Raw genomic sequence first — 1126259 nt, 5'->3', positions numbered from 1 at the left:
CCCTGTGGCTTTGGGAGTGGTCTGTGCTACGTGGGTGGCACGGTGCCCACAGAGTGCCAGGCCCTGGTCCATCTCCCTTGGGCCCCACTGCTGGTTTCCACTGTGACTCCTGAGCCGCTCCCGCAGGGCCACCCCCACCATCTCCCCCCAGTCTCTCTCCAGGAAGCACAGACATCCCTGGTGGGCCCTCAACTAGCCATACAAAAGCTTTGGGGCCAAGACCCTTCTGGGAAAGGCCAGGCCTGGGCCTCCCAAGTCCTGCTCTGGGTCTGCTTAGAAACAGCAGGAGCTTGAACACTGTCCACACCTGAGTTTTCTGTGGCCAGAAGCCAGAACTCTAGTTGTTCCCAGGGCCCCACCCAGGTCTAATCCACCCCTGAAGGCAGTGAGATGCTTCCTGGTGCTTCTTGCATCTCAGGAATCCAGTCTGACCCCCTGGTCTGGTTTCTAGGAGCTCATGGACAGTGTTCAGCCCTGGAAGTGACTGGGGCAGAGGTGGACCCTCTGACCTTTCTGAAGGGCAGTACAGGACGAAGCAGGCTTCCCAGAGGCAGGGCCATGCCTGAGGAGCCTCTAGGCAAGAGGCCCTAGGAGGCCTAATCATGGCCCCGGGAACTCCTGGTATCCATGGAGGGGCCCTCTTTGGTCACTGCAGGTCCAGTGACACCCTGCTCCCAGACAGCCCCGGATGGGCATGACTCTTCCATGTGAGGTGCTTGCCCCCCAGGGACCTGGCTGCAGTCTTCCATTTCCAGAAGTGGCTTTCTAGTCCCCTGCTCATCTCTCACCCCTGGGCTCACCAGGGGGCCTCTAGGACCTCCAGGTTCCTGCCCCTTCCACCGGATGGGGACCCCACCTATGGGGACTCTGAAAGGTAGCCCCTCCTAAACCTTCAATATGCACACTGGACATCCTCCCTCCAGGGAGGCCCTGGAGCCCATTGGACAGGGCAGCAGGCCCTGCTGCTCGAGAGCTGGACCTCCCCGGCTGGTGCTGGTCCTCAGGTACTTGGCCCAGTCTGCCCCCTAGAGGGGTGCTCCTGCCTTTTGCTCTACAGCCTGGATGTCTGTGCAGGTAAAAGGGCCCACAGGAACCAGGGGCACAGGGGACTGGAGGCCACAACTCCGAGCAAGGTCAGCAGAGGGCCTTCCATTCTGCGGGGATGGTAGGTGGCTGCTGGGCTTTCCTGCAGCTGGTCAGGGGACCTCTGCCTGGCATGGCCCTGGTACTGGACAAGACATCTGTTCCTCTCAACTCTGCCCCTCTCCTGCCTGAAGCCCTGCCAGGTAGCCCAGGAAAGGGGCTCATTTCTTGCCAGCTGCCTGTGCTGGGAGATGAGCTGGGTTCAAAGGAGCCAGCTCAGCACTAAACTAAGAAAACGGTGAAGAAATCACGCACCACACGACATGAGTTTCTCCGATTGAAGGTGGGACTGCCCTGCGACCTTAAGGGTCAGTTTCCACGCTGGACAGCGCTGGGAAGAGAGCGTGAACTCAGAATCTCTTTATTTTTATAGTGGGGACACACAAAGGAGCTTTGATGGAATGTTCTTCACCAAATAAGGAAGGTGGAGTCTTGCTCGGTGATGTCTTGTGGTCAGCAGATTGGTTGCCATCATGGCAAGCCACACCCATCTCAGGTGCTGTGCGGGATCACAGGCGGAGTGAGAGGAAAGGCACACTTATGTGGCACAGCCCAATCAGCGAGCAATGCCAGACCTGTCCCCTCATATCACTCCAGTGCACATAACTCTCACACACAGCCCACAGATGGCTCGCGGCACATCCATCACAGTCACTCCTGGATAGCCCTCTGACTTGCTGCTCTCTGGGCCCTTGGCTGGGCCTCTGCTGGGCACCATGCAAGGTGGCTTGGGTGAGAGTACAGGGCTGGTTCTCCCCTGTGCCCTGGGAGCTCATGTCAGACCAGGAGAACAAGGGAACAAGGTTATAGATACCAGAGGGTTGGGAGACCAGGTATCCAAGATGGTGTCCCTGGCTGCAGAATCGTGGCACTTGGGCTTCTGCCTGGAGTCCCCTTAGGTATCCCAAGGGGATGGCAGCCCTTCTGCCCGCTCCTTATCCCAGAGGTGGAGAAAGGTCAGAAGCCCCAGCTCAGGCTGTTCCTTGGCCCCAAGGTTCTATTTCAGACGGGGGCAATGTCGGTGGCTGAGCCTCCACTCTGGGGCGGGGGGAAAGCAAGGCTGTGCTGGGCAGTGAGGACCAGGGTGGGGGCCCCAGGGACACATGTCCACCTAAGGACGAGAAGCCTACCTGGGCCAATGGGGTGAGGGCAGGGAGGGTGGGGAGCATGCAGTGTGGGGTGCCAAGCTGTTGGGTGTGGCCGTCCCTCTGGAGCCTGATTCTCAGAAGGTTGGGTCAGAGGTCTGGAAGGAAGGGTGCATCTCTAGGGACAGGACTTGGTGGCCCAGACCCTTCCCATGACTCTCAGTTACCTCTCAGGAATGGGACCCCCTGCCTTTGATGGCAGGTAGGCTAGAGGTCACAGGTCACAGGCCTGGGGGCCTCCCTCTGAGTCCAGAGTCCTTCAGGCCTTGGTTGGGTACTGGCCTCCCCCAGGGTCACTGCAGCCCCAAGTGCCTCTCCCGAGGAGCTCAGTGTGGGTCTGCCAGGACTGGAGAGGCTTGTGGCTCCCTGGTTTCTATTTACATCCCTGGGTCTCCCTCCTGTCCTGAGCCACCTCCTCCTGACCCTGCTGGGTCACCTGTTCCACAACACCTCCTCCTATGATGCTGAGTTTTCTAGATTCAGGCAACTTCGGCCGCTTCCTGCAGCCCCTGTCTCGGCCCACCTCTTCCGCACCTCCATAGGTCCCCTGACTTTGGCTTTCCCTCAAGAACCCGCTTTCCTAACTGTGAATTTCCTAATGTCGCCATCTTCTGCAATCTGGATAGGCCGAGAATTTCCCAAACTATCAAATTACTACAACATATTTCCACATACTTGTTGGCTTAGAACCACACACTCAGCTGGGTCCCGTGGTGCATGTCTGAGTAGCTATAATCCTGGCTACTTGGGAGGCTGAGGCAGGAGGATGGCATGTTCAAGGCCAGCCTGGCAACTTCATGAGACCCTGTCTCAAAATTTTAAAAAAAGGGAAAAAAAAATTAAAAAAAGGACTGGGGATGTGGCTCAGTGGTGGAGTGCTTGCCTCACATGTGTCAGGCCCTGCGTTCAATCCCAAGCACTGCAAACAAAGCAAAGCCCACACTTGTTGGCTTGAAACCACACATTCCAAAGGCCAGCAGTCGGAAATCAGAAGATCACTGAGTTGGAATCAAGGTGTTGGCAGAGCCTGGCTCTGGCTTCCCGGAGGCTCCATGGGTTGTGCCAGCCTCCTCCAGCCTCTGACCTTGTGCCCACGCCCCCCAACCTCTGCTCCCTCTTCACAGGGCGACTCCTCTGGGTCTCATCTCCCTCTGCCTGTCTCAGGAAGGACACTTGAGAGGACATTGAGGGTCCAGCTGGATAATCCAGGATAATCTGGATCTCAAATCCTCAATTTATTTAAAAGGCAGAAAGATAAGAGGGAAAGAAGGAAGGAAAGAGAGAAGGGAGAAAGGGGCCAGGCCCGTGGTAGTGTAGGACACTGTCTTCTAGCATTGAAATGTCAGTGAGCGTGAGAATCACTGTACACTCCACATGGCTCTACGGACCAGGAATGAGGACGCTGTCAAAACAGACCTCCACACCCTGCTGGGCTCACAGTCCACAGGGACCTTTGTAGACTTCAATGCGTGTTTAGAATAAGAAAGGCTGTGGCCCAGCCTATAATCCCAGAGATTTGGAGGCTGAGGCAGAAGGATCCCAAGTTCAAAGCCAGCCTCTGCAACTTAGGTGTCTCTAAATAAAGTACAAAAACGGTCTGGGGACGTGGGTCCGTGGTAAAGTGCCCATGGGTTCAATCCCTAGACCCCCCCCCCAAAAAAAAAAAGTGAATGACTGAATATGGGCAAAAGGTCCCAGAATGAATTTAGAAAAGGGCAGGGGTGCAGCTGAGTGGAGGAGCATGGGCTTAGCTTGTACAAGACCCTGGGTTCTATCCCAGCACCAAAAATAAACAATACATTCATTTTAGTAAAATAAACTTTTAAAAAAGTCTCATTTTCTGTCTAATCAATATGACATTATTAAGATATTCTACATTATTTTTACCTTGAATATTTGAAATGATGTGTTTATTTTACATAGGCAGTGCATCTGAATTTTCAGAAAGCATAATTTTCTTGTGGGGGACCGTGCTAGGGACCTAACCCAGGGCCTCCTGTATGCTAACCAAGCGCTCTACCACTGAGCCATATCCTGAGTCCTTTACACTTTGAGACATCTCTCTCTAAGGACCCAAGCTGGCCTCAAAAATGTGATCCTCCTGCCTCAGCCTCCCAAGTCACTGGTTTTCTAGTTTTTACATAATGCCCTTTTTCTGTTCCAGGATCTCATCCAGTATACTATATTAGATTTAGTCATTGTATTAGGCTAATTGTTTTACTGTTGTAGGGACAAATAAGACAAGACACTGAAGATAGCAAAAACCATTTTATTTGGCTGCAGCCAGGTTCAGAGGGCACAGCTTTTGCTGTAATCAATCAATCCCCTGAACCCCGAGTTCAGGGAGTTGCAGAGTTTTATACCCAGCATATAAGGGGAAGGGCTCAGAAATTCAGTCTGCAGAAGTTCACATTTTTTAAGCAGCTTTTTATTTCACTGTTTTGGGCAACAAAGACAACACCTGAGAAGTTGGGAGCTTCTTCTCCCCTTTCTTTCCTCCCCCTGCCAACTGTTACCATGGAGCCCAACTGTAACTTATCTTTTCTTTTAATATTTATTTTTTAGTTTTTGGTGGACACAACATCTTTATTTATTTTTTTTTAGAGAGAGAGAGAGAGAATTTCAACATTTATTTTTTAGTTTTCGGCAGACACAACATCTTTGTTGGTATGTGGTGCTGAGGATCGAACCCGGGCGGCACTCATGCCAGGCGAGCGTGCTACCGCTTGAGCCACATCCCCAGCCCATAACTTATCTTAAAAATGTAGACATCTCTGTGAAGTCCAGCTCAAGGCCAGAGGCCTTGTTTACACATTTCTACAAACTACTTCACTGTGAAAACTAGTAAGGGGGTGTCCAGCACCTGGAGTTCTGGTATCTTCCTGGCCAGTGGCCAAGTAAAACAGGGCAACGGGAAAACAGGAAGTTTATCTACATTGAACTCTTTGCAGAGAGTCTCTTGCTGACAGTCCTAAAATCAGCCATGGTGAAGATTTCTGGAGAGGCCCAGTTAAAATTTTCCTTTGGAGAAAGAGGGTGCCACCACATTACTACAATTAAATACCAGAGGGAGGTTACTTTATAAAGAAAACAAGTTTATTTTGACTCATGGTTCTGGAGGAACAAGGTTGAGGGGTTACATTTGGTGGTGGTCTTTCTGCCTGCAGAATCCCAAAATAGTGTGTCACATGGCAAGAGACAGGGAGCACTATCGGCTTGCCTCACATGCACAAGGCCCTGGGTTCGATCCCCAGCAACAAAAAATAAAATAAAATAAAAAATAAAAATAAAACCACTATTGGGGTGGCCAGCACCACCAGGGTAGGTTCCTGCTCAGGAGGTGTGAGCTGCCTGGGAAATAAAAAGTCTGAAATAATCAGAAATAAAGACAGAGTCAGAAATTAGATAGGAAAAGTGGAGCACCTGATGGGTCTTCCAGTCCCGACGGGAGCTGGAACTGAACAGCTGAAGACGGCCCGATTCTTTATTGAAGGAGAGTCCATCAAAGGCAGGGAGAAGGCTTCAGCGGGAAGAGTCTTGGTTTGCGCTTGCTCCTGGGTGCAGCAGGGGTCTTGCAGCAAACAGGTGGATTGGCATTTTGCCAAGCCACACCCATCTCTGAGAGGCTGGTGGCTCCAGCGGGGTCACCAATCTCTGGTGCTGTGCTGAACTTGTGGGGCTGGCCGGAAGCCGCGTGAACCAGGCGTTCTCAAACCAGCAGGGTCGCTGCAGCAGGCTTTCCTGCCTAGTGGTCCACATCGCTTTAGCTCCTGCACAGCTCGCAGATGGCCGCTGGCAGCCACCTGGATTCAATTAGGACAGCCACCCTGATGACCTCAAATCCTAATCACCGCCCAAGGCCCCCTCTAAATATCATAGTCAGATTAAGTTTCCACCTTCTGCTATCTCAGGATGGGGATTTGACTTCAGCTCATGAGCATCCGGGGGACATAAACCGCAGCAGTGCTCTGCCTCTTCAGGGTTCTGGGCTGTGAGGCTCCTCAGACTTTCTGGGTTTTGATCTTGACAATGTGAGATCTGTCTTGGTGGTGGAGTGTTTGTTCTCACAATTAGACTGGGGTTAGAGGCTTTAGGGAGGAAGGTCAGAAAAAACAAAAAGTAAATGGAGAAAAACTGAAGGCATTCCCTCTAAAATCTGGAACAAGACAGGGATGCCCTCTATCACCACTTCTATTCAATTTAGTTCTCGAAGTACTAGCCAGAGCAATTAGACAAAAGAAATTAAAGGCATAAAAATAGGAAAAGAAGAAATTAAATTATCACTATTTGAGAATGACATGATAATATACTTAACAGACCCAAAAGGGTCTACAAAGAAGCTGCTAGAGTTAATAAATGAATTCAGCAAAGTGGCAGGTTATAAAATCACCACACATAAATCAAAGGCATTCCTGTATATCAGCAACAAAACCTCTGAAATGGAAATAAGGAAAACCACTCCATTCACAATATCCTCAAAGAAAATAAGATACTTGGGAATCAACCTAACAAGAGGTGAAAGATTTATACAATGAAAACTACAGAACCCTAAAGAGAGAAATAGAAGAAGATCTCAGAAGATAGAAAAATGTACCCTGTTCATGGATAGGCAGAACTAACATCATCAAAATGGCGATATTACCAAAAATTCTCTACAGGTTTAATGCGATGCCAATCAAAATCCCAACGGCATTTCTTGTAGAAATAGATAAAGCAATCATGAAATTCATATGGAAAAATAAAAGACCCAGAATAGCAAAAGCAATTCTAAGCAGGAAGTGTGAATCTAGAGGTATAGCGATACCAGAGTTCAAACTGTACTACAAAGCAATAGTAACAACAACAGCTTGGTACTGGTACCAAAACAGGCAGGAGGACACAGAGACTAATCCACAAAGTTACAACTATCTTATATTTGATAAAGGGGCTAAAAGTATGCATTGGAGGAAGGATAGCATCTTCAACAAATGGTGCTGGGAAAACTGGAAATCCATATGCAACAAAATGAAACTGAATCCCTTTCTCTCGCCATGCACAAAAGTTAACTCAAAATGGATCAAGGAGCTTGATATCAAATCAGAGACACTGCGTCTGATAGAAGAAAAAGTTGGCTATGATCTACATATTGTGGGGTCGGGCTCCAAATTCCTTAATAGGATGCCCATAGCCCAAGAGTTAATAACAAGAATAAACAAATGGGACTTACTTAAACTAAAAAGTTTTTTCTCAGCAAGAGAAACAGTAAAAGAGGTAAATAGAGAGCCTACTTCCTGGGAACAAATTTTTACCCCTCACACCTCAGATAGAGCCCTAATATCTAGAACATACAAAGAACTCAAAAAATTAAACAATAAGAACAAATAACCCAATCAACAAATGGGCCAAGGACCTGAACAGACACTTCTCAGAGGAGGACATACAATCAATCAACATGTACATGAAACAATGCTCACCATCTCTAGCAGTCAGAGAAATGCAAATCAAAACCACCCTAAGATACCATCTCACTCCAGGAAGATTGGCAGCCATTAGGAAGTCAAACAACAATAAGTGCTGGCGAGGATGTGGGGAAAAGGGTACACTTGTACACTGCTGGTGGGACTGCAAATTGGTGAGGCCAATTTGGAAAGCAGTATGGAGATTCCTGGGAAAGCTGGGAATGGATCGACCATTTGACCCAGCTATCACCCTTCTCGGACTTTTCCCTGAGGACCTTAAAAGAGCGCAATATAGGGATACGGCCACATCAATGATTATAGCGGCACAATTCACAATAGCTAGACTGTGGAACCAACCTAGATGCCCTTCAATAGATGAATGGATAAAAATGTGGCATCTATACACAATGGAGTATTATGCAGCACTAAGAAATGACAAAATCATATAATTTGCAGGGAAATGGATGGCATTAGAGCAGATTATGCTAAGTGAAGTTAGCCAAGCCCCAAAAAACAAATGACAAATGTCTTCTTTGATATAAAGAGAGCAACTAAGAACAGAACAGGAAGGAAGAGCATGAGGAAAAGACTAACAGTAAACAAAGACGAATGTGGGGAGAGAAAGGGAGAGAGAAGGGAAAGCATATGGAAATGGTAGGAGACCTTCAATGATACACAAAATTATAAGAGGTTGTGAGGGGCAAGGGGGAGGGAAAAAAAAGGGGAGAGAATTGAACAACAGCAGAGGAGGTAGAGAGGGAAGATGGGAGAGGAGGGGAGGGGAGGGGGGAGAGTAGGGGATAGGAATGGTAGCAGAATACAACAGTCACAAATATACCATTACGTAAAAATGTGAGTGTGTAACAGATGTGATTCTGCAATCTGTATTTGGGGTAAAAATGGGAGTTCAAAACCCAATTGAGTCAAATGTATGAAAGATGATATATCATGAGCTCTGTAATGTTTTGAACAATCAATAAAAAAAAGTCATTTTTGCATCATATGGTATCAAGGGTAGTATCAATAAGGTGACCTCATGGTTAATGTTGAATTGGTCAAGGTCAAGGTTTTTGCCAGGTTTCTCTACGGGGAAGTTATGTTTTTCCCCTTCCTATACTGTGCTCTTCAGAAGGAACACAGCCCTCAGCTAAAGAGTGGGGTGGGGGGGTTTGCTTCACCACCTCAGGGGCACAGTATTACATAAATTATTTGGAATTCTTCTGCATGTGAGATTTGTCTCTCCTCCCTTATATACTTCCCATATCAGGGATTGGACCTAGGGGTGCTCTATACCACTGGTCTTCTAGTTTGAAACAGCTTCACTAAGGTGTCAAGGCTGGCCTCAAACTTGTGATCCTCCTGTCTCAGCCTCCTGAGTACCTGGACAGACACGTACGTACCACTGTGCCAGACTCAATCATTTATGTATTTATTTATTTATTTATTGTAGTGCTGGGGATTGAACTCTGGGCCTTATGCATGCAAGGCAAGCACTCTACCAACTGAGCTATATCCCCAACCCTCAATCATTTATTTATATCAATATTAACTCATGTCCTGCCCACTTCCCACGCAGGCGGTAGGGTCAGAGTTCCTCTGCATGGAGTGAACTGGCTGTGAAATAAAGCTAAGAAAGGAAGGTGGTGGAAATCCACACTACACAGAAAGGAACTTTGAACAGCGAGGGCCACCGGCTCTACCACCCTTTGGGGTCCAGCTTCCACAGTGGAGAGAGAGAAAGACCGAGTTCAGTTTATTTACACAAGGGAGTTTCAAAGGTGTTCTTCAGAGTGTTCTTCACCAATAAGGCAGGAGCTGGGCTGACCAAACCCAGAGGGTTACGTCCAATTCCAGAGCTAGGAGAGCTGTGTGATAGATAGAGACGTCACGCCTCGTGCAGTCTACCCTCGGGAATGCCGGGATTGTTCCCAAGGGGAGACCTAGGGCCCCCATAGCTCAGCACAGAGTAAAAGACCACTCAAGTAGCTTCATGGGGGGCGACCACGCGCATGATGTCTATTTATTCTATGGATCATAATCCAGTACAACCTCATTTCTCCTTTGTATTTTCTATTTATTTTGTTGCTCAAATTGTCCCAACTTTGGCCATTGGGAGCTCCTGAGTCCTTTTGGTATAGCCCTTTAAGTGTAGTTTTTGAGCAATTTGGGAAGATTAGATATAAATAAATGCCACCATGATGGGGTTTTAACTCAGTAGCAAAGCACTTGCCTAGCAGGCAAGAGGCCCTGGGTTCTCCCCCAGTATGGCAAAAAAAAAAAAAAAAAAAAAAAAAAAGCCACAAAACTACTACCAAATCCAGACAGTGAAACAGTGAGTATCTTCATCACCTCACAAAGATCTCCCAAGGATCTCCTCTTGCCCCTTCTATAATCCACCCCTCCTGCTCTCCTCCATGACTTTCCCACCCCAGGCAACTCTGGCCACAGACTAGTTCGCATCCCCTGTTCGGATGGTATCTGCAGTGAGGATTCTTCACTGTCCACCTCTTTCACTCAGCATAATTCTGTTTTTTTTTTTTTTAATTGCGGGGGGGTTCTAGGATTGAACCCAGGGGGACTCGACCACTGAGCCCCATCCCCAACCTATTTTGTGTTTTATTTAGTGACAGGGTCTCACCGAGTTCCTTAGTACCTTGCAGTTGCTAAGGCTGGCTTTGAACTTGCGATCCTCCTGCCTCAGCCTCCCTAGCTGCTGGGATTACAGGTGTGCGTGGCATGATTCTTGTGCATCTCATCCCTTCTGTAGGTCCTGGGTCCGATGAGGGCAGTGAGACACTCAGAGCCCCCCTGAAGTGTTGGGGAGGGGCAGATGGCAGAGTGAGCCCTGGGGAGTCGTGGAGTGGGCAGGAGCTGGCAGGACTCCTGGGGTCCCCATTGGCCACCATGGCCGGAACAGAAGGCAAGAAAGGAGCCAGGTGGGAAGGATGGCAGGTTGGTAGTTGTGGCAGCACTGAAGTGAGGGGTCCTGGGGGACAACCAGTCTATCCCAGAGGGAGTTGTAAATGCAGGCCTGGAGTTAGGATAAGGCTGAGCTGAGGACACAGGTTAGGTCCTTCAGAACAGAGATGGTGACAGAAACCAGGGGAGAGAGGTATGGCCAAGGATGTGAGCACTGACCTCCAAGGGGCTAGGACTAAACCCTGAAGAACTCAATTTTCTTGCAGAAGAGGAGAGGACAGAGGTGACTGGAAAGCATGTCCAGAGAGGCTAAAGGTAAACCAGTAGCGGTGGGGTCACAGAGATACAGAGGGGCTTGTGACTGTACTGCTGGCCCCCAGGAAGGTGGCCACCCAGGAAGGTGGTTACAGAAGTTCAGCCCAAAATGGGGCTCATGGGCTGGCAAGGTCTGGGTTCTGCCTACACAGAAGCTCCACTGTTTCCTGTGTGCAAGAACCTGTGGGCCTGGCTACCTGTTCCCAGGGATCCCTGCAGCAACAGAGAAGAACGCACCTGTCTTAGTCTGTTCCTGCTGCTATTAACAAAAATTCCACACACCAGGGGTGGTGGTGCATGCCAGGAATCCCAGCAACTCGGGAGGCTGAGACAGGAGGATTGTGAGTTCAAAGCCAGACTCAGCAACTTAGACCCTAAGAAACTACGTGAGCCTCGACTCTGCATAAAATGGAAAAAGGGCTGGAGCTGTGGCTCAGTGGTCAAGTGCCTCTGGGTTCATACCTGGTAAAAACAAAAGCCACAGACTGGGTTATTTAAAAATGATATGGATTCATTGCCCACACTTCTGGAAGCTGGAAAGTCAGGGTCAGTGTCTGGCCAGTTCCCCATGCTTGGCACTGTGCAGGTGTCCTCGCCATAATGGAATGGGTGGAAGGCAAAAAAGGTCTGACTAGTTCCCTGGAGCCCCTTCACGAGTACTAATTCCATTCATGAGAGGTGGTTTAATGACCTCCTCAAATGCTCACCTCTTAACACTGTCACACTGGGTATTAAGTTCCTGCTTATAGATTTTGGGGGAATAGTAGCAATAGTCAGCATTCTGCCCCTTCATCTGGCCTTCAGGGGAGGATGAGGGCGAGACTCGATCAGGAAGCAGTCAAGGAGGAGAAAAGCCAGGGAAGGAGCAGAGAGAAAGGGTGGGGTAGGAGCAGGGCTGGTGTAGAGGATTGGGTTGGGTGCAATCAGGGACAGGCTGGGGCTGAGAGATAGTTAGGGATGGGGCCTCAGGCCCAGACTGAACTCCCCTTTCCCTTATTTAGCCCGGAGATTCACTCAGACTTGAGTCTAGGTCTTCATCCTGCTCAGCTACAGCTTGTTCCTCTGCCCTGAGGCCCCGTGGGCATTAAGCAGATGGCCCAGTGCTGGAATGAATTGAGAGGCACCACAGGGACCAAGGGCAGTGAGGCAGAACCAGCACTGTACAGCAAGCCAAGAGCTGTCTTGGTCAAGAGGACAAAAAGAGAAGAAATTTGCCTTGGCAGATGAACTGGGCATTGGGTTTCCTTCCTAGATTTAGTAAAGGATAAAGCATCCTATCCTAGGGTGGAGCAGCTGCTGGGTGGGCAAAAAATAGGGGTGTCTCAAGCATCAGTCTCATATCAATCTCAACAGCCTCTCCCCATTCATTTTTCCCCCACTTAATTCAAACACATCTCAATGCAGGAGATATCTTTCATTATTCCTGCATTGCAAGTGGGAAAACTCAAATTGGAGAAGGCAAAGAGAGGTGATGGTTGATGGTTCTCCTGCTCCCCAGCAGTGCTGTGGCTGCAACAGGCTGTAAAACAGGTCACACCAACAAAGCCAGGTGGCTAGGGACACGGATCAGTGCCTCCAGCTAAGCCAAGCCAGTCAAGCTCCATTAGGTCCCTCTCAAAGTCTTGATCTCCCTAGGGGCTAAAGGAAATAGCTGGAACAAATCTCAAATGGGCGACATCCCTGAATCTGCCTGTTTCCCATTTTGTAAAAGGTGCTCTCGATTCTCCAGTGTTGCGGTTCCCAGAGACCAGTTGGCCCAGCACCTCGGACGCGGTGCCTACAACTCAGTGTCCATGGGAATACTGGGAGGATTCTTCGAGCTCTTCCAGGTCCCTGTCATGGCTCCAGTTCTTTCTGGGAAAGCAAAGCAGCCCCTGAGTCACCTGCTTCTCCTAAGCCACTGTCCTCGCCTTGGGCTCCCATCTCCACCCGCAAGCCCAGACTCCATGGGGGCCAGACATTGCGGCCTCAGGTCCCAAGGTAGAGGCAGTGGCAGAACCCTAGGCAGAGTGGGTGGAAGGCGGAGACGGAGCGGGGCGGAGCCCAGGCACGCCCCGCCCCTCCGGATCTCCGCCAGCCACGCCCCTCCGGGCCGCCAGGTGGGGCCTTCCCAGGGCTGCCCTCCGAGAAGCCTAGACGGTGGAGGCTCGGGCGCTCAGCCTGGGTGAGCGAGCCCGGCGGTGAGGCGCGGCCACCCAGACTCCTGCTCTGCCCCATCTGCCCGGGGGCCTCCGGGCCGGCCAGCCGGCGCTGCGCGTGGGCTGCCTGAGACACGTGGTTTCCTAGGCCCCGCTTTGGGTTTGGAAAAGTTTATGGTTTGGGTTACCGCAGAGGTGTACTCGGGAGGGCAGAAAGAGCTCGAATCGCCGCCACCTCGGGTCGGGCCCCCACCGCGGCCTTCACTGAAGCCGGGGCCCTTTCCTTGACGGTCGTCAGGATTCAATCTCTTTCGAATGGGTGCACACTGCAGAAGAGGCTAACCACGTATCGCAGGCTGGCACGCAGGTACGCGCCGATCACCGCCAACACCTGTTGCAGACGCACCCTCGGAAGCCAGAGGCCTTGAGTCGCTTCCAGACACCCCCGGGTGTACTTCTGCGGCTCTGGTTGGCACACACGGCTAATCCGAATAGGGCTGCCGGTCCCAGCTCGGCGTCACCATCACCCTAGGCAACCCGCCCGGCTTCCGGAACCCGGCCCTTTAAGGAGAGCCCGAGCCTGCGCGTCTTGGTTTCGCGCGCCCGCCCGTGGCTTCGGAGGAACGAACATGGCCCAGGCGGCGCGGGCGGCTGGGGCGGCTCGGGCGCTGTGGCCCGGTCGGTGCGCGTTGGCAGAGAGGCTGGGCGGCCGCCCCTGGCCACCATTCCTCGCGCAGAGCCGGGCGGGCTTCGCGGGGGCTGCTGGTGGCCCGGGGACCCCTGCCGCCGCCGCCCGCAAGGGGAGCCCGCGGCTACTGGGGGCGGCGGCGCTAGCCCTGGGGGGCGCCCTGGGGCTGTACCACACCGCACGGTGGCACCTGCGCGCCCAGGACCTCCGCGCCGAGCGCTCAGCCGCCCAGGTAAGGCCTGGCTGGGCTGTGGATGGAGATTCTGGGATCAGCGACGAAACTAGACTCCTGGGAACCAGTGGGGTCGGGAGTCGCCTCCTCCGCCTGCTTGTGACCTTGGGCTAGCGACTCGGCCTTAGGTGTCAACCGGCAGCCTCCTCATCTGTAAAATGGGGACGCGACTGCTGCTTACTAGCCCAGAACTGTGTGTATTTCTCATGAAATCGTTGTGTCTGAAGCAGCAGCACTTTCATGGAACTAGTGACCCTTTGACTCCAGGCCCTGAAATGAAGGTGTCCCTCCAGCCGGGTGGTGACTCAGCCACCCCTGAGAGCTTGTAGGCTGCACCACTACAGCCCCCTCCTCACTCGGATGCCCCTTTCCTGACCTGGGGTGGGGAGTGGATTAGGCGTGGCACCCTGCCCACCTGTGTCCAGTCCCGGGTTTCCCCTGGGAACCCAACCCTGAGGGAGGTGGTCCTGGCGGCCCTGGTCAGCCCTCCCCCTTGCAGAATTGAGATGGACCAACTGAATTGTGCTGGCCTGGGTACCAAATAGCTCTGTCCCCTCACCCAGAGGTCCCTGGGGTTGGTCCACTGCCGCTGGAGAGAGGCACAGCCTGGGACCGTCCTTTGGGACTGGAGGGAGACCGTCAGTGTCTGCACAGTGTTGGGCAGAGACACTGGAGGGTTCTTCTAAGCAGACCTTCCACAGGTGCTGGCCCTGCCCTGAGGCCTGCCAGCTGGCGGCCTACACCTGGGCCATCCGCCACGGCAGCCCCTTCCCTGCCTGCCACCCTGTTCTCCCCGTATTCTCAGGGTCAACTCAAAAGACTCCCTGGGAAAGGTGTCTGCCCAGGTGGGGCCTGGGCAGGGGTGCCAGGCCTCAGAAGCCCCTCCTCTGCTCCCCCTCAGCTCTCCTTGTCCAGCCGCCTGCAGCTGACCCTGTACCAGTACAAGACATGTCCCTTCTGCAGCAAAGTCCGTGCCTTCCTGGACTTCCATGCCCTGCCTTACGAGGTGGTGGAGGTGAACCCTGTGCGCCGGACTGAGATCAAATTCTCCTCATACAGGAAGGTGCCCATCTTGGTGGCCCAGGACGGAGACAGCTTGGTGAGCCTCAGGGACTCCCCACCCTGCTCTGTCTTGGGTTGACTCTGGCCCTGTGGTGCATGGCTGGGCCCAGACACAGGGGTCCCCGGCTCCTGCCCCCACCATTAGCCACACTTGGTTGCCCTGAGGCAGAAAGGGCCTGAGGGAAGGGAGGGCCAAGCTCAGGGGGCATTGGTTTTGGGGACCAGTCCTTGAGGGTGGATAAACAGGGTTCAGGTCCCACACAACCAGTTCACTCACAGCCCTGGTGTCTGTTTTTAGGAGCCAGTGGGTCCTACCAGTTCCAGCCAGAACCTTTGATCCAAACCTCCTCTTCTCTTTCAGCAACAACTGAACGATTCCTCTGTCATTATCAGTGCCCTCAAAACCTACTTGGTGTCTGGGTAAGGAGTCCCTGGGAAGCCCTGGTAGGCGGGGGTGGGTGCTGCTGAGATTTCCAGAATGGGCCAGTGTTGTCCTCCCCTGAGACCTCTGTCAGGGACTTGCTCCCGGTGTCTAACCCAAATCCTTTTTGCTTCATGAGGGTGAAGAGCCTTTATGGGTCAGTCCTGGCTCCAGCTGGGCTGGGTGAGGCTGGGTTGGTGGGCCAGGGGACAGGAGAAGGAAGGAGCTGGTGAGAATGTGGCTCTCTCTCACAGGCAGCCCCTGGAAGAGGTCATCACCTATTACCCACCCATGAAGTCTATGAATGACCAGGGCAAGGAGGTGACCGAGTTCTGCAACAAGTACTGGCTCATGCTGGATGAGAAGGAGGCCCAGCGCATGTATGGTGGCAAGGAGGCGAGGACGTGAGTGGGACCGGGGCCTCCTGGGGTAGTGGCGAGGACTGTGTGGGAGAGCGTGGGAGGCCACCACCCCGGGAGTGTGGGCAGGCTGTGGGGAGCCTTCCGCTCCTGCACTCCAGGCCCTGGCTCGGGAAGTCCACTTGCCCTGATGTCCTTCTTGGGCCTGCAGGGAGGAGATGAAGTGGCGGCAGTGGGCGGACGACTGGCTGGTGCACCTCATCTCGCCCAACGTGTACCGCACGCCTGCCGAGGCCCTGGCCTCCTTCGACTACATCGTCCGTGAGGGCAAGTTCGGGGCCCTGGAGGGCACCATGGCCAAATACGCGGGCGCAGCCGCCATGTACCTCATCAGCAAGCGCCTCAAGAGCAGGTGATGGCGTGTGCATGTGCCCTGAGGCATGACCCTCTGTGTGCTGGTCCCGTTAACCCCTGGGGAGGATGGCGGGAGATGGGGCCCAGAGGAGGCCAGGCAGGATGGAGCCCAGAGGAGGCAAGGCGTGACTGGGGCCACTGGAGGCAAGGCAGGACGGGTCCAGCACGCCTGATCCCCTTGGGGACTGAAGCCAGGGCTCTGCCTCATGCCTTCCTCCACTCCTATACTCGGGGTGAGTCACTGCCCCTTACCCCATCTGGGACATCTCTGCAGGTGCCTCCCGTCATGTGGGGGCCTCCCTGCTCACCCAGCCTTCCCACTCCCCAGAGGAGGCCCCGCTTCCACCTGGGCCAGGGAGCGTCCTCCTGATGGGACCCCCTGCTCCTGCCAGGCACCACCTCCGGGATGACGTGCGGGAGGACCTCTATGAGGCGGCGAACAAGTGGGTGGCAGCAGTCGGCGGAGACCGGCCCTTCATGGGGGGCCAGACGCCCAACCTCGCTGACCTGGTGGGTGTAGTGCTGGCGGGCAGTGCCCAGATGAGGCCTTGGGGTGGGGGACTGGAAGGAAAGCCCAGGCCATGGCTGTGACCACCCAGAGGCAGCTGTGTGCCCCCGCTCAGGGGCAGAGACCCAGCTCAGAGTGGCCTAAGGGAAAAGCCGACTACAAGGAACTGTCCTGTTCCCATAACTGACAAGTCCAGGGGAGGGGTGGGTTTTAGGCCTGGCTGGATCCAGGGGCCCAAGGGCAGCATCAGGGCCGAGACTGTCCCCGTCATCGTCTCACCCTGCCTTCCCTGGGGTTGGTCAGCCTTGGGTAGGTCTGGGTGGGACTCCAGGCTTCCACCCGGCAAAGTCTTACTGCCTGGCTTCAGTGGCAGCTCTGAAGCAGCCCTGCAAGGCTGGGCTGGCCCCGTGGTGGAGCGCGCCTGGCACGCAAGGCCCGGGGTCGAGCCCAGCCACCAAAACAAGGAAGAGCAAAGCAGGTCAACAGCCAGAGTGGCCTGGGTCTTAGAGTTGAGTCCTGGGATCTCCTCCCAAATCTCAGGCCCTGAGAGCCAGGAGGACATTTTCCCCAGGGAGACCGGAGGTGGACTCCTGCCTAGAAGGAGCAGGCAACAGCCATCCTGTGCATCTCATTCAAGCCCCATGCGCAAAGTTGACCCTTCAGTGGGTTACGAGGTCTGAGTGGGGATGTGACAGGCCCCGGGCACACAGCTGGCAGAGGAGCAGACAGGTCTGGGTGCTCCCTGGGGCCGCTGTGCCCATCTGGCCCGGCCTCAGGTCCGTTGTCCCCACCCCAGGCAGTGTACGGCGTGCTGCGGGTGATGGAGGGTCTGGAGGCCTTCGACGACCTGATGCGGCACACGCACATCCAGCCCTGGTACCTGCGGGTGGAGAAGGCCATTGCCGAGGCCCCCCCAGTGCACTGAGCGGCCCCGCCCGGCGGAGGGTAGCAGCAGAGGAGGCCAGCTGCTGGGAACCGGGGCCTGGCCAGGCCCTGCGAAGCTGTGTGTGCTGGGAGTGGCGGGGGTGTCTACCCGTGTCCGCCTCCCCAGCCTCGGACTCCTGAATGCCCGAAGGGCCTGGGTACTGGGCAGGGCCCGGGCTGGATCTCCCCATGACACCCGAGGGTCACAGGCTATGGAGAGCCCACCCCTCCTCCTCCCTCCTGCTCCCACCAGGCCCAGGTCCAGTCCTCCATCCTGGACCTCTTGCCCTCAGCCTTCTGGTGAGTTTCTTGGTGGCTGTCCTGGGGCCACACCCTGAGGGTGGGGTCAGCCTGGCTCCCACTGTGGATGCAGGCGGAGGCCAGTCAGAAGAGTCCCCTCCCCAGGCCCCAGGTTCCGCGGTTCCCAGGTGCTGCCTGGGACTGCTGGCACGTTTGCAATAAAAAAAAGTTTGCTGCTCCCCTGTTGTGTCCTGAGGTCCGTGTGGCCAGAGCGAGGGCCAGGCCACAGCAGTAACTGCCGTTGGTCTAGTGACTGCAGTCGGTGGGAGCCAGGTGGCTCACTGCCATGGAGTGACCCCAGCCTCCTTTCCTCATCTGTGAAATGGGTGCAGTAGCCCTGCTCACCAGAGAGTTGTGGGCGTTCAGTTGACAAGATATAGCGGGGCACACAGCAGGAGGCCAGCTCAGAGCAGGGTCCAGGTCCAGATGACCGGGTGGTTCAAACATGGTCCTCAGAGGCGCACTTTAGAGGTGACCTCTCTGGCTGTCAGCTGTAGGCTGGGGCGGGGTCTGTAGCCAGTGTCTTCCAGAGCAAGGGTGGGATTGTGGAGGGTCCCACCCTGAGCAGAGCACCCGGTGGGGTTCCTGCTCCCCAGGTGCCATTGAGAGGCGTGGCCTGTCAAGGGGGCCCCCAGAGGGCGGCCAGTGAGCTGAACTCTGGGCCCTCTGATGAGGGTGGACTGGGCAGCCCCCAGACCCTCTTGGGAAAGTCTTAAGATTTTACTTTATTAGTATTTTTAGAACAAAAATAGCATGTTCCTCATAATCACTGAAATCACAGGAGGTGGCGGGAGCCGCCCTGGAGCCTGGCCCTGTTTCCCCGGTGGGCTGCTGCGGGCATTCTGGGTCTACTTGTCAGCACGGGTCACTGTCTTGCCCTTCAGGGCCACCCAGTACTCCCTTTTGGGACACACCACAGGCCACTCGCCCTGCCCCTGCCCCTGCCCCCTCTGGGGCGTTGAGTGCCAGGCCCCCAGGCTGCGGGAGGAGGGAGAGGCGCCAGCCCAGAGCCAGGCCGGCCCGGCTACGCCTCCCTCTGCGTCCCCCCATCGTCCCCCACCTCTCACTTCCCTTCTCTTTAGACAGGCTATTTCTGCCCCTTTCAGATCCTGTCCAGGATTGTCCCCTGGTACATCTCTGGCACCAGGAGGCTGATTGGCCTCTGTCAGTCCCAAACTCTCCCAAAGGGGGCGTCTGGTGTGCCCCTCTTGTGATAAGCTGTCCACCTAGTGCCCACGACACCATGGGCACGGGAGTGTCCCTGCTGTGCGCCCTGCTCTCTCTTCTCTTCTCGGGCACACCAAGCCCTGGCTGCCAGACAGTGCCTCTGTCCGTCTACAAGACTTGGAAATTACATTTTCTCTCATCTTCCCGTTGCGTGGAAAGCAGCCTGGTTGGGTTAGTGGGGGGCCATGTGGGGGGGGCCATGCTGGGAGGCAGTGGCTCCTGGGGGCTTTTCTACCACCACCACCCCCTGCTCTGGGTGGGGAGGTGCTGGCATCTGTGGTATTCCAACTGTGCTAGTCAGATCCGATCCCTGGTTCCCTGTGACTGGCATTAGAGAATGGCTGGTCAGCCCATGGCCACCACAGGGCACCAATAGGGCCCAGCATCTTCCCGCAGTAACACCCGACACACACCAGAGGGGACCTTTTATAAATGCGGCTTGGGGGCTGGGGTTGTGGCTCAGTGGTAGAGTGCTTGCCTAGCATGCATGAGGCACTGGGTTCGATCCTCAGAACCACATAAATGTAAAATAAAGATATTGTGTCCACCTAAAACTAAGAAATAAAATAAATATTTTAAAAAAAATAAAAAAAAAATAAATGCGGCTTGGTAGTTTCCTTGGAGTTTTTCCTGTAGCCACCAGAGGGCGCTAGAGTCTGCAGCACCCTGCAGTAAACTGGACCCGGGCTGCCCCTGGTGGCCAATTCCGGGTCCACTCCCTGGGCAACCTTCATTGGTCAGGGACTCTATTTGCCCAGGCTCTGAAGATGAGCAAGTAGGAAAAAAACACATCTCCAAGATAAAAGTCCCCATGTCAGGAATTCTTACTCCATATTTTACATGCTCAGGTCACGTCTCTTGTCTTTTTGGGGGCGTACTGGGGATTGAACTCAGGCACTTGACCACTGAACCACATCCCCAGCCCTATTTTGTATTTTATTTGGAGGCAGGGTCTGAGTTGCTTAGCACTTCGCCATTGCTGAGGCTGGCTTTGAACTTGCCATCCTCCTGCCTCAGCCTCCCAGGCCGCTGGTATTACAGGCATGCGCCACTGCGTCTGGCACATGTCCTTTAGTGGCATAGGCCTGAGTTGGGACCCTGCCACTGCTAGCTGACTTTGGACAAGCCCCTTCCCTCCTGTGAAATGCATGAGTAAACCTCCTTGGTGTTGGTGAGGTCAGGGCTGGGGGGTGTTTGGAAGATGACATGTGAGGGCATTCAACAGCTGGTGGGTGCACTTCTGCCTCAGAAGAACGCATTTCCCACTGTATTTCTGGCTGGATTCCAGAGCTCAGGGTCAAGAGCAGCAGGAAGTGAGAACACAAGATCCCTTCTCCCTGGGAGCCAGGGAATCCCTGGGGACGAAAGCCCATGAGAATTCTGGTTTGCTTGTTTTCATTTGATTATGCAAATAATGTTTATTGTAAAGAAATAGAAATGGTTGATAAAAAGTTGATGCAAAATATTCACAGTCCATCTAGCCACTTTTGACATTTTGGGATATACAATTTTCTAGATTATTATTTTTTTTTTGTGGGGGGAAGGATACTGGGGGTTGAACTCAGGGGCACTCGACCACTGAGCCACATCCCTAGCCCTATTTTGTATTTTATTAGAGACAGGGTCTCACTGAGTTGCTTAGTGCCTCACTAAATTGCTGAGGCTGGCTTTGAACTCTTGATCCTCCTGCCTCTGCCTTCCGAGTCACTGGGATTACAGGTGTGCGCTACCGCGCCGGCTAGATTATTCTTTATGTAGCTCACATATCCTGCACACAAACACACATCTACTGTATATTAAGTATATACATGCAGTAGTCAATGAGGCCTATTTTGTGGCAACCCACTGTTTCAAATGCTTTCCAGGTGTTACTTCATTTAATCCTAAAAGATCCCTGAGATTGGGTCAAACATGCCCATTTTACATATAAGGAAACTGAGGCACCAGAGGATGAAGTCATTTGCTTTGTGTGGTACAGTTAATTAAGGGGCAGAGGTAGCAGGGAGACCCAGATCTGCTGGCATCAGTTTCTGTGATCTTTTTTTTCCTGGTTCTGGGGATGGAACCCAGGGTCTTGCTCACACTGGGCCTGCGCTGTCCCGCTGAGCCACACCTGGCCCTGTGCTGAAGTCTCTAGATTACAAACATATTCCAGGAGGTGGCTGTCCCCACCAATTCTAATGGCAGTACAGTTTTGCAGCTATTTCTTACTGCATTTAACCAGTCCAACAGGAAGGATGCTGATGGTGAGGTGTGTGAGGGGGACAGCGTGGCCCGAATACATCCACACCCTACTCCCTGCGTCATCCTTTCTGCAGGGAAGGGGCTTGTAATGTGACTAAAATGCCTTCAGAGATGGGGAGATTGTCCAGATGGGCCCTGAATATAATCACAAGTGTCCCCAGACAAGGGAGGGGTGGGGGGACTTGATGCAGAAGAGATGGGGTGGCAGAAGCACAGCAGCTGGAGGGGCAGGAACGGGTCAAAAGGAACACAGAAACCTCCAGAAGCAGGAAGGGGCAGGGAACTGGACCCCCACACCCAGCTCCAGAGCCTCCAGAAGAAACCCAGCCTGTGACCCTTGTGTTTCAGTCGGTGAAACTCACGTGACTTCACGGGCTTTTTCCAGAACTGTGAGAGACTGCACCTGTCCCTGGGTTTGTAGCAGCTGCCACCGTGAGACACTAACACAAATGCTATAAGCCAGGTGGAGTCAAGAGAATGGGCCAGCGGAGGATGAGGGTTAAGGCTGGGCCAGCTCCCTCTCCCCCTCGGCTGTTCAGAGATGATGGCCCCTCGGGGCCAAGGGCTGCCTGATGCGTGATAGCAAATGACCAAGGCACTCCCTCCTTGGCCTCTGCTCTCCTGGCCAGCCTATATCAAGAAGCCAAGAGCAGGAGGCGGTGGTTAACCTGGGGCCGTCGTCTCTGGCTCAGTTTACTCCTGCTCTACCTGCAGTGGCCCCCCACCTAGCCCTGGTGACCTCTCCAGCCACCAGCACCTGCCACTCTGGGCTAGTTGGTGCTTGGGGGCAGGGGCCAAGGTCCACTCTGGGCAGCTGGGCCCCAACCCCAGCTCCTCCTCTTCCCACCCTTCCCCTACATTCCAACCCGCTCAGACCAGTGAGGTCTGGATTGTGGGCAGCCAGCAGCCAGCCTCCCTGGAGAGCAGGGCTGGGGCCACACGCTGGTCTGAAGCTCAGCTTAACTTTGATCCTTCCTATGAAACTGGACAGCCCTCCCCCCTTAGAGCTGTAAGGAAGGTTCTGTGCCCATCTTGCTAATGAACAAACTGAGGTTTACCATGGAAAGCTAGCCTAGAGGCTCAGGGCACTGAGAACAGCAGAGAATGTGGCCCACAGAGACCCTCAGGCCCAGGAGGAGGGAGCAGCTAAGAGCCCAAGCGATGAAAGGGACAGGAGAGGCCAAATCCTAGGTAAGGTGGGTGTGAAGGCCTTGTGAAGGTGACAGGAGCTCAGACAGGACAAAGGGACAGAGGAAATGAGCTTGCCGCAGGGAGGCTGGCCCGAGCAGGCTACATGCATCAACCACCTGTAGTGTCCCCAGAGTTGGCCTCAGTGCTGAGGAGCCCTGGCCTCTAGCGCAGCGGGTTGAGGATGGATGAGTGGGGGCAGGTGGGAGGCTGGACAGCAGTTTGCCAAGACCCAAAAACTGGGGCATGATGAAGGCCTATCACCTTAGTATCAGGCACAGGAAGCCAATGTTGGCCGCTGCAGCCATGCCCTGGTGTCCTTGGCTCATGGACACACCCTTCCAGCCTCCCAGGCCAGTCTCTCCTCCATGGATCTGTGTCCTACATTCCCTCTTCTTGAAGGCCACTGATCACTGGATTTAGGGGCCCTCCTAATCCAGAATGAACTCACCCTAAACTGACTGTATCTGCAGTGATCCTGTTTCCAAGTAAGGCTATCTTCTGAGGTTCTGGGGGAGACACAAATTTTCGGGGGACACTATTCATCCATGCCCAGGACCAGTCCCTGAGCTGTGGCTCCCCTCCCCTAGCAGGCCTGCCTGGCCTCTGATGTCCAGGGCCATCAGGACGCTGTGGACAGTCACTTAATGAACGCCTCATGGAGCCTCGTGTGCGCCACCTGCTGAAGACAAGCACATTTCTGAGTAGCCCAAGAAGGCTTTGAGGGGCCTGAAACTTGAAGCACTTTGGAGTCCTTGTGTAAGGCCAGCCTCAGTAACTCAGACTATCACCAAATAAAATAAAAAGGGCCAGATGGAGTCAGTGACAGAGCACCCCGAGCACACACGAGGCTCGGGTTCAACCCGTTTTGCAGAAGGAAAGTGAACGCCAATTTGAGAAAGGCCATTTTCCCAGCACACCAGGGCCTTGGGGACCGCCCAGGCCGCCTCTGTGCAGGTAAGCCCACCTCTGGTCGGGGCGGGCAGATGCCGGAGACCCTGGAAGCCACAAAGGGTACTTTTATATACAGGTGAGAAGGGAGACACTTCTCCCCCGCGACCTCTCCCTCCAAGGCAGCCACCACCCTGGAGACGACCCAGGGGCGCTCAGGGCCTAGCACTCTAGCTCGGGGGTCTGGATTCTCGGTGCTGTAAGGTTCATCCTGTTGTCGCCCGTAGTTTCTGCAATTCATTCCCATGTACTGCCCAGTGGCGTCCCTCAATAGACGCAGACAGAGGTCTTGGGTCTCTCCTCCTGCTGCAGGGCGTTTGCGGCTCCCAGTTTCTGGCTGCTATGAATGAATCTGCTGTCAGCCAGACACAGGGTTTTGGGGAAAAGTGGGTACTACTTAGGGGAAAGCTGGGTCACAAGAAAAATGTCTGACTTTACTGGAAACAAAGTTCCCTCAAACGCTTCACACTTGACCTTGCCATCAGCGGAGGCTCTAGTTGCTGCAGATTCTCCATCAACTTGGGTGCTGCGGACTAACTAGTTATTCTACCTGCACAGACTGCTTCCCCCTTGGTTTTGCTGACTACGAATGGCACTAAGTCCCTTCCTGGCTCTTTGGCCAGTCACCTTCCTTTGTGAAGTGCCCATTTTTATCTGGGTCATATTTTCCAGTCCGAGTTACAGATGCTCAGTTGGATGAGAAACTGCAGGGTCTCTCCCAGCTGGTGGCTTGTCTCCTCATGGAGGGTTGAGTGACATGAACCAAGACTAGGTTGTACAAGGGTCCCTCCAGCGCAGCTTGGATTGCAGAGTGGAGGGAAGCCTGGGAGACAAGTTTAGGAACTTTGGCAAAGGCCCAGGTAAGAAATGACACTGCCTCTGACCATGAGCAGTGGTGGACACTGTGAGGTCAGACTCCAGATATATTTGAAGGTATCACTGACAGGATTTGCTGATTGATGGGACTGAAGTCACTGGAGGAAGGGAGTGTGCTTGCTGAGATGAAGACAGGCAGGTTTGGAAGAAGAGCTGGGAAGGAGCCTGCCCTGGACACGAGACGCTGGAGATGACAGTCAGCTGAGGCTGAGTTCACAGCTGGACGGGTGAACCTGGAGCTGGCTCATGTATAAAACGGGGATCACCTGAGCACAGCTACTGAAAGTCATCTCCAGCAAGATGAGTGACAGCGACCAGATGGGTAAGGAGAGGCCTGAGGCTGCTCGGCCCTCCAGGCCCTCCAGCAGCTGAAAGCTGGAAAGGGCCGAGCCACCCGGGAGGCTGGTGGTGTCTGGAGGCCACGCTTAGAGGATCATGCTGATCCAAGCAGGAGGGAGTGACACCATCCGAGATGACTAAGCAGGAGAGCACTGAGAAAGGAGCCCCAGAAGAGGTAACCGAGCACTGGTGCCTCCTCAGAACACCCCAAATCAAAATCCACATTAAAAGGGAGTGTTTCCATGGAGCCAAGAGGGGAAGCAGCCCGGGCCCTGGGTGGGAAATGAAAGGATTCAGTTTCTAACATGTGACCCTCCCTGTAGTGACAGGAACCAGACTGAGTTCTCAGAGGTCACTGGCTTGGATCAGCATGAAAGGTCGAGGGAGGCAAGGAAATCAAGAAAACCCTGGCTCTGTCAGCAGCTTTGAAACAACTTTATTAGAAGGCTGTTTTGAATGACAACTTCCAATTCTTTAATCTGCTTTTTGACAAATTCCAGTTATAACTATATATTTATATATGACAATTTTTGCATTGATCTTTGCATCCTATTTAAATTGTCCTCATCAGGCCATTCTGGGGAATGGAGGTGCCAGCTGACCAGCATTACCAAGCAAGGGCAGCTGCGGGCTGCGAGGGAGGGGCCCACTTCCGGGCTGGGGTGGGCAAATGGCCACCACGTCCTCCAGCCCTACCCCCTTGTCACAAGCTCACGATGAGCGGCATCTCACTACCCTGTCATTCAAAAAGGATGAAATAAAGAACTCCTCCCTGTCCAGGCAAGGTTGGGACTGTCACCCATCCATGGCCAGGATTTTTCCCCTTGCCCCTCTCCCTCCAGTCTCAGGCCTCCTGGGGACAAGCTGCCGACCCGCTAAGGGGTGCATTCTCCATAGTCGGGGCTTCTCCCCTCGACTTCCTGTCTCCAGTCCTGAGAGGAACTTCTTTGGACAGACCAGACAGGACGCTGGTGTGGGCCCAGGAAGGGTCACTCCCGAGGCCCTTCCCTCTCTCCCCCACCCCCACCAGGTGGAGATGGAAAGGTACAATCAACCAGGAACATAAATATGAATAAAAAATGAACTTGAAAATGATGAGCTATTAATTAAACAAATCTATAAAAATAGGACATAACTCTGTTCAAATAAATACAAAATAAATAGGCTCCAAGCAGTGTGCTATGTCGCATCAGTGGAATGTGAGCTGGTCCCACCTCACCCCCGCTGGGATGGACATGAATCCCTGGGGGGTCAGCAGACCTCGCGCAGTCCAGCCACCCACTCCCCATCTTCCTTGGGGAGCAAGGAACAGGGCACTGCAACCTGCCTCTCCAAGACCCTCCCCAGCAGCACAGGACCAGGGCCTTCAGCCCATCCCTCAGCAGGGAGGATACAGGGCAGAAACTCTGCTCTTGGCAATAAAACATGACCGGGCACTGCCCTTATGCCACAGAGTGGGGACGAGGAGTTCGGTTTTGGTGCCAGTCCTGACAGTCTGGGCCAGCTCAGAGCACAAGACCCAGGCACAGAAGCCAGGGGACTGCAGGTCCAGCACGAGCTCCCCAGTCACGCTGCAGACCAGGCAGCGCGTGCGCCCAGGCGCCCTCTGTGAGAGCTCAGAAACCCAAGCGGGAGCCCCCACCTTCCCGGGCCATGCCCTGTGCTGACACAGCAGGTCGGAAGTGGGTCTGAGAGGCAGGCAGTCACCTCTCATGGCTGGGAGTGGGCTGGTGGCCCTACTCCTACCACGGCGAATCAGGGGGAGGGACGCAAAACAGGCACAGGAACACTCAGTGGGCCAGCGGCAGGGCCGGGCTGTGGGGACAAGATGGAAGAGCAAAGCTATCCCCAAGCTCGCTATGCGGCAGGCGCTGCAGGAAACGTCCTGTGCCTGGTGGGCCCAGGTCCTGCTGACCCCTGGACCCTGAGGAAACCCAGGGACCCTCCCTGGAACGGTCACGAGGGTCTGCAGGTCAGCAGGACAAGCCGAGGCCTGCCAGTCTCCCCGCCCCTCCCTGCACGCTGCCAGGTTTCACAGCTTGGCTTAAGTCAGCTTAGTGTTGTCGGCACATTCACAGAATGAGATGCTGGACACCCTGGCTGCAGCCAGGGTCAGCGAGTCCACCTGCCCTCGGGTCACCGTGACTGCACCCCCAGAGTGATCTTAAGGTTCTCGTACACCACGTAGCTGATGCTCACGGCTGGAATCACCTTCATGAAGTTGGGGGCTAGTCCCCGATACAGCCCAAAGGCCCCTTCGGTCCTCAGGATCTGTCTGAAAAGGCTGCTCATGGTCACCTCGGGAGCGCCCTCGATGGAGGCTGCAGAGACAGGCCAACAGTCAGCTGTCTTCTGTTGGCCCTCCCAACCTGCCTGGGAGATGGGGACTGGTCTGGGACTGGGCTTACCTTGTGCCTGCATCCGAGTCCTGACCAGGGCCAGTGGGTAGCTGGCCAGCTGGCCACAGGTGCTGGATATGGTGCCGCAGGCCAGGAGCACGAACACACCGGGGTCTGCGCTGTTCACTGCGTAGCGCTGCAGCCAGGCATTCTTGAGCGTCTGTGGAGGGAGGAACGGGTTAAGCCCGGAGACAGCTGGCCTGGAGTCGACCGTGGGGCAGTCACTGGACCCACACCGAGATGTTCCTATCATGCAGGATCCACAAGGCTGTGTGGCCTGGGCCTAGCCAAGTTCCTGGCCAGCCTGACCCTTCTTTCACTATGGATTCTAGCTGGGACAAAGCAGGGATGAGGCAGAGGGAGACCCTTCCCCACATAGCCCCCGCTGCAGTGTCCTCAGCCTGTGAGCCACTGAGGCACAGCTGCTGGCAGGGTGACAGGAGTAAAGAGGTGAGACTGCTTCCTGTCCTAACCGCCCTGGGGTCCACCAGGGAGACAGCAGGGGAGGGCATGTCGGAGGCAGGGGTGGAACCTTTTGCCTGCTCCTGGGACAGGAGCCCTCTAGGGCCTCACCTCATAGACGGCTAGGTCGATGCCCGCATAGGGGATGATCCCCAGCATGTTGGGGACGTAGCCTTTGTAGAAGGCAGCCACCCCCTCTCTGGCCAGGATCCTCCTGGCGCAGTCCAGCATGCCCGAGTACTGGCCTGTCTTCCTCAGGGCCATCCGGGTCTTTAGAACCTGCAACAGGAGTGGTGGGGCATGAGCACGACCCTCCTGTCACCCCATCATGTGCACTATGACACGCCCCCGTCCAGGCGTCCTCTTACCTCCATAGGGTAGATGCTGCTCTGGGCAATGGCCCCGGCCAAGGAACCCGCCACAAGCCTCTCATGGATTCTTAGTGTTTCCTGGTCGCTACCAACAAGACGCTTGATCTAGAATAGGGAGAAAACAAACCAATGTACCCAGAGAGCACAGCTCCTGCTGCTCCCCCAGCCCTTCCGCACAGAGCTGTTCAGATGTGCCTGAGACTGGTGGCCCTGACCCATATTTTAAGCTGCTTAGAAATGGAAGAAACTGGCCCAAAGTGAACTGGCAGCAGAGCCAGGCCCAGATCTGCCACCCCTTGCTGTGCCCTGGTTACAATGACTGGCTCCAGATTCAGGGATCACAGACTAGGGAACCTAGTCCCTATGCAGATGCTCACCGACCGGGCCCTTACCTGCTCGTAAGCCATGAATTTGATGGCCGACTCAGGGGCAATTTTGAGGACATTGATGCCATTGCCCCGCCAGAGTGACTTGGCCCCTCCCTCTCGAATCATCTGCGTGAATCCACCCACGATGCACATGTTGTTGCTGCGGGAGGCGTGCACCTGAGGGGGACAAGTAATGAGTGGGACTGGGTGGAGCAGGGACTGCCTGTCTACCTGGGGGAGCCTCTTCCCTACTGGGAATCTGAAGAGCAGCTTAGTACCATGAGACTCAAGTGTGACTAATTCTGGTTTAGACTCAGCTAAAGTTTACACCCTCACAAGGACTATTTTTTCTTTTTGTGCAGTACTGACAATGGCACCAGAGCGGGGTGCGTGCCAGGCAAGAGCTCTACCACTGAGTCGTGGTCTGCCCACGAGGAATACTTTTTAAAAATTAAAAACAAACAACAAAACCCCATCGAGCTTTTGTTCACGGAAAATGTTCAAACATATATATCTCAAAGTAGAGAAAATTCCACGACGTGCCTCCATCTAGCACGCTCAGCTCACACTAGGCCCCTCTACTCCCCTCTCAGTGACACCAGGTCCTCTAATCCCCTCTCAGTCACACTGGACCCCTCTACTCCCCTCAGTCACAGGGGGCCCCTCTACTCTCCTTGCTCACCCCAGGGCTGGCTCCAGATTCAGGGATCATAGACTAGGTCCCTCCCACGCATCACGCCCTCTCACCCAAGGGCTGCTCTAATCTCTAGACATTCCTGGAAATTCTGTTAAACCTGTGAGGCAATTATTCAAGCCCTGTATTTTCACTGAGGTCCTGGGAGGTGAAGTGCACATCAAGGGCACAGGGCTGGGAGGGAGGGGGTTGGAATGTGAGCCCAGGGCTAGCACTTCTTTTCCTGGACCACTCCAGTCCCCAGAGTTCTGGAGGTCGAGGGAGATCTCAGCCGTAATGCTCACAAGGGGACCAGGGGGGCCAAGGGGCGGGGAGGGTGCCCTTTCTGAGAGGGCTCCAGGCATGAAAAGTGCCAGATGCAAGCCAGTGGACAGAGGGTGATCAGCTGCTATTCAGAGAGACATCAAAGTCCAGAGTGTCCCCATTTCACAATTCTTCCCTTGACATCAGTGAGCTTATCTCTGCCCTGTGGACGTGGAGCTGCACACCCAGCCAAGGTAAGGTGCTGCTTCCAACTGGCACCTGGGTCAGGTGAGGATTTGCTTGCTCCCCGCCCCCCCATGGATGAGCTGAAGGGAATCAGCTCCTGCCACACCAGGTGTCACTAGCCTCATTGGTCCCCTTAAGCTGCTGTAAGGTGATGCCTGGCTTAAGGGCCTGAGATAAAATTAGATCGGCTATACACAAAATGTCACCTAGGCCGGGATCTGCTGGGACTTAGTCTAAGAAGTAATTCCAATCTGACTTACTACAGAGCCACAGCAGGGATCCAGCCAGGGGAAGGAGAAACTAACCGACCCATAAACCCCAGGTGTGGGCCACTGTCCTGCTCACCTGCATGAGCACCTTCAGTCTGTCCAGCGGGGCCGTGCAGGTTCTGGAAACGGCCCCTGCCCCACCTCCTGCCACCAGGTGTCTCCACCACATCCCTGTCTGCCTCTCCTCCACAGTGAACTCGTCAGGTACCGTCAGATTCTCACCCACATCAAAGATCTGTGAGAAAGACCAGCAGAGTTCACCAGCTTGGCTCAAGACACAGCCATCGCCCACCATCCCGAGTGGCGATGGCGCAGGGAACGCGTGAACCATGAGAACGTGGCGAATCTGGGTAGGAGGCACACTGGGGCTCTTCCCTGTCACTCTGTGAACTTGGCAAAGGTCTCCGCTTGCCCATGGCTCCCAGGTAGACAACTGAGGCGAGCACAGCTGGACGGGACCAGTTACACAACCTTTGGACAGCACTTCTCACCCGCTAAAAGGGACTTCTGTGGGGATCCCAGGCTGACAGGGCTGAAAGATCACATCAGGGGTAAAAATCCTTCTGAACCCTGATGTGTAACTAGATCACACTGGCAGAACATTGTGTAAGGCCTCAGCAAACAGGCTGCGGACTGTACTCTGGGTAGCATTTGGGCTGGTTTGAGCCAGTCCTGCCCTGACCCAGGCTGCAGCCCGAGATAGGAGCCGCCTGCGCTGAAGCTGAACTCGGGAGCCGGACTCACTTTCATCCAGCAAGCCCTGGCCTGGCCCGTGGTCCAGGGTGCACAGGACCACACTCTAGGCAGGACTGGCTGGAGGGACAAAGCAAGTGGTAAGGGGTCTGGTCTTGGGCAGGGGGGTCAGCACAGATCCATATCTACTTGGGACCACACTGACAGGTACAGGGCCATGTGCCAGCTGCTGTGGGGACATGCTCATTTTGCTACAGAGAAGCCACACCAAAGAATAGGGAAGCAGGGTGCACGCAAGAGCGGTCTGTGTCCTCCACAGCGTCACCCCCCCACCCAGGATGATCACGTGGCTTTGGGAGAGGAAGGAGCATCAAGAAAGGAATGTCTGAAATGCACCTTGATGCCACAGGTGGCATTTGGGGACAGAGGGGAGTCCCAGCTAAGGTAACTGTACCTGGGGGACAACTGGGTTGTTTGGGTTGCTGGTGTGTGAGAAACCAGGAGGGGGCGGGTATGGCTGGCTCTACTGGGCTGACAGTGGAGGGGACAGTACCGCTGCTGCAGAGGGGGCATGGGGGAGCCCGCTCCAGCCCTGGGGACGAAAGACAGCTGGTGTTGGGCAGAGGACCTGTGGGGACAGCAGAGGAAGTCCCCTGGTGGGAGGGCCTCACCGTGGAGTGCTTCCAGTACAGGATGATCTCGGGAATGTTCTCCACGGGGTGCAGCAGGTGGTAGTCCCTCCACTCGTTCCAGTCGATGGTCATTGTGCCGTTCTTGTCCATGCTGCGAGACAGAAGCCACCCCTGTGTGATCACGCCCCATCTGCCAGCGCATATCCACCTCCAGGCACGCTGAGGCAGGAGCAGAGGGTTCCTCATGCCCTTGAGAAAGGGCTGAGGAGCTCCACAGCCCACCGTGCCTGGCCCACAGCACCCCGCACCCATCAGGCACGGAAGCTAAGGAAGGAGGCGGTCGTGGGGCAACATGGATACTTACTAGGTGACAGGGCCCCAGAAATGGCCCGTGCGTATTCTGACAGACAGACAAAGGAGGAAGCAGAGGAGAGAGGAGAAACACACATATAAGTGCTCTGAGCAGCCGTCAGTGCGGCAAGCACACACCCACAGCGCGACGGCCAGCACGACGCAGCACGAGTCCCCCAGCGACAGGCCCCAGGAGCATGAGGAAAGAGGGCTGCTCCTGTGGCCCAGCTTTCAGCCTCAGGAGTTGGGAAAGACAGCCAGGAGAAGCGAGGTCCCGGGCTACGTCCTGTGGCTTCCCAGAGCCTCTGCCCGCCAGGGAGCTCTTTCGGAGCAGCCTGAAGAGAAGTCTCCCCAGGTCAAGGCCACTCAAGCCCCATCTCCTCCAGCGCGGGGAGAGAACATGTTCAAGGGACGCCTTTCACAACTTGAAATTCCCCCCAACTAGTCTCTGCGCTTCATGGGTCACGATGAATGGGGGAAATTCCAGGTGATCGTGATTCTCAAAGGGGAGCTGCCTGGGCGGGCTACTCAGCCATCCTCTGCAACCGCGAGCCAAGCTCTCTGGACAGTGCACAGCCCCGCGGCTGCCTAAGCCAACCAGAGGCTGCCGGGCACTCACCTCTTGAGAATCTTTTCTGCCTGTTGCTCGGAGATCTTGACTCCCAGGTCCCTCAGGGACTGCATGATCTCCTGTGCATCGATTCGTCCTGTAACGACAAGGGCCATGGGCACAGGCTGGCCAGGTGGTGGGGTCAGGGCTGGCCAGCTGGGATTTGCAAGTCAAGCTCACCATCATTTTTTTTGTCCAAACTTTTGAACACCAGCCTCAGTTTCTTCTCATGGTCTTGAAGGTAATGGACGAACTCTTCAAAGTCCAGCTGCCCATCCAGGTCTTTGTCACCAGCTTGCACAATTTTCTAGAAGACAAAAGTAAGATTTTTTATTTTAGCTCATGCTCCAGCCTTTCCTTGGCTCATGGGGCCCTTCTCAGGAAGTGATTCCACTCATCTAAACCAGCGTCACCCAAGAGACCCAAGATGCCTTTGTCTACCCCCATAGCCACCACAGCAATTTCCTCCTACATCGGAGCCACCACTTAGATCCTAGGGGCTCATCTTGTTTGCCTGACGAGCAAAGAGCCCCCAGGAGGAATCCTTCAGATAGAGGCCAACAGGCCAGCCTGGGCTCTGTTCCTCCCAAGAATTCTTGAGACAAGCCTGTCACACAGCCTGGGTCAGCTGCTTGGCTCCCCTACAGCTTGGCCCCTAGTACCAGGTCTCAGCCCTGAGTTCCCTGCCAACAGGTGGCTGGCTCTGGAATCCAAATTCCCTCAGGAACTCTGAGGCTTTGCTCTTTTTACCTGCCCCTCCCTCTCCACCAGTGGCATTGGCCCAAGAACAATTTGGTGGCCAGGGTGAAGGTACAGAGCAATGCCCGCTCGGCAGAAACACTGCCAGGGACACTCTGGAGGTGGCAGAAGACACAGGAACCAAGCAAGGGTGACTATTCTTGGGCATGGGCTCTTGATGGCACTGCCAGTCCCTGGTTTCAGGGATATCAGATGATATAACCAACCCCCGCTCTCCTAACCAGGCGCTGAAAACCAGACTAGCTCTAATAATTGTTTACGGGCCTGGGAGGCCTTTAAGAGACCCTGTTCCTTGGCTGTGAGGTTCCAAGACTCCGCACCTGTCTCTGTGCTGGATGTTCAGCAACTGGAATTTCTCCACAAAAAAAGCAATCCTTTCCTGGAGCTTCCTGCTGCCACTAAATTGCTAAATGCCACTGAAGCCTCTCCAACAGCTCTCGGAGGCAGGGTCTATCATTCCCCCATGTTACAGAGCAGGAGTTCAGAGAGGCAAAGCATTTACTTGAAGTCACACAGCCAGGGACATGATGGGCAGATTCAAGCTGGGCCTGTTGGGCTTCTGAGCCACCTCCCTACAGGTTAATGTCAAGAAGGTGGAGGCAAACTTGAGTCACTCCAATTCAGCAACACCCAGAATGTAGAACTAATAATCTCCTGAGAACAGTTATGTCTCCCTGTGTCCCTGATTCTCCCAAGGAGAAATCCATTCATTCTACATAAATCAACACAGGTCTCAAGTCTTTTGAGTCTGCTGGGGTCTAGGAATCGGTGGACCACTGGTTAGCCTGTGCTCTCACAGAGTGCCATCATGGTCTCCCTCTCAGATGTCCTGAGCCCCTGATGGGTGTGAGGCCTGGGCACACACCCTGTGACCTGACGTGATCGCTAGAGCAGTGCATGCAGCACAGCTGGAAAGCAGGACAGCCGTAGGTGGGTACTTCCTCTGCCATCTGGGGTTACGTTCGCTCCTGCTGACTTTGGGCTCTCACACAAGAGTGACAGAAACTCTGCATGGGGCTCCAATTTCCAGCAGGAATGGGCCTATAGCCTACGTGCCATTTAAGGAGGAGCTGAACATTATGCACAGAACCTGGTCCCCAAGCTGCCTGCTACCAGAATGACCCATGCACTTCATTGGGCTGGGTGGCCTGGGATACAGACAACTCAAAACTATGCTCATTGTAGCCAATTTAAAAACATTCTCAAAGAGCTTGCTTCTGCCTCAAAACACTGGCCTACCTTGTCTCCTTCTTAGGACATGCACCTCCTCGTGCCACCAGAAGCACTGAGGGACAGCATGAGATCCGATAAAGCCCAGGAGGCAAGCGACCCCCTAGACCCTGTAGCTTAGACTCAGGCTCTCTCAGCTGCTGCCCTGCTCCTCCGGGACATCGGAGATTCTAGAAGGCACAAAAGCTCCCTCCCCACCCCTCTGTACCCAGGGCACAGTGCTGCCAGCTCCAGCCTCACAGGGGCACGGTCAGCTCTTCTCTGTGGCAAAGTCCCCAAGTTATGAGCCTCCAAAGAGAAGCCTCTAAGCCTCTCCCCTCACATCCTTCCTGGCCTCCACCCCCAGTCCAGAGAAGCAGCTGGCCAGCGCCAGCTTCTCCCTAGCTCTGTACCTCTCAGGAAGCTCCAGCTTAGCCAAAGGGACTCTCCCCCAAGATTCCCACAAGGGCCTCCCTAGAATTCCAGACTTCCTTGGAAGTCAAGAGAAAACCAGCCACTCCAGCCACAGCCACAAGACATCACACCTCCCACATTTCAGACATTCTTTCTGGAAGGCAGGGCAGGTGCAGTTCAGCCCACCAGCCCACTCTGGTGTCAAGGCCACTCTCCCATTCACTCAACAAAGGCCACCGCCACACAGACCTGCTTCCACTGGCGGTAGGTGGAGAACTCCTGAGAAGGAATAAAGACGCTGAGTTTGAAGATGGACTTCAGCTCAGCGGGAAGCCCCTTGGACTCAAAGTACTGGAACTCAGTCTGGGCCTCCCCGATGAGTGGCACATACAGGCACAGGCAAAGCATGCTGGCGGACGGTGCTCAGCTGCCCCTGGAGCAAGTGCTGGCAGCGTCCAGAATGGGGAATGCTGCATCCCGGGAAACTCACACACAAGATATGCCGGTGCTCGGCTGCCATTGGCTGCTCAAGCCCTGCCCTTTTACTTAATTGAAAAAAATCCACCCACTCCAAGTCTAGCCAGCAGCCAATGAACACAGGCCCGTGACAGTGGCATCAGGTTGCTTAAGCGCAGAGGAGCAAAGATCAGGACTGACGTCACTGTTTCCTGTATTAACTCCTGGAAAGGAGAGGACCCTCCCCAAACAAACCTTCACCCCTGGCTGCAAATCCTTCCTAAGAACAAATAGGCTACAGTCAAGTCTTCGCGCAAGGTCCCCAAATGCGTCACTCTATGCAACATGTCCCTTCCCCTAGTAAATCATTCCCATCAAAAATCAGTGCAGGTAGAGACAGAATCAATACCTGCAGGGGCCACTGTAGCTACAGGATAGGAGACTGACAGCCAGGTCCCCCGCCACACTGGACACAGACCCTCCTTGAGCCCGCTCATACCACAGGGCAGGGGTGGGGCTGCCTGACTGGCCAAGCCCTGGCCTTGGGTTCTGGCTGACTTCTGCTCAGAGGGCCACCGGCCCTACACAGCCCCCGGTACCCAGAGCCTGAACACTTTCCAGCCATCTGCAACATAAGCACTTAGGAACCAACCCGTGAGCCTACAGGCTTTTCCAGGGGTGCCAGGAGCACCAAGGAGCTGACATGATGGGACCAGGAAAGGAGAACACTGCAGAGTCAAGAGGTCCTGCTGAGTGACTTCCCAGGAATATCATATCCAAGGTACTACGGGACGCACAGTCTCCAATGCTCATGTCCACTCAGAACTCCAGCAAGCTTGGTATGGTGGTAGCTTTCAGGCCCAGAACTTTGCTATTCAATTTGCAGACCTTTTAAAACTCAGTTCCTCAGTGGTATGTCCATACTACAAGTGCTGGATCGCCAATGTGTGGTCACAGGGCATTTCCATTATCAAAGAAACTTACACCAGGCAACCCAGATTTAGAAAGCTTTCAGAAAGAGAAACATCTCAGGTCCTGGAAAGACCTGGTATAGAGAATGATCTCCCAGGCCAGCCTACCCTCTCCACTCTGTTCTCTCCCCGCAGATCCATGCTGCGGGGGAAGAGACCACGTCACCAGGATGAGAACGAGACTGGCCCCACCCTCGTTCCTTCTACAGTGTACCACTTCCTAATATAGACTGCATCTTCGCACGACAGGAATGGATAAAAATGGATAGCTATCATTTGAGGATCAGCAAAACTAAAAGGACTTCCCAACTCACTGCGAAACTTTGTTAAGAACCTGGAAGAAGGGCTGGGGACATGGCTCAGTGCAGAGCACCTGCCTAACATGTGGCAGGCCCTGGGTTCCAACTCCAGCACCACCAAAATCCAAACCAAAAGAACCTCTGGAGAGGATTCTGGAATAAGATGCTGATCTTCTGCAGAACCCTGTGAAGCAGAGTATAACAAAGAAAAGGACATCCTCCTAAGACAGGCCTGACGACTGGCCTATAAAAGCAGGCCACAGACTGCATCGGGACCAATCTGATTATCCAGACAGATTCCTGCACAACCTGCACTAACGCCATGACACTCAGGTGGCCCTTCAGCTGCTGAGGGCAGAATGTTCTGCTCTGGAGCTATTTGAACACACCTCTTATCTCTTCAGCTGGAGTCCTTGGAGGCAGAAGGCTACTGGTCTCTCCGCCGGCACTGCCTGTGCCTGGATCCCAGGAGGGGCTTCACTGGCGGCTCCTGAATGGAGGGAGCATGCTCTGAGGCCCCAGGAAACACACACAGAGCCACTCACCTCACAGACCTGTTTTTCTGGGCATCTGCAAATAGAGCTGTCAGGGCATTTTTTTCCAACTGAACAACACCAGGTATTATTTATTTCAAAGGAAGCTCACATTTATAAATAAATAAAATTGGATCTTAATATGCTAGTCTTCCTTTGTTAAATTATTTATGGTCACATCTGAGTGAAGATAAGTTACACAGACCTATTGAAGTATCTCATTTTAGTGAAGACTATGTATTCCAATATAAAAGAAAAATGACTAGGGCTGGGGTTGTGGCTCAGAGGTAGAGCACTCGCCTAACATGTGTGAGGTACCACATAAAAATAAAATAAAATAAAGGTATAAAAATAAATGTTAAAAAAAAAAGAAATTATTAGGGCTGGGAATATGGCGCAGTGGTAGAATGCTTGCCAAGCATGCACAAGGTACAGGGTGCTACCAAGAAAAAAAAAAAAAAGAAGAAAGAAAAGAAAATATTGACTCAATTGACTGAATAATTAAGTTAAACTAGATATATTTGTTTCCTAATAAAGTTTATTTTTCAAATAATTTTAGTAAGCAGAACTGTGCCATTGGGGTTTATGATGTACAAAATGAATCTGAGAAGAGATCTGGAAACTATACTAAATAAAAGAAGAGCCTGTGATTTATATTGTAAGGCAATTATTAAAGTAAATCAAATTAGAACAACTGTTTTCTAGAAAAGAAGGAAAGATGGTACCGTGGATACACCTGTAATCCCAGGGACTTGGGAGGCTCGGGCAGGAGAATCCCAAATTTGAAGCCAGCACACGCAACATGGTAAGACCCTGTCTCAATAAAAAGGCAGGCGGGAAGTGGAGGCTGGAGATGTAACTGAATGGTAAAGCACCCCCAGGGTTCAATCCTCAGTACCCCCCCCAAAAAAGAATCTCCATTATAACAAAGTTTGTTACTCTTCACAAACTTATAGTTTAACAGTTTCAGGGGACCAGGAAAAAGTTTCTAAAATGTTCTGCATGTACCCCTCAATATGTCATTTTACAAGGCTAACATCAATTCTATTCCAACAGGAGTTTTCATTTTGCTATGCTGGGCTTGCACCCAGGGCCTCAAGTATGTGAGGCAATGGCTCTACCCTGAGCCCTGCCCCCTATCCTGGCTTATTTACTTAAATTCCATCCTACTGAATTTCACAAGTAATTCAGAAATCCATCTGCACACATAAGCTGGGGATTCTTCCCAAATGAGCCAATGTCTAACTGCCCAGTGTCCAAGGCAATAGCTCTACCACCGGATTTGCAAACTGTGAAGCCCAGAGGGGTTCTGAGGCCATCCCCTTAGTCTCTGGGGTTGAGCAAACAGGCCTGGAAAGATGACCTGATTTGTTCAAGCCTGTTGGTGGCAGGGCTGAGGCTGGCAGACAGGGCCAGGCTCCTGTTACAACATCCACTTAAAAGCATCCAAAACCGATACTGCCAAAGAAGATTTCAGAGTTCAATTACCAGATACCGGGAGCTCAGGTAAGCAACACCTCATACTGGAAGGTGGCAGGTATATGGAAAAGGTAGAACCTGAGCAAGTCTAGCCTTAGCTAGAAACAAGGAGAAACATCTGTCTCAGCTCTGGATGCATGTGAGAGTAGTACAATGAGCAAACTGGACGCATGTGAGAGCAGTACAAATAAGCAGGAACAGCAGTCTGAGTCCCCTCCTTCCACTGCATCTGGCTCATGGCAGCTAAGAGCGCTGCACTGCAGATAATTCTTCTCTGCTCCCTTATTCTAATTTTGTGACCCAGATCTATTTGTTTCCTCCCATAAGATGTCCATTCTTATGCCTAGGATTTTGAGGCAATGACAGCAATGCTAGGTCCCTTAGAATTTGGTGGCACCTGAATTCATTTAATCTATAAAGGAGCAGTTCCTCTTATGAACATCATTTAACCTCGGATCTGTCAAGGCTACCTAACCAGCTTTCTTTGTCCTACCACTCAATTATGTGGAGACACACACACACACACACACACACACACACACACACACGAAAAACCCAAGCCGGTACTTCTTGTAAGAGAATACAATGAGTAAGAATAGGGCAGGCACAGGGGCTTTGGGAGTGTAGCACATTAGGTCAGAAAGAACCTGCCTTCTCCTCTGCAATGACTCAGACCAATCCAGAAATATTAGTATGTGAAGGAGCCTCACTAGCATCCCGTGGCTCGAGCCCCACCCACCTGCAGGGATCTTGAATCTCATTGGCTGCTACGGGGGCAGTGTCATTTGATGTTCAGGTTGCCATGACAGCCCAATATAGCTGGTTTCCAATGAAACTGCCTACACTTGGCAATTACACACAATGAACAAAATTCTCTGAGCTTCACAAGCAAGACAGCCCCTCAGGATTTGCAAGCTGGAATGCCATGCGGGCACCTCCCACTCCAGACTATAGCAGATTAACTGTAAGACAAGGATAATAGGGGAAACCAGAACGGTTCCTAAAATAAAAGCTGGTAGGAACCTGACTCACAAACAGAATTATTTACATGGGGGAAGTGAGAGCAAAACAAAGTAGTGCTACTGGACACTGAGGAGCCTGAGAACCAAACAGAACTTCTTTAAGGTTTCCGGAACATTCTGGGGGCCTCTTCCTGAGGAGCCCCCAGGGCCTGCCTGGGAAGGGGCCCAGCAGGTCACTTGGTGATCACGTCTTCTATGCACACGTTCTGCATAACTGTTCCTGCTATTCAATTTACCTGCTTTCAAAGATTCTACATTACCCAGATGTGTTTCTTCTCTTGCTTCAAACGAAACCAGCAGCTCCAGCTCCCTCTTGGGGATCCCCTGACACCCAGCCAATTTATGTCCCTTTTGGGGAACAGAGTCATAGAAGGTGTGGGTCCAGGAACTAGGCTGTTCAGCACATAAAGTCCTACCTGAGGCAACCCTTGCGGGAGAGCTGGCAAGGGGTGCCTGCAGGAGGCTGGGAATGCAGCCGTTTATTAAAGTCAAAAACCAGATGATTAATTGAAGTCAGCTGGTTAATCCAGACCATAAGCCAATCAGAGGCACAGATAAAAGTTCCTCATAAAGACGCCATTTCCAATGTTGTCTAGATTGAGTGAGAGGTAGCAAATGACACCTCATTAACACATGAAGCCTGCACATCTTGGGCATGACTGACTCTGGGAGACCCTTGACCACTGCAGAAATCCCACCTAGGTCTAGGGGTTCTCCTCATTGCCAGTGCACACACCACTGCAGGAGTCCCTCCCCAGAAAATAAATCAATAAAGCATCTATTTCTTGAATGTAGCAATTCAATTCAACAAATCTCTGGGCTATCTACAGTGCACCAAACACAATGTTAGAATCTCCTTCCCTTCTCCAATTGAGGAAGAAGAAAGATTAAAAATAACCAAAACTCAGGAGGTAAACAAGGTCACTCCAACCAAACACCAATCTCTACTCCAATCCTGGGAACTCAGTCTCATTAAGCACTGCTTTCTTAAGGAACAACAAGGAGTACAGGACAAAGTTCAAGACAGACTTGGGGTTCAATTCTCATTCCTTAATGGTTTAACCCTGGGTGAACTAGTTAACCTTCCCATGCCTCAGTGTCCTCATCTAGAAAATGGGAGTGCTATCATTCACTTGGCTTTTTGTGAGGACCTGGCACTCAGTGACCCTGGGTGTCTGATCATCCAGAAAGGGACACTAGGCTCTGCATCTCTTGACTCTAGACTCTCCTGGGACCCAACCTCCTCCCTTCACTCTTCCCCCTGAATCCAAAAGTAAAATGGGTCCCACCAAAGCAAGGAGAGTGTGACCTTCCAGATGCCTATGAGACTTGTCTCAGCTCTAGGCCACGGGTCACACTTTTAAGGTACACTCTCTGGCCCTTTTAACTTGTTTTCTTTGCCCTGTTCAGACAAGCAAGGGCAACACACTTCAATCTGTCCCTTACTTTCAAATGATTTTCTGAAGCCAAAGTGATGAACCCTAAAGTGAATCTGTTGAATCAACCTGCCCTCCCTCCACGCCATGCAGGTGGTCGTCAAGGGGCAGGAAAGTTTTTATAGGCAGAGAATTTGGACTGAGGGTGAGGGATTCTTAACTGCCTAATACATCTTTTTGACCCCCAATATCAAAATGACTTTTTAAAAAAAAGTTTTCTCTTCCCCCCGGCAAATTTTTTCCTCCAGTAAAATGATCCCAGACAAGCCCCTAAACTAAGAGGTCTTCTCCAGGGTGGGTTACCTTAGGAAACTGCTCTGCAGGTCCAACCACCAGCAAAATGGTGGGTCTCTTTTCGGTGGCCTCAGCCCTTCCATCTTGTTTCCCAAAAAAGCTTGACATCTGGTTGCCCGGAGCAGGAGCCTGGGTGCCTCTGACTTCATGATCCGTGCCCTCTCTGGAGTCCTGGCACCCAGCCCTAGGGAAAAAGCTAGACAGAAACTGCCACAGCATCTGCAGCATCCTGGCTTCCTCCAAACACCACTGATGGTGACTGTCCACTTGGAGGGATGTGACCACAATACCAAGGGTCTCTGGCTACACAGCTGCTTGGAGGCCTAGCCTGGGGAGTTCTCAGGCGGGAAGCTCTGCATGCAGGGGCTGTTTCCTGCTATTTCAAATTCACTAGCACTGCTGTCGTGCCTGGCCTGAGAAGTAGCTCACTCTAAAGGGAGCCTCCTAGGCTGCTGGCAATAAGGACAGCAGCTGGGCTTCTTCAATAAAACTCACTTCTACAGGTGGCCAGTGATCAAAGGTTTAGCTTTAAAAAAAAGGAGGGGGGTAAGGATAAAGCAATATCCAAACAGACCTCTCCTGGGGGCAAAAGCAACTTGGAGCTCGCAGTCATTCAGCCGCCGGCGCTCTCCCCCAGCCCCGGCCGCCCATCCAGTCTGCAACCTCACTGCAGCAGGGCCCGGCCAATCACCTCTGCCGACACTACCAAGTTCATTATCCCACCAGCACCAGCCCTCCAATCACAGGCGGCGGATTTCCTGCCTGCAGCCCGGCAAGTCCGCAGGGAGGTGCAGACGCAAGCTCCAGATGAGGTTCATCTTACAGAATCCACCGGAGCCGGCTCGGCCGCTGCGGTAACTTCCCAGTCTGCTGCCGCCGCACCGCAGGATGACGGTCACCAAGTTCAACGTGATCAGGAGTCCTTGGCAACACTTCCTAGGACAACCAGCAACACTCCAGTTCCACTCTCCAGTTTTCTCCAACCCATGCATGCCTCGATCTACACCATACCACGACTACTTCTCCCGTCAGCCTCTAGTTCACAGCGCAGAGGCAGGGACCCGGTCACAGATTAAATCTAAACACCAAAATGGGTAAATCATCACAAGTAAGGGAATTCATCTTTGGTCATTTCTTAGTTTACCAGTAGACAAATGAAGTGCATCTCTCGCAGAGGTGACCCTTTGATATGGGGTTCACAACCATTATTCTAAAGACAAGTGTGAAAAAAGTTCAGTAAACTATGTCGGGGACAGTCCAGGGGCACATCATCCTCCTGCTGCTGTGAGGGTGCCCCTGAGTACAAGCCTCTGAAGAGCAATGTAGTGCCAGCTGCCAACACTCCAAAAGCCTCAACTCTAGCAACCCCACTTGCAGGAATTTATCCTGTAGGGATATCTGGGAAATCATATAAATACAGTGAGGTTTTGTTTTTTTTTTTTAAAGTAACCTTGTTTATAATAGCACATATTTGAAAACAGCTTTTCTTTTGGTGGTATTGAGGATTGATTGGATCCAGGGGCGCTCTACCTCTGAGCCACATCCTCAGCCCTTTTTATTTTGAGACAGGTTCTTGCTAAGATGCCCAGACTGGCCTTGAACTTGCCATCATCCTCCTGCCTCAGCTGGGAATACAGGTGTACGCCACCACACCCAGCATAACTTGATTTTAAAAAGGGGAATGGTACATAAATCATGGTGCACCCATACAGAGAAGTGCTGCACAGCTGCTAAAAAGAGTACCACGATTCTTACAATATGGGCACCATTAAGGGATTCTATGAAAATAACAGATAGGGCTCCTCAATGCTTGCTTTGAAAATGCTGGTGTCTGTATCAGCTGCCTGTCAATAAACAGAACAAACTTAGATAGGAAGCAGTTTTGTATGCTGACGGAATGTGCAATCTTTGGATCCAAACATGATCATGACAGTGTGACCTCATTTAAATTACTCTAGCCCTCTGTGCCTAGCTACTCTTATTTATACACAAAATGGGGAGAGTGACAGAACAGTTTTGTTATTTCACAGAGCTGATTAAAGACTAGACTAGCTAATACACAAAGCTCTCAGAGTACACAGAACACTCAGTAACTCATAGTTAGTTTATTGCTGAAATGAAGGACACAGTGCTGCTTTGAGTTCTCACCCACAAACATTAAGAAAAATCCCTTCTTTAGTAGGTTAGTGGCTTTTAACTGAATGGACTTCTCCATAACACGAAACTGGCTTCCAGCCAGCAGGGAGTACTAGGAACATTCACCTTTGTGCCCATAACAAGAAGCCCAGACAAAACAAGAAACAATGTCTTCAGGCCACTGGACCACATGCAAGGAAGGACAGTGCTTCCTGAGAAATGCTCATGATAAGGCCAGCCCCAGCTTCCTGCCTGGAGTTTCCGGGCTACTGGGCAGACGGGAAGCCCAGGACAGTTAGAGTTCACGGGATAGGGAACTGAAGAGGACACAGCTGCACAGAGAGGGCTCTGGGGAGCAGCCCAGTGTTCTCCTGGGGTCACACTTGTATGAGGAAGCCGCCAATCAGATCACAGGGCTAAAGTCACTCCTGTTCCCACCAGCCAGACTAGAAAATCTCGCAATATAGGAAGGTGCAGGAAGGTCACTCACAGGATTCTGCTTCTGTAGTGGACACTCCTACACTACAAAACCAGCTGGACTACTCCTCCACGCTGGGACTGAGCCCCAGGGGCCTTACCACTCAGCCACATCCCCAGCCCATTTTACTTTTTATTTTGAGACAGAGTCTCGCTAACTTGCCCAGGCTGGCCTCCAACTTGAAATCCTCCCGCTTCAGCTTCCCAAGCCCCTATTCTTGTCCCACAAATCAAAACAAGCCCTGAAAGAGTCAAATTGTTTCCAAATAACTGCACCTGAATAAAGGTCAAGAACATTTAGAGGAATACAAAAATGTCCAGTACTTAACAAAGTAAAGTCCAGTAAAAAATGAATAGGAATGCAAAGAAGCAGGAAAGTGTGACCCTTAACAAGAGTAGAAATCAATCCACTGAAGCTGGCCCAGAAATGACAGGTATGGTAGGATTAGTGCAGACGTCACAGTTAATATAGTTGGGAGGAGGGCTGTAGCTCAGTGGCAGAGCACGGGTGAGGCACTCGGTTCAATCCTCAGCACCACTTAAAAATAAATACAACTAAAAGTCAATATAATTGTAATTCATTATGTTCAAGAAGCTAAAAAGAGGGCTCTGGTAATGTTTGTCTGACATATGTGAGGTCCTAGGTTTGATCCCAACACCTAGATAGATAGATAGATAGATAGATAGATAGATAGAAGCAGCAGCTAAAGAGAATTCTTCAAGTATGTCAAACAGGCTCCGTACTGAAGACTCTGGAGGAAAGCCACAGTGTCTGATGGTTTTAACAGTAATGAACTTGAGGACAGCAACAGAAACTTTCCAATGAAACAGAAAAAAAAAAAAAAAAAAAAAAAAAACATGTGGGGACAGCAAAGAGACTAACACACCTGGAACTGGAGTCCTGGGAGGAGGGACTGAGGAAATATTTTAAAAAGCCAACCCCCACCCCCAGCAAATTTACTGAAAACCACAAATACATGCTTGACAAACCACAACCACAACAAATATTAAAATAAACTAATCAGGAGCATTACAAGTAAATTTCTAAAAGCCAACAATAAAGAGGGAATCTTTAAAACAGCCAGAGCTGGGAAAAGATCCGTTATATACAGAGGAACAAAGCTAAGAAAACAGGGGCCTTCCTCAGACAGGCAGCCCAGAAGTCCACACTCTGAAGGCTTTTCACACATACAAAAACTGAAGGAGCCGGTCATGGTGGTACAAGCCTGTGATCCCTTTGGCTCGGGAGGTTGAGGCAGGAAGATCTTGAGTTCAAAGCCAGCCCCAGCAACAGCAAAGTACTAAGCAACTCAGTGAGACCCTGTCTCTAAATAAAATACAAAATAAGGCTGGGGATGTGGCTCAGTGGTCGAGTTCCTTGAGTTCAATTCCCAGTAGAGCAAACAAAACAACACAACAAATAGAACAAACCAAGGGGGAGGGGGGAGCAGGGGAAGAGCAGAAATGGTAACCATGTGGGTGAATAAAGAGGCCTTTAGATGTGTAGGAAACCACAGGACAAGTGGGGCGCAGAGGTGCACGCCTGTTACCCCAGCAACTCAGGAGCCTGGGGCAAGAAGATCAAAAGTTCAAGGCTGGGGATGGGGATATAGCTCAGTTAGAAGAGTGCTTACTTTGCATGAATGCTCAAGGCCCTGGGTTCAATCCTAGCACTACCAAAAAAAAGTTCAAGGCCAGCCTAGGCAACTTAGACACTCTATCTCAAAATTTTAAAAGGGGAACTTGGTAGCTCAGAAGTACAGCACTGCTTGTCTAGCACGCTCAAGGCCCTGGGTTCAGTCTCCATCACTGGTACGCGCACACACACGCACACCCACAACCACAGCAAAGGCTGAGGAGGGAAGGGCAAGTGTGGTCATCCCTCAGCATCCTGGGGAGGGTTCCTGGATGCCAATGTCCCCGGACACCCGAGTCTCATAACAGCAGGACATTTGCCACATCCTCTCATGTACTTTATTTATTTGGGCACTAGAGATTGAATCTAAGGGTGTTTTACCACTCACTGCACTACACCCTCAGTCCTTTTTTATTTTTAGAGACAAGATCTTACTATGTTGCCAAGGCTGGCCTCAAACTTGTGAGCTGGTCTCCTAAATCTCTGAGATTACAGGCGTGCAACACCATGTCCAGTCTCTGTATACCTTCAGCCAACTCTAGACTGCTTATGATGTCTAACAGAATATAAGTGTATTACACAGTTGTTACACTGTGTTGTCTACAAAATAAGGACATAGGAGAAACTCTGTACATGTACAGTACAGACACCCCCCCCCAAAATGTTTCCGATCCACAGTTGGTTGAATCCACGAATGCAGAACCCTTGGGTAGAGAGGGCTGGCAGTGCACCATTCAAGATGCTGAAACCATGTTCAGTGGTGTCACACCCACTGGGTAGGCTGTGGTAAACCAATGGTGTGTACTAAATCCCTAAAACAACCATCAGAGAGAGAGGCAGTGACAAAGCCAGCTAATAAGTCAACAGAAGAGATGAAGTGCATAAACAGTGCTCAGGTGACCAACAGACAGAGAAAGGAGAAAAGGAATGAAGACCAATGGACACACAGAAAATAGTGCGGAGACTGGTTCAAGGTATAGAGGATTTTATTGATTTACTTTGAGACAGGGGTCTCACTACATTGAACAGGCACGTCTCAGACTCCTGCCTCAGCCTCCAGAGTGCTGGACTACCCGCGTGCTCACCACACCCAGCCTGCAGTAAATTTTAACAGCCCTCAGTACCCCCTGTTAATAACTGGTAGAATAAGTGGATAGAAAACCAGTAGAGACACAGAAGTCTGGAATAACCTTAGCAACCAACTTGACCTGACAGCATTAATACAACAGCAGTTACACCTCTTCTCAAGTGCACTCTAAACATATTCTGGCCCATAAAACCAGTCTCAATAAATTTTGTTTCTGTTTATTTTATATTTTGTGTACTAGGGACTGAACCCAGGAGCTACATACTCAGCCCTTTTTATTTTGAGGCACGGTCTGGCCAAGTAGCTGAGACCAGTCTTGAACTTCTGCCTCAGGTTCCTGAGTGGTTGGGATTATAGGCGTTGAGTCTTAATAAATTTAAAAGAATTCAACTCCTACAAATTATGCTCTTGGACCACAGTGGAATTAAATTAGAAATCGGTGAGGGCTGGGGTTGTGGCTCAAGCGGTAGTGCGCTCGCCTGGCCTGCGCGCGGCCCGGGTTCGATCCTCAGCACCACATACAAACAAAGATGTTATGTCTGCCGAAATCTAAAAAAAGAAATAAAATATTAAAATTCTAAAAAAAAAAAAGCCTTTAAAAAAAATAAGTGACAGAATGACATCTGGAAAATACCTAAATATTTGGAAACTAAACACAATTCTAAATAACTCATATGTCAAAGAAGAAATCAAGAGAAATTAGGAAGTATTTTGAATGGTATGAAAGCACAACATACGGAAATTTGTCAAATGCAGCCAAAGAAGTCCTTATAAGGAAGAGCTACATTAGAAAAGAGAGAGATAGTGACCTCAGCTTCCACTTTTTTTTTTTTCCTTGCAGTGCTAGGAATGGAACCCGGGGCCTCTGCCACTGACCTACATCCCCAGCCCCCTCAGTTTCTACTCTAAGCCAGAAAAGAACAAATTAATCCCAAAGTAAACAGAAGAAAGAAAATACATGAGATAAGCGACAACACCATGCTTTATTTATCCTAAAATCTTCCTTGACCAGCAATAGATAGACAGTGATAAATGGAAATATGTTCAACTGCATATTTTGCCAATGTTTATGGTTAAGACACTTCAGCCAAGCCCAGTGACACAGGCCTATTCTCCTAGCTACCAGGGAGGCTGAGGCAGGAGGATGGCAAGTTTGAGGCCAGCCTGGGCAACTTACTGAGACTCTTTTTCAAAATGTAAAAGAGGGCTGGGGATATCTCAGTATAGAGTGCTCCTGGATCCCAGTACTGCAAAAACAAAACACGTTTTCTTGTGTTTTTTATTTCCCCAGGGGTTAATGTAGTATATTTCTTGCACCTAAACCAGCTGTATCTAGAAGATCAGTTTCTTTTGGTTGCATGCCAATTACTCTAATGGTACAACTCTAATTACACTTAGCTTCTTGGGAATGAGGGACCACCCACACCCAGGGGCAGAGCTGGCAAGTGGAACCATACCATGCCTGAACCTGGTTAAGCTGACGCTAATCACCTGCAGCAGTAATCCACTCCTCTAGGAGTCTAGAAAATACTTAATGGAGATGTGTTTCACAGGATTTATGATATTTTTCAGAAGAAAAAAGTTCTAATGGAATAGACCTGCTGTGAGAAGTAGTCAAATGGCTTTTTCCAAATCACCCAGAGCATCACACAGAAGGACAACTGCAGTCCGGAAATCCTCCCATGGGCAACTCCCACAGTAGCCTCCAAGCCTCACCACCTACACCTACTACCTATCTTAGAACTATTAACGTTCAGGTAAGATATTGCCTGAGTCTAAGGGAAGACTAATTTTTTTTTTTTTTTACCATATTGGGGATGGAACCCAGGGCCTCGCACATAATAGGCAAGAGCTCTATCACTGATCTACATCCCCAGACTCTTTAATTTTTAATTTTGAGCCAGGGTCTCACTTAGACCCAGGCTGGACTTTAACTTCTGATCCTCCTGCCTCAGCTTCTTGAGTGGCTGGTATTACAGGCCTGTGTCACCATGCCCATCTATGAACATTTTTAAATTGAAAAATGAAGCCAGATTTTACTTGACAGAAAGCCAGGCTGCTTTGGCTGATTTGATACTGAGGACTGGCTCTGCCAAAGAGGTCACAGGAAGGTCCCGTTCCATCATTTGAATGAGTCAAAGCTGCAGCTCTACGGTTTCAATCAAACCCCAAACTCAAACCAACAAACACAAATGTTTAAGGCACATGTACAAAATGTGTAAGGAGATAAACCGTTTTACAAAGTCTTTTAGAGTGGTACAGGAGACAAAAATATTTTTGAAGAATCTTTTATATATTGACATATAGTCATGATTTACTATTTCTGGGGCACAACTGTAGCAGGTGTGTTTTAGTCTCTGCTGAAATGAATCCACCAGTTAATGTAACCCACTGAGTTGCAAGTTTTCAAGTCTATGAATGTAATATTCAAATATGCTCTCAGGGCGGGGATTGTGGCTCAGTGGCAGAGCTGTCTCCCAGCTGCTTGTTCTTCATTGCTCCAGCACTGTAAGGTCAAGGACAGGAAAAGGGGGAACCCATCCAGCAGCTGCCCTGGGCAGATAGACAACATAGATGTTCAGGGTATGAGGGCAACAGGGAGAACTGTGTGTTAAGAATTACCCGTTTAGGGCTGGGGCTGGGGCTCAGTGACAGACTGCTTGCCTAGCACACGTGAGGCACCAGGTTCAATCCTCAGCACCATATAACAATAAATAAAGATATTAACAACAATAACAAAAAAACTCAAAATGACATGTTTAAACCAGGCCAGTGCTTCAAAAAAATTCAGAAAAGAAATTTTAACTATAGAACTACCTCCCTGATCCTATTTTTCCTTCTACAGGTTAGAGAGGAAGAGATTCCAACAAACAAAAGAATACACCCAAGATGTGAATAAAAACAGAAAAAAATGAACTGTCTCAGTGCATAGCTACGGGGCACCACAGGCACCTTGTCCTTCTAAGGTCCCCTACGATGCCCTTATAGGACTCCAACCTCTCTGGCCTGTGAAACATGAGGACTGAGCCGGACACACTTTGACAGTGTTCCAGCACCAGCATCCTGGACTCATCCTGTGGACTCAGCTCAAAGCCACAGGCTTCAGCCAGAGCAACAGCAGGGGTTCACATGGCTGTGGGGGCCACAGATCAATTAAGGGGGGCACAATAGCTGTCTTTGACAGTCAGGTGTGTCACATCTACATCTGAGGGTTTAGCAGTGGCTTCCTCTTGGTGATCTAGAGTACCCTCTGGTCTGGGTGCAGAGGGCCTGCCTTAATCCCAGGGACAAGAGAGGCAGAGGCAGGAGGATAAAAAGTCCCAGGCCCGCCTGGGCGACTCAGCAGAGACCCTGTCCCCAAAATGAAAAGGGCTGGGTTCCATCCCAGTACCAAAAAAATAAAAATAAAATAATAAAGTACCCTGTGGGGTGGGGATGTGGCTTAGCCGTAGAGCACTTGCCTGGAGCGCAGGAGGCCCGTTCCATCCCCAGCGGGCAAACAGCAAAACTGCCCTCTCCCAGATTATCTGCTTTACCCACCACTGGCATTTCAATGGCTTTGGGGTTTTCTCACACAGGTCTCATCAGGGGGGACATGGAGAAAGGCAAGGCCAGAGGCAATGGGAGGACATTAGTTGCCTGGTCCTTTTCCCATTGTCCCTGCAGAGCCCTGACTCATCCCCTGCTTCCTGGAAAACCAGCCAAGAATGTGAAGCTGGCAGGCAGCTCCTTCTGGTCTACCTTTGTTATTCATTTAAAGGAAAATGCATCTTTCTTTTAGATTTTTTTTTTTTTTTTTAGTGTGGTTGGACACAATACCTTTATTTTATTTATTTATTTTTATGTGGGGATGAGGATGAAACCCAGCATCCTGCACATGCCAGGTGAGCACTCTACCTCTGGGCCACAACCCCAGCCCCAAGGAAAATGCATCTTTTTAAAAATTTTTCTTAGTTGTAGATGGACACAATATCTTTAGTTTTATTTATTATTTATTTATTTATTTATTTATTTTAAAGAGAGAGTGAGAGAGGAGAGAGAGAGAGAGAGAGAATTTTTTTTAAATATTTATTTTTTAGTTCTTGGGGGACACAACATCTTTGTTGGTATGTGGTGCTGAGGATCGAACCCGGGCCGCACACATGCCAGGCGAGAAGCGCTACCGCTTGAGCCACTTCCCCAGCCCTTATTTATTTTTTTAATGTGGTGCTGAGGATCGAACCCAGGGCCTCACACATGTGAAGCAAGCGCGCTCTACCACTGAGCCACAACCCCAGCCCCAGGAAAATGCATTTTTATCATAACCTTTTTCAGGTTTTGTGCCAGATCTTTTATATCCCATATTTAGTAACAGGACCCCTGTCCTTGGAGTCATTGCTTCCTGAGCACCCTCAGGGGCCTTAATATGCTGAGCTGGATTTTGCATAGATATGTCTAGGTCATAAACTGAGAAGAGCACCTGTAGCTGTGGGAGGAGGAAGGCAGTGCAGCTCAGGACACTGGGCCGAGTCAGTCCTGGATTCTAGTTCTCTGTTGGCCTTAAACCAACCTAACCTCTGGGCCTCCCTCCCACTTCTGCAAAGAATGCTGGCTAGTGAGATAACATCCACTTGAGGCTCCCATTTTCCCAACTTCAAAGTCAACTCCATGTTTGAGGAAAGATCCTCCGTGGCTTAGTTGCTTACGCAGTAACAACAGGCTGTGAAGCCCTTCTCTGTTCCAGGAAAAGTGTGGACCAATGACATCCATGGGTAAACAGAGTGACTCTGCAACTTTAAGGTTTTCGAGTTTCTTTCCTGTTTTCATCTCCCCAACATCCAGGCTTCCCACAGCCCATGTCCTCCTCCAAACTGCTCCAGATTGCAGATGTGAGATGTGCCCTCCTGGGCACCTCATCCTGTGATCCTCACATCACTCGTGTGCCTAGACTCTGCCCTCCCTTGCCTTCCATTCTTCACTGGGAGCAGAAGGTAGGTGATTCTAACCAATTCTGGGCATCGTATTCTCAAAGAACCACAGGGGAGAAAAGTTACCTGGAAATGAACACCAATGTATCAGACACTGCACTGGCTCTTTTTTTTTTTTTTTTTTTGAGAGAATTTTTTTTTAAATATTTTTAGTTTTCGGTGGACACAACATCTTTATTTTATTTTTATGTGATGATAAGGATCGAACCCAGCACCCCGCGCATGCCAGGCAAGCGCGCTACTGCTTGAGCCACATCCCCAGCCCTCGCTCTTTATATTTTTATTTATTTAGCAGTTTTGAGGCTTGAACCCAAGAGTGCTCTACCACTAAGATACATCCCAGCCCTTTTTATTTTTTACTTTGAGACAGGGTCTCACTAAGTCTCCCAGTCTGGCCTTGAACTTGTGATCTTCCTACCTCAGTCCAGTTGCTGGGATTACAGGTGTGCACCACTGTGCCTGGCTTCTTTATACACTTTTATTTGATCCACATAAACACTTTATGAAGTAAGTATTCATACCATCATACCACCATAATGTTTCTAATAAGAAAAGAAAGACCTTGAGGGGGTGAGTCACAGCTAGGAAACAGTAGCCAAAGGAACATTTAAACCAAGATCACATACCATACAATCACCTATTTAAAGTGCACAACTCAGCTGGGCGTGGTGGTGCATGTCTATAATCTCAGTGACTTGAGAGGCTAAGGCAGGAGGATTGCAAATTTGAGGCCAGCCTCAGCAATTTAATGAGACTCTGCCTCAAAATAAAAATAAAAAGGGAGATATAACTTGGGGCTGGGGATGTGGCTCAAGCGGTAATGTGCTCGCCTGGCGTGCGCGGGGCGCTGGGTTCGATCCTCAGCACCATATAAAAAATAAAATAAAGATGTTGTGTCCACCAAAAAATGAAAAATAAATATTTTTTTAAAAGGGGGGGATATAACTCAGTGGAAAAGTACCCCTGGATACAATCCTCAATACCAAAAATAAAAAATAAAAATAAAAAAAGGACTAGGGGTATTGCTTGGTGATACCTAAGTATGTATTTTAGTCAGCTTTTTCGCTGTGACTAATAGATCAGACCAGAACAACTTTAAAGGAGGAAAAGTTTATTTGTGGGTTCAGTTTCAGAGGTCTTAGTCCGTAGAAGGCCGGCTCCATTCCTTGGGGCTTGAGGTGAGGCTGAACATCATGGCAGAGTGTGTGGCAAAGGGAAGCAGCTCACATGAGATAGGAAGCAAAGAGAAACTCCACTTGCCAAATACAAATATATACAATTATATTCCAGTCAAATCCTACCACTTCAGTTACCACTCAGTTAATCCCTATCCAGGGATTACTCCACCGATTGGGTTAAGACTCTCACAACCCAATCATTTCTCCTTTGAACCTTCTTACATTGTCTCACATGTGAGCTTTTGTGGGATACCTCACATCCAAACCGTAATACCCTAGGTTCAAGCCCCAGTGCTGAAAAAGATACAAATAAAGTATACAATTTAGTGGTTTTCAGTATCTTCACAGATATGTGCAACCATCACCATGGCAAACTTGGGAACATTATCATCACCTCAAAAATAATTCCCACAGTAAGCCAAGCACAGTGGCACACGCCTATAATCCCAGCAACTCAGGAGGCTGAGGTAGGAGGGGATCGCAAGTTCAAAGGCAGCCTCAGCAATTTAGAGGCCCTAAACAACTTAGCAAGACCTGGTCTCAAAAGTAAAAAATAAATAAAAAAGGGATGGGAGCTTTTCCTGCGTCCAAGAGTCAAACAGATCATTAGAAGATTAAAATTGTGGATAGCTGACATGATCTAATATAGTAATGTGTCCCACTGGTGACAGCTAAATAAAAATTAATAAATTTTTTAACCACAAAAAAAGGGGGGGGGCGCTGGGGATGTGGCTCAAGCGGTAGCGCGCTCGCCTGGCATGCGTGCGGCCCGGGTTCGATCCTCAGCACCACATACCAACAAAGATGTTGTGTCTGCCGAGAACTAAAAAATAAATAAATATTAAAAATTCTCTCTCTCTCTCTCCCTCTCTCTCTTAAAAAAAAGGGGGGGGAGGATGGAGATGTGGCATAGTGGTAAAGCACCCCTAGGTTCAATCCCTTGTACCAAAAAAAAAAAAAAAATGCCCCACAGCCCTTGCTTATCACCTTACTATCTCTCCATGTCCCTTTACAGCTGCCCCATTCTGGACTTTCACATGGATGGATCATAAAATTCAACCTCTTTTGTTGACTGGCTTCCTTTGCCCAGCCAAGTCCTCGCAAAGTGTGTACTACTAAATCCCAGGGTTCATTACCTCAGCCCAGGGAGCCACAAAAGGTATGGATAGGGTGTCCCGTCAAGTGTGCATGACGCCACCTGTTTTTACAGGGGATTATAGAAAAATGCAGGTTTTCAGATTCTTATAGACTCTTAGATCCCTCTTCCGTGTTGGCCCTAGCGGTACTCTCAGGACTCATGAGCAACAGACACAGTATTTCAGATAAAGAACCAACAGTGACTCTGGTAAGGCTGACCGTCCCTGAAGGATGACACAAGAGGGACGATTTCACTTGGGGTGGACGGCTGGATGGTGGGGAGGACTACAGGGACTAAATCAATCCCCAGCTTCTAATAAGAAATGGTTAAAAATAAAGTCTGTGCAGACACAGTGCCATGAGACTAGTGCTACATAAAAACTGCTTTGTTCGCTGACTCCATCCCACGTATTTAGATGGATCAGAAATGTATACCAGCAAAATATGCCTGCCTCATTCCCCTGTGATTTCTGTGAGACTTGACAATTAATGACTCTTAACATCAAAAGAATTTCTCTGGCTGAAGCTTCAGACTGAAAGGACTCTGGTATATTCTTACTATTACTTGGTTTTAGGGTCAAGGTACCTAACTCCATGTTTCCAAAATCATTTTTTTTTTCTCAGTGCTGGGGAGTGAGCCCAGGGGTGCCCTACCTCTCAGCTATATCCCCAGCCCTTTCTAATATATTTATTTAGGGACCAGGGACTGAACCCAGGGGTTCTTAACCTCTGAGCCACATCCCCAGCCCTTTTTTGAGACATGGCTTCACTAGGTTGCTGAGGCTGGTTTTGAACTCGCAATCCTCCTTCCTCAGCCTTCAGAGCCTCTGGGATTATAGGCCTGTGCCACTATGCCTGGCTCTAATTTTTATTTTGAGATACAGTCTCATTAAATTGCCAAGGCTGCCCTCATACCTGGGATCCTCCTGCCGCAACCTCCTAAGTAGCTGGAATTACAGGTGTGGGACACTATGCCTGATTTCATTTTAAAAATTATCTTCTAGTTGACTCTATAAATCATGACTTTGAGCCAGGAACCGATTTTGCAACAATATAACACAAACAACTTAACAAAGGAGCTCAATCCAATCTGCAAACTGCATTGTTCTCTTCTAATGGGCCATTACACTATTGGGAATGTTGCCTACCCTTTTCTATGAAAAAGGCTCTTTTCTTCTGTAGACCATCTTATCTGAGTCTGCCTATTTGGGGTAAATATCCTTACCACAAATGGCCAGACATGAAAAAGTTGGAGTTCAACAGTACTGTCTGATGAAGCAATACCAGGTGGCCATTAACGATCTTCCCTTCTATTATCTCAAGGCAGAGGGCTGCCTAGTGTGCACACTTCTGGGGTCAAGGAGAGAAACAAGGAAGAGTGGGTTATCATTCTGTGATAGGGGAAGCATTGGCATTCCTGAAACTTATACTTTGGAACAAAAGCTATGGTTCTAAATAGCTTTCTTAGGCTTAGGGTGAAGTGTTTAGGCAAAAAGAAACAACTGGTAGTTAAAAGAGAGAAGCTGCAATCAGAAGGTTCCATTGCCTTCTCTGGTCTAATTCCCTCCTGGCCAAATGATTTTTGAGGTTCTTTCACTATCTTTTTTGTTTTGTTTTGTGGCCCTGGTGATTGAACCCAGGGGCGCTCTACCACTGAGCTACATCCCCCACAGCCTTTTTTATTTTTATTTTGAGACAGGGTCAAAGATGCAGAAGCTGGCCTTGAATGTGTAATCCTCTTGCTTCAGCCTCCTGAGTCTCTGGGACTATAGGCATTTGACTGAGCCCAACATCATCATCTCTTTGAATGGCTGTTCTTTCCTTGTCAAATAGGGTAGAATCATTTTACTGCCTTTTACTGTGGGGCTTGGTCTAGATGGCGTGCATGCAAGTCTCTAGGTCAGCAACTCACCACAGCATTGTCTAGAATGTTCACCTATGTTAAACACCAGCCCCCTGTAGAGCCCCAAACCTCAGCTAGGGAGACAACTGTTTACATGTAACACTGCTTCCTTTCTTCCTCTAATTGGTTGAGTTCTAACCTATGTTTAAAATTTGTTTTAAGACAAAGATTTTGTTTGGTCACATGAAAATGCCCAAAATAGTCAATGCTATAATTAGCCCCAGCAGAGTCTCATTTCCAAAGTCACTACTGTTGTCGTCATCCTTTTTCTTTCTTTAATAAACCCTCCTCCCCCACTTTTTTTTTTGGTCCCAGGACAGGCTTCTTTCTTTTTTTTTTTTTTTTTTTTAAAGAATTTTTAATATTTATTTTTTTTAGTTCTCGGCGGACACAACATCTTTGTTGGTATGTGGTGCTGAGGATCGAACCCGGGCCGCACGCATGCCAGGCAAGCGCGCCACCGCTTGAGCCACATCTCCAGCCCCCAGGCTTCTTTCTTACATGCCCTTTACAAAGAAAATTTCCCTGGCTGGCTGCCATGAGAGTCTCCACCCCACTTCCATTTTAAGTCATTTTTCTCTGTCCCAGCCTCTTCTGCAACGAAGGCAGACCAAAAACTTGCTATTTGTTTTTAAAGAAAACTTGACCCCAGGCTGTTATAAGCTAGCAGGAGGCTTTGTGGAATCACATGGCCTGGGTTCATTCATCTATCACCCACTGATAAGCAGTCAGCTAGGACTCTTATACAAACCCTGTATCTCAGACTGGCCTCACTTGGGTCATAGGAAGCAGCTTCCAATGTGTAGTTTTTCCAACACCTGTCCCCATGGCAAAGACCCCTTTTTTGGGCTGGGGTTGTGGCTCAGTGGTAGAGCACTCGCCTAGTGAGAGGCCCTGGGTTCGATCCTCAGCACCACATAAAAATAAATAAATAAAATAAAGGTATTGTGCCCAACTACAACTAAAAAATAAATATTTTTTTAAAAAAGACTCCCCCCCCTTTTTTTTGGTTGTCAATGAATCTTTATTTTACTCATTTATATGTTGTGCTGAGAATCAAACCCAGTGCCTCACACATGCTAGGCAAACGTTCTACCACTGAGCTACCACCCCAGCCCAACAAAGGGCCTCCAGATTCTTTCACTCCTTCCAGTTGGGCAAAACTGTAGCAATGCCTTTTCTGTAGGCTGCTAATACTAATGACATTTTAACAGGAAGTGGCACAGGGGTACATGAGGCAGGGTGTCTTCCTGTTCCCCAGTTATTTACAAAAAGGCAGATATTTTTCCCTAATACACAAAAACATTTTCCATGGGACTACCTTGTGCTCCTTTACAGGTAATAAACTAATAAAATTCATCATTTCTAATCTCTTTCTTAAAGCTATATAACAATTTAGCTTATTTAAAAACCAAAAGAGGGGATGAGTTGTGGCTCAGTGGTAGAGTACTTGCACATGTGAGGCCGTGGGTTCGATCCTCAGCACCACATATAAATAAATAAATTAAGTAAAGGTATTGTGTCCAATACCAACTAAAAAACATTTTAAAAAAAGAATTGTAGAAATTGAATCCATACTTAACCTCTCAAAAGAATAAAAAAGGCATGGTGTCACTTCCTGTAATCCCAGCTACTGGGGTTAGTGAGGACTGAAGGATTCCAAGTTCACAGCCAGGCTCATCAATTTAGTAAGACTCTTGTCTCAAAATAAAAAATAAAAAGGCTGGGAATGTAGCTCAGTGGTACAGAATCCCTGGGTTCAATCTTCAACACCACAAAAGAATAAAAACAAGATAGAAGTAGTATTTCATAGCATGATCAAGGCCCTGGATTTCATCCCAGCACCAAATAAAGTTTTGTATCAGAGAACTTAGATCAAAGACTTAACTTAAGAGTCAAAGATTTTGGAATCAGGATGACCCAAAGGGCTAAGTTCCCTTTGATCAATCAAAAAGGTTTTCTTTTAGACTGGGAAGAATGATCACTTTTTCCTTATTTGCCCTTAGGCAAACTCACTTCCAAAGATATGCATCAGGATCAATATCAGATGTGCCATGAATTGCCAGAACATTGTGATTCCTGTTGAGCCACCAAGCTTGATATAAACACTGGATACCCTCCTGCAGCCAGATGTCCTCACTATGCCTGGCAGTATATGCCAAGTAAGTAGGTTCATAAGAGCAGAAAGGTTCACCTGGGCCCAGATCTCCTGGAACCTTCCCAGCTTGGCCACCCTAGTTTTTTCAGGTAATTTGCTCATTTGTTTTCTATGGGGAAATCTCCAGCCCGCAACACTATTTTGCATAAAACTGACTTAAAGGAGAAAAAATTTAAAACTTGTCTCTTCTGAGAACTGGAAAAATTTTTTTGTCTCTTGGACTTAACCCAGGGAATCTATGTTGCAGTGTTACCCTTGGTCTTCCTAGGTTGATCCTAAGTAAGTTAAATACCTTGGATGTTGATCCAAGATTATCTTGGACATGAGTTAAAAACATCTTATGTACAACCACCAGACCAACAAATTGGCTTAATTTACTGGCATTTTACCAGATTTTCTTCACACTTGACTGTAAGATTCTCTAACTGTTGTTTGTACAAATAGCTCAAACTAACTTTGAAATAGATTACTAGATAAAATACTCATCAGTCCTACACCAGGTAGTAAATCAGGCTAAGCCATAAAAACGGAAAAATTTGGGAAGGTTTGATACAAAGTCAAACCGAAAAACATACCATGAGACAGAAAAGAAGAAAAAGGTATTGCTCCAGGCTTTCTTATACAGAAAGGACAGCAAGCCCAGAGATTGGTCATTTCTCTGGCCCTGTCTACACGATCTCTGCCAGGGGCCCACTCCCTTCTCAGGTGAACCACATTTTCACTTTTAGCAAGCATTTGCCCCAGATTCTTTCATTCCACGCGCACTCCAACTCTGCAAGGCATCACGATCCACGTCCCCGGATAAGCAGTGGGGATGAGCTTCAACCACGAGACCTGTCAGTCTCACCACCCACATCCACACAGATCTGCCTGAAACCCCAGTTCCCATTTTTTCCAGACTCCCACATGCTTCTGAGAGGAACCAGATCAGGGCCCACGGTGGCATGGAAACAAGAGGGGAAAAGGCGAGAGGGGGTACAATGGATGGATGAACCCACTAAGCGGGGTGTCAAGCTAGGCCTTGAGATCATGAGGTGACAAAGGCACACTTTGGGGAACGCCCCTGACGGGAAGGGGCTTTTTTGCTTATCAGAAGGTCCGGAGGGTGCCCACGACAAGCCTTTCTGCCTAGCCCAAGCACGGGGCGTCCATCTGTCAGTCAGGGGGGACTACCTGCCCCACCAGGGGCCCTGCCCAGTTCAAAGGGACGACCGTCCACCCAGACCACTTCCCAGTCCCAAGGGCTGCCAGAGAAGCCTGACGTTCAGACGTGTCCCCAGCAGCCAGAACTGTCACCCGGACGTCCCGGGGGCTCTCTCCTCGCCCGCGCGGACGGCGCACCCTCCTTACCCGGAGTTCGCCTTCGGTGCGGTGTAGTCCCAGGCGCCGCAACCCCACCGCCAGGTCGTTGACACACAGGCCGCCGTCGCGGTTGACGTCGAGCGTCTGGAAGAGGCTCCACAGGCGCAGCCGGTGGTCCGGGCCCCCGCAGACGGCGCCGCCACACGGGTCGCCCACGGACGCCGGCGACGAAGCAGACGACGAGGCGGCGGCGGCGGCGTCCGGCGGCGGGGAGGCCACGCAGCGGCACAACACACTGCTCACCATCGGGCGCGAGGCAGGGGCGACGGGCGCCGGGCGGGGGCGGCGGGCCGACGGGGACTGCGCGGAAACACGCCGGGTTTTCTCCTACAGCGAGCGCGGGCTCAGAGAAGCCGGCAAGCTGGCGGGAGGGGCAGCTTCCGGGAGCCCCGCCCAACCGAGCGCCTCTTTGGTAGCCACGCCCCCAAGCGCACTACGGACCAGTCACAGGCCCGGACGGCAGCCCGGAGGATGTCTGAGAGGCGGAGCCTTCACTGAGGACTGCCCGGCTGAATGGAGAGGGCGGAGCCAACCCTCGCTCGGCCTGGGGCCGATTCAAACTGAGGAAGGCAGGTATTGGCTGAGACAGGCCTGAGAGAAAATCTCGCTGCGATAGGCAGAAGTCTTGTGATTGGCAGGCAGAAGGTCCCTTGTCCAATTTCCATTGAGAACCGCTGGTTAGACTGCGGAATTGTAAGGATGGGAGGAGTGGTCATGTACGGAGAGATCGTAGCCTGCGGAGGGGAATAGGATTTGTGTGACAGCAGTTGTGAACTGAAGTTACAAGCAGAGTTTTCGCTCTCGAGTGGAATTAAAAATTAATTGGCCAAGGTTCAAAGCCGAAAGCACTAGGTATCCTCTGGAGGATGATTTAGTAGTGATTTAAAACTCCGGAGGAAGTTTTAGTAGTATAATTCCCTAAAACACCAATAAAATAGCTGAATTTAACGGCGTAATCGTCTTGATACTAATAATTGAACGACAGAATGGTTTTCCAATGGAAGTGAATAAAAGCTAGGTGGGAGGAGTGCTCTGGACGATAGACACACCCTTAGACCAATGATTAAGCTATTTCCAGTAAATAGGCGTGCCCTTCAACTGAATGACAGACTTAAAGAACCTAAAGATGGACGCGATATTCGAGCCGCGACCAACCAGGAAGGCGGGTTCCCCTGGAGAAGTGCTGGGGGGCGGGAAGAAGGAAAGTGGGCGGATCTCCGCATGCCCCGGCGGAAGAGGCAGATTCAGGAAGCCATTACGCAGCTGGCTGGCAGCGGCCGGGCCGGTCGGTGCTGGGCCCTACGCATTTTGCGTAGCGAGGGGGGTTACCTAAGGCCTGGTGCTTGGCCTTGAGCAAGCCCGGCCTATCCCCTGAAGGGGGGGTGGGTAAGGGGCGAGGCTGAGGAAGAAGAGAAGGGAATTGGGGCACTAGAAGGTATTATAATTTCTTTAAAAAGAGGGAATAGGAGAAGCCATGGCTGTCCCAGCCAAGAAGAGAAAGATGAACTTCTCAGAGCGGGAGGTAGAAATCATCGTGGAGGAGCTGGAGCTGAAGAAGCACCTGCTGGTGAACCACTTCAACGCTGGGGTCCCCCTGGCCGCCAAGAGTGCGGCCTGGCATGGCATTCTGAGAAGGGTCAATGCCGTGGCCACCTGCCGCAGGGAGCTGCCCGAGGTCAAGAAGAAGTGGTCTGACCTCAAAACCGAGGTCCGTCGCAAGGTTGCCCAGGTCCGGGCCGCCGTGGAGGGTGGCGAGGCCCCAGGCCCCACTGAGGAAGATGGAGCTGGTGGGCCTGGGACAGGAGGTGGCGGTGCTGGCAGTGGCCCAGCTGTAGCTCCTGTACTGCTGACCCCCATGCAACAGCGCATCTGCAACCTGCTGGGTGAGGCCACCATCATCAGTCTGCCCAGTTCCACAGAGATCCACCCAGTGGCCCTTGGACCCGCGGCCACTGCAGCCGCAGCTACGGTCACCCTGACACAGAGTGAGTGACCTCCCCTGCCCAGTTCGTTTGTGCATAAATGGGAAGGGCCAGCAAACACTGGGGCAGCCTGGATAAGGTTGGCTGCCAAGGGTCAGAGGTTAGGTTGGGATGTTGGAAGAACATGAAACCTTCCAAGCACTTCCCAGACAGAAGCAATTCTGTTCTCTTTGGGACTGCCATAGGTAGCGTGCAGTTTGTCATTCTCACTAGTTGAATAGCTCTCAACTTTGTGTGTCCACCATTTGTGTCCATGACTTATCTCCACTTGCTGAACTGTGTGGTCTTTGAAGACAGTCCCACAGGACTTATCACAGGATCTGGCATATAGCAGGCAACCAGGATCTACTTGGGGAATAAACTACCCAAAGGATGTATCCATTCTGGACAGACATTCTATTTTCAGTGTGGTGAATGTTCCTGCTGCTAACCTACTAACTCATTCATTCATCAAACATTAGCATTCAATCTATGCTAGACCCTATGTTGGGCATCAGCATTACCACTTGAAATATAGGCCACTTATTTTCTAGTAGGGAAGGTAAGACCCATATATGAATAGCTTCACTAACAGGCAGGGAAACCCAAGGACTCACAAAAGGAAGATGGCTTTCTGGTGGGGTGGGAACACACTGTTGATGTTGGCAGTGAAGGATGGAGGAGTTTGACCTCACATGCATAGAGGCCCATACAGCCCACCTAGAATCCCTTCAAAAGTTCTCAGCAGAACTAACTTGAGTTGGATTTTGAAGTTCAGATAGGAGATTATGCCTGTGACTATGAACTCTGCTTCTTTGTGGGCTCTGACTTGTGGCAACCAGTGATTCTCAGTTGGCCTTGGTGGACTTGAGTGTATGTGTGGGTGCCATACCCCTGCAATGTCATATTCCCCAAGTACATATCAAGGTAGGAAAAGGAGAGCAAACACTGATCTAAATCAGATGCGGTTCTAGAACAGGAAATATGTTTAGGAATCCCATGGACCAAGGCAATTAAACAGACAGGGAAACATGTACTGGGCACTTCAGCTACTACTGTCCTGTTCCCCATTCCCATCTCCTTTTCTGCTTGAGCACAAAGAACTTGGAAGTCAAGAAAACATAAAAGGAGGTAGGACCAGTGCACCTGCAAGCAGCTGCATAGAAAGTGCCCTCAAGATACCTTCTGTATGCTGGCACGTCAGGGAGCATTGACTCTGCCGCCTAAGATGCCTTATTAGCTAGAAGCAGCCCAGGACCCTGGTTATGAGCATGTTGTACTCCGGTTTGGGGAGACTTGGGGTTTGCTTTCTGGCTCTGCTGAATGAGCTGGGTGATCTTAGGCAAATCATACCATGTTCAAGTCTTTTTGCTCATCTCTGAAAATGAAAGTGACAGTGTCTATATTAGCATTTAACAAGCGAAACAGTACAAAGTGCCTGGCACATAGTAAGTACTCTAAATTTTTTGCAACTATTATTATTGGTGTTTTCGCTTTTGCCAGATTTAGGGCTTCCCTTTGGCTACCAGTAGATTAAGATCCTGAACCTCTTAGATTCTGGATTAGATATGAATAACTCTAAAGCCAGGAGAGGCCTGAATTCCCTTTCATCTCCCTCCAGAGCAGGGCTTAATGGCCTCCTCCCCACCCTGTAGGGCCAGCTGCATTTCTTCCAGAAGGTGACCTCCTCTGCTTTGGCTCTTTCTTCCCTGCAGTCCCTACAGAGACCACCTATCACACGCTGGAGGAGGGAGTGGTGGAGTACTGCACGGCTGAGGCTCCCCCACCCCTGCCAGCTGAGGCCCCCATGGAGATGATGGCCCAGCACACGGACACGTCAGTCAAGCCGCAGGCCCTCAAGAGCCGCATCGCCCTCAACTCTGCCAAGCTGATCCAGGAGCAGCGGGTCACCAATCTGCACGTGAAGGAGATTGCTCAGCACCTGGAGCAGCAGAACGACCTGCTACAGATGATCCGCCGCTCCCAGGAGGTACAGGCCTGTGCCCAGGAGCGCCAGGCCCAGGCCATGGAGGGCACCCAGGCAGCCCTGAGTGTTCTCATCCAGGTCCTCCGGCCCATGATTAAAGATTTCCGCCGCTACTTACAGAGCAACACGCCCAACCCAACCCCCACTTCTGACCCTGGACAGGTGGCCCAGAATGGACAGCCAGACACCATCATTCAGTGAGGATCAGAGTTGAGCCAGCCTTCTGCCAGGATTGGATGAAACCTCTGGGGTCTTATAAGTGGCTTCTGTGATTGTCCTTGGGCATGTAACACGGACAGCTCCTTCTTTGATAGACATTTGAGGGTCCACTGTTTTGAGAAATGAAGGAGACGGGGAAGAGGAACTCGTCAGGCTCCTGGGACCCAAGCTCCCTTACTCCCACCACTGGAGCTGCCTCGCTCAGATCCAGAAGATTGGCTCGCTGGGGGTCACCTGTCCTGGTGATGGGATATGTGTTTTCATGAACCAGAGCTTGGGACACGACCCAGACTCAGTCTAGGGGAACTGTAAGGAAATGTCAGTTCTCTCAGTGGGGGCCGTAGCATAGCCATCTGGGGCTCTGTACCAAGCTGCCCCACGCAAGTGCCATACTTTTGAGTAGGATCCCTTCAGTGGTGCTGGCAGAAGGGCAATAACACCTTCCTCCCTTTGGGAGGCAGCTCCATTGAGCCTGAGGAGGAAACCCGGCCTCTTTCCCCTTCCCACTGGGCCTCAGTTCTCAGGGGACTCTCCTTACTGCTGTGCCCCATCCCCCATCCCACCCCAGACACAGAACCAGCCCTGGTAGTGCCCAGGGACACCTCTGCAGTGACCCAGTATGCAGCCAGCCTGGCTCAGGAATGCTGGATGTGGCCTGAGCTGGTTGGAAACACTCTGGTTTTTCAAGGCATCTCTGGGAAGCCCCTTGGTGGTTTGCCCTGAGAGCTTTTGACTCAGGTCAGCTTTGGGTGCTGTCAACTTTAGAGAAAGCAAGCTGGTGTGCTGTCTGGGCACCCCACTACCCACCACGGAGGATTTGGGCTGGTCACTGGCTTTTTCAAAAGCCGCCGCCTTGTCAGTTGTATGTATTCTGTATGCTGTACGCGATCCCTCCTGGGAAGAACTCCAAGAGGGCTGCCCTGGACCACACCCATCCTCCTTTCCTCTCTGAGGACCACATTTCAAAATTTAGTGCAGGAAAAACCACCCAGCTCAGAATCCCACCCTGGACTCTTCTCTTACCACGCTTAACACCAGTGCCTCCTCGTGTTCTTGCGAGACTCCCTCTGACTGCCGAGTGAGTCCGAAGCCTCAACTGACCTTGAATGTAAGAGGTGAGAGAGGTGAAGCCCATCTGACAGGTGGGACCCTTCGAATTTCTGGGCCCTGGAAGAGCAGCGCCTTGGAGGGCTGACAGAGGTGCTGTTCTTTTGGCTTTGCCAAACAAGACGTTTGTCAGGATCTTCCCAGATGGCAGCTGTCTGTTTCATTTTCAGACTCGCCATGGACTTCCCAGGCCCTCACATCTTCCCCTACCCTGCCCCTGTTTTCCAACTTTGCCATTTGCTGCTGGTGTCTGTCTGGGCCACATGTGACCAATGGTCACATCCCAAGGCTCCAGAGCTCAGCTAAACAAGTGGCCACACTGTCTTTCTAGGCATGTGTGTTTAGGATTGCTCACCCCCACTGTTGTGAGGCCTGAAGACAGCCTCGCTGTCACCTTCTCTGTGGAGGCCAGCTACAGGGAGGTGGGGCAGGTCAGCCCCAGGAGGTGACAGAAGGAAAGTTCTCCTCAGTGTGGCCAGAATGCCACAGGGACTTAGTAAGGATTGGTGACTTGGTTTGGTTTTTCTCTAGGGTTGGAAATCTGAGCCAGTATCACATCTGTTCCATTTGGGTATAAGGAGGAAGCCTGGAACACTTAAACTGACTTGCTCTTTCCAGGTCGTAATTTTAAATTAAAGAAATACCGCTTTTTTATACACATATCTCTGTGTCTTTATTGGCTCTATGTAGAAGAGAACAGGGCTGGCCATCTGTGGCCCACAGGCCAAATCATGCCTACCACCTATTTTCGGAAAAAAAAAATTTATTGGAACACAGGCACACCTATTCGTCTATAAATATGTGACTGTTTTGTGCTGTAATAGTAGAGTTGTAATAGCAGAGTTGGAATAGCAGAGCTGTAACAGAGACATCTGGCCCACAAAACCAGAAGTATTTATTACTCTGACTCTTTACAGAAAAAGTCTGCCTATTCCTGGGTTAGGGCAGTGTTTCAAACCTAGGGGGACAGGAAATAATCCCGGGTCTCACCTAGGATAGACTCTGGCTGCTGAGCTCTTGACACTACACAGTGCAAGCAGGTCGAGTGATTCTGAGGCTTCCGGAAAGCTGAGGATTGGAATGCAGATCCTGCCCCGGTGGGCGGGTTCTCAGGACTGGCTGCTGCCCAGGTGAGAAGCCCTGGGAAGCAGAAAGACTCATTTAAATAAGATCGACCTTATTTATTATTGATCATTCTGGAGTGATCTCAGCCTTGCTGGACATAGTTATTCTAACCAGTGTTTAGTAATAATAAAAACCAACAATGGCTGGACCTCTGCTTGTCCAGGCCTTAAAAGCATTATGTCGGGCTGGGGATGTGGCTCCAGCGGTAGCGCACTCGCCTAGTGTGCATGCGGCCCGGGTTCGATCCTCAGCACCACATACAAACGAAGATGTTGTGTCCGCCGAGAACTAAGAAAAAATAAATGTTAAAATTCTCTCTCTGTACCCCCCTCTCTCTTTAAAAAAAAAAAAAAAAAAAAAAAAAAGCATTATGTCATTGACTCCTTCCAGCAACTCCAGAAAGCAGCTAACTGTGAATATGGTCCTTAGTTTGCAGATGGAACACTAAGGATCAGAGAATCAAATGATGTGCCCAAAGCCACAGAACTATCTGGTTCCCTAGCATGGCCTATGCTCTTAGCTGCTGTTAACTTTTAACTACCCGGGCCTTGTTGCCAATGAGATTTGACTTCACCTGGAGATGATTTGAGCTTGACTTGGGAATTTCTGTCAAATGAGGCCCCTCTTGCTCAGCATAGCCTTTGGATTTACTCATATTTAAGGGGAAACAGAATGATTTAACAACATTGAACCCCATACCATGTTGGAGTTGGGAGGGAACTGTCACTTCGGACTGGGGTGATTTGGGCTGGGGTATAGCTCAGTAGTAGAGCGTTTGCCAACATGTGCGGGGCCCTAGGTTCCATCCCCAGCACCCCAAACAAAACAAAACCAAAGTGATTTATTGGGGTCCTATCTAAATCATGGAATTTTATGTGACAATCCTCTAAGCCACTAGAGTCTACTACTTCAAGCACTGAAATCTTTCACCTTTTTTTTTTAATAGTACTAGGGATCAAACCCAGGGAGCCCTACCAATGAGCTATATCCCCAGACCTCTTTATTTTTTATTTTGAGACAAGGTCTTTCCTAAGTTGCTGAGGCTGGCCTTGAACTTGCAATTTTCCTCCCTTACTTTCCTAGCACCATTAGGCTACACCTTTTTTTTTCCCCCTAGTACTGAGGATTGAACCCAGGGTTTGGTGCATGCTAGGCAAGCACTCTGCCACTAAGCTAAATCCCCAGCCCCACCTTTTACTTTTTATACCACTTTGACAGAAGCCTTTCAAAAAGGTTTGCTTTGTAAACTGCATTTTACCCAGCTGCACTTTCTCAAATAGGGTTGGCCCAACAAGTTCTAGTGCTATGTAGAAAGTACCTGAACTGACAGGTTTGGGCTTGAGATCCAGTCCCATCACTATTCACAGTGTTTCAAACCTTTGTGGGTCATAGTTTCCTTAATCCCAAAACCAGGGATGACAAACAGTATTTGACAGGGGTGTTCTCAGGATGAGCTAGGAATGATGATTCCAGTTTAGTGAGTGCTTACAATATAGACACTGTCCTAAGCATTGCATGTGTAAACTCCTTTCATGAGAGAATGTAATCATTTAGCATGTGGCTGGGACATAGCACATGCTCAATAAATACTGGTTGCTGACATCGTAGTTACAGTGTCTGATACTCCAAAGTGGTAACTATTGAGTCTTTTGATATCACAATGGGAGCTTTTGTGGTTTGAGCCAGATGGCAAAGATGTGATCCTGGCACTAGAGGTTGGCCAGAGCACAGGGAACAGAGAGTGGAGGGCTGGAGGCAGGTTGGTGGGGGCAGGGAGCCATGGCTAGTGCAGCGGGGAGAGGGGTTCCAGGAGGCTCTGGCTGCAGGTACCCTGAGAGAGGCAGGTGGCACAGCTGCCTAGGGCTGAGCTGAGCTGAGCTGGATTGCTGAGCCACCAATGTCCCAGCAGTGCATTAGGACAACAAGCCAAAATGAAAGTAAATCAAGCCAGTGATCACTTACTGTGATAGTAGAATCGAGAAGAGAAAATGCCAGCCCCGCCCCCCAATGTTCCAATTATAACTCATGGGGCCAGGGGAAGGTCAGATGTATTGCAGATGGGGAAGCCATCAACCCTCAGGAAGAAGGCTCTTAAGGCTTTATGGACTTGGAGGAGGGGGCGGGGTGTCAGGGGAGACAAGAGGGGTAAGAACCAGGAGTGGAAAAGCACTGAGAATAAAGCCTCAGATTCCCCCCAGCTCCTCACAGATAAAGTGTCTCCAGGATCCCCGACTCCTGCCAGGCATCTGAGGAAGGCTTCCTTTGAGGGTCCCCAATAAAGAGGCCTCTGGGTGGAAGCACCTGGGCTGGGACTGCAGGTAGGCACCCATCATGGCTGTCTGGGGGGCCCGACCCCTTGCTGCATCCCTGGCTGTACACCTAGTCTGGTGGGGAAGGAGGGAGCCTGCCAGATAAAGCCTTTGTAATTGTGGTCAACCTGAATGATCACTTGTGGGTTTTCATTTTATTCTAATTAGTTATATGTGACAGCAGAATGCATTTCATTTCGTTGTACACAAATGGAGCCCAACTTTTCATTTCTCTGATTGTACACAATGCAGAGTCGCACCATTTGTGCAATCATGCACGTACCTAGGGTAATGATGTCTGTCTCATTCCACCATCTTACCTGCCCCCATGTCCCCTCCCCCTCCTTATGGATCAGCATCCACTTATCAGAACACTCGGCCTTTGGTTTTTGAGGATTGGCTTGCTTCACTTAGCATGATGTTCTCCAGTTCCATCCACTTACCTGCAAATACCATAATTTTATTCTCCTTTAATGCTGAGAAATATTCCATTGTGTATATATACCACAGTTTCTTTATCCATTCATTTATTGAAGGGCATCAAGTTTGGTTCTACAGTTTAGCTATTGTGAATTAAGCTGCTATAAACACTGATGTGGCTGTGTCACTATAATATGCTGATTGTAAGTCCTTTGGGTATAGACAGGAGTGGGACATGTGTGGGTTTGTGGCCAGGAGCTGGTCTGTAATTTCAGCCTGTCCTTTACTGTGGCTGTGCCCTGGGGTGGGATTGTTTAATTCCCCGAGCCTCGGCCTCTGAAAATCTTTCTCTAGTAAGGCAGATGTGCGCATTAGCAAACTGATGTTCATAGATGGCTTCACACAGTGCCTGGCACACAGTAGGTGCTTGTTTAGGTTGTCTTTTTGTTGTTGTTGTTGTGGTTGTTGTTACAGGGTCTCATTAAATTGCCCAGCCCAGGCTGACTTTGAATTTGCAGTCCTCCTCCTCAGCCTCCTAAATGGCTAGGATTACAGAGTTGCTGGGGTTACAGGTATGTGCTACACTGCCTAGCTTCCGGTGGTCTTTCGCTTATAACAAACCACCCTGAAACTCAGGAGCTTATAACCATGATCATCTTTGCTCCTGATTTTGCAATTGGAGCAGGGTCCAGAGGAAACTGCTTGTCACTGTTTCTCAGTGTCATCTGAGGCAGCCCCACTGGGGTGAGGGGATCCAGCTCCAAGATGGTTCACACAAGTGTTTTGCCTGGAAATCTCCCTGAAAAGACTTCCTGATTCTTGGGAAAGTTCTAGACAATTGGTTGAGGGCCTCACAGTGTGGCCAGGAGTCGCCTCTGGGAGGAATAGGCAGATTCACACACCACTCTTTTCTTTTTTTTTTTTTTTTTTTTTAATATTTATTTTTTAGTTCTCGGCGGACACAACATCTTTGTTGGTATGTGGTGCTGAGGATCGAACCCGGGCCGCACGCATGCCAGGCGAGCGCGCTACCGCTTGAGCCACATCCCCAGCCCTCACACCACTCTTTTCTTTGGAGATGATAAAATAAACTTGGTATAGATGTTTGCAGAGGGGGAGGTGCGTCTTGAAATGACCATCCCGTGACAGAGGCCTGTTACTGAAAGTTTGTTCCTTGTCCCCAGTGCCAATCCAACTGAGGATACAGTTGTGAGAAAAAGGGAAAAGAAGTTTTATTGCTTTGCTAGCAAAGGAGTATCACAGAGGATTCCTGTCCCAGAGGCTATGATTCTCCCCATCAAGGGGAGCAGAATGGTTTTTTTGATCTTGTTATTGTTGTTGTTGTTGGTATCAGGGATTGATCCCAGGGTCACTTAACCACTGAGCCACATTCCCAACCCTTTTTTATATTTTATTTTGATACAGAGTCTCACTGAGTTGCTTAGGGCCTCGCTAAATTGCTGAGGCTGGCTGTGAACTCCGATCCTCCTGCCTCTGCCTCCCAAACCACTGGGATTACAGGCGTGTGCCACCAAGCTTGGAGAGCAGAGATAATCCAAAAGGAATCTTGTTTTCTGAGACTAGAGAGATAAGATCAGGGAGGAGAGATCAGGAAGTAGAGAAAAATTGTCTGTTTTAGAGCAGCAAGGACAACGTTACAGAAGGTGCTGGTTCTGTCACCCCAAGACTGTCACCTTCTCTGTCCCACCTCTTTCCCTAGCCAACTTCTGCATAGTCTTACTTCCATAGGGGGCCTTCCCAGTCCATCTGCAGCCCAGGCCGGCTCCTCCCGCCGCCAGCTCCCATGGCTTCCTACCTCTCCTCCTGCATTGCTCATTTTCTCATTTCCTTATCAGGAGCTCTTTGGCTCTAGGGACATTGTCCACCCTGCTGCGGCCCAGCTCTGGGAATGGCACCCTCAGCCCCAAGCTGGACACGTGGGTAACATCCTTGATCCCTCCCACAGCCTCACTTCTCACATCCAACAGTTGATAAGACCTCCGGACAGCCCTGTGCCAAGTTGCACCACTGTAATCCCAGACTTCGGAGGCTGAGGCAGGAGGATGGTGAGTTCAAGGCCAGCCTCCATAATTTAGTGAGGCCCTAAGCAACTTATTAAGACCCTGTCTAAAAACTAAAAAAGGGCTGGGGATATGGCTCGATGGTATAGCACTCATGGGTTCAATCCCCCATACCAACAGAAAGAAACAAAAAAGACCTGCCATCCCTCAACTCCCTGTTCTCCTTCCCCCCTCCAATCCCATGTTCTCTCTCACCCTCCTCAGCCACAAAAACCTCCTCACGTGTCCCCCTACTCCAGGCCTCTCAGGGAGGTTCTTCAGAAGCCAGTCTGACCAAGCCAGGGTGGAGGTGCAGACCTCTAGTTTCATGACTCAGGAGGCTGAGGTGGGGAGATTGAAAGATCGAGGCCAGCCTTGGCAATGCAGAGAGACCCGTCTCAATTGAAAAGGGGTGAAGAGAGCTGGGTGCAGCGGTGCACACCTATAACCCCAGCAGCTCCAGAGGCTGAGGCAGGAGGATGGCAAATTCAAAGCCAGCCTCAGCAAAAACAAGGCCCTGACCCAGTGAGCCCCTGTCTCTAAATAAAATACAAAATAGGGCTGGTTTAGGTACTGGGGTCTGAACCCAGGGGTGTTGAGCCACCTCCCCAACCCTTTTTATTTTTTATCTTGAGACAGGGTCTCACTAAGTTGCTGGGGATGTGGCTCAGTGATCGAGTCCCTGAGTTCAATCCCTGGTACAAAAAAAAAAAAAAGGTGGGGGGCATGTGAGGAGGGCTGGCGATGTAGCTCAGTGGCAGAGCACCCCCCAGTACCAAACTAAACCCAACCAAACCCCAACTACCAGCCTGCTCCCTGCTCCAGCCCTACAGGGACTCCAGCGCAGGGCCCTCAGTATTACCTCCAGCTTTCTGATCCGCCTCTGCCTCCCACCCCCTGCGCTGAGCTCCAGCCACACTGAAAGCTGGCTTCTTTCAAAGAGCCAGGCTCCCTCTCTAGCCTCTAAGGCTTTGCCCTTGGGGTTCCTGGCACTCACACACCTTCCTTCCTCTCTCCTCCCACCCTTGGCACCCCATTTGGCCCCCTCCTCCAGGGAGCTTTCTTGAGTCACACCCGTGTTTATCGCCCAGCACTCGCACCCACGCGCATGGATTGGATGTTTAATTGCAAGAGGGACTCCGGGCTGTGGCATGATGAACATTTGGGGTGACCCTTTGCTGTGGGGCTGTCCCAGAGGATGTTCGCCAGCATCCTTGGTATCTACCCCCTGGATGCCCATAGAACTCCCCACTCCAGTTGTGACAATCAGAAATGTGTCTGGTCCTTGCCAAATGGCCCCAAGTCACATCCTACCACTGTGGCTTCTGTCTTATTCTTAGTGACTGTTCAAGTGCATAGCACAGTTGATCTGAGCCCAGCCGGCATTCCTGTAAGATGGCCGGTGTTTCCTCCCACTTGAAAGATGAAGAGACTAAAGCCAGGCCTCACCCAGTGGCACATATTTGCTTTGTTTTGTTTTGGGGACTGGGGTTTGAACCCAGGGGCGCTGAGCCACCTCCCCCAACCCTTTTTATTTTTTATTTTGAGACAGGGTCTCTCTAAGTTGCTGAAGGTCTTGCTAAGTCACTGAGGCTGGCCTGGAACTTGCCGTCTTCCTGCCTCAGGCTCAGAAGTCCCTGGGATTACAGGTGTGTGCCACCACACCTGGCCTGATGGCACATATTCCTAAATGGCAGAGCTGGCAGCGAAACCTCCCTTGGTGAGTCAGCCTCTCACGGGAGCCAGAGCGTGAGTGTGAATCAGCCTTCCGGAGCTGCAACCTGGACCCTGGACCTGTGACAGGAGTGGCCCAGCCCCACCCAGGTGCCTCAGCGTGACCTTGAGCAGTTCCGCCTCCTGGAAGTTCCCGTCCTGAGCAGTCCCCAGGGCTGCGGAGGATGCCCTGAGATCCGTGGAGGAAGTAGGTGAGATTCCAGAGCCCTCCCTCACCAGGCTCAGGCCCAGGATGTGGAGAAGTGGAGCGAGCGCAGGAAGGAGCCTCTCTGGACAGCCCTCACAGAGCCCTTTCCAAGGACTCTGCTGGTCCCAGGTCCTCTTCTTATCTCCCTGCTCCTACAGCAACTCAGATAGCATGGCTTGGCTCAGAAAAGGAGACCCTGCCTGCCCCTAGGAGGCCCGTGGAGGACACTGAACCTCATTCCAGGCACCTCCAGGTCAGGGACGAGGCAGCCCTTTACAAACGAAGCTAGAATCCCAGGCTTTACTGTGAACTCTCCCAGTGTAAACATATTGACTACTAAGTATTTCTCCGCCTCCTGCAAACCCTCCCCAGCAGGATCCAACCCCAGGAAGTCCTTGTAAGTTCCACACTGAACCCCTTGGGGCCCACTTTGCAGTCCCCTCCGAGGGAGAGGAAGGCAGCTGAGGAGTTTGACCGTCTGGAGGCCAGGGTGCAGGCCCTTTTCCTGGAGCACCTCACTCTCCCCCTCCTTCAAGGGCGTGGCTGTCCTGGCCCTAGTGAGGACACCTCCTGACACCTTGAGGACCCAGGCTGGATCTGACTTTGCTCTTGGCTGAGTCATGTGATACACTTTGGCCATGATTCTCACATGCCACCCAACTGTGGGGAATTAAGTACTAAGGGGGTCTGTCTGCTCCTGGGGACCCCACTGAGGTTGAGGCCAACGCAGGTCTCCAATAGGGTCCTGTTAGGTAGGTGCTCAGGCCCAAAGGCTCCCCATCTTTTCTCACTGTTTTTGTCTTGTTTTGTTTGTGTCAGTGTTGGGGACTGAACCAGGGCTGCTCTACCACTGAGCTATATGCCAGCTCCTTTTTACTTTATTTATTTATTAGTACTGGGGATTGAACCTAGAGATGTTTCCCCACTGAACCACAACCCCAATCCTTTTCTTATTTATTTATCTTTTTTAGTTGTAGATGGACACATTACCTTTATTTTATTTATTATTCTTATGTGGTGCTAAGGATCAAACCCAGTGCCTCACACGTGCTAGGCAAGTGCTCTACTACTGAGCCACAACCCTAGCCCTCATATTTTTTATTTTTGAGGCAGGATCTCATGAAATTCTGAGGCTAGCCTCAAATTGGTGATCCTCCTGCCTCGGCCACAACTTCCCATACCCACTCCTTTCCGAGTTTCCTATGAAAGAAGAGCCAGGAACCCCCAATCTGCATTGCTCACTCTCAAGATGACCCACATTCTCCCTTGAAGGTGTATCTATCTACTGTATCTATTTTCCTAAATTAATAAAAAGTATGAAGGGCTGGGGAGGTAGCTCAGTGGTAGAGCACCCCTGAATTCAACTCTCAGCACTAAAACAAACAAAACAAAACAAACAAACAAAAAAACCACCCAGAAAAGATGGAGAGAACTTTTGGCCTTTCAGCGATGCTCAGTAGCCACGATTCCTCCTGGCTTTGGCTCTCTGGCTTTGTTCTGGGAAACACCGTTCCCCACTCTGTCTATGCAGGAGGACAGAGCTTAGCTGTGCTTCAGGGTGAGGATGTGACCTGGGGGTCCTCTGTAAGGGATAACAAGTCTGAACCAAGGGAAACCCAATAAGCCCTGCTTCACTTGCTTTCAGCTACTTGATTTTCCTCCCTTGGGTGCCAGGGATTGAACCCAGGGGTACCTAACCACTGAGCCACATCCCCAGCCCTTTTTATTTTTTATTTTGAGACAGGACCTCACTAAGTTGCTTAGAGCCTCACTAAGTTGCTGAGGCTGGCTTTGAACTCGACATCCTCCTGCCTCAGCCTCCCAAGCCACTAGGATTACAGGGGTACTTGCTCTTATCACTGATATTCAGTATATTCCTGTTAGCTTTGCTACCAGTAAGTAACACAGCTGATATGTGGTCACCATGGTAACAACTAAGTGGTTTTCAGGAAGTTGAAGGCCGCTTTTGTCTCTCTCAAACCAGCTGAAACTGAGTTAGGATTGAAGAAATAAAAAGCAGGTGGAAAGCAGATATAAAAGAAGGACAAGGAAACAAGATCTTAATTCGGAAGTTCCGCATTCTCTTCCAAGCCTGCCACTCCTGCCAGTCTCTTTCCCAGGCCTATTACTCCCAAGTTCCTGGGAAATCGGTAAGTCTACCTATGCAGATTAAGTAAAAGATATGACATTTTAACAAACCTATAATTTAGAGGACTTTCCAGTGCTATCCACCAATCAGACAACGAAAACCACGTGAGCTTAAGGATCCAGAAACTCATCAGACCACCAGAGACTCTTTTAAAAACTATTTTTTTGAGCTGGGGCTGGGGCTCAATGATAGAGCGCTTGCCTGGCACTTGTTAAGGCCCTGGGTTCAATGCTCAGCACCACATACAAATAAATAAATAAAAATAAAGGTATTGTGTCCGACTACAACTAAAATAAAAATAATTTAAAAAGAATTGTATCTTTCCTAGAGACCTTTTCATACCCCTCTTATGAAGTTTCCTTTAAAAGAAAATCCAGGAATCCCGAAACTGCATCTCTCACTCTCTAGAGGCCCACAGTCTCCCTTGAGTGTGCACCGACTTTCCGAAAATAGCCTCTTTGCCTTTGACTGGCAGGTGCTAAGCCAAGGGCCTACTCACTCATCTCAGCCCAGTCCTCCCTGGGAACTCCTCAGACCCTTCAGAGACCCTTGCTTTCCCCTAACAAAACCCCTGTCCTTTCACTTGGGCCTGCACAGGTGTCTGATGGGTGACCTGTGACCTCAGGGAACCAAAACTCGGTGCTCAAAAGGCTAACTCTGCCTTTCTGAGCACGAGGGCTCGACGTTTAACTAGGAGCACGCAGACCACCATTCGGTCATTTTCCTGCCTCCAATCGCCTTTCCCAAGCTGGGCACGGTGGCCGCCACGCCAGTGACCTCAGCTGCTTGGGAGGCTGAGACAGGAGGATCTCCTTTTGGAGACCAGTCTGGACAACATAGCAAGATCCGGATCAAAACAAAACAAAACAAAAAAGGGCTGGGGTGCAGCTTGGTGGTTAAGTGCCCCTGGGTTCAATCTCCAGTACAGCAAAAATAAAATAAAATAAGCAGATGTCCATTAGGCCTGTACGAGGCGACTTGTAGACCTGAGTTGCTGAATGGGTGAGGTCGCTCCCAGGGCTAACAGGTCTGTTTCTCACAGTTTCTGTTTTGCTTCGCTCCCCAAATAATAAAATCAGCCTTGCCTGGAGAGAATAAAGCAAGACATCAAAGAACACCCCGGCTGTCCTGATCTGAAACAGGAACATCTGGAACGCAGATGACCTGGGCACGACACCAAAACTGCGTTAAAGAGGAGCGGGTGGCGGGCGCCTGTAATCCTTGTGCCTCGGGAGGCTGAGGCAGGAGGATGGCAAGCTCGAGGCCTGTCTGGGCAATTTAAGGAGACCCTGTCTCAAAATAAAAAATAGAAAAAAAAAATTCAGAGCCAGAGACTGTTTCCAGCAGCCAAATGTTCTGGGCTTTTTCCACCCTAAGGGTTTGCGATTCAGATTCCAGGACAAAACCCTGCGGGAGTATGTGCCCAGCCCGGCTGTTTCGCAGGTGTAACTTGCGGCAGAATCCTCCTGCTCCCTCCTCAGGGATCAGGTTGCAGTTGGAAACTAGGTTGAAGTTTAACCAGGCTCCTTGCGCTTCTGATGAAATTCTGCGCACTTTGCTCCCCTCTCCTTCCGGTCTTCCCGACCAGAATAGGAACCACGTGATTCTGCCCATCTGGGCAATTTTTTTTGGGGGGACGGGTGGTCCTGGAGATTGTACCCACCATGTGTGCTTACTACCGAGCCACAACCCCAGCCCCCTTTTTTTCTTTCTTTCTTTTTTTTTTTTTTTTTTGAGACAGGGTCTCACAAAGTTGTTTAGGGCCTTGCTAAATTGCTGAGGCTGGCTTTGAACTTGCAATCCTCCTGCCTCAGCCTCCGGGGCTGCTGGGATTACAGGCGTGCACCATCACGCCTGGTTTTTGGTGTGCATTAAAATGACAAGAAAATTGTTTAAAAGGCGGATTCCTTGGCCCACACATGGAAGCAGGCATCATTGAACAGGTCTGGTTGGGCTCAGGTATCTGTCTTTTTTTAAAAATAATTTTATCAAAGTATAATTGACACATAATAAACCCCCCATATTTAACAATTTGATGAGGATGTATGTACAGCTGTGAAACTGACTCTGCCCTAATCTTGGACTGCCCGGGTGCCTGGCTGAATTTCAGCCCCACCCTAATCTTGTTTATCTTTGAGCACTGGATGCCCACAGACCAGAAGTTCCTGTAGGCTCTAAGGTAGCTGGCAGCCTGACCCCCAGCAACCTCTGTCTTCATTATAATCTCATCTGCATGCTAAGTGACAAACCTCCAAGACCCCTGACAATTGACCACTGCCATGGAGATGTTGGTAAAGAATTACGGGGCTGGGGATGTGGCTCAAGCGGTAGCGCGCTCGCCTGGCATGCGTGCGGCCCGGGTTCGATCCTCGCACCACATACCAACAAAGGTTCTAGGTCAGACCCTGTCCTCCCGTGCCACTTAAAAAATAAATATTAAAAAAAAATTCTCTCTCTCTCACTCTCTCTTTTAAAAAAAAAAGAATTATGAAAGGGTCAGGGGAGGTGGTGCACACCTCTAGTCCTGGTGATTCTGGAGGCTGAGGCTGAAGGATGGAAAGGTCAGGGCCAGCCAGCCTCAGCAATTTAGTTAGGCCCTGTCTCAAAGCAAAATTTATTAAAAAAAAAAAAAAAAAAAAAAAAAGGCTGCGGGTGTAGCTCAGTGGTAGAGCACTTACATAGCATTTGTGAGACCCTGGGTTTAATCCCCAGTATGAGGGGCTGGGGCAGCTACTAAAATGTTTGTACTAATTTACATCCTCTATCAGGAATGCTGTTTTAATTTGCAATTCCCAAACACTAATGGGAATCTTATTTTCCTTCTCCTTTCCTTGCCTCCCAGTATTGGGGATCGAACTCAGGGGCACTTTACCACTGAGCCACATTCTCAGCCTTTTTTTTTTTTTTTTCTTTCTTTCTTGAAACAGGGTCTCACTAAGTTGCCTAAGACCTTGCTCAATTACTGAGGCAGGCTTCAAGTTTGTAATCCTCCTGCCTCAGCCTCCCAAACTGCTGGGATCACAGGTGTGTGCCACCACCAGGCTTAGATTGTCTTCTTAACTGTTAGAATTCTTTTCACATCTGGACACAACTCCCCTGCAGATGCATGCAGAGAGCATGGTAAATGCTCTCTCCCAGATCTCTGCGTGTTGAATTTGAGGACTCTCTTCAGTGACCAATGTGCTCATTCCAACAGCCAAGAGAAGGGCTGGCCTACCAGACTGGCACAGATAAAATAGAGTACCCACTGGCATTATTGGTGAGAGGATGGGGGGGGGCGGGGAGGGGACTCTCCTCATGCCCTACAGAAAAAGAGGAAATGGGTACAAAATCCTAGGAGGAATCTGTGCTGGTAGTTCTTAAAAGAAAAAGGAAAAAAAAAAAACAAACCTACATGCAGGTTCCTGTGACTCAGCAAGTTCAGTTCTAGAAATTCTTTCTGAAAATAAATAAATAAGCAGGAGCAGTCAGGACCAGGCGGTGGTTCAGCGGAGAGCACTTCCCTGGCACGTGGGAGGATTGGGTTCCATCCCAACAAAAAAAGCAGTGTGCTCTCTGTTGGGGGGGGGGTGTCTTTGGTCCTGGGGCTGTCCCCAGGGGAGGGGGCTGCAGGCATACTTGACTGACTGTCCTTTGGATCTTGGAACCAGGCTCTGATGTGGCCCAGAGTCCTTTTGCTGTCCAGCATGGGTGGGAGGCCCCGCTGGACTGGAGGCCAGTGGGGGCTGGAATTCGACTGTCCCCAGCAGGGTGAGCACAGTGCAGGTCCCGCCTTCTGGCCAGGAGTTCAGGTCCGCTCTGAGTCCACCTGGCTGCGGGAGAGCGCTCAAGTACAGGCTTCAACCAGCCACCACCAGTACCCTCTGGGGACTGAGGCTGACACAGCCTCCTGGAAACTAGAAGGGACAGTCCTTTGCTCTCCACGCACCAGTGGTTCTCCTAGGACTCAGGGAGATGGGGCCTTGGCCAAGGCCTGGCCAGGCCTGCTGGGGCTGCGTGTGAGCAGGGAACTGGAGCCTGGAGACCTGAGTTCTAGGTCAGACCCTGTCCTCACGTGCCACCTTGCCCTTCCTGATCCCCTGTGTCCTCAACCAGGACGGTGCTAGAGATGATCAGAGTGACTTCTCTCTGCCCCCAGCAGGGACTAAAAGCCTGGTTGCTGGAACCAGTCAGATCTGAGTATCACTTCTGGCTCCAACCCTTTCTGCGACTTGGCATGGTAATTATCTATTTTTGTATGTGACGTTTCTATCGCTCCATTGGTCAGTTCTGCACATAAGAGCAACTATATTTACCAGCCCGTGGAGGATCCAGTGTACAATGAAGATGCCCATGTACTTGGGGATGGTGTCTTATTTTAATTGGTAGGGTTTTCCCCCTTATTTTCTTAGTGGCACAAAAATGTTGCATCCTAGTTGGGTGCAGTGGCACATACCTCAGCAACTGGGGAGGCTGAGGCAGGAGGATCACAAGTTGGAGGCCAGCCTGGGCAATTTATTTACTTTATTTATTTATTTTGATATTGGGGGTTGAACCGATGGGTATCTAACCACTGAGCCACATCCCCAGCCCTCTTTATTTTTAATTTTGAGACAGGTTTCCATAAATTGCTGAGGCTGGCTTTGATCTTGAGATACTCCTGCTTCAGCCTCCCAAGCTGCTGGGATTACAGGCATGGGCCACTGCACCTGGCAAGCCTCAGTGATTTAGAGAGACTCTGTCTCAAAATAATAAAAATAAAAAACAGTTGGGGATGTGGCTCAGGGGTAAAGGGCCCCTGGGTTCAATCCTCAGTGCAGAAGTGAAAAATATGTGTCCTTCACAAGAGGGGGTGTTAGATCTGATTCAATACTGTAATGTTCTTCCTGCCTTCATGGGCTGTGGGGTGAGTCTAGGGAGAGACCCAAGTGGGGCACAGAGCTGTGGCCTGGGCAGACAGCAGTCTCCCTCTGTGGGCACCTTCCCAGATGATCAGCAATTTCTAGGATCTAGAGCCACAGACGGGTGACCGGTCCTGCTCAACATGTCCTGCAGGTGGCGCTAGATAACCACAGTGAGGCGCAGTCTGGGCACAGCCCTTGAGAGCGCCAGGCTGGAGGGAGAGCAGGAGAGTGCCCCAGAGAGAGGCTGGGTACCCATCCATCTAGCCCAGGGGCTGCTCTGTGTGCAGAGAGAACCAGAAGTTGGGGTCCCCCTGACCTGGACCAGCTGTGATTCTGGGCCCCCGTCCACTTGGGGGCCTCGGTCTCCTGTCCAACCTGAGCCCTGGCACTAATGACTCAGAAGGCTGAAAGGCCTCCCCCATCTTGCCCGAGAGGCAGACAGGAGCCCTGTGACGGCCTTCTCCCTGTGTGACCTTGTCCCAACCCTGAGGTCACCACGTTTCTCTCACTCTATGGAAGGGGAAAGGGGGCCCAGGAGGATGAGGTGACCTTCCCTGTGCAGCTGCGACTTCCTAGAGCCAGGCGGGAAGGCAAAAGCGCCCTGCTCCCTCCACTGCGCCCGTGCGGAGGGAGCCCACGGGAGACAGCGCGGGAGGTGGTTCTCCCTGAAGAAAGGAACAGGAGAAGCTGCTGGGGCTGGGGCTCAGGGAAGAGCACTGGCCCGGCATGTGTGAGGCCCTGGGTTCGATCCTCAGCACCCCATAAAAATAAATCAACAAAATACAGGTATTAAAAAAAAAAGAAAGAAAGATGAGGGGCGACCAGATGTGTTTGACTTGTCTTCCTACTGGCACCATAGTAAGGAGTGGGTTTTTTTTTTTAAATTAATTTTATTTATTTTTGTTTTGTTTTTGCATTGCTGGGGATGAACCCAGGGATGCTCTACCACTGAGCTACAGTCCCAGCCCTTTTCATTTCTTATTTGGAGATTGCAGAGGCTGCCTTGAACTTGTGATCCTCCTGCCTCAGCCTCCAGAGTTGCTGGGATTATAGGTGTGTGCCACTGAGCCCTGTGAGATTTTTTTTTTTTTATATTTTTTTAGTTGTTGATAGACCTTTATTTTATTTATATGTGGTGCTGAGAATTGAACCCAGTGCCTCACACATGCCAGGCAAGTGCTCTACCGCTGAACCATAGCCCCAGTTCCGCCCTGTGAGATTTTTTTAAAAAGTGATTGATTTTTTAAGAAGAAGACACAAAGCACATACAATTTTTTTTTTTTAGAGAGAGAGAGAGAGAGAGAGAGAGAGAGAGAGAGAGAATTTTAATGTTTATTTTTTAGTTTTCGGTGGACACAACATCTTTGTTGGTATGTGGTGCTGAGGATCGAACCTGGGCCGCACACATGCCAGGCGAGCGCGCTACCGCTTGAGCCACATCCCCAGCCCCAAAGCACATACAATTTAAGAACAAAATGGAATTATCAAAATTTAAGACTTGGCTGCTGGAGGTGTGGCTCAGGGTTCCATTCTCAGCACTGCGAAAAGAAAAAAAAAATTCAAAGTCATTGTTAAGAAGATGAACAGGCGAGTCACAGACCAGCAGGATGATATTAGCAACACTCACCTCTGACAAAGGACTTTCTCCAGAATATATGACAATTTCTTCGATTCCGACAAGTGGCTCCATTCAAAAGTGGACAAAAGTGCCCTGCTCTCTGGCTGTCACGAGCTGGTCTTCCCTCCACCACACCCTTCCACCATGGGCTCCTGTCTCATCTCTGGCCCGGAGCAATAGAACCTGAAACTGGTGACTTGGTCTGAGAAAATGGTGTGCAGAATCCAGTCCTAGGAAAGCTGGGCTTTATAAGTTGTTGATATGGTCCTGACACATACCCAGACTCAGGGGCACAGTGGGTGGAAAAGCAGAGTGGAGGAGTTGGGTGTGGAGGCGTGCACCTGTGATCCCAGCCACTCGGGAGGCTGAGGCAGGAGGATCCCAAGTTCAAGGCTAGCTTCAGCAACTTAGCAAGATTGTATCTCAAAATAAAGCATAAAAAGGGCTGTAGGTGTAGGTCAATGGTAGAGCACCCCTGGGTCCAACCCCCAGTACAAAGAAGAAGAAGGAGAGGGAGGGAGAGGCAGAGGCAGGTGTGGCTTGGCAACACCTGTGAGCAGAGGCCTTTTCTGGATCACTAACCACAGGGCCATGCCCAGGGGAGGGGCGCTAAGCATGTGCGTCCATGCAGCATGGGGCTGCCGCATGCTTGCATCTTTTTTTTTTTTTTTTTTTTAAAGAGAGAGAGAGAGAGAGAGAGAGAGAGAGAGAGAGAGAGGGGGGGGGGAATTTTTTAATATTTATTTTTTAGTTTTCGGCGGATACAACATCTTTGTTTGTATGTGGTGCTGAGGATCGAACCCAGGCCGCGCGCGCATGCCAGGTGAGTGAGTGCGCTACCGATTGAGCCACATCCCCAGCCCACGTGCCTGCATCTTGAACAGTAACACTGCCCCTCTGGACACAGGGACACTGGTCTCCAATATCCTCCCTCCCGCCAGTGGTAGGAAAGTACTTGATGATGTCAAACTGATCTGGCCACCTGTGATGCGTGAGGCGAGATCAGGAGAATGTGGGAGCTCAGATACCAAATGAGAAGCGGATAAAATGGAATAAAAACAGCTGTGTGTCCTGTAGGTCTCAACTTCAATCAGGGGCAGCGACGGGGCCTTTCTGGTTTCTCTAAAGGAGCTCCTGTGCGAACACTATAGGGGAAATATCAAGAAATACAGAGATAGAGAACTTTTTTGGGGTCCTGGAGGTTAAACCCAGGGGTGTTTAACCACTGAGCCACATCCCCAGACATTTTTCATATTTTTTTTAGAGACAGGGTCTCGCTGAGTTGCTGAGGCTGGCCTTGAACTTGAGATCCTCCTGCCTGAGGCTCCCAAGTTGCTGGGACTACAGGCTCCTGCCACCATGCCTGGCAATATTTCATACACTCACATACACACACTTTTTTTTTTTTTTTTTTTGTATTTTATATCTTTGCCACCACGCCCAGCAAAGATATGTATTTTTTTAAAAAAACAAAACCCCAAAGCCCAGTCCTTGCCCACCTCATCTGTCTTCTCTCCAAACACATTCAAGAGCTGCGATTTCCTGTTCAGTTCCCTGCCTGGGATACTGGTTTTCTCTGTGCCGTTTTCCACTGACCTCGCTGAAGGGCGGCACCCAGACCTGAGTTCGGATTCGCAAAAGTCTGGGAACAGGCCTCTTCCTTGGCTGCTTTGTAAACATCTCCCCCTTTCCCACCCTCCACCCTTTCTAGGGAGGATTAACTTGTTCACCCACCACCATGTGTGGAAGTCTCTAGAAAATCCTGTGAGCGTTTATTGCAAATATTTTTTAAAAATAATTTCAGTTGCAGATGGACCCGAAACCTCTGTTTTACTTATTTATTTTTATGTGGTGCTAAGGACCGAACCCAGGGCCTCACCCATGCTAGGGGAGCGCTCTACCTGCTGAGCCACCACCCCAGCCCCTACTGCAAATATTTTGAGGACTCTCTGGAGGGTGCTGAGTGGACTTTGCTCCCATTTATTCATCTTCTCTCACTGAACGTGGCACCAATTAGAAGCTCGGTATGTACTGATTAAATCAGATTCTACTCTCTTTGAATAAAAGTGTTTTTATGCCTCTTCAGTAAAACAATATAAATAAAAAAATTTTAATTGAAAATGGGCAAAATATTGGAGGGCTTACTTCACAAAAGAAGATATTTGAAGAGCCAATGACCACATTAAAAAAAAAAGATGCTCAATGTCTTCAGCCATAAGGGAAGGACACCTTAAAACCACAAGGTGACTCGGATACTGGGCGCTAGGAGAGTTGAAATGAAAGACAATTCCAAGTGTTGATCGCTGCAGAGAAACAAATTTACCTAGTGCCAGTAGGAAAATAAAACAGAATAACTACTTTACAAAACAACTTTGCAGTTCTTATAATAGTAAACCTACACCAGGGCACCATGGCCCTTGTCTGTAATCCCAGCAACTGGGTAGGCTGAGGCAGAAGGATGGCAAGTTTGAGGCCAACCTCAGCAACTCAGTGAGGCCTTCAGCAATTCAGCAAGACCTTGCCTTAAAAAATACAACAGGGCTGGAGATGTAGCTCAGTGGCAGAGAGCCCCAGGTTCTATCTCCGGTACAAGAAGAAAAAAAAAAAAAAAGAGGAAATGTAAAGCTTAGCTGTCAGTAATATTTACACAAGAAAAGTCAAGAAAGGCAAATACTGCACGTTCTCATCCATTTTTAAATGGATGCTAAAAATGTTGATCTCATAGAAGAGGAGAATCAGGGTCAGCAGAGACCTGGGGGGAGGAAATAGAGAGGGGGGAGGGGAGGAAACAGGTCCGAGGCAGCTGTGGCAGGATCTCGCCCTTGAGTTCCCTAGCACTTTAACTAGTCAACAGATTGTGAGGTATTTCAGAATAACTCCAGGGCGGGAGCGGGGCTCTGGTAGAGTGCTTGCCTGGCACACGTCAGGCAACGGTCTGATTCTCAGCACTGGGTATAAATGAACAAACAAAATGAAGGTCCATCAACAACTTAAAAAAAAAAAAAAAACTAGAAAAAGAGCCTGAAGTTTCCCAAACCCTGATGTGGTCATTACACATTGATACACGCGCTGAACTATTGTACAACGCCCCACAAATATGTGTGAACATCTGTGCCAACTACAGAAATTTTTTTTTAATTTTAATATTTATTTTCTAGTTTTCGGCAGACACAACATCTTTATTTGTACGTGGTGCTGAGGATTGAACCCAGGCCACACGCATGCCAGGCGGATCGCGCTACCGCTTGAGCCACATCCCCAGCCCCAACTACAGAAATTTTTAAAAGGCAACTGGGTGAGTGGCTCATGCCTATAATCCCAGTGACTTAGTGGAAGTGGGTAGGAGCTGAGTCAGGAGGATCCCAACTTCAAGGCCAGCCTGGGAAGAAAAAGAAAATTTAAAATCAGAAATCATGATTCTAAATTTTCTTTTTCTTTCTTTTTGCAGTAGGGATTGAACCCAGGGCACTCTACCACTGAGCTGCATCCCCAGGTGCGATTGTTTCTTAATTTGAGACAGAGTCTTGCAAAGTCGTTGAGGGCCCTGATGAATTGCTGAGGCTGGCCTGAACTCGGAATCCTCCTGCCTCAGCCTCCCTACTTGCTGGGATTACAGGTGTGCGTCACCATGGCCAGTTTGCAGAATGTGTTTCAAAAATCCAGGTATAAAATACTTATGTACAGACGTGTACATGGGCTGGGGCTGGGGCTCAGCGGTAGAGCACTCACCTCGCACATGCAGGGCCCTGGGTTCGATCCTCAACACCACATAAAAATAAGTAAATAAAATAAAGATATTGTGTCCAACGACGAGGAATAAATGTTAAAAAAGAAGTGTACAGGGGGCCTGGGGCTGGGGCTCAGAGGTAGAGCAGCACCTAGCCCAGGTGAGGCCCTGGGTTCGATCCTCAGCAGCACATAAAGCAGAATAAAGACTTGTGTCCACCTACAACTAAAGGATAAATATTGAAAGAAGAAGACGTGAACAGGGCTGGGGAGCAGCTCCTGAGGCCTGGGACTTCCCAAACCAGAAGCGCACCCCCTATCTAGCCGGTGGGCGCCCTTAGTCCCAGTCGCCTGAGAAGCTGGGCCCGAGGAGGGTTCCAACTCAGGAGAAAGAGAGAAAGAAAACGAAGTATTCGAGTCCGAAGGAGCTAAGGATTTAACCCCAAGCCGCTCGCTTCCCTCCACGGAGGCTGGTGGAGGAGAGGACGCAGGAGGCTCTGAGGCGGGGAGGCCAGTCCTTGGTCCTCGACCCAGCAGGTCACAGGGGCGCGGCGGACAGGCCCAACAATGAGTGGGGAGGTGGGAGGTGGGGAGGTGGGGAGGTGGGGAGGTGGGGAGGTGGGAGGTGGGGAGGTGGGGAGGTGGGAGGTGGGGAGGTGGGGAGGTGGGGAGGTGGGGAGGTGGGAGGTGGGAGGTGGGGAGGTGGGGAGGTGGGGAGGTGGGGAGGTGGGGAGGTGGGAGGTGGGGAGGTGGGGAGGTGGGGAGGTGGGAGGTGGGGAGGTGGGGAGGTGGGGAGGTGGGAGGTGGGGAGGTGGGGAGGTGGGAGGTGGGGAGGTGGGGAGGTGGGAGGTGGGGAGGTGGGGAGGTGGGAGGTGGGAGGTGGGGAGGTGGGGAGGTGGGGAGGTGGGGAGGTGGGGAGGTGGGAGGTGGGAGGTGGGGAGGTGGGGAGGTGGGGAGGTGGGAGGTGGGGAGGTGGGGAGGTGGGGAGGTGGGAGGTGGGAAGGTGGCCGGGGGAACCCGAGATGCCCAAGCGCAGGGGACAGGCCGCCCGAGGTGCGGGGAGGGGCCGGTGCGGGCGGGGCGAGGGCGCGGCCGGAAACCGCGGCGCCGCCTCTGCTGCGCCCTGAGTCACCCGCCGCGCTGCGACAGCAGGGCGCATCTTTCTATAAGTGGTGCATCCCTGACAGCGTTTCCTCCAGGTGGCACGTGAGTGACGGTGACGTCGGAGACTCACCGGAGTGTGGCATTATTTTGATAAAATAAAAATTAAAGGGGAAAAAAAATGAGCTCCTCGGCAGAGCCCTGTGCGCCGAGCTCCCGGGAATCAAGCACCGTCCCCTCTCCATTCGGTCCCGTCAACCACTTGTTCAGTTTTTGATTTGAGGAAATGGACGCAGAGAGGTTAAGTAACTTCCTGCGTGCCGCCCAGCTGGTGAGTGACAGGTCAGGATCCCCTTGCGAGAGTGAAGGCTGCTTTGACTAGTTTGGAAGACCGCCATGCGCGCTCCCTCTGGTTGCCAGAAGCTGGGGCTTGCTCAAGGTCACGGAGCCATACTAGAGCCGAGTGGGTCCGCACGGGGGTCCTCATCGCTTTGCCCAGTGTCCTTCCCTGGGCCTGGACTCTCCTTTCTTTACGCGCATCCCTGCACTCACCCCGGGAGCTCGCTGCCATTCCTAAATGCAGATGGCACTCTCAGGGCCCAGGCAGAGCCCAGGGAACTGGGCGCTGGGGGGCAGGGCGGGTCCTCCCTCTGCGGCCCAGAGAAGGGAAGCAGCGAGGGCTCAGACCTGTCAAGGGCTGCTGCTGTACCTTCCTTGGTCAGTGGCCAGGCCCGGCTGGCCTCAGGGAGGGGGATCCCCTGCACAGTGGTGTGCTGGCGCCGGATGCTGGCCAAGGACGGAGGCCGTCTGGGGAAAAGGGTAAGGTTGGCCATTCTGTTAGAGCTGCCTCCTCTTTTGGTAAAGAACTGTGCCCACCACCGACACTGGAAAGAATGCTTGTCACCATTTAGTGGACACCCTCTCACCAGCCCAACCTGTGCAGTAGGGTCTATTCAGAAGCCCAGAGAGGTCAGGCCATGTACCTGCAGTCACACAGCCTGACTGTGGACAGCACCTCCCATGGTGTTCACAGGAGTCTGATCATAGGCATCAGATTGGGGCACCAGCCCCTTAAAGGGAAACCCACATCCTGTTTTTGGCTGTGCCTCAAAGATAAGAATTTGTGATAACGGGGAATCAGAGATGATTTATGCCTCCTCTTTCCTTCCTTTCTCCTGTGCCCCATCTCAGAGCCCTGGGCAGCCCCCAGCCTGCATGTGGCCATGAGACACACCCCATGTGGCATCTGTGGTGTTGCCCCCCTCGGGCCTTGGTGGCTTGCTTTCCTCTGCTGTTGGAAGGGAGGAAGAATGAAGCTTGCCTTAGAGCTCTTGGGGTGACCGATGGTGTCCCACGCCTGGCCGGCACCTGGTGGGAATCTGGAAGGAGGGCCTGGGAGTCTGGGGACACAGCTGTCACTCCAGTTCTGTCACTGACCAGCTGTGCAGCCTGAGCCGAGTCTCCACCCTCTCTGAGCCTCAGTTTCCTCATCTATGTGACGGGACGATGGCCCTGCCTCACCTCCATTTTCCTGAAGCAGGTCCAGCGCGAGGCTCATGTCACTGTGGCTCAGGGTCATCTTTAGTCCTCAGCTTCGACCCTCTTCTCCCATTGAAAAAGTCCTTTTGGAAAGCTTACACCAAGATGGCTGGTCCCGCAGGGGCTAGGAGTCCCCCAGGGGCCCCTCGGCCCTGGACTCCCACCCCTCCACCTGTCACAGGGAGGTTGCATCCCTTCCCGGGGTGTGGGGAGAAGGTGCAAGGAGGCCCGTGCATTGCCTGGGGAGTTTATCCAGGAGCAAAGCCCTCCCCAGGGCGAGCCCAGGGACCCAGCAAGGGCACCCGCCTCCGCAGGGTTTGGGGTGGAGAAAGTTGGCTCCTGTTCCATCGGCAGGTGTTTGTGGTCGCGGGTCTCCAGCAGCCTGGTGGCCCTGGCTCCTGGTGTTGTGACTTGGTGAGCCCCCTCCACATTCAGCAGACCTAGTCTGGGGGCCAGTGGTCAGCCGCTGGAGGCCGCCACTTCTGAGATTAGGTCATAGGAGAGGGCAGCTCCATCTGTGCTTTCTCTGGACTTCTCTGGTGGAGGCAGCTGTCACAGCCCTGGGACACGTGGATAGCAAGGAACAGAGGCCTGGAACAATCAGAGGAGGAACAGTCAGAGATTCCCACGGGAGGCCCGCGGCCCCAGCCCAGGGCCCAGATAAACCCAGACAAGGAATGTTTGTGATGATTAGCTGCTAAATTTGGGGGTTACTTGTTTTGTGTCAGTAAATAACTCATACAAGACTCACTGAAGACATTTTAGTATAGATGGGCCACGGAATGCCACACCAGCGTTAAAAACAAGGCAGTGGCTGGGTGCCGGAGCGCACACCTGTAATCTCCGGAGGCTGAGGCAGGAGGATCACAAGTTCAAAGCCAGCCTCAGCAACTTAGTGAGGCCCTACGCAAACTTAGTGAGAACCTGTCTCAAAAAATGAAAAGGGCTAGGGATGCAGCTCAGAGCTTAAGTGCTCTTGGGTTCAATCCTTGGTACCAAAGAACAAAAACAAAACAACCACAAACCAAGCAAGAAAGAAGGAAAAGAAAGGAAGTCTGGCGACCCAGGAAAGCCCAAGGTGAATTCCCGTTTGAGTCCCAGCGCAGCTGACGGTGTGAATGGCCATCCCAGGGGCTCCTGACCTAGGAGTAGCCATTCGAGTTGGAGTCTCAAGACAGGAAAAGGCCAGTGACCCAGCTCCAGCAGCCACCAGCCAGTGTGGGACCCACGGGGGTTCCTTACGCAAAACAAACAAGGACTTCTGAGCTCCCTGATTTGTTTAGAAGCCTGCGCTCCCCAGTGGGCCTCCAGGGGTCAGCTGCACTCCTGCCCCACTGGACCGCTCTGGGCTACACTAGAGGAAAAGGTGGGTGAGCCGAGTCAGGCAGGAGGGCCTTCTGGGAGCCGAATGCTCAGCCCGCAGCCGGGTCAGACTGGACACCGTGTTGACTCTCAGAAGCTGTCATGGTGGCCCGCGCTGCAGTCCCAGCTACACGGGAGGCTGCAGGGGGAAGATCACCAGAGCCCAGGAGTTTGAGGCCGACCTGGGTAGTGGAGAGATCCAGTCTCAGCAAAGCAAACCAGAACCAAAACTATAACGGAAAAAGTGACACTCAGAGCTCTGAGTTTTGGACTATGATCTACTTCGTGGAGACGGTGAGACATTTAAATGGGATAGTGTATGTGATGTGATTCATAGGAAACCCTCTAAAATGTGAGCTCCGTTTCCCAGATTCAATCCTCCACACTCAGCTCAGTGATCACATGTTCCGACAACTGTCGATCTCATATGCCAAAAGATCTTGCATTGTTTAACTTTATCTTTCTTATTTATTTTTGGAGGGACTGGAATCCAGGGTCTCATGCATGCTAGGCAAGTGCTCTGCCACCAAGCTACAGCCTCAGCCCTAGATCTTTTTCTTATTTAATATGTAAGTTTTAGCTGGGCTTGGTGGTGTACACAAAAGGAGGCTGAGGCAAAAGGATCGCAAGTTCAAAGCCAGCCTCAACAAAAGCAAGGCGCTAAGCAACTCAGTGAAACCCTGACTCTAAATAAAATGCAAAATAGGGCTGGGATGTGCTCAGTGGTCAAGTGCCCCTGGGTTCAATCCCTGATGCCCATAAAAATTATAAGGACTAGGTCAGTCACAGACAGGGAGAAAATCTTTAAAAAGGACACTACTTGACATAGTATTGATACAAAAGATGCAAATAACTCCTAACACTCAATAATAACAGAACCCAATAAAGAATGGGCAGTGGATTTGAACAGACGCTTCAAAGGAGAAGCTATAGGATTTGCACAGAAAGTGTCCATCATTGTTCATCAGAAAAGTACAAATGGAAGTCAAAATGAGGCATTCCACACGATCCCCGACAGGGTTCAGATCAAAAAGACAGACAATGCCAAGGGTCAGCAATGCCAAGTGTCGGCAAGGATGTGGCCCTGCACACCAGCCATTCTGCTCCTGGGTTTTCACCCAAGAGCTACAAAGCAGTGTTCACAGAAAGATGTGACCAAGAATATTCCTAGCAGCTTTCTTTATGTATTTGAGCACTGGGGATTGAACTCAGGGGGACTCTGCCACTGAGCCACATCCCAGCCCTGTTTTGTATTTGTTTAGCACCTCGCCTTTGCTGAGGCTGGCTTTGAACTCATGATCCTCCTGTCTGAGCCTCCCAAGCTGCGGGGATTGCAGGCCTGCGCCACTGCACCGGGTTGTGGCAGCTGTATTTATGGCAGACAAAACCTGGAAATGGCCCAGCCGTCCAGCAACAGGATGGGCGAGCAAACGTGTTCAGATAATGGAACAGGACCAGCAGAAACAGGGACGGATCACGGATACCGCAAGGAGGGTGGGCCTCGAGATGCGCACCAGGAGGAAGGAGAGAGCGCGTGCTGGTCAGTCCCTTTTCTATGAAATCTTTTTTTTTTAGAGAATTTTTAATATTTATTTTTAAGTTCTCGGCGGACACAACATCTTTGTTGGTATGTGGTGCTGAGGACCGAACCCGGGCCGCACGCATGCCAGGCGAGCGCGCTACCACTTGAGCCACATCCCCAGCCCTCTATGAAATCTTGACACAAGAAAAAAGCGAGGATTGCCTGGGAGATCAGGCCATCTTCCAAGTGGCAGCCATGTTCTGGTAGGGGTGGGTGTTTGCATTACATAGAAGTTGGCATTAGCTGATAGATAAATAAGTGTCCACTTAACACTGATGCATTTCTTTGTTTGTAAATTTTATATCAAAAGAAAAATAACTGTAAACAAACGTGGCCGGTTGAGGGGGAAGTGTAATGGCGATGCCCCTGAGCCCTGGGTATAACGGAGGAGGCCCTGGGCTTTGCGGGGGCTTCCCGGCGGCCCTGGGCGCCCCTCTGGCAGGCGGGCGAGCAAGAGGGGAGCACAGCAGTGGAGGACTCTCAGCTCTAAGCAATGCCGGGTCCCTGCTGCCGCCTTCCATCTCGCCAGAACTCGGTCCCCCTCCCCGTGACTCCTGCTCCCCATCCCAGGACCACCCACCCCTCAGGCCCAGGTGGACTCACTGCTTGTCCTCGGCCATTGCTGCTCTGAGAGGGCAGCCTTAGGAATCTTAGGGCAAGGCCCCCCTGCTGCCCCAGAGCAGAGGCCACTGGCCACCCAGAGGAAGGAAGTGCTGATGGAGCACATTCTAGAAGCCGTTGACTCTCCTCAGAGGGAGGCCCAGCCTGCCCGGTGCAGTCCGGAACACAGTCTTCTGACCCGGCGCCCCTCCTGCCTCCGGCTTCCCAAGGGCAGGACCCGTTGCTTGGGATGGGCCTGTGGTCCCAGAGGCCCAGGAACAATTGGCCAACTGCCCTGACATCCTGGCCTGCGAGCCGGCCGCACCAGATTCTCCAAGGCTGAGGCACGAAGGCCGCTGCTCCCTGTGGACCCACCAGGTGCTGTGTGCAGGGCTTGTCCCCAGACTGAGGCTGAGACTCAGAAGGCCTCACTCACCCTGAGGCCATACAGCTCCCAGGAGGAGGGGCTGAGGCAGGAGGATCACAAGTGTGAGGCCAGCCTCAGCAACTCACAGACACACTGCCTAAAAAATTATAAGGGTTGGCAATGGAGCCCTGTGAATGCCCCTGGGTTCAACACGCGCGCACACACACACACACACACACACACACACACACTCAGGCACAGGGGAACAGGGGGTGAGGGAAACAGGAAAAGGAGGGAAGGAGAGCAAGTGGGTCACAGCCTGAGGGCCTTGAATGAGGTGCCATTGGAGCACTTAGAAGGTGTGGCATTTTAAAACTGCGGTCCCTGAGTTCTCTTCTGAGAATTCAAGTTTTGAATTTTTAGTTCAACAATCTTAGAAAAATTACCAGCCTCCACACTGGACCAAGGGGAGGCCAGTATGCAGAGCCTGGGGCCTGCGTTTAGTGCCTCTGCTGTATCTGAGCCGAATCGAACTGTGTCGGGGTCCCCAGAGCCATGAGAAAGTACCCCCAAAGAGGGGAACTCTATTACTTATCTATTGTTGCCTCACATACCATGCCCCCAAATTTAGCAGCTTAAAACAACAAACATTTAAGTCCCAGTCGCTGTGGATCAGCAATCCAGGCGCAACCTGGGTGGGTCCTTTGGCTCAAGGTCTCGGAAACTCACAATCAACTTATGAGCAGGGGCTGGAGGCCCGTCTCCCGCTCAGTGGGGAAGATTGCTTCCAGGCTCGCCTGCTGGGTTGCTGGCCGAATTCTGGTCCTCAGCCCGGTGGACTGCAGGGTTTGGCTTCCTGATGGCTGGTGGCCGGGGCCTCTCTCCGTTTGTGCCACAAGGACACCTTGCAACACGGCAGGCAACTTCATCAGGGCCATAAGCAAGACAGCAAGAGGAAAGCCCAGAGTCCCTGTGTAATCTAACCTCAGAGGTGACGTCCCATCCCTTTTCTGGTCCTGGGAGTTGAACCCAGGGTGCTCTACTGCTGAGCTACATCTGCAGCCCTTTTTACTTTTAATTTCTATTTTGAGGCAGGGTCTCACTAAATTGCCCAGGCTGGCCTTGGACTTGCCATTCTCCCATCTCAGTTCCCCGAGACGCTGGGATTAAAGGTGTCTGCAACTGTTACTAGGTCACTTTTTTCTTTTTTTTTTTTCAAAAAAAAATTTTTTTTAGTTGTAGTTGGACACAACACCTTTATTTTATTTATTTTTATGTGTGCTGAGGATCGAACTCAGTGCCTCGCACTTGCTAGGCGAGCGCTCTACTGCCGAGCCACAACCCCAGCCCCTCGGCCCCTTTTTTCTTAATAAACTTTTTATTCTTTCTTTCAACTGTGGGCCAGGTGGCCAAGGACACGGCATTGGGTGGGACCACCAGCTTGACCCCAGCCTTTTCCCAGATTTCACTTGTTTTTACATGAAGGTCCCTTTTCTGTTCCAAGATCCAATTGCATGACCACCTGGTGTTGTCCCACCTCCTCGCAGTCCTCTAGTCCGTGACGATTTCTCGGTCTGCCCTGCGTCAAGGCTGAGTTTGGAGGGTTGCTGGTCAGGTACTGTGCAGAACGGCCTCCATCTGCGTTTGACTTTGGTTTTCTTGTGATTGATTTGGGCAAAGGATTTGGAGAAAGACGTGCCCGGAGGAGAGTGAAACACCTCCTTGTCACACTGTATCCATAGGCACACACTTCCCAGGACACAGTGCTTATGGCCATGGCCTTCCCCAGGGGATGAAGTTACTATTTTTCATTTTGTTTTCTTTCCTTCCTTTTTTTTTTGGGGGGGGGGGTTGAGAGGTACAGGGGATTGAACTCAGGGGCACTTGACCACTGAGCCACATCCCCAGCCCTATTTTTTATTTTATTTAGAGACAGGGCCTCATGGAGTTGCTTAGCGTCTTGCTTTTGCTGAGGCTGGATTTGAACTCAAGATCCTCCTGCCTCAGCCTCCCAAGCTTCTGGGATACTGTGCCCAGCTGTTTTCTTTTTAATTAATTTTTTTTTCTTGTGGTGCTGGGGACCCAGGCCAGGGACCCTCACATGCACTCTATTATTGAGCTATGTCCCCAACCTTCTTTTCCCCTTTTCTACCCACTTTGTAAGTGAGTCACCAAGTTAAGCCCTCACTCAACTGGTGGGGACTTAAAACTCCGCTTCTTGGGAAGAGTATCCTAAATTATTTGAGCAGTTTGCTTCTTTCTTCCCATTTATTCCTTCTCTCTTGTTGGCTGATGTTGGTGTGGACCGGCATGTGTCTGTTTGTGGAGCTCACCCCCAGCCCTGTGGAATGGGGCGTGACGAGGCTTGGCTAGGGGACACTAGTAAGCGCCACGTGGACAGAGTCTTGATGAGGCTTGCACTTGGAGGCTTGTCCTCCTGACACACTCACTCCTGGGATCGAGTCACCGTGTTGTAAGAAGCTCTGGTTGACAGTGGGTCCTGTGGGGACAGGCCTTGAAGGAGGAGAGGCATTCTCAAATTTCCAGCCCCAGACGAACACGACCATGCGAGTGACCCTTGTCCATGCCACTTGGAGTAAAAGAAATGGCCAGTTTTGGAGTTGGCTATTCAGCAGTTGATCACTGACACCCTTCTGTCCCTTCATGGTGGCACTGCCTGTCGTCCCAGAGGCACCGGAGGCTGGGACACGAGGATGGACATTTCAAGGCCAGCCTCAGCAACTTAGCAAGGCCCTCAGCTTAGCAAGAGCCTGTCTCAAAATAAAAAAAAATAAAAAGGGCTGGAGATATAGCTCAGTGGCAAAGCACCTGTGGGTTCAATCCCCAGCACCAGGAAAAAGAAAAAAGCAACATCGTCATAGTTCTGCAGTTTATTTTTCTCAGTACCTACAGATGTCACAAACACCCTGTGTCAGTTCATCCAGATGAGCTTGTCCTCTGAACTCCTACCCAGTCTTCCATGAGGTCAGTGAAGCAGGATCTGATGGACACCCAGTGGCTTTCAGGTCTTCTCGAGGATCTTCAGGGCTCCTGTGGATACCCCCCGGTGCAGGCATCACGGGCGGGCGGCTGACGCTGGCGTTTCTCTAAGATAAAGCCCCAGAAGCAGGTTGCTGGGTCCAGGCCATGAGCTTGGAGTTCTCACACCTATTGCCAAATCACCCTGCAAAATGGTGGGCGAGGGGGCCTGGCCGCCACCCCTGGTCCACGCCTGGTGTGGCCCACCTTGAAAAGTTAAATAGCGGTATTGGCCCGAGAGAAGGTGTGAGAAACGGGTACCGAGCCTGCACAGGCTGGGCCGGGTGAAGGCCAGGCTGGGGCAGATCTGGGGGCCGCAGGCACAGCCCCCCGCCCTGCGCCGGTTCCTTCCCCTTTGCCGGGCAGCTGTGCTCAGCACATCCTCCAAAGGCGCTGGCCCAGCAGACCTGCCTCCTGGACAGGCCCAAGTTCCTCCAGCCTTGACCCCGCTCACAGTGACCCTGTGCTCTGGTGGGCGCTGGCCCAGGCCTCGCCCCCTGCAGGGGGGAGCCCTCCACGTTCACCTGGAGGCAAACCTCTGATCCTCCGAGCCCTGCTCCTGCCCTTGAGACCATACCAACGCCTGGCGCTCCGTGAGCTCTTCCTTCGTAAATAGACAGTTATTTATTTATTTCCTTATTTACTCCTTCAGCCCATATTGACCATCCTAACTTCTTGGCCCCACAACCTGGCAGGAGAGGCAGGACCAATCTGGTAACTATACATGGGTGGATCTGTATGTCCTTCTGTACGTCGGGGCTGTGGCCTCCTAAATCCAGGACAAGTACACGGGAACCTGAGTTAGCTGGAGGGTGGGTGACCAGATGGCCACTGAGCTGGGAGCAGAGGACGGAGGGGTTACACAGCTGGAGGGCAGGGTGAGTGCATTCCTGGTAAGTGGAATGGATGGTACAAAGGCCCTGGGGCAGAGAGGCAGGGTGTGTTCATTGCGGGGACAGAGTGTGAAGGGGAAAGAGGTCTGAAAGGGGGCCTGAGAGGTCAGTAGGACAATGCCATGCAGGGCCTTGTGGGCCACAGTGGAGACAGTGACCTTTAACCAAGAGCACTAGGGAGCCATTGATGGATGCGAGATGGAATGAGAAGCATCATGGGACGTTCTTAACCCAGGACGCGGCACAGTGGATGTCACTGTTATTGTCATTACTGTCGTCTTCCCTTTCTAGGTGTCAGGTCAGAGAATTTCCACCGATCCCTAAAGGGTCCTGAGGAGACTGGGCCAGCTGTGTTCCTCGGCTGGGGAGGAGCCATAGGTGACCTCCACATTTCCAGGAAACAGAGTGCAAATCTGCACAAATCGGCAACTTGCACTCAAGGGTAGCCCAGAGAGGCAGTGCTGGACTCGACTCCAGGCCTCTCAGCCCTTCCTCGCTGCTCAGACCAAGCTCTCCTCAGCCTTCTGCCTGCCTGAAGCCCTCGCTGGAGCCCTCGGTGGTTGCCCCCTGCAGCATCCCAGCCCCTGCCGGGTAAGCTGTCTCTCTTCCTGCCATGAGTCCACACCGAAGCCAACAGCACTGTTCAGTGTTCCCAGAGGACACAAGGAAGCCTGTCACCCCGTGTCTGCTGGTTCCATTCCCTCCGCTGGGATACTGGCAGCAGAGGCACTGTGTTAATCAGCTATGAGTTACTATAGCAAAATACTTGAAGCAGCTAATTTGATAAAGAAAAAATATTAAAATGAGAAATTATACCCCATCTGGTTCAAATGTAGATATGTCAAGATCATCGTACTGTCATGGGTAACTAATTAAAACAAATTTTTAAAATGACATATAAAAAGGGCTGGGGATGTGGCTCAAGCGGTAGTGCGCTCGCCTGGCATGCGTGCGGCCCGGGTTCGATCCTCAGCACCACATACCAACAAAGATGTTGTGTCCGCCGAAAACTAAAAAATAAATATTAAAAAAAAATTCTCTCTCTCTCTCTCTCTCTCTCTCTCTCTCTCTCTTAAAAAAAAATGACATATAAAAAAAAGAAAAAAAATAGTTGGGTCATCTCTGGAGGTTCAAGTCCAAGATTGAGCCACCTCATTGGTTCGGGCCTCTGGCAAAGGTTCTGGAAGGCAGTGGCAGGAGGATGTGTCAGAGTGAGTGGTCACGTATCCCTCCAGGGAGCAGGTGAGTGCACTCCTGGTAGGACTCAGGTCCTACAATGCCTTCTGAGGGCATTTACCCAATGACCCAAAGATCTCTCACAAGACCCCACCTCCTGAAGTGTCCACCACTGCCCAGTAGCACCCCCCCAGGGACCAAGCCTTTAACACAGGGGTTTGGGGGACATTCAGCAGCCAAACTGCAGCATGCTCCAATCCCTCCCCAGTTGTTCCTGCAGCCCATGGTGGCACCAAGCCCTCCTGCACCAGTTTCCCATCACCATGGTAACAAGTGACCACAAGCTCCATAGCTTAAAATCACCCCAGGGTATTATCTTATAGTTTAGAAGCTAGAAGTCTGAAATGGGTCTTGCTGGGCTACAGTCTGTGCCGGCAGGGCTGCTTTCTTCTGGAGACGCTGGGGGAGAATCCTCTTCTTGCCTCTTCTGCATCCTAGAGTCTGCCCGCATTCCTTGGTTCATGGCCCCTACCTCTCTTTTTTTTTTTTTTTTTTGGTGCGGGGCATTGAATCCAGGGGTGCTTAACCATTGAGCCACATTCCCAGCCCTTTGTTAATATTTTATTTCTAGACAGGCTCTCACTGAGTTGCTTAAGGTCTCACTAAATTGCGGAGGCTCGGTTTGAACTTGCGATCCTCCTGCCTCAGCCTCCCGAGTTGCTAGGATTACAGGCGTGCGCCACTGCAACCAGCTCCTTCTTCTATTATCAAAGCCAACAACAGAGGGTTGAGTCCTCAGGCTGCCGTATCTCTGTTCCTTCTGTCTTCCCCTTTCACACTGAAAGATCTTCATGTTCACATTGGACATAGACCGATAATCCAGGATAATGTCACTATTTTGAGGCTGGCCGATGAGCAACCTGAATTCCATCTGCTAGCTTAATTCCCCTCTGCTATGGGCTATGGCTTGACATAATTCAAATGTCCCCCAACGGCCCATATGGAACGGTTGGTCTACAGGGTGGCACTAATGGGAGGCAGCAGAATCTTTGGGAAGTGGGACCTCATCGGAGGTCCTTTGGTCACTGGGGATGTACTATGGAAGGGGATTCTGGGACCCCACCATGGTTTGAATCTTTAATGTCCCCCGGGAAGCCCAGGAGTTAGGCAACACAGGAATGTTTAGAGATGAAATGATTAGATTATGAAAGCTGAAACCTCATCCCTGGATTAATCCATTGAATGGGATTAATGAATGGGCTACTGGTTGGCAACTGTGAGCAGGGGTGACGTGGCTAGAAGAAGTAAGCTGCCAGGACGCCCTTAGTTCCACCTGCCCGCTCCTCTCTTGCCGATTCCTGGGGAACTGAGCAGCTTTTCTCCACCACGCCCTTCTGCCATGATTCCCACCTCATCCTGGGCACAGAATAGCTGGGTGGCTGACCAGGGACTGAGCCTCTGAAACCATGAACCTAACCTCAACTGTCCCTCCTCTAAGTCATTCTTGCCAGGTATTTTCAGCAACAAAAAGCTGACTAACACAGACCCCGCCGGTCCTCTCCTCTCTCTGTTCTGGTTGGAAATATGATCATTTTTACTAGGTGTGGAGGGGTGCACACCCACAATCCCAGCCACCTGGGAGGCTGAGACAAGAGGATCACAAGTTCGAGGCCAGCCTGGGCAAACTAGTGTGAACTTTTTTCAAACTAAAGAATAAAAAGGGCTGGGGCTGGGGCTCAGTGACAGACTAAAATGCATTAAGCAACTCAGTGAGACCCTGTCTCTAAATAAAATGCAAAATAGGCCTGAGGATGTGGCTCAGTGGTCGAGTGCCCCTGAGTTCAATCCCTGGGTATAATCCCTAGTACTGAAGGGAAAAAAAAAAAGATGAGAGAGAGAGAATCATTTTCCTTCTCTGTGTGTTCCTACCATGATTTGCCTCCCTTGTGAGAACTGAACTGATGCAGACTCCAAGCCTTGAACTTCCAAAACTGTGAGCTAAATAAACCTTTCTTCTCTCTCCTTCTTCTTCTTCTTTTTTTTTTTTTTTTTTTTTTTTGCTTTGCAGAAGTGAGACTTGAACCCAGGGGTGCTTTCCCACTGAGCACCTTTTTTATTTTTTATTTTCAGACACAGTCTAAGTTGTTGAGTCTGGCCTCAAACTTGCAATCCTCATATATCAGCCTGAGTAGTAGCTGGGATTATGGGCCTGCACCACTGTGTCTGGTAAACCTTTTATCTTTATAAGCTAGTTGCTGTAGGTATTTCATTGCAGTAACACGAAGCTGACTGGTACATCATGGAACCTGATATATGCAGACAAGACCACAGGATTAGGAGGGGACCATCTTGGGGGGAGGCCATGATTCTTCAAAGCCTACCCGCTCCTTGTCCAGAGCTGGCCCTTCTTTCAGCATCCTTCTTAGACAGGTGCTTTCCAGAAGGCAACCAGGAGGAAGTGTGTCCTGTCCATGCTTCGGAAGAGGAAACAAAACACACCTTGTGGCGTGTTTGTGAGTTTATAAAGGAACTTCCACATCCTTGGGGGTTGGTCTTATTTGTTCTACTCCACATCTGAGAAAACCATGGCTAGGAAAATCAAGTGGCTGAGTTGGGGATACAGGATGAGGACTGGACATTGCTGGGCTTACCCCAAGGCCTGATGCCAGCTCCTCCCCTCTGTTCCCAGCCCTGCAATAGCCTCACCTCCCACAGCCCATCCTAACCCTTCCCAAGGCCACTCCAAGTGAGTCTTGTAGCTAATCCGCCCTTGTTTCTGGCTTCCTGCCAAAAGTCATGGGGTCACACTTGAAAGACTTCCTCAAACCCTGCAAATCATGGCTCTGGAGGTTTCTGTCTGAATTAGAAGCAGGAACTATTTCCTATGTGCTGCCAAAGGGGCTGTAATGAACGGGCTCAAGGTTCCAGGGGAGATATTTGTCAATGTGTTTCACAAGCCTTCAAAATATGCCTGCCGCTTACCATGGAGGCCACAGGAAGGAAATAGCCAAGTGTGCAGAAACGTGCAGACGAGACTGTGTAACTCAGCACAGCACAGTAGCACAGCCACCCAAGTGTCCATCAATAAGGCCCTGATTAAGTCAAATGATGCATCCAAAGTTGTAGTATTATGTAGTCATTAAAAATGATAATGTGGGCTGGGGATGTGGCTCAAGCGGTAGCGCGCTCGCCTGGCATGTGTGCGGCCCGGGTTCAATCCTCAGCACCACATACCAACAAAGATGTTGTGTCCACTAAAAAATAAAATATTAAAATTCTCTCTCTCTCTCTCTCTCTCTCTCTCTCTCTCTTAAAAAAAAATGATAATGTAGGGGCTGGGGTTGTAACTCAGAGGTAGAGCACCTGCCTAGCATGGGCGGGACCTGGGTTCGATCCTCAGCACCACATAAAAACAAAATAAAGGTTATTGTGTCCACATATTGCTAAAAAACGAGTATTAAAAAAATGATAATGTGGCCAGGTACGCTGGCACATGCTTGTAATCCTAAAGGCTCAGGAGACTGAGGCAGGAGGATCACAAGTTCAAAGCCAGCCTCAGCAATAGCAAGGTGCTAAGCAACTCAGTGAGACCCTGTCTCTAAATAAAAAGCAATATAGGGCTGGGGATGTGGCTCAGTGGTGGAGTGCCCCTGAGTTTAATCTCTGGTACAAAAAAAAAAAAAAGACAATGTATCTGGTTGTGGTGGTTCCCGCCTATAATCCCAGCTAATGCAGGAAGCTGAGCCAGGAGGAGAGAAAGTTCAAAGCCAGTCTGGGCAATTTAGCTAGACCCTATGGTTTTTTTGTTTTGTTTTGTTTTGTTTTGTTTTTTGAGAGAGAGAGAGAGAGAGAGAGAGAGAGAGAGAGAGAGAATTTTAATATTTATTTTTTAGTTCTCGGCAGACACAACATCTTTGTTGGTATGTGGTGCTGAGGATTGAACCCGGCCGCACGCATGCCAGGCGAGCGCGTTACTGCTTGAGCCACATCCCCAGCCCCTAGACCCTGTGTTTAAAAAAAAAAAAAAAAAAAAAGCTCATGTAGACTGTGGGTGCAGCTCATTGGTAGAGCACTTGTCTATCATATACAAAGCCCTGGGTTTGATCCTCAGCACCAAAACAAACATCAAACAAAAAAACCCTTTTATTAATTTACCAAGATAGACCTTAAATAAACACATGAAAAGATGCTCCCTATTCCATTAGTCATCATAGAAGTTAAAATAAAGCCACAATGAGAAACCACTGCATGCCTACTAGAATCGTTGAAAAAAAAATACCGACCATATCAAGTGTGGGCAAGGACATGGCCATTAGAGCTTTTGTATGCTGCTGGCAGGGAATGTAAAATGATAAAGCCACTTTAGAAAACAGTTGCGTGCAAACACTGAACATGTACTTCCTATGTTCTACTCTGCAATATTTACCCAAGAGAAATTACAATGTAGGTCCACACAGACACTTGTATGTAAATGTTTATAGCAGTTTTATGTGTAATAGCTCCAACCTGGAAGAACCCTGATGTCCACCAACAGGTGAGTGGGTGAACTGTGGTCCGTCCACACAATGGAATACAACTCAGTATCAGAAAGGGACAAACACCAACCAGTCGCTGTGATGATACACACCTGTAATCCCAGCTACTCAAGGAGGCAGAGGAAGGAGGATCCAAGCTGGAGGCCAGCCTCAGCAATTTAGCAAGTGTATAAAATAAAATTTAGCAAAACAAAACCCACAAAGGGCTGGGGACGTGCTCAGTGGTAGAACACCCTGGGATCAATCTCCAGTTCCACACACACAAAAAAAAGACCAACTGTCAATACATACAATAAGGAGCCAAATCTCAAAATATTATCCTAAGTGCAAGAAGTCATACAAAAATATATATGAATCCATTTATATAAAATTCTAGGCAATTCAAACTAATAACAAAAAAAAGAGGATCAAGGCTTGCTGTTGTGGGGACAGTGCAGGAGGGATTACCAAAGGGCACAAGGAGACTCTAGGGCTGATGGCTCTATTCTGTATCTTGCTTGTGGCCATGAGGTCAAGGTACATACATGTTGAACCTTACATCCATGTGCAGTTTATTCCATGCCAACTGTACTTCCAGAAAGTTATTTTCAGAAAAGATGCCCTATGGATACATTGCTAAATTAAAAAAAAAAAAAATCAAATCGGATTCCCACAGTATGTACAGTGTGATTTCCTTTCTGGAAAAAAGAAATTGTTTGTGCGTTTTCTAGGTGGTGGGATCAGAGGTGAAGTAGGTTTTTTTCTTTTTACGTTCCTGCATTTGCGTAATGCTTTTTTTAAAAAATTGCAGTCTGCATTGATATTTATAATAAATAAAGCAATTTCCATTTTGCAAGAGGAAAACAAAACAAGGGCTCTCAGCAGAGCCTAGCCTCTGCTGACCTCATAGAGGCTCCTCTCCAGCGGCCGCCTCCCTCCAGCCGGAGACGGGAGATGACACAGACGCAGGGCTTCCTGTGCAGGACCGCAGAGCTCTTCCCAGGAGCTGAGCGGCCCCCAGGGCAGTGACGGGAGCAGCCACGCAGATGCTTCCTGGAAGGCCCAGGGTCAGCTTCAGTTACATAGTAAATCACCCACTGGTGCCGCTGTGCTGGCCGTTGCAGGGCCACCGCGTTTCCTCTGCAGGGGCAGGGGCTGGCTTGGCCGGGAGCTGCACGCACAGTTCGGAAGAGAGTAGGGAGCCCACTCGCACTTAGCTTTAAGGGGTGTGGGATCTATTACATGGAGAAAGCTGTGACTGGTGAAAACTGAGGGCAGGTGGTCTAACCCAGCTCCCCAGGACCAAAACAGAGACCCGGAAAACCAGTGGGACCCTCTAGAATTGTTGGCGTCAAGGACCATCTATCTGCTTCATTCCCAGCTTCTCCAAGCGGGTAGCTACCCTGTGGAGCGCTGCTCACGTGCTGATAGGCTAGCTCTGACTCCAAATTCCCAGGGTAGAATCTGATTGGCTCATCTTGGGTCAGGTGGTACCCAGTCAGCCAATAGGGAGGGATCAAGCACACTAAGATGCCTTCTAAGGAGTTCTCAGAGAAGGGCCAGCTACTGGCTGCATGGCTCCCCAAAGACTCTCCAGCACCTCTGCAAACAGAAAATCTGATGGAGTGATACAGCCCCAGAGACATGGTGGCTCCTTATGTGGAGGTTGTTCTGAGGGGTCTGAGCATAGAAAGGCAGCCTGGTCCCAGCCCGCTTCCACGGAGTAGTTCCCCCACGGTGTTCTGTGCAGTTGCAAATCCTTGGCTAATGGTCTTGCTGGGAAACCTGTCCCAGGTCAGAAAAGCTCATCATCACGGCGATGGCAAAAAAGTCCTCTGAGGAATCTGAACTTGGTGGTGAGCGGTAGAAAGATGCGCATGAAGCAGGGAGCTGGGTTAGAAAAATATGAACAGAGCTGAAGTTGAGGGGCTTGTCATCACCATCACCAGAGCCACTGGCCCACAACTGGGACACTGACTGCTTTCAACATGCTAAGCAAGTCCCATGCAAAAGGACACTGGACAGGCAGCCCCTAGTACCTGCTGCAGGTGGAACCTGGGAGCCGGGCTAACCTCTGGCCCTTAATGCCGACTGATCCAGAACCTTCTACAGACAGGCAGCCATTCCAAGCACCTTCACATATCCACTTATATAACCCTCTTGACATCCATAGTATCAGGTAGTTACTATTATTCCCATTTTATAGATGAGAAATTAAGGTGCAAAGAGATCCAGTAACTTGTCCTAGTAACCTGCAGGATTCAAACCCAGGTAGCCTGGCTCCAGTGTCCTGCTTATATCCACTGGGCTGCACTATCCCCCAGGTACGTGTGTGACGAGATTCCAGGTGCTGGAATGCTGCCCAAGACATGGGTCCTACGGATGGACCTCACAGCCTGGGGGGTGTTTGGCAGAAATAGCCAGGACCCCCGTGGGGAGCTGTTATTGTTTTAAGTGCTGCAAGCTTGGTACTCTAAGAATGTTTAGAAAGGGACCATCCCTCCCTGGAGGGGTCAGGGAGGGCCCTGCAGAAATGACAGGGCACTAAGGTCTAAAGAATGCTAAGGAGGGACCAGGCAGTCTGGAGGTGCCCAGGTGAGAGGGCACAACACGCACAGTGCTCCTCAGGTTGGGTGAGTGCTCTGCCAAAGGTGACCTGAGCAGTGGTGACGGGGCATGATAAGGACTCTGCGCTGATCCCCAGGTAGCTGGCTGCTCTCTCTGTGACCCTGCTCCACCTCTCCAGCAGCAATCACAGTGGAATGTCTGCAGCCTTCTTCTGGGTGGCAGCAGGACAGATCTGTGGATGTGTCCGCGGAGACATTTGCCACCAAGTGTCCAGGAAGGATGTTAATCACTGCAGCGCCCTGTTTGCAAGAGTCATGATGATTCAGGGAAAAGGCCCCTGGCTGGCTCAGGAGGGAGTTCAGCCTGCCCAGCTGCTCCTGCCTGTGTGGAGATGCTAATCAGAGGCCCCTCAGGCCCTGGTGGTTCTTGAAGAGCCATTCTGGCTTCTTTCCAATGGCTCATTTGGGACATTCCTGGCTTCCCTAAATGAGCAAATGCCGGGGTTTTTGACAAGTGCTTCAAGAACAGTCGATTTGTAGCAGCAGCACCGTCACCCTTGGACTGGTCTCCCAGGTTGGCAGGACAGCACGACACGGCTCACTTCAACCTGCTGAGCAGAGATGGTGGCAAGTGTGGTAGTCAGGGGAGGGGAACTGGCCTCTTCTGTCCTCTGGGCAAAGCTGGCTTGGCCCTCCTAGAGGGAACCTTGAAACGTTCTTGCCCTTTGGTCCAGAGGTTCTACTGGGAAATTACCCACATCTTTGCACTGGCACCCAGGGGGCATGTACCAGGATGCCCATAGCAGTGTGGCTTGAAATAGTAAAAAATTGCCAACACCCCAAACATATCCTGATGGAACTGGCTGAATCCAGCATGGATCACCTCACCCTGGAGGGCTGTGCAGCCCTGAAGAGACTGTCCCCTCAAGGAGCAGCCTTTTGAGTCACTAGCAGGTAAACAGTGTGTATTGTGTTATCTCATTTTTGCTTTTAAAAAACTAACAAGTCAATTGCACTTCTATACAGTAAGGATGAACAATTTGAATTGGAAATTACAGGAAGAAATCCATTTACGTTAGCATCAAGAAGAACAAAAAAAATGCTTAGGAATTAACTTTACCACGTGGTAAAAGAAGACAGTGAAAACTATCCAACAGTGCTGAGTTTCCAGCTTAGGGGCAAGGTTTGGGGAAGGGGCACCGGGTCCAGCTCAAAGGTGGCAAGAAGCAGCCCCCAAAACAGCCTAAAAAGCAGGCCGAAGAGATGGATGAGGAAGAGAAGGTTTTCAAAGAGGGAAGAAGAAACCTGAGGAGCTAAAGGGGTCCCTGGGGAAGGGGCTCCTGGCTACAGATGAAATCAAGAAATCTGGCAAAGAGGAAGCTGTTCCTTGTTCCCGAGATGATGGTGACCATGGATTCCATTCCTATTTAAACATCAGGATCCCTTCTATCTCATCTTTTGCTATGTATCTATGGCTAGAATGGAGTGTTGTCTTGGAGTCTGTTGTAAATTTAAGAATAAACTTTTGTAAAACAAACAAACAAAAAACTAGTGCAGAAAGAAATAAAAGAAGACATAAATAAATGGAAACATATCCCATGTTCATGGACTGAAAGACTTAATATCGTGAAGGTGTCCATAACACCTGAGCATTCTGCAGCTCCAGTGCAATTCCCTTCAAAATCCCAATGACATTTTTTGCAGAAATAGAAAAATCCATCCTAAAACCCACATGGAATCTCAAGGGACCCCCAAATAGGGGTGGGGGGATCTTGAAAGAGAACAAAGCTGGATGACTCACATGTCCCAGTTACAAAACTTACTATAAAGCTACAGTAATCAAAACAGTGTGGTACTAGCCTAAAGACAGAGATGTAGGCCATTGGAATAGCATGGAGAAGCTACAAATAAACCATATATATATATATATATATATATATATATATATATATATATTCAAATGAGTTTTGACAACATTGTCAAGATCATTCATTGAGGAAAAGTCTTAATAATTGGTGCTGCAAAAGAATGAATTTGAATCCTTATCTAACACTATCTCCAAAAAATTAATTCAAAATGGATCAAAGATATCTATCTATCTATCTATATCTATCTATATCTATATCTATCTATCTATCTATCTATCTATATATATATATATCTCACCTCAATTTATAAAATAAAACATAGGGCAAAATCTTCATGACATTGGATTTGGCAATGGTTTCTTAGATATGACTCCAAAGCCATAAGTCACCAAAAAAAAAAAAAAAAAATAGACAAATTGGACTTCATGGAAATTGAAGCCTGTGAATGAAAACTGAATGAATGAAGGACTTGGCAGACCTTGGAAAGTGGGGTAGGAGACAGACTGGTTGAGGACAGGGAGGCTCCTGGGCCAGTTGGCAGCTTGTCATGTAAAGGCGGGGACAGTTCTCAGTGGCTGGGAACACGGCTGAAGAGGTGGGACTTTGCCCTGTCAGTGATAGACCTCAGCTGAAGACCTGCTGGACCCAGAATCCTGGTTTAAGAAGGTAAAGCTGGCCAGATTTGGTGGCACATGCCTGTAATCCCAACAACTCAGGAGGCTTAGAGTGAAGGATCCCAAGTTCAAGACCAGCCTAAGCAATTTAGCAATGCCCTGTCTAAAAATTAAAAAATAAAAAGGGCTTGGGATGTAGCTCAGTGGTAAGGCACCCCTGACTTCAATCCCCAACACTGGGGAAAAAAAGGCAGGAGCTGTGGCTCAACGGTAGAGCACTTGCTTAGCATGTGAAGCCCTGGATTCAATGCTCAGTAGCATTGACATGCAACCCAGCAACTCCACTTCTGGGTATATATCCAAAAGAATTAAAGTTGGATCTCAAAGAGGTATTTGTGTATTTAAGTTCATAGCAGCATTGTCCCCAGTAGCTACAATATGGAAGCAACCCAAGTGTCCATCAGTGGATGAATGGATAAGTACAACATGGTGTGTACAAACAATAGAAGATCGTCCAGCCTTAGAAAGGCAGAAAATTGCGACAGATGCTACATCTATGAAACTTGAAGACATGCTGGGTGCGGTGGTGCACGCTGGTAATCCTAGCAGCTCTGGAGCCTGAAACAGGAGGATGGCGCTCAGCAACAGCAAGGCGCTAAGCAACTCAGTGAGACCCTGTCTCTAAATAAAATACAAAATAAGGTTGGGGATGTGGTTGAGTGTCCCTGAGTTCAATCCCTGATAACAAGAAAAAAAGAAGAAGCCAATTTAAAAAAAGTCTGTATGACTCGACTTACTCAAGCTACTCACAACAGTCAGCGTCATGGAGACAGAAAGCAGAACGGTGTTGGCAGAGTAGGGAAGAGGACGAGGAGTTACTGTTTGGTTAGCATGAAGTTTTGCTTTTATAGAACAAAAAGAGTTCTAGATGACAACACTTGCACATGTGAATGTATTTAATACCACTGAACTCTATGCTTAGCATCTTTCTTTGGGGTAACTGGGGGGCGAATCCACGGCCCTGCATATGCTAGGCGAGTGCTCTACCACTGAGCTACACCCTCAGCTCCTGAACTGTGTACTTAAAAGGGCTAAGATATGAATCGTATGTTATTCATATTTTACAAGAGTGAAAAGTTTGGATGAAAAAATATTACTGCAAGCTTTCAAAAAACTTTCTCAAAGTGTCTACACTATACTGTTAACAGGGGTTGTCTGGGGGCGGTAGGACTGTATTCCAGGGGACAGGGGACTTTCATTTTTTTCCCCCTGATGCTGGGGATTGGACTCAGGGCCTCCAGCATGAGTTCTGTCACTGAGATACAGCCCCTGACTGACTTCCACTTTCAAACTTTCACTTTCTACAGCATAAAATTGTGCAATGCTTGAAGTTTATAATGACAGACCTGAGCTACTTTGGATGTGAGATCTTTTTTCTTTTTAACTTGCTTACTACTATAAATGTCCCTCTTAATATTGCTTTAGCTGCATCCCACAAGTTTTGGCACGTTGTGTTTTCAAGATATTTCCTGGTTTCCCTTGTGATTTCTTCTTGGATCCCTTGGTGGTTAAAGAGTGTGTTGCTTAATCTCATGTATGTATAGAATTTCCAGTTTCTCTTTTGCTATTGATTTCCAGTTTCATTCCACTGTGGAGTTTGCGCTTTTTTCAAATTAGAAAAGCAGTGATTTGAGGGCTGGGGTGAAGCTCAGTGGGCAGGCTTGCTTAACATGTGCAAGGTCATGGGGGGGGTAGAGGAAGAGAGAGGAAGAAGAGGGGGAGGAGTGGGTGTGGGAGAGGAGGGAAAGAAGAGGGAGGGGAAGAGAAGACTGTATCCAGAGCGCTGTGGAGATCAGGCTCAGGCCAGACGCAGTGGTACACATCTGTAACCCCAGCAGTTTCAGAGGCTGAGGCACAAAGATCTCTAGTTCAAAGCCAGTCTCAGCAGTTTAGCAAGGCCCTAAGCAACTTAGCAAGACCCTGTCTCAAAATAAAAAAAATAAAAAGGGGCTGGGGATGTGGCTCAGTGGTTTAGCACTCCTGGGTTCAATCCCTGGTACCAAAAATAAATAAATAAAAATAAAAACAAAGAAAGTGTTCAGGCTCAGGAGCCAAATTCTCTGGATTTGAAGTCACCTCCACCAGTTACCCGTGACACAGGACATGACTTTGCCTCTCTGTGTCTGAGTGAAAGGGAACCTGTGAAAGGGAACCCACTGTGAGGATATTTTGAAAGATATTTTTTGCATAAAATCCCGAGACCAATGCCGGCCTGCTGTGTTGACTGAGCATTCAATGAAGCCCTTGCTCTGTTGACAGTGGCCGGGAGGAAGAGGAGGGGACAGTGGCAACAGTACAGCCTTGGGATATTTCTGCTGAGCCAGGACAGTCGAGCTCCTTGCCCTCTGTAAAGGGCTGTGTGTGGTCTGCTCATTCATTCAACAGCCCTGTGCTGGCCCCTGTGAAGGGCAGGTGCTGGGCTGGGGTGGACCGCACCTGGCTGGGCTTTTGTTCCCTTATCTGTGAGGTGGGGACAGTGAGGCTGCTGTTACAGGAGATCTCGGGGACACAGCCCAGGGATGGCTCCAGGGCAGGCCCAGGCCTGGGAGCTATTGTACCTGTTTGGATGAAGAGAGCAGCCCCCACCCCGGCCCCGGCAGGACAGTCCACACCACTGCAGCCCGAGGTGTTGGCTTCCGGCCTCACTAGTGAGTCTGTGGCTCACCCTGCTCTCCTGGGCCCTCAGCAGTGCTGGCATGCACTGGGCACTCCATTTTGAGGTTAGTCCAGTAGCGCTGCTCTGACCACTTTACAAATCTTGTTCACTACTCACAAACACCCCACAAAATGGGTAACATGATGATTCACCTTTTTGGGGTTCTGGAAATGGATGAGTAAAGAGGTCAAGTAACTTGCTCAAGGTCCCACAGCCAGCAAGCAAGGCAACTGGCATTCTGGGCAATCGAGTCTGTCGAAGAAGGAAGGAAGTTTTTGGTCAGGCACAGGGTCTGGGGTCTCCAGGTCTGAGACACAGTCAGAGGGCAGCCCCTTTGCAAGCACCGATGCTTGCCCCTCGTCTGTGGTTCCACAGGGGGAGACTGAGGCCAGGAGGGTAGGAGGCCTGCAGGGTCAAATAGGAGTTGAAAACCCAGGCTCTGAGCTCCCAGCCCCACGACCAGCCCAGGAGCTATTGTAACTGTTTAGAGCAAGACGCCCACCCCAGCACCCCCATCAGGAGACGGGGCTGTGAGAGAACCTCAGCAGGTTAAGTTCCCTACTCGTGCTGGAAAGGGAGTCTGAGTAGCAGAGGCAGCCTCCAGAGCGGTGTGAGCTGTTCCTAGCCTACATTTGATGAGCACTTCTTATTGCCAGGAAATGCACGAAGCCCTTTATACACATTACATAAAGAACACATTTTAGGTCATATATTATATCAATGACTTCTGAGCCTCATCAGATCCTCAAAATAATTTCACGAGGCTAGTGTGGCCACTAAACCACTCTGCAGACATCAAGACAGGCTGAGAGGCTCTAAGCAACGGGTCCCAAGTCCCGGAGCTAACAGGTGGAGGAGGTTGGCACTCGCACTCTGGTGGATCCCCAGTCTCTGCTGACCCCTTCTCCTCTCTCCCTGACTGCTCCCACTGTCCCTCATGCTTCACCACGATTTGCCACCACCCATGTCTTTGACATTTAAAAACAATAGCCATCACTAGCTGTGACTGTGACTAAGAATTCAGCAAATAAGCAGAGCTCAGCAAAGACTAAAGGGCTCTGTGCATGCAGGTATCTGTGAGGACAGGGAGGTGGCCCGGGAACACCTCTTGGCAGGAAACACAGCCTTGATCTCTGGGTGAAAGGTGTTGGACACCTGCCAGGTTATGTAAGCGCTGTGCCCTGCGGGGCAGACTCCTGGCCTGCCGGGTGGGCCTGTAGGAGGGTCCAGAAGACCAAGTCCAGGCTTAGGGGTCTCCTTCCGGTGGCCTGGCAGTCAGGCTGCCCAGGAAAGGCCCCAGCCGGCCCCGCCCTCCATGCCTTTTGGGGCCGGCTGGGCCCAACAGACACTTCTCAGAAGCCGGCCCTTTGGGAAGCCCCTCCAGCCCTTGGGTGGCTTTGGTTTGACCCTGCACAGAAGGGACTCAGCGGGACTCCTAAGCAGCTCTGGGCCAGGCATTTTTCCCTCCTGACTTATGTAACTGTGCAAAGAAGGTGTCATTACCTCCATTTTACAGGTGAGGACACTGATGGTGAAAGAGGCTAATGACTTCCTGGAAGCAAGGGCCAAGGAATGTTAGGCCTAGGATCTGAACCCAGGTCACCTTTTAGGCAGAAGGCAGGCCTAGGGAAGCGAGTGTTCATGAACACAGCAGGTGGAGAAGGAAAGGCCAAGAGGTGAAATTCCTGAATCTTTTTAAATTAATTAATTATTTTTTAGATTCACATCTTCATACATGTATTTTGGAAATTCCTGAATCTTATGGGGAAGCCAGGGCCATGCGGGGAGCTGAGCTGAACCAACCCCATTGTTCTCTCCCTAAAACCTTCCATGGCTCCCCATTACCTTTAGGATACAATACAAGATCACTAATACCGCCTCTAAGGCCCTCTGGGGGTGTTGGGCCTGGCTTCTTTCCTTTCTAGCCTCACACACTCTGGGCTCCCACATTCTCTCCTGCTGGGGCCAGTCAGAGGGTCAGAGGGTCCTCTCTACCAACTCCTCTTCTCCCCTGGCTGACTTCTTCCCATCTGTCCTGCTTGGGCTCGCATGCAACCTCCTCATGAGTGTGTCCGCACCACCACACCAGGTCAGGCCCCTCTCATTCCCACTGTTCCCAGAACTGCTCCCTGCCCCACCCGCAACGAGGTGTGTTACAGCGGCCTTCACTTGGGCCACCTCAGCAGCCCCTCTCTGCAGCCCCAGTCCCACAGCAGATGGTGGGATCAACACCTGTGAATGAAAACTGAATGCACAAAGGACTTGGCAGACCTTGGAAAGTCGGGTAGGAGACAGACTGGTTGAGGACAGGGAGGCTCCTGGGCCGGTTGGCAGCTTGTCATGTAAAGGCGGGGACAGTTCTCAGTGGCTGGGAACACGGCTGAAGAAGTGGGACCTTGCCCTGTCAGTGGTAGAACTCAGCTGAAGACCTGCTGGAACCAGAATCCTGGTTTAAGAAGGTAAAGCTGGCGCGTGCCTGTAATCCCAGCAACTCAGGAGGCCGAGGCAGGAGGATCGCAAGTTGTGGGCCAGCCTCAGCCATTTAGGGAGGCCCTGTCTCAAAATCAGAAAAGCTGGGGATATAACTCATTAGCAAAGTGTCTGTGGGTTCAATCCCCAGTACCAAAAAAAAAAAGGTTCTGAGAGCCATTAGCCAAGTAGGTATGACAATTTCCTTGCCAGCGTACCCCATGTTGCTTAGAGGAAGGACTCTTGGAAATGGACTTGCCTTGGACATTCGCAGTGACATTGCATGTATGTTTGAGAAAGGTGACCCTGGGCTGGGGATGTGGCTCAAGCGGTAGCGCGCTCGCCTGGCATGCGTGCGGCCCGGGTTCGATCCTCAGCACCACATACCAACAAAGATGTTGTGTCCGCCGAAAACTAAGAAATAAATATTAAAAATTCTCTCTCTCTCTCTCTCCTCTCTCACTCTCTCTCTCTCTCTCTCTCTCTCTCTCTCTCTCTCTCTCAAAAAAAAAGAGAAAGGTGACCCTGCTCAAGGACCAGGGTGGATCCGGGTTTAGGGAGGATCCTACTGGATTAGGGCGGATCCAGGTTTAGGGTGTACCCTGCTGGTTTTAGGGAGTATCCCGCTCCTTGGGTTTAGGGTGGTTCCAGGTTTAACGTGTACCCTGCCGGGAATAGGGCGTATGCTGATTAGAGCCTGGTGGAAGCGTGGATTTTGCCCAGAACGTGAATTTCCCCAGAACGTGTTTGTAGAGGGCCGGTGTGAGTTCGGGAATAAAGAGTTGCTGTTTGAATCTACAAGGTGTGTGGTGGCTTGTGATTTTGTGCCCAGCCAGACTGCGCAAAAGGTAAACCTGGACTCTGAGTGGAAAGGGGAGATGAGTGGCATTGGGAAGGCTACCCATGGGTTTCTGGACATAATATAAATTGGCGAATATACAATCTCATGTTTTAGTCTGTGAATCAGGCCTGATTTTGCAGTGTCAGGCCTCAGCCTTCACACACTTATTCATCAGATCTAACAGCTGGGCGTGGTGGCACACACCTGTAATCCCAGTGACTCGGGAGGCTGAGGCAGGAGGATCGCAAGTTCCAAGTGAGTCTCAGCAACTTAGTGAGACCCTTAGCAACTTACACGAACTGGTCTCAAAATAATAAATAAATAAATGAAATGACTAGGGATGTGGTTCAGTGGATAAATGCCCCTGAGTTCTATCCCTGCGCGCGCGCGCGCGCGCACACACACACACACACACACACACACACACCACACACCACACACAGGCTTCTGTCCAACAATCCCAGGAGGCAAGGGATTGCTGCAGACACCAACGAACAGGTGAGGAAACTGAGGCTTACAGAGGTGGAGGGAGCTGGCCAAGTCACACAGGAATTCTCCAATCCCTGCTTTGGGTTGTAGCTCCATCAGAAGCGTAGACCCTCTATATCTGCCCTGTCCAATATATCCTGTCATCAGCCACGTGGAGCTATTTAAATTTTAAATTTGAATCCAATGAAATTGAAAACTCAGTTACTCTACTACCATATTTCAAGTGCTCAGGAGCCACATTTGGCTAGTGATTACCATATTGAACCATACAGATATGGAACATTTCAATCCTTGCAGAAAGTTCTATTGTATATGAGGGTCTAGACCATGGAAGTAGACAGGTCCTCAGAGACCATTTAATTCAATGCTCCTAATTAACCAATAGGGAAAAAGAGAGCAAAGACTGGTCGGAAGTCACATGGTGAATCAGGGAAAAATGTAGAAGTCAAAATCTGACCTCCTGACTCCCTATCCAGTACTTTCTCCATCGAAGTAGATCAACTCCTATCTCTTAACTGGGGCTTGGGAAGGCGCTTCTGTGAGGCAAACTGACTTGATATATAGTCTAAAGATAATTAAGTGGAAGCAACATTTTAACATATGTAAAGTTGGTAGCTGCAATATGTAATAAGCTACTACAAATAAATAACAAATCATTGCTACCCTAATTTAAAAACAAACAAAGGCTATGGATGATTTAAGAAGAATTCAAATAGCTAAAAGTAAAAAAAAAAAAAAAATTCTAGGGGCTGGGGTTGTGGCTCAGTGGTAGAGCACTCATCTGGTATGTGTGAGGCACTGGGTTCAATCCTCAACACCATATAAAAATAAATAAATAAAATAAAGGTATTAAAATGCTAATATAAGACATGAAGTACACAGGAAAGCTTTTACTTTGTTCAGAGGGTTAGTAAAAGTGGAGGAAGTGGAGGAATGGACACTTTCTTGTTTTGTTTTTGGAAATATAAATGTGTCCAACCTTTTTGAAAAGCAGGTTGGCAGTATCTCTCAAGGGTAAATATGCAAATACCCTCTGACTCAGTAATCCCTGGGCTGGAACCCAGGGCTGCCTGATTCCAGATCTCGTGCTGTGAACCATGACTGGTCTCTGTGAGTGATGGTCAGGCTGGGCTGAAAGGGCAGAGCTGGCTGGTCAACAGGGAGACTTGTGGACTTGGCTGTGGGAGGCTTAAGCAGGACAGATTGCTGGGGGTGAGTTCTTTGGAGCCTTTATCTTCTCGTGTGACTAGCTTGAAGGGTAGTGAGGAGTCCAACACAAATCAATATGCCCTCGGTCAGCTGCTTGGCTGGCTCTGCTGTCGTTCCCATTCTGCAAATGACTGGAGTCTGGTCACTGGTGAATCAGCACTGACTGCTCTTGGCCCGTGGGGCCGGGAAGGCGTCTTGGTGTGACCAGGCTGTATGAAGCAGGCTGTGCTGTGTGTCATGTGACTGAGAGCTCAAGCCAGCTGCGTAGCTGCCCTCAGGGTGATCTGGGCAAGTGACATTTCCCTCCCTACCTCAGTTTCCCCTTTCTCTGTTTCTTTTTTATTCTTTCTTTCCTTCCTGTCCCCTTTCCCCACTCCTGCCCTCCCTTCCCTGTCTTCCAATGAATGCCACCTGTGTACCAGGTATTGTCCTGAACCCTGGGAGGCAGAAAACAGGAGGCCAAACCCTCATTTTCTCTGTACATGAATGCAGGTAAAATGAACATGAAGTGGCGTTTGCCTGACGGGCAGGATGGGGTGGGAGTGCTTGACCCAGAGCCAGACATTTAGTAAGTGTTGCTGGGAGAAGGAGGGTGAGACTGGACCTTCAGGCAGCAGGGCTGCAGGGGCCTGAGGGAGGCAGGCAGGGAGGGGCTGCTCAGCTCCTTCCAGAGAGGCCAGAGGCCAGGTTAAGAATCTTGGGTTTTATCCAGAGAATGACAGAGAAGTGTGGAAGAGTTGTTGTTGATAATATGCTTATAATTACATATTGTTAAATTATAAAACGAATTCATCCTATTACCAATAATATTTTTAAAAATTACTTAATGATGTGCGTGTGGTGCTAAGAGGTCAAACCCAGGGTTTGCACACACAGGCAAGTGCTCTATCACCCCTAGGCCCTAAAGCCGGAATATTTGTTCAAACAAAGTAAACACTTTCTTCTAGACCTCAAGCCTCTGGTAATCACAGTTTTGGGTGCACCTTCAAAATTCTCTTCTTTCTTTTTTTTTTTTTTTTTAAACTGAGTATTGAACCTAGGGGCACTTTACCACTCTCTACATTTCTGGTCCTTTTTATTTACATATGTATTTATTTTTTAGTTGAAGATGGACACAATACCTTTATTTATTTATTTATTTTTATGTGGTGCTGAGGATCAAACCCAGGGCCTCGAAAGTGCTAGGCGAGTGCTCTACCGCTGAGCCACAACTCCAGCCCTTGATGTTTGTATTTATTTTACATTTTTGGTACCAGGGATTTAACTCAGTGCTTACCCACTGAGTCAGATCCCCAGTCCTTTTTTTGTTTTATTCAGAGACCAGGTCTTGCTAAGTTGCTGAAGCTGGCTTTGAACTTGTGACCCTTCTGCCTTTGCACCAAGTCTCTGTGACTAGAGGCATGTGCTATTGCAGTGGGCTCAAGAGTCTTTTTTTTTTTTAATTATAGTTTTTTAGTTATTGATAGACTTTTTTTTTTTTTTTAAATTTGTATGTGGTGTTGAGACTCAAACCCAGTGCCTCCCACATGCTTGGCAAGTACGCTACTGCTGAGCCACAGCCCCGGCCCCTCAAGATTCTTTTTTATGTATGGGTAAATATGGACATTTTTCTTCACAAAAATAAGCTTGGCCGTTAATTATGCTCTGTGACTCGCTCTATGCAGGAGGGTGGCCACCTCCCGCCTCAGCCCATACCTCTTCAGCCCCCTACTGACAGCTACACAGACTCCTCTTGATGACACTGCCTGTCACAGGACACTTTATGAGCGCTCTTGTGCACCAGGTGCTGTTCTGGTTGCCCAGGATGGAGCAGGGAACAAAGCAGTCCTTGCCCTCAAGACCTCCCTTTGCTACCACTAGACATTACGTGTTCCCAACAGTTTCCTAGAGTGTACAACGGCGCATGTATAGACATGTATCTTTGCATGCATGTGAAAGTATTACACTTGGGTAATTTATGTTAAAAGGAATTGTGCATATCAAAACTTTTAAAAATATATCTTTTTTTTTTCTTTTAACATCAAAATTGTTTTTGAGACAGGGTTTTATTGTGTTGCTTTGGCTGGCCTCAAATTCCTATCTCAAGAGATTATCCTGCCTCAGCCTCCCACATAGCTGGGACTACATATGTTGAATTTTTATTTTTACTTTTGCAGTGCTGGGGATGGAACCCAGGGACGTTTAACCATATGTAAATTAATACATATGTACATACATGCATCTACCATGTATACACATGTCCATCTAGGCACACATGCGTTCCTTTGGCCTCCAGTAAAAGAAGCATATATGACAGGCCTTGAACTGGACCAGGGGACTCCATGGCAAGGTGTCTGGCCTTGTGCCGCTCCTGTTGGAGTGGGAGAAAGAGCTAAGTGAATGGCCTCATAGGGTTTGTCCGGTGCCGAGTAAGGGTAAGGATTCTCTGAGGCACTCCCACTTTTCCCAGCTGTTCTGCAGGCTGTGGTCACAGTAAATTCCTTCCTTCCTCTTTTCTTTCCCACACCTAATCCAGTGCTTAAGTTCACTTACCTCTCAACTTCAAGAACACTGCGGCACCCGATCAAATTCAAAACTGGGGATAGTCAAGAGGCTCTAAGCCTTTGCTGCTCTAAGCCTTTGCTGGTTGCTGCTGTCTCAATCATGACTATCTTTTCTCCTGGCTCAGCACCTTCTCTCAGTGCTTCCTGTGAAATGTACCCCCTTTCTCTTTCCCTGCCATGGTCTGAGCCACCACTGTCTCTTTTTTTTTTTTTTTAATATTTATTTATTTTGTAGTTTTCGGTGGACACAACATCTTTGTTGGTATGTGGTGCTGAGGATCGAACCCGGGCCGCACGCATGCCAGGCGAGCGCGCTACCGCTTGAGCCACATCCCCAGCCCCCACCACTGTCTCTAGAAGGACTGTTTGAAACATCCTCCTCACCAGTCTGCTTGCTTCTGTGTCTGCCCCCTGGCAACCAAGGCATGTTCCACACAGCAGCTCAGCTAGAGGAACTTCTAACAGCATATTTTGGATTTTTTTTTTTTTTTTTTTGGACTGGGGATTGAACCCAGGGGCACTTAAGCACTGAGCCTTTTTTGTTGTTGTTTTGTTTTTGAGATAGTGTCTTGCTAAGTTGCTTAGGGCCTTGCTAAGTTGTTGAGGCTGGCTTTGAACTTGTGGTCCTCTTGCCTCAGCCTCCAGACCCACTGGGCTTATATGTTGGATCTTGCCACTTCCCTGCCAACATCTTCTGATGTGTTCCTTTGGACTTAAAATAAAATAAAATCTAAACTCCTCTTAGGCCCTCAAGGGCCCATGTGACCAGGGCCCTGCCTGCCTGCAACCCTCTCTGCCCCCTCTACTCACGCCATTTCTCACAGTCTCCTAAACACCCCAACTCATGCCTTTTCCCCCAGAGCTTTTTGTGTGTGGTGGCCCTTATTATTTACTGGGCTGAGAGGACACCTCCAGGAGGCCTTCCTTGAGCGTGCCTTCTGAATCAGGACCCCAGACCTAGGCATTCTTTCACATTTCCTGGACTTCCTTCTCCAGACAACTTGCCTCAGGTCTTGCTTGGTGTTGGGTGGCTTATGTGTCTGATCAGGACCTCAGGGAAGAAGGATAGGCCATACCTGGGAATTTGGGGGACTGAAGAATTGTGGGAGTGCTGGGCTGGAGCTCCCCACCGACCATGCTCAGATGCCCTTGTCCTTCCAGGACTGAGCCTTTTGTAGACACACCCTCAAGGTGTCCTTGCAACATTCTAGAAAGGTTGATATTTTTATTCACATTTTGCAAGTGAAAAAACCGTGGATCAGAAATGGAAGATTCCCTTCTATGCCTATAAAATCATACCCAAAGTTTGTGTAACATAAGTGGTCAATAGCATGCCAACTGGATTTCGAACTCAGTTCTGCTGGTTTCAGGACAAGTGATCTTAGCCATGTCATACTGAAATCCCTCCCCATTGGCAGCACCAGAGCCTCAGTGTTCCAAACTGAGCCTACACTGCCAATATACACCAGAGCCAGGATTCTAATTTGGGCTTGTTTCACCCGAAATTTAGCATCCTGTGTTGGTACCATGATCTCTGCTTTGCCCAGACACCATTGGGGAAATGAGGGAAGGGAAACTTCCTGGGTTCCCAGCCTTCAGGCTGCAGAGAGATAAATGGAGCTAAGCCTGGCAGCAAGGCCCACCCTACTTCCTGTCCGAGAGGACTGAGGCTGAGGTTATTCTCGGTCACAGCTGAGGAGTCACCCAGGCCTTGGGATATCCTTGACTGGCTCCCTCTGAAATTACCTCCTGGGTTCAGGTAGCCAGGCCCAAGCAGGATTAATGAGAACACACCCCCTGTGCTTGTGGACAGCACAGTGTAGCACTCAGCACTCAGGTCAAGGGATTTAAATCCTCTATGACTCTACTTCCCTGCCTGTAAAAAAGGATACAAAGAAGCATGGGGATCTACTATTATAATTTTTCTCCAATCTGGCTGTTATGTCTAAATTATGGGACCAATGAGAGAAGCATGGATGACCCACCAGTGTCACTGGGAAGCAGGAAGAAACCAGAGATGGGAGTCCTCATTCACACGTCTAGACATAACACATGCTCCAGTCCTGCCCAATCTGCCCATGTCTCAGAATCCTCCTCTCATTTCTCCATGCTGAAGTCCTGCAGCCAGCCCTTCTTGCTCTGATCACAACAGACCCCTCACCCACCTGTTTTCCATCTTCTCCCTTCCAATCACCTGAAGCCAGAGCAAGCTTCTTACCAGAAAAAGCAAGTCCTACAGGTCAAAACATGTTGGTGGTTTCCTTCTTACACTGGTCTACTAGACTGGCAGATCAGGCTGCTACAGGCCTTTTTTAGCCTCATCGCTTGCCCCTCAAATCACCACAATGCAGCCAAAGAGGTACTGGTAACTTCCTGTGAGCACCATGCAGTATGCCAGGCCTGTGGTGGATTTCTGCCTGCATCCTGTCCCACCCAATGCATGCATCCTGAGGATGGCTTCGGTTGCTTTCTGCAGGAACCCTTCTCTCTGAGTCTCCTTCCATCCCCGCATGCCAGGTGCCTCCTTTGAGATCTCCAGCTCCCTCTATGTCTCCTACTACAGTTCTTATTCACCACATTTGTTACTGCTTATATCCAGGTCCGCTTTTCCACAGGTCTTAAGCTTGGAGGGGTCAGTGAGGGCGAGACTACCAGGCTCCCCATTGGGTCCCTGCTCAGAGTAGTGCCCCTAAACATTTGGGAACTGGAAGAATGAGTTACAAAATACAGAGAGCCTTGGGAAACCGAAGTTCCTGAAGTTGCTCCATCCCCAGAACAGTTAATCTAGCCAGTGACACTATTTAAGAAACTATAGGACAACAAAAGACTTAGATAACATCAAGGAATGAGATAAGCTGGGTCACAAGGCTGCTTGATGAACTGCTTCAAGTCACCTTCACGGCAGGCGTAGCCTTTGCAGACACTTCGTAAGAAACCAGCTTCTAGGGCCACCTCTCTGCGTGTCAGTTTTCTGAGAAATGGGACTCGCTCTCCTCAGAGCCTACTTTAGTGCTCAATGAACTAAAATCTGGCAGGACCTTGGAAGGCCGTGCCATTCACAGTTTTCAGACTGTTTCTCCTCGTCATTGTTTCTTCTTTTCTTCTGCTCCCGCTCTCCTCTCTGCCCTGCTAGCCGCTGCTCCCCGCCCCGCGACCTCCCACTGCCTGGCCTGGGCCCCTCTGACGGCCCCTCCGCTCCGCCCTGCCCGAGGAGGCGGGCCCGGCAGCAAGGCGCACCAATAGGGGCGGCTCAGCCTCCAACGAGTCCCGCCCCACACCACCGTGCACCAATGGTGTTCCGCGCTCGCCCCGCCGGGCCGCCAATCGCGGGCGGGCTGGGCCGCCGACGCCCCGCCTGCCGCGCGCGGCGGCCACTCGGCGGGCGGCCGAGCAGGGCCTCGGTAGTCTCGGAGCGGCTCGGCGCGGCTGGGTGCAGCGTCGGGCTCAGGCGGCCTCGTCGGGGGCGCAGGCGACGGCACTGCTGCTCGCCAGGTGCCGAGCAGAGGCGGCGGGCGAGGCGAAACCACCGGCCGGGCCGGAGGGCGCCTCGGTTTCGCCGGGGCCCGCGGCGCGGGTCCCAGGACCTAGGAGGAGGCGGCGCCCCTGGCTGCCCGGTGCTTGCCCGGAGGAGGCCCGCGGGCGGACGTTCCCTACCGCAGCGTCCCCGCCCGCCTCCCGGAGAGGCCGCCAGAGTCCCGGCAGTGCTGTGGGTGCCCTCCGCCACCACCCCTGGCCTCACCTGCGCGGGCCGCCTGGCACCAGGTGCGGGGGCGTGTGCGCAGCGAGGGCACCTCCCCCGTCGCCAGCGGGGCGGGGGCGGGGCCGGGGCCGCCCGCCACCCCTAGTCTCACCGGCCCGCCCGGCCCGCGGCGTCAGCTCCCCGAGGCCCGCGGCTCGGGATGCTGCAGGTCCGCGCCGCCGCTCGCGCGCCGCCCGCCACACTAGCGCCTGCCTCCTGGGCCATGCCCTGCTGTTTACATGCTGGTGAAGCCCCCGGCCGCCCCGGGCCCCTCCGAAACCCGGTTGCCCGAGGGTGAAGCCGGCGCCCGCGAACTGGACTGGTACTCCGACCTGGGGCTCCGGACTCAGATCCTTGATCGCTCGGCCGCCTCCGCCACCATCTGGGCGGTATCCGGCTCTGGGGTTTTGGAGGAGGGGGTGTGTTGTAAGGAAAGGAATCCTGGGGATTTCTACCCCTTCCCTTTTATTTGGCCTTCGGGGCCTTAGACTCAGGGAACTCGCCCATGGCTTTCTTGATGAAGAAGAAGAAATTCAAATTCCAAACCACTTTCACCCTGGAGGAGCTGACGGCCGTCCCGTTCGTGAACGGAGTCCTCTTCTGCAAGGTCCGGCTGCTGGATGGCGGGGATTTTGTCAGCTTGTCGTCAAGGTAGGAGCTAGAGCGTTCGTGCCTGCAGGGGATGGGGGTGGTGCTGGCAGGGATCTAGTCATTTGGCAAGTGTGGAAGCCCCCCTGGGGCATTAGGTGTTTGGGGCAGGTTTGCACAAGGCAGAACCTGGCCTAAGTAAGTTGGTAGAGTGACAGTCACCAGTCTGCAGGTGACCAGCCAGATACCTGGGGTTCTGTTTTTTCAGGCCCTGCATGCAGCCCTGTAGGCCCATTCTGCAGACTTGCATATAGAGCCCAGTAGGATTTGGGCCTTGAAGGAGTGGGTAGGGAAGGGGTGTTCCAGGCTACCTTGCAGTCCAACTGGCTAGTGGGGCTGTTATATGATTTAGAGACCCAGCCAGCCACAGGTTCTCTGGCTTTCCACTGTGGCTGGGAAGGCCGGGTTGCAGGCACCCCCCAGTCTGGCTGGAGGGTGGTGGCTGGATTTTGGCCAGTCCAGCCTCCTCTGAGTGACTGTCCTCCTCTGGCTTGAGCTGGGCTACTTTGCATTGCAAAGGCTCTTGTCAGGAGGCTGCTGCCCAGTGTGAAAGAAGGGGCAAACCAAGAGAATGGTTTGATCCCCAGCCTGTCAGGTCTAGCTGCCCAGTTTATTGCTGAATGTCACGGAACTCCAGGATGTTACTTGCTGACTGGGACCACCTGGGGTCTCACAGTTCTGGCCTGTCCAGAGAGATCCTTAGAGTTCTAAAGATGGGGATTCGAATCCTGGCAGTTTCTGGGCTCCCTTTTCATCTAGGAAATTGGGCCTGATACAGGTCTCATCCAGAGTAGATAGAATGGGATGCAGGGCCTGGCCCATGGCCTGGGACACTTGCTCCCCCCACCCTGTCTGCCCTTTGCTCTTCAGGCCTTGTGGGCCTGTTAGCTGCAGCTGCCTCACTATTCAGAGATGGAGATGAGTGTTACAAATGGAGAAACTGAGGCCTAGAAGGAGGAAGTAAGTGGCTTTCCAGGGAACTTGCAGGAAGCAGTGTCAACTGTTTGGAGACCTGTTGGATGAATCTGGAGGTGGAGTGCTCTCCAAGTGGGAGGTGGGGAAGAAGAGGGGAGCTGCAGACCTAACCAGATTTTGGAATCTCTGGTCCACACAGAGTGGGATACCTCTTCTGTGCACTAGCTCCCTGTTCTGGGAGCTACTTATCTGAGGAATTTGAACAAGGGCTGTCCCTTGTGGTGGGGGTGGCAGCAATCCTTGGTTGCCTGGGAAGCCTGTGATCCTGCAGCCACCCCACACAGTGCCTCGTGGTTTCAGAGGGCTGTGCTCAGAGCTAGGGCCTGGAGTTGGCTACTTATTGGCTGGGTGACCTTGGGTGAGTTACCCAGCCTTTCAGATCACAAGAGCCAGCAATTGTTGCTGAGCTCCTTGTTTTGCTAGCACCTGTCAACACCTTGTCATGGAGCAGAGGTAGAGGCCAGGGCATAGGATTATCATTGGGCCCATAGGATTATCATCCCCATTTTACTGAGGAGAAAACTGAGGCACAGAGTGAATGATTTGCCTGAGTTAATAAAATGGAACGTAGATTCAAACTCAGGATTGCTTTTAACCATTACCCTGTTGTGCCCCAGAGCCTCAGTTTCCTTTTTTGTAAAATGGGTTATAAGGGGGATAGATTATGTATGTACTGTGTCTGGTCTGGAAGATTGATGCAGCAGAGGGGTACAGCAGCCCAGGTCTTAGGGGGACATCCCCATGGAATCAGCAGAGTGCCTACTGTGAGCCAGGATGGGGACAGTATCTTGAATCCCAGGGAGGAACTCATAATGAGTCCCAGCCTGAGGTCTTGCCTGGCCTCCCAGGCCCTGTAGCCAGTCTCACTCTACCCGTCAGCCTTTCCGTTGTGTGCTAAGCCTGCCTCCTCATCCAGGAAGTATGGAAAGTTCCAGGTCTTAGCCCACATGGTCTGGATTTCACCTCTATTTTCCCTTCTCTTCTGGCAAGAGGCCTCAGATTCCCTGAACCCAGCAGAGCCCAAACAGCTTTTCCCAGCTCTCATCCTGGATGAAATCTGAGTGGGGAGGAGCTGACATTGAGGCCCACAAGGTGCTGGGTTCCTGTTTGCTGCTGGGCAGGTGTGACTGGAGAGAGCAATGATATTGGAACCAGAACCCAGTTTAGAACCACTTTGGCTTTGGCTGAGCTTTTTCCCAAGAGATGGGGGCTTCTGGGTTCCTCCTCCTTCCACCCACACCCCATCCAACCTGGTCTCTAGCCCAGAAGCCCTGCCTCACAGGCCACTCCTCCAAACCACCAGGGCCCCATTGTTTACAAGTTGGGGTAAGAACTGGGGTGATTGGACCTGGTTAGATCCTGGGCCCAGATCCAGTAGTGCATTCCCCCCAACCCCAGGGACCTTTGAGATGGCTCAGAGCCAGTGTTGGCAGCATGGGCTCTGTCACAGTGAACTGCCTGAGGCCCCACCCTGCAGCACCCGCCCTCCTAGCCAGAGTGTTTCCCTCTGTGTTGGGTGCCATGGCAACAGCTGGGAACTCTGCGCTGCCTGACCCAATTTGAACAGGTAGAGCAGGTGGTACGCTGGGGCTGGGCCATTCCCCAGCCTTATCATTCCGACACCTCCTGTGAACAGTAATCCTCACAGCCACCACATTGGGAGCCCCGTGCAGTGTGCCAGGCCCTGTGCTGAGTATTTTGCAAGTGGTATCCCCATTAATCCTTTGCCATCTGGAGGGGCACTGAGATCAGATAGAAGTCACCAGGTGGGAAATGGCAGTTGGGGAAATTCTTTTATCATGGTTAAAGTCCTTCTGCCTGTGTGTATGCTGCATGTCAAGGAGCTCCTCAAACGCACAGTCAGTTGAATCCCCATAACTACCTTGTGAGCTGAGGGCACTGTCCTCACTATGGATGAGGGTGCCGGGGTCAAGGGAGTTGAAGGGACTAGGCCTCTGTCACTCAGCTAGAGACGAGCTGAGATAGGACTTGAATTTCAGCAGGTCTGGCTCCAAAACCCTGTCCTGCTATGGTGGCAGTGGGTGAGGAGCAGCTAGAGACCCATGTGACATTCAGACCTTTAAAGAAGGCTTTTTTTCAATAGATAAGGTGGTACAGGAAAGTCCAGATCTGGGTAGTGTAGAGGAACTGAACTAGATCAGGGGAGCACAAGATGAAGAGTTCTCAGGACCCTGAGGCAGGGGTGGGACTGGGGTCACTGGATTTGGGAGCAGGAAGAGGCTAGCACAGGGGCATAATGGGTTCCAGCCTGAACACCTCCCAGATGGAGGGATCCAAGTATGTCTGGGAGGCTTTTCTGGGGTGCAGCGAGTGGGGCCCCAGAGGGATGCAGAGGTCCCAGCCAAGTCTGAGTCAGAAAGTGGCCAACCTGTCCCGAGGTGGAAGAATCTCAAACATTCTGAGAGGGTTCTGCTCCCAGCTGGCATGGGTCCTTTAGCTTGCCCCACGCACATGGCTGGCAGTGCCAGAGGAAGGGAGTGCATTGTTTAGCCAGTGGGTGGGGAAACTGAGGCCTAGGGCAGAGCAGTGACTTGTCAGGGTCACTTCATAGGAAGAGCAAACGTGAGGAGACTGGCCTGGCCCTGACTTCTGTGCCCTGTGCCTCAGTACCCCTCAAAACACAAGCCCTGCCTGCCTATTGTGGGCATGGCTTTGTGCCCACTGGGATGGGAGGCCCTGGAGAAAGGCCTTGGACAGGTCAGCTCTGCAGACGGAGGTCCTGTGTTTAGGCCCAGCCCTGGGGAGGCCAGGCAGGCTTGGTCTTTCCTCACATGTGCCATACACTTGGCCAGAGCCCACTGGCCTTGCCCACTCTCCTTGAAAAAAGCTGCAGAATGCCACTTGAGGCTACCACTGTTCGAGCCTGCTCTTAGGGATATCTTGGTGTGGAGCTCTGGGAAGGCAGGATGGAGAAGGATTCTCAGATCTGTCCCGAGGGGCTGAGGGGAGCAGGGACAGAGCCCTGGGCTGTGGAGGCTCAGACTCTGGGAAGGGAGGAGGGGCCAGCAGACAGGTTCCATTCTACATTTTTTTAAAAAAAAGTTTTATAGTTGTAGATGGACAACATGCCTTTATTTTATTTATTTATTTTTTTATGTGGTGCTGAAGATCGAACCCAGTCTCACACATGCTAGGCAAGCACTGTGCCACTGAGCTACAGCCCTAGCTGTAGCTGATTCCACTTTTTAAAAAATATGTTATTTTTATTTATGTTTTTTAGGTGTAGATGAACACAATACCTTTATTTTTTAAGACCTTTATTTTATTTATTTATTTTTAATGTGGTGCTGAGGATCGAACCCAGTGTCTCACGTGTGCTAGGCAAGTGCTCTACCACTGAGCTACAGCTGCAGCCTCCATTCCACTTTGACCCAGTATTCACCATTGGTCCTGGGCTTCCAGAGATGAGCAGGACCAGACCGCCCTGTTCCTGTGAACTCCCAGTGGGTGGGGCCAGTGTGCCTGGCGGGCATCATGGGAACTCTGTAGCCTAACAGATGTGGGGAGTCTCCTCTTGGATCCCATTAGCCCCTGGCAGACCAGCTGGGGAGGCGTTTCTGTCCAGGCATCTGTCCACTTATTATCAGGTGTCGAGTGAGCGCCCATCCAGGTTGGCATGGTCCTGGCCCTCACATAGCTCACTGTCTCATGACAGGGTTCATCAGTGCCATAGGGAGGATTTCCTCAAGGAGGGAGTGCTGCATGGGAGCCCCCAAGGCTGCGTGGTGTGGCCTGGAAGAAGTGGGAAGACTGTGGACTGGAGGGCCCTGGCCCGAGGCACTGCCTCTTGAGAGGATCAGGCAGGGCACTTTCGTGGGTTGCGGTACGGGGAGGGAAGGAAAGGGATAGAGTAAGTGATGGAAAGGATCCAGGCTGCTGGCTTTGGGAGTCCTCTGAGGGGCAGGTGAGCAGTGTGGCCTGCTTTGCCCACTAGGATGGTAGCTCTTAGCTGCCAGGTGGAGATGATGGAAAGGGGCTTGGAGAGAGAGGTGGAATGCTGGTCCAGCCCTGGGCAGGGGTGGCAGGCAGAGTGGGGAGGGGGTTCTTCACCCTAGTGGCCCAGCACCATGCCTAGTGCGTGGAAGGTGCTAGAAGATGGACATTCAGAGTAAGCACAGGGGCACACGTAGCCGGGGTTCTGTGGAGCCATGCAGTGCTCCAGGAGTTGTTGATCACATAAAAATCCTGACTTTCAGTTTCTTTCAAGTTGGGAGATCTGACAGCAGTGCTGCCTGGCTGTTTGGCTTAAGGGAATTTGCAGCTGCCTCCTCACGTGGGCTCCTGCCCAGGGTTCCTCTGACCCCACCAGTACACCCTTGGGTTCCTGGTGTGATCTTCGTCCCTTGTTTTACCTGGACAAGCCTAGACCCTGGGGCCCCTGTGGAAGCCTTCTGTATGCAGGCATGGGGACAGAGAGGCCTATGGAGAGAAGTCCTTCAGGCGGGGAAGTGGTCAGGGCCAAGCTAGTAGGCCACAGAGGCCAGAAGGGTCAGCAAAGTCATGGCACCAGGTCAATTGCCAGCTCCCTTTAAGGTCACATCAGGCTGCTGGTAGCCAAGGTGAGACCTGAAGCTGCCCAGTCTCTGCCTGGCCTTAATGTCTGCTCCTTGGACCTGACTTTTGATGCCAGCTGGCCACATTGTTAGCAGGTGCCAGCCTGGCAGCAGCCCTGACCCAGGTCACCAGGCTCCGTGGAGCCAAAGCTGCTCTCTAAGTCCTGTTCCTTGCTTGAAGCTCCATTCTGGGAGATGCTCTGGCCTGGGGTTCTTAAGCAGCAACCATACTGCTTGCATGGGGGTGGCCGGAGGCCCGGAGTGACTTTGAGCCCTCTTAGTACCTGGGAGTCCTAACTTGCTTCCAAGGAGCCCTGCATATGGGTACTGGGATAGCTGCTGGCAAGTCTGTGTACAGACCTTAGGAGCCTGTGACTCTGGTGGAGTGGAGACCTGGCAGTAGTACTGTGGCGACAGTTTACATCTGTCCTCCTCTCACCATGCAGCCATGGGAAGGTTGGAGCGGGCCGCCAGATTTGCTTAGAAAAGACCTAGACAATTAGAACAAATAATTAATTAAAACGAAAAGACAAGACCTAGAGCTAGTGTGGGTGGGGAGGGGGTTGGCTGCTCATTATCCATCTCTCCTGGCAAGTGCTTGGGATTGGGGGGACACCAGACCTGTCCTCAGGCTCCAGAGGTAGGTTGCTGTTTGGTTGGCTGACGCTGCCCAGCCTGTTCCTGGCCCTGGTGACTTCGTAGGGTTAAGGTTGCAGACACCCAGGGCTGGGAAGAACTCTCCAATGTAGGCCCCAAACTGCCCACATCCCCCTCTGCCCAGCTGCTGACTGGCAGTGGACAGTCCTCATCCCCAGCCCAGCCAGCTTGGTTCAGTGGTTGGAGGAAGGAGCTCTGATAAGAGATTCTCTCTGCCTATTGGGTTTTTGTCTTGCCCTCCTCCCCCCTTGACCTGCCATTCACTGCCTGTGACCTTGGGCAAGGGACTTTAGATCCCAGCCTCCTCTGTGACCCTCTCTTGAAGCACAGAGTCTGCCTCGCAGAGTTCCGGGGAGGATGTGGTGAGATAACACCTGTCAGGCGTCCAGTTTGGCCACTGCCCATGGTGGACACAATGTATGCTAAGGTCTGCCCTCCTGTCTCTGGGCTGAGTCCCAGCTGTGCCAAATGATGTGCCCCACTTGCCTCTGGTAGCTGGTATTCTGCTGTGGGCCAGGATGATGGGGTGCTGCCAGGAAAGGGCACTTCCTGCTCAGGGCCAAATCTCTGCCCCCTGCAGGGGTGTGAGTAGGCAAGGAATGAGCCTGGTGTCTGAGCTCAGGCGAGGGGCTGCATGCTTTCTTGCCTGTTAGCTTGGATCTGCCCCATGTGCAGTGCCTCTGCACGGCATAGCTCAGGGACTGCTCTGGGAGGCAGGAGACAAGTGGTGGAGGGCCCTGGCTGTCAGCCTGCTGGTGGACAGGGGCAGAGGTGAGAGAGCCCCGGGCCTCCTCACCCCTTGCCCTTCTGGTTTCTCTGTCTTTGTCCTGCATCTGCCTTGTCCTCTGTTCTCCCTTCCCACTCCTGCCTAGCCCAAGAGCTTTCTCCTCTGGGAACCTTCCCTTGCCTTTTTGGCCTTGTCACCCCTGTAGGCCCTCATCTCAGGGCACTGGTCCTCATCCATGTATCTGGCTTCTTCCCCAGGCTGTGGGTCCTTCCTGGGCAGTAGTGGCCTTCCCTGCACCTCAGTTCTGGGGCCTGCTGCTGTGGGCTGGTGCTGCCCTGGGCTGGGACTGTTTTATTTTTTCCCCCTCGTTCTGGGGATTGAACATAGAGTCATGCTACCGAGGTACAACCCGGCCCTCTTTTTATTTATTTTTGAGACAGGGTCTCACTAAGTTGCCAAGGCTGTACTCAAACTTGTGATCCTTCTGCCTCAGCCTCCCAAGTTGCTGGAATTACAGGCATGAGTCACTGTACCCTGTACCACTGTGCCCTGCAGCCAGGCTGGGACTTTGCTCCCTTGGCTCTGAACCAGTGAGGGTGCTGGTATGGACTGTGTGGCAGCCACTGCCAGCCGCTGAGCCCAGCCCCTCCCCTAGCCTGTGCTGGAGGTATCAGTCTGTGTCAGGAGCAGCTTTCACCCACGCACCAGGCAGCTGGGTGCCACCATGGGCTCAGAGGCTGTGACTGTTAGGCAGCTGAGGGCCTTGCTGGTGGGAGGTGGGTGGACTGTCCTGCAGGGACAGTGATGTTCACAGCAGGCTGGGGATGGGGGAAGGGGCCTGGTGCCACAGTTGTACCTTGGCAATGCTGGGTCACTCTCAGACCACGGCCAGGGGCTTTGCCCTGAAGCCTCAGCTTCTTCCTCCACGTGGGGGTGCTCGCCTGGGGGCAGGAGGGGTCCCTGAGATCAGGGTGTTTGTGCTTAGCACATGGCCAGGCCTCTGTAAGGTAAAAACAGACCAAACCTGCTGAGAGGGGCTGCAGAGCCTGGGCTGGGGGTGCCCAGCTGGGTCCTCTCCACCTGCAAAGCACCCTTGCCTCTCACCACTTCCTCTCTGAGAACCAGACTCTCTGCAGACATGTGGGGGCAGCACACCTGTGGTTTGTGCTCTGCGTAGTCTCCCCCCTAGTTGCTCTGTGATCATTTCCTGGGCATCTTCTGTGGCTGGGTCCCTGGCTGGGCCCTGCAGTTGCAGCCCCCTCCAGGATCCCTTCTGTAGGGGAGGCACATGAATCTAGTTAGAGTTCCAGTGACAGTCCCAAGGAAAGATGTTGACCTGGGTCCAGGGGATGGGTGGGGTTAGAGGACAGCCCCAGATGAAGAGCCGGTGGCCTGGGAGTGGGCTTGGAATAGGCAAGGGCCTGGAGAGGGGTTCCATCTGAGGGGTGGGAGCTCGGAACAGGTGGAATCAGAGTAAAGTTTGTATTTTAGAACCACCAAGGACAGTATAAGGTGGCCTGCTGGGGCTGTAGGTTGCAGAAGGGCAGGTGAGTGTCAGCTGAGACGATCCCCACCCAGTCATCATGGAGTGACTGAAAGCAGAACTCAAGGCACCCTCTGCCACTACTGCCCCTGAGGACCCGCGCACAGACACTGTAGAACAAGAAGGCGGGGCGGGGCTGGGGCTGGGGCAGAGCGCGGGTGAAGTCCTGGGTGCGATCCTCAGCACCACATAAAGATAAATAAATAAAATAAAGATATTGTATGTATCTACAACTACAATAATAATAATAATAATAATAGTAATAATAATAATAAAAAGAAGGCTGAGACAGGTGGTGTGATGACATTTGTATAACGTCTGGAAGTGTCCAGTACAGGTTGGGTGAGGGTTACGTCTGGAAGGGGCTTCTGGGCCTACCCTATTCTGCTTCTGGAGGCTAGTTCCATGAATATGTACCCTGAGCTGCATTTTTCTGTGCCAGAAACAAGTCTCCAGATGCCCTGCACCTCTAGACAAAAATGAGGCACCTTTTTGGGCATCAGGAAGCCTGGAGGAGGTCCTCGGGATGTTGAGCAGGCCAGCCTGCACCGTCCTGACCCGTGAGCATCACTCTGCTTTATAAGACAGTACCTCGTCCTGCAGCTGCCGGCAGTCCTCTCTGGCTGGGAGTTTTTCTTCTGTCTCTTGCAAACCCCAGCAGGGCTTACGGGGCAGTTCTGAAGCTTGGTAGGCTCCTAAGGTTGCCAGGCTGCTGGGTCTCTCAGCCTTACTTTCCTCATCTGTGAAATGGATAGTAAGCTCCTCTGTGGTGCCTGGATGAAATGGGTGATGCCTGTTATGTGCCCATTATAGACCCTGTGTTTGATAAAGTCTGTGTTTGATAAAGGTTTGGTGGTGGTTGGTATCAATCCAGGGCAATGGACAGAGGGGGCCCCGGGCTGGGAGCAGAAAAGAAAGGCCTACGTTTCTCCTTTTCTCCTTGAGTTTCTCTTCTGTCTTCACGAGGTTCACCCATTCAAACAATTGTGATTAGAGCTGGGCCACTGCCTGGCCAAGATGCATGGTCCCTTTCTGGGGCCCATGCACAGAGGAGACCATTAGACACATCCATCTCAGAGACCTCTGAGCAGAACAGGGGAGGGGGACATCACCACTCTGCTTTGGGGTTGTCCTTTGATGTGCTCGCTCTGAGAGCCAGAGAAAGGTGGCATTGGACTGCAGCAGTTCCTAAGGGGGTTGAATTGGCTAAAGAGGGTCACATGTTATAGCTGGACCCAGATGTCCAGCATGGCTGCAGGCAAGCCTAAGACCTGGCCTATTCAAAGGAGTCCCCAGTGTCCAACTCGGTTTGTAGTAAGCGCTCTCTAAATGGATGTGGAGTGAATGACAGAGGCAGGGACTGGCCATTTTCAGAGAATCAAGTGTCCACGGAGAAGGTGGAAAATGGTGAGTAAGGCCCTTGTGGTCCTGCCTGACCCTGAGCCTTTTGTCCTGTGGCTAGAATCCCTGGGAGCTGCTAAGAAAGACTGGAAAAACAGGTCTGAGTTGGTGTCAGACTGTGAAGAAAAGCAGTCCCTAATTGTTTCATGGTCACCTGAGAAATCTCAGGAGCCACAGGAAGGTTGTGGATCAGTGGGAACACCTGGTGGCAGAACCAACGATGGAGATGATTCTTGACTGCAGAGAGGTGGGGAGAGCCCAGCTGGAAAGCTGCTGCCTGGGAGTGGCGCAGGAAGGTGTTGGGCAGCCCTGTGGAGCAACCTGGGGAGGCTCTTATGTGGCCAGCAGATATTCCTGGGTACCTACTGTGTGCAGGGAACTGGTGTTGGGACAGGGGAGGTAGTTGAACACAGCAGGGGCCCTGCCTCTGGGACCTTTGCTCTGGGGGACTGGCTCTGCTCTCACCATTTTCTGACTCAGGCCCAGAAGAGGAAGCTCACACATAGAGGGGGTGCCCTCAGAATGGGCCAGGTTGGAGGATGGGGTGCAGAGGACAGATGTACCCTCAGGACCCGAGTCCAGGCCTTCATGGAACCAGGCCCGGGAATGGGAATTCTCCCTTCTCTCTCCCCCTGTCTCCTCTGGTGAATCAAACACCACCCAAGGGTGAGTCAGCCAGGAGCGTCTGCATGTGCCTGGGCCACCTGCCCAGCCAGCTTGGTTGGAGGCCTGAGGAGACGACCAGATCACTGGTCCTGGGGCAGGGAAGGGGAACTGGCTCAGGGGCTCTGCGTGCTGCCTGGAGCTCCACATCCCTTTCTGTGGTTACTGCTGAAGGGCTAGGCCCTGCCCCAAAGGAGAAAAAGTTTATTTAGCACTCCTGTTTCAGAGGTTCCAGTTCATAGACAGCTGAATCCATTCTTTTGGGCCCAAGGTAAGGCAGAGCATCAAGGCAGAAGGGTTTGGCAGAGGAAAGCAACTAGGAACATGGCACCAGGAAGCAGAGTTTATATTTTGTCCTCACCAGGACAAAATATAAACACCAAAGGAATGCCCCTAGGGACCCACCTCCCCCAGCCCCAGCCTCCCTGCCTACAGTTACCATCCAGTCGAACTCTGTTGAACTCTATTGGGGATTAATGCATGGATTAGGTTCTGGCTCTCCTAACCCTATCTTTTCACCTCTAAATTTTCTTGCATTGTCCCACACATGAACTTTTGGGGCATACCTCACATCTAAACCATAACAGGTGCACACTCTGTGCTTGGTAACAACTCCACAAGAGAGGGACAGGGTGATGAAAGAGGCCCACAGAGGTCAAGTGTCCACTGGGTGGCAAAACCTGATCTTGGACCCCAGTGTCTCTGTCTTCCCATGCTTCTGTGGTGGGCCTGCTGAGCATCTGACAGGCTGAGGAAGGGCATTCGCCTACCAGGTTCAGCACTGTAGCTCTCTGTGCTACAGTCGAGGGTCCTGGAGGGGAGGTCGCTACCCAGACCAGTGTGATGGTTGTTGTGTCTTCACTTGAATTCCTGGGGTCTCTGGCCTCGTTCAGTCCTGGAGGTCCATGGGGGTCTAGGATCAGACAGATGGGTTCATATCACAGACCTTACATAGGTGACTTCACCACCTGTGACCTCAGATTTCTAGCCTGTGACATGGGAGCGATGGGCTGTGGATTTGGGGAGGTCAAGCATGGCACGCTCTTGGTTTAGTGCCTGACTTGTAGCAAGTACCCAGCAATGGGAAGCTGATCTTGGGCACTTTGCTAAACCAGCCTATGGGGAGCATTTCCTCCCATCTCCCTGCAACCTGGATTGACCTCACTTGTTCCCCAGCACCAGTGGGTCTTGCTGGGTTTGGTCCAGGTCATATCCCACCAACCCTGCATTCTGACCCAGTGAACATCTCTCACTCGGCATGAGCCTGTTTGCAGAGGCCAGTGTGACAGATAACTCATGCTGCTGTAAGACAGTTTCCTGAGAATGGCTCCATTCTCAGCAGATTTCTCAGGGATCCTGCAGCATGGGGACTGGGAGTGCAGACCACCTGTCACCTCAGTGTGATCTGTGGCAAGTGCCTGCACTCCCTGTTGATGTCCTCATCTGTGAAGTAGAAGCAGGAAGTCAATGCTTGAGAAGCACCCAGCACACAGGAAAATGCCCAGGAATCAGGAGCCAGGCTGGGCCACACTGGTGGTGGGGGTACCTTTGCTCAGGTCAAAGCCAGCTGTTTACTTTTTTTTTTTTTTTCTTTTTTCTGTGCTGAAGATTGAACCTAGGGCCTTGTGCTTGTCAGGCAGATGCTTTACCACTGAGCCACACCCCAACCTAGCATTTTACTTTGGGACCCTTCACTTGCTGTCCCTTGTGGGTTGCTCTTGAAAGAGGAGCAACCCCTGGCATCAGTTGAGAATCACATTCACAGATTAGAGCCTGGACAACAGCACTAGTCGGCCAGGTGTGGGGGCACACATCTGTAATCCCAAGTAACCTGGGAAGAGGATCACAAATTCGAGGCCAGCTTCAAAAATTTAGTGAGGTCTTAAGCAACTTAGCAAGATCCTGTCTCAAAATAAAAAATAAAAAGGGCTCTTGGGGCAGAAGACAGAGCATGGAGGCTGCTTGCCTGTGTCTGTAAAGCAGGGTTGCTGGCACCTGCCTGTGCTGGCTATTTGAAGACCATTCTCAAGGTTATTTGGCTGGAGAGCATCAGAATTCAAGCCCAGGTGGTCTGACTCCAGAATCCTTACTTTTAACCCTGTTCATCCTACCCCTGCAAGCCTGAGTGGCTGACCCATCTCTCACCCCTCGTCTGTCTTGGGGTTTGCAAAGCCTCAGTGTGCTGTCCATTCCGCTTGTTTGGTCACTTGCTGCTGCCAGCTTCCACTCCCTGCCCATCTGTCAATCCCTCAGCCATTGTTAAGGAGTGAAGAAGGCAGCGTGGGGCTCCAGAGGGCTCCTTTGAGCGCTCCAGCATCAGGCCCCAAGGGGTTTGGCTTCTAGGAACTTCTTACTGTCTCACTGCTGGAGGAGGGGCTGGCCGGGCCAGAACTTTTAACAAGCTGCTTCCCATGCACGTGGCCCTGAACTCCTGGCAAAGGCCAGAGCTGCTGGGCTGCCACGTTGGCTCTTCCGCCCCGCAGCCTCTGGACAGACGCCTTGGCTGGTCCTCCGGGTGGGCTCCTCCCCAGGCGGCTGCGCTCTTCTCCTTGGGGAAGCACTGGCACATGTTGTGGATTTAAATAGTTTACTTTTTGACTCTCGCTGCCCGGCCTGGGCTACTTTCCTCAGCCAGGACCTGGCTTGCGTCCGTCACTGCAGCCGCTTGCTCCTCCAGGAACTCGGCCAACTCCAGGATCTGCTTGCTGGGAGTAGGCAGGGCCCAGGATGGGTGGCTGCATGGCAGAGGAGGGACTCACACGATGGAGCTTGCTAGGTGACCCTTATTACCATTATTATTAATGGGACCAGCCTTCCTAGGGACCCAGGAGCACAGCTGGGACTGGGCAGTCCCTGGTGCTCTCACAGGTCTCATGCCTGCCAGGTCCCCCACCAGAATCACCTGAGGGCTTGTTTGAAGTGTCTTCCAAGGCCTATAGCAGCAATCCTCAACGGGGGTGATTTGGCAGTATCTGGAGACGTTCCTGGTCATACGTGGAGCTGTGCCACAGGCAGGTGCTACTAAACATCCCACAATGCACAGGGCAGCTCCTCAAAGAGGAGCTCTGTCCCAGAGTCTACCGTTGGGACCGGGCCTGCTGGGAGTCTTCATCTGTGAGAAGCTAGTGGATCTGTTCATGCTCCCTGAGTCTGAGTGGCCCACCCTGCTGGCCCCACTCCACTCTTGCTTGCGAGGTTGAGCACGTGCTCTTGCCAGGCAGGGCCCCATGCCAAGCATACTGGTGGTGAGAGTGCTGGGCTGACGGTGCTGCAGCTGGAGAGGTGAAGTGGTAGGCGGTGGTAGGGTGGTCCTCCACCATAGCTCCATCATGAGGGCTGGGCTCCCCACTAGTCCCTGGGGTTCCCTCTGCTGGGCTCTCTGCTCCTTCCGTGACCACCAGTCACCACTGCACTTAAGCTCTAAATCAAAGAAGAGGCCTCATGGGCCCATTGGTGCCTGGCAGTCTGTGCCCAGGAAGTAGCTCCTATGGCATTGACCCGCATGGTGGACACCCACCCAGGGCCAAGGCTCTGGAGTCTTGTTGTACTTACTGGTGCTGCAGCTGCTGAGGACGTGGCAGAGAGCTGACCTTGGCAAACCATGGAGCCTTAAATCCAAGGTGGCCCCTACTAGGAGACCCAAATTTCACCATTTGAGAAGCTGAGGCTGGTAACTCACTGCACTCTGACCTGCCTCCCCTCACAGCTTCTGAGACCTCTTCATAGAGCCTTTGGTTGCTGGGAGCCTGGGTCCTGCATCCCCCTCCTCCAGACATCCACTTAACTTTCCTGCTGTCGAGAGCAGTTGACTCGGGGAAATGGAAAGGAGGAGTCTGGGAGTCTTGAGGGTGGGCTGCTTTAGGCAGCATCCATCCCTGGTGTGTAACCTTGGACCTCCCCTCCCCTTTGGACCTCAGCCTTTTCATCAGAAAAATGGGAACAATAGTGGCACACCTTAACAGGACTGCAGGTATCCATTGGTCATGTGATAAATGAAGAAGGAGCTCAAGCACAGGATGCTTCAGTGTTGGTGGCTGAGGGGAGGCCGAGGGGAGCGTGCTCCGAGCAGGCCCTGCCCAGGGAGAGCACACAGCTCTGGCTCGACTCTCTCCTGGGCTCTGGGGAGAGAAGCAGTTGCAATAAAGACAGGAGATGTGGTCCCTATCTGCATGGGGCCCTGATGGTGGCCCACAACCCTCCCTGGTCTCCTGATACCCAGTGAGGAGGATGCTTTGAAGATGTGGCCACAAAGATACTGTTTTGGCAGAATTCTTTGTATCTTGGGCAAGCCTTGTAGAAAGGAGCCTGGACGTGACACCGTAGAGTCACCCAAGGGCCCCATGTAGTGCAGGGAGACCACCCTTCACAGACAACTCGAGGCTCACAGAGATGGGGCTTCCCTAGACCTTCCAGGCAGTCTGGTCCTGTTCTTGGCCTTCTCTCGGCTCTGCTGAGAGCTACCTCCTTCCTTCTGGATCTTTCCTGTCCTCTTCCTGCTAGCTGGAACATCTTTCTCCCAGATCTTCATCCAGCCCCCCTCAGACTTAAGGTCCCTTGACATCACTGCCACCGGAGCAGCCCCATTCCTGCTCTGCTGGTGTTCTCTGTCCTCTGTCAGAGACTGTAGCAGCTGCCTCCCCACTTGACCCGGGCTCTCCAGGAGGTGTGCCCACATCATGCCCTACTCCCTCAACGAGCGTCCACAGCAGGTTTCTATGGGTGCGTCACAGAGAGCCAGCCTAGCAGCTAGGTCCAGGTTCCAGGAGAGTGGGGAGGTTCTGAGGATATCCGCTGGTGGGGGGCTCCACTCTGTTTCAGGGCAGCTCAGAAATAGCTGGGTTCTGCCTCTGCCATGGTCACAGAGGCTGCGGCTGACGGAGGGCTCGCCCTGTCTCGCTGGGAGTTGCACGTCTAATTGTGTGTCTTATAGCTAAAAAAGAAACCAGTCTCTCTAATTACCTGTCCCCAGCTGTGGGAACTGGGAAGCACGCCCTAAACCCTGACTGGTGGGGCCAACTGGCAGTGCTTCCGCAGGGGGTGGCCCAGGACTCAGGCTGCTGGTACTTCACGCTTTGCTTATACCCTGCCTTCCTATCCTCATCCCATCGTCTCCTTTTTCAATTTAAATTCAATTAACTGGGCACAACTCTTGGGACCAAATGAAGGTGGCATCCCTGACCTGCACCACAGACCTGATGAGCTGCCACCTTCCTTCTGCCTTTGTCCCCTTACACCAGTGTCAATAAGCTACGTCTGGGGAGCCAGGAGTCCAGGGTTCTGGGCCTCCCTGGGCTGAAATGATCTCTTCCTCTGGGCTTTGGTTTTGTCATTTTATTTTACTCATTTATTTAGTACTAGGATTGAATCCAGGGCCTTGTGCAACCTGAGATTTTGTCATTTTAAAATTGCATTTCTGGCTGGACGTGTGGCACACACCTGTAATCCCAGCCACCCAGGAGGCTAAGGCAGGAGGATTGCAAATTCAAGGCCAACCTCAGCAATTTAGCAAGGCCTTAAGCAACTAGTGAGCTCACTGCACTTCCCCCCCCCCCCCCCCCCGTCACTGGGGACACATGTTGGGTGCCACTGTGCCTGGCCAACAGTGTTCCAGGCAGGCTGAGTCTATGCAGTGCCATGTGGACATCTCCAGTTTTCTCTGTGCACATGGACATTTGTACATGTCACTTAAAAAATGTGGGACGCTTCTGCATTTTGTTTGAACTGTGATGGCTGTCCTTCCCTGTTGGTGAGCAGACCGCCACCCTCCTCCCCCTTCTTTCTGGCACTTGCTCACTTGACCCCGTTGAGTGGTCAGTCCCCTGTTACACATTTGGCTTTTTCCTCAGATGTGAACGTGAACGTGAACCCTCCATCTGTGGCCACTCCTGCACAGGCGGTGCTCCCGGCTCCCAGTGCCTTCACACGGTCCCTTTGTAAGACTGGGATTGAGCCCCCCCTCGGAGCTCCTTTCCCACCCCTCTGTCCCTTGCTCCCTCTGTACCAGCCACTCAGGCCCCTCACGGCTCCACAGTGGCAGCAGGCATCCTGCCTGAGGGCCTTTGCACTCCTGTTCCTCAGCCAGGATTGCTTTCCCGGTCTCCTCACCTCTCACTGCAGCTCTGGGCTCCGCGGTGATGTTCCTGCTCAGACCTTCCCTGGCCACCTTCTCTCATGTCCCCCTTGCCTGGGCACTGCCCACTTCTGTTCCAAGTTCCCTTCCCCCACGGCACTTGCCACTCTTGGGCATGTGCCAGCGCGTGAAGGCAAGACTCTGCCTGCTGTTTACTACTCGTGTCTTAGGGTTTGGGTGCCTGGCATGCAGTGGGTGCTTCATAAAAGGTTCTGAGTGAATCAGGTCTCAGGCTTCCTCAGCCTGACCTGGCCAGCTCCCTCCCTCTGCAGGGACCCTGGGTCTGATGGGGAGCCTGTGCTGTCCTGGTGGCAGATGTGGCTTTAGGGCTGTGACCCAGGCCCTGGGCAAAGATGGGCTGGGGTCCAGATGGCTCTGTTGCCCACAGCTCTGGGATTTGGGGTGGGCTGCGGAGCATGGGCGCCTCCCTTTCCTCATGTGAAACTTGGGCCAGGAAGAGTCACCTGTCGTTGAAGTGGGGGGGGCACAGTAGGCCTCCAGGAAGGGGCCGCCCCTGTGGCATTTATCTTACCTTGCTGTGACCCCGGGGTGGGCCAGGGTGAGGCTGTTCCCGTGGGAGTGGTGGCATCTAATAGGCCATTGTTTAGAGTCCTGCGGGAACAGGACAGAGGCCCCACACTAATCCTGTGGCCCTACCCAGGCTCACCTTCCTGCAGAGGAGGGGACACGCCTGTCACCTGAGCCAGGAAGGTCTCCCTGTGGCTTTCCCAGGCCTGACCTGGCAGGGCTGACAGGAACCACACATGGGCCTGGGGCCTCCTGACCGGGCGTTCCCCTGGCAGTGGACAGAGTTCCCAGCACTACCTCACCTCCCCTGGCTGTTTGAACAGCCTCCAGCACTGCCCGCCGGGTGGGTGAGGCCTGAGGTCTGCCTGAGCTGGCCACGCCCGCCTCCCTCTCTTCAGGCTTGAGCTCAGCCTCTTCAGCTCTGTTCTGTCTTTGCTCCTCTGCCTCCTTTCTGTGTCTGCTCTCAGCCTCAGCCTAAGCCATAGTCCATGGGGCAAGTAGTCACTTCCAATGAGATCCAGCATCCTCACTGTGACCCTGGAGGTCCAGTAGGACCTCACCCCATTCTCCCTTACCCGTCTCCCTGCTGGCCTCTCTCCAGCTACCTGCTCCTGTGCTCGTTTCTACCTCAGGGCCTTTGTACTTGCTGTTCACACTCACACCCTCCCTCACTGTGAGCCTTGCTCCAACATCACTGCCATAAAGGCCATCACCAGCCACCCACCTGAAGTAGCAGCCACTGCCTTGAACTTCTGCCCAGCACCCACCTTCTCTGTACTGTCCTCCCTGTTTCTACCTGACCCACCATATATATTTTTAGGGGTAGGGGAACAGTTCTATTGAGACAGTCCACACACCATACAATTCACCCATTTAAAGCGCATAACCCAGTGGGGGTTTTTGATTTTGTTTCGGGTGCTGGGGTGAACCTGGGGCCTCAGGCATGCCATTCCCAGCCTGCAGTCCAGTGGTGTTTTTGTTTTTGTTTTTTTGGCACTAGGGATTGAGCCCAGGGGTGCTTAACCACTGAGCCACATCCCCAGCCCTTTTTATTTTTTATTTAGGGCCTCACTAAATTGCTGAGGCTTGTGATCCTCTTGCCTCAGCCTCCTGAGTCTCTGGATTACAGGTATGCTATGTGTTTTGTTTTGTTTTTTTATGCTGCTGGGGCCTGAACCCAGGGCCTTGTGCATGCAAGGCAAGCACTCTACCAACTGAGCTGAATCCCCAGCCTTTCAGTGGTTTTTAACATTCAGAGGATATGCCGTCATCACTATGTCATTCACAGAACCTTTTCGTCACTCCGTCAAGAAACCCTATGTCCGTTAACTGCCACTCATCTCCCCAACTCTCCCAGCCCTGGCAACCCCCAGTTTCCTTTCTGCCATGGATTTACCCTCTAGGCATCTCACAGAAATGAGACCTTGTGCTGTTGCCCTGTGTCTGCTCCAGCCATTCACTGTTGACGTTTCCAAGGGTAACAGCGGTGTAGCATGTGACGTGCTTCATTTCTCTTTATTGCCCACTAATATTCCATCATGTGACTGGACCACGAGTTATTTATCCGTTCGCCCACTGATGGCCATCTGGATTGCTTTCCCTTTTTGGCTGCTGTGGCCACTTATGTGCAAGTCTTTGTGGACATGGGTTTCATTTCTGTTGCTGTGTACCTAGGAGTGGAATTGTTGGATCATTTGGTGACTCTGTGTTCAACCTTTTGAGGAATTATGAGCCAGTTTCCAGATGGACATGGCTGGGTGTCTCAGGGACATAGCAGGGTACTGTTGGCCCCATGAGCCTGTGGGGCCTGCCCACCTGGCTCTCCTGGGCTCTGGGCCTATGAGCCAAGTCCTGGTTCTAGCCCTGCCCCTCTGCCTGTCAGTCTCGGGGCTGTGATCTTGGGTGGGGGCCTTAGTGCCCTCAGAGCAAGCTCGGGGCTCAGAGGATGCCTCTCTGCCAGCTGACTCTCCACCCTGAGGCCCCATCAGGTGGCTAACCTGAGCTCCTCGGGTCACCCAGGGTGCAGAGAGGTCACTTCCTCAGCTGTCTGCTTGGCCATCCGGTTAGGTGGGATGAGCTGAGATATGGTCTCTCACCCCGCCCCCACCCTTCCGCAGCCACCCTTTCCTGAGCACAGGTTCTGCCAGGTGGATGGGATGAGGCCAGGCAGGCTCACTGGCTCCTGCTGCCCCCACATCAGCTGGCCCAGCTCGGCTCAGTGGCTCCCATCCCTCTGATTCCCCAGTAAAGGGTGCTGGGTCTGCCTGTGTGGCTGTGCTCCTGGGCCTAGGAGGGACTCGGGGGATGGCCAAACCCCAGTCAGTTCCGGGAAGCCCGGGGCCTAGAGCTGGGTGGCTTGTGTTCCGTTCTGCTCTGCTCTTGCTGGCGCTGGGCCTCTGAAGGGAGTCACAGCTCTAGGTCACCTGGGTCCTGGAATCGGCTGATAGTGGTCAGGAGAGTTGGGCACGATCACCTGTCTGCACTCCAGGCAGGCACAGTGACCGTGGCCTTTTTGTTTTGCAGTTGTGGATGAGCAGCCTGCCTCTGTTTTATTTTGATGTGACGTTAATGCTCGAACCCAGGGACTCACCTGTGCTAGGTAGGAGCTCTGCCACTCAGCTGAGCCCCCGCCCGCGGCCACGGCTTCTCAGTTTTCTGGACAGTGCCAGGCACGCCACATGAGCAGCGGCCCACAGGGGTAGCCGTTGGATGTTGCTGCTGCTGTTACCAGTGGTGAAGAGGGGCTGGAGTCTGGCAGGACCAGGCTGAGGGCCAGTTCACCTGGGGTGTTCCCCTGGCGGAAGCCTGGAAGTCTGATGTGGGCCACGGGAAGTGGCCAGCAGGAGCCTGGCAATTCTTGTGAAAATACCGTGACTTGTGATACGAAGTGGGAAGTGAGGGTTCTCTCCCTCCGCTGGTACAGGCCCCCTAGTGTGGACCCTGCCCAGCTGTCTCACACTCACTGTCTGGCCTGGTCTGCAGGGAGGAGGTACAGGAGAACTGCGTGCGCTGGCGGAAGAGGTTCACCTTCGTGTGTAAGATGAGCGCCAACCCAGCCACGGGCCTGCTGGACCCTTGCGTGTTCCGTGTGTCTGTGCGCAAGGTGAGGCTGGGCTCCGGGGCCCTGGGCCTGGGAACCCAGGGCCGCGGGTGGGGGTGACTTCCCTGGTGGCTTTAGGCCCCTCCCTGACACCCCCTCATGGGGAAAATGTGGGACCTGCCTTGCCCTCTTCCTCCCTGGCACACAAATTTGGGGGGGATCTGGGGAGACCTGTGAGGTGCCTAGAGTTCTGTTCACCCTGTTGCTTGTGTCTCCCTCCCTGTGTAGGAGCTGAAAGGTGGGAAGGCTTATTCTAAGGTAAGAGGAACTGTGTGAAGGGTGGTGGGATGGGCTGGGGTAGCACTGGATGGGCCTACGAGAAATTTCCAGAAGGATTTCTAGCCCTCTCTCTGCTCCAAACAGGAGACACTCAGCCCTACATGAAATGGAGTGGTTTTTTTTTTTTTTTTTTTTTTGTGGGGAGGGTACTGGGGATTAAACCTAGGGGTGCAAACAACTTGCAGGTTCATAGAATGATCCCTCTCCTCTTTCCTTCTCCACCTCACCACTGGGGGTGGTTAGGATCTTTCTGACCTTTTTCTTTTCTGTTTTTGTGGTGCTGGGGGTGGAACCTGGGGCCTCATGCTTGCTAAGCAAGTGCTTTCTACCACGGACCTATACTCTCAGACCTTTTAAGGAAAAACATGAAAGAAGTATTTTACATATTGAATAAGTAAAAACACACATTTTATTTAGAGAACTATAAAATGAGTGTCTCTACATGTATTCATGTGCCTGAAAGCAATATGACTTTATAAATACACGAACCCTATAGCTTGGGGTTTTTACTTGCAGTGCATCCTGGGCATCTTTTCTTGTCATCGCAGATTTCTGTGCTTTCTAGTGGCAGCAGCTCCCTTTGCAGGGCTGGCCACAGCTGACTGAGCCAGGCTCAGTCCTGGCATCTGTGTTGTTTTGGGCTCTGACAGACGGTGCACAGCTCAGCCCTGCGTAGTGAAGGCCTTTCTGCTGGGAAAGTGGGAGAAGACGGCTGGCTCTGAATAAGCCTGCTCTGCCCTCAGCCCTTTCTGTGGGAACTTCCTGCCCACCCTCCCCTGGTGGGGAGCTCTCAGCTTACCCTCTGTGGCTCTTAGGTGGCCAGCCCAGCAGCAGCAGCCTGGGCTCTGTCATCAGGCAGGAGGGGACGCACCTTTGCCTCGCCTCTCCCCCTGCATGAAGCCTGTGGAAGCTGAGCCACCCGGTTCTCCACCCGCAGAGCTCCAAACCCTGTGGGCTGCCCTGGCACAGAGGACAGGGTGGCTGGAATCAGCTGTGGAAGGAGCTGTTAGAGTGGACATTTCTCCCCTACCGATTTATTTGGGTGAGGACAGCTACCCACCTAGGAAAGAAGCCACCAGCAAACAACCAGGAACATATTGAGGGGTGCTGATGGGATCCCAGCTCGGCAGAAACTGCCCCTCCTTTTGCAGTAAGGTGTCCCCACCACTCAGTAGTGCACCAGTCACTGGGGACGACACAGAGCCTAGAGCAGTGTTGCTGATCAGGCATAGCTCCTGTACTGTCCCTGCCAGTCAAGCCATGTGTCCCTGATGAAGTCACTTTTGTCCCTGAATTTAGTCTCTTTATCTTTAAAATGGGGGTCCCTCTGTGAGCCAGTGGGAGAGCTGGCTCCAGTGACCTGATTCTGGAGCCTGTGCCTCCAGACACTGCAGTAGACACTTTTATGTAGCTGGTATCCAGTAAATGTCCCCAATAGGCTAGGTTGTCCCTGATGTCCCCAAGCCCTGCACCCTGCACTTCAGCCTCAGTTTCCCCCACAGTCACCAGATGAGGCTTGTGTCTAGCTCACAGCCTCCTGAGCTTCCGGGTTTCCTTCACTCCCTTCCCATCCCTGCTCCTCACTTCCACTCGGCGTTGAGCAGCCCCCGTCTGACCCTGGACTCTGCCCACCAGCCCCACTTCCCTGGGGATCCTGCCCACTCCACAGAGGGTCCCTTCCTCTGTTCCCAGGCCCCCTCGTGGGGTGCCCCTTCACCCCCCTGCCGAGTTCCCACGGGCCTCCCCTCCTCCCGCTCCCGCTCTCCTGGCAGCTCTCGACAGCACAGCCTTGTTTCTCAGGGAACAATGTGTCTGTGTCACAGACAACAATGTCCTTTCATCTCAGGCGTGCTGGCCTCAGTGCACACTGGGACGCGCACAAAGGGTGCTTTGTGCCACTCAGGGATGTGAGCTCCTGGCTTTGCCACGTCGGTGCTGCCGACCCAGGGTCCAGTGCCTGGGTGCCAGTTATGCAACAGTTTCTGAGGGCCATGGGGTGGTCCCGGGACTGTGCCTGCCCTCCCCTCCCCTTCTCCACCTCTGCAAGTTAACCCTTGCGGAGGTCTGCTGCCTGTGCCCACACGCTGCAGCCTCCCACACGCTTCTCTTCTCCTCGCAGCTGGGCTTCGCCGACCTGAACCTAGCTGAGTTTGCAGGCTCAGGCTCCACAGTGCGCTGCTGCCTGCTGGAGGGATACGACACCAAGAACACCCGCCAGGACAACTCCATCCTCAAGGTACCAGGGACCCTGCTGCCTCTCGCATCCCTCCCAGGATGGACCTGACTCCCAGCAGAATCCTCCAGAGGGTTATTAAAATACAGGTTCTTGGGGCTGGGTGCAGCTCAGTTGCCTGGTTCCTGCCTGGCATGCATGAGGCCCTGGGCTTAACCCCTAGCCCAGGGATGGGGGCATCATGTGGGCCCTGGGATCAGGACCTCAGCTTTGCCATCTGTGGTGGGTGGATGGACCCAGCAGCCTGAGGGTTTGGCAAGCATGTTCACCAAGTCAGCCTTGTGCTGAGTGCTTGCCGCCTCCTACCTCACGACCAGACGGTAGCTGGTTGAAGCCCCAGGTGTGTGCAGGAGGAGGGGAGTTGAAATATAAGTTCCATCATTTGCCCCCTCACAGGAGATCTGGTACTTGACCCCCAAAACATTGCCTGAGGTCTGAGGGGGGCTTGGTGGGAGAGCATTTGCCTAGCCTGCGAAAACATGAGGCACTAGTTTCCATCAGCAAAACACACACACACTAACACCCCAATTTGCCCTGCCTGACTGAGGCAGCCTGGCTCCTGTTGGAGTGGGGGGGTAGAATCCGTGTCCTGATCCATGTGCACCGGGGAAGCCTGCTCCGACTGCTGGCCGTGTACAGGTCTCCAGTGGCCAGGACAGCTCCCACCCTTTGGGCAGCTGCCTCTTTGGCCTCTTGGGAAGAGAGATGTCTGGATGGCCACTACCAGCACACCTCTTCCTCCCTCTCCACACCTTTCTACCTGGTTGAGAAGACGGGCTCATCCTAACCCCACCCAAAGAGCTGACCCAGGAGGAGCCAGCTGCGCCCTGTGCACAACTGGGCATGAGATGGTGGCAGGGGTTCCAGAGGTACCGGGAGAAGTCCAGGCTGGCTGTACTGGGGCCAGGCCTTTCAACCTCCCCAGTAGTAAGCCTGTGCACCCTCAGCCAGAACAGGTCAAGGGAGCCTGGGGTCAAGTGGCCTGGGATTCAAGGACATCGCCCCGACATCCCATCTGCAAGGTCTTAGGCAGTCACTTCCCCCAGTCTTTTTTTTTTTTTTTTTAAAAACTCAGGGCTTTCGCCTGCTTTATAGGCCACTATGGTGACTGAGTGAACAACCCATAAAAACACTAAGCCCAAGCCAGGTGTGCTGGTATATGCCTGTCATCCCCGTGATGTGGAGGTTGAGACAGGATCACAAGTTCAATGCCAGCCCCAGCAACTTAGTGAGACCCTGTCTCAAGATAAGAATTGAAAAGGCCATTGCCTGTCTTTGCCCAAGTGGATATTCAGTTCTTAACTGGCTTCATGCTTTACATTCATTGGACTGTCCCAGCTGCCGCCTGCCTGGTGGACCCTGTGAGCATCCCCCAGACCCATGAGGGGCTCTGTGAGACCTCTTCCCACTCCTGTCGTGGTGGGCTCTCCCTCACACAGCTGGGCACTGCAGATGGGTGTGAATGTGGCCCAGCCCTGGAGGAGCTCCGTGTCTGGTCATAATTTAATTTTCATTTTTATTGATGCATTATGGTGTAGTCAGTGGAGGGATTTGTTGTGACACAGTAGTCCGTGTACACAATAGCTAGTCATAATTTAAGATAAGAGGAGCCAACTTACACACTCCCTGCAGTGCCCAGCCGAGCGGACCCATCTCGCGGCATCTCCCCACCCGCCAGGCAGGCCTCAGGATCCACTGCAGCCTCCACGCAGGAAACGGGTGCTCAGTGTGAGCAGGTGCTTTGCCATAGCCCCAGCCGTGCAGGAGGAGCAGGAGGCTGCTGGGCAGCACGGCTGACCCCTCCCCTCTTCCCATAGGTCACCATTGGTATGTTCCTGCTCTCTGGAGACCCCTGCTTCAAGACGTGAGTGCTGGCCTGGCTGTAGGAGGGGTGGGAGCTCAGGGGATGAGGGGATGGGGACTCTTCCCTCCTCCAGGCCCTGAGGCTCCTGTCTCCATCTAATCCTGAGAGGGGGCACCCTGGTCATACCTCTCTGTCCTTCCAAGGCCACCCTCCACTGCCAAGTCCATCTCCATCCCGGGCCAGGACTCCTCCCTGCAGCTGACGTGTAAAGGTGGCGGGACCAGCAGCGGTGGCGGCAGCAGCACCAACTCCCTGACAGGGTCCCGGCCCTCCAAGGCCCGACCCACCATCCTGGGTTCAGGTACCGTTTCCCCACCTCCCACCCCTCCCCTACCCAGGACCTGCTTTTACCTCAGCAGCGCCCTGGGGGAGACGGTGCTGGAAAAGGTTGTGGTGGACGGTGTGTGTCTGCCCTGCTTCCACAGACGGTCTAAGCACCTACTGCGCTGGCCACAGTGCTGGGGCCTGCACCACTAGAGGGTGCAGTGTCCCTGCCCTCGTGGCCCTCCAGTCTCAGAGGGAAAATGGGCATTAACCAAACTATAATAAATCCCAGGCATGTCCACCTGCAGATGTGCTGAACGGGGGGACAAGCCCAGCAGGTGGGATCTGAGTGCCCAGCGAAGGCCTCCTTGAGGAGGTGGCATCTGCACTGTGACCTTGGGTGTGGGACACGGTTTGCCAGGCAGATGAATGTGCTCTTGCCCTCCCCCTTGCCAGGTGAACTTGACTAACCATCACACGTCTTCAGGACCAGTGTCCTCTAAAAAATTGGATTGCTAAAAAAAATAAATAAATAACATAAGTTTGAGGCCAACCTCAGCTACTAAGTGAGACCCTGTCTCAAAATTTAAAAATGAAAAAAAAAAAAGACTTAGTGACTTAGTTATTGTAATTCATTTTAATGTTTGTGAGTGTCATCCATGTTGCTATGTATTTATCTATAATGTGGTATGTGTATATGAAAGTTTGCATTTCCTAAATAAAGAAATAAAAAGTGGGATTGCTAATAGTCACTACATTCCCACAAGAGTAGTTAGAGAGGAGGTAGGCCTCAGGTAGCTCAGCAGATGCTTCTTGGGTGGTTCTGCCCCCAGAGCCTAAACGCGTGAGGGACCCCTCTGACCTCAAGGGCCCTGTTTTCTTACCATTGCAGCAAGAGAGGCCCAGAGCAGAGCTGGGTTCTTGCCTGCCGTGGCCTGGAGGTTGCATCAGGAAGAGCTGCGGGCACCACGCTCTCTCCAGCACCGGGCAGGGGGTTCCCAGAGGAGACAGCTGCCTGGGATCCTGACCACCCCAACACAGATGTCCTGGTGCAGGGTGGGAGAGGCACCTCTCCTGGGCTGGGTGGACTTTGAGTCCCCACTTGTCCCTGCAGCTGGTCCCCTATGGAATGCAGAGAACCTATTGAGATTTAAAGAGACACCTGGCTTTAGGGGGCACATTGACAGGCTTAGAGTCCAGCCCATGGCCTGGGGGTGCTTGTTTCTGGAGCAGGGAGTGGGTGAGTCCTGTGTGTTGGCAGGGAGGCTGGTGGGCAGCACTCAAAGCCCAGCAGAAGCCCCTTCCCCGTGTCTCTGCTGGGGAGTGCGTTCTGAAGTGCACTGGGATAGAGACACTGAGCTGTCCTTTGGGGCCTGGCCTGCTCCCCTGCCCCTGCCCACCCTGCTCTCCTTCACCTGACTAGGTCTCCTCCCATACCGCAGCCTCAAGGCCTTTGTCTGTGTCTCCTCTCTGTCTCCTCCCTGATGCCCTGTCTGGCTGCCTCCTTGCGTGTGTGATCCAGAGGTCTTGGCATTTAGGCCATCTTCCCAGGGAAGCTTTCCCCTTCCAGCCTCAGCCTGGCCAGGGCCCGCTCCAGATCACTCACTGCAGATAGGAGTGATTGCGGCTCAGTTTTTGCTTTTTTTTTTTTTTTTTTTTTTTGTGGTGCCGGCGATTGAACCCAGGGCCTTGTGCATGCAAGGCAAGCCCTCTACCAACTGAGCTGTATCTCCAGCCCCTGTGGCTCAATTTTTGTTCGGCAGCCTTCCTCCTTGCTGTCCAGTACTAGGAGGTCCCCAAAAGCTGTCTGTGGAATGAAGGGACCTGGGTTCAGATGGTGACTGTAGGTTGTTGCCACTCCTACTAGATCTTAGTTTCTCGGTCTGTAATGTGGAGATAGGGCGCCCCTGTGGAAGGCTGAGTGTGTGGATGATGAGGGGGGCACCTCTGGGTAACCCTGCTTTCCTTCCAGGGCTCCCAGAGGAGCCAGACCAGAACCTATCCAGCCCCGAGGAAGTGTTCCACTCCGGCCATTCCCGTAACTCCAGCTATGCCAGCCAGCAGTCCAAGATCTCTGGTGAGTGGTGGCCTGGCCCCGCTCCCATGTCTTCCCACATCCCCAGATTCCTCCTAATGACCCTCTCCATGGCTGTCCTCCTACCTCCCAGGCTATAGCACGGAGCACTCCTGCTCCTCCAGCCTCTCGGACTTGACCCACCGCCGAAACACATCTACCAGCAGTAGTGCCTCTGGGGGCCTCAGCATAGCTGTGGAGGGCGCTGAGGGTGGTGAGCGGGAGCACCGGCCACCTGAGAAGCCACCGAGGCCTCCCAGGCCCCTGCATCTGTCAGACCGCTCATTTCGGTGAGTCCCACTGCTCAGTGCTCCTGGAAGGACAGACCCCTCCCAGTGCCCCCCTCCAGCTCTTACTTCTTCACCTGTTACACAGGACCATCAGGGTCCCCACTTCAGAGGGTTGGGTGGTGACAGTCAACTGCTGATGGTTATAAGGGACATAGCCCCAGGCCTGCAAGCCGCATGTGTGTAGTTAATGTTGTTTATGATTCTATGACTTGGTCAGGAGCATGGTCAGTGGGCCAGGAGACTCTGTGCTCCCGAGTTGAGCCTTAGATCTTCCAAATACACGTTCTGAGGCCTGGAGTAGGCCAATGTCCTCTTTGTCAAAGCAGCCTTAGGTTGGTGTGAGGGTTAAATGAAATGCAACATGGAATGCAGCTGGAACATTCCAAGTGTCTTGTTGCCGCTCTGACTGATGTGTCTCTGTCCATCCCCCACCCAGGCGGAAGAAGGACTCAGTGGAAAGCCACCCGACGTGGGTGGACGATACACGGATTGACGCAGACGCCATCGTGGAGAAGATCATGCAGAGCCAAGACTTCACGGATGGCAGCAACACTGAGGGTGAGCTTGCCCACATGAGTGAGCTGGGGTGATGGCGCCTGCTCTGGGAGTGTCCCCACCCCTACTCAACCTCCATCCTCCTTGTCCCCACAGACAGCAACCTCCGGCTGTTCGTGAGCCGTGATGGCTCCACCACTCTGAGTGGCATCCAACTGGCCAACAGGTAGGGACAAAGGGACACGGGAAGGGTTGCCCAGCGGCTATGGGTCAAGGTGGTGAGAGCAGTCTGCAGCCCCCTGACCTGGTTTTAAATGCCACCTTGTCACCACAGTGTGACCCTGGGCCAGTCATATTCCTGAGCCTGTTTGCCCATCTACCAGATGATGTAGACAGACTCTCACTTCTGGTGGAACCCTGAAGGACACTCTCCCGATGGGGGCCACTGAGAAAGGGTCTAGCACAGGGCTTAGCACACAGCAGAGGCTTAATGCATGTTTATTTTGGACCCTACTTTTCTTCCCCTTCCTGCTAGATCTGGGAACCCATAAAATAATGTTGGCGATGACTCTTTATAACATTGATGACTCTTTTTTAACATTTTTTAAAGTTATTGATAGACCTTTATTTATTTATTTATTTATTTTTATGCAAAGCTAAGGATCGAACCCAGTGTGTCACACATGCTAGACAAGTGCTCTACCACTGAGCCACAACCCCATCCCCAATGACTCTTTAAAGCACCAGCTACATATCAGGCACTTAGCCAGGTGCCAGGGATACAGCCATGAGCAGCAGTGACATTGAGAGGAGGGGGGGGGGGTCAGACTTGTGCAGTAACCCTTCAGTGGTGGGGTGCTCCTCAAGGCTTCGGCTCAGAGCATGTGCCTGGCTTACACCTGCTCACCACGCTTCCTGCATGTAGGGTTGTGCTGAAAATTTTTCTGTGTTCAGTGGAAGAGTGCCCAGTTAATATCTGGGTCCAGAGCAGAAGAGACTTAACTAGACAGCCCAGGGCCCAGAACCTGCCATGTTGTGCTGCTCTGCTGACCCCTGCTGGCTTAAGCTTGGAATTACAGTCACCATCTCCCAACAGTCCTCTTGAGTTGCCCTGGGTGGAGTGGGCAAGAAAACTGGGGGCTTCCTTGGAAGTTTGTAAGCACCCCTCCGTAGCCCTCTCTGAAATTGAGGAAGTGTGTCTGGGGGGAGATTATGGCAGGTGGCATGCTGTGTCCCAAGCGTCCATGACTTACTTCACTGGTGGTTCTGGCCATAGTAGGGAGAAAAGCTGGCCAGGCTCCCTCCATGGCCTTCTAGGCAAACCTCACGAACCTCTGAGCCTTGTTTCATCATCTTTCAAATAAGCCAGGGTGACTATGAGGATGGGGGCAGCACACTGGGAGCACGAGTGACTGGTGCCCTGGAGAGTCTTGTGCCAGCTGTCTGGCCCCTGCAGACTCTGATACTTAGCATCTCTGTCACCCTGTGCAAGTGACCACATTTCTGAGCTTCAATTTCAGCCCCTCTATAGCTCAGGACTGCCTGCTTCTGAAGCAGCCCCAGGACCTGGCCCAGGAAAGTGCTTATAACTGCAGCATCAAGGGGACATGCCGATCTCTGTTCCCTGCAGGGTCTCCTCTGGGGTCTTTGAGCCAGTGGTGATTGAAAGCCATTGAGGAGCAGGTGAGCCGGCTGGAGAATGGCCCTGCCATCTCGGTTATCCAGACCCACAGCATTCCACGAGGAACCTTTCCCTTCGGATCCGTGCCGCATCTCCTCTGTGCCTCATCCATGTACTCTAGCCCACACCTGCCTCCAAGCATAATTCCATTGTCCTCCCATCCACGCGGGGAGCCTCCTAGCCTATGAAGGCCTGGGCACCACTGTGAATATTCTCTGAACCACTAGAGGGCAGGACAGGCGGGCCCATGCTGCAGAGGAAGACAGAGATGGCCAAGACTGTTCCTGCAGAGACTGACCTGGCCCCCAGCCAAGGATGCGCAGCAGCTTCTCAACATATGGAACTGCTGTGGCCAAGGGGCTTCACCCCCTGTGACTCACATCAGCTTCAGCCAGGCCCCAACAAGGCCTTGCTCCATTGCCTCCATGTCCTCAGGGGACCAGACCACCCCCAGAATCCTGCCACCTGTGACCCGCTGCTTAGTACTTCAGCTGTCCCTTCCCTGTGTCCTGGGGGAACCGCTGGCGGCCTCTTCCTGGGAGCTAAGACCTCAGACCCCACCCGCATTCCAGATGAGAACTTGCCCTCCCCAGTGATGTTCTGCTGCCCTGGCAGCCTGCACTTTGCACATGCTCGTCCCCAGCACGGTCCCATCAGGCCACTCTTCCCCTTCCCCGTGCCACCTTCCCGAGGACTCCTGGGTGCTGCTGCTGTGCAGCCAGAGGCCCGGGGTCAAGCAGCCCGGCTGGAACGGGGCTCTGCCTCTGCTCTCTCTAGCCCAGCTCAGGCCTAAGACCTGTGCGGAGAAAGGCCTGAGCTTATGGTACCCTCTGCCCAGGGCTGGATCCTGAGCAGCTGGCTTTCCTGCGGGAAGGACTGGGGCCCAGCAGGGCTGGGCAAGCACAGTCCCCAGCTCTGCGCTCAGGTCAGCTGGCCTAGGCTGTGGCCCTGCTGGAGAGGTGAATGGGCTCTGGCTGGAGCTGGCTCCCTGCCAGACAGGTCCCCACCCTCCTCTGTAAGCACCCCCACCTCCAGGTTCAGAAGAGGTCGGGTCCCTCAGGGGCCTGCTTTCCCAGTGGGGAGCAGACTGGCCCTGCCCCCGCCTTGCCCTTGCCCAAGCCCCTGCTCTCAGCACTTTTGCCTGTGGTCCTTGTACTGGCTTGAAGGAGGGCTCTGGCCGCCTGCCAGGCCCTGGACAGACTTCCCTGCCCCCGAGTCTCTCTTATTTTGTATAAACCCAGCGGGCTGGTGTTTAGTTAGCCCTATAGGTTTTTTGTTTTTTTTTTTTTTTCTTCTTCCCTTCCTTTTTCTTTTTTTTCCTCTTTATTTTAGTTCTCAGTTCGATGTTTCCTCCTCCTCCAGTGAGGGGAGGTGCCTCTGTTCTCTGCCCCCACCTGCTGGCTGGGTCCCAGCAGGACTGTGGAACCAGGTGGGACCAAAGCCAGGGCTCTGGTTCTCTCTGGGTAGGGTGTAGGTGTCCTCCCCAGGTGGGAGGGTTCCTCACCCAGTCCCCAGCTGGCAAAAGTTGGGGTTGGGAACTCCCTGGCATTGGGACCAGAGCATTTCTGGGGTTTTTGTTGTCATTGTCTCAATCACCTAATAACTCTTTAGAAAGTGAATGTCAGAAGGTGCCTGCCAGGGTGACAGCATGGGCTCTGGCTGGAGAAGGCTCTGGTCAGCTTGGAGAGTCTTTTCTACCTGGCAGAGACCTGGCACTTTAAAAGGAAGCTGGCTGCACTGTCTCAGATGAGGTGACCCCTACAAGATGGGGAAGCCTGTGACCTCACCCAGCCCAAGGAAGTGCAGTCAGGGTCTTATTGGGGTCTGATTCAAGGTTCTGGGGCTCTCGGCACAAAGCAGCTTTGATGCTGTAGGGGAAGACTCCCCCAAACCAGGCGCTCCAGCCCCACATAAGCTAAGGTTTGAGCTGGATGGTCCCCTCAAAAGAAGACAGCCTGCCACCTCCTCCCAGGCCAGCCCCGGGTCAGGGTAACAGGTCTGAGAATTTAACCCTAACCAAATGAAGGCTGGCTAGAGCCAGAGGCCTGGAGCTCTGGCCTCCCCACGAGAGAGCCATTGCTTCAGCCCTCAGGTTCCTTCAAGCTCAGTGAATTCCACCAGGCACCTTCAGTGCCTGCACTTCAAATTCTATATATACAGAGAGAATATATTAGAGATATTTTTGGAAAGGAATTGGTCTGTGCAATGCCAGTCTGGAATCTTCTTGAAAGACAGTTTAACGTTTTTACCAGGAGATTTAAAGAAAATAAAGGTCTACAATATTTTTAAGGTTTTTTATTTTCTAGTCACCCCACAAATGATCTGCCAGGATGGAGAATGTCCCTGTCTTCCTGTCTCTAGGGAGGAGATGGAGGAGGGCACCATGGGTTGGTTTTTTTGTTTGTTTGTTTCTTGTTTTTAATCCTCCTTTCTAACAGAATGTTGCCACCACTGCTCTCCATCCTGTGGGCTGTTTGTATCTCTATCCCAGCTTCTGTCATAGAAAATAACATTGTAAGGGGAACTCAGCCTAGTGTCAGTGTCTTGGTTTGGGGGGTGGGGATTAAATATTGCATTTTTTGTTTATTTTGCTGTTTTGTTTTTTACCTTGCTATTTGCCATTTTGACTTTGGGGTCAAAGACAACATCAGAAGGAAGCTGGGTGTGTTAAGGTGACAGTCCATGGGTGGGGAAGGCCTAGATGACCAGGTTCTCCAAGACCTGACTGTAATCACAGTTGTCACTTCCTTATTACTACAGATTCCTGGGGAGGAAGCAGGCCCAGGGGGGGCAGTTGCCATGCTCACACCTAGTGAAAGCTCTGACATCTGAGCCAGTGGGTTCTGACCAGGCTCTGCAGGTCAGGTGGCCTCAAAGGAGTCTGCCTGAGGGCAAATAATTACCCGGTTCCTCAGTTGCAAATGCAGATAAATGAAAATGTGAGTGTACAATCCAAGCCACAGGAGGTGGCCATCTCTTCCCAGCCTTTCTAAAGCCCCTGAAAGGCCTTGTCTCCAGGCCCCTCACCCTGTTCCTGGGTCCCCAAGCCACAGAGGAGCCCAGTGGGTTAGCAAACTCTGGGAAAGGGTGAAGTCACCCCATGCCTTCAATGAGCTTAGAGGTGGCAGGAAGCCTAGAGGTTTGGGCCAGGCCAAAGGAAGGCAGCTACTAACTGTCCCAAAACATCATTATCTCCACTCCTCAGGGCTGACCCCAATCATGGCCCCTTTAAGCCCCAGAGGGCGATTATCAGTTCCTTCCCCTATGCAACCCTTGGGAGAGGGAAGTTGTCTCAGGGGCCCCTAAAGACAGTGACAGACCTAAAGAACCCAAGAAGACATTCTGTCCCCAGAGAGTGAGCTATGCCAGATTCCCACCTCATCTATCGCCCAAGCTCCTAGTAGAGACAGCAGAAGCTGAATGAGTCACATCTCCCACTCTGTGCCAAGCCCCATTCTGGGTGCTGGGGATACAGTCATGACCATAGACCCTACCTTCAGTGAGTTCACAGGTAAGCAGGCCCAGGCCATGGAGCAAATCAGCTAATTCAAATACAGCAGTGTGACAGAAACACATGTGGGGGCACAGGGGAGCCCTTATCTCCAGCTAGAAAAAGCAGCTTCCTGTGGACAGTGTGGCATCTGGTGAGACCTGATGGGTGAGAAGCAGCCACCTCAGGCACTGAAAGCATCAAAGATGATCTGGCCCAATCTCCCCTTGTTCTCAGAGGAAAGCACCTCCAAGACAGGATAGACCTGCCCACAGGGACTGTCAGAAACCTGTGACACCCTGGGCCGTAGGTGCAGTTGATGAAAGGAGGAGTCACCTGGATGGCCAGGAAAGCCAGGCCATAGTGGGTTGGGTGTCCCCCTCTGCAACTGAAATCGAAATCTCAGACCAAGGCAAGAGGATTGCTAGTTTGAGGTCAGCATTGGCAATTCAGTGGGACCCTCTCTCTAGAAATAAAAAGCGCTGGGGATGTAGCTCAGTGGGAGAACGACCCTAAATTCAGTTCCCACACCGAAAAAAAAAAAAAACGAAACAAAAAAGTCCTCCTCAGTGAACACGCTTTGCACTCCTTCCCTAAGCAGACAAATTAGGGCCTGGGAACCAGGGAGTGGGGTCCCAGGTTCCAACGTCGGATTCATCACCCGCTGCGATTATTATCTTTGGAAGACGGGACTTCACACCCGAAACCCCTTCTAGCTCTGGCTTTGGGCCTATGGGATGTTTAGAGATGGACTTTTTGGAGGAGCGGGTCTGAGAGGAGTGTGGCCACCAACGCAGTCGGAGTTCCCGGCTCGGTTCCACTCCCTAGGGAGATTCGGGAAGCAACCCGCGTTACAATCCTCTTGAACAACTACATTTCCCGACATGCAAAGGGCGGGGGCGGCCTCCGGTCGCGGGTGATATGGGCCTGGGCGTGCTATGGACTACGACTCCCAGCGTGCTCCGTGGCCCAGGGCCGGAAGGTCCCGGATCCGGAATTGAATGTGGTTCACTGCTCAAGTGGCGGAGCTGGAGGGAAATGGTGAGGCTGAGGCCGGGTGCCTGTGGGGTCGGAGGCGTCTGGGGGTGGGACTGGGGGGTGCTCGGGAGCGGAGGCTTGGGCACTCGGAGCCGGATTGCTCTCTCCTGGCCCGTGTACGGGTGAAAATGCTGAAGCCCTGCGGGAGCGCCTGGAGATGATGCAGAATCCGCCACTCTGTACAGCTGTTGAGTGAATGAGAAGTTTAGAGCGTAAATTGGCCGCGATGCCTCTTCCAGTAATGCACCTAAATGGATAGTCGCTTCGTCTTCTGAGCCCTCCCTTTTCTCCAGGCCACAGGGACAGACCAGGTGGTGGGACTCGGTCTTGTTGCTGTTAGCCTGATCATCTTCACCTACTATACCGCCTGGGTGATCCTCTTGGTATGTCTGCCTCCTCCGCCCTCGGCTCACCTTCCCCCATCCCTGGATCTTGAAGTCGACCCCTTACACCATGTGAGCAGCTGCTACGTGCCAGGCACTATGCGGGCTGCTTTACTTGCCTTATGTCATGAAGTCTCCAGAAAGCACTAAGAAGGTGCTAGTGGGGTCTGCATTTTGTAGATGATGAAGCTGAGGCCCAGAGAGAAAGGTCTGGCCCAAGTTTGCCTGGCTACACTTGGAAGGTTGCACAACATTGGGAAGCCCTGATGCGGGTTTGCTTTGCTTTTGAGGGGGGTTCTGCACTTCCTTTAGCCGGCTGGCTCCTGAGTATATTGAGAAACCATGGGTTTTATGAGGACTTTAGGGGGGTTTTGTTTTGTTTTCATATGGTATAAAATCTGCTTAATAAGTGCAGTGTGTTTGGAAGACAAACTCATAACTTGATATCCTGTAGAGAAAAAATATTAGTAAAAAACGACCTGGGAACCCAGACTGGGAATTTCTGGTGAGGCCCGTAGCTAGACTCTCTTAGGGCAGGTCCTTTGTCTTCTGTTCACTGCTGGCTCCCCAGCACTAACCTAGCACAGGCACTGAGCAAGTGCTCAGCAAACAACTTTTAGATGATCAGAGGAAGCAAATGGCAACACCCAAAATGCTATCATCTTAAAGAAAAGCAAATGCTGTCCCAGTGCTCTGAATGGAGTCAGTCCTTTGGAGGAGATGGGATGTTTGGGCTTGGGGGCTGGGCAGGGTGAGCAGTGCTCATCAGAGCTCTGCCCCTCATGCCAGCCATTCATCGACAATGAGCATGTCATCCACAAGTTCTTCCTCCCTCGAGCGTATGCTGTTGCCATCCCCCTGGCCGCGGGTCTCTTGCTGCTCCTGTTTGTGGGTAAGTCATCAGCCCCAATCCTGGGGAGGATGTCGCCCTTTGCCACCACCCTCTCCTACCCTTGGCATGCTTTCACACTTTGGCTATTATTATTGTACATCTTCTTGAGGCTTCTGGACCCCTACTTTCCCTGAGGTTTCTAGGCCACAAGTCAGTAACTTCTCTGGTCTTCCCAATACCTCAGGCTTGTCTCCCTTTTCCTCTCCCCTCCGCCATCATCACTTGGCTCACACCTCAGTCACTTCCCACCCTCCTGTTGCCCTGGATCATAGATCCTGCATCTCTTTACCTCTCATGGCTTCCTTGGGAAAGGAACTGTGTCTTCAGCACCAGCACAGGCTGTGACACTGAGTTGGTGCTTTAGTGTCAATCAACAGATGACTGGACAATGGGATTAATGAGCCGGTGGGTGGTGGGCAGGTAGTAGGAGGGCAGGGGCATGAATAGGGGAATAACACATGGACCTCGTTGGCCATGGAATCTAAAGCACTAAATGGAGCTAGCATCTTGCCTGTGGCGGGCACTCACCATAACTGTTGAATGGATGAGTGGATTTGTAGTTTGATGAACGGGAAGGAACATAAGCAGCTGGCTTGGGGGTGGTTGGGCAGGGAGATGACTCTCCATGTGGTCATTTCACCCTGCCCTGGCCTCCCAGCACCACCAGCATGGTATCAGCTGGTCTCTCTGGTCCGTACATTCCAGGATTATTCATCACCTATATTATGCTGAAGAACCAGAGGGTGACCAAGAAGGCTCAGTGAAGGCCTAACAGAGAGGAGGCTGCCGGCATCTTCTCTCCGTCCATCCCCTCCAGAGCAGGGACCAAGGGTCAGAGCCTGTAGGACAGTCCAGGCAAGGCAGCCCCTCCAGCCTGGCTGCCATGCAGCCCTCTTAGGGATGGAGCTGCTCAGGCAGACCAAGCCTCTCCTGCTCACTCTTCCAGAAGCCAGGAGGAGGGAGAAAGACCTGGAAGCCTCCCTTTCATTCCCTTCCGTCTCAGGGCCTGCCCGCCTCACTCTCAGACTGTCCCTTTTCCCTCTGGGTTCCACCTCCTTGCTCAGTTTCCCTCCAGTGACATACTGATGACGTGGGACTTAGCAGGGTGTGAGGAAGCACATGGCCTCTCCCTGTGTCCCCTGAGCATTGCTGCTCCCCAAAGGCAGCTTCTGAGTCGGACACAGCCCAGACCCCACAAGGACATCTGGACCTGGAAAGCCCTGAGGAAAGCCTGAAGACCCCAGGGCACTGGGACACATTAAGGCAGCCACCCCAGGCCCCCAGGCCATGTTTACCTAGGACGAGCAGGCTCCTGGCCCAGAGTGGCCTGTTTGGGAGAACTCAACAATAAATGTTGATGGTATGTTTGTCTCTCTGTCTTCCTTGAACAGGGGAGCGGGGATGGAGGGGCTTGGAGCTGGTCCTACATTGGTCTCTAATCAGGAGACCTGGGTTTGTGCTGTGCCTGCTCTGCACTGTCCTTGTGCTGATTATGGGCTAAAGCAGGAACTGGGACATATGTAGTTCTGACTGCTAGAGTTCACAGCTGGGAAGTAGGCAAAGGCATGCCCCTCTAATACTTTAATTTAATATGGTCTAATATTTTAGGACCCTTGGGTCACTCCCCTAAGTGCCCCAGTCTGTGGTCCATCTCCTGCGTCCAATAGCCCAAGTCAGTGTGGCTGTGGCAGGCTGCTTTCACTGGGTGTTCTGTTGAATGAGATGGCAGAGGAGACAGCCTGGCCATCTGTCCCACCAGCCCCTCTGAGCCTCAGCTCTCCCCGATGCACTTAGGGAAAACCTCCATCCCTCAAACCTTGGGTGCTCACTTGTCGAAGAGAAAAGGGGACCAGCTGCAGACACAATGGCCCATCCTCAGCTGCTCCACCCTCTCTATCCTCCAGGCCAGGCAGAGCTGCCCGCTGGGCTTTGGATCCTGTCTCTAGTAGAGGTGTCCTGTCGTTGATGGTCCCCTCTCTTCTGGGAACTGTGTAAGCAGCTCCTCCCAGTATGTCCTGCCATGCTCCAGGCTCCCGCTTACAGGACCCTCCATCAACCCAATGATTCCCTTCAGGTCCCCCCCACACCTCATGCTGTACTGAGTTTCTCCCCATCACTCCAGGAAGACTGTACCCACCAAAGCTATCAGTGATGTCTGCTCTTTAAATTCAAAGGACACTTCTGCTCCCATTAAGCTTGTGACATCTTTCAGTCTGTGACGACTGTTCTGCTTGATATGTCTCTGGCCCTCATACTCCTCTATTCTGCCATGAGATGCTGGGCTCTTCAGGGTCGGGTTGCAGGCCTTCTCTCCCCATACCCTCCCTGGGTGACATCACCTTTCTTCTTGTCACCTTGCAGACTCTCAGTGCCCCTCCCCACACTCTTGAGCATATCACCTTATTTCTTTCATCGCCCTTCACACTGAGATTGCCTGGTTCGCTTATTGGCTTATTACATTGCCCCCTAGAGTGGACGTGCCACCCATGCAGGAACCATGCAGGCCTCATTTCCCAGTCAGTGCTCAGCAGAAGCTTGTGCTTGATGAGTATACATTGGACCCGTGTGAGTAGGGGGTGCCTTCGGCCTGGCTCTCCTTTCAGCCTCGATGCATTAGTCCCTAGCTGTCTGCTGGAGGTTGTGTTGGGACCCCAGATTCATCTATCATGAGCTGAATTCTCACTTCCCCCAAATCTGGCTTCCTTCAAGTCCTGTCCCTCTCATGACTGATTTTCTATGTCCCCAACCCTGGCTTTCCTTCCCAACTCCGCGCATCCACATAACCCCAGCCTCTGCCAGTTTTCCTTCCCCTAATCTCACCCCAGCCAGCCATATTTCTGGTGCCAAGATACCATCCTCTGCCAAAACCAGGGAAGGCTTCCTCACTGCCCTCTCCTGCATTCCAATGTGATTGTGCACAATAACCAGTGTCCTTTCCTGTTTCCTCTCTCCACATTTTTTTTATTGAGCATTTGTACATAATACCAGTGTCCTTTCAAAAATGCTTAGCTGGGGCTGGGGCTGTGGCTCAGTGGTAGAGCGCTTGCCTAGCATATGTAAGGCGCTGGGTTAGATCCTCAGCACCACATATAAATAAATAAAGGTATCGTGTTCATCTACAACTAAAAAAATAAAGTGCTTGTCTGGGGGATTGGGGATGTAGCTCAATGGTAGCATGCTTGCCTAACATATACAAGGCCCTCAGTTCTATCCCCAATCCCACCAAAAAAAAAAAAAAAAAAAATGCTTATCTGAGCATCTTTCTCACATTCGCCTTTACTTATAATGCTTCTCCGGGTTCCTCAAGACCACTGTCAACCACCACACCAGTAAGCCCCTACATGCCTAATGATGTTCTCTAATCACTTCAATCACTCTGGTCTTTCACTTCCTGGGACTCATCAAGGCCCTTTGCAACCCCTGCTCACAAGAGTCCAATATATACTCATCAAGCACCAGTTTCTGTTGACACTCACCAGGAAATGAGGCCCATGTGGTTCCTGCATGGGTGGCACTCATTCTCTAGGGGGCCAATGTAATAAGACAATAAATGACCCAGGCAATCTCACAGTGTGAAGGGAAATGAAGAAAATAAAGGTGACATGCTCAAGAGTGTGGGGCAGGGTGCTGAATCCTGCAAGGGGACAAGAGGGACCAAGGCAAGTGAGAGTCTGGGGGAAAGGACTTTAAGCAGAGGAACAAAGAGCCTCCAGCTAAGAGTTTGGTGAGGGAACAGCAGGGACCCAGGAGGCTGGCTGAGGTGGGTGGAGAGGGAGGATAGTTAAGGTTGGGTCTAGATTGGGGCAGACAGACAGGCCTGGGGTGATGGCAAGGAGTTTGAATGTTGTTCCATTGTGGCTTTAAGCATGAGAGTGACATCATCGGATTTATGCTTTTAAAAGATCACACTAGCGACTGTATTCTACCCACTTGCTTGCCACTAAATTTCCGGGGCCTAGCCCTGTTCCCGGCCCCAAGTGGGTGTTCCAAATATATGCGATGAGTGAATGGATGCTCTGACTTCCTGTGTGACCTGGAGGTAGTCACTTTTTTTCTCTGGATCTTAGTTTCATCTCTTCAAAGACAATTGATGGGAATTTCACAACTGAATGAGTGGGCAGGACAGGATTGAGGTTACCCGCCCCCATACCATGGGCCGGGAGAGCCGCATTCCAGACCCCAGGAGGGAATGTGGAGGTCCTGGTGAGCCAGGACCCTAGCTAGCGCCCCGCGGCCCCGCCCCTCCTGGACCGCGGTCTGAAAGATGCTGCAGCCTCGGAGGCGGGACCTGCAGGCGATGGCCAGCGCCCCCCGCTCCGATTGGACGCAGCCGAGGCCGGTGCCGCGCGATTGGTCAGCCTTGAGGCAGGGGCGGAGCCTGGATCCTGCAGCGGGGCGGCAGGGATGCGGCCAAAGCCCGGGAAGCTGCTGTGGGGGCAATGGCCGCACCAAGCCCCGGGCCTCGCGAGGTAGGTGCGGACCTGAGAAAAGACAGGGAACGGTTGGTGGGCAGGGGTTGGGCCTCCCCTCAGCCAAAAACGCGGACACGCCCCCATCCAGTCAAGGAGGGGCTCTACCCTGGGTGAGGGCCAGGACACGCCCCACATGAGGTACAGGTATGAAGAAGGAGGGTGATCTGGCGGGTATTCCCCAGGTCTTCCTCAGTTTCCTTTATCAGGAAAATGGGGATGATGACAAAAGCTCCTCCTTCATAGGGCTGTTAGGAGGTCCAGCTCAGCCGGTGCTGGACACATGTTGGGCCAATTGGTATTGATCTCAGCATCGTGCTGACTGACCCTCCACGCTGGCCTGGAGGAGCTCAGCATACATGCGCAGATATGTGACTGAATCACCGGCATCACAGCTCCTGCTGTCAAGGCTTCCTGTGCTTGAGCTCAAACTCAACAGTAACGCAGCTGATACCTGCCGCGAAGGAGTTACTATAGTTCTGGTGTTGCAGGTGGAAGTGAGGTTTACCCAGGGCGATTGATGAAAGGATGGGAGCTTCAGCTTGGTTTGACGGCAGAACGCATGCTCTGCTTAGGATAACCATTGCTCTCTTTGGATGCTGAGGGCCAACACCTGGTGAGATGGGCACAGCATTATCTCTATTTTACAGTTGAGGAGACTGAGGCAGAGAAAGACGAGAGGAAGACTCACAGTAGTGGAAGTGGGACTTAAACCTGGGTCTTCCCCCTCTGAGATGACTTCACCTGCCCTTTGCTTCCTCTGCCTCTTCTCACCAGGTCCTGGCCCCCTCCCCAGAGGCTGGACGCAGAGCAGCCACATCAAGCTCCAGCCGGCGTGGCATCCTCTGGCGCCTTCGAGACAAGCAATCACGCCTGGGTCTGTTTGAGATCAGCCCAGGGCATGAGCTGCATGGGTTGACATGTATGATGCAAGCAGGGCTCTGGGCAGCCACCCAGGTCTCTGTAGACCACCCACTCATGGTAAATGGCCAGGCGGTCTCGTGCACCCCACAACAGTAAGGGCAAGATCTGGATGATGGCCTATCTTGCTAATTCTGCTGAACTGAGGATTAGAGAGGGCTAAGCAGAGGAAGGGACAGGTTTGTGCCTCCTGCAGGGAGAGAAGAACATCCTGAGGTGGTGGAAATCTTAGGTTCTTGGGGGTGTAGGGACCCCTTGACTGAAGTGATTGCTGTGAGACTCTAAGTGGGCCTCAACCTTTCTCTAGGCCCCAGTGCCCCCATCTGCATAATGGATGGAGGGATTTATATTCTGGTTTCTGAGGTCATCCCTTCCCTGTCAGGGTGTACAGCTGAGAAGGGATCCCACCCCCACCCTGCCAGCCCAGCCCATCCTCCCTGGAGCTTATGCTGGGGCCATGCTGGCTCAGCAGAAAGGGTCACCCAGCTGCAAGCTCAGCAGCTGGGCAAGCCTGGGTGAGCATGTATGTTGTTTGTGTGTGTGCACATGTGCACAGTTTGGCCATATCACATGGCCAAGGCCTGGTACAGAGACCTGGGGTTGAGGGAGAGTCCCCAGTGAGTCTAAACCCAATCTGAATTCTACACCAGATGAAAATCTTCCACAGGGCCCCAATACTCGGCATGGCTCAAGACCCTGCTGTCTATAAGGGTCAACTGTCCAACCTCATCCTCATTCCATCTCTGCCTTACTGGCTACTGAGTGCACCTGCTCCCTTGCACACTGCTCCACAATGTTGACATTGTCATGAGCACCCTCTCCACTACCCTTCATATTTCAGCTTAGGGTCAGGAAGCCTCCAGGAAGCCTTCTGTGATCCTGCCCCTTCCAGGATGTATCAGGCAGGTCCATCTCTCTGTACGGATGAAATCTGACTTCACTTGGCTAACACTTGTGTCTGAGTGATGTGCCATGCTTGACTCAGAGCCTGTGCTGAGGAACCAGCAGTGGACTAGACATACCCTGCCTCAGGTTACAGAGGCCCTTCCTCCAGTCCTGGGAGTGCTGGCAGTCCATCTGTCCAATTCAGTCACACACAGGGACACTTCAAGTCCCTGTTTGCTGAAGAAATCAAATTGAGATCAGGGGGCAAGGCCAGGTATAGGACACTTGAGCTCCTGGGGAAGGCAGTGGGGGACTTTGCCTTGACCTTCCCTGACACCCTCTATTGCTCCCTGCAGGGGCTGCCCTCCCAGGAGGATTTTTCTGAGGTCCTGACCCAGGTTCATGAGGTAGGAAGCCCAAGACTGCTGTGCAGGAGAGGGCCTGTCCTGCCTGGTCTTTGCGCTGGCTCCTCCTGTTTCCCCATCTGTGCAGTGGGAGTGATGGTTGGTTCCAGGGGCCTTGCAGGGACAATTGGACCAGCGGAGACTCCCTGGAAGCTACTCTTTCTGCGTGACACCCCACCCCCCAGCACAACTCCCACTCCACCCTGCTCCCCTCCCAGGGCTTCGAGCTGGGCACCCTCGCTGGCCCAGCCTTCGCCCGGCTGCGGCGCTCCCTTGGTCTAGCCGAAGAGGACTATCAGGCTGCGCTGGGCCCCGGCGGCCCCTACCTGCAGTTTCTCAGCACCTCTAAGAGCAAGGCCAGCTTCTTCCTGTCGTGAGCTTGCTGCATGGGTGGGAGCGGGGTGGAGGTGGCACCCCGGGCAGGGGGAGAGTCCACTGGGGAGAGAAACAGCGGTCAAGCTCAGGGAGGATCAGGGCCAGGGGGAGGTCTAATGTGGGGAGGAAAGACTGAGGGCCAGGGTGGGCGGGGAGGCCACAGGACCAGACCGGGAGGAGGAGCCTCATGCAGGAGGCCTGGTGGGAGACTCTTCAGCCAGGTTAGACAGAGACACCCCCTCCCCACCCCGCAGCCACGACCAGCGCTTCTTTCTGAAGACCCAGCGGCGCCGGGAGGTGAGGGTGCTGCTCACCCACCTGCCCCGCTACGTGCAGCACCTACAGCGGCACCCGCACTCGCTGCTAGCCCGGTTGCTGGGTATGCGGGCTGGGGACTGGGCCTCAGAGGGCAAAATTTCCGGCGGGTGCTGGGGTCTGTGGGCGGGGCCAGGGTCTGGGGCGGGGCCCCAGGGCATAGATTTGGGATTGGACAGTCAGTGGGTGCCTGGACCGTGCCTGTGGGGGCGTCGCTGGAGCTTTGTCTGGGGTGGGGACACCCACTCGAGTCAGAGAAGGGGTCTGGGGGCGGGGCCTGGAGGGACGGGCTCAGGATGCTGCGAATTTTGAGGACGAGGCCTGGAGCTGGCATGGAGGCTGGTTGGACCCAGGGTGTGGAACTTGGGGGCCTCACGTTGCCCCCTCTCTCCTTCCAGGAGTCCACAGCCTGAGGGTGGCCCAGGGAAAGAAGGTGGGTGAGGCCGAGACAAGGTGGCTGGGTGGAGGGCGGCTGGAAGGTGAGGTCCTGGCTTCCCTCACTCCTCATGCCTGTCCCCAGAAATACTTCATCATCATGCAGAGCGTCTTCTACCCCGCCGGCCGCATCTCCGAGAGGTGAGTTGGGCGGGAGTAGGCACAGGGCCACGATGCCACCTGGAGTGCGTCACCTGAAGCATACTCACCGAGGCCGTAAGAAGGGACATTCCAAAGACCCGGTGGGTCAGAGACAGTGACACCAGCCACCTGCATCTCCTGCGCACTCAGTGTGCTCTGGGCACTGTATTGAGCTCTTGCGTTCATTATCTTCTTTACTCCCAGAAGGAGGTGGAGGGATAGGTGTTGCCATTGTCATTTTATAGCTGAGGAACTGAGGAAGGCCAAGGTCATACCATGAATAAGAGGAGCAGGGATCCAAACCCAGCCCAGTTACATACAGCCCCCGGTGACTCTGCCCAAAGGTTCCCCACAGCCATCGACTTTCCCCTGCCCTCCTGGTGATGTCCCTGCTTCTGGGACACTCTTGGGTTGACCAGGTGTCAAGAAGCAGCTACAAGATGAGCTACATCAGGGCTGGGCTTCCAGAGGCTTGAGTGTGAATCCCTGTTCTGGTCTTTACTTACTGTGTGGCTCAGAGAAGTCAGAGGAACTCTCCAGACCCCAGTCTCTTCATTTCTAGCATGGGGCCACTAGCAGACTGGGGTTGTTCTGAGTTTTAGAGATGCTGTATATAAGGAGTTTGGTGTCTACACCAACAGTCACCCAGTAGAAAGTCTTCTAATTATTAACTTGTGGAGTTGTTGTGTGTCTTGTCTATGCAAAGCTGAACCCGTCTCCCCACCTTCAGGTATGATATCAAGGGCTGCGAGGTGAGCCGCTGGGTGGAGCCGGCCCCTGAGGGCAGTCCCCTTGTCTTAGTGCTGAAGGACCTCAACTTTCAGGGCAAGACCATCAACCTGGGTGAGCCATGGGTGTGGTCACCGACTCTGCCAGGGTGAATTGCAGATGGATGTCCCTGCACTGCCCTCTGCCTGAATCCTTAAGAGCCTAGATTCTGGGTCAAGTAGAACAGGTTTCAAATCCTGGCTTCACAACTTGCAAAGCTAGGTGGCTGAGGAAAATGATAGATGAGTTTCCCCATTTGTGAATTGGGGACAGGACTGCCTTCCTATGGCTAGCCCATGCTGAGAGCTCAGGGGGTTACTGATGATCCTCAGGGCCCCAACGGAGCTGGCTTCTCCGCCAGATGGAACTGGACACCACCTTCCTCCGGGAGCTCAACGTGCTGGATTACAGCCTGCTGATGGCCCTCCAGTGTCTCCATGAGGACGAAAGAGGCCAGGGCAGCTGCCTCATCTTCCGCATGGCCAGGTGAGCCCCACAGGGCAACAGCAAGAAGAAGGGTGGGAAAGACCGAGGGCAAGGTGTGGGAACGCTGGGTGTGCAGGGCACAGACTCAGACACTGGGAGGTGCAGGGCCTGCGAGTGTGCAGGTGAGTGTGTGTAGGTGTGAGCATGTGCATGGAAGGCAGGGGCTAGAGAAGCCAGGCTGGTAGAGGCAAGGGGCACAGGTAGACCACAGCCAGGGACATAACTGATGAGGTCCAGTTGGTCAAGGGACTTGGTACTGATTTGAAGAGTCTGCCCATTTTCCAGCAGGGGATGTGAATCACTGAAGGTTTCAGACCAGGGGACACACCTGTTTAATTTCAGCCACAGAAAGAGTCCTTGCCACCGGGTATGGTGGCACGCGCCTATACTCCCAGCTGCTCAGGAGGCTGAGGTAGGAGGATTCCCTAGCTCGAGGCCAGTCTCAGCAACTTAGTAAGACTATCTCAAAATTTTAAAAAAAGGTTAGAAATATGGTTCGGTGGTAGAGCACTTGACTAGAATGTGCAAGGCCCGGGTTCAATCCCCTGTACTGAAAGGAAGGAAGGAAGGAAGGAAGGAAGGAAAGAAGCATCCTACCCTCTAACCCAGGCATCCCCTTTCCACAGCCCTGAGGGCTTCACCAATGCCACCATCATTGTGCACCCCCCCCCTTTATAGTAATAATTGTCACTCCTTGCATATTAACCAGGAGCCTCACTGAGACTGGGCTCTCATTTTAGAGATGTGAACACAGAGGCTGAAAGAGGGAAGCCAGATTGTGGGATGACTCCTGAGGACCTGTGGGCTCGTGGTTAGTTATTAGATAGGCGTTCTCCCCAGCCCGCCCCACTGTGCTTGAATGGAATGACATGGGGTTAAAACAGGCACTTGAAGCCATTGATCTGGTGGGTGAACAAGGGAAGTGAAAGACGAGGTTCTCTCCTCCAGCCTCCATTCCTGCCCCTTAGAAAAAGACCTCGGAATGGTGGGGATAAGCAGAACCCAGGGTGATGCTCCCCAGGCAGCTGGGCCCACCTGATTAGATGGCGCTTGCTGTGGCCACAGGGCCTTCTCTGTCTAGCTCAGGTGGGCTCCTTCCTTGCCCTCTACATGCAGCTGATGCTTAGGCCACTGCTGGCATTCAGCCAGCAAGTCCTGGTTTGCTTAGAAAGGTTATTGTTACAGCTGTGTGTGGTGGTGCACAGTGGCTCAGGAGGCTGAGGCAGGAGGAGGGCGAGTTCAGTGCCAGCCTCAGCAACTTAGCAAAGACCTAAGCAACTTAGTGAGACCCTGTCTCTAGACCAAAAAAAAAAAAAAAAGGGGGGGGGAGGCTGGGGGTGTGACTCAGTGGTTAAGCACCCCTGGGTTCAATGCCCAGTACCAAAAAAAGAAAAAAGAAAAGAAAAAGAAAAGAAAGAAAGAAAGGTTATTGGGCTGGGGATGTGGCTTAGGGGTACAGCACTTGTCTAGCACATGTGAGGCCCTGGGTTTGATCCTTAGCACCTCATAAAAATAAATAAAGGTATTTTGTCCATCTACCACTAAAAAGAAAGAAAGAAAGATTACTGAGGTTATTGTTACATAGAAATTTTTTATGCTGGTTCTCACCACCACCCCCAGTTCCCACTCCCACTCAGAAAACAAACACATTGCCCCACACCCCCAGGTACACCTCGCCTGGACTCTCAAACCCCCGGTCCTGATTGATTGGTGCTGACAGGGTTTATCTCCTTTGGCATTTTTTTTCCCCCAAGCCCTGATAGGACAGGAATAAAGTCCCTCAGCGACCCCCACAGGACAAAGTTAGGGAATTGAACCTGCTTCTGCTGGGACTGGTAGTCTCGCCAAATACATCTTCTGATTTGCAATATGTTTTGAGGCAAATTCATGCACACATATTTGCAAACTGGGGTTGTTGTACTTTGTTTGAAAAGTTTCAGCTGTGGCCCTGAGACTTCCCGGGTTAGATGACCCAAACAGTTTAGGCAATACCCAAATAAGGGATTTACCCAAAGTCACATGGCTCATAAGCCCAGAGCCAGCATCTGTGTGACCCGAATGCTCTAGACTGGCACTACCCAAGACAAAAATAATGAAAGCACCTGAGCTTTATTAATATTATTATTTTATTTTTTGGTACAGGGGATTAAACTCAGGGGCACTTGACCACTGAGCCACACCCCCAACCCTTCACTTAAAGACTGGGTCTCACTGAGTGGCTTAGTACCTCGCTTTTGCTGAGGCTGGCTTTGAATTTCCGATCCCTCAAGCTCCCGAGACGCTGGGATGACAGGTGTGCACCACCGCTTCCGGCAGATGAAATTAATTTTAACAATATAATTTACTCAGTGCATCCCAAATTTGATCAATTTCATCTGATCAACATAAAAATCTTTTCATGCCGTCTCGGCCCCGTCTCCACCGGGGCCGGCTGCATTTCGGGTGCTCCGGGCACGTGTGGCCAGTGCTGTGCCCTGCAGGGAGCTCGGGGGCGCAGGCTGCCCTTCCCTCGGCCTCAGCTGACCCCACGCCACAGGCCCAGGCGCTGCGGGAGGGAGCGGGGCTGGGGCGCCGGGGCTCCCTGGAGGAGGAGGCAGCCTCACTCTGCTGTTGGCCCACCCCAGGTCTGTGCAAGGGGCGCAGGGCCCGGAGGAGCCGGAGGCGCAGAACCGCCGGCTGCTGCCAGACGCCCCCAACGCCCTCCACATCCTGGACGGGCCCGAGCAGCGCTATTTCCTGGGCCTAGTGGATCTGGCCACCGTCTACGGGCTTCGCAAGCGGCTGGAGCACCTGTGGAAGACGCTGCGCTACCCGGGCCGGACCTTCTCCACCGTCAGCCCGGCTCGCTACGCCCGTCGCCTCTGCCAGTGGGTAGAGGAGCACACCGAGTGACCAGCACCTGGCCCCATTCTCCTTTTCGGGAAATGGGCGCACGCCAGGAACGCTGGTTCCCGCCGGCCTGGGCAGCCCACCTGCCGTTCCTCCGGATGGCCATCAGAGGGCAGCATCCGCCAACCAGCTCTGCTCCTTTTGCTGGTGGTGCTGGGCCCGTGTCGCGTCGAGGATTTCCCTATAATCAGTTCCTTTAATCCTCAAAAAATGCCACTATTCTCTCTTTACAGACCATGAAATGGAGGCTCAGGGGTGAAGGCACTGAGCAAGATTATTCAGCAATAAATGCTGGAACCAGGACTCCACCATGCCTTTTGGACCAGGGAGCCTGTATTCTTGGGCACCGGCTCCCGGGCCCTATCCTCATGCTCCGGGGAAGGGGGGAGGCCGAACGCCCTTCCCCTCGTCATCCATGTGGGGAAACAGAGGCCCAGAGGCCTGAAGGGGTAAGTGGCCAGTTCAGCCCTGAGTACCCAGGCCTTACTCCCTCGGAGGTGGGAGAAGGTCGGGGGAGGGGCTTCTTGGAGCTCTGGGATACATTTTAAAAGTGCACCATTTATCTCCAGTGAGCTCTGCCCTCCTCTGAGAGTCATTTTTCTCATCTGTGAAATGGAGGCAAGCATCAGTTGTCAGAACAAAGGTCTGGGCTGTACAGATACTACTAGGATCCATGCCTAGCCCCATATCACCCCCTCTCCCTCCTCCAGGAAACTCCAGCCTGGCCTCTGACCCCAGTCCAATCCAACCAGGCCCAAGCGGGCCTTTCCTTCAGCTGCTCTAGGCTGTGTGACCAGAGCAAGGTGCTAAACCTCTCTGTGCCTCAGTGGTTTAATGTGTGAAGTTGGAAAGGATGAAGAGACCTCATTAATTCATTAAATATTTATTGAGCACCTGCCATGTGGATAGGCTCTCTGCTGAGCAATGGAAACCCAGGGATGGAGCAAGATGACTTCATGGAACTCAGAGTCTGGGTGACAAAAGCAATCTGGTGTGACAAAGCCCCATGGAGAAGCACAGGGGCCCTGGAGCTGCAGCCAGGAGTCTCCAGTGGGAGGAGACTTAACAGAGACCAGAAGAGTCAGAGGACTCCCAGGGGGGGTGGGGGGGTTCCAGCCAAGAGCACAAAAGGCCCTGGGATGGGAGAAGCCCAGCATGACAGAAAGAAAATGCCTGGGGGCGAAATGGGACAGTGGGGGGAGTGTGGGTGAGACCCCTAGGGGAGGCTGGAGAAGGTCACTCAGGGACACCAGTATTTTCATTCCAATGCCTGTTGGATGCAGCCAAGACGGATAGTGGGAGCATGAGTTCCAGGGATATTTACTTTTAAGATATTGACATCACTGCTATTGTCTGGGTGGCCTTGGGTCATGACTCAACCTCTCTGAGCTGCCAGGAACCATGGAATTCCTTACTCCTGCCCAGCAGGAAGTTGGGCTGCAGAGCTGTTAAGTTCTCCTTATCAGACGGGAGGTGATGGGTCAGGGAAGCTTAGGGGAGCCGGGTGTTGGCAGGAACTGGGGTCAGCTGCCACATTTCCTCGGGTCTGGATCCGACAGGGCTGACCAAGAGCACAGAGCCCTGTTGTCCTGCAGAGTGATGGTCAGCCCTGCAGTGTGTCTTGGCGGGGCACTCAGCTGCAGGGGTGGGGGAGTGAATTGTCCAGGTTCTCATGGGACCATGACTCCTGGCCTCTTTTTTTCATTTAACAGACATTTAGGTGCTCCTAGTATGTGCCAGACACTGTGCGAAGCTGGAGATGTCCCTGAGAACATGACAGGTCAGAGAGGAGAATCTAGTGGGCAGAGGGGCCATAAATAAAGAAACCGATTAATACAGAGAAATTTCAGAGTGTGACAAGTATTACGAAAAAAGTCAACCAGCCATGTGATAAGAAGTCCAGGTAGAAGATGCCATGAGTACAAAGGTCCTGAGATAGGAAGAAGCTCGATGTGACTGGTGTGTCAGAGGATGGCCAGAGTGGAAGGAGAGTGACTGAAAGGCAGTCAGGCCTTAACATGGTACAGGGCTTATAGTCTGGAGTAAGGATGGTTGATGCTTCCAAAACCCAACTGAAGAGTTTCATCTGGGGCTGTCAAATTTCCTGATCTCAGTTCCACTATGGACTTAGGATCCTTATCTACCCTGGGAGCTTGGGCAATTTGGGCATGTCATTGTGTCTGTTGCCCTATCAAATCTCCCGAGGAAGGAATCATTGCTTCACCAGTCATTGTGCGTGATGAATGAATGAATGATGAATGATGATGATGAATGAATCCACAGGGAACTTTTCACCATTAGGCCCTTGGGGTTGGGTCTGTGTTCAGAGAAACTGGAAGGACTAGGATTTGGAAGGCACAAGGGCTCTGACTTTGGGGACCTACTGTGTTACTGAGGGGCCAAGATCTCTCTGCTGGGCGGAAAAAGGAGGGCTTGTGCTCAAAGGGAACTTCCAGGATCAGCACCACTTGAGTCACTCTCCCTGCCCCTGAACAAAATAGGGAAAGGCTTGGGAGCCTGTGGGGGGGAGGGGGGGATTGGCCTTGCACCTGGAGCAGGGTAGACATGGAAGGTTGCTGTGCTGGGGATGGACCCTCTGGCATCCTGCCCAACCCCAAGCCTCTGAGAAAATGGAAAATGGACTCTAAAATGGGGTCCAGAGAGGAAACCAGGCTGGTTCCCAGGCTAGTGCCCCAAAGCAGGTAGGTGGGCTTGGCTGGGATGGTTAGGTGAGATGTTTTTTTTTATTGTTAGGTGAGATGGTTTTTTTTATTGTTGTTTGCTTTCTGCCTGCTGGGATGGAACCCAGGGCCCTGTGCATGCTAGGTAAGCGCTCTATCCATTTTGCCCAAATGCAACTTTTAAGAAAAAAAGATCTTGGGACCTGTGTGTTCCACTTTGCAGGAGGCCTACCCCGCCCCCTTGGCCCCATACCTGCCCCTTCAGTTGAGCCCCTGAAGTCATCTGCATTTGAGATCCTTATGGGATGCCATCTGAGCCTTCAAATGGGACACAGTTCAGATGAGACTGAATTAATGGGACTCACAGGCACTAGGGAAAAGAGCTCTGGGAGGTGCCTCTCTGGAGACCTGCTCTGGAGGGAAGCCTCCCGCAGTTCCAATCCTGGCTCATTCGGTCTCACATTTCTACTTTACACAGGCTCAGGTGAGGGTCACCGGGTCACGATCAATTATATTTTTAAAAATTCGCTTCTTCGTTGTTTAACTAAATTCCAATTTAACTGGGCTTCTGACATTTTACTGGCAACATGACCCACTTGAAAGGCAGGCTCCCTGACCGCAGCCCTGATTAATTTCCTTGGCCCCCACCCCCAGCGGCGGAAACTCAAGTCTGATCCGCCAGGCCGCCACCGCACCGTGGCTCCGACACCCTCCGGGTCTCGTTCCTCTGTCCAGCGCCCGGGCAAGGGACCGGAGAGAACGCGGGAGGACGAAAGGGGCAGAAGCAGAAATCCAGATAAAAGCCGCGATTCGGGCGCCCCGCCCTCACCCGGAGGCCGTGTGGGCGGCCACGCACAGCCCGCCCGCGCCGCTGGCCCCGCCCCAGGTCGCGCCGGGCGCGCTCTTAGGCCCCGCCCCGGGCGCGCAGTCTCCGCCCCGTCCCCGCAGGCCCCGCCTCCGCCCCGGCCGCGCTGGTTGGGCTCCCAGCCTCCAGGAGCTGCGGCCGCTGCGCCGCCTCCGCCTAGGGCCCCGGCTTCCAGCCCGGCCGGCCCGGCCCGCGGGACATGGATCTGCGAGCACCGAACCGGGAGCCTCCGGAGCGCCCTAAACTGCCCGCCCGGTTAGCGCTCGGCCGGGGGAGGGGGCGGGGAATCTTGAGGGGTGGAAGTCCCAGTCGTGCCGGTCCCAGGCCTCTCCATCGTCCCCGGGTAGGGAGGTAGGATGGATGGGCAGGAATTCCAGCTCCTGACTCCATGTGCCTCGGACCTGATGGGTGACCTTGAGTCGGGAGCATCTCCTCGCTCCCTCTCCTTCCTCATCTGCACACTGGGGATTGGCTTGGTGGGAGGACTCTCGAAGGTCTCGGATTCTAGCTCCTTTAGGGTGGGACGCTGAGGTCCCATTTTTGAGACTTTAAGGCATTTGATACCTCAACTCCATTTGCCTTGACCCCAGCCTGGACCCTCTTCTGCCTCAGTTTCTCGGGACCCTGTCCACTATCCCTTCCCTGTTCTGAGTTTCTGGGTCTTGGCAGGTGCCGGGCTCACACCCCTTTCCAGCCCAAGCCCTGGAGACAGCAGCCTCCCAACTGCTGACAGCCAGTGACAGTATGAAGGCTCGGGTAAGTGGCTTGGAAGGGCTCCTGGGGACTTGAGGTACCTTGCCACAGAGTAGCCTCAGCAGCTTTCCCATGCCAAGAATGATGGTCACTTTTGGAGAAGGTGCTCAGGATTGGACCAGGGTCTTGGGCACACCAAGGACTAAGCCTCCACCACTAAGCCACACCCCAGACCCTGGTGGTGACTCTGACCACACTGTTCCTGAGCAGAGGAGAAGGATGACTGGCCTCAGAGCCCAGCTCTGCTCTTGGAGATGGTGTGATCCAGGCAAATGATATCCCCTTTTTGGTTTCAGTATCTTGCTCCCCTCGCCCATAAAATGGAGGTAATAGTACTACATGGTCACCCACATGGGGTCCACCCACGAGTGAGCTAGTGTGGGAAAGTTCAGGTCTGCTGCCCTCTCTTTAATGAGGGTACCTGGTTGTGGGGAGAGACCTGAGTGATGGGGATGTTAAGGTCAGTTGCCAAACTGAGTGAGTCAAGGTCTCTGGGTCTTTGGTCCCTTGTGAACAGGGGACCAGGTGCTCGGCAGAGCCTGAACCCTCACAGACTAAACCCTATCCCCTGAACAGCTGGCCGCAGAGGAGATTTATTTTTAGAAACTGATGTGACTTTGGGCAGAAAAGAAAGGGTAGACCTCTGGCAGGATGTGCCTGGGGGCTGACAGGGGCTGCTTTCCCACTCTGCTTTCCAGAGAGAACCAGCAGCTGCTTTGTGAGGGGTGGCAGAGGGCCTGGAAAATGAGAGCCCGAGAGACACATGTTGACCAGGATGGGCCAGCACACAATGGCAGTTGGAGGATCCTGTCCCCCACCAGGCAGCAGCTCCTGGAAGGCTTCAAGGGGGCTTTCACTGAGTGGGCCAACAGGGCTGGCCCCAGACCAGGCTAGATTAGAGGGCTGGAAGGACTTCCTGGTTCAAATAGCCTCTGGCACTGGGTTTCTAGGGGTGGGGTGTCCGGGCAGCAGCTCTCCAAGTACTGAAAGCATTTCTTGAGTAGTGTTTCTCTGAAGTCCCCCTCTGCCACCTGGACTACTGATCCCCAGCCTGATCATCGGCTAGGGGGTTGCCCCCTGAGTCAGATGGGGGTGGGGATGGCATGGAGCCATGGAGGCCACCCTGGGCCAGAGGGATGGAGACTCATACCCAAGGCTACACGGTGCACCCAAGCATCAGGTTGAAACGTGAAGTGCCCCCCACCTGCACTCTGCTGCCTCTTTGCTGTGTGGCCTTGAACTTGAGTTCTGTCTTCAACCCAAATTGGTTTCCTTATCTAAGAATAGGATGCTAAAGTTATTTCCATGGCTTCATGTGCCCAGAACCTGGCACCTCTGAGGAAGGCCTGGTTCATAGAGACTGGGAATTCTCGGGGCTGTTGAAGTGGGGTTTAGATCTGGGAGGCCCAAGTACCCCCCCATTCCCCATGACCACTGTCTCCCCAGGATCGCCTTCTGCTCATCATCCTGTGCTCCTTGGTCTTCTCTGCTGTCTACGTCCTCTTGTGCTGCTGGGCCTGCCTGCCCCTCTGCCTGACGACCTGCCTGGAGGACCGCCTCCCACCTCTGAGCTCCAGGCCCACGGTGCCGGGGCCCCTGCACTTCAGTGGCTATAGCAGCGTGCCAGATGGGAAGGTGAGTCAGGCAGGCAACGTGGTGGGGCAGGTCTGGCTGAGGCTGCCAGGGTGCCCCCAACTCTAGGAACAGGGAGAGCCAGGCTTGTGCCAGGCCAGCCTGGACCCTGAGCTTGGCTCTTCTGCTCACCAACTGTGTGTTCTTGGCCAGCCACTTCACCCTCTGAGCCCCAAGTTCCAAGAGGAAATGGGCTTTAGTAAGCACATATTGCCCGGCTGCTCCCAGCTGGATGCTGGGATGAAAAGTCACATCCAATAGGGTGGCTGCCCGCTGGTGCTGCAGCCTGGTAGGGGAGCCAGACACGGGCCTTGCATGCTGTGGTACGTGCAGTCTGCACACCTTCAATATATCTGTCTGCACACTTGCCACTCAACAAGCATGTACTTGGCCCGTGCAGTGTGTCTAGCCTGATGCCGATGGTGGCTGTGGATAGAGATGACACAGGTAAAGATAGGTCCAACCCCAGGGTTCCCTCTCTGGGGTGACAGGGACACTGGGCTCAGGGGTGACAAGGCAATGTGGCCCCTGCCTGTGGTGCCCACCTCCCCACGCTTGCTCTGTTTGGCAAGATTCAGGGCATTTCACACGCCTTGCCCTGATTTCAGAGGCCCCATGCGGTAGGTTTCTCATCCTGCCCAAAGGTATCCTGTGCTGATTTGTGGTACGGAAAGCCCCGGTTCTGTGTCTGGTGGCTCTTGGTGTGTTGGGGAGGGTATGCTCAGGAACCCTGGCTTGGAGCTGTGTTTCAGGTCCCCATCCCTCTGAGTCTCAGTAGCACCCTCATCTGTAAAAGATGATGGTGACACTGCCTACCTTTGTGGGGATGCTGTAAGATCCAGCAGGATGATGCCCAGTGTACAGAACAGATCCAGGTAAATATCTGAGGAGGGCTGAGGGCATGGCTCCACAGGAGAGCACCGCCTGGGATATGCAGGATCCCGGGATACAGCCCGCTGCTGCAAAAAAGGAAAGAAAAAGAAAAGGGATTTTAAAAAAATATTTAATGCTGGGCACAGTGGCACACGCCTATAATCCCAGTAGTTCAGGAGGCTGAGGCAGGAGGATGGAGAGTAGGAGCATCAAGAGTTCAAAGCCAGCCTCAGCAACTTAGCAAGGCCCTAATCCCTAAGCAACTCAGTGAGACCCTGTCTCTAAATAAAAGAGGGCTGGGCATGTGGCTCAGTGGTTAAGCACCCCTGATTCAATCCCAAGTATTTTTTGTTGTTGTTGAAGAAACAAGGTAACTGGTAGGTACAAGGTCTTGGGTTCCCCAGGAGTAGCCAGGTGAGATAAATGCTGGGGTAGGCTGGGTCGATGCTGTCCCATTTACCACCATGGCGGCCAAAGTCATTTCAGACATTTACACCCTCACGGGGACTTGACCCAGGGAAGCCAGATTCTCTCTTTCATCTCCTTCTTTGTGTTTGGGGTGGGATTGGGGGTTGCTGCTAGGGATTGAACCCAGGGGTGCCTTACCACTGAGCCACGTTCCGAGCCCTTTTTATTTTTTATTCAGAGAGAGGGTTTCACTGAGTTGCTTAGGGTCTCCTGCTTCAGCCTCCCGAGCTGTTGGGATTATAGGCATGGGCCACCACACCTGGCTTATTTTTTATTTTGAGACAGTGTCTCCCAAATCACTTTAGGCCTCGATAAGTTTCCCAGGCTGGATGGGAATTTATGATCCTCGTGCCTCAGCCTCCTGAGTTGCTGGGATTACAGGCTTGCACCACTGCATCCAGCTCTCTGTTTTTCTTAAGAGAAATGGGAAGTCCAGATTTTGAATGTCAAAAGGGCTGTTTGGGGGATGGGGGTGGCAGGTTACCAGGGATTGAACTCAGGGGCACTCCACCACTGAGCCACATGCCCAGCCCTATTTTGTATTTTATTTAAAGACAGGGTCTCACTGAGCTGCTTAGTGCCTTGGTTTTGCTGAGGCTGGCTTTGAACAATACTGTCTCAGCCTCCCAGGCTGCTGGGACGACAGGTGTGCTCCACTGTGCCCAGGAAAAGGGCATTTTTTTATATGTTAGAAGTTTAAGGGCTGGGGATGTGGCTCAAGCGGTAGCGCGCTCGCCTGGCATGCCTGCGGCCCGGGTTCGATCCTCAGCACCACATACCAACAAAGATGTTGTGTCCGCCGAAAACTAAAACATAAATAATAAAAATTCTCTCTCTCTCTCTCTCTCTTCTCTCTCTCCTCTCTCACTCTCTCTTTAAAAAAAAAAAAAAAGAAGTTTAAAAAATTTTAAAGACCCTTTGAGGAAGAATGCCCTAAAATCAGGTCAGGACAAGCCCACACTGAGGGAAGAGTAAGAAAACCATGTCCTTTATCATTGTGTTACAGAAAATGGGCCTACAGGTCTTCAAATCAGTACCTCGTCAAATATAAAATTTCCCCAAGCAGGATTCAACAGTGTCTTTTATTGACTGGAATTAATGTTCCCATGTCCTTTATATGGCTTTTTAAACCCAGGTCCCCCCAGAAAGGCATGGAGGAACTGGGGAAGCACAGGCCCTTTTCTGGGAGACCTGTCTCTTGACCCCCATGAATATCTCCAGGCTTGTGGCCGAGCTGTGACTCGGGTCTAGTGCAAATCACTAAAAAAAAATTTATTTATCAACTTTATTGAGATATGTAATCTCATACAACAAAATTAACCAGTTTTAAAGTGTAAAATTCAATAAGTTTTGACAAATGTATAAAGGAATGTAGTAACAACCATAGTGACATAGAAATTTTCTGTCATCTCCCCACCACCTCCTTTTTTTGAGGTGCTGGGATTGAACCAGGGGTGTACTACACTGAACTACATCCCCAGTCCTTTATTTTTTTTATTTTGAGACAGGGTCTTGCTAAATTGCTGAGGGCCTCTCTAAATTGCAGAGGCAGGCCTTGAATTTGCAATCCTCCTGTCTCAGCCTCCCTAGTCACTGGGATGACAGACTCCATAATACTCAGCTCTCTCACTCTCACAATATTTATTTTTTAATTGTATCTTTATTTTATTTTTATGTGATGCTGAGGTGAACCCAGTGCCTCACGTGAGCCAGGTGAGCGCACTACCTCAGCCCCTCACAAGCCCTTTTGTAGCCCTCTCTGGGCTGCTTTTCGTAAGTCTTTTCTTGCACACCTTGCAGGTCTTTTACCACTGAGCTACACCCCCATCTTGATTTCCAGAAGTTTGACAGAGGATCATTGGCTTTCACATGCAAAAATATAATACCCTCCATGAGTTTGGGGCAGGGATTTACACATTACAAAATATTTTCACCCTGTGGCATCCGTCCCCACTCCCACTCCCCACTCCCACTCCGGGCAGCTGTCCTTACTTCTTCCTTCATCCGCATTCCCAGCTTGTTTCCTCCAGGCATTTTCCAGTCCTGTTCACAAGAGGGTCAAAGAAGTGTTTTCATCCCCATTTTAGAGATGAGGAAATTGAGGCCAGAGGCTTGCCTGAGGCCTCACAGCCAGGAAGGGGTGGAACCAGGATTCCCAGAGCTGGTGGGCATTGAAGACTTCTTTTACTTATAAACTGCATACCATGTGGGTCGACTCAGGCAGGGGAGGAGGACCCAAGAGTGATTCTGAAGAACTGAGGTTCATGTTTACTTAACACTTTATGACATCCAGCGTGTGCCAGAGACTGTTCTATTGCTCTATAAATATTTGCTCCTGTAATCCTAATAAGGCACTTCTGATGTATGGACTTTAGGACATTAAGAACAGCAACAGAGACAGATATGGCTGATCCTGGGACTCTGAATGTGGAATCTTAGCTCAGTCACTTGCTGTCAGTGTGACCCTGGGAAAGTCACTTCTTTTGCCCAGCCTGCCAGAGGGGTTTAGATCAGTCCTTGGGCTGGGGGAGTAGCAGGTGCAGGAAGCCCGGTGTCTGAACCTCCCTATTTTTCTTTACCTCCACCTGCAGCCACTCATCCATGAGCCTTGCCGCAGCTGTGCGGTGGTGTCCAGCTCCGGTCAGATGCTGGGCTCGGGCTTGGGTGCCCAGATCGACGGGGCCGAGTGTGTACTGCGCATGAACCAGGCGCCCACCACGGGCTTTGAAGTGGATGTGGGCCGGCGCAGCACCCTGCGCGTGATCTCGCACACGAGCGTGCCGCTGCTGTTGCGCAACTACTCGCACTATTTCCAGCAGGCCCGCGACACTCTGTATGTGGTCTGGGGCCAAGGCAAGCACATGGACCGGGCCCTGGGGGGCCGCACCTACCGCACACTGCTGCAGCTCACCAGGATGTACCCGGGCCTGCAGATATACACCTTCACTGAGCGCATGATGGCGTACTGCGACCAGATCTTTCAAGATGAGACCGGCAAGAACCGGTGAGCCTGGGCCTGCCTTCCTCTTGCCTGTGTGGGGGGGTGTCAGCCGTGATGGGGGCAGTCTAGTCCTGCCCTCTGATGGGGGGCTGGAGGTGCAGGAGCTGTCAGTCATCAAATGTTCATCCAGATCGAGAAGCCAGTGGTAGTGAGAGGCACTGGAGCTTGGGGACATTTGGTGGAGACTTTGGCTGGAGAGATGTTAGGGGGTGCTGCTGCCCTCTGGAGGGGATGTTCTGAGGTATCAGTTGGTCTCTGAGCTTCCTTCCAGATAATAAATGTACCAATTACAGTAATATAAGCCATCTTCATGCACCTGGCTAAGCACTCCGCATCCAAAATCTCATTTTGTCCATCACCCAGAAGAGCCCTTGTGACTCCACCGTCTCAGCTTAGGAAATGGAGCTGTCGGCCTCCAGTGGTTCAGCTAGAAACTTGGGCTTTGCCTCTGAGTCACCTCATACTGCCCCCTGCCACTATATTTCGCTCTTTAATCTCCTCCCACGCCCTTAGGTATGACATTGACCCAGGTCACCATCCTTTCCTGCCTTTGCAGTGGCCCCTTGCTGGTCTCCTCCCCCCACGCCCCCAGTGAATTCAGTCCTGGCCGCCACCTGTCCTCAGCTCTCATTTCTCTCATTTGCATCACGGGCAGCATAAGTCTGTATGGACTGTTTCTCCTCCACTTTTACCCACCATGCTCTGCTGCCCCCTACTGTCTCCCCAGCCTGATCCTCTAGATGAGAGGACCATCATCCTGGGCTTGCTCAGGCCCAGCTTGGGTGGTGAGGATGAACAGACCTGGGTTTGTTCAGCCTTGTCCCCTGCCCACTGCTGGGCCTCTCTAGAGGTCGAGGTGCATGGCCCTGGGCTGGGAGGGTAACAGTGCTGCCGCTCTGAGTGTGTGGGTGTCGGAGGGGCCAGCTGACAGTGCGCCCGCCTCCCCAGGAGGCAGTCTGGCTCCTTTCTCAGCACCGGTTGGTTCACCATGATCCTGGCCCTGGAGCTGTGTGAGGAGATCGTGGTCTACGGGATGGTCAGCGACAGCTACTGCAGGTCAGAGCAGCTGGCCTGGGTGGGAAGGGAGCAGGGGGGACTCTGGGCCCCTGTAGAAAGCCTAGGAGCTGTGGGGGCTTCATAATGGGTGTCCAAGGCACAGACACCCCAGGGCCTCGGGCCTCAGGGCAGCCTCTGGACAGGGTGGACACTGATCCCAGCTGCCAGTGTAGCCTCGGGCTGTTCCGCCTCTCCCAGAGCTTCCACCTATTCAGGTATAAAATTGAGAAAATAGAGGTGGAACCCTTGCTGAGCATGGGTGGTACCCTGGGTTCAAACCCCAGCCCCACCACAAACAGTATAATATGTGTATATATGTTATATAATGTGTATCAGCCATAGGCAAGTTTCTACTCTTGATAGTTTCAACATCATAATATATTTTTTTTTAAATATTTTATTTACATTTTAGTTTTCTGCAGACACAATATCTTTTTTTTTTTAAAGAGAGAAAGAGAGAATTTTAACATTTATTTTTTAATTATCGGCAGACACAACATCTTTGTTTGTTTGTGGTGCTGAGGATCGAACCTGGGCCGCACACATGCCAGGCGAGCGCGCTACCACTTGAGCCACATCCCCAGCCCTCAACATCATAATATTAAGTTCTGATGCAGATTATAGTAGTGTTGGCTAGCACTGTTACATTACTCTATTTTAATGTCACCATCACTGATGAGCTCAGGAAGGGTATTCTCCCTCTGTTCTCTTTGGGATTCGTTTGTTGAGCATGAGGAGGGAACGACAGAAGTCCAAGTGCCCCTGCCAGGGCCCTGGCCCAACTGCTGGCCTGCACGGTGCCCCTGGGTAGGTGGGTGTGCGGGGCTGGCTGCACTGCGCCTCTGGCCCTCCCTGTGAGCCCAGCACCAGCAGAGCGCTTTGCTGTCTTCATCCTTCGATCGGCACCCTTGTCCTGGAAGATGGGCGTCACCATCTCCATTTTGCAGATGGGCTGTTGAGATTCACAAGGTGTATTTATGACCCAGAGTCGCTCAGCTTGTGAGAGGCATCCTGGGGCTTTGAATCCTGGCCTTTGGGTTCCATGAGCTGCCCTGCTCCTCCCCTATCTGGGGTGGGCTCCCCTGGGACCAGGCCTGGGTCTCTGTGGGCCCACAACACCTAGGGAGGAGTGGTCACGGGAGGCAGGCAGCTCTGGTGCCCCATGCCTGTCCCACACGGGCCTCCTTCCCCACCCCACAGGGAGAAGAGCCACCCCTCGGTGCCTTACCACTACTTCGAGAAGGGCCGGCTGGACGAGTGTCAGATGTACCTGGCACACGAGCAGGCGCCCCGGAGTGCCCACCGCTTCATCACCGAGAAGGCCGTGTTCTCTCGCTGGGCCAAGAAGAGGCCCATTGTGTTTGCCCACCCGTCCTGGCAGCCCCAGTAGTCCCTGGTGCTGGCTGGCTGGCTGGCTGTCCTGCCTCCATAGGCCTGCGTCCCAACCCAGGCCACCACACTCCATCAAGAACATGTGATTTATGACTCTTGCCTCCTGCCACATACCAGAGCACCTAGGGATCCTTCCTACCCCGGCCTGGGGATACTTGGAGCCATCTCTTGTCTCATAACTTGAGGGGGAAGGGGAGGAGCTTTCTCTGCCACCCCCATTCCTGAGGAATCCATGTCTTCATTTTGGGGCTCATCCCACCACCAGGTCTCTCAAGTGTCCTTTGCCCTGGGGCCAGTGGCCCCCTCACTCACCAGCATCATGACCTTATGCCAGTCCTGGTCCTTCCTTTACCCACCCCAGCTGCCTATGGTGCCACATTCTTGGGCTGGTGGCCCTATTGAGGCAGCCAGCAGCCTGGGGTTTCTTGGTGCAGGGGCCTTTGGGCAGTGCTTGCCAGGGCCTCTCTGGAGCGTACGGGTAAACGTGTTTTCTGGACCCTGTCTCTTGTGCTGATGTGTCTGGGGTGGGGTCTGGGGCTTCTCTCCCTGATGAAATCCCCTAAGCTGTGCCCTTGGGGGCTGCTCCTGTCCGTGGCCCTCCTAGGCTCGCAGCTAGCTGGGCTGCCTGTGTGTGTTTGCTAGCAGTGCCAGTCCTGCCCCTGTCCCACCGGCCAGGTCTCCTCAGTGTCTGGCCCCATGACTATGTTGGCCCGGGAAGCTGGCTCCAAGTCAGAGGCCTCTTTGGGACCCCTGCTCTGCAGAGGCACAGCCAGGGCCAGAGAGATGGGAAGGAAGCGCCTCCACCCTGTGTTGCCTTCCTGGCCCGTGGGTCAAATTCCGGCGATTTTGCCACTTAAATTCCTATTAAGTCTAGTCTTGTCCCTTTGTGGAACAGAAAAGCAGGCAGCAGTGGGGAGCTGCCCAGAAGTAAGGCTGGGCCTGGCCTGAGGTTGGGGCCTTTCTGCCCTTGAGCTTCATTTTCTGAAGCTGTGAAGTGGGAACAGAAGACCCACCCCCAACCAGCCTTGGGCGGGGGTCTGAAGCCCACTCCTGGAGGTGGCTGGGTTTTACCTGCGTCACAGATGAGGCCGCCACTTGGCTGAAGCCAGACAGCCAGGGGATGGCTGGGCCAAGATGCAGTCTGGCCTGAGAGCTAGGCCCCAGGCCATGGCCTATACCAGGGGCTGGGAAGAGCCCCCAAGGGCTTGGCCTGCCCCTTACATCATAGGGAGACCAGGAAACTAAAGGATGGAGCCCTGGGGTTAGCTCTCAGGTCCAGGGATCAGGCCCCTCTTAGATGGGACCCGCATAGTCACCCAGAGCCCATACTTAGCCTAGCTTAATCCCTGTTGCCAACTTGAAATTCTTGGTAATTTTTTACCCAAGGGGCCTTATATCTTCATTTTGCACTGGAACCCACAAATAATATCCCCAGTCATGCCAAGAGCTGAGGTGACCCCATGCATCTCCCCCCACCCCTGCCTTCTTGGGAGAAGCTGGAGGCCTGGCTCTGGCCCCACAACCTTGGCACCCTCTCCCCCACACCCCCAGTGCCAGGCAAGCCCAGAAGGCTTCACATGGGTGGGAAGAGGAAGGGGGCCCTGAGCTGGGAACAGGCTGGTAACATAACCATATCCCCTGGCCTGGAAGGTGAAGGTCCCCAAGCAGGTGCAGGGCAGAGGTGAGGGCGGGAGGTGGGGCTGTGGGGATTTCTAGGCCCAGAGGGGCCTCATTCTCCCTCCATTTCCTGCTGGGGCCATTTCATCATCTATAAAAGGTATTAAAATACCTAATCTCACCAGATTGTAGAGCTCAGACACTGAACTGCCCCTGGGGCTTATTGTTTGTGGGTTGTTTGTTTGGGGGCTGGAGGACTGAACCTAGGGCCTTGTGCATGTTAGGCAAGCACTTTCCCATTGAGCTGTACTCCTACCCCGGCCCCTGGGGCTTAGAACATAGTACTTGATAGGTAGGACTCTTGTTTTGGTACTGGTGATTGAACCCAGGGCACTTTACCACTCACTGAGCCATATTCCTAGTCCTTTTTAGTAAATTATTATTATTATTATTTTTTTAATTTTCAGACAGGGTCTTGCTGAGTTGCTAAGGCTGGCCTCAAACTTGTGATCCTCTTGCCTCAGCCTCCTGAGTCACTGGGATTACAGGCATGCACCGTCGTGCCTGGCTGGGAGCTGTCATTTAAATGGGGTTGTCCTCCCTCAGCTGGCTTTGACCTGCCTTGGTGGTGACAGAGGGACAGCAGCAACTCTACCCCATGAGTGGTCTCCCCACTCATGGCCTCATCCTAGGTGCCTAAGGCCCAGGCTGCTGCTGGTTCTGATGGGACTGGAACTCGGTGTTCTCTCACTCTCTGGGTGACTGCCTCCTTTTCCACCTCCATGCTCCCAGGATATGCTGATCTCGAGCACACAGGCTCCTGTGTCCTGGCCCTTCCCCTGGGTGGGGCGTTTACTGTGGGGTTGGTTCAAATAGTGTCTTCCTGGGGTGGTACTCTGGTAGGAGAGGGCGAGAACCACTTCCTTCGGGCATGTGAAGATGGCCCCTGACAGGTCTGGCCTCTGTCTGGGGTCTGCTGAAGGCTCTCTGAAAATGAAACTGAGGAGCCCCTTCCTTCATCACTGCAGACCCTGCGGCTGCTGGAAGGTAAGTGGCGAGGGTAGGGGCAGGAGCCGCCCCACATCCCTAAGGAGTAGGGGGACACCTAGGCACGAGTCCCTATTTTGGACCTCTGTTTCTGTCCACACCTTAGATCCTTTGCCCCTCAGCAGACTTGGGACCTGTCAACTTGCACCTGAACCTGGAGAGCCTCACAGCCTGAGGCCTCCTAAGAGGCCTGGGGCCAGGCCGGGAGCTCCTGCTCCAGCTTGTCTGCCCAGGTGTGTGAGAGAGACCAGGCCTTCTGCGTACCAGTGGGCACGGTGTCCGGGGTCTTCTGGGCCTGTCTGACCACAGCAGGCCATGTCTGGGAAGAACCAGGTACTTCCCCGTCCCAGGCCACTGTGCCAGGTTTTGGGAGCACTTGCTTACGGTGCAGCCCTGGGTCCAGGTGCCCACCTGCCAACTGTTCTCTCAGACCTCATGTCCAGGGGCCCCTCCTGTGGGCTCCTCTGCCAAGGGAGTCCCCAGTCCTGGCTCCCGAAGACCTCTGTGCAGGTCCTTCTGGGGAATCTTGAAAAAGTCCTGTATGCTCTCTGGATCTTAGTTTTGGTTTTTGTAAACTGGAAACTGGGGTGCAAGTGAGGAGATTTCTTAGGACTCTTTCCAGAATATCATGGAAGGGAAAAATCTCAAGGGCTCAGTTCGTTAAGAGGGGCTGGGGATGCAGCTCACTGCCCGAGCATATGTCTAGCATGCACAAGGCCCTGGCTCCGCCCCCAGCACTGCAAAAAGAAAACCAAAACTTTGCTAAGAGGCAGGAAGTGGATGTGTTAGGACCCCCTCCCCCATTTCTGGGGCAGGAAGGGTTGCTCCCAAGGCCAGCTCCTTCAGAGAATAGGGTAGGAACTGGAGAGAGGAGCTGCTCTGGGCAGGCCAGGAAGGTCCCCAGGACTGTTCAAGACACCCATCTAGGAGGCCCTGGTGTGGGGGCCCCGGGTCTCTCGGGCTTGGGTGCAGAACAGCTCTGCGGGTATTAGGCCTAGATGAAGCCCAGCAGGATCTCGAGCCTCTTTTCTCTGGAGAGTGGAAGGAACAGCAGTGCCCATGTCATAGTTTATTTAGGGATTTCGTGAGGTGTGTTTGCACAGGGCTTAGCAGAGTGGGCAGCCAACCAGCAGGAGGGCTCCTTTTCCCATCCTCCTTATCCTTATTGAGGTGGTGGTTCTTGTGGGGGCCAAGGAAGGAAGCCCGCCCTGAAGCACAGCCTCCTGAAATAACCCTGGGCCCAGGACACAGCAGGCCTCATGGGGGAGCTCCAGGTCCGAATTTCGTCTAGGGCTGAGCTGAAGCACCCCTTCTATTCCGAGGGTCCCAGCCTGGGTTAGGGACAAGGCGGGGGACTGCAGGCTTCCACCTGTGGTCCAGCCGTTGACCTGCGGAGTGGCCCTGGGCTAGGAAACCCAGCAAATTCACCAGGCTTCTCTCGCCTGACTGCCCGGCCCTGTTTTGTGGCTTCCGTTCTGGCCGGCAGGGTGGAGTCATGCAGCCTGAGAGGGATGGGTGGGGAAGGGACTGTGGCTCAGGGAGCAAGGAGGTGGGCACCAGGGGAGCAGGAAGCTCGGGTCTACCGTCAGACCACCCAATTCCTGAGCCTCCCAAGTCGCTTCCAAGGCGGTGCTTTTACAGCTTGGAGGCTGAATATTCCCCCCTCCAGCTCCAACTGACTTTTAATTTAAAACAAGGTGTCAGAAACTTACCAGTGCAAACAACCTAGACGTTTATGAAGCTAAAGTGAAGGTAGCATATTCCCCTCTGGACACACCTCCGCTCTGTAGTCTGTGTGGACCCTTCCCAAACAAACATCGTATATGGGTCATTTATTATTATTATTATTATTATTATTATTATTATTATCTGAAAACAGGAAGGAAGGAAAAGGAAAAAAGAATCCTATATATGTAGTTCAGTTTTAGAAATATACAGTTTTATGGGTTCAATCCTCAGCACACACACACACACACAAAGAAAGAAAGATACAGTTTTAGCAGGAAATGTGGTGCAGGACTGAAATCACAGCAACTCTGGAAGCTGAGGCAAGAGGATCACAAGTTCAAGGTCAAGGTCAACCTGGGCAATTTAGATCCTGTCTCAGCAGGCTGGGGTTGTAGCTCCATGGTAGAGAGGTTCTGGGCTCAATCCTCTGCTTTTCTTTTCTTTTCTTTTTTTTTTTTTTGTACTGGGATTGAACTTGTGTGTTCTACCACTGGATTTACATCACCATCTCTTCCTTTTTTTTTTTTTTTAAATACTGGAGATTGAAGTCAGGGGCACTAAATCAGAGTCACATCCCCAACCTTTTTGTATTTAATTTAGAGATAAGGTCTCACTGAGTTGCTTAGGGCCTTGATAAATTGCTGAGACTGACTGAATTCTTGATCCTCCTGCCTCAGGCTCCAGAGCTGCTGGGATTACAGGTGTTCATCACTGCGCCCAGCTATAGCACTTCTTCTTCTTTTTTGTTTTGTTTTGGTGATGCCGGGGATTGAGCCCAGGGCTTTGTGCATGTGAGGCAAGCACTCTACGAACTGAGCTATGTCCCAAACCTAGCCCTTCCTATTTGAAAGACAGGGTTTTGCCAAGTTACCCAGGCTGGCCTCAAATTCGTAATCCCCCTGCCTCAGACTCCAGAGTCACTGGGAACCCAAGCTCTTGCCACCCCACCTGGCTCTAGAACTGTTTTTGACTTTTGTGTTTTAAAAGTTGAATCACTGTGATAGGCAAAAGCTCTCTTGTCTCTGGCTAAGAGGTGGGCTGCTGCCCACTTGAGGCCTGAACAATACTGTAGTTATACTCCTCTTCCCACATTTATCTTTTCACTCCTCCTGTCTCTAAGATTCATCTGTAACTGTAACTCATTCATTTCCCCTGCTATATAATGTTCCCTAGTGTGAATGTAAAAACATTTCCGGCCTCCTGTGGGTGGATATTTGAGCTATTTCTACTTCTGTATTCTTACAAGCAGTGCTTCTATGGACTTTGTTGGGAATATTTGCAAGAATTTCTTCTCCAGGGTACATATATCTAGGTGTGGACTGGAAATTTTTACTTTGTTTTTCCAAGTAATTATACAAGATGCAGCTCTTGAAACTAGCTTTCTTCATTTAAGTATCCTGTAAACGTCGTGGCCATCCTTTCCTGGCAGCACACTTCGTTTTTCACAGCCTCCGAGTGCACTTGGGAAGGGTGTGCCTGTTTATTTAGCTAGTCCCCTACAATGGCTACTTAAGTTTTGTTTTTTACTGTCCCATAACCTGATGTAATGAATACCCAAGCAACTATAAGAAGTAACATTTTATCCTTATTCTCCTTGTTTTCGGGAGGCAAGGACAGAGGGGAAATGTATCAATGCTGCAACGCTAATAGACAGCAGCAGTTGAATTCCAGCGCGCACCCCGAGTTCGCTGAGTGCTACTAGATTCAAATCTCAGGGAAGGGAGCTGGAGGCCCGAGGTGGCAGAGCCCAGGGAGAAACTCGAGTCTATGCCCAGTGTGCTCCGGGACTCAGTGTCCCCGTCCGGGTGTTGGTGCTGGTTAGGAGAGAAGTGCTCCCGGTTTACACTACAGGGCTCCGGAAGGTGTTTGTTAGTGCCCTGGTCACTACGGGCTGTCCAGGCGCGCGACTGAGGCGCTCACGTGGCCGCAGACCCGGGTCTGCCCCCTGTCACCCTTCGCCTCCGCCGCCGCCGTGGGGCGGAGCCACTCGCGGCCCGAGGCTCCGCCCACTCCCAGGCCTGGGCTCGGGCGGCGCGCGGCGGCGCTAGGACCGGGCGGGCGGGGGCTGCGGCGGGGCCTGGGCGGCCGGAGCAGCGCGGACCCCGGCTCTCGGCTCCCGGCGCCATGTGAGGGGCTCGGGGGCCGCGGGGGCGGGCGCTCCCGGGCGGAGGTGAGCAGGCGCCGCGGGGGCGGAGCGGGGCGCCGCGCGGGGGGCGCTGGGCGGCCGCGGAGGGATGGTCGCGGCCGCGGGGCGCCCTAGACCCGACCCGGGTGTCGGCTCCCGGAGACCCCAGGGCGCGCGCCCGAGGGCGCTGCGGGCTGCCGGCTCCCGCGCCGGCCGCTCTGCCCTGCTGGCCGGGCCCGGCGCCGACCCCGGGGCGCGGGCGGGCGGGCGAGCGCGGGGCTGAGCCCTCGGGACCCGGCGCCGCGCAACCGGGGCCTCCCCTCCCCCTCCCGGGGCTGCGCCCACACGGCTCGCGGGGGCCCCGACCCCGCGAGCAGAGCCCCCCGCGCCGAGGGCAGGGCGTGGCGCCCACCCCAGCTCGGGTCTCGGCCCTCGCCCCCACCCGAGCGAGCCTCTCCGGTCTGGCCTGCTCCCTGGTGCCGAGCCGGGTGCTGGGCGCACGCTTGCAGCCTCAGGGGTCCTTCGGGGACACCCCTCAGGCTCGGCCCCGAAAACAAGCTGTAAATGAGACTCTACGCCAGCTCTGGGGCCTGCGAGGACTCTGCCCCTGGAAGCCTCAGTCTCCCCATCTGTGAAGTGGGGAATCATGGCTTCGGCCCTGCCCTGTTGCCGGGAGCATTCTGTGGGTGGGCGATGCTTAGCGAGGCTCCGAGATACGTGCCAAGTCGTGGGTTGGGGTCAGAGGGGGAGGGTGTTTTGCTGGCAGACTTGTGGAAAGGCAGGCCGTGGACATCGAGAACCCCAAAACTAACCCCACTGCTTGCATTGATGGAGCACTGTCAAGCTCTGTGTGCCCCTTGTCACACCTGCTTGCATCTTGCGACAACCCTAAGAGTTACCTACTGTTATTATTCCCATTTCACAGATGAGGAAACTGAGGCTCAGAGAGGTCACATGGCTTGCTCGAGGCCCCCCAGCCAGTAAGTGGTGGAAACCAGATTCTCATTGGCACCCGACGCACTGTACTGACCATGGCCTTCTCAGAACAGGATTGTGACGGGGCTGACCAGGGGACCGTGGTCCTGGCTGAGGGCACTGCTCAGGCAAAGGTGGGGAAGTGCCAGGTGGGCTGAGGCCTGGAGTGCACTAGGCTACCGCAGGAAAGGGTGTAAGATGGGGGTCTAGCACCCCACCCCAGATGGGGGTGGACCAAGGGCGGCTGCACCTGTGAGCCCCTTGAGTACCCGAGGCGACAGGGCTGATGGGGCCACCCCGGGACTCTGGATTCCCCTCCTTTGCCCCCCAGTCTGTGTGCGAGGACAAGCCGCTCATCCTTGGAGACAAGCCTCAGTTTCCCGATCTGTACCGCGGGCACAGATGGGAGTCCGGGGTCTCCCAGGCTGGCTGTGAGGGGCCGGCCCTGGAGAAACCTGAGGCCTGGTGAGGGAAGGGAGGGTGCCAGTAAGGGGGCGGGGTTTTGTGGTGGGCGGGGTCCGAGCTTGACCAATCAGGAGCGAGGTGTGTATAGCTCTGACCTGAGGTTCTCCAGCTATTCCTGGTGACAGTGCAGGAGTAAACGCCAGCTAGGTCAGGGGGCGGAGACAGTGGCAGGAGCAGGAGACCCTGGAGGAGTGGACGGAGCTGGGCAGCCCCCTGAGGCCCCACTTTCCCTCACACACCCTCCCTTTCTGCCTCTGGCCTGTTTCTGTTGGAGGCGGGCTGGACTGGAAGCAAGTGCTTGCTGCCTGTTTACAGGTGGGGAAATTCAAGTCTGGAGGAGGGCTGCCTCCTGGGGAGGCGGAAGGGCAGGGTTGGGGGTGAGGACACAGCTGGACTGGTGCTCCTTAGCTGAGGCAGGAAGGGAGGCTGTCTACAGCTTGATGCAGCCATTTGGTGATGGGGTTGGGAGTGTGAGCCCTGGCGGCCTGCAGAGCCAGGACCAAACCTCGCGGGCTCCGTTCTGCACCCTCAACCCCAGAATCTTACTTGCTAATAAGTGGATTCATTGGGCAGTCCTGCACAGGGAGAATGTCAGCGAGGACCTGCGTGGGGTGCGCCACCAGGGAGCTAGCGCTCTACCTGGGGGCGACCGGGACCCAGGGAAGTTCCCGGTCCACCACAGGCTTGGAGGATGTATGGAAGAAGGAGCAGGAGGGAGGGTGTTCTAGACAGGGGCTACCTGGAAGGGACACAAGGAGAGGAATTTGGGGGACTACAGGGAGTGTAGTATTTCCGGGGGTGGGGGGCAGTCGTTGCCCAGGGTAGAGAGTGGGCAGGGAGAGAGGCAGGGCTTAGCTGCCTCCTGGCTGTATGACGTGGGCAGATTCCTTCCCTGACTGGGCCTCTGCGTCTTCATCTGTGAAGTGGACAGTGCCCTGAGCTTAAGTTCTGAGCAAGTAGGAGAGCTGAGGAGGTGGAGGAGGGAGGCCTTGACCAGCTGGACCCAGGGAGGGTGCCCAAGCCATAACCCTTTCTGGTGGCTTGCAGGTGTGACCCCACATCCCTGCCCCCTGGGCCACCTGCAGGACGCTGGCCCCTACCCCTCAGCAGACGCCGGAAAGAGATGAGTAGCAACAAAGTAAGTCCCCATCATTCATAATCCATCCCCCCTCCCACCGCCATGCTGAGGATGGAACCCAGGTCCTCACACATGCTAGGCAAGGGCTCTACCACTGAGCTCCACCCCAAGTCCAGGCCCCTTCATGTCTTATCCCCATTTGAGCTTCTCACTGTCCTCTATGGAATGGGCTTCTTTAGACTTATCTCTGGCCCTCCACCATGACTCTTCCCTGCTGAGGAGTGGCTAATGCTTGGGAGGCCAGGGTGCAGAGCCCTGCTTCAGACATCGATCTGCTGTGTGGCTTTGGGCAAACTCCTGCCTGTCTCTGGGCCTGGGTTCCCTTGTCTTGCCAGGCTTGATTGGTCTATCTGTGGTGAAGGACTGGCATGAGGTGACCAGAGTGCTGGGCAGGAGGCAGGGTGATGGGGAGAACAGTGTTCATAGTCACAGATGACACAATGTGTCAGGACTCCTCCTCATTCATTCATTCATGTTTCTGAGCACTTACTATGTGCCTGGCCTGCACACCCCTTCTCTTGGATCTTACAACCTTGGCAGAGTGTGAGGTTTGGAGACAGGGTGGGGTGGGGTGGTCAGATTAGTCTGAGCCCAGAAGGAAGAGGCTGCACTTTGAACAGAGGACGTTTAATGCAAAGAATTATGAATAATAACAGGGCACTGGAGTAACAGGGGTTTGGAACTTAAAGGAATACAGATGGTTCCCAGCCTGGGATTTAGAATGGTTTGAAAGGATTTTTGAGTTTTGATGTTGCAAAAGCTACATGCATTCAGTAGAACCCATACTTCAAGTTTTGAATTTTGGTCTTTTTCCTGGCTGGCAATATTCAGAGTACTACTTTCCCATAATGCTGGCCAATGACAGTGAGCCACAGTTCCTAGTCACCCTGTGATCACAAGATCCATGCTATAGGACACTGTGTTGCTAAGCTAGGATGTTTGGTGGAGTAGTTATAATGTATCACCTGCATTTTCCACTTACAATATTTTCAGTTTGTAATGGTTTGTCAGGACATAAAGTCAAGGAGCAGCAGATATAAGGAGTGCCGGCTCCCAAGGACTGAGACCCAGACCTGTCTGGAAAGGGCACAGCTGCAGCCCATTGGGGCCATACAGAACTGCCCGGGAGGGGAAGCTGCTGGTCTCTGGGTGCTGGGGCAGTCGGGTGCGGATCACGGCAAGAGCCAAAGCCGAGGTCCTGACGACAGGTGCCTGCCCATGCCGCCAGCCCTGCAGTCTCTGGGCGCTGGAGAAGATGCCTGTGTTGGGGAAGCAGTGGGCACTGCAGGAGCTCCCCAGAAAGCCCACCAGAACCAAACCCCAAAGCCTCTCCTCCTGTAGTGTCTCTCCAGCGCCCTCTACTGACAAAACACAATACACTGCTGCCTGGCCAGGGAAACTATTTAAAGGGCCCAGATCCATTTTCCTAGAGCAGGCAAAACAGATGAGCTTAGAAGTGAGAGGAAGTTCCATTGTCCCTTGGTATTCCTAGGAGACTCATTCCCGAATCCCCTGGAGATACTGAAATCCAAGGCTGTTCAATTCCATTATATAAAATGTTTAGTATTTGCATATAATCTACACACATGCATCCTCCTGTAGACTTAATTTTTTATTTTTTGGCAAGGCTGGGGATTGAACCTAGGGCCTTGCACATGCCAAGCAAGTGCTCTACCACTGAGACATACCCCCACCCCTCCCATATACTTTTTTTTAAAAAATATTTTATTTTTAGTTGTAAATGGACACAGTACCTTTATTTATTTATTTATTTATAATGTGGTGCTGAGGATCGAACCCAGGGCCTCACACATGCGAGGCAAGTGCTCTACCACTGAGCCACACCCCCGTCTCCCATGTACTTTTTAATTCATCTCTAGGTTACTTACAATACACACACGTTATATAAATAGTTGTCGTGCTATATCACGTAGGGAATAGTGACAAGGGGACAAATCCTGTCCATGCTGGGACAGATACAGCCAGTGTAGGCCTCACTACACTTGCAACCCACAGGTGGTTGCATCTGAATGCAGATGCGTGGGGGCGTGCCTGTTTCCATACCTTAGGGAGTTACTGTTTGGGGAAGCTGGACCCTCCTGCATGGATGGCCACCGTCCCTAGGCATCTTTTTAGCTGCCTGGGGAGGGAATCCTGACACCCACTTCCAGTCCAGCAAACCTGTGCTTGAGCTCCATCCTGGAATCGGGGGCGTAAGGCCGACCAGACTGAGTCCTTAGAGCTCCTGGTCTGAGTGAGCAGTTGTGGTTTGAATGGTCTGTGCTGTCAGAGGGGGACTCGGGGCTGGAGGAGGAAGTGCCCAGGGTGGTCTGGAACAGTGAGCAAGAGTGAGCCGGACAAGGGGGGCAGCGAGGAGGCGGGTGCTGAGCCGGGGGGCACCTGGGCCTCACCGGCCTTTCCCCTCTCCAGGAGCAGCGGTCAGCGGTGTTCCTGATCCTCTTTGCCCTCATCACCATCCTCATCCTCTACAGCTCCAACAGTGCCAATGAGGTCTTCCATTATGGGTCCCTGCGGGGCCGCACGCGCCGGCCCATCAACCTCAGAAAGTGGAGCCTCACCCACGGCTACATCCCTATTCTCGGCAACAAGGTAGAGCGGCCCCCGGGAGCTGCCTGGTGGCTGATCCCCCCCCAGCCCACTAGCACTGCTTCCTCGTCTTCTGCCACGTCTTCCCCCCATCTTCCCCTGTTCTCTTCCCTCCTGAAGGAAAGGATGAGCCTTGGAAGCTGAGGCCCTGGCCTCCAGTGGCTTTAACCCTGGCTGCCTTGGGACCTTGGATCAGCACCTCTCTGGGCCTCAGTTGCTCTCCAGGGCCTTTAGTAGTAAGATTCCACCATCTCCTGAGTCCCTCTGGGGAGTCCACATGGGCTTGGCAGCAGGGGTGCTGCGCCACACAAATGCGGCAAGGATGGTGGCTGTCCCTTATCAAATTCTGCTATGTGCCAGGCCCTGTGATCCTCAGTGCTCCACAGGCAAACTGTGAGGTCAGCATTATCATCTCTTGAAGAGATAGGATTCTAGGTGCAGTGGCGAATGCCTGTAATCCCAGCATCTGAGAGACTGAGGCCGGAAGATCACAAAATTGAAGCCAGCCTCAGCAACTGAGAAACACCCTGTCTCAGAATGAAAACTAAAAAGGCTAGGCGTGTACTTAGTGTTTGAGTGCCTTTGGGTTCAATCCCCAGCACTGGGGTCTGGGGAAAAAGAGATGGGGTAACCCAGGCTCAGAGAAGTAAAGTTGCTTTTCCTAGGCCACACAGCATGGAAAGGGACGAGCCAAAGTTTTTCCCCAACCCCTGCTGAACTGCAGCTGTGTAGAAAGGCCAAATGTCATTCCCGGCCCCCCTGGTAGTCTAGTGGTTAGGATTTGATGTCACTTCTGAGTCCCTGGCTTGTTTGCCAATCAAGTTATTCCTGGGTACATCTGGGTAGTGATGAAGTTCAACTTGTAGCCAGGCACAGTGGTGCACACCTGCAGTCCCAATGGCTCAGGAGGCTGAGGCAGGAGGATCATGAGTTCAAAGCCAGTCTCAACAGCTCAACAAGGCCCTAAAGACTCAGCGGGACCTTGTCTCTAACTAAAATACAAAAAAGGGCTGAGGATGTAGTTAAGTGGTTAAGCGCCTCTGGGTTCAATTCCTAGTACCAAAAAAAAAACTTGTATTTCTGGGGTTCACCCTTTAGTACCTCTCTTCTTTCTTAATTTTAACTGGCTGCCTTAATTTTCTCCTTTGCATGCTGGTGGGGGGAGCCCCAGCTCTAGACACACCCTAGAGCCCATTAGCAGGTGTTTAGAGACAGATTAACACCTCACTGAGTCTTTTTCTACCCTAAGGACCCCTGAAAGAGGAAGGGAAAAGATGGAACTGGGAGACAGTGGGACAGCGGGGTGGGGTGATGTGTGGAGGCTGAGCCTTGCAGCTGCTTCCAGCCGGATAGGGAAAGCCAGGAAATGAGCGCTGGGAAGTTGGGAAACCGTCCTTGGAGGCCCATGGGGCAGGTGCTGGATCTTGGAGTCAAGGGCTTGTTTGTGGGTGGTGTGGAGATGTCCTTTTCTGGGAGCTGAGGCTGTAGATCAGTCACATAGATCTGGTTCAAATCCAGGTCCTGCACTTCTAGGCCAGGACAACAGAGAGGGTCTGTTGTCCCCACTTGTTAGCTCTGCCCAGCCCGTCCCCTGCCTGCCTGCTGCTCCTCTGGCCTTGAATACTTTTCCCCAGGTGGCTGCTTCTCATCCTGGGGGTCTCAGCTCTGTTCCAGTGGCTTCTGATCACCTGCCCATTTTCCTTGTTTCCTAGCATGTTTTACGTTCACTGTCCGCCCCCCTGACTGAGCTCTGGAGGGTAGGAGCCCTGTGTCCTGCTCATTGCTCTGTCCCCAGAGTTTGGCTGTTAGCTCGCATGTGTAGATACTTGCTGGATGTGGAGAGGATGGCTTCAGTTTCCCTGTTTTTGAAACAGGCACAGTGACTCCTGGTTCCTGAGGCCTGTGCAGGGCACCCGGCCCAGCCCTGAGTGGCTGTGATACTGTTGACTTTCCTTGCCCCCCAGACACTGCCCTCCCGGTGCCACCAGTGTGTGATTGTCACCAGCTCCAGCCACCTGCTGGGCACCAAACTGGGCCCCGAAATTGAGCGGGCGGAGTGCACCATCCGCATGAACGACGCGCCCACCACGGGCTACTCGGCCGATGTGGGCAACAAGACCACCTTCCGCGTGGTGGCCCATTCCAGCGTGTTCCGTGTGCTGCGGAGGCCCCAGGAGTTTGTCAACCGGACCCCCGAAACTGTGTTCATCTTCTGGGGCCCTCCGAGCAAGATGCAGAAGCCCCAGGGCAGCCTCGTGCGCGTCATCCAGCGGGCAGGCCTGGCCTTCCCCGCCATGGAGGCCTACGCCGTCTCTCCCACCCGCATGCAGCAGTTCGACGACCTCTTCCGGGGTGAGACGGGCAAGGACAGGTACCAGCCTCCCGCCCGCCCCCTCTGGCCAGCCCTGTGCTCCTCAGCATGCTCCTCCCAGAGGCCCCAGGCTCCTGCACGCACTGCTCTGAAGCATGGTCCCTTCTGGCCACCCTCTGGTCACCTCTCAGTTCTCAACGTGGTCACCTCCAGCACGTTCCCGTGGCTGCCTCTAGTTCTTCCCAGGAGAGCTCCCGCACCGCGCCCAAGGGCCGGCCTGACCACTCCCCGCATGCCCTCCCACGTGCTTGATCCTCAGGGACCGTCCCCAGCATGCGCTTCTCTGGTTAATCTCCCAGAAAACTTAGATCAGCACCCTTCAGTGTAGATATCACGTGAGCCACATGCGGAATTTAAACCTCACGCAGTCACATTGAAGGGAAAAAGAAAGTTACATTTAACTTTAATGTATTCCATTTAACTCAGTGTGTAAAACATAGCTCCTGGGCATATTCTGTTGGATTTATATCTAAACATTTAACCATTTTTGGAGCTATTGTATTTTTTTCAAAAAAAATCTGTTTCCAGTTGTTCATTGATAATATATAGACATGATTGATCTCTCCCCCCATGCCATGGAGGGATAGACCAGGTCCCCGTACAAACTCAAGTGCCACCTAGTTACATCCCCAGCCCTTTTGAAATTTTCATTTTGCAGTACTGGGGGTTGAACCCATGGGTACGCTACCACTGAGCTACTCCACCAGTCCTTTTTTAGTGTTATTTTATTTCAGTTTTTTGAGATAGGGTCTTGCAAAGTTGCTAAGTCTGGCTGCAAACTTTCAATCCTCCTGCCTCAGCCTCCTGAGTTGCTGGGATTATAAGTTATATCACTGTGTTCAGCTGAAATATGATTGATTTTTTTAAAGATAGATACAATATATTTATTTATTTATAATTATTTTTATTAATTTATTTTTAAAAATAATTTCTCACAGTTTTTTTTAATACCTTTATTCATTTATTTTTATGTGGTGTTGAGGATTGAACCCAGGGCCTCACATATGCAAGGCAAGTGCTCTACCACTGAGCAACAACCCCAGCCTTCTGATTGATATTTTTTTTAATTTGTTTTAGTTGTAGATGGACACAATACCTTTATTTATTTGTTTATTTTTTATTTATTTTTTTCCCCTTTTTTGCTTTAATTATTTACTTTTATCTGGTTCTGGGAATCAGACCAAGGGCCTTACACACGCTAGGCAAGCGCTCTACTGCTGAGCCACAACCCCAGCCCCAATATGATTGATTTTTGTGTTGCTTGGTTCTAGAAGATTTTTGTAGATTCTTTAAGATTTTTCTATGCAGATAATCATGTATGCAATTAAGAATAATTTTGTTTTTTCATTTCCAATCTATGTCTCTTATCCTCTTATTTCTTTTCTTTTTTGGTATTAGGGATTGGATACGGAGTACTTAATCACTGAGCCACATCCCCAGCCCTTTTTATATTTTATTTAGAGATAGGATCTCGCAAAATTGCTTTAATGCCTTGCCAAGTTGCTGAGGCTGGTTTTGAACTCATGATCCTCCTGCCTCAGCCTCACAAGCCCCTGGGATCACAGGTGTGTGCCACCATGCCTGGCTTCTTATTTCTTTTTTTCTTGCCTTATTGCACATTGGTTAGGATTATCAATACAATGTTAATTGTGTTGAAATCGATAAGAGCGGACTCCTTGCTTTGGTCTTTGTTAGAGGGAAAGTAAGCATTCAGTCTTCCATTATTTTGTTTTTATTTGTATGAGATGCCAGGGATCGAACCCAGTGCCTCACACATGCTAGGCAAGTGCTCTACCCCTGAGCCACAACCCCGGCCCAGGGAATTTCTTTTACTAGTTTACTGAGAATATCTTATCATTACTGGGTATTAAATTTTATTTTATTTTTTGGTAGCAATTGATATAATCACAGTTTTAAGACTATTAATAAGTAGATAATATTGCTTGTTTTTTTTTGTTTTGTTTTGTTTTTGGTACCAGGGATTGAACCCAGGAGTGCTTAACCATTGAGCCACATCCCCAGCTCTTTTTCTGTTTTGTTTGTTTACTTGTTTGTTTAATTTTGAGACAAGGTTTTGCTAAGTTGCTTAGGGCCTCGGTAACTTACTGAAGCTGGCTTTGAACTTGTGATTCTTCTGCCTCAGCCTCCTGAGTCGCTGGGATTGCAGGTGTGTGCCACTGGGCATGGCTGTTGAATCAGCCTTGCATTTCTGGAATAAACCCTACTTGGTTGTGGTATACTTTCCTTTTTTTATATTTCTGGTTGTGATTTGCTAATATTTTGTTGAGATTTTTGTTTGTGTTCATGAGAGAGATTGGTCTGTAGGCTTTCAGGGTTTTTTGCTTGGGTTTGTTGTTGTGTTCTTTGTTTGATTGATTGATTGTTGCAGTGCTGGGGATCAAAGCCAGGGCCTGGCACATGCTGGGCAAGCACTCTACCTCTAGATCACATGTACCCAGCCCTTGTAGGTTTTTTGGTACTGTCTTTGCCTGGTTTGGGTTTCAGGGTCAAGCTGGCCTCAAAAAGTGAACCAGGAAATGTTCCCTTTCTGTTTTCTAGAAGAAACTGTATAAAATTGGTTTTGTTTCTTTTTAAACATTAGGGTTTGCCAGCGAAACTCTCTGGGTCTGTGGTATTCTTTTTGAGGGGTTTTGTTTTGTTTTTGGTTTCTGGTGCTGGGGTTAAACCTAGGGCCTCAGGCCTGCCAAGCACATGCTGTACCACTGAGCTACACCCCAGGTCCCAGAAGTTTTTAACTTTGCATTTGATTTTTTTTTTTTTTTTTTAGGTAGTTACAAATTATGCAGATTGTGTTTTTCATCTTGAGAAGTTTGTGGGTTTTCAGGAACTGGCCCATTTCATCTAAGTTGTCAAATTTATATATGTAGTTATTTGTGGAATTTTCTTAATATGTTTTTAATGTCTCACTAGAAGTTTTGTTTTTGTTTCTATGGTACTGGGGGTTGACCCAGAGGCACTTTACCACTGAGCCACATCCCTAACCTTTTTTATTTTTTGAGACAGGGTCTCTAACTTGCTTAGGGTCTCGCTGAGTTGCTGGGGCTGACCTCGAACTGGTGATCTTCCTGCCTCAGCCTCCAGAGTCACTGGGATTACAGGCAGGCACCACGGTACCCCAGCTCTGCCAGTGTTTTTTTGTTTTATTTTTTAATAAATCTTTTCAAAGAACCACCTTCCCCCAAATACATACCAGATATTTTCAGTTCAACATAAAATCAATATAAAAAAATTATCAGTGACATATCTAGTTCTTTTTTTATACTCTCCGAGAAATCACTGTGTATCTCACGCTCACAACACCTGTCCACTACACATCAAGAGATCAGTCACCGCATGTGGCTCGCGGCCTCTTCAGGGGGAAGCACAGCCCCAGGCCTTGCTTTCCGTGGCTTATCCTGAGCTGTGGCTGCTCTGGCAGACCTTCTCTGATTACTTTCCCCTTAGGAGTTTGTTCCTGGTGCAGGCGCAGCTGCTTTTGGCATGCTCCGTGGTCTTGATCCCTCCCAGCCTGCCCACTGCGGTCAGCCTCCCGGGGTTCATTTCCAGCATGCTCTGCTCCCGCCCTTTCCCTCAGAGGAGCCTGCTCCCACAGCAGGGCTGGACAGGGGTCCAGGGTGCACAAGTGGGGGTAGGGCCCCGGTGGGTGGGTGGGAAGAGCTTCTGGGAAACCTTGTGGTTGGACCCTGCCTGTTCCCCACCCCTGCCTTTGTGTCCCTGATAGTGACCCCTCTCTGTCCCCAGGGAAAAGTCCCATTCGTGGCTGAGCACAGGCTGGTTTACCATGGTGATTGCGGTGGAGCTGTGTGACCACGTGCACGTCTATGGCATGGTCCCCCCTGACTACTGCAGGTGAGCCTCCCGGCCAGTGCCCACCCAGTGCACCGAGGCACTGGCACAGGCTGGAGCTGGGGGCCTCAGTTGTGTAGCATTCGGGCTGTGCTGCGGAACCTGGGCTCCCTGGAGCCGCCTGGGCCCCACCCCACGCTCAGCCAGTTGGTGTTTAACAGTAGTGATTACCGTATGAGAAGCCCGCCAGCTGTCAGCCGTACTGCACCGCGTGCTGATCGCACGCCACACGTGCATACCTTACGATCTTGCTTATTCTTCCCAGCTAAGGGACCCTAAGGGACAGGGATTGTCGATTTCACCAAGAGGAAAGCTGAGGGGGGTGTTTTGTGAGGTGCCTAAGGTCTTGCAAACAGTGAGGGGTGGGCCGGACTCCAGAGCCCCCAGCTTCCACCACTGCCACCCCCGGAAGAAAGGGAGAGGTTCGCTGCATCAGGGCAGCGGACGGAGATGCTCGCTGATAGGGAAACTACAGACAGGGAAACTGAGGCCTGGGATGGCAGGGGTCTGCCCTACTGAGGTCCTGGCAGGAGAGGGACCCAGCCTGCCCTGATGCCCCTGTCTGCTGTGCCCCAGCCAGCGGCCCCGCCTGCAGCGCATGCCCTACCACTACTACGAGCCCAAGGGGCCCGACGAATGTGTCACCTACATCCAGAATGAGCACAGCCGCAAGGGGAACCACCACCGCTTCATCACGGAGAAGAGGGTCTTCTCGTCCTGGGCCCAGCTGTACGGCATCACCTTCTCCCACCCCTCCTGGACCTAGACCACTCATCTGTGGGGCACCCAAGGGGCTCAGGAGAAGTGGGTCTGGGCCCAGCCACTCTGCCGTGGGCCATCTGCTGACCGGCCAAGGCTGCTGGAGTGTCTTCTGGCCAATCAGGGCCTTGATGAGGGTGAACCCTCCGGCCAGTCAGAGGTCCTGGGCATCTGGGCCAATCAGGGATTTGGGATTCTTTGTGATTTATCAGGGTGTCAGGGGAATCTGTCTTGTCCAGTCAGGGTCTGAGCGTCGTCAATCAGGGTCTAGGGGTTTTTCTGAGTCAATCTGAGGCTAAGGACCTGTCCTTTCCCATGAGGCCTTGGTTCAGAGCCCCAGGAATGGGCCCCAAATCACTCCCTTCTGGGACGTTGGGGTCCTGTCCCAAGGAGCTGTGAACGTACCGTTGCCCCCTCAGTTCTCAGCACCAGGAAGGGAGATCGTGTGGGGGTGGGAGCTGTCTGGAGGCTGGGTCAGCGAATTCGTGGGTTTATGGAAGTTGCTGGGAGGCTGGGGTCCAGGCCACGCTTTCCCTGAGTGGCCTTGGACCAGCCCCCTCACTCTCTGGGCACCTCTCCCCATCCAGGTTCTCCTATGGGACCTGAGACCCTCCCACCTCCCCCGCTGCTACCCTGTTCTCAGGAGACTAGGTCCCCCAGCTGCTGTCCCTCACTGGGGGGCTGGGGCCAGGGGGCAGGAGCGGCTTTCCCCCCCTCCTCCTGGAAAACTTGAGGGTATTTTTGCGCAAACTTCCCCCGGGGGGAGGGAGGACTGTGGTGAGAGTGGGACCCACCCAGTGATCCCGGCCCTCAGCGGCCGTGGCTTGGCTCTTTCGGGCCAGGCTTCCTTTCCTACCCTCTCAGGGGAGAGGCCTCCACCTGTCAGAGGAGCCTTCGGGGCTGCGAAAGGGGTGTCCCAGCCACACGGGGGCTTGTGCGGCCTTTGTTTGGAGATGCCAGGGGCTTCCCACGCTCTCCCCCAGGCCGGGCCTGGGTGGCTGGGGGAGCCAGGAGCCGTCCCAGCTGGGGCTAGCTCCTCACTCGGGCACTTTATGAAGCGGGTGCTGGCAAGGGCGCGTCTGCTCCCTGCTCTTCCGGAGCCCGGAGGGGAAGGACTTCCAGGAAGAGGCTGTGGAGCTGGGGGCGCCTGGAGGCCAGCTGCCGGCCATTGCACACAGGGGTGAGGGGGGCGGTGCCAGCCCCAGGCCTGGTTTTGTAATGATTTGTAAAGGAATAAACACCTAAGCTCCAGCCCTGTGTCCTGTGTCTCCGGGATAGAGCTCGGCTCTCTGTCCCAGTGGCGTGTGAGGGGTGTCCTGAAGACTTGGCCCACAGCCTCTGGGCCCGAGCTCTTAGAGGAGGGGACCGCAGCTTTCCAGCTGACTGGTGAGTCTTGGGTCCGGATCTGAGGGCTCTGGGGACAGGTGTGGAACTAAGCCCACCTGCTTTCCTGGGCCCCACCTTGCCCTGAATGACTTTGGACAAGTCACATCACCTCTGACACTGCCCTCTAGGGCCTCAGGTTCTGAGGAAGGGAGGGAAGGCAGCCCCAGGAGGCAGGTGCAGAGGAAGGGAGGGACAGTCAGGGAGGCAGAGGACCCAGGAGGGAACTCTGAGCCAGAGGGAGCTGCAGGCCAGTGGGGCCAGGGGTCAGCTCCCGGGTTTGGGACCTGGAGGGCAGAGAAATTCCCTGCCTGCCCACAGGAGGGAGTTCAGCGGCTGCTGCCTGGCGAGGTGTGGTGAGCTGAGGGCTTGAGTTTCCGGCAGCCTCAGCAAAAGGGCTCTTCCAGGTCGGCTGGGAGAAGGGGCCCCTGACTCCAGAGATTACAACCTGTTTAGACACCTAAGATGCCCTTGGGAGTGCGGCCTAACAAAGGGTGAGTGTGAGACAAGGGCATGCAGCCTGCCGAGACCTGCCAGGGGCTGCTGGGGTCAGGGAAGAGAGCTCTCCCCCTGGAGGGAGCCGGGCACTGGGCCAGCCAGGATGTTGAGCCATGGCGGGGCTGGGAGGGCCCATCTGCCTCTCATTTCACACGCTCCATAGGTGGCCGCGCCACTATTAGCTGGGATTGAAGAGGGAGGGACAGTGGGTAGGAGGAATGCCCTGAACTGAAGTCGGGTGGTGGGACCCACAACCTTGCTCTGTAGCAGGGAGGTGGCAGCAGTGGGCAAGGCCGTGAGAGATGGGGCCAGATGGCAGAAGGCCAGGAATAGCCTGAGGGTGGCCGAGCTTTAGACCCTTGTCTGAGAAGCCCAGTGGGACCGCAGGAGGCGGGGAGGTGACAGGGCCCAGGGTCTGACCGGGCCCAGTGATGACTGTGGCAGGGTCCTGCAGGCCAAGGACTCCTCGCAATGACACGACGTGGGGTGTTGAGACCTATCATTGCACATTTCTAACTCTATGCAAAGACTTCTGGGAAAGAGGTTTCAGAAGGCCGTGGCTCTCCTGCCTGCCCACTGGTAGGCATAAAGAGGAGGTACACAGGTGTCAAGAGGGGTCACTTGCCGGCTGTGGACCTGGGAAGGTTCAGTTGAGCATCAGGAGGTGGGACTTTGGTGGAGGACGCTGAGGGCAGGAGGCCCAAGAGACCGGGCAGAGTCCTGCCCAGCTCTCAACCCCCCAGGGTGGTGCTCCTCGCCAAGGTCAGCTCTGGAAGCCCCTCTCATGGCCCAGTCCTCTGCACCTGAAATCGTCACTGGTCAGGACCAAACTGCCCCCGTCCCTGGCATTCGCAGCCTCCTGAGCCCACCTCTGCCCCCACCCCTCCCGGTGGTCCCTGAGGGCCCCCTGCTTCCTCATCTCTTGGAGAGGGCACCACCCCACCCTTCCTCTGAGGAAGGGTCTCACTGTGACCCCCCACCAGCTGCAAACCCAGAGGGCGCTGTTCCTTCTGGGTCTCTGCAGCTGTTTCCTGGGGAAGGCCACCAGTGGGGCCCACGGGGCAGGATCCAGCTGTGAACCTCAGAGCCAGGTGGCCCCAGCGTCACTTCCCCTGCCCAGGGCTTGTTTTCTTTAATCAAAGTACTTGGAATTCTTTTCCTTAAAGTATTTTAAAAATGTTTTAAAAACTGATTTCCTTTTTATTTGCTTACTTTTTTTTTAGTTTTTTTTTTAATTTGTTTTGCTTCGTTACACATGACAGACAGTACGATGATCTTGACATATCATACATTTGAGGGGTTTTTTTTTAATAAAATAATTTAAACTGAACACATGATATAAGGTAGAAAATAGGGTATTGTCACTTGTGTTCCCTGTTGAAAGTTAAACCAGGCGTAGGCATGGGGCTGGCCTGTAGTCCCAGCGACTCAGGAGGCTGAGGCAGGAGGATGGCAAGTTTGAGGCCAGCTACGGCATCTTAGCAAGAGCCTGCCTCCCTCAAAATAAAAATTAGAGAAGGGCTGGGGCTTCGCTCAGTGGTAGAGCACTTCATGCAGGAAGCCCTGGATTCCCTCCCCAGCGCTATATAAAAAAGAAAGGAAAAAGTCTTGAGTCTAATCTTCCAGATTTTTCCTCTGTGCATTTTTTTTCTTCTCCCTTTCTTCCCTGTTTTTCTTTTTTTAGGTTGTAGCTGGGAAATTAAATTTTGAAACTTTAATATCCCAACAGTAGTGGAAAATCTCCAGGTCATATACAAATAATTAAAGCAAATACTTTATTTTTTTTAATTTAAAAAAGTGTATTTTATTTTAAAATGTTGTAGAACTGGTGCAGGTGGTGCATGCCTGTCATCCCTGTAGCTCAGGAGGCTGAGGCAGGAGGATTGAAAGTTTGAGGCCAGCCTCAGCCACTAAGCAAGACCCTGTCTCAAAATAATCCTTTCCTGTTCCCCAAAACCCCTGGCAACTACCATTCTTCTTTCTGATCCCATGAGTTTGACTACTTTGGGAACTTCATAGAAGTGGAATCATCTTTTTGTGATAGACTGATTTTATTTAGCCTGCTATCTTCAAGGTTCATCCATGTTAAAGTTGCCTGTTAAAGTTGCCTGCTTGTTGTAGAGAATATGAAAAAAAAACTTGGGGGAGCCTTTTTTGGGAGTGGGTACTGGGGATTGAACTCAGGGGCACTCGACCACTGAGCCACATCCCCAGCCCTATTTTGTATTTTTATTTAGAGACCGGGTCTCACTGAGTTGATTATCGCCCTGCCATTGCTGAGGTGGCTTTGAACTTGAGATCCTCCTGCCTCAGCCTCCCAAGCTGCTGGGATCACAGGTGTGGGCCACCACATGGGGCTTGGGGGAGCCTTTTAATAAGAAGTGAAAGTCTCACCTTCAACCAGGGGTTCCAGGCCCACACTCTCCATCACCGCTTTGCTTCACCAGCTCACAGATGCTCTTGCTTTGGTAGTGAGACAACACTATTTTCATTTTGCAAAGGTAAAAAAAAAAAGTCTGGGAATGGATTTTACACGTAGCTGAATGTTTAGAGCAGTTTGGATGCAGCTGGGATGAGATGGCAGATGCGGGTTTAGTCTGTTTCTAAGGCTTGGCATGTCCAGGGCCTTCTACCCCGTGAGCCGCCAAGAACCATCTGGCTGCCTTTCTCTTGCCGACCCTACCAGAGTCACCACCTCCCCCCCCCCCCCGCCCTGGCTCTGCCACCGTCCCAGCCAGTCCCTGCTGGCACTAGAAAACCTTCCCGTGTGAATTCTGGGCCCACGTTGGTTGGATTCCTTGAAATGGATTTCTAAAAGCGGAAGAGCACTGTGGAAGTTTTGGTTTGCATAATCAACTTGCATTGCCAAAGGCTGTGCCAATGCGAGTGGCCGTCCGGGCTTCCAGAGCACCCCCCAAATCCTCCTATACAGACTGACTCCCAGCATCTGCCCTCCCACAGATGAGGAAACTAAGGCTTCAAAAGTGAGGACTTGCTTGCCGTCACAGGTGGCAGAGCTGGGACTAGACCCAGGCTGCGGTGGTTGCTAAGGTGCCACCACCTAAGGTGTTCTCCTCCTCCTGTTTTTTTTTTTTAGCTGTAAATGGTCACATGCCTTTATTTTATTTATTTTTATGTGACGCTGAGGATCAAACCCAGGGCCTCGCACGTGCTAGGCGAGTGTTCTAACACTGAGCCACAACCCCAGCCCTTCACTCTGTCTTACTCAAACACCTTCCGTGGCCCCCTAGTACCTACAAGACAAATCCCAACTTCAGTCCACCCTGCGTTTAAGGCTGCTGCTCTCAAGGTCTCCGTGGTTGAAGGTGTGAGTTTTGAGTTGGTGGCCTTGGGCTCCAGCCCCTTCCTACACTACTGAGCACTAGGTGCCAGTCAGTCACCCTGCCAGCCTCTGGGTAAACACATGGCTTTCTAACAGGAACTTCAGCAGACTCTTGAACAAGCCAGCCTCACAATGGTCCCCTGAGTTTAGGGATTCCCACACGGTTGGAGTCTGCTGCTCCGCCCCGTCTCTTATCAGTACTGTCAGAACCCATCTGTCCCAGCGTCCCCCACCCAGCTCATCTGGCGGAGCTGCCCAGCACCCCTGTTGGTGCAGGCTGATTTATAATTTACCCCACCACTAGGTCTTTGGGGTCCCCGGAGGGAGTTTCAATCTCAGAGGAACTTGCAGGTCCCCTCCCAACAGGGGAGCGGTCCCCAGGTTCTGGGCAGGGTCTGAGCAAGGGCTGGATCCCAGCGCCCCCGCATGCTCCCTGCCTGGCCTGGCCCTTCTGCCCCCAGTGCTGTGTGGGGTACTGTACAGAGCGCCTCATTCCTTGGGTCTCAGTTTTCCCGGGGGGACAGTTTCCTCCCCTGTCCCCCTGCGGTGATTGGGATACAGCAGAGGTGACAGGAATGGGAAACCCTTGGCACACTGTCCAGTGCTGGGCAGGGCGTGCAGGGGCAGCCCTGGGCACCAGCCTTGCCCAGGCTTCCCAACAGGGCTCCACTGGGTCCAGTCCCCCTCCCTCCTCTCCCTCCCTCCGTCTCTCCCTCCCTGCCATCGCCAAGCGCTGGCTCCCGGCATGCTGCGCGCTGACAGCCTTATAAATAGTCGCCTTTGCCGCGGCCAGCAGGACCGGCAGGGCACGCACGCCGACGCCCACTGCACCCTCCCGCCGCCGCAGGTCAGTGCAGGACCTTCCGTGGGATGGGGGAGGGGCGCCTCCGCGGGCCGGGACCCGCCTGGGGAGGGTGTGTGGCGGGCCACCCTGGGGCTCTGTGTATCCATGGTCACAATCTCTGTGCCCTGCTTATCCTTGTTCCCCAGGCGCTGGGTCTTGTGTCACACTGTGTGTGCCTTTGTGTGTGTATGGAGGGGGGCAGCCTGTCCCAGCCCCCCAGACCCCTTTGTCCTGGCGTTCCTTGTCCCTGCCCTTGGCATGCTCCAGCTGGGGCCTAGGGGTGCTGTGGCTGGCCCCCCTGTCCCGGAGGACCTGCAGGGGCCTGTGTGCTAGGAAGAGCTCTGCGTGTCACTTCAAGTGCTGGGAGGACCAGGAAGCCCCTGGATGCTTGGCTCCTGCCCCAGCCTCTTGCTCAGTGGGGGCCTGGAGGGATCCCCGCATCCACGGGGGTCTCGCTGCAGCCCTTTTCATCCTTGCACCCCCCCCCAGGACTCTGCAGCAGCCAGACAGGCCAGAGAGGGGACACTGGCTGTCCAAGGTCACTCAGCTGGTGATGGGGTTGGGACTTGAACCCTAGCTTCCTACCGATTACTGGGAAGTGACTCTTGAGTCAGAAGCTGGGAGACTCAGGCCTTCCCCAGTCTCACCTGTGATTGGGTTTAAGTCACTGTCCCTCTGGGCCTTGGCCTCTCAGGCCACCTAGCAGACCAGTCTTCCTAGGGGTGCTGGGACCCTGAGCTGGGGGCCTTATAAGGCCTGGGTGCTTAGCCCGTAACCCAACTCCACCCTGGACCCCTGGCCTCCAAGAGGCCTCCTACCACCCAAGTTATTTTGGACCAAGGAAGAGGCAGATGCCCGAAGGACAGAGGGGCTTAGGTTACCAGGAAGGGGTGGGGTGGTGCGGGCTGTCTCAGGTCTTCCCTATGGCTGTCCCCACCCTGGGGACACTCCCCCTTCCCTGGGCAGCTCCTTAAGCACACTCAGCAGGACAAGCCACTATAACTCATGTCCTGGAGCAGTGTGACTGTCAGCAAACTTGCTGAAGGTCCCATTGCTGGGTCTAGGTGCCAGGCCCCAAACAGCAGAAAATGCAGTCCTGGCCAGGCAAGGTGGCACACGCCTGCGAACCCAGGGACTAGGGAGGCAGAGGCAGGAGGATCGTAAGTTCAAGGCCAGCCTCTCCAACTGCCTCAAAATAAAAAGTAAAAAGGTCTAGGGCTGTAGCTCAGTGATAGTGCACCCCTGGGACCAATCCCCAGTACAAAAAGGAAAAGAAAAAAAGGAAGGAGAAGGAGAGAAAAAGAAAAAAAGTACTTGTTGCTCTGCAGAAAGTCCAGAGTGGGCGCCTACTGTGTGGGGGTGCAAGTGCAGTCCAGGAAGCCTTCCTGGAAGAGGTGACAACTGGCTGAGGTCTAGACCATTGCATCGCAGGGGGAAGGCCTCCTAGCACTGGGCAGGACATGCACGAGGGCCTAGAGGGGGACATGGCCATGGTGGGGGATGAGGGAGCAGCGGGCAGCTCCAGTGTTTGGCAGAGCTGCAGAGGGTGAAAGGGCCAGATCTCTGGGTCCCTGCCAGCTGTGTTGAGGGGCCCAGGCTTTACTGAAGGTTGTCAGCAGGAGTGTGCACGCTGTCAGAGGCCTCTGGCCATCCCGCCCAGAGCTGGGTGGGGGCTCTGGGGCTGACTGCTCAGGCAGGGGTCAAGAGTGAGGGCCAGTGGGGGCCAGAGGTCAGTGGGGGAGGGGGGAGGGGAAGAGCAGTTGCTAAGAAGGCCACTGGGGACCCTGGGGCGGTGGGTGGCTGGCAGAGAGGGGCTGGCAGGTTCTGAGAGGGGAGGTGGGGAGGCCGGAGGGAGGGCAGGCAGGACAGTGAGGCAGAGCCCCCCGGGGGAGGGCAGCGCTTGGGGTTCTGCATAGGGGCCGGAGCGGGGGACCACCTCTCTGTGAAAACTGGAAAGGGCTGTGTCCCCCAGCTCCTGCAGCCTCCCCACCTGTAGCACCTGTGTCCTGGAGTGGGCCCTCCGTGCAGACCGTCCCTTCCAGAGCTGCCCTGAGCTCCAGCCTGCCCTCCGCCTCTGGGGCCTGGGGAGGGGGCCTGGCGATGTCGCCAAGGTGCTGGGCAGACGCTGGCCCTGCCTTCGTTCATGGGCAGCTCCGCAGCCTCTCCACCCCTCGGCACAGCCGCCACCCTTGTCCTCCAGAGCACCCGGGAGACGGGAGGGGCCTTCTGCCCTCCTGGGAGAGGTGAGGCAGCGGACGCCAGGGAGGAGAGTGACTTTCTCCACGTCACCGCCTCCTGGGCCTCCCCTGCCCCTGCCCCTCTGCTTTCCAGTGGGGCGTGTTGGGGCCTGGCAGCCGCAGGGTGTGGCTGGGGGAGCTGAGTCAGGTGGGAGGACGCCCCTCACCCCCACCGGTGCCTTGTCTTGCAGAGCGCTGACCCGGCTCCTGGGACGACGGCAGGATGGAAGGTAGGCGGCTCCCCAGCTCTGCCCCTGCCCAGGCCTCAGTGTGCCCATCTGTTCAGGGGGTGTGCTCACGGAGACATTCTCCGGGGCAGTGGGAGGGAGGCAGCTCTGGGGCTGCCAGAGGCGGCCTGTCTGGGACCCTCCAGCGTCCTCCGCTGGCCCCTCCCGGAACGTGACAGCTCCAAGATTAATTTTAGAAGCCACAGCCCTCCTGGAGGCTCCGGGGCCCAGAGCTCCCCTCCTACGCTGGTATTTATAGAGCTGAGTCCCTGCCTCTTTCTGGAGAGGCTGGTGCCGGGGAGGGGGCCCGCCCTGTGGAGAGGTGTGCCCCATGCCAGGCCTCGCCAGGGCCAGGCAGTTCCTGTCCCTCTCTGGGACTCCGCTTCCCTGTCCCCGGAGGAGTGGGCCGTGAGGAGGTTCTGGGCCCTCCTGGCTCCTGCGCGTTGGGACCTCGAGGGAGACGCGGACGGGCAGACGGCCCAGGTGGCTGCCCTGGCTCTGGCAGCACCACCCGTGCAGTCCCTGGCACTGGGCCTTGGCCTGGGCGGCCCTTAAGGGAGCTGGGCCAGCTGGGCGGTCAGTCCCCTCCTCCCCTGGCTCCGAACGCCAGCCGCCACTGGGCTGCGGCCTCCTCCAGGCGGGTGCCCTTCACCAAGTCCTCCTTCTGTCAGCTCCCCCAGGGCCCAGCTCGCGGTGGGGAAGGCCCTGGAGACCGCCAGGGACAGAGGGCCAGGGCGGGCGGGCACTTCTTTCCTGAGGTCACACCCACCACAGAGCGGGACCTGCGGATCCTCTGTGTCCCCGAGGAGCCAGGGAGTCCAGGAGAGAGCCCCACTGCCCGCCAGGCCTCCGTTCCCAGGCTCAGCGGGCGGCCACTGTGCCCAGGCCTTGGAACTCGAGCTCCCCTCCCCGGCTGGGCAGCAGCTCCTCGGCCACCGCAGCCCTCCTCCCTGGCAACCGTCTCCATGGCGACATGTGTTGTGGTTGCCAACCGCACTTCAGTGCTGCCAGGGCAGGCGGGCCATGGGTGGGGCCAGGCCTAGGAGGGAAGGGATAGAGGACACCGCGGAAGGGGATCATGGGCTGCTGCACATCTGGGGACCCCGGGAGCAAGGAAAACAAGAAGGCCACAGGTGACAGCCCCTGTAGTGCAGCCCCCCACGGTGAGGCACCCTGGGAGGTGGCCAGGCTGAGAGGCCTCTGCAGGCCCCCTGCCTGGTCCCTCTGCCCTGACCCCTCCCGGGCCCGGCTTTCACGCCCACCACCCCGGCTCCTTCTAAAGTCTCTTCTTTGGGGTTGCAAAGGTGCTTTTGGCTACTGCCAGGGACTGAGCTCTGCTCCTCCGTCTCTCCACAGAGAAGCTGAAGAAAACCAAGATCATCTTCGTGGTGGGTGAGTTGCAGGCAGGCGGGTGACAGGGCAACCAGGTGACAGGGCAGCCAGGGAGGGTCAGTGCGGGCTCTGGAGGGTCCTGGGCCTGCGAATGTACTCTGGGCCTCTCCCTTGCTGGGGGACTCCAGGAGCCCCTGTCCCTCCCAGGGCCCCATTTCTCAGGGTTTCTGAATAGATGAGTGCTTGCAGGGGGGCCTGGCTCAGGGAAGGGCACCCAGTGTGAGAAGATTGTGCAGAAATATGGCTACACCCACCTCTCCACGGGGGATCTCCTGCGGGCTGAAGTCAGCTCGGGCTCCGCCAGGGGCAAGATGCTCTCGGAAATCATGGAGAAGGGGCAGCTGGTGCCACTGGTGAGTGGGCTCTTGGGGTCGGGCTGGGGAGGATGGTGGCCTTGCATGCATGGCAGCCAGAGAAGCTGTGACACAGACAAGGTTGACCTCGACCCTGCCTGGCCCTGAGTCCCCATTGCCCTCTGCAGACAGTTCCTCCTGGAAGCTCTAAGACCCTGCAGGACCTGCCCTGCCTGCCCTCTCCGTCCCCAGGCCACCTTGGCATTTCTGTCCCCTCAAGGAGCCACGCTCCTTCCTGCCTGGAACGTTCTTTCTCTCTCAACTTTCTGACCTGTGGCTCTCCAGATCTGGGCCAGGACCCCTGGTCCCAGGCTGCCTGAGCTGCCCCTTCTCTGCCCACAGCCTTACATAGGGAGCCACAAGCCAACTGTGTCGTCCTCAGTGCCCAGACCAAGGGCTTCTGAGGGCAGGGAAGGTCTGATTTGTCGGGGGCCCAGGGCAGGACCTGGCTGGGAGGGGCTTGGGGGAGCCAGGACAGGCCAAGTCCTCCCAGTCGGGAAGGCTTGCCGGGCCCTGCTGGAGGGAGGGAGGGCCGGGGAGAGGATGGGGAGGCAGGCTCAGCTCACTTCCTCCCATGTTGTGCCCTCAGGAGACCGTGTTGGACATGCTCCGAGACGCCATGCTGGCCAAAGTCGATTCTTCCAAAGGCTTTCTGATCGACGGCTACCCCAGGGAGGTACAGCAGGGAGAAGAGTTTGAGCGGCGGGTAAGGCTCACGGTTGGCCTGGGGAGCCGTGCTGCATGGGAGGGAGGGGGCTGCTGGGGTGCGGTGACGGGTGAGGCCAGGAAGGCTTTCTGGAAATCTCGAAGGAGAGGTGTAGAAGAAGGGGAGGTGCCCGGCTGGGACTTCACGGACCTGAGCTCAGGTCCCAGCTCAGCTGCTGGAGACCTTGGGCCAGTCACTTCACCTCTCTGAACCTCAGTTTCCCCCTCTGCAAAGTGGGGGGACAAGTTACAGCCGCCTTGAGGGGAAGCATGAGGATGAGTATGGTGGCTGTGTGGGGCTTGGCACCCCATAAACACAGTCCGAGGGGCAGGAACCTCACTGCAGAGCTAGACAGGCAAGGCCCTGCGGGAGGACAGGACCCTGGGGCCGGGCGAGCATGGCTGACGCAGGAGAGGACCATCGCCCTCAGCTACAGCCTCACATGCCAGGAAGGGGCATCGGTCCCGTTTCAGGGGCCACAGGGAACCCTACTGGAAAGGGAGGCCTTGAGCGTGACAGCTCTGAGCTTCCCAGCAGAGGCCCTGTCCATGGGGGACACTCACACAAGCACCCACGTGAACACAGGCACACAGGAGCAGCACACCATCATGCACACGTGTACACAGACGCACACACGTACCCGAGGCCACAGGTGTGCACATGTAGCCTCACACATAAGACAAGGCCCATGGTGCACACAGGTGTTGGCGGAGTGCACATGTAAGCAGAGGGACACACTCATGAGCACACGTGGGTCCATATGTGTGCACTCTATTTAGACTTGTTCAGGGCCACACGGAAGCACATGGGGCTGCAAGTACCTAGGAGGGGAGATAGCAAGAGTAAGGAGAACTGGGGGTCCCAGTGGGTGGGACAGGACCAGACCCCCAGCCCACTCCCCATCTCTGTGGGCCTCATCTAGGGCAGGAGACTATATTTCTTGATTTCTAAGTGTCTGTAAGACCTCAAAAAAAGTCTGCCCTGGCTGGGCACAACGGCACATGCCTGAATCAGAGAAACTAACAAGGCTGAGGGAGGAGGATCACAGGTTGGAGGCTAGCCTCAGCAATTTAGCAAGACCCTGGCAATTAGCAAGACTCTGTCTCAAAATAAAAAGGTCAGGGGATGAGCTGGCTGTGTGGTGCATGCCTGTAATCCCAGCAGTTCAGGAGACTGAGGCAGGAGGATCAGCAACTTAGTGAGGCCCTAAGCAACTTAGTGAGACCGTCTCAAAAAAAAAAAAAAAAAAAAGTCTGGGGATGTGGCCCAGTGATTAAGTGCCCCTGGGTTCAATCCCGGGACCAAAAAGGAAGAAAGAAAGAAAATGCCTGTACCCCTGGCCTCGGTTTCCCTCTCTGTGAAATTGGGGTTGGTTGGGCTTCCTTTGGGGTGGGATGGTCAGATGCCAGGCAACCCTGAGGGACATCCTGTCTTGGCCACATACATCATCTGTGTGAGGTCACCTGTGACTCTCAGGGCCACATGTGGAGAATGGGGTTAATGACACCAGGCATGGTGGTTCACACTTTTAATCCCAGGGAGGCTGGGGCAGGAGGATTGCAAGTTCCAAGCTAGCCCCAGCAATTTAGTGATATCCAGTCTCAAATTATAAAAGCGCTGGGGATGCAGCTCAGAGGCAAAGTGCCCTGGATTCAACCCCAGTATCAAAGGAAAAGGAAAGGAGAGAAAATGGGTTAATCAAAGTCCTCTCCCTGCTGTGGACACTCCTGAGAGTGACAGGTCCTGTGGTGGCCTCCAGGAATCTGGGCAGCTGCTATTCTCAGCTCTGGACACCAGGGGGCGCCAGGCTCCGCGGAGGGAGGAAGGGTAGGCCCTGAGGCTTGCTGACTGGGGGGCCCCAGAGCCCAGAGCTTTCCTGGGGTTGGGCAGTGGCCCAGCACCCACTCCCCTAGCTGAACACCCCTGTCCTGGAGGCCTCCCAGCGGGACACCCTGCCCAGGGGCCTCACTGCCCTCAGGGATGCGCTGCCTCTGTCCAGGTCATATAAAGACTGCCGTGTGGCCCTGTGGGCTCGGGAAGCCAGAGACAGAGCCTGGGCCCCAGGAGCTCAGCAGTGATGGATGGCGGGCGGGCGGGCGGGCGTGGCCGGGGCTGGGCTCAGCTTTGGGCCCTTCGTGGTCTTCTGTAAGGTAGAAGCTGTGGGTTGTCCCAGGCCGGGGTGCAGGGGGCAAAGGCAGCTGAGCGGATGCTGCCAACCCTCAACCCCAGGAGACAGAGGGGTGTGACCGCCAGGAAAGTGAGGCTCAGGGAGGGCAAGTGGCCCCCCCAGGGCACACAGCTGGGCGGAGGGGAGCCTGGGGGACGTCCAGTCAGTCTGATACTGAAGGTCAGACTTGCCAAGACAGTGTCACTTGTGATGGGGACAGAGAGACTAGAAGGGGGGACGTCCTGACCCAGCCCAGAGGTTTCGTAACCACAGGGCTCTGCCCCTCTTGGATACCCCAGCAGACCACTGTAGGTCTGCTGGGTGGTCTGCTGGGAGACCCTCTCCTTCCTCCCTCAGGGCATCCCAGGCTGCTCCGCCAGGCCTGGGGACGTGGTGGTGACTGGCAGGCAGGATCACTACTCTGAGGAATCATGGTCAGGGAGGGAGGGACCGCCATTTCTTCTCTTTTTTTTCTTTTTTTTTTTTGGGGGGGGGGCGGTACCAGGGATTGAACTCAGGGCACTCGACCCTGAGCCACACCCCACACACCTCAGGGTCTCACTGAGTTGCTTTGGGTCTTGCTAAATTGCTGAGGCTGGCTTTGGACTCGCTGTCCTCCGGCCTCAGCCTCCTGAGCTGCTGCGTGCACCACTGCGCCCAGCGAGGGGCTGCCACTTCTGACTTCAGGGTGGAGGCCACCTGGGCAGGGGACCTGTGGAGGGCCAGAGCTGCAAGGCCTTACTCCCTCCTGCCCCGCCAGGTCATCCCCTTGGTGACAACTTATCCTGGTGCCAGTGGTGTGCTCAGAGGCCGGGGACCCCGCTGCCCTCCCCCTCCTTCTCCCTTGCTCCCCTATGGAGCCCTTATCCAGCCAGAGGGTGGGATCAGACGCCTCCCTGCTCCCGGGGACTCCAGCCTCATGGGGAGAGGGGCACTGGATAAATGACCAGAGGACAAAATAAGAGGGCCATGTCCCGGGGACTGGGGCACAGGGTGCACTAGAGGGGTGATTAGTGAGGACTGTGCAGACAGGGCAGGGCGGGCAGGGCGGGCAGGGCGTGGCCCAACAGGCCCTCTGGGTTTGGTCAGAAGAGGACTTTGGGCTTTGTCCTGAGGGCGCTGGGGAGCCATGGAAGAGGTTTGAGTAAGGGAGTGGCGGGGAGGCTTGGTTTTAGGAAGGTCCCCCAGGCTGCTTTGGGGACGGAAGGTTTGGTGTGTGAGGCCTCAAAGGTGGGGCAGTGGGGAGGGGGAGCTGGCCCCAGGTGGCAGGAGCAGGGTCCCTGTGACGTGGTGGCCCGCTTGCAGATTGGACAGCCCACACTGCTGCTGTATGTGGACGCAGGCCCTGAGACCATGACCCAGAGGCTCCTGAAGCGCGGGGAGACCAGCGGGCGCGTGGACGACAACGAGGAGACCATCAAGAAGCGGCTGGAGACCTACTACAAGGCCACTGAGCCTGTCATCGCCCTCTATGAGAAGCGAGGCATCGTCCGCAAGGTGGGGCAGGAATGGCCTGCGCCGTTGTCCCCGCCTCTCCACCCAGCCTGCTGGCCTCGTGGCCACGTGGCCGGCCTCTGCTGTCTCCCTCAAGGCCGTCTCCCCGCAGGTCAATGCTGAGGGCTCCGTGGACAGTGTCTTCTCCCAGATCTGCTCCCACCTGGACGCCCTGAAGTAGCCCCACGGCCTCCCCAGCCCAGAGCCTCCCGCGACTGGAGGCCGCGGTTCAGCCTGGGCCTTGCCCTGCTCGGCTGCCAGACGTGGGGACCCTGGATCCCGTCCGTGGACAGCTGAGCACTAAAGGAACTTCCTGGGCATCTGGGTTTTATTCCTCTTTCTTTGCTTCCAGTTGGAGTCGCTTCGTCGCCTGCCTGGCCTCGAGCCTCCGGCCCCTGGTCCTCCCTCTCCTGCTGAGCCTCTGGCTCCCCTTTTGCCCCCCCCCCCCCCCCCCCGTCCTCCTCCTCTAGCCCTGGGCGGGAGGCCCAGGGCCCTGCCCCAGGCGGGGTGTGCCCAGCCCAGGCTGCACCAGGCAGTGGAGAGGCTGGGGACCTTGCTCTCGGGGTCTGGGTTCTGGCCTGGCCTCCTCTGTGTGTCCTCGCCCTGCCCCTGCCTCTCTCTGAGTGTTTTCTGTGCAGGCCTGGGCCGGGGCCGGGCTGCAGCAAGCCGAGGGGCTGCGGACGGTGGGACCGTGCCCAGGCCTCCTGGGTCCTGAAGCTCCGAGGGCCAGGGAGGGAGCCGGGGTCAGGTCCCTGCCCAGCACCAGCCGCTCTGCTTGAGCCATTTCTGAATGTAAAGGAGGTTGTGCCTCGAGGGGTGACAGTGACCAGCCTCTGCAGCCGGAGCCAGAACAGCCTGGCTGGAAGGGCGCAGGCCCAAGCCAGGCTGGGGACAGCCGGGTCCCCTGAGAACCAGCTTTCTTCCCCGTCCGCTCCTCCTTTGGCCTCATCAGCGAGAAAGGCTCAATCTGGTGCTTACCTGTCTGCGACACCTGTCCCCGCCCCCCGGGCTGCTCGGAAGCCCAGGGAACGGATGGCCACCCTGGCCTGGAGGACACCCCTCGGGCTGATTGTGCTCAGTTGTGTCCCTGTGTGTATGCAACTGGCCCCGCTTCTCCCTGACATCGGTTATTTAAACTTTCCTTTAAAATAAACATATTTAAGTTACAAAGACTCAGTGTTGACGGGTCGCGGCGGTGCTCCTGACGGGGCAGGCTTCGGGGGAACGGCCAGCCTAGGACACAGGTCACTCGCCACCTCCGGCTGCTCGCAGTCTGTCCCACCGAGGGCACACGCTCCTCTTGGGAACCAGTGTCGTGTGAGGTCAGTGCAGGGGGGGGACAGCCCGAGAGCCCCTGGGGGGGTCCCACCACCACCTTATGTCTTCGCCCCGACTTTAGCACAAGCGAGGCCTAGTTTATGAAGAGCTGACCCGACCCAAGTGACCCAGCCAGGCACCCCACGATCTCTCCACTCACTTAGACCACCACAGGGTCCTCGGTACCTGAGGGGGGTGGGCACCGAGGTCCACCGCGCTCCGGTCCCCTCCATAGACCGGGGTGGTGCTCACACAGAGCCAACGCACATCCTCTGGTGGACTTCATTCTGTTTGTTCTCTTTTTGGTGCCAGAGATTGAACCCAGGGGCGCTTAACCACTGAGCCACATCCCCAGCCCTTTTTTTTTTTTCTTTTTTAAATAAATTTTTTAGTTGTAGATACATTCAGTACCTTTATTTTTTTTTGTTTTGTTTTTTTTTCAATACCTTTATTTTAATGTGGTGCCTCACACATGCAAGGCAAGCGCTCTGCCACCCAGCCACACCCCAGCCCCCCCCTTTTGTTTTTTATTTAGAGACGGGGTCTCCCTAAGTTGCTGAGGCCCTTGATAAGTTGCTGAGGCTGGCCTTGAACTTTTGATCCTCCTGCCTCAGCCTCCCGTGTTGCCTCTAGATGACTCTGTAACACCCAAGACAGCGCAAGGGCCTCATAAACGGCTGAACGGCGTTGTGTCCGGATGAAGGACGGAGGAAAAGGAGTCTGTCCATGTTTAGCAAGGATCTGATTTTTTTTTTTCCCAAATGCTTTCCATTCCCAGTTGGTTGAGTCCATGGACAAAGAACCTGTGCTGGCGGGGCTGAATCACCCTCTAATTATCTGTCATCTGTCTATCAATCCTCTCCTAGATATGAATCCAGATCTTCTCTTTGCTGAAAACTTCAGTCTACAGTTAAAACCGAAGTCACCCCCCCCCCAACCCCGGCCTCACCCCCACTGGGCCCCGTGAGAGCCCGGGGCGTGCGTACCCCTCAGCTGGCAAACATTCTGGAGCCCCTACCACGCTGGTCACAGAGGCTCATAAGCCCCCAGGCTGCTGCCATGCGGCTCCCAGAGCAGAGGAAACCCACGGGCACAGGATCCCCTGCTGCAACTCAACCAGACCAGAGGTCAGAGGGACCCAGCAGCAGGGGATCCCTTGAGCTGCAGCTCTGGGGCCTTGAAGGCAGCGGCAGTTCAGTACGGGACAGAGAGCACAGAAAGACAGTGGGACAGTCCTGTAGACCTAGCAGTGGAGAAGTCCTGTTGGTGGGCGAGGGTTGAGGCTCAGGGGGCCTGGAATGGCAGCCAGTGGGCCGTGCGACAGCAGGAGACAAACCAGGCGTGTTGTAGGGTGCAGACCTGCAAGGACTTGAATGCTGACTCGAGTGTCTGTCTTTTCTCCTAAGGGCAATGGGAGTCTCAGAAAGAGGAGGTTTTAGCTGAACAAGAGGTGCACACCTGGAATCCCAGCTACTTGGGAGGCTGAGGCAGGAGGATCACAAGTTGGAGGCCAGCCTCAGAAAGTTAGGAGACACGGTCTCAAAAATAGATACATTAATTAATTAAATTAAAAGGAACTGGGGGACATAGCTCTGTGGCAGAACACCCCTAAATAATCAGAAAATAAAGAGGGCTGGGGTGCAGCTCAGTGGTAGGGCATGCACCCAGCTTACACAGGGCTCTGGTTTGATTCCAGCACCACACACACACACACACACACACACACACACACACACACAAAAGTGATTTATGTTTTTGTTTGTTATTTTAACAAAGACATCAAACAAACTGAGAAAAAAAATGGAATGAATATCCACGAAACCATCACCAACGCTTGGCGAGTGGCACCTCCCCTCTCTTCCTTGTTCTACTTTTGCCAAAGGGTTGTACAGTAAGTAACAGCCGTGAAGAGACGTCCCCCCTGCAATGTGACTTCAGGATGCCTCTCTGAAGAATAAGAGCCTTCCCTGAATCACCATCCACGGCTGGGCCAGCGCGGTCACCGTGGTCACCCGGGCTTAGTCCTGGTGCAAGTTTCCCAAACCGTGTCTGTAGCTGGTTTGTTGAAACCAGGACCATTTAGTGACACTGGGTAAATCTCAATCTCTCTCTCTCTCTCTCTCTCTCTCTCTCTCTCTCTCTCTCTCTCTCTCTCTCTCTCTCTCTCTCTCTCTCGATGCTGCAGGTGGAATCCGGGGCCTTCCACATCCTAGAAAGATGCTCGACCACCAAGCCTCCTCTCCAGTCCTTTTCTACATTTGGTTCTGAGTCAGGGTCTTGCTGTCCGCCCAGGCCGACCTTGACCACGAGACCCTCCTGCCTCGGCCTTTCAAAGGGCGTCCCTCTCCTGTAATCTGGGACAGCAGGGAAGGGACCAGTTGCCTTAGGACAAGTCCTCTTCCGGCTTGTCCCGGGCTCCCTCCTGGGGCCCTTCAGCTTGCTCCTGGTCCTTGTCCTCCCTGGGAACGGGCAGGAGTTGGAGAGGCTGCGCAGGCTCAGGTTAACCCTAAGGGACCAGGGGGACTGGGGGTTTGAAGCAGGCGGGAGGCCGGTGGGTGGCTCGTGCGGCCTCCCGGGAGCTTCGGGCTGCGCTGGGGGCTGGACGGGGGGCTGCTGCACCAGGGCCACACCCCCGCCCCTTTTAGCTTCCACCTGGAGATAGGATCTCCCCGACCTGCTGAGACTGGCCTTGAACCTCAGCCTCAGGCGCAGGGGCTGACTGGGCGGGTCTGGGAGGGATGGTGGCGCCCAGCCGCGGGTCCTCAGGCCACACAGCTGCTCTGCGGGGGCTCAGGAAGACAGTGTCCACGAGGAAGGACCAGAAGGGCCGAGGGAAGCAGGAGGAGGGTGCCTCCCCGCGGACTGAGGTGGGCGTGGCAGGTACGGGTCCAGAGGCCCTTAATGAAGTCACTCTTCTGGTTTCGAGGGACACTTCTGGCGTGGCTTGTTCCAAGGTGCGGGGACATTCTAAGAAGGGGAGGAACTGATGCCTCTGTGACCGGGGAGTCTCGGCGAGGGCGTGCTCCTGGGCAGGGCTTGCTGGGGTGGTGGCCTTAGATGCCCCCCGGACTGCACCTCCATGTCTTGGCCTCTGGGGTCCCCAGGGCCGCGGCCGGAGGCACTGAAGTGGGAGAGGAAGGAAGCTGGGAGCAGAGGAGGCCAAGGCTGTCGCCTCCCAGCAGCAAGAGGGGCCTCGGGTAAACAGGAAGGCCCGCGGCTCCACGCTGGGGGGGCTCTGGGAGGGTGGGGGCCGGGAGCCCGACTGGACTTGCGCGGCCTGGGAGCACAGGCTTCCTCTCTGGGGAAGGGGGCCCAGAGAGGTTGAACGGCTGGCCCAGGTCACACAGCGGGCTGGACCCGTGCTTGCCTTGCTGGCTCTGGCTTCCTTCCTGGGGGCCAGGTGTCCTACCTGTGTGGCCCCGTGACTCACCCAGTGTCAGCCCCTCTCGAGCCTCAGCTTCCCTTTCCATGAACTCAGAGTCCTTACAACTCAGGGGTTCTGGAACCCTGGCCCAGTGGACCCTCTGCCTCCTAGATGGGCCCATGTCATCAGGAGGGCCACCGTTGCCCAGGGCTTGGAGGCAGCAGGTCCCTAGGCCTCTTCCTTGGGGAAGACTACTTGGGGGGTCTGCTCTTCCAGCACAGAGCAGCATACGGGGGACCCCTGGGATCAGCCTGGATTCTTGGAGAGACACTCCCCTTCTTCAGAGACCCCTGCCTGGGCCCAGAATGCCACCTCCCACGCCCCGGGAACTCGGGGTCATCACCTGGGAAACCTGGGCTGTCAGCCGGCATCATTTATTCCACAAGCATCTCCTGAACACCTGCCAAGGGCCAGGTACCTCTCCAAGAGAGGGATCCTTCCTTTATGACCCTTCTGTTGTAGAAGAGGAGACACACAGAACGTCTGCCTGTCAGCTGGTATACGCCACCCAGAGCTGCCAGCAGGAGGAGAGGCCATTTTAAATGGTCTGGGAAGGTCTCTCTGACCTTGCAATGTTTGACCAGAGACTTAAAGGGTGAGGGAGCAAGCCCCACAGCTACAGAGTGTTCAGGGAGTAAAGCAGCACATGCAAAGGCCCTGAGGTGGGCAAATGCTTGGCATCTCCAGGGAACAGCCATGGGCCAGTGTGGCTGGAGTGGGGTGAGCCAGGGGGAGAAGAGCAGGTGAATTTGAAGAGGGGCAGGGGAGCTCATTGGCCATTTGAGAACTCACTCTGGCTTTTACAGTCGCCAGTGGAGGGCAACTGGGCAGAGTGGGGTGGAACCTGACTTGGCTGGAACAGGTTCCCTCGGCAGAATGGAGAAATGTCGGGGCAAGGGGAGGGGCAGGCAGAGCTTGGTAAGGAGACGATGACAATATTCCCAGAGGACAGTGACCATGGGGGACAAGAAGCCGCCAGGGTCTGCAAACCTGGAAACCTGGGAACTTGAGGGAGCACCTGCAGGGGGCAGGGGGCGGGGGACGGAGTCAGAGTTGATTCCAGTGAAGGGGCCCAGCCCAGAGGAGGAGCACATCCCAGAGAGGGACGGAGCCCAGAGGTGGGCGCACGAGGTCGGAGGCGACAGCCGGGTACGACAGATGGGATGTGAGGCTGTTTACCTGGCTGAGGTCACCAGAAATAGCACGTCCCCAACGTCAGCAGGAACAGGAATCCCCTGGGGACCTGGAGAAAATGCAGGTCTGACGCAGGGCCCGAGGGTCTGCCCTGAACCGAGATCTGGAAGATGGCCTGCCACCAGGCCGCAGGCCACCCGCCACCACTGCGGAGCTTACAGCCAAGACCCGCTGGTGGGCACAGGAGCCTGCAGGGGGGTTGGCGGGTCCCAAAGGTCCAGACAGGTCACACGTCCTCCCGTTATCAGCCGGAGCCCGGGATTCTTTGTCTCGTGCTGGGACATGACGTCAGGGTCGTCAAGGTCTGAGAAAACCTGATTTGGGAGTGAGAGTCAACAGAGAAGGGAAGGGGCTCAGGGGCCATCTGGGGCGGGTGAGGAAGAGCCGGTGAAGACAGAGATAAGGTGAGCAGGGAGGTGGGAGGGAAAGCGGGACAGAATGTTCTAGAAGTCAAGGGAAGAAAAGCTGGGGTCTGCGCTATTTTCTCCCTCTCCCTCTCCTCAGCCCCCGGCCTTGCACACCTGAGACTGTCCCCCACGGTGAGGTGGGGACATGACGGTCCTGGCCCACTGGGGTGGCTGTCAAGTGGCACTTGGCACCGGGACAGCAGACACGTGGTGGAGTGGTTCCTGTTCTTGTTGGGCCGTCTGCACTCCTCCAGGCCAGGAGCCTGCCCTCCCTCCCATGGTGCAGAAGAAGAAACTGAGGCCCAGAAACTAGAAAGGTCTTGCCCGGGGCCCGGCCAGCACCGGGCAGCGCCGGGTATCCAGACCCCCGTCCGCCTCTCTCTCCCCTCTGCCCGTGTGGATCTGGCCCTGCTGTTGTCAACAGCCCCTGGCTCCGGGCCCGTGCTGGAGCCGGACAGCCGCCCGGGGGTCCCTGGGGGCCGCCTGGAATTCCTTCGGTGGCCAGGGGCCAGGGTAGACGTGCTGCATCCCTTCCTGCGGCCCAGGCCTCCCAGCCGGCCGGGAGGAGGAAGGAGCAGCATGTGAGCATCTGCCCACGGTGGGGCCCCGGCGCAGGCCTGGCCGGTGGCCATGGTCCCCTGGCGTGTGGATGGGCGGCACCTGAAGACATCTGGACAGAGCCCCGGCAGGAAACAGATGGCACGCTCCCGGGGGGTCTGGGGAGGGGGCTCTTCCCACAGGGGTGGGCAGGGTGTCGGGACCACCAGGGACTGTGTGGACCCCGGGCTGGCAGTGGCCTGAAGGGCGAGGAGAGGAGCTGATCACCCGAGAGGGCCAGCCCAGGCCATCGGGGCCAGGGATCTGCTGGGACCCTGCGGGCAGGGCCTGAGGACGGGGCCCTTCCGCTCTTCTCTCCGACCGTCGGGGTGGGGTGGGTGTCCCCAGGATGGAGAGTGCCTGTGGGGACACATGGAGGATGGTAGCCCGAGGTGGCCCTGGCCACAGGCCACCTGAGCACTGAGTTCTCTGGGGTAGAACAGCCGGCCCCGGTCAGGCCGCTCTCCCTGCCTCAGTTTCCCGACCCTCACCCCTGCCCCAGCTTCCAGGGACCTCACGCTTCCCACAAATATATCTCATGGGCAGAGGGCCCTGGGCTCTGTGAGGGGACGCAGTGGTGCAGAGGACACCAAAGTCCTGGGACTTCAGTGGAAGGCAGACACCTGTGGCTGGACCCCACCGGGGCTGGGGCGCTCAGGAGCTAGAGGTGACCTGCCCTCCTCGGCCAGCCGTCCAGCTCTTGGGGCTCCCGATCTCTTCCCCTGGTCAGGGCTCAGGCCCTTTGGGGCCTACTGGATTTCTCCCCTGGGTTTTCTGCCAGTTTCTTCTTGTGTCTACCTCGAATCTCTCCTGCTTTCTATGTGGTCCTCCGGGTGCTGTGTAGAGCCTGGTGAGGTGGACTGTGCAGTGTGCAAAGAAGGAGGAGGTTTGAGGGGTCCCTGGTACTGCCCCACACCCCACCTAGACAGCGATGTCCCCACCCTGTGATACCCCAGCCCCTGCACTCACTCCAAACAGGCCCAGGCGGAGGCGGCGGGAGGGCGGCCAGCCCTGGGGTCTCCAGGCCCCAGCCAGGGTTCCCAAGTTCCTCTTCTGTGGGAGGAGGGCCCTCTGCACCGGACGGTGGCTGGCGGGACTCGGGGCTGATAAGGTGAACGCCCAGGGCGGGCCGGGCACCTAGCGCTCAGCCCCAGGGGCTGGGTTAACTGTCCCTGGGGCACAGACCCCGCCAAGGCCTGGGGAACCTCCAGCCCTGTCCTTCCTCACTCAGCAGCGTCTGCCTCCAGGTGCCCCTGCTCTGCCTCCACGGGCGGCCAAAGGCAGGGAGCCGCCACCCAGTGGCCTGCCTGCCAGGAGGGGACCCTTGACCCCCGCGCTCATGCTGCAGGGAGCTGGCCGGGAGAGCAACCCTCCAGACCCACCCGGGCAGCCACACCCGGCCCTCCTGCCCCGTCATCTCCCTCGGAGACCAGCGCCTGGCCTGCTCTGGTCACTGGGGCAGGCCAGCAAGCGGGGGAAGGGCCCAGGCCAACCCCTTCCCCAGCGGCTCCCGGGGCTCCGGCCTTCTCCCTCCTGGGCCTTCATTTCTCCGTCCGTGATGAGGCCGGGCATAGAGGGAAGATGACCCTGGCTTCCTCTCACTGTGGTCCTGCACCCAGACCCCAGCTCAGCCAGCATGCTTCAGCTCAAGAACACTCCATGACTCCCAGTGTTCCCTCAGGATAAAGTGCAGACAGCCAATGCCCTTCCAGAGCAGAGTCAGAGTCTCCCTGTCCCCACCACACCCCTGCTTGTCCCACAGTAGTCGGACAACTTCCTGCCTCTGTCCTTTACCCAGGCTGGTCCCCCAGGCTGATACACCCTCCTCGCCCCTCTTTTCTGGCCAACTCACCCAGTGCCCTCAAAGGGTGGGCCTACATGCCAGCCTCCGGGGCCACTCAGGCTTCCCTCTCTGGCTCTCCTGGGCAGTGATTGGCACCGTGGCAGACATAGAGTAGGTTCTGACGATGTGCAGAGTGAACGTGGGGCAGATCTGGGATCAGACCCCGGTTCCGGGAGCACAGTGCTTGAGCACCTCCTGCATACCAGCCTAGGGCTCTGCACCTTCGTGCCCCGACCCTGGAGACCTCCCCACAGCCGGGAGAAGGTGGCACCGGGAGGCTGGGGGTCGAGGGCCCAACACTCCCAGCTCAGAGCAGGTTTGACTCCTGGGCCAGCGGACTTCAGAAATGTCCTGAGAGTTGGTGTCTCCTTGGTTTGGGCCTGTCTTTTGCCCACGGGGCAGTGGGTGGTTAGACACAAAATGTGTGGCCCGGGCAGGTCCTGTGTTCTCTCTGGGCCCAGAGACCCCAAGCCCCAGCTGATCTGCTGTGACAGCGTGAACCGTTCCTTCCCCATCTCAGGCCCTGAACAAGGGGCAGCAGGTCCAGTGCATTTCACAGACTGGCTTTGGTGCCCAAGACCCGTGGGATCCCCAGCTGCACCCCACTCCCCCAGTAGCTCTCTCCTCTCCTCGGATTTCTGATCTGCAAAATGGGAACACCCGGCCTGTGGGTTGCAAGTGCCCACGGGTGGCTTCAGCCCAGGCCTGGCCCCTGAAAGCGCACCTCTGGGGCTGTGGGGTGACCGTTCACTTGTGGGGTGGCCAGATGACCCCCACAGAGTGCATCTGGGGTGTGTGGGGAGATGAGCCTGGAGCTGGGCCCTCCGCCACACCGCCTCCCCCACCCCAGGGCCCCCCACCCAGCGACAAAGCCTGTGGCACTTCCTCTACCCGCCTGGCAGGCCGCCTGGCCCGGCCCCTTCTCTAAGGAAGCGCATTTCCTGCCTCCCTGGGCCGGGCTGGATGAGCCGCAGCTCCGCACAGCGAGGGTCAGACCCCAGCTTCCATCGGCGCCGCGTCCCCGGCCAGGCCTGCTGCTGTCCACGCGAGCCCGGCACCCTCTCCCCGCCACCGGTCGGCCAGGAGCCCCGGCCCGGTTTTAATTCTCTTGTCCACTTCTCCTGCCCCTTGGCCACCACCCAGAAGGCTGGAGCAGGGACGTCGTTGCTCCGGCCGCCTGCTCCCCTCGGGTCCCCGTGCGAGCCCACGCCGGCCCCGGCGCCCACCTGCAGCCCTGCCCCTGGACACTGGATAAGGCCCAGCGCACAGACTCCCGGGTGGACAGCATGGACCGCGGAACGCTCCCCCTGGTCACTGCCCTGCTGCTGGCCGCCTGCAGTCTCGGCCCCACAAGTAAGTGCCCAAGGACCTGAGTGGGGAGGCTCAGCCCCAGGCCCAGCCCCAGGTGTCCCGGCCTCCCACACGTGCTCAGCTGGTGGTTTTGGGAGAGGGGGACCAACAATTCCAGTTTGCTGTGACTAAGGGGTTTCTCGGGGGGGGGAGGGACTTTCAGCATTAATGTTTTGGACAAAGTAGGGCAAGTTATCTATCTTGACCTTGATCCCTGGGTTCTGTCCCCCTGCTGTGTCCAGCTCTGCCCTGGAAGTCCAGGTTCCAGAATGCTGTGCAGCCCAGGAGGGTTCCCAACCCTCTCTGGGCCTTGAGCTTCCCATCTAAGGAATGTGTGGGAACCATCTCGGGCTCGGCGTTCAAACCTCACCTTGTTACTTCCTTGAATGTGACTTGGGGGTCCACCTTTGGGCCTCTGAGCGAAGTGTGGTGGGTAACAAAGTTCCCCTCTGGGGTGAGCTCATGCTTGCCGGAGGTGACTGTGTGGTCGCTGCTGTTGTTGGTTACTAGCTGGAAATTCCTCTACCGTCCCGGGTCTTTAGGGTGCCCAGGCCAAGACTGCTCTCCCGTCTCCCTCTCCTGCTCCCCAGGAGGGTGCAGACCCAGGCCAGGGCTCTGCTGGGGCTCCTTGGCCTGGGGTTTTCTCAAAGGGTCATGACCTATGTGGCCTTCAAAACTGACCAGAGGAGAGTCCTGAGGAGTTGCCGGTCCCCAGCCCGTGCCCCACTCTGTGACCCCTGCTTTGTCCTGCCCCTCAGCTACCCCTCGCCCGGGCCCCCTCGCCCACCTGTGCACCATCCAGGGACTTCCTCACAGGCCTCGGGGAGGCCACAGGGAGCCGAGAACGGGAGAAGGGGTGGGGGGCAGAGGCAGTTTCAGACACCCCCTCCCCACTTCCTTCACCCCCAAATTTTATTTTGTGAATTCATTATTGTCGTGGTCCTGGTGGCGGAGCCCAGGGCCTCACACAGGGCCTCACACATGCTGCACGAGCTGCACGCGGAGCCACCTCCCAGCCCGACCCAGGGTTCTAAAGTCCCTGAGAGTCGAGCTCCTGCGACCTCACTGATAGACTAGAAATGGAGTCTCAGAGGCACTAAGTGACTAGGCAGGGATTTGGCTCCGGGCCTGTGGTTACCCAGAACATTTGCTCCCAACCATGTATGATAGGGGAACCCCACTTGATAAGGGTCCCCATGGCCCTGCAAGATGGTTGCCATTGTCACCTCATTTCGTACAAGAGAAAATGGAGGCCTTGACCTGCCAAGTCCGCAGAGCTGAGACAGAGGCCCACCTGAGCTCCAGGATGTGCCTGCCGCGCTCTTCCTCTTCCTGCTTAGAAGAAGCCCCGCGCTGCTCGGGCCTGGTTTTATGGGATCAAAGGCAGTGACGCGGGGCAGAGGGTCAGCCATGGAGGTGGGTGGGCGAGACCTGGTCAGCGGCACCTGTCCGTCCCCTGGGGGTGTGCACACGCCCTCGGGGCTGACTCCAACCTGTCAGAGAGGGGTGGCAGAGCTCAGGGGCACCATGACCTGGGACTTGCCCACAGACTCTAAGTGCAAATGACCTCAGGGCCATAGGAATAAGCAAGCGGAGTAAAATAACGAGGAGGGAATTTTGATATTTATCACCTTTTGCAAAATATACAATTTCCTGAATTCTAAGTTTTGTATAATTTAAGTTTTAATAACAGTCACGTGTGACGACCATTTTGCAAAATGGGAACGGTATCCACCTGCTCCCGGGAGGAGCAGGGTCAGGACCCCTGGGCTTACGGGCGTCACGAGCATCCAGCCTGGCTCACTCGCAGTCTGGGCCGCCAGGACCCACCATGGAGGGCAGATGGGGGCCTGGGCCAGGGCAGACCCAGATCTCCAGCCGCAGAGGGGCAACGCAGGCACCGTCATTCAGATGGAGGGGATGAAGGCAAGCTCCGATACGGGTCGGTATGTCTTTGTATGCCCCAACCACTGGACTCTGGACGCCACCTCAATGTCCGTCATGAAGCGGTGGGACAGGATGGGCCAGCGGATCTGGGCATCTGCGGCCGGGGCCGGGTAGATAGGTGTCTGGAACAGGATGCTAGGAGCCCCTCAGCAACTCCATTCCTCTACAACAGAAGGATGATAATGCCTAGGGAAAGTTCTGGAAGGAGGTCCACCCATGTGGCTATTCTGCAGTGTGGGGGACCTCCTCAGACGCATTTTTCTGTCATGTTGATTTTCATTTTTTAAGAACCAGCATGTAGAGATGTTTAAAGAGCCTTTCACCTTCTGTTGGCTTCAGTCTGCCCCTCGGAGAAAGGAGACGGGGGTGGAGAGCTGGGAGGGTAGCCCAGTGGTCAAGCACTTGCCTGGCGGTGTGGGGCCCTGGGTTCACCCCAGCCCACAATAAAGAAGGAAAAAAATGGAAGAAAAGTCAAGAGAAAAGAAAATAGGCAAGAAAGAAACCCATCACCTCAAACTCCCAGGCACGGGGAGAGATTGGTGAGTTGCTGACTGCTCTCTGTTGAGATTTTTTTTTTAATATTTATTTTTAATTTTCATTTTTTTAAGGTGGACACAATATCTCCATTTTATTTGTATGTGGTGCTGAGAATCAAACCCAGTGCCTCGCGCATGCCAGGCGAGCGCGCTACCACTTGAACCACATCCCCCACCCCGTCTGTTGAGATTTTTACGATAATTTTAATCCAGGCGGACTAATATTTGGGGGTCTTGTGCACCCTTCTTGTGTCCCCAGAGGTTTCCATGTTGCCCAGTGGGCTCCATACGCATCCCTATTGCAGTTCTAGAATATTCTGTCCCTTCCACGTGCCATCGTTTGCCCGGTGACTCCCTCATTGGTGACGACTTAGGTGTTTTCCCTTGGTTTTAGTTATAAATACCACCGAGGCACGTTTGGGTTCGTGCACTTTTCCTGTGTTTTGGGTTATTTCCCTTGGATGGGGTCCCAGGAGCGGGTGCCGGGCCGGGCCGCGCTGGGTGGCTGGATGGAGCAGTGTTTCCGAAGCAGCGTATGGAGGGTTTGCCCTAGGACGGGGGCAGAGCTGTGCCTCGGGCCCTCCATGTGCCGGCCACCAGCCGACGGTGACACAGGACAGACACGCTCTTCTTCCAGCTGGACTCTGGGGCAGGTCCGCACTTGCCAGGGGAGAGGATGGAGAGGAGCAGTGTGCGCTGGGGGTGCGGCCTGGCGGGTAGCGATGTGACCACGAAGACTGTCCCGAAGACTGTCCCGCGCCTCCCGCTGAGGGACAGAGGGACTGGCTTCGGGTCGCCTGTGAGTTTTCCCTGGGCCCTTGGAAGACAGGCCTGGTCCCTTCACTCCATTTTTGGTGGATCTAGGTGAGAGGGGGACGACTAACTCTCCTGTGACCTCAGAGAAGGACATGGAGTTTCCCTATGAATGACAGCTCTAGGTCCCGGCCCCAACGGCCTGCTCCAGAGCCCAGCTTCTGCCCCTCACCTCTGGTGTCGGGGCTCTGAGGACTGGGAGAGCTGGTCGCCCTGGCCCCGGGCACCCCCAGGCTTCGGGGCACCAGTTCTACAGACTGAGGGGGACCCATATCCAGGGCTGGGCCGGCTCCGACCCCTGGGCGGGGTGGGGTGACGAGATACACAGCTGACACTCAGGCCGGGCTTACTGTACGCCTGTGCGGCTCTGGCCATATGTATGCACTGTCAGGCAGCCTCTGCACCCTGAGCCCTGAGCACCCAGAGGAGATGGACCAGGCAGGGAGGGGAGGTCACCAGAAAGGAGCAGCTGGGGCGTGAGCCCTGGGCCTCACCACTGCACCGCACTGCCTCAAGGGAGCCCATCCACGAGCTTCCTGTGGCCCAATGGTCACCCCACCCTGCTCCTGTCCCCAGGATGGCTCTCCCACCTCGGGCACAACCCTGGGGCCCTGCCTCAACCCTCAGTGGCCCCTCAGCACCCTGCGCTCTCTTCTGCCTCATCCCCAGAAGGAACCTTGGAGCACGGAGCCCAGGGCAGCTTGGAGCCGGTCCTGTGCCTTCCTTCTGCTCCCTGCCCTGGCCCACAGGGGGACTGAGTCCTAGTACGGCCAAGGGACTTGCTGCCAGTCCTCCAGCAAGTGAGAGGCAGGCCCCACCAACCCGTTCCCCACGTGAGCGCAGCCTGCCCGAGCCTGGGCTCCAGTGACCCGGACACAGCGTGGGTGGCACCTGTCCCTCCTGGAAAAGCTCACGGGGAGTGCAGACGCACAGACGGTCAGAACAACACACCTGGGTGCGTGTGGTTCCGGAAGGGCGGCCAGGCACCAGGGCACCAAGGACTGGGGGGGGGGTCGTGCCAGTGAGACTCTCACCACAGGGTTTTGAAGAGGAATAGAAGTTGGCCAGGGGCCAGCCCCAGGGTGATTCTTAGTCTGAGAAAGGCCATGTTGAGAACGAGGAGAAGGCCAGGGAAAGCCTGTGTCCCCACTGACTGTGTTTGCCTAATTGTGATGGCAGTTGCCAGGTCCTGAGTGCCCTCCATTCATCAGGAGCCAATGTGGCATGGTGTGTCTGTCACCTTAGGGACATGCTCACCGCTTCCTTGGGGAAGGTGTCAAGCTTGTGGTCACCCCATTGTCCAGGTAGCATCACTGAGGAGTGGAAAGGCAGCTGGAAGGTGGCAGATTCAGGATCAGAGGTTCTGGTGGTAGTTGGACTCGATATCTTTATTTAATTAATTTATTTTTTGTGGTGCTGAGGATCGAACCTAGGGCCTCATGCAAGTAAGGCAAGCGCTCTGCCGCTGAGCCCCGCCCCAGCCCCAGATCCCTGGTCTTCCCAACTCCCCACTTGACCCTACAGGTGTTGGGAAACTGTGGGAAAGACGGGAGTAGAGGGGAGTGGGGGCCTCACTCGTGGCTGAGAAGTCTGTGAGGTTGCAATGCACCCTGAAAGGAGTAGAGGGTGGTGGGGAACTGAAGAGGGGACAGAGTTCTCTGCAAAGAAGAACCTTGTTAAAAGCTATCTGCCCTGAGCCAGATGTGCTGGCATGTGCCTGTCATCCCTGCGGCCGGGAGGCTGAGGCAGGAGGATCTCAGCTTAGCCAGGCCAGAAGCAAGTTAGCTAGGCCCTGACTCAAATTAAAAAATAGAAAGGGCTGGGAATGTGGCTCAATGGTTAATGCCTCTGGGTTCAACCCCTGGTGCTCACCTTCCTCCCCACCAAAACCAAAAAAAAATTAGGAACAAAAGTGATCTGCCCTTGTATTGTGAGTGAGCCTTCACAGCAGTGGTGTCCTGAGCACCTAGGGCCACTCAGGCGACTGCATTCAGTGACACACAGGCATGAGGTGTGTGCTGGGTGCCAGCTTGGCTGTCAGGGCTCGAGTCCAGGCTCTGCCACCTTAGGGAGCTGATAGCCTGGGCAAACTCTTCGACCTCCCCACTCTTCACTTTCCTCCAGTCTCTAGAGGCCGCTGCAAAGAGCAGAGAACTAACTCAGGTGGAGCCTCAAGGCAGCCCCCCGGGGGACTCCCAGGAGCACTCAGCCACATCCTCAGCCCTTTTTTAATGTTTTTATATTTTAATTCGAGACAGGGTTTTGCTAAGTTGCTTAGGGGCCTTGCTAAGTTGCTGAGGTTGAATTGAACTTGTGATCCTCCTGCCTCAGCCTCCCCAGCCTCTGGGGTGACAGATGGGGACCACCATGCCCGGTTCCCAGGAAGCATTTTGGAAGCCTCTGCCATAATGATTGTGTCTGCAAATGGGGAAACTGAGGCCCGGGCACTATGCAGTCTCTGGTATGCTCAGGAGGAGACTCAGACTGGCTTCTTTTTTTTTTTTTTTTTTAATATTTATTTATTTATTTTTTAGTTTTCGGCAGACACACACATCTCTGTTTGTGTGTGGTGCTGAGGATCGAACCCGGGCTGCACGCATGCCAGGCGAGCGCGCTACCGCTTGAGCCACATCCCCAGCCCTCAGACTGGCTTCTGCCCAGGCGGCCAGCCTCTGAATTCGGAGGCCGAGCTGGGATTTGACCCAGGCCATCCATCTCCATCCAGAGCTGCTTTTCTTGCCCCCAATCCTCTGTGGCTTCCCAGAGAGGTTGGCAAAGCCCCAGAGGCGGCTGTACACTCAGGGGTAGGGAGGCCAGAGGGGGAGAGTGTGGGGAGGTGGCTCCAGGGTCTCGCTTGGGAGGCCCGGTCACCCAGGTCCCCAGCGGCGCCTCCTCCGACTGGGTCCCAGGAGGCCCTGGTGTTCCCTTGGTGCCAGGGGATTGTTTTCAGGCGTCTGGGCCCGCCTCGGGCTCCAGGAGACAGGCCCAGGCGTCACACTCCCTCCTGTCTCCCCATTCTCCGTCTGCTGCGGGGTGGGGGTGGCCAGGATTCGAAAAGGCCCCAAAATAAATGGACCTCTTATCTGATCTCCCAGCCTGGCCCGTTATCTGATCATTACATAATGGCCAGGCCTGTGGCCTCTCCCGGTGGCTGACGGCATGGAGGAGGTGGCCCCAGGCGGCCCCGGCAATCCGGGAGGAACTAGGGTTCCTGGAAGTCTGGGGAGGGGGCAGGGAGAGTCGGAAGGGAAGGAGGGAGGCACAGCGCTGCTCTGCAGGCCAGACCCCAGGCCCCCTGGGGAGGGGTTCCAGGTCCAGCTGCTCAGCCACAGGCTCTTTATCTGGTGTCTCCTGCTTCGCTGGGCCTCAGTCTCCCCATCTGCACAACCTGGGTTTGGACTAAGGAACGAGGTTCAAGCCTTGGGGGCTAGAGGGTCAGGGGTGGAGATGGCAGGAGAGGGTGCCAGCCCTGAAGCTATCGGGTTGAAGGAGACCCCAGTGACGTCCCTCCCACGGGACCCTCACCTGGAGGCTGCCCCGTCCACCACTTCACCCCCTTAAGAGAGTCAGATCTTCTATAGTGACTGCAGCCAATGAAATAATTGTCATAAAAAGAGTGACCGTATGCCCAGCCCCACGGCGGCTCCCAACAACCTCTGTGTGTGATTGGGTTCTATTCTTTTTTCTTCTTCTTTTTTTTTTTTTGGTCCCCGGGATTGAACTCAGGGCTGAACCACTGAGCCACATCCAGTCCTCTTTCTTTTTTCATTTTAAAACCGGATCTTGTTAAATTGCTTAGGGCAATTCAGTAGCTGAGGCTGACCTTGAACTTGTGATCCTCTGGCCTCAAGTCACTGGGATTTCAGGCGAGTGCCACCACACCTGGCCTGGGTTCTATTCTTATTGTCATCTTACAGATCAGGAAACTGAAGCTCTTGAGTGGTGAAAGCCGTTCAGTAAAGCCACCTAGCTCATAAGCCTGGGTTCCAACCCAGGTCACCCTACCTCCAAGGACCCTGCTTGGAGCAAAAATGCCATATTGCCCAGACCCTCTGCAGTCCTGGCACATCAGGGTGGGGCTAGAGGAGGCCTCGTAAAGTTTGGGTCTCCACCGTGGCCAAGGTGGCCATCTCGCAGGACTGAGCAGCAAGACCAGTCCATGGCCGGGCGGCCATCTTCCCTCCCCTGGGCTGTGGAGAGCCGGGAAAGGTGGGGAAGGAGGCCAGGTCAGGCTGCAGACGGCGGGGTCCAGGAGAAGCCTGCCTGCCCCCCCTCCGAGCTGGCGTCGGCTGGACGTGAGGCCAGTCCCTCCGCGCCCATCTTTGATCTCCAAGAAAACAGGAAGTGAGCGCGACAAGATGGAGACACAAACTTCCAAACAGTCTCCCCTTCCCTGTCCTCCTTCCCTCCTCCAGCCCCCCGCCCAGCACATTCCTCAGGACGAGGTGTAGGGCCCTTCCTCTTCCTCCTCTGCCGTCAGGGCGAAATTCCATCGCTTTCCCTCAGGACCTCGGTTTCCGGGCCGAGGCCTCCGAGGCCTGCTCTGGGGCCTCCTTCCCCCTGGGCTGCCCTCGAGGCTCGCCCTGTCCCAGGGCCAGGAAACTCTCAGCCTCTTCAGAACCGGGTCCCCCTGGGCCGCCTTGAGCACGAGAGGGACAGCTGTGTCCCCTGTCCCGGCTCCCGCCTTCTTCAGGTTGAACGGCCTCGAGGCCTGTTCTGGGGACCCTGCCAGGCACCCGGGTGTCAGGTGCAGCAGGTGGAACTATGGGACGTGCAGGTACATTTGAGTTTCAGATAAACCATGTAAGCTCCTCTAGTGTAAGTATAGCCCATGCAATATCTTGGGATATACTTGTAGTTTAAAAATTGTTCACTGTTTATCTAAAATTCACAGTTTAACTGGCAGCTTGTCTTTGATCCGTGACCTTCGGCCTAGTAGCATTGTGACCTCAGGCAAGAGACTTTTCCTCTCTGAGCCTCAGTTTTCCATCTGCGGAATGGCCGCATTGATACCTATCTCGTAGGGTGGCTGTGAAGAGGTGGTGGAGCCCCGAGTGGGCGCCTGTCCCCGGGCACGTTGTTTCTTTGTTAGCTGCGGCAGTGCCAGGCTGGGACCCAGGCTCCCCACGTGCTAGGCGAGCCCTCTGCCCAGAGCCGCACCCAGCCTCCTGGCCTGCTTCTTATCTATCGTCTTCCCCCTCTGCTTCTCCAACAGGTCTGGCGGAAAGTGTCCACTGTGACCTACAGCCTGTGGACCCCCAGAGGGGAGAGGTGACATACACCACCAGCCAGGTGTCTGAGGGCTGCGTGGCACATAATCCCAACGCTCTTCTTGAAGTCCACGTCCTCTTCCTGGAGTTCCCAAATGTGAGTGCCCCTGGCAGGGTCAGGAGGGGCCCAGAGAGAGCTCCAGGGCCCTGGGATGAGGGTCTTCCTGGGGTCGCCCCTGGGATAGTGGTCAAGTCCTCTCTGGGGACCCAAGAGGTGGCATTTCTGGTGGCAGGGGCAGTCTTTGGAGAGAACCATAAGACCTAGGTGGGAAGGGGGCTGGGGAGAAGAGCCAGGGGGCTGAGCGGGGCTCCTGCGTCTCCAGTGAAGGGATCTGACGGCTTCTCAGGGGACTTCACACCACTCTAGGCAGCGTGGACCTTGAAAAGGGGTTTCTTTTAGCTGAATTCCAATATTCCTCCCTGGACTGTCCCCCATCCAATGTCTGTGACCCCACTGGGCAGTGTCCAAGATCCAAAGCCAGCGAGTCCAACCTCAAGACGAACCCCACCGGGAGAGCCCTCTGAAGCCCACCTTGGGTTTGTCTGAGCCTCTTATTAACGACACGAACACACTTGTCACTCCTTACTCCACTCTGGGGCCGATGTCTGCCAGGGGCTAAGCACCGTCCACGCAGAAGCCTCTCCAGGACCCTCTGCCAGGGCCCACTCTCATCCCCGCTTCCCAGAGGAAGGCACTGAGGCTAGTTTTGTGACGTAAAGAAACAGGCCCAAGGCCAGAGTTCACCCCGAATCCCCAGGGGATCCAGAGCCAAGCTGTCACCTGGCTCCTCAGAGGTCAGCCAACTTGGGCCTGCCTGGACTGAAGGCCACACCTGGCCCACGTGGCCTTAGGTCCTAATAGCAATTTGCAGCGTTGGCTCAGGGTAAACAAGTGGCCAACCTGCCCCAAAACTGTTGAGTTGCCTTGCATTTGTGTGGTGATAAGAAGGTGCCCAGACCACCAATATCCGGGGGCCCTGCTCCCCACCACCTTGCCTGCCGTGAGGACTGTGGGCTTTGATAACCCCAAGCCACAGATAGCACCAAACATATTTTATGTGGTTTTTTCATAGGCATTGTAATTTTTTTTTTTCCAAATGTGGTAATGATATGGAAGATTGCCTTCTGTGAACTCACTTCGTTTGCTCTGATGTTTAGGTCCCCGCACCTCTTAGGGGTGACTGGGATTGTCAACTGAGGTCCACAGTCGGAGCAAGGCTACAGGTCAGAGCAGGGCCCAGCCAGGTGTCCAGGTGTATGGGAGCCAGCCAGCCAGCCTCCCAGGAGCCCAGGTCAGGCAGGGCTTTCTGGAGGAGCAACAGGAAGAAGGGCCAGGAGTTGACTGAGTGTGGCGGGGTGGGGAAAGCAGAGGAGAGACCCAGGGGACTGTCTGTGGGCGGGCTCAGCGAGTGGCAGGAGCTTGCCGTTTGTTGCAGAGGAGGGCACGGGGCGGAAAAGATCTGTCACGATTAAGGAGCTTGGTCTTTGTCTATGGGCAGAGACAGTCAATGGAGGGTTTTTACGAGTGTGGCAGTATGCCACCGAAACTAAGTTCAAGGATCCTGGAGTTGGTGACAGAGAATCCCCCTGTCACCCCGCCTCTTCCAGGGACCTCAGCCCGACTTACTTCTGGGAGCCAGGCTCTGAGCTCCTGCGCTCCAAGGCATAGGCATCTGAGGAGGTGGTGGAGAGTGCAGGGGCCCAGGGAACCACACCCAGCCCTGGATCTGTCACTGTCACACCTTGCAGTGTACTTGGAGTGCAAGGGGCGGACCCCCACACACCCTTCTTGTCTTGAGGGTCTCACCAAGAATCACAGAGCTGCAGAGCCTGACCCCAGCCTGGCATCTACTCAAGTGTGAGCCTGGGGCAGGGCCAGGAGCACAGGTCCTAGCTGGGCTGCTGACGAGCGTGCCCTTGGAGTCCCAGCTATTCTGGAGGCTGAGACAGGAGGATCTTTTGAGCTCAGGAGATCGAGGCAACTTATCCAGTTACCATCTCAAAACAAAACAAAGCAACAACAACAACAATAAGAACTCCGTTTCTGGAGCCAGCCGGTCCCCAGTAGAGCTTTGGCTGACCTCTTTTGGGTCCGTCGCCTTGAGCCACCTACCCGACCTGGGTCTTTCCATGAGAAGCTGGAGATGATGATGGCCCCTACCTCACAAGGTTGCTCTGAGAATCTCGGGGGATAGTGCAGGCAAAATGCTGAGCACAGCCAGATGCAGTGGTGCCTGCCTATGATCCCAGTGACTCGGGAGGCTGAGGCAGGAGGATGACTAGTTTGAGGCCAGCCTGGGCAACTTAGTGAGACTCTGTCTCAAAAAAGAGCCCAGGGCCTGCCCAGAGCCTGCGTATGGCATGCAGTCACGGTTGTTGTTAGTATCATTGCTTCTCTCTAGGGTCCGCATCTTTCCCGTTAACACCCCAGCAGGGAGAAGAGGCAGAGGCCAGGAATCCATTTTCAGAGAGGCTAACTGTAGTCCAGCCCCATGGAGCTGGGCCTCTGTACCAAGCTCCTTGTTCCAAGGTTGACCCACGATCCTTCCAAGTCCTGCGCTGAGGAAGCTGTGGCTTCCAAGGCACCTTCCTCCCCAGGCAGCCCCCAGCAGTGGGTCCACAGCTCCAGCGGCCCCTCCACCAGCTCTCACCAGATGCCTGCTCTGTGGCCCGCCCCGTGTTGGGCACTGAGGATGCAGAGAGAAAGGAGGCCAGGCCCTTCCTGCCCCATGCCACTCATGGGCAGGGAGGGAGACATTGGCAGCCCTGGAATTGAGTGATGGGATTGGCAAGGGGGCAGGGGGGCAGGGGCCTGTGGGTGACTTCAGGGGACAGGGACAAACACTGAACATGAAGAGAGGGGCATTAGGGAAAAGGCTTTTAGAGGCTAGGCACTTGGTGAGGTCAAGACCCTGAGGCCAGAGACTTGGGCTGGTGGCTCTGTGGGGTGGCGCTGGCTCAACAGCCAGCCAGATCCCTCCTGACCTACTGCCGCCTTCGTCAATCCTGGCACAGAAAGCGGCTTCCCGGCCATCTCTGCGTGGCCTCAAAACCCTCAGACTTCCTGTGGGTGGGTGGGCCTCGTCTGAGCAGGGGCCGCGGAGAGCCCCAGGCAGCGCGAGGCCCAGTGCGTGTGCATGTGCATCGGGGTGGTCTGCAGACGCACCCGGGGGCTGCTGGACAGGGGCTTTATCTGCTTGGTCCCTGAAGGGCAGGCCGGAGCCTGGATTCCGGGAGGGGGCCGGGATCACATCCTGACCCGGGAGACAGGAAGCCGGCCTGGTGTCTCAGCAATTCCCGTCAGACCGCTGCGCTGATCCGCGTCTTCCTCACCGAGCCCCAGCAGCCAGGCCGGGGCAGAGCCGGGTCGGCCGCTGATTCACCCCACTCCTGGCGAGTCAAAGACACCCCACCCACGCCTAGGCAGAGGAGGGCCAGGACTGGGAACTGACTCAGCCGGGCCGGGGGACCAGAGAAGGTGATCCAGTAGGGACCCCAGGCTCCCCAGATCCTCCTGGGAAGGGGCTATGGAAGGTAGTGCAGCCCCCAGGCCGGGACAAGGGGCCCCCACCCTGGGCCCCAGGATGAGTGACCTCTCGATGGCCATCTTCCAGTTGATCCCTCCTCCAGGGGAGGGAGACTGTGTGGTCAAAGGGGTGTGCCCACCTGCACCTCACCCTCCTCTCTAGCTTCTGCTCTGGATACGAGGGTCCCTGAGTTCCTTACCCAGTGACACAGCCCTTATGCTAGGGCTGCATGGGTTTTTTCTGGCGGGAGTACTGGGGATTGAACTCAGGGTGCTCCACCACTGAGCCACATCCCCAGCCCTTTTTGTTTTTTAATGAGACAGGGTCTTGCTAAGTTGCTGAGGCTGGCCTTGAACTTGCAATCCTCCCATCTCAACCTCCTGAGTTGCTGGGATTATGGGCATGCCTTCACATCTGGTGTGGCTCTTTCTTGTCCTTTTTCTGGGAGGGGCAGCTTCCCTAGGCCTGTAGGGTGGTGGTGTTGGCTATTGGGGGTAGGATGGCAGAGTTTGGGCATACAGGGGGCTGTTCACATGTGGACACCTGAGCGTCCTTGCTGTGCTGTCAGAAGGAGGGTGCAGAGACAGGAGCGGGGCTGGGGCCGGCAGCTGCCATCATATTCTTGTTCCAGGATTTTCAAATGTGAGAGGCGGGCTTGACCCAGGGGCCTGGGTGGGCAGGGGACAGATGTGCTGGGCAGGGACTGTGCTTGTCTCTCACAGTGTCCCCGGTGGCCAGTTCCAAGTCAGCCTGGGGTTAGATACCTGCTGGATGATGTGTGGATGATGGAAGGGAGGGAGGGAGGGAGGAAAGAAAGAGGAGGAGAAGATATATGAGCATAAGCATCTGTCATCTGCCACTTGAGTGCCTGGGTCATTGGTTGTTCAGGGGTTAACTCTGTTCTCTGCTGTACCATCTCCCATCCCCATTGCGGGGAGCAGGAGCCCCCTAGCCGGCCTCTCTGGCAGGAAAGAGAGTCAGGGGAGGCAAGGAGAGCCCCAGCTGACCCCCAGAAGGGCTGGAGGGAGCAGAGGCCCCACTGTGGGGGTGGGGAGAACATCTCTCTCCAGGGATTCTGGAAGCCCCCTCGGTGGCCACCTGGCTGGAGACCAGGACTCCCAAATGCTAAGTGCTGAGGGACCCCCAGGAGGCCGGCGGGAATGCAGGAGACACCCAGTTCCTGAAGAGCACTGAGCCTGACTCCCCGGGCAGATGGGAGCAGACACCTCCCTGTGGCGTGTCACAGCTCCCACTACCTGCTGCCCAGGTCTGACATCCAAAGCTGTGGCACTGCCCTGGGCGAGTGCCCATGTGCTGCCATCCCTCGGTGTCCCTGGGGGGATGGGTTCCAGGATCCCCTCCGATGATACCCGAATCCAGAGATGCTCCAGGCCCTGGGTGGAGGGGTGTGGTCTTGCACATACCTGAGCAATGCTCTGCTCCACTTTAAAGTGTCTCCAGATTATTATAAAACCTGCCACAATGCCAGGGACACACAGATAGTAACAGAAAGAAAAGCCCTGCCAGGCACCCGGCACATGCCTGTCATCCCAGCGTCTCGGGAGGCTGAGGATGGAGGATCACAATTTCAAAGTCAGCCTCAGCACCTTAGCGAGACCCTGTCTCAAAATAAAAAATAAAAAGACTGGGGATGTGGCTCAGTGACAAAGCACCCCCTCTCGTACCAAAAAAATTTAAAAAAGGGGGGGAGAGAGAGAGAGTGAGAGAAAGAAAGCAAGAAAGCTCATAAATGTCCAGCACAGACACAATTTAAATTATATATATATATATACACATACACATACACACACACACACACACACACATACATACATATTTTGGAGCTGTTTGGTGGCACATTCCTGGAAGTCCCAGCTAAGCAGAAAGATCACTTGAGCCCAGGAGTTCAGGGCCAGTCTGGGGAAATAGGAAGACCCTGTCTCCTTAAAAAAAAAAAAAAATTATCTGTGGTTGTTCCAATTTGTGGAATTTGTGGATGCAAGACCCACATCCACAGAGGGCCAGCCACGCCTAGCTGGGCACTGGACAGCCCACTCTGAGGCAGAGTCACACAGCATCCTTGTGAGTCTGTGAGGGGGGCGTATTGTCAGCCCATTTTCCATATCATGAAACTGAGGCCCAGGAGGACTGTCCAGGGTCACAGGCTCATGGCTGAGTACACATATTTGAATTCGGGTCTGTCTGGCTCTGACCCCTTTCCCCGGCCACCCTTCCTGTATGCACTGTCTGAGTCTGCTGGGTGGACGGAGGGACGGCTGGCTCCAATGTGACCGCCTCCGGCTGGCCCTGAGGGTGGGGGCTGCGGGCAGCCCCGAGACTCCACTCCTAGAAGAATTGCTGGAAGCGGCTTTCTATAAGTGGCTACTAGCGCTCAGGGCCTCCTCTCTGAAATCCCCCGTCCCACCTCCAACCACTGGCCCCACAATGGCATCTGTGGGCACAAAAATAGCAACTCACCTCCCGCCCACAAGTTCAGGGAAGGGTCGGGCAGGCCCAGCCTGCAGGGCTGGGGGCAAGGGGCTGGCTGGCCCGCCCGCCATGCCTGGGCCCTGGAGTCCCAGGATCTCACCTAGAAGACTGGGAGCCTGGGGCAGGGGCAGGGGGCCCCTCTCTTTGCCTCTGGGGGCACAGAGAAGGGAAGTCGGGTGCGTGCGAGTGGCTGCCGGTGAGTCAGGCTTTGGGGATGGAAATGTTTGCTATGGAAACCCGACTGGGTCTTCTGGTAACCGGTTGGCCCTCAGCGAGGCCTGGGAGCTCTGGGACCCCAAGAGCCCCACTTTCCAGCCTCCCCCAGTATCCAGACCACTCATGTGTGATCCTGGCAGGAGACTGACCCCCTGCTTTTGGCCTCAGCCTCCCTGTCCCCCAACTGAACAGGAAAGTCTTGGTGACAAGGCAGTGGTGGGTTTGGCTTAGGAGCCCTGGGAGAAGAACTGAGCATGTGACAAATGTCACAAAGCTCTAGCCTCCTAGCCCTCTGACCCCCAGCTGACCGGGCCCTGACCTCCATCGCCCTTTCTTCACTCCCTTTCAGCAGAGCCCGCCTGCTTCTGCTTTCCAGCCATATTCCCATTTCACAGGCAAGGAAACTGAGGCCCGGAGGCACCGGCGGTGTCGCGGTAGCAGCTGGTCCCATCACACAGGGTTCTTTCCTCCAAGAAGAGCCTGGCTCCCGCAGCTCGCGGGTGTCCACCAAGGGACAGAGGACGGCTTTCCCCATCCACTGGTGTTCCCTGGCTGCAATCTGCCAAGTCATGGGGCCCATCTCTCTGCCATATGTACCCCTTGAAGTTCTCCTCGCAGGGTGGGGACAAACAAGTGTCACTGAGGTGTATTTGAGAGAAGGGCACGGTCCAGGGCCTGGGCCTCCATTCGGACCCAGGCTGACAGGCCCGGGGTTCGGCTTCCTCTGCAGCTTCCTCCTGAGCCTCTGTTTCCCCATCTGTGAGATGGGAGGACACCTGTTCCTGCTTTGATCAGAAGCACTGCCACGTGCTCAGCGCAGGGGCAGACCGGGCGGGGTCAAACCCCGGGAAATCACTAGCACTTGGTTGTTTTTCGTAACAACTTTATTGAGGTAAAATTCACCCATTCAGAGAAGAACTTGAGTGGTTTGTGGATAGGCACAGTTGTGTGCCCATAGTTGATGGTTTCACAGGACACAGGACAGAGCACCAGGCCTGGTCTCCACACCAGCAAGGTGGCTTGCACTTCCCTTTGGTCAGGTCTAAGCAGTGATCACAGCCCTGGAGCCAAATGCTGGTTCTGACAGTTAGATATTTTGCATTTCATAAAAGATGGCCTTAAATCCAGCAATTAGTTATTCAAGTGTTTAGAATGCACAATATTTTAAAAAACTGATGAAACAGATGCTTTGAAATGGTGTTATAAACCCATTAGAAAACGAGATGCGAACCGATGCACACATACACGTGAAGCCTCTTCTCCTACTGTAAACCAGCGTGAGAATCACTATTGAAAAATAATTGCCTAAAGAGCCCTCCAAAGGGACAGAGCTGATTTGTGGAACACTGAAGATGAAGTCACAGTGTTTGCTCTCTTTTTTGTTTGTTTTAAAGAGTGAACTTGAACACAAAGAGTGATTACAGTGTTATTATTGAGTAACGGAAATATTTCTGAGCAGATTTTTCCAGGGTCTGACCTGCTGTCTCTGGCTCGGTGGCGTCCGCTGGGGAAACACAATCTGATGTGAATCCCCACACTTTCCATGGTGTCTCCATCTTGAAATCACTTGTCCCTTCTGATGGAGGGAGGAGACTTTGGGGGTCAGCTCTTGGCCACAAGCTTTTGTCTGGGAGCTGCTGGCTCTGGAAGCACAGGAAAGTGCTTCCGAATCTGTCTTTGTCCTGGAGAGTCTTGGGGCTCTGGGGTCCTGAGCTGTCTCTTCATTCTTGCTCCTCAGCCATTCACACCCTGCCTGCTCAGAAAGCCACGGGGCAGAGCGGAGGTCTCTCTCCACAGAAGTTATGCCCTGTGGATCACTGTCATCTTTTACTTCTTGGTCATAAGATGTAGAAAAATATGGCAGGAGTTCAGAGCAGAGGCCTGCCTGGGTCCGAATCCCAGCCCCAGCTTATTTGCTGTGCAATCATGGGCAAATGACTGTGCCTCTGGGCCTCAGTTTCCTCATCTGCAATTGAGAATAATAAAGGGTTGTTTCAGGAATTAAATGAGTTAATGGAAAATACTTAGAATAGTCCTGGCACATAGAAAGCCATGTGTAAGAGTGGATTTTACTGTTGCTGTCATGAAAACATAATTACATCAATTTAAAAACATCTTTTGTTTTTTGCTCTTGTAGCTGGGAATCAAACCCAGGGCCTCACACATGCTAAGCAAGCACTGTACCATTGAGCCACACCTCCAGCCCCCCATCAGTTAAAACTTTTCTGCAGGCTGGGGGTGTAGCTCAGTGGTAAAACCTATGCTTAGCATACACGAGGCCCTGGGTTCTAGCCCCAGCATAAAAAAACAAAAACAAAAAAGAAAAAAACACCTAAAAATGCAGTCAGAAATAAAATGAATTCTACTTCACATTTTTATATTAAAATAATGGTATTATAGAGACTGGCATCTTAGCACTTTATTTTTTTTAAAGATTTTATTTATTTATTTATTTTTTTAGTTCTCGGCGGACACAACATCTTTGTTGGTATGTGGTGCTGAGATCGAACCCGGGCCGCACGCATGCCAGGCGAGCGCGCTACCGCTTGAGCCACATCCCCAGCCCCATCTTAGCACTTTAAAATAGTGAGATAAGAGGAATACTGCAAACTAAAAGGGGAATTCGAAACACATTTGGTTCTGGAGTGTCTCCCAAGGAGTGGAGGGTGGGTCTCCCATCCACTGGTTGGGTTCCTTGGCTGGGATCTGCATGCTAAGCACATGCTCTACCACTGAGCTGCACCCCAGCTCTTAGGAGAGCAACTGTGGGCTGAAAGCAGAATCTCTGCACCAGGGTCGACCATAGAGGGAGAGGGGACAATGGGGGAGCAGTCACTAACTATGCACACAGGGCCCACAGGCCGGGACACAGCAGGTAATCAATGGAAGTCATAAATCTTGATTGACTATTGAGAAGTTTGGGCTCATCCCAATTTTTTTCTCTCCCTGGCATTTGCTGGGACTAATTTCATTCATTCCTTTGATATATTTTCTGGCACATCCTGGGGGGCCTGACTCTACTCACAGGTAACCAAGAGAAACCAAACTGAGTGGGGAGAGTGGAGTAGAAGCCTTCACTGCTTAGCTGAGTGGCCCCGGCTGTGCAAGTCTGACTGGTCTGTGTGTCTCCCTGTCCCCTCCCAGGAGTTGGCAAAGTTGGAGCTGACCCTCCAGGCCTCCAAGCAAAATGGCACCCGGCATCGGGAAGTGCTTCTGGTTCTCGTGGCGAACAAGAGCGTCTTGCTGCAGCTCCAGGCTCTGGGAATCCCACTCCACTTGGCCTACGTGAGTGCATCACCCCCAAACCCAGGCCAAGGCCCTGGCCAGGGTCTCTTGCCCCTACAGCCTTGCTTGACTCACCAGGGCCCTGCCAGGTGACTGATGGGCCCTGATCAAGAGACACCAGAGGGTGGCAAGACCTGAGATAAAAGAACCCAGACCGGGCTGGGGTTGTGGCTCAAGCAGTAGCGCGCTCGCCTGGCATGCGTGCGGCCCGGGTTCGATCCTCAGCACCACATACCAACAAAGATGTTGTGTCCGCCGAGAACTAAATAAAATTAAAAAAAAAAAAAAAAAAAAAAAAAAAACCCAGACCAAGAGTGGGAGTCAGGCTGATGTACAAGCTGGCCAGCCGTGGTCCTCAGCATGCCCATCTGTTCAGTGGAACAGTTCGGCCCAATGATATCCCATCAAATAACATTTTCATTGTCTTTGATAAAGTTAGAAGATATTTGAAAATGTTTAAGTACAGAGGAAAAGGGTCACGAGGAAACCTAACAATGTGTTAACAGTGGTGAGGAAAGGGACATGGGATCAGGAGAGACTCTGATTTGGTTCTTTATACTTTGCCAAATTGGGGAGAGATGGCCCTAATTGACAGGGCTCACGTTGGAGAAAAAAAAAATTATGTTTTAAAAGCTCAACTCTTAAGTGTTAGACACATCCACGAAGAGAAAGGACCCGCGGGGGCTTTGTCCCACTGCGGGGAGCCTGCGGCCGGTCAGCAGGGCCTCCAACACAGGGAGGGCCCTGGGAAGTGGCCCCAGATGTGAGCAGCTGTCTTGCAGATGAGAAAGCAGAGGAGAGAGCAGAGCAGGCCAGGAGGCAGCAGAGAGGACAGGGGAGGCACAGAAAGAAACAGACACTGAAGGGCGGCCAGCGGGGCGGGGGAGGGACACCAGAGAGACTGGGGTGGGGGCAGGACTGGCCCTGGGCCGGCGCGGCTAGAGACAGGCAGAGGCCAGAAGTCGGAGATGGGCGTCCGGGGAAGAATCTGGATGCAGCGAAGCCAGCATGGAAAGCCCCTGGCGGAGGGAGAAAGTCACGCCAGCTCCCCGGGCCCAGGGCCAGGGCAGTGGGCAGGGAAGAGCTGGGCCGCCCCAAGTTAGTCCAGAGGGAAACCGAGGCCGGTCGGGGCGGGTCTTGCCGTGGCTCCTCCCCCTCCCTCTCCCTGCTCTTCTGGGGTGGAGGCTGCGCCTGCAGGACCGTGGTCCTGGTCTGTGCTGAAGGTGGCCGCAGCCTGGGGGAGGGGGGGGGGCTGAGTCTACCTGCGAGCCCGGGAGCCTTCCCAGGAGCTGGGCGGGCCTGAGCGTCAGACCCCGCGCCAGGCGACTGACACTGACAACGTTGAGCCCTGGATCCCTGCTGAAGTCCCATTTTACTGACGACCCTAGCTGGCCCCCATTTTTAAACCACCAAAGTCCCAGTCTTTCCCACCAAGGGACCTGTGGTCCTCACCCATGGATCACTTTGCCCCCTAGTTAATTTCTGCAGAGAGGGTTGTGGGCTCTATTCTAGAGGGATCATTCTATGGTGTCTTACCTACTGTCACTGACAGGCAGTCCTCCTTAATATCTAACGTGAAGCCCTGCTGCTGCTGCTGCTGCTGCTGCTGCTGCTTCAGCTCAAGGCCTTGGCCTTGGAGATGGAATACAAAGGAACTCTGAACCAGTGGCCCCAACAGCTTCCTCTGAATCCCCCCTAGTTTCCTTGCCCAGCCCACCAACTCTTCCCCCCGGGGCACTGGCAGGAAGATGGGGAGGTGTGGGAGCTTCCTAGATTCCCAGTCCTTCCAACCAGGGGACCCATCTCACTCCTCTGTTCCTTAGTAAATGACATCCTCTGGCTTCTTTTGCTTCCAGTGACTTGATGCATAGCTAGTTTCCAAATGATGAGGTCCCCCAAAGCAGGACCACCCCATCTCCTTCATTCTTTCATTTCTTCATCCATTCCTGTTCTCCCTTCCTTCCTGCCTTCCCGTGTTCAGGGAGCTGGGTGGCAGGGTGAAGCTGGTATGGCAGGCCCCCCGACGCTGAGCCCCGAGTCAGCACCAACTCAGATAAATATTTCTTGGTGCCTCCTGCATGTGGAGCCCTGTGCAGGGATGGGCCAGAGTATAGAGGAGGACAGAAGGTAGCCAGATGTCATTTCATGTGGGTTCAATGGGTAGAACCCCAGCAGGGCCCTGTTTGGACAGGTGGATGAAGAAGGATATGTGTCCTTACAGCCCCCAGGTGTGGAAGACAGAGCAGATTGGCAGGGGTGGGGGAGCCCTTGGGGGCTCTGGGATGACTGCAGATCCACCAGCCTCCACACTTTCGGCCCTGGACTCTTCTCAACCAAAGGGCAGACTCCCCAAATTATTCCCTAACTTCCTGCACAGGTCAGAAAGGACTGAGCACTCTCTATCTCCCCAGAACCCCAAACTGGTCATCTGCCAAGAGCTCTGGGGAGCCAACCACACAGAGCTGCCATCCTTTACCGCCAAGAGCCAGATCCTTGACTGGGCGGCTACAAAGGGCCCCATCACCTCAGCTGCGGCGCTGGAGGACCCCAGCAGTGTCCTGCTGCGGCTGGGCCAAGGTCAGCTTCCCCTGCAGCCACTCTGGGCTCCGTCCAGCTCTGGAGGAATCTGAGCACCTCTGATCCATTCCTCAGACTAAGGCGCGAAAGATCCCGAGCGATATGATTTGCCCTGGGCCACACATAGCAAGGCAGTGCCCTTTGGGGACAGCGATTCCTCCTTCACCAAGTATCAGACTGAACTATGGGAAATGACAGGTTTTCCTTTTTTTTTTTTTAAGCCCCCAATCCCCCAGCACTTTCACGTTGTTCATTGTGCATCTACTGTGTGCCAAGTTTGCTAGGCACTCGGATGCTCTGTGGGGACAGACTCCCCTCTCCTGGAGCTGCCACTCTGATGAGGGAGATGACAATAAACATGTAAAGAGATAAATTCTATGATATTAGGTTTTGGTAGGAGCTATAGGAAAGACGAGAGAGGAAGGATGCACGGGGTGGTGGCCAGGCTGTATCTCCATGGACTCATTCCTTGTATTAACCCTGTATTGACAGATGAAGAAACAGAGGCCTTGGGACTTGCACAGGGTGGCTCAGAAGGTAAGTGGTGGCGGCGAGGTTTGGACCTGGGTCCTCCCAGGCCCCACCCTTGAGGCTCCATGCTGCCGGCCCATCTCTGCCTTGGCGCTGGGTGAAGGTGGAGCCCTGTGTATACGGGAGCCAGTTTGCCCCGGAGGGGACTGAGGTGCGTTTGTCTCTGCAGCCCTGAAGTCACCATCCTTCTGTTTGCTGGAAGCCAACCGGGACATGGGCCGCACCCTCGAATGGCAGCCGCGGGCCCCGGCTCCGGTCCGGGGCTGCCGGCTGGAGGGCGTGGCCGGCCACAAGGAGGCGCACATCCTGCGGGTGCTGCCCGGTGCTGGAGCCGGGTAAGGGTGCCCGCCCCGCGCCAGGCCCGCCCAGGCGCCCCTCGTGGGGCCCAGAGCCCACCGGACCCACCCAGTCCCATCGTCCCCCACCGGGCCAGGGAAGAGCTCAGCCGCTGCCCCCTGGACGCCAAGGCCCAGTCCCAGTCCCAGCCCGCGGTCGCCGTCAGACCCCGCGTTCCCCGTGTTCCACCCGCGCTGACCTGTCCTTCTCGCCGCAGGCCCCGGACCGTGACAGTGAAGGTGGAACTGAGCTGCACCTCCAGGGATCCCGACGCCATCCTCATCCTACAGGGCCCACCCGACGTGTCCTGGCTCATCGACGCCAACCACAACATGCAGATCTGGGTAAGTCTCACCCGCCTTCTCGCCTCTGCCTTCAGGCCGCCTGCAGGCACCGCACCCCACGGGGCTTCAGGCAGGATGGTTCTGCTCCCAGGGCTCTGCCTGTGTCCACCACCTGTCCTTCCTTCAGATCTTCACCCAGAGGTCACCTCCTCCTGGCAGCCTTCCCTGATGCTCTAGGCAGCCCTCTAACCCAGAGCACAGGGTCCAGGGCTTCCGGGAGAGGTGAACCCTGAGCCGAGTTCAAGGACAAAGGAGACAGTAGACAGGGGAAGGTGGCCAGGCAGAGCAAACAGGGGACCAGGAAGAGCAGGATGGAGGCCTGGCATCACCCTGCCTGGCCTGCGGGTCCCGGGCCTGCCACAGGCCCGACTGCACCCTGACTCCCCGCTCTGCTCTCTCCTGGCCTGTAGACCACTGGCGAGTACTCCTTCAAGATCTTTCCAGAGAAGAACATCCGCGGCTTTGTGCTCCCAGATACACCCCAAGGCCTGCTGGGAGAGGCCCGGACGCTCAACGCCAGCGTCGTGGCCTCCTTCGTGGAGATCCCTCTGGCCAGCGCTGTCTCGCTGCGGGACCCCAGCTGTGGTGAGCCAGCCCCTCTCCTGCCCCTTTCCCCTGCCGGCCTTGGATCACTTGTCCTGGAAGTTTGGCCAAGTTGCACCGACCTCTCTGGGCCTCATTGTCCTCATCTGCAGCATGGGGACAATGAATAGCTGGCCTCCCGAGAGCATAGTGCCAGTGCATCGTGAGTGGTCGGTTTCTGTTCTCTGGACTAAAAGGCTCAGGGCTCACTCCAGTTGAACTGGGCTGACTGGGCTACACGAAATAACCACAAAGAGACACAAATACCTTTTTCTTTGGGGTCCCTGTGACGGCTCCTCTGACCTTAAGGGTCTGCAGAAAGAGAGAGAGCGAGAGCACGCACTGACCCCTTTTACTGAGGAGAAGCTATTCAAATGAGGCAAGGGGTCAGGTTTCAGGGGGCTGAGTCTAGCTTCATGATGTCCACTGTCAGCAGGTGACTGACACCTGGGTAGGCCACACCCAAGGGCACAGTAAGAGAAGGGGACACACACCAGGCACTTCCATGGAACATTCTATCCCAAACAGGGCAAGGGGTTATATTACAAAGGAACAGTGAGCATAGCTGCACCCACGGGGCTGTGGGAAGGCACGCCCATCCACAAAGACACAGCCAGGGAACCCTAGAAGAGCACCCTAGAAGAGCGGGGCAGTCCAGCAGCATGGGCGCCTGACCCCACAGAGCCCAGCAGGGGAGTGAACTCGGTCCCTTGCGAGGCTGGTTTGACTGCCTGCTTTGCCCACCACCTGCTGCCCCCCAGGCGGTGGACTCCAGACCTCACCTGCACCGGTCCCAACCACCCCTCCCAAGGAGAGCTGCAGCCCAGAGCTACTCATGTCCCTGATCCAGCCCAAGTGCGCCCATGACGTCATGACTCTGATACTGAAGAAAGATCTGGTGGAGGTAAGAGAATCCAGCCCGCCTGCCCTCTGACAGCTAGTCCCTCCCTGGCCTCAGAATCTTGGGGCCCCACCCAGGCAGGGGGGGACAAGTCACCTCTCTCTGCAAGCCTGTATTCCCACTTTAAAGTGTGATTGGTAATGGTATCCACCTCATGGCGAGAATTCAGTGAGGCCAGGAGTGGCACAGAGAGCTCAGCAAATAACACCAGGTGGTCATTAATCCCACAGTTGGCTGAGCTGGGAGGTCACTTACCATCATGACACTTAGCAGGCACAATGTGGTCTCTGCCGTACTGACAAAGGAATATTTACAATAAAAATAATGCATGTGCCAGGTGCAGTGGCCACACCTGTAATCCCAGCGGTTCTAGAAGCTGAGGCAGAAGAGTCGTGAGTTCAAAATTTAGCCTCAGCTAAATTTCGAGGCCCTAAGCAACTCAGTGAGACCCTAAATAAAATACAAAAAAGGGCTGGGGGGGGCTGAGGATGTGGCTCAAGCGGTAGCGCGCTCGCCTGGCTTGCGTGCGGCCCGGGTTCGATCCTCAGCACCACATACCAACAAAGATGTTGTGTCCGCCGAGAACTAAAAAATAAATATTAAAAATTCTTTCTCTCTATCTCTCTCTCTCCTCTCTCACTCTCTCTTTAAAAAAAAAAAAAAAAAAAAAAAAAAGGGCTGGGGAATGTGGCTCAATGGTTCAGTGCCCCTGAGTTCAATCGCTGATACAAAATAATAATAATAATAATAATAATAATAATAATAATACACATGGCTCAGTGGTAGAGTGCTTGCCCAGCATACATGAGGCCCTAGGTTCAATCCCCCAAACGAAAGCAAAACAAAAAAAGCTTTAAAACTGAACAAGGGGCTGGGGAATATAGCTCAGTTGGTAGAGTGCTTGCCTTGCATGCACAAGGTCCTGGGTTCAATCCCCAGCACAAACAAACAAACAAAAAAATAAACAAAACTTAGAAAAGAAAAAAATCTTGATCTTATCTCCTAAAGACAGTGACTGTTGACATTTTGGTTGGGTTGCTGTCTGGTGTGATTTCTCTGTGTTTCTTTCATGAGTGTAATCATAATCGATGCTTTTTTCTCCTATTCACTTAACCTACTTTTGAAACTTTGACACCTGTGCCTAATTATATTATTACCAAGCATATATTATTTTATTATATGGACATGTCATAATGAGTTTCTCCTCCTTTGTTAAACATTTGTTTCCAATTCTATATTATAAATATGCAGAAAATATCATTTTGCATAGAACTTCTCTTTTTTCTTTTGTTTAGGTCCCAGGGATTGAACCCAGGGGTGCCTACCACTGGGCTACATCCTAGGCTCTTTTTAACTTTTTAAATTTTGAGACAGGATCTCACTAAGTTGCTCAGCTGACCTCAAACTTGTAATCCTACTGACTCAGCCTCCCAAGATGCTAGGATTACAGGCCTGCACCACAGTGCCTTGTTTATTGTTTCTTTTTTTTTTCTTTTTTTTTTTAAAGCGAGAGTGAGAGACAGAGAGAGAGAGAGAGTGAGAGAGAATTTTTAATATTTATTTTTTAGTTTTAGGCGGACACAACATCTTTGTTGGTATGTGGTGCTGAGGATCGAACCCGGGCCGCACGCATGCCAGGCGAGCGCGCTACCGCTTGAGCCACATCCCCAGCCCTGTTTTTTGTTTTTTAAGGATAGATTTCCACATGGGTGGGATTTCTGGATCAAAGTCTATGAAGTGTTGTTTTTTATTATTTTTTTAAATTTTATTTTATTATTTTTTTTTTTAGTTGTATATGGACTCAATGCCCTTATTTATTTTTATGTGGTGCTAGGATCGAACCCAGTGCCTCACACTTGTGAGGCAAGTGCTCTACCACGGAGCTACAGCCCCAGCCCCAAATCTATGAAGTTTTGATACATGTTGCCAACTGGCTTTGCCAAAGAGGATTTGAATTTTCACTGCTGGTTTATGAGAGTACTTTGACCACATCTCTCTTTCTCTAGACTGTAATTAAAAACAAAAACAAAGAAGACCTTTGCCAGTGTGGGAGGTGGAACATAGTGTTCCATTCTTTTTAAATTTATAATTCTTTGGTTAGAAGAGAGAGGGGGCGTAGCTCTGTCTCTTTATTTCTGGGTACTGGCGTTTGAACCCAGGGGCACTTCACCACTGAGTCACATCCTCAGTCCTTTTTATTTTTTATTTTGAGACAGGGTCTCACTACGTTGCGGAGGATCTTTTAAATTGCCCAGGCTGCCTTGAACTTGATCTTCTTTCCATCAGGCTCCTTAGTCACTGGGATCGGGGCATACAGCCCCGAGCCCAGCTGTCTTCACCCTTTCTTCTGATTTGTAAATATTCTTTATATTTTGGCTAGTGGGGCTTTTTATTCTGTTTTGCTTTCAGTGCTAGGGATGGAACTCGGGGTCTGACATGTACTCAGCACGCGCTCCACCACTCAGCTACACCCCAGCCCCCATTGCAGTGCTATTTAACTTTTTGGACATTTTTTAAAAATTGGGCAGGGACAGTGGCACACACCTGTAATCCTAGCCACTTAGGAGGCTGAGGTAGGAAGATCTCAAGTTCAAGATGAGTCTGGACAACTTAATGAGACCCTGTCTCAAAATAAAATCAAAAGCTGGGGATATAGCTCAGTGGTAGAGCATGAGCTTAGTTTGCATGCACGAGCCCTTAGTTTCAATCCCTAATCTCTCTCTCTCTCTCTCTCTCTCTCTCTCTCTCTCTCTCTCTCTCACACACACACACACACACACACACACACACAAATATGCACATTTTCTTTAAGGCCATAGAAGTGAAACACCTGTGGAAGGGTCTAAACAGATTCATCCTAAACCCAGAGCACTGCCTTCTCATTGACTTGGGAATGTGGCCCATGAAGGTTTGATTTCAGGCCCATGTGATGCTGGAACTTCCCTGAGAGCCATCTCACCTGGAAGGCTAAGGTGGCCCCAGGGAGCTGGGACTCAGAAGCAATCAGAGGAGTCCTTGAGGAGTAGGTTTGTGGGTTAGCTGGACTCAGCTGCCCACTCAACTCTGAGACTCTGAGAATCTCTGATCCTACGAGGGTGACAGAAATTCTAGCGTTTGATACTTCCTAGATGGCTTGGCAAACTCTGGCCTGTTGACTGTGTAAACAAGGTTTTATTGGAACACAGACACAGTCATTTACAGCTGCTTTCAGGCTATGAGAACAAAGCTGGGTGATTAAAAAAAAGCTGGGCGATTACGACAAAGACCATATGGCCCCCCCCCTGAGATATTTACTGTCAGGTCCTTTATAGGAAAAGTTTGCACACCCCAGATCTGAAGGTGCATTCTGCCACTAGGGTCTGCATGCCCCGGGGTGTGAGAGATGATTATACGTGGACCCCTAATGAACGGTTTTAGTTTAAAACTTACATTAAAATAAAAGTATTAGGGCTGGGGATGTGGCTCAAGCGGTAGCACGCTCGCCTGGCATGTGTGCAGCCCAGGTTCGATCCTCAGCACCACATACCAAGAAAGATGTTGTGTCCGCCGAGAACTAAAAAATAAATATTAAAAATTCTCCTCTCTCTCTCTCTCTCTCTCCTCACTCTCTCTTTAAAAAAAAATAAAATTAAAATATTAATGAAGGAAATCAGACTCTTGAAGTCACAGATATTATTGCTTAGTACAAGGTGGAGTCCAAAAAGAAAGAAGTTCAAGAAAAGTTTTGTCTTAAATGGTTCAGGATGATGAGGTCGCACAAAAGGGAGAGGAGCAGAGGGGCTGGGGATTGGGACTGCTGAGCCATGAGCAGTCCTTGGTGCTGGCAGTAAGGGTCCGGCCCCAGGGAGCCTGGGCCTCCTAACAGTGCCACCCTCCCTGGCCCAGGCTCTCAGGTGCACCATCACAGGCCTGACCTTCTGGGACCCCAGCTGCAAGGCTGAGGACAGCGCTGATCAGCTCGTCTTGCGCAGCACCTACTCCAGCTGTGGCATGGAGGTGACCACACACGTGATCAGCAATGAGGTAGGGCTGGGCCAGAAAGGTGTCCCTGCAACTGTCCCCCAGTGCTCCAGGCTGAGGGGTGTTTGGGGGAGCAAGGTCTGGCACTCGGTGGCACAGGTGCGGTTTGGCCACATCCATAAGAGGGTGTGTCCGGTGGGAGACCCTCTGGGTCCTTTCCGGTTCTAAATAGCTCCTTGCTCTGTCTCTGCAGGTGGTGGTCAATTTCCTATCTGGCTTATCACCACTTCGGGTAAGATGGATGGTCACTATGCTGCCACCTGGTCCAGGGAGGGTCTGGTGCTGGGGGCTGGGGCCATGATCTTGTCAACCCAGGTGTTTCCAGTGTGCCTCAGTCTCCCCTTCTGTACACGGGAGATGCTGTGTGGGTTTTGCCGTCAGCCTCTCAGGTCGGAGGGTCCTAGCACGCCCTGGCTGTGTGGCTGTGGGCAGATCATACAACTTAAGGAGATCCTGTCTCAAAATAAAACATAAAAAAGGGCTGGGGATGTGGCTCAGTGGTAGAGTGGCCCTGGGTTCAGTCCCCAGTATGAAAGAAGCTGGTAAGGAGGCGACAAGAGGACTGCTGCCAGCCCGCCCCTCCTTCCTGGTGGTGCCACCCACCTGACCAAGTCTCCCTCCTGTGCTCCCACAGAAAAAGGTGCAGTGCATCAACACAGATGGCCTCTCCTTCCGGCTGGGCCTCTACCTCAGCCCACACTTCCTCCAGGCCTCCAGCACCATCGAGCTGGGGCAACAGGGCTTTGTGCAGGTATTAGGTGGGCCCAGTTACTCCCCAAGTCCTCTGGATTCCTAGGACTTCCAACATTCTTTCCAACATTACTACAGAAAAGACCAGAATTAAACTTCCAGTGGAGGGAGCTGGCCTGAGGGCTCGGGAGGGACAGAGAGGGATGGTATTGTTCTCAGTCACTGATTGGATGTCACCCTTCTATTTGCTCCAGGCAGACCCTGTCTGTCCTACTGTGAGGATTCAGGGGTGGGAACTCTGCCTTCTGGCTATTTCCAAAGAACAGAGGTGAAGGGTCAAGAAGAGCTGCCCACACCCTTCCCCCCACCTCTCCATGCAGGTGGGCATGTCCCCATTGATCCCTGAGGTCGTGCTTCAGCTTGACAGCTGCCACCTAGACTTGGGGCCTGAGGCAGACACGGTGGAACTCATCCAGGGCCGGGCAGCCAAGGGCAGCTGTGTGAGCATGCTGTCCCCCAGCCCTGAGGGTGACCTACGCTTCAGCTTCCTCCTCCGTGTCTACATGGTGCCCACACCCACAGCTGGCACCCTCAGTTGCACTGTGGCCCTTCGTCCCAGGACCTGGTCCCAGGTGAGTGGAGCCTGGTCCAGGCCGGCTTCAACAGTGGCTTCCAGCTCTGGCAGGGATGTGGCCCTACAGGGGGATGTGGGACCACCTGGTGAGGGGCAGAGCCAGAGTCATGCTTGTGGTCTGACAGCCGGGCTCTGGGGGCACTTGCTGCCACCTACAGCCTTCTGGTGGGATTGCTTTGTCTTGGGCAGAATCTGCAGCTCCAGCTTCCATCTGTCCATTTTCCTTCTGTCCGCAGGTCCATTCATCAATAATACCACTGTCCCACCCAGACATCTGTCCTTCCCCCAGCAATCTACCCACCATGTGGTATGATCACCAAAGTGATCCCAATGGATGGGGCCCTAGGAAAGGAGGACACAAAATCCTCACTTTCTGCCTTTGCTGGTGCCAATGCTTCATGGTCCAGTGAATCTTTGCTCTCAGGCACTCAGTGCTGGACACGTTTTCAGGGTCACCCCAGCTCTTTACGTGGAAAGTTCCTCACTATCAAAAACTGCCCTGGTTGTATGAGGCTGGGGGGGGGGGTGTCTTTGGGGCTGCCCCTAAGTGGGCCTTTCCCTCTGGCCAGCAAGCCTGGGCCTCCGAGCTGCTCATCACCTGGCTCATTGAGGTGTGTGCAAGGGTAATGGGCGCCCCACGGTGCCCACAGGCGTCAGGGGCTGCAGGGACTCATAGGAAAGTCCCTGGCAGGACTGTGGCTTGATGCCATCCCCCAGCAGATCCCCAGGCTCGCCCGCCAGCTCCCAGCTGGACCGTGGTAGAGGCAGGACTCACAGTCAGGGCTTTAGGCTGGGCTGTGACAGCCAGGGGCGCAGAGCCAGGGAGAGAAGGACACTGCCTCCCAAAGCCTGCGCCACACTCCTCTCTCCCCTCCCCCTCAGGAAGTCCACAAGACTGTCTCCATGCGCCTGAGCATCGTCAGCCCTGGCCCGCCTGGTGAGTTCCCCTGGGTCTCTCTGGGGTTTGCTTGGTTAGCTGAGTGGGAATCAGGGGACAGCTGAAGGATCTCAGGTGAGAAGCCCCGGAAAGGGGCAGAGTCCCCAGAGTCCCAGTGGCTGGAACAGCACACTGTAGGCTGCATCTTGATGGAGCCTCTGCTGTGACCACCCTGTGGAACACTGCAGGCCTCTTCTCCACCCCCTTGGTCACTGGCTAACCTTGCTGAGGGGCGGGGCCTGCTGGATGGAACATGAGGCACTGTGAGGGGTACTGGCCTTCTTGCTTCCTTGAGGCCCCCAGTGTGGGAGACACCTCTTCAGTCCAGTGCCCTCCAGTTTCTTCACTAGCTCCCCTAGAGGTGGCAGGCACTTTGTCATCCAGGAAGGGTGGTCCCCCAGCCCACAGCCAGGACCAAAAAAGCAGGGCAAATGCTCCCCTGCACAGATGGAAAGTCAGAGGCTCGAGGGGAGGCTGCCTGGCCTGTGGTCACAGGAGACAGGAGGGTGGAAGGACTGAGGCTTGGGACAACTCCTGCAGAGCTGAAGTGCCCTGGGAGGTGCTCTGGCCTGTTCCTAGCTGGCATAGGGCTCAGAGAGGGGCAGAGGCTGAAGAAAGGTCACTCTGTAGGGCTGGACAGGCTCTGGAGCCCGAGGCCCTTCTCATTCTTAGATGACTGTACCATCCTTACTCCCCAGTAATGCCTCTGCCAGGCTTCGGAGGCCGAGGCATGGCCCAGTAGGCCTGGCTGGCTGGGCCTTCTGGGTGGAGGGTCAGAGCTTAGTGCTGGGCATGGGTGTGGCCAGCCCATCTGCTGAATGAAGAGGTCAGGGTCAGTGGCAGAGCCAGAACTAGCACCCAAACCCCTGCTCCTGGCCCGCGCAACAGGGCGGGGTTGGGCTGACCACTGCTTTGGTCCTTCAGGCAAAGGCCTGGTCCTGTCCACCGTGCTGGGCATCACCTTTGGCGCCTTCCTCATCGGGGCCCTGCTCACTGCGGCACTCTGGTACATCTACTCGCACACGCGTGAGTATCCCAGGCCCCCGCAGGGAGCACCCAGGGCCCCCACCACCACCTGGGGCAGCCCGGCAAAGCCTCAGAGGGAGTGGGGAGCCCTGGCCGGGGCCCTGACCTCCGCCCCTGCCCCGCCCCCAGGTCCCCCCAGCAAGCGGGAGCCCGTGGTGGCGGTGGCTGCCCCGGCCTCCTCTGAGAGCAGCAGCACCAACCACAGCATCGGGAGCACCCAGAGCACCCCCTGCTCCACCAGCAGCATGGCGTAGCCCCCAGCCCGGAACCCTGGGCGCCCCCCTGCCGGAGAGACTGAGCAGCCACCAGCTGGGAACCACTGGCCACCAACTCTCCCCAGGACCCCAGTGCCTCCACTCAACTGAGGACGGAGCATGCTCTCTGCACCAGCCCTGCCCGCCCCCCTCTCAGGGGCCTGCTGCCAGCGGGGGCACCAACTTGGAACACCATGGGGTCCCCCCACCCCATTCCAAGAACCTCCAAACCCAGGGGCTCTGCGACACAGCTGCCCAGGACCACAGAGATGACTGCCTTGTACGTCCACTGCTGACAGAAACTCCAGTCCCAGCCATTTAACCTGGATGCTGCGCTGGCGAACTGTGCCGGGGCCCAGCCGCCCAGGCCAACAGCACCTCCGCCAGGGGAAGGAAAAGGGGCCCAGCCCAAGGCCACCTTGACCTGGTGCCCGTGGCCTCCACACCTGAACTGGTACAACTTTGGTGGGGGAAACAGAAGCCAAGAGGCGCCCGGTCTGAGAGTCCAGAAGGCAGCAAGAATAGTGGGGTGAGGGAGCCTAGCTCCCCCCACCACTGCCACATGGTGACCCCCTCCAGGCCACTGGACAGGCAGCAGGTGGAGAGTGGCCAGGCTGCTTGTCCTGGGCTCACCCCTGTATATTCACCATCAATAAATCAGACCTGAAACCCGTGCTGGGCTGGGCTGGGCAAAGGGGAGGGGCCTCTGGAACAATGAGGAGGGGGCAGCGTAGAGCAGTGCTGCCCACTAGGATGGCATGGTGGCAAATGTGGCATCTTGAGCAGTAGCAGGTGGCCAGGGCACAGCAGGTTTGATTGAAAGTCCCCTTTGCCACTCACTTGGTGGCACAGCCTTGGGATCGAGGCTTCGAGAGAACAAACACCAGGAGGTGCCATGCCACTTGCTCTGGGTTCAGGACACAAGCCCCCGACAACTCTGGGCTCTAACCCTGGACCTGCTGCTTACTGGCTGTGTGACTGTGGGCAGCTCCCATAGCTTCTTGGAGCCAGCCAGTCCCTCATCAACAAACCGAGTACGCCTCCTAGTTCACATGGTCTTCGCAAGGGCTACAAACCAGTACCTGGCATGTGGCCCACGAATGTCGGTCCAGGCTTCTCACAGACAGGCCACCTGAGGCTCAGACGCAGAGAACTTAGGCCACTGACCCAGGGCTCCCTCTACACAATCTGGTTGCTACAGCAGCTACAGCCCCAGCCCCCTGTCATCTGATGAAGGAACAAGGTTTTTCCATTGAAAAAAATTGACAGGGTTTAATTTACTCCAGCCATGCTCTTTCCCAGGGTGCTCAAGGCAGGGGTTCTCTCCTTCTCCAGAGGCCCTGGGAGAAGGAAAGATAGTGCCCAGCCCCAAGCAGAACCCTAAGCATGGCCAGGCAACTCACTCCATGAGCTGAGTCCGAGCCAGGAGGCAGGTGGGGTGGCAGGGAAATGGGCTGAGCTGCGGGCCTCCTACAACCGTTGGGGCCCTGGAAGCCCTGCTGTCCTGGCTGCAAGCAAGGTACAGGACCCCAGGGACAGGACATTCCCACTCCAACACCCACAGCCTGGGGTAGTCTCCGAATCAGGAAAGCAGAAATCAAAAGGCACCTGGTGTAAGTTCGTGGTGCTAAGCCGGGGCAGGTGTGGGAGGCTCCCACCCCCAACCCCACCACCTTGGCTACTGGGTCAAGGAGGGCTCCAGCAGCTTCAGGACACCGCCCACAAGGTGCAGGCTGCCCGTGACCAGCACGTGGATCGCAGTAGCCTCGCGGAGCACACTGGCCCCGTTGCTTGCCGTGGGGTGGGCAAGGAGGCCCCTGGGGAGGCTGGGTGGCTGGAAGATGGGGTCCCGGCCTTGGCTGATCCACTGCAAGGCGTGGGAGATGCAGCTGAAGACCAGGGAGCTGGAGCTGCAGGGCCGCGGGCCACGTGGGGCCAGCCGCAGGGGTGCCGGGCCGCCAGGCTCCAGGCTGGAGGGCCGCCAGAGGTCCCGGCGGGCCTGCTCCTCGTCCAGGCAGCTCCAGTGCTGCTGGTGTTGGAGGCAGCGGAGCAGCACCTGGTCCAACGTCACCATGAAGTTCTGCTGGTCTGTGGGGTACAGAGCCAGGCATGTCAGTGAAGGGGACAGGGACGGGGAGTGGGGAATGAGACAGAAGAAAGGGGCAGGTATGCGGTGTGCACCTCAGTTTAGCATCAGGCTCAGTACACCTCACCTCAACAGACTCTGCTGGCGGCCCCCACAGCAGACACGTGAGGAGGCGGAGCCTCGGGCCATTTCAACAACTTGCCTGAGGCCTGGGAGCCAGCCAGAGGATCCCGCCCACTAAGCTCAGGCTCTCCCCAGGCCTCACCACCCTCCTGGGCAATGGATGTCCGGGAGGCCTGGTTAAAAAATACAGATTCCAGAATTCTCCCCAGGTTGACGCAGGGCCTGGGATCTGCATTTTTTACAACAGTATTTCAAACTATTTAAAAACATAATGCCCCATCCCCAGCCCACCCTCAGGGACCACATCTTTCCCCTCTCACCTGCATTGTCTGTGGATGCCACCTCTGTCAGGTTGGGGCAGAAGACAGCATAGTCAAACTGGCAGGGCTTGAAGACCAAGGGAAAGACATGGTGTCACACTCCTGAGGGGACATCACCCACCCTGACCTCCACATGCCACCCAAGCTCTCTCAAGGCACTGCCCCTCCCTGAACTAGACTGACAGTGCAGAAGCCCAGCCATGGCACCAGCCCACTCCCCTCTGCTTCCAGGTACCTGTCTGGCCTCTGGGTTGGTGACAAGGGTACCACCTACTGTGCAGATGGGGGAGGGAGGATTGGGCAGAAACTTGCTTAAGGTCGCCCAACTAGGGAGCAGGCCCCAAATCCAGAGGAAAGAGCTTGCACAAATAGACAAGGTTCTGGACATGAACAGCCCCAGCTCCTGGGTCTGTGAAATGGGAGATGATCCCTAAGAGCCACTTCAGCCCTGATAGGCTGGGGTCCCCAAACACAGGCGGTATCTTAGTGGCAATCCAATTTCATGGAGAGGCATGTTGAGGCTCAGGAAAATGCCACTTCTTGTCCAGCGTCACATGCCAGTGACTAACAGGGCATGGCATGTGAGTGCAGAGCCTGCACCTTTAACCACCACGTGGCCCTCCCCGAACCCTGGCCAAGTCCGACTCCCCAGAGTGCCTGTGTTTGCACTTGACCCTCAGTACAATTCAGGAGCTGAGGAGATCCAGGTTCCCACAGCGAGAACCAGGGCTGCTGGGCTGCTGGCCACCCCCCACCTGGCCCCTCACCTGCAGTAGCTTCAGTAGGGCTGCGGAGTCCCTGTCGCCAGTGGAGTTGAAGAGCAAGACCCGCACCTCAGGCCCACTGCACCAGGGGAAAGGAACCAGACCAAGGTCAGAACAGCACCTCCAGTCCCTTCTTTGTGGTCCTGTCCCAGCCCTGCCCAAGGCCCCGCCCCTGCCATCCTCACCAGCTGGGCCTCTCACTTCGCTGCAGGGACTGGCGAAACCAACGCACACAGGCCTGCACACTGCTGGTGGTGTGCGCCCCGTCCAGGTACCAGGTGAGGGGCCCCCGCCGCAGCACTTGCGTCCGGCCTGGCCACTCAGTGTCCCGAAGCCCTGGTAGAGGCAGGCAGTGCTCGGGATCCTCTCCCACCCTAGTCCTCAGCTCTGCCCAAACTCCAAGCACACTGTCCCCACAGGCTGCCACTGCTAAGGGGCATCAACCCAAGAGCTTCTTACGGGTGCTAGTTGTTGGGTTTGAGGCTTAGCCTGCCTCACCTGGTGGAACCTTCCAGGCCACCCTGAGAAGGGGCTGCCATCATACACTAGCTCCACCTGACAGCTGGAGAGCCCTGAGCTCTCAGTGCCAGGGCGGGGCTAGGCTATTGTCCGAGATCTGTTCCAGCACTGTCACTAACCCCTGACAGCCAGCCAGGCACAGTGGGTATGTTGAAACCATCTTTTGAGGGGTGTGACAGCATGAGCACCTACTATGCATTGAGGGCTTCTGGGAGGACAAGAAGCAGATGGCCTGATGATGACAATGACAGGGACAGTAGCTACCACTGGCTGGGCACTTCTCCCACATCTTCCAGGCCCTGGGCTCAGCACCTTACTGATGTCACCTCAGCAAATCCTCACAACAGACCTGGCCGTGGGTCCTGTCATCGTCATTTGGCAGATGGGAAACTGGGGCTCAGACAGATTCGTGAACTCAAGGTCAGGGAGATACAGACCCTTAGGCACCCTCTCAAAGTGACAAACAGGAAGCCAAAAGAGACATCTGAAGGGGCACAAAGATGTGTGGTGGTCCTGGCTGGGCAGGAAGGTCCGACTCACCGTGCCGCATGTGGGATGTGGGCTGGAACACGGGTGCCAGGGGCAGCGGCCATGGCACACTTGGCCTGGACACCTTCAGCTTCCTGACGCCTATGGAGTGTGTGAGGCCCACCATGCTCAGGACCCTCAGAGGCAGGCTCCCGTGACTGCCCCCCACCTGCCCACTCGCCAGGCCACTCACCCTGGTGGTCCCGCCACTGCAGCCAGCAGTGCGCCAGCTGCAAAGCCAAGGCCGCGTTGGACCGCTGGTGCTCTCCCTCCAGGCCCAGGGTCAGTGGCTGCCCCCCTTCCTCCAGGGCTTCCAGTGGAGGGCACAGGTAGAGAGGACACTGCAGGGAGATGGGTGGCAGGCAGTCAGCAGAGTTGCCACCGCCACCTTGAGCAGAAAGCCCTCCCATGCCCATCTATCAGAGCCCACGGGGCCCTGCTCCAGAACCCAGAGATGTTCCAGGGGACAGCAGCTGCAGGGCTGGGCAGCTCCCACACTGCAGGGACAAGCACGCTGAGGTCCCCAGGAGAAAGCGCCTCTCCAGGCAGCCCAGACCCTCCCCGCCCACCACCGCCCCATCCAGTCCCACTCACTGAGATCTGCTGGGCTCGATCCCTCAGCACAGCCAGGGGACCCTCTGGCTGGAGCACGGTGAAGGCAGGGACGCCATGCTGCATGGGCCAGGAAGAGTGAGATGGGTGGCCGGGGTCCTCCACCCTTCCCTCTCTGGCCCCCACAGATCTGGGTCTGAACCGCCACTCAGCCTCTCGTCCCTTGTGTTTCAATGGGGAGACTGAGGCCAGAGAAGGGCACAACCTGCTCCACACTGTGAAGGCAGGACAAGAACCCAGACCCTGCTCATGGCCAGGACCTTGTCCTGAGTCAGGACACAAAGGCCTGTCCCAGCCCTACTCCTCTAAACCTGGGGCCAGGGCCAGGCCCCCATGTACTTCCCTGCCCCCAGCCTGCCTGATCACCTTAAATATGCCCCCTTTCTGCCATGCAATCTTCTCCACTGTGTCCCCCAGAAGGCTGGTGTGGTCGATGCCGAGAGAGGACACTCCACACACCACAGGTTTCCTGCAGAAGACAAAAAGGTCAGGACGCCCCACCCTGAACCACTGGGCAGCAGAAGGCCTGGTTCCTAGACCCACTCCAGTCCATAGGCGCTGCCTTCACCTGATGATGTTGGTGCAGTCGTAAGCCCCGCCGATGCCCACCTCCACCACTGCCAGGTCCACCTGCAGAAAACCAGATGGCAATGGCAGGAGTAGCAGGTACACCGATGTCATCTAGAACCAGGAGTCCCAGCCTACTGAGGTCCTGTCCCCAATGCCTCAGATCCAGTGTTCTGGGAGTGAGCACACACCTTCTCTTGGAGAAAGACGTGGAAGGCCATGAGTGTGAGGAAGCGGAAGTAGGCGGGCATGGAGACACAGCTGCCATCCTGTGGCACAGAAACGCATTAGGGTCCGGGCCCCCACAGCCCCTGCTCTGGGATGATGGGGTCTTAGAATGTGCAGCACCCCCTACCCCACCCTGGCATGGGCACCTTGGTGTTCTCCAGCTGGTGATAGAGGCGCCAGAAGTGCTTGGTGAAGAGCTCAGGGCTGATGGGCTGCCCGTTGATGCGGATCCGCTCACGCACCTGCACCAGGTGGGGAGAGCTGCCGGGAGACGGGTCATCGGGACTCCCTTTCCAAGCCCCAGGGCCTTCCCCTGCCCTGCAGTCAAACTTGTCTTTGGAAAGACACATCTGACCAAGTCACTCCCCTGCTGAATATCCTCCCAAGGCTCCTGAGGCCCTCAAGAGAGACCCAGCTCCTCGCACATCCTCTCAGGCCCTGCAGAGGCTGATGTCCTGGTCTCTAGGCCTCACCTCTCCCTGCCCCTGGGCTTCTCCCTGTGCCCCACTCCCTCTGGGCTGTTTTTAGTCCCTCCAGCCCCCATCTTCCCCTTTCTATCTCCAGGCCCTTGCACTGCACTCCCCGCATCAAGACCTGGCCCACCCTACATCACAGGTCTCATGTAAGACACCCCCTTCAGAGGGAGGGAAAGGCCCCTCACTCTCATCATGGTCTAGCCTGTTCTGAGGGCTCCAAAAATCCCTTGCTCTCCCCATCACACACCAATCAGTCACTCTGCTAACACATGTCTATCTTTCTGCCCTCAAGGACAAGGCCCATTCTTTTGTGTTTATGCCACATCTCTGGATGGCCACAAAGACACATGGACCCAAGCCAACAGTTAAGGCTTCTACCCAAAAATATTATTTTAGAAGACAGATCATTGCCTTATATGTGTCACATAACATTTCGGCCAACGGATGGAACACATAATCCTGTAAGATTACATCACGTAGTGATATCACATCTTAGTTATATAAGTACTGTTTGGCTTGGATCTGGAGTGTCCACCCAAAAGCTAAGGTGTTGAAAGCAAGGTGCCCAGAACAGAAAGGTTCAGAAGCAGGGCTTTTAGGTAATGATAAAATCATGAGGGCTCTGACCTCATCAGTAGATTAATCCATTTACTGGATTAATCCACTGATAGGTGAATGGACTACTGGAAGGCAGGACCTAGTTGGAAGAAGTATATCAAGGGGTGTGCCTGCTCTTTCTCTCTCTCAGCTTCCTGGCTTCCAAGAGCTGACAGCTTTCCTACACCTCGCCCTTCTACCATGATGTTCTCCCTCGCTCAGGCCCAGAGCAATGAAGTTAGATGACTGTGAACTAAACCTTGAGTGAAAATAAACTTTTCCTTCTCTCAGTTGTTCTTGTCAGGTACTGATGGAACACTGACTAACATAAGTCTATCCGTGATGCTTGTGCAACAAAACTGCCTAATGACATACTTCTCAGCACATCACTAAATGATGTGGCTGGATTTGAATCGCCAAACACCCTCTCACACTGAGCCCTTCTCTCCATTTCTTTTTTCCTTTCCGCCCCCACCCTCCCTCACTGTGGCATTGGGGATTGAATCCGGGGCCTTGCAGCTGACCTCACTCTGGTTCCACAGCCCCCAGAGAGCTAGGAGACACAACCCTCCCAACTCAGTACCTAAAGAATCCTGTCTTCAGGCCATAATTCCGGAGGATATGTTCAGTGAAGGCACAGGTGGAGCCCTGGAAAGAAAAGGTGTTACGTGGACAGGCCCTACTCCACCAGCCTACCAAGTGGACATTGACCCATGGGTCCTGCCCCTCACCTTCCCCTTGGTCCCAGTGACATGTATGATATTCAGTTGGTCCAAGTCCTCCACCTGGAACAGAGAGATGAGGTCCCCATCTCAGCCACGGCATTCTCAGGCAGACTGGGGGTGGGGGTGTCAAGAGTAGTCACAGGCTTTTCCTTCATTACCTGCAACCCACTCCGTGCCAGGTACACCTCCATAGCTTCCAGCTGTGTCTGTGGATCACCCCGTTCACGCTTCACCTGCTCCAGGTAGCTGGCATTGGTCTGCAGGGTGTTGAGCATGCGCACGGCATCCTGGTAACCACAGTCCCCAGGTAGCAGATTAAGGTTCACTAAGGGTTCTTAGGGACACAGGCACCCAGCATACCAGTGACCAAGCCAGGGTACTAGGCCTACCAAGACAGCCCTTCTGCCCCAGCCTATAGGTTAAGCAATGGGGAGAGAGCAGTGGCATCTTTCCAACTCTGGCAAAGATGGGAGCTTGCGGCAGTTCAACCCCACCCAGGGAGTGCCAGGCAGAGAGGGCAGCAAGACTAACGGAACCAGCTTTGCTTCCTGCTTTGGCTCCCAGGACCTTATCCACTGGGTCTTCACCCTCATACTTGGCCCTTATGAGGCTTGGCCCTCATTCCCTCCACCACCATTCTGGCTCCTACTAGGCTCAGGCCAGAACCACATGCTAGGATCTTAGAATTCTGGAACTCCTGGAGGAGTTAGATTCTACATCTAATCCTGAGGACTCTGGGGTTCCACATTCTGACCCAGAGCACAGCTGCCTGAAGCAACCAGGTGGAGAAGAGCAGGGTCTTCCATCAGAAGGGCCAGGTAGATTCCACATCTGGAGAAGCCACAGGGCATGGGGAGTAGGGGTGCTGTTTATTTCCCCTCAGGCCTCAGAACTGTGACTCTTGCCCTCGAGGCTTCGTGGGTAGGATGGAGGCCCCATTCCCCTCAAACCAGTGCCACCAGCCTGCCTGGCCTCAGGTTCTGGTCTCTGGTCACCAGGTCCTGGCACAGCACCCGCACATGTTTTCTGTGTTCCTGATTCTTGGGCCCTCCACGGCCCCTGATTCCTGCTCGCCCCACCATTCCAGGCCCTTGGGTCCCTAATTTTCTGAATCCCGGAGACAGCGCTCCCAGACTCCCGAATTCCGTCCCCCAGCGCCCCCTGCACTGATGGCGCAGACTCGGGAGGGTGCTGTTATTCCTGAGACCAATTGTGCCTCTGGATCTCTCGATCTTATCACCAACGTCCCTTCCCTCTCTACTGGGGGACACTAACAGCCTAAGAATTCCGAAATCCGGCGACCGGAGCCCAACTTCCTGTTCCCTGTCCCCGCCCCCGGAGTCCCCCGTCCCAAGCTGCCGGTTTCCCCAAAGCTGGCGGAGTCCGGCCCACGTGTCACTGCGCCACCGCCCCCCGCCGGCCCCCCAGCTACCTGATACTCCATGCCGGGCTCCTGCGGCGCGGGCCGCGCGCTCAACTCCCGCCGCGCCGCGCCCTCGGGCGTTGCACCACGCGCAGGCACAGCTGCCAGGGACAGAGCCGCGCGCAGGTGGCTCCGCGCCCACCACATAGTCCCGGTGCGCGGGAGAGCTAGGCCGGGCGGGAAACGCCCGCCCCGCCCTGACGCGCCCCTGCCCTCGGCCAATCAGCGCCGCCCAAGACCTCCTCTGCACCAATAGGAATCGGCGCCTTCCCCTGAGCCGTCCTGGTGGGGGGGCAGGACCCCGAGCGCCCGGCAGCTCCGAGTGCTTCCGAGGCGCGCTCCCCTCGCGGCCTTTCGTTTAAAGGGATATGCACTCCTTTAGTCACCACCCTCCGTAGGACCCTGCCGCACGTCCCAAAATAGCCAGTCCCTGTCAGCAGCCCTCAGCCCCTGCTCCCGGCCCGGATCGAGTGACAGAGCTGGCGGACACCTTATGGAGGTCACCGAATTCCTATCCCGAAAAGCCCCGACTCGGGGCAGGCACCGGGGATGCGACCTCTGGCCTCGGGAATGTGACAAAGCCCGGGCTTCTACCCTCTCGGAGCCCCTAACCGACCCTGAGGGGCTTGGGAAGGCTTCCTGGAGGAAGCGACGTCCCAGCTGAAGCCTATGGGGTGTGGGGAGAGACTTCCAGGCAAAGAGGGGAGCCGTGTGTGAAAAGCAAAGATCAAAGAGAAAACTGGGCGCTTTCACCTGGGGCTGCTCCCAGTACCGGGACGCCGGATTTACTGCGGAGTCTCAGCGCCATAAAGAATTTGGATTAAATTTGATGGCATTAAAATGGTTTTATGGAGGAAGGACATGATCGGATTTGTACTTGGGAAGCGCCCTGGGGCTGTGTTACTGTATGGAGAATGGATTTGAGGGGCATGGGGGAGGGGGTTAAGCAGTAATGAGGAGGCTCCCCATTTGTGCTAGCATGAAAAAGTGTCATCGTGAGATCCTTATGACAGCTGAGGCTCAGAAAGGGAGAGGGGGTGCTGCACTAGGGAAAATCCCTGGATAAAAGGCCATCCTTCAAATTACTGATGGGATCTCGGTACCGCTGTCCTCTCTCCCTCTTTCCTGCATTGAGGTAAATATTTATCAGAAACTGCTTTGAAATAGCAAGTGATGTTGGGGAAGAGTCCATCATTAGCAGGACTTCTGCTCTTGGCACACTGCTGGCACCCCCAGGTCTCTGTGGAGAGGGGTGCTTTCCTATTTTAGTTTCCTTCTTGTTTTATCATTGAAACTGTATACATATACATGCATATTATTTAGTAGTTGTATAAACATAATAAGAAGCTTTAAGCGCTTTTCTTTTGCTTATCTTTCCCTCAAACAGACACTTCCTTCTTGAGTAATCCCAACTGACAGCCAAGCATGTGCATCCCACAATTTTCTATGCTCTTGAAATCACAAACACACTAGATATTTTTAGGGCCTCGATGCAATATTCTGATTCCTCTTAATTTTCTTATTCAACAATAATCTTATAGGGAATCTTCTAGACATGTATTGGACCAGAATGTGCTCTAAACACCATGGACCCAATTGCTCATTCCATCCTCAGATCAACCCTGTAACACAAATCCTAGCGCCTTCATCGTCCTTGCTACACAGGTGAGGAAACTGAGGCACAAGAAGTATAGTCCCTTGCTCAAGTGACAAAATCAAGATTTGAATTCTGGCCCCAGGTTTCCAAGGACCAGAAATTATTCTCAGTCTCTATACTTCTCTTCTCTGCCTCTCTGGGGACACTGCAAGTTCAGTGTCTTTAATGGCTGTCTGGCCTTCCTAGGAGCACCCCCAACTTGGCCGAGAAAAGCATTCCCTCTGTGGTGGGGCTTTGAAGCTATGGCTAGGCATCTGCATCCAGACACTTTTTTTTCTAAGAGTCAGATTGCATGGAATGGGAGTGTTGGGTCCAGGATGTTTGTATTGCTTTCCCCCAATGTAGCTGCATCCCACCAGCTGTGTGTGAGGAGGATCCCAGGCCACTGGGTGGAGAGTCCAATCTCATGGTTTCCCTGCATTTCCCTGGCTGTAGTGAATTTGAGCATCTTTTGATGTGTCTATTTCAGTAAATGGCCTCACTCATCTTTGGCCCTTTTTCCTTTTTATTTTTTTTTAATTTTAGTTTTATTTTTTTAGTTGTTGATGGACCTTTATGTTATTTATTTATATGCGGTGCTGAGAATTGAAACCAATGCCTCACACATGCCAGGCAAGTGCGTTACCACTGAGCCACAGCCCCTGGCCCTTTTTTCCAACATCTGTCAATTATAAAAACATTTACTGGATCCAACATAGTAAAGAACACCTGTAATCCCAGCAATCCCAGGGATTTTGAGGCAGAAGAATAGCAAGTCAAGGTCAGTCTCAAGCAACATATCAAGATCCTATCTCAAAACAAACAAACAAATAAAATATATAAGGGTCCTGATTGTAGCTCAGTGATAGAGCACTTGTCTAACATGTGCAAGGTGCTGGGTTCAATCCTTAGTACAGCAAAAATTAAATGAATAAGTAAGTAAAATCACAGATATTAGTGTCAGTTCTGTCCTCTGTAGGGCAAGTATTTTTTGTAGAACTACAAAGTCTGAAGGAGGTGACATTGAACCTTTAGACCATTCCTCCAATGAGATGCTAGGAACAGATGTCCTCTTCTGTGGCAAGGTAGAAGGTCCCCCTTGTCAGCATTCCTTTCCTTTTCCTTTTCTTTATTTCTTTTTTTTTTTGGGGGGGGGGAATTGAACACAGAGGTGCTCTACCACTGAGCCACATCCTCAGCCCTTTAAAAAATTTTTTTAAAATTTTTTAGTTGTAAATGGACACTATACCTTTATTTTATTTATTTATTTTTATGTGATGCTGAGTATCAAATCCAGTGCCTATGTATTTAGGCAAGCATTTTACCACTGAACTACAACCCCAGCCCACTTTTTTTTTTTTTTAATTTCTGATACAGGGTCTCTGTAAATCACTGAGGCTAATCTCCAACTTGCAATCCTCCTGCCTCAGCCTCCCAAGTCACTGAGATTACAGGTGCACAGCATCATACCCTCTCTACATTCCCAACTCTGATGTTTAATTTCTTTTCCCTCTGCCTTGAGCAAAGTCTGGATCAAGGCTTCTCTAGAGCAGGTGAATTTACAGAGCCAATGATTTGACTCCTTGAGCTACAGATCTCAGCCCTGCTTGGAAACAAGTAGACATAGGGGACAAGAAACAGCACTGAAAATTCTGGAGATCCAAACTGATCATCCCAGTTTTTCAGGGAAATTATAAGTGAAGGCCAAGGCCTTGGGCAGGTAGGTCGCCTGTCCTGTGAACCCCTGTATCCCATAGTTTCTGAGAATGAGTTTCAGAGTGATGCTTGGAATTTTGTTTGTGCCGTACTGGGGATTGAACCTTGGGTTTTAATTTTGAGACACTGTCTCGATAAATTGCCTGGGCTGGCCTCAAACTTGTGATCCTCCTACCTCAGCCTCCCAAATTGCTGGGATTATAGGTGTGCACCACTTGCCCAGCAATGCTGAGAAACATTCAAGTGTCAAAATTTAAGGGTGAGAAGTGGGGTAGAATGGATTTCTATTCTTTTCCTTATTAAAACTATTTATTTTGTATTTCAGTTCTAATATTTTTGCAGTATAACACATCATATCAAACAAAGTTCCAGAAAGGTGTAGACAAGAAAAACACCTCCTCCCCAGGAGCCCAAGTGCTCCCATCCTGATTCCTTCCCCAAAAGCAATCAATGTTATCAGTCTGTGATCTTTCCAGAGATATTTTATGCATTTACAAGCAATTAAAATATATGTTAATTTTCCTTTTATGCTCATATATAGCATCAGGCTATGTATAGGTGAGTCTGCAATGTACATATTCCATAACACCCCCGCTTTTTTTTTTTTTTTTTTTGGTATCAGGAATTGAACCTGGGGAATTTAATTACTGAGCTACATCCCCAGCCCATTTTAGTTGTTGATGGATCTTTATTTATATTTGGTGCTGAGAATTGAACCCAGTGCCTCACACATGACAGGCAAGTGCTCTACCACTGAGCCACAGTCCAGCCCCCCAGCCCATTTTTATTTTTTAGTTTGAGACAGAGTCTCATAAATTCCTTAGGGCCTTGCAAAATTGCTGAGGCTGGCCTTGAACTTGCAATCCTCCTGATCTGCTGGGAATACAAGTGTGGGCTACTATGCTTGGCCCATAACCCCTTTTTCCCCTTCCTTTCATGGTGCTGGGATCATGCTAGGCAAGTGCTCTCTTGCTGAGCTACATCCCTAGCCCTCTACAACCCTTATCCAGGACCTCATTTTTTTTTTTTTTGGTAGTTAGGGTACGAGGGGTTGAACTCAGGGGCACTCAACCACTGAGTCACATTTCATTTAGAGACAGGGTCTCACTGAGTTGACTGAGTTGCTTAGTGCCTTGTGTTGCTGAGGCTAATGTCTGCCTCAGCCTCCTGCGCTGCTGGGATTAGAGGCACACATCACCACACCTGGCAGGATCTCATTCTGAACTGTGTTAGTATACAAGAGCTACCTCGCTGACTGATTTGTGTTTCTGAAGCCGCCAGTTCTCCATGGTGTGGAAATACTATTGCATGTCCGGCTGGTCCCCCATGAGTGGATGCTCAGGTTATTTTCAATGTTTTGCCATCAAGGGTTCAGTACATAACTTTACCCTCACTGTTTCTTGCAGCCAAAGGATCAGTTCCAAGAAGCTGGGTCAAAGGTTATTGTACTTAACATTTCTATACACAGTGCCACATTATCCTCTTGAGAGTGGGTGCCCCTCTGGCAGGCTACAAGCCAGCAGTTTCTTCACATCCTATTGACACAGTCTGTGCTTACCAATGGAATGGTAAGGAGGGGTGGTACCAGGGACTGAACCAGGGATGCTTAACCACTTGGCCACATCCCCAGCCCTTTTTATTTTTATTTTGAGACAGGGTCTTGCTAAATTGCTGAGGCTGGCTTTGAACTTTTGATCCTCCTGCCTCAGCCTCCCAAGCCTCTGGGATTACAGGCATGTGCCACTGTGCCACTGCACTGTACCCCAGTTCATTTTTGAGACAGGATCTTACTAAACTACCCAGCGTGGCCTTGAACTTGCAATCCATTGGCTCAGCCTAGACTAGGTAGACTAGATTATAGACACGTGCCACATGCCTGGCTTCTTTGTAACTTTTGGATTTTGAACTATGTGGTGGTATTGCCATTTCAAAATAAACTTTAAAAGAGTTTTATCGCTTGCCTAGCATGTGTGAGGCACTAGATTTGATTCTCAGCACCACATACAAATAAATGAAATAAAGGTCCATCAACAACTAAAAAAAAAAAAAAAAAAAAAAAAGAATATTATGAGCAGGGCATGGTGGCACATGCCTGTAATTCCAGAAATTTGGGATCAGGCTGGGCAATTTAGCTAGACCCTGCCTAAAAAAAAAAAAAAAAAAGTGTGGGGGTGGTAGCTGGGGTTGTGGCTCAGCAGTATAGCACTCACCTAGCACATGCGAGGTGCTGGGTTTGATCCTCAGCACCACATAAAAATAAATAAATATTGTATCAAACTACAACTAAAAAAATAATATTTTAAAAAAGGCTGGGGAGGGCTGGAGATGTGGCTCAAGCGGTAGCGCGATCACCTGGCATGTGTGCGGCCAGGGTTCAATCCTCAGCACCACATACCAACAAAGATGTTGTGTCCGCCGAGAACTAAAAAATAAATATTAAAAATTCTCTCTCTTTCTCTCTCTCCTCTCTCTCTCTCTCTTTAAAAAAAAAAAAAAAAGGCTGGGGAGTTAGCTCAGTGGTCAAGCGCCCCCTGGACTTATTTCCCATAATGCAAAAAACAAACAAACAAACAAAAAAAACAATGAAAAGTGTTATGAATTATTTAAAAATGCTGGAGCCTGGGAACATAGTTCAATGGTAGAGCACGTGTCTAGCATATGCAAGGCATTGGGTTCAATCCCCAACAACAACAAAACAAAACATTGTTCATAGAGCAAGCCTAGTGATGACTAGTATGGATATTACTCTTTAAAATAATTATAATTTAGGAAACAGCTGGGAAGTATTCTCTAAAAGCTGACAGTGATTAGCTCTGGGTAGTAAGACTAGAGATGACTATTTTTTTTTTGTGCTCCCTTTGTCCAAGTACCAAAACAAACAAACAAAAAAAAAACAAAAAAAACCTCTCAGGTCTCCTCCATGCCAAGTGCTAAACCTTAGCACAACTCCCCCATTTTATAGGTGAGGAAACAAAACCAGAGAGGAATCACCTGCTAAGGTCACAGCTGGCAAGTGGCAGAGCAAAGATTCAGCTTAAATCCAGCTCTGGTTGATTTGGGTGGGTCCTGATCCCAGTCCTCTAATCAAGCTGGGGCTCCCTGGCTACTGTTATTTATTTATTTATTTTTTAAGATTTCTTTTTTAGTTGTAGATGGACACAATACATTTATTTATTTATTTTTATGTGGTGCTGAGGATTGAACCCAGTGCCTCATGCATGCAAGGCAAGCGACCCACCACTGAGCCACCACCCCAGCCCCTCCCTGGCTACTGTTTTTAATTTGAGTTCTCTCTGGATTGCACTGGGCTGAGACTGTCAAACCCATCAATTCATTTAATCCTCATGCTGTCCCTCAAGGGAAGGGTGTATTCTGAGATCCATTTCTCAAGGCAGACAAAAAGGGCCTAATAGCAAGAGTGGCTTAATCACTTAGAGAATCTGCAACATCAGGCGCCAAGCTCCACCCCCACATCAATCCTGGTCCCTGCTCCCATCTGGCCTGTGCCTTGGAAGGTGACTAGGGTCACCTGGTCAACAGGGTCTTGAGCTGGCTTTTACTTGAGGGAGACCCCATGGCTGGTGAGAAGCCCCCGGGGTGCATCCTCAGTTCTCCCTCCCTGGCTGAGGGAGGCCGAGCCCTAGTGCCAAGAATGATCCATCATGTGTCCCTGGGTGTCAGTTCACCTCTCTGGGGCTCTACAGTGAGGAGGTATGGATGGCTTCAAATGGCTCCACTCCCAAACCCTGGCCATCTGGGGCTGCCCCTCCTCCACTGCCCTTTTGGGGGATGCTGGGTGAGCCCCAACACTGCAGTTCACAGCCAGAGCTTCACTTTGGGTTGCAGCCCCGAGAGGAGGCAGGTGCTCGCTCACAGTCCCCTCCTACCCAGGAGAAAGAGGCTGGGTGAGCTGTCTGGTGTCAGGATATGAATTCTGACCTCCCCTCGGGGGCCCCCATAGCCCAGCCTGAGCTGCCAGCCCAGTCGGTCTCTGCCCGAGCTGAGCAGAAAGCCCAAGGGTGGCTGTCCAGCTCCCATCCCAGGCGCCTCGTCTCAGAGCCCCAGACCCCCATGTGTCAAGCCATCCCCACCTCCAAGGACTGCACTGAGGCTGGATGAGGAAGCACAGAGCCCAGAGAACAGCGCCAGGGCTGTGCCCTTGGGCCCAGCAAAGTCCAGTAATCTCCAAATGGCCGAGTCCTGACCTCCTCGTCAAAAAGCACAGGAAATAATGGCCCCACTCTCCGGAAACCTCTCCCTCAAGTTTCCCCAAGCACATTTTAGCTGTCCCCACTGTCCAGCCCAGGCCCCCCCTGGGCCTGCAGTCGTTGAACCCCTGAGCGATATTTACACCCACCGTCCACGGGAGGCACGCCAGCAAGGGGAGGCGCCTTGCCCAGGTCACTGCTGGCCTACCTGGAAGGAGGCAGTTTTGACTGCTGAAGGACCTCCAGATGAGCTCTGCCACTCCATGCTCACTTCCCACCACAACTTCTCAGCCATCGGCCAAGACACAGGCAGGAACCTGGCACCTGTCATCCCTTGGTTTCCTGCTCTCCTCCCAGAGTGGGGGGTACTCGCAGGTATAAACCCCTCTGCCAGGCCACCTCCGAAGGGCGGCAGCAGGGACTGTGAGCCCAGCTAAGCCAGAGAGGGGAAGGCAAGCTGGGAGACTCCCAAGGCCTCCCCTGTCCTGATGGGCCTGGGACAGAAGTTCTGGCCTTTCCAGCCTGCAGGGAGGGGTTCCTGCCCTCATCCTGGAATCAGCCCAGGGACATCCCAGCCGGGACTGGCTGGTTTCCTGACTACAGAATCTCAGTTAAATAACAACTGGGCAGAGGTTAAAGGTGAGCAGCAGGAGGAGGGGAGGTGGGTTGGGGAGAGATGAGGGCGGGAAGGTTGGTCTATCTGGGAGACCTCCAGACCTTGGCGTGGAGCTGGACTCTGACCCCCCTCTCTTCCTCGTCCAGCTCACCTCCTCTTTGTGAGGGCCCATTTTGCTCTGGCCCTGATAGGCTAGGATGGGACACAGGTCCAGCAAGGTTACAGGGTGCCCCTGACTTAACAGACCAAGTCAACTGGAGGAGTTCTTCTTCCACCATGTTGGTCCAAAAAAGCCAGATCACAAAACTCAGTCCCAGCCTGCAGGGCATGGCGACATTAAGAGCACCTGCAAGTGATACTTGTCCACAGTGGAATATAACTCAGCCATAAAGAAGAATGAAATCACGGCATTTGCTGATAAATGGATGGAACTGGAGACTATCATGCTAAGTGAAATAATCCAATCCCCCAAAACCAAAGGAGTCTCTGAGGTTCACTGGATTGGAGGGTGGAGTTGGAGGAAGGGAGGGGGATAGGAATGGGAAAGATAGCAGAATGAATCGGACGTCACTTTCCTGTGTTCATATATGAATATGTGACCACTGTAACTCCACTCCATGTACAACCACAAGAATCGGAAGTTATACTCCAATGTCAAAACACACTCCAGTCATGTATAACTAAAAAAATAAAATTTTTAAAAATAACATTTTATTATCCTTAAGCAAAAAATAAAGAGCACCTGCAAATGAACTGGCAAAAAGCCTTCACAGCCAGCCACCTCCCAGCAAGCTGCAGGAGAGCGGCTGTGTGCTGGAATAGCCCCAGGAGGCCCGCGGAGGGCACACTTGTATTCTGAGTCACACATCTCCCTCCACAGATGGGGGCAGCACCCATGTCATATGCCAAGCCAGTGTCTGGGCTCCGGCAGCCCCAGCTCCTCCCAGCCATTAAGAGGTGGACCCTGGGGAGAAGGACTGGGAGAGAACTTGGAGCCAGCAGCTCCAGGGCCCAGGGCCTACTGTTTAAAAATGCGGTTTATTGCCAGAGTGAAAACACTAACAGACGCCGGAGGGCAGAAACACCTGTCCCCACAGGTGTCTGAAGACTTCGTAGCTCTGCAACTGTATCACCCAACCCCCCGGTTCCCTTGGGATTTCTGCTCCCATGTTACTCTGACCCGTTGCCCCAATCCTTTTCCCTCCTCCTCCACTATTTTGTTCTCCACAGAATTTACTCCATCAGACTAGTCTGGACCCATAAGAATGCGAGTTCCACAGGTGGGAACTGCTTTGTTCTTGGAAGTTATCAAGTTTGGAAGCGTCTGGTCCTTGGAAGGACCTTGATGAAGGATGTCAACTCTAGTGTGGTAGAGAGTGGAGTCGACAGAGCAGCACTGTGCAATGGCCCGAAGAAACGGACCTCTCCAGGGGGAATTGCTGGGTCAACCTGAACCCTGGGACTGGGGGTGTAACTCACTGGTGGAGCACTTGCCCAGTTGAGCGGCCCCAAGTTCCATCCCCAGTACAACAAAGGGGGTGTGTGTGGGGCTTTTAAAGAAGACTTTTATCCTTTATAGAAAACATTTTGAATTGGGCCAGCCCTTTTTCTGTTATCTAAAATCCAAAACAGGTCAACAGCCATTAAGAGGATTTTTGTAAAAAAAAAAAAAAAAAAAGATTTTGTAGATATAATTGGAGTAAGGTCACACCATTATCAATGTGGGTCCTAAATCTGATGACTAAGGTCCTCAAGAGAGACAGAAAGAAGAAAATGCCATATTCATATGAAAATGAGGAAAAGGTTAGGACAATACATTTAAAAGCCCGAGTACCAGGCACAGTGGTACACCATTCCAGGAGGCTGAGGCAGGAGGATCTCAAGTTCAAGGCACTCTCAACAATTCAGCAAGACCCTCTCACAAAATATAAAACATAAAAAGGGTTGGGGATGTAGCTCAGTGGCAAAGCAACCTGGATTCCATCCTAGGTACCAAAAATGACAAACAAAAAAGCCAGAATGCACTAAGGACTGTGGCAGCCACCAGAGGCTGGGGGCCTCAAAGAGTCTCCCAAAGGAACAAACCTGCAAACACATGGCTTTTGGGCATCTGGCCTCCAGAATCAACAGGATGAGCTTGTTCCTTTAAGCTAGTGTGTTCAAGGTATTTGTTACAGGAGTTTTAAGAAAACTTACAGGAGTCTGCCGGTACCTGCAGCTCCTCAAAGGACCCCAGCCCAGCCCTCACATCCTCATGTTCACATGAACTATTTCTTCCCTCCTGTCCACCCCACCATCCAGATTCATGCAACTGCCACCTCCCCATGGCCCGTGATCCTTTCACCCCGGGTCACTCTCTCTGAGCCCTCCTTCACCCAGCAGCACAAAGAACCTCTGCAAGTTACAGACCTAATGGTCGTTCCAGATCCTCCCGCAGCCCTGTGTTCCTGGGTCAGTCTGAATGTACCCGTCACCTGCCACAGATGGGTCTCTGATCACCTCTGCAGATGTGGCTCCCAGGAGACCCTCACTGCTCCCCACAGCAGGGCTCCTTCCTCCAGCACCCAGCAGAGGAACAGGGGGCTCACAGTGCGTGCCCTTAGGTGCCTGACTACACAGTCTAGGAGGCACCCAGGAAGGAAATGGCAAGGCCCAAGTCCTCCGTGACTATATGAGGAAACATGAACGGGGACAAAGAAGAGAGTCAAGACTTTCAGCAAGTTGACAAATCAAACCCTAACCGCTGGGCCAGCCATGGGTCTGAATGCAGAAAACACACACCACTTACTGGAAAAAAAAAGAAGGGTCAACTTTTAATTGTAACTGATCGGCCTGCATCCAGGAATGTCTCTGAACAACTCAACAAAGAAACACGATAAAATTCTCCTACTGAAGAAACCAAGAGTTTTTGCTGCCCTCAGTGCCCTGAGGGCCAGGCCAAGAGCAGCCTGTTCCTGAGGCAGCTCCATTCCCCTCGCCAGTTTCTCATCCCAAGAGGAGGGCTGGGGATGTGAGAGACTGTCCCCTCCTCCCACCATGCTGGGAGCTCTTAGAAAGTCACCATTCGAGGCTCACTGGCCCCACTTCCTGTCCTGGGGTACATGGGAGACCCTCCCAGCACCATCCAGAAATCCAGAACAGGGCAAGGCAATCAGGCAGCCCCTGTGCCCGCCTTGCCCTTTGGCAACAAGCCCTCCAGTCCACTCGCTGGTTGTTCCCAGTACCCAGGGTGGAGACTAAATAAAATGTGCGCTAGAGAAAAAAACCTCAAATGCCCATCATCTCCACCACGAGTCATAAAGCAGAGAAAAAAGAAAACAGCGGCCCCGCCCTCAGAAGACGCGCTCAAACTCCGTCTGGTTGGTGGTGGCAGGATTGCGGCTCTGATTGGTGGACTGCTGGGTGATCTGGCTGCCCTTCCGGCGTGGTGGTGCCAGGTATTCAAACATAGACGTCAGGTGGGTGGACAGCATGCCCTTGAGGTCTGAGGGCATGGGGTCAGACCAGAAGAAGTCGTGGTTGAGGGCGTCGTCGCTGTCGATGCGCTGTGCGGGATCCAGCACCAGCAGCTTATCGATGAGGTCCAGCGCATAGGGGTCCCGGACGTAGGCCTTCAGCCTGTCCTTCACCTTCCGCTTCTGGCCCTTGACCAGCTCCAGCTTCTCAAACAGCTCATATTTGTCTACATTTGGCCACACCTGGGGGGGCAGGAGTTGAGAAAGGACAGAGTGAGGTCAGGGGCAGGGTTCAGGGGCAAAACAACCCAGACACTCCCAGATAACCTTTGAGGGAGAACTGGAGCCCTCCAAGATGAAGGCAGCAGTGCCACCAAGGATGTGGCACACACCAAGGGCCTGGCCCTTTGGCACAAGTCATCTGGAATACCTGTGCCAACCCTAACATGGGCATACTTCTGTTTTTCAGAGAAAACAAAACAAAAATAAAAACCCAGCACTAACTCAAACGCCTTGGCAGAGGAAGGCTCTGCAGAGCAGGCCCCAGCCCTCCACCAGCCACTCTCCGGAGAAGAGCTTTCCTGATCCCACTCCCCAGTTCCTCTGCCAAGGAGACCTGGATCTCCCCACCCCACAGGTACCAGGGCCCATTCAGCTTAGCCACAAACCTCAGGGGTGATGGAACCACAGAGCTGGCTGATGAGGGCAAGCTGGTGCTGCTCCGTGTTGCCCTGCATGATAGGGCTGCGGGTCCACATCTCTGCCATGATGCACCCAGCACCCCACAGGTCAATGGGCGGGCCGTAGTCCCGCTCCCCTGGGAAGAAGAGCGTACCAGGAGGGCCCGTTGAGCCCAAGGGCCTCTTGAGACTCGATGCCCCAGGGCCGGTGGCTCAAGAAGCCCTGGCAGTAAGGGGCTGTGCCGGGTAGGTGCCCGGCCCCTGCCCCCCTGCCCGCTCGGGAATCCTCACCGAGCAGCAGCTCCGGAGGCCGGTACCAGAGCGTCACCACACGGTTGGTATAGCGGTTGGGCTGGCTGTTCTTGGCCAGACTGAAAGCCCGAGCCAACCCAAAGTCTGCCAGCTTCAGGACCCCATCTCGGGTAATGAGCACATTGGCAGCTTTCATATCCCTGTGCAGGATCTGGAAGGAGGATGAAAGTGAAGGTCCTTCAGTCACACCCACACAGCAACGTGGTCAGCTTATGCCTGGGTCTCTCCTCCCACCTCTGGTGCCCACCTTGTTCCTGTGGATATAGTAGAGGCCATTGAGCAGCATCTGCATCACCCTCTTGATCTCTGATAGTGTAAACTTGACTAGGACGTTGCTTAGCAACCCAGCAAGGTCATGCTCACAGAAGTCGAACACCAGGTATATACTGCCCTTGCAGCGGTTATAGGGGGATGCTGAGGCAGAAAGGGCAGGAAGGAAAAAAAAGTAAAAAATCTGTACCCAACTCACTCTCCTGCCACCAGCTCCCACCCCTTCCAACCCACAGGCACCCATGCCCTCTGAAGCACTCATTAACACACTCCTTCGCTGGTCAGACACTTTCTGTGTGCCTTCTCTGTTTGGGTGCTGTGGCAGGCCCTGGGGAAGCATCACTCCAATCAAAGAGGACCAGAGAACAAAGCACGATATGTCTGAACCTAGTTTAGGCCCAAAGCCCTAGAAGTTGAAGCCTCATTTTCTCACAATCTCCAAACAACTTACCTTTGGTTCGACAAATCTCAATCAAGTTGACCACATTCTCATGTTTTAAAAGTTGAAGAATCTTGATCTCCCGTAAGGCTGTGATGGGGAACTGGGTAGGAGAAGAGGAGGAAGTGGTCAAGAGGGAGTGCTACAGACCAAAAGAACTGGCCTCAAGGTCTACACTAAGGGACACAGGATGGGAATAACACTATGTGTTCTGAAATCAGTTGTCTCAGATATCTAATATGTAAAACAGGTATAACACTATGCACACGAGGAGACAATTCAAGGCAACAAACTGACGCTTTACAGTCACCAAATGTCCATGGTTTCAACCTTCAAACTTTAGCTCTACACTTGTCGTTAAGACTATAACATTTCTTTCTAAAAAGTAGATATCTAAAAAGCTGTACTTGTATTTTCCTTTTACATCAAACAATATTAAACGCCAAGGAAAAGATGTTTCAAGGCTTCCTAACTTAAAACCGACATACACACCACGCAAGCATGAGCTCCCCCTCTTGGCCCCAACCGTATTTGCTTAAATTGAAACATCAAATGCTTCAGAACATTTGAATTTAATTCGGTGAGAGGCCAAATTCCCTGCAATATGGACATTTCCAAAACTACTAGGTATAAACCGAGTCTCCTGGAAGCACTAGGATGGATACCCAACCCAGTGGTCTGGCAGTTGGCAGGCCTGCTCACCAGACCCTTACTCACCCCCTCCTTCTCGTTCTCCATGAGCACTTTCTTCAGAGCCACCTTCTTGCCGGTCTTGCGGTGCTTGGCCTTGAACACCTCCCTGCAGGCGGGGAGGGAGACCCAAGAGAGCTCATCAGGCGATTCAGCGGGGGCCGCCCCTCCCCTACGAGAGGAGGGGCTGCAGGAAAGACGAAACTCCCTGGCGGGGCTGGCACGCGGCTACTCCACCACTCGGTACCTTTGGTCTCTCCCTGAGCCTCTGCGCCCTTCCCTCGAGCCCTTCTTTCACCGATGCATCTCTCGTACAGATCCCGCTCCCCTCTAGGGCGCCTCTTTGCAACCCCTCCCCGCCCCCAACCCCCGGCCTTTGGCTCCTCCCCGCCAGCCAACTCCGTCGGGTCGGGGTGGGCTGCGGCGCGGCCTAGCGCAACCAAGGAACAGCCCCAGGATTCCGCGGCTTCCCTACCTCCTCGTGCCGGGTCCTGGGGCCCCGAAGTAGGACCCCCATAGGTGCAGGTTTAGGGCTTCCGGCCCTTCCAGGCCCAGCCTTACCCAAAGGTGCCTTGGCCGATCTTCGCAAGCTTCTCATATTTGGTCACTTCATCGCAAAAGGGGCACTCCACCGAGTCGTACTGCTTTGCCATGGCCGCCTCCAGAGCGCCGCCACCGCCCCCAGCCGCAGCCGCCGCCGCTCCAGGTCCAGCCGCCGCGCTCCAGGCCCCGCCGCGGCCGCGCCACTTCCGCCTCCACGGCCACTTCCGGCCTCGCGGTGCCGACCCCGCCTCTTCCGGCCGCCGCCCGCCGCCAGGCCCCCTGGGACTTGTAGTTCCCGGGAGGCCAGGGGGAGCCAAAGCTGCAGAGGCGCCTCCGCCACCGCCGCTGCCCCCGCCTCCGCCGCCGCCGCCACTACTGGCGGCGGCACCGATCGGGGGCCCGGGGAGCCGGGGCGCTGGGGCTGGGGCTCTGGGCGGTGCGTCCCGCTGCATCGGCCCGGGCCGCGCTTGCTGCCGAAGCTGCTGCCGCTCTGGCGCCCGATCCGGGGCCAGCCGCAGTGCCCTGCTCCTCCTCCTCCGACGGCGCCGCCTCCGCGGAGCTGCGCGGGGCGGCGGACGAGGGGGGGTGGCCCCCGAGCCGCGGCCTAGGGGGCTCCCTGGCCGGGCCCGGGCCCGGGGCGGCCGGGCGAGGGGGCGATACGGGAAGCGCGGACGAGGAGGCGGCCGGAGAGCCCAGGAGGGGGCGCGTTATAAAGGGGGAGGCGCCCCGACCTCGCCCTCCCCTCCCCCTCTGCCCGCCCCCTCCCGCCTCCCTCCCACCCTCCGCGGCCGCACCTGCCGCCGCCGCCGCTCCTGTCGCCCGCCCGCCCGCCCGCTCGCTGCCCGCCGGCCGCCTCGGCGCGTCACCGCCCGCGGCCCCTCCTCCGCCTTCGGAGGTGGGGCCCCGCGCTCGACACCTGGTTGTAGGGCGCCCTGCCGCGTGCCTCAGTTTACCCCCACAGGCCTGCTGCTGCGCGGAGCCCCTTCCTTCCTGGCTGGGTATGTCCCCCCAGAGGCGAAGGCAAGAGGCGCAGAGGGAGCGGCCTCCGGCCCTGGGAGGAGAGAACGGCCCCAGCCGCCGCCTCCACCGGCCCCCGCCACCCGCCGTTGACATGGCAACCGATGGCCGCCAGGGGGCGCGGCGACACTGGAGGCAGCGAGCGAGCAACGCCAGGGCCTTCTAACCCTGGACCCTCGGTTCTCTGGGAGGCAGGGATGGGACCCATGAGAACCCTGCCTCCTCCCAACTGCGCCAGAGCTGGTCTAGCACGAGTCAGTAATCGCGAAAATGGCTAACAGGTGCAGCACTCCCTGTGTGCTCAGCGTTCCTGCAGAATCCTGAATCCAGTCGGGACCGCCAACCCGTTTTACAGAAGAGGACATTGAGGCTCAGAAAGGGAAGGTCATTTGCCCAAGGTCACAGTGATGAAGCTGGTCTAATATATGAACAAGACTCTCATCACCCACCCTATTTATAGTCTGACCAGAGGACAGCAGTGGGGTTGTTGGAGGCATACTGTCCTTCTGCAAGCACCATGTCCACCACTTACTCTGCGTCGGTCCTCCTGTCCCTTCTCCAGAATCTTCCTGGCTCCAGGAGCCCCCTGATCCTTCCTTCAGCTCTTCCCCACAGAGCAGCCCAGCGAAGCTGTCCTTTCTGCCTCCTCTGCCTCATCCCTTCAATCTGTTCCTTCGTCTCCAGCCTATTGTGGAGGGAGCCTGAGTCCTGGCCCTCCAGTCTAGCCATTCCGTCCGATCCTTGCACAGCCAGGGCCAAATCTTTCTGAAATCTTCTACTGTCTTTAGGAAAACCCTGAGTGTGACCCTTGCTCTTTCCAATTCACTTTGGCAGGCTCCAGCTCCACAGTCTCCCTACTGTTTCCCAGCTTCCCAAGCCCACCTGCCTTCAGGACAGTGCTCCCTGGATCTCACCCCACCTGCTCCCTGCCTTCCTCCATGAAGCCCTCCCCATTGCTCCAAGCTCTTATCCCTGCGGCTTGACCTGAAAGCCTCCTCGCAGGAGGAGATGACCCTGATGTCCCACGAGGTCCTGTTCTGGGGAAAGGTGACCTATCCCTCTGCCAAGAAGAGTCTTGAGGATTAGACCAAGAAGCTGGGCAGTGTGGCCACACTTTACAAGTATATTACTTATGAGAAGCAGGCAGATGCTTGGCTAAATCAGGGGTAGGGAGGGAGATAATTGCTGTAACTACAATTTGTTGAGGGAAAGTAAATGGTCCACGCTCTACACTTAATGCTCTGTGGGAATTACCTCAGTTGTCCCTGACCTGTGTGAGGCAGGCCCCGCTCTCACCTCCACTGTGCACATAAGGACCCTGAGCCTCAGAGCTGATATCACAGTGGCCATACTGGCATTTGAACCAGGTGGGTTTGGCACAAACCCCACACATTCCCCATATCAGGGTCCCACCCATCTGAGCTAGGGGTGGAGCCAGGGCGGAGCCTCAGGACATGGGTGCCAATGTAAGATGTGGAAGGGGACAATAGCTTTGGGGGACTTGTCCTGGGCTCATGTGGCTTCCACTGTCGTACTTTCAGACTAGGGCCCGGTGCCTGTTTTCCACAAGCCCCCCTGCCAAGTCACATCCTGTGAGCAGAAGCCCTAGCAAGGTTTCCGGTGATGTTGTCACCTCCACCCTAGCATCCCTGACCTGAACCCTGACATCTGTCAGTCACTTCCCCTCAGGGCCGCAGGCAGCTGCTAGGGGAGGCAGGCAGAAGGGGTCAGGAGCAGGCTGGAAGGCCACCCAGCTGCCTGGAGCCTCCCATCACCACAGCTGGCAAACCCTGGGGGACCAAGAGGTCATGAGTGACTTCCCAGCCTGGGCTTCTGCTTTGCTGGTTGGAGGGGAATTTTGCCTGCTTCCAGTGGGCTGGCTGAACAGCAAGGCCCCGTATGAGGCTGGTCCTCAGTAAATGTTTGTTGACTGACTGGCTGAACAGACCTCAAGAGCCTCCGGTCCTGCCGCCATCTAACAGGGAAACTGAGGCACAGGGCAGGAAAGGGAGCCACTGAGAGTTTTTGACTCTGGTTTGGGTCCTCTCTTTTTCTCTTCCAGCCAGGAAGGAGTGAGGAGGTGGAGGGGACGAGGAAGGCAGGCTCGTGGGGTGGAGGCTTGGCCTGTGGTAGAGTCAATGCATGGGGGACACAGGACAGAGAATGGCCGTGTGACACCCATGGCCCTTCCAGCCATGGCTCTTTTGCTCCCATGAGCTTCACTGGGTCTGGCCCTGACACTTGACAACATCCCTCTTAGGAGGTTGCTATGGTTGGGCACAAATGACAGAGAGGAAGCAGGCTTTGAGCTGTGAAGTGGCCTGGCCAAGGCCACCCAGCCAGGAAGCTCTGAAGCTGGGATTCAAAGCTGCTTCTCTTTGCTCTCAAAGTCCAGGGTCATTCGCCATCGTCCTGCACTGCCCCCAATACCAGGCAACCAACTCAAACCAGGGAAAAGCCTCCACTGGGCACTTACAGGAGAGGCCCGAGGAAGAGGGTCACATGGATGGGGAGGCTTGAAGTCTGTTTGGAATATGCAAATAAAGACACAAGTGAGTGAGGTGCAAGTGGTGCCCCCAGTATTAACATTTTATTCCACTGCCATGAATCATGCTGTATTTGCCTCATTTTGTTGAAGGGAAAAAAAAAGACGCTCAGGTGACCTGACTTGCCCAAGGTCATGCAGGTGAGGACTCAGGTTGGCTAATGCCTTTTTAAAAAATTATTTGTCAATGGATCTTTATTGATTTATTTATATGTGGTGCTGAGGATCGAACCCAGGGCTTCACACAGGCTAGGCAAGCGCCCCACCACTGAGCCGCCACCCCAGCCCTGGCTGACGCCTGTTACTTAGGTCTCCATCCCTGACAGCACCTGCCCCCTCCCTGGGCTTGTCTTCTCCTTCCCCTCCAGAAGCCCCCACATTGTCCCTGCTTGAGTCACAGGTTGGGGATGAGGGGCTGGGAGGTGGGAACCGAAACCAGAGCAGGGTTCCTGGGAGCCCCTGGCTCAAGCTGGCCCTAGAGGGACTCGGGGAGGCAGCAGCCCGCCCGTGCCAGGGCAGGGAAGCAGGGTGTCCTGGGGGCGGGGTCCCAGAGGCAGAGCCTGGAGGGAGGGAGCTCCTCGGTGTCCAGGGCTGCAGCAGGGGGGCAGCCTGGCTGGCCTCCAGTGCAGGCTGAGGAGGGCCTGGGGGACAGCCACCCGCCAGCAGGTCACTGGCTGCACTCCCAACGGCCACTTGAGGCAGCACAAAGGGGGCTCTGAGCTCAGCGGAGCCACCACACTGAGCCCCATTCATTCTCCCGGGGATGCCGGCAACTGCCCTGGCGCCCCGGCCAACGGCAGGCCTGGCTCTCTTGCTGACAAAGCGCCTCTACCACAGCAACAGCCTCTCGGTGGCCACGACTCCCAGGTCTCACACCATGTGCCCGCTCACCAGTGTCTGCCAGGCCTACCCCCGTGAAGCTTGGGCACCCACCCTCCAGTTGCTGAGACTCACAGTGTGCTGGCCAGGGATTCTCCCACCTACTGGTGCTGCTGGATCATCCCATTTCACAGGTGAGGAAACTGAGACCCAGAAAGGCAAAGTCTCTTGTGTATGACACACAGCAGGTCAGGAAGCCAGCACTGGCTGGTGCCACAGCTCAGCAGTTAGCCCAAGTCACACTGGAACTATCCCTGGGAGAAGCCAGTGACCTACCCTCTGCCTCCACTAAGAAGCTCCCCACCAGGCTTTAGGCCCCTCTGACGGCAACCCAGAGATGGGAAGGGGCAGCTGCGTGAGAGTTGGGCACCTGGTTGTCTGTCAGGATTCTGCTCCTTAGTCTTGGTTTCCTCATCTGTGAAACAGGGGCAGGGCCAGAGTTTGTCTCCCAGGTCTGTTGTGTGGATGGTGTGGAGGTTCCAGCTCCATGTCTGGAGAGTTCTCAGTGCTCAGAAGCAAGGGTTGGAGTTGTTGCCCCTTCTCCCCCAAGTCCTTGGCTCAGAAACCTCATTCTTTCACCTGAACTTTTTTTTTTTCTTTTTGCTACTGGGGATTGAACCCAGGGGCGCTCAACCACTGAGCCACATCCCCAGCCCTGTTTTGTATTTTACTTAGAGACAGGGTCTCACTGAGTTGCTTAGCACCTCACTTTTGCTGAGGCTGGCTTTGAACGCGCGATCCTCCTGCCTCAGCCTCCTGAGCCGCTGGGATTACAGGCAGGCCCCACCGTGCCCAGCTCACTTGAACTTTTGCTCACTGGTCTGTCCAGGCCTGTCTGTGAGCAGAACCTTGCTGCTATGGTCCCAAGGGCTGTGTCCCTTTCCTTCTCAGGTCCTTGGGGTCCTCTTCACTGCATGTGAAGTCCCTAGACCCTTCCCCCACCAAGGACTTTTTTCCAGCTACCAGGGGGTTGGGGAGCCCCCGCAGGCACGGAACTTGGCACCTCAGACTCTACAGCTGGATGATGAGCAGCTTCCAATTCCAGGTGACTTGATTTGGGGGCGGGGCATGATTTTTATGGAGGATGTAGGAGGAGCCCCAAGTGACCTTAGTTCCCTCTCACAACTGCAGTGGCCAGCTTGGGGGCTAGGATAAAAATACTGAACCTGGGCGGGGTTGTCACTCAGTGGTAGAGCGCTTGCCTGGCATGCTTGGGGCTCTGGGTTCCATTCCCAGCATTAACAGGAAAAATAAAAAAGAATTTCAAGCCTCTATTGGCTGACTGCATACCTTGCACTGTCCCCATTCTAGAGATTTGGTGACTGAGGCTTCAGAGGTCGAACTGACTTAGCACACGGAGCTGAGTTTGCAGCTGCTGATTTTGTAGCACCCCAACCCCAGCATCTGCTCACAGTCTCTACAGGTGTCTGGACACCCTGTATGAGGGAGATTGCATTTCCTCATCTCTGTTCTGCACACACACACACAGAGGAAGTTTGTAGAGTAAAAAATTACCATCCCATGGTTAAGAAATCTGAAGGGCAAAGCATAACTCAGCCTGATGTGTGTCCTAGGGAAATCCCTCTCCCTCTCTGTGCCTCAGTTTCTCCATCTTTGTCCAATGGGTATGGTACACCAAGTCACCGTGTGTACTAGACTGGAAATAAGTGACCATGGCAGGAGCTGATCCTATGCCAGACTCTGCTTGCCACAGGGCACCCTATGTAGTGGGCACTGCAGACCCTCCCTGCTCACAAAGGGGAAACCGACTCAGGGAGGTGAGCCGAAGATCACATGGTGACAGAGTGGCCAGCCAAGACTTGAACTTGGACCTGGTGGCCCAGGGCACTACCCAGGCTACAGCAGTCTCCTGTCTGTCGCTGCCAGGCTGTCTCCTGGGCACCGGGGTTTAGAATATCCTGCGCTGTGCATAGCCCTGTCCCCTTGCCATCCTGCCTGTGGGCCAGACCCCCTGACAGTGGATGCCTGGCCCCCAGTGGCCCTCAGCCCAGTGGGCTACATTCCCAGAGCCTGTGGCTTGTTCCCCAGACCTTCCAGGCCCCTTGGGCTTGCAGCTGCCCCTGCCCTGCTGCGGAGCCAAGCGGAGCGAGGAGGCGGCCCTCGGGGGCTGGGATCTGACCGGGGAGGCCCCAGCCCCCGCCCCCTGCGGAGAGGGTGGGAGGGTGGGGCTGTGGGAGTTTCAGTGGTTTAAAAATACACAGAGGAAGCAGCCAGAGGGCCAGAGAAAGGGGAAGGGGTGGTGGGGGAGGCACCCCGGCTGCCCTGGCTCCGCGCAGCTCGCCAAGATGACGGAGGGACCCAAGAAGACCAGCAAGAAGTTCAGTGAGTGCGCTGTCCTCGGTCCTCTGACCGTCCGCCCCGGCCTCCTCCGCCCCGGCCTCCCTCACATCTGCCCGGCAGCACGGCCTCCTTCGGTTTCCTCTGTGTCCATCTGTCTGTCTCCAGAGGGATCCCCGCCGCTCCCGCCAGCTCCGGTGCAGGCTCTCTCTGTCGCTCTGGCTGGTTTGGTGCCCATCTCTGCTCCCATCTTTCTCTCGGTCTTTGTGTCCCCCTACCCAGGGACTCCCAGTCCCTGCTCTGCTCTTCTCCGGGGCTCTCTGACCTCCCTGCCTGGCCGGGACCTTCACACACCCATCCCCTGACCCGGGCTTCTCACTGGCTCTCAGGAAGATCTCTTGGGAGTTACTGGGCTTGGAGGGGCAGGTGGGGGTGCCATGGGGCACTGTCCCAGGTCCCACCAGCCAGGAGGCTGGGAGCTACTAGAACCAGGCTGGGAGGGGTACACCCACCATTGCTCTGTCTCTTTGCCTAGGTGGACGGCCTTCAGGTCCAGCAGACCTCTCCTGTCCCCTGTCTCCTTTGACCTGACAGTAGCAGGGGAGGGGAGGGACGGTGTGGCTGCATTCCACAGATGGAAACACTGAGGCCAGAGACTGACTGGGACCTCACTGGCTATCCAGCAAGGCTCAGCCCAGTCCTGGACTCAGGCCTCAGTTTCCCTCCCTGCCTCCACTACCATCCCTCCAGATCCCTAGTGCCTGGGGGCAAAGCCAGTGGCGCAGCCTCAGTGGCACGGCAGAGCTGTCTGGTGGGCTGAGACCAGGTGGGGTGGGCAAGGCTGGAAAGAAAGCCCCAGAGCTTTCACGCCCAAAGTGCAGAGCCTTGGGCCTTGCTGTGTGACTGTGGGCAAGTCCGTTCCCCTCTCTGGGCCTCAGTTTCCATCATTGTCAAATGGGGCATCCTACCTATTTTCCAGTGTGGGTGTGAGGGTCTGAGGCGTGGAGGATGCCTGGAAAGTGGAAACTGCCAGCGCTTTTCCTTTTTGCTCATCTGAGGCCTTAAGGAAGTCAAGTGGTGGCTGTGAGGAGGGACAGTCCCACAGCCCAGGGAGGAAAGAGTGGCCTCACATGCTTGTGTACCCCTGCGGAAATGGGGAGATGGTATCACCCGAGCACTGTCGCCCGAGTCAGGAACATGGGCTCAGCCGACAGGAAGGAGAAAACCACAGACAAGGGGACCCTCACGCTTGTGACCGCCCCCTCTTCCCTTCACCCTCACCCCATGAGCACAGACTGGCTTGGACACTCCCTTCCCTGATCTAACACACACACACACACACACACACACACACACACACACACAAATACAGAATTCACTGTCATTGTGTCACCATAGAAGGTAGATACTATAATTCCTATTTTACTGAGGTGAAGGAAGGGGATCAGAGAGAACAAGTGATTGCCTAAGGTCACACAGCCAGAATACGAAACGACAGAGATTCAAGTCCAGGGCTCTGACTCCAAGCTACCGTGGTCTCCCACTTCTGGGAGTGTAAGAATGATGAGAGGGGGTGTCAATGAAGCCCCCAACTCTTTGGGACCCTCGCTGGGTACTTTTATTGTTATGATGTTCCTGTTGGCATTGCCCTTAATTCCCTTTCCTCCCCTTCTTCCTTGCCAGAGTTCTTCAAGTTCAAGGGCTTTGGGAGTCTCTCCAACCTCCCTCGGTCCTTCACTTTGAGACGGTCTTCAACCCCCATCAGTGCCCAGTCCCACTTGGAGTCTGACACCTTTGAAGCCACCCAGGATGACATGGTGACAGTTCCCAAGAGCCCTCCAGCTTATGCCCGCTCCAGTGACATGTATAGCCACATGGGCACCATGCCTCGTCCTGGCATCAAGAGGACTCGGAACCAAAAGATGGTGCAGAAGGCCCAGGAGGTGGGTCCTCGAGGTCTGCCTGACCTGCCAGGCTTGGAAGCACCCAAGGAGGTGATAGGGGGTGCTGATGCCCCCCTGGAGGGCACCTCGACAGTGGGACCCGACCTTTCAGCAGTGGAGGAAGACCCTACAAGAAAGCCTGAGGACCCGATAGCAGACATAGAAGAGGAGAGAGCTCCCAGGGATGTGCACCCAGAAGGGTAGGTACCCACCAGGGCAGGGGAGGGTGGACTTGCAGGGATGGTGTCTCCAGCTTCCTACCAATATGCCTCCCTGCACAAACATCTGTGCTAAAAAAGAAAAACTGCACATTAACCAAGTGCTTAGTATAGACCCAGCACTGTGCTGAACCCTTCACCTGTGATTCTCAAAAGAAAACTCACCAGGAGATACTGTTACTGTTTACACATGACAGATGAGGAAACTGAGATTCAGGAAGCAGAAGTCATATGCTGTGGTCAGGCATCTCTCAAGTTGCAAAACTAGGATGTGAACTTGACTCCAAAGCCCTTGATAGCCTCCAACAGGGAGGGCACAAGATCCTGGATCCTTGCCCTGGACCCCTCGCATGAATCACTCAAATCTGCTAGATGATGACATTTCTCCACTGGGTCTAGAAAACCATTTGTCAACTTAACTTGGTTATAGGGAAGCTGAGTTCATGCAAAAACGGAAATAGCAATAATATGATAATAGCTCCTATTTCATGAGCATTTATCACACTGAAAACTCTGTATTCTATTATTAGCCCCATGTACAGATTGGGAAAGTGAGACTCAGCCAAGGTCCGTGGAGCTGGGATTTGCCTGCCTCCAGGGGCTGCATGCTCCTCCACCTCATTGTACCCAGCACCTTCAAAACACCAGGGCCGTGCGCTTCAGACCCCTGGAGATCCCTGACTCCAGCCAAAGGAGTCGCTGGCTTTTCAGTCTTTTCCCAAGTCACACCAGTGAGCTGTGCTTTTGGAAATAAAGAGAAAAAAAGCCAGCTGGCCAACTCCAGGGCTGGGTCCTGGACCTTTTTTTAAATTTCCCCTGGGACCTTTTTTTTTTTTTTGATGGCTTTTCCCAGGGACACTAAGCGCAGTCTTTGTGTGCTGAGCTGTCATTGAGTCCAGACCCCCATTCAGTAGGAGCAGGACCTTGTAAAACTGCAGAGTGCATCCATGTCTGCCTGTTAGGCTGCCTGACTTTGGAAAGTCTGTTCCCCTGAGCCTCGTTTTATCATGTGATCCATGGCACAACAATAGCACCCACCTTGTAGGGTTGTGGTGAGGACTCAAAACTAACACCTGAAAAATCTTTTTTTTTTTTTTTTTCTGAAAAATCTTAACACAGTTCCTGGCTCACTGCAAACACTCCCTAAGTGGGAATGCTATTTACAATTAATAAAACTAATGCCTTTCCACTAACCCTGGCTGCCTCCTAAACTCGGCTCCATTCAGGGGTGGAAGAGAATGACTGTATCAGGGAAGAAGGCAGGAGAGGTCCCGGGGCGTTCTCCGGCACCCCGCAAGTCTGAGACTCCGCCGGGAGCCTCGCCCCTCGCACCCGGGACGCTGACTGGTTCGCGGGAGCTGGGTGGGGCGGGGCGAGGCGGGGTGGAGGGCGTGTCCATGGGCGTGGCTTTTCCAGACTGCGAGGCGATCAGCGGGGGAGGCGGGCCTTGGAGCGGGCGTGCTCCGGGAGGCGTGGCCTTCCCGGCCCTGGACCTTGACGGACGGGCACGGGGAGGAGCCAGGGAGCAGAGGGGCGGGGCCAATGGGGAGGCGTTATCCCTGGAGTGGGAAAGAGCCGAGAAGGGGCGTGACGGGGGCGGGATCTGTAGGTCAGGCCCCGCCCCCAAAGTCCCGCGTTCGGCTCCTCAGTTCCGCGGCCAGTGAAAGGAGGGAGCCGCCGGACTGAGGGGGTGCCCGGGCTCCAGGCTGCCACCGTGGGCAAACATGACCGCAGTGGGCAGAAGGTGCCCCGCGCTGGGGCCCCGAAGGTGAGTGACCGAGCTGGGTTCGGGGAGGACCAGCGCGGGACCGGAGTGGTCTGAGGGGGAGATCCGCGTTCCCGAGGCGGCAGACCAACCGGCTGTGGGTTTACATCTAGAACTTTTCTAAGCCAGCTTCCTTTGGGTGTGACTCTGTCCCCTGCCCTGCCTCCTCGCCGGCCGAGCATCCACCCGTCTTGTCCCCACGACAGTCCCAGCAGAGAGAGAGAGAGACTCTTGTCATCCCCACTTAGTAGATGAGGACAGAAAGCTTTGCTTGTCAGCTTCTCAGCTGGTGGGAGTCAGCACCAGGTTTGAGCACACCTCTGGGCCCCTGCCCCTAACCACTGGGAACGTTCCCCTGGCCCAGCCAGAGCTCTGACAAGGGTCTGGAGAAACCGAGAGCGCCAAGTCCCAGGCCAGCCCACACCTCTCTCCCCTGTGGGCAGAGGCCGGCTGATCCTGGAGGTGCCTCTGGCATCAGGCCTGGAGTTGACCAAAGAAGTGGAGAGACTTTGTCCCCCATCTCCCAAAGTGTCCTGGGGTAGGGGTTGGCAGGCCAGATTGAGCTCCTTCCCGGTGCTCTGGGACTTAGTGTCCCACCTGCCCACCAGGGATGGTTGGAGCATTTCTCTAAGAGTCCCCAAACCTTAGCCCTGTGCCAGGGAGTCGGGAGAGCAGCCTTCCCTGTGGGTCCTTGGATTGCCCTGCCCTAGGCCTCCCGCTCCCCAGTAGCCTACATGGGCCTGAGATGGTCTCTGAGGGTCCACACAGCGTGAGGAGGAGGAGGGCATTTGAGAATTGGCAGTGAGAAGATGGGGTACCCCTTCCTGGACCTCCCAGGGAGTCATTCCAGTGGCTGCTCCTTGAGTTGGGGAGACTATCCCTCCCCCAACCCCTGGGAGGCAGGGTGCACCTGGGGCTGGAGGAAGGAAGGGGAAGAGGTGAGGCAGCAGGAGTTTCCTGGTGCCCTGTTCCCTGCTGAGATCATGAGGGATGTGGAGGAAGAGGGGAGGAGGGGCCCTCCGCTCCCGAACAGCCCAGCGGCCTTCCCAGAGAGCCTGGCACCCTCCTTCAGCCCATGCTACAGAAGAGGAAGCGAGGCCTGGAGAGGGGAAGGGGTCCCCAATTGCCTCTACCAGAGGGGGGCAAGGGGCAATGCAAGGAATTGCCAGGCCAGGGTCCTACCAGAGTTGATCACCATCCTGCTTTCAGGAGGCGAGCACCCAAGGGGTCCCTGAAAGTGGATACTTCTATTGCTCCATCTTGCGGGTGGGGAGATTGAGGCTTAGAGAGCAGAAGGGATTCTCCTGGAGTCGCAGCTTGAACACAGGAGCCTGGATTTGCTCCCAGGCCTGACCCCCCGCTAAGCCCACAAGCTTATTGGCTCAGCCACATTTTCACTCCTGCAAGTAAAACTCTCAGAGCCTTTTCTTTTTCTTTTTTTAAAATTATTTTTAGTTGTAGATACCTTTACTTTATTTTATTTATTTATTTATACTTTATTTATTTTTATGTGGCGCTGAGGATGGAACCTAGTGCCTCAACTGTGCTAGGCGAGTGCTCTACCGCTGAGCTCCAGCCCAGTCCTCTCCACGCTTCTTCTACCATTATTTCAAATGACTTTCCACAGTGCCCTGGAAAGGCGCCCAGAGTCACCTTACAAATGATGACACCAAAGAGGTTAATAAATGCTGGAGATCATTCCCTCAGCGGAGTTGGCATTTCGTTCGTCTTAATATTTACTGCATGCATTTTAGTATTTACTATGCCCCAGACTTGTCCTAGCTCTGGAGAGACAGCAGTGAGCACAGCGGACAGAACCCACCCTCATTGGGTCCTCATTCCAGGGTGGGGAGACGGATGGTAAAGTAGATAGATGAGGTATAAGGGCAACTAGAGGAGAAAAGAGCTACCAGGAAAATTTAAAAACAGGTAAAGAAATTAGTCTTGGGGGAAGTAACTGGTGGTGGCTATACAGGAAGGTTAGTCAGGAAAAAAAAAATGTCTCAGTGAGAAAGGGATGCTTGAACAAAGGAGATGAGGGACCAGCCTGTGCAAAAGTCCTGAGGTGGAAGCCTACTTGAGGAACAGCAGAGACCAGAATGGCTGGAGCAGAGCAGGATGGGGCAGATGGGGAGGTGGGAAGAGAGATCAGAGGAAATGGGTTTAAATAATGTAGGGCCTGGGAGGCCCCAGCAAGGACCTGGCTTTGCCTCAGCAAGATGGACGCTGTCTGGCCTTGATCAGGGGAGGGCCCGTTGTGTTTAGTGTGTTTGTTTATTGTTGTTGTTGTGGGTGGGTGTGTGTGTGTTGCTAGGCAAGTGCTCTACCACTGAGCCACACCCCCAGCCCCTGGCTCCTGTTTGAAGAGGACCTCTCCCCCCACAGGGATCTGATTGCAGTCCTGCCTGTCTGGTGCTGCACCCAAATGTCCTTTGATTCCCACCCCCAAGACCCAGGTCCCCAACCTCCACTCTCAAGGGGGCTGTTTGGAAAGAAATTGAGACTGGGACAAGGTGGCACCCTGAAGGAGAGTGGGGCACCTCGCATTGCCCCTTGCCCCCCTCTGGTGCCAGGCACGAGGAACGGGCTGGGACCCGCCCCTCCCCATTTCCTTTCGGAATGTTGATCCTGGTCCAAGAATTCCCAACTCTCCCCAGAGTCCCGCGACCCTCTCAGCCCTGCAGAGTGACGTCAGCTGCCGGGCATCTGGTAGCGATTACCCACCGGGGGAGGGGTCCTGCTGGCCCAGCCTGTGCAGCCTCCTTGGGCTCCAGGCGGCTGGTCCTTGTCTTCTGAAGGGCCCCAGCTGCTCCTGGCTCTCATTTCCTGTGGAACTTTCTCACAGTCCCCGAGACCCCCGGACGCCTTGGTCTGTGGGAACTGGGCCTGCTCGGGAGGATGGGCTGTTCCCCCCACAGCTCCACCACCCCCAGCTGCAGCCACATCCCAAACCTCAGGGGACCTTGTTCACAGGCTGCTGGGCCTGTGTGGGGTGACTGGGGAGGACCGGGGCAGAATCTTGGCAGCTCAGACACCAAGGGGCTGTCTGTATCTGACTGAGCAAATCCCATTCCTCTCTGAGCCTCAGCTTCCCCGTCTGTAGACTGGGTGCAAGAGCAGCACCTGCTCCTCAGGATTGAGGCCTGTAACGGCAGGGAGAGTGCCAATGGGATCTGCTGCTATAGAAGGGGAAACTGAGGCCAGGGAGGGGACTTGCTGGGGTCACAGTACCACCCCCAGCTGAAGGCCTTCTCGAGAGCCCCAGGGGCCTCCCGCCCACTCCCCCATCCCCTCTTCCTGACATGGGTTCTGGGCTCCAGTGGGTCTGAAATACTGTTTCTTTGCCCCCTCCTCCCTGCTTCTCCCCGTTTCCACCGGGGCAGCTCCTAGTTTCTCAGGGAGCCCCCCTGCTAGGGCGCAGCACGGAGCCCCAGCCTGGGGCGGGCAGGTGCTAGTCTGACCAGCCATGTCCCCAGGGCCACCCTCTGGCTTCAGTGTCCTTCCTCTGTTGGAAGGTGGGGCTTGAGAGCATGGAGTTCAGCTGGCGCTCAGCACGGTGGGAAGTTTCTGTGAGTCTCGCAGCTCAGGGCGCAGTGCCACCAGGGAATCAAAGCTCTAGGAGAACGGCCCACCCTGCCCAGGCTAGCTCCCTGCCCCGTGCGCAGGGCTGGGCTAACAGGTCCTTCCAGCAGGGCGCAAGGCCCTGTGGCCGGTGTCCCACAGCAATGGGGCTTTCCACCTGCTCTCTTTGTCCTCGGCCCCTCAGCACCAAGGTGCTATTGCTTGTCTGCCACCGCGAGTGAGGGCCAGAGGGAAGGACACTGCAGTCCCCCAGGACTGGCACAGGAGGGCCCCAGGTGGACCAGGGAGGCCTGCGCCCTCCGTCTCCTGTGAGCCCGAGGGAGATGGTTACCATGTGCCCACTCCACAGATGAGGGCGTTGGGCTCCCTCTACAGGGTGACAGGGACAAGGGGTGGGCAGAAGGGGGAAGACTCCGCCGTGGGGTGTGGCCAGGCCCTGAGGTCCCAGGGACTCCGGGATGCGGCCACCGCTTGGAGGGCCAGGGTGGAGCCGGAGGCCAGTGTCTCCCACCCCTTCCCCTCCAGGGTCCCTGCAGGCGGGGGACGGAGGTCCTGAGGGTGAAGTTCAGATTTACACATGCACTGGGAGCTAAAGGGTAATGGGCTCCAATTACTGCTCATTAATGCAATTAATTAAGCTAATGTATGCAATAAGTGGTATCAGTTATCAGAACAATCCGTTAATACAGGCAGCTAAAGGGGCTGGTTATTAAATAATTAATGCCGCTGATTAATGGGCCAGTTTCAGCTCAGTTGTCACTATTATTTAATTGATTTCACCACTAAGATCAGAAGGGAAGCAGCTTTTAAGTCATATAATAAGAAATTAATTAATTAATTATTGGAGTAGAGTTTTTACAAATGGATGTTTTGATATCTGGATTTTTTTTTTTAAAGAGAGAGTGAGAGAGGAGAGAGAGAGAGAATTTTTAATATTTATTTTTTAGTTCTCGGCGGACACAACATCTTTGTTGGTATGTGGTGCTGAGGATCGAACCCGGGCCGCATGCATGCCAGGCGAGCGCGCTACGCTTGAGCCACATCCCCAGCCCCTTGATATCTGGATTTTGTCACTGTGGTGAGAGGGACAGGATTCTAGATATCCCCAAGCAAACTGAGGTCTGAAGGCTAAGTAGGAATCACCCTGGTCATAAGGGACAGAAGATGGCCTAGGCAGAGGCAACTTTATGTGCAAAGGCCCTGAGGCCGCAGGGGGGTGGAACTCTTTGGAGAAGTTTCTGGAGCCCAGAATACAAGGACGGATAAGAGCAGAGAGGAGGGATACCTGCAGAGGCCAAGCCAGGAAGACTAGAGATGCAGAGGGCTGCTGTGACATTCATTCACTTAGGAAAGTATCATGTGGCTGCATGGTAGAGCACTGGCCTGGGTGCCATCCCCAGCACCAAAAAAAAAAAAAAAAAAAGGAAAGAAAAAATTGGATGTCTGCTAAAAAAGTGGGGTTCCCCCAACCCCTGCCTAGTGCCTAGTGGAGTGGGTGTGGCCATGGTGGAACAGTCGATGAAATGCACAGGAGCCCGTGAAGGCCAAGGAAATGGCAGAATTAAGCAGGGGTGCAGGCTGGACTTTAGGAGGGTCCTATTTTCTGGTGACATGGCCAGGCAGGAAGGCGTCACCGAGGAGGGGACTCTTTAGCAAGACCCTAAAAAGAAGACCTGAAGGTGGGCGGAAGGCTGGGAGGGTCTGTAAGGAAAAGTGTTCTAGCAGAGGGAACAGAAAGTGCAAAGCCTCTGAGGGGTGGGCGATGGTGGGGGCGGAGCTCAGCGAGAAGCTGGGCTTGAACTTGGGCTTGGGGGAGGGGCAGCGGCAAGTGTGAGCTGACACCACCCCCTAGTCCTGGGGGTTGAGCCCAGGGGTACCACTGAGCCGCATCCCCAGCCATTTTTTATTTTGGATCAGGCTCTTGCTAAATCGCCCAGGCTGGCCTTGGAATTTTCATCCTCCTGTCTTAGCCTCCCAAGTTACTGGGATTATAGGATCGCATTTTAACAGGACGCTGTGGTGGGACAGTCACAGGGCCCCAGAGGGAGGCAGGAGGTCAGTGGTGCTGGTGCAGGCCAGGGATGGTGGTAGACGGTCAGTGGACATGGTCAGTGGACCGTTAGTGGTCATGTGTCCTGGGGATCCTGGAGTGTGGCCGAGTGGCAGGGTGAGGTGAGCGGGCTGCAGTGGGACCTCAGAACTCCGTCTCCCACCCTGGGACTTTTCCTTGGCCCCCCTCACGGGCTCCACCCAGGCCGACCCCTGGGGCACCCATCCCCAAGGCCTGCTTCAGCTCCAGAGCTCCAGGGGAAGTGGACAGGAAGCCGGAGGAAGCGCTGGGTGATCCCAGTGTCCTGGCCAATTTGTTCCCGCAGTGGGAGGATTTCCGGGCCTGAATGGCCGGAAGCATTGGGATGGGACACCTCACCCGGGAAGAGTGGGTGGAGGGGTGGGAGGTCCCTGCTTCACCTCACTCCCACTGCAGCTGGACAGACAGAAGCCTACAGCTTGAGGGACAATGGTTAGCTGTCAGGAAGGACTTTCAAGGAGGGAAAGTTAGTAATATGGAAGCCCAGAATGCCAAGACAGGGAATAGGGGCTCAAAGGGAAGCCTTAGTCTCAGAGCTGGAGGGATCCTGGGATTTTCTTAGCCCAGCTCTCTCTTGTCTGGAGCATCAGACATTCCACGGTCCCGCCCTCCCTCCACACCATGCAGATGGAGGAGGAGACCCTTCCTGGCCAGAGAAGCAGGGCCCAGCCTGATGGGAAGACTGACCGTCCTGGCGGGTGGGGGCTGTCTGCTGCTCCTGCATTAATTTAAGTAACACCTTCTCATCTCCTACTGTATGCCAGGCATCATGTTGGGGACTCGGGCTCAACGGCAAACGGGACAAAATCAATGCAACCCATAATTTCCATCAACAAATAAATGCACAGTGGTCATTTCAGGAAGGGGTTGAAAAAATTAAGGAAGGTAAAGCAGGGTAGAGGCCGAGTGAAGGGCGAGGGGCTCTTCCAGGGGGGATGGTTGGGGATGGGTACTCTGAGAAGGTGACTTTAAGTGAAACCCTGAGTAAAGTGGGGGCAGTGGGAGCCACATGAAGATCTGGAGGAAGAGCACTCTAAACAGAGCATTTGAGCAGGTGCAAAGGCCCTGTGGCAGGAATGAGTTACCAAGGAGATCAATGCAGCTGGGGCGGAATGAGAGGCAGAACGAGGGACAGAATGATGGAGGGAGACATGTTGGAGGGTTGGCAAGAGAGGCAGTGGGGTACCACCAGACCCCACAGGGCCTTGTAGAGTGGCAACAGCTGACCCAGTTTATGCCTATTTACCTATAATAAAGGCAGCCCCCTCCTGTCCCAGGGAGAGAGAAGTTCCAATCTGAATAACGAATTATGTGTTCAGGGAAGGGAGGGTCAATTTTGTTCTTCAAGAGAGAGGGCTGGGTGTGGCTTAGTGGCAGAGCACTTGCCCAGGACGCAGGAAGCCTGGGTTCCATCCCCAGCACCACTAAATAAGTGAATTCAAGGAAGTTTAGCTGGGCACACGCCTCCTCGCACCTGTGAGGAGGGGCCGGGGCAGGAGGATGGCTGGAGCCCTGGAGTTGAAGGCCACCACCTTGGCAGTGACCCCAACTTGGAGAGACAGAGAGAGAGAGAGAGAGAGAGAGAGAGAGAGAGAGAGCGAGCGAGAGAGCGAGCTGGGAGCCCCCAAGGGTCGGGTGGTTTGTGAGACCCAGGCCTGCTTTGGTGCCTACTGGCCATGGATCAGAAGCTGACCGGGACTATGACAGTGGACACAGGGGGCCAGCAGGAGGGCCGCCCACAGCTCCAAGGGAGAGCCCAGGATGGACAGGGCGGCAGAGGGGCGGGGAGGACACAGCCGGAGAAGCGGCGGGATCCATTAGGAAGGGAGGCCTGCGTGCCTGGTGGTTGGGCGCGGCGGGCGAGGCCCAGATGGCCATCGGAAAGACTAACTGACATCACTGAGACAGGCTGGTGGCAGCCGAGGCCCAGGACCCACAGGGACAGCAGCGCTGTCTGTAGGTGAAACTGGGAGAGGCCTCAGACGGCAGCAGGAGCCCAGGAGACGACAAGGGCCTGTGGCTGTGGAAGGGGCGGCCCGGGTGCCCAGGGCATGGTCAAGGCCAGGGCCAGGGCTGTCCTCACAGGAGGGACATCTGGAAACAGCCCTGCAGCTCCTCCAGGCCCGTGGGGCCCTCTGAAGGTGGAGGGACTCCCTGCACCTGCCGCCATCCCCAGCAGTGGCTCTGCATTGTGCCAGACCACCACTCAGGGGTCGCTGTGCACTGGGGCCCTCCAGTGTGCAGAGTCAGGGGTACTGGGTGGCAGTGGGGTGTCAGGAGGAGGCAGGGAGCGGGAAGAAAACCAGGACAGTGAGGTGTCCAGAGCCAGGTGAGGACAGCGACTCAGGAAGTCACCCAAACTCTGCTGAGAAGGTGGCAGGCATTATTCCCCGAGTCCCTCATTAGTGAGGGCTGTCATTACTACTGATTTATGGATTGGAAACCAGGCTCAGAAAGGCTGAGGGTCTTATTCTGGGCTGCACAGCGGGAGGGTGGAGGAGCAGCCAGGGACTTGGGTTTCATCAAGTGCCATCAGCTGCAGGGCCTGCTGCCTTCAGGACGCACCCCTGGGCCCCTGAGGACCATGTGTTGGCCCAGGCACGTGGGCAGAGGCTGGTGACTGGGGGCCGAGCTGGGCTGGGGGCACTCACCGCTCTTCTCTCTTTCCAGGGCCGCTGCAGAGCTGGAGACTGGTGGGGACTACGTGAAGGTAGGAGGACCTGGGCGGGGTGGTCAAGGGACCCTGGAGGGCTCAGAGCTGGTTCCACCAGGGTGGCCCTGCGAGGAGCCAGACCTGTTCCCAGGAGGAGGAGCGTCAGGGAGACGCAGTGCTTGGGTGTGGGTCCGCTCTCGGCAGCTTCTTCCTGGGTCGCCATGGTTCTCTGCTGGCCCCTGACGCAGCGTCCAGATGTTGTGACCACTAGACCCAGCCTGCCTGCCAGATGGACAGGGCCCCGCGGGTGTCTCGTGCACCCTGATGGCACCCAGTCTCTGAGCATCTGCTGTGTGCCCGTTCTGGGAGGGGCAGTGGGAGGGACAACCGGGACCTTCATCACAGACAGTGGGCACTGTGCACATCCATCAAGAGCTTCGCTTGTCCTGGGCACTCAGAATGTTGAAAATGCTGTTTTGAAATAATGATGATAGCAATAGTGATGCTAAACAGCATTTGAGCCGGGCTTGGTGGCACACACCTGTAATCCCAGGACTTGGGAGGCTAAGGCAGGAGGATCACAAGTTTGAGGACAGCCTCAGCAATTTAGCGAGACCCTGTCTCAAAATAAAAAAGTAAAAAGGACTGGGGATGTGGTTTAGTGGTAAAGCACCCCTGGGTTAAATCCCTGGGTACCAAAATAACATTGAGGGCCGACTGTGTGCAGGCCCTGTGCTGCTCTGGGCACCAGGGGAGAGGCGTTCTTTCCTGGTCGAAGTCCTTGAGGTCTCCCCTCCTCAGAGGGCAGGGAAGGCCTTCATGCACCCTCTGCAGCTGGGAAACAGAGTAGTACGGTGACTTGCCCACAGTCACACAGTTGGTACAGGATGGAGGTGGGATTGCACCCGACTTGATGCGTAGACAACACAACGTCCTTGACCCTCCGCTACACAGCACCCACCCCAGACAGGCCCCAGGCTGAGTCCTGAGCATCCTGCCAGGCCCTGCTTTCACAGGCTCTCCGTCCAGGTGCCCACAGGACAGAAGGACAGTGGTTTGGGCTTGTGCTTTGCGATCCACCAGATCCAAGTTTTCATCCCAGATCTGCCACGTTGGCTGTGCACGTCACCGTCTGAGCCTCAGTGTTGGCTCATGTGAAATGGGGTAACAGTGGTGTCTCCAACCTGGTGTTGGTGTGGGCCCAGTGAGCCCATGCCCACGGGAGGGGACCTGAGCCCAGGGCAGGGCACGCATCGCTCTGCCCTGAGCAGATGCTGAGTGGAGGAGGAAGGGCTCCGGCTGTGCCTCCACCACCTGCAGCTCCCGCAGGAAGCAAGGAGTCTGCTCCAAGGGAGGGATGACTTTCCACCGTGGGGGAGCTGGGGGGCAAGAAGACTTTCTGTGGGAGGAGCATGAGGCCAGGCCCCTGCAGCTGCACAGGGGCCTGAACGGAAGGAGAGAGAGAGAGAGAGAGAGAGAGAGAGAGAGAGAGAGAGAGGCCGAGAAGGGCTGGCGGTGGCCCAGGCAGGCCAGGTCTGAGGCCAGTGGGGTGAGCCAGGACGCCCGCCCGCCCGCCCGCCCGCCTCCTCTTCCAGTTGCTTATACCACAGGGGAGAGGCCATGGGAGGACCAAAGCCCACAGGTGGGACACACAGGGGACATGTTCAGCACCCACAAGTTCCAGCTGCCTGGCAAGGCAGTGAGATCCCTGTGAGCATTGTTGGCTCTATATTTTTCCTTAAGTTTGGGAAGTTTAAAATGTAGGTTTTTAAAAAACATCATAAATGAAATGACACCTGTTCGTGGAATTGGTCGAACAATCCCCCAGGAGCTAAAGTCAAAGGGAGGTTGGTTTTATTTTCCAAGCCTCCTTTGAGGGTTGGGAGCAATAGTCTCCCAACTCTATTCCTTGCCCAAGGGCCTCATCTTGGGTGCACCAGCTTTCAGAAATTTCACCAAAGTTCCTGAACCTTGACATGAATCCTTTGATTCTAAAGTGAGGATTCAAAAATTTCAAGTTAAGTTCTGTGCTCCATGCTCAGAGTTTCAGGTGTATTTTCAGAAAATAAACTACCAGGATCCTGAGAGGTGAACTCACTTGCCTGAGGTCACACAGCCTGTCCAAAAGATTTGTTCACCAGGCCTGACTGATGCATCACCAAGGGCTCTCTTTTCATTAGAGAGACCATGATCCAAGGACAAAAAGTCTAGATTTTGAGGCACTTAAGCTTGAAAAAATAGCGTGCACTAACTGAGCACTTACTGTGTGCCTGACAATTCACCATGCATCGGCTCAGCCATCACTTAAAAAGTTCTGTGAAGTCCGAACAGGCGCACGGGTATCAGCTGTTCGCCAGAGGCATTCTCCGCAGGAGCAGATTGGGGCTCCCAGAGAAGAGACTGGAGGGTGGCGGCACCGAGAGTTAGAGGAGAAGCGAGTTGAACCCAGAGTGACCCTCTAACCCCTGAGCTTTCCTAGCTCTGTGCACCTCCAGAGTCGGTCTAGCCTCCTGCGATTCCAAATCAGAGCTGAGAAACCCTGCTCTCGAGACTTCCGAGGCCACAAAGGATTTGGTCAAACACATGCAGGGATTTTTCCAGCTCTCGATGTGATTTCATTCAAAGTCCCTGCCCGCTCCCGGTCGCTCCTGGTCACGGAGAGGTGCAGCGAGATGGGTAGGAAGGAACCCCCGATCGCCGGCCCAGGAGTCCCCACTCCATCTCGCTGCCCGCCGTGACGTCTCCCTTGGCAGGTGCTGGCGCGGCTTTTCGGGCTGGGAGCGGCTGGGGCGCGCGGGACTGGAGCGCGGGGGGCGAGGGGCTCGGCGCGGGGGGCGGGCGGAGGGAGGAACAATGGCCCCCTCCCCTCCCGGCCGGCGGGAGGGTGGGGTCTCCCCGCCCCGCCTCCCCGCTCCTCCCCCGACTAGGCGATGAGGTAATCGCGCCGCCGAGAGGCACGCGCAGCCGGTGCCCAGCCCGGTCGGTCCTTGCGCCCCTGCCCCGCCGGCCGCCGCCCCCTGCACGGTCCGCGGCCCCGGCGCCCGGCCGCACCATGACCGAGCGGTGCAGCCTGTGGAGCGCCCTGTCCGCCGCCGCCTGCTGCTTCTACCGCGGCTCCTTCGTGCAGGTGCAGGTGAGGGGGCTGCTCGGCCCCTGCCAGCTCCGGGGCTGGGACCCCCGGCTGCTCGGCCCGGCCGGGAGCCCAGAGCCGCAGCCGGGCAAGTCGCAGCCGAGGGGGCGGTGGGCAGAGGGAGGGGGCGGGTCGCCCAGCCTCACCTCCTGGCACCCAGACGCTCCACGGGGCCAGGGTCCAGCGACCGCTCGGAGACTCCGGGCTGCGGGGTGCGCGTCCGGTCCTGCCTCCCCCGCAGGAGCAGTAGCGTGGAGCTGGGGCACCGGCTCCGGGAGGTGGGGTCCCCGGCGCCCTACGGGTCCTCCAGCCCTGCCGGTCCCCCTGCGGGTGACCCGGGCAACCTGGCTTCCTATTGTACCGGGGGCTCCGGGCTGGGGTCTGAAGGCTGCTGAGGGGCAGGAAGCTGGGGGATGCTGCGGGTGCCACGGCTGTGGCCAGAGCAGCCGCCACCTTCCTGCCTTGAGGTGGGTTCGGGCGTGCTCGGGGTGCGGGTCTCCCAGCCCAGCTGGCCGGGCTGCGCAGGACGCGCCGTGGCGGAGAGAGGGTTAAACGGAAGGGGGTGGAGGGGAGGACCCGGACCCCGCCTCTCTGCGGAGCATCATCTGGGGATGGCTTTGCCTGAGGTTGGGACACCTAAGAGAGCTAGAGCGGGGTTGGTGGGCCCGGGCTGGTGGGAAGGGGTTAAGACCCTGACCGGGGGGTCTCCGCGCTCCTGCCTCTCGGGCCCCCTGGGAGCAGCCGGGCGCGTCACCCCTGCGCTCCCCCAGGCTCACACACGCTCGGAGCCCGCCTGAATGACGGCCCCGCCGGCAGCGGAGCGCAGCATCCAGGCACTGGCCAATCAGGCGAGCGCAGGCCGGGAGGCGGTGAGATCATCTCTGGCCAATAGCAGTGCACCGAGCTCAGGGATGCTGCATTCGCACCCCAACCCCCCCTCAACTCTTGGGAGCTGGGGACCCCCAGGTTGAGGGTGAGAATAATACAGGGACCCTAAGCTTCCCACTCTCAGGAGTGTAGGAGGACCAAGTTGATTCCCTCCCAAATTCTCTCTAGCCATTGATTAGGGCTGGAAGTCTCCCAGAGCCCTTTTACAGACCAGACAGAGGCTATGCAGGCACAGAGAGGGGAAGTGACTGGCTCAAGGTCACACAGTGGCAGAGTCTTGGGGCCAGGTCTTTAGCACATAGCCGCCTCCCCCTCTTCACCCCATGCCTCTCTAGCTCCAGCCAAGGGACTGGGGGGAGTACCAAGTGCACACTCTGTCAAGGGGAAAGACCCTCGGAAGGCCGGGGAATGGTTCCCTTCCCCCCTTTCCCTCCCAGGGTCTAGTATGGTGTGAGGAAAGACACCGGGGACCCCTAGGAACCCAGGACCCTTAAGGAGGTGTGGGGTAGATGAGAAGGCCCAATCTCACCTCAGCCTTGGGCCTCCCTGCCATTGTGGGGTACGGGTTTCCACTATGGACAGAGCATGTGCTGACCTTCCATCCTTAGGCCCCACCTGCCCCTTGCACCTGTACAAACCACTCGTTCCCACCTCTGTCCCCGGAGCCCTGCAGCTTCTCGAAGCTCAATTTCTCATGGGCCCACTGCCAAACTACTCCTGCCTTGGCCCTGCCCACCTCAAAGTGTCCCATCATCCTCCCAGGATCTTCACCTGGAGTTTGTTCCCACCCCAGCCTCTTTCCCACGCCCCATCCACTGCCCTCTCCCCACCACACACCCTGCCCTATGTCACTGCATAGGCTGAGCCCCAGGAGCAGACTGCCCCTGCCCCAGCCCTTCCTTCTGGGGCCTGCTGTGGTCTGTGCATAGCCCCAGCTCCCCAGGTCAGCCTCGCTGCCCTCCACGACCGCCCTGCCACTCGCAGCCCATGGAAGCTTCTCTTCCTCTCATGCCCACCTTCAGCTCCCAGCTCTGCCTGCAGGCGCTGCCTGGCCGCCCCCTCCCACAGCTCCTGTCTGCCCCCTCCCTCCCCCTCTTTACTCTGCCTCTCTGGCCTCTTCAGGCCCCTCATCTTGTCAGGGAAGGGATCCCTGATTCTGCCCCCAACTTTTGGGCATCTCCAAACATTCAGAGAACCTGGGATTGATGTCAGTATCTGCATGGGCTCCCCCAGGCCAGAGGGCCATCCTGGTCATCTTGGGGCCTTAGCCCGGCGCAGGACCAGAGTGCAGGATGAGTCACTGTTGAATGCGTGGGGTGGGAGGTTCTAGATAACTCTGGAGCTGGGATCATGCCGTCCAGGGAGCAGCGTGGGTCAGGGAAAGCCAGCCAGTGTGGGAGCTGAGGGGTGGATATGGTGCTGCCGCATGAGAATCTGAGATCTATTGAGGGGCTGAGGAGGCCAGAGGTGGACTACAGGACTCTGGAGAGCAGGGTGTCCTGGGGAGACACTCACCTTTGCTGCCCTGTCTTCCTGTCCCCTGCTAGCCAGCTCTGGGATCTGTCTGTGCTGGAGCAGCCTTCTTTGGGGCCTGGGGCTGAGGGAGGGGAGAGGAGAGATGTCTCAGGTCCTCCCAGTGACTGGGACGCCTTTGTGTTAGCCACAGTGCTCTGTGGTGTGTCTCCGTTTATCCTGGCCATGGGGTGAAGCAGGTTCTGTCATTGTACCCATTTTACTGAAGAAAAAGTTGAGGCCCAGGTACCTCCATGGCACAGCCAGGGTTGAGCTGGGCTCTGTGGTGGGTGCACCTGATGGCAGGGCTCCCTTCCCCCGGGCTTTAGGGCTCCTGGGATTGGGTAATACCTAACCTCGGGTCACAGCAACCGGGAAACCAGGAATCTCCCACTAGGGCAGGTGTGAGGGCAGGGCCTGGGCACTGGCTCCAGTAGGCGGCCTTGGGCGTCCCTGTTGGCCTGCAGTTTCCTCCCGGGCAAGGGCTGCTTGAGATTACAAGGGGGGTGGGCCTCAGGGAATGCAAAGCGTGTTGTGGGGTCCTCTGCCCCTGTTTGTGGCTGCCTTCCCCGCCTTCGTGCTGTATGGTTCTCCATCCCAGAATGGATCTGTCCCCAGCTCTGCTTTTGTCCCCAGGCCTTTGCCTGGGGGACCTACAGCCTGACCTTCCAGATCCACCTGTAGGAACCTTCCCTCCCTTCCCTCCCCTTACCTCGGGAAGTGTGTGGTGCTCCTGGCCCACGAGGAGCCTTCCTGGTTGCCCTCTCCCCCAGGAAGGGGGCCCAGGCAGGCGCCTCCTGGGCACCTCGCCGTGTGGGATCTCCCTTAGAAAAGCCCGGCCCTTTGCCGCTGTCCAGCACTGTGGTGCTGACTGCGCCCGCTCCAAGGCTGCTTTTGCCTCTTGCCTCTTGGCCTAGGAGTTTCTTTTTTCTCTCTCTTTTTTTCTTTCTTTCTTCCTCCCCACCTGCTTTTTTTTTTAATTGGGGATTGAACCCAGGGGTGCTTAACCACTGAGCACATCTGCAGACATTTCTATTTTTTTGAGACAGGGTCTCACTAAGTTGCTTAGGGCCTTGCTAAGTTGTTGAGGCTGGCCTCAAACTTGCGATCCTCCTGCTTCCGCCTCCTGAGCTGCTGAGATTACAGGCGTGCACCACCATGCCTGACAAGCCGAGGGGCTTCTTGAGGACAGGGCTTGGATTTTTTATCCCCACCCCTGGCACATGGCACAGGGCCTGGAATGTTGTGGGCATGGCTTAGAGGAATTAGTTGGGATTTCTTTTTTTAGCTGGGATAGGGACCCATGTGTAAGGGCCATTCTCACACCTAGGCCTTATTGTTCCCAGCATTCCTGGATAGAAGAAGTTCCCCTGGGCAGGGTGTGGTTGGGAGGAAGGGAAGAGGGGGCTTTGAATTGGATGCCAACTATTGCCGTCTTCCATCTAGTTCTCCAAGGAAAAGTACATCCTGGACTCCTCGCCAGAGAAACTGCACAAGGAGTTGGAGGAAGAACTCAAACTCAGCAGTACAGACCTCCGCAGCCACGCCTGGTACCATGGCCGCATCCCACGAGAGGTGAGAGAGCCCTGGGCTGGGGTATGAGCCCTGGGCTGGGGTATCCGCCCTGGATCCCTCTGCCAGTGCTCCGAGAGTCCAAAATCCAGCTCTGGCCACCAGAGCCCCTGACCTGATGCTTGACAGGCTCATCTGAGTGGATTGGGATGAGGTCCAGCTCTGCCATTTAATGTGTGATGTTGAAAGAGTTGCTTCACCTCTCTGAGCCTCCATGTCCCCATGTGTAAAATGAAGGACAATCATAGTATCTACCTTAAAGAGCCTCTGTGAAAATTAAGTAATGTCTGACACCAGTGAGCTCAATGAATTTGGCTTTATTTTTATTTCTTTCATTGCTATTGGCCTGTGTATCAGCCTCTTGTGTGTTGGTTAGTGAGCATCTATCTCTGGGCTACTTGGTTTTGACCAAGTGGAGTTTCCAGGCTGAGGTGACTTTGTAAGTCACAGATTGGGGCTGACACGTCACCTATTGCTTCTTTCACTCACATTATGAGTCTTAGCCAAGAACCAACTCTGCCAGGCCCTGTCCTGGGCACCAGTGTTTCCGAGAAAAGAGGTGGTGGCCCTGGATCTGGGGCACAGAGGCTTGGGAGTGGGCAGCCATGACACACCCTGGAATAGAAGTCACAGAGACCCAGGGTCTGGAGGAGCTGGGGCTGCCTTGGCCTGAGACCTGGGTCCCAGGCCTGGCCCTTCTCAGGGTTCCCCTTAGGTAGAGTGGCTTCAGTCCTCATCCTCCAGGCACACAGGGCCTGACTCATTCTGGTTCTGCACCCTCACGCTGCTTCTCTGCCTGGCTCACACGTTTGCCTGAGGAGGCCTGTCTGCATCTGGGTCGCTGTGTCCTTGGTCCCAAGCTTCAGATTCAGATGTCTCTGTAGTCTGGGTCAGCCTTGGTGTCCCCCCAGTCCTGAGTCACTGTGTCCCTGGCCCTGGGTCTGGCCCTCTTCCATCCCTACCACACTCCAGCCTTCCGGTGCCCCCCGCAGGTCTCCGAGACCCTGGTGCAGCGCAACGGTGACTTCCTCATCCGGGACTCGCTCACCAGCCTGGGCGACTACGTGCTCACGTGCCGCTGGCGCAACCAGGCGCTGCACTTCAAGATCAACAAGGTGGTGGTGAAGGCGGGCGAGAGCTACACGCACATCCAGTACCTCTTCGAGCAGGAGAGCTTCGATCACGTGCCCGCCCTCGTGCGCTACCACGTGGGCAGCCGCAAGGCCGTGTCGGAGCAGAGCGGGGCCATCATCTACTGCCCGGTCAACCGCACCTTCCCGCTGCGCTACCTCGAGGCCAGCTACGGCCTGGGCCCGGGCAAGGCTGCCAGCCCAGCCAGCCCCTCGGGCTCCAAGGGCAGCCACATGAAGCGGCGCAGCGTCACCATGACAGACGGGCTCACCGCTGACAAGGTCACCCGCAGCGATGGCTGCTCCAACAGGTCAGCCAGGACCCCGCACCAGGCCTCATTCTGCCGGCTGTCAAATGGGGGTGTACTTAGCGAGCTTGGTGGGGAAGGGGAGGCCCAGGCATGCCGAGCTGGGCGAGATGTCTCCTGGAGCCTCAGTGGGGGGCGGTGGAGGGAACAGAGGGTCTCCAGGACAAAGACCCAGATCCCAGTTCCAGCTCTGCCGCTCGTTGGCGGGTGTCCTGGGCCCGTCCTTCCTCTCTTACCTCCGTGCATCTACCTGTAAAGGGCCCACACTCAAATAGCACCCCCTGGCTTTGCAGTGTGGAAATCCCTGCACAGGAACCAGAATATTCTCAGTGACATTTTAATGACACCTGGTTGCCCCTTAGGCTGGGTAAGACCAGGCCCGGGAGCCCAGGAAAAGCCATAGCAGCTAATGGTGCCTGAGGCCCTAGGGTGCCTGACCCGGGCTGAGGGCTGACCAAGTGGTCCTGTCAACCTCGTCTCCCCTGGGTCTTCTAACCCCTGCTTTGTAGATGAGGAGATGGGTTTAGAGCAGGGCAGGCCCTTGCTGGGGTGTGGTAGGATCAAGATTCAAACCCAGATTCAGATTTGTTCACTTCAAAGTCTGCTAATTTCTGTGGCTTTCCTGGCTCTTTGCAAAGAGGTTTGTGCTCTGGGCTAGGCCCTCGTGGCCCATCTCCCTGGGCCTGGGTTGGGCACTGCCAGCCTAGGAATGGATAGATGGCAACCCTTCAGGGAACAGGCAGCTGGTCTGTGGTTTGGAACCAGTGAACATAATGGTGCCAGGATCCACAGGCCATGTGTGCCCAAGGCATCCAGAGCAAAGCGTGGGAGTAGTAAGGAGGAGCCAGGTTGGCAGACCTGGGCCCCTCAGGCCCCTTCCTGCTACTCCTTCTCCCCAGACAGTTCTCCAAGGTTCTCTGGGTAAGGTTCCCAGGAAAGGAAACATTTGTGCAGGTTGTGGACTGCACAAAGTTTTCTACACCCCTATTCCACCCACAAGAGTGGAGGACAAAAAAATCCACACTGCCTTCCACTTATGATGGTGAGGGCACAGGTGAGGGGTTTGTCTGCTGGGAAAATGTCTGATTTGTTCAAAGGTACTTGTGGGTTAGCAGGGTTGTGGCCTAGCTGTCCCTTCCCCTTCTTCCTCTAGGGATAAGAAAGACACAGAGAGCCTGAGGAGCCTTAGCTTTGCTGGGGTCCCCCAGATCTTGTCCTCTTAAGTTGGTCTTGGATTTAAGAGAGGGGAGTGCTGGGCAGGGATGGAAAAGGACAGCAGACTCGTGTGGGGGACACGGGGAAGGGGAGCCCGTGCTGTGCTGACTGGGTAGGATGGACCCTGTGACCTGCGGTGCCACCCCAGCCCAGTGCAGCCCTTCCTCCTGGCTTTATAGTTTTGGTGCCTGTCCATTGAGAGACTGAACTCCATAATCCCAGAACTTGTTTTTCCTGTGAGGTTCAGGGGGTCCCAGGAGCCAGCGAGGCCCTGCCCTCTGGGCTCCTGCTCACGGAACTGTCTGTCCACAGCTCATCGCTACCCACCCCTCGGGACTCTATCCGCAGCTGTGCCCTCAGCATGGACCAGATCCCAGACCTGCACTCGCCCTTGTCCCCCATCTCAGAGAGTCCCAGCTCCCCTGCCTACAGCACTGGTATGGCCAGCATTGGTGGGGGGCGCGGGGGTCTGTCCTTGGTCTTTGTTTCTCGTGTGTTCTGGTGTTGCTGCTCTTCTCAGAGAGCAATGTCTTGCAAGAATTTGCCCTCAAGCCTCCTGGTGGAACTCTTGATCCTAACATATTTCTGTGGCTTTTTTACTCAATACTTCCCCTCCAAACCCCCGCCCCAGGGACTAGGGATTAAACTCAGGGGAGCTCACCATGAATCCTTCCTAAAATACAGGCCATCAACTTTGTCAGAACCACAAACTTGCCTTCCAAGCAATACCTCCAAGTTCAAATTCCTTACCAGAAATGTTTGATGACATAAATCATTTATGCAAGGTGGCAGGGTCAAGTGGCCTAGAGGTGGAGATTGAAATCTGAGCTCCTATCACTTGCTGGCTGGATAACCTTGAGCAGGTCACTTAACCTCTCTGAGCCTTAGCTTTCTCATCTGCAGAGTAAGGATCATAAAAGTATTTACTTCATGGAACATTGAGAGGGTAAAATAGATTAATGTGCAAAGAAGGATTGCATAGGCAATAAGAGCTCTCAGTATGTATCACCTGTGGTTTTGGTTTTTCTTTTATTTCATTTTTGCTGGGGTTCTGGGGATAGAACCCAGGGCTTCATGAACATCAGGCAAGTGCCGCACCCTGAGCCACTCCCCCAGACCTTACCTCTGATTTTTTTTTTAATACAAGGGATTGAACCGAGGGGTGCTTGACCACTAAGCCTCATTTCCTCTTTAAAAATTTTTATTTAGAGACAGGGTCACTGAGTTGCTTAGTGCCTCACTAAGTTGCTGAGGCTGGCTTTGAACTTGTGATCCTCCTGCCTCAGCCTCCCAAGCTGCTGGGATTACAGGCATGTGCCACTGCCCCCAGCTCCTCACTTCTGATGTTTGGTGATGCTTTCACTGCTGTTGACCTGTGTATCTCCAGCATTTTGCCAGTTCTGGGCACACAGCATGTCCCTAGTAAATTATTACTGCCCATTCATCCAGAACTAACTCCACTGGCACAATCAACTCCAGAGAGCCTGAGCTTCCCCTCCAAGTAGTTTTGTGGTTTTCCGAGGCTGTGACAGCTGCAGGCTAGGGGTGTGGGGTCGCCTGTGGTCCTGACCATTTGCCTGAGTTTGCTGGGCCTGGTCTCCATCCTGGTAGGGAAGGGGGGTGTCCCTCCCACGTGGAGGATGGAGCCTGTTCTTTAGGGAGCAGGGATGAGGAACCCCGCTTGGTGGGGAGCTGTGGTGACTAGTCCTCTCTCTTGCTCTCTGCAGTAACCCGCGTCCATGCCGCCCCTGCAGCCCCCTCTGCCACCATACTGCCTGCCTCCCCTGTGGCCCGCCGCTCCAGCGAGCCCCAGCTGTGTTCCGGAAGTGCCTCAAAGCCTCCCGGAGAGTCGGACAAGGGTCCTCATTCGAGCCCCTCCCACACCCTCTCCAAGGCCTCCCCGTCCCCATCACTCAGCAGCTACAATGACCCAGACTCCGGACACTACTGCCAACTCCAGCCTCCCATCCGGGGCAGCCGAGAGTGGGCAGCAGTAGAAGCCACCAACCGGCAGCCCAGGAGCTATGGAGAAAGACTAAAGGAACTGTCAGAAAATGGGGTCCCCGAAGGGGACCGGGGCAAGTCCTTCACAGCCCCCATTGTAGAAGCCACCTCTTCCTTCAACCCAGCCACCTTCCAATCACTACTGATCCCCAAAGATAACCGGCCACTGGAGGTGGGCCTTCTGCGAAAGGTCAAGGAGCTGCTGGCTGAGGTGGATGCCCGGACACTGGCCCGACATGTCACCAAGGTTGACTGCCTGGTAGGTGCTGGGTGTGGACTGGAGTGGGGACAGCAGCTTTATCCTTGGCTTTGGGGCAGGAGTCAGGGTGGTGAGGGGCCTGGTTCCCCAATTCCGTTTTCCTCCAGATGTGGGTTTGGCATTGAGCCAGGCAGTGCTGAAATGCACTGGGGCCGGCTCTGTGAGGCACCCAGGGCCCTTCCGCGGTGTCCAGGGACTGAAAGTCTGACTCCCCACCCGCGAGCTCCCTCGTGGATAAATAAGGAAAAACATTCCCATAAATCACCAACACCTGGGTCTTTGCTTTTTAGTATTTCTTTGACCACCCAAGGACTCCAGTTCTCTTTGTGCCCAGTTTCTAGCTCTGCGTCGGGGGGAGAGGGTTGTTCACGCTGGTCTCCGAGCCAGGGAGAAGAGAAGAGAGACAAGGCAGAGATGTTGCTCATGGAGAGCGCTGGGCAGGAAAGAGGAAGGTTCTAGGCCCAATGTGTGGCCTTGGGCAAGCCCATTCCCTCCCTGGGCCTCAGGTTTGCCATCTGGAATAGGGCACTCTGGTTCTTAAACTTAACTGCATATTCAACACGCGGGGAACCCCTGGACATTGCCCCCTTCCCCCCATTTCTCAGATGGGGAAAGGAGGCTCAGGAAGATGGAATTCCGTGCTCCTGTAGAGGGTCAGCGGTGGAGCGGGGATTCAAACCGGCCTCCTAGCTAGGCCTCTTAGAAGGAACTCTCTGACTCCCAGATGACCTGGGCCAGTGCTGACAGGAAATTAATCAGACCTCTGGGCGTCCTTGCAGGTTGCTAGGATACTGGGCGTTACCAAGGAGATGCAGACCCTAATGGGAGTCCGCTGGGGCATGGAACTGCTCACCCTCCCCCATGGCCGTCAGCTACGACTAGACCTGTTGGAAAGGTAAGGCAGGCGCCGCGCCCCGGGACTCGCGGGGGACCCCCGGGCTACCTGCTCGGGCTACCTGATCGGGCTTGGCTGAAGCCCTGGGGCTCCTTAGCCTGTCCGCCCGCTCCCCTGGGTTCCGGCCACGCCTCCCACCCATTGGCCAATCGCAACTCTTGATATCCAGCTCAAAGCCATCCTGCGCCCGCTATCTCTGGATTATCCGGCTGCAGCCCCTTGTCCACAGCCTTGGCCCCGCTCTCACAGCGGATTCTTAAAACCGCGTGCGCGACCCACTCCACTCCCTCAAGCCCCGCCCCAGGCGCCCTGGTCCCGCCCCCGGAGCATGCTGACCAATCAGAAGCACTGAGCCTTGGTCCCCCTCAGCTGGCCGCGCCCTCTAACCTCAGCGATCCGTTATAACTTCTCACTCTGACTCTGCCCATCGCCGGTGATGGACAGTGGCAAGGGCCCCTCCCCGCGGACTTGGCCCCGCTCCCTCTGACCCCGCTGCTCTGACAGGTTCCACACCATGTCCATCATGCTGGCGGTGGACATCCTGGGCTGCACCGGCTCGGCGGAGGAGCGAGCAGCGCTGCTGCACAAGACCATCCAGCTGGCGGCCGAGCTGAGGGGGACTATGGGCAACATGTTCAGCTTCGCTGCGGTCATGGGCGCCCTGGACATGGCCCAGGTACTGAGGGGCCCGCCTAGAGCTGGGCACCCTGTAGACTGGAAGCGCCCTGGGCGGTTTCTCGGGGATGGAAATGGGAAGAGCTTTGTGAGTTCCTAGGCATGGCTGGGAAAGAGTAACCAGGAGAACACAGTTCCCCAAGGGCTGGCCAAGGACACGTTCTTTTCCCTTCCCTGGGTCTCAGTTTCCCCACTTATAGGATGAATGAGGAGTATTTGATGCATTTAAAGAAAACACAAAGGCCAGTGAGGTGGCACAGACCTGTAATCCCAGCCAACGGGGAGGCTGAGGCAGGAGGATTGCAAGTTCAAAGCCAGCCTCAGCAACTTACTGAGACCCTGTCTCCAGATGAAATGAAATTTGGAAAAGGCTGAGAGTGAAGCCGAGAGGTGGAGCACTCGGAGGTCAACCCCCAGTATTGCCAGAGAGAGAAACATGACATAGTATCATTGAACAGACACTCACCTGTGCCCTGGGCTGGTGCTACACTGTTTACCAGCATCGATTCCTGAAAAGACTCTCATGAGGTGGATGCCTCTGTTGTCTCCTCTTGTTACAGAAGGAGCAACTGAGAGCAGTACTTGCCTGTGGTCACACAGGTCCAAAAGTTTAGGATTTGAACTGATTTCCAGTGCAACCATTATGCAACACTGCCTCTCCTGTGCCTAATAAATAGGAACAACAGGGGCTCGGGGGCAGAGTCTCAGGTTCACGTCTCAGCTCCGCCACTTATTTTCAGAATAATCTTGGGCAAGTCATTCCCACCTGAGATTTAGTTCCTTCAGCTGTAAAATGGGTTGTGTTGGCAGCATCATGACACGAAAGGCAGCCTACACTGTCCTTGGCCCACCAATGGTGGCCAGAATGGCTCTTGTTATCCCACATCTGTGTGTCCACTCAGCAGGGTGGCCTGTGGCCAGCATCCACTGCAGGCCACTTCCTTGGGCAACATCTCACAGTCTGATCTCCCCAGATTTCCCGGCTGGAACAGACATGGGTAACCCTGCGGCAACGACACACAGAGGGTGCCATCCTGTATGAGAAGAAACTCAAGCCTTTTCTCAAGAGCCTCAATGAGGGCAAAGGTACCTCCCTGCCTTGCTGTGTGACCTTGGACAGGTTCCGGTCCTCTCTGGGCTGCCATAGACTCTCCCATTGTGGATGATAAGGAGAGCTTGGTGAGCTTACTTTTTGCACCTGGCAACCTCATTAGCCACGTCCAGGTCTAGGCTCAGCACTTGGGACTGCGTCATCGCTGCTGTGGGTGTACCCAGGGGAATCTAAAAGGAAGGGTTTGTCCCAGGAGTCTGGATCCCCGGGAACTCCCTGGGACCTTAGGCAGGCCCCTCTCCTCTCGCCCCTCAGCTCTGGGGAATCAGTGGATGTCGGACCTCCAGGGTCCCTGAGTGCCTGCTCTCTCTGTCCCCTGCAGAAGGCCCTCCGCTGAGCAACACCACGTTTCCCCATGTGCTGCCACTCATCACTCTGCTGGAGTGTGATTCGGCCCCTGCTGAGGGTCCTGAGCCCTGGGGCAGCACGGAGCATGGCGTGGAGGTGGTGTTGGCCCACCTGGAGGCCGCCCGCACGGTGGCACACCACGGAGGGCTCTACCACACCAATGCCGAGGTCAAGCTGCAGGGTGAGTGTAGTCGATGCCCGGGCTCCCCTCCTCCCAGCATCCACTCGGTGCTCTCCCTCTGTTCTGCCCCAGCTCCCCGGCTCCTCATCTTATCACCTTCTTCAATCACTGGGTGCACCTTGGCTGTGGTCCTTAGCTTGGCTGAGCCTCAGTGAAATGTGAAAGAAAGAGGTGCCCAGCTTGGTACCTGGGGTGAAGACAGCCACCACACTTCAGGGAGCTCAGTTTGTAACACCCTCACATGAAAGGGGCAGTGTCTGTTACTGCCTTTGGTATTAAGTTGCAGAAATTCACTGGAGATAAATTAGAAATTACAGCTGAGCAAAAATAAGATTTAAAAACTGCCGCAGTCTGGCTGGGCACAAATAACAGAGCCGCCAAAAAGCCTTGTAGGTTCAAACAGCAACTCTTTATTCCTGAACTCTCACCGGCACTCTACACACATTTTCTGGGAACACACTCCCTCCACCGGGCTCCACTCTGCGTGCCAATTCTCCTGGAACCCCGGGAGAACTCAATGGGAACTCCAAAGTAGGAGGCACCCTAGGCAGCAGGATCCGCCCTAATCCCAGCAGGATCCGCCCTAATCCCGGAGCTGCCCTAATTCCAGAGCAGGGTCACCTTTCAACCATTCCCTCTAGCAAAATGCCAGGCGTCATTCCAACTAAACTGTGGCTCTCAACAAAAAACTTACCCACAATTACCCAGGGTAAACGCTGTGAATATTCTGATAGGTTTTTCTGACTTTCTTGCCTTTTTTTTCCCCAAGAAGGAATAAAAAGATATGTATTTTATATTTACTTGTAAAACGTATATATGTTTCTTAAAAAAAATGGAATTTATGGGAAAAAAAAAGGAAAGAAAGAGAAAACGATCATGCAAGATCTCAAAAAACTTCCAGAGAATTAAACATTAATATTTTGTCTTCTAAGGACTGGGGATTCAGCTCAGTGATAGAGTATTTGCCTAGCATGTACGAAGCCTTGGGCTTGATCCCTGGTAATGAAAAAAAAAATATTGCTTGTCTAGAAAATAGTAGGAAAAAGACGAGACACTGCCATGCATGGTTATGTTCATTAACAGACTTTGTTGGCTCCCTGGTGGGCTGTGGAGAGGTTGCCTCAAATGGGACCCTGAAGAATGTGGGGACTCTGAATGGGAGCCCCAGCCTCCTTCCAACCAGATGGTGGTCCCTGACCCTGTGCCCCTGCCCTGCAGGATTCCAGGCCCGGCCAGAGCTCCTGGAGGTGTTCAGCACTGAGTTCCAGATGCGCCTCCTCTGGGGCAGCCAAGGGGCCAGCAGCAGCCAAGCCCGGCGCTATGAGAAATTCGACAAGGTTCTCACTGCCCTGTCACACAAGCTGGAGCCTGCTGTCCGCTCCAGTGAGCTGTGACCCCCGCAGGAACTTTCCCCTCTGCAGCTGTGGGCAGCAAAGGGGGCAGAGACCTTTCCCCAGAGCACCCCAGGGACACTGTGATCAACCCAAAATGTTCTGGGTTCAACTCCAGGATCTCCATTGCAACTCCAGGGTCCTGCCTGGACTCTGGATTCCACCTTCCAGTCAAGTACTTACCAGTCTCCCTTCAGGAAGGACAGGGACCTTGCTCCTCCTACCAGCTTCTGCTGTCCCCCTTCTTGCCCAGGTTCCCTGTTTTTGAGCCATGGGAGGCCCCTCATGCCTCCTCCCTCTCCCCTGGGTATCTGCCTCCACTGGCACCAAGGCCTCCATCTTGCTGTAAATAAGTCTGTCTGTTCTGTAAATAGATGTACAGAAACCATGTTCTTTCTTTCATATAATAAACTTTTATGACTCTTTCTTCTGTCTCTCAGAAGGGGCTGGGGGTGGAAAGAAGCACTTTTTCTCAGGTGAAAGGTAGAGAACTTCATTTAACAATTGCTTGCTGGGCATGATGACACACGTCTTATAATCCCGGCCACTCAGGAGGCTGAGGCAGGAGGATCATGAGTTTGAGGCCAGCTTCAGCAACTCAGCAAGACCTATTTCCAAATAAAAATTAAAAGGGCTGGAGCCTCAGTAGTAGAGCACCCCTGGGTTGAAAAAAAAAAAAACCAAAAACTTATTTAGCACTTGGAACATTCCAGTTTGTTCCAAGAGCCAGAATACAAGCAAATACTAAATTCAAACCCTGCCCTCCAGGAGCTGATGACAGTGGGGGTGATAATTCCAACCTAGTGGGAGACATACAGGTATAACTTCCTTCTGTCCCATGGCCTGCCTCAGGAAGCCACAGCAACGATTATCACAAACACAAGGACCCAAGATGTTTGGAGTAGAAGGGTTTTCAGAAATCTAGGACTTCAACTCCCTTCTGTGAAACATATGGAGACAGAAAGGACTTTCCCTGGGTCCCAGCAACAGAACAAGGAAGGCTACAAACTGGCTCCCCTGACCCAGGGTTCTTTCTCAATAGAGGGAAGTAATAATTTCAGGTTTGAGATGTGGCCCTGAAGTCGTGTGTGTGTGTGTGTGTGTGGGGGGGGGGTTGTGTGTGTTAAGCTGGGTAGGGCAGGGACCTTCAAGCTAGACCACAAAGACAGCTCTCAATTCTTTCACTCCAGTAGGTGGGAGAGGTAAAGGTAAGCAATGTAGATCAACAGGATCCCAAGCCAACCTGGGGTCCCCAGGAGCATGTTCACCGAATTTGAGATGTCTGGGTTCCTTCGCCTCTGAATTATTTGACCCATCGGACCTGGTACCACATGACATGGTACAATGGTACAAAGCATCTTTGGCTGAAGCTGGAGGTGGTTGAGTTCTGTTGTTCATTAGCAGGGGCAACTTGGATAAGAAGTTTAACCTCTTGGGTCCCAAATTCCTCCTCAAAATAAAACAAGGACAATCACAGAACCCATCTGCTAGGATTGATGGTAATAAGCATTTGGTATGTAGTGGAAGCTAGGTAAGGGACAGTTATGTTTCATACATAATGGATTGTCAGTGGTCATTTATCAATTACTTTCTGAGTCAAAACACTATTTGCCTGCACCTCATTGAAATATCACCATTTCCATGTTGAGGTTGTGGCTAGGTGGTAGAGTGCTTGCCTACTACATGTGAGGCATTGGCACTGGGTTGGATTCTCAGCATTGGATACAAATAAATAAATAAATAATAAAGGTCCATCAACAACTAAAAAAAATTAAAAGAGAAACATCACCATTTCCATGTGTAGCAGATACTATTATATTATAGCATGTGTATGGCACCTGAAGCTAATGGCACATAGTGTTGCTCACCAAAAGCTATTATTAGTGAACCCTCTTTTGTCATATAAAAGAAGAGGTTGGAAGAGGCGCTTTGCAAGCTGTAAGGTTCCGCACAAGTTTTTGTTATAGTTGTTACGTTACCTTTTGTGGTCATAATAATCCTTTATTTATCCCTTTCTGAGCTACCGTGATGGTCCCCTAGTTACCGTGGCCATGGAAACGCGGCCCGCTGACCCGGACTGGACGGTTCGCGGGCTCCCCCTGGAGGCACCCTGGAGTCCTGCTGCGCGACGACGGGGCGGGCCTTTGAGACGCGCGGGAGGGGAGCTGGGAGTTGTAGGCCATGGGCGTGGCTGCGGCGGAGCAGTGCACGCCGGGAGCTGTAGTTCGTACGTCGAGTGGTTGGCAGCCCCTGACTGAGCTTGGGCCGCTCCCGGATGGCTGCCGCCACGCGCGGCTGCCCGCCCTTGGGCTCGCTCCTCCGGCTGCTAGGGCTGCTCTCAGCCGCGACTGCCTCCTGGGACCTAGCTTCGCTGCGCTGCAACCTAGGCTCCTTCTGCGAATGCGACTTCCGGCCCGACTTGCCCGGTGAGGGGACAGGGAGCCCGGAGCGAGGAGCGGGTGGATAGGGAGCTTGCCTCAGGGCCGGGCATCCGTGAACCCGAGGCGGGAACCCGCAGACCTGCGGACGGCCAGGGCCGAAGTGGGGCCGGCTCCGAGGGGACTTGAGCGCCTGTGGCACGGACCTGAAGCGTAGGTTATTGGTGCCCGTTAGAGTCCCAGAGGGTTTGCGAGATGAAGAGAGCGAGCTTGTTGCCGGGAAGGCCCCTGCGGGGACATATTAGGCCTGCATGGAGTGGACTTGCAGTCCAGGGAGAAGCCTGTATTGGAGATTGGCAGGGGCTTGGGCATAATGGGTTGGCAGCTCCCGCTCATTTAGGGCTGGCGCAATCTGGAGAACCGCCTGGTGGGGGCGCTGCCGAGATAAGCCAGGCTGATAGGTGGCCGGTGCAGACAGCCGCAAGGGCCCTATTCCCTGTCCACACTTTGGGACAAGCATGCCAAACACAGGGTTCCCTAGACCAAGTCCCAGACATGATTTCCACCCTGAAATTCTACCTTGGTTCTGACACTGTCCTGTGACCCTAGGTCTGGAGTGTGACCTGGCCCAGCACTTGGCCGGGCAGCATCTGGCCAAGGCATTGGTGGTGAAGTCCCTGAAGGCCTTTGTGCACGATCCCAGCCCCACCAAACCGTTGGTTCTCTCCCTGCATGGCTGGACAGGCACTGGCAAGTCCTATGTCAGCTCTCTCTTGGCTCACTACCTCTTCCAGGGTGGCCTTCGCAGCCCGCACGTGCACCACTTTTCCCCCATCATCCACTTCCCGCACCCCAGCAACATCGATCGCTACAAGGTAGGCTGAATGTGTCTTGGACCACCATTGGCCTGCACATGGGGTGACAGACCCTGAGGAGTGAGTCCTAGCCCAGTAAGTGGAGTCACTTGTCCCAGGTCACACAGCCAGCTGGATCTTCAGCCCTCAGAACCCATCCTGAACAGAGCGTGAGACTGTGCCATTCTGTCTGGCAGGGAGTTCTTTTATTGGCTGGGAAACAGTAATGGTACCTACCAGCCAGTTGCTGTGAAGGGGACAGCATTATACAATTGCAGGTATCACTTATTGAGCACCTGTGTTTGCCAGACAGTCTGCATTATTGTCTCCCTGTAAATCACTGAGCCCCAATTTGTGGCTCAGAGGAAGCACTAGGTAAATACTGGCTCTGACCACTGTTGTTGATTGCAAGGCACCTTCCAAGTCCATCTCTCTCAGCTGCCAACACTTTGGGAGCAAAATTCAGGTTCAGGGAGTGGGAAGCAGCTTCTCCTGGTATAGAAAAGAGTAGATGTGGGCTGGGCTGGGGCTTAGTGGCAGAGTGGTTGCCTAGCATGAGTGAGGCACTGGGTTCGTTCGATCCTCACACCACATAAAAATTATCAAAATAAAGGCACTCTGTCCATTTATAACTACAAAGTAATTTTTTTAAAAAAAGAGTAGATGTCATGGAAGGAGCCCTCAACAGGGAGGCAGGGGCTTGGGTTGAGTCCCTGTTCTACTGACATGCTGTGTGACCTTAGGCAAGTCTGTGCCCCTCTCTGGGCTCTCTTTTTACCATCAGTCTTAAGAATGGTTTTGTGCTCTTTGGGAGACCATATCTCCTGGGGAGGGGTTTTGTTCTTGGTTTGGGAAGAAGTTTGGGGTTGAAGCTCTCTGGCTCTCTGGAACTCCTCTTTTCCCTGTAGAAGGATCTTAAGAACTGGGTCCAGGGGAACTTGACTGCCTGCGGCCGCTCCCTCTTCCTCTTCGATGAGATGGACAAGCTGCCCCCAGGCCTGATGGAGGTCCTGCGGCCTTTCCTGGGCCCCTCCTGGGTTGTATATGGAACCAACTATCGAAAAGCTATCTTCATCTTCATCAGGTAGGGCTGGTTTTGTAATGGGCACAGCAGGAGGACACTTGTCCCATGTCCAGCTGTCTGCGCTTGGCCTGTGCTCCCAGGGGGACACTGTTTCCAGGGTCCAGTCAGGCTGTCCCAAAGCCCCTCACTCTTGCTGGTGACACATCATCTAAGGTGGCTGACGACCCCTTTGACATTCCCAAAGCTATTCCAGGTTCTGTCTTTGTATCCTCATCCCTTCTTTGAGGAGACCCTGCTATGTCCACTTGTTCCTCGTTTTTGGACAGGAGGACAAAGGTTCTGGAGTTTTCATCCTCTAATTCTCGCTCAGGTCCTGGCCATTAACTCAGGCAAAACTGTGTTACTTCCCTGAGACCCCACCTCCTCTCTGAGCAGTCCCCATGTCCCCATGTCGGTGGCCCCTTGGCCTACCGGAGGCTGCAGAAGGGGAGTCAGTTAAGGACACAGAGTTCTGTAAACTAAGTTGCATGGCACACACGCGCGCGTACAGCATGGCCGCGCTGGAGAGGAGAGCTGGGGAGAGCAGTGTCTCCGTCGGCTGACCCCTGGTCCTGTTAGGTGGCACCAGGGAAGTGAGGGCCCACTCCGGCCCTGGTCCCTGGCTGAGCCTCTGCCTGGGTCCCCCATGATTTTAGCAACACTGGTGGTGAACAGATCAACCAGGTGGCCTTGGAGGCATGGCGCAGCCGCAGGGACCGAGAGGAGATCAGCCTGCAGGAGCTGGAGCCAGCCGTCTCCCGAGCCGTGCTGGACAACCCACACCGTGAGTTACTCGGGCCCTGCCCCGTGTGGCTTCCCCCGCAGCCACAGTGGGCTGACTGCCAGGGAGGGCCGGGTTCCCTGGGGTCTCAAGTTCTGCCACTGACCCAGCAGAGGCTTCAGCACTCCCAGGTCTGCGACCTGAATGGGTCACAACCCCTCGGAGCCTGCGTCTGGAAGGGGGCTAAAAGGAGAGGGCCCAGCACACCCCTCCTCTGCCCGGGGGCTGGCTTCCCTCTTAGGTAGCACGTGTCCTTCCTGCAGATGGTTTCTGGCACTCGGGCATCATGGAGGAGCGCCTGCTGGACGCCATGGTGCCCTTCCTCCCGCTTCAGCGGCACCACGTGCGGCACTGTGTGCTCAATGAGCTGGCCCAGCTGGGCCTGGAGCCCCGGGACGAGGTGGTGCAGGCCGTGTTGGACAGCACGACCTACTTCCCCGAGGACGAGCAGCTCTTCTCGTCCAATGGCTGCAAAACAGTGGCCTCTCGAATCGCCTTCTTCCTCTGACCCCAGAATGGCATCCTTGCCTGGCCAACCATGCAGGAAAGGCTGGAGGGACCCTTGTCCAGAGACTGCTGGAGAGTGGGCCCCAGAGCACGCAGTCAAGATGAAGAGGGGTATTGGCCAGGCCAAGGACAGATGCCGGGAAAGGCCTGGCTTCAGAACTGGTTGGAGGCGTCCTGGCCTCTGCTCACGGTCACCCTGGAACCTCACTGAGCCCTGACTTTCTCCTGCAGCCTGAGCCTTCTTAATGTGAATGTAACTCAGGGATCAAGGTTCATGGCTGTCACCCACACCCCTGGCCCTGGCACTGTACCCCACCTCACTCTACAGTCTGTGACCCCAGTATCACAGCTCAGGCTGGGACTTCACAGTTTTCAGGAGTTGAGGGACTCAAGACGCCACCTGGGCCTCGATTTACACGTTTTTAATTTTTTAAAAGAAGAGAGCAAGCATAATAAACGTAGCCATGGACTAGAGGAACGCTGGTCGAGGTTCCTTTTGCTTTGGAAGGACTCAGCCTCGGGTGCCTGTGGGGGCAGAATCGTCCCTGCTCCAGCGAGAAGCAAGGGTTTCACTGAGCTTCCTCAGGGAGCAGCACAATGACCGTGACCTCAGCAGCTTCGGTCTCACTGGGGCCCTGGCTGGGGCCCTGGCTGGGGCTGGGGGTAGACCTGGCCTTGCTGGGCCTTGTGCTCCATGCCATGGTACTGTAAGTCTTGCTGGAGCTGGAGCCCGTGCTCTGAGTTGCGCTCAGGGCAGCCTCTGTCTTACTAGGTGTCCCGCTCTGGTCCTGGGTGACCATGGTTTTGCTGACATCCTGGGAAACCTGGATCTTGCTGGAATTTCGGATCAGTCCCCAGCTCTGGTCCTGGGGGACATCATCCCTGCCTGGTCTCCAGCTCTGGTCTCGGGCAGCCTTGGTCCTTCTGAGTCTCTGCCTTGGCCTCCGGGTACCCTTGGTCTTGGGCCTCTGCTTTGGGCCCTGGTTGGCCTCTGTCCTGCCAGATTTCTGGCTCTGTTCTGGGATAGCTGCTGTCTTTCTGGAGAAGCACCTTTGACTCTGGGCAGCTGGAGTCTTGCTGGAGCTCTGGATCTGGTCCTGGGTGGCCTCAGCCTTGCTGGGCCTCTGCCTTCTCTCTGGGGAAGCTTGGGTCTTCCTGTGGTCAGGGCTCAGGTGGTCCTCGTTGACCTCAGTGTCTGAGGATGGGGTCTTCTGTGGTGAGGAGACAGAGGGTGTGGCGGTGGTGGTGGGGCTGCTCCTGTATCCCCGGCAGATGGTGGACATGGTGGAGTCTGAGGTGGACTTGACCCTGTCTGGGAAGGGAGTGCCAAGAGTATCCATCAGGCCTGCCTTACCCTCCCTGGACAGCTCGAGGAAAAAGGGGCTTCCAGGCGACCCCTACCAGATCCCCAGTGGCTTTGTACATCCAAAGCCGCAGTTTTGCCCACTCATACCAGCCTGGCCTCCTCACAACCCTAGCTCTGAGGCGGGCCAGGCTGTGACATGAGCCACTTGAGCCCCTGCCCATCCCTGGACCCCTCTGCTCCAGCAGGGCCCTCGCCTGCTCCCTCCTCCCAGCGCCCAATGCTGTGCTCCCTTCAGCTGCTTGAGGTCTTGGCCTCTAAGGGCCACCTGTGCTCAGGCCTGCTTGACTCCCTTCTGGCTGTGTCCACCTGTTGACTTGGGCTCACTGCCCAGGGAAAGGACTGTGCCCTTCATCCCTGTTATTGCTGCCAGGCATAGGCCAGGGCCAGGGCACCCGGTGAGGTTTGGGGATTGCCCCGAGGGACAGGAAGGAGACAGCACTGCCATTCTCCTGCCGAGGCGCTCTGGAGCAGCCTTCTGAGATTTTCCCTTTTGTCCCTTCCAGGCTGGTGCCCAGCAGAATTGCGGGTTGAAGCCCCTTGGACATGAACAGGGTTCAGTCCCAGGCCGAGGGGGAAAGAGAAAAGGACAGGCCTGAGAGGGGATGAGGCAGGAGTAGCAGCAACATAAAGAGCCTGATGGAGAGACCAGTGTCCCTGCTCTGTGCTGGACACTGTCCCACTGAGTCCTCACACGCCCTCCATGAGGTTGGGACTTCTACTCCCACTGTGGAGTCCCCTGCCCAAGGTCAACAGCAGGCCCAGGTTCACATCCCTTCTCACCCTGACCTTTAACCTCACTGCTGTTTTGCTCTCCTGGGCCTAGCAGGAGCCCAGGGACTTACAGCGGAAGATGGAACCTGAGGAGGTCTGGTCGAGGTAGCCTTCTGACAGGGATGTCACCTTGTGAGAGGCAAGCTCCTGGGTGTCCTATGGCAGAAAACAGGCTGGGCAGTTGCAGATTGGGAAGCCCTTGGGCCAGCGGCCACCCCTCTGGAAGGCCAGCAGGCCCTGGGGATTGTTCTCCCAAGCTTAGAGCTCCTCCCAGATACCGCAGACACGGGGTGGGGCAGGGTGGGAACACAGGCTGAGACTGCAGGAAGGGGAGTGGCCCTCCAGGAAAGGAGGCCTGCGAGGGGCTGCTGGCCTCCATTTTCTCTGCAAGACGAACACGTTAGTTCAAGTGGGAGACAGGCCTCTGTAACTGTAAAGTGCTGTGTGCTGGGGCGCAGCAGCGACGGCCGAGGAGCTGTTCATGCTCTAGGCACGTCTGGACCACCTGGCACATCCAGGGGAGGACAGGTCCCCTGCTATGACCATCTCACAGACCAAGGCTCCTAGCATCCAAGTAACCTGCCCAGCCACTCAGCTGAGGAGGAGAGAAGCTGGGTTGGACTCCAGTCCTGCTGGACACCTCCCTCAGAGCCTTGGCTGCTGGCCGCCTCTACCTGAGGTCACACCTGCAGGTGGTGAGGACGGCGGAGCAGGTGTCCATCCCATAGGCCCTGGGCTCTGAGCTCTACCAGATTCAGCTCAGCCTCTTCCTGCGGGAGGGAGCCCACAGTGACCTGGCAGGGGTTCTGCAGATAAGAGCTTTGTATTCTGCCTTTGTTCTAATGCAAACTAGAAAAAGGGAGTGCCAGCAGGGCCAGGGGTAGGTTGCCTTTGAACATAAACTTGATGTCTGTTGGCAGTTGACTAGAGGAAGAAGTTTTGGGATGATCACAGGCACAGGCTGGCTCTTGTCCAGCGTCTGGGGAAGGAGCTGGAGAGGGAGGGCAGCTATTTGTCCACTTACACAAAGAAAAGGGGAGACTCCCTATGGTGTTAAGAATCAAGGCAACCTGGGGGGTTGTGCTGAGTTGCAAGGGCGCTTAGGATATGGCACAAAGTGGCACTGGGGAATGTGTTCTGTGTTGAGCTAGGAAATGGTGTCATGGTGTATTTAGTTTTGAAAATTTATCCAACTGTTCACCTATGATTTTCACACTTCTCTGTTTATATTGCATTCAACAAAATGTTTTCAGAAACAATTTAAAAATAGGAAAAGTCTGGCACAAGTGGCCAGGGCACCCCCAGGACCTGTGGGGTGTGAGGCCAGGTGTGTGAGACCTGTCTCTGAGGCCGGCCTCTTTACCAGCCTCCCTGCAGGGACAGTCCTTGCTGGTGCCAATCCCATCTCAGAGAAGCCAGCCTCAGCCCCAGACCCCAGGGTCCCAGGCCTGGTGAAGGGCCTGCTCACCTCTTTCTTCTCCTTTGCTTCCTCCTCCTCCTTGGCAGATGGGGCCTCTGCTGGCTCTACCTGCAGTGCCTGGGGGGTGGGCTCCGGCTCTTTGGAGCTCTCAAACAAAGGCTGGTCCGACAAGAGCAGCTGGTTGGACTTCCAAGAGAGCAGCAGGGCCTTGGCCTTCTCGCGCTCCAGTTCCCGCTCCCTCAGCATCCTGCCAAGCCATGGCCCCAGGGTCCTGGGTCAGCCTCTCAGACTCCACCTGCCATCCCCAAAGACTAGTGTGGAGACCCTAGGAGGTGGCGGGGCAGAGGAACCTGAGCCCCAGTCAGTCCCCAGTCTCAGCTCCTGGCCCCTTCCCTGGAAGCTTACCCCACAACACCCTCCAGGTTGCTGGCCTGAGGGCCACTCTTCCCCATCTGCATCAGCTGCAGCCTGGCCAGTTGGGCCACCTGGCTTTGAAGCACTTCCTCCACTGACATGCCCGGGAAGAGGCTGGTAATCAGTGGGAGAAGCTGCGGGAAAGGGGTGACCAGAGCCAAGTGTGGGCCAGGGCAGGTGGCAGAAGGCCAATGCTGCCCTGCCTTGCAAAGTCCTACCTGGCACTTCTCAGGGCTAAAGAGGGGTTTCACGAATTGTTTCTAAAGGGCGGGACCCTTTTACTCAGAAGGACAGGAGACATGAGGAAGGGACCACCCCCACAGGGAGCCCTGATGGTGAGCCAGCTGGGGCTTCTGGAGCCAAACAGAGCAGAGGTGGTCTGATCTCTGAGCTGCAGGACTGGGGCAAGGGAGCCTTCTTTGAGCCTTGGGGTCTGCATCTGTAGATGGGGGTGACGGTAACTCTCTGGCTTGGAGGGAGGCAGGAGCCTGGAGGGAGTGGCAGGGTCGGAGTGGTCAGAACACAGCCACTCTTAGGAGTGCTCCAGCGTTACCTGCTCATGGCCAGCCGTGCAGGTTTCATTCAGGGACAGGAGGACCTTCAGGGCAACCAGGGTGCTGACTCCGGAGCCACCCACCCTCCTCACCCAACAAGAGCCCACCTTTGGTTGCTTGGGATTCAGGAGCAGGGCAGTGGCAACATCCTGACGGGCCCCAAAGATGTCCTGCAGGAGCTGTCGACTCTTGGCCCTGTACATGTAGTACTGGGCCTTACAGGGGTTGTGCTGAATGGCCGCTGAGAAGTGGTTCTCTGCCTTCTGGAACTGCCTGCAGGATGCAGTGGGCCCCGAACTGCCATGAGCATCACCTTCTGAGGGGAGATGGTGGCTCCTGGGCCCCACTGAGGAGTTGGGGAAATCTAGGAGCTCTGCTCCCCCACTGTGCCCTCTCTTCCTCCTGCCAGCCACACCTCTGGTGGGCCCAACACTTAGATGTGGGTATGAAACTCCAGGATAAATGAATATTTTTATGATCCTGGCATAGGAAGGAACTTCCTGAGACTATCATAAACCCAGCAGCTGAAATTTAAAAAAAATTAATTTGATTATGATTTAATTCCATATTACTGAGTAGCAAAAGTGCCACAACAAAAAGCAATATATAAAGTCTGGGGCATAGCTCAGTGATAGAGTGTCTGCCTGGCATGTTCTAGGACCCGGGTCTCATCAATACCCAGATCCTGGGGGGAAAAAGCAATATATAGGACAAATTATTTTTCCAGACAGCAGGCAGTAAGCTGATTCTCTTAGCCTACAAAGAACTGTAATAGTAAAAAATTTTGCTAAATAAGCAATTTAAACATTTTTTTTTTAGTTGTAGATGGACACAATACCTTTATTTTGTTTGTTTATTTTTATGTGGTGCTGAGGATCAAACCCAGGGCCTCACACGTGCAAGGCAAGTGCTCTACCGCTGAGCCCCAGCCCTAGCCCCTTAAATAAGCAATTTAATAGCAAAATGGGTAAAAGCTTTTGATAAGCTATAATGGCCGAGAAAGAGACTGGCCTGCAATAGTAAATAAAGTATTTAAACATGCAAAGTAAATAATCTTTCAGAGAGTTTTTCGTTCTTTTCTTTCTTTTTCTTTTTTGCCTAGGATTGGCAGAATTGAAGAATAATTTTAATACCCTATGCCAGGGAGGTGAGGGGAAATCAAGGTACTCTTTCCTGAGGGAAGTTTTTGTTGGTTCACTGTTTTTGGAGAACAATATCATAATATCTATCAAAACTTTAAAGATGGGCTGGGGCTGTAGCTCAGTGGTAGAATGCTTGCCTAGCATGTGTAAGGCACCAGGTTCAATCCTCAGCACCATATATAAATAAATAAGCAAATAAATAAATAAATAAATAAATGTAGGTATTGTGTCCATCCACAACTAAAAAGATACACATTTAAAAAAAAAAAAACAACAAAAAACAACTGTGGGTGCACGCCTGTAATCCCAGCAGCTTGGGAGGCTGAGGCAGGAAGATTGCGAGTTCAAAGCCAGCTTCAGCAACAGTGAGGCACTAAGCAACTCAGTGAGAACCTGTCTCTAAATAAATTAGGGCTGGGGATGTGGCTCAGTGGTCGAGTGCCCCTGAGTTCAATCCCTGGTGCTCCCTAAAAAACAAAACAAAAACAAAAAACAACTTTGTTTACATTCTTTACCCAATAACTTAATTTCCAGTAAACCAGGCTATAGCTTTTACTAGCATGAGAACCTATGTCCTGCTTGCTCACTGCAGGACTATTTCTAATTAAAACCTGAAAGCCCAGTGCATGTCAGCAGGGGTTTTTCTGAAGCCGGCTATCCACCTCCACAGCAGGGGTACTATGCAGACAGTGGAAGAGAAGGAAGTGACACCACGGAAAGTCAAAGGACAGACTGTGCAGGCTGGGGACCAGGCTCCTGGGAGAGCGCTGGCCTACACAGCGGCCCTGGGCGACCCCCAGCACTACAAAAAGAAAAGGAAAAAAACAAAGCAGTTTCACATGTTTCCATTTCAGAAAATCGATAACTGTTAGCATATGCCTGGGAAAAAGTCTGGAAGGGTCGTTATTCACCTTAGCAGGGAGCAGAGCTGGAGGGAGGTGGGGATGATAACTCACATTTCAAGTTATATGTTACTATTTAAATTTTCCATGAAAGTGTCATTACGACAATAATCAGGAAGAAAATAAAAGTATTTCTCGCCAGGACTTGAAAACTAAAATTGACATTTAGGAGAGAAGCAGTCCCAGCAGGTGGCTTCCTGCAGGCTGGTCCACACGCACGCCCGCCCCCCTCGGATCCGACTGGCACCTTCTCTTCTCTTCGCAGAAGCCCATCTTCTCCTGCAGCATGCCCATGCGCATGTTGGCACCCTCGTCCTGCGGGCTCAGGGCCAGCGCCTGCTTGTAGTCTGCCTCTGCAAAGGCCAGGTTGCCCAGCTGGAAGAAGCAATCTAGAGTCCGAGGGTGGGAGCTGAGTGAGCACCTCCCCCGCCCCCCTGCCCAGGGGTGCCCGCCCAGCTGCTCTGCCCCCCTCCCCAGGGAGGCAAAACTGGCGGCTGACACCACAGAAGCTCTGTCTTCTTTGCACCCGGGCATCTTCTCCCACCTGCCTGATCTGAGAACTGGAGGAGACAGTTGTCTAGGGCGACATTTCCCAAAGTGTGTCCCCAGGACACTGGGGCTATCAAATGCTTCCTTCTGTCCCCCCACCCCCACACCAACCCACCTTAGGGATGGCGCGGGGCCACTCACCTCCGCGATTGATGTAGAGGCCCTTCTCCTGCTGCTCGTCACGGAGTGCCTTGTTGAGCAGCAGCACGCCCTCCTGGTAGGCGCCCTGCTTGTAGCAGTGCACCGCGAAGTCGTTGTAGGTCAGCAGCAGCTGGCGCTGTGCCTGCTGCACCATTTTATCCTGGTCGTCAGACAGCATGTCCAGTGCCTTCAGCAAGTCCTCCACGGCCCTGTCAAACTCCTGGAGCCTGCGGTATATGGTGCCTCTGGGGGGAGGGTGTGGCGGTGGCAGGAAGGGCCATGAGGGACAATAAACCCCCCTGACCAGCATGTGGTCTGGCAAACCACTGCCCTCCCTGGGCCTGCTGACCCATGACCTGTGAAGGTGGCGGGACCCTAGCTCAGGTTCTAGGTTTGTCCCGTGGACCTGCCCCCGATTGCTACTCTGATGACCTGCCCATCACTGGTAATGTTTTATTTCTCAAAAATAGCTTCTCTTTCTTTCAGGGGGCCAGGTGTCTACCTGCCTCTATATGAAGGTGACACATGTTTTACACCAATCTTCAGGTGAGGAAACCCAGGCTCGAACGCAGAGGTTAACTGGCCCTGAATCATGTGCGCCCCCGAGCACCCACCCAGTGGGAACCAATCAGCAGGCCTGGGGCTGGAGGATTCCAGGGTCACTGGGAAGGTGCTGTCTGATCCTCCAGGGGCAGTGACCCCAGCAGGAAGCAGGGAAAACTGTCAGAGGGCCAATGGGGAAACTGAGACCATGTAGCAGGTCTATGGGAGGAAGGCCTAGAACCCCTCCCCCAGTACCGGAAGAGGAAGAGGCTGGGGTCCAGAGGGTTGTTCTCGATGGCGGAGTCGATGCACTGCAGCGCGTGCTGCAGCAGGCCCTGCACTGCCAGGATGCCGGCATCCTGGCGGGCCTGCTGGGCCTGGTCCACCATCATCTGAAGCAGCAGCTTGGCCTGCAGGTTCTTGGGATCCAGCAGCAAGGCGCTGCGAAGGTCCCGATAGCAGAGCCTGGGCTGCCAGGGGTGGGGTGGCGTCAGGGGCACTGGGTGGCTAAGTGGAGCCCTTTCCTGCCCAGTGGAAGGGAGGGGGAGGACAAACCTCCAGGTGACAAACTGGCATCGTGTCATCCCTCCCTGGTGTCCCTCATGTTATTGTTTCATTTGGGAAAAGCTCCTCCCAGGCCTCATCCTTACTGACCCCCCTCGAGGTGTGACCCCTGTGAGGCAGGTCAGCCTCAGCATTTGTTGTCTCCTGTGAGCCTCCTCTGAGACGAGGGGAGTGAGCGTCCTCCTGAGGAGACTGCCTTGTCCTTCTATCCTCCCCTGCACTCCCTCGCAGGCTCCCTGACCTTTAAGCCCACGAAACCTCTGACCAAGAACAGATTCAGGTCTGGGTATGAGTGGAAAACACCCTGAGGCAAATACCTTCTACTGGGTGTGCAGATTAGTCAGTCAGTCAACAAACAATTCTAGCAGGCAGCCGAGGCTGGGTAGCTGGCTGGAGGGCGAACAGGGCAAGAGTGTGGGTAGCAAGTGTGAGTGAGGATGGGCGAATGACTGAAGCCAGGACCTGGGCTTTGAGCAGGCAGACCTGGGCCCAGGACAGCACGGCTGACTGGCTTTGTGACCCTGGGAAGTCACCCTGGGCTGCTGCTTCACCTACCTTCCTCAAAGGTGACTGCAGCCTTCAGGATAAACATGGGTAACATTTAGAACAGGCCTATGAGCAGGCCCAGGCCACAGGAGGGACTGAACCCACAACAGCCAACATTTGGCAATAAGGGCTAGTCTCACACCTTTGGAGGAGACACCCCCTGAGTCACCTGTGGGACATTGGAGAAGTCACCTGATGCCTCACCACATTCCTTCCAACACTCCCTCCAGAATTGCAGGCTCAGTCATCAGTCACCCAGGACACCTCCACCCTCCTGCCGCCGCCACCTGTCCTTCCTTGCCTTGTTTTCATCACCCAGGCAAAGCAGAACCTGGAAACTTCCAGAGCCCGCCCTTACCCTGAGACTACCCCAGTGATGTCCTGTCCCTTTTCTTTCTTTCTTTTTTTCTTTTCTTTTCTTTCTTCTTCTTCTTCTTCTTCTTTTTTTTTTTTTTTTTTTTTTTTTGATGCTGGGATTGAACCCAGGGCCTTGCTAAGTCAAGAGCTCTCTGCCACTGAGCTGCACCCCCAGCCCTAATTTACTTTGAGACCGGGTCCCAAAAAGTTGCCGAGGTTGGTCTCAAAATTGGGATGCTCCTGCTTTAGCCTCCAGAGCTGCTGGGATTACAGGTATGCACCACCTAACTGGATCTAGTGGTGGCTTCCGAAGCACTGTGACCTGCCTTGACCCCACTCCCACAGCCCTCCCTGCTCCTCTTGTGGTGCCCAGCCTCTCCCAGGTTCCTGCCTGTCCCCCAGGGCCATCTCTTCCAACCTAACACTCCCCGCAGCAGCAAGAGGGTCTTGCTCAAGTCCACTGCCCCGGGAGTACCCCTTTGAGGCTCCTGCTGCTCTCAGGAAGACCTGGAGACCCCAGTGCCCTCTCATACCTGTAGTGCCCTCCTTCCTGTCCAGCACACCTCTCTACCGCTTCCTGAGCCCTATTTCCCTGGCCTTTCTCTGTACTCAGTCCCCATCCAGCCCAGCCTGTGGGGTGCTGGGAGGAAGAGTGCTTAGTACATGTTCAGTGAGGCAAAGGGAAGAAGGAAAGGAAAAGGGGAGGAGCAGGGGCAGGAAGAAGGAAGAAGCATTGCTGCCTTGTCTGAGGGGCCTGCAGCAGGGCGCTCTCACCCTCCTGGTCAAATCATTCCTGCGGGGCTGGGTTGTGGCTCAATGGCAGAGCGCTCGCCTAGCATGCACAAGGCACTGGGTTTGCCCTCAGCACCACATAAATGTAAAATAAAGATATCGTGTCCACCTAAAACTAAAATAAATAAATAAATAAATCCTATGTGATCATCTGCTCAGGGATGTCCCCCCTGGGCTGGGAGCTCCAGAAGAACAGCAACGATATAGGTCTCTCACCTGTGGTCACCACAGAACCTGACACTGTCCTGGCACAGAGCCAGGGCTGAGCGATGATGGAGAACTTTCCAACTAGGCAGCTAAGTGGGCAGCACTCGTCAGGCCCTCTGCCAGGGAGGGCAATGCCGCAGTGCACTGTGGGGAAGGACCTGTGACCTGGCCGACAGCCTACCCTCCTTCTGTAACCTTGGGGCACGCTGCAGGTTGAAAGCGGGGCACCTGCCCTGCCCGCGTGCTCTACCTTCTGGAAGAAGTTGTAAAGCCTGGCCCGGAGGATGTAGATGTCGGCATTGGTGGTGCCCTGCTTCACCTCCTTGGTGATGAGTGAGAGGCAGTCTTGATGCCGTTTGAGGGCCATGAGGCAGGCTATGCTGAGGGTGGAGGGCAAGAGGTGCTTGCTGTCTCAGGGGGAGGGCACAAGGGGCTGCTGGGAGGGAGGCAGTTCACAGCTGGCACTCACCATCGGTAGCGGAAGCAGGGTTTGTCGGGCTGGAGCGTAGAGCCTTGAGAGAAGATGTTCAGGGCGTCCAGGTAATCGCATTGCTCATATAAGCACTGGCCCTGGGGACAGGGGTCAGTCAATGCTGCTTGCAACTCTGACCCAGCAGCACCCACCAGTTGGCAGGAGCAAAATTGGGGCAAAAGGGGAGAAACAAGAGATAAGACAAAGCTTTTTAGATCTGGGAGACTTTAAGAGACAGACAGACACACACACACACACAGATGCAGAGTTGGGGACAGAGCAAGAAACAGTGATTACTACACAGCTGGTGAGAGGCAGCAGCTCGGAGACAAGGATCAGAGAAGCCAGGGGTGGAGGAGAACAGCTGAGCGAAAGGAATCTTTGGGGAGCCCTGGGCTAAGAACCAGAACTCGTCATCTCACTGGCACTAGTGAGTGTCCCCCTTTTGGATGAAGGAAAAGAAGTACAGAAATATAAAGTGACTTTTCCTGAGGTCACACAGGAAGCGTCTATGAAAAACACAGGCTCCCAACAGACAGATTGAACACAAAGTCTGGGTGCCTCAATGCTTTTTTAAGAACTGTAATTTGGGGCCTTTCAAAAGACAGCAAAGTTGTCAAAATGGAAAAAAAAAAGCAGGATTTTGTTGTTTTATAGTTTACTACTGACTTTGTTTTGAATTTTGAGTTGCAAATGAAGTAACTACCATCTTTCAGTGCTTAGAGCCTTCCACCCTAGATCTGTGCTAACACTACAACAGCCACCAGCTGTATGTGGCTGTATAAATTAAATTTATCTGTATACGTTTTTTTGCAATGTGGGGGCTGGAATCCAGTGCCTTATGCGTGCTAAGCAAGTAATCTACCATTAAGCTACACCCCAGCCCAAATAAAATTTAAAATTCAGTTTCTCTGTCATAGTCGTCATATTTCAAGAGCTTAACGTTTCTGGGTGGCTGGTGGCTGCCATATTGGATGGTGCAGAGCAGACTGCTGTCATCATTTCAGGAAGTTCGCGGGACGATGCTGCAAAGCCCCCACGCCTGGCAGCAAGCTGCCTTGGAAGGTGAGAGAAACAATGGGTGGCGACACAGACACAGGGACCAGGAGTCCCCAAGGAGACAGAACTGGTCGCAGGAGCAAGGAAAGCCCCTCACAGCCAGAGGGAGCGAGGCAGCCAGGCTGTGAGGTGGAGCACCTGAATGTAGAGCACAAAAGCCAGCCGCTCCAGGTACTTGGGGTTCTCTGGCTGGAAGGAATACGCCCTTCGAAGGTTCTGGGCTGCCGAGGAGAAGTCACACAGCTGGATGAAGGCCTCAGCCCTCCAGGCATAGAAGTCCACCTGAAGGTGAGGAGGTCCAGGCTGTGTTCTAGCCCCACCATCTGCCCCTAAGGGTAGGGAGTGGACTCTGCCTCCCTGGGGCATGACACCCAGTTACCAGCAGGTACTTGGTGGTCTTGAAAGAAGGGACCTAGCAGGGGTGACAGTAAAGGGGAAGTGTGTGCCTGAGGTTGCTGGTGCCCACGGAGGCCCTCCTCTCACCACATGGGGATCCAGGTGAAGGGCACGGGAGAAGTATAGCACAGCCATCTCCCAGTCCTCTTGCTCCAGGCACTGATGGGCTCGCTGGTAGCTGCAGTGGCAGGGGAGTATAGGTATGGGGCTGGCCCTGACTTTGGAGCAGCCCCAGGCATACAGCTGGGTGGAAGGAGAGTCAGGGGGAGAGGCAGGAGGGGTAGATGGTACTAGGGAGGGCACTCTGGCATTTCTGGAGCCATCAGCCTTTTATTCACTGAAGTAGAAGGGCCTCATTACAGAGTGGAGTTCACTGAGGCTCAGAGAGAGACAGTAACAGGCTCAAGGTTGCACAGCATGTTAATGGTTGGGGGTGTGGGGCAGGAACCTGAGATAAAATAGTCACTCACTACTCTCTGACTTTGAGAGGCACGGTTAACTTTATGACCTTTGGTTTTATATCATCCAAATCCAGGAACACTTGGCTGGTCCCAAAGATACGCTTCAGGGTTCCCTTTGAAACTGGAATAACCCGTGGCTTTGAGATGTCCTCTGAGGGGACCTGGTCAATTGCCAGAGCATCCTGGAACCAAGGGACAGCAGGCTGGAGCAGGCCTCAGAGAGGACCCCCACTTACCAGGTAGAGGAGAGTGGAAAGAGGGCTAGTGGTCCCCTGACCCTTAGGGATATTCCTGCCTCTGTCCCTCTCTTATGGCAATGTGTGGGATCTGGGTCCTCATGCCTACACCATCCTCTGGGCCTTCCCAGCTCTTACCTCCTATTCTCAGTACTCACAGCTCTAATGTCCCCAGCTCTGATCCTGCCCCAAGTCCCAGGCCATAGGGGTCCTCAGCTCCTTGGATGTCCTATGGGACCCTCAGGGCCAGCAGGTCACGCTGAACACCTCACTGACTTCTGTGCTAGGCTTTCTCCACCAGCCACCCAAGCCGGAGACCCATGACCCAACAGCTCTCAAGCCCTGTCCGTTCCACTGCCTCAAAATCGGTCAGATGGCTCCTCTTCTCTCGTCCCACGGTCTGGGCCAATGACGTCTTGGCCTGGACGCCAGCTCTGCCCACAAGTCGGGAGCTCTCTGTTCTTAGCACAGAGGCCAGGGCCTCTCTGAGTTGCACTACTGGCCCTGCCTCGGCCGTACTTTAAGCCTCTCCTGGGAACTCAGCCCTGGTGTCCCTACCCTGTCCTCTGCCTTGGCTTTAGCTTCTCCCCCAGCCCGCACCTCGCCAGCGTCTTCCATGAGGCCGCTTGAAGGAGGGCACCAACTCCCCTCGCGGCCGGGACCTCTGGCGTTGCTAGGCACCAGCTCCAGGACGCCCGGAGGCTCCGCCCCTTGGCCACGCCCCCGCGACCTGAGGGCTGCTAGAAAATTTAACCTAGGCGGCTGAGGCCGACGGCAAGGAAGAAAGTCGCCAGGCTTCTGCAGCGAGGCCGGGCCACAGCGAGGGCATAACAAGGCTCCCGCCTCCCAGGCCGATGACTGAGAGGGTTCCGAGGGTGCCACAAGAACCCCACAGGGCCACGCTGACGCAGAGCCGCGGAACGCGCGGGGGCGACCCGGCGCGCCGCCGCCCTGCTCTTCCGCCCCCGAGAGGCTGCAAGGCCCCGCCCGGACTGGACGCCCCAGCGCAGGGGGCGATGCGATTGGCCGCAGGCTGGCTGACGTCGCAGGGCGGGGCCCAGCCCTGAATGGAGGCAGCATGTCGGCCTCCGGCCTTTCGCGCTGGGGGCTGTGGCGGGGGCGGGCCATGAGCCGGCGTGTCTTGGAGCCTCGGTCCCCCGGGAAGCGGTGGCTGGTGAGTGGGGTGTGAGCGGCGACGCAGAGGATCGGGGCCCTGGCTCCGGCCCTGCCATTGTCTCCCGGGTAAAGTTCCCCACAACTCTTTAAGTTTTCTTATCTAGAAAATGGACCCTTTTCTCCACGGGCTCCAGCCTTTCAGGAGCTCGGTGCCGGCACCGAGACGCGCTGCCTGCCCGGCCTTCTGGAACCCCCAGGGGTTCCTGGGCCCTTTTTTGGCGCCTCGTCCTCATTCGGGCCCTGCTCTTCATTTCCGTCCTCTGCTCTGGGTCCCAGGGGATGCTGTGCTGTCAGGGGTGGTGAGAGTTGCTGGCCTCAGTTTCCCTGGTGCTGCTCGCAGGTGGCTGGCCTGGGGAACCACGGACTGCCTGGTACGAGGCACAGTGTGGGCATGGCGGTGCTGGGGCAGCTGGCTCGACGGCTGGGAGTGGCAGAAAGCTGGGCGCGCGACCAGCGCTGCACTGCTGACCTCGCCCTGGCCCCCCTCGGGGATGCCCAGCTGGTCCTGCTCCGGCCGAGGCGGCTCATGAATGCCAATGGGCTCAGCGTGGCCCAGGCAGGTGAGTTGAGGTCCCCATAGATGGGCCGGCCCTGAGGACACAGGTTGTGGAAAGTACCTGTTGAGCTCCAACTGCTGCATGACTTGGGTACTTTGGGAGCCTCGGTTTCTTTCCCTTTGAAGTGGGGTTCTCTTTTGGCCCCTCCTTATGAGAGCCTGCGTAACACACCCCTGTGCAGATAGGCAGTAAACAGGACCACTGTTTCCCTGTGCCCAGCTGAGCTGTTTGGGCTGACTGCGGAAGAGGTCTACTTGGTACATGATGAACTGGACAAGCCCCTGGGGAAACTGGCTCTGAAGTTGGGGGGCAGTGCCAGGTGAGGCCCCGAGATGCTCAGGGTTAGGGTAGGGATGCTGACCTCCCAGTTGGGGTGGAGAAGGGCTTCTGTCCCAGTCCCCCAGGAATGAGTCACTGTGAACCCATCCTGGGCAGGGTGGGGTGAAAGGGTGCTGACCCAAAGAAGCACTAACTGCTGTCTCATATCCCTTGAAGGGGCCACAATGGAGTCCGTTCCTGCATTAGCTGCCTCAACTCCAGTGTGAGTCTGCCCTTTTGTCCTACACTGGGTGAGGGGTGGCCCAGTGGGGTATGCCCAACATACATCACTAAAGCTCTCTGGCCCACCTCTTCCCCCCACAGGCAATGCCAAGGCTACGGGTGGGCATTGGGCGCCCAACACACCCTAGTGCAGTAAAGGCCCACGTCCTGGGCTGCTTCTCCCCAGAGGAGCAGGAGTTGCTGCCCCCTTTACTAGATCGTGCTGCTGACCTGCTCCTGGACCACATCCGTGCACGAAGCCAAGGTGCCTCACCAGGCCCCTGACACCAATGGACACAGCTGCCTGCCTGATTGCTGCCCACAAACCAGCTGTGCCACAGAACTGCCATGCCCACCTGTGATGTCCACTTTTTATATAACTCTTCTCTGGGCTGTCCCAGGCCACTTGCAGACTTAAGATGGGGACTGCGGCTGTCTGGAACAGTCCATTTCCAGGATAGGGGTTTGGTCATTTCTCCACGTGCCACTTGGGATGCAGGAAAACGTCAGGAAGACTAAACTTTTGGAGTTTTTTTAGAGAGCCAGAGGTGTGGGTCTGTAAGATTAAAGATGCTGGCTTGGAATTTGAGATTTTCTCAGGCAGATCCCATCCATCCCTCTCCAATGGGGTGGGGACCACAGGAGTAGCAAGCAGCCCCCTTCCCAGGGTTGAGTGTGCATGCCTTCGCCCACTAAGGCCCTGCCACACCTTTCTTCAGCCCATTTTACATAAGGGGAGGCTGAGAGAGGTCCAGTCACATCCCTAAGGTCACATGGGTGCAGTCTGACAGAGCCACAATGTACACCCAGGGCTGGCTGCCACCTTACTGTCCTTGGGGCTCTGGCACCCTCACCTCAGAGACACTGTGTGCCCGGGAGGGCTTCATGCGGGTGACGTATGAGAGCTGTCTGAGGTCCTGGGGGTTGGGTGGGATGTGGACCCGGCGAGGCACCAGTCCTAGATCTCCTGGCTGGTAGGGTCTGATGCCACGCAGCTGCTGCAGCAGAGATGCCGCCTTGGGTGGCTGGCTGCTGGGCTGCCTGTGGGAAGGGACTTGGGTCATTACCTCCATTTCACAGGAGAAGACCTTTGGCTCCTTGGAGAACCAGGCCTCTGGGCCAGGCCAGCTGAGGATATCCTCCAGATGGGTCCTATGGCTGCCTCTTTTTTATTTTGTGGTTGTTACTGGGAATTGAACCCAGGAGCATTACCCACTGAGCAACATCTCCAGCCCTTTTTATTTTTTGTTTTGAGCCAGGATCTCTCTAAATTGCTTGAGCTTCACTAAGTTGCTGAGGCTGACCTCGAACTTGTGATCCTCCTGCCTCGGTCTCCTGGGTTGCTGGGATTACAGGAGTGTGTCACCATGCCTGGCAACGGCTGCTGCTTTTGAGATCACAAGGGCTACCTGCTCACCTTTCCTTGGATGGGCCACCGGGCTGGGGCTCCTGGACAGAACACGCAGCTGTCTGGGGTCTCAGGACCATGGCAGAGCTGAGCAGGGCCAGCAGTTGCTTCAGCATCTCCTTGTGCTGGAGCTGGAATACCACATCAAAGTAGCCATCCTTTTCCTCTGATTGCATCTGCCAGAGGTGGGGGCGGGGTCAGGCCCACAGTGGTTCCAAGTCCCGCCTTCCTCTGGGGATACTCCAAATCCAGTGCCTATTTTCTCATTGTCCCTCACTGAAATGGGATACCCATTCTCCAATTGGGAACACTGAGGCCTGGGGTTTCCCAGAACCTTAAAGAAGGCATTCAGTTCTTGTGAGATCTCAAAGGGATTTTGTCTGTGTGTGTGTGTGTGTGTGTGTGTGTGCGCGCGCGCCACGCGCACTGAGGATTTAACCTAGGGTTGCTTTATCACTGAGCTACATCCCCAGCCCTTTTTATTTTGAGACACAGTCTCACTAAGTTGCTGAGGGTCTCTCTAAATTGCTGAGTCTGGCTTCGAACTTGTGATCCTCCTGCCTCAGCCTCCCACATTGCTGGGATTACAGGTGTGTGCCAACACTCAAAGGGATTTTTGAAATCTATAGAATCAGAAAAGAACAGACTGGCCAGGAGTCTCTCAGGGAAAACAGGCCTCTCAGCTTGGCCCCAGCCTGGCCTCTTCCAAGTGGCCATACTCTGAAAATTGTCCTTCTACTCCTTCCTGCTGCCTCCTACTTTGTTGTACCTGCAGAATGTCCTGTAGGAAAATGGTGGCCCGGACCAGGCTCATCTCCAAGGTTTCCCGAAACTTCTGCTCCTCAGTCAGCTCCTGCTGCAGCTGCTGTACCTCCGCCTGCTGCTGCCCCAGCTGCTGTATCAGCTGGTCTCTCTGGTCCCTGGTCCAGGGCGAGATGAGCCAGCTTATCCCATTCCTGGGTTGTGACTGGCACCACCTGGGCCCGGCAAATTCTTTTTAGCCCATCCACACCCAGGCCTCAGCTGTCTGACAGACAAAACCTTGAGGCCTCTATAGAGAGGGGAAGTTGTGGGCCTGGCCATGTGGCTAAACCGGATGGGCCAATCCTGGTGCCCACCTGCTCCCAACCCTCCATGGTAGGCACACCTCAGGGTCTGGTTGTCCACCTGCAGCTGCAGGAAGCTCTGCTTCAGTTCGTGCAGCAGGAGACCCAGCCGCTTGGCCTCGGTGGTACCCTGCTGATGCTCACGGCACTTCTCAGTCAGCAGAAGGATGATCTGTAACAGTGGGAAGGTGGCCACTCCCAGACCCACCACAGGACTCCAGCTCACTCTGTACCCCCAGTTCTAGGCACAGCCAAGGCTTGCCCCCCTATACAGAGAGGCCAGTACCACTTCTGAACAGGAGCTGGGACCCCCCCAAGGATGCCCTGTCCCCTCAATGTGCTGCTCTCCTTTATCACTTGGCTCCAGACTGGGCCCGCCCCTACAGGATGTGGGCACCCAAGGGCTTCATGTGCCAAATGCAGGCTCACCTTCTGGTGGCCTCTGCTGCTCCTGGCCATGGCCTTCTGTATGTTCTCCATCATCTCCAGCTGTTTGTGCAGCTCGCACTGGCTGCCCTTGAGCTGCTCGTTCTCCTGCAGCAGCTGCATGCCTTGCTGGGACACCTTGGCCAGCTTCAGGGTCACAGTGCTGTTCTCCCTGATGGCCCGCTGTGTGGTCTCCCACATCTGGTTGGTGGCCACTTTGCGGAATTCAGTGGCCACCAGGTTCACGCGTTGGATGATCTCTTTCCTCAGCCTGGTTGATGTGGGAGTGGAGGGTCAGGTAGATGGATGCCGGCCCTGTGCACCCCCTCCTCTGCAGGGGTCTCCAGAGCACCCAGGGCCATTAAACCCCTCTGGGCCTGGGCAGGAGGCTTTTCCCATCGACCCTCTGGGATTCTGGAATTTGAACCTTTGCAGTGTATTAATTATTACCTATTAAATAAATATAACTTGAATCACAAGAAGTGGTAAAAGGAAATCCATGACTTCTCCAGTCCAGCCTGAGGACTAGAGCTGGGATCTTACTTTCTCACCCCTTCATAAGTCCCAGCCAGAGTTCTGGGAAGCAGAGGCTGGGGAGTCACTGGCCTAGTCCAGTCTCCCCAATTAGAAGCTGGGGCCCGAAGACTGGGATCTGTGGCCCCAGCGGGGTGCCCCGCCTACTCACCTGTCCTTGTCCAGCACCGACTTCTTTTCCAGGTTGTACACATGGTCCTTGTGTTCCATCTCCTGCCTCAGCAGCTGGTCCTCCAGTGACATGAACTTCTCCATGAGCTCCTCTTTCTGCAGCCGGAACTCCTCCAGGGCTGCCAGCTTCCCCACTGCCCACCAAGGACATGGGTCTATGAGGGGCTGCCTTGGACGACCTTGAGTGACGCCCCTCGGGGCTCCACCGTCCTGTCCGTGCCCCTCTGTCCTGCTTCAGCAGGGCGGCCCCCCCGGCCCTGCACACTCCATGCCCAGTCTCGCCCATCTCTGGGATGCCCCCCTCCCCCAGTGATCTTGTTCAGGTTCCAGAAAGGCTCCCTTGGTCCTGTCCTGTACTCCCTTCATGAGAGCAGTGGTGATGCAGCAGCTGAATTGAGCACCTTTTCCAGGCCCAGCAGTCACACTGTCATTTGAACCTCATAACACCCCCTGCCAGCTGGGTGGTCTTGCAAGACCCTCCCCCTTTTTAGATGCTTCCTTATCTACAAACAGGAATGGGGAGGATAGTACTTCCAGCTTCATAGGACTTATAGGGACCTTTGAGGGAGAGACTGCGTGTAAAGTTGCACACATCTGCTGTTAACTCAAGGTAGCCATGTTATTCCCATTTCCCAGGTGAGAAAACAGGGTCACAGAGAAGTGCTTGTCGCAGGCCACACATACTGCCAGTGGCAGAGCTGGGACCCAGCCATATATTCCCTGCACCTGTGGTACATGCCGCAGGCTCTAGCCAGTCCCCTCCTCACCAAGAATGATGTTCTCTGTGGTGAGCTGGTCCTTGGTTTCCTGGAACTCATGACGCACCTGGGCCAGCTGGGCCTCAAAGGCGTCCTTCTCCATCTCCTTTGCGAGCTGCAGGCTCTGTAGCTGCTCGTTGAGGTCTGTGATCTCATCCACTCGCTGGTTGAGCGTGCGCTTGAGGAAGGCCACAATCTCCTTCTTGTTATTAGCCAGTTGTTCAAACTCCTGGCGGAACAGCTTCTCCTGCGCAGCCAGCTCATCCCACTTCCGCTGGTACCTGGGGCCGGAGGAGGGCAGAGGTTCAGGGTCTGGCCAGGCAAGTCAGACCCCCAGGGCAGCCTGGTCCACTCTCCCAAGTACCCTCCAGGAAAGGGGCCCTTGAAGTTCCTCATGGTCTGAGTCCATCCCCATCTCCCACCGAGCCCCTGTGTTGGCCGTCAGGCCTTGGCGTGTTGCATCAGGTACATCACTAGGACGTGAGCCCTAGAGGGCTGAGCCATACTTTGCTCATGGCTGTGTCCTCAACATTTGTGCCTGGCACTTAGTAGGTGTGCATTTGTGGAGTAATACTGAGTCTTCCCAACAGCTTATAAGGACATAGATGTTGTGACCATGACACCCAATGTATAGAGCTCAGAGGATCGAGCAGCTCCTAGTTGGCAAAACCAAACTTGAACCCCAGTCTAACCTGAAAATTGAGGCTCTTGGGTGCAATGCCTCCTGCTGTGTCAGCCAGCTCTGCAGCTCCTCAACACACCCACAGTTAAAAGCCCATGCTCTACACAGCTGTCTACCTATGTTCACCAAGTAAGCCCCAGTGTTGGTGGAGCCTTCTTGGCTCTGAGCCACATGGTCCTGTCTTCGGTGCCCTCCTGTAGGTTGGCTCTTGTCCCACTCGGTGGTCAAGATCTAATGACATGCCCTTCTCCTCCACTTGGCAGACCCTTGACCTCATCCACCTCTGTATTGTCAGAGACTGGAAAATAGTGAGCACCCAATAACTGTCTGATAAATGCATTTTCCTGATACATCCTGTCTGGTGTCTCAGCTGGAGGGAAGTTTGTAGCTGTTAAGACTGATTACTAGTTTCAAGTGGAATAATTGACCTTACTTGGGAAGTTGTAACTTATCGAACCAGCATCCTTTGAATGGCTACTGTGGGAGGAGCGAGCAGATGGCTCCTTTGTGGAGTGAGGAAGCAGCCTGGTGTGGGAGAGTCAGACCAGGGCTGTCATCCTGGTGCCTCTTTTTCCTGGGGGTGGTTTCCCCTCTCTGAGCCTCAGTCCCCCAGTGCATGCAGTAGGAGTGCAACAGGACCTCTCTCAGGTCGTGAGGACGCGGTGATGCCAGCACAGGGCCCTGCGTGAGCTGTGATTATCTGCAGCGTCACTCTAGGGAACAGCCACTGCCTACTTGTCTGTAAATGTCACCCTGAGGCTGGGGCTGGTGCCTCATAACTGGAGGAAGCTCAATTTGAAATAAGAAAGGTGATGGGAAAATCAACCATCTCTGAATGCAGGGTTAGAGGATCCCTTCCCACCATCCTCAGCACACACAAAACTGGCCCTCAGATCCACTATCACAGTTGTGGAGGGGACTCAACGCTCCTTGTTTACATTTGGGGCGACAGACTGGCACAGGGAGAAACACTGGGACTTGGCAGCTGGGCAGAGGATACCACTTCAGGAGACGGGAGGAAGGGGACTGGCCCACCTCCTGTCATTCCAGTTCAACCTGCTGTTAAACTCCACCCCTTTACAAAGCGCAAGACCCCATGGGGCTGGAGAAAGGCAGGAGGGAATGGGCTGGTCTGGGGGGCAGCTCCGAGTCAGCCTTGTGGTCCTGGGACTCTGGGAGCTGAGATGGGGTAGGGGAGGGGGGGCCATTTACTCTTTTTTTTTTTTGCAGTACTGGGGGTTGAATCCCAGGCATAGCATGTTAGGCACATGCTCTGTCATTGAGCTACCTCCTCTTCTCAAAATTCTCAAAATTCTGATGTTTCCCAATGTTGGCTATTAGGAATCAGGCCTGGGGGAGGTGGGGTCTGTACATGCCATGGAGTCCAGAACACAGAGCTAGGCCCCCTAGCCAAGCTTAGGGGGGCTTCTGACCCAGCAGCGCCAGCATCCCTGCCACCCACCGGGCCAGCCTGTCCTCCAGGTCTCGGATCTGGTTAAGGTAGAACTCCCGCATCTCCTCTGCCAAGGGCCCTTCCACGATTTTGATGGTCACCGTGGTATCCTTCTTGCCCTTCTTCTTCTTGACATCAGAATCCTTGCCTCCAAAAATTGCCTTCTTCTTGGAAGCCATGGCTAAAGGCAACCCCGTTCAAAAGCCGCACTAAGAGGCCTAGTGGTTGCTAAGGAAGTTAGGCCCATACATAGCAACAGCCTGACTAAGTGAGGCTGGGCTTAAAGGGCCCCTGCCCTTTTCCTTGCTGGGTGCCTGTGTCCAGCCTCCCCTCCAAGGCAGACAGCATGACTGGGGTCCTAGCCTGGGGTACCCCAGGCAATGACAGATCAGGATGACAGGCTCTGGGGTACACTTTTGGGTTCTGGGGAAGGCCTTTCCTTCCCCCAGTTGGAAATAAGTGATGTGGGAAATTAGAGTGGTCAGGGCCCTAGACACCACCAGCCTACCCTCTGAGTCAATCAGAAGATGGAGGACCAGAGAGGGGTGGGACATCTTGTAGCCCCCCCAGACTAGAAGGAGCCAGTCACCTGGCTCCCAGCCCAGACAGTGCCTCCCCCCAGGTCCCTGAGAACTTCTTGTTGGTGCAGTGACACTACAGTCTTTCTATTGGCTTAACCGAGTGGAGAGAGAATGCAGTCTGGTAAGAAAGGGCATTTCACATTGGAAGCTCCTCGCTAGAACCTTGGGACATCCTTTTGTGGAGGCTGGTTTCATTTCTACAGTGCTTAGTGGAGATGGTCCATTTGTCCAATGCTGACCCCAGACACACAGGCCCATTTTATAGCTTTGGCTTGGGTGGTGCATCATAGGGGACGACAGCGCCTGGGGAGGGGAACCAGCGTGCTGAAGGAGGGCACAGAAGGTGTCTAGCTGGCGGCTGCCCTGGCTGGCAGCTGTGTGCCCCAAACAGGCTCTGGCCCCTTTCTGCCCAGCATTGATCTCAGCCAGTCATGCCTGCTTGCTTGCGTGTCCCCACAGCCAGGCACTCCCTGACAGTGGCCAGGCCATCCCTGTTGTCTCAATGTTGTCTTACAGGCAAAGGTTCCAGCTACAAAGGTCCCAACAGAACAGGTGTAGCCACTGTCCCAATATGCCCATCAAAGTGACAAGCAGTGGCAAAGGGCAGGAAAGGAACTTAGTCAGTGTGGATGTGCTGGGGAGAACAAATTCAGAGGGACAGGGACTGCAGATCTGTCTTTGAGGGACTGACTGAAACCCGGAAACCTCGGGTTTTACAGAAAAGGAGAAGAAAGGCGAGGGTGGTGCGCACATGGCTGGAGGTCATTGTCTCAGTTCTGCATGGTGGCTTCAGGAAGTCCGAATCACCTGAGGGGGCAATCTGCTTCCCAGGAGGTGATTGCTCCACTGGGGGGGGGGGCAAAGGGCATTGGCTCCCATTTAGCAGGGGAATCTCACAGGGTGAAATGTCTGCAGGGTTCTGCTGTTTCTGAAATCCAAAGTGACTGCAGGTGTTGGGCAATCTCTGGAGACGTCCAGGTGCCACTCCAGGGGGTCTGGAACAGGACACTGTAAAAGCTGGCAGTTGACTGTCCCTGCAAAGCTTGAAAATATCTCTTGTTACGCTGTCCTCAGTCTTAAAGGAAGACAAGATAGGTTAGGTCAATTTAGGGCCCATGAACCTCATATTCCACTTCCTGAGTGATTGGCATGCGTGCGGAGCTGAGCTGGTACCTGACCCAAAGTTTGAGGTAATGGAAGTGACGGACACAAGCTGAAGGCAGATATGCCAAGTTTTATCCTGTCATTCATTACCCATTGGTCATCTGACAACCCAAGTGAAGAGTCAAGTGATTTTAGCAAAAGCAGCTCCTAATTCCATTCTGCCAGGGTTTGGTACCCAGTGAGAGATGGCCATGGCTCCATCTATAGTGGACAGGGAAAGTCCAGTAGTTCTGCAACTGTGGTGGTCTGAGCAGCTAGATCTTGTAAGCAGTGGGATCCTTGGGGTGAGGGTAGGAGTGAGGAGACTTTGGGGCTCAAGCTTGGGTGCTGTTTTTCACACCTGGTACGACCTTGGGCCTGAAATCTGAGCTGTACAGTGGGGAGACTATGCTGTAGACTGAGCAAGACCTTGTGTGGAAAGTTCATGGCACAGGATGTGGCCCCAGGTAGCGGAGGAACTGAGTAGTAGCCACCAGCACTGCCATTAGCAGGGCCAGTCTGCCAAGCTCCAGGCTGCTCTGTGGGCAGCCTCTGGAATGTCCAGTCCTCCGGTACTTCAGCCTAGTGTTTGTGCCCTGCAAGCAGGGACAGCCCTGGGAGGGCAACACGGCCTGGCAGAGGGAAGAGGACCCACACTTCTGTGGGGCCTCCCCATTTGCACACATGCAATAGTCAGTAGACTGCCCAAAGCAATGCTCTCCCACCCAGACGTGGCCCTCTTCCAGACCCAAGCAGCTCCCCCTGCAGAAGCCTGGCCAGTGAGGGTTCTTGGCGCTCCGTCTGCCCTCCCTCTGTTCCCCTCCTTTCCTTCCTCTTTTTCCTGAGGCTCATCACAAGGGGTGAATTCCCAGTGGTGGGGGCCAGCAACCCCCCAGGCAGCCTGGAGGCCATGGAGGGTGTCAGCTTTGAGAAGTGCCTTCCCCTCCTTTGTCAGTGTGGGTCGCTGGGGTTGGGGGCAGGCAGGGCCTGCCTATCCTATAACTATAGTCACATTGCAAGAGTGACCAGCTGGGCTTCTGGGCCAGCCTTCCAGGTGGGAGAGCCCAGAAGGGGACTCTGCAGGTGAGGCTGCTGCTTCCTGGGCTTGCCTTGGGAGCTTCCCAAAGCTCCCTGTCCCAGGCCACAAGCCATCACCCACTCCAGGCAGGCCTTCACATTGCTGCCTCTCTGGCTCCTTCTGTGTCTCCCCCGGGGCTGATCCTGAGAGCCCAGAGCTGCTGGAGCTGCTGGACCACAAAGCAGCAGCCCCCCAGCAGCTGGGCCTGTGGAGTCCTGTGGTGCACCCAGCCCAGCAGACTGTGGCATCAGCCCAAGGTGGCAGAGGTGGCCTGGGGTGCTGCCATCTCTGGGAGGATCTGGAAGCAAGGACACTTAGGAGGCTGGGCATTACTGAGCAGGCGCTGATGTTTTGTCCACCTCTGGAGCAGGTGGCATGGTAACACTGTCACAGGAGAAGAGGTGTTTCCAAGGAAGGGCCTGAGGAATTCCCAGAGAGAAGGGGGAACTTGATTCAGGACCAGCCGGGGTCTTAGCTATGTGACCCAAAAGAATTTCAGCCAGTCAGACAGAGGGTTATTTAAGAAAGTAGATACACAATCAAGCGAGAAGGTGGGCAACTCAAGAGAGAGATGCATTTTGGGTCCTATCTCTTTAAAGGAAACTTGGTGAGGGGTGCTGTGTGCAGGGACAGTGTCAGTCCAGCCGTCTCCAGACAGCTCCTGGTGGTCTGGTCATTCGCAGGCTCCTGGGCTGACAAGGCTTTCATCATCTGATCCAGTAACACTGGAGAGTCCCCTAAATTATAGGTTTCCCAAAATATCAGATCTCTCTGCTGGGGTTAAACATGCAGGGACTTACAGATTTCTCAGGAATGATATGCTGAGAGTCGAGACCAGCGTGGAAAAGTCTGTGGAGCTTCTGAATTACGAATTTATTTCCTTGTCCTTCCTTTTGTCTCCTCTCAGCCTCCTTCTTATTCCCTGTCTACCTCAACACAACCTCTAGGGGGTATGTGTGTGCGCACGTGCGCGGTACCCGGCTGGCAACCCCACCACGTAAGTAAGCTGTGGCCGCCTGTCCCATTCTTGACTGTGTTCCAGGAGGCAGGCTGGCACACTGCAGGCTGGGGTGTGCCCCTTAACTGAATGGGATCTTGAGTATCCAGGGGTGGGAACCATGGGTGCAGGTTTGATGGACTCTCCCCAGCAACACAATTTCAAGGGTGAAGATTATTTTTTTTTTTCCCAAAAGAAACAATCACTGAAACTCTCCAGCCACGTGGGGTAGCACACACCCATAATCCAGGCTACTTGGGAGGCTGAGGCAGGAGGTTCCCAAGTTTGAGACCCTGCCTCAAAAGAGGGTATGCTGGGGGTACAGCTCAGCATTTGAGAACTTGCGTAGCGTCAGCAAGGCCCTGGGGTTCAATCTCCAGAATCAGGACCATAAAAAAAGTCTCTAGAAAGTATTTTAAGGGCATATAGTAAATGGAGAGATATTCGTTTGAGAAAATCTACCACTTTTCACAAGAATATGCCCATGGTACTGAATAATAATCCACTCTCTTACCTGAAGTGGCACCTTAAAAAACAACAACAACAACAACAACAACAACAAAAAAAAAAAAAAACAGTGATCCCTTAGTATCTGAAGGGTGGGCTTGCTTCCAGGACCCCCATGATACCAAAATCCATGGGTGAAGTCTCTATAAATGGTGTAGTGTTTGTACAGAACTATACAATCCTCCCCTATCCCTTGAGTCTTCTCTAAATGTCTTATCCTACCTAATACCCAGTAAATGCTATGAAACAGCTGCCACACTGTGATGTCCAGGGAATAATAACAAAGTCTGTGCATCAGGACAGGTGCAGTCCCCCCTGCTGGGTGTTTTCAAATTGGTGGAATCCAGGACACAGAACCCATCATAGGGAGGCCCACAGTATATATTTGGTCTCTGTCCCTGGTTCCCAGCATGAAGCTCTTAAAACCCTCAGTATTTCCTGAGTGGTAGTGGCCTGGATTGCTCAGAACAAATCCCTATTAGCCATGCCTGAGTTTATGCTAATGAGGTGGCTCATTGTGGAGGGGGACTTCTGGGATGGGGAGCCATCTAGATGCCCCAGCACAGGGTCAGAGGGTTGGGCCCTTCATCCCTCCCTCCCAACCTCCAAGGTGGGGAGAGGGGCTGGAGATGGAGTTCCATCACAGGGACCAGTGATTTGGTTAATCTTGGCTGTGCAGTGAGACTGCCACAGAAACCCCTCAACAGCAGGGCTGGGGGAGCTTCTGGGTTGCTGAACACGGTGTGGTGTTGGGATGGGTGGCTGGAGAGGGCAGGAGGCCCTCGTGCCCCTCTCTCCACTGTACACGGTGCTGTTCTTATGCCAGCCTCTTCCTGGGCTGTGTCCTTTATGACAGACCCCAGATGGTGGGTGAAGCATTCGCCTAAGTTCTGTAAACTGTTCTAGTGAATTCTGAAACAGGAGGGGGTCATGGGAGCCCCTGAATTCATTGGCGGCCTGGCAGAAGTGAGGGTAACCTGGGTACCCGGGGTGGCTGGTGTATGAAGTGGGGGCAGTTTGTGGAAGTGAGCCCTTGACCCATGGGGTCTGCATAAATGCTGGGGGGTTGGAGCCAGAACTGAATCGAGCTGTTGGACATTTGGCTGAAGTCAGGGAATTGCAGAACTGGTGTAAGAAGTGATACGGACTTGGTGTCATTAAAAAAAATCCATGCATCCCCCCTTTACCCCAGTTCTGCACTAGGAATGTTTCCTTCGGGCTGCTCTACTCTGTGCAGATGCTGCCAGATGACACAGGCTCCCTCCCGGCTCCTAGACTGGTCTGCACCTTCACCTGGATGTGGAGGCCACTGACCTTCCACACTGCCCCAGCCCTGTGTGGCAGAATCTCCATTGCAAACAGGTAGAACAGAGAGGAATTCCCTGCACAGGCCCCGTGGAGGGCAGCTGCTCTACCCCAGTGGGGCAGGCTGGGAACACCTGGACCCTGAAGGCCCGACCCCAGCTAGGCCACAGGGCCAGGCTCCAGCCCAAGAGGGACATGCTGAGACCAAGGGCTGTCATCCCCTAGTGCCCACATCTAGAGCAGGGCATCATGCTAGGGAAAGCAGGTCCACCCCCTGTTTCAGATGCAGTGGGGCATGGGGTTCGCCTGGAGGGAGGCAGCGGTGAGAACCAGGAGCTGCACAGCTCTGCCCAGGGGAATGGGCTGTATTTTGATCAGAGCTTTACAAATGCCTCGTCCAAGGGCATTGTTAAAACCAATGGAGATCTTAGCTGGCATGGTGACATGCCACTGTAATCCCTGTTACTTGGGAGGTGGAGACAGGAGAATGGCAAGTTCCAGGCCAACCTCAGCAACTTAGTGAAACTCTGTCTCAAAATAAAAAAATTTAAAGGGCTGGGGGTATAGCTCAGTGGTGGAGCACCCCTGGTTCAACCCCCAGTACTGCAAAATAATAACAACACAACAAAGCTCACTATAAAGCTACGGTAACAGACAGTGTGTACTGTGGTACTGATAGAAGGACAGACATGTAAATCGTTGGACTAGAATTGACAGTCCAGAAATAAACCCAGACAATTAGGATCAACTGATTTCCAACAAGGGTGCCAAGACAATTTAATGAGGGGAAAAACGAACAGTGCTGGGACAACTGATATCAAACACAGAGGAATAAAAATGGACCCCTAACACCACACACAAAAGTAACTCAGAATGCATCACCAACTTAGATGTATGAGATAAAACTATAAACCTTAGAAGAAAGCATGGGAGTAAATCTTCATGACCTGTGGTTAGTGATTTCCTAAATATGACACCAGAAGCTCAAACAAAAAAAATTAAAATTAAATAAATAAATTGGACTTTATAAAAAGTAAAAACTTTTGTTCCTCAAAGGGCACTATAAGGTGAAAAAAAAAAGCTTAATACCATTAGTCATTAAGGAAATGCAAATCAAAACCTCAGTGAGATACCCCTTTACTCCCACTAGAATGGCTACAATAAAAATGACAAGCCAAGCAGGGTGGTGTGTACCTGTAATCCCAGAGACTCTGGAGGCTGAGCAGGAGGATCACAAGTTTGAGGCCAACCAGCCTCAGCAATTTAGCAAGGTCCTAAGCAACTAAGTGAGACCCTGTCTCAAAATTAAAAAAAAAAAATGTAAAAGGGCTCAGAGGTAAAGCACTCCTGGGTTAAATTTGCAGGAAAAAAAAAAAAAGCATGTGCGAGGTAGATCACCCACCCAGTAGTCTCAGCTACTCAGGAGGCTGAGACAGGAGGACAGCTTGAGCTCAGGAGCACAGGCTTGCTTCTCAGCAGGAGCCTGTCTGGCTGTAAAGCATCCAGCTCTTGAGTGCTTTCCTTCACTCATTTGATCATCACCTTTTTATTCAGTTTATAGACCCCTGTACTTTGCCATTATTGATTGGCCTTTTGTGTATTGGCAGGTGTTAATCTGATGTGCACACACAACAGGAATACTGAGTTTTGCTACAGCAAAGAGAAGACACAAAGAGCTACCGAGCACAAGGAGGGGCTCAGAAGAGCTTCCATCATGGAGGCACTAAGCTGGAAGGAGAGGCAGATGTTACTCAGTAAGGGGGTGCTGGAGGGAGGAAGGAAGGGAGTGCAAAGGCCCTAGGCAGGGCAAATCATTTCAGGCTTGATGATGCCCAGAGAGGCTGCAGCTAGAGAGAAGGAGAAAGCAGGCAACAGGAAGGTCAGAGGGACAACAGGGGCAGACTACATAAGCCTCCTGGACCAGTGAGGAGCATGCTTATTATACAATCAGCAATAGGAACACAAGTTCCCAATTGTATTTGAAAGATCTACCCAGTGGTATAAGGTGAAAGATGGGCGTGGGTGGAGGGGTAATTTATTAGAAGGTTAGCATGGCCACCCTGGAGTGGCAACTTCAACTTTTACTATGTACTAAGCATTGTCCTAAGGGCTGTGCACAGATGATCATATTTAATCCTTCCAGAAGGCCCATATAGGAGACACTTATATTATTCCTATTATATCAATGTGAAAATTGAGGGTAACTCCGCCAAGTCTCACAGCAAGTCGGGAGTCAAATCCAGGCCCAACTCTAAAGCCGGGCTGGTAACCATTATGCAGTCAACACTGGGAAAAGTGCCGTTCTGTGGTCTTGATACTAGGTAACCAACCAGCAGAACCAGTTGTAAACCCTGGTTACCAAGGAACGATTGACCACTTCAGTAACACCGGCTTGGAAAGACAGCCAGCCAATCAGCAGTTGTTTTACTCCAGTAACCCCACCTTCAATCCAGAGGCAACCAATCCCTGCATGAGTCGGGCTTTAGAGGCCTGCCAATCCCCGAGGCCCGGCCGCGGCAAGCCTATCAGAGAGCCTGTGTCCTGCAAGCCCCGCCCCCGGCTGAAAGCTCCCTGAATTCCCACGGTGGAGGCTCAGGTACGTGGAGAGGCGGCCTCCTTGGTCACACTTTCCAGTGCGAAAGCGCAGCCGGTGGGGCCCGGCGACACGCTAGCCGCCCAGGCCTTCAGCGTCAGCTCCACTGTGGTCGAGAGGCGGTGGGCCGGCGGGGCAGAGGGAGCTCTGGCGGCAGCTCCTTGCGCTGTCCGGCGCCGCCTTCCGCGGGGAGCGGCCGTGCCCATTAGCGGAGCGTTTCTCTGACGTTTTGGCTTCAGTGAGACACCAATAAGTCGGTCCTGTGGGAGGCCGTCGCTGGGAGCAGGGACAGCCCCGGGGTGGCCAGTGCTGCACCTGAAGCGTCCTTCTGTCAGGTCGCGTCGGCTCTCTCGGGAACCCAGGAGATGCCCAGCGCGGAGCCTCGCAGGGAGACTGGCCTGTGCCCGGCAGAAGGCAAAGGAGCATTCCCTTGTGCTTTCGGGGTCTCTTGTTTTCAGCAAGGATCCCCTTCTAGAAGCCCTTCCGGAAGCCCCTTGCTCTGGGGAACTGACCATGTCCGTGCCCAAACCATCGCCGGCCTGGGGCATGAGATGAGGACTGGATGGAGGAGGCACATTGCGGGGAGGTGGCTGGGCTGAGAGCGCCAGTCTGTAACAGCAGGGAAGCGGGTCGGAGTGGGCCTACTTTGATGGTAATTGGGTTGCGAGCACACACAGCCCACAGCTCTGTGTAAATTTAAAAAAGGCTTATCAAAAAGTTTTAAGTAGGGCTGGGGATGTGGCTCAAGCGGTAGCGCGCTCGCCTGGCATGCGTGCGGCCCGGGTTCGATCCCCAGCACCACATACCAACAAAGATGTTGTGTCCGCCGAGAACTAAAAAAAAAATAAATATTAAAAAAAATTAAAAAAAAAAAGTTTTAGGTAAAAAAATACATGTAAAACTAAATTAGAATAGTCTCCCATGGCCAACGGGGCGGGGATTGTTTGCAGCCACCGAGGACACGGTGTTCATCTGGATCAGGGACTTGAGTAGCAGGTCAGGTCTTAATTTTACTCTGTTTCTACCAAAGTGGAAACTTCTTTTTTTTTTTTTAATTTTTAAATTTGTTCTAATTAAGTATACATGACAGTAGAATGCATTTTGACCCATTGTACACAAATGGGACACAACTTCTCCTTCTGCTGGCTGTACATGGTGTAGAGTCACTCCAGTAGTGCAATCAAACATGCATGTAGGGTAATAATGTCTGTCTCATTCTACTGTCTCAAAGTGGAACCTTTTAACTTGGGAAAAGGCATGTGTGTCAGAGAGGTTTTATTTTTATTTTTATTGTGATGCTGGGGTCAAGTTCAGGGCCTCATGTGTGGTGGACAAGTGCTCTACCACTGAGTTACACTCCCATCCCAAGAAGTGTTGATATTACAAGCAAACATGTCCTCTTTTTTAAAAAAAAATTATATTTATTTTTTAGTTGTAGTTGGACACAACACCTTTATTTCTTTTTTTAAGAATTTTTTTAGGGGCTGGGATGTGGCTCAAGCGGTAGCGCGCTCGCCTTGCATGACTGCGACCCGGGTTCGATCCTCAGCACCACATACCAACAAAAATGTTGTGTCCGCCGAGAACTAAAAAAATAAATATTAAAAATTCTCTCTCTCTCTCTCTCTCTCTCTCTCTCTCTCTCTCCTCTCTCTTTAAAAAAAAAAGAATTTTTTTAATATTTATTTTTTAATTTTCGGCAGACACAACATCTTTGTTTGTATGTGGTGCTGAGGATCGAACCCACCATGCCAGGCGAGTGCGCTACCGCTTGAGCCACATCCCCAGCCCCAACACCTTTATTTCACTTGTTTATTTTTGTATGTGGTGCTGAGGATCGAACCCAGGGTCTCCCACGTGCGAAGCAAGTGCTCTACCGCCGAGCCACAACCCCAGCCCATGTCCTCTTTTTTTAAAAAAATATTTTTTAGTTTTTGATGTACCTTAAGTATTTATTTAGTTTTATGTGGTGCTGAGGATCAAACTCAGTGCCTCACACATACTAGGCAAGTGCTCTGCCACTGAGGCACAACCCCAGCCCCAAAAAACATGTCCTTGACAGCTGAGTTCCTTACTGAAATATACTCTGCCCTGTCACGCACTGGGTTGGTAAGTATATCACATACTTAAAAGCCAGAAGGTAAAATGTTTGACTATGGAGGCCAAGTTAAAATCTTGTATCAGAACTGGCACAGTGGCACAGACTTGTAATTCCAGCTACTTGGGAGGCCAAGGCAGGAGGATTGTAAGTTTGAGGCAGCCTGTATAACTTAGCTAGACCCTGTCTCAAAATGAAAAAAAATTAGGGGCTGTGGTTGTGGCTCAGTGGAAGAGAACTCGTCTAGCACATGTGAGGCACTGGGTTTGATCCTCAGCAACACAAAATAAACAAAATAAAGGTATTGTGTTCATCTACAACTAAAAATTATATATATATTTACAAAATAGCTGGGCATGGTGGGGCACACCTGTAATCCCAGTGGCTCAGGAGGCTGAGACAGGAAGATTGCGAGTTCAAAGCCAGCCTTAGCAACTCAGTGAGACCCTGTCTTTAAATAAAATACAAAATATGGCTGGGGATGTGGCTCAGTGGTTGAGTGCCCTGGTAACCCCCCCTCGCCCAAATAATAAATACATAAATAAATAATAAATAAAAATTGTTAAAAGGGCTGGGGATGTAACTTAGTAATAGAGCACCCTTAGGCTCACTCCCCAGTATGAGGGGCTGGGGCAAAAAGCCCAGTGAAGCTATTTCACATCATTTACCTTTTTATTTATTTATTTATTTATTTATTTTAGTTCTCGGCAGACACATCTTTGTTTGTATGTGGTGCTGAGGATCGAACCCAGGCCGCACGCATGCCAGGCGAGCGCGCTACCGCTTGAGCCACATCCCCAGCCCACATCATTTACCTTTGTTGCATAACAAACCACCCCAAAATTCAGTGGCTTAGGAAGACAGCCATTTAGATGATTCCCTGGGGGTTCTTCTGGTGTGGTCCTGGCTGCTCTGATCTCAGCTGGGCTCACCCAGGCACCTGCAGTCAGCTGTGGGTGGATCATGGGCCAGCTGGTCCTCTGTCTAAGGCAGGTTGCTGTTGGGACAATGGTGGGACTGTGTCTCATCACCAAGCTTGCTCAGCTTGCTCCCATGGAGTCTCAGAAGCAGTCACAAGAGCACCAGAGCAGAAGTCACAAGGCCTGTATAGGTCTAGATGTGGGACCGGCACAAACTTGCCACTGTGATCAAAGCAAGTCCAGGGCATCCCTGAGCAAACAGGGAGGCAGCAAAGGGCAGTGGCCACCTCTACCATCACCTCATCTGCATCCACTCGGATGGATTTCAGCTTTGAAAAGAGTTCAGTTTTGTTTCAGGATTTGGTGTGGTCTTGGATTCCAGCTTAATAAAAGCATATTTGGACTCTGGAGAGAGAGGTCACCCAAGACCCTGAAGACAAGTCACTCAAACAAGCTCTTTACTCACCATCCTTGCAGTGGCATGCTCAGTGTGAAGAAGTGTTCTCAGTCTGTGTCCTTGGGACTGTCCACGTGGAAATGTGCAGTTACAGTGCCTCACCCGGCATGCAGAGAGAACTCCCACACCCAGGGCTACCTAGTACTGTTCCTTCAGCTCTGAATCAGATCAGGGGGACATTGCCCATGGATAACCAGTCTTTGGGAGCCTGGCGAGGTGGCTGGTGTGCAGGGCAGCCTCCTTCCTTCCTGTAGCCAGCCCCCCCCCCCCCCGTCCGCTGCTCAGGCTCCAAGACCCTTTCAGCACCAGGCTCAGTGGCCCTCGGCTTGCAAAATGAGCATCAGCTCACTGGAAAACTGCTTCTGAACATAGAGCTTGTTAAAATTTTATTTCTATTTTAATTGTGATAAAAAAACCCCACAAAATTTACTATCTTCACCATTTTTAAAGCATCCAGCTCTGTGGCATGAATCACATTCACCATGTCGTTCTTCCGTCACCACTGTCCATCCCCAGAACTCAGTCTTCAAACAGAATTCCCCCATTAAGCACTAATTCCTGACTGGTGATGTGGCTCAGTGGCAGAGCACTTGCCTGGCACACACGGCCCTGGGTTTGATCATCAGCACCAACAAAACAAAACCCAGTGACTCTCCACATCCCCTCTCCCCAGGCCTTAGAAGCCACCATTCTTTCTGTCTTTATGTGTTTGAGTAGTCAGGGTTCCTTATATAGGAGGAATCTCACAGTGCTTATGTTTTGTGACGACTGGCTTAGCATAATGTTTTCCAGGTTCCTCCATGTTGTAGCATGCATCAGAATTTCCTTCCTTTTCAAGGCTAAATAATATTCTTCTGTGCTTTGTTTAACTATTTATCCATTGTTAGACACTTAGGCTGCTTTTGTTTTTTGGTTACTGTAAATAATGAACAGAGTTGTACCAATATCTCTTCAATCCCTTATTTCTTTTTTTTTTTTTAAAGAGAGAGAGAATTTTTTAAATATTATTTTAGTTTTCAGCAGACACAACATCCCTATTTGTAATGTGGTGCTGAGGATCGAACCCGGGCCGCATGCATGCCAGGCGAGCGCGCTACCGCTTGAGCCACATCCCCAGCCCTCAATCCCTTATTTCAACTCTTTGGAAAGAAGAATTAACTGGATCATGTGGCAGTTCTATTTTTAATTAATCTATTTTATTTTTTAGTTGTTGATAGACCTTTATTTTATTGTATTTATGTGCGGTGCTGAGAATTGAACCCAGTGCCTCACACATGCCAGGCAAGTGCTCTATCACTGAGCCACAGCCCCCACCATTTTTAATTTTTTTAAAATATTTTTTTAGTTGTTGATGGAAGTTTATTTATATGTGGTGCTGAGAATCAAACCCAGTGCCTCACACATGCCAGGTAAGTGCTCTATCACTGAGCCCCAACCCCAGCCCTTTGTTTTTAATTTTCCTTTTTGGTACTAGGAGTGAACCCAGGGTCGCTCTGCCACTGAACTGCATCCCCAGCCCTTTATATGTAATATTTGAGATAGGGTCTAAGTTGCCCAGATTGGCCTTGAAATTGCAATCCTCCTGCCTCAGCCTCCCTGTTTGCTGGGATTACATGTGTGTACCACCACACTTGGCTGTTTTTAATCTTTTGAGGAAATTCCACACTGTTTTCCATGGCAGCTGCACAATTTTACATTCCCACCAACAATGCACAAGAGTTCCAGTTGTTCCACATCCACACCAACACTTGTTATTTGTTTTTTTTTTTTTTTTTTGTCTGCAGTTCCCGAATAAGAGAACATTGTTTCATGTGCTTATTGGCCACTTGCATATCTTCCTTGGAGAAGTGTGTATTCAAGTCCTTTGCCTACTTTCTAATCAGGTCATTTTTTGTTGTTGGGTTGTAGGAGTTCTTTATATATCTAGTCATAGGTACATGAATATATATATATATATATATATATATATATATGCATATTCATAGATATGCACACACAAACATGGACATGCACATATTCTGGCAATCAGGAGGAACAGGGAAGGGTAACTCACTGGCTCAGGAGAACCAATTTTTCTCCTTCTCTCTTCTTTGGCTTCTCTGTGAAAAACCGTCACCATCCTGAAGTCACTTACTTGTTCCAGCCCCTGCAGACCCGCATTCTGCAGAATCCCACCATCGACCTCTGCTGACAGTGTCTACCTGCGAGAGTAGAACGTGGCCCTGCAGTCAGACTGGGCATGGGGTGGGGACCTTGGCCAAGTTACTTGGTCCCTCTGCACATTTGTGTCCCCCTGTGGAGGAGGGCTGATAAGGACAGCGAGGCACTTGGAAAGCCTGCTGGGCCTGACACGTGAGTGCTCAGTGTCTTTAGCCATTGTTAGAATTAGCATCTCTCTTTTCTTTTGGCTCAAGGAAGCCCTGTTGAGCCCCTGGTTCGTATTGGTTGAGGGTAGGAGGTGGCACGGTAGCAACGTCCTGTCTCCAGGGGCAGCACTACTCAGACTTGGGTACTTATCACACCTCTGCATGTTCTTACACATTTACAACCCATGCGACCCTAAGTGACACGTAAGTGACACGTTAGCACCTGCTCCACCAACCCAGAGCTAAGTGCCTTTTTTGGGGGGTGTGGTGCTGGGGATGGAACTCCGGCCTTATGCACACGAGCAGGCGCTCTGCCACTGAGCTGCACCCCAGCCCCCTACGGTGCTTTTTGTGAGGCTCCAGCTTTGTATGAATGCCCGGCTCTTCACTCAACAGCAAGCTCCTGAGAGTTACTCGTGTTGGTGTCGGCCGCTGGAGGCCATGCATTTTTAACTGCCTTTAAGTATTCCCTGGGTGAGTGTATGACGTGTCCATCTCTAGTCAGTGGACGTTTGGCCCCTTTTCAATTTATGAGCGTGTGCACTCTTTCTCCCCAGGCCTCATCTTCGTCCTCACTGATGACTGAGCACTTACTGGGTATGATGCACCAGGCCAGCCGCACTCCTCCATGGGCATCATAGGAGGGAGCAAAGTCCCTCATCGAGTTCACGTGGGAAGAGGCCAAGGGTGGATTCCGCCCGGGGCTGCCTGTCGCTGAGGTTGATTCCCCTGGCCACTCTGCCTCTCCAGGAACAAATGCCCAGTGTGACACCGAAGGGCATGTACAGGCCCCTCAGCTGGCTCTGCTGAAGTCTCTGGCGTGGACCTGGGCCTCTGGAAGGGCAGGGTGACAGCTGCAGCGCAGGGGCCCATCTTGGCATTGGAACCATGCGGCTAGAGATCAGTGCTTTGAATAAGCTTCCGTTGGTTCAGACCCTTCCCCTCAGGACAGAGCACCACTGGAGACCCCTGGGGAAGAGCCACTGGCTTCCTCTGGGCTGCTCTCAACAGAGAATAGGACCTTGGCCCGAGTGCAAGGTGCCACTCTCATCTGCTCTTGGTTGGCAGTGATGGAGGAGGGAGAGACAGAAGTGATGGAAAGCCAGGACAGAAGGATGTCAGAAAGAAATCAGAGACTAGAGAGCTGTCCCCTGGGCTGCAGGAACAGACAGCCCTGGGGAGAAAAAGCAAACAAGATCTACTTTGCTTTAATGTGAATTTAGTTTTAGAACAGTTTAGAATTTAAAAACTCCAATCTTGGATCTTATTCTATGGCGTTTTTGTTCCTGGTGAAGAAACAACTGACAAAGGGTGTCAGATCCCCCCAGGAGAGTGAGCTTTGTGAGTTTCTGCACCTCTCTGGGCCTCAGCTTCTTATCTGTAAACTGGGCGAGGACCCATCTAAGGACAAAGTTTGTGAGTGGCCTGGTATGGTTGATAAACAGTTGTTGTCATCGTCACTTCCTTACAAGGCAGGTCTCACCAGGGATATGGCAGTACAGATTCTAGCAATCAGCCTTGAGTTGTTAAATTTCTCCATGTTATGAAGGTGCCTTTGTCCATATTCTGCTCCTATAATGAAATATCTGAGGCTGGGTAATATACGAAGAAAATGGGTTTATTTAGCTACCATTTTGGAGACTCGAGGGCATGGCACTGGCCTGGGATCAGCTCTGGTCAGGACCTCATGGCTAATAGCATCATGGTGGAACACTTGAGTGAGTGATCTCATGGCAAGACAGGAAGCCAAAGTCTTAGGAGGGGAATAAGAACCCCACTAATTCCTTCCCAGGGCAGCACCCTTTCACTGCCTAGTTATTTCTCACTAGCCCCCAGCCCCCCACCCAGCTCCGGCCTCCCAGCACCGACACACTGAGGACCAAGGTCCCAACACATGAACCCTTGGCACGAGCTCAAACTCTACCCAAACCACAGCAGAACAGGATTTCAGAGGCCCCAAGGACAAAAAAGTGGAAACACAAGCTCGTTCAAAAGGCTCCACTGCCCTGTGCCCAGCATTCCAGCAGATTCCCTGTGTGACCCTGACTCTGGTTTCAGGGTCTAGTTACAAGCTGGACCAACCTCACTGAGGTCTCCCTGGGGGGGGGTTGTCCCAAGCAAGTTTTAAGACCTGCCGGACTTGCACCAGATTCCAACCTGGAAGCAGGTCATCACACGCATGGGCTAGGAGTGGGGGACAGTGACACTGGTGAAGGGATGCCCTGAATACAGGGGCACCATGCTGGAGTGGCATCTGATCCCTGCAGTGTCTGAGAAGAGGCGTCTGCAGAGGGTGGGACAGGGAAGGACTGCCTCATTTCTAGGCAGTGCCGAGGCAGCTCCGTGGATTGTCCCAGAACCTGAGACGGCTACAGACCTAATGCAGGCAGCAGTGACCTGGATCTGGAAGGCTTCGAGCCACAACATGGGGTGGTGGCCTCCTCTGCATGACCATCGTGCAGTCTTTCTCCTTCTACTCCCCAAAGTAAAAGCAGCCCGGGGCCCTGGACAGCAGCAGTGGGCGCTGATTCTTTATTTATTAGACTCAAGTGCTTCAGTACAGAACGGTACGGAGGATACATGTTTGTGCTTCAATACTTTCAAACACTGAGATTCTGATAATTTCAAGGTAAACAAGTTTCAAGACAGACTAGCTTTTTTTTAAAATATCCTTTTGATAAATTATTTTTTATATAAATAACAGAGAAAGGAAAACCAACATGTTTGACAAACAAGGTTCTAAAGCGTGAGCGTTGCTTGGTCGGAGGGAGGGGACAAAACAAGCGGGGACCGTAAGAAACCAACCAGCGCAGGTCCTAGGGTTCTGTCCTAAGGAGGCAGGATCTCAAGGGGAGAAGGCGACAGGAGACCTGGGAGCTAAGTAGAGTGCACAGGAGATTCCAGAGCCAGCAGGAGAGGACACCACAGTGACAGTGCGTCCAGGACTGTTCTCCAAGGAAGGCGGGCGGGCAGGCGGGCGGGGCAAGCGCACATCACGTTTGCAGGGACGTCACGAGACACAGTAATATACACACAGTCTGCGGGAGGCAAGGGCGGCGAGGGCCGGGGCAGGGGACATTTTTTGTGACTTCCACTGTCATTATATTTCACGACAACAGCAGCAGAACGACGTGTGCTCGCTCCTGAGACGGGAGCTGCCGAGACCTGGGGACGGGTGCACCTCCAGCACCTGCTCTTCCCCTCTGCTTCACAGCGACACGATTGCACAGGAGAAAGACGATGGGCCTCTCACAACCACGATGACATATGACTGCACACCACACAAAGTAAAGTACCACAAAGTATCTTAAACTGAGGACAACCTGACAAGGCTGCGTGTGGAGTGGGGACAGCGTCAGCATCAGCCCGACGGGCCCTTCTCCACGGCTGTCAGGAACCACCTGTTCCAGTCCAGTCCTGACCTTGAACTCGACCCAGGCTGATCCTTCTGGGGAACAGGAGCTGTGAGGGGTGATGCCCCAGGCAAGGGACCTGGTCAGTGGGTCAACCCTAACTGCTTCTCTGTCTGGGGAGGAGTCTGCTTTTCATTGTCTTGTGCATAGTGACCTAGGCTGGGAAGGACCTTTCTCAGGGTCACACAGTGTGGCCACAGGCCTGGGGAAGCAGGGCCACAGTGCAGAAGACACCAGGGGACACCCAGCCTGGCCTCGTGGACACTCTCCAGCCCCACCCACAGCTGCATCTCTGGGGCACAAGCTGGGAGGGAAAGCAAAGAGCCAGTTCCATCTCAGCCTATTGAGGTGTCTGTCCCCTGATTGTCACTTCCCAGCTTATCTGGATGTGAGCAGACACGGAGGGGTAGGAACAGGAGAGGAGGTAACAGATTAATCCTCAGTGTGAAATACCTGAAGGACACAGACAGCTCTGTGATTCCCAGCAAGAACAGGAAAAACCCAATACACATTTTTAAAAGACCCAAACTTCTACCTTTCCGTACTCGAGCAGTTTGCACGCGACGAAGGTGGCTATGTACAAGGTCACAGGATCATAAATGAGGGGGAGGAGTCCATTCATTCTCAAGAATTCCAAAATTTCTGCAGCTTGCACAGGAACTTCTTGTAGGATACATATATATCTTTTTAAAAAACACAATGCATTATTCTCGGTTCACACTGGAGGAGGGCATCATTAAACACGAGCAGTGCGGGCCGGCCAGGGCGTGCAGGGCGGGGAGGCAGCAGAGACACCGGCCTGCGCTAGGGGCTCAGAGCAGTGGGAGGGCGCAGCTTGGAGGGGCGGCTTATTGTTTAACTGCTTATTTCTTCTTCTGTTTTATTCAGTTTCTTCAGCGTGTCCAGCAGTTTCTGTGGGGTGAGAATGTGCGTGGATCCTGGGGAGGCAGAGAAGACAGTGAGCTCACCCGCTCTAGCTCCCCATCCTCCTCTCCTGCCCTTCTCCACGCCCAGATCTGCACCCATGCGCCTCCCCCACCCTGGTCTAGGTCCATGGAAGCCGGGAGGGGGCTGGGGCTGGACGTCTAGGCCCCTGTCACAGGAGGCCAGGGAGACAGCGAGGGCTGTGGCGAAACAAAATGCATCATCTGGCTCAGCAGGTCCCAGGCTGTAGCAGGGAACGAGGCACCTTTCCTCAGAGCCAGCACCAACTGTCAGGTGACAGGGTGGCGGCATTTCTCAATCTCAAGGTGAGGCCAGGGAGAGAAACTCCAAATGACTTGGCCACGGGAAAAAGTTGAGAATGGCTGGGGTTGGCAGGGGTCTGTGTGTGCCTGGTCGAAAGGACATGGGTGGGGTGCACTGACCTCGGAGCCAGCTGATTGGCGCTGCCTGCCGCGGGTGGGACCTCAGGTGTGAGGGAAAGGGCAGGGACCTGAGGCCTTACCTTGCAGAGACCGCGCATTGTAAAAGATTAGAAATGCTTGCAAAAGTTTAAGCTAATGGAATTAGATATATTTCTAGTGCAAAAGTAAAATAAATAAATAAATAAAAAATTAAATAAATAAAAAATGAAGCCCTTTTTCATAAGGAGAGAAAGAGATCTAATAAGTGCAGTAAAAAATGATGCATGGATCGTGTGGTTTGGCCATGGACTTGATCAAACAGAACGGAAGTGACTGGGTGACGTGTGAGCATGAGACCTGCCGCATGCAGCAGTGGACTTCAAAGAAAGATCCTGGTGGGAAAGAACTAAACAAAAGAGGTCCGTACTTGAAAATGTGCCTCCCTGGAGACCTGGGCAAGGGAGGGCCTCATGGGAGAGGAGGAGCGGAAACACAGGAGCCAGATTTCCATTTCAAGGCCAGGCAAAAGAACGCAGTGGACTGGCTTCTGGCTGTGCCTCCACTAGGATGCCGCTCACCACTGCTGCTGCGCTGACCTGGAGCTGTGGGAGCTGGGGGCTTCCCTGGTGGGTCTAGAGCAGCAGGAAACTTGCAACACTCTCTCTGGTGTGAGAGAAATTTTCAACATCCTGCTCTCTGAGGTCCAGGCCCCAGGCCCCAGGCCCCACTCGCTGCTCTGGGTGAGGAGCCTGTCCTCGGTTACTTCCCAGGGATGCAGAGCGTGATGCCCTGAGCACGCAGCCTGCCCTGGCCCCTGCGCTCTCTGGCTAACTGCTATCTATCTGCAGGCCTGAGGCTCCTTGAGCAGTGACACCCTGGGTGTTTCTACAGCACCCCTCCCCACATTCACTGTGGGGCGCTTAGGAATCTCTTACTAGTCCTAAAGGAGCTCAAAGGCAAAGGGGAGAAAGGACAGAAATGTTTTGAGGCTTGTCTCCAATTCTGAAGCAGAAACAGTTGCCAGAACGAGGGCCTCCAGATCCCAGATCCCAGCTCCCCGTGGCCGGCCGGCGTGTCTGGATGTGAAAGCTGGACTGGATGCAGCACGGGAGGCGCTAGGGTTTCCTGTGTGCACCTGCCAGAGAACACTGTCCCCAACGCCCCGCTCCCCAGCCACCCAAAAGGGTTCCAGGAAACAAGAAGGCAGACTCGATTTCAAGGACAAATCCAAAGGGGTTCCTTTGATCAGAGGCCGATCCGAAAGTGCTCCCCACTGGTTTACAAGCAGATTAGGGTTGAGCAGGGACTCCTGCTGTAGAATTTTCTGACATCTGATCACTGAGCATTCCCAGTCTTGACTGAAGAACAACTCTAGGACTTAGCCTTGGGGACAGCCCATGAGGCCACTAAGGTCCTAGCAACAGGCCCATTCCTGAGCCTTCACTTACTGGTCTCTTTAAAGGGACCAGGCTGGTTGGCATTAATCCAAATCACCTGGAAGCCAAAGCCTGATGCACAGGGCTCTGCATGGTTCTAACAATGTCCACCATAAATGCTACCAACAACTGGGGTCCCTAAGTCACATGTTCAAATATTCTCAATTTGAACCCATTGGTGGCTGACCACACAGCTCTCCAGAAGACAGTAGCAGGTGGGTTCACTGTTCTGAGGGTCCCTTCTGTTCCATGTCACAGGATGACTGTGAAACGTGAGCAGTGGTTTCCTAAGCCCAGCGGAGGCCTAATCAAATGTTATCCCCACATTCCAAAGCCACAGGCCAGACACAGCGAGCTGTGACGGGAGAAGGTCTTTCCCTCCACACGGATGGGGTCTGACACCAAGAGTTCTCAGACTAGCTGGTCTGGCTGTCCCTGCATCGGCCTGGAACAGATCTACTGACTTGGAATACCCAGGAAGGCGCCTGAGGATGGGCACATTTAAGGGCAAGCAGGTGAGCTGAGGTTCCAGGGCTGGGGTGGTGACCAGCCCACACTTTCAAACATATGTGGCAAGAAGAAGGTCTGAAGGTGGGCTGGTAGCATGGCAGGGCCTCTGGTCTTTTGATTCTAGGCGCCCTGGGGCTCCTGGGAGGGGAGGGGACGTGCGAGTGATGCTCAACAGCAGCTGGGCTCTGAACCAGGTCCAGACCTGAGCCCTGCTGTCACCTGCCCCCAACCTAGAGAAACAAAGGATTCAACATAAAACCACAAGCAGTACGTGCAAGCCAAGGGGTCCAGCCCAGCCCGGGAGCTCTCCCATTTGCTTCTCACAGCCTCCTGCACGTCCCCTCAGGAGTGGTATTTTAGCCTAAATTAACTAAAGAGATGGAACCTAATCAAAAGATGTCATTTGAGGACAGCTTAGAGGCGTGACTGGGCGACTGCGAGGAGACTCGGTGGACCTGCACTTCTGCCGTCCACGCTGGCTCCCTGTGATCCAGACCTGGGGAAGGTGCTTCAGTGACAGAAGAGAGGACAGAGTGAGGTACTGTCACCGTGCACAATGCCTGCTGGGGGCATCTGAGTGCTGGGCAGGCGGAAACTCATCCCTCTTAAAAGACAGACCAACACAAAACTGGTATGGAGGAGCGAACTCAAGTTCACTGGGGGCTGCGTTATCTGCAGGACAGCAGAAGGGCAGGTCAGACTACCTGACCTCTGACCTTGCTGGTACTAGGTTCTGTGTTTTGCTGCCTTTTTTTTTTTTTTTTTTGGCGGGAGCGGGGATTGAACCCAGTGGTGTCTTCTACTGAGCCACCTCCCCAGCCCTTTGCATTTGTTCTTGTTTTGAGTCGGGGTCTCACTGACTTGCTGAGGGTTTTGCTAAGTTGCCCAGGAACTTTCAATCCTGTCTCAGCCTCCTGAGTCACAGGGATTGAAGGTGAGCGCCACCTTGCCTGGGGCCTCACCACTCCTTAGCTGAGCTCTGTAAAACCCCAAACTGTCTGGCAAACTATTTCAAAGGCCAAGAATATATAACTAGAGTCTGTCTACACCCGCTCTGTGCTGACGGCAGCTGGCCCTCTCTGGGGTCGTGATGGAATGTCAAGGAAAGCTTCTGCAAAGGAAAGGCTGCTTCTTCAGGAGCTAGAGAGAGGTGTGGTGCGATTCTTTTAGCTCCTACAAGTGTTCTGCTGTCAAACATTTGTGTGTCCTTCTGGAAGTCTTCAAATATATCTTGCAGCAAATGTCACACACCTGCTTGCCACCTGCACACAGGCCGGGCACCTGATCTAACAATCATCAAGCTGCTTCTAGGGAATATTCTCTCTTCTCCCTCCCTCCCTCCCTCCCTCCCTCTCTTCCTTTCTAACAATTGCTTTTATCCCTACTTCCCCCCAATGGCCTTGCTGTCTAGAGGAAGGTGAGCCCAGGAAGGATGGGGGCCAAGGCCAGGGCTGTCACCAGCTCCCTGACCTGGCTACTAGCTGCTGCACTCAGCTTTTGGCTCCCTGGAGCGTGCCAGCCTCTGCCAAGGAGAGGGAAGAGGAGGAGATAAGTGGTGGCCTCTCTTCCTCCCTTCCAGATGGAGCTCCATTTTCATTACGTAAGTGAGCATCTTCTGATGTCACCAAGCCAAGGTTCTGAAGGGCCATTCTCCTGACACTCACAAGAAAGAGCACTGACTGAATTACCACCGCCAGAGCCTAAAGGAGCCTGGGGTGCTGCAGTTCATTCCCCCTTGTGCTCATATACAGTGGCCTGGGAATGGGGGTGACCACCTCTGTCACACAGGTACTCGTGGAGGAGCAGAGCTGGAGTCCACTTCTGGCTCTCAGCTCAGGTCACTCTCCACTGCTTACAGGACTCTGTCCCCTGACTCACGGGGCCATGACTTGGCTCAGGGCAAAGGGTGTTTTCAGAGCCCATGGTCAGTGGAGTATCAAAGTCAGGGACACAAAAGGTGGCCTATCCTTGAGCATCAGCAAGGATAAAACACTAATGCTGGGACAGAGGGCTTGTGATCAGTCTGCCACTGCCACCTAAACACATTATTTCCTAACAGTGGAGGGTGGAAAGTAGAAGGAATGAGGACAATGTCAAAAATTTCTCTCTCTTTTTGTTTTTTGCAGTACTTGATATTGAACCCAGGGGTCCTCTACCCATGAGCTATACCCCCAGCCCTTTTTATTTTGAGACAGGATCTTGCTAAGTTCCTTGAACTGGCAGTCCTCCTGCCTCAGCCTCCCTAATCGCAGAGATTACGGGCATGCGCCATCACACCCAGAATGATGGTGTTCTTTAAAGCCCCACAGAGCGTCAAGAGTGAATTTCTCCAAAAAGGCTCCAGACCTTACCAAGACACATCAGAGAAGAGAGGGTATAATTATTTGACTCTCCAAAGATCCATAGGGGAATTAAAATAAAAGCACTTTCTTAGCAATTGGCTATAAAGTTCCATTTCAGCAGAGGAACGTGAGACGGAAGTCTTTCCCACTGGGGACTGGCGTGCACCAAGCGCACGTGCAGCAGCTCATGACCAACCAATAGTTAGCTCTTGTTCCTTGGGAAGTACCCGTCCTACGGTACGGGCACGTCCAGAGTCTATTCTAACGCTTCCGGCCAAGCCTTCCCCACCAGCAGGTGCCCCTGGGTCTCCCGGGAGATCTGCCTGCTGGACATGGCCCCTGCCTCGGGTCTGCACTCTCACCCTCCCAAGCCAAGTCACCACCAGGATGCCTACATTCCCTGACGGTGCCCACAGGGCCACTCCTGGCGGCAGGCTTGGCATGCCTCAAGTGCCCCTCTGCTTCCAGCTCCCTCTCTGAGGACTTTCCTGTGGTCACTGTCACTTTGATTTACACCCAGTGGCCTGCAGCTGTCCAGCTGGCAGCGTGTCACCCAGGGCATGAGTGAACTGGCAGGTCGGAGCCCCAAGGGCTTCAGGGCAGGGTGCGAGGCACACTGAACACATTTTCAATCGGCGTTAAGAACTGCAAGCATTTTCTTGTTAAAAGAAAATCAAAGAAATAAGAAACTAAAAAGGGGGGAAAAAAAAAACAAAGAAAAAGAGTGACGGAATAATCAAAGAAAACCCTTCAGAGTGGAAGAGTTTCTTTCTGTAATAAGCTGCTTTTACTTTGTTTCTTTGGCTCTCACTCCATTGTTGGAGCCTGATCCTCAAAAGATACCCTAGAGGACTCCCTGAAGTCGGGGTGTCTCAGGTCCATGAGAAATTTGGTGGGAGTAAGAATGTGAGTAGAACCTGCGGGAGAACAGAGGCCAGCTGACTGCTTGAACAAGGTACGTCACAGGAGCATGCCAACTTAGGCCTACACTGTACGCAGCCAATGAGGCGTGAGGAAGCAAGATGCACAGCTTGCGCACACGTGCATGCACACGCGCACACAGAGGCAAGGTGGCTGGCGTGCAGGAAGCAGCTGAGGCCACACAGCGGACATAGGCTGTCTGCACAAGGCCTCCATGAACCTGCATGGGCGACATCCTAGCCCCAGGCTCCCCCTCCCCTCAGGGAAACTCAAAGCAGGTGCAAAGGGGAAGGGGAAGATCACACCCAAAGCCTGGCCGTGACAGCGTCTGTCCAGAAAAGCTGTGTTTGAGCTCGGGATTATCCACACATTCATGCAACACAGGCAAGCAGGGGACAGAGAGCTGATCAGGGGCCTGCACCACAAAAAAAGAAATAATTACAGGGAGGCCTGGTGGCCAGACAGGGAAGCCCAGGGAGCTGGGAGGGTCGTGGTAGTGAGAAGGTGGTGGACCCCGTCTGGTCCATCTTGAGGGGACTGGTCTATGGAGCCTGCTCTCTTGGATGGCTTTGGGGGCACTGTGACCTGGCCGCTCCACATTGGAGAAATAAAACTGATACCTGTTACTGAGATACTAACTGAGCCTGGGGTTATGACCGGTAGTGGGCACCTATGGGCAGAAGTCAGAGAGGCCTTCCCTCTGGGGCAGTTCAGGGTCTCCCCTGCTGCAGTTCACATGTAAGTGACCCGCGAGACAGTCCTCAGGCCCTGGAGAGCCTAAGTCCCCACTGGGAGCACAGCACACCCCTTCCTAAGGGTCCAGGTCTCTGACTTCAGGCCTTGCTCAGCACGGGCGTGTTCCTGCTGAGGATGGGGCTTGGCCAGGCCTGTGCATGTGGTCGCCTCTTGCCAATCAGTGGCAAGAGGGACACCTGGGCAGGGGCAAGTCCATTGTGTTAAGGGCAAGAAGGGACACAAGGAGGGCAACTGGAGAAAGCAAGATTTCTCCCAGCTCAAGCTTCCCCCACCAGCCCTAGAAACTGCAGCGGCTCCTGGAGGGGAAGGAGGAAGCTGCTGGAGCTGCTGCTTCCTCTCCTAGAAACCAGCATGAGATTCTGGAAAGGCTGCGGCAGCGAGAACCCGGGAGGAGCCAGACAGAGGAGCCCTCAACAGAACCCAGAGATCAGGACGGGGTTCTAGGTGGTATCTTCCTGCAACGTCCATCATTCCCCACTGAAGTAGGGGAGGAAGGTGGTAATTCCCACCTCCTCCGTGGCGTCCAGGCCAAGAGGCCTGACGCTAGGACACTGCCACTCCCACCTCGGGCCCAGCTGGAGGCTGCAAGTGTGGGTGCTGAGCCCTGTGTGATTGCATAGCAGATGGAGGCTTGGAGAGGGCACGACACTTGCTGCAGGCGACTCCGCTTGGCAGTGGCAGAGCGCATTTGGGCCTGAGTCTGCTGGACTCTCTGATCAGGCACTTTCCACCTCACCACGCAGATGTGAGGAAGGGACAGTTAGCCCCTCAATTTCTGCCACCCAAACGGTTACCTAGGACTACGTCTTGCTGGGGCAGTGCGGAACCTAAGACAGGGTGCGACACCAAAGCGTGGGATGGGTCACAGTGCGATGAGGCAGCTGCTTGCTCCGGAGCCCATGCGCTACTCACCTATCAGCACTTCCCACTTGCCATTGGCCTGGGTCACCTCGTAAGCACAGCGCATCTCGTTCAGGCTCACGCCCCCCAGGATGAAAATGATAAGGCGGGGCCCGCTGCGGTACTCCCCTGGGGCCTTGTTCTTGTGCCAGTGCCCATAGCGGGCGCTGAGGGAGAGGAGAGGAGAGGAGCGAGGTGAGTGTCTGTGCACACCAGTGCTGGTGCCGCGCCCAACACAGAGCAGCCGTCTGAGAATCGTTGCTTTCTGGGCTGCAGCGCAATCTCTGAGCCATTGGCTGCACAAAGATCATTACTAGCGTCTCTGTGGTGACACTGTCACTCTCAGACACGTGTGCAGCCAGAGGTTCAGCTCAGCTTAAGTTTAGCAGCTTCACAGGCACAACGTCTGCTCCAGATCGAGTGTGTCTGGGACACTGAGGGCACCGAGCAGCAATGACAGTGTTTGAGGTCTGTCTCCACACTGTCACACGGATCTCCTGGGAAAACACATTCTGCCCAGGGCTTGTGAGGATTGGTTCTCCCAGAAAGAGGCCGTCCGTGCCCACCTTGGGGCCACAGTTTAACAGGGTGGGTGGGGGAGAGCAGCAGGTGTGAATGGTGAAGTGACAGAGCTCAGTGTCATGGGGTCAGGTACTGGGAGGACCAGAGCCTGTCTAGGCTGCATGGGGGAGGGGGAGCCAGAGCCTTGCAGACCTTTGACAGGCCTGTCCCTGCACAGGGACCTGGGAAGCAGGTGGAAGTAGCGGTTGCTAGGACAAGAAAACAGGAAAAATGAAAGGAAGGGCGGAGCCTGCTGGGACATAGCCAGGCTCGGGAGGCCCTGCAGGCCCTGCCCAGGCAGGAAGGCCCCGGGGGCTCTGTTCGGGCCAACCTAAAACTCTCCGCCTCCCTCCCTGGCAATCTGACACCCCGCGGCTCCCAAGCAGCCTGGCCCCAGCACTGCTTGCCATCAGAGGGGGAGCCAATGCCACAGATGCCCCCCAGGTCCTGGGAAGGGGTAAAAATGAAGACAGAGGAGAGGCGGGAGAGAAGACAGCGGGACGAGCATGAGAGGACAGAGGGACTGAGAGCATCTGCCCTGGAAAGCGCAGTCCCCAGAGTCAGATGCCCTTTCTGGAGCCACTAACAGTGCTGCCACAGCTCGTGTGCTCGGCCCAGACTGTTCTCAGGAGCCTCTGCGTGGACACCCCACGTTCTGTGGAGCCATCGACAGTAGGTGGGCTGTTTCCACCCCTGGGCTGTCAGGGGCAGGGCTGCCATGAACCTGTCTACTGACTTTAAACAGGGAGGTTAGGGAAGGCCAGGAAGGCGACTCTTGATGGCTGACCTGAAGAAGATAAGAGCCAACTTGTGGAGACATATAATTTCAGGCAAAGAAAAAAGCATGGGCAAAGGTCCTGAGGCAGAAACAGGCCCAGCTGGTTCAGGGACGAGCAAGGAGGCTGCATGGCCATGTGGAGTGGGCAAGGAGCAGTGGAGGACGAGCCCCTGAGGAGCGGGAAGCCAGGCGGAGCCAGGCTGTGGTGAGGGCACAGTGGAGGGAGGGCCCTCTTGGGTCCTACCATCTCACTGCGACCAGGCGTCTCCCCTGCCTTTCCCGTGTCCACGCACCTGACAGCGGTGGTGCTGAAGGAGGCAGAGGAGCGGGTGGAGATGTACGGGTAGTGCTTGGTGTCAAGTTTGTCCTCGATTGTGTCCTGGGGAGAAGAAAGGCAGAGGTCAGGCCTTCCCTGTGCTTGCCAGGGCTGAGGAGTGAGCGGCAGAGCCACGGCTCTCCCCCCGCCCCGCTGCAGTCCCCAGAGCCACACAGGGCTCCTCAGGGCACCAGCTCCACAGCCAGCTGTGAAGCCTACATAGCTGTAGCCCTTCTCTGTAAGTGTGAAAAACAAAAAAGCATTCCTTTTTCTTATTTCTTTCTAGTTTATTCCCTTTTACAATCTGCTGGAAGCTACATACAGGCCTGGTGTCCACTAAATCCCTGGCACTGGCCACCAGGCTGGTGGGGCTGGACCCACAGGGCCTCTCCTCCTCTCAGCACTGACTGTCTGGTAGGTGGTTCCATCCACCCTCCAGCTGCCCGGGAATCCACACTCCTCCTACCGCCACCTCATGTCTCCCTAGGGGACCAAGGAGGAGGGAAGAAAGGGGCGCAAAGGCGGGAGAGACAGGCAGGTTGATCCGCTCCCAGGAGGAGGGGGTAATTGCTTCTGAATGTTTCTTGTCCACCCAGCCTTTTGTTTGAGGGTTTTAAAAATAGGACCCTGACTCACTCTATTTAAATACACTCATTTTCTCCATGTTTTATTGGTGTGTTCTAGCTGCACACGATGGCGGCCCCGTTGCTATGGTGCCTGCAGATGACCTCTAAGGCATCCTTCAGCAGGAACCTGGCTGCAGGGAGATGGGCCAAGGGATCCTGGCGAGTCCCTTGCTCTCAGGGCCCTGGTTTAGCTGCCTGTCGAGGACGGAAATCATGCGGCTCATCTCTCGAGTCCCAGCCTGGAAGACCCAGTGCAGGGCCAGCGCAGGCTTTCCTCCTGCCCGACTGAGAGGAGGGAGTGATGCCGCCCCCACGGCCCTAGGTCGCAGCCCTAGCTCCGTGCAGAGGACGGGGCAGTCCAGGTGACAGGGTCATGGTATAAGATGACCCCAAACTCTGAGCAGCACGTGCCTGTAAGCTGCAGCCCGCACACAAACCGTAGTAGGATCACAGGCCTTGGGGTGGTGCTGGGTGGCCAGACGGGAGGGACGGGATTTGGACACTGTGAGACCGCATGGAGTTTTAAAGGACAGCAGGACTCAGGTTGTGGACAGGAACGGCCAGAGCAGTCCAGGCGAGGCAGTGAGAACAGAGGGCCCAGGAGGAGAGTGGCAGGACAAGAGGCAGGCAGGCCCTTCCCCGCTGAGGCACAAGGTGTGGCACAGCACGTCCTTACTAGAGCGTGTGCACGGCCCTCATCTGACCTGTGAGATGCTATGATGGGTCTACTTGCTTTGTTTTTGTTTTGTTTGGTTTTTGGTACTGAGGATTAACCCAGGGGTGCTTTACTAGAGCAATGTCCCTAGTTCTTTTTATTTTTTATTTTGGGACAGGATCTTGCTAGGTTGCTTAAGGCCTCACTAATTATTGAGGCTGGCCTCAAACTTACAATCCTCTTGCCTCAGTCTTCCCAAGTAACTACTATAACAGTTTGGGCCTGGCTGCTTCAGACACACACCACCAAGGGGCCTCCAGAGCAAGGAGGCTTAGACCTCCAAGACAGGAACAGTAGGCGAGTGGCTCTTTGGGGTCTACATCTGGCAGTCTCCTGGTTCTTCATGATCCCTCAGAACAAAGAAGACCAGGGGGCTGATGGCTCTGGAGGCCTGGAGGTTCATCCTCAGGGGAAAACCATGGGGTGTCACTGAACTGAGAGCAGGGGATGCTGGAAGCACCTGGACCATCCACTGAAGAGCCCTAGCCCTGGATGTCCCTCCCCACATCCCTACCAGTCACTGACCTCCATGATGTCCTTAATAATCGGGGTCCACCGTGAGAGCTGGTAAGTCTGCTCACTGATGCGCTCCTTCCGCTCCGGCTTGCTCCTGCGGCGCAGCGTGGACTGAACCAAGCACATACAAGATGAGACTGAGGCAGGAGCCACTGGGCCTCGCTGACCTCCACTAGCCCTGGAACCTCTCCCAAGTTCCTCCTTTAGAGTAGCATTGACAAGGACTTATAAGGGCCAAGTTTCCCCCAAAATAGCCCAAGATGGACCCCTTTCAGGAACCTGGAACAAATTTGGTTCTTTGAAGTCATGAAAAATAGCAAATGTGGGTCTAATATATTTCATTAAAAAAAAAAAAAAAATCCAGGTGGTTTAAAAGCCCGCCTGCTCTCTATTAGAGGAGAAAACACCCGCTGGGTTTGACAGCTCTGCACTCCCCGTCACCGGCACAGGTGGGACTCGTGAGTCACCTTCACTCTTTCGATATGTCCTTCCCCCCCCACTCCCTGACCGCCTGTCCTCTGAGTGCGAGGTGCACGGGGGTCAGGAGGTGCTGCTGTTGGCTAGTGAAAGAGCAGACATGACAGCCCCCTCCCCCGACTGCCAGCCGGCCCTTACATCCGTGACGATGGGCACACCCAGGTGGGCCATGTTGGTGATGATCTCACTGTCCTCTGGAGGGATCTGGGCGTGCTGGATCAGTTTGTTCAGGTTTTCCTCAGTGATGCCTGGGAGCACAAGACACCTGGTCACCACACCCATCCTGCCCATCACTAGTCTCCAAAGCAGAGCCACCGGCTTCTGTCTCTGAACAGAAAGGGATCTGCCCACCACATCAGTGAGACTCTAAGATGAGGGCAAAATAAGTGTCCCATCTCCCCTGGAGCTAGTAGTGGCAGCGGTGCCCTGTCCTGAGTGATGGCCTCAGCACTGTCCTGGCCATTTGTCTCTCCCTCTCCTGGCTTTCATCCCTACCCACCCTTGTCCTGCATCCAAGTCGAACTGGACAGGCGTCTATACCCATCTGTTTCACAGTGGACACTTCTGGGCAACTATGACACGGGTACGAATCAGTTCTCTAAAATCAGAGACTGCAAATGGGATGCAGCTAACGAGAGCCTGTCCTCCCCGCTCCCCGTCCTGATCTACCTAGTACTCGGGGTCGCCGGGAAACTCAGCCCCTGGGTGCCACTGTTTGGACTCCATCACATTCCCAGACACGAAGATCTTATTTTCCTTCCCCTTCCATGTCTTCTAAACCACTTCTCCACCTCGTGTCCCCTCTTCCAGCCTGTGCCCCTCTGCAGCCCATCCTGCCTACCGTTCTTCAGAAAGATGTAGAGGAGGATGATGCGGATTTTGTCGTAAGTGCTGACGTTCGCATCCAACAGAATGGGGACAATGGCTCTCATGGGGTCCTTGATCTTCTCCCCCTCAGCATCTGTGCCCATCGCCAGGTCCTGTAGGAAACACACCATGCTGACTGTATTTCTGGTGACAGTTTGGATAGATGGCAGTTCACAGAAAGTTCATAGCCATGAACTCCGAGCTCTGTGGCATGGTTGGGCAGGTGGCACACAGGCTCCTCTCTAAGCGAGTAGCTGTTAGATGTAGTGTCATCAGCACTGTCTTCAACAGCCTCGGTGAGTGCACCAGAGAGCGCAGAGCTTCTCTTTCCAAAATTAGAAACCCTGGTGATTTGCCACCTGTGTAAAGGTAGGCTGTCCCCTGCAGGTGAGTGTCAGACCTCGTGCACACGAGGCATAAGCCCTGCTGAGGGGGACGGACTAAAGGAACATGCTCCCTGCCCAGGAGATCTCAGCATCTGGAGATGACTGCAGGCTACGTCTTCCCACTCTACTCCCCGGCACACAAGAATATGCTTTTTGAGTTTTAACTACTCTGAGGTTTTAACCTGTTTTTTTTTTAATTATTTATTTATTTGGTATGAGGATTGAACTCAGGGGTACTTGGCCACTGAGCCACATCCCCTGCCCTATTTTCTATTTTATTTAGAGACAGGGTCCCACTGAGTTGCTTAGCACCTCCATAAGTTTGCTGAGGCTGGCTCTGGACTCATCATCCTCCTGCCTCAGCCTCCCAAACTATGGGATTATAGGTGTGTGCCACTGTGCCTGGCTTAACCTCTGTTTTTAATCTTCCTACCATTTTTTGCAAAAATGTGGGGAGAAAGAGGGGCTCCCCAACCTGCAGATCTACTCAGGAAGAGGAAGGAGGAAAGGAGGGTTGACAAAGAGCTACAGATGAAGCAGGGCACGGTGGATATGCCTATAATCGAGTGACTTGGGAGGCTGAGGCAGGAGGATCACCAGTTCAAAGTCAGCCTCAGCAATTTAGTGAGACACTAAGCAACTCAGTGACCCTGTCTCTATATAAAATAAAAAAGAGGGAAGGGATGTGGCTCAGTGGTCAAGTGACTCTAGTTTCAATCCTGGGTACCAAAAACAAAAACAAAAAAAACATTCAGATAAAATGATCCGTGAGCACAGTCTATTGCACCCCACACCTCAGGAGAGACACTGTCCAGAGAGCAGCACTTAGCTCCCAGACTGCACCGATAGCCATCTGCTTTAGTCCTTAGAGACCTGCTTCCTTTGTAACTCTTAGGAGGCTGCTGGAAGGCTCCCTCCCTCCTCTCAAGATCCCAGGAGCCCATACAAATGATAATCTCAAATTCAAAGTCTCTTTCTGGGTCTGAGGGAGGCAGGACACCCCTCACCTCAGTCCTACCACCAGTCTCAACAGATACCTGCTCAGCAGGACCCACCTCTAGTACCCTCTGTCAGCCCAGCAAAATGAAATAGTCCAACGATACTTTTGAATACATCTCAAAAAATTTAACCAAAAATTAATCCCAAACTGCACTTTAACTGACCTGGGGACAACCTCCTTTTTGGATGGTCAAACTCTTTTGGAGAAGACATGTGTTTCCTGAGATCCCCTGAGAAACTGACAATGGATTTCAGGAGGGCTGCTTCCTCTTGTAAAACAGCCACTGACACAGGACGGGGCCTACAAACTTGAGCTGAACCTGTGACATCAGCCAGAGGATCTAAATCTAAGCTTCACCCCGAGAACCTGAGCTGGTATTTTTCTATATTGAGAGACTTTTGGCTGAGGCTTCAGATCTTTGAATGTCCCTTCTCTTCCCTTAGAAGTTGACACACAGGGGCTGGGGGTATAGCTCAGTGGTGCAGTGAGCTTAGCATGCAGGGCCCCGGATTCATTCCTAGCTCCACACGCAAAGCACTGTGGACACGCAATTTAGCAATGTCACACTTGAAGGATGGAGTGCCAGGTTTAGGGAGTCCTCCGTATAATTCTCTTAAAAAATGTGTCAGCACTGTGATATCCCTCATGCAATGAAGAAAATAAAGCAGAGAGAAACAGGACAAACAAATAAACCAGTGACAGAGGCAGGACTCAAGTCCCAAAGTCCCAGCTTCCAGGCCTAAGTGTGATCTGCCAGGCTTTGGGGAGGTCCCAGCCAGCGGCTGCACTGCCGTCTCTTGGTCTCAAGGTCTCCAAAGCTGGTCCGGTCACAGAAGGAGGAAAACACATTCAGAACAAAATTCAGCAGCCCTGCTGACGTAAGGCTCGGAACTCCATAGGTCTCTCTAGAGCCATCCAGGGCAAAGAGGCTCTGGAGAGAGCCAGGCATGCGAAATCCACACGCACGGCACCCCAGACCAGCACTCCTACCCGAGGCGGACGGCACAGCTCCAGAGCCGACGGCAGACCGCAGGCTCTCCCAGCTCTATTCCCTAGGATTCTGCAGGAGGTTCAAGGCCAATGTCAACACGTCAGCTGGGTGAAGGGCACGCAAGTCTGCCATGCAGAGGGAAGGAGAGAGCCTACCTGCTCTACTCGGCAGAGCTTGTCCACGGTGCCTTGGTAGTGCTTCATGCAGTCCTCGGCAAGGTGCAGGTGGGTGGAGTACTAGGAGGAAGCAGGGAGATTGGTGACCAAGGAATTAATCCCTGATGCACACTCTATCCCCCGAGCACGTAAGTGTCCCGAACACTGGGCTAGGTGCTAAGGAGCGTCCAGACTGACAAAGGAGATACACTGTGCACAAGCAAGCACACAAACATCATGTGTAGAGTGTCACATGTCAGGAGAGAGGGTCGAGCCACATTCTAAGAAAAATGAAAAGTAGAAGGGAAACCCTCTGAGAGGGTAGTGGTGTACAGAATCTTGACACCCCCGGAGGGAGCCCAATTCCCTCCTCCTTGAGTGTGGGCTGGGTTTAGTGACCAGCTCCCAGCAAACAGTGCAGGAAGTGGTGGCGTGTGATGCTCAAGGTCAGGGCCGGAAGGCCTTCTCACATCCTCTGGTCCTCTCGGATCATTTGCTCTGGGGAGTGGATGGCTATGTCATGAGGACACCAGCACAAGGACAGGCTGGTATGGTGAGGAGCCGAGGCCCCCCACCAACAGCAGGAGACAGGGAGAATGAAGGAGAGGAAGACACAGAGAAAGGAAAGGGACAGGAGGTGAACCCCAGCCTGCCTTCCTTCTTCCTTTCTTTTTCTAATGGAAACTGAAGAGGACTAGAAATCTGGATTTTGATGACTCAGGGAGAAGAGCGGGCTCTGAGAGGTCCTCGCAGCCACATACCTTGCTGAGTTCTTTCTGATATTGGGGCATCTTCTTCAGCATCTGGGACAGGTCCCGCATGGTGGTCTGTGAGGGAACAGAAAGCACACAGAGTCACTCCAGTGGCCCTGAGCTAAGTGGGCACGGGACAGGACAGCAGCCACCCTAGACTACCCATGTACTTGCTCAGTGACTCTCAAAGGGAATCTGTGGAACACAAGGTCAAGTGTGTTGGATACAAACGTCATGACCCTCTTACAGGTGGGCAGCTAACCGTCCAAGTCTAGTGGATATGTTATGACTTTTTTTTTTTTCTTTCCTTTTTCTGAGATGAGGTCCAAGTTGCCCAGGCTGGCCTCAAGCTTGTAATCCTCCTACTTCAGCTTTCCAAATAGCTGGGACCGTGATGTGTGCCACTGTGCCTGGCTTCTGCCAGGTTTTATGTTGTATTCTATGTTTGTTGGACTAGAAAGCTGAGAAGCCTGGTCCGGTGGTGCACGCTTCTAACACTGATTATTTGGCAGGAATCGGCTGATGCAGGAGGACCAGCCTGGGCCACAGAGGGTAAACCTGTCTTTAAAAGAAAAAGCTGACTTGGGAGGCTGAGGCAGGAAGACCATAAGTTCCAGGTCAGCCTGGGCAACTCAGCGAGACTCTGTCTCAAAATAAAAAAATACAAAGGACTGGAAATGTGGCTCAGTGGTAGCGCACCCCCGGGTTCAACCCCAATTACTGACCGCCCACCATAAAGTCATTGAGAGTGTAATTCTTGCCAAGAAAAAATATTTCCTTCTTCCATATACTGCTTTTCTGCAGACTCAGCTCAAGCAGTCTTGGCATCAAGTTTGCGCTTCACCCCTGCACCTAGAAAGAGGGTGCAGCTGTGCAGACAGGTAGAAAATACGAAGTTACAGAGGGCTGGACGCTTCAAGCAAAATGGGTCTGTTTACTTTCCCTAGCTGTGGTGACCTCACTCATTTATCCAATGAAACCTGACTGAACTGCCGCACACCAGACACCACTAGGTGAGGAGACACAAGGGTCAGGGTGGGGGGGGCGGTTCTGTCTCCTGGATCTCAACATCCAGCAGAGGAGCCAGACAAGCGAGCGGTGGGCAGAGTGGGTCAGGCTGTTGACTGGATCCAGCAGGTGATATGGGCGTGTCAGACACACACCTGGCTGGTTTAGAGAGGCCCAGAGGTTCCCTGAGGAAACCACGTCTAAGCCCAAGAACTAGGTAAGGCCTGAGGCTCCAGAGCCCTGGAATGGCTGAAATAAGGGAGGTGGGAGCCAGAAGGCAGGAGAATGGGGAACTGAAAGGCACTGAATGGTTTTAAGGAAGAAAGTAACGCAACCAGAGCTGAACTTCAGTAAGTCAGTCCCCGTCCTTTGCCTAAGATGGGAAGGCCACCTCTGACATCAGGGTAAGGAGAGGCCTCATAAGTTGGGTTACGAATTCTAATTCCACCACGAGCTAAACAAAGTCTCACTGTTCTTCTAGCTGAAAATGAACCATGATCCCAACCAGTAAATATTTTTTTTAAAGAGAGAAAGAGAGAAAGAGAGAGAGAGAGAGAGAGAGAGAGAGAGAGAGAGAGAGAGAGAGAGAATATCTTTATTTGTATGTGGTGCTGAGGATCGAACCCAGCGCCGCGCGCATGCCAGATGAACGCACTACCGCTTGAGCCACATCCCCAGCCCCCAACCAGTAAATATTAATCCACTAAATAACAAAACCCAGTTCTCTCTAAACATCAGAAGATGGGAGCTCCAGATATGAATCTCAAATGCAATAACAAGACAGAATGACATTGAAAGAGAGAAAAATACTACCTCGCTAACTCCCTAGTCACACACAGAGGCCTCTCCCCAGCTCCCAGAAAGAAAACTGATCGACAGGGCACTGGGCATGGCAGGAGTTTACCTTTTCTCCAGTATTCATTCTCTTGCTCGAAGAAAAGTCTTTCAGAGACCGGGTGACTTCCCTGGAAACAGAAGGAGGCAGCTAAGTCTCAGCAACACCAAGGGCTCTGCACAGGGCACAGCAGTCAGCACCAGCCTCCTTTCACGGCTATGCGGTGACTTAGCTGCCAGGGGTGCCCCAGCTGGGTCAAAGGGCAAAGAGAAGAAAACATCAAAAGTCAGGATGGTGGTGCTGCCTGTAATCCTAGCGACTTGGAGGCCAAGGCAGGAGGACCTCAAATTTGAGGCCAGTCTAGGCAACTTAGTGAGAATCTGACCCATAGAAATGAAAGGACTGGCTGGGCACAGTGGCACATGACTATAACCCCAGAGACTCCAGGGGCTGAGGCAGGAGGATCACAAGTTCAAAGCCAGCCTCAGCAATTTAGCAAGACCCTGTCTCTAAATAAAATACAAAAAAGGGGCTGAAGATGTGGCTCAGTGGTTAAGCGCCCCTGGGTTCAATTTCCAGTACCAAAACTAAAAAATAAATTTATGAATAAGTTTATTTACTTATTTTTGGAGATGCAGCTCAGTGAGAGAGCACCTGTCTAGCATGTGTGAGGCCCTGCTTTAGTCCCCCTCACCCCCCCAAAACAAAAGTGAGAGAAGAAGGCATTAAAACATCTATTCCTCTTTATTTTACCTCATTCTTTTCAAATGTGTTTGAACATACAAAATGAAATGTACACATTTTGTTTGAAAAAACACACTAACTTATATGTATGTTGCAAAATGCATATATTAGTGCAATAAAGTATATGACTAATTCATAGACAAGTTTAATTACTGAAAATGTACATTAGTAATTTTTAAGGTAGAGTGGTCAAGAAGGTCAGGGAAGGGCCAGGGATGTAGCAATGCAGCTCGGGGTGGAGTGCTTGCCTCCCATGCCTTAAGGCCAGGGGTTCAATCCTCAGCACCATAGGGGGAAATAAAAAAGAAAGAAAGAAAAAACAAACCAAAAAGATTGGGAGATTGTTTCTGTAAACAATCGAACTAACTATCCAAAATGTCCTTCCTCATTCTGAATCTCCTGAGGATACCAACTCTCCATAGCAGAATGGGTCTTTCTAGAAAAGCAGCACTGCTAGCTAATGGTTTATTTATTTTTTTTTTTTAAGACCACTGTTTTATTTTTTTTATTTTTATTTTTTTTAAAGAGAGAGAGAGAGAGAGAGAGAGAGAGAGAGAGAGAGAGAGAGAGAATTTTTAATATTTATTTTTTAGTTCTCGGCGGACACAACATCTTTGTTGGTATGTGGTACTGAGGATCGAACCCGGGCCGCACGCACGTCGGGCGAGCGCGCTACCGCTGAGCCACATCTCCAGCCCTAGCTAATGGTTTAAAGGTCTCATAACAATGTTTAAATACTCAAGCATTCGGAAACGTTTTCAGAGCAAGGTATGGTTCAGTAGGTAGACATGAGCTCTGGCAGGTGAGCAACAGGAAGCCCGCACAGTGGGGGTGCCTGGAGCTTTCAACAAATGAAGGAGCTTGAAATGTCTATAAAGCATTTTTCTGAGAGAGCCACAAATGTTTTCCAAGAATCTTAAAGGCAACCCTCATTCACAGCGGATTTTCTAACTTTGTGAAACTGGAGTAGCTCAGGCTCAGAGAACAGAAGGAATTTGCCATTCTTGGTTAGGATATTGGCAACTTTGCCAAGGCAAGGAATTCACTCCCGAGTTGCCCAGAGCGTGTGCATCACCCATAGTGTCAGGAAGGAGCACTGGCCAGGAGGAGGGTAGAGGGGCTCTTACTGGGACACCTCTGCGATGTGCTTGTGGCGAAGCGTTATCCACAGGTCGTCGTCCTCGTCCAGGAGCACTTCCTTTACCCGTGCCTCCCCAATGCCACTGGTCTCGTACCTACAGGAGACAGGACTCGGGTGGGTTGCTGTCCCCAGAACACTCACCCGACCACTCTGCAATGACAACAGCTTCCAGGTAATCAAACAAATGACTCATAACACGCTGACCATCTGATGGCCAGACAGGTCAGCTGTGTAGCACCAACACGGGTTGCAATTCCTCAAGCAGCAAGAGACTCCTCACTCAAAAGTTTATATTACCTTGCTGAGGCTGGCTGATATGAGCTCCCCCAGAGCCACCTGGTCAGGGTGTGAAGACAGATTCTACGTGGGCTTATTTATTTACTCATTTTATTTATTTGCAGTACTGGAAATTGAACCCAGGGGTGCTCTCCCACTGAACTGCACCCCAGTCCTTTTTAAAATTTTTATTTCGAGACAGGGTCTTGCTAAGTTGCCCAGGTTGTCTTCAAACTTATGATCCTCCTGCCTCAGCCTCCCAAGTTGCTGGGATCACGGTTGTGCATCTCCACACCCAGCTATATGTTGACACAAGAGTCACCCAGAGGGGACAGGCCAAGCTCCTATTTGTGCCTCTCTAAGATGGCTAGGATGCTATCCCTAAATGGTATCTAGCTGTCTTCAACAGGCCCTTGACATCCTGTTACATGTACGATAGTGAACGGCTGGAAGAAACAAGAGTTACAGGTACTAAAGGAAGAGCTGAGAGTTACTCATATTTTAGAACCTTCATTTTGAAACCACCATTTTTAGGATCAATGTTTAAAAAAAAATGACATAAAGATAATAATCTGTTTACATAAAAACAAAAATTAGTTTTTAGAAATTGAGTTTCAGCAGAGTACGGTGACCCACACCTATAACCCCAGCAACTCAGGTGACTGTGGCAGGAGGATCACAAGTTTGAGGCCAGCATCAGTAACTTAGGGAGACACTGTCTCAAAATAAAATTTAAAAAGGGCTGGGGATGTAGCTTGGTAGAGTACCTCTGGGTTCAGTCCGCAGTACCAAAAAAAAAAAAAAAAAAAAAGGAAGAAACTGAGTTTCTGATCATAGCTAGTAAGAGAAATATTTTTATAATGAAGAAAACAGGTCCATTACTAGAAAAGTCAGTAAGAAACTCCTGTTGATATATTTTATCATCATCATATCTTATGATCTGTAATTAAAAAGTTTCAATTCTAAGTAACACACACACACACACACACACACACACACACACACACACACACACCAATCAACCTACTACCACATCTGAGCAGACTCTGATCTGAGGTGACACTACAGATCTGAAGTTTCTGGGCTGCCCAGAAGGGGCATGCATTCTGCCTAGAAATGCCCCGTGGATCTGGGAAACCACACAAAAACTTATAGGCCTATTAGAAAGACTGGACCAATGCACCTGCTTTTCCTAGGCTTAAAAACATTTTTTTCTTAAGTTAGAGGTATTCCTAGTTCACGTGCAAAGTTGTGGTCACTCTAGAGTCTGTAACACTCTACTTACTTGTAAACGTCATTTTCAATAGGCAGCAGGTCATAACTCATGGCCTGAAAAGTCAACTCATGAAGCACAGGGGAGCTAGGGTCAAAGCCCCGATCCAGGATCAGCAGCTGGGAGCGTGCCTTGTCAGGACCCTGGGGGCAAACAAGGAGATGTTTCAAGGGCCACTCAGACAGCTAGAACTTCCCCAATTAGCAGAGCCCAGCTTGTCAAGGGTGCAGCAGGAAGAACTCCAAGAAGCAGCCCTACTAAAACAGCACCAGTCTGCTTGCTGCTTGGCAAGAACACCAACACTCCAGGCACACTCCAATATTTCTATTCCATGGTGAGAGCCTGGGAAGCAGATCAGAACCTGGCTGGAGGCAGAAGTGAGTTTGTGGAGGAGAGCACTCTCCAGGTTCAGCTACAATGGGTGATCAAGCATCCAGCTGGGACTAAGCAGTTCCCTGAACCCTGGACTTTCTGTTTTAGATACAAAGTAGTGATGAACAGCTCTGCATGTTGTTTTGTGTGGGGTGGGAAGGGCGGGGCAGGAAGGGCCCTCAGGGTCCTGTACATGTTAAGCTTGTGCTGTACATTGGGCTATGTTCCGGGTCCCCAGCTCTGCATCTTGACTGCAGTGGTTGTGACACACATCTGTGCGTGTGTTAAACTGTATCAGGGCTGTGCACACACAGAGCACATGCAAAAGCTAGTGAAATCTGAATGGGTTCAGAAGATTGTACCAATATCAACTTTTTGCCTTTGTTACTGTACTACTACTAGGGGATCTCCAGATGAGGACATTCAGTGTTGAAACTGCAAAAGTCCTGGTGAACAGATGCAAGTTGGTCATCCTGGCTATGTAGAACATACCTGGGCTCCCAAGGGCTTTGGACATGTCACTAAAGGCCGACACACAGAAAGAGCAGCCCTCACACATCTGTGAGCAAGAGTACTGCATCATCCCTTGGACTTTCACATAAACACTGTGGTCACTTTGTAAGATAACCTCCTGGCCCAGGCCCAGACTTACTTCCCCCATGGTTGGATCATCAGCTTTATAGGCGTCGAGTTTGTCCTGGATTAGTTGAGCCAGCAAGGCATTGTCCTTGTACTCCCTGACAAAAGAGGAGGAGCAGAGGTGAACCACCTGGGCACTAGGTGAGGCACTCATGGCCCAGGAAGGATGCAGGATGGCACAGGGAGTAGGAAATTCGTGAGCATGGTCAGTGCTGGGTTTTTACGATAAGAGTACATGCAGATACTACAAGTATATAAAAAGGAAAAGTAAAATGCTTGCTTCGGTACCTGAACAAAAAAAAAGTGATTTCCTTATTTTTTTTTTTTAATTTTTCTTTTAGTCATCAATGGACCTTTATTTTATTTATTGATTCGTGGTGTTGAGAATCGAACCCAGTGCCTCACACATGCTAGGCAAGCGCTCTGCCACTGAGCCCCAGCCCAGCCCTTATTTCTTCTTTTTTAAAAAACTGTCTAGATGGAGCAGAAGCCCAGGTAAACAGCCACATTCCAGACGGGCCTGGCCACTCCCCCTCCCGTGATCAGGACGTCTGAGCCTGACCTGCATGACTCTCACTTCTCTTGATTCAGACTCCACTGGGTCTTGTTTGGTTTGGCTGGTAAGTGGCATGTATGTTCACACAACCAGAGTGACAGCAGTGCCTGGGCTCAGACCTTTCTGCCTGGCTGAGCGTGAAGCACTCTCTGGGCTCCCCCTGGCTTTGTAGGGAGTTGGTTGATGTCACCTTTGCCAACCTCAGGACCATGGTGGCCCTGTTCCCCACCCAGGAGAGAGTGCTGAGGCAGGCTCTGCAGTGTAGGCCCCCAAAGATGGGAAGCCAGGCGCTGGGGCAGCCACGAGGTGCTGTCCATGGCCACCTGTACCCGCCGAGGATGAAACAAAAAGGTCAGGCGCATGTCTGAGCCTTAGCCCCCGAGCTCTGTTGGGCCGCGGCCCCACGCCCATGCTGCTTACAGCCTCTGAGTTGCAGGCCCCACCGCCTGGGGTCCCATCCTCACCCTCCTCCCTTCCACTCCTCACTCCAGGCCCTTCACTCCTCCTGCAGTGGCCCTGCTCTGCTCTCCTGGCTTCTCTGTACCCGTCTGCCCCTCAGCCCTGCTATCAGGCTTCCAAAGCACTGCGACTGCTCCCTGTCCCAATCCCCAGACATCCCAGGGAAGCCACTGAAGGACACAGTCCCAAACCTGGGCTTTCAGGCCTCCAGAAATGGCTTCCTCTATCTGTGTACTCTACATATGCACCATGCGGACCTGCAAGCCTCCCCATGCCTTTGCCTTCCCAACTCCAAGCTTCTGCTTATGCCAATGGCAAGAACCAATCACCCTCTCTCCATCCGTGTGAGATCTGAACCTGTCCTTCAAGATGCGCACATACATCACCTCTAGCCTGTGGTTGGCCAGAAAGGTCCTGAGCACCTGGCGGGTGCTGTGCTCAGGTGCTGGCCTCACGGGGCTAGGTGCAGGAGTGCACACCTGTACTCACCTTACCTACCCAGGGTTCTACGGCTGTGGCTGAGTCTTTAGCACAAAGCAAGTAAGTGCATGAATGAATGACCTCATAAAATCTGAGAAAAGTGTCCTTAGGAGAATTATTTTCTCAGTATTGCATCTTACTCTCAAATACCTCTACAAACATAATATTGGTTTTTAGAGCCTAGAAAGAAATTGAAAACTGGGAAACCCAGGCTGCAGGCCCACAGAGCTTACACTTTAGTTATTTGATAGTTAAATATATGTACATACTGTGCTCTTTTCTGTATGCATTATATTTCAGAATACAATTCAAAAGATAAAACCTTTAGAAGAATGATCTTAAGAGGGAGATGCTTAAACTTGACCTTCTGAGACAACTGCTAGAGGAAACATGAGACCAGAGGAAGACTCGGGGGCGCGCCTCGCAGCCGTGCAGGATGCCTGCCCAGCAGTCAGGTGTGCCTTACCCCCGATACCGCACAGCTGGGTACTCCTTCAAGGTGGCACACAGGGTTGCGATCTGCTCTGCCAGACGCTCTAGTATAGGATTCTTCATCTGAGCTTTGTGGGGACTATAGAAGCTTTGGAAAGAGTCAGCAGAGTCCAAGGAATATACCTGGGAGGAGAAAACAATGCAATTGGCATGTGCGTCTGGAAGGGCGAGCCGCAGGAGTCCCGCCACACTGGCGGTGAATTTGCAGGACATGTTTTCATTTGCTCCAGCGCTAGGCACCACACTAAACATTTGGGAGCTACGAGCGACCACAATATCCTTGTCCTCAAGGAGTTTTAAATCTAGCAGGGGTGTCGGGGGGAGCAGATATTAAGCAGAATGAGAAGGAAACTGCACAGTATAGAGAAGCTGGTAAATGCATGAGAAAATAAGACAGCAGGGAAGGAATGCCCCGGACGGGGAGGACACGTGGACTCATGGAGAAGGGACAGCTGACTCAAGGCTTGAGGAAGTGGGGTGTTCATCACCAGCAGGAGACTTCCCAGGGGCAGGAATGGGTGGTACCCCAGACCTGGGGCAGAGGTGCACCTAATGTGTCTGAACAATGACAAGCCAGGAGAACAGAAGAGGGGGCTGTAAGATCTCAAAGGCCATTGTGGATTTGGAGTTTTAAAAATTCTTTTAGTTTTTTTTTAAATACACACTCACACACACATATATATTAGTTGTCGTATTCATTTATTTATATGTATTGCTGAGAACTGAACCCAGTACCTTACATGTACTAGGCAAGTGCTCTACCACTGAGCCCGAGCCCCAGCCCCAGCCCTGCATTTGGTTTTAACAAATAAATCACAAGCTAGAAATTGTGCTGAGACTGTGAGCGAATGAATGAGGTTTTTGGTAAGTATAATAATATCCTGTCCTCAGTAAAATGTTTTATTTTTATTTATTTATTTATGTTTGTACCACAGATTGAACCCAGGGGTGCTCTATCACTGAGCTATATCCCCAGCCCTTTTTATTTTTTTATTTGAGATTGGACTTGAACTTGTGATCCTCTTGCCTCAGCCTCCTGAGTAGCTGGGATTACAGGCATGCACCACTGTGCCTGATTCCTTTTATTTTTTTTTAAAGGGTCCCAGGAGTTTGAAATTCATTTCTAATACTACTGAGCCTAATAGCTATCATTATTCTCACAAATCTTCATTTATTTAAACTATCTTGATCTTCTTTGGAGAGTTATTTTTAAAAAGGTCTATTACTTTCTTAAAGCTTCTGAAATGTAATATTGTTGGACAGGCTGAAGCTGGACTTTGTCCAATCTAGGTGGTGACAGGACTCATGCAGGGAACAAAAATTGCTGCTCTGAAGCAGGAAACAGGCTTCAAGCCAAGTGAGAAGGGACTAAGACCAGCTCTAAATGTTTGTGCTGTCTTTTCCATTCCTCCTTTTCTAAAATCAGGTCACTCTCTTGTTCTGGAAGCTGCTGTATAAAGATCCAATATGCTATAATCATCTCCTGTCGCCATAACAACATAAAGGTCTGTTGGTTTTGGTTCTTTGTCTGCTACAAGACATTTTAAGAAGATATGTTCTTTCACAACCAGCTTCAGTTTTACTGGTTTAACAACTTCGTTTTCTTCCAAGAGGAGAAGTTTGCTGCTGTGGCCTTTGGTGAGTGAAGGGTTAACAGTTACTCAGGTCACCATCTGTTCTTGCACGTGACCAGGTGATGCTATCTCCAATACAGCCTCTGCAGCAGATGGGATCCTCTGATCTGCCCCCCTCCTGCTAGGTTCTTTTAGGACTGGCTACTTGTGGTTATTTAAGGAGTCAGCCAAGATGAGTGACCACTGGGCAAGGAAGAAATGCACACAAAGAAAGGCTTGAGGCTGACAAGAAGCCAGAAGTGGTGCCTGTGGAAAACCGCTTCCATTAAATAAACATCCACACGTAACAGTCACACGGCCACCTGAACAAGAGGCCAACCCTCCCCCACTCCATCACACTGCCCGCCCTCCCAGAGCTCCAGATAGAATAATCAGCAAGCAGATTTTCTGCTCAGCCTCACCTGGGATTCATATGGGAGAAACGCAATGTTGATTTCCGTCAGCGTTTTGATGACTTTGGCTGCTCGAGATTTTACCAGCTCGTTAAACAGGGCATCTGGGCAAGCTGCAGGAATGACAGGGACAGTCGGGTTTCCTGGGCAGTGGCTGGTTCATTTAACAGCTGAATGCGTCCAATAGATGCTTCATTTTATTCAGGTTTTTAAAAGGCAACTAGAAAGTTCATGCCATCCTAAAATATTCCATACCTCTAGGGTATAGAAGGATGGAGACAGGAAGAGCTAACAAAAACTGCTTTCTGATCCCAAGGAAAGAAACCAGAAGTGATTAAGAAGGGAGAAGGAAAGGTCTTTAATGTAAATAAGCACCTCACATCTAACCTATTTATGATAAACAAAATAAGAAAGAAAATTTGTGGGAAACATGATTCAGGCATCGCCCTCAGGACTGCTGAGAAGTCGGCAGATGGGAGGGAACCATGATGTCTATGTGTCTCCCAGGCCTAACTAAGGCTTCCTGTGCCCAGAAACACATCATTGGCTTAATATTATTAATGCCATTTCCTTGCTCCCTTTGCTAATGATATTCAAGTACTATATATAAGGTCATTTCTTGCTATAACTTTTCCATTTTCTCGGAGGTGATTTTAGGGGGTCTCCTTAGAGAGAAGAGCAGGTGAGGGCTTGCTGTTTTATACTGTTCCACTCTTCTCTCATAGCTTCTCCAGTGGGATCTACGTCCAAACCAGCACAAAATAAGAAAGCCAACTTTAGAGCAATGAGGTAGATTCTATCTAATATAAGACCACTCAATCAGAATCTCTCTGTGGTTGAAAAACTAATGGAAATTTACTGCAGGATACAGTGCTACCTACAAGGCTGTGGCTGAAATGCCAAGGATAGCATCAGGAAAATTCAAGGCTCCAAGCCCTTTGTACTTGGAGGAGGTTCTGAGTGAGCCGTTTCCCGAAGGAGGAAATGCAGGATCTAACAGGTGTATATTTGTGTGTGTTTATTTTTTTACTTTGCAATTTATTATCTGAAGAGAAAATGAAAGGTTGGGAAAACCACAGCAACAATTAATTTCTTCCCTACAGCCAGGCACAGTGGCACATGCCTGTAATCCCAGCAGCTCAGGAGGCTGAGGCAGGAGGATAGCAAGTTCAAAGCCAGCCTCAGCAACTTACTGAGGCCCTAAGCAATTTAGTGAGACCCTGCCTCAAAATAAAAAAAAATAAATAAAAAGGGCTGGGGATACTGGTCAATGGGTAGAACACCCTGGGTTCCATCCTCAGTACCTCAAAGAAAACAAAACAAAAACATTCCTAAAACCTATTGGCCTGACCTGGCTGGGTTCAGCCAAATGAGCTCCCCTGTGCAGTGGGGGCAGCCCGAGGGGTACTTACAGTCAGTGAAGAAGACATGTGCAGCCCGGTACTTAGCAGTTGGTGGGTCCTTAAAGTCACTGATGAGACAGTGGACAGACTGTGGACAGGAACAAAAGAGGGCACTAAATCCAATTCTAGAAGCAAGTGGGACCAATATCTGAACTGAGCTCAATTCAAGCTGGCTTCAAGCTACTTGCACAAAATAGCGGGGGGTTTGGGCGTATGATTCTAACACATTCAGCCACAGCCAGATTTTGAGGATTTAAAATTAGGATTATTTCAGAGTTTAGCTCAGTCCAGAATGAGTGGCAGTGTCACATAACATGGATTCCTGAGAAGAGACTCACAAAACTGGTGAGGACCCTTGGAGGACACGAACAGCTGCACCTGCAGACTCACAGGTGAGTCAGTTTTCAAAAGTGAAAACTGGAGGGGAATTTTTTTATATAGATCAAGAGACCCAAGACAATTATCAACCAAAAGCAAGGAGGTGGACCTTATTTGGATGCTGATTTGAACACTTATGAGACAGGTAAATCTGAACACTAACTGGGTATTGATGAAATAACCCTGAAAATATGCACTCCCAAGTCTGGCGGGAGCGTGCCTGCCTGAAGAAGGAGTGCAGGGGACACGAACGACCCAGGACCTGGAATGCCAGCTTCGGCTTGCTGCATAACTGCCATATTTCAAAAGGTTTAACAAACTCTTCACTTTTCTTTGTACAAACACACCCTCCCCGCCCCCTTGATGGATTGCATGCTTAAACAGAGCAGTGTGTTAAATGCGTGCTTAACCTAGAAATGTCAGACGCTCTGTGCCACAGAGATCCCGAGCCCAGCATTCCTCTGGTGGAGGACTCACCTTCTCAGACGGGGTGATGAGGTACACAGCCTCCAGGCTGGGGAGTGGTTCTCTGCGCTTGTTAATGTCTTCCACAACTAGGCAACAAAACAGCCCAGGTGAATAAGGAAACAATGGCGGTCATGAAACTAGAAGCAATATAGACTGACACAGTCAAAATCTATAGTAGGGTGGGTGGGGCTCAATGGCAGGGCGCTTGCCTAGCATTTGTGAGGCCCTTGGGTTCCATCCCCAGCACTGCCAAATCAAGAAAAGAAAAGAAAATCTAGAGTAAGGGGAAAGAAAAAGAATCATTCACCCCTTCCTTAAAGTCACCACATTTCTTGGGAGTGCGTTCCACCGGTTCACTATGCCTAAGATGTTAGAAAGCCTGAAATCGTGCCACACTACATATCTCCCACTCTGCATTTCAGTTCAATTCCTTGATCTGTTGTGAGGGAAATGGAAAAGGCCACTCATCTGTTGAGAACGGTTCTTTGCTTCTTCCTTCAGTTTTTTCTCATCTGTCCTAAATAATCGCGATTCCTTTAGAATCTCCCTGCTGGGTTTGTCGGTAATTGGACAGCCTTGTCATCCTCCTCTGCACATCGGATAAAGCCCTCCAAATACATCCTCCGCACAGCACTCAACAGTTCAGAACCAGACACTCTGTTTGTTAAAGCCAGCTGCTGGGTTTTGATTTCCTTGTTTCCTTTATGGTCATTTCAGCTACTTTGGGGGCATCTTTGCCTCATCTGTCACCTGATAAAGCTAAGGGGGAGTTTACCTATGCTGCAACATCCTCTGGCATGGAGAGAACAGTACAGCTGTGTGGCTGTTGTTCTTCATGCAGATGATTTAAGTGAAAAAAGGCATCACTTCAGAAGTATACCTTGTGGCATTTACAAAGACTTTCACATCATGTTAAAATTAATTCCCTAGCCAGGCACAGTAGCCCACGCCTGTAATCCCAGCGGCTCAGGAGGCTAAGGCAAGCGGATCACGAGTTCAAAGCCAGCAGTAGCAACTTAGCAAGACTCTAAACAACTTAGTGAAACCCTGTCTCTAAATAAAATACAAAAGACGGCTGGAGATGTGACTCAGTGATTAAGCACCCCTGGGTTCAATCCCTGGTACCAAAAAATAAAAAATCAATCACCCAAACATTTACTTTGTCAGTAGTTGTAGAGTATTAAATTTCACAGGCTACTAAGACTTCCTCCAAAAATGTTTGGAGTCTCAACACAGGGTTATGAACTTTTGAATTTTGCTAAGTAAGGATACTGTTTGAGACCCACCTTTGGGGGAAGGGGAAAGCTGCATACGGTGGGGGAGGTGAGATGTCATCTACCACAGGAAGTCAACAGACAACATCAACATTGACAAATCCAGAGATAATAGCATAAGCATTTATTTAGGAATATGTATGTTTAAAAAAAAGTAAATAGGGCCGGGGTTGTGGCTCAGCAGCAGAGCGCTCGCTTAGCACGTGCAAGACGGTGGGTTCAATCCTCAGCACCACATAAAAATAAAATAAAGGTATTGTGTCTAACTACAACTAAAAAAAAAAAAAAAGTAAATAACCGGAAGAAAGAGTAAGGCAGCAGCCAGCAGCCCCTGGATGACAGGCCTGGGGCATGGAGGTGGGGCGACAGGATGTGCTCTTCTCGGCTGAGAGACTTGGTGAGCTGGGCCTTTCTTATGACAGAGGAAAAAGTAGGGGTGTTTGGTTGGAGTTTGTTTGTGTGAGATGGGGTCTCACTATGTTGCCCAGGCTGGTCTCAAGCCCCTGGGGTCAAGTGATCCTCCTGCCTCAACCTCTTGAGTAGCTGGGACTACAGGTACATGCCACCATGGCCAACTGAGAGAATAAATAGTTTTAAAAATTTATTGAGGAAAATAACTTTGTAAGCTCAAAATCAAGGCATGCCTGGTCTTAACATGGACATGGTCCCCAGATGACATAAAAATACTATAAAAAGCATGTGCTGGGGGGGGGGGGATGGGGTGGTGATTCAGTGTTAAGAGTACCTGTCTAGAGAATGTGCAAGGCACTGGGTTCGATTCTCAGCACCTCATATAAATAAATAAAATAAAGGTCTGTTGACAACTAACTAACTAACTAAATATGTGTGTGTGTGTGTGTGTGTGTGTGTGTGTATTTTTTTTTTAAAGGCATGTGTTCCCCCATCAACAGGGAAACCACAAGACATTATTACCATAATTTCACAAATTAAGAACTTTTTTGTTCCAGCCTTTTTTGTTTTTTTGACAGGGTCTCACTGAGTTGCTTAGGGCCTTGCTAAGTTGTCAAGGCTGGTCTTAAAATTGCGATTCTCCTGTCTCAGCCTCCAGAGCTATTGGGATTACAGGCCTATGCTACCATGCCCGGCACAAATTAAGGACATTTTAACATCATAAATAGGGAAGATAAGACTTGGCTTGGGCTTGATGACAAATGCCTATAATCTCAGTTATTTCCAGCGTGGGCAGCTTGGCAAGACCCCATCTCAAAAAACCAAAACAAACAAACAAAAAACCTGACATAATCTTAGAATAAAGAACAGACCTTAAAAGGAAATAATTAAATTCAACTAGTTTAATGCAAAACTCAACCCTCCTACTTTTCTTCCTTTAACTGGGGTATGGTGATAATTTTAAGACCTCCAATGGTCTGTGTGCTACACATCACACAAAGGTGCCTGCCTCCAAGGGAAAAAAATCAGGAGACACATTGCAACAGTCGTACCACTGATATTGACATTCTAGCTTGGAATAATACCTTGAAAGAAGTTGCTTTTCCTTTCAGGAATTTCATCGACTGATTTTGGTTATGGTGCTGCAGACTGTACACAAGGCCGCGGGCATGCTCGCTCTGTGCTCTACCACGGAGCTACAGCTGCAGCCCAAGAGACTGCTCAATCAATGCTGTTTGAAAGATTAAAACACAATGCTTCTTGAAAGGAGCCTTGGGGAAGAGTAGAGCTGCACAAATGTGAACAAGAGCTCTGGAACAGGAGCCAGAAGGTCTGCGTCCTTGCTCTCAGGTATGACTCTGGCTAGTGACCCTAGGCAGGTCACGGGACTTTTTTTTTTTTTTCCTCCTACTACCAGGGATTGAACCCAGGGGTACTTAGCCACTGAGTCACATCCTCAGCCCTTTTATTTAGAGACTGGGCCTTGCTAAGTTGCTGAGGCGGGCTCTGGACTCATGATCCTCCTGCCTCAGCCTCCCAAGTCACTGGGATTATAGGTGTGTGCCACCGTGCCCAGGTAGATGATACAATTTTTTTAAAAAATCTATTTATTTGGCTTGGCACAGTGGCACAAACTTGTAATCTCAGCAACTTGGCAGGCTGAGACAGAAGAATTGCAAATTCAAGGCTAATCTTAACAACTTAGCAAGACTCTGTCTCCAAAATTAAAAAGGACTGGGTAAGTAGCTCAGCGGTAGAACCTTCTGAGTCTAATCCCCAGTCCCACAAAACAAATAAACCAAAAAAGCTATTTCTTGGAAAAAATTATGATATGTGCATATATGAATATAGCATAACAAATCCCATTATTATATAACTATAATACACCAATAAAAAAATTTAAAAACCTATTTACTGTGAAATTATAACACTCTAAGAATGAATTAAACATAAACAAGGAATAACTGTAATGTGAATGTCTATATACACACTGCCCCAATTAAAAGAACCTTGCCAGTGTGGCAGAAGTGCCCTCTCCCCACGCCCCCTCCCTTCCCTCCAAAGAGCGCCACCATCCTCACTGGCATGGGAGCGCTATCCTTTACCACCTCCGCTTGCGTTCCAGCACAGCACAGCACTCTGCACATAGCACTGTCCTGTCTTGAACTTTACATACAGGACAATGCTGGGTGAGCACTCCTCTGTATCTTGCTTCCTTTGCTCCACGCTGTTTATCAGATTCACTCACGGAGCAGAGTAGGTCTGTTTTCATTGCTGTGCGGTGTTCTGCTGTGTGACTACACTCCACCTCAACTTATTTAACCATTCTGCTTTTTTTTCCTTGTGGTGCTGGGGTCCAAATCCAGGGCCTTGCACATTTAGCCACTTTACTTTCAAAGGACATTTTGGCTGCATCCATTTGGGGCTCCTGTGAGTGCTCCTGTGCGTGTGTCCTGGGCACTCACCCCTTGGGCTTGCTGGCTCACAGGACCACACCCCTTCACCTTTACTGAGCATGGTCAAGGGTTTGTCAAGGTAGCTAGACCAATGGACATTCCATCATTCAAGAGTTCCCATTGTCCTACCTCTTCACTGTCACTGGACATTATCAGAGCTTAAGTATTCTAATCTGGTGAGCCTATGTGGTATCCCACTCTGGTTTGAGTGGCATCTCCCTGATCATTAGAGGAGGTGGGCACTTTTCATGTATTTATTGGCTGAGTGGATTTCTTCCTTTGTTAAGTGTCCATTCTAATCTTTCTTCTTGATCTAACCTTTCTTTGGGCATTCCTTTAACTGATACTTTTTTTTTTTTTTTTAAAGAGAGAGTGAGAGAGGAGAGAGAGAGGGAGGGAGGGAGGGAGGGAGGGAGGGAGGGAGAGAGGGAGAGAGAGAGAGAGAGAGAGAGAGAGAGAGAGAGAGAATTTTTAATATTTTTTTTTTTTTTTTTTTAGTTCTCGGCGGACACAACATCTTTGTTGGTATGTGGTGCTGAGGATCGAACCCGGGCCGCACGCATGCCAGGCGTGCGCTCTACCGCTTGAGCCACATCCCCAGCCCATTTTAACTGATACTTAATGAGCATCTAAAACTGCATTAGTGCTAGGCAGTCAGTGATAAAGAGGCAGCTGTGGGTCACTCTTGGGGCCTTACAGTCTTGCCACACAGGTTGTTGGAAGCACCAAAGGTCAAACAAGAATAGCGAGTAGGTCCTTGGTTTATTTATACCCAAAGGACTTAAAATCAGCATACTAGAGTAATGCAGCCACGTTAATGTTTATAGCAACTCAATTCACAATAGCTAAACTATGGAACCAACCTAAGTGTCCTTCAATAGATGAATGATAAAGAAAATGTGGTATATATATTCAATGGAGTATTACTCAGCTTTAAAGAAGAATGAAACTATGACATATGCCAGTAAATAGATGGAGTTGGAGAATATCATGCTAAGCGAAATAAGCCAATCTCAAAAAACCAAAGGTCAAAGTTTTCTGATATGTGGATGCTAATTCACAATAAGGGGTGTGGGGCACTAGAGAAGAATAGAGTTACCTTAGAGGGAAGTGAAGGGAGGGAAGGGAAGGGAGATAGGAAGGATAGTAGAATGGAACAGACATTATCACTGTATGTATATATGTGACTGCAAGACCAATGTGATTCTACAACATGTACACTCAGAAAAATGAGAAATTAGATCCCATCTATGTATGATATATCAAAGTGCATAAATGCATTCTACTGTCATGTATAACTAATTAAAACAAAACAAAACAAAAAAGAATAGCGAGTAGGAAGGAGTAAAGCACGCCCCAGGGAAGGCAGAGGTCAAGTGCAACTCAAGCGAGAGACAGCGCTGTGCTCACTTGTTATCCCTTCAGTCATGATGTCCGTCATCTTGCAACAGGAGGAGAGCATCCTCATGCTTAGCTGGTCCACCACCAGCACCTGGAAGAAAAGAGAATAGCTTGTGGTGTCTGCCAGGAGTCTCGCCAGCTTGCTGCATCAGGCTTCACAGAGAGTACCTGGAGTACGGAATGTGGGAGGAGCCACATTTCCTGTGGACCACAAGTCTGCAGAGTCCCACATCCAAACCTGACCTTCCAGGAGTCAGCGTCTGCTCTCACTAACTTGACTTAATTTCAAAAACTTTTAAAAAGTAGTTTCCTTTCCAGCTAGGTATGGTGGTGCAGGCCTATAATTCCAGCTACCCAGGAGACAGAGCCAGGCAGATCACAAGTTTGAGGCCAGCTTGGGCAACTTAGCAAGACCCTGTCCCATAATAAGAAATAAAATAAATAAAAAGGCCTGGTATATAGCTCATAGGTAGAGTGCTTGCCTAGTAAGCACAAGGCCCTGGGTTCAATCCCCAGCACTAGAAAAGAAAAAAAGTAGTAGAAAATAAGTACTTGTAAAGAAAAAAAATACAAAAAAGAAAAAAGAAAAGTGTTGGGGGTTATCATCTGTAGTGCTAACACTCAAGAGATAATCATATTAGTATTTTTCAGGGCACAGCTTATTCTTTGTTTGTAGGAAAGGGGTACCAGGGATTGAACCCAGGGCCACTTACCATTGAGCCACATCTCTAGCCCTTTTTATTTTTTATTTCTTTTCTTTCTTTTTTTTTTTGTTTAAACTCAAGCTTTAAAATATATATATATATATATATATATATATATATATATATATTTGTAGACGGACAGCATGCTTTTATTTATTTATTTTTTTATGTGGTGCTAAGAATGGAACCCAGTGCCTCACACATGCTAGGCAAATGCTCTGCCACTGAGCTACAGCCCCAGCCCTTTATTTTTTATTTCAAGTCTAGATTTTGCTAAATTATTGAGGCTGGACTCAAACATGCAATCCTCCTGCCTCAGCCTCCCAAGTTGCGAGGATTATAGGCATATGCCACCACACCTGGCCAGAGCCTATTCTATCTATCTATCTATCTATCTATCTATTTATTTATTTATTTTCCAGGAGGACTCGGGTCTGAAAAGTCAGGGGCACTCGACCACTGAGCCACATCCCCAGCCTTATTTTGTATTTTATTTAGAGACAGGGTCTCAATGAGTTGCTTAGTGCCTCGCCATTGCTGAGGCTGGCTTTGAACTTGTGATCCTCCTGCCTCATCCTCCTGAGCTGCTGGGATTACAGGTGTGTGCTACCACTCCCGCCTTAGCCTATTCTTAAGAGAGAGAGATCCTAGAGTCCACACGTATGGCATGGCACATAAGGACTCTGTCTAGACTGGAAGAACAGAAATAGCACTCCCATCCTGCTCTGTGCTTCACCCTGAAACGCTCAGCTGACCCTTCTCATCCCCGTTCAGGCCACAGTGGATAGAGGAAGCCATAAGTTAAAACAAGGCAATTTATCTTCTCCTTAATGATGTCAGCTGAGAAGGAAGCAATGAAAGCCAGGCACATCAGGGCAGATGTGTGGACCCAAGAGCTCTCTCCTGCAGTACAAGGGCCACTTAGTTTCATTTTCTTCCTTAAGAAAAGCTTAACACCCCCCCCATGTCTACAAATCCATTTCTGGTGGGTAGGTAAGAGAAAGAGATGTGCATACAGAGTCCCTCCAGCTGGCCTCCCCTCTGGGTGGTGAGAACAGATGTGTTCACTAAAGCAGAATAACACGAGGCCAGAGTAGGCTTCAGAATTTCCTGTACCAAGTGGCTCTGTTTTTCCCAGGTCTAGTGAACCTGAACACGTATGGGCTCTTGACCATTGGCAACTTGAGGGCAGAAAAGCCAGTGTAAACCACATGAGGAAGATCAAGTAAAATGGCACACTCTCCTGGCCAGCATGAGGACCAGCTCCAGACGACTAAGCAACATTTACAATGCTGACAATGTGCTGGGTGTGGTGGCGCACACCTATGAAACCAGCTACTTGGGAGGCTGAGGCAGGAGGATGTCAAATTTTTCCCCAGCCTGAACAATTCAGTGAAACCCTGTTTCAAAATACAACTTAAAAAGGGCTGGGGATGTAGCTCAGTAGTATAGTGCTCTCCTAGCTTGCACAAGGCTCTAGGTTAAATCCCCAGCACTACAAAATAAATAAATTAATAAAAATAAAGATAATACAATGCTGGCAACATGCACAGAAGACAGCACAGCCATTCCAGGAACCCAGGCCATTTGCAGTCTCGTTGGCTTCAGTGCTTGCTCCCGTGCATGTTATGGTTTCTAGTCCTGTGCTCGTTGCTTTATGATCCATTCTACCTCTTTTGTCTTATGTAGTTACAGCTCGAAGGGAAAGAGCAGACTAGACGGGGGCTTCTCTACCTGTTGTGTGGGCTCCTGGAGATGCTTTATAGCCACCAAACGAGTAAGAAGAGTCTCTTTCTCCTCTCCCATAGAACACGGAACAAATGCACCTTCCATTTTATCTAACAGGTTCCAGTTGAGATTTTGTTTGATCAGAGTTCCACTGCTCACTGCCCGGCCAGGTGATCTTTTTCTTTTTTGCACTGCTGGGGATCAAAGCCAGGGGTACTCCACCACTGAGTCACATCCCCAGCCCCTTTTTATTTTTATTATTATTATTTTTATTTTGAGACAGTATCTCACTAAGCTGCCCAGGCTGACCTTGAACTTGTGATGCTTCTGCCTCAGCCTCCTGAGTCACTGGAATTATAGGCATGTGCCACCATGCCCAGCACTGACTAGGTGATCTTTACAATAAGCTTTACAACCAATAGATTCTGAACCAAGATCCTATAAAATACAAGGCAGAGAAGGTCACCTTCTCCAATCCAGGAGCTTTTTGCACCTCTGGTGACAGTAAGAGCCCCCATTCGTGTCAAAACCTTCCCTCCAGCTCTACTACCCTTCTTATTTTTCCCTTATGAATTCACTTTTAGGGCTGTTTTACTTACCTTCCACTCCCCCTTCTTCTTCACCTTCTTTATCACATCATGCATGATCTCTAAGGAGGGAGGGAGAGAAGGAGGGAGGGAGGGAGGAAGAGAGGGGGAGGGAAAGAGAGAGAGAGAAGAGAGAAGAGAGAGAGAGAGAGAGAGAGAGAGAGAGAGAGAGAGAGGTCATTGTCACTTTGATTCCACACTTGCCTATTAGACTAGGTTATTTGCTCTTAGGCTTTGTTCTCAAATCCTATGATTGCACCAATCTGTCAACTGAGTCAATCCACCCACCATAAAGAGAGTTCTCTTAATTCAGTGGTTCTCAAACTTTCTGGCCCAGGACTTCTTTATACTTTTAGAAACTGAGGCCCCCAGACAGTGTCTGTTTATGTGAGTAGATATCTATTGGCATTTGCCATATGAAGACTTAAAACGAAAAAGTTCAAAAATACTGATTCATTTAAAACAATAATAAACCCATTGTATGTTTAACAAATAGCATTTTAATGAATAGTAATAATATTTTCCACAATAAGAAATCTTAGGGATAGCTAAGTGCAGTGGCACATGCCTGTAATCCCAGTGACTTGGGAGGCTAATCCCAGAGGATCCCAAATTCAGGGATATCTTCAGCAATTTAACAAGACCCTCAGCAACTTAGCAAGACCCTATCTCAAAAAAAAAAAAAAAAAAAAAAAAGAGGTCTGGAAATGCAGCTTAGTGGTAGAGTGTCCCTGGGTTCAATCCTCAGTAACACATATACTCACACAAAGAAAGAAATCTTATGGAGATTAGCAGTGTTTTGCATTTTTGCAGGCCTCCTTAATGTCTGGCTCCACAGGAGACAGCTGGATTCTCCTTGATGCACTTGCAATCAATCTGTCCTGAATCATGTATCATCTGGCAAATCCACTCTTAAGTGAAGAGAATGGAAAAGGAAGCCGGGCACAGTGGGTACACCTGTATCCCAGTGACTCTGAAGGCTAAGGCAGGAGGATCACAAGTTTGAGGCCAGACTCAGCAATTTAGTGAGAGCATGTCTCAAAATAAAAAACAAAATAAAATATAAAAGGACTAAGGATGTAGCTCAGTGGTACGGCACCCCTGAGTAACAAGCTAACACCCACATACTCACTGCAGTAAATTTGAAAAACACAGAAAATTATAAAGAAGAAAATACCATGCATTATTTAGATACTTAAAAATAATAATAAATAAAAATCATCTGTAATCCTGCCAATTTGAAATGATTAATTAATATTTTAGCTTATTTCTGATTAGGTTTTTCTGTGTGCTTTTGAGATTCTGTTGTATATATAATTTTGTATTGTGTTTTTTTCACTTCACAGTCATTTTTTTGCATTAATAAAAACGGTTCCTGCATAATAGTCCATGGTTTAGTCAATATTCCCAGTAGTGTTTTAAATTATGTCTCTTATTTCTGTAGTGAAAAAATCGGAAACAAATATATCCAATAGTAGAGCAGTGGTTAAGTGAATCAGGTTACATTTGTGCAATGGAATCCTATGTGTCCATTAGAAATACCAAAGGGAAAACACACATTCCTGCATCCACTCTCATTCCCCAAACCCCTGTTGCATAACCACTGTTTGCCGCTCACTGTACTAGGAAGGAGTGATTAAGGTGCGCTCAGCTCCCAGGGCCACCATGCAGTGGAGAAGCAGCACTGCATCAAGGCAGCAGTCGGAGCTCTGGAGAGTGAATAAGCACAAGCAGGACAGCTCTGGACAGGAGAGCAGCCACTCTGAGAAAGCCGGGCCTGACCAGAGAGAGCAGCCAAGAGCTGGGGAAAGAAGCACCAAGCGCAAAGGCTTGAAGAGGGAAAAGGGAAAAGCGCTGGATATTTTCTTGGAACTGAAATTGGCATTTTTTGGCTGAGGGAGGCCAGGTCAGACAGGGCCTCGGGCCTGACTTCATCTGAAGGGCGAGGGGAAGCCGGGAGGAAGGGAGATGAGAACAGAAGCAGGAGGGAGGCTTGGGGCAGGCGGGGCAGGCGTGACTGGGCAGTGGACAGGGGTGAGGGGGGGTGGATGTGATGCTGATATCAGAGGTGAAGCCAGCAGGGCTGCTGGTGCCCTGGAGGACAGGCAGAGAGAGAAACAAGGGTGCCCGAGATGTGGGGCTTAGGAAACCAATGGAGAGACATGTGGAGAGACGGAAAGGAGGAGATACCCAGAGTTCTATTTTGGTTGTTTTTAGACCAGGAGATATCAAGAGAAGATGTTGGGTAGGTAGTTATAGGTATTTCTGAGGCTTGGAAGAGTGACTTTGGCCATAGTTAAAAACTGGGGAATAATCACCAAACAGAACAGGAGGTAAGGTTGGAGAAAACCCCTTGCTCTGATAGGATCAATAAGATGAGGGTGAAAACATGATCTTGTCCTTGATGAGCCTTTCAGTGAGACAATGAGGAGGACGCAGACTAAAGGAGGGAGGAGAAAGAAGACAGGCCATCTCTGCAAGTTTTGCTAAAAGGTTGCAGAGAACAACTAATTAGGAAAACTAATAAGATATGCAGAAATGTAAAAGCAAGGTAGGGTCTTGTTTTTAAAGTTGTGAGATTAGAGGACTGGAGTTGTGGCTCAGAGGTAGAGCGCTCGCCTACTATGCATGAGGCACTGGGTTGGATCCTCAGCACCACATAAAAATAAAAACATTGTTATAACTAAAAATAAATATTTAAAAAGTCGTGAGATTAGAGTATTTTTTATGAAACTAGCAATAAACAAAAAAAGAGGATAGAAAGAAAGACTGAGGTCCCCAAGAGGAAGAAGGGGTTGAATCTGAAATAGAAGAGACCCTGACCTTGGTAGGAGGCAGGGGACCATGTGACACCCACACTGGTGGGAGGCGGAGGCCTGCAGATGGGCTCAGATAAGAGGTACAGCAGCATCATGAGGGGTTTTCCTCACTGGAGATGAAGTTATCAGCTAAGGTAGGGGGTCGTATAGAAGATTTGAAGAAAGAAAGTTCTGGGCTGGGAATCCAGCTCAGTGGTAAAGGGCTTGCCTAACATGCGCAAGGCCCTGTCAATCTCCAGTACTGCCAAAGAAAGAAGGTACCAAATATCTTCCCAGAGACAGAGACAGTGAATTCACTATGTTCTAGCATTTCTGGACAGTTCTTTTGATTATGTATTTATTTATTTACTGGGGATTGAACTCAGGGCCTTGCATGTGCTAGGCATTTCTGGACAGTTCTAAGGAATAATTTCAGGTTTGTAATTATGATTTAAAGTGAAACCAGTCAGTTTAATTATGCAGGTTTGCTTTTTCCTCCCCAATAATGCCTAACTGTCCATATCAAAAAGGAACAGGCACTTCATTTCCGTTAAGGTTAGGGTTTTCTTGGGTAAGAACAACAGAGGGAGAAAATGTGCAAACTCTATGGCTACAGGAGGGAAATCAGGCTCCAACTATTTCCTTTAAAAGCAGACACACGGGGGGGGGGGGGCGTGGGGGCTGGGGTTGTGGCTCAGTGGTAGAGCGCTCGCTTAGCGCATGCGAGACCGTGGGTTCGATCGTCAGCACCACATAAAAATAAATAAATAAAATAAAGGTACTGTGTCCAACTACAACAACAACAACAACAAAAAAGCAGACATACATAGGACAATTAGAAAACTTATACCACAATGTTTTGTTTTGTTTTGGTACTTGGGACTGAATGTAGGGGGACTCCACCACTGAGCCACATCCCCAGCCCTATTTTGTATTTTATTTAGAGACAGGATCTCACTGAGTTGCTTAGTGCCTGGCTTATGTTGAGGCTGGCTTTGAACTCACGATCCTACTGCCTCAGCCTCCCAAGCTGCTGGGATTACAGGTGTGTGCCACTGCGCCCGGCCCACAATGTAATTTTTGTGAAGTAATATTATAATTAATCTTCAGTTGCCAATTTGTACCTTCCAATATCCCAAGCTTTCTGCATACAAAAAAAGCTCTGGATAATGTGTCAGTGAACATCTTTGTCCCCAGGGTTCTTCTTTGCACAGATCTGTCAGGAGAGCTTTCTGTGCATCGAATAAATGCATGAAAAGTCTAAATGTTCTTCTGATAAACACTGCCACATTATTTTCCAAAAACATAACACACTCTCACCAGTACCGTATGATTCTCCAGGTTAACTACTAACCCATACAATAATTCCTTGAGTTTTCTCTGTTTTAATTTCTGCTACTATGAAAGCAGAAATGGCATAGTTCTTGGTCTTTAATTTGCTTTTTGTGGTATTAGGAATTGAATTCAGGACCTTGCGCATGCTAGGCAAGTGCTCTACCCCTGAGCTATATCATCAGCCTTCTCTGTCTGACTTTATTTGAACTTATTTTATTACTTAGGGTGTGTGTGTGTGTGTGTGTGTGTGTGTGTATACACTAAAAATTAAATGCACTGGAAAAATATTTTGCTCAAGACATCTTCTGATTGGGGAAGGCAGAGATATAATCAGAAAATCAAACCAAGTACCACAAGTATCAAAAGACATAAATAACTGCTGCAGCTGTAATTCTTCCTACAAAGTTACTTCCTTTCCAAAATTCTAAGAGTATATATTTGTCCTGGGTATTATTAACAGCCAATTCTAACCCTGCCCTACATTTTTTTAAATCCGATACCAAAAAGGAAACAAGGATTAGAGACCATTTTAGCATTAAGAATCAAGTTGCCTAAGCTACCTTCTCCCATATAATCCCTGGCCATCACATTCCCTCTCCTTCCTACATCCTCTTTATGTGAAGAAAAACAACAGAGCTTTCTGGAGTTGCTCCAGACAAGAAGCCCAATTTCTGCACACCAAGCCATGTGCCTCTACAGCCTCCTCTCCCACCCACCTGGTTGACATATATGTGTTTGAAGATTCAGGGGCAGCTTCCATCTCTCCGTAATAAGGAAGTCCAAGACCCTGTTGGACTCTGCTTCCTTCTTGGCCAAGAGGGAAGGAAAGTAAGTCCTTCTCTACCACATCCTCCAGGTCCTGTGATTCTGAACTCAGCACACCCCTCCCCAGTCCTGAGACACAGCGGGTGGTCTGAGGTTACCTAAGACATCTTCAGATGCACCCAATATCACAACTGGAGTCCCCAAGGCAGGATCTAGGATCACTGCAGGGTCCACTCGAGGCCTGTGGCACCCCCAAAACCACACCCTTATGGCCCAGGGACTCAATACAACCACCCAGCACTGTGCCGCATGCCAAATGCCTTGAGCCCAGGGCATGCCAAAACACCTGAAACAGCAGGACTGAAACTAGATGAACTGGAAGCTTAGGAATAGCACAGTTCAAGTCATCAAAGCCAAGGACACCCAGACTCAGTGGCTGCAATCCCAGCAGCTCGGGAGCCTGAGGCAGGAGGATTGCAAGTTCAAAGCCAGCCTCACAAAAGTGAGGTACTAAGCAACTCAGTGAAGCCCTGTCTCTAAATAAAATACAAAATTGGGGCTGGGGATGTGGTTCAGTGGTTGAGTGCCCCTGAGTTCAATCCCCTGTACAAAAAAAAAAAAAAAAAAAAAAAAAAAAGGACAAGACAAATATTCTGGACTCTGAAGCCCCGGAGGGTCCTACTGGCCAGACCATATGCCCTGGGCGAGGGGTAGGGGTGTGGGTCTCCTTTTGCTGAAGGAAGTAAGGCAGTTCAACCCTAGGCCACAACTCCCTTTATCTCTTACCACCAAAGGGCAGCGAGGTTCCTGCTGAGATGATGGGAGTTCTGCAGGATGCTCTCTTGAATGAACCCAGTAGGGTGAGGGTGCAAGGGGGCTCCCCAGGCAAAGTCACCACACCCCCAAGATTAATAAAAAATGGTCTGGACAAACAGGGTTAAAAATTCAGGTTTAGGCATTTGCTGACTGTGTATCCTTGGGCAAGTTTTTACTATTTTTTTCTTTTTCTGCAGTGTGGGGCATGTGACCAAGCACTCTGCCACTGAGCTATATCCCCAGCCCTGGGCAAATATAAAATCTTTTAAGCTTAAGTTTTCCATTTGCAAAACTTAAGTTATAATACTTTAATGGCCTATTATGAAGATTATGTGAGGTAAAATGCCTAAGATGGCACTAGGTGTCTGTTGTGATGCCACCATCAAAGCATATTATTCATACAAAGAAATAAGAAAATTATGAAACATTACTTCCACCAATCAATATTTTAAATATAACAAAAATTTTCTTAAAAGAAGATTACAAATACAGTTTTGCCAGGTGTGGTGGCGCATACTTGTAATCCAGCAGCCCAACAGGTTAAGGCAGGGGGATTTCAAGTTCAAAGGCAGCCTCAGCAACTTGACGAGGCCAAGTCTTGCAACTTAGCAAGACTCTGTTTCAAAATTAAAAAATAAAAAGATATGGTGATGTAGCTCAGTGGTTAAGTGTCCCTGGGTTCAATCCCTGGTACTAAATAAATAAATAAATAAAATAGTTGTTTTTTTTTTTTTTTTGAGAGACAGACAGAGAGAAATTTTAATATTTATTTTTTAGTTTTTGGCGGACACAACATCTTTGTTGGTATGTGGTGCTGAGGATCGAACCCGGGCCGCACGCATGCCAGGCGAGCAAGCTACCGCTTGAGCCACACATCCCCAGCCCTAAAAAATACAGTTTTAAAATAATCGCAAAAACATTCTGATAGCAAACAATGAATATTTAATAAAAAGTTTAAACTTCTGTGATCTGTAATAAACAGGTGAATACATTTTAGAATGATGGCATTTTAGCACCAATGTATATAAATCCTAAATGTAAAAATAAAATGGAAAATGAGGACCCTCATCCCCATTCCAAGGGGACAGAGGAACCCCTGGCTATGTAGAAGGAAGTGTTCAGTTGAACCACAGAAGAAGCCCACGGAAAGTAAAAGATCTTTAATGTCACCTGTCATACACATAGGGTTACATTATTTAATACTGCTCTAAAAATTCACTTAAGAACACAAAATAAGAATGGCCAGGGCTGGGGATGTGGCTCCAGCGGTAGCTTGCTCGCCTGGCATGCGTGCGGCCCGGGTTCGATCCCCAGCACCACATACCAACAAAGATGTTGTGTCCGCCGAAAAAAAAAAAAATTTCTCTCTCTCTCTCTCTCTGTCTCTTTAAAAAAAAAAAAAAGAATGGCCAGGCACAACAGCTCACTCCTGTAATCCCAGCAACTCAGGAGACTGAGGCAAGAAAGTCATAGGTTTAAGGCCAACCTCACAACTTAGTGAGACTGACTCAAAACAAAAATGAAAAAGGGGCTAAGGGTGTGGCTCAGTGGTAAGGCACCCCTGGCTCTAATCCTCGGTACCAAACTGAATTACTATGCATTTACATATATATGAAATGTATATAATATACATAACACACTGTTATCCTCTCTGTAAAAGATGGCTGCTGCTGCTTTGACCTTCTAAGAAAGGATCCAGTGAGTTCCAACTTCTTATTCCTTCTCCATGGAGTTTGTAATATATGTCTCCTATTTTCCAGTTTGTTTCTCTGCATGCAATATTTATGTGTGGGGGTGTGGGCCTAGGGGTCCCACCAGGACCTTGTGCTTGCCAGGCAAGCGCTCCACCTCTGAGCTACCCCCCAGTCCTCTGCATACAGCTTTCTTCATCCCCTCGACAGTAGTTACTGAACACCTCCAGTGTGCCAGACACTCTTCCTGACATCAGAAAGCCCACGGTGGACAAGCTCAACAAAATGCCCATCTTGAGGCGCTCACTTCTTGAGCATGAAGGGGAGGGACAGTCCACAATCACAAAGGTATAAATAAAAATCCCCTCAGAGAGTGACCAGTGCTCAAGGGAATTAAAAAGTTTAACCACTAGAGTGGGATGGAGGTTTGGGAGAAGGTCCTCTGAGGAGGTGACAAGGAGGATCTGGGGAGATAGAGTTTTCCAGGAATAGGAAAGGCAGGAACACAGTCTCCAACTGAGATCCAGGATTCTGATTCAGTCAGGAATAGAGAGAGAAGGGGAGTCCCGTGGGTGGGTGGGTGGAGCAAACAGATGGCCCGGGTCTCCACCAGTCTGGAAAGCAGTAAGTACCCCTGAAGGCTCCCACTGGCCACTGGCTGCGTTCTGCTCCTAGAACACTGAGCCCTTGCTCCCCTGCCCTCCCAGCGCCCTGGGCCCACCCCATCTCTGGCGTCCCACCTACAATGCTGACCTGGCAAATGCCTGCAGAATGCATGGTCGCTCTGGGGGCTGGCTGCGCAGAGCTTCCAGAGCACGAAAGGAGCAGATCTGCCCAAGGCACAGGGTGGTGATTCACCCAGGCCCTTCCATAGCACCCACACACCTGCCCCCCAAGAGCCTGCAGTTCAAGGAGAGCTGCTCCAAAAAGGCCTCAGAGGACCTCCACGGGGACAGCTGAGGAGAGACACCTCTTTATGTTTGAGGAACATGACAGGCACACGTGGCTAATCTGGCCAGTACAAGTTCATAAACCAGATGGACTAGGACAAACTCTCCCTCACTGCAATGCAGTGTGGGGCTGTGTGAAGGTATTGACCTCAGAGACCTCAGAGAGAAAATGTCTGCCACTTAGAAATTCTCCATACTAATTTGGTAGGGTTTTGTTTTGTTTTGTTTGTTTTATGGCTCTGTTTTGCTTTTGTTTGGTTTTGGTGCAGGGGAACAAACCTAGGTCCTCATGCATGCTAAGAATATGGTCTTACACTGATCTACACCCTCAGCCCCTACATACTATTTTTTTAACCACTATCTGATTAAGATATCACAATCATTCAAAATGCTTTTCAAAGTTCATATTTTTAAAAAAATTCAATCGATAATTCAATGTCAATAAGAATAAAAATCACTCATAATAATAGTAACATCTAACATTTACTGAAGGTTTACTGGGTGGGAGAAATTTTCTCATATGCTTTTTAAAATATTTATGTATTTATTTATTTTTATGTGGTGCTGAGGATCGAACCCAGTGCCTCACATGTGCCCAGGCAAGTGCTCCACCACTGAGCAGCCCCACTGAGCAGCCCACCCTCCTCATACGCTTCTTAAATATCATATTCTTTGAAGCCCACAGTGATCTTCGGAGACTGCACATAATAACCACCCTCATTCTGCTCAGTAGACACTGAGGCCCAGGGAAGTGAGGTGTCTAGCAATTGCAAAAAAATGCACATGCAAGATTTAAAAACTATATAAATCAATTTATTTACCTCAAAGAACTTACAGTCCAGGTAGGGGAAACAAGACATCACACACACAAAAAAATATTAGGATGCTCAGGCACTGATGGCAGAGATGTAAAAGGGTACAGCTGCTATGGAAAACAGTCTGGCAGTTCCTCAGATGGCTAAACATAGTTACCACCTGATTCAGCAATTCCTAGTTATAATATCCAAAGGAAATTAAAAGATACATCTACACAAAGATACTTGAAAGTACACAGTAGCTGTATACATAGTGGCCAAAAAAAAAAAAAATAGGAACAACCCAACTGTCCATCAACTGATGAGTGGATAAATAAATATAGTATATCCATATGAGGGAATACTATGCAGTCATAAAAAGGAATGAAGTACATGTTACAACATGGATAAACCTTTAACACTTGCTAAGTCAAAGAAGTTAGTCACAAAGAATTTCATAGGATATGATTTCATTTATATGAAATATGCAAAACAGGCAAATCCATAGAGCTAGGAAGTGGATTAGTAGTAATCTTGGCTGGGGTTGGGAGGATTAGGGGTGACATCCAAGAAATATTCTTTCTTATTTTTTTTAACATAATATTTTTTTAAAGAGAGAGTGAGAGGAGAGAGAGAGAGAGAGAGAGAGAGAATTTTTAATATTTATTTATTTTTTTAGTTCTCGGCGGACACAACATCTTTGTTGGTATGTGGTGCTGAGGATCGAACCCGGGCTGCATGCATGCCAGGCGAGTGCGCTACCGCTTGAGCCACATCCCCAGCCCGAAATATTCTTTCTTAGAGTAACAAAAGTATTCTAAAAATTTACTGTGATGATGGTGGACATACCATTGCATGAATATCCTAAAGCCATTAAGCTGTACACATCAAATGGGTGAATGTCATGGAATGTGAATTATATCCATAGAACTGTTTAGAAAAACAATTTCTAAAATTATAAACTTTTAGATGAAAACTTCAAAATCACATAACAGGTCTGGGGCTTTAGTTCAGTGGTAGAGCAGTTGGTTGCCTGGCATGAGTGAGGCACTGGGTTGGATCCTCAGCACTGCATAAAAAAGAATAAGTAAAGGTATTAAAGCCAATGCTTTTTTAAAAAATCACATAAAAAGCAGTTTCGCTTAATATGAAACTATTCATCTTAAGACAGGTATCCAGGCTTATCCCTATAAAATACCAGTTATCTAAAACTATAATTTACTATTTGTATCTAAATCATGTTTTGCAAATATAAGAGAGACCAAAATATAGACCACAAATTGTCAGCCACAGGGCAAGAACAGAGTACCATCCTGGAACTGCTAAGTGAACACTGCTTAGCCCAGTTATAGTCTGAGAAACTTCAGTTTGATTTTTGGATGGTGAAGAGTGGGGAGAAAAGGAGAGGGCCTGATGACTGGACAACGTCGTAAGCTTTAAAACATACAGAGATGGTTCACAATGGCTTGATTCCGCTGCCCTGGGAAGCACACCCAGAGATTGCGTAAGATTCAAATGTTCAAGGTTATGACATCCAAAAATTGGGCCACTGCCAACATGAGAAGAGTGCATGATGGTAAATGCCTGACTTCCAAGAAAAAAGATCCTAACCTCAGACCCACAAAGATGCCGGATGGAGTTACAGAAATGACCTCACTCTCTCTTCCAAAGGAGATCCTCATCTTTTATCTTCTTTTCCCTTTTCATAAGGTTGAGAAAAAGGTTAAGAAGCTAGAAAATCACTAAGCAAAGCCTCATGAACCTTGAAACTTTGATTAGTAAAAAGGAAATCTAAAACTGGGTACAATGGAGATGGGAAACGGGAATTCCTCACATCCTTTAGAGGCACCGGTCTGCTCTCTTAGTTCTAAAGAAGAGCTGTTACTGGGGCTGGGGAGTAGCTCAGTAATAGGATGTGTATAGCATGCATGAGGTTATTGGTTCAATCTCAGTACACACACACACATAAAAAAAAAAAGGAAAACAGCCAGGCCTGGTAGCACACACCTGTAATCCCAGCAGCTTAGGAGGGTGAGGCAGGAGGATCACAAGTTCAAGGCCAGCCTGGGCAACTTAACAAGACCCTAAGCAACTTAGCTAAACTCTGTCTCAAAATTTAAAAAGGCTGGGGATGTAGTTCAGTAGTAAAGCACTCTAGGTTCAAACCCCAGTATCCAAAAAATGAGAAAGAAAAAAAAAAAAAAAGACACTGCCCTTTATATTACCAACAGCAGCTGACAGCATCTGCTGAGGTCCCACCTAACAGCCTGTAGGTTTCTTGGCAAACAGCCCACCCTAGAGCCCAGGCTCTAGGGCTGCAGCAATTCCCTTCTGAGCTGCAGAACCATCTTGAAAGTGGCAGGAACCCAAGGTAAGGCAGGTGTCTAAAATTGGTAGATGTCACATCTAATGGCTCCAAATTATCTTGGATGAAGTTTCCCCAGGACCAAAGGGTTAAGGAAAATGCACTTTGAAGATGGAGGAAAAAAATGAAGTGCTTCATGTAATCCCAGAAACCCAGCAGATGAGGGAGCCTGCTGGTTTTTAACAGGGAGTGAAAATGCCTACAGCATCTAATAGGCAGAGGCCAGGATGCTGCTAAACATCCTACAGGCTCATCAGGCCCCAAATAAATAATGCCACAGCTGAGAGACCCCAATCTACTTGGAAGAAAACTGAGCCCAAGAGAGATAAGAGACTTGTCCATGACCGTGGTGATGGGAATCGTCTTATTTTCAAGACCAGGATTCTAACCAAACCAACCTATTCTGCTCTAACATTTAAAGTGCTTTAGGTCTATGGATCTGAGCTATTAGGAAATGTTCAGTCCCATGCAGCATGACAAGGCCCACAGTTCAAACCCCCTCTGGAAACTTCAATACAGCCATTTGATAGGTGTCAAAATAACGTAAGAGACTCAATGAAGCTTCCAGAAGGCAGTAAGTTCCCCTACACACACACACACACACACACACACACACACACACACACACATCCAGTTTAAGGAGAGCTATTTCCTCTTCCAAATCCACAGAACTGGTTACAATAAAAGATACCAGGAAAAGAAAACATCCTGCTGGGGCTGGGGTTTGGTCCCAGGATCAAGAGGAAGAAGGTGGAGCTAGAAAAATGCTGAGGATACAAAGAGAAAGGCCTGAGTGGACACTCTTTGTTGAATGTGCAGGCGGGTGACGTGATAGAGAACCATTCTGCTGCTTATGATTTAATACAGGTTTCTTGGTTCTGCAGCACTGTTATTTCCTGTGATCTACCTCCTTGGCCCAGCAAGCCTACTGCCACCTCATTCTGTCACTGCACATTTCCTCATTGGGGCTCTTGGTTCCTGACTTCTGTTTGAGAGTGCTCAGACTGTCTGCTCTTAGGGGTCATCTTCCAGAGTCAATTCTTCCCCTGAGCCTTTGCAATGCTTTTTTCCCTGTAGAAGTTTTACAAATCTCCCATGTAGATTTTCCTCTGTCTCTTCTGCTTAAAATCACCTAGGTGGGGCAGTTCTTTGACGCCCTTCCCCATGCACCTGTGCGTGTTTGAATATTCTGCCAGAACATAGGCGAAGGCTCTGTGCCCAGATAGTACTTGCTGCCTGCCCGCAGCTGGGGGACAGGTAGGTGGCAGAGACTGACAGGGAATTCAGCTCTCTGCTCTGTGTCACTGAGCTAAAGGCCATGGCCCTGTTGAGGGAGTACACTGGGGTCCAGGAGGGTATGACGAGCCCAGTTATAAGCAGCAGCCTCCAGCTCCATTTGATCCCCTGCTTTGGAATGAGCTGAGGAGCTAGCTAGTATGAAACTCCCGGATCTGGGGTATCCCAGATATTTGTTTTTAACCTCTGTCTCTCTTTGGTCAGGCTTTTGTTTGCTGCCCAGTCATCCCTAGCGGGCTCAGAGACTGTTTCCTCTCTCTCCCTCTCTCAGTGGTCTGGGCTGCTGAGCCGCTCATCTGCAGCATTAGGAACCTAGGGTGTGGTGGTCTTCCGCCTTAGGCTGGTGGCCACTCCCCGCCTTCCTTCCTGGAATGCGTTCTTATAAATGATCAAGTCTTATTTTTAGATTCTGAGTCTGTGGTCTTGTTTTCCACAATAGATGTGTGGTAACTGACTTAGCAAGGTGCTAAACAACTCAGTGGGGCCCTGTTTCTAGATAAAATACAAAATAGGGCTGGGCAATCTGCATTTGGGGTAAAATTGGGAGTTCATAACCCACTTCAATCTAATGTATGAAATATGATATGTCAAGAGCTTTGTAATGTTGTGAACAACCAATAAAAAAAAATAAAATTAAAAAAACAAAACAAAACAAAACAAAACAAAATAGGGCTGGGGATGTGGCTCAGTGGTCGAGGGTCCCCAAGTTCAATTCCAGATACACCCCATAAAAACAAAACAAAACAAAAAAACTATTGGGAATTTTTAAAGACCATGAGAACTGAAATGAAAAATGATAGATAAACAGTAATGTTGAGGAACTCTACTATAAAACACAGCAAAAATTCAGATAGATAAAAGATTTAAAAATTAGAAGACCAGTCCATGAGGTCCAGCATCTGAGGGATAGGAATTCTATTTTTATTATTATTATTATTATTATTTTTAGTTTTTTTCGGCGGACACAACATCTTTGTTGGTATGTGGTGCTGAGGATCGAACCTGGGCCGCACGCATGCCAGGCGAGCGCGCTACCGCTTGAGCCACATCCCCAGCCCAGGGATAGGAATTCTATAAAGAGAAAACTAAGGGAGGAAATTATTAGGGAAGTCATTTAAGATGCTTTCCCAGCCAGGCATGGTGGCATTGCCTGTAATCCCAGCAGCTCAGGAGGCTGAGGCAGGAGGATCACAAGTTCAAAGCCAGCCTCAGCAACTTAGCAAGGCCCTAAGCAACATAAGGAGACCCTGTCTCTTAAAAATAAACAGGCTGGGGATTTGGCTCAGGGATTAAGCACCCCTGGGTTCAATCTCTGGTACAAAAACAAACACAAAAACTTTTCCAGTAGGTAATCCATCCTAAAATTCTTTAAGAGAAAGCTAACTGGAAAACACAGAGCCACAGGGTTGCCTTCTCTGAAAATCCCGAAGCAGCACAACTTCCTCAAGCATGATGAGTCTACAGGCTGAGGAATTTTAAAATGCTGTGCCTCATGGTAGTCTATTGCTAAAATCCATAACCAACACACAGTGTGGAAAGAACCTCTTATTCAACTCCCATGTTTTATCTTCCTCAAATCCCTAGCAACTAGCACCAGCAACATGGATATATCCAAGACCAGAGTGCTGCCCGGACCATACCAAAGCTCAAAAGAAACTGAGCAAAGAGATCAACAAGCCTAGCTTCACTAGGTTACTCCCAACCTACAAATTCTTCCTTCTTGCCTCCTGGGCTGCCAAACTGTAGCAGCTTTGTTCCTACTGTCATTCAAAGAAGTTCATGAGGATCAAATCTGCAGCTGGATTAGAATCAACTAGAAAATCCTAGGTGCATCTAAGCACAGTAGAAGCAGACTTTGTGTCCCACTACTGCAATTCTTCTTGTGGCTTAAACTTGTCCTTGTGAACCTATGCTTGTGTGAAACATGAGAATAATGCTGTCTGTCCCCAGGAGTCACAGAGAAGGAAAAAATCTGCCACAGCTTGTCTTCCTGCTCTGAGAGTCCAGACTGCAGGCTTATAAGATTGCTTCCAAAGCCAAGTTTCCACAATTTGATACCATCTGAACACAGCATAAAACCCAAATCCTCATAGTTCTGCATTATGACCAACTATGACATTTCTGCATTTCCTTCTCCAAATGATCAGGAGCAGTCAAGGCATAGTGGCACATGCCTGTAATCCCAGAGAGTGGGGAGGCTGAGGCAGGAGGATTGCAAGTTTAGACTGACCTCAGCAACTTAGTGAGGCCCTAAGCAACTTAGCAAGAACTTGTCTCAAAATAAAAAATTTTTAAAAGGGCTAGGGATATGGCTCAGTGGTTAAGCATCCCTGGTTTAACCTTTAGTGCAAAAAAAAAAATTTTTTTTTAATAAAAATAAAAAGGGCTGGGGATGTAGCTCAGTGGTAAAGCATCCCTGGGTTACTTTAATAAGACACAAGGAAGTGGGCTGGGGAGGTGGCTCAGTTAGTAGAACACTTGCCTGTATACACAAGGCTTTGGGTTCAATCCTAGGAGAGGAAAACTCCTGAAACATTTTCAGCTGCCTGGCCTCTCGACCTGGAAAGCTCAGTCATCCTGAGCTGAAGACTCTGCAAGACCAAGGTCCCTGAGTCAATCAGAGGGGCTGTGAGTCACAAAATCACAGACATTACCCAGTTAGATCCACCTTCCTGCCCATATTCCCAAGTCTGCTGGCTGCTCCTGCTGTGCCCATCCGGTCAATGTCAGTATCACTCTCTTTTCTCTTCACTCTCCACCCTCCCCTTGACTGACTTACCCCCACTTCAGGGTCAGATGACTCCTCTGCCCGGCCCTCTTAGCATTTGCCCAGACAGTTCAGAGGCCTATAGAAGCTGATCTCCCTCCAGTCCTGTTTCTTTTCCTGCCCTTCATCCCCCAGTGAATGGCATTACCTTCAGATTGGCTGCCTGAGCCAGAAAACTGGGATTCTTTCCCAATACTCACCCCTCCCCTCATCTTTCACATCCAATCACCATGACCTTCCAACACCCTAAGACTTCTTCCAGCCTACCTCCTTCTCCCTGTCCTGTGTGCTGGTGCTCAGTCCCTGACACAGGTCAGCATCCTGGCCACCATTAACCCAGCTTGGACCCCCCACAACTGCCTAGCTCATGCCTCCTGTCCAATCTCCACACAACAACCAGGGAGCTGGTTAAACTGAACTCTAACCCCTCTCTCCCAGACTTCATACCCTCAGTGGATCCCCTGGCTCCTGACCAAAGATGAAAGACCCTAGGGCTAGTGGCCTATAATCTCAGTAGCTCAGGAGGCTGAGGCAGGAAGATCACAAGTTCAAAGCCAGCCTCAGCAACTTAGTGAGGCCCTAAGCAACTTAACAAGACCCTGTCTCTAAATAAAATATTTTTTTTAAAATGACCGAGCCAGATGCGGCTCAGTTTAAATGCTCCTGGGTTCTATCCCTTGTACCAAAAAAAGAAAAAAGAGAAAAGGAAAGCAGCTTTTCAGTTTCTCTCTGCCAGCTCCCTTCCCAACCCCAGCCAGAAGGAATTTCGCACCCTCTAGGCCTCCCTAACTTCCTAGAGACCCCAACATCACCTGTAGTGCCCTATCAAGGCAGGGCAGCCAGGACAGGTTCCCACTGTGTTACCCCTGCCCATCTGGACCAGGTCTGCTAACCTACCATAACCGACACAGTGGTTGAATGAAAGAAAGCCCCTGTTCCAGGGTCCCTCCAAGGCCTGCTGGGGTGGAAACTAACCATGCTCCATGGTACTAAAGTTCTCTGAATCTGTACCTTAGCAGCTAGGCTCCAAGGGTTTTTAAAAATTTTTTATCTCTTTAAAAATTTTCTCCATCTTTCTCTACATTTTATTCTTCCCAAGAATAAAAGAGCTTTTTCTAGTATGTTTGGCAAATACTTAATATCTCATTTACTTACTACAAGGTCAGCTCTTTTTTTTTTTTTTTAAAGAGAGAGTGAGAGAGAAGAGAGAGAGAGAGAGAGAATTTTTAATATTTATTTTTTAGTTCTCGGTGGACACAACATCTTTGTTGGTATGTGGTGCTGAGGATCGAACCCGGGCCGCACGCATGCCAGGCGAGCGCGCTACCACTTGAGCCACATCCCCAGCCCAAGGTCAGTTCTTAAATCAAATTCATTAGTTGTTATTTAAAGCCAAATATCAGTGGCATTCAAGAAACAGAAAGGAGTGATTTGAGCAATTTAAGCTGTAGGTAGTTACTCTACCCACAGAGACCAGAGGTGTATATCGGGGTGAGGCAGACCAGTGTCTATCTTAGCACACTGCTTCGTGCTAAGCTTACAAACAACAAAAAAAGATTCACCAGAGTGGGGGCAGTCGGTGGTTGTCTAATTAGACACACTCCTTTCAAAAGTGCAAGTGATCCCTTTTCTTGACTCTTCTATGGTTTATTTAATACCCTGAGCAGAGAAGCTGATCTCTGTAACTACATCTGTACAATAATAACCCTTATGTTGGCTCCTTATTGTTTTCCAAGCAATGTTTTGAATATGATTTAAAATAATTCTGTGATACTTGGACTAGAATTTCCAATTTAAAAAGAGGTGGATAACAAGACCAGGTCACCCAGCCTCCAAAAGTAAGAACCAACTGTCCGTGGGTGTTCTGACTTCAAATCCAAAACTTTTCCCACTGTCCAATAATGTTCCCTGCTTATTTAAGGATCTTTTCTCCCCTAATTAAAAAAAAAAAAAGGCATAGAAAGAAAGTAAAACTCACATTTGCTGAAATGAAAGTGGGATCTTGGACACTTCCCCTTAAGGTTACCAATGCCCTGCACAGGAGGCGATGAAGGGGAGGACCAAGGGGGGATTCCCCAAGCACTTCCAGGGCAAGCACAGGACTACAGTGCAAAATTTATGGCTTCTGAGTTACAAGAAAGGACTACAAAATTTAGAACCACCACTGAATAAAAATTACTTCAATAGCTACCAAACACCTTTTGTCTCAAGCGCTGTGTGCCCAGAAAGTGTTGGGAAAACTTTCAGTGTACACTCACTAAGCTCTTGCTGGACCCAGGGGCGTGTGCATGCACTGTCACATCTGATGTGACACAGGGATGATACTTGAGCCCTAACCTACCCCTGGGGGGAATTCTGTTCCAATTTAGACTACTAGTCATCCTACTGCAAGAGTGACATCCAGCTGGGTGCAGTGGTGCACACCTGTAATCCCAGCAGCATGGGAAGCTAAGGCAGGAAGAGCACAAGTTTGAAGCCAGCCTCAGCCACTTAGTGAGGCTCTAAAGAACTTAGCGAGACCTTATCTCAACATAAAGAATAAAAAGGGCTGGAGGGGCTAGGGATGTGGCTCAAGCGGTAGTGTGCCCGTCTGGCATGCGTGCGGCCTGGGTTCGATCCTCAGCACCACATACCAACAAAGATGTTGTGTCCGCCGAAAACTAAGAAATAAAATATTAAAATTCTCTCTCAAAAAAAAAAAAAAAGGGCTGGAGATGTGGCTCAGTGGTAAAGCACTCCCAGGTTCAAACCCCAGTAGGGGTGGGTGGAAGATGTGAAGAAGATTTGAGAAAGAAAGTGTACTCAGTTGTTCATTCCAAATACTTACTGAGTGCCTACTATGTACCAGTGGTGGTCTAGTACAGGAAACACCTGAACAGAACAGCGATCAAAACTAAGGTTGTGACCTCATGGAGCTTACATTAGGTGGTGGACACGAAAATAAACAAATAAAGCAGTACCTATAAAATATCAGATAATGACAAGTGACAATTCAGCATGGTAAAGAAGTTAGGAAATTCCAGGAGAAAATTTCCATTTCCTATGATAAAGGTGTCATTTTAAATCAATGAGCAAAGGAAGAAAAGCCACCATATGATATTTAGATAACTGGCTGATTTTAGTGGGAAAAATAAGTTTATTTCTATACTTCTCACAGAATAAATTCCACAGGAATCAAACAAAATGATAAAGGTAACAAGATAACATTGACACTTCTCCTTATATTCCTGGGTGAGAGCTTTCCAAACATCATTAGAAAACATTAAGGGAAAGGCTGACAGACACAACTACTTCTACTCAGTAAAAACAACAAAAACCAAATTTAAAGACAAACTTGAAAAATATATGCAACACATACCAATAGGTCACTGGCGTGGTGGTGCACGCCAGCAATCCCTGTGTCTGGGGAAGTTGAAACAGGAGATCACAAGTTGGAGGCCAGCCTAGGCAACTTAGCAAGACCCCGTCTCAAAATTAAAAATAAAAAGGGCTAGACATGTGGCTCAGGGATGAGAGCACCCCTGAGATCAATCCCCAGTATCTCTAAAAAAAATTAAAATAATCTACCTAAAACTAAGACCCACCTTCCTACCTATCTACCTGTTAAGGTCTTTGAATGCATTTTTTAAAAACACCAAATAGAGGGGCTGGGGTTGTGGCTCAGTGGTAGAGCGCTTGCCTACCATGTGTGAGGCACTGGTTCGATTCTCAGCACCACATATAAATAAATAAAGGTCCATCAACAACTAATAAAATATAAAAAAAAAACCCAAACCCACCAAATAGAAAAATAGACGAAGGACATGTTAGTTATCTATTGCTATATAACAAATTCTCCCAAGACCAAAGACTCTGAGGGCCAGGAGTCCTAAGCAGCGTGACTGGGTGGTCCTGCTCAGGGTCTCAAGTGAGGTCACCGCTGTCCAGTTATCCACCAGTTGCAGGTATCTCAAGAGGGCTGAAGAATCCATTTCCAGGCTCACTCCTGTTGTTGGAGCCTGTTGTCTTGCTGACCTCAATTCCTTGCCACATGAGCTGCCACAGGCTGCTCACAGGAGGCACCCACTCCTCAGAGCAAGCAAAGTGGCAAAGATGCACAAGAATGACTGTGTCTTTACAGCCTGGTTTAGAAGTGACATATCATCACTTCATGGGAGGGGATTACACAAGTGTGTAAGTACCAGAGGCCATTCTGGGAGCTGCCACCCCAGAACAGGAACAAGAGCTCCTACACCAGGGCTGGGAGGAAGCAAGAAAGGCAGAGGAAAACAGCAGTGGACATTAGGGGACGTTAGTCATTGTCCACACCTCTATAATACTTGATTGTACGACTTTTAATTTACAATGAGCTCTACTTTTATAACTTTGAGAAACAAATTTTTAAAAAATATTTATTAAGAAAAAAACAGGGCTGGGGTTGTGGCTCAGCGGTACAGCGCTCACCTAGCATGCACAAGGCACTGGGTTTGATCCTCAGCACCATATAAATGTAAAATAAGGATACTGTATACACCTAAAATTTAATATTAACAAAAAAAGGAAAAAAACAGCTGGGAGAGGTGGCTCATGCCTATAATCCCAGCAATCTGGGAGACTGAGGCAAGAGGATTGCAAGTTCAAGGCTAGTCTGGGCACTTAAAAAAAAAAAAAAAACCTGACTCAGAATAAAAAAAAAAAGGGCCTGGGTATGTAGCTTAATGATAGAGCAGCCCTGGATTCAATCCCCAGGATAGAAAGATAAGGAAAGCAAGCAAGAGCACAAACATAGGCTGCACCTCTGGCTCCTGCCTGGGCACACCAGGAGCTCCGCAGCAGGCACCAGTTCCCTTAAGACATCATTCCTAATGCTTAGGTCCTAAGTGGACCTAATTATCCCTACTTTATCAATGAAGAAACTGAGGGGCAGAGAGATTAAGTCACTTAGAATACACATTAGTGGTAAGGCTACAGTTCAAACCCAGGGTTCCCTGGCTCCAAAAGGCTGAGCTCTTTGCTAGGCCCCTGGATTCCCTCTGTAAACACTGGAGGGAGGAAGGCACCAATGCCCAGAGCACAAGGAGACATTCAAAACAAGTGGCTCCTGGGCTAAAGAACTGCCGCCAACCAAATTAACAGAACTGTTCCTGTGCAGTTATATTCTCCCCTCCTGTTCATCCACCCTTCCCACTTTCCTCTTCACTTTCAAGCCAATTCAGGCCCTCTACAAGGTGGTGTCAATATTAGCTGAGCTAAAGATTATGATCAATTGGTCTGAACTTCAAATCTGAATCTACAAACTACTGGTTTGCTTAAAATGAAACTGTAACAATAAAATTAAATCTGTCAATCACAGGTGCCCAGGGCAGTGCATTTAATGCTCACAACAATCCCATGATAAATGATCATCAGCCTTATTTTACACTGAGGAGAGGAGACAGAGGTCCAAAGAGTTCAGGGTGATTCCTCAAGGTTACACTCAACTGTTACAATGATTTTAATAATTAATATTTACAATAGTGTTCAGTATATGCCAAACATTGCATAAGAGCTGTGGATATGTTAGCTGGTTTAATGTTTATAATAACACAGGGAGAAAGGACCCATTTTAAATAAACACCTACTGGCAGGTGCACTGGCAGGAGCAACTCGGGAGGTGGAGGCAGGAGGATGCAAGTTCAAAGCCAGCCTCAGCAACTTAGCAAGACCCTGTCTCTAAATAAAATATAAAAAAGGCTGGAGAGGGCTAGGGTTATGGCTCAGTAGTAGAGCGCTTGCCCAGCATGTATAAGGCACTGGGTTCAATCCTCAGCACCACATAAAAATAAATAAGAAAGGAAAGAAAAGAAAGAAAGAAAGGTGTTGAAGGTGGAGGGAGTGGTAAAGATGTGGCTCAGTGGTTAAATGCCCCTGGGTTCAATCCTTGGTATCAAATTTTAAAAAAACAAAAAACCCTACTGTGTATACTAAAAATTTATATACATTGTCTCTAATGTTCACAAGAGTCTTGCAAACTAAACACAATTATCTTAATTTTACAAATGAGTGAGTTCAGTTAACTTGCCCAAAGTGATACAAATAACTGATATCTTTCTGATTCCAAAGTCCATGTTATCACACATGAAACAAGGTAAATTTTTAAAAAGAAACTCAGGAATATAATACTATTTACTTATCTTAGTAAACTATCCTAGGTGTGGTTTTGGAGGGGAAAAATAATAATTTTCCTAGGAACTATAGGAAGGTAGAATAGGTACAGGCAAAGGTGATATTTAAAATTCTTAATGAAGGCTAGGGATGTAGCTGTGGGTTCAACCCTCAGCACCACAAAAGAATTAGATAAAGAAGAAATAAAGTAAAAATAGATGTAACATTCTTTTAATCCATGATGGTCTATTTCTCAATTATTTATGCTTCTTTTACCTCTTTTATCAGGGTTTTTAGTTTTCAACATACAGGTCTGAAACATATTATTAGATTTATATCTAAGGATGTTCATTTGTTTGTTTTGGTTCTATTGTAGATGATACTCCCCCCACCCCACCCCACCCCTGTTGCTGGGGATCAAACCCAAGGCCTTGCACATGCTAAGCAAGTGCTCTACCACTGGGCTATATCTCAACTCTGTAAATGGTACTATTTTAAATATCACCTTCTAATTATTCATTGTTAATATATAAGAATACAGTTAAGGGCTGGGACTGTAGCTCAGTGGCAGAGCACTTGCACGTTTGAGGCACTGGGTTTGATCCTTAGTACTACATAAGAAAATAAACAAATAAAAAATAAAGGCATGCTGTCTGTCTACAACTATAAAAAAATTTAATAAAGAATACAGCTTAGGGCTGGGGTTGTGGCTTAGTGGTAGAGTGCTCACCTAGCATGCATGAGGCACTGGGTTCGATCCTCAGCACTAAATAAATATAAAATAAAGATATTGTGCCCACCTAAAACTAGAAAATAAATATTAAAAAAATAGAATACAGTTTATTCAGCCAGGCAAGGTGGTACAGCCTGTAATCCCAGCGGCTCTGGAGGCTGAGACAGGAGGACCTTGAGTTCAAAGCCAGCCTCAGCAAAAAGCAAGGCGCTAAGCAACTCAGTGAGACCCTGCCTCTAAATAAAATACAAAAAGTAGGGCTGGGGATGTGGCTCAGTGGTTGAGTGCCCCTGAGTTCAATTCCTGGTACAAAAAAAAAAAAAAAAAATACAGTTCATTCATATAAATTGAACTTGTAAACTGAGATTTGAACAAACTGTGAAATTCTCTTTATCATAGAGTTGTTCCCTTATTTATGAAGCTAAGAATTATGGTATTCACATTGCAATACAGCAAAGAAACTAAAATATTAAAAGTAAGCCGTGTATAGTAGTACACACCTATAATCCCAGTGATTCAGAAGCCTGAGGCAGGAGGATCACAAGTTCAAGCGAGCCTCAGCAACTTAGCAATCGAGGCCCTAAGCAACTTAGTGAGACCCTGTCTCAAAATTTCTAAAAAGGGAGTGTGGTGAGGATGTGGCTCAATACTAAAGTGTCCCTAGGTTTAATCCCCAGTACCTATAAAATAAAATATTAAAATTCCAGAAGGATTTTTTAATGGATATCAACAAGCTGATTCTTTTTTTTTTTAATAATTTTTAGTTGTTGATGGACCTTTATTTTGTTTATTTGTATGTGGTGCTATGAATTGAACTCAGTGCCTCACACATGCTAGGCAAGTGCTCTTCCACTGAGCTACCACCCCAGCCCACAAGCTGATTCTTAAATTAATATAGATAAGCAAATGAACCAAAATAATTATGAAAAGAATAATGTTGGGAATCACAATATCTAATTTCTATTTAGGTTTAATATTAAACCTAAATAATTAAGACAGATTGGATGTGAGTGAAGGCATATGTACAAATCAATGAATCAGTACAGAGTCCAGAAATAGACCTACTGACATATGGTCAGCTGATATGAAGGCAACTCAATGTAGCTGGATATGGGTGACAAGTTCAAGGCCAGCCTCAGCAAATTACTGAACCCCTAAGCAATTTAATAAGACCTATTTCTTAAAAATAAAAAGGGCTGGGAACTTATCTCAGTGGTAAAGCATCCATGAGTTCAATCTCCCATACCAAAAAAAAAAAAAAAAAAAAAGACAACTGATATAATAAAAAATAGTCTTTATTATAAGTGGTGTTAGAACAACTAGACACTCTAACACAAAGGAAAAGAATCCTTGATCATATCTCACATAATATGCAAAAATTAGCTCAAAATGAGTCAAAAACTAAATGTGTAACCTAAAAACATATAACTTCTAGAAGAAATGGGAAAATTTTTGTGAATTTGGGTTAGAGAGGTTTTTCAGATAGGATACCAAAAACAAAGATAAAAAAGGTGATAAACTATACTTCACCAAAATTAAGAACTTCTGCTTTGAAAAAATATTGAGAATGAAAAGACAAGCTACAGACTGTGTGAAATATTTTTGAATTCCATTTCTGATAAATATTTGAAGCCTTCTCAAAGTTCGGTAACAGGGCCAGGTAAAGAAAGACATTTCTCAAATCCCAGCAACTTAGGAGGCTGAGGCAGGAGGGGTGCAAGTTCAAGGACAATCTCTGCAACCTAGAAAGACCCTGTCTCAAAATAAAAAATAAAAAAATAAAAAAGACTGAGATATAGCAGTAGTAGAGTGCTCCTGGGTTCAATCCCCAGTACCAAAAAAGAAAATAAAAACTGGCATTTTTATATAAAGTTAAACATAACTTATCATATAACCCATTAACCCCAGGCATTTTTATAGCAATATGATATGTTCACACAAAAGTCTGTGTCTGAATGTTTTATGCTTTATTCCTAACTGCCCATAACTGGAAATAACTCAGATGTCCTTCAGCTAGAGGATGGATAAGCAAACTGCAGTGACCCTACCACAGGACAGTAGTCAGCAACAAAAACAGATGGCAGAGACGCAGATGTGAATGCATCCCAAATGCAGCGTGCTAAGCAAAAGGAGTCATCTTTTAAAAGCTACATGCCATATGATTCCACTGACCCGGCTTCTGGAAAAAGCAAAACTATAGCGACAGAAGCAGTTCCATGGTTGCCAAGGGCTGGCAGGAAAGACAGACAGTAAACAGATACCAGGAGGGAATCTGGAGAGGGTGGGGTGCTGCTCTTTATTCTGATTTTGGTGGTGGCCACAAGATTGGGTGTGACAGCCGAAATTTGAAAAAACTATTCACTTAAAAGGATGAATTTTGCCAGATGTGATGATGAAAGCCTGTCATTCTAGCAGAAGGATTGCAAATTTGAAGTTAGCATCAGCAACTTGGGGAGACCCTGTCTCAAAATAAGAAATAAAAAGAACTGGAGATGTAAAGTACCCCTGGGTTTAGTCCCCAGTATCACACACACAAAAAAAAGTACATGTGAAGAAATTGGTAACAGGTAGGAAATAACAAGAAATACAGTACATCTGAGAATGCTTGAGTCTTTGTAACACAAAACTTCAGCAGATAGGTGAGAACTCTAGACTACAACATGGATTTACATGAAATATCATATATTAACATACATAGATGCCACCAAAAAAGTGGAATTCTCCTTTTTCTTACAATCTTTTTGCAAAGCAGAGGGAAAAAACTTTATGGAGGGAAAAAAAAACTAGAATAAAAAAGTAAAAAATTGAGTAGAATCAGGCTACAGATATAGCACAGTGGTAAAGTACTTGCCTAACATGCATTAGGCCCTGGGCTCAATCCCTAGCACACTAGCACAGCATATCTCTCTCTCTCTCTCTCTCTCTCTCTCTCTCTCTCTCTCTCTCTCTCTCTCTTTCTCATAATCTAGATGGGCAAGACCAGAAGTATACCATAGTGAGCACGCCTAAGTGTGTTGGGAGTTAGGTGCAGTGGTGTGCAAGCCTGTAATCCAGCTACCCAGAAGGTGGAGGCAGGAGGATCATAAATTCAAGGCCAACATCAGCCACTTAGTGCGACCCTGTCTCAAAGTAAAAAGGGCTGGGAATATAGCTCAATAGAGGGAGTCCCAGAGATCAATCTCCAGTACAAACAAAAACAAGAACAACAAAAACCTGTGTTAGGAAAGTAACAGGAAAAACTTCCCAGAACAACATAAGAGTAGTCCCATGTTTTATTTGGCTTTATAACCCCCATGGTTCTTTTTTTTTTTTTTTTTTTTTTGAAGTTGTAGATGGACAGAATGCCTCCATTTTATTTGTTTATTTTTATGTGGTGCTAAGGATTGAACCCAGTGCCTTATACAAGCGAGGTAAGTGCTCTGCCACTGAGCTACAGCCCAGGAGCCTCTACGGCTCTTTGTAAGCTCGGAATAAATGTCTGTTGAATGAATAACTAAAGTAAAGGCAACCTATCTCCTCAGCTATCACTGAGCTATAATCCCAACCATTTTTATTTTGAGACAAGGTCTAAGTTGCTTAGGGCCTCACCAAGTTACTGAGGTTAGTACTTGTGATTCTCCTGCCTCAGCCTCCTCAGTAGTTGGAATTACCACCGCACCTGGCATCTCCTCCACTTTTTTTTTTTTTTTTAGCTGTAGTTACTGGCTACTCAATAAAGCTCAACCCAGAAGGGAAAACAGAGAACTAGAAAAGTGGCTCAGTTATACAGCATGAGCCTACTGTGCACCCAGCCCTGAGTTCAATTGCCAGCATTGCAAAAAATATATTTATTTTGCTTTCCTTCATATTCTAAGTAACATTCATTCAACAAATTAATATTTGTCGCTATATGTCCCCAGTATGCTGCTGTTCTTGACACCCAAACACATAGAATAAAGACCCTGCTCTGGCAGAAGTAACATTCAAGTGTATGAAACAATCACCCTCTCTGCCACTGTTCCCCATCACCAAAAAAAAAGAACAAATCATTTCAATTGCTATGAAAATAAATAAACATTTTAATTTATCATGGAAAAAATGTCATAAATAGGGTTAGAGAGGTAGTCCAAAGGTAGGGTGCTTGCTTAGCAAGCACAAGGCTCTGGGTTCAAACCCGAAATAGCAAAAAAGAAAAGAAAAAGATAAATAGTGATTAAGGATGTTAGTTTAGATTGGGAAGACCAGGGTGTGGAGGTGACATCTAAACTGGCACACAGAGGTTAGAAAACACCTTTATTTTACTTTTTTTTTTAGAGAAAAAGGCAAAGCTAAAAAACCCATCTTCAAATTAGGAGACAGAATTAACCTGTATCAGTGACAAAAGATTGCAATAATATATTTTTCTAGAATATATGCCTAACTCAATCATTATAGCAATAGAACCTTGTTCCCACATTCACCGCTTTAGGTAAAACGGGTTTCCTTTCATTTTTTACACTGTGATTTTGCTTTATTTCAGTAATAAATTTTAGCCATATTGCATATTGATTCATTTTGCTTTTATTTACCTTTATGCTTGCTTCTCAGAAAACAAGGGAGGGGAACTAGGGAGCCACCTGGAAAAACAAAGGTCCAACAAAAGGATGCACAAACTTGATTTCTACAACAGTTAGGAATTTTATCTTCTAAGTGACATATTCAAATATAACATTTGAAACAATGTAGCATGTAATATTCCAGTCATCCCTACTTTTTAACGCTTTAAAAGGATATTGGAAGGAAATGGTATGTATAGAATAATAAAGTTTTTTTTGTTTTTTTTTTTTTACTAAGGTTGCAAAGAAATGGACACCAGGTTTTAAAAAATTAATTAACACTGACTTTAGCAAGTCATTAACTACTGCAAATCACCATTTCTTTCCCATGGGTAAAATAAGGATGTTGATATAAGGGGATCCCTGTGGATTCTTCCAGTCTTAAACACTGATTCTCCTCAGAAAACAGATGCACGAGTATCAGAATCTTTACAGCCTAGATAATTCGGGTGTGTTACTGTAAGCATCTTTTAACAAGTGTTCATTTGGAGTTCAGTTTTTATAACAATATTCTTCTGATGTAATAGGTCAGGTAAGGTCATTCAACAAGACTCCTCAATAGGAATATTTCCCATATTCTGATGAAAAGAATAAGGAAAGGGAAAAACAGTTATGAAGCTCCAAAAGAACTCGACAACAGCGAAAGCACTGGAGAGCAGACACGGAGCAAGATTGCGAGCGCCGTAATAGGAGAGAATCACTGGAAAGGAAACTGTAAATTTCCACCATTTTTATTCTTTTTCCTTTTTTATCCTCTCCTACAGAGAAAAGCCCAGTTTTAATTTTCCCTTAACTCAAGTGTAAGCAAAAGCTACAGCAGTCCTCACACGTTTTTTTGTCATAAAGAAACGCCAAAATATGGAAGAGGCGCTATTTTTCTACACATAATCACTGATCTTATTTAGCACAGAGAACGCCGTTTTCCAAATATTCCCCATAAGCCCTCACTCCGCTGCAGCCGACGCTCACCACCACCCATTTTTTTAAATCCATTCATGCTGGGCCTTTCATCCAAACCCATAAACAACCATTTCCTCCCTGCAGCAATGTCTGAGCTGCCTAAGACGGTCAGCCAAGCCAGGCTGAGTCCTGCAAAGAGGGAGACTGCAGACTGCGGCGCTGGGTAGGGCCATCCTCCCGCAGTCCACAGAAGCTCTCCTCTCTCCCGAGTGATGGAAGAGGGTTCGCGACCCAGGCGAGACCCCGCCCTTGGAAGCCCAGCCCGGGGATGGGGAGGAGGAGTGAGGCGGCTCAGCCCAGCAGAGCAGAGCCTTTGGAAAACAGGCGTCTCCTCCCCAGCTGGCAGGAGTGGCCCGGGCGGCGCGCACCGAGCCGCTCCCAGGTGGGTCTCCGCAGCCGGGGACCGCGACTCGGCTCCCGGGAGGGGGAGGGAGGAGAGAGGACACAGGCCGGGATTTCTCTCGTCACGATTCTCGAGGGAGGGTGGGAAAGAGAGAGGGACGGGAGACAGAAAAAGCAGCGGAATCGGGGAGCTCGAGGAATAAAGGCAAGGAAGGGGAGAGGGGGAATGGAGGACAGGCAATGAGAGTGACGAAGAATCGGGGTGCAGGGGTGATGCTGCAGAGGAGGGCCATGGGCTGGCTGGGATAAAGGCGGAGTGAAGGGGGAGGGATGGGTCCGGGGGTGAAGCGGGAATGGAGGATGGGACGAGGGGGGAAGAGAGATGGAGAAATGGGGGCGAGGGGATAGAGGTAAAAAGGACAGCGGGATGTTGATGAAGGAGAGGTGTGGGTGAAGGGGAAAGAAGTGGGGGAGAGGAGAGGTGAGGGATGGAGTGAGTGGTGCAGGTGAAGGCGGATGGCGATAAAGGAGAAGGAGCTGGGGTGCAGAGGGGAGCGGCAGGAACAGGGACCACAAGCGGGAAGGGGAGAGCGGGGCCGGGCCACAGGAGGCCGGGAAGGACTTCCCTCCCGGGAGGGCGGCACCAAAATAACGGGACCCTGCGGGCCCGGAGCCCCAAGAAGGGTGGGCCAGCGTCCAGGCGCGGAGGCCAGGGCGCTGCGGTCAGGTACCGCGGGGCTCCTCCAGGCAGCCGCAACCCCCACCTGCGGGAAGGACCCCGACTCCACTTACTCTCTCCGACCACAGCTTTGAGACCAATGGGGGCCATGGCGCAGCGCGATTCTCTCGGCTTCAAGCCTCCTTACACGACGCCCGCAGATACCGCGGTCTCCTCGATCAGCGCGCTCGGAAGGCTGCAGCCCGCCGCCCCGCTGCCGCGCTCGGGACCGACTGACGCGCGGACTCGGAGCGGGGGCGCGGCGCGAGCCAGAGCGAGGCTGCCGAGCCGCCAGAGCGCGCGGGGGGCGGGGCCAATCAGGGCGGGGCCTCGCGCCAGCCGATAGCGTCACCCGCGCGCCTCCGCCAATCGCACTGCGACCCGGGCGCTTGGCCCCGCCCTCCGGGATGCGGCTGGGCGCGAGGCAGCCCCTAGCTGGTGCGGGAGGCGCGACCTCCCCCTCACCTCACGTGCCGCGCGCGTCGAGCGCGGGGTCCTAAAGTCTCCTCTACAACCTCTGCGCTCGAAATCTGGACACAGGTATATTTCAAAAATCCCTTTATGGTTCTATCTTTACTCCTTTTGAGAGTCATCCTTTTTCCCCTGCCCACACAACGAATTCGGAGATAAGACCTATTATTATAGTACGCTGTCCAGCCATGACATAACCTTGGGTACGTGAGTGCCCTCTCTCTCCCTTAACAATAATTTCTTAGTATTATTTTATAACATTATTATTTTTTTTTGGTACTGAAAATTGAATCCAGGGGCACTTTACCACTGAGCTACATCCCCAGTATTGGTTTATTGGTTTAGAGAGACAATCTCACTAAATTGCTGAGGCTGTCCTGGAACTTTGGATTCTCTTGCCTCAGCCTCCTGAACTGCTTAGATTACAGGTGTGTATGCCCGACTAGGCATTGTTTTTAATCTCCACTTTCAGATGAAAAAAAAAAAAACAAGCTCAGATACTGGAAGCAGCATTATGACTTCATGTCAGATTGTGTATCATCCATTAACAAATATTTATAGTTCTCTCATTAATGTGTGTAAACTGCTATTCTGGGCACTAGACCTACAACCATGCACAACAACATGGCAGATTCTGATCTTAGTCTGGAGTCTAGAAGTTTCAAGTCCCAAATCTGTTAGGGATGTGCTGTGGGATCAACTCTGGACTTAGTATCTCCTCCCTGGAGTCCACATTTACCAAAATGGGTCCTAGGTCAGTTTTTACTCGACTTTCTTTGTTGATGGGAAATATTGCTTTTGAAGTACAAACAAGGATTGGGGGTGTAACCCAGTGCTAGAGTGCTTGCCTAGAGAGCATGCACAAAGCTCAGAGTTTGATCCCTGGCACTGAAGGAAAGAAAAGGAACTTGGCTCACTTCTGACTTCAAATAAAAACCAAGTTGAATCAATTAAACATCAGAAAGGACAGAAAAGCTAGTAGTAGTAAAATTCATCATTAAATAATTTTTTATAAAAGCTAGATTCTTTTCTTCATATTATTAAGAAATGTAAAAACTGGAGAAGAGCTTGAAATCCCAGCTACTTGGGAGGCTGAGGCAGGATGATTGAAACTTTCAAACCAACCTGGACAACTTAGTGAGACCTGTCTCAAAATAAACTTTGAAAAGGGTTGGGCAGGTACTTCAGTGATAGAGCACTTGACTAGCATCCACAAGCCCCTAGGTTCAATCTCTAGTACCTCTCCCCCACACACACTAAAGAAGCCACATGTCCTAGTCAACCACCAGCCCTATGGCAAGACAATTTGACAATCTTTTCATCTCTACTCCAGTCTACCCCTACAGAACCTTGACTTGGCTTCACCTAGAGACAAAGTGCTGCTTTTACCCACAGAACATTAATAGCCTTTGGGTACATTTGGAAGGAGGAGGAGATAATTTATGAGGGGATCTATGATGCTCTTGTGATGCCACATGCTCCTTCTTTATCCAGCTGGCACATGTCAACAAAGACTCTACACTTTTTTTTTTCCTCAGTTTAGTTTTATTTTTTGATGCTGGGGATTGAAACCAGAGGTACTTTACCACTGAGCTACATCCCCAGCCCTTTTTATTTATTTTTTCATTTTGAGACAGAGTCTTGCTAGGCCCTCGATAAACTGCTGAGTCTGGTCTCGAACTTGTGATCCACCTGTCTCAGCCTGCTGAGTTGCTGAGATTACAAGTATGTGCCGCTGCACCTGATGAGACTCCACAGTTCTGTATCTGTCATGAAAATACAAATTAGATACTGGAAAATTATTTTTTTTAGAGAGAGTGAGAGAGGGGGGAGAGAGAGAGAGAGAGAGAGAGAGAGAGAATTTTTAATATTTATTTTTTTTAGTTCTCGGCGGACACAACATCTTTGTTGGTATGTGGTGCTGAGGATCGAACCCGGGCCGCACGCATGCCAGGCGAGCGCGCTACCGCTTGAGCCACATCCCCAGCCCTGGAAAATTCTTTAGTAGAATTTTTAAAGTAGTCATGGCAAGGGCTCCTCTTGTCACTTATTTGGTCAGTGAGTCAACAAGCATTTACTGGGGCTGGGGATGTGGCTCAAGCGGTAGCGCGATCGCCTAGCATGCGTGCGGCCAGGGTTCGATCCTCAGCACCACATACCAACAAAGATGTTGTGTCTGCCGAGAACTAAGAAAAAAATAAAATAAAACGTTAAAAATGCTCTCTCTCTCTCTCTCTCTCTCTCTCTCTGTCCCTCTCTCTCTCTCTTTAAAAAAAAAAAAAAAAAAACAAGCATTTACTGAGTGCCACCAAGGTCCAGGCCATGTGCTATAGATCAGGTATAGCTTCCCCAAGGAGCTGGTATTCTGGTTGAGGAGATAGATGGCAGTCAAGGAGTCCTGTTCAGCACCAAGTTACCCTTCTGGAAAGTGCTGAAGCAGAAGAGGGGTCCATGATAGTGAGTGAGAAGGTATCTGACCCCGTGAACTGGCTGGATTGCAGTCAGAGCAGGTTTCCTGAGCTAGGTAAAGGCAGCAGAATGAGATGAGAGAGTGTTCTAGAAAACATACAGTAGTGCAAAGACCCAGTGGCAGAAAGAAGTTTGGTCCTTCCAGGAACAGAGCGGGGTCAGTGTGTCTAGAGGGAGAAAGCCTGAAGGGCAAGGTGGGAGGGAGAGCCCCCAGGGGTGAACCTGGCTTCAGGAATCCAGGGCTCTGAGCATCTAGGTTCTGTGCCCTGGAGGCCTCCTCAAAGGTCACAGCAAATAAAATATAACAGATCCTAATTTTCTGCAGAAGGAAGGACAAGAAAAGGAATAGTTAAAAAAAAGTCTCCTGATGTGTACCTGAGATGTTCACTGGGAATATCCAAAATAAAATAGCATCAAAACAGATGTTATTTTAAATAGGATGTTTCAAGAAGTGAGTGGGTGACAGACTGTGAACTCGCCCAGGAACCCCTGACTTTGCAGTGTGAATTGGAATCACACTGCATGTGGAATCCAAGATCTCGTTCTAGACTTCTTGATACCTCTGAGCCTTGATTTCCCCATAGGAACAATAAAACTTGCAGACCTCTGTTGCAGGATGGCTCTGAGGAGCCAGAGAGATTATCAGCATTAAAGGACCAACGCCCCCCCACACACACACAGCCCACACAGTGCTACCCTTTGTTCTATATTCTTGTTTTGCATTTACTGAGTTCGATGCTTGCACAGCACCATGCAGAGTTCTCAGGAATTTTCACTTCAGGCCAAGGAGGTCGGTGCTATTATTATCATTTTCCCGGGGCTCAGGCAGGTCAAGTCACCTGCCCAGTCACAGGGCTTTAAGCGCAGCCGCATGACTGGACAAGCACTCTGACTTCCTGATGCTCAAGAGGAATACTCCAGCGCCCAGGAACAGCCTCAGGAACCTGACCTAGGGAGACGTTTGGCTGTATGGACAACTTGTCAGGCGTGCATCAACGGGAAGCCTAACCCGTGGGACTTTGAACCCAGACGAAGTCACTATCTACCACTGCAGCCCAGGACCCGGACCTGGCGTTGCTGTAGGTGCAGGGTGCAGGGCTCGCCCGAAATCTTGTCGCTGGCGCGCAGGTGCACCTACCTGCGCATGCGCGGCGGGCCTCTGCAGAGCTGGGTGCGCGCCAGCAGCTGGGGGGCGGGGGAAGAATCCTGAGATCTGGGCGCCGGTCGTGTGACGGCGGCGGGAGTCCACCTGGTGAGCAGATGGATGCGGGTAGATACTAGGGGAAAGGACAACTTGAGAGGGATCTGTCCAGAAGAACCGAGAATGAGGATGCAGAAGAACAAGAAATAGTCTCGAACCAGAAAAAAAAGAGGATCTGGTTGCAGCTGCCTTCGCCAGGCCTACTGAGCCACCTACCTGAATGCTTGGGCCCCCGCACACCCTGGGTGCCTTGGAGAGCCCCGAGTACAGAGTTTCAGCCACTTCTCCCACTTTCCTCCCTCTGCTTCCAACGACGGCCCCCAGTGCTAGGGATTGAACCCAGGACCCTGGGAAGGAAAGCTTTCTACAGCAGAGCCACATCCCCAGGCTTCCGCCCTTGTGCTTTTAAGCTACATCATCAGCCTTATTTTCCCATGCTCATCTCCCACCCCGTCTCCTGACCTCAGAGCCATTATAGATCCCCTACACTCTTTTAGGAGCAGTTACGAAAGAATTCTAACAATATTTATAAAGTACTTTACCCAATACTGGGAACCTGGTGTGAATTCAGCAGAATGTTACCTATTAATATCATTGTTAAGGAATGACGCATCTTGAGGCAGAAATTGGTGCAAAATATGTATGAGTTCTGTTTGCTAAATATGTATGAGAAATGCTTGAGTTGTGGAAAGTTCAGTCAATGTCCTACCTCTGTTTTTCTTCTTCTCTGCTGGATACATTGGCAGAGGATGAAAATGTGATGTCTCCACCGCTCTCATCCCCACCCCCAACACACACACCTGCAAAGACCCGCTGGGCGGGCACTGCTTGAGTTTGGGACATCCTTTCACTCAAGTTAACTGTGTATGTGTGTGTGTGTGTGTGTGTTTGGGGTCCAGGTCAGGATGCAATTTTTTTTTTTTTTGTAGTTGTAGATGGACAGAATGCCTTTATTTTATTTATTTATTTTTATGTGGTGCTGAGGATGGAACCCAGTGCCTCATGCATGCTAGGCAAGCCCTCTACCATTGAGCTACAGTCCCAGCCCCCCAAAAGGCTTTCTTTTAAAAATGCCTAGACCGGGGGCTGGGGATGTGGCTCAAGCGGTAGCGCGCTCGCCTGGCATGCGTGCGACCCGGGTTCGATCCTCAGCACCACATACCAACAAAGATGTTGTGTCCGCCGAGAACTAGAAAATAAATATTAAAAATTCTCTCTCTCTCCTCTCTCACTCTCTCTTTAAAAAAATAAATAAATAAATAAAATAAAAATGCCTAGACCAGAGTCTCAAGGTCAAAGATTGCAAGGGCCATACAGACATGAGTGACACCACAGAAGTGGCCAACTGTAAAGCACATGCCTTGCCCTCAGGGAGTATTGCTCACTCAGATCCTGCCAGTCATTTCCAGGCAGTGAGCCCCAGAGTCTAGATTGTAGGAATTATATGAAATCTCTCCATTTTTAAGTGTTGAAATGTTTTTTTGTTTGTTTGTTTGTTTTTGTTTTTTAATGTAAATAAGGCGCTGAGGATGTAGCTCAGTAGTAGAGCATGCACTTACCATGTATAAGCCCTGGGTTCAATCCCTGATACCCAAAACTAAACATATTAATAACTCTACTCTGGCCAAACAAAACACGTGTGAGGGCCACATTAGTTTCCCAGACTACCTGCCTAAGAACTCTGGGGAACTGGAATGTTTCTTGCCAAAGAAAGAGTTTGAGTTACCCCAGCCCCCCCCCATAAAAAGGTAAAATTGGGGAGCAGTGATTTTTCCAGAAAAGCACTGATGCTCCTGGTGGGCAGGGCTTTGGAGAGGGGTTGGGAGGGTATCTAGGCTCCAAATACCAGAACCTTCCCTTTGTGGCAAGAGCCACAGAATTTTCTGTCCCCGCAGCCTAGCCCTGAGGCAAGGGATAGAAAAGCTGCTCTCCCTAGATTGGGGAGCATTGTAGTGGGAGGCTCTGCCTGGACTGTGAGAGCCCTGTGGTCCTAGGACAAGCCCAGGAACAAGGAGGAGTCACCAAACCAACAAACAACAACAAAAACAGATATCAGAAGTCTCAGTGACCTCCACCAGGGAAGGCTTAAAGCTGGTTTCATCTGGCTTAGAAAAATAAATAAATATGGCAGTTTTACATCTCAGATGTAAGAGGACAATAGTGCCTTTTACATAAATTAAACTGTTGTCAGTTCTCAGAGGAAAGAGTTTTCATTCTAAGTGGAGAAATGGTTTCTTAAAAAATATTTTTTAGGGGCTGGAGTTGTGGCTTAAGTGGTAGAGTGCTCACCTAGCACCTGTGAGGCACTGGGTTCAATTCTCAGCACCACATAAAATAAAGATATTGTATCCACCTAAAAATTAAAAAATAAGGGCTGGGGATGTGGCTCAAGCGGTAGCGCGCTCGCCTGGCATGTGTGCGGCCCGGGTTCGATCCTCAGCACCACATACCAACAAAGATGTTGTGTCCGCCGAGAACTAAAAAATAAATATTAAAAATTCAAAAAAAAAAAAAATTAAAAAATAAATATTTTTTAGTTGTAGTTGGACACAATACCTTTATTTTTATTTATTTTTATGTGGTGCTGAGCATTGAACCCAGTGCCTCACATGTGCCAGGCAAGTGCTCTAGCACTGAACTACAACCCCAGCCCAAGAAATGGATTTGTTCAACTGTGTTGAATTTGTGGTTTTTGACATTCAAGTTGATTGTGAACACTGAGAGGAGAGAGGAAGTTAAATGAAATAATGAAAAGAGCATGGACCCATGGTTCTCATTCTGTGTGCCAGGGCAGCCTAGGTTACCACATCAAACCAATAAGGGCATGGTGAAACCTTTTAATATTTGGAGGGAAACACTATGATACTTATTGTGTTTCAGACACTGAAAACTACCATCTAGAAGTAGTTCAACATTATACTTTACCACATTTCTTTTTTTTTTTTTTTTTTTTTTTGTACCAGATATTGAACTCAGGGGCACTCAGCCACTAAGCCACATCCCCAGCCCTATTTTGAATTTTATTTAGACAGGGGTCTCACTGAGTTGCTTAGCACCTCACCGTTGCTAAGGCTGGCTTTGAACTTGCTATCCTCCACTCCTGCCCGCCCCCTCTTTTTTTTCTTTTGAAAGCCTATGTTTCCCAGGCTCTTGGGCTCAAGAGGACCTCCTGCCTCAGCCTCCCAGGTAGCTGGAACTGCAGGCACTTGTAACTGCACCCAGCTTACTACATTTATTTCTCTGGCATTGTAACTTTGTAAAGGTGGATTTTGGGCAATTGATGTGAAAGTGGCAAATAACTCATATATCAATGTAAACAAAAAAGCATGGGGATTAAGGGTGAGTCGAGGTAGAGAACTTCCTAGTATGCCAAGGCCATGGGTTTGATGCCCAGAACCACATAGCAAACAACAGCCTGGCTAAGTGGTGCATGCCTACAATTCTACCCAGCAACTTGGGAGGCAGAGACAGAAGGATCACAAATTAGAGTCCAGGCTCAGCAATTGAATGAGATCCTCAGCAACTTAGGAAGACCTTACCTCAAAATAAAAAATAAAAAGGGGGCTAGGGATGTGGCTCAAGCGGTAGCGCACTCGCCTGGCACGCGTGCGGCCCGGGTTCGATCCTCAGCACCACACCACATAGTTCTCGGCGGATGTTGTGTCCGCCGAGAACTAACTAACTAAATAAATATTGAAAAATTCTCTCTCTCTCTCTCTCTCTGTCTCTCTCTCTCTCTCTCTCTCTCCTCTCACTCTCTCTTTAAAAAAAAATAAAAATAAAAATAAAATAAAAAGGGCTGGGGGAAGCTCGGGATGTAGCTCAGTTGGTAGAGCACTTGCCTTGCATGCATAAGGCCCTAAGTTGAATCCTCACCACCACCAAAACAAAAAAAGGGCCGAAGGTGTAACTCAGTGGTGAAGTGCCCCTGGGTTCAATCCCTAGTACCAAAGACACAAAACAAAAGGAAGTTTGAGGCCAGCCTGAGCAACAATCAACAGAAGATTCCAGAAAAGTAATAAAGCGCATTCCCACGTGATCCTCCCCAAGAACAGTTACTATTCTTTTTTGGCTTCACAGTTTTATTTATTTATTTATTTGCCAGAGACTGAACCCAGGGGCACTTAACCTCTGAGCCGCATCCCCAGCCCTTTCTATATTTTATCTAGAGACGGTCTTGCTAAGTTGCTCAGGGCCTCACTAAATTGCTGAGTCCTGGCTTTGAATCCTCCTGCCTCAGCCTTCTGAGCTGCTGGGATTTTAGGCATGTGCCATCATGCCCAGCATGATTTTGTTTTTAGATACTACTGGTTATGCACTAAAACAGTAGCAGAGGAATTATAATAAGTTTAGAACTGAGACGGTAACTCAGTGGCAGAGCGCTTGCTTAGCATGCATGAAGCCCTGGGTTAGATCCCCAGCACTACAAAAAATAAATAAAAGATAAAGAGAGCCCCCAAATTTCTGAAGTTTCAGGCATCACAAAACCTGGATCCAACAGGGCACTGTGCTGCACTCCTGTGAATTCCAGCGGCTTGGGTCTGAGGCAGCAGGATTGCAATTTCAAGGCCAGCCTGGACAACTTAGTGAGACTCTCTCAAAATAAAAAGGATTGAGGATGTGGCTAAGTGGTTAAGTGCCTCTGGGTTCAATGGTATAAAATAAACTATAAATAAATAAATAAATAACCTGTTTTACTCTGGCTCAGTGGGTGGTGGGAGGTTGGATGGGCTGTCATTAGATCCAGAAGACATCATGGTAAATAAAGTAATTATCTAGCACTACTTATACACTCGAGCTCATGAGAGGGTGCCCAGGGTGTGATTGTCACCCGCCCCCCACCCACTCCCCAACCCCAGTACCACCCTTGTCCTGAAAAGCTCCCAGGAGCCTGAGAAAAACCCACATTAAACAAGCTGTCTTTCTGGTCTCCAAGCTTCCTGCTCTTCTCTGAGCTCCTCCTCCCTGCCTCCTCTTGTCTGCTGTCTTCCCTCCTCTGTTTCCCCCAAACCTCCCTCCCTGACAACAGCAGCCTTCCCTCACCCTACTGAATCAGGGCCCAGAGCCTTCCCTGGCCGCTCACAGACCCAGAGCATGGGAGCCCAGCACTCTGGCTCGGGCTGCTGCCTTATTGGTGACTTCTGCCAGTGCCTTTTCCTTCTGGGCTTCAGATTTCCCATTTCTGATCTACATATCCCCGAGTCCTGGTCTCTGTCCCAAATACACTGGGTGTCTCCAGCTCTTTCCTGAGTCAGAAAGCAGGTGGACAAGGAGGAACCTGCCAGGGAGCTGGCCCCACTCTTTCCCACCCTGGAGGTATCCCCGTCCTGGCATGAGCAGAGGTCCCTGGCCTGATGTTGGTAACTCAGGTCTCACTCACCTGTCATTAGATCCAGAAGACATCATGGTGAAGTAAAGTAATTACTTAGCACTACTTATACTCTAGAGCTCATGAAAGGAAACTCTTTGCTGGGGCTCCCTCTTAAACCTCCCTTCCTTCCAGACTGTGACAGAAGCCCCTCTTGAACATGTCTCCTCCTGGATACAGGAGGAGCTGTTCCAGCAGATGTTTACTACACAAAACGAAAATAGCAATTGTTTCCTTGAATGAATCTCCAACAATCTGAAGACATCTGTTGGTGACATCCCACATTGGGACCTCCGTGGCAACAGCACAGTGCTGTTTTAGATCATAAGCTATTCTGTGTTCCCGTTCACCAAAAGGCTACTAACATACCCCAGGCACCCAGTCTTCCTGCTGAGGAGACCCTGGCCAGGAGGTGGGGAGAAGGGCGTTGGCACCCTTTCCTCCCCTGGAGTTTCTTTTCTGTACTGTCTTTGGGAACCAGATTTCTTTTACTCTGAAGATGAATCTCCCAGGCATGTGATCCTACATTCCCCCACTGCTGGGCCAATTGCACTAAGATTCTTTGAGAAGCAGGATCAAGCCCTCTGCTGTCACTACCTGCATCTCCACTCCTAATCCCTGGGTTTTCCCTTTTCGCTAGAGCAGGAAAAGCCTAGAAAGGTGGACTACAGTGAGCAGTGGATCTGGGGTGTTGCCCAGCACTGTTTAGAGGTAGGATTTGGGGAATTGGTTGGACCATGAAGGCTCTGACTTGGTCAGTGGGTTAATCCACTGAGAGGTTCTCTTTGGTGGCATATTGGGAGGCGGAGGAAACTATAGGTGTCAGGACCTAGTTGAAAGAGTGGGTCACTGGGGATGTGTCCCCGGACCCTTCCCTGTGCCTCATGCTCTCTTGCTGCCCTCCCCTTCCCTCCCTCCTCTTTCCAGCTTGCTATGAGCTGACCAGCTTTCCTCTGTCACACCCTTCCACCACGGATGTTTCTGTCTTGATCCAGCAGACCATGGCCTGGAACCTCTGAAATGTGAGCCAGACTAAATCTTTCCTTTCAAAATGTTATGTCAGGTGTTTGGTCACTGTGACAAAAAGCTGCCTAACTCAGGGTTCTTTCTGAGTATTTTTTCCCCTCCACTCTTCATTATACAAGAAATAACCAATAATAGTACAGAACACCTATTTTTTTTTTTTTTTTTTTTTGTACCAGGGATTGGGCCCAGGGACATTTAACCATTGATCTATATCCCCAGCCCTTTTTAAAATTCTTTAAATTTGGAGGCTGGAGTTTTGGCTCAGTGGTAAACCAATTGCCTAGCATGTGTGTGAGGCCCTGGGTTTGATTCTCAGTACTGCATATGAATAAATCAATAAAATAAAGTTCCATCAACATCTAAAAAAATATTTTTAAAAAATTCTTTATGGGTGCTGGGCCATAGCTCAGTGATAGAGCACCCGCCTCGCATGTGTGAAGAACTGGGTTTGATCCTCAGCACCATATAAAAATAAAGATATTGTGTCCAACTACAACTAAACATTTTTTTTTAATTATTTAAATTTTGAGACAGGGTCTCACTAAGTTGCTGAGGACCTCACTAAGTTGCTGGCTTTTTTGTTGTTTTTCTAATTGGTTATACATGACAGCAAAATGCATTTGTGTGTGTGTGTGTGTGTGTGTGTGTGTGTCTGTGTGCGGTGCTGTGGATTGAACCCAGGGCCTTATGCCTGCAAGGCAAACACTACTGACTGAGCTATATCCTCAGCCCCAACAGAATGCATTTTGATTCATTGTACACAAATGGAGCACAACTTTCCACCTGGTTGTACACGATGTAGAGTTGCACCATATGTGCAGTCATACATGTATCTAGGGTAATGCCATTCATCTCATTCCACCATCTTTCCTGCCCCTATCCCACTTCTCCCCCTCTCCCTCTCCTTTGCCCAATCAAAGTTCCTCCATTCTTCCTATGCCTTCCACCTCCCCCCATAATGGATCAGCATCCACTTATCAGAGAACATTTGGCCTTTGGTTTTGGGGGTTGGCTTACTTTACTTAGTATGATATTCTCCAACTCCATCCATTTACCTGCAAGTGCCATAATTTTATTCTCTTTAATGCTGAGTAACATTCCATTGTGTATGTATACCACAGTTTCTTTATCCATTCATCTGTTGAAGGGCATCTAGTTTGGTTCCACAGTTTAGCTATTGTGAATTGATCTGCTATGGGCATTGATAAGGCTGCATCACTACAGTATGCTGATTTTTGGTCCTTCGGGTATAGGCTGAGGAGCAGGATAGCTGGGTCAAATGGTGGTTCCATTCCAAGTTTTCTAAGGAATCTCCATATTGCTTTCCATAGTGGTTGCACCAATTTGCAGTGCCACCAGCAATGTATGAGTGTACCTTTTTCCCCACATCCTCGCCAACACTTATTATTGCTTGTATTCTTGATAATTGTTGAGGATGGCTTTGAACTTGTGATCCTTCTGCCTCAGCCTCAGGAGTTGCTGGGATTATAGGCAAGTGCCACCTCACTTGCCCAGCTCACTTTTTTTTTCTTTTTTATTAAGGTGGGGTCTCACTCTGCTCCCCATTGCCCAGGCTGGTCTCCAAATTGGCTTGTGTTCAAGTGCTCTTTTCTGAGCCCTTCCTCCCTCAGCCTCCTGAGTAGCTGGGACTACAAGTTTGAGCCACCTAACTCAGCAGCAACAATACAACTTTGCTAAAAAAATATCTCAATTAAGGACTGGGAGCTGGGCACAGTGGCGCATGCCTGTAATCCCAGCAGCTCGGGAAACTAAGACAGGAGAATCTTGAGTTCAAAGCCAGCCTCAGCAACTGTGAGGCGCTAAGCAACTCAGTGAGACCCTGTTTCTAAATAAAATGCAAAATAGAGCTGGGGATGTGACTCAGAGGTCTAGTGCCTCTGAGTTCAATGCCTGGTACCCAAAAAATAAAGTATTGTGTCCATCTAAACTGAAAAAAAAAAAAGACTGGGGATATAGCTCAGTGGTAGAGCACTTACCTAGTCTGCATGGAGACCCCTTCAATCCCAGGCATTACAAAAAAAAAAAAGAAGAAGTCAAGCTGGGCATATGGTGCACACTTGTAATCCCAGTGGCTTGGGAGGCTGAGGCAGGAGGAAACCAAGTTTGAGGCCAGCCCCAGCAACTTAATGAGGCCCCAAGCAACTCAGCAAGACCCTCCATCAAAATATATAAAATGTAAAATGGCTGGGGATATAGCTTTATGGCAAAAAAAAAACCCTGGGTTCAATCCCAGTACCCCCATTTTTTTAATTAAAAAAAATGGTCTGGGATGTGTCTCAGTGGTACAGAACCCCTGGGTTCAATTCCCAGTACTAAATAAATAAACAAGATAAAACAAAATAAAAACTATTATGGTAGTCAGACTGATGGCACACGCCTATAATCCCAGCTACACAAGAGGCTAAGGTAGGAGGATCAAAATCTGGAGACCAGCCTGGGCAACCTTAGCCAGACCCTGTCTCAAAATAAACACTAAAAAGGACTTGGGACATAGCTCAGGGTTATAGTGCCCCTGGGGTCAATCCCCAGTATCAAAAATATTTAGCAATAAAGGTAATTAAAGAGATTGCACTCTCCAGGTTGTTAGTGGACAAACTAACATTAAGTGCTTCCTAAAAGGATGTGGCAGGAACAGGAAACACCCAATATCACCTGTTTAATGTTACAGCCCTAAAAGTTCAGTCTGAATCAAATCATAAACAGACAAAGCAACATGATGGGACATTCTCCAATTGCCTTGGAATTTAGAGAAAAAAAAAAATTCACGAAAAGAAAAAAATTTTTTCACGAAAAGTCACGAAAGGAAAAAAGCAAAAGAATTGTTCTAGATTTACAAATTAAAGATCTGGGCATGATGGCGCATACCTGTAATCCCAGCAATTTTGGAGGCTGAGGCAGGAGGATCACGAGTTCAAGGTCAGCCTTAGCAACGTAGCAAGACCCTGTTTCAAAATAAAAAGGGCTGGGTAGGTGGCTCAGTGGTAGAGCACCCCTGGGTCCAATCCCCAGTATAAAAAAAGGCGGGGGGGGGGCAGTCAGGGCTAAGGGCATAGCTCAGTGGTAGAGCGCTCGCCTGGGACCCGTTGGATCCTCAGCACCGAATAAAAATAAATAAATAAATAAATAAATAAATAAATAAAAGGTATTGTGTCCATCTACAACTAAAACATAAAAATAAATTTAAGGCTGGAGTTGTAGCTTAGCGGTAGAGTGCTTGCCTAGCACATGCGAGGCCCTGGGTTCAATCCTCAGTATCACATAAAGATAAATAAATAAAATAGGGCTGGGGATGTGGCTCAAGCGGTAGCGCGCTCGCCTGGCATGTGTGCGGCCCGGGTTGATCCTCAGCACCACATACCAACAAAGATGTTGTGTCCGCCGAGAACTAAAAAATAAATAATAAAAATTCTCTCTCTCTCTCTCCTCTCTCACTCTCTCTTTAAAAAAAAAAAAAAAAAAAAAGATGTTGTATCCGCCGAGAACTAAAAAAAAATAAATATTAAAAAAAAAAATTCTCTCTCCTCTCTCTCTTGCTCTCTCTCCTCTCTCACTCTCTCTTTAAAAAATAAATAAATAAATAAAATAAAGGTATTGAGTCCAACTACAACTAAAAAATAAAATAATTAAAAATAAATAAATTATTATTTAAAAAAAAAAAAAAAAAGGATTGGGGAATGTAGCTCAGCATTAGAACACCCCTGGGTGTAATCCCTAATACCACACACATGTGCACAGAGACACAATTAAAAGTAAGGAGCTGTAACAACTAAATTCACTGTCAGATTCCTAATTAGAATATACAATTTAATAAAACTAAGCTTAAAGGAAATTTTGGGGGCAGTTATAGAAATCTGAACACAGATGGTGTGCTGGATAATTTTGTATCCAGTGCCTCCTAAGTGAGATAATAGAATTGGGCTTATGTAAGATATGCTAAGTATTAGGACACACACACACACACACACACACTTTTTTTTTCTCCTTTTTTGTGATACCAGAGATTGAGCTCAGGGGTGCTCTATCACTAACCTTCATCCCCAGCCTCACTAAATTGTCAGGCTGCCCTGGAATTCCGCCTTCCTGCCTCAGTCTCCTGAGTTGTGGGATTAAGAGTGCACCATCCTGGCAGAAGATGTATTTTTTAAAATATAGTTAAGAGTGAAGGTTGGATATTTGCATTTTATCTTTCCTTTATTTATTTGTTTTCATTTATTTATTGACTTATTGTAGTACTGGAAATTGAACCCGGAGGCACTCTACCACTGAGCTACATTCCCCAGCCCTTTCTATTTTTTATTTTAAGGCGGGATCTCCTTAAATTGCTGAGATTAGCCTCAAATGTGCCATCCTCCTGCCTCAGCCTCCCCAGTAGCTGAGATCACTTGTGTATGCCTCCATGCCTAGCTGCATTTTACCTTTCGACAATTGAGAAAAAGTATTTTTTCTTCTCCCCAGCAGTACTTGGAATTGAGCAAAAAATTTTAATGTGTATCTGTGTGTACGTGTGCACATACATGTGTATCAGTTAGGGTTTGACCTAGAGAGGACTGGTCACTCTGGGTGACTGGTACAGGAACTAGGCCTCTGCAATGTGGGGCGCCATGGAGGAGCCAGCTGTGTGAGGTTCTATAACTTGCTAGTAGCTGGAAAGGAGAGAGGCTTGCCAAGTCAGGGAGAGCACGGGCAGAACACACGGGGGCCTCAGTCTGTCGCCCACCCTTTTCAATATTGAGGAGATAGGTGATCTGCCGGAGAACCAGGGTCCTTTCCTCGAGTGGTGCACAGACCTGGCCCACAACTCAAAGAAGCTGAAGGAAAAGACACAATGGGAACTGGAGAAGCTGCAGGCCCAGGTGCTACCCAAACCCAACAAAGCCCAGGCAAATTAGCAGAAGAACAACAACCATGGCCAGCAGCAACAGAGCCTGCAGCCTTCCACCAAAGTGCAGCACAGACAGTGCAGCTGCACCATGGCGCTGGGGATGCAGCTCAGGGGTGAAGCACACCATGCAAGCGCCAGGCCCTGGGTTCCATCCCCAGCACCAAAAAAAAAAAAAAAAAAAAAAAGAAGAAGAAGAAAAAGAAGAGAAGTTGCTTCTTTTTCCAAATCTGGTACAAACTAATTTTGTGACCAACCCAACTCAGAATCCCACAGGGAGAGAATTCAAGGAAAGTCAGTTCCAGCTGAGCCAAGTTGATACAACACAAAGTGGAACATGTGTCTGTGAGGAAGAGGAAGCAGACATGGCAACTGTTAGGAATTCGTGGCTCCAGGTGAAGAGTGCTCAGCTTTACTGTAGTTTGAAATTTTTAATAAAATTTGGAGAGTTGGAAAAGGCATCAGGCCCAGATGGATTTACTAGGTTTTTAACTCGGTTTCATCTAGCCTTTGAAGATCTGATTGTTCTGATTATTAACATAAACTATTCTAGATCATAGGAACATATAGAGGTTCCCAATTCATTCTCATAATATAAGCTTACTTTTTTTTTTTAAGATCAAAAAAGGGGAGCTGGGCACGGTGGTGCATGCCTGTAATTCCAGCAGCTTGGGAGGCTGAGGCAGGAGGATCAGGAGTTCAAAGCCAGCCTCAGCAAAAGCAAGGTACTAAGCAACTCAGTGAGACCCTGTCTCTAAATAAAATACAAAATAGGGCTGGGATGTGACTCAGTGGTGGAATGCCCCTGAGTTCAATCCCCAGTACCCCACCTCACCCCCAGAAAAATAGTTCCAGGCAGGGGAAGGCAGTGCAGGTCAGTGGTAGCATACACAAAGGCCTGGGTTCAGACTGGGGATGTGGTGTGGTAGAGTGCTTGCCTAGCATGTGCTAAGGCCCTGGATTCAATCCCCAGTACTGAAAAGTCCTGGGTTCCATCCCCAGCATTGGAAAAGAAAAAAGAAAAGTTATAAGAGCTTTAAATGGGCATGGGCAGGACTGCAGCTGGGATCATGGGCGGGAAAGGGACTAGAGAGAACGTTCCAGTTCCCATCCATACCTGTTGCTTCATCTACATCTGAACCGTAAATAATAAATTATCAAGTGCACACCTGTAATCCCAGCTACCCGGGAGATTGGGGCAGGGGATCCCAAATTCAAGGCCAGCCTTGGCAACTTATTAATACCCTGTCTCAAAATGAAGAGTAGAAAGGTTTGGGTATGTAGCTCCGTGGCAAGGTGCTTGAGTAGCATGTGCCCAGGTTCAATCCCCAACATGGCAAAAAAAAAAAAAAAAAAAAAAAGGTACCCAACTGTGCACTTGCTATATGTAACTTTTATTGGAATAGAAATAAAATGTTGGGGCTGGGGCTGGGGCTCAGTAGTACAGCACTTGCCTAGCATGTGTGAGCCACTGGGTTTGATTCTAGGCACTGCATATAAATAAAAAATAAAGGTCCATCAACAATTAAAAAACAATTTTAAAAAAAGAAATGTTAAAACATAACCATTGCCTTGGTGTAGAGACTAGAGCCATGGTCCAGATAGACCTCAGAGAAGGGAGCCAGGAGAAAGGCACAATGACCCAGGATGAGAAGGGCAGAGATGGGGCACACAGGAGTCCTTGAGGGAGGAAGGGGCTCAAGGTGAGTTCATGTTGAACAACTGGGTGATTGGTAGTGCTGGAAACTGAGTTGGGGGTTCTGAGATAAGCGGGACCTCTGGACCCCTGTTCCCAGCCCCATTTCACCTTCAAGTTGAATTCCCTCTGTGGCTGTGCTTGGGCTACCACCAGGGGGCAGTGGGTCCCTTCCTGACTGAATCATGGTGCAGGTGCTGGGTGGAGCCCAATCCCAGCAGGTCCAGAGAGCAGCCCTCTGGATTCATAGGTGAAGCAAGGTGTTCAGGTGTTCTCGGAGCCAAGACTCTGTGCCCCTCGTAGAAACATTTATGGGAGGGGAAGGGAAGGAATTTCCATCCCCAAGCCCTTGTGACTCTAGCCCATCCCTGGTTCCCCTTTCTGGTCAGGAAGGAACTGGGCTCCATAAGATGATTCCAAGAACTTGCTGTGGACACTGTCCTCCCCACCTGCCTCAACTCAACCCCAGCCCTGCTCAGGGAAGGGATGGGACTCCTGGAGAGCACGCACTGCCCATGTCCCCCATACTGTTGCTTCAACCTGACATTCTTTTCTGTTGGGCATTCTATACATTCCTCAAAGATTGTTTCCTCCAGGACCCTTGCCTGACCTAAGCCTTGGGTCACACCCAGTCCCCCTCCTTCTCCCATCATGCCCCTCTCTTCCTAGATCATAGTAGTCCATGTATCTGGCTGGTGCTTCAGCTCAGCTGTGGCTCTGAAAGGCAGGGCTGGGCCTCACTTGGCCTCAAAGAATATTTGTTAAATGAATAAAAGATTGAGTGAATGTAAAAGGACAGCATCTCAGTCCAACCTGGAGTTTTGAAGTCAGAGAGAGCAGGGATTGCCAGCTGCAGTGGCACATGCTTATAATCTCAATGACTCAGGAGGCTGGGGCAGGAGGATCATAAGTTCAAGGTCAGCCTCAGCAATTTAGCAAGGACTTAAGCAACTTAGTGAGACCCTGTCTCAAAATTAAAAAAAAAAAAAAAAAGGTTTGGGGATGTGGCTTAGTGGTTAAGCACTCCTGGGTTCAATCCCCAGTACCAAAAAAAAAAAAAAAAAAAAGAGAGAGAGAGAGAGAGAGAGAGAGAGAGAGAGAGAGAGAGAGACCAGAGTTTAAGTATGGGCATTGCCACTTATGAGCTATGAAAGCTCAGCAACAGTGTTAACGTCTCTGGGCCCCAATCTCCTCATTCAGGTATTTCAGTTTTTTGTTTTGCTTTGTTTTGTTTTGTTTGGTGATGGTGGATTGAATCCATGGCCTCAAGGTTGCCATGCACACACTATTAGAATTATTGGGCAGTTTCAGTGGTCTGATGCTTGTCAATCCCTTAACCTGAAATCTACATATAGTATATGCTTAATAAAAACAAGAGATTTATGTGTGTGTGATTAAAAATGTAATTTGTGGGTTGGAGCAATTGCCTAGCATGCAAAAAGTGCTGGGCTCTATTCCTAACACTGAAAAAAAAAAAAAAGTAAACTGAATTTGTGTGTGTGTATGTAATTATATTTGTTTATGTAAGCATAGAAAAATAAGAATGTAGCCAGGTGTGGTGGTGCACACCTGCAATCTCAACGACCAGGACACAGAGGCAGGAGGACTGCAAGCTTGAGGCCCGCCTCAGCAATTTAGCAAGATCCTACCTCAAAATAAAATAAAAAGGGCTTGGGATGTGGTTTGGTGGTAAAGCGCCCCTGGGTTTAATCCTTAGTACTGCACACAAAAAAAGAAAAGAAAAAGAAGGCTGTAATAACTAAATTACTGTTAGTTAAGACCAGAGAGTGAGGGCTGGGGATGTGGCTCAAGCGGTAGCGCGCCTGCATGCGTGCGGCCCGGGTTCGATCCTCACCACCACATACCAACAAAGATGTTGTGTCCACCGAAAACTAAAAAATAAATAAATAAATATTAAAAATTCTCTCTCTCTCTCCCCTCTCTCACTCTCTCTTTTAAAAAAAAAGACCAGAGAGTGAAATTGAAGAAATAAGGTAAAAGTTTTCATGTTGTAGTTCTTATACTTCTGTAGTTAGATGTCTCATATTAAATATATTTTTCTCTTCCTTCTCCTCCTTCTTCTTTTTTGAGATGGGATCTTGATGTTGTCCAGACTGGTCTTGAAGTTCTGGGCTCATGGAATCCTCCCACCTCAGCCTTTCAAGTAGCTAGGACTACCAGTGTGCACCACCACAGCTGGCTAGCATGGTTTTAAATAAATAATGTAACATTTAAATGAAAAATAAGGGCTGGAGATGTGGCTCAGCGGTAGCGCGCTCGCCTGGCATGCGTGCGGCCCGGGTTCGATCCTCAGCACCACATACCAACAAAGATGTTGTGTCCGCCAAGAACTAAAAAAAAAAATAAATAAATATTAAAAATTCTCTCTCTCTCTCTGTCTCTCCTCTCTCACTCTCTCTTTAAAAAAAAAAAAAATGAAAAATAAAATTCAATAAGCATACAAAAGAATGTTCAACTCAAATTATTAGTCATCAGTCACAAAGGAAATGAAAAACAACCACCAGGAGATACAAGGGCTCACCAGCAGGAAAGCTAGGATTAAAAGGCCTGGCAATACCAAGTGTCCGCAGAATGTGGAACAACCGGAACTCTTAAACATTGTTGGTGAGGGTGTAAAAGAACAAAGACATTCTGGAAAAATGCTTGACAGTTTCTAGTAACAAGAACACATCCCTTCTGAACCAGAAATTCCACTCCTAGCTATTTACCCAGGGCTAATAAAGAAATGGGTCCAAAAAAAACTTACACACGAATGTTAGCAGCCTCATTATTTATGAGCCCCAAACTGGAAGCAGCCCAAATGTCTACCGACAGAATGGACAAGCACTTTATCTAGCCAGTGGAGTATTACACAGCAATAAAAAGGAATAACTACCCAAGCACAGTGGCACATGCCTGTAATCTAAGCAACTCAGGAGTTTGGGATAGAAGGATCATAAATTCAAAGCCAGTTGACTGAGACCCTGTCTCAAAGTAAAAAATAAAAAGTACTGGGTATGTAGCTAAGTGGTAAAGGGCCCCTGGGTTCAATCCCCATACCAAACATAAAAAATAAAATAAGAGTGAGCTACCCACACAGGCAGCCACATGGATTTATATCAGAAACCTAGTGTTTTGCAAAAGAAGCCAGACACCAGACACCAAAGAAAATCAATTGCATTGCTATTTAATTCAATTTATATGAAGTTCTAGGACAAACAAAAACAGTTCATTGTGATGAAAGTCAAATAGCAGTTATCTTTAAAGCAAAATGGACCAGTACAAGAGGACTTTTTGAGGTGTGGAAATGTCGTATCTGTGCCTGGGTGATGGTGACAAGTATCTACATGCAGATGAAAGACCACTGCCCTAGCACAATGCCCACAACAGCCCCCACGGTACCCAGGATGGAGCCAGGGCTGCTCTGCCACTCAGCGACATCCTCAGCCCCTTTCTACTGTTCATTTTGAGACAGGATCTTGCTAAGTTGCCCAAGCTGCCCTCCAACTTGCCATCCTCCTACCTCAGCTTCCTGAATCACTGGGATTACAGCATGGGCCACTTGGCTTTATTTTTAACAGCCCCAACAGGAAACAGCTCAAATATCCATCAATAAGCCGATGGAAAAACTGTGATCTATCGCTACAGTACGGGACAGCCCAGCAATAAAGCAGAATGAACTATTAATATAATAATATGGATGAATCTCAAAGTAATGATACTGAGTAAAGGGTGGGGGGCGGGCAGCAGTAGATAAAAAAGAGTAGTGCTGCCAGGCACGGTGGTGCACACCTGTAATCCCAGCAGTTCAGGAGGCTGAGGCAGGAGGATTGTGAGTTCAAAGCCAGCAACTTAGTGAGGCCCTAAGTAACTCAAGGAGACCCTGGCTCTAAATAAAATACAAAGGGCTAGGGATGTGGCTCAGTGGTTAAGCACCCCAGGTTCAATCCCTGGTACCAAAAAAGAGTAGTGCTGTGTGATTCCATTAATATACAATCTTGGAAAATGCCAGCTGATCTAAAAAGATGAAAATCAGGTCAACTGTTGCCTGGGGAGCTGTGGAGGGAGTAGAGGGAGGGAGGGTCACCAAGGGCAAGAGGGAGCTTTTTTGAGTAATGGGTATACCCTTGATGTTGACTGTGGTGATGGTTTTACACATATAAGTAAATAAAATAAAGGCATGTGTCCAAATAAATAAATAAATAAATAAAGATATTGTGTCCACCTATAACTAAAAATTTTTTTAAATTAAAAATATATGCCCCAAACCATCAAATTCTGTACTTTAAATATATACAGTTTATTATCCATCAATTATATTTCCATAAAACCTTTTTTTTTAATTTAATTTTGGGCTGGGGATGTGGCTCAAGCGGTAGCACGCTCGCCTGGCATGCGTGTGGCCCAGGTTCGATCCTCAGCACCACATACCAACAAAGATGTTGTGTCCGCCGAAAACTAAAAAATAAATATTAAAATTCTCTCTCTCTCTCTCTCTCTCTCTCTCTCTCAAAAAAAAAAAAAGAATGTTTGAAAAAAATAAAATAAAATTTTATTTTATTTTTTTTAAAGAGAGAGTGAGAGAGGAGAGAGAGAGAGAGAGAGAGAGAGAGAGAATTTTTAAATATTTATTATTTTTTAGTTCTCAGCAGACACAACATCTTTGTTGGTATGTGGTGCTGAGGATCGAACCCGGGCCACACGCATGCCAGGCGAGCGCGCTGCCACTTGAGCCACATCCCCAGCCCTCTGTAAAACCTTTAAAACATATTTTATTTATCTATTTATTTTTGTGGTGCTGGGGACCACTGAACTACAGTCTCAGCCTCAAAAACATATTTTTAAAATTCACTCAGCCTGGGTGTGGTGGCTCATGCCTGTAATCCCAGTGATGTGGGAGGCTGAGGCAGGAGGAATGAAAATTGAGGCCAGCCTTAGTAATTTAGGGAAAGCCTCAGCTACTTAGTAACACCTTGTCTCAAAAAATAAATAAATAAATAAAAGCCTGGGGATGTGGCTCAGTGGTACAGCAACTGTGGGTTCCACCCTCAGCACTAAATAAAATAAAATAAAAAGCCTGGGGATGTGGCTCAGTGGTACAGCACCTCTGGGTTCCGCCCTCAATACTAAATAAAATAAAATAAAACAAAAACTCAGGCCTAGTGTAGTGATGCAAGCCTGAAAGCCCGGCTACTTCAGGAGGCTTAGGCAGGAGGATGGAAAGTTTGAAGTCAGCCTGTACAATTCAGCAAGACCTTGTCTCAAATTTAAAAAATGGAAAAAAAGGGTTGAGGATGCAGCTCAGTGGTAGAGCATCCAATGTTCTATCCTCAGTACTGCAAAAACCCGAAACAACCTACAACTTAGTTGTTACATGTAAATTAAACTCCAACAAAGGAAAGAGGGGAGAAGTAGAGACCACATCCAGGTGCCTGACCTTGTCTCAGGGATCAGCTCTTCTAGCCTCACCCAGGCCCCCAGGGTTTGTTCCTGCTAACTTGGAGCACCCCCAGAGAGTTCCCAGGGATCAGCTGCTCTGAGCCCAGCTGGGGCACTTGGGAGGCAGTCTCTTTCCTGGCCCTGATGGCCCAGCTCAAAGGACACAGGCTGGGGGATCCCAGGACCCTGGACTGGAGCTTCTACCACGGTCTATCATCAGAATTAGAATTCAGCGGGGCTGGGGCTGGGGTTGTGGCTCAGAGGTAGAGCGCTCGCCTACATGCGTGAGGCACTGGGTTTGATCCTCAGCACCACATAAAAATAAAATAAAGATATTGTGGGGCTGGGGCTGGGGCTCAGCAGTAAATGCTTGCCTTGCATGTGTGAGGCCCTGGGTTCGACCTTCAGCACCACATATAAATAAATAAAATAAATGTATTGTGTCCAAATAAATAAATAAATAAAGATATTGTGTCCACCTATAACTAAAAAACTTTTTTAAAATTAAAAAAAAAAAAAGAATTCAGCAGGGCTAGGGTACAGTTCAGTGGCAGAGGGAGTTGATCTCCAGCTAGATAAAAAACTACACAGAGAATCCAGTCCAGACCCACCTATCTTCCCCTCGGGGTCCCCATAGTACTCACAAGAGCAGTTACCCTTCTGGACAGGTGGGCTGTACATAGATGATCCCATTGTCCCCAACAACCAGTCTGATGGGGATTATTGGCTCCATTTACAAAAACGGAGGCCCAGGGTGGTCAGAGCCAGCCTGGACCCTGCGACCAGGGGCAGCCTGGAGAACAAGCATGCTACTGACTAGGCCTGCTGAGGGCCCCAGCCACTCTCCTGGGTGGGCAGAGAGGAAGCATTTCTCCTCCCTGGGGCTCTCTGAAGGCACAGAAAGACACCTGGAGGGAGCAGGAGTGGTAGTAACTGTTAGTAAAGGCATCACCTCTGTGTTTTGTAGAGCAGGAGACACTGGAGAGAAGGCGCTGCACAGGTGAATGGTGTGCAGTGGTGCAGGGGGCAAAGTCCTCCTCCTCCTCTCCCTCCTTCTTCTTTTTCTTCTCCAGTACTGGGGGCTGAACCCCATGGGTGCCTTACCACTGAGCCACATCCCCAGCCCCATTTTGTATTTTATTAGAAACAAGGTCTCACTGAGCTGCTTAGGGCCTCGCTAAATTGCTGAGGCCGGCTTTGAACTCAAGATCCTCCTGCCTCTGCCTCCTGAGCTGCTGGGATTACAGGTGTGTGCCAATGCACCCAGCCCCTAAGCCCTTTTTTTATTTAATTAATTAATTAATTAATTATTATTATTATTATTTTTTGTGATGCTGGGGATGGAACGCAGAGCCTTGTGCATGAGAGGAAAACACTCTACCAACTGAGTTGTATCCCTAGCCCCTTATATTTTATTTTGAGACTAGGCCTCACTAAATTGCTGAACTGGTCTTTGAACTTTTGATCCTCCTGACCCAGCCTCCCAGGTAGCTGGGATTACAGGTGTGCGCCATCACCACCCTGCCACCGCCACTGTATCCAGCAGGGGGAAGAATCTTGATTAAGTGGCCCTTGGTCGGCCTGGTTCTGCAGTTAAGACGTCTGTGTGGCTTTTTTCCCACCTGTCAGATGCACCAGGTGTTGTCCTACTAGCAGGGGCCTGAAGTGCTGGGTAGCAAAGGCACCAGGTTGGAAAACTGGCTCCCCTGCTTCCCACCTTTGCACCCCATCTCCCCTCTGCCAACTTTAGCCTCCTCGTCTGCAAAATCCTCACGGGACTATAATGCCGAGAACATGTACCCAGCACCCAGAGGCTGCTGGGTGTCATAGCCATGTGGTTCTGTCCTTGTCACTATGTAATCAATGAAGACTCGAAGACGCATACCCCGGCCAGGGAAGTTTCAGTCTAGCGAGACAGCGTATCTTCAAACCACTTAGAACTTACAAAGACTTTCACAAGGTCACAGTCCCTACTACCCTCTCTCCAGTGTGACTGGGCATCAGACAGGGCTCAGCCCTGGATTTGGGGGCAGAGACAGGTATTTGTCCCTAGGCAGCACTGGTCCCCTTAGTAGAAGGCTTGGTATCCCTAGTCCCACTCAGTGGCACATGCCCGTCCTCTCAGCTACTCTAGAGGCTGAAGAGGAGGATGGGAAGTTCCAGGCCAGCCTGGGCAGCTCAGCCAGAGCCTGTCTCAAAATAAAATTAAAAAGGGCAGGAGATGTGGCTCAGTGGTAGAGTGCCCTGGGGTTCCTCCCCAGTACCCCCCCCACACACACAGAAAGAATGAAAAAGCTCAGAATCTGCTGATCTTCAGACACTAAATATCAGTGACATCCCCTCCCCATGGCCACACAGAACAGACACAGTGTTTCAATTACACCTCTGCAGTGTACACACCCCCATGCCTCCCAGAGGAGGTCCACCCTGCCCCCTCTCTGCAGACTCTTGCCCCAGCCTACTGTCACTGACTTTCCCAGTTCTCATGGAGGTGTCACAAGGGATAGGGCATCCCAGTCCTGTCCAGCGCCCTGCTCGGGGTCCCTAGCCAGTCCTTAAGGCACAGGGGCCAGCACCCACCCCAAAGCACCACATCTTTCTCCCCCACTCCACCCACCTTCCTTTTTGACCTTCTCTTTGTTTCTCACCAAACAATGGCATCTGTCTGCCAGACTGTGGCCTGAGGAAGGTGGAGACCAAGTCTCAGTCCCCCTGACACACTTGGCATTTGGGAAATATTTTTGGAATCCAAGATTATCCTCATTCTCTCCAAAAAGCCCAGAGGAGAGAAATCAGTAAGACCTGAGGGGGAAAGGAAGGAGGGCCAGGCTGGGGCGGAGGGGACCCGCCCTGAGTGGGCCCAGCTCACCACAAGCTTAGTCACTGGGAGGGCGGCCCGGCCTGCAGTGCTGCCATCCTGGAAGGCTCTGAGTCACCGGCTGGTGAGGGGCAGCTGCAGCCCAGCAGGAAACCAAGGCTAGTGTGAGGAGTGGTCGGGCTGGGGGCCGGCACCCCTTCCCTACTAGCCCCAGGAACAGGGAGGGACTGTCCAGTGGCCGCTCAGTGCCCAGATCTCCAAGCCTTGCAGGGAGTCAGGAGCCTGGTTGATCCTTGGAGGCTCACTCTGGAGGAGGGGGTGGGAGGGGTCGTAAGACTTGTGCACAAGTCACCAGGACACAATGGATTCTTGACAAGGGACATAGGACAGGCACACAGTGAAATCCTGGGAAATGCTGACCCTCTTCAGCAGGGCACTTCAGCGGGCAACTTGTCTCCAAATATCTGAATCTCAAAAGAAGGGTGAGCCCAGTGATTTCAGTTCTAGAAATATGTCCCCAGAAAATAATTATGAAAGCAAGCATCCAGTCCTAGAAGAGGTGGTTGTTGTTTTCATTTCTGGGGATCCAACCCAGGGCCTTGGCATGCTAGGCTAGCACTACCACAGGACTACACCCAGGAGAATAGTTTAACGGAGCCCACACAATGGGATGGTACACTGCCACTAAGAACTAGTAGATGAGCCTCTAATCTGTAATCCCAGTGGCTTGGGAGGCTGAGGCAGGAGGATCACGAGTTCAAAGCCAGCCTCAGCAATTTAGTGAGGCCCAAGGCAACTCAGCAAAACCTCTTTAAATGAAATATGAAATAGGGCTGGGGATGCGATTAAATGCTCCTGGTTTCAATCACAGGTACCAACAGCAAAATAAATAAATAAATAAATAGTAGATGAACCAAGTGTTTTAGTGCACCCCTTTATTCTAGCCACTTGGAGAGAGCAAGGCAGGAGGATTGCAAGTTTGAGGCCAGCCTGGGCAACTTATGAGACCCTGTCTCAAAAAAAAAAAAAGCCTGTGGCCTGTGAATGGAGCACAATGGTAGCCAGCCCCGGGTCCCATCCCTGGTACAAAAAAACGTTAAAAATTAGCAGATGAATGCAGGCCTGGTGGCACACACCTGGAACCCCAGCGATTTGATGCATGTCCCGGAAGTCATCTTGGCTGAGCAGTGGAGAACACCCAAGAGACAGAGGACTGCCCAGAAGTGTGCAGCCGTACGCTGCACGAAAGCGGGAGCTCCTGTCACCCTTGTGGTCCTGCTGCAGTCTCACTTGCTGCCTGCCTGCTGCAGCACCGCTGACCTGGCATCAGTGCCTTTGGGTCTAACACAGAATCAAGACCTGGGAGGGTGGCAGGCACCCACTCTGGGAGGTCTGCAAGCCTAGGACAGGCCTGGCAGAGCTGCTGTAGAAAGGACTTTGCTGCCCAGGCAGGCGGGCTTGGCTGTGGCAGTGTGATCATATACAAACCCATGGTGTGTCCCCTATGCTGCTCAGCCAAGCTCCCATTACACTGCCATCAGGGATGTCATGTTGAAAGAAGGCAGGCCTGGTCCTCAGAGAGGAAGACCAGCTTACACAGATAATCATATGCAAAGTAAAATAATTGAGTGTGCTGACTGCAATGGAGGAGGAGCACACAGGGCGCTGGGGGAATCCTAATGGGGGGCCTGGCCTAACTAGGGGTTGGAGCAGAAAGGCTCTCCCAGGAGGGGAGAGCCTAGAGATCTAAAGGGTGAACAGTCCTCGAGAGGCAAGATGGGAGAAAGGGAATCACTATTTCATAAACCCTGTGGTAGGATGGAGCATGGCTAGTTTGAGGAGGTGAAAGTTTGGGGTAGCTGGAGAAGGGTGAGAGGAAGAGGGACAAAGAGGAGGCTGGCAGTACCCTCAAAATGCCGCGTTCAGGAGTCTGACTTTGTCTCGGACAGTGGGAGCTACAAAAGGCTTAAGATGGGGAAATGACCTGGCCGTGTCCAGGGGGAATAAATGGGAGGCTGGAGGCAGGGAGGCCACCAAAGGATCAGGCAGTTGCTAAGGGCAGGTGTCGTGGTGCCTGGGTCTTGGCATGGACGGTGGTGGAACTGGGGGGAAGTGGCAGCCTCACCACTGAAGAAGCAAGAAGGGAGGTCAGGGGACAGGTGGCAGAGGCTGAGGGCTGCAGCTCCTTCCACCATTCAGCAGGTAACAGAGGGGAGGTCTGGGCTGGGTGCCAGGGTCCCTTCGGCTCAACAGGCCATGCCAACTGGGTAAGCAGAGGCGGACACGTGATATTCCTCCAAAACAAAATCCTGGTCATTCACACTCCCTGCTGTTCACTGGAGGTGTTTGTTTGTTTTTTCTCCTGGTCTATTTCAGGTCTGACGGGTTTGTGGGGCGAACAGAGCCGGGGCTCAGAGCCAACTGGGAGGGAGAGTGCTCCTTTTTCCTCCAAGACCAGGAAGGGGCATTGCCTGAGCCTCCACTGAAAGCTCTGGGCAATGCCTTCCCTTCTCTGGGACTCGGGCCAGGTTCTGGCTCCAGCCCTCTAGACCCTCCCTTTCAAAGTGAAGTATTATTATTCTTCACCTTTGGGTCCTAGTTTCCAAAAGTGCTTTAGGGTGGAGCAGGGTGGGGCAGCCCTGCAGCAAGGCAGCTTGGCAGAAGCCACTTCCTGACAAAGGACTGATTAGTCAGGGGATGTAGGTGGCATGCTCTGTTCAGGAAGGGACCCAATCTCCCCTTCCTGTCCTAGATTGGGACCATTCCTACTCTTCTGTCCATATCCCTGGTGTGGGCCATAAGAAGGGTCAGGAGAGCCTGGTGGGTAATCAGCATTCAGAGTCCTGGAAAGAGCAGAGACCTACCCACCCCTATCCCAAAGCATCAAGAAAATCTTGCTATAGAAAGAGTTCTTCCAGCTGGGTACAGTGTAACCCCAGTGACTCTAAAGGATTGCAAGTTCAAAGCCAGGCTCAGCAACTTAGTGAGGCCCTATGCAACTCAATAAGATCCTGTCTCTAACTAAATAAAAAATATAAAAAAAGGGCTGGGGATGTGGCTCAGTGGTTAACTACCCCTGGGTTCAATCTCTGGTACCAAAAAGAAAGAAAGAAAGAAAATGAGTTCTTACAGCTCAGCACACCTGTGACCTCAGTCACAGGAGGATTGCAAGTTTGAGGCCAGCCTTGGCAATTTACTAAGATCCTGTCTCAAAATAAAAAATAACAGGGCTGGGGATGTGGCTCTGAGGTACAGTGTGCTTGAGTTCAATACTCATTACCTTACCCATAAAAAACAAACCCACAAATGATAATGTGTGAAGAAACAGCTCAATTTACTTGAAACCAAAAGGTGAACATCAAAATGTCCTCACACATAAAGGCAGGGGTTTCCAAATCTTTAGAGTTGAGAAATCCTCTGCTAACTTCCCGGAATCCTTCATAATGCTGACAACTATATTCATTTTTCTTTCTTCGAAAAAAAAAAAATAGCAGGACTGGGGTGTAGCTCAGCGCTGGAGCATTTGCAGAGCATGCTTAAGATACTAAGTTTGATCCCAGCCTTGAAAAAAATAAAAATTAAAAAAAAAAACAGCAAAAAAACTTCATAGTGACATACACCTGTAATCTCAGCTGCCCATGAGTCTGGGGTAGGAGGATCACAAGCTTGGGCAATTTAGGGAGAACCTCTCTCAAACTAATTAAAGATAGTTCAGGGTGTGGCTCATGGTAGAGTGCTAGCCAGCACATACTGGCCCTGGGTTCAGTCCCCAGTACAACAAAAAACAAACAAAACCCCTTCATCCCTCCCCTACCTGAGGACGCTAACATGCAGTCGGAAGCTGAGAACTCTTAGAACTTTACAACTCTTCCCAGAATAAAGTAGAAAATGTCCCTTTCCAGTGTTCAACTTGCCTTCCCATCTAACCCCTCCCCTTCCCTTCCCTGGGGAAGGTCTTGGAACAGTCACGTTGGCCAGGGTCCCACAAGGACTCATCTTTTTTTCCCCCTATCACCGGGAATTGAACCCAGGGGTGCTTAACCACTGATCCACATCCCCAAACCTTTTTATTTTTTTACTTGTTTTCTATTTTGAGACAGGGTCTCACTAAGTTGCTTAGCCTTGCTAAGTTGCTAAGGCTGGGTTTGAACTTGGGATCCTCCTAATACCTTAGTCTCCTGAGTTGCTGTGATCATGGGTGTGCACAATATTTGGCTTATTCCAGAATTTAACTAAGGATTGCTGCATACATACAATGAAATGTCATTTCTGAAATATTCTCAAGTTTAGGGCTGGGAATATAGCTTGGTGGTAGAGTGCTGGCCTAGCATGCACAAGGCCAGCAAAAGAAAACTCCTCAAGTTTATTCAGCTGTAAAATGTAAAATGGGCGCAATCATTCTTGACCCAGAAGTTTGGGAGGACTGTGGGTAATAGGGAAGACCATTGGCACAGCACCTTGTGTGTGATATATGCTGCACCGTTTTTCTTTCTTTTTTTTTTTAATATTTATTTTTTAGTTTTCGGCGGGCACAACATCTTTGTTGGTATGTGGTGCTGAGGATCGAACCCGGGCCGCACGCATGCCAGGCGAGAGCGCTACCGCTTGAGCCACATCCCCAGCCCTATTTATCTTTTTATGTGGTTATGAGAATCAAATCCAGTGCCTCACATGTGCCAGGTAAGCACCTCTGAGCCACAACCCCCGCCACAGGGACCTTGACTATCTGACCATCATGCTGATGGATCCCCAACAAATCAGAATAGCATCTGACACCCAGGGCTCCATATTTTTGTTTTGTTTTGCTTTGCTTTTTTTTTCATTTAAAATTTCTCAAAGCATAATTTACATACAATAAAATGCATCCATCTGAAGTATACAGTTTGGTAAGTTTTGACAAATATGTACTCCTATTACTCCTAGCAAACTAGATCAAGAGTTCCTTTTTCTAGGCATTAGCTTGAACCCTGCTAACACCATTTCTCCCCAAAAATGAATGACTTGCCGGAACTGGCTCTAGGGTTTGGTGGGAGCTACTCACATGCATGCACAACAGTCCACAGTTTACAATGCCTTTCCACTTTTGACACCATGATTGCTTAGAGGTTAGGTGACATGTGACCATCCAGCTCCTTCCACCATCCAGCAGGTAACAGAGGGGAGGTCTGGGCCGGGTGCCAGGGTCCCTTCCGCACAACATGTCACTTCAGTCAAGAGGGCAGGTCTCTGGGCTGGGAGCCTGGCATGCTGGGAGGTTTGTGGGTGCTCCAGGATCACAGCCCTGGCTACACAGGGAAGGCTGGGGAAAGACTGCTTGTGGCCCTGCCTCTTTCCCAACTGGGGCCTGGCTGAGGAGATGCACTGGGGTGTCCAGGTGCCAGCCAGCTCCAGCTGTCTCCTCCCTGAGCAGAGAAGTCCTCTAGTCCCTGTAGTTGGGGCTTTAGGAAAAATGAAATGAGGTTCCTAACATCACTTGCTTCTGGTTGTTAGAGAACATGAGACAGGGCGTCACGAGACCTGGCCACTGGCCAGATTTTGCCCTGGCCTTACTGTTCCCCTTTGGCAAGTCACTCTTCTTCTCGGGGCCACCTCTGTAGGAGGGAACTGGTAATCCCTGCCAGTGTGATTTCAGCTCCACCTGATGACTCTCTGCTGCTCTTCAGAGGCCAGTCGTGCATCCCCTCTCCCTGGAATACTGTTTCCTGGTATCTGCTGCCACAATTCTTGTTTTTTCAACTTTTAGCTCTGGTACTACCCTCTGTGACTGTCCTCAAAACAGAATGTTCTGGTCCTTCCTCAAGTTTCTCTACGTTCTTGAGGGCAGGGACCGTGAGGAATAATAGAATGACAGTTCTGTTTATTGAGAGATGACCAGCCATATGCCAGGCACCATGCCCAGATAACACGTGTTAAATGAGATAACACGAGGCACTGTGTTATCTCATTTAATTTTCCAACCATGCCTCCTTAATCCTAGTTGCCAGAGGAGGAAAGTGAGGCTCAAATAGGCAGTGCCACTTGTCCAGGGTCACAGAGGGTAGGGCAGCTTGGGCTTTCTCACCTTTTCATTTTCAGCATCTTGCAGAGGGGATGGCACATGGATGTTTATCCTCTACCTGCTGAATGACTGGTGACTGGATGCATGAATGGGTCCACAGTGTGGACTGGTGCCTGTAGTGTTCACTGTTATCATTTGTTGCCTTATGCCAAAATGACTGTAGGAGCTGTCCAACGACAGGGTGGAAATGCACAGAGAAGGGGTGAGTGCTCAGTCACTGGGGATAAGCAAGTAGCAACTTGATGGCCCTTGACAAGGACACAGGGCAGACCTGAGCATCAGCAGCCAAGGAAGGCCTCTGTCACCCCAGTCTACTCCTCCATGTCCTTGGGCAGTCCTGAAACTGAAACGCATTCCTTAGTTACTAGTGACCCACCCATGCCCAGCCCCACAGTCAAAGTATCTAAAGTCCATGCCAGCTCCTGGCTTTTCATTCCCACAGTCTTTTGCAAACTGTAAAGTGCTATTACTTTTTCCATTTCTAATCTGTCCTGTCCCACAAACTGCCTCTTAAATGAAATGTCCATATGCTGGATTGGAAGAATCCTCTCCTGGCACTGGCTTCCTGGTGCCTTTGGGTCCGAGCCCTCCGCGTCCCCCGCCCCATTTCCGTCCTTAGCTATTGTGCAAGACAGGCAGGCACACCTTCTGGGGTAGGTCGGGTCAAGGCCAGGGAACTTTGAAAGCGAGTAGCTGCTGGAGGGACAGGGGGCCGCAGCAGCAGTGCAGCGGCGCAAAAGCTGAATTCCGGCACGTCGGCTCAGGCGTGCCCGTCCAGCAGCGCGAGGAGGGGAGGGGAGAGACCCCGGCTGCAGCCCCCGGCTCCCCGTTCTTTCAGATTCCCCCACCAGCCCCTTTCTTCGCTTCTGTCCCGTGCGGGGCGCGCTCTGCTGATCTCTCCGGGGTGTCCTTTCAGGGATCGTCTTTGTCTGGGTCTCCCGCGGTCCCGGCGTCCCCAGCCTGGTGCCCCGCCTGCCGCGGCGGGGGCGGGGGCGGGGCCAGGCGCGGGGGGGGGCGGGGGCGGGGCTGGAGGCCGAGGCGGCCGCGGCGGGCGGGCGGACGCGGCTGGAGCTGGAGCCGAGGCCGTGGCCGGGGCGGCGGCTCAGAGGAGCGCGGGAGCGGGGCGGGGCGGACCGGGCTCCATGGCGCCAGCGGCGTCAGTCTGAGCAGCGCGGGCAGCGACTGGCGGCGGCCGGATCGGGCCGCGGCTCCTCCTCGCCATGGGGGACGTGCTGTCCACGCACCTGGACGACGCCCGGCGCCAGCACATCGCAGGTGAGGAAAGCGCAGCGCGCGCGGGGGGTTCCGCCGGGAGCCCCCGGGCCACGCCCCCACCGGGCCCCGGCGTCCTGGCCCGGGAGGGTCCTGTGAGAGTCAGGCCTGAGGCCAGGCGGGAGCTGGTGCGGACCGTGTCCTTCGTCTTGTTCCCTCCGAGACTGGGCACCCCTTCTCGTCCCCTTCTAAGCTCTTCTCCATCTTAAGGAGACTAGGACCCCGCCTTCACTACCGTAACTCCCGTGGGGCCCACTTTGAGGATCCCCCACCCATTACCCCAGATCGAGCATCGAAGGGGTCGCATCCTGTCCCGGCACCCTGCCCAGCAGCGTTCCAAGCCCACCCTGTACCCTGTCTGGAATTTGCCCCACACAGCCAGATCGTCCTGACCCTTTTCCGTAGCTGCCCTGGCCCCAGCTCGCCCTGGCCCCAGCCCCAGTACACGTGGCTAAAGCTTCCCGGGGAAGGGCCCTCTAGGGCCCAGGACAGATCCGGACAGTGGGACTAGCGATAGACGGGGATTCGCTGGAGGGGGTGGGGTCTCTGTCCTTTGACTCAGACTCTGTAGGGTGCTCCTGCTGGCAGCAGCAGCCCGGATGGGCTGGTCAAGGCCAGAGCCAGCCCTTTCAGGTCCAGTCCGCAACCCCTTCCTTCAGCCAGTCCTGCTTTCAGCCTGTCACTGCTCTGTGGCCTCTTCTCAGAAAGGAGCTGCCCAGAAAGCTCATGGGGAAGCCCCAGGGTTCTGGGCTCCTCCTGGAGAATGGGAGATGGGGTGAGACTGTCAGGCTGACTGAGAACCCCTGCTCTGGCTGCCCTTCTGGGGCAGAGAGGCCGCCCCTGGTGGAGTCCAGCTCTTGTTTCCCAGGCATTCCATCTTGGACGAGTTTCTTAATGTCCTGGCACCTTGGCTTTTACCTCTTTGAAATGGGATCAGTGACACCCTTATGATGGGCTGCTGAGAGACCTAAATAAGCCAGTTGATGTAGCTTGCTTGGCACATGGCCTGGCATAGAGGAGGCACTGATACTGGGGTGACAGGTGAGTTGGGTGGCAGGTCATACAGAGAGGAGAGTTTCTCTTGCCTCCGTTGCCGGCCTGTCTGGTGGACCCCGCGTTCCCTGTCTGTGTATGTTTATCTGGATGCCCTGTAGAGTTTCTCAGCTGTGTTCTCTGTCCTCTCTAGATAGCAAGGACGCCTTAAGAGTAAGGACCAGGTGTTCCTTAACCTCAAGTCCCTAGGTCCCCACCCTGGTTGGGCACAAGGGAGGTGCTGGAGGAGCCCTGCCAGGGACTGTAGCCTTTGGCTGGTGGCCTGAACTCTCTTTTGTGCCAGGCCCGGGCTGGGCACAGGGGCAGGGATGATATAAAATGAATCAGACCCTTTAGCCTCCGACCAGTGGGGGGGTTAAGTCCTGGAAGCCTCTTGCAGGAGGAGGCCTGGACTCTGGAAGGAGGAAGGGCCTGGGCGGAGCTTTCCTGTTGGTGGCAACCTCCTGGGGCTCAGTAACAGTCCCTCCATTCAGGACCTCCTGTTGGGGCCCCTCACCAGGCTTGGGTGGGGTGTGCTGCTCTTTGGCGGGTTTTTTTCCTCTCTCCAAGCCCAGCTCAGCTCTCCCATCTTCCCAGCTCCTGGGCTGAGAGCTGCCAGGCCACCCCCTGTCCCCCTGGCCACTTACAGGGTGGAGACAGCCACAGAAGGTGAAGTGTCCGCTGCTGGAGAAGGCTGGGTTTGTTACCAGGCTGGAGAGGAGAAGGTTTGCAGCCTCTCCTCCCAACACTTGAGTGCTATTAATAACACTCTTGACATGCCTCGGATTCCGGACAGGCTCACCTGAGGGGGCTCCTGAAGTTCAGGGGTGGGGAAGGGACTGTTGGGAGGGGAGCCAGAGGAAACAGCTGCCCTGGAAATCTACTGGAGAGGAATGAGGCCAACCTTTGCCACCTCCAGCCATCCGTGCACCCGCCTCAACCAGCTAACAGAGCAGTGGGTACTTCTAGAGCAGACAATTAGAACTCCAGATCCCTCCCTACCTGGGACGGCCCCTGTAGAAATGTCACCTCTGGGAACATGCCTTCCCACAGTGCCCTGAGCTCCCAGGCCTGTTGGGTAGCTGTGGCTTGGCCTGCCGCCTTACGCCTGCTCCGAGCAGGTGCAGGTGAATGCCAGCCTGCAAGTCCTGGCAGAGGTCAGGCCTGCCCCTGCCCACCCTGCTGTTTTTGCACCTTTCATCCTGAGATTTCAAAGCCTCTGGCAGGCAGGGGCTTGTTCCTGCACCAGCAGCCCTGGAGCTGTCGCAGGATGGTTACCTCCTACCTAGTAAGGGAGAGGGAAGAGTCCTGACCTGGGAGCCCTCAGGCCTGAGTAACCTCAAGCATCTGGGCCTTGGTTTCCAGAGCTGTGTGCCACCTAAGACCAAAGTCCCATTCAGCTCTAGGGCCTAACCATTTCAAATTTTCTCAAGAAATCTCCAGACTCAGCCAGCTCAAGGCCCCAATATAGACTTCACCAAGCCTTAGTTGGCCTGACCTTGGGCCAGCATCTCAGTCTCAGTTTTCTTATCTATAAAATGGGAATAATAATAGAAGCTACCTGCTAGGCACACCTGGGAGGACTTCATGTGATAAAGCAGGTAAGAAGCTCAGCCTAGTGCTGGGGGCTTAGGAAGCTCTCAGCAAACAGTTGCTACTGTCTTTGAACTTGCATTTTACTTTGTGTAAATGGGTTCTCAGAGAGCAGGGCAAGGGGCTAGTGTCGTAGCTGTGGTTTCTCAGAGGTTTGTTCATTCAATTCCTAGAGTCAGGTGGGCAGATCCCTGGATTTGAGAATCCACCTGGGTTTTTGGAAGCCTTGACTGCTATGTTCTTTCAGCCTTGGCAAAAAGTGTGAGTGATGTGGGCTCTTTGGAGCTGGTCCAGATGCTAAGGCATATGATGAGTGGCACGAGCTAGAACTTATACAGGTGGCTGGATTAGGACAGCCTACCCTTTCCCTTTGGGCCCTTTTGTGGGGGTCCCCGAGCTGTCTGAGGGATTCTATGCAAATGATCTGAGCTACATAAAGTAAGATGCCACAGGTGACTGGGTGAGGGTTGGGGACTGTGTCCCTAGTAGGACACCTGGCATTACCTGGATTGGGGGAATCCCTTTCTGTGTCTGGGACAACCCGAGGACTCAGCCCACCCCACATACTCTGTAAGGTTTGCAAGGTTTATCCCTGAGAGGGCGGGCATTCCTAGCACCTGTGCTTCTGTGCTCCGCCTCTCTGCAGGTCTCACCTTTCCCCTGGCTAGGTCTTTTCTTTTTTATAGCAGCTTTATTGAGATATAATTCACATAGTGTGCAATCCACCCACTGAAACTGTACAATTCAGTGGTTTTTAGTATATTGATGATTGTGCAACCGTTGCCACACTCAATTTTAGAACATTTTCAACACCCATAAAACAAGCTCTGCACCCAGGGGCAGTCTCCGTCCTTTCCCCACAGTCCTCCAGACTCCAGGCAACCTTTGTCTCATTGCAAAAGTAATGCATGCAGCAACGGAGGCTGGGAAGGTAGAATAGGAGCGCTCCACCGGGCGTGGTGGTTGGGGATCCAGCTCCGTGGTAATCCCAGTGGTCAGGAGGCTGAGGCAGGAGGATTGAGTTCAAAAGCCAACCTCAGCAATTTAGCAAGGCCCTTAGTAACTGAGCAAGACCCTGACTCTAAATTAAATATAAAAAAAGGCTGGGGATGTGGCTCAGTGGTTAGGTGCCTCTGGGTTCAATTCCCAGTACCAAAAAACAAAAACAAAAACCCCTAAATGGGAGCTCCTCCATCTTCCTTCTCATGCATCCTTCCCTGGGAAGAAATGATTTGTTTGGCTTGTCGCCGATTCCAAACATACCTTTCCTGGTGTGCACTCATTCACAGAGCCTTGTTGACAAAGGAGATTCTATTCTGTGTTTCTGTGGTTTGACTTTTTTCCACTGGGTAAATTTCGGACATCTTCCCACGTGGGTACACAAGCCTGCCCCTTTCTTCAGTGGTGGGTCCGTGTGCCGGGGTGGTTTATTTAGCCAGCCCCTGGTAATTGGCATTGGGTCGTCCTTTGCTAATGTGCGCAGGGTGTGGCTTGAGCCTCTTTGTAAATATCCTGCACAAGAAGCTGGTATCATGCCTCAAAATGGAACTCCCGGGAAACATTTTGATATATTGACACAGAGCCTTTGAAAAGGTGGGGAAGACCCTCTTGCCAGACAAACCTCAGTATTGTCACTTGATGGAACCCATGGCCAGGCAAGTGCTCTGCCACTGAGCTAGATCTCCAGCCCTTTTTGACCACTGGATAAGAGGAAAAAGGTATCCTGTTTATTTATTGAGTAAAACAAATAATGACTTTTCCCAAATTGATTTAAAAAAATCTCCTTCTCCACATGTGGGAGTGGCTACAGTTGCCAGAAGAAAAGGGATGCTGTTCTGCTTTCGGGGCCACCCTTGCCCTGGTGTGGGGCTTCCTGGGCTTTGCAGAGAGGCCTGGAGAGGAAGCAGTGCCCAGGCTGCCCCCTGCCAAGGTCTGGGTCAGCCCCTGGAGTGAAGCGTCTGGGGACCTGGCTCCCTGGGGCCCAGTCTTACATAAGCCCTTTTGTTGGCTTTGACCCCGCCCTCCCCTCACCCAGTCTCCTGAAGTCCTCTCCTCTGTTCCTCTCCTACTGCCCTGGCCTGAGCTCTGACCTCCTGGGGGCCTCCCGCCTCAGCCCCAGGCCTTCCCACACAGGATGCCAAAAGAGACCTTTCTCAACTCAAACGCGGCTGGCTGCCCTCCCTGCTGCGGGAGAGAGGAGAGGAGCCTCTCCCCTCTTGTAGTATTTCCCTCCTGAGTTTATTTTATATGTTGCTGAGACTGTGACTCAAGCCTGGATCTTGCTTCTTTTCTAAACGATTTGTAATAAACATCTCTCCCAGGTCCTTCCAGCCTCCCTGGAAACACTCTGGATGCTGGATCTTATTTCATCTCAGGATAGACAGGCATTTTCTTAGCTTTCCCCCAAATGCTGGTTATTGGTTCTCTTCCATGTTGGTTTCTGGGGCAGGCGGAGTCCCGGTGTCTGTCTGGCCATCCTCCCTGCTGCAGAAGGACATGGTGAAGACCCACTCTGCCTCCCCTGTGTCCATTTGTGGTGCTGGCCATCCTCCCTGCTGCAGAAGGACATGGTGAAGACCCACTCTGCCTCCCCTGTGTCCATTTTGAGAGAGCCCTGGACACCTCTGAGCGTCCTTTTAGAGCTAGTGGCTTAAAGCAGCTGCCATGAGCTGGGGACGTGGACCCATGTCCAGTAGCCGCTTCCCTGGCCTGTGGCACGCGGGGACTGATGCATTTCCTGTCTGAGGGTGGTGGTTGATGGAGTGGGGAGGGGCAGTCGTCAGGCTCTGAGTGATAACCTAGACTAGCTGTCTTTGTGTGTATGTGTGTGGTGCTGGGGGTGGAACTCAGGACCTAGCACATGATAGACAAGTGCTCTACTGCTAAACTACATTCCCAGCCTCCTGATCCACTTTTTTAGTGTATAGGGGGTGGGCAGATCGGGACTTCCAGGCATCCCACAAAGTAGGCAGGTGGCAACCTTAGGGGCAACCTTTACCAGCTCAAAAATAAATCTCACATTTAGCAGTTAGGATTGGGATGTCACCATGAATCGATATTTTCCTTACTCATAAGATAATACTAACTTTCCTTTAGCTGAGCACTTACTCTGTGCCTGGATTGTCTCATTGAATTCTCATGTTCGTGGCAGGCCAGGACTAGGGAGGGTGTTTCAGGCCTAAGGCACTGAAGCCATGCACCACTGTGGCCTCTAGCTCCTGGTACCCAAATGGATCAGGTGGGGGTCAACGTGGAAAAGGCCCCTAAGAGAGCAGATGTGGCCTAGGGAGGGAGGAGGAGGAAGGGCTGAGTGGGAACCGAGTGGGAGCAGAGCGTTGTGTGTCAGAGGCTCCCGTAGGTGCGTGAACACATCCCACCCGGCATTACTCAGCGTGAGGTGCACAGTCTCTTTGCCGGGTCCTGTTTTCCTTCAGTTCGCCCCCCTTCTCCCCGTGACTCATTCAGCTTGGTCTCTTCGCAGCAGGATGAAGCATCATCCCTGTGGCCGCAGAAATTCCTGAGCTGGTTTTCCTTCCCCTGCCCCACCCCGTGCACTTCCCTGCCTGAGGAAGAGGGGTTTTCTGCAGCTGGGCTTGGGCAGGGAGGAGGGCAGAGGCCTGGGTTTAAAACCCTCTAGGGTGAGGCAGAGCCTGCTCCTCTCCTGGTAGAGTCTTGGGGCCTGAGTCACGGGAAGCTGCACAGAAGATCGCACAGATTTTAAAACTGGAAGAACAGGAAGTGCCCGCCTGTGGGGAACCTACTCCACCCCCTGGGTCTAGTCCCCTTTTGGAGATGTGCTGCCCAGGCTCATAGAGCTGAAGGGACTGCCTGGCCACACAGTGGATGGGAGCTCTGGGGCAAGGCTCCGCAGCCAGGTGGCTCGGACTCTAGCCTGGTCTCCCACCAGATGGACTGGCATTTGGGGGCAGATCAGATCCTCTGTGAGCTTCAGGTTCCCCTGTAAAAGACGATGACAGTTCCATCTTCTGAGGGTGTAAGGATCAAGTGTGACAACCCCTGGACAGGCAGCACAGGGCCCGTAGTGGGTGGTAAAAATACCATGAGTGACAGTTTTTGTGATTGTTACTTTACTGAGCAAACTTGATACCCAGGCAAATACGCCAGGTCTGTCCTGAGCCCTCAGGCATGCCCAGCACCTGTCTTGCACCTTGGAATGTGGGCAGGCCCCAACTGGAGGACCACCTGCTTATGGTCCTGAGCACCTGTTTTCAGCATGTACCTGCAGGGCCGAGAGATGATGGCTGAGGTCACACAGCGAGACAGCTGTTTAAGAGCATCATCCTGGGCTGGGGATGTGGCTCAAGCGGTAGCGCGCTCGCCTAGTGTGCGTGCAGCCCAGGTTCGATCCTCAGCACCACATACAAAAAAAACGAAGATGTTGTGTCTGCCGAGAACTAAGGAAAAATAAATAAATGTTAAAATTCTCTCTCTTTAAAAAAAAAAAAAAAAGAGCATCATCCACTGGCACTGGGCAGGTCACGAAGGAAAAGGGTGAAAAGACAAGTAGGAGTGCACAGCCCTACACCCCTCACTTGGCCACGTGTCCAGAATTAGACCCATATACCTTGAGCCTGGTCCCATTGACCCTTTGCTGTGTGACACTGGACCAGTGCTTATGCCTCTCTGTGACTTTTATCCTCATCTGTGACCTCAAGACCAACCTCTGCTCTTGAGAATTCTCTGCCTCTGAAACCCTTTCCGAGGGGTCTCAAGGTGCCATCTGAGACCAGAAGCAGGTGGGTTCTTGTGTGGAAATAGGGGCGCAGGCCTGTGAGGCCTTCGGGGGTGACGGGCTCTGGCCCCGATGCGCGTGGTTGGTCTTTCATCCACTCAGGAGTAGCCGGGAGCCCTGGGAGGGAGCCCTGGGAGCCCAGGGAAGGACGGAGCACTTGTGCAGCATTGGCAAGGCCCACGTTGGATCCTCAGCACTGAAAACCAAATGTTACGGGAGCCCTTCCTGTGCCAGGCCTGTGCTGGGGACACTGGCACACAGATTCCTCCCTGGTCCCTGCCTGGGTGGTGCTTCCTGGCTGACTGGACTGTTCTCAAAGGACAAGGTTTAAGAGGGGACTGGCCCTGTGGGTGCGGGTGGGCCCGCCTGCCGGGGTGGAGGGATGGGGATGTGGAGGGAGCCCTGGCGCTGGCCTGAGACAGGAGAGGGCTGTGTCTGGGTCCTGGCCCCCCCCACCCCAGTGCTTCAGGCGGAAGTGGTACAAGGCGGGGGTGATCAGCTCCTCCTCCCCTGGGATGAGCCCAGTGGTGAGAGGAGGCCTGGGCCATGCAGGTGGGGGTGGGGCAGAGTCAGGCGACCTGTATGTATGGGGCATGGAGTGACCAGGCCTCTGACCGTGACTTGAGCGTGGGAGTTGTCTGATGTCCGTTAATTTTGGCCCACAGGGTTGACGGATCCTCTGCAGGGCTGGCAGGTCCTGCAGGATTCGGGGTTATTTTTCAGTGCAGGGGATTGAATCCAGGGGTACTTTACCACTGAACCACACCCCTAGCCCTTTTTGTTTTTCGAGAAAGGGTCTTACTGAGTTTCCCGGACTGGCCATGAAAGTCTTGTGATCCTCCTGCCTCTACCTCTGGAGTCACTGGGATGACAGGTCCCAAAGCCTTGGTTTCTGCTCCTACAGTGATGGGAGAAGGCATCCTGTCTTCCTGGACAGCCAGAGATTGAGAACCTTCTTCCCTTCCAAGGGCGGAGGAGAAAGAGGGCTGGCATCTGAGAACCTGGTTTTGAACTCCTGCCTCCATTACCCTGTGATCTGGAGATGCCCTCCCTTCTCCAGGCCTCAGGCTCCGTCTGTAAAAGGCATAAGAGTAGCTTCGTCCTGCTAGGTCATTGTGAAGGGTCAGTGAAACGATGTGGCTGAGCTCTTTGATTTTTCAGGAAACACTGGCTCCTGGTGTTATTAATGTGGTGTAGAGGTCCGCAGTAGGACACTGATTGAGGGAGCCCCGCCTCTGGGGGACATCAGAAGTGTAGGGTGTGGCTGAGACAGAATGATCACAAGTTGGAGGACAGGTTCAGCAATTTAGCGATACCCTGTCTCAAAATAAAAAGGCAGCCGGGTGTGGTGGTGCACACCTGTCATTCCAGTGACTCTGGAGGCTGGGGCAGGAGGATTACAAATTCAAAGCCAGCCTCAGCAACTTAGCGAGGCACTTAGCAACTCAGTGAGACCCTGTCTCTAAATAAAATCCAAAATAGGGCAGGGGATGTGGCTCAGTGGTCAATCGTTCCTGGTTTCAACCCCCAGAATCAGTAAACAAATAAATAAATAAATAGGGCTGGAGATGTAGCTCAGTGCTAGTGGCACTGGGTTCAGTCCCCTGTTACTCCCCTTCAACCATGTAGGGCCTGGAGCAGAGCGCTGGGTGCAGGGTCCACCTGCAAGAGGGGGACCCAGCGATACCCCGGCATCCAGGAGGCAGAGGAAGAAGGAATTGTGATTTGTAAAATGCAAATCCCAATTTTCTTCCTCACCTACCAGGAGCCCTTTGAGGGGTGCTGACTGGGAAGCAGGTGCCTGCCCTCGTTACATTCTCATGCTGGGGAGAAAGACAACATACATAAAACGGCTTCAGTTAAGACAAATATTAAGATGGAATAAGGTGACAGACATGGGGGGATGCCACCTAAGAAGGTGGTCTAGGAAGGCCTCTTGGAGGAATTGTCACCTGGAAATCTGATTGGTGAGAAGGAGCCTGTTCTGTGCAGCTTCAAGAAAAATGGTGCAGGGCTGGGGATGTGGCTCAAGCAGTCGTTGGAAGGTTCTGGAAGATGCCATACATAGTTCCTGGCCTCTGTAAATGGCAGTTGTGCTTTAGCTGTGTTCTTGGGGAGCCATGTGGCATTGGCCCTGGACTGTCAGGGGTTTCAAGGGTGATGCAGACATGGTGGAGGGGAGCCCGCTGACAGTTACGTTTCAGTTTTGCCCCCCACCCTTTTTTTTTGGTGAGGATAGTGTTCTTGGAAGGTGAAGGGGTGAAAAGAGAACAGAGCTTAGGCTTGGGGAGGGTGGGCCCTGCTGGGCCGTGGGAGCGTGACTTACATGACGGGGGCTCGCAAAAGACTGCCACAGGCCCTGGCCTTGAGCTTGGGGCAGCTGATTGGCAGTGGCTGAGTTTCTTTCTCTGGCTCAGACCCCTCCTCAGCCAGGAAGGCCCCTTTGAAGTCCTCTAAGCAGCCCCGCCTGTATGTCATTATTGGTCAGCAGAGGCCAGAGAAAGGAAAGGGCAGGCCCAGGACCTTAGATACTGCAGGGGACCAGGACTCCCCACCCCAGCACGAGGCCCGATGGACCAGCCCAGACAACAAAGGCAGGGTCAGGAGGCCTGGCTGGGCTGGGAGGGGCTGCCAAGGTTATAATTTTGAAAACCGAGTAAACAAACAAGCCCTCCGTGAGAGAAGCAGCCCTGTGTGTGAGGACACAGCCCAGGACACCAGCCCTGTGTGTGAGGACACAGCCCAGGCCTGTCCACAGCAGACAGCGAGGTGCTGTGTCTGGTTAAAAATAGCCAGAGCCCCTCCTCTCCACCCCCACTCCCATATTTAAGGCTGCCAGGAAAAGGGGAGGGGGAGATGGCAGCCCTTCCCTTCTGGGAATGGGGCCCCACCCCCCAGGCTGACCACTGGGACAGCCCTCTGGGCTCAGCTTGGGACAGTTGCAGCTCATTGGGTAACTTTGGTCAAGGTGCGGCTCCCCTCTGGGTCTCAGTTTCCCCATTTCAAAGTGGGGGTGAATAAGCAAGGCCTTTCTCTTGCCCCGACCTGAGGCCAGCTGGGATCTCAGAAGATCTTCATTTCTTTTTGGCCAGAGGCAGGCGCCCCTCCTTGGAGCAAAGGGGTTGCTTTCTCAGTGACCCTATAGTCTGCCCTGCCCTGGAAGGCTAAACCCCCAATTCAGGCTGGACCGGGCTGTGCTGTCTCTGCTTTCCTGTTTTCCTGTTGAGATTGTGGTGCAATCTGAGAGAAGCTGCTCTGGGTTCTGCCTGCAGCCTGGGGGCTGGGCAGCTCTCCTGGCCTGGATCCCTCAAGCCTAAGTAGGGCCCAGCCGACTTCCTGTGCAATTAGGGACCAAGCCCCCACCCTCCCTCCCTCTTCCTGCAGTCTCCTGGATGGGTCTAGAGTCCAGCTCTGTGGATGGGAGACCACCTGGTCTCAGGCCTGTGCAGTCTTGGGGGGACCCCTGTCCCCACTCTGGGCCTCAGTTTCCCCAGTGGTTCAATGGAGGAGACCTGCTGGTAGTGAAGGGACCTCACTAGTCAGCGTGAACCATCTGAGCACCTAAGGGCTGGGTCCCAGGACAGTGGGAGCTCGCTGGGCGACTGGCCAAGTGCCTCTAGGCGGTTACTGTAGCTCCTCGTGCCTTAGTTTCATGAGCTATAAAATGGGAATGATAATGACACTTCCCTGGTCGTAAAGGTTACTACATGATGTGCTTGGAGCACAGTAAACGCGCCTCAGTAGAGGACTGTTCCGAACGTTTATTAGTGTGAGTTGTTTTAATTCCCAGCAGTGAATGAATGAATAAACGCTACAGCAGGTCCCTGTGTCCCCCCAGCTCCCTGGTAGGTGCAGTTTGTGTTGGGGTCATGGTGACCAAGCACTGGGGCAGGCGCAGGAGCTCAGACTTCCCCTCTGCCCATCGGGAGGAGCGGTGTGGGTCTCGCTGGGTCTGAGACCGCAGGGCCCAGCCGTGCAGCCACACAGGGCTTCCTTCCTCACACAACGTGACTCGCTGGCTTTGAGCCCTTTGTTCTCCTCCTTGAGCCCCAAGGGGGAGGCCAGGGCGAGGGGGAGGCCAGGGCGAGGCCGGCTGACTCTCCCTGGGGCTTTGGACCCCTCTGTTCAAGGTTGAGGCCCTCTTGTGACAGGCAGGGGAAAGGACCCTGGGCCCTGGTCCTGGCACTCCTGTTGACTCACAGGTGTCAGGCACAGGGCACATGTGGACCCTGAGCCCACCAGGAGCTCGACGCCCAGTGGGCAAACCAAGTTCGGTTGGGCCCTGCCCGCGTAGCATCCCTGGCCCAGCATGGGGAGAGTCCAGGAGTCACCAGCCAGTCACGAACGACTTAATTATGGGAGGGCAGATTGCAATGAAGACACGACACCTTTCTAGAGAGTTCAAACAGTCCCAGGGGACCTTCCCAGCAATGCCTGTTATTTGTTCCCTATTGCAGAAGAGGCTCTTCTGGCCTGGGTTCTGCTGGGATTGTTAGGGTATGGGCTCTTTGTCACCCTCTCCGAGGTGCTGTGACAGGGGCTGTGCTGCTGCTCCCACACAGGGCTCCAGGGTAGGCCAGCCGTTGTCTGGGTTTACTCTACTGCAGTGCACAGCCAGGTCTGTTGTGTGTCCCTAGACAGAACTCTGGAATACAGAGCTGCTGTGGCTGATGCCTTGGGTCCTCTTCCTTCTACTTAATTGGAGACAGGGTCTTGCTAAGCTGCTGAGGCTGACCTCAAACTTGCAGTCCTCTTGTCTCAGCCTCCAAGTTGCAGGGATCATAGGCGTGAGCCACTGTGTGGGCTACAGTGGGTCCTTCTAAAGGCTAGGCAGGAACTGGTGGTCTGAGGAGATGGTCCCTCCCCTCCTCAACCCCACTTCTGTTAGCAGAAATGGGCCCTGATACCTGGGCGAAACCCTCCTGGCCACTGTACTTAGGGAATTTACCCTATTGATATGCAATCAAATAATTACATTCCTGGCTTTGGTGAATTCAGAGGGAAGTGGGAAACAGCGTGTCTTTGGGCGGAGGCTGGAACCCAGGGCCTTACGTGTGCTGGGCAAGTGCTCAGCCACTGAGCTATGTCCCCAGCCCAGTGTGTAGCCATTGAAAGGGAAGATGCAGTTTCCTCTGTCTGAAAATGTATGTGTCTGTAAAGACACAGGAAAAAAAAAAAAAGGAGTTTAACCAAAATGATTATTTGGGCATAGCAGGATAATGGATTATTTAAGAAATTTTCTTCGTTATCACTCTCCTTTTTATTTTTGAATATATTAAATTAAAAAAATTAAAAACAACACTGTCGCCCTATTGACTGTATTTTGGGAAACAATTCAAGTTTTCTGGTTCCAGGATCTGAGCCAGGCCAGCCTGACGAGACCCTCAGGGTTGTAAGCTCAGGGCAGGGAAAGAGGAGAGGGCAGGGAAGATTCTAGAAGGGGGATGTTAGAGATGAGTCTCAAAGGACAAGAGATTTTGGCCACCAGAGGTGGGGAACTGGCCAGTGATGGGAGGAACTGCCCATCCGTGAGATGGGGGTGCAGCGTGCAGTGCCCGGCAAGGCGTCCCAGTGGGGAGCCCTTCTCACACACTTGCTGCCTGGATTCTGGCAGGGACCTTTCTTGGCTGCCATGGGGGAGAATAATAAGACACATTTAGTGGTCACTTCCCAGTGCCTGGCACAGAGCCAGCACCCACAGGGGTCCTGTCACTAGCACTCAGGGCTTCCCTCTTGGAGGGCCTCTGGAAGGGTGGGTTCAAGTGACAACATGGTATTAGATCATGACAGTGAGCTCTGACCTTCCTCATATACCTGCCATGGCTCCCACCTGCCAGCACCCACCAAAGGTCTGGCCCTCGCAGCCCTGGCAGCTTGACCTTTCAACTTTGAGCTTCCCCCTTTCTTCCTGTTTTTGTTATCACAGAAACAATCTCTACTGGCCAAATTTTTTTTTTAGAAAATCCAGGTAAATAGTTGGAAGAAAATGAAAATGTCCAATAAACTTATCACCCAGAAATCATGATTTTCAGGCATTTTCTTGATGCATAATCTGTTCTGCCTTAAGAGTGAGCTGTGAGGATACAAGTCCCCCTGTAGCTTGTTGAGTGGCTACAGAATATTCCATTATGCCCCAGTATGCTCTTGTATTTATTTATTTTGTAGCACTGGTTTCAAACCCAAGGATGCTCTACCACTGAGCCACATCCCCAGCCCTTTTTTTTTTTTGAGACAGAGTCTTGCTAAGTTGCTGAGGCTAGCCTGGAACTGGGATCACAGGGGTTGCCCCGGTGCCTGGCTCTATGTCTAACTTGCTCAGCCAAACCCCATACTGTCAGGCAGGAGGATTGTTTCAGGTTTGGGTTTTTTTTTTTTTTTTTTTTTTGGCACTAGGGATTGAACTCAGGCATACTCAGCCACTGGGCCACATCCCCAGCCTGATTTTATATTTTATTTAGAGACAGGGTCTTACTGAGATGCTTAGTACCTTGCCATTGCTGAGGCTGGCTTTGAACTTGCAATCCTCCTGCCTCAGCCTCCCGAGCTGCTGGGATGACAGGCGTGCACTGCTGCTCCCGGTTGTTTCAGATTTTTGTTGTAAATAATGCTGGGTTGCAGCTTCAGTCCATGGGAATTAATGCCTCGATTTCAGTCGTTCAAGTGCCTGCTCAGTGTCAGTCATGTGCCAGAACTAGGAGGCTGGATGAGGAGGTGGCCATTGACGCTCACTCTCCCGAGGACTTCTCTCTGGGGAAGACATAGCTGGCATGGAACACCCCTAGAGTTGGGGACTGAGGGGGTCTTGAGGAGCCCTGGAGCTGTGCTAACCTGGATCTGAAGGCCCTTTAGGCCGAGACCGTAGAGGACGAGGAGGATGCGGTTCAGGCAGAGGACCTCTGGGAGGGTCCCAAGCAGAGAGCTTGGGTACTGGGGAAACAAAAATTGCCCAGAAATCGGCATGTGATTCTCACCATGGCGGCAGTATCTCCCACACGCATGATGCTTGGTAGTTTTTTTCAAAGGGATATTTGTCCCTTTGAAGGGTGGGGGTCCTGGCTTCCCTTCCCCTAGGGCTATAGAAGCTGGCCCAGGTGAGCGGCCACAGACCCAGGCTTTTTGACTTGCCCAGCCCGGAGGGGACAGGAGGCTGCTGTGTGGGAGTGGCCCTGCTCCAGTTTCCCAGTCTCTCTGCAGGTGCAGGGTCACCTGACACAATCTAGCAGGAAGAGGAAGCTGAGAATCTGAGCTTAGGTGATGGCCTGAGCAGACACGGCAGGTGGTGACCTTTTCTGAAGCTGATGTGAGACCTTGGATGGCCTGGCCAGCTCAGACCTCAGGAAGAGCCCTGCCTGTTGGGCAGTACAGGGACTGGGAAGCCCTGAGTTAACCCTGCCCCCGGGGCTGGGCAGGTCTGTCCCCACTGGAGTTGACCTTCTGGGAAATGGCAGGCGCCTCCTGTTTTACAACACCTGGTGTGACCACACAGTCAGAGGACAAATAGTTACGTGCCAGGTGCTGGGAATATGTCATGAAGGAGACATCAGCAAGGATCCCTGTCCTCATGGGCAAAGTGGACACAAATGAATTATTGTTATAATTTTTGGTACCATGGATTGAATCCAGGGGCACTTAACCACTGAGCCACCTCCCCAGCCCTTCTTATTTTTTGAGACAGGGTCTCGCTAAGTTGCTTGGGGCCTTGCTGAGTTGCTGAGGTAGTCCTTGAATGTGCAATCGTTCAGCCTCCCAAGTCACTAGGATTACAGGTGTGTGCCACAGAGCCCTGCACAAATGAATCATTAAAACCAAGTTGTAGTTTTTTAAATTATTATTTAGAGACAGGGTCTCATTGAATTGCTTAAAGCCAAGTTGTGCTAATGACTAACGGACTTCTGACCTACATAGAGGGCTGGTGACAGTCAAGTATGGTGCCTTGCCACATCCTAGGCCGACAGGTAGAACTAAGGATCAGTTTGATCAAGGCTCAACAATGGAGCTCCCTGGTCTTGCCACCATGATAGGAAGGGACATTGTCTTATGTCATGGTTAGAGGGTGTCAGGGCCCAGAAGATCTAGTTCTATGGTGTCCATCCCCTTCACTGGATAGAAAAGAGGGTAGCCAAGAAGGGCAGAGGGCCGGCCCCAGGTCATCCAGAGCCCTGCATCACCACCCATTTCACTGCCCAGTGACAGGGAGACTCTGAGCCCATCCCCCTCCCTCACAGACCCCACGGGAAGCAGACACAGAAACTTGGAGCCTGTTGGCTGAGCAGGGTCTCCTGTGAAGACCAGCGGGGGTCATGCAGGTGCCTGGAACAGCTGGCCGGAGGCTAGCAGGACCCCTGGGGATCTGTCCTCCCTTCTCTCCCGGCTCCTCTCCAGCTCCAGGAGACCCAGAGCTGGAGTGACCTAAGGATGGTACAGGGCCTGTGTCACCACTGGCCCAGCCCAGAGTGGCAGGCCAAGGAGTCTTGCCATTGAATAAACTTTCCATCTTCTGTGTGAGTACACATCTCCGTGCCAAGGGTCCCTCTCATCGGCGCCTGGGGTTGGATTTCCTGCTGCCCCGGCTGCGGGCCCACGAGGGAATTTTCATATTGGCTCATCTCCCTCCTCCCTTTCCTTGTCTCTCCCTCCCTGACTTGGTGGGGTGGTGGTGGGGGGTGGGGTGGGCAGGGAGGGCTCTTGGGCCCTGAAGGAGCTTGGGAGGAAACCTGCCTTGGACTCAGTGAAAGGACCTTGGCATTAGAGGGCCCTTGGCTGGTGAAATGGGGCTGTGTGTCACTCTTTAGCTTTCCCTTTGGGTTGGGCCACAGTAACTGGCACATATTAGTTCCTGGTCCTTATTGGAATAGCCATGGCATTTATTGGGCATCTGTCGGGCAGGGTGCCAGGCCCTCCTCCTGCATCATCTGGTTTGGTTTTTGCAAGACCCCACTGTGGGTGCTATTTTCACACCCATTTTGTGGCTAAAGAAACTGAGATTGGGGAAGATTGTAAGCCGTGGTCGGGCTGGCTCTGTCTGGTCCTGAAATGCTGAAATGCGTGTTTTCACTGCTGACCTCCCTCCAGGGCAGAACCTTCTCCAGCCTCTGGTTGCACACCTCCTGTGATAGGTGCCCTTGCCTCTGGGGTCACTGTCCTGGGCAGCTGAGACAGTGAGAGAGCCCTCCCTGGATGATATTTTGTCTTCTGTGGGTCACTTGCAAACGGACTGCAGTGTGGCCAGGGCAAGGGCTTCCCCTGCGTGTCTTCCCGGGAATGAGCCAGCTCTGGTTGGAGCTGGGCAGCAAGTCCTCTCTCCTTTCCAGTCGCATCCCTTACCTGGTCCAGCCCTCTTGGCTTCGCGGCCTTCGGTGCGAGCCTGAAACTTAACATTGAAGCCTTAGACGTATTTCCTTCCTTCCTTCCTTCCTTCCTTCCTTCCTTCCTTCCTTCCTTCCTTCCTTCCTTCCTTCCTTTCTTTTTTCTTAATTATTATTATTTTTAGATGGGGTCTCCCTAAGTTACTGAGGCCAACCTTGAACTCCTGAGCTTGAGAGAGTCTCCTGCCACAGCCCCCCAGGGAGCTGGAAGGCAGCTTTGGGAAGCAGGAGCCTGGGGGACAAGGGCTTGTCCAGGGCCACACGTGAATTGGTGACAGCTGAACTAGGACTCAGGGGCCTTGATTTCCCCGCTGGTGCCATCTCTGGGGTGGCAAACCAGTTTCTCTGGAGATGCTGAGGGGAGGAGGACGGGCAGGCCCCTCCACCTGGGCCTGGGTGCGGGCTGTGGTCGGCCAAGGCTCGCTGCCTGCGGGTTCTGGGTTTGCTCTCGGGAGCCTTCACTGAGGTTTCTCCCTCCACTTCCCCTTTCTGATCAACCTCTGAAAGAAAAGGCCCAGAAAGACGGACCCGGCCGTGTCACCCCGTCCCTAGGCTGCTCTGCAGAGGGGCTGGTCCCTGCTGAGTAGTTGCCCTTTGCTGGTCCGCATTTCACAGCAGGAAGCACAGCACAGAAGATGGCCACCAGCACTGTGACGGTGCCACTCCTAGCACTCATCTCCTGGCCGCCACCACGCAGACGGGATGGGGGCCACTCTTCAGCCGCAGCCCTTGTCCCTGTTCACACAAGCCCTCGTTCGCTGCTGGGCCTCCTGGACGATTCGGGTCCTTGAATCCCAGTAACAACCCGGCAGGGTGGGGACGCCTTTTTTTCCCCTAGGAGAAGGAAGCCACATGCTCCGCCAGCGTTTGCGCGGAGGTTCTATCTCAGAACCTTGACCTCACTGTCCCGTGGACTGCCCTGGGCCTGGGAGGTTCGGTCCGTGTTTTCAGAGCGGCTGCTGCCCTCTCACGTGCGGCTTCTGCTCCGCACGGCCTCCTCCTCCCCTGGTGGCATCTCTGTGGTTCTCAGGTGGCCCCACTGTCTGGAAGGTCCCTCCCCAAGAGGGGGGTCTGCCCTCCTCTCCTGAGTGCCCAGTTCCCATGGTCGCTGAGCGAATGAACCAGGACAACACAGAACCTCTCCTGGCACCAGGAGAAGGAGGCCTTGGCCCTGCCGCCAGCCGCCATTTTGGTGTGTCCTAAGCTGGCCCATGGAGGATATAGATGGTGGGCTGGTTCTGTCCTGTGCCCCTGCCTCTTGGTGGCAGTGGCCTGTCTGATGCAGTGGGACTGGTGGTGGTGTGGCTCTCAGGCCGCTCCGGGAAGCATCCTGGGTGAAGGGTGTTCTGAGCTCAGCCTGGGCATCTCTAGGCCTGACTCCAGGGCAGGCGCAGAGTGCAAGTCGGTAGTGGGAGCGCCAGCAGTGGGCACCTCCAGTGTCCATGTGCTGTGGCAGAGTGCCCTGGGCCCCCGCTCCAGCCTTGGTGCTCTGGTCTGAGCTGGAGCCAGTGTGACAAGTGGCCAGGTCCCTGGTTAGGAGGGCTCAGGCACTTGTGGGGATGAGGGAGATGATAAAGTAGCAGAGGCGGAGGTCGCACAGATTAGCGGGACTGGAGGACCAGTGTGGACAGAATGGGGGTGGTGTGTGCGCTACTGTAGTGGGTCAGCTGCCTGCTCTGTGCCCCACGAGGACATCCAGTCCTGATGTCCACGATGGTGTCATTATCCCCAGTGTGCAGAGAATCAAGGCTCAGAGAAGCGAGGCCACAAAGCCACATGTGTCCCCATGTCCGTCTGGCTGCCAGGCTGGGCATGTGTGGGGCTGAGCAATGAGCAGGAGGGATGTCACACATGGTTGGGTCTCCTGGGACACCTTGCAGCCCTGGCATCCACAGGCTGCCTCTGGTGGGCCTTGGCCATGGTGGGCCTGGAGTGGATGGCAGCTCTGGGAGCCTGCTCCTGGGACTTGCAGCTCAGAGCTCTGAGTGTGGGCCCAGGGCCAGCCCCGGGGCAGGCCTAGGGTGGGCCTGTCCTGCTCTGCGCGAGATGCTGGGGGCTTGGCACCCCTTCCTGCCCTCCCCAAAGTGCAGGGATACTGTGTCCTGGGTTCCAGGACACGCGGCCAGCTGGAGGCTGAGGGCTCAGGGCTGCTTGGGCAGGCGGAGGGGGCTGGAGGGGATGAGAGGGCCTTTGTTTGCTGCTGTTTGTGTCAGGATGGGACTCTGCCTCCCACTGAGGCCCGAGGTGTAAAGGGCAGTCCTGGCAGGCGGGTCTGGGGCAGCCCTCTTCTCTGAGCTTTTTCCTGGGCCTCTCAGCCCGCCCTCTCCACCCCTCAGGCCCTCCTGTCTCCAAGCTCCCCTTCCGCAGAGACCTGCTGAGCCCTGGTAAATATTTGCCAGCTGAGAAGAATTTTGTGAGAATCAGCTTTGTGAGAATCCCTCTGACCCCTGGCGGCGCCCCCTGCCCCACTCTGCCTTTGGGATGAGGAAACCCAGCCCGTCTCAGACCTCAGACCCCTTCCCAGGCCGCGGTGGCCTCCTAGGCAGCCACATTGGCACCTGAAGCTGGATGACCTTCCCCTGGGGGTTGCTGGCTCAGCACCTGTCTGGAGCACCCACTTGGGCAGAGCAGGGGCTGGGTGCTTGGGAGCCCTGGTAGCGTCTGTGGGGAGCTGGGGCTGAAGGAGCCATTCACAAGCCACGTGTGAATTTCAGCCAAGCGCCAAAGAAGGCCAGGGGCTGTGATCCCGGAGACTGTCTGTGGGGACGGCCTGAGAAGGGGGCCTTTAAGCCTGTGGAGGAGAAAGAATTGGCCAGGAGGAGGGGCAGGCACTGAGAAGACAGTCCAGTCGAGACCCCAAGAGCAGCCCCACTTTCCCTCTGGGTGTGAACGTCCCACAACTCCTTTCCCCTATTAGTCCCAGGGAAGGCAGCCCCCTAGGGTGATGGGACCCTGGATGGCTGCTTCCCCAGTTCCCAGCCTCAGATCCCCTGTCTGAAGCATGGTAGGCTTGATCTCAGGGGCCCTCTGTCTCCAGGCCCAGCACCTGCCATCGGGGTATGTGGCCAACTCATTACTGAGGGATTGTACCAGGAAGATTTGACCAGTGCCAGGGGTTAAAATAGTGACTCTGTGCCTCTCCATGGCCCACTCGGCCCTTTGACTACTGTGAACAAAAGCCAACCTCTTCTGGGGTCCCTCAGCCACTGTGTGAGGTAGGGGGAATATGATGTGACATCTATCTTATTTTTATGAACTGTTGTTATTAATATTGCAGTTCTGGGTTGGAACCCAGGGCCTTGTCCATGCTAGGAAGAACTCGATCACTGAGCTACATCCTCACCATTTTCACTTTGAGAGTTTCACTAAGTTGCTGAGTCTAGCCTTGAATTTGTGATCCTCCTACCTCAGCCTCCTGAGTAGGTGGGATTACAAGTGTTCACCACTGTACCCAGCCATGGGTACAGATGAGGAAACTAAGGCCCAGATGAGGAAACTAAGGCCCAGAGAATCTATTCTGAGCTCAGGGTTTGCTCCTTGATTTACACTCATCCCTGGAACATATTTGCCTCCTCTCCCAAGGCCTGTGTCATGCACAGGATCTCCTGGATCTCGGAGAGTTGTGAATAAGCCACCACTCTGACCTGGGGAGCTGCCAGTCAAAAGAAGAATGGCCTAACAGAGTCAACTCTTATTTCTGAGCTGCTTCTCCCTTGGGACACAGTTCTAGTGCTGAGAGAGAGCAGGGAACCAAAGCTGACTGGAGTTCGCATCCCAGTGTTGTTTTTCCCTGCGTGATGCTGGGTAAGTCACTTACCCTCTCTGAGCCTCAGATTCCTCATGACTAGAATGGGTTTAATCATTTGTCTGGGTGGGGGTTCCATGAAATGACGTTGGCAGTAGGTTAACAAGTACTAGGAGCTTCCTCAGTGCTGGCCCTGGGCTGTGACATGCATTGACTCCTGTTGCAGTTATTAGTATTAAAATTACATGCAAATGGGGAACTGATGAACCTCGGGAGGAGGAGGCGATGTGCGAGCAGGGGCTTGAAGTCTGACTGGGATTTGGGACCTGGGAATGAGGGAGGGGTGTCCTCGCCGGCGCCAGGAAAGCAGGGAGCAGGAACACCCAGCCGCTGTAGGTAGGAAACTAGGACATGGCCATGGCCCTGGGAGGAGAGGGAAAGGGGCCCCACTCAGATCCTGGATCTCAGATTCAATTCGGTGAACCCTGTTTGCAGCCCCCCGGGCCCTGCCATGAGTGAGTGAGCATGGTCCTTGGGCCTTCAGGTCCTGCGGGATCCTTTAAGAAGCGCATCTCGTGGTCTTCTAGATGTTTCCACGGCCTTGGAGTCTAGGTCGCTTGTCTGGGGTGGAGCCCTAGTGAAGCTGGCCGACCGTGGCCGCGTCCCTGGCCTTACACTGTGCTTCCTCACGGGCACTTCTCAGTCAGTCCTGGGCTCAGTCAGGGCCCACGTCAGGCGGTGCAGTCCACACAGTTCTGGCCACTTGTAAGCACGGGGTCTCTGGCCAGCATGGCCCCTCCCCTGCCGTGGCCCAGCGGAGCTGCTCAGCTGCCCAGGCCTTCCTTTCCTGACTGCCCTTCTCTGGACTTTTTTCCCCAGGGCTTGAGCCCAGGCGTGCTTCACCACAGAGGCACATCCCCAGATCTTTTTATTTTTGAGACAGAGTCTTGCTAAGTTGCTTAGGGCCTCACTAAGTTGCCAAGGCTGGCCTCGAACTTGTAAAAATCCTCCCGCCTCGGCCTCTGGAGCCCCTGGGATTACAGGCACGGGCCCAGCTCATTGGCGATTTTGAGAGTCGGGCATGACCTCTGGACACACGAAGTCCCCAGCATGCAGTAGCTGCCCGCACACGTGCACACATGGCCCATGACTGTCCTTACCCGGCCTGGTTGTGCTGTGGTTGCTGTGTTTGTGGGAAGAGGGCTTTTCTCATTAAAAGCTGGTGTCGGGGAAGGGGCGACCCAGCAGAGGGTCCCTTCAGGACAGCTGAGGCTGCAGTCACCTTCCCAGGGAAGGACAGTGCTGTGCTGCTCCCTCACCCCAGGACTGGCCAAGGCCCCGGCTGGGCTAGCCTCCTTCCTGGGGTGAGCGTCTCGGGCACCTCTGGAGCCTTTTGCTCAGGGGGGCTGGCTCCCTTTGGGGTGGCTCTGGCTCAGGGTTGCTGTCCCTGCCCAGGACCTGGGTTCCCTTCTGCCGAGGCCCTGTTGCAGGTGCAGTGTGTGCTGCCTGCTGGGTTCACACAGGAACAGGCCTCACCCAGCAGCAGGCCCCGGGACTCTGGAGTAGGTGGAGGACGCCTGCCCATCTTGGGGTCTTTCTGGGCGAGGGGCTGGTACAGGTAGAGCTGGGAGTGAGCTCCACAGACCCGGGAGCAGCCTGTGCAAGGCCCCAGACCCTCAGGCCCTGGGCCAGACTAGATTAGCTTTTTCCCAAAGGCAGTGGGAGCCATGGAAGGTTCCAGGTGGTCAGGCTTCCTCCCCTCTGCTGCCGTGTGTGGGAAGAACCAGGGACCAGGATGGGGCCTGAGATAGGAGTGGCCGGCGGGGGGCGCAGGCTGGGCTGAGCTGTGCCAGCCTTTTGACTGGGCCCTGGTCCGTGAGGAGGCAGGGCTCACCTTGGTGGCCTCGCACTGGGGAGCAGAGGGTGGCAAGACCCAGCAAGGCCCAGCAGGTCTTGCTCCTTGGGGGCCCAGAAGTGGGGTCCAAGGACCTGCCATTGCTGGACAGGTGTTGGGTGCCCTTCCTCCAGGGCAGCTTACAGACTGGCCTGCTGCAGTCCCTCACCCTTCCTGGCATTGTCCCCTTCTGAACAAAGTGCACTGGCTGGGGGCCTTGGCTCCCCTGCCACCTGGCTGGCTGGGCTCTGCAGGGTCCTGGCTGCTAGCTCAGGCTCTCATGGGCCCCTGCCTGCCCCGTCTCCTGCTGGCTGATGGAGCCTGTCATTACCCCTCCTCCCGGCCTCCCACCTGATTACAGGTCCCAAGTGGGGCCCTGTGTCAGCCTTTCTGAGAGAGGCCACCCACAGGGCCAGAGCTGTGGGGAGGTTCTGTGTCCAGGGCTGCAGTCTGGTGGTGGGTGGGAGGTGGATTTGCCCAAACTTTGGTTCTGTTAGATTCCGACTGCTCTGGGTTGAGTGTTGCTGGGGAAGTCACTTAGCCTCTCTGAGCCTTAGCCTGCTCCTCCGTAAAGTGGAAGAATTGTGCAGCGGGCACCATGGGGCTGCTGTCAGCTGATAGAGTCAGTGGTCAGGTGGAAGGGCCTGGGCGTGGCGTGGGGACCTGGCCTGCCAGCCCAGCTCTGTCACAGTGTGCTCTGACACCCTGGGAGAGTGTCATCACCTCTCTAGGCTTGAGGTTCTCTTGCTGTCCCAGGCAGATGATGGCAACGGTGGTCCTGTTTTGGTTTTGGTCCTACAGAGGTTGAACCCAGGGGCGCACTACCCCCTGAGCCACATGGCCCTTTTTATTTTTTGATTTTCAGACAGGGTCTCACTAAGTTGCCCAGGCTGGCTGAAACTTGTGATCCTCCTGCTTCAGCCTGCTGAGTTGCTGGATCACAGGTGTTTACCACACCTGGCTCAGGGTGGTCCTTTGGACAACTTCGTGACATCCTGATGTGATGACAAACTGAGCCCCTGCCCCCCTCCACCTCTGCTGTCCCCTGGGCGTGGGGTGGGTGGGGTCAGTGCCCCTGGCTGCCTCCCCACCTCCCCACCCTGGACCTGCTCCAGGAACCAGGCGGGCAGGTTCTGAGCCTGCCCCACCCTCCAGGCTACTGTCACCTGCCTGGTTTCAGTCAACAAACCTCTCAGCTCTGAAACCCTGAAACTGGGGCTGGGCCTTATGGGTGACGTGTGTCCCTGAGCCCACTGGAGGGACTGGTGACTTCAGGGATGGGCCTGGCCCAGTGCACTGAGCTAGGGCCAAACCAGGGCTGGGGCTGATGGGAAGCCCATGGTTGACATGCAGCTGGATGTGATTGGGCTGGAGATGGTCTTCCTTGTCCCTATGCCCAGCCATCAGGGTGGAGTGGGGACTCAGGCTGTGGCTCTGGGGCTGGGAGCTGGGTTCAGATTTGGCTTCTGCTGTGGCTCAGTAGGAGACAGGAGGGCTCCCTAGGCTCGGGGCCTCGGTCTCCTTGTCAGAAACACTCCTGGTCCTGCTCCTGCCTGTCCCAGGGTCGGGTTGGATTTGGGGGATGATGATCCAGGTGGGACAAGCTGTGCCATGCACTGGCCCTGGGAGGCCATAAGAGGACAGAGCAGGCGCTCCTTCACCTAGTGTCCTAGACCCTTGGGGACATAGTTATCTAGGGACGCTCCCCAGGGACTCTGCACTCCTCCCCAGACTCAGCTCAGCAAGTCTTCTGTATGAGCCTCATTTTTCCCATCTGCACAGTGGGCCCAGCACCCTGTCCCCAGCTCCCCAGGCTCCAGGGAACTTCAGGCCGCCCGGGGGCCTCCCCGGTTCCTGCTCAGTCCCCGCTACCACCACAGGAAGTAGCATGATCCTTAACACTGTCAGATTGGAGAACCAGAGATGAGTGTTCTTCCGGGTGCTTGGCTGCTGGGCGTGGGGCTGAGCCAGGTTGGGGGTGGCTCAGCCTCGGTTTCAGGGGCCTCTCCCTGGGCTGGAGGACCTGGGATCAGAGGCACTTTCTAGGAGCCCCCATGCTGTGCCTCCTCCTAGTCAGGCATCATCTTCTCAGAACCCTGGAAGGCAGGTCCTGCCACCTCCAATTTGCAGAGGGGGACACTGGCTCAGAGAGGGGGAAGTGCTTTGGCTGAGGCCACACAGCTGGTAGGTGACAGTTGGGACTCCAACCAGAGCCTGCATGCCCCTGTGGAGATGGTGCCCCATCACCCCCCACCCCGCAGCCCTTCTGTCCAGCATGAGGTGGCTGCGGTTAGCCCTGGTCAGACTGAGTCACCAGCCACTCCGAGGAGGTGCTGAGGCCAGCATCGTGGTCAGCTCCTGAGGCCAGGGCAGCGCTGATTAGATTGTTGTTAAGATTTTAGGTCAGCTGAGGTGACAGAGACCCACCCACCCATTTTAGAGTTAGGACCTGGAGGCCCGAGAGGACCCAGTGGGTGGGCAGATTCCCTGCTGCTCTGGCAAGATGGGAGCAAGTGGAGGTTGAGGCCTGCGTTTCTGCTCCGACTCTGTGCCTGCCCCGGTGTGACCTTGGGAAAGTGACCTCGGCTCTCTGAGCCTCAGTTTCCCCACCTATGAAATGGGGATAATAATGCCTGCTTTGCCTCTCCTTGGGACTGGACAAGGACCCAGCAAGAAGAGAAGATGAAGCCCTACCTTGGAAATTGTAGCAATGCCACGAGAGGACACTGGGGTGGGGAGTCTTCATGGGATGGGGGAATCTGGGAAGGCACTGAGCCAAGGTTTGAAACTCACTTCTGTTCCCTTCTGAGCGGTGTAAAATGTAAAATGGAGCGGGGAGCAGTGGTGTGCACCTGTGATCCCAGCGGCTTGGGAGCTGAGACAGGAGGACCACAAGTTCAAAGCCAGCCTCAGCAACAGTGAGACCACTAAGCAACCCAGCAAGACCCTGTCTCTAAATAAAATACAAATAGAGCTGGGGATGTGGCTCAGTGGTCACGTGCCCCTGGGTTCAATCCCCGGTATCAAAAAAAAACAAACCCAGTAGAATGGAGATAATAATACTGTGAGTGTAAGTGGGGTCCGTCCTCCGTGGGTAGGCAGGCACGGTGAGCCCTGGGAGTTCTGGGGCCAGTTAGTAGGGCTGGCTGGAGAGGGGCCCTCAGGGTTACCCTCCACAGCACCAGAGGGTGTCCTTGGAGAGATGGGTCCAGTCACGGTAAGGTCCACGGAGCACCCGGTGTGCACCAGCCCGCTGGAAGATTCTACTCCTGGCTGCAAACCAAGCCCTGCGAGAGGGTGAGGGTGCGGGTGCTTCGCCCTGGCCCCGTGTCCCGGGAAGTGTCTTTTTCAGAGCTGTCTACCCAGCCCTCAACCCTGTTAGCTGTGACATCGAGACTGGAGACAGAAGTTCAGATGGGCAGTGGTGTCCTGAGGTTGGTGGCACTCAGCTCTGCCCCCAGAGTTCACCAGCTGTCCTTTCAGGCTGACAAGGGACCCAGGACCAGAGGCAGGTGGAGGCGGTTGTGTTGACTGACAATATGAAATGCCCACTCGTGAGCTGGGAGACCCCCAAGCCCAGGTGGACGCTCCGTGAAGCAGGGTTTTCACTGACCTGTGTTCCGGTGGGGGCCACTGGAAGAATCTGTGTGTTGGGGCAGAGAATGGGTGGGCCCTGCCCAGAGTACCTCCCTGCCCTGAGTGGGCAAGCTTCCCTGCTAATGCTGGGGGTGTTGCTGGCGAGGGACCCAGAGAGGCACGGTTAATGGCTCTGGGCACTGGCAGAGGTTAAGTATAGTCAGGGGACCTGGGTTCCTGGGGGCGGGGGAGGGGACACACACACACACACACACACACACACACACACACACACACACACACGAGGCCCTGCCTGCCTGCTTCTCCACCCCGCCTCTGCTGTGGGCGCTCCCTTGGTCTGATCTCTTGACTTTTGAAGACCCGCCCATCATTGTCATTATTTGTCTTGGTTCTTTTAGGAAAAAAAAAATCTTTTTTTTTTCCTTAAACAATAAAAGTTACACCAGCTAATAAAAATGCCAGACAGTCTCTAACCACTGTTACTGTGAGCTGAGCGCTATTAGGGATTGGCAATAGCGTTCAGGATTTGGGGCGGCCGTCTGCATTCTGCAGAGCAGAGGGAATGGGTTCTGGGATGCCCATTTCACAGATGAGGAACTTGAGGCTCTGAGAGAGCTGGGAGCTTGCAGGGCTGGCTTCTGGCCTTCACCAGGAGGCTGGAGGAAGGCTCTGCCCACCGTGCCCGTCCCCCAACCCCACCGCCCAACCCACCGCGGCTTCTCATGCAGCAGCACCTGGGCTGAGTCATGGCGGAGGGAGGATGAGAGCATTTGGCAGGAGGGCGGGTGGGGCTGGCGCACAAGCAGGCTGCCCCACCCCAGTACCTCTGTAGCACCGCGTCATTGTGTCATGTCCTTTAGTGGTGGCCTCCCAGGTCCTGGGCCAGGACCACGAGGTGGGCCCTACTCTGCAGGGGAGCCACGGCTTCTTTCCTCGCTCCCTCCGGGGTGGGGATGCACTGTGGGGCCCTGTGGGCAATGGCTGGACCAGGACCCGAGGGGTCAGCCGAGCGGCTGGAGCTGCAGTTGCCTCCATCTGCTGTGTGACCTCTGGATGTCAAGCCCCCTCAAGGTGGTGAGCCTTGGTCCCCGAAGCTGTCCGGTGTCTTCCCAAGTCCCTGCTGTGTGGGGTCTCCTCTGGGAGGGAACAGGAAGAGCTGGTGAGCAGGTGTGGAGGAGAGAAGGTGCCCCAGGTTCCTGGACTGTCTCACCCATGGACACCCACATGGGGACAGCGGGTGGGATGTTCTGCTGACAGCTGCCTGGAGATGGCTGCTGCAGGGTGGCAAGACAGGGAGAAGTGGGTCTTGAGCAGTGCTCACAGGGCGGGCCGATGAGGAACCCCAAGGTGAGGGGGCTGGATGGGTCTTGGCGGAGAGCTGGGCAGGCAGGGGACGTGGTCCGGCTCGGCCTCCCTGATGCCCCAGGGCTACGGTGCCCACCCGGGTCCTCTCCCTGAGTGCTGCTGGCCTTGTGGGTTCCGGTGGCCCCCAGAGCACCCCTACGTTTCGTCTCGTGTTTCTGTGGCTCTTCCTTTGTACCAGGCACGTGGCAGTTCCTTCCCAGCCGGCTGAGGACATCTCTCAAGAATGTGCTCAGGGCTGCCTGTGCCAAGAAGCCAGCCCATGGCCCTGTTCTCCGCCATCTTCCCTCCCAGCTGCCCCTGGGCTGCCTGGCTTATGCGGAGCATACCAAGTTCCCAGGCACAGCTGGGCCTCCGTCCTCTCTGCCTGGAACCCCTGGCGGATGCTGCCACCGCCCTCACCTGGCACTTCCAGCCCTCACCCTTCCCCGGCAGGCGCCCCTCCACCCCACCCAGGGCCCCGAGTTCCAGGAGTGCTGGGCTTGGGGAACCCCACTGTCCCACTTGTTTGGTTCTGGAATTTCAGGTTGTGGGTTTATCTGAATTTGGATCCGGCACTACCCAGCGCCTGAGTTTGGGGAGCAAGAAACGCCTGTGGTGGCAGCTGGGGGTGGGGTCATGGCTGCTGCTGCATTTCCTTTGGGGTATGGCCCATCGCTCCGCCTCCCGCTCAGCCCAGGCCTCTCCCTCTCCCGCGCCGCCAGCTCTAGACCTGGCCCACATCTCCTGGGCGCCCAGCCTGGCGGATTGAGAATGGATTTCGCCCTTGGCCCTCCCGCCCTGCCCGGCCCCTCTGCCAGGTGCTTTTACGCCTGTTGGCAGTACCAGCCCGACCCAGGGACCCAAAGCTCAGCCTCCACTCGGCCTCTGGCTCCCTCCCTGTGGGCGCTGGCCACAGCATCTTCCCGGTTCTCACTTCCTCCGGGCTCCTGGGCGTCCTCTCTGCCCCACGGCCCTGCCTGACCCGGGCCTTGGACGCCCCTTGATGAGCTGGGCCTGCTCCTGGCGCACTTGCCCGCGTGTCCCTCCACTGTCCAGGCCTTATGAACGGAGCTGCCCCCGCCTTGGATCCTGCAGCCTGCGGCTGGGAGCCATTGTGGCTGGGCAGACCTGAGCCAGTCCTCTCCAGCTTCCTCCTGGCCTGAGGTGGAGGCCCAGATTCCAGACATTCAGGAATTGAAGTCCTGTCTGGGGGTGGATGCCCCAGGGCCAGGCTGGGCCTCCCAGGGCCATGGCCAAGGGCCCTTGAGATCCACAGGCCCAAGGTTTCTGGGGGTCAGCAGAGCCCAGGCGGAGACCACTGGGTCCAGGAGCCTCCTCACCTCTTAATGGGGACAGTGATGGCGCTGGCTCCCCAGGGTCCTCGTGTTCCTTTGGGATCATGTGTCTAGAACCTGCTTGTCCCCAGGGTTGACACTCAGGGGCAGCTGCAGGGGATGGTGACTGAGAGGGTCCATGCTGGTCTCTTCACTACCCCAATTCATTTTCTCCTGCTCCTCCCTCACTTCTTCTTCTTCCAGAACAATTCCATGGCCTCCGAGAGAGTTCTGATTGTTTATGGTTTTTAAAAAATAGGCATCAAAGCAAATTCCTCATTTGTTCCCCCTCCCGCCTCCTCCCAGCAATGGGGTGCGCAGGCGGGGTCCAGGAGGGTGGCGGGCTGACTGCTCCATGCTGAGGAGAGCTACTCAGAGACCCTAAGCCCTCCTTCTCCCTGGCCTCAGCCCCTGATGGGTCCCCAAACTGCATCCTGGCCCCTCACCCCTGGCTGTGTGACCTGTGCCAGCAACTTTGCCTCTTTGGGTCCCAGACTCCTCTGTAAAGAGGTTACGGGGCCTTCCTCACAGCCTGGGGATTAAGTGAAATGCTGACCTGGCCAGGTGACTGGCCTCATGACAGGCAGGGTCCTGCCAGCTCCTTCTCCTTTGAGAAAGGAGCAGGTCTTTGGAGCGTGGAATCCAAGTCCATCAGGGGTAACAGGGCCTGTCTATCCCCGAGTCCAGCGCTCCCGGTGTGGAGGGGAAACTGAGGCCTGGGAGGGAAGCTGCGTGGAAGGCCGGACTTGGGCCACGGCTTCTGGGGCCAGGAACCCTCCCCTCGGCGCGCAGCCCTGCCTGGGCCTCAGTCTCCGCATCTGGAGGGAGTATGCCCCGCTGGGCCAAGAGCAGGGCTCTGAGAGCCAGGCCCACGGTGGAGGTCCCAGGACCCATCCTCTGCCTGAACTGCTTCAGCAGAAGAGAGAAGCAAATGGCCAGCAAGGGCAGAAAGACAAGACCGCTCCGTGGAAGACTGTTTTAGTGTTTATTTTCTATTTTTAAAGGAATCATGATTATAAAATAACTCAAATTAAGAGTGAATAAGGGAGAAAATGACAACCTCCCACCTCCTGCACCCGGAGTGATCCTTCCCCCCACGAGTTCTCGGGACTAAACCTAGGGACCCTGTATCACTGAGCTACACCCCCATCCCTTTATATTTTTTGAGACAGGGTCTCACTAAATTGCTGAGGCTGGCCTCACACTTGAGATCCTCCTGCCCTGGACTCCTTTTTAATGAGACACCATTCAACATGTGATTCTGTGACTTGCCTTCTCTTCTCGGCAGCCTGTGCTGCCTTCCCCGACCCCGGTCTGTGGTCTCCATGTAGATCTGCTCCGCCTCTTGGCCCTGTGTGGACGCTCTGCTTGCTGCACGTCCTCTGGCTTCTGCCCTGCCTCGGGGCAGGTGCCTCTGGAACTGCCCCGCAGGCGTAAGCGAGGGACGCAGAGGGCGGGGCACCCTCCACATTGCACACATGGCCACCGGCCGATCTCCAGCTTCTGGGCTTCCCTGCTGGTCTGACGGGACCTTGTGGTTTTGCTTGGTTGGCATTTGGTCTCTGGTGAAGCGGGGCGTCTTTTCAGGGGCCTGTGCGTCTCCGTGTTTTCTGAGTGGCCACTCCCCATATTCCGTTCCAGAAGGTTCTTCCTTCCCCCTGGCGGCCACCTTGCGCAGCCAGCACGCAGCTGGCCGGGATGCCCTCAGAAGGATCAAGGCCTGCAGGAGCTTGGGGCTGACAGATGCCCCCCTCTGGGTGCCCACAGCAGCTCACGCAGTGTTTGTTCCTCTCCTTCAGAGAAAACCCGGAGGATCCTGACGGAGTTCCTGCGTTTCTATGAGGACCAGTATGGCGTGGCGCTCTTCAACAGCATGCGCCACGAGATCGAGGGCACTGGGCTGCCGCAGGCACAGCTGCTCTGGCGCAAGGTGAGAGGCGCGGAGGGGGCCTGTTGCCCTGACGGCGTCTCAGGGCCCCTGGTTCCCCAGGGTCTCCGGCTGCCCACGCCCTTCATGGTGGGAGCTGGGCCCGACTCTTGGTAGCAGATCCAAGGCCAGCTGCCCTCGACCAGCCTCCGTTTACCGCTCTACCCGGGGGATGAGACACCTCTTCCCAGGGCAGCTGTGGCTGCAGCAGGGAAGGTGCTCGGGAGTGTTGGCTGGTGCCATCATTGTCATCAGCCTCTGATTGTACCCATCAGCAGCAGGATTACATTTTCCCAGGAAATATCTGTCAGATTAGAAAGTGCCCGCTTTATCCTGGGGGTCAGTGTGGGTTGGCGGAGGCACCCAAAGCCTCTGGGGAATGGACTCTGGCCTCCCTGGTGAGGGGCTAGAGGCAGGAGTGGGGAAGGGATTCAGGATGTGGGTCGGGATCTGGGTTCCCGGCTGGAAGCTGCTGACACTTGGGAGAGAAGCCAGCTGTCACTCCCTTGGGGATGGTGTCGGGATCCCTCTGTCAACCCAGGAAGTCCTATTTGATGGCATTGCATGTCCCAGGGATGGCATCAGTCCCTCTCAGTGACCTCTACTCTTTGCCCCCTGGTTGGCCAGGCTGGTGGCACAGGGAGGGTGACGTGCAGGGAGTGGCGTGGCTCTGTAGTAACTACTTAACCTCTGGTTGATGCTGCAGGGCAACCACTGGCTTCCCTCTGGGAGACTGGATTGGCTAAGCTGATGCCATGGAAGTGAGGTGCCCACAGGTCAGCCAGGTGGCTCCTGAGCCCTCAGTGCTCAGGATGACTCCCCAGGAAGGGAGGCAGGCTCAGAGCCTGCTTCAGGCTCCTGGCACAGGCCCTTTCTACTCATGCCCAGGGGGCAGTGGACAGAAAGGGCAGGACTGTGTTGGGGTCCCCCAGAGCATCATGTGCCTTGCTTTTGGACCCAGAAAAGGCTGTCTCTTCCCCTTGTATCATGGCAACTTCAGGACCCCATGACAGCAGGGAGCAGAGGTGTCCAGATGTGGCCTGGCTTGGGTGTCTGGCAGGTGGCACCTGTGTGGCAGGAAAGGAGACTGGAGTCCAGCCTAGGTGAGCAGGGTCAGAGCCGTTCCCCCTTCTAGAATGAAAGGTCACAGGCAGCCCAGGTTCTAGTAACGCAAGAAAAGTGGGGGCCATCCTCGGTGAGGCGTATCCTGCCTCTCACACTCACAGGGGTGCTCACTGCAGGGAAACAGTGACCGAGGCCAGCCCCGAGTGGGAGTCCGTTTTGTCAGGCACCAACCCATCACAATTCGAAGTCCTAATCACAATAAGAGATACTGTTCTTTTTTGTTTTGTTTTTGTGGTCCTGGGATTGAACCCCTGGCCTCAGGCAAGCACTCTACCTCCAGCCCAGAAAAAATAGTATTAGTAATCAGAATAATAACAGTGATTGTTTTTATTAGAAACAATCAGTGATGATTAAAAATTAAATGAAGGGCTGGGGCTGGGGCTCAGTGGCCGAGCGCTTGCCTAGCATGCATGGGGCACTGGGTTGGATCCTCAGCACCACAAAAATAAATAAGTAAATAAATAAAATAAAGGTATTGCATCCATCTACAACTTAAATTTTAAAAAAATGAGAATAGTAATAATAACTAAAGCAGCAATAAGAAAAAATGAAGACAGTGGTTATTCTGTGCTGGACACAGTTCATTCAGTCCCCCCACAGGGCTCCGAGGGGATATGTGCCCAGCTTCTCCAATGGGTGACCGGGCGGGGCGGGAACCCTGGCTCTCTGAAGCTTTGCAGAGTCTTGCCTGGGTTGTTGGTTCCGTCCCCCTTCCCACAGGCCTCCCCTCCAAACACAGCTTTGCCATCTGAAAGTCTTCAAAATAAAACCCACACCCGCAGCCAGGCAGCCATGGTGTGTGGCCTGGGCTCTGGGGTGGGCGTGGCAGTGGGGTGCCCAGTCTGACTCCTGGCCCAGCTGCCTCTGCACAGCTGGGACCACCCTGTCCTAGGTCTGGGGGCTCACAGACCAAAGAGGCCTGGCCGGGCTGGGCAGGCAGGGGTCTTCCAGGGTGGTAGGACAACTCTGGCTGCTTTTTCTGGAAAAGACGGTGGGAGGGCTGGTTCCAGTGGTCTAAATATAGACGGCTGCTCTGAGCTCTGACTCTGGCCAGCCCACGGGGTGGGGGGCGGCAGGGGGGCAGTTTTTAAATTTTTTTCCTGTAAATATTTTCAGCCAGGGTAGGAAGCGTGGCGGCTCCTATTGTTGGAGCACAATGGCCTTCCTTTCCAGGAGTGTCGTTCCAGAGGAGCTGGGGAGAAGGAGCATGCAGGGCGGGGGGCAGGAGGCAGGGCCTGCACTTCCGCTAGGGGCTTCGTTGGTTGTTTTTCTTACAGAGGGAACTGCGTGTGTCACAGAACAAGCAGAATTTACTGAGAAACAGCACTAGACCACCCTGAGTCCCCCTTGTTCCATCATGGCTTCTTGGCTCTTTTCTAGAAGCTTCCTGGTACTTGTCTGTTCAGGAAGTGGGTGCTTGGATGGCCAGAGCTTCAGCTTGGGTTCCCGCCCCTGGTCCAAGGACCCTCTTCAGAGAGCCAAGTTCCCACCCCCAAGTCAGTCCATGGAACTGGGAGACCATCACACGGACCCTGACTCCTCCTGAGAGTGGCTGCCAGGTGCCACTGTCCTCATGTTACAGATGAGGAAAGGGAGGCTTTGCAGGAGGTCTGGGCATGTCTGTAGGCCACACAGGTCACTGGCCAAACATTAAGCATGTGCAGCCTGGTGCTGTGGCCCATGCCTGTAATCCCAGTGACTCAGGAGGCAGGAGGATAGAAAGTTCGAGACCAGCAACTTAGTGAGACCCTCTCTCAAAAAAAAAAAGGGAGAGTGGCTGGAGATGTAGCTCAGTAGTAGACCACCCCTGGGTTCAATCCCCAGCCCCAAGAGCACACACCGAACACACCCAGACTGAGATCCCCTCTATTCCCACCCAAATTCAGGGGGGCTGTTGGTCAGCTTCAGAACTGGGGAGGCTCTCTGGATACACCTTGTTCAAGGTTCTGTAGTTCTGAGGGGAACCGAGGCCCAGAGTCTGCAGAAACTTGCTTGGACACTGGGGTCTTTGAGGTTCTCGCTTGTAGACATGTCCCCTCCAGCTGGGTGACTGCCCTGCGCCAAGGTGGCAGTGGTGGGTGGCTGGGGCAGGCAGCCTGCTTCTCAGACCCAGTCCCTGTTGGCTGTGTCTGCCCTGGGTCTGAGTCCCTGTGCCACCACTGCCCTGCCTGGCCCCCAGAAGAGCCCCTTCACTTCCCTGAGCCTTGCTCTTCTGCCAGGTGGGTGAGACGCAGGTCCCCCAAGAGGCCTGGGTGAGGCTGGGTGGGAGCAGAGGGTGCCCTCAAGGCGTGAGATCCGAGGAGACCCCATTCCCTTGCAGGCCCAGGGTCTCACTCCCTGCCCCTTCCTGCCTACAGGTGCCACTGGAGGAGCGCATCATCTTCTCGGGGAACCTCTTCCAGTACCAGGAGGACAACAAGAAGTGGCGGAACCGCTTCAGCCTCGTGCCCCACAACTATGGGCTGGTGCTGTACGAGAACAAAGTGGTGAGGCGCGGCCCCCAGGCCCCCTGCCATTTTCCCACACTGTGGTCTAGGCCAAAGCAAGATCTTGGTGCCTTCCCTCCTCTTCCAACCTCCTTCTCCCCTGGTTTACTCCCCCCGCCCCCATTACTGGGGATGGAACCCAGGGCCTTGGACATGCTAGGCAAGCGCTCTACCACCGAGCTGCACCCCAGCCCCTTTTGCTCCCCTGGGTTCCTTCTCTGAGTGGCATTTCATTCTGTGTCCAGGTGCCCAGCTCATAAAGCTGACAGGAGCCTCCTCCTCACATTCCTGATCCCTCCTTTGCCAAGGCCTGTGCCCGGCCCTCCGCTCACCTTGGCTTCCCTCCTGGCTGGGTTCCCGCCTTCCCCCGGCTACCTCCATCCTTGCTCTTCAACACCCCTGGAAGCTGTTTTCCTTGCCCCCTGCCTGGCTGCCCTCTGGGCAAGGCACCTCTTCTCCCTCCGTGATTCCCGCTGCCCTGCTGTGCTAGGAAATGTCAGGGAGGAGTGGGAGCTGATCTTGCCTTATCTGCTTTGGGTCCTCGGGGAAGCCCCAACGGGTTGAGCCATAGGCCTGATTTCATCCACCAAATATTTCTCCCGAGTAGCCCAAGGGATTGGCCGGCTTTCCTGACTCAGGGCAGGTCCATTTTCAAGTAATGTAAACAGGAGCAGCCTTGAGTCCCAGGTTAGTGGTTCTTGAGCGTTGCTATGCATCGGAATCAACTTGGGGGCTTGTTTAAAAAGGTTACTAGGCCTACCCCCAGAGTTTGATTCAGGTCGGAGGTAGAGTCTAAAAACTGCCTTTCTAACAAGTTTTAGGGTGATGTTGAAGATCTGGGACCAGGCTGCCCATCACTGCCATGAAGGTTCTGAGCTGCTCTCAGGAAGTGTTTTGAATAGTGCCACCTAGTGGCAGGGAGCAGCCCAGCAGCCCAGCTGTATGAGCTACTACATCAAAATTTCCCCCCTACTGGATGAGGAAAGCTGTGTCCTGACCCATTTCTCCTCCGAAAGAGACCTGTGTGGTGCTTAGAACCCAGGAAGTTGTGGGTGGAGGGAGACAGTTCATGGGAATGCTCAAAGATCCCAGGTGTTAGAGGCCGGTAGCCCTTGCTCATATCTGCCACTTCCTGCCTGTGGTAATTTGTGAGGAGTCCATCTATTGGATTGTGAGCATTTCTGTGAAATGAAGCGTGCACTGCCCCTGGGACACTGCCCAGTATGTAACAGACAGTAGTGGAGCTGTTGGTAAGGGAAGAGGCAGTGGCAGTAGTAACGATAGTAGCTACCACCTCGGCAAAGCTCACTGAGCCCTGGTCTAGGGCCAGGCGCTTGCTCAACAATTTGTGTCACCCCATCCTCCTCCAGCTCTGAGGTAGGAGCCTGGCGCTAGGCTGTGGTTGCCATTCCAGCTGTCTCTAGTCACCAGGGTGGTCACACTCTTCTCATCCCTCTCTCCCCACTTCTGGTCTTACTTCTCCTCCTCCCTGCCTGGGGCAGGCAACACTGAGTAGGGCCTTGGAGCCAGAGTTGGAGACGGGATTTGGGCTTGGCCACACACCCTTAACACTCAGGGACCATATCTCTTGTTTTCTCCCCAGGCCTATGAGCGGCAGGTCCCACCCCGAGCTGTCATCAACAGTGCAGGCTACAAAGTCCTCACCTCCGTGGACCAGTACCTAGAGCTTGTTGGCAACTCATTACCAGGTAAAGAGGCCCCTCCAAACCCCAGCCACGCTGCCCTGCACAGACTTCAGGAGTTGGCCAGGGGAGGGGGTGGCCCTGAGACGCTTACTCCAGGCTCCACATTTTCAGAGAGGCCAGTTGGGCCTAGAGCTGCCCTCAGAGGCCAAGCACAGCGGAGCCTGCAAAGGAGAAGCCTGGTAGGCCTGAGAGGTGTTCCCTGAGGCCACACTGGGGCATGGACCTGGACCATTGTGGGCCCTCACCTGAGTCCTGCCATGCCTGAGCCCTGTACTTCACAGCTGAGGAGTGGGCGTCTTGCTCTCTGCCCTTCCCAAGGCCCTCTTGAGTCCTTGAGAGTCTCCAGCCATGAAGGCTCATGTGAACATCACCTGCTGTTCAGACCTCCCCGGGCACCAAGGGGCTGGGGGACACATTGTGCCCCCGGCTGGGATTTGGGACTAGTGTCCCCATGGTGGTTGAGGCTTGGCAGGAGTCTAGTTCCTGGACACCAGGCCTGACACTGGCTGCTGGCTGGATCGGCACAGGCGGCCACCTCCCGACTCCAACTGTCAGCTCCCTCAACATCTATGAAATAGGGTGCTGAGAGGACGGATCTTAGGGTGTGGCACCCTGAGCAGTGCTGTGTATACCAGGCCCAGGCCCACCCAGAGCCAGGGCCACAGAACTGTTATTGTCATATTAACCACAAGGGCGGGTCACAGCCCAGGGCCAGTGATCTCCTGGATCTCAAATATCCACTTGGATCAGAAGAGAAGAATTCCTTTTTATTTATTCTGTTCCCCGCCCTGCGGCCTCCCTCCCCACTGGGACATTTAAACTACACCTTGGCCTCTGTAGCTGAAATTTGAAGGGAAATCCAAGAAGATAATGCTTGGCCTTGAACCTGAGGGCTCTGACCTGTTCACACAGAATTTAGAACCTTACCCAAGAGGGAGGCAGATGCAGTTTACCTCCACTACCCTAATTCATTTAGCTGGGCTGTGGAGGACAGAAAGAGGGCTGCTGCCTCCCCACTGACCTGCTGTCCTGTGACCCTGGGAAACTGCAGAGGGCATCTGCTTAGCAGGTTCTGTCTCCACAGGCACCACTTCGAAATCGGGCAATGCCCCCATCCTCAAGTGTCCCACACAGTTCCCACTCATCCTCTGGCATCCTTATGCACGTCACTACTACTTCTGCATGATGACAGAAGCTGAGCAGGACAAGTGGCAGGCTGTGATGCAGGACTGTGTCCGGCACTGCAACAATGGTGAGATGGGCAATCCTTGTTTATGTACTGAGTGGCGACACCTGGTGGCTGAGTGTGGTGTGGCATCCCAGCTCTATGTGCCATCCCAATTTTCCTTCTGGGATTGTAAGAAAATGTTTTGATTATTGCTCTTCATCTTCCTTGATGAAAACACTTCTGTGGGGGACATGAAAAAAAAAATTAGGAGATTGTTCATACAGGTGTGATTGCTGAGTCCTCAGACCCTGGATCACAAAATCACATCCTGATTCTACCACTTTCTAGCAATATGACCTTAGGCGAATGACTTCCCTCTTGGATCCTCTATAAAATGGAAGTGATAATCCCTCATGTGTCTTAGGGGGTTTGTAGGGATTCACAGTGAGAGTCCACCCTGCTTGGTTAAGATTTTTCTTATTACATCATCTCCCTCCTGACCACCAATAGGCAAGGTGATCCGGGCACACCATTTCCTCCCTGTCTGTAAACTTGTGTGGGAACCCTTCCAGCTCATTTATTGACACTTGTGTCTACTCTGAGGATGCAGCAAGGGAGTGAGGCGTGTTGCCTGGTGTCGTGTTCCTGCTGACTGACTGGAGGGGGAGACAGATGTTAAACAGATGAGCCACCAGGGTGATGAGTCAGCTGGGTTGGGTGCTGGGGGTGGGGGGAGCCACCAGGGAGCCTTGTGCATGGATTGGGGGAGGTGCTGGCCCTGAGACTTGGGGGGTGTCAGTCAGGGCAGCCTCCATCGTGGCAATGATGGCTGAGACTGAATAGGGTTGGAGGGGCAGCACGGAGGGAGACAGAGCAGGAGCTGAACAGAGGAGGAACTCCCAGGCCCTGAACCTGGGGGAGCCTGAAGTGGACTGAAGTAGGCGCTCTGGGTTCAAGTCTGGAAGGGCCTTGTAGGGCTCTTGTGTGAGTGTGTGTGTGTGTGTATTAGTACCGGGGATTGAATCGAGGGGCACTTTACTGAGTCCTAGTCCTTTATATCATTTATTTTGAGACAGGGTCTCCCTAAGTTGCCCAGCCTGGCCTTGGGCAACTTGCCACCCTCCTGCTTCAGCCTCCTGAGTGGCTGGGATTATAGGCCTCTACCACTGCTCCTGGCTGGCCTTATAGGGCTCAAAGGAATTACATCAAAAAGGTTCCCCAGTACCAAGAAAGTCTAGGATTGTCTCTCATGGTGGGGTGGGGGGCCAAGTGCCTCTGTGGGAGGAACCCTGTCCTGGACCCTGAACTTCTTCCTGGTGATCTTGCCCCAGGAGAGCAGAAGGAGAATGCTGCGCTTCCCCTGCCCTGGGCACAGCTCTGTGCCCTGGGAAGGGACTGTGTGGGCCCCTGGGTGGAACCCAGCACACCCGCCCCCTTCAGAACCGCCTCTGCCCCGCCTGGATGCAGCCAGGCCAACTCCTGCCACCTGGGCTGGGCCCTGCCCTGCTGCCACAAAGGGCCTCCTGTTCCCAGGTCCCTGGGGCCGTGGCTCTGGCCCAGACTCTGGCTGCCTGGCCTGGGACAGCCTCCCCCTCCCCCAGCCCTGGGCCAGCACTGTCCTCTCCAGGGCTGTTGACTGACCTAGTCTCTTTGGGTGGGTGACCCCAGGCCACGTGGTGGAAAGGGTAGGGACCCAACATGGGGGGAGAGCCACCATTCAGTCCCCAGGTGTACAGTAGGGGTGATAAGGCTCAGAGGAGAGTGGGTGAGCTGGTTCTGGCAGGGAGCACTCAGCCGGAGGCCTGCAGAGCCCCGTGGGCCAGGCAGGCCTTGGGCAGGAGGCGGGCCAGGGAAGGAGGGGCAGCCTGAGGAAGGGTGGCCTGGCTGGGCTGGCCCCTCACCCCAGGGCGAGAGCTGCGAGGCAGGTTCCAGACAGGGTTCTTTGCTCCACCCTGAGGACTGTGAGAAAGTTCTCTGCTTCTTCCCTCGTGGAGGCTGGGCCTGGAATTTGTGGAGTCTGGAACTGCTGGCTCCTGGGGCTGCCAGGAAGTGGGGGGTGGGCGGGGAAGTAGGCCAAGCTGGGTGGCCGCCAGCTCGTCCTAGGGCCCCCCTCACATCCTGCATTCCTGGAGCAGCGGGGGTGGGGGTGGGGGTGGCAGGAGGCGCTGGGGCATGGCTGTGGAGTCCTGTGTGAGCCCAGTGCAGAGGTCAGGCCTCTTCCTGTCTGAGGTCTCCCTCCTGCTCCTCCTGCTGCCCAGGGCTGAGGAATGCAGTCTCCCTTCTCCAGAGGCTTCTGGTTCCGCCCTCTCCAGGGGGTGGTGGGCCCAGCCTGTTCTGCCTTCCCTGTGTGCCTGAGGCAGTCTTGGTGTCTGCCCTCTGGGTGAGGACGGCGTCCCACTGGTTCTGAGGGTCAATGAGCTGGTGTGCTGGCGTCCCCGCCTGGTCTCTTACTTTCCCAGGGTTGCCATGACCAAATGGCCAAGACGGGGCTGGCTTGGAAATGCCATTTTCTCCCAGCTCTGGAGGCCGAACATCTGGGTCAGGGTGTCAGCGGAGTTGTCCCTCTGGGCACATATTTTTTGGTTTTGTTTTGTTTTTCGTGTATTTCTGCTGGGTTCCGGGGCTTGGCATATGCCAGGCGAGCGCTCTGCCACTGAGCTACGCCCCCACCCCTTCTTAGTTTATTTTGAGACAGGGCCTCACCAGGTTGCTGAGGCTGGCCCTAAGCTCCTGGGCTCACGTGATTTTCCTACCTCAGTCTCCCAAGTAGCTGGGACGGTGACAGGCACACACCACTGTGCCAAGCCGTGGGTTTCTTGTTTTAAGAAACTTCCCCTTGTTAAGGATCAGCCTTTGGGTGGGGTCTCACCCTAATCCTCCAATTTAGCATCTCTGTGGGGTCCTGTGTCCAACACAGGGCTCTGAGGCCCTGAGGGCTAGGGCTTTAACATGGGATCTTGTTTGGGGGATACACAGGAAGAGCCCAGGAGAGGTGACCCCCAAGCTTGTCAAACTCAGGTGCGGGCTGTGTGGAACAGAGGGAGTGCCCAGAGTCAGCAGCTCCTGTTTGGTGGCCAGGGCCTGAGGGCCTCACCCAGCCTCCCTCCTGCTCCCTGCCCCTCCTCACCCTTTCCCCCCTGGGAAGCCACCCAGCAGGACCTCGTGCAGCTCATGTGGAGAGGCTGCCTGGCACTGCCCGGTTTTCCAGGCCAAGCCAGTCTCTAGGGTGCAGCCCCTACCCCTGGGGGTCAGCTGGGACAACCCCCCTGCTCCCAGCATGCCCTCCTGATGGGGGAGGGGCTGGGCCTGGGTTTCCCGGTGCCCAGCTTTGTCCAGCTGCACCCCTGGGTCCCGAGGCTGGTCCCGAGGTGTGGGCAGAGCAGGGGTCCTCCCCACAGCAGAGCGGGGCTTTTTCTCTGCGGGGGTGACTAACCCTGTAGTCACTGCCGTGGGCACTGGGTTCTGAGCCATAGGCTGCCTTTTCCCCTTCTCTGGGCTCTGGGGACATTGTGGTCAAAGGCACGTGGCCAGGGGAGACCGCCCTGCGTGGCTCTGTGCGTTCTAACCACGTTCGTCCTCGGTCAGATTTTGTAACTTCCTGCTGCCAGGCTTCCCCACAGACAGCGGTGTCCTGTGGAGGCCCCGACCGGCCCCTCGGCTCTCATACTTGAGCCTGTCCCCACACTGACCCAGGGAGTCCCCAGTGGGTATGTGAGGCCAGGTCAGGGTCATCGTTCCCATTGTTCAGAAGAGGAAAGTGAGGCCCCTCTGGGTTGGGTGACCTAGAGCGAGCCTCAGCCAGCCACTTGTCTGTCTGTCAGATGTTGGCCCGGCTGCTCTCCTTCCTTTAGGGGTCATCGGTGGCCGCCCTCATGTTGGGCCGCAGGGTCGAGTATTTGGGACGGGTTGTGTGGCCTGCCCAGCTGCAACTGTCCACTATCCAGGGCCGCGGGGAAGCATGCAGGCCCCGTCCAGCCTCAGGGGAGGGACAAGGGCATGCGGCCACAGACCCTGGAGCCGCTCTGGGTGGCTCCCCTGGAAGAGGGTGGCTCCTAGTCCTGCCTCTCCTGTCCTGGTGATGCTGAGCCGGTGGCGTGACCTCGGAGCCAGCCCGACTTTTTCTGTGACATAGACCTAGTGGCAGTGCCCAGGTCCGGGGCCTTGGGGATGAGGGCGGAGGGGCACCACTGGGCTGCTTGTCCTGTCACGACAGCTGCTGCCAGGGTGTCACGTGTCCCTCATGACACGCGTGCCGTGTTGGGGGGGGGGGGTCTGGTCAGTCAGCTGGTTCTGGTGGAGACCACTGGTGACCTCTGTCCTCCTCTCTGGGCAGGGATCCCGGAGGACTCCAAGGTGGAGGGCCCTGCGTTCACGGATGCCATCCGCATGTACCGCCAGTCGAAGGAGCTGTATGGCACCTGGGAGATGCTGTGTGGGAACGAGGTGCAGGTGAGGACAGAGGCCTGTGGAAGTCACCCTGGGGCCAGGAAGGTGGGGCTGGAGCAGAGAGGGGGCTCTGGGGACTGTAGGTTTGGAAAGAGACGCAGCTCAGAGTTGGACAAGTGGGGGCCAGTGAAGTGGGGGTATTGTTTTATTTTTTTGAGACAAATTCTCACAAGTTGCTCTGGCTGGCCTTGAACTCTCAATTCTCCTGCCTCAACCTCCCAAATAGCTGGGATTACAGGTGTGCGCCACCGCGCCTGGCTGTGATACTTGTTATCTACTGATCACCTCCGTGGACCTGGTGTTGGGGTGCAGCTGTGAGCAGGAAGGATGCAGCCCCAGCCCTCGGGAGAAACTGGCATTCCACACACCCACACACACACTTGCATGTTCAGGCAAAACGGGAAGGGAGAGCAGTATTCAAGGTGGGGAGCAGCATGTGCAAAGGCCCAGAGGTGGAACCCCTGATCCTGAGGACCCTGCAGGGCACCCTGCAGACAGGTCCAACCAGTGGGGATGATGCTCAGGAGCGAGGGCAGTTGGTGGCATGGAACAAAGCCAAGCCAGAGGCAGGGGCTGGAGTGGCCCAGAGGAAGCTGTGGCTGGGTGCTCCAGCCCTGCCCCGCCTTCTGCCTCTTGGTCCCAGATCCTGAGCAACCTGGTAATGGAGGAGCTGGGCCCCGAGCTGAAGGCAGAGCTCTCCCCGCGGCTGAGGGGAAAGCCCCAGGAGCGGCAGCGGCAGTGGATCCAGGTGGGTGGCCGAGACCCTGAGGCGGGGTGGGGACAACAGCTGGCCTGTGCCCTGGCCAGCGCTGACGCCCCCTGTGCCACAGATCTCCGACGCCGTGTACCGCATGGTGTACGAGCAGGCAGAGGCGCACTTCCAGGGTGTGCTGTCCAAGCTGCAGCTGGCCCGGCCGGCCATGGAGGCCGTCATCCGCACCGACATGGACCAGATCATCACCTCCAAGGAGCACCTGGCCAGCAAGATCCGAGGTGGGCACCGGCCGTGCCGCGGCCACAGCCCGAAGGTGCTTGACCTCGGGCCTCCCCCGCCGACCACGGCTTCCTTCCTGCTGCATGATCCTCGCGTGGCTCGAGGATCCTCTGTGGCCCCTCCAGTCCCTCCAAGTCGTCATTTGGGGCAGTTATTTCTGTGAACCCAGGTCCTGAAGGCCGAGAGTTTTTTGTTTTTTTAAATTGTTTTCTTTGGTTCCGGGACTGAGCCCAGGGCTGCTCAGCCACTGAGCCACGTCCCTGGCCCTTTTTTGTATTTTATTTAGAAGCAGGGTCTCTGAGACCCCAGGGCCGTCCAGAGCTCTCAGGGCCTAGCCCCCTGAGCTGCTGGGGTCCAGGCGTGCGCCACGCGCCTGGCAAAGGTTGGGATTTCCGTGCAGCCTTCGTCACCCTGGCTGACCCGGGTTGCTGTCCTGGCCCCTCAGCCAGCGTGGCTTCCCTCTGGGACATTTACTCTCCAGGGCAGTTCAAGCTCCTCTCTGTCCCCAGGTGGGACGTCTGTTCCTGTCTGTCCCCAGCAGGTCCACTGAGCGCTGTCAGTTCCCTGCAGGTCACCCTCCCCAGCTGCATTCACGGGGAGCTGGATGAGACACCCAGAGTTGACATTAGCCAGCGGGGGGTGGTACCAAGTCCCCCTGGGTGAAGACGCTCGGTCAGAGCGCCCTAGAGAGCCCTCACCCAGGGGCCAGGCCGCGCTGCCCGGGGCAGGTTGCCGTCTTTCTCTCTTTCTGATAAACCCGGATGCTTCCCAAATTCGGGTGTTGACTTTGCACAGGGCCACGCTGCCCTGGGCCCCTCCGGGTAGTATGTGTGCCCAGGAGCACTTGTTCTGTTTTTCTAGAGTCACCAGATCCCCCAAGATGGCCCTTCCCCTCTGCTGCCGTAGGCGAAGACCAGCCCCGGGGCCCGGTCAGCGCTGCCTGCTCTCATCCCCGAGGCCACCTGTCCTCCTGTCCTCACTGCGTGGCCTTTTCCCTTATCAGCTCCTTCTCTGGAGCCCTCGAGCTTGTGGCCGCCACTAGTGGTTTTCTGTAAAGAGAACGCCCCTGGCTTCCGGGTTCAGGGACAGCTGGAGGCGCTCGAGTGTCCCCAGGGCGGGAGCCTCCGCTGACCAGCTCCCCGTGCCCGCAGCCTTCATCCTCCCCAAGGCCGAGGTGTGCGTCCGGAACCACGTCCAGCCCTACATCCCGTCCATCCTGGAGGCCCTGATGGTGCCCACCAGCCAGGGCTTCACTGAGGTGCGCGACGTCTTCTTCAAGGAGGTCACCGACATGAACCTGAACGTCATCAACGAGGGCGGCATCGACAAGCTGGGCGAGGTGAGGCCTGGCTCTCCCAGGGGCCGGCCATGTGGCCTGGCGCGGGCTGCCCTCCTCTCAGGCTCAGTCTCTAGACACGGAGCCGCTGGAGACCAGGGGCGGGCCACCAGGACACAGTTGTCACAGGTCCTGGTGGGGGCCAGCAGTTAGAGGAGAGAGGGACACTGACCCCTGCCGGCAGCTCCTAAAGCAGGATGCGGCGGAAGCCCGGAAGGCAGGAAGGCCCTGCAGCTCCAGGTGTGAGCCACGATAGAGCCAGATCCTCACCTCGGCCACCTCGGCAGCCCCCAGGGCTCTGGTCTGGGCGGGCGTCTCCCTGGGTGTCTGGCTGCTGGAGTCCACGCCCCCGGAGGTGCGGCCGGAGCCCGCCTTGTGTCCCGGCCGCATCCTCCACATCCCAAACGCAGGGCCCGGGGATCATGATCAGGATTTGAGAACCAGAAAGGACCTTAGCTGGTAGAAAGCCCCTCTCAATTTTGGAGCTGAAGACTCTGAGGCTCAGAGAGGGTGAGCGACCACCAAGGGTCACCCAGAAGGGGTGAGGGGGCTGGCAGCCCCACGCGCTAGGCCCCGCCTCCTGGCTTTCAGCTCCTCCTTCGTGTCCTGGGCGCCGGGTTGGAGGCTGTTCCTGGCCGCCTGGCCCCATGTCCCACACGCCCCGCCTCCCTGCAGTACATGGAGAAGCTGTCCCAGCTGGCCTACCACCCCCTGAAGATGCAGAGCTGCTACGAGAAGATGGAGCCGCTGCGGCTGGACGGGCTGCAGCAGCGTTTCGACGTGTCCAGCACCTCCGTGTTCAAGCAGAGAGCCCAGATCCACATGCGAGAGGTGGGCCCCCGGCTGCTGCCCCCAGCCTGGCCTGCACCCTGCCCACCGCCCCGGGCCCTGCTCGCCCAGCTCCCTCCGCCTCTCCTCTCGGTCAGAGTGTCCTCCTGTGCCTGTGCCTCAGCGCCAGTCAGCTGGCTCCCCTTCCTCGGGGCAGCCCTCGCTCCTCGCTCCCCTCCCTCCCCCTGCTTCCTGCTCTCAGGGCAGGCCTGGCCCCAGGGCCCGTCTCTGTGGCAGGGGCAGGACAGTCCCAGTGAACGCGCAGGCAGGCCCAGAGCTGGCAGGCCTGGGCGGGGGCTGGCTGAGGATCCAGCGCCCTCAGGAAGGGGCTGAGGTCACTCTGGTGTGCCCGCAGCAAATGGACAACGCGGTGTACACCTTCGAGACCCTCCTGCACCAGGAGCTGGGGAAAGGGCCCACCAAGGAGGAGCTGTGCAAGTCCATCCAGCGGATCCTGGAGCGCGTGCTGAAGGTGAGCGCGCTGCTGCCCTGGGGGGCGCCCTGATGGCCGCGCGGGGGACTGCCCCCACTGGCTGGCAGAGCCTCCCACCCAGAGCCCCCCCACTCCTCCCTGCAGAAATACGACTACGACAGCAGCTCAGTGAGGAAGAGGTTCTTCCGGGAGGCGCTGCTGCAGGTCACCATCCCCTTCCTGCTCAAGAAGCTGGCACCCACCTGCAAGTCGGTGAGTCCCTCCCAGCCTCGCCCGCCCCTCGCCCCTTGGCCGTCCTGACCCGTCTCTGCCCACCCGCCCGCAGGAGCTGCCTCGCTTCCAGGAGCTGATCTTTGAGGACTTCGCCAGGTTCATCCTGGTGGAGAACACGTACGAGGAGGTGGTGCTGCAGACGGTGGTGAAGGACATCCTGCAGGGTGAGCCCGGGCTGCGACACTAGGTGCAGGGAAAGGCTTGAGCCCCCGCCCTGGGTGGGCCGGCCCACTGGTAGCTGTGTGGCTCCAGGAGGGTAGCGCTTGCTCTCTGGGCCTCACATGTCCCCTCTGGACCTCGGCTCTGCTGGGAGGGTCAGGGGAGGGACCTGGTGGTGGCCAGCCAGCGTCCCAGCTCTGCTACTTCAGCCACCAGTGAGGCCTGGACTGAGTCACATCCCAGTCACAGACCCTGACAGAGGCTGAAGCCGGTGGGGACGGGTCCCTGTGCTGAGCGTCTGTCGCTCCCCTTGTGTCCCCTAGCTGTGAAGGAGGCCGCGGTGCAGCGGAAGCACAACCTGTACCGGGACAGCATGGTCATGCACAACAGTGACCCCAACCTGCACCTGCTGGCCGAGGGCGCGCCCATCGACTGGGGGGAGGAGTACGGCGACAGTGGTGGTGACAGGGGCGAGGGCAGCTGCAGCCCTGGCTCTCCGGAAGCAGCCACCCTCTCGGAAAAGCGACGGCGTGCCAAGCAGGTGATGTCCGTGGTCCAGGACGAGGACACAGGGCTGCCTTTCCAGGCTGGCTCTGAGCCGCCGTCACCTGCGTCCCCGGACAGTGTCACCGAGGTCCGTAGCCTGCTGTCCCAGGATCTGCGAGCTGAGAGCCCTCCACCAGAAAGTTCCCTGCTCAATGGAGACCCTGCCCAGGAGAGTCCCCAGCCCACGGCGGCTCCCAGGGCCTCCTCGCCACCCGCCTCACCTGCTCAGCATCTCCCACCTGGAAAGGCTGTGGACCTTGAGCCCCCCAAGCCCAGTGACCAGGAAACAGGGGAGCAGGTGTCCAGCCCCAGCGGCTGCCCCCGCATCCACACCACCACCGAGGACGGTCTGGGGATGCAGACGGAGTTCTAGGCTGGTCGCCCCTTCTGCTGGACACGGCACCTGGCCCCTCCCTCTGAGGCGCTGGGCAGGGCACCCCATCTGTGCCCTGTGGTGGAGGCGGGGCAGGTGGCGTGGCACCGTGGGGTGGGGCCCACCTGAGTCACTTTTCTGGGTTCAGTCCCTTCTCCCTGCCTTCTCCCTGCGGGCTGATCTCAGACGCAAGTTCTGGTTTCGAGGATTTCTTCTGTGCTGGGGGCTGGACACTCTGGGAGCCCCTCTGCCCACCCTCCTGCTCTTGCCGTCCTCCTCGGGAGAGGGGGACCGAGTGTCGGGTGCTGCGCCACGGAGCCTGGGAAGCTGGTGAATGGCCCTGCATGGCACCTGGCCTGTGGCACTGGGTGGTGGGGGGAGGCGGAGCACTGAGGCCCTGCCTCTTGTCCTGTCCCCTCCTCAGCCTCCCTGCCGGGCCCCAGAGGCTAGTCCCAGGGTGATGCAGACCTGGCACGGGCTGCACTGAGGGAGGCGGAGGGGGCTCTTCAGGCCTGAGCAGGCGGGGTGCTGGAGGAGGGGGAGGTGTCGGGCTTCTCAGGGGAGAGGGGCTAGGGGCCTGGGTGGAGGAGAAAGGCCTAGAATGTGCTGGTGTGTGGAGGGGAAGTGTCCCGAGGGGAGGAAGTAGGTGGCCTCGGGAAGAGGTCACAGTCACCTGAGCAAGAAGCCGGGATGGCAAAGTGAGGGCTGCTGGAGTCAGAGTGGGGGGCTCTAGCTCCCCATGTCTCCCAGGCCAGCCCGCTCCTTCCTGCTCCCTGGTGTCCCCACTCACTCAGAGGCAGGGCCCAGGGGCTGGATTGTGCCCACCGGAGCTGGAAGGGGCTCCCAGGAACAGAGGGAGGGCTCCCGAGAACCCCCGGATCTGGAGTCGGAGCTCGGCCTCGTCCTCATCCCCAGGCCTCTCCCGCAGTGTCCCTGTGAATCACTGTGGGCTTAGCCCTTGTCCCTTCCATCTATTCCTGGTGTGAGGGGCAAGTCCGTCCCCAGGGTCTCCCCTGTCACTGTGAGGGGAGGGTGGGTTGGGCAGGAACTATCTCTGCCGCGCCCCTGGGTGGTCGTGTGTCCCAGCCCTGCAGCCTCCATGCCCTGGACGTACTTCCCAGGGCAGGGGCCTGAGACCCCCAGGATGGCGCTCACAGGTGCTCAGGGACCCCCAGTCCCCAGCTCTAATCTTGGTCACGTCACTAACCTCTTCCGATCTCTCCTAGTGCCTTGGGGGTTTCGATCATGGTTCCCAGATATGGTATCAAAGATCCTATGCAAACTGTTTTAAGCTTCGCTAATCAATAAACGCTTTATTTAAAGCCACTTCCCTGTGTGTTGCTGGTGTGGGGCGTGGGAGGGGGGACCTGGCTCCAGGGCCTGTGTCTAGGAGTCTCCTTGGGGCTGGGGCTGGGGCTGGGCCTCTGTGTCTCAGCTTCTGGGCTCGTCACTTCACCAAGTACCAGCAGGTCTCTGGTCTGTGTTCCAGTAGCCTCCCATTGATAGAGGAGGAAACTGAGGCTCAGAGAGAACACCTGTCCAGCTCATGGAGCTCCTATCCTAGGGGACTGTCCTCATGGCAACTCAGGTGGCTTCCTCAGCCAGACCTGTGCAGGGTGCTGCTCAGCAGCACTGGCTGACAGTAAGGCCCAGAGGGATGGCAGATGTGTTGAGGCCAGTCAGGGCCCGAGGTGTCCACCCTAGGGACTGGCCCAGGCTCATGCTGGACGCAAACGGCCACACCACCTCTTCAAGACCTGACCACGTGCCAGTGTTTGAGGGACACTTCTGTAGGCTGCGGACTTCACATCGGGGGCCAGGAGACTCAGGGCAGCACAGGGACACCCAGGCCCTCTGCAGCCGGCAGGGTGGGGTGCTTCCTCTGTGGGCAAAGCATGTCCCTTTGGCAAAGGCGCCAGAAACGTGCAGTGGAGAAAAGAGCTCTTCCACCGACGTGCTGGGAGTCTGGAAATCCACAGGCACAAGGTGAGACTGGACCCACCCTCACCGCAGGCGACCAGCATCAGACCCTGTCCCACCAGGAGGAAAAGCCACTTGTCATGTTGGCGTAGGAACCAAATTCCTCCAGAAGTCAAATCAAGACTCGATAAATGGGACGGTATCCAACGAGAGTTCCTTCCCAGCAAAGGAAACAAGAACATGAAGAGAGAGCCTACAGAAGGGCAGAAAATCCTGCCACCCGCACCTCCGACAGCACCAATCCCCAGGATGTATGAAGAACATGTGTGGGACCCTGGGGTCTATCCTCAGCACCACATAAAATAAATGAGTGAAATGAGGGTGTTGTGTCCAACTACAACTAAAAAATAATTTAAAAAAGACTCAAAAAACTTAACTCCAAAAAACCCCACAAATAATCCTGGTCAACAAAGGAACTGCACAGACACTACACCGAAGAAGAAATATGATCGGTCAACAAATATAAAAAAATGTTCAATATCACTAGCAATTACAGAAATGCAAATTAAAACTACACTGACATTTCATCGCACTCCAGTCACCATGGCAATCATCAAGCATACAAGTCACAATTAGCGTTGCGAGGAAGTGGGGATAAGGCACACCCGTACACTGCCAGGGGGACTGCAAGCTGGTGCAGCCACTCTGGAAAGAGCATGGAGAGTCCTCAGAAAACTTGGAACGGAACCACCACTTGACCCAATTATACCACTCCTCTGCATTTACCCAAAAGACTTAAAATCAGCCTACTATAGTGATGCGGCCACATCAATGTCTACAGCAGCTCATTTCACAATAGCTAAGTTATGAAACCAACCTAGGTGCCCTTCAACAGATGAATGGATAAAGAACATGTGGTACATATACACAAAGGAATACTACTCAGCTGTAAAGAAGGGTGAAATTATGGCATTTGCCAGTAAATGGATGGAACTGGAGACTATCATGCCAATCCCCCAAAACCAAAGGCCAAGTGTTCTCTCTGACATGCAGATGCTGAACCACAATAGTGGGGTGGGGGGGAATGGAGGTTCACCAGATTGGATAGGGGAGTGGGAGGAGGGAGAGGAGATGGGAATGGGAAAGGCAGTAGAATGAATCGGACGTCACTTTCCTTCGTCCCTGTATGGATACACGACCAGCGTAACGCCTCAGCATGTACAGACACAAGAAAGGGAAGTGGAGCTCCATGGGTGTGCAATAGGTGACAAGACACTCCACGGTCATATGTCACTAAAAAGAACAGAAAAAGTAAAAGACCAAAACCGTGTCCCGATGGGTGCCATGGGGGATGTTGGCTCCCTGGTCAGCCTGGCCTGGTGGCCTGGGGCTTAGGCCCCACCCTCTCTCAGTCACCAGGGCTGGGATGCACATAGGGCCACAGGGTCAAAGGCCAGGGCTCAGCTGTGTGTCACTGGTTCCTTGCAAGTTTCTAACTGAGCTCAAGCTCCTGGGCCAGAAGAGGGGCAGAACACCTGTTCTCTGGCCCTCGTGAAGATTAGGGAGCCACAAACACGTCCTCCAGGTTACAAGTCTGAGGCTCCTCTGGGCAACTTAGACCTTGCCTCAGCATAAAAAAGAAGAAGGGCTGTGGGGGGGGGCGTAGCTCAGTGGTAGAGCCCTGGGCTCAGGCCCGTACTGCAAAGGAAAAAAAGCCATGTCTCCAGAAAGTGGGCGGCTGCCTCGGCCTCGGGCCTCCAGCCTCGGTCTCCTCTGGACCAAGCTGAAGCCAGGAGCCTGGGGGGGGGGGCGTCATCAGAAGTCCCCAGGAGAAGACAGGGAAGAAGCACCCAGCTCTCAGAGTCCTTGGAGAGCAGGACTCCCATGGTGAAGTCGTTTACTCTGTCCTGTCCAGCACTGCGGGACGGATGGTCCCGGTGAGGCAGAGAAACGGAGGCCAGGAGGTGCGGGGCTCTTGCCGCCACCCAGGCCCGGCTCCTCCCCAGCCCTCTCTGGTGCTGGACCTCAGGCGAGCACTCAGCGCCCCCTGGTGGCCACCAGCTGAAGCCGGCAGTGCCCGGCACCGTCCACACTGGATGCAGCGGAAGAAGCAGGCCTGAAGCCGGCCAGGCTCGCTGGGTGAGGCCCAGGTGCCCTGAGCACCTCAAAGCAACGGTGGCCCTTGGCTCAAAAAATCTGCCAGGAAACACATAATAAAGGTGCACCTCTGCCTCGGGTCCAAGGGCGCACGGCTCTCAGGTTTCCAGCACAATGGTGCAGGTTTGGGAGTCAGGATGCCTGTGCTCAAACCCAGCTCCACCAGGTCCCAGTCACATGTCCGGCATCACCCTCAGCCTCTGCTCCCTTGTCTGGGGTGACACCAGTGCGCGTTACCCCAACACGACCCACCCACTGAGCGTCCCGATCATGGAGAGGTGCTGCTGCTGCCCGGCTCTGGCTCCCCGCCCCCCACGCAGCAGGGCCCTTCTCCCTTTCAACTGAGGTGCACCCGCCCCTGGACTCGTTCCCTGGTTGAGCTGCTCTTCTCCTGACCCAGTCCCCTCCCCTTCTGGGCTCCCAGGAGGTCCACGGGTGACATGGGCCAGGGCTCACGGATAGGTTTATTGATGTTCCTGCTTTGGGTGGAGCTGCGCGGGTGAGGAGCTACAGATGTGCAGCGTGGGTGGGGCATGCACAGGGAGCAGCAGAGGGGAGGCCCGCGACACAGGCCTGCAAGGCTCACCCCTCCCCAGGACATCCCCACTCCAGGCCAGGACAGCTGGCACGTCCCACAGGTGAGAATGGCAATCCCACAGGCGGATGGCCGGGAGGTGGAGATTTTCAACTTGGCCAGGGTGCTCATTCCCTAGGCCAGGTGGTGGCACAGCCACCTGTCCACTCCCTGGACCCGTGCCACCAGGGCTGGTCCCCAGTAGAGCCATGCATGCCCCCTCTTCAGCATTTGGACTAGCTCTGCCATGGGTCGGGAGTGCCTCCACCTGGCCCGACCCACAGGGGTCTCATGGCTGGGGGCTCACAGGTGATGGGGAGAAGCCCAGGAGGGGGCTCACCCCAGCGTGGGTGGCGCAGGAGTGAAGGGCACCCTGGGCCTGTGGTGGCGGAGGCGGTGCCGAGGGCCCCTCAGCTGCTGTGGTAGATCCGGAGGCGCTGGGTAATCTCCTGGCGGCACAGTGGGCAGGTGCGCAGCGGCTGGCAGCACTGCTGGCAGCAGCAGACGTGGCCACAGGTGAGGAAGACCATCTGGGCCTGAGGGAAGAGCGGCTGTGAGGGTGGGGCCCTGCTGGGTTCTCTGGGATGGACGCCACTGAGTCCCAGCCCCTGGGACCTAACCTTAAATATCTAGTGCCATGGTCACCATAAGTCATTCAAATATCATAGAGATAAATGCCACAGTTCACAAAAACCCAGTTGTTATGTTTGCAGTTTTGTGTCTACTTCTCTGTTTTGTAAATAACATGTGAAAGCCCAGAACCCACCCCCACCCCTTTCCTTAAATAAAGTTTCTTGGCCTCTGTCGTGTGGCAGCTGTGTGGGGCCCTCTGCAGGACCATGGCTTGCTTAACCAGCCCCCGCTCCTGGGCACTGAGGTCCCTGGCGGTTCTTTTCAGTGGTGGGAGGGAGCCCAGCCTGTGCCAGGCAAACGCACCACCACTGAGCTCCCGCCCGTGTTTGTAGTCTTCGCGGTGCGTGTGCTTGCCCAGGCGGGCTCTGGTCCGTGAGCAAGAGTGCTGTGCCTGTCCCAGGCTCTGCCCTAGTACTTCTTGCTCGGAACACACCCTTAGGAGATGGCCACGGCTGTGCTCCAAAGCCTTCACAGCCGTCTGCCATCTGCAATGTTGAACTGGGCCAGAGAGCAGTGGTCCATTTGCACCATGCCACTCCCTGGCTACATTAATGACCAGGGGACTGTCACACTGCTAACACAGCTGCTTTTATAAGCAGCATCCCCTGGTGGCGGCAAGTGAGAATTGATAGTTTATACACTTGTTTAACATTTCCGAAGAAAGTGTTAATTCTGCAACAATTTTTAAAAGGTGATTTTTAAAGAGACTTGGCAGGGAAAATCCTGTTGTTGATATTTCATGACCTGGGAGAATTCCCTAATATATTTATTGAGTTGGGGAAAAAAACCTTCTTATGAAAAAAAAAAAAGAAAAATGTTCAGAAAATCCTGTTAGCATTACTCATATTTTGGTCACGGGACCATGGGTCATTTTTGTTTCCTTTTAGTTTCCAAAATGTCTAATGAATACAGTATACTTCTGTAACCACAGGAAACTGTTGGGAAATGACGCACAGGTCTGGGGGGGCGGAGGAGGACGGCTGTGGGCATGGGGCAGTGGGAGGCTAGGTCGGTCCGGCACCCTGGTGGCTCTGCCTGGTGGCCCCAGACTCACCTCGCGTTCCAGGCACACAACACACTCGGAGGCCTGCGGCTGCAGCTCAGCAGGGGGCGCTGATGGTCTCACTGGCTCAGGAGGCTCCTGGGGGTGTGTGGGGGACTCCAGGGCCCCGAGGACCTCTCCCTTGGGTGGTTCCAGCTCTGGGGAGACCAGAGGGACAGGCTGAGCCAGGGGGTCATCCCAGGTGCTCCCAACCCCTAGGGGTGCCCCTGGCCCTGGCTGCCCACAAGTGTGTGACCTGGGGTGAGCTGGGGCTGTTGTGATCTCTGAGCTGGGGATGGGCTCCCCACCATGCCCTCTTATTCCTCCTCTCTAAGCCTCGTCCCCTGTTTCCCCATCTGTGAAACAGGAGTGAGTTTCTGCCTGGCTACCTCATGACGATACCAGGCATGGCCACCGTGCTTAACAGGGCCACTCATCCTAACTCAGCCACTCTGCAGCAGAGATGAGAAATCTGAGGCTCAGAGGGAACACCGCTTGCTGGGAGCCACAGTGCCACCTTGTGGTGGAGCGCAGAACAGAGGCCCTTGGTTAGGGGCTGAGCTTTGAACTACCAGGCTGCCCAGGAGACAGCATGGGCTGCTGCCCATCAGGAGACGGGAGGAGCAGGAAGCAGACGAGAGGCCCCCAAAGCTGCTTCTCTGCTCTTCCCCCCACCCTCAAACCAGCAGAGCTTCCAGCTGCTCACTCTGCTCCGAGCCAGCCCCTGCCAGGGCCAATCAGCCAGCCACTCATACGGTTGGGGCTCTGTTAGGAGAAGCCCTGGAGAAGGCCCTGGGGTCAGTACCTGGCTGTATCCTGGCCTTGGCCAGCAGCTCCTGGACTCTCTGTAGGATCTCATGCTGCAGGCCAGCTTCTGAGACGCCAATCTGCGGCAGTTCAGAAAAGAGCAGACTGTGACTGGGGCTGAGCAGGAGCCTGCTCTGCTGGGGGGAGCTGCCTGCGAGGCCCCGGCCCACAGGGAGCCTCTGGTACCTTTGGTTGGAATGTGGCAGACCAGGCTCGGGGTCAGCATCAGGCAGTGCCCAGACAACTGTGAAGGTGACTGGCTCAGGTCTAGGGGCACTGATCAGTGTGGCAGGGGGAGAAACTGTGGCCCCAAAGGACACCAAGACTAGTAACAGCTACAGCTCATCAAATACTGTCCAGTGCTAGGGATCACACCAACGATGTCACTTGCATAACCAGGTGACAGGGAGAGAAGCCACAGTTGAGCCAAGCTGCAGAGAGGCAGCTGTGCCTGGCCACACAGTCCCTGGGCCCAGGACCCTTCAGTGCCATCTCGTCCTCTGTCTGCAGGAGAGACAGGACACAGAGTGGAAGAGAGCAGGGACTCGGGGCCAGACCACCTGAGGTCAAGCCCTAAGCTTGCTCAGGGGGCTCAGTTTCCCCATCTGAAGTTGCCGAGGACGGTGGCACCTGTCTCAGGGGCTGCCAGGAGAGCGAGTCATCAAATTCGGATCTGCAGACTATCAGAGCCTTGCCTGGGAAATGCAAGCGTCCACTAGGAAGGCGGCAGCAGCCATGGGGTCATTCTATTTTAAGCAGCACGTGGGCTAACTGGACATACAGAGCTTGACTCACACCCAGAACTTGGCTGGGGCTCAGGCAGTGCTGTGGCCATGGCTGTGAAGCCAAGGGGCAGGGTAGGGGCTGGACCAGACCACCCCCAAGGACATGTGTTGACACTACAGAGCACACATAGGTGGCTGGGGACAGATGGGGTAGGCATGAGGTCATCTGGACACAAGGAAGCCCTGGGCCCTTTAAGCATGACTGGCCCTACCACACTGAATGAAAAGCAATCAGCCCTGGCCTCTGACCTCCTCAGGGGCCGCTGCACCCACCTTGGCCAGGTCCCCAGGGCTCATGCGGCTCAGCATGTCCAGTGAGATGCGGTGGTGGGCGAAGATGGGCAGGTAGTGCTCGGCAGAGAGCTGCACCAGCAGGGCCACCAGCTGGCGCTCCATGCCTTCCTCCTGCAAGACACACCCGAGCAAGGCCAGGGTGCCCACATGGAGAGAGGGAGAGCCACTCCGTCTGTCAACTTGAGGTAGTGAGCGACTTAAATGTCCACTGCAGTGGAACTGTTAAAATACACCAGGGTTCACCGCACACAGGACACCACGGAGCCTGGGGCGATGGGGCGGCTCTGCGCGTGGGCGGGAGAGCTGTCCGTCCCAGCTGCCAAAACCGTGGGTACCGGGCTTTTATTATGTATTTTATTATGTATTTAAAAAGTGTGCGGGGCTGGGGCTCAGCAGTGGAGCGCTCGCCCAGCACGTGCGAGGCCCTGGTTCGATCCTCAGCACCACATAAAAATAAGTAAATAAAGGTATTGTGTCCAACTACAACTAAAAAATAAATATGAAAAAGTGTGTGTGCGCCTGTGCGCGTGAGAGAGAGGAGGGAGAGGAGAGAGGAGGGAGAGACCTCGGTCTGTCCTGCCCCTGCGGGGCTCGTGGTCTCGCCTGCAGGACGGTGTCGGGCACCCTGTTTTCTCCCTCTCCAGAGTGAACAGACTCTCACTCTCATTTCTGTTTCTAAAGGGTCCTGGCACACGAGGGTCACCAGAAAAATGAACTGAATTAAACTGGAGTGACCAGCACCAGGGCAGGGCTGAGGCTCTGCGGCTCCTCTGGGAGGATCCCTGCTAGGTGTTCTTACCTGCAGCTTCAAGGACAAGGGCTTCTGGTTCAGAAGTCGCTGATACTGGATGAGCCAGTAATTTTCCTGCTTGGTCTCACTTTTGGCTTCTAACTCCGTCTGCCAAGAATGGAAACAGTCAATGTTAGTTACAAACCAGGCGTCGTGGCCCCTGCCTGTAATCTCAGCAACTTGGGAGGCCAAGGCAGGAGGATCACAAGTTTGAGGCCAGTCTGGGCAACTTAAGGAGACCCCATCTCAAAATACAAAAAGGGCTGGGATGTGGCTCAGTGGTGGAGCACCCCTGGGCTCAATTCCCAGTACTGGAAAAAGAAGGAGCAGGGGTGGGGATGGAGGTGAGGAGGAGGAAGAAGAAGAAGAAAAAAAAAACGTGTGGGCTGGAGATGTGGCTCAGCGGTAGCGCGCTCGCCTGGCATGCGTGTGGCCCGGGTTCGATCCTCAGCGCCACATACCAACAAAGATGTTGTGTCCGCCGAGAACTAAAAAAAAATAAATATTAAAAAAATTCTCTCTTCTCTCTCTCTCTCTCTCCTCTCACTCTCTCTTAAAAAAATAAAAAATAAAAAAAAAAAAGAAAACTATTAGATCTCTAAATCATTTATGTCCATAAGATTTCCTTTTAAAAAAAAAAAAAAAAAAAAAAAAAAAAAAAAAAACGTGTAATGACAATGACAGTTGTGAACTGCGTTCCTCTGGGCAGATGGTGGCACCTGGTAGTTCACAAAGGGCTGTCCCATCACTTGTCCCACCATTTAACCCACTGAAACCAAGAAGGCTGGAAGCCTTGCCTTTCCCAGCTGTGGCCAGGGATGATTCTGGAGAAGGAAGGTGACAGATGCTTGATGCCTCACACCTGCGCCTGAGCCCCCTGCCACCTGGTCCCACACTCTGCCACTGCCTCTGGAGAGATGCCCTCTTATCTGCTGGTGGGAGAGCAGGCCTATGCAGCCCTCTCTGTCCCCAGAGAGCCCAGACTGCCCGGGCACCAGGCAGGGCACAGGCTCCTTAGGACACTCCAGTTTCTGAGGAGGGCTTCGCCGTGGGGCAAGTCTGAAGACTCAGGAACGTGCCAGGGGCGGTGCCCTCCCGGTGCCTTGTGATACCCATCATCAGTGCTGTTCTGGGCCAGCGCTGCTCTAGGTGAGGAGCAGTGAGTCACACCAATGCCCTCCACAGGGACAGCCCCAGCCGTGGCCTTTCTAGAGCACTGTGCGCTGGAAGATTCTACTTCACAGGAAGGAAGCTGAAGCCCCGCCGGACAGGGATCCCCTGCGCTCAGGGCCTGGAGGCTGCAGCCACCCTTGGGAGTGGCTCCACACGGGCCTCTCCCCACACACTTGGGCCTCATGTCCCGGGCAGGCCTTCCTGGGCCTTGCCAAGCTGTCCCCGGCCCTCCCTGGCTGAGGGCGTACCTCCATCCTACACCTGTGGCCCTGAGTGCTCTGCTGGGTGGTGCTGCCCCCTCCCTGGAGAGGCCCCAGGGCTGCGAGAACAGAAGCACCAGGCCACAGCATATGGCTGGCACTGCACGCTGCCGGGCCACCTGTCATACATGCACACGGTGTGGGCGGTGGTGGTGAGGCCTCACAAGCAGCAGGCTGCGTCTGATTGGCACAAACACGCCACCTGGGCTTTTGCTGGGCTTTTGCTGGGCTCTGGAAGGAGACGGTCTCACTCTTCCCGATCTGCACAGGCGGGGCCCAGAATGGAGCTGGTGCTTTCTCAGTGACTCGGCAAAACTGGGTCTTTTTCAGTCCCAGCTGGTGGGCCTGGCTTCTGTCCTCACTGCCCAGGTGCCCACGGGGTCTGCAGGAGATAGCCACTGTGGGCCCCGCCACCCCGACAGGCCTCAGAATCAAAGCCATCTGTGCAGAGGGTCTGGCCTCCTGCCCAAAGCTTATTCAGCCACCCGCCCTGGATGTGGGGTGTCCTCTCCCGGAGGCCATCCTCATGCTGTCCCCAAAGCCTTAGCTACAGGGCTGGGGCTGGGGCTCCATGGCAGAGCGCTCACCTAGCCTGCAGGAGGCACTGGGTTCGGTCCTCAGCACCACATAAAAATAAATAAAATAAAGTTATTACAAGTAAAAAAAATACATATAAAGATGTTACTTTAGAAAAAAGTCCTTAGCTACAAAGACACTCAGAGACCATTGTTGACAAAGACTAAAAAACTGGTTAATAGAAGCCTGATCAAATGACAGCTTGTCCCAGTGCAGCCGCGAACGGAACGCAGTGGGTACTTGAATGACGTGAAGGCAGGCTGGGTATTTTGTTTTTTATATTTTTAGTTGTATTTGGACACGATATCTTCACTTATTTATTTCCGTGTGGTGCTGAGGATCGAACCCAGGGCCTTGCCGCGGAGCCCCCGCCCCAGCCCCGGCTGGTCATTTTGAGAAGGGGTCTCTACACAGCCCAGACCGGTCAGCTCCTAGGTTCAAGCGAGCCTCTCATCTCAGCCTCCCAAGGAGCTGGGACTCAGGTACACGCGGCCCCAACATGGGCCCCTAGAAATGTGCGTCAGGAGCTGGAGTCCACATCCAGGCACCAGAAGGCTGCTCCTCTGTCCTTCCCGCCTTCCTTCTACGGGGGCCTTTACCCGAGCAATGAGAGTGTTTAGAGACGCAGCTCACATGTGGGAGAGGACAGCCATGTGTGGGGGAGGACACTGTGTGTGGGGGAGGACATCCATGAGTGGGAGAGGACACCGTGTGTGGGGGAGGACACCGTGTGTGGGGGAGGACAGCCATGTGTGGGAGAGGACACCGTGTGTGTGGGGGAGGACAGCCATGAGTGGGAGAGGACACCGTGTGTGGGGGAGGACAGCCATGAATGGGGGAGGACACTGTGTGTGTGGGGGAGGACAGCCATGAGTGGGAGAGGACACCGTGTGTGGGGGAGGACAGCCATGAATGGGGGAGGACACTGTGTGTGGGAGGACAGCCATGTGTGGGAGAGGACACTGTGTGTGGAGGACAGCCATGGGTAGGGGAGGACAGCCATGGGTAGGGGAGGACAGCCATGAGTGGGGGAGGACACCATGTGTGGGAGAGGACACCGTGTGTGGGAGGACAGCCATGTGTGGGGGAGGACACTGTGTGTGGGGGAGGACAGCCATGAGTGGGAGAGGACACCGTAGGTGGGAGAAGACCCCTGCTGGACTGAGGCCAAGCACATACCAGGATCTCGCGGAGCTCCTCCTCCCGTTGCTTCTTCTCTTTGAGCAGCTGCTGCAGCAGGGAGCTCAGTGCCCGGCGCTGCCCCGAGACCACTTCCTGCAACACAAGTCGGCCCCTGAGCTGCCCAAGCGAGTGCCCAGTGCCAGGGCCGGGTGCGCTGCACTGTTGTCACTCGTTCTCAGCTCAGTTTGAGGCTCTGCCCGATGCCTCTCGGTGAGTTGGGGACACAGCCAAGAGGCCCCTCTGCCCTGCGTCCCAGTCCCCTTCCTCCCAATCCCCCGTCTCCCCTCCTGAGCTTCAGCCAGGCATGGGACCCCAGTGACTGATGGCGATGAGTGGGAAGAAACATCCAACAAAAAATGACGGGCCACCGGCCTCGCTGACCACAGAGCACGGGCAGAAGCAGGGCGGGGAGGGTGGGCGGGGAACGCCACGTGAGGAAGGCTGCCACGTGGAGGCACATGCAAACCGGAGCCGTGTCGTGTCCCTGCCACTCGTCCTCTTACCCCTGGGAGCCCCAGGGGAGCCCTGGCAGTGGGGGCCCCTCCAGCAGGGACAAGGGCACCGCCAAGCGTGGTGGGACAGTTCCTGAGTGACCCCAGCCCCTCATCTCTGAAGCTCACAAAGGGCCTTCTCTGCCTCACCCTTCTCTGATGGCCAGTGACAGAGACTGGCCCTGAGTGACTGCTTCCACCTTGGGGTGGGTAGAAAGGGAGGCCCAGGGTGGGCAGTGACGTGCCCAAGGTCACACCGTACCTCTGGACAGGGCTGAGGGCAGGACTCCAGGTCCCAGCATCCTCACTGTGAGCCCTCCACTGAGTACGACGGGGACAATGACAGATGCAGGCTCTGTCTGGGAGCCGGCATGGGCACATATCCTCACAGGCCACCCCTCCAGCCCCTTAGTGAGCACCTGGGGAGTCTGGGGTCCAGAGAGGGGAAAGCACAGCCCTCCTCTCCACATGCCAAGCCACACGGCAGGTCCCAGCTGTCCAGTCCAGACTGCTGTCCGCCCCCCCCCCCCCCGCTGCCCTCTCGCCTGAGTGACAGGACACCCAGGTTGGCACACACAGATGCTGCCTACAGACAATGGCACAGAAATAGCTGGTCATCTTCTCCAGACATCCATGGGACACCAAAAAGTCCCTTCTGCAGAGGCCCAGGGAGTGGGACCAGTGGCCCAGAAGCATGGCTTAAGGACACACCCTCTCCCAGTAAAGGAAACGCAGAGCGGCGGCGATGAAGCCCTCCTTCCTCTGACCCTCCTGCCTAGCACCAGCCCCACTGGCCTGGCCCGAGCTGGACCTCCTGGGGCTGGGGCTTGGTCCCACTCCCCTGTGCTGATGAGCAGTGGCCACGGGCCAGCCGGGAGGGAGCGCTGGGAGCCTGGCTGGGCTGGGGAGGGAGGATGGTAGGCAGGGATCCCTACGTACCTGCAGTGCCTCTGTGTCCAGGGATTTCCTCTTTAACTCCAGCTGTGTCAGCTGCAATAACTCAGTTTCTATTAACCTAATCTAGACAGAAGACGAGACAGGGGGTTTTATTTGCGTTAACCGTGGTTCTATTTTACGTTGCCGACCTCTGATGGCCAGATGGGGCCTCAGAAACCCTTCTAGGGGAGGCTGGGGGCTCTGGAAGAAGGGGACCTGAGGGCCTTGGAATCTCACCAACAGCACGGAGGGCAAACAGGATCCGCTTGCCACAGCTCTGCTGCCTTGTTACATGGACATGCTGTCTGAGTCCAGGAGTCCAGCACAAGGCCTACTGCAGAGCCGACACCCAGTAAAGAAGTGTGGGATAAAGAAGGGCTTCCTTCAGAGCCGGGGAGAGTAGGAACAGACGCACAGTCCCCTGAGCAGACTTTCTTGCTTCTTCCCCATGGCAGAGGGCCTCAGAAGGGAAGGAAGAACTAACGGTGGCAGCTGACCATGGAGCATCCACTGAGTGCAAGCCTGCTGTGCTTTATCTGCATCATTCATTTTTTTTTTCTTTTTGCAGAGCTGGGGATAGAACCCAGGGCCCAATAGCGGTGAGGCGAGCCCTCTCCCACTGAGCCACATCCCTGTCCCTCTCTGCATCATTTAATTAGTTGTTCTCTGCTTGTTCGGATATATTATGTCTCCATTTTACAGACAAGAAAAAATTGAGGCTCAGAAGGTTACGTAACTTGCCCAAGGAACAAAGCAGGTAAGTGAGAGCACTTTCCCTGGGATGCCTGCTCCAAGCTGAAGAGCTGGCCTGGGGGGTCACAGCCACCCACCTACACTGAGCACGTCTGGGGTCAGGTCCCACAGTAGTGGCTTTACCCTGTGCCTATGACCCTCTGACCCCACTAACCCCTGGTCAGAGGAATGAGCTTCATTTCCGGCAATGTGGGGTTGAAATTAAATAGGGAAATTAAAAAGGTTAGGTTGGTTTTGGCCAAAGAGGAAAGAAATAGAAAGAAAAATAAACCATGCAGAAAGGTGAGGTTCGAGTGTGCTGAACAGGATGTGATGAGCGTCCCATGGCCTGCAAGCTCCTCCTCCAGCCCAGCCCCATTCCAGAGCATGCCACAGAGCCACAGCCCTGGGCTTGCCCAGGGCCACTCTGCAGAGCAGAGCAGAGCCTGGGTGGGAGTACAGTCCCCTCCTGCCAGGCCCAGGCCTCTCCCCAGCTCGAGGCTCCTGGTGACCCACCGAATCCCCCGGCTGGGAAATCCAGTCTTCCTAGGGGAGCCCTGAGCTGCTGTCAGTCTGCCTGTGCTGGCGGGTCTGCGAGGAAGAGGAGGGCCCCAGGCACAGGCCTCTTGTGAGCCTGCAAGTGGGGGCCTCACACCTCGTCCTGTGACCTGCAGCCCTGCTCAGCAGCCTCCAGGTGGCTCTGAAAGCTGAGGGCAGGTCTAGGATGGAGTGCCCGCCAGCACCCACCTGGTTCCTGATCTGCCGGTGCATCAGGTCCTTCTTCACCTGGAGGGCCTCAAAGGCAGCCTTCTGCATGGCGCTCTGCAAAACAGATGGCGCTGGGGCTGCTTAGCACAGCGGTGGTGCTGCTCTCCCAGGGCCATCCGGGGAGTAAATCTGCATACAGTTCCTGGGCACATGATTTCTACATTTCTCAGGGAGAGACTGAAATACACATTCACCTTTTCATCCAAGTTTTTAAAATCCTAACGTTAAGGGCTTCCCATGGGCTGGTACCCTGCTCTGTGCTCTTCCTGCACCTTGCACCGATTTCTACAGCAGTGGCTGGCCTGCGAGCCTCTGTGGCCGGGCCGTGGGGACGAGCCAAGTCTGCTGAGCTCCTGAGCCCCTCCTTAACCAGAGGCAGATGTCTGCCCTGGGAACAAGACCCTCCTCAGCCCTGTCTCACAAACATCAGGTCACGCTATTAGGAAAACGAAGAGACTGGGTTAGAGAGAAAGGGGGAAGGGAAGGTGGCCTGGAGGGGAAGGGAGAGCGCGGGCTACAGGGAAATACTGCAGACCGCAGGGCCCACGGTGGTGGGTGGGTGGTGCTCCGTCTGCTCTGGGCCCAGCTAAGGAGGGGAACTGCAGTAGCTGGGAGAGTGAAGGGGGCGGGTCTCACCACGCTGTCCTGAGGGCTCCATGGACACCATTACCTCTCACCCTATGAGGCCTTAGGATGAGCCCAGTATACAGGATGGTGGGGGACGGGGGAGGTGCCCCAGGGAGGGGGTGCTTCTTTAGATTCGGTGACCAGAAGACCATGTTCCAGAGGCCTCTCCCTGCCCTCTGGACATCTCCAAGGTCACAGAGTCTCCTGTATTACACACTGTCCGGCTTAGGGGACCTGGGCATCCCTGTCACCTCTGCCCTCATGCCCCAAGCCAGGGCTCACCTCCTGCAGGATCTGGCTGATGGCTTTGTTCTGATCCATCTGCTGCCATGACAGGATCTGCTGGAACCGCTCATCCATTTCGGCCATGCTGCCAGAAAGACAGCACATTTGTTAACTCTGAACATTTCCTGAGTACCTATTATGTGCACACACCTTGGAGGAGATGAGATACCATTCATTCACAGACCAATACCCATGGAGTCCCTGCTGGGGCCATGCCCCTGGCTGGGCACACACAGTTTGTCCAAACTGCATGGTCCCAGAAGGGAGGTGCTGGAGCCAGGAGCTGGCAGAGAATCTCCCAGGTCCTCTCACCCCTCCAGTCAAGCAGTCCCCTCCATGATGCCCCTGCAATGGACACCTGGGCTCTGCCCAACCACTCCTACAGGTAGAGAGCTTCCAACCTCCCAGCAGGCCACTCCACAGGGAAAGCATCCTTCCTGGACACTGTTGCCCTGGCCATCTGCTCTCAGCTCCCCGGAACATGGCTGGTGATTCTGGCACAAAACCTGCAACCGCACATACGCCCTGGCCTCCATGCAGTCTTGGTTTTGAGTTATTGATTAGACCCTGAAGTGGGGGACTGTATGCTCATCAAATCCTCTAACCAATCTGCGAGTAGCTACTAGGAATTTCTGATGATAAATTTTCAGGAAGGGACCAAGACTCCTCAGGTAGGAGGAATCTTGTACTCCCGAACCATGTCACACATCCAGAAAGGAGGGAGGTTCCTGCATCTGCAGGGACACAGGGATGGTTGGCACAGGCAAGGCCGAGGAGGGTGGTGAGTGAGTCAGGGCAGCAGGGGCTGCTGAGCACCCTCTGAGCTCTTCTCACCCGGGCACCTTTGGAACCTTTGACAAGCCCACAGGGCTATGGTGAGCTTGGTGACCCAGACCCAGAGGGACCAGCAACACAGACAGCCCCATCACTCTCCCCCTCCAGCACGTCCCATGAGCCCTAGGCCAGCCCAGTCCAGAGCGCGTGCTGCCTGCTGCCAGCCTCCAGTCCTGGCCTGCCACCTGCTGGCTTGTTCCCTGCATTAGTCTCTTGGAACCTGAGCTTTGACTGTAAAATGGGACTAATAAAAATACAGTCCCTCACAGATAAGCTAATGCCATCAGTCACTGAGCCTCTGGCTTGGCACAGGGACAGTGCATAAGAAATGGGTGTGACTGTTATTCCTGTATCACCGCCCAACCCTGAATCATGGGGTCCAGCTATAAAAGTCAGGAAGGCCGGTCACCACTTGTGCTGGACAGCATGGCCAAAGCTGGGGCAGCCCAGGGCAGGGGATCCAGTGCCCAGCTCTCTGCTGTGTCCTGGGCCCTGCACCAGCTCCCCCGAGGCCCTGGCCTGGGAATGCTCTTCCTCCCCTTACCTGGAACAGGCCTGCTGGACCAGGCTCTGCCTCTGAGACTCGTAGGCCATCTGGATGAGCCGGTTCTTACAGCTCTCAGTCAGCATCTGCTGCATGGCGGCTGTGGACAGAGGGGTAAGGGGTGTGCTGAGGGAGGGTAGCTACCCTTGGGGACACCGGTAGGAATGAAGCTGCAAGAGGACAGGACTTGAGGCACCACCTACTGATGTGCCTGATAGTCACTATAAAAATTGTTTCTCTCAGGGCTGGGGGTGTAGCTCTGTGGTAGAGCATTTGCCTAGCATGCCTGAGACCCTGGTCCATCCCCAGTACCCTCAAGAAAAGAAGTTTCTTTCTATTTATTTATTTATTTATTTATTTATTTTTGGCTGGTTCTCAAAAACAGGGAAGCCAGCCCTGTGGAAGGCTCATTGGGTCCAGGTGTGATCCCATCTGGCTCTCCTAATGACCCTATGAGATTGCCAGGTCATAGCATTTTCCCATATTATAGATAATAAAATTGAGGCTTAGAAAAGTTAGGGACTGGGCTGGGGATGTGGCTCAAGCAGTAGCGCGCTCGCCTGGCATGCGTGCGGCCCAGGTTCGATCCTCCAGCACCACATACCAACAAAGATGCTGTGTCCGCCAATAACTAAAAAATAAATAAATATTAAAAAAAAAAAAAGAAAAGTTAGGGACCAGTAATGCCCCCAAGGTCACAGCTGCTATCCAAGCTGAGACTCTGAATCCAAGCCTAGCCTGGACCCACAGCCCCATCTCCATGAGCTGGACTTGCCTGCCTTTCTTGAGGGCTGACACTCAGTGCTCTCCACACATGACTGCCAGAGAGGGCTGCCCACCCACTGGCCCAGGCGGCCAAATGCTCTTCTCTAGGCCCTCACCTTCCCCATCTCGGAACTCACCGGCGATCTCACGTTGTCGCAGGTTCTCTGTCTCCTCCTGAGTTATGGACATCAACTGTTCCATTCTTATTCTAGGGGGAAAAAAGCCATCCATTCACTTGGCAAACAATTTTTCCAACAGGGAATCCCACCAGAAGAGCACCACCTCTTCCAGGAAGCCTGCCCTGAAGAGCCAACCCAGATGAGCTCCCTGAATGCCCACATCACCACCTCCTCCTGTGGGGCCTGTTAACTCCAGCCCTGTAGCTAGAGCACCTGTGTAAAAGGGTGAACATCCCTTTAGAAAAATGGGCCAGTGCTTCACTACAAGTAACCAGCAAACTGGGAAGACGCTTAACATCACTGGCAAAGAAGGCCAGACCTATTCACCTGTCAGGTTGGTTGAGATTAAGAAAACCAGGAGCTGCTGCTAGAGGCAACGATGGTGGAGAAATGGGCACGTCTGTGCACTGCTCAGAGCACAAACCGGCTACATGTTTGGGAAGGTGTGCTGGCACCCATCTAAATGTCATTTGCATATTTCACTAAAAAGATGATCATATAAAGCTTGGTGCCATGGTGCCTGTCTATAATCCCGACTACTTGGAAGCCTGAGTAGGAGGATCACAAGTTCAAGGCCAGCCTGGGTGATTTAGTGAGATCCTGTCTCAAAATAAAATAAAAGTTCTGGGGCACTAGCTCAGTGATAGAGTGATTGCCTAAATCATGCAAAGCTCTGGGTTCAATCTCTAGAACAAAAGAAAAAAAAAGTCACATAAATACCTAAGGGTACACTGAGAGTCTGTTCACCATCATAATTTTTGAAATTATAAAAAACTGGAAGCAACTTAAAGGTTTGTGGGCAGAGGGCTAATTAAATAAATTATGATTTAATCGCACAATAGAACATTCTTCAGCAATTACAAATTACCAGATTTGACATGGAAATTCATCCATGATATAGCAAGTGAAAATGAACAAGGTGACATGCATGCACACATGCCTGCTGTGCTTTTTCATATGCCCAACTAGCAGGAGTGGCTTGGAAAAATCAATATCCTTTCCTATTCCCTGCCGCTGGGACTTAGTCACAAGGGCATGATAGGTTGAGCAGCTCTGTCTGCTGTCCAGGGCCATAGACAGCTCAAGAGAAGGTGGCATCTGGTAGAGGGCTGTACTCTGGGCCCAGCACCACCCAGAACCAGGGGTTCTTGGTCAGTGTGGGCCAAATAGATGATGCCACTGGCCACAACACTGCTTGGCTTGGACCGGCCCAGCTCCCCAGCCCCACAGTTGAGGTTGGCAGCATGGGGGTGGCTACTGTAGCCCCAGGAAGCACCCTGCAGAAGGCCTTTCCAGGCAGTGGGGGCCTAGAAGTCTGGACTGACTGGGCAAGATAGGGCTCCTCCAAGGACAGCTCAGAGTCCTCGCTGCTATTGCAGGACCCGAGAGAACCAGGAGGGATCAGAATTGACATCTCAGGGAGGGGTGGAGGATGGAGTTGGTCCTTCCTCTCTATCATCTTTTCTAATTACAAAAGTGGTGTGCCCCAATACAGTCAGCTCAGAAAACACAGAGAAGAAAATGAAGGCCACTACATGTAAGTCCCATGACTCAAAAAAAATTAAGTAGTAACCATGGGAATGGGTCCACATGCTTTCTGCACACAGATATGTGCAGAGTGTCTTTTTTTTTTTTTTTTTTTGGTTCTAGGAATTGAACCAAGAGGTGCTCTACCACATCCCCAGCCCTCTTTATTTTTTATTTTGAGACAAGGTCTTGCTAAGTTGCTTAGGACCATGCTAACTTGCTGAGGTGAGCCTTGAACTTGTGATCCTTCTTTCTCAGCCTCCCAGCTCACTGGGATTATAGGCATGTACAATCACTCTTGGTCAGAGTGTCTTTTTAAAATGATAACTGGTATATTCCTCTTTAAATACAGCCTCCCACTTTTCTACTTAGCAACATGACTGTTCTCCCTAGTGAAGAACACAATTGGCCCTCCATATATATACATGGGTTCCACGTCTGTGGATTCAATTTACTGTGGATCAACAATGTTTGGAAAAAACCTGCCTCTGTACTGAACAGGTACATATTTTTCCTTGTCATTATTTCCTAAATAATAGAGATAAGAGCTATTTAAACAGCATTGACATTGTATTAGACATTATAAGTCATCTAAATATGAAGTGTACAGGAGGAGGTGTGTAGGTTATACGCATATACTTTGCCATTTTACATAAGGGACTTTGAACATCAGTGGGCTTTGGTATCTGCAGATGGTCCTGGAACCAATCCCCCTCAGATACAAAGGGACAAACGTATTTTATTTCTTTTTCTTTCCATAAATGTAGATTTGTTCTTTTTTTATATTGGAAATATTCATTATGTATCCATCCTATTCATGTCTCTAAATTTTTTAAAGAACTTGAAAGTAGTGATAATTTATTTTTTGATCTAGTTATTTATTTTGACAGTACTATGGATTGAACCCAGAGCTTTGCACATGTGAGGCAAGCACTCTACCACTGAGTCACATTTCTAGGCCTTTTTATTTTTTATTTTGAGACCGGGTCTCACTAAGTTGCCAAGGCTGGCCTTGGATTTGTGATTCTCCTGCCTCAGCCTCCCAATTGCTGGAACTGCAGGTGGGTCCTGCCACTCCTGGCATGGCAATTCTGTTTAATTTGATCCTAACAAGCTGAATCTCTTTATAGCTTTAAGAAAACTTTCTGGGACAATCTCCTGGAGATTCACAAAGACATTCCTCCCTAGAGCTCCACTCCCTGGAAGGACGCTTACCTTTCGTTTTCCAGAGACTTTAAGATCTCCGCACTTTTCTTTTGCCTGTGAAGAAAACCAGAGTGGTCCCTGCAGTCACCAGCCCTTTCCCGCAGCGCTGCCCCACCTCACTGCGCGGGCCATGCTAGGGGCCTCAGTGCCTGCCTCTGAGCCCTGCCACCTGGGAGCTCTGTGTCCAGGCCAGTAAAGCCACTCCAGGCCCCAGATGTCCTCACTTGTGAAAACAGGTGAAAAACTTCCTGGGCTGTTTGTAAAAAGTAAATGAGAAAATAAGCATGAAGTGAGCTCCCAAAAGCGGTCACTTTCTGGACTCAGGCGCTTGGTAACTGACAGGTGAGGGGGCACCAGGCGCAGCAGGATGAGGAAGAGGAAGACCGGAGGGACAGGAAACAGGCGAAAGCCTGCTTCTGGACTCTTCCTGCAATCTCCCCTCTAACTAGACATTCTCAAGCTTCTTGAAATCTCTACCTGTCCCCCTTCTCCCCAGCCCCACAGAGACCTGCTCTTAGGAGCTCCTACCTAGGACAGAATTTGTTCAGCTAAATCTCACTACAGGGTGAAGCCCTCAGGCAAAAGGCTCCTTGGAACTCAAAATCCTGGAGCAGGTGAGATCTCGACTACCTTGCTAAGAGCCACTCATTTTACAGAGGGGAAACCTGGGGCCAGCAGGGAAACACTTGCCACGGCCATAGGTCCAGTCAGTGTAAGTCCCATGACAAGGACTCAGACCTCGACATGTTTGGTAAGGTTCCTTTTTCTGTGTGTTGATGGGGATTGAAGCCCCTAGCAGGAGCACGTGGGCAGGAGTGCAGACCGTGGGGAGGACTGGACCTCCACTCTGGGACCTTGAAGGGCATCCTGCAGAGAAGGGCTCTAGGCCAGAGGCAGGGCCAGGACTGACCTCTGGTTCTCCTGCAGGAGTTTCTGGATGCGATTTGCGATGCTCTGCTCTGTCTGCTTTAGCTGCTCCTGCAGACGCTGCCGCTCTGCGTCCAGGTAGCGCTGGCGCTCACTCAGGCCCTGCTCTAGCCGAGACTGCTCCTGTGGGGCGGGAGGCAGAGGTCCTGAGCGAAGCCCTGATGTGCCATGGAACAGCTCTGACTGGAGTTAGGAGACTGGGTTTCCTGCCCCACTGTGCCTGTCTACTCTGTGTGAACTTGGGGTTCCCCTCTTGCTGGACCTTAGAGTGCCCATTTGTGCCTGAGGAGGCCTGGGTGATGGGTCAGGGCCTTCTCTTTCAGGTACCGGGGCAGATGTGAGAGCTTAATCGCCCTGCCCTCCCACCTCAGGGGGGCCTTGGCCTGTGTCAGAAGGCCACTGGCTGGGGACAACAGTCTGATGCCTGGGCTGCTCACACCTCCTTGACTGTCTGGAGGATCTCATCCTTCTGACAGCTGCTCTGCTGAAGCAACTGGGCATGCTCTCGCTGCCCGAGGTCCAGGCGCCGCTCAAACTCCAGCTTCTCCAGCATCTTCTGTTCCTGCAGGAGTAAAGATGCTGGTGACTGCCAGCATGGGCTCCGTGGGCACCAGGACACAGCAGCAGGGGCAGTGCTAAGTAGCATGGGCTGTTGGTCAGTGCTGAGCAACCCAGCTGTCCACTGGGGCCTGGTGGTCTAGAACCTGTCTGGCCTTCCACTCTGAGCTTCTGTCTCATCTGTCAAGTGGATACTCTGCCACCACTGGAGGAGGCACGAGGATGCAGTGAGACAATGCACGTGAGAGGAGAGCACATCTTCAGCCTTGAATCAGAGCCAGGAATAAGCTCTTTCTTCAAATATCTCAGGAGTTGAGATTTTTAGTGAACAGATGAGAGAAGAGGAAAAGAGGCATCTTCTTACCTTCCTCTTCTCATAGTCAGAGAACCTGTTCTGGGGGAGAAGAGACAGAGGTCAGGAGAAGGGCCCAGCTAGGGTGTTCAACAGCACATGTACCAGAATCTCCCCAGTGGCCTGGCCTCATGCGGACCCTGGCCTACCCGACTGCTGCATCAAAATGGGTGGGGGGCTGCCCGGGAGGTGCCAAGACAGCTCTGGGCAGGCAGCGCTGAGCAGGCCTGGTGCTCCAAAAGAAGACCATGAAACAAGGTACACACTTCCCGTGGCTGTGTGTGGCACCTAGAGCTCCTGTCTGGCCACCTAAGCACTTGCAAATGCAGAAGGAACATGTACAGGTTCCTACAGGATCGTTGAAGAGTGAAAACTAAACCACACCAGCGTCCACCAACAGGTGACAACATCAGTGAGCCCTGGAGCATGGGATGTATATTGTAAATACTTTCTCAAAGTACAGATTAGCACAAGTTTCCTAGATGGTCATCTCTTCCCTCTCCAACTTTCACTGAACTGTCCGAAAAATATAAAATTGCAAATGCATTTACATCACAGTGGAGACAGGGAAGGGTGGCATCTGGCAACCAGAAATCAACCAAAGCATCACTGGAAGCTGTGAAGCCAAACCCCGGCAGCTGTGCTCCCCTTTCCTGCAGTGCTGTCCTCCACCACAGCCAGCAGAGCAAACTGTCTGTGAGCCCGGGCTGTGGAAGCAGACGGTGGAGACAGTTTCTGCTGCTCCAGGAGCAGGTGCCCCCAGGCTGCAGTGCAAGTCCTTACTGAGCAACCTGCAGGGCCACCTGTCACTGGTGCTGGCCTATGTGCCCATCAGCCTCCTTCACTACACCTAGGGCATGGTGGGGGGCATGTGGTATGTGGTCAGGAAGAATTTGTTGAAAGACAACAAGGAGCAATCCAGACATGATCCCATCTCAAGGACAGATAAGATGGTAGAAAAATTATTTACCCCTTTCATTAAATTCAGCACGGTGTTAAATGCTGCCAAGGAAATGCACAGGGTGCTTTGAGAACACAGAACAGGACACTGACTTGGGCTGGTGCTTCTCAGAGGACTCAATAAACTGGTGAGTGGGGAGAATTCCAGACAGAAGGAACCACTTGCTCAAGGCCCTGATGGAGGGAGGAGTGTGGTTTGTTCAGGAAACATAGAGATCCCTGAGCAGCTGATGGTTGCTAAGCCCATCGCAGGCCTTGTAAAAAAAAAGGCTGGTCTGAATGGAGGGAAGCTCTAGTTTAATGGAGGAATCTGGGGGCTTCAGCTCTGATCACCCCCTCATCCTGGCAGCCCCAACACAGGCACATGGCAGTGAGCACCACCAGACAGGCCTGCCTTACCTGCCACTTGACCTCCTCCCTTGAGAACCGGTCTGGGGGCCCATCAGGACTGTCCCGGGAGTTCTCAGCTCCATCTTGCTCCAGAACTGGCAGCAGATACTGAGAAGGGGGATAATATTCCAGCCCCGACTCTGCAAGAGATGGGACACAAGCTGGCAGGGGGACCTGAAGTTGTCTGTTCCCAAATCCCTTGCTCCCCTCCTCTCTCCTTCCTCCCCCGCAGCCCACACTGCCAGGCTCAGTCCAAACTGCTCTCGTTCTCCCTGGATGGGGTCCCCCTACCTTGTCCATTAGTCCTAGCCCCCAGGCCTGGGATGGGGCAAGTGCTTAGTGTCAGCTGAGTGAGTAAATGGGCAAGTCATCTGCCTCTCAATCCAAGTGAGAACAAAGTGGTAGAAAAGCCCAAGAGAAGCAAAGAAACTGGGTCCAGAATCCAGCTTTACTAATAACTTCCTGTGTGTGCAAGATCTTGGGCAAGTCTCCTTCCTTCTCTGGCCCTCCTGTATAGATAGCTTCCTTCTGTATAATGTGAAAGGGGTCATATCCTATACTCATTTTCCATTGTATTTCTTGCCTTTTTCTTGCTGATTTCCAGGAGCTCTTTACGTATTACGGGTCTATAATATATATTGCACCTATTCTGGTTGCAACACCTGGTCTTTTTAACTTGGATGCTGGTGTCCATCTGAGACCAAAAAAATAGAAAAAAATTGTTTTTATTTTTTATTTATTTATGTTGCAGTATTAGGGCTTGAACTCAGAGGAGTTCGACCACTGAGCTATACCTCCAGCCTTTTTTTATTACTTTTATTTGAGTCAGGGTCTTGCTGGGGCTGGCCTTCACCTTGCAATTCTACTGTCTCAGCCTTCCAGGTTGCTGGGATTACAGGGCTGTGCCATTGTGCTCGGCTTGAGAAAAGCAAATTTCACATTTTGGTGTAATCAGAATTATCCCCTCCCTTGGAAGGACACAAATAGGTAGTTGACAAGAAATACCAAAACAGGCAGACATACAAATATTCAAATAACCAAGGAAGTGACATGAAAATAACAATGAGCTCTGATGTTTATCCACCTGATTAGCAGGCTTTGCCTTTCCTTCCCTTCTTCCTTTCTCTTTCCCTCTTCCTCTTTTTCTTTCCTTCTTTCTTTGTGAGCTGGGGATGAAACCCAGGGCTCACCTGCCGGGCAAGGCCCTCACTACTGAGCTGTGCCCAGCCCAGGGTTCACTGTCCCCACAACTGTTCCAGAGTCACTCAGGTATTAAAAAGACCATCCAATCCCACTGCTCCGCAATGGCACCGTCATCAGATGTCGGACGACCCATGCGCGAGTCTCAGCTGTGCTCTGAAAGGCCCACAGTGACAGGACCAACTGGGGATGTCCACCTTGGGAGCCCAGGCATTCCAAGGTTTAGCTCCTTCTGCGGCCCTGTCCTTCCACCAAGTCCAGCCCACCACCCTCTCTCCCCTGGATGACCTCCATGGGCTCCTCACTGGTCCCCCATTCATTCTTGCCCCCCCAATCCCTTCTCACTGTAGCCTGAGTGATCTTTGTAAAAAGCGAATCTGACCTTGTGAAATCCAGTCTCCTTTGGACACTGGCCAGGCCCCTCCATCCCCCTCCCCACCTCTCCTCCCTGGGCGCTCCAGCCCCACGGGCCTCGCCCACCGCCCATCCCTCGAGAGCCTTCCACAGGCTCCTCCTTCTGCCAGGCCCCTCACTAGTCCCAACCTAACCCAGGGGCACCCCTGAGCTCCCTCCTAAGGCAGCCTGTGATCACAGACCCTGAGCTCCGAGCAGGCAGGGACAGTGACACCATCCCCCACCCCAGGGCTGGCGCAGGGTGGCTGCTGGTGACAGATGGCCTGAGTTTACCTTTGCAGAGGAACTGCTGAATGGCGGTGGTGCCGGCACCACACACCTCCGGTGGGGGGTGGATCATGGACGAAGCGTCGAGACTCAGCGTCTGCAGACACAAGGGCCTGTCCTTACTGTGTGCCTCACCTGCCACCCAGCAGGAGTGGGAGCCACCTGCCCCCTCTGCCTAGGTGTGCCAGGAGCCCTTCCAACACCTGGGTGGTGCTGGCACACAGCAAGCTCTCTTGCTCTCTTAGGGACAAATACATAAGTGAGTGACCAAAAGGAACTTATAGGATGGGCAAGAATGCGATTCCAACTCTGTTAAAAATTATACTACACCTCTGACATTAGTATGGGATAGAAGCCATGGGTGGAGGGTCTGTCTCAAACTCAAAGTGGTTTCCTCTAACAGGGGGATTATAGGATACTGCCTATGTGAAATCCTTTTTTTTTATTGGTACCAGGGATTGAACCCAGGGGTGCTTAAGCACTGAGCCATATCCTTAGCCCTTTTTGTTTTTTACTTTGAGTCAGGGTCTTGCTAAGTTGCTCAGGACCTCACTAAATTGCTGAGGTGTGCTTTGAACTTGTGATCCCCTGCCTCAGCCACTGGGATTACAGGCGTGTGCCACCATGCCTAGTTGTGAAATCTTTTTAATATTTATTATTAATATATATATATATATATATATATATATATATATATATATTAACAATATATACATGACTTTCAAAATGAGAAGCTCTTTTTAAAGGATTGGGCCCACGGGGCCTTCCTCCTAGAGCTGCTTCTGCAGTGCTCCACCCTGAGCCGCACCCCAGGCCCAGAGAGCTCCCCACAGGTCTGAGGATATCTGTGCTTTCCAAATCCAGCCACCAGGTAGGAGGACACCAGCTACCCAGGGGGGGCACTTCCTTTTGCACCCTCTGAGCTACCTATCCCCCCCAACGGACAGTTTGGCTTGAGGGAGGTGACTGACTGACAGAATCAGGGGACTCTGGGATGCTCAGCATGACTGTCCTCACTGTGAGTGGACTGGTCACCCCCACACAGAGCTGCATGAAGGTGAGGAACACAGGCATCAGATTCAGGCAGCCTACGTTCCACCTTGCCATGGCTAACTGCGAGACTCCAGGGCAAGTCACACACACAGTGACTACCTCTGTACATGCCCCAGCTTCTTCATCTTCAAGGTACCACAACAGTATTTGCTTCAAAAAAATTCTGTGAGCCCTTTCCGGACTAGGCCGAGCTCTAGGCACCATCATGGGAGTCGACATACGCCACAACAAGGACCGAAAGGTTCGGCGCAAGGAGCCCAAGAGCCAGAACATCTACCTAAGGCTGTTGGTCAAGTTGTATCGTTTCTGGCTAGACGAACCAATTCTACCTTCAACCGAGTTGTACTGAAGAAGTTGCTCATGAGTCGCACCAATAGACCCCTCTCGCCCTCTCCCGGATGATCCGGAGAGATCATCTCAACTTCCTGGCCGAGAAAACAAAACAGCTGTGGTCGTGGGGACCATAACAGATGACGTTCGTGTTCAGGAGGTGCCCAAACTGAAGGTGTGCATACTGCGTGTGAGCAGCTGAGCCCGCAGCCGCATCCTTAAGGCTGGGGGCAAGATCCTCACCTTTGACCAACTGGCCCTGGACTCCCCCAAGGGCCGTGGCACAGTCCTGCTCTCTGGTCCTCGCAAGGGCCGAGAGGTGTACAGGCATTTTGGCAAGGCTCCTGGGACCCCACACAGCCACACCAAACCCTATGTCCGCTCCAAGAGCAGGAAATTCGAGCGTGCCAGAGGCCAGAGGGCCAGCCGAGGCTACAAAAACTAACCCTGGATTTATTGTTAATAAAGAAGCTTTGAATTTGGAAAAAAAAAATTCTGTGAGGATTCAGAGCTAAAACAGGTCAAGTGACTAGCTCTAGAAAGCTCCAGGTGAATGGAGCCATCTTGTCAGACCACAGGAGCTCACCTTGGGAGTGGGCTCCTTGAGTTGGTGTCTGTTGTGGGCTGAACTATGTCCCCCAACTCACATGTATGCCAGTTGAGGTCCCTACCCCTGTACCTCAGAATGTGGCTCTGGAGAAAGGCTGGACCCTGATCCAACATGACTAGAGGAAATTTGGATACAGACAGGCACAGAAGGAAGGTGACATGAAGTCACGGGAAGGAGAGGCCCCAGACAAGCCAGGAGGAGAGGCTGAGGGGGAGCCAGCTCTGTCAACACTGACCTTGGGCTTGCAGCCTCTGGATGGGGAGAACACAGATTTCTTCATTTCAGCTCCCTGTCCATGGTTCTTTGTCATGCCAGCCTGAGCTGACTCACTCGGGGTCCCAGGAGGCCCCTGCCTTCCCCTGCCACCCAACATTCCAATGAGGTTTGGTTTCTGCCCAGCCATGCTTAGCCCAGACCCCAACCCACCCCTACAGCCCCTGCCTTCCCTCCCAGCTTCCTGATGACTGGGGTCCCAGGTCCAGCAACTCCCGACCACTTGGCCCCTCCTCCCTTCCGTATCCTGTGCTTCCCACCTCCTGCCTCTCCTGCCCTGCCCCTCTGCCAAATGCTCCTGTTGTCCACGTCTACATCACAAAATCTCATTCCTCTCCAAGGTCTAGTTTGAATGCCATGGATTTCCTAAAGTGTAGCCCCTCCAGGTTCAGCGTTCCCTCTTCTCTACTCTAGACGGCTTTCCTGCCTCCATGATGGTAGCAAAAGTCACACTGTTACAAATGCCCACATATCACTGGCTCTGTAAGCTCCTAAGGACCATGGCTGGGGGCCTCTGGGACCAGGCACCTTGTGACCAGAACAGACCCTTGGGAATGGGGGCAGGCAGAATGGGGCATGCAGAATGGGGCAGGCAGAATGGGGACCCCACGTGAGAATGGCTCCCCACTTACCTCCAGGGTTCGGACATGAGCCAGCATCTGTGGCAATCTCTGAATCTCATTTTCACTGATGTCAAGAGTACGCAGGCTTCGAAGCTCCCCCACGGTGTCCGGCAGCTCCTTCAGCTTGTTGTCTAGAGAGACCCCAGTGGCAGAGCTCAGCACCCCAAAGGCCTGCCTGACACTGCAGGTCTCAGTGGGGGTAGGGATGGAGAGATTCTGCCACCACTGACTAGCTCAGTGGACAACTAACTACCTCTCCGGGCCTCATCTGTGAGACAGGGACGAGGACACTATCTGGCCTTGCAGGAGTCCAGAGGGATTCCATGAGATGAAGCCTGTGAGGTCCTGGGCCCAGCGCCTGTCCCATGGTTAGTGATCAACAGCTGGGGCGCCATTATCTTCAATCGCTGTCGGACACCACCGTTACATAGGCTGAGGCTTCTGTGCAGAGTGCTGGGGAGGAAGTGGAGGAGCTGGGGTGGGGCAGGGCTGGAGCTAGACTGCATCAGAGTCTTGGCTCACTGTCACCTCACTGGGTGCTCTTGGGCACATCACTGTTCTCTGAGTGGCACTTTCCTCGTCTGTAGGCTGCGGACAACTCTGCTGCCCTCTGACTCCTCAGGGACCATCAGGAGACCACACTATTCAGTGGGTGTGACACGCCACTCAGAACCACTGTCATGGCGCCTCCATCACCCTCAGCCAGGCAGTCCTCTCTCTTCCCACCACTCCTCATTATACACACAAAGGACCAAGTCTCAGTGTAGCTGTCACTACTGTCTGACTCTGAGGAGTCACGGGAACCCTCCAGACACCTTCTCTCTGGTTACTATAGGGACACACAGACCTAGCAGGAGCTTAGTCCAGTTTAAGTGTCATCTTCATGTTCAGTGGCTCCAGGCAGAGCCCCCTGTGGATTCTGACTGGGCTGACCCACAGCTGACCGAGGGTCACATAGACAAGCCTTCCTGGTCCCCTACCTTTCACATTGAGGGTCTGGAGCTGGATCAGGTTCCCAATGGAGCGTGGGAGATAAGTCAATTGATTCCTTTCCACATTTAATACCTAAGAAAGAGAAAGAAATAACATGAGAAGTCACACACACAGTGACTACCTCTGTCCCCTCAACCCCTGCTTTAGGCCAGGTGTCCTCTGGGCACTGTAAACACCTGCCTTGACCTGCTTCTGCCTGTCCAGTGAGGAAGGTGTGGATTGTTATGATCCCATTGGAGAGATGGGAAAACCGAGCTCAGAGTGGTGAAGTCAGGTGCCCCAGAAGGAAAGGCCAAGACCAAAGCCTGCTCCCGGCTGAGGCTCCATCATTTGTATTAACCAAAAATGCCCAAGCAGGGGGCAGGAAGGAGGGCTATCAGAGTCGGGCTGGGTGAGGCAGCACAGTGTTGAGGAAAGGGAACTGAGCCACAAACGGTGATGTGGTCGGCTGAGGTCTCAAGGCCAGAACTGGTGGTGCTGAGGTTAGAGCTGGGCTTAATGGATTTTTCCAAAGCCTGCTCCCTCCAGGATCCTGCGAGGCAAGGTCAGGAGGCCAACAGGATGCCACACTATGAAGTCATTAAAAATTATGCAATGGAAAGCTAAGTAGCCATTTAAAAGATCGTGGTAGATAAATATTTGATGAATTAAAGGAGGTCTGCATTTTATAGTCAGGTACCCAAAAGTTACAAGACAGAAAATGCATAATTCTACAAAAACATACATATTAAAAAAAAAAGTTGGGCTGGGGATGTGGCTCAAGCGGTAGTGCGCTCGCCTGGCATGCGTGTGGCCCGGGTTCGATCCTCAGCACCACATACAGACAAAGATGTTGTGTCTGCTGAAAACTAAAAAATAAATATTAAAAAATCCTCTCCCTTCCCCCCACTCCCCGCTCTCTCTCTCTTAAAAAAAAAAAAAAAAAAAAGTCCCACTGGGCATGGTGGCACCTACAATCCCAACACCTCAGGAGGCTGAGGCAAGAGGATTTCAAGTTCCAGGCTGGCTTGGCAACTTAGTAAGACCATGCCTCAAGGTAAAAAATAAAAAAGGCTGAAGATGTAGCTCAGTGGTGCAGCACCTCAGGTTCAACCTCCAATTAAAGAAAAAAAAAAAAAAAAAAGGAATGCAGGTCCCTTAAGATCCTATGCCAAGTACATACTGTAGATCAAAGTGGGGACAATCACTACTGCTCTGCCACATGTTTTCTAGGTGACCTTGGGCAAGTTACAGACACAGTCATCTCTCTGGACCTCTGTTTTCTTTTATGTAAAATGCGATGACATCACCCACATGTTGGGGTTGTTCATTGAAACCGTTCCTTGGTGTTTTCCATGTGCCAGGCAGTGAGCTAGGCAAAGGGGCAGCATTCAGAGAAATCACATTCCACAGGTGAGGCCTGAATACATAATTATGATTAGAGACTGCAATTATAGAGTGCCCTTGGGGAGATAAGTAGGGTGGGAACAGAGAGGACTGAGGGGATGCACTTAGGAGGCTGGGGAGGATTCAGGGACATTTGGGCTAATAGGTGAAGGAAGGCCCCACAGACAGCCCCAGGAAGGACCACTTCAGCGGAAGGAGAGGTCCTGCTGGGGTGGGGACGGAGAATAGAGGGTATTAGGAGGTGATTTCAGCAAGCAAAGGAAGGAAGAGAAGGAGAGGAGACTAGAAGGACAGCTGGGTCCCATAGCATGGGTCTTCTTTCTGCAGTGCCGGAGATGGAACCCAGGGCCTTGCACCTGCTAAGCAGGAGCTCTACCACCCTATTTGGGATCTTCTGGTGTGGTAAAGAGAGATTTTCAGCCTCAGCGCAATGGAAGCCACTTCTTCCTCTGTAGAGCAGGGGCAACACTAACACTGGCAGGTAATGCCAGGGGCGGAGTTATCTCAGCACTGGCACAGAGTGAGTGCTCGATCGGTGCAGGGCTGCTACTGCCAAGGCAGCGGTGGGACGTGAGTTAAGAGTGCGCAGCCATTGCTCTTCAGATGTAGACTGTGCTTTTTTTTCTGAAAAGATGTGGAAGCGCAAGATGAAGTCCCAAAAAGCAGGTGTCAAAAATAGCCACAGCCCAGACAGCAAGGGTGGCACCGGGACCAAGTGCAGCCTGCTTCTATTGGCAAGAGCACACCCGGAACATTCCACCATGGGAAGTGGGTTTCTGTTTCCCACAGTCTTACCTGCAGGGCTCCCAGCTGCCCTATGTCCTCAGGAAGGGCTGCCAGCTGATTGTTGTGGAGATCCAGAACCTGAAGAGGAAGACACCTCTCAGACACCCACTGAGAAAGCCCCAGGGTTCCAGGCTCAGAGCAGCTAGATGACAGGGGCCACTCAAGCCTCTGGTGTTGCAGCCACCAGCACCCGACCCTCTCTGCCCCACTCAACATCCAGCAATGCTATCTCATTCCCTTTTTCAAATGATTATGCCATTTCCTTCTTTTATTTATCAAGTTTTAATTTTTATTGATAAGCCAAAAAATATGATATAAAACAGTATGTGTATCTGTAGGCTAAAAAGTAAAAACATTCCATAGCATCAAAAATATTCCCACAGGAAAAAACCCTACCAAACATGCAATAAAATAGTGATAATGGTTCTTCAGAGTGCAAAACTGTATGTTTTCTTCCCTTTTCTTTCTTTATTTTTGTGGTGCTGGGGATTGAACCCTGGGCCTGGGTATGTTAGGCAAGCTCTCTACCACAAATGACATCCCTTGCTCTAACTTTTCTTTGCTTAACTGCTATTTGCTAATTTTTTTAAGTACTGGGGATTGAACTCAGGAGTGCTCTACCTTGGAACTGCATCCCCAGCCCTTTTTATTTTATTTTTATTATTCTTTGTTTTCGTGGGGATTGAACTCAAGGTCTTGTGCATGGGAAGCAAGCACTCCACCCACTGAGCTATATCCCCAGTCCTTTATTTTATTTTTAAGAGAAGGTCTTGCTAAAGTGCCTAGGCTGGCTTTAAACTTGTGATCCTTCTGCCTGAATCTCTTGAGGAGTTAGGCTGGCCTTAAACTTGTGATCCTTCTGCCTGAATCTCTTGAGTTGCTAGGATTACAGGCATGTGCCTCTGTGCCTGGCCTACTAATTTTTTTTAATGATTAAAATGAGCAAAAAAGGCAAAGAATAAATATATACAAGCACACACATGTGCAGATAAAATATACATATATATACTACAAATAGAAATATTAAAACATATTTTAAATGTCTCTCTCTCTCTCTTTTTTTTTTTTTTTTTTTTGCTCTCCTGGGGATTGAACTTAGGGGCACACTACCACTGAGCTACATCCCAATCCCTTTTTACTTATTTTTTTAAAAAAATATTTATTTCATTCATTTATTTATATGTGGTGCTGAGAATTGAACCCAATGCCTCACACATGCCAGGCAAGTGCTCTACCATTGAGCCACAACCCCAGCCCTCCCTTTTTACTTTTTATTTTGAGACAGGGGCTTACTAATTTGCCCAAACTGGTCTTGAACTTTCGATCTTCCTGCCTCAACCTCCTGAGTTGCTGGAATCACATTTAATCACCAGGATTAAATGTTCTCTTTTTTTTTCTGAATGTAAAATAATTCATCATCTGGGGAAGAAGCTGAGCAGTAGAGCACATGCTTGGCCTTGGGTTTAATCCCCAGCTCCATAAAACACACACACACATACACACACACACAACAACAACAACAACAACAACAACAAAACATGCTGGATCAAGATAAAAAAGAAGTGTAAAAACTATCCCCAATCTGCACAACAACAACAACAACAAAAAAAAAACAAACCATGCTGGATCAAGATAAAAAAGAAGTGTAAAAACTATCCCCAATCTGCAACCTAGAGTTGACCGTGAAGAACACTTGATGTCTGAGATGCCAGTCTTTTCTCTCAGTGTGTACACTAACTCTCACAAGTTCACATTCATGCAGAACAATCCTGGGTGATATCTTGCATATGCTGTGGTGACACCCCAGCCCCTGTCCGGGAGGGGCCCACAGTTAGGAGGGATTTTCACATGTTGATCATACAATACCCTGGATGTCCCTCCGTCTTATTTGAGGCCATCTGTTTCCACACTGTCTGCTATTTTACTTGCAACAAATCTAGGATTTAGTTTTTTACTTAGCATGTAAATCACCTAGTTTGACTATCTTTGTCACTCTACCCCCTGGACAGCGCACAGAAGTGCCCAGTAAAGCAGGCTGATCAAATCCCAGATTGACCATTTATTATATTAGGACCATCTGGAGCCAGGGGTGGTGGTGCATGCCTGTAATCCCAGTGACTCAGGAGCCGGAGGCAAGAGGATTGCAAGTTCAAGAACAGCCTCAGCAACTTAGCAAGACCCTGTCTCAAAATAAAATAAAAAGGGCTGGGGATGTAGCTCAGTGGTGGAGTGCCCCTGGGGGTTCAATCCCCAGTACCACCAAAACAACAATAGCAACAAAAATATATAGCATAACCTTTAACAGAAATCCAACTGCTACCTGGAACACAATATAGAGTCTATGACACTGGAGGGGGCCCCAGTACCTTGATGGTTGCGAGGCTCAGGAGGCTGCAGGATTTGGGAAGCAGGGAAGTGAGGTGGTTCGTGTGCACAATCAACACCTGTGAGGCAAAGAATGGAGGAAGAGTCAGGCAGGAAAGAGCAGCAGGGGAAAGCCAAAGGCAAGTGGAGTGTGGCACAAGATGCCCAGCAGCCCTGCTGTCCCCTGGGTATCTCTACTTGCCCAGACATGCAATGGGGATGCTGTTAGTGTCATGGGACTTCTGAATGTGGAATCATATGGCGTTAAGATCTGGAATTTAGAGATCTAATTCTGAGAAGGGATCAGCTGTCCTGATTTTAACCTTTCTCAGCTTCAGTGTCTTCCTGGAAAACAGAGAATAATAAAGTACTTTCCTCGGAGGGCTGCTGTGATGATAAAAATTCCTCAGCCCAGGATGGGCACCCAGTGAGTGTGTGGCCTGTCATATGTTGCTATTTGTGTCGGGCGTTGACTTCTGGTTGAATACTTCCAGGGACAAGGAGCTCATGACGGTCTTGGGAGGGAACACTTTTTACTTAGTTCATTTAGATACGTCACTTAGAGATGTGCCCCCTGCACCCAAATTTGCTAAAGCTGCACTGCACTTCTGAAAAATCATTCATTCCCCTCCTAAACTCCCTTGTATGGCCAGAGCAAAATGGGTGCAGTTTCTGTTGTTATTATCACCGGGGTTAATAAGTGTTTAGTATGTGACAGGAATTATATCCCTTTACCTACTATTCCTTCAGTTCTTACAATATCTCTGGGAGAGTAGAACTATGAATACCCTCATTTCACAGATGAAGAAGTTGAGATGTAAGAGTTTAAGGAAGTTACAAAAGTCATAGAGCTAGTGAAGGCAGAGCCACAAGACCCCCAGGGCTATCCAACCCCGAAGCCTGCTGTCCTAACTGTGACCCCTGCTGCAGACCAACAGGGTGAGAGCCTGAAAGAAGGTGTCTTCGGCACCTATCTGGGTGAGGAAGATAGCACCTAAAATCCCACATGCTTTCAGACAAGCAAACATGTAGTAAGCAATTCTCTGAAAATAAAGAATCAGCTCACCTTCTTCTGTAGAACTTTGCATGTTGCAAAAGCCCCAAATGGGATCTAAGACAAGATAAAGAAGAGTAAGAGCCTCCCCTTCTGCCAAGTTTTCATTTGCTCTCTGTAGGGCATTGACTTGAGGGAGAGGCAGGCAGAGGGGAGCAAGACAAAATCTGCTGAGAAGAGCAGTCCACCAGGGGAGGGCTGGGGAAGAAGAATGCTGGGGACGAGGTCAGTCCTGCCCCAATCAGTGGGCAGGAGGGGCCTTGTCCTATCTTGCCCATCCAGTTCCCATCAGGAACCCTGTCTTTTTTTTTTTAAGAATCCTGACTTTTCCAACATTTGAAGACTCTGTGGGTACATTTTCTAACTAGAGTTCTTGACTGTTATGTCCAAAGGATCATCTCAATTCTTTTGGACAAGAATAGAATCTAAGGAAAGATCTCTTGACTAGTACTTCTGTTTTTGTTTGTTTGTTTTGTTTTTGTTTTTAAGCCCTCTTCCAAATCTGTCTTTCCTGGGGAACATGCAATAAAAGAACACAGGATAAATCAAATCCACATCCCTTACACTACCCTCAGTTTACCTCTGAGAGCTCACATTTAGAGATGTCAAGAATGTCATCTGCCCCAGCTTCTTTGGCCTAAGGAAAAAAAATAATTTTTAAAAGAATTTTTTAAAAAGCATGCAAACAAAACACTCTTATGGAATGGACAAATCAGACAAAGAAACATAGAATTAAGGAGCTGCAAGGGACACAGCACAGTCTGATTCCACCAGTCCATTCTGTGTGTGATCTCCACTTCCCCAGAGTTTGAGGTCCAGCAGGGAAGAGAAGTCAACAAGGAATGAGTATGCTCAGTCCAAGGGGAAGTGCAGGGGTTGGTAGGGAAGATGGGAGGTGGCTTGGGGCAGACAGAGCCCTATTCCACTGGGCAGAGGAGGAGCTGAGAAGGAGTTGGAGGAAACCGGCTTTCCCTCACCAGGCACATCTGGTACTCTAGGCGTTTCCTCGCTTCCTCGCTGGGTTTCCGCTTCCGGAAGAAGAGTGGCATCTTTCCTTTTTCCCAGGGAAATCTTTAGGACACTGGTCGTAGAAGACAAATCAGGGCCTGGGGAATTCGTTACAGCCCCTGACTCTCAGGCCAGGCGGCATAGTAACAGAGCTTGCAGTTGGCTGCTGGACTGTAAGCTCTAGGCAGGAAGGGCTGTGTTTCCCTTAGTCATCAGTACTCTGAGCCTACACAGTACAGCTCAATACTTTGGATGAAAAAATAAGGAGCAGGATGGGGTGAAAAGAGCACAAAGGCAGGCCAGGTCACCTGGGTTCAGGCCTCCGTTTGCCACTGACCCACTGTGAGATGTTGGTCCTTCTCCATTCTGGATCCCCTCTCCCTTCTGCCTTAGGGGAGTTTCCTCAGGTTCCTCTAGGCCTCAGAGTAGCATCAGCAACACCCAACTAAATCAGCCATGACTTGGGGAGCTCAACTACATCATCACCAAAGAGATCTGTGAGTTAAGTAAAAGTTAAAAAGCAATCCTCAGAGCTGGGCATGGTGGCACACACCTGTATTCCCAGCAACTCAGGAGTCTGAGGTAGGAGAATTACAAGTTCAAGGCCAGCTTGGACAACTCAGCAAGACTCTGTCTCAAAATAAAAAACTAAAAAGGGCTGGGAATGTATCTCAGTGGTAGAGCACCTCTAGGGTTCAATCCTCTCAGTAACAAAAAGTTAAAAAAAAAAAAAAACACACCAAAAAAAAAATCCAACAATCCTCACGCACCTTACCACCTTCATGGTTGTGACACTTGTTCTATTTGAGACTCATCCCAGCACTGTTTATGGTGTGGAAACCAATGCTCACTAAGTGCAGTGATCTGGTTATTCAGCCTGACTGCAGCAAACCCAGCCTTGAAACCTGCTCCTATCTGCGATTATCAATGTTGGAAAAGTGACAGCAAGGCCTAGGAAACAATCGGCCAGGGAACTGGATGGTTCACATCATGGCCTTTGAGATGAAATATTTCTGGGTTTGAGTCCAAGATCAAACCACCCACCAACTGTGTCAATTTGGTTCACCTCTCGGAATCTCAGTGTCCTCATGTGTAAAGTATGAGTAATAATGTTATTAACATGGGGGGGGGGCTGTGAGGACCCAATGATTAATGTATGTGATGCCCACAGCACAGTACCCGGCAGTATAATCGCTCCCTAAGTGGACTCTACAAAGCACTGTATGGGTGACACTGAATAAGGGACTACTACAAGAGCTAGGAAGAAGGGAAACAGTGCAACCAAAGAAGACACAACCGGTCCATCCCTGGGCGTGGGCTGTCAGAAGTGGCTCTGCCAGGCCTGCAGAGCCAGCTCAGAGCCCTCTTGTCACCCACCTGCCTGTAGAAATGAGAAATGATCTAAAAACAGCCCTTCTCCAATCCTCCCAAATAACCAGCACTTACTCTTTTGCTCCCTGATGACCGGCTACCCCTCACCCTCTAGAGGATGTCCAGCACTCCTGACCTCCTTCCCAATGCCATATGGCTCCCCAATCCATCCCAAATCAGCTCCTTTCAATCTGCTTCTGATGTCTATCCTCCCCGAAGTCCGGTCCAGATGGGGAGAACCACACCCATCCTTCCCTGGCTGGACTGGGACTGGCTAACCTGGCTTTGTGGATGGAGAAATCCCCAAAGGTCCCTTGGGAGGACCCAAAGGCAGGCGGATCACTCAAAAGGCTTGGTCGTGGACGCGGGGTCGCAGACCACCCAGCACAGAGCTGGTGGTTTTCTGCAAACACAGGAACTGGGGACCGAAACTCAGAACCTCAGAAAGTCATGCAGACTAGGATGACGAAGTCTGAGACTCTGGGAACCGCAGAGTCTCAGAAAGAGTCAGACTGGATTTAGACCCGAATAGATTGGATTACTAAAATGCAAACACTATGAAGGGGCTAGAAAGGGTCTGGGATCGCCGTGGTACTGGGGTCCGGGAATGGGGGTGAGAACACCTCACGGGAGAGGCGGGACTCTGGGATTGGGTGACAGGGACCCAGGAGTGACCCTCATGACAGGGAAACATGGGAGCGGCAGGACCCAAGATCTCAGGAACAGCCCTCTCTTCTCTGACACCCTGGGCTAAGTGGCCCGAACCCCCTTTCCGAATCCCTAGCCCAGCTCACCGCGGGTACCCGGCCCTCCAGCCGTCAGTCTTAAGCACCTGCCCACAAGCAACAAGGCGGCAAGGGCGTCACTCAGAGACTGGGCGGAACCGTAAGTTCTCGCGAGAGCCGCGTTTTCCTGCCTATATCCGGCGTGGCAGCAGCATTTCCGGCCTTTCGGCTCGGAGGAGGTTAAGGTGCAACTCTCTTCGGTCGTCCCGAATCCGGGTTCATCCGACACCAGCCGCCTCCACCATGCCGCCCAAGTTCGACCCCAATGAAATCAAAGTCGGTGCGTGCCCTAGCTGCGGCCGGGGCTGCGAAGGCGCCTCCCCTCGGCCCTGCGCGCCGCGTGCCTTTCCCATGCTGGTCTCAGGCCTTCTGGCGCTGTGCGGCCCTGACGGGTCTCTCTCCGGGTCTGGGCCTCAGCTGCCCCACGTGTAGATGGGAGGGAGGAGCTGACGACCTTTGGCGGCCTTGCAGCCCGCATGTCTTAGGGTAAGGCTGGCCCCCGGGCGGTCTGCCCCCCCGCCGGTAGCGTCAGCGGAGGGGGCTCGGCGCTGTCCACGCCCGAGGGAGGAGGGGTGCCTGCCTTGCCTGCGCTCAGGATCGTGGTGCTGCCAGCAAAGACAGGGTGAGGGCTCTTCCTCGGGCCCGCTCCGCAGAGGCGCTAATTCTTCTTTCTCCCAGTGTACCTGAGGTGCACCGGCGGCGAGGTCGGCGCTACGTCTGCCCTGGCCCCCAAGATCGGCCCCCTGGGTCTGGTAAGTCATCCCCGCGAGGGACAGAGCAAGCCCTGGTTTGTGCAAACAGGACTAGACCTGAGCTGTTGAACTGGAACTAGCTCCTGTAGAAAGGTCATGTGTGAAAAATGGGACCCGTACCTTGAAATTGTGACATTCCACGTGTCTCAGCTGCTGCCTTTGGTGTTTGTGAGGGATGGGAGCTAGGAGCCAGGGTTTAGTGACAGGGCAGTGTGGTTAGGGGAACGTAAGTATTGTGTGGGTGGTCTTGATGAACACAGTGGGCTGTATTTCCAACTCAACCTTGTTACCATGACTTAATGTACCTATTTTTTGTGTGTGGTGCTGGGGATTGAATCCAGGGCTTATGCATGTAAGGCAAGCACTCTCCCGACTGAGCTGTACCTCGCCCCCCCCCCCTTTTATACTTTGCTTGTGTTGAATTGACCTATTTCTGAATATTATTAGGTCTCTATTTCTCAGACAGATCCCTTGCACCAAACACTTTTCCACCTTCATTTTAACTAGTGTCTTGTTAAACTTTCTTGGCTCTTTGATTAGCCGGCACTTATGGGACAACCATCCCATTTAGGCCAATTAAGTAGCGAATTCAGTGATCCTCGCCCTCATCATGGCCAGGCATTGGAACCTAGTATTAATTAAAGCTACTTAGTAGCCAGCCATGATGGCACAGGCCTGTAATCACAAGCTACTCTGGAGCCTGAGGCAGGAGGATCTCAAGTTTGAGACCAGCCTCAGCAATTTAGCGAGTCCCTGTCTCAAAAAGGACTGGGAGGCATAATTGACAGTAAAGCGCCCCAGGTTTAAATCCCCAGTACCAAAAAGAAAATGGGTCCCTAGATGTGGAAACTTTGGTGTTGGCAGGTGAGTAGTACTGGGCAGGTTTTAGGGCTGTGGTTCAGCTTTGAGCACAGTTTGATTATATACTTTTATTTCTACAGTCTCCCAAAAAGGTTGGTGATGACATTGCCAAAGCAACTGGTGATTGGAAGGGTCTGAGGATTACAGTGAAACTGACTATTCAGAACAGACAAGCCCAGGTATTTACTTCTTGTGCTTGGTTTGAAGGAGGGTAGAGGTAACAACCCCCCGGAATCCTGGATAGGAGGGTTTCACCATTGGTGAACTAAACAATTTGGTCCTTGTGGGAAGACTTTGTCAAAAGCATGGACAATAAGGCAAAGAAAGACTTTGGGCCCAGATTCAACCTATGTGACACTGGGTAAATCACATAACATTTCCTACACAGGAATGTGTTTTAATACATATGAATAATACATGTATAACTTACATATGTACAGGAACCTAGTGTCTGGCCCATGGTCTCTTGAGGGCAATGTTGGTTGTCATACAATGGTAGTACTCTTTGGAGGTGGGGTAGGGTTTGTTTACATCAAGAATCTCTTCTGCAGATTGAAGTGGTACCTTCTGCCTCTGCCCTGATCATAAAAGCCCTCAAGGAGCCACCAAGAGACAGAAAGAAACAGAAAAACAGTAAGTTGGCTATACATTAGTTTGCAGTTTTTGTGTTATATACATAATGTTTTTTTCTTTAATGAAGCCAGGGTTGGCGTGGGGATTGATGATTTGGTCAGTATTGTGAGAGCCAGGCAGTACCAAAAAGTACTAGATTTGCTTTCCCCATTGGGGAAGGTCCCTTGAGTTTAGGCAGCTGAGAACATGTGGCTGGCTGATGCACTGGACACTTAACCAATGATTTTAGCTAGGCTTTTAATCCCTTAACAGGAAGTCTGTCGATGGCAGATTGGTGAAGACTTGGTTTTGTCTTTAGCCACCCGCCACTGCACCTGACCAGTTTGTGGGCTGGTGCAGTCCAGTGGTGAGCTGACAGTAAACCCCAGCCAAGGAAACAGGGTTATTCTTCATGTGGATGACTCTGTGCCGAAAGCATGGGAACAGCCTGCAAATAGTGGAGGAGGACATGCAGTCCCCTTTGGCCTCAGACTGTGACAAAGTTTTTTTTTTCCTTCCTGCAGTTAAACACAGTGGAAATATCACTTTTGATGAAATTGTCAACATTGCCCGACAGATGCGTCACCGATCTTTAGCTAGAGAACTTTCTGGTAAGAGCAAGACAACATGTATCTCATAAATTTGAATGTTTTCAGTGAGTGATTAGCATTCTTGCCACTTTGAGGGCACTTAACTCATGTTCTGCCATCCTGCATTTAGGACACCTATAAAAATTTACAACAAATATCTTTTAATGATAGCTTTGCTCAATTTAAGGTTTTGTGTATTGAAGGAAGTCTGTTGAGCAACAGGTGAACACTGCATTCCTCTCCCTTAAATTTGGAATGTTTCACAAATCTGCATGTCATTTTTGTGAAAAGGCTATGCTAATTAATCTCTGTTCAAATTGTAGTATATGGGCAGCCTAAATGAGTACTGATTAAGGTGTTATAGGTGTTGTACATAAGGGCTACTGAAGTTGATGAGTTTCAAGGTTGGGGTATGGTGTTTTCTGGGGATGAAAGAACTGCTTAGGTCCTGAGCTGAGCATTTAGAGATCCAGTAGAGACTCCATATTTAAGGTTTATGAAGTTGCAAGTCTTGTACTATACAAATGGGTTGGGGTTTTCCTGTTTTGTTGTAGTGGGGATTGAACACAGGGCCTCCTGCGTTCTAGGCAAGATCTCTACTACTGAGTTGTACACATAGCCAAATACATTTTTCCTAATTGTAGGAACCATTAAGGAGATTCTGGGGACTGCCCAGTCTGTGGGTTGTAATGTTGATGGCCGTCACCCTCATGACATCATAGATGACATCAATAGTGGTGCAGTGGAGTGTCCAGCTGTAAGTGATTTCTGCATCCATTTCACTTGGTTATAATAGAGGGGTGAAAGCTGGAGGGGGAGCGGCTAATGTGTTCATGAAGGTATTAGTATAGGGCTAAGGGAGGGTCTTTTAACTCCCCTTTGACTGATAGAGCTACTATTTTCTTTCCCACAGAGTTAAGAAGTACATGGGAAAATTTCTTTTCCACAGTTAAGTAAATGGGAGAATATTTTAATAAAGGATCATCTGACAACCCAGTGGGCTGCATCCTTGAATGAGCGCCTATCATCCCCTTAACCTAACACTTGACACTGGGACAAACTGCAGCTAGGCAGCTTTTTCTAGACACCAACAAATGAGGTTTGGAAATAATTGCTTCGAGGACTTGATTTTTTTCTATGGGTCATTTTACCCTATCTTGGATAACTGCCTCCAGTGGAAAGGACTGCCTGGACTTTGAGGTAAAGCAGCATTCTAATGGCCTAGAAGGCAGCACATGTGTACCATGCCCCCTGAGAAACAAGCTGAAGCCCCTGAGTTGTGCAGTCTGACAGCAGGCTGGTAATGAGAAGTCATGCTTGGCTCACCAAAAACCAAGCGCAGAATAGTTGGGGTCTGAGGATGACATTGTCAAGGTTGTTAGGACCCAAGTCAGAGTGCAAGGGAGAAAAGTTGGTATGAAAGTCTGCATCTCCTAAAGGGAACAGTTCTGTCAATAATGAGCCTTATTGCAGCTCATGATTGACCTCCAGATGAGTGCTCAGATCCTTGATTGGCCCCTTCCTGTTCTGGTCCCCGTAGAGTGGGATATGCCTTTATGTGTGGGAGTTCACCAGAAGGATATCATGGCTGCTTCCTCTTCCCCAGTGACAAGCTCTGCAACCATTCATAGGTGGATTCTGGGCCTATCTTTCAGCATTAGGAAGTAATTCTCCCTGTCTGGTACTGGATGGTTGACTCTAGAATCCCTTTCCTCATCCACATTTGCTACCCTAAACTGGATAGGTCTTGGTATCTGGCCACTATTTCTTGGTTCTTTTGCAGCCATTCTATTTCCAGAAGAAATGAGCATTTCCAAAAATACTGACTTTGATAGAAGAAAACAAGTTTTTCAGTGATTTGTTCATTTTGCCAATCAAATTGCCTGAAACAATTTGGACTAATGGGTGTTTTATTTTGGGTGCTGGGGAATGAACTCAAATGTACTCAACCAGTGAGCCACATACTAAGCCCTATTTATATTTTTGATATAGGGTCTGGCAGAGTTGTTGAGTGCCTCACTGTTGCTGAGGTTGGCTTTAACCTCAGGATCCTCCTGAGCTACTGGGATTATAGGCGAGTGCCACCAGGCTGTGAGTGCTTTAGATTCTTGATGCTTACTAAAGACTGAAAATGTTAGCAAGCTCTTGAGCTTAAGCTTTTACTTACAACACGTAAGAATATTCAGGGTGTTTCTGTATGTGTCTCCAGGCTACAGATTAAAGTGCACGGTGTCTCCAGATGCTTTAATTGACAGTATTTATCTGAGCTCACCTATGCACCTGACTTGGATGCTGAGTTGGAGCATCTGGGGTTCCCTTGACCATTGCTCCTGGTTACTCTGCAACATGGAGTCTCTGGTGTCTGACAAAAGCTGAGCTACACCTGAAGGCCTTCCTACACACACTGCATTCATAGGGCTTTACACCACTGTGAATTCTCTGATGTTGACTAAGGGATGAACTCTGGTTAAATGCTTTTCCACACTTACTACACTCATATGGTTTTTCTCCGGTGTGAATTATGTGATGTCGAATAAGGGCTGAGCTCTCACTGAAGAGTTTCCCACACTGATTGCATTTATATGGTTTCTCTCCAGTGTGGGTCTTTTGGTGGATTATGAGATTTGTACTTTGGCTAAAGGCCTTTCCGCACTCATTGCACTTGTAGGGTTTCTCTCCAGTGTGGATCCTCTAGTGGTTGGTGAGGTTTGCACTCTGGCTGAAGGACTTCCCACATACAGCACACTTGTAAGGCTTCTCCCCTGTGTGAATCCTGGTGCTGAATAAAAGCTGCACAGTAGCTGAAGGCCTTTCCACACTCACTGCACTCATAGGGCCTCTCCCCAGTGTGAGTCCTCTGGTGATTGGTGAGGTTTGCACTGTGGCGGAAGGCCTTTCCACAGTCACTGCATTCGTAGGGTTTCTCTCCAGTGTGGATTCGCTGATGCTGAACAAGGGCTGAACAGTCGCTGAAGGCTTTCTCACACTTACTACACTTGTAGGGCTTTTCTCCTGTGTGAGTGCGCTGGTGTTTGGTGAGGTTTGCATTCTGGCTGAAGGCTCGCCCACATTCAGTGCATTTGTAGGGTCTTTCTCCAGTGTGAATCCTCTGGTGCTGAATAAGTGAGGAGCTCTGGCTGAAGGCCTTCCCACACTCCCTGCACTCGTAGGGCTTCTCCCCAGTGTGGCTCTTTTGATGCTGAGAAAGGGAAGAACAGTAGCTGAAGGCTTTGCCACACTCATGACATGTGAATGGCTTTACTCTCTGAGGCTGAATTTTTTCTGAATTCTGAAAGCTCTTAGAACAGGTTTCAGGTTTGCAAGGCCTCACTCCTGCAGGAACTCTGTGTTGTGGAGACAGGACTGGTCTTAGACTGAAGCTCTTCCTCTGCTCACATATGCCTTGGCATGACTCTTCAGAATGGGCTTGCCCTGGCAGTTCAGGGACAGTTTCCCAGTCTGAAATTAGAAAAGCAGGTATCCTGTATTCTCTTAGTGGAACAAATCCAATAGGCTGAAGGAGTCTGGCCAGGCTATTGCATAAATAGTTCCTCAGACCCTTATTTTGCCCAGTATGTTTTACTTCCTAAACTGCAAAAGTGGACCCCCACTCCTGCCCCACATGTGCGTCTCCCATTTCTGAGGCTCCTCTTGACTGTCTCATGTGATCTTCTGGTTCTCAAAATTCTTTTTTTAAAAATATTTTTATTTTGTTAGACCTTTATTTTTATGTGGTGCTAAGGATTGAACCCAGTGTCTCACACATGCTAGGCAAGTGCTTACCACTGAGCCACAAATCTGCTTACTAGACTTAATTTACTTTAAAAAACTGACCAATGCTGAGTAAGATTTTTTTTTTTAACCTTACTAAGTCTGCTGGATTTCTAAAGATGGTTAATGCTAGAAGGTTGGTAAAGGTGCAGCACAACGGGCTGTCTCATGTACCACAGTGGCTGAAGGTGCACCTCAAGATGCACCATGCCAGGCCAACAAAGATGACTTCTGTTCCCCACCAACAAGGAGGTGTACCCTTCCAGAGAGTTAACCTAGAAAATGCTCATCTGTGAAATGGGCATAATACTTTGCAGGATTGACCTATTAATGTATGTTTCTGAGGTCCTCTGGCTCTAAGACTTAACTGGTTGGTGTTTGCTCACTTACCTGGACAGGTGCTTCTTAGGTCTTCTCCCTTCAGCACTCCCACCGGCTTTCCCTTTGTTCTAACTGGGAGTTCATGCCAGGTTGGAAAACTGGAAGTCCTAGTCAAGGGAGGAAAACCCAAACACCCAGAGTTCCAGGGAGAAGACACAGGCTACTTAGACGGTTCATTATATATAGTCGTTGAGCATTGGCTCCACAGTATAGGCACTAGGAGATATGTCAGTAAGATGTGGTGCCTGGGTCTTAGTAAAGCATTTCCATCAGGAATTAAAGGGAGCTAAATCCATCAAACAGGGGCCCTATCTGGGCCTACAGGCCTTTCTATACACTGAGAAGAAAAATGCAGCCACAACTTTCCAGAACAGTGCGTACCTGTAATCCCAGTGGCGCAGGAGGATCATAAATTCAAGACTCTTGTATCTAAATAAAATATTTTAAAAGGCTGTGGGGGCGGGTTGGCTGGGGTTGCAGCTCAGTGGTAGAACTCTTGCTCAGCATGTGTGAGGCTTTGGGTTTAATCCTTAGCACCACACACAACTAAACAAAATAAAAGTATTGTGTCCATGTACAACAGAGCAACAAGGCTGGGCATGCAGCTCAGTGGTTAAGTGCCCCCAGGTTCAATCCCTGGTACTATTAAAAAATTGAGCTGATTCTCTCAAAAGAAGTGGTTTCTTTGGCCAGCAGGACCAGGTTTCTGGACTTTGCTGGTTTCCCTTTCCCCCTTGAACCTGTTCCCAGCAGGGAATGTGTGTCTCCATCCCTCCTGGTAAAACACTACTAGAGCTGTGGATCCTGAAACAAAAAGCAAATTCCTTCTTACTGGTGGCCTTTGGATCTTGAGTGTAGGCAACAAGGGGGGCGGGCATGGAGGCTGGAAGAGCCTGAAAGTGTACCTATCATCTGCCTAACACTGTAATTACTTCTGGCACACAAAACAAAAACCCCACTGTCTCCATACAAATTATCATCTTGATAGATTTTTTTATATATGAAAAGTTAGAAAGTATGTGTATTAGAAATTACACACAGGGGCTGGGGATGTGGCTCAAGCGGTAGCGCGCTCGCCTGGCATGTGTGCGGCCTGGGTTCGATCCTCAGCACCACATACCAACAAAGATGTTGTGTCTGCTGAGAACTAAAAAATAAAAAATATTAAAAATTCAAAAAAAAAGAAATTACACACAAAAATACAGGTGCCAGGAAGAGGCAATACAGAAAGTAAAATGTGCATTCATAATAGTGAATAATCGGGTACAAATTATCAAGGAAATGAGAGCTGAATCTCAGAACTTTGAACAAAAACATTCCTGTGAATTCAGATATCACCCAGCAAGTAGGAGAGCCAGGCTTCTTCTATGTGGTCAAATGTGAAGATATGTCAAAGAGATGGAGTGATTAGGGCTGGTGATGTAGCTCAGGTAGTATGCTTGCCTCTCCCACCTAAATTCAATTCCAGCAGGATAAGAATAAAAAGGGGAACTGGTTGCAAGAAGAGGAGATGAAAGACAATCAGGGAGATCTAGAGAAGGCTAGTCAGGGCAGGGGGAGCACCAGGAGCAAAGGCCCCATGCTGAGAGGGTCCTTGTGTGTTGAAAGCAACAGGTGGTGGTGGTGGGGCTAAATTAAAAGTTTGAAATGACCTGATAGACATGGCAGTTTTATCCTATAGTCAATAGGGAGCCAGTAGAAGTCAAGATGCACCTTAAGATGGAAATGAGAGGTTAGGAACTACAGCTATCAACATCAAGTTGAGAGGGGGTTCTGCTCAAATAGAGGGACTAGAAATGGTGTGGGAGAAGTCAAAGATATTGAGAAACTAGAAAGAGAAGAAACAGGACCAAAGTAGCTTGTGAGCAAATTAAATCCTGTGGGCCCTGAACAAACTAGTTAGTTTGTTCAGGGCCCACAGGATTTAAGGTGGCTGCAAGATATCTAGGTGCAGGTGTTTTGTCCCATAGGAAAACAGGCAGCAACTATCCTGGCCAGGTTGCACAGGAATCTCACACCTTTAACTACTTTTCCTTGTCTATTCTCAGTTTGGGGATGGGACCTTCTTTCATTGCCTGGTCATGCCAGAAACCTGGCCGTCTCACTGTCACTGCCTTGTAAGCCAGCATCATTTTCCAGATTAGTCTCCTGACCTCCAGTTTTATCTGCCTTTCCAATCTATTCTACGCAGAAACGAGTTAAATGGAATGAACAGAGTTATTTTTGAAAACTGTGACATATTTAGACTATTAGGGCCACTTTAATAATCAAGAAAGTAAAATCTAGGGCTGGGTTGTGGCTCAGCAGTAGAGTACTTGCCTAGCATGTGTGAGGCCCCGGGTTCGATCCTCAACACCACATAAAAATAAATAAAAGTATTAAAAAAGTAAAGAGTAAAACCTATTATAAATATATAAATGCCAGGAGCTACATAGTACATACTATACAAGAAGAAAAAAAATTTTTTTTTAAAGAGAGTTTTTTTAATACTTATGTTTTAGTTTTCGGCGGACACACATCTTTGTTTGTATGTGGTGCTGAGGATCGAACCCAGGCCGCACGCATGCCAGGCGAGCGCGCTACTGCTTGAGCCACATCCCCAGCCCAAGAAGAAAAATTATACAAAGTACAAGAAGAAATTTAAAATATATAACAGCTTTAAGATATTAAAATGTTTTAGTTAATCCAAAATGAAGTATATACAACAAAATCAGAGCTGAGCTATTTAATAAGGCTGAGCAGACAGAGCTATCACACCCCATACCCTGCAATCAGACTACAGTGGCATTTTGTGTTGACAAGTCATGATATCTGTCCTCATGAAGCAGACCAGCTCAGCTGTGAATGGGTAAATATCAAAGTAACAGTTTTGGAATACTAAAAAAAAAAAAAAAAAAAAAAAAAAAACCAACAACAACAACCCACAGTCTAAAACTTTTTTTCTTTCCTTTTCTGGTTCTGGGAAATGAACCCCAGGACACTCTACCACTGAGGTACATCATTAGCCCTTTTTATTATTTTGGGATGATTTTGTTAACATTGCTGAGGCTGGCCTTGACCTTAAAATTTTCCTGCCTTGGCCTCCTGACCTGAGTCAGCTGGAATTATAGATGTGCATCACCATGCCCAGGTTTTAGCCAAAAATTTTCAATGTAAATGAGTAAGGAAGAAAATGGAGTAAGGTTTCAATTCAAGAAATTAAAGTGAATTGTAAAATCTGAAGAAAGCAGAAGAAATTAATATTCATATATATTTAAACCAGGGATTGAACCCACCCAATTTGGGAAAGTATAGAAAAAGGAAGAATGAGAGGCAGGCCACAAATCAAATTGTTACTGCTGTTTCTGTGTAGAAGTAAAGATATTTTAGTTTTTTTGTGTTTTCTGTATTATCCAATTTTTCTTCAGTGAATTACTTTTGTAATTAGAGGATGAAAAATAAAACCAAAAAACCCAAGCCAATTTCACCAAGAATGTTAAGGAAAAAAGGGCTGCCTCTCAATTCCCAACTTACCTGGGGCCCAACAGCCATTCTGTTCTCTCCTGCTCTTTCCTCTGAGGGAAGTGCAGCATTTGGAAAAGGTGGTGCTAGAGGAAGAGAATGAAATCAAGGAGACAAAGTTTGCATATTATGAAGTTACCAATTCTCCTATAAAGAGGGGATTTGAAAGCCAGAGCTGGTACTAGGGTGCCTGAGATGAATCTGTAGATCTGCAGTGGGATGGGAATTTTCCTGTTCCTACCTAACTCCATCAATGCCAACAGATGTTGGGAGGTATTAGACTGTAATAGATTCTTAACTAAGATTCATCACTCTAAGTCTCTTTTCTCTCATCTGTAAAATGGAGATTATATTATAAAGTTTTTGAGAATTAAATACACAGTTAAGCAGTTGGCATGATGCCTACCAGCTAAGTATGCAGTTTATAAATATTACCTTTTGCTTAAAAGAAGAGGTAACGAATGACTAATGGGGTCTGTTCCTGGAATGTAAGGTTAATTCAACATACAAAAAACAATCCACACACCATATAGATAGAGCAAAGAAAAAAAAAAAAAACCTAACATGGATCATCTCATTGGACACAGAAAAAGCCACTTTAAAAAATCAAATAGTAGGGCTGGGGCTGTAGCTCAGTAGTAGAGTGCCTGACTAGAATGCACTAATCCCTGAGTTTGATCCCTAACATTCCAAATCATTATCATCCTTATCCTTTCATGATTAAAAAAAAACACTTAACAGAAGGTTGGGGTTGTGGCTCAGTGGTAGAGTGGTCGCTTAGGATGCACAAGGCACTGGGTTCGATCCTCACCACCCCATAAATGTAAAGATATTGTGTTCACCTAAAAACTTAAATAGAACTTCCTTAATTTGATGATGAAATGTACCATTAACCTCATACTTAATGGTGAGAGATGGAAACTTTTCCCCCCTTAAGATAAGAAATAAAACAAAGGAGCTGGGGATATAGCTCAGTTGGTAGAGTGCTTGCCTCACATGCACAAGGCCCAGGGTTCAATCCCTAGCACTGAAAATAATAAATAAGATGTCTGCTCTCACCATTTTTGTTCAATGTAGGTTCTAGCCAAGGCACTTAAGCAAGAAAATGAAAGATGTCAGGATTGGAAGGAAGAAGTAAAAAATCTCTATTTGCAGATGACATGATTTTGTATACAGAAAATCTTGACACATGAATAATTATAGCTATTAAACAAATTTAGTGAGATTGCAAGCAGCATGATGAATACACAAAATCAGTTACGTGTCTACAAACTAGCAATGAAACCAAAACAATTTCATTTATAATATCATCAAAAAAATAAAGTACCTGGAATGAATTTAACAAATGAAGTACAAGATTTATGCACTGAAAACTATAAAACATGTTGAAATTATAGAAGACCTAAATAAATGGAAAAAATCCTATATTCATATATTGGAAAACAGTATATTGTTGAGATGGCAATAATCCCCAAATTATCAACAGAGTCAATGCAATTACTATCAAAATTCCAGCTGGCACTTTTAACAGAAATTAACAAGTTGACCTTAGAATGCACATGGAAATGCAAAGGACAAAGAGGAGTGAGGGGATAAAGTTAGAGGATTCATACTTCTCAACTTGCTTCAAACAACAGTTATCAAAACTGTGTAGTGGCATAGGACTGATACTCAGATCACTGGAATAGACTTGAAAGTCCAGAAATAAATTCATGTTTATGGGCAACTACTTTTTGACAAAGATAACAAGAAATTAAATAGAGAAAGAATAGTCATTTTTTTAAAAAAACCCTTAGTGGGCATGGCGAAGCACACCTGTAATCCAGCTACTCAGGAGGTTGAGGCTGGAGGATGCAAAAGAACGAATTTGGAGTCTTACCTCACATCGTATACAAAAATAACTCAAAATATATCAAAGACCTAAGGAGCTAAAACTCCTAGAAGAAAATAAGAATTAAATCTTTCTGACCTCAGAAAAGGCAATGATTTCTTAGATATGACATCAAAACCCCAAGAAACCACCTGGGTACGTCTCATTTTCCTTCCCAGGAACCCACTTTTCCCTGGCATTGGTAATAGGTAGACACTCAAGCGATCAGCCAGGACAATGATCCTAGAACTTATTTGACTAAGAAAAGGACAAGTCTCCAACCGTTAATGGAAAAGACAACCAGGGTCTGGTCCGGCCACAAAGCAGTATTAGTGGGCAAACTGGAACAGGAGGCTGGATCTGCAAATCGTCCCTCCACCACTCCCCCTCACCTCCTTCCTCCAGCATACTGGTCCCACCTCGCGCCACCGGCTGTCAGCAATTCCCTGGTGTCAGCGTCACTGCACGTGAGAAAACGACAAGCAACCTGCAACCGGCTACCCGTCCGAGCTCAGGAACCCTGGACACCAGCGCTGCAGACGCTAGCGCTCCATGACGACAAGTCTGACCAGCAGCGCTTCCGGTCATGCGATATGCTCCCCACCCCGCCACCGGACTCCATTTCCCAGAAGTCTCCGCCAGGCGCTATTCCTGGCCAAACCTTTCCTCTCCCCAGACGCCAAATATGTGACCAGCACTGCCTCCTTCCCAGACCGTCTTCCGCCTGTCCTTGCTCCCAGAATCCATCACCCAGAATGCTTTTATGTTGCACATCCCTCAGGTGCACGGGCATCCAGTTTAAGGGGACTCTGGGACAGGAAGCGGGTTGGCTGTCGAGGATTCTGGGAACGGCGGTGTAGCGCAGACGCAGACGTTCGCTGGAGCAGGGCGACGTGCCCTTGGTGGTGGTGGTGCGTCGGCTCTGGGCCCATCTCCAGCCACCTTCCTGGCCGTCTTAAGCGGTACTTAAAGTCTGAGAAGGGTCAAGGAAAGGGCCCTTCAGTCTGAACAGGGTAACCCCCCCATGGGGCGGTGTCCTGGAACCCTCCAAGTATAGGAATCTGTCCGCGAGCGGGAACGTCTTGTCATTTCAGGCACATTCGCTAGTGTTTGGTCGGCCCTGTTTCAGGAGATTTCCGAATAGTCTGCCCCATCAGGACTTTCTCAGCGCCCGGATGGAGTGTCCTCCTAAGCCCGTTGGGGATTTGTCAAAACGATTTTTCCGATGACCAACTCGGTCTTAATCCTTTTGCCTTTAAGAAGAAGGGAATGGATTACTGGAAAGCAGAAGCAAGTGTGGACGTCCTGAGGCCTCTTTTTCAAAGTCAGCAACCTCTGGTCCTCCCTTTTGTCACCCGCTTCTGCTTTAAAGGACCATCCTGGTTATACTGTGTCCACACAGTATAATTTTTTTTCCCCTGAGGCTGGGGATTAAATCTTTGTGCATGCTCCGACCCTAGCTGAGGAGAATTTTAAGATCAGCTGGTTGGCGACCTTAATTTCATCTGCAACTTCAAATTCCTTTTTGCAACATAACCGATTTATTGGTTCAGGGTCTAGGACATGGACATCTTTGGGATTGTCATTATTTTGCTGTAACCAAAGTCCCACCAATGGCTGGGATCCTCATGTTTTCTCAACTAGTCTGCTATTTGTGGAGCCATCTCAGCTGTGTATCAGCCTAGCCAATCCAGGAGAAGCCATAAAGGACAGTGGAAAAAAGAGGGTCAAGTTGGGCAGAAACAACACACAGCCTGCCATGTCATGCCTCTCTACCTGGCATTCCCTTTCCTGGGCACCTCTGTTGCCTTCTGGTCTGTACTGGCCTGCTCCTCTACGGTTGAGGCATGGCTCAAAACCTTTCCTTTGAAGCCTCTGCAAATTCTCCAGGCATAGAACCATCATCTGTGTAAACCAACACCTTTCCTGTGTCATTGGACCTTCCCTCGGCCCATTTCTCCCAAAGTTGCTCCCTAAAGACCAATAAGGGTCTTGGTCATTTCTTCTGGTGTCAGTGGAGGCATCTCCATCTCCCAGTGAAAGCCTTTTAATAGTGGGCCGTTGACATACTGATAGAATCCTAATGCCCATATATGGACAGCATGTATGCACGATTGAGGCAGTGTGATAGCTGCAGCAGATGATGTCAGACCAGACCCTACTGAGGAAGACTCAGGTGTAGGATGACCTAAGCCCTTCTCAAGCATCCTTCAGGGTGAGATGGTTTCTCTTCCCCGAGGCCTTCTGTGGGTGTCTGAGGAACATGTTTGGAAACAGTCTGAGAGCCATAATCTGTGCCCCGGCCTGCCTCACCCGCTTCTTGCTTTGTTCAGAAGGCAAGATGAGCTTTGGAGCTGTAGCCTCTGCCCTGGTAGGAACTGGAGGGCTGTGTCTTTGTTCAGGCCAGTGAAGACAGCATCAAACCTCATCCAGTGGCCACAAGATACAATAGGTGCTAATTCCATAATGGTTGCTAGTCTACAGATTTCCTGCCATTGTCTTGCAATCCTACCCATGGCCACTGAAAAGTGGAGAGAGTTTCATGCTCTAGATGATGCAATTCTTCCCATGGTCACTGAGGGGTGGTGGGCACTCCAACCCTCCATTTTGGTAGAAGCCAGGATTTACCTGGGAGTTATTCTGGGGGTGGGAGTGGAGAGGCAGTAATGGGTAATGGGCATTGGTAGACAGTGCATATTTCTACCTTGGGCTGGGTAAATCAGTTTCTGCTATACTTGGCCCCAGGATGTCCATCAGTCCTCTCCTCTGTGGTCCTGTTTCTGATGGTGCTGGCCTGGGCTCCTAAGGGAATCATACAGGACTGACTGCTGGGTCTGGCTCTTGGTCTCCTCATATTCTGATGGGAAGGTTACAAAAGAGCATGTGGGCCCACAAGTCATTGGCACCTATAAGTGGATGCTGGTGGTGTGGGTAGGAGTTGCCGAGAAGGCAGGGTAGGAAATAGAATATGAGAAAAAAGTGCGTAAAGATTTCAAATGTCCCTTTATGAGGCACTCTGGGGATCTCACATTGGCTTTACATGCAGCTCCTCCCTTCCCCACAGCTACACCCCCAGCCCTTTTTATTTCTACTTTGAGACAGGGTCTAAGTTGCCCAGGCTTGCCTAGAACTTGAAATCCTCTTGCCTCTGTCTCCTGAGTAACTGGGATTATAGGTGTGTGCCATGATGTCTGTGTCATGTTGGCGTCCCCAAAGTTTTGGATTTCAGATCTCAGTAGCTCTACCACTGAGGTACAGTCTCAGCCTGATATTGCTATTCTTGTTGTTCATAAATGCAAACATCATGGGCTAGTTCTCAACCTGTACTACTGTTACTGCCCTGAGATTCAAAGAACAATCAATCTAGTTGTAGCCCAACTAACCACTGTAGGTTTTGGGAATGCAAATGTAGACAGTAGGTGTTGGTGCAGAAGGTGTTCTTGCCCACATGTGTGACTCCTTCTGAAAGGCTCCAGGGGTTTTTGGATCTTGCCACAGCAGACAGAAATCCATGTTCTTATGCCTTGCTTCACACACATCACTGAAAATAGAGTCACTGCCTTGGCATCTTCTGGAAACTGACCCTGGAGTCTTGCCCTTCCACCCTTCTGCCTGCACACAATGACCTTCTATTCCCCTCGCAAAGGTTTCTGTCCTCTGGCTTATTACAGGACTTACTGGGAGATGCCCAGGCTTACACATGCTTGAGCTATGGCACCTGGAAGTGGTGCAATGAAAAGAATGGTTTAGTGACAACAGAGAGCATGAGTACCAGGAGAGAGTTTTCAAGATGTGAACCAAAATCTTAACAGGTTATCTTTGGAAAGGGGCAACTGTGAATATTTTATTTATCTAAATAAATAAGTTAATATTTGTAAAATGCTTAGAACAATACCTAGCAGATGGTTAACTACTATAAAATAATTTATATTAAGTAAATATGTTTCCTGCAATAAACATGCATTACTTAGACAATGAATAATACAAGTCACTTGTAACAAGATTTTTGGGTCCATTAAAGTCAAAGAGAACTTTTTTTCAAATTCAACAGGATTTGATGGCTAATGACCAAAAACACTGTGCCCAAGAAAGAAGCCAGAAATCACCTCTTAAGTGATAAGGGTCTGGGTGGCTGACCCAAACAGGTGAATACACAGGATGTTCTGGGCAGGGCCGAGGGCTTGGTTTATGTAAGTAATGGCAGCCCTCATCAAACTGGCTCATGCAGAGGTCATGACCTGATTTGTGTCAAATTTTTATTTGGCAGACAGTCCTTCCTGATAATGCAGCTCAGTAAGAAGAGCAAGCAGATGCTTGGACCCAACCTCCAAAAGCATCTTCCACGGAAAACAGAAGCTGAGAGGCCCCTCCTCTTCTCTTGCTGCTTTAGTACCATGGAGACTTGTGTATGAAGGGATGACCACAGGCCTGAAGACCTCCTCAGATGTTCCTGAGCCCACAGAGCAGCAGCAGAAACTGGACCCAGAGGCTGGCGAACCTCCCAGCCTGGGGAGCTGGGCCATGAGAACTGGATGGGAAGGAGGGCCCTGGAAACCCAGGCTCCAGGGGCTCTGGTCCTGGGTGCCAGCTTCCCTGGGCCTGGGACAGTCAGGGATTCCAGGCTCAGGCTGAGGTCCAGCTTAGAGTCACAGGCTGCTCCACTCCCTCTAAAGCCCAAAGCCAGCCCAGCTAGGAGGGGCCACCACTCACAGAAAGGGGCTGTCATCGCCCCTCAAAATGAGCTGTGATTTGTTCCAAAGTCTTTCCTTTGGTTTCAGGGACCCAGAACAAAGTGAAAAGGACACTGAAGATGCAGAAGGCAGAGGCAAGCCAGAAGGCTCCGTATGGCCTGAGGACCTCCTGTAGAAAAAGGAAGGTGCACGTGGCCGTAAATTAGGATCTCACTCCCTCCCTACAGTCTGGACACTATCCTGCCCCAAGGCCTGCCTGCTGATGCCCTGCCTATGTGTCTCCTGGCCCCAGTGAGCTCTCTTTTCATGGTGCAGTGGGAATGAGAGAGCATGGCCCTAGGAACACTGGGGACATAGAGGGCCCATTGGCATGGAGGAAGGTATGGGCCCAAGAAAGAAGCCAGAAATCACCTCTTAAGTGACAAGGGTCTCTTTGGTCAGAATCTGTGACCTTTTAGTGCCAGAACAGAGTCTCTTCCTTTCTCAGCTCCTTATCCTCTGGCACTTGGAAACCCCTCCTCCTCAAAACCCTTCTCTTGGTCTCTTAGACAGCAGACACATTTGAGTCATTATTATATCCTTTATCACTTCCTTCCTGGCTTCTCTCTCTCCCTCCTTTTCTGTCCATCCTCTTGAACATCCAGTGAGTAAGTCCCACCCCAGGCCTCTGCCATGGCCTTCCTAATGTGCTTCCTAGGGCAGCCCTGCCTGAATGAACCCAGGCTTGGTGAAGACTCCAGGCTACCTTGAGTGTCCACGCCTGTCACCGACTTGCCTCCCTACGCCCCAGTCTGGCTTTCCATCACCACCCATCACCTTCCTGGCCATGCCATAAAAAGGGACCTGTCCTTTTCAGCCATTGTTGTTTCTGGTGCCTTCAAAAGGCTGGGACATGGTACATGTCAGGAGACCTGGAGAGAATGAATGACTGAACAAATGACTTGATTATTTGCTCCAGAGTCTCTCTGTTGGCTGGGGAACTGCGGGGCACATCTGTCAGTCTACAAGGAAGAGGAAAAATGTTGAATTGAATCAATTCTCCCATCAACTTTAAGAGGAAGGTATTTTCAGCCAAGGAAGATGGTTCAGAGGTAACAGCATGGACTTGGCCAGGGTGGTACTGGAGCCCAGGCCTGGGACTCTTTCTACACAGATCATGAGTTCTTGGCCTCTGTTCCCAATGTTCATGAACTGTCCTTCTGCCAAGGCAGACTGGAGACTTCTGGATCATACCCTGGGTTCCTTGACTGCCAGTCCATCCGTCTCCACTGCACCCCTGGCTAAGACTGCTGGTGTCCCAGGTACAGGGAGGCCTCAGCCTGCACATGAGGCCACTGACCCTAAGTCTTTTGTAACAAATTGCATGAAGGGGAGGCCTAGGCCTGCACTCACCATGAGGTTGTTGAACTCTTTTGTCACCAGAAAGGCCATAAGCCAGTTGGTGAGGACACAAACTCCAGTGGCCACGCCCTTAACATGCAGAGGAAAGATCTCAGACATGAGGAGCCAGGGGATGGGCCCCCAGCCTATTGCAAAGCCTGTGGGAGCAAGATAGCATCAGAGCCCACAGAGTCAAGGAGCCCCAGCCTCCCAACCTGTGGGAATGAAGGGTCCTGGAATCCTGGGTCCTCTAGCTCTGTGCCTTCCTGCTGTGAGGTCTTGGGCCAGTTACTTCCTTTCTTAGGCATGAGGCCTGGTATCTATAAGATGGGACAGAGAGGGGCTGGGGTTGTTGCTCAGTGGTAGAGCACTCGCCTAGAACATGCAAGGCACTGGGTTTGATACTCAGCACCACATAAAAATAAATAAATAAAATGAGGTATTATGTCCAACTACAACTAAAAAAAATATTAAAAGAAATAAGATGGGGGCTGGGGTTGTGGCTCTGAGGTAGAGTGCTCTTCTAGCATGTGTGAGGCCCTGGGTTCGATCCTAGGCACCACATAAAAATAAAATAAATATATTGTGTCCACCTGCAACTAAAAAATAAATATTTTTTTTAAAAAGAAATAAGATGGGACAGAGATGGGGCCTACTCACAGGGTTGTTATGGGGATTAAGTGAAAGGGACACAGAGGGCTTAGTTCAATGCCTGGCACATGGTCAGAGCTTCAGACAGAGAGGTAAGTCTAGGTAAGACTGGACTTGCTGGCAGCTGTAGGAACCTGGCAGCACAGGCATGGGGACAGTGGCCCTCACCCAGCCTCCCACGGGGCCCCTCTCACCAGCGATGAATAGACACATGCTGCCCACGGCCAACCAGGCCAACCCCACATTGGTATCAACAGGCTCTGCAGACATAGGCACCAGGAGGTCCATGTGTGAGGAGTTGTTGGAGCCATCCTGGGTCAGCTTGAAGTAGGTGCCAAAGGCACTTGTGCTGAACACCATGACCATACCTGCAGGCAGAAGGCAGGAACAGGCAAGGTACTCGGGAAAATGGCGAGAAGGCAGACCTATTTCCTCAGAGCAGCCAGCTGGGCACTCGGGCACCTTGGCTCCAGAAGCACTGACTGGATAGCACCCTGCCACCCTGCCTTAGACCCTGGACCTCAGTAAATTCTGAGAGGTTCCTAAGCAGACACTCTCTGGCCTGTGAAAGCAGCAACAGTAATGATGGCGGCATTTTAATACCACCCAAACAGTGATCTTTGCAATGGCCAGTGGACACCAAGTGTCCACGGGTAGGCTTGCGCTCAGGTCCTCACACATGTAGATTTTCTCTGATCTGCCCAGGAGCCTTGAGGGAGGCAATGCCATTACCCACATTTCACAGAGGCTCAGAGAGGGAAAGTCACTTGCCCAAAAGGACCACAGCTTCTGGGTCATTCTGATCTCTCAGCCCTCAGTTTCTCCAGTGTGAGCTGGGACCATGATGGTGTCTTTTTGTAGATTTGTCAAAGAACCTGTAGCTCAGTGAAGAGCTGCCAAATCACAGCCTGGTCTGTCACAGTCTCTCTTCATCAATGCTCAGTGGCATTCAGACCTGTTGGCCAGGGCAAGGGCTTTCCAACAATGGTGAAGGGATCCTGGCCAGGGCACCCTGTATACACAGAGCAAAGTCCTCACCTGACAAGGCCAGGAGTAGTCTCCGCCCAGCTCTGTCCATGATGAGGGCTGCCACGGCTGTGAACAGCACCTGGATGGTGCCCATGATGACTGAGGCCAGACTGCTGTCCTGGAGGGGATGGAGGCCGAGGCTGGACAGTGTGCCAGCCAGAGATGGGTACCTCCCTCTGCAGTCCTATGCCAGGTGATGAGGCCCTGGGCTTGAGGAGGCAGCCCCATCCATGTGGCATCTGGATAAAGTAGGTCAGGCAGAGGCTTCTTACCTTGAACTTGGCCTCCTCAAAAATGGTCTCTGCAAAGAACATGACGGCGTTGATCCCTGACAGCTGCTGGAAGGCCATCAGTGAAATGCCAATGAGGAAGGGCTTGTAGATGCCAGGGTGTCTCAGGAGGGCCAGCTGAAAAACCTGCTTGAGGACAGGAGCCACCAGTGCTCCTCCACCCTGTCCCAAGGGTCCTCCTGGAACCTACCATCCTAAGGCTTGCTGGAGAGGAGTGAGCCTCAGCTTCCTTTCCTGCCTCATCTGGGGCCTCAGGGCAGGTGCAGAGATAAGCCCCAGGATTTGTGAAATGAAATGGTCCTTACCTCCCACAGCTCTTCCTGAATGGTTGGAGGAGTCACAAAGAGATTCTGGTACTTGGGCAAAGAACACTAAACTAGTTTCTTGAGTCCCAACCACCTTCAGAGTACCCAGTGCTCACCTTGGGCCTGGCCCTGGCTGAGCACCTCCCATGGCCCGTTGCACGGAATCCTCAGCACAATGAGGCACTGTCCCAAGACACCCATTTTACAGTTGAAGAAATCAAGTCTCAGACGGGAAAGTCACAACCCGGAAGTGGCAGAGTCTATCTGATGCTAAAGCCCAGACTCTTAATCTTCTCCCCCACCCTAAACTCCCTGGTTAAATCCAAGTCCTCAATTCTGCATCTGTAATTTCCTCTGGCCTTTTTCTTCTTGGGACGCTAAGAATCCAGCTGGGATTCAGGGGCTGGGAATGTAGTTCCTTCCTCAATGGTACAGTGCTTGCTTTCCATGCACAAGGCCAGCAAACACACACATACAAGAGGAATCCCCAGTGACCTAAGGTTAGGGCCCAGCTAAGTGGGGTGCAGGCCTGCCCAAAGAAAGAACAGCACTGGTCCTCACTAAGGGCAGACAGGCACCCCCTGTAGGTGTGTGGCCTTCGGTACAGGCTGTTTCCCTCAACCCACCTTCCAGCCACTCACCTGGTGCTCAGACTCCACAGAGGGCTCTTCCCAGCCCTGTTCGGAGCCCCACAGGAACTGCAGGGCAGCCATGGCCTCCTGGCGCTTGTGCTGAGTCAGGAGAAAGCGTGGGGTCTCTGGCATGCAGCACATAAGCAGCAACATAAAAGAGGGGGGCACACAGCCCAGCACAGCCAGCCAGCGCCACTCCAGGACTCGGCCTGGTGGGGTGCAGACATCAGAGCCAGAGCAAGGCAACCTGCATCCCCCACTTGCCAACCTGATACTCAGCTATAAAGTGGGAATCTTGCTACTCTGTGGGTCTTGTTCATTACTGATATTGCCATTCTTTTTTTTTTTTTTTTGGTAGTTGTAGATAGGTAGAATGCCTTTGTTTATTTTTATATGGTGCCGAGGATCAAACCCAGTGCCTCATGCATGCTCCGCAAGCGCTCTACCACTGAGCTACAGTCTCAGCCCGATATTGCTATTCTTGTTGTTTATAAATGCAAACATCATGAGCTAGCTATGGCATTTGGGGCAATGGTGGTAGGTCATTGATATGTACATTCTACATCTCCTCAGTGAAATAGTCCCACGCTATATCATGATGTTTGGTCAATGACAGACTGCATGTATGAGGTGGTCCCATAGATTATAATGGAGCTGAAAACTTCCTGTTGCCTAGTGATGCAGTCATGGGAATATCCTATGGTCACGTCTGTGGTGATGCTGCTGTAAACACTGCACTGTCAGCTATACAAAGGTACAGTACATACAGTTATGCACACTACACAATACTTGATAAGAAATGGTAGGTTTGGGTTTATGATTTGTCACACTATACTTTGAAAATTTTAGAGTATACTCCTACTTAAAAAAAAAAAAAATCTTGCTGGGCGCGATGGCACATGCCTGTAATCCCAGTGGCTTGGGAGGCTGAGACAGAAGGATCGCGAGTTCAAAGACAGCCTCAGCAAAAGCGAGGTGCTAAGCAACTCAGTGAGACACTGTCTCTAAATAAAATACAAAATAGGGCTGAGGATGTGTCTCAGTCAAGTGCCCCTGAGTTCAATCCCTGGTATATCACCTCCCCCAGCCACGCCACTAAAAAAATTCTTGCTGTAGAACAGAGTGCTATTATAGGGCAGCAGCCTCATACATCCTGTGCTTACCATAGCTCTGGACTGTGTCAAGAGGCCATGCCCAGTGATTGGCCAAGACCATCTAGGATTGTGGGAATACACTCTAGTATGTTTACACAGAGACAATACAGCCTAACAATGCAGTTTTTAAGTCTCTGTTAAGTGATGCATGACTGTAGCCACAAAACAGAATGAGGTGCTGGTTCTTTATGGCCTCGATATGACACAGCATCATTAGTGTCAAGGGGGTGGGAGAGTAAATGTGCACATTTCTCATAAACACACACAATCTCTGGAGGTCACCAAGAAACACGCCATACTGGCTTCTGCAGGGAGGAACCAGGACACAATGGGGAGACTTTTCACTGAGCAGGCTCTCTCCCTTCTGGTACTTCTTGAGCGGTGAATCACTTGAATGAGTTATCAAAGTATGAGCACAACTAAAGAGGTAGTAGGATTTTGATTCCTTGAAGTAGATGGGTTATAGGAAGAATAGTATAAATGCAGATTTATCTACATTTAAACAAAGCCCAAGGGTTCTCTGATAAAGGGGCCAGAAATGAATTTAGGGTATTGTCTAATTTTTAATTTTTCTTAAGTTCAAAGCAGTGATGGCATGAAACACCTTTCTTCTGCAAGCAGGGGGTGGGGGTGGGGCATATATATGCATTTGCTTTAGCAATAAGGTGCAGATAAATTATAGAGGTTCCACAAAGTCTAGTTATTGAGGCATTATTGTCTCCATGACACTTTGTGGTTAATGATTACCTCACACCAGTAAATCAAAACTCACAGAAAATGATCAATGAAAGGCAGAAGCAGCAGTAAGTCCAGATGAAGATGAACCAGAGGTAATGCCATGGGCAGATGGACACAGAGGATCTGTCCCCCCAAACTAGGAATGTCAATGTCTATGCACAGTGGAGGCTCTGGCTTGTTTTAGGGCTCCCAAGGCAACCAGACTGCTGGCAGGATTCTGAATTAGTCAGGGTGGTCATTGGGTTAAAAATGAAAGAGCAAAGACATATCTGTCATCTATTCTCAAGACCCAGATGGTGCATCCCTCAGGCCCATCAGGCCCTCAAGGACCCACATGGACCCTCAAGGACCTCATGGTTTTTAAGCCATCCCTCTACTATTCTCATTTGGGACCTGCTGCCAGGTAATTTTCGTGTGTCATCTAATAGACTAGGTGGGGTTATATCCATTTAAAGACAGGGAAACTGAGGCTCCTAGGGGCAATGAGACTTGGTCAAGGTCACACAGCAGGTGGCAAAGATCATCCAATATCTAGGACTGTTCAGTTTGAAGACTTCCTTCTTTCTACCCTGTTTCTAATGAGGACATGTATCTTCCTGAACCTTTCTCAGGCTAGCACAGCTGTGGCCCCTGGGGTACTGAGGATCAGCCTTCCTAATACTGCACTTTGCTGACATTGATATGCTGAGGGAGACTCACCAAGAAAATTGTTGCAGTGCCCCTCCCACCCCTGGAATCCTCTGGTTTGTGCCTAACCCTACTCAGACCACCAAAGTAGGCTTTTGAGAAGATGAGAACACCACCTTCTCTAAAACAAGCCAGAGCCTCCACTGAACTTAGTCATAAGACCTACATATCCCAAGGTCCCAGGGGGCAGACTGGAACCTGGCATCTTGGCCATTGGCTGTGTGACCCCAGGCAACCCCTGCCCACCATGAACCTCAGTTTCCACATTTGTAAAATGGCCACATAGCCATTAACAGGAATCAAAACAGATCATGCAAACTACCTGCCAGGTAGGCCAAGAGGATGCCTATGACGACCATCAGCTGCACACAGGAGCCGAGCAGTCCCCGGACCGCTGGGTAGGAAATTTCAGAGATATAAATCTGCCAATGATTAAGACAAGACTTTACTTAAAACTGAAAGTCCTCTGTCACTAAAAGCTGAGGAGACTCTGCATTGCTCTAGGTCAGCAGAGCCCTGCCCAGGATACCAAGGCCCAGTGCTCTTCTGAAGATGAGGGAGAGGTACAGGCACAGAGCTTCCCAAATGTTCACTTAATGTGCACAAATACCCATTATAAAATGCAGACTTTGAGGCAGTTGGTCTGGTGGGACCCAAGCTTCTGCCTTGCTAACCAGCTCCACGTGCTCTTGACAGCTGAAGGGGCCTTTTGCCGTTAAGTACATCAATTCCCTAACTCAACTGCTACAAGATGCTCTCTCCTTTTAGGCGCAGGGGCCACCAAGGCGCCGCCCACACTTCTAAGTTATCCCATGCCTTATGCCCATAACTAAGACAGCTGTTTTTGCCCAGTAAAAATGAAAACCAAAAACCATATTCACTTCCTCCCTAGCTCCTGACTGCCTGCTAGCAGGTGGGTGAAAAATGAGAGGCATATGGGTATGACCAGGGAGAGCCCTGAGAAGCTTCTTTCAACTTCCAGCAGGGTGAGGGATGAATGAGTGGTTATCCAAGCCTTGGCCAGCAGCAGTCCACTGGTCACCCAGCAATCACACCAGAGTCCATGTCCCTACAGGATCATGCCATGGCCAGGGGCTTCAGGTGCAGTTTGCCCAATCCTTACAACCACCTCATGAGTAATGCCATGAACCCCACTATAGGGAAGGAAAGAGGCCCAGAGAGATGCTTTGCCCAGGTAAGTGACCCAGGTGTCAGGGGTGCAAAGTGAGCAGCTCTGGGTCAGGGGAGGGTGAGAGAGGCTGGGGAAGGAGACCTGTGAGAAGACAAGGGAACACAGAAACCAGCAGCCTTTGTTCCAGGAACAAACCTGTAGGGGGAATTTAGCCTTAACCTGGGGCTCTGTTGACCATCCACAGGTGCCACCTTGTTATGAGGTGGGGGGCAAAAGAGGCACCACTGGGTCCCTGGGTTCCAGTAATCCATCCAGCTGACTAGCCGGGCCCCGCTGGGCAGAGGACTTCGCCTTTCTGAGGCAGTTTCATCTGGCGGGGCCCTCCTTCCCAGGGCGTGGTGAAGGTTGGGGAGGTCATACCTGTAGGCACCGGGGCTTGGGACCCCATCCAGGAAGACACTCACCGGGGCCACTAGTGAGGCGACGCCGCAGGCCAGGCCCGTGAGGAGGCGGCCCCCGAGCAGCATCCACACGTCCTGGGCCGCAGTGATGACGGCAAAGCCGGCCACAAAGGGCACCGTGCAGAACAGGAGGCTGAGTTTGCGCCCGGCGCGGTCCACGAGCCAGCCGCCCAGGACGCCCCCCGCCGCGGCGCCCAGGGTCACGATGGCCTGGGGGCGAGGCGACCGCGGGCTGAGGAGGGGCCAGGGACCGCAGTCCACGCTCGCCCTCCGCCCCACGCCCTGCAGCCTCGGAAGAAAGGCAGTTGGGGTCCCGGGCTGGTGGTCGGGGACCGGGAGACTCTGGGTAGGGCCGACAAGACGCATGCGGCGGAGGGGAAGGGGAGCGGGTGGACGCGGGGTCCCAGGTGGGCTGGCGTGAGCCCCGGCCTCACCCCGAACCAGGAGGCGGTACTGTCGTCGAGGTGCGGGGCCGGGGGCACGGAGCGCCTCAGGCTCGGGATGGCCGGGGAGCTGTAGCCGAGCGCGAAGCCGAAGCTGAGGGGGCCCAGGGCAGCGGCGAAGGCGGCGAGGAAGACGCGGCGGCCGCAGGGAGAGCTACGGAGACAGGGCGAAGGGTGAGAGGAGCAGGCAGAGTGGGAGGGCAAGGCCACGTCCCCTGCCGCTCACCCGCCGCCCGGCGGCCTCAGGAGCGGATGGGACTCTTCCGAGTTCTCAGGCGTCATGTCGGCGACCAACGCTTGCCCAGCTGGCTCTGACGCCCGAACCGCCACGGGACCCGCGAGTGCTGCCTCAGCCTTCTCCCGTCAGAGCGGGCCAATGGGCGACGGCGGGCGGTGCTGAGGCGGGATCTGAACCAGTATTAGCCAATGGAAACGCAAAATCGGGGTTAGCATCTGCGCTAGCACCCGCCCCTCAGGCCAGAGTCGACCACTGGAAGCACAGGGTGGGCGGGCCAAGCGCCCTAGAGCCGCCCCTCGGGCGGACTGACTTAAGTAGAGGTGGAGGGCGGAGTTTGCGTCCGCCCAGAGCACAACCGTCCAATTGGAGTGTGGTGCGAGTCTGGAGGCGAGACCATAAAAAAAAGCTACCTCAGAAAAAAGTTGGCCAATGAGGGTGGAGGGCGAGGATTTCTTTTCTTTCTTTCTTTTTTTTCCTCCCGCGTTTGCCAGAAGCCGCCTCTCGGTGATTTTGAAGTAGGAGAGGGACGTAGGCGGAGCACACAGACGGGGCCCAAATTTGAAACCCCAGCTCCAGGCAGCTGTGACTGTCCTCCGAGGTTAGGTCTGCAGTTCCTGCTTGGTGTTAACCGTTGCCCTGGACCTGGGCTGGAGTCGCCTGACCCAACTCTGCCCCATTGACTCAGGGGCCGAGACTGGCCCGGCGCTTCTGCTGGGGTATTAGGGGCTGTGGCGTAGCTAGTCCTGGGCGCGGTAACCCATCTCCACCCCGCGCAGCGGATACAAAGCCGGTAGGACCTCCTGCTGAGGACGTGTTAGGCGGGGGGGGGGGTGTCCCCCATTCCTGTATGTGTGATTGAGCTAGGTTTAAATGGTGAACTCTACTCTCCCTTACCTCACTGACTCTTGAATCTTCATCTTAACTACCTCCCATTTTTGGGTGCCCTGCGGATTCTAGTAACCAACTTGTCCACGTGTGCACCCATCATGCCACCGCTGTCAGTGAGGGTGGTGAGGCTCTGTATTCAATTGCCATCTGTACTCAATTCATATCCTACACACTGGGTGCAGGCAGCTGCAGTGGGGTACTGGTGTAATTCTGAAAAGAATTAGGGCTTTGGGAGCAAGAGATCCCTCCCTGGGTCTCTGTATCCTCATCTCTAAGAGTTAGGGATGCTAATTAATCTCCAGGAGAGTTGTGAGCAGGGTCACAACTATATGAAAGACTAAACATATGCCAGCATATGCTGGCCTGTATGCTTATGATAGTGGTTGGACTCACTGCAGTCACCTGATTGTACTAGCAACCAACATTTTTCAGTCTTGATTACAACACTATATCTAAAGATAGGCAACTGCCCCTCTGAACTTCCACAGCATCTCATGCCGGGGTTGTAAATTCTTGATTGCAGCATTTATAACTACTTTGTAATCACCTGCTCATTTATTTCCCAAAAGACATGAGTTCTTTTTGACAGTGGTCATCCCATGTTTGCAAAGTGGGTGAGGGCCACAGACCCTTTACTTTGTAACACAGGGCAGTAGCAGAGAGGCTTAAGTAGACAGGATGCTGCTGGGAGCTCAGCTTGCACCAGACAGCCTGTGAGTCCTAGACCCCCATACACCTGTTCCTTTGGCTGGTAGTCTTCCTCCCCATGTGTGTGCAGACATTGTTGCCATAACAGGCTCTCACCCACTTTTCATTTTTTGTTGTTGTTATTTTTACCCCCTTTAGGTAAATAAAGCACTATCAGCCTGATGAGTAGGGTCAACCTCTTGTCCTCTCTGTACTCCTCAGATCTGACTCTTATCAAATGATAGGTGGCTTTAATGTAAGAAACTTTAAAAAAATGACAGAAAACACAGATACAAGCTCTTGAAGCTTACTAATTAACAAGAAAAACACCAGCCAGTTCCAGCTGACCCAAGGCAGAGGTGGGAGCAAGGGCTCTGGGATCAGATAACTTGCAGATTCAAATCATTGCCTCTTCCTGAACCTCAATTTCTTTATTTGATAAGCAGGAATAATGACCCTAATTCACAAAATTGTTGGTGGTGTCAAACTATAGCATATAGTTGATTTTGTATCCCCCTGGCCCCTCTTATACCCATCCATGAATGAAAAGGCACAACAAAATACAAAGAATGGGAATGCTAAATGCTGCAAAGGGTAGGAGGAGACATGTCTAGTTAAAAGAAGCCCCACCTGAGTACACCTAAAAACCACTATTACTCTTTCTTTTCTTTCAGTGCTGGAGATTGAATTTCCTGTCTTGCCAAGAGGAACCAGACTCTTTCAACCTGGGTGTGTTGTGCTGAACTGTTTGTGCAAAAGTCAGAGAGGGGAGTCTTCCCGCAGTCCCATGTTGAGAGAAGATCCAAATGTCTATAAAATCTGTCGGGTCGAGGTTCTGTCCAACAGTCCTTTGCATTTAAAAAGAACACTTGTAGGACTCATCAAAGCTGCTTTCGTGTGGACAAATAATTTAGAGCAAATTATTAAATTTTTTCCCATGGGTGATGGAGGCAAGAAGACATACAATAAAATGGATTGAGCTACCCAAAGCCAAAGGTAAATTTCCTTCTTCACAAAGCTTAAAATTTTTACAGGAAACATCAATGAAACTGGAGTTTCCCCATCTTTCTCTTCTGACTTGAGGTTGATATTTCCTACTTCATTTGCACTAGGCCCAATCCACAATTTTTCTGGCTCACTCTGAGGAAAGAGCTGGAAGGCAGATGCATGGTATCCTTCCTCTGAAGGATAATGATTTGGTTCATGTGAAAGAGCAAGACAAACCCACAAGAGGAGGGAATTTGAGGATTCATTTGATCACAAGGGAGAACCTGGTTATATCTCAGTAACAAAATCAGACAGAATAATCTTAAGACTTTGACAAGTTCCTATGCCTTATTATTTATCAAGAGACACAAGGAGGAAGAAGGAGCTTCTGAGATCCAACCATGCAGCTCTTCTCAAGTCTACAGGCAGGAACACAGCTGGTTCCAATCACAGTGAACTCAAGCAGTGGGCCAACAATGCAGAAAGAAAACTTATTTATAATAAAGTTAAAAAGCAATGGCTACTCTTTATAAAAGAAACACATTGTGTGACATAAATCAAAACTATACTGAAAAAATAATTTTCCATCTAATTATATAAAATATAAGAGAAGTTGCAGTAAATAAGAATGAACATTTTTGATTTATTCAAAGTTTCAATCTAAAACTTCAATGAAATCTACCACCTTTATTACAAGGGACTGATGGTTCCTGAAAGAAAAGAAACAAAGGTCAAGAAAGATGGCACCGGACATTGGAGAGTGACCCAACTGGCCGAGTGTGCAGAAAGTTTGGTCCAATAGATCGCTGACAGGCTGGAGCCACATTTTGTTGAGAAATGATGTTAGAACTGTTTAAAGAGTATAAACCTCCATAAGAAAACTAAGGATGGCAACAAGACTTGGACTGTTTACTTCAAGTCAATAATGTCTTCATCTGAGGAAGCTGTGAGCTGAAAGGGGCTGCTGCCCCAGACCGAGACGGGGCTGCCTTCCCTCTCTGCCACTGGGTCCTGGTCAGAGCTTGTGGAGTGGTAACACGCCTCGGGATTGACTTCAGAAGTAGAAGGACTTTCCAAGGAGCCTGATGGGATCCTGGAAAAGAAAAGTCACTGTCAAGGACTCAATGGGAACACCAGAGAACTGGGCTCATTGGAGTGTCTGCCCTGTCCCCATCCCAATGGGAAAGGTGTGGAAGTACAGGGGTCCCCTCCCCAATTCAAGCCTTGGAATCAGATAGCCCAGCTCTGGGGCTTGTGAGGACTAAAGACCAGGGTGTGACACAGAATTGTTGCTGAAGCATTATTCATTCACCTCTCTGAAGTGAACATCTGGATAATGTCACTCTGCCTCAAATCCTCCAATGGCCTGAGGATAAGCTGAAATTCCACCCATAGCAGAGGTACAGGGCCTGGGCTGCTCCAGTCTCCAGCCAACCAGTTCCCTCTGCTTTCTCCAGCTCCTCAGGACCCTCTCTTGATAGCTGCTTAAATAATTTGACCCAAACTGGTTCTGTGTCTCAAGGAGGGCATGACTCAACAAACGCTCCTGGGCCTGCTCTGCCTGCTCAGCCTCATACCACCCCTGCCTGTTCTCTATGTTCAGCCTGTCCATTTTTTCCTTCTGTCTCTGGCCACACTGTGCATGCTTCAGGGTTCTTTGCCCCAAGTCCCTGCAGTCACAGGAACTGTTCCCCTAGTTCCTTATCATTCATTCCAAGCCTAGCACCATGACATTTCCTCCAAAATCTTCCTTGACCCCCTGTCAAAGTTGACCTTCTAGGGGCTGGGGCTGAGGCTCAGTGGTGGAGTGCCTGCCTAGCACATGTGAGGCACTGCATAAAAAGAAATAAAAGTCTATACACAACTAAAAAGAAAAAAAATTAGAAAAGAAGTTGACCTTCTATTTGCCACCTGATACTTATATTATTTAAAATCTCTTTATAGCATTTGTCATTATTTGAGATGATTTGCTTATTTGTTTACTGTTGACTTCTCTGGGGCAAAGTCCCTGGGGCAGAGGCCTTGTCACTGAGTGTTGGATTAAAGCACTAGTGAGGGCTGCCTCTCCTCTGTCAGGCTCATACACACTTGCCCTAGGATCCATGCTTGATATGCTTCTGCCCGTGTCACTTGTCACCTTGGAAGCAGTGACTGTGGGGCTCTTGATCTTCGCCACTGGCCCATGAGCCCCCTGAAGGCCCAGACTGGGGCTGGGTCATTTCCATATCTCAACCCCTGTTCAGTGCTGGGTTCTCCAAGAATGTGTGTTGGGTGGGTGAATAAGCAAAGCTGGACACAGCTCCATTACCCTGCACACACAGGAGCCATGATGCTGCCTGAAGGACAACAGTAGAGCTTACGGGACAAACCTGTGTGACCCAACAAATATTACATGTGATGCTGAACCGCCATTCAGAAGGGCCCTCCCTGTTTACATGCCCAGTGGTTAGTATTGATAGTGTTTGTGTATGGCTGGGGATAGAACCCAGGGGCTCACACATACTAGTGTTATGGGCAATGACCAAACAGACTCCATTTTACCCTGAGACTTCATATCATGTAAGAAATGCTTTTCCCATGTGAAAGCCCTTCCTCTGTAACCATTAATAGTTACATAGCATAACTTGGCAACACAAAATAGCAATTCTTATACAATGTAAAATAGTTCTCCTTCCTTTCCATTTTTCTTGGGCAATGTACCTTGTCAGAGATTGATTGTCTAGATGTTAGTAACCATTCTCTAACTTGTACTAAACTAAGGTCATTTTGACCCACTTCCCTTCTGATTGCTTGCTATTATGCCAACCTGGAAAGTCTGTGGGAAATACCAGTGTACCCATTGCACTGTCTCATTAATTGCCCAGTTCAGCTTCTGTACCTGCTTGCTTGCAGCTACATCAACCCAGATGTTGTTTTTTTCCTTTAAATATTCTAAAATGCTCAGGCTCGGGGCTGTTTCTTACAGAGACAGTTATGGGTCCTGTGGGGAACAGTCATCAGCTGGCCAGCTAAATAAAGACTCTTCAATTTGGACAAAATTGTGACTTGGTGTATTTTCTGAGCGACCTGCCCCACAACAGTAGGTGGGTGATTTACTACTGAGCTACATTCTCAGACCTGGAACTCTTAGTAAGCAGTTCTGTTGCTACAAATTTCTATCCATCTGATGGGTGAAAAAAAGTCTCAATACATTTTTATTTTTTTAATTTTTGGGGTGCTGGTGATGGGAACCAGGGCTTCCCACATGCTAGGCAAGTACTCTACCACGGAGCCACACCCTAGGCCCTCTTGATATGTTTCAGTGAGCATTTGTTTGATTGCTAATAAGGTTGCTTGTTTGTTGAGCCCTGTCCTGGCAGGTTCTGCTCTTTGAGGGTCTCAGAGAGGAACCAGATGCTGACCCTGTGTCATGCTGGCCAGAAGGCCTCCTGGGCACTGCTGTGGTACATAGGGCCACTGCTCTGGGCAAGAGCTGGTCCCCTCTTTACCTGTCACTGCTAGTCGATCTCACTGTCCCAGGCTTGGGGCCTCCTTGGTTCTCTTCTAACCGTTTCCGGGGTTTTGATTTGGCCCTTGGTGCTCCTTCTGCCCTGGGTCCACTTTCATCTGAGAGGCCTGGATTACAGAGGAGAATCCTAGGGTCATTACCACGCAGCTGCCATGGAGATAGGAAACACCCTTTTTGTTCTTGGTTGAGTATTGGTGTGTTATTGGGATAGAGTCAGGAAGAAAGATGATAGGATATATATAAACTCAGCTTCCTTGTTGGTAAAGGGGTTTTCCCCCTTTTGACTATAAAATATATATGCACTGCAAAAAACCAAACCAAAACCAAAACAAAACCCAACCAACTAACCAATCAAACAAAAGTCCCCAAAGAGACTCAGAAGAGCCTAATAAAGGAGATAAAGTCCCTCCAGTCTTATAGCGAGTGATTTGTCTTTCTCTGACTCATCAAGTTTCAGTTTCTGAAAGGCTTGGTACAACAGTGGCCAACAGATGAGGCTTTCAGATGAAAGAGTGGGTTAAAATAGCAATACACATATTTTACCAACTCCAACTGTAAAAACCACCCTGTTAAGTGGCCTGAAATACTTCTCCAGTTATTCAGAAAACATTACTGTAGGGAGGAATGCACCAAAGCCAACTGTCCTTGTAATTTTTATGCCATGTTGATCCCAATTCTAGTGTTCAAACCAGTTCTTACTGGTTTAACATGATGCTTCAATTTTTCCATTTTTTAAAAAAATTTTTTAATATTTATTTTTTTGGCTGGGGATGTGGCTCAAGCGGTAGTGTGCTCGCCTGGCATGCACGCGGCCCGGGTTCGATCCTCAGCACCATATACAAACAAGGATGTTATATCCGCAGAAAACTAAAAATAAATATTAAAAAATTCTCTCTCTAAAAAAAAAAAAAGAAATTATTTTTTAGTTTTGTTTGTATGTGGTGCTGAGGATCGAACACGGGGCCGCACGCATGCCAGGCGAGCATGCTACCGCTTGAGCCACATCCCCAGCCCAATTTTTCCATTTTTTGTTTCTGCAAATCTGAATAAGAAGCCTTTTGACAATGACCAAGGGGCCTCACGTTTTTCTGGTTGGGCCTCTGTGCATGCTGGGAGAAGAGGGCATGACAAATGCCCTGCATCTGGACTTGCTCTCAGACCTGCCCCTTTGGCCACTGGGCTGGGAGAAATGATAAGGGAAGTGAGGTGTGTGTGTAAAAATGTGGTAAATTTCCACTTCTGGATGTACCAATATAAAGTGGTGTCTGAGAACTGTGGGCCACAACTCCTGATAGATGCTTTTCTAGACTACTAAACATATATGGATACTTTTATTTAAAAAGTTGAACTCCACTAGACACAGTGTTTTATAAACTGCCTGTTCCTCCTTAGCAAGGCTTGGGCAGTGTTCTCCACCAATAAATACAGATCAACAGCATCACTTTTGTTGGGAAAACAATATGGTATTCCCTGGACTATAATTTATTTATAAATCCCTTCTTAAAGGGAAAGTTTTTTTTTTTAAGTCATAGTTTTTGAGGATGCTTAATATCCAAAGGTAAAACTAGCTAGTCTATTTGTCAACGGTGAAAACACAAATATTGAAAGCCATTACCTAGCAGTTCCCTGCGGGTCCTGCTTGCTATTTCTTTAATCTCCATGCGTGACAGGGACAAGGAATGAGTGACAGGAATGGCAGCGATGCCAAGGCTGATGGAAGTGGGCGGGGTGATGACCTTGGAGACTAAGGGTGATTTCAGAGGTCGCTCGATGCTTCTGCCGACTAGGTTTCTAAGTGGAATCCTGTACAGATTTTTTGACTGAATTTCACCTGAAATATGATTTAGAAAACAACATAAGAACTTTAGGTTGCTACTATTTACAAGAGAATAATTTTCTGTTCCTCAATATAGTTAGCATGAAGAAAGGTTTTGTCACATGCTGATCTTCCATGTCACAAGCAGTGGCTCCGGTGGCTTTGTGTCTTCTATAGACTTCCTCTTCATGTATTTAGATTAGATAAAATGCACTTGTTATGGTTATGCTTGGCCAGGAGAAAAGCAAGACAAGAAAGGCAAAGAGCTGCCTTGCCTGGGGGCCCCATGCTTTATCTTAACGAGTGATAAGCACCACTCATGTGGCAAGAAGTTACAAGGTACTGTGTTCACTGCCATGCAGAAACCACTGCTGGCCGCCAGGGTTCCCAGTGGGTGTGCTGAATGATGCTGAGTCTTTATGACTAGGTACTTCTAGCTACAAACCCCATGACCGTTAATATCTCTGAAGGAGAGAGAATAGCTTATTGCAAGTCAGAAACTCTCTAGCCCTGAATTCCCTTTTCCCTACTGAAACAATTTTTTTCATAATGGGACCTTTTTCTTTTTAAAAGCACAAAGTTTCTTAAGAACACAACCAATACATTCACATTGCAAGATTCTTTAAGTGGCTTTAAATAGTGGCTCCCCCTCCACCTGTATTCAAGGTTGAATCTAGGGTGCTCCAATGTTGAGCTATATCCCAGCCCTTTTATTTTTTATTTCAGACAGGGTGTTGTTAAGTTGCTCAGACTGGTCTTAAACTTGCCATCCTCCTCCTTAGCCTCCCTAGTTGCAGGGATGACAGGCATGCCTGGCGAGGAGAGTAACTTCTTTAGGCAGTAGTCACCTGTAGATATTTGACAATGAACTAGAGAAATCAGAATGGATTAAAAACAGCTATTTGTAAGACAGTAAAGACGGGGCTTCACCTTCCCCCAGGGAAGAAGGAAATACTGCAGTATCTCGGCCTGGGGGTGTCTGAGGAGAACTGTGGGCACTGGCTCCCTTGGAACTGCCTCCAGATGAGACCTCGGGCACAGTCGCGGCTGCTGTGAAGTATATATCTGACTGAAAAGAAGAGAAAGGGTTATTGAGCTGCCTGGATTTCCAGCCCCACACCTACTGGCCCTCCGCCATCACTGCCAAACCCCATTTGGTCCCCGGCTTGGCTATGACATCCTGACATGCTTAGGGTGTGCAGCCTGGTACAGGATGGCCAGTGGGGGCCTCCAGAGTGCCTGGCACAGCATTAGACTTCCCTGAGGATTGGGTCTCTCCACTTCCTGTATCTATGTGTTGATCTATAGCAGAAAACAGCCCTCACACTTGTGCAAACACAGATGCCACACACATTTCCCTCGTAGGAATCTCAGGCACCCAGGGTTTCAGCTGGAAGGGATCTGAGGTTCTGCCAGTCCATTCTGCAGAGTGGAGGTGGATGTTCACTCAAACATCGGCAAACATTCCAGCACCCTATGTGCTGGCTTTGGTGACAACAGCAGTAGTATGTTGGATATGACTCATGACAGCCAACTTTCAGGAATTCTGCAGGCCAACTCTTAAACACAGCCATATTAAATGTTAAATTGTGCTCAATATAAGAATACAACCTTTTCTAATTATTGGAAGACATGTACTATTATCTGTGCTCTTGTGGTTATTGACATCAACATGATGTGTACAGTGGAAATGATGTCCACTGGTGGCCACTGCCAGCTTTTCCTACCCCACCTTCAGTGATGCTGCACAGTAAGCTGGAAACCAACTACAGTGGGACTATTTATACCAAAGCAATTGGCAAGGCTAAAAACCAGAGCTTGATTTGTGGTTGTGTTGACTGTCTCCACCAAGGCAATGTGGACATGAAGATCAAACTTAAAAGTGTGTTGAGTCTAGAGCTAGGGCCAGAAGAAGTTCTGGTTTAATGACTACGGTTTGTTTCCAGGTGAGAAAGGTGAACAGTAGGCCACATATCAGATTTACGGACAATAAACTTATTGGAGAAAGAAGTGGGCTGAGAAATAACTATAACCATAAAATCATAGTTTCCTTATAGCTGTTGGCTGGCTATGGATATAAGAGCTCAGCAAAAATTAAATGTGTTAATAAGAACCAACTGGCTATGGGTTTTATGATAAAGAACATTGTATATTTTACTATTGTTTGTAAATCAGCTAATGCTCACACCCACAACACACACACACACCCATTTCCCCGCATGATGGGAGTTAAACTTGATGCCCACCACCTGCACTGCTACTGGGAAGACCTTGCCACATCAAGTAGGAAGCAGCTGCCCTCCACCCAAGTGTGGGCAATGTCAGGACCCTTAGGACCACGTGCCCCAGGGCCCCAGCCCAATGTGCCATTGATGGCAGGCACTTGTGATGTCACCTGCATCCCTGTGCTGTGCTCAGTCTTTGTGTTATGGGACATGGATTAGTCAATGAGCCACATTACACAGACACAAACTTTAGCTGAGGCTGGAAAGTGGTCAACGGCTACTTCAAGCTCCTACTTTTCTAGACTTGAATGGTCCTTCAGGGCAGCAGTGACACAAATGGATTTCTCTTTTCAGCTGGGTGTCCCCAACTGCCATCACCACACAGTGGTTGTGTCCACACAACTGAGAAGCACTATGAAGGCTGAGGAGGCCACACACATGAGCCCACCCCTCGGTCTTGTTGCTTTTTCTTCTCATTCCAGGAATGGTGACACACAGTAGCATTGTCACCAACCACCCAACTTGGTGAGAGGCAGTTTCTGTGCTCACTTGAAATCCCACAGTGCTGGGGCTCCCTAGGCCCCTCCCATGGAAACAAAACCCCAATTCTCCTCACCCTGGAGGCCACGAGCTGCAGCTGCGGCACCACGGCTGTGTGGACCAGGTTCCCGTTCACCACCAGGCGGATCTCCATGGAGTCGGGCGTGAAGGCCAGGAGGTATGGGAAGGCGCAAACTGCAAGGTAAGGGCAGTCAGCACCCATCGCTGGCCAGGTGGCTGCGGACGGCCATGACCCTCCGTCACACAGTCATCCTCACTGCTTCAGAAACATCCGTCTCTCATGGCCCTGGCTGCTTCTCTTCTTCCTTCACAGGGCCACGCCCCCCTGTGCTTAGATGGCCTTTGCTCCCGAGACCTTCTCCCCTTGGCTGCCACCCAGGTGAGCGCTGTCCGCACTTCTTGCCATCAACCCACCTTCTGGCAGCTCACCTGCCAGAGCCCTCAGGATCTGCCCCCTTATCACCCAGACTACAGCTTCACACACCCCTCCTTTGGCACATGCCATCCTGCCTGGAAACTCGTTCCTGTACAGTTTCTTCAAGCCCAGCCCGTATCCCCACACTTGGTCACTCCTCCCCGTTCTTCTGGCTGTGGGCCTGGGCAGTGGCTGCATCTTGTCCCTTCATTGTCCCTCACAGCGTCCCTTGGGCTCCAGGGGTTTGCTCGTTGGCAAATGTCAGCCCTTTTCCTTGCAATGGTCGTTATGACACAGACTTCCCTGAGTGCCCTGTGATTGCACCTGTGTCCCTTTGCCTGGTCCCCGTCGTGCTCTGTGGTCCTTTACTCTGGCCCTTCCGTTCTGCACTCAGTCTATCCAACATGCCTCTGGCTTTGACCTCTCAAGCGACCTCTAGTGGCTCAGCCCCTGGAAGTCATCTGGCACTCTCCCATCTCATCTGTAAAAGCCTGGCAAGTCGCCCAGGTGTTTCCTTGCTTCCTCTGCTCATCCCTTAAAACACTACAATGTGGATCTATTAGCAGACGATTTCACTGTGAGGAAAACAGCATAACTGGAAAATTCCTGGCTCTGCTCTGACTCTCAAAGGCAATGCCCAGCTGTAGGTCGTGAGCCACAGACACAGAGCAGCACCACTCGGGTCTTAGCATTTTAGTGGCAGGTAATGTACCTGCATCTCTGTGATTCTAGACTTTTAGGCTTCAAGATATGTGAAAATGGCCTGGAAAGCACCGGGCTGCCCAGAAGTCACTCAGCATCCTGAGGCTGGAGACCTTGTGCTTGAGTTTTAGAAAGAAGAAAGTGAGGCCCAGAAATGATGAGCAGGCACTGAAAATGATATTTAGTTGCTCTTGAATGCACATGTGCTCAAGCACTGGGAAGAGCCAGGAGCGGAAGACAAGAGCCCCAAAGGGGCACAGAGCAGGAGTACTTTAAAAGAAAAGCCCCTGAGAGCTCCTCACACGAATACACTTCAGGGCAGTGTAGAAGTTCAGACACAGCGGTCAATGGGAAAGTATCATGATGGGTTTTCTTACCAATCGCATACGGAGCCTGGTTCCAACAGAACTGGAAATCTGACGCAGAAGGTTGAACCAAAAAAGAGCCGCCATTAAATGGACAAACCTTTTTATAGATGCAACTGTCTGCAATGAAAACAACAGCACTTGTTTTGTAAGAGACCACATTACAACTAGAGAAACAACCAGAATGGCATCCTCTCAGCTAGTTCTTTATAAATACCCAGGGGCAACACTGTTCTGATGCTAGATGCCAAGGGCCAGAGGCAGCCCGAGCCAGAGTAATGTTAGGACTGCAGATACTAACAGCTGCCATTTGTGGAGTCTACTGCGTGCCAGGAGCTGAGCTTTAACAACACCATCCCATTTAATTGGTTCGACTTTCTGAAGCACTTCCTATACAAAGAAAGTACTGTTATTATGCTTATTTCACAGAAGAGAAGACTGAGGGGAGGAGAGGGAAGTAGCTCCTCTGGCCTCATAGGTACTTCCAGGGGCAGGGTCCAGACCCAGGCCTGTGGCTGCAGGGGGTGTGCTTCCTGCCTCTGCCATAAGGTCCCCCCCCCATGTGTGAGAGATCCAGAAGGGCTCTGATTGGCAGTCTTCTGGTGGAGGGAGTCCACTGGCAGGGTGGGTCCCACTGGAGCCTCACTCAGGACAAGTGTCGGGGAGCTGGATACCCCCTGTGCTGTTTCTCCATGAGAACCTGAAGCTACCTGTGCGCATCCCCCTGGTGAACCAGAGCCAGCACTACATTAAGGTCTGCTGAGTTCAGTTACACTGTTCCACACTCTGAACCCAAGTCCACGTGGCTCAGATACCATCAGAGTGACGAAATCCGGTAGGCCCCTTTTGTACAGAAGTCATCAGGGTTAGCCTTACAATTTTATTGTAATATTAGTTTTAAAAAGCTCTATTTTAAACCATAATATTCATCCACTTAAAAGTGTACGATTCTGCAAATTTTAATATATTTACAGAATTGTACATCAGTATCCAAACCTAATTTTAGAACATTTTATCACCTAAAAAGATCCATGCCCACTAAATAGTCACTCCCATCCTACCCAGGCCCTCGATACCATTAATCTACTTCTTGTCTCTGAATTTGTCTTTCCTGGACATTTTATTTAAATAGCATCATACAGTTTGTGGCCTGATGTGTCTGTTTCTTCACTGAGCACAATGTTTTAAGGTCCACCAAGGTTTCAGTGATATATATATTTTTTTAATGGAGAAGTAATATTTTTCCTTGTGGACACACACATTTTGTGGGCCTCTGGTTGTTCCCACTGCTTGCTGCTGTGGACATCCCAGGATGAGTCCGTGTGGGTTCACTTCTCTGGTGGACACACACTGGAGTGAAATGTGCTAGGTTATAGGTGAGTCACATAATTTTATTCAGAATGTGACTATTAAATACTCTTTTTACATCGACAGCTCACATATTTATGGGCTTTACTATATTTTTGTGTTTTGTTGTGAAAAATTCAAGAAACGAAGAAACACATAAAGCCACAGAGAAGGACTGATGACATTTTCATATTTCTCCTCCAAAAATTTTTATGAAGGAATAAAAAAATAGAGAAATATTCTAAGAAGAGACAGAACTGAACTTGAAAAAGTAATTTCCTTTTTTCACTTTTTTGTATATTCAATGTGTTCTTCTAGAACATGTTTAAATCACTGTATGGTATTTCAGTATTTGAACATGACAAAATATATCTTGTTCCCTTGTTTCCAGAGATTTTTACTTTTCAGAAGATGTTGTAACAGATGATCAAGCATTCCTCCTTCACAGTTCATTAATTGCTTTTTAAAATAATTGCCTGTGAGTCAATGTTGGGTCAATTTAAAATCATATCCTGCCAATTTCTTCCCCCAAAGGCTGGACCACCTAGACCACATCTAACCACAGGGGATGCCTGACTGCCTATCCCTGCCCATCTCAAGGCCAAATCACTGCCCAGGACAGTATGCATATTAAAATTTTCAGTGAGGCACATTTTTTTTTTTCTTTTGGTACTGGGGATTGAACACAGGGGCACTTAACCACTGAGCCACATCCCATCCCTTTTTATTTTTTATTTAGAGACAGGATCTTGCTAAGTTGCTTAGGGCCTTGCTAAGTTGCTGAGGCTGGCTTTGAACTTTCGATCTTCCTGCCTCAGCCTCCCAAGCTGCTAGGATTAGAGGTGGGCACCACTGAGCCCAGCTACTTTCTTGTTTATTTTTATTTTTTTGGTACTGGGGATTGAATTCAGGGGCACTCCATCACTGAGCCACATCCCCAGCCTTACTTTGTGTTTTATTTAGAGATAAGGTCTCACTAAGCTGCTTAGTGTCTCGCTGTTGCTAAGGCTGGCTTTGAACTTTCGATCCTCCTGTCTCAGCCTCCCGAGTTGCTGGGATTATAGGTGTGTGCATCCAGCTCCTTTCTTATTTTTAAGGATTAGGGCTGGGGTTGTGGCTCAGTGGTAGAGTACTTGCCCAGCATGTGTGAGGTGCTGGTTCAATTCTCAGCACCACATATAAATAAATGAATAAAATAAAGGTCCATCAACAACTAAAATATACATATAAAAAATTTAAAAAAAAAACAGGGGCTGGGGTTGTGGCTCAGTGGTAGCCATGAAATGATACAGCAGTAAGAAGACCTTGACTAGATCTGGTTCCTTGATCTTGGCCTTTTCAGTCTCCAGAACCACAAGACAGACAAACTTCTACTGTTCATAAATTACCTGGTGTGAAGTATTCTGTTATAGCAGCACAAAGTAGACTAAGGCATTTACGATCCATTGTATTCTTTGATGAAATGTCTAATGGAATGTTTTGCTCTTTTTAAAAAAATATTTATTTTTTAGTTACAGGTGGACACAATATCTTTATTTTATTTTTATGTGGTGCTGAGGATCGAACCCAGTGCCTCATGTATGGTAGGCAAGTGCTCTCCCTCTGAGCCATAACCCCAGCCAGCCTGCTCTCTCTTTTTTTTAATATATATATATATATATATATATATATATATTTAGTTGTAGTTGGACACAATACCTTTATTTTATTTATTTATTTTTTATATGGTGCTGAGGCTCAAACCCAGCATTTTGCATGTGCAAGGCAAGTGCTCTATTGCTGAGCCACAACCCCAGCCTCTCTGCTCTTTTTAATTGGGTTATTTTCTTTCTTTTTTAAAAATTTGTGTTTAGTTGTAGATGGACATGATATATTTATTTATTTATTTATTTATTTATTTATTTATTTATTTATATGTGGTGCTGAGGATCGAACCCGGAGCCTCACACATGCTAGGTGAGTGCTCTACCGTTGAGCCACTGCCCCAGCCCATGATTGGGTTATTTTCTTATCATTGTCTTGAGAGTTCCTTACATTTCCTGGATTCCGCTCTTTACCAGATTTGTGATTTGCAAATATTTTCTCTGAGCCTTGTTTTTTTTTTTTTTTCCATTCTCTTAATTGTGTCTTTTGAAGACACTTTTAGTTTTGATGAAGTCTATTTTTTCCTTTATGTGCTTGTGCTTTTGGTGCTATAATCTAAGAAAATTTTTGCCAATTTAAGGTCATAAAATATCTTCTCTTGCAGGGCTGAAGTTATGGCTCAGTGGAAGAGTGCTTGCCTCATGTGGGTGAGGCACTGGGTTCGATTCTCACACCACATACAAATAAATAAAATAAAAGTCTAACAACTAAAAAATATTTTTAAAAATCTTCCTTTTAGCCTTCTTTTAAAAGTTTTCTGGTCTAGGTTTTACAGTTAGTTATGATCCATTTTAATGAAATTTTATCTTATGTGAGGTACAGATCAAGTTTTTAAAAAAATTTTTTTTAGTTGTAGATGGACACAATACCTTTATTTTACTTATTTTTATGTGATACTGAGGATCGAATCCAGTCATTCGTGTGAGGCAAGCACTCTGCCACTGAGCCACAATCCCAGCCCACGGATCAAGTTTTATTTTGTCTCTTTTTCATATGGCTATTCAGTTATTCCATCACCATAATTTGTTGAAAAGACTCATTTCTCCTTTGAACTGTCTTTATATCTTTGTCAAAAATCAATTAACTGGGCTGGGGTTGTGGCTCAGAGGTAAAGCACTCACCTAGAATTCGAGAGGCGCTGGGCTTGATCCTCAGTACCACATGAAAAATAAAATAAAGATATTGTGTCCACCTATAACTAAAAAATAAATATTTATAAAAAATCAACAAACCAAATATGTATAGGTCTATTTCTACATTCTCTATTATGTTCTATCAGTTAATTTATCTTTATATAATTATATGTGATACTATAATATATATATGTATACATATGTATATAAAATCATTACTATAATGAAATGTGATTGTTACTCATTTGATAATAACATTTGAAATGTTATAAAACTGAAAATTATGACATTGAAAAAATTGAATGAAGCCTTATCACACCTTTTCTTTAGTAGCATTTTATATTCTACATAAAATTTACCTGAATCAACAGGACCCAACTGGCAGGTAAATAGATGGTAAATATATTCCTTGACCCTCAGCTTCTTCCCAGAATGAGACTAATTAGCTGCTTTCTTTCTTTCTCTTCCTCCTTCTTCTTCTCCTGTGATGCTGGGGATGGAGTTCAAGGCCTCGTGCATTTTAGGCAAGCATTAGCTGTTCTTGTCACCCGGCACAGTGATACAGCCTGGCCAGCTCCATCAGGGGCTTCCCACATGTGCCCAGCCAGTGTTACTCTTGCATACGAGTCTGTTGGAAATCAGTCATCTTCTTTTCGGTCAGGATACATTTACCAAGCATTGACCTATGCAAGGCAGACTGTGCCCAGGGCTGAGGTTCTGAAGGTGAATCAGACAGGGTCCTGCCCTGCTTGACCATGGATAGGAAGACAGGCAGAGAGCCACAGAGCACAGGGCACATGCTCTCTCAGCAGGAGGCTGGGGGGCAGTGGAAGCCCAGGTATGGCACATACCCCACATGGGCGGATCAGAGCACGCTCCAAGTGCTGGAGGACAAGAGTCGGGCTTCTAGGAAAAGGGAGCAGACTACCAGTTTCCAAGGAAAGAGATGAGAGGAAGTGGACCTGGAGGATACTGTGTGTATAAGGAGAGGCAGGAGACAGGCCAGGCACGGAAGCAGGCAGAGGCCAGCTTGGGAGAGGGGTTCACAGCCAGGAAAGGTGAGATGGCTGGATTAGGGTTTTAGGAAAGTAACTCTCAGCAGTGGAGAGTAGAGAGGCAGGTAGGCTGCTGTAAGGCACAGCCAGAGTCCAGTTAGGTTATGCTCCTTGGGCCAGGGAGCAGCTCAGCAGTAGGGCACTTGCATGCCATATGCAAGGCTGGGGTGAGATCCCCAGCATTAAAAGAAAAAATTACCTGCCTCATACAGTGACCCAGGTAAGGAGGACTGGTCCAACAGCAACAAAGATGATGGGACATTTGTGATTAATCAGAGCTCTGTGGGGAGACAGCTGGGAGCCTGGTGGCAGGGAGGTACCTGGGGGCCAATGGCCTGGTCGACAGGTAGATGCTATGGCCTTTGCTAGGGCAGGGGCTATGAGGAGGGGCTCCTGGGAGGAGGCTCTGGAGTTCAGGTTGGATAAGGTGAGCCTGAGGTGCCTCTGGGCTGCTGAGGTAGGCCACTTGGTGAGGAGTGAGACGAAGCTGGAGCCCTAGACTAGGCCTGGCTTTGAGGTACCAGTGGGAGGATGAACCTCCAGGGCAAGGACCCAGGCCTTTGGCCAGACGAGGTTTCAGTGGTGGCTGGAGGAAGAGACCAAGGAACAAACAGCCGGAGAAGAAGGAGGAAAACAAGAGGGGACAGAAACCAGGGAGAAGGATCTGAAAGGGGAGCAGGCTGCAGTGTCTGAAAGGTGGGGACAGAAGCGTGTCCTTAGGTGTCTTTCTCTCTGTTATGGCTGTGGGATACCACTGGGCACAGTTTGGTTCAGTTCGGGGATACCAGCACTGTGCCCACCCTGTGAGCACTGGACATGGGCGTTGTGGGCACTGGTGTTCAGTGGCAGGGACTGTCCCTTCTCTTCTTGCGTAGCCTGACTTCTCACGCTCATCTCTCTGGGCAACACCTTCCCGTGACATCTTATTACATGGAATCCTGTACAGCGTCATTGGTCTTTTTGAAACTCTTGGTGTCACCTGCCTCAGCAAGACGGGAGAGGTGAGAGCCAGGACGGCCGATCAAGGACAATACCGTGGAGCAAAGGCGGTGGCAGCAATAGAGAGGTTCCACTTAAGCACCAGGAATGAGCACCCCTCCATTACCCTGTACAATCTGTTGGACTCCTTTGACGTCACCACCGTGCCTTGTAAAACACTGTCTACTGTCTCACAACAGTTTACCTGACAGAATGAGTTATTAAGAAAGGGGAAATTAACTAGAGTTAGGGAAGAAAAAGGATCCTCGTTCTCAGCTAAAGACCTTGCTTCCCGTGACATCAAAGTCTTCTGAGAAGACTCCCCTCAGGACTCTGCCCTGCCACGCTGGGTGCCCACTGCATGCACCCTGCCAGTGGACTCAGCGCTCAATGGTCTGCGGTGTAGCTGATCCGTGTGGCCACTGTTCCTTCTCTTTCGACGCTTCTAAGCAGCCTTACAATCAGGTGTTTGTTAACAAGGTCCTTATGACCAAGAGGGGTCCAATTTTTGCCCCTTCCTTTTCTCTTTTTCACTTAAAGGAAAATTCTTTACTACTTCAGGGAATCTTTATCTTCCCTTTGGCCATTGTTTTATGCCTCTGCAATCAGGCTTTTGTCCTGTGGCTTCCAAAGAGCCCCTCTTCTCAAAGTTTCTGATGCCTGTCAAACTGTCCAGTGCAGATCTGTCACATCTGGTCTGCCAGCCATGTGGCACAGCAGATGGCATCCTTCATTTTCTTTTGTGGCACTGGGGAGTGAACCAGGATCACTTTACCACTGACCTACATCCCCAGACCTTTTTAATTTTTATTTTGAGACAGGGCTTTACTCAGTTGCCCAGACTGGCCTTGATTTTGCGACCCTCCTGCCTCAGCCTCCTGTATCACTGGGATTACAGGTGTGCACCACCATACTTGGCAAACTTGGTCTTCTCAAAGCTTCTTTCATGTCAGGAAATGATATTCTCCATGTTCCATGCCAAAAAACCACAGGTTTCTTTTTTTGTTATCTTTCTCTCACATCCTACATTTCATGTGTCAGCAAATTTTCCTGGTTCTTCCTCATTTTGGGGGGAGCTGAGGATCAAATCCAGTGACTTGCACATGCTGATCATGTGCTCTACCACTGAGCCACACCCCCAACTCTTCCTTTAAAAAAAATTACGTTTAATTTAAAAGAGTAGTATAAACAAGAAAGTTTCACAAAAACATAATGTTGCCAGGTACAGTGGTGCATGCTTGAAATCCCAAAGCCAGGAGGTTGGCAAGTTCAAAGCCAGCCTCAGCAACTTAGTGAGATCCTAAGTACCTCAATGAGACCCTGTCTCTAAATAAAATACAAAAAGGGCTGGGGATGTGGCTCAGTGGTTAAGTGCCCCGGGTTCAATTCCTGGTACCCAAACAAACAAACAAAACATTGTTGCCATGGAAGGCTGGTGCTTGCTGCTGAGAACCTGCAGCCAGAGGGGGTTGTGGATTTGGGGACTACACGAGATCTTGGTTTTGAGATTTAAACACATCATGAGTCTGACTGCTTCTTGGCACATCTGATGCTCTCATTCTGGTCCAGGCCATTGTCACCTCTCATCTATTGAGCAGAGTCCCCTCCAGCTCGGGTTTGAATGTGTCCCCAAAGTTCATGTGAAACCTGATTGCCAGTGCAGTAGTGCTGAAGGAGGGCCTGAGGAGAGGCACATGGGTCCTGAGGCGCTGTGGGGTGGTCAGGGCTGCTATAACAAGGCTTCAGGAGTATGTTTTCTTTTTTTCTGCTCTTCTGCCACGTGAGGAGAGCTTGCCCCTTTTTGGATCTTTTTTCTTCCAGTGTTTGGAGACACAGGAAGGCCCCTCAGATGCCCATACCTTGGTCTTGACTTCCCAGCCTCCGGAACTATGAGAAATAAATTTTGGTTCTTTATAAATTACCCAGTCTTGGGCACAAAGGCAGCACAAAGGCCTAAGACTTCCTTCACTGAGGTTACTGAGGGCAGCCTGATGTGCGGCACTGGTGGAGGGATGTTTTAAGAATCTCACTGCACGGGAAAAAGCTCAGAGCTTATAACCTTCTCTCGCTAGCTGATGGAGAACAAGGCTGACAAGCACTGTTTCTAATTTTAAAATAAAATTCTTTTAAGAAAAGTCCTTTCTCCATGTTGATACCCTATGAGGATTAAAAAACTGGGATCTGCTGGGTGTGGTTCTGCACATGCCTGAAATCCCAGTGACTTGGGAGGCTGAGGCAGGAGGATTGCAAATTTGAGGCAAGCCTCAGCAACTTAGCGAGACTCTGTAAAAATAAAAATAGTAAAAGGACTGGGGATGTGGCTCAGGGTAAAGCACCTCTGGGTTCAATTCTGGGTACTTGTGCCCCAAAATAAATGAATGAATAAGTTGGATTCTGAATCGATTCTTTGATGACTCTGGAATAAAAAGAAGAAAAAGAAACCTAGCTGTGCCAGGAGATGTTATAGGCTTTACAGCACAATCCTACTTAATCCTCAAAATATGCCGAGAAGCAGGCTTTGCCTTCTCAACACTGCTCACACAAAAGTTAAGACTTCCTGATGTTTAAACCAGTCACATCAAGAAGTTGTGCTTACGTGAGCTCTTCTAGTGCTCTCTGTGTGATCATCTTTAAAACATCATCAGCAAACACATGAGTTCCCTCTGAGCACTGCAATGTATTACTGAGATTAAAGGTCACAATAAAGTGTTCTTTTCTTTCTTTTTTCTTACTCTGGTATTCAACAGAGAGATAATTAGGAGAAAATAAGAACATCATGGACATGTTGAACTATTTATACTCCCTTCCCAAGTTCATCTTGTGAATATATTTTTCTTAAATAACATATAACTGGAAGTCACAATCTGTTACAAAATATTGTCATCATTAACATATGTGAGGTAATGATTTCTTCTATATAAAATTCTGGGTTTATAAAAGGTATTATAAATTTTACTTTTTTTTTAATAAAAAGAAACTGACGTGATAAAAATCAGCTTCAAATTTTGGGGGAGTCAATCATTCTGCAGCACCTTGCTGAGAAGGGCCTTGCTGAGAAGGGCCTTCACTGCACAAGTGTCTGTGACCAAGACAAGAATGTGGACAAACCCAAGTGAGGGCTGTCGTGGGAAGGAATGACAGGGCCACCTGGCAACCACAGGGAGAGCACTTGGATTCTCTGGGGCTGTTCACCAGGTACCTGCAACCTTCTGGGAGAAAGGGAGATAAAAAAGGAACGCCAGACTCCTGGTCCAAAGAAAAGGGCATGACTTTGGAAGCCCTGGCACTGCCAAAGCCTGGGCTCCTATGGGGTCTGGGAGCACACAGATGCTACCTTCTGATATGGGGTCTGTGAAAAGACACACACCCACCCTGACCTTAGATGACACCAGAGGCTGGAGAGGGACATCATGCAGCCAGGGAAGGGCTCCAGGAGACCAAGGGGCCACTCCCATCACATGTGGCATGGAAGCCACTGAGTGGGCACAGACTGCTCGGTCGAGCTTCTCAGTGGCAGAGGGGACACCACTTGCATTGGTGCCGAGCTCTCTGCTTCGGTTAATCTCGTATCCTAAAACCCACTCTGCTTCTCTTTCTCCTAGGCTTCCCCTGTCCTTTTGAAAATGAAACAAAAACAACCACCACAACCATTTTTACATCATTGTTATGTTTTTCTTTTTAATAAAAAAATGGTTTTGTTTCATTTATTTTTTATTTTTAGCTTTTTTGTTACAGTTTCTTTCCCCATATATTTTCAAAATCAAAAGACCACACTTTAAAGACCCATTTTTTGAGAAAATTTTAAGTTAAAACCTGTGGATAAAATATGTCCCAAGTGATTGACTGTAAAGCGCTTCCTGCTTTGCAACTACCTTCCCCTAACTTATGCCCCATAAATCTTGAATTTTGAAAACATTTCCAAATTTCTTTGCTTAATTGATTTTTTTCATATTTGTTCATTACAAATTAATTTATTAAAATATCTGATTCATGAGCTATAACCAGCATCACTATACTAAAATGATACAAGTTTAGGCTGGAAAAAATGTTTTAGTTAAGACTGGGCAAACTTACACAGAGAATTCTTTTTTTTTTTTAGTATAAAAAAACCCTTCTTATTAAAGTGCAATATTACCTTTTGAAATGCTGAAAATTCTCAAACACATTACCTCATACCTTTGGTTCCAAAATCCACTCTGCCACCTAACCCAAACTAAGCCAGCTGTGGCTGGCCCAGGCTGATGCTGACTTAATTAACACCCAAGAAATACAAAAGCAGGATATAGCAGCCCAAATTGCCAAATCAGATATCCCAAATGGCCCCAAACCTAAAACTTTTTGAGCATCAACAAGTGGAAAATTCCACACCTGACCTCACGTGATGGGTCACAGTCAACATGGACATGCATGAAAAATAGTGAATAAAATTACATAGATTATATATGAAACATAAATGAATTCTGTGTTTAGATGTAGGTCCCAGACCCAATATATGTCATCGTGTATGTGCAAATACTCTGAAATCCTAGAGATCTGAAACTGAAAACTTCTGGACCCAAGAATTTCAGATGAGGGATTCTCAACCTACAGTAACAGTGGTTAAAATTTGGGACTCTGAAATCAAGAGGGTCCCAAGTGTTTTGAGGTTGATGCTTTGAGGTTGTATGACCTTGAAAGAGGTAGCACATCTGCTGCAGGCGTTTGCAGTGAGCATTAAATGAGACAATGACCACTATGCACTAAGCACAGCCCGTGGCACACAGCAAGGGCCCCTGACTGACGCACATCTTGGAGACAGCATCTCTGGGAGGTCTGAGGCACAGCAGAGATCCAGAGAGGGACATGTTTTTTAGCTGCTTTCTAGAGTGCAGTTTGAACCTAGGGTAATTCATCAGGCAAATCTAAGGACAAGTCCCTTTCAGTTGCCCATCAGGGCAAATGCAAATAAGAGCACAGCCTCGACTTACAGTTGTAGCACAGGAGCAGGCCGGCCTCTCCGTCTTCATACACATCAATAGCTGCAACAAAATTAACCTGCAATGACAATGGGCAGCGGTAGTGGCGGGTGGGACAATGACACTTGGAAAAGACTTTCTCAAGCTGCAGGTGTCTGGTGGCACCCTTGGCCCTCTGACACTAGGGTGCTGTGCTGTCTTTTGGCCTCAGCAGTGCCCAGAGCACCACCTGGATATGTTCACTGGAGGCATGAAATACGGGAAAGGTGCCACTTCCCCCTCACCCCAAGACGTCCTCGCTGCCTTCTCATGCCCTCAGGAAAGTCTTGCTCACCAGCATTTCTGCCTGGGAATTCATTTCACACTCACACCAGCCCTGGAAAGTGGATGGCACTACTCCCATTTTACAGATGACAAAAGTGAGGCTCAGGGAGGTGGTCAAGACCTCAGCTGGAAAGTGCCACAGACTCCTATTGAGGAGCCTGTGAGACAACTTGTGCAGGCATTGTGCACAAGGCCTGGTACTTATAGACGCTCAGTGGAGCCTTATGGAGCCTGTTCCAGTGAGCGCACTCTGTGAGGACACAGTTGTTGGGTCCTCTCAGACCCCTGAGGGTCCCAGTGGGTGGTGGGCAGTTTTATTACTCCCTCAGCTCGAGGCTGTGCTGCAGGAATTTGTCTGCTCAGCCAGACTGAGCTTTCTGAGGGAAGGGGCTGTATGCTACTTTGCCAGACCTGGGTCCCTGCCCCTCACCTTGTGCTGACTGTGGAGACAAAAGCATGCTGGGTTCAAGGGCATGGTCTTTGGAGTCAGGCAGATTGGCTTCCATCCTGCCTCTGCCACTTAATAGCTATGTAACTTGAACCTCAGTTTCCCTTTCAGGATTCTAAGACATAATGCCATGACATGCTATAAAATGGGGCTTGGTATGGAGAAGCACTCATTCAGTGGTGGCGTGATTATTGTAATTATGGAAAACCTAACCGCAGGGGCACAGAGACCTAGACAGCCTCTGGTTGGGTGATAGAGCCTGTGAGTTGTTTGGGGTGGGTGGGGTGGGAGGCTGTGTCAGCAGAGGGGGATATGCAGGAAGCCTTCTAGACGAAGGTCCGTGCCCTAAGCAGGGGACCTGGGGGTGAGGGGGGGAAGCTGGCCTCAAGCAAGTCCAGCAAGGGGTTGCAGGACTGCTGACAGATGACCAGATTCAGGTGGTAGGGCAGGTGGGCTCCAACCCCAGGGGAGTTCAGGGACATAAGACCATGACTTGGACTTGACCATGTTCTCCTTGGGTATTGCCACTCTGATCAGACCTTCACTAGCATTCACCACAATGAGACCCCTTTCATGCTTTGACACATATACCTGTCTGCATCCTAGGAGTGGGCCTGGGAGGTGTCACTCCCCAGCACTGTTTTCCTAACCAGGTGAGGATACCAGACTCAACTGTGGTGCTTTAAAACCTATATTTCTGGGTTCTTGCTCCTAGAGACCCCTATGGAGGAGGTCTGGGGTAGGCCACAGGGTTGAATTTTTAATTGATTAAAAATAATAGATCTTGGGCTGGGGTTGTGGCTCAGTGGTAGAGCGCTTGCCTAGCACGTGCGAGGCCCTGGGTTCAATCCTCAGCACCACATAAAAATAAATAAAATAAAGGCATTGTGTCCAACTGCAACTAAAAAATAAATTTAAAAAAATTCAAAAAAAAATAACAGATTATAGGGGCCAGGGTTGTGGCTCAGTGGTAGAATGCTCGCCTAGCATGCGTGAGGCACTGGGTTTGATCCTCGGCACCACATAAAAATAAAATGAAGGTTAAAAAAATTCCTCTTTTAAAAAAAGAAGTAGATTGTTTTCTTGGCATTTTAAAATCTTAAAAGTAACATGGTGGGTTAAGGTTGTGGCTCAGTGGTGGAGCCCTCGCCTAGCACATGCGAGGCTCTGGGTTCAATCCTCAGCACCACATAAAAATAAATAAATAAAATGAGGTATTATGTCTAACTGCAACTAAAAAATAAATATTAAAAAGAAAAGTAACATGGTGGTTGTAAAAATCTCAAACACAGACTTGCAGGAAGTAGAGTCTGGCCCTGCTGCCCCTTGTCCAAGTTGGTAGAGGCAGCTGCTATTGGCTCAGTGGTCAACCCTCCCATGGGGTTCTAAGTTAGCCCAGCTGAGAACCACTGGGCTCTGGGTGGCTGAAGATAGGATATGGGCCCAGTTTCAACTGGAACCCCAGGTCCAGTTCCCAGGACTGCAGTTCCTTCCAGAGTATACCCTGGTTTGGGGAATGAGGCCAAGGTTGGCTGCTAGAGCTGGGGCAGTAGGTCACTGTAGGCCTACTGGTATAGGCACCTACTGGTACAAGCACTTTGCTTTCAGGATGCTGTTTAGTGCTTAGACCTGCCTTCTCTCAAACTGGGATTGTCTCAGAACCTGAGGTGGAGTGAATCCTGAAATGGGAATCAAGTGGTGGCTGGGAAGAGGGGAAGAAAGGGGTAGGAAACTAGGCCACTCTGATCAGTACTGGCACACTGCAGAGCTGGCACCAGCGAGTGCCACTTCATGAGCTGAATCCCCACGACTCTGCACTGGCTCTCTGCATTGTTGTGGAGGATAAGAACCTCTTGGTAAAGGCCAGTCTGTTCCTGATGGGTCTGCTTCTCACTAACTTTCACAACCATGCTGCTCACCACCTTTTCCACTCTCTAGGACCTAGCGCCCCAATTAGACAGCAAGTTCCTTGCAAAGAGGCATAACTGTGTACACCTTGGCACATGCCTGTTTAGCGAGGGCTCCACAGATGCCCGTGTGCTGCTGGAAGACTGTGCACACTGACCATCTCCCAGTCAGGACCCAGAGAAGGGCTGTTTTTCTTTTTTCCTTAATTTTTTTTTTTTTTGCTTTTTAAAAAGCACATTGAAGAAAAGAGAATTTTAGAATTATTTTCTACTACTGTCATAAAAACAAAATGTGGAGGTCATCAAGGAAAACTGATTCAAACCCAATTTTTCCTGGGCTTTATGAATCAAAAGAAAAAAATTCAGAAGCACTCTAGTGAGTGATCAGGGTATATAAGCACACAATAACTGTCATGTGAAAGAATTTAATAAAATGATTTTTCTCTATACTAACCCTGATGAATAATCATTAAATGGTACAATTACCAACCACTAGAGTGTGATTTGTTTTAAACCAGAACATGCCAGGAAGTGTCTCTGAAATAAGATGAGTACTTGTCCACTAGAAAAGTCATGTCAAACTGGGCATGGTGATGCACGGTCTGTAATCCCAGCTGCTCAGGAGGCTGAGATAGGAGGATTGTGAGTTCAAAGCCAATCTCAGTAAAAGTGAGGTGCTAAGCATCTCAGTGAGACCCTGTCTATAAATAAAATACAAAATAGGGTTGAGGATGTGACTCAGTGGTCATATGTCCCTGAGTTCAATCCTTGGTACCAAACAAACAAACAAATAAATAAAATAAAATAAAATAAAAAAAGAAAGAAAGGAAAAAGAAAAGGCAGGTCAAGTCCTGGGAGACTGGTTGTCAGGGACAAGACAGACTGAACATAGACCTGAAGACCATGATCTTTTTGCCTCTTTTTGTGGGTCAGATAGAGTTCTGGAAAGCAAGAATGTGGCAAGAATTTCAAAGGACCGATTGGGCTTTCTTTGAGAACTAAGTGGGCTGGTGGAGGTCACAGGCCCCTGAGAGAGGCCCAGGCTACTGCTGGCCCAAGTTTCCAGTGACACAGGTTCTGGCTACTGTTGGGGTGGAGAGGCAGAGCTGCAGAATAGAATCCTTCTCCCGCGCCCTGGGGAAATTAAAAAATCTTGGTTCCCAAGTAAATTCTGATTTGATTGTCCTGCCTGGGGTCAGAACAATGAGCTTTTTAAAGTTCCCAATTGCCACCAGGGTGGAGAAGGATGACAGAGCACACCACTGGCTCCACACTTGGCTGAACATTAAAATCACCTTTAAGACTCCCCCAGCCCCTGTCACCTCTCAGACCAGTGAGATCTCTAGGGAGGGACATGAGCATTGTGGCTTTTAAAGCTCCTCCAAGGACTCCAACTGCAGTCAGTCTAGGAAGCACCAATACAGAGAGGAGAAATGCCAGACTCCTTTGCGATGGAACACAGCTGGAGACAGAAAGACTTCCTAATTAGATCTAGATCTTTCTACTTCCAATTTTTCTGTTCTCTTAAAACCTTGCTCTAATTAGGTCCTAAGTTTTCTTAAAATAGTAATTTAGCAATTTTTTAACATCTTTTAAAAAATTTTTAGTTATCGATGGACCTAATACCTTTATTTCATTTATTTATGTGGTGCTGGGGATCGAACCAGTGCCCCACGCAGGCGAGGCAAGTGCTCCACCACTGAGCCACAACCCCAGCCCAGTAATTAGAAATTTTAATGAATATTTAGATAGAACACATACCAGTACTATTTATAAAGCCCAATTGGAAGGAGTTCTATGGTCTGATTCAGTGAAACAGGTCTGGGGTCGGCCTGTGGGCTTGGAAGCCCTCCTGAGGAACTCTATTTTCTTGGGGGTAATGCCCCCTTTCTGCTTGTCCTTCGTAACTAAGCAGGATGCTGGTTCACAGTGGACCATGTGAGCTTCAAGCAGCTCCATCTATCAGGCTGTCCCCAACCTCATAGTGGTTAACAGCCTGAAGAGCTCTGTGACGTGCTAAGGTCATGTGAAGCCATCCCCAGTGCACAGGTTCCAGGCCTCAGGGTGGTGAGTGCTCACCTCTGTGCAATAGAGACCTCACACAGTCATCATTAAAGCTACAGAACAATTTTGGTGGCCCTAGATTGCCTCAAAACAGAAATCCTTGTTCTCCCTGCATCCTGGGTCAGGGATGTGAACCCCCAGTGCTGACCTGCTCTCACTCTCCTAATGGGGTTCTGCCCCATCTTTCTTTCTTCTGGGCCCCTAAGGGGCTGGAGAAGGGTGCTATGACCATCATAGCCACCTAGTCCCCAAGCTGTGAATCTGCAGGGCCACAGAGAGCAAGCTTGATTTCCAAAGGCCTTCCCTGGATGCATTAGCAATCTACTATTCTCATTTATTTTGTTAGTTATATTCTGCTTTTGATTCTCCCTGTCATTTATTTGGAAATATACAGAGGCTTGATCTGGGTGGCTGAGATCTGGAAAAGCTGAGCAGGGCAACAGGATGGTTGTTATTAGATGAATCTTTCTGATCTACAAAGATGGCAACTTCATGTAGTTCAGCCTAAATAGCATGTTACAAAATACAGATACACAGTATGCAATCAGAAAGAAATCAGAGTCACAGCATCTGAAGTTAGAAGACACGCCTCCTCATCTCTCCTGGTTCCCACTGTCCCTGCAACCATCGCCTTACCCTGCTGGCCTCCACATGGTGCAGCCTGAAGGCTTCCCCTGTGCTCTCGTTCACCACATCAAACTGGTGTCGGTAAGCCACGCAGATGAGGTTGTCGCTTTCTTCTGTTGGCCCATCCACCAAGGTCATCACTGCAGGGGAGTCGGACAGACAGATCTCCTGTGTGGGTGATGATGAGTAGGAGACAGGTTAGGACAGGAGCAGCCACCTTCATGTCAGCCTCCACCCCCTGCTGTCTCCTTCCAGAAGAGGTCCCTGCAGAGGCCTGTGCTGCAGGAAGGCAGGGTCAGGGTGGGGAGAAGGAGCCAGGGGTCCTACCACACTACTGCCTCCCATAATCTGTCCTTGAGACCTCTATTACAAATTGGATCCTAAGTTACGGTGGGTTTTAGCCTTCATGCAGTCTGTTCTGGGATTGCAATAATAATTGCAAGTAACACATGCCAGGCGCAGTTTCATTGAATCTTTTTAACGAGCCCTTGTAGTAGGTATGGTGGTGTTCTAGTTACAGATTAGGAAACTGAGGCTCAGAAGTCAAGCAATTGGCCCACAGTCAGAGTTCATACATGGTAGACAGAGCCAAGATTTGAACTTGGGAAATCTGACTTCAGTCACACTATCTACGTAAACATTCATTAAAACAGCCAACTAGGTTGGCCGAAGAAGTTTGACACCTAGTTGGACCAAGATTTTAATTTGTTTTAAGTGTCATGCTGTTCTGTCCCTCTCAACTGAAACAGAAACTGATATTATAATCCAGGCCTAAATCAAGGCAAAAATAATTTCTCAGCTCACCTATAGAAACACTCAGCTTTAATGTCCAATGTTGTCCTATTTCATAGCTTAATGTGCTGTACTTGTGAAAAGATATGAGACGGGAAGCTGAGGGAAGGGACTTTACCTTCAGGGGTGTCTCTCCCAAGGCTGCACCTCAAAATCTACCAACATACCTCTGACAAGGGTGAGCAAGGTGGCTCTTCCCAGAGCTTCTTCCCACCTCTCCAGCCACCAAAACCACTGCTGTCTTGTGCCTACATGGGTCTCCACTCTTGGCCCCTGTGCTCTCCTCTACCTGGTGACCAGACCATCATTGTTTCTTTTCTTTATTTCCCTTTTTTTGGGAGGGGGTGGTACTGGGGATTGAACCCAGGGACACTTTACCACTGAACTACATGCTCTGCCAGTCCTTTTTATTTTTTTTGAGATAGGGTCTCACTAAGTTTCTGAGGCTGGCCTCAAACTTGCAATCCTCTTGCCTCAGCCTCCTGAGTTGCTGGGATTACAGGCATGTACAACTCTGCCAGAACCATCTTTTAAAAACATGCACATCTCTGCTTCAAACCTCCAGGAGCTTCCCATCCCGCTCAAGAGCCCAAACCAATAGCCTTATAAAGGGCCTCAGGGTGCTAGAGAGTCTGCTGCCTGCCATGGCCCCTCAGTTCCAGCCGCCCACGTCTCTGGAGTAGGCCTTCCATAGGCCTCAGGGCCCTTGGTTTACAGCCTCCTGCCTAGAATACCCTTTCCCCAGGTATCCTCATGGTTCACTCCATACCTATTGTGGGTCTCTACTTGGAGGTGACCTTTTCAGGGAGGGCTTGTTGGTTCATCTAAAACAGTGATCCCAATTCCCTGCTTCATCAGCCTCTGTCCCCCTACCTGACTTTATTTTTATTCTTAGTATCAAGCCATCACAGATTCTTTAAAAAGCTATGCCGGTGAGCACAAAGGCTTTGCTTGGGTCACAGCTGCATCTTCTTGGTGCCTAGCATGGTCCCCCCTGGGTTTCCTGCAATGAATAAGCTTTTACCTTTGACTTGTGGCATAAATGAGGGTGCCAGAGATGAGGGCTCCCTAGCTGGTCACTGAACAGTCTCATGGCTGGAAGGAGGGAGTGATCTCATGACACCCTGGTTCTGAGAGAAGCCATGGGAAGAGAAAACCTACCCTGATGTACTGGAATTCTTCAACAGGTGACTCCGACAGGGGAGATAACAATGAGACACCAGTCATCGCACTTGGCTTGTTGTGTTTCCTTGTGATTAGAAGCAGTTTATTCCGAATTGCAACTACGATCCTCAGTTCTCTGCTATGGTGAGTATTTATGGCATATAGGTGGCAGCCTGGGAAGAAAAACGGATGATACGCAACACACGACAAAAGGGTTTGAAAGTTCCCAGGCCTTGACAATTTGGAAGTGGTTCCTAAGAACCCTGGGAAGTAGCATAACTCAGGAAATGAACTAAGAATGTTTCTGACACCAGGCAAAATGGAGACCTGACATGCAAATGAAATAGAATTAAGAGAGTTATATTCCTTCAGTGTGTGGACATGGCTCCTACCTATTACAGGACAGGACTTAGATGGAGGGTAATCTGAGCTCTAGGAACCAGTCTAAAAACATCTTTACTCCCAAATTTGATAATGGAGGTTGACTCACCTCCAAGACCTGTAATGCAGTGCCTCGGATTTCTCCTAGTCCTCAATATGCTTTTCTATCTTTCAAGCTTCTTAAGGAAACCTAATTCTATCTTTATAATGTTTGCAAGTAAAAAAACAAACCAATAAAAACCAAATTTCTACTCATTTTACTTTAAGTAAAACTTGGATAGCCTAAGATAAATAAATGAATTGAACAGAAACAGCCAACAGGAAGATCCGAGTCACCTTTGGTTTTCTCCAGCTTGTTCTCTCTGCAGTCGGAGCGGCCCCTCCCAGTCTGCCTGCCTTCGAGGCCCTTCTGCACAGCGCTCAGCCTGAAGACAAAGAGGCGGGCATCTTTCCCTGGTGACAATGGGAAGAGGGCAGATTAGATGGTCAGATAACAGGACCTGGAGGAGTTCCAAGGTTGGACAGCAGGGAACAGGGCAGGAGGTATTCTGAAATTCAATACACCCCATGCCACCCTTACTCACGTATCATGGATGCGCCCCTCTTTCCTCCACTGCTCTGCCTCACCCTGAATAAATGGGCCACCAAAAGGCCCCAGTACTGACACTGGGAAAGAAACTGGGGCCCAGCCTATGCAGTCAAACCCCAGTCACCCTTGGTGTAGGCTGAAGAAGGCCACCTGTTTCCTCCCTCCCAGAGCATGCCACCGAGGTGGTACCACCTTTGTCTGCTCTGAGAACCAGAAGATCCAGAGTCTCCAGCACATGCATCTGCTTCACTGGCAGAGTTCTGTCAAACACAGGCACGGATGGAAGGTCGTCTGGAAGAGAAAGCTGGTTACTGGCTCCTGCAACTGGTTATCCAATCCCACAATCTGGTTACCAGCCCCTGCAACTGTCCTGTGCTTTGCAACCCATGACAAGTGCCTGCTGGGGAAGGGGCCTGGTTCTTTCTAGGTAAGCAGGAGCAGGCTTCTAGAGCTCTCACAAAGTCCGTAGGGCAGATGAACCCTGAGCACTGTGTTCTCAGCTCAGGTAGAAGCAATGATAAGCCCTTCCCCAAGGCATCCAGAACTCGACAGGGCATAGCAGCAAGGACTTGAAAACTATATTCTTTTCCTCAGTGATCAAAGAAAAATCAACATCTCTCAATCACATTTTATTGGAGTTGTACCAAAGGACTGAACACTCAAAGTAAAAAAAGAAAAAAAAAAAAAAGAAAAGAAAAGGAATAAAAACATCCATTTCTCTTAAATGTTTTCTTATTTTCATGTACCATTTGAAAGTATATCATATTTTAGATCATTTTGTATATTTCTCAAGAAAGCAAAATTAAATTTTCCTTTTTGTATTTAAAATGGATACAGATATATCCACCCTATCTTAGCATGCCACGGGTCTGCATCAACAGTAGTTTGCTTATAAATTTTCAATATTTTTCTATACAGAAAACTGAAATCTCCTTTTTAGATAAAAATAAAATAATAGAAAAATATCAATTAAGTTGTGCAAATAATAGGAAAAACTAATATAAGTGTAAATGCTCAGAAAGATTTAAGGTCTAACTGGATTAAAAATGTTGCAATTACTCACAGGATTTGTTTTTAAGGTTACTTACTGGGAACTTAATGGCTAATAATTACTTTGTCTCTGGGGGACCCTAGTACACAGGGGACTAAAGAATGACTTAGGGTGTTCCACAAGCCAGAGTGCCAAGCAGAGGTGAACAGGCAGAGTGTAGTCATTTTAGGCAGAGGTGCCCAGCTCGTTCTTCATCTGTATTTGTCTTTAAGGGCTGTGGGTTTGGGTTGGTTTGCTTCATTATCATTTAGGTGCAAGGGGCCCTAAGGATCTTGCCTCTTTCAGAAATCCAAGTGTAGCTGGGAGTCATCCTTCCCTGAATGAGATGAAAGAAGGAGCAGGACTGATAACCACCCCAGGTATTAGGTAGTATGGAGGGGGTCTTCTGCTTCTGCAGGCCTGGGAGGTTCTGATTTGTCACAGCATAGAGGCTGCTAAACTCATATTAGGCAAATGGCCTGTCTCTAGTTCCCCTCAATCACACAGGGCTTTCCTCCAGGTTCCTCTTTAATTCCTGGGGTAGATGTAAATTTTATGACAGCTCAGCAGCCACTTTCCTTCCTCCTCTACGCGAGGCCTCCACAAAAAGGAATAGATTCTTAGGGTCTTTGTAGTGCTACCAGTCACACTTAATTACTCAGAACATGAGATGATCACTAAAGAAGTTACCACCATATTTGGCTAAATAACTAGAATTATTTCATTTTGCGGGATAACTGCAGCATCAGCAAGGGCAGATCACACATTCTAAGTGCTTACTACTTGCTAGACCCTCATGCTTGGAGTTTTGTCTGTTATTTAATTGAAATGTTCCCGTGACCTCATTAGGTGTGGACTTGTAAAATTCGCATTTAACAAATGAGGAACCTGAGGCTCAGAGATGTTGAGAATGTGTCCACTCTTTAACATGTGGAGCCATGAGTGATGACATAACTTCATTTTACATTGAAAACAGGTCCACTGCCTGCTGCATGCCAAGCTGCACACAGAGCAGGTGAGCATTTATTTCCCATCAACCATTCTCAGAGGGCTGAACAGGTTTATACACAGCACAGGAAGGCAGAGCAGTGAGGACAGAAGAAAGGAACAGGTGGGTTTAATGGCTGCCAGATAATTTTTTCCTTCCTGTAATCTCTGTATGAAGAAACAATCTTTCAGAGTCAGCTTTTCTATTACTGTAAAACCCAAATGCATGGCAATAGCATATTTAGTCAGTACTCAGGTCCTTTCAAAATAGGTTTTGCTATACTAGAGTGCAAGGGACCTTAATTTTTAACAATGACCTTGACAGGAGCATACTCTCAAGGGGTAAATCTAATGAAATTAAGCAAAGGCTAATGGGATATAGTGGAACTCAGACTGAAACGAAATGGACAGATTCACTCAGAGATGACTCATAATATGATTAAGTGTAGACCGAAGAAGATAAACAAAGAAATTGGAGAATTATGGCACAATAAGGAGTACTCAGCAAGCCTCAGGGTTATTCTCCTTTTTAGCAAAAACAAACAGGGAAGAACTACTGCATAATCAGGACTTGAGAAACATGATCTGTGTAATAAATCTAAGCTGGTGGTGGATGTTTACAGCCATCACCAGACGAAGATGAACGACTTCTTCCAGGTTTGGAAGAATAGAATTTCCTAGAAAATCACAATAGTCATTATGCCTGATACCATTGTCAAATTTTAAATCCATAACTATGAAAATTTCAGCAAGGGTTCTGGTAATCTCAATTTGGATTTTACATTTCTAAAAAATAGAATTTCTTCTGATTTAGGTAAGCCTTATCAATATTCATAGTGAAATATGTGTTTCATTCCCAAAAAGGCAAACAGAGGACCTAATGCTCTTTTAATCACAAAGTTTTTTAAAAAAATATTTATTTTTTAGGTGTAGATGGACACAACACAATGCCTTTACTTTTATGTGGTACTGAGGATCAAACCCATGTCCCTCCTGTGCTAGGCGAGTACGCTATCGCTGAGCCATAATCCCAGTCCCTAATCACAAAAGTTTTAATACTTATTTGACCAGGACTATGTTTTTGGAAATCTGTGTCAAGGTAGAGATGAAAACATCAGTGGTGTTTAATTTAGTATTAATGGAATGCAGTTAGTGGAAAGAACACTGGATTAGGATCACATTTGAGTCCTGGTTCCAGATATGCCACCCACCAGCCAGCTGTGTGATCTTAGACAAGTCTCATTTCTTCATCTACAAAACAGACTGAAATGAGCCTTTAAGGCCATTTTTTTAAAATAAAAAATTTTAGTTGTACTTTTGGCAAAATCTAAGGATTTTGTTAACTTTAAGCAAATTCCTAAGAACATAGTAAAGGTTACAGCTGTCATTTAGTAAACTGCTACTAACGTGTGCCTGATACACTTTAAACACTTAACAAAGGTTTAACCTACAGCCCTTACAATCCTCTCCTTGCAGTTATAATCATCATCCCCAAAGAATGTCATCAGTTTTCATTATTATAAACAATTTTTCAGCCTCTTTAAGAAAAACTACCCCCCACTTAGAGAAACTCAAGGCTCAGAGAGGTTAATTTCCTTTTTCTTACTTTTTTTCCTTTTTTTTTTTTTTTAGTGCTAGGGATCATACCCAGGGCCCTGCTTGTGTTAGGCAAGCACTCCCTAGCCCCAGCCCTGGATTCTCTCCAAGATCACAAAGTTTCTAAATTAAGGATTTAAAATCTGAACAGATGAATTTAAAATGAGCTGCCTTTTATTAAATCTGTTGTAGATATGGTTAGATTACGGGCACACGACCAAGACACACAGCGAAAGTATCAGGACAGGAAGCCCCGTAAGCACTGCCTCTCTCTAGCTGCGCTCCAGCAGGGGCCGGCACAGAGCAGGTACTTCATGTGCTGAGCAAGGGTCTGAAGGAGGGAGTAAATGTCCTGCCAAAGGACAGCAGGATGCTGTGCTCTTAGGCCATCACGTGAATCTTATAGTGGTGGCTTTCAGGTTCTCATAAAATGGTAACCTAAGATTCGACAGTAGCTTCTGTGCAGTCTGAGGTGCTGTCTCTGTGTCTATGGCTGTCACTGAAGCCCCAGGAGGTGACCTGTTGCCAGAGTTTAGCTCTTTTTGCCATTTATTAGGAGTCTGGAATAATCGAAACAGGCCTGTTGTTGGAAGGGGCCACACTGTCCTAGAGTCTACATCCCCCTCTGTCGGAAATCTCCCCTCCTGCTCCCCAGCACCCTAGCCCAGGGCAAGCTCCAGGTGGCTGGTCTGTTTCAGGGTGCTCTCTTCCCAGTTTGATTTTCTATTGAGTTGAAATCTGCCTCCCTGTCAAAATATTTGTTTCTCTATCCATCAAAAATGGTTTATATAAGAATCTTACCATTTCTTTTGGACACCAAGTACTTTTTGAATTAGAAACTTAAAAAAAAAAAGGCTTTGCAAGAATAAGTTCCTGAGAGAGTGGCTCTATATTTTCTGATTTAGATAAAATGCTGGGACCAGGATAAGTATTGGCTGTATCGGAGATTCTTACATTTAATATCCATGGACTAATGAGAGATGTGGGAGGAACCTAAGGCTCACTCACCCTCCAGCATGCCTGGTTCAGGATATACACCCTCTGCTTGCCTTGAAAACAAGGTATTAGTTTTATAAGGAAATCAGACTTTGCTAACACCCCGGTGGACCATGCATTCAATGGGCTAAAGAGAGTTGATTGGGAGTCACCCATATTAGAAGTACTACGAGTCCCACAAATAAAGACATTTGTAGAAGCAGCTACTCACTAACCATCCACTAGCAAGACGCCAGCGTCAGTGGAAACCAGCAAGGCCTGGCCCCAGGGATCTGCGCACACAGCTTCGTGAGGGAAATTACTGCAGAAACACTGGGGCTCCCAAGGCTGCGAGGCAACACAAGCATCGGAAAATGAGTGCACCAGGAAAATACATGGCAGCCCCCAGGTGGAAAGGACAGAGAGCAGACGCCTGAAACAGCAACACAGATGCGCCATGGAGTGGTCACGCCAAACCCTGGTTGCTCTGGGGTCTGGACTCAGTCATCTTCCTCAGGAGGAAGATCTCCTTTCAAATCCATATGCAGTGGGAAAGCAGTGAATCCACATTTCTGGTGCCATGACCTGTCCGTGTGATAATGACATTTCTGGGACAATCAAAACATTGGTAATATCTCAGTAAATGGTTTTCTTTTTTTTTTCAGAGTAGAAATTAGAAGTTTATTAAAGGACAGCAGAAAAGACTTCTCCCGGAGGAAGAAGGGGACCCAAGAGGTAGAATCCAAATGGTTTTCTTTAACACCTGGAGGTTGGGCCAATTGGCACTTTTTTCTTTTTCTTTCTTTTTTTTTTTTTAAGAGATTAACATTAGTTCATCATAAAAGCAGGTACCACATAACTTCAAAATTGTGATTCCTGTGTTGCTGATTCAGTAAAATCATTCAATCATGCATAATGCAAGAATTGATATTATCTTAATATGAAAATGCTTATTGATCAATAAGGCTACAAAATCTTAAAGAAAAATATAATAATAATCTGTTGCCAACAAAATGACTCCTGTTCCCCCATGTGACCTGTTCAAACTACATGAATTCTTCTTTGAATCTTAGTTTTATTTTCATTTTAGGCATAAGGAGTTATTATTCTCAGTTAGACATAAGGGCCCGGTGTGGTCCACCTGTGTGTGCACACACAGTTGTGCCTGTAAGTACCCAGTGAAGCCATGCTTGCACCCTGAGAGTAGAAGAAAGGCTCTCTGGACCACCTTTAGAGTCCTGGGCACTGAGGGTAGACATTGTGTCTTATTTCTAGCTCAGAAGAGAAAAATATGCTTCCCCTTTAGGAAACCCACAGCATTGAAAAAGAATATCCTAACTGCTAAGATAGACCTGCACTGTTCCAAAAAGATTGCCTAAAGAATGTGAAAACATTTTATAACCTGAAGAAGGGCTACACAAGAGCATATCACTAATTGAAGTGGCATTTCCCCAAGAGGAGTTCTGGCAATTCTGAGCTTGACACTTGTAGCAAGAGGACATGAAAAAGCAAAGCCAATACAAATGTCATCCAGGAGACAGACACAGAAACCAGTGCATGAGATAACACTGAGAAAGAACAACCAAGTCTTTGTTTTCGGACCAAGTTGGGGATACTCAAGGAGAAAGGGGTTTTCACCCTAGGATCTGGGGATCCTAGAGGATCCATGGGGACTGAAGGAGATCTGTAAAACCCCAGAACTTGCATCTAAAATGTTCTGAATGTGCCACTGACATTTCAGTATATGTGGGTGTCCATGGTGAGCATGTGTTCTCAGAGTGCCAGTGACCAGGAGATCTCAGGAATCACTCTCAAGGCATGGAGTGTCAGTGATTGACTCAGATTCAGCCACACAGAGGCTCTGCTCTGAGTATGGGCAGTGTTTGCCCAAGCCCCAGACCCCTTCTCCCAGGCGAGAGGCTTGTGCAGATTTTGTGGAGTGGGAATGTGGCCCAAGTGCAGGACTTCTGGGGGGCTCCTCTGAGAATACCAACACAGATCACGAAACAGTGGATGCCCAGGACATTGACAAAGCCCAGTTATTTGGAAACAGATGGCTCTATGGAACAGCACGAGGGACTGTGGCTTCTGCAGTGCCAAGTGACAAAGTTAGTGGGGTCCTCTAGAGCAGTGCTTCTCCAAGATGGCCCATGGCAGGTTATAAGCCAACCGCAACAAGGAGGTTGCTCTTTGTTGTTCACTAGTGAACAAGTTATGGGACAACAGACCTTTTTTTAAAAAAATATTTTAGTTGTTGATGAACCTTTATTTTATTCATTTATTTATATGTGATGCTGAGAATTGAACCCAGTGCCTCACACATGCAATGTGAGCACTCTACCACTGAGCCACAATCCCAGTCCTATATCTAAGAACTCCTTAAGTATGTTATTGAATTTTCCTGTAATTTGGTATTTACAAAGTGCTTGAAAACACTGTCCTATTCTATACAGAAAGAGACAGTGGAAATTTCTGCTTCTTGGGAAAGAATGCTTTGCCATATATATTGTCTGAAGTTGTTGGTGGTTTTTGGGCATCCACTGCATTTGAGCTCATCATTTTTCTAAAGCAAACTTTAAAGTATACAGGCTCAGATCATCTGTGTCTTTATCACCTACATAAATATCTCCTTAATTCTTTTGCTTTTATAACGAATGCTTCTCTAGTGATGTACCATGTGACACTGTTCCATTTAACTAACTTACTAATTCAGAGTGTAATTAAGAACTGTAAAACAATACTGTTTTACAGTACAAAAGCATGGATGCGGTAAGCGCACACTGCAATTTGTTTTTCTTTTTTCCTGTTCTATTTTTATCACTTAGTTTTTCCCCAGGGAAAGTGAAAATAGAAAGTTAATAGACCACAGGGGTTTCTGGCTGGTGAACCATAGATTAAACAGGGGTTTCCACCTGTCTCCTCTGCGTAGCAGCCTCACCATACCCTGGGAACTAGTTAGAAATGTAACCCTTTGGCCTCTCCCAGACCTAATGGGTCAGGAACTGGGGGTGATTCATACACACACACCAGCACTGGGGAAACCCTACTCCAGGGCCTCTCTGTTTAGAGGGGGCTGTGCTCATAAGAGATGTCCACTCTTGGCCCAGTCCAGGCCTACTGCATCAGGACCTGCAGTTGGTTAGGATGGCCAGGTGTCACACATGCACAACAAGCTGGAGGAGCACTGCAGGACTGGCCTGGTTGACTGCAAGAGTCCACGGTGGAAACCCAGAGGTGCTGCCTGAATGATCTGGGCTTTCTCTGGGACTGGGTAGGAGCAGAGCTCTTCTTTCTTCCACCCCAAGGCCTTTTCCCAAGAGTCTCAATAACTTTACTGAGGACAAAGAAAATTCACAGTTTAAGTTGAAAGTATCAGCAACTCACCTCTTTTTTACAGATCCCTGAAGTGGCCAAGCTTGATGGGGCATCCCCTCTCACAATGGACTTCAGTTTTAGAGCCTTATGGGACAGAGATCTCTTTTAAGTTTGTTATCAGGCAGCAAAAGAAAAGCAGGATAAATAATTGAGATTTGAAAATAATGTGATATTTTAATAAGTGGGAGTGACTACAGGTTCATCTACTGACTCATCCCTGATGATAAAGAATGAAGCTAGTGGGACAGGGTGAAGCCCCGGTCACAATGACCTGGCCCAGATCATTTCAGTTTGTTCATCTCTAAGAACTGTGATTTCTGAGCCAGGCGTGATAGCGCATGCCTGTAATCCCAGCAGCTCTGGAGGTTGAGGCAGGAGGACTGCAAGTTCAAAGCCAGCCTCAGCAACTTAGTAAGGTCCTGTCTCAAAATAAAAAAGGGCAGGGGATGTGGCTCAGGGGTTAAGTGCTCTTGAGTTCAATCCCCAGGACACAACACACACACACAAAACCCCCCAAAACCCCCTGTGCTTTCTAAACTGTGAGCATTGAAAATACAGATTCCCAGGTCCCTTTTCAAACTTGATGGCTCAGAATCCCTGAAAGGAGAGGCAGGCATCTTTAAACAAGGACTGATGCACCTGTCTTGGAAAAAGTGATCTCTCCTCCAAGAACTTGACTGTGGGTCTCCTTCACCCCCACCCCCTCGGCTTGTGCCCTACTGCCTGTCAAACCTTATCTTAGCTGGTAGTCCCCCTGCCCCTGTTTCCCTGCTGGGATGGGGGATCTGGGAGGAAGCTTGGAGCTGAAGAGCGCTAGTATCACATGGGACTGAGGCAGAGGCAGCATGAGTTCCTCCAAGGCCTGGGACACGGGACAGCGTGACAGTGGCTTCATGGAAACAGAGTGGACATTCAGGCTTCCTGTGAGCAGAACTGCCACTCTGTGCTTCCTCTTGCCATGGGTGGGTCAAGGTACTTTTTTCAAATTGGCTCCCTACTCTTCAGAAAATTCCTAGGAGGCAGGCAAGTGGTCCCTGCTCCCTTGAAAGGAGTGCTGTCCTCTCACTGATACCTACAGGGAACTATAGCTGTACACTCAAAAATCTCACTCATGGCTCCCATGGCAATCCTAAGAGAGATCACAGAGCTGTGGCAAAGGCAGGCAACATAAATGCTTCTGCACGTGGGCGTCTGCTTTGGATGTCTTGCAGAAGAGGTCTCAGAGTAAAACCCACCTGCCCTATTCTGACAAACTCTGCCTGGCGGGCCTCCTCTTTCTTCCGGGCTGACTTGGGCGATTCGGGTAAGACATCACTGAAAGACCGTCTGTTAAGCATGTTCTGGAAAAACAAACAAACAAAATAAGCTGTGAATTCCACAAGCAGTGGTCAAGTCCCACCCTCTGGCTTCTCTTAATGCACAGACCTGTTGTCCAGATGGTTCTATTTCTACCCTCTGTATTTATGTATTCATTCAATAAGCAATTATGGAGCACCTGTGTGCCAGGTCTGTGTCAGACTTGGGGATGAAGTGTCCACAGGTAGGAGCCCCCACTGCATAATGGCTGAGGATGTGGCCTTTGAGACCAGGCAAACCAGAGGGCCCTTGCTCACTGACTTATTAACAGTGTGACTTGGGCCACACGCTGCACAGCTCCAGGATGCTGTTCCATAGAGTGGTGCCTCAGGAACTCAACACTGAATTCTACAGGACACTACCCTGGAACTACACCTCCGAGGCCCCATGGTCATGTAGGGCAAGTGGTCAGTCTTGAGTCTGTGTAGTTGACACCTGTCTCCCAGGTGTGTTATGAGGATTAAATGAGATGGTACATGTAAGGTGCTTAGCACAGCTCCTGGTGCATCCTAGGCCAATGCTACAGTCCCTTCTAGACCATGGTGAGAGAACTGGGTACCCTCACCCACTCAGCAAGCACTGACTGAATGCCTATGCCTCTGCCAGACTTGATGGATGTGGCAGACACTGTCTCTGTCCTTGTGGAGCACAGAGACGAGTAGGGGTGAAAGCTAGTAGCTAATGACCTGGTTAGCACAGGTGACCACTGCTATGCAAGGTAAATCTCTGGGACACAGCAGAACATTTTATAGGACTGGCTAAGGGGACTGGCTTCTACTGGAGGGTTGGGGATGCCTGCCAAGGTGGCAATACCTCAGCTGAGACCTGAGGGGCATCGTTACTCATTGGTACCTTCCTTGTCCTTAGGAGGGAAAGGAATTGATAGATTATCAAGCCAGCCCTTCAGGGTCCTGGTTTCAGCCAGGCTGACTCCCTGAGAACTGTTACAGAGTACCAGCCAAGAAGATGGCAAGGGTACTGTAAAAGGATAGTGGTCACATCAGTTCCTTCTGATATCCTACACTTCAACTGGGTGAGAGCCAGACACCTTTATTTTACCTACATCATCAGGAATAATTATTTCTATAGGAGTTCACGAATGAACACACAGATTCTAAGGGAATTCCCCTACTTGTCCTGTGTTTTCTTATTAAATAGGGAAATGTTTCAAACAGTGATGATGTTATTCTGCACTAATGAGTCTCTGACCCTGGTGAGCTCACATGTGCCCCTGAGGAAGGGCTGGATATCATCAGTGTGGACATACCATGGGCTAGGAAATATCTGGCACTAAGGGGCTGAAAATGCTAGTTTCAGTGCTGATTATGGAGCAAGCCAAGAAATCTTAGAAAAGTACTCCATTTCTCCCTTCCATCCCCATTTTTTGCCCAATTGTCGGCTGCATGGCATAGAAAACACTGTTTACCAAGGACAGCACTCCAAAAAGCACTCTCCAGTGCCCCAGATGTTGCTGACTGACATTCACAACCACCCCTGCTTGCACTCTGATTTCCACAGGCCTCAGCTTTGTGAAAATGCCTTCTCATGTGGGCACTCGACACCCCACTTGTTGTGTCAGCTGCAGTGGCTGCGGACAGGATCAAGGCGACACCTGTGCTTTAACCAGGGCCACATTGCTAGGACTATGATCTCAGCTCACACCCCACAGGAGGGAAGGAAGACCGTGGGCCAAGTACCTTATGCAAATCTGGCATCAGGTCCTGGTGTAAAGATCGAATCAACATGTCCAGAGTGCGCCGACGTTTCTGGGCAAAGGTTGGGGTTTCCAAGGTGGCTTTTTCGCCGTTAATTACTATGACAAAGAGTAAAAAGGGGATTGCAAACATCAGTAGCCACTGAAGAACGTTATTCTCAAGAAGACCCTTCACAGTGAATACCACCTACCTTCCCAGTACTGGTATTACCATCAATGTGACTGTCCCTTCATGGAAGAATGCTAAAAACCCTCTAAATGTCTCTGTGCCGAGACATGCAGAGTCCATAGGCATGTCAAGCTTGGCTTTCTTGTAGGACTTCAAGCTTTTACCTAAATACCTTTTTAACCAAATACCCATCAACCCACCATGCATCTACCCACCCATCCAACACAAGGGGCCAAACCACCAGATGTCATTCCAACAAAATGCAGCAAATATATAACAATTGTCTCAACAGAATACTGGGATTCTTAGCCTAATGGAAGTTTCTTCTGGAAAGAAGTAGGGTTTTAGTGAATTACAGACACTAAAAGCCAATAAAGTAGAAAGTGCAGTCATGTATTACAGCAAAGAACAGGAAGTATGAGTTCAGGAATCTGAAGTCAAGGCAGTTTTGGGTATGGGTCCTGGCTTTGCTACTAGCTGTGCATTCTCTCTCTCTTTTCTAGTACTGAGGACTAAACCCACAGCCATGTGCATGCTAGGAAATCACTTTATCACTTAGTTGCATTCCCAGCCCTCTTTAAAATTTTATTTTAAGACAGGGTCTCGCTAAATTTTCCAGGCTGGCTTTGAATTTACTATCCTCCTGCCTCAGCCTCCCGAACAGCTGGGATCACAGGTGTGCACCACTATACCCAGCCTGGCTGTATATTCTTAAGCAAAATTTTGAGCTTCTTGGGGCTTTTATATATATATAACCTAATACAATAAGTATAGACATATTTTTATGGGTTGTTGCCATTTAAAAGAAATAACACATATAAAGAGTTAGTACAGGTTTAGGCAAATTAAACTGAATAAATACTATTAGTTGTCCCATACAGGAGGGTCAAAGGAAGGTCAGTGCTTATAGATTGAAAAATGGAACTCTGGGGACACCTATATAGGATCTGTATGCTGGGGACAAACTGAGCTTATGTGGGGCAAGAATCAATCTCTCTCTCTCTCTCTCTCTCTCTCTCTCTCTCTCTCTCTCTCTCTCTCACCAGGGATTGAACCTAAGGGCACTTATCCATGAGCCACATCTCCAACCCTTTTTATATTTATTTAATTTGAGACAGGGTCTCACTAAATTGCTTGGGGTCTCACTGAGTTGCTGAGGCTAGCTTTGAACTTGTGATCCTCCTGCCTCAGCCTCCTGAGACACTGGTATTATAGGAGTATGCCACTGTACCAGGCAACATATCTCTTAAGAAATTTAAATTACGTGTGTAGCTATTATTTTCACTAATTAGGTGACTGGGGATTTTTTCCCTTCCTATTACCTTAGAAAAATCCATGATTTGTTTTAATAGACTAAGGGAAAAACCAGGATTTTTGTTGAAATTCCACTTCCCATTACACAGGCATTTTTCTACCTGGCCTACTTCCTTCCTCTTGCTAAATCCTCTTTAGAATTCAAAGTGCCTTCTGATTCTAGGGCTTCTCCTATTCGGTTAGTTCACTGAGTCCTCCTGGTATTCCTGGCCCCAGGCTCTGTCCCTGCAATGTGCCCTCTCCACCACCTACAGCTTCTTTGTTCTCTTCCTATCTACCTTCCATATGTTTAATGTCAGATCTGTGGAACCTCTCATTTCATTTCCCTCCAAGTCTCTGAGGAGCCAATGAGTCACTGCTGATTGGCTCTATTTAAATGGCTGGATTCAGGGATGCCCTCTGTCACCACTTCTATTTAACATAGTTCTTGAAACTCTAGCCAGAGCAATCAGACAGATGAAAGAAATTAAAGGGATATGGATAGGAAAAGAAAAACTCAAATTATCACTATTTGCAGATGATATGGTTCTATAACTAGAAGATCAAAACATTCCACCAGAAGTGTCCTAGAACTAATACATGAATTCAGCAAAGTAGCTGGATATAAAATCAACATCCATAAGTCAAAGGCATTTCTGTACATCAGTGACCAATCTGCTGAAAGTGAAACTTGGAAAATCACCCCATTTATAATAGCCTCAAAAAAAATTCTTGGGAATAAATTTAACGAAAGAGGTGAAGGACCTCTACAATGAAAACTATAACATGCTAAAGAAAGAAATTAAATAAGACCTTAAGATGGAAAGATCTACCTTGTTCTTAATAGGCAGGATTAATATTGTCAAAAAGACCATACTTCCAAAAGCACTATTCAGGGGGCTGGGGTTGTGACTCAGTGGTAGCGTGCTCGCCTTGCACGTGTGAGACCCTGGGTTTGATCCTCAGTACCACATAAAAATAAATAAACAAAATAAAGATATTGTGCCCATGTATAACTAAAAAAAAAAAAAAAAGCACCATACAGATTCAATGCAATTCCAATCAAAATCCCAAATGGCATTCCTTATAGAAATAGAAAAAGCAATCATGAAATTCATCTGGAAAAATAAGAGACCCATAGTAGCCAAAGCAATCCTTAGCAAGAAGAGTGAAGCTAATGGCATTACTATTCCAGACCTAAAACTATACTACAGAGCAATAGTAACAAAAATAGCATGGTATCAGCACCAAAATAGACCTGTAGACCAATGATACAGAATAGAGGACACAAAGTCTAACCCAAACAACTTCAGTTATCTTATATTAGACAAGGGCGCCAAAAACCTACATTGGAGAAAAGATAGCCTCTTCAACGAATGGAGCTGGGAAAACTGGAAATCCACATGTAATAAAATGAAATTAAACCTTTATCTCTCACCATGCACAAAACTCAACTCAAAGTGGATCAAGGACCTAGGAATTAAACCAGAGACTTTGCTCCTAATGAAAGAAAAAGTAGGCCCAAATCTCTATCATGTCGGATTTAGGCCCCAACTTTCTTAATAAAACTCCTGTAGTGCAGGAACTAAAACCAAGAATCAATAAGTGGGATGGATTCAAACTAAAAAGCTTCTTCTCAGCAAAAGAAACAATCATTGAAGTGAATAGAGAGCCTATAGAATGGGAGCCGATCTTTACCACAAGCACGTCAGACATAGAGCACTAATCTTTAGGGTATATAAAGCACTCAAAACCTTAATACAGAAACAAAAACAAATAACCCAATCAATAATGGGCCAAGGAACTGAACAGATACTTTTTGGAAGCTGACATAGAACCAATCAACAAACATGAAAAAATGTTCAACAACTCTAGCAATTAGAGAAACACAAATAAAAACTACTCTAAGATTTCATCTCACTCCAGTCAGAATGGCAGCTATCAAGAATACAAACAATAATAAGTGTTGGCGAGGATGTGGGGAAAAAGGCACACTCATACATTGCTGGTGGGACTGCAAATTGGTGCAGCAATCTGGAAAGCAGTATAGAGATTCCTTGGAAAACTGGGAATGGAGCCACCATTTGACCAAGCTATCCCACTCCTCAGTTTATACCCAAATGACTTAAAAACAGCATACTACAGGACACAGCCATATAAATGTTTATAGCAGTACAATTCACAATAGCTAAATTATGGAACCAACCTAGAAGCCCTTCAGTAGATGAATGGATAGGGAAACTTTGGTATATGTACACAATGGAACATTACTCAGCATTAAAAGAGAATAGAATCATGGCATTTGCAGGTAAATGATGAAGCTGGAGAATATAATGCTAAGTGAAGCAAGCCAATCCCAAAAAACTAAAGGCCAAATGTTTTCTTTGATATGAGGATGCTGACTCATAATGGCGATGGTGGGGGAGCATGGGAGGAATGGAGGAACTTTAGATAGGGCAAAGGGGAGGGAGGGTAAAGGAGAGGGCAAGAGGGTAGGAATGATGGTGGAATGAGTAGACATCTTACCCTAAGTACATGTATAAGATACAAATGGTGTGAAAATACTTTATGTATAATCAGTGTCTTAGAAAATTGTGCTCTATATGTGTAATATGAAATGAATTGCATTCTTCCATCATGTATAACAAATTGAATAAATTTAAAAAAAAGAAAAAAATGGCAAGATTCCACTTATGAGTTGGGTTCCAGTGTTGCTAAGCGACCCTCTAACTAATCTAGTGTTAAAGCACCACAAGCCCTGGTGGCCTCAGCCCTCTGCAGACACCCTGCCAGAGTGCTTACCTCCCGTGCCTAGGCTCCAGGGCCCTAGGGCTTGGTGCTCCCTGTTGCTGGCTGTTTCTTGCTCTCATCTGATCCTTGGGCTTTGAACCATATGGACCCACAGTTTAAATCAGGCAGCATTTCAGATGTTTGGTTTGTTTTGAAAACTCAGAATATCTGGTAACACGGGCTCATGCTCCTGAAAGGCAGCAGCTGGCTGGAGCAGGGGGCGTTTCTCCAGTCTATAGGGGCTCCCAATGCTCCTCACTGTCCTCTGCTCTACCCCTCCCTCATTCATTTCCCTCCCCACCTCTCTAGGCATTTGAGTTTATGACCCCTGTTCCAGCATTCAAAGAAGGGGCACAGACACCGGAAAGGAAGAGATAGGACCATCATCTTTTTCAAGCGGTCTATAGTGGGTTTTTTTTGGTTTCCAATGAGGGGGAGTTATTGCCCTTAGACCCTGGAGCAGGCTAAAGAATGAGCAATAACAATTCTGGGGCCAGCTGGGACCATGAAGGAGCCTGGCCAACATGTGCCTTACGTCTCTTATTCACCAGGGGAGAGGCTGGAAATCATGAGAGGATCTCTGCAAGAGGCTGGAGGGATTCTGGAAGGTAGAGTGGTTATCAATTGTTGGCTAAGACGGGGATGTTTCTGGTGCCTGGAGTTAAGTGACACTCATTCTTTCAAGTGCCAGCTACATGTGCAGACCAGGGAGCTTCTGGTGGCTACTGAGGGAAGATTCCTGTGCAAGGCCAAGAACGAACTGGGGAGACAGGAAGTCAAAAGAGGGACAACTTATGTCTGGCCCTGGCCCTGGCCTGTGGGGTCATTTTTAGTCAATTGTGTAGGAGAATTAAGGCAGGAAGAGGAGAAGCAGTGTCCATGAAGGACTCTGAGACCTTGAACTCAATATTGCTCCTTGGGGCCAGTGAGATGGACACAGAAGAGGGCTCAGGAGCTTTTCCAAATGCTCCCATCTACACAGCAATAGTGACAGAATTAGGCAGACCATGTTTGTAGGTGGACAGGGATGAGAGGCAGCCAGCAGAGCAGCTGCAGTGCCCAGCGTGCCTGGCAGAAGGCTAGAAGTGGCCTCTTCACAGGGCACAGACTGAGTGGTACTGCCAGGGCCCTGGGGCTTGCAAGCTGCACTTCCATGAAGAGGGTGCATGAGTAAGCCAAGAGACTTGTTTCTGATCACCAGAGACAGTCCTCCCTGGCCTTCTAGAGAGGGTGACCAAGGGACACACTGGGTGTGGGTATGTGCGTGGCAGAGCTCTGCAGTCTAGAGGATGGGGACTCACAGTGAGGCTCTGGGGTATCATCAGTGGAGCCAAGACACATGCACGTGGGCTGGTGAGGCTTGGGGTGGGCAGAGCTGCACACCCCCTCACAGCCCACTTGTCTGTCTCACCCCCTACCCCTAATGTAATCACAGCCTCCTCCCCTCCTCTCCATCCCACTGTGACAAAGGCACAGACACACAGCAGAGGCTCCAGGGGCTGCACCAGGACCCCAGGTGGACAGGTTAATTGGAGGCCCCTGGTGTTGTGTGGGGCAAGGGTGGTCAAACCACAAGGCATGTGGGCGGGGGGTGGCTGTATATGAGGACCCAGGAGGAAACCTATACAACACTGCCAGAAACCAGATGTGTGCTGTGGAAGAATGAACGGAGCCCGGAGCCCGGAATACTTCAACAGGAGGTTTCTTTGCAGCATCCTGGGAGGATTTGGAGAGAGAGATTCTGATGCAGAACAAATTGCATAAACATTTCAAAAGAGAAACTTACGTTTCACTAGCAAAAAGTCCCTGAATTCCTGGTGATCTGTAAACACCGGTGGAGATGGCAAGGGTGGGCCAAAGAGTGGTACACTTTCTTCTGAAAATATTTTCAGCCTACACAGAAAACATTCCAGAATTAGTTGGTTTTTCTTCAAAGATCACCACTATTTTGCCCTTCACTGTGTCCAGCAGCCTTGGCCATGGCCCTGCCCTCCTTTCCAGCTGAGTTGTTTTCAGGGCCAGGGCCAAGATTTCCTGCATCCTCTGTGGTCTAACTCATCAGCTACGGATAAGGTCAGACTCCCCAGGAATAATGGCAGTGGTCACCTCTGTGTGCCCGAAGCTTACAGGTGGCACAGCTGGCCTTCTAATATGCAGCCCTGAGTCCGATTCTCCCTTGGCTGCCTGGGGTGGTTCCCTTCATTCTACAGAGGACTGAGGCTCTGATGAAATCAACCCTTTCACAAAGCCTCAGAGTTAACAAGTGACAAGGCTGAGATTCAAAACTAAATCTATTTGGTGGAAGTTCATACTCTTTTCACAACATGATAACTTTTAACTGTTAATTTTTGAGCACAGAAGGGTAAAGGAAGGAGACAGGAGCCTCTAAAAGAGGCTCAAAAAGAAACATGCACATCAAGAGTATCAATGTCAAATTAACATGTAGACAGATAATCAGAGCAAGAAGTGAGATGAGGCTGTCACCCACCTGTAATTGTCATTTTGTTGGTCATACCTCACTAAGGCAAAGATATCTGTGGGGATGGTCAAGGAAATAATCAACAACCCTGGCGCTCGCAGTTGACAGCTTGTGCTGTGGAAAGTCCTTGTGCAAAAGGCTCTTGCCCAGCCCTTCTGTGGTTAGGGCTCCTAAGGTCCTCGGGTTAGGACACAACTGTGGCTTCTTTACAGGAGAGCCCCCTGCCTGGTCCAAGCATCTGTGTGTACCACCACTGGGAAAGAGCTGCATCTCCAAAGCTGTCAGGAGAGCAATGTAAATAAAGATATGAAATGAAACAGCCAACCAAGCAGAGAGAGCAAACAAGACCCCAGCATGAAATTAGTCATATATTTCATCTCACATGTTCGAGAGGAAAAGCAATTTAAATGTTTCCACTATACACCTTCCCTCTCTCTCTTAGCTTTGGTAGACAAAACAAGATAGAACAAGCCAATGTGGCTGGTGACAGCTTCTAAGCAGAGTCTCCCGAGCTTGAGCTGGAGCCTGCCAACCCCAGAATAGCACAACTGCTGGGGGCGGAGCTCTGCGCAGGAGTGCTGGTTCCATCCCCAGCACTGAGAAAAAAAGAGGAGGGTGAATTGTACAGTGTGTGAATTATATCTCCATGAGCTCTTTTGAAAAATCAAAATAGCACAACCACATCTAGTGGCCTCCTCTATCCATGCTCCATTAGCTTCCCTCTCCTAGCTGGCCACAAAGCCACCAGGCCCTTGGCATTTCCCTTCCCTGGCTGGGTGGAATAGAATTTGCATTAACAACTCCTGCTGTCCTTTCCATAAATGAACCTGCTAAGCCCTAAATCTAAAACTTGCAAAGAAGGGAGAATAAAAAAAAATTGATTTGGCCACTTAAAGCCACCTCACTCCCTATCCTGGGGTGCACCTGGGAAGTTTTCTGCTATGTCCAGGGACTTGATGCAGGAAGGAGGTGATATGAGTCCTAGTTCAGTGGTCAGGGGAGACAGTTTTAGCAAGCAGGGATGAGGATGGGGGAAATCCATAGTGCAGGTGGAGGCAAATACCTGTTTTCCTCTCTTCCTTCTTAGGAGAAGTCTGGAGGCTTCAACTTTAAACACTTACTAATGTGCTATATTTCAGGTTCTAAGGGATAAGGCAAAGCATAGAGATGTCTGAGTCCCAGAGTGCCTGTCTCCAGACATTTCTACTGGAGTCTTCAGGGAACATGAAAAACTAGATAGCATTTATCATGGAAATGCCTGTTGGTTGCCCTTTACTTAAAACCTGTGGGTTTCACTGTCACAGCCTGTGGCCCAGAGCAAGTGGGCCATGATTAGTTATCATCTGGAATGGCTGAGTCCATGCTCCCTGCTGTCTGGCCAAGCTGGACTCAGACACTGCAGGGGACGTCAGTCTCATCACAGGAATCTGCCAGCACTATGAGATGAACAGTCATTAGGGGAAGCAAATTAAAATATTATCAACTCACTTCTCAGATTTTAAGAGGTGGTAATGTGGCAGCTATGGTCAAACTCAGAATCAACCAGGCACAATGATTTTGGCTTTTTTTTTTTAACTTACAAATTTTGATACCTAAAGAAAAATTACTCAGATACCTAAAGAAAAATTCATTACCTATCATTCTTCTAATTCATTTATTACTGATGGGTGCAGGAAGTTTCCCTCAGAATTCAAGAATTTTCTGAGAGCTAATCTATCCATAAATTTAGTGGGGGCAAAGGAAGAGGCAAAAATGCAAAACCTTGGAAAAAAACCCCCCAAACTGGGAGTCTCAGACCATAGCAATGAAAACATGTCACTGCCAGGTGCAATGGCGCATGCCTGAAATCCAAGCAGCTCAGGAGGCTGGGGCAGAAGGATCACAAGTTCAAAGCCAGTCTCTGCAACTTAGTGAGGCCCTAAGCAACTTGGTGAGACCCCGTCTCAAAATAAAAAATAAAAAAGGAATGGGGAGCTGGGGATATAGGTCAGTTGGTAGAGTGCTTGCCTCGCAAGGGCCTGGGTTCAATCTCCAGCACCACAAAAACAAAAACAAAAAAGGACTGGGGATGTGGCTTTGTGGCTAAGCACCCCTGGGTTTAATCTCCAGTCCCCCAAAATAACCCCCTCAAAACAATAAAAATCATGTGAGTGATAACATTTGTGCAAAGGTCAATAACTTCCAGTGAGACTGCTAAACCAGAGCAGTCAACAGGCCCAGGATACGTGTAAAGTGAGAGCGGATCATGGAAGGCTTGAAGGCGGCAGAAGATTCCTCTCCCTCCTGGAACACGATGGTGACAATATCGTTTCCAATGTGGCGTTTCCTTTCCACCTGCAGTGAGCACAAACAACATCACTGAGAAAGCTGCTCAAATATGGCAGAGCTGAAAAACAGGACGTTGTATAACAATCTACAGCAGCCAGCAGAGCCCGACCCTCAGCTGACCTTGACTGCTGCCTCCCATTTCCCTGCCCATCTCCTGACTCAGGCCTGTACTTCCTCTTGTCTACAAAAGCCTCCTCACCAGCCTCCTAGCCTCCACTCTCTCCTCACTCTTCTGCCCTATTAGGCTTATCTTTATTCATCTCCTGAGCTGGGCACTGAACAAGGGGGTGCATCAGAATCCCCAGGGGAGGGGCTCAAACGTTTATATTATAAATGCCTTAGCTAGTTTTTCTTTCTCCCTATATCTCCAGTCCTTCCTCCTTAGCTAATTCTGAAGTACACACTTGGTGAGAACAATGGCCTACCAAATTTGACCTATCCAGAATGATCTCCTAGACCCATGGCTGACAAGATTTTTTTCTGTAAAGGGTCAGAATTTAATGTTTTCAGCTTCAAGGACCATGTGGTCCTTTCACAGCCAGGCAGCTCCTGTGGCAAAAGCTGTCACAGTGCACGAACGAGTGAGCGCAGCTGTCACCAATACTGCTGCATTCACCCCAGCAGAGGCTACTGCTCACCTGTGCCCTAGCCTTTGCCTGTTTGGTCAATCACAATGCCGCCCTGTTCCTCTGGATCCCATGTGTCCTCAGTTCTGGGTTATGGGGGACTACAGATGGAAACTCATTCTTTCTCACGCCCCTTACCAAAAGGTGGTTCACCTTGAATATGGCTGGCTGCATAGTGCAGCAATGAATAAACTGTCACAAATGTAACCCTAAACTGGTGCCCAGTCCAGCCTCCAAAAGGAGAGTCTGTAACCTCAGCAACTTGGGAGTCTGAGGTAGGAGGATTGCAAATTCAAGGCCAGCCTGGGCAACTTGGTGAGAACCTGTCTCAAGATGCAAAACAAAAAGGGCTGGGATGCAGCTCAGGGGTACAGTGTCCCGGGGTTGAACTCTGAGTGAAAAAAAAAAAAAAAGGGCACCATAGTTTCTGCTGCCTCCTGTTGGAACATGGAACTTGTGCAGGGGGCCAGGAGGGCTGTGCCACCTGTCAGTAGTGAGCCCTGTTGCAGACAGGAGAGCGTCCCCCAAGAGGCCATGCAGAGGCCCCTGAGAGGCCCTGAGACTTCAAGGATGGGAGCAAGGACAGATTCCTAGCATTCACATCCAGCCTCCAAATAACTCCAGCTCAGCTGCCAGGGGATTGTCTCTCAGGAGGCTCCCTGAGACAGCAGCGGAAAACCTGCCGACTGAGCTGTCAATATGCAGGACCATGAGAAGTTGTGAACCAGTTTTCTCTAGCTAATAAGTTTAGGAGTGGTTTGTTTTGTGGCAAAAAAAATAAATACAACAGGGCCTTGGCTTACCAGTTTATTTTGCCTTGACTCTTATTTCTTTTCTTTTTTATTTTTTTCCAGTATTGGGGATCAAACCGAGGGCCTCATGCAAGCCAAGCAATTGCTCTCCCATTCAGTACCAAGCCCAGACAAATTACACTTTGCCCAGGAAGCCTCCCTGTTTCCGTTAGATGTTGCCTTCTTTGTCCCCTGGTGTCTGTAGAACTTTCCTGATGCCCTTCCTTGGGCTTATGACTTTCTATTTTGCACAGTCATGTTTGCCCAGGCTTCCCGGAATCTTCTCTGCACTGCAAGCTCCTGGAAAAGAGGGCCCCTGCTGATTCTTACAGGATATTATGGGGAAATTAAGGTTTAGAGAGCATCTCCAAATTTCAATTTAATTCAGTGCAAAAAGTAATTATTAGCTGGGTGCAGTGGCACACATCCAGTGACTCAGGAGGCTGAGGCAGGAGCATTGCAAGTTCAAGGGCAACCAACCTTAGCAACTTAATGAGGCCCTGCCTCAAAAAAAAAAAAAAAAAAAAAAAGGGCTGGTTATGTGGCTCAGTGGTAGAGCATCTAGTACCAAAAAAAAAAGAAAGAAAGAAAGAAAAGTCATTATTGTTGGCAATGATTTCTTAGGTATGACACTAAAAGCACAGGAAAAAAAAAAAGATAGTGTCTGGGGATGTAGCTCAGAAGTTGATCTTTTGTGTAGCGTGCACAAAATGCCCTGAATTTGACATCTAGTACTGGGGGAAAAAAGAAGAAGATAGATAAATCAGAACACATCAATATTGGAAACTTCTGTAAACCAAAGGACACTGTCAACAGAGTGCAAAGGCAGCCCAGTGGAGAATGGGAGAAAGTAATTGCAAATCAGATATATGATAAGGGTTAATATCCAGAATTTATATTAGAAAACTCCTGCTACTCAATGACAACAGCAAAAAATCCAATTAAAAAGAGACAAACAACTTAGATATTTCTCCAAAGAAAATTTATATGTGGATAACAAGCACATGAAAAGGTGGTCAACATCATGAATCATTAAGGAAGTATAAGCCAAAATGAGACCTCACTTCATGCCCACTCTGTGGCATCTGAAATAACAAAGGTGAGGAGGAACTGCAAGCTTGTGTGGGGCTGACAGGAATGTAAAAGGGGCAATCACTGTGGAAAAGGGCATGGGCGCTCCCCCAAAACATAGATTTACCATATGATCCCGCAGTTCCCCTTTTGAATATATACCTCAAGAATTAAAAGCAGGGTCCAATTGGGTGTTTGTATATCCATATTCATAGGGGCATTATTCATCAGAGCCAAAAGTGCAAAAGAACATAGTGTCGGCAGATAAATGGATAAAGAAAATGTGGTGCATACACACAATGGAATATTACTCAGCCTTGAAAATATAGGGAATCCTGATGTATGCTTCAACATGGATGAACCCAGAGTACATCATGTTAAGTGAAGAAGCTGATGCAAACGGACAAAATTATTATTCCATTAATATGAGGAACCTTGGGGCTGGGGTTGTGGCTCTGTGGTAGAGTGCTTGCCTAACATGTGTGAGGCACTGGGTTCGATTCTCAGCACCACACATAAACAAATGAATAAATAAAGGTCCATTAATAACTAATAAAAATATTTTTAAAAAAATATGAGGAACCTCAAGTAGCTGGGAGACAGGAAGTAGAATGATGGCCATCCGAGGCTAGGGGAGGGGAAAATGCAGAGCCATTGATTAATGGGTACAGGGTTTCAGTCTGAGAAAAAGTTCTGGAGATAGATGGTGGTGACAGTTGCCTACTGATGTGAAAGTCCTCAATGCCACTGAACTGCACACAGAACAGTGGTTATAACGGCAAACTTTACATTATGCATATTTTACCACAATAAATATTAATCATTAAGGCTGGGGTTGTAGCTCAGTGGTAGAGTGCTTGTTTAGCATGCATGAAGCACTGGGTTATATTCTCAGCACCACATAAAAATAAATAAGTAAAATAAAGATATTGTGTCCATCTACAACTAAAAGTGTTTTTAAAAAGTCATTATTAATTCATTAACTGCTGAATGAACAAAATGTGATATAAATCCATATTATAGAGAATTATTTAGCAATTAAAAAGGGATTTTTAATAAATGCTACAATGTATTTTCATTCATAGGAAGAGTCCAGAACAGGCAAATACAGAGATAGAGAGGAAGTTCACGGTTACCAAGGTAGAGTGGGAGAGGACAGCTGAGGGGAGAGGGCTTCTCTTCCAGTGATGGAAATGCTCTACACTGACTGCTGGATAACCCGCGAACACACTAGAGTCTACAGAGCTGTGTGCTCTAAAGGGTGAACTGCATGGTATATGAGTTAAATAAATAAAATAAAGGTACTGTGTCCATCTACAACTAAAAATATTTTAAAAACAACAACAAAAAAGAGTGCCTGAGGTTAGTTTCGGAGTACATTTGAGCGGGTCCAAGGAGGCACGAGGAGGCCTGCTGGAGGGCTGGGAGAGAGCTCAGCGGCCTGGAAAGCAAGGCGAAGGCCCTGAGCAGGCCAGGTTCTCTGGGGAGAGGAAGAGGGAGAAAGCCCATGTGATGGGATGCAGGAAACAAGGGGAAAACGAGAGAAGGAACAGGGTCACAGAGGCTTTCCCTGGTGGAGTGGCAGCCATGTGGTTTGGGAAATGACCTGACCTACATTTTAAGGCTCACTCTGGCTGCTGAACTGAGATGCTGGCTTCAGGGGACAAGGGAGAGACAGGGAGGCTACAGCATGGTCTATTTGAGAGGTGATGGTGACGGAGACCAGAGTGCCGAGCGGCCACAGTTTAGATGAGTCTTAAAGGTAGAACAAGTGGGATTTCCTGCCAAATCAAAAGTGGGATGAGACAAAAGAGAGGAGCTGAGAATGATTCCACTATTGCTGCCATGAAAAAGGAGGAAGAGAACAGAGCAGGTGTGCAGAGCACCCAGGGCGCAGCCCTGGAGTCCAGGGTCAGGGCATCCTGCTCAGCGGGTCAGGCTTCCCGGCCCTAACACCTCTCTAGGTTCCTATTTCTCATAAATCTGAACAACCGTCCATGCATATCAGTGATGCTGCCTCATACTGATGCCTTCAACGTGGAAAAGCATGAAACAATCTCCTAAAAAGTTACATGGAACCCCAACCCCCAGCCTCTGTCATGTCTGAACTGGAAAATTTCCCCCGAAAATGGCCAACCTCTGGGGTGGGCAAGAAGTGTACAGGGAATTTCCCAGCATAGTGCTGCCCATGCAGACGCTCAGGGTTAACCTGCCGCGGCCCGGAAAACAGCACTTGCCAGCTACCGCACAGGATCCACTGTTTTATGTCCTGGAGTCTCATTCTGAAATGACCGAAGGTACACTGAGGCAAGGCAACACCTACGCAAATCAGTCTCTGGGGTGTCTTGCTGTGGTGTGAGCATGTCCCCCGGAGGCTCATGTGCTGGGAACTTGGCCCCCAGTGTGGTGTCAAAAGGTGACGAGACCCTTGAGAGATGGGCCTCGTGGGAGGTGATGAGGTCTTTAGGTGGAACTGACATTTTTTTTTTTAATGTTTGCTTTCTTATGCCTTTTTTTAAAAAAATTATTTATTTATTTTACAATAGAATACTTTTTGACATAGAGTACACAAATGGAGCACAACTTCTCATTCCTCTGGCTGTCCATGGTTCAAAGTCACTTCACTAGTGTATACATGTATATACATGTATATAGGTAATGATGTCTGTCCCTTTTTACTGAGGACTGACACTTTTCTCATGGGAGTCCATTCTTTCTCTTGTGGGTCTTGCAAGAGTGGGTTGTTATAACAAGTCTGGTACCTCCCTGAATCTCTGGGTTCCTGTCTTGCTGTGTGATTTCTTCCATATACATGACAGCTACTATGATATCATCTGCCATGAGGCCCTCACTAGAGCTGAACAGATGCCAGTGGCATGCTCTTGAATCTATACAACTGTAAGATAAATAAACCCCTTTTCTTTACAAAGTACCCAGACTGGAGCATTTCATTATAGCAGCACAATACAGACTAATATGAGTCTATGAAACTATATTCACACATGCAAACACATCTACATGTTCATACACTCATGCACTTTATTACCTATGTCCCTTTATTTCTTTATGGTGATGTAGCATCAGTGAGAATAGAGCTTCCAAAGTCTTGTTGAAAGTTTTAAGAGTACAACTGTAAAAAGCATCCCTAAATTGGTAGCGATATTCTACTTTAGTAACGTACAGTCTCAATTCTGTGAAAGCAGTATGGTGCTCTCTCCACATTCAGGTCACTGATGGCTGGTGTTCTCAAAGAGCCCATGTTCACACATACCTGCTGTTTGTTCTCTTTGGAATATGGCAGCATGGTGGAAACATGGAACATGATCTCGTGCCCTTGGTACACAGTATAAACTGAGTGTATCCCTGTGGTGTCATCTGCAAAATACAAGTGTGCATTTATTGGATGCAGAACCTTCTGAGGCCATAGGGAAATAGCTTTTATCTGCAGATTGAGGAGTAAGGACACAGTGAACACACTCTGAAAAGTCATTCTGGATTATCCACTTGAGTGGAAGCAAAGCTTCTACCCACATGAAAGACCTCCTCTCTCTATGAGCTCACTTGCTGATTCATGTCTTACCTCAGAATGGAGGATATCAGGAGAAGTCTGGCCTGCCTTCCAGTTGCTGAGGCATACAGGATGAAATCAACACAAGACGACACAATTATCATGTCCACGAGACAAAAGCAAGTGATATATCTGGCAGAATTGTGCAGTGGTTGAAAGCAGGGGCTTTGGAGTTAGGCAGACTTGGGTTCAAACTCATTAGCTATATTATTTTTCCCCCAAAGTTTAAGGTTTTGTTTTATGGCATTTTCTTAATTTATTTTAAGCTATAGTTCTTTTGACAAGTCATCTCACTGTTCTCTGGGTCTCAATTTCTTAATTTGAAAATGGGGGATGCTGGGAAGACTGAAAAAGATTATATCCACAAAGTGTTCCACAGAGTGCCTGGCTGTCTCCGGGGCCCCGGGGACGGTAGTCTGCTCCAGAGTAGGGAGGCTGTGTTTGGTCCTGGGATGATGAGCTTATGGGCACTTGGGAATTCACCGTGTGCACACAGAGCTTGTTCTGGGGAGGCTGGGGCCATGGCCTCCCACCAGCCCTGTCAGTTCGCCTACTTCCAGCACAGTCCTCACACACCCTGCTCTCGGACTCAGAATCTGAGATGATGCCAACGGGGGCTGGTGGGAAGACGGGGCTCCCTGAGGGCCGGGGCACCCAGATTTGAGGCCTGTCACATTTAGGCCAAAGGAGCCTCTTACCACCTGCCCGACTGTTCTAAAGGCCTGATTGTGAAGATCAAACAGCGGCACAGGAGATGCACAGGAAAATGACAGAAGTGCTACCTAGACATAAGATCTAAACTTGGATCTTATCTACCATCCTCTCTTAGGCCCCACCCCCAGATCCCGTTCTCAGATGCCCCCAGGAAGTTTCATAATCCAAGGCGCCACCACGGCCAACGTCCCCAGGCCAGAAGCCCAGATGCTGTGGGGGGGTCCTTTCTTCCTTTCACCTCCCACATTTCAGTCCTACCCCCTCTGCCTTGGAAAGGGCTCTCCGGTTAGTGCACTCTTCTCCCTGCCAGTCTGCTGCCCCCCAGCCACGGCGGCCACCACCTCCTGTTTGGACTGTGGCAACCACCTCTCCACTGGCCCCTCCTCCTGCTCCATTCAGACCCCTGCCCAGGGGACCACAGACTTCCTGCAGGGTCATACTGCTCCCTTCTCCAGTCCACAGGGCATCCTTCCTGGCCCGTCTGCTCACTCCAGTTATAAAGGTTTTCTCTTAGTTTCTAGGAGAAGTCACATGCTTTCCAGCCTCGAGGACTTCACTGATATTCCCCTGCTGGGAGTGCTCTTCTCTCCTTAAGACACTCCAGCTGCTGCCACTTGTCATCCCTGCCTCTCGCTGCAAACATCACTTCCCCAGAGAAGCCTCTCCCAAGCCCCCAGATTTGGCAAAGTGTCCCAGCAGCATTCTGCTCCTTAACTGCTGTAAGTACTTAGTACTAAGCTATTTGATTGTTAGCTGTTTACTGGCCGTGTGTTCAGTGAACTCTAGGCTCCTAGAAAGGCAGGGCCCATTTTGGTTTATCTACATATGTACTACAGTCCTGGTACACAGATGGTGCTCAATAGTAAGTACAGATAGGCATCACTTAATGATGGGGACACATTTTGAGAAGGTGTCCTTAGCTGATTTCATCCTTGTGTGAACCTCTTGGAGCATACTGACACGAACTGAGATGTTTTCAGTGTCACTAGGTGATGTGATCTTGTGGGATCACTGTCACAGATGTGGTCCATCACTGATGGACATGTCATGATGTGGTGTATAACTGTATTTATGGGCGGATCATGACTACTGCCACCTCCTAGAGGCTGTGAGGCTGACTAGTCTTGCAAAGCTCAATGGAGGCACTGAATGTGTCCAGTGACCCTTGTCAGACTGGAGGTGATGCTCGACTCCTGTCCTTTGTCTCTGGTCCATCCCTTCCCTCATCTTGGGTATAAGTTCAAACATAGATCAAATTGATTAATAAAATTCTACCAGCTACAACAAGATAAATCAAGAGGCAAGCTTACTTTTGGTGTCCAGACCGCCACGGTAGCCTGTCCAGCCCTTGAGAGTGATTGTGTCACCCAGGAGATTTAAAAATTTTTGAAAAGCTTCACTTCCAATTTCTGCAGGAAGAGGCAAAGTATGAACAGAACAGGGGTGCAACCAAGCCCTTGTTTTCTAACTACCACTGACATCACTTGAAGGTTCTGAGGCACTGCTGAGGTGCACAGCATGAAGCCACATTTCCTCTTCCTGGTCTGTGAGGAAGTTTCATAATCCCAGGAATCAGAGGAAAGGAAATTACCAGGAAAGAACCAGATGAACAACCTTACCACTGCCAGATCACCATAGAATTGCACTACTAATGACATTAGTAGTGCTTCCACCAATAACTAACAGGTATTTCACACGAAAAATGATTAATCTCAGGAAGAAGACACCATCGTATAACTCTCCCCACATAAAAGTCACAGGAAAGTTTTCCGCTGCAGAATCAAATTCTCCAAATCCATGTGCTTTCCCACTTAGACTGTATCTCCAGTGCCCAGAGCAGGGATTGGTAGAAATCAGGTGACCTGTAAATATTTGCCAAATGAATGAAACTGGGCAACAACTGCCCTACAAAATTTACCCTGACATTAAAAAAAACCCTGTCTTCTTGGATTAAAGACTCCAATGAGTTCAGTTTCAACTGTCAAAAATGCACCAAGGCAGGATGGGTTTCCTGTATGCAGAGGGGGGTGGTGTTCACATACCATTGCTGAACATCTCGTCATCAGTGAGCTGCCCGTCTTTGGCAAAAAGAACCCCAAACTTGAAATTCACAGAGCCCTGACAATAAGAAAACAAAAGATGTGGAAGTTAATTTTACCATCAGAGTGTGCTCAGTCCTAAGATGTCACCAGGCTGGACACTTGGAGATCCCTTCCTCCCATTCGAATTTTGACAATGTGAATGACAATAATTACATTATTTTCATAGGTTTTTTGATGGGCTGGGGATGTGGCTCAAGCGGTAGCTCGCTCGCCTGGTATGCGTGCGGCCCGGGTTCGATCCTCAGCACCACATACAAAGATGTTGTGTCTGCCGAAAACTAAAATAAACATTAAAAAAAATTCTCTAAAAAAAAAAAATTTAAAGATGAGACCATATGCTTCTATGTGTGCTAACTCATTGGCAATCTCATTACTAGTGGCACCTGCAGGATGCCAGGTCCATTTGGGGGCAACACAGAGCTCCAGATAAATGGCCACAGCAACTCATGGGGCTGCCACCATCTTCTAATCCACCCACCCGCAACAGTCCAGATCCTAGTCAGCAAAGGAGAGCTCATTGTCATTCAAAGCCGAACATAACAATCTTAGGCTAATGTCTTGTGGACTCTTTTAGAAACAGAATGGTGGGCAATTTATACTAAAAGCTCATTTTCCCCAATTCCTAAAGATATTTAATCTGAACAAGTCACAAAACAGATGTGCAAGGAAAAAAAAAAAGCCAAGCAAGCAGCCGCTAGTCCAATGTGCAGTCTGCCGTCCTCGACCTCAAACAGCGAGTTAATAAAATTGGATCCTGTGGACATGACAAATACCAAACGAAAGAGCAGCTTCTATTGGAAGTGAGGAAGACAGGGGAAAGGGGTCAGAGAGTGAGAAACAGGGTTTCAACTCTGTTTTGTTTTGTTTTTTCCCTAAGGCTGGGCAATGAGTTTACTGATATTCATAACATGATTCTCTTCACTCTTGCATTCCTGAAGTGTTTCATAATTAAAAAAAATCCCACTGTTGAAGAGAATCAGTTCCCTGCACAGTTGTGTGACCCACCACTAAGTGGGGAGTTCTTGGTGGCCAATCAAGGGACAGACAAGGAACAAAGTTGCAGAGCCCTGCCCAATGGGTCAGAGGTGGAAGGTCAAGGCAGGAGCGGGATTTAGGACAATGGAATCTGGGAGCATTAAGAATCTGAAAATCTTGGAGTCTGAGGTTATGCTTCTCAACATTTTTCTGTCCTAACATGCCCACAAGTCAGATTCACACCCACCAGTGACAGTGGTTTTCTACACAGAGGCAGGAAGGAGGATGCTCTGGCCAACCCCTCTACCTGAGCTCTTCCCCAGCCCCTGGCATTCCCCATGGCAGCTTGTTCCCAATTATGCAGGTCTTGGCTCAAGCAGCAATTTTCAGAGAAATCTCCTGGGACAAATCTCCCTGGAGGCCACCCCTTCACTCTTGGGACAGAGCCGCACACCCAACTCATCCCCACCAGGGCACCCTTCACTCTGTAGCTCTTCTAAGGAACCTGAACACTCGTTTCTTTCTACCACCAGAGCCCAAGTCCCTGCAGGAGGGATCACATACATTTTACTTTCCACTGTATCTGCAGGGCTGACCACAGGTGCCAGGACTTGGAGGTGAATTCATGTGAATGTGTGTGTAATAAATGAGAAGAGACAAACCTGGTCAGAAATCACTCATTTTTCACCAGCTGCCTCCGGGTGATCATCTCTTCCTCACAAGCCAGTTTTGGTCAGTTTCTTAGAATTCTGTCAGGGAGCTCTGCTCACTTTGGGTTTCTACAGTTTGCCGCTTTTCCTTCATCTATTTTAGAAGTGATGACAGCCATCCCTCGTAAGATGCTGTAACTCTTCCATTCTTGGGAGTCCCTCAAAAAGCATCTGTAGCAATTTGGATGCTAACAGATGGCCCCTGTGGAAATAACTATGCAGGGACTGAAGCAGCGGCTCTCTAAGTTGAGCAGGCATAGGATGCCCTGGAGGGCTTGCTAGAATAAAGATTGCTGGTCCCACCCCTGAGTTCTAAGTCAGCAGGTTGAGATAGGGCCCCAAAGTCTGCATTTACCAGGTTTTCAGGAGGTGCTAGTGCTGCTGTCCAGGGAGCCTGCTGTGAGAGTCACTGGACTTCAGGAACAACAACAGGCTGCCAAAAGCCCAGGATTGGGTCCAGCCAAACTGGCAGCCAAAAAAACCAGGGGAAAAGGATCAGGTCAATGATCAGAGCTATGGGCCATGAACTAACAGCTTGTTAGGATCAGAAGGGACCTGTAGTCCCTGGAGGCTACCCCTTCACTTACAGACAGGACAGGGAAGTCCGGGGAAGCAGAGACTAGGTACTAAGTGAACAGCAGGGGGCAGATCTGGAACTTGGGCCTCCTGACTTCTTACCACAGCTCTTGCCAATGTCATGCCACTGTCTTCTCAAGACGATTATGAGTTGAGCAAAGCTGAGAGCTACAAGCTGAGCTGTGGTTTTCAAAGCTTTATGGGGCTGTTCTGAGGCTGGCCATGCTACCAATTCTCTTTGCTGAGGACCCCTCTTGCTTGGGTGGAGACCCCAGAAAGACTGGTGTTGCAGGGCCTTTTTAAGTCTTCATCACATGGTGTCAGGGTCAGATTGCATAAGTACAAAGTCTGTAGGGCACAGAGGGTGCAGGATGGGGATGTTTGTGCATCTGAAGGCACAGGATCTTCAAGATCACTTATAGGCAGAGAGATTATGCAACCAAGTTTTCCAAGACAGCCCTGGCTTGAATCTGATTTGCCTGTTGTCCTGGTATTACTCTCAAGAGGGTACCATTTTATTTGTTTGTTTTTTATTTTATTTTATTTTTTTTTGTGTGGTGCTGGGGATTGAACCCAGCGCCTTGTGTATGCAATGCAAGCACTCCACCAACTGAGCTATATCCCCAGCCCAAAGAGGGTACCAGTTTAAAAGATAAATTATATGGAACCTCCTGCTTCAAATCACCTTCAGATGCAAGGCCCTGTTAAATTCTTAAACTTTCTTATAGGTTCTTTTAGATACTTTGGTTTTTAGAATTTCTCAAATGATGTCCATGACTAACATGGAACTCATCTATTTCCAGAAATCAGGGCATCCCTCAATATAGTGACTTCTCATATTTGAGGAGTGTGTTTGATCTGGGCTGAACTGACCAGTGGATCTTTTCCAGTTGTTGTTTTCTGGTGCTGGGGACTGAACCCAGGTCCTCAAACATGCCAAACACACCCTTTCCCAGAGCTACACTCCAGCTCCTATCAGATCCTATCAGAATGAGCCACTCAACAGAACACCCTTAGTGCATCAAGAGGCTGGCTGCCATTTGGAGCACTAGATCTTGAAGGATGGAGGCAGCTTTCAAGGTCCCAAGAGCAGACCTGGGCTCCAGAGAGAGGTGACTGCTAGAGGGAATCTGGGAGCACTCGTTTGCTTAGCACATAAGTCCTGCTCAGACACAGAGACAAGGTCACATTTTTCATTTCTACTTGTATGGAACTTTTTAAAAAGTTTAAGCTTTAGACTTCATGAAACAGAACTTCCCATGCTTTGGAATTAATAGTATGTTAGGAATTATATTTCTTCTGCAAGAAGTGGAGTATAAGGAGAAATGAAAGTCCCAATGATCCCAGAAGAATCTTTTGGAATTGAGAAAGGATGGCCTTATTCAAAACTCCACACCTTGTTTCTCCTGTCTGGACATGCTCTATATTTCTAGGATTCCACTTGTCCCTACAGTTCTCTTGCTATCCCAGTGTGTATTACAGGACAAGATGCCATGTTTTCTCCTGGGGGTGCCAAATAAAACATGGGTTTTGGGACACTGACATCCCTTTATCAAATAGCTAACCTTTCAGGAACATCATAGGTGCTATTTACTAACTTTTTTCCTGCCTATCTTTACAGCTTACCACTAGAATAGGCTAGAATTGGGATTAAAAGATACCAACTGATCTTAGCTGAGAAGTTATAGGATTAAATCAGAATGCCTGGGTCACACAGCTCTCCAAGAAGCTCAGACAAGACACCAACCATTGCTCAAATCTCTCCAAATCACCATAACAGGGCACTCTTGCTGCTTCAGGCAAGTATTCCCTTAGAAAGGAAATGACATTGAGAAACAGAGATCCAGCCTTCATAGTTCAGGCCAGAGAAGATTGGGATGGTGGCAGTGCACTAGCGTGGTTGTGGTGGAGGCAACTGAGAGGTGTTTGTTTTGGGGATATTTATGAAGAAGTATCAACGGGATGTGCAGATGGATTAGATATGGGGTGTAAAGAGAAAGATAGTTATTTCATCAAAGTTTGTCTGAGCAACTGGACAGATGAATTACCATTCATGGAGGAGCACAATATGCCTAAACCATCATTTATTTACTCAGCTGCCTGTTGATAATATTTTGGACATCTCCTTCTATTAGATATGTGCTTAGAAAACCCAATGTATTCTTTTAATATTTTTTAGTTGTTTATGGACATTTATTTTATTCATTTATTTATATGCGGTGCTGAGAATCAAATCAAATCAGTGGTAGGCAAGTGCTCTACCACTGAGCCACAACCCCAGCCTCCAACGTATTTTTAAACAATGGGGCAATAGGACACAAAAACATGCAAATAAGTCAAGATCTTGTATATTTAGAATCTGCTTAATAACTAATGTACAAACATCCTCTTTTAATGTAATAGAAATTAAAGCCTCATTACTTACCTTGATCACAAGCAGACTAAGTAGTTTGATTGCTTTTATATCTTTATAGCTAGCAGCATAGAAAATTCTGAAGTATGCCTTGACCAAACCCCTCAGTCCAGTCTTCCTGTGGGAAGGACCCACACTGTAGACCCATGCAGAATCACCCGGAGGGGTGTCACACTGATTCACAGGAAGCAGAAATGGCCAAACAAAGGCTCCATAAAAACACTCACCTCTTGTTCTTCAAGAACCAGCAAGTCCTGTCAAGTAAAGGTTTCAAAAGTTATGTGCATGTGTAGGGTCTCATTTGATTTTGGCTTTCTGTGGAAGCCGAATTTCAGTTAACTCACAGTTTTGCATTAAAACATTTTGAAAATAACAAGTTGTTTATGGATCTTTTTTTGGGAAACAAAATAAAACAAAACTGTGACCAAAGGCAGGAACCAAGAATCTTGGGTTTGTCCCCTGTAACTTGCCTGACCCTAGGTCAGGTAGTCTCCTAAGACCCTCTCCTATGAGAGGCGTGGAACAGCGACCCTGAAGAATCCTGGCTTTGGATCCTTGCTCCGTCATGTACTTTAGTGTGTTTGGGCACAAGATATTTAGCCCATTAGGGTCTCTGTTTCCTCACCCACTGCCCAAGGATAACACCGTCTTAACTCTGCACAGGTTGCTATGTGTGGAAAGCCTGGTATGCAGCATAGATATAATCAGCCTCTGATTTCTTTCCTTATTATTTTCAGTCACTCCATATATAAATTTGTAGACTAATTACATGGAAGAACTTTTTTCAGAACTTTTAAAAAAGTAGATACTGGTTGGTAAGTGGACAGCAACACCAGAGGCTCTGGCAGGGATCAGTGGGTGAGTGGAGGTGGGGGCCATTGGTGAGCCATTGCTGCTGTAGGAGGACAGGAGGGAGAGAGCCAGGGTAGCAGTGGAGGAGGCTAAAGGGACCCTCACCCTCCTTCTTGCCCAAGAGGAGAGGAGCTGTGTTCACTGGAGACCTGGCAACTCTGAAAGAACTCTGCAAGGCACACAAATCCCCATTTTATTTAACAGGAGGCCTTTTTCATTCAGAATTCTGTGATTTTGGTTACTTCTAAGTTTTGGGAAAAAATAAAGTTATTATGTATTTTTTCTCATTGGGACATCTTTATATTTGCATGTCATCATGCATTTCATTGCAAAGTTCTCTTCCCACAGTTTCTTTAGATCTTCTCAAGTACCCTGTGAGCAGTTCAGCTGTTCCAGAATCCCAGGGAAGGGTCTGAGTTAAGGTCACGAGGCCTGCCAGTAAGAGCTGGATCTGGGGCCTTCTCTTAACTGATGTGGGGAGTAAGACAAGGAGGCGCTCATGACCCGGGCTTCCCAATTGCCAAGATCCCAGCAAGTGTCAGGACTGGGCGTTTTGCCACCAGTTTCTGGCCTGGGGGCTGTCCTTGGCAGCCAGGCTGCAGAGATCAGCTTTAAGCAGGAATCCTGCTCAGCTCTGGGGAGAGGGTCTCCACACTCAGCTACTACGGGGATGGGGGTGGGGAGGTGTCACAGGCTGCCAGGTTACATTTATCTTAAAGTTTCCTTATTTCAGATGACATTTCTTCAGAAGCAGGCACTCCTGCCATGTGTTCCTGCTTTGCTAAAGTTTACTTAACACGATTCAAGATTTTAAAATATTCTTGTTCGTAAAATTGTGAGCATCAGTTAGGTCCTCCTTTTGCTGTTGCCCAGTTGGTAATTTTAGCCTGAAAGTATAATCTGGTCTATTGGGAGTGTTTCTTAACAGAGTCCGACTGTGGTATTTTTGATGGATGTATGATTCTAATCATTAGTCTGGGGCTGATACTGATTTTTTTATACATATATGACTGACTGACTTGGTAGAGAGTGATTTTATATACACTTTTTTAAAACCTAGAAATGTGGACTGGGATTGTGGCTCAGTGGTAGATCGCTTGCCTAGCATAGGCGGGACCTGGGTTCGATCTTCAACACCACATAAAAATAAAGGCATTGTGTTGTGTCCATCTACACCTTAAAAAAAATGTTAAAAAAACCCTAAGAATGCTTTAAAAGCTCAATTTAGCCTTACAGATTTTATAAAACTCCTGCTCATCTAGGAGAGTCACACTACAACCAGCTGGAAAGAAAGCTGTCGGACAGAAGCAGAAGAAGCAGAGGCACCCAGGTTTCACCATCCACTGGGAGCTGGCTTAATAACACACTGTCCTGGAAAGATTTTGGTGGAGAAAAATGTCACAACAGTCTAGCAGCCATTGTAAGTAGCACCGCTGCCCTCTCTCTTCGTGGGAGATGCCCCCTGTGCAGTTGGTTGGGTTCCCATTCACCCTCTGCGGCCTGTGACTGTTCAGAACTCTTTCCCTGTATCCCAAAGCCTGTTGCTCATGGGCTCCTGTGGGAATCTGCTGAGAGGCTGCAGCTGGAACAGCCTGGTGCAGAGCTGAGCCTCAGCCCTGCCAAGCACGCCCAGCACTGGAAAGCGGGACAGCAGAGGCTCCTGAAGGACTTCTTCTACAGGAAAGTCACACGCTGTGGTGACAGCACGGAAGTATGGGGCAAGGGATGACAGAGGTGGGCAGATGGCTCTAGACCTTTCTTCTTGTCCCCTTTTACTCTGAAGAAGAGAGAAAGCAGATGGGGAGGGCCGAGCAGGGCAGTCTGAGAGCCAAAGCACCACAGCTGGCTCTGGGGGTTTTGGGGCCATCTGGGGGCAGGGATGGTGGTGGGATCACACCTGGGCTTGAAGAAGGAAGGGTTAAGACTCTGTATAATGAAGTGACAAAGGCACAAGGGTAATGACATATTTGCAATTCAAATGTGCTATAGTCACTTTAAAGCATGTCATGGCTTAAAATTGCTTAGTTTAACCCAATGCACCTATTTTTGTCTGAGTTTTCTCCTAGGGCTGGGGCAGGGTACAAATACTATTTTAAACATTAAATCAAAATAAAAGATATGAAAATTCATATCTTATGAATATTTGAGGTAAGCAAGGCTGAGAGCCAATGACCTTATCCTCAAGGCTAACCATGCCTTAGCTCAGGAATGCACGCCAGGGTGCTCTGCTCCCACCAGGCCTCTCGCTCTGGCTTATTTCCCCAAACACACAAAGCACAGCCCTCATCACCCTCAGACCCCACTGGCTCCCTGTCGCCCCCTGAACAGAACTCAAAACTGCCTCTCAGCTTCTTCCCTTGTCACCCAGCCCCTGCGCTTACAGTCCCTTTAATCTCCACTTTGCCATATGATTGGTGTGCTGCTGGTGATGGCAGTGCACCTTATTTCAGATGACATTTCTTCAGAAGCAGGCACTCCTGCCATGTGTTCCTGCTTTGCTAAGGTCCCACTAACACAATTCAAGATTTTAAAATATTCTTATTCCTAAAATTGTGAAGAGAACTTTTTTTCAGAACTTCTAAAAAAGTAGCTACTGGTTGATAGGTGGACAGCAACACCAGAGGCTCTGGCAGGGATCAGTGGTGAGTGGGGAAGTTTTCAAAGCTAAGATGATTTACAGCTGCGAGAGAGAAGTGTGGCTGTATTTTCACATGAATCTTATCTAGATTATGACTGAACTTTTATTCCCCCTTTAAAGGTCCCTAAGAGAACAGGATAGCTTTCTGGGGACTCTGAATCCTCTGATACTCAGCACAGTTCTGAATGAGTAAGCGCACATGGTCATTTTATGTTTTTTTAATTAAAAAAATAGTTATAGATGGACACAATATCTTTACTTATTCATTTATTTTTATGTGGTACTGAGGATGCAACCCAGTGCCTCACACATGCTAGGCAAGTGCTCTACCACTAAGCCACAGTCCCAGCCTTGTTTTATTAATTTTTAAAAATCTCTTTCACATTTCACATGATTCTGTATCATTCAGGAAGAGGTTGACTTTTAAGACCTTTCTGAACACACACTTTACTGGTTCATGGGTTGAGGACCACAGCTCAGCGGTACTCAGTCGTGGCTAGGTGTCAGCACCACTCAAGGAACATCTGAGAAACAGATTCTCAGGCTCTTCCCCAAACCAGCAGAATCTCAGACATGAGGTTCACGTGTTTTAAAAGTACACAGGTGATTCACCCTGAACCCCAGCCTAAGCATCACAGCCCTGTCAGGCCTATCCTAACATGGTGATTGGTTCTATGCAATTATGAAGAACAAAATTTTTCATTACCTTTTGTATCTCAGGAAGAAAAATTTCTCTAGGGCCTTTCTCAAATTTGTCCAGATTCATGGCACTGAAATAGAATAGACAGAGTGAGCCACAGTGAGGTGAAGACTTAAGCAATGTGGAATGAATCTCAGCTCTCCAGAGAAGTTAGATAACATCTTCTAGATTCTAGAACAGCATGGCTGGCTTCTCTGAAGGGCCTGGCACACAGGAGACACCAATTAACAAATGAATGATCAATGAACAAATATGTGAAAGTCACCAAACACCACATTCTACTTTCCCTACATACTGTCCCTGAGTGATACTCATATAGTAAGAGTGGGGAGGAATCAGGAACATCTATTTTAGGCAACCTTTTAAAAAATTCTTATAAATTCTTATTTTTAAGAATAAAAATTCTTATTTTAGTTTACTAGATTCTTCTTTTCATGTACTAGAAAAATGATGAAATGTAAATAAGATCAACTGACTTTTTTTCTTCCTTTGGTGACTGCTCTACCACACAAAGCAAAATATCCTTAAGAGTACTTTTTAATGTCTTACTTAGGACAAGAAACATGAATTTTCTCAAAGCTAAGTTCCACTAGAGGTCAAACAGGGAGGGTGAACTAGGTGACCTCTAAGGCCCCTTCCACCTAGGATGCCCATATTCACGAGTCACAGGTAAAAGTAAGAACTAATATGTGAAAAGGACTTTCCACACCGGCGCCCACACCCCATTTAGTCCCCAGGAGGTGGGTACTGTTTTGTCCGCTTTAGCTGTGTTTGTTGCTAGGATAGCCTTGTGCATGGCAGGCAAGTGCTCTCCCACTGAGCCATGCCTCCTTGTCCCCATTTTAAAGGTAAAGAAATCGAGGCTCAGAAGACAAAAGGATAACAAAGCCATTAAGGAGCAGAGCGAGGACTTGAACCCAGGCTTAATCTGACTCTATAGTATTTATATTTTTGTTCTGGGCCAGGCTACATGGGCAATGACCAAACAGACTCCATCTTACCCTGAAACTTCATGTCATGTAAAAGCTGCTTCTCCCATGGGGAAGCCCTGCCTCTGTACCCATCAACAGTTGCTTAGCATAGCATGTTTGGCAAAGCAAAGTAGCAATTCTCATACAATGTAAAATTGTTCTCTCTTTGGTTCCCATTTTTTTTGGACAATGTACCCTGTCAGAGATGGATTTGTCCAGACATTAGTAACTGTTCTTTAACTTGTACTCAACTAGGGACGTTTTGACCCATTCCCCCTCCTGCTTATGATTTTAGATCTCATGGTGTTTGCTTATGGTTTTGAATCACAGCAATAACCACTTATGATTAATATGGTTTTGGACTATAAAAGGTGTTTTCAAACCCCAGGAGGGGGTCGAAGGGTGTAGACTTGCAGCCTGCCCCTTGGACCCCCAGCTGGTGAATAAAGTTTCCGTTTCCTGCTTTAATACAGACTCAGTGATTAATTGCAATCTTGACTTTTAACATTTTAATTTCCTTTTAAGTTCTCGAGTTCATGTTTGTAACAAAAGAAGATAAGTCTACTTCTGTTGATGGTGACTGTGGAAGTTTTAGTCTTCCCTGTCTTTAAAATCTTGCTGCAACTTGTTCTGTCTGTGAGTGAGTAGGGAGGGTGCTGCTCACATAACTAAGTGAAATTCTAACTAAATCAATTCTAGCTGAATTAACTGCCCTGTCTTTAAACAAGGAAGAAGGAGCCAGAGTAACTTCTAGAGAACATCAACAACAAAAAAAGATTCATAGAAATCTTAAGCCAGGGCTGGGGTTGAGGCTCAGCAGTAGAGCGCTCGCCTTGCACGCGCGAGGCCCTGGGTTCGATCCTCAGCACCACATTAAAGTATATAAGTGAAATAAAGATATTTTAAAAAATTGTGTTAAAAAAAGAAATCTTAAGTCAATATAATTCAAAGTATTACTCTTGGTAGCAAGTTAAAATTTATAGATCCATAGAAGCAACAAGATAGTTCCATGCTCAACAAAAAATGTAACCTCTCTGTTGATGCTTCTTTAACTCAGGCTTCAGTCTGCTCCAGAAGAAAATCAGAATGCTTAGAGCAGACAAGAGAAGGCCTGCAATCTGAAGATCAAATCAAGTTTGAAGATGGGACATGGAAATTTTACTGTAAATCTTAACCCTTAACTGATGGAGTCAAGTCTCTCACTCCAAGAGACATCCTAGTCAGTCAGACTTGGAGCTATGATGTGCTACCTGAGGATCCTGAAAACCATCTCCCACCACCACCTAGCTGCGGGTGAACAGAGGAAATCAACAGGCCCTGGGATCTGCGTCATCCTTCGCCCAAGTCCTGGGGTCACATGGACTAGGTTTAAATCCCAGCCTGGCAGTTTACCAGCTGTGAGATCTTTGCCAATCCCCTCACCTCTCTGAAGCTCCAGTCCCTGATAAGCAGATGAAGACAACCACAGATGTACTTCCTGGAGCTAGTCACAGGTTTACCAAGAGAACACCTGAAAGCTTTTAGCACAGTGCCGACAAAGGAGCAGGTCACTAGGATGTAACATCCTAGCTAGGGAAAAAGGGACAGCTCCATCAGCATGGTGGCATTCCCCTGGGGGGCTGCCACCCAAGCATGGGAAAGATATGGAGGGGGTGGGAAGGTGGGGGCATGGAGAGGCAGCTGGGCAGGGAGCGGCCAGATGTTCCAATCATTTCACTTTCTGTTTGGTGAAGAATAAGCACATTCTCCTCAGAGCAGTTTTTGCTGACATCTGGGTTTCTATTTCAAAGTAGAAAAACGAAAGGAAAAATATTTCTTGATTTTCTTTCTAAGACTAAAGTGTCCGAGTGAATGCACAGAAAAGCATCAGGCCACAAATGCGCTGGAGAGGCCTGAGTGGCGCCGGAGCTGCCGGGCCTGGGCTGTGCCCAGCTCCACCCCATGTGAGTTTCAAGCTGGGCCTTCTCTCAGGAGCCTCCGTTTCCTCCTCTGTAGGATGGGGGCGAGGGCACCTGCCCTGTGGGGCTGCTGTGAAGGCCTCGTGGGGGACGGGGGGCGCTACACAGTGCATTCCAGGGAAAACCTGTGGTGTGGGTTTCAGCTCATCCGTACTCACCTTAAGATGGACTTCACAGACAGAGTTTTCGTGGGGCTGTAGGGAAGGCATATTTTCTGCGTACCCTGGGAAGTGAAAACGCTGAATCAGTGAGGACTGCGGTGACTCCCATCTCTGAGAGAGCCCTGCCTGGGCACTGGAAAGAAGCCGTGTCTGGCCTTTCTTGGGCTCCTTCAGGGCCATGTTCAGAAATGAACGTGTTCTATGCTGGAACGAACCTTGCTCTGGCCGCTGGCATCTTCCACTGTCCCACTGCCCCTGCACACTCATGGATTTGAGCACGACTTTCCACACAGGGATCCTCAGCATCTTGGCATTGTGGAGGGGAGCTGAGCCATCTGCCATGGTTGGGCTAAGTGTTCCCTAAAGACTGTGTGTTTAAAGGCTCGGTCACCGGCCTGTTGTGCTATTGGCAGGGGGTGGAAACTTTTAGAGGTGGGACCAGAGAAGGAAGTTAGGACATTGGGCTGAGCTTCTGAAGTGGACTGTGGGATGTTGGTCTCTCTTTCTCCAGAGGTTCCCAGCTGCCATGAGGTGAGCAGCTTCCTCCATCTACCTACTCCTGCCATGATGTGCTGCCTTACCATAGGCCCAGAAGCAATGGGGCCAACTGACCATGAACTGAAACCTCCAAAATTGTGAGCCAAAACCTATTTTAAAGTTGATTGCCTCAGGTATTTTGTTATAGTAACAGAAAGCTACCTAAAATACCATCTGAACCAGAGGAGAAGAGGGTTTATTTGGTCTCTGAGCTGAGAATTGGATAAGCCTCCAAGATCATAAAAAGAAAACAGTCTCCACTTGACAACAAGATCCACATACAAGGTCTCCAACTCAAAGATTTTTGGGGGGGGGGGGCGCCTGGGGATGGAACCCAAGGCCTTGCACATGCTAGGCAAATACTCTGCCACTGAGCTACATCCCCTCCTCTTTTTACTTTTGAGACAGAGTCCTACTAAGTTGCTGAGGCTGGCCTCCAATTTGCTATCCTCCTGTCTCAGCCTCCTGAGTTGGGATGTGTGACCATATCTGGCTTCAAAGACTTCTTGAACCAGAAATCATCTGAATCTTCAGAGGTTCTTCTTATGGGAAGAATTTTTCGTTATTTTCCCAAAAGAGAAAGAGTTATCCAAAAGAGAACACTGAAACCAGATGAAACCGGAAGGTTGTAAGTAGCAGCCATAAAATAAAAAATACATATAAGTAAATAAGTAAGTAAGTAAGTACAAAGTTGGCCAGAAAACCTCCTGCCCACTGCTCTGGATGAAGACACTGTTACTTCTCACTAAGGTGCAGGCACTTGAGAAAAACTGGCATGCAGTGCCCCAACGTGGTCACCTCCAACTGTTGCAGAGTACTAATGACAGGACCCAACCCAGTTGGCACAGGAAGGGGGACATGCCAACATTTCTCTGTAGGAAATAATTTCACAAGACTTCATACCAAATAGATTTTCACCCTAAATCTGCTTCAAAAAGAAAAAATTCTGATTGTACCATAAAAGTTTATATAAGGTAAAGGTGGCATATGTGGCTCAGGGATTAAGCTGGACTGGATGTCATTTATTAATTTACTCAACAACTTATTACTAGGGCCCTGCCTATGTGCTAAGCACAGAGCTAGGTAGTGGGATAATGAGGACAGAGAAGACATCTTCCTGACTTCCATGAACTCGGTCTAGTGGGCGAGACAGTAGGAATCAAAGATTTACACATAGAATTAATTATGTGCAATGGTGACAGCTTGGCTCTGCTGGTTTCTGCCTGGTCTGCTACCAGCATGTGGCCTCAGCCATGTCATTTAACCTCCCTGACTTCAAGAGCATCTATTGAGATAATTTTACTTGGAGGACTTAGTATAGTGCCTGGCATGTGCTTGATAAATGTTAGATTTGATTACTATTACTACTCCTGTCTTAAATCGCTATAAAAAGCTCCTAGCCACAAAACTGTGTGGTGACCCCTGGACATTCTTCTGGGCCTTTTGAAGTTACTGATTTATTGCTCTGTGTGTGTGTGTATGTGTGTGTGTGTGTGTGTGTGTGTGTGTGTGTGTGTGCAGGTGCATACTGTTTCCAACATACCATATGTTGTCTTTGAAAAATTCTTCAAGAAGGAAAGGGAAAAATACCAAGAAAAAAAATGAAAAGAATGAATGAAAGACAGGTCAAATATAAGGATTACTAGAAGGGTAATTCAGGAGACAGGAAAAAAAGCAGCCATCATGAACATGACATAAGAAACTCTCCTGAGCTCAACGAAGAGTTGCACCTGCAAATTGAAGGGTTTCCTTTCAGCTCACTCCCCAGCTGGGTGTTTGGAAACTACCACAGGCAGCGGCTGCCTGTCCAGTTAAGTCTAGAGCAGTTTTTCTAAACTGCTAGACTGACGAAAGGGCTAAACCTAAAAAAGATTCTAGAAGTGGAGCTGATGTGGTGGTTGGCCGAATGTCCCCCGGGGCAGGAGCACCACAGGGCTGTACCCAGGTAAATGCTGTGGAATTTTTCCAGTACATCTTTCTCCTTTAGCTGAAGGTGGGCCGGTTCACTGCTTTCAGAATTAAAAGTGGCTAAGGTGAATGAACTGATATACTTCATAAAATATAGTTCTGTATTCCCAGAGGCCAAGACGGAGGCAAGTGACTGTGTTTGATTAGTGGTTTATAAATAAGGGAAAGGTTACTGTTAAACTCAGAATGGTGTAATCCTGAAGTACCCAAACTGAAAGAACCTCATAGGAAAAGGCTTACCTGAGCCACCTGGACCATGAGGCTTGCGAAACCCTGGACTGGGAATGATCTGTGTGCGAGTCAGGTACTTACTGTTTTCCTCCAAAGAATTGCACGGTATTGAGGGACACGCTGATTGTTCTGGTCAGAAAGGGTCACTGACAAGAAGAAAGGGCTCTTCTCTGCATCATTTCCGATGTAATTCTGGTGGACTGGAGAAGAAACAGGTTTAGAATCCAAGAGCGCAACTCCTTCTTCTAGGCAGAGAGGAGGGGACCCTGTGGTGGTGTCCAGACTTTCCTACACGTGAGCTCAGGGGATGATAATCCCAAGCCCAACATGGGACAGAACCTGTTCACTACCTGATAATCATGCCTGTGACTGGTTCAGGTTTCAATCCTGAATCAAATTCCCCTTTCCCTTGCCAGTGACTAGCTCAGGAGTGAACATGTGACCCAATGCTGGCCAATGAGAAAAAAGGAGAAATCTGATAAGAGACTTCTAGAAAGCCTTCTGACTCAAAAACCTTCTTTTGGACAGCTGTCTAGATGTGATGATCGAATTACTACTGAAACCACCTTGTGATCCTGCGGAGGGCCAAGTTGCCACACTAAGGATGCAGAAGCAGAAAAGGGGAAAGAGCCCGGGTCCTTGACATCACTGAGCCTTTGAATCACCCACTTTAGAGCCTATCCTCCTTCTGGATTTCTCATTCTATACCTTCTCATTTAAGCCAGTTTAGGGCAGGCTTTCTGTTACTGGAAGCTGATGGCACCAAACTCATGGCACCATTTTCTGTCAAATCATCACTGTGCTGGGTTTGCACTGGGGAAGGCGACAACCTTCCTGCTGATTTCTGTCTCTATAAAAGCTTCTATATTCCCCCACCAACTTGAAGAAATTCTGCTGTCCAAATACACAAACTTCTTAGAGGTTAGTGCATCAGGTTTCTAAAGACATCACTAAGGTCTGATTGCTCTCATTTCACAGCTCAAAGATCAAATATGCATTAGTTTAAGAAGCAACTTCTCAAACTCATTTAGGATCCTGCAACTAGTTTATTCTTCCATTGCCAGTGTCTTCTGTCACTAACACACTCCTGTTTTCCATCTTTTTGTGTATTTTCACTTGAGCCCTTTGTTCTAGAAGTATGATGTTGGAAAGCTCTTAGTGACTGAGCTCTTGGGATGTGCCAGGCACTGGGTTTAGTGCTACTTTTTCTTTTCAAACCTTCTAGGTAGGAACTAACACCTACTTTAAAAATAGGGAAGCAGACTCGCAGGAAGTGGAGAGTAGCTCCTGTAAGATCCTCTGTTAATAGATGCAAACCTGTTGTGTGGGTGCCTGAGGGCAGGGACCACGCTGCCTCTGCACTCTGTCCCCACTGCTCTGCAGGCTGCCTGGCTATAGCAGGTTACTCACGCTGAAAGGCACCGGCACCCATTGTCTAATGCCCCTCTTGCTCCACATTGGCCCAGAAGCTCGGGGAACCAGTTCTCTGCCTCACTGCCCATGTTCAAAGCTCACTAAATTTGTTTTTCCACCTGAAAATTCTAGTCTCTCAAAGCCCTCATTCAGGTTCTATAATCCCCTTTAACTCCCCAGGGACAAAACAACTTGGAAAAAATCTAAATGACAAAACAAATCACAATCAAAAAAAAAAAAAAAAAAGAGGAAAGAAAAATTCCTAGGGCTGCGACTCCAAATAGCGTCTTTTAATCTACAAAGCTTACTACTGACAGTGAAGTGAAATGCCCTGACCTTAGTGTCCCTAAATTGCCTAGTTTCACTCACATATAGCACCAGAAATTACACTAGCACTCATTTTCATTTTGAGTATCTTTTCTTCCCAACCACTATAATGGCATAATTACCTTGTCCTAAAAAATACTTGAAATACCATCTGGTGTGGTATTCCGGGTTCTCTAAGTGCACGTCTGTTCTTCGCCAAGTACCTGGCAGAGCAGTCGCATTCTGTAATGGAACAAAGTTTGTGCCATTAAGAGCATTACTTAGAAAGCAAATAAGCTGGAAATGAACCAGAAGCCAAAGAACCAGAAAAAAACCATTGTTCAAAGCAACACCCAGGGGCTCTTAACTTCATGTTCTCATTAGAAAAGACACTTGGTCTGAGTCTGCATCATGGAGGTGTTCCAGAGGCCCTTGGGTGCACGAGAGAGAACCGAGTGAGGTGGGAACTGACAGGAGTATAAGGTAGCTCTGTCAGAGGTTTCACAACATTTCGGTGCCCCCCAGAGTGCCAGTTGTTCGCTACCTGACACAGGCACATTTCACCTCCAACACATCTCAGCCTCTGACCTCAAGCCCACAACTATGTAAAATTCTTAAGATATATTATAAAAATCACCCAACTGATGTGGAAAATATGGATGAACATAACAAGTAACTTTATCTGAAGATAATCATTATTAATATTTGGGTATTTTTTCTATGCATACTCATTTGCATTCTTCTTACCAAAATGAATTGTACTGAACATACAGCCTCTGGCTTGCCTTAGCTCTTATCCACGTCAATAAATATATTTCTACAATGTTAATCTTTTTGGCTCAGGTGGCAGTCCACCCTGTGGACACAATATGACTATTTAACAATATCTGACCACTGTAAATAAAGTTGTGCTGAACACCTAATCCCGGCTCTCATGCCAATGTGGTAGGTTATCCCTGGAGGATAAATTCTTGGAAGCCAAACTGCTCTGCCAAGGAGTAGGCACATCGCCAGGGATCTGTGACATGGTGCCACGATCAGAGCTCCCCCAGCCCTGATGGAGGTTGCCCCTTCCCATGCCCTTGATGTTTCCTCTTCATGATTTAATGGCAAAAATGTCATCTCAACGTTGTTTGGGTTTCTTTGTTCACCAACGGAATTGAACATTTCCTTTATACTTTTATTAATTATTTACAATTCTTTTGTGGGTTACCCGCTTATGTCCTTTGTCCGTTTTCTAATCGTTGTATATTATTTTTTCATATTTATTTGTGAAAACTTTGAAATAAAATGCAAATAATTTCTTTTCTAATTAGTTTAATTTTTAACTTTGCTTATGATAATTTGGGGCACAGAGGGATGTTTTAAATTTCTCAGATTGTTCCCCTCCTGGCTCCTGTCTTTAGTATCATTACATAAAAAGGTTTCTCCATACCATTATTTTTAAAAATATATTTTTAGTTGTTGATGAACCTTTATTTGTTTATATGTGGTGTTAAGAATGGAACCCAGTGGCTTACACATGGTAGGCAAACACTCCACCACTGAGCCCCAGCCCCTCCATATCATTATTATTATTTTTTTTAAGAGAGAGAGAGAGAGAGAGAGAGAGAAAATTTTTTTTAATATTTATTTTTTAGTTTTCGGCGGATACAACATCTTTGTTTGTATGTGGTGCTGAGGATAAAACCCGCGCCGCACGCATGCCAGGCGAGCGTGCTACCGCTTGAGCCACATCCCCAGCCCTCCATACCATTATTAATGAAACTATTTACCTTTAAATTCTAAATGTTCTGTGGCTTCATTTTTACATTTCACTCTTTAATCTGTTGAGCATTTTTGATGTTTGCTATGAAGTAAAGATCAATTTTTTCCTAATAGTTTATCAATTAACCTAATTCTAATTTTTTGAACACTATCACTCCCAACCTTCATAAGGTAATAAATACTTTTATAGTGAATGTCTGAGTCTTGCCTGGACTGGGAAGGGGTTATGTTAGACACACATTTTTCTGAATGATTGGCAGTTACTCTACCAAAGCTCCATGGACATCTATTTTGTGCCTTGTGTAGGAGGCAGGCTACTAGAAAGTACTTCTTGATTTTGCCTCTGGTGATTTGCTAGATGTTTGCGATCAGTTTTTTTTTTTTTTCCAATAATTTTGAGAAACTTTTCTTCAACTCTGAATTTTCAAAGAGGTTTTTCTCTGGAATGAATATTAAATGTTACTAAGAGCTTTTTCTTCTTTTTTGCCACTATTGAGAGAACAGTTACATGGAGGAAAATCATAGTGATGTAATGTGTTATATATAGCAACAGTTCTTCTGGTGTTGAAGAATTCTTAGACTTCTGGAATGCACCCTACTGGGTCATGGGGTATTATTCTTTTAATGGAAAGCTGGCTTTAAAAAATGATTTATGCATCATAGTTGTTAATGAGATGGATTGAAGCTTCTTTGGTGTGTGTGTTGCTGTCACATTCTCGGGGTTACGAACTGAATCGAGAAACTTCCTGCCTTTACCATAGCTCTGGAAATACTAACATTTGCTAAGAGCTGTAAATGCCAAGTATCAGGCTATGCATTATTTCCAGAACTGCCACCATCAATTTGATGAGACACAGTCTACTTTAACCCCATTCTTTCTGATGAGGAAATCGAGACTTAGTAAGTTAATGAATGTTGCTTATGGATGCAGAGATAATCAGTAGCAGAGCTGGAACTGAAGCCAGTTCCCATTTCAGAGGTGTTTTCTCTCTTTAATTTTAGCCATTACATCATTTTCTGTGTCTTTTTTTTTTTTGTGTGTGTGTGTGTCCTTCCTTTTTAACTTATCAGGGAATAAAACTGTAGGTTAAAGTTTCTTAATATTATTATGCTTTTATTGGATTATCTTGAATTTTGAAAAACAGCTGCAGCTAAATATGTATAAATCTTTATTTGGAAAAAAAATTTAAACTTTTTAAGAGTGGCAAGAATAAGAACAGTGAAGAGAGCTGTGAGAATGAGAAAGCAGAGAGCATCCCCTTTACCAGGCTCACCTGTGAAAACGTCTCACCCGCCATTTGTTCTCTCACCTACACACACACACACACACACACAAACACACACACACACACACACACAATTTTTCCTGAACCATTCAAGACTCAGATGCATAAAAAATAGCCCTTGGGAGCTGGGGTTCTGGCTCAGTGGTAGAGCACTTGCCTAGCATGTGTGAGGCATTGGGTTCTGGTTTCGATTCTCAGCACCATGAAAACAAATTAAATAAATAAAGTTATTTAAAAAAAAAAGAATAGCCCTTTACCCCTCAACGCTTCAGTGTGTACTTCTCAAGCAAAGGGACATCTTACATAACCACAGCGTGGCTTTGCCAGTGTCTGTACGTTTAACATTGGTGCATCACTTTTATTTTCTATATTCCCATTTCATCAAGTGGCTCAACAGTGCTGTTTGAAGCTTTGTCCTTTATGTGGATCAATTTGTCGTCATGCCTCTAGCTTCCCTTCATCTGCAACTTTTCCACACACTCTCTTTTATGACAGTGACATTTTTGAAGACTGCAGCACCCTTTTTCCTGTTTTTTTTTAAATAAAGCCCTCCGAGTTTGGAGTCTGCCTGTCATTTCCCTGCACTTAGACTCGGGGTCTGCACACCTGTGGGAGCACCATGAGTGAGGCTGGTCCTTCTCAGCTTATGGAGACACTCGCCCAAGATGCCCTGTGCTCCTTGTTGGTGAGGTTAATTCTGATCACCTGATCAGGGTGTCCCTCTTGGCTTTGACCTTGTGGTGAGACTTAAGAGGGCGTATTGTTGGAATCTGCTCCTCATAGGTTCACTAGCAACAGCCCTTTACTTCCTAACCAGGAGCCCTGGCAGTGCTTCTGCTCCACAGAGGTCTCTACCTGACACCAGGCAGAGTGCCGCCTCCACCTAGGGCCTGTCAACCAACCTTGGGCATCAGTGGACCAGAGCAGGGTGTAGCCCAGGAAGCTGGCCTCAACCAGTCAGACCCCTCAATAGTTGGTATCATTGCCTTGAGCCCTGGAACCTAGAAAGCTTCCTAGAGCCTGAAGAGGAGACTCTGTCATGTCCCCAGCACAGCTAAACTCCTGGAGCCTCCAAGATTTGCACAACTCAGAGAGGGTTCTTTGAGGCAGCGGCACCAGATGGCAGCTCAGCACTTCTCAGATTTGTTGGAATGTGCACTCCTGAGTTCACTGTAGAACTTCTCCTCCGGATCTCTCTGGGTACCTTTTTTTGTTTTGTTTTTGTGGTGCTGGAGATCAAACCCATGATCTCATGCAAACTAGACAAGCACTACACTGCAATCCAGGATCTGCATTTTAACAAGCAACCGGGTGATGTTGATGACATGAAATTTTCAGAACCAATGCTCTATGCAGGGGTTCTGAAAGAATTGAGGCTGGAAATGGGGGAAAGGACTCAGATGGGGCAAAACAAATACATCTGTATTTTCCCTAACTTCCAGAATTTAGTGTTTCATTCAAGTACGAGCATATAAAATAAACTACAGTAGAGTGAACAGTCCTGGTAACCCTTTCTCTCTCTCTCTCTCTCTCTCTCTCACACACACACACACACACACACACACACACACACCAGATAACTTTTAAAAACTTGATAAAACTCATCATAGTGATTGCAGCTATCTAGAAACACTGTTTATGTTCTTCCACCATTTAAAATTATAGTAGTTACAGAATCTACTTCTGGATTGGTTATTTAATATAAGCAAAAAACGCATATATCATGAATTAGGTTTAGAAAATCCTCCTGGGGCTGGGGATATAGCTTGGTGGCACAACACCTGCTTAGCATACACGAGACTCTAGATTTGATTCCCTAGCAATATGAAAAAAAAATTCTGATAACTTGATTATTGATCACCATTTCCTTTGTAATCCTCTGTGGCTTTTTAAAAATATTTTTTTAGTTGTAGATGGATATAATATCTTTATTTGTTTATTTTTATGTGGTGCGGAGGATCAAACCCAGTGCTTCACACGAGCAAGGCAGGTGCTCTACCACTGAGCAACAGCCTCTGCCCCATCCTCTTATTTTATATGCCTTTAAAAATATTATTCTGAGAAGGGATCTACAGACTTCAGCAGACTGCTGAGAAGGGTTGAAGGAACAGAAAATGCACACCTAGGACCTTTGAAGCACGTGCCTCTGCCTGCCCTTCTCTAGAGGCTGCTGGTGGCCACTGTGGAATGGACTAACCCAGGAGAGGCAAGATGCAGCCAGCATCTGGAGGGAAGGACAATGGGACTGGGCAGTGGCTCATCTCATAAGTCAGGTACAAGCTGTTAATTATAGGCCTTTTTTTTTAAAAAAAAAATGATTTAAAAGTTACCTATTTAACTTTCATCTTCACTGAATATTTAACTGAAATGGGGGATCCAACACCCAAAAAGTTGTGAGTCTCAGTAGCAAGCACCTCCTGGCCCTGGTGAAAAGCACACATGACCGGATGTGAAGACAAGAATGCACACAGGAAGCAACAGGGCCAGAACCACAACCCCCTGCCCAGGACCCAGGAGAACATCTCTGAAAACAAGCGCCTGCTTGGGATGACATAGTGGCAGTAATGGGACATGCAAGTGTCCAGCTTTTTACATGTGAGCACCCTGGTAACCACTGTCTGATCACAACTGGAAGTGTTCTCAGTGTCCTGGAGGCTCCCGTCATTACCCAGCCACATCCTCAAAGGCAACCACTAGCTGCCATCTCTCTCCACGGGCTTTATCTGCTCTGGAACATCATAAAAATGAAATCACTTCCTGTGTTCTCCAGGTTTCCAGTCCTGTGACATTCTGTCTGTGATGTTCTCCTTTCCCTGGCTGCAGCCGTTCTTTCTTGTTCACACTGTGTGGTCCATGGGTGGTAACAGCTCAGGTTCATTCTCCAGCTGGTGGACATTGGGATTGTTTGTGATTTTATTAAGAATAAAGTCACTGTGAACATTCTGTGTCTTTCTGTCCTGGGACACAGAAGATGCACACGTTCAGTTTTAATAGGTGCTGCCAGACAGATTTCCAAAGAGGAGTCACCACTTCACACTCCTACTCGCCATGTGTGGGTTCCAGCTGCTCCATAGCTCCTGACCAGATGCTCAGCATTTCAGGTCTTCACTTCAGCACTTCTGGAAGAGTGCAGCAGCATCTAACTGTGGTTTTAATTCTCAATAAATTCTAATTATTTTACATATGCCTGATTTTACAAAGGAGGTCAGGAATACCGAAACTTTGTCTATAGCAATTTAAGGTGTCAATGAAACAGGAATGTGTTATTTGCTGCTGACAAGAAAGTTAGGAGGAAATATTGTGATGATAGCATTTTCTAGATAACTGAACTATTTAGCTCTGCAACTGCCCGTGTTTACTTTACACCCACGTAGACGTTTGCTAAAGGTCTCAGTAGGTTAATGGGCTCATGCTGTTCTGTGCTGCAGAAGTGCCTGGACAGGCCAGCTGTCCAGAGAGTTCGAAGGCTCAGAAAACCTTATCTTCTCTGCTTTGAATTCCAAAGCCCACCAAAGCTTCTTATTGCCTTCACTCTTTTTTTTTTTTTTAAACCCATTTATACTTGTGGAATGTGAAGGAGGGGGCCTGAAACTGGCCAGGATATTTTAAGAATTCAACAAAATCTATATATGAAACACTGATTTTTTTAAAAAAAATTTTTTTAGATGTTGATAGACTTTTATTTTATTCATTTATTTATATGCAGTGCTGAGAATTGAACTCAGTGCCTCACCCATGCTAAGCAAGCACTCTACCACTGGGCCACAACCCACGCCCCGAAACACTGATTTTATTTGAATGTTCTTAAATATTTGGCTTCAAGCAGAGAATCAACACAATATAAACCTGCAACAAATGAGTCCCCAAATTTCACATAATGCCTATGATTTTTCATCATCTCTTTCACAGTAAGCTCAATAAAAAAGTGAAAGCCTTGAATAGCTTGGCTTTTAGTTCCTCAATTAAATTGCTGAGAGAACCCTGGAAGGATGGAAGATAGATTTTTTTAAAAAAAACTAAATTTTGGGGGGCTGGGGTTGTGGCTCAGCAGTAGAGCACTTGCCTAACATGTGCGAGGCCCTGGGTTCGATCCTTAGAATCACATAAAAACAAATAAACAAAATAAAGGTACTGTATACAACTAAAAACAAATGAATATTTTTTAAAAAACTAAATTTTTTAAAATTACAATTGTAATCAGGGGTAGAAGCTGCTTGTAAAAAAGTAAAATTAAACAAAAATTAAAATCCATTTTTCTCCTCATCTTCTATGTTCCATTCCACTTCTTTTCCCTAAAATAACCATACTATCAGATTGATTTTGGATAGTGCCAGATCTTTTTAATGCATTTTCAAAGATGTGTTTACACACACACACACACACACACACACACACATCAGACACATACATGTGCATACACACATATACATGATTTGTTTTCATAAATGGGACAACAGTGCAGATATTACACTGAAGCTTGGTTTTTCACTAAAGAAAACATCTTGGAGCAGGGCATGGTGGCACGCTCCTGTAGTCCCAGCTATTTAAGAGGTTAAGGCAGGAGGATTGCATGAGCCTACCAGTTCAAGACCAGCCTGGCAACAGTGAGACACTGTCTCAACAAGTACAACAGCATCTTGGGAATAGTCCTATGTCAGGACATAAAGAGCTAATTTGTTTAATATATACAGATCTGACTTATTCTTTTTAATAATTTGGGTTGACTATAGACTTATAAAACCTGTGAAGAACATGGAAGAGTCCAAGGAGGGAAGCTAAGCCTCCAGCTGTTGTCCTGAACTCTCAGGCTCATTCTCCAGAAGCAATTATGGTTACATTCTCAAGTATCCTTTTGGAAATTTTCTTACATATTGACAAGCATATTTATCTTTTTTTTTTTACAGAAGGAAAATGGAGATTATACAAATAATTCTAGAATTTGCTCTTCTAACACTCTGCTGTGATGTTTTTCTATGGTAGTGAATATACCTCTATTTCATTTTTTTTTTTTTGGACCAAGTATTGAACCCAGGGGCAATTAACCACTAAGCCACATCCCCAGTCATTTAAAAAATATTTTGTTAGAATTTTTAGACAGAGTCTTACTAAGTTGCTTAGGGCCTAAATTGCTGAGTTTGGCCTTGAACTTCTGATCCTCCTGCCTCAGCCTCCCAAGCCTCTGGGATTATAGACATGCATCACCACACCCAGTTCTACTTCATCTTTCCAATAGTTGAGACTATTCATTCCAGAATTTCAATTATACAGTCATAATTGTACCATAATTTATATTAATCATTCCTCTATTCATGGAAATCGAAGTTGTTTCCAGTTTTTTCCCCACTATTTTAAATATTGCTGCAGTACACATCTTAGCAGAACTGAGGCCAAATGGTATACACATTTGTAGTTATTGCTAATTGCCCTCCCCAAAGATTAAACTAATTTCTACATCCCTCAACAGTGTATAAGAGAACCATCCCCATGCTAACGGCCATTGTTGTAAAGAGCCTAGAGACTGTCCCCTCTGCTCCACTATCTACTAATTGGTACATACAAGTGAGCAGTGTGGGAGCTCCCTAGTGCTAGACCCACCTGGGGGGGTCATGCACATTTTAATTAATAATCTGACTGAGCACACAGATGGCAAGACAAGACTATCTGAAGGAAATATAAAGCTGCTCAGTGTTTCAGCTAATAGGACAGGTGACAAAATCAAGATGTCACAAAAATTCTTGATAATTAACAATCATGGGACTCTCTAATGAGATTAAATTCAGTGAAGATAATGCAAAATCCTACCCTTAGGTGCAAAATATGAAGTACTCCAGTGCAGGGCGGGGAGGCCAGGTGCTGTGAAGTGGGCTGCATCTACCTCTCTACTCATCAGGAGCTGAGGCTCAGAGACACCGAGCTGCAGACCAGTAAGTGTTGGAGCTGAGATGGGAAGCTAGGTCTGTGTGACTCCCAAGTCATCCCTGCAACCCCACACTGCCTCACTGCTAAACCCCAGCACACATGAAATAGGCAGGGGTGGGGGACGCCATACTGTCAGGTCATAGTGGGTTTAGGGGCTTCAAAAAAGTAGACGGAGTGTCTACAGTAAGGAAGGAGAAAGCCCAGCTTCCTCTGTGGCCTTATAGAGTACATCCAGAGCCCTGTGTTCCCTTCTGAGCACTTAAGGCTCATTGGCTAGAGATGTTATTACCTTGATTTGATCATTGCACACTGAAACTTCACACTGTACCCCATAACTATGTTCAATGATCATGTGTCAATCAAAAGTAAATAAATTTGCCAATTAAAAATTCTGACACATAGTAAGTATATTTGGTAAGTTTTCAATATTATTACTAAAATTATAGAAGTAGGAATGAGAAATTAATAGTGAGGAGGTAGACTAAACGAGAAGGGTCAATATGCATGATGACTTATAAATATGTTAAGAAACTAATAAAATTGAAAATAAGATGCTCATTAGTGGCCTCCCATGTATCCAAGGAACAGAAAGGGGGATAATGGAGGCACTGGTTCCATCTAATAAGGAACACAACAGATATCTCTGAATACGTAAGACCCATCATGGTGAAGAGGGCTCAGCCTTACCCTATGGGGCTGTGGAGAACAAAGCAGAAAAAATAGATGTGCTCTGTTCAGTGAAAAGAATTTTATAGTAATTAGCAATTCTGAAAAATGGAATTATCTACTCTGGGGATGTAGAATAATGGGAGACAGATATTTGGCCTTTGACCCTGGTTCCTGACATTGAGCTCCAAAAATCCTTGGAATTCCCTGAGTGAGAAGGGTAACAGGCGGGCCTTTTGTTCTAAGGAGGTGACTCTTGGTGGCCGGTTGTTGGAAAGACTAAGCCTTGATTAAAAGCTTGGAACTTACATCCCCACCTCCCAATCTCCTGGGAGAGAAGAGGGCTGGAGAGAGAATCATTGATGAATGGCCAATCAGTCCATCAATCTTGCCTGTGACACGGCCATAAGCCCCCCACACCGGGGTTCCACAGAGCTTCCTGTTGTTGGGCAGTCATGTGCTGAGAGGAAGGCACCTGAAGGGGGTGCGGCAGCTCCTTGCCAGGCACCCTGCCCCACACTTATTCTATGTGCCATCCCAGTGGGATGTTCCTGAGATACGTCCTTTATAATAATCCACTGACAAGAGTAAACTGCTTTCCTGAGCTCTGAGTCATTTCAGCAAATCAGGGAACCTGAGGAGGGCTATGGAAACACTGGCCAAGCAAGCCAGTGGGGAGGGCTGTGCGGCCACCCATGGCCTTTACATGAACCTGCAGTTCTGGTCTGTCCCCTGGATGTTTAAAGGCCTCAACCCAGGGACTGAGTTTAAAGGTACTTTGCAAAAGCAAACCAAAATCCTCTGTGCCAAAGGCAACGTGCTGAGGGCCTCCAGTGTCCTCAGGATGAATTTCAAGACCAGACAGCACAGAACCAGGTGGCCAGGCACACTCAGACACAACAGACGGCGAGTCACAGAAACCTCTGCTCGCCGTCCAGAAAAATAAAAGGCAAATTCAACATTATCTTAAGGAAACAGCAAACTATAGGAGGTGACCATGCAACCTTGATGTAGCCAGTGGATTCTTACACACTGAAAGCAAAGCAACCAAAGAAACAATAACAAACTGTGTACTATCAAGTTAAGAACTCTGTGATTCAAAGGACACAATCAAGAAAGCAGGAAAAAAAAAAAAACATAGAATGGGAAAAAGTTTTTACAAATCATGTATCTCATAAGGTCTAGTGTGCACCCTATATAAAAGACCCTTATAATCCAAAAATGAAAGCACAAGTAACCCAATAATGAAATACTTTGTAATTTGTTTTTTCATGGGTTCAGAAAATTTTAAATTGCTGTATTGAGTCCTCTATTGCACTAACTGCTCTAATTAACTCAGAGCAAGGCTGATTATCTTCCTCTGAGTGTTATGTGCCTCTGGGGTCTTTCATTGGGTGGGACATTGAGTTGGACACTTGTCAGAAGCTTATAACTGAGGACCATCAACATAAAACAAAGCCAAGGTACTCCAACTGAGAACTCATGCTCAGTAGCTTTGGTGGAAACAAAATCTAAAACACTACTTGATCTTGGTAATATCTTCCAGAGAAGCAATCTGACGGGATTGTGTTTCATATGCAGCAGACCACAGTGATCTGTTAAGTCAACAGATCTACCAATGGTTCCAGTAGTCAAAGGACCTATCCAAGGTCATGCTGCTGGTGAGCTGTAGAGCCATGACTTGAGCCCAGGCATCTGACTCCAGAGTCAGTCCTGCCCATGACCTGCCACAGGTGATTTCCCATCCATGGCTAGGAGCCAGAACCTGTCCCCAGGTGTACGTCAGAGTAGGTGACTCAGCCTGGGGAGCAGTGTTTGGTGGCCAAAGTTCATAGTGATTTCAGGACCACATGAAGACCCCATTTATGTCTTTCCTGGAGGCGTGGGTTTCCTCCAGACACAAGTCCCAGCAGGGGCCAGAGCTGTGCTTGGCAGTTTGCTCATTTTGGGCTGGGCTGAATTCTAAAAGCTTTTGGTGGCAGAAGCATGTCCTGAGGCACAGTAGTCTCTGGGGTCTCCAGTGTGTTGGTTCTCAGAGCAGAAACTTTGCATGGTGGTCACTGGTTTTCTGAGCACTGAAACAGGGACTTGCTGCTTATGCTCTGGGCTTTGCACCTGGGACATGCGAGGCTTCGTGTTTTGTGTCATCACAAGCCACTTGGGGAGGGCCATTTCAAAGCTTCAGAGGCCAACTTCCTGACATCATTCTGGTAAGAAGTCTGTGGGCACCTGTTCAGGGGCTTGGCCGAGGACAGCGATGCCTCCTTTTGCCTGACACAGTAATAGTGAGGGCACCATACCTGGGTGAATGGGTACGCTAAGCCAGGGCCAAAGGTGAAGATGAACATTGACTTCCTGGATGCTAGGGCCTTTCAAGTTCAGCCCATAGTCTTTCACCAAAAATTTGCTTTGGGAAGTGGTTGGGCAAGCAGCACTGGCAATATGGCAGCGATCAGGGAGCGACAACAACCATGATCACAGGAGCGAACCCCTACTGTATGCCAGGTGCAGGGCTGAGAGCTTTCCAGCTCACCTCACTGAGCTCACTCAAGACTCTCAAGACAGTTTCTGATTCACAGATGATGAACTGAGCTCAGCAAGGCTGGGCTCCTCACCCAGGTCATACAACTAGAGCGGGGAGCTGGAACTTGAACCCAGGCTTGTCTGATTCTAAAGCTGGGGTGCTAAAGCACTGATTAGCTACCTTGAAAACAGGCTCAGAGATGAAAAAGAATCAGGAGCTTCCACTGTACTCTGCAATTTCAGGGGAAGATTCCAAGGGACAGAGCGAGCTATGCAGGTCTTAAAGAAAAAGCAAAGCAAAGTGATCCCTGTGCCTGGCAGCAAGGAAGACCATCAGAGCTCAGAAGGAGGGCATGGGCCCAGGGAGTGGTGGGCAGCAGTACCCTCCTTTCCCCGCAGCTTCTCTGAATAAAGGTAACATTTGTAGTCAACACAGCTTTTGCACCTTTCTCCTGGAAATGGATCTGTTTGTGTGGCAATGCAGGGGTGACCAGCCTGGCAAATGGTCGGAGCTTGGATCCAAAAAAGATGCTGTGGATTATTTTTTAACCACTCTGACGGAACAATGGCATGTGTCCACCTGGTTTTATGACAGAACTTTTAAAAGATATGTGTCACCCAATTACTAGCACATTCCATGCCAGGGTAATAGCAGTGCCCCTCCACATCTACTCCATGCAAAGCTCTGGAAAGCTCTGTTTACCCCTTCCAGAGCTCCATTCAGGTGAGTCATTTGTGACCATCACAAACTGTCCACTGCTGTGGCACAGGCATCACAATTGTGTGCTTGGTGCCAGAACAGGAACTGAGGAATATTCTTACCTCATCCGAAGAGCCATTTTCCACTCTGAATCTGCCTGCCCTCTGGATAGCTCCATCAGCATCACTGGAAATAAGCTAGGGGAAAAAAAGAGCATTCAGTCAGTAGCTGGGCCACCATTTGCAATGCCCCTTCTGTCCAAATGGCTTCCTGCTATACTCAAGCCAAATCAAACATGAGCTGACGGGCCCTGCCTTGAAGCTAAGGGCTTCTTTTAAGTCCTATCAGTTGAGTCCTCAGAGCATCAGTCCCTCGATCTTAGGAGTCCAAGAGTCAGGACCACATGGGCTGCAAGAGTGGAAAATGAGAGCATCAAATCCAAATCAGAACATTTTCCCAAACTGAAAAACATTAAAGCAATGGTCTGTGGAAAAATAATCTTTCATACACATCAAATGTGGACAAGCAGCGGCTCACAGATGGCAAAACTGAAAGCCAAGCATCAAGTTCAACTGCCTTCCCAGGGCAGCCGGAAGAACAATTAGTGGCTGGCAGGAACGCAAGGATCCACTAGTATCAGAGGAAGCTCTTGTGCCTCATTCAGTTTTAAACAGTTTCCAAAAGGCCAACACATGCCTTCCAGGTGGGCAGACTGTCTGAGTAATGGCAAGAGGGCACTTACAGACGGATGGTCTTCAAGGGCTGGGTGCTAGGAGGAGGCGAGGGGGAGGAGAGCACATGTGGCACCACAGTCCTCAGACTGCTCCCCGAGATGCTCTCCTAGATTTCTCAGAGTGACTTGGAAAAATGATCTCTCTTCTTTTAACCTTTTAAATCTACCTGTAATTTTCAGCGAAGATCTGCCAACAACTTCCACACCCCAGAACTTATTAGAATATGCTTGCTGTGGGTGGGAGGGGCGCATCCTACAATTCCATCTCAGGCTCACCCAGTGAAACAGAAACACTATCTTAGGAGAGATTTGCTATCTATTACTTTCACTAGTATTTACAAGACATGGAGATGTGAAAGTAAGAGAAAAATTTCAGAGAACCTCCCCACAAATTTTCCCAAGGAAAATTATTTGAGAAAGATTGGCACATTTTTCTCAAGATAAACATAAAAATAGTATTGAGTGTTTATTGAGTACTTATATGTGCCATCTATTCTTTTGCCCTTAATATGTATTATCTTACTTAATTCTTAAAATAACACAAGGCTGAAACTCTTATTAATTTCATTTATGAGCAAGGAAATCGAGGCAGAGAAGGGTAAATCAATAGCTCCCAGATAGCTGCCCAGACAGAGCTGGGAGTGAGCAAAGGCAGCCAGACAGTGGATGCCGTGATCCTCATCTAACCAGACCTTACTTGAAAGGTCCAGGAGGCCCAGTTTTCATACCTAATCTTTAACCTGCAAAGCAATTCCTAAAAACAAATAAAAAGATTTCTATGTATATGCCTGGCTATTGCTGGTAGCAGATCCTATACTGCTGATAAACTGAGGGTTTGCCTTATCCAAACAGAAGTCTGGCTTTACCCTAGGCTCCTGGGATATACCTTCTAAGCCTGAGGAATTTCCTGTGTCTCTTCACATAGGGGCCTTGAGCCACACTAGATAGTAAGTAACATTGTGGAATATGGTGAGGGCTCCTGTTCACATAGTACAGGTCTCCCATGGAGGGGCTGGAGGCTAAGGAAAGCCACACGGTGGTCAGCCATATCCTCATGGTCAGGCCCACTGAGGACTCTGAATCCCGCGGCTCAGTGAGTTCTCCAAGTGCACTGCCACACATCGTTGCCAGCAGGGGTTGTTGCTGCCCAGGTCTCCAGCTGGAAGCTCTGCTTCTGGACCCTCCTGGACTCTACCCTGTCTGATTCTCGTCTGTATCCTTTGGCTGCCACTTGAACGTAAGTGAGCTGAACAGCTTTTGGTGAGTTCTGAGTCCTTCTAGTCAATGATTGAAACTGAGGGTGGTCCTTGGGCCCAAACTCTGCACTTGGTGTCAAGTGAGGCTGAGCTTGTGGACTGTTCTCTGACTTTACAGAGGCCAATTCTAAAGTACAAGAGCAAGATTGATTTGGGTCTCTGAGGGTCATTGTCATTTCCACAAGGTAGTGTAGAGGACTCGGCACCAGCGTCATCCTTGCTGTAGGTGTGCACTCACTGTTAAAGCAGAAGGAGCAGCAAATAGGATCCAACCTGGGTGTCACTGGCGTAGACTGCCTCAAGGGCTCTGGGAGAGCCATTCTGCGATCATATCTGGACTTAGCAAGAAAAGAGTGCTATAATTAGCTAGTAACATCTCACAGGTATATGGGAGGAGTGTACTCTCCTTGTTATGTCTAAAATAGAGGTGGGTAGATAAAGTCTTGATGATAGCTTGTTCCATCTAGGACTGGGGAGAAGAGCGACCATCTTTCACCAATCCACTCATTCACTCTTAAACCAATACAAATCAAAAGTCGGCCGTTATGTTCCAGACCCTGTCAGGCACAGGCAACCCTGCCTTTTCCTTTGCTGATGTTAGAGTAAGAAGCATATGGCTCGCCTTGCTTAAGAAGTTCAGAAAGAAAGGAAGAACACAATTGATGATTTGATGGATAGAAGGAATTTAGCTCCCTGTGAACTTAGGAGCATGAGTTCCCCATCTCTCCTTCACAGTCTGCAAATAAGTCACCATCATCTCTCACCTGGATGACTGTGACCACCTCTACTGGTCCAGACACCTCCACCACTGCTCCTTAGCCACAATTCCTCATAACACCGCACCATGCAGGGTGGTTTTGGCAAACTGCTCGCTCATCTGTGCCTACAATCCATTTCCCTGCAGCACCCTTTCTTCCCACCAGAGGGCGTGTGCGTGTGGTGCACCAAAGTACAGAGACCCTGTGGCCCACCTCCCCCACCCCCAGTTCCCCCAGTGAAGCCAGCTCATCCTTCAGACCTGCCAAGTCCCTACTACTCCAAGATCCTTCACTGACCTCACTGCCCAGGGAAAGGATGCCCTGCAAATTTCCAAGTACCCCGGGGAGTGATGTTTTCCCTTCCTCAAATGATCACTTGGTCCATCATCAGCTCTCCTCCAACACTCCCTCTGCCCCCCAGAGCTGCATGAGGACAGCCAGTATCCCCAGAGCTAAGCATACCACCTGCCATAGTGCAGACACTCATCAAGCATTTATGAACAAGAAATACACAACTAAATGAAGGCTGAAATCCTACTGAAAGCGACAAAAGAAATATAAAACAGGGGCAAACCTGTGAAACCAGAGAGGATTCGTTACTTTTGTATGAGAAATGTCACAGAAATCCACCAGGTTCATCACGTGGGAAAGACAAAGTGACAGAAGGGCCACATAGCTCGGGAATCACCATGGCAAAGGAAGTCAACCTGGTGGCAAATTCATCAAATCCTGTGGGTTCACACTCACACCCTGTGCACAGGCTGGCGAGTGTAGGGTGGCCCCTGAGGGTGGAAGGCCTGCCAGTCACTGGGCTGACACAGAGTGGCAGCCCCAGCATGCCCCCCCGACCCCACCCTACAGCTGGCTTGGGCAGCTGTGGCGGCTGGTGCCTGATGAAGACTGGCACACCAGCTGAGGCAGGAGGAAACCGAGCCAGCAAACTAAGGGACAAAAACAAACCACACTAACACTGCAGGAAAACCCCTGTAATGGAAGAGAGGCTGTAGCCAGGAGCTGTGTCAGCCGGTTCTCTTTCAGTCACTCCTCACAGACCTCTGATCTGGCCACCAAGACCACACAAAGTCTACACTCTTCCCTTTGCTGAAAGATTTGACTCAGAAAAGTCAGTTTCTACTGGAACCATTTAAATGTCCAATACCACAGTGCATCTCACCCTGTATAGTTAAGGTTCCAGCTGCCATCAATGTGAGTGGACAATGCCACTCAGATTGTCCTCCAGTGACAGAAATGTACCTGGACACAAGGCTGGACCTCAGTCCCCTGAGGTGGCCATCTGACAGTTCTCTCCATTTGTAGGTGGGCCAAAGTCCTTCCTGGGTGGCATTTATATTATAGGCCCAGGCCTTCCAGGAGAGAGGCAATATCTCCCCTGCACCCTTTCTCTCCCACTGGCTAGAACCCCCATACCAGAGGGGTCCTGGAAGCTCACATTGAAACCCACAGGAAGACAGTGGCTCATCTTGAGCCTGAGTTTGGGAGCACAGCCACCTCCCACTTCCAGTACCTGGCTGGATGTGAAAAATAAATCAACGTGCTGCTTTCCACTGCACTGCGATGTTCCAAGCCAACTATTACCCTCATGAGGGAGGAAAAAAAAATCACTGGTCTTATGACAAGCTCATAATTCAAAAGGTGGAAACTGACCTGAAGTATCAAAGCAAATGTTCTATAAAACAGATTTACTACCTAAAGCACAAGCACATTTTAGAAAGTCTCTAGTTATTGCAAAAATTTTGGGGTAAACTGCATGTATGAAAATAATCTATAATTAGCTTACAGATGAAGTGCATTGATTCCTGGATTTTGAACAGCAGCGGCCACCATGAACCAAAACACTGATGCTAAGAAGAAAATAACTAGATTATCAATTTGACACAAATAGAAGAAAATGATGATAAAAACCAGAGACATGCCTGGGGGATGCATGAAGAATGACCCATGTCATGAAGGTGGTCTGTGGGCAGAGCCCAGAAGGAACCAAGTCACCCCTTAGACCCACCTGCTCCTCCAGCATCGCATCTGCTATCGAGTGAGGCCGAAGCCCGAGAAGCCTCCTGTGTTGAACACAGTTGGGCCTGAATGACAGGGGAAGAGGGCCGAGAGCAGACAGTCTGCCATCTGACCACTCCGGAGCCAGCAGCAAGGGGCAGGTGGGTCAGATCTCCTCTCACCTGAGAGCACATGGGGCCCTTGGTTAATCTTCCAGGAGAAGTATCCAGAGAAGAGATTTTTTCAAATAAGTGCTCTGTCCTTAAACACAACACTGCCTCTTCAGGAGTTCAGTGGTTCATGAAGATCTTTTTTTTAAGCTGGTATTGGGGATTGAACATAGGGGTTTTGCACAAACAAATTATCCACTCTAAGTACAATTTTAAAAATATTTATTTTTTAGTTGTGGCTGGACACAATATCTTTATTTATTTATTTTTATGTGGTGCTGAGGATTGAACCTAGGGCCCCGCACTTGCTAGGTGAGTGCTCCACTGCTGAGCCACAACCCCAGCCCTCTAAGTACAATTTTTTAAAAAATAAAATAAACACTTTTTGCAGTGCTAGGAATGAACCCAGGACCTCGCACGTGCTAGGCAAGCCTCTACCATTGAGCTATATCCCCAGCCCCATGCAAGATGTTTTTTAATCTGATCAATCCAGATCTGTATTCCTGAAGGATGCAGCCAGGAGGAGAGTGAAATGAGGAGGTAGCTAAAGGGGAGCACGGAACAACCAAGAGGTCAACAAAGAGAATGGCATCCACATCTTTTTTTTTTTTTTTTTTTTTTTAATATTTATTTTTTAGTTATTGGCGGACACAACATCTTTGTTTGTATGTGGTGCTGAGGATCGAACCCGGGCCGCATGCACGCCAGACGAGCGCGCTACCGCTTGAGCCACCTCCCCAGCCCCATATCCACATCTTAATAAATATGAATAGGTTACATTCCCCTGTGGAAAGAAAAAAGACTCAAGAATTAGGAACATAAATGAAATTCAATTAGTTGCAAAAGCCATCCATTATATACAATAAAACAATCATGAAAAACAAACGTAAAATAAAAAATATTTTAGGGGCTAGGGATGTACTTCAGTGGTAGAACATTTGCCCAGTACCACCACAAAATAAAACAAGATGAAACCAAAAACACACATATGTGAACACAAAAAGAGAGAGAGAACAGTTGTAGAAAATGAGGCACCCACTGAATGCTTGTTATCAGGGAGAATATTCTCTTTCTCTCTCTCTCTCTCTCTCTCTCTCTCTCTCTCTCTCTCTCTCTCTCTCTCTCTCTCTCCCTCTCTCTTTTGGTGGTGGTGGTACTAGGGATTGAACCCAAGGGTGCTCTACCACTAAAGTATGTTTCAGCTCTTTTTATTTTTTATTGTGAGACAGAGTCTTACTATTACCCACGTCAGCCTCAAATTTGCAAGCCTCCTGCCTTAGTTTCCCCAATTGCAGGGCTTATATGTGCACACTGCCACACATGGTTTCTCTATTCTTCTGATGTTTCAAGAATTATGTACTTGGGGCTGCGGATGTAGCTTAGTGGTTGACCACTTACTTAGTTAGTATGCACAAGGCCCTGGGTTTGATCCCTCGTGCTGCATAAAAGAAATTATTGGTAAATTGGAACAACAACAGAAAAAACAGTGAAGGAAGAATAAAATCATAAAGTAAAACTTAAGAAAAAGAGGCATCAAATGAAAAAAATTAAAATATTATTGTTTAGGGAAAAGTAGAATTATCCCCCCAAACAGACAATTATAAATATTTATATAATGAATAATAATATATAATTATACAATAAAACTATTATAAATAGGAGTTAATAAATAATAATTATAGGGGGGCCAGGAGTTCAGCTCAACACTAAAGCACTTACCTAGCATGTGTAAGACCTTGAGTTCAATCCTCAGTGCCACACACACACACAAATTATGGTGGGATATTTTAGTATGTTTCTCCGACAGATCAAGGCAAAAACTAGTAAGGATTTATAGAAGAGTCAAATAATAAAATTAATAAGCATTATTTAATAGCCATAGGTTGAACTTAGCAAGGTACAGAGAATACACAATTAAAACATTTATTAAATTTTAATAATAAAATTAATATTAAAATTAACATTGAACAAAAACCACAAAAATTGTATAAAATTCCTTAAGACCAAAAAAAAAAAAAAACCTTGTAAAACTGTACAGATCATGTTTTAGTATAATGCAAGTGAGAAATCAATTCAAAAGGATCAAACAATTGGGAATTCAAAATATACACTTGAAAAAACTTGGGCTGACTACGAATAGTCAAACTGGATGTGATTCAAACCCGCCCAACAACAGGTACAGGATGCACCACCGCATACAAAGCCCTAGATGTTCTCTAATGGGAAAATTCATATTCTTAAATGCTTTCATTACTAAATAAATAAAAAAGGATAACAATAAGGAACTAAATAGTAATCTCTAGAAGATATGAAAAATAACCATGAAATAAACCCAGGACCAGCAGGGACAGGAATCAGCCAAAGACTGAAGAGGGCAGCGCAGAACGAGGAGGGCAGTGGAATCGGTAGACACATGGGAGCAGGGGACGAATGTGCACGGTGAAAAGGAAGAAAATCAAATTCGATGACAAAGTAGAGAGAAATTTTTTTAAAAGATCAAGAGAATGCAATGTGAAACTATGAGAATACCATGAAAACTTCAATGAGTGAACAACTAAGAAAACACACAAAGTAAAAATTATTTTAAAAAGGGAAGAAACGTGAATCTGCCTGTCTATCACTATTAAAAACCCAAGATAGCAGAACACTGCCCACAAACGCACCATGGCCTGGGGGTCTTCTGAAGAGGTGAAGGGTCCCGTCTTCTACATGCCCCCACCCCACGGTGGCCACAGATGTTTCCATAGAGAACTGGCAGATCTTTTGCATGTTTTGGTGGAGAAAGTCAGCAAAAGGGAGTTGACATATATTGAACATCAGCAATGCTAAGGAAAGAAGGCAGAATGTTTAATTTATTTGGTCCCACAGCTCTGATTGGGTCAGACACCAAATGATCAGATCCCAAGGATGATATCTAGTAGACAGAAAAAGGAAATGACCAATTATATGGTCAGTTGGCAATTCCTTTAGAATTCTTGCTCTGTTTAAATTTATTTTCACTTAACTAAAGTTAAAAAAAAAAACAAAAACCTATCCCTCAACTGTACTAGCTCCACTTCAGGTGCTTGACAACTACACAAGGCTACTGCACTGGACAGTGCAGCTATAAACATTTTTGCAATTGCAGAAAGCTACACTGAACAGGACTGACCATGCTGGGCCTTCGTGCAACTCTGAGATCAAACCGGTTTCTCATCTGATTTGTTAAATACACTAAATAGTAGTTATCTGTGTGAGTCAATGCTCTGAGTGGGCTCTGCCTAATCTCAGCCACACTGTAACTGACTCACACAACAATGAACAGTGTTCAATGTATTAGATGTTTTATTTCAGGAAAAAATTAATATCTAAGCAAAAATATCCATTTGTAGAATTTAAGAAATTTATGGGCTGTGGTTGTGGCTCAGTAGTAAAGAGCTTGCCTGACATGTGTGAGGCACTGGGTTTGATTCTCAGCACCACAGATAAATTTAATAGAAAATAGGAAACAAGAGGGGCTGAGGTCGTGGCTCAGCATAGAGCACTTGCCTAGCAAGTATGAGGCCCTGGGTTCGATCCTCAGCACCACATAAAAATAAATAAATAAAATAAAGATATTGTGTACAACTAAAAAAAATAAATATTAAAAAAAGAAAATAGAAAACAAGAAGCAAAAAGTGTAATTAACTCATCACTAAATAAAAATATCATTTGTTTCCTATTTAAAACAATTAAATGAGAATCTTTCTTAAATTAATATGAATACATACTTTCTCAAAAACAAAAATCTCTTTCCCCTCTACTTTACTACTTTGTCTCCTGGGTTGACATTTGTTCCCATCCTAAATCTGTCTGGGATTACTGTGATTTCTGTTTAGCATGCACTGTGTAAGTGGCATTCAAGTGTATAAACCACAGAACAATATTTTTACTTGGTAAAGAATATCTCAGAAATATTATGTAAAGGGCATCTTTAAAAATAATATTTTGTATTTTCCTCCAGATCTCCTTTCTTTAAAATGAGTGATAGTAAGTGCAGAGTTTAGGACCCAACTGACTGGGTTCAAATCTCAGTTTTACATTTATTAGCTTACTGGAAAAGTCACTTGATCTTTCCTTGTTACATTTTAGTTTCCTTATCTCTAATATGGGGATAATGACTATATCCACTTCTAGGTTCACAGAGAGAATTTGATAATGTAATATATATATAATAATCCCAGAGTAGCACCCAACGTATCAGGTGCTCAATAAATATTATGCTATAACATGTGTTATTATAATAATATGACATTGATTAATATAAAATGCTGATTAGTATTAAATCACTAATTAGTGGGTTAGTGATTAAACTGCCTTAATGCTGGATTTAAACTCTTGGAAGATCTGTTTAAACATTGATCCATCTAGTAAATATTACTGAGAACTTATTTTTCAGGGCCTGTTTGAACTGCTGGACTAATAAAGATAAATGCAATACGATCCCTGCCCTGGAGGACCACAAATCCTAATGGGAGAGAAAGACTATACCTATAAACAGATAAATCACAATGCAACCTGGTTAAATGCCATAACAACAGAAGCGAGAAGGGTGCTGGGGGAGGTCAGAGGCTGGAAAGACCCGCTCTGCCTGAGGCAGCTGTGGAAGGCTGCATTGCTATAACACAATTTATTCTGGTACAGGACCTTTGAGAAATGATTTCCAACATAGCAGGCTTTTTAAAACAGCAAATACTTGTCAAGAAAGCAGACCACTTGACCCTGTACATACAAATCTGCCTGTCTGTCTGTCTGTCTCTCATACACATACACACACACATATACTCACCCCTGACTTACAAAGAACTGTTCAGAAAGGAAGAACATTTAAATGTATGCATAAAAATAACTATGGGCAGAAGGCATTGTCCCCTCGCTGGTGGGCACTGCTGTGTCCTCATGCTAAGTGGTGCTCCCCACCAGCTTCCCCCCTCCCATCTCCGTATTTCAGTTCACTGCTGGAGGGAGGGATGGGGGAGCCAGGTTCAGGGACAGAGGTATGTGTACTTTTCCTCCCACTCTTCACCTTCTGCCTGTGCCAGGGACAGGAAAAAGATTTGGGAAGCTGAGCAGCTGAGTGCTGAGCACCATGATGCCTGGAGGAACATCATCCAGGAGGACAGATAGTGACTGGAAGAGAAGCAGTGAGAACTTGGCCCTGTGCTCAGGCCTTGCTTATCATCCTCATCCTGGCCACCATCCTCAGCGAGATCCACATCCATCATGATGATTTTGCCAACGGCCTGAGCTCGCCCTTCTGCCTTCTCCCACTTAACGACCTTGCCTGGCTCCAGAGCTTTGCCACCCATCCTAAGACTCCAGCAACGCCCCCCCACACACATACACTGGCACAGTGCCTGGCTAACGCACTCCGGTCTTTTGGTTCATGGTCTCCAGACTTGAGGTTAATGAAGTTAATGCTGGTCTTACTTATGCACAGGCCTTGCCTACTGCTGACCCCTCATCAGACTCTCAGAGTCATGACCACCCAGTCACCCCACACACACTCTCACCCCTCTTCCTGTGTTCACAGAAACACATTTCCACAGGAGCAGGCCTGCCGCCAACTCATCCCACTCAACTTAGGCTAGCTCCTCTGGGCCACGGGCCAGGGCTTCCATTCATTCCTGCTTCCTTTCCCATCACAAGTCCACCCCATCAACCACTAGTCACCTCCCTAGAACACCCTCTCTCCTGACAGATGGCCTTGCTGCGCAGCATGCCACCATTTGTGAGGTGGGTCAGGATGGGCACTGTCAACAAACTCTCCATCTCAAATGAACTTGCCTCAGTTTCCAAATTCAAATTTATCTGGCTAGCAGGAAACACCTGTGGAGATCCAACACAGAAGATGCAACTCATGAGTGAAGGCCACCTTTCATCCTACGGTGAAATATCAGAACACTCTTTGCTTCTCCATGACCAATGGGGAGGAACCGAGAGATGCATTTGGTGACTGGCTTTGTTGCTTCCAATAGAACCAATCTGGTTAATTCTTCCCTCCTCTATTGCATTTTGGGTCAGAGATACTGGGTTTATATGAAGAGCAACTGCATTTTGAGGTATCCCACCCACGCCAGCACCTCTTCTTCCCTTCAAGAAAACAATGGGCAGGAAGTGGGGAGGACTCTTTCCCAGTTAGAACCATGGAAGCATCCAAGCCAGCAGTCTTGAAGAAAAAGCAAAGGAATTTCACAGAGCCCAAGATCAAGTGCCTGAGAAAGAAGTTTGCCCAAAGATGTTTTGAAAGGCTAGGAGGAAGCTTATCCGTGGAGAAACTAAACAATATCATAGGAATACAGGTAGGTGTGCAGAATGAATGTTTGAATGGCCATGGCAAGAAAAGCAGGAAACTCTACGTATGTGCAGAATTCAAATTAGTGTCTGTCATCAGGATCAGAGGTGTCAGTGGTAGGGGGCCCCAGATCTGAAAGGGGTCCCAGCTGAGTCAGGAGGATCGCCTGGTGAACTTAAATTGACTCAGCCTCTTATGGGCCTGGGCTTATATGTGGGCACTACTATGCTTGGCAAGACCACCCGTTTTGTAAAGTAGGGATGGTGGCAAGAGAGAGACCAGATCAGCAGGCTTATTAGAAGGACGAACTAAGGTGTCTACTGTGGTATTTTTGTAATCTGGTCAGTTAATAAACAGAGCCTACTGTCAAATTAAAAAAAAAAAAAGAAAGAAAATAAGTGGGAAAGAAAAAAAAGATTCTATTGTAGAAAATGCAATGTTTATAAGCCAAGTGCCACAGATAGGGAGAGAGACAGGTAGAGTCCTGGGGCAGAGGGCTGGGGAGAACAGTTTTGCCTACATGCCAAGCTGTTGGCCTCACCAAAGGGAGAGGCGTATAATCTGCATCTTGTTCTTTGATCTAGAAAGCTGACATTTTCTCAAGCTTATGTAAAGAGCTAAGCAAACATTACTTCAACATTCCTCTTCCAAACAGTCTACTTTTTGTAGCCCTGAGCTCCCGCTGTATGTAAATTCTGGAGCCACTGGTTCAGATCAGCAAAGAGCCAAGCACAGGAGAACATCCTATCTCACGCCGGCAGAGCTTCACAACATAAACACCAACTGGACGCTGGAAATCGATCAGGAAGCTTTGCACAATCACCGGCCACGCAGCTGTTGAGCTCAGAGAAGCTACAGTCCTCAAAGGACAATGACAGCAGAGGGCCAGTGATACACTCTGAATGCTGAAGAAATAAGGTCTGAATAGCTTTTTGTTTTTGTTTGTAGATTTTGTAAGAAGGGGGATAAAAACCCCCTTCAATATAGGAGCTCTGGAAAATCGCTACATATGATCCTGAAAATTAAAAAAGGAAGTATAGCTTTAATCTCCCCCCCCCCCCCGCCCCACAGTGCTGGGGAATTGAACTTTAATACATCCCCAGCCCTTTAAAAATTTTTATTTGGAGGTAGGAGCTCACTAACTTGCTGAGGCTGGCCTCAAACTTAAGATCCTCCCACCTCAGCCTCCTGGATCGCTGAAATTAAAGGTGTGTACCACTGCACCTGGCCTTTGAATCAGTCTTTACTACAAACTCAAAATAAAATTTAGAGAAACAATTGCTGCCCTCAAGGAAATGGAAAAAAAATAATCTCTTTGTAATAGTATGTAAAGGTTCTACACATGTTGAGATAAAACAGGCCCCAAAAACACAAATGGAGGATGAAAATCTTCACTGGAGAGGGAAACAAGTGTTAACCTTAGAAAACTGAAACACTGAGCTGTGGGTGGGGGATGCCCACCTGGAATCCCAGCTACTTGAGGTTGGGGCTGGAGGATCATCCTGGGCAACACAGCAAGACTATCATCTATGAGAAAAGAAAAGCATAAGTACAACAGCATTTTTAAAAACATTTTAAATGCTAAACACAGAATGAAAAGGAACCAAAATAAAAATTAAAAAAAAAAAAACAAAAATAAGGAGAAAAAAAAGACAGTTATGGAGGAATGAGGAAAAAGATTTTTATTGTTTCAAGGTGGGGGGGAGCAATAATTAAAGATATAGTAGAAGAAAATATTCATCCCTGACTAAAGACCTGGGTCTAAAAAGCACAAAGATACATGTTTCAGGCAAAATTAATCAAAACAGAAATGTGCAGAGAAATTATGGGATTTTTTTTAATAAAAGAAAAACAAAATTTTGAAAAAATTTCAGGTAGGAAAGGTTACTAAGGAAGAAAGAAAATAAATTGGAACTACTCCTCTTAAGTAATCATACTGGGTTAAATAGCACTGCTCTACCCCATTCAGGTCCACCCTGAACCTCAGAACATGACCTTATTTGCAAATGGGGTCTTTTTTGCAGATAAAATTTGTTGAAATGAGGTCCTACTGAATTCCTATGGGACCTAACTCCACAACTCTGACTTTACAAGGGAAGAGGAGAAGGAGGTTCAGATTCAGTGGTGCAGGGAGAAGGCCACGCGAGGACACAGAGACAGTGGAATGCAGCTGCAAGCTGAAGGGGGTCTGGAAGGGTAGGCAACCCCAGATGCTGCAAGAGGCAGGGAAGAACTCCTACCCAGAGCTTTCGGAAGGAGCATGTCCCTGTAGAACCTTGGTTTGGGACTTTAACCTCTAGAACCTTGAGGGAATAAATTTCTATTGTCTTAAGCTGCTTGATTTGTGGAAATCTATGATAGCAGTTCAGGAAATGAATACAGTAACATCAATATTTGTGAAGTTCTAAGAGAATAAGGCAGTTGACTCAGAAATCTTAAAATCAAGTTGTTCTCATGGAAACGGTAACTCGGTCATTTCCAGATATGTAAGGATTAAAGAAAATACCATCATGTTCCCTAGCACACTAACCTGAACCTGCAGGACAAGCACACTTACTTAGAACCACTGCCATTCACTTGTATTGGGGAGGTCACAGCCGATGTAGTCAGACATAAATAAGAAATATGAGATTTGGATGGAGGGAGACCAAGTTGTTTGTGGAAGAGTATCTATGCCTTCAAAAGATGATACTTTGTTTTTAAGTAAAGAAGCACAGTAAAATAATAATATGTAAAACATATAAGACCATTTTATATATAAATTTAATTACTGAAGGGACATACCTAAATCTTCATAGTGATTATCCATAGGAGGCAAGATTACGGATGAATTTAATTATTCTCTCTGTGCTTTTTAGTACATTTTAAATGTTCCATAATAAGGGTAAGTCAAAATGCACATATACATATACAAAGAATGAAAAGCAATATAAAAAAGTAGGAAAAATAATTTATCAGAAACCATATTTCTAGCAAAACTGATTGTGTAGCTCATATGTGGACACTTAGCAGTGAACTTGGTGCTGCTGGGGATTCGGTGAAAAAGAATCCTGACCCTGTACTAGGACAGGTAAGGAAGGCCCACAAATTATTACAGTGTGGAATATGATGGGTGCTGGAGGAATGTGAGAACTGCAGGGCTCTGGAGGGGGAAAGGTGATTTGCCACAGGGAGGCCAGGAAAGGCGGCCGGGAAGAGCAGGGCCTTGGCAGGGGCAGGTCCAGCAGGGCGTTCTAGAAGGACAGAAGGTGTGAGGCGGCCTCAGAGGCCAGCGTCACGGCAGATAATGGCCTGTTGGATGGATCCTGGGCCACGTGAGCTAAGGCTCGACGACAGGTTGGAGTGAGACCATGGAAATTCTGAAATCCTAGACTAAAGAGCACCTAGTCGGTTCCCTAAGCAGAGGAGAGATGCTGAGGGTGATGCTGCCGTTACTTGTTGGAAAGCATAAAGATGACACTGCCAGGGCTGTCCAGGATGAAGGTCCTCTTACAGCATCAAGGAAGGCAAAGCTCCCGGACTACGGCAAATGACAGCTAAGAACGTGGGCACACTCGTTTACATTTCTTTGAGAAGTTATAGAGTCAGGAAAAGTCCCAGAAGCTCACAGGAAATGGAAATGACACAAAAGTCACCCAGAAAAAGGAATATCTGGAAGTGAACCAGGCAAGAAGAGAGAGGTAAGAAACACATAAGGAAATGAAAGTTACTTTCAAAATGGAAGATGCATGCCGCTCAGCCCACTCCAGATGTGCTGATCAGGATGTGAATTTTAAACAAGCCACTCAAGGAATCTGTAGGCACAATGGAATTTGAGGGTCACTTATAGCAAAGGCACAATCTACTGTGGATAAAGGGTGTATGTGGGGGCAGTTGTGTGGCGCTGGATGAGGTAATCAGCCTTTCTACAACTCAGTCACCTCAGCTGTAAAATGGGGCAATAATGGTACATACACCTCTCTGTAGGCAGTTTTAAAATTCAAATTAGTTTACACATCGAAGGCATTCAAAAGACTTCCACTGGCCATGCACACTGGTGTGGATGAAGAGCAACCTGGCCATGGAGTCTATTTGGAGTACAGTCCCAAGAGGGTTTGGCAGGAAATGGGTGGGCCATGGCTGGTTTCCTGTTTCTGGAATTAGCAACACAACAGAAGGTAGTGCCATCTATTTGGTGGTCTGGCATGGGGCAAGAGGGATGACAGTAAGTTCAGTTTGGGGCACATTGAGGTTTGGTTGCCACTGGGCCAACCAGTAATGATGTCCAGGGGGCATCTGGGCAATGGATCCAAGGATAGAAATCTGGACTCAATATGTGGATCTGGGAGTCACCAATCTACACTGAAGCATGGGACTAGGGAATGTCACCCAGAAGCAAGCAGAGTGAGAACAACACCTGGGACAGACGTGGAGGAACATCCGCATGAAAGGCCAGGCAGAAAAGGAATCCCTAGGAAACGCTGAGAAGGAGAAGCAGGGAGACACCAAGGAAGGAGAGAGTTCAGGCAGGGGAAAGCGTGGTCCCATGAGGCAAAGGTGGAGAAACGCCGGCTGAATTTGGTCTTTGGTGACCTTGGCAAGAGCAGTTTCTGTGGAGTGCAAGAAGGGGAAGCATCAGGAGGAGAAAATCAGGAGGGATCAAAAAGAGAAGGTGCAGGATGCTGGAACATACTCCCAATGCAGTCAGCACGCTCTCATGTGGGTGGAGCAAACCCAGGTTGAGCCTGCAGCACAGCAGCAACTGCAATAGGCCAGTTAAGAAGCTGGGCCCCAAAGCACAGCATCTTTTGCCCAGGTAACCGCTTTAATTAAACCAGTAAAATAATTAAAAAAAAAATATTACTCATGGCTCAGCAGTAACAGAGGGATGAGAAACCTGAGCCCTTTTTGATAAAGCACATGCAACAGGAGAAACTGAATTTTTTTCATGATTTTCCCTCAATGGGAAAAAAAAAAGCATACACATTATAGATATTCCTCTCTCCAAGAGAGAGGGCAAAGAAGGTGCTCTAACCGTGGGGTAGCCGTGCATTGGCAAAGGCGTGGCTTTGCCGGAAACAGGGAAGAGCCTAAAGGAAAGGGTCTCAGTTTAAAGGCACCAAGAGAAACTTCAGTGCTCTTGGATCCACAGCCCCGGGGGAAGTTTCTCAAGCTGCCTGCCTGGAGCAGTTAGTAAGTGAAAGGGGCTACATTTCTGCAGGCCAGACAAAAGAGCTCTTCTTGTTCAGAGCCTATGTGGTGAAAGGTTGGCCAAAAGATAAATTCCTTTCCATCTTTGATGACACCAAAAGAAGGACAAGAGCAGTTTTCAAACTCTGTGTGCCCAATGCCTCAGCTGAGATGGGAAGACTTGCCTAAATTCAGAAGAAAACGGGCCCTTTCTAAACGCAGCTTTCAGAAAACTGAGAATACTTTCTACTCATCAGAGCAACATCAAAGGCATAGAACATTCCACATTTTGATCAAGTTGACGATATTTTTTCTACAACCAATGAGAAATATTGCTGAGCCTGTCTTACTGGTATGAAAGTCGAAGCAGGTATATGAGGGGCATGGTGGTGGGCAGGGGACATTGTGGTACAGGAAGATAAGTGAGGCACCAGAAGAGACTGCATGTCAGAGATGCTCAGGAAAATTTTGCCACTGGAGTGCACAAGAGATCACAACCAAGGAGGAAACTGGTCTCTCTCTCTCCTGTGGTGAAGAATTAGCCAAGTAAACAATGTGCTTCACAGTTTGCTCTCTGGTTATGAGGGCAGGGGCCTGTTAGCTATCATGCTGTTGATTAAGAGTAGCCGTGTTTACTCAACGATCAACCTGATTTCCTTAGAAAACACTCTGTAAGCAATTTGAAAATACTTTCATAGTATAGCAGGGTACCACATGTGACCAGGTGAAGGCCACTGGAGTCAAAGAACAAAGACCCCAGGATACTAGCAGAAGCAAGAAGTAGTACAGAGACACAGAACACATGGACTTGAGGAGGAAAGACCTGGACATATAGGAGGCAAAGACCTATGTGAACCTCTGAGGAGAGCAAGAGACACCCTGACCCACAGGAGGCAGGGAGGGGGGCACTGGAAACTCTTGTTTTGAGAACGGAGACCATGCTGGTGACAGATATCATGGAGGTGGCTCTTCCTGGGAAGGACTGGAGGTTCTGGTATTCATGTATGGTGTGTGTTTAGCTAGGCCATTTGGTAGGGCTCTGTGCCTCAGCTATCCATGTTATTAACACATGGCTCAGTGCTCAAGATGGTCACCAAATGGCTGGTCAGGTGGTGCTAATTCTGCCTGCATTTTGTTGATCCTAGGAAATTAGGTCATTAAATCACACTGTAGAAAAAAGTGGGGTAGGGAAGAGACAACTGTCCAAACCATTCCCTAAAACTGAGCACGTCAATGGCAGACTGAAGGATTATGCTGTTAAGGCAGGATGTAGAAATACCTTGTGTTTATGCTCTATCTTATGTTCAAAACAGGATTGAAAGCAGCTTAGTGAATGATATCTTACTCAAAGGATAAAATTAGATAACAGCACACTCCGAACAAGGGTGTATCAGATGTGGATAAACAAACTGAAAACAAGAGAAAAAGATGAGCAGCCATGTTATAAAGCCTCTCAAGGTTACCAGAGGCAAGGAAATAAGTAGGGTCCTGAGATTCCTAGAAGCCACTGCAAAAAGGAAAAATCCCTTCCATTTACAGGATCCTCTCTGCTCATAAGGCTGACCACAAGCTTCCCAGAAGAAGCATGGTAGGTACTTTTCCATCCTAAGAAAAGTTTTTCTCCTAGGTCCTCTTAAAGGAGACACTGTGTGACAGGCTTAGAGAGCTCCTCAGCAGCATCCTCCAAGACATACACCATCGAGACCCGTCAGGCTGTTCTCCACTCTGTCCATCAAAGCAGATGAAAGGCACAAAGCCAAGGCACAAATCAAGAAATGCAAGTCTGCGAGAGAGCAGGAAAGGCAGGCCAAGTGTGTGTAGCTGTCTTGGGTTGGGCTTGATCCAGGTATTAAATTCAAACCATTTGAGGCATGGCCATCTCTTTGGATAACTCTTTATGAACAGCTTCTTAAAACCAAGCTTTTGTTAAGATTAGACAGAAACAGTTTGAAATGATACATTTGAATTAAAAGCTAAAGCAGGGTGCTCTGTGCTGTTGATTAAAAGCAGCTGTGTTTACTCAACGATCAACCTAATTTCCTTAGAAAACACTCTGTAAGCAGCCAGACCATAAGAATATGAGATTGTACCCTAAAAGATTAGGTGTAGGGGGGTTAAATGTCACTTCTGGCACTTGCTAGCTACGGGACTTTTCAGAGATCATCAGTAAATGGGAATCCATTCAATGTCCACTAGTGTCTTCTGAGCAGCTGCCGTGTGAGGCCTAATCAAATAACACCCACCTCTGATGGTTGTTACTGAGGATTAAATGAGTAAATGCATCTCAAGGATTGAGCATAGCAACTGGATCATGGCAAGCACTGAATAAGTGCTCAAACTATTAATAACGACAACAAATTAATAACCATAATAGAAGATTTATGGCTCCATTCTAATGCATAAACACGTATATGATTAAGATCTTCAAATTCTACCCACAGAAAATGGTTGCAATAATTGTAGCCTGGCAAAGCTTCAAAGTCAGCAAGACCAATCACCCATAGTTAGTAAAAACATCAAGAAGTATCATCAGAGTTCTGGACCACACAGAACTGCTAGTGAGTGTGCCCAGATAAACATGTCTCAAGGTACCAGAGGGAGCTGACCTGCTGTGTGAGAAGCAGGCTCGAGCCTGTTATTCCAGAGAGCATCTGCCAACACTGGGATGGCTGTAGTCCTTGAGGTGTTGGTGTCCCAGGGGGAGATACGCTGGCACCTTCACTAATCTCTCACTTTGGTGATGCCACATAGAATATGATTTCTCCTGTTAATGCCCATGTGAACAAAAAGCCTACTGGACTCTGAAGAGAGAATAAGACTGTGCTGGGTCAGGGATGCCTGACCGGCAGCTAAGTTACTCATTAGCAAACTATCCTCTTTCTGGACACCAGTCCCTCAGGCATAATTCAAATTTGTGCTTGAGCAAAAATATAAATTACTACATATAAAACTTTGAGAGCCCTCAAAGAGTCAAAACTTCAAACATTAAAATCTGCAGATGCCAGGCATGTTCACTGTCAACCATTCCTTTGATAGTCATTAGATAGCACAAAAGCCAGATGTCCTTTGAGGCCACTCTGAGTTCCTAAGAACTAAATCCCACCCCTTTCATAGGTTTGTTTCCTCTGTGGCAGGGGAGCATGCTTGTACCTCATCCAAATTCGGGTCCGAGTCATTAAGAACAAGTTTAGGGAGGAATGGACAATATTCCCCCTTGTTTTATCCTGATCCCAAATTACCTGCAGATGGTGACCTCCCAGAAGGACTAAGAGATAGGGGTGCATGAGAATAAGCAGCCTGATGGGACAGAAGGGGAGAGGTCTGTATTGTGCCCAGACCATTCATCATTTATGCCACTCAGTTTCTGCTCCATCAAGTCAAAGGCCAAGAACAGATCAATAAAAGCTACAAACAATTTTGTGCTTTTCCTGACCAATTTCGATATAAAGTGATGAAGAACGGTGGTGGTGCAATGCCTGTGCCTTGCGGGATGCTGCCACGGAGACCAGACTTGTAATTTATCAGGAAGAAAGATGGTGTGTGTTTTAGGCGGAATACACCACACCTAATGAGTCTAACTGCATTGGCAGCAGGGGTAGGTGTCAAAGAGGCTGTTTTCCTTTCCTTTATTAATTTTTCATGGGTCAGGTTATTCTCTAATTTCATCTGGATCATTCATTCATCTAATCAATACTCACTAAGTAATGCTAAGCCTTGTGCTTGGTACTAGGGATACCATGGCAAGCAAACAGCCATGATTTCTATTTCTCAGGAAGCTCATAATCCATATCCTTATTTATGGGATTAGTCAAATGTCAGGGAAAAGAGTACACCAGCAGAGGGAGAAATGTTCACCAGGTGCTTATAAATAATCTACCACATGAGATACATTTTGAGGTTTCAGCCCAGCTCCTGTGTTTAAAACTGATGTGTCTACATCGTTTTCAGAGAAAATGTGCCCTATCTACAAATTCCGTTGAGTAGACAGTTCTAGAAGATCATGCATAGACCCCTCTACCCTGAGCACCACTGTTTGAATCAGTGATATATACCTGTAAAAAGAGGAAACAATCCATAATATTCTACTTGAAATGTTAAATAGACTACAATGGGAAATGTAAATGTTGGAGACTGGGGTCCTGGAAATCAATTTAGTAATAAAATTTTATGAGAATTTAGCATGTGCCAGATTCTAGAAATAAACAGTGAACAAGTCAGACATGGATCCCATCTTCACCTTGAATGGAGAGAGTAGTAAATAAATAAATAAATGAAACACATAGAGACTGAGGTAAGCAATGTTCAGAGAGTATACAGGGTGCTGAGTTAGAGGACAGCACAGCAGGGACACTGTGGAAGAGGCAGGGGCTGCTCTGAGAAGGGGGCATTTAGGCTGAAATCAGCCACAGGAAGCTCCGGGGAAGCCCATTCCAGGGAGAAGAATTAGCAACGGCAGAGTCCTGGGACATGGAAGAATTCAGTGCATTCTAGGGACCAATGAGGACAGAAATTGAAGCACAGTGAGTGAGTGAGAGAAGGAAGAGAAAGGCAGAGTGGGGCGTCTTGCAGGGCACGGTAAGCGTCCAGATTTGAAGTGTAACCATCAACCAATGAAGGGGTTCAAGAAAGAAAAGGCATTGTGCTCTCAATATTTACAAACATCATTGTCATAAGACAGACATATTGACCGATGAGAGAGAAAAGAAAGCCAGAAAATTAACCCTTGTGTATAGGGTCAGTTGATTTTTCAGAGGGGTGCCAAGATCTTTCTGTGGGGAAAGACAGTCTTCAATAAATGATGCTGGGAAAGAGGTGTGTGTCTGGGGGCGGGGCAGAATAGAGGTTCATTGGATTAGACGAAGGAGAATGAAGGGAAGGGAGCGGAGGTGGGGATAGGAAAGACAGTGGAATGAATCAGATGTCACTTTCCTATGTTCACATATGAATATGCCACAGTGAAACTCCACACCATGTACAACCACAGAATGGAAAGTTATACTCCAATTATATACACTATGTCAAAATACATTCTACTGTCATGTATAACTAAAAAGAACAAATAAAAATTAAGAAAAGACTAATAGAGGGTGGAAGAAATAGCCCTGGGTTCAATCCCCAACATCACAAAAAAAAAAAATAGCAATAGAATGGCCTATCTAAATCTATCATATGAAAAAATACTAGATATAAATGGATAATACAATACAATCTAAAATTAAATGTTTGGGCTAGAGGCACAATCCCCTGGAAGAGTATGTGCACAGAATGTACAAGGAACTGGGTTCAAACTTCAGCACCACAATAAAATGCAGATGTTACGGTGAGATGATGTTGAAAATATAGCAGAATATGAGTCGCCTGACCCTCCTTCTATTTACAGATCCACCAAATAAACATTTACTCATATAAAAAAGAAAATGGGGCTAGGAAAGCTGATCATCCACACTCAAGAGAATGAAGTTGGACTCTCAACTCACATATATATGGAAATTAAAATGAATCAAAGACAAATATAAAAGCTCAAACTATAAAAATTTTAAGAAAAATGTAGGGGGAAATCTGCAGAATAGTGGATCTGACAATGAGTTTTTGGATGTAACATCAAAAGCACAGGCAACAAGAGAAAAATTATAGATAAATTAGATTTATCAAAACTTTTCAAAAGAACTTTTATACATCAAAAAACATTACCCAAAAAGTAAAATGATAAATCAGAGATATCCCATTCTTATATCTGATATGGAATTAATATCCTGAATATATAAAGAACTCTTACAACTCAATAGCAAAAAAACCCAAAGAAGCCAATTTAAAAAATGAGCAAAGACTTGAACAACCATTTCTCCAAAGAAGATATATAAATGACTTATAGCATTAGAGAAAACAAATCAAAATCACAGTGATTACCTTATGTACATATATGACTGCAGGACTGATGTGATTCTACAACATGTACAATCAGTAAAATGAGAAAGTATACTCCACCTATATATGATATATCAAAGGTCAAAAATACATTCTACTGTCATGTATAACTAATTAAAACAAAAAAACCCTGAAAATCACAGTGAAATATCACTTCATGCTCCTTAGGATACTATTGCATATAAAAAGAAAAATAACAGGTTTTGGCAAGAATGTGGAGAAACTGGAACCCTTGGGTACTACTAGTAGAAATAGAAAGTGGTCCAGCCACTGTGAAGACTAGGTTGGACTTTCTCAAAAAGGTAAACATGGAATTACCATGTGATCTGTCAAACTCGACTCCTAGTTAATATATTCCAAAGAATTGGAAGCAGGGACCCCAACAGATATTGTACACCAGTGTTCAGAGCATGTATGATTAATAGCTAAAAGGTAAAAACAACCAAGTCCATCAACAGAAGAAATAAATGAAATGTAATACATATGGATATACATGGAATACTACTTGTCCATAGAAAGGAAAAGAAACTCTGATAGATGCCATAACAGGAATGAACCTTGAAAACATTATGCTGAGTGAACTATCTCAGACACAAAAGGAGAAATTTCATATGATTCCACTCATATGGGGTACCTAGAAGAGGCAAATGCCCAGACATAGAGAGTAGAGTTGAGTCTACGAAGAGCTGGGGAGAGGAGGGGTGGGGAGTAGTGTTTAATGGGTACAGAGTTTTAATTTGGGATTATGGAAAATGTTCCGAGAGCGATTAGCAGTGATGGTTGCATAATATTATACATCATATTGCCCCTGAATTATATTCTTAAAAGTGGTTAAAATGGTAAATTTTATGTTGTACATACTTTAGCACAATAAAAATGAAAGAATACACCCACCCGTCTGGCTGCTGGCAAAAAGGGACCAGAGAGAGGTGATGTGCAGTCAGGGGAAGCTATGTGTGGAGAGAAGAATGGTGAGACACAGAGCAAGGTAAAGATGAGAAATCATACCGGCCAGAGAGGAACAGACAGAACAGCTGCTGGGCGGCCAAAGGGGGCCCAGCTCTGCACTTCATTCCTGGGAGACTCATCCATGTCTTTTCAGTGAATTACTTTATGCTCAGCTAGACTGACCGCCTCTGGGCTCCTTGAAGGGAGAAGAGCCTGATGAAGGCTGGGAGTGTAGCTGAGAGCCAGGAAAGACGTTGCCTGGGACGCCAAGCTCAGGTAGCTGGTTTCTGAACAGGACTACAGCTCCAAGAAAGCAGGAGACATGGCATCCCCTGCCCCTCAGATCCTCGCATGGTGTCTGCACATATAGATCTTCAAAAGGGGCTGGGGGTGGCTCAGCAGTAGAGTCCTTGCCTGGCATGGGTGAGGCACTGGGTTTGATCCTCAGCACCACGTAAAAATAAATAAATAAAATAAAGGTATTGTGTCCATCTACAACTAAAAAAAAATATTTAAAAGAAAGATATTTATCCAATGAAGGTTAAGAATCTCTCCCATGAGTTTATAGAGATCTAGGATTCTAGGCTCTCACTTACCAAATTCATATCAATAGCCACCATAGGAATTTAAGTCCCTAATTTTCCCTTATTACTGCTTTGAATGGCCACGCTTAGCTTTTCACAAAGACTTATACCTAATTTGTTCAAAGTCAAAGTCTCTGCTGACATTTCCATTTTATATAATCCTGAATACTTTCCATAAAATGTGAGTTCCAGCATGTTCAACATTTATTGGATTCCCAATGGTTTCCATCATACCAGGTAAAGAAAAGTTAAACCCACTTTCTTATGTATATAGAACACATAATGGTTTTTAATTTCATAATACAGTTACCCTCCATATCCATGGGTTATACATCCAGGGATTCAGTCAACAATGTATCAAAAATATTTTGAAAAAAACTGCATCTGTGCTGAAGATGTAGAGACTGCTTCTTCTTGTCATTGCCTAAGAACCCAGAGAGTACAGAATTAGTTACCTGACATTGTGTCTAACTAGGCATTATAAGCAATCCAGGGAAGATGTGAAACACATGGAAGAAGTGTGTAGGTCATGTGCAAACATACCATTTGATATAAGGGATTTCCCTCTCATTTTAGCACCCAGTGGGAGTCCTGCAACAAACCCCCTGCAGACATCAAGGGAAAACTGTACTCTATTATCCAGAGGTGAGAGAAAATATTGCCTTCCTTTCAAAACACAATGTCAGAATTTCAAGAGAGTCTTAGATAGCAAAGCTGGAGTTCTGCTCGTTTCCTTTTTCTCACTCATTCCAACTACCAGTGCATACGTTACTTCTAACATGGGAAACTAGAAACAACCTGATTTTATAAAAAAAGGGACACTTTCACAGATAGCCATTTATCACCAAATTGGGCTATCATGCTCAGATTGAGATGGCAACTCTTTAGAAGGAGACATTTACAAAACATAGTTAACTGAAAAGAGAGGAATGCAAAAGCAAACTTGCAATTTCATTACAGTCATCTAAAAATGAATTTTGTAGCTATAAAGATTATGAGGTACTGAAAGGAGATGAAAACAGTTGCTAAAGGCAGTGAGACTGTTTACAGGATTTAAAAATATATTTAAAGTTTGTCTTATAAGATTTTTAAAAGTGAACTATGAACATACACACACACACACACACACACACACGGCTCCAAAATGAATGAAGATTTTTTGGCCAGGGCTAACAGATGCCTTGTCTGGGATTCTATAAGGCAGGGGTTCTTCAAGTGTGTTGCCTGGACCAGCAACATTACATCAATCTGGGAATTTGTAAGAAACTCAGATTAAATTTGAAACTCTGGGCTGGTCCCAGTGATCTGTTCTGATAAGCCTTCCAGGTGATTCCCATGTCTACTCCAGTTGGAGAGCCACTGCTGTCAAGTACCATTCTGAGGTTCTATGACTTCCACAGGTCTGCAGGGTCCTCTTTTCTTCCCATGTTTTCCCAAGCACCACTCTCACTTTTCACAAGAGCTCCATGCTACTCAACCAAGTGCAGGTCTTCACTGACAGCTGCACTCCTGCTGCTGAATTCATCTTTACTGCTGCAGCCAGTTAACATGCACTATACCCAGGTGTTAAGTGCTTTATTGTATCATCTCATTTAATCCTCATGACAGCCTCACAAGGCCAACGTCCCTATTGTATGGAAAATGGAAGCCAAAAGAAGTTCAAGATCACATCACTAGCAAATCATGGTTCAAGAATGACTTCAGAGCACAGGTTCTTTGCACCACTAAGGTTCAGAGAAGTAAAGCAATGGGCTGGTGATATAGGTATGGTAGGGCTGGCGGGTGGACCCAGGCCTGCCTGGTTCCAAAGCCTGTTTGCCTTGTATCCACTCAGCTCTGCTGCCTCACACTCTCTGCTAGGCAGAATCATCTGCTCACTGCCCTTGGAACGCATCATTGCCAAGAATCATGCTGCTTGCCCACATCTCCTGTCTATTCTCTGCCACCCGCCCACAGCCCACAGCTCTCCACGAGGCCTTCCATGTCACTTCCCTGAGATTCCTGGCAGAACGGTTCCCTCCCTTCTCTCGTCCCCCACCATGCTCTCTCTGTGTCCTGCTACATTTACCAATTCCCACTCTGAGTCACAGCACACAGCACACAGCTCCTTAAGGTGAGGCAGAGGTCTAAGTTGGCATGGTGTCACCAGTGAGTGACAGAACAGGCACTGATTGAGTCAATCAATGTGTCTTTTAAGTGGCTAAATTCATTCTTTAGATATTTTATGTATCTTCTCTGCCCAGCTGGAAGACAGTAAGCTCCTGAAGAACAAGAATGGAATCTTTTATTTATTTTATATTTTCAAGAGTCCTCAGCCCTGCGCCAGGTATACAGTCTAGTCCATAACATAAGCTTGAATTCAAGTAGAATGCTGCTGGTGCACAAATCTGGTATAAATTTCTCTACTACTCAAACCCTGTAAAAAGGCAGCTTATGTTAACGGGATAATCAGGTCCTATACTAATGGATATAGTAACTCATTTTTTATAACTAGATGGAAACAGTAGATTTAATGTTCTTAACAGAAATTAAACAATAATAAGTAGAATTTTATGAGTACATTTTCCTAAAATTTGTTCAAAACTCTATGCAATTGAGGAAAAAAATTATAATTCTGTCTTTAAAAAAAGGTAAAAATGCTTACACTGTACCTCTTTTAAATGAAAACATATTCTTTATAAAAATCATACCAGAAACTCCAATGTCTCTCATTAGGAAAAGGTGGGTATCTTTCATCTATTATAGTCATTCATCCAGTTCAACTAGTATGCTAGTAACAGGAGAGAAGATCGCATAAATATTCCAACTCCTGTCACATACCCAGAAAGCAAAGGTGCTGAAAATCAGAATAAGTATTTCAATAATAAACCTTGAAAACCAGCTCTTTAAAATTTTAGAAACAAGGTAATATAAAAATGAAATGCTACCTTTATTAATTCACAAATTATTTTATTAAATCCATACACCATTAACAGGAAAATATCAAGCCACAACATATATTTAACAAACTGAAGACATGAGGTTAAAAGTACATAACAATAAAAATAAAGATGATCAAATTATCATAGCCTTTCAATAGATATTTATTCCAATCCAGTCCTTACCCTGTACTCACATGATCTAACAATAAATATATAGCAAAAGATTCGATGAGTTTGGCTGGCAATCGTCTCTAAATCTACATCAATGGATCACCACTGAACAGGCAGCATCGACTTACCAGCTCCACAGATCCATAATGTTTCCTACTGAAATCCCCACGTCTACAGCCTAGGTCTTCCGAGACAGAGCTGGAACAAAAATGCTTCATCAGTATTATACATAGCGATCTGGCCACAAACCTTCTGCAGAAATCAACTACCATTTGCAAAAAGGGCTGCTATGGAACGGGCTTGCAGCGCCCTGGCTCCTCACTGCAGGGGAGCCTCCGTGCGACAGATACGGTCCCCAGCAGCCATTGCAGAGCCCGGGTTTCATGGAGCCCTCAGTAAAAAGAAAAATGCCCGAGTCATCCCTGGAAGTATAGGCAATGATTGAATTAAATATTTAGTCATTTGGAATCGATTGAAATTTCCAAAGCTACTGGTGGTTTATAATTTCATTTCTCTATTACCAAAGGGGATAGAAGCCCTGCAGTAACTTGAGGCAAGGGACAAAGCTGCTGAACCAGATCTTGCAATTATCTTTTGCTTAAGTCTCTTTGTCCCAAATATGCAACATAAAAATAACCAGCATCATTTAATGCTATATTTTAAGCAGGAGACAAAAACTCCCAAATCCCAGTAGGCCCTACTCCCCAGCGCCCCCTCCCTCCACTTTAATTTAAGACTTTTATGTGGCAATATGAAAAAAGACCAAGACTAACAGAAAATCTGAAAACTGAACATCTGAGCCTCTTTGATTTTTTTACCCAGCAGCAGCTAATACATCCCACTTCCTCTCCCCCTCCCCACAAAAATCAGGCTTAAATCAGATAAGAAAACTCACAGGTGTTGTTGAAGAGCAATTAAAACAAAGACAAAATTGTTCCTGCGTTTATGTCTCGAAAGCATAGTTATTCCTTCAAAAGGCACATACCTTATTGGCTAGTTAGTACCTTTAGGACCCCAAGCAGTACTCATGAATGCAACAGAGATCCACAAAATACAAAACAGTTTTAATAAGTTTGGTTCTAATACGTCATGCAAACAACTCTAATAAAACAGAAAATAAAACAACAGAGGAATCACAGGTTTAATATGTTCAAAACCTTTGGAATGTAACGTGCAAAGAAAGGTGCACTCAGTACCTTTTCATCCTTCCTTACAAGGAGGCTACATTTTCTAAATTACAGCCCTCTTGGTAAATTCGGAAAGACACCAGCTCTGATGTTTAGCATCCACAGAACTGACTCTCTGCCAGGACACTGTTTGATAGGCTCCAAGGAAGACAGCACGAGAGGAATGAGATTAGAGAGTCTAATGGTATTCTGCCTCCACCATTTCACAGAGACGGCTGAATTAATCTTATATGAGGAATTTAACCTTTTGTTGTCCTCACTCCCTTAGCTGAAAATGTATAACAGATCAAGGAAGGCAGTGTGGGAGGGGTCCCAGATGCTGCCCCAGCTACCTTCCTGCTTCTAGTGACATCATTTTCTTCCCCCGCAAAAAATCTCTGAAGGAGAATTTTAAAACTTTCCCCTGTGGTGTGTTCCTGTCTGTTAAATCTTGTCTACACTATCTCAACCCATCCTGCAAACCCTCCTAGAGACACCACCCTCCAGGTTCCAAGGTCCTACCCCAGCAGCCTGAGGTTAGTTAGTTACTAAGAGATGGGGGCTCTTGAGAGGAGCATCCATGCACAGACCGACATGGGGCACAAAGCAGATGCCAATTTCAACCCACCGCTGCAGTGCCAGCCAGGCCCACAATGAAACCAGCATCAGCAGCAGTTCTAATGCAAATGGCCCATAACACGAAAAGAGCAAGGATGCCAGCCCCTCCCGGGTTGCTCTCAGTGCCACTGAGGGGGTTCTAAGATGCGTGCCAACAGTTAGAAACAAACATAAGAAAGACGGCAACCTTATATCCCTGGTGCAACCACCTCCCTTAGACACTCATAGGGGAAACCACTGCCCTCTGAAAAAAACTGAGGGAGCTACAAAGAGACTGCTGCTATCTGCTGCCCCCCCACCCCCACCGCTAATTACATTTCATCCAATACACTGCAGAGAGAGAGAGAGAGAGAGAGAGAGAGAGAGAGAGAGAGCGCTTCCTCGTGGTAGGGGCTAGGCTGGACTCTATGGGGTGCATTTCTCAGGTTGCAGGAGGCACTCAAAAGCAGTTGTCAGAAGTGCCCCCTTCCCAGGCATAAAGCACCAGGGTTCCAAGTGGAAGGGATAACCCTGGGCTCCAGAGGAGCTCTGTTCTCCTCTCAGTCCCAGGACTGGCCCTCTGCCTGACACAGAGTGGGCAGACAAGCAGTAAATGCTTGCTGCCTTAGTGGAGGCATCCTGTCAGGGCCCATAACTTCAGGGTCTCGGTAGCTAGTGCCTAAAGGCATCCCTTGTAGGCAGGGAGGAAGGCTGCCTGTTGCCATCCTCCCTGATGGCCACTGGTCTTTATTCCCTCCATCCAGCCAGTCTTGGCCCACGAGGCAGCCATTATTATATGTACACCAAAACCTGTTTCTCTTGGGCTTGTTGCTGGACTACATTTGCTGGGCCTTTGTTACAGTATATGTGACCATGTGACAGCTCTGGCCAAAAGTATGGGCAGAAGTGGGTGAACCACTTCCAGGCACATCCCTTCCTGGAAGGCATGCTGTCCTCCCTGGTGGCCACCAGAAGGACCTGCAGGAGGGCAGAGCTTTAGGGTGGAAAAAACCCATGTCTTTGAATGCCCACATGAAAGGCCATACCAAAGAGTATCCAAATTGGAATATGATGTGAGCAAGAAACAAACATTTAGCTGTACCAGTCAGGTAGGATTTGGGTTTGCCTGCTAAAGCCACTGTGTTGACTGAACTAAACAGCATCTCGTGAGGGTGCCCTGCAGCAACAACATAACAGCCAAGATATAGACCTGGTGGCAGACAGTAGCCAGTGAGAAAACTGATCTCAGAGGTCCCCAAAGTGGCAATGTGTATTATATAGTCACAAAATATTTGGTAATACTCATATCCACAGTAATTCAGAAGGTAGACCATGTACTTTCTGAGGCTGCAGCTCCTGGGAAAGGGTCAGACAGAATCAGAGTGAAATCAGTGCCAGCTCCTACTGGCTGACCTTAGCAAGGGTTTTTATGAGAAAGAGATCAGCTCTGGAAAGAACTAGATGGGTTTCATGTGAATATAGAAGGGAATAGAAAAAAAATAGAAAAAGGGAATAGAAAAGGGGCCTCAAGGACTTGACAAATCACTGTTTCTGGACTCCAAATAAGAGTCAAGTGAAATGCAGGTGAAATGCAGGTAGGCATGAGAGGTGCCTCTTCCAGATCTAGCCTGTGACCATTTCTCATGAATAACCCATGGTCTCTTTCTTTATTTGCTAGCTGAATGGGGAGGATGAGGACTGTGAGGGATTAAACCATAACATGGAAGGAGCCTTGGTCTCAAATGGCAACATAGAAGATTCTAACTGGGAATTCCCTTGCTGGGCTGTGCTGATGGTAAGGACCAACTCATACTGTTTTCAATCATTAAGAGCCAGGGCTTATCTATTAAAACAGGTAATTTTATCTCCATCAATATAGCTCTCCATAGGTACTGGAAACTAGTATTAGAATAACTTCCACAAAAGGCAGGTGTCAGAGGGCTGGTAGGCCACAAGGACTCTGTATCAGAGATTGGCGAACTGTGGACCAACCCAGCCCCTGCCTGTTTTTGAAAGCAAAGTATGACTGGAACCCAGCCATGCCTACCGGTTATGGATTATCTATAGCTGCTTCTGCAGAATGACAGAGGACTTGAGTAGTTCCAACAGAAACTAGGACTCACAAAGCCCAAGCTATTTACTAACTGGCCCCTTATAGGGGGGAAAATAGTCATCCCTTCAAGTAGTCCATGAATCCCTATAGCTGGGTTCAGGTGCTTCTAGATTTTAAAATCCATCAGACTCCTTAAGGGAGCTTTGTACAAGTGCAGATTCACAGAGGTTGTGTTTGGTATGTCTGAGATCCTAACAAGCAACCAAAAGACTTCTGCTGCAGGTCACCCACAGACAATGCTTTGAAAAATACTGCTCTTCCAGACACCACTGGAATCCCCAGGAAACCTGCAAATGGTTCTACAGCACTTTTATAAAGAAGATCAAGGCCTAGGTCAAGGTTTCCATCAACGACGAGGTGCAGCGTGGTCCTTCCGAGCATTGCTCTGTTGCAGACTTGGGTTCTTAGCCTCTCTGGGCATCAGTCACCTCATCTCTAAACTGGGCTGAAAGCAGCACCTACTTGACAGGGTTCTAAGCAGACAAAGCACTAACCATGATGTCTACTGCATGGAAACTACTCTCAATGTTATCTATTATTATTGCTCTTATTATTAATATAAGTTCCTCTTAGGCTTTTAGAGAGAGACCTTAGGAAGAAAAGCTTAGCATAAATGATTATCAACTTTTTTATTCTTTTCTTTTTCTTTCTTTTTTGCAGTGCTGGGGATGGAACTGAGGGCCTCCTATGTGCTAGGCAAGTGCTCTACTTCTGAGCACTTGCCTAGCCCTGGGTACGAACTTTTTAGAGCGTTTTAAGTAAAATGTCCTTTTTCCCTCCTGCAGCAGTAAGGAGGACCTGGGTCAAGCACCAGCCTTCCCAGGACAGGCTGAGGGGAACACCCTAGCTCAGCACCACTCTCCTTCCTAAAATTGCTGGCCTCGCAGGGTGACTTCATCTGGAAAATACCTGAGGCCCACTGCTGCAATGACGGGGAAAACACATGAAACCTGGCTGGAGGATGCCACCAGAACCAGGCAGGTGCCGCCGAGAACCGCGGGGCTTCCAATTCCCCACATGCAGTGTGGCCCAGCTTGAAATAGAAACCCTTCTGTTTCAGCAAATGAATGTGTGAGGGTGCTGGATCACACTTTGCAAGCATGAACAGAGTGGAGGACCTCCATGTTCAATTTCTACATATGGCCTGGGAGGGAGACAAGACTTCCAGCTCTACACCGAGGCTACCCGAATTGCAGTTATGTAAGTCAGGTTCCTGGAAAGCAGGATAATGCCCTTTGAAAAGGCAAGAGCTGGCAAAACTGAACAAGAGAAAAAAGGGAGCCGGGCAACCCCCAAAGGGAAAGCCCAACTCATGACACAGGCCCTCACTCAACTGGCCCAGAGATCAGTGCTGACCCTCACAACGGGCTTCAATATTTCCCAGCCCCAGTGGAAGGGTTAAAGCCAACAGTGACAATGAGGACGCCTCTTGGGTAGCAGAGAGAATCTGTGAAAATCAACAGGCAATTTTTTGAAGCCTATCAACAGCCACTTCAATGTCAGGATCTCCAGGAGGGACCCTCCCCCTCCTCCACCCAAGCTGAGAGCAAGAGACAGATGGAATGGATTCCCCTAAAGAAGGCCAGAGAAACATTTAACTGCTGGATTTCAGATTTGGGCTTGGAGGGAGCTCAGGGTGTCCTAACACAGGTTTCGAATAGCTGATGGCATGTTAGGACCCAGTTGTCTCGTTTTGTGAAGATATGTCAAGTGACAGAAAAGCAGAGATGCAATTACACATTAATTTCTAATGATGAAATGGAGGAATTCTGTCCTTTTCTGAAGGCAGTGAAGTATGAGGAAGAGGACTGGAATGAAGGGGTCTGGGAAATCAGAGCTCCTTGATTCTTAGCACTCCCCAGGTGGCTCCCTGTTCTCCTGCTGTGTCTGGGGGTACAGTCCTTGTACTAGGATCTTAAGTGTACCCTCCCTTAGCAAGATGAATCAGCCATAAGGTGGTCCTAGACCTGAATTTCAGTCCCACCATTTGCTAGCTCTGTGACCCCAGTCAACTACTTACCCACTCTGATCCTGTTTCCTCATCAGTAATATGAGATTAAAATAGTATCTGTCTCTGTGAAGCAATTAAAAGACATCATAAGGTGTTTAGCACAATGTGTGGCACATTAAGTAGTTATTAAATAAATGCTAATTATTCTAATTGTCAGAAACTTCACATATCTTGGCCATCACCACACCCAATGCATCTTAAAGTGTGCCTGTTGTAGTAGATCATCAATAACTATCTGTTGAATAAACTCATCATGAATAAATGCTTAGCTCTGCTCCCCTTTGCTCTACCTGAAGGTGTATCTCTGCTTCTTCTACCTCCCTGCCTCCCGACCTCCGGTTGTATATTCCCTGCCGCACCTTCAGACACATTTGATGTCATGCTGTTCAATTAACTCTCTCTTTCCAAACTTTCTCTTTGAAGTGCTAGAGGCTGAACCCAAGGACACTTTATCACTGAGCTACATCCCGAGTCCTTTAAATTTTTGATTTTGAGGCAGGGTCTTAATAAGTTGCCCAGGCTGACCTAAAACTTGTGATCCTCCTGCCTCAGCCTTCTGAGTAACTAGGATTATAGGCATGTGCCATCACGCCCAGCCATTTAAATCCTCTTTTGTTTAACATTCTGGAATGAATTCCTTCTACAATATTTATGTGTCCACTAAGTTTCTGGCAAAGACATGTGTGCTCTAGAATTTATCTGATTCTCTAGTATTGATGGTTTTATGGTAATTCACTGCAAGATTCCCTTCACTAATGATCTCTACCAATGCCTTCAAAGTTATATTTCTGAAATAAAAAGTGGCAACCACACCAAATATTGGAGAGGTTGTGGAGAAACTAGAGTTGAAGTTCTTTTACTCATTCAGAGACAGTTACTCAGCACCTACAAGGTACCAGGTACTGTGCCAGGTGCTAAATCTGTGATGCATGGTCTCAGCTCTCAGAGAGCTTATGGTGCAGTGGAAGAGATAAATCCAAAGTCCACTGAACTTCCCAGGAACAAAAATACTGAGAACGTAAAGCACACCTGTCTATAGGAAGCTGGTAAGATGGTCTCCAGTGTACACAAAGCCTGGGAGCTGCCACATTCTTGTCAGCTAAAGACCCACCACCTGGACACCTGAGAGATGTATCTATACAGTGAGTGATTCCTGCAAAGTGGAATGTCCACACACCTGCTCCCTCCCTCCTGCCTCTCCAGAGGATCTGCTGGCTTCTCCGTTTTTTGTAAGCTTAAGATTGCTAGGTTTTCAAGCTCAGGTAGAATTTGCTTTGGGAAGCACTGCTCCCTGGGCATCTATGAATGCATGACCAAAAAATGTTAAACAGAAACTCAATGTAAGGAAAAAGACTCAGCAAACAACATATGTTGCTGTGCACCTCCTTTAACCACTGCAGATCTACTTCTGTGGGGAAATCCCTCCAAGATCTGTCTTCCCTAGTTTTTCAAAGTCTCCCTCCTAGGAGTCATAGACCTGCTTGGATGTGCACCCAGACCTTAAAGGGAGGCGCGCTACCCAGAGCATACTTACATACAGTTTGTAGGTGGCCAGAACTATAGGAAGCACCAAGGTCATTTTGACCCTTGCTACTCAGTGTGCTCCTTGCACCTGAACTTGTTAGAAATGCAGGATCTCAGGTTCCACTCCAGATCCACTGAAACAGAATCAGCATTCTAACAGACCTTCTAGGGACGCATCCAACACTGAAACATGAGATGCCGTGTTCTAGACCTTGGTTCTCAAACCTAGCTCTCTATCAGAATCATCTGGATTTTTTCCTCTTATTGGTTTTACTATGAAATACTTCAAGATAAATAAAAATAAAGAATTATGTAATGAACAGTACAGATACACTTGAATTCCTGTGTACCTATCCCTGACCTGTTTGATCTCTCCCTCTCCTGACATAGTTGTTAACTGGGCTTGTACATCCTGCTAATTTTATTTTATTTTATTCTGTTTTTTGTCATACTGGGGATTGAACCACAAAGAAATACCATAAAGAAAATACCATAAAAATACCATATTTGTACATCCACAAATATTTCTATTTTTTTTTTTTTTTATCTTGAGACAGGGTGTTTTTAAGATGCTCAGGCTTGCCTCAAACTTGGGATCCTCCTGCCTCAGTCTCCTGAGTAGCTGGCATTGCAGGTATACACCATGCCTAGCTTTTTTTTACATTTTTATATTTATATCTATGTACTTATTCATAAACAATACATTATACAGTGTAGCATGTTTTAAATTTTTATACAAAAGAATGCCATACCATATATATCTTCTTGCAACTACTTTCTTTGGTTAAACACTGTGCTTTTGAGAGTTGTGCATGGGTTTACCTGTGGCTCTAATTCATTCACTTATAGTGTCCTGCTGTATCAATATCCCAATGTTTGTCCATACTATTACCAAACATTTTTATTGTTTTCAATTTTTAAACAATACTGTAATAAACATCATTTTACATGTCCCCTTGAATACAGGTGCAGTCACATCCTTAGATTATATCCCCAGGAGTGGACTGCAGGGTCGTGTGTGCATTGTTATTTTTTTCTCCCTAGTGAAACATTTCCTTTCCAATTCACATCCTGTGAACAGTTTATGAGCTCTACTTGCTCCACATCCTGGCCAGCACTGGGTGTTGTAAGACATTAGATTTTGCCAGTGTGAAGGATACACAATGGTATCTCACTGAGGTCTGGTTTTAATTTGCATTCCCCTGGTAGCCCAAAGGATATTTCTTTTATGCTTATTGACTATTTGGACTACCTGTTCCATGGTCTGCCTATTCCAAATCCTGTGCCCACTCCTTTTTAGTTTTTCTTCGTCTTTTCCTGATTTGTAGGATTTATATATTCTAAATACCAACCTTTTTTTTTTTTTTTGCTAAGAAATCTCAAACATCCCCTTTCAGTAAGTTGTTTTTCTTTTATTGTCTATGTAATCATACAGAAGTTCTAAAATTCTAGTATAATATTTTCAATCTTTTCCTTTATGATCTTTCTTTGTCTGCCTTTAAGAAATCTTTTACCACCATGATGTCATAAAGATTTTTTCTTATTTCCTGCAAAAGTTTTTAAAGTTTGCTTTATAATTTTTTATCTAAATATGTAAATTCCCAGTTCCTACTGCAGACCTTTTTTATCTGCATCTTTAGGAGTGGGATCTATATACCTGTATTTTTAGCCAAAATTCATTACATCAGCGATTCTCTTACAGCCAGTCTGAGAAACGCAAATAGATTCATTTCTCACCCACTAGATGCCAATGAAAGGCATTTCCTACAAAATCCCAGGAAATCATCTCATCTCTGCCTCCTTGACTAGTGGGAAGAGACTTCTGAGACATTCAGGGCCACAGACTTAGGACCATCTGGTGTCCAACCTATTATCTGTGCTAGGGCATCCTCTCCAGTCTCCCCTTACCCGCTACTAGTGATATGAAACACTCCATGCCCCAAGGTTCTCTCTTCTTCCTGCTAAACAGTTTGTATTTCTATATTGAGTTGAAATCCATCACAGCTTAATTTCCACCAGCTGGTCCTCCATCTACACCCTTTCATTTTTCCTTAACTTCCTCACCGTCGCTCACACACCCCCGGCCACCTGTCTAGTCTGGCTCTACTCCTGCTCCCAGCCCTCCAGCCTCGCTCGCTGCCTTCCTTCCTTTTACTTCCACTTGCTGAACTTCTTTTTGCCTTGGACCCTGCATGTCCTCTCCAAACTTCTTCCTGGCAGCTTTCCCCTAGACTAGGGATTACGAAGAGGATATTTGGTCAACATCTGCCTCCCGACCAGAAGAGCTCACAATGGTAGGTTCGCTGGCTGAATCCTTAGCACCTCACATAAGGCCTGCACAGAGTTAGCTCTTGGAAGGGTTTAGTTGACTGATGGATAACTGAAAGAATGAATGAAAGAGTGAAGGGAAGCCAGCTAGCAAATAGTATTAAGATCGCGTCTGCAGGAAAGTCCTTCAAATGTGTGACAGCCACCATTTTCTCTAGGTTTTCTGTCTTTAGTAGGAGACTGGGAGTGACCTGAGAGGTTAAGGCCAGCTCTCCTGCGTAAGTGTATAAAGTAGGGTCACAGCAAACACACTGACCACTTCATCTCTTTCCCTAGGGTTAGACAATCCCTGGGATCATGATCCCATTGGTAGCTGAAGTGAGATGCATTACGTTCACGAAATTTGTTTTTGAGTGAGACATAAAAATATTGTAAATATTGCTTCAGGTTAATCTCAAAAATTTCATTTCAGAGGTTAATACAATGCCAGCAATATGAATAAACAAGGAAAATGCCATGGGCATTTTATAACTCGGCTCATGAGCTGCCAGCTCGAAATGAAGTGGCATTTCCTATGTCCAGAGATTGGTGTTTTTCAATAAATAGGTAAGTCAAGTAAGTGGGATGAGTGATATTACATAAAAAGTCAATCAACTACAACTATCAAAACTCATCCAACTTGTATACTTAAGATCCTAATATTTTTTTCATATAAATTACAGTTCAACAAAAGAAAATTTTAAAAAGTCATACAAAGAAAATATGGAACTCTAACCCAAAACTTTAGTAAATTAATACCTATATGTTTAGAGAAATTATATATGTATAAATGTTTTCTGATATTTACATAATTCTGTCTAAACTATTAGTAACTCATTCTCTGATCATTGGCAAAAAGCTTCTTCTTAATGGGTCTCAGTGCCAACGAAAGGGCATGATATGAATTAACTCAATAAATACTGATAATATCAAATAAGTGGAGGATGTACATTTGCACCTCTTTTTAGGAATATGTGTACCTGAGCATCAATGACACAGAGAAGAAAAAACTTTCTTTGTGGAAAACTAGAATTTGCTCTAGTCTAAAATTTTTTCCCGGGTGGGGATGTGGCTCAAGTGGTAGCGCGCTCGCCTGGCATGCATGCAGCCCGGGTTCGATCCTCAGCACCACATACAAACAAAGATGTTGTGTCCGCCAATAACTAAAAAATAAATAATAAAAAATTCTCTCTCTCTCTCTTAAAAAAAATAAAGTAAAATAAATAAATAAAATTTTCTCCCTTTGGGAATATAGCTTATCAGGGAAGAAAACCTGTTCTCTATTTTCTGTACCTGAAGCCTGAAAATTAAACTGATAGAGACAGATCAACAGGACAGAAGGCAGACAAATCCTATTTTTAACTTGGTGTACAAGGACGCTCCACAGAAAAGAAATGAAAACCCAAAGACACGGGTAGACTTGGGGACTTATCCACCACTTTAACAAAAGGTGATAAACCGTGGGGCTTCTAGGGGTAGAAAACCATGGGAAGGTGAATATGGGGGAATGAAGGCCAGACAAGGGCTATGTCATGGGGTTTGTCTCTGTGGACTCATCTGGTGGCTTCTCTGGGTTTGGTGAGAAGAGTTCTTCTTATGGTGCAGGTGAGAGAAATGGTGCCCTGCTTCTGGGAATACACATGGGGAGGGAAGGGAGCTTCCCATGTCCGCTTTTTCTCAACTGTCTTCAGCCCCAAATAACCTTCATGCCAAGGTATATTGTGGGGTGGCCTATTCTGACCTTTTATAGCCAATAGCAATATGTAAAAAATGTAGTCTTGAACATAAAAGTAAATGCTTTTTATTTTAGGTCACATGAAGTTGACATGAATTTTGCCTTGAGGTGACCCAGAACAGGGGCAAGGCCCTGGGCTACATTTTAAATGACTTCTGTGTCATATTTTAATTTTGTGGACCAAGTTAGAGCCAAGCTTATCTCTGCTGTTTTCCTCCAGGCACATTCAGACCCCAGAGTAGAAGAAAAGCAGTTTACTTGTGCTTTCAAGGTCAAACTACATTTCTGAAAGATCTAAAATGTTTAATCTCTAAGCTGCTCAGACTCTGAAATAGTCTCCTAAGAAAATGAAACTGTGAAAGCAAGGGGTGGCAAGAGAAGGGAGACAGATACACCAAATGCCCAGAGCCCCGGGAGGCAAAAGCCCTTAACTAAGAACTTTAACTATCATAGGAGATGACACAAGAACAGCCAGCCTGTTTCTGAGGCCAAAATGGGATTTATAAGATGAGTGCTGGCTAAGGTGAATTTAGGGCAGGGCCACCCAAACTATGGCTCTTTGCCTCTTGAAAGTACTGATCAGAAGGCATGATACCCCCTAATCACTATTTATAGTGTGTCCTTCCAGTGTCTGTACTGTACTTTGAGTTGAGGTGAGCACCAAAAATGGGTTGCTGGTCCCTGAGGAATATAAAATTTGAGAGAACTGAAGACTAGAATAGTCAAAGGAACACAGTTCTTAGTAATGGCATAACTTCCTTGGGGAAAATTGATTGCTTTGTTATTCCTGCAGGGGACCCGGAGCTCAACAGTGAGTCCAGAAAGGGGCCAGCATGTCCTTGCAGAGAGCGAGGTCATCTTCCTTCCTGATTTTAGGTCACATGGAGCCACAACAAATGGGTCCTTTTCGTGTGCCTCAGTCTATCAGCAGCATCTTTAACTCCATGTTATCTTGAATGATTACCATCTACCTTCCTCTCCAACTCAGGCCACCTCCCTTCCTGGGGCCTCATTGCTCCTGGGCCTTCTAATATCACCTCAATGCTAATCACGCTCCCAGTCAAACACCCAACTGGATCCTTCTCCCCACCTGCAAGCTCAGACATCTGGCTTCTGGACACAGTCCACAGATGCCCCAGAAGCCCCCCCACCCACCCAACACAGCCCAAACCGGATTTCCTCCTGACTCCTCCCAGCCATTTGGGAACATTCCAGTGTTCTCTCAAATCAATAGCTAATCAGTCACCAAGCCCTGCGATAGCTCCCCGCCACCATGTCCCTTTGGAAAATTGTGTGACTGTATCTGTGTACCTGTGTTTCATTCTTCAAAGGAACAACACACTTGCTTGCTTTAAAACTCAGAGCACACAGACCTCAAGGGGAAAAACTGCCCCCTCCTGCCCCACATAGGCAACTTGGACCGCTCCTGTGTATCTCCCAGAGGTGATGTGTGCACTTACAAGGAATGGGCAATACATGTTCCCCTCTGCTTACACAAATGGGAGTGTATTACCATCAGCCCTCTGTATCCACAGGCTCCACATCTGCAGATTGAACCAACCACAAATCAAAAATATCTGGAAAAAATTGCATCAGTACTGTACATATAAGGACTCTTTTTTCTTATTATTATTCCCTAAATAACTATTTACACAGTATTGACTGTTACTATAAGTAAAATCAAGGTGATATGAGGCATATGGAAGGGCAATGTAGTGAACCACACTGTCTCACATAACCCACAGGTCTGGGTACCTGCAGGGGTGTGAAACCAATCCCCCATGGACAATCCTCCTCCTTGATCTTGTTCTTTTTTTTCCCACTTGACATATCTTGGTGATTTTTCCAAATCTGTACCAAAAAAGCTCCTGTAATCTTTCTCGTAGCTGTGTAGTATTCCACTGAATAGCTATATCATGTGTATTGAACCAACTCCCCAGTTAATGGTTTCCGATATTTGCTATTACTAATACTGCTGCAATGCATGACCCTGAGCATGCACTTTTGCATATGACCATGTTTATAGAATCCTGCGACGTCTTTCAGTTTCTTGCTCCTTGTCCCCTTTCTATCTCCACTGTGTTTGCTTTAGCATTCCACTGGCATCTCTGCTTTATTACTCTTAACTCACACTTAATAAATACTTGGTGTGTACTTTCCACAAGCCGGGGACTCCATTCAGATGGGGAAGAACAAGGGAATAAAGAAGCAGACCCACCCCACAATATCCCCACCTACCTCACAACTGTTGAAGCTTTGGGAGCTTACTAAAAATCAATCCCTCTCTCCTCTGTGTTTGGAATCAGTAGAAAATTAGCGACAGGAATCAAACAAATGGGAATAAAAACATGAACTTCCTTACCATCAGTGTTTCTTTGGCAAAAGAGACCAGTCCTATAGCCAAATGGGCTTCCTACTGTGTCCTCCATGTTCAGACCTGGAGCAACCCTCTTGTGGGAGAGTTGGATCTGTAGAGGGGCAGACGGCTGCCCAGATGGTGGCCAGGGGAATTGCTGTCTCATGACTGACAAGCTCTGGCAGGGGACAGAGACAGACAGGCCTCTACACCAGCTTCTAGAAGACTCAGGTGTATTTTCCAAATGGAAAGAGGAGGTGAGATGAGGCACCAGCTCCATGGGCAAGCAGATCCCAAGAGGGAGAGAGGAAGTGGGGAGGGGACAGGTTAGCTACCCAACCACTTTGCCCCTGCCCCAGGAAAGTGGAGAAATTTCTTCATGGTAACACAAGATTAGCAGGATAGAATTCCTCTAACAGTAAACCAAAAAGCTTACTTTCCATCACTCTGCTTTAAAATAAAGTGGCTCTTCAACTAGGAACAAATGAGATCTTTCGAAGTTTCTGAAGGGTATTTTTGAAAAAAAGGTTTAAATAAAAAATTGCCTACTATTATGCTCTCTGACAAACTCTTTTGAATGCTTGACTATTTTCCTCAAAGATAAAAAAAAAAGCTATTACTAATTCAGCTTAGTGACAGGAATTGAGTCTGAATTATAGGATTTTTAAGAAATCTAACTTTATTGTACATGTTGTAATTGAACATAAGAAAGGCTGATGTAAACAAGAATTAGAAGATTATTCCGAAGTGATTAAAACATTTTCAAACTTTTTTCTGTCTTTTCCTCTCCTGGCTGACATCTTTTTAAGGCAGATGGCCCTGAACGACCATCTTTCTGATATGTTTACTTTGCTACAATACTAGAAATTTTTTCTTGCAAGTGGTCACTGATAGCCCAGAGCCAAGTTTACACATTAGGAAAGGTGAGAAATGCCTCAGGGTCTTGCACTCAGCCTGCCCCATGCCACTGGGTCTCAGAGTTCCCCAGGCTTCCTGATCAGCAAGCTTATAGTCAGCTTTTAGTTCTGATCCCTGACCTTTCTTTCTGCTGCATTCGACACCATCAGCCAGATTCCTGAGTCCCACCACTAGGGACTCTAATTAAACAGGTTCCATGATCCATTTTTTGACAAAATTTCTGAAGTTATTTTTGTGACTGGCCACAGACTGCTCCCCTTCTCCTTGACACTCCTCCACTGGCTTTCACAACCCACTAGAGCCCTGTTCTCCCGCCTCCTGACCACTCCTTTTCTTTTGCATGGCTACTGTAGCTCACCATTGCAATAAGAACTAACACATCTGCCTGAATAAAGGACACATCCCAGAAGAAGCAGACAGAGATCCACAAGCCAGGATGGACAACTCAAGGCCTTCCTCAGCTCCTTTTCCTGGATGGGGAAGATGTCCCTCAAGTCACAAAGCTGGCAAGATACACCCAGGATGCCTGTGGCATATGACATGGCCTGTGACATGGTAGAAAATGGACAGCAGGAGTCAAGGAGGCAACAGGTAGAGAGATAGGCAGGCTGCAAGGTTGGAGGTGCAGGTAGCAAGAGAAAAACAATCTAACTTGGTAGCATTTACACATTTAGGCCCTTTAATGGCCATTTATCTAACTTTTTTATCTGACCCAACATTCTTATGACTAGTAGATTAGCTTCTCAGAATGCATAGCTAAGCTTAGCAGACCTCTAGCCTTCTCTAACCCTAAAGCTAAAAATGCTATAAAATAGCCAAGTGTGGTGGCACACACCTATCCCATGACTCAGAAGGCTGAGGCAGGAGGATTAAAAATTCAAGAATAGACTCAGCAACTTGGTGAGGCCTTAACAATTTAGCAAGACCCTGTCTCAAAATAAAAAAAATAAAAAGGGCTGAGGATGTAGCTCAATGATAGAGTGCCCCTGGATATAATCCCCAGTACTCAGGATAGGGGGTGGGAGAAGCTCTAACATCTGAAACCCACAGAGAAGAATGCCTTGCCACGTTGCAGCTTACCTACCCGATGCTCCTACCAGTGTAAATGGTAAACACATTGATTTATGACTTACATTTGTTCTTTCTATAAAAAGTTCATGCAACCTCTTCCACAGTGGAACATGTCATTCAGAATAACTCAAATCCATGTTCCTAGGCCATGGTCACTCACATTTGGCTCAGAATAAACAATATTCTCATTTCCTTTAAAGCAGAGATGTTACTTTATGTCAAGACACAGGTTTATCAAGTCCATTCTAATCTTCCTCTGAAATATTCTTAAGCCCAGCCTATCCCTTCTGCCCCGACAAGAACTCTCATCTCCTACTCTAATTGGTCCCCACTGCCAACAGACTCATCTAAATGCAATTTAGCTGTCCCCTGACACTATTTTCTTTCCAATATGCAATTCTAATCGTGCAATGCCCTGCCTAGAGTGTCAAGGCCAGGGGTTCCCATTCCCCCAATGACATGGCTCTACCCAACCAACAAAGCTCACTGCCCACCACTCCCCAAGAAGCATCAGCCAAATCAGATTGCTTCAAGGCCTCCCCACACCTCTACCTGGTAGTTCCCCAACTTCAAGTGCTCTTTCCACTGAGAAATTTTGGACTGTCCCAGCTAACAACACTTTTACAAGTCCCCTTTGCATCCCCAGCCCTTGGCACAAGGCCCAGCTCTGGCTTGGTCAGTTTCATTGGTGTATACAGCACTGGACTATAAGATTCTTCACTTGACAGTACCAAAATGCCATGTGGCCAGTGACATTCCATAAACACCTTGATTGCACACCTGAGTGTTCTGGGGTTGAGAGATGGGCACTGGAGCTAGACAAACCTAGGTTCGAATCCCTGCTGTGTGTCTTGGACAACTCTCTTAACCTTTCTGCCTCAGCTTTCTCAAGTGTACAGTGGGGATAACAGTAGCAGCCTCATTTTTTTTTTTTTTTTATTTGTAAAGACTAAAGGAGAAAACGCATTTAGGATGTTTGGGGAAATGCCTGTACATGGGTGATAGATAAATATTTGTTGAATGGATAACTTAATGAATGAGAGATTCTTAAAGCAACACCTTTCTAGCTTGTTTTCCAAAGAATTCAACGTTGGCTCCGGCAAATTCCAGCCTGTGCCCCCAGCCTGGTCCAACACGCCCATCCTCACGAGCCGCTGGGTGAGCTTAAAGAGCAAAAGCACACACCTCGGGCTCCCCAGGCTCCCGCAGGGACACAGGCACTTCCCCCGCTCCGCCTGCAGCCAGGTCAGCCCTGAGGCCGCCAATCACCAGGGACCCGCCCAGGACTCCAGGAGTGCTGCCCGCCCCTCACACGTCACCCGCGCGGTGCACCGTGGGGCTCGCAGTCTCCCAGTCTACGAAAGAGGCCGAGCTGGCCGGCCCGCAGTGAGGACTAGCCCCCGCCGAGTTCAGGCGGAAGGTCTCGGGTAACCCGCCAACGCTCGGCACCCAAACCCCCGCCTCCAATGAGCAAGGCAGGCAGGAAGGTGGCGTTCTCGCCCCGCGGGTGGGAGCCCACGCCCCGCCTGGATTTCCTCTCCTCTGGCTCAGCCCTTTGGCAGGCGCATTTTGCTCGTTAATGGAACATTAACTGACCTCCTAGAGTTCCGTTTCAAATCACCGGGAGAGTCTGTTCTCACTTCACCTAAGAGGTAATTTATGGGCGGCAGGGGAGTGGCTTTGAAAAGCCACTCACGGATCGCGAATTGACCTTTTACGTTTCAGAGGGCATTAGCTCTAAGACCCTCAAAGCCCTCTGCGGCTCCCATTGCCTCAATAGAAATTCAGATCCCTTTGCCAGGCATTTAAGGGCTTCATTATTATTTTGTATTTAATTACGGAGAGTCACGTTTTAATGCAGCCTTTCTCAACTTTTGTCACAGATGAGAACCACTTGGGGAGATTTTTAAAAATAATGATGCTTGTGTTCCATCCTATACTTCAAAATTTTGGAGGTACAGTGCAGACTTCTGTTCATTATTCTCCCTAGGTGATTGCCATGTGCTGAGAATGGCTGGGAGAACGTCTATCAACCGCTCTCAAGGATGAAGGTTCCACGGGGCTTTCCTCTGTTCACAGTGGCCTTTTCCCTCATCTCCTGCCCTACCTGGGCTGGGCTTGACCTCAAGGCCGAGCTCAGCTACTGCCCCTTCTCAGGAGCCTACTTCTTCCATCAGCGTTTTATAGGTGCTTCTTTTCTAGCACCATGGGGGTTACTTGTCCATCTCTCTGGATGAGCTCTGTGAGCTCCTTGGGGAACAGGTCCTCTTCCCCCCACTCCAGATCCATTGAATCAGAACCCCTGGGGGTGGGCCTCAGGCCAGAGTTGTTTCTTAGGTTCCAATGGTGATTTTTTAAAAAAAATATTTTTAGTTGTAGATGGATACAATACCTTTTTTTGTTTGTTTGTTTGTTTATTTTTAAGTGGTGCTGAGGATCAAACACAGTGCCTAACAGGAGCTAGGCAAGTGCTCTACATATCCCCAGGCCTCACAGGTGATTTTGATCCATATCCCCAGCCAGGAATTGATTTCACAAAAGCACTGGACACAGTAGGCATAGATAAATATTTGTTGCATTGAATAGATGAAGCATTTCCTTTGTTTTGAAATCAATCATATATGCTAGCTAGATGCCTTTGATTTCCCTGGAGATCTAAACACTTCTGTCCTATAGGATTTTCTATATCCATGTACTTATTCATTCATCCAACAAATATCACATATTCTAGCAAAGGCCTGTTGTGGTTCAGGAATATACAGGAAAACACAGTACCACCCTAATGGACTTAACATATCATTTATACAATTATTCTTATATTTTTTTCTGTATTATATTAGAATTATTTTCTTCCATATTCTATTGGTATGGGGCTTGCTAGAGGTGCTCAATGAATATTGTTAAATAAATAGATAAATAAGACATCATCAAAAATAGAAATGCAATGCCAGGCTCAGTGGCATAAGCCTGTAATCCCAGTGGCTTGGGAGGCTGAGGCAGGAGGACCGCAAGTTCAAAGCCAGCCTCAGCAACTGTGAGGCACTAAGCAACTCAGTGAGACCCTATCTCTAAATAAAATACAAAATAGGGCTAGGGATGTGGCTCAGTGGTCGAGTGACCCAAAGTTTAATCCCCAGTACCCCCCCAAAAAAAAAGGAAAATAGAAATACAGTCTCCAAGATCACACCCACACCCCTTTCCTTCCCACTCTCCCCTGAAAGATATTCCTCCTATGCACTAAGGGATTTCATGTTAAAACGAGTGTGGCCCCAAACTGAGACCTGCTTTTTTTACTTACTTACAGGTTGACCTGGGACTCTAGCTCAGGGTCTTTCGTTGGCCATGTCTGAAGGGACTGGATGCCAAAGGAGAGAGACGACTTTGCTTTCCAGAGGAGGGTCTGTGCCATCTGACTCCCACATGACCCCTTGGTCAGCGGCTCCATCAGTGGGCCGGGAGACTGCGTTGCTGTGCTGAAGCAGAAGAAGTTGGGAAAGGCTCTGAGAAACACAAGAACACAGGCCCACCAAAGCCTGCCCTGTCTTCTTCCTCCCAGGACAGCTGTTCATAAGCCAGGAGCAGGGGGATGCCAAGCATGCCCAGGACCTTACAGCAGAGTGGTGCTCAGGGACCCTGGGGCTAGGGGTGCTGCCCAGAACAGTCCAAATCTTATCTCATCCCTGAACAATAAGTTATGTTGCCTACAATGTCAAGTCAGAGGAATCTTGCTCTGGTTTTGACATTCTATGTCCTCCAAGGGTTCATGTGTTGAAATTGAGTCCCCACTGTGAGGAATCAGAGGATGGAGACTTATTTTGCTATTTTAGGGGTGGGGCCTTTGGAGGTGATTAGGATTAGAAAAGGTCATCTAGGAGGGGCCCCCATGATTGAATCCTGATGGCTTTGTAAAAAGACAGAAAGACCAGAGGAGGCACAGACACACGTGTACAATCCCTATCTTTTGCCATGTGACATCTTGTACCACCTTGGGACAATCCCAACAAGTTGGCCATCATCAGAAATGGTCCTCACCCTTTGATAAGAACTATAAACCAAAATAATCCTTGTGGGAGGCCATCCTCGCACGTGATTTGAATTACCTCCCTGGCTGGGTGAGAGGCGCTTAGACACAGCTGTGTTAGAGCCTTCCCCACCCTTTCCCAGGTCCGAGGGCTTGTCCGTGCAGAGGTGTGCCTGGCCACTGCCCTGAAGACCCAGTTGTCACCCCTGACCTTGGGATGCTGCCCCTCTTAACCTTCATTGGATGGGATTTTCCCTGGAATTTTTTGTTCCCCAGTAAAAGCCCACTCCCTGGCGTGTTCTCTCTTTCTTGCTAGTCTCTTCTGTAAACCTCACCACCGAATTAGGTGGCTGGAGGTGGGAGCTAGGAGAAGCCATCTCGGAGCTGGTATTAAAGGTAATGAGAGTCTTGTCTCTTTAATTTAAAACTCCTTGGCAATTACTTATGAACCGAACCTTCTTTCATGAAGCCAGCACTGGTCGCATGGCAGAAATCCTCTTCTTTTATACAGTTACCCAGTCTCAGGTATTTTGTTATAGTAAGGAAAAGTGGACTTGGGGGCTGGGGATGTGGCTCAAGCGCTAGCATGCTTGCCTGGCATGTGTGCGGCCCGGATTCCATCCTCACTCAGCACCACATACAAACAAAGCTGTTGTGTCCACCGAAAACTAAAAAATAAATATTAAAAAAATTCTCTCTCTCTCTTAAAAAAAAAAAGTGGACTAATATAGTTCAGAGTGAGTATTTAAACAATCACAAACTTATTTAGAAAAAAAGGCAATATTGGTCTAGTACAGGAAGTTATGTCTAAGATGCTTTAAGAGAACAATGTGGGTCTCTCGACCATCACTGGGATAGTTCCAGTACTACTTGGTTTATCAAATTTCCAGTTTAAAATGTCCAAGAACAATCATATAAAGGCTTAGACTGGCAACACTGGAGCCAAAAAGGAAAAAAATCACATATTTTAAGAGTAATAACATCTAGTATGTAAAGAGTCAATGCTGTGGAATTAACAAATAGGTTGCTCATGGGATAACCTGAGAAATGTACTCTGAGATGTGCCTGCCCTTTCTCTGGTGGCACATGGAGGAAGGTGGGAAAGGCAGTTCTAACATAGAGTGGGTGGTGTGTAGGAAACACAGGCATCTCTACCCCTCTTGACTGGAGTGGTGTTCTGAGCCATCTGGCAGCATCTTCACTCACCTCTACCTCAAGTGACAAAGGAGCCACAAAATCCAGCTACTTGGAAATGGAAAAGTAAAAAGCAATCTTAGGGGCTGGGATTATGGCTCAGTGGTAGAGTGCTTGCCTAGCACATGTGAGGCCCTGGGTTTGATCCTTAGCACTGCATAAAGATAAATAAAAGATATTGTGTCCAACTAAAATATTTTTTTTTTAAAAAAAGCAATCTTAGATGACATTTGGTCAAGAGGTGCTCTTCATAATGTTAAGGCAGAAGTCAGAGGCCTAGTGGTCCAGAGCAGTATTATCTGAGGAAGGGTCTACACAGGGCACTGCCACCTGCCCAGGGCTGGACGCCAAGGGAAGTGACTCCACACTACTGGGTATCAAGAGATAGGCACTGATCACTCGAAACTGTTCTGCCAGTGTCACCCAGACCCAAGGCTGCAGGCATCTTGAAAAAGCAGATGTTACTCTAGTGACCTATGTCTCATGAGGAAGGATTCAGGACCTTCTCTTGCTAGGTCCCCTGATGTTCCTCAGTGATGACTCCACTCTCCCCACTGCCTTTCCTGGCCCCGAGAAGCCAAATGCTGCACACCTGACCCAGACTTCTAGAAAATCTTACCTTCGGTCCCTTACCATTGCAGCAGACATCAAAGTCTCAGGCTTTCAACCTGTGACAAAAGCCAAGTAGCCATTCTATTGTGCAATCAATTGTTCTTTATGCAAAGGCGCCCCACGACTCTAAGCCTCAGTGGCACAGGAGTTTACTGCTGCCTTGGCACTAAAATAACAAATAGTTTAATCCCCATTGTGGGATCTGGAATAAGAGAGACATTTTGTTTTCTAAACTCTTAAAATTTCTTTTCAGTACAAAGATAATACCTGTATGCAAAAAAGAAATTGAAAAAGTATTCTCAAAACCCTCAAAGGAAGTGAAGGAAGCAGGCTAGGGAACAGGAAGGGGCCAAGTAAGGCTTCGGATTCTGGCAGAGTTCTTTGAAGGGACAGCTTCAATTTGAAGGTGGCTGTGCTGCTCAGCTCAGCTCAGCGGCCACTCACCACATAACTTCAGAGCAACTCCAACATGGGCAGTCTGAAGTGAGCTGCGTAAGTGTGACACACACTGGCTCTGGAAGACTTGGTACAAATAAAAAAATAATGTCAAACGTCTCGATTATTTTTTACACTGATTACATATTGAATGATAATAAGATAAATTATTAGAATTCATTTGAACGTGGCTAGTTGAAAATATAAAATTCTATATGTAGCTCACTTTATATTTTGACAGTGCTGCTAGAGGAGGTAAGTGATGTCTCAGAGTTGTCCCCACCTGTAAGGAGGAGCTGGACAATCACATTCCTGAAGTCTTTCATTGGCTGAGAGCCTTGGGGTAGGCTGAGAGTAGCACCAGGCACTTGGGGCTCTCTGCACAGGTACGCAAGGCAGCTGCAGGGGTTCAAGGGAAGGCACTTAAGAAGAGCTGCCTATGGGTGCTGGAAGTGCACAAAGTTCCTTTACCTCTGAGCACAGGAGAGGTAAAGGGACCTGAGGAGACCTATGTATTGGTGACAGCCCAAAACTCCACTCCCTTTTTCCTCTGGTTAGTTTGGTTTTCTATCACTCCTCTCTATGTAATATATATGCTTGGACCATCCAATGTTCTGTGGCTTTCTTTTCTGCCTAAACCTTAGTTCTTAGACATCTTTCCAAAATGCATACAAGTACATCCCCAACAAGAAAGAGCAAGATAACCTTACACATTGTTTACATTTGTTTAGATTTTTAATCTTAAAATACTGAGTTTAACATGCTATTTTTCTTGAATCTTTATGATTTTGTTAAAAATCTTAAATACTAGCTCTTTCAAACCTTTCCCACTCCTTAATTTTATCTTTTGACCATAACTTTACTTGTAAGAGTTCTCCACACTTCAATTCTTCACCTACATTTCTGTCTCCCCACTGTTAACTATAATCCATTTATTTTTTCGCCTCTTATCTTTTCTTGTTTTAATTTTCTAATTTAAAAAACTGTGTTTCCTTTAATCTTCTGACACATTTTATCTTTATTGTCTTTCAACAGTTGAAGAACTTCTTAGAGAGTTGGCAGAGAAAGTGGTCATTTGCAAAACTTTTTGGAGCTCATGGAAATAAAAGCCAACAACAGCTCAATAGAAAGAAGGACAGTTACTGAAAGAAGAGAAAGGCCAGGGTCTCCACTGCACAGCTATGTGCACATGCTGTCAAAAGAGCCCTGGGGCTCCGCACGTTATGTAGTGGGAGGGAAATGGGCAAGAATGTCCTGAGGGTCTGACCCTGACACAACCTACTTGGAGGGGTGAGCACTGGGCAGGCTTCTTCTTTTTCTTTTCACTGCCCCAGCTTTCTAAGAAGCAGCGGCCCAATGTGAAGAAGGCTGAAAAGAAGGTTATCTTATTTCTGAACTACTTGAACCTCTGGGAAGGTGTTAAGCAAAAGCACACATGAATCTACCAAAAGAAGGGTCATGGGTCATGGGAGATCATACGGACTCAGACCCTCTCTGGAGTGGCCATGCTGCCCTGAATTGGGGGGAAAGCTGGACACCAAGGCAAGCCCTACTACAGGGGCAGAACTTCACAGCAACCAGGGCTTCAGTGGACCAGGGAAATATGGGAGTCAGTGAAAACAGAGGGCCTATTCCCACAGCGTCCAGATCCTTCCTGCTCCTAGAGACGAGAGCTCCAGCCCAGGCCGGGAGAGGACACATCAGGTCAGAGGAGCGGGCTGAGGTGGACCTGCCCATCACTAGCAAACAGGTAAACACAGACCTAGACAGAGCTGCCTCCGTCTGTAAATGAACAGACCTAAGGTGTCCTTTAGGGAAGAATGGTCCTGAAGGTACCCTGTGAGCAATGTTTCTGTGCATTGGGTTCCTGTGGACTGCCAAGCTCTGAGGAGCAGAACTGACCATTTTCTCTTCCACGGCTCCCCAAGGCCCTGTGTGCCTCACGTCTCAGGATTAAGGGTCTGAAGTGATGGAGTGAAGAGAAGCATGGCCTGTTTCACAGATAGCCTCTGCCAAGCACCATGAGGAAGCAACGGCAGTCCGCTGAGAACTCATCTGGGAGCCCCAGACAGGGCTGCAGCTGTGGCACCTGGTCAGGCCTGCAAAGCCCACAAGGTGTGGGAAGAGACCATGGAAGAACAGAGCTGCAGCACTAAAGGAGGCTCTATGCTAACAGGCAGCTCTCCAGGCACAACAAAAGGCATACGAGGCTCCTTGGATTGACAGATGGCTCACTGTCCTGAGCACTGAAGTTGCCATTTTCCCTAAGGACCGGGAGGAACTTCTCGGAGCCACACCCACCTGCCAGCATCCTGATCTTGCACATTCCTCCTCCTATTTGCTGGAAACAACCTTAACCTCACTGTACATCAGTAGCTGCCTGTCTTTGACCCAGCCTGGCACACATTCTGCCCCCGACATTCGGGTCACTCCTTATCCTGTAGCATCCTACTCCCTGGCACTCACCGCTGTCTGAAGCTGTCCTGATTATGCACTTGTCTGTTGGTGTATGGTCCACTGCTCTCCACTAGAATGCTAGTCCACAAGGGCAGGAACCTCATCTGCCTTGTTCACCTGGTCTCCCCAGCACCAAGCACACAGAGGTGTTCTGTGAATATTTGTTTGATGAGTAAATAACTCATTGAAATTTATGAAAGCCACTGGGAAATTACTCCCTTGGAATAGGGAGAACAGGTGCAATGTGCCTTCCCTGAGTGACGTCACTGGCAGCTTGGGTCAGACCTCTCCCTGCTTCTCTCACCTCCAACGGGTTGCTGCTTTGTGAGGACTATACCAGGCACACGGGTGCAGACAACTACCTGCAAAACATTAACCCAGGCTCCAAGTACAGAGTGGATGCTAGGAAATACTTCTTGGCTGGCAGTGCTTCTCTCTGGTCATAAAATGCAAGGCAGGAGCATATGTCCTCACTTCCATTTGTGCTATAGGTCACTGGCAGTTATGGCTGGGAAGTCCACCTCAGCTCTCCATCTGAAGCTGAAGTGCCCTTTTTTACCTCTTTGCCCAATAAGATGGATCCCAAGAATGGGCGCTAGCTGTGCAGTGGCACCTCAGGGCACAGAGACACCTAGACTAGTGTGCCACCAAGTTTCCCATCCATGTGACCAAGCTGCTTTCACTATGACTGAAGAGACATGCTGCTTGTGGCGATACTGTGGGTGACTTGCTCCATGCCCACCTCACCCCCCTTGCACAGTGCAAGTTGGAAAGCCAAAACTAAGCTGCCCTTGACTCCTCTGAAGCTAGAGTTCCCAATGGATGTGGATCCCATGAATTAGAGGTCCTCACACATCTGTGGTTTGGAAAGGAGCCAGGCAACATTTTGCTTTTGCAGATGGTGACAGGATTTTGTGGTTCTGGGGTCAGCAGCTTCTTGAGTCTGCAGCTGTCTAAAGTAGCAGTGGCAGCTTTGGGGAGGCAGGCCCAGTTGACAGTGGGGTTCTGGAGTTAGTGGTGGAGGTGGCAGCAGCCTCTGGTCTCTTGATTCATCAGCTTGGTTTTGTTTTGGTCTTTTGCAGTAATGAAGACTGAACTTAAGGACTTGCTGTGCCAGGCAAGTGCTCCACCACTGAGCTCCATTCCTGGCCCTGACTAGTTTCTTGTTGGGAAGTGGCAGCTTTCTTTCTTGAGCATGGCAAATCTGAGCATTGTGGGAGCTCAGAGCTATTCCTAGGGGCTCAAACTAGTTGCCTCTCTGGTTCTTCCAATGACTCTGTAAGCACTTAACTCCCTGTATCAGTATTAAATCCCTTTGTGCTTGCTGGGGAGAGTGGATTCTGTTGCCTTAGATTATCACTGATATGCCCTTTATAGCGTCAGATTGAATTGTGAGCCTAAAAAAAACAACTGATATGACCCTGTGCAGAGTGAAAGCAGGACACGAATTTCTTCCAGTAGGAGCAATGGTATAACCAGTGAGCAACAAAAAGGGACTGTGAATTTTTACTGGAAAACAGGACTGTTGCCTTTCCAGCATAGAAGAAACCTTACTCAAAACACTATGCACTTCTGCTCAAGCAACAAAGAGGCACTAATGGGCAACCAAGAGGGCAGCACAAAACAGAGGGTACTTCTGAGGTCACTGTCACATGGGAGCATGATCCATTTTCACTGCTGCTGACTGGCTAACATTGCTTTGAGTTTTTTCAAATAAGCTACCAAAATTGTTATACCCAAAAGTGTGCTGAAAACATAAAATAGTTGAGAAATACTAGCCTAACTCACAGATGCATCTCCACTAATGAAAATTTAACTGCATCCTAAAGCCTTCCTTGGGATAGCACCCATTGCAGGAATGACTTTCATGTGCTGAATCCAATTTGTCTCATCACACCTCATGAGTGCAGTGATTTCAGGCCTAGCCCAGGGCCACACACCCAGTGGGCCCGATCCCTTTCATACGACATCCTTCAAATGTGGGAAGGCTGCTATCATATCCTCTGTGAATTTTGTTTTTCAAATAAAACACCCCTTCCCTATACTGAAATCCTTTCCTTTTACTGAATCATTTTTATAATGATCTTTATAAAGCAAAAGCAAAGAAACCCCAAACCAAAATAAACAATTAACTCCTCTCCTCATCTTCCCTCTACCCTTGCAAAGCGCTGACTATATTTGCTATTTCCAATTGGTCACCTGTCATGATCTCTTAGAGCAGGTCCAGTGTAATTTTCATCCTCTTTTCCTGAAAAGACTGGTCCAAGGCCACCAATGACCCATGGGATGCTTAAACCTAGTGTCAGTTCTTAGTTTTTCACTTTAGCCAAATGGCAATGTTTGACACACAAAAAATCATCCCCTTCCTTTAAAAAAAAAACACACTATTTATGCTAATCTTATTTTCTTAAAATAGAAAACTATCCAACCACATCATGTATCCATGACACAACAGTTTCACATGCAAGTCTCAAAGTCTAAGTTTCATTTGGGACTTATAAGAACAATTAATCGAGGGCTGGGGATGTGGCTCAAGCGGTAGCGCGCTCGCCTGGCATGCGTGCGGCCCCGGTTCGATCCTCAGCACCACATACCAACAAAGATGTTGTGTCCGCCGAGAACTAAAAAATAAAAATATATATAAAAAAAAAAATAAGAACAATTAATCAAAGTTCACCATCTTGGTTATCCTTCCTACTAAAACTTTTTTGATTCCCTTCTCCTTAAGTCTCCAAAATCCCTTTTATTTCACACTTTTTAAAATCTTATTTCACTGTGACTCATAGTCACATTAAAAATCAAAATAAAACAAAAACCTTGATGTATTCCTTCAAATATTTTCTAGCTGAGGATCCCTATCTGCACCGTCCATTAAGGCACCAGCGGCTACCTGACACTCTGAGCACTTTCCACATGATGAGTCTGAACTGGGATGTGCCTTGTCAAATTCATGGGTTTTTAAAGACATTTCTGAAAAAAGTAAACCATCTTAATACTTTCTAATATTGATTAGATGTTGAAATGATACTGTTTGGGACATATTCGGTTAAATAAAATATTCAAATTAATTTTGCTTTTTACTTTTTAAAATATGGCCACTAGAAAATTTTTAATTACATATGTAATTTTACACATTTGCTATTATCAGAAGTGGGCTGCTTCTTTTCACTGACATATCTGTATCCCTAGCTAGCTTTCTAAGTCAGAAAATACAGACTGACGTCAACTCTTGTCACTGATGAGAGCACTAGACTTTAAAAAAAAATCTTTCAAGTGCTATGGTCTGAATGTTTGTGGCTCCCCAAATTCATATGTTAAAACTTAAATCCAAATCTAATAGTATTAAGAGGTGGGGCTTCAGAGAGGGTGATTAGGTTATGAGGACACCACCCTCAGACAGGACTAGTGCCACTATAAAGAGGCCCAAAGTAGTTTATTAGCCCCATTTGCTCTTCTGCCATGTGAGGACACCTCTAGAGGCACTGTCTATGAGGAATAGGCCCTCAACAAATATTAGATCTGCTGGGGCCTTTATCTTGGGGACTTTCCATCTTCTGGAACTATGAGAAGGAGATGTCTGTTGATTATAGCAGGCCAAATGGCCAAGGACAACAAGCAATTCTACAGTGAACAGACTTAATCTCTTGGGGCAGTCACACTTTAATGCCAACACCAATTTGCTTCCTGTCCTCCAGGGACCCAGCTTAGAAACCAGGTGCGCTGCTAGTTCTCCACATCTCTGCCTTCTCTGCGTCCCCAGATCTCTGCGTGCTCCTTTACCCACCACCCCCTCCAGGAAACCAGCAATGAGTCTCCCTATAGAGGCCAAATCTCATAATTTTCCTGTGGTGTTGTTTGTCAGAATTCATCTCTCTTTAGATCTTCAACTCTGTAAACCAGATGACCAAACATAATTTCTCATATTAACTTTCTACAGTAAAGCTAATTTGACTATTGTCTTCCTCCAAAAAAGGAAGCTGGTTTGCATTAATTTAAAACCTGGGTGAATAATAAATGTTGTTTTTTCCCTGCCCTTAGGAGAACAGACATAATATGAAAATTAATTTTCTCCTGTTGGCCTTAGGAGCCCATTATGTCAGCCCCACTGCAAGACAGCTTTTCAGAGTCTTTCCCAGGAAGACTGCTGTTGCTCCAAAAGAAAACTGACAGCAGCAGATTTATTTATGATTAAATACTTAAAGGCCTGACGCAAACACAAAGAGTAACAACAGAATATAGAGGAATGAAGACTGTAAAAGAGCTCATGCTATAATACTTGTTTATGAAACTACCTGAAAAGCAGAAAGACTTCAGGAAAAAACCACTATCACCAAAACCAGGGAGTCGGAAGCATGAGGAGGAGGAGGAGGAGGAAGAGGAAGCACCATGTGCAGAGAGGATGATTGCTCTTTTCAGACTAATCTGGGCCTGGAAAGCAACATTCAGGAACAAGAAAGCATTCGTCTGGCATTGAATCTGCTCTCCCAAGGCGTGGGTTCTATGCATTACTAATAAGGAAGCCATCACACACAGCAATATTTGGGAAAGTAGAAGATGTGTTTTCCACTTGTAATTCAGAATATTCTGTCCATGGTAGGGCTCTGCACCCACAGTAGCTAAACTTAGTGATCATAATTGAATCATTTAAGGTAGTCTATCAAGACTAGAACTAAAAAATACCCAAACCCCACCTGCCTTATAAAGCAGTGGGTTCCCTGACCTTGGGGTACACACAACCTGCATGATCAGCTACAAGGGTTGTTGCAAAAGATTCCTGTATTAATCTGGAGGCCTGCTTTTCAGAGTTATATCCCTGGGCCAGCAGTACTGGCATTACTGGTGAGTTTGTTAGAAACTGAAGTACCTTAAAACTACCCTGACCTTGTGATAAGAATCATGGGTGGGTGTGGGTAGTGAGGCCCAGGAAGCTGTTTTAAGAAACCCTCCTCCCAAGTATGTTATGTTTGAGAACCATACACCAGACTGAAGAGCTTGGGTTCTCAAACACAGATCCCCTGAACCCTGCCCCAGAGTTCAATCCCCAGTAAAAAAAAAAAAAATAAAAAAATAAAAAAAAATCAATTTATTTGATCCAGTAATCACCACCACTTCTATACTTACAGAAAAAAAAAAATTTACCTCTCCACACATAGACTAATGCACATGGATTTACTGTCTTTAGGAAGAGTAAAAAACTGGAAATGAACATGTCCAAATAATAAAGAATTGTTTAAAAGATTGTAGCAATCTCTATGATAAAGAATGTCACACAGCAATTTAAAGAAGTTTTCTTAAAAAATGTTTAAGGATGTGAAAAAATCCTTACAATATATTAAGTGAAAAAGCAGAATGTTAATATAAATATCTGTGTTCATATGGAAGAAAAGGTCCAGATGATACTAGTAGGATTATAGGTCAATATAAAGTTAATTGTCCATTTCATATCTTTCTTGATTTTTTAAACTTCCTCTCATAAACACAGATTATTTTTATAATAAAATGATAATCTTATTATCTTGAGGCTCATAAGATAACACTCTAGAGGCCAGGACGTTATTGAATCTTTCAGGCCTAAGGCCATGAACATAAAAGAGAAGCTGGTACAAGTGGGATTTCAGAGGAAGAGACAAATTTGCTCAATTGGCATTGTTCACTATAAAGAACATTAGTCCTAGGTGATTATTTATGTGGAGAATTGAATAAAATTAAAAATTCACTTCCTTAGTTGAACTGGCCACATTATAAGTGCTTTATAGTCACAGGTGCTAAGGCATCCCCTCTGGGATGAGGCAGGTTATGGAATATTTCCTTCACTACAGAAAGTTTCACAGGACAGCACTGCCCTAAACATGCAGTCTCAGGACTTTTTTTATCCTTTGTGCTCCAGCCACAAGTGTGAGCTGGAGCCTCTTGAGGACAGAGACCATCTCTGTGTGGCTCTCCCAATCCAGCGGGGAGATCCCTATACACAACCAACCTGGGAATGCAGACAGGCAGGAAGGCACTTGGTGGACACCGCACAGAGCTGGGTCAGGGGTTCAGGGAAGACAGGAGGAGCAGGTGCTATCCAAATAGGGAAGGATACTTGTGCATGCAGGGTGAGGAGCATGAAGTAGTAAAGGTACTGATGACAAACAGCCAGCACAAGGGGAAACCCCTAGCCCAACAGCATTTGTTCATTCCTCACACAGTAAAGGCCAAAGTGTGCCAGGACTGAGCAGAGCCCAGGACAGCTATGGTCCCTGCCTTCATCACACTTACAGTCTCATCAGAACTGTGGGAGCACCGCGGAGAGGTATGCCAAAGGCTGAGGATGGAGAAGGTCCCAATCAAGGCCCTTCCACCTATATTAAGGATCCTGTTTGGTTTGCTCTGTATCCTAGCAAGCGAACCCTGTTTTCTGCCTCAGTGGGGGCGGGAGGGCCCCATCCTTGGGCTTCTCTTGGTCCCCACCTGTTAGTCCCCACCCATTCCAGGGCTATGGAGAGCGCCTCTGGGCGGCAGGCAGCACAGGGCAGGAGACTCAGTCTTAGGAAATCTCTCCAAAGGCTAGGTGGGCTGTGAGTTTAAGAAGTGTGAGAATAATGACAGAAATCTGGTTGGGGGGACACCGGAGTCCTCCAGGAGGAGATCGATTCTGAAAAAATACAGGAGACCTGAGTGACCTAGAAGCAGGAGAACCCACTCCAATTTACAGAAATGCTAGAGACAGGAGTCTAGCAAGGTAGAGGGAGGGGCACTAGCCGCTGCGGGGAGGGTGTGTCCGGAGGCCCTGTCGCACGCAGGGCGGCCCTGGCCTCTTGGGAGAGCGCCCCTGGTAAGGCGGGTGGAGGCCTGGAGGGGCTCAGGCGACCCGAGTAGAGGAAGGACTCCGTGGGGGGGGGGGCAGAGATAGGCGGGGCCGGCAGCAGCAGGTGTGCAGGCACCTGGGGCGCGAGGATGGGTGGCAGAGGGCGAGCCATTCCAAGAGAAGGAACCCCTTCCTTTAGACTTAGGAGCTCTTTCCCGACCACGTCCTTGAGCATCTAGAAGCGGCTGGGCACGTTCTCCCCCGCCTGAGACCCGTGAGGGCCGCGGTGTGCCGGCCTGCCACAGGGCGGAGGCTTCGGGGCGCAGGAGGCAGCTGCTCCCCGGACACTGGCCCCGGCCCTCCAGCCAGGTGACCCCCTCAGGCACCCCGGCCTTTCCTCCCGGAACCACACCGACCCCCTCCCACAACGCGGTCCCTCCAGGCTCGGTCCCCCTCGCATCGCCACCCTTCACGTGGCCGGCTTCCCGCTCCTGCCCCTCCCGGACGCACCCCTCCCAGGCCATGGTACCTGGGGCTCTCGAAGCTGCACCCCCTGCGCCGCAGAGCCGCCCTCTTCTGCCGCAGGAGCGCCGCGGCTGCCCCGCCGGGCTCCGGCTCCATCGCCCCGGGCGGGGGCCGCAGGCTCGGGCGCACTCGGGTGGGCTCGGGCCTCGGCCGGACGCTCGGCTAGCGCGCCGCAGCCCATGCCCCGCCCCGCATCCCCACGCCCCGCCCCGCATCCCTCAGCCAGGCCCAGGCCCCGCCCTTGCCCCGCCCCGAACCCCAGCCAGTCAGCCCGGGCACCCCTCTACCGGGCCCAGGCTCCGCCCCGGACCCCAGTCAGCTCCCAAGCTCCTCTGTCGGATCCAAGCCCAGCTGGCCCCAGGCTCCACCCCTGGTCCACCCAAGCCCCGCCCCACATCAAACCCAGTCAGCCTTCAGTCCCCCGCAAGCCAGGCCCAGGCCCGCCCCGGCCTCGCCCCGAGTCAGCCCAGCAGGATGCAAGCCCCAAGCCGGGCTCAAGCTCCGCCCCTCCCACGCCCAGACCCCGCCTCAAACCCAGCCCAACCAGCCCCTCAGCAGGGCCCAGGCCACGCCCCCTCCCCGCCCCGAACTTCTGCGTAGTCGGACCCGGGCTTTTGCGGTCCATCACAGGTCCCGCCCCGGCTCCGCCCCAAGCTCCAGTCACGCCCCTCCCGCTCAAGCCACGCCGGGGGCCTCAGGGCAGCCTTTCGCATGCACCTCTGTGGAGATTACAGTCCCGAAACGCCTTCCCTTCCTCACCCTGTCCCACCCACAGCGCTGGCCCTCCTGCTCCTTGCCCTTCAGCACTGACTCAGCCCTGCCCACCTACCCCTCAGCTACTGAGCGCTCGCGCGGTCGCGCGGCACGGGCCCTCACACCGCAGCTCTGCTCCCTCAGCGTAGCCGCCCGGCCCCTCCTCGCCTCAGCATCTCCTGGCCCTTTCCGTCGTAGCACCGCCCCCTTTCGGGGCCGCCCTTCCCCGTGTCCCGCCCACAGGCATGACCGCACTGCTGGAGCCCCGCCCCTCCTCTGCCCAGTTCCTCCAGTCCCTCGGACCCGACCCGGGCCTGCCCGGCCCCTTCCACGCCGCCTCTCCCCTCTGGAAGCACCTGCCTGCGCGGGACCGCCCTTCTGGCTAAACCGGCGTTCCTCCGTGAAGCAGGCGCTAGCAGCGGATCGACTAGCGAAGGTGGCGTCTCTCCTGGGGGCTGTTTGCGGCGCCTGACTCAGGCTGAGGGGCAGGAGCTTTGCAGACTAGCCATCGTGGGCTCAAGTTTTGATTTCATCACTTTCCAACTTTGTGACAACTGTGCTCACTTCCTCCCAAAATTAGACGCATCGTTTCAGAGCCCTTGAACTCTGGCTGAGAACGGGGACCCGTATGGGTAAAACTGGGGATCACTGGGTCATCTAGATCATGAAGAGGAAGTAGACTGTGGCTACTTCAGCAAGCGAAGCCTCGTCGCAGTTACGGAGGTGTGATCGTGCTGGCCTGGAACTAGCTTGGTAGAACAGAGGCCGAGGACCTTTGCTTAGAGAACTGCAGCGTTGGTAGGCACTGACCAGGCAGGCAGAGCCAGGGGATCCCATAATCAGCGTGGATCGTGGCATTCCCTGGAGCACTCTCCCAATGACTTTCAGTCGCTTTTCCTCCGGCCTGGCCTCCCTTGATGCTGCACATTCAAGCAGAGAAGCCAGTCTGGAAGGAGAAGGAAGGAGATGCCTGGAGAGAAGACTCCCATGAGAGAGGGAGAGAGATAGCAAGAACTTTCCATTTCTCCTTCCAGCCCCTCTTGAGATTCCCTTGGTCCTTGCCCCAGGGACAAGACAGCCCTTTAAAACAGTCCTTTTTCTTTTAAGCAAGTGAGAGTGGATTTTGGTTTCGGTTTTGTTGTTGTTTACTTTTGCCTAGCATCATGAACTTCTAAAATATCTTTTCCGACTTAGACGCATAGCTCCCCTAATTCTCTACACAGTGAGACCTGGGCGCTTCCCCTCTCTCTTCACCCTGCTTTTCATTTCTTAACCCTGCACCCACCTTGGCCTCCAAGTTTTCTGTGGTCTCTGAACTTTGCCCTCTAAGGTGTCTCCAGCTCTCTTGCCTTCCTCTCCTGAGTGCCCCCGCAGCACTGCCCCTGTCCCTTTCTGAGAGTACTGCTCCTATATGCTATGTATGTTCTAGTTACTCTTAGCTGAGCTCTGAGTGCCCCATACCTCCTCCATGTTCTACCTGGCACAGTAACTGCCATGTGAATGAATGCATGTGATTTTAATAAATTGAACAATATTCATTGGAAAACACATTTAATTTCAAAGTAAACAAAGATGTCTGTACATTAAAGTATTTAATTAGTGAAACAATTATTATCAATGTAACAAGCTGAAAAATACAGCAACTTGATACAAGACTGAGGTAACAAAATACTTCACCAAAAATCTAAAGAATCCCATGGAGGGCTGATGTTCAGTGGTTATTGCAGATGAGACAATTCACAAGTATTAGAGAAAGTCCTTACACAGCTGCATGCAGGGGTCTGCTGGAAAAAAAGACAGCCTGGGAGAATGCAACAGATTTAACAAGAAACGAACGAAAATGTAGAAACTGATTTTCAACCCACTTAGAAGAATACATAAGAAATCGAAAACTACTTTCTACGCAACATTTTGAATGCTAAGTGGAAAACCATGCATTTTGGCACGAAATTTATTAAAGATTATACTATACTAATAAATCAATTTCTATTATTTCATTACTGAATGGTCACAGTCATTCAGAAATGGATAGACTCATGGTTAAAAATGAACCGATGGATCTTCTGCGCTGCTGTGAGGGGATTTGGGGGCTGCCCGAGGGGTAAACACACTTGTGCAGCAGAGGGCTATGAGGTGGACCAATGTCCATGGACAAGTTCTCCACGGCCAAGAAAATGCAGCTCTTGCTCATACTGTACTTGAATTTAACACTAAAGTTAAAGACAAAAGCCTATCACATAAACTCGGTGGAGGTGCTGACCTTACTCTCTCATTCTACCTTTGGAGTCCTCTGTATGCTCAGCCACAGCTCTGTGCCTAACTGTTCTGAACTATGTGGCCTCTAGTGCACACTCCAGCTAGTCCTCATTGTGACAGAACTCACAGAGTAAGACTGGTCAGTCTGTGGGGACTTTTGAAGTGTTTCTGGAAGAATCTGTGCATGAAGATTGTACCCAGGGCTGGGGAGAGGTGGGTTCTTGCCCAAGGAGGTGCATGAGGTGGGGATCATTTGTTCGTTGAGTGGTCAACCCCACGAAGGCAGATCCAATCTGTCTCCTTTTCAGCCATTTATACCCTGGATAGAACCTCGTGCATGGGAGACACTCACTAGAGATATGAATGAATGAATGAATGAAAGAATGGGGGTTTTATGCAGAGAAACTGTATTTCAAAGGGACTCTTACAGTTTCTTTTTGTTTTTAAAACATGAAATCACCCAATATTTCAATAATGACATAGGGTTGATTACAGTAATATACGGGATCACAAAAAAGAAGTAAAATCGTGTTTTGGTGATGTTCACCTGTAATTGTGAGCATCAGCAATGGGGGTGTAGCACTCTGGACCCACCCAGGAATAAAGCAAGCTTGGCTTGCAAATGGCTCCCCATTTTCACAGACCATATTCTACCTGAAATATGGTGACCTTAAAGATACACCTTTCTGGGCTTGGGACGGGGAGTAAGGTAAAGGTAGAAACACTGGCTGTCTCGGTAAGGAAAAGAAATACTTTAGAAATCAGTTGGCAATCCTTGAGTTCCTCAAGGATTCCTTCAAGTATTCAGCTCCTCAGCGCCTCTGTCTGACAGGATGCTGAACAGTCAGGGGAGGGAATGCTGCATTCACCCTGGGTATATTCAGAAAATGTTTCTCCGGCTTTCCACCAAACCCTCCTCCACAAAGCATTCCAGTTGCCAGAATGCACTCAGCTGACCTTGAGTTACATACAGAACGTGTTCAACTGAGGGTTAGAAAGTATGTGGGGTGAGCTGCATGGATTCTTCTTAGGACATCACAATGCTACCAGCTACCTACTCCAGTTTGTAGACAGCATTCTACACCTTTCATTTTGGCCACAATTTTGTTTGCCTAAAAAAAATTTACAGTATATGCATGCAAGACATAAGACCTTCAGTGGGTTCACAAGTATTTGTGCACAATGGACAGTCGAGGAGCAAAAACCAGAAACACTTCCCTCTAGGGCGAGAATCCACCCAAGGACCCCCACCCTCCGTGGTTTGTGCCTGGTTTGTGGGACAAGCTAGCACTGGGAAGACAATCAGCACTGAACTCACATACTTGGCCTGAGTCCCTGCTTGGAGAATTGAGTATCTTTCAACTACATCTCCAGGACTCTTCTGATGTGTTCAGGGCTCTTACCAGTCCTACCAGGCTTTTGCCAATAAGATTGGCTTTTTGCCAGTCAGTCCAAACTGATTCCTCAAGAGTCCAAGGAAAGAAATGTTTCTGAGAGGTGATGTGGGATCAGTCTCAACTAGTGAACAGATTAAGTGCTTTGAAAAGAATTGTGATTGTGCTCTTTCAAATTAGGCTCAGAAGCAAACATCTGTGAAGGAGAAGAAGCATCTGTAAAGGACAGAAAACTATTTGATTTAGTTGAGCCTGAAATTCTGGGAATTTGGCATCTGTTGTATTTCATATGTGAAAAGCCAGCGTAGTGTGAAGAGTGGAGAAACAAGGAAAATAAGTAGCCAGTGTTCCAGTCTTGCATTTCTATCCAAGCTGAAGACTTTTTAGAAGTTAACAGGTGAGATCAGATTGGATGTAGGTCAAAGCATGACCACTGCATGGTTCTGGTTGGAAGTGACTGCAGTGTCTGGCCTTGTTACTCAGCCTTCAGATACCAACTTGAAGAGTCTAGGTGCACACACTCAGACCTGGGGTACGGGCGGGCACGCAAGGCTGTGGCTGAGATTTGATGGCATCAACGTTACCTTTGGGAGTTTCTTTTGGCATGAAAGTATCCAGTCTCTGCTCCAAAAGAAGGTGAGTTTCTGAGCACAGTCAGGCTCCAGCACAATGTATCACCCTGATGACAACACTCCCTCAGCGACACATTCGGATTCTCAGAGTCGTCACCATTTGATCAAAGTACTGTGGTGGGTCTGTTGGTGGATCTTATAGTGGTGACCTATTACAGTGTACTGATTAAGGTGTTGTGAAGCTTCTTGCCAGGAAACTCTTCAGGGCAGTTTGATGCCTTGTTGGTGTGAGTTCTGATACCATGATAGCAATGGACCCAGAAATTCAGTCTCTTTCAGAAAATCATTTAAGGGTTTCCCTCTCAGGATACAGATATTCAAGTTAAAGGAGAGAAAGGGAGACAGAGACAGGCTATGATGATAAAGCACAATTAATGTAAGAATAAAAATATATTTGTGCAAAATAAAAATCACTTTAAATTATGACAGAGTGTGACAGATCAAGGCTGTTGTTCATGGAAAACACTCTTAGCCAAATGCAGAGGCTGGACCATTTGCTCCCCAGAGCTCTCAGATGGTCATCCACAATTGTGCCCTTGGACTTGGATGATGGAGAACTTGCTGGTGACTGCATTTGGGGGCAAGACTGGGGGAGCTTAAGGCCTCAGTGTCACTCAGCTCCCAGCATGATCAGCAATCCTGGTGGGTCTGCCCTGGCAGTGGAGGCCAAAGGGTGCGATGGCAATGGCAGCGAGCACAGCCTGCCCTGTGGGGGAGGTTGGCGTGAAGGGGCCTCTGGGCAGCCGATCACTGTGAGCATGGCAGCCTCTGAGCTGCTTCTGAGGACATCAGGAGAACATGCCACAACTTCCCATGCAGGCGTGGCGGGAGCGGGGGAGATGAAAGGGCCCCAGGCCCTGCCAGGAGAGGGCATGAAAGGAAGCAAGCAGGCCAGCGGCCCAGTCCACCGTCCTGAGCCGGTTCCTGCTCGGAAGGGCTGACAGCAACAAGGCCTGGCAGAGCCCCAGGGCCCAGGAAGCAGGCCTTCCAGATGAATAGCACCCATAGGAACAGAAAGCAAGACACGGTTTAAGGCATTGTTTGTTTACAGTGAGAGAATGTGAGGGAGCCTTAACACTGGCGCTCCCACCCGACCTTTCTCCGTGGACAAGGCTATGACTGAAGGTGAAAGCAGGCCCTCAAAGCGAATGAAGTGTGTGATGTCACAAGTCCTGTGCCAAAATGCATGTTTCTTGAAGAGTTCACACTCACTCGCACGCACACATGGACGGCACACATACGCAGAGGACGCTTCGGGGATTGTACAAAATCTGAGGCCACCCTGGGGGTGAGCAGCCCCGTGCACTTGGGGTGTAACGAGCCTGTCCCGCAGCCTGTCCTGCTCTCTGGCCCTTTCGCAGGTTAATGCTGTCCACTGTGTCAGCAGAAAGCAGGAGAACCCAACGTGGGCCAAATGCACTCTGTTGCAGAAGCAGCTGGTGGACAACAAAGGCCCAGAAAGGGGACTCGGGGTGTGCAGTCTGGGGTCCAACAACCGCCCTGTGAGGTGGTGCTGCGGGATGAGAGTCATGAGAGTCGCTGGGGATTGACAGGTGGATCCAGCACTTGGGGAGCCCTCTGCGACTGTGAGGCTGAAGGCTGTGCGCATCCTGTGAGTCTGGCTGTGAGGCTCCCAGCGCCCTGGCTCACAGCCTGTGCCCAGGGTTGCCCTTGTCCACCAGGCCCAGTCTGGGCTCCCAGAAGCCTTTGTAGTCACGCCAAGTTCTGCAGAGACTTATTCAAATGACATAAGGTTTGCAGGTACCTAGAAGAGAAAGCTCAGCTTCTTGTCAAAGTTTTAACCCTTCGAAGAGACAGGGGTGGTCTCTAGGGGAAGTCTGTTAATGCACAGGTCAGGTGGGTGGGGGCATGGCAATAATAACAGCTGCTACGTGTCACAATCCCATGTGCTGGGTACTGCTCTGAATGCTTCGTATGCATCATGTGCTTAAGTCCTTATAGCAATCCTATTAGGTAGGTGCTGGAAACACCCCCATAATGAAGACAAGAAACTTAGGCTTAGAGGGTTTAAGTCCACAGCAAGTAAGAAGCAGGGCTCAGACCCTAAACCCATGCTCTCAGCCATTATCCTATGTTCAAAATAAAACTGTGTTTAGGGTGAGGAAGTCAAACCCTGAAGGAACAGAGTGTATGCCTTTAGAGGGGACAAGCAGCAGAGGGTAGGTCATTAGGGGATGACAAGTAGAAGCACAGGAGACTGACAAAGCGTGCGGATACTGAGAACCTAATACCTCTCCATAGCTATGTCCAGGACAAGATCTTAGCCCCCTTTACTGGGAGGACCACTGACCTCAAGTTCAGAATGTTGCCACTGTCCCCAAAGCTGTCTCCAGATCCCCAGACTTGGACTTTCTTCTCTGGCATTGCTTTGGGTTCCAAGAGATTTTATTAGAAATATATATATAAATCAGCCTCAGCAGCTTAGAGCAGCCCTAAGCAATTTAGTGAGAACCTGTCTTAAAATTTAAAAAAATAAAGGACTGGGGATGTGGCTCAGGGGTAGAGAATCCTTGGGTTCAATCCCCAGTACCAATTAATAAACAAACAAAACAAGCACATGTCAGTAACAATTGGTCAAAATGATGAATTAGAAAAAAAAAAAAAAGCATTCCCATATACCAGGAGACAGTTACAAAAATGTTTACAGCAGCATTCTCATAGGAACAAAAGGCTGGAAGTCATTCCTGTGATGACTGACAGCAGAACTGATAGAAAAATCAGCACAAATAAATGAATGACAGCTACACACGTCAACACTGATGAATCTTAGGAACGTGTAGTGGAAGAACAAGTCACAGAAGGAAATGTATAGTTCTGGTTCTAGTCACAAAGATGCTTTACAAATGTACCCAGACAATACAAGAAAAAAAATCAAATGCGTGTTCTAAAATTATGAAGGAGGGCTGGAGGTATAGCTCAGTGGTAGAGCACTTGCCTAGCATGTATGCACGCCCTGGCTTGCTCTCCCTACCACAGTAAATGAAAATAAAGTAATAAAAGTAAGTAACACACTCATCAGGAGCATGGCTATGGGGTGAGGGTGAAAAGAGAGAATCAGGAAGAGGCACTTGTGGGAGGGAGGGCTCCTAGGCCTGGAGGGCTCTACATTTTGGCTGGGAGATGGATATGTGGGCGTTCATTCTGCTGTTGTTTGTATCTTACACATATGTTATAAATAAGGTTTAAGTGGATTCAGTGTCAGTAAAACAATTTTGAGAAGTGCAAAATAAAAACACAGTCTAGTGGCTGAGATTCCACGTGGACAGCTGCATCTCTGTGCAGCCCTTTCACACCTTCCCTCCATTCTTTTGCAGGGACACACCGTGACTCATTTAAATAATCCCCTGATGTTGAGTATTTAGGTTGTTGCTAACCTCTTATTATTCCATACAGTACTATGGAACTACTTGATGGGAAGTAAATTAGAAATAAAAAGGAAACAAAATAGGAAAAAAAAAAAAAGGTCTGAATATTGGACAAAAGTACTTCAAAGTGGCAGAAGCTTGCCACAGTGCACTGTTTGCCAGCATGAGCAATCTCACCAAACGCTCACTCTGCCCCATGTTTTTTTCCTAAACCCCCACTGCCTGCTGAGCAGCTGCTGCCACCTGCTGACTGCTCCCTACAGAGGGACAATGGGTCCTTGCCCAGGGCTCTCCTTGCTGTGCCTCCATGAGACCAGGGCCCTGCCTCTTCCCCCACACCCTCCTAGGCAGCCCACTGCAGGGCTGTCAGTTCCTGTTGGACCTGGAGCCACCTGGCCTCTGTGCACAAATCACAGGGCCACCTGTGTTAGGAGCCACAGCAAAAATATTGATACAGGCACCTTTGGATTTTATTGACTGCCAGCCAGCAATTCACATTCATATGGTAATTGGACTCATGCTGTTCAGCTGGGCCCATTTCAAGACTCAGGTTACTCATGTCACTCTTGTAATGGGAGAGTTCCCATTGGTTGGGAAAGGATGGTAGGAGGGTGTTCCGGGGGAAGGGGAAACCCCCCCGGCTCAGGTAGAACACACACGTGGCGGACCCACCTGTTAGGGGACGCACACGGCCTCTCTCTAAATAAAACTTTGTCTCAGTTTGACTGGCTTGTGTTTTTGTGCCCAACCGGGTTGCAAGATTGCAAGCCCGTGTGCACTGACAGCTCAGCAGGGGATCGCTCAGCAGGGGTGCCGCAGGCAGTGCTCGGCAGCAGGAGCGGGACTCAGCCGGCCCGGGGCCGGGCAGTTTGCGGCATTTTGGTGGCCCGTACGGGGAACGCCCAAAACTTAAAGGTGAGTAATATCACTCGCCCCTAAGGAAAGGCGACAGAATGGGTATTTCTGTTTTGATTTATTCTGCTCTTATTTCAGGCTCTCTAGCCTTACAATTTTTCCAGACGAGTTGGGATAAATGGCTGACTCAAGGTTTGAAGTTATTCGGCCCTGAGAGAGAGAAAATTGACATAATCATTTTCCTCCTCTCCGTTTCTGTTTCATTCTGTTTTGGCTTTCTTCTATCCTATCTTATTGGGTTACGTTACCTTTATAGTAGATTAGAATCTAGTAAAAAACAAACCGAAAAACTGTTAAGTAAATTGTTAGAGGTCCAGGCCATGGCAGAAAACATATTAGGTCAAGCAAAACAAAAGGTCTCTCAAGCTAGTCAGATAGAAGAAAATTTGAACAAGGCAAGCTCAGGGAAAAAACGGTCGTCAGATAGGGAGGCTGCTACTAACTCCGTTCCACCACCAGAGGGCATAATTCAACCAACAGCTTTACCTGCCTCCATAGATGATGAACGGAATCCTGAGGCGGGACCCCAAAAACTAGCATGCCCTGTAATTGAGCAGGGAGAAGAAAAAGAACGAGTTTACCGTGCCTTAGATTTCAAAATAATAAAACAATTAAAGGAAGCTGTAGCAGCCTACGGCCCGGCCGCTCCCTTCACAGTCAGTATGGTCGAATCTATTACCGGCTGGAACTTAACACCAGCAGATTGGGCTAACGTGTGTAATTCTGTGCTAAATAGAGGACAGTATTTATTATGGAAAATTGCCAATGAGGAATTTTGCAAGGAGACAGCTAGGCAAAATGCAGAAGCAGGTTACCCTGAACGAGGCCTGAAAATGTTACTGGGAAAAGAGGAGTTTCAAGAACAGATGCAACAGCTCAGATATGATCCTGGCGTATACGCTCAAGTCGCTATAAATGCAATTAAGGCATGGAAAACTTTAAAGGGACAAGAGGATTTTCAAGGTCAACTATCTAAGATAATACAAGGAGTTAATGAGCCCTACGCTGACTTTGTAGCTAGACTTATTGAAGCAGCCTCTGAGACATTTGAAAATACAGAACAGGCAATGCCATTTATAAAACAGCTGGCTTACGATCAAGCAAATCGTTGCTGCAAAGAGGTCATTAGACCGTGGAAACAGGAAGATTTAAACACATATATTAAATTATGTAGAGACATTAATGAACAAGGACAAGTCATGGCAGCTGAAGTAAAACAGGCTTTAAGTACCAAGCCAAAAACATGCTATAATTGCAATCAAGAAGGGCATTTTAAAAGAAATTGCCCCATAGGAGGAGGGTTTAACAAAGCTAGGTATCAAAAGAGTAGAATCCCGGGTATTTGCCCACGATGCCATAGAGGGAGACATTGGGCTAATGAATGCCATTCTCAAACCACCATAGAGGGTATTCCGTTATCAAAAAATGGACAAAGACCAAGTGTCTACCCACGATATCGTGGAGAAAGGCATCAGGCCCCGTTGTCAAAAAACGAATTGGAGGGCCCAATGCCCCGGGGCCCAAAACCACAAATATACGGGGCAATGGAGGAACCCAGCAGTACCATCAAGGTGGTGCCCAGGACGCATTATCCATCAGATCCCTCATCAGACAGACTAGAGGGAGCGCAGGGTTGGACATCTGTGCCTCTGCCAGAGCAGTATTAACTCCAGAGATGGGAGTTCAAATCATTCCCACAGGAGTAAAAGGACCTCTTCCCCAGGGAACAGTAGGCTTATTATTAGGACGCAGTTCTTCTACACTTAAAGGACTTATGATAAGTCCTGGGGTAATTGATCCCGATTATGAGGGTGAAATAAAAATCATAGCTAGTTCTCCAAGAGGTATATCAGTAATTTCATCAGGAGATAGAATAGCACAGTTATTAATAATACCAAGCCTACATGATAAATTTTCCAGTTGTAATGTAGAAAGAGGTTCCAAGGGATTAGGCTCCACAGGTGTAGATTGGGCTATGCTATCTTTAAATTTAGATTCTCGCCCTATGCTAAAATTAAATATTCAAGGGCATGATTTTAATGGACTGCTGGACACAGGCGCTGACCTCAGCATCATATCTCGCCAGGAATGGCCTAAGCATTGGCCATTACAGCAAGCGACCCAAACGCTTAGAGGCCTAGGAGTGGCAACTAATCCCCATAGAAGTGCAATGGTATTAGATTGGAGGGATCCTGAAGGATGTGAAGGAACTATACAGCCCTATGTATTGGACCATCTCCCCATAAATTTATGGGGACGAGACATCCTAGATCAATTAGGATTGACATTAACAAATAACGTCAATCCTAACGCGCCCACTACTAGGGCAAAACAAGGCTTTAGAAAAGAAAAGAGATTAAGAAATCAAGAACAAGATATAACAGCACCAATTCAAGTAGATCAAGAGATAGATAAACATGGATTGGGTTTTCAAAAAGGGCCACTGAGACAATCAAAATTACTTGGAAATCAGAAAGACCAGTGTGGGTTCCTCAGTGGCCCCTAACTAAAGAAAAGATACAAGTAGCCCATGATCTGGTCAAACAGCAATTAGCGGAAGGACATATACAACCTTCCGTATCTCCCCATAATACTCCCATTTTTGTTATTAAAAAGAAATCTGGTAAATGGAGATTATTACAAGATTTAAGAGCCATTAATAATGAGATGGTTATTATGGGACCTGCTCAATCAGGGATTCCCCAACTGTCTGCTTTACCAAAAACGTGGCATATTCTAGCTATAGATATTAAAGATTGTTTCTTCTCAATTCCAATTCACCCCGAGGATAGTCCACATTTTGCATTTACTATCCCTGCACTGAATCATGAAGGTCCTGATCAGAGATATGAATGGAAAGTACTCCCTCAAGGGATGGCTAACAGCCCAACTTTGTGCCAAATTTATGTTGATAAAGCAATCCAGCCACTTAGAATTCAAAACCCTGAACTACAGATATTTCACTATATGGATGATGTGTTAATGGCACATAAAGATAAAAACACATTGCTAGAATGTTATGCCACGCTTACAAACTTATTAAAAAATTATAATCTAGAGATAGCAATAGATAAAGTACAATTAAATCTTCCAATTAATTATTTAGGAGTTCTATTATCCTCAACCATGGTCCGTCCACCAAAAATTCAAATACGAGTAGATCAACTCAAATCACTTAATGACTTTCAAAAGTTATTGGGAGATATAAATTGGATAAGGCCTTATCTAGGCATACCAACAGGAGAATTAGGACCTTTATTTGATATTTTAAAAGGTCCATCAGATCCAAATTCACCCCGCATGTTAACGCCTGAAGCTAGAAAGGCATTAAAAATCATTGAAACATATATGGAAAATATGCATTTGGATAGAATTGATATAAGTTTGCCTTTATTATTTATTGTATTACCGACAAAAAATATTCCTACAGGGGTATTTTGGCAAGAAGGTCCATTATTATGGATACATTTATCTTATTCTCCTAATACTATTCTTACTAGATATCCTGAGGCTGTAGGGCAATTAATACTCAAAGGAATAAAAGCAGCAAAAGGAGTGTTTGGGATTTCTCCCAATAAAATTATTACTCCATATACTATGGATCAAATTGATGAGTTAGCTAATGAGTTAAATACTTGGGCAATAATCATGTGTAAATCTAGTGTTGCATTTGATAATCACTTGCCATCTAATCCTTTGTTGTCCTTTTGGTCTAAGCATCCTGTAGTTTTTCCAAAAATGACAAGAAAAACCCCTATCATAAATGCTCCAAATATATTCACTGATGGGTCAAATAATGGTACAGCAGCAGTAGTTACTCCTGATCAAACTTTTACATTTTTAGTACCCAAACAATCAGCTCAAAAGGTAGAGCTCAATGCAGTATTGCAAGCTTTTATGATGTTCAAAGATTCTACATTTAATTTATTTTCTGATAGTCAGTATGTAGTTAATGCTATCGTATCTCTTGAAGATGCTGGTAGGATTTCTCCTTCCTCTACTGTTTTCTCTTTGTTCTCTGCTATACAAAGTCTAATCTGGGATAGAAAGGATCCATTCTTTATAGGACATATCAGAGCACATACAGGATTGCCTGGAGCCCTTAGTTTGGGTAATGAACTAGCAGATAAATCTACACATGACATACATATTTTCTCCACAATAGAAGAAGCTATAAATTTTCATAAAAGGTTCCATGTCAATGCTAATACTTTACAAAAACGTTTTAAAATAACTAAAGAACAAGCCAGACATATAATAAAACAATGTCAAAATTGTGTGACATTTTTGCCACAAGTTAATCTTGGAGTCAATCCTAGAGGACTGATACCTAACCATATTTGGCAGATGGACGTCACACACTTGCCAGAATTTGGAAAATTAAAATATTTACATGTTACAGTTGATACTTCTTCTGGATTTTTGATGGGCTCCCTTCATCCCGGAGAAAAAACTAAAGATGTTATAGCTCATTGCTTACAAAATTTTGCCACTGTGGGTGTTCCTAAACAGTTAAAAACCGATAACGGTCCTGGTTACATCTCCAAGTCTTTTAAACAATTTTGCTCATCATTTGGCATTACTCATATAACAGGAATCCCATACAACCCACAGGGACAAGGCATAGTTGAAAGAGCTCATCAAACTATAAAAATGTACTTATTAAAGCAAAGGGAGGGAATTAGTAAGGGGTATATATCCCCCAAAGATAAACTTAAAATAACCCTTTTTACTCTAAACTTTCTAAATTTGGATTCATCAGGACTTAGTGCTGCGGAAAGACATATGTATCCGAAAAATGTACATAAGCCTAAGGTACTTTGGAAAGATATTCTAACAGGACAATGGAAAGGTCCGGACCCAGTAATAGTCTGGAGTCGGGGCTCCGTCTGTGTTTTTCCACAGGAGGAACAGCAACCAATTTGGATTCCAGAGAGATTAACTAAAACAATTTCTACAGAAAAAGAAGATGATTTGACTCAAATCCATAACAGCTGATATCCAGAGTTCCAGCCTGGCTATTCTTGCATCTGCGACAGTGATTTACCACGGTGCCTTTTTCAATATCTATTTTATTATTTGCATTTTTCCCACATCATAAAGTTCTATTTTATTTTATTTTACCTTATTTTTTAAGCTCATACAAACCTAGGTTAATGTTTTTCTGATCAGTTTTATTTTTTTGACTGTGTTTTATTTATTTATTTATTTTTAACTGTAAAGTTTTTAAACATTGCAATGGAGATTTCACCTAGCTATAGCTACAAGGCCTTTATTTACTATTGTCTTATATGTTCTATGTTATGTATGCTGTTTTGTGTTGTATGTCTGTATGTGTGTATGTCCATATTTCATTTATAAGGAGCGCTCATGTATATATAGATACAAGTATTCAAAAAAAAAAAATTTAGTCACGTGACTTATATGGTTTAATTTACTTTAGGTAAACAGCTGTTATTAAATTTTGTTTTTAAAGGTGGTTAACAGATATGTTTGTTTACTTTCACCTTTCCTTTTCATTATATTTCATAATTCTGTTCAGGATAATGTCTCTTTAGCAACATGGCCATAATTCCCATCTCCATCCCAGTGCCGGTGAAGACTAAGACCAAACTACAACTTTTATGATAGCTATCACTATAAACTGTATAAATTGATACATCAATCAAAATAACTCAATAAGACTGCTCAATCAAGGACTTAATTTACTTTGGGAGGAAATGGACATATTGATAGACTCCTCCAATTTGAACTGCTCAATCAAGGACTTAATTTACCTTGGGAGGAAATGGACATATTGATAGACTCCTCCACTTTGAACTGCTTACACAACTTGTCTGGACTATGTATCACCTGTATACATTGTGTTCTATTTGTTGATACAGCGAACTGGTAGTGCTAAATATCTTAGCCGATGTGTCACCAGTGTTTCCAAAGGAGCCGTCAATTGGCTTGGTGTCGTGGCAATTCTGCGTCTTTCTCCCTTCTGCTAGTGATGGTCTGATTTTGGGGGCCAACAGAGGTGAGGCAAGAACCTCACCCCCCCACTGGCACCAAGGTTAAATTTGGGGGCCAACAGAGGTGAGGCAAGAACCTCACCCCCCCACTGGTGCATAGGCCTATTACACAGGTATGGCTATATACTGGACCGGTAGTCAGTGACGGGTATGATTCGGTTACAGTGGTATCAACCTAAGCCAGGAGACTGACGCAATAAGGTCAGTTTTCCCATGACGGGTAAGAACCATATGTGAATTGGACATACCTAACAGGCACGGTCCCTAGCCACATTTGCCTGTTGTTTATTTAAACAGTAGGGGGCAGATGTTAGGAGCCACAGCAAAAATATTGATACAGGTACCTTTGGATTTTATTGACTGCCAGCCAGCAATTCACATTCATATGGTAATTGGACTCATGCTGTTCAGCTGGGCCCATTTCAAGACTCAGGTTACTCATGTCACTCTTGTAATGGGAGAGTTCCCATTGGTTGGGAAAGGATGGTAGGAGGGTGTTCCGGGGGAAGGGGAAACCCCCCCGGCTCAGGTAGAACACACACGTGGCGGACCCACCTGTTAGGGGACGCACACGGCCTCTCTCTAAATAAAACTTTGTCTCAGTTTGACTGGCTTGTGTTTTTGTGCCCAACCGGGTTGCAAGATTGCAAGCCCGTGTGCACTGACAGCTCAGCAGGGGATCGCTCAGCAGGGGTGCCGCAGGCAGTGCTCGGCAGCAGGAGCGGGACTCAGCCGGCCCGGGGCCGGGCAGTTTGCGGCACACCTGTGTGTGGTAGGTGAGCATCAGTGTGCTATATGTTCTTAGTGGTGCTGAGACACCTGGGATAACCTGTGTGGAGGAGGTCAAGGTGGCTCCAGGTCCAGCTCTTCCTTTCTTTATGCAGCTTGAGATGGCAGTCCCTTCGTTTTAACCTTGTCAGCTTATCCCCTTTGAATTGCCTTGAAACTACTGTTGACCCAAACCACTGGTCTTCCCGTTGTGCAGATGGGCAATCATGTTAATTGAATGTACTAAATATATACAAACTGGGCTGGGGATGTAGCCCAGTGGTAGAGTACTCGCCTAGCATGTCCAAGTCCCTGGGTTCAACCCCAGTATTGGGAGGGGGAGAAGTAAACACTCTAGAAACTTCAGAATGCTAAGTCTCTTCTATATCAATGTAGAAATTCTACATGCACATACAAACATACATACAGTTTTTTTTTTTTTTTCTTTCTGGGCTGGGTATTAAACCTAGGGCCTTGTGCCAGCTAGGCAAGTGCTCTACCCACAGCCCCCTCCCCCTACAGGGTGACCATGAACTTGTGATTCGCCTGCCTTAGCCTCCTGAGTAGCTTGGATGCATACATACTTTGGTACAAATAAGACTAAGGCTTCCAATGGTCCTGCTCTTTCCTATATTGCTTATACCTAGAGCCTCTTTCGGGGATGGCACATGGCTCGCTATCCAGGGTTGCGCAATAGGGATCTGCTGTGGGTCACGGAGGGTTCCAGGTGTTTTGTTTGTTGTTATTGTTGTTTTTATAAAGAATAATGCTACAGTGAACATTCTTTAATATGTATCTTCAAGGAAATGGGTGAGCATGTCCCTAGCAGTCCCATAGGTGAGTCAAGGGACTCCAGTGCAGTTTTTTGGGGGCCTCTGTGTGCCTCAAGCTTATCCTCCAGTTAGTCTTGTCCTGTTGCTTCCATTTATTGAGGACATTCCACTAGTTCTGCTTTCCAGTCTCTACACAGACAATCTCAATCAGCTTCTCTTGTGTGTCCTTATCTACATTACAGATGAAATTCCTCAGTGGGACCAAGCTGAGGGCAGAGTCCAAGGACTTGCCCCTAGAGACCTCCATTCGTTTATAAGAGATACTCTGAAGAGCTGAGAAGTCTGTGGCTGTGCTGTGTCCCTGTCCCCCCAGACCCAAGTATTTGGTGTGAGCTTGCCTTTGCTGAGGACCCCTCAGACCTGCAGGGCTGCTGCCAGCTTCTCACCTGCTTCCAGCCACCAGCAGCTTTCCTCCTGGAGGCTACCACTAGCTATTCCACACCCTATGCTCTCTCCCAGAGAGGCTGAAGGGAGGGATCCCATGTCCCCAAGTCCCTCCTGACATGGGTGCTTAGGGATAGGAGCACTGATGCGCCCCCATCTGGTGTGGAGGCTGGAGGCAGCCACATTTGACCCAGGCCCAACTGGATGGCTGGCTGCGCCCCCAGGCCCCTTAGGCCGTTGCGGGTACGCCCAGGGAAGTGGAGGCGGGAAAGCCCAGGCCAACACGGTCAGAATCCAGAGGCAGGCGCTGTGGGCCAGATCCCAGCCCCGTGGCTCACTAACTATAGGCCCTTGAACAAGTGTCCACCCCTTCCTCTCTCCCTCCCTCCCTTCCTTCCTTTGGTCCCTTCTTTTTGGTTCTGGGGATAGAACCCAAGGGTGCTTTACCACTGAGCTACATCCTCAGTCCTTTTTTTTTAAGATTTATTTTTTAGACTTAGGTGGACACAATATTTTAGTTTTATGTGGTGCTGAGGATCGAACCCAGTGCCTCGCACATGCTAGGCAAGCACTCTACCACTGAACCACAACCCAGGCCCTACATCCTCAGTCCTTTTATTTTTATTTTGAGACAGGGCCTTGTTAAGTTGCCTGGACTGGCCTTGAACTTGCAATTCTCCTGACTCAGCCTGAGTCACTAGGATCACAGGCCTGCACCACCCCAACCAGTGTGTCTGCTACTTTATAAGCATCAGGATCCTCAGTGTTAAATAGAGGCAATAAGAGAAGTTACCTCTCAGGGACATGGGAGGACCAGCCAACTCCTGCATATGAAGCATCTGTGTAACAGGTGGTGAGGAGAGGGGGCGGTAGTGGGGGCAGAGGGAGCCCACATCAATACAGTCCCCTGGGGGAGCTGGAGTCCCCATTCATCAGCACCCTTGCCTGGCACATGGCTGGCCCTTAGCAACTTAGCCATTACTGTTATTCTCATCAGTTTTGAGTATTCCCAAAAAGTTTACTTTTGGGGGATGACCAAAGTAAAGTTCCTGATGATGCAGGAACTTGATTCCTTGACTGATATCACACCTGCCACCTCATCTTCCCCCAGTGGGTATATCTGTGGTGTTTCCTTTAGTGGGAAAGACACAGGAACCAGATTCAATGTTCTGATCTGGAACTGGGCTTTGTTCTAAGCTAAGAAGGGGTGCCTTGCCCCAAGGGAAAATGCTGACCCAGGGAGGGTGCCCAGGAGCAGAGCTGATGGGCTCTGAGGGAAGAAGGGAGCCCCATTATCTAAAGGGCTGAGTGCCCAGGGTGGGAGGGTACTCAGGGGACTTTACCTGAGGCCTGTTGCTCTTACACGCATCATCCAAATGCTTGTGCCACAGTATTGCGTGGAATCGGGAGCCCGTCTGAAACTTGTAAACATTGCCTGATGGGCAGAGAAAGCACTGGTTGAGAAGAGGGACACATGGGACAGTCGCCTGTGACCATGTAAAGGAAAACAGGTGCCTGAGTGACTGAAGTAGGGGCGCCCTGGGTAAGCCGGAGCTGGCAGGGGAGGCAGCCTCCCATGTTCCTTTGGCCTGTGTTTTTGGAATAGGCTCTTGGCCATGTTTGGCTGTCCGGTGAAGCCTGTGTGCCCCTTCTCAGAATAATCATTTTAAATGTCCAAAGTATAATACCAAAAAAATCATTAGCAGTTATCAAACCAAACCCCCAAACAAGCTGAGTGACATCATCTATACATTCTGCTATACTGATGCACTAATAATAGATCTAGTGGCAGGTCTGACACTGCTGTGTTTCAAAGATGAACAGAAGTGATATTTTGAGATAGGTACAAATGAGACATGATATGAAAATATCCTCGATTCCTCTTAGAAAAAAAACACAGGGACTAGAGTTTTTGGAAGTTGCAGAATTCTTTTCTGAGTTGGCCTTGGACCTGGACAGCTGGAATCTTGTGGTTATAGTTAAGTCAGGGGTTCCTGAAATGCCCCAAACCCAAGACCTTCCCAGCTCCACAGCCCTGCCTCACCCCACATTGCTATTTATTCCAAGACACTGAGGCTCCAGCTCCAGGAGTGAGGGGCCTCAGTAGCCTGAGGCAAAATCACAAAACTGATTCCTGCAGCTACTGCTCAAAGGACACACCAGCTGTGGTCTAAGAAGTTTTGTGGACTAATGAGGGGACTTGTGGGTGACACCAAACCTCACACAAATAGAAACCGAAGCCTCAAAGGTCCTAATGTGCTGAGATGCACCTTTGGCAGAAGTGGAAATGGGGGAGTGCGGTGCCGGTAGCCTGCTGCCTACCTTTGTCAGGGTTATTCAGCTGGAAGATGTCCGGGTGCTCGGGGTCATCGGGCAGTTGTACCATCCAGCCCACGATGGAGACCTTCTTGCCAGGTGTGGATTTATACTGAGGGGAGCAACAGAGAGCCGGGAGGCCTACCTGTGCCAGGCCAGCTTCCCTCCCACCCACCCCTGAAGCTCACAGAAGTTTCCCCCACTGGATGAAGTCCAGTGAAGTCCTGGTGTGGGTGTCCTCTCCACCTGACTTACGTGTTTTCTGTCTGTGCCCCGCAAGGACTTGGCTCCATAGTACAGGAGGGTGGATCCTGAGAGTATGACCCAGTATCTGGTCCATGAGGACAGCTACAGAGGAAGGGGAGGCAGAGGGATGACACACGGTGGGGACAGAGTGGCCTGGTCACCACATCAATGCCAGTACAGGTTTCTCTCTTCACTGCCCCCTGCCATACCCCTGGCAATGCCATCTCCACCCAGGAAAAGAGGAGGGGCCCCTCTCTCATTCCCTCATGTGGCCCTCCACCTTGTTGAGGGCAGGGTGGGAGGGAAGCTGAACTCAGGGCCTAATTCCTACATGTTCCATTGACCTGAACTCAGAGGGTCCTGGAAAAAAGCATGTTTAAAATACAGCCATGGGGCTGGGGTTGTGGCTCAGCGGTAGAGTGCTCGCCTTGCACATGCGAGGCCCTGGGTTTGGTCCTCAGCACCACATACAAAAATAAACAAGTGAAATAAAAGTGTTGTGTCCAGCTACAACTAAAAAATAATATTTAAAATAAAATAAAATACAGCCATGCCAAGCAGTGACTAGAAGAAGCATAACATCTGTAGTGAACAGCTTTGGAGGAGACTGATGCCTGGAAGCAGAAAACCTGCAGGGCCCTGGCGTGGGCCAGCTTCTGTCACCAGCTAGAGGTGTGGTTCCCTGCTCAGGGACTCTGCTCCTCGGTTTAGGAAAAACCACTCCAGTGGGGGCTTTTGGTTCTGAAAAGGTAAAGCAAATCTTCCACCCTGGAAGGAAGAAGGAGCCAGCTGCTCTGCACCACCGTGCTCAGGCCCCTCCCTGCTGGGTGGCACTGCATCATCATCAAGGGAAAGCAGTGGCTCTCAGACTCTTCACTGACACTAGAGGGCCCGGCACACAGACAACACGCATGTAAAGAGTTCAAGAAACAGTGCCAATCTCCACTACATATGAGGAACTCAGAGATTTTTTTTTTCTATTTTATTCTTTTCTACTCAAAAATCCTGGTCATGTCCCACTGAACTGATTCCATCATTCACTGAGGTGTCATCCAGCATTAGGGACAATGATGCTTCAAGGACACTGTCTGGTTCCTGCCTGGTAATGACTGAGGCCTGCATTCTTGGTCAGGAGAGAAGTGGGCAGGTTTATACATTAGGACAGACTGAAGTCCCCATGCTGCAGGAGGTGTTGTGACACTGTAGGTCTAAATGATCAGTGTGGCCAGAGCTGGAGCAGAGACTCTCCTCCTCACTCACAAGGCAACTGGCAACTCAAGGCAGGGGCTCCATGGGTACCTGGAGGGGGCAGGTGGGCCCAATAGCTGCACAGTGGATGGCAGTAGGAGGGGGCAAGTCCAGATGACTCTGGCAGTGGACAAGGCCAGAGCAGGTGCTGCCTGAACCTGCAGCTCCTGACGGGCTTGTCAGCAACTTGTCACACAAGGGGCTGATGTTCTTCCATGTGGGGTCATGGAGACCATGACCTCTGAGTCCAGCACAGGAGATGGTGGGGGCCAAAGGCCTCCTGATGCCCTGTGCTTTCCTCCATTAACTTAGGATGCTGCCAGGGAGGAAGGGACTCTGCATATGAGGATGCCACACAGCAGCTGATGTGCTCTGGCCACTCAGCCTCCTGGGTCTCCAGGTTCCCACTTGCCCTCCAGCCCTTTACCACAGCCCCAGCTCACCCATGCACTCTGTGCACAGACGCTCTGCCACACATGGCCTCCAGGAAGGGGCACAATCTGGTCCAGGTTACAGATGTGGAAACTCAGACCCTTGCCCACTTGGTGACCTGGCCAGAGCGGAAGCCTGGTTGGCTGTTCCTAGACTCAAACTGCTCACTGCTATCCACACTGCTGCCAGCAGATGTGCTCCTGACTTACTGCGGGCTTCCGTCCTTCCTTGAGCAGGGTCTTCCTCCTCAGGGGACCCTCCATGGTGGGCACAGCTGCTGAGCTCCCCAGGGTACAGGTACATGGGCTGGTAGGGCTGAGGGGAGACCACCATTCAGACTTGGCCCAAACAGATGAGCCCAGGCACCTTCACTCACGGGGGCCCCTTGGAGCCCAAGGGTGAGCCCATGATGTTCCCAAACGCCAAGCTGGGGAAGGGAAGGCACAGGGAACAGAAGGGGCTCATACAGGCTGCAGAGTTCGAGGCTTGGTCACCAGGTGTCGCATAACCCAGCCCCAGCAGCAGCCCACCGTATCCAGAGGACACCTCTGTCACGCCTTCCTCCTGGCTGCTCTGGGGCTCTCCCGCCCATGTGCTTCCTCTACCCAAGGAACGAGGGGCCTTGCAGCTCCAGCTCTGGCAGCCCCTCCTCTCTGTGCTTCAGGAGCACTGGAGGATATGGGAGTGGTGGGTTGCAGTGGCAAGAAGGGAGGGGGTCCCCACATCCCAGGCCCCTGGCCCTTTTCTTCCAGGCTTGCTGTGGATCAGGCACCACACATGGGTGATGACATGGGAGGGCACGGTCAGCCCAGCCTTGTCCTGCACTCCAGATCTGCGTGCTTCTGCTCACTGGATATCCTAGGGGCACCTCGCTCTCCTGTGCCTTCCCCCAGCCTACTTGCTGCTCCAGCCAGAAGCCTGGGGTGTGTCTCCTCTTGTGCTCTACAACCTAATCAATTCCAAGCATCTATTGATCCCAGGTCCTAAATAAGTCTCGCTGTCCCACCCCCCACCCTCCCCAGCTGCCCCCTGCCCACCCCAGGCCATTTGCATCTTCCTCTGGACCACTGCCCAGGGGCTTTCCCTGCTCTGCCTCCTCTCCACACCAGACCCCTCCTATATCTGATGCCTCCTACATCCAATGCCTCCCACCTCCTGCTGCTTTCAAGGGGCAGGTCACCACCTTTGCCCATGCTGGATGAAGCTCCTCCCACTCCCCAGCCTCACCTGTGCCCCCCTGTATAACACAGCCTTTCCTCCACTCAGGTCACCAGCCCTCCCGGTCTCACAGCCGCACCCCAGGCTCTCTCTGGCTGGGAGCACACTCATCACCTGTGTCCCCTTCCGTTATTTGACCTATTCCTATCATTTTCCCAATCCAGATCCCCACCCCTCTCCCCTGGAGCCCCAGCACCTCCTCTGGGATCATCAGTGTGCCCGGTGGAGCATCGTGGAGGCATCTACCTCCTCAGCAGCCTCTGGCACAGAGGTTTGCACCCTCGCTATTTGTTGAGTAAATGAAAAAATGAAAAAATGAATACCTGTACACACAGCTCCGGGTTCTGGGAGAATTCCGAACTGGAACCCTCCAGTTGGGCCCCAGCGTGGCATAGAGACGTCCCCTGCTTCGGAGGAAAAGGGGTGAATTTTAGTGACGGCCTGGAAAGACTAGACTTATGAGTACCTCAGATCATGTGGGTCAGCCTCCTCCCCAGGCTCCTCACTCAGGCTGCAAGCACATCCCACCTGCCCACTCCAGGTCAGTGAACACTCACCCCTCAGGGCCTCTGTCCAGGAACGTCCCTAAGCCTCAGGTGATTATTTCATTAACTTTTTATTAATGTTCCCCTTTCCCAGTTACCCCAGTGTGAGGCTGTCATGTTTAATGTAGGACGCTACGTGGCCCATGCAGTCCATGGTAGGTCCACGTCAAGTGCATGCCAGCACAGAACTGTGGGCAGCCTTGCATGTTGGGCCTGGGGCACATGCAGCATCCCCATTCTCCAGGACATAGCTGGATCCTGCTGTTTGCTAAGTCCTCTCCTCTGGATGGCCTCCTCTGCTGGTCCAGCTGTCCCTGTCCCTGCAGACTGGTTGGGTGACCTGATCAGCATTCCGAGCCTGTGAGCCAGGATCTCTCCAGGGCCTCCTGCTGGCATTTCCCTCACCCTGAACCTTTCCAGGGGAGATGAGCAGCCTCGCCTTCCTCCTTCTGTATCCTTTTCTATTTTAGAGACTCATTCCCAGAATCCACTTGCTGTGCCAGCCTCCTCCTCTCCCCTGCAGGGTACTCCAGCCCTTTCTTTGCCCATGGGCCAGATGAAAATGTAGCTTCCTGTATAAAGTCAGACAGGGTCCCTGCTTCTTTTGCAAATGTTCCCCGTTGTCCATGCCAGCCTAGGTACTGGCCCCATGACACTAGCACCCGCGGATTGTGTTGGACACCCTCTCTGCCTGCTGTGGGTACATAGTGCCATCACTGAGCCTAGGGCCTCACCCTCTAGCTGAAGACAAATAGTTTCTAATGGCCATCAGGTCCACTCTTCAGGGCCCAAGTTCAGGGCTGATAGAAGTCTGCTGGCCGTGTGGGATGGCTGCTCCCCGCTTTGACCATCACCCCTCCTCTTCAGGCGATGACATGCCACAGCTTGTGCTTGGGCCTCCAGGTCTTCCATGCAATGGGTCTCTTGATGGTCCCAGACTGACCCTGCCCTACCATGAGCTGTGGCACAAATGAGAGGCCTGGGATGCCCAACCCCAGCCCTCAGGCTGAACTGCACCTGTCTCTTCCCCTGGTGGAGGGTTGGAACGGTGTGTGCGTGAGATCCTGCAGAGGACCTGTGGCCAACTCTTGTCTGCTAACAGAGGAAGCACAGACTCACAGCTGAGTGCAGCAGCTGCACAACAGGTCTCAAGCCTGTGCCGCAGGGTGCTGCTTAGGGACAGCAACAGGTGGGCCGCGGGGCCGCTCTCCTCCCCAGCCTGAATGTGTTTTGATTAGGGTATGACGACAAACATTTGTACAGTGTTGTCCTTTGTGGGTGAGTCAGCTGCCAGGGAAGTCTCTTCCTCAGATCTGGGCTCCCACTCAGAGCTGCAGCCTGTCTGGAGTCAGGGATGGCGCTGCCTTCCCAGAGCTGGTCCTTTGGCCCTTCTGTCTGCCCACTTCTCATGCTCTAGGACAGTGAGTGACAATAGGACTGTCCACAGCCACCAGCTGATTCTCAGGGCAGGCAGTGCTGCCACCTTCCTGCTGTCGCTCTTCCTGCTTCTGTGAGGCAGCCCGTGGCTGTGTCTTCCACCGATGGCCTTTGCTGATGGACAGGCTGAGATCGGCATCTTGCAACCTACGAGCAGTCCTTTCTCAGGCCCTCGGGAGTGGGGAGTCCAGCATGCAGGGCATGGCAGGATAGGAGTCACCAGGGGGTGGTGCTAACCTGGGCCAGGTCTTCATGCTCACTCCTGGAAGCTTCGTTTAAGCACCATTATTCCCCCAATGAGGCTCAGCAATGTGAAGCTACCAGATGGTGGCACAAGCCTCATCAGCCAGGATGTGAACCCAGATCTGCCAGAGCCATTCAGGTGCAGGGAGAGGCAGAGGGGCCATGGTAGAGCCTACGTGGGCCACGTCCATGGCTAGTCCATGTGGGGCCTTCTTGGCATTCTGTTCACGGGCACGTCACTGTGGTCTCCCTTGTGGCTTGCACTGTGATTGAAGTGTGTCAGCGTCTGTGAGGCTGTGTGGCCACCAAGTTCTTAGGCCTGAGGATCTCCTGGGCTGGGGCACCTGCCAGGGCCCCTGTCCCTGGGCTTCTAGGATGAGTATTCTCCTGGGGCTTTGGCTGCCAGCTGCTTACTTCTAATTAAGGGCTTCCACCAGGAATCACCCGACCCTGCAGAGGGACACAGTTCTCATGCCTGTTTTTTGATGAGGACACTAAGGCTCAAGGAGAAGCCAGCCCTGTCCCACCCTGCTGGCCTGTTATCAGATGTGGGAAAATGAGTGCTCAGAGAAGGCCGTCTTGACATGTGGGCGAGGTCTGCCTGAGCCGATCTCACTGCTCCCGACTGTGGAAGCCACATCCTGCTCTCCCTGGAGCTGGGGATGGCCATACCAGGTCTGGAAGGGCAGCAGGATGGTGACCTTTTTCCAGGGCCAGCTCTGAGTGACGGTGGCCAGCCTTCTGTCCCTGCAAGCTGTAGGAGGCAGCATTCCAGCTGGCCTGGTAGGCTGGCACCTCACAGCCAGGAGCCTCAGTCACAGGAGCCAGACGGCCTGACCCCCTCCCTGCTCTGAAAAGACTTGTTATGTGGGTGTTCAGGGCAGAGCTGCAGGATGAGGGGGCAGTGGTATCTGGTAAACCACAGAAATCATGGGATTTCCCATGGGGGCTCCCACTCCAGAGCCACAGGCACCTTTCCTACCATCATTCTTGGGACATGTGGCTCAACACAATGTGTCCTCAGAAGGCCAGTTGGACTGTCTGCTCTCCAGAACAGAGCTGAGGGTGAGGGGTACAAGCAGGCAACTGAGGGGTGCATGGGAGGTTTTCTCTGGGGAAGATGCAGGCTGGAACCAGGGGAACTCCTTCGTCCCACAGGGCTGGAAAAATGACGATAATGTCATGCTGGTGATGATGGTGGTGGTGGTGACAGCAATGGAATGGTGGGTCCAGGCGACATGCTCAGCAGTATTTGTTCCTTATCCCACGATCCTACAACACTGTGAGGTGGGCACTGGGATCCCTGCCTCACAGATAAGGAATCTGAGGCTCTGAGAGGTGGAGCCACTTGCCCAAGGTCACAACACAAAGAAGAGGAAGCATGGGCAGGCTGTTGAGGTGGCAGCAGCTGGGGCACTCAGACTGGCTAAGGCACTGTTTTCTAAGTAATGATTAGGCTGTAGTTATCACGAGGGTTAAAGCCTGAGCCCTTGCTGCCAGTCTAGGGAGCAGAGGATTCGAGAGGAGCCTTGGGTCAAGCCATTGTGAGGCCTCAGGAATCTTGGTCTTAGCAGAGGTAGGCTCCCCACCCCGTCTCAAGTGCATAGAACTTGGGGAGGAGTGCACCAGAGTGGTACACCCCCAGCAGGGCCCAGGTGCACTGCTCATCAACCATGCTGACCTCACAGGCAAACCCTAGACTGGAGGCCAGGCCCATCAGGCATGGCTCATCCGGGCCACTGTCTAATGGTCTCCCTCACTGATAGGCAGGAAGTGCTACTCTGAACTCTGCTGGGCCCTGGGACAGCCCTTTTTGCAGCATTTTTTGAAGGACACTTGCTCTCTGTGAGCCACCTGTCCTTCCTTCTCTGGGAGATGTCCCTATTCACTGGGTAGTTCCCTAGGAACCACACTGACTACATGTCTCCATTCCCTGGATAGCTGAAAGGACAGAACAACAGGCAAATCCAAGCCAGATTTTTCTCTGCTGGCTGTTAGGAACTAGATCAGAGAGGCTGGGCATCAGGTTCAGTGGCTGGGTGAAGCTACCACACATAACCTGGGAGCTGTGAGCATCCATCCTCCCCTCTGTGCAGCGAGAAGTCCAGAAATCTGGTGTGCAGGGCCGGGGGGACTAGAGCAGACAGGCAGAGGGGAGGACAGACACAGGCAGGACAGTCCTGTTCACCTTCTAGGTACCAGCTATGCAGGAGTTGTGGTGCTAGACAGAGAAGCCATGGGCAGAGTTTTCTCAGCTTCTGTGAAGCATCAGCTGGCCTGGCCTGGCCCAGCCTTGACTGCCCTAGGCAAGGACAGAGTCAAGTGTAAGCCTTTGGAACCAGGGGATCAGCAACTCCTGCCACTCCTCTCTCAGAGGAGCCTCACTTGCCAGGCTCTAGGATTGGGAGCTAAAGGGGTGAAGCAAGAGATGGCACCTTTGGGGGGAAACCAGTCAAGAATTTGGCAAGTCACCCAACAGGGCTGCCACGCCAGGGGCTGGGCAGAGTAGCCTGATCCAAAGTCCAAGGATGAACCCAGGGAAACTGGACCTTGGGAAGGGCTGGCAGCAATGAGAGCTGGGATCCCAGGCCTTGGGCACAGGTGTGGGGGCAGAGGGCATGAGGTCATTGTGAGTCACCTGAGCATGGCCACTCACACAGCTACATGGCAGCTGAGGGGACCCCTCATTCCAGATCTTGGCCTAATTATTCTGAAATACTGCAAAGTATTGATCTGCAGAGGCACCTGTGTCCTGGAAAAACCGGGGCATTGTCCAGAGTCCTCTGACCCCAAGAAAGGAAATGTATATTTTTAAAACTGTGAGGGGTAGCCAGGCATGATGGTGCATGCCTGTAATCTCTGTGGCTCATGAGGCTGAGGCAGGAGGATCAAGAGTTCAAAGCCAGCCTCAGCAACATAGCAAGGCCCTAAGCAACTCAGTGAGATCTTGTCTCTAAATAAAATATAAAAAGGGCTGGGGATATGGCTCAGTGGTTGAGTGTCCCTGGGTTCAAACCCTGATACCAAACCAAGTCAATCCAAACAAAAAACTGTGGGGTAGCAGGTGTGGTGACCTGTTGCAGCCCTCCATGACTCCACTCTCCATGTGTCTCCCTAAGGGTGGCAGGCAATTCTGTGAGCTAAGCTCATCAGGAAACCTCACACAGAGCATCTCTCACCCTCCTCGCTACCCCTAGCAATGCCAGGGTCAACTGCCTGCAGCACCCTTTAGAGGGCCCTCCCCACGAGGCAGCACCACCCTGAAGACCAACAAGGGCTGGTGAAAACTTGACTTCATTCCAGTCTGCCCACCCACCTTGACTGAGATGCCACTGGGGGAGATTCTGCCCAGCCTTGGCCTGGGTGGCATGCTTGCCGGCAGAAGGCACCTATTTGGGGGAAGCTCTGGAAAGTCCCCTTTCATTTCAGCCATAGAGCACCCCCACGGTGTGCCAGGCTTACTCTGCAGTTCCCAGCGCACAGCCAAGGAACTGAGGCTTAGAGGCCAGGGGGTCCCCGGGAGATGGAGAGCATAGGTGGCCCTGACCTCAGGCCCTGTCTCTAAATAAAATATAAAATAAATATACATTAGGGACTCTAGAGAGCAAGACATGTCACAGAGCCCACCCGTCCTGCATGAGACCTCTAGTGGCCTCCTCAGAGCTCACCACCTCCTCAGGCCCCAGGACCCCTTGAGGGCTCACCAAGGTCGTCTTCACCAAACGCCCTTAGGCCTCTGCTAAGCCCATCACACCCTCCAGAAGTCACCCTAAACCTGCAACCAGTGCAGGTCCCCCCGGACACCGGCCCCACTGGATAGCCCCAGTGCCACAGTGGCCCCTGGCACATGGCTTCTTTAAGGCTCCATGAGCCCAGACTCCCTCCCTGCATATCCCCACCCCTGCTGGGAGGGAAGAGGACCCTCTGCTTCAGAGAAGCTGAGTGCTGCCCACTCCTGCCCTCTTCCCTGTCCCCCTAGAGGGGCTTCCTCTGGTAGCTGGGTCTCTGAGGGCACTTCTTCTCTCCTGGTTCTCCCTTTACCCTATCATGGCTCATCTCCCACATGAGAAGCCCCTTCACCCCCTTGGGTCTCAGGAAACGGTTGCCGAGGTCTTTGTGGTGAACTCAGGGACGCACCTTCATATTTTGCTTCTTAAAACTGGTCAGAAATCATCTCTGATGATATCTTTAAAAAGCTAAGTGCTAATTATTTTTCTGAGTAGAAAAGAAAGATTTGGCCATTGTGGAAAATCTGGAGAATATGCAGGTGAGACAAGGGACAAAAGTCTCTCAATAACCTACAACCCAGAGACAATTAAGATGAATGAGATGGTGCATGTTTGCACACACCCATGTGTGTGCATGATTCATTTTGTTCCTTTTTAAAAACAAACCTCTTTTAGGATAAGCTGACCATGGGGACAATATTCTTGCTCTCACCTTAGTGCCAACACCTCCCTCTCCAGTCAGACACACAGCGCCTGCCCCACTGCCCGCCTGACTTTCGGCCCTTTCCCTTCTTCACTTCCCTGAGCCTGAAGGTGGCTGGAGCCCAGCTCAGTGTGAGTCCCTGGCCCCCACTCTCCAGCTCATTAGGCCCAGGTTGAAAATGTCTTTCAAGGACACCTCCCCACTCCGTGGGCTGCGGGGCTCTCATTCTACCTGTGGCCCCATGGATCAGGGCCGACTGGTACAGTCACAGAGAAAAGCGGCCCACCCTTGCCCTGCTCCCTAGTGACAAAGACCATGGCTCAGGAACACCACCTGGCAGTCCTTCTGGGCCCTGAGGATAGAGTCAGGCCTTTGGGGCAACCAGGGACTGAGGGATGACCAACTGACCCCTGGCCTACTGCTCCTCCCCAGCCCCACAGGCCCTTGACTTTGCTAGGGCTGACATGGATGAGGGGACACAGGGTGGGGAGCACAGAGGAAGGTGTCTTTCGCTCCCTGTCTCCTTACTCCACAGTCCCAGCAAGAGCAGGTGCAGTGCCTCTACAGTGGTCCATGGCTCCCCAGGCACAGTGTGGGAGTTCTTGAAGCCGGACACTTCAGGAACACAGCGAGGTGTGGCCTGGCCTCTGACTGATACCGAGGACCACCTTTGAGCCCTTCACTGACAACATCCATGTGTGTAGACTTGAGGAAGGTAAATTCACAAGACCATGATGATCTCCCTTTTGGCTGACAATAGGAATTCTCCTGCTCACCTGTTTATGGTGGCATGAATGGTGATTTGGATATACTTTTGAAGCTGTGTGTGGTAGGGGGTCTCTGGCTTGGGGCCTCTTTGCCTTTTACTTGGTACCTGGCTCCATTTCTCTTCATAGTCCAGGCCAAGTCTATCACCAGGCCTGGGGTGCTGGGGGACTTGGGAGCTGGTCAACTGAATGTCATGGTTCCTGAACTTCAGAGCGACAGGTCAAAATGCTGCTCCCCTGCCCTAGCCAGACCCCTTCCTCTCTCTCACCTTGTTATTCTGAGTGGGCCAGAGTGGACACCCAGAGATCAACTCCTCTTTAAAGAGGAGGAACTTGTGGCCTGGGGAAAACTGGGAATGGAAGGAGGACCCAGGCTAAGCACTGGCTGCCTGAAGATAAGCAGTAAAGGGACCCAGGTGGTGACACACAACTGTGAGGGAACAGCAACACGGAACAAGGATGCTCAAGCTGTGAGAGGAAACTCTTCCCCTGGAACTCAGGTGCTCTCAAGGAAGCAGGAGCAGAGGATGGTACAGGGTAGAAATAGGGACTGGTGGCCTGGCCACCAGGGCTGGAGAGTGGGAACAGCTGGCAGCTGAATCATCAAGCTTGCATGAGGCTGGGACATCATAACTCCACTGGCATCTCCTGAAGCAAGTGGACTCCTGTTCCCCACAGCCAGGAGGGTTTGGCCAAGAGCTAGGTCACAAGACAATGAGAAACAGGTCACCCTCCCTGCAGGGCAGTTTGAGGGCCCTGGAGGCAGGGCTGGGTATCTGTGTGGATACACCAGCTGGGAGCCAGTGCTCAGAGGAGATACCACCCCAAATGCACCTGCTATGGATATTCGATGGATAGTGACTGAGACGCTGTAAGATGCTGCAGCCCATAGCGCTCAGCCCCCGGCCAGGACCTGCACCTTCCTCCCTCCTAGCAGCTCTGTGTCTGCTCAACACCCCTCAGGGTGGCCCACCATCAGCAACCATTGAGGGTTCTGGCAGGGAGTCGTTGCCTAAACAGCTACTAAATGAATAAATGAGTGGATGGAGGAATGAGCCAGTGAAGGAATGAAGGAAGGAACTGGGAGGTTTCTGTGGTGCTCTGCTGGACCTTGGCCCTGTGCCAGTTTCCTATTTGCTGTCCTCCCATTGGCCTGTGTCTAGGGGAGATGCTGGCTTGTGTGTCATCCTGTTTTTCAAGGTGTCCCCAGGAGTTTCTGACTGAGTCTGACTGTTCTGGAATATGTCTCTTGGCCCCAGGTTCTCCTTTCCAGTGGCCGGGGTGGGTTGCCTGAGCTCCCCAAACGGGAACAGAGCAAATGTCCCTCCAGGAGCCCTGCGGGGAAGGCAGAGAGAGAGCCTCTGAGTGTGCATGGCCTCCTCGCTCCCTCTCCCTGCCCCCATCTTGGGGCTCACAGACACACTGGTGACATTGGGCCAGTCCCTATAGCTGTCACTGCCAGTCTTCAGGCTAGGGGGTGGGGCAATGAAGAGGGGGTCCTCGATAGCAGGAGGGTATGGAGAAGGGTCATCTCCGCCATTATCAGATGAGTGTGAAGCGGGCATGTCACCTCATCTCTCTGCATGCCCCATACAAAATGGGGACAGCACACATGCTGCTGTGGGGAGCACTGAGGCTACGTGAGTCCACATACAGGCCCAGAGGTGGCGGCACCTGGGGAGTGCCCAGCACAGCTCCTGACCATGACAGCCCCTCTGCCTGGAGGAACAGCTAGATGGGAGCGACCTTCCCTCTGGTCACTTTATGATCATGGGGGCTCAGGCAACAGAAGCTTCAGCATTGGAAGCGGCGTGTGTGTAAGTTGTGTGCACTCACATATGTGTGTGTGGTGCAGTTGCCCACATACACATGGAAGTGTGTGAGTGTGCATGTGTTTGTGCATGCACACGTGAGTGCACATGGACAAGTGTCTGAGCTGTGAGGATGGGCAGGGTGTGAAGATGCAGGTGGGAGTGTGACTGTGTGTGCAGATGTGAGGACACCGGGAGAACTCTGTGGCAAAGCCCCTGGATGCTGGTGGGGGACCCACCCTGAAGGACAGTGAAGGCCTACCTCTCTGGGACATTCTTCATCACTGGATTTCCTCCTGCCTGTCCTCAGACCTTGTGCCATCAAGGTGACTTTGACCTTCAGCAGCCCTGCAGACACCCATTAACAGCTTCCTAGTGGTCCCAGAGCCCTGTGCTGGCCCAGGAAGCCTGGGTGTGTGGATCATGTGGGTGATCTCCTGAGTGGGAGGCTGGACACCCCGGCAGACAGGCTCTGCACAGGAAGCCAAACCATGTGCCAAAGGAGCCAAGAGGGTGCGTGGCAGGGGTGGCCTCTTCACTGTCACCAGTGCCCAGTAGGGTGGTATTCAGTAAATGCCAGGCCCAGGGTACGAGGACGTGTGGGTGCAATACTCATAGAGTCCACCAGGCGGAGCCACGAGCCCATCTCAAGACTATTCAATTCTCCAGCTTCCAGTTTCAAGAGCTCACATGGCAGACCTGGTCTGCTGTGGGTCTCCTGTGGCTGGGCTGGAAGAAGTGCTCCTGGGCTGACTCCAGGACCAGAGGAGGAGTGGAGCTACACAGCGTGCAGGGGTCAGGACCTCCACACACTCCTGCTCATTCCAGCTGATGAGCCACAGGCCACCCAGCACAGGCACAGCAGTGGGGCAGGGCTGTCCCTGCCAGAGCCTGTCTCCAGCTCCCTGGGGCCTGAGGTGGGATAGGAGGGAGGCTGTGCTGAGGCCACACTCACCTTTCCAGCCCTGAAGACATCTCTTCACTAAACTCTGAGCTCTCACTACTGCCTGGAAAAGGAACACAGATGAGTGAGTGCAGTGGCCTTGCAGAGAGGGGGCTGTCTCCCAGGTCACTGGGCACAGGCCCCTGAGCTCGCCATGGCTTCCAGTCTGTGGGCAACAACCTGATGTGAGTTTTTGTTGCTATTTTTGGCTCTGATCTGGGAGGGCTGAAAGAACCATCCTGTCCCACTGTTCCCCAGGCGGGGCATCCGCCGCCTTCTCACTGCCTGCCCTCAGGCCTCCCTACTGGTTCAGGGGACGCAGGGCTGGCACACCCTTACCTCACAGAGGCCATGTGAGCACTTCTACCTGCAAGGTCAGGGCTGAACTAGATGCTAGTCAGTGTGGCTGACTCCCATTGGCCTGAAGTCTTGAGGGAGTGCCCCTGCTGACCCCTGGCCACGGAGAGAGAGACAAGGTCTGGACTGTGCCCCTGTACCATGCTTGTCCTCCCTGTGGGCCTGGACCTGGGTCTGACTGGGACACCCTGCTTCTGTACAGACCACGGGAGCCTCTCCAAGGAGAGATTTTTTTCCTGTCACTCAAGCATCCACACATCATGCTCTGTACTTTCTCAGACTTCAGATGCTCTGAGGGTCGAGCTCTTTGCCTGAAAGAGCACCTAGCCAAGCAGCCGGAAGGAGCAAGGAAGAGTCCTTGGCTCTCATGTGGAGGGTGGAAAGATGGACAAGCCTGCTCCAAGCAGGGCACGTGCACACGTGGCCACTTACTCAGGGACTTTCAGCCCCAAACAAAAAAACATTTTGAGTTCCCTGACTTGAGGAGCCAGAACCAAACAACCTCGTGATCTCCCCCTGGACGCTGGACAGCACAGCACCTCACTCATCTTCTGCCTCAGGAAGAGCAGGCCTGTGCTCAGGCACCGCTCCGACAGTTTCCTGGATGTTAAACAGCTGTTCTGAGCCCAGCTGAATACTCTTGGGCCCGCATTTGCCAGAGCGTGCTCTTCAGAACCCCTCTCCTGCCACAGACTTCAAGGAAAAGGGGTCCGTGAGTGGAGTCTGGGAACCCATAGGCTCTGAGGGGTCCCTGTGAGGGGTCACAATGCTGATGAGCACAGTAAGGTCCCTGGAAGAGCCTGCTCGCCTTGTTTAACTGGTCTTTCCTGGCACATGGCCCGAAACCTTCTTCCAAGGCACACCTGTGAGCGGGGATGCACTGTCCCGAGCTCTCCTCCATCCCTGCCAGTTTCCAAACAGGACGACCTCCTCCAATGACAAGAGGCAGACACAGCTTGCTTGTCACAGACTTCTGGGGATGGGAAGCAGCTGCCCCCTGGACTGACACGGCCGCAACCTGAGACTGCCCTAATTCCCGAGTTCACGGGACGCGAAAGTCCTGCCTGGGTTTCCTGTTGCCTCCCCTTGCTCCTGGCCCACTGTCCTATAGTCTTTGCCAGATCAACTCTCTGTCCCACCAGACCTGAGAGAACTCCCTGATAAGGGAAGCAGACAGACACACAGATACACCGGCCACAGAAGCACAGGCAAGCACAGGCACACTGAAAGGCAGGGGCCATTGGAGAGGGCACTGGTCTGCTGGCAGTAATGACAAGGGGCGTCCACCTTGCCTTCAGCTAACCTGGGCACCAGGAGCATGGCTCTGTGACTACAGCTCAAGGCTGGCCTCAGCCCTACTTCTGTGTCCCCTGTCCCGGCCTCAGCAGTACGATTTCTGTCCCCTCCATTGATATGAGCACCATCTCTGGCTGATGCTCAGTGGTGCAATCTCATCCCTGAAGACCACATTTTTGTCCTCCTTCATTTGGTTTCTCAGCATAAAGAGAAGTACCCAACTGACAACCCAGTGTCCCATCCAGCTGCCACCCCAAGCAGCTTGCTTTGCTTTGCCCTGCAGTGTCCCGACTGTAGCTCTGCCTGGGACACAAGTGCTACAGCAGCAACAGCCAGGCTTTGGGCATTGACAAGGACTCAAGCGTGTGCTCAGCTGCTTCTTCCACCTGCCCACCACACTCAGGGCTACTAACAGCAGGAGGGCATTGGGGCTCTTCCTGAAGCCCTGGAGGCTAGGAAGTGGAGGCTCCAGGGGATTTCTGCAGGGAGCCACCTCTGGAAGGGTGAGGGGCATTGGGTTCCCTGGAGCAAGGTGCTACTGGGCGTGGCACAGTGACAGAGACAGACACAGAGCACACGCCGGGCCTGTGGCCCCCTGCCTGTGGTGTGCAGGCTGGAGCGCTTACCTAGGGAGAGTCCATTGGTGACGGCGGAGGAGGTGAGGGTGAGGCCCTTGCGGGGGCTGCGGGACTCTAGGACACTGTCGTCCAGAAGGTGCCTGGCTTTCTCCGATGGAAATGTCGCACTTTTACTCTCAACTACACTCAACTGACACATCATACTGGAAATGGAAAGGAAGAAAGAAGGCAAAGCTCCTTATCTGCAGGGTAATGGTGGCTGCACCTGCTCTGGGGGCGGGAGTCCAGAGTGCAGCCGCAGGAATAGGCTCTGCCCAGAGCTGCGGACAGTCCGGCCCTGCCCTCTCATGGCATGAACTTGGGCAAGTCACATCCTTTTCCAGAGCCTCAGTTTCTCCATCCATCTACAGCAACTAACACTGCTTGCCCTGCCTGTCTCTCAGGATGAAGATGAGGCTTGTGAGCGATGAGGCCGCGCGAGGGAGGCGCAGTGGGTGTGGCCAGCATGGCTGATCTGGAGTCACCAGCACCTGGCCCGGTCCTGGCTCCAACACTTCCTCACAATTGCAAGGGACATCACCTTGTGACCCTCACTGGACTTATTCTTACAGCATGCATAATAATAGCAGAGGCCTGCGTGGCTCTCAGTGACCTCGGCCTCACAGGTGTGTGGCAGAGCATCTATGGAGGGGAAGGAAACGCCAGGTACCCAGAGAGCGACCCTCTCCTCCCTCAGCCCCGGAGCTCCTCCAGGCTGGGCTGGGACGGAGCCTTAGTGGTAGAAGGAAGGAATGTAGGGAGGACAGAAGGTGGGCGGGTGGGAAGGAGGAGACGGGAAGAAAGCAGGCAGGAGAGAGGGAAGGAGGGAAGGATGGACCCATCTGACCAGGAGTCTGTGCCCAATGCCCAGGGGACACAGGCATGACTGTTCCCAGTCATGCTGAGGACCTACACGTTCCCCAGCTGTCGGCCTCATAGGACAGTGAAGAAGATGCTATGAGGACAGAAAACTGCTCTGGGGACAGTCGCTAATGTCGGCCTAAGTGAGTCGATGACTTCGGGCATGTTCTCTGGAATCCCACCATTGCTCCTCTGTCCTTTCTCCATTAGCCCAGAGTCTGGGACCCCTGTGAATGGCACACAGACTGTGCCACCAGGGTCTCTTTCTGAATCCACACCAACCTCAGGAGAGTGGGCTGGCCACAGACCCAAAACCCCCAGGATGGGGTGGGGAGAGGCCCATCGGGCAGGGCTCTCCCAGCATTCCTGCAGCCATGCCTGCCAATGCAGGCCAGTCTGAAGGCTGGGGGAGGGCTATGCAGTCACCCACTTGTTGCCCAGGCTGTGGCTCTTCCTGTGTCTGGGGACTGGTGGCGTGGGCAGGCTGCCGGCCACAGACGCATCAGGACAGGTGGGCCTCCGGCGGAACCTCGCCGAACTGGAGCCTGCAGAGGGGCCTGTGAACAGAGCAGAGGGAGGGCAATGGGAGTAGGTGGGGTGGTGGCTCAGGGATGGGAAACCCAGGTTTGGGGTGAGGCCCTGGCCTGGCTGTCCATATGCACTTGGGCCTTACAGCTCTTACTGGTCAGATGCTGACTTTTCCCTCCCAATGTCATTGACTCCCAAGGCTGGTAACCCACTGCCAGGATGGCCTGGGTCCCCCTGGGCACAGGGCCCACTGGATATCTGATGTCTCAATTCCTGCTTCCAGGTGGCATCTGAGAGACCAACCCATAAAAATGGAACTAGGGGAGCACGACCCTAAAGCAAAGGTTCTTGGCCTTGACTTTGCAGAGCCAGAGGGGTCTAGGGAAGGCCTGTCAGTTGCGGGGACTGAAACTACATCTAAGCTTCTGTGCATTTTATTGGCAAGGGGATCCAGCTGGTAGGATGGATCTTTAAGGCTTTCCTTCTTAACCAGGGGATGTGTCAGAACCACCTGGAGAGTGTGGGCTGTCCCTGAGGGCCTTGTTTCTGCATAAGCTCTGCAGTTGGCCCCGAGGCACCCCTGGGGAGGACCCTCTGCTTTAAATGCTGGGACCCAGGCGGGCTCTGTGTGGGGGAAACAACTCGTGCAATTACTCCAAAGAGGAAGAAGAATGAAAACCATCCTGCTGTGTTTTGCTTTTGCAGTATTGCTGGAGAAGAATCCAGAGGGTGGAACTGCCTTGTTTATCAGCAGCCGTGTGAGGATTATAGTCCCACTGCCTGAGTCACACAGCTCCCACCCTGGTGCACAAAAGTGGTTTCTAAAGGTCAGGCTGCACTGCTCCTCCCTCTGAGGTTTAAGTGGAAGCTTAGTGGCCCTGGAATGAAGCAGAAATGATAACGATGCTAACTGATTTGGCGCTGTAACCTGGTGCAGTGCTGGGTGCCAGTCTGCCATGCTGCAGGTGGGCACCCTGAGCAGACCAGAAGGTGGGGCTTCCAGCGCTGCCACCTGCTGGAGGCAGGACTGAACCCAGGCGTGAGGCTCACTGGACAGAACACAGGGAGAGACAGTATGAGGGATCTGGGGAGCAGGTGACACTTCTCTAGGAAATTTGGAATGGGTAAGCCCAGTCACTGCCCTTAGGAAGGAAGGGGGAGGGCCTGGTGCCCACTGTGCACTAATGAGCTGGCATTGTCCATGTCCTGGCTCGCGGACTCGCTGACTTCTCCGAAGTAGGTTCTTTTGTCATCGCCACTTTAGAGGGAAGATTGGAGGCACACCAGGGCCACAGGCTGGAGGGTGCTGCAGCCTCCGCTGATTGCCCAAGGCCTGCCCACTCTTGCCTGGCTCCTTCTCACTGGGTCCTGCTGTGCACAGGGCCCCACTGACTGGGCAGCCCCATTGGCTGTCTGATGTACCAATTCCTGCTTCAGGTGGCATCTTGAGAACAGAATCTGATGGACCACAGAATCTGTGTAACAACAGAACCACAATAACCTCTGCATGTAGTTCCTGCTTGCTGGCTGGCTTCCCACTTTGAGTTCTCCAGAACTCTGAACCTGCTTCCGTCTCTTCTACTCAACTCTCTACCCTCCGTCCAGGACTAGGCCCGGATGTGCCCCCTCCCCTTTCTGCTCTGGAGTCTTGGGAGGCATGCCTGGCCTCAGATGCCCCTCAACCAGCTGGGGAGGGTGGGCGGGGGCCCCAGCGGAAGAGCCCGTAGCCTCCTGGGCCAGTGTCAGAGCTGATCTGCTCTCCCAGCATTGGGTTGCGGCCACTCCCCCGCCCCCTGCATTGTTGACCAATCGCCTGAGTCTGACATGGAACCAGAAGAATTTCCATTCAGCTGGGACCCAGATGGGGGGGCTCTCTGCCAGTAAGTGACACCCTCTGCTACCGAAAGGCCTCACGTTCCTGCCCCACCAAGCCTGGGGTGGCCCCCACGTGACAGTGCCAGGGACACTTGTCTTCTGGTGCTGTTGTAGAGCTGGGCAGCTGGCAAGTTTGTTTGCCCTGTCCTCGGGCAGGGGAAGGGGCAGGATGGGGGTGGTGATAATGAGCTGGGGTTCTGTACTTCATAGCAGAGTGCAGTCCCCACCGCCTGGCCTGATATGGCACGGATGGCTGGAAAAACTGACCATGTGGCTTGACTATCTCAGAGGATTGCTCTATTTTTCCTCAGCATAATTTTTCCATGAATAATCTTTAAAGCTCTTTAAGTGGCTGTTTCTTTAGCAGTTTTATTGGAACATATGAGAACTGACAGTCTCTGTGGGGAACGAGATATTAAGTGTTGAAGAAAAAGATCTGGTTTTCATTACATTTCTCTCAAGAAACCAAAACACTGTCCAAAAGACCACTCATTGATTAGAAGAGAAAAAACCACAGGGCCTTCTAATAATGGCCTTGGAGTGGTTGGGGTAAAGGATAATGAACACTGATGACAAAGGACTTGGGATCCGGAGGTGGCCAGGCCTGGACTCCCACCTGTATCTGCACTTCAGGCTGAGCAAGGGTCTTGGGCAAGTCACCTCACCCCTCTGAGCCCTCAGGCTACATCTACAAAACAGGAATGGTGATCTTGTGCCCGCAGCCTCCCCGGGAGGGGGCAACCACACAGTAACCTGCTTCTGCTCCCATAGATGTTTACTGCTCCCTGACCTAGGGGCTGCCTCTGGCCAAGCATCAGAGCTACAAAATGGATTAGAAAGATGATGTTCTGCTTTTATGGGATTGGGAGTCAAGTGTGGGAGAGGTAACTGAACCCAGGAGAGACTCCTGCTTTGACAGGAGAATGAGAATAATCAGTGCAGCAGGAGCATCATCTGTACCAGGAGTGAAATACCGCCACCATGATGGCGACGGTGCTAAATGCTAACATTCTCTGAGCACCCCTGAGGTTCCCGAACCCAAGATAAATGCTTGGTTCACAGCATCTATTTATTGCAACAACACTGTCATGAAGGTACTATTGTTATCTCAATTTGACAACGTGGAATCTGAGGGTCAGAGGGTTCAGTAACCTGCCCAGTTGAGCAGCTGGCGAGTGGGAGAGCTCTGGCTGCTGCATTTGAGAACCCAGAGGGAGGACCAGAGAATCCTGGAAAATCTAACATCCCAGCTGTTGCAAGAAGAGCTCCAGCATGAGCAGCGACGGAGGCAGAAGGAGCTGTGTGTACAGACTCAGGTGACGGCAGGCTCCAAGGAGCCTGGAGATTCCCCAGGGGAAGGTGCTCTGGCGCCCTCAGACTCCCACCCTAGGAAGCCCCTGCTGGCTGGAGAGCAACTGGATGTGGCCAACTTGAGGCTGCAGGTGGGGTGGAGAGGTGTGGCTGAGAGGTATCCAGGAGGCAGCCAGGTAGAGATGTAGAGGGAGGGAACCCGGAGTTACCCTCCTGGAGTGGTGCCCTGCACTCAGGGGGAGGTTTGAGGGATAGTGAGCAGGCCGTGTGGGGCTGGTGTCTGGAGGCCACTGGCTGGCCTCACATGGCTGCTGAGGAGGGCCTGCTCTGGGCTGGGGAACCTCTTTCCCACGGATTTCAGGCTGCCTCCGAGTGCTGCCCTGGGCCAGCGCTGTCCTATTCCAGTCTGCTTGAGGGGCGCCTTCCAAGTCTTGCACATCGGGAATTAATGGGAGGCAGCTGTGACAGAGGGGAAACTACTTAACTTGAGTCACAAGACTTGGGTTCCAGTCCCGCCTGAGTGACCCATCTGAATGGGAGGCTCTTCCAAAGCGGGTCTTTCCTCACTGGAGGAGGAACGACCATGTGCCATTGGGAGCTCCTGCCAGCACCGTCCCGGCTTCTGGTGTGCAGGGCGGACTTCTGCCCAAGTGAAGGCTCAGTGTCCTCTGTTTTCTGCCTGCCTGAGTACATAGTCCTGTTCCCAGACTGGGGACTTGGGCCCTTCTGGGTCTGCCGGAGCCCTGTGGCTCTTAGGGATGCTGGACCCCTTACACAGAAAGACTCTGAGTGGGTGGTCTGGGGCTGTAGCTCAGTGGTAGAGCACTTGCCTAGCACATGCAAGACCCTGGGTTTGATCCTCAGCATCACATAAAAATAAATAAAATACAGGTATTGTGCTCATCTACAACTAAAAAATAAATATTAACCAAAAAAAAAAAAAAGAAAGAAAGTCTCTGAGTGGGTTTCATGGAGAGGTCTGGGAACTGATCACACACATTTACTTCCACATACATTTTGTGTTTCTCAAACATGCAGCTCTCACAGGTCCTTGCTGCAAGCCAAGATCAAGCTTATACACCACACAGAAGGCCACTTCATTTCCTCTTGAAAACAGCATCCAATCACCCCTCGACTGGGCTTAGATTATGGCCTGCTCTCTGCACAGACAGAAGGTGCAGACTCCCAGGCCACAGGGAGCCAGGGGAGCCTGGTACCTGTGAGCCCCTAGCAGGACAATGAGACTGGGCAAAGTGGGCTTGAGTCTTGGCCCCTCTGTTTTTTTGGTGTTTTTTTTTTTTTGGTGCTGGGGATTGAACTCAGGGGCACTCGACCACTGAGCGACATCTCCAGCCCCATTTTGGATTTTATTTAGAGGCAGGGTCGCACTGAATTGCTTAGCACCTCATGGTTGCTGAGGCTGGCTTTGAACTCACGATTCTCCTGCCTCAGTCTCCCTATCTGCTGGGATTATAGTCATGTGCCACCGCGCCTGGCTTGGTCCTTCTTCTTGACGTTGACATGACCAACTCCCAGCCCGTGAGCTCCTTATATGGAAGCCCTCCGCCATTCTGAAGACAGAAAAGGTTTCCAGAGGGAGGAGCCTCTGGAGGGAGGCAGGCCCTTCCCCATCCCTGGGCTGCTCTCTTCCTCATCAAGCAGAACTTGAGGTTGCCAACAGACCACTTGGGACTCAAAATGTCTCCTCCTGGTGGGAGACCTAGGGGGCTCCCAGTGCCTTATCAGGCCTGAGGATGCCGATATGGCCACAGCCAGAGGACAGCAGTGGCCACAGGAGGGCTAGCTGTGTGCTCAGGTCAGTCTGGGAGGGTAGGCCTCCCATGCACCAGGGGGCCCTGTGAGGAGAGTTGGCATGACATCGAGGGCAAGTAAGAAGTGGTGGTGGGGATCTACTCGGAGGGGACACAGAAGTGGCTGCAGGGGTCCCTGGAAAGGATATGCATGTCTCTTGGTCAGGGAAGGTAGAGTCTCTAGAACACTGTGCCAGTTCCCAGGAGAGGGACAGGTGCACTGACCACTACCTGGAAGTCACAGCACCCTACAGCAACAGCATCCACTGCTCTGACTGTGTCCCATCCTAGGCTATGGTCAGCAAGTAGAGGAACACAGGGAGAGGAAGCCACACTGCTGCTCTCTTGCCACAAGCACCCAGGCCTGAAGAACCCCAGTCAGGGCAGGGAAAAGAGATTTAGTGACAGTCAGGTATAGAATTCTGATTCTCGTATCTGAGGACCAGTGGAGACAGTGGCTGGCTCCAAGTGCCTATAGGAGATGCAGGGATGTGCCAGGCGGTTTCCTGGGCAGGTGCTTTTTTTTTTTTTTTTGTACTGCACAGGTGCACCGGGCAACAGGGACAGAGTCCTGAGTGCTCCGGGGCCCTCACTCACACCCTGCTTTTCCCACGTTAGATACAAGTGACACACCTATCCAGGCTCCTGGGCTCAGCAATCGGCTCTGCCACTTCTTTGACATGTGAGGCTGGGTGAGCCCCTGGCATCCTCACCTACAGTATGGCCCACGTCACAGGGAGGTGTCAGGGGCACTGAGTGAGCACATGGCAGTGATTGGGAGGACAGGGACGGGGCAGCAGCTCCATTTTCCTCCTGTGAATTAGCTGGGGTGCTGTCCACATAGTCCATTACTGCTGCCTGAGTGGTAGGGTCTCCCTCCACTCTCCTTAGGCCTCAGCAGGCCTTGTGGCTGCTCTGACTCACAGAGTGAGGCTGGGTCATGAAGACTCTGCCATGCAAGCTTCCTTCATGCCCTCCTAGGACATTCATTCTGGGGACAGCCAGCTGGCCCCAGCCTTGGAGTCTGATGACTTAGAGGCTGCCATACTGTGAGGAAGCCCAGCTGCTATGGAGTGGCCCTAAGTATGTGTTCTGCCACTGCTGCAGCCCCAGCCCAGCAAGCACCAGGCATCTGAGTCATGATATCTCCAGGTGTCTTCAACCCCAGTCTGACTTTCTGAACCATGGATGTGTATTTGTCATAAAATGTTTGTTTTGTGACCCTGGCTTCTGGGGGACACGGCTGATAAGTACCTGAGTAGGAGCTGGGTGAGGGCCATGGGCCCCTGTGCAGTGCTGGCAGATCTTCATGGGAGCCTACCTGGGAGGGCTGAGAGCACTCCCCTGAGGCAGAGTGTGCAAGTGCCATGCGTGGGCTTTCCAGCACCTCCTCAGGGACTCCCCTAGTGACCCTGTGGTGAGAGACTGTGGTGTGAAGCATTCCTGTTCCCAGGAAAACCAAGGCTCAGAGAGATTAAGCCAACTGCCAGGGGTCCTACAGTCCCCAGGTGCTTGAGTTAAGCTCTGAACCTCAGTCTGGCTGGCCCTAGTACAGGGCTTAGTACCAGGTGATAAAACCAGGAGACAGAAAGGTGCATCAGAGAGCAGTCCTGAAGTGCAGGTGCAGACTGTGGAGGCCAAGGCCAAGGCCAAGGTTACCCTGGACTCTAGTCCGAGGACAAGTGTCCTTTGGGAAAGCCATGCAGAGGTGGGGCCAATCTGGAAATGTCCTAATCAGTTCCAAAACCATGAAATGTGCCTTGCCCTCTCTTAGGGTGAGTGTTCTGCGTGAGTTTTTCTCTCCAGGAAAGTAGTAGTTCATTTATGTAAGCCAAACATTACATGAGGGGGAGCAGGGGTTGGAAGATGTGGCATTCCTGGCCTTTTTTCCTCCACGGACCTGGAAACCGAGGTTTCTTCATCTCCTTTCTCCCAGCCTATTTGTTGGAAGTGCATGGCCATTCCCCAGGGGTGGAAAGTGGGGGACAGCCCTCTCTGGGGTTTAGGGGCCATCCAAGGAGCCAAAGGAAGGCTGCAGCTTGGAGACCACTTTTGATTATAATTAAGCTCCTGGAGAGGCTGCGACCGTCGCTGCTATCAATGCCTGGGTCAAGGCCTCCCAGGCCCCGAGGCAGAGGAGCTGGCTAGAGAAGGATTAGAGCGTGCCCCATCCCGCTGCTGGCCATCTTGGCCTGCTCACACTGGCCTTCTTTTGATTTTGAACCTGCCAGTTCTTGCCCTTGATTTTGCTGCCTATCTTCCCCACCACATGTGAGTGCTAGGGGTCAGGGTCTTGCCTTGCTCTTGCTGGGCAATTGGCCCATAGCATGTCTGAATGAATGCATGAGAACATCTGGGGGCCTTTCCTAGGCAGGTGTGGGGATGTCTGACTGCTGGAAAGAGCCCCAGTGGAGCCTAACCCCCCTCCTGAGTAACGAAGGGAGGCTACGTTCCTCCCATTCCTGGGACTGCATGAGGCACATTCCAGTTCCTGAGTCTGGTCGGGCTCCTGCCACGCGGCTCAGTCTAACTGCCAGACCCAGAGAGGCCTCCCTGGAGCTGCCTTTCTGGTCCTTGCCTCTGGGGGACCCCTATCTGCCCCTGGCTATAGCAGCACCCCCCCTCTCTGTCCTTTGAGGTGGCGAGGGGGGAGTTTGGGCCACTGACCGTTCTTCAGCCTTCAGACACTCCCCAGCCCTCTGGTGATCAATGCAAACCTTCACATCCTGCTTCCAGGGCTGAAGCCAGGGATTTGGAAGACGGGTGGAAAACACTCCTGTGTGCCGGCTCCCTGCACTGAGTAGAAACTTGCCAGCATCAGCACTTCCCTGGAAGGCTATGCAAAATCAGTGGTCAGCCCATGCTGGAGCTGCCACCAAGACTGGGTGCCAGGAGCTCCAGGGCTGGGCTGAGGGGTAAGGCAGGTGACTAAGGCATTTACCCAGGGTCCCTCTGTGCTGGGCTGGTGGAGTTCCACACTGGGCCCTCTGTCAGGGGGCTTTTAGTCTGGTGGGAAAAATAGACATGGGACAAAGGAGCCCAGGGATGACTGGAGGGACATATAGTGCAGGAGAGGTAGAGTGCTGGCAGGAGGGTGCAACATGGGGCTGGGGGCCAGTCATAAGGATTCTAGGCTTTGCAGGTCACAGGGGCTCTGTCCACCCACTCATCTCTGCCATTGAAAGCAGACAGGCAATCTGTCTGGGGGTGGGTGTGGCTGTGCATCCTCCTATGCAAAAATCAGGGTGGGCCAGCTTTGGCCCACAGCTTGCTGGCCCTTGTGAGATGGCACCTGACCTGTTGGGGGTGGGAGCTGGGGAGGCCTCCCTGAGGCAGTGCCAATTAGCTAAAAGCTGAAGGCTGATTCAGTGACAGGCAGAATCTTGGTGTTGACAACCACAGCACCAATGACAAAGCTGCACCTGTGGGTCTGGTGTGTCAGGCTCCGCAATGCTTCACACACATCACCTCAGAAAGTCCCCATGACAGCCCCATGAGGGACGAGTATGTCAGGCCTACTTTACAGATGGAGTGTGGGTTACAGAGCATCTCAGAGGACAAAGTTGTCTGGGGGAGTATTCTAGAACAGGGAGCAGGTGGAGACCAGCCCAGCCCCAAGAGCTTTCCCTTGGACACATTTGCCAGAGGCCATTTGTCATGGGAAGGCAGTGAGCTTGGAAGATGTTTTAATGGTGGGCTCAAGGAAGCCCCATGAGCTCCATGAAAATCAAGCCATGGCCAACAGTGACTTGAGTACCTTGAGGTGTAGACAAGAGCATCTTGCAAGCTCTGAGGAGCAACCATATTGCCCTCTTTCAAGTTATCAGAGGACCAGGGTGCTAGGGTATGGCCCAGCTGGCAGGATGGAATTCAGAGAGGCCGGGAGACAGGGAGCTGGGAATGCAGCCTAGGGACAGGGCAGAGGCCTTGCAGGGTGGGGCTTGCAGAAGGCTGCAGTACTGCCCAGCCCTGCCACCCCATGGCTCTGACATGGGAGCGTGGAGATGGTGGTTTGAGCAGGTGCAAGGCTGGAGGGGGCATGGCAATGGCTTGCCACCCCTTCCCAAATAGGCACTGCATGTCAAACTACACTGGATGCCTTCCAAACATGGTCCTGGTCTGACATTCTAACATTCCTGGGATGATGGTTTTACTATCCCATTTTATAGGTAAGGAATTGAAACCCAGAGGGGTGAAGTCACGTATGTAAAACTGCAGTGGTCTAAATCACAGGTTAGTGTGATCCAGAGATCAAACTAGGAGAAGTGCTACTGGAGATCAGCCCTGGTCACTGAGAGCTGGCTGGACTGTGACTAAAAGGTAACATGATGAAAATGACAGTGAAGCCACCAACACCCAGGCAGAGAACTTTACGGGCCTGACTTATCAGGAATTACGACAGCTCTACAAGAGTGTGCCATCTTAGCGCCACTCTGTGGGGGAGATCACTGAAGACCAGAGAAGCCACATGTCAAGCTGGGAAAGGTGGGGCTGGGACTTGATGCAGAGCCTGGGAGCTCATCACCAGGAACATATGTGCATGCACCTGCGCGCTCCCTAACAGGGGAAAAAAATCCAATGCTCCCAGGAGGATGAGCCACCTGGACATGGTGACACCCAAACCGTAGGCATTCAGGACACCCCTGAGGGGCACATAACCCACCCCCGGCCCACATGCCCCAACGGTAAAGGTCTAGGTGGCCTGGAGAAGATCCTGGGTTTTTCTGTTCCTCATGCACACTTCCAACTTGGGGCTCTGTTTTTCCCTTTCTTGGGGCTGTTCACTCCCGGGGTCCTCCAGGGAGCCTCTGCACAGGGGTGTCCCTCAGGGGTTCCATGTGATCAGGAGCCTGGCAGGTTGGCATGGGAGACCGAGTGGGGACAGTTGAGTCTGCCACACTCCAAACTCAGCTGTGCCCTTTGGCTCCACAGGCAAAGGCCAACCCAGCAGCCACCTTTAGTCCATGAAGGCTCTGGTCCCACCTGAGGTGGCTACGATACCTGCAAGATCTTCCTTGGATGAAACTAGTCTTGGAGAGCTGCTTCCTGGTTCAATTCTGAGTGACAGTCTGAAACAAAGATTTTCACAAAATCAGACAGGCCCTGGCATATCCGAGGAAGAACAGAGCAAGTGTGCATTTGGGGTTGGGATATGGGATGTCTGTGAAGGGCCAAGTAGCCACGGGACCCAGGATCACTGTGAGATCTGCTCCCGATCACAGCTGCATACATTTTATAAATGAGGACACTGGGGGCAGTGGGACTAAGTAGCTTCCTTTCCCAAATTCACAGGGCCAGCGGTGCAGAGCAGAGCAGGGATGCTCTGACACACGTGAAGGCTCTGTGGGTCACAACTGGCAACCTGGGGTAGGTCTTTCTGGAGTGGATGGAGACGGCCCCCAATGAGGTGAAGGAAACCCTGAGCCCACTACCAAACTGACTGCAGGCTTCCTGTCTCCAGAGAGCTGGGGCCCCAGCTCCCCCAGGCTACAGAGTTGGGGAGATCTGGGACCCCTGGGCCTCCCAGCCAGAAGGAGGGGAACCAGCCCCTCTCTGCACACAGGAGGAAGGCCAGGTGCCCCCTGCTGTAGCAGAGGATGGAACACCCAGACAGCCTCCTGAATGGAAGCAAGAAGAAAAGAAATGGCCTGGTAGCCTGCAGACCTCCTCTCACGAAGAAGGAAAGAAAGGGAGACAGCTCTGCCCCGGCCTGACCCAGCACCACAGGAAATCCCCTCAGGCGCTCTCAATGGGGGGAAGACTTCCTAAAAAGATGGCTGAACACAACAAAATCTGAAAAATGAGAGGATGAAACAAAGGAACAAGATGGAACAGGGGACTGTGGACTGAGAGGACAAAATGGAAGATTGGCATGAGAACGTGCCGGCCCAACACCTCAGTGGAAACAGATCACCTGGGGACACTGACCACTGGGGAGGAGCTTGCAGCCCTTAGAGAGGAGCTCAGGATGAGGAGGGCAGAGAACACGCAACACATGGCACCCTGAACGACAGAAGCCAGGAAATGGCACGGATGAGAAAGTCCATCAGAGCAGAGAAACCCTGCGTGGCCCTGAGGCTGTACCCTATAGGGCTTTGGAACTTCACAGAGCTCTTCACCCCCAGGCAGACAAAACAACAGACTTACTTGAGACTTCTCTACAGCACCACCCAGAGCCAGGAGGCAATGCACAGGGTCTACGGGCCTGGGGGAGAGCAGAGCCCCAGCCCACGCAGACATTTCCTTGGAGAACTCGGGGAGTGCAGGACCCATGAGGGCGGGGAGGGGCCTGCCTCCTGATGAAATTCAGCTATGCAAGGGAGCGTTTTGAAAAGAAAGACTCCAGGAACTGAGATGCTGTGGGGGAACAACAGGTGGTAAGAACTGAATCCACTTAAAAACATGAAACAGTAGGAATTGTGATTCCTGAACATGATGTTTATGTTATAAACTTGAACCACGTTGTCCAATAATAACACAACTAACAAAAATCTGGAAGGTGGTGGAGGTGAAGGAGGGGGTAGTGCTCATAGTTTCAGCTTTCAAAACTGCAGCCAACTGATACCGGACACAGTAGAAACCCAGATACAAGGAAACTCACTGACTCAGGCCTCTTCATGTTTTTCCTGATCCCTCTTAAGAATCTCAGGAGGCTCATTTGGAAAATAATATCCCTTGTAAAAGAAATATTATTTAGAGAGCAGAGATTCTTGCCTTTTATTTCAGTTCCTTTTTCTTGTTGAATTAAACTAAAATACTTGAATTAAAAAAAAGCAAGGGTGGTATGATCCTATTTTAATAAATTCCATCATTGCATCCATCCATTGGTCCATGCTTCATGTACATGTAAATTTTCCACACATAGAAAAATGTCCAAAATGATGTTTACTTAATTCTAATGGGTGTGTTTTCTAGGTGGCAGGAATTTGGGTAATAATAATAATAATAATAATAATAATAATAGGCCAAAGCACTAACTGGGCCTCTTGGTGCAATACCTCAAAGCAGACGGGAAGTGTGTTAGGCAAGCAGTGTCACCAGTGCCCCACGTGAGGGTGAGAAGCCAGTCTCCAGGTGCCAGCTGGCCATGGAAAGGATGCCCCCAGCAGAACCACAGGCCCTGCCTCCTCTTGCTACTCAGAGCCAGGACCTCCTTGGGAAAGGAGCCCCAGTGGTGGCTGATTGGGGCCAAAATGTAGCCTTCCCTGCTGGGCTTGCCCATTTTGGCCACAACAAAGGGGTGACTGTCGTTTAGCATCAAGTGCTGAGGGTGCTCTTTGACCTTCAGAAAAGAAGGCATAATCACTAACAATCTTCAGCCTTTCCAGGGATTGTGTCATGGTCACAAATATTTATAGACCATTTTTCTCTTTAAAGAATATCACTATTAATGAAAAACTACTGTCTCTTTAAATCGAAAGTCTGGCGCATGAATGGAAAATATTACCCAGAACCCAAGCAGGAATAGTCTCGGCTGCAGGGCACTCTTTTCAGGAACAGCAAATGCTTTGTGTGATGAACAGCAGTTTTAATGGTAATCTCTGGCTTCATCTGTTCTTGTTGCTATTATGTAATAGATTACAATTTCACATTATTTTTAATTTTGACAAATTATTTTATAATAACAACTAATATTTTACGTCTAGGATCTTAGAACCACAGAGGGAACTCTGAAAGAAGACAGATCTCCAGGCCCCACCCGAGACATCTGGATGGTTAGAAAGTGCTTAGGGCAGCTCTGATTTATAGCCAGGACAACAAGCTGCTACGGCACAGCTGGCCAGTGGGGCGCTGCTGACCAGCCGTTCCCAGATTCCAGTGTGGGACTCAGTGGCCACAGTTCTCCACAGTTTTCATTGGCTTAGATGAATACCAAGTAATAAGGAAGACCCAAATTTGTAGACATAAAACTGGAAGAGAGAGAGAGAGAGAGAGAGAAAATCCATTCTAGATAACAAGATTCAAAGGAATCATGGTGTACTGGGAGCAACCAGTAGGATAAGATTTAAAAGAAAACCTGTAAAGTTGACATTTAGGTAGCAAATGATCAACTGCAGGATGGCTGAGACTGGCCTTGATATCAGGTTACATGAAAATGAACTGAGACTCACAGGTGACCCGAAACTCAAAATGAGCCAAGAGGATGCCCAACCAATATGGCAGAGTTGATACCAAAAGTCCGCCTGCCTTCTCCCTCCAAAGACAGAAACGCTGGATATACTCCCAGGTGTCTCCAGTGAAGAAAGAACTGAGGACCAGAGCAGGGTGAGCCATGACAAGCCACAGGATCTGCAGTGGTCTTTCTGACAAGTGGGTCTATCCACAGGGGCTGCCAAGAGATGGTGCTGGGGGTCCACTCGCTTGCCCCCTGGGCCACGTGGGAAAACCACACTCAGAAGGGAAAACAATGGCTCGGACCTTGGGGCCTGAGGCACCAGGGCTGTGCAGACAGTGCTGCTGTTTACCTGGTTTCTGGAGGGCATGCAGTGCTGTGGGTGCTGGGGCATGGGGGCCCTGTTACTCACTGGTCCCAACAAGGGCTAGATCACCCCCAGCGACCTGAGTGCTAGGGACAACACAGCTGGTAGGCCTGACTCAGGGGTGGGTGGGGACTCACTTATAGTTGTCATCTTCCACGAACTTCTGGAGCTCTTCAATGTAGCGCACTGACTTCAGGTACTTCTGCACATGGGGCAGGGTTGTGAGGTGATCTGCAAAAGGCAGACAAAACCCAGAGGCCTCAGTCTCTCCCACCTCCAGTCCCAAAGGAAAAGCACAGGAAGTACAAATCAGATGCTCCTTGGATACTGAGGTCCATTCCCTCTGCCAGCAGTGCTGACCTGCCTCAGGGTCAGACCCTGTGCTGGGCACAAAGGGGTGGTCAGACCTAGGTTAGGCCCTTGAGGAGTGACCCCTAAATGTGTGGGCCACAGACGCCACACTCCAAGGCCACCACAGTTCTCTGGCCAGGAAGGAGAATCTGAGGCCTCCACTTAGAGCTCAGAGTTAGGAAGAGAAGGTGTGCTGACCTCTAGAACAGACTAGAAACAGCTGTCTGTGCCCTAAACATATGTCCACTGGAGGAATCAGGCAAACCTCCCATGCCTGCCCACTGTCTGTGTGGCAGGAATGCAGGAACCACTGATTTGGGTGCACAAGCCCAACCCAGACCATGGCCCGTGGCTTTAGCTGCTGCATGCTGGGAAGAAAGGCAGGAGCCCTGTGCCTGAGCACCTGTCTGAGCTGGACTGGGCTCCAGGTGACTCACAGGAGTCAGCTATCTTAATCTTCACTCAGCCTCACAGAGGAGGCATGGAGGAAGAACCTGGGCAGCTGAGAAGCAACAGAGCCATGGTGGACCCAGGTTAGCGGAAGCCGTGCCACACCACACTGCTTCTCCTTCTTGGGTGACTGCTGCCAGCCACTCTCTGTAGACTTCACAGTCACTGCACTCCTCCTGAGGGGACCACGGGGTGGGACAGAAACTTTAATTGGCAGGAGTGGAGGAGGCTTTGAAGAGGATGGGTAGGGAGGACCCTCTTTTTCCTGGACGGGCATCCAGGTGCTGGGGGAGCCCTTGGAGGCTTGGCCCCTTGGCTGCCAGATTCTGAAGGTCATTTTGCTTCTCTAAAGTCTCCATGTTCTCGTCTGTGAAACGCGAATAAGGACACCTGCTTTAAGGTGATGCAGTGGCAAGTGAGGCTAATGGTGAAAGGTGAGAGCACTCCCTGAGCTCTGCTGAAACATGAGGGCTGTGCCCAGGGCACCGCTCACGTCATGGCCCCAGCTTCATGCATGAACAAACCTTATAGAGGAGAAAGTGACTTTTCAAGAGGTAGCTCTGAGACTTCAACTGAGTCTGTCTGACCTGAAGCCTATGTCTGTGACTGCTCTGCTCATCATGGTGAGTGGAGGCTCTGGGACAAGGGAGGCCCCTGCACTGAGAACACAGGTACCTGTCAGAGGAAGGCTGACCTGGATGGTGGCCTTTGAAAACCAAACTGATGTGGAAAGGATCTAGCACATATTTGAAGCTTGAGATATTAAAATGAAGAGCTTTGTTGGACTACCTGGTTTCTGAAGTGTTCTAGAAGAAATTTGATGTTGGACCCAAATTTCAATGATGCAAGATCTTAAAACCTCAAGAAGAAAGGTTACTAACCATAGCTGCAGGAAACTTGTAAATCAGCAATTATTCGGAGAATATTGTTCATCTGATTAGATCTTTGTTCATTTTCCATGATGCTGCCTGAGGCAGGATATGCAGAATCGATGTAGATTAAATCCAGAAGATAGATTCCTAAAATTAAAGAAGACATTAACTGTGGTCGGAGTTTACTACTGATCAGAGCAAAAGAGCACAAAATAGCCCTGTTCTGCAAGACAGTGGAAAGGGTGGCTCATGGAGACCCGTTTTGACTGCAATTCCAATCCTGACTCTTCATTTTTCATGCAGACTGTAAATTGAACATCTGAGCAACATCCAAAATGAATGCTGGCAGAGTTTAACATTTCTTGTTCATACTTTTTCCAACAATAAAGCTTTTTACTTAGAATACAAATGGAAAATAACAGGACATGAAAGAGATGAATACTTTAGTTTTTCACCAACCACTAAAGTTTATTTAACAGGTCTAAACTGTCATGTTGAACAGGACATCTGTTTGAGCTGTTATAGTTTGGATCTGGAACATTTTCCAAAGGCTCATGTATGGAAAGCTTCAGAGATTTAGGGAAGTGACTGGATCACGAGGGCTCTAACCTTAAGAATGGATTAGTCCACTGGGGGATTCATGGCTAAATGGAGACTAGGAGTGGTGGTGGAGACTAGGAGGTGGAACCTAGTTGGCAGGGGTGGGTCCTTGGAGGCATGACCTTGGGGACTGTATCTTGTCTCTCCCATTCCTTGCTCTCTCTCACTCACTGTACCTCCCAGTCACCATGAGGTGAGTAGCTATGCTCCACTACTCCCTTCTGCCATGACACTCTGCCTCACCACAGCCCAGAAACAATGGAGCCAGCCAACCGTGGACTGAAACTTCAGAAACCAGGAGCCAAAATAATTCCTCTCTTCTTTAAGTTGTTTATCTCAGGTATTTTTTCAAAGCAATAAAAAAGACTAACATGTTAAATTCTCTTCATTTATTCACTTAAGTGTGTGTTTATTTGTCTCTGTCCAAATAGTATGCATGCATGCACATATACAATCATAAATTAACTAGAGAACAAAAGAAGACATTAAAAATGGAAAAGTTCTCAGTACACAGAACTAAGACTAGACAGAGAATTCTCCTGAGAATGCTTAAAATAAGGTATGATATAAAAACATTGTCATGGGCTGGGGATGTGGCTCAAGCGGTAGCGCGCTCGCCTGGCATGCGTGCGGCCTGGGTTCGATCCTCAGCACATACCAACAAGAATGTTGTGTCTGCCGAGAACTAGAAAATAAATATTGAAAAATCTCTCTCTCTCTCTCTCTCTCTCTCTCCTCTCTCTTAAAAAAAAAAAACTATTAAAAAAAATAAATAAAAACATTGTCATAACAGGCCAGTAATGAGTTGGGGGAATTCAGGTCAAGTTGCCAGTGAGAGAGAGAGAGAGAGAGAGAGAGAGAGAATATATATATATATATATATATATATATATATATATATATATATATATATATATATAAAAAATAGTGGTATAGTAACAACATTAGCAAGCTTGGTTTTTTGGTTTTCTCCTCCTCCTCCTCCTCCTCCTCCTCCTTTTAGTTGTACACGGACACAATGCTTTTGCTTTATTTATTTTTATATGGTACTGAGGATCGAACCCAGTGCCTCACAAGTGCTAGGCAAGTGCTCTGCCCCTGAGCTAAATACAACTCCAGCCCCACAGCTTGGTTTTACATAAACGAAAACATAGTTCTTTTCAGATACCAATAGACTACTTACAAATTTTTGTAAGTAGAAAAGTTCTTTATAACCTAGTATAAACAAATTTTTGTATGGGAGGAATGAAGGAACTTTAGATAGGGCAAAGGCAAAGGAGGGGGCATGGAGGTAGGAAAGACGGTGGAATGAGTTAGACATCATTACCCTACGTACATGTATGCAGACAGGAATGGTGTGAAAATACTTTATGTACAACCAGTGACTTGAAAAATTGTGCTCTATATGTGTAATATGAAATGAACTGCATTCTGCCATCATATATAACAAGTTAGAATAAATAAAATTTAATAAAAAACTAAAAGAAAAGTTCTGTAAGTTCTAAAAAGTAAATACCATATTATTCACATGCTTTGACCTTACTATAATACATCTATGATTTAAATCCTAAAAAATTCTAACCATTTGAAAACACACACACATATACATATTCATAAGTAACTCCTAGGTCAAAGAAAAAAACAAAAAAATCTAAAATAAAAAAAATCTGTTTGAAGATGATAACAGGAACACTACATATCAAAAAAGTATGGTTCTGGCCAATATGGCAATATGAGAAAATTTTATAGCCTTAGAAGTTTATTATTAAATGACTAAGTATTGTTACAAACACAGAAATTAACCTCATACTTTAGAATTTTGCATAGATGGAGAGTACTGAACCAGGAATTATACCTTCATTATCTTATTTATCCTTCCAACAACCCATTTTATAGAGGGGAAAAAAGGAAACTCAGAGAGGATGTGTAACTTGCTTGAGGTCACAAGCTGGTAAATGCTGGAGATGGGAGTCGAACCCAAGCCTGCCTCCTCTGGAGTGCACGCTTCCTGCTGCCATAGTGGACCACTGGTACTGGATACCATGACTCACTCGTCTGCTTTTAAAATAGTTACACATTGTTATGGGAAACCATTAAATCACAGAAACATATGCTAGTACTTCTCATAGGAGTCATTTCCACTTCCTTTCTTTCTGGTGGTACCATGCTTCCAATATTTTACTAATTAGAAATAATTTCCCTTGAACAGAAGCTCTAAGTCTGGTAGGTTTGAACCCATGGCTTTATTCTTTCTCTTAACTTTGTTTTTCCTCTCTCCTCTTTAAAATGTAACTCAGTTACCTCCCCAAGGACTCAGCAATGGCAATCCTGAAAATCCCATTATTGCTTCAACCACAACAGAAAGCAACCCCCAGAGTTGAGCAGGGGGCGGAGGGATGTGGGCCACGAGGCAGTGTGACTGCAGACACAGCACACAGATGTCAGCCTGGCTGACTCAGAGGGGCTGGGCAAATCTCAGCCCAGAGCAGGATAAGGGCAAAGGGGGCCTTCTGCTTCTGGGGGTCTACTGCAAGACCAAACTGACCCCTCCTTGTTGCATCAACTCTGGGAAGAAGGAGATAACTAAATCTCAGGGATTAAGGAGCAAGAGGGCTGGGACTTGCCCCAGGTCTGTCTGGCTGCAGGTCCAGCCCCAGCCCCTCCTTGCACCCTGAGGAGTGGGGGCTCACTACTGCCTGAGAGTAGTGTGTTCACGGATCCCCGCCAGGAAGCACGCACACTCTAGCATCTGCCTGCTCCTCAGGCCACAGTGTGCTGAGGATGGGGTGGCCCCCGCCAAGGAGTCTCCTGGCTCCAGTGACTTGGGGAAACCTACCCCTGGTCATGCATGAACAGACCCTCCGCTAGACAGTCTTCTACAGCCACAGCGGCTACAGGAGCAGATTTTCTGTAGCTAACAAAGTTTTCAGGGAACCCTTTTCTGTGGCATAGTAGTCCATATTAGGAAATATTTATACACCCTAAGCATAGGAAATCATAAGAATAACCACCTCCAGCTGGCACTGTGCCAGGTGCTGGGCTGATTCCTCTGTTAGTGCTCGCCACAGCCCCAGCTGGAGACGTGATTGTGTCACCCATGTACTTAAGGCCTGACTCCCCACCAGCCTAAACCCTGAGAACGGGCGGTGTGTCCTGTTCTAAGGGCTCAGTCCCTGGTGTCTGGAACAGACAAGGAGGAGCTGCGTGGTAAACACCAGCTGAAGAAGGGAATTCCGGAACAAAGGCATATTTTATTCATCACAGACAATAACTGTAGGAAGCACATGTTGTTCTGTAGCTAAAGAGACACCAAGAGTCACGTGGCCATGATGACCACTGATGTTTACTGAGCACTTATTATGCCACCCCAGGTCCTAAACTAAAAGCTTTGGACAGGTTACTGATCTGTAAGAACAACACTGTTGCAGGAGGTCTCACCCCTGTGGTACAGAGGAAGGAACTGAGCTGAGAGAGGCTGCATTGCTGGCCTGAGGTCACACAGTGGGGGAGTTGCACAGGCAGGATTTGCACACAAGTCTGTCCAGGCTGCTGTATTATCAGTCCTTCTTTCCCTTCAGCCAGATCCTCCAGTGCCTAGTCAGATGGCGACATAGCTGAAGCTGGGGGGACTACACTCTTCCAGGAAGGCTCATGAGGAGACTGTGGCTACCTCTCCTTGCTACACCAACCACCTCTTATTTCCTACCTCCATCATGACCATTGGAGCATATCTGTCCCAGGTCCCATTATCAGTGGCCCACCCAGACTTGGGGGCTCTGCCAGATCTGTAGCATTATAGGCAGTTGTGGGGGGGGGCAGAGGAGACTTGGAGCCTTGCTTCTGCTACCTACCAGAGTGAGGGTGGCCTCAGGTGAGGCTTTTCATCTCCTGGGACCTCAGTTTCCTTGACAATGAAAGTGGATGATAACTGTGAGTGAATGGAGTCTCCTGGCCTAGGGCCTGGACCATTGAAGTGGCCAAGAAGTTAAGCTGACCCTGACCTGGCTCCCTTGTGAGGTCCCACTGGGATCAGCAGTGGATGTTCAAGAGAGAGAAGCACCCAGCTGCATATGCCATAATCATGGATGGTGCCCAGAAGCTAGTCACACAAGGCCACTCCAAGCTGGCCCATGCTGGGAGCTTCCATCTGGAGGGGACAGCACAGCTGGACATCACAGCCCTTATTCCTATTTAGACAGTTAATGAAGCGGACAACACTGTGTTGTTGGCCCATGAAGATGCGCAGCAACAGGACCAGCCACTGACTTTGGCTGCTGTAGGGTTGAGTGATGCCAGGGACTGGGCTGGAAGGGGAGGTGTGGACACTTCAGAGGAAGGAGCTGTAATAGTCCCAGCCACTGTCTGCTACTGGGAGAATGTGTGCTAATATCTCATGCACTTTTGCAGCAATCTTGACAAGCAGGTACCCTCATTCTCCCATTTTACAGGTTAGGAAACTGAGATTTAGGAAGAAAAGTGACTAGGCCAAGATCAAACAGCTTGCAAGTATGAGTCAGGCCTATCTGACTTCAAAGACTTGGGACCGAGATCAGTGCTAGGGGCTTGGGGCTGGCAGGGTCCTAGCCACAGAGCTGGAGGCATGAGGAACACTGCTGTGGCCTGCCTGTTGAGGACACTGTGGCAGCTGGCTCCAGCCCCATGCCATGCCACCCGCAGACCAGCCCTCCCTTGAGGGGGCAACTCCCCAGACCACATGTCTGCTCTGCTGCTCCTCTGTGCTCCACACAGGGCCTGGCGACACTGCCATGGCTGCCACATGAGTGCCAGCCAGACTGCTGTGGCGGGGCAAGGACCCCCAGGGCCTGGAGCCGGCAGCCTGGATGGCTGTGTGGTGGAGCCCTCACCGAGGCTGGGCTGGCCTCAGCATGAGGGGTGGGTGGCCACCCCTGCTTCCTGACCTGAATCCGGGCTCCCTCCAGAGGCATGCCCAAGATGCCCCAGTCCCAAGGAGGGAGCTTGCAAGAACAAAGGACGCGCTCTCCTGAACAGACCCCTGCTCTGAGGCTGAGGGACACCCATGTTCAGTGGCGCGGAGCCCTCTGCAAGGCCAGGCACTTGAGCTTCCCTGAGCCAAAGCCCGCGGCTAGCCCAGGGCTCCCCGCAGGCCCGGGGACTCACTGCGCCCTTGTTCTCCCATCGCCGCCCCGTCTCGCTTCCAGCCCAAGTCTGGTTTTGGTTTTTCTCACACGGCTTTCTTTTCAATAAGGGAAATTCTGCTGTGTTGAGGGAAAAAAAAATCTTTGCGGTATAAAAATGTGCCACATTTCCATCTCAGCGTTCTATTTTCTCTCTCTCCTTTTCAAAGTTTGAGATGAAAGACTTTTTCCCATATTCTCCCACTCTGCCTTGCAAAGCCCACTCTCAGACTTCAGAAATGAGGAGTGCTGGCACCCAGGACTACACTGTGTGATTCGATCACATTAACTGTCCCCATAAGTTCCAAATGAAATAACAGCAGCTGCTCATTAGGGTTTGCGTTTGTTTGTTTTTTTTCCAAGAGAGCACAAAGCAATTCCATTTTCTGAAGACAGCTCTGGCTCCCTGAGAAGATGCAGAAGACTGTGTGTATTAATTAGTGCCTGCTAATTAATATCAAGCCTGCAAAACAGGGGCTTCAGAATAGATCCTCATTTAAAGAACAATTCCTATGGGCAGTCTGTGGGCTGCTCGCTGTCATGGAGACATATGCTTCCAGGTCTGCAGGGAAGGGGAAGGCCCGGCCCAGCAGTCACGTGTCAGGTGGTGAGAAGCCGTGTTTTCTGCAGGAGCACATGGCTTCATTTATGTCTTGGTGTTGTGGCTCATGAATCACAAAGTCACATGGACAAAGTCCTGCAGCCTGGATAGAATCCTGGGGTCCAGAGGAGCCAAGTCTCCTCCAGGTTCCCCAAGGTGAAATGAGGACATGGCCAAGATCCCTGGGTGCCCCGGGGATTACCTGGCAATGTAAAGGTGCAAGGAGGTAACCTACTGCAAGTGTATTGCAAGGGTCCCTGGAGAGCTAGGGATGGCATGGCATGTGCTGGGGTCCTAATCAGCAGAAAGAAAGGGGGTGAAGAGAGGGCATTGGTCTGGTGACTGTTATTGGCCTTGTTTTGTGATAGACCCTGTGCTACATGTACCATCTCATTTAAACCTTCAACAACTTTACTGGCAAGAGAAAAAAAAAAAAAAAGGACACTTTTGTCTGCCCAATATCCACTTCCTAATTCTTCTGGAAACAGCCCTTGATTTTCTATTGGGGGGAATCCCACCTTCCACACTCATGATCCATGTGGTTTTGGTGGGTCTGGAGAATTCATTCCTTCCTTTTCCCCAGGGGTAAAAACAACTTCTAAAAAAAAAAAAAATAAAAAGCATTTGGTAAAGAAAAACTTTTACCAAATAACTCAGAGATGAAAGAAGGAATTAAAATCACTAACTATCCACACATTATGTATTCAAAACCTTATAACCATACTCAGAGAAAAGTCCATACTTTAGAAAGAAAAAAATGCATGGTCTTAGTATTTATCATAGAGAATTAAGATTTTTTATACAGAAAAAGAATAAAACACAGCAAAAAGCAAGAAGAACACAATTAAAATATAAAAGCAGAAATAATGAATTTAAAAAACCAAAAGTCCAGCAAAGTAATAAAAAAGAAATCTGAAAGCTGGTTCTTTGAAAAAGAACTGAAGAAATAGAGAATCTTTTGGTATGAATGACAGAGAGGAAAAAAAGAAAGAAAACACAGATGTACAATGTTAGTGGTGAGAAGGGGCTAAGACTACATGCATGGAGGAGATGTTAAAATAATTGTAATTTTATGGTAACAAAGTTGGAAATCTAGATTAAATGGTTGCTTATTAGGAAAATCTACTTTTTTCCCAAATTGTCTCAAGAAGAGGCAAAAACTTCTGCTAATATTAATATTTTTATTAAACTAAAAATTTGCTAATATTTTACCTAAAATATTAATATTTCAAAAGACACTATAATTCAAACTACAATACCTAGAAACTCGTTCATAAAACCTTTAAAGAAAATCTGAATGTTATTTAAAGTGTTTCATACCATAGAAGGGAATAGTTGCAGCTCTTTTTGACTCTAGCATGGCAAAACCCGACAGAGGTGGCAAACATTAGAGCATTAAGATACTTGCAAATTATAGGACAGCTGATATATAAAGGGCTCCTACAATGAAGGCCAATGTTATAGAGAATGAGCCACATGCTCATGTGGAAGAGATAAATGATGAATAAAGATGTGAAATTTAGCTGGGCACAGTGGCGTACACCTGTAATCCTAGTAGCCCTGGAAGCTAAGGCAGGAGATTGGGAGTTCAAAGCCAGCCTAAGCAACTTAGTGAGGCCCTAAGAAACTTAGTGAAACCCTGTCTCAAAATAAAAAAATAAAATAAAAAGGGCTGGGAATGTGGCTGAGTTGTTAAGCACCCCTGGGTTCCACCTCTAGTACCAAAAAAACAAGGACATGAAAGATGCTCAAGGCTCACTAGTAATCAAAGAAGTACATATTAAAACAAAATTATTTTTGCCACTTATACTGCAAAAATAAAAAAGACTGATAATACTTAGGATGGATGAGAGTGTAGTAGAAACTGATAGAAACTTTTAGGAGATAATTAGCCATATCTACCAAAATTTCAAATATATATTTTCTAGGACCCAGCAATTTCACTCCTAGAAACTTATTCTACAGCAATGCTTATACAAATTGGCAAATATTAGCAAGTAATATTCATTAAAGCACCACACCCCTGGCCCTCTGGGCCTCCTCCTGCCTGCTGGCTCTTGGCTGGCTGCCCTTTCTTCTGTCACAGTCTTGATCACACTCCTGGGGGCCAAGTGCTGTTAGTAGAGCTGACTAGAGCCAAAGTCGCATCCATTCTCTCTCTCTCTCTCTCTCTCTCTCTCTCTCTCTCACACACACACACACACACACACACACACACAAACACACACAACTCACTTGCATCTGGCCTCTGAAACTCCACTGTTCAGTGGAAGCGAGTGGCCATGGCTGTTGGACACCCACTGTACTGCCACCCTGTTAGGGCCAGCCCTGAGTTCTGCTATCTCCAAGCTAAATACCCTTATTTCTCTGAGTGCTCTGAAGGGCTTCCAGAGGTGCTAACGTCACCAAGAGGAAATGCAAAATGATTCCCCCAGTGAAAGCCTCGGAAACCTGCCTCTATATTGGGTAGAACCGAGGCTGCCCACGTGCCAAGGAAAACACTCCCAAGCTTGTCTTTCCAGTGCTGGCTCCGGGACCTGCTACTGTGCACAGAAAGGCTCCCTGAACGTCTCAGGCCACCAGGATCCCAGCCAGAGAATGAGCTCACAGACAGCCGCCTTAGTCGCCAAGGTATTTTCCACTTCCACTAATGCACTCCTGTGTCTGCGGCCACGCTGTACCTAGTCTTCACAGATACCGAAATAATAACAGGGCAAACGCAAAACCCCGCTTCATTCAGGACTCAGTGGAAACTGTGTAACAAAATACCACATTCTGAACCTCAGCCACCAATCCCTCTATTCTCTGGAAACAAGCAACAGATTTTAGGAGGGTTGGCTAGAACCAAGCTGATTTTCACTTTCTTAGAGTAAATTCTTCCCTGATTTTGCTAACTTGAAAACTGAAAGGCTCCTTGGGCCCTCTGGAGAGAAGGTGTTGTAACTCACCTATTTGTGGCTTTAGGCTCAGGGGTTTTGATCCTTCCTGCCTTTCCTGAGAGCAAGAGGATGTGAGTCCCCACAGGGCAGTCCTAGGAAACCCACTTTCAGTGGCCGGGGCTCCTCTAAAAAACTTCATAGTGGAGCCATCTCTGTGGACTCTTCTCCAGGACACTGTGGACACAAGGCTCTCAGCCCAGCCAAATCCAACTGGCCCTGGGCAGCCCCACCTTTCCAGCGCTTCTGATGTCAGGGCCAGGGTGGGCAAAGCAGCCTCTCAGCCCCACCAGCAGAGGAAACTGAAAGTAGCCAGTGCAGTGGCTGGCTGCATCGGCCCAGGTTAGTGGGCATGGGTGGCTAGAGGAGAGCCTGGCTGGGTCCTGCTTCGGACTGGAGGGCCCAGCCTCATCTTCCCTCCTTGTGTGCCTCTCTCCTACTCACCAGACTCAATTCCCCTGGAAAAAAAATCCAAGAAACTTGACCTCCTGGGTCCGGGGCTCCTGGTCAGCTCCTTGAGAGCTACCCGTCTACTCTGGCCTGGTCTCCAGCACCAGTTTTACTCCTTTCTGGCTTTCCCTCTCCTCCACAGCTCACTGTGCTCCCAGCAGGCCTTGGGGTCAGTGCTGCCCTCATTAGGACACTCATGGTTACACCATCAGAGGATGCTTTGTAGGGAAGGGAGAGGTCTAACTGGCAGAGAAGCAATTCTGCTGGTCAATTAGAAGAGACCAGGAGCCTGAGAGAAGATGGTGGGACTCTCTGGGAAGGGGATGCCACAAGGACACAGGGACAGTCTACTCAGCGATGTCCACCATCACTGATTAAGGACATCAGTGCTACAGATATTTGTGGAGTATCCCCTCCACCCTAGATTCAGGGGTAGAGGAGAACTAGAGAGGCATGTTCCCTGACCCCACGAGGCACATAGCCTGGCACTAATTACACAGATAATTAAGGGCATGAAACTACTAAAACAAAAACTCTAGGAATTGGGGCAGGGGTTGTGGATCAGAGGAAGAGCACTCGCCTAGTCTGTGTGAGGCACTGGGTTCGATCCTCAACACCACATAAAAATAAAATAAAGGTATTGTGTCTACCTACAACTAAAAAATAAAAATTTTTTTAAACTCTAGTTGAGATAGAAATGGGTTAGTTATGATCTTGGCATTGGTGGCCTCTCCTCAATTCCAGTGCCCCAGGTCACTGTATGTGAGGGATTTCAGCCCATGTGTCTGGCACCTGCTGTTAAACCCAATAATCAGAGTTCTACACAGCATGGAGGAAAGCCACAAGGGAACAGAGGAACTTGCCTTCAAGTCCTGTCATTGGCTGTTATTATTCAGAGTGAGCTGGGGGAGCCATCCAGCTCCCTGAAACTTGCTTTCTCCAGCTTGAAGCAGAGCTGAGTCCTCTAACTCACAGGGCTGCTGGAGACTCAGGAAGACAATGTACGTATGAGGGGCTGGCGTGGGATCTGGATAGACTGGGTGCTCAAAAAAGCCATTCAAAGAAACAAACTTTAGGAGGGTCTGGCAGCATTTCAGAAGAGACAGACAGCTCTTCACAGAACCTCCCCGACCTATCACTAAGATTCTTATAGGCAGAAATAAGATGGAAACTCCCTTACTAAGACTAAGAGGGGCAGCCTATTGCTAGAATCTGGGAGGAAGTTTAACATAAGATAGGGAGATGTACAGGACAGAAGTTGAGCACATCTAGACCCTGTCTCTTGAAACTGAGACAGTGTGTACTTCCCAGGGGCTGTCCCCAGACTCAGAGGTCCAGGGTTATGAACACTAGAGAGCTTGGGCCAACCATAGCACACTGCTCATCTGGGGTTCTGGAATATTCTGACCCACCCTTTTTTTGTTCCCTCTTATCATCCATTTGCAGATTGCTCCTTCCAAAAAAGAATTGGAGTATGCTCAGAGGGAAGGCCAAAGGCCTGCCTGCTGATAAACCCCAAAGTGGAGTTGATTTCACCATGTTCAAGGGTTTGTCCAGTAGAAAGAAAACCCCAAGGGACACTTGAAAAAACACCAGCAAATCATGAGGCTGTGCAGTGTGCAGGAGGTGGCAGAGGCATGACGGCCACCTCCCCTGAACTGTCCATTCCAAGGTCTGGGAGACAGTGTAAGACCATTTCTCTTTGGAACATGGCACAAGAAGACAAAGCTTCAAGGATAGGAGATAACTGGCAGAGGGGGCACTGCAAGAGGATGAGGTGATGAGAATAAAAGACTTAAAGCTCCAAGAATTCGGGCTGGGGGTGCAGCTCAGGAGTAGGATGCTGTCTAGTGTGTGCAAGGCCCTGGGTTCCATCACCAGTACTGCAAAAAATAAATAAACAAACAAATAAATAAATAAATAAATAAATAACAACAACAAAAAAAAGAAACCAAAAAAACCCCCACCAAATTAGAAACCTGACCGCAGAGGCCATAAGTGGCAACTTATGGAAACTCACATCATGAATATGGAGGGCCAGCTTGGCAACCTCTCTCCAAGGTCAAGAAAAAGCACAAGGGAAGAAAGAATATGAGGGGATCTGGGGCCCCTCAAAAGAGACCTAACCCAGAGAAGGGTGTTTTCTCCAGAAGAGTTCACCAGGCTCTAGGAAAGAGATCCATCCCTAGACATACCCTGGCTAAATGCTTGAATTTAAAAAAAAAAAAAAATCCCCCCTAAAAACATTGTGAAGTTCTGGATAAAAAACAAAAAGCAAAGCTCTATAAAAATGACCCCTGGCCCTCCAAGCAAGCTTTGGGAGTCCCTTTCCTCTGCTCCGGCTGAACCTCTGTGATGCTGCGTGGTAAGCTGGCCTGCCCGCCACCTTCTGTAATGGGGAGGGGCTTCTTGAAGGCGGGAAGAACTGTTTATTCATGCCAGCAGGCATCTGGTGATATGTCAGTTGCTTGGATTTTTTTTTTTTTTTTTGGAAGAAAAATATTTTCCCTTAGTAATTATAGTACTTAGGTATAAAGACCCAAAGAGACGCTATATGATTTTGGATACCATAAAATGTGGTCAATGCTCATTTTTTCCATATAAATCTATGGGGTTGTTTCACTGTTGCAGACCAAGGGAGCAGAACACGTCAACTTCTGAGTTCACTATTAAGAGATCACACCCCCAGGAGCCCCACTCCTTCATCAGCAGTCTGTAAAGGCCAGAACCCCTTCTGCAGAGGCCGCCCATGCAGCTGGGTCAGAAAGCAATTGCTTGGGTGTTCTTTTACCATTGCGTCTGATCTGGATAATGCCAGTGGGCTTTGAGGAGAATGCAGCTGTCACAGCTCCGAGAGGGACGTTTCTGCCAAGGCCAGTTCAGGACGGGGCAATGGTGCTCTGTGCCAACTCCTAGGCATTAGCACACCAAGCAAGCAAGCAGGAGCCTGTGTCTGTCTGTGGAGGGGCCTCTGATGCCCACTTTCCTTGGTTCACACTAAATAAGACACAGATGTGTGGTGGCAGTGAGACTACCTGGGGCCACCCAGAAGGAGGTCCACTGGGAGGCTGAAAAGCCCATCTCAGCTCAAGTGGGAAGTCCATCCCAGGGCTGTGGTACAGGAAGAGTGATTTCCAAATGTCCCCTTCCTGGGCTATAGTGCGTGCTGGGCTGAGAGACCTCTCCTAGGCCTTGCTCAACTTCCCAGACAGCCCCTGGACCCTGTGACCCAGAGTTCATAGACAGGAACCCAAGAGAGTCAGGGCTCAAAGGAGGCTCAAAACAGCTGCCTCCGGGCAGGGGGTGGGAGAATGGGAACTGGAGACCAGCAAATGCTAGGGAGAGTGACAAGTTCCACTAAGCCCTGGGCTAAAAGAGCTACAGTTTCATGAAGTCGTCATTTTACCATAGAGCAAAGGGAAGCTCAGAGACCCTGAGTTACTTGTCACCCAGTGAGTGGTGGCAGAGCTGAGACTCTGCGTCCCAGGTCTGACTCTGAATTTGGCTCTGACGCAGTGGCCCACCTTGCCCTTCCTTGTCCTGTCCTACCCGACAGCACATGGGTGTGCGGAGTCTGCTGAGCAGAGGTGCTGCCAGTGGTGGACTGACCCTGAACCAGATCCTGGGCCTCTGGATCCATGTCCTCAGCTCATCTACCCACAGGACACTGAGGAAAGCATCATTACCCATCATCCCTGTGGAGATAGACTCAGAAAGGTAGGGTGACTCTCCCTTGGTCAGTTGGAAGAGTCCAGGTCTGGCCACACCCCTGCTCTTTTATCTTCCCATAGGGGCCACATGGCCTCCTGGGGTTCTGCTATTTGGCCATGAATGTCTCTGTTTTGTGTCCAAGACATGGGTCATATGGTCCCTGCCTTTTTAGACCCTTAGTCTGGCTCTGGAGGGTGGAGTCACAAACCTTGCAGAGGTCCATCTGGGGACTGGAAACATCTCTGGGCTGAAACATCTTTGGGACTTAGTTCCAAGAGGATTATCAGGAGCTCAGAAAGCTGATTTATAGCCACCAAACCTCACTGCCACTGGTTCCTGAGCCCAGACTCCACCATGTTGCTGGGCTTAGGTCTCCAGAGCCAAAGGCTTCCTTCAGTGACAGTGTCGAAGCCCCCAACATGGACCTCACAGCATAGCCCTTAGAGACCTCTCAGCACCAACACTGGAGACCACGGTGACAGTATGTTGCCCAGTGGATGGGCTGGCTGGCTTGGAAACAGGAGGCCTGCCATGCTTGGGAACAGCAGCAGCTGCTGAGGGATCAAGTAGCCCTGTGGAGGCCAGCCTGGGAAGGGTGGGGGCCCTGGAGCCAGGCAGTCTCGGGGGAGAGCCAACCCTGCCATTGAGTTGTTCTCTGTGGCCTGAGGACAGCTCACTGCTCCTCTGACCCTTGGTTTGGGCTTCATGAGTAAAGGGCGGTAATGAGGGGGGACTCCCTCTGGTGAAGTGAGATGGACCGAAGCGAGGCATGGACGTCCCTAGCCCAAAGACAGACGAGAATAGTTAGGGCATTAGTAGAAAATGGCATCTGGCTCCCAGCTTACACTCTTCCCCACTGTCCCCTCCCTCCTCTAGCCCCACCTCCTGTTCTGTCCACAGCAAGGCTGAACAAGGCTGTGACACCTTCAAGACAGCCTACTCCTGCCCTGCCTACCCTCCCAGCCTTGGCCATGGCCAGAGCTCAGAGTTCTCTCATTTCAGGAAGAAGAGCACTGATGGCCAGGTGCCTGTTCCAGGGAGCAGAGGGACATGGATTCAAATGCCCACTAGGCTGGCTGGCCCTGGGTAAGCAAGCTTGCCCTCGCAGCCTCAGCTCTTCATTTGCTCCCGTCTTACACATCATTCTTAGCATTAAATGAGATAATCAAAGCAAGCCAACCCAGTGCCTGGCACACAGCAGTTGGCTCATTCACCAAACAGGCACTGAGCCCTCTCTGCCAAGCTCAGTGCCAATCTCCAGATACAATAGTGAGGACCACCAGATGTGCTGCCCTCGTGGGCTGGACACCGTTTAAGCACTGCAGCAATGTCTGTGTCCTTTTGTAGAAGTCCCATACGTTGCAGGGAGGTATCCTTCGGGGCATGCCGGGGTGTCCCAGATTGGTAGGGCACAACTGGGAGTGGGTGGCAGCCTGGGAGTTCCACTAGTTTTCTGGGCCATGGAAACTCCTCGTATAACCAATGCACAAGACCGCACCGCTTCCCACAAAAGGTGCTCTGTCCCTAAGACACAGGAATTTCCTATCACCAGTGACACCACTCCTGCTTAGTGGGAAGGGCTCAGGATTCTGTGCCTATTGGGGACTGGAAGGTTGGGGGTCTGCTGCAGTTCAAAGGGGCTGGGGCAAGTTAATTCATCTGAGCCTCCATTTCCATTTTCTTCAAGATGAGCATAATTCCAAACTTATAAGGCTGTTTTGAGATCCAGAGTTATTTTATGGTGTTTTAAATACATCAGTAACAATGACATCTATAACACCACTAATGATAACTAACCTCCATAGTATTTCCTGTTTGCCAAACATTGTGCCAAAGCTTTCTGAGTCCTTAGCTCATCCTTTTATTTAACAAATAGGTCTCCAAGGCCCACTATGGTCCCCAGGTCAGGAACATCACAGGAAATAAGACCAATACAGCCCCTCCTTTTGTAAATAGATAATGGCACAAATAGTTATGTAATTAAAACTGCAATAAGAACATTGAAAGGGGAGTTCAGTCCTCCATTTAAATAAATGCCATCACATATATATGTTCTAGATGAGGAAACTAAGGGTCAGAGACATTGGGTAACTTGACTAAAGCCACATACCTGGCAAGTGGCAGGTCTGGGCCCCAAATCTCATTAAATGGGAACTATTAGCCTATGACAGCATCAGCATTCAGACCCAACTCCCAAGCTCCACCTCTAGTCAGAGCAGCCGCAGGGCAAAGGCAGAAGCAGAAGACTGCCTGAGAGCAAAAGGGCTGCCGTCACCCTATGCAGCCCTCTGGCCTCAGTCAAGGAGCTGGAGAGCCTGGTCTCTTGGGGTCCCCTTGCTCTGGAAGGCAGGCATCAAGAGGAGGGACTCTAAGGCCTTTGAAAGAAGATAAATGAGTTCAGGAAAGTAACTGTTCCATTGTAAAAAACTGAGGATAGCGGGTGTCACCACTACAAGACAACCCAAAAGAAGGCCCTGGAGGAAACCTGGGTGAAAGACACAGGTTGTCACAAGGCCTGGTGGGTAGGTTGTGGCCCCCTGGCACTGCCACTGATCAGTGCTGTGGTCTGTCAAATGGGGCACACAAGGGCACACCCTGCGGAAGACCACTGGGAGGCCTCAGTGAGATCATGCGGACAGGTGCCAGGTGCAGAGCAGCTATTCTTCTATGTAGACTCTGAAGGCGGAGCAGGTCCTCCCTTGAGCAGAGCAGATTTCAAGAATGCAGCGGAACCCCCTGGAGCCCAGGGCGCAGCAGCTCTCTTTCCTATTTTGCTCTATTTGCTGTAATGCTGTTTTCACTTACTGACACCTCAGCCAGCACAGCACATTTATTATTGTATTTTTAAAAAATATTTAGTTGTCAATGGATGTTTTATTTTGTTGATTGATTGAATGATTGATTTGTGGTGCTGGGGATCAAACCCAGGCACATGCCAGGCAAGTGTTCTACCACTGAGCCACAACTCCAGCCCATTATTGTGTTTTTGTATGGTGGCAAAACACACAGACCCTAAAACTCACCATGGCGACATATAGTGCTTTCACAATATTGGGCAAGCAACATTTCTCCCTTGCTCCAGGACCTCGTCCCCACCCTAGGAGGAAATGCTGCATCCATCAAGCAGGCCCCCCTGCTCCCCACTGTCGAGCCTAGAATCCACTAGCCTGCTTTCTGTCCCTGTGGATTTACTGACACTGGACATTGTGTATCAACAGACTCCTCCAGTAGGGGCCTTGGGGCCTGGCTTCTCCCCCTTGCTGTGATGTTTCCAAGATATCACAATGTGGTGTCCTAGCATGGGTCAACGCTTCTCTCCTCCTCAAGGCCTCGAGGGCTCCCTGTGCCCATGTGCCTGCCCTCTTTGCTTTTCTGTTCATCAACTGGAAGACATTCGGGTTGTTTCCATCTTTTGGTTACTGTGAATAGTGCTGCTGTGGACATATGTGTACAAGTTCTCATTTAAACACCTGTCTTTGAGTCTTCTGAATATAGACAAAGGCTTAGATTCTTGAGTCAAAATTTACTTTTTAGTACTAGAAATGGAACTCAGGGCTTTGCTCTTGTTAGGCAAGTGCTCTACCACTGAGCTATGTCCCCAGCCCTTTAATTATTTTTTATTTTGAGACAGGATTTCAAAAGTTATCCAGGCTGGCCTTGAACTAGAGACCCTTCTGCCTAAGTTTCCCCAGAATCTGTGATTATAGATGTGTGCTATCACGCTCAGTGGAAACATTGTTTTTTATTTAGTTTTGAGTGAAATAATGGATTTGATGTATTGATCACTAGCAGGTTCAAGGCCAGCCACAGAATTTAGTGAGACCTCAGCAACTTAAAATAAAAATAAAACAACAAGGTTAGCTACAATGCCATTTAAAACCACAAGGTCCAAAACAGTGCATGTGGTTCCGTGTACTTCTGAGTTAACTGTCTGCATGGGCTCCTGCTGGGGGAGGGGCCTTGGAGCTGGGGCTGGGTTGGGTCAGTGGTTACCTGACAGGGCAAAAGCCCTGCTAGAGGGGCACAAGAGGCAGCTGGGGTGTTGGGCCTGAGGGATAAGCTGCAGTCACAGCAACATGAGGCACAGAGAAGAGGAAGAAAGTGGTGAGTAAAGAATGAGGCCAAGGGCCCAGGGCTTCTGCCCCAGTAGAGATACTTCAGAGCAGAGGCCCCTGGAGGTGTGTGGGGCTGGTCTCAGGTGGCCCTTCCTGCAGCCCAACGATCCCTCGGTGCTCCTGAAGCTGGCTCTCCAGGTGCCTGGGAGGAAAGAGCAAGGCAGAAGCCAAGGGGCTTGTCTTCCAACTTCCTCTAGACTTTCTCCAGTTGCAAGTCCTGGCCCTGAGTGGAGACCTCTGTCTTGATAATTATGGGGTGCCTAGAAAGAGGAGGGTTGTTTTGGGTGGGGAATCTTTTCATCTCTGGCTTAAATTATACATCCTGGGATAACGTTAGCTCTGATGCCTTCTAGAATTCAAATGCGACATAAACATACTCCCAGTGGCAGAGTCTGCATTCATTTCTGGAACCACCTTGACCAAATAAGAGGGGCCACCAAATCTATTTATAGTTCAAACATCTCTGAACTCTTTCCTTTAAAATGCACTGTGGTAATTCCCACACAAAAAAGGAATACTCTCCAGCTCAAGTAATCACTCATTCATCAAGGTGTTGTGTCTGGGACAGCCATCAATCAAATCATGGCACAAGGGTGATGGAAAAAAGTGCAGGAGCTCTGAGCAAAGAAATAGAGCGGACGGATCAATGTAAATGAACAAACACAATCCAGCGTCTAGAATCCATTACACCATTAAACTAAAAATAAGCCCAATGCAGAAACCTAGCAGGGCTGTAGATAAGGGAAGCCCATATACAGCCAGTAGCAGATTACGGTGGTAAAAAATTTTGGGAAAGTTACAGGGATTTCAAAACCAGAAAAATATTGGTATGTTTTGACTAGGTAATCCCACTCCTAAGAACTTATTCTGAGGAAATAATTCTAAAGGAAGTGAAAACTGTGTATGCACAAAGGCATTAAGTGCAGGGAACAACAAAAATATAATCAACACAAACCAAAAACATGCGATGTCAACAAAAGGAAAACAGTGAAGAAAACTGAAATGAACTACATGACAAAAATATGGGAACATGAAGTACTAAAGTTGTAGGATTTTAAGTGTTTTAAAAAGTTTTATATGTTACACATACTGCTACTTGTGGAGTTTAAAAGAGAATATTAATCTTTAATTAAGGTAGAACTTTCTTTTAATCATTGATATGTACCTCCAGATTTAAGCCTAAATCTTAATCAGAGTAGCAACACACACACACACACACACACACACATTAATTTAACAAAGAGTCGACAAACTCTGAAGAACAGTGGTTGCTTCCGCAAATGCCAGGGAACTGCCTGTCCCTCTTCTTGGTTCCTGAGTTGGCTCGCCATGATGCTCCAGGTTAGCAGCAAGTGCAAGACCTCTGAGCCACAGAGTCTCGCAGGGTTCACTGAAGGAGCTGACAACTGACCCACCTGGTCCCCTGGGTTGCTGTGTGGAACTCCTCTGTTAGCCTCCAGCTCCTGCCTCTCTCCAGACATGCCACCCTCCCACTGCCTCTGAAGGCCCTGTCACCTAAGCAGTGAGGTGGGGCTGCTGAGCCTGGTCTGGCAGACCCCCCGCAGTGTTGAGGGGCACTGGCTGAGGAGCACACTGCAGTCAGCAGCCTTTTCCTAGGCTCTTCTCCCGCAATCTGAGCCTGAGACGGGGCTTCCGAGACACCTGAATATGGGGCTGGTCTGTCAGGACAACTGATAAGCCCTCCCTTAGAGGCAACTCACTGCAGGTGAGGAGAGTAGGCTCCGTGCTTAGAGCCAAGCATTTGCTGCAGCAGGGTGGGAGCACCCTGGCCCTGCTAGCCTGACTCCCCAACTGACTTCCCAGCAGTGGGGCAATGGGCGGGGTGCGGCCTTTGCTCCGAAGGCTGTCTGAAGCAAATCCCAGGTGTTTGAGAGTCTGCTCCCATTTTTATCCACAGACCTGGAAGAGGCTGGATTTTCACAAGTGTGACAAATATCATGCACTAGAGTGGCTGTGAGATACATACCCAAGTGACAAACTCAGATCAAAGGTTCAACTACACACAAGGTAAACACACAATAAAATTTTACGTTGCAGTTTTCCATACTCAAAGCCTTTAAAATATATATATAAAAATACTTTTAAAAATGTGTCAGCAAAAGGCGAACAATTGTCCTTACTTGGGAAAAAATATTCTTTATTCTGAGATTAGGTCCTGCTTACATTATTGGTGTCAAATGTTCCTTACTCCAGGAAATGATGTTGATAGCATTTTTTCCTAAATTTAACATTAAAAAAAAAAATTCTGGAAGTCCATGAGAGTCTCTAAAGGTTTTGTTTAGAAGTTTCACTTGCCCGTGAAACCCCAGATCTGGGGCCCCTGGCCTGAGATCACATTTGATTCTCTGGCTGCGGGCAGGCTGTGGCTGGCATTGACATGATGGAGCTAGACACCCCCAAGGGTGGCTTGTGAGTGAGGGAAGTGACAGTGAGGGAGGGAGGCAGCTCTGTGTGGCTGCAGCCTGGAGGATCTTCACCACTGAAAAACAATCTGAAGGTTGAGTAAGTGAGGAATTTCATCTGGAACAAAAGTCGCAAGCTTGAGTTCTCCTCTGTCCTCATTTTTCCTGTCTGAATTTGCAGATGACTGCAGGTCTGCCTCCTGAATCCCACTCCCACGGGCACCCTGAAGCCCTGGTCCCTCCCCTTCACCAGGAATAGCCAGCAGAACTTGTCCTGCATCCACCAGCGGGTGTTCCACAGCTGCCACACAGGCTGCCACCACGGTGCAGAACCCAGACGGCCCCCACTCCCTTGGGGGCTGCTTTCTTACACAGCAGCCTCCCACTCCTCCCTGCTGACAGTCCCCACAGGCACCCGGCCTCCCAAACTAACATCCTGGGCTCCTGGCCCTGCCCCCATCTATCCACGCCCATTTTCCTTTCTCTTCAGGACCAGGCCAGCCTGTCTCCCCCCTCACCCCAGCACTCCTGACTCCTCTACAGGAGCTTCTCAGCTGGCCCCATCCTTGTGCATGTAGCTTTAATGTCTCTGTAGATTTTTTAAAAAGTATTTTTACTAGTTGTTGATGGACCTTTATTTTGTTGATTTCTTATGTAGTGCTTCACACATGCTAGGCAAGCACACTACCACTGAACCACAACCCCAGCCCCATTTGTAGATTTTTTTTTTTTAAGATTTAAGAGAACATTTTTTTCTAATGAAAACGGGAATTTGTGTTCATTCTAGAAAATACAGAAAAGTATAATGAGAAGAATAGCTGTCTATAACCCTATTGTTGACAAACAACCAGTCTCAGGATTTAGGTATGCCCCTCTTATAAACACATGAATCTACCCAGGCCAACACCCACTAGTGGATGCGAGACAAGTTCTGCTGGCTATTCCTGGTGAAGGGGAGGGACCAGGGCTTCAGGGTGCCCGTGGGAGTGGGATTCAGGAGGCAGACCTGCAGTCATCTGCAAATTCGGACAGGAAAAAAGAGGACAGAGGAGAACTCAAGCTTGCGACTTTTGTGGGCCCCATGGAATGTTCTGTTGGTGAAAGACTCCAGGGGATTTGCCCTTCAGCAGAAGTGGAAAGGGTCCCAACAGAAGCAGGCACCCAGGCTTCTTTTAGGTTCCGTGAAGGCCCAAGGAAGTGGACAGGGGCTCTGGCCTGGCAGATGTGCTGTCCAGGATCTGGGAACGGACAGCCACAGCCTGAACATCTGAGCCCGTCAGTCAGGGACTGAGCTGCTCCACTGCCTTCCAGGTGCCAAGGACCGGCCCTCATGGGTAGAGAGGAGGAGCTGGCCAGGAGTGAGTCCTACAGACTCACTGTCATGATGATGGCAACAATAATAACGTACAAGAGCTCAACTGCTTGCTGTGTGCCAACCATGGAGAATAGCCATCAACATGTGTCATCCCTGAGTTCCCCAAAGTGCAGACACATTGCCCAAGAGAAAGGTGGTGCCAGAGGGATGGAGACTTGTATCTATTTTAATATGCATTAGAAAACTAATAGCTCATCAAACTCTTGAAATCTAAGAATAAGAAAGATTTAAAGGAAAATATTGAGGAAGAAATTTAAATGGTGAAGATGGCCACAAACACCTGGGAACACACTGTGCTGTCTCACTGACTCCTCCTAGCAGCTGCTCTACCTAGGTGGAGGCCAAGGCACAGGAGGTGACCGGAGCCACATACCTGGAGGTGCTGATTGGGCCTGATGGATCTGGATCCTGAGCCTCCACTCTCCCAGGTCCCTGGGGAAGAGGTCCTGCTTTCCCTCCACCCTGTCCTTGCTCTGTCAATACCCATGTCCAGAACATCTGCTAGGCATGTGTGTTCCAGGGAAGATTCCAGAAGTGCTGGGACATGTCTCTGGCCATTTGGCACTCATCTCCTGATAAGTCTCTCTGACTGGTCCTGTTCATTTGGGCACCCACGGCAGCATAGCTAGGCATGCAGCAGGCCTGGTTCAGGAACATTTATGCAACTACTGATTGTAGATCCCCTCACAGAGAAGAGGAGCCTGGGTGGCATGGCATGGGAGAACTGACCTCAGCCACAGCAGTGACAACTTCCTAAGGCCTCACTCATCAGAGTGGCCCAGGGATGGCAGTTTGGCAAATTCTTTTAGCCACGGGCTGTGCCAGCAGTCCTGGGACTGGGGACATGGGATAGCTTGTCGACTCTTGTCTGGCCAGGCCTGGCTCATGTCAGCAGAGGACAGCATGACCCACCCACCTATGGCCAAACCTTCCTCAGAGGCAGGGCAAGCCCAGACAACGTGCTGTTGGCCCTGAGGTCTGGCCTTGGCGCTCAGGGGAGGATCATCTTCCATCCCTTGTAAGGGCACGGCACAGAGACGCAGGGCCCAAGCCCCAGCAGCAAATTATAGGGAGAGACAGAGGGACCCTGTGGGATCTGTGAACCCAACAGAGATCCCTGTGTCTGCTGGGACCAAAACAAGGATGTGAAGAATTCAGATTCGCCTGAGTTAAGACAGACAATGAAAGGGCTACCTACCAAGCAGTATTGACAGCCCAAGCATGTTAGTGATAAGCTAGTGCGAATAACCACATTGACTGAGCTCCTAGCAGACGTGTCATGTTGGGCTGAGTCCTCACACAACCCTCTGAGGAAAGCACTTCAGCACGTGGACACTAACATGCTGAGATGCTCAAGGTCACAGCCAGGCAGGAATTTGCAGGATGTAGACCCAGACTGTCCTTCAATGGCTGACTACCACCAGACCCTGCTGCTCTGCAGGGCACAGGGGCTCTTCTTTTCCAGGGGCTTCTTCCACAATCAGCAGATTTGTGCAGTGCCTCATGAGCTCATCTGCTGCCTACTCCCTGGAGCGACTCTGTGCTCAGGAGCATTTGGGTGCCTGCCTCTTGCACTGGCACTGTGGTTACTGGCTGCCACACTCCTGGCTCCCTGGGTGTACTTCTCCTTCTCTCTGACAGCTGGATGGCCAGGGGCGTTCACAAGCACTTGCAGAGCTGAGTCGGTTTTGGGTCTGCCCCGCCAGCAACGTGACCATGGACAAATCACTGTTCTTTGCTTCTTGGTTTCCTCATCAGCAAACGAGGGGGTTGGAAGTTCCAGTTCTGATATTCAAGAACACCTCGATTCTGGAGATTGGCATGTTATGCCATGTGAAGTATAGGCATGGAGCGAGCTCACGTTCGCTGTTCCAGCCATACCCACTGCCCGGGCAAGGCCTCCTCATTCTTCAGGCCTTGTGTCAAACTTGTGCAGAGCCCTCGTGTCAACCTGACACCACCATCGGTGTTTCAACTGGAGGCTTTCATGGTACCTCGGCCTCTCCTTTGTGACAACTGGTCACCAGGTAACTAAAGGAGTCTAACCATAAAGACATTCATGGTTGCCATTCCCTGAGGGCAGCCTGTGCCCTGGACACGCTTGTCTCCTGAACTCTTAGGTGAGTACCATTCATACTTGGGAAACTTGGACTCAGAGGAACGAAGTCTAATGGAAGTGGCAGAGTGGGGTTCACATCCACATCTGTCCAACCCTTCACCTCTACCTGCCGCCCACTCCACACCTGCCCACAGTGGAACCTGAGACCACTGGGTCAGTCCACACAAGCCTGCTGCTCTCTGCCAACTGGAGTCCAGTCCAAAGGCTCTCAAGAATGTTTTATCAGTAAAAGAAAGGAGGAAGGCAGATGTTTAATACGGAATCCTTTTGGTTCTAAATACAACCACTCTCCACCTTTACCACTGCTCCTCTCAGGGCAGCTTCCTCCTCATTCACTCACACTCCCCATGTGACCCAGGTCAGCCACTGGCAGCAGGGCCACTTCCCGACAGTTCTGTAAGGAAGAGCAAGAGAGCCTCTCTTCCCTGGCTTCAGAAAGACAAAACAAATCCATTGGCCTAATGTGGGCATCAGATTATGGGCTCAAACCAAGCCTAAGCAACAGAGCGAGAACCCCCCCTCAAAACCAAACCAAACCAAACACCTGGCCTTGTGCCCATGGGTCATGCTGGTGACCATCTGCTTCCACAGCCAGCCATGGAGGCCGTCCCTTCTCTTTGGAGTCTCTGGGCTTCCATTTCTAAAGTCATGGCCTTTTCGCCTCCTGGAGGGTGATAAGGAAGAGGCAGCAGTGGTGGTGAGTGACTCGTGTCCGCAGTTGCAGGACAGTGTGGGTTTGGAATAAGGCAGACCACAGTGCCCTTCATCTAAGACCCAGACCCTCAGTCACCAAGATGAAGGTGCCTCACCCAGAACAGCAGGGCTACACCAGTCTCCTGTGATTCTAGTGAGGAGAGGACAGGGGAGGCTCAAGTGGTGGGGCCTGATGGGGGCTGTCTGAGTGTAATATTCCACACCTAGGGCACAACTCCACTCTCAGGGACTGCTTCGCTTACTGCAGGACACTGATGCTCAGAGAGGTTGGAGTGCTCCCCCAAGGCACACAGCAGTGAGCTGGGACTAGAACTCCATCCCTGCAGCTTTGGGAGCAAGGAGAGAGGAAGCCTGTGAAGGCCTCTAGCAGGTGCCTGGAAGAGGGCGGGGACTCAGAAACGCCCACGAGGTTCCCAGCTCCTGCTTTCTTCTTAGCTATTCTCACTCCAAGTCCCCTCTGATACCATGGGCCTCCCTGGTGGGAAGCAGCCAGTGGTGCTCAGGGGGTGTCTCTGCCATCTCTCCCACACAGTGGGCAGGGGCTCCTTGGGCAACCCTGGGCCTCTGTGGGAAATTCAGATGGCCAGACCAGGGACTCCCAAACTGGGTTTCTCATGTGATGATCTAGGTCACTACTGATTTATGGAGGTCTGAATCCACTGGGGATATAAAAAAGAAGTGCTTTATTCTCTCCAACACCTGCTTCCCAATTGTGCAGAGTTGACTCCCCTTTCCAAGTATAGGCAGCAGGTTCCTAAACAAAACCTGAGTCAGTGGCTGAGGCTGTAGCTCAGTGGTAAAGTGCTTGCCGAGTGAGGCACTCGGTTCAATCCTCAACAACATATAAAAATACATAAAGATACTGTGCGTTCATCTACAACTAAATAAATATTTTAAAAAACCTGAGTCAGATTCTAGAACTTTGTGGTCACTTTTCATTATTAGAATAGTTTCATTTCAAAACTTGATTCAACATCCATCTCTGTTCTCCTTTGTCCCCTCCCTGACCCATAAGCTATTTATGGCTCTTGGGGTTGGGAGGTAAGGGGAGCAGTTCCTCTCAAACCCCTTCAGACTCACGGGTGCCTATTAGGCAGGGAGGGCTTGTGATCAGGTTCCTCTGATGCAGGTGGCCTCATCAAGCTGGTGATCTGGGTCTCTTGTGTTCAGCTTTGTCCTGGTCCCGCCATTTTGCGAAGGGCAGCCAGGTCTCCTTTCTCTGACACTCGGGGGCACATGTCCCTGATTTTGCCCTTTGCCAACTGTAGCACCCCTTCACATAGAACCTTGACAGCTTCTGAGTGGTTCTTGACTCTGGCCAGGGCCACAGAGAACTGGCAAGGGAGGGCGGAGCGCACCTCCTTCCTGCTGCTCAGGTCCTCATAACTCCAGAGGCTTCTACTTTAGAATTCTCTACACCATTCGCAGGCACCAGTTTCTGTGTTCAGTATGCACCAACGTGTTAATCACCTCCTCCTATTCCCCCAACACAGGAAGGGATCTGAAAGGACATAGCCCCTCTACTCCCAGTTCTGGTAGGCTCTCCCAGGCTCCCTGTGGGACAAGGGCCTATAGTTCATCACATGCCCAATGTCCCCTGCAGGAGGAGCAACTGTCTCATCTCAGTACTACCCTTAGCTGCAAGTCCAGAACCCCCTCCTTCCCATGGTGCCTGCCCACCTCAGACTCAGGAGGCATGAGGGGCAGGAAAGGAGCTGGCATAAGGATTAGGCAGGGAGAGCATCTCCATTTGTTTTAATGAACGTCGTATGGTTAGTCTCAGTTGGTTAGGAGTAAAGGAGTAAGACATTTATTTTTATTTAATAAAAGTGGCAGGTTCTGCAGAGAGCATATGTTCTAACAATGAAGCAATGAGGATCTGAGTCTATTCTGGGAGTGAGACCCTGCGCTGTGGCTTGGGCAAAACCTTTGACATTCTTAGGGCTCAATTTTCTACACAGTGGAGATGATAATCATCATAAGACCTTAAGGAAGAAATAAGTTTATAGAATGTCACCTCCTATGTAGCTTGGCACGTCCATAAACTTCACAGTAGACATGGCTGCTATTATCACTTAGTTGCATTTTCAAAACCCAGATCTAAGAAAAGGTAATGAAGGGGTAAGAGTCCAGGTCACTAGCCTGTGTTCTCCAGGCTTCTCCCAGCTCTGCTGAGGAGCCTAGCACAGTGCCAGGTGCTCAGCAGGACCAGAACACATGTTTCGTTGAATGGGTGGGTGTCTTTTAAGTCCAGGTTCTATTTATCTGGTACTTATCAGTAATGAGGTGTTCTGAATACAAACTGAAGTTGCATTTAGTCTAACAACCATAAGATGATTGGTCTTGGGAAAAAAAATTAAAAAGGAGAGACCCCTGTGTGTGGAGGGTGAGGTGGGCAGCCCTGTCCTGTGGGGCTCTGGCTGCTAGCAGGAGCCAGCAGCTGTCTCCAGCGTGGCGGAGCTGGATGGCAGCTGTGAATACTTTCTTTCTTAAATGAAGCTCCTCTCTGTGTGTGCTGAATCACAGCATTCAAGGGGGGAGGGGGAGTGGGGGGGTGGGACAAGAGCATTTACTAAGTGGATCCCAGGCACAAGCTGTGTAGCTGAGGGCAGGGGCAGGAGGCTGGGTTGGGCCAACATTCAGGTGGTAAAGGAACGTGACTGGCCCAGTGATCTCTCTGACCCCTGTAGTGGGTGTTGGGGGGCCCCCAGATGAATACTCTGACCGCAGACCTCAGTAGGAGAGAGACTAGGCCCAAAATAGGCTGAGTGTCTGGGTGTCAGCTGGGATTCACCCCTTCCAGCAAGTCACGGCTCAAGCATTCTGTTTACCAAATGCTCTGCACACATAGAAACCAGGGACGGTCTGGGCTCTGTTAAAGGGGGAAGGGGAGGGTCCCGGGGGCATGGAAATCGAGGTGTCAGATGCTTCTCTGACAATCTGGGCAGGAGGTCCAACGCCCAGGCTGTCCACAGTGAGCCTGGGGGAAGAGGAAAGGCAAGAGAGAAGGCAAGGGAGGGGGTGGGGACTTGTCCCTACAGGGTCTACCCCACCTGATGCAGCCCAGCCTGGCAGGTAGTGGAAACAGGGTGACGTCTGCAGGAGAATGCAGATCTGGGAAGGAGGACACCACCTCAGCACGCTGTTGAGCTCGTGAGAGTAATCAGAACCAGCTGAGCGTGCAGCTCCGGCTGAAGACTGAAGACGGGGCTGCTCCTGCACGGGCTGCCAGGAGGAGGGCTTCCAGCAGCAGAAGCCCAGTCCGGCCTTGCATGCTGGATGGGCCTTGCCAACTGCCCTTCTCTCCCCTGGGGTGGGGCCGAGGGTGGGGTATGGGAGGAGGATGGTCTCCTGCTCCCCTGGGGCTTGGCTGCTCTCTCCACAGGCTCCTTCCCACCCCTCTGCAGAAGCTCAAGGGATGGAGTCAGAGCTGACTATGGGCCAGACAGCAGCAAAGCACCTGATTCATGCATGTCCGGAAGAGTCACAAGAACACCGGGAGGCTGGTGCTTCTTACCCCTGCTTTACAGAGGAGGACACTGGAACACCAAGAAGTGATGTGAATAAGGACACAGAGTGTCTGTGGTGGAGCCAGGATTTAAACCAGAAGTCTGGTTCCAGATCCCACACTCCATACAAGGCTGATTGGCAGGATGACAATGATGATGATCATGACAATGAAGAAAAAATAAAGTACTTCCTGCAGGCAGGCACTTTGGACATCTTATGTCATTTAACTCCCATGCCAACCTACAGAATACAGGTGCTATTTTTATCCCTGATTTGGGAAGGAGGAAAGAGGGCCCATGTTTAGGCTCTATTCTCAGGGCCTTTGGGCTGGGAAGAGCAGGCCCAGACACAGTCCTGGTATCCTCTGCAGCACCCCTCCACTGTGTCACCAGACCCCTCATCTACTTGCCATCCCACCCACATGTGTCAGACTCTGGGCTGTGCACTGGAGCCCCCAGAGCACCCATCCAGATTGCTGGGGAGGAAAGAAGACCTATTGCTTCCTGGAAACCTAAAATTCCAACTGCCAAGCAAAAGCATGCCTAATCTGAACAGAGCTCCCAGGTGTTCCGCTGTTTCTTTGGTAGTTACTTCTCAGAGCCATTCTATAAGGTCATTATCTTTTTTATGATCCTTTTCTTTCCCATTCTGTACCAGAGATGAGATGAAATCGGCCAAGTGAGTCCTGGTTCCTGTCCAGACTTCACGTAGCTTAAACACTGCAATTTCCCAGGGCCAGTGCCACACAGGCGAGAGCCAGGGCAAAGTGGCCAGCTCCCAGGAAATGTCCAGAAAAAACCAAACCACGCCTGCCTGCCTGCCTGCCTGCCACAGAGCCAGCATCTTCACACAAGACAGTTATCAGAAGCAGTTGTGGTTATTTTGGGGTCAAGCCAGACTCAAGGGTCCTTGTGTGAACTTGTTAGAACAAAATGCAAATTTGTGGGCCCTACCCCAGACCTACCTAATCTGAGGGTGGGACATAGAAAACTGAGTTTTTCACCAGACCCCAACTTAATTCTGAAGCCACCGAAGCTTGAGACCACTGCCCCGGGCTGGGCTGAAGTGTTGCACACAAGAGACCCAACATCTACCGAGCACCAACCATGTTTCAGGCACACAGACTCTCAACCTAGGCGCTAGCCCTGGGCATAAACAGTACTCTGGTACAGATGAAGAAATGAGGGTCAAAAGTGTCCCTGGGCTGCCCTACCTCACACTGCTGGGAAGTCTGTCAGGGGTATGGACTTTGGGTCCAAGCAGCCTCAGATCCAAGCCCTGGCTTTGTGGTTCCTGGCTGAGCAGAGCCATGTCGTCATCAAGATGGAAGGTGGTGGTGAGGACCTTTCCTGGGCAGTGCTGTCTTGAGGCTGATGAGAATCCACGTGGAGGCCTCCCACTGGGCCAGGCCGGTGAGTGTGGGCCTGCAGCTGTCATGTAAGAGCAGAGGGATGGTAGGCCCCAAGGCCTTGGGTGATAGAGCTCAGGCACTTCACTCACAGGGGAGCCTTTTAGGCTAGGTTAGTGCTATTTACAAATAATGATCAGACTCCCTGGACCTTGGCTGGTGAGAAGCAGCAAATGAGAGGGAGAAGGAGGAGAGGCTGGGAGGGGAAGGTGTCCGCTAGGAAGAGTTGGAAAAGCAACAAGGAACACAGCTGCCTGGGGTTTATGGGGCTCCTGTAAGCAGCGCCCCTCCCCCACCCTGCAACCCTCAGTGAAGTCAGTCTGTTGTGCAGGCCTGAGTCACCCAGGAGAGGCCCACAGTGACAGCGTGAGCAGCCAGGGTTCACTGAGGCCAGTGCAAATGTGCATCTGTATGTCCCTGTGGCTCTGTGTAAAAGGCTGAACAAGAACAGATATAAACTTTAAAACATTGCATATTTATAGAGAAAACCTTGTAGTTTTCCAGCCAATTAGTGGATTATCTGAACGACTTGCTTCCTGGGATCTGGTGAGCTGCCTTTTATTTATCACAGAGGAAGAATACCCAGAGGCTGAGATGACACTCCCTGTGAGCCAGAGTGCCCACCTTACCAATGACCCAGCATGTGACCCTGGACAATTAACGTAAGACTCAGTTTCTGCATCCAGAAATTGGGTGTTATTTAGATATTATTCATGGCCCCAAAACTCATGTGTGAGACAATCCAAGATCATCCACAGATAAAATTATTAGAATATGAGAGTTGTCATTTAACCAGTGAATTAGTCCACTGATGGATTAATTGGTGGTAACCGTAGGCAGGTAGGATGTGGCTGAAGTAAGTAGGTCACTGGGAGCATGGCTTTGGGGTTTACATTTTGTCCCTGGTGAGTGGAGCTGGCATGTGTACTCGCTCGCTCTCTGTCTCTCTCTCCCCATTTCTTGATTGCCATGTCCCGAGCTGCTTTCCTCCTCCATGTCCTTTCCACCATGATGTTCTGCCTCACCTTGGGCCCAGAGCAATGGGTCAGCCATCTATGGATGAAGACCTTTGAAACCGTGAGCCCCCAATAAACTTTTCCTCTGCATTGTTCTTATCAGGTCTTTTCATCACATCAATAAAAATGTTGACTAAAACACTGGGAAATAAAAACAGAACCCGCCTTATATGAGGTTAGGGATCAATAAGTACTTAGAAAATGTTAAGAGCTATTTTTGGGGAGGTGTCTGCCCGTCTTTCTACAGCCTACATTCCAACGTGTTAAAAGGTCCCTTTCTTTGGTTAAGCAGGTTTCCTACACCGGCTGAAGATGAAGGGATTGAAGGACTATGAGTAGCAAGGCTAGAGGTAGTGGTGCTGGGAGAGTGACAGATATGACAAACCCAAAAGAGGAAGCTAAAGGAAAGTTCTCAAGAGAGAGAGGCAAAGTGACTGATTTTCAGAGGACCCGAAATAACAGGGCTCCAGATCACCAAAGGAAGAGAGCATGTGCTGAGTACCAACTCTATCCCAGATGCTACACTGGACATTAGCATTCACACCGACTCACTTATTCCTCCCCAACATCCTAGGAAGGGAACAGTGCTATCTCATTTTAAATGAGGAAACGGAGACTGGGGAATTCAGAAGTCACATAGTTAGTAAGTGGTAGAGGTGGAACTGGCAGCCGTCACTGGCAGATCCTATAACACAAAGACAGGGTTGCTCTGCAAGGAGAGACCTGCTCTCTTCCCACCCTCTTGTTTCCCACTGGTGCCTGCACCAAGCAGCCCTAACCCAAGCAAGGAAGCCTACTGAGCAATCCTCATGGGCTGACCTCAGGGCACCAAAGAGCAATCTGGGAAGCAGGCGGAGAACACCCGCAGAGGGAAAGCCCATCCCTGCCCTTCAGGGCTTCAGGCCTCAGAGCTAGGACTTATCTGGCCCTGCCACGGAGGGAGGAGGGTGGGCAAGGAGTAGTCTGGAGGCTGGTGGCACTGAGGCAAGCCTCCTACACCAGTGCCCTTACTCCTTGCAGGCCCTGTGTGTGGTCCCTGGAGACCCCTACATCAGACCTGCAGTCAGAGCTCCCTGCAGCAGTCATTGGCTGGCACCAGCACCTCTGTCTGGTGACCCCCGTGCTCTCATTCCTAGAACTTCACTTTATCAGGCTTTTGCCAGAAGCCCTCGTTTATCTGCTTAACTGCCTCCTTGGGTCCCAGAAAGGTCAACAAGGTCAGAAACAGCTTGGCTGCTTTCTGCCATGAGGATTTTAGCAGGTATCTGTGTAGGGGGGTTGCAATCTGTTAGGGTTTGGATTTGAATGGTTTCCCAAAGGCTCATGTCTTGAAGGTTTTACTCTGATGCAGCAGTGTTCAGAAGAGTGGGGCTATCTGGGACAAAGGTCCTGCCTGATCTAGACCAGGTTTCAGTAATGAGAGTATTTTAAAAATTTTATATTAGATGGAGATATTTTAGAAAACTTCTGTGAAATTTTTGTTATGAAGAAACAAAGAAAACCAGCCAACTACAATGGAGTCTCTACTCTCCATGGTCTTCAGTCTCCCCTCTTGGGATGGGTCCCAGCTCAGCTGCAATAGAGGAGCATTAGGCCAAGGCAAAATGAGCATTCCTTAAAATCTTATTCTGAGGTATCATGAAAACCAGTTGACTGAAATCTCAGCAAATTGGCTTTGGGAAAATTGACCTGGTGCTCAGATGGGGCTTAATAATATTTGTTGACTAACAAACGGGTTTTTCAGGTGATGTCCACACTTGAGGAGAGGTGCTGGCTCGACTGTCCCCTGACACGTGGATGGAGAAATCAAGAGTGAAATGGATCATATGTGAGCTAACAACTGGCTCTCAGAGCTGCTTTGAAACTGAGCATGCGCCCTGTTCTGACATTTGGATCGGCTTATCTAGCAAGCATTTATCAGACAGACTCCTCAAAGAACTTTCTATGGTGCCTGGATATCCTTTGTGACACCAGACAGTAGCACTGCCTTGGAGATTTCACACAGACACAAGTCTCCTAACTTCCCACCAGGGTGACAGAACATGCAGCCCCTGCCCAGCAAGGAGCAGCAAGTCACAAGACCTGACACACGCCTCCAGGACAGGAGGGTCCAGCTGGCTGACTCTCAGCTCAGAGGCGGCTGTTTTGTTACATCTGGTGGATGGATGCCTTTGGCAGTGTGCAGGCTTCCTGATGCTTGGACACTCCCCCAGGCCTTTCCAAGACCAGCTGACCAGGGAGGGAGGGACTTGCCTTTTTTTTCCTCTACCATGGGCCAACTTAACTGGAGCTTTGATGACTAAAACAGTCACACTTCTTCAAATCTGACAAATAAGTCCTCAACTGTAAAATGCGTCATATTCTATTAGAGAAAAAAAGGGCTGTAAACTAGACTATGACATGCCATCAACTGGAAGATGCATCATGTTCTGAACACAAGAAAAAGTATGTTAGAATTGAAGAAATACAACTTGTTTTCAGGACAATTGTGTTCCTCCTAGCTTGATGTAGGGTTTAATTTCAGTCCCCTCACTTCCTACCTGTGTGGCTCAGTGCCAGTAGCTTCAATTTGCTAAACCTCAGTCTCTTGCTAGAATAGAATCCTAACACTCCCTCACAGAGTCTTGAGAGATGTGTTAGTCAGTTTTCCAGCACTGTGACAAAATACCTGAGGTAATCCACTTATAAGGAATAAAGATTTATTTTGGCTCATAGCTTCAGAGGTTTCAGTTCATGGTTTCTTGGCCCTGTTGCTTTGTGCCTGTGGTGAAGCACACATGGTGGGAACATGTGGCAGAGGAGGTTTGTTCATCTCATGGTGGACAGGAAGAAAAAGGAGAAGAAGAGGAGAGGCTGAGTCCCTTTGAGGGCATGCCACCAATGACCTAATTTCATTCCACAGGCTCCACCTCAAGGGTACACTTCTGAAAGCAGCACCCCAGGCCTTCAGCACCCCAGCCTTCAGCACATGTGCCTTGGGAGGATATTTAAGATCTAAACTATAACAAGAGGAAGAAATAAACTGATATCTATTAAAGTAGAGCTGGATGCTCTAACAAGGTGTGTGAGGACAGCACAACTCTTTCATCTTCTAATGACCAGGTGGGTACTTGAAAAGAAGCAACCTGGGGCCTCTTGGGCTGATATTTCCCAACAGAATATGACCAAGAGCAGAGAGGGCAGATCCTGGATGAGGAGCCAGCAGCCATCTGACTAGCTTACAGTGCCACCACCAGCAGCAGAACAGGGCTGGGTGAGAAGACAAATTTACCTGGGATGTGGGAAGTCCCAGGTCCTGACATGAAGGAGCGGGTTCGACTGACCTAACCCCTGATCAATGGCAATCTGTACTCTAGACAACTCAAAGAAAACAAGTCTCAGAAGCATCAGAGAAGAACCAAAAGCAGAGATGCTGGAGGGAACAGGTCCTCGAAAAAGGGGAAGCACGCAGGGCACTTCTGGGACATGGAGATGCACAGGAGAGCAGAACTGAAGCAGAGAGCAGCAGTCACTGTCTGGGAAGAGGACAAAGAGAACAGACTTTGAAAATCCCAGAAAGGGAAAGATACCAGAAAGGAGAGCGCTACAGAAGGGGACACCTCCCAATTACTACACAGATTCCCCTCAAATTTCTAGCTAGCACCGAAATTGTACACATGTGGACAGACTCCAAGGACCAAAGCAGTAGTGGGGAGGAAGAGATTCCAACAATGTCCTGGAAGACAGACTTTGGAGTTCAAGTCCTGCCATGTTAAAGGAGCTCAGCAAATATGTGAGGCTTTTGATTTGGTTCCAGAAATGCCATGTCTTATAAGTAAGCCCAAGGTGAAAGGTATGCCCTCAGGCTGTGGACAAAACCAAAATGAAACTACCAAAACAAAGCTTAAAAACCAAGCCTCCACACACCAAGCAGCTTCACTCCCTGCTAGAAAAACACAACAGAGGAAGAAAATCAGATACAGAGTCTCTTTGATGTACTGCATATCCAGTGTCTACTATACAATAAAAAATTATAGTTACGTGAGGAAAGGAGAATGTGACACACAATCAAGAGAATAATTAAAAAAAAAAAACCCACCAGTCAATAAAGTCCAACTTATGCCCCACACCTAAATGCTGGAATTAGTAGATAAGGACTTTAAAATGTATTATAAATATGCATTGGATTTTAGGAAAAATGAAGGACATAATGAGTGAGCAGATAGGGAAGAGTGAAAGAGAAATGGGAACTATAAAAATCATCCAAATGGAAATCCTAGAATCAAAAACTGCAGTACCTGATAGAAAATGCTTTGGATGAAATTAATAGATTAGATGCTATACAAGAAAGGGTTGGAAAACTTGGGGACAGGTAACTGAAATGACCCAAATTGAACTGCAAGAGAAGAATGGGTATAAATAAATAGATGCAGTTTCAGTGACCTGTGGAATGACAAGTATGTAAACAGAGTTCAAGAACGAGTGGGGAGTTGAAGCATAAAAAATACTTAAGGAATAATGACCCTGAATTTCCCTGACATCCTCAGATTTAGTGGGGGAAAAAAAAATCAGCTAGGCATGGTGACACATGCCTGTAATCCCAGAAACTCAGGAGGCTGAGGCGGGAGGATTACAAACTCAAAGCCAGCCTCAGCAATTTAGTGAAGCCCTAAGCAACTCAGTGAGATCCTGTCTCTAAACAAAATATAAAAAAGGGCTGAGGATATGGCTCAGTGGTTGATTGCCCCTGGGTTCAACCCCTGGTACCAAAACCAAAACTAAAACCAAACAAAAACAACAAAACAAAAAACCACCCAATCCATCGTTTCAAGAAGCTCATTGAACCTCATATAGAATAAATATGAAGAAAATCATACTTAGTCACATCATAGTCAAACTGCTAAAAAATCAAAGATTAGGGGGGAAATCTTGAAAGAAGCCAAAAGACCCTTTATGTTTACAGGAACAACATAAAGGAAGGCAGCTGACTTATCAGAAGCAACACAGGCCAGAAGATAATAGAAATATTTAAAACGTGTTCAGGGGGCTGGGTTCACATTTGGAAATTTAAAACTGGGTAGGAATCTGAGGTTGCAAGATAGTAAGTCAGAGTTCCAAGCCTCCCTCCTCCATCACACGCCAAGCGTGGACCCCACACACCCCTGCCACATACACAGTACCTTAGTAGATGACTTGATTTGTTGCTGTCAGAAAGGTGATAAGACATTAAAGCATTTGTACAAATTGTGGCACATACATGAAGAAGAGTCTCCGTATTTTCCACCATATAAACATCACATGTTTTTCATCTTGATGAAAACTACAAGGAAAATGAAGAGTCCTTTCTCCACGACGTTTTTGTCATATGATGTTTCTGTCCAAGAGAATCCTCCACCTGGAGGAGGTGAGGGATTTTGAGCTCCGTGAGTCAAGCTGAAGTTTGATGGAGATGATGGGTGGTGACATGGGAGGGCAGCCCGTGCTTCCTGGGCTCTAGCAGATGCTGGAGTCCAGGTGCAGTGTCAGCGAGCTTTATCTTATTCAATTCTCACGTTCACCTGAGCAGTAAGTATTGTCACCTCCACTTTAGAAACAAAGAAACAAAGTTTCAGAGAGAATAAGAAAGTTGCCCAGAGTAGTAGGAGGGTCAGGATGTGTGCCCAGATCTGCCAGACTCAGGTCACAGCTTTTCACCCTCCCCAGTCGGCTGGTCCTTAGTTCTGTCCCCCACCCTGGGTTGTGCAACAGGAGAGTCCTGTGTGGTCTGCACTTGTTCCTGTCCTTGAGGTACTCACAGTGAAGGAAGCAATAAAGAATTATTAAAGGAAGTCACTGAGCTATGCATCAGCCAGAGTGTGTGACACTATTGTGTCATCTCTCATTTAATCTTCACAACAGCTCTGTGAAGCAGATCCTTGTATTATCCACATGTTATGATGAGGAAAGTGAGGCTCAGAGCTATGAGTGGCAGAACTCAAATAGGCTCCAGAGCTCAAGCTCCCCAGCAGGACCCCTGGCTGCCTTGAACCACCAAAAGGGCAGAGGTTGTGCAAAGACGGGCAGGGGAAGGCCAACCTGATGCTCCCTGCTCACTTAATGGGATCCTAGGGACTTCAAATTGGGAAAAGATAATTACTGTAGTGATCAAGGAAGGGACTGGGGCAGAGTGGGACAATCAGCCTCCAATCACCTCCTGCCAGGATGGTCACAACCACTGCCACCAGCTCTCGATGGCTAGTCTATGGCTCCCATCAGTCCAGTCTCCACTCAACAACTAATGTGGCCTTTTACAAATAAAAGCAGCCTTGACACTGTCTTGCTCAAAACCTTTTGGTGGCTTCCTGGGATTAAGTCCCACCTGTCTCTTAGGGTCTCAACTCTCTGCAGCCTGGGTATCTGCTCCAGTTCCTGCTGTGGTGGGAGACTTACCCAGACCCAGCAAGCTGGAGCCACCCTGCCTCACAGCCATGGGCTCTGTGGGCCAGGAACAGGGATCTGGAAGGCGGGAATGGCTCAGTTCTGCTTCCTGATGTCGAAGCCCAAGAATGAAGACTCCATAGCTGGGGTGGCCCCATGGCCAGGGGCTGGAATCAACTGGAAGCTTCTTTCTTCACATGCCTGGGGCTGCCTATCAAGCACATGGCCTCTGCACAGTGGCTTCTGTAAAGCTCAGGCTCCTCTCTCATTTGGCCTCGCAGGCCAGGTAGAGTCACTCCCACTGTGTTATGCTGGGACAAGTTCACAAAGATACTCAGATTCAAGGAGGTGGTGCATGGACACCAGAGTTCCACTAGTCACAGCTGATAACACTGAGGCCAGACAGGGCCACAGAGAGGCTCAGAGTGTTGAGTCTCCTTGGGTCCTGGGAGATGATGTTGGGCTGCCTCTGAAGAAGCAATCTGCCATAGGCTCTTTACACATCCTCTCTGCCCAGACCCTTCTTTCTCCACCAGGTCACCTGCTAGTTCTGAGCATCACTTCCTCACAGAGCCCTGATTGCCCCACTCAGGCTCAGCCAGGTCTACTGGTGAGATCTGCCCTCAGTGCCCGGCACCTCTGTGCACAGAGTCTGCCTCCCAGCCTGACTGCTGTTCAGAGGACAGGGACCTTGGTCAAGAGCAGGTTCCCAACAAACTCTTCCTGGGAGAACTGGGAGGGAAGAAAGAGAGTGTGAAAGAGGGAAAGACAGACACACCAAACTTTCAGTGTTTATCTTGGGCTGCAGAATATGGGTCCCTTATCCTGCCAAGGGCGCAGCTTGAGGAGAAGAACTCAGCTCCTTCCCATGTACGTCTGCTGACCTCAAGCCCCAGCCCACCATGCTCCCCATGGCCCCTCAGGAGCTCTCCAGGCCCTCTGGGGAATCCAGAGTGGGCTGGCATTTTCACACCACAGCAGAGCAAGGGAGTATTTCTGACCAACAGTCTAATCTAGCTCTCTAACGTGGTGGCCTGCAAAGATGGGGTTCTCTTCTAAGAAGGGAAGGGACTGACAGATGGAAAAGGGGGACAGCTTCAGAGGCTGGGGAGAGGCTAAGAAGGAAAGTTGCATCCCTGCAGAGGTGAGTGGAAGTCCTAAATGGGCCTCAGTGGCCCTTCTGCCCAGGGGCCAGGAACACAATCCATCCAGGGTGCCTTGAGGTGGGGAGAGTTCCACTGAAGTTTTCACCACCATCATCACTAAAACTTTAAGGAGGAAAAAAGAGCCACTGCCAACACTGCCCACCCTGCAGTCCAAACAAAGGGGGAACTACACTCTCGGGTGCCTCGGGGGTTTGCCTTCCTCTCCCTCTTGGACAGGGCACATAGCAGCAGGCCTGGCCCTCCTTCCTCTGACCCTGCCTCCCCACTGACCAGCCTGACAGGGCATCAGGTCTGGAGGATGCTTGATTCATGGGGTCAGGTGACATCTACTCTCTCCTGCTCTGATCCTATGAATGTTCAGATTCCACCTAAGGTGGCAGATTCTGCTCCGAGATCTCAAGTGGGACTCCAACAGTTCTTCCTAGAAGAGTCCCAATAGTCACAGCTGATAACACTGAGGCCAGACAGGGCCACAGAGAGGCTCAGAGTGCAAGATCTGGCTGGCCCATCCTTTGGAACGCTTGCCTCAGCCCTGGGAGATAGATTACTAGCAGTATCTGCCTAATTTACTGCTGCAGGTAAGGGACATTGGAAAGGTGACTCAGGTGGAAAGTGAGTTCTTCTCTGGCCCCACCCCTAGTGGGTGGTCCTAAGTTGCTGCCTCCTGCTAACCTCCAGCAGCAGGGACACAGTGGTGGCTTCTATAGGGATGGCCTTGGGCTCCCTTCCCCAGGGTTTGGAGAGCAGTTCAAGCGAGGCCTCCAAAATGGGAGCTGACAAAGGGAGGCTACAGAGCTGAGCGGTGCCCTGGACTGGGGCTCTGTAGGCAGTGCATGGGGCGGGAGTTGTCAGGGAGGGCTGCTCCCTGGGCTTGCAGGGCAGCGATCTGAGCCCACTACCTGAGTCAACTGGGAAGTGCTCTGCCTCTGCAGGACGCCCCCGGAGCTGCCTGGCTCTGGGGAGCAGCGGGCCAGGGAGCAGAGCTGGCCCGCCAGCCCGTGTGGAGGAAGGAGGGGGCCGCTGAGGCCGCCAAAGTGGGCGGGCAGGGAGGGGCTGGACCAGCTGGGGCCAGAGCTAGTGTGACATCACCGGGCGGCCCGCCCCTGTCTGGGCTGAGGGGAGGCCCGGAGCCTTTCTGGGGCCTGGGGGATCCTCTTGCACTGGTGGGTGGAGAGAAGTGCCTGCAGCCAACCAGGGTCAGGCTGTGCTCACAATTTCCTCCAGCGGCATGTAAAGCTTCCACAAAGGAGTTGGGAGTTCAAATGAGGCTGCTGCAGTCGGCCTGAGGATGGACCCCAAGCCCTGAGCGGCACTGCCCAAGGCCAGACCTGCAGAGCATGGCACCAAGGTGGCCGCCTGCCCCGCGGTGAGGGAAAGCAGGTTGTGAGCAGCCCTGGGGCACCCCGCTAGCCCCCGCCCCATCCCCGTTGGAGCAGGCTGCAAGTCAGAGCCAACAGAGGCCAGTGAGCAGGGCTGCCGGGCCGCCAGCTCGGCCTGTGACTTGGGACCTCTCCTGGAGGCCATGGACAAGCTGCCCCGCTGACGCCACAGTGCAGCATGTGAGGAGCGGCCCCAGGAGCCACACAGGAGGGAAGAGGTAAGGGGCCAGCTGCCAGGTCTGTGGCAGCAAGGGGCAGCAAGGCAGCAGCTGGCCCCGGGGCTGGGGGCTCAGACCCTGACCCTTCCACCAGGGAGTGTGTGCAGCTGGACCCAACAGGGAACACTCCCTTCTTTTACTTGGAGCCAACCAGGCATCTGCCTGGGCAGGACTGTGGACATGGGCAGGGGTGGTGCTTGGGGTGCAAGATCACAGGTCAGGACGTTGAGGGCTTCATCAGTGAGCCCCACTCTCCTCCTTCAGACAAAGGGCCTGTGGGGTGAGAGCAGGCGGCTCCTGGGATGGGGCCGCAGCCGGGATATGTGCTGTGCGGGTAGGTGTGTGCCTGAGGGGGCAGTGCACAGACAGCTGCAGACAGCAGGGTAGCGGGACTTGGCGAGGCGTCCTTAGGCTTTGGGCTCCTGCACACCCAGGCTAGAGAATATGCCAAGGCAGAAGCAAAAGCAAATGCAGTCCAGAGGTAGACCAGGGCCTTGCTTAGAAAGTTCCCTGGAGCCCAGCAGCCTGTTCACATCCCTCCAGCTGGTGAGGACAGCAGCAGAAGTGTCCCGTGCTGGATGGGATGTCTGTCACCCATGGGTTTCTGCCACTGGGACTGGGGCAAAGTGCTGCCCTGATCTTCCCTCCATGCCCTAGGACATCAGACCCCTCCAAGCACCCAGTGTCCCCCAGGTCTTGAACTTGCTGAATGCAGCCAAGAAATAGGGGACGATGGGCTTCCCTGGCAGCTCAGCAGGGGGACATTGCAGGCGTCACATACGAGTCCCTTGAAAGTTCTCAGCGTTAGATAACATTTCCAAACAGAAATTCTTTACTGATCCTTCCCTTCTCCCTCTGTGATATGTGTGTCATGGGTCAGCTGTTGCCTCTGCTGTGGGATTATGAGAGCTCCCAGAGGCCAGTTTGGTTACTCAGAAAAGGATCTCTTTTCACCAGGGCTCTGAGGAAAGTTGAGAGCGCCACTTCCTAGGTCGGCCAAATGCTCCCCACGTGGATTTTCCAAGTGCAGGCAGAGTAGGGTAGAGCTCTTGAGCTGGCTTCAAGTCCAGGCTCTTCTACTTACTAGCCAAGTGGCTCTGGCAGAATGGTTAGCCTTTCTAAATCTCAGTTTTCTGTGAAATGTGAGCATAATAATGCCCGTCTCAGCAGCAGCTGAGCCAAGTACTTCCCAATGCACAGAATCCTTACAATCTCCCTACAGTGCAGACACGATCACGTATCCCCATCTTATAGGTGAGGAAACTGAGGTGGGGGTGGAGTGCGAGGCCATGGGGCTAGTCAGTGCCAGCCCTGGGACTCGAGTCCGGTGATGTAGCTCCAGATGCACTGAGCTACATTCCCCTGCTCTCCAGGAGCACATGTGACCTGGTGTGTGGCAAAATCCTTAGAAAACATCAGTCACTGGTTATCATGAGCCATGATAATCGGAATTGCACAGAGGGGACAGCAGGGACTCAAATTACTTCCCTGTTCTGGACACATTCTGCTAAAGTTTTTAGGAAATCCCAGAAGGCAGAGCCAGTGCTGCAGCCACTACTACCCACATGGGGACCTTCCAGGAGCCCAAGGGGCTTTATGTATGGAGTCACCTGCAGCATGTCTGCATTCTGGAAGTCCACACCAAGGAGTTGTGCAGACACATGGATCCAAGCACGTGAACCTCACAGGCAGAGCACCCCACCTCTTCCACCTGCCCACGGGAACCACTGCTCTGCTCTCTTGCATCCCTGCTAGAATCTCAGAGAAAATAAAACTTCCTCAATGATGCAGGAGGACCAGAGGCCAGGACTGTCCTAGAGTCGCAGAGGAAGAGGCATGGAGTGGCCACCAGCAAGGCTGGCCACGGTGGTGAATCTTGTGCCACAGAACACTGGTGCATTTAATTCCAGAAGAGCACCTTCTGTCCTCTAGCCCCAATAGGCTCCCTGAGCTCTCGGAGGCATTTTGAAAGCTGCTGTGAAATATGTGCTTCTCTAGCACAGGCCTCTGTGGCTGCTGAAGCCACATTTTCCCTGCTGCAGCTGGGAGGCCTGGCGTGGTGGCTCATGGTCTTCTCTGGACAGTTCAGGCTGAGCAGAGGCTCTGACTAACTTCATGGCCTGGTTAACGGGTCTCAGTGGAAGAGACACAAACACGTAAAGCACATGGTCCAGAGGGCTCCACACGGCACTGCTGCAAGCTCACGGGTGGAGGAAGGAGCCCATCATGGTTAGAAAAAGCTCCCACTGGGCTAAGTGAGGAGCACATTTTGTCCCACTTCATTATCACCACAACCCTCAGCGGCAGGTTCTAAGGTTAGCATCCTATTTTATGGATGAGAAAACTAAGGCTCAGAGAGGTTAGTTTGCCCAAGGTTACACACTTAATTGATTTCTGTGGAACCTGGATGTCAGTCTACAAAGTCCATGTCTTCTTCCTCCACATGCCACTGTCTTGAGTAAGGTTCCTCAATTTCTTTTGTCCTGATACTATCGCTGGGTCCCTGTCCCATGCCCCCAGCAGCCAAGTCTGCTTTTACTGTCCTATGGAACGCTGCATTATCCCCTCTGAGAGCCTCACCTCATCCGGCCTCATCACATGGCTTGCTATCCACAGAAGCCCACCTTGGAGGCAGTGGAGCAGGAGTGTTACGTCTCTTCCTGGTATCATGTACCAGCAGCTGCACACCACCCCTGCTGTACCACGGCCAGAACACGGTGGATCTGGGATATTAAACACCTGCATGCCTGGGTGAGCCATGGCACTGGCCCCCAACAGAACTCAGCTCTAGCACGTGGGGGTGGGGCCTCAGAGAAATGTTCATCTACTTGACTGAGGTACCACAGAGCATCTTCTGCATCCTCCTTTGCAGACTCCCTTAGGACTGCAGATTCTGTGCTCAGATCCTCACTGTTTGTACTGGGCCACACTTGAGCAATCCCTGAGCTGACATCTGAGAGATGGCATCTGGTAGCTACAATAGAACAAACAACAGACAGAAGCCCCACCCAAGGCAGGTACATTCAGCCTCTGGCCTCTCTCTGAATCACAACCCATTTAATCTGGAATGTTCTCAATTGACAACAGACAGATCGGGGTGGGGCCCTGCTGTGTGGAGCCCATAGCCCAGCAAGATGAGGCAGGTAGATAGTAAATATTTATACCAACACACAGTGGTGTAAGAGTCCTAAAGAGGGGGCCCATGGGGCTCAGAGGGTTCTCAAGGTGGGTGGTGCTGCCCCATTTTACAGAAGCAGAAATTGAGGCTCAGGAGCACCGTGCCTCTCTCATGGTCTCACCAGTGGGCCAAAGGGCAAAGATGCAAACCCAATCTGTGCTCATCCCAGCCCAGCCCACTACCATCCTGCACAATCATGCGGCAGAAAGCCCCAGAAAGAATCAATTCACTGAATAGCGCATTTTTTCCCAGTGTATTTATATAAAACACCCCAAATAGAAGGGTTATTCAGCTGTGGGCAGCTTGAAGTTTGTGGTGATAGATAGGTCACGCCAGAAACCTCATTTGGGGGCAGTTTCTATGACAAAACTATATTCCCTCACGTGGACTGAGTCTTAGGACTGCTTTAATAACAGCTTTTGGGGGGGGGTGGCGGTTATAATTCTACAGTGTCCTGTTCCATGTACATATCAATTGTGAGACACATTCTGATCATAGGAATGTTAAAATGTTGGGTGGGGGAGCCAGCCTCTGACAATCCAGCTATTGTGTCAGGTCCTTTCTCTGGCGATATCAGCCTGTCCTGGGGCCAGCAGGCCCAGAGCCTCAGCCCCCTCTGCTGCCCGGTCCTCCCACAAGCAAGCCAAGACCACCACAGAGAAGCCCAGATCAATCCTCTTTTTTGCCAGAGATGCCCAAGAACATGTCTGGCTCTGGAATGCCCAAAGCCCCATCTAAGGTGGTCCCAATCCACCCTCCCCCAGGGAAGGTCCTGTCTGCCTCAACTACTGCCGAACTTCCGAAACCGCCCCTGAGCCAGGCAGAGAGGAGATCTGTATAACAGACAACCAGTGGAAACACGGAGCAAACCCCAGACCCAGGTCTCAAGCAAACAAGCCCTCCACCCAGCTGTACAACAGGCCTCCCTAATGTCCAGCCAGTGTCTTTTCTGGGATACCTCCCCTTCCCTGAGGCCCCAGCCTGAGTGGATCATGGGCCTCTGAGCTGACCTATCTGGGTGTTATCATCTTCTTTAGGAATGCTTGAGGCTGTGGGCCCCTTGAGGGCAGGGACCTCTCCTGCCTTTTTCCTGCTGTATCTCTAGCCTATGGTATAGAAGCTGGCTGGGGAAATACTCGGAATGAATGAACTCCTAGAATTCCTATTCAGTGGCCTGGGTGCCATCCTGGGCACTGGGCATTCAGAGGGTAATACACCTCTGAGTCTGCATCCAAGCTCACCATGATTTTAAGAAGTTCACAGGTGGCCAGATGGGTGCATTCTGTGACCTGTATCCTGGATTGGAGGAGGCCATGGCCACTTTTGCAAACTGGAGGAAGGTGGGGACCTCACTACAAATGGATGTCTTCACAGAGAAATGGTCTCGTGAGGTCACCTGAAAGGAAGACAGGCCCGCATCAGGTGAAGCAGTGGGTGAAGTGCTTAAGGCAGAAAGCAGGGCACATGCTAAGGCCAGGAGCTGGCAGCTGGGCTCTGTTTGGAAGGAGGATGCTGAAGCGACCCCTCATTGAGTTTTGGAAAGGCGGCCCTGGATGTGCAGGCAGTGTGGACAGCCATGGAGAGAGCGCCCAAAGGCAGGGAGCCAGCTAGAACTGTGTGGGCAAAAAGCTGACTCCAAGCCCAGCTCCACCCCTTGGCAGCTCTGTGGTCCTGGGCAAGTGACTGTGAACCTTGTCTCTGTGTGCTCATCTGTGAAATGGGGACAACCACAGCCCCTGCCTTGCAGAGGGATCAATGAAATAGACCCCAAAAGAGCTCGCTCCAGTGCTCAAGGAACAAATCCATTCTGACAGGCCAAGGTGTCCCTGGTGGCCCTGGTACCCAGAAAAGCAGCTGCAGGCAAAGCCTGGATTCCCCAAGAAGCCACCCTGGGGTAGTGCTATCCAGCCCTGACTTCTCCCTCTTGTCTGAGGCTCCCCCAGTTCCAGGGCTCCAGAGCACATAGGCATTACCGGAAATGTAGCAGCCAGGACTCTTAAATGGCTTCTGCAGACTCCCTGCCTCTGCTCTGCTGGCCATGGCTCTTGGCACAGAGGGTTCAGTGCGTGGACTTTAGGGGAATCTCAAAATGGTTCCCAAAAAATAACAGCAGTATCCTTGGCCCCCTGGCAAAGGCAACCAGCCTAACCACATCCCCTCCTGCCCTATGATCTCACAGTGTGACCACATCCCGCCTCCATGCGCTCAGTCCTTCCCTAGAGACAGCAGCTCACCCGTGCCAGGAGCACGAGAGCCCAGGGCATCAGGCAAAACTGTCCCCACCCCCTATTACTCCTCTAAGCACATCTGGAGCGTTTCTGATCCTGGGCTATCTGGCTCACTCCTGTGTTCCTATCTCCTGTGACAGGGCTGGACCCAGGTTGCTGCAATCTATAATGGTGGGCTGGCTAGGAAGGCTAAATGGATGGGTGATGGAAGGCTGGACAGGAGACAAATGGTGCATTTGCAGGTCTTGTGAGAGCTGAGCTGGTAGGGCTTAGGAACTGGCTGTAGCCTCCCTGGAAGCCTACACAGCCTTCTGGCGGCAGATGATTCACAGGGTCCCAGGCTGGGAGGCACGGCAGTTGAAGATCTGGTTATTCCCTCCCTGGCCTCCAGGCTGGGGGTGAATCATGGAGGACAAATGATGCACAGTCCCTTCTCCAGGTTTTCCAAGGTGAGGCTGCCACTGCTCATCCTAGATGCCCATTCTGGGGTCTCACCACTTGTAAGATCAAGAAGCTCTTTCTAACATCCAACAAAACCCCGCCTGTGCTGATCCGAATGCCATTTCTACTCATCCAGGCAACAGTATGAAGTAATCTCCTCCTGGCCATTGGACAAACAAACAAACAGGCACCTTTTATTCACTCTGGTTGGAGAGGCAGCCTTGGTGGGCGTGAGGGCCTGGGGCTGGCAGTGTCAGTGGAATCCCAGGCCTGACATTTACTCCAAGTGTCAGCAGCAACCTCACCTTCCCAACCTGGGTTTCCTGTACTGCCTCGTGCTGACAAGACTCTTCTGGGTAAGGGGTCAAATGAAGCGTGGTGCTTCATTTGAGAATGAAACAGGGTGCTATGAATAATCACACAGGACAACAGGCCCTGGGGTCGGAGGGCAAGCAGTAGGTATGGCCCTCAGATTAAGGGTGAGAGCCAATGAGACAGAGTGCAGAGGGGCACATCAGTTTACAACAAACGCCAGCCGCTATTCCCAACAGCGTGGTCAGCTGGGCCCTCTTGGGACTTTTTCTTCATCTGACTCCCTCTTGCACCCTGGGTCAGCAGACAGCTTAGGTGCACTCTGCGAGCATGCCAGGCCCTTGCAGCAACAACCATTTGTCAGCGCCGAAGTTTCCACTGTTTCTCTTCTGTCCTGATGTTGGTCTAATGATCCTGACTCACATTCTTGTCCGTCAGACTCACTTGAGCACAGCTTGAGTTTCTAGCTTGCTAGAACCGGATACCTGGAGCTGGTGGGCACACGTGAGCCAGGTGGCAATTCCAGATGCGCTCGCTGCTTTGGCAGAGGCCTGCTTCTTGGTCCTTCTATGGGGCTGGGACACCTCTAGCCTGGACTTGTTCTCAGCCCTTGCTCAGGGACAAAGGGGGTGGTGCTGCCTGGGAAGGGGGTGTCTAAGCATTCTCCAGGCAGGACCACACCTGGCCTAATGAAGCAGCAGCTCCTGAGAGTGAGGCTTAATTTGGAGGTTTCCCTGCAGTCTGCAATCCTGGGGACCCCAAGAGTGCTCCTGTCCTCCTCCTGCCTGGAAGGTCAGAGAACATTTTCTATTGGGTTTCCTGTTACTTTGGCACTTTCATAGCAGGTGTGCTTGGGGGTATATTCTGGGATTCTGTTGCCAGCTCTGCTATTTAGTAATACTGTGATTCGTGCAAATGATTCAGTCTTTGAATCTCTCTAATTCCCTTACCGGCAAATGGGATGGCTGTCAGCCCTGCTGCCAGCCTTAACAGCATCTCTGTGGAGACTGGAAAATAGCTATGATACTCATGCACAAGACCACAAATGTATGTTGTTCCCCTTCAAGTTTAAGAGTGTACAACCATGGCCACTATGCTGATGGCCAGGGCCTCCTCCCAGTGTTGCTGGGAGAACTGAGATGATGTATATAAGTGCTGGCCATTGGCTATGGTTATCATTTTTATAATTTGAACTTTTCTCATTCCTAACCTTTGGCATGAGAACTCATAAGTAGACCTCAGGCCAGCACCTTCTGCCACAGGGCAGGACACAACTCCATTGTACCAAAATGTCACTTCTTCCCACAAAGTGGCCCATAGCCTAGGCTGTAGGGCTATGGTGGTGAGAGGGATGTGAACGCACAGTGTGTGGCCCTGCCACACAAGCCAAGCAGGGACACTCAGAAGCAGCCCCCCGAGGGAGGCTGGGTAGGACCAAGCCCTGGCAAAGGGCTCTCCCTCTGTGTACAGGCTGTCACGCGGCATGGTCACCAGCCTCACTGTGGGGAGGGAAACCCTGCACGGTGGAAACTCCTCACAACACAATGTGGAAAAGCAATTCCAAGAGCCGTTTTTACTTTAATTTTGAAGCCAAAGAAAACAGTTGGATTTGCTTTTCTTTGTTGGTCATAGGAAGAAACTGAGGAGCTCGGCCTTGATAGGAACTAAGCTCTTCTCCAGGCCTAAGACGGTTGGAATGCTGGGGGGCGGGGGGGGGGGTTACTTCTCTTGGGATGCAATTAGTTGAATAAATATCAAGAGAGCAAAAGTAAACACACTCATTACTGCCCATTCAGAACTGCCAAACTAGCAAAAGGCTTGGGGGTTGGAATCTTTAAGGAAAATAAATGCCTCAGAGGCCAAGGGCAGTGCAGGCCATGGCTCTGGGTATGAGGGGACTGTGCTCCAGCTGCTCAGCTTGGGCCCTTACCTGTCACGTGTTCTAGGGCAAGTCCCTTTGCCTGTCTGGGCTTCAGCATCTCCATTGATCAAATGTGGGGAATAACAAAATAACAACCCCACTGGGTTACTCGGGACAACATATGTCAGGCCCCGGGCACAGTGCCCAGTCCCTTCCCGACCTTTCTGTAAGTCAATCTGCTCCAAGTCACCCCATTAAGTCCAGGCTCCAAAGAGATGAGACAGTAAGACCCCAAATCTATTGAACAGCTTCAAGACTGGTCCCACTACCAGCAATGTGTTCTCAAGCCAGTCACCTGGCACTTTTGTGAGCTTTTGTTTCCTCACCTTAAAATGGACATAATGCTAATAACTAGATCTGAATGTTGGAATGATTGAAGGGGACAATGTTTCCACAAAGGGCCTTGAAGACCCGAAGCCATGTGCAAGTGTGGGCTTTCAAGTTTGGTTGACTTTTAACCTGACCATTGCAAGAAAGGCTCTTTTGAGACATCACAGTCTACGAGGGCACCCTGGCCCTGGCCTCGCCACCCTACAGTGGAGCAGGCAGCTAAGGCACTGTCAGGTAGCAGACTGCTTCTGGGCAAAGTGGCTTGGACTGGGATTGAGAACCTCCTCTGTGAAGTGTGGTAACAGTGTTACTGTTACAGGGCAGAGGCCTGCCACAAAACTGAGGCAGTCACTGAGATCTCTGCTTCAAACCCCAATTCTTGCAATCATGCCAGAAAGATTTCAGACATGTCACTCAGAATAACAGGCATGAGGTTACTGAAGGTATAGGAAAAGGGAAAAAGCAACACTCTCACAGGAGAGAGTGGGTCCTCTCAGAGAGAAGGACAGTGAGCTCCTAATGCACTCCAGTTTTTTGGGGAGTCCCCGGAAGTTTCCAGAAAGTCCCACCCAGATCCATCTCTTAACTTTTGACCAACAGCAGAATGAAATCAGACTTTCAAGTCACCACTGTCATGACAACTCTAGGTCACTTTGGCTCATGTTCTAATTGGAACCTGGGGAATTATACTTATCTCTCTGATTTCCATGATCTGGTCTGTGTAAGGGTCACAGAAGTCCACCCTCCCCACCCCACCCCTACACACATGTCAGGGTAACTTTGTTCTTATCAGCTTTTTGGCCTGCCTTTCTCCTGCAGATAACAGGTTGTTTGCTGAGCAATGTAATATATGCTCTATTTAATCGAGGCTGCAGGTACATTGTTTTTTTAAAAAAAAAAAACACAAAGCATGTGGGGGTCAGCACAGTGGACTCAGTTTATAAAACTGTTTCCTTAACTTTGAGTTCCCCCTGCTCATGTTTCGCTGTTCCCTGTCAGAATCTCCTCAGGGGGTGACTGTAAGGGTCCAAGACAGTGGCACATTTTGCTGTTAATATTGTTACTATCATTCTAATTCTAGTCACAGTGTTGCTATCACGTTGTTCCAACCTCTAGTTTCTGAAGTGCTTCCACTTTTCTCACCCGGTGTGCAACATGGGTGGGATTGCTGCATTTCATAGAAGAGGCTCAGCCTTCAGATTTCAGGCCCAAGTGCGAGATCTTTCCCAGGAGGGATATAAGAGCCCACACTTGGGAAGGCACTGAACTCAGACAGTGCAGCCCTCTGGGTCTGAGGCCTTGGGAAAGTTTGGAATTCAAGCCTTTCCTGGAGCCAGGTTGCCTCCCTGGGCTTTTGGCAGTATCTTGGCCCTGGCAAAGCAGCACAGAGGTGTTTGTCACCAGCCACAGCAGGTGAGCAGCCTACAATGTGCAGCAGGCCTGCCCTAGCCTGGGGGTGGCTCTTCCTCATTGTTCTGGGCAGGCATGGCCACCAGTATGGGAGGGAGTGGCCAAGGCATGATGGAAACCAGGCAAACACTTGCAAACCAGCCATTTCCACTGACGTCACTGCAGTCCCACCTCCCAGCAGAACCCAAACCAGAAGCTCTCAGACACCTCTTTCCAGCTGGCCAGAGAGGCCTGAGCCCGCCTGTTGGTAGGGACCATGAATGGGCTTTGGCGTTCAGTGGAATATTGCTTGGCATGGCCCTCAGGCACAGGGTCTGCTCTGTACCTGCCTGCTGGCTGGCACAAGATCGAGAAACCCCAGGGAGTCCTAGGTGGGACACAATTTTTGGTCCTGTGGCATGGCTAGTATTTTAGCACAGAAGAATGTGAAACTGGAAAGTGGTCATGCTAATGTCTGTTTTACTACTAACCATCAGGTTAAGCCCATTTCCGCACAGTTATAAGAGTTTGGAGGTTTGTGTCCATCAGACCAGGACTGAGTCCTGGTTGTGCCAACTTCCAGTTTTGTGATCTTGGGCAAGTCACTTAGCCTCTGGGTCTCCTCTCAGTTTCCTCCTCTGTAAAATGGAAATAGCAAGTTTACCATTGAAGGACACTGGGTGAATCAAAAAAGTAGCCCGGGGTCATACCAGGCGCACTCAGTAAACGGATGTTCTGGGTGCCCAGATACCTCCCCTGGGCAGCTCTGGCTCCCTCAGGCAGTCCCTTGTCAGGGTGCCTCAGCTCCTCAGATCCCTCTCCACAGCACTCCTACCACACAGCACCTGTTCGGGGTGTGTATTTTTTTTCATTCTGTCAACAAATATTTATATTCCAGGCCACGTGCTAACAGAGCAGTGGACAAAACTAACCTGTCCTACCTTCATGGGGCTCACGTTCAAGGGGCCGGGGTGGGGGCAGCATACGTCTGTTAAGATAAGGACTGTGGAGGGGGAGGGTGGAGAGGTCAACATCTTAAATAAGTAGGCAGGGTCTCCTGAGAAAAGTGGTATTTCAGCGAAGATCTGCGGGCTGTGAGGTGGAGTAGTGAAGAAGGGGGCAGAGGTGCTCTGGGGAGGAAATGGCAGATACAGGCCCCAGTCAGAGGTGTGCTTGGTGAGCTGCAGGATGGGCCAGGGGCTGGAGCAGGTGATAAGGAGCACCAGGGTCAGAGACGAGACCTGGGGTCAGGTCAGGGAGGACCTCAGAGTCATCAGCTTCACTTCAACATGGGGAGCCATCCCAGGGGTCGGAGTAGAAGGGCGAGCTGATCTGACTTTTGTGAAAGGATCCTCTGGCTGCTGGGTTGAGGATAGACTTAGGGTGGGCAGGGGCAGGGGAACAGTCACTGGCTGTTGCGAACACTTGGATTTAGAGGAGCTCCTGGACCACTGCCATAACCCAGGTGGAGGAGGCTGCACCAGGGCAGGGACAGGAGTGGGGAGAAGCAGTAGCATTCTGGAGTGTTCCTAGGATATTGCCATCAGCATTTGGTGGTAAAGTAGATGCGGGGAATAAAAGATAGAAGGGACTTGAGGACAACGTCGGGTTTTTGGCCTGAGCACTAGAATGCAGTTACCATTTACTCACAGAGGAACAACAGGAAGAAGTAGCTGGGGGAGAGACGGGAAGAAAGAGGATATGCGAAGTCTTGAGATGCTGAGTAGACAGTCAGAGAAAACTATCAAAGGGCAGTGGGGCAAAGTCTGGAGCCCAGGGCAGAGCCCAGCTGGAGACACACACGCAGGTGTGAGCCACACTGGGAGGTAACCGCACCTAGAGGAGATTTCCAAGGTAAAGAGAGTCTGGGACAGAGCTCCTGGCCCCTGACATGAAGAGGACAGGCCTGAAGAAGCCAAACAGGGGCAGTTGGGGAGCCAGCAAGATAGGCGGCTCCAAAAGGAAACCCAAGAGGGGAGCTGCCAATTTTGCCCACAGGGCTGGCAGCAAATACCAATGAGAACCAGAACGGGCCATTCCACCCAGCAGGTTGAGGCACTGGTGACCTGCTAGAGTACCCGGGGTGCTGGAGAGGGGCAGGGCTGACAGATGGGTTCAAGAGGGAACAGGGAGAGCTTTCAAGAACCCTGAGTACAGGAAGCTCTTTGGAGAGCTTTGCCAAAAAAAGGGGAGCAGAAGAATAAAACAGTATCTGTAGAGGGGCTGGGAGGTCAGGAGAGGATCTTCTGCAAGTTGAAGCAGCAGCAGCAGGAGTGAAGGAAGAATGAGATGACAGGGGAGGCAGCTGGAGCAATGCCCCCAGGGGCCAGAGGAGGGACCAGTGCACATCCTCCCCTCTCCTTGGCCTGCCAACTCCTGCTCATCCCTAGAGGGTCATTGTGAAGGTCACTTTCTCAGGGAAGTGTTCCTGACCCCTCCAACGAGGTCAGTACCCCTTGTGGCCTTTCACAGCACATGATGCTTCTGCTCCCAGTGCCTGAAAACTCTGATGTTGTGGAGGCCCCGTGAGGGCAGGGGCTCGCTGGCACGCTGCTCGGTATACTGTAATGTTCAGCGGATGTCAGGATGAATGGTCCAAGAACAGATCTGAAGCAAATCTGGAGACATGTGTCTGTTCTGTGCTCCCATTTGATATAATCACGTTACAATGATCGGGACTGTGCAGTCACTGGCTGTTACAAATATTTGGATTTAGAAGAGCTCAGTTGTTTGTTCCTGTTTGGGACTCTGTAGCCTAGCTAACGCACAGACCAGAGCCATGTGACCGGACACATCCTTCTACTGACACTGTCCACTACAAGCCCAACACATTCCATACTATGTCTAGTAACTCATTCATTTAACAGGCTGAAAGCCTGCTCAGTGCCATGGTCTAGGGAAACAAAGTTGAGTCAGACGTAGTATCTGCCCTCATGGACCTCAGGTCCAGAAGAGGAGACTATTTAGCAGTGTGACAGATCACACCTGTAACAGGAGCTTCAGGGGAAGGCTCAGGATGAGGCGATATGACAGTCAGAGGATTGCAAGACAGACTGTGCCTCCTCTTTCCCACTTCAAGCTTCCCTGGAGGTGGCTCTCAGGCTCCAGGAGTGGCAGGATCAGGACCCCAACATCCAAATGTCCAGGTCCTCCTTTTCCTCTCTACCTTGCTGGGCCTGCTGTCTCTTATCACTTCCAGAATGGCTCCCCTGCCCCCCGACTCCAGGAGAATAGAATGTGGCCTCCCAAAACTGTATTTGGGAAATGCTCCACCTGGCAAGAAGGTTAGGACCCTGATGGCACTGGTTACTGGCAGGAATCGAACTGTCACTGATTCTCCCCTCTGTTTACTTTCAGGGTTTCATAGAATCCATTCACAAAGAATAACCACCACATTGCAAGGACCATGAGGCCACTGTGCATCACGTGCTGGTGGCTGGGACTGCTGGCCACCCTGGGAGTTGCTGCAGGCCCCGAGGATGGTTTCGAGGGCACAGAGGAGGGCTCACAGAGAGAGTTCATTTACCTCAACAGGTACAAGCGGGCGGGTGAATCCCAGGACAAGTGCACCTACACCTTCATCGTTCCCCAGCAGCGGGTCACAGGTGCCATCTGCGTCAACTCCAAGGAGCCAGAGGTGCTCCTGGAGAACCGCGTGCACAAGCAGGAGCTGGAGCTGCTCAACAGCGAGTTGCTCAAGCAGAAGCGGCAGATTGAGACCCTGCAGCAGCTGGTGGAGGTAGACGGCGGCATCGTGAGCGAGGTGAAGCTGCTGCGCAAGGAAAGCCGCAACATGAACTCACGTGTCACGCAGCTCTACATGCAGCTCCTGCATGAGATCATCCGCAAGCGGGACAACGCACTGGAGCTCTCCCAGCTGGAGAACAGGATCCTGAACCAGACGGCTGACATGCTGCAGCTGGCCAGCAAGTATAAGGACCTGGAGCACAAGTACCAGCACCTGGCCACACTGGCCCACAACCAGTCAGAGGTCATTGCTCAGCTTGAGGAGCACTGCCAGAGGGTGCCCGCAGCCAGGCCTGTACCCCAGCCGCCCCCTGCCACCCCACCCCGGGTCTACCAGCCACCCACCTACAACCGTATCATCAACCAGATCTCTACCAACGAGATCCAGAGTGACCAGAACCTGAAGGTGCTGCCACCACCTCTGCCCACCATGCCTGCCCTCACCAGCCTTCCATCCTCCACTGACAAGCCATCAGGTAAGTCTTTCTGGGATCCCATCCCACGTGGGCCTCAGAGCCCGGTACCAGGCTTCCCTTGGCTGTGACCACAAGTGGGGGAAGAGGCACAGCCAGTTGAGATCAGGCCAAAGACTTGCACAATTCTCTGGCAATCCCTTGGGCAGGCCACTGGAGCCAGCGGAGTAAGGGGAACTACAATGCTTTGATGGATGTCTAAAGGTAGAACCGGGAAATGGGGCAGACACCCCCTGGCTTCTGAGAGAAGAGAAGGGAGGCTCATACTCCCCAGGTTCTGTAGGAGATGCTCTGTGTTGGCAGCTGGGATGTCTCTCCTGCAGGCTTAGGGATAGGCGGGGCCCAGAGCTGGCACTTTCTAAATGTCATCCCAGAACAGCAGGCCAAGGGAAAGAGCATCATTACAGTAAAGGTAGGTTAACACCCTGCAAGGCTGGGGATTGGGAAAGTGCGCTTCTCAAATCCCTGAGTTTCCTACAGTCTGCTGGGCCTGGGATTTTCAATGAGGCTTCCATATACTTTTAAATATACATTTTACCCCAAAATACGGTAATTCTCAGAACACTGTGATGGAGGAGAAATGGGGTCTCTGGTGGGTTTGGGAAATTTAACCAAGACATGGGCGCTGGATGCCTTCAAGCGCATTACCTGATATGTCTTGCAGGTCCTTGGGAGCACTCCTGTTAAGTACCTTGCCTACAGGCTGAGGAGGGCAGGCTGCATTTGAGTTCAGGCCTCTTCACTTTAACTCCTAAGTTGACTCTTCTGTGTGAAAGGACTCTGAGAATCCTCAGTCTGGGTGGAGTGGGCCAGAAACCCCTCCTTCCAGAGCTTGGCCTCTCATTTACCCAGGAGGCAGCAGCACTCCCAGTGGGCTGCCGTGAGAGGCAGAGTCATCTCCACAAGAGCAAACCACATATCTGCTCCATGGCAGTACTTTGGGTACTGCTTTGTTGTATAAGCAGGGAAGTATTTTTACTGAAAATACCCTATTTCATATTTTTAAAAGTAATCACCAGAACTGGGAAGAGCATTCTCTTCATATATCTGAGGAGCTGAACCTGCATGCCCGAGGATGGCCAGTGGGCAGGACAGAGCTTGCTGTTTGCAGGTCAGTAGGGATAGAGGGCAGCTAGGCACAGGGCAGAGGATCTGTCATAACATCTCGTAGGACAGACTGGACTGGGCATGGGGGTTAAGAACAGGTGCCTTGGAGAGAACTGACCTGGTTTAGAATCCTGCTTCCTCCACTGACTAGTTCTAGGACAAGTCACTTTGTCCCTCTCAACCTCAGTTGCCTCACCTAAAGCTTCTGATAGATTCTATTTTAATCTATCCTCAAATGACAGTTCTATAAAATCAAACACTATAAAACCTGTGCTTATTTTTCTGTTTGTTCTCTGTGGTGCTGGGGATTGATCCCAAGGCCTTGTGCATGCTAGGCAAGTGTTCTACCACTGATCTGCACCTCCAGCCAAAAACTGCTGAGTGTCTTCATCTTAAAACCAGGAGACTAAAACAAACAATCCCTCTTGAACTCTGGCATTCCAAGGCTGATGACTGATCTATCTGTACACATGCCTGTTTTACATCAGAAGCTCCAAAAGAGAGGGTAGGGTGTGTTAATAGGTCTTTACTAGAATACCTAGAAGGTGAAATGTGCCATTTGGGAACCAAATGAAGCTCAGCTGAATGTGATCATAAACCTGACATGAGTCAGGCTGGCCTCAGTGACTATCCAGAAGGTCTCCACTTGCCTAAACATCTCTAGTTTCTAGTTCAACAATTTTGGACATTCTTAGGCTTGAACTAAGCTGGTAGATTCAGAGTGAAAGAATTAAAGATCTGAGTTTGCACCCAGGCTCCACCCCTTGTTAGCTGTCTGCTCATGAGAAAATTATTTAACTCTTCTGAGCCTCAGATTTCTCTCTGTAAAATGTGACAAGTGCCATAACCACTGGGTCACGTGGTGGACACTCAGCACAGCCAGCAGGGAATGCTGTGCTTCTGCAGTGCTGCCACAATGCTGAGTCTGGCTTCCTGCTCTTCATGGCACTAGGCTCGGGGAACCAGTGAGAAATGTTGTCCCTGCTCACAGGAACTCAGTCTGGGGAGGTGGCAGGTCCACAGTGCTCATCATTTCTATTCCCTAAAAGCAGCACTTCAGTTATAACAAAGGATTTCTCTGCGGGGGGGGGGGGGGAAGCATCTGGTGAGGCAAAAATTTCCAGATCATTGTGAGAATTTATGGGGCCAGCATAACAGAGAACTTAAAAGCAGTGATGCAGTGAGCCAACTCCAGCTGAGGGAACTGACCCCGGAGTGCTAAGAGCCCCTCAAAGGGGAGTACGAGGCACTGGGGACACAAAGGTAGCATGACTGAGTGTGCCCTGAGGAGAGGGGAAGACTGCACAGAGATGGGACCTCTGTGCTGCATTTTGAAGGATTTGTAAGAGTTCAAGAGGCAGACCTGGGAGTTGGGAAACCTAGTTACTGGTGGGTCCCTGAGAGAGAGAGATGGGTCTGTGCAAAGACCCAGGGACACGGCCCTGCTCCTAGCCTCCCAAAGGATCCCAAACTCCTGCTGCTTCATATTCCAGCATGATCTGAAGCACTGGTAAGGGAGGATGTGGGCTGCTATGGATCCAAGGCTCCTACCCTCACTGCACCCTTTCTGTCCCACTTGAAGAAGCACCTGGTGTGGGATGGCATGGCAGTGTGATCTCATCCCATTATGGAGATGGCTGAGGGCACATTTATTATTTATTTATTTATTTATTTAAGCAAAGCCTCCCCAAATGTTGGTGCATGATCCTTAGTAGCAAATTTCTTGTGGCCCATCTTACCACTGAGCTCCCACACAAGCAGACACCAAACTGCGAGGGGGAAGCAGATAGTTTCCTTCTACCGCGTATCTGCCTAGCCAATCGGCAGAGGGCTCTTATCTGAGCTTGGGCAGGTTCTAGTCCCTGAAGACAAAACCCTCTCTGTGCTCTCTCCCAACAGAGCCTTTATTCCCAGCGACATAACTCAGCCAGAAACACCTTTGCAATTAGACACCTTTGTACCCAGGCCTCTGCAGCCTCCAGAGCTTTCACCCAGCAACCCCAGAGCCACTGCTCTTTACCCCATTGTTTGGGGCACTGAGCCCACAACACGCCCTTCTCTAGGGGACTGAGGCAGCCCTGGCTCCTTATCTGAAGCTGCATTCACTGGCCTGTTCCTGGCCACACTGAGATAGTAGCAGGCTGGCACCAGGCCAGGGGGCCTGCTGAGAGCCAGGGTGAAAAGCCCTAGCAGCTTCTGGCTTCCCTGGCTCCTAACCTGGACTCTGTCCTGCCTCCCTCAGGTCTGGCCGGACCTACCTGGGGCATTTGGTTGGGATGAAACTTGTGATGAGGCCTGGAGACCTCTCCCTATGCTCCTGCTGCTGCTGTTAAAGGGGACAGCTGCAGGGATCATTCCCTAACAAGCAAAAGAAAGGGGAGGGTGGACTCTGGACTTACCCCAGAGGCTGACAGGGAAGGACAGTTAGTGCTGCCACAGCACAGTGAGTCCCTGTTGGAAATGAATTTTTAAAAACTAGCAGGAGTGGGCACTTTTGCCATTTTTCTCTCCTGAGACAGAGGACACAGCAGCTCAGTTGGTTTCTCAGTGGATAAAGGAGGAGCCATAAAATTATAAAGTAGCAGAACCGTCAGGGTCCCTCGGATTCCCCAGCACCACCTTCTTATCACAGAACTTGTCCATGTAGAGCTGAGATCCGTCCCTGGACTTGTAACTTCCAGGACACTGAGGTTCAGAGAGGTCAAGAAACTTAGTCAAGATGACACAGATAGTAAGTAGCTCAGCAAAGCTCAAACCAGGTCTGTCCTAATGACTCTGGGACTCTGAGAAGCTGGAGGGGCACCAGTGTGGAAAATTGCTCTACAACACTTGCCATGGCCCAGCCACCGGGGACCTACCTGACCTTCTGTCACTGTTTCATGGTACTGGGTTCCAGGGCAGCCCCTTGAAAAACAGCTCTCAAAAGAGCTAGTGGATGTGTTGTTGGAACACTCACGGTGCTGACAGCCCAGAAGCTGCCCAGTGAGACCACTAGGACCACCCCTCCCCCAGCCCACAGAAACAGGGGAGTGCAGCCATGGAAAGAGCCACACAGCCCTGGCTCCTGGGAAATGAGCCAGTGGAGGCTGCAGACCAATTTCATTTAACTATCAAATCTGGACACACCTGAGGGGTTCATTCTACTCCACATTTCAGTGGATATCTGTCTTTCAAAGTAGAGCCAAGCTTGAAGTCCTGGCATCTTTAAATCTTAGTTCTCCAAGAATAGAATCAGTCACTGTAGTCTTTCCTCCAGATCACACTGCTTCACAGACAGCACAGGGCACATGTGGAGATCATCTCTCTCTCATCACAGGCATCTAGGGCTGGGGGGACGTGGACAACTTGAACAAGAGTGTTTAGAGAGTTCAAGCAACTTAGCTAAGATGACATAGCTAGCAAGTGGCGCTACCAAGGCTCAAAGCTAGGCAGATTTCTTCCCTGTATTTTATGGTAGGAAATATGCCCATTACATCATGGTTCCTTAGCATGTTGGAATGTTTTGTAACAGAGAAGGAGGTATACGGCACAGTGGCTTCCATTCTTTCTGGAAGTCAAGCAAGCATCAGTCCAGAGGGAAGAGGTGCTGGCCCTGTAGGCAGATAGGTCAGCTTCACAGCCTGAGCTCCCTGGCCTGAGTACCACAATGAGCTGGAGAGGCCTGAGGTGCAGTGCTGATGTCAAGCAGGGATGACTGTGGCTATACTTGATTTCAATTTAGCCTTCAAGGTTGCAGAGGCCGAGGGGAAAGCCACACAGGTCTCCTGTCTTGAGCCTGTGCTGTTCCCACTGTACTCCCCTCTCACCAGCCCCTAGTAAGCTGTGCACCTCTACCACCAGTGAGACCTCCATAGCCCCTCCCTGTCTAACCTCTTTTCTTCTTTGTTTTAAATCCTTATTTCTCTTCCTGCCCACCTGTACCACCAGAAACCTAAAGAAGAGGGGTTTTAAGATGATGCTTTTTCTAAAGTATTTTATTAAACATAATAAGATTCCCAGTTCATTGCAAACTACATAATGCAGTGATGCTTCAAAGTGCGTTCATTCTTTGCCAGCTTCTTGCTCAACAAAAGCCACAGGAGGAAGAGGGTTCCAGAGCCATCCTCCTCCCTCCCTCCCCACTCCTCTGGTGGCTTGGGGGAACTGATCACAAAGAGCTTTTGAGTGTGATGGAAAGCTATTCCTCCAGGCCTCAGGCTGTTTTCCAAGGATGACATTGGACTAAACGCTGTGGTATTTGTAGCCACGGGAGATAAACTATCAACTTGTTACTGTTAGAAGCATGGGGATTTGGCATCTCATGATTTGGAAATCCTAACAGTTTGGCATTTGGCAAAATGGAAGTAATCTAAAAAATCCTGGAGATCGGGCATCTGTGGCCAGCTTGCTACTCACACTGATGGGTTGTAGTGGCAAGCTTACATAGCAGACTGTATCATAACCCTGAGAGGCCGCCAACATTTTTTTTTTTAAAGACAAAGAAAGCAGAATTAAGTTAGCATCACATTTCTGAGTGTCTAAAATATCACTGGTTGAATTTGTTGACACCAACGGCTAGGTTACTATCGTGAAAGTAATGATGTGCACCTTCAGTGACTTCTACACACATCAACGAGGTCTGCAGTCACAGGAACCTACTTGTGGGATGCTGGAGATGGTCTCTCCCCAGTCCCCTGCCTCAGCCTCAGCCTTCCCTGGGATGAATCTGGAGAAGAGTAGTTGACACTAAGCTGAAGATACTTTGCTTAGTATCTCAAGATCAGCTGATGAAGTAGTTGTAGGTTACCCTTTTTGTGTGTGTTTGGTGCTAGGGATTAGAACCCAGGGTCTTGTGCAAGTGAGGCAGGCACTCTACCAACTGAGCTATATCCCCAGCCTCCACCCCTCTCTTTTTAAGTGAATAAATGAATTTCACTTAATAGATTTTAAAAAAATACAATAATTTAAGTTAAAATTACTATACATGCAGAGAACAAGTTTGTAAGAAGAGAATTTTAGTTTAAATGACAAATATATTTAAATTATTTTTCCCTAAATGTTAAAATTAAGTATCTTAGTATGGTATTTCTAGAGTAATTTCTAAAAGAACAGAAAGGGTGACCATCTGGCCCCAGATACCATGTACCAACTTCCCGCTACAGACAGTCCAGTCTCCCCCACAGAACAGAAGTCCTTTGCCAGGGTTTGGTTGGGATGCTGATGATCAGCTGCAGTGGGGCCCATTTCCACATGGTTCTCAAGCTGGAAAGGACAGAAGGAGGGTGAGAAAGAGACTGTGGATTGGACTGGTGAGAAGATGCAGCCCGGAAAGATGGATGAGGGCTCCCTGACCTGACCAAGTGTCCACCCCAGAAAAGCCCACAGCCTAATAGGGAGACAGGAGCCCCCTTCCCCCAAGGCTAACACAGTGTGGTAATTGCAGCACAGTACGCAGGAGTAACCTGGGCCTGGAAGGCAGACCTGAGCTCCAATTCCAGACCCTGCACTTCTCAGGCCCAAGCGTGTGACCTCCTCACTGCAGGGCCTCAGGAGGATAGAACAAAACATGGAATGCTTAGCAGGTGAAGGCTCGCCACATATGGTAGTCATCATCTCTACTAAATTCCTAGAGATAAACATAAGGCATTTTGGGCTTCTAAGCAGGATTCAGTACCTCCTGTGGGGATGAGAAAGGATTCCTGGAGGAGGCAATGAGGGTAGCAGGGCCTTGCAGATATGCTCACAGAGTCTCTGCCAGCAACTGTCAGGAGTTCATGGAGACCAGGCTTGGTGCTAGGCAAGTGCCCTATTTTGTGAAAGAGAAAAAGGACATAATGCCCAATTATATACCAAGTGGCTTGTGGTTGAGCCCCAGTAAAATGACAGAACAGAGTATGAAGAGGGGTTTTAAGTGTCTGGAAGATGAAAAGGTGATGGATAAAGTCAATCTTGGTTCTTTAAGAAGTCAAGGAAGCTGGTCGCCTTCCTTGGAAAAGGTTAACAGGTTGGCCAACCACAGGACTGTGGAGCACTGTCTAGCATCTGTGGGTTGGTTGCAATTCTGGGTCTGATAAGTCCTCCCAAGATGTTCCCGCTTTGAACTGAGAGCCCTGGTCATCCTCAAAGTGTCCTAGGGGTGGGGCGGGGGGCTCTGTGCATCACCCATAGCCACATCCAGTCTCGGGCACCTGTAACGGCATCCCTTAGGGAGCCCCAGGGCTCCCCTCTCACCAGTCCCCAGCAAGCTGTGCACCTCTACCCCCAGCGAGACCTCCATAGCCACTCCCGGTCTAACCTCTTTTCTTCTTTGTTTTAAGTCCCTGTTTCTCTTCCTGCCCACCTGTACCACCAGAAACCTAAGAGTGGGCACATGCTTCTTAGTGTACTTTGGAAAGCAATATTGTGACGCCTGTTTATCTTGAGGTCAAACCAATACAAACAGAACCCCCTTAAACCCTTCATGGGCCCTAAGAGCTCTTGGAAGGCCCCAGACTATATCAAGTGCATTGAAGCCACACCCACCCGGCCATCTCACATATCTAATATAATTTTTACTGTAACAATCTTGAAAGTATTTGAATAATTTTGCTTTTGAAATTATTTGGCTAAGAGTAACTCAATTAATTTATGGTTAACTCTGATTTCTCAGCAAACAGCAGGCATGTTCAGAAATTCATGGGAAGTGAGAAAAAATTTAACCTACAAATTGTTTTCAAAAGTAATAACATTTTTATGAAAGTTAAATTTAACAATTAATGAACTTGACAAGATGTTACACTTCGTAGAAATTTAATTATATACCAATAAATTTCAATTTTGTAGTTTTCTTTTCATATTTGACAGCCAATAAGTATTTTTTAAGGCCTCAAACATTTTCATAAACTCCTGAAAAGGCACTGTGCCCACCACCTGAGGACTAAAGCAGCCTCAAGAGCGGGCAGAGCACTTGGACCCTTTCCCTGGAATGACTGGAAATGGCATTCATGATGTAAATGCTGAGGCTCTGTAAGAACTAGAGGCCTTTGGCATAAGCTATTCCTGTATTCAGGTAATTGTTTTGGACTCTGGTTCAGTAAAAATTAGTGGCTGACATAGAACATATATGGTCATCATCAAACTATTATTCCACCAAGCTTCTGGATAAATGAGTCTTGAGCAACGACAGACTGGTCATCACAGACCCTGCCTAGTGCCTGTCCTGCCCTGGTGGGACTCTCAGGAATTCTGCTCCTGGCTAGGGTGGGACTCACACCTAACAGCCCATGTGCCCTGGCACTCAGGATGGATAAATGTGAACAGGAAACTCCAGATCCAATTTTAACAACTAGTCACTTCGGTTAGGAAAATGTTTCCGGGAACAGAAAAATGACTTTTTGGAGAAAGGCCATCAGTAAGAATAATTGAAAACCCACATACAGTTCTCATGCAAAAGCAGGTGACTTGGTGATATCACAGAAGCCTCTCCCCAGGGGTTTAGGGACTAACGCATTCATGGGAGCAGCTCCCCATGATGTCAGCACAGGCTCCAGGGTCCTCTACATGGCCAAAGGTGGTTGGATTCTTAGGTTTGGGGCTAGGCTTAGGAAATGAAAAGTCGGTCCAGCCCAGCTCATGACCCAGAGGGCTTCTGCCCCTCTTGCTGCTCCTCAGGGGGAGCTGCAGTAGCTCTGCTCATATATTCATGGTGTGGGGAGCCCTCATTGAAAGCTGCTGCAGTTCGTGAACCCATTTCAATGCTGGGGCCTAGGTGGGTGAGCTGGCCTGACACAGGTCCAGCCCAGACCACAGAAAGCAAAGAGAAGAGGAAGTTACACGATGGCCTGGCCTGGCTTCTGGCTCTAACTTGCCTTTACCAGAAAGGCCCTGACTGGAGGTGGTGAACACTGCATTGGGCCATCAGTGAAGTCTGGTTTCCTGGGCGGCTGGGCGGCTGGTGTCTTGATGCCTCTATCCAGAACACCAGAGGAGGGAAAGCAAAGAGGGGCTTGGCAGTTACCAGGGCTGACACTGGGGTTCGAGAGCCCAACACCTATATCTCTGCAGGAGGGATGTGCCAGCATTCCTTCTCTTCTTGGCCTCAGGTCCTGTGTCCTTCCTGTGCCCTTGCCACCCCTCTAGGGAACCACACTGGCTCAGCTCAGCCATGGCAGCTGCATGGCCCTTCACGTGGAACATTCCAGCTGTGGTGTAAATGTGGTCTTTATAGAGGTGAGGTTGGGGCACGTACACTGCTCTGGGCCTAGGTGCTGCCGAGTTAGTATTGGCCTGGTTCTCTGGACGGAGCCGCCCTCTCAGAAGGGGAGCCAAGTCAAATAGTGCCTAGCACTCGAACTGTTCTGGAGGGAGGGTTTCACCCACTGCACGTCAAAAATTTAGCTTCCTTGACAAAAAAGATTTCCATTCTTTATTTCAATACATCTTTGTGGCCTTTTCCGCTGAAACTCTGACTTTTAAACTATGCCTGTGAAAAATATCTATTAGCAAATAGCTTTATATTTAGTCTTGGAAATTCAAAATATACAGTGATGTTTATGTTTGTGTTTGTGTGTATATGTGTGTGAAGTGGGTGGGGAGGGAGAGGAAGAGACAACAGAGACAGAGGAAAGGGTATGAACAACTTCCACCATGTCAGCTTTCACCTATAACAGGAGGAAAGAGACTGTGCTGAGCACCGGCTCAGGCTGGCCTCTTGGCTGCTCCATGTTGGTGAGACCCTTAGGATAGCCAGTGCTCCTTCCCCATTATACAAGAGAACTTGAAGCTTAGTGAGGAAACTGCCCAAGTCATATTGTGAGTAGGTGAAGCCACCAAGATCTGAGCCAGTGGCTGGTGACTCCAAGTTGGGAGTCCCTTCTTCAGCACCACACTTGCTCAACCATGGGCCTCCCCTAGATCCCGGGGGCATTATGTGTAACAACCTGCATATTGGCCTTGTGTTATTTATGTTACAGTTGCAGAATTCTGGACACACTGCACATGACAGGTGTGCCATTGCATCACTCCCCTGCTGCAGCTGTAGGTTGCCCATCAAATCAGGAGGCTTGGGCTTGGCTATTTTAATGCAGCCATTATTTCATTGCTGCCAGTTTTCCAATGCAACCTATTTTTTGAACAAATTTTCCCTCATTATTTGCATTTTTTACATTTGCCACAGTGTCTCTAATGTAAGGAAAGGAATGCATATGGATGTATGAGATTTGGTGGAGGTCTTCGAAGGAGAACTGTTTGGGGCTTCAGTTTTTTATTTTATTGCTTCTTTTCAGTTATTTATGACATTAGGATTCATTTTAACATAATTATAAAAGCATGGAATATAATTTGCTTTATTTCAGTTCCTGGTACTCCCCCCACTTCTGGCCGCTGTTCCCTTGCCTTTGCTCTACTGATCTTTCTGCTATATTATAGAGTGTGTGTATTTTTTAAATTAGCATCTTGTGGATGTATGTGATGGTGAGAACTACAGTGGTATATTCATGCATGTGCACAGGGAGCACAGTTCTTGTTGAAAGCCAACAGGCCTGAGTATCAAAGAACAGGCTGCAGGGATATAAGAGAGTCTTATCTAATAGCATGAAATGCAAAATGCTTCCTGATTTATACCTGCCCCATGACTCTAGAAGGACATAAATTAGAAAATTACTAGATTTGCCTAAAAAAAGAAAAACAAAAGATGAAACTTCTCCATCATAAGATACTTAAAATAGTTGAAAAGTGTGTAAAGGATATTAAGAAGTCAATAGGAAAAAAAAAAAAAACCCAAAGCAGACTTTTTAAAAAGGGGTTTAACACCTTGCCAAAGAAGAACTGTTTTTATTATTATTTTTTTGACCTGGATGACAACCAGGTTAAAAAAATAAAAATTTTTTAAAAGTATTCCTCAGGACAGAGATTGTAGCCTGGGCCCCCAACCCTCAAATTCACTCTGGTTGGGGGAAAACAAGAGTGCTTTGGAGTAAGGACTCTGGACCACCCAGACCATCTGAAGACAAAGACTCACCCTGCACCTTACTGGCTTTGTCACCTGGGGGTCCCTTAATGTCTCAGGGGCTCTGCTTTCTTCATCTGTAAAATGAGGAGCCTGCTGCCACCTCACTGGAGTGTGGGTAGAGGGAACATCCAGACAGGGCTTGCCCTGAGCCTAGCACATGTGTTATCTACTGTTATTATTCATTGTTATTATTACTATTCCAGACAAGACTCTTTTAGAGCTCGCGGTCATAACCTAGGGCTTGAGGGTCCATTTACCTTCTGTTCTGGAAACTATACAAAATTATGTGAGTCTGTGCATTTTTCTAGAGAGTCTAGAACTTTCCCCAAATTCCTAAGGGATTGGAGACCCCAAAACATTTAAAAATACTTTCTTTTTAAAAGGAACCCTTTGTAGGAATGCCAAAGGTAAAGCTGAAGCCATGAAGGAACATAGGCTTGGGCCACAGGACTCACCTGCTACCTCTCACTGGCCTCCAAAGGCTCCCTACGTGGTAACCCCTTCAAGGACAGCCTCTCTACTGCATGAGAGCCCACGAGCCCAGTGGCTCTGCAGGAGAGGCCCGTGGCTTGGTTAAGTGATGTTATTTTGCAGGCCCTGGGGATCTTCCATCTCCAGCATGAGCATCAACCGCCCCTCCTGCATGGCTGACCTGGCGAGGAGCTGGACGGCCTCCTACGCCCACTGGCGCTCTGCTCCAGCTGTTAGGGACAGACTCCTATTCTCTGCCTTGGTCCCTGGAGCATGGACCAAACACAACCAAAACCTTTTTCTCCTTCCTAAATGTTCTTCCTGGAGGTCTGGCCTCCCTTCCCCAGGATGGATATTGAAGAGGGCCAAGGGCAGGAAGGGAGGACACAGCCACTGGTGCCATGCCTTGTGCTGGGGTGGGATGCATGGGGGCTGGCCCTGGGCCTCATATGGGAGAAGCCTGGGTAAAAGGGTGAGAAGCACTCTCAAGGAGGAGGCCTGCAGTGATTGTCAGCACCCAGGCCGCCCTAGGTGCCCAGAGCAAGGTGGCTCTAAGATGGGTTCTCTGGAAGAGCCCGTTGAGATGTCCGGCAAGGACAAACCCAAACCTCACCCATCTGACCATCCATCATGTGTGGGCTAGCTAAGCCAAGCATCAGCCAGGACTAAAGCTGAGAAGTTGGGGCTTCACAGGCAAAGCTGAGTGCGCCCGGACTCCAAGGAGGGGGAAAGACAGGATTCCTCAGGAAGTGGAGTGGGAGGAGGCAGGCAAGGCCAGTTCCTCCTCACATCTGCCAAAGCAGCCATGCTCTCCTGGGCTTCTGCAGCCCTGTGGGGGCTGGGCCACAGTTAATAGCTGTTGAATAAACATACACACTAATAGAGCAAGATGAAAATTTCTAAGCCCTTTTGATCTTAACCATTCTCAGTCTGAGAAGTATTTGAAAGAGCCTGAACCAATGTGTGGTGATTTTACGTATTTTGAACTATGTGGCTGAAAGACCTGGAAGACCTCCTAATGTTCCATCAGATGAATAAGGAGGACCCCAGCTTGTCTGGACCTTAGTGACTCAAGTCAGTACCTTCTTGCTGAAGTGACCAACCTTAGAACAAAGGAAACTGCTAGGGGAGGTTGGACCTCTGGGTGGAGGGGCTGAAAGACCTAAGCTATTCAGAGGCCTAGAACCCTTCTGGCCTCAGTTTCTGAGGAGAACCATAGATTAAGGTGTGTCCCAGACATTGTCCCTTCGGTGATCTCAGAATGCATGGGCTCTGAGCATCTGGTCACAGTGAGCTTCCTTCAGGAAACACAGATTGAGCTGAAAGGGAACCTGGTACCACCAAAAGATGCTTGGAGACTGGTGTATGATTCCCTGCAACATTCAGATGTCTCTGGCTATTTGGCCAAACTCTGGGCTAATCTGGACCCTGTAATCCTTCAGAAGTTCTTACTAGAAGCTGCAGTGGTGTCATGGAGTGCTGTCACTGGAAGGGCAGATGTGGAACCTGGCTGAGGTGTGCCAGTGCTCAGAAGTACAGTTAGGTGAAGCCCAGGCTGGCTGGTGAAGCAGAGCAGGAAGCTGCCTGGTGCTGGCAGGCACTGCCACATCCAGCAGCATACGCCTCTTCACCAACAGAATTAACTTTTCTAAAAGTCACTCCAGAAACTTCCACACAAATGTGTGGTGATTTTATGTATTTTGAACTATGTGGCTGAAAGACCTGGAAGACCTCCTAATGTTACATGAGATGAATAAGGAGGACCCCAGCTTGTCTGGACCTTAGTGACTCAAGTCAGTACCTTCTTGTTGCTGAAGTGACCAACCTTAGAACAAAGGAAACAAATAATCTCTGAAATCCTGACAACCCTGAAGGATGTAAATATGACGTCCATTCTACAAATAAAGGAAATCAAGGGTGGGGAGAAGTGAGGAAGCGTGCTGGTAGGTCACAGTAGGAGCCAGTGAGGGCAGAAGATGGGCTTGAAGTCCTTAATTTTATACCACATTATTACTCAAACGTGCAAGACAAAAACCAGTTCCCTCAAACTACAGGCCTGTGGCTTCCTGTTGGAGCCCTGCCAGAGGCTGTGTCTATCTAGGGTACATCTGGGGCTGTGGCCTTGTGGCAGGCAGCATGTGACATGTGCATGTCTGTGTCCCTAGGCCCATGGAGAGACTGCCTACAGGCCCTGGAGGATGGCCATGACACCAGCTCCATCTACCTGGTAAAGCCTGAGAACACCAACCGCCTCATGCAGGTGTGGTGTGACCAGAGACATGACCCCGGGGGCTGGACTGTCATCCAGAGACGCCTGGACGGCTCCGTCAACTTCTTCAGGAACTGGGAGACATATAAGGTGAGACCCAGTGGGGCCTGTTTGCACTGCCCACAGGTGACTGGCCCACCCCAAGGCAATTAGAATGAGGACAGGGCCATTTTTGCAAACACCAGGGCGGTAAGGATAGGCTCCTGCTCTGCCTACTGCTAGCACCTGTCACAGGACAGCAGTTAAGAGTTTGGACCACCAAAACTCCACAGGGCAGAGGGACTGCTTGCTCCAGCCTGGGTGTGGCAGACTCTTGCTTCCAGGTGGGGTTTCCATGGGTATGACTTATTCTTGGTGCCCAGAAGGGGCAAGGCCTGAGGCTTTCAGCCCTGGGAGATCCCAAAGGGCTCCTGGAGAGAATTCTGATACTACTGGAGTCCTAACTGCAGGGCCCATCTCAATTTGTAGGGCACTGCAGTGCTCATCATTGTAGAAAGCAAGGCTGCACCCCATTCTCCTTCTTCTGGTACTGAGGACAGCCTAAATGGCTCGGGCCATGGGAGTACCCACAGGGATCTTGTACGTGACCTGGTTTAACCTCCAGCACTTGAGGAGGACACTGCTGTTGACCCGGTCATAGGTGACAAGGGAGAGTTCCTTGCTCACAGCTACATAGCTGTGACAAGCAAAGCAGTGACTGCAGCTTAGCCCTCTGAAACCAAAGTCATGACTCCCTTGGCCATAATGCCTCTACATGTGGCTCTGCCACACCCCCTTCTTGGGTCTCTCTCTGTCTTGGCTCCCTGGACCACCTCCTGGCCAGCCTGTATTTCTGCTTCTCCTCCATATCCCAGCTTGGAGGCTCCTGGAGTCTCTCCTCCACACTCCCTCCTCTCCTGTGGAAGGACTGTGTCCTTCCTGCTCGTCCTGGCTGGACCATCTAGGGAGGATAATGATAGCGCCTTGCTCTTAGGGTCGGCACGAGGATTAATAAAGTAACATGGTGAAGTTCTTGTGACAGTGCACACCGAACCCTAGAAATGGTTACTGTCAATGAACCCATCTGCTTACGAGACTTTGGTGGCCAACATGCAGCTGATGACCCTAAAACTACCTGTCAAAAACAACAGTAAGGTCAGCTAAAGATGGCGGAGGCGGGATGAGCCAAGTAAAGTTTGTGGCTTAAGCCCCCCCCCAACCCACCCCCCCACCCCCGTGTTAAAGGAAGAACAGGTGAGGCATTGGCTGTTGGGAGGAGAGCAACAGGGTCAAGACGGAAAACCATAAACCACATGATATTATCAAGAAAAACTCAATTTTTGATGTCAGAGCCAGAAAAATTGAACAACTACCAGAAGCAGAAAGGAATCTACCTGAACATGCATCTACAAATATTGAACTTAATGCTGCTCTCTGGGGCCTAACAGCAGTCTTTTTCGGTGCATCTTGCATGTAACACAGGTCCGAATGGCTGCTGGCTTACCAATGGCAGTGCTCCCATTTTGACAGTGAATGCATCTTTCAAAGGTTTTGTAAGCATACCTTTGAGTACAGGTGATTTGAACTGTGAAACCTGTACTGTGATACGGGGTGGACCGGTTGATTTTGTTTTAGGAAGTCTATACCCTGTTTTCTTAGATATACCTGTAACTGGTGGCCTAGCAGCCAGGTACAGTCAGCCCTGCTGCCAGAGAAAGGAAACACCTTCACTTACTGGACTAGAATTTCTAAGCTTATCTTTTCAAAAATGTTACTTCCCATTTTACTTCAGACTATGTTTATAGCATACTTTGGGTCTAGACAATATAAAGTACTTATAAAAGCCCTTCAGTTACCTGAGCCTGGCCTAGAAATTCACTGATTTTAAGCAAACGTATATACAAAAATAAAATTTTAAGGATTAAAAAAAAATGCTAAAAACTAGTAGGTTTTCAATCTCGAAGGGAGCCCGGGTGGATGTGACATGTCCCTCACAACTCACACCTGTCTGGTGTGCTAGGGCTTACGTGTTACACGCACCCACAGCAGGGAGGTGAGGACTCTGTCCACGAATGCCGGCCACATGCCTACTGTGTGCCAAGTTCTCAATTGACCACATTGTCTGTGATCCTGCAGCAGCATGTGGGGAAGGCAATAGCATCCTCAAGTGAAGGTGAGGAAGCCAGGACTCCCATGATACCTGGCCCAGAGGGGGCATGGTCTGCTCTCCACATGACCCCTCTCCACATGTTTGATGCACAACTGAGGTTCAGAAAGGTAAAGTGACTCTCAAGTCACACAGCCACCATGTAGAGGAACCGGGATTGGAGCCCAGGCCTGTCTCTGGCTCCATTTGTTTCCTGGGCTGCTCTACCCAGGCTGAGGGTCTGGCTGCTGGTGAGGACACTACAAGCTCCAAACTCATGCTCTCCCTTATCTTTCCCAGCAAGGGTTTGGGAACATTGATGGAGAGTACTGGCTGGGCCTGGAGAACATTTACTGGCTGACAAACCAAGGCAACTACAAACTGCTGGTGACCATGGAGGACTGGTCCGGCCGCAAGGTCTTTGCAGAATATGCCAGCTTCCGCCTGGAGCCAGAGAGCGAGTATTATAAGCTGCGGCTGGGGCGCTACCATGGCAATGCGGGAGACTCCTTCACCTGGCACAATGGCAAGCAGTTCACCACCCTGGACAGAGATCATGACGTCTACACAGGTAGGAAAAGTGGAGTCAAACCCAGGAGCAGGGCAGGGAAAAGAGGTCAACCAAAGCCAGAGGCCACAACCCGAGGGCTTGGGAACAAGGAGTCTCTCACCCTGTTCCCACCTCTTGAATATCCCTTCCTCTACCAACTGCCCTCAGATTCTCTCTGCAAAGCTGGGTTACAGTGGCACTTACCAAAAGGAAAAGGCAAAGAGATGGACACTCTCCCATGCCAGGCTGTGCCCTCCTCACCTGTCTGAGGCAGACACGCCCTGGGTTCCAATGCTGTCCCTACCTCCTCAGCACACTGCACAATCTCCCTGGGCCTTGGTTTCCACATCTATAAGTAAGGACAATACCTACCTTGCAGGGCAGGGAGAAGGATAGAGAAGGTACCTGATAGGACTCGGCACACAGCAGGGGCTTGAGTTAGCATTGATGCTAGCGGGCTCTTGGCCATTACTGTGTCTAGCATGTAATGTTAATGCAATGCGGAGAGGAAACCAGATAGGATACATGAAGTGATTTGTTCAAGGTCATGTACCTCAAACCCAGGACTTATATTAAATTTTAATTAGATAAAAAAACAAGGGAGGGGGCTGGGGTTGTGGCTCAGTGGTAAAGCGTTGCCTTGTACATGTGAAGGAGGCACTGGGTTCAATCCTCAGCACCACATATAAATAAATCAAGGTACTGTGTCCATCTACAACTAAAAAAATGTTATAAAAACAAAACAAAACAAGGGAGAACACAGGAAATAATAAGATACGCAGATACAGTCCTGCCATGAGTGCTGACATCACACTTCCCCACAGTTGATGCCTCCCAAGGCCCCAAACTCAATCTGTAGGTTGGTGACCCCTGTAGCTAGCACCACCTCTGGGCTGAGGCTGAGTCTGCTTTCCTGGGTGAGCCTGGCTCCTCCTGCCTGGTCTTCCTTTCAGTCCTTGTCTGAAAGCAAGTCCTCCCACCTTTGTACTCAGCAGCCTCTGGGGACTGTCCCAGGAATGGCCTGTGCTTTAGGCATGCCCTAATACCTATGCACTGTGGTGAAGGAGCTTCACTCCAGGACCCCAGGCAGCCACGCTCTAGCAGACAGGTGTCCTGACATTGGGGAACAGGAGAGACGCGACCCACCTGTCCTCGCACTACACTGGTACTGTACTGACCCTGGTAGAGAAGCAGGCCCTTGCTGTGCCAAGGCTTCCGAAAGAGCAGGGCAGGAGGATGACCCTCAGTACTGGGATAGGGTCTGCTGTAGACTTCTTTGAGGTGACATTGGGGAGCAGTGAGAACTATGTGAGGGCTCCTTACCCTTGGGATATGTGAGGCCAGAGCAGAAGGGGCACCCTGGTGAATGGGAAGCAGACCATGGTATGCCATGGGTCTCCTCACTCCCCAAATGTAGCACTGCCATTTGGTCCTTGTAGCCTTGAGCTGAGGCCCCAGAACAGCTCTGAGAAATCTGGGGTGCCTGGGGCTGATGCTCTCCTCCAGCTTTCTGCCTCAGGCTACTGTGACTGTCTCATTCTGTCCCAACATTTCCCTGGAGCAGGGCTGCCCCTCCATCAGGCCCTCCAACCCCAAGCCTGGCAGGAAAGCTCCTCTTAGAGGAAGGAGTCCCTTCCCAGGCCCAGTCCCCTCAATTGAGCAGCCCCAGTGACAGTGGCTCCTCTGGTCCTTCCCGCCCTGTGGGCACTGTGCCCCTGCGCACCCACTCACACTTTGCCCACGCTTCTTATTGTTCTGAACTGCTTGTCCTTGGCAGCAAAATTCAGCATGATGTGATATGCCAAGAGTTTTATGGAATATCCTTCTTTTATGAAATAATACAAGAAGTTATTTGGATAGAATACAGGCTGGGGAAGAAAAAAGGGGCATTTCATCTTTAACACTTACTTTTTCATTCTATAAAGACTTAATACAACACTTTCCACTCTTAAAATCCTAAGAAGCTCCCTGCTCACCCCCCAGGCCACTTTCACTTTCTCCAGACCTGAGGTGGGGGTAGTGGAATTTTTACCATCCTCTAAGAGATGAGGATGATTGCAGGATGGGAGGGAAGCCATTGGTCTGTGATCTCACAGCCCATGAGTTATAAAGTCCAACTGGCTCCAAATCTGGCCTTTGACCTCTGCCACAGAAGGCTCATCTCTCTAGCAGTCTTACTCTGAAGGCCTCCTAGAGAGGATCTTGCAGGAGACCTGAGCACACCAGGGATAGGGCACAAAGCTTGCTTCCAGGGACCTCCTTGCACCCTTCTCTCCTGCAGGAAACTGTGCCCACTACCAAAAGGGAGGCTGGTGGTATAATGCCTGTGCCCACTCCAACCTCAACGGGGTCTGGTACCGCGGGGGCCATTACCGGAGCCGCTACCAGGATGGAGTCTACTGGGCTGAGTTCCGAGGAGGCTCCTACTCACTCAAGAAAGTGGTGATGATGATCCGGCCCAACCCCAATACCTTCCACTAAGCCGCTCCCCTCTGGATCTCCCGTGGCCATCGGCAGGAGCCTGCCCAGCATGCAGCCCCAGCACAATGAGCAACTACTCACCAGCTCATCCTGGGCTGCAAGGACTGAGAGCTGGATTCTGTTTTTTGAAGTCACTGTGTCAGATAATGAAACTGAACTGGTACTGTGTTCTCTGTTCCTCTTCTACTTTCCTTCAAATCAGACAGCCCCTCATGTTTCTAGGACAGGACTGCAGACAACTCTTTCTTTGAATAAATTATCCCTACAATAAAACACCATTGCAAAATACCTTCATGATATACATGTGCATGAGCCTCTCCATGCACTTAAGTGTATGCCACATGTATATGCATTACATACTATCACATGTGATATGTCTAGATACACATATGGGTTTGCTATATATACACCGAAATGCACTCCAACTCTCAGACATTAAAGTCATCCCCAACTTTGCTCTTTGAAGGAAAACATTTCCTTGATGCTGTGTTTCTGGAGCCTAAGGGCAGATCACAGGCTGTGTAGCCCCGATTCAAAGACTAATCCTCAGTGTTGGCGCGCCTGGATTCTTCCAAGAATGTCCACAAGGCTCATCTCTCACATAGGGGTTCCTGGCTCCCTCTCTTAAGAACCTCCTTGGGCACCTACTCAAATTTCAAAAATCATTTCTGTTTTTATGTTTTCTCTGTTCTCAGGATTGTCACCACCTTCCACCCAGTTATTCACTCACCCAGCGCCCTCTGTGTCAGTCCCCTGCTGCCTACACATTCAAGGCGCCCTTTCTCTTTACCCCTTGCCCATCCTTTTCTACCACAAGACCTATCCTTCCAGGCAAGAGTCCGCCACCTCTGAGTAGGAACAGTCTGGGCGCAGGTTCTGGACAGGGAAGGGAAGGCCAGGCCCAAAGCTACACTGGCGGCCATGTAGATTGTGTATTCAGTTCTGTATCTTCCGCTCATACTTTAGCCTCCATGTCATTTTAACCTTCACCCAATAGTAGCCTACCTTGCCAGAGACACTCAGCTGAAGAGACGTCATCACTAATGTGCTAGGGCCCCCAGATGGCTAAAGACTGGAGATTCCCATGCTCAGGTGGACCAGAGTCTGCACCTCATCCCCCAACTACGCTTCTCTGGAGGACAGGGGCCACCAGACTCCTTGGTTGGTGAGCTGCAGCATGGCGGCTTCCTGAATCCTGCCAGTCTCAGTACTACCGGGACGACTGCCAAGCCAGGGGCAAGAGATGAGTCAGGAAGGTGAGACCCTCCCCGGTGGGCACATGGGTCAGGCATGCGAGATGTGGGGCTTTTGGTACTGTCCACGTCTGGGTGCGTGCCTATTACCTCAGCAGTTCTCACAAGTGTACCATGTAGCATGTTTTGTGTATATAAAAGGGAGGGTTTTTTTTTTAATATATTCCCAGATTATCCTTGTAATGACACAAATCTGCAATAAAAGCCATCAGTGCTACATGATGCATCTACCCTGTGTGTTACTGTTTTAGACTACTTTCCCAGGGCCTCTCACATTGGGCCCTTTAAGATTTGGCATCTAGGGCACATGCCCAATCCATGCCTATGGCACTCTCCCTATCTGGTTCCTGCCTGCTCCCTCCTGATCCCTGTGCCAGCACCTCAGCCAGGGTGGCTCTCTGGAGCCCAGCTCTGCACTTCTAGTTACATTCTGAATACTTCCAGTGGGTGTCCTAAGAGTACCTCACAGCCAGGCAGGCAATCTCTGAGACATGCTCCCCCAGGCCAAGCCTTCCTCCCCACCACATCCTCTGGCCTCCTCTCCCCCCACCACTGCAGTGGGTGCCCCACCAGGAGCCTCTATCTCCCTCCTCCCAAGCCACACCCCCCACTAGGCACCAGAACTGTCTCCTACTACAAAAGATCTGTGACTTGGGAAGGCAGGTCTATACATGATAGGAAACCTTGAAGCTATAAAGGAAGAGACCAAGGGATATGACTTGAAATTTTTTTTCTGTCTTCCAAAAAAGCAAAGCAAAATAAAACACTACCAAGATTGAGATGCAAATATCAAAAGAAAAAAATATTTGCATGTAAATAGCAAATCCAGAATTAATACTATGACATATTCCAAGCTTTCAAAATAAGAAAGATACAAATACTGTGATAGAAAACTTGGCCAAGTATGTGAACAACCTTAGAAGTTGCAAATAGCCAGTAACATGAGAAGATGTCAACTGCAGGGAGAACTAAGGGGTTTCACTGAGGGAAGGGTTAGCCATCATGTGTTGCCTCTCAGACTGGCAAAGACAGGACTGAAGTATAAACTGACTATTTTTTCAAGAGTAAGTTGGTGATATCAAAGTTTAAAATGCATTTAGGTCCTTAGACCCAGCAGTTCTTCTCAATCATCAAGAATACAGCTGTGGGAAAGCCTTCTGGAGTTGGGTGTAGTTAAGGAGACTGTGTGTTTGGTGCTAAGGATGGAACCCAGGGCCTTGCAATGCTAGGTAGGTGCTCTGCCACTGAGCTATACCCCCAGTCCCAAGACTTGATGTTTGTAAAGCTTATTACATGCTTAAAAATGGACTTCTATTTTTTATTTCACCTTCATACAACTCTGTGAAGGAAGGATTATTATTCCCATCTCACTGAAGAGCAGGAGGCTTGAAGCTGAGGCTTGAAGTCAAGAATGTGCCACCAGGAGTTAATCCAGAAAGGACTAGGTGTTGGCACTGAGGACAAGTTCTTAGCCCTCCTTCTACCTCTCAGTCAGTTGCTTGGTCACAGGGGAATGCTACCTTGGCCCAGACCACAGCCACACCTCCTCAACATCTGGAGCAGAGTTGGGAGATATAGGAAACTTAGGCAAAGGAAAATGAGGTACATCCTTATTGCTCACTGGCATCATATCCAAACCCCAAAGCAGAAAGTTCTAGAAAGTCAAGCTAGTCAATATGAAGAAGTCCTTTATCTGAGCTACCTGGGATCCAAATAAAAGCAGACCATAATACCAACTCCTACTCCCCACCAAGCCCTATCCTGGCACCCAAATCTGGGTATTATCCAAACCATACCCTGGCTATATGGAGCAGAGGAGTACGGTCCTCAAAGATGTGCAGCCTGCTTTCCCCAGAGTAAAAGTGAAAGGGAGGAGGTCAGTTCACTGGGTAGCACCTGGAGAAAGATCATGGGAAAGGGAGTTGGGCTCAAGGACCCGGAGGCTGGGGACCTTGAGCTATTCTCACTAGCAGACAGCCAGTTAGCATCTGGAGGTCTGCCCAAGTCGGATCAGCAGTGCTCCTCTGCCTTCCAGCCAGCAAACTTGTCAGGCCTGTAATCACAGAAGTACTCCATGGTTGGCACCTCTGTAGACCTAGACGGATATCAATAAAGCCCAGACTTCCTCCAGTGCCAGCCAAACCCCCACATCCCAGTTTTGGCCAATACTTTGACCAGTAATGGTCCCCAAGCAGGTGCCACTGAACAGAACCCCCTTCTCCAAATTTTGCCAGTGTGAGCAAGATTGAAAGAGAAACCTTCAAAGGACTGGAAGCAATGACAATGGGAGTCCTCCATGCCTAAAGCCCAGACACTCAGGAGTCCAAGGGGTCCTCCCTGAATTCCAGGACCACCTCACCTGCTTCAGTCTTATTGAAATCTGTTAAAGAAACCCAGGCAACTAGATTAAATAAAAAGGGCACATTTTGGGTACAAAGATGTAAAAAGGCACTCCCTCTGCCTCAGTTTTACCTGGCAGTCCCAAGACTAAGGACAAAATAATAGTTGCTAGGATCTCATATTCCAGAGCTTGCAAGGTGCAAGATCATCACCACAAAGGAACAACCTCAGGCTGCAGCTTAGGGATGCCCACCTGAATTCTAAGAAGTGCAAGGAAAAGATCACGGGGTGGGGGAGAATGATGTGTCCCTATGATATGTCCTCTGCCACACAGGAAGAGGAGATGTCTTCCTTACCCCAAACCATGTGAGAGGGATGACAAGGAAACACTCCCAGAGCTGGTGAGGCCCAAGCCAGCAGAGCAGTGAGGAGTGTAAGATTCTGGAAGCTCCCAGACAGCAGGCTACCTGGATGGCAGGGGTGGGGGCAGGGCAGCAAGTACGGAACAAGGGAAGCAGCAGTGAGCATCAGCTGAGCCGGAGGAGCAGCGTTACCCTACCAGGAGCAGGTGAGGTGCCCAGAGAGAGGCTAGGTAGCAGAAAAGAGGAGACGGAGTTCAGGCTGCGTGCCAGGGACAGGCAGGTACAACTCTGGAGGAGAACCGAGCAGCCACGGAACATGGGCTCTTTCCTGTTGCCTCTTCTGGCCCCTGCTCCAATTCCAAGGGCCAGAAATCTCTGTGGGCAAGTGGAGGAGGCAGCAGGGCTGGCCAGGATTCAGCGAAGAAGCTGACCTGTGCCCTCCCCAGCTCCAGCTGGTTGGCTTTAGGAGTCCAGACTCATAAGTGCTACACAGGACTATCTGGAATGACAGCATTGTCAGAAGGAACTGGGCTTTGTCAAGCCTGACACCAAGAAGACCAAGGGGCCTGCTGAGTTCTCAGCTTTGCTGGGAAAAGAATTAGTTTACTGAGACGCTTGAAAGGACACTGCAGAAAAAATAAGGTTGGTTTCTTCTTCCACCTGACTGAGTCCAGCTCATTTAATAAGCTGGTTATATAAGGACACAAGGTATCTCCCTGAGTCCACGGGCCGGGATGCAGCTGGGCCTCCCGAGGGCCAGGACCAGAAACTGCCTGGAAACCCTTCAGGAAAGAAGGCGGCACCCTTCCCCGCCCCGCTCCTCTCCCCTTCCTGCAGGATTTCTTTCTCGGTTTCTCACTGTGCACCCGTCCAGAGTACCCTCACTCTCTGTCCCAGCAACAGCCCCACCTGGCTTTCCTGAGTTCACATGTCCCCCAGGTCTGAGCGCCAGCATCTCTACATTCCCATGCCAACTCCTGGATGAAGAATCTGATTGGCCAGCCAGGGCCCTGGCTCAGAGCTGGGCTGGGTGGAATGAACGCTGCTGCTGGGGCGCAGTGCTGTGCAAGAGACAAGGAAGTCCCAGGTTCCTAAGGGTGGGGGTCATGGGATGGATCTCTACTCAAAAAGGGGTTTAGCCTATACTCCAACTGTCATTGGCTCCTATCCTCTCTAGAGACCATGCATACTTTGCCAACTAGATGGATTCCATCCCATTACTCATGTGAAGGGGTCCTGTTTCCCAGGCTCTCCCTACCTGACCACTGTCCTTTCCTAAAAAGCACACCTAACCCTTCCAGGCCCAGCTGGGTCACTAAACATGACCCCTGGCTATGCCCTGATGGGGCTCCTCCTGCCCTTCCTGGGAACACTGGATTTCTCAACAATCTCTGGATAATAGAAGCAATAAGCTCCCCACTGCTGGGGCCTTCCTGGCCACATTTTGCTCTGGGCAACACTGATACCATCTATCATTATGGGCTACTTTCCATGTTCCAGGGAGCATGCAGGTTTCTAAATTCTTACAGCCCTTTAAGATGGGTTTTATAATTACCCTCTCTTCAACATAGAAAACTGAAGCTCTGTGATGTAAACAACCTGCCCAAGAAGGTGCAGCCTGAGAACCTGGGAACGTCAGCACCATGGGTCTGGTTCCTGAGCTGCCTTCATGGCATCCGCCACTGCACTCTAGAAGGAAGTGATACCACCGCTCCATTTCTACTAGCCATGGCTCAGGAATGCATCTGAGAATCATGGTGGTCCTGAGCTCCTGCCCACAAGAGTGGCCAGCCTGCCTGCCTGTGCAAAAGCAGCTAGGGGACAGCAGGTCCCTAGATGTCAGGAAGCCAGTCCATGGCTATTTGCCCAATTTACTTCAGAGCAATGAGCACAGAATAATAGAGGCAGTGATGGAGAATATCTCATAGCTTCTTGGGCCTTCCAACAGCTAAAGCCACTGGACCTGCCTTTCTCCTCTCCCTCCTATGGGACAGAAAGCCACTTGTCCTACAACCTGCAGATTCAACAACCCCAGCCTTTAATGCTCAAAGTGTTTCTCTGTGGCTAGTCTGGTATCACCTCATATACCAGTTCTTCCTGGCCTGAGCCTTGGTCTATGATGTCTGGTAGCTGGATCCTGGGTATGGTGGCTTATCTCCTATCTGTGTACCCTCAGGTATGTGGCTTGCTAACCTTGGTCTTTCTCAGATTCCAGAGTCAGGCTGGTACCAGTACTGACCTGGGATTCTACCCCTTATGGACACAAGCCTTGATGCCAACCATCCTGACATTCAAGCATCTTGTCTCCCCCAACTTGGGGCATCGTGGGCCAGCTCAACACACATGTGGGAACCAGACACAGATTATTTTCCTGTCTGCACAGCCTCCCAAAGCACTTCCACATGTGGCCCCTCCTGGGTGGGTGGCCATCTGGCTGTCCCATGCCCTGCTGGCTGATGGTCATGATGAGTATGACTCCATGGGAGGGTTAGATGGTTCTCCCTTTCCCTTGCTGAAGTGCTTCCTGAAGCTCAGAGACATCTGAGGAGAGGGATCCTTGCCTATAGCTGTCCTGAGCCTTAGCAGATATGGGAGTGGCCCAGAGCCTGAAAAGGCAGCTCCAGTGGAGGACATGGAATTAGAATTCCCTTTTGAAACCATGTGATGGCAGAAGCCTACCCCCTGGTTATTTCAATGAGGGGAGAGGATTAGAAGAAGCTCACAGTCACTTTGAAGCCAGGAATTGCTGACCAGACCTAGGCAAGTGTGTTGGGCCTAGATTTAGGTCGGCCTCCTCTCCACAGGAACCCAAAGCCAGGCAGCACTTCCTCATGGGTCAGGGCAGTGCAGGGCTATGTAGGGAACCAGAATCAGGGCCAGATATTGAGGAAGCAGAGGACAGCTGATTAGTGTAGAAGACCTGAAGCCTGGCTGCCTAACCCAAGAGAATTGACAGAGAAGTGTGTATTTAAAAAGATGCCATCTTCACCTGTCATCTCAGCGTAGGAAGAGTCAGAAAGCAGGCATGCCCATGGAGCGGGTGGAAGAACAACGGCAGCCTTTTTAGAGTTCACCCCAGCGGTAGCTACCAAAAGGCTGCGACAGTATTTGCCCTAGTGGTTCCACATCTAGTGTTCCATGTTTCAGACCGGTAAATATACAGACAGGTAGAAGGATATTCCCCACTGTGCTATCTATAAGTGGGAAAAAGCAGAAACCACCTCAATGATCATCAGAGGGGTATGGCTCGCCAGACCAGGACACACCCACACATCTGCAGGTGCCAAGGAGCCACTGAAAAGAACGAGAGGAGGCTCTATACTGGCTGCCACTGAGCAGGATCTGACATTTTAAGTGGGAAAAAAAGTAAGGAACAAAACACTATCTATCAAACATTCATTCCAACTCTAGGTAGAAAGTACAGTACCTTATGCACCCTCCACGGCACAGCTGCTCGTGGCTGTGAACTGGCACATCTGGAAGGGCCCACACACCAGCTGCTAGCAGTGGTGCCTCTGGGCAGGAGAAGAGGAAGAATGTGATTTTCACTTTTCATTTTATAGACTTCTTTTTAGTGTGAGTGATCTTTACAGCGAGCAATGTGTTACTTTTGTAATTTTTAAAAGTCTTGAAAAGAATGTGTGGGAGACCAATGCCATTCACGGGCACATTTCTTCTGGGTGACTGTAAGGAACGAAAACGCCACCCCCAGACAGGCATCCAGGGCCTCCGCTGGCCTGCACACACGGCAGTCCAGAGTCCAGCGTACACTTCATCAGCAACCATATCCTTTCTGTGGGGAAACTTCCAGTCCCCAACTAGTCTCCCCAGGCACCTTCTTCCTTACAAAGCTGTGAGAACTTGTCATTTCCCAAACTGGCAGCCACCTTCTCCACCTATTGCATTTTCCTCCCTCAAAATTAACTTTTGGGAGGGGCCTAGAACTTCCTGCTCCCCTAGGGTCAGTCTCCTGCATGTGGAGTGTAGTACAAGATTGGGAAACAGACTGGGCAACAAGGAATAGCCAATGTGGGGTAGTGATAAGGTCATGTAACATCCTAGTTATGTATGTGTTGCTATGCAACAAATGCCCCAAACCTTGGCAGGTTGCAATGAGCATTCATTATCTTGTAGGTTCTATGGATCAGGAACTTGGGCATATTTTAGGTAATGTCTCTAGCTCAAGGCTGCCCATGAGGCTCAGTCAAGCTGCTACCTGGGGCCTTGGTTTTATCTGAAGGCTCAACTTTAAGGTAGGACCGTCTTCCAAACTCCCTCCATGGTTGTTGGCAACCCTCGATCTCTGCCACATGGGTCTCTCCATGGCATTGCCAAGCACATCATAGCTGGATTCCCCCAGGATGAATGACCCAAGACAGTAAGAAAGAGCAAGTACTCAATATAAAAAGAACATTTCTTTTATAATTCCATCTCCAAAATGAGTCACTTTAATCTGACTCTTATTTATACTTCACTGCTATGACATAAGTTAAAAATAGTGCTTCCTTCAGAGGAAGGAGGTGGAGTGTGGGGAGGATTACATGAGATAATGCACATAAAGTGTGAAAGAATAAACATGAGTTGTAATTACTAGTAGTTAGTTTCTAATCAGAGATCCAAAGAGTTAAGGAAGCCAGAGAAGAACAGGTGTCCTGGTGAGAACACAGGCTCTTGCTACAGAACCATACTTTCTCTTGCACACATGGGTTTATACTCTTACCTCCTATTGGGGTGTCAGACAAAACCCAAACCAGAAAAAGGGTAAAGTAGGTCTTCCCCTGGCCCCAGAAGACAGAAATGGACAAGACATTCCAGCTTTGGCCAGCAAGGCATGCAGGAAGCCAGCCGGCCCCAGGGCTCCTTTCCTGACCTTCCTGTTTCCCTCCAACATCTCTATGGAATCAGATGTTGACTGGAGGATGCACTAGTTAAGGCTGGGTGGAATCCAGCCATGGGCATGAAGTCTCAAGTTAACTGGTATCTGCCTGGCCTATGATGTTGGGTAAGTCATAGGTTAAGGTTTTTTATTTATAAAATGAGGATTTTAAATAATCTAGCTAGCTTCTGTAAGGACTGAGGAAGATCATGAAGCCCCAGAGAAATGTGGATTTTAAGGTAACAAATCTTGAGATTGCAAAAGTAAAAATGATCTTTTCCCTTAGGGAAGGGAGAGATTTGGAACAATATGCAATTAACCACTCTATAAAATAATGGAAATGTTTCCTGCATTTTGATTGGGGAATAGGACATTTTTGAGATCATTCTATTGACTAAGAAACAAGTTTGAGCCTGGGGCTCTTCTCTGCTCACTAGGCTTGAGAAAAGGTTGAATATCGTGACTGAGGGAAGGGGAACCCTGATCAAAGGCTGTCCTGGGCCAGGGAGGGAGGGTAGGATTTCAGCTATTTGTAGCACATGGCCATCAGGAAGAGAGGAGAAAAGGGCCTGGCCATTGCTCTGCAGACAGACATATCAGAGTCCAAGCTTAGATTTTTCTTTGTGGCACTGCAGTCTCCATATCCATCCCTCCACCTTGCTGCCCCAGCTGAGGAAGAAACCTGGCTCTTTACCAGGTCAGCCAGAGAGCCTGGCTTGGAAGGGAGAGCCGACCAGTGGGAGGGGTCAGAGGAGTGAGGCCAGGCAGTGAGCAGAAGCAAGGAGCCACAACCAAAAGGCGCTGTGGAACAAATGAGTGCTCCTGGGAGTCCTTGGAAACGCTTGGGGTGGGGAACTGAGAAAAGGCCAGATTTCCTGCACGTGGAAGTATTTTAGTTTTGGAAAAAGGAAAGGACTACCCTAAATGCTGGCCCACTTGGGGCCAGCCAGATGACACTATTGCTAACCCTGATGTGGGCGCTGTTGGATTTGGTCTGGGGGTGGTTGCCACAGCAAAGAGGCAACAGCATGTCTCAGTCATCAACAACTCTGCAGGCTGGGCCTGCCTGCTCCATCCCTCCTGCGCTTGCTCTCTCCCCTCTACTTTAAGGGTGTCCAAGGCTCAATGCACATGGTGATCCTCAAAGCCCATGGGCAGGGACGTGCTTAGTATCTCCATCAGGTATAAGGGCTGTGCTCACCAAAGCTTTGCTCTAAAATGAACTATTTGTAAAGGCCTTTCCCTGGGCCCTCACTTTTTCTGAACTACAGTGATTCATCACAGGCCTATCCATGATCCCCTAACTATCCCTCCTCTAGCCACCCCTCCTAGAAACCACTTTCTGCACTGCAGCCAAGACAACGCATGCTAAACGCAAATCCAGCCCAGTTGTACCCTTATGTAAAATTCTTTCACAGTTCCCTACTGCTCTCGGTTGGTGGGTCAGGTCAGAGCCAGAGCTGCCCACTCCCAGTGTCCAGGCCCTCCAGCAATCTGGCCCCTCCCTTCCACTCTGGCCAGTTCTTGTGACACCCTCCTCCTCCTCCCCCTCCTCTTCCTCATTCTTGGCTCTCCAGACAGTTTTTCTAATATGTTTTTCCTACTTCAGGGCAAGTTGTTGTCTTTGAGGGGGATTTTAGCTCCTCACCTCTGAACCCAGGGTGTACAACCTTTAGAGCTCCCCTTCCCTCCAGAAACCCCTTCCTGGTAACCCAGACCAGGAAGGGTGCCCTTTTCTTTGCTCCTTTGCCATTCCCTTTAGAGTGTTCAACTCATTTCCAGTTTCTTCCTCATGGCTAGTGCTCAAGGCTGGATGGGGAGCTTTGCAAGGGCAGAGGTGGCACGTGGTTGATCCACACAAGTCCCTGCTGAACCCCAGTGGCAGGGCACACCCACCATGCTGCCTGCTATTCTGGGGGTCTCTGGGGCATCAGAGCACACACTTTCTCTTGATCAAACTCCACTTCTTTTTTTTTTTTCTGCCATCCAGTGTAGCACTTTATTTTTTGTCAGTTTATAGATTATTTAATTAGATCACTTCATTATAATATAGTACAAATATAATTAGAGTACGGGGCACAGACAGGCTGGTGAAATAGCTCAGTTATTATCTGTTCCCAATTATTTGAAGGTTCTCTATCTAGAATAAATAGTTCCTAATTATGAATGATTTCAATCAAATGGAAATTTACCATATTATATGCAAATGCTGTTTAATACGGGTGGTTTGATGGGATTAGGTCCTCTGTAATATCACGACTCTACCCAGTAGGATCTGAATGATGGACTTGTCATGCTGCTTTCAGAGTCCACAGGCCTGACCAAAAATGTATTATCAGCATGAAACATCCTGAATTCACTATTCTTTCTTTTTTTAAATTTTAATTTGTAATATATGACAACAGGATGCATTACTCATATTACACATATAGAGCACAATTAATCATATCTCTGGTTGTACACAAAGTACAGTCACATCCTTCCTGTTTCTTCTTTTTGAAAACTCTTTGAGGTGTCTGGCTGATTAGCCCAGAGTGTTTTATACTCACCAACAACTTGCCTTTGTTTTAAACTTCAGAATTTATATTTGAAAATAGAGGCTTACTTTAAAAAAAAAATGAAGGGTTTGTTTATTTGAAGAAATAACTTAGGATCTCAAAATTTCCTTCACATATTAGAGGTCTGGATAGGTTTACCAAGAATGTCTAAGTTTTCTCTTATTATTCAAAATTGTCATGATGCCTGATTTTTTGTTTCTTGAGAGATCACAATTTTCCACACTGCTACAATACTTTTAAATCAGCTCTAAAGCATTTCAAATCCATCACATTCCTAATTTTATTTAGTTATTTCCTGGAAGGAGTAATAAGTAGTGAAAACCAAACACCCCCTAAATCAATGCAGCTATTTAGAAATAGGTGGTGTAGTCATTCTTCAAACCTCTGTCTGCTTTTGTTATCATTTCATCAGAATTGGGTGTTTATGGGAGTTGCTATCACACAGAATTAGCTGCAAAATGTTGACTGTATCTCCCAATACTATTTTCACACTCTGAAGTAATTTGGAAGAAACCAGATGATTCAAAGAAAGTCTTATTTCTTAAATGTAATGAATTTTCTCCTCTGTGTTTTTTAAATTATGTTTCACAAGCAACCTAGGACACCAAAGTGCAGCCAACTGGCTCTAAAGTTCACTAAAGGTTGGACTACATGCCCACGCAGGTTGGCAACAGTGGCTGATATTACGTGAGGGCATCTCTCGTGGATGACACAAGAGTAAAGAGTCATGGAAACCCAGTTAGCACAGAACCTTCCACAGAGAGTTAAGAGAATCATCACAAAAATAAAACCCACATTTGCTATTAGAGGCAAATAGCCACTGAGGCGGGAGCAAGGTCTCAGGCAGTGGAAGCAACAGAGCAGCTGGAAACATCAGAGAGGAGCCTACGCTCCTCCCAGAGCAGCTCCCTCCCTCCCCGAGGAAAGACCTACAGGGAGGATTTGCCAGGGAAAAACAAATGGTTGCAGACATTTTTTCCTATATTGTACTTTCCAGGAATTATGTAACCATCACTTTTTAGATAAACAAATCCATCCCCATGAAGGTTGGGTTTTCAAGAGGAATCCAGTATTGAAAGAAACCACAACGTAGGATTGGGCAGGGTCTGTCCATGACATTCAGATGAGCAAGTGGAGACCCCAGCTGCCCTCAGGACAGTGGCCCCACTGAGCCTCAGAATGAGACCTTGCTTCATGTTTACTTTTCAAATTGTGGAGCTCCCAAGGTAAACCCTCACGCGCTGTCCTGAGAATAGAAAGCCGCTGGAGTCCAGGTGCCTCCTGTTCCTCCCTCTGACCTATATATACCAGGGTCATTCTGCTGCACTGTGAGGAATGATCATCACAAGACCGAGGACAGGAGCAGGGCAGTTCACTGCACTCTCAATGCCAGAGCAAGAAGGCCATGCAGGAGAAAGGAGGCCTCCAGGAGCCAATAGGAAGCGCCCACCAGGAACAAGGCAGCTGAAATGAGGTGATGGAGGGCAAGGATGCTGCCTCTGTCCAGACGCTCTAAGTGGCAAGGGGCCCAAAGGCCAGCTCAGGCTAGCCAATGACACTGAAAGCCTAAGAGAGCCTGATTGGTGATCCAACAACAAGAAAGAATGGTGGCAATTCATCCATTTCCTATAGTGCCAGTGTCATTATAGTCACATATGACAGAGGACATGTAGGTGACAATTGCAAGGGAGGGGTAGGAAAATACTGACCTGAACAATGGAGGTGAGAAGTGGGGAGAGGGCAATGTCGAGTGCCCAGGCTCATAGCCAGCACTGCTAGGCCCCTTCCTGGCTTTGAACTTTCCAGTAATGTGACCCTAGGCACCTCTCAGTGCCTGGGCTATTGTAAGCATTCAGGGAGGTGATGCACACAGAGAGGTAGGCAATAAACAGCAGATCTCCTGATCACCCCTGTTACAGAGGCCATCCTAACCATGCTGGACTTCATCCACTAGTTGTGCCACACATGGTTCTAGGCTGCCCTCACCCTTGTTCCATCAATCCCATCCCTCAACTGAGAGCCTCAGGCAAAGTGGAAATGGACTTGGAACTATGCACATTAACATGCCCTCCACTGTGAACCCAAGAGGGGATTTGCCAGCCATCAAGTAGAAAGACAGCTACAGTTTACTGCAAACCGGGAGAAGGGTACAACAAGAGAGTGAGAAAACGTGAAAAGAGGAAGGAAACACAAAATGAAATTCATTTCAATTACATGACATAAGACTAAACAAATGTGAAAGACTTACATGGCCCTACCAATAAACAAGGTCTCCCCTCCAACTAAATGTTATTTGATCACACCTAGAACAGGGCAGTTTAAAATTAAAATCTAAAATATAGACAAAGATTTATAACATAAATGCAATAAAAATAAGATATAAATTAAGTGTGACCCAACTAATATCAAAGAAGCAAAAGCAAGTAAAAAAATGGAACCAAGATTGTTTTGTATGGGACACTTTGCAATGAACTTACAACTATTATAAATGTTTATATAATAAACATATATGGCAGAAACTACTAGAAACACAAGGGGACTCTAACTTATATTTCTGTTCTTGATAAACCAACTTTTCAAAAATTTATAATTTGAATATTATAAGGCAACTTAAGAGAATTTTGAAAGATTATACCTTCTTTCCCAGAACCCATGAATACTGATCATGTATTAACCCACAAGAAAAATCTCAAATATTTTTTAAAAACCTAGAAATCACATAGGTCATATTCTAAAAAGATGAAAGACCAATTTTTTTAAAAACCCAGTCATTCAAAGAAATGTTATCATAATACCCCAAAAGTTAAAACAACTCGCATGTCCATCAAATGAATGAGTAAACAAAATGTAGTGTATCTATACAATGTAATATTATTTGGCAATAAGAAGGAATGAAGTACTGATCATACTTCATATTCCAACATGGATGAATTTTTAAAACATGATGATAAGAGAAGAAATTCATTAATTTCAGATAATTTCTATGATATAGTTTATATAAAATTTTTATAACAGGAAAATCTATGAAGACAGAAAGTAGATTAGTGGTAACTTAGGGCTAAGTTTGGGGGGGTGGCTAGAGAGAGGGAAAATCAGTGTCTACAATGATAAAAAATTTCTTTTGGGGTTCATAAAAATGCTTTAAAACTGGTGGTGGTAATGGTTGTACAACTCTGTGGATATACTAAAAACTGCTAAATTGCACTCTTTAAATGGATTATATATTAATTATATTTTAATAAGTCTGTTAGGGAAAAATACAAGCCCTTGAAAATTTTAAAAAATCACCAAGTAATACTAGAACATAAATTTAAACTACAATTATAGAACATTTGTATCAAAACATGTACTATGTAGCAAAAGCAGCACTTGGAGGATAATTTATAACCTTAACTGTTTCCATTACTCAAGAATCATGTGTGATTCTACCTTTTTTATGTATCACTCAAAAAATTGCTGCCAATTAGACAATATTAAAATGCTTTATCATTAATTGAAAGGTACATCCTAATTTCAAAGGTGCTAAAATGTGGAGAGAAAAAACACTTCATAGAAAAAAAATATGGTAAACTAAAAAGCAGAAAGGCAGTGTGACTGATAAACACATCCAAAATCTAATTCTTTGGAAAGAACAATGGATAAACCTCTGGCAAGACAAATTTTTAAAAAGAAAGAGAAAACAAAAATCTAAACTATTAGGAACACACACACACACACACACACACACACATAAAATCATATATGCCAAGAAGTTCAAATTTATAAAAAATATACTATATAGTGCATTATGGTAAAATAATTAAATGGGTAAAAACCCTATGCTAATAATTTTGAAAGCTGGAATCAAATAGACAATCTCTTATTAAAAAACAAAATTTCCAAGTTGGATTTAAAAGAATTAGAAAATGTAAATAAAAAATGCTTATGGAAGAGATATATCATGCCAAAGATTAAAGAAAAATTGTACTAGATCCCTACAAATATTAGGAGTCACTTCTATGAAATCTTAGTTTTTCCTTATTATTAAAAACTATTTTACATCATAAAACCAAAAAAATTCAAAAATTAGCACAAAACTGAAGCCCAAACTAGCAGAAGCATTTTTTTTTTTGCCTATCAAACTGGCAAAGATTAAAAAAAAAAAAAAGAAGAAGGAGAGGCTAAGGTTGTGGCTCAGTGGTAGAGTGCTTACCTAGCATGTGTAAGGCACTAGGTTCAATCCTTAGCACCACATAAAAATAAGTAAATAAAGTAAAGACATTGTGTCCATTTATAACTAAAAGAAAACATACAGTATTTGTACATGTGGGAGAAAAGCAATTTCACCCTCTTCTAATAAAAGTGTAGCTTTGGCACCCGCCTATAATCCCAGTAGCTAGGGAGGATGAGGCAGGAGGATCAGGAGTTCAAAGCCAGCCTCAGCAACAATAGGTACTGAGCAACTCAGTGAGACTCTGGCTGTAAATAAAATACAAAGTAGGACTGGGGATGTGGTTCAGTGGTTGCGTGCCCCTGAGTTTAATCCCCAGTTCCAAAAAAAAAAAAGTTTAAACTGATACAAGCTGTCTGGAGAGCATTTTGAAACGGCATGCCTTTTTAAAAATACCTTTATTCTATTTATTCATTTGTATGTGGTGCTGTGGATCAAACCCAGGGCCTCACAAGCGCTAAGCAAGCACTATACCACTGAACTTTAGCCCCAGCCCCCAAAGGCATAAATTTTTGCATAAGTTTTGACCTAGTAATCACACTTCTGGGAATTTATTACAAAGTAATAATCATAACTGCATATAGCAAGTTTTTGCAATAAGGTATTCATGGAAAATGTAGAAATAACTTACATGGTTAATACCAGCAGTAGATTCAAGTTTGACAAATCCATCTGATGAGGCTAAGCCAAAGTATTGAAATGTAGATAATAACCCTACTGATTTTGTAAATGCCCAAAGGAATGATTAGAAAAGGAGCAAAGTCTCTCTAGGTGAGTTAAAGAATATTAACTTTCTTCTCTTCCTAATTCCTTATAGTAAACACGTATTATTTTCTAACCAGAAAAATAAATAATTGTTGCTATAAATTTGTTTGTACAACTCTTAAGAAATAGAGAATTAAGAACAGAGGACCGGAACAGAGGGTTTGCTCTCAAGTCTGGGAGCAACGTGGATGAATCAGTAGGAGTTCTACTACCATCACTGTGGATGTGTGGGCTGCAGCCTAGGAGCCTGGGGTTCAAAGATCACACATATAAAAAGCAGAAAGTCCTTCTTTTCTCCCCTCATCAAGGTTCCCATCCCTGGAAGTATCAACAGCCTGTTCCAACCCAAGGAGCCAACCAATTGCCTCTTTATCCATGCTCCCTGCTATTTCCTGGAAATTTTTCAACTAGAAACTATAAAAATATCTTATTTGGCACTGAGCATGTTTCTTAAAAAAAAATAATAATAAGCCAATTCAGACTCCTACCTAGATAGGGAATACTGGGCACCATCTTTAGGCTTCGGATATATTCCCGTGTCCGCTTGTAATTATCTTCTTTAGACATCAGATAGTCCAATTTCTCAAAGGTAGTCTTGTCTTTTCGATTCAAAAGCTGGAAATGAGAAGAAATTATAGAGGATGAGAGAGAGAAAAGAAGCCAGAAGAAACTGAAGGGAGAGGACAGCTGTCACAAAGAACAAAAAGGACACATCCTAAAGAGTATGGCTGTCAGGTGCCAAACCTGGGCGCAGCTAAAGATTAAAAGGACATTTCACACAGAGGTAGAAACTCTCACAGCCACAGTCTTCCTGTCTTCCCAGAATCTCACACTTGAAAGATACCTTCTAAATCCACCTAGTCCACTGCTCTACATGATAGACCCTGCAGCAGAAAGGGGCTCAGAGAGTGAAGCAAACTGCTCAAGTTTACCAGAAGAGTTGTTTCACAGCTATGTACTCTCCCTCCACATCTCAAACAGCACAAAGCCCCATGAACTGAACTTGCACATGACTCCATGCACAAGCCACAAGAACACAGCCAGGGCAGTGCTCCAATTCAGGCTGTCTCCTCCACAGTCCCCAGCATCTGCCTCTGTCATATTTACACTGGGCATGGTGATTTGATCAAAAGAAGACAAACTTCTTTTCTTTAAGAGTCATCTAAGGGGTGACCTCATTATGCAACACAAGATGAGCAGTTACCCACAGCCAAAGATTAGGGAAGCAATCTCCTTGGTGACTAAGACCTCTGCTCTGTAAAGCTAGTGCTTTTTGGAAAGGAGTAAAGACATAAACTCCTGGTATTCAAGATTTGGTGCTAAGGTCTCCCGTTGTGGTTCCTGAGTGGCCCAAGTCAAGGGCCAGTGCCAGGAAATGGCAACAAGCCTCTTCAAATACAAAGGCTTTGAGGAAAGCAGCCTATGCTGAGAGTCTAGTGCTGGGGCAGGGCTACTTGGGGAGGGCTGGCTTTGGCAAAGCATAGCTGATCCTGGGAGATCCCTCAAGTCTATCTGCCAGGACCCAGAGCTTCTGGAATTGGAGGTCAATTGATAAACACAGGAGTGTAAATGAAGCAGACCCCAGGTTTGATGCATCCTTGGCCAAACTTGGTACAACAACCTGAACCAATACACCCACCATGACCATCAGATTGAAGTAGGCCGGTGTTCAAAAGCCTCATAATGCAGCAGAGAGAAGTAGAACTGTGACTGCCCAGCACCAGGGGAAGCAGTGCAGCTCCTAGGCTAGGACTGGTGCATCAGGGAGCCCAAGGCTGTTCTGAGCAAGCCCTGCCCAATTCCTCCATCCTCAGCAGCTGGAGCCACAGAGAGTGTAGCCATGGGATAGCCCACTGCACATGATGCAGAAAGCCTATGGACTTCCCAGAGGAAAGGCAGAATAAGCTGCCTTTCAAGTACTAAAGAAATTAGAGATTGAGAAGCAAGCTTTTTTCCTCCCACTGAGAAATTCAGGACACATCAGGGTGGGGACACGGCACAGATGCTCGGAAAAACGGCTGCCTAACTGGCTTGTTAATTTGAGGCTGTTATTCATTATAGTAAAAAATGGACAGGAAATAACACCACCCCATTTGCTGTTTCTAAAGCATATAATATACAACTCATCTGAGCTTTACACAGCTCAGAGACAAAGAGGGAGCCAAGACAATCGCTTCTGGTTCAGGTTCATAATCACAAGGATTAAGTGGCTTGTCCAAGAATTGTTAGGAAACTTGACTCAACAGAGAAGTGAGACATTTAAAAAACAACAACAACAACAACATGGAAGTGAGTAAATAGAGACTAAAGATTCAGCAAATAATAAATGAATTTGGGCAAGGGAAGTGTCAAGGAGAACTGTGAAAGGAGGCAGCATTTAACATGAACAATCTGGATTAAAAAGTTTGCCAAATGAACAACATATACCCAAAGCAGAACCACAAACCTAGTGTGCACTGCTCCCGGTGAAGTTCAGGAGGCCTCTCGCCTCCCTTGTTTTACTTATTTATTTATTTTATTAATGGAATCTAGAACCCCACTGACTTATTTGGCATCATCCATATTCATCCAACAGTCAGACAAACCCTGATTCTGTGCTCACACAAATGCAGCTGAGACACACAGGCTTCCAGCATCCACACCGCTGGTTCTCTGGTCCCAGCTGGATGACTGTCGTGTTCAGCTACCTACCAGCCTCCCCAGTACCCATACCCATAGCACCTCAGAGGAAGCAGGCCTGTCTTTTGTGTGTCCTCCTCCCACCATCCTACAGATGCACTCAGAAGGCCTAGATCTGGTTAGCCTCACTTATCTGCTCCAGTCAGTGCCTACCAATGAGATTCAGGGCAGCAATGATTTCTCAAGGAGCACTATATAGGTTGCTAGAATACCCACCAAAAAACTCAGACTTGAATATTTGCCATGAAGTGTATGAAAGCTGCCCAAGAATTTCCTCTAGTGAGATGAAGGCGTAAACCAGGAAAAGGAAGACATGGGATACAGGAGACACAGGACTCAGTCCAAGAGTGGTGAAGAGGTTCTGGGATGCTGGATGAGCAGCAGGCCTTAGGAGCAACTGGTCCCCATTGCAGCAGCCCTGGAGAAGACACCCTCAGGTTTTCTCTTGAAAACCTGATATGAGAGCACATGTGGGGGGAGGGGAAGATAAATAACAAATAAAATAAAAATAAGTAAAATATTTTTAAGATTGCGTGTTTGTGTATATGTCTAGTAAGTAGATGGAAGATGTGGTAAGATGATTTTTTTTTAAAAGGAAATTAGAATATCCAGGGAAATGAAAATATTTAAGAAAGGACATGTTATTCATAATTTATTACTTGAGTACACAGTGAAACATACTCACTCATTCCTAATCATTAAGACACTGAATATTCCTTTAACAAAATGAGTTAACTAGAATTTTAACCACAATGATGGAGATTGTTTTTAAAGAATGAAGGAAGATAGTTTGGAGAACTAAACCAGCATCTATAAATCCTATGAAGAAGTCATCAGATACTGTCCAGAGCGCATGGCTCAAGAATTTGTAGCAAATGCACATGGGAGGGATGTACATTTTTGTGGCACAAACTACCAGAAGAAACCACTAAATAACTGGAAGTGGCTGCCTCCGGGGAGCCGAGCGGGTATGCAGAGAGCAGGGAGCGCTGGTTGTTTCACTGAGCCTTTCAGTACTGATGTTTAAAATTAATGCGTGTATATTATGTTGATAAAAACTCGCTTAAGATTTAGGTTTTTCTTAAATATAGGATTTGTTGATTCAGAAGAAAACAGCATTTACTTACACGTGTTTTAAACTTTTATTGCAAGTAGAACCACAAACTACAAACCTCATATGAATTGAGAGTCCTTTACATTTTAGAGTTTATGGGAAGCCTCAGGAAAGAACCATCAGAACTACATACAAGAAAATAAATTACTTGCTTGCCTAGAGTCAAACGGATACTAAAACCATTCATGTTCAGGAAGAGAGGCAGGGAAATAAAATGAAGAAAAAGTTCACTGGATGTAATAGGCAACTTTCCTCCTAGTAAATTTAGGAGTCTTGGGCACCCTGAGATCTTTGTCCACGTTTATTGAAATTTTAATTAATCGTGTGGTTACATTTATGATTTCCTCAGCAAGTGACAAGTCCCACGAGGCCAGTGAGTGTGCTGGTTACACTTGCTCCACTATCCTCTGCATTTGGTGTGGCTCCTGATAAGGAGGAAGCACTGCTAAAATATTTTTTGAATGAAAAATCAATGAGGAAGATAATAATGATAACTTAGAAGTCTAGCTCTTGGAAATTTCTTAGGTAAAAGAGGTAATAAGAGCCAAGATTATGGACTATTTGGAAACTACAATGAAAACACCATGTGGAGCTATGTGATAAGGCCAAAATTGTATCAAGAGGGAAATTTCTGAGTTTTAAACTCTTTTATAATTAAGCAAGTAAGATGAACTAAACGTTCAGCTCAAGAGCCTAGGAAAAGAGGAGGAAGATAGGAGAATCAGATTGAGAAAATCAGAAAACTGATCCCCTAGTATACATTTGTCAAAGCTAAACATTGAACCTAGAGAAATGATACCTAAAACCTAAGAGCTTATTTCATCAAATATTAATGAAACAGGTAACACATCTACAAAAAAGGCAGAAAGCAAAAACATACATGAGGAGTGAAATGGGGCTCTAACTACATATATGAAGTAAAAATTACAGGGTAAAAATGAAGCCCCTGCATATGGATTGTAAATCATTTTCATGGTTCCTAGTAGGCATTCCAAGGGATAAATGGGACTCATAAACCACAAGGTCAAAAGCCAGAAGATCACAAATCTTGGTGAAATACTTGCTTTTAGAAACACGCTCGTTGTGTGTGGTGCTTGTCATCTGACTATTCAGGAAACACACCCCACAGCCCTTTCTGGTAAAGTAGCTCAAATCTGGAAGTTGTCCATAGAAGGGGAAGATGTTCCTCCAAATTTGCTTTACGAGAACACAGTATCTTGTTCCTTTGCCTTGAGAGAATAACATTTCTTGACACACAGAAATATTTTTCAGCAAAGAGCCTATTGGCCCAAATATGTTAAAATGGGCTCAGAATTCTTTTTCAATTCCAGCGTCTACTGTGGGGATGGAAAGAATTTTTAGTGCTGTCGATAATCTATAGACCGATGGACGCAGCAGACTGAGTATGGAATCTACAGGGGATGAAACTGGAACATTTTTTAAAGACTTTTTTTTTTTTTTTTTTTTTAGAGAGAGAGAGAGAATTTTAATATTTATTTTTTAGTTATCGGCAGACACAACATCTTTGTTTGTATGTGGTGCTGAGGATCGAACCCGGGCCGCACGCATGCCAGGCGAGCGCGCTACCGCTTGAGCCACATCCCCAGCCCCCCCCCTTTTTTTTAAACCTCTTCAAATACATGAATTTTAGGGAAGAAAAAATAAAGGTACAAACTGGGCATGATGGCACATGCCAGTAATCTCAGCAGCTCAGGAGGCTGAGCAGGAGGATCATGAGTTCAAAGCCGGCCTCAGCAAAAGTGAGGCACTAAGCAACTCTGTGAAACCCTGTCTCTAAATAAAATACAAAACAGGGCTCGGGTGAGTTCGATCCCTGGTATTCCCCACAAAAAAGCAAAAATAAAAAGCTACAAAGTCCCATATCTGATTAAACTATCAGATGCAACAGTAGACTATTGTACATAAGAGAAAATTATAACTTTAGAATTTGGTGTTATCCTGGCTGCTTATATTTGTCTTTGCCTAGGCAGTTTTAAACCTTGTATAGACATATATTAACTTGCATAAAATACAATAATGTAAATGGTTCCATTTTAAAGATTACTGTAGCAGTTCTTGTTTTTAATTTTTTTTTTTAGTTGTAGATGAACATACAGTATCTTTATTTATTTTTGGGGGGTGTTGAGGATCGAACCCAGTGCCTCACACATGCGAGGCAAGTGATGTACTACTGAGCTACAGCCCCAACCCATTATTGTAGCATTTCTTACTTGAATATAACAGTATGATAGTCTGGGTTCTCTTTTGATATATTTGCAAATATCTTACTAATTCTCTAACTAATAACATAAATAAAATCTTTGACAGATATTCATTTTGTATTGTATGAATCATGATTTTACCTTTTAAAAACTTATCCTTGAACAGTTTCATGTACACGGATATACACATGTACCAATTACATGCACATATACCCACATACATAATGTATAATCTCATGGGACAATTTTCATTATATATTCCCAATAATTTTTGTTAATTGTTAAAAATTCCACATAGCAATCCCAGGAGATATTCCAATAAGACCTGAGAGTACAGCTGGGAGGGTGAGACTGATCCCCTAGTATATATTTGTCAAGTTCCCATTAGGGGTCTAGAGCTGGTGGGTGGAGAGTTGGGCACCAAATCTGCATTACATTTGTTGGATCTGGCTGGATGATGAAAAGGGCAAGCTAAGGCAAGGAAGGGCCACAACACTAGCAGAGGGCTCTAGAGATTGGGAACTAACTCTGTCATGGGAAAAGGGGGCTCTAGGTAGAGGGAGTGCTGAAAATGAGTCTTGAAGGATTTTGATAAGCATGAATTGGACTGAAGAAGGGCTAGAGGCTGGAGAAGGCGGGAGAAGAACCCTGGGGGTAAGAGCCCTCCATGCAGGAAGGGAAACAGCAGTTTGACTAAAATGTATCGGAGTGTTGCTGTGTTGCTATGTTGCTGTGTATGAGAATGGAAAGGTAGGGGAGGGATGGAAAACTTGCCTTTTGGCAAAATCTGGCATTGACCCAGCCTTGTAGTGCCCAGTCACGTGACCACTATGTTGACTGCTTATTCTACTTTTCCAGATACTTCAGCTCAACTTGCAAACAGCATGCCAATCACAAGCTGAGAAGCATGAACAGTGAATACTAATCAAAGGGGAAGAATGAGTTGATTGTGGCCATGTTTTAACAGGAAATTCCTCTGGCCAACTCTTGCGTATCTTGCGCACATGACTGGGGGCTCTGAATTGCTGTTGCTGGTGGGAGCAGATGCTCAGTTGGCCACAACTGAAAGGTTTTATGGTTTGTTTTTTAGGATCAGGAAGTAGGTGTGAAGTAGGTATGAAACCTTTTTGGCACTTTCTGCCTTTCCCAAAATGCCTCTCTTATGCTTGGAGCTCAGTAAGACACTCCGTACTCATGAACTTTCACCAAGTGCCACATGCACAGATCACCCATCAGGACATGACCAACGGTCTCCTGTTCAAATTCAATATCTTCCCTTTGCTCACTAAAATATGGGGTTACAGTACAAATGATATGGTTAAAAACTGGCTAATAAAATCATCATCAAAATGCTGGAGGTGGGAAAATGAAATCTGAAATGGAAGACTGAAGAGAGAAATTGGTGTCAGGTGGTCGTACTGGAGCACCCTGCTTTGGGGGATCAGGAGGCATGGGGCACCTCTGATTAGCAAGATGGGAGTAGCAGGGCAGGTGAGGAGAACACTAACACCTCTCTTTAACCATGGTGTGAAAGCTCCAGCGCTCTTTAAGGGTGATCACTCAAATAGAGTTGTGAGGGTGAATTAGAGAGTAAGACCAGAAACAAACGGCCCAGAGCTGAAGATGATAGTTCAGGTCACAGAAAAAAGGGCCTGTCTCACAGTCCATTTGAGAAAAGTCAAGAAGAGCTGAAAATTATAGGAGCAATAATAACATCAGCTAATACTCATCTCGCCCTTACTATGTACCAGGCATGGTTCTAAATGGTTTTTTATATATCATAAGAGGCAGGCCCAGGGCTGGACCCAGGCATCTGATGTACGAGCTCACATGCTCAAATTCCAGGCCCTTCTTTGCTTCCTCGTGGCTACACCAGTGCAGATCCTGTGTGTTCAGACCCCACAGCCTCATGAGGTACAAGCTGGGGTGACAATTTCTCCTAAGTCACTCTTCCCTCTGATTCTCCTTAGCGCTCCCCTGGGCTGTACCTCGTTTCTAATGGGTGGCATCTGAAGGTTCTCTGATTGCTGTGGGCAGCTTCATTTCAACCCTACTGTATGTGTGGGGCCTGAAACCAGGACTCTCCCAGTTGAGTAGGCATTAAATCCCAGGCCCTAGCTGCAAAGGCCTGTCCACAGTGGTTCCTCTTAGCTCTGCTCACTGTTCCAACTCTGAAAGCATTCTTTATTTTTAGCACATGGTGACTTTTCTTTCTTAGCTTTTACTGTAGCTTTGCTTGTTGGTTTTTAATGGCTTTTACTGTAGCTTTGCTTGTTGGTTTTTAAACTTGGTTATATTTGTTTCAGTGTTTATAGTGTCCATGTGCTGGGACACAAGATAGGGAATGAAGGGCTTGTTCCTTATCAGCTCTGTCTACTGTATTGCCTGAAAGTTCAAAATATAGTCTGAAAAGAGTGTGTTCTGGCACTCCATCACGTTCCTGGAAGCCAGAGTTCGATTTCAGACATGCCAAGTGTGAGGTGTCAAAGAAACATGCAAGCAGAGGGTGTGGGGGAGCAGGAGCTGGAGTGTGGATCTTGGGCTCAGGAGAGAGGCTGGAGCTAGGACCACAGAGCCAGCCACCATGAGGGCAGACAGGTGGCATCTGAAGTTCCCTGTTGGGAACTGCCCTGGATGCAGACACCTTTAAGTCCTGATGTACAGGGTTCTGACCAATTATTGCCTTCAGTCTGGCACAGCAGTGCCAGGTCACAGTAACTTGGCTGCTACCCCAGCTTGGATAATGAGGCGTGGCTCCAGGTGTAGGCATCACCCACAGGGGTTGAGTTACATTCACCTGTTCTCTTGTAATCCTACCCCTTCGCCCTTTTTGGGATAGAATGTTTCATGGAACCTCCCCTTGTATGAACCCTATATAAGAATAAAGAATTCCAGCGGCGCTCTCTCTTTCCACAGATCCTGAAGGTTAGAGAGCAGTCACGGATTATTGAAAAGGTACTTCTCTGTGTTTGTGAGCTTTCTTTGTTGTTTTTTTAAGTTATTGGAATAGTCAGATTTTGTGAACCCAGCATAGACTGCCATCTATCCCCACACTGGTGAGCTCACCATGGGAAGGGAAATGGAGTGGGGAAGGGAGACTGAGGTCAGGGCCTTGCTGAACTTTCACATCCATGAGCACAGGAGGAGCAGCTATCAGAACAGCAGAAGACAATTAAGCTGAGGCAGAGGCACTTCCCAGGAAGAAGGAAAAGACCACTGTCCAGCCCTGTGGCAATGTCAAGGCAGATGAGAGTCAATCGTCAGCAGAGTGATGATGCGGAACCTCTGAGAAGCAGTCCCCATGGGGGTCCTGAGGAATACCTGCAGGCTGCTAACAATGGCTTCCTCTGCCTGCTGTCTCCTCATCTCCACACCTGGCTCTGCCCGCACCCTGGGTCAATGCTCAGAGATGCCCATAACTCAGTCTTCCCACTTCAGCTGTGTCAGAGAGCAGCTGCCAGGTGCTGCCACCCACACAGGGAGCAGAGGCACCTCCTGAATGAAAGATGCTGAGATCCAAAAAAGTGTGAATGCCTGCCCAGGATAATTTCATGCATTCTATTGGTGGAAGGAACTACCCTCTGACCTGTAGTGCTCCAGGATGCTGAGAGTCAGCCTTGCTCCCAAGATGTTCCCCTCCTAGGCCACCACCCAAGACCAGGCCTCTTGACCATCAGTGCTGATTTCTTCCATGTCAAGGACTTTTTTTTTCAATTTTCACTTTGCTGCTGCAAATGAGTCGAACTCTCTGGGGCAACTCAGTAGGAAACAGTGAATCACTCTGCACACAAGCACAAGCAGCCACAGCAGGTATTTACATGTGTGCACAGTGTGTGTGGCCCATGGAACACTTGGCTAAGACTACCCACATGCCAGGAATTCTCTGCCCACTGGTCACTCAGAAATAAGTGGTCACTGGCCAGCTGCTCATCCAGGTATAGGAACTGCCCCTCCTTCCTTTCGTCTCCTCATCTCAATGTCTCCACCATGGCACCTCCCGGAACCTTCTTAGAACGCATCCTGCACCAGTCTATTTCTCTCTGCACCTACTACTGCTCCTGTCCCGGTCAAGGTTACCTGGTTCCTGGACTAAGCCCTCACCTCCAGACAAGGCCTCTGGTTTTCACTCCTAGTCCCCTACCTCCCAATCTATCTTCCACGAAGTAGCAACAGTGATTAAAAACAAAAACCTAGAGCCACTGTAAAACTAGCTCATGTCTGTCTGCTTAAAGCCCTTGGTGCCCTTGAAACAGAATCTGACTCCTCCAGGGCTACCAGCCCCACACGCCAGCCTCCTCCTGGCACAGTGAGACTCAGGAACACTGGCCTGCAGGTTCCTCCGTCACTCCAAGCTCATTCCCATGGTGGGCCTCTGCACCGGCTGCCCCTCTGCCTGGAGGGCTCACTCCCTCATCCTGTTATGGTTGCTTCCTTTTTGCCCTTCGGGCCTTGAGGTATGGGATCTCACCTCAGAGAGGCCTCCCCTGAATGCCCATGCTAAAGCTGACATCCAGTCCTTCTCCATCATGCCATCCTGTTTAGTCTCATACCAACACTTACCTTTTTTTCTCCTCCAGTGCTGGGGATGGAACCCAGGGCCCCATGCATGTTAGGCAAGGGCCCAACCACTGAGCTATACCCCCTCCCCATTTAGTCTCTGCATTGCTTTTATTCCTGTCTCATCATTCCTTGTTCACTACCTTCACATATTCAACCAACACCTATTGATCACTTCTTGTGCCAGCTGGACTAGACATGTGTTTATTCTCCCTGAATTATATAAAAGCCCATGAGGGTAAGGCCTTGGCCATAGGCTCAGGGCCTGGCATGGAGGCAGCATTTGATAAATATTTAATTTGCAGAATGAATAACAGCCACAAGGTGATGTGTACTCAGGAAATCAGAATTGGCTGATGCAACTTCTTGCTTAGACTTCATGGCTTTGAGGCAGCCAATATTCCAAAGCAGCCCCAGTGCTTGGATATACCATTCCCTGCCTGCATTTTTCCAGGCTAGCTATGACTCCCTTCCTGTTTGTATATCTGTCATGCATTTATTAGGTCCTACTGCTTACAGATCTATGCTCAGTGTCAGTCTCTGTCCTGTCTAGCTCGCCCAGCTGTTGGCACTCAGAGGCCAGCCATGCACAGGCCAATAGGCTGCCTTGTCTTAGATGATGACCAACTGACTCGTCACTAGAGGCCATTCAAGAAGCAGCAAAGTGCCAGGCTACCTCTCACACCTGTAACCACCTTCCATCCAGGTCCCCCAGATGCTTAGGAATTCAATGCAACTCCCAGGGACAGCTCAGAAAGCTCAAGGTGCCAGGCTCTTTTCTCCAGTGCCACTTCCCAAGCAGTGTGTGGGACTGCTTATCCCTACCAGTGCCCAACCTGACTGCCTTACACTTCCCACCATCACAAGCCACCCCCACAGGGGACATGCAGGCTCTGGGGTCTAGCAGGGCTATATCCCATAGCGTTGGCATTCATTAGCTCTGGGATCTTAGACAGATCACTCCATCTCTGGGAACTCGTTTTCCTCCTTGGTAAAATGAGGACTATAAAAGCACTGGCTTTTGGGTTGTTATAGCTCGTCCCTCCAGAGCTTCCTGCTCCTCCCTGATCTGCAGGCCCCTGAGGTCTTACCAGTCCCAGCTCAAGGGACAAGGTAAGAAAGGAAACAGCTCTTTGGAGGGGGTGGGGGCACATATAGTTAAAACAACACATGTAGGCAGGCAGAGATACAGAGAAAAATCAGACATCATCACAGAAGACTGCAGTCAAGGGAGGAGGCAGGCTTTAGACAGAACCATGGAGCAGACAGACACATGCTCCACCTGGGTGCTGCCACATGCCAGTACACCAGAGTACAGACCAGGGAGCTGTCCACTTCACTGGGCTAGGGACAATTTGAGAGGGGTAAGATGAGTTTGGTCTCTTGTTGGTCAAATTTTGGTCAAATGTTCTGTATCAAATGCATTTTGGTCAAATGTTCTGTGTCAAATGCTATCCTTGGATTAACAGGACAGGTGGATGGAAGAGGGGAGTCAACCTAAAAAAAGGCTACAGTGAATGACATAAAAACCCTCAGGCTGTAATCTATACAGTCTGCCTTGCCTCTCCCCTCTCCCTGACCCCAGGCTTTCCAGTTACCACTCTATTTCCTAGAATGCTGCATCCTCCCACCTTCTGCCCTGGTTAAGCGGCCTCTGTAACTAGGGAAGCAGCCCAGCTCCCTGTCCTTGGGAAACAATGGGAAGATTTCTCAGAAAAAGTCAGGATGTGTTGTCCTGACTTCCCTGTTCCTTGGTGAAGGTGACCTCAGATCCCAGGCATCTCCCTGGTTCTGCCAGCTAAATCCAGAGGTGACAGAATCAACAGTCAATCCCAGGGGAGTAAGGAGTAAACAGCAACAGAAGCCATAGCTTGGATAAACCAAGGAGTAACTTGATAAACCAAAAAAGCACTTGATAAGGAAGCCTTCAAGGTCTGCCTGCAGCTCTCCAGCTACATGTCCCCCCTGACCCCACTAGCCCTCCTCTGACTTCCCTTTCTGCTGCAATGCAGTAGCCAGATACCAGCAAGCAGCAGCCACAGCAAAGACAGAAGCCTGATGGCCTGGGGAGTGCTGACAGTCCACTCATCTCCAAAGTTCCTAATACAGGATTTCTGACAGAGGAGAAAATTTTTTAAATTAAAAATTTAAAGGGCTGGGATTGTGGCTCGGCAGTAGAGCACTCACCTAGCATATGTGAAGCCCTGGGTTCGATCCTCAGCATCATATAAAAATAAATAAATAAAATAAAGATATTGTGTCCAACTACTAAAAAATAAATATTTTTAAAAAAATTTAAAAAGTTCCTACTCTTAGGGGCTGAGGCTATGGCACTTGCCGGCATGTGTGGGGCATGGGTTTGATTCTCAGTACCACATATAAGTAAATAAAATAAAAGTTTATATTTATAAAGTTACTGCTTTTATTTAGAGTGACAGGTGATAGGTTGGAATTGTGCTTGCTCAGATCAGTGGATTTTGGTGGTTGTGTGCAAGGACTCTGGAACCAGACTGCAAAGTTTTGATCCCAGCTCTGCCACTTGGTTGTGGGGCTCTGAAGAAATTGCTCCACCTCACTGTGCTTCTATTTCCTCCTTGTGAATGAGAATAAAGCTGTACCTGTCTCCACGGGTGGCTGTTGAGAATAAAGGAGTTAAAATAAGTTAGAGCATGTAGGGCAGTGGCTGCCACGTGTTTTTATTCTGCCAAATCTGTGAGGAAGAGTGGCTGGCCCATGAGGCCTGGAGGGGAGCCAGGTGAAGGGCCCTGCTTCAGGGGTATTGCATTCTAGGACTCTGAAGGAACAATGGGAGGTCTATTTTCATTGCCTCAAAGACCCATCAACAGCTGTGAAGACGCAGCCGCCCTGAGCAGTACTCGTCAGGCTAAACAGAGTAGCCCTAGGCGTCCTTCTGACCTGATGCTGCCCCACAGTCCTGGCAGTAGACACCCTTTGGAGAATATGATCCACAGCTTCATTGATGGGTCCTGACTGTCCCTGAGTAGGTCACACATCTTTGTGCAGCGACTTTAGCCAGCCCTGGTCACTGGTGCTGATTCACTCACTCTGCCCTCGCTGACTAGTTTGTAGGGGTCCCATTTACAGTATTGCTGACAGTTGGGACTCTACCCATGAGAAGATTCCAAACTCAGCCCTCTGGGTCCCTGCATAGCCCTTAGGAGTCCAAGAAACAATAACAGTAAGTGTAGAAGATGACATACTTTGAAGAAGAATCTTGAAGCAACTTTAAAAAAAAAAAAAAAAAGCCTCACTGCTCAGATGTACTTGGAGTCACAGGGTTGGCAGCTGCTGCAGAGAACAGTGGCTTCCAAACTTGCTTTTGACCTCCAAAGCCATTGCTCAGTTGCAATTCATCCAGGAGTCCAATACATAAAAAACACAAACAGGGCTCTAGTGGAAACAGCACCCGAGCTGCCTGCTTGGCACCCTTTCTCCTCCCCCTGAGCCCCTGATGGCACTCATGGCAATTCTGAGGACCCCTAGGGCTCCACAAAGCATTGACAGAAAACCACTAACCTAAACCAAGTTTCCCAAGTAGAGATGGGAAAAAGAGCCCACAGGAGCCAGGCTTCGAATGGTGCCTGAACACAGATCTCGTTTTTAGACTCGAGGCTAATGCTTTTTGCCCTACTCTGCTAGGACTAGATCTATGGAAAGCTGAAATTTAAAGAAACAAGGCTTATTTCTGGTCACCTCCAACATAATCCTTAAGTATTTTAAAGGCCCCTAAACCAGCCAAGTAGGAAACAGAGCCTAGCCCCATAGATTGGCAGAAGGAAGGTCGGAAATGAGTTGTAGAAGCACATCTGACAATTCCATACAGTTTCCATCAGTTCTGTGGGACATAAACAGGTCTTGAAAGGCTTGGGCTTTGTGGCTGCGAGAGACCTGGACCAGGCGGGCCAGGAGGTGAATGCTAATGAGCTATGGAAATAGCAATTACTTCCCCCATGTCAGGCGCTGTGCCAAGCAAAGGAGAATAAAGAGGACTGAGATATTTTTAAAGTATTTTTACGGCAGAAAAACTTTCCTACAGACTCAATTATATAACTATCAGACTCCACCTCTGAGCTGAAATTATCCATGGCCTCAGAGATGAAAAAAAACGGCAAGCAAAAAGTCATTTTTTCCTACATGAGGGTCACAGGTTTCTCCCGAGAAACTCTGAGCTATATGGCCAGTGACCCAGGGCAGCTGCAAACCATCAGTCCAAAGAGCTTCCCAAGGACAGTGTGGAGTCTGCCAGAGACAAATACCGGCCAAGTGGAGGGCAAGAGTCACATGCTGACCCAGCCATCATAGAACAGCGCCCAGGAAGAGCCACTTTAGGGGTTGCCAGCCCCAACCACATCAGCATGGTCACCACTACTCCCTTGGACCAAAATGGGGCTGGGGTCACTGAGCCACGAGGATGCCCAGAGGATGTTCCATGCATTCACAATACTCTGTCCTTGGCAAAGTGCAGATGGACAGAGAAAGCCAGGGGCTTAAGCAACACAGATCTTCACCAACAAAACGACAGCTGAAATCAAAGGGATAGACTTAGGGAGATTAACTTACAGCCCAGGTTTTTGTCAGCCTGAAGATGGGAGCGCTTTGTAATGCTGACACCACAGACATGAGAGAATGAAGGTTGTTGAGTTCTAGAAGTTTCTGGGGGGGGAAAAAGATATGGAATACATTATTTTGCTGCTATAAACAACAGAACAAGAACATGCCAAGCGTTACCAAATGTTGTCATATTCATGAAATTCAATTACACTTAAAAATATCTCATGTAGAAAATATAGTTCTAGGAAGTTCATAGGAACCATATGCTTTTGCTCTCAAATTGTCAAAAGGTGAGTCTGCATCTAAAAGGCTTGCAAAATTTCATAAGCTGACTCGTCTGGTTGCTGGACAGAAATGTGGCTCAGGATAAGATTCGATAATCCCTTTATGGTCTATTTTTAGATGAATCTGTCCCAACAGGCTTCTGTAAGCTAAAATCCTAGCCGTGCCAACAGTATCAGCGGTTCTTCTGCCATTACCTTAACGCCCGGATGAGAAATGGCTGAGGGAAGATGTTAGCCATCTGCGTAATCCCTCTCAGCTGGGAAGGCAGGCTATTCACCATGCTCCCTTGAACCAGACCCCAAATTAGTGAGAACATTTGGAGTCAATTCAGACTCAGACAAGTTCCTTACCAGGAAGGGCAACAGAAGGAGACAGAATAGAGAGTAAATGCAGAAAAATGTAATGGCTCTGTTCTTGGTTTTATGCTGAGGGATACGGGCTCACAGGACAAGGTTCCACTTTTCATTCTTGGGAGACAGTGAAGCTCGGGCTAGCGAGTAGGTTCTATGGGACCTGCAGGCCTGATTCCAATCCCAGCTCCCACTCTGCATTTCCTTCGACAAGTTACCCAATCCTCTGCACCTTGATATCCTCACAGGTAACATGGGAAGGTGATAAAGGCACCTGTGTTGCATGAAACGGTGCAGCCTGGGCTGGGTGGTGTGAGATGGTCTCAGTCTTTTTCTGGAAGACTCATCTTCCCTTTGCTCATTCCTCATCTTGGGTAATTCCTGGCTCAGATACCACTTCCTCTAATATGGTTTTCCAGACCACATTCCCAAATTTATGGTGGTGGGAACTCCATCTGTGTTCCCACACTCTTTGTATTCTTCACGTTCTAGATTGTACTTGCTTTTTATTTGCCTCTCTCTCACCCTGAACAGTGTGTCCCCTGAGATATCATGTCCCTGTACTTAGTTCAGCACCCAGCACATAACAGGTAAAATGAATAAATAAACGAAAAGCCCTTGTGTCTGGGCCTCATAGCTCTATTCTTACTTGGAAAGTTTTCTCTGACCACACAGATTAATACTTCAGTTCACACATCTTGTAACAATTTCTAGTTGTTTCCTGTGTGAGAACAGATTCCCCGAGTGAACTGAACTGCATTCTAGTATCTGAATTGCCGTGCCTATCACTGAATTTCCTCTCAGTGCCAAAGGCATCTGGGAGTTTATCTAACCTACCTCTTCTAATTTATAGATGAGAAAACCAAGGCCCAAAGAAGGGAAGGGGCTTGCCCAAGGACATACCCAGCATGTGGGGCCAGCATGACAATCTACAGTAAGGAAAAGGGTGGAGGTTAATGACATATCATTTGGGACTCCTTAGATGGGGGCCATAAACTCATTTCCAAACTGTAAGCCCCAGGAGGGATTAGAACTACAGCCAGATATCTTTTCTTCTGCCCATCATAGCAGTGACTGACAGCAATAAGTATTATTAAACCCAGTGACAGTCCCAAGTACTTCAGGAGAATGAATGGGATATTTGGTGACTATTGCTCCCAACATCTTTATAGACCGATGCACTTAACCTTCCCCTGAAGGGCGGCAGAGCAGCTCCCCTGAAGGCAGAGATGTGGCTTTTATTCCTACTCTGCTGCTGACTCTCTGTGGGGCCTGGGCATGGACATTGCTCTCCAAGTCTTCTTCCTCTGCAAATTGGGTGGTACTAACGTGAGCCCTGAATGCAATCAGCTGAATGCAGCTGTTTTGCGGCCTGCTCAGGAGGGCCTGGGTGGGAAGAGGACACATGCATGCACAGAGCAAGGGGTGAGCCCACTGCAGCAGGCACAGGACAGGGAGCTGGGCGTGCGGAGACACTCCTGGCCTGAGAGCAGCCTGGGAAAGCACCAGGATGGCCCAGCTGGGGCTGGAACAGATGGAGGAAGAAGAGGGGAAGTCGGGGCCAGATGAGCAGGCAGGGTGGACTATACCAAGCGGGGCACTGGAGGTGGAAATGAAGGGCACAGGGTCATCTGGCCCAGGCCTGAGCTCAGGATGGGGTGGAGCAGACTCTGCTGACTAGTGACATAACTGTGCAGGATGTGAGTAGATCACAGGCACTGATGCTACCTAAAATCATTCAGACCCAGCAATTCCAAATCCGATGGAAGAATGAACAGAGTCCAGGGGGCACCACAGGACCTTGGGAAAAGAGTGCAAGCCCAGTAAGGAGAATGGCTGGCTGCCAACATCATGAGATGGAGAAGCATGCTGCTGATGCACATGCAGGTACCAGGGCATAGGCAGCAGGGTGGATCTCAGAGGTGGCCCTACCTGGGGAACTCAGGCCACAGTCCCCACCCACCATTTCAACCCTGTCCTGCAGGCCCACAGAAAAGCACTTCCCAAATACAGTTGGACAGACAGACACATGGTCAGCCTGTGTGCACATTTTTCAGACAAAAACAAGGAGGGGGGAGGGAGAAAATAATAATAAAACAGCTTACCTTGGCTATTTTCACAAAATGGCTGAGGATTTCTGCCCTTATTTTTAAAGTCTGTGCTGTTAGAATTTCTCGAACAACCCAAAAACTGACCTGTAGAATCAAATACACACACACACACACACACACACACACACACACACACACAACCAGAGAAGTTGTTAAATGCCAGACACCCATCACCCTTGCCCACTACTGCTGTGAGATATCCATGGGGGGAAGCTGGGAGAGCATGGCCCAGGGTCATATGAGGTGAAGGGCTCCTTGTGGCACCCGATCCTGGATGGGACCCATGTTCTCAGCACCCACTCTCCGCACATACAGCAGTGCTGGGAGAAGCAGGCATGTCTGTGTACACCCAGGGGAGTACTGGCCTCCATGACATACCAGTGTCTCTGCAGGTCTGCAGGGAACTGAGAAATGAATTGGCCTGGACACCTGCTTAGAAGGATCTAGATGCAGGATGACCATGGATGATGGGAGGACAGCTGGACAGACAGACACGTGGTCAGCCTGTGTGCACTGACATTACATCCACTAAGTAGGCCCAAGACAAGGAGGATTCACTGAAAATGTGTGCAACTGCCACAAACTTAATTTTCTAAGAAAGGTTGTCCAAGAATAAATGATAGAAAAAGTCTTTCCAAATTCTGAGCAGTGCAGGTTGCAGCTATGGCTTCCTGGAGACAACCTGTGCCTAAAGGGCATGTCAGAAGCTGTGGTTCAGAACCTCATTCATGCTTGACCTCTCACATCCAGCCACAGCCCCAAATCCCTGGGTCTGGTGGGAACAAGAAAGTCATCTATCAGTGTAGGGCTGACTCACAGCACCTCAAGGATACAGAGGAAAGGGTCAGCCAAGGAATGCTGGGAACTGGCTGGCCTTCTGGCTTGTGTTTCAGGGTGTTTCACTATCGCACAACGTGTGATACAAACACGAACACCCAGAGTGCTAAGAAAGGTGGGCCAAAGGATGGGGAGCGAGTGGCATGAGAAGGAAGGCAAGGAGTCTGAAACCCTCCATTTTTAAAAAATATTTTTTAGTTGTCGATGGACCTTTATTTATTTATATGCGGTGCTGAGAACCAAACCCATTGCCTCACACATGTAGGCAAGCATTCCACCACTGGGCTACAAACCCAGCCCTGAAACCCTCCATTTTATAAGGAAAAAAAAAAAAAAATGAAGGATGACCCAGAGTTAACAAAGCAAGCCCACTACTGCGATACAGTACAGTCTTATAACAGAAATACTGTTACTTTTCCAAAAGAAAACAAGGAAAGAAAAACCCAGAATCACCAATTTGCCTTTTATTTTAAGCAGGAGTATTATAGAAATGTTTTCTTGGTGTAACGATCTGTGGTTGCCTCCAGGACACGCCTGGGTTTCCATAGAATCATTTTTTCCATGGATTTGTCAAAATTAAGTTCAGATTCAAATGTTTACTAGCCAGTTATGGAAGAAAGTGTTTCTGGATAGCAAGCACTCAGCCCATAACCTTGTATGTAACTATGTATGCTCTTCTATGCCACATAATCTCAAGTACGATACTTTATATGTATAATTTAATAGATTCCTACATGCCAAAACCCCACACATTTTTCTAGCCTAATTATGGGAGGTGGCAGAGCTGACTTTGGATCTGCAGCACATAGTTTGCAGGGGAAGATCCAGGTCAACAGTTTGATTCAACAGAGCTGCCTGAAGCCCCAGTGGGTGCAGGCTCCAGAATCCACGAGTCTAGAAGAGAATGTAGGTTTCTGATGTGGAACATTTCCAGATTGGCTTTTTTCATTTAAGATTCATCTCTATTTTTTATTTTAATTTTTAAAATATTTTTTGGTTGTAGATGGACACAATACCTTGATTTATTTTTATGTGGTGCTGAGGATCGAACCTAGTGCCTCACAAGTGCAAGGCATGTGCTCTACCACTGAGACCCAACTCCAGCCCCTCATCTCTATTTTTTTAGTTATCTATTTATTTATTTGGTGCCAGAATTGAACCCATAGGCACTTAACCACTGAGCAACATCCCCAGCCCTTTTTATCTTTTATTTTGAGACAGGGTCTTACTAAGTTGCATAGGATTTTGCTAAGTTGCTGAGGTAGGCTTTGAACTCACAATCCTCCTGCCTCAGCCTCCTGAGTGGCTGGGATTCCATCTGTATTTTTAATGACTTGATAACTTATTCCAGTTTATCTTACCCATTCATCTACTGAAGGACATCTCCATTGCTTCCAGTTTTTAAAAACTTGAATGAAATTGCTGTAAATGTTTCTGTGCTTATATGCATCCATGTGCATATGTGTATGTATGTGTGTGTGTAAGCTTTCAAATCATCTGGGTAAATACCCAGGAGTGCAATTGTTGGACACATCTACTTCACTGCATTCCCACCGCCCACACACAGGAGTTCGTGCTGCTCCAGATCCTGGCCAACAGTTGGCACTGTCAGCTTTTCTGTGTTTGAGGCATTCTAATAGGTGTGTAGGATTTTGCTTTTCTCTAATGATAAATAATACTGAGCATCTTTTCATAAGTTTATTTAGCATCTGGATATCTCCTTTGGTGAGGTATCTGTTGAGTTCATTTGGGCCATTTTTTTTTTACTGTTGAGCTTTCAGAATATGATTTGTACACAAGTCCTTTATCAGATATATATTTGAAAAATATTTTCTCTCAGTGCCTGGTTTGTCTCTTAATTCTCTTAACCATGTCTTTGGAAGAATGAAAAATCTTATTAACTTAATAAAGTTCCAATCAATTTTTTATTTCATGGATTGTGCTTTTGGTTTCATCATCAAACCCAAGGTCATACAGATTTTTTTCTTCTGTTTTCCCCTGTAAGTTTTAGAGTTTTGAGTTTCACATTTAGTCCTAAGGTTGATTTTGAGTTTTTATGAAAGGGCTTAGGTCTGTGTCTAGATGCATTTACACACATGCACATGTCTGCTGTTCCAGCACTATTTATTGAAAAATTATCCTTTCTCTAGTGGATGCCTTTATACCTTTATGAAAAATGAGCTGACTCTATTTGTGAGGGGCTCCTTCTAGAGTCGATATTCCGTTCCACTGACCTAGATGCCTGTTCTTTTGCCAATACTGAGTCCCCTAACTTTGTTCTTTTTTAGCACTGTGTTGTGTATTCTAGGTCTTTAGCCTTTCCATACCATCTTTAGAATAAGTTTGTTACTATTTTTAAAATAGTTTTGTAGGATTCTTATTGGAATTACATTGAATCTACAGATCAAGTAGGAAAGAAATGACATCTTAACAATAATGTCTTTTGACCCATGATGATAGAATATTTTTCCATTTATTTAAATCTAATTTGACTTCTTTCATCAGTGTTTTAGTTTTCCACATATAAACCTGTACATATTTTGTTACATAAATACCTAAGTTTTGTTTTGTTTTTGGTGCTATAACAATTGGTATTTTTTTTTTAATTTCAAATTCCAATTCTTCATTACTGGTATATAGGAAAACATACTGACCTTGTGTCTTGTAACCTTGTTGTACTTGCTTTTTAATTCTGGGGTGGAGGGTATTAAATAGACTTCTTTGGAATTTTCCATATAGACAGTCATGTCAGCTATGAATAAAGATAGTTTGGTTTCCTTCTTTCCAATTTTTGTCTGTTATTTATATATTTTTCTTGTCTAATTGCACTAACCAGGACCTCTAATACAATGTTGAATAGAATGGCAAGAGAGCATACCCTTGTCTTGTTCCCAATCCTTGGAGGAAAGTGACCTTTAAAAATGATTTTGACTAAAAGATTTTTATAAATGTTCTTTATCAAGTTAATGAAATAGCCTTCTACTCCTAATATGCTGATTTTTTAAAATCGTGAACAAAAGTTGAACTTTGTCAAATGTTTTTTTTAGGTCAATTATTTTTCTTTTTTAGATCAATAATACATTACATTAATTGATTTTCAAATATTTGAACCAGTTGTGTATACATGGAATATATCCCATTTTGTCATAGTGTGAATAACCTTTCAATATACACAAATTATTACTATAATGACAGTTGCTTCGGTGATATTGCTATAGAGTTCAACTGCTGGGGACTTAGACATCCCCTGGGAGACCCAAAGAGGTATTATAGATGAACAAACCAAATACATAGGAACACAAAGAATTTGATTTAGTTAATCAACCACAAATAAAAACAATCAAACCATGTGGCAAAAGGAAAAAAATATCTAGGTTTAAGAAAAAAAATATTAACTTTTCTTATGAGAAATCTACTTTTGCCACAAATTTCTCGTAAGTCCATTCATGATTTTTTTTTTTAAAGAAACCAAGAGTTAGAAGGGATCTTAGAAGTTCTGCCTTTTCTCTGCCACGCCACTGGATGCAGTTCTACACTAACCATGATAAAGCCCTTGCTGGCTTCTGCTTGAGCCTCCACAGTTAGGAAAGAGCCAAACTGCCTCCTACTTCTAGCCCGTATATTTAACCATCAGGCCCTCTGGGCTGATCCAGCCACCCAGTAAGAACCTCACAGTTACTTACAAACCTCGCCGACTCCTCCCTGAGCTTTCTCACTCCTTAGACCTTCTCCTGATCCTCTCACCCTTCTGGTCACTGTGATACTTACAAGCTCCTGTGTGACTTCGGCACCCCACGTGAAGCACCCCAAACTGGACATAAAGCAGACCAGAACAGGATTACTTACACCTATGAGAACTTCTCAATGCAAAAGAGCTGACAATGCCAACGGTTAGCAGGGATCTGGAGCAAGGCAAACTCTCACATGTTGTTGTGAGGGGGCAGATGTGGTCCAGATTGCACCCTAAGTATTTACCCAGACGATTTTAAAACTTACATAGCACACATACAAGCATGAAAATGTTCACAGCAACTTATTAAAATTGTCAAAAACTGGAAGAAACTGAGATGTCCTTCAATGTTGACCAATGGGTAAGCTGATCATGGGGAATCCATACAGTGACATAGTGTTCATGTAAAAAACTGAAATGAGTTATCAAGTCATATATAGAGAGATGAGTCTATTACAGAGTGAAAAAAGCTGTCTAAACAGGCTACATATGTATTCTTCCTTTTTCTTTCTGTCTTCCTTTTTAGACTGTCTGGAAAAGATAAACCAATAGAGATAAACAAGCAGATCAGGATCTGGGTCACTTCTTTCTCTCCACCACAAATCCCACCTTCTTCCTCAGGCAACTTGTACATCACCATGAACTACAGCCTCATGCCTCTTGACCACTTCAACTGCAGCAACCATCGCTCCCTCCACTTCCATCACCACCTCCTTCCTGATTACCAGGGATGGCTCAACAGCAGAAAACTACACTCCAGTCTTGGCCACAACCCTTCTCCTGTGCCAGACCCTCCCTCTCAGCATCCCCTGGAGTCCCTGGCAGCCCTCTTTCTTGGCATCCTTTTCCTCTAGGCAGACCCATCCCCTATCAGTTGTTACTCCACTCCCTCCTTTGCCAGTACTTGAAGTTCTCTTTTGCCTTGGTCCTTCCAGAAACTCAGGCTGCTGGCCTCTGTGTGCATGCACAGATGGATCCCACCACGAATCCCACCATGGATCCCAGTATGCCTCCTGTGCTCCCACTCTCAGGCTGTGCAGGTTAACTAGATATGACTACCTGCCTACTGCCCCAGGGACATTGTAAAAGTCACAATTTTTACTGTGCCACCATCGGTGCCCTAGAGCCTTTCCATATCAGCTCTTCCTCCTTCACCATGGAGTGGGTTTTCCACTTTCCCACCCTCTGCTTCCCCCTTTGCCTCCTGTTTTCCTGAAGAAAAGAGGCCACAGGGCCTCCTTGTGTCACATCTACAGGTGGGCTGACAACTGCATCTTGCCTTTTTGGGGGCACCTCTCATCCCAAGAGCCCCAGCCTCAGCCTCTCCCACCTTCTCTGGGAAATACTTCATCAAGAATTCCTTCTCATCTTTAACTTTTCCTTGTTTTCCTGGATTCTTCCATTCAAAACAGGAACCTCCTCAAGACTGCCCACTTAGAAGAAGAAACAGAGGACCACCTCCCTGGGCCTGTTTGACCCCTCCTGCCATCTCCTCCTCATCTCCGTCTTTGGAGTCACAGTTGCTGGGATCACCCGCACCTGCTCTCTCTCCGCTGTCGCCATCTCCTCCTACTCAGCCTGCTACGATTCTGACAAAACTGTCTGCCTGATGTCACCAGCAGGGTCTCGATGCCAGGTTTCAAGGCCTCTTCTCCAGCTGACTTACGTGGCCCATGCTGCAGCACTCTCTCTCTCTCAAAATGATTCCACTACCTTTCCTGGGTGTTCCTCCTGCTCTTGGCCACCCTTTCTCAGCTGCCTGTGCTGCCCCCTATCCTCTGCCCATCCACAAACACCAGTTGTCCTCACATTCACACTTGGGCCTCTATTACTCCCGATTTCCTCTTCATCATTTCCAAAACTTTCAGCATCCCCTGGACACCGTCCCTGCCTTCATGCCTACACCTATGCCCCAGCCTCTAGTCTGGCCTTAACCTTTCTTTTGGCTCAGAGCTCCCACAACCCTTCATGTTAATCGTTTCCTGTGTGACAAGCATGGGGCTAGACCCTTTACTCCCATGATTCTCATTTAATCTTCAAAAAACAGTCAAAATGCTTCCTGAGGAAGATGAGCTCACAGAGGCCAAAAGCTAGCCCACACTGTACAACTAATGAGTTGTGGGGCTAAGACGCCAACCCAGGTCAGATCTGTTTCATTCTCTGAGACCCTAAAGTGACCCCGCATTCATTTTAGTGCAGCAATCAACTCCCTAAAATTACATGCAAATGTATGTGTCCACAGTTTCTGGGGAAAAGTTCTTATGTGATATCGTCAGATTCTCACAAGAATCCATGACCCAAAAAAGATGGAGAATGTCTCTGCTGTAAGGAGAACTCCTTGAGGTCAAGACCCCAAAGAACCTGGCTGAGCTCTTCCATGCAGCTGTTCTATGAAGAAATCCCTAGGGACTCGGGCCCTGCTGGCAAGCAGATCAGGACACTGGCCACTGGGTTTCTGGCCTGGCTACAAGGAGCCTCAATCCCTGGCAACCTCCTTCCCATCAGCTGATCTGCACATTTTCTTTGTCTTCCCTCTAAAACATATGGACATCCTCTTGGTGCCACACACTATGATAAAAGCTCTTCATCCACCATTTCATTTCACCTTGATAACAACTATGCAAGCAGAGGATGTCATTCTCAGTTACAGATTTGGAAACTGAGGCTCTGCAGGGGCAGTGACCTGCTTCCTTTTACCTGGAGTCCTGTCCTCACATGGAAAGGCCCACCAGGAAGGGACACCAATGAGTTCATCTCGAAGAAAGCCACCCCAGTGGCTGACCGTCCTGGCCTCTGGGCAATGTTCAAACTAGAGCTACCAGGGCTATGTCCAGGAACGGCCAAAGGGCCATCAGGAAGTCCATTTCCTGGAGCATTCTGCTTGAGAAAATGCAACTTCACTTCTGGCTCATTTCACCACTCAGCCTGAGCTGGACATAATGCAATTGTTCACAGAACAAGCTGCATGGCCTTTGCCAAGCTGGCCTGGCATCTGCCTGCAAAGCAGATTGCATCAGAGCCCCAACAGCCTCTCCTACAGGAGCTCCATGGCTGGTCAGAGGAGGGGACTGAGTTGGCTCCCAGTCAAGTTGTTTTGTTGGGAAAACTATGAATCCCCTGATAGTTTATGCACATCTGTTTTCTTAAGACTAAGCTCAGTTGAAAAGAAAAAGATTTTCAAACGAAAGAGAAAAGAAGCAAAAGGTTTGGAACTTGATTTTTCAAAACAAATGATATGCAGCTTCTAGCCCAGCCGCATCTAGGCCTTTCTTAGCTCTTAATCATATCTCACCAAGGAACACCTCGGTCCGCTCTAGACCTGATCTTCAGCCAATAAGCTGGTGTCTCTGTGAGGCTCCCACTGTGCTCACATGGGTGCTGAGGCTGGAGAGGGCTGGAAAAGCTGAATAGCCGTGATGCACAGGACCAGGCATTTCCAAGAGGGAAGGCCCAGCTGGAGCCATGGCCTCAAGGGAACATAGGCCCCAGCACCCAGAGGACCAATCATGCACATTATGCAACCTCTGGGCCACTGTCCTCATTTGAAACCAGAAAAACAAAACAGAAGAAGAAAAAATTGCCAACAGCATCATTTAGGGGTTTGGTTTATGCAACGGGAGTCGTCACAACCAGAGCAAAAATTGTGCTCCATCAAGTCAGTTTGGAATAGTATGGGGCCAGTTAATCTGGGTTCAAAGAAGTCCAACTCAAAACTGTTTCCTGAGTACCTCATTCACTGGTCCTACTGAAGGTCTAGTACCTTTCTGCCCGACACTGGGCAAGGTAGCAGGCGGCAGGTGGGCATAGTGATGAGTAAGACGTGCGTGGTACCTGTCCTATGAAACTCACAGACTGGCAAGGAAGCAGAGACAGATGGGTAAAGCACCACACAGAGAAGGACATGGTGCCATGAGGGAATGGATGATCGGGAGACCTCTGACAGGCTGGGGACCCAGGGGACAGGCTAAGATCTGAGAGTTAAACATGAAGGAGGAGCTCTGGGCTGACAGCAGAACACATAGGGCCCCTACAGGACAGAGACACGATGCATCGGGCAAGAGACGCAGGCCAGCATGGTGAAACCTGAAGAGGGAGGAATAGGAAGCAAGGCTAGAGGGCGGCAGAGGCTGGATCCCGATACCTGACCTCTCAGAGCACAACAGGGTGCTAGAACCTTAGCTTATACGGAATTGAAGGCCCTGGCATGACATAGACACAGGAAAGACATGTTCAGTTCTACCCACCTTATGAACTGGGTTGTAATGGCGCGAGAGTGGGTGAACACAGGGGTCTGGAGGAAGGGTTTGGACCTGGGGCAAGGTGCCTCGAAGTGAACCCTGGTGGGGCTGCAGCATTTAGGGACAACAGACTGCCTCTGGACAGGCACACACAAGGGCGGTTGCTTACCTGGTTAAACCTCCGGGTGAAGGCCACGACGTTGGGGGCCAGACTGTGTTTCTCCTTCTTACTCCATCCACAGCTGGCTAGTTCCTAGAAAGCAGAGAGTCCATTTCAACAGGGATTCTACTTGGGATGCAAAACCCACCACATGAAGTGGGATGGAGCGGGGAGCTGAAGACCTGGGTACTCTCACCTTCACCAGGTCGGGGAGGAAGGCGGGATCTGTGGGAGAAGGTGTCTGCAGGTGCTGCCAAAGGTGAGGAGGAGATGCAGAATACTTTCCTCCCATAACTTTGGCCACATTTCCCAAGATTTCTACGTCAAAATATTCTCTTTTTATGTTTTTAGTAGTGCATTATAGTTATGCATAATAGTGGGGTTCACTGTGACAGATTCATACATGCAAATAAAATAGTTGCTTCATTTCATTCCCTAGTACCCACCTTTCCCTCTCCTCGTGTGGTCTCCTTCCTCTAGACTACTGGTCTTCCTTATATTTATTTACTTTTTAAAAATTGATATGTTATATATAAAAAGTAGGAGGGCTCGGGTTGTGGCTCAGATGTAGAGTGTTCACCTAGCATGCGTGAGGCACTGGGTTCGATCCTCAACACCACATAAAAATAAAATACTGTGTCCATCTATAACTAAAAAACAAATATTTTAAAAAGTAGGATTCATTGTGATACATTCATACATGCATAGAACATAATTTAGTCAATTTCATTTTGCAGTTCCTCTGATACTTGCATTCTAAAATTTATAGCAACATAGTTCACAATAGCCAAGGTATGGAACCAGCCTAGATGCCCCTCAAAGGAAGAATGGATAAAGAAAATGTGGTATATATACACATTGGAGTATTACTCAGCCATAAAGAAGGATGAAATTATGTCATTTGCTGGTAAATGGATGGAACTGCAGAGCATCAGGCTAAGTGAAACATGCCAGATGAAGAAGCCAAGAGTTGAATGTTTTCTCTCATATGTGGCTTCTCTGGGGCCAAAAGTCCTTTCTTAGTGGGGACACAAACATTTTAACTAGCAGGACTCCTCCTGATGTAGAGTGAACCCAGAGCCCCAGGTGAACTTAAAACTGAAATCCAGCTGAGGGCTCGCAGATTTCATTGACCACATGACAGCCTCCAATCCTGAGTCAGGAGAAATCCTAGTCCAGGCCTACCACCACCAGAAGAGCTTCCAGGACTATAGGGGCTTCCCTCCTGAAGTTGGCCCCTCCCATTGTATATGACCAAAGGGACAGAAGGGAAGGCTCCCTGTAGTGTCTTGTTCAGGGGCCTTGTCTCTGCTTTTCCAGCAGGTTTGGCATCATGATTTGAAGAAATAGATTAGCTACATTTTATCTATCAGTAAGGCTGGTTCCTACCTGGAGATAAAAGAAGTAATCTAATGGGGGTTTTAAAAAGGACCAAGGTAAAGCCACTATCCAAAGACCATTCCCAACTTGTGCCTGCCAGAAAACAGAAGAAACGTAGATGCTAGAATTCTCTATCCTGAGTTCTAAGACTTCCTGTTAATTCATAACAGGCTCAATATTATTAGTATCTTTTTTTTTCCAGCTGCACAGCTGGAACTTTCTAAAGATTTTTAGTGAGAGTCAGTTATCCACCAGCTGGGACAGAGGCAGATCAGGAAGTCAGGGCAGTCAGTAATGGGAATGGCCATAAAGAAAACCGTCGGCTGGGCAATTATGCCTGAGGTGTGGTGCTCATCAAACATATCTCAGGGCCCACAGGTAAGCCACAGATAGGAGCCTGTGGAAACTGGCCAGAGTCACTGGGCAGCTCTGGCAACAAGATGGACAAGCCAGGTACAGGAACACATGGGAACCAACCAGGAGGAGCTATCACACACCTCCTCACGGCTGCCTCGCATGTATCACGGCCTTCACAGAAACCCCCACAAGAGAACACGACCAACCCAGACCCTGCCAAGTCCTCACACTGCCCCCTCCCAGGCTAGACCCCAGGTAAGAGTAACGACAATGATATTAACTATGCTACCGCTTAGCAAGAATCCCCTGTGTGACAGGTGCTGGACCAGGCACATCACCTATGTTTTCCATGTGATTCTTACCACATTCATTTTAACAAATGGGGGAAAAGGGCTCAGACTTCATGTACACTGTGAGTCCACTTCTCAAAATCAGATGTCTGTCTCTTGGAGATGTACGATTTACCTCTGTTATTTCCTTGTTCTGAACCGTGTATTTGACCTGCCTCTGTTGCATTTACCCACACCATTAAACACACCTGAACTGTTTTCAGGTATATGTTCACACTCATTTAGTCTATCAGGACACAGGCCTCTCTCTCCTGTGGATTCCAAAGCCAGTGCTGGAAAGTATGGGTCATGCTCATCAAATATAAAACCCAGCTCCCTACACTGGGTTCAAGTCTGTGGTGTGGTTGTTGCCCAATTTCTGACTGGGAGTGGCCCTCCATATTTTCCTGAAAATTTTAATAAACAGCAGAAGTTGTGCGTGCGTGCGTGTGTGTGTGTGTGTGTGCGTGTGTGTATACACACTTAATTCAGAGTCTGTGAACTTACTTCTGTACCATGACAACTTAGAAAGACACCTGTCGACCAGTTAGACCCAGGTCAGATTCTTGCTGTGCATACCCCAGCAGCATGATGCTTATTTTCTTAGAAATTTCATGTTCTCACCTATGGATTCCAAAGCCAATGCTGGAAAGGATGAACTATGCTAACTAAATATAAAGGTCGCCTCCCCTTCGCAGGGCACACTGCCACAAAACAGCAAGGGCAGCGTTTAGCCTTCACCCAGTCCACAAGTACCACTGTCTTTATTAACAAGATCTATTATTATTTCTCTGCCTTTGTCACACAGGCAGGAGCCAAGCAGGAACTTTATCCACAGGAGTTTAATGATTTGGAATTTCTAAGACCCTGATTCAAACATGGCCATTTTCCAAGGATTCCCTGAGGAGCCTGGTGCTCTAAAGACTGGAGACATCTACAATTAAAACCTCAGCAGCATGAAGCATTGTGCTGAGAGGTACTGGGGCAAAGGTCTTGGGGCTCAAAGGCCCTGTTCTGGATCCCAGCCCCGCTGCTTGTTTCCTGAGCTTCAATTTCATCATTGATGAAATGAGGATGCTTAACCCCAGGACTGTAGTGGCTGAGGAAGGTGGTGGCAGGTGGGCATAGGGCCAGGCTGGCCATGGACGCTCACGCAGTGTTGGTTGAATGAATGAGGTCTGAGTGGTCCTCCGTGTTGAAACCTCCCAAACGCAGTGCAGAAAGACTGATCAAGATGTCCGAAGAAATGAGACCATTCTATCTGCACTAACACAAGTTCTGGCCCAACCTTGTTGGCACTATTCCCCTCTGTGTTTGGCCTTATAGGATTACAAGAGATTCCATCTGTGTGAAGTGGGTCTGGAAAATGTGAAGTAATAGAACAAAACTCTTCCAGTCACTAATGCCTAAAAAAGGTTCATGCTATGGAACTAATGGTACCTATGGTGGGCTGAGGCTGGGAAGGCCCTGGGCTCTGCATCCTGGTGAGCAGGAGCTGCCCCAGGCCCAAGCACTTCCCTTCCCGTGGGCACAGTCCCACCCACCTGGGCTGCCCTGCCTCAGAGTTCTGGGCCCTGGCTGCCAGGCTTCTGGGATCTCTCCTCCATCACACAATGTTCCCCAGGTTCACCAGGGAAAACAGAATCTATGAGAAGAAAATTTCCTGCTACTAAACTTAACGATTTTCCCAGCCACACTCTGGCTTCCCTCCTAGGACCCACCCCTCCCCCATCCCAGAGGCCCTGTCCATGTCTTTGACCTCCTCCTCTCCAGCGCCCCCTTCCAGTGGGCATCTTAGTGATCATCAGCCTCTCCCAGAAGCCACAGGAAAACAGCCTCCCAGGCGCCCCTCTCCTCCAGCTCCTGCTCTTTCTTCTCCTCCAGGGGAAAATTTCTCACACCCTCTTCCCTCTCCCACCCACCTCTCTACCCCTGCTCATCTGAATGTGCTCTTAACCGAGGACAACTTCCTGACTGGAAAACCACAGCCCCTACTCAGGCCCCTCTAGCCCCTCTGTGCCCTCTGCCGGGTGCTGGCCCTGACCTTGCACCCCATGTTCTTCTGCTCATCTTCCTACTTCAAGCCCCCACCTGGGTCTGTCTAGGCTCACTGTCTACATTTCACCCTGAAGGTCACAGAAATACCCTGGCTTCAGCCATGTGTCTCTGTACCCCAGGTTGCCACCCTGAGTGCCAGGCTAGGCTACCCAGTTACCTGCTGGCCACACCGCAGCACCCCACATTGCAAAACCAGCAGGCTCAGAACAAAAGGGTATCGATGCAGCTGCCTTAAATAAAAACTCAAACATGAGATTCATATAAACATTCAAAGGTATACGCATATCAGAAGTCACGAAGGAAAAATCCCTAACTGGCACAAAAATAGCCCCATCTTAATACCCCCACCCGTGCTCATTCCTAGGTGACAACAGGCATCAACACTGGTCTCTGCTGATCCTGAAAAGCTTCTCCAGCCCTGGGACAGGAGGCTTGCCCACCAGCAGTCAGCTCCCTCCAAGAAGGAGCATCAGCTCTCTGCTTAGTGGTCAGGGAGTCAGAAGCCTTGACGTGGCCGAGGAGGGCCTGACCCTGACAGTGTCTGAAGCCAGTGAGGTCATCCCTGGAAGAGGTGGCCTGGGGAGTGGTGGCACATCCTCCTTGAAGACCCCATGGTATCCAGGCTGCCAAGCCATAGGAAGCTGGCGCCAGCCCACGGTCCCTCCAATATGGGCTTAATTCTGACCACAGCTTCTCCAAAGCACATTCGTTGACCGTGTCCACACGGAAACCGCATCACATTCAAGAAGAGTCTCTAAATCAGACCTCTGACCACCACCAGCTGGCACCAGCCAATGACACCATGTCACCATTATGCCTCACAGCAACTTTTCCCTTCCTCTTCCTTCCCACCCTCTGGCAGGGGAAAAACAAAAACATAAGATCAACTTATGAACAATCTTCAGAAGAACTGGTGGGACAATGACAGTCAAAGGAGCTCTAAAAACACCCAGGACAAGGTGGCCACTGAGGCAGTGGGGGACAGAGCCAACCGGGGGTGTCTGACCGAGAAGCAGGCCAGCCTCTGGGGACAGGGCTCACAACAGGCTCAGGTCAGGAAAGCTTCAGGGGCTGAGGTGTCCCTCAGGGATGTGCAGGCCTCATCCCAAGGCAGTCGTCATAGCACAGTGACCTGTTGCCCACACCCCCCGCTGTGGAAGAGAGGGAGGAGCATGAGCTGCTGAGGAAGCCTCCCGCTGGGCCCTGGCAGAGGCTGGCTCTGGGCTCGGGAGGGAGCACTAAGGGCACCAAGGTCACAGAAAGAACCCCGCGAGCATGGCTGAGGAGTCAGTCAGACCTGGGACAAACTCCTGGGTTCAGTCAGTTTTTTTGCTGCTGTGACCAAAAGATCTGACAAGAACAATTTTAGACAAGTAAAAGTTTATTTGATGCTCATGGTTTCAGAGGTCTCAGTCCAGAGATGGGGACTCTATTGCTCTGTGCCCAAGGTGAGGCAGAACATCATGACAGAAGGGTGTGGCAGAGGAAAGCAGCTCAGGACACGGCAGTCAGGAAACAGAGAGCTCTGCTCACCAGGGATAAAATATAAACCCAAAGGCACGCCCCCAGTGACCACCTCCTCCAGCCACGACCCAGCTGCCTATGGTTACCATCAGTTAACACATATTGGTAGATTAATGCACGGATCAGGTTACGACTCTCATAATCTAATCACTCACCTCTGAAAGCTCTTGCATTGTCCCCCATGTGAGTTTTTGGGGGACACCTCATATCTAAACCATAATACCATGGCTGGTGACCTGGGGCCATGAGTTTGCTCCTGTGAAAAAGTGGCACTGATAGCAGTGCTGCCGCCTAGGGAGTCAAAAGGGTTAGATGAGCTGACATTTGTAAAGTGCCCACAACAATGGCTGACACCTCATAAGCACTTTTAATGTGCTTGTTAATAAAATAGTGCTCACTGGAAAAGGCATCACTGAGCGGGTGGGAGCAGGGCCAAAAATCCAGGCCAGGAGAGCCTGGAGGTAGGAGAAGGCACCAGGCTCCAAAGCCTGGGGTGAGGGCCCAAGCCAGCCAGTGGCCGTACGTGTGAGATATGAGCACCTACTGTATGCCAGGATCTGCAGGAGACACTTCTCACACATCATGTAGGTTCATCCTCACAAACCCTGGTGGTAGTTCTCCCATTTCCAAACAAAATAATAAGGAACAAGCAGATGATTCGATTTTTCCAGGCCACAGAGGCCATTGACAGTAGGGATGGTGGGAGCCATCTTCCCCCAAGCCAGGACAAAGCTGTGGTTGCCATTTGGGCTCTAACCAGTGCCACCCTAGAGGAGAGCTGGGTGGCACGAGGGCCAGACAAGGGCTTCTGAGGGGTCCCACCAGGTCAGAAAAGGGTATGATGCCTCTGGCTGCACAGGCAGGCATAGAAGACAAAAGGATGGTAGGATTCAGAGAGAAGATGCCCACCAAGCTCCCGGGAGCCTCCCCAGAGCAGAGACTCGGGGAAAAACACAGTCGATACGCAGCAATGCCAAGCAGCCCACAGACTCCAGGTAAATACGGAGTCATTACCACTGAGTCTACACACAAACAACAACACACCAGTACTACTGCCATCTGATGGTTGAGGCTCTGAGCTCAGAGAGACTTGTCACTTGTTTCTAAGGACACACAGCTAGAGCTGCTGGAACTGAGATCCAAACCCTGGTCTGATTCCAGAATCCAAGCTTGGCCGCCAAACAGCTACAGGAAATAAAGGGGCTTCCTGGGTCCTTTCAGACAATAAATGTGCCAGTTTATGGATGCACTACTTGGGAGGAACACTTGTCTGGCCCCTTTCAGGAGCCCCATCCACTGGGTGTCCTGTGGGTAAAATCCAAGGCCACTGGCTGTCCTGTGGGTAAAATCTGAAGTTCTAGCAGATCCTAATAATTATTAACAAGACATGAGTGCTTTTATTAGTATGTATTTCACTGTCAGCACAATTAAATATCCTGTTATGCTATCCACCCTCAATGAGAACACAAATCAAAAATGTGAGAGAGCAAATGTAGTTAGCCTGTGAATAAAAACAGGTTTCAAGAGGGAGAAACGGCTTCTGCCCAGCATCTATCCTGTGATAAACCCAAACCACTGCTGTATTAAGTTCAAAATAGGTGACAAGTTCAAATGACACATGATATACACATTTCCTAAGGTCACTCCTGAGAGCCCTCTGACAAAGCCCACAAATGAAAACAAATCCAAAATAGCAATGAGAATAGCAGCAGAGGGATGCTACCCTCCAATGAGATTTCAATACTGTTCTGGGGATCAGCCTGGTTTCTGACTAACTGGAAGCAGAAAGTCTCAAGCTGGAAAAAGTCATGAGGGCGATAAAGAGGTGGTGAAGTCAGCTGCCCAGGGCACTCAGAGAAGCAGAGGGCAGGGGCCAAAAGCCAGCAAGGTCAGCCTGCCCACCCCCAGGAGAAACCAAGGTGAGGGAACTGCAGGCTTCCCTCCTATTGGCATTGGAAGGGCTGTACCCTGTAAGCCTGTCCCACAGTGTGGGCATATTGCTGTGTCCTACCTCGGTCACTCAAGAGGAAGGCCAGGAGGGTCAGATCACGAACAATGACAAGCTGCCGGGAATGAGTTTAACAGCACAATGAGAGGAAAGACCAAGATAACAGAAAAATTAAGCTTAGAAAGAAAAAATAATTAAGAAATGAAAACACTAAAACACATACATACTCTTCTTTTTTTGGTATCAGGTATTTAAACACAGAGGTGTTCAACCACTGAGCCACATCCCCAGCTGATTTTTTTTAATTTTATTTTTAATATTTATTGTTTAGGTGTAGATGGACACAACACAATGCCTTTATTTTTATGTGGTGCTGAGGATCGAACCCGGGTCCCGCCCGTGCTAGGCGAGCGCTCTACTGCTGAGCCACTAATCCCAGCCCCCCAGCTGATTTTTTATCTTGAGATGGGGGTCTCACTAAGTTGCTTAGGGTCTTGCTAAATTGCTGAGGTTGGTTTTGAACTTGTGATCCTCCTGCTCAGCCTCCTGAGCTGCTGGGGTTACAGGCATGCACTATGGCATCTGACACACACACACAATTTCTATTGCACTTTGTTACTATAAGAAAATGAGAAGTGATGGACTAAAAAAAATTTTTGCAAAGCACATATCTAATAAAAAGATATAAAATACATGTATGAAGATGTGAATTTGGTGTCAACGTATCTTATATACAAACAGATATGATAAATTGTGGTATAAAGGTGTATTAAGAATTGTAATGCAAAAAAAAGATATATATATATATATATAAAATATATAAAGAACAGCTGTAACCCAATGATAGGAAAACAAACAGCCCAGTTTCAGGGGTTTTGTTTTTTTTTGAAAACATGGACAAAAGCTTTGTTCAGATCCTTTATGAAAGAGAATGCAGAGGGCGAGTAAGTCATGGAATGATGTTAGCAGCATTAGCCCCAGGAAAAAGCAAGTCAAAGCTGCAAGATGCCACCCACACCTATTGCCACAACCTAGAAAAGACACCAGCTGACCTGCCAAGGCTGCAAAGGATGCAGCACAGCTGACCTCTCATCTGTCACCCTGGGCATGCAAACTGGCACTGCCATCTGGAAAAGCAGTGTGGCTGTCTCTTATAAGTTAAGCACACACCTACCCTGGGACCTAGCAATCCCACTGGTAGATGTTCAAACAATGCAAACCCATGTCCATATAAAACTGTGTGTGCTTGTTTATGGCAGCTTTATTTCTATTTCCCAAATTGGAAACAACCCAGATGTCCATCAGTTAGTGAGGGAATAGGGGAACTGCGGCACACCCACACAGCTGAGTACTACTCGGCCATGAAAAACGGAATTAGAATTGCACGTGCTAAAAAAGATGCTTCACTTTCTGCCAAAGGAAAGAAACCAGACACTGAAGTGTTGTATGATTTCATTTACACAACATTCTGAAAAAGGTAAAAACTACAGGAACAAAAATTAGATTAATGGCTGCCAAAGACAGGGTCAGAGGTAAACCAATCTCAAAGGACAAGAGAAAACTGTGGGAGTGACAACAAGCTCTCATCTGGACAGTGGTGACTGCGAGAGAGCACACGTTCTTCAAAACCCACCAAACTGTTCACTAAAAAGTCTGATTCCTACCTGATATAATTAAACCTCAATAAACATGACTTTAAAAGAAAAGGAATTTGCAAGGTGAGTCCCATGCTGACAACTGTGCAAAAAGACCTAAGAACAACTAGTCAACCTGGGGAAGGACAAGGTTCCTGGAGTAAGACTCTGGAGAAAGCAGCAGCCATTAAAGATATGTCAGAAATGAAATTATGATAGAAAGCTTGGGAAAGCTTGAGGACTCAGTGAAGGGGAAAGGCGAGAGAGAAAAGGTGATAATGATCTCCAAGAATGCCAAAAAACAAGAATTCCTGCTGTGTCTATTTAAATTTTGAATATATTTAAATACTACATATTTATTTAAACACATACTTTATATAAATCCAAGTAGCATAATATGTTTACCATATGCTAAATATTATGTATTTTAATACTCATCTACATTTACATATTACATACGTACATGTGTGTAATATACTCTGTTTCAAGCAACTGATGGATCAAAGAGAATAGAGTACAGTGCTGAACGGGAGGCCTGGTCCCTAGCGTGGCCCAGGGTCCTTAGAGAATGAAATACAGCCCTGGCACACAACTTGGCTTGTCACTGAGTAGGACCTACACAGCCATAAAGACAACGAGTGCTGTTGGTTGGCTTTCCACTTTTAGGTCCACCTAAGGAATCTGTGGTTGCTCCGGGGAATGTCAGAATGTGCAGTTCACTAGCTTGACAATGGGGACGTGCAGCTGAGGCAAGGGACTTAAAGAGGGGAGGGAAACACAGGGAGCAAGCAGCCTAGAGACTGCAGGAAGAGAGGTTTCAGAGCACCAAACAGAATCCCAAATAACCTGGAGGAAAACCCTTTAAAGAGGTTGCCTCTGGGAAGGGCCAGGGCGAGGGATGGAGGCTTAAAAAAAAAAAAAAAAATCTACACACTCTACTATTTGATTATCATGTGCAGGATTGCTTTGAAAAAACTTTTAGTAGATAACATATTACACATAATAAGCCTTCCAAATTAAGTTTTAACAGTTAGTAAATATTCCAAATATACAAAATTTTTATAAAATCATAACCTGCTTATGATCTGTCATTGTCAACGGTTATAAATATAGTCCATTCTCACATGACCACTAGATGCTCTATACCTTTCAGTGGAGGAATCATGAGTCCTCCAGAGAGAGTCACTAGGATGGGACAAGGGCACTCAGGACCCATGGTGTGCACAGAAGGCAGGGCTGGCTGAGGGTTCAGGAAGGCTCCCTGGAGGTGGGTGACTGCCAGGAGCGGCACTAACCCTTCCTGGAACAAAAGTAACTGCTGTGAAACACAGAAGGAAAGGGAAGAGGACTGAAGAGAAGGGGAAGGAGGCAAGGAGGGAGGAAGAATGGAAGGGAGGAAGAAGGGGGCCAGCCACGTGCCAGGCCCTGCGCCGGGGAGGTCCCAGACCTTGAGGAGCTTGGAGTCTGCTCAGGGGGCAGCAGACAGGAAGGCAGAGAAGGACAAATGCACTTTCCTGCCTGTTCCCTAAGGCTGACATCCCAAGACTGTTCTAGCTCTACGCCTCCTGTGTGGCCGTCAGTGGGCTGTGTCTCTGGCTCTTTCCTGGGCGATGATGATGGTAGTGGTGGTGGTGGAAAAGAAAGGGTGAGAAGGAAGGATGAGGGAGGAGGGAGGAGGGAAGAGGGGAAGAAGGAGCAGCAGTGACTGACAGCTTGCGGAGCACTTCTGCATTCACCTGGTTTCCCAAGTTCAAGTGGATCTTAGGAAATAACAGCAATGAGCACAACAAAGATGCACTCACCTTCTACAGGCTGGGGACATTCAGAGGTTGTCTCAAGGGTCTGCCTGGCAAACTGACCTGGGGTGAAGAGGTGAGGGGCACTCTCTGCAGCTGTGTAGAGGAAGAGGCTCCCAGGCAACAGAAAGTTCATGTGTGAGGCCCAGGTCAGCCTTCCCCCTTGAAGCTGAGAAAAGTCAGGTAGCCAATGGGGAAAAAGCACACAGGCTGGAGAGAGTGGGAGAAGGGGTGCTGGGCAGGACAGGAGCAGGTAAGCATGGGGTTTGTTGTTTTGTTTTGAGGCCCAAGGGAAAGCAGTGGAGGAATAGCAGAAGGAGCTCCCCAAACACACAGTGCTCATGACACGAGCAAGAGCAGCAGTGGCCCCAAACCACAAGTACTCTTCCACTGTCCCAGCAGCCACTTTGATAACTGTGTGGGGTGTTCCCATGTTCTCATGTGACAGCCAGCTTGCTTGCTTGACTGCTCCCTGCAGTGCAGGTGATGATCCTGGGCCTCAACACCCCCAGCCCAAGAGAGCAATCCCTTAGTAACTCTGAAACAAATACCTGCAGGAGGCTGTGAGTGTGGAGAAAGGGAGGAGGCAGGTCCCAGGGAGAAATGGCCTCAGGACCCCTGGCCAGACAAACCACAAGGGCGGGGAGATCTAGTGGGGGCAAAGTCAGGATGTATGCACAAGTTGGAGGATCAGTGAACGAGCAGAAGCAATTCCTCTTTCTGGTTTTCAGTCTTGTTCCTTTCTATAGAATAACAACTCATTTACAGACACTACTGTTTCATCAAGTCCTCAAACCTCCATCTGCTTAGAAAACATGTACTAGATTTAGGGTCATGAAGATGATGCAAATTTCCCAAAACATTCCCGTTTCAGCCCTCATCCTGTGCAACTCTGCACAATCAGAACCAGCTGTCGACATAGGGCAGCAGCCAACTGCGACCCTGCGAACAGTCTCCATCCATGTGAGAGGGAAAAGGCCCCAATTAGCAGCAGAGAGCCGAGGCCAGGAGCTCAACCCCACTAGATTAACAAGCCGAAGTGTGGGGCCACACATCCACTGCCACTTTCTACCCGGGACTGCACTCAACTCCCTTGCTCCTTCGAAGTATTGGGAAATTCCCCCCAATGTATCATTTAGACATTCTCTTGAAAGAAGGAAGAAAGAGAGGGAGGAAAAACTTTATTTTGTTTGTTTTTAATTAGGGACCTAGTACTTGTTTATATAGAAAACCAGAAAAATATAGAATGCTCAATGAAGGAAATTAAATCACCTGATAGCTTAACCCCTAGTAGATGAACCTGGGCCTCAACACCCCCAGCCCAAGAGAGCAGTCCCTCCGTAATCTGCATTTTGATTTAAACTAATGACAATAACAAGAGTGCCTAACATATTGAGCGCTCCCTAAGTGCTAGGCACAGCACTGACCATTTCATTCCCGGTTATCCACACTCACTGGATTCTCAAAACAGCCCTATGAGACAGGTACCACTGCTGCCCCAGAAGCTTACCTCAAAGAAAGCAGATTGCGGCCAATGCAAGAGCCAGGACTGAACCAAGTCTGTGGGTGGGTAAAGCCAGGATCCTCGGCCACAGCACCTCCACCTCCAGGCTGGAGTGTGCATTCATGTGCCATCGTGTGTGTTTACCAGCTCTCTCTAAATTGAATTCACATCACATCTGGGATTTTATAATCTACTCTTATCCTTAATATAGTACAAACATTTTTTCTCACATCTGTCCATCCTTCCTTTTCAAAATTCCTGATACCTGCAGGACACCTAGAAACAATTCCTCCTATTCATCTCCTTTTGTCTTTACTCTCGAGTTTTAGGAGAACATTTTAGCTTGTCTCTTAATTTGCTACTTTGGAGTTTTGCAAAATTTTATTTGCTTCTGTTTTAACTGCAATTTAAGTCTGGTAATCATGGTTCTCAAACGACTCTTCTTAATCTTGATCTTCACATACTACAGGGACACCCTGAATATCATGGAAGTACGAAATGAAATTTCTGGAAGCACTGCATGCTTCTAAGAAAGATATAGGCTCAGATCAATTCTGTACTGGACCAACTGAAACTTTTCTGCTCTGACGAAAATGTTAAAAAGCAATAGAAAGAATGAACCAGGGGTTGGGGTTGTGGCTCAAGGGGTAGAGCACTCACCTGGCATGCGTGAGGCACTGGGTTCGATCCTCAGCACCACATAAAAATAAAATAAAGGTATTGTGTCCACCTACAACTAAAAATATATTTAAAAAAGAAAGAAAGAAAGAATGAACCCAAAGTTTTCAGAGCCACAGAATTTTACCAGGGAGTTATCTGAGTCTTTTAATGAATGCAAAACCCTTATGCCAAAAATTTATACCAGAGCATGAAAATCAATAGGGAGAATCTCCAAGCCTACCGATTTTATCTAAGAAATACAGGATCCAGCTAATGTTAACAATCAAAAAAACACATGGATAATTTAAAGAAAAAGTGATCTGATTCTCTCAATAAACATTGCAAAGTTAATTAGCAAAATGCAATGTTCATGTGCAATTTTAAGAAGTAAAAAAGAATTTCTTAGAAGCTTAATGATGTTTATCTCAAGCCAACAGCTACCACTCCACATCACTACAGCCAACAACTCAGTTCTGTGGGCCCCGAATTATGTCAGAGATGACAGGTGGCCCAGCCTTTCGCAAAGCAACTGCCTTCTCTGAGCGCAGAGAACAGAAAGGGGCCTGAGCCACAGCGGCAGCTCCTCTCAAGTGTTCTGTGGAGCATGGAGAGGCCTGGTCAGAGATTCAAATAGGCCTGGGGCTCCTGGGCATAGGGGGACCTGGAGAAGACATCTGAGGAGGCTGAAGACCAGAAGCAGCAGTCAGGGCATTGAGACAGATGACCAGGGCAAACTCAGATTCCAAAGAGAGAAGCCAGAGGAGACAGGCATGAGGAGAAGGAAAAGGAGGATGTAGATTTTACTATTCCATTTCACAGGTGAGAGGATCAAGGTTCATAGAGATGAGCTAACTGGTGTTGGTCGTCATGGTAGTCAATGGCAAACACCAGAGCCTGACCTTTGAATACAAAGGGTTCCTGAGGGAGACTGAGGGGTGCAGTACAGTAACTAGACAAGAGGACCGGGGAGTGGAAGGGAAGAGGGGCTGTAGAAATCAACATTCCTACAAGTGGCATAGGCAGGAGGGGCCACAGGATGAGACCTCCTTCATCAAGGTCACAGCTTCACTCAGCACGTCACATCCACAGAGCCTCTGCCCCATGCAGTAACCTGCTTTTTTTTTTTTTAAGAGAGAAAGAATTTTTTTAATATTTATTTTTCAGTTTTCAGTGGATACAACATCTTTATTTTATTTTTATGTGGTGCTGAGGATCGAACCCAGTGCCCCACGCATGCCAGGTGAGCGTGCTACCGCTTGAGCCACATTCCCAGTCCCAAGTAACCTGCTTTTTGATCACAAACAGCTTGAAGTCCCTGGACAGAAAAGGACTTCTGGAAACAATGGCAAACTTGACAAATCCCAGAAATGATGGGGACTGACGAATCCCAGTCTCACGGGAACACTGGGCTGCTCTGACATGCCCCGGTGGGGGCCACCGAGGCTGGTGTGTGAGTGGACTATGAAGATGGCTCTTGGGAAAAGAGCCACTCTCCTCTCCTGAAAGGCTAAAAGGGAAAGCCAGCCTTTCAGATGCTTGATCTCTAAAGGGACACGTATTTAAAAGTGTGCAGAAACCTGTCAGACACTAGAGCTGCCAGCCTCCCATGTTGTGAGACCACTGTAAGCAGGGAACCCAGGGCTTCCTTCCCAGCCTCAGGCCCAGCCTGCTCTCTGCTCTACCCCCAACCTGTCTGCGTGGCAAGAGGGGTGGGGCAATGAAGGAGTGAGTCTTCCCTTCCAGTGGGGAGACCAGGCCAATGGCTATGAGTACGTTCCTAAACATGGGATAAGTTGAGAGCATGATCAGAAACTGAAAGGGTCGGGTGGGAGGAGGCAAGCATGTCAGGCAGAGGACAGCAAGTGTGCAGGCCTGAAGGGATCAAGCTGGAAGGAGACCAGTGGAGGAGATGCAGACAAGTGCATGGGGAGGGCATAGAGGAGGGTCAGGAGGACAGGACCAGCTCTCGGAGACCTGCACATCTTAGAGACTTGGGGCTGATCCCAAAGGGAAGCAACTGGAAATTTTGAGCAGGCTCAGTGATGTGGACAGACACTTTTAAACCACAGGATGGGAGTGGGGGGCGTTAGGGAACAGACGTGTGAGGAAACACCCACTGAGAAGGAAGTGCCAAAGCTGGAGGGAGGAAGGAGGGCAGTCTGCACTGGGAAGTAGCACTGGACATGGGCTGGGGACAGCCTGGGTGCAGACAAGTGTGGGAGAAGACAGACACCATGATTCTGACCTGACAGGGTGGACAGACTGCCATGGCAGGGACAGAGCTGGCAGAATTCTTAGGATGCACCACAGGTTTGCTCTGGGGCATGCTGGGGCAGTGGGGCCTGCAGGTCTTTGCTGCCTGCCCAGCTCCTTGAAGGAAGCACAGCTCCCAAGGACCCACTGGCTCACTCAACACAGCATCCCAGGCTCCACTGTGGCCCACCCTAGCCCCAGTCTTATTGTCCACGTGCCTTCACCTACCCTTTGCTCTGGCCGCACTCGCCTGCTCATTGGTCCTCCAACAAGGCCACTTCCTTCCACGTGGCCTCACCTGTGTTCAAGCTACTCCCTCTACCTGGAATGCTCTTCCTTTCCATCTCGGGTCCAAATTACACCAGTGCTCTAGGCTGTGAACAAATGGGACCCCCACCAGGATGCTCTGTCTGTTGCCCCTACTAGAAGTATGGCCTCTCTGACCACACATCCCCTTGTAATCAGTTAGGTAAACACCTTAACTTTCCTACTAGAACAGGGGTTCCTCATTTATTCTTGAGTTCCCTGAAACACCAGGCAGTGAGCCTTGCATATGGTGTGTGGCTGACCAATATGTGTTGACTGTGTTACGGGCGTGGGACCCACCACCCCAAGCAGGCCCCAGTGGTGCCCAAGAAACCATGCAAAGATTGTGCAGAGGACTTCTCCTCTAATTACACTCAGATCTCTAACTCTGATCTGAGACCTCAGACATCTAGCCCCAAGCTTGTTGGCTTCCTCCAGACGCCACTCAGACTTGGCTGTTTTGAATCCTGACTTCAGCATGTCTATAGCCAAAATTGCTCCGCCCTGCTCTGACCACCTCCATTTCAGAGGAGCAACTAGCATGGAGGTTCCCACTGCCTCGGTCACCTGACAGGACACGGGGGGTCTGAAATGGAAAATGGGGGGTGTGGGGTGGCGGTGAGAGCCTGGGCCTGAGTGCCCTGGGCCTCAGAGGAGAGAGAGGGTAGAGAAATGGGGCTGCTCTCGTAAGCAGGACAGGCTCAGGGACAGACGGGGCAAACTCTACTGTACAGGGAAGAATCTGGGCATGACGTCCTGAGATTCCCCCTCCAAAAAGTTTATCTATAATGCAGAAGGGAAAAAACAAATAAGAGATCACAGCTCATTTTATGGTGGGATTTATCCAGGAACCCATATTTTCCACTGAAGGAAAAACCAGTCTGAGTTTAAAGATTCAAACCTTCAATATCTCTACTCCAGCCGTAAACAGAAGCATTGCTTTAAACTTTCACGTCCCAGGAGGGTCAGGACTTCGGCACCCTCCCCACCTTGCAGTTGGGCCCTGCCGGCAGCCTGTCTAGTCAGAAAGTAAACAACACAGGCTATTTGTAATGACAGGTAAACACTAATGAATTTGGGAGCATGTCTGGTGCTTGCTTTTATGGATCATAAAATCACCTGGCTTCTTCTTGCCCCATGCTGACATGCCAATGAGGCCACCCCAAGTATTTATAGGCAGGCGGGCTTTGCCAGGACCACTCTGCAAGAGGGAGGCTAGGGGACAGGGGCAGCCTGTTAACCTTCCCATTACATACAAACCCATTTGTATCCTCTGACATTCAGCCTAGATCTTGGCATTGCAAAAGCCTGTTCAAAGTATTTATTTTTTAAACACCTTGGGGTGAGAGAGAGAGAGAGTGAACTTAACTCTCTCAACTGAACACAATTACAAACTGACAGAAGGTACCCAAATGATCTTTTACATATCAGCCAGATATAAACAAAGGGCTTAAAATGCAATTTTTCTAATTAGACATACAATTTGTTTAATTCACCCTGAGGAAGGGTTCCCCCAGTCTACACTGAGACACATCCCGAGCCACCAAGGCAGACCCCTCACTGACAAGCCAAGGCAGCACCCTGTCCTGGCCCTGCTGCCATGACCACCTAGGAGGAAGTGACCATGGTGGCTCTGGGCCTCCTTCCACCTCTGAGGAGGTCTGGGAGCCTCCGCAGAACCCAGATGAGCCAGACTGGCCACAGGCTCCCTGGGACCCACCAAAGGCCGACTTTCATCCCACAGGAGCCAGTATGTCAGAGCCCCAGGAAGAGCTTCAGAAATGCAGAATGGGCCTCTACAGAGGAGCTAGGAAAAGCTCACCTCCTAACATCCACGTGTCCCCAAGGCTGACCAAGACATGTAAAACCAAGGTTAATAGCTTTAGTTGTCCCAGTTAACCTGGGGGGCCCTCACTCTTGAGCCTACAACTCTGCAGGCTCCTGGCCACCAGCCCAGCTGCCACCTTCCCAGCCTCCACGCAGCAGCCTGCACAACAGGAATGTGAAAGGACTGATGAGAGTAGATGGGGCTCTCAAAGCCAGAGGTCCTCATCAGGTAAGTGCCATGTTGAAGAATGCTAGCTCCTAGTACTGGCCCTGGGGAGTGCAGTGTGGCCAGGCTCTTGAGCCTTTCCTCCTCTGGGACATGCGACTCACCTTGACACTCTCCCAAGGTGGTATACAGGAAGCCATTCTGAATGACACAAGCCTGACCCCCACCAGGGGTCAACTGTTCTGTGTATGAGAATTTGAAGTCCAGGTAGAGGGGAGATGAGGGGTCTCTAGGGCAGCTCTCTTCTGCCCCCTTTGCAAACCAGGGGGTCAGAGGAAGCCAGGAAATGCAGGAGAAAAAGGGATGAGGAAGGAGAGAGCAGAGGGAGATGAAGGACCAGAGTCTGGCCAGGCACCCAAGCCCTGCTTCCAGCATCTGCCCACCTCCAGCTTCCACGAAACACCCCACGAGGCCAACAGCAGACTCCCCTTGGGGCCAAGCTGGCTTGGGCTGTTTGCATTCCTTGAAACTAAAACCATCCTGCCTCACCGACTCCCACTGCTCTATACTCAGGCCTTCAGCCTGAGAGGCCTCAGTGGAGGAAAGGGTGAGGGAAGGGCAGGCCTTGGGAAACTCCTCTCTCAGGGAAACAAAGCAAACGGGGTCCAGGAATCTCTCCTTGGAAGATGGAGAGCGGAAACCTGGACCATAGCCCAGGGAAATGGCTTCTGCCTCTGAGGGATTCTAGAATCCATCAATATTCCTGGTGTGCAGCTTTACTTCCTGCTTCCCTGTAGAGGGGTTCAACAAACCCAGGGCTGCGAGACAACCTCCAGGGAGGTAGAAAGGGCAGAGGAAACCAGTATCCCATCCCACAGCTACACAAGGGACTTTTTTTTCCAGGTTGTAAAGTAAATGGCAGTAGCTTTAAAAAAGAGGAAAACAGATCTGGATGCTTAGGCTCAGGGACTCAGAGAAGTGAAGCAAACTGCCCAAGGCCATAGAGTAGCAGGTGGCAAGGCCCAGATTTCTATGTCATAACCCAAAATCTGTGTTCACAACCCCTTCAGTAGGTCTCACCAGCTGAGGTCTTTTCCAAGGACCTAGATCAAAGAAACAATCCAAAGCATTTATGACCATTAATAATAAAAATAATAAACTCATCCTCTAGAAGGGGGCTATTTACACCCACAACCTTCAGTGAAGGGTAGTCCTGTTAGCTGGGAGGTGCTCTGTCCTACTGTCTCCCCTGAGGGATTTGAGGTTGCAGGTTGGGCAGTGGGTGCTGGGGAACCTGTGCTGCTGTGCATGGTGAAGGAAATGGGTGGTCTCAGGGAAATCCAGGATGAAGGAGAAGAGGGGAAGCTGGAAGAAGCTGGGACAGGCTAAGGGGCCACAATGATATGGCATGTGGTGGGTGTTTCAGAAACAGTGATGCCTACGGTGTCTACTGAAGCTATTCTTATGGCTCCACATTTCCCTTTCATGATGTCTGTGGGGCTCCCCAGTGCTTTCATGGCAGATTTCCTGGGGATGAGCTTCCAGGTGTCTCTGCATCACTGTGCAGAAATGGTCTATGTGATAGTAGCAAGTCTCCAGGAACTTGCTGGGACCTAGACAGCAAGCTCTAGCCTTCCAACTCAGTAGGCTTGGGATTTAGAGCTGTCTCCATACATCTCAGAGAGATATCTGGGTGACAGTAACCATAACACTTAAGGGAAGAAGAAAGGAGAAAGGAAGGAACATGAGTGATTAGGTCTGGGCTGGAGTGTAAGAATTTAAATTCATTGTCACAGGAATCCTCTCACATTCCTAAGAAGTAGTCACTCTTATCATCACCATCTTATAGATGAGCTAACAAAGATTACAGGTGTCACAGAGCCTACCCAGATTGAGACCCCGAGTTTGTGGTGGAGCAGAATTTCAAACCCAGCTCTGTCTGAATCATAATGCATGCTATTAACCAAGGTGTCACACAGTGTCCCCAAAGAGAAAGCAGTAGTGCCCTGGTTCACCTCCTTCATTTCTGGAAGTTCTGGGAATCAGGGGACCTAGCCAAGACATGCACCTTCACTCCATGCCAGCTGGTTATCTCCAGCACCTCCTCAGGCTGCTCCTGCCCAGGTTTTTCCTTCCCAGGTCTCACTAGGTCCCAATTCTCAGAGATACCTGGGCCAATTCCAAGGCTCCAGTGGTAAGTTGGCTCCCAAGGTCCCTTCTCAGGGCCAGGGACGGCCACTTCTAAAACCCCAGAGTTCTGTAGGAAGGCATGCAGAGTAGTCCCACAGAACAGTCCAATCCATTCTACTCTATATGGAGAGCCATGCTCCTGATGCTGGATATCTCGTGCACGTGTCTGACAGGTAACTCAAGGTCAGTGAGTGCAAAACCCAGCTCTGCATGCACCCTGCCCTGCCCTCACATCAGCAGCAGCTTTTCTTGACCAGTCACCCCACTGCCCAGGCCAGAAACTTTGGGATATTCTTGACTCTTCAGTCTCTCCCAGAATCAACCCAGGGTGCCCTGCACCTATGTGGGTCATCCTGTCCCACAGTCTTGTCCTTGCATAGATCACCACATCATCTTTGACCTAGATCAGGCTGCCTCTGACTTGCCAAGCCCATGGGCCAGTCTGCACAGACAAGCCTGAGCAAGCCTTGTAAGCAAGGGCAACCTCCTCTCTGTCTCTTACCCCCAACATCTAAAACCCTTCAGTCTCTGCACGCTGTCAGGTTTAGGACCAAACCACGCGGCACACAAGTCTCAGCTCCACTCCTGACTGGCTTCCAGCTCAGTGAGATATGATCCAGCCACACTGAGATGCTTTCTCTAGGCTCATCCTCCTCCTAGTTTTGCTCACTCTCACCTCAGGCCTTGGTACATGCTGCCCCTCTGCCTGAAACACCCACCTCTTCCCATTCACCTGTCAGTACCACCCCGTCCTCAAGTCTTGGCCCCCACTGTTCAGACAAGCACTCCTGAACCCCCTCCACCACCCCAGGAGAGGTGGGATGCTCCCTTTACGTTATTCCACAGCAGGTGGAATTCTCATCACCACCCTCACCTTCCTTCTTGGGACTGCTGTTGAAACCTGTGTCCTCACCCAGAGACCATGAGCAATGTGCAGGGACAGGACTTCACAGTCTACTTGTCCACCTCTGCTGCCCAGCTTCCAAATAAGCACAGGCCATAGAGGCCGCAGAATAACCAACTGCTGAGTGAGTGTCATCCTGTATCAACTGGCAGGAGTCAAAATGTTTTGAAAAAGGAAGTTTTCCAGATAGTAGAGGTTTAACTCTTTAAGTACACCAGCTTTTTATTCAGTGAGTCAATGAAAATTTACAGAACAGGGGCTGAGGCTGTAGCTCAGTGGTAAAGTGCTTGACTCGTATGTGTGAGGCGCTGGGTTCAACCCTCAGCACCACGTAAAAATAAATAAAGATACTATGTGTTCATCTACAACTAAATAAATATTTTTTTTTTTAAAAAAAAGAAAATTTACAGAACAAATACTATGTGTCTGGCATCATGCCACAGACACACTGGATGTGGTCTCAGAAGTCTTTGGGATCTGTTTCCGTCAGCTTTTTCACTGCTGTGACTAAAAGACTTGACCAGAACAATTATAGAGGAGGAAAGTTTATTTGAGGGCTCACAGTTTCAGAGGTCTGAGTCCCTAGACAGCCAGATCCATTCCTTAGGACTTGAGGTGAGGCAGAACAACATGGTGGAAGAGTATCTTAGAGGAGGGCAGCTCACAAGATGATCAGAAAGCAGAGAGACACTCCACCTGCCAGATACGAAATATATTTCCCAGAGGCACACCCCCAGGGACCCACCTCCTCCAGCCACACCCTCAATCCCTTCAGTTATCATTCAATAATACCATCAGGGGATTAATTCACTGATTGTGTTAAGACTCTCATAACCCAATAATTTCTCCTCAAAATCTTGCATTGTTTCACACATGAGCTTTTGGGGGGCACCCCACATCCAACCATAACAGGATCTAATGAGAGCTATGTATAAAATATGACTAACAAAGGCACATAAAATTTTGTACATAATTTATCTTTTTTTAATATTTATTTTTTAGTTTTCGGCGGACACAACATCTTTTTTGTATGTGGTGCTGAGGCTCAAACCCGGGCCACACGCATGCCAGGCAAGCACGCTACCGCTTGAGCCACATCCCCAGACCCATAAATTATCTTAATGTTAAATTTAAACGGAAACCCTCACCACCAGTGAAACTCCACCACAAGAATAGTATCCTAATTAGAATTAGTTATATCCCAAGTATGTATATGTCAAAATACAGTCTACTGTCATATATATTTAAAAAGAACAAATAAAAATATATGTATACTGTGAAAAATAAATGAAAACCCTTTTCAGAAATTATTTTGCCCCCCTCCCTTTTTCTTCCATGCACAAATATTAGTATAAATTTCCTAAAAAGAATCAAAAGACATCTGTAACAATAAGATCAACATGAGAACTATAATGTGGAGCATAATGCAATCTGGTGTGACAGAAAATTGCAGGGGTGAAATGTGGACCCTGGAGCTAGGCCATCTAGCTTTGTATCTGACCCCCACTGACCAGCCCGATGACCACAGGTAGTATGGTTAATTTCTTTGGGCCTCAGTCTTCTCATTCAAAATGAGTGTAACAAAATTGTCTACCTTCTATGGATGTTATAAATATTCAACAGATGAATCATGTGAAGTTATTAGAATAGGGCCTGTCATAGAGTGAACACTCAACACAGTGACAGTGATTTTTATTATTGAATATAAAGTTGGAAGGATGAGACACTCCTTGACACAACACATTTGACACCAACACCCTGACATTCAGTTAACCTGATGTTTTTCTTTAGATCCCAACAAATGGTTGAAACCCTGAGTTCAAAGGAAGGCAGTGGCCTACCAAGCCAATACTCCCAAACCCATGGCCAGAGCTAGTGAGGGTGGAGGCCAGGGAAGAGCATCCTGCCCTGAGAGTGTCAGGCTGAAGCAGTACCACATCATTTTCTTTATTCTCAAGTCCCTGAGGAGAGCAGCATCAAGGTCTCCTTCCCAGTGGCCTGTCCCCAAGGAAGGGCTGGGGATCTGCTCCCTCTGCACATCTCATGTAGCAGAAGCAGCCTTCAAAAGAGGAATGTGCTTCTGGATCTTGGCAGATTTCCGTGGCCACAGAAGCAGGACTCTGCCACTCCCAAGCAGCACAAACCTTCCAGAAACAGAAAGTCAGCAGACTTGTCCCCCCCACCCAGTCTCCTCTTCCAGAGGACAGCATGGCCCCAAGTGCCCATTTTCCAGCAATGTCTATAATAGTGAATTGAAAGGTTTACCTCACTCACTTGGCCAAAAGTAGCTGGTAGGTAAGCCAAGCCATGAATGAATTCCTCTTTCTCTATTTTGTGGGTTTTCCTTTCCTTTCAAAGAAAAAAAAGTAGGACTTCAGTCTGACGTTCAGTCAAGTACTTCAAGGCTTGTTCTTTGGAGAGCCAGTGAAGCCCTCTTTAAAGCAGCTGAGGCAGTTCTCTGTTCTGATCCATTTCCTAACAAAGCCTGGGAGGTGGCAGTCAGGGCCCAGCTCTGGCGAGGCTGTGGACTTCTAAGCAGGCCGTCTAGAGTCCGAAGTCCTGCCATCAGTGCATGCTGGCACCTGAGGCCCAGTCATGGTGGCAGGTGGGCCTTCTTGTTCACCAAAGCTGCAGTTCCAGATGTGTTTCCAGACAAAGCGATGCTTCCTCTCTACCAAGAGCCTCAACATTTCTTTCAGTAGACATTTCATTTGGCACAGAAACTCCTGGCCATTTTGAAGACTTTGAAATTTTGCAAAGGGGTCTGCAACATAACAATTCTTCCTAGACATTGACAATATGCAGGCAGTAGATATCAGCAGAAGCTGTATGCACCAAGACTATCAATTAGCAGTTCGTGTAATGAGCTTCCAGGGAAATGGCACTGTTGCCAATTCTTCCCATGACCCGCCTCAGAATACCAGAGATAGGCAAGCTATTCTAGAAATGACTTCATTTGATACAGGGACTGCTTCCAGCTCCTTCTTCTGTGCCAAGACACCACTCAGCCCAGTCAGTCCAGTTTTGCGGCTTCTCCAAGCTCTCACCTATCAGAGCGACTTCTTTTCTTGGAAATACAATAAGCACTTTTGAAGGGTATTCTAAAGCAGGCTTCTAGCTTGAGGTAGATCAGTTTTAGAAAATTCCCAGCCTTTCCAAGTCAAGCCTTCTTCTCATGAATCAGGTCTCCTTTCCTCTATGAATCTTTGAGACGTAGATGCTCCCTCCTCTTTGCAAGTGCCATACACTGATAGAAATTCCATCATTGCAGCCTCAATGTCTGGTTACAGAAGCTGACTTACAGCCGGCAGGGATGTAAGCACAACACATGAGCATGGTCATAGTAAGATGTCCTTTCACAAACCCTCCCAAAAGGAACTGTTCTAGCCACTATCATGGCTGACGTCACAGGAGAGGACAATGAAAATGTCACCACCCAGACATGTGTGAACCTCAGAACATCCTGTACTCTTCTGGAGTAGAATGATACTTCAATGTAACTTGAGGAAAATAATTTCTTTACCAGAAGATAAATTTCAAAAAAAAGAAAGAAGCTTTTAATTCTAGGACAAAGTAACTGGGATTAGAATAACTATAAAATTTGGAGAAAGTAACTTCAATAGCAACAAAAATGTAGCCATTTAAAGATAGCAGACAGCAACCAAAGCAGCCAGGATTTGAGCACCCCAGGCGCTGAGGACAGGAGAGCCCAGTGGGTGAGCCCTCCAATCTCAAGGGATGGCAAAGACTAGGAGCAACCAGCACTCGCGCTCTGCTGAAGGGGATGTGAATGGTATGACCACTTTGGAAACAGTTTGGCATCATCTATTAAAGCTGAAAAACACAACAAAAGCTCCCTAAAAACCAGATGATCTGAATAGTGATTTCTCTTTTAGAGAAATAATTGAAATATATAATAACCTTTTTATATCACTAAAAAAAAAAAAAAAAAAGATAATCCAGAGAAGTTGACTTTCCACAGTGGGACAGCTATTATCCTCCTTGGGACTCACCCCAAAACTTATGTGTACATAAAAACCTGCACATGGAGATTTCTAAAATTCTTATTCATAATTACCCAAACTTGATAGCATCCAAGATGTCCCTTGGTGAATGAACACATAAACCACGGTATATCTTGACAATGGAATATTATTATTCAGCACTAAAAGGAAGTAAGTATCATACCACAAAAAGACACAGAGGAAACTTAAATGCATATTACTAAGAAAAGAAACCAGTACAAAAAGGCCACAAAAGGTATGATTCCAAACTTTATGATATCCTGGGAACAGGCAAAACTATGACACAATAAAACAATCAGTGGTTGCCAAGGGTTTGGGGAGAGGAAAGGAAAGGTGGAGCCGAGGAATTTTAAGAAAGTCAAACTATTCTGTAGGACACTATAATGGTCCATACATGACACACTCTTGTCGAAATCAATAGAAAGTACAGCACCAAGAGTAAACCCTCATGTAAGTGTCAATTAATTGATTGTAGCAAACATAATGCTAGGGTGAGGAAGTTGATAGGAGGAAATGCTCTGGGGGAGGTTGCAAGGAATATAGGGGAACTCTTTGCACTCAATTTTGCTATGAACCCAAAATTATTCTTAAATATAAAGCCTACTGAAAAGAAAAAACAATAATAACCTTTCCACAAAGAAAAATCCATGTTCTGGTAGTTCTAACTTGTGAAATCCAGAAAATATTTAAGAAAGAAATCACACTAATTCTACATAAAAAAAACTAAAATTCTATATGGAAAACTAAAAAATAAAGACTGCTTCTCAACTCATTTTATGAATTCCATTTTACATTGATACTAAAACCAGATAAAGACATTAAAAGAAAAGAAAATTCACTCTGTGTATGTTAATATGTCAAAATATACTCTGCTGTCATGTATACCAAAAAAGAACAAATAAAAAATGTAATAAAAGAAAAAAAGACCAATATTCCTTATCATGAACATAAATACAAAAATTCTAACCAAAATTTTAGCAAATCAAATTCAACAATATACAAAAAGGAGTCTATATCATAACAAAATGAGACGTACATAGAAATGCAAGGTTGGTTTAATATATATTTTTAAATCCATCAACGTAATCTTCCATAGTAAGAGACTAAAGAAAACAACCTGATCATCTCAATAGATGTATAAATACATTTGATAAAACCCAATAAAAATCCCAGATAAAAATCCCAGAAAATTAGAAATACAAGGAAATATCCTCAACTTAATAAAAGGCATCTATGAAATGCCTACAGCTAACAGCTACCATAATGCTTAATGGTGAAAGATTCTTCCTTTAAAATCAAAAACAAAGACATCTGCTCTCATGTCACTTCTACTCAACTTTGTACTAAAGGCTATAGTCAGTGCAATATAATAAAAAAAGAGATAAAAACATTCATTTCAGAAAGAAAGAAATGATAGTTACTATTCATAGAGATATCATCTGTTAAGAAAAATCTTAGGTAATCTATTCCCCCTCTCCCCTCCCCCCCCAAAAAAAAACCAACTATTGAACTAATAAGTGAGTTTAGCAAAGCTGCAGGATATAAGGGCAGGTTACAAAAATCAATCATATTTCTACAAACTAGAAATGAACAATTAGAACTTAAATTTAAAATAAAATTTGAGATAACTTTAAAATTTATTTAAAATAAGACAACACAATAGCATAGAAAATAGAATACTTAGGAATAAATCTGACAAAAAAAGGCTGGGGCTGTAGCTCAGTAGCAGAGCGTTTGTTTGCCTAGCATGCGTGAGGCACTGGGTTCGATCCTCAGCACCACATAAAAATAAACAAATAAAATAAAGACATTCTGTCCATCTACAACTACAAAAAAAAAAAAAAAAAGGTGTTAAGACCTATACACTCGGGCTGGGGATGTGGCTCAAGCGGTAGCGTGCTTGCCTGGCATGCCTGTGGCCCGGGTTCAATCCTCAGCACCACATACCAACAAAGATGTTGTGTCCGCTGATAACTGAAAAATAAATATTAAAAATTCTCTCTCTCTCTCTCTCTCTCTCTCTCTCTCTCCCTCTCCCTCTCCCTCTCCCTCTCCCTCTCTCCCCTCTCTCTCTGAAAAAAAAAAAAAGACCTATACACTGAAAACTATATAACATTACTGAAATAAATTAGAGAAGATCTAATATAGATATATTGTGTTCATGAGTCCAAAATACATGCAGATACGTAGTATGTATAGATATAGAGATATATTGTGTTCATGAGTCCAAAATACATGCAGATACATAGTATGTGTAAAGTTCAGTTGATTCCATATTGCTTAGATGTTCAGATTGATCTATCAGTTCAATACAGTCACAATTAAAATCTCAGCAGACTTTTCCTCTAAAACTTAATAGGCTATTCTAAACTTCACACAGAAATGAAAAGGATTAGTATAGCCAAATTTTTTAAATGGAGGAAATTTTAAGGATATACTCTACCTGATTTCAAGAAGAAAATGGGGGGAGAGGAAGAGGAGGAAAAGATTGCAAAAGGGCATGAGGAAACTTTGGGGATGATGGGAATGTTTATCATCAGTGTGGTGATGATTTCCCAAATATATACATATACCAAAATTCATCAATTGTTGACTTTAGTATTCATGGCTTATTATATGTCAATTATTAGCTCAATAAAGCTGAAAACAAACTCACGTTGTCGTCATGACTCTCATCATCTCTGCTTTGCAGACATGAGATGGTGTGACCATCTCATCCAGAGCCCAGGCTCTTAAGCTTTAGGTCACAAAAGTAGAAAATCTTTATTACCTGCTTCTCATCCATCCAGCAAGTGTTGACAAGTATTGATCACATAATATACCAGACACCGTGCTTGGAGTAGGGGACACAGCAGTGACAGAAAAGGTCCAACACATGGGAGTTGCACATACTAATGGGCTCAGGCTTCTAAGCTTGACTTATTAGCAGTCCTTACTGATCTTCTCCTTGTTATATCCCTATCTTCTTTTAAAAATGAAGAAATACTTGTGGGTGTCTGCCTTGTGCCAAAACCATACTGGCCCTCCACCTGTGCAATCTCCTTTAACTATCCTATGACAGTATAAGAGAGGTCTCACTTCTATCTTACAGATGATAGAGACACTGAAAGGTGAAGGAAATGCCTTTGAACCATAGCTAGCAAGCAGCAGAGTCAGGTTTCCAGTGCAGATCCTGCTCCAGAGCTTGGGATCCTCCCCTACATACCAAACTTCCTGGAATCATGCTGTTGCTCCTGCCACCAAAGTCCAAACAAACCCTCTTTCCCTTGCAGACAAAATCACAATCTGGCGCCAAGTCCCCACGGATGAAAACAGCTGTTCACCAAAGGTTCTGTTTTGTGTTATTAATTCACTTAAAAGGAAATTTGGTTCCTAACCAGCACTAATGTCATATCCATGTTCAAGAAGGGAGAAAAAAATGAGTCTTAAAGTTGCAAAGTGTTGGCTTCACTGGATCCAACATGATGTTGGCCTGCAACGGAAGCCAAACCCAACTCCTGACCCTGTAGACTCTCCTCATCCTGCAGACAGGTCTTCCAGGGCCCACAGAGAGACTCAACCTTTGCCCCACCTCCAGCATTCATGGAGTTGGGGAGAAGCCCTCTTCCACTATGTTTCTAGTACGACAAGAAATCATTACAACAGAGACAGCAATTACTAGGAAACAAAGAGCAAATAACAAATGTGTACTCAGACCAACAACAGATGAGAGAGACAGCTGCTCAGGCTTCCGGGGCTGACGTCAGCACTGAGGAGTCTTGTGCTGGGGGCCATTCCATGCCTTAGCCCCAAATGGAGGACACCTGGACTGCCCTATTACTTAATTCTGGGTTTTTTGTTTGTTTCTTTTAGCAAAGGAAGGCATTACAGCACAGAAGAAAGAGATAGTTCATGGGGGCTTCATTATTACTACCATTACTACTAATCCTAAATGTATTCGACAGATAAAAAACAACATCAGCACTATGCTGGGTCCCAGGAGATGGGATCACTGGTGTGTCCTGTGCCCCTGGAGTTTATAGTCTAGGAGGAAGACAGACTAAACAGCTAACAGCTCCAAAGCAATATTTCCAGTCAAAGGTGAGAAATGCTACCTCTAATGGACGAGGGGAGGCTGCACCACCCTTGGGTTCTACCTGAACACCACCTGCTGACACAGAGCAGGACACTCCAGGCAGAGAACATGGCCTGTGGGGAGCCAGGATGGTGGGAAGCACCAGAGGCTGTGGTCATATACAGGCAGTGGACTGGACAGCGGGTGTGAGGTCTCACTGGCCCACCTCAGAGCCCCACAGGCTGGTGAAGAGGGAGGTTGCCTCCTGGGAGCAGCAGGAAGCCATGGAGGGCTCTGAGCAGAGCAGGGACTGGTCAGATGTCAGCTTTAGAAAAATGTGTCTGGCTCCAAAGAAGAGGCTGGGGGAAAGTGTCGACCCTGGGGAGATGTGAACAGGTCATTGTCGTCAGTAGAGGAGAGATGGCAGTGGCTCAGATGGGGTGCAGTGGAGGGAAACACTCAGAAAACTGTCCAGAGTGTGACCTGAGAGAGGGGTTTAATGATGTCAGTGAAAGCGATCTCCTCCCACAAAGACTGCTGTTGGCCGTGCTCCCTCCTAGGGCCAAGCACTGTGCTTCCAAGGAGCAGTAAGGACTCACAGAGTCTGTCCCACATCCAACACTGACCTCGGCTTTCTGGAATGCCCGCTTCTTCACAGCAGCCAGTGCATCCAGACAAAAGGCCAGAGGGTCAGTTTCCTGAGCTCACAGCAGTGTTTCCCTGAGCCACAGCCGCCATGGGCCCAGAGGAAAGCCTGGCCTGTGCAGGGAGCCCTCCTCCCCTTCTGCCAGCCCATCTACACATCAGAAAGTGCCCGACATGCTGGTCAGGTCTCGCTCTGCATCTCCAGGCCAAAGCAGGGAAGCAGAAACCAAGTAATCCAGATAAGTGCTAGCATGGATACGCCTCCATCCATACAACACCCCTTTGCCCCAGACATTTCTGCTTATGCTGCCCTTAGCTCCTACTGGAGCTGGATCTGACTCTTCCTTAAAAGCCCTCTGAGCAGGTTCCCTTCAGGGCCACAGTGCCTTATATGGCCTAATGCTGAGCACCTAGCCAGTGCCTGGAGCCAGTGGCAGGCACCAGTGACACTGTGATTCCCATCTCACAAAGCTCAGAGGCCAGCCCCAGCCTCTCTTCTGGGCAGCCAAGCTACTTCCTGACTCTGACTTCCTTCACACCACTGCGGCTCTCTCCCTTAGCACTGGCTCACAGCCCTCACACTCCCCTCATCTCAGGAGCTTCAGTACAGGGGTGGTGTACCCTCTCACCCCTGATCCTGTCAGGCCTCATCTCTTCCCTTCATGAGCTCTCCAAAGGCCGTTGCCCCCAGAAGCAATCACCAAAGCTCTCCTACCTTGAAGACCCTGAACTCTGAAATCCTTCTCCATGACTTCCTAGCTACCCGCACCCCAGTTACACCCAAACCTGAGCTCACACTCTTTTGGACTGGGCCCTCAGTCCTTCCTGAGTCTTCCAGGCTGCAAATTCTGACCAGCTTCCGTGAACTTCTGCGAACTGTGCTCCTCGGCCTCCTCCTCCGTCTAGGTCCTCATGCACAGCCTCCTTCTACCCTGTTCTTTCTTCTGCTCCTCAGATGCACAACCCACTTCTCTTCCTCTACATCCACAGCCTTTCATCTCTTCTTGGCCCTGTGAGCAGTCTCATAACCAGTCCAACATTAGCCCTTCCTCCTCTGCCCACTGCCACCCTGCAGTCTCCTCCACCTAACTCATCTAGGCCACAGCAAAAGCCCCAACCAGCTTCCCTGACTGCAGTGGTTAATTCAGTCTCCAAGGGAATGTCCTAAAATACAAATCTCTCCATGTCATTCTTCTTCCAAAATCCCTCAGTGACAGCCAGGTGTGGTGATCATGCCTGTAATCCCAACAGTTCTGGAGGATGAGGCAGGAGGATAAAGTTCAAAGCCAACCTTAGCAACTTAGCAAGACCCTGTCTCAAAATAATGTATATATGGCTGGGGATGTGGCTCTGTGGTTAAGTGCCCCTGGATTCAATTCCTGGTTAAAAAAAAAAAAAAAAAAATCCCCCAGCCTCATGCTCTCCTTGCCCAGCCTGGCCCTCATGGCTGTCCCTGCCCCTGGAAGATACCAAGTCCCACATGAGCTGCTGGGTCTGCAGCTCTGCCTCAATGCTCTTTGCCGCGACCCCTCGACATAGGATTCTTCCTTCAGCAGTTTATTCAGGCCTTTGTTTTGACATGTCTTTTAGCTTGTTTCTCTCTCTACTCCCGTGTGCCCCAGCCTTAATGAAGCAGATAAAGCCCCAATGCACAACTGCCACGTGGACTTTTCTCATAGGGTGCCAAGTCACGGCGTGCCAACTCATTCTGATAAGGAGTTGTTTGTCACAGACTACAGCGGAGACCAGCGCCATCTTGTAATGGCGGCCACAGTACACAGAAACGGCTCACCACAGCTCTTCTCTTGCCACCTCCTTTGCTGCTGCCCTTGCCATCTGTCCTTCTGTGTCCTGGGCACCCATCCCCTGAGTCAAGGCCCTGGCCTTGCAGGGAACACTAGATACACTCCCCCAATCATAACCAGCTTCACTGCCCTTCAAACACCATGTGCACCTGAACCTTTCTGCTTCACAATGCTTAGCGGCCATGTTCTCCTGGTTCCCTGGTTCCCACCTCCCCTCCTCTGGGACACATGTGTTGCCTCCTGCACCTCTGCTTTGGTGCTCTGTGGCCCTGTCTGCTTCTTGTCTACTGTTCATTTGCATGTCTGCCTCACTCTCTCTGGATGGTGCCAAGATCCCCTTCGTCCTTGTCTCCATTCTTGGCGCAATAGACTAATGTCAAGGTATGTCTGACTACTGGGAAATCGGAGGTGCAGATGGAGCAGTGCTGGCAGGGGAGGCAAGAAGACTGGAAAAACACAGGCACTCAGAGAAGCTTTCCACCTCGCTGAATCGGGTACCCAGGCAGCTCATTTCCATCACACCTGGGCCCACTGGACGCTGCATGCCCTAGCTGTAAGCAAGGGAATGGCACACTAACTTCTGGTAAGCTCTTGGCACAAGCTAGTAGCCTGGCAGCAAAGCCCTGGAAGAACACAGAACGGGGAAAAGCCCATTTCCATTTTCTTCACCCCAGAACTCCAGACAACAAAAGTAGTATTCAATTTTGCTGAATATATGATCTGCCTCTTTGATGAGCTGTTCTTTCTGCCTGAAATTCCCTTCCCAATTCCCACACTTTCCCTAAATCACCAGTGAGATATGATGCCTTTCAACTTCAAGGCCAGGGACAGCATCCCAACTCCAAGGCACAGCAAGCCCCTGGTCAGTGGGCAAGGGTCATCTGGGACTATGGTACCAGTCTGCTCTAGGCCTCAGCTTGATGGCTATCTGGGGGACCCAATGTGTACCTGGGTCTGAAGGATTCCAAATGCAGCGCTCACAACCACTTTGCTTCTCGAGTATCACCTCCCCAGGGCATTAGCTGCTGCACAGATCTAGCTGAATGTCCTATGGTACAGAGACTTCACGTCCAAGATGCACAGTACTCAAACTCTGAGCAGGTAAAAACAGCAGCCATGACTTATCAGGAATTTGCATACAGGTATTGTTCTACATTCTTGCATACCTGTTGTAAGGTTAAAACTATGATTCTCTCATTTTACACATAAGAAAATTGAAACATAAAGAGAATAAATAACTTGCCCAAAGTCTCTGAAGCAGGGTGGGCAACACTGGTATTCAGACCCAGCAGACCAGAACCCTTACACTTCAGTACACTGTTCAGGATTAGTGAGCAGCAGCTCAGTTTTGATGGGACTCTGGGATAAGAAGAGCACAGACTTTGTCCATTTCTAGAATGTTCTAAGAATAGAAGTTTCCCCTTGATGCTGCTCCATATCTAAAATAAGGACAAAACAAATGACATTTGGTTGAAACTAATGACATTTAGACTGGCCTCTGAGAAACTGTTGGGCCTTCAACAGGCTGAAAAGTGGGTATAATGACAGTCAGGTTTAGTGAGGATGGTGATGGGGATAAAATACCACCCTGAAAATATACCCTCTTAGGAGGCTGCTGCCCCCAGGACCCCTCAGGCAGAACCTGCATTATAGAACAGCCCTGCTCTGAGCCCTGGTAGCCATGGATCAGTCCAGGCCATGCAACCCAGTCTGCTACAGTGGCAGTGGGGTCCAAGGCCACCACATGTGAGCTAAACACAGCTGCGAGCTATTATGCTACACAGTTAGACCTGCATTCACTTGCCAACTCTTGATAGAATTGGTCACTTGTTGGAGTCATTGGGGAACAGGGCCATGATGGTTCCATATTTGTGACTTCCATTTTCCTTACACTCTGCCAGTCTGTAACTCACTGTCTGTATGGTTTCCTCTGAGCCCTGGGATGAGGCTCCTGTGGTCCCTCCCTCAAAGAAATGAGCACAAGTCACAACAAGCTACAACATTTGATCAACAACATTTGAAAATCTGAGTCTTTAAAAAACTGAGCTCACCAGGAAGAGCCCTGTTTGGGGGAAACAGCATCCTGTGATGATGCTCTCTTGGCTGGCACACCCTTGGCAATGGGTCTCAACCCAGCCACAGAGTGTTATGGCACTTCTCCTCTCTTCAGCCATTCCTTTCTTTTCTACTCATTCAACAGATAGTTACTGAGTATTTTCTTCATTACAGCATGGGGACCTCTGGAGATGCAGAGGGTGAGCATGACCTTCCTTCTCTACCTGGGGCCTCCAGAGACCTTTGCAGGGAAGTCAAAGAGAAAGACCCACCTGGGTATGTAAGTGGTGGGAGGGAGAAAAGACAGAAAGAAAGGAACTAACTACAGAGGGAACTACAGAGAAATGTTCACCTTTAACCACAAGCCTACCAGTTAGTAGTAATACTGATATTATTATTTTATAGATATATACATATATATATATATATAGAGAGAGAGAGAGAGAGATACATATATCTGTATATATACATTTAAATACATATAAAATATATACCTATGTATGTCTATGGATATATACATATATAATGGGATAATGCAAAAAAGTAACTATTTAATATTATTAGAAACAAAAATTGTCACTGTAAAATAAAATATATAAAAGTCAAGAGAATTAAGGTAACAATGCTGTAAGGTTAGATCATAATTGGAAAGATCCATATTGTATTAGTTGGCTTTCTATAAGATAATGTGGTGCAACAATCCTCAGATCCCAGAAGCCTACAACAGCAACATTATTCATGTTCTCAGGTCTGTAGAGTGACGCAGCTCTGTTGATCTCTGTGGAGTTCGCTTGGGCTTGGCTGGGGTAGTGTGGAATACAGGCTTTGGGTTCAGTTCAGGTCATCTGTAGTGGCCTTGCAAGCAATAGCTCCTGGCACATTGTGGAAAGTGGGTGTTCTGAGAGGCCTAGCAAAGGCTTGCCACGCCTCTTACCACCTCAGCTCAGCCTCTGCACACTGTCACCACTGCAAAACCAGGCAACAGAGCCAAGCCCAAAGTCAATAGGGTGAGGAAATATATGCCATCCCCAGTGAAGCAGTGACAAGGACAAGGAGGGAGGGAAGAATTCTAGAGAATTATTACCATCTACTCTAACTATGGAGTCATGGCTTTTTTCCTTTTAAAAAATAATTATTTCCTAGTTCTGTCCACCAAAAATACCCAAAAGTAATGGCAACTCAGTAGCCTTAGCAGCTCACCCAGATTGTAGTTTCTATGAATTATTCAAAACAAAAGAAACCCACACCCCCAAAGGAAGGCCTGACCCCAGATCCACAGCAGGAAATATACAACATGACCCTGGGAGTCTTACTGAGCCAGAAAGCAATGAAGCTATCACAAACCAACAAGATTTAAAAGGATTCAGGAGCCAACATCAAAGGGCTCCCTTTGGTCAAAGACAGGGCAACTTATTCATTAAAAAAATGGGGGTAACTAAAAAGATTTAAATATACAGGATGGGTAAGAATCCACAAGTTCATGATGATTGAGAGACCGCTTACCCCAAACAGACACCACCACCACTGAAGAGGCAAAAAGACGGAACAGTGGCAAGATCAGGGCTGAAGTAAGGAGGCATTTGTCCTAGAGAAAGCCAGAGACTGACAAAAAGGTGTTCTGGTGGGTAACAATAGTAGTCACAGCAACAACAACAGAAATAGCAATAAGCAATAACAATAGCTATAAGCGCTGTGTCCTGCTGCCAAGATTCAAGCCTCGCTGCACTCACTTCCTCATGGGATAAGCCTCTCAACACTTACATCCTCTCCCGGTGTCTAACCTGCTCCATCTGTAAATGAACTTACCATGCAAATTCTAGGGTAAGTTCAGGAATGGATAAGGCGACACTGGTGAAGTCTGCAGTTAGCACAACTGGCACTCACCACACATCCAGAAGTGGCCATGGTTAAAGTTTACTGGGCCCTGGGCTCTGGGCTATGTGCTTTACATGCATTTCTCATTTAATTCTCCAAATAACTATACAAAGGAGACATTTGCCATCTACATTCTATGGGTGAGGACTGAAACTCAGAAAGGTGACATTTACCAGTGGTCCCATAGCTCATTACTGAAGTTCTAGAATAAGACTGACCACCTGAATTTGACCCTTTGACCTGGGTGCCTGTGCTAGGCATCTCCATGATGCCCCCTCCACACACAATGATTCCCACTTCCCAGTGTTCTGCCCTTGGGTATCCCTTCCCTCGCTGGATAGGGATGCTCTGTGAAACCAACAGGGTGCTATGGGAATGACAGGGTGGCTTCTGCCTTGCTGTCTTAGATCTCATACTCTAGGGAAAGTCAGTTGGTATGCCAGAAGGACACTCAAGAGGCTCTATGGAAGACCTACATGGCAAAGAAATGAGGCCTCCTTCCAACAGCCAGGACTAGATTGCCAGGCATTGTGTGGTCACCACCACAGAAGCAGATCACCAGCCCCAGCTGAGCCCTTGGCTGACTACAATCCCAGGAGACATCTTGACTACAACTCCTGGGGGCCCTGAACCAGGACTACCCAGCCAGGCCACTCCTGGGTTCTTCACACACAGAACTGAGACATGATAAATACGTATTGTTTTAAGGTGCTCAGCTTGGGGGTGATTTGTTACACAGCGATGGGGGGTTCATATGATAAGCACGGAGCAGGTTCTAGTACATCCTTCCATTCTCTCATGTAAAAGATGAAGACTGCAATAGCATAGGCATCGTAAAGTGGTTGTGAGGATCAAAAGCAACCCTGTATCCAAGGTGCCTGGTCTAGAGCCTGCACACTGCCCAGGCCTCCCAAGAACAGACTCCACATCAGCACCCACCCATTTCCAAACCTGTGCTCAGGCAATGAGCCATGGGGTATTCAGATATGGAGGACTGGCAGATCAACCTGAGACAGAAAGGGATGGTGAGTGGGCAAGGACTCTGCCCAGCACTCCACCACAGGGAGACACTTTCCTGGAAGCACCAAGATTCAAGGCCTCCCAGGGCTGGGGGATTTCTTGTCACACTCAAGGTTCTCCCACCTCCCCCTTCACTGCAGGTCTCCTTGACACAACTCTGTGCATGCTAACCCACAACACAAACCACCTTTGCTCCAGGTCCATCCCCAGTGCCTTCCCCAAAACTCCAGGTGTCACTGTAGCTCTGCACAGCCTGCTCAAAGCCTCTCACATTTCCAGAAGCAGTAATCATATCCCTTCTTTCTTTCAAGCTAAGCACCCCCAGCTCCTCATGACAACAACTCCCCAAGGGGGAGGATGGAGGAAGCAGAGGCCTGAAGTTGGCCAGCAAAATGACCCACTAGGAGAGGGGCTGAAGCCTTCCAGGGAACCCCAAACATCCACATCACCACCTCTAAACACAGCCAGCATTAATACACCCATTTAGGAAGGATCTTATAGACCTAGGAAGGGCTCATAAACTATATTTCCTGGACAAAGGAGTCCTGGTATGATGGCTGAATTCAAACCAAGAGGTGGGAGTCATAGCCCTGTACTAGTAGGTTCTGGGCTCAGACAAGATTAGGTCAAGTCCTGGCAATACAGTCCATGGCCCATATTACTCTTATAATCTATGTGGGGCTGATCTGAGAGAAGTCTTAGCCAACAAATAGGCAAGATAAATCTTTAAGAAGTCAGGATTTCACAAAGCAAATAGCTATCAATCTTAAAATCACCTACATGCCTGATTATCATTTTTGTGCATCACTGGTGAGTTGTTCAAAAACAGATACCCAGCCCCAAATCTAAATCTATAAAGTCAGATAGATTTATTTATTTATTTATTTATTTATTTATGGTGAAGGCATCTGAGAGGGGTGTGTGGGTGGGTGTGTGTGTATGTGCGCGGGCACGCGCGCTTTTACAGATATACCCTGATTCTGAGGCATAACTGGGGTTAAAAGGCCCCTGTCTACAGGTCTCTTGATCTCTTGAGAGCCCAGGTCACTCCAAATGTACACCCTCAGATGCTGGCCTCTACCTCCTGGGAAGTCTTGCCTACATCAAACTTACAACTGCCCCTTATTCATGTCCTTCCCACTCTGGGGTGGTCCAGCCACAATATGGCAACATCCCCAAGAGGAAAAATTCTAGTTTTCTGTCTGCTAATAATAATAACGGCAGCAGAAAAAAAAAAAAAAAAAAAGAACAGCTGGGGAAGCTCCAAGGGTCATTCTTTTAACAATGGAACAAATTCTTTCATTTTAGCTAACCTGTTTTAAGGTATTCAAATCTGGAGTTTCTCCAGATACCTCAAAGTAATTAGTTCTGAATCCTTACTCTGCATCAGAATCACCTGGAAAATCTTTATAAAGTTGGGCTGACTGGGTTCCAGACCCCAATTCATAGATCCAGATTCCATGTCTGGGATGAGATCTGGGTACCTTACATTTCAAATGCTGCCCAGGTGATTCTGAGGAGCAGTCCTGACTGAGAACCCCTTCCAAACTAAACTCTTGAAGGCAAAACAACTCCAGTTTAATATCTTTTCATAACTTTAAACAAGACATGCCACACTGGGGAAGAGCTATGGTCTGTCCCTGGCTGTGCCTCTGAAGAGGAAGAATCCCTTACCCCAGACGCCTGCTTCCCCCTTACAGTCAGTCTGGACAGAGGAGTCAGTCTCCCAGGAGGCTGGATGCTGCCCTTGACATTCAGGACAAAGAAGAACAAAGCCCCAAATGCCTAAACTGTTACAGACTGAAGCTCAGTAGAGAATGTGATCAGAAATAACTTCCACTGAGAGTAAGGTAACTACCACACAACTACTTCACCCAAAGGCTCCAAGAGGTAGTGAGCTGCTGTAGAAAGAATGAATCACCTCCATGTTGCAAAAGCAGGAAACAACCAAGGCAGCCAGTTCAGCACACATAGCTCTGCTCCCCAAACCCCAAGAACATGGCACAGAACGCCAGTGCCACATCTTCATGTCCAAGACAAGTGCAGCCAGCAGGGCTGGTGCCTCCTGATTTGCAGTGAGTGGTGCCAGCTCTTGGAGGGCCTGGGTGCTCTGGCTTGGTATTGGGGTATAGAGTCCTTCTAGAAGTCTTGGCAGTCACTGGACTGCAGTGGTAAGAGTGCTCTGGGATGTACACCATAGCCACAGCAACTATTGACCTATCTCCCCACCACACCCCCTTCTCTGAATCTGCACCTCACTCCTGGACCTGGGTTCATCAGCATGTTTGCTGGTCTTGATCATGTCCTGCTGTCATCAGGTGACTGTACCAGCACTAGACACATGATGAAACAGGGCTGAATAGAGTTGCTGGCTTCAGTCTCAGACGTCAGCTTAAATAGGGATTGTATAAACACGGGCACTTTGGAGAGGTCAAGTTGGGCCTTGTGTACAGAGAGGAGAGGGCAAGAGAGAAGACAAGGGAAGGAGGGACTGTCCATGTCATGGGGACTCGCCAGGCTGCCTGAACTGGGGAAGAGCTGTGGTCTGTGGTCTGCTACCTGAACTCTGTGACCACAGATGATTCTGTGAAGTGCCACGGTATTGTTGGAATAAATTTCTCTTTTGTCTAGTAACTACTTGGAAATGGATACCTATTACTTGCCACACACACACACACACACAAAAAAAAAAAAAAAAAAAAAAAACCTAAATGAAATAACTAGAGCCTCATTACCAATAGCCAGACATTTCCAAGTATGTTTGTTCTTAAAGATTAAAATCAACTCTTTTCCTTTTATTGTTTCTAAAACTAGACATTTGCTTTTAATGTAAATATGTATTTGCTCTGCTGTGGCAACTGGTTTTAGAAACAAAGCAATCACTAGCATCTAGGATCAGTAAATGAAAGTTTTCTAGAAAACATTCTTTCCAGGCCCTTATTGACAGTGGACATCTTTAGCAGCAGCAGCCTGGGAAAGAAGGGGTGTATCCATGCAGGCCCAGAACAGGCCAGACAGGTGGCATTCTTTGTAGAACCCAAACACCTGGCTCAGAGAACAGCACCAGCAAGAACAGGAAGCAGTTTAAATAGATAACATGTATCCAGAGACTTCAAGAGTGAAGCCCGGGACTGAGTATCCTAAGCTAACCAGACCCTCCCTTCCCAGCCACAGCACTGGGAGAGAACATAGGATGCAGTACAGACCTCCGGCTGGATGGCTTTAAACACAGGGATGTCCATTAGTGTGATCTGGCTCTGCAAGAAAAGAGAATCCATGTTAGAAAATACTGGATGTCAAAATACTGGTATTTCCCCTTCCTGGCTGTCATGTTGCTTTAGATCTACAGAGACACACACATTCATTAAAGTTGTACTTTCCCTGTGAAAGAAAGTAAAAAAAAGAAGGATAATTTTTTTTTAAATTAATTTTAACACATAAAACATTAAAATTTTACATATTGATGGGGCACCATATAAAAATTCAATACATCTATACATTGTGTAATGTTTAATCCAGGTTAAACACACTTATCTTCTCATTTGTCATTACTTTATGGTGGAAAAAAAAATTGAAACCCTTTTTTTTAGCTGATATATACAGTACACAGTTATTACATAGTCACCCCACTGTGCAATAGCAGGCCAGAACATCTTCATTCTAACGGTGACTTAGTAGCCCCTGATCAGCTTTTCCCCATCCCTCTGCCCACTCACAGGGCCTCGGTGGTATTTGTGTTTCTGGGTTTTTTTTTTTTTTTTCTTTTTGCCCAGTCTGGCGAATGAATCTAGGGGTACTCTACTACTGAGCTACATCCCCTGCCCACTTTTTAACTTTTTATTTTGAGACAGGATCTCACTAAGTTGCTGAGGCTGTTCTTGAACTTGGATCCTCCTGACTCGGCCTTCTGAGTCACTGGGATTCCAGGCGTGCATCCACACCTGGCTCTGGCTTATTTCTCCTAACATAGTGATCTCCAGTTCCATCTGTGTTGTGGCAAATGACAGGAGTTCCTTCTTTTTTATGGTTGTGTAGTAATTGTGTGTAGGTACCACATTTTCCTCATCTGTTCATCAGTTGATGGATACCTAGGTATTTCCCCTTCCTGGCTGTTGTGACCAGAGCTATAGTGAACTTGGGCATGTGGATGTCTCTTCCACAGGCTGACTTTATGTCCTCCGGATGTATACCCAGTAGTGGGGACTGCCGGATCCTAGGGCAGTTCTATATCTCATTTTTGAGGACTCTCCATGCTGTTTTCCATGGTAGCTGTACTAACTAATAAGTGCATTATATATTCTGGATATTAGCCCATTGTCAGATGTAGTTTACAAATATTTTCTCTCATTCTATGGTTGTCTCTTCATTCTTATGATCATTCTTGCTGTGTAGAAACTTTTAGTTTGATATAGTCCCATTTGTCTATTTTTGCTTTCATTTCTGTGCTTTTGGGGTCTTGTCCAAAAGAATCCTTGCCCATTCCAATGTCCTGAAACATTTCCCCTGAGTTTTCTTCTCATGGTTTCAGTTTCAGGTCTTACACTTAAGTCTTTAATCCATTTTGAGTTTGATTTTTATAACTGGTGAGAGATAGGGGTGAATTTCTGAAATGCCTCTCCCACCCCTTTCCCTCTTCATAAATCTTGATCCACACCCTTCTTCCTTGAATATGAGATGAGCATTCAAACTTAAGAATTGATAATAGTTATTTGGAGGGTGGAGCTGAGAGTAAGGAGAATATTTTTAGTTTGAAAATTTTTGTACCATGTAGATTTTTGCTCTCAGCATGAGTTGCTTTTGTAATTTTAAAAAGTAGATATAATATTAAAAATTATAATGTTGAACAGAGACACTATCTATTACTCTAAATTTAAGTTTACTTTAAAATTGTGGCTTATAGAAATGACATTTCTCTTCTGAAGTCTATGCCTCCCCTAAATTACACGGTAGAGTACTATTCAAGATGCATCCAGAGGCCAGTCTGGGGCCACAACCATTTATTGCACCAACCCACAGTGAGATCAGTACAGAAGCTGAGAGCAAGCAGGGGAACTTTTATAGCAATTTGGCATGGTGGTGACATTTCTATTTTTTGTTTTGTTTTGTTTTGTTTTGTTAAGTAACAGTCCTCAACAGATTGGAAAAGAAAGAGTTGGTGCTTCACCACAGCCACCTCAAGGGCACTGAGGCCATCAATACAGAAACACACACCCCTGAGGTTGAAAGGCTAGGCCCAAAATTATAGATGTTCTTCTGGGGTCAGAGGGGGAAGGCACCTCTGCTGACGATTCTTCAGGCTGAGACATGGACTGAGTCTTCATCACATAACCTACCTCCACACGTCACATGGGATGGCAGGTGTCATTTGGCAGAAGCCTCTGTGAAAGGCCAGAAAAATGAGAGCCAAGGGCCTTTGGATGCCTATGAATGCAAGACGATGCACTGTCCACTGGATACAAGGCCCTCTGGGATGATGGTGCTGTGGAACACACTCAGGATCTGGAACCTATAGGGCTCCGTATGCGTTGTTTAACAGCAATATTCTGGCATGTCTTAACTTCTCCCAGTCTCAAGTGCCACATCTAGAAAATGGTAACAATAGTCTCTATCTTTGAGATCTTGGTAAAAATTCAAGATAAGAGGTGTAGAGAGCCTGGCTCCTGGCAGATGGTCAATAAAAATATGTGTGTGAGAGAGAGATTAGCAAAAGGGTAGTCACATAGATGGACCTGTGTATTGACCATGGATTTATGGTTCCTGACCAGTGCAGGATCTAGGAAACAAGGGACCATTGAATGGGCTGAATATCCGGGCACTGAGGTTGCTTTAGAGAAAATTAAAAGAGGCTGTTACGATGAGCCAGCAAAAAGCCTCATGTCAAGAATACATTGGAGGAAAATGGCAATATATACAGTGTGTCACCTGTGACCATAATCCAGGGCTTAGTGCAGAACTGCAGCCAGCTCTTGGCACAACTCAAAGGTGGGCCAAGGTGACTGGGTTCCTGTGAATCCCAAGATACAGGCCAAAGCATTCCATTCTCAGAGCTGAGAGGGAGGGGAAAGGAGCAGGTGGCACCAGTGAAGAGCCTCTTCGCCCCCTCCCAGGGGACAGTGCTCCTCAAGGGCACAGGGGTGAAATGCTGCCACCAAGGGAAGCTTGGCAGACAGACAGTAGGTGGCACCAGGGATAAGGAAGTACTTGGGGGATCCAAGCTCTTCCACCTCTGGGTCCCCTCCATGGCAAGGGGGCATCTGACACCACACACCAGGGCTCCGGGCCTCATGATCTGGTGTTGAGTGGCAAGTGCACTCTGAAGACCCACAAGCCCATGCCTGGCCCAGAGCTCTGGGGCCCAAAGCTATGTCCTGGGCAGCATAAACAGACTAGCATTTCTTCTGCCAGACCCATCAGGATTGTTAGCCAAGTGCTCCTCATATTTGGATTAATTCTGCCACACTGGGGAACAGAAAGGCCTTGTGAAAACAGGAGATTTGAGCTGAAAGCTCGGAGGGCCTTGGAACTCTCTCCTGCAGTTCAAGTTAACTCCCTCTCCAGGAGAGCCAGCAGGATGTTTGCAATGTTATTTAGGAAAAGAACCAAAAGTCTGCTAATGTGAAAATGAGAAAACTTCCTTTCCACCCTTCCATCAGTTCTAGAATTTGCTACTCAATTTCTAAATGATTTATTAAAATAGTGACCTGATGTTTCATATTTTTTGGATGGTTTCAAATATTCTGATGTCTACTCAGACCATAAGTCAGAAATGTTCAGGTGTTCTATTAAAAACTCACAATGACAGAGGTCAGCAGACTAAAAATAGACTGGCTGATCCCAGCCACACAGTGAGGATTTGGGGGAGAGTCTCTCTCATTTCTATCCTCTTACCTGACCAAAGCTGATATCGTACCAGGCTGAGAGTGTATCAACACAAAAGATTCAGGTAAGACACCAGATCACAAGCTTCATGCCACCCTCCTACCAGGCCAAGGTCATGTGGGAAAGGCTCCTGAGGAGCATCTTCCCCAGAGGCCTGGGTGGGCCAAGAAAGCCAGCTGCCAAAAGAAAGGGTGAGCATGGAGGGCTGAGCACTGAAGCAGGGCCGTCATACTCCATGGCCACTCTTGAGGCCACTGGGACCCTCTCCCCAGCCCTGGTGCCCAGGAGAGATGCCCTGGATTCCGGGAAGCAAAGGGCATCCCCAGAGAGTGTCCCAGTGTCAGCAGAACCTCAGACAAGGAGGCTCCTGCGTGCATTTCCACACAGCAAGTGTCCCACAGGGGGAGACTCATCAACAGGGCTCTTCGAGGCTGCTTCTTATTTGAGGAACAAAAAGCCTTAATACAGGTGTCCAGGCCAATGGGTCACATGGCAATGCCTTCTCCATCCTAGTCCCTTCTCCTGGGCCACCACCCTAAGAACCCAGGCTTTCAAGAGATATGGCCCATCTCCACACATTATAAAACCTTTCTGTATAGACGAATCCTACGGTCTGGAGAGACTACTGGAACACTGGCAATGTGGCCTCCTAATGAAAACTGGGATCTTTTTGAGCAGCCAAAAAGAAAAGCCCTTCTTGCCTAAGTTAAATGCAATGTTTCTTCTTCTGACAGGATGACTACATCCTCTCCCTACCAAAGCCTTAGCATAAGGGTCTCCCAAGACCCCAATTCAACAGAGACAGCTGCTGACAAATCAGTGGTGTATTTCATAGTGGAAGATGCCCTAACATTTGCCTTTGGTTCATTCCACCAAAACATGACCAAGACAGTTCACAGAGCAAACCGGGATCAGCCCAGAAGAAGTATTCTAGATACACACACTCCCAGAGCCTCGGGAAGCACATGTCTAATGAGCCTAGAATGGTAGTCAGAATTTTAGAATTGAAATGCAGATTACACAGGAAGACACCATGGGTGTCTCTGAACTGTTTTATTTCTTTTTGAAAAATAATCCAGCAGTAACTCACTAAAATGTTTTTTAACTTTTTTTTTTTTTTAGTTTTCAATGAATCTTTATTTATTTATATGTGGTGCTAAGAATTGAACCCAGTGCCTTACACATGCTAGGCAAGTGCTCTATGACTCCAGCACCAAAATCTCTCATTTTTTTAAATGTCAAACCTGCAAATAAGTAGGATGAATTCTCAAAATACTTCACCTAGCTTTACTAATCATTAAGTCACCAGATCATTAACATTGCACCCCATTTGCTTTATCATTCTATTCATAATCAGAGAAATGCATTTTTAAAATTTTTTTTAGTCATTGACAGACCTTTATTTCATTTATTTATTTAGATGTGGTGCTGAGAATTGAACCCAGTGCCTTACACATGCCAGGCAAGTGCTCTACCACTGAGCCCCAGCCCCAGCCCCTATATCCATTTTTTCATTAATTATTTGAGAGTACAATGCAGAGTTGTGATTCTTTACCCCTGAGTATTCCAACGTGTATTTCCTAAGAACAAGATCATTCTCTTTCTTATTGTTAGATGTAGAGCAAAATTATTACCTTTAGGAAACCTATCACTGATACAACAATATTGTCTAATGCACAGTTTATAACCAAAGTTGCTAATTATCCCAACTCTATTTTATAACAATTTTTCCCTCAATCCTGGGGCATACAGTGTATTTAGGTATTATCTCAAAGAGTAAAATTAGCAAACTATTGATTAAACTTACTGATACATTGAGAAACACTAGCATATAAGGAGACTTCATGTGTACAGAGCTAGCTGATATGATACAAGACAGACACAGACAGAAACACAGATGCTTACCGTACCATTAGCTATAGTAGCAAAAATCTGGAAACAACCTGAAAGGCCATCAAAAGGGATTTAGTGGTAAAAAAAAATAAATAAATAAGTATGGTGCATCAGACACTGAACTATTATTATGCAGCTTTTAGAAAAGTGATGCCAAGCCTGGAGGTGCAGGCCTGTAATCCCAGTGACTCCAGAGGCTGAGGGAGGAGGACTGCAAGTTCAAAGCCAGCCTCAGCAACTTAGTGAGGCCCTAAGTAACTCACTAAGTGTTAAAAAATAAAAATAAAAACAGCTAGGAATGTGGCTTAGTGGGAAGTGTTCCTGGGTTCAATCCCAGTAAAGAAATCTGCACATATTGATCTGGAAGTATGTCCCCAATTTATTAATGAAAAAGACAAGTCCAATGCAGCTTTCTGCTATGACTTCAGCCAATGGAGAAGTAGGAGGACTGAGGTAAGCAGCAGAGCAACCCTGGTTAAAAAAAAAAAAAAAAAAATGAGGACTTTGAAATTATTTTAACCCTTTTATTATAAAACAATACACATTTATAGACAATCACATCAACAAACACAAAGTTTTACAACTAATTAGAATACCTTAGCCAGGTACGGGGCTGAGGCTCAATGGTAGAGCACTTGCCTGGCATGTGTGAGGCACTGGGTTCAATTCTCAGCACCACATCTAAATAAATAAATGAAATAAAGGTCTATCAATGACTAAAAGAATATTTTAAAAAATGCTCATGCCTGTAATCCCAGTGGCTCAGGGAGCTGAGACAGGACGAGGATCACAAGTTCAAAGCCAGCCTCAGCTACAGTGAGGCACTAAGCAACTCAGTGAAACCCTGTCTCTAAATAAAATACAAAATAGGCTGGGGATGTGGCTCAGTGCTGGAGTGTCCCCCAGTTCCCCAGTACCAAAAGAAAAAAAAAGGAATACCTTTTGGCCACAACCCAGGTCAAGAAATAACCTCACAAAATTAATGATGAAAGGAGAAACACAATGGAATACAAACAATGGAATACTATGCAGCCTTAAAAAGGAAGGACACTCTGACACATGGATGAACCTTGAAGACATTATGCTGAGTTAAATAAGCCAGGTACAAAAGGACAAATGCTATGATTTCACTTATCTGAGGGACCTCAAGTAGTCAAAATTCATAGAGACAGAAAGAATGGTGGCTGCCACAGGCTGGGGGAGGAGGAATTGGGGATACAGAGTTGCAGTTCTGCAAGATGAAAACAGTTCTGGAGTTTGGCTGCACAACAATGTGAATGTACTGGATGAAATGCACAGGTAACAACTGTTAAGATGGTAACTTTTATAGTATCTACATTTTACCATCCTGGAAGCTCCCCATAAGCTTTGTCCCAGTCACAGGTTCCCTCCTCCCTACTCTCCTGACACTCCTCAAGTCTCTTCATAATTTCATCCCCAAAGCTTGTACACCTAGTATCACAGTGCACTCTATTTCACTCTTTAAAAACTTTGGGGTGTGTGTTTTTACATCTCCTTTAATCTACAAGTACCTTCTCCATTCCTCTATATTCCTCCCCATACTCACAGGGCTGGTCGCCATGTTTTTCCATCCTTGGTATTTTCAATCAACAGCTGGACCCACAGGCTCCTTCAGACACAGATTCTGTCCCTCTGGCAAGACTAGAGGTGGGTGCTTTGCTTTTCAGCAGGCACATAATGCTGTGATGTCAATGGTTGTTGAATCTATTCATTCACTGGGTTTACAAAATGATGGCATTCCAATTCTATCATGTCTTTTCCATTCATTAACTGAACTAATCTAATGAAGACACACTTTCCCTCATCTATTATTAGGTTATCCAGCATCGCTCAAAAGCAAAAGGAAACTCAAATGCTTGATTGTTTTCTCACATGTATCAGGGTTTAAGGTAATAAATTGGTCTCCTATCATCACATAGTGGTGACCCATTGTTTGATGGATTTCAATCAATTGAGATTATTATTCTTTTGAAGGTCAAATTGTCTCCTCACTGGACAGTAGGAGCTTCTAGCTGGCTGTCCTTGACAGCTTCCTCTTCAGAACTGGAAGATGTACCCAGATCATCTTCTCTTATCCCAGACTTGGAATTAGCTAGCCCTCCAGAAGTCCAGGGATCTTTTAGTGAAAAATGATATTTCAAGTCCACAGTCTGGAATTCATACCTAATATTTCCAATTCAGGTTCAAGATACCTTTAAAAAAAAAAACTTCCTTAGCCTATTGTGTATTGCATTCATATCTTCCTTCTTCTATACCAAAAATCCATGTCTCGAGTACCACAAGTAGACTAGGATTACAGTATCCCATAATTACTAATTTACTTTATCCTATGTTATATATACAGCAGTCTATTCTCAGAATAACAATACTAATGCTACCACCACCTACATACAAGCTGAGAATACTTATGACATTTTTTGCATATGTTCTCTCCATTCTCTCCCCATACTTTAAAAGAGTTGAAACACTATAAGAACAGCAGTCTGTGTACTGTCAGGGCATAGCCATTGTAAGCTCCTCCTTCTGTGTTTGAATCCGCACTTAATCTCAGTTCTATGAGTAACAGGCATGCTCACTGTTCTCCGCCAGTCCCTCTCATGATGCTTCTAGTTGTTCTCATTCTCTGAGCTTGTCCAGCAGATTCCTCAGGAAGAGCCCGGGGGCAATATCATCTGAGGACCTGCTGGTTCATAACAGGGTATCTGTGTCCTTGACACTCTACAGTCAGTTTGATAAAATTTTTTTGATAAAATTTTTCAACTTACTTTTTCCTTCTTTCCTTGATTTACTCAATTATCCTATTCCATTTTTCTCTGGCATTAAAAAAAAAAAAAGATGCTTCTTTCTAAAAGACTGGTGGTGATCTAATCTTTCCCTAATAAGTTATTTGCCATTTTTTCCAAGATATGCAAAGGATTTTTCCTTTCCCTTTAAAAATCCAGTAGTTTGGGCTGGGGCTGTAGCTCAGTGGCTGAGTGCTTGTCTGGCATGTATGAGGCACTGGGTTTGATCCTTAGCACCACATAAAAAGAAATAAATAAAATAAAGACATGCTATCCGTGTACAACTACAGAAAAAAAGTTGTGTTTTTTTTTTTTTTTTAAATCCAGTAGTTTATCAAGAATATCTGTAGTCATGGTCATTCAGGATTCATGGTTTCACACTGAGTTCTTTCAATATGTAGCCTTGAATTTTATTTTTCATAAACTTTTCATAAATATAAATATTGTTCAGTTCCCTTGCCTTTTTATTCCCTTTCGAGGATTCCACTATCTATATGTTGGAGATTTTTGACTAATACACTGTCACTTTGCCTCCAAGTCTTAAGAACTCTTTCATTTATTTTTATATGAAAGTTCTCTCTCTTACATCATCTTCTGCTATGTTTATCTATTCCTGTGTTCCTTCCAGCTCAATTTTTTGTTTCCAAAGGAATTTTTCTTTTATTTTCTCTTTTTTCCCTAAGTTCCATTACTTCATTTCTAAGATTCTTCTATTTTCAAAGTATGTTGATCACTTTTTTTTTTTTTTTTGGTACTGGGGATAGAACTCAGGGACACTGGAGCACCGAGACTCATCCCCAGCCCTATTTTATGTTTTACTTAGAGACAGGGTCTCATGAGTTGCTTAGCACCTTGCTTTCGCTGAGGCTAGCTTTGAACTGAAGATCCTCCTGCCTCAGCCTACTGAACTGCTGGCATTATAAGCCTTCGCCACCATGCCCAGCTCTTAGGTCATTTTGAAATAGTCAGCTTCAGGTTTTATTTGTTTTATGGTGCACATCTCCGCCAAACTTTCATTGCCTGCGGGTATTCTCTTTCCTTCTCATGATAATTTTTAGTGAGATTTGACAACAATAAATTTCTTTTGAATATTTTTATGTAAAATAAGTTTTTTGAACCTTTGGAGAGAAACATGTTCAGGGTACCTTTTCTAATTTCTCATAGTTCTTTTAGGTTAGTGTCATGTGGTATTCAAAAATGTGGCAGTTACTTTTTGAGGTTTCTTAGACACAAATGCACTTTTATTTTTGTACCTTCAACTCTCTTTTAAAGAGGCTACTAGAAAATATAAACTTGCATCTGAGACATGGACTAACGTCTCTTGAGCAGTGTGTCAGCTCCAGTTTCAAATCCCAGCCATGCCACTTTCTGTCTGTGTGAGGTGACGCTCTTTTCTAAGCACTGATTTGCTTATCTGTTATCTAAGAATAATAATTATGCCTAATTCATAAGGAGAAGGGAATTAAATAAGACATGTAAAACATTAAGCATAAGATCTAGACATAGGATGTACCTAAAAATGGAAGTTGTTCTTATTACCTCCTAGTATTGGGTGTATACGAGTTTCAGGGCTGGATCTGTCGGCCCCTGGCTATATGATCCATGAAAGAAAATCAACCATATGGTCCTCAGTTTCTCTTTCAGACAATCAGGAACTGAGGATATGCCCCAATAGGCTGTTGTGAGAATTAAAACATACTGAGGACCTACTATGAGCTAAGTACATTTTGGGCACTGGGAAAAATCAATGAACAAGTCAGTTCTTGACCTTAGAGAGCTTATATTCCAGTGGAGAAGACATGCAATAAAAAAAATAGTGTTCTATAATGTAATGTTAGGTTCCAACATTAATGTGTAATAGAAATGCTGAAGAAAAACAGAGCTGGCCACTAAGGGGAGAGTGGTGGAGGACACTGCCTACACCAGGGAAAGGGAGGACTGACGTTTGAATGGAGACTGAGTAGGCTGCTGGACTGAAGGAAGAGCCAGGCAGAGGCTCTGGGGAGGCTAGAGAGAAGGCAGTCAGTATGCAGGAGGGACCATGGCCAGACCCCCAGGCAGGGGCCTCAGGAGGCACCCTTGCTGGAGTGGGAGGGAGGAGCCACTGTAGAAATCGAAGCAGGTTTTCAATGGATCCCTAGACACACTGGAGAGCACGTGTGCACAAGGCCCAGCACAGCCTTCCATGGATCTAAAGAGAAATACAGCCCTTGGAAAGAGCTCAGAATCAGGCTTGAGGCCATCCCAGAGCCAATATCCCTCCTCTATCCACAAAGTCAAAGGAGGAAACCAAGTCACAGCAAAACATGGAGCCACCTCTGCTCCACCCAGGGGGAAGTCTCTCTGTCAGATCAGCAGTAGCTGGAGAAAAAACAATTTTTTGAATTTATGATTTTTATTTTATTTTTAAATTTTATTGGTGTATTATATTATACATAATAGTGAATTCATTATGCCATATTTGCATATGCACACAGCTTAACCAATCTCACTGCCCAGCCCACCCCTTTCCCTCCACTCCTTCTTCCCTTTATCCACTTGCTCTAATCTACTGATCTTCCTCTTATTATTATTATTATTAATTAGCCCATTAGAATTACATATATGTGGGGGTCATTTGTGGTATATCTGTACCTGGACACAGCATAATCTGGTACATTTCATTCCTGGTACTTTCTCATGGCCCCCTTTCTCTTGATTTTCTTCCTCTACTCTATTGATCTTCCTTTTATTTTTGTGAAATCCCCCTTCTTAAATTTATAATTTTTAAAAATTACACAGATAATGTTGTCTATCATTGCAGAAAATGACTATTATAAAAATGCAGCATGTGCAAATAAATAAAAGAAGAAAAATTAAATTCCAAATATTGGAATGTACAGCCAAACAGTATAGTAAATATGTTTGGCTCTGTAGATCTGATTATTTACGAGTATATATCAAATTTAGAACTTATCCCATTATGGGTGTGTGTACACACACACTACATATGTATGCTTTTGTGTGCGTGTGCACGTGTGCTGAGAATGCTGTCTAGAAGCAGCCCACTCTCCAGGACTGTGCTGGACCTGCGTCCTTTGCCTCCTCGTTGTGTATACCGTGTGCGCCTTCCACGATGGTAACAGCCAGACCCACAGCTTCCTTTCCAACGGGCATTTCATAAAGGACATAGCGTCCTTTATCCAACACTCCCCTCCTGGTAGATGTACAGGGTGCCCCAACCTGGGAAGGAAGCCCAGAGCCATGATGCCCTCTAGCACCCTATCACTGTGTCACTGTGTCACTTACGGCAAACTCCTCAGGAGTCACTTTCAAGACATCGAAGACAACGGCGTCATAGCTCTTGCTGGCATAGTCGCAGCTCTGGCCCTCCAGAGAGTCTGAGCTGCTGCTGCCCTGTGAAGAAAGTGGAGAGCGCACAGGCTGAGGGTCTGCCCTGGAATCACTGCCCCAACTGCCCCACAGGGAGGTCAGAGGAGGATAGATCACACAATGAAAAGGCTTCTGTGGCCAGCACGTCACTCTTGTCCAGGCACTGTGATAAGCACTTCACACACAGGATCTTATTTAATTCTCATGAGCCCCCATGCATATACACCATTATTATTCCCATTTTACAGACAAGGAAGCAGAGGCAGAGTTACTTCTCCAGGGTACCTCAGCTGTGAAACTGGAAGTCAGAATTTGAACCTAGTTTTCCATGACACCAAAACACTTGCTTTCAATGGCCACCCTCAACTGCTCTGTCCAGTGTTAAAAAAAAGTAAGTAAGTAAAAAGCTACGGCACAGGGCTGGTGGCGGGCTCAGAAACAGAGGGCTTGCCTAGCAGGTCAGATCCTGGGTTCCTGAGTGCAGAATGGCTGATAGAGCTTCATCTCTATCCCAGCCATCCCAGTTTCTGTCTGTGTGAGGTGACATTCTTCTCTAAGCACTGATTTGCTTATCTGTTATCTAAGAATAATAATTATGCCTAATTCGTAAGGAGAAGGGAATTAAATAAGACATGTAAAACATTTAGCAAAAGACCTAGACATAGGAGGTTTCCAAAAATGGAAGCTGTTCTTATTACCTCCCAGTATTGGGTGTATATGAGTTTCAGAGCTGGACCTGTCGGCACCTGCCTATATGATCCCTGTAAGAAAATCAACCACATCAAAATCAACCTACAGAGCTTCACCTCTATGAGTCATTCTGCACTCAGTACCCACCTTCCAGGAAGGTACTGAGTACCCACCTCCATCAGGCTTGACAGGGCTGATTTCCTCTGGGACAGTACAGTGTCATGGTTAGGGGGACAAACTCAAGAGACACAATAGGCTGGCTTAGACCCCACCCAGCTGGCCAGCTATGAGATCCAAAGCCAGCATGTTCACCTCTCTGTGCCTTTAGTTCCTCATCTATAAAATGGAATATCAATACATACCTGTGGGGGTCACTGTGAGGGTTAAGTGAGAGAAACCCCGTGTACCACATTTTAAAAACTGCCTGGAATAGAGTAAAAGCTAAATTATGGGTGTGTATGGGTATAACTGTGCCATCCAGTCACCAAGATTTATTGAGCACTTCAATTATACATGCTAATTCATTCAAGGAACATTACCAAATACTTACCAAGTGCTGGTTACACACCTACACACATGCAGCCTTCCCTCTGTATCCATGGGGGATTGGTTCAGGACCTCTCAAGGATGCCCAAATCTGCAGTTGCTCAAGTCCCTTACATAAATGGCTTAGAATTTGCCAATAACATATGTATATGCTCTTGTATACTCTGAATCATTTCTAGATACAATACCTAATACAATGTAAATAGTTGTTACACTGTATTATTAGGGAATAATGACAAGAAAAAAGTTATGTTCAGAACAATTTTTCTAGAACATTTTCAATCTATAGTTGGTGGATCTCATGGACACAGGGGGCCAACAAAATATAGTACATACACATATCATGTATATGCCCACAAGTATACACACAGATCAGAGAAGTTTTACTCTATTATTATAATTGGAAACAGAAGTCAATTCCTCCAGTTATCAGAGTCCTTTCCTGGGATTTCAGGTTTTATAACCTTCCTATAATACTCCACCGTACCTGCTCCAAACACACACACGCATTCACGGGGACTTGTTTAATCAAAAGTTGCCCCAAACATTTTCCTTGGTGATGATGATGATGGTGAAGCTATAGCAACTTAATTTAAACTATATAGGCCCTTGTGAGGAATCTGAAGCTTGATTTCAAGATTAGAAATCAAAATAAGGAATTTTTTGAAAGATTTATAAGAAATGAACTAGTTCCCATGACTTTCTGGCTGGTCACCAGGATCACTTCAAAAGCCCCACTTGTGGTGAGCTCAGGACCCCAACACTGCCTTGCCAGTATATCAGAGGGGCCAGGCATTATGCAGTCAGCAAAGAGGGCCTCAGGTGACGCCCACTTCTCCTGCAAGTCTGTTCCATTACTGAGCATGGAAAGCAAACTCCCACACCCCATGCAGGGGCCTGGCCCAGGCCACTCTCAGACCACCAACCCTTACAGCCATTTCCTACAGAGCAAGGCAAACAAGAACACGGGCCAGTTGGAATTATTTCTGTCTGACTTCATTCCGGAATGTGCGACTTATTTATAATCAGCAGCGGCTTTTCCTGGGAAAGGTCTGATCCCTTTTTGCCACCAAAATGGAATGTGGCACTTGCTATGGCTGGACTGGGCAGGTATTTGTTTTCCTTTGAAGAGAACGACTTCAGAAACACATTGATCCTCAGAGCTGACTGCCTCCCAAATCTCACGCCTGGCATGGCCAGGGGCCTTGCGAGTGCTAAGAATGGTAGCATTCATGGGGGTCTGTGGCCTTGCTGCCCTGGCTCAGCTGGGGCCTGGGTCAGCTGGAAGGCCCCTCCCACCCACTGTCCCAAATCGTTGCAGCTTCTATACCTGTGGAGTGGCGGAGGTGACCAACACGCTAGCCATCAGACCATTCCTCTTGTACATAGTCTCCAGGCCGCAGGGAGCTTCAGGGCAGCCTCTGCCGGTGACATAACCTGCCTGGAGGAGTCCTGTAAGGCAGAGGGGCTCATGAAAATTAGGTTTTGAAACCAACTGAACCTTCCCCAGGGGAGAGCTGTGCCAGACTTCAGCAGAACCCCTAGGAGGATACCTTAAAGAAAGGTCAGCTGGTGGCCTTGGCACCAAATATGGCCCACAAAGGTCGTCTGTTGGGCTGGCTTGTGCAGAGTTTTATTAGTCTTTAAATTAATTACCAACATCTAAAAACTGGAAGATTTCACATAGAATTCTGGATCTCTGACTTTCCTGACAGCACTGGGCCCACGTCTCTGCACAGTGACCATCAGCTGAGTTGAGCAGAGGCTGCCCCATGCATCAGAGCTTTTGGTCCCACCTGGCCTGTGCAATCATTTCAGTGTATATGTGACCCTTGCAGGTAGATAGAGTTTGTGGACTTTCTTAAGACAAAGATGGAGTGAAGACAAACTGATCCTACTGTGCACCCCAGGCACCACATCACTTCCTCAATAACTCCCTGGGAGACAGCGGGATTCATCATGCGCCAAGCACTTGACATCCACCATCTCATCCCTCCCCCGATCCTGAGGTGGCTCCACTCGTCACACTCATGTTCTTTGCTCATGCCATTCCACCATCATGTCATCACTCATGACCTGCTCCTAGGTCACCTCTGATTATCATGCAGAGACCACCCAACAGAATGGACTGCTCCCACACCATGTTTGCACATCTTCGGAAGCATCCACCACATCCCAGAGGATAGAGTAGCTGCCAATACTTTTCTTAGCAGGAAAGTGGCCAAGAGTGTAGGGTGGATAGGTAGGGGAACACCAGTCAAAAGCCACCTGCAACTACCCAGGTAAGAGATGAGGGGAGTCCTCTGAGCTAAGGTGGCAGCAATGAAGACAGGAGAGAAAAACGGAGGACAGAGATTCCACAGAAACTGAGGTGAGGGAGAGCTGGACACCAAATGGATGGCTTCTGGCTTGAGATGCCAGAAGGATGCTGAGTCCCTCATCATGGAAGAACAGAGGTGGCGTGATGGACTTGGGGGAAGGAGATGAACTTGACCTGGGACATGTAGCATCTACGGTGCCATGAAGAACTTAGTCCTAGAAGGCAAGACCTAACCCAGAGGACACCAGGAAAGATGAAAAGTGCCAGTCCACCCTTGATTCAACTGTGCCCCCGTGGCTCTATCATGGGCCCCATCACAGAGCAGAAATCTGTCACAGAGTCCAGTGAACAGAAGGGACATCAGATGACTAGGCTCCTCTTTGCACGTCCTCAACATGCCAGTGACACATCTCTCATCCTGCTAGCTAGCTGCTCAGCTCCATCCTGTGAGCCCTCTACCTTCTCTGACTTCCCCAGTCTGCCCTATAAACACCACTGAATGTGGTCCTGGATGACATCACTGAGTACCCCAATGTCCTAGGCAGGAGAAGGTGTGCACTGACTAAGTGGGAGGAGGTCCTGATCTGCAGACATTGCCCAGGCAGAATTTAGAGGCAAAGTGAGTTTGTGACTTGCTTTCAAATGGGCAAAACTCACATGAGCAGAGATGAAGCAAAAAAAGGTAGCGTGTTCACAGATGCAGGATCCAGAGCAGAGGGCACACAGGAGTCCACTGTCCTGGTCTCTCAATCTTTCCTAGTGCCTGATAATTTTCATTTAAAAAAAGGAAAAACAGGGACTGGGGTTGAGGCTCAGTGGTAGAGCACTTGCCTAGCATGTGTGGGGCACAAGATTCAATTTCCAGCACCACATATGTTAAATAAACAAAGGTCCATCAACAAATAAAGACAGCTTAAAAAGTAGGCAGAATTTTTTAAAAAGGAAATACAGACAAAAAGAACCAGACAGGTAAAGAGGAAACACTGAGCCAGAGAGACCAAATTCCGTTTTCGTGACCAAGGAAAGAAGATGAGCTGAGAAGGCTCATTTCTTAATCATTTTTGACCCAGGAAAAGTGTGTTCCCTGTCATCAAGGACCACGAATCCCACAGCTGGTATAGGCTTAGAAAGCAGTGCATAAAATATTCAAGTTGACATTTCTCAAAAGAAAATATGTCACCAGCATACAAGGGAAATGCTATCAGGGAAGTGCAAATCAGAACACTAACACCCCACTTCATGCCCTAGGGTAGCTAGAATTCAAAGGAGGAACATGAATGGCCCATAGCAAGTGCTCCATGGTGTGGAGCAGTGGAACCCCTGTGCATAGCTGGTGGGACAGCAAAATGGTATAACCACTTGGGAAAATTAGCAGCTCCTTAAAGTTAAACCAAAACTTACCACACAACCCAACCATTGTATTCCTAAGGATCTATCTAAAAAAAGATGAAAACATATCCACACAAAGACACGTATGTGAATGTTTATAGGAGCATTCAAAAGCTGGAAGCAATTCAGATGTCCATCAGCTGGCAAATGCATAAGCATGGTAAGACATCCACCTGATGTAGTACTACTAGCTATAAAAAGAAATGAAATACTAATACAAGCTATAACACGATTAAACCTCAGAAGCACTACACTAAGTAAAAAAAGTCAGATGCAAAAGAATGCATTGTATGATTCCATCTTAGGAAATGTCTAAAAAAAGGCAAGTTCATAGAGCCAACATGCCATCGGTGGGGCTGAGGTGGGGGTGCTACACAGGGACACAAGAACATTTTTGGAGGTGATGGAAATGTTCTAAAACCAGATGGTGGTGACAGGTACACAGCTCCAGAAATGCGGTTCTATGACATATAAATAGCAGCACAATAAAGAATCACGCTGAACTGTTTCATAATGGTGATTCCAACACGTAACATTTCTTGAAATGAGCAAATAAATACTAAAGCACTAAAAATATGTTGTATTAGTACATGATAACAAAAAGGGAAATATTAAACTTTGAGGAATTTCCTTGCCAAGGAAATGGAACTGAGAGGAGCAGCCCCAGAGCCAGGGAAAGGCCTCCTGGACCTGGGTGGACAAGACAGCCCACTAGAAACCCTTGAGAAAGTCAGGCATCGGAATGCAAAATCCAAAAACCATGATGAAAAGAAATGCCAGCTCAGGGGTGCCAGGCTGGACCAGGCCCTTGGGCTATCTCAATAAGACTAACCGACTGGAACAGGTGGACATCTGGCTGGGGGTCTGGCAACAACCCCAGCAGGCCATTCAAGGCCAAAACAGACAAGCCTGCGGGGATGGAACCTGCCCAGCTTGGTTCAGACAGGATCACAGTAAGTCACCATGGGAGGCCAAGTGGGGGACGGCCAACTGGCCCATCCTCTGAGTGGATCCCCCCTGCTCATTTCAAGGCTGAGGTGGGCTTTGCTCTTGTCGGATGTGCCTGGCACTCTGTGGGTCTCCCCAAGAGGATCTCCGACTGCTCAGCCTGGTCAAACCAAAGGCCTCCTCTCCCTACTTGTCCTGTGTCACACAGTCTTCCACACAGATGCCACAGCTATTCAAGCCTTCTGCCTGCACTGGCCATAGGCTCCCTGCGTCCCATCTGAAGGATGCCAACAGCCCCAGCCCCAGTTAGGGGCCAGCATAGCACTAAGAGAGCATGGTGTGGGAGAGGCAGTGGCTGGATATTACATTTTTAGCTTATTTAATCTTCACAACAGTCCCAGATTTCTTGAATCCCAATGAGAAACAGGAACAGAGAAGACCTACTGTTAGTTAGGGACAGGACCAAGGAGTTCAAACCCTCATCAGTGAACACCGGGGCCTGGCCTCTGACCATCCCTGACACCGCCTTCTGCAGAGCCCAGGTGGGGACTAGCCATGGCAGCACAAGGAAGGCTCTGCCAGGCCAGTGAGGGACAAGCACTCGTTTAGGCTGCTAGTTACTGTCCACATTAGCCTTACCCTAAAAGCTTCTATTCACTTCTTCCTTTCTCTTTTCCTAAAACAAAAAAATTAGCTATAAATGTTCAAGAAAGAACAACAGCACTTCTAGCTCTCATTGCTAGAAGGCGGGTTCCCAATAGAGGGCTCTGGGCTCCAAGTTCAGAAAGCCAAGCCCTAGAGTTGGAGTTCAGGGCTCCCCCACCCTGTGGCCCCCATCCACCTCGAGATGAAGTGTGGCAGCAGCAGTGTGTGACCCATTATGCTTTCTATGGAAGGCCTGAGCTGGAAAGACAGAGCGCTTGTTTCCGATCTGACTCCTGTATGTCTCGCCACTGACAAAAACAGCCAAATTTATGGGCAGTAACTCTCAGACAAGTGATATTTCACATGCTAAGAAATAACAGGACCAAGCAGAGCAGAGCATTCTGCCAGGCCAGAGAACCCCCAACCATCCAACTTCCATCCTGGAGCCTGCTAAGCCACGACTCCTATATCAGGGAGTAGACTCCCATCGGGGATCAGCCTGGCCAGAAACCACCCTGAGAACTGCTCCTCCACCCCAGGAGAGGGCCCTGAAGACTGTGCTGCCCAGGCCAGAGCAACTGTACCCAGGTGGCCACCTACTCTCCAGGGAACTCAGGACCCCGAGACACCAGTCTCTGCTCATCAACCAGGTGGGGGCACTGTGCCCTCAGGAGCAGAGGGTGGCACTGTGAAGGGACAGTCTGGTCAGTGGTGTGTATGCAGGGAGGAAGCAGATGCACAAAGAAGTGGGGGACAGAATGGCCAGGACTCTGTCATAAAGCTGCTTTCACGGCCACATGGTCAAAGTAGTTTCCAAAAGACCTTGTTGAAGGCTAGTTCCTAAACATCAATCCACCAGAAACCTAACACTGAAAATGCAAATGGGAAAGAGACACACCATTCATTCATTGAGCTTTTTTTTTTTTTAAAGACAAGATCCCGCTTTTTGGCCTGGGGTTGGCCTTGAACTTGTGATTCTACTACCTTAGCCTCCCAAGTAGCTGAGATTACAGACATGCACCACTACACTCAACAGCTTGTAACTGTTTTGTGCCATGGATCCTTTGGGGCCTCTTGTCACAGAAATGATTTTTAATATATAAATAAAATTACACAGGAAACCAATTAAAATGCAGTTATTATTTTTAAAACAATTCATAATGTAGTAATATGTATTTTTATGTAAGAGATTATATGTGTATGTATTTCTTTATTATTGTGTTAAGTAACAAGATCTATCAGTGAATCTAATAGCTACATTAATTTAAAAATAGTTAGGAGCATAGATACTCTAAGATGCCCACAATTATAAAGTGGGCATCTGTGATATCTATTGGTAACAAAGTGCCAGTTGTTAGTATTGTTGTCTGTCTGTATTAATAAATGAAAGAAATGCTAAATTTCAGTTAGAAGTTAGTAAAAATAAAGATGTCATTTTTCCCATCCAAATTCATAGATGCCCCAGTCAAAAACAAACCAATCAACCCTGTTTCAGGTACTAGAGACCCGAAGTGAGCAGGCACATAAGGCCCCTGTCCCCACAGCACTTCACTAGAATGCTCACACCACAGAGAAGGAAGCTTCAGATACTAACGAATGCCATGAAGTAAAGTAGGGAGGAAGACATTTTCCAGGACGGTCAAGGAAGGACTCTGAGAATGTGATGTTTGGGGTTTGGTTTTATTATTGTTGTTTTGAGGACTGGGGATAGAACCCAGAGCTTCACATAAACTAGGCAAGTGCCCCACCACTGAGCTCCAAACCCAGCTGTGATAGTTGGAAGAGGCAGCCATGGAAATCCGCAGGAATATTTGCTGTAGAGGGCACAGCAAGTGCAAAGGCCCTGAGGTACACTTGAGCTTGGCAGATCTATGATGAAGGCCAAAGGCTACGACTTTTGGCTAAAAGAGTGGACAGTCAGGCTAAGGCACAACAAGAAGAGCCTTGTCAGCCACGTGAGGAGAGCACTAGGAACCCTTGTGCATGCAAGGGTTTGGAGCAGGGAGTGGCATGATCTGACCTGCACTGAGTTTGAAGATCACTGTGGCTGCTGTGTGGAGAATATCCCTGAGAGGCCAAAAATGGAAATAGTAGAGCCATTTAGGAGGTAAGAGATGGCAGTGGCTTGGGCTGCCAGCTGCAGGGAGGAGGGATGGGTGTGTGAGGTGTTTGGGAGGTAAACACATAGGCCTGCGGACAGATGCACAGAGGAGAGGAAAGGAGCCAAGGATGGCATCTCAGTCTGGGGCTGTCAGGAATGGGCAGGTGGCTGCTCAGAGGCTCATTCCCTTGCTCTTGCAGCAACCATCCACTAAGACACTGGTCAAGGACAAAGCCTTGTCCTCAGAGCCCTGGGGGCGTGGAAGGAAATAAGGAGACACCCCCAGGGCAGGTTTACTGGAGCACAAATAAGGTGGTGACTATGGCCTTCAGGGGTCAAAGTAGCTGCCTTGGGTCTTAAGCATGAGTGGTAATGTTTCAAGTCGGGGGCAGGGTGAGCACTGAGCATGTGGAGGCACAGGACCTGGGAGACACATGGGGTGCCAGGGTGCCCACAGCACAAGCAGTAGCAGCCCTTCACCCCTTCCCCCCCGGCCCATGTCATCACAGAACAGCACAGACGCTGCAGATACACACAACAACGGAGGCAGGGAGGGCCCCAGGAGGCCACATGGGGGCCCTAGCACTCAACAGCAACACCGGCTCCCGCTCACTCCCTCATCCCTTCAGTAAACTCTGCCAAGTTTCTCCCAATCCCTGCTCTTTGCAAAGGAGTCAGATCAGCCCTGGGCCTCAAGGAGCTCAGAGCTGCCTGGTCACCCACTGTCACCACCACAATGTATTGGAAACTAGCTTTGTGCCAGGCTCTGGCTAGAGGATTTATGTGTTTTATTAAGGATCTATTTGTTTTATTAAAATCCATGTTACAGATGAGGAAACCAAGGCTCAGGAAGTGATAACTGTAGCATGGCCACTCATCCTTCTGCAACTGCACCCCTGTGCCCCTGCTAGTCAGGAAGGTGGGTGCCACAGGGAGTGCGCCAGTGTTCTGGGTTTGGGCAAATGAGTCTGCACCATACCAAAACTCCATTCCTCCACCTCCATCTGCCTCTCAACACACACACACACACACACACACACACACACACACACACACACTCTCACTCTCTCTCTCTCTCTCTCTCTCTCTCTCTCTCTCTCTGCCAATGCCTCCCTGGAAAACAAAACACGGCAGGAGAAAACGCCGTTCTCATGATGTAACTTCTTAAGAACGTGGCAGCTGCATCAGAACCACAGAACAATCCCACGTCTCTTTTCTATTCATGACAGAATCTGGCCTTGTGTGTGTGGGCTCCCGGCGAGGGAGAGGAAAATCCCAGATGCACCTCTGGTCTCCTTCCAAGCTTTCTGAGCGCCCCTTCAACCTTTCAGGTTCGAGAAACTAAGGAAATGGCCTGAGACAGTGAGGGCAGACCCTGCTGAGAGGGCAGAAGGATCACTTTTTCCTAAGCCCGGGGAGGTTGTTTCAAAGAAAATACTCACTTCCAGGCCTGTCCAATTACAAAAGAGTGATTTCTTCCAAATGCCTCAGACAAGTATGAAAATGGATCCCAAACATGGTCTAGAGCCGCTTCCACAGGTGGGTGGTGCTGCCCAGAGGCGGCTGCACACTCCTCCCTCCTGTCATGCACAGGAGCTGTGACAAGGACAAATGGGAAGGAAGCTAAGCAGGCTTCTGCTCACGACCTGACCCGCACAATGGTTCATCCACCTTGTGGGCCTGCGTGTGCACATGCTCCTGAACAGAGCCCAGGCACTCTCCCACCAGTGACCACCTGCCAAGAGTGAGGAAAGGCCCTCCTGCGGGGCTAGAAGCGCTGTCATATCCCTCCTCGGACCCTCTCCAGGCTCAACAGAACTCTTCCTGGCAAGCAGCAGCAGCTGGCGGCTCTCGAAGGCAGACCCTGGCCATGCAGACACACACTGGGCTTGAAATGCCGTCACTCAGTTGGCACTCACAGGCTCCTTTCTAACCCCCTCCAGATGTGCAGCACTCCACCTCTGGCTCCTCCTGGGGGACAGACAATGGGCTGAGGAGCTACTGCTGTGACCAAAATGTCGCCTGTAGCTGAGCCTCCACCAGGAGAGGAGCCAACAGCACCTGGGCCAACAGCAGAAATGGTGAAAGTGGGATAAACCTGAGAGCCTGGGTGCAGAGGGAGGCCAGGGCCAGCAGCTTCGTGGGGAAGGAAGCGCCCATGCCTAGGTAGCTGCAGTAGGCACAGCACAGACAGGCACCAATCTGTGTCTCCCATGGCAGGCGCTCCCCAGGGCGAAGGAGCTCCTGTGCTGAAGCCAGGGAGGCACCAGTGGAGAAGGCCCATCCTCTCCCGCAGGGAACCTGAAGTCCATCCCAGGCTGCCCAATCTTTCAAAGTAGGGGGATTTTCTGAATCTTTAAAATAAAATACATGTGCTTAGTAGAAGTATATAAACTGAATTGAAAGTTATAAAAGAAAAAAGGTAAGTCCCTCTCTTCACAGTCTGTAGTTCCTGTCCCTGAGGTCACACAGTTCACAGAGAATAGGGCAGCATCATAATGCACATAGCTACACAGACCTGTAGCTACATGGAGACATAGATTCATACAGATATAAATGCATCACAGAAACCTTTCTTTTTCAATACTAAAAACCTTTAGTTCTCTTCTTGACATCTGTTAAGAAAATACCCATGATAATAGAAACTATTATAAAATCACCAACAAGTCTGGCAAGCTATTATACACCTGTAATCCCAGCTGCTTGGAAGGCTGAGGCAGGAGGATTCCAAGTTCTACACCAGCCTGGCAACTTAGCAAGACCTTGTTTTCAAATAAAATTAAAAGGGTAGGGATGTAGCTCAGTGGCAGAGCACTTGCCTAGCATATGTGAGAACCTGCGTTCAATCCCCAGTATGACAAAAATAATAATAAAAATAAAATATCACAATACTTTTAAATGAGTCAGTGGTTTAACAATCAGAGCAGTACCTACATCCATATCAAACACAGCGAGGCATTTTACAGCACCTGCTCTTCAGTCTACAAACACTGCTCCAAGCACACCTGAATTTGAGAGGACTTATAACTTGTAGCTTATAAGGAGTTTACAACAGCAGTCACAGGCTTGGTAGACACTAGTCCCAAAACAGCTACAGAGCAATCTCTAGAGCAGTGAAAGGAGCCAGGAACCTCTCTGAGACTTAGGGAACAGATAAATCAGGATGGAATGCTCACCTGTCATTACTCTGTGCCCTTAGCAAGCTGTGGGACCTGGCCAACCTTCTTGGAAAGATTCTTGGATTATGTATACAGAAGTAGCTGGCACAGCACCTGACACAGCAAGCATTCAATTAAGGTATTGTGTCAGCTTTCTGACACTGTAGCAAATACTGAAACGATGAGCTTTACAAAGACAAAAGTTCTGTTTGGCTCACGGAGGTTCTAGTCCATGACTGGCTGGCCCCACTGCTTGGGACCTGTGGTGAGGCAGAATGTCATGGCAGGAGCACATGGTGGAGCAAAACCACTCACCTCATAGCCAGGAAGCAAAGAGAGGAAGAGAAGAAGGCTGACTTCCACACACACTTCCAGGGTACATCTCCAATGACCGAAAGCCCTCGAGCCCCACCTCTCAAAGGTTCCACCACCTCCCCAGAGCACCATCCTGGGGACGGAGCCCTTAAAATATGGGCCTTTGGAAGACGTTCAAGATGCAAACTCCAGAGTATCTCTGTTAATAGCCTCCACTTGCACCATCACCCTCCTGGGGGCAAGGGTGGGCCAGGACAATGCTCTCCTGGCATAAGGCCCCAGGAAATTGATTTGAAGTTGAGATGATGGGATGAATGTGAATGAGGAATATGTATTTCCCCAAAGAGCAGGAGGAGGTCCTGACTTTGGAGTAGAATTTTATTTTAGGCCCTCTGGGAAAGGCCAGCCAGTGCTTCCCCATCCCCCCAGCATGGTCCTACAAACCTCTCTGGAAACCAAAGGTCCCTCCCTTCCAAAACAAGGATGCAGGGGAGAGGAAGATGAGGAGAAGCATCCTTACCTGCAGCCACTAGCTGGGAAACAAGACCTGATGTCTTCCACAGCAGGAAAGGGAAGGGCAAAAGATAAAGGCAGCAGATTGGGGCTGAGGTTTTAGCGGGGACTTGGGCAGAGTCCTGAGTATATGTTCAGAATCAAAACAAGAAGTGAACAGAGGGCAAAATACTAGAAATGCAAAAGAAAAAGGGCACGCCTGGGCAAGGCCCATCTCAAGAAAGTGGCGAGGAGGGGCTGTGCTAGCTGCTCCCCTCTGGGTCGAGGGGGATGGCAGCGGAGAGGCCTGCAGAGGGGAAACCACAGGCTGCCCGGGCGTGGAGACCTTTGTTTCCACAGGGAGCCCAGCCCTAACCAACCCAAGCCCCACACACAGGGGAACTCTGGCATGGGTGGTAAGGCAGGTGAGGTCTCCAGCAGCAGGGGGACTGCAGACAGTCTGGCAGCAGCAGGAGAAAGCACACCCAGAGGACAGAGGATGGACCGGGGGCCCACCTGGATCCAGGGTGTCTTCAAGCATCACCCACATTCCACAGGGGGTGAGGGGTAGGGTGGAAGTGCCAAAAGTATGTGGGGGCTGATGACTCTTTCATATCAAACTCCAGAAAGACTCTGGTTTCAAGATAATGCAGTATGTCCACACTGCCTTCCCCCTCCAAAACTTGTTGAAATGATCACAGTTCAAGATGATCAAAAAATAACAGGAAAAAATCTGTTTTAACATTGAAATATGGGAAAGCATGAGTCAAACCAGGAAAAATGCAGAATTTCTAGATTTAAAGCAAATGTAACTGAGAGGAAGACTGAGTGTTGGCTATCAGGTCATAAAAGCAATAATTTCCTCTGCGTGGATAATAATTGACTAGAAAACAGAGTGGCACAAGAGCCAGATCACAAGAGAAAATGCCTAAGGAAAATTTTTAAAGAAATGTATAAAAATCATTTGAAGGAAATTCTAAAATCTTACTTTAAAAACAAAAAGACTTAAAGGAAAGACCTTTCCTTTTCCTGAATAAGGATACAATATTGTAAATCCATCAAATCTCCTCAATTAATCTATAAATAAAATAAATGCAGGTTTTCTCCAAATCTTAGGGGATTCATTTTGAAACTCAACAAATTGATTCAAATTTTTACCTGGAAAAATAATTTTAAAATAGCTTAAAATTTTCAGGGGAAAGAAAAAAAGTTTAATGAGAAGGGCCTCATCCTGCCAGGAAGCCACAGTCAATAAATGGCACAAAAACGATGAGCAGGTCAGCAGGACAGAACCCAGAGCAGAAAACGGTCACCCGTGTATGAGGGACATGCACTTCCGATGTGCATGGGGATAGATCACTGGATGAACGCTGATGGAATAATACCAGATTCACTTGGGGAGAGGAGGAATTTTGTTTAAAATCCTATCCAATATCATATGCTAAGAATAAACTTTTGGTGGATTAAAGATTTAAACAGACGAAAGAAAAAACACTACAGGAGAAACAGATCAACATGTTTTTATAATCTGGGAGTGAAGATGTCCTCTCTGAGAGGATACAAAAGACAGAAAGCCAAGGAAACTACCAGGACACTGATTTGGTCTTGTTTGTTTTTTGTTTTGCAGGCTGGGAGAGACAGGGCCTCACTGAGCTAGCTAGGTGAGTGCTCTGCCACTGAGTCGCACCCCAGTCCTATTGCCAAATTGAGATGTGTGGAAAATTAAAATTTCTGCATAAGAAAAAATATATGAAAGAGATGAAATAAAATCAACAAACTTGGTAAAGGGTGTTTGTGGTGTCACATGACAGATGACAAATTAACATCCTAATGTACAATTCCCCAGGAGCTCTGGCACAGTGATGCTTATTGCTGGGGCAGAGAGTCATCCTCCCTAAGTCTGTGCCCTCTCCTCAGTGAGAGAGAAGCCAAGGCAGCACCTGCTCAGAGTGCTATGAAGCTCGATAGGAAAGGCTGTTAAGTGCCAGGCTGGAGCCTCCGCACTGCAAGGAACCAGCATACAGGGAACATGGGAGAGTTCCAGGAAGGTTCTGTTGCCTATAGAAAGGCAAGAAAGCAAAGGGACCCTGTATGTGTTCCCTGCAGGCTGCCAGAGTGCACTCCCTCACTGGGACACTGAGCAAGGGTTGAAATGATGGGTCTGTCAGTACCTATGGGCAGAAAGAGGTCTGCAAGCTCAGGCGCCACCCCTAACAAATACTTACCGGAATCCAGTATATATTAGGCTCTGTCCTGGGTGCTAGGGACAGAACAGTACAGAAAAAGCCAGAAACCCCACTAGCACATTCTACTGAGGGAAATAGACAATAAATCAATCATTTTGTAAAACACATGGCATGCCAGCAGGCAATATTTGATAAAGAAAAATTAAAGGCAGAGAAAGCTGATGGGCAGAGTCTGGCAGGAGAGGGTCCTGGGACAGAGCGGTATGAGAAGTCCTCAGTGAGTAAGCAACACTTGAACACGTTTTAGGATAGGTACACACACATGAACACAGGATAAACTGTTAATATCATTGTCTCTTAAAGGCTTCACTTATAACAGCACTTTTACTTTCTACCTTTGCTACACTTAGATATATTTTCTGACTTTTAAAAAATAAGGATGGAAAATGTTAATGAGGAACACAGCATTTAGAGAGACCAAAAATGGGCTTCCACAGACGGGAACTTCAAGGATGGCTCCCGGTAGGGATTAAGGATTTGACTGCTCCCAGGCCTGGCAGCCAGGCCTTGTGTCTGATGCTGCAGCGCCACCTGGTGGCCAATTGCTTACCTGATCACTCTCACAACCACAAGGAAGCAGAGATAAGAGTGCGTACAACAGTACAAAAACACTTCTGCCCGTATTGTCAGGAACAGAAAAGGAAGTGGGGAACCACAAGCACAATTTGATGTGCCGGATAGCAGGGATTTGATTCAGTTGGTGGAGTTGACTCAGTTGGCTTGAGTTTTCAATCACAGGTTATAATGTTTCGTTCCTTTATTTTAACTGTGCAGTGGAAAGGCGGGATAGCTGAGCATGCCTGTTACTGGAGAGCAAGGAGTGAGAACTGGGCTGGGTAGCACAGATCCATAACCCAGGTCGTTTGTACACACGTCTCAGGCTTCTTGGGAGATTCATGAAGAAGGGTGACAGACCTCAGCATATTGGGTGCTTGGAAGAAGGGGTTAGCCCCATTGGGAGTGCCTAGGGGAGAGACCCCAGGAGACTGGCTGGAATGGGTGGCCACCTCCTTTCCCTTCGTGGCTAATCACTCAGTTCCTGGACCAACCACTGAACCAGGGCCAAAGCCCAGAGGTGACTGCATGAGTGAGCAGCAAATGACCCTGATCAATCCAAGGCCTCTACCTGAAATACGGTCCCCTCCCCTCTGTCCTTCAGGTCCAGTCTGGCTGGGTGCCCCTGCTCTGGGTGCCTCCTGCTTGGCCATGAGCTCTATAGGGGATCACAGGTACACAGCATAATCAGTTATTCTTGATTAAAATAAAAGAACTACTCCTCAAGTTGGAAAGAAAAATAGAAGGTCAAAATGAGACTAGGATGCCTACGCCACCCCAACAGCAACCCACCCACCTGGTTCTCCTGCCAACAAAGGCACAATGACAGTACCAAAAGACCAAAAGGAGAGTCAGAGAAGCATCACACAACATGGAGCTGACACCTGGGGAGGCAGCAACACTCTGGAATGGTCAGGGTGGGGCCCAGGTGGAAGCTGCCACCAAGAGGGGCCTCACTAAAGTGGGCAACACTTGTCAACAATCTTTCCAGCTTGGGAGCCTCCCCAGGCTCCCTAGAGATCAACCTCAAACACACCCAGCCAGAGGCTTCTGGCAACACTTCCAGGAGCAATGGGCCCAGATGAATGAATATCATGTCCTATCCTCAGATTCTAAGAAGTCAGGGTTGTGGTCCTCATAGGAGAGCCAGCAGACAAGGTCACTGAGGAAGCAGGGGGCTTAGAGCACTCACCCACTGAGAATCACAGAGTCTATGAGGTTCTTCTGTGCTGGGACTGTGTCCCCTGTCCAGCCCTTACAAGTGGCTCCACTATCACATAGCCCAGTCAGGAAGGAAACACGTACAGACTCTGGCAGGTAAGGGCCTACAGGTACCCTCTAGGCCACACCCAGCCTGCTTCTCCCACCACCAGGAAAACAGGGGCTTGTTCCCCCTCACCACTCTCTTCTACTCCTGGCTCATTTTAAATGTCCCTTCCTGTGGGAACCTTACATGACACCCTGTGTGTATTCTCCTCCAGTCTGTCAGATTATCCAGACTTCTTCACAGCACAATAGGGTGTGTTGTGATCTGTTATACTCCCCCCTAAACCACATCACAGCATGGCCACATGCTCCAAGATGTCCAGAAAGAGGGTCACTCGGGCAGCATCAGGTGCTCGTGGCTTCCACAGCACCCAACCCCTGTTCTGATCAAGCCCACTGCCCAATTCCTACACCTGCCACTAAGCCTCCCATGGGGCCAGAACCTCCCTCTTGGTAAGCAGGATCAGAGCCCAGGCTTGGGTGTAAAAATGGGGTGTTCAAAAATGAGAGGTGTCTAATTATGGCCCCAGCCTTCATTTTACAAAAAGTGAAACTCAAGTTTAAATAGTGATATTCATAAACACAATCTTAAAAGAAAGAGAGAAAGGAAGGTGCCCTGACTCATCTAGGCTATTTCTTGATTTTTAATTATTTTAAATGATGCTTTATTCGATTTCTTGTTAAATTACAAAAGCAACATATCCCTGTTGCTTTAGCCAAACCCAATAGGGGTGTGCAAATAAAAGCATAAACCAAACTTTTCCAGGGCCCCCCCCTTCCACCCACCCCAGAGAAGCACTCTGTGCAGCCAAAACAATCCCCAAGCCTCTCTGCCTAACAAAATACATGTAACCAGATGCCAGGGCCATGTCCTCAGGGGCAGAGCATGGAACTTCTGCACAGCACCAAGCCGGCCCCACAGAGCAGCTGAGAGGGCAATGAGACAGCTCTCTGTGCAGGGCAGCAGCTGATGAAAATTTAATGTTTAAGTCACTGGTATACAGGGTAATATCTTATATGCAATCAAATCTAGTCCTAATACTACTTCCAATCCCAAAATTCTCCAGTCAAACTCTATCCCTCTTTCTGTAACAATAAATAATTATATCTCCATGTTCTATTTGCCCACTCTCCCATCCTTCCTCCCAAAGCCTTAAATTTTGCAGAGGTGGCTTAGAATTTTTACTTCAGCCTACTATTGTGATTCCTTCGTGGTAGGTCTTTTTTTTTTTTTTTTTAATATACCTAAGTAACCAGGGATGCTTTAGCACTGAGCTCCATCCCCAGCCCTTTTTATATTTTAGTGAGACAGGGCCTAAGTTGCTGAGGCTAGCCTCGAACTTGGGATTCTCCTGTCTCAGCCTCCCAAGTCACTGGGATTACAGCTGTGTGAAATTCTTAATAATTACACAAATAAAAATTCCAGATGGTGCTGCAATCTGTGCTGAGATCAAATTGCCTGCACTGAGGCCTGTGCCCCTCCCTTCCTACACTCTCCCCATCCCGTCCCAGTGCCTCTGCTCTGCCTCAACTGTATGTTAGTTGGAGAACTTCTCTGGGTATTTTCCTCAGGTTCATTTAATCAGTACATTTTGTGTCCTCATGTGTTTTAAAATGGTTTCATTTCACAAGGACATCTATGTGACATCTGTGCTGTGCATATAGAGGACTCTGGGCCCCTTCACTTTCATAATCTAGTAGTACTAATTCCCCATCTTCCCAGCTCCAGGGCTGCACATGGGAGCCCAATGAGAACCTAATCCTCTTTCCTTTGCTAAAAAAACAAAGAAAAAATAAAAACTATTCTTTCCTCCTATAATTTTTTTTTTATTTTTTCTCTTTTTTTCTTTGGAGTTTAGGAATTTGTCAAAGAAAACATGTACATGTGAGTCTTAATGTGTGCTAAATGGATCCACCTCATCTAAAGAAGCAAGTCTGTCTTCAGCACAGACCAACTTCTCTTCATGTTTTTTCTACTCCTTCCCTATCCTCTTCCTCTTCCTTCTGCAACTCCTGCCACTCATATGCCTCTTCGGACAAGGCTCCAAACCTCTCACATTTTAAAAGTACACACACACACACATACACAAACATATAATTTTTTTTAGATGTTGATGGACCTTTGTTTATTTATATGTGGTGCTGAGAATGAACCCAGTGCCTCACACATGCTAGGCGAGCACACAACCACAGCCCGCCCCTCACATTTTAGTTCACTGCCTGTAGTTCTTTCTATTATTGCTCTAGATAGTGAGATATTTCTTCCTTTAGTCTTCCAAACTACTAGTATCAGTCCTCACACTGATTTTTTTATTTCAAAAGGCATGTTTTAGTTCCAGAAGGCCTCCAGGACATTTGGATCCTATCTCTTTTAAAATTTGAGCACATCCTCTCCACTCCTTCTACTGAAAGGATCCCCTGCTCCAAGAATAAAGCAGTCCTCCATCCCTCCACCCCAGCCAAGCCCCTTAAGTATGTGGTGGCTTCTCTGTTTCTAGGTGCAGGGTGTCACAACATGTTCATCACAGGTTGCCTGCTGAGACTGTGTGGCAGCAGCAAGCCTGGGGCCCACATGCTGCTAAAATCAGACTAACCTGGGATCAAATCCCACTCTGCCACTTACCTACAGTGTGACCAGAGAAATGGCTCATCTGAGTCTGTTTTCTCATATATTCTTTCCAGCATCCTCCTTAGGAGAACCAACCCCACTGAGAGCAAATTCTAGGAAACTAACTTCTTCAAGCGCTATAGGAATTACTTGTAGTTAATCATGCACCAGAAACTTCTGTCTTCTGCCTCTTTTGTGATATGAATTGACAGCAGAATGAGGATACCAGAAGAATCTGGAAAATATTCTAATATTCCAGCTTTTTACATTTTTGGTGACTACTTTTACCTAAACAGAATCTCCTAGGATTCTTCTAGGCGAACACTGCCTCTTCCCACATTCCTTTGTGATGTTAAGTCCTGAGGGCCATGGCTGAAAAGGGGGTGCATTCTGGGAGTGATAACAGATTCCATGTTAGTTTTAGTCTAATAACTTTATTAAGCACCTACTATTTGTACAACATTGGGCATGACACAGCCCTGCCTTAGAAGAGCTTAAAATATAGGAGATAAGGCAAGGGGTACAGGACAGATAAAAATAAATAAATAAAAAGCACAATGCAAGGCAGAACATGGCCAGGGCCATAAAGGAGATAAAATAAGCTTTACAGGGTTTAGGAAAGGAGAACTCCAATGAGCTGGGGTGGGCAGAATCCCAGGGAGAGAGAATGGCAGGGGCTGAGGAGGTGACCAGTAGACTATAGTCCCTTGAAGACAGTGACTCATCTTATTCATCTTTGCAAGTCTCTGCCCCATCATCCCAGGGCCACGCATAACCCACACAGTGAGCTAGCCCTTTCCAGCACAGCTCACAGGAAGGAAAGCAGCACAATTGGAAAGACAGGAGGGGCCTTGTGGGTTGGTACAGGCGCCCAACTGAAGTGGGGAGAGAGGAGGTTATACAAGTAACCCCAGCTACTGGGGAATCAGGAGCAAAAGGGGACAGCACAACAGGGTGGCCACAAGTGGTATGCACAGGGAGGCAGAAGGGAAGAAAGGGAAGAACTAGTATGAGAACCAAGAGAAAAAGCCCATCCATCTGGCGAGCCCAGCAAGGCAAGAACAGGATCTCCCTCACCTCAAAGAAATACCTGAGGCAATGAACTTAGAAAGAGGAAAAGTTTATTTTGGGCTTATGGTTCCAGGGCTTCCAGTCCAAGATCAGGTAGCCCATCACTTTGAGCCTCTGGCAAGGGTGACACATAGTGGGACCACACAGCAGAACAAATTGCTCATCTCATGAGCCAGGAAGCAGAACAAAAGAGAAGAGAAAGACCAGGGTCCCACTATTCCCTTCAAGGGCAGCACCCAGTGACCTTCCACTAGATCCTGCCTGTAAAGGTTCCACCATATCCCAACAACCCCACCATGGAGACCAAGCCTTTAACACATGGACCTTTGGACACTCACCCAAACCACAAACCACAGCAACTCCCACCCCCACAGATGCTCCCTGAGGATGCCCAGTGTCCCAAATCCCTATGCAGCCCCTCAGCCCCTCAGTTTCATCTGCAGGAGATTCCTCTGACTGTAGCTACTTCAACTCACCTGTACCCAGGGTGCACCTGCGGCTGCCCACACAGCATGGACACCTACTCAAAAGAGCACATGTCAGCGCAGCCAGTGACAAGACTCACCAGAACTTCACCTGCTGGGCTTTATAATCAACCGACCACCAGCATCTACCATCCCAACACATTTCTTTCCAAAGAGTGGCAGTCAAAAGCAGGGGAGATAATCCAACTACATTGATGTTCCACATGGCTAAGATTTGCTCTTCAAACTTCAGCCAGGTCAGACCAACTACAGTCTACAGGCTCTGATTTCCACCTGCTCTTTGAAATGTCAAATGCTTTTTCTAGGTTCATCTCTGATATCATCATTAGCCTATCAGATAGCAAAGCATGCCCTAAAATTACAGGAATTCCTCCTCACTGGCCACTGGTGTTCTTTCCTACCATGCTTTGGATAGATGGTTTGCATGGGGAATCAAGCCCAAAGAAAAACACCATCTCCATGTGAAAATGCTTTCTAGTAGGCCAAAAACAGAGCTAAGGCTCTGGGCACTACCCAGCATGAAAAAGACTCATGAGTGCCCAGTCACGCCCTGCCCTTGCAGCACATTGCCGTCTAAAAAAGGGGCAGTGCCTGGTGTGTTCCAGGTATAGGCAGCAGTCAGCAGCCCTGCCACACTGCAGCCAAGCACTGGTACACAGGCACCGCAGGCTCAGCTTGCCATTGGTTCACTTTCTGTCCTCCATGGTGGCCACACAAAGCACCCCTCTGCCCACACAGCCACACCTCACTCTGCACCTGCCCACTCCCAGCTGCGCAGCCTCATGACCTCCTTCACTGCAGAGAGCCAACTTCAGCTTCCTCCTTTAACCTTGTCCTCCCCTCTCATCTCTGGGAAAGAAATCTGCCTGTGACCCAGGGCCGGGGTCCGGGGCCCATTTCCAGTTGCCAGCCAGCCAGCCAACTCCTTCTCTGCACTCTCTAGCTCCTCCACTGCCCTGCTCCTTCACTCTGCCTGATGCATCTCCAGTTCTCCCCAACCTTCTCAACAGCTGAGGCCCCTGGGCTCCAGTTGCCTTCTGCTGGAAGGCACAACACTAACTTCCTCTCACCTGCCTTCAGCAACCCCCATTTGACTCCTGGGTTACCACTGATCCCCCCACCCCTGTCCCCAGGACTCCTTGCTGAGGCTGGTGGCCTAGGACTTTCCTACTCTGAGGCAGCTCTTAACACAGTTCACCAGCCCCTGGTCCTGGAGACTCATCTCTCTACCCTGAGACTGACCTCATCATTCCTGTCCTCCTACACAGCTCCATGGCTTTCCACTGCCGGCTCCTTTCTTCTGCCCAGATGCCCTGCCAGCTGTCCCTGCTCTTCCACCTCTCGCCAAGCTTCCTCTTCTCCATTCCCCTGACACCTCCCCCCAGAACCCCACCCCAGGCTCCAAGACACTCTGAGGCCTGGCCCCAGGGCCCCCTCCAGCTCACCCTCCACCATCCCTGATCCCACACTTGCACTCCAGCAGCAAGGAAACCACTTCTAGTGTGGACTCAGCTGAACCACATGCAGCCTATCAGCTGGCCATGCCCAACAGCCAGGCCTCTGCCCACTCTGCGAAGACCTCTAGCCATGGCCCACCCAACTTCACAATCCTTCTTCAGCAGAAGTTTAAAAAAGGATAGAGCAACTGCACATGTATGTTTTATTGCAGATAAAACACATGCTGTAAGGTACGAACATGCATACACTGTAAAATACAAACTTCAAGCAAAGAGACAAAACAAATTATGTTAGAGCAATCATTTTATTCATCAGAAAAATAAAAATATTTGATTCTCATTGAAATTTTTAGTGGAAGCAGGAGGATTTATACTCTTCTCTTTCTAGTGTTCATATAAACTTATACAACGCACATACTGATAAGCACTAGCAATATGGAACACATGCTCTCACAGTGAGCACACCCTGTAACCAGCACCCGGGTGGAGCAAGGTCACCAGCCACAAGTCCACTAGGGTCCCAAGAGTCACCCATACTACCAATAAACATTAGTTTCATCAGGTTTTAGACTTTATATAAATGGACTTGTATATCTATACCCTTGTGTCTGAATGAACATTGGGAAGTTAGTCCACATTTTTCCACTGGGAGTTACCTCATGCCTGTCCATCCTACTACTGATAGACACTGGGATTGCTTCCAGGTTGGATATTACAAATGCACAAATCCTTGTGCACTTCCATGTCAGTCCCACAGCTGGATTGACACTTGGCCAGACGATGCCAAACTGTCTTCCAAAGTGGATGAGCCAAATTACATTCCCACCACCAGGGTGTGGAAGTTCTGTTTGCTATACACCTCACCATCAGATGATAACGTCTATCTTTCTCACCCTTGTACCCACTCTGGAGTGAAAGCCATCACAGTGTAAGCACGAGCCCCTTTCAAACATGAGGTGAGAGAGACTGAGAATTATGAGAGACTGAGCACTCCTCTCAAGCTCCCAGACCTGAGGTAAGGCACAGCAGACACCCAGGTCTTCGGACTCAAAATCTGGTACTATTCCCTCTTGTGCCCAAATATAGTTCCCAGCATTAACACCCTAACAAAGAGGAACATGAAAGAACTAAGAAAAAGAACAGGCTGTGGACTGTGCTAATCCCAATACACCAATCACGATTGAAAAGACAAAATAAAATTGGTCCATCAATCCAACTTTGAGACACACCCAGACAAACATCAGGCCACATATTCCCCAAGTATTAACAATGGAGTGATAACTGTCCCTTTGTTTTCTGCTTATCTTTATTGTTATTTTTCCACAATTAACACTTAATAATAAGAAAAGGGTATTTTTAAAAATTGAGATATAATTTATTTTCCCTAATTGTCACCCTTTTAAACTATAGAACTCAGTGTTTTTTAGCATACCCACCAAGTTGTGCAACCATCACCATTATCTAATTCCATAACATTTTCACCACCCCCAGAAGAATCCTACACCCAAACCATAAGCAGACACTCCCCAGCTCCCCTCCCCAAACCTGGCAGCCTCTGGTCTACTTCTTGTCTCTCTGGATTGGCCTCTTCTAGATATTTCATACAAATGGGCTCATGCAGCATGTGGACTTTTATGTATGGCTTCTTTCACTTGGAATGTTTCAAGTTCATCTAATACATCCCTCATGACAACTTTCTAGCTGAATACTAATACAGAGCTCTAGGGGCTCATACACTGGACATGTTATTTAACCATTCATCAAATGGTAGACACTTAGTTGTTTTCTATTTTGAGTCATGTTGTTGGGAACAAGCATGCATAGGTCTTCATATGGCCATATGTCTTTTGAGTAGACATCTGGGAGCACAATGGCAAAGTCATGTGGTAACTAGATGTTTCACTTTTTGAGGAAGTGCTGAATTGTTTGCCAAAGAACCCTGCACCATTTTACATTTCTACCAGGAATGTGTGACCTCTAAGAATGCAGATGCTGAGAAAACCTTTTCAGGAAAGTCTGAAAAGGTAGTACCCTGAGGAACATCCACGAAAGGCCCAAGTCGACTACATACCTGCACAGCATTATGTTATCTACAAGACACATATCTGGACACACAGGAGGGTCCGAAGATAGCTTTCAACTTCATCCTCACATTTATACAGCTCTTTGAGGTGCACAGCATGTTCATACGCATGAACCCTTGAAATTTTATTCTTGGTTTTACTATTAAATATGATGTGATGCTATATTTTCATTTGATAATCATTTATTTTATGTTTCATTTTATAATCATATTCACAATTGTTTAGAAATAAGTTCACACTGGAATGGTTCCACTCTCACTGCCAATCATTTCACACTCTGACTTATCCAGCCACAAGCCCTTCACTGTGAGTGACAGCTCAGTGGCTAGAGCATATCTTCAAGCAGTTCTCCCCTTAGATGGTGCGTGGGTATAGCAAAAGCGTCTCACACAATATGTCCTTGCATAACTGAGGTGAATTTGTTAACATTAATGTGAACTAAGACCTAGCAGTAAGGCCCCATCACCTTATATATGCTGGGCATAAAATTCCTGAGTCAAAACCCTTTTCCCTCAGAACTCCACGGGCATTGCTCCATGCCCTCTGGCACCTAGTCTGTGGATAAATCTGAGCCCAGCCCAGTTTTCTTTATTTGAAAGGATTCTTCTGCCTGGATGTTAATGGTATCTTAACATGTTAAGTGTTGGCTATTTTGATAATTTTGCCTGGTTCATGAGAAGCCCTCATAATTCTCAGGTTCGGATCCTTCTCCAGTTCAGGAAGACAAAGGATTCCCTTCTATTCCATTATCCTGGTCTCTACCTCAAGAGCTCTAGAGTCCCCCCCCACGGGCCACTCTAGCACCTCCTCTGCTTCTCTCCTGCACCTGCCCAGATGGGCCAATTTGCCCTCCTCCTGGTCCGGTGATTTTCCACACCACTGCCCACTTTCAGTGTTGGCATTACATGACTTACTGTCTAATGTTCTTTGGGTTGCTCATCCCCTTTCTCATCCCAGTTTATTGTTTCATCTTTCATAGTATCTGTAACTCCTCTGAGAGGAGAAAGTAGAAGACATTTGAAACCCACCTCAGTTAACCTAGGCACGTTCCTCCTCTATTCCTCGCCTGCCTGTTTATCTTCCTCTCTAGGCTGGATCTTTGCAGTCTCCCCTTTGGCGCTGGTCTTTCTCTTTGTTCCTTCTGGAATGAGGACAGATGATTATGTTCCAGCCTGATATGTTCCAAAACAGGGCAGGTGGATTCTCTCTGCTCCCCTCTCTATCTGCCCTAATGGATTCAAAGGTTCCTGGATAGTGCTGGGGGCTAAGGTCTAGCACCATGTCCACCACTCACCTGTGACCACTCTTGAGCAAAGTTCTTGACTTCTCTTGCCTCAGTTGCCTCTTCTACAAAACCAGAAAGTTAAGCTAACCTTTAAATGTTCTTTAGCTCTACATTATTATGATAATTTTACACATCATATAAACTTTCATTAGTTTGCAAACAATTAGCAGGAATTGAGTAAAGTCATGTATAAACAAGTAATACCCTGTTTCTTTTTTTAATACTTATTTTTTAGCTTTAGGTGGACACAATATCTTTATTTTATTTTTATGTGGTGGGTGCTGAGGATCGAACCCAGTGCCTCACGCATGCCAGGCGAGCGCGCTACCACTTGAGCCACATCCCCAACCCAATACCCTGTTTTTTGTTTTGTTTTGGTTTGGTTTGGTTTGGTTTTGGGGTGTTTTTTTTTAATACCCTGTTTCTTAAGAAAGATTCTCTGCCCTTTATTCCAAAGTGAGTCACTCATAAATATGAAGCTCAAGAAATAGCCTTCATTTGATTATACACAGGAAGAGATAAGAATTATAAATAATTTAACAAGAGCTAGCAGAGACATCTTGGATGTAAGATGTGTATGAGAAGACAAAAGCTACACACAAGCAACCATGAGCCCTTTCTCCCTTTCAGCCTCCCCAGAGCCTTGTCCACTCCAGGACCTTCCATCAAAACACTGAAAACCAAGCAGAAAAACTGACAACTGACCATGCTGTCTGTAGGCCTTTCTCTCCACAGCTCCAGAAATAACACTGGTTAAGTGCCTGCTGCAGGCCATATGCTGTGGCGAGCCCTCCGTTCATATTGTCTATTTAACCCTGCCAACCTCCAGGTGGAAGACTCGCTCCTGCCCAGGTCTCTGGCACCTCTATACTTCCTACCTGGCTCTTGCCTTCTCTTTGCAGAAGCGCTTGGGTTTTTCAACCAACATTACACTCTTCTTTTTCCTTTCCTGAGAGGCAAAAGTCTTCACACCACTGTGGTTGGCTCTGGTACCAACACAGCCACTTCCCTGGGCTGTCCTTGATCCTGTTTCACTACTCCCCAGCTGTGGCTTTCAGCACCAGGGTCAGTGCCTCTGCCAATGCTGGGGTCTCTGGGTCAGAGCAACAGAAGACACATCATCACAGATCAGTTTCCCACTGGCTGTCCCAGATTAGATCCTTCACCAGATTCTGTGTCCTGATCTCAGTCTGATACCTAGATTTACCCTCAGCCCCCACCAGCCATCTGGGTAGCTCTCATGTACTATAACTCTGAGACCCCACTCATAAGTTCTGGAAATTCTACAGTTCTACAGCAGGCTTCTCTTTGCTACCAAGCTAGGAATACAGAAGGGGCTAAGGATGCACCTCAAGTCACAGGGCTCCTTACCCTGGGCCACATTAGTCCAACTTCCCAGGACTTCCTTCAACTGTTCTGACCAGCTGCCTTTCCTAGGGTCTGGACATGCACCCCTCCCATGGGACTGCAGATCCATCCTGAACCTGGATGTTAGACCGCTGGTGGTGGGGCAACTTTCCTGCTCAGGAGCCACAGATTTTACGCCAAAGGAGCAGCAGTAGCAGGTACCAGTAAATTGCTTGAGAAAATTTGCTGAGAAACTGGACACAGCAAAGAATCTCTCTCGCTCTCTCTGAGTCTTTTGCACATGGTAGTGAAGGTAACTTCTCTGGAAAAAGCCAGAAACTGACTGACTGACTGACTGACTGATGAGACAGTGCATAAAACTGGTTCTGACACTGGCAAAAACAAGAGTGTCCAGCAATAGGGACCAGGACAGGCAGGGCCATGCAGGGAGGGAGGTGGAAACTGGTGCCTTCGCTACAGCTGACCACTTCACATCTCGTCCTTCCCTTGGCCCTTCCTCCATGTCCACAGTGTCCCTCCTACTGGCATTCTGCAGCAGTGCAGATAGAACCCTCTGCCACCACACAACATTCCTAAGCAAGGACGACCCAAGTCTCCTCCCCAGCCCAGTAAGTATCTGAATCACCTGTGAAGCATATCAATCAGGCAGATGGCCAACCCACAAAGGATGCGGATGCTCCAGTGAAAGCCACTGTTCCAGTGAGACCTTTTCTCTGAGTGCCAGATGACAGGCCACTCACCAATGGACAGCCCTACTGAGCTGTCTCAAGGTATCCTAAACTAAATGGCCAAACCAAATTCACTTTCCTTACCATGTACTACATCAAACCAGAGACTGCTACCTTTCTTCCTTGGAACCAGTCTTTCTGACCTCTACTGCCCACGATGGCCAGATTCAGGACCTACCATCTCCCACCCAGACTCCTATCTCCAGCCTCCTCCCACGAATTTTTCCCCACCAGGAAAAATTTTGCCACCAGGATTAGTGATGGTGTTTCTCTTGACCAATTATTCACTGACCACAGGATGACATCCAAACTCCTAAGCACTGCCTGTGAGGCCCCTGCAAACAGACCTAAAGCACCCTACCAACCACACCTCCTCCACCCTCTCCTCCCACCTTCTCCACTCAAAACCTCACACTCCAGCAACACACCCCGCCACAGCCTATGCACCACGCTTGCTCTGCCTTCTCTGCCACTACATGATATTTCCCCTGCCTGTCCCTAATGCACCTGGAAAGCTGAAAATTTCCTTAAAGATCCAGAGTCTTATAAAGTTCCATGGGCTCCCATTTCAACACCACCACCAGCCCGACACCACATGGCCCTCACTTATTTTCTCCTGTCTGTCAAGTCTGTGGGATGCCTAAGGCAGGGCTGCAGTATCAAGCCCAATTACATGTGCAATACATATCTACTTAATGATTTAAAACTGCTAATGAGATCAAGGTATTCTTCCATCCCCTCAAGAAGCAAAGAAGCCAACCAATCCTCAGAGCAACAGAAATAAGGCCAGCTGCTATCTGGAAAACATGGCAGGTAATGTCCCAGCAATAGGTGCTTTAGGTGACAGCTGGGAGATCCTAAAAAAGAAGAGCCAGCAACTACAACACAGCTTAGTCAGGGATCAACATAGTTCACAAAAGCAATGCCACGTCTGGACCAGGAACACTCATCCCTCCTTGCCCTCAGGGCTGTAGCTACACAGGTGTCATGGTACTTCCTAGATTCACCATGCCCTGTCCTTCAATGGGACCGTGCAGGTATAGCTGGCATCTCTGCATCTGACTAGCTCCAGGCTGGCCTTCAGGTGGCAGCTTGAAGCCTCCTTCCTCTGAGAAGCTGCCTCTGACCTCCTCACAGGAAAAACCATTCAATGTTTGGTTTCCTGGTGTCTTGTACTCCTCCTGTAGCCATTAGCAGTAATGTGATTCCTTTGCTACTATACTTCAAGCCAAGAGATAGCCAGGCTTTGTTTTTCACACTGTGGCCCCACATTCATCAGGGGACTCTCTGCCACCACACAGGCCAGAACAAGAACTGGATAGGTGGATAGTTGGATGGATGGATGGATGGATGGATGGATGGATGGATGGATGGATAGATGGACAGGCAGGCAAGCAGGTTAGCAGGACAGGGAGGAATGAGGAATGAGTCTGCCTTCAGTTGCTGTATCATTTCCCTTTACTCTGACTTAACCCTCACAACTCAATCTCGCATCTTAAATCCAAGGCTTTTCTACTGAAAAAAGGTTGCAAACACACTGGGGCTATTCCTGTTCACTTAGAAAGCAGATGTCACCCGGCAAATTCATATCCCTGGCATTCTGGCTCCATTGATCATCCATTGGTCTGCGATACCAGATTTGCTCTTCTCCATTCCATAGGTCTTACTGGCCATGGTGATAAAACTAGGTTCCAAGAATTTTCCAGTCCTAAGAAGCTCCCTAAGAACATGATGATGCTAAGAGACCACTGAGACACTGTCTTTTCTTAGATAGCCACCATCATCAGATTGGACAGTGGAGCTGAACACTAAGTCAGGGATTAATCCCTGCTCCCATGCAGTTGACCACCTTGAAGCAGAGTTTTCATTTGAGATAAATGCTTCACCATAGACACAGTTTGTTAGAAACAGTACATGACCCACAGCCACTGTTAAGACTACCTTATGCAAATGGATATGTGCAAGTCCACAGGCCTGCAGGTTGGTGAGGCAGTACAGCTGGGCATGAAACACTGGTGAGGTCTCTACCCTCACCTGGAAAGTCTGGACTCAAAGATGTCTAACCTTCAGACTGACACTATATCTGATAAGCACAAAGGCCACAGGTCCCCAATGCAAAGGTGCCCAGAGATAAATTACAGAAATAAGCTCTGTAAAACACCCCGCAGCAGAATGCTGCACATCAATCACCAAATAAACTCTAACCTTATCATCAAAAAGTTTCCCAACAAACTAGGTGTGGTGGCACACACCTGTAATCCCAGTGACTCAAGAAGCTGAGGCAGGAGGATTCAAAGTTTGAGGCCAGCCTCAGAAACTTAGTAACACCCTGCCTCAAATTTTAAAATAAAATAATAAAAAGAATTTGGATATATCTCAGTACTTGGGTTCAATCCCCAGTACAAACCAAAAAAAAAAAAAAAAAGAGGGTATCTTAAATACCTTACAGGCATGCTTATTTGGTCTTTTCCCTAAAAGAAGATGCCACTAAGGGTTTTAAGTAAGGGGAATGACATAATCATCATTCTTGCTGCCTTGTGCTGACCCTGGGATAGTACATTTACCTACAAAGTCAGGGAGAAGTATCACAAGAAAGTCATCAGTGATCACACAGTGTAACCACGACATACCATGGCAGGACAGAGCACAGTGGGACCCCAAAGGTGGTGGTAGGAACAACCTATAAATACACTTGGTACACAATCAAGTGTCAGGGCCTAGAGAAGAAAAAGCCACTACAGAGTTAGGACACAAAGTAAGAAATATTTAAAACCAGTGAGAGTCACTAATTCCACATAAGAGATTTTATTGCCACAAAAAAACTTTTTTTCCATAAATACTTCATTACCAGGAGTACTGAGGGCACAGATTTCCCTTGCCCTAGTTACCAGACTTGTACAAGACATGAGAATTATTGTGTTCAATAAACATGGACTGAGGCTAGGGACGTGGCTCAAGCGGTAGCGCGCTCGCCTGGCATGCGCGGGGCGCTGGGTTGGATCCTCAGCATCACATAAAAATAAAATAAAGATGTTGTGTCCACCGAAAACTAAAAAATAAATATTAAAAAAGATATATTCTCTCTCTCTCTCTCTCTCTCTCTCTCTCTCTCTCTCTCTCTTTAAAAAAAAAAAAAAAAAAAAAAAAACATGGACTTAAAGACTCTCAATATTATTTCCTGTTTCTCCAGTAAGATAATTTTCAAAGAAAATCAAGGCCAAACATTTAAATTTTCTTATTACTCAATTGTCCTAATCTTAAACCTTACAATAAAAATATTTAAATCCTAAAGAAGAAAAGAACTGTGTTTGCATTTTCCTATGAAAGACCTTTATGTATATGGATTCACAAAAAAATGGAAGAACCTAGGAAGCCAGCCCAGAATCCTGGCAGGTCTGTGACAGAGGCCTAGCCCTAGGTGACTCCATGTGCTCCCTCACTGGACCTAATGCCCTGCTGGAAGTCGAGGCTTGCTCCTGCAATGCCAGCACAGAATGAGCTCCACCAGCTGACCCCATCACCAAGCTCATCTGAGTTTTAACACATTCCTTGTGCAATCACTCATATAACTTCCATTAGCAATAAATCAATATCCCAAAAAAAGCATCTTGAAACGCCTTTGATCCTGGGTGAAGAGAGAACATCATTTCATTCTATCTTGTATTCACTGGTGCTTGCAATGTGCACGCCTTCTGCCATGTGCTGTTCCACAACATCTGCCTGTACCCCTTAAGAAACATGCCAAAGCCGGGTGCGGTGGTGCTTGCCTGTAATCCCAGAGACTCAGGAGGCTGAGGCAGGAGGATCATGTGTTCAAAGCCAGCCTTGGCAACTTAGGGAGGCCCTAAGCAACTCAGTGAGGCCCTAAGCAACTCAGCAAGGCCCTGTCTCTAAATACAATATAAAAAAGGCTAGGGATGTGGCTCAGTGGTTGAGTGCCCCTGAGTTCAATCCCCAGTGCCAAAGGAAAAAAAAAAAAAAAAAAAAGAATCATCCAGAGGCAGATGCTATCATAGCTTTTGTATGGATGAGGAAATTGCTCAAGGCCACAAGGCTTGTGAGTGTTGCATTCTGAGCTTTAGGCAGTGCCATCCTCCTCTCAGATACTCAGGAGCTAAATCCCCCACTGGAAGCACAGTACATTCAAAAGCTCTGAGGAAAAGCAGTGGAGCGATTTGCTGCTATGAGTCTTCACAGTCTCTGCCCTCCTGGGGAAGGACAGGTGAGGCAAGCCCATGTGTGCCCACCCTGGGGAAAGGTCAAGGAATAGACTAGTACAGAGCTCAGACAAGAGAAGGTACCCACAGTGATGGTGTGCTGACCCCTCCTTTGGGAAGAGTTGGAGCAAAAAGAGGGTGAAAATACCCATAGACAATCGCAAGCCTGGGAGGAGCATCCCAAGCATCCTGGAAGGAGCATCCCAGGGCATTATAACTTCCAGATGGCTTCTCAGATGCATGTCCATCTAACTAGTACCATAACCACAACACTAGCATCCAGAGGAACAACCTGAGAGAGATTTCTTGATGCTCCCAGTGAGTACTCTAAGCATGAGGTTCCTGTCAGGCACCAGCCAAATATCCCACTACATTATTTGACGAATTCTTCACCAACCCCAAGGTAGGGAATACTGCTACCCTCATTTTACAAAGCAGGAAATACACCTGCCCAAAGTCACACAGGTTGTGGAAGAACTAGAAATTTGAACTCAGATCTGCCTGATCTAGAGCCTAAATCTGCTTGGCAACTTCATTTGAGGTACCCCTGGTCACCTTTCATGTGTGACTCTTCTGTGACATGAGCTCCCAAAAGGCAGGGCAAAGCTCCTTCATCTCCATATGTCCAACATCTAGGACAAGGATAGCTCAAAGCTGAACCCCAGCAGGGCTGATAGGTGAACACCCACCTGCAGAAAGTGAAGTGGCCTCTCTAACTCAAGGTACAGAAACAATGACAGTCAAGAGAGTGTGTTCATGAGCAATGCCCCTCACAGCAGCCAATTCAACCACCCTTTCCTGGTCAAAATGCACAGACCACCTACTTGGCACCTGCAGTAACACATCCAGACCCCAGCCTAAGGGAGGGCTGAGGAAGAAAGGTGAACTCAACAAGCAAAAGCAGCCCACCATTAGACCTGTTATTCTCCTCCATCCCTATCCTGACCTACAGCATCTGGAAGAAATGTTCCTTTCCTCTCCCATGCTCAAGACTCCACAAGTGTCACCAGCCTTGCCTAAAGCCTACAGCTCCAGAAAGCACAGCACATTCTGTCTCAGAGTCAGCACTCAGACATCTGGGGAGAGAAGGAATAGAATCCAGAGACTGGGTTTCACCAAAGTCCTGCTGGCTTATAAATAAGAGTGTGCAATGTGTATAGCATGACTCATGTGAGCAGATGTCCATCGGTGTCCTCCAGGAGCTTACCCCGTGCACATCCCTCGAGGCCCAGCTGCAAAGAAAGCTGGAGGAGACAAAGTCATAAAGCTCCACATGCAATAACACGGTACATAGCCAGATCCAGGTGTGCTCATAGTGACAGTGGAAGGAGCACAGGGCAGCGGGGAGGGGTAACAAATATCTGGAAGAACTGGGTAGATTTCACAAAGGAGGGGAAATTGGAGCTGTGGAGGCATTTCCATGATTCAGGGAGAAGTAACTGTCCCTGCCTCTGTGACTTCACACCCTACTCACCTCCCACCATCCGGCCAGCACACTACTCTGCAACTCTTGAGTATCTGTCTCCACTCACAGCAAGTAGCATCTTAAAGGCAGAAACTACAGACATTCTCCACAGCCAGTAAGCATCTGCTGACAAGGAGTATCTACTTTAGATTATTAATAACACAGTAGCTCGCCCTTCCTGAACACCTATGTGGCCTGCTCCTGTGACATGTGCCTTGCATGCACTATCCCTTCTCCTCCACAGAAACCCACAAAGACAGATCCCATCATCAGTATCCATTTTACAGAAAAGGAAACTGAGATGCCAAGAGATTAGATAAATTGTCCCAAGTCATATAGCCAATAAGCAACAGAGTTGGACTGTAAATCATGAGCTGAATGGAAAATCAATGTTCAATGTCCAGCAAACATCCCCTTTCCTTTTCTTTCTCTTTCAGTTCTCTGCCTTGCATCCAGATACATGGACTGCCCTTTAACCTACTGTTCACTGGAACCAAAGTCATTTCTTTACCAGAGAAGAACAAGGAATGGCTCTTGTTAAATCTTCTAAACAATGACTGCTAACCAATACTGAGTAGATATATGAGTGGAGGGGGAAGTGGCTATATAAAATTGTGTTTACAATATCAGTCAAAAGCACTTATTAAAGATGAACTAAATGTACCAATAAGGCACCTTTCAATACTAGAACATTTTCCAAAATAAATCAAGTACATAACTGAAGGAGCAAAGAGTATGTGTAGAATGCTACTCTTTATGTAAGAGGAAAAAACATATAAATAAACAAGAAACTGGTGATAATAGTGGCCTCTAAGGAGAAAGACTTGAAAATGGTAGTTTGAGGCAAGAAAGAGTCTTATTTTACAAATGATTCCCCTACTTGTCTTTTTTTTTTTAATCCATGTGGAATTTTTCTACTTCTTAAAAAAAATAAACATTATTTAAAGAAATCGTTTATTGCCAGACTTTCCCCCCAAAACTCATACACACAATTGCAACCATGAAAATTCATGTTTGTGAACAAACCTGGATGAGTTAAATGTGTAATGAAATAAGGCTGTGAAACAATTTTTGTATTTCATATCAAGGCTCACTAATTCCACTAATGTTGTGACAATATTTTTGTCCAGTAAGTAAAATGCACATTAAAGATACAGACACAAAGGACACACAGCAACAGGGACAATTTGCCAGGTCTTCTTCCAAGGTAAAGCCCTTCATTTGTTCCTTTGACAAGTATTTAATGAGCAGCTACTATGTGACAGACAAGATCCTAGACAAGCATTTTTTAAAAAAGAACTAAATAACAGGTCATTAGCTTTCACCCTCCTACTTTTCAGGAACATATAATAGCATGTTAATCAGAATCCAGAGTTAGGACTCCAGGGGATCACACAGTTGACCACTTTTACCCAGTTAAGAAAACAGGTATGCTAGGCACAGTGGTGCACGTTTATATCCCAGCAGGACGATTACAAGTTCAAAGCCAGCCTCAACAACCTTAGCAAGGCCCTAAGCAACTCAGTGAGACCCTGTCTCTAAATAAAATATTATTTTAAAGAGGGGCCTGGGAGTGTGACTCAGTGGTTAAGCACCCTGGGGCTCAATCCTTGGTGCCAAAAAAGGAAAAAAGAAAATTGAGGTCTGCAGTGGGAAAGAGACTTACTTGAGACTGCGCACAAAGCAAAGGCCTCAGAATCCCTGCTCTTCTTACATGCTACTTGCTGTTCTAAGCAGCTTGTTTTGAAAGATGGGCAAGTTAGGGGAAAAAAAAAAAGAGCCCTAACATTGAGTGCCAAATAGAGAATGTGCTTTCAAATATCGTGTCTTATTTATTCTTCACAACAACCTCTCAAGGTGGCCATGGTAATCCTTGTTTTAGAAAGAAGAAAACCAAAGTTCTGAGAAGCTAAGAAGCTAGTCTAGGGTCACACAGCAGGAGGCAGCAATAGGAGACTTCAAACCAGGCCTGTCTGACTACCAAATAGGAGTTCTCTCCTTCCATACTGTAAAGGAAACCCCATTTATAAAGAAGACTGGGTATATATCACAGAAAGCCTTGGGTGCAACACTTTTCCAATAATGAAGTTTTTCCTCTTGACTTTGAATACTGTCACTCATATAATAACAAATAAAAAAGCCAATCATTGGGGCTGGGGTTGAGCTGTAGAGCGCTCGCCTAGCACGCGTAAGGCACTGGGTTCGATCCTCAGCACCACGTAAAAATAAAGGTTATTGTGTCTACCTACAACTAAAAAACAAATATATTTTTTTAAAAAGCCAATCATAATCCAACATGTGTTCTAGTTCTTGTCTGTCACCAAATTTGGGCTTTCTTTTTAACTCAGAGAGCATGGTAATCACCAGGGGACAGAAGTCTTGAGAGACATTAACACAGTTTCTGCCAGGACAAAGTGGGACAACTCACACATGCTGCTTCTAGACCCTCTAGCATACCACACAAGCACTGGCCCCAGTGAAGGCCTGTCCCTGAGATGCCCTTCCTAAGATGCTATTAGGTCACTACCACACCAGTGGTACTGAGGGAGTCCCGCACCATGGTGTTTGATCCCAAAAGTCTCATAGCTTCTGCAGTAAGGAAAAGTATAGACCAGTAAAGAAGATTCTGCCACCTTCACTTCTGACTACACAGAATAGGGCAGAGGCTATGCAGGTCAGATTGACCAACTGCTAATGAATAGAGACACAGGCATTGAAAGGTTACACCTGGGAACAGGAAACTAGCATGCCCTTCTTTTTGATGTCTGCCTTCTTGAATAGGAAATTCAAGGCTCTTACTTAGATGCAGGAAGGAGAATTCCTCAGGGCTTCAACATAAACCACCTGTACCAGCTCAGAGTCCTCACTGGGACTGGGGTCTAAAGGTCAGCAAACAACAAAATGTTCCTCTGCTTTCCATTTGCCATTGCTCACTGTGTTGCAGCAGCTCCCACAAAGGCCCACAGGAAGGAGGAGTCATGATCCAAGACACCACTAGTCTTTGGGAAACTCCCCAGCACAAACCTCATTCCAAATTTTAACAAGAAAGTGGCCTGATATGGCCTCTTGAAAAGTTATCCCCTCTTCTTGAGACTCATCAGTTCCCAAACCAAACTGCCCAACTATACCCAAGGATTTGACTCAACTTTACCCAAGGATTTGCTCAGTAAGCACCGTTCATACTATCCTCACAAAGCTCTTAGGAGGCTGACAGGCAGGTATAAAGATGCTCATTTTGTAAGGAAGGAAACAAAGCTTAAAAAGGTAAAAGACTCCCAGAAAAGTTTCCGAATTGTCATACCTGCTCTTTCCCCTCACCAGGCTGCCATTTCAAAAATCTTTTTGAGACTAGTACTGTGAAGATTTGCAGCAGCATCTGGTCCAAGGAGCCAACAATCCAGGACGCTCCCAAGCTTCACACTAACTATACACTTCAAGCACACATTTTCCAACAACCAATCATCCATTGAAAGCCAACCACCCTCCAATCTAATTCTGTCCACTCAAAAGCAATAGGGAAAACCCCCAGGGGTGAAAAACAGCGCGCCCCACTTAGGAAGTGGCGTGGCACTCGGGAAGCAGCCGGCCTAGTAACCGGGGCAGCTGGGATCCAAGTCAGGCTCAGCAGAGGCACAGACAGGCCTAAACGCCCGTTCCAGCGGCAACCCTGGATGCCTCTAAAATCCGCCGAGCTCCTGCTGGCACCCAACCCCCAGGCAATGAACAGGACCACTCACCCTTGGCCCGTTCCTCACCTGTGGACCTGCTTCCGGACCTGCAACCACTCGGGGCCCCGCCCCCCCTCCCGCCTCTGCAGGTGTCCCTAGTCCCACCCCTTGCACCCATGATTTCCCCTGGCCCTGGCTCGCCCGCCGTTTTGGCCTCACCTCGCAGACCCTTCCCGCTATCAAACACAGCGACGCTCCTGGCCCCGCCCCCTGCACCTGCGGACCCTCGCCCCACACGACTGCCTTCTCCAGCCCCGCTCTCCACACCTGAGCCCTTGCCTCACCGCCACCCCCACACCCCCAGTCCTTCATGCTCCCCGGGACCAAGGCCCCGGACAGGGTGCCTGCACCCAAAACCCGCCAACAAAGCCGGTTCCCCGGCCCCGCCTCCCGGGCCCAGGCTCCTCCCTCCCGGACAGCGGCCCTCGGGTCCCGCCCCCCGCACCTGCAGCTCCCTTGGGCCCGGCCCTCAGGGCCCCGCCCCGCCCCGCTCCTCTCACCGCCGCCGCCGCAGTCCCGGCCGGTCACCTTGACTCGGGCCGCAGTGGCTGCCGCCGCCTCCTCATGGCCCTGGGAGCGGCCCAGCGGCAGCAGCGCCTTCGCTCGGAGGCTGGGGCCGGGCTGAGCCGGGCCGGGGCCGGGCCAGGCGCAGCTGGAGCGCGGGCCGACGCGAGAGCCAAGCCGGTGCCCAGCCGCAGTAGGAACCGTCCGCTCCCGGGCTTGAGCGGCGGGCAACACAGCCAATCGGCACGCAGCGCCAGACCAGCACCCCCAACCAGCTCGTCGCAGGGGCGGAGACACGCAAATTGACCGGCTGGTCGCTTCAGTGCGCAGCCGCTGCAGCTGCGATCCTCTTCTGCCTGGGCCTTTGCGCGCTGGTAGACGCCGGCTCAGCCTGCAGGGATGCTCCGCTGCCCTCGTCACGGGCTCGGTGCCCCGCCACGCCCATTCTCTCCCTAGAAATAGCCGTGCATCTCAGTCCCGCACATCCTTCCAGGCTTCACCAATTCCCCCCTTAAATCCCTACCTAAGATTTATCATTTTGGACAAAAACATGGTTTCGTGAGTGGAGCATCACCTTAGTGCCCATTCTTTAAGACTGAGGTAGGCACGGAGCACAGAACGTCTGAGCCACAAGACACCTCCGAGATTCTCAGGTCCAGACCAATTATTTCACAATTGGACAAAGTTAGACCCAACCTGGTGAAGGGTCTTGCCCAAGACCACTCAAGGGCACACCTGGGGAATGAGCCTGGATCCTGCCTCCAGGTCTTTAGTCTGTGCCAGGTACGATGAGGTAGGTGAGCACAGAGGTTGTCATTTGCTTAAAGTTACAGTAATAATAAGTTACAAAGACAGTCAAAGCCAGGTCTGTGAAGATCTGGGAGTCCAGAACCACAGCAAAATCGTTCTGTGCCCCCACAGAAAGGACATAGAATACTCTTTCCTACTCCGAATGCTTCTTGGACGCGTAGACAAATAGAACATCATTTTCACAATTTTCAAATTAACTTTGCAATAACAAATAGAAAGCATATAGAAAGATTTGGTTACTGTGTTTCCCAAAGCTTATAGAAGGGGGGAAAAAGCAAGAAAAATAGAGTCAATAGAAATTAAACCATTTCTAAGTCTTGGAAGTGTCTTTGAGGGAAATTTCTGCTATTGTATTAACAGTGATCATCAAAGAATATTCTTAACTCTTTTACTCAAAGAGAACTAGAGGCTAAACAGGCAAAGGTTCTGCTCAGAGCCTTTGTATTCAGAAATATACAAGATGGGAGTTCAGTGCAAAAGTTGGAGAGACACATTGCCAGGGATCAAACCCTGGTTCTGCCATTAGTGGGCAAGGTACTCAACCTTTCTGTGTCTCCATTTCTTTATGAATGTAATGAAGATAGCACCCTTTTCAGACAAGTTGTTGAGAGGATGAAACTAAATGATATATGGAAGAAGGCCTGGCACCTAACAGGAACTCAGAAAACATTAGCTATTGTATTTACCTGTGTGACTTTGGGGAAGCAAAGATGTTTAGCACAAAGTTTGCAATACATGCTCACTAAATGGCATCTATTATGAGCTATCAATGTGCTGGAAGGTGCTACAGAAGCTCCTTCCCTCAGGAAACAGAGGCCTCCACCATTGCTGCCCTCACCTGTGGGAAGCCATTCTAACACGTGATCGGGTGCCTCCCGTTAAGGGTCTGAGGCACTTTGGCAAAAGTCGAAGTTTTTCCCGACCCTTTCCTGATGAGAGAGCCCATCTGTGTGGGGGTGTGCCTGACCACTGACCCCCGGGGCCCAATCACTGACCCTGACCTTGGAGTGCAGCCCCCCCTCAACCTTCATTGGATGGAATTCTCCCCTGAATCTCTTGTTCCCTAATAAAAGGCTAGTCCCCGGCGTGCTCTCTCTCTCTCTCCTGCTAGCCCTGAGTAATCCCTGCTGCCCTGCTGGGCAGGTTAGAGGAGCGAACCAGAGAGGAGAGCCGTCTCGGACCTAGCAATAGAAATAAGGTAACTGAGTCTTGTGTTTTATTTCGATCTCTTCTAACTAACTTTATGCCTAGAACCTCATTAATGAAACCACTGCGCAGGCCGCGTGGTAGACTCACCTGTTCTCCTAGCAGCGTAGGTGGTAGCCAGGGCTAAATTCCAGAATAACCTGATGGAGGATATCCTGGGCCAATGAGGGGAAAACATGTATACCCAAAATGTGAGAATTACCCAATGTGTACCAGCTCAACACAAGAGAATACACTGGGATTGGATTTTCAGCATGTTGGATCAAGGAAGCTGGAATATAAGACTAAGTAAGTAAGAAATCTTGAGATTTGAGATTTAACACGGTAGTCAGGGCCTCAGGGACTGGGGTGACAAAAAGAGTGCCCAATTCTCAGTGAACTAGAAATTCTGTATCATAAATCCTTCCTCTACCTGGCAGATGGTATAAGTAAACACCCTAAAATGGATATACAGGTGATTCTCACTAATCACAGATTCCAAATCCATATCTGTGAATTAGCCTACTTAGAAGAATTCATTTGTAACCCCAAAATAAATAATTACAACACTTCCATGTTCCATGGTCATGTATAGAAGATGAAAAATTTGAGTCAAAGTGCAGATTTCCAGCTGAGATCGAATAAAGTGACATTCTGCCTTTTGTTTCAGCTCTCATACTATAAACAAGTACATTTTTCCAATTCAGCACTGATTTTTGTGTTTTGTTTTGGTTTTTTTTTTTTTTTTTTTGGTAAAGTAGTCCCCAGGCATAGTGCTGAAATGCTGTTTAGGGTTCCTAGGCACAAGCAAGCTGTGATGTGCCTTACTGAGAAAATACATGTTAGATAAAACTCCATTTGGGTGCATATTACACACAGTGCTATCAGTTAAGTTTGATGTTAGTAAATCAACAACATGTATTTAGTAAGTTATCTTACTAAAACTTAGATAAAATAAGATCATACAGTAATGTTGACTGGTTGATAAAAATGTTATGATCAGAGGCTCACAGGAACTCAACTACTATATTTCCTCTAAGAGCAATAGTTTAGTATTTTCTCAATTAGCATTCACAAATTTTATATGACAAAATTACTACAAATAGTGATAAACAACTGTATTTTTCACTAGTAACCCTTCCAACAAAGGGTTGCTGGGAAACGTAGTTCCCAAGCTCTTCTGAATCCTACAATATATGGGAAAGTAGAAAGGGGAAATAATATTAACTGTTCCAGATAATATAGTGCAACAGGTAAAATCACTTGATGGCTTTGAAAGAAAATGTTAATTATGCCCTAAGCTTGGCAATGTACATATGCTTTTTGTTTCTTTGTTGGTGCTAAGGATTTAACCTGGGGCCTCACACATGCTAAGCACATGCCGTATCAGTGAATCATACCCCAGCCTCTACAATATCCATCTTTAGTCAATCAGAGATGGACATAAAGATGATCCTTGTTACAGGAGGTAACCAGAGGATCCTTGTCACAGAATCTACCACCAAATGCTATGATTCGATTTCACATGTGTCATAGGGACCTTATTACCTGTGAAAATGTGCAATAACTGAAGGAAACATTTTCTTAGGGCCAAAGGCATAAAGGAAAGATGCTAGGCTGTGAGAACTTAGAAGTTTAAGTTTCCAGTCAAGTAGAACTCAGGCCTTTGAGAAGGGGCACTTCCTGGCTAGTGCTGGTACCTCTGAGAGGAGATGCTGAGTCTGGCTGGTTCTGGGGGCACCAAAAGAAATGGGAAATTTGCCAGGTGTGATGGTACATGCCTGTAATCCTTGTGGGGTGAGAGGCTGAACCAGGAGAATCACAAGTTCAAAGCCAGCCTCAGCAACTTAGCAAGGCCCTAAGCAACTTTGTGAGACCCTATCTCAAAAATAAAAATAAAATAAAAAAAGACGGGGGATGTAGCTCAGTGGTTAAGCACCCCTGGGTTAAATCCCTAGTCCCCCACCCTGCCTCCAAAAAAAAAAAAAAAAAAGGAAGAAAGAAAGAAATAGGAAACTAGGAATAACTGCTCCTCCCACCAATAGGTGGAATCTGTCTCACAGCCATGCAGTTCAGGCTGGCCTTGTGTCTTACTTGATGAGCACAATGCAGTGGAGGTAACAGTATGGGATGTCTGAGCCCAGTCCTTAAGAAGCCCTAAAGCTCTGCATTTGTCCTCATGGAATTCTTCTAATTCCTTGTGAAGAAGCCCAAACCAGCCTGCGAGAGACACATGCCAGACATGAGACCACCATCTAGGGCTAGATGATTAACCACTGGATGACTGCATCTAGGTGACTGACTCCAGGAAAGTCTAAAAAAGGACCAATCAGCTGAGACAAACCCAAATTGCTGATCCACAGAGTCATAAGAAAATGAAACAGCAATTGTTTTAAACCAGTAAGTTTGGGGGAGTTTGGAACATAGCAATAGATAACCAATATAAGTATCTTCACATCCTGTGAGCATAATGAGAAGTACATTTACATATCTCTTCCCAAAGCCCACCTATGACCAACCATCTTCTAATTCTTTTCTTCCCAAACCCATGACATCCAGCCAAATCACTAACCACTGCCAATGAATCTATGTGTATCTGCACTCTGGCCATCTCTTAGTCTACATAAAGTGGACAATCATATGTTTAGCCCACTGGGAAGATTTCTCTTTATATCATCTTTCAGAGACACTCTTGAGTGGAGCTATAACTTTTTAGCAGTTCAATTCTGGACCTAAATTTGGATTATAGTAGAGGAGGCAATACAACAGGAATGTTATGGGCATTTGAGTCAATTATTCAAGCATCTGAACCTCTGGACATTCTTGAGCTCATTCTTCATATTATACCATTTCCACTTGATGATGGATCGCTACTGCCCATGCCCAACCTTATGGCTTCATGGATCAGATAATACTCAGTTTGTGATGAGCAGCTCAGTCACATGGTCATTCAATGGGTTCAGTGTTAAAATTCAGTTTCTTTTTTTTTAATATTTCTTTAGTTGTTGTTAGACACATGCCTTTATTTATTTTTTTATGTGATGCTGAGGATCGAACCCAGCGCCTTGCGTGTGCTAGGCGAGCACTCTACCGCTGAGCCACAACCCCAGACCTAAATATTCAGTTTCAACAAGGGGTCAGCAGTAAGATACGAGCTGTCTCCCCAAAAGAGAAACATCTACAGAAGGTATGGCTTTGCAAAGGTCTGTATTATGATTCTTTTACTGGGGCTCAGCAAAGTCTCCATAGAGCACAAAGTCTCCATTAGCCACATGCATTCAGAAAGTCATAGAATCTGCTAGGTCAAAAGGCCCAAGTGGCAGAGTACCTTCAGACCCTCTTGCTTTAGGTCCCATTCAAAACCACCATTCCACAGGTTCCCTGGTCAGTGGGTCAGGGGGCCCTCTTGAATATAAATATACAATGCCTCCCAAATTTATAAGGGCTCACCAAGCATTGTATCCCTTTTTAATGATAAGCTGTGTAAGTTGAAACATTTCTATTTCACATTGGAGGGAAATCCCAACATTCTCTAAGACCTCTAGACCCTCAGAAACTTCAATGAGGTGGTGGGTCCTGAATCACGGGGTCTGCAACTCCCTAACTGGTGCACATTTATAAGGCATGTGAAGTACTTGCTACTTCCTGTTTTTGCAGGGGGTGGGTGTTGGCACAGGGGATTGAACCCAGGGGTACTTACCCACTGAGCCATGTCCCCAGACCATTTTTTTTCCCTAGAGGCAAGATCTTGCTAAATTGATGAGGCTAGCTTCAACTTGTGATCCTCCTGCCTCAGCCTCCCAAGCAGCTGGGGTTACAGGTGTGCACCACCATGCCCAGGGCTACTTCCTGCTAAACAGTCTGTAGAGGAATGGCTCCTCCAGGGCACCCTGGTGACCTGCATGCATCCACAGAGTCCGTGCAGCAAAGACTTGAGTGGCAGCTTTCTGAGGCTTGGAAGAATGCCTTGTAATCCTCCTGGAGCACAAGACGATGAGAGGTTTGTGGAGCTGCCTTGAAACCGTCTCCCACTCACCTCTCTCTCTCTCCCCTGAGAGTTGTCACAAGACAACTGATCACCTACCAGGCTCTGATGAGGTATGAGTATTTCTAGGTCAATCCCCCAGAACAGAACTACCAAATCTCTCCTACAAACTGCTTAGCTACAATCTAACATCACCTTCTTAGAAACAGGGGGTCTCACAGCAGTCTTCTGCCTCTTTTGTTTTGATATGGTTGTTACTGATATGTGAGAGAAGGATCATGGGGTTGGGGCAGCATCTTTGGCTACTCTTCTTTGGCTAAGTAATAAACTGAATCTAAAAATGACTCATTATATGGCTGGAGATACAGCTCAGTTGGTAGAGTGCTTGCCTCATATGCACAAGGCCCTGGGTTCAATCCCCAGCACAACATAAATAAATAAATTGATTAATTAAAATGGCTCATTATAACCTTACTAATCATCAGCTAGGCATTGGCCTTGGCCTTATTTTATCTAGTATGCCTAACACCAGTGCACATGATTTGTCAACAGAGTGGGCCAGTGTGATGCTATATGCAATTTCAAGATAGTCAAGATCTCTAGGGATTAGATTATTAGACAGATAAAAGGATCTGAGAAAGCCCGAGACAAGACCAAAAAGATACATGGTCCACCACTGTGTTAGGTTAAAGCAAATTACTTCTGGTGGCCCCTCCAATTTTGCAGAGGAAAAAAAGATTGTTTCTCTAAATCCGTGTCTTCATACCAGATGTCAAGGACTGTGTTGATTTTACCTGAGTAGAGATTCCAGACCTGGAACAGTAGTTGCAATTGGAGTAACCATTCTGTGATAAAAATTTTATAAGTACATATATATGATCTTCATCCCTGAATCCTGGTACAGAGCTCTTAAAATCCTTGTCATTTCCCAAGTGACAGGGGTGAGAGGAACTCCATTTATTGTTAAGATTATATCCCTTTAAGCCAGGCCTGGGTTTAAGCCATGGAGTTGGATCTTGATAGGCCCCTAGATAGCTTCAGCAAGGGGGATGTTTACCGAGGAAACAACCGTGTGTTGTTTAGAGACTTGGAACTCTAAGCCAACACCAAACCCCTAGGGAGGGGAGAGAGGCTAGAGATTGAGATTGGTCACCCATGGGCAATGTTCTTACATAAGGACACCTCAAGAAAAATCCCATAAACTATGGGATACAGAAAGTGTCCAAGCTGAATACATCGCAGTGTCAGAAGAGTGCCGAGCCCAGAGGCCGCAGGGCAACTCTTTACCCCTTCCCCTATGCATCTCTCACATGTGGCTGTTCTTGAGTTGTAGCATTAATTAAATTAAAAAAAAAAAATGGGGCTGGGATTGTGGCTCAGTAGGTAGAGCGCTCGCCTAGCATGCGCAGGGCCCTGGGTTTGATCCTCAGCACCACATAAAAATAAATGAATGGAATAAAGGTATTGTGTCCAACTAAAAAAAATAAATATTTAAAAAAAAAACAGTGATAGTAAGCAAAGTGCCACCTTGTATTCCAGAAAATTATCAAACATGAGAAGGGGGCCTTGGGAACACCTGGTTTATAGCTGGTTGACAAAAAGTACAAGAGGCATCTGAAGGGGTGTAGTCTTGTGGAACTGAGCCCTTGACCTGCAGGGTCTAGTCTAACTCCAGGTAGGTAGTATCAGAACTGAACCAAACTGTTGGATACCTCATTGGTATACCCAGAGTTGAAGAATTGTTAATAACCATCAATAATAAATCCCACATATGGTGTCAGCAGCCTTGTGAGTAGAAATAGACCACAGTATATCCAAACCACAGATATTCTTCAAGACTGTGCCTTCTGCACAGGCCAGCAGGAAAATTAAGGAGGGGTGAGATGGGAATCACCACCCTGGTAAACTTCAAATCTTTCTTGGCACTCTCTTCTGCATTTCCCCCAGGACAAAGTATTTCTTTTGTTTGAGTAACCTCGTGAATGAGAGGAATTCCAGGGGCTTCCCCTTGGCTCTGCCTATCATAAAATCTTCTCCCCACCAGTTAGAGAGCCCATTTGAGGAAAGCTAGGGAAATGGCAATAAAGTAGGTCTATGAAGCTACTGAGCCCACAGTGACAAAGACTTTGGCCAAAATTCCATTTTTCCCCCCACCTGCTCACCCTAGGCCCTTGGTGGGCCACAGTGGTATTTTATGTCTCCAGGAACCAGCATCTATTTAGAGTCTTCAATGGACCAAATGTTCTTGTCGCCCCAATTCATATGTGGAAATCCTAACCCCCAAGGTGATGGCATTTGGGGATTGGGCCACCTGTGGAAGGTAATCAAGTCATAAGGGCAGATCACACATAAAAGGGATCAGCACCCTTATATGAGAGACCCCTGAGAGATTCCTTGCTCCTTCTATTTGTGGGGCTACAGTGAAAAGATGGCTGAATGAGGAAGCCGGGACTTCACCAGCACCAGTGCCAGCACCTTGGCCTTCCTAACCTCCAGAACTGTAATAAATAAATTTTGGTTGTTTATAAACCAACCAGGTATATAGCATTTCATTATAGCAGCACAAACATAGGAAGATGGAGCCAGTATCTAAGAGTTCTCAAGATGCACAGCCACTTACTTCAGCAAATTCTGGAGCAAGTCCCTTGAAGAAGGCTGGCAGAGGAGACTTAGAGTAATGTCTTGTGCCAATGCAGCAGAACCCTTTCTTGAGGAAACCTGACCTCTCCTCCACCGTGGAGGTTGAGGGCTATGAACTGGCTTGGTTCTGGAACTGGGTGAAAAGTTATAGCTTTGGGGGGTACATCTATGATAGGCAGAGCACTGTTTAGCATGTGCAAAGCCCTGAGTTCCACCCCCAGCATGCCCCCCAAAAGCTGTGACTTTCCATTGTGGAGACTCAAGTTGAGTTTCTGGGCACCAGAAATAGTTCCTATTATAGCGAGTCAGGCAATGTTTTTTAGCAGCCTGCTTATTTCATGCTGAGGAATACCATGATCAATTAACTACTTCCAAGTTCCATATCAGTCACAACATTCTGATCACCACTCTGTCCTTGCTGCCTGCCCACGGTGGCCATTCTGAGATCCCATTCTCTTCACTAAACCCATGTTTTAGTCAAACCACCAAGTACACAGTGCCCCTTCTAGCTGCATGAGCCAACTCAATACATCCAGACTTACTGGTAAATCAGTAGATTCAGTCCTGTCCAGTGTGGCATTCTGTCCTCCTGGGTCTCACCATTGCCAAACACATTCCCCAGGCTTTTTGATACAAATTACAAAATCTGGGAATCCTCTTACAGTATAAACCACTTCCCTCCAGACCATGCTTTGTATTCTGAAGTATGCTGAAGCCTGACTCTAGATGTAATTCTAGAGATGATTAATCTGGGGAATGATTAAGTGGTGGTTGGAGTGGATCTCAAAGAGAATAGTCATCCTCTTAAAAGGGAACTGTCCCAGGTGATATTATTGCTAGTCTTCAACAAGGAAATGCTTTTCCCTTCAGATATGGAAGGACAAGCTTCTTCCTTCCATGGAAGGGAAGGAAGGATCAGAGGCTCTTCAGGGTTCAAGATTCTCAGATTTCTGAATCTACTTTGATGCTCCCTCAAGGATTCTCGGTTCCATTTTTTTCTGAATCAGTGCCCTGTTTTCATGAGAAACATAGCAAGTCTTGGAACTCAACTAACAATTCTGCAAACCCAAAATTAAATTTGGGTCTGATTTTCACTGAGGTTAACCCCTGTGAAAGTGGTCAAAATCAAAATGGAGTCACTTATGTTGACCTTAACAAAAAACTAATAAATAAAGCCAGGAGGCTAGGAAAGAGGGGGTTCTTGTGCATGATCATTTGTGAGTAACTCACAAAGGCTCTGCCAGAACCACAAGCTTGGCACAGAGGCCACCACAACCATATACAAAAAGTACTCTGCAAGGACATCAGCCCAGCAACTGTACGACCCTTGACATCACCCTTGTTGTTAACCACTGTGGCCAGAGATTGTTAACATCCCCATTTTTGCCTTTATAAACCTGCCCTCGCCTCACCTCTTTTTTTTTTTTAATCTGTATTTATTTCACTTATTTATTTTTATGTGGTGCTAAGGATTGAACCCAGTACCTCATAAGTGCGAGGCAAGCGCTCTGCCACTGAGCTATAACCCCAGCCCCTTGCCTCACCTCTTTGATAAGCCCATGGTTGATTATGGCACAGGTATTCCCCTGGCAACACTATGCGATTCCCAAATAAAACTTGGAAATTGCTTTGAACACTCTACACCTCAAGAAAGAAGGGATTCATAAAAGCTCTTTATTCTCTGACCATGGCTTGAGGGGTCAGCAGTTTCTTTCTGTAAGTGCTTCACACAATCAGGAAAAGCCATCGCCGTCTCAGTCCCTGAAGTGATTATTCCTACCTCAATGGTCAAGCCAGTGGCCATGTGGTCTCCTAAGACGGTGCTTTAATAGATATTTCATCAAAACTAACTTGGAATGAGCATTTAATCAATAGCAATGCAGCTGGAGGCCGGGGGTTCCCAGTCTACCATTTCCCATTGGAAGTGGGTCAGCACTGTACTCAGGATCAGGAACATGATCAGATCCTCCAGAATCCCAGCTTTGAGAAACCAGTCAGAGTCCAGGCCAGAAGACAGAAACCACAGTACTTGTTTAGGCAGAGAGAATTTAACTTAGGAAATGAGTTAAATATGTATTGGAGGTCTGAGAAGAAAGAACCACTAAACTATGAGTGTAAATAACTGTCCCTTGGGATGGGGAGAAAAAAAAAGGTAGTCTTTGGAATAATCAGAATCTGGAAGTTTGGAGGAGGACCCAGGTTAATACTGGGGAAAATGTATTAAACACCTATCTCTGTGTTTTGCATATTGGCCTGTTTTTCTCCTGAGATCAAACATATTAGGGTATATTTCACATAAAATAAAACGTGCCCATTTTAAATATTCAGTTTGATGAGTTCTGACAAAGCCATACATCCAGGTAAGCACCTAGCAGTTATTATTTTATCTCAGTTACACATAAGTCTGTGAGCTGTGCAGGGTCAGAGACAATAAAGATCTCCTTTCTGTGTCTCAGTGCCCACATGGCACAAAGCCCCGTATTATCAATGAGGCACCTTCTGGAAACACTGACTCCAAGGGAGATGAGACGATCCTCTGAAACTTCAACTTTAAATCCAAGTGGAGGAAATCAGAACTAAGACATGTAATGATACCTTAAAGACAGGTTGACTCTCAGCCCAAGAAAACTTGACTGAAAAAGAAAAGGTTAACAGTCTAAAGAAGAGATAGATCTATTACATTCACTTGAAGGCGGGTTGCTTGGTCACTGAGGACCTTACTGGAAATGCAGAGCTTAAGAGCAGGACTGTGCCTTCTACATGCCCCATCTTAGGCCAATGCTTTAGACACCTTGGCCTTTTTCAGCTGTCCATACATGCTGAGAATCCTCCAGCCTTGGGACCTTTGCACACGCTCATGCTTCTGCCTGAATTGCTATTCATCCCTACTCCCTGCTTACCTAGTTAACACAGGCTTCTCTCAAGTGTCACTTCCTCCAGCGCTTCCCCCCACCCTGAGGTCAGGTTTCACTGCCATAAGTTCTCATAGCTCCCTTTTACCTTTTCTTCACTGTGTTAGGATTATAGACTATGTCACCATGTGATGGCCGTTTCTCCACTGCTGAACTCTAAGCTTCCCGCAGGCCTGGGCTGTGTCACCTTTGCTCACCACTGTGTCCCCTAGGCACAAGTTTGCATAATTGACATTCACTATCTAAAGTATGGCAAGCTCTGAAGTCACACTCCATCTCACGTCACTCTGAAGTGGTATGACTTTGATCAATTTATTTCATCTCTGAAATCTGTTTCCTGTAAAACAGAGGGAGGTAATAGTAGTACCTCATTATTGCTCAGCTTTGTGTAGCTACAAAAAAAACTATTTGAGGGCTGGGGATATAGCTCAGAAAAAAAAAAAAAAGAAGGGAAAAAATATTTAGGCTGTTAACTTTATAAAGAGAAGTTTATTTAGCTCACAGTTTTGGAGGTACAAGTCCAAGTGGTTTGACCTCTGGTGAGGTAGATACACCACATGTAGGAGCAAAACAGTCATATCTCCAGTCCCTTTTGAGGGCACACCCCAATGTTCTAAGGACCTCCGGCTAGGCTCCATCTCCCCATCCCACCACCCTGGCACCAAGCCTTTCACACGGGCTTGCGGAACATTCAACATGTAAACCACAGCAACACCTCACAGAATCCTTTTGAGGATTCCAGGAAGTAATGAATGAAAAGTACTTAGGATATTGTCTAGCACCTATTAGATGTTTAATAAGAGTCAGTCATCACTGGTAGTACTACTAGCTTAAAATTAATGAGTTAAACGTGTTACATTTTAGCAACCGCTTATATTTCATAATAAAATTTAGCATGGTAACATACTAATGCTACGTCCTGGTGACTTTACACTTGGTGACTGGGAGTTTACTTTCCCTGGGTGCCACAGATGGCTTTCCAAGTCTACGAGCCTGAGGACTGGCCCCAGATCTAGCAAAGTCCCAAGGCAATGCACCCTGGATTCCCAGCTTGCTGACCTTCCTTGATATAAACCTCCCTCTCTGCAACAATGTTCTCTAGGAAGAGCCTTTTAAACGTGATTTGAGTTCTGCTGCCTCCCCATGGCCACAAAGTGAAACCCAAATTTCTTAGCCTACACTAAAATACAGCATACCTCAACATCTGGCTCTGTTTCCAACAGTAGGGTAAGAATGTCCCACTTCCCCCCAACATCAACAACACTGGCACTGTAGAAAAATGGTCTCTCATTATCACTTCAATTGCTTTTTAGTGAGGTAAAATATCTTATATCTTAACTATGTATTTATTAGCCCTAAGCATTTCTTTTGTGGATTGTTTATATTCTCTCCCCTTCTTAAACTGGATTATTCATTTTTTCTTATTAATGTTAACAATTCTTGTTCTACTTATTACAGTGTTTTTATTTCTCAACTTGCAGTTTTCCATTTTTTATGGCTTTGTTGTCTTCTTTTACTAAACATTTTACATTGTATATAGTGAAATCTATTTTTTCCCTTAGAGTTTTAGTCTCATCAAAAATCTTTGCTATAAACAAAAATGTCAATTAAGTCTTCATGTCCATTTTTTTTAAACTAGTATGCTCATTGTTTCATTTTTCTATAATTTACTACTTAAGTCAGTCACCTGAATTTTGCTTCATGGTCCTGCTCCCTCTTCACCTAGCTGGGCTTCTTAGACTAGGTCACTTCTGGTCCCTCCTCCCTCCAGCAGGATACGGGTTCTCAAGGGACCTCAAAAGTAGCCCCAGATAATTTTAGCAGTAAGACTGAGCCTCTACTTACAGGATGTGTCCCGGGCTCCACCGGGATTCTGCCCTCCAGGACCTGAGGGTGTAGCCAGCCATCTTAGGACCCTGGGTAAGAATATAGCAAGCTCCATGTGGCTGACCAATCCACATAGAGCCTCCTGCAAGGGGACCACCAACCCTTTCCATGCAGGTTGGACAAATGCATCCAGATAGTCCCTGACACATCACTGGGAACTGTTTTTAAGTGCAATCGTGGGCAAGAGGCACAGGCCTTACCTCCAATGTGGAAGTTCCCAGTGTCACAGGGCCTGCAGCTGGGCACCCCTGACCACAGTCGGAAGTGGGGCCTTTCAACAGAACTTGGTAGCAGGAAGCCCATTCTGGGGACAGGGGGAAATGCAGTGGAGGTAGTTCAGTTACTGAAACTTAACAGCATTCCTATTTCACCACCTGCCTGGTCAGGGGGTGCAGCAGGCAAGGAGGAATGGAGAGGCCGTGTGATGAAAGGGCAAAGAGAAAGTGAAAAAAAAAAGCCACTGGTGAGAGCCTTCCTGTGCAGAGACAGCACAGGCAAGACAGGGCCAGCCAAGGCACCACGGAGAGCAAGAAGAATCAGCCATCAAAGGGGAAGGAGGAGGCTCTAGAAAGTCAGATGCTGGAGTCCAGGCTCAGAGTCCAGATCTCCCAAAGTGGCTGGCTTTCAATTTTCACACAGACATTTAGAGAAGTAAGGGGAAAGAGAGAAGGGGCTGAAGATGAAAAAAAAAGAAAAATCATTTAGAAAATCCCCAAAGATAGCTCAAGGGACCCAGGTGTGTGGTGAATAGACTGTCTGGCAGTGACAGGCTGGTTAAACAGTCACAGAAAAGATCAGGTTGCCAAAGAAGTGTTCCTCCAAGTATTGGGCTCTACCACTTCAGTTCCAACAAAACTATCAGAAACAAGTCCCAGAATCATATTGATTAAAACCCCAAAATGGAGAAGGTGTGGGTGATGTAAAGGAGAAATATGTCCTTTTGGCCCTAGACTCTATAAAGAAAAGACAATAGCCCAGAGTCACATGTAGCCTGGAGCAACCCAGAGAGAGGGTTAGACAGAGATGGGAATGTTGTCACAGAATGTTTAAACATAATGTGGCCAAGGGCGGAAGCACCAGAGAAGCAGATTTGGGACTCAGGACAAGGACTTTGTATCATCAAAAGCTGTCAAATTTCCAAGTCCCTTGGGAGGCAGCAGTTTCCATAAGCAGAAACTGCAGAAGATGGATGTAGACCAGTGTAAGAGTCCCAGCATTGGCAGGTCCCTGTGAGGTCTCTTCCCACCATTATGGAAGGGCGCAGATCTCTCCGTTCCATATCTGACACTCTGGGGGAAGGGGACAGTTCAAAATGACCTTTTTATCTGTTCATTTAAAAGAATTGTGTGTGCATGCCTGTGCACACATAGTATCTGAATATGCCCACAGGATTCAAGGGAAGCTTTGGCCATGTGGTCACAGTGGGGCCCAGGAGAGCCCATCAAGGACAAATGTCCCCAGGGCAGAACCCACAAGGCAGAAGTGCTAGGGCCTCACTGCCTCACAGCAAGGCTGACCTGGGCTCATCTGTCCTGCAAAGCAAGGCTGTCACAGCAGCACATCCAATGACACTATCTGGACAGCTGCTTCTGGGGTAATGTCACTATAGTGACTCTGCAGCCTTTCAGACCCCACCCCAGACATCACCACAATAGCCAAGTTAGGCTATCCTTAGGGCTGAGGCAGAATAAAAGGAGCCCCAGTGAGCAAGTTGTTTCAGAGACAAGGGTCTGGGAACCAATTCACCTGCCCTGAGTGGACAGCAGGCACTGTTCTCTCAGACTCTGGAAGGTGGTCCCGGGGGAGTCCACATTACAACCCCCTGTGACACACACAGATCTCCTCCCTTTACATCATCGGTACTCTGAACCAAGCAAGGGGGAGGAAGAGCTTTATCATACACCTTGATAAGCACGGCAGAGCAAGCATACCACGGGGCTTCCACATACACCCCAGGTCAACTAGCTGTCTAATCTCTTCCCTCACAGTGGCCTCTTCTGCCACTGCATGTGTGCACGTGTGTGTTCTGATGTTTTGAGCCCTCTCTGCTGACAAAAGGCATGCAAACTAGACCTACTGCAAAAACCCAAACATCACAACAGATGTTCAAATATGTCCCTGAGGTCTGAGAAGCATTCAAGGAAATGGTCCAGGAAATAGAGATGAAGACCAGCAGGCAAAATTGGACAGGGGCTGGTACTTTAATATTTGAAAGGGCATCATGAACATCCCCGAAGCCTGCAGGGCACAGGCAACACCTGAATTGCAACTGGAAGAAATGAAAGTGAGGATAATCTGACTTCAGGACAAATGAAAGGCCAATGGCCTTTGCCAGGAATGCAGCCCAGGAAGATCTATATATGTGCTCTGACTCGGTCTATCTGCTCCCATGGGTGCTCCCATGGGTGCTCCCACCACCAGGACCACATCCTCTTGGATATTCCTCTAATCCTGTGGAGGGAAGGTTGGGCTACTTTTCTAGCCCCATGGGAATAGGCACACTATCAGGAGCCACTGCCTCACAACATGTCAGAGCCCGAAGAGTCAAACTGGGGTCAAAGAGGTTGCTTGAGGTCGTGGAAAGGCAAAAGCAGGGCTAGAAGGCAGGCCTCCCGGCGGGCCTGTGGATGCACTTTCTTCATCCTCCCCTTTTGTTCCTCAGGAGTCCTGGGCCCCCAATAGCAAGTGAAGCTGGCTTCAGCATGGACCTTTCATATCATCTCACCATCACCTAACCATAGAAAAGCCCTGGAGAGAAGGCAGAGAACTTGCTATATACAGCAGCCCTTACTCATGAGTATAAGGAGCAAGCCAGCTCCACAGAAGCCAAACCGAATCCCACCCTGTACCAGCCCTGCTGCCCTGCTTGACCCTCCTGAAGATGTGCAACTGCCCATTCACTCAAAGAACACTTGCCAAGCACCTGCAGTGGTGTCAGGGCCTGTGCCAAGGGCACACAAGTGAGAATGAGTTCAGGATCCCTGCAGCAGAGGGCTGCCAGATTGGTGGGGTAAAGATGAGCTGAATAATCCCACTAATGAACATCCAATTACAAATGGTACTAAGTGCTCCATGGGCAGGAACCCAGCTCAACAAGACCTTTGTAAAGGGCCCTTGTAGGGAAGCAGAACTGGAACCCGGAGGAGTTGACTTGGCCAAGTGGGAGAAGACAGAGGAGACAGAAGAGACAGCCCGTACAGCTTCGAGCTCTGTGCAGGACCAGGTGAGGCACTTTCAAGAAACCAAATGGGTACTTCTGCAGGCAGGTGGGGACAGCAGGGTTCACCCCTGCTAATCCAGTCTTAGCCACACAAAAGAAAGGTCAGAAACACACCTGCTCCTATCTCTTCTCTGCCCAATTGTGGCACAAGAGCTTCTTATGAAACCTTTGCCTTTTGAAAACAGTGGTTACAGAAACTATGAGACAGCAGATGTTTGTCAGGGCCAGGGAAACTCTGAGGCCAGGGCAGGCGAAAACAGAGGGCAAACACAGCACAGTTGCTCTAGCAGCATTTTTATTTACAAACAGCAATTTCCATTGACTTTATACCATAAAAAAGCCATTTACAAGCAAGAAACAAGAATTCAGAACAAAATTAAGCAGCACTGAAATATTCATGTCACAAATCTAAAACAAAATGAATACAGAGTAAAATATCATTTGAATAAATAGTCTTAAATCCATGCTATAAAATAATCCTTAATGGCAAGTTACTAGTTGATACAGCATCCGCTTAGCTAGCTTCATTTACTTCATATGGTGATGAAGTGTGGAGTTGTGAGGTTACCAGTTTATATTGCAAGATAATGACACTGTGTTAAGTCATTCAAATTGCTCAACCATTTATAACGGAAAACAATGTTAGCCCTACTAATAAAAGTGGTGAGAGAGATGGTTTTCACATTAGGAAAATGGTCATTCTCAAACAAACCAGGTAAGTTTACCTCTTACTCTAGTCAGGGCAGCAACCAGAGGCTTAGGCCACAAGTCCAAAGGTTGAATTCACAGCATACTTGTCACTGAGGGGCAGCAAGAGGTCTGTTTACTGAATCGGCTACTCGGAGTGCCAAGCAAGGCTGACTCCGGGACTTGATCAAGATTTACAATAGCCCTGTCTGTGCCAGACCCAGAGAGGGAACCAGAGAAAACAGGTTCTCTTCTGGGCTGAGAAGTCAAGGCAGAAACAGCAGACACACTCTGGCACTTACTGAAAAAGATGCATGTGACATGATAACCGTTACAAATTTGGAACAATGTGAATGACTTTTCTGAACGTTCAGTTCAGTTGCACTGAGTAATATGAAATCTATGATTTATGAACTAGATAGTTTCATATAAAGAATTTACATAATTCCCCAATACTTTCATATATAAAATTTAATAAATAACCCTGACCAGTCTAGAAGCACCATTCAAGGGGCATGTGCCCTTGGAAAATAGTTTAGGTGTTGCATATTTGAGTCCCTTTCAGTGGAGGCTTCACAGGAAACCATTATAGAATTTAACAATAACGACGATGACGGCGACAACAACAAAAAAATCACAGTAACAAACAGAAAAGTTGTTAAAATAAAACACATCAATCTCTTTAAAGTAAAGCTCATTCACATAGATGATTCCCCCCAGCCCTTGTTTTGTGTTCCTGCAAATTCTTCCTAGAGTCTAGGCTGTAAAAACAAAAAATAAAAACAAAACCACACATAAAAACATGCAGGCTATGGTCTGGGCTAAGGGAAAAACAGAGTTGGTTATAACTGCTTTCATCAGAAGAGATATATGCTCTGAAAGATTTAAAAATTATCAATTTAGTTCTACAGTATATTCTGCTTAACAGTGAACTGACAGTATCCTTTCTGCTGTTTAAAAAAAGAAAAAGTGTGGGGGGGGGACAAACCTAAAAACAACACACAAAAAAATCAGACAACTGCTAAGGCAGTGCCAACTGGGTGGGAGGCTTTCCACTAACCAAAAAGTTAACTTGTCTTCATATACTGTATTTACAAATATAATTTCTAAATGTATTTACAGCTTTAGTAGAAATTAGAGGGTAGAGAACTGATTAGAATGAAAAAACTGTTTAAAACCACAAACATTAGTACAAGTATAAAATTCTTTGTCTTCACAGTTTGTAGTAACAGGTTAAACATTGATAGAAAGGACGCTGTCACTGTCTTCACATTGTCTAATGCTGAGAAGGTAGCTCAGGAAGAGACTCAATTATGAACAAGCCTTATGGATTCCGGATATACTTTACTGCAAAAGATTTTTTTCACATATCACTTTATCTTAATTGATTTCTGCATTTGATATAAATGAAAACACCTAACCTAAAACTGTACAGAAATAGGGACTTTGCTTTCCAAAAAGAGTTGCTCTAAGGAGTTACACAGCGTACTTCGTCTGTGGAGACGTGAACTTCAGGGAGGGAATGTTTCTGTTCTGGGGTCATGTTAATCCTCCTGGCACATCCTCATGTGGCAAGGCACAATTAACTGCTGCTGCCCCATCTGAGTGGAGTGACCCTCTCACCAGTCATGCACACTGGAAGGCATGACAGTGCGAATGCTCAGAAAGGTTACTCAGCTGTGTGCTGGCCTACGTGCTGCCTCCCTCGAAGCCCTGCGGAACTTTACAGTACTGTGTTATGGCTTGAGAATTCATTCTTAACACTGCTAGCAGTGGAAAGGGTAAAGTGTTAGCAATAGGAATGGGAGCAAGTGGAACTTGCAAATTATGGAATCATGATTATTAGAGAGAAACTCAATCAATTTTCTGCCCCTTAACAGTCCCATGACAATGTTTGAACCTGAACTGTACAATCAAAGCAATGTATATTTTTGTCAAAGACAATTTTGGATAAGTCACTCTTTGGTAAACTCAAACCAGTTAAACAAATTTACAATTACAAGAACTTCATGTAAATAAGGTTAAGACGGACATGATGACAAGAACCAGGACACTAAAGGTGCTTGCCCCAAGTGTTCTCCCTCCCAACTTGTCTCATATGCTGCAGAAAGCTCTAGAGGCCTTGCAGAAGGCCCCAAGCCTGAGTGAAAAGGAGGTTCCTTCCCTGAGCTTGACCTCTCATGTCCTTGGATTTGGGTCTTTCTTGTCACAAACTTAATTTGTAATACAACACAAATTTTTTGCATTCAATTCTTTAAAAAAAAAAAAAATCAAAATCAAACTTATTCATGTTAAAGAAAAAAAAAATCAACAAACATTTACCTGAAACCCCAGAACACATTTAAGTGGGTAAACACTTGGGGTCCAGCCTCCCCGTGAGGCACGCGGCTTTATCAGGAGTTGTACAAGTGCTTCAAGGAGAGAACAAACCCCCACTTAGGCAGTTTGACGAGGAAAAAGGCATACTATATACCCGATTTAGCAAGAGCTGCTCCTCAGGAGCAGCAGGATTAGAGTGTAATCTACTCGGAGTTAACACTGATGTGTAGCGTAGCAGTTCACACGTGAACAGGTCCTGTGTGCTAAAGAGGTGCTACTGCACAGCCACCACCCACGGGCTATTACACACAAAGGGTTTGAATGACTTTTTTTTCTTAAAAACAAAACAAAAAACCCAAACCAAAATAATTCCCCAAATCTACGTTGGTATTTTAAGAGCCAAAAAAGCATGGAACACCAGCAAACGTCCATTTCTGCATTCCTTAATGCACAGCCTCAGAGGCTGCCTTTTGTTTCTATTCCTCTCTTAGATGGCAGCACTGTTCCCCTGTGGAGATGCGCTGAGTGTGGACTCAAGAGTCCAGGTCCACAGACAGAGGCTGCAGTGCTGACATCCCAAGGGCAGCCTGCAGCAAGACTCACCACCAAGCTGCTTCCAGGATTGCCCGCTGCTGGAGTCTACAGCACCAAAGCGATCTTGTAAAGCCTGTTTGTATATGTGAACACAATAGTGAAGACTTTTCCTACCAATAGAACATTATTCAAACAGGATCAGGTATACAGTAATGTGTTTGCCAGCACGTACATGCTTTTGAGGTCTCTCTTCAAGCTATGAACCAAAGAGAGGAAAATAACTGTAATTCACAACTACCATTAAATTTCACATTTTCTACAACTATACTGACCTAAAAGATACTTAACAAAAATAGCACCACGTGACCAAAAATATGGTGATACACACACAAATTTGGTGACACACTGAGTATCTCAGAGGGCTTTTAACTGTTGGTTTCTTTAAGCAGGAAACACTGAGAGAGTGGGGGAGCCACCGAGGCTCTCGTTAGCACACACAATACTAAGATAGATATATTGCTTGCAATTCCCATAGAGTATAGCTTTACAAAAAGTACAAATTCCAAGTTCTGCAGTTTCCCAGGGAACTGCATGTAGAAAAAGTTGCTGTGCACCTGAACTGGCTGTTTGAAAAGGGAAAGAAAAAGGAGGAAGAAAACAAAAACACCACAACACTGCTTGGAGAATTTTGTAGACAAAACTACAAATCCCTTTCCTTTAGTGCGAGGACTAACTCATGGTAGAGAGTGATTCGATTTAGTTACCTGGTATGTATGTTTCTACAGTACGGAATGAAGGTAGATTTGTAGGCCGGTAAAAACCTTGAAAACCACTGCTCCTTTGGGGTTGGCTAATATAACACTATACTATGTAAAAAGGTCAGCACCACAGGTCGTCCAGCTTTCCTGCCAGACAACGAACAAAAATTCCAAAGGGTTCCCAACTAGAGTTGAAGAAATTTTATGGCATTTGGTTTATGTACTTGTTATGAAGCAGAGCTGTGAACACTGTGATTTGCTTTGCTTGCTTTTGGACACAATGATTAATATATATGAAAACCTATTAACATTCTTCTGTAAGGAAAACAAAGGGGCAAAAGTAACATATTAGGTAGGGATGAGACAGAGTCAAAAGCTCTGTTCACATTGTATTAAATTATATATTCCTCTTACATTCACCTCAACCAGAATAAACTCAAATTTGAGAATGTATATATACTATATATATAATAATCGTTTTATTATATATATATATAAATTGTCTAACTACCCCCTAAAGTAAGTTTAAATTAGAAAAGGTTACCCATTTGTATCAGCTGACGGCATCCTAGTCCCTCCGTGGAAATGCACTGGTGTCAGTGCCCACAATGAGAGAGAGTATGCCTCTTGGCAGAGAATGGCAGGTCAACTAGTTGGCATAGCTAACTCACTGGAGGATTTTGGATTAAGAGTTCAGCCAAAGAGGAATACTGTCAGCCCATGTTTTCCCTGGATATGTTGCCCTTCATGCTTTGAGCTCCTTGGGGGAGAGAGGGCGGGGAAAGGATAAACACAATGAAGTGTTCCATCCAGAAACTTTAGAAAAACTGCCAAGAGACCAAGAGATTTCCAGATGGTTGGGAAAACCAAAGATTACAACAAAGCAAATCACAAATATGCATTGATTAATGTGCTTTGTTTGGGTGCACTTCTTTACCATCTTAATCAGGAGCATCTGACACTGTATGAATTTCCATCCGGGAATCTAGGGCCATCTCTGAGGCTGATGCATCATTTTCTAGTTTCTGTTCCACATACACATCTGTTCTCTCAGGGGACTCTAGACGACTCCTGACTTCAGCAACGCCTGGGTGGTTTTTCCTCAGGTGCTGGTTGAGGGTACCTTGGAATGGAAAGCACTTCCCACAGATCTCACAGCGGAATGGTTTATCATCAGTGTGGCCCCGGATGTGGTACTCCAGTTGGTCCTTCCGTGTGTACTTCTTCCCACAGAACTTGCACACGAAGGGGGTGATTCCCATATGGAGGCGCATGTGCCTGTCAAGGCTTCCTTTCTGGTTGAAGGACTTCCCACAGTAAATACAGATCAACCTCTCATTGTATGGGTACCAGTGACCTCTTGCACTCCTCTCCCGGGGACTGCTCTCATACCCAGGGTTGCTCATCACAGCTTCACTGTCAGATCCCTGTACCATGCCCTGCAGGTCACTGTGCAGGTGGACGGACAGAGCCCGCTTCTGGCGGGCACGCCCTCCTCGGAAACAGCTCAGCATGGACCTGGATGGGCTAGAATTACTCAAACTTCCAAAAGCTTCTGAAACACTGGTTGGCTGTGAGGCTGCTTGGGAATAGGAATATGCATGCTGGAGCACAGAGCCATAGGAGCCCACATTCACTGCCACAACTTGTTCCCCATCAACCATTTCGGTGTGGTACCCGTCATCACCTAGGGAGGAGCTGTCAGAACAGCTGGGTCGGTCAGACTTTTCCATCTTCACTTTAACCTCAGTGATCTGGCTTTCCCTCACCAAGAGGTCCCCTTGCTCGTGGTCCCCCTCGATCTGAATCTCATACTCAGACACACTCCCACTGCTCCCCCTGTCTGAATGCCCCTCCTCCTGTAAGCGGCTGCGCAAAGCTTTGCTGGGAGTCGTCTCCATCCGGAGATCACTGCTCACAGCGGGCTGCCGTACCTGAGGGCAGTATGGAGGGGAGATCTCAACAGGGTTGGTGAAGAAGCTGCCGTCTTTCACTCCATTACGGCTCTCGGGATTTTCCTCAGCACCAACAGTGACAGAGTCGACATCTCCAACACTTATTTTTGAATGGATGCTCTCTAGGATCTGCGTGCACTTGTCAATGACACACTGCATCTGAAGAAAGCTAGCTGCTGTCAGAAAACTGACAACATCCTTCAGCTGCAAGGACATTCTTCCAGTGTAACAAAAGGAAAGCAACTGTTCAAACACGTTGGGGTTTTTAATCACCGATATTGACAAGCCACTCATGGTACTTAATGCTGAATGGTCCCGGAAATATGGAGAACTGGCAGCAAGAACTGCTTTATGGGCTCGGAATGGCTGACCCTGAATATGGACAATGATGTCACATAGTTTCCCTTGCAGGCGGAGTTCATTTAGCTGGCTCAGAACGGTGCTGCTGTACTCGGGCACATCAAACTGAATAAAACTGCTGCTGTCCATTTCTACCGACATGAAGCGCAATCTGTGGAAAAAGAGAGATTTCATAATTCACCAATGGCTGCTCACCAAGCACAAGTGAAATAAACACAAGCTGACAACATCTAAACACTGCAACTATCGTACCTCCTAAGGTCTGCCTCAACATTCTTCCTCTTGCTTTTTTTTAGTCTTTCAGGTTTCAGTTAATTTACCTAAAGCCAAATAACCACAGGATTAATTAGCTCAGTATCATTACCATCCAACATTCCCTTGATCAAAAATAAAACACTAGACATAATAGGGCTATTTCTGCTCCAACTGAGAAACTAGTATACTTTCAGAAAAAATATTTCCCTGTTTCACTTACTTTTGAGGATTTGAAAGACTCTAAAAATTACTGAAATTCACCTAAAGGATGACCTGACTTATCTGTGTATTTTTTTTTTTTAGTGGACACAATATCCTTATTTTATTTTTATGTGGTGCTGAGAATTGAATCCAGTGCCTCACGCATGCTAGGCGAGCACGCTACTACTTGAGCCACATCCCCAGCCCTTATCTGTGTATTTCTAACTGGTATTTTTCAAGTTAACAGCACACTGGGCATCATGAGTGAAGCAGGTCTCTTGTCAGTACTGTCATGATTTGCACTTTTCCACCTTCTGCTCTGCACACTTTTCTGTGACACAGCAAAGCTCAGTCCCTTCCAGTAAAGTTATTTTTAGGAGTAGGAGCAAGAAGAGTGATGGACACATCAAAAGTGCCTCACCTCCACTAGAGCTCACAGTGCTGGTGCACCTGGGACAGTTCTGCTTCCCTCTTGTCTGGAATCTGCAGCACCAGCTTGCTCAAAACTGATGAAGTACAGAGAGGCCAGGCTACATTTTCTGACTAAAACACAAGATGAGATCTAACAATTATATTTTAGTTTTTAAGATCCAACCAATAAAAATTTAAAGCCCTCCTTAATAGGTATTGAATCAGAGAAAAATCAGAATGGAATACAAGTATTTATAAAATGAGAAAACAAAATCAGCAGTAAAGAAGGGTCTGAGTGACATTTACATAGGTCTTCAACTTACTTGGGAATGTTTCTCCAAAAAATTAGATGGACAGGTATGTAATAAAGCAAACATTATAAAATGCTAACAATGGCAGGGTCCGGATGGCAGGTATCCAGGTGTTTGCTATAGAATTCTCTCAACTTTTATGAATATTTGAAATTTTTCATAATGAAATGCTGGAGGCTTAGAAAATATCACCAACAACAAGAAAGGCAATAAGAGAAGTCAAAGCCTTCAAACTTTTTACCATTAAAGAATGAGTATTAAAAATAAGTGAAACTACTCAACTCAGGAGGTTAGTAAATAAATAACAAATTAAGCTCAAAGAAAGCAAGAAAACACAGAAAAAAAAATTTAACAATTTCAAGACAAGACAATGTGCAACCAAATACAAGACTTGCAGGAAAGGATCAGTTAGTGGAACTGTATCACTTTAGAATTTTTTTAAAAATTCAAAATCATTTTAGTCAAACAGGAATACTGTGCCTTTATTTATCCTAGACTTACGACTGAAATCAATTTGAAATCTGTATGGAATGGACATATTTTTAGGATAACATAAATTGGCAGAACTAAATAAAAAAAGAAACAGAAGTGCCAAGGCACAAATGATCTTCAGGCCGTTCTCACTGTTCCAGACACATGTAGAAACATTTAAAGCATTTCAGTTCATCTGGCACAAATCTGATACCAGAAGATGACAAATAGCACAAAGAACACTGTCTACTTTGTCTAAGTAGAGATTTTAAAGTTCTAATGGAAATACTAGGAAATACAACGCATTAAAAGAATATATTATAACCAAGAACAGCTGCTTCCCAAAAGTAGGAGTAGCCACATATTAGGAAATATACAAATATAATCTATAAAATAAGAAGGTCAAAGGGGAAAAAATACATATGACTAAATCAATACTATACCAAAAATGCAGTTGAGGAAGTTGAACACCTCAGAGTAAGGAAGGAATATTCAATAAGCTAGTCAGCAAACAATACTTTCTTGATATAATAAACAGTATCTACTGCATGTCAATGACAGCAGCATCCTTAAAAAGGAAACATTATGTCTGCATGTCCCAAAACTACTTGGTAGAACACAAGCCCATGAATTAGCCAGCCCCAGATCCTTCCTTATCTCCTAGGGATCAAAAACACATTAGCATAATAACCCATCTGAAAAGTCCTGCAGAGGAGCATTCTGTTTAACTCAGCAGTTTGCAAACTCATTTAATTGGAACTCTTTTCTCAAGGTACACACATTAATATTCCAAAGAATTAATGCTCCCTGGAGCACATTCTGGTAAACACTTTAGTAAGGCATTCCCATCAGGAACTGGAAGACAGACAACATTTTTACCATCACTACTCTTAGATTGTTCTGGAACTTCCAGTCAAAGCAACACAACAAGGGGAAATTAAGGCATATAGCCATTAAAAAAAAAAAAAGAGAAAGAGACAAATTACTGTTACACACAGTTATGACTATTTACATAGGAAATACAAACAAATCATATGCAATATATATTACAGTTAGGATTTAAGAAGTGGAGGGTCTCAAAAATAACTGCACATTAAAAAAAAAAACGTGTAAGATAACAACTTACAGACAGCAACATAGCAACAGAAACTATACAATACTTGGGTGAGGATGAGGATAAATAAACAGTGAATGAGGATAAATAAAATAGATAGTAAAATGACAAGGCAGTCAGGATAATTGGTCCCATTCAACCACATAGGCTAACCAATAGACATGTTAATGAGCACCACCAAGGCCTATTTCAAATGTTAAAGACACAACCTGTGGGCACACCTCCAGCCAATTCCTGAGGTGGAAAATGGAAAATGGGGATAAACTCAGACTTAAGTTATAGAAAGGTAGGTGGGGGTATTGATAGTCCAAATGATAGTCTAGATACTTTTTAAAAAAATTTTTATTGTATTTGTAGATGAACAGCAGGCCTTTATTTTGTTTATATTTATGTGGTGCTAAGGATAGAACTCAGTGCCTCACACAAGCTAGGCAAGTGTTCTGCCACTAAGCTACAATCCTAGCCCCTTGATACTTTTTCAATGCCTGTTTTATATAGATTTTGTTCCATGCTCATCCCAGAACCATATATAAACTCCTAAGCTGGCACACCATTTTTTTTTTCCTGCTATGAGGCTCCCTCACGCATGACAGGGGTTCTATCTCTTCTCCCTTAAATAAATTCTGCTCTGCTTGCTTTTCCCTTCTTCAAAATTTGTAGGACAAAAACCCAGAGGAAATTGACCAAACAGGGAATCTAGTCTCACTCAAAATTCTGGTTTCAGTAGGGCCAACAAAAAGAAAATACAATACTACCTTAATACAAGGACAAAATACAAATTCATAAATGAAGAGATGCTTCTGAAGGAAGATTCAATACTATAGAGGCGGACACCTTTATCTAAAATTAATTTGTAAATGTAATGCGACTCAATGGAATATTTTCTTAGAAATTTGACAAAATGATTTCAATTCATCCCCCGACCCCATGCTGGGAATTAAACCCAGGATCTCAAACATGCTAGAACAATGAAAAATAAAACACATGTATAACAGTGTTTTCTAGTTGCTTTTTTTTTCTTTTTCTTTGCAGCTCCAAGGACGAAACCCAGGGTCTTATGCATGCTGGACAAGTGCCTTATCACTGTATTGCAACCCAAGCCATCTAGTACTTTTTTTTTTTTTTGGTACTGGGGGTTGAACACAGGAATGCTTTACCACTGAGCTACATCCCCAGCCTTTTTTATTTTGAGAGAGTCTCATTAAGTTACTGAGCGCCTTACTACACTGCCTAGGCTGGCCTCAGACTTGCAATCCTCCTGCCTCAGCCACCCAAGTTGCTGTGATTACAGACATGCAGCATAGTGCCTGGTGTTAGTAAATTATATTTTTTAAAATAAAAAACTAAAATTTTCACAATATATTTAACCCAATGTATCTAAAACATTGCACCACAAAATCAACAACAGTTTAGAAAGCTATGAGACGTTTTTAAAAGGAATTAAATTCCTTTTTCCATATTAAGTCTTTGAAATCTGATGTGTATTTTATATACAACATGTGTGGACTAGTTGCATTTCAGGGGTTGGTTTTGTTATTGCTTTGTTTTTTGTTTTGGGAGGACTGGGGATTGAACCCAGGGCCTTACACATGGTAAGTATTCTACCACTGTACTACATCCCTAGCCCTACTAGTTGCATTTCAAGTGCATGTGTGGCTAATGGTTACCAAATTGGACAGCACAGATCTAGAATAAATGCTAAAGAAATTTTAGAAAAGAAAAATATAGCCAATGTAAAATTAGATTCAAGTTAATTTGGTAAATAAAATAGATATTAAGTACCTTTTATGTGCCAGACACTAACCACCAGGGGCGCTATAATCCTCTCATCATAAACTGTGATACAAACAATGAGATCTTTTATAATGGGGGACTGGTCAGAGAAGGCCACTTGAACAAATGCTATTTTATTTTATTCTTTAATATATTTTTTAGTTGCAGAGAGACACAATACCTTTATTTTTATTTATTTATTTTTTATGTGGTGCTGAGGATTGAACCCAGTGCCCACATGTGCCAGGTGAGTGCTCTTCCACTGAACCACAAACTCAGCCCACAAATACTATTTTAAATGAGACCAAAAGGATGAGCAAAGGTTAGCGAGCTCTGTGAGGGTGTGGGGGTGCTGCAAGGAAACTGTCTAGGCAGAAGAAATCACATGTATAAAGAGATAAAGAGCCTGGGCTGGGAAGGAAGGATCGCTGGGAGCCTCATACCAGAGCAGGACAGGGCTGAAGGGAAGGGCAGAGCCCACATCATGCTGTCAGGGCAGGCAGGTAGAAATCAGCCTCATGAGACATTTCAAATCAGTGAAAAAAAAAAGGAATAATGATTAAAATAGATGCTGCTTAAGGAATATGAACAAACAATAACAGAATCAGATTTCTTATAGCATACCCTGAAATAATCTCTAGGAAAAGACAGTTCTAAGCACTGGAAGATACATATGTAGGTTTAACTACAGAAGTAAGTTTTTTATATACTTAAAAAAAAATACCTTTTGACCAAAAGAAAAAAAAATTATGAAAAATATTTTCCAACATACATGGCAGAGAATACAAGATTCATAAATCAATGAAAGTCATATATAACAATTGAAAAATCAGCAAAGAGTATTAACAGATGTTTTAAAAAAGAAATGAAAATATCCTTGCCTATTAAACAGAGAAAAAATGCTTAATCATTTCATTTGTAAACAAAAAAATTAAGATGAGACAATACTTTCTCAAATTGGCACAACTTACAAAAATGCAACCCAGCTGGCACCTGACGAGAGGTCAAATATTACTTAACCTTATAGCATTTTCATGATACCAAGTGTGTAAATAGCAACTTGTGGAATGAAGGGGCAAAGGGGGTGGGGGGCAGATGAAAACCAGGGGAAAAGGACAATAAAAAAGCACTTCTGAAGCAGAATGAAAAACCAAGAACACGTTTACAATGAGGCCTCCTCTCCTGTGTGTAGCTTTTTATCTTCTCAGAAGTAGAGAATGATACTTGAAATAAAATCACTAAGGGGAAAAATGAAACACCCTGATTAACACCTAAGAGGGATTCCATTTTTCTGCGAAATGAGAAAGAAGCACTTTGCTCTCCTCTCCCTTATACCAATGCTTCCTTTGGCAGTGACAATGAGATTCAAAGTTCCTCCCTGGAGCTGCTAACAAGCAACACTCTTGAGTAAGCAGCTTCTAAAAGACTGGAAAAAAGTGAATTTATAGTTAATCTGAGTTCTAGGCACATTACCAGGCTACAGAGAGCAAATAGCATAATTCATCACAAGTTCTATACCCCATGACTGGACTTATTAGGCCTGGTTGGTAGTCCTGAGATAGAAGAGATCAGAACCTTTTATAAAAGGGACTTCAAGTTCAAATACGATCCTCCAAGAGGTTACTCAATGGCTTCTGGCAGTTCTTGATTTCTTCCCTACATAGAATGCCAGAGGGCCTATACCTATGTTAGCTCAATTTTTAATTATCTTTTTAAAATATGCACATAGTAGAATTTCAGATTATAGTGGAAAAAAGTACAAAAACTGCCAAACTTTCCTCAATCTCAACCCCTTTTCCCACAGACAATCACTGGTAGTTTTGGGGTGCTCTTTCAGAGAAATTTAAACACGTATTGTATTGGCCTAAACTGTTTTGTACTCTGATCTTAAGAAACATATTTAATATACCTTAAAGTCTTTCCTTAGCAGCATATACCCAATGACCCCAATTTTTCCAACTTCACAGCATTCCATGGATGGTTGTATCAGTGTTTTTAACCATCTTATATCAAAACAGGAAGCAACTTAAATAGCCAATTCAAAGCCAGAACAGCAACATACATGCCACATACATTGTGGCTTTCTTTTCTAACTTCTCACAGAGGAATCATGAGGTTTTCATTTCAATAGTGCCAAATTATCCTCTATATAAGGTGGAAGCAACTAGCCTTTCACCAAAAACATGGGAAGAGTCTTACCCCTCTACAAGTGCCAGCAATTGGTATTAAATTTTAACTTTTGCTGAACTGACAGGAGAAAAATGGTACCTCATCATTTTGATGTGCATATGTTTATATATAAATGAAGTTGATATCTTTTCTCATGTTTAATGGCAACCTAACTTCTGTCTTTGAATTGCCTATTCTTATCTTTGCCCACATTTGCCTTTTTCTTAATTTTTTTTTAGTTGTAGATATACACAATATCTTTATTTATTTTTATGTGGTGCTTAGGATCGAACCCAGTTCCTCACATATACGAGGCAGGCACTCTACCACTGAGCTACAGCCCCTGCCCCATATTTGCTTTTTTTATTGAACTGTCAGAGTTCTTTGCAAATTAAGGAAATTAGCCTTTTGTCATATGTGCTGCAAATATGAGATTTAATTGTAGTCACTAAATGGCATAATAACTGGGGATTTAAATTATTTTTTCCTCCTTTCATAGGAAATATTCACTCAATATCAATCTCCTACTTATACAAAACCACAGGGAATTCAAAGATAAATAAGTCCCAGTCTTGTAGTTTGATCCAGGCTTAATGCAGGTTCCTCCCAACTCAAAGAGATATGGGAATGGAATTCATTTTTGATAATGCAGAGTAGTAATTTATATGAGTTTTTCATTTAGATTAAGTTTGCAGCTTCTTCAGAAAACAATAATGAATTTGATTATTCTGCTCACTAAAAACATCAGAATCAGTCTTCTTTAATTTAGCATATTAATCATAGGGTTTTCCCTCATATTAGGTAAAAAATCATGCCCACACTAGACATGTACATTTTTGCACTTTAATTTAAAAAACAGGCACATATAAAATGAACATTTTTCTGTAGTACTATTAATACTTATTTTAACAATATTTATTTTGGTTTTGTTTGTAAAAACTATACTTTTGATAAAAACCAGAAACACTTCTTTCAAAAAACACCACATGGAGAGGACTTAGTTGAAGGGGTCTACTGGCTCCTCAGCTTCAGAGGTCTCTTCTGCTCATACAACCAATGAAGAGACCATCTTTCTGCTTTTTCAAATTCTTACTTTAGAATTATTTCTCTTTTCCTTCCTTCCTTTTTTTTTTTTCTTTTGGTAGTGCTCAGAATCAAACCCAGGATTCTACCATTGAGTCATACCTCCAGCCAGAATTCTTACTGTCTTATAAAGAAAGAGTATGAAGTCAAACTATGGAAACAGCTTCCACCTCTCACACAGCTACTGCCGTGGCCATCTGAGGCTCTCCCTGGTCTTGTGGGTGGGTTTTGGGAAGGATCCTCTAATATGGGCAGTCCAATATTCTGCTTCCACACATATGAAACCCCTATACCAGTCTCAGAAACTGAAAAAAAAAAGGAGATGACTGCTACCTCCAATCACATACCTTAACCTTCCTCCTTTTCCTGGAAAAGTCCTTTTCAGCTTCCAACACTAGAAGATCTGTGGCTGCAAGGGCCCGTAAACAAGTGGCCAGCCTCGGGCTACAGAGCCCAACTCTTTGGACAGATGTCCATGTCAAGACTCCTACATGAACATCTTGACATGTCAGTAACCACCAGTAACCACCAGGTACCAAATGCTTGATGCATATAGGCATGACTGAAAGACTTACCATGCTCACTGAACCTTTACCATCCCCCATGAAGCAGCCCTATTAAACCATTTTAAAGATGAGGAAACAGACTCTAAGGCCAATTTTCCCAGGACTGTTCCGACTGCTGCCCAGGAGGAAGAACAGCAAATGAAGGCATTTTAGTAATATCCACCAAAATTACAAATGCACATCTCTATGAAAAAGCAATTTCAGCATCCTCTTTTTAGATCAAAATCACCTGTAGAAGGACTGTGAGCAGAAAACTCTGAGTCCTCCTCCAACTAAAAGTGTATTATGCCATCCATATTCACAGCTTTGATCCCTATTTCTCCCTCAGAGCCCCTTAATCCTGGCTCATTTTACCTGCTTTAAACAAAAAAACATCTTTACGTGTTAAAGTCTCAATTAATTAGAAATCACAGAACTAGGCTCAAGTGACTGGTCCTTTGGTGTTTAAAGGTGGAAGTCCCAAAGAGCAGCTGCTTCCAAGAAGACACAGGGTTCATTCAGTCCAAGTTCAAAAGAATTCAAAGTAGCAATGGGCCTGTGTTCCAAAAACAAGAACAAACTGAGGGGACTACCCACGAGTGAGCAAGTAGTAAGGAAGCCAAGTCTGATGGCACCAGAGGACAGCAGGTGGGGAAGCTAAATCACCAAGGTGAGTCCAGGGGAAGGTGGACAGCTTTAGAAGTAAAGTGACACACACCGGGTGGAGTTAAGACAGAATGGGCTCCAGCAAGAGAGAGGCCACTCATATACTGAGGCACTGTGGGCACAGCCACAGGGAGAGTGGGACTGGTCTGTCAATAACCACCTGAGCCAGGCCAGACACTCCTCCCACAGACCTGAAAAAGGTGAAGGAAAAGAGAACAAGGGCTGATGCAAGACCATATGGCAACAGGCTTAGTAAGTAAAGCTGCTTGAGATCTTTGCAAGATCCCACTCAAAAATTAACTACAAACGATTTCACCATGCCCATGAATGAGGACAAGACGCTGTTCTGAAACACGATAAACAAGGAAATGACGCCTCTAATGCAGGCTCCAAAGCTCTCTAGGAAGAAAGTACATTTTGCCTAAAGGAGTTCTGGAACAGAAAGGCATTTTGCAAACTATAATCTAGTCAACCATAATCTAACAGAAACTGCTCAAGTCTGGACATCAGTGATGAGAGCCCCTGCTCTTCCATCACCCAGTTCCTCCCACTGAGTTTGAGCAAAAAAAGGCAACAACCGCCCTTATATATGATGACTCCATAGGGTAACATAAACTAAAAAGTCCAATTAACAGAAACACAGCACCCTGAGTTATCAGAGCTGTTGCATTAGTTTACCAAGGCCCTAAATAGTACCAGGGAATGTATGGAGTGTTCTATTAATACAATTATATTATTCATTATATTCTTATACCACTATTTTGAAAAGATTTGCATATCACCAAAAAATAAATAAAACATGGGTTAATTTGTTTATATTGACATAAAGGCCTTTCTAAGCGTAACATAAGTTCCAGAAGCCACAAAGGCAAAGACAACATAAAAGCATGACAAAAACATACCCCCCTTTCCAAAAACACCACAAGATGAAAGACATACTAGAGGAAAAATGCATGCATGTTTAACAGAGGGCTACTGCCCAAATTCTTTAATTTATAAATCAAATTGGGTGAACACAAAAAATCTACTGAAGAAAGGATACACAGTTCAATAAAACAAACAAAAACCAGAGAAAACAAAAAAAGACCATGAAGAGATGTTTTAACTTTACTCATGATTAAAGATATTTGAATTCCAAAAAGAAAAAAGACTTTTTTTTTTTTTTTTTTTAAAGTTCTGGAGATTAAACCCAGAGCCTCTAGTCAAGCGCTCTACCACTGACCTATACTCCAGCCCATGAAATACTACTTTTAACTCATCAGACTTGTGGACATTTTAAAAGAGCTGGCAAATGTAATCCTGAGAGATAACTGGGTAATCTCTCTCAACACATAAAGGGCATTTACCTGTTGGTCCCCAAATGACAGCTAAGAATTGAGCCTTTAAATACATCATACTCACAAACTAGGTGGGTGGTGCACACCTATAATCCCAATTACTAAGGAGACAGAAGCAGAGTATTGCTTGAGCCCAGGAGTTTGATGCCAACCTGGGCAACTTAGGGAGACCCTATCTCAAAATAAAACACAAAATGGACTGGGGATGTAGCTCAATGAAAGTACCTGTGTGTGCCACTCAGTACCATCAATAGATAGATAGATTTACTTACATATAAAACCCATAAATATTCATTTATATATATAAATCCACATTAGGATTAGGATATATGTAACAAGGATGTCCAACTAAGGATTTTTCTTTGTTATAGGAAGAAAAAAAAAGGATCACCATCAAAAGGAGACTGGCTTTTTTTTAAATTTTTTTTTATTTTTTTAGAGAGAGAGAGAGAATATTTTTTTTTAGAGAGAGAGAGAGAGAGAATTTTTAATATTTATTTATTTTTTAAGTTCTCAGCGGACACAACATCTTTGTTGGTATGTGGTGCTGAGGATCGAACCCGGGCCGCACGCATGCCAGGCGAGCGCACTACCGCTTGAGCCACATCCCCAGCCCTTGAGACTGGCTTTTTAAAAGAAAGAAAAGAAATGAATTACAGTAGATGGGGTAGAGAAAGAAGATGGGAGGGGAGGGGAGGGGGGATAGTTGAGGATAGGAAAGGTAGCAGAATACAACAGTTACTAATATGGCATTATGTAAAAATATGGATGTGTAATTGATGTGATTCTGCAATCTGTATTTGGGGTAAAAATGGGAGTTCATAACCCACTTGAATCTAATGTATGAAATATGATATGTCAAGAGCTTTGTAATGTTTTGAACAACCAAAAAAAAAAAAAAAGAAAGAAAGAAAAAAGCAAATTGGATGGGGTCATACATTCCTGCAGGAGGAACACGAACCCAGGAGTTTGACGACTGGCTGGCCAACACAGTGGGCCCTGTCTCAAAAACAAAACTACAATGTTCATTAAAAAGAACAGATAGCCAGGTGCAGTGTTTTGCATATATATAACTTTTGACTTCCCCAAAGCTTTACAATTAATAGCCTGTTATTGATAGGAAGCTTACCCATAACAAACAAGTAGATTAACATGTTTTGTATGCTATATGCATTATATGTAGTAAAAAGCGCACAAGAACCTCAAGAGAACACTTTTTATCACTACATGCAACTTACTGGAGTGATGTGGAAGGATTAGATTACACAATTATTTTAGGTGAATACTCCTAACACTTGAGCTCACTGCAATAGCAACAAGAGGTAGCTGTGAAATTATTACAGCAATACAGTACATACTACTATTAATTTTATGCAGTTATGACTTAGTACTGCATCTTTATGTTTGTTTACATTTCTCTCAAATGCAAATGGTACCATGTGGTCTGTGTTTGTTTTAAGGGTTTTTTTGGGGGGTGGGGTACCAGGGATCAAACTCAGGGGCACTCAACCACTGAGTCATATCCCCATTCCTATTTTGTATTTTATTTAGAGATAGGGTCTCACTGAATTGCTTAGTGCCTTGCTTTTGTGGAGGCTGACTTTGAACTCAAGATCTTCCTCCCTCATCCTCTGGAGCTGCTGGTATTACAGGGCTGCACCACCACAACCAGCTGTTTTAAGTTTTGATACACATTACTTTTTTTAATATTTTATTTTTTAGTTGTGGTTGGACATAATACCTTTTTTATTTATTTTATTTTTATGTGGTGCTGAGGATCAAACCCAAGGCCCTCCTCATGCTACGTGAGCGCTCTACTGCTGAGCCACAACCCCAGCCCCATATTAACTTTTTGTAATACATTTGTGGGTATTTTATGGCAGAGAACAATAAAATAAAGACTAGTATCTACATATTTACACATTCATGACATCTTTTTCTCATTTCTAGGCTACATGCTTTGTGAGGTTTTTCAAATGATTAAAATATCAAAAAAAAAAAATTAAAAACGTTCCATGAATGAGTGAACCCATGCAGTTCAAAAAGGTATTACTCAAGGGTCAAATGTATGTGCTACTGAATCTGTTCTAGAAGGAATCACATGATATATTAACACTGGTCACCTTAGGAAGGGAAACATACTTCATTTTAAAACTTCTGATTTTTTAAATCACATAGTTGTATTAGTCTCACTAAATTTTATAAAAGACATAGGCTTTTTGCCTAAAAATAGTTTTTTAAACTAAAAAATCTAAAGAAAGATGGGCTGCAAATGGATAATTTTTATATAAAACTAACAATTATAGAGACAGAAATAAAGAACTATGAGGAACAATGATAGGACTGATTACTTCTGACCAAAAAGATTTTTTAAAAATCAATAGAAATCTTCGTAGGCAAGATATTTTAAAACAGGGCCTTGCATTTCAAAAGGAACAGATCCAACACTCCAGACAGAAGTGGCAGGAGCAGTATGAAAGCGGATGGGGTCTGAGGTGCAATGAGCTGCATGAGTGGTACAAGAAGGGATGTGACAAAGGACTGCCATAGGATGGAGGCCCTTGAGCACCTGGATAGAGAATGCAGGTGGGATTCTCAAGGCAGCCACTGTGAATGAGAGTCCAGAGGATTTAACAGGACTTTGGAGACAGGTATGACATCCACTTTGCGGGGGCAAGGAGCTCAGCAAGGACAAGCTGAGTTGAGGCTGCCTACTAAGGAGTAGGAAACGTGGGGCAGGAGAGAAAAAGATACTGATTGGGAAGTGACCAAAAACTGTACTGAGGATGGTGGTGAAAGATGATGTTCCTCAGGGAGGGAACATAGAAGAGAACTGGGAACAGAAAAAGGTGTGGTACTCTAACACAGTATCTGATGAAAAAATGTACCATTCATACTTAGCTCTCTCCTGAAACAGCATTTCCACTGACTAGTATCAAAAGTAAAACTATCAGCTGGGCGTGAATGCACAGGCTTGTAATCCCAGCAGCCTGGAAGGCTAAGGCAGTAGGATCACAAGTTCAAAGCCAGCCCCAGCAACTTAGTGAGGCCCTAAGCAATTAGCAAGAACCTATCTCCAAAAAAAAAAAAAAAAAAAAAAAGGGCTAGGGATGTGGCTCAGTGGTCAAGCACCCCTGGGTTCAATCCTGGTGGTGGTGGTAACTCTGCATCATATATTCTGCTAGTGAGGAAACTAGACAATAAAAACTAGGAACATCTTGTCACACTGCTGACCCATGCTACAGAAAACTTACAGACAAGACAGGACTCTTGAATGTCACCTGGGCATGACACCCTCACGAAATTCTTGGGTAAATCCTTGGAATCATTTCCCCATGACAACCAGAATTAAAGCAAAAGAGTACAGACTAAGGTACTGGATGTGTGCTGGTTTTGTGAGCTTCAAAAGCCACAGAGCTTTCCCACTCTGACAGCTCTGAGAACAGAGACAGAGGGGCTCTCATCATGGGTCAGCTGATGTAACCTAAACCAAGCTAGAGACTCAAGATCCACGTAGTACTATCTTAGCTGTATTACTGGCTCTCAGCCTTTCCTGCTGAAGACCCTGAGGTATAGGACCATGTCTAAGAAAAGGCAAAATCTAGCAAGGTGGTTTATTCCCACCTAACCTGAAAACGCTATAATTTGTTTCACAAGATGCTACACTTCTTTTAAAAATATCCAGTTACACTTTCAAGAAAGGAAAGTACGGTTACAAATTTGGAAGTTGTTTAAGGCGCCAGGAGGTACCCATTATTCTCAGTCAAGATGCTCATGATTTCAAACCCAGATGCACCTGCTGGCTTCAGTCAGTCACTTGCTGACACCTGAGACACAGCTCAAACTAAGCTTTCTCCATCAGACACTGAAGATCCCTAATTTTCACTCATACAAAGTCTTTAAAAAAGACCACAGATTGAAGCAGGGAGATGAAAGGCATGGTAACAGCAGTAACAACTATATAAAAATAACTTTTCTAGATATTTCTGCCCGGGTCTAGATCAAAACTAAAATTGAGCTGTCATGAGCTACAATCTAATCCTTTGGAAAGCAGCAACAGCCGAATAGCACCAGGGCTGCATGAAACATTCTGGTGCTACTGAAACTCAACGCAAGAAAAAATAAAAAATAAAGAAAATGGCATTCTGTGATGGATATTCATGAAGCACTCATCCTAATTTAAAGGAAAACAAGTTTAGAGTTCTTACTGCATTAATTCATGTAAGCCTGAAAGAACATTTTTATCCAAACTGTTACATTTCCTACAAAGGCGTTAACATTCTCCAGGTCTGCTCAGATACACTAATTCTGAGAGGGTGCGATTTGTCTTAGTCAATGCAAAACATCAGAAGCTGCTTCAGAGCTTTCCAAGCAGGAGAGGAATGACCTCTTTACTTGCAATGGTAAGGACTGAGTTATTCAGCTCCTACTGTGTACAGTGCTCTAAGTAAGCTCTTTACTTGATCACTAAATCTTCCTGACAACAATGAGACAATTGTTATAAGTATTCCCCTTTTACAGATGAAGAAACAAACTGAGAGATGAAGAAACTTTCCCTAGTTCACTCAGCTAATTACTGGCTCAGCCAGGACTTGAACCTAGATTTGTCATTCTCAAGAGTCAGAACTCTACCTCCTCTAAGACTTTAAGCTGGGTGTGTTGATGAAAGCCTGTAATCTCAGCAGCTCCAGAGGCTAAGACAGTAGGATTGAAAACCTGAGGATAGCTTGGGTGACTTCACAAGACTCTGTCTCAAAAAAATAAATAAAAGGGTTATAAAAAATAAAAAGGGCTGGAGATAGCTCAGTGGTAAACTGGCCCTGGGTTCAATCCCCAGCATCACACAAACACAAAAAAGCAGGGTTTTTACTGATGCAGAATTCTTAATGATCAACTTCAAGCAGAAAGAGAATTCTCATTTAAGGATGTACTACATGGATAAAGTCAGGCTAAGTCTGACACGGTAATAATTACAAGGTCACAATACATTATACTTCAAATGGTTTGCTGCCATTTCTCTATGAAATGTTCATTCTTTTTACTGTCAGTGAAGAAGGCAAAGAAATATTCCAAATTATTTTTCTTTTTGTTATGGGGTCTCACAAGGTTGCCCAGGCTGGCCTTGAACTCCTGGGTACAAGCAATCCTCCTACCTTAGCCTCCCAAGTAGCTGGGACCGCAGGTGTGTGCCACCATGCCCTGCTAGATGTTTCAAATTCTAATCACAAATTTAACAGCTTTGTTTCAGGTAAAAGGAAATCAACATAAAAATATTAAGGGTGCATTATAGGGGCACTGGACCTGGAAAATACATTATGCTCTGCCTCTTATGACAAAAGGATTAGAAAAGCTCACCTGGAATTGCATTCTTCCATGAGGTTTTCCATGCCATCAACATCAACCAGAAAATAACCATTAGAAACTTAACTGCGTTCAGTTGATGACCTTCACTAAGCTAAATTCAGCAGTTTGTCAGCTACAAAACATTAAATGGACAGGATTAAGAAGTTTGAAAAACATTAAGCAGAATTTAAAGTAAAGCAACATGAAAATTAATGAGAATAAAATATAACTATGGCTTCTAGATTTATGATACTGACATTTTTGACAAGTGCTTCAACTGCAAGGCAGATACAGAGCCATGCTGAAATCTATAACTCAGGGGATACAGTCAGGTAGCCTATGATCACCCCCCCTTGATAAAACCATACCCAATGACAATGTATTAAGCAGTTACTAGGTAATACACATTTTACTACCTTGTTTGTATCTCATTTCATTTAAAAATTCACATGAAATCCTATGAAAGGGTCTTTATCATCCTACATACTACAAATAAAAAATGAAGGCTCAGAGACATCTGATAAATTGCTCAAGTTCACATAGTTAGTAAGTAGCCTTGCTGGGATTCAAACCAAGGTGTGATTCCAAAGCTGATAATCTTTCCCCACATCTTCTGACTGAAGAATTATGACATTTTTCTTTTCCTGTGATCAGGAATAAACATTTTGATGTTTGTAAGATTTCTGTACCCCAAGAATGAAAGCTGAAAACATCCACCTTGACTGGCATTAAACATCAGTTAAACATGATAGATAACACTAATAACTAAAAGAGCTTCTCCCTAAAATAAATGTTAAAAAATTGTTTACCAACAAAAATCAAAAAGTATCTGAATACCTATTAAAAAAAAATACAGCTCCAACATCAGGTACTAGAAGGGCTCTGAGAGAAGTAGTAAAAACCCAGTGCCCTTAAAAAAATCTCCCACTCCATTTGGGACAAGAACAAGTTCAATAACTAAGGAACAAGTGCTAGATCTGAGTGCCACAAAGGCATGGGGGTAGGGCAGTCAGGGAACATGCTCTGAAGGAAGTATATCTTCAGCAGGGACTTGAAGGAAGTGAAATGGAGAATGTGCACAGAGGAGGGGAACAACAGGGGCAAAGCCCAAGAGGCAGTCATGACTTGGCTTCTGCTGGGGCCAGACTTGGAGAAGAAGCAGGGAATAAGGTTCAGGTGGATGAGGTGGGACTAAATCAAGGATAGCCCTGGGCAGATAGGGCACGCAATGGCTGGACACCAATCAGCTTTGAATAGTGGTATAACTACCAATGCCTCCTAGCTGATCCCCTGGCCTCCAGCCTCTCCCTTCCGGTTCTAGCTCACGAACCACCCCTTGTCTCCTGTCGCTCAACAGTGCCCTTAGAATAGTTTCAACTTTGGCCTACTGTTCAAGTTCTTTCTGGAACCAGCCCCAACCAATCTTTCCTCCTACCCCTCTCCTACATGAGCCCTTTTCTGCCAGGAGACTGGTCTAGTCACTAACTCCACAGGATCACTGGGCCTGACTCCTCTTTTCCCATCTGAAGCCTACTCATCCTTTAACACCCAGCTCAAATCCCGCCCCCTCACTAAGCCCTCCCTGACCACTGTGCCTACAGTGACCTCCATCTTGCCTTCTTAATTCTACTGTACACAGCGTTGTCTAATCAAAATTACCTTTTCACAGGTAATGTCTTGGCACCTAATGTAAAGCTATTTGGAGACTAAGTGTGCCTTCAATTACTTTCCCCCACCACATGGAACAGCATCTTGGCATTTAATAAGCAAGAAGGCGCTCAACTATTTTTTGACTTCCTATAGTAAGTTCGGCGTTAGCATAAAGGAAGGATGGGGGAGGGGAAACCTCTGGAGTCAGCGACCAGCTAAGAAACTGTTGCAATAATCCAGATGTGAAGCAAAGAGGGCCTGGACTAGGGAACAAAGAAAAATGGGCAAATATAAACAAAATGTTTGCATGCAAAAGCTCCGAGGAATGCGATTCACTAAAACTAGAGTGAACAGCAAGGGATGAAAGATGATAAAGTGAGGTTGGAAAACGCTGCTTGTAGTCATTTTAAACCTGTGTGAAACAAAAGTGAATTAAGTGGCTAAAAGTGCACATTTGAGGGAAAAAAAAGTCTTCAGTGAAGCTGCCCAGTGTCTTCAACCAGGGACAGCCCTTCCAATTCCAGGCTTACACAGCGTAGCAGCGCTGGAACGGTCTTTATAATCCGAACCCTCCGTTCTCACGTGGGGAAACTGAGGCCCAGCGTGGAAAAGGCTTCCTGAAAGCCTTAACACAAGACTCCCTGACTAGTGCCGCCCTACAGCATGGCCACTTGGCCTCGAAGGACACTGTTTACAGCCCCCGGGCCGGTCCGCCCTCGGAATGGCAAGACCAACTGAGCGCGAGAGTGACCACGGAGACCTCCGGGGCCAAGCACAACCCGCCGCCGCCTGTTTACCTGGAGAAAAGCAGTGGCGTGAGGCAGCCGCCTCTTGGCAGCCCCTCCCGGGGCGACCCCCGGCCGGCCAGGCTCTCCAGGGGCCTCAAACACCCAGACCCCCGCCCCCGGCACAACAGGGAGCAACCCCGGGGGCGACGTGCCCGGAAGCGGGGATCCCGAGACGCCCGGGGCGGAGGCTGAGCAGCCCAGGAGAGCCTCCTTCGCGACCCTCCGCCCGGTCAGCGGCGCCCGGGCTCCGGAGCCGAGCACGGCTGCCCCTTGGGGCGCGCGCCTGGCCCAAGCAGGTGCCCGGGCCTCCGACCCCGCCCGGCCTGGGCTCCCGCCGGCGCCGCCCGCGGGACTGACCAGGCGCGGAGACGCCCGCCCCGCCGCGCCCAGGGGGAGCCGGACAGCGGCCCAGGGGCTGACCCCCGTCCTGCCGGCCCCGCCCGCGCCTCGCCCACTGCCCGCCGCCCCCGGCCGGCGCGCCTCACCTGCCCTGAGCGCCGCGCTCACATCGCCCGCCCGCGGCGCCCCCTCCGCCGCCGCCGGCGCCAGGCCCGTCCCCGCCGCTCCGGCTGCCGCCCCTGCCCGCGCCCCCCGCCCCCGGAAGCGCTTCTCGGCCCCGCCCACTCAGCGCCCGCGCTTCCGGGCTGGCGTGCCCTGGGCTAGCGGTGCGGCGGCTGGGCCTCTCGGTACCGCCGGGGTCCGGGATCTCGCCAGGCTCTTGCGCTTAGCTGTCGCCGCCGGCTGGCGGGCGGACAAGAGGAGGCAGCCCTGGCCTCGACCTCGGAGTCCCGGCTCCGGGAGGGGCACCGGCTCCGCGGACTGTGGCCTTCCGCCCGCCCTCTCTTCGGCGCCCTCTGCCGGCGAGAGGAGGGCTCAGCCGCGGGGCGCTCCTGGGGCTCCCAGACCCTTGGCCCGCCCGCGCTGGGGCTGCCCCTCCCACTGTAGCGCCTCGGGCACCTGCCCGCTGCCCGAGCCGCGCCGGACCGGCAGCTGAAGGCAGTAAGGTGCAGTGGTCACTTGTCACCCCGGGCAGGTTTTCTGTCTCTCAAAACAGACAGCTCGCAACTGGGGGTTATAAAACGCCGGTCACCAAACAAGCCCCAAAGAATGTCCATTTCCAGACCTTAAAGACACCCTAGTCTTCACACTTCCGGAGCGGGAGTGGGAACCTCACCTGGCATTTTTCTCTCAGTTTCAGACGAATTTAGCACCCTTTGAAGAGCTTCCTTTTGCGTTTGGGTGGACTCCTCAGCGTTTGTGGCAGAGATCTTCTTTTTTCTGACTTTGTAACAAAAATAAACTCTAAGAGTCAGAGATACCAGCTTCTCTGCAAGATCAAAAAGTGAGACTTTCTGATGCTACCTAATGCTTTTGTAAAGCATTAGTAGCAACTCTCTCCAGGGTGAGTAGGGGGTCATCTCCCCAAAACGACAGCCACCCTTGGTCAAACACTGTGCCGGACACCGTGTATAGACACTCAAGATACAGCCTTCTTTAATACACAACCCCAGGAGGTAGCAATCTATCGTGTCTGCTTTATTCAGGAGGGAACTGAGGCACAGAGATTGAGTGACTTATCTGAAGTCATACAATTAGTAATGGCAGACATGTATTCAGCTCCTTTTTCTCTAGCTCCAGACTTTCTTATGGCAACAGAACATTTCAAACAGATTTTGAGGTAGGCACCTGGGGCAGACAGACAGACAGACTTGCTCACTAATTGCTATTCCTGAGAATCTTGAGATCTGGCCCCATGTGTGAGATCAGTGGACATGGGGCACAGGACATGCATCATCTGGTCTGACCAGGTTTCCAGGACCCATTGGGCTGATTCACATACCCACATCACTGAGTGAGTTCCTGTTTCCCTACAGACCAGTCCTGGCCTCATCACTTTAACTCATTTTTGCTAAATGTGTTGGTAAGAGTTGGGGTACTCTTGGCCATGATTCAGTATTTGCATGTCGTCAAGGACCATAAAGACCAGAGTGTTCCTAAGTATTTGCCAGGCACCTAAAAGTTGTTGGCCATTTACCACTACAGCTACTGCTTGGCTTTGGCTCACCTTACAAACCTGAGGGTTTGGCTAAACCTACCGTCTGTATTGGAGTCTTTACAGGACACACATAACTCATGAGTATCCCTTAAACAGAAATTGCATAAAATGGTAGGAGTCTCTTCATTCTTGCCCTTCACCAAGACATACTGGTGTGTTCCCTCCACCTGCCTCCTACCTGAGTAGTACTGGGCCAGCAGGGGGAGCCTGCTTCTCTAAACCATCCAAGCCGTCCACTGACCTCTATAATATCCCAGTGGGTGAGGGTTCCTTCCACCAGCCGCCTCTGCACAAGATGGGGGAACATTTTCCTGGTCCAGGAAGAGCCCTCTTGGAGATCCCTTTGGCTTCCAGATGGGTCCCTCCTCCCTCTGACCTGATCCCTGCTGACACCTACTGGTCCCAGATGTCCTTCCCCACTGTAAATTTCTTCCTGGTCTGCTCTCTCCTGTTTTCCTGCTGGTTCTCTGACACTGCCCCTTGAAATTGGCTCTCCTGTTAACTCTGCACTTCTCCTTTGTAGTAATCACAGTGGTAATTGATTATTTGTACAGTTGTGTGCTTAGCATTTGTATCCCTCATCACTAGTCTGTAAATTCTGTAAGGATAAGAATTTGACTTCTTCCCTGCTATTTCTCCAGCACTTAGTACTTCAATATTTGTTGAATAAACAATGAGGAACTACCTGTTTTTGCTTCTGAGTCTATGTTCCTGAGGGAATAGACTGTTTTATTGATCCATTTTCTCTGTATCCTGCAGAGAACCTGTTACTAAATGGGCAGCACTATCCATTTGCTGAATGAAATAATAAATGAATGAATGAATGAATGAATGACAAGATTGAAAAGCCCCATTTAGCTGCATCATGCCTTAGATGGGTCTCTCCATCAGTGTAAATGGTTTCTTGGTACCAGCAGCCTCTATCTTTACCAGATTCCTAAGGATGATAGGCAAGAAGAGAAATCCTTTTCATTTTTATAGGGCATATTCACCTGAAAAATAAGGTTTTTCAGAAAATCTCATGGGTCTCTCTATTCAGTTCCTGCAGAGGACACATCTCCCTGGTCTAAAAGGGTGACTTTGCTTCTGGAGGTTGGGCACACAAATTTATGCAGGACTGGCCTTGACTTTACCTCAAGAGTCATTGACTGCAAGTTCTAAAGCCACGCTCACACATACTCTGGTAGGTACCTATGGTGGTTGTAGTGCTGTGTGCTGATTAAGAGAACTGAGATGCTGGGCACAGTGGCAATGCCTGTAATCCCAGTAACTTAGGACGATGAGGCAGGAGGATCCCAAGTTCAAGACCAGTCTAGCAAACTTGGGGAAACCCTGTCTTAAAATTAAAAAAAAAAAAAAGGACCAGGGATGAAACTCAGAGCACTTGCTTAGCATGTGTGAGGTGCTGGGTTCAATCCTCAGCATTGTTAAAAAAAAAAAAAAAAGGAGGTAGTGAGTGTGCATGTGGAATGAGATGGACATTGTTACCCTAGGTACATGTATGACTACACATATGGTGTGACACTACATCATGTACAACCAGAGAGAGGAAAAGTTGTGCTGCCAGTGAATCAAAATGCATTCTGCTGTCATATATACCTAATTTATTTATTTATTTTAAAGAGAGAGTGAGAGAGGAGAGAGACAGAGAATTTTTAATATTTATTTTTTAGTTGGCGGACACAACATCTTTGTTGGTATGTGGTGCTGAGGATCGAACCCGGGCCGCACGCATGCCAGGCGAGCGCGCTACCACTTGAGCCACATCCCCAGCCCCATATATACCTAATTTAAATAAATAATAAAAATTTAATATGGTGGGAGTAATAGTGTGGAGGATGGAGGAGGAGTCTTTAAAAGTCTTTGGAGTTACTTTGGGTGAATTACTTCATCTTTTTAACTTTTTCTTAAAATGGGGACTAGTGTCACTGAATTTCTTCAATAAAGAAACCATTCTTTATTAAAATTTAAATATTTCTGGAACCCAGGGACATTTCACCATCAAAGCATATATTAAGGGGCTGGGGTTGTGGTTCAGTGGTAAAGCACTTGCTAAGCATGAGTGAGGCACGAGGCTCAATTCTCAGCACCACATAAAAATAAATAAATAAAATAAAGGTATTGTGTCCATCTACGACTAAAAAAATTTTTTTAAAAACAAATTAAATTTGGTCTTTTTTTTTTGCCCTGAATACGGTCATAAAATCAAGTCTGTCTCAGAATCAATGGCCTTCTCTTCTGCAGTATCTTAAGGTGGGCTGCTGTAGTCACATTGTGTTTTCTCACCGGCAGTCAGGAAAGCAAAGACATCTGCCCAGATCTAGCCTGTTTAAAAAGGTGGCTGTGCTCTGAGTGTTACAAGCAGGCAGAAACCCGCTGGGCACACCCTGGATTTCAATGAAGTGAGCAAGCTGCACGTGAAGAGCATTCGTGCCGCCACATGTGTTTAATGTAAAGCCAACATCCTGTCCATCAAACTTCAGACCAGAAACACTGCTTGCCTTCGCTCAGAAGTCAGAGGGCTTTGCAGGATGACTTTGATGACCAAGGCTTTTTGAAAAGATTCCCAGGAAGATGGAACCTCCCCACCCCCCCATGCCCAAGTAAATTCCCCTAGAGCAAATAGTTCCATTGACCTTAGAGGCGACTTCAGGGCTTTCTTCAGAGTTGAAAGCCAGTTAAAAATAAAAGTCATGGCATCTGATTGCTTAAAGGCCTCACTGACAATTTCAAATATGAGGATCTGGAGAACTGGCCTCTCTTTAATTTTTCTCCCTCTTCCCCCCCCCCCCCCCGCCCCACCCTTTCTGCTAGTTTTTTTAATTCCTTTTCTGCTTACAGCAGAATCAGAATGGAGAAGAGCCCTTCAGGAATAGAATCCCAGAAATTGGAGAGGAGGGGGGAGGGTCCATATTTTGTTTTTCTTTTAATCAACTTTAATAAGGTAAAATGAGTCTTGACCAATATCTATATTTGTTCACTGCCACCAAGACCTCTGCTTTTTTGAGTCTTGCCTTTCTTCATGGCTGAGCATGAACAGGGCATTCTGCATCTGATATTGATCCTGCCTCCTAGGGTCCCCGCTCATCCTCACTTTAATAGCAGAAATAGTAACTGGGGGAGTCCTAACAGGAGAGAAGAGGTCAGCACGCTGCAAGCAGAATCAGTTGGCAGAGGAGCTATGTAGTGCCCGGGAGTCGTGAAAACTACTGTTGCATATTTATTCATTTGACAGATATTTATTAAATGTGTAGTAAGTAACAAACATTGCTCTGGGTGCTGAAGATTTAGAAGTGGACAATAAAAACAAAAGTCATGCTCTTAAGGAGTATATATGTCACTGTGCTTTCATGGAAAAGAGAAAAATAAACTGTCAACATTGTGACATAGTAGATGGTGAGACGGGCTATGGAAAAATAAACAGGAAGAAGGGAAAGGAAGAAGAAAATGCATCCCCAATGACTACTCTGAATACCTACTGTAGTCCTAATCTTCCCCTTCTATGTCAAATGAGAGGATGCTCATGGATGCCATCGAGCAGGGCTTCTGACAATCTTCCTCTCCAGATATTGAGCTAGGGAGCCCTGAGTACCTGCCCTGCTCTGAGGGGTTCTCTTCTCCAGGGCTTCTTGGGGATCTGCCCCTCACCACCTCCTATGTTTCTTCTGTCCCCTGGCCTCAACTCTGTCGTCCTGTCCACTATCCCTGGCCCAGTACTTTGTTTTCCAATTCAGTGCTTCCACAATTGCTGGGCACTGGTCTTCATGGTATTCCCAAGACTGGGTGGACATCATAAAAACCTTGTGACCCTGGGCAAGTTGTTCACTCTTTGAACCGCCATTTTCTCATCTATTAAGTGGGAATGGTAATGGTATCGGCTCAGATGGTTATTGTGAGGATCCATGAGAAAACAGAGGTGGTTCTGAGTTGATAGGAGCTGTTAGCTCATGTGGGACTGAATGGATGGCAGAGATGCAGGGGCAGCACAGTGTGGGGTGTGCTCTGGTTTATCCCCCCCCCCCCAGTCCTCCTCCAGGCCTCCCCTCCTCCATCCCTGACAGGCTGTCAGTCTCTGCTCCCCTTTCATCATGGAGCTTAGCTCTGTGGAATCTTTGCCTCTGGCCACTTAATGAGAAAACTCTTCAACTGATCTGCCCCCTCCTTTTCTCCCTCCCACCTTGTCGCCTGAAGAACAGTCTCTGTTCAAAGAGAGGGCTGCCTTGTCAGTCAAGACTAGAGAAGGCTGGGTTACCTTGGCTTTTTCTTTATTTTTAATGCCCTGGTTTGAAAGACACTCCCCGCCCCCCACCAGACTAAGTAGCCTTTTGGAACTTCCAGAAACCTTGGTGCTCAAAGCCTAGTGAGTCAGTTCATGTAATTCATCTTGGGGATGCCTTGTACAGAGAATCTCAGTGTCTCTGCCTCCAGCTCTTCTCTTGGCTAGAATCGAAGTAACTTTTTTTTCTCCAGCATGGAAACCTGGCTTTGCTAACAATGTGTAATGAAAGACTCTCCTTAATACTCACCTCCAGTACCCACAGATTTGGATAAGTGGGTAACATGCCCATCCTTTTGGGTGGAAGTCTTATTAGGGGTGGCTCAACTTCTGGTTAAGCATGCAGTTAAGAACCCAGTTTCCATGGTCAAAACTCAGTGAACAAAGATAAGATGCTTGGCTTCTCTGAATATCTGTTTCCTCATGTGTAATCAGAGATAACAATTACTCTGTTCACAGAGTTGCTGGGGGTAGTACAATGAGATGGTGACTCTACAGTGCTTCACAAAGTGCCTGGTGTATCAACATGCAATGGACAGTAGTTCCTATGTCCACATTGGGGTTTGCTAAGATAAGTCTCTTTATCATGTCCAACTTACCTGGAAACTATCACACCAAGTGGGGACATCTGCTGACTCATCCGTTAGGCATAAGTAGCTGAAAAATGGGACCTTGTCTTGTTCTCCCAGTTCTTAAAAGACATCAGCATTTCCTGTTGTCAGAAGCTTCCTGTGACTTGAAGACAGGGACTGTGGATTGTTTCCCACTAAGGTCCCTATATCCAGTACCAGGCCAGGCATAAGGCAAATGCTCAATAAATGTTTTAAACCAAGGAACAATGGAGGGACAAAAAGAGGTCAGGTTCCCCTCCCCCTGAGATGAGATGGCTTAAAACAGGAGGATACCAATTCAGAGCCCTCCTGAGTGGGCAGCACTCCAGCATCCTGCTAAAGGCAGATCAGCCCTCCATGTCTGCCCTCCTTGGTCCTCACTCCAATACCTTCTCAAAGTCACCACAGTCACCTGCAGTTGCCTCTTCTCCAACAATCTTTTGTTTTAGTTGTAAATGGACACAATAACTTTGATTATTTTTTATGTGGCGCTGGGGATAGAATCCAGTGCCTCATGTGTGCTAGGCAAGTGCTCCACCACCATACCACAACCCTAGCCCTCTAACAATGTTGTACTAATAATATGCTCCAGGACATTGGACATACCCATTGGACAGCTATTCCTTTCAGCCTGTGGGTCTCTTGGTCTGTTAAATTTCCTCAGCAGAAAGTCCTTTTTGAATTCTAAAGCACCTTCTAAAGGGCCTAACCTTACTCCTCTCAATCAGGAAACTCAGAAGAAAGACTTGGAGGCCAAAGTGTGAGTGTGGCCCTTTCTTTGCTCAACAGAGTGAAGCTACATTGTTTGGCCCCTGAATTTTTCCAAAATTTCAGCTTGCTGGTGTCACCTCCTATAGATGGGAATGCTGTTTTTAGCAGAATGAGGATTGGGTATGACAATCTCAATCACAGTTAACACTGTCCCCTGTGGGGTATGGTACTCTAATAGAGCTCGAATTGCAATTTTGGGAACCATCTAAAGACAAATGAAGGCTGGGGATGTAGCTCAGTGGTAAAGTGCCTGCTTAGCACTTTAGGGCCTAAATTTCATCCACAGTACCATGAAAAAAAAAAAGCAACAAAAAACAAAGAGCAATGAATTAAAAAAAGGGTTGGGACTACCACCACGAACGATGAGGCTGAATCTCAGAAACAACATTGAGCGAAAGAAGTCAGAGGCAAAAGAGTATTTGCTATGCAATTCCACGATGTGGAGTTTCAAGATAGCAAAACTAACCTATGATCCCACTGGTCAGGGTAGGTTTCCCTTGGCAAGAGGAATGAGGGGAACTCAGAGAACCATGTTTTGTTTTGTTTTATTTTTGGCATCAGGGATTAAACTCAGGAGCACTTGACCACTGAGCTACATCCCCAGCCCTATTTTGTATTTTATTTAGAGACAGGGTCTCACTGAGTTGCTTAGCACCTCGCCATTGCTGAGTCTGGCTTTGAACTCGTGATTCTCCTCTCTCAGCCTCCCAAGCTGCTGGGATTACAAGTGTACAGCATCATGCCCTGCGAGAACCATGTTTTTTTTTTTTTTAATATTTTTATTAAACTAAAAAGTTGAAGTTGGACACAATATCTTTATTTATTTATTTATTTTTATGGGGTGCTGAGGATCAAACCCAGGGCCTCACATGTGCTAGGCAAGTGCTCTACTGCTGAGCCACAATCCCAGCCCGGAGAAAACCATGTGTTTTTGATCTGGGTATGGTGACATGTTCATTTTGTGAAAATTCATTGAGCTGTACATGTATGATTTGGACTCTATGGTATGTGTGCTGGCAGGAAATCCTGAGGTCCAGGAGTGAACCACACAATGATAAAGCAAGCTTTGGTGTAAGCTTCTTTATGTTTAAACGAACTCAGAGTAATGAAAAGAGGAACACTCCAATTCAGCTCTTCTGTGTCCACAGGGCCATAAATTCTCCCATGAGAAAACTTAACTTTCCTAGCAAATGGAGGGAGGGACTCTTACCCAGAATCTCTTCCTTGGACCCCTGTCTGTACAAGTCCTATGTCATCCCCTCGGAGGGAGGCCAAGGGTCAGTAGCTGCTAGACAGTGCAGCTGTTTCTGGCCAAAGTCTTTACTACCATGTAGCCACTTTGCCTGGAGCAAATTGAGGCCATATTTGGGGAGGGACTCCCAACCTCACGTTTGGAGGCTGCCCTCCCACCCAACAAGTGCCATTCTGATCACAGGACAAGCTGTCCTCCAGGCTTTCTGTAAAATGACAAGTCAACTTTCTTTTCTGTTCTAATAGAGATCAAATTGCAATTTTGGGAACCATCTAAAGACAAATGAAGGCTGGGGATGTAGCTCAGTGGTAAAGTGCCTGCTTAGCACTTTAGGGCCTAAGTTTCATCCACAGTATCATGAAAAAAAAAAAAAAGGCAGGGGGGTTCTTTGGGGCCCAGACTTTGAAAGGGGTGGTTTGCAACTCTGATAAGATTATTCAAAGAACAAGGAAAAGCCTGTGTTTTTAAAGTCAGCCAAGCTAGTCATTTCTCTAAGTCCAAAAAGAAAAAACAACCTGAATTCCTCTGTTCACAGAGGGTGGAGGGGCCTGCAGGAGTAGCTTGACCACTCTGGTTTGACACCAGAGCTCAATTCCTGATCCCGGGCACTGCTCACTAGCTGTGACAGCTGCTCACGGGTGTGGAGGAGTGGCAGGGGCTCCTCAGTGGGTCAGCACATTTCAGTTCTAATGAGGGGAGGAAACTGGAATGTGACAAAGCCAACCTTCATTACTCTGCCATTTCTTAAGCAGTTCCTGGCTTGGGAGAGGCTGGCAATGAAAAATCTGTATTTGAGAGATGATTGATTAACTCTATAAGAGGGAACACAACCGGCAACAGTACAGTTTCATACATTTCTAACTCTTACCAGAAGCATTTGATGTTCATATCTGGGTAAGTATTTTGGTCTTCCTAGTCTTTCACCTTGCAGGTGCCACACCCATGTCTGCCTCCAGACAGCAGGAGACTGTTCTGACTTCAACTGAACAAATGTTTATCAGGTGCCAGGTGGGGGCAGGCTCTGGGAACACAGAAATAAGCAGGTCTTTGCACCCTACTGGTCCTCACAAAGCTAGAAATGTGCATATAAATGAGGCCTGCATGAGGACCCACCCTGAGCTTCATGAGGATTCTAAGGAGGGACAGATGCTACTGGGCTGGAGAAGAGTGACTGTTTCTTAGAGGAGGTGGCCTTAGAAATAGCCTTGACTAGTGGGTAGGATTCTGGCAGGAGGAGAGGATGAAGTGGGCGTCCCCAGCAGAGGGAAGAGCATTAGCAATGCTATGGATACCAGGAAGTTAAGGGAAAGTCCAAGGAAGATGGGATTTGGCTGAAGAGTTCAGTAGGTAGGATGGAAAAACAGGGGAGGAATCATCCAGAAAAGAAGTCTAGGAACACAGTCTGGAGAGCTTGGACCTTTGGTAGGAACTGGAAATTCCTTGGAGGTTTCTCCAGCAGGCTGGAGACTAGAGGGGAAAGTGAGGCAGACGGGCAAATGTAGGGTGGAGGAGAGCAGGGAGAGCAGGCCAGCCTGCCCACGGCCACCCTCAAGGCTAGCATCAGGCTTAAAGCAGTGTGTGTGAGGCGAAGGGGTCATAAGATTCTCTGCTATCCACCCTTCCCGTCAAGACCACCACAGAGAGAAGGGGGTGAGTGTTGCCCATTCTGGGGACACTGGAAATTTTTAAATTGTATTAAAGGACTTGCTAATTGGAGGGTTATGTCCAGTGCCAGAGGCAAAAATCCCATGGAAATAAGTCAAGTTTAAAGGCGCCTCTGTTCTCAGACAGCTCTAGGTTAACAGGCCCCCGTTAGGCCGCAGGAGTTGGGCTTGCCCCGTTTCATCACTGACTTCAAACTTGACCTACCTGGGCTCCTGGTGGCTACACCCTCCAGGCACCTGCTCCACACCCAGGAGACCACAGTGGCAAGCCTATTATTAGTCACTCAACCCATGCAGGGAATGCAGCACAAACTCCATGTCCTACATCATGTCATCCCGTTGGATTCATCTTCCTGACAGCTCTGATCATCACCTACTAAATCAAATCCATGCTCCTCAGCCTGAGATCTGCAGAATGCCATGACCTCGTGCCGCAACATGGTGCAATCACTGTGAGCTTGGGCACCAGAGTCAGATGACCTAGTTAGTTAGAATTCTAGCCCTCCACTTATTTAAACTCTCTGAGCCTCAGCTTCCCTTTACCTTTCAAGCTGGGTTGTAGGTAAGATCCAATGAGATATCACACATAAAGAGCAGAGCACAGAGTCCGGCACAAGTGAATGCTCAGTAGTTGATATCCATTACCAAGGTAACCACCAGCTCCCCCTCCTCCTGGATTCCCATACCTACTGTAGCAGGCTCCTGCTCCTCTGTGGCTCTCTTTACACTTTCCCCTCTGGGCAGGGTGGCCTCTTCTTCACTCCAGTCCACTTTTCCACTGGTCAGAATCCACTCACTCCTCCTGAATGCTCCTAATCATCCTGCTCCTGCGTGTCTGTGGCCCTTTCTTCTTAGCATTAGAGAGCTATCAGTCTTATATGTCTCTAGAATGTGAACTCCAGGAGAGTAGGAATTTTAAAAATCCATTTTATTTACTGATATATCCTCAGTGCCTGGAATAGCACATAGTATTAGGCTCTTTTGTGTTTTTTTTTTTTTGGGGGGGGTGAAGATGGGGGAGCATGCCTCTGCTTCCTTGACAGAGCACTCTGTGGGAAGCTAGTACTGATTTATTCTGTAGCTTCTGTATTCTGTGAATCAACATGATGAAATATGGTAGATGGAATCTAAGAAAATGGTTCTGCTCAAATAGAGAAATGGGAAAATCCTGGGAGGCAGAAACAGGAACTTTAAGGACAGGGAAGATAATGAGGAAATAAGGGATGAGTTAACAGAAAATTGAGGGCAGCTCCACAGCTATTCCAGGAAGAAGCCATAACTAGGGTCTATCTAGGTCTGTTAAGCTCAGTGACTCAGGTCTCACCCACAGCTCTGATGTCCCAGCTAGCGTCCAAGATTAGCTCTGTTTGAAAATTGTTCTCTTGAAGTTGATGGTTAAATCTAATTTATGGGTCTGGATTCATAGGTTTAGCTAACTATGTGATGTAGCAGCAAAGAACCGATGAGGAAATATCTGTTTCTTTGTCCATTGGAGGGATTTTCACAACCCCTGAAGACAGGGAATCACCATCCACAGGCCCAGCCCAGGGCCAAAGCTGGTGGTTAATAAGTATTTGGTGGGCAGGGCATGGTGGCACATGCTTGTAGTCTGTTACTTGGGAGGCTGAGGTAGGAGGAGCACTTGAGTCAGGAGTTCAGGGCCAGCCTAAGCAACATAGTGAGACCCCCATCTCAATCAAATAAATATATATAGGTAAATAAAGGAATGAATGAATGAACTAAAGAATATAAAACTACTTTGAGGGCTCCTATATTTGTGCTAATTTATGTAGTTGATTGAAAAACATGAATTAGGGGCTGGGGATGTGGCTCAAGTGGTAGCACGCTCAGCTAGCATGCATGCGGCCTGGGTTCGATCCTCAGCACCACATACAAACAAAGATGTTGTGTCCGCTGAAAACTAAAATAAATACATAAATATTAAAAAAAAGAAAAAGAAAAACATGAATTATATGTTGTTGTTTTTTTCTTCTCTCAGTACTTGGGATTGAACACAGGGGAATTCTACCACTGAGTTATATTCCTAACCCGTTTTATTTTTGAGACAGGGTCTCACTAAGTTGCTAAGGTTGGCCTCAAATTTTCTGCCTTAGACTCAATTGTATACTTAAATTTTTTTAAAAAAATATTTATAGATGGTCAGAATGCCTTTATTTTATTTTTATGTGGTGCTAAGGATCGAACCCAATGTCTCATACATGCTAGGCAAGTGCTCTGTCACTGAGCTACAGCCCCAGCTCCTTAATTGTATACTTTTTGAAGAACAAATATAAATGCATTTTAGCATTACTGGATTTATGAGTGTTTTTAGAAAATATTTTATAATTGTAGATGGACTGAATGCCTTTATTTTGTTTATTTTTATGTGGTGCTGAAGGTCAAACCCCGTGCCTCATGCACGCTAGGCAAGTGCTCTGCCTCTGAGTTACAGCCCTAGCCCTCATGAGTGTTTTTATGATTTCAAAGTTTTATTGAGCAACCTATTATGTGAAAGTAGGAGGCTTTGCAAAATATTCTAACATTAAAAATGATCCTGGGACTGTAGCTCAGTGGTTCAGTGCTTGCCTCATATGTGTGAGGCACTGGATTCGATCCTCAACACCACATTAAAAATAAATAAATAAAACAATCTATGTGTCCATCTACAACTAAAAATAGTAATAATGATAATAATAAAAAAAGATCCTTTTACTTAAAGAACTTGGAAACAATGGCCTGGAGGTGCTTCTAAGGTCCTACACACTACCTTTGGGGCAGAGCTCTTTGTGTGAGTTATACACCTCACTGCTGCAGTCAGGAGAGTCTCATGCCACGCCCCTTCAGAGCCCAGTCCCACAAAACAGTTTTTATTTCATATAATCCCCCATGTTGTCTGGCTCAGATTCTGTTTTCTGATTGTAATACTCTACCATTACTTAAAGCTTAGATTGGCACAATCACAATTTGAAAGTTGTTCAAAAGCAACTTTTAGTTCTTATTCAATTGCCACTTATTTTAGTATTAGATGAAGCACCAAATAACATGTAGCCACCTGCTTTAGATAATGCTAACATTATACTGAAAGCATGCCCTTCTAGAACCAGCTTCTAGGCAGAAATTAACAACAAAATTAGTCACTTTTTGTAATTATCGGGCTGGTATATTTAATAAGGAGTGTGGTGATTATGTTTGTTTTACTTCCAAAACAAGTGGTCAACTCTGAGTTATTCCACTAACACCCACTGACTTCTCATGCTGACTGCTCTGTACCAGAAACCCTTGATAACTCCGACTGCCCTCTTCTGCCTGACTTTGCTTAAATAATTAGTGTCTGGTATTTTAGCTAAGTACCTGCTCAGATATAAAATCTTTCATTTGGGTTGAAAAGAGAACCCATACTTATCTCAGGATTCTTAGCTATCAGGAAATTTTGGCAACTTCTTAAGATTGTTGAATGCTTACACTTCCTTAAGAAAGCTTTTTGTTTTGTAGTGTTGGGATGGAACCCAAGGCCTTGTGTGCTTGGCAAGTGCTCTGCCACTGAGCCACATCCCCCGCCCCTATGAAAACTTTTTTGTACTAGGGATTGAACCCATGGTTGCTTGACCACTGAGGTACATCCCTAGCCCTTACTTTTATTTTTAAATATTTTTTTAGTTGTTGATGGATCTTTATTTAAATGCAGTGCTAAAAATCGAACCCAATGCCTCTCACATGCTAGGCAAGCACTCTACCACTGAGCTACAACTACAGCCCCCTTCTTTATTTTTTATATTGAGACAGGGTTTCACTAAGTTTCTTAGGGCCTCACTAAGTTGCTGAGGCTGGCTTTGAACTTGCAATTCTCCTGCTTCAGCCTCAGGAGCTACTGGGATTATAGCTATGAGCCAGTGTGCCCACCACTAAAAAAGGTTTGTGAAGCAAAAGCTCCACAGTGGTAACTGGTGGATAACTACTCAACAGTGCATTTGCTTTATTTTATCATAAAAAATTCGATGGATCAGGACTGTGCCAGGGCAGCCATTTAGAGGTGATCGAGACACAGTTCCTGCCTGAGTATCTTGCTGTCTAGCAGGAGTCTTGGGTGTGGGAGGGTGAAAAATAGATGGAATACATAAAATTACAATTTTACAGAGCTAAGTTCAAAATAAAATGCGGTGTGAATTTGGGGGACACTCAGGGAAAGGAGTTGCTAATATTATTTTTGCAGAGCCTTAATGGAAAGGAATTTGCCTTTCAGGAAGAAAAAGATTAGGGAGAGGTGGTTGGAAAAGAGTAGGATGAATACTCAAGGTAATGAAAATCATCCATGCAAGGACCAGAGAATCCTAAGGAACCAGCCAGGCCCCCCTGGGAAGCAACATATGAGGACAGAAAGTAGGCCATCATTAGATCTGGAAGGGCCTTGGACACTAAGTTGAGGAGTTCAGTCAGGTGGACCTTGCAGGGGAAGTTACAGTCCCATCTGCTTAGAAGGAAGACACCTTGGGCAACTAGTTTGGTGTGGAATGGAGGCTGCTATGAAGGAGTGGCGGCCCCAGAAGCTGATGGGAACAAGGTGGGCCTGTGTGGTGGGTGGGACCCAAAGATAAGCAGGTCCGGCCAGTGCCAATATTCACAATCTCCTAGAGGGCAATGGGCAAGTAAGCCTGTGACATTTGTAACTCTTATTTCTCTGAGGCAGCAAAGAGTAGTGGGGTTTACCATGGACATTCTGAGCCCTTGGATGGCTGTCACAGGATGACAGCAGAGCACATGGAACCCAGTGGAGCCCAGGACTTGGTCTGCCTGGTTTTGAATCTGGCTCTGCCACTCTGGAGCGAGTTTCTTACCATTTCTGCAAGTCAGTGTCCTGCTTTCAGGGATGGCACTGGCCCCTATACTGGCAGGGTTAATATGAGGGTGGCCAATCCATGGAAGGTGTTAAGAACAGTGTGGAATATAGCAGGCCCTGGGTAAGGGTTATCTCTAGCAAGCTGCTGGTGGACTGAAGGCTATGAAATTAAAGCTGCTGTGGTGGAAAGGGGCTGCAGTCCAACTCTTTGTCCTTGCCCATTCCGTGGAGCAGGCCTTGATAAAACCTCTCCACCTGTCTGAAAATCACAAGGCTCTCCACTTCCGGAGTTAATTTCTATGTTTCCTGAACTCAGAGAATTCAAAGAATTCAAGTAGGGTAAGCTGCTGATGCCTGAACTCTTTCTCCTCAGGCAGCAGAGTTCATTCAACAACCTGAGGAGAACCAGTGGTCCCCCATACTTATAGGCACCAGGATAATCCAGCCTAGGCCCACAATGCCCAGAGTCAGGAGCTGGGCCCAGTGCTCTGCAGGTACAGGACAGTTGTCAAAGCTCACCCCAGATACAGACACCCCTGCTGGCCCATGAGGAGGGCTTAGAGGGGGGCTTTTTAAGGGAGAAAAGCCCTCCCCAACAGAATAGAAGTTGTCATCATTTTCTGCTACATAAAGTGTCCTCGAAGGAAGTTCTACCTCATGGTTACTATAAATGAGCTCATTTCAGGTGAGTGTTTAACACAGTTAAGCAGGCAAGGGCCTTCCTCCGGAGCCCACTTACCTGCAACCCATTCTTCTTATACCTACAGAAGTATGTACAGTGTTCAGCAGGTTGAGTGGGTATTCCAGGCCCAGTGAACATCCAGAGCTACAGTCTAAAAAATTCTAAGAAAAATTCTTTTGCAGTTTTCATAGTGTGACTAGACAAAAAGATACTTCATATTTTGACATGTTATATAAATGAGGCAAAAATTCTTTCTAGTCTGACTCAAGGTCACTTTGCTGTCATTTTAAAGCCTACAATTTCTAACTAAGCCAAATCCTACAGGAATTGCAGCAGTGCTTATAGTGTTGGCACCCATCCATCATGACTGGAGTTGAGAATCTTTTCAGAGACCCCTAATATGTGAGATTTTATCACAGCATTACGGATCCCAAATTAACAAGAGCAGTTCTAGAGGCAACCTTTAGCTTCCATTCATCAAGGTTAGCTGTTATATTAGGCAGACCAGTATACTCTGGGGAGTAACTAGTATCTTATTAAGTTATAAATACATTTAATGGCTTTAGTACTGGTTTCTTATTTTGGAACATGAGAAAGAAAAAATAGAACTCATAATCACAAGAGTCTAAGTAAAAATCCACTATTTTTTTAATAACCTACAACATTGCTTATGAATTATCTTTTTTTATGGAGCCCACATGCCTCCTTAAAGGACAACTGTAACTCCCCTGTAACTGATCACCCAGCTACTTGCAAGGATGAACTGGTTTATCTGCTCAAGAGAAATAAAAATTGGTACAAGATTTTAAAATCAAACTGTTCAGTTTTTGATTCATACTAGTCAAACCAGTTCAGAAAAAGACCAAGAGACTTCTTTCCCCACCCCCACCTGCCTTTGTGGTTTCTCCTTAAGTGCCCATCTTCATTCACTGAACTTTAAACAGAGCATTTTCTTTCTTTTTGCACTGACTGAACTGAGGACCTCCCACATGCTAGGCAAACCTTCCACCACAGAAAGATAAAAGAGCAGAGTTCTTATCTTTCCCTTATCTACACTGAGAAAAAACATATTTAGATCATCCACCAAATAATAATTGCCTATTACAGCAAGTGTGAGCTTACCTCATTTCCAGCTGCTGATTTGCTCCCAGGTCCACTGATTGTAGGCAAATTCTAGGGCAGTGCCCCCTGGATTCCCAGGAATGAGGACTGTCAAGGAATCCTCAGTGGTTTGCTGGGAAGAAGTGGTCCCTGAGCTGACTAGGAGGAAATCTAAATTAACTGCACAGGTGCTATAAGCTCCATATGGGTAACACCCCTCACATCCCACCCCCTTCTGTTCCCAAATACAAATGAGCCACTCCATCTTCTCCTTTCTCCTCACATGCTGCTCATCTCTAGCCCCACTGGCCTCCACCCCAAGGGAGGTGAGTGTTCTGGGATTCCTGATCCCTAGGTGGGATTCCCCAGACTAGTGGCAACCAGGGCCTCGGGAGATCCCCAGTAGGGGTGGGAAAGAGTGTCAGAGAAAGGTCACCATTCTGCAGGGGCTGAGCTGCTTGCTCTTGGTCAGGATAAACAGACTCGCCTCAAGTAAAGACTAGCATGGTCCTTTGGGGTGACTTCTCCCCCATATAGAGGACGGCTAGCTGAGGCAATCTGGAGTAGGCTTAAAAATCAGCAACAGGGAGGGGGAACCTCACAACAAACAGTGGTAACAGAAGGTTTGTGTGGGAGGATGGTTAAGTTTGGTCTAAAACAAGCAGTGTCTCTGGTAATGAACTGTTGTTAGGAAATACGTGGGGCCCTCGGTGCTCACAGCCTCTAAGAGCACTGTTGCTGCCTCTCGAGGGCTGGGGTTTTTGAGGGGAAAGGATGGAGAAGGGCAAAGTGAGATGACACAAGGACTCAAGTGAAATGCACAGGGACACTACAGAACAGTGGAAAAAACCACCGCATGTGTGGCAGCCACAAGGGCCTGCTCTTGAATCCTGGCCCTATTCATATCATTCTGTGACTTTTAGTTAATACCTACCTTCTCTGCATCAAAGCTGGCTATCTGTGAATGAGGACACCTAAGCTATCAGCTGGAGTTCTGGCCCAAAACACTCAAGGACAGTGAAGCACCTGAGGCTGAAAAAAGCAGGGAGCTAAGACCAATCCTGGGCTGGGAGGCAAAGAGGAGGGTGTGATTACCAAGTCTCAGAAGTCACCTGACTGGAGCTGGGTAGCCCCTGGCAGAGAAGCCCAGCCACAGCCAACCCACACCTGGCAGGAGGAGGCCCTAGAGATTTCCCTTATCCTCCGAGTTCCTCCCAGCATCTGTGGTGATCCTGATCAGCAGCCAGGACAGGTCCATAGAGGCTGACTTTCAGGGCAGGTGCAGGGTGAGGAGAGGGCCCAGGGAGTACTCAGAGACTATCCTGCATGCCTAAATACATGATAAGGCTGGCAGGGAGCCAAGCCTTAAAGCGAGAAGCCTTAAAGTGAGATGATCATCATAAATGCCTGGCACAGTAAACAGTTACTCACTGCCCAAGTGACAGACTTTACGGTATTTACTTATCAAAAAGCCATAATACAACTTTATTCTTAGGTGGTCAAAACCAGAATGAAAACAAGATATGATCATCCACTCAGAGTGAAAAACAAAACTTTTACAAAATTGACAGATAACATTTATTAAAACATGTCATACAAAAGGGCATGGTCTCTTCTATAAGAAGAAATATTAAACAGTAACATTCAATTAAGAAAAACCATGCTGTGCACCAAAGACAGCAATTATATAAAGACAAAACTATTCAACTTTTGCAACACAGGCATAACATTTCACAAATACCAATAAGATATGCACCTAATGATAATCTGCTTATCATTAAATGGTTTTGTGGCCTACGAGTCACCTGACTTGCATAAATAAATTTTCTGGAAGAAACATTGGGAACCTCATAAAAGGAAAGAAGGCAGCAGCAACTGACATGACACAGGCTTCAAGCAAAAAAAAAAAAAAAAAAAAAAAAGTCACATTTCCAAAATGTGTTCCAGCATCTTCCCATAGGGCACAATCAGTAGAGATCTGAAATAAGAAACTTGTACCTTTAAATATGTGAGTAGCAAAGGAAAAAAACAAAAACAAACAAACCCTGGTTTCACTGAACAAAGTTAGTTACTCATGAAAGCAACCTAAATCACAAAAGTCAGTGGCACAGAAGGGGGCTGGCGTAACACATCCCTTGGTTTCTGGCATTCCTAAAGTATCAGAGAGTTTACAGGAACAAAAATGAGTGGATTTACTGAAGTTGCCTTCCCCACCCCTACCTGAGGCTGCAGCACACCCTTCTCAGGAAAGCACAACCTTGCCCCTAACTTCCCTTCTGCAGCAGCTCAGGGTGTGCCAGTCTCTGTGGGAAGGAGCCACAAGGCTTTCCCAATAGTTAGCAGCCTGCCTAGGTCAGTGTAGTTCAACAAATGCCCAGTAGAATAAAGGGGACCCTTTGGGGTAGACTTTTAAAACAAGGGCCGAAAGAGACTGGGGAAGGCAAGATCTAGAAATGGGACTCAATGGTATGAGGCTCAGGAGAGGCTGGGGGCAAGCCCTGGCATCTGAGTCACTGCAGTCCTTCCATAGCTAGATATCTGCTTTACCAAGTAGATTACTATGATGTGTCTTGTCTAGAGTGAAAGGCCTAGTCTTTGCAGAATATTAAATGCCACTGGTGGTGCCTTGAAGCCCTTTCCCACTGGGATGAGAGAAAAACCACAGTTAAGACTCAAAGTAGGGGACAAATACCTTGGTTATAGGCCATTGAATGATCCCTGAAAGACTGTTTGGAAAATGTTACTATCCAAACACATTTGGAAGGATAAGGATTTCCTAAAGCTGTGTCTGGGCTGAAGGAGAAACTGAGGGCGGGGAGGCAGGAGTGCAGCATGACCTCCTAATCCTGCAAAGCAGAGTCCACCAATACTGCAATTCCATATCCAGACTAAGGCTGATACCCGGCAACTCACAGGGCCTGGCTGACCCATAAGCAACCCCCATTTTTACCAAAACCTGAACTACCACAAGAAACTTTAAATAGCAGATGTGAGGACCTTATTTAAATTCTACATTTAGCAGCTGATGTACATATAAGGATTTCAATAAGATACTCCTCTCTTCAAACACATCAAGTCACAGCACAACTGTCTGCTTCCAAACTGCCACCCAGGGACTGGCCACACTCCTGGCTGAACAAAAGCTCTTTGTCACAACTCAAGATGAGGGTGCTGATTCAGCAGAACTGAAGGGTCATTATTTTCCCAGAATATTTCAGTTTTACATCTCAGACCCTTCTCTCCAAATGTGCTAATACTCAGTTCAATATAATGTTTAATGGGAAATGCACACCAAACTTTCTCAAAGGGGAGAAAATGTCTTGCTAATACCACAGGAGTGGTGATCAAGCTTTCGGCAGAATGGAATGGCTTCACTGACTCAGTATGGATATTAGTAGGAGCAATAAAACAATTTCTCCTCACACATAAAGGCTAGGATCATATAAAACTCACTGACCTCTAACATGAGAAAAAGAGAAGGAGCAACTGAACTTGATTGTTCAGTCACATCCTCACAATTCCATCAGTATACAGAAAAAGGCCTGCTAACTGGCAGTTTCAACACTAAGAGAAGATGATATTAAGGTGGCAAACAACCAAGAGGTAATATCTAGTTTCTAGGTTAAAAAACAATATATATTTATATTTATAATAAAATTTTAAATACAAAGTGCTTTTTATATATCGAGAATGATACAGTGTTAGTGAATAGATCCCTGTTTTGTAACCTTTCTAGACAATGCTCAACAAGTAAACATCTTTGTGTTAGGAGCTTGAGGATCAGAGGCCATTGCCAGCGATGTCTACCATGTTAGATCAAAACCAAACTTTTTAAACAAAATTTACCCAAATCCAAGAAAAATTATTTTTATTTTAAGAAAAAAAATTCTACTTAGAAATAAGAGACCAGTTAAGTTTATGGAAAGATGACATAATAGTAGCACCCTGTCCTACCCTGATAATAACCTCAGGTACATTACACAGCTTAGGAGCATTCTGAGTATACACCTTCTTTTGAACCTAAAACATCTGACCAGCTGGCAGAAAAGGTCTCAGAATAGCTGCTTGTTTGTTGCTGGATATAGCTGTGTGGACTTGTCAATTTATGCACTCATCTGCAACCTGGAAGAATGAACCTGTAGAATATTTGGCTAAAATTAGGACTCCTTCCCTCTCTTGACACACATTGCTGCACTCAAAAGAAACTGGCAGCATTAGCTCTGGGTATCCTTCTAAGAGAGTATCCCCCTCTTCCACCAGTGTATTTTCAAGACTCCTCATGTGCAGTGTTTTCCCTCGTGTTTAACCTTTCACTCGTAAGATTCTGCTTCTCCTCTACTGTCGCTGACAATAGAAGTGCCATGAAGCACTGTTAACTCCTAGAGCTCACAGGTAACTCAGCCAAGACTTCTGCTCCTCCTTCCTGTGACCTACGGTCACCGGCTGCTCTTGCTGGGAAGCACCATAATCTAAGATGGAGCAATAACTGGGGTACTACCTGGCACAGAGGTCAGAGTCACAGCAGGCTAGATGTCACTTAACCAGAGGAGATTTCACTGCCTGGATGCTACATTTAAAAAACAGGATTTGGGGCAGCAAACCAATTAGAAACACCTATCTCTGGCACCCAAAAGAATTACAATTAGAACAATTCAAACTCAAAGTTAGTATTAAAATACAAAACTGTGCCTTATTAAGAGTTTGAAACATTGTGACAGTTGCATCTTACAGAAACTGAAGCTTGTACCATAAGTTGTTTCAGAATGTTTGTTTTAGAGTGTTACCCTCTCAGGATCTCCATAGTTTTAGTTAAAATATTCTTTAGAAAGAATGAAACCAAAGAGAGCTCTGTTAATCAGTTTCTCATACTAGGAATCACATTATTTGTAGCTTTTACATAAGTAGCATTTCATTCAGTGAAGCAGCTACCAAAAAAACCCCACATTTCCTAAGTATCTATAGTTAAAGCAAAATAAAATTTCAACATGACCTTGTAATAATGAGTGATCAAAAACTGCTGCCACTGCAATGGAACTGGTAGGCTGGAGTCCAGTTCCAAGTACAGGTGTCTCTATTACCAAGTCCACCTGCTTCAAACACAACTGGCTTGAAGGTTTCCCTTGCCATCTGGGCAGTGGGTTAACTTATCCCCATCGCCCATTTCAGGCCAAGGCTGAAACATACAAAGTTGAAGAATTAGATTTTTTAATTGGCCTACTTAGAGCTGGTCTTTCAGAAATATCTTCCTTTTTTTTTTTTTAAGCCTCTCTCATAATAGCAAGTAGCACGCATCATCTGTGCCCAGATTTGCATTAATTACCATAGTTTATTTTTGTGCATGCCACTCAAGGGCCAGATCCTATTTTTAGTTAGCCTCAGTTGTATTCTGCTCAGCCTTTGCAGCTTCGTAGGACTTGGTACAAGAAGTCACATGCCTGTGGAAACTGTCCCTCCACATAAATCTCTTTGCACAGATATTACACTCATACGGCTTAATGCCTGTATGAATTTTCATGTGGCCCACGAGATGGTGCTTCATTTTGAATTTCTTACCACAGACACCACAACCATAAGGCCGAAGACCGAGGTGCATGCTCATGTGTCGATCTCTCTGACTCTTGTGAGTGAAACTTTTCCCACACTGACAAGGATACAGCTTGTCAGTAGCTGAAAATCCTAAGTGGGAAGCTTCTTCTTTAATCCCTGTCACCATTTCAATATTCTCACTATAGCCTGCTGCAAGGGCAGCCTCCTGTCTGTGCCCAATGAGATTCCCATCTGACCTCTCTCCAGAAAATTCTTCCATGGAAGAGCCATAGAAATCCACCTGCTCATCGTAGTTACTTTCATCAGCCTGTTCGTCAAACTCTGCTTCCACCTTCTTCTCCCCAATGGGAAAGTCCTCCTCCACTCCCGAAGGCTGCACCGAGTGCTCTGTCTGCATGGTGTTGATGGACTCGGTGACCTGGTGTTCATCGTAGGCTGCGTGCACATCCATGCCCTCGCAAGCCTGCTCCAAGCGCTCAGGCTTCACGTGGATCCAGCGTTTGTGAGCCATTATGCTAGGCTTGCTATACATGGGCCGGGTGTAGTGGAACTCAGCGCTGTCACTGGCTCCCTCCTCCCCATCCTGGCTTGCCATTTCAGTACTCAGCCGGTCATGCTCCGTCGACGAATTGCTGGGCAGGTATTCATGCTCCGTGAGCTGAGACGACAGCTCATCTTTGGTGCTCTCCTCTTCATTCTCACCATCTCTCAGTTCTTGGGCTTTGGGGAAATCAGTGTGGCTCCCAGAACCCAACTCAAAGCTCTCTACCAGGCCATTGTAACTACTGCTGCTTGGAGACTGGTGGTCACTGCCATGATTTAGCTTCTGACAAAGGACTGTAGGGTTTCCCTCTAAAACCTCAGTGCATTTGTCCACCACATGCCACATCTGGAGGAAGCTGGCTGCTGTTAAGTAACTAACGATTTCTGGAGCAGGCATTACTAGGCGTCCTGTATAACTAGAGAGGAGAATGTTCTCAAACACTCTTGGGTTCATCACATCAGGCAAAACAATTCTCCTGCTGTTTTTCAGAAGTACTTGGTCACAAAAGTAGGGTGAACTGGCAGCAAGAACAGCTTTGTGTGCCCGGAAAATGTGGCCTTGAACAACAATGGAGACGTCACATAATTGTCCTTGCTGGCGCTGCTGGTTCAGTTTCTGCAGAATGGTGCTAGAAAAATCAGGAAACTCGACTCGAAAAGAGTTTGTTCCAGGCTCCATTTCATCACAAATCTTGTTTAGTACTATAAGAGAAAGAAAAGTTAGTACTAATTCCAGCCAAAAGAGACACTTATTCTATACCCTTCTCCGTACCTAAGAAAACTAAACAAAGTTCCAAACATTTAAAAAGGCGTTTAAACCTTTAATACATAGTTTACTTTGTTATGAAAAGTAAAGCTGGAACCTAGCCCTTTTCCTTCCAAATAGCTAGCCTATTTTCCTAACACCATTTATTGAATAATTCATCTTTTCCTCAAAAAGTTCAAGTATCTATTGTGGAATTCTAAACAACAAGACTTTAAAGAGAGTTCTACAGAAATAAATGCCATAAATGAGGTTATGGAAAATAGAGTAGGAAGCTCCTCCACCAACATAATAGAGAAGCTGGAAAATGATGATTGGGATCACTATTTCAGAACTCTGAAAGTGATCAGACACAGCAATGAAGAGAATGCTGGACAAAGAGAAAGACTGCTGAACTCAGAAGAAAGCAGTGTGTGCACCCACCATTCCTCAGCCCTGCCACACCTGGTGGCAAAGAGACCTGCATTCCTAGAACAGTGGGCTGATGCCAGGATGCACAGTATGGAGCCTGTCCTCCAACCAAGTGGGGTTGGGTACTCTGGCTAGCCTGGCAGACCTGCACAGGTTTGTTTTGACCTCCTCATGATACAGTGACCTAGCCCTATTACCCAGTACCTCAGAGTGACTTCCCACTGGCATCTATCATAAGATTTAAGAATAGATGGACCTGGACCCAGAGAGAGAGAGAGACAGACAGAGAGACAGACAGACACATACACTTCAGGAAATCTCTAGCAGGTCACAAGCTGATTGCATATATAGCAGAATGGAAGCTTCAGTGACTGCATGCAACAAGGAACACAAACTTTGCAAAATACTTTGGGAAAGTTCCAGACAACTGCAGATTCAACAAGTAGCAACAACAACAAAAAAAGTCCCTAAGGAGGAGGAGAATCTGATTTCGAGCTACAACAATACTCAAAATGCCAGATCGCCACAAAAAGTCACAAAGCATGCATAGTAAAAGGAATATATGGCACATTCACAGGAAAAAATAAACCATGCTGAGGAAACTGAGACACTGACTTTTACTATGGTTTCTAGTGTCCCCTAAGAGTTCATGTGCTGTAAACTTCATCCCCAAATTAATATGTGAAAGGTATCTGGGGGTGGGGCCTTTGGGAGGTAATTAGCATGGTGTTAATGCTTCATAAGAAGATTAAGAAAGATTTGAGCTAGCATATTTGCGGTCTCTGTCTTGCCATGTGGTTTCCCATCTCATGTTATGACGCAGCAGGAAGGCCCTCGCGGGATGCCAAACAGATGCCAGCATCATGCTCTTGGACTTCCCAGCCTCCAGAACTATGGGCCAAATAAATTTCTGTTCTTTATAAAATACCTGGTCTTGGGTATTTTGCTATAGTAACAGAAAATAAAACAAGACATAATTACTAGTCACAGATGTTCATTCAATTGTTTTAAATATGCCCAAAGGTCTAAATAAATCTATGAATAAAGAACTAAAGGAAATCAGGAGAAAAACATCAATAAGGCAATAAAAATTATAAAAAGGAACCACATATCAATTGTGGAATGGGAAAGTACAATAGCTGTGTTGTGAGCTGAACTGTATCCTCCCCTGCCAATTCATATGTTGAACCCCTACTATCCAGTACTTCAGAGTGACTCTAATTGGAAATACCTTTTAAAAAGTGATTAAGTTAAAATAAGGCTATTTTGGTGGCTCTACCACAACATGACTAGTGTCCTTTTAAGAAGATGAGATTTGGACACAAAAAGAGACAGCATGGATGTACACATTTAAAGAAAAGACCATGTGAGGCCCAGGTGAGAAGGTGGCCATCTACAAGCCAAGGAAGAGGCTGCAGGGGAAACCAAACAAATCAGCACCTTGATCTTGGACTGCTAGGAAGTCAGAAGGTAGTGGGATGACATCTTTAAAATACTAGAACAGGCACAGTGGCACATACCTATAATGGGGAGCGACTATGGAGACTCAGGCAGGAGGACTGTGAGTTCAAAGCCAGCCTCAGCAACTTAGCGAGGCCTTAGGCAATTTAGTGAGACCCTGTTTCAAAATAAAAACATTAAAAGGACTGGGGATGTGGCTTAGTGGTTAAGTGCCCCTACGTTCAATCCCTGGTACCAAAAAAACAAAAAAAAAAAAAGAGAGAGAAAGGCATTTCCAGGTAAATAGAAACTAAGGGAATTCATTACCAGTAGACCTGCCTTATGAGAAATGCTAACAGGGGTCCTTTAGGCTGAAACATAAGACTCTTAGACTGAAAATTGAAGCCACATGAAACAACAATACTGGCAAAGACAAGTAACTACTTAAGTAAATATAAAAGCCACTATTCTTGTACTTTTGGTTTATAATTTCTCTTTAAACATGATTTAAAAGAAAAATGCACAAACCAATAATTATAAAACTACGTTAACAGGCACATAATATATAAAAATGCAATATGTGACAATAACAAAATGTAGGCAGAGGACAGGAGATAAACAGGAGCAGAGTACATATGAAAATATTTGATATTACTTGAGTTAGGTTGTTATAAGTTTAAAATGGTCATTGTAAACCTCAAAGTAACTAAGAAACTAACTAATTGAAAAAGCATGTCACAAAATAAAAATAATATGGTATATTACAAAAAAAAGGAAAAAAACCCATAAATATTAAAGTGGGGGAGAGACAGTAATAGAGGAAGTGAGGCAGCTAAAAGATAGAAATAAATCCTTATCAGCAATCACTTTAAATGTAAATGGGTTAATCTCAAGAGAGTGGAAAAATAAATTTAAACATATGACTTTTTTTCATGATACTTTAGACTCATTTTAGATATGAAGATACAAAAAGTTGAAAGTAAAAGGATAAACAAAGAAATTCCATGTAAAGAGTAGCAAAAGGAGACTTAGGATGGCTGTATTATCAGAATCATCAGGTTTTAAGTCAAAAGGTTACAAAAGACAAAAGGACCTCATACATTAAAAAGATGTCATCCATCAAGAAGGTATTCTACAATTATAATCATATATAGAGGACTCCAAAATCATAAAAGGCAGAAATGGATAGAATTGAAGGGAGAAACATAATTTTATAAGTGGAGACTTTAATGCCCACTTTAAAAAAAAAAAAAGATTTTTTTTTTTAGTGTTGACAGACCTTTATTTTATTTATTTACATGCAGTGCTGAGAATCGAACCCAGTACCTCACAAATGCCAGGCAACTGCAATACTACTGAGCCCCAGCCCCAGCGCCCACTTTTAACAATGTTCATAAGGGATATTGGTCTTTTTTCTACTCATTGTTAAAAGTTAGATATTGACGTTTCCACTTATTATTGTAAAACTAATTCTCCCTTCAATTTTATCCATTTTTGAATCCTATCCAGATACTGCCAATCAAAATCTGAACCATATTATAAGGATCAATCACCATGATCGAGTGGGTTTTATTCTTTGCTATAGTTTGCATGTGAGGTGTCTCCCAAAAGCTCACAAGTGAGACAATGTGAAAGGGTTCAGAGGGGAAATGATCATTGTGACAGCCTTAACCCAATCAGTAAAATAATCATCTGATGGGATTAACTGAGTGGTAACTATAAAGGCAGATGGGCATTGGGGTGTATATTTGTATCTGGCAAGTGGAGATCTCTCTTTCTGTTTCCAGATCATCATGTGAGCTGCTTCCCTCTGCCACACTCTTCTACCATGACTTATATTCTGCCTCACTTCGACCTTTGAGAGATGGAACCAGCTTTCTATGGACTAGTCTCTAAAACCAAATAAACTTTTCCTCCTCTTCAAATGCGCTGGTCAGGTCTTTCACTCACAGCAATGAAAAAGCTGACTAAAACATTCTTGGAATATGAGGATGGTTCAACATAGGAAACTAATTAATATATCACATTAACAGAAAAAAAAGGGGGGGGGGAAGTTCCACATGATCATCTCAATTGATACAGAAATAATATTTGACAAAATTTAACACCCTGTCATGATAAAAACAGTCAAGAAACTGACAGCCCTATAGAAGAAAACTGTCTCAATATAACAAAAACTGTCTCAATATGAAAATCCCACAGATAACAACATATTCAACAGTGAGAGAATAAAAGCTTTTCCTCCAAAATCAGGAATAAGACAAAAATGCCTGCTTTTACCACTTCTATTCAACACAGTATTGGAAGTTCTAGCCAAAGCAATTAAGCACGGAATAAAGACATTTAAATTGGAAAGGAAGAAGCAAAAATTATCTATGTTCAGGGCTGGGGATGTGGCTCAAGCGGTAGCGCGCTCGCCTGGCATGCGTGCGGCCCGGGTTCGATCCTCAGCACCACATACCAACAAAGATGTTGTGTCCACCGAGAACTAAAAAATAAATAATAAAAATTCTCTCTCTCTCTCTCTCTAAAAAAAAAAAAAAAAAATTATCTATGTTCAAAGCTCACACTTGTTTATATAGAAACCCTTAAGATTTCACATAAAATTGTTAGAATGAACTCGGCAAAATAGCAGAATACATCATCAACACAGAAAAATCAGTAGAGTTTCTATACACTAACAATGAAGGACCCAAAAGGACAACTAAGAAAAATAATTCCATTCACAATAATATCAAAAAGAATAAAATACTTGGGAATTTACCAAGAAGATAAAAACAAAATTTTTATACTAAAAACTACCAAATCTTGTGTAAGAATTAAAGAATCAGAAAATAAATAAAAAGACATCTCCTGTTTGTGGGCTAGAAGATTTAATATTGTTAAGATAATAGTATTATACAAAATGATACATGGATTTGTTACTGTTTGGATCTGGAATATCCCTCAAAAGCTTATGTATTGGAACCATGGTCTCCAAAGCATCAAGATTCAGAAATGGTGCTTTTAGGCAATGACTGGATCATGAGGGCTCATTTAATGGATTAATTTATTGATAGCAGAATGAACTACTGAGAAGGGGGAAACTAGCTACAGGAAGTGTGTCCTAGAAGGATTTATCTCCATCCCCACTTCCCTGCTGCCATGAGCTGACCAGGCTTCCTCCACCATGCCCTTCTATCAGGATGCTTCTGCCTTACAGCCAGCTGACAATGAGCTGAAAACTCTGAAACTGGGAACCAAAATAAATCTTTCCTCCTCTAAGTTGTTCTTGTCAGGTATTTTGGTCACAGTGACAAAAAGCTGACTAACACAAGATTCCATGCAAGTCCTATTAAAAACCCAGAGGTATTTCTGGCAGAAATGGAAAAATTTTATCCTAAAACTCATATAGAATTTCAAGAAATTCAGAATAGCAAAACGATGTGTGGAGAGGGGGACAAGGAGAACAAAGTTGGAAGTCCAATTTCAGAATTTACTACAAAGCTATAGTAATCAAAATAGTGTGGTATGGGCAAAAAGATGAGCATAGAGAACAATGGAATAGAATCGAAACCCAGAAATAAACCTTCACATCTATGGCCAATTTGAACTGTGATAAGGGTGCTAAGGACATTCAAAGGGGAAAGAGCAGTTTTTTGAACAAACAGTGCTGAGGACTCTATATTCCCACATGCAAAAGGACCTCAAAGGCTGGACCCTTACCTTATGCCATTTATAAAAATAAAGGATCAAAGGCTTATATATATTTAAGAGGTGAACTATTAACTCTTTTTTTTCTTTCTTTCTTTCTTTTTCTTTTAGAGAAAGAGAGAGAGAAAATTTTTTTAAAATATTTATTTTTTAGTTCTTGGCAGACACAACATCTTCGTTTTTTTGTATGTGGTGCTGAGTACCGAACCCGGGCCGCACGCATGCCAGGCGAGCGCGCTACCACTTAAGCCACATCCCCAGCCCACTATTAACTCTTAATATGGGCAAAACTTAAATAAAGTAGACTTCATCAAAATTAAAAATTTGGGGGCATCAAATGATACTATCAAGGGATGGGGTACAGCTCATCATGCGTCCCTCAGTTTGGTCCCCAAAAGTTAAAAAAAAAAAAAAAAGATGCATCAAGAATGAAGACAACCATGGGATGGGAGAAAACATTTACAATCATATATATGACAAGAGTCTAACCTAGCACCCAGAACATATAAGGAATTCATCCTACAACTCAATAATTAAATGACAAACCAATTAAAAAGTGGTTCAAGAACATGAATGGATATTATCTAAGAATATAGACAAATGGTCAATAAGCTTAAGATGTCACATTAGCCATTAGGCAAAACCAGAATGAGAAACCACTTCACTCCTACTAGGATAGCTATAATAAAAAACAAATAAAAAACAAACAAAAAAGAAAAGGTCCTGACAAGTCCTGACAAATGTCCATATACTGCTGATGGAAATGTAAAACAGTATAGCCACTTTGAAAAGTTTGGCAGTTTCTCAAAAAGTTATACATAGAATTACCATATGCTTCACAAGTCTACAGCTAGGTATATACCCCAAACAACAGGGATTCAGATACTCATATGCAAATGTTCACAGCAGCACTATTCACTACATTGCCAAAAGGTGGAAACAACCCAAGTATTCACCAACAGATGAATGGATAAGCAAAATGTGGTATCTCTAAATAATGAAATATTATTCAGTCCCAGAGAGAAATGAAATTCTGATGTTCTACAACATGAACACTGAAAACATTATGCTCACTGAAAGCCAGACACAAAAGGACAAATGTGAAATATTTAAAATAGGCAGATTAATAAAGATAAATATGGTGGGTTGGGTTGTGGCTCAGTGGCAGAGCACTTGCCTGGCATGTGTGAGGCACTAGTTCGATTCTCAGCACCACGTAAAAATAAAGATATTGTGTCTACCTAAAACTAATAAATAAATAAATAAAGGTCCATCTACAACTTCAAAATAAAAAAAAGATAAGATTACAAGGGGGACTAGGAAATGAGGAGTTATTTCTAATGGGTGATAAAATAATTTTCAAAATAGTAGTGTTGGTTGTACAACACTGATTGTAATTAGCACCACTGAATTGTACACTAAAAAATGGTTAACATGGGGTTGAGGATGTAGCTCAGTGGTAGAGTGCTTTCCCAGAATGTACAAAGTCCTGGGTTTAATCCATAGCATTAACAACAACAACAACAAAAAGGTTAAAAGAGTAAATTGAAAGTTATATATATATTTTACCACACAGAAAAAAAAAACTGGAAAAAATTGTCATATATTTTTTAACTGTCAAGGTGGTAATGATCCTTGAAGTTTACTAAGTATCTGAACTTTGCCCTTAAATTTGGGTAAATGTAACATTTCTCCACATTCTCTGACTTTAGTAACATATAAAAATCTAAAATTCTCTTATAGGTTTTCCTGCTGTCTAGTAATATTTACACACTCACAAGCAACTATAACTATATTGAGTACAGTTGCTGTTTCAATTGGTTAGAAGATTAACTCACTAAAAATACCCTATAAAACACACAAGGAATTATGGGGAAATACTGTTGTCCTTGGAGAGTTTAAATCTGGTAGAGCAGATAAAACACATTTATACAACATTTTATGCAAGGCAAAGCCTGATGAAAGTACCATAAGAGAATCACAAATCCACAAGGAATTCAGAGGGTACCTGGCATACTCTAGAGTTGTATGTCCCATTATTATACATTTTGGTGTCATCAGAGTAAAAAGACAACTTGAAGACAGGCATATAATTCTTCTCATCTACCACAACCTTACAGAAATATGGAAAAATTCAACTGATTTCTAAAACTTAGGGAACAGTGTTATCTACATGGCACAATCTTTAAGAAATTAAAGATACAGTGGATATGGATCCAGATTGAAGGGAGACATTGCAACTTCACTTCCTGCTCCAGACAATCCTGGTATAGTAACAGTAATTCTCAGGGAGGATTAGAACACCCCTTTATTTGGAGAGCCCAGAGCTAAAAGCCAGGGTAGGGTGGGCCATGGGACAAGCAGGTGCTACAGATTGACAACATTCAAAAGTGGTGATATTAGGATCTCATAGGTTGCACATTGCCTCAGCAAGAAAATATCTTAATCAGAGGGTTGGGGCTTAGTCATTCAAATGACCATCCATCATTTGTCAGCAGGGCCTAAGAGACAACTGAGGCTCCTATCCTAGTATCACAATTTCACCAGTTCAAAAGAAAGTACACAGAACCCAAGCCCTCTGGAGAGTGCCTGAAGCCTAACCCCCATCCCCAGCTATTCCATTCAAGCTAAACCCTGCTGTCAACAAGGCTCAGCCCAACATCCAGCTTATGAACTAATTAAAAGTTGGTTCTAACAACATTTAGTGTGCAATGAGGGACACAAAACAATTCACAGAGGAGTAAAATTTCAGTCCTGAACAGAATGCTTCCCTGAAGAATAAAAAGAATACAACCAACAAGGGTCTGCAAATAGATTCTACAATATCAAAAAAGAAAACGACAAGGAATAGGCAAAAATACATTTTAGATAACACTTCTTAAATTGATGTTTTCCATCAGCTTTAAGATAACACAGTCTCTTTGAAGTATAAGGAAGACAAAACAAAATAGTGGAATGATATGAAAAAAGAGGATAAAGAAGAAATTTATACAGGTCACAGAGAACGTCAATAAATTTCTGCCCCAAACAAAAATACACAGGGCACATTTGATTACATGTGATTACACAATGTAATAAAACTAGAAATGTTAAAAGTAGTGGGGAGGAAAGGGGCAAGAAAATAAAGGCAGGAGAAAATCTGCTAATAAATGTTATATGAAATCCTAGTATTGAAACTAGACAACAGAGGAAAAAACTACAAGCCAGGGCTGGGATTGTGGCTCAGCGGTAGAGCGCTCCCCTCGCACGGGCAGGACCCAGGTTCCATCCTCAGCACCACATAAAAAAAAAAAATAATAATAATAAAGGCATTGTGTTGTGCCCATCTACATCTAAAAAATAAATATTAAAAAAACTACAAGCTAGTCCCATTTATTAACATAGAAAGAAAATGGTAAGTTACATGGCATTCTGATTTATTTGCTTTAATCCTCATGGCTATAGTGCACTGAGTATGGTAAACTGAAGAAACTGAGCTACTGGTCCCATTACATGGAGTGTAAGATCTTACATTATGGTAAAATTGCCATCAAAAAGTAATTTCAGGGCCTGGGGTTGTGGCTCAGCGGTAGAGTGCTCGCCTCACACGTGGGAGACCCTGGGTTCGATCCTTAGCACCATATTAAAAAAAAAAAATAAGTGAAATAAAGGTATTGTGTCCAACTACAACTAAAATATATATATATATATATATTTTTTTTTTTTTTTTTTTAAGGTAATTTCAAGAGGCCTGGAGTTGTGGCTCAGTGGTAGAGCGCTTGCTGGGCATGTGCGAGGCCCTGGGTTCGATCCTCAGCACCACATATAAATAAATAAAAAGATCCATTGACAACTAAAAAATATTAAAAAAGAAAAATAAAGCAATTTCAAGAGATCTCCTTGGCTTTCTTCCGGTTAAGACCAACCCTGGCAACGAACAGATCATTACCTGTACTTTCTTTTACAAGTGGTAGTGAGGGGTTGGAAGAAAAGATGAATGGGATTACCCTGTTGAAGGCTGAGTTTGAGCATTAAATGTGGGCACTGGGGGAAGCGCTGAGAAGTTCAGAGTGACATGCTATAAAACATGGTTCAAGAAGGTTAATCAGATGATGGACTAAAGCAAAAGGAAGTCTGATGGAGAGGCTAATTAAAGTGCATATGCACACACATGCGTACACACACACACAGTTGCCCCCATTATCTGAAAGGGATTGTTCCAGAACCCCCTCAAAATTCAAAATCTGTGGATGCTTCAGTTCCTCATAGAAAATGGCATCATAATATTTGCATGTAACTTATACATGTCCTCAAGAATACTTTGGGTCATCTTTAGATTATTTATAATACTGAATACAATGTAAATGTTAGCTCAATGGTTTTTAAATTGCATTGTTTAGGAAATAACAAGGAAGAAAAGTCTATGCTTGTTTAGTATGGCTGCAATTTTTTTTCTGAATATTTTCAATCTGTGGTGAATTGAAACCATGGATGTAAAACTCACAGATACAGAAGGCTGACTGTATATAATCTGCTTTGCCCACACCATAGGACAATGTCTAGGCAAAGCACTTGTCCATTTGTTAGGTTCTTTTAATATTTATTATACAGAATAGGGAATAGAGACCAAAAGGCCCATTTTATTTGCCTAAGGTCATTGTATGGTTTGGATCTTTAATGTCCCTAGAAAGCTCAAGTGTTAGGCAATGCAGGAATGTTCGAAGGTAAAGAGTCATAGCCTTATCAGTGAATTAATCCACTTAATGGATTAATAATATAAATGGATTACTGGGTGGTAACTATAGACAGGTGAGGTGTGGCTGGAGGAGGTAGGTCACTGGTGACCCGCCTTGGACTGTATCTGTCCCTGAACCCCACTTCCCAGTCCTAGTTGCTATGAGCTAAGCAGCTCCCCCACCCCATGCCCTTCTTCCATGATGTTCTGCCTCACCTCAGACATAAAGCAATGGAGTTAGCCAGTGAAAGAGTGAGCCTAAAATAAACTTTTATTCTTTTAAGTTGTTCTTGTCAGGTATTTTATTCACAGCGATGCAAAGCTGACTAACACAGTCACATATCTAGTAAATTTACAGTACTTGTTCAGACCCAGTATAGTCTGAGAGGTGGAATGGTACGGAAGGTAACAGTGAATACCATTTTCATGTATAGCCTAAACAATCTATAATTTAGGTTATAAACAATATATTCATACATTCCAGAGACTTCATTAGCCTCAGACTTAATTAGATATTAGCAATTTATTTTACCTTGCACATAATGAAGAAAAAAAATCCAACAGCAAGTTTTTCTAAAACAAATATACCAGTCTCAGTTCATTCTCTCCACCCTTCATGATAGCCATCTGGCTTTTGAAAAGCAGAAGATAAAGGGCAATAATACTGAAGAATCCCTGAACTAGAAGACCTTCAAGATCCATTCCAACTCCTATGAATTTAATAGTAGTCACTATTTATTATTTGGCTGAGGAGGTGTATATCGAGTTTTATGCACCATTTAAACAAGAACTAAACATTTGAAAAGCACAGATATGGCAATATAACAGGAAAGCCAGGCCCACCAGCTACTTGTCTTGAAGCCCTTCAGAGATTTCTTTAATCAGAGCATATGGTAATTTGCATGCTTGCTATAGAAAGCACATTTAAACACAGTAAATGTTGCTTTAGTAAATTTAAAGTCTGGCACAAATGTACAAAAATACCAACACTCCATGCCTACCAAAATTCTTTACATTAGCCAAATGCTTTACAATCTACGAAGCACACTATGTAAACTTGGGTCTTGAACACCTCTGTTCTACCATCATACTCAATTTAAAGAGAAGTAAACAGAGTTCAGGTTAAAAGACTGTCCCTGGTTACCCTTCTTATAAGAGGCACGTGAAGATTCAAACAGAAGTGTAACCAAATCTAATAATCTCCGATTAAAATTAAAAAAATTTCCCCAAAATTAAATGCTCTATCAGTGCAAAGTATGGCAGTGATTGGCCTTTTAAGTGTGCAACATCTCCTCTTCAGAAGAATTATCTGGTCTAAAGTCATTAAGAATCTTGACAAACTACATCATTATTTTTGCTGAAAAGAGAAACAATTACAGTAAATGGTTTTAAAATTTGTATCAAAGGCAACTTTATAGCTTACCTAATGTAAAGCTGTATTCCTGGGATAAAGTTCCTTATGCCATGGCCATCAAAAAACAGTTATGAATGAATGAGGAAGAAACATTCATTTCTCGGTTTTGCTTCAAATTAAATCACATCGACTTCTGAAAGGAAAAATTATGTTGAAAATGTAAGAGATGTTGGTGCCACCAACTCTGTACATGTGCCTCCCTAGTAAACACTACTTCTGTGAGTAGCAGAAAGAAAACTAATAAAGACTGGTGTTTTTGGTTGGATGAACTTTCATTCTGAAACTTCTTAGCTTCTTCATTTGTATTTTTTATTTGATTTTATTTATCTTCTTTGAGAGAGTCTTGCTATAGTCTCACATTACAGTCTTTGATTTGAGATATTGTCTTGCAAAGATAATGCAGAGTTTCTATCTACTCCTTGCCTAATTTCCTTTAACGTTAATATTTTACATTACTATAGCATCTTTGTTAAAAGTAGGACACCAGCAATGGTCAATGCCTATAGTTTTGCAGAATTAAAATATTCTTTGGGGGAAGTGCTGCAGCTTAGTGGCATATACCAGGCTCTGGGTTCAAGAAAATATTCTAAAATAATAAGTATCCTTTAGAGGAGTACTTTTGGTCTCCTGACCATTGTCAATAAGCATTCTTGTATCTTTTTCTAATTGGAAAACTTGGAAGAACTTAATAAACTCAATTTTGATTTTTTTTACAACAGTTCTTTTTTAAAATATATTTTTAATTGTAGTCGGACACAGTATCTTTATTTTTTATTTTTATGTGGTGCTGAGGATCGAACCCAGGGCCTCGCACATGCTAGGCGAGTGCTCTACGGCTGAGCCATAACCCCAGTCCCTCAATTTTGATTTTTAAAAGAACAAGCCACCTACTTTATATGAAATTTGATTTATGACTCCCTTCAATTTTAAATCACAGCTGAATGTCTTAAAACTTCTAAGGCAAAACATTCCCTTAAGGTAAACTTTGAAATTCAAAAGAGAAGATATTGTTCTACAGGCTAAACCTCCAATTATGTCATTTTTCCATTATACTTCAATCAAATCAAGGGTTTTTATGTTTTGTTTTTTATTTTTGGTGATACTGGGGATAAAACCCAGAGGATGCTCTACCACTAAGCTACATCCCCAACCCATTCTATGTTTTATTTTGAGACAAGGTCTTACTAAGGTACCCAGGCTGGCCTGGAACTTGTGATCCTCCTGTCTCCTGCATCTGCCTTCAGAATAGCTGGGATTACAGGCCTGTACCACCCTACAAGGAGATATTTTTAACAATACCTTCATATGCAAGAGAATTCAGGGTAAGATATTCAATAGAAGTACTCATTTCAATGAAATTATTAACTACATATCAAGATATAAAAGTTTTTTTCTCAGTAATTACGAATAAGACAAAAGTCTATTTGCAAATAAGGTGAAAAAGAAAAGTTCATGAAAAATGAATATAGAGCACTGACTGAGTCAACTGATTTTAAGAAACATCCTTTTTCACATTTTAAAATGTTTGAAATCAGGATGTGATCACCAAGTGGCAGTTTTAATAGTTGTCACTGCCTTAGATAATGCTAGAGTGTTTCTGATGGCACGAAGGATGATACCATGTGGAAAAACTATGGATATACCTCTAGACTGAAAAGCATTCAGAAAAGCTGGGGTTAGAATGTTAAGTTTAATGAGCACTTATTTATTTAATGAGCAACTTATTTTTACATATTTTCCCCTTTAATACATGCATTAGAAAAATGTATTGACATAGCTTTTTTTAAAGTCTAAAAAAGTCAAAATGTTTCCAATAAGAATAAAATAGTCCAAAACGATAGCAAAGAGTTTTGTTACAGCTTAACTGTAATTTAACTGGTAGTATTTTTCTCTCCTTGGTGATACATAAAACAATTGATGGCATTTAAGATTCAATGAAATATGATACTAATTCAGCTGTTATCTTATTAGAAAGTTTGATAAACTACCCTAATGTCAAACTGAAAGCTTAAAGAACAAAACACAAAAACAAAGGCATCTCCCATAAGAAATAACACATAATTTTGTATTATGGTAACAAAAGGTCTATTTTTCCAACCTTACAAGTTTTCTTCATATAAAAAGTAAAATCTTTTCTTAAAAGTTTCCTCCTTAGGCAGATTTCTGCACTGATTCTGAAGAAGGTGGAAGGAGCAGAGCCAGGATAGGAATCTGCTGCAAACAGAAATCTTGAAGAGGGCTGGGGATGTGGCTCAGCGGTAGTGCGCTCGCCTGGCATGCTTGTGGCCCGGGTTCGATCCTCAGCACCACATACCAACAAAGATGTTGTGTCCACCGAGAACTTAAAAATAAATATTAAAAATTCTCTCTCTCTCTCTCTCTCTCCCTCCCTCCCTCCTCTCTCACTCTCTCTTTAAAAAAAAAAAAAGAAATCTTGAAGATTTAAACCAAATTCTTTTTCAAAGGCCCTCAGGTTAACCCACTGCTGTGAAGAGTAGGCCTCAATAAACAGGTTCCACTAATGTTCCCAACAAATTTTAAAAATATATTTAAAAAGAGCATACTGGTTTCAGGAGACTCCAGTGAGTACTTTTTGTGTGTTTATTGTGAAAAATATAAATAACATAAAACCATTTAAACCTGTAAGTGTACAGTTCAGTGGCATTAAGAATCTTCACAATGCTGCTCAACCATGAGCACAATTCATTTCCAGAACTTTTTTATCATCCCCAAAACTTTGTATCCATTGAACAATACTTTTGACTACAGCACAGCCTACTTCCTATCTTTATGAATTTGCCTATTTTAGGTCATTTCAGAAGTCTCAAACAATATTTGTCCTTGTATCTGGTGCATTCCTCCAATGGTACTTTGGTAAAACAGCGAATGATCCCTAATTAACAGGTTTCTCCTTATTTAACTGGGCAGTGGCACAATCTCTGAGCTACGCTCATAGCTCTCCTAGAAATCTTTCTACCCTTCAGAGATCCCCAAAGGCAGAAGATCTCAACCTGACCCTTCCTCAGCTTGTAGAACGGACTAGTTGACCAGTTCTAACTCAAGGAGTAGGCTCCAAAGAGCCCTGGAGGGCATGGGGGTAGGTGGATAAAGCAAAGGGATGTAGGGCGCTGTGCACGCCTGGAAAAACTGTAGGCAATAAAAGGCAAAAAGATTCATCAAGCTGCTTTGGTCCTGAGTTGGGTCTCCTGTCTGTCCACCAGGTGCTCCCGCACCCTGATACTTGTTTAGGGTGGGTGGCACCTGTCAGAGCTGAGACCAGACTGCGGTCGAGTCACTGAGAATGTCACCAGTGCAGGGAGTTTCACGGGGTCATGAGTCACCTTCATGGCTCAGAGATCTGGGCAGGCCTGCCCCGCCCCGCCTGGACAAACCCAGTAGGGAGAATCAGAAACGAGAGAGAAAGACAGAAAATCAGCAGAAAGTTAGAAACAAACAGATGGCCAAAAAGGTCAGAATGACATCCAAGCCGAGAATGAGAGGAAGAGCTGAGTGGCAGAGACAGGGTCAAGAAACAGAGAAGCAAGAAGACAAAAATAAAGACAGGGTCCGGACACACAGAGACAGCTCAAAGAGACAAGGTGGGGAGAAACACCAGGTTGACAGGGGCCACGACAAGACACAAAAAGGCCAGGTGACAACAGGCAATAGAGACAGCCACAGGGGTGAAACAGAGGGAAACGGAGATCAGAGAAGTCCTGGCACAGCCCCTTCTCCAGCCTCGACTCGCCAGGCCTGGCCTGGGTGGCTTGAACCCTAGGCCGCCAAGACGCGCCCACCCGCGCCCCGAGAGGCCAACGGACGGACGGGGGCGGGATCTCTAAGCGCCCGGGCCCGCCGAGCTCCGCTGCCGCGGGGTGACCTTGGCGAGAAGCTGCCCGGGGTTGGGGGGATCTCGGTGTCGCTGTCTGCGCGCCAGGAGGGCCAGAGACCCCGGGAGTCGGACGTGGGGCGCTGGGACTCCAACCGCCCGCGCGGCTTCAGCATTCCGGTCGACGGGAAGGGCCCGAAGGGGACGGCGGCGCGCGCGCCAGGGCCTGCGGAGAAGTCCTCAACCCTCCCCCGGCTCTTCCTCCTCTCGTCCTCGCCTTCGGTAGTTCCGACGCCGCCATACCTGCCACGGGCTCCGCGCCTCACGTCCCCCGCCCGAGGCACCCTCTCAACCGCCAGCGCCAGGCCTCTTCAAGCTGTCGCCCGCCGCGACAGCCTCAGCCTGCTCCTCCCGCCCCCGGAAACGCTTCTCGGTCCCGCCCCCGAAACCGCCAGTGCTTCCGGGGGTGCGTCAGCGAGAGAGCGTGGGCGCATGCGGCATCCCGCTCGGGGCGGGGCGTTAGGAGCGCACGCCGAGGTGTCTGCGCCTGTGCGGTGCTCAGTAGGATTTAGGGAGTGAGTCTACTGGTGGAAACTGGAGCAACGATTCTGGGTTCCAAACCCTTTTAAAACCTTGACCTATTTCAGGTCATCCAGCAGACATTATGTCAAAATCCGTGTCAGCCTCCAACAACGCCCGATCCGCTGTTTGGTATATCGTAGATGCTCAGTAAATACTCAGTGAAGGGACCAGTGTTCCCCCTCTGTGGCTGGTACTGTGCTGGGCAGCGGCGTTGCAGAACCTTTCCTGTGGCTTCCAGTTCTGCCACCCCCAACAAACCTCCCTTTTCCACCTCTATTAGTGTAGAAGAGAGGTAAGTAGTGGTGTGTGAGACCCGAGCCGCCACATACCTTTTGGTCTGTTTAGAGACCCAGGCCCCACTTCTTTTAAGTGTTAATTCATTCTAACCTGAAATCCAGGCAGCTGCATGAATTCGGTGGCTTCTGGATTTAGGATGAATTCTCTTGTTGGATCAGACGTACTTGTTTGATATTGTTTCTGTCTTAGCTTAAAGTGTCCAGTTTCCCAGGTGTGTTCCTGTCTTGCTGCTTCTTGGACTCTAGAACTGAAGGGTGTTCAGAGAGGAGATTGGGACTTTCTAAAGTCTACATGGAAATTCTAGAAAACAGCCAAAGAAAAAAATATATTGAAGTACAGAAATGGGGATGGGTGCAGAAGGACTTGTTTAAAAGGATTCTGGTTCAAGGGTGTATGTTCCAACCCCTTTTTTTACCCAACTGAGGCACACTCCCACCACCATCCTGGTAATCTTACTCTCAGCCAGTGATTAAGCTGGGCATGGTCTTGTGACCAAGTTCTTCCCAATAATAAGTGATCAAGAAGTCATCCAGTGGGAATTCTGGAACAGTACTATTTACAGTGTCCACTAAGACTTCAAGTTGAGTGTCATTTTTAAAGTGCTTTGCCAGTTTTCTTTCTGCCTCTAGGCAGGCCTGAAATTTGAAAGTTCAGCCACCATCATGTGTCTGTGAAGTGGCAAATACTAAGGCTAGCAAAGCAAGAAGATTGAGAGAGACTAGGATTCATATGACATTAAGCTACAATCCCAGCTCACTATCAGATGCTTTGTTTTGTGAGCCAAACAAACTTGCTTAGACTTATTCCAAGAAATGTTGTGAACTCTGTCTCCTAATATTATTGCAACAAATTATTTAAAGTTAAAAGAAGATAACCTTTCAGGAAAATCAACAAGAAAATCAGGAAAAAAACAGTAACACAAACCTACTAAGTTCAAATCAATGTTCAGAAGTTATACAAGGATACAGTCTGCATCTGTTCTGATTGGTTTGTGTTTATGCTACCTGACAAATATTTTGAAAATCATCTCTGAAGATAAGTAAACGCTAATGCTTCTACCAACTATAAGGTATTTACCTGGGTCCAAGCAGGGTAAGAACCAAATTATAGCTTCACATTGGGACCCGAGAAGATATTTACCTCAGGAAAAGGGGAAACTAGAATGTAAAAATATGCCATGCAGAGGTGGACAGTAAGAATGGTTGTCTTTCTGTGCTTTGGCACTGGAAACAACATTTCTCAAGAGAATTCATGGCCAAAGTCCAGCTTTCATACAGGCAGTTATCATGGTCCCAAACCCTACAAGCTAAACATTCTTATTTAAAATTGACCTGAGTAGATAGTGTCTATGGTACTTCACCACAAAACCCATTAGGAAATAAGAAGAGAAAGCAGCAGAAGCAAATCCACAACTACCTTGGATGTTTTATAACCAGAACATTGAAAAAGCATGTTTTAAAAAACAAAGAGGGAGAGAATAGGGCTGTGGCTCAGTAGTAGAGGATATCATTAATGTGTTCATTACCTAAAATTAAAAAAAAAAAGGAAAGAAAATTAAGGAAGGTAGAAAGAAGGACATAGAAAAAGCTAAGATCATATATTAGAAAACAGAGATGCAATAAGAAAGATCAGTAAAGCTCAGAGTTTTTTTAAAAAATAATTTTAGCTGTAGATGGACACAGTGTCTTTATTTTATTTATTTATTTGTATGTGCTGCTGAGGATTGAACCCATTGCCTCATACGTGCTAGGCAAGTGCTCTGCCACTGAGTTACAACCCCACCCGAAAGTTTTTTGAAAACACTAAGCAAACTGAGACCTCTGGCAAGACTGAAAATACATGTATGTATATTCATATATATATAATATATACATATATATATATAAACATACATACATATATATGTATATAGCCACATAAAACATTTTCTATCTTTCTCTGTATATGCATTTATTCACCCATCAAATAAATCCTTTATTCATATAAGTTATTATATCTACCTATCTTTCATCTACCCACCCATCTGTAAAAGGAACAAACCCATTATTTACCTAAGTCACTGTTTTGGGGATTTTCTCTTATAGCCAAACATATTTCCAACTGATAAACCAATCAAACAGAAAATTAAAAATTGTCATTTAAAACCCAACCATCTTGTTAGGAACATAGAATTGTGGGAGGAAGTAGTCTTAGGAAGTCAATTCTGTTTAGCTAAAAATCTCAATGTGGTTTTTTTTTTAAGGTTCTTTTTTTTTTTTAGGTGGACACAATACCTTTATTTGTTTGTTTATTTTTATGCAGTGCTGAGGGTCAAACCCAGTGCCTCACACATGCTAGGCAAGCGCTCTACCATTGAGCCACAACCCATCCCTCAATGGGCTTTTAATGTGCAAGTATTAGCCTAGAGTCCTTGGAGGGTAGGGACCACAGAGGCAAATGGTAAGTGTATTAGTTAGCTACTGTTGAATAATAAACACCCAGCCTGGTGGATTAAAACATCGTCATTAATTCTTTTGTGTTTTGAACTGTGTCTCTATCCCAGCTTGGTTTCTTTCTTTTGGGGAATGGATCTGCTCCACAGATATTTACTCAGACAGGCTGAAGTTAAAGGGACAGCAGCTACCCAGGAGGAGCTCATCTTGTGATGATGTCAGGGGTCCAGCATCTTAAGCCTTCTCTCGAGTCTTGTTTGTTAATGTTCTGTTAGCTAATGCAATAAGGCCTAAGTCAAGGGGCAGGGAAGTGTATTCTGCTTCTAGAGGAATAAACTACAAGTCATGCCAATAGGCTTGGGACACAGGGAGGAGTGAAGGATTGAAAACAATAAGTGAATTGACCAAAGTCTGCCTTCTTAACAGCTATGTGGTTTCCTCCCACATGCAAAGCACATTCACCCCCAATCCCCAAATCCTCCAAAGTCTCATCCAGACTCAAAGCCTTATAAGGCTCCAAGTCCAAGGTCTCATGATCTACATCAGGCCTGGATGTCGTTCCTCTGGATTCCAAGACCTATGAATTAAAAAGACACAGTTATCTGCCTCCTCACCCCCACTCCCAGCATACTATTTTAGAACAGGAATAAGGTGACTGCAATAAGCACTGTCATTTGAGAAGGAGGAGGTCACTGGCCCATAGCAATTCTGAAGCCCCATTGGGCAAACATTGTAAGATCTCCCTCCCCTGGGATTTAGGTATGTTTCTAGATCAGGCCCTTGATTTCTTCTGGGAATGGTTTTCTCAGTTCATTCTCTACAGGTCTTGGTTCTGCCCTTTGGAAATTCTTCCTTTCCAACAACTCCCTTGGTTAATTCTGAAGAGTGCCTTAAAAGCATTTGAAGAGTATACACATATTAGTGGCTGATAAGCTTTCTCAGCTTCATACATTCCCACAGAAAGTTGGGAAAATCTCTGCTTCTTTTAATGCAGGCTGGAGGTACTTTTGCTAATAAATAGCTTTTGAAAACATTGTGAATTTTCTGTGTATTTTATTCCAGTCAATGCCATATGACAAAAGCCGCACTCATAATTCCTTTTGACACGTCTGTGTACAGATTCCACAGGATTGTGTAGGAACACACCCTAATCTTTCTAGAAGCCCTTTTGTCAGTTCAAAGGACCTATACCCTTAATTAGGTTTTTGCTTGCAAATCATATTTTAATTTAAGCATTTTACTGATTAGGGAGGCTGAAGATTATAAACTTCTATTTTTCAACCTAGCAATTTTTAGACTATTCTTTCTAGCTATTGCAAAACTGCTCAGGTTTTTTCAGAGCATGTCTTTCTTGTAGTAATAACTTTAAAAATTTATCTAGTATCCTGTGGGGTGCCTCCTCTGAGCTATTTGCATAGCTTCTACTTGGCTTTGAAGCCAAGGAGATTTTGGTCCAGCATTGCAAGTCATTTTGTGGCTTATTATTGCAAAGCACATGACCTCAGTCTTTGCTTGGCTATAGAGGCTGCTCTGTAGCTCTGGAGTTGTGCTGGACAGCACACCCCCCCCCCCCCCGCCTTATTTGGTGAAGAATATTCTATGGAAAAGCCTTTGTGTATCCCCCATATATAAATAAAAAACGCTGGCTCTCTCTCGATCCTTCCAGTGTGGAAGCAGCGACCCTTAAGGTCGCTGAGCCGTCCCGCTTTCGCTTTTGAAAATTATTTGTTTCGTGTGATTTTCGTCGTATCTCGCAGCCAGCTCACTACACAGGCCGGCCGAGGGTGAGAGTATCCGAAAGTCCTACTTTTGACATTCTGCTTCTAGATGTCTTCTCTCAACTCTAACAAAAGTTTATTAAAATTTCTGCCATTTGGATCTTCGCCCTCAGCAGTTTTATTAAATGTTTTACACTGCTTAACACAGGCTGCCTTTCCCAAGTTTTCCTCACCATTCTCCAGCCTCCTTCCTGTAAATGTTTCCTTGCTCCTGATTGCCTGGTCCCAGACCCAGTGGGACCAAACCTGGTCCCAAAACCATATTTAAGGTTTTGTTATGGCAGCCGCACCCTTTCGAGCATCAACTACTCTAATAACCTGCAAAAAAAAAAAAAAAATCCCTAAAACTCAGTGGCTTAAGAAATGTATGTGCCTGCAGGTCAGCAAGGAGCTCAATTTGACTGCTCTGCTTCCAGCTGTGGGTCCAGGGGGTGGGCTCCTCTGTGCAGGTGGGGCTCAGATCTGCCCCATGTGTCTTCATTCTGGGGCCTAGGTTAATGGAACAACAACTACCCAGGAGAATTTTATTTCAGGGAGTACAGAGGTAAGAGATCAAGCCCCACTATGCAAGCATATCTTGTGTTTTGGCTTATGTCATTTCAGTTAACATCCCAGTGACCATAATGAGTCCTGTGGCTGAACCCAGGCTGATGGGCAGGAAAGCACAGTCCTCCACTTGGGAGGGGAACTTCAAAATCACATGGGAAAGGACACAGAGGAGGGTGGAGAATTAGGGCCAAAAATTCAGTCTATCACCTTTACTCTGAATATTGGGATGAGAATTGGGAGAGGCATCTAGAAATGGGGGGGAGAGGAAGGGTGAAAGAGTGCCAGCAGCTAGGTGGGGAGATGAGGGAACTTCAAGTGCAATCAGAGGGAAAACCCTGGTGAGGGAGGGAAGCATGATTGGTCATTTAAGAAAAAAGGTGTTTCACATGAGACCCCTCTGTCATCTCAGACTTTCAGTAAAGGCTTTCTGACCCACAAAGGCCCTGCAGGAATGGGGTGTGTGTGTGTGTGTGTGTGTGTGTGTGTGTGTGTGTGTGTGTACATCAAAGCAAGAGTCAAGTTCCTTTGGGGACAATGAGGTTCAAGGGACAGAAATTGAAAAAGTTTAGCACAAGCTGTCACTCAGATCCAGGAGTGGCTAGTGACAAGTCTACCCTGGCTATACTTGCAGGCACCTTGGAAAAACATGGAGCTCTCCATAGGAAAAGGGATGGTGGTTTGGGCTGATCATATTTGTATTAGAAGGGACCAGGACTCTGTCTGACATCTGGGTTATAACCCCGCATTGTCACTAGCCCCAAAGACTTCTAATCTGACCCTAACCCTTTGTGGAGAAGTCTCTCCTTTCCAGCTCCCTCCTACTCCCCTGGATTCCACACCTCCCTGTGGATCACTACCTCAGCTCATCCCTGTTCCTGTTAACTGGGCAGCAGACACTGAACCAGGCCCCAAGACTCCAGCTGTGGTGTCCTGCCCTCATCCAGGCCTTTTCTCTATCCTGCTGATTTTTCAATAGTTTTCATTCAGTATGGTAAGCAGAATAATAGATCCTTAAAGAGCTAATCTCTGGAACCTCTACAAATGTTATCTTACAGAGAGAGAGAGAGAAAGAGAGAGAGAAATTGATTTGTGTAGATGTGATTAAGTTCACGGACCTGGAGATGGGAGTTTATCCTGGATTATCTAGGTGGACTCAGTTTAATCACATGAGTCCTTAAAAGGAAAATAAAAACAAAACTTTCCTGCCTGACTCTGAGAGATGAGATGGTAGGAGGAGGAGAAATTTGAAGTGTTAAGGGGACTTGACCTCTTATTGCTGGCTTTGAAGATGGAGGAAGTCAGTCACAGGGGCTATTTCTTGCAGGAGTAGCCCTCAGCTGACTTCCCAAAAGAAAACTGTCAGTCCCACAAGTGTTGAGAAATTGAATTCTGCCAGTGATCTGAATAGGCAAGGAAACAGCCTCCACTTGAGCCTCCAGAATGGGTGGAACTCATGTCAGGCTCTGACTCCTACCCCCTCTACAGGATGGCTCTACAGAACTGTAAATTAACCAGGTTGTGTGGTTTAAGCTGTTAATGTGTGGTAGGTTGTTACAGCAGCAATAGAAAACTAATACAATTAGTAAATGTTCAGCCAGGCCCTGCCCTGGTATCCTGCACTCTGTGCCAGGCCCAAGAATTCTGTCACAATTCCTTTCCTCACCAGAATTCTGGATGCAGTAGGGAGACAGGTGAGGACAAGGGCAATTCCAATCCAGTGCTGGAGCTGTGAGCCCACCATGGACTCAGAGGCTTTCCAGAATAAGTAACATCCAACCGGAAGTCTAAAGGCTGAGCTATCCAAGTGAAGAGGAGGGACAAGCACTTTCCTGGTAGAGAGAATAAAACATGCAGTTCCATATGTTTAAGGAACTGAAAATAGTTCAGTGTGGTGGGACTGCGGTACTTGAAGGCAGGAGGGGCGGCCAAGAGGCTGCAGGGGCAGCAGGGGTCTGACTCTTGCAGGCCTGCTTGCTAAGCCATGGGAGGAGCTCGCATTGACTCTGAGGACAGGAGAACCTGTAGTGAGGGCGGGAGTTTCTGCTGGGATTATGTTCAGGACTGTTTGGAAAGACCTTGCTGGCTGCCCAGTGGAGTTTGGGATGGAGGGAAGTGAACCTGGGTGCCCAGAGACCAGTGAGGTGGCTGGTCCAGTTATCAGGAGTGAGCTGGAGGGCGGTTTGTGTGGGTGGGTGTGTGGGGTGCGTTTAGGAAACAGTATGGCTCTAACTCAGGCAAGCTCAGCGTCATCTTCACCCTGCAGGGTCTGAGCCTACCCTGTCACGGTAATCTTCACACTACTCTGAGCACTTACTGTGTGGACACATCCAGCTAAGTGCTTGGAATTTACAAGTCCATGCAGAAGGTCCTTCTGTATGCTCATCACAGGTGAGGTGCTGGGGGTCCCAGAAGATGCATAAACCAGATCTGGTCATCTGGGAGAGGGAGTTCATAAAACTTTCTGAGCCTAGGTATAGAGGGCAGAGTCTGGAGCCGGATGTGTGGGCTGAGAGGAGGTGACTGCCTCTGGCCAGTGAGGAGCCACCACCCTCTGACTACTCACCTGGAGCCCAAGGCCTAACCCTGCTGCGCCCTGTTCTCTCTGACACCTCTTCATCACACTCCCCGTGGTCACCCTGTCTGCAAATGGATAACTGAGACTGTTGTAAGTTCAACTGCTTTTGTAAAAGGTGCTCCTCCCACTTTGCTACTGGGCTCAGAGAACTGAAGTGAGCTGCCCAGGGTCATGGACCGGGTGAGTGCCAGGCAGGGATCGGAACTCTGACTGATTCACCCTCTGACTGATTCACCCTCCCACTTCATGGAGTGACTTGCTACTTCCAAGTTCATAGCCACTGTGCCAATTTTCTAGGGCTGCCATCACAAAAATACCAGAGACTGGTGGCTTGAACAGACATTTGCCTGGGACTGTGTCACACAACTGTAATAGCATCTACCAGGAGACTGGCAGGAGGATCTCAAGTTCAGGCCAGCTTGGGCCATGGAGCCAGAGCCTGGAGAGAGGAGGAGAGAGAGGGAAGGAGAGAGGAGGGAAGGAAGGAGTAAATAAAAGGAAACAACAGACATTCATTCTCTCACAGTTTTGAAAATTGAAAGCCTAAAATCGGGATGTGGTAGCTTTGATTTCTCCCAAGGTCTCTTTCCTGGGTTTGCAGATGTCCTACTATGGACACCCCCAGTATCTCTCTGGATGTTTTTGTCTCCTTATAATGACATCAGTCAGATTGGATTGGGGCCCACACAAGTGGCCTCATTTTAACTTAACCACCTCTTCGAGGCCCTATTCCCAATACTTTCTGAGGCACAGCCTGTCAGGACTCCAACACGTGAATCGGTCACACCCCACTCACTGTCTCCAGGCGGTGCTGAAATGCCTCAGAGACCCACGACCTGTAGAGTGGCCGGGATAGAAGGGCTCCAGCACGGGCCCTCTCCACCCTTGTCCTGATGTGGGCACTGTGCACGAGGAGGACAGGAACTGGTCCAGCTTCACCGGCTGGGCAGGAGCAGAGCTGAGACACGCCCAGATAATGGGAGTCTCCTGAGTGCCCAGCATCGTCCCCCTCTTCCCACTCACAGGGAGCTTATTTTTTGGGGGTGATTTTGCCACCTGCTCCCTTCTTTCTGTGAGGTGAGAGGGGTTCAGCTCTGGGGAGGGCCTTGGTTAGATAAAACGGATCCACATTTCCCATTTTCCTGCCACCAGGGTGTGTTCTGGGACAGATGTGCAACCCCATCTGGACACCCAGCTCTTTGTATTTTTTGAGACAGGGTCTTGCTCAGTTGCAGAGTCTGGCCTTGACCTTGTGATCCTCCTCCCTCAGCCTCCCAAGTCACTGGGATTACAAGAAGGTGCCCCACCCCCAGCCAGCACTCAGGATAGTTTTAATGGGTACACAGGCTGCAGGTGGCTGCCACTAACCCACTCTTTCCTCCAGGGTCCCGGCTGTTGCAATGGCTGTGCACAGGTATCGTAGAAGTTCTAAGTCTCATGGAACAGGAATGGATTTAAACAGAGAAGGAATGCACTGAAAGGCTCACATTGTCCCTGGGAGTGCTGGAAAATTAAGCTCCTTCACTATGTAGCCAAACCACACTGTGACTGGGCCATTGAACTAGAGTGGCCAGGTTGCTGCCACCACCACCATAGTCACAACCATAGCCACCATCGTTGTCACTGCTGACTGGACTCCCCTGCCTGTACTGTTGCTGCCCTGCTGCTTTGGAGGCAGATCTTGCTGCAGCTGCCACGCTGCCTCCCTGGGCCAGTGGTCAAGTCAGAGTCCCCTGGCTGGTGATGCTGGGGCCGGTGCCTGCTTCCCAGCTGTGAGGGAGGCTGGGAAAGCAACCAACTAGCCCTTCGGGTTTCTAGAGTGGAAGGTGGGACCTGCCTCCCTACAAATCTCATAAAGTGAGGGACTCTTTAAATCCAGGCTGGGTCTCCATGGTGGACTTCAAAAAACAAAACCACACATTCAACATGAGGCAGAAGGGACTGAGATCATAAAGGGACACTAGCTTCAGTTTAATACATGATAAGTCTGAATTGAAGAAAACAGCTTGAACCTCCCTCCTGGAACCCAATTTTCCAGGGCTGTTCTGCCTGGCTGAGCCGCGGCAGGGCAGCAGGAGCAGCACAGCGATGAGATTCCAAAGGCAGATCCAGGGGAAGGCCAGCAACTGAGCATGACCTGTCCTCTGCCTCCCCATACAGACCAGGGGTGGAGAGGACCAGAGGGTTCTCTGATGCCATTTCCTCCTTGTAGAACCCGTGGGAATCTCCTTTCTCACATGGACATAAAGCCAAGATTGAGGTAGGGTGTGAAGGTTGGAGGTGGAGGGAGAAGAGGATGGCGCTCCCAGAGTCCCGGAGGCAAAGTCGGATATCTGGGGGGCCTGGAAGGTGATGGGTGAGAAGGGAGGAGCGCACCTTTGCACATTTAGTGTACAAGGAAGCGTGGCCTTCACTTCCACACAGAACTGCCCGCTGTTTGTCCTTAAACATTTGCTTCTGCGTGTGTGCATGTGTGTGTGTGTGGGGGGGGTAGTCTTGACAATTTTGAAGGACATGGGACATGCCAGCTCTCTTCCACTGGCCCTTCCTTCAGATTCTTCCTGCCTCCCCATTCCTGACAGTGCTGGGTAGAGGCTGATCTGCATGGACTCCCTGGTCTGCCGGCTTCCAACGGTGTAGCTCCTGGGAGCCACAGAGAAGACTGGAGGGAGTGGGGGAGAATGCTTTTGAATAACGATTTTGAGGGCTTCCTTCCCATGGAGTGACCCAGCCTCAGCCAGGTCAGCAGCCCGCTCTCTGCAGGCCTCCTGCCCATATCCCTTCAGATTCACAGTGGCAATAGCTCCCCCTCAGTAGCCCGGGGGACTGTATTTTTCATTCTCTAGATCCTGGCCGTACCGTATAGATAATCCCAGTAAATTCTCCTCAGTTGCCCAGCATAAAAGCCATCTGTTCCTGCTGGAACCCAGAATGAGTGGGAGAATGCTTCTCTACCCAAGAAAAAATAGCTCACACGAAAAAAAAAAACAGGATCCCAGTCATCTCATGCTCCTTCATGTGAGGTGCACAGTAGGGAATAGTAGGGACTGTGACAAACAGAAGGCACCTAGCCTCTCAAATCCTAGCCTTTTGTTGTCATGACAATGACTGTCCAACATTGCCAGTTCTTCCCATTTTTTCCAGAGTGACAAAACATCAGATTTTCAAGCGAGAGCTCCAGTTGTCCAAGGTTAGCTCAGATCAGTTTCAGAAGTCAGGGTGAGAGCCAGGCCAACAATGAGAGCTGAACTTGGCCACAGGGATGCTTAGCAATAGCTGGATGTGACTGACAAGGACCATGATCTAGAGACAGACGGAACAATGCCTGAGGGCAACAGAACAGCACCCAAGGACCGGACAGATGGGCACCAACCTGGAACTGTATTTAAACCACTGTCCTGCCACATCAGAGAGCTTCGCTCCTAGGACGTCAGTGAGACTGGCCGCCTTGCTGGCTGTCACTGGATCGATTCCACCATTCCCTGGTGTCCAATCATCGGCTGGGGAGAACCACTGCACAACCACAACAATAACAATGACAATAACGTTCGATCTTCAGCTAAGAGAAGTTGCGTAGCATCGGAGGTACTTGGAACTCGTGGTTGTCCGGGGATTGTTGTGATGTGTTTAATTAGTGTGAACTGAGTTAACTGTTTGACGATTGATATGATTGTATGAATATATGTTTGCATTCAAAGACAATCCTCCTCCTCCGAGTAATTATTAAAGCACCGCTCACGACAGCCACTGGTCACCAATTTTCAGTCTCTGCTCTCAGCCCAATGTCCTGCCAGCCCCAAACCCTAGGGGGCAAGAAGGACCATGTGTGTAGGCCTTTCATGAGACCCTTGGGGTGTGCCCTGCAGGGGTAGCACACAGTCAGGATCATCACACTGCCTCCCAAACAGTCCAGTGGTGGAGCCCATGAGCTCACATCCCACTCCACTGCTCTGGAGCCTGCAGCCTGCTGCGCCGGCCTGGTCCATCACGTCTAATATGGGTGTCAGCAGAAAGTAAATTAAATCCGCTGGGCTGTAATTTGCAAACGAAACATTTTGTGGCAGTAACTAAACAGAGCATTATGTTTTAATCAGGTTCTTAAAATGTTGTTTTAAAAATCATTTTATTGTGCTGAAGCTGGTATCCTAAGAGCTATAATTCCTTAACTAACAGTATGCTAATGCAATACCCTCTAGTCTAAATGTTCTTACCGCCAGGGCATTTGTCTTCATGCTCTTAAACCTATGTATTCTCAGAGCAGAAGCACTACACTGCCTTCCAGCTGCTGAAATGGGGAGCCCCAGCAGCAACTTCCTTAGAGGGGAGCTGCCTTTTACCCTGGCTTTGAGAGAGAAACAAAATGCTTCATCTTTCGTTCATTTTATTTATTTATTGTGTGTGTATATATATGTATATATTTATTTGCTTAACAAACATTTGTATACTTTTATCCAAGTGTTCTACAAACATTAGCCCAATGAATTCTCCTACAACCCCTTGAGGGAGGTGCTCGGTTTCAGGTGAGCAAATTGAGGCACAGAGAGGTGCATAACTTAGTGTAGGTCACACAGCTAGTAAGTGATGGAGATGGGAGCCTGGCTCCTGAATCCATACTCTGATCCACCCTGCTGTGCCCTATCTGCTGTTTGCCTCTAGCCCCGTTCCTGAGCCTACCCATCCTTTTGCACTCTCTTCTGCCGCTCCCATTTCAGCCCCCCAGATATTTGTTTATTCTCATTTTTACAAACATTGAGAGTCTGCTGGGTGCCAGGCCCTGTTTTAAATGCTGGAAATCCCAGTCGAGTTGTTCTGCTGTGATCCCTTGCAGGTGGGGCTCACAGTCTAGGAAGTGAAATAGCCTCCATCCCCTGAGGTAAGTACAGTCTGCCCACAACAGCCTATGAACACCTGTGTTAGAAAAAGATGCCTCATGGCTTCGGTCTCTTTACTGCCATCATGGGAAAAGTCATGCAAAGATACAGGTCCATGATGGCTATGTGAACTGTGCCCTCAGAGTTGTGTACAATCTCCCCAACTGTAGGTGGCAGACTGTATAAGGTAGGGAGGGCAGTGGGAGGTCAGAGGAGGCCTGTCCAAGTCTGGAGGAAGGATCAGAGAGGTTTCTTGCAGGTGGCTAAATTCGAAAGATGAGTAGGTATGATTGGATGATAACAGGGCCTATGTTCCCGACAGGGGTGAGAAGAGCTGATGGAGTCTTTGTACTGTGCACTTTAACTAAGCTAGAACTACATTTCCCAGAATGCCCTTCCCTGTGCATTTCTGGGGCTGGGTTGGCTTCAAGGGAAATTTGTATGAAGGTAGGAAGGAGAGATGAAGCAGCAGACGCTGTTGCAGGCCATCCATTTGACACCAGGACAACCACCAGAAAAACTGCTTATTCAGCTCCCAGGAACTAAAGTCAAGTTCCAATGTTAAATCCTTTAAAAAAAAAAAAAAAAAAAAAAATATATATATATATATATATATATATATATATATATATATTTATTTATTTATTTATTGTGGCCCTGCTGCTCTCGGCAAAGTGATCAATGGAAAGACTAGTAAGAGACAGGGCTGGAAGGTCAGGCAGAGGCTAGATCATGAAAGGTCCTTGGGGCCATGTGGAGCTGCCAAGGTTTGTTTTTATTATTATTTTTTAAGACAGCTATAACTTCACACCATAAGCATCACCCTTTTAAAATTTACAATTCAACCTATTCATAAAGTTGCGCGACTATCACTGCTACCTAATTCCAGGACACTTTTATAGTCCCAAGAAATCCTGCATTCATTAGCAGTCACTCCTCGTTCCTTCCTCCCCCATGGCCCTGGAAACCACTGATCTGCCTTGTGTCTCTTAGCACTTAGCTATTCTGGAACTTCATGTAAATGGAATCAAACACAAGAGGCCGCTGTGCGACTCTTTTCCTAGGGAAATGTGGCAGTACTTACTTTTTAGGGCTGAATAATATTCTGGACATTTGGGGTGCTTTCCCTTTTGAGTTACTATGGCTAATGCTGATAATGAATATCCACGTGCACACCTTTGGGTGGACATCATATATCTTCAAATCTCTTGGATGTGAAATTGCTAGACCATAGGCAACTCTCTGTTTGACTTTAAAAAAAATAACATTTTTTATACCTTTATTTAATTTATTTATTTTTACGTGGTGCTGAGGATGAAACCCAGGGCCTTGCACATGCTAAGCGAGTGCTCTACTGCTGAGCCACAAACCCAGCCCCAAGAACATATTCTTTAACATATTTAAACAACCTTTAATTTTTTTTATTGTTTTAAACGTTGATGCTAGGGATTGACCCCAGGGCCTCATGCATGCCGGGCAAGCACTCTACTCTGAGCCCCAGCCCCAGCCCTGTGCTTGACTTTTTGAGAAACTGCCACACTGTTTTCCACAGTGGTCCCACCACTTCACATTTCTACCAGCAATGTGTGGGGATTCCAACTTCTCCACATCCTCCCCAGCTCTGCTGCTGTCTCTTTTATTGTAGCCACCCTCGTAGGTATAAAGTGTCTCATTGTGGTTTTTATTTATTAATTTATTTAAATTAGGTATATATGACAGCAGAATACATTTTTAAAATATTTATTTTTTAGTTTTTGGTGGACACAACATCTTTATTTTATTTTTTTATGTGGTGCTGAGGATCGAACCCAGCACCCTGCGCATGCCAGGCGAGCGCGCCACCGCTTGAGCCACACCCCCAGCCCCAGCAGAATGCATTTTGATTCACTGTACACAACTGCAGCACAACTTTTCATTTCTCTGGTTGTACACGATGTAGTGTCATCATAGGGTAATGCTGTCCATCTCATTCCACCATCTTTCCTGCCCCCATACACCCTCCCCACCCATCCCACCCTGCCGCAGTCTGGCTGGGCACAATTCAGGAGCCACTTGTCAAAAGAAACAAACTTTATTTTTAAAACTACAAACGCCAAACAAAACAGCTCCTCAGGAAAAACCCTCAGAGCCCAACTGCCACCACCGGCTTCCACAAGCCTCCCCCACACACCAACAACCACCTCCCACAATCCTCCTGCTCTTGAGGCCGATTGGCTAGGTCGCGTGGGCGGAGCCAAAGAAGTCCCCCAATGAGCAGTTCCGTAGTCTGAAGGGCAGGGAAACAGCCCAATGAACATGACCGCAGAGGAGCCAATCAGCTAGATGTTGCTGGGGCCGCTGTGAGCCAATCATCAGCTGGCAGTCTGAAGGGCAGGGAAACAGCCCAATGAACATCACCACAGAGGAGCCAATCAGCTAGATGTTGCTGGGGCCACTGTGAGCCAATCATCAGCCGGCAGCTGGGAGTTTGCTGGCAGCTGGAAGTTTTCTGGGGCCCCTTTGGCTGTGGCTCTCAACATCTCCCCCTCTCTGTTTAAACAACAAGCATGTGGCTTAGGGACCGTGCCTGCCTTAGGTTGTCCAATACTACATATGGTCCTTACCCGTCTTCGGATGAGCTGACCTCAGGGCGTCAGCCTCCTGTCTTAGGTTGGTACCATTGTAATTGGATCTTACCCGTCATTGACTACCGGTCCAGTATACAGCCACACCTGTGGAGAGGTACCAGCGGGGGGGTGAGGTTCTTTGCCTCACCTCTGTTGGCCCCCAAATAGCTGAACGATCATGACAAGCAGAAGAGAGGAAGATATACCAAGCCAATTGACAGCTCTTGTTGGAAAAATTGTACCACCGATGACATCATCAGCAAAAATACTCCAACACTACCACAAGTCGCTGCACCAACAGATAGTTCACAATGCATACAAGTGAGTTCACAATGCATACATGTGACACATAGTTTAGGCAAGTTCTGTAAGCGGTTCAGTGATGGCTATTGCAGAGATTGTAGATTAGTTTTATCTTTGTCTTCACCGGCACAGGGATGAAGATAGGAATTCTGGCAATAATGGCTAAAGAAAAAATTATATAACATTCTAGAAGGTACTAAAAGAAAACAATTTTCTTAACAATTTACATTGTCTTCACTGGCATTGGGATGAAGATAGAAATTCTGGCAATAATAGCTAAAGAAAACATTGTGTAACATTCCAGAAGGCACTAAAAGAAAACAATTTTCTTAACAATTTACATTATCTTCACTGGCACTGGGATGAAGATAGGAATTTTGGCAATAATGGTTAATATTAATAATTGTGTAACATTCTAGAAGGCACTAAAAGAAAACAATTTTCTTAACAATTTACATTATTTTGAAAAGAATTATTAAATATAATGAAAAGAATAGGTGAAAGTAAACAAACAGATCTGTTAACCTTCTTAACAGTTATTTACCCAATTTAAATTAAACCATTTAAATCACGTGAATAAAAAAAAATTTTGGATCCATTTTTTTTTTTATGAGCGCTCAATCATATATGATATATGGACATATGTACATTCAAACATATAACACAAAACACAAGTGTGCACACATAATATAATACATACAACATATAACATAATAGTAAAGGCCTTATAACTTTTTACAGGTGAAATCTCCATTGCAATGTTTAAAAACTCTATAGTAAAAAAAAAAAAAATATATAGAACTGATCAGCAAAACATTAACCTAGGTCTATATGAGCTCAAAAAACAAAATAGAATAAAATAGATATTGAAAAAAGCATCCTGGTTCTGTTGCAGATGTAAGGATAGCCAAATTGGAGTTTTGGATATCAGCTGTTATGGATTTGAGCCAAATCATCTTCTTTTTGGTCTGTAGAAATTGCTTTAGTTAATCTCTCTGGAATCCAAATCGGCTGCTGTTCTCCCTGTGGAAACACAAAAACAGGCCCCCGACTCCAGACAATCACTGGGTCAGGACTTTAGTTAATCTCTCCGGAATCCAAATCGGCTGCTGTTCTTCCTGTGGAAACACACAAACAGACCCCCGACTCCAGACAATTACTGGGTCAGGACCTTTCCACTGTCCTGTTAGAATATCTTTCCAAAGTACCTTGGGCTTATGTACATTTTTTGGACACATATGCCTTTCTGCAGCACTAAGTCCTGATGAATCCAAATTTAAAAAGTTTAGAGTAAAAAGGGTTATTTTAAGTTTATCTTTGGGGAATATATACCCCTTCCCAATTCCGTCTTTTTGCTTTAATAAGTACATTTTAATAGTTTGATGAGCTCTTTCAACTATGCCTTGTCCCTGTGGATTGTATGGGATTCCTGTTATATGAGTAATGCCAAATGATGAGCAAAATTGTTTAAAAGAAGTAGATGTATAACCAGGGGCATTATCTGTTTTTAACTGTTTTGGAATGCCCACAGTGGCAAAATTTTGTAAGCAATGAGCTATAACATCTTTAGTTTTTTCTCCGGCATGAAGGGAGCCCATCAAAAATCCAGAAGAAGTATCAACTGTAACATGCAAATATTTTAATTTTCCAAATTCTGGCAAGTGTGTGACGTCCATCTGCCAAATATGGTTAGGTATCAATCCTCTAGGATTGACTCCAAGATTAACTTGTGGTAAAAAGGTCACACAATTTTGACATTGTTTTATTATTTGTCTAGCTTGTTCCTTAGTTATTTTAAAACGCTTTTGTAAAGTATTAGCATTGACATGGAACCTTTTATGAAAATTTATAGCTTCTTCTAGTATAGAGAAAATATGTACGTCATGTGTAGTTTTATCTGCTAAATCATTGCCCAAACTAAGGGCTCCAGGCAATCCTGTATGTGCCCTGATATGTCCTATAAAGAATGGATCTTTTCTGTCCCAGATTAAACTTTGTATAGTGGAAAACAAAGAGAAAACAGTAGAAGAAGGGGAAATCCTACCAGCATCTTCAAGGGATACTATAGCATTAACTATATACTGACTATCAGAAAATAAATTAAATATAGAATCTTTAAACATCACAAAAGTTTGTAATACTGCATTAAGCTCTACCTTTTGAGCTGATTGTTTGGGTACTAAAAATGTAAAAGTTCGATCAGGGGTAACTATTGCTGCTGTACCATTATTTGATCCATCAGTGAATATATTTGGAGCATTCATGATAGGTGTTTTTCTTGTCATTTTTGGAAAAATTACAGGATGCAATGACCAAAAAGACAATTAAAGTTTCATTGTGGTGTTGATTTGCTTTTCCCTGTGACTAATGATACTGAGCATCTTTTCATGTGTGTATTGGCCACTTGTTTATCTTCCTTGAAGAAATATCTATTCAGATTCTCTCTCTCTCTCTCTCTCTCTCTCTCTCTCTTTTATTTATTTATTTATTTTTTTGGTGGCGGTGCTGTGGATCTCACCTGGGGCCTAAAGAATGCTAATTCTTTATCAGTGAACATCACCCCAGCCTAATCCTTTGGCTGTTTTTAAATTGGTTTATTTGCCTTTTTATTGGTGAGTTGTAATAATTCTTCATATATTCTGGAAAATAGATCCTTATTATAAGTATAAATTGTAAATATTTTCATTTTCTTGGTAGTGTCCTTTGAAACACAATTATTTTCTTTTTCTCCCACTTATTTTTTATTGATGCATTATAGTCGTACACATTGATGGGGAACACAATTTTTTAAAAAGAGATGGAATCTATGTTGCCCAGGTTGACCCCAAACTCCTGGGCTCAAGAGATCCTCCTGCCTTAGCCTCCCAAGGAGCTGGAACTACCCATGTGCACCACTGCCCCTGGCTGAAGCAGAAAATTTTAAAACTTTGATGAAATTCTTTTTTTTTTTCCCCTTTGGTTGCTTGTGCTTTGGTGTCATACTTAAGAAACTATGGCCTAAGCCAAGGTTGCAAACATTTACACCTATGTTTTCTTCTAAGAGTTTTATAGTTTGAGCTCTTACATCAAAGATCCATTGGAGTTAATATTTGCATGTGGTAAGAGGTAGGGATCCAGTTTTTGCATTTGGATATCCAGTTGATTTAGAATCGTTTGTTGAGAAGGCTGAAGTTTCTCCCACTGAATCATTTTGGCACTCTTGTTGAAAACCGATTGGCTATAATGTATGGGTTTATTTCTGGGCTCTCAATTTGTTCCATCGAATTATATGTCCATCCTTTTGCCAGTAAATGAAGATTTTAAACAGAGGAGTGACTCACCTATTTTGTTTTTAGACTGAAGGGGGAGAGTCCTCTAAGGAGGCTACAACCGCTCTCCATGTGAGAGATGTTAAGGTAGTAGCCATGGAGATTTCCAGAAAGGGAACAGATCTGAGGGCTCCTTAAGAGAAAGAATTACCAAGACCTGGTGACTCAAATGTGGCAGTGAGGGAGCCGGAGGAGTCGAGGGTGACTCCGATTTGGGGCATTGGCATCTGGGTGAACTGGGTGATGGTGACATTCATGGTGTGGGAACACAGGGTGAGGAAACCAGGTTCAGGGCAGGTGATGGATTTAATTTGGGACATGCTGAGTTTGAGATGTTTGTGGGATATCCAAACTGCAGTGTCTGGGAGTTGGTTGGGAGTGAGATCCTGGGTTCAGGGAGCAGACAGAGCTGGAGCCAGAGATGTGGGGATCATGGCACAGGAGTGGCTGGAGAGGCAGAGGCTGTGGGAATGATAGAGAAGCATGAAGATGGACTCAGACTAAGAAGTGGGGGGGGTGCAGGAAGAAGAGGAGCCCCCCACCCCGCTGTTCCACTTGACTTTCTTTCCTGATTCTAGTTTTTTTGCTGGGCCCTGGTGGCATTTCTGATTCTGTGTTTTTGAAACATACGATTTCCACTCTAGGTTTTGAGCCAGTTCAGGTATATTTCTGTGTTTATGTCACCAGAACATTCCAATCGGCGTGGCTAGCCAGCCTGATGCTCCTTCACCCTGACGTGGCATCCAGTGAAGCCAGAGTCTGACAAGGCCTGGACAGGGAAGGAGCACCTGGGCCGCTCCTGAGGCCTCCCAGGTAAAGATCAAGGCCGGAAGGGAGCGGCTTGCATCTGAACAGTCCCCTGACCTGGGGTCTTGGTGGTGTGCCTCTGCAGCAAGCCTGGGTGGGGACAGGGGGACGTGCCATAGAGAAGCAAGCACGACTCTGGTTTCCCAACCCACCCACGCTCTCTTACCTGGAGGAGGAGGGGCAGACTCCTTGATTGGCATCCTAGACCCTCAAAGGTCTGGTTCTATCTGCCTATCCCCATATACACACCACACCTGTCCACTCATCCCCAGTCCTTCCCAAACCAGGCTCCCTTCTTTTTGAACTTCGCCTTGTTACCAGCAGGGGTGCTGTAACCAAGAGGGCTCAGGAACTGCCCTGCTTGGGTTGGAATCCCAATCCTGCCCCTGTGATTTAGATATTCTTATGCCAATGACTTACTCTTAGTTTCCTCAGCTCTAAAATGGGATGATCACAGCAGCCCAAGAGAGATGCTGTAGAGACTCAATGAGAATGCACTGAAGTCCTAATCCAGTGCCTGAAACACACTGTGAACAGGAGCAGGAGGAGAGGGCGTGGGCAGAGCAGCCTGCCTGGTCCATCATAGCCCTCGGGTTCCTACTCCAGACCCTCCTTGAGACCTGCACGCAAATTGTATTGTTGCGTGTGATGAAAGTACAGATCTATTTGATTTCTTCCCTATGGATAATCAATTGTTACAGGTTTGGTCCACTGTGCAAGGCAGTGGGGAGAGGAGGGGCTAGTAGAAGTCTTAGGTCATCTGGGTGTGTGCCCTGAGGGGACTGTGGTCCCAACCCCCGTTCCTGTTCCGCTCCCTGGCATGGGGAGCAGTTTGCTGGGGCTCCTGCCATGATGTGCTGCCTCTATACAGGCCCAGAGCAACGGGCCATGCGGTCGTGGACTGGAACCTTCAGGACCAAGTACCAAAACCATCCCCTTATCAGTTGGTTGTCTCAGGAACTTGTTTAGTGAGGTGCTTGTTTAGTGAGCTTACACAAGGACTCTCCCTTCCCCACTTTCTGTGGCCACCTCTGTCAAGTGTCTGCACATGTGAGGGGCTATTTCTCGTCTCTGTTCCCTTCCATTGGTCTTTGTGCCTATTCTTGGGCTGATACCATACTATCAGGAATCCCATTGCTTGGCAATAAGTAGGTCTTGACACCTGCTATCTGTTCTTGAGTGTCTCAGCTATTGATGGCCAAAGTAGTTAAAAAAAAAAAAAGTATGTTGGTATTAAAGCAAGTGCTTGAAGTTAAAAATAAAATACAAAATATATTAACAGTCTGTGTCGAATCTCCCAGCCCTGACTCCTCCAAGGGCGTATTAAAGGAACCCAGGCCAGGAACCTAGCTGGGCTTCAGAAGGGCTGGGATAGGGCCACGGTGCTGCCTGGAGTCCGGGGGCTCTCTTTCTCCTTGCCCAGCCCTTCATTTCTCCCCCTTCCCCTCCCCTCCCCTCCCCTCCCCTCCCCTCCCCTCCCTCTCTTGCCTGTTGTTTAGCTCTACTCATCCTCTTCTGTTTCTTTCCTTTTTTGGTTGTGGGTGGACATAAGACCTTTGTTTTATTTATTTATTTTATTTTTTATTTATGCATGAGAGCAGAATGCATTACAATTCTTATTACCCATATAGAACACAATATTCATTCCTCTGGTTGTATACAAAGTATATTCACACCAGTACAGTATATTCACACCCTTACTTTGAATGTTTTATTGATTTATTTTCATGTGGTGCTGAGGTTCGAACCCGGTGCCTCCCATGTGCTAGTCGAGCGCTCTGCCCTCCTGTTTCTTTTCCATGAGGTCGGCCATTTAGCCAGCATCCCCACAAGGAAAGCACAGCCCCTCAGGGAAGGCTTGCGGGGGACAGGTCTCTTTCTGGGTCACACTCCATTCCTCACGATGAACAAAACTGTGCTTCCCTTGCTCCAGTTCTCTGCTTCCCTCCTGGTGGCCTGGCCAGTCAGGAAGGGTAGAAGGGGCCCGTGTTTCCCTCAGCCTGTGCTTGGCCACCGTGCCTGCTGTCCCAGGGAGGGTGGCGGACACATGGAGCAGAGCGGCCCCACTGAGCCCAGCCCCCATCAGTCCACCCAGCTGCCCTGGGGACAGGTGAGTGGCACAATCAACTGCTGTGTTCTGCTCCGGGATTTTAGGGATGTTGGTTCATAAAGGAACAAAGGGATACAGGATAAAATGGAAGAACTTGTGGTGGACGTGGGAGGATGTCACCCCAGGGGTGTCCATCTCGGGAGTGTGCACCCTGACTGGCTGTGAGACTAACGGGCCCCAGGGGAATTCAGTGCTCAGGACTCAGTGACGCCTTGATCCCCAAACAGCCATTCACCCAAAATTGTTCTCTGCTACCAGCAGTCACACGGAAAAATTCACTGTGATGGCAGGTGGGTGGGACATAAAGACAGCATCAATTAAGTTATAAGATTGCAGCCAGAGAAGAATATGTAGAGTGCTAATAAGTCACACTGCTCTTCTGCTGATTGAGGAGCTGAGCAAACCAGCCCTGAGTATGTGCCCAGCACCACATTGGCCTTCGGTGCCCACAGGCAGCTCAAATCCAACGTGGTCAAGGTGGGCTGGACGCAATGGTTCCTTTTCAACCTCCCTGCACCCCCCCACCACATTGCATGCATTTGGAGAGGCTGGGGTTGACACCTCTCTGAGCTTGAGGAACAGGTCCTGGTTTGAGAACTCAGTCTGTCGCATTAGGATCACCATTCAAATGACCAGGCCTGGGCCTCACCCCAAAGACTCATGTGCAGCCAAGGTGGAAAAGCTGGTCTGACCCACTCAGAGAAAACACAGCCACAGTGATTAGCTCAAGTAAGCAATCTCCAGCACTGAAGCCATGCCATCCCCGGGCTGCAGTTCCTGGTACAGACACAGGCACAAAAGGCCTGTTTGATTAGACCAACGAGACAAGAGGAATCTGCTAGGATTTTAGAGAAAGACTATTCTTCTGGGGGGACCTCTGTTGCTCTTTTTCTTGTGGGTTGGGTAGGTGCAGAGGTAAAGCCGGAGCTGCTGCAACCATTTTGACATAACAAAGCGAGCTGCTTCAGGAAGACACTAACATGGTGGAAGGAAGAATCGAAAGAACAATAACAAAACATCAAAACGAAGCAGGGTCCCTGATGATATGATTGACTTTTAAGAAAAACAGATTCCCCAAACACTCTACCTCAGAACTTGCCATTAATGGCCAATTTGAGTTGAGTTTTCTGTGATTTGCAACATAAAGGTTATAGCTGAGACATTTATTTTCTCTCCCCACACATCCACAAATGTCGAATCCATATGTCTCCCCAGTTTGGCAGAAATGTGTCACTGAATACTCTGTCCTTCGAGACTCCCTATCTAATCTGCTCCCAAGGCTGCTAGACTCTCCGCCCAGTTTCTATCTCCCAAGGCCTTCCCCTGTCTCCACTCCTGCCTCCTCTGGCCTCGTGTGCAACACACCTTCCTCCATCTCACCTGATGAGATGGTCTAACTGGTCTCCCTGCCTTCAGCCTCCCCGGCATGCTTCACAGTACAATTGAGGAATATTTGGCTTTATTTATTCTTATTCTTATTCGCAGTGATGGGGATGGAACCCAGGGCCTTGTGCATGCAACACAAACCTGCACCTTCCTCCGTACCTCTCACCTCTCAATGCCAAAGGTCCAAATCCAGTAGCCCTGGACCCTCTGCCCCAGCCTTGACGTAGGTCCTCCACGTTCTCCCTCCTCTCCCCCTTGAACGGGTTTTATTTCCAATTTCAGTTTCTGGAAGGTGGCCACAATCTCCCACCCGATTCTCCTGCAGCCCCCTTTCCTAGCCTGCTCCTCCCACCACCCCCTTCTCATCTGGGCTGCTTCTGCTCCTTGGGAACACAGCTCTGTCCCCCTCTGTCTGGGGTTGGTGGCCCTCCTATGTTTCCGGGGCACCTGGCCCTTGCCCTAGCACAGTGACTTTTCATTCATTCCACAGACACTTTTGTACCTACTACGCGCCAGGCCCTGTGTGCTGGCCAACTAAAGGGACGTGCTTGCTGCTCCTCAGAATTTACGCTCTAGTTGGGGAGACAACGAAAACAAGTTGATGGGAAAATAAAAATAGCTGTGGCAAGTGGCAATGTGTTCTGTGAAGAAAGCAAAACCAGAGGCTGGGGTAGAAAATGACAGGGCAGGTGGCCTTTAGAGAGGGTGTCAAGGAGAGCCTGTTTCCATGGCACGCAATCCTCTACTAGAGAAGTGAACAGCCCCTGCAAAGAGGCTGAGGTCAGAAAAAACTTGGTGTATTTGAAGAACAGTGAGGCCCGTGTGGGCTCTAGCACAAGGAGGGAGAGAGGGGCAAGGACACCAGGCAACCCTGGTGAGACCCAGCCTCACGTGACCACACAGGGCCTCCTGGAACATGGCAAGGAGCTTGGAGTTCATTTAAAGAACACTGGGTGCCATCAAAGGTTTACAGCTGGGTGAGGGGATCTGTTTCATGTCTTAAAACCAGATTAGCTACGAGGAATCGTGTGAAGGACAAGCAGGGTGCACCAAAGTCCTGGCAAAGGTGAGTGTGCCGAGGGCTGAGGGGTACAACCATGGGACAAGGACAAGGGTGCCTGGGTGCATCCCAGGAGGAATGGAGAGGCCCTACAGAGGGCTGATTGTGGGGGGTGGGGATCAAGGAAGTTATCTGGTTAAGGTTTTCTCTTAGCTTGAGTGTTTTCATCTGTAAAACGGGCATGACCACCACCGTGAGGGCATGCTTGGTGAGATAATGAATGTCAGTCATGTAGGCCAGGGCTCCATGCGGTGAACACTCACTGGAGCATTAGTCCATCACCATGGACAGCCCACCCTCAAGGCCAGCCAGCCTGCTGCGATCACCACTCATTACCACTCTGGTTTGGGTCCCTAAGAAACCCAGGATGAATTTCTCCCTTGACACCGGGAAAGGACTAAGGGATCAGTTAAACACCCAAATATCGTGTTTTAAAAATGCCTCTGGAAGCATCAGCCCTGTTTTTCCCTGATCCCCCTCCTCTCCACTCTTACCCTGAACTCAAATTTGGTCTCCTGCTGTCCTGTGGGCGAGCTGCAGTTCAGCATTCTGCCAGCAGATGGCGCCGGAGGCTAAGGGAAGAGGCCCCTCCCTCCGGCCCTTCCCGCGCGGGGTCTTGGCGCTCCTTCGCTCTCTGGCTTTGCAGGGCTGACTCCAGCTCCCGGGATGCTGTTGCCGCGGGGCGGGGGCTAAGGCTGGGCCCTCCGCAGCCTCCTGGGGACACTGAGCCATTTTGGAGAAGAAGAAAGAAAGCCCAAGAGCCTGCTGGGATCCCAGAATGTGGCTCTGCTCCCTGGAGACCTCCCGACGACGTCCACTCCCTGCCTCCCTCCCAGGAAATCACTGTATAAGTAGGGCAAGGGAGTCCCAAGCGAGAGGGAGGCTTTCCTCAGAAGAGCCACTTCATCTGTGAACAAGGAACTATGAAACCTCCTAGAGCAGCCTGTGACCTCCCCGTCCATCCTGTGTAAAATATGAAATAAGAGTTTTAATTACCAGGCTTGGAAGGCAGCCGACTCGTTTAATATTTAATGTCTCCATTGCTTGTGCCCCAGGCAGGCCGGCACTGACAGAATTGGGGTTTCCCTTGGGTTGGCTCTCAATGTGCTTGGAGAATGGCCAGGCAGCCGCCTTCCCCAACACCTGGGAGCCTCCTGTAGCCTGGCCTGGGCCTGCCCTGGGTCTCCCACCCCCTGAGGGACTCCTGCCAGGACAGTCCAACTTGGGGAGGACTTCAGGACCTGGAGACCCCATCAGATATCTAGTGTTGAACCAGCTCAGGTCCTGGCAGAGGACGGGAGTCGATGAAGTCAGGCAGCCCAAGAAGATGGAAATGGGGGAGGGGCCATGACACACCAGACAGACGGCGCTGAGTTTGAATTCTGCGTTCCTATAAGTTCCTCAGCCTCTCTGGGCGTCATTTTTATTATTCATAAAGCGGAGAATGTATTTCCTGTGGTTATGGGTTGTTAATAATAATATATCACCATTTTTGAGGTTTAGCATGTGTCTGGAACCCTACTAAGCCCTTCACATGTACTGTGTCTTTGTCGTTTACAACAGCCCTTTGAAGTGGCTAAGTTGGAACGTGGACCCAGCACATTCTGATTCCAGAGCTCAAGACTCTGAAAGCCTGAATACAAAACCACTTCATGGATTTGCAAAAATGTGAACTTGAAGGGAATGTTGCCACCCAGTCCAGACCCTACTGCAGCAACCCCTCCTGCCTCAGAGACAACGGAGAAAATGAATGACTAATGGGGGCTCAACACAGCAGCCTGAACTAAGTCACCTGCACCACTGTCATCTGCCCCACATTTCTGATTGGCATCTTAAAATGGATAGAATTCTTGGAGCATCTTGGATCTGGCTTGTCTGCAGGCTCATGTCCCAGCCCTTGTCCCGGTGGCTGGGTCAGTGTCTTGTATGGCCTCCCTAACAAAGCATAGAGAAGGGTGGTGGCGAGCCATGGGGTGTGGGGCAGCTCGTCCAGCAGCTGAAGCCACTTGTCTTAAAAGATGACAAACAGCACCTGGCATGTGAGAGGCTCCATCAGTTCCTTCTGCAGCACATCCAGGAGTGGCGGCTAGGATAGAAAGGAGAGAGAGGGGACAATGAGCTCCATTTTATAGCCATCAGATGGGTGTATGCTCGTGAGGACTCAGGGACACAAGAACCCTGGTCTTAGCAGAAAAATGAACTGAGCCACATTTGAGAGCGTGTACCCCACACTGCAGCAAATCTGGGGACATACCATGGAGCATCTCTCCCCCAGGTGTACAGATGCACCAGGATCAAGGAGGTTTCTTCAAGTATGCACCAGCTGAGGGAAATAACAAAATGCCCTCATGAAGGAACGGGTAAGTCACATGTGGCATATTCAAAGAATGAATCACCATGCAGCAGTTCAATGGAATGAAAAAAGACAGCAAGCTGGGCATGGTGGCCCACGCCTGTAATCCCAGGGGCTTGGGAGGCTGAGGCAGGAGGATTGCCAGCCTCAGCAACTTAGTGAGATCCTAAGCAAATTAAATAAATAAAAAATAAAAATGGAGCCCGGCGTGATGGCGCATGCCTGTAATCCCAGTGGCTCTGGAGGCTGAAGCAGGAGGATTGGGAATTCAAAGCCAGCCTCAGCAGCAGTGAGGCACTAAGCAACTCACACTCTGTCTCTAAATAAAATAAATAAAAGGGCTAGGGATGTGGCTCAGTAGATGAGTGCCCCTGAGTTCAATCCCTGGTACCCCCGCCCCCCGCCGGAAAAAAAAAATAAAAATGGGCTGGGGATGTGGCTCAGTGATTAAGGACCCCTGGGTTCAATCCCTAGTACCAAAAAAAAAAAAAAAAAAAAAAAAAAGACAGCAAAACCTATTGACAAATAAGATGTCTGGAAATGCTACTTATATATGCTGCAGTGTGTGTTTTCATGGACACACAAACACACTCGCACACACTGACAACATAGGATTGTTCACTTGTGGAAGATTGTTGGCTTGTGGGGAAAGGGGAAGGGAGGGGGAGACTGGAGAAGGGGATGAAATCGACAAAGCAAAGGGGGAGGCCAGAGGCCCCGCGTGCCCCCAGAACAACAGTGAGCTCAACGGAAGGTGGCCGTCTATTTAATGCTGTGCATCCGAGATCCAAAGCAAAAAGGGAAAGAAAGAGGCCGAGACTTCTGTGAGATTTTCATAAAACTCAGAAATGGTTGGATGTTCGGGAATTTTCCAGGCCAAGCCAACAAGTACGTCATCCAAACTCAAACAGATTGGGTTATTGCTTGGTGCCAGACGCGTTCCAGGTGTATGTGTGATCTCACAGCTGCCCCTGGAGGTTTTACCAGCCCCATTTTACAGAGGGGCTGGGAGAGGGGAGGCCAGTTGCCCAACCCCACCAGCCCCCCCACAAGGTAATCAGGTGCCCGCAAGGTTCAGAAAATATGCTTCTCGGAGGTGGCCTGGAGGTGGCGCTGTTGCAGTTGGTCCAGGTCCAGAGGCCTCAGCCTGTGAGGTGGGGGTGGGAGGAGGACGTGGGAGGAGGATGGAGTACCCTCCAGGGGTAGGCAAGCTCACCAGCTCTGGGGCAACAAAGAGCTTACGGAAGCAGGCAGGGACCACCATCACTGGCAGGGACACGGCCGTGAAGACCTCAAGGAGGGAGACCAGACACACTCCAGGAGACCATTTCGAGCAAACCTGGAGTCTGAGGAGATGGCTTAGGGTCCAGATCCCAGGACTGGGTGCCTGTCAACCCCTGCTTCCCACCCTCACTTCCTGCCTTCTTTTCTTTCTGGTGAGCTGTGGGGCTTCAGGCCTGATGTAGCCTCCTTACAAGAGTTGGGGGAGGGGGGCCTTGGCATCAAGGTCAGAGGACGAGAGCCCTGAGAGCCCAACCCTGGGGTGTTCCTCCTAGCACCAAGGACAGTGGGCAATCAGTCCTCTGCCCTCCGGTCTCTGCTTTCTGATCACTGACCCCCAGGTGGTCAGGGGTCCATTATGGGGGCCATCAAGAAGACGAGGGAGAGAAGGTAGCTTATAAGTAAAGTGAAATCAACACCAACCTGCTGGGGACAATGGGGACATCCCTAGGAGGATACAGGCACATGGACTGGGAGGACTTGGAAAGGTCTGGAGCCAGGGCGGAAAAGTGGTCTCCTCTCTTCTCCCTCTGAAACTGGCGTTCTTTGCCACATTCTGCATGTGGTGGGAAATGATCACCCCACCTGGAGTGATGCTCCCTGCCACCCAGCACCCCACTCCACTAACCAGTGTCCCGGTGTCCAGTTTTGTAATCCCAGTTCACCTCTCCCCAGGAAGGAGGCCTATTGCCATAAGCATGGTCCCCTTTGTTGGTGTCCAAGAAAGGATTATGAGAATTTGGAAGAAGACACCCCAATATATATCTAATCGTGGAAGTCCAAAGACAGCATGGAGGCCAAGTGCAAAGTGTGGGTGAGTGGTCTTGGACTTGATCAGGTCATGAGTTTGGGCAAGACAGCATACATGCTGGCTACTGGGATGGAGCCTTGCATGTGACCTGGCACAGTCCATGCTTGTTAAATAGTAGTTGAGTGAATGATTGGATGGAGGGATGAGTAAATGAACGATATGAATCTCCTTGACCTCATAAGGTGCCATCATCCGAGACAGGAGAACCACGGCTGCTCCACTGAACTCTCTGATGGCCCTCTGTGTCCACACAGGAAAGACATAGAGGCAGGCACCTCATTCATGATCATATCAGGGTGCGAGGGCATCTGGAGTGGTTCTCCTTACTAGCAAGCTGAGTGGTTTTCCAGCTATTCATCCCTCCAAAAGAGCTGGTCCTGCCAGAGGAAGGAAGAGCTGCCCAGCCCAGGATCACATCTGTTTCCAGGTATGGAAAGGAGGGGCTGTTGGGGGTGGGGATGCACGGGCCATAGGTCGCATCCAGTTTTCTGCAATGGGACAGGGAGAAGGGTTAGTCAAGCTGGTCCTCTAGCATCCTGCCCCATGGCCTGAAGCAAAGACTTGGGTGTAGGTAGTTTTTTTTTTTTTTTTTTTTTTTAAGGAATATGATTCCAGGAAGCCAAGTGAGGGGGCCAAGAGGATGAGGAAGGGAGTGAGGAAGAGTTGGAGTAAAGATACGTGGTCCTCAGGGCCTCTGAAGGTACAGAATTCTGCAGGGAGCTGTCTTGTCACGATAGGGGCAGTGCCAGGTTCGGTGGCGCATGCCTGTAATCCCAGTGGCGTGGGAGGCTGAGACAGGAGGATTTTGAGTTCAAAGCCAGCCTCAACAAAGGTGAGGCACTCGCAACTCAGTGAGATCCTGTCTCTAAATAAAATACAAAATAGAGCTGGGGATGTGGCTCAGTGGTCGAGTGCCCCTGAGTTCAATCCCTGGTACCAAAAAAAAAAAAAAAAATCAGGATGGGGGCAGCACTGGTCCAGAGGCGCCCATCTCCATTGTGTGGAGAATGACGGGGAGGGGGCTCCCTGCATTTCCAGATAGCACCCGAGTTTAGCTGAGCACGTGGCCAAGGCTGTGGCGTTGGAGAAGGGAAAGGCCTGTGGAGGGCACTGGAGGGATGCTGTCAGTGCTTTTATAGAACTGAGCACCTCGGCCACAGCCAAAAGCCTGGGTGAGCTAAGAGGGTGGGGTGCAGGATCCTGGGTCCCCAGAAATGTGTCCTTTGAGCTTCGCTGTGGCTCTGCTGCAGGGTCAGGAACTGCTGCAGTCTTCCCTTTGGCCCCCAGGACCCAGAGCTTCAGACTGTAAACGCAGTTAACCCCCTGGTAGCTGATGCCCTGGGTGCCTCGGGCTCCTCCAACGCAGAGAACAGAGCCACACGCATGGCCTCCGGGCCAGAGCAGCTTCTCCTTCACCCAGCATCCACCTGGGGGCCCAAGTGGACAACCTAAGGCTCATCCTTGACTTCTTCATCTCTGTCACTCTCCACATGTGACCAGACACCAAATCTCGTGGATTCCATCTGCCTTTTTCTTCTCCTCCTTCAGCCCTCTCTGCCTCCCTCCCTTCCTCCTTTCATTTCCTCTCTATCAAATTAGCCAGGGAGAAAAAAAATAGCTAAACACTGCCCGCCCTCAAACTTTGGTGACAGGAGGGCACATGGATAACCTTTTGGAAGGCAATGTGGCAAAAGCCATAAAAAATCAAAAACGTTATCCTGTGAGCTAGTTATTCTGCCTCTAAGAATCTATCCTGAGAAAATAATCCTACCCACAGAAAAAGGTTTCTGCATGAAGAAATGACAGCATTGTTTAGATTAGCACAAAAACCAAAGAAACAAAGTGCCAACCATTATAATAAACAGCTGGCCACTGACTAAAAGTTAGTGCTGGGTGATGGCTGATTTCCCTGTGGTGCATCTTCCTGGAGCTGGGCCTCACCCCGGGGGAGGCTGCCCTCCGGGGGTCTTCCCGTCCCTGCGGCATCTTCTCAAGCTCCACCCTCTGATGAGGTCACCCCTTCCTGTGGCCTGGGCTACCCTCTTCCCCAGCTCTTCCCAGATCCTTCCTTCTAACCCCCCAGACTTCTTGAACATCTCACATGTAAATCCAGTAGCCAACCAGACACTGCCCTGAATGACCCAAAGCCACGTCAGCCTCAACGGTCCAATGCCAGTCCCCGGTCCACAGCTAACTCACCACCAAGCGATTTCTGTTTTCTAAGTAATTCTCCAGAACTTCTGTTGGCCCCCACCCCGACTGCCACTGAATGCAAACCACTGTCCTTTCCACCGGTGCCTACAATGGCACGTTCCATCTGTTCCCTCTCCTTTCACCTGGCTTCTTCTGCCCTTCTCCTTCCCTGAAGCCAGAGTGGACTTTCAAAAGCACAAGTGCGGCTCTGTCCTGAGGATGTGGATGTGTGGTGTACTTCTGAAGCCCCTCACTGGTGGGGTTTGAAGAGAAGTGGGAAGTGTGTCCACAAGGGGGTTGCCGTCCCTCTTAGCCCTGTTTGAAACCCAGCAGTGTCTTCTCATGTGATGAGCTGGCTGTCTTGGGAAGTGCCACCCCGTGATGATATCTGTAAGTATTCTTATTACTTTGCAGACGTTTCTTGAATGACTAGTGTGTTCTAAGTCATGCAAGCTCAGGGGGAGTCATCTCACCCCCAAGAAGTAAAACTTCATTCTTGGCAGGGAGAAAATGATTATTATTTTTTTTTTTATTGGTTGTTCACAACATTACAAAGCTCATGACATATCATATTTCATACATTAGATTGAAGTGGGTTATGAACTCCCAATTTTACCCCAAATGCAGATTGCAGAATCACGTTGGTTACACATCCACAATTTTACATAATGCCCAATTAGTAATTGTTGTATTCTGCTACTTTTCCTATCCCCTACTATCCCCCCTCCCCTCCCCTCCCATCTTCTCTCTCTACTCCATCTATTGTAATTCATTTCTCTCCTTGTTAATTTTCCCATTCCCCTCACAACCTCTTATATGTAATATTGTATAGCAATGAGGGTCTCCCTTCATTTCCATGCAATTTCCCTTTTCTCTCCCTTTCCCTCCCATCTCATGTCTCTGTTTAATGTTAATCTTTTCTTCCTGCTCTTCCTCCCTGCTCTGTTCATAGTTGCTCTCATTATATCAAAGAAGACATTTGGTATTTGTTTTTTAGGGATTGACTAGCTTCACTAAGCATAATCTGCTCTAGTGCCATCCATTTCCCTGCAAATTCTATGATTTTGTCATTTTTTATTGCTGCATAGTACTCCATTGTGTATAGATGCCACATTTTTTTTATCCATTCATCTATTGAAGGGCATCTGGGTTGGTTCCACAGTCTAGCTATTGTGAATTGTGCTGCTATGAACATCGATGTGGCAGCATCCCTGTAGCATGCTCTTTTAAGGTCTTCAGGGAATAGTCCGAGAAGGGCAATAGCAGGGTCAAATGGTGGTTCCATTCCCAGCTTTCCCAAGAATCTCCAAACTGCTTTCCAAATTGGCCGCACCAATTTGTAGTCCCACCAGCAATGTACAAGAGTACCCTTTTCTCCACATCCTCGCCAGCACTTGTCGTTGTTTGACTTCATAGTGGCTGCCAATCTTACTGGAGTGAGATGGTATCTTAGGGTGGTTTTGATTTGCATTTCTCTGACTGCTAGAGATGGTGAGCATTTTTTCATGTACTTGTTGATTGATTGTATATCCTCCTCTGAGAAGTGTCTGTTCAGGTCCTTGGCCCATTTGTTGATTGGGTTGTTTGCTATCTTATTGTCTAATTTTTTGAGTTCTTTGTATACTCTGGATATTAGGGCTCTATCTGAAGTGTGAGGAGTAAAAATTTGTTCCCAGGATGTAGGCTCCCTATTTACCTCTCTTATTGTTTCTCTTGCTGAGAAAAAACTTTTTAGTTTAAGTAAGTCCCATTTGTTGATTCTTGTTATTAACTCTTGTGCTATGGGTGTCCTATTAAGGAATTTGGAGCCCGACCCCACAATATGTAAATCATAGCCAACTTTTTCTTCTATCAGGCAAAGAGTCTCTGATTTGATATCAAGTTCCTTGATCCATTTTGAGTTAACTTTTGTGCATGGCGAGAGAAAGGGATTCAGTTTCATTTTGTTGCATATGGATTTCCAGTTTTCCCAACACCATTTGTTGAAGATGCTATCTTTCCTCCATTGCATGCTTTTAGCCCCTTTATCAAATATAAGATAGTTGTAACTTTGTGGATTAGTCTCTGTGTCCTCTATTCTATACCATTGGTCCACCCGCCTGTTTTGGTACCAGTACCATGCTGTTTTGGTCACTATTGCTCTGTAATATAGTTTGAAATCTGGTATCGCTATACCGCCTGATTCACACTTCCTGCTTAGAATTGCTTTTGCTATTCTGGGTCTTTTATTTTTCCATATGAATTTCATGATTGCTTTATCTATTTCTCCAAGAAATGCCGTTGGGATTTTGATTGGCATTGCATTAAACCTATAGAGAACTTTTGGTAATATCGCCATTTTGATAATGTTAGTTCGGCCTATCCATGAACAGGGTATATTTTTCCATCTTCTAAGGTCTTCTTCTACTTCTCTCTTTAGGGTTCTGTAGTTTTCATTGTATAAATCTTTCACCTCTTTTGTTAGGTTGATTCCCAAGTATTTTATTTTTTTTGAGGATATTGTGAATGGAGTGTTTTTCCTCATTTCCGTTTCAGAAGTTTTGTCGCTGATATACAGAAATGCCTTTGATTTGTGCGTGTTGATTTTATATCCTGCCACTTTGCTGAATTCATTTATTAGTTCTAGTAGTTTCTTTGTAGATCCTTTTGGGTCTTCTAGGTATAGAATCATGTCATCTGCAAATAGTGATAATTTAAGTTCTTCTTTTCCTATTGTTATGCCTTTAATTTCCTTTGTCTGTCTAATTGCTCTGGCCAGTGTTTTGAGAACTATATTGAATAGAAGTGGTGATAGAGGGCATCCCTGTCTTGTTCCAGATTTTAGAGGGAGAGAAAATGATTATTAAAGTGTCTTGTGGCCCTTTGTTATGGACTGAATGGTGGTATCCCCTAAAGCCCACCTGTTGAAATCCCAGCTCCAGGGTGGTGGTGTTTGGAGTGGGGCTTGGGGAAGGTACTTAGGAATAGACTAGGTCAAGAAGGTGGCGTCCTTGGGATGGGATTAAAAGAGGAGGAGACATTGGATCTCTCTCTCTGCCATGTGTGGACCCAGTACTAACAGGGCCATCTGTATACCAGGAGTCACGCCCTCACCATGGTCTTAGGCTTCCCAGCCTCCATAACTGTGACATACAGTCGCTTATGGTTTTCATCTATGGTAATTTGTTACAGCAGCCTGAGACACCCTCCAAAGCTCAACTCTTGTATACAAAAATGTATTACTTAGTATTTAATTTCTCTCATCAGGGAGAATTTCAATTCAATTAAAATGTTCTCCTCGGAGCTGAGGTTGTGGCTGAGTGGTAGAGCACTTGCCTCGTATGCATGAGGCCCTGGGTTCGATCCTCAGCACTGCATTAAAAATAAATAAATAATAAAGATATCATGTCCATCTACAACTGAAAAAATATTAACAAAAATGCTCTCCTCAATTGATCAATAGTGAAAGAGAAGGTTGAGAAACTCCATATTAGGACAGTAGGGTGACAATAGGGGATATAGCCCCTTAGCTTGTAGAGCTTTCTTCTTACAAGGAAGATATACATTAAATTATTACACAATGACTAAGTGACCAAAGCCAGACCCAAAAGGCTGCATACCATAGATCCCATTTCTGCAACATCCTGTGAAAGGCAAACTATGATTCCAGCAATCAGCTAGTTGTTCCCAGGGGCGAGACAGAGAAGAGGAACTCTCAGAATCACCAAGAACTCTAAGGGGGCAGATATTCTATATCCTGATTGTCGCGGTGGTTCTCCAACTCTGCCAAACCTCACACATCTACTCTGACAGAATGTTAATTTTTTATATTTATTTTTTAGTTTTAGGTGAACACAATATCTTTATTTTGTTTCTATGCGGTGCTGAGAATCGAACCAGTGCCTCACCCACGCTAGGCGAGCACGCTACCACTTGAAGGTCATCCCTTCCTGTGGCCTGGGCTACCACATCCCCAGCTCCAGTGAATGTTAATTTATACAAATGAGATCTCAATCAACTTGCCTTAAAGTGGCTATGCAATCAGTGATGCATTTAGCCTTGTGATAAGTGCTGCACAGGACAGAGAGGTAACAGTCTAAGCCAGCGGCAGGTGGTGGACTGGGTCCCATCGGGGAAGACTCCCTGGGGAAGCAGGTTGAGCTCTGAAGGGTGAGTTCAGCTCACTGCTGTAATGGGGTGAATGTTGGCAAGAGGCACGAGTGTCTGCCGAGGGGGTCCACGTGAAGTAGGACAGTTCCTTACACCAGGGTGATGGCTGTAGAGACAGACAAGACTGGCAGATTCTAGAAATCTTCAGGAGATAAATCAACTGGACATTGTGCCAGGGGGACAATGGGATAGGGGAGAGCCAGGGGACCTGGGGACCTCTGGATTCCCGCTTGGCTTAACCCTAGTCTATGGTGGTATTTTCTGAAATAGAAAACCCCTGGAGAAGGACTGGGTTAGTGGCAGAGACCCTGTGTTCAGTTTTTTCAAGTGGAGTTGGAAGAGTCTTGGAAGCAAACAGGAGGTGCCCAGGAGGCACCTTCTGCAGTGCTGGGGCACCTTCAGGCTGCTCCTCCGGAACCTTCCCTCCCCACCAGGAGAAAGTTCCTGAACTCCAGGCCATCTCAGGTGGGCTCAGGGGTGAGCCATCTGGTCTGGAGACCGCTAAGTCAGCAGCTTGAGATCTGAAGTGAAAGGAAGATGGGAGGAGAGTTTGTGGGTGCAGGGGCTGCACCGAAGGAGGTGGATCACATAGAGCACACACCTCTTGTGGCTGACCCCTGGCAGAGTCCTACTCCTGCCCTATGAGCTCTGTTTGCTCCCCTTATCTGGATCTGTATGAGAATCTAGCATTCTTCCAATAATTCCCTATTTTGATTTACACTAATATGAATAAGTTTCTGCTCTCTGCAGCTTCTAAAGCCTCGACAAAGACACCACCAAAAAACAATAAAACGTGCTATTTTATCTCTGTGTCTTTTTGAAAAAGCTCTATTTTCCAAATTGTCTATCAATATCTTAGCTTTGTAATATATAATCTGTGTAAGGCATATGACCAATTGTTTCCTTTTTAAATATTTTTTTAGTTGTTGATAGACCTTTATTTTATGTATGGATTTCTATGGGGTGCTGAGAATCAAACCCAGTGCCTCACACATGCCAGGCAAGTGTGCTACCACTGAGCCCCTGCCCCCACCCCCAATTATTTCCTTTTATTTCCCAAATTTCTTGACCGTTCTATGCAGTTTCTCTACCAGATGAACGATAGAATCAATTTCTGAAGATAAAAAATTCCTGTGACGATTTTCATTGAAATTACACTTTAAATTTATAGATTACTTGAGGAAGAATTGACATTTTTACAATACTGTCCAAGAACAGGACCCATGCCTCCATTGATTCAAATCCCTTTTTAATGTCCTTCCTCCAGTTTCAACATATATCTTTGCACATATTCTGCTAAGCACATTTTTTGGTCCCCTGATGCTTTCCAACTAGTTTCTGCTGGTTGTGCAGGACAGGCATTGATCGGGATCTATTTATCACCTCGCGCCAGACTCTTTAGTCAATGCTCTGATGAGTTCTTGTAGTTTTTCAGTTTATTCTCTTGATTTTGCAGGGTGAACACACTTATTATCAGCAAATGATGTATTTTTGTTCTTGCCTCAATGATCCATATACCTTCTTTTCTTTTTTGTTATCTTCTTGACTGATATTAAGGCAACTAATTGTTGTGATAGCAGCGACCCCTGAAATGGTTCTGCCTTGAATAAAAATACTATAATGGTATTTCCAGAATAACATCTGTGAAGTCTTCACAGATACTAACTGTTAGTAATTTTTTATTGATAAAAAAGTCTGGATCCAAATAATTTTAGGATATGCTGGGTCACAAAGACAAACTTAAAAATATATATATATATATATTATATGTATATATGTATATATATTAGTTGTCGCTGGACCTTTATTTTATTTATTTATTTATATGTGGTGCTGAGAATCAAACCAAGTGCCTCACACATGCCAGGCAAGTGCCCTACCATTGAGCCACAACCCAGTTTGCAAACTTGTTTCTTGACCTCAGCTGTAATCAGAAAATCTGAGGTTAATTTGCCCGGTGGATGTCCAAGAGGGAGGGATACCACGTAATGTGTCTTAAGCTTACTTGACCACTGACCTATTTGTTTCATGCCTGACTATTTAACGTCCCCTGGATGGAGGTGTGGTCCACATTGTAGTCATAAATTACTGCACTAAGAATTTGCACTGTATGATACTGGCTATAATTCTAGATACAGAATTGTTGCACAAATGAACAAATATTTTCATCACGGTAAGACTGTTTTCTGCAATTCCTAGTTTACTGAGAGTTTCTTTGTAATTTTTGAAATTATATTTATTTTTAAAAAAATTTTTTTTTTAGGTGTAGAAGGACACAACACAATGCCTTTATTTTTATGTGGTGCTGAGAATCGAACCTGGTCCTGGCCGTGCTATGCGAGTGCTCTACTGAGCCACAATCTCAGCCCTTAGGAAAGTTTGTTTGTTTTTTTTTTTTTTTTTTTTTGTGTGTGTGTGTGTGTGCTGGGGATTGAACCCAGGGCCTTGTGCATGTGAGGCAAGCACTCTACCCACTGAGCTATATCTCCAGCCCTTGAAATTATATTTCTCTCTCTCTCTTTCTCTCTCTCTCTTTTAAGATACAGGGTCACCTATATTACCCCAGCTGGAGTACAGTGACTATTCATAAGTAAAATCACACTCATGGAACTTAGAGTAGACACCTGGTCTGCATAGTGCAGGACAGCCCTGACCTCCTGGGCTCAAGAGATCCTCCTGTCTCAGCCTCCCAGGTAGCTGGGACTAAAGGCATGGCATGCCTGATTTTGTGTGTGTGTGTGTGTGTGTGTGTGTGCGTGTGTGTGTGTTTTTTTGTCTTTTTAAAATTAGAAATGGAAGTGAATTTGATCAAATGGTCATTTTCCTCTTTAATGGGTGAAACTCTGCCACAGTGCATTAAATATGGTTCAAAACACCCTACAAGACTGCATGCCCATGATGTTCATGGACCAATTGCCTAAGACTGAGCAGCCAGCAGGCCAGGTGCTCCTAGTGTCTGGCTGTGACATTTAACTGCTTTGGCTGCAGTTTTCTGTCCCCTGATGTGTGTTTGCTGCTATAACATAAATATCCATGGAGACAATTTTGGGCCTTGGCTGGCTAAGACTTCCAGGAGAGGAGCAGCAATTCCAGGGATGCCCTAGGTTATCTCGTGCTTGTTTTGTCAAACACACTCAGAAGGTTAGATTGGAAGGACCCTGGAAACACAGGGATTCAGCTCTCCCTCCTGCTCACTGAGTCTGAGTCTTCCCTGCCTTGACCTCCTCTCACGTTCTATCCATCTGCCACTCAGAAATTAAGGCACCGATCGGGCTGTGTTTTGAGAACTTGGCTGTGCAGAACTCAAGACAGTTTCCAACTATATTACCTAGTGGTTTTTAAATTATTTTCATATTAAATATTGATACCTAACCATTATTGAGTGCTTACTACGTACTGAATACTTGGCTACATCCTTTAAATGAATTATTTTCATCTAATTCTTCCATCCCTCTGAATCAGATATTATTTCCATTTCTTCAACTGGAAAATAACCACAGAGAGCTTACATCACTTACCCAGGGGACCCAGCCAGTACCTAGTATGTGATGAAGCCAGATTCAACACCTGGCAGTTTGCCTCTAAAATCTATAGTCCTGAGTTTAACCTACTTTGCTCTTTGCTTCCAGAAATAGATCCAGCAATGGTGTGTTGCTCTTTTTTCTAATATATCATTTAGAATTTTTGAGTATAAATGAGATTTTTCAACAGTTTCCTTTTTCTTATGTTTTATTTGCTTTGGGACCACACAAGATTCATAAAATTAATTGGAGGTAAATTTTAATGCTTTGACAATTTTTAAAGAATTTAGGCAATATCTGTTCTGACACCATTCACTATTTCATCTGTAAAACCATCAGGTCCCAGAGCCTTTGACAAGTATCATAAACTTATTTGTTACATTATTCATCTTTTCTGCTTCTTCACTAATTTAGGTTTTCCTAAAATAATTATCATTGTTACTTAGAGAAGTTCAGATTTATTAGCATTAAGTGATACATAATATTCATAATGTATTTAAAAAATCTTCTCCGTATTTCTGGTTCCAATTATAATCCTGAAAGATGCAATCACGAATACCATAATTCTCTATGCTGACATCCAAATAATCATAACTATGGTCTAAGATCCCTGTAGTCCCAATTTAAAATCCCAAGATTAAAATGCAGAGTGTTGAAACCCTGAGGGCTGAAAATCTGGAAGTCAAAATCCTGAAAACCACAATACCCATTGAAAGAGGAGGTCTACAGAACGAAGGTAGGTGCCAAATTCTGTGGAGGGAATCAAAGCTCTTTGGTTGTTTGCAGGATAGTTGCCTTGTGTTGGGTGGAAAAGATACCCAGAAACCTGGTCAAGCATGGTTTTGAGTGCATCTGTGGGAGTGTTTCCAGAGATCAAGTGTCCATCAGCTGGGGACCCAAGGGAACAAACAGAGAAGCTGATTTGGTCTCTGGAAACTGTACAGTTTTCTTCTGTTGCCTTGGACATCAGAACTCCAGGTTGTCAGCCTCTGGGCTTCAGGTCCTCTGGCTTTTCAGTTGTTGTCTTTATTTTCCCTCTCTATTATAACTTGTGAGCATTAATTTTTACAATCCACTGTGCTATGTATTTATCTTCACTTCATTCTTAATAATGGAGATCTAAACTATGTAAAAACGTTCACAGAGTTCTAATTCTCGTTATTCAGTTTTTTGCAAATTCAACTCCGTGGAAGTGCATTATTACAACATTGACATTGTACAGTGTGTGTGTGTGTGTGTGTGTGTACAGTATTGAAACCTCCTCTGACTGTGTGGTAGAGTGCTTGCCTAGCATTCTGAGGGCCTGGGTTCTATCTCTAACACCACAAAACCAAAACAAGAAATGTTGAAATCCCCTCATTATGAAGAGATGTCCTGTTTGTAGAACTGCATTTGTAAAAGGTAAGATTTCTCAAGATCTCAGCTCTTTGGACAATTACATTTGCAGTGGAGACCTCTCATGGTTTTTTTTTTTTTTTTTTTTTGATCCATCTTGTCAAAAGATTTAGGTTGGGGCTGGAGTTGTAGCTCAATGGTAGAGCACTTGCCTAACACATGTGAGGCACTGGGTTCAATCCCCAGCACCACATAAAAATAAATAAATAAATAAAATGAAGGCATCGTGTCCATCTGAAACTAAACACACACACACACACACACACACACACACACACACCACACGCTCTGTATGTGTGTGTGTGTGTGTATATAATATATATATATATATATATATATATATATATATATTAAAAAGAAAAGACTTAGGTTGTCCATCATGGCATTTCAGATGCCCAGGAGGACACATTATCAACTACAGTGAAATGAATTTATGCATTTCACTTTTTTTTTTTTTTTAGTTGCAGATGGACACCATACCTTTATTTTATTTATTTATTTTTATGTGGTGCTGAGGATCAAACCCAGGGCCTCACCATGCTAGGTGAGTGCTCTACCACTGAGCCATGACCCCAGCCCCTGCATTTCACTTTTTGATCCATTTTTTATGAATGTGTTGTCTTTGTTATAACTGCTGTATAATGTAACTGCTGTTAGTCTACCTGAGGGTTTATGCTTGCAAAACTGTGTGTTATTATTACCTACTTTATTGTACAAAGTGGCCTATGAAGTGTTTTGTTCTGTTATCAAATAAATTCTCTTTTAAATTTTTAGATAAATATCTTCTGAACAATTTAAAAATTATTTTTGAAGGATTATATTTTGGAGTCTTTTATCTTTTGGGATTTTTTGATTTAGGAATCTTGATCTTTGATGATTCAACATTTGGAATTATGGAGTTTGGGACTGTGTCTTTCAGGATTATAAACCAAACCTCTGTATATGATATTTCTCTCTCTCTTTCTCTCTCTCTTTCTGGTTCTGATGTATTTGTATATTTATTATTATTAGTTTTTTGTTTTCTTCATCAGACTTGCCAGAAATGTAATAGTAGTAGCTGTGGTAGGGAAATATAATAACAAACATTTATAAGTGCTTACTCTAAGACAAGCACTGTACTAAGCTATATTAACTCATTTCATTTTTAAACAACTTTATGAATTAGGGACTATTAATATTTCATGTTACAGATACAGAAGCTAAATCACAAAATTAGTAAATTCCTTGCAGAAGCTAAATCACAAAATTAGTAAATTCCTTGCAGAAAAGCTAAGTGGTGGAGTTGGCCTTGAAGCCTAGGCAGTATCTGCTTTTTTATTTATTAATTCTTTCTTTCTACTTTGTCTTTTTCTAACTCTTTGAGATAATTGTTTGGCTCATTTATTTGTAAATTTTCTTGTTTATTAGTAAAAGCATTTAAGGTTATAAAGTGAGATGACTAGCAATTATTAATCTTTTCAAAGAACAAGATTTTGATTTGCTCATCTCTAATATTTTTCTGTTCTTTCTTTTATTAATTAATACTTATATTAATTATGTGTTCCTTCTGTTGTTTTGGGTTTTGTTTTATTTAATTTCTTAAAATGGAAGCTTATGTATCTCATTTGATAACCTCCTTCTTTTTTTAAATTATAAACTCTTATACTATGAATTTCCCTCTTGGCAATGTGTTAGCTGCATTCCATAATTTTCTATTATCATAAAACACAATATGAAATCTATGCTATTAACGTGTGGAAGTGTAAACACAGTCTTGTTAACCACTGTTACATAGCATCTCTCCAGAACTTTATCATATTTTGGTACTGGGGATTAAACTCAGCGGTGCTCAACCACTGAGCGACATTCTCACCCCTTTTGGTATTTTATTTAGAGACAGGGTCTCGCTGAGTTGCTCAGCAACTCTCTTTTGCTGATTCTGGCTTTGAACTTTTGATCCTCCTGCCCCAGCCTTCTGAGCTGCTGGGATTACAGGCCTGCGCCACCACAACCGGCTAGAACTTTATCATTTTGCAGGATCGAAACTCTCATTGCACAGCAACTCCCCTTTCCTGTCCCTCGGCCCCTTTCTCCCACAAAATGTTCTATGTAGTATTTTCATTAAGCTCAAAGTATTCTCTAAGTTTCTCTTGAGACATCCTCTTTGAGCCATGGGTTATTTAGAATTGTACTGCTTAATTTCAAAATGTTGGGTGGTTTTAAAAGGTATCTTCCAGCTAGGTGCGATGGTGCATGCCTGTAATCCCTGCTGCTCAAGAGACAGAGAAAAAAGGATTGCAAGTTTGAAGCCAGACTCAGCAATTTAGAGAGACTTAAGATAAAACATAAAAGGACTAGGGAGGGGCTGGGGCTGGGGCTCAGCGGTAGAGCGCTTGCCTTGCACGTGTGAGGCACTGTGTTCCATCCTCAGCACCACATAAAACTAAAAGAACAAAAGTATTGTGTCCATCTACAACTAAAAAAAAAAAAAAAAAAAAGGACTAGGGATGGGGCTCAGGGGTGGAGCACCCCCGTGTTTAATCCCCAGTACCACCAAAAAATAAATGAATTACTTAAATAAATAATATCTTCTTATTATTGAGTTTTGCCTTAATTATGTTATGAGTAGAGAACTTTGGATATCTCTCTTCCTCTAAAAATTTGAAGGTTTGTTCTATGATCCAAAATATGGTTTATCTTGGTGAGGGTTCCGTGCACACTTGAAAGAAGTGTATCTGATCTTGTTACAGGGACTGTCAGGCTGGTCCCATGATTGATAGTGATGCTCGAATCTTCTTTACATTTGCTAATTTTTGTTTATTTTTCAATTGCTTACTGAAAGAAGAGTGTTTGACTCACCAATTATAGCAGTGAATTTCTCTCTTTTTCATTTTGGTTCCATCAGTGTTTGCTTCATGCATCTTGAAGCTCATTGTTAAATACATACACATTTAGGGTTTTTATATCTTCTTGGTGAATTATTTATTATTACATAATCTCTCTTTGTCTATGGAAATATTTCTTGTTCTGAAGTTGACTCTGTCTGATATTAATATAACTATTCTGGCTATCTTTTGTTCAATATTTACAGATATATGCTTTCCTATCATTTTAACTTTGTAATTATATTATGGTGACTTTCAAGTAGAGAGCAAGTCAGATCTTGTGTGTGTGTGTGTGTGTGTGTGTGTGTGTGTGTGTAGACACACCCTTGTGCACATACGTGTGTGTTCAGCTCAATCTGACAACATTGTCTTCCTAATGGTGTGTTTAGACCAGTCTGCTGGCTACTAGGTGGAGTTTCCTGAAGGATTTTAACACCTGTGCTGTTGATCAGCTTCACATGACTTGGGCCCCTCTCAGAGCAATGCTAAGAGACAGAATAGGGAATTTCTTCTCCATATCCCTTTTTCTTAATTCATCTGGCAAGAAAGATGGGTTTTCCTCTTGTATTTTAGGTATCTATGCCACTACCCTATTTCCACAGGGAAGCTTTTTGACAGGATCACTCACAGGACAGATCAATAAAGAAAAAGAGACCCCATTGTCTCTGACTCACAGAGACCCCTTCCAGGCTTTGTCCAGAAAACTGTTTTTTTCTTGGAGGTTTTGCTTCCTGCTCCTGCTACACAGGTCATCGCTGGGTGATATGAACTTGGCAATCTCATACCATAAGGGCCTTTCTTCAATTTTTGGCCCCTTCACCAATCTACCTACTATTTATTTTCTTTCTTTCTTTTACAGTAGAATGCATTTTGACATGGTATACAAATGGAGCACAGCTTCTCCTTTCTCTGGCTGTACATGGTGCAGAGTCACTCCAGTAGTGTCATCAGACATATATGTATATAGGGTAATAATGTCTGTCTCATTCTGCTGTCCTTCGCATCCCCACAGCTCCACCCCTCCCCTCACTCCCATTTTCTGGGTTCCTCAAGCAGTTACAGTTTGCATTTTGTCCAGACCTTGAAGTTGTAGTCAGTGAGAGAGAATCTATACTGGTTCTTCTCTTGGTTCACACTGGAAGCTCAGGCTGAATTTTCCAATGGAATTGCTGTTTGACATAGTCACGTATGTTTATGCTATTAATTGATACTGCCAAATTGTTCTTTAAGATGGCCATGCCAATCTACATTACACAAGCACTATTAAAAATAAAAAAAACCTTCTCTCTACCTTTACCAACAACTGATATCCAACTTTTTGTTTTCTTACAATCTGTTAGGTGAAAAGAAATACTATCTTATTGATTTGATTTCAGGTTCCATGTTGGCTAGTGAGGTTGGAGCATCTTTTTATATACTTTTGGCCATTTATATATCCTCATTTGTAAATAGTCCCTTTCTATCCTTTGCCCATTTTTCTATCTGGTCATTTGTCTTTTTCTTATTGATTTGTTGAAATTGCCTCTGTAGTTTCTAGTGTTTGGAATTTATTGAGGTTTATTTTGAGACTCATTACTTAATCAATTCGTCTATTTGTTCAGTGAGCATTTGAGGAAAACAAGAGTATTCCCTGTTCAAATTCCACCTAGATATATTACAACAATCTTGTTGATTTTGTTATTTAGATAGTCTATTTGATTTTTAAAATATTTGATCTGTTACATTCTGAGACATGTGTTTTATTTTTTTTTTTTTTTTTTTTTTTTTTTTTTTAAAGAGAGAGAGAATTTTAATATTTATTTTTTAGTTTTCGGCGGACACAGCATCTTTGTTTGTATGTGGTGCTGAGGATCGAACCCGGGCCGCACGCATGCCAGGCGAGCGCGCTACCGCTTGAGCCACATCCCCAGCCCCGAGACATGTGTTTTAAAATCTCCCATTTTAGTTGTGGTTTCATAAAATCCTTGCATTAAGGCTTTTGCTTTATATATTTTTTCAGTGTATCTGTCTGTGTGTCTGAGTCAGATTCATGAGGAACGCCTCACTTGGTGACTGAGAACACTAACTCTGGTGTTGCCATACCAGGGTTCAAATCTTAGTTCTTCCCCTTACCAAATCAACTAATTACTTAATATTTCTAAGTCTCAGCTTCTTCAACTGTGAAATGGGACATAGAATAGCACTTACTTCACATAATTGCTATGAGATTAAACAAAATTATCCAGGTAAATGTTGAACAAATGGATATTACCACATTTTCGTAATGAAAGTACATCTTTAACAGTACAGAATCATTAAAAAAAAAATAGCCCGCAGTTCTGTTTGTTCTTTTTTTAAATTCTATTTATTCTTTTTCTCTTGACGTATCCTTCTTCTCTTTGCATTTTCCAGGAATATACAGGTCTATTTTAGATCTTTCATAATTATTCAACTTTAGCTGAATCTCTCGTAAAGCATAATTGAGGTAGTCTCCAAAAAGATGGCCTAAGCTGACTGCCATAAATCATTTTCCTGCTTTGGCTCCACCTATCAGGAGGTTGGGTCTATTCTGTCCTCCAACAGAGATGGCCTTGTGTCTTGCTTTGACCAATAGAAAGCAGAGGAAGGGGCGTTATATCAGATCCAGACCTAGACTCCAAGAGGCAAGGTGACTTCCGCTTGCATTTACCAGCTGCTGTATTTGAAGGAAGCTCATGCTTGAATATTAAGTAATGGGGCACAGTTGAGACAGAATTGTGCCCAGCCCAGCCTCCTCACAACGCACCTGAGTGACCCAGCCTCTGCCCATGAAGCAGAACCCCCCAGCCAGGCCCTGCTACCATCCCAAGCCCACAGTAGTGTGAGAAATAACAACTCATTGTCGTTTTAAGTCACTGAGTGTTGGGTTGGTTTGCTACTCAACAGTAGACGACTGAAATTGGAAGAGAGAGCTAGGACTAGGTTTTTCTTTTTTATTCAGTCTGAGCATCTTGGTCTCACTTTTAGCATCTTGTGTCATGTTTTCTGTTTCTTTCATTTTCCTATCATTTCCTTGTCTGCTCTCCTGCCTTAATCTTTTTCCTTTTCCTTTTTTTTGTATAATTATATATGCTTTTCTAGTCATATGTTTAATATAAAAATCCAACAAACATATTTAAAATTATGTTTCTAACAACGTCAAAAATTAAATGGCTTCTATCACCTCCATCCTGCTCTCCAAACAGGTTTTGACCATTAGAACATGTTAGTGTTTCTTTCCTTACATGCACACCTCAAAAACATTAAATGAGCGTATAAGGTAAATCATGCATTATTAATAATTTTATTTTTACCGTATGCCTCATATTTCAAGGATTCTTTTTGAAAGATCACTTAAAATGTTACAACCCACATTGTCAGCCTTTGGTTAGAATGAGCTATAAGCTTAAGGGGTTTGATTTCTTACCCATGTTTCTTGGAGATCACACTTTACAAAAGTCTTTATCTTGACTTGATTCTTCTTTGAATAACTTTTTCTCCGTGGGAATCAGGAGCCCAACTATACCCTGAAGAAAACTGGTTCTGGAAAGCTGATCAGACGCCCCTCCCACCCTCTCCACACCCAGGCTATGAGGGGGGCGGGATGGCGGCTGCTAAAGGATCTGTGGCATGTCTTTTGGAGAGAGCTGTTGGTGTGCTGGGTACTCCCAGTCCCCAGGGGATAGGCAGAAGGTGCCTGCCCCAGCCCTTAAGCCTAGTCAGAGGAGCCTCAGTGGAACCAATTGGAGAGCTGGCCATGTGGCCCCCAAAGGAGGGAGTTGGATCTGATCCCTACCCGAGAAGTCTGGCTGCTGGAATCAAAGGAGAGGTGTCCATGTGACAGTGGCTTCCACTCCGAGCTGTGTCCTGGCTGAGGCTACATAGGTGCTTCCTATGGACCAATATGGGCTTGTCTTCAGCTCTCAGTGGGTGGGGCCTGACACCCCAGCAGAGTCAAGCCAAATGCAGTTGCCCAGAGCTGAGGAGGGAGTGTGCTAGCACCTGGCACAAGGGGCATTTGCCTGGGTCGAGGGGAGCGAGGGGGAGAGGACACTGTGACTAAACATCTGTGCAAGACCCAAGAAAGAAACTTAACTTCACACTGCTGTCAAGCCTGGAGAGCACCATGTCCCTCCATGGCAGGACAGGAATAAAAACTTACTTGCTCCCCTTCCTTCTCTCTCTCACCTCCACCCTGGGCCTGGAGTGAGAATGGAGGACTCATGAAGGTGTGGAATGCAGCGGGAGGAGTGCCAGGCAGCTTCTGGACAAGGTGGATGGGGAGACCAGGCAGACAGCCAGTCGACATTGCCTTGCTTCCCCTGGTGGGGTCAGGGACAGGCCTGTGAGCTGTCATGAGGGGTCGTGCTGCATATCTAGGAACATGGCAAATGTGTCACAGACTTCTTGACAAGGTCCTGGGGGCGTGTGGTCCAGCGAGTTTTCCTCTGCTCTGGCAATTCCACCTTAATGCATGAGTGGGGTTCTTGAACTTGACCCTTTGAAAATTCAAGAATGAACGGATGGACGGGAGCGAGAACAACAACACTGAGACAAAGCATGTTGCATCCCTGCCCAGCCCAGTGGTCTCACTTACCTGAGACCTTGCTGCCCTGTACCTGACAAGGGAGGGAGGCTCCAGGAAGCCGTGCTTACTAAAGAACTCTCAGGCCACGGTTACCTGGGCCACACCACGGTGACGGTGGATCATGAGAAGGTGAGGAGGTGCCAGGCTGCAAGACTAGATGGGCTTGGGAAGTCTCACCTGACAAGGGGCCCGTCCCCATCACGATGCTTGGACAGGTGTCAGTTTAGGAGGCATGACCGCTCCCGCACCCTGCCACCACAACTTTGGCTGTGTACTTTCTCTTTTAGATCTGGCAGGGTCACTGTAACCTCAGGAAGCTAAAACACAAGTATGGAAATTGTTACAGTTTGGCTGTCTGGTGGCCCCCAGCAGTTGTTCATGCAGGACTATTCAGAGGTGAAATCACTGGGTTACAGAAGCTGTAACCTGATCCCTCCACCCTAGTTAGAATGACTGATTGGGTGGGAATGTAGAAAGGTGGGATGTGGTTAGAGGAGGTGGGTCACCAGGGGACCTGTCCTGGAGGGGTTGTTCTTCCTGCTCCCCCTTCCTCTTCTCTCTTCTTCTTCTCTCTCTCCTTCCTTCCTCGCTGCCATGAAGACAGCAGTTTCTCTCTGCAGCGCTTTTCCCTCATCATGGACTGCCTCAACCTGGGCCCAGAGCATGGGGCTAAGAACTCTGAAATTATGAGCACCAAATACACCTCTCCTCCTCTAAATGGTTCTCGTCAGGTCTTGTGGTCATGATGATGCAAGGGGTAACTAAGACAGAAATAATGGAGAAATGCATACAGATCCACCTTACCCAGATCTACCTTCTGATAAGGAACTTCTGTGGAAGCCTCCCTAGCTGAGAGTGCAGCAGGTGATCACTCTGATGAATCCATCGATTTTGAAGATGTTTGAAGCTATTAATTGAATATCAGGTGAATGAATTAATCTAGATGTGAAGGGGGTTGGGAAAAATGTGTCACCAGTGTTTAAGTGATTTTAGTCTGTGAAAATATATAATTAATGATATCATCGGTGTTTAAAAGAACTTGATTATATCTACAAATTTTTGATCAAATGGTTGCATAAAGATATTAAATGTCTGGGGAACTTTTTGTTCTTTTAAGATTGATATGTTAGTCTCTGTTACTCAGCTTTCCCTTCCTATAACGAATACCTAAGATAATCAATTTATAAAAGAGAAAAGGTTTATTTGGGCTCACAGTTTTGGAGGTTCCAGTCCATGATCAGTCGGCCCTATCGTTTGGGGCCTGTGGTGAGGCAGCATGGCAGGAGCACGTGGCGGAGCAAAACTACTGGCCCCATCACCAGGAAGCAAAAAGAGAGTAAGGAGGGAGCCAGGTTTTCCCCATCCCCCTCTGGGACATGCTCCCAGTGACCTAAAGTCCTCTCACTAGAGCCCACCTTTTCAGGTGTCAACAAACTTTCAATAGCACCATGCTGGGCACCAAACCTTTAACATGTGGGGATATTTAAGACCCAAACTATAGCAATCACTAAATGTGTGAAGAACAAAAATGTGCTTGTGGGCTGCTCACTGTGCACCAGGCACTATTCTAGGCATATTAAATATTTTAGTTTATTCCTCTTCACAGGAAATCTATGCAGTAGAAGCTCGTATTATCCCCATATTATAGATAAAACTGAGGCACATGCAGGTTGAGCAATTTGACCAAGGGCCTGTGGCTGTGCAAGAGACCAAGAAGATATAAACCCACTATTCGGCTCTTGTTCAGCCCTGGCCTAATTTTTTTTCTTTTTTTTAGTCGTAGATGGACACAATAACTTTGTTTTATTTATTTATTTATTTATTTTTTAAAGAGAGAGAGAGAATTTTTTGATATTTATTTCTTAGTTTTCGGTGAATACAACATCTTTATTTTTATGTGGTTCTGAGGATCGAACCCAGTGCCTATGCTTGCACATAGGCAAGTGCTCTACCACTGAGCTACAACCATAGCCCCCTTGCCTGATCTTGAAACTCTAGAGACTGCCAGACAGTGAAGACCCCATGACAATGACAACCCCCTTCTCTCTCAAGCTGGTTGGAGGTGAGCTTCCCTTTTTTGTAAATGAGTCTTTCCTTCATACAAAGTGACCAAACTGCAGCACATAGGACTCACCTCTTGGGCCCCTTGCTCCAGAGGACTCCATAGTGGCCTTGGTGCCTAGGGGTCAGAGATTGGTGCAGGCGTGACAAACAGTGGGCAGGTGCATCCAGGACGCGATGGGGTGGCGTGGGGACCCTGGCTGGCTGCCTCACTTGGCTTTTCCTCTCTGAATGGCCCCTCTGTATTTGCACTTCTGAAGTGTAAGTTTCCATGGCCAACGTGTGACAGTGTGACAGCGGCTGTCTTGCTGCTGCTTGTCCTCTCTCTTTCCCATTAAGAAATATTTAAGTTGCAGAAGGAATTTGTGCTTGGTGCAGCGAAATTAAATAATAAAGAAGCATAAGAAATGAGAAGCGATTCCCAAAGCTCGCTACAAGTTAGTGGCTTAGTATGTCTGTCCACACAGGCAATGCTTTTTTTTCTTTTACAAAATTAGGATCATCCTAAATTTCTACTTCTACAAAATCTTTATTGATTTAATAACATATTGCGGGCACATTTCCAAATGTGCACTCATATCTACCTCACTACTTAAAAGGCTGTGTAGGATTCTCTTTGTTTAAACAGCATTATCCAACAGGAATTAGAGTGTGAACCATACTTTAATTTTAATTTTCTAGTAGCCCCAATGAAAAAAAAATATAATCAAACAAGTGGAATTCATTTTACTAATGTATTACTTCACCCAATATGTCTAATATGTTATAATGTCAACACACAAATAATATAAAATTGTGGAGATATTTCTTTTTAAATAGTAAATCTTTCAAATCCAGTGTGTATTTTTACACTTATACCAGATTTTTTTTTTTAAAGAGAGAAAGAGAGAGAGAATTTTTTAAAAATATTTTTTAGTTCTCGGCGGACACAACATCTTTGTTGGTATGTGGTGCTGAGGATAGAACCTGGGCCGCACGCATGCCAGGCGAGCGCGCTACCGCTCGAGCCACATCCCCAGCCCCACTTATACCAGATCTTGAGTTGGACTAGTCACATGTCCAGTACTCTGTAGCCACATGTAGCCAATGCTACCATCCTTAGTGGGTGACATAGGATTCAACCATAACTTGTAAAAGTGTGCCTGTCCGTGGAAATATAGGTTACTTCCAATACTTGCTATTAGAAGTGATGATATAATGAAAATTCTTATGCTTATCATGTTACACAGGTACATGACTATTACTTTGAAATAGATTTATAGGAACAAGGTTTCTAAGCCAAAGACTATGTATTTTATAGTATAATGAATATAGCTAAAGGCCAGGGTGTAGCTCAGTGGTAAAGAACTGGCCTGGCAAGTATGAGGCCCTGGGTATAACCCCAGCCCTGAAAAAAAAAAAAAGTGTAACCAAATTCTTCTCTAATAAGGCTAACCAATTTATACTTCTGCCAATAGTATATAAGACTGATCATTTGCCCACACTCTTGCCAAATTAGACAGCATTCCTGTTCTATCCTTTTTCATCTCTCTCTGCCCTGTGAAATCTGTATACCAATTAATGCATTGCAGAGGGGGAGATCCATTTTCAAAGCTGCACTTCTTCCTATTGGTTACCACTAGCAGCCAGTTAGACCATGTGTTTGGTTGTGTTGGTAACAAAAAAACAGCAAAATTGACTCAGACACGTAGGAGTTGATTTTTTCATGTAAAAAGCCTGGAGGAAGGTGTCTGCTTATGGTGGCTGACCACTCCTTGATGCTTTCAAGTTCTTTCTAATTCTTAGCAGGCGGTCCTGGTCTTTGTGGCTGTCAACTGATGGTCACAAGGTGGCTGCCACCACTCTGGTTAACGTGTCTGGGTCCCAGGCAGGAAGGAGGGGAGATAGATGTCACCAGCTATTTCTTACCCAGAACTCACCCTGAATGCTTACATTTCAGTGTCCGAAGTGGGTCATGTGATTATCCCAGTTGCAAAGAGGCAGGGGAAAAGGGTAAGCACTTTCTGGCCTATAGTGGAAGGTGGCAAGGGAAGGTGAGATTGGCCATGGTTTAGTAGCAGAACCATCCTGCTACACCATCTACTCTGAGGAGTAAGTCTCAGGCTTCAGTGTAATGAATTCCACTCTTGAATCCAGGGCCACCTCCTTTTGGTCCTGGTCACAGTGGCTGTAGTTGTACTAACTAGTCTTGCCTTCTTACTGTGATCTCCCTTGTACCACAAACCTCAGAGATCCTTCTGGGTTCAATTTGTGGCTGGGGAAGAGAACCTTCTAGAAAGAGTGCTTGTGCTAGGCAATTTCTCACATGGTGCTCAATGTTCTCAGCCCCCTGTTATTCATGGCCTGTGTATTTGCCTCCCCCTGAGTTTGACTTGCTTCTAAGGAATAAAATATGGCAAAGTTATGAGGTGTTACTTCTGGGATTAGGTGGCAAAAGTCTTCCATATTTGAACTGCTAGCATTCTCTCTCTGTCTTCTCAGCTTGCACACTTTGATGAAGCAAGCTGCCATGCCAGAGAGGGTCCTATGAGGTGGAACCAAAGTGTCCCCAGCAGGCACTGCAGCAACAGAGTCCTGCCAGCAGCCACATGCAGGAGCTTGGAAGCAGATCCTCTCCCAGTTGACCTCTGAGATGATTCCAGCCTCAGTCAAGACCTTGACTGCAGCCTCTGAGAGAACCTGAAGCTGAGGACCCAGCTAAACCACAACTTGTAAGACCCAAACCTCCAAGAAAATGTGGGATAGCAAATGTTCTTGCCTCAAACCTCTCTGTTTTGGGACAATTTGTTACACAGCAGCAGTAACTAATTCAGTGCCGTTGCATGATCATCTCTTTGGGATGAATCCGTTTCTATCTCTGCATCATTTTCTTGCCCTTTAAAAATTTGCCTCTTCTCACACAACTAGAGGGGCAAGAGCAGCTATGGCTCAGAGTAACTCACAGGCATTCAGAGAGCATGGCAGTCCTGTATGACCTTTTCCCATCTAGTGACACTTTCCTGATGAGTTTCTTGGGACTTCACCTCCGGGGAGATACCAGGGGTGGACATACCTTTGTTATTATGTGGATGTGTATTTCCATGAGGAATAGTTCTGCCTGTCTCTGCCCCTCATGGGTTATATGATCAGATTAGACATGGATTATGAGGTGAGGCTCAGCTTGGTGCACTTGGGGGGAACCCAGCCTTCTCTTCCCAGACCCTTTTGGGCTGTCCTGACCCTGGGACGGCTCCAGGGATAGTGCCTGCTGGCCTGCTCCTGACAGGGGATCTGAGGCTTCCCTGGGAGGCTCTTGCCCTGCAGGGGACAGCCTGCAAGCGGAAGGGACAAATTCAGTTCAGGAGGAATCCGAGGAAGCCACTGTGCCGCGCCCTCCAATTGCCCTTGATGGCTCCTTGCACAGATCCTGTGACCTGTCTGTCTCTGCTTGGTTCCTCATTAGTTCTAAGTGGGGAGGGAAAGTTTTCTTCTCTCCATCCCCTCTATCAGTCTCTGTATCTCTGTATCTATGTCTGTCTCTCTATCCAAGATAGCTGAGCTTTTATGAAAACACAAGGCAGGTTTTGATAGGAGGGAAGAATCAGGCACCCGGCTCATCATGGGTGGTGGAAACATCTGTCTACTGTACCTTGGCGTCCCTGGGAGCATCCCTCATAGTGAGGGAGCGAATATGCCGTGTGTGTGTCTAGGTCTTCTGTCCCTTCTATGAACCAAGGACAGTGAAACCTGGGTCCCTTCCAGCTATTACTTGTCCTGGGTAGGTGGGTCTCCCCCGCGCAGGGAGAAGGTTTTGACCTCCCCTTAGCACCAGGGCCTGTCTGAGGCTCTGACCTCAGGGAGGACCCTGCTGGTCCACAGCACCTGCTGGCCAGGGCCCCACCTATCACCACTCCTGAGGGGTGCAGAGCAGCACCCCCCAAGCTGCTCCTGCCTCTGCCGCTTCCCGGCATCCCCGATCTCTGTTCAATGCGTGACTTTTTACGATCGATCTTATATCCGGCACAATCAGATTTATGGCTCCTGCATCTTATGAAATTACACAGATGTTGCTGCTCTGCTTCTCTCCAGGACAGTAAAAGGCAATAACGTTCTTGCAGATTTCGACAGCAGGCAATTCAATAAAGGGCCATGTATATTTTATAAGTACAATAAAGACGAGGCTGTGTGCCCGCACTGCGGCCGCCAGGGCCCAGCGCTGCACCGGCCGCCACCGCCCTCCCCCTCCCTGTCTGCTTGTCGATCAGGTCTCTCCCACCATCACACAGGGGACTGAGGAGATTTATCCCTTTTCTGATCCATTATTTAAGTTTGGCTCCAGGGACCCTGCAATGGGGGCTGTTTAAAATTTAAAGGTGTTTGTGGAACTTAATACTTTCCTCCCCCTGATTTGCACTATAAAATTTTATCTATATTTTTGTTGCCCCATAAAATGTTTCTATCTTATCGGGATGGCTTGTCCTTTTATGGGCAAAACCATAAATACCTGATGAGGTGAGGGTTGGTGGAAGGTCTCCTAGAGGAGTGCAGGGGGGAGGCAGGAGAGGAGAACCTTTGCCAGTTCTGCTGCTGGCACACTGGGTGGCCACAGGTCAGCCACCATCCCTTTCCCTGGCTCAATTTCTTCACCTGTAAAATAGGGAGAACCCAGGGCTCTTGGGAAGATTCTGGGAAATATGACACTGGAAGTTTACTTGGTGCCTGGCACAGCATGTGCAAAGGCCCCGAGGTGGGAAGAGTCTGGGGTGTTGGGGGAAACTGACAGAGCTCTGTGGAGGGAAGTGTCAGGATAGCACAGTGCCAAGCTGGGCTGTGGGCAAAGCTCTGTGTGGCAGGGTAGTCACTCACCTGTATTCTCATTTATAAAATAAAAGATGTTGAGGTTCCCATCTCTAAGGGTGTTGAGCACATTAAGTGACTTAATGTCTGTCAAGTGACTGGCTCAGACGCCTGCACACTGTGCCTGCTTCCCATATGTCAGGGGTGGCTGCAGCACTGCTATTATTCCAGGGAAGGCTGGGACCAGGGAGAGGCAAGTGAGGTTCTTGGGGTGGGGGAACGCAAGAGGGCCACTCTGTGGGGTGGGTACCTGCATGGGCCCCTCTGTGCACCGTGTACCCTGCAAGCTCGCTTGCCTCCCCTTCATCCCAGCTCTCTGGGATACTTCCTTCTTGGCTGGGGATCTACATGCCCAGACAGACGCAGGCCCCCAGGGCTCGGGCAGTGGAACAGTCCCACCTGCAACAGAACCAACGCTTCTGAGAAGTCTTGGCATAACTGGAACAAGAGCAGACAGGTCCCCTGGTGTTTCCAGGGCCCAGCCAACCCGTCCCTTACAGTCACAGTCATGATGCCTGCTCTGAGCCAAGTGCTCGAGGGGCACCAAGGAGGATCTAACCCAAACTCTGCCCTCAAGAGGTACCTAGTCTAGTTGAGGTGACACATACCTGCCTGCAGGGAATTTAGGGGCTGCTGACGGTCCTTCCACCTGTGCGGAGTGGTGAGGGTTGTCAGGAAAGGCTTCCTGAAGGGAGTCACTTGGGCTGGACCAAAAGGACCAATAGGAGTTGCCCAGGTGGGAACCAGACGCTCCAAGGATGCGGTGTGAAACGGGCCATCCGCAGACACCTGCGGTCAGTGTCTGTGTGAGGACCCTTCATCCCTTGAGGCTCCTGGTGGTCAAGGTGAAAGTCCTCAGTGAAGTGTTGACAGGAGTCAGCTCCTTCCAGTGCCAGAGCCATCTGTATCCTGGGGACATGGTGGGATGGTTGAGGCTGGGCTGGTCTCAACACAGAGCCTCCAGCCCAGGGCATGAGGCTGGGCAACCAGATGCTGCTGCACCTGACCACCCCCTGGCGGTCTCCTGACAACTGCCCCAGAGTTCAGTGGGGTGGTTCTCAAACTGCTTCCCCGGGGGACAGAGATACAAGCCTGTATCCAGTCCTTCCTGGTCCCAAGAACTGCAGTGAGGGAGCCGACGGGGAGGGTGAAGGTGAGCTGCCACGTGGCTGTGGGGCTGGGACGGCCCCTCCTGTGCTTCTGAGTTGAGACAAGGAGGCTCAGACATTGGAGGTGTGCCAGTGCAGGCAAGGAGCATCACAAGGAAGCCAGACCCTTTGGCCAAGGACAATTCCTGGGGAGGGAGGGGTTTAGATGTGAGCTGTCAACAGGCTACACTGCTGGCGGCCAAATGAGTGCGTGGGTCCCGGGGAGGATCTTGGAAGCTCATCACAGCTCTGTCGACACCCGGCCTCACCCCTCAGTGGGGATGGCTGGGTGCCCATTCCAATAAAAATCCAGACCTGCCACCTCACACCTATTAGGGTGGCCACTATCAAAAATAAATAGTAGCGGTGGCGGGGGGTTAGGGTTGTGGCTCAGTGGTAGAGCACTTGCCTAGCATGTGTGAGGCACTGGGTTTGGTCCTCAGCACCACATAAAACTACATAAATAAAATAAAGGTATTGTGTCCATCTACAACTAATATATATTTATGTATATATGTATATTAATAAAATAAATAGGGTGTGGTGCCGCATGTCTGTAATCCCAGCTCCTTGAGAAACTGAGGCAAGAGGATTGCAAGTTTAAAGCCAGCCTGGACAACTTAGCAGACTGTCACACACAATAAAGGGGGGATATAGCTCAATGAAGGAGCAACTCTAGATTCAATCCCCAGTTCACAAAAAATTATGCACACACACACGTATGTCCACATACTTAATCAGCATGTACGTATGTGTGTATACACAGAACATAACAAGTGTTGATCAGTACGTGGATAAATTATGGTAAAATACACATACACTCTTTCCTGGTAAGCATTTGTAAGTGTGTTGAGTCCGTTGACAGTGCACCAGGTTATGGTTCATGGGACTGTAAAATGGTATGGCTGCTGTGGAAAATGGCGTAGATATTCAGAAGAAAAATAAGAATGGAATTACTATACAATTCTGCAACTCCACTCCCGAGTGTAGACTAAATGAATTGAAAACAGGACTCAAGACAGATATCAGTACACCCACCCTCAGGTAGCATCTTCACAGGAGCCAAAAGGTGGAGGTCACCAGCGTCCATCAACTGATGAATGGATGGACACATTGTGGGGTGCCCTGCAGTGGAATCTTAGTTTCAAGAAGAAAGGAAATTCTGGCACAAGCTACAGCACACATGAACTCTGAGGACATGTGAGCGAAATAAGCCAGACCCAAAAGGAGAAAACCTATACAGTGATCCTTACATGCCATCCATAGGTACTTAGATGAGTCAGATTCGAGGAGAACGTAGAATGGGGGCTGCCTGCAGGGGCAATGGGGAGTTTGTGTTTGATGGGGACCAAGTTTCAGTTTTGCAAGATAAAAGGAGTCTTGGAAGCAGATGGTGATGATGACAGCACGACATTGTGAATGTCCTGAATGCCACTGGCATGTACACTTGAACATGGTTAAGATGGTTACATGGCTAAAATGGTATATTATCGTACCACAGTTACACGTAAATTAATCAGGAAAAAATGCAGACCTGGAAGGGCAGGAGAAAGTGTGTCCTGAGCATTCCTTTGCTAACGCATAAATGAAGGAGCTGGAAATCCAGCTGCAGGAGTTTTCCAGAACATAGCACAAAAAGAAAAAGAGAGGAAAAGTATGAGAGCAAAGTGCAGATATTAAGAGGCTAGATTTAACAATGCAAACTTCTATCTACTGGAGTAAGTAGAGACCACAAAAGTGACCCCTCCACCCAAAAAAAGAAAATCCCTACAAAGAAAGGAGACTCTAGTGGGCTTCGGACTTCTCATCATCTGCATTGGATGCAAGAAAAAAGTAGGATCATTTCTTTATGTGCTGATGGGAAACAACTTTGAATCTGGGCTTCTATAGCATCCTTCAAACTTCAAGGTCATCTGAAGGCATAGCTGACATCCAAGAAAGTAGAAAGTGTGCCGCTCACAAGGTGGCTCAGAGCTGATAAAAGATGAATTCTAGAAGGAAGAATAATGAAGCCACTAGGAAGCAGTGGGCTACATAAGCAAGGAAAGGGTAATGCATAGTGGTGACACTGAACAACTAGTGGTAGTTTTTAAAAAGTATTTAAATAAGCTAAAACCACAGTGTGAACCTGATGGTGTGTGTGTGTGTGTGTGTGTGTGTGTGTGTGTGTGTGTGTCTGCAAAAAAGAAACAAAAAATGTCAAATTATTTTTTTAGGTGGATCACATAAATTCTTATTACCTTTTTATTTAAGCTTCATTTAATAATGGATACCAAAAATCTAAGGGCAAAAAATACCCTTAATGATAACCATTAAAAGAGCATATATAGAATGTATGACTTTCAAACTTCTAGAGGACAGAGAAAAAAAATTTGATCAGTCATCATCAGAAAAAAAAAGAGAATAAATGTGTCTACGGGAGAATAATTAGGAAGACACATTTAGCAGTCATCTTTTGCTGAGTAACAAAGTACCCCCGAATTTAGTGACTCGAAACAACATCAATATGCAGAGGAACCACAGGGGTAGGGTGCAGGCCTGTAATTCCAGCTACTTTGGAGACTAAGGCAGGAGGATGCCAAGTTAATAAAAAGAGCTGGGGTGTAGCTCAGTGTAGAGTGCTTGCCAAACAAAAATTAAAAACCATGGTTGACCCTTGAGGACGTGCTAAGTGCAATCAGCCATCACAAAAGACAAATACTGGGAGGGATCTACAGGAGTCTAGTTTATACAGAGAAAGTAGAATGGTGGGTTTCTGGGAGCTGGGGAGGAGACATGGGGACTTGCTTAGTGGGTACAGAATTTTACATTTGCAAGATGAAAAGGTTCTGGAGATTTTTGGCACAACAACAGAGTGAATCCACATCACACTATTGAACTGGACATTTAAAAATGGCTTAAGATAGTTTTAAAAAATTAAAATGGGGGCTGGGGTTGTGGCTCAGTGGTAAGAGCATTTGCCTTGCATGTGTGAGGTACTGGGTTCAATTCTCAGCACCACATACAAATAAATAAAATAAAGGTCCATCAACAAATTAAAAAAAATTAAAATGGGAGAGCAAGATGCTGCGGAAAGTGAACATGATAAAATTAGTGCAGAGACTCAGGACACTGGCTCTCCTGGGCTCCACCTGGGTGGTCCTGACTGTGGGAGCTCTGGGCCTGGAGCTGTCCTTGACATGCCAGGAGGTCCTGTGGTCACTGCCCATCTGCTTGCTGGTGTCCACTGACTGCTATGTTCTGGGGACTGTGGTTATGGCATGGAAACTTTTCACCACTGCGAAGGTGCCACAGAGCCAGGTTCAGGAGGCCCACGTGGAATTAGTCCACAAGGGCCTGCACTTCTGACACCCTAATCCCATTCCTACCCAGACACTCTCCCTCCCCATCTCCGTTAAAAAGCAAGTTTATTTTCTTAAAAAAAAGAAAAAAGAAATTGAAAACAGCAGTTGTTTTTGGCTCATGATTCCACAGGTCAATTTAGACTGGGCCCAGTGGGGTGGTTCTGCTGACCCGGGTTGGCCTGGGTTACTGTTTGCGGTTGCTGCCTCCCTGGCAGGGGGCCGGCTGGCGTGGTGTGGTTCAGCTGGGACCGGGGGTCTCAGCCCACTAGCCTCTCATCCTCCAGCAGGTCAGGCAGGCTTGTTTTTATGGCTATGGCAGGAGTCCCTGGGGGGAAGGTCAAACTCAGAAGCCACACCCTGCTGCGTCCCATTGGTCACAGCCTGTCTCAGGCCAGGCCAGATTAAAAGGGTGGAGAAATAGGCTCCATCTCTGGATGGGAAGAGTTGAAACATTACTTGTAAAATGTCTCTGCCATCTTATTTCTGTTTTTCATTCATTGTATCCGTGTTCGATTGCTAAAATGTGCAAAAATTAATACCTCCCCCGTTTTACTTATAGGAAAACTGGCACCTGGAGAGTTTTAATGATCTACTCCAAGTTCCACAGCCATAATGTGTAGATTGCAGAAGTGGGTAAGGGCATGGAATTGGAAGATGGTCTAATTCCAAAGCCTGTCCTCAACACTAGGGGAGGGCAAGATGTGGAGAATGACCCCCACTCCCCACCACCGCTCATCATGTGTCCCCAAAGGCCTTCCTGGCCCCATGTGGAGAGGGAACACAGGACTTCAGGGGGAACACTTTCTAGGCAGCTACTTTTCTTAGTGGCCACTTATTTTCCAAATCAAGTGCAGAAAAATCCCAACTTTGACTTGGAGGCATAAAAGGACAAGGAACTTTGAATCCATACAGAGAATGTGTGTGGGGGGGGTTGTGAGATAGAGGTCTGGGGGCATGGGAGAGGGAGGCAGAAAGACCAGGGACAGACAGGGACAGAGAAAGTAGGAGTGGAAACCAAGATGTAGGGGGGTGACAGAGAAAGAGTTAGATAAAAGACCATATATATGTATAATGTGTAGATTATATGTATAATATATATACACACTTATGTATGTGATATACACATGTGTAAACTTATATACACATGCATACGGACACGTACACAGGCATGTAACATACTGATATTTTGATCCAACAATAGACCGCATATAAAACAGTGGCCCCGTAAGATTATATCTCCCAGTGAAGTCACAGGGGCCTGGGTCTGGGGAAGTCCACACAATGTCAAGGCCTTTCTCAGAAGGTTAAGCAGCCATGACTGACATGCATGTGCAGATATGGACTCTACCACGCGGCCTGCGCAGTGGTTTCATTAATGAGGTTCTAGGCATAAAGTTAGTTAGACGAGATCGAAATAAAAACACAAGACTCAATTACCTTAATTCTATTGCTAGGTCCGAGATGGCTCCCCTCTCTGGTTCGCTCCTCTAGCCGCCCAGCAGGGCAGCAAGGATTACTCAGGGCTAGCAGGAGAGAGAGAGCGAGCACGCCGGGGACTAGCCTTTTATTAGGGAACCAGAGATTCAGGGGAGAATTCCATCCAATGAAGGTTGAGGGGGGGGCTGCACTCCAAGGTCAGGGTCAGTGATTGGGTCCCCGGGGTCAGTGGTCAGGCACACCCCCACACGGATGGGCTCTCTCATCAGGAAAGGGCCGGGAAAAACTTCGACATTTGCCAAAGTGCCTCAGACCCTCAACGGGAGGCACCCGATCACGTGTGAGAATGGCTCCCCACAATGGACGGAGAGCAGAAATGTAGGGAGCCACAGGAAAGCCCTTAGGTGGAGATAAAGAGAAACGGAGGAAGGGGCAGAGTGTGGAATGGAGAGACGGAACACAGAGAACTGATGAAAGAGAAAGATGAACCAGGGCGGCCCAGAAACACGGAGGCAGCTGCAGAGAGCGGTATAGAGGCCCAGAGCAAGCAAAGGAGAAAGGCAGAGAGACAGCAGAGGAATGGAACCAGAATGGAACAGACAGTGGCCTGAGACAGGACGGGGGAGAGCAGAGAACAGGGAAGAGGCAAGAGGGCGACACAGGAAGCAGAGAGGGGCAGGGCTGGGGCTGCTGGGCTCGGTGGTCCGCAGGGAGCCTGACACCTCCCAGGGGGCGACACCCTGGGGGTGGCTGACAGCCCCATCACTGGGAAGACCCCCTGCTGCTACTGTAGCCAAGAAGCCCACTCATCCTCTCCCACCCTGGCACCAAGCAGCCATCAAGCGCGGGAGGGAGGGATGTGGGTGCAAATATCCCTCACTCAGAACAGAACCATTAATGTATTCTAAAAAGCTTTTTAGCTGTGGCCTGCTCTGCATGTTATTAATTTCTTTATTACAGATCTTGTTATTTTCAGAGGTCCCTGGGGACCCATTAACAACGGGTTTTTATGGGAAAGAAGTCGGTTAAAGTGGTGGGAATAACTGCTTCTCAGCCCTGAGTCAGTAAGCGGAGTTGCACGGAGGATAATGTAGGCTGTTTTAATTTCCAAAATAGCAACAGTTCAGACATTTAATTGCAATTTTATGCCCTTTTTTCATGCTGCCGAGTGTAAAATATGTGACCAGTAATATATAACAGCTAACCACTGAGCCTCAGACTGCTCCAGCTTCCTCATCTCCCCAGGAGAAGGGAGCAGGGAGGGGGAAGGAAGGGAAGGCAGAAAGAAAGGAGAGGAGGGAGAGACAGGGAGAGAGACCCTGGAGTGTTCTGCTGAGCTGGACCCCTGGTGTGCGCTCCAGGTGTCCCCCTCTCCTGCATGTCCCCTGGCTCTTTCTCCATCTCTGTATCATGAATTTCTTAAACTTCTTATTTTTTCCACCTGATTGCTTCCATGTCCCCACAAACAGATTGTGAGCACCCTGCCAGGTGACCAGGTATGCCCATGTGTTAAGGTGGGGCCCTGCCACAAGTTCCCCTTCCTGCCCTGTCACCATGACCTAGTGACAATCCCCAGTGCTTTTTCTTGGGCTCTTTATACTCTGGCCCTTTCCCAGGGGCCTCTTGGTGCCATCTTGGGGTACAGTGACTCTGTCTTCCACAGGAGAATAATAAACTTTGCTTGGTGGCCACACTTAACCAACATCAACTGAAAGGACACAGAAGAATCTCTTAGTGTGCGGTGAACATGGTCTAAGAAATCTGAATGGACAGGGTGGTTTCAGTGACAAGTATGTGGAGGGGACCTATCTCCCAGGCACTATCAGACTCCATGTTTTTTTTTGGATCCCTTCTTTCTTTGGGTGCCAGGCTCCAACTATTTAAAGCCTTCTCATTTGCAAATTCTACAACAGCTAACGTTGTATTAGTTCCAAAATCTAATGCAGTGGCTGGCACATGGGGAAAAAAATCCATGGATTAAATGACGAGGGTTTCCATTTTCCCTTGCTTCCTGCTATTCTGGCACAGAAGAATGAGTGTGAGCTCCTTGTGTGGACCCTGCCTCTACTCCCTTACAAACAGGCTACTTCTCATTAGTGACAATCAGTTCTCCAAGGTTATCAATTTCACACAGCACCAACTGAGGGCTCAGAGCCAGCTCCCTTCTCTGAGAATTGTCTCTGATTCCCAGGAGAGGGCTCCTGGGGGCACATTTTACTACCTGACTCGGGTCCCTTGAGCATCGATGATTGGACCATGTCTGAACACAGGACCCAAATTGAGCTGATCAGATTCTCTCCAAGCTGTTTGGAGCCTTCAGGGAGCAGATTGATCTCAATCCATATCTGAAATTATAACTTGTAAATTTATGAGCTGTAGAGCCATTATATTCCAGGCTGCTAAATTCTATTGTTAGCTTGTTAATCTGTATGCTGCCACTCCCAGGATTCCTTCCAGGGTGGACTTGATCCAAAAAGGAATCAGGAGCCAGGAGATGGGAGGTAGAAGAGTAGAGTTGAGATTATTCTCTGATGGTCTTTCTGGTCACGTATGGTCATGATGCTGAGGGGCTGAGTGGGTCCCAGTCTGTCTGCCTTCTTCTCTGCTCCATGACCTGCTCATCTTCCTGTTCACCAGGAGCAGCCCAGGCCCAGCATGAGATGCTTAGCCATGGAGTCACATAGGAGATAACTACCAAGAGGCAGCAGCGTCCCGTGAACTATTCTACAAGGCCCCCTTTGCTGTCCCACTTCAGTGGCTCCAAGTGCTTGGCTCTACTCAAGTCATAGAGCCTCAGGAGGATTGCTTAGTGACTTTGCCTCAGACCCTCCAATTCCCCTCCAGATCTTTTCTCCCCTACCTTCACCCACCATGTGTCAGGCCTACTTCCTGTAATAAACCCATAACCTATAGCACATGCAGTGGCTTTGCTTTCCTGACAGAACACTAAAGGATACAGGTACTGGTCCTGGTGCCGCTTCCAGGGGAAGAAAGTCTTAAGGATGAGAATCTGGCATAGTTCTCCTACCTTAGGAGACTTACAGGCATTAAGGATGCTGTTTTCAGTAATAAAGGGGACACTGCTGGTGCCTGACCTGTGCTGGTGAAGAGCTACTTAAATGATAACCTTTAAATCCCCATGGTCAAGGCCAGAGATGGCAAGAGTTTGGTTGAGCAGTTAGCTAGTGCCATAGAGTTGCTTGGTTGCTCTTTTTGGTTGGTTGCTCTTTAGTGTGCTGGAAATTTTGGAGAAGAATATAACAAGTTCAAGGCATTAAATTCTCAGCTCAAGAGATGGGTAAAGAACCTGGAAGTATTTATGAATGCTCTGGAAAAAAAAAAAAAAACCAACTCCTGGAGCTGCCAGTTGAGAGTTCTGAAAACCAAACCAAAATCGGATCTTGCAGGCAGCTAAATTACAATGCCAACTGAATTCACAACCCTGGAGGGTCTTATGTGAAAGTCAAATGGCATTTATTGAGAAGGAGTGGGACTCTAAAACTTGGAACGGGTACATCTGGGCAGATTTTCATTAAGATGAGAACCTTGAATCTCCAATTCCATCAACATTTGTGCCTAGAGATGCATTCCTTCCTCTCATTCTGGGGTTACTCACTTCTTGCCTGGAGAGTTTGTAGGGGCCTCTACTGAGGCAATGTCCTTATAGGGAATGGTGGTCTTCTTCAGACTCAACCCTCATACCTCTTGTTGCTTCTAGATTTATAACCAGATCCAAGAACCAGCAAGCTTTGGTGATCAGGTTCAAAGTATGCCTCATTTTGATTGTAAAGAGAGAGGGAGAGAGAGAGAGAGAGGGAGAGAGAGAGAAAGGCAAGGCATCTCCAACTTATATCAACATAGGAATGGACCCTAATGGTGTCAGATCATGATGGAATGAATATGATGTTGAAGCTGGCTGAATTTGTTGACAGGCATGTATAGATAAAGATTCTAGAGTTACTGCAATCGTTTGAGTGGCTGGCCCACTCAATATTCAGTATGGCCCTTACTGAGTAAGGTTGAAGTTTCATAACTTTCTCAGTATACGATAGAGGGAGGTATCCAAGTACTCAGGGAACTCAGAATGCTGGAATGGATTATTATTTGAAGACCTGCTTACCCACCTCTCTCTGTGTCCTCAAGGAGGGCCCAGAGGACATGCTCACCAAGGCTTTAAGAAATACATTGGTAAACCAGGTGTGGTAACATGCACTTGTTATCCCAGATACTCAGAAGCCTGGGGCAGGAAGATGGCTTGCACACGGGAATTTGAGGCCAGCTTGGGCAACATAGCAAGATCCCATCTAAAACTAAAGAAATAACCCAGTTACTTGGGAGGCTGAGATGGGAGGATTGCAAGTTTAAAGCCAGCCTCAGCCGCAGCGAAGCACTAAGCAACTCAGTGAGAGCCTATCTTTAATCAAATACAAAATAGGGGTGGGAATGTGGCCCAGTGGTTGAGTGCCCCGGAGTTCAATCCCTAGTACCAAAACATAAAAAATAATAAATAAAAATAAATAAATAAATAATAAAGAGAATGAAGACTACGCTGATGAAGGGAGTCCCAGAAACTCTGAAGAACTTCATAGTGTCCATTTCTTGCAAAAGAGGAACTACAGTGGGAAATTATGTCTTAAAGTCGCACTTTCTGAATTTGGTGGGGATAATAGGATCCTGGGGGTAGCAGGGACCAAATAATAGTAATTAGCAGAAAGAAGCAAGGTAGGTATGCTTACATAATGGAAGCCAAAGCGGCACGCAGAATGGTCTGCCCTGGAGAATGCTTTAGCATGGGCTAGTTGACTGTGGTGTTCTTAGGACTGAAACAGATGGGCAGTCTGCTAAGGGCTTCCTTGATTTATTTAAGGAAAAAAGCTCTGGGCCTGTCGAACCAAAGTCAGACCTGAACCAACACAACAGAGAGCCATATGCTCCAAACTAGTTTCAACCTGGGTCAATTCAGAGACCCAGAACCTTTTGAATGATGGGGAGGCTCTTGAGAAAGGAATGCTACACTGCCAACAAAGGTGTTGTCTAACCTTTGTCCTGATCTCTCCTAAAGGGACCTACAGCCATTTACCAGGGTGACTGTGCATTTGGGAAAGAAAATAGATAGATCGGGGGTGGGGGGCGAGGGGGCTTAGGGACCCCAAATGACACTGTGATCCACCAATTAGAGAAAAGGATTGTGGGTAACTAGGTAATTAATTGGGTTTTGGCATGTGTCAGTCTTACTCTGGGCTCCACGGGCCCCCAAACAACTCTGTGGTTATTCACATGGTCATATCACGTGGCTCCGTCATCAAATGAAAGTGATTTATTGAGTGGGTATAGAAGGACGTGTAAGTTGGATGAGCAAGTGGCTCCTACTTGGGCAGCTTTGCCTCTTGCTTTCCATCTTCAACCATAAGGACCAGTTACAGTTGGTCCAGTGACCAGTTAACTAAGAACGGAACTATTTAGATTGGAAAATAAACGGCTCTGCACTCTGGAACCGCCTGTAGGTGGCCTGCTGTAGTACTGAAGCCTCACTTTGGGGTGGTTCTGAAAAGCAGTGGGGGAGGGGATCCTCCCAGTGGGCAACCGAGCCATGCACCTCATCCTCGTTCACTTTGCCTGGAAAGAAAGATGACCATCAGCCACTCATAGTGGTGGATTGACTGGTCACTACCACAGGTCTAGTAAAAATTAGTTGCAGGAAGTAACTGATGGTTTGGTTGGATGGTTAGGGGCCTGCAAAGAACAAGATTGAGAAACGGGTGACAAAGAGATCTGGGGAGAAGTTATGTGAATACATTTCAAATTGTAGCATAGTATGAAGATATTTGTGTCCCATGAAAAAGCTCTTCAAAGGGCAACCTTAGCAGAGAAGGGTTTTAATATTCAGGTGTCAAGGTGACCAGTTCTCTGGATGCCAGCCAACTAATGGGATCTTTGGTGGTCCTTCCTCAATGGGATCATGAACGAAGAGGCCCTGCAGGCGAAACTGGAGGTTATGCATGGGCACTCTCAGCCTCGTGGACTTCCTTCCACTCAGGAAAACTGATTTGGCTGTGATTACTGCTGAGTGTCCAACCTGCCAACAGCAGAGAGCAACACGGAGCCCTGGGGGGAACCATTCCTCCGGGAATAGCCAGCCATGGGGTGGCGTGTGGTTAGACTGGACCACCTCCAACACAGATGGGCGTACTCTGTTCTCACTGAACAGGCTCATACTCTGTTGTGGAGTGGCTTTGTCTGAGTATTGTGCCCCTTCACAGTCACCATCCACAGCCTCATCCGCAGCCGTGATATTCCATACAGCGTCATTTCTGGCCAGAGAACTCATTTTGCAGCAAGAGAATAAGTGTGGGAAAAGGATTATGGCTCATGGAATCCACTCCTTATTTCCCCATTACCTTGTAGCCACTGGCCTGATAAAACAATGAAAAGGCCTTTTGAAGACTTGATTATGATGCTGGAGGTGGGGCTAAGGCAGAGGTCCTCCAGGATACAGTATGTGTTCTGAATCACTGTGGCCAATGGGTAGTGTGATTTACTCCATAAGCAGGATTTGAGGTTCTGGAATCAAAAGGTGGGGACCACTATTACATCAATGGTTCACTAACAGAATTTTTGCTTCTGCCCCTGACGCTTTGGACTATGCTGGTATAGAGATCTTGGTTCCAAAGGGAGGAATGCTCCCTCTTGTGGGCACACTTGTGTTTCCATTAAGCTGGAAGCTGAGTCAGCCACCTGGCCACACTGAGGTCCTCATGCCAATGAGCCAAGAGGCAATGAAGGATTTACCATAGTGGTTGATCGACTGATCCTGGGATTGATCGGGAAGGTGGACTTATATAATGGGGGCAGGGAAGAATAATCTGAAACACATGAAGTTTTCTGGGGATTCTTCTTAATACTTTCATGTCCTGAAATAAAGGCTAATGAAGAATTACAACAACCTGATGCAGGTTCTATGATTTGAATGTGGTTGAATTGTGTTCCCCGTGGGTCCACCATGATTGGAGGGGTAATGGTATTGGGTGAAACCTTTGTGAAGTCTAGCAGCAGGTCCTTAAATCTATGGGGATGTGCCCTCAGAAGGGATGGTGGGACCATGGTCCCTCTCTGGACTCCTGTTTGGCTATGTAAGTTTTGTATGCAGTGCATTTTATGTCTCTGCCATCATATGTCACAGTTGAGAGAGAGGGTCCTCACCAGAACCAAGCCAATGCCAGCACCATACCCTTGAACCTCTGAATGTGAGTTAAATAAACCTCTTCTTCCTAAGTAGCCCATGTCAGGTATTTTGTTATGGTGGTGAAAAACAGACTAATGCAATAGGCAATCCTGCTAATGGTATAGACAGACGCTTGAGAAATGAAGGCTTGGGTCATGCCACCAAGCGAGGAGACACACGACCATTTGAGTCCTTGCTGAGAACAAAGGAATATTTCATATGTGGTGGAAGAATAAACTTACTGACTACAACCAATGATACCCACGGCAGGAATGAGAGCTGTGGTGATTTTGAGTTTCTTTCATACTTTGATATGAATATTTTGACCAATTCTTTAAAAGAGTTCTACTGAATATGAAGAAGTTTTAGAAGTACATTAATTAATTAATTTTGCTTGTATTTTCCTTTTATATTTTTCTAAGAGTAATATAGGATATACATCTATATCAGAAAAAAAAGTCCTTTAATAGGTGTTTTTTAAAAAAACTTTCAGTACTATCAGTGGAATATGTATGTGAATGTGAAGGGGACTGAGGGAGAGAGAGAAGGGACCCAGTAAGGGAAGAACAGTGGAATTAATCTGACCTAATCTTAGTAGGTGCATATGTGAACTACCACAGTGAATCTCACCATTATGTACAGCCACAACACACTGATTAAAAAAAAAACTATAAAAATCTATTTTAAATAAAAGCATTGCATCAGAATCTCTCAACCTTATTCTTTCTTGGCAAATGCTTTTCTGTACTTACGGATCATGTGGCTTTTGTCCTTGAATTTATTCTATGAATACGGTATATTATGTACATAGATTTTTATATGTTAAACCAATCTTGTATTCCTGTGATAAATCCCATTTGGTCATGGTATAGTATCTTTTTTTTTTTTAAAGAGAGAGAGAGAGAGAATTTTTTAATATTTATTTTTTAGTTCTCGGCAGACACAACATCTTTGTTGGTATGTGGTGCTGAGGATCGAACCCGGGCCGCACGCATGCCAGGTGAGTGCGTTTGAGCCACATCCCCAGCCCTGGTATAGTATCCTTTTTAAATGTTGTTGGTTTGCTAGTATTTTGTAAGAACTTCTATGAGTAGTTTTCTTACTAACAAATGACTTGATATCAGGACATTCATTGCTGGCTTTATAGAATGCCTGGGATTTTTCTCTTCTATTTTTTGGAAGGATTTGTGTGAATTCTTCTTTAAACATCTGGTAGGATTCAGCAGTAAAGCCATCTGGTCCTAGGATTTTCTTTGTGGAAATTCTTAAATTACTGATTTGACTTCTTTCATTATTATAAGTCTATTCAGTTAATTCAATTTTTTTTTTTTTTTGGTGCCAGGAACTGAATCCAGAGGCTCTTTATTGCTAAGCCACATCCCTAGCCCATTATAAATATATTTTTAATTTTGAGACAAATTCTCAATAAGTTGTTTAGGGCCTCACTAAGTTGCTGAGGCTGACTTTGAAGTTGCTGTCTTCCTGCCTCAGCCTCCTGAGCTGCTGGAATTACAGGCATGTGCCACCAGCCTCAGCTAATTCAATCTTTAATTTGCTTTCAGTGGTTTGTGTCTTTCTAGGAATTTATTCATTTTATATAGCTTATTTAATTTGTTCATAGTATTCCCCTATAAACCTTTTCATTTCTGGAATGTCGGTAGTATTCTCTTTCATTTCTGATTTTAGTAATTTGAGTCTTTTCTCTTTTTTAATTTTTTTTGAACAATGCTAAAGGCTTGTCAATGTTATCAATCTTTTCAAAGAATCAATTTTCTTTTGCATTTTATCTACTGGTTTTTATTCTCTAGTGCATTTATTTTCATTTTAATATTTATTATTTTTTCTTTCTGCTTTCTTTTAATTTGTCTTCTTTTTCTAGTTTCTTAAGATGAAAGTTTAGGTTACTGATCTGATATCTTTCTATTTTAATATGGGCATTGACAATAATACATTTCCTTCTTAGCCCTGTTTTAGGTAAGTTTAATATGCTGTATTTTCATTTTAATCCATCTCAAAGTATTTTCTAATTTTCCTTGTGATTTCTTCTTTGACCCATAGGATCATTTGTCAAATCTCCACATATTTGTGAATTTTGCCCGGGGTCTAACACATGCTAGGCAGGTGCTCTACCACTAAGCAATATCCTTAGCCCCTTTGAATTTCATTCCATTGTGGTTAGAAAAGACACTTTGATTCCAATATTTTTAATTTGTTGAGACTTGTTTGGTGGCCTAACAAATGGTCTACCCTGGAGAATATTTCATGTGCACTTCTGCTATTGTTGAACAAAAGCATTCTATTGGTGTCTGTTAGGTCTATTTACTAAATGAATTTTTCAAGTCTTATATTTCTTTGTAATGTTCTGTGTGTATGCTCTAATCATTATTAAAATTGGGGACTTAAAGTCTTCAAGCATGAATATTAGATTGTCTATTTCTCCTTTCAATTCTGTCAGTTTTTGTTTCGTTATTTTGGGATTCTGTTATTAAGTTCATATATATTTATAATTGTCATTTTCCTTTAAGAATTGCTCCTTTTATTTTTATAAAATGGCCTTCTTTGTCTCTAATAACACTTTTTATCTAAAAGTCTCTTTTGTCCAATTGGATAACTACTCAGATCTCTTTTGTTTAGTGTTAATATAGTGTATCTGTTTCTATTCTTTTACTTTCAACCTACTTGTATGTTTAAATCTGAAGTATAAGAGATAGTACGTTGGTTAGATTGCTTTTTTTTTTTTTTAAGAGAGAGAGAGAGAATTTTTAAATATTTATTTATTTTTTAGTTTTTTCGGCGGACACAACATCTTTGTATGTGGTGCTGAGGATCGAACCTGGGCCAAATGCATGCCAGGCAAGCACGCTACCGCTTGAGCCACATCCCCAGCCCTAGATTGCTTTTTTTAACCCATTCTCCCAGTCTCTGTATTTTTATTGAAGTGTTCTATCCACTTACATTTAATGTAGTTACCCATAAGGTAGTATTTTCGTCTACAATTTTGCTGCTTGTTTTCTGTATGTCCTATGACCCTTTTCTTCATCTATTATTGTCTACTTTTGTGTACTATTTTCATTCCTTTGTCATGTCTTTTATTTATTTATTTGAGTTATTTTCTTAGTGGTTGCATGAAGGATTACAGTTAATGATTTATAATAATCTAGTTTATTTCAATAACAATTTAACTGTA

General features: G+C 49.2%; 28 protein-coding genes, 2 non-coding genes and 2 pseudogenes across 73 annotated transcripts; 18 read left to right on the top strand and 14 right to left on the bottom strand.

Annotated features, from left to right (window-relative positions):
- The first annotated feature begins 13707 nt into the window (after window positions 1–13707).
- Window positions 13708–18185, top strand: Ptges2 (prostaglandin E synthase 2). Its single transcript, XM_026386491.2, has 7 exons — window positions 13708–14018; window positions 14920–15117; window positions 15442–15500; window positions 15756–15905; window positions 16072–16272; window positions 16667–16784; window positions 17579–18185. Exons 1-7 carry the CDS (start codon window positions 13728–13730, stop codon window positions 17705–17707), a joined length of 1146 nt encoding a protein of 381 aa, XP_026242276.2. The 5' UTR covers window positions 13708–13727; the 3' UTR covers window positions 17708–18185.
- A 7065-nt stretch (window positions 18186–25250) lies between these two features.
- On the bottom strand, window positions 25251–59354 carry Slc25a25 (solute carrier family 25 member 25). 9 transcript variants are annotated; one of them, XM_026386313.2, is made up of 12 exons: window positions 41616–41646; window positions 41051–41225; window positions 32350–32476; window positions 32179–32266; window positions 31573–31608; window positions 31248–31359; window positions 29960–30118; window positions 28456–28608; window positions 28061–28168; window positions 27804–27971; window positions 27240–27390; window positions 25251–27152 (listed from the first exon to the last, which is right to left on the bottom strand). In XM_026386313.2, the coding sequence occupies exons 2-12, from the start codon at window positions 41147–41149 to the stop codon at window positions 26968–26970; spliced, it is 1386 nt and encodes a 461-aa protein (XP_026242098.1). In that variant the 5' UTR covers window positions 41150–41225; window positions 41616–41646; the 3' UTR covers window positions 25251–26967. The 9 variants fall into 9 exon arrangements, with proteins under 9 accessions (XP_026242098.1, XP_026242092.1, XP_026242094.1 ...); XM_026386307.2 differs by lacking the exons at window positions 41051–41225; window positions 41616–41646 and adding an exon at window positions 59071–59354; XM_026386309.2 differs by lacking the exon at window positions 41616–41646 and having other exon boundaries at window positions 41051–41550.
- A 1026-nt stretch (window positions 59355–60380) lies between these two features.
- On the top strand, window positions 60381–65044 carry Naif1 (nuclear apoptosis inducing factor 1). The gene is made up of 2 exons (XM_026386421.2): window positions 60381–61067; window positions 62759–65044. Exons 1-2 carry the CDS (start codon window positions 60557–60559, stop codon window positions 63229–63231), a joined length of 984 nt encoding a protein of 327 aa, XP_026242206.1. The 5' UTR covers window positions 60381–60556; the 3' UTR covers window positions 63232–65044.
- A 54959-nt stretch (window positions 65045–120003) lies between these two features.
- Eeig1 (estrogen-induced osteoclastogenesis regulator 1) lies at window positions 120004–152507 on the top strand. Its single transcript, XM_026386469.2, has 11 exons — window positions 120004–120446; window positions 140624–140744; window positions 140970–140999; window positions 143140–143256; window positions 145071–145117; window positions 145261–145418; window positions 147354–147458; window positions 147550–147745; window positions 148182–148303; window positions 148397–148466; window positions 149871–152507. Exons 1-11 carry the CDS (start codon window positions 120301–120303, stop codon window positions 149914–149916), a joined length of 1158 nt encoding a protein of 385 aa, XP_026242254.1. The 5' UTR covers window positions 120004–120300; the 3' UTR covers window positions 149917–152507.
- Window positions 152508–154387: 1880 nt separating this feature from the next.
- On the top strand, window positions 154388–157066 carry Dpm2 (dolichyl-phosphate mannosyltransferase subunit 2, regulatory). The gene is made up of 4 exons (XM_026386478.2): window positions 154388–154452; window positions 154743–154832; window positions 155622–155724; window positions 156430–157066. The coding sequence occupies exons 1-4, from the start codon at window positions 154450–154452 to the stop codon at window positions 156486–156488; spliced, it is 255 nt and encodes an 84-aa protein (XP_026242263.1). The 5' UTR covers window positions 154388–154449; the 3' UTR covers window positions 156489–157066.
- Window positions 157067–160154: 3088 nt separating this feature from the next.
- Pip5kl1 (phosphatidylinositol-4-phosphate 5-kinase like 1) lies at window positions 160155–167864 on the top strand. Of its 2 annotated transcripts, XM_026386551.2 has the most exons (10): window positions 160155–160193; window positions 160971–161174; window positions 162356–162406; window positions 162622–162776; window positions 163033–163157; window positions 163492–163526; window positions 163614–163669; window positions 164400–164512; window positions 164770–164923; window positions 167548–167864. In XM_026386551.2, exons 1-10 carry the CDS (start codon window positions 160164–160166, stop codon window positions 167813–167815), a joined length of 1191 nt encoding a protein of 396 aa, XP_026242336.1. In that variant the 5' UTR covers window positions 160155–160163; the 3' UTR covers window positions 167816–167864. The 2 variants fall into 2 exon arrangements, with proteins under 2 accessions (XP_026242336.1, XP_077654136.1); XM_077798010.1 differs by lacking the exon at window positions 162356–162406.
- A 3577-nt stretch (window positions 167865–171441) lies between these two features.
- St6galnac4 (ST6 N-acetylgalactosaminide alpha-2,6-sialyltransferase 4) lies at window positions 171442–181029 on the top strand. The gene is made up of 6 exons (XM_077798009.1): window positions 171442–171613; window positions 172028–172114; window positions 173558–173746; window positions 177676–178088; window positions 179034–179141; window positions 180342–181029. Exons 2-6 carry the CDS (start codon window positions 172103–172105, stop codon window positions 180529–180531), a joined length of 912 nt encoding a protein of 303 aa, XP_077654135.1. The 5' UTR covers window positions 171442–171613; window positions 172028–172102; the 3' UTR covers window positions 180532–181029.
- A 5959-nt stretch (window positions 181030–186988) lies between these two features.
- Window positions 186989–200483, top strand: St6galnac6 (ST6 N-acetylgalactosaminide alpha-2,6-sialyltransferase 6). 5 transcript variants are annotated; one of them, XM_026386429.2, is made up of 7 exons: window positions 186989–187095; window positions 187976–188030; window positions 189538–189628; window positions 192059–192238; window positions 194200–194606; window positions 198369–198476; window positions 199050–199320. In XM_026386429.2, the coding sequence occupies exons 2-7, from the start codon at window positions 188005–188007 to the stop codon at window positions 199237–199239; spliced, it is 1002 nt and encodes a 333-aa protein (XP_026242214.2). In that variant the 5' UTR covers window positions 186989–187095; window positions 187976–188004; the 3' UTR covers window positions 199240–199320. The 5 variants fall into 5 exon arrangements, with proteins under 5 accessions (XP_026242214.2, XP_026242212.2, XP_077653245.1 ...); XM_026386427.2 differs by lacking the exon at window positions 187976–188030 and having other exon boundaries at window positions 199054–200483; XM_077797119.1 differs by lacking the exons at window positions 186989–187095; window positions 187976–188030 and adding an exon at window positions 188037–188159 and having other exon boundaries at window positions 199054–200483.
- A 4752-nt stretch (window positions 200484–205235) lies between these two features.
- On the top strand, window positions 205236–215048 carry Ak1 (adenylate kinase 1). The gene is made up of 7 exons (XM_026386368.2): window positions 205236–205303; window positions 207729–207767; window positions 209121–209156; window positions 209346–209509; window positions 210099–210215; window positions 213688–213879; window positions 213989–215048. The coding sequence occupies exons 2-7, from the start codon at window positions 207761–207763 to the stop codon at window positions 214055–214057; spliced, it is 585 nt and encodes a 194-aa protein (XP_026242153.1). The 5' UTR covers window positions 205236–205303; window positions 207729–207760; the 3' UTR covers window positions 214058–215048.
- Window positions 215049–223580: 8532 nt separating this feature from the next.
- Window positions 223581–255597, top strand: Eng (endoglin). Its single transcript, XM_077797118.1, has 16 exons — window positions 223581–224011; window positions 232520–232671; window positions 241952–242092; window positions 244504–244669; window positions 245162–245206; window positions 245370–245535; window positions 245754–245880; window positions 246291–246465; window positions 247224–247366; window positions 251249–251386; window positions 251577–251615; window positions 252018–252134; window positions 252454–252705; window positions 253590–253644; window positions 254569–254670; window positions 254800–255597. Exons 1-16 carry the CDS (start codon window positions 223945–223947, stop codon window positions 254922–254924), a joined length of 2010 nt encoding a protein of 669 aa, XP_077653244.1. The 5' UTR covers window positions 223581–223944; the 3' UTR covers window positions 254925–255597.
- Window positions 255598–256176: 579 nt separating this feature from the next.
- Window positions 256177–271957, bottom strand: Fpgs (folylpolyglutamate synthase). Of its 3 annotated transcripts, none has more exons than XM_026386473.2 (15): window positions 271661–271957; window positions 262628–262756; window positions 262476–262529; window positions 262328–262392; window positions 260818–260932; window positions 260635–260712; window positions 260445–260506; window positions 260243–260345; window positions 259859–259936; window positions 259458–259605; window positions 259277–259366; window positions 258403–258553; window positions 258221–258296; window positions 257454–257520; window positions 256177–257012 (listed from the first exon to the last, which is right to left on the bottom strand). In XM_026386473.2, exons 1-15 carry the CDS (start codon window positions 271781–271783, stop codon window positions 256603–256605), a joined length of 1749 nt encoding a protein of 582 aa, XP_026242258.2. In that variant the 5' UTR covers window positions 271784–271957; the 3' UTR covers window positions 256177–256602. The 3 variants fall into 3 exon arrangements, with proteins under 3 accessions (XP_026242258.2, XP_026242257.2, XP_077653243.1); XM_026386472.2 differs by lacking the exon at window positions 271661–271957 and adding an exon at window positions 263902–264051; XM_077797117.1 differs by lacking the exons at window positions 259277–259366; window positions 271661–271957 and adding an exon at window positions 263902–264051.
- Window positions 271958–274861: 2904 nt separating this feature from the next.
- On the bottom strand, window positions 274862–279111 carry Cdk9 (cyclin dependent kinase 9). 2 transcript variants are annotated; one of them, XM_026386398.2, is made up of 7 exons: window positions 278476–279111; window positions 277942–278023; window positions 277237–277327; window positions 276763–276929; window positions 276495–276666; window positions 276192–276283; window positions 274862–275766 (listed from the first exon to the last, which is right to left on the bottom strand). In XM_026386398.2, the coding sequence occupies exons 1-7, from the start codon at window positions 278907–278909 to the stop codon at window positions 275401–275403; spliced, it is 1404 nt and encodes a 467-aa protein (XP_026242183.2). In that variant the 5' UTR covers window positions 278910–279111; the 3' UTR covers window positions 274862–275400. The 2 variants fall into 2 exon arrangements, with proteins under 2 accessions (XP_026242183.2, XP_026242182.2); XM_026386397.2 differs by having other exon boundaries at window positions 276192–276340; window positions 278476–279103.
- A 6051-nt stretch (window positions 279112–285162) lies between these two features.
- Window positions 285163–314449, top strand: Sh2d3c (SH2 domain containing 3C). Of its 2 annotated transcripts, XM_026386475.2 has the most exons (12): window positions 285163–285241; window positions 286880–287339; window positions 297464–297503; window positions 304423–304551; window positions 305541–305989; window positions 307514–307638; window positions 308929–309464; window positions 310244–310359; window positions 310864–311035; window positions 312009–312120; window positions 312468–312674; window positions 313893–314449. In XM_026386475.2, the coding sequence occupies exons 1-12, from the start codon at window positions 285205–285207 to the stop codon at window positions 314066–314068; spliced, it is 2559 nt and encodes an 852-aa protein (XP_026242260.2). In that variant the 5' UTR covers window positions 285163–285204; the 3' UTR covers window positions 314069–314449. The 2 variants fall into 2 exon arrangements, with proteins under 2 accessions (XP_026242260.2, XP_026242262.1); XM_026386477.2 differs by lacking the exons at window positions 285163–285241; window positions 286880–287339 and adding an exon at window positions 289034–289125.
- A 1866-nt stretch (window positions 314450–316315) lies between these two features.
- On the top strand, window positions 316316–320310 carry Tor2a (torsin family 2 member A). 4 transcript variants are annotated; one of them, XM_026386404.1, is made up of 5 exons: window positions 316316–316491; window positions 317053–317318; window positions 318209–318381; window positions 319017–319144; window positions 319405–320310. In XM_026386404.1, exons 1-5 carry the CDS (start codon window positions 316341–316343, stop codon window positions 319647–319649), a joined length of 963 nt encoding a protein of 320 aa, XP_026242189.1. In that variant the 5' UTR covers window positions 316316–316340; the 3' UTR covers window positions 319650–320310. The 4 variants fall into 4 exon arrangements, with proteins under 4 accessions (XP_026242189.1, XP_026242188.1, XP_077654133.1 ...); XM_026386403.2 differs by having other exon boundaries at window positions 318206–318381; XM_077798007.1 differs by having other exon boundaries at window positions 318206–318381; window positions 319017–319148; window positions 319405–319578.
- On the bottom strand, window positions 320218–333620 carry Ttc16 (tetratricopeptide repeat domain 16). Its single transcript, XM_026386458.2, has 14 exons — window positions 333099–333620; window positions 332314–332486; window positions 331931–332021; window positions 331586–331729; window positions 330386–330486; window positions 330167–330296; window positions 327706–327920; window positions 326908–327152; window positions 326465–326606; window positions 324281–324446; window positions 323611–323753; window positions 323254–323452; window positions 321857–321941; window positions 320218–320960 (listed from the first exon to the last, which is right to left on the bottom strand). The coding sequence occupies exons 1-14, from the start codon at window positions 333618–333620 to the stop codon at window positions 320218–320220; spliced, it is 3099 nt and encodes a 1032-aa protein (XP_026242243.2).
- Ptrh1 (peptidyl-tRNA hydrolase 1 homolog) lies at window positions 333603–335101 on the top strand. Its single transcript, XM_026386547.2, has 5 exons — window positions 333603–333714; window positions 334057–334276; window positions 334493–334592; window positions 334769–334814; window positions 334916–335101. The coding sequence occupies exons 1-5, from the start codon at window positions 333619–333621 to the stop codon at window positions 335096–335098; spliced, it is 645 nt and encodes a 214-aa protein (XP_026242332.2). The 5' UTR covers window positions 333603–333618; the 3' UTR covers window positions 335099–335101.
- Window positions 335102–335276: 175 nt separating this feature from the next.
- Window positions 335277–341530, bottom strand: Cfap157 (cilia and flagella associated protein 157). The gene is made up of 9 exons (XM_026386546.2): window positions 341361–341530; window positions 339226–339497; window positions 338439–338592; window positions 337757–338024; window positions 337369–337499; window positions 336991–337141; window positions 336231–336397; window positions 335668–335854; window positions 335277–335369 (listed from the first exon to the last, which is right to left on the bottom strand). The coding sequence occupies exons 1-9, from the start codon at window positions 341528–341530 to the stop codon at window positions 335283–335285; spliced, it is 1587 nt and encodes a 528-aa protein (XP_026242331.1). The 3' UTR covers window positions 335277–335282.
- A 16375-nt stretch (window positions 341531–357905) lies between these two features.
- On the bottom strand, window positions 357906–425538 carry Stxbp1 (syntaxin binding protein 1). Of its 2 annotated transcripts, XM_026386528.2 has the most exons (20): window positions 425373–425538; window positions 423252–423299; window positions 396284–396333; window positions 393262–393343; window positions 387720–387796; window positions 386874–386952; window positions 385471–385574; window positions 383410–383558; window positions 381462–381546; window positions 380450–380580; window positions 378875–378982; window positions 377073–377133; window positions 375170–375235; window positions 374409–374489; window positions 371851–371989; window positions 371148–371257; window positions 370542–370643; window positions 368653–368738; window positions 367033–367187; window positions 357906–359747 (listed from the first exon to the last, which is right to left on the bottom strand). In XM_026386528.2, exons 1-20 carry the CDS (start codon window positions 425407–425409, stop codon window positions 359665–359667), a joined length of 1833 nt encoding a protein of 610 aa, XP_026242313.1. In that variant the 5' UTR covers window positions 425410–425538; the 3' UTR covers window positions 357906–359664. The 2 variants fall into 2 exon arrangements, with proteins under 2 accessions (XP_026242313.1, XP_026242314.1); XM_026386529.2 differs by lacking the exon at window positions 423252–423299.
- Window positions 425539–457862: 32324 nt separating this feature from the next.
- Niban2 (niban apoptosis regulator 2) lies at window positions 457863–505793 on the top strand. Of its 2 annotated transcripts, none has more exons than XM_026386538.2 (14): window positions 457863–458019; window positions 488473–488603; window positions 492083–492211; window positions 493815–493920; window positions 495002–495169; window positions 499419–499534; window positions 500175–500279; window positions 500362–500524; window positions 501677–501864; window positions 502537–502692; window positions 503045–503161; window positions 503267–503374; window positions 503448–503559; window positions 503878–505793. In XM_026386538.2, exons 1-14 carry the CDS (start codon window positions 457965–457967, stop codon window positions 504471–504473), a joined length of 2250 nt encoding a protein of 749 aa, XP_026242323.1. In that variant the 5' UTR covers window positions 457863–457964; the 3' UTR covers window positions 504474–505793. The 2 variants fall into 2 exon arrangements, with proteins under 2 accessions (XP_026242323.1, XP_026242324.1); XM_026386539.2 differs by lacking the exon at window positions 457863–458019 and adding an exon at window positions 485008–485066.
- Window positions 463573–463720, bottom strand: LOC113181182 (U12 minor spliceosomal RNA). Its single transcript, XR_003300569.2, has one exon. It is a non-coding gene; the product is annotated as a U12 minor spliceosomal RNA (small nuclear RNA).
- A 3209-nt stretch (window positions 505794–509002) lies between the features above and the next one.
- On the bottom strand, window positions 509003–543351 carry Lrsam1 (leucine rich repeat and sterile alpha motif containing 1). Of its 5 annotated transcripts, XM_026386535.2 has the most exons (26): window positions 543274–543338; window positions 541446–541603; window positions 541078–541181; window positions 540681–540737; window positions 540113–540157; window positions 539049–539126; window positions 536692–536760; window positions 534498–534582; window positions 533527–533648; window positions 530635–530725; window positions 528757–528887; window positions 527410–527439; window positions 526927–527049; window positions 526471–526610; window positions 525570–525614; window positions 522786–522856; window positions 521884–521983; window positions 520503–520590; window positions 519573–519647; window positions 518097–518177; window positions 516664–516759; window positions 513485–513583; window positions 512665–512796; window positions 511605–511686; window positions 510812–510957; window positions 509003–509660 (listed from the first exon to the last, which is right to left on the bottom strand). In XM_026386535.2, the coding sequence occupies exons 3-26, from the start codon at window positions 541147–541149 to the stop codon at window positions 509535–509537; spliced, it is 2184 nt and encodes a 727-aa protein (XP_026242320.1). In that variant the 5' UTR covers window positions 541150–541181; window positions 541446–541603; window positions 543274–543338; the 3' UTR covers window positions 509003–509534. The 5 variants fall into 5 exon arrangements, with proteins under 5 accessions (XP_026242320.1, XP_026242315.1, XP_026242316.1 ...); XM_026386530.2 differs by lacking the exon at window positions 541446–541603 and having other exon boundaries at window positions 541078–541206; window positions 543274–543351; XM_026386531.2 differs by lacking the exon at window positions 541446–541603 and having other exon boundaries at window positions 543274–543341.
- On the top strand, window positions 531866–532456 carry LOC113181136 (large ribosomal subunit protein eL18 pseudogene; annotated as a pseudogene).
- Window positions 543352–543408: 57 nt separating the features above from the next.
- Rpl12 (ribosomal protein L12) lies at window positions 543409–547071 on the top strand. Its single transcript, XM_026386542.2, has 7 exons — window positions 543409–543544; window positions 543943–544016; window positions 544958–545056; window positions 545429–545510; window positions 546014–546100; window positions 546724–546836; window positions 546993–547071. Exons 1-7 carry the CDS (start codon window positions 543508–543510, stop codon window positions 546996–546998), a joined length of 498 nt encoding a protein of 165 aa, XP_026242327.1. The 5' UTR covers window positions 543409–543507; the 3' UTR covers window positions 546999–547071.
- LOC113181177 (small nucleolar RNA SNORA65) lies at window positions 545812–545938 on the top strand. Its single transcript, XR_003300566.1, has one exon. It is a non-coding gene; the product is annotated as a small nucleolar RNA SNORA65 (small nucleolar RNA).
- Window positions 547072–547145: 74 nt separating the features above from the next.
- On the bottom strand, window positions 547146–556153 carry Znf79 (zinc finger protein 79). Its single transcript, XM_026386541.2, is given in 5 exon segments — window positions 547146–548855; window positions 548857–549538; window positions 550241–550338; window positions 553745–553818; window positions 555995–556153. Coding segments are annotated over 4 exon segments (1281 nt in total). The 5' UTR covers window positions 553804–553818; window positions 555995–556153; the 3' UTR covers window positions 547146–548413.
- A 3590-nt stretch (window positions 556154–559743) lies between these two features.
- Slc2a8 (solute carrier family 2 member 8) lies at window positions 559744–569536 on the bottom strand. 16 transcript variants are annotated; one of them, XM_026386359.2, is made up of 12 exons: window positions 569422–569536; window positions 569187–569349; window positions 568756–568962; window positions 567482–567581; window positions 564590–564789; window positions 563949–563999; window positions 563626–563769; window positions 563363–563471; window positions 562519–562692; window positions 561686–561831; window positions 560313–560462; window positions 559744–560201 (listed from the first exon to the last, which is right to left on the bottom strand). In XM_026386359.2, the coding sequence occupies exons 1-11, from the start codon at window positions 569475–569477 to the stop codon at window positions 560325–560327; spliced, it is 1488 nt and encodes a 495-aa protein (XP_026242144.2). In that variant the 5' UTR covers window positions 569478–569536; the 3' UTR covers window positions 559744–560201; window positions 560313–560324. The 16 variants fall into 16 exon arrangements, 15 of the variants coding, with proteins under 15 accessions (XP_026242144.2, XP_026242143.2, XP_026242147.2 ...); XM_026386358.2 differs by having other exon boundaries at window positions 559744–560462; XM_026386362.2 differs by lacking the exon at window positions 563949–563999 and having other exon boundaries at window positions 559744–560462.
- A 3166-nt stretch (window positions 569537–572702) lies between these two features.
- Garnl3 (GTPase activating Rap/RanGAP domain like 3) lies at window positions 572703–718094 on the bottom strand. Its single transcript, XM_026386385.2, has 30 exons — window positions 718024–718094; window positions 705288–705458; window positions 686316–686385; window positions 659352–659426; window positions 646512–646611; window positions 644731–644849; window positions 641911–641975; window positions 638830–638893; window positions 634861–634887; window positions 629900–629975; window positions 629168–629266; window positions 626847–626950; window positions 620985–621093; window positions 618769–618814; window positions 618067–618173; window positions 612012–612127; window positions 610194–610298; window positions 608968–609042; window positions 605820–605931; window positions 601188–601286; window positions 600743–600859; window positions 600023–600198; window positions 598079–598237; window positions 592712–592778; window positions 581600–581707; window positions 580161–580279; window positions 578250–578388; window positions 577119–577334; window positions 575484–575610; window positions 572703–573088 (listed from the first exon to the last, which is right to left on the bottom strand). The coding sequence occupies exons 2-30, from the start codon at window positions 705428–705430 to the stop codon at window positions 572905–572907; spliced, it is 3123 nt and encodes a 1040-aa protein (XP_026242170.1). The 5' UTR covers window positions 705431–705458; window positions 718024–718094; the 3' UTR covers window positions 572703–572904.
- Window positions 718095–720442: 2348 nt separating this feature from the next.
- Ralgps1 (Ral GEF with PH domain and SH3 binding motif 1) lies at window positions 720443–974437 on the bottom strand. The gene is made up of 19 exons (XM_026386271.2): window positions 974235–974437; window positions 939134–939255; window positions 936484–936591; window positions 924826–924876; window positions 885314–885397; window positions 873603–873695; window positions 858938–859064; window positions 769813–769950; window positions 768268–768361; window positions 764652–764719; window positions 754556–754682; window positions 753274–753428; window positions 751007–751058; window positions 741141–741224; window positions 739809–739914; window positions 737929–738021; window positions 737680–737785; window positions 736701–736792; window positions 720443–724819 (listed from the first exon to the last, which is right to left on the bottom strand). The coding sequence occupies exons 2-19, from the start codon at window positions 939188–939190 to the stop codon at window positions 724790–724792; spliced, it is 1665 nt and encodes a 554-aa protein (XP_026242056.1). The 5' UTR covers window positions 939191–939255; window positions 974235–974437; the 3' UTR covers window positions 720443–724789.
- Angptl2 (angiopoietin like 2) lies at window positions 808628–843537 on the top strand. The gene is made up of 5 exons (XM_026386272.2): window positions 808628–809096; window positions 822253–823118; window positions 836826–837019; window positions 839355–839625; window positions 841886–843537. The coding sequence occupies exons 2-5, from the start codon at window positions 822302–822304 to the stop codon at window positions 842083–842085; spliced, it is 1482 nt and encodes a 493-aa protein (XP_026242057.1). The 5' UTR covers window positions 808628–809096; window positions 822253–822301; the 3' UTR covers window positions 842086–843537.
- Window positions 837983–838790, top strand: LOC113181061 (transmembrane protein 126A pseudogene; annotated as a pseudogene).
- Window positions 974438–991222: 16785 nt separating the features above from the next.
- Zbtb34 (zinc finger and BTB domain containing 34) lies at window positions 991223–1016156 on the bottom strand. 2 transcript variants are annotated; one of them, XM_026386553.2, is made up of 3 exons: window positions 1016093–1016156; window positions 997743–997810; window positions 991223–997641 (listed from the first exon to the last, which is right to left on the bottom strand). In XM_026386553.2, exon 3 carries the CDS (start codon window positions 997629–997631, stop codon window positions 996117–996119), a length of 1515 nt encoding a protein of 504 aa, XP_026242338.1. In that variant the 5' UTR covers window positions 997632–997641; window positions 997743–997810; window positions 1016093–1016156; the 3' UTR covers window positions 991223–996116. The 2 variants fall into 2 exon arrangements, with proteins under 2 accessions (XP_026242338.1, XP_026242339.1); XM_026386554.2 differs by lacking the exon at window positions 997743–997810.
- A 22042-nt stretch (window positions 1016157–1038198) lies between these two features.
- Window positions 1038199–1055646, bottom strand: Zbtb43 (zinc finger and BTB domain containing 43). 2 transcript variants are annotated; one of them, XM_026386408.2, is made up of 3 exons: window positions 1055512–1055646; window positions 1051389–1051512; window positions 1038199–1039646 (listed from the first exon to the last, which is right to left on the bottom strand). In XM_026386408.2, exon 3 carries the CDS (start codon window positions 1039621–1039623, stop codon window positions 1038220–1038222), a length of 1404 nt encoding a protein of 467 aa, XP_026242193.1. In that variant the 5' UTR covers window positions 1039624–1039646; window positions 1051389–1051512; window positions 1055512–1055646; the 3' UTR covers window positions 1038199–1038219. The 2 variants fall into 2 exon arrangements, with proteins under 2 accessions (XP_026242193.1, XP_026242194.1); XM_026386409.2 differs by lacking the exon at window positions 1051389–1051512.
- Window positions 1055647–1126259: the final 70613 nt, after the last annotated feature.

Source organism: Urocitellus parryii, chromosome 4 (genome assembly GCF_045843805.1).
Source record: "Urocitellus parryii isolate mUroPar1 chromosome 4, mUroPar1.hap1, whole genome shotgun sequence".
Classification (NCBI taxonomy): domain Eukaryota; kingdom Metazoa; phylum Chordata; class Mammalia; order Rodentia; family Sciuridae; genus Urocitellus; species Urocitellus parryii.
This window is presented reverse-complemented; position numbering and strand designations above follow the sequence as displayed.

Bases quoted from the DNA above. Each gene is read 5' to 3' on its own strand.
- Ptges2 (XM_026386491.2), top strand. From the start codon at position 13,728: ATGGCCCAGGCGGCGCGGGCGGCTGGGGCGGCTCGGGCGCTGTGGCCC. The intron at 15,501-15,755 runs GTAAGGAGTCCC...TCTCTCTCACAG, and splicing joins AAAACCTACTTGGTGTCTGG to GCAGCCCCTGGAAGAGGTCA. The intron at 15,906-16,071 runs GTGAGTGGGACC...TTGGGCCTGCAG, and splicing joins GGTGGCAAGGAGGCGAGGAC to GGAGGAGATGAAGTGGCGGC.
- Slc25a25 (XM_026386307.2), bottom strand. From the start codon at position 59,328: ATGGTGAGCAGTGTGTTGTGCCGCTGCGTGGCCTCCCCGCCGCCGGAC. The intron at 28,609-29,959 runs GTGAGCAGGACA...TGTCCCCCTCAG, and splicing joins GACTGAAGGTGCTCATGCAG to GTGCACGCCTCCCGCAGCAA. The intron at 28,169-28,455 runs GTAAGGGCCCGG...TCCCTATTCTAG, and splicing joins AATTCATGGCTTACGAGCAG to ATCAAGCGTCTTGTTGGTAG.
- Naif1 (XM_026386421.2), top strand. From the start codon at position 60,557: ATGGCTGTCCCAGCCAAGAAGAGAAAGATGAACTTCTCAGAGCGGGAG. The intron at 61,068-62,758 runs GTGAGTGACCTC...TCTTCCCTGCAG, and splicing joins TACGGTCACCCTGACACAGA to TCCCTACAGAGACCACCTAT.
- Eeig1 (XM_026386469.2), top strand. From the start codon at position 120,301: ATGGCTTTCTTGATGAAGAAGAAGAAATTCAAATTCCAAACCACTTTC. The intron at 147,746-148,181 runs GTGAGTCCCACT...TCCCCCACCCAG, and splicing joins CTGTCAGACCGCTCATTTCG to GCGGAAGAAGGACTCAGTGG. The intron at 148,467-149,870 runs GTAGGGACAAAG...TGTTCCCTGCAG, and splicing joins GGCATCCAACTGGCCAACAG to GGTCTCCTCTGGGGTCTTTG.
- Dpm2 (XM_026386478.2), top strand. The intron at 154,833-155,621 runs GTATGTCTGCCT...CCCTCATGCCAG, and splicing joins CCGCCTGGGTGATCCTCTTG to CCATTCATCGACAATGAGCA. The intron at 155,725-156,429 runs GTAAGTCATCAG...CGTACATTCCAG, and splicing joins CTTGCTGCTCCTGTTTGTGG to GATTATTCATCACCTATATT.
- Pip5kl1 (XM_026386551.2), top strand. From the start codon at position 160,164: ATGGCCGCACCAAGCCCCGGGCCTCGCGAG. The intron at 162,777-163,032 runs GTGAGCTTGCTG...CCCACCCCGCAG, and splicing joins AAGGCCAGCTTCTTCCTGTC to CCACGACCAGCGCTTCTTTC. The intron at 163,158-163,491 runs GTATGCGGGCTG...CTCTCCTTCCAG, and splicing joins GCTGCTAGCCCGGTTGCTGG to GAGTCCACAGCCTGAGGGTG.
- St6galnac4 (XM_077798009.1), top strand. The intron at 173,747-177,675 runs GTGAGTCAGGCA...CTCCACCTGCAG, and splicing joins GCAGCGTGCCAGATGGGAAG to CCACTCATCCATGAGCCTTG. The intron at 178,089-179,033 runs GTGAGCCTGGGC...CCGCCTCCCCAG, and splicing joins GATGAGACCGGCAAGAACCG to GAGGCAGTCTGGCTCCTTTC.
- St6galnac6 (XM_026386427.2), top strand. The intron at 192,239-194,199 runs GTAGAGCGGCCC...CTTGCCCCCCAG, and splicing joins TCCCTATTCTCGGCAACAAG to ACACTGCCCTCCCGGTGCCA. The intron at 194,607-198,368 runs GTACCAGCCTCC...CTCTGTCCCCAG, and splicing joins GGTGAGACGGGCAAGGACAG to GGAAAAGTCCCATTCGTGGC.
- Ak1 (XM_026386368.2), top strand. The intron at 210,216-213,687 runs GTAAGGCTCACG...GCCCGCTTGCAG, and splicing joins GAGAAGAGTTTGAGCGGCGG to ATTGGACAGCCCACACTGCT. The intron at 213,880-213,988 runs GTGGGGCAGGAA...GTCTCCCCGCAG, and splicing joins AGCGAGGCATCGTCCGCAAG to GTCAATGCTGAGGGCTCCGT.
- Eng (XM_077797118.1), top strand. From the start codon at position 223,945: ATGGACCGCGGAACGCTCCCCCTGGTCACTGCCCTGCTGCTGGCCGCC. The intron at 232,672-241,951 runs GTGAGTGCCCCT...GTCCCCTCCCAG, and splicing joins TCTTCCTGGAGTTCCCAAAT to GAGTTGGCAAAGTTGGAGCT. The intron at 252,706-253,589 runs GTGAGTGGAGCC...CCTCCCCCTCAG, and splicing joins GTCCCAGGACCTGGTCCCAG to GAAGTCCACAAGACTGTCTC.
- Fpgs (XM_026386472.2), bottom strand. From the start codon at position 264,039: ATGTGGTGGGCGCGGAGCCACCTGCGCGCGGCTCTGTCCCTGGCAGCT. The intron at 260,933-262,327 runs GTACTGAGTTGG...GTCTCCCGGCAG, and splicing joins CTGAAGACAGGATTCTTTAG to CTCTCCCCACCTGGTGCAGG. The intron at 259,937-260,242 runs GTGATCAGGCAG...TGGCCCATGCAG, and splicing joins AGAAAGGGGGCATATTTAAG to CATGGCGTCCCTGCCTTCAC.
- Cdk9 (XM_026386397.2), bottom strand. From the start codon at position 278,909: ATGCAGCGGGACGCACCGCCCAGAGCCCCAGCCCCAGCGCCCCGGCTC. The intron at 276,667-276,762 runs GTGGGCACCAGA...TCCTCCTTCCAG, and splicing joins ACTATATCCACAGGAACAAG to ATCCTGCACAGGGATATGAA. The intron at 276,341-276,494 runs GTGAGGATTCCC...TCTTCTTCCCAG, and splicing joins GCCTCCGGAGCTGCTGCTCG to GGGAGCGGGACTACGGCCCG.
- Sh2d3c (XM_026386475.2), top strand. From the start codon at position 285,205: ATGACGGAGGGACCCAAGAAGACCAGCAAGAAGTTCA. The intron at 287,340-297,463 runs GTAGGTACCCAC...CTCTCTTTCCAG, and splicing joins AGGGATGTGCACCCAGAAGG to GGCCGCTGCAGAGCTGGAGA. The intron at 312,675-313,892 runs GTGAGTGTAGTC...CCTGCCCTGCAG, and splicing joins TGCCGAGGTCAAGCTGCAGG to GATTCCAGGCCCGGCCAGAG.
- Tor2a (XM_026386403.2), top strand. From the start codon at position 316,341: ATGGCTGCCGCCACGCGCGGCTGCCCGCCCTTGGGCTCGCTCCTCCGG. The intron at 316,492-317,052 runs GTGAGGGGACAG...CTGTGACCCTAG, and splicing joins CTTCCGGCCCGACTTGCCCG to GTCTGGAGTGTGACCTGGCC. The intron at 318,382-319,016 runs GTAGGGCTGGTT...CCATGATTTTAG, and splicing joins GCTATCTTCATCTTCATCAG to CAACACTGGTGGTGAACAGA.
- Ptrh1 (XM_026386547.2), top strand. From the start codon at position 333,619: ATGTCGGCCTCCGGCCTTTCGCGCTGGGGGCTGTGGCGGGGGCGGGCC. The intron at 334,593-334,768 runs GTGAGGCCCCGA...TATCCCTTGAAG, and splicing joins AAGTTGGGGGGCAGTGCCAG to GGGCCACAATGGAGTCCGTT. The intron at 334,815-334,915 runs GTGAGTCTGCCC...TTCCCCCCACAG, and splicing joins TTAGCTGCCTCAACTCCAGT to GCAATGCCAAGGCTACGGGT.
- Ttc16 (XM_026386458.2), bottom strand. From the start codon at position 333,620: ATGCTGCCTCCATTCAGGGCTGGGCCCCGCCCTGCGACGTCAGCCAGC. The intron at 330,487-331,585 runs GTGCTCCACCTC...CCCTGTCCCCAG, and splicing joins CTTTTGTGCTCTACATTCAG to GGCCAGTGCTTATATGAGCA. The intron at 327,921-330,166 runs GTAGAGCACGCG...CACCCCTGGCAG, and splicing joins TTTACAACTTCTTCCAGAAG to CCCAGGCTCTGCTATCGGGA.
- Cfap157 (XM_026386546.2), bottom strand. From the start codon at position 341,530: ATGGCTTCCAAGAAGAAGGCAATTTTTGGAGGCAAGGATTCTGATGTC. The intron at 338,593-339,225 runs GTGAGGAGGGGA...CTTGGTGGGCAG, and splicing joins CACAGAGAACATCATTCTTG to TGGGGAAGCTGGCAGCCCTG. The intron at 336,398-336,990 runs GTACAACAAAGT...CACCTCTGGCAG, and splicing joins TCCTACAGGACATTCTGCAG to ATGCAATCAGAGGAAAAGGA.
- Stxbp1 (XM_026386528.2), bottom strand. From the start codon at position 425,409: ATGGCCCCCATTGGTCTCAAAGCTGTGGTCGGAGAGA. The intron at 383,559-385,470 runs GTGAGGCTGAGC...TTCTCCTCCCAG, and splicing joins TTCTCCCATATGAATCCCAG to GTATATTCCTTGGACTCTGC. The intron at 371,990-374,408 runs GTAGGCTCTCTC...TGTTTCCTACAG, and splicing joins AGCTCTGCCGAGTAGAGCAG to GACCTGGCGATGGGCACAGA.
- Niban2 (XM_026386538.2), top strand. From the start codon at position 457,965: ATGGGGGACGTGCTGTCCACGCACCTGGACGACGCCCGGCGCCAGCAC. The intron at 458,020-488,472 runs GTGAGGAAAGCG...CCTCTCCTTCAG, and splicing joins CCGGCGCCAGCACATCGCAG to AGAAAACCCGGAGGATCCTG. The intron at 503,162-503,266 runs GTGAGCGCGCTG...TCCTCCCTGCAG, and splicing joins TCCTGGAGCGCGTGCTGAAG to AAATACGACTACGACAGCAG.
- Lrsam1 (XM_026386530.2), bottom strand. From the start codon at position 541,149: ATGCCACTCTTCTTCCGGAAGCGGAAACCCAGCGAGGAAGCGAGGAAA. The intron at 540,158-540,680 runs GTAAACTGAGGG...ATCTTGTCTTAG, and splicing joins CTAAATGTGAGCTCTCAGAG to ATCCCATTTGGGGCTTTTGC. The intron at 513,584-516,663 runs GTATGTGCTTGG...CATTCTTGGCAG, and splicing joins AGGAGCTCCGCGAGATCCTG to ACGGAGTTAGAAGCCAAAAG.
- Rpl12 (XM_026386542.2), top strand. From the start codon at position 543,508: ATGCCGCCCAAGTTCGACCCCAATGAAATCAAAGTCG. The intron at 543,545-543,942 runs GTGCGTGCCCTA...TCTTTCTCCCAG, and splicing joins CCCCAATGAAATCAAAGTCG to TGTACCTGAGGTGCACCGGC. The intron at 545,511-546,013 runs GTAAGTTGGCTA...TCCTTCCTGCAG, and splicing joins CAGAAAGAAACAGAAAAACA to TTAAACACAGTGGAAATATC.
- Slc2a8 (XM_077797107.1), bottom strand. From the start codon at position 569,477: ATGACGCCTGAGAACTCGGAAGAGTCCCATCCGCTCCTGAGGCCGCCG. The intron at 569,350-569,421 runs GTGAGCGGCAGG...CTGTCTCCGTAG, and splicing joins CTGAGGCCGCCGGGCGGCGG to CTCTCCCTGCGGCCGCCGCG. The intron at 563,472-563,625 runs GTAAGAAGCCTC...CATCCCCTCCAG, and splicing joins TTGAGGAGGCCAAGTTCAAG to GACAGCAGTCTGGCCTCAGT.
- Garnl3 (XM_026386385.2), bottom strand. From the start codon at position 705,430: ATGGAGCCGCTGACCAAGGGGTCATGTGGGAGTCAGATGGCACAGACC. The intron at 659,427-686,315 runs GTAAGTCGATGC...TTTTTCCCCTAG, and splicing joins ATTATGGATCTGTGGAGCTG to CTTATTTCCAGTGATGCTGA. The intron at 573,089-575,483 runs GTAAAGAGGGGA...TTTCTTTTCCAG, and splicing joins AGATCGACTAGCAGTGACAG to GATCCCATCAGGCTCCTTGG.
- Angptl2 (XM_026386272.2), top strand. From the start codon at position 822,302: ATGAGGCCACTGTGCATCACGTGCTGGTGGCTGGGACTGCTGGCCACC. The intron at 823,119-836,825 runs GTAAGTCTTTCT...CTGTGTCCCTAG, and splicing joins CTCCACTGACAAGCCATCAG to GCCCATGGAGAGACTGCCTA. The intron at 837,020-839,354 runs GTGAGACCCAGT...TATCTTTCCCAG, and splicing joins GGAACTGGGAGACATATAAG to CAAGGGTTTGGGAACATTGA.
- Ralgps1 (XM_026386271.2), bottom strand. From the start codon at position 939,190: ATGTACAAGAGGAATGGTCTGATGGCTAGCGTGTTGGTCACCTCCGCC. The intron at 924,877-936,483 runs GTAAGTGACACA...CTTTTCTTGCAG, and splicing joins TGACTCCTGAGGAGTTTGCC to AGCCAGATCACACTAATGGA. The intron at 736,793-737,679 runs GTAGGCAGCAGG...TCTGCCCATCAG, and splicing joins GCTGAATAACCCTGACAAAG to GCAATGTTTACAAGTTTCAG.
- Zbtb34 (XM_026386553.2), bottom strand. From the start codon at position 997,631: ATGTCGGTAGAAATGGACAGCAGCAGTTTTATTCAGTTTGATGTGCCC.
- Zbtb43 (XM_026386408.2), bottom strand. From the start codon at position 1,039,623: ATGGAGCCTGGAACAAACTCTTTTCGAGTCGAGTTTCCTGATTTTTCT.